General features: G+C 45.9%; 11 protein-coding genes, 5 long non-coding RNA genes and 2 pseudogenes across 43 annotated transcripts; 6 read left to right on the forward strand and 12 right to left on the reverse strand.

Annotated features, from left to right (window-relative positions):
* Positions 1-20098: 20098 nt before the first annotated feature.
* LOC128842732 (uncharacterized) lies at positions 20099-22511 on the reverse strand. The gene is made up of 2 exons (XR_008446100.1): positions 21622-22511; positions 20099-21451 (listed from the first exon to the last, which is right to left on the reverse strand). It is a non-coding gene; the product is annotated as an uncharacterized LOC128842732 (long non-coding RNA).
* Positions 22512-61499: 38988 nt separating this feature from the next.
* LOC128842733 (uncharacterized) lies at positions 61500-75825 on the reverse strand. The gene is made up of 2 exons (XR_008446101.1): positions 75520-75825; positions 61500-62404 (listed from the first exon to the last, which is right to left on the reverse strand). It is a non-coding gene; the product is annotated as an uncharacterized LOC128842733 (long non-coding RNA).
* A 29583-nt stretch (positions 75826-105408) lies between these two features.
* On the reverse strand, positions 105409-209501 carry XXYLT1 (xyloside xylosyltransferase 1). Its single transcript, XM_054040333.1, has 4 exons — positions 209096-209501; positions 174839-174986; positions 139599-139731; positions 105409-106871 (listed from the first exon to the last, which is right to left on the reverse strand). Exons 1-4 carry the CDS (start codon positions 209486-209488, stop codon positions 106475-106477), a joined length of 1071 nt encoding a protein of 356 aa, XP_053896308.1. The 5' UTR covers positions 209489-209501; the 3' UTR covers positions 105409-106474.
* A 4954-nt stretch (positions 209502-214455) lies between these two features.
* On the reverse strand, positions 214456-323209 carry ACAP2 (ArfGAP with coiled-coil, ankyrin repeat and PH domains 2). Of its 3 annotated transcripts, XM_054038934.1 has the most exons (25): positions 323098-323177; positions 318748-319337; positions 303593-303650; positions 300874-300993; positions 298949-299002; positions 291855-291913; positions 290222-290405; positions 287641-287685; positions 286003-286098; positions 279530-279604; positions 265042-265154; positions 256438-256458; positions 249990-250041; positions 247905-248005; positions 246528-246633; positions 237693-237901; positions 237401-237470; positions 236014-236108; positions 232920-233104; positions 232007-232099; positions 226369-226556; positions 225949-226058; positions 221341-221451; positions 221017-221078; positions 214456-215307 (listed from the first exon to the last, which is right to left on the reverse strand). In XM_054038934.1, the coding sequence occupies exons 4-25, from the start codon at positions 300970-300972 to the stop codon at positions 215204-215206; spliced, it is 2232 nt and encodes a 743-aa protein (XP_053894909.1). In that variant the 5' UTR covers positions 300973-300993; positions 303593-303650; positions 318748-319337; positions 323098-323177; the 3' UTR covers positions 214456-215203. The 3 variants fall into 3 exon arrangements, with proteins under 3 accessions (XP_053894909.1, XP_053894907.1, XP_053894908.1); XM_054038932.1 differs by lacking the exon at positions 318748-319337 and having other exon boundaries at positions 323098-323209; XM_054038933.1 differs by lacking the exons at positions 256438-256458; positions 318748-319337 and having other exon boundaries at positions 323098-323209.
* Positions 323210-342641: 19432 nt separating this feature from the next.
* Positions 342642-372746, reverse strand: PPP1R2 (protein phosphatase 1 regulatory inhibitor subunit 2). 2 transcript variants are annotated; one of them, XM_054038962.1, is made up of 6 exons: positions 372725-372746; positions 359296-359403; positions 358352-358432; positions 357917-358023; positions 355883-356068; positions 342642-344148 (listed from the first exon to the last, which is right to left on the reverse strand). In XM_054038962.1, exons 2-6 carry the CDS (start codon positions 359376-359378, stop codon positions 344081-344083), a joined length of 525 nt encoding a protein of 174 aa, XP_053894937.1. In that variant the 5' UTR covers positions 359379-359403; positions 372725-372746; the 3' UTR covers positions 342642-344080. The 2 variants fall into 2 exon arrangements, with proteins under 2 accessions (XP_053894937.1, XP_053894936.1); XM_054038961.1 differs by lacking the exon at positions 372725-372746 and adding an exon at positions 372485-372663.
* Positions 372747-373204: 458 nt separating this feature from the next.
* LOC128843581 (uncharacterized) lies at positions 373205-377208 on the forward strand. The gene is made up of 3 exons (XR_008446304.1): positions 373205-373524; positions 374452-374602; positions 375486-377208. It is a non-coding gene; the product is annotated as an uncharacterized LOC128843581 (long non-coding RNA).
* A 437-nt stretch (positions 377209-377645) lies between these two features.
* APOD (apolipoprotein D) lies at positions 377646-386492 on the reverse strand. Its single transcript, XM_054038869.1, has 5 exons — positions 386320-386492; positions 384120-384273; positions 383363-383484; positions 379826-379911; positions 377646-378108 (listed from the first exon to the last, which is right to left on the reverse strand). The coding sequence occupies exons 2-5, from the start codon at positions 384240-384242 to the stop codon at positions 377873-377875; spliced, it is 567 nt and encodes a 188-aa protein (XP_053894844.1). The 5' UTR covers positions 384243-384273; positions 386320-386492; the 3' UTR covers positions 377646-377872.
* Positions 386493-391986: 5494 nt separating this feature from the next.
* On the reverse strand, positions 391987-442544 carry LOC128843749 (very long-chain specific acyl-CoA dehydrogenase, mitochondrial-like). 4 transcript variants are annotated; one of them, XM_054040842.1, is made up of 22 exons: positions 442096-442544; positions 441633-441725; positions 440801-440962; positions 431131-431245; positions 427498-427561; positions 426547-426619; positions 425814-425878; positions 424983-425117; positions 423345-423489; positions 422597-422726; positions 418322-418444; positions 411933-412131; positions 410885-410989; positions 409027-409113; positions 402939-403001; positions 402687-402788; positions 399851-399948; positions 396852-396924; positions 395120-395192; positions 394092-394164; positions 393436-393511; positions 391987-392203 (listed from the first exon to the last, which is right to left on the reverse strand). In XM_054040842.1, exons 4-22 carry the CDS (start codon positions 431211-431213, stop codon positions 392066-392068), a joined length of 1905 nt encoding a protein of 634 aa, XP_053896817.1. In that variant the 5' UTR covers positions 431214-431245; positions 440801-440962; positions 441633-441725; positions 442096-442544; the 3' UTR covers positions 391987-392065. The 4 variants fall into 4 exon arrangements, with proteins under 4 accessions (XP_053896817.1, XP_053896819.1, XP_053896820.1 ...); XM_054040844.1 differs by lacking the exons at positions 440801-440962; positions 442096-442544 and having other exon boundaries at positions 441633-442064; XM_054040845.1 differs by lacking the exons at positions 440801-440962; positions 441633-441725; positions 442096-442544 and adding an exon at positions 437113-437416.
* LOC128843091 (death-inducer obliterator 1-like) lies at positions 429374-430607 on the forward strand (annotated as a pseudogene).
* Positions 442545-446954: 4410 nt separating the features above from the next.
* On the reverse strand, positions 446955-484959 carry LOC128842918 (D-beta-hydroxybutyrate dehydrogenase, mitochondrial-like). Of its 2 annotated transcripts, none has more exons than XM_054039248.1 (5): positions 484766-484959; positions 471857-471967; positions 456802-456943; positions 451567-451719; positions 446955-449886 (listed from the first exon to the last, which is right to left on the reverse strand). In XM_054039248.1, the coding sequence occupies exons 1-5, from the start codon at positions 484931-484933 to the stop codon at positions 449417-449419; spliced, it is 1044 nt and encodes a 347-aa protein (XP_053895223.1). In that variant the 5' UTR covers positions 484934-484959; the 3' UTR covers positions 446955-449416. The 2 variants fall into 2 exon arrangements, with proteins under 2 accessions (XP_053895223.1, XP_053895224.1); XM_054039249.1 differs by lacking the exon at positions 484766-484959 and adding an exon at positions 482766-482789.
* Positions 454539-456195, reverse strand: LOC128842919 (60S ribosomal protein L35a-like; annotated as a pseudogene).
* Positions 460775-462032, reverse strand: LOC128842921 (uncharacterized). The gene is made up of 2 exons (XR_008446145.1): positions 461620-462032; positions 460775-460916 (listed from the first exon to the last, which is right to left on the reverse strand). It is a non-coding gene; the product is annotated as an uncharacterized LOC128842921 (long non-coding RNA).
* On the forward strand, positions 474627-973204 carry DLG1 (discs large MAGUK scaffold protein 1). 16 transcript variants are annotated; one of them, XM_054039246.1, is made up of 33 exons: positions 474771-474976; positions 495868-495999; positions 502058-502130; positions 504568-504678; positions 508199-508350; positions 510038-510069; positions 536523-536533; positions 555841-555860; positions 577736-577749; positions 611136-611267; positions 632928-633094; positions 707295-707447; positions 768652-768750; positions 781331-781384; positions 796389-796439; positions 799167-799291; positions 809112-809281; positions 810071-810210; positions 819079-819223; positions 839570-839696; positions 861132-861288; positions 864876-864978; positions 886257-886371; positions 903692-903868; positions 911460-911529; positions 920275-920374; positions 935351-935392; positions 945562-945612; positions 952200-952301; positions 952583-952755; positions 955100-955209; positions 965777-965868; positions 971605-973204. In XM_054039246.1, the coding sequence occupies exons 2-33, from the start codon at positions 495914-495916 to the stop codon at positions 971709-971711; spliced, it is 3261 nt and encodes a 1086-aa protein (XP_053895221.1). In that variant the 5' UTR covers positions 474771-474976; positions 495868-495913; the 3' UTR covers positions 971712-973204. The 16 variants fall into 16 exon arrangements, with proteins under 16 accessions (XP_053895218.1, XP_053895221.1, XP_053895219.1 ...); XM_054039230.1 differs by lacking the exons at positions 474771-474976; positions 495868-495999; positions 502058-502130; ... (4 more) ...; positions 555841-555860; positions 577736-577749 and adding an exon at positions 609916-610467; XM_054039232.1 differs by lacking the exons at positions 474771-474976; positions 495868-495999; positions 502058-502130; ... (4 more) ...; positions 555841-555860; positions 577736-577749 and adding an exon at positions 609916-610467 and having other exon boundaries at positions 920278-920374.
* Positions 525799-529886, reverse strand: LOC128842920 (uncharacterized). Its single transcript, XR_008446144.1, has 3 exons — positions 529802-529886; positions 527896-528038; positions 525799-525980 (listed from the first exon to the last, which is right to left on the reverse strand). It is a non-coding gene; the product is annotated as an uncharacterized LOC128842920 (long non-coding RNA).
* A 38817-nt stretch (positions 973205-1012021) lies between the features above and the next one.
* MELTF (melanotransferrin) lies at positions 1012022-1086176 on the forward strand. Of its 3 annotated transcripts, XR_008446342.1 has the most exons (17): positions 1012022-1012265; positions 1022783-1022937; positions 1028191-1028290; positions 1041907-1042089; positions 1042443-1042599; positions 1044053-1044120; positions 1045165-1045352; positions 1046302-1046461; positions 1052604-1052755; positions 1056559-1056655; positions 1064571-1064765; positions 1066658-1066814; positions 1079715-1079782; positions 1079884-1080071; positions 1081944-1082142; positions 1083012-1083134; positions 1085690-1086176. XR_008446342.1 is itself a non-coding variant. In XM_054040928.1 (16 exons), the coding sequence occupies exons 1-16, from the start codon at positions 1012220-1012222 to the stop codon at positions 1083077-1083079; spliced, it is 2181 nt and encodes a 726-aa protein (XP_053896903.1). In that variant the 5' UTR covers positions 1012022-1012219; the 3' UTR covers positions 1083080-1084957. The 3 variants fall into 3 exon arrangements, 2 of the variants coding, with proteins under 2 accessions (XP_053896903.1, XP_053896904.1); XM_054040928.1 differs by lacking the exon at positions 1085690-1086176 and having other exon boundaries at positions 1083012-1084957; XM_054040929.1 differs by lacking the exons at positions 1012022-1012265; positions 1022783-1022937; positions 1085690-1086176 and adding an exon at positions 1025808-1025863 and having other exon boundaries at positions 1083012-1084957.
* Positions 1086177-1105787: 19611 nt separating this feature from the next.
* Positions 1105788-1129443, forward strand: PIGZ (phosphatidylinositol glycan anchor biosynthesis class Z). Of its 2 annotated transcripts, none has more exons than XM_054038798.1 (3): positions 1105788-1107039; positions 1118848-1119066; positions 1124316-1129443. In XM_054038798.1, exons 2-3 carry the CDS (start codon positions 1118877-1118879, stop codon positions 1125914-1125916), a joined length of 1791 nt encoding a protein of 596 aa, XP_053894773.1. In that variant the 5' UTR covers positions 1105788-1107039; positions 1118848-1118876; the 3' UTR covers positions 1125917-1129443. The 2 variants fall into 2 exon arrangements, with proteins under 2 accessions (XP_053894773.1, XP_053894772.1); XM_054038797.1 differs by having other exon boundaries at positions 1105788-1106998.
* A 10778-nt stretch (positions 1129444-1140221) lies between these two features.
* NCBP2AS2 (NCBP2 antisense 2 (head to head)) lies at positions 1140222-1140895 on the reverse strand. Its single transcript, XM_054040232.1, has one exon. It carries the CDS (start codon positions 1140809-1140811, stop codon positions 1140524-1140526), a length of 288 nt encoding a protein of 95 aa, XP_053896207.1. The 5' UTR covers positions 1140812-1140895; the 3' UTR covers positions 1140222-1140523.
* NCBP2 (nuclear cap binding protein subunit 2) lies at positions 1140872-1148032 on the forward strand. Of its 3 annotated transcripts, none has more exons than XM_054040231.1 (4): positions 1140872-1140950; positions 1142799-1142980; positions 1144984-1145122; positions 1145841-1148032. In XM_054040231.1, exons 2-4 carry the CDS (start codon positions 1142931-1142933, stop codon positions 1145910-1145912), a joined length of 261 nt encoding a protein of 86 aa, XP_053896206.1. In that variant the 5' UTR covers positions 1140872-1140950; positions 1142799-1142930; the 3' UTR covers positions 1145913-1148032. The 3 variants fall into 3 exon arrangements, with proteins under 3 accessions (XP_053896206.1, XP_053896204.1, XP_053896205.1); XM_054040229.1 differs by lacking the exon at positions 1140872-1140950 and adding an exon at positions 1140996-1141290; XM_054040230.1 differs by lacking the exon at positions 1140872-1140950 and adding an exon at positions 1140999-1141264.
* The last annotated feature ends 702 nt before the right edge of the window (positions 1148033-1148734 follow it).

The raw sequence follows: 1148734 nt of genomic DNA on the forward strand, positions 1-1148734 counted from the left end.
TGTATGTCTGTAGGGTCTCTAAGGGTTTCTCGGGGTAACAGTATAGATCCCTGTTCAGCTCCCTGAAGAGTGAAATCAATCTGCGTTAGTATGTAATGAAACACTGGTGCAGCTGTACTGTGCAAGCACTGTCAATACATTGGATAGTATAAACCAACGTGGGAGTCACAAACAGGTGTCAGGGAGTCGCGACCACCTCTGCCCCTTTTATATTCTGCTAACTGGCTGGATTGTGACTTGATGATGGGGCAGGATCCCAGTAGGAGACACGCTATGGACCACAGGGGAACACTTGGAAGCCAGCAGTTGCTAGAAGAGTTTTTCTTGTACCATCTGTGATGCTGTAGCACTGTCTTCCCGCATATTTCAGAAGAGACACACCTTGACACTGTGGCCAGATAGGTTTGACTAAGCTAAATTTGGGAGCTAAAAGTTTCCCAAATTCCAGACAACAAGGTAACAGACCCATCTGAGCTGTTCTCCAGGTGGCCACGGCATCTGGGCTAGCTGGCCCATGAGCTACAGCGTGTGTTGTGCAGGAGGCATATAACGGGAACAGATAATTAGCAGTGAATAATGTATTCTGGGAATGGAACCGAGCATAAGTTGTCCGTGAACAGACTGTGAAATTCTCATATGTACTTGTTGTTCTGAATTATTTATGAAGTCCTTCAGCAATTCATTCTTGGGCTACGGATTCTGTGCTTGACACAGTCGGAGATATGCAGTCAGCACCAGGGGCGGCTCTATGTTTTTTGCTGCCCCAAGCACGGCAGTCAGGTGGCTTTCGGCGGCATGCCTGTGGGAGGTCCACCGGACCCGTGCCTTCAGCGTACCCGCTGCCGAATTGCTGCTGAAGCCACGGGACTGGCGGACCTCCTGCAGGCGCGCCGCCGAAAGCCACCCACCTGCCACCTTCACGGCGACAGGCAGGCTGCCCCCCGCGGCTTGCCGCCCCAGGCACGCCCTTGGTGCGCTGGTGCCTGGAGTCGCCCCTGGTCAGCATGGTAACACCGCTAGCCCACACAGCAGGAGTTTCTAACGGTATTGGAACCAATCCCCTCTTGTCCAGAGAGGCCTGAGCCTGAGGCAGGGTGAGCAGTGATGCCCAGAAACTGGATAGTGCCCAGGGTGGTGACAACTGCACTGTGGAGGTGAACGCCATAGATCCCACAACTCGCAGTCACATGGGCGTCTCAGAAAGGTGCAACGCTCCTACTGACTGCTGATACCAGGGGCACGTGGTCAGCAGACTGGCTCTGCAAAGCAGTTTCTAGACTTATGTTGGGAGGAGCTGTCCAGGTGCCAAGAACTCTGAGCAGGGCTGGCTCCAGGCACCAGCTTAACAAGCAGGTGCTTGGGGCGGCCAAGGGAGAGGGGCGGCACCTGCGGCAATTGGGGGCGGCAGGTCCCTCATTCCCTCTAGGAGCGAAGGACCTGCCGCCGAACTGCTGCTGCTGATCGCGGGTTTTTTTTTTGCTTGGGGCGGCAGAAATGCTGGAGCCGGCCCTGCCTGCCACTGATCTTCTCTGGGCAGAGTTAACCCAATATTCCTATTTCCGGACACGGGGATTTCCTGTTAGTGGAAGGTTAACTACATGGTTGGTAACATTAGTAACTACCAAACTCGGGGAGTGTGGGGAAGGAATGGCTAATTGGGAGTCAGGGTTTGTGTAGTGAGAAATCAAATGACAAACATTCGATTGTGACCTTTAGGAGATAAAAGCTAGTGGTGATGTGTCTCTATTCACAACAAAGGGTTCATGAAATTCCAGAGAGCCAGAGGTGGTGGCTGGAAGATAAATGCACTCAGGGATTGTCTGGAATTGTACCCAGCACCACAGAGAACGGTTTGTATTCCACAGGCCAGCAGGACGGGGCCCCTGGGGCTGAAGGCTGCTCCGTCCCAGGTAGGCACCAGGTGCTGCAGTATTTTTAACCTTTCCTCATAGGTCAGGTTTTCTAAACCTTTGATCATTTTTGTTGCTCTCCTCTGGACTCTCTCCAATGTGTTCACATCTTCCATGAAGTTTGGCAGCTAGAACTGGACACAGCACAGCCGAGTCACCAGTGCCGAGTCGACATATGACACTCCCATTAATACACCCCAGAATGAGATTAGCCTTTTTTGCATCTGCGTCACGTTGTTGGCTCGTGTTCAATTTGTGATCCACTAGACCCCCCAGATCCTTTTCTGCGGTACTGCGGCCTCGCCAGCTGGTCTCCATTTTGCAGTTGTGCATTTGATTTTTCCTCCCTAAGTGATGTACTTTACACTTCTCTTTATGGAATTTCAGCTTGTTGATTTCAGACCAATTCTCCTATTTGACACGGTTGTTTTGAATTGTAATCCTGCCCCCCAAAGTGCCTGCCCTCCTAGCTTGGTGTCATCCACAGATTTTATAAGCATACTCTCCACTCCACTATCTGAGTCATTAGGAAAATATTGAATAGTACCAGACCCAGGACAGACCCCTGCAGGACCCCACTTAATACGTCCTCCCAGTTTGACAGCAAACCATCCAGCCATCATTGTAATCATACAAGGCAGCAGAAGGAAATGGTTTTTGGAGGTGAGGCTGTAACTCAGGACCCTTGGTCTAAGGACCCCAAATATGGATCACTAACACTACCCTACCCCCCCCCACACGTGGCACACCACGTTTCAAAACTATCCGAGTAACTAAGTGAGATTTTGGCTTACTTACAAGAGTTGAGTTTTAAAGCATATGCCGTGGTGGGAATGGGAACTTTCTAGCCATTTTTCTGTATTGGCACATGCGTGCTGTAAAAAAATAATGTTTTCTTAAATCCTCTTCTCAGTTTGGGTTGCCCAAAGATTTATTGGGTGTCAGGCACTAGCCTGGGTAAAACGTGACCAATTGAGACCATTTTGACCTGCATCACATCAAATAGTTTGATCTCTATGTGCAAGAAACATCTCACCGAGAAAGGTTTTTAAATGGACATTGTGGGGGGCTTATCTCTCTTCAGCTCCTCCCTCAAATGATTCCAAACTTGGGTCACTAGCCCTCCCCTGCACCCGCCTGAGGCACACCACATTTCAAAGGGATCTGACAAAGTGTGCCAGTAAGCCTGTCAAAGAAGGAAGATAGGTAGGTCTGACATGATTTGTTCTTGACAAATCCATGTTGGCTATTGCTAAACACAGTTATCCTCTAGGTGCTGACGAATCGGCTGTTTAATAATTTGTTCCAGTATCTTTCCAGGTATCGAAGTCAGGCTAACTGGTCTATAATTCCCTGGTCCTCTTAAATCGAGGTGCTATGTTTGCCCTTCTCTAGTCCCTGGGCCCTCAATGAGCTCTCAAGATAATTGCTAACAGCTGTGAGCTTTAGTTCCTTAAGTACTCTAGGGTGAATTTCATCAGTGTTCCCTGTAAACTGGGCACATGCACAGGTCACATGGCTGGGGGCACGGCCGGCACCTGGGTCCCAGTCTGCATGCTGGGCTATCAACCTGCCAGAACCTGTCGTGACTCCTGGCACCAGGACCAAGACGTGGCAGGGACCTGAGCCAACAGGGAGGAGTAAGGAGCAGAGTAGGGTGCTGGGGCTTCATGGGGGGGCTCCCTCGAGGGTTGAGGCTCCTGGGAGGGGTAGGTGTAGGAGTTCCTGGGGGAAAAGGCAGGGGCTGATGGGTGTCGAGAAGGGAGGGCTATGGCCCCAGCTGTGGGGAAAGGGGCCCTGGGCTGGATGGCAGCTGTAGCAGGGGCCCGGACTTCACAACCTGCCTCACCCTCTTGCTGCTTAAGAGGCTGTGCCCCCCCACAACCACATTGCGCCCCCACCATGTGGTCTGTGGGTTTCCCCTACCCAGCCTGGCGAGAGACTATTAATAATCTGATTATCACTGGTCCTCGCAATTCTCTCCCATTCGTCTTGCTATTTATTGAGTCCCATTTCCCCAGATCTCGAACTGTTCACAGTGACGTCAGAGGCTTTCGCTGGCTCCCATCCAGCACTGCCATTTAATCAAATACTTGCCTCGTTCTGTAAACGCTTAAGCCTGCGCTGGAAGAGTGTCATGGGTTTCTTTTGTAAGGATTGATGCTTGTCCCTCCCTTCATGGCATGGCTGTGTGCACACCCAGAATCCTTTGCTTGCTACTGAAACAACTGGTTGGAAGCAGGGTGGCTGCTGACAATAGTGCTTGTGTGTGTTTTGGCCAGAGGCAGACAGAAAGGAAAGCCAGGCTGCAAGCAACAGAGCCACAAGAAGGTGTAACAGAGAGGGCACTTTTCAGTCTCCCTCCGGCCTGGCTTCTTGGAACAGTGCAGGGAGCATGCATCGTAATTTAATTTCCCAGGAGGAGAAACTGGAGAGCAAGAAGCAGCTTCAGCAGGTCCTAGTAGGGCAGGGAGAAAAAAAGGTTGCAGCAAACTAGTACATAATAAAAATGTTCCATTCTGTGGCATTTGGGGAAAATGACAGCTGCCGTGGCTGCAGAATCACAGTGTCCACAGGGCTTTGATTGAGGTGAATGGGGCGGCTCACCCTCTCCGAGCCATTGTTTCAGGCTGTCTGCAGATTCAGGCAGGGAGCACTGCTTCAGTTTATGCTAGATTCACTTTTTTGAGGTTATCTCCACAACCATAAGGGCTGGACACCTTTTTTTAAATGAAAGGGAGACAGTTGGAGGGGAATGCAGGACTCCAACAGTCAGTGCATGACCCCCAGGGGCTACGGCCACCCAGTGAGATTCCCACTTTAAACTGTTCAGATGTCTAGTTCTGAGCTTGTGGGGTATCACCTGCAAATAGAGCCCCGGTAACTAAGTTGTTTGCAAGGGATATCAGGGAGCTGCCATCACACTCCAGCCATACGGTTAAAAGATTTTAAAAAACTGGGCATGTTTATTCTTGAGAAAAGCCGACTGAGGGGAGATCTGAGAACAGTCTCAAATACGTTAAGGGCTGTTCTAAAGAGGCTAGTGATTAATTGTTCAGTTGTTCTCCATGTCCACTGGAGGTAGGACAAGTAGTAACGGGCTTAATCTGCAGCAAGGGAGATTGAGGTTAGATATTAGGAAATACTTTCTAACTCTCAGGGTGGGTACGCTCTGGGACAGGCTTCCGAGGGAGGTCGTGGAATCCCCGTCACTGGAGGTGTTTAAGAACCGGCTGGACAAACCCCTGTCAGGGATGGTCCAGGTTTACTTGGTCCTGCCACAGCGCAAGGGGCTGGGCTCGATGACCTCTTGAGGTCCCTTCCAGCCCCACATTTCTGCGATTCTATGATTCCTGTATTTCTCTAGGGTGACTGGTGAGTTAATAGCCCAGCTTTCAGAAGGGAGTTTGACTTAGAGCACACAGAGCAAACTCTCTTAATATCAGAAGGGCAGCCGTGTTATTCTGGATCTGTAAAAAGCAACAAAGAGTCATGCATCCAACAAAGTGTGTATTCACCCACGAAAGCTTATGCTCCAATACGTCTGTTAGTCTATACGGTGCCACAGGACTCTTTGTTGCTTTCTCCTAATATCATAAGTAAAGGTTCTAGTAGCTAAATCCCAATGAACCCATGTGTAGTGCTCTGAATCCCAGCCCAGCATCTGTATCATCTCATCAGGAAAACCCAGCCAATCCCTCATGGTATCTGTGGTCAGATAGTAGCGTCATTCAAGTTCTGCCTAATGAAAAGCTTGAGTGAAATTACACAGAGTGCATTTGGTGCCCCAAGAGTGTTTTTCTAAATAAATCGGAAGGTTTACGACTGCACTTTAATACACTCTAAATGTAAGTCTGTTATGAGTGTAGCCTCAAGCGAAGCAAAGGCATAAAATACCTTGTTCAGAATACAGGCGCAAGCCAAAGGAATTCTCCTCACGTGGTTCCTGGGGCTCGGGAATGGCCTGTCCCTTCTGGACGCGAGGAATTCCAGTTCCAGCAGCCGGGCTTCATACATGATTCAGTTGTTTGCAAGCGGCAGAAGCAGCCCTGGGTTTGCTAGTGTGAGGGCCGTGCAACCAAGCCAGAGCTGAGAAGTGGCAGTGCAGCTGGGTACGAACTGTGGCCTTTTTATCCATCTCGAGCCCAGTTGTGTTTTTATTGTAGGCGCATTCTCAGAAGTGAGAACTAAGAAATGTGAATTTACCAGTTCATGCCCAAGCTCTCTCCCAGAGCCACGTTCCTCGTCTCATTAAGGGCCTGATCCTAATCAGGGGACATGAAAGAACGGAACTAGGGGTCCAAAGCTGGACAACAACATATTAGAGGCACAGGAGGGTTCCCGTCAGAGAGAGCAAACCCTTTGGAATACAGTACTGAGATCCCAGCACGACGCCAGCATGAAAAGCAGCCGCAGACACGGACGTTGCAAACCTGTAAGCTGCTCGTGCAAAGCGTGCACATGGATGCTTATTTGCACACATGCTACAGGATGAGTGCTTGCAATTCCCAGACGGTACACGCCTGGCGAGGTGGGCTCAGTGCAGTCCTAGTACTGAACAGGCAGCACGACCGTGCTCAGAAATGCACATCTACTGCCCCCTTGAGAACCAGTCCCTGTCGATAGAAACGTGGCCGTAGGCCTGATCATGAAAAGTCCGGAGCACCCACAACTCCCTCTGCTCAGGATCAGGTCCCATACCCAGCCTCCCATCTGGGAGTTGTGTGTTCCTCTGTGCAACATGGACCTAGTCCTACTGACCCATCGGTTACGTGTACACCACGAGTAGGGGGGTGACTCCCTGGCTCCTGTACACACACTTGCACCAGCCCTCGCTGAGCTAGCGAGAGTGTAGATAGCTGTGTAGCCCGGCTGAGCCGGGCCGAGTCTATGGGTGGGTATGTCCTGGGCACAGCTCAGCCCTGCCTCCCCTGCACCTACCCGAGCTACTACAGGTACACAGCTATTTATGCTCCCACTCGCTCTGCGAGGGCTGGCGCGAGTGTGTGAACACCTGCCAGGGAGTCACCCCCTAGCTCGTGGCGTACACCTAGCCATAGTCACACCCGCTGTCCTAATGAGCCTGTGGGACTCCCAGCGGGACCGGTGTGCGGGATGGATGGCTAGGGCTGCTGTACACCGGACGTATACAAGGGTCCAGCATGGGCGACTCGGTTCCTTTAGGCTGCAAAAACGATATTCAGGAAATTGTTCAGCAAAACCAAACTCTTTATGGTGATTTTCTGAACCTAAAAGAGCAGCTGATTCCAAGCTGTGTAAATACTAACGTGCAGTTACCCCATGAGAGCCATGCAAACAACACGAGTGTTAATAAAGCCAGGATTAGTCAGCTTTCCTTGCACCACAAGTGTTCACTCAGGCATTCTTGCAATGAGATTTTGAAATTAAGATTGATGATCGCTTGATGTAATAAACTCCATGCTTTCCATAATGGGCCCTTCATTGCATTAACTCCAGCCTCTCTAACAGGATGATGCATTCATTCCATTCACTCAGTATTTGTTGATTGGCCCTTTTTCTTGCAACATATATTTTCCACAGATCCATTCTATGCGATGCAGACCGGTCTGGTGGCAAGAGCATTTACCAGAGGTCTGTCCTGTGGAATGGAGGTTTAATGACAGAAAGGCTGATTGGTTTTGCTGTCAGGAAAGTTTTGTTGCCTGAGATCAAAACACATGGGATACATCTTTATGTTTCGCAAATCTGTGTTTTGCCAATTCTTTTTCATGTTGGAGTATTGATTGAGTCACCAGGGAAGCCGTGTGTCTGCACTGCCGGCCCATTGCTCACTATTGACCTGGTTTCATTTCATTCATCTCATGTCATTTACGCTACACTGTTATATTTACTTAGCATTTCCTACCATCTCTGTCACTGGAATAGACTTTGTTTAAAGGATCATTGTATTTAATTAGCAAGAGTTACTAGTTATGAAGCTAAGCAGTGACCTCGTGCTGCTCTCACACCTGCACCAACCTGGATGCATTTACCCGGGTGTGACAGAGCAGTGTCAGGCCTCTATATTGCAAACTACTGCGGGGCCTGAACCCAAATCCTGGAAGTGAACACCTGACTCGGGATGCTTCCGAGTCTGGGTCAGAACTCTGGGTCTGGGCCCCATAGTGGGCTGAACCAAACCCCCAGATCCAAACAACACTGACCTGGGCCTGGGCTGTGGGCCCCATCTCTAAGAACGCTAGTCTTTGTGTCCCTTCTTGTTCCCTTGGGGGGGGGGGGGGTCACCATCCATAGGCCTTTTCTCTCCAAGGTCCTGGAAAAACTTCCCGGAGCCCTGGCAAACCAACTTTGGACATCATCTGATTGAGAGAAGCCAAGGCGCTAACGCAGGGGGGATGGCTGGTAGTGCAGTCCGGAGACCATTTGTAGGGGCTCTAGGCACCTCCCGCTAGGCGACATTATCAACACTGTCAGCACACAGCCACTCTGCACTGGTGGCAGGAGAGAACCCTGCACAACAATGCAACATTAGGGGATGAGGAAACCCAGCCAGCTATTGCTAAATGAAAAGTTGGCCGTGGCTGGCTCTAACAAATAACTCTCCCCATCTTGCCTGTCGTTAATCATTTCCCTTAAGCACGTCTAGTGCTTCAGGCAGGATCACTCCTGGCCAGAGCACCCGGCTCAGTTCTGAAGGTGCCTCCCTTGCTGAAGAATGGTCCTGACATTTGGGGCTGGGAGATGCGCAGGGAGCCAGGCACTGAAATGTAAAACTTTAGATTCTACAAGTCCACTCAGTCCTACTTCAGGAGATAATGCTGCCCGCTTCTTGTTTACAACGTCACCTGAAAGTGAGAACAGGCATTCTCGTGGCACTGTTGGAGCCAGCGTCACAAGATATTTACATGCCAGAGGTGCTAAAGATTCATATGTCCCTTCAGGCTTCAACCACCATTACAGGGAGCATGCGTCCATGCTGATGACAGGTTCTGCTCGATAACGATCCAAAGCAGTGCAGACTGACGCATGTTCATTTCCATCATCTGAGTCAGATGCCACCAGCAGAAGGTTGATTTTCCTTTGTGGTGGTTCAGGTTCTGTAGTTTGCGCATCTGAGTGTTCTCTTTTAAGACTTCTGACAGCATGCTCCACACTGTGTCCCTCTCAGATTTTGGAAGGCACTTCAGATTCTTAAACCTGGGGTCGAGTGCTGTAGCTATCTTTAGAAATCTCACATTGGTACCTTCTTTGCGTTTTGTCAAATCTGCATCAAAAGTGTTCTTAAAATGAACAACATGTGCTGGGTCATCATCCGAGACGGCTATATCAGGAAATATATGGCAGAATGCGGGTAAAACAGAGCAGGAGACATACAGTTCTCCCCCAAGGAGTTCAGTCACAAATTTAATTAACGCATTTTTTTTTTTTTTTTTTAACAAGCGTCATCAGCATGGAAGCACGTCCTCTGGAATGGTGGCTGAAGCATGAAGGGGCATATGAATGTTTAGCATATCTGGCATGTAAATACCGCTACAACAGTGCCATGCTAACACCTGTTCTCACTTTCAGGTGACATTGTAAATAAGAAACAGGCAGCATTATCTCCTGTAAATGTAAACAAACTTGTTTGTCTGAGCAATTGGCTGAAGAAGAAGTTGGACTGAGTGGACTTGTAGGCTCTAAAGCAGTGGTGGGCAACCTGCGGTCCGCGGGCCACATGCAGCCCAGCAGGGTAATCCGCTGGCAGGCTGTGAGACAGTTTGTTTACATTTACTATCCGCAGGCATGGCCGCCCGCAGCTCCCAGTGTCCGGGACAGTGAACCGCGGCCACTGGGAGCTGCTGGTGGCCGTGCCTGCTCTAAAGTTTTGCATTGTTTTGTTTTTGAGCACAGTTATGTAACAAAAACACCCTACATTTGTAAGTTGCATTTTCATGATAAAGAGCTTGCATTCCAGTATTTGCTGGAGGTGAATTGAAAAATACTATTTATTTTGTTTATCATTTTTACAGTGCAAATATTGGTAATCAAAAATAATAATATAAAGTGAGCACTGTGCACTTTGTATTGTGTGTTGTTACTGAAATCAATATACAGTTACTCCTCACTTAAAGTCATCCCGCTTAACATTGCAATGCTCCACTCTTATGTTGTTTGGCTGCCTGCTTTCTCCACAGCAGACCCCATGGATCAGCGCCTTCCCCCACCTCCTGCTCACGGCAATCAGCTGGCTTGCAGCGTTTAGGAGGCAGGAGGGAGGGGGGAGGAGGGAGGACTCGGTGCGCCTCCCCCCTTCCTCCCCAGCCTCCGGAACCCGGCAATCAGCTGACTTGCAGCATTTAAAAGGGAGGGGAGGGAGGAGCCAGGACGCAGCATACGAAGTAAAGGGTGGGGGGAGGAGAGGCGCGTCAGGGGGGGCTTGAGGGAAGGGGTGGAGTGGGCGGGCTGAAGGTTGAACCCCCCCGTCCCTGCAGAGTAGGGGAAGCTGCCCTGGAACCTAACCCCCCCCCATTTACATTAATTCTTATGGGGAAATTGGATTCGCTTAACATCGTTTCACTTAAAGTCACATTTTTCAGGAACATAACTACAACATTAAGTGAGGAGTTACTGCATTTGAAAATGTAGAAAAACATCCAAAAATATTTAATACATTTCAATTGGGATTCTATTGTTTAAAAGTGCGATTAAAACTGATTAATCACGATTAATTTTTTTAATCTCAATTAATTTTTTGGGGTTAATCATGTGAGTTAACTGCAATTAATCAAATTAATTAATTTGCCCTAATTACAAACGCAGGTTTTAGGCACAAATGTGCAATTGCAGTGGGATGATGTTAGCACAGCACCATTGCCCAATGACAAATTTCATCTATTTTTACAGAAGGGCTCAGAGGTGCCCCCCCTGCACTTTCTCACACACACACACACACACACACACACACACACACACACACACACACACCTCATCCCATGCAAAGGAAGTTTGAAGACAGAGCCCTGCTTGTGCCCTCGAGGGCCACACGGAAAGGAGCAGGAACAATTCAACCAGGTCGTCTCATCTGCTGTTCAGGATCTTCCACTATGCGACACCCATGAAATCGGTGGTGCAGATCTGTATAGAAAACATACAAGAAAAGGTGGATCCATTGTGCACGGGCTTTTGGGAACTGCTATGGGGTGGCATGAGGCCTAGGCCCTCCTGGAGTCCCACCTTAGCCCCCACAAATACAGTCTGGGCCCTGTGCATGGGGGTGGTTTTACCCCTGATGATTGGGAACTTGCCGAGGGAACTGCAAACACCTCGAGTCTCCGAGACTGAGCAAAAACTGGAGTAATGTTTTTGAATTCTTTGGAGTTATTCCAAATTTACACCAGTGTAACTGAGATCAGAATCATTCTCACATGGTGTAGTATGTACTAACAACAAGAAAAAATAATTGGGAAGAGCATATCCACTGAGCTTTAAAACCTACATTTGGGGCCAAGTTTAAGCTCACAGGGTCCTTAGAACTCAGTACTATCATGTATCATTGATAATCCTTGACAATTTTATTCCTCCAGCCTTAACTAAACCATCTTGAAAACCCCATGTTGTGAGCTATGGCATACAGCAAAGCTTCACAAAACACTGGGGCATTCTTTGCAGCCCACAGGCCAAAGTAAATCCAAGCCGCTCGTGAGGAGGCTGGCTGCCAGCCACAGGAAATGCCCACCCAAAGTGCTTTGTGTGCTCGTGGTAATGTTTGTGGCACGGAGGCACAAGAGCCAAGGTTTCGGATGCTGAGAGATGCACAGAATGACAGGTTTCAGAGTAGCAGCCGTGTTAGTCTGTATCTGCAAAAAGAACAGGAGTACTTGTGGCACCTTAGAGACTAACAAATTTGTTAGTCTCTAAGGTGCCACAAGTACTGCTGTTCTTTTTACAGATTGACAGTGCAGCATCTCCATGGAGTGGAGTTGTTTTGCCTGGAGGAGAACCTCTCTCCTGATTTCATGCAATCTAAGCATTTGGTTTCAAAATAAAAGCTCTTGTGCCTCTGACTACTCTCTCGCTCTGTCCTTTGACTAGAGAGAGAGGCCAGACTTCCATCCTCTCAGGCGGAGCAGCAGAATTGTGTCTGTGCCTTTCCTGCTGCGTTGGGTGGAAGAAATGACCTTCTAAATGTTATTTTCCAAGCAACCAACTCTTTGTGCTGGATTGGTCATGTCCTGACTTCCCTGTTTTGCCCGGGGGATTTTGATAGTCCTCGGAGGAGCCAGAAAGCAGCATGGCAGCGAGGTTGAAAAACAAGCCATGTCTCTCCCAGACCCCAAACCAGAGCTCTCAGGCCCTTGTCTTGCAAACATTTGTGCACGTGAGTAACGTTACTTAGGAGTAGACTCGTGCTAACATGAGTAGAGTTACTCACATCCATCTTTGCAGGTTGGGGACTGTAGGTGTGTGGGACTCACCCCTGCGGCGCCTCCTGCTGGTCGTCCTTGGGAATTAGCTCGTCCCAGCTCCGGAGCACCCTCTGCAGGCCGGTGAGCCACTTTACCGCACTCTGGCCCCCGTGTCCCTCCCAGGACTCGGTGCCCCTTTCACTGGGTTTCTGCCCCCCCTTGCAGAACCCCCTCAGTCTCAGGGTCTCCCCCCTCAGGGGAACCCCCACCCACTTTCCCCACTTCGCCTCAGTCTTGGCTACTGCCCCGTCTCCATCTAGCCCCCGTTCATTGGGGCAGACTGCAGTATCAGCCACTCATCACAGGCAACGGGGTTTGCGCCTGCTGCCTCTGCCTACCCGTGGGCTGCCCCCTGCAACCCCAGTACCCAATCGGCCTTACCCTAGGCCTGCAGCCTGGGGGGTTTCCAGGCCAGAGCTCCCCAGCTCCTCTTGCCTTCCCCCAGCCCTGCTCCACCTTAGGTACCCAGGTACGCTCCTTAGCAGCCAGGCCCCTCTCCCTCTAACGGCAGAGAGAGTGTATCTGCTTCAGCTCCAGGCTCAAGCCTTTATAGGGCCAGCGGGGCCCTGATTGGGGCATGGCCCCAGCTGAGTCTGCTTCCCACCCCAGCCTGGGCTGTTCCCCCTGCCACAGCCCCCTCCCAGGGCTGGTTTAAGCCCTTCCGGGCAGGAGCGGGTGATCACCCCGCTACAGGGACTCATTCTCCATAGCTGCAACTCTCCCAGTCAGACCAGTCTCCATGTCCTCTACCACCATCAAATGGGCCCCGGGTCAGAGACGTAAGCCAGAGCCGGAGCTCCCGAGTGTAAAATACAAGGAGAGAAAAGCTTTCGGAATGAACTCCGGACTCTGCAGGGTAAAGGAGCAGCAGTGGGCACACGCAAACCTTGCTCTGTATGCCCACTGCTGCCGAGCGGCCTGTCACACTGCGCCACCACTTACGCTTCTTTCGTGATGGGTCTGACTCTGCACTCACCCACGGGGCTGTAAACCAGGGGTAACAGGGAAATGATGACATGAGATACACCCCGACGATCCTGGCAAGTGTCCCGCACCCACACGCTGCTGGGGCAGGCAAAACCCTCCCCCCCCCAAGGTCACTGCCAGTCTGACCAGGGGAAATCCCTTCCCGACCCCCCATGAAGTGATCAGTGAGACCCCGAGCAGGTTGGACAGATCCTCCTGCACTGGCAGCAGCCAAGGGCTCTTTCTGGACAATTACATCTGTCCTTTGGCTGAGGGTTGCACGTCAGTTATCTGGGCCAGAGCCTCAGCGGATGTAAATCAGTGGAGACACCTGATCTGCCCTAGCTGAGGATCTGGCCGTTCCATGTCTTCGTCACCTGGCAACTAAATTTGTGCTCTGCACTCTCGGGGGCGGGGAGGAACGGAGCCCGTTACACTGTGCCCTGTGATCTGTGTGGACATCCAGCATATTTCCAGGTTGATACAAGCAGCTGGTTCTAACCTATAACTAAGGCCCTGTCAAATTCACTGTCCATTTTGTTCAACTTCAAGGTCATAGGACTTTAAAAATAGTAAATTCCATGACCTCAGCTATTTTTCATGGCCGTGAATTTGGTAGGGCCCTGCCTATAATGCCTAGATGGCTTGGACCCTAACAATCTAAGAAACTGTCTTCTGCCCATATGATACCCTGGCAGCTGCGACCAGCTGAAGCCTTCGGTTGGAACATATCATTAAATTGTTTGCATTGTGATTGATTCCGGCCCGTTATCTCTAATCTCAGTCAGCAGAGCACGTCCAAGCAGTTTTCATTCTGCAGGGCTGCAGCCATTCATAGCAAACTTCTTTTGCACTAAAATGTTTTTCTGTGCCAGAGACAACATTGTGATTATTGTGTTAGCGATCACGCTCTCTCCCTCCCCCAACTGCTTTTAAGTTTGGGGGGGGGCAGGGGAGGAGAGAGTGTAGAGCTGAAATACTGGCTTCTCTAAAATCTATGTGGAGGTTCTGAATCGCGCAAACTAGTCGATTTAGTTTATGCTCCGTGTTCCATTTGCCCATTGCTGATGATCTAAAAAAAGCTCCCGATGTTAATGTTCTGCTGTCATTTTGAGAAAGATGGAACATGACTGTTCAACGTACTGTTAACACATTACAAAGAAAAGTGTATCAAATAAAATAGCACGACTGGAGGATCAACCTGGATTCCATTATCTGTCGTTTGACTCTTTCGAAATGATTTACCCCTGGCAGGTTAACGGGATTGTCAGTGCAGCAGAGACGCAAGCCCGGGGCTGTTCGTTTCTTGCTATGCAGTGAGATTGCTCGGCAGATTCCAGCGAAATGTTTGCAAAGGAAGGAACAGACGAGCGGATGCAGGGTAGGTGAGAGGACCGACCACACCATGCGATAAACCAGGGGCAGATATCAGCTGCCCCAGCTGCCCCACTAGCACTCACTGGTGGACATGGGGCTGAGGAGGGAACCGAGGGGGCGACGGGCAGTGGCTGTGTTGTGTAGGGCCCTGTTTCAGCACAGTGCTTCAGCGAACAGGCAGGTCCCATTGGCTCGGCTGAGACTCCAGCACACGCGGATGTGCTTTGCTGAGTGGGGCGGAGTGCGGGAGGCGTTCCAAGGAGGGGACGTGGCGCATGCTCTCGTGCCGTAGAACCAGAGCACAGCAGGGCGTTACCCAGCTGAGGCGGCTCCACCAAGGGTAACTGTGCTGCTGGCCCTTCACCCACACTCCTGCCAGCTGCCTCGCCCCTACGGATCATGCTGTGCCCCGAGAGATCCAACCCATCTTGCTCCTGATCTGAGGAGGGCTCTGAACCCACTATGGGGAGACCGGGCCACATGCAGAGTCCCGCGTGAGGTGCTTCCATTGACCCGCTTGCTTAGGAGACCGGTTGTGGCACATTGTGCCAGTGGCAGTTTTCCAGTCAGGCCCAGGCAGGACGTGCTGCAATAGTCCAGCACTGTGGCTAGCTCGGAGCCTGCAGGACAGGGGCTCTGGTTCCTGGCTAGCCGTCCACAGAAGGTGTTGGTGACTGCGGGCCCAGGAGTAGCCATGAGCTCTGCATGGCCCGGAGACCCGGCACCAGCTTTCAGCCTGGGGGCAGATGCCCTCTGTAGATGATGCGGCCACAGATTCTGCCAGTTCCTCTGAGTTCTTCCCCTCCACGTCCCCTCCACATCCCAGGGGCTGGAGCTAGCGTCCGCTGCTCTTCCTCCAGGAACTCACTTTGCCCCGTAGCATACGAGGGGCAGGATTGCATAGGGTGGGGTACAAGTGAGGGGCATATCAGGAGAAACTCCCTAAGAATCCCAGGTTGTGGGGGGGGGGAACTGGCTGACCAGGGTGGTGGCACGAATGGGATCTGAGCCCTTTCCCCTCAAGGGAAGGCTGTGGGGACTGGCTGGGTACCTGTTGAACTGTGGAGATATCGGTCCCAAAGGGAAGTGATGGGAGCCCCCGCTGGCATTTTCAGGTGTGCCTCAGGGAGGAAGAGCCCAAATGCTGCTGAATTTCAGCCCCTTGGCTCCTTTGAAAATCCCAGCAGTCACCGGCTGTACCAGAGAACACAGGGCCCCAGGCGGGCTGGAGGAACTAATGGGCCTTGCCCAGCTCTGATTTCTACAATTTCATGACACCATGAAAAAATGCAAAATCTGAAAGCCCCGGGGTTATGGGAGACAGCACAAGGTTTGCAAACACATGGGAAGAATCTCTCTTCCGAGCCTCCTTGTGCACTTCAGGTCGGCGTGGTGTTGGCTTTTGTATTTGTTGTCCTAAAACTGATTTTATGGCCTCTTATGAAAGTGTTGCTTAAACCGATATTACACAGATCTTTATGTGAATCACTCAAAGCACAACCACTCTCCTTGGCAGCACCAGGCATAACTGCCGAGATGCTTGCAAGCACAGGGCTGCATGTTAATATTAATCATCCTTGACCTAATGTTCCTGACTAACAGTTCGATGCTAGATGCAAAAATTACCTATTTGATTCACTGTGTTTTTTCCACCATAGCTGAATGTAAAGCTCTGTCCTCCGACACTGCCACTAATTCTCTGGGGATGTTTGACTCAGAGGATGAAAACAGGCAAACCAGAGAGATTGCAGTTCATTCAGCCAGCGGGATTACAGTTCATTCAGCGGTGAACCTGGGGGTGTTGTTCATCAGAGAAGCATTTCAGCTCTTGGCAGTTTGCTGCCCTATTTCTGCTTTATACATGTGTGACTGTCACATGATGTTACATAACTGATCATGTTACATCACGATCCGTCAGCCCCACATGCAGGAAGAGACAAAGTGTCCTGGAGAACTAATGCTGGGGAGGTGATTTCTCTGCTCAAGGGTTGCTGGCCACCAAGCGAGCCAGAACCCCAAACTCCAGCCACTCGCTGCCCTGCTCTCCCCCCGCCATCGGAGACCCAGCGCCCTGTGTAAACAAACCTGGACATTTCCAAGTGATTTGCCTCCATTTTACAGCCAGGTCACAGAGAGACCAAGTGCCTTGTGCAGGGTCATCCCCAGGGAGGCAGAGCCAGAAGTGGAACCTGGCTTTCCGACCTCTGCTCCTCTTACATAACGGCTTCCCCACCCAGCGCTCCATTTCACACAGGGCTTGGGGAAGGGAGCCTGGGTACAAGACGCTCTGAAAGGGAACCAAGATGCAGCAGGACAGGAGGGCGGGTTCCTCACTCTCTCAGTGCCGTGACTGAACCTCGACTTAAAGGGGAGACAGCACCAGGAGCCTCACGCTCTGTAACCCCCTCACGGCTGGGCCGGACTCCTAACCGCAAAGTGTTTCTGTTCATTGAAGGCACTTACACACACACACCCCTCACCATAGTGCCTGAGCACTGCACAGTCTTTACTGTATTTACACACACACACACACACACACACACACACACACACACACACACACACACACACACACACCATGAGAGAGGGCAGCGTTGTTTTCCCCACAGTACGGATCAGGACTGGGGCACAGAGACACTAAGAGACTTGCTCGAGGTCCCACAGGAAGACTGTGGCAGAGAAGGAAATGAAACCCAGGTCCCAGGTGTGCACCCTAACCACGGGGCTAGCTGGCCTCCCTTCCTTAATGCCTCACCACCATTCAGCAACTGAGCCTGCGATGTCATTATGCTCGCTTACAGCGGGGTAACGGACCGTGGGCACAGGTGTGGCGCCCCCGCTTACCCCACCACTGAAGTAGGCCCCGAGTTTCAGGCTTTGCCCCAGGTCAGTGGCAAAGATGAGAATAGAGCCCGGGAGCCCTGCCTCCCTGTCCCTGCCCTAACAGCGAGATCTCTGCCGCCTCTCCAAACTCCCTGACCATAAGCCACCAGGGCCCGACTGTGGAGATGAGGAAGGGGGTGACCAGCTCTGAACAGTCCCGTATTCCCTGCACTGGTCTGCCCGGTACAGTATCAGCGTGCGGATGGACGGGCTGAGGCTAGTTAGCTGGGGATGGGTTATTCGAGGTAGAAACACACAACTACACAATGAACAGACACTCCGGCCAGACGGCATCCCCCAGAAGAGCAGCAAGTACTGAGTGAGGAGCCGCTAAGACAGGCCAAGGGCTGGAGCTGCAGAACAGCGCCAGCCCCACAGCATTTACAGCAACAAAAAGCTTCATGGGGGGGGGGGTCTCCTCTTGCAAAGGCTCCCCCACCCCGGAGCTGGAGGTCTCCCCAGGGAGCATCCCCGGCCGGGCCAGACGCGCATGGCCCATCCCCCCATGGCACAGTGCTGCAGACTGCCTGTCCCACTCGGTGCCTCGCTCCGCAGGGCTGTAATTTCTAAATCCTGGGCACCTGCTTTTCCTGGCCATGCATGCCGGAGTCAGTCCGAGCGCTGGGAGTCTGTGAGCAATGGGCCGTGGGCTTTCCCTCCCTCCGTGGGTCTGTCCGGGTGCCCTGCCCTCCCTTCAAGCCCAGCCCTCCCAGGGACCCTCCCTACCATCTCCTGTGGGACCCCCACCCAGCCCTTCTTGAGCTGCTCTCCCGGTCTGTCCTGGGCCCTAGGCCAGCTGCTGGAGACACTCTGCAGGGCTATGGGACGGGACGGAGGGGCCGATGCGTAACTGGGGACAGTGTCAATGACATCAGAGAACAAAGAGGCACTCGGTGCGAGTCGCTGGGCTCTGCTGCACCCCTGCAAAGCGCCCCAGCAAGCCCTCCCCCTCCCCAGGGCCACAGGGTGCTGTGGTTCCCAGCAGCCCATCTGATCCTGCTCTGTCCTGGGTGACTGGAGAGGAGCGTCCCACTGCACCCCCAGCCCTGCCTCCCTGTCCTCAGCGCACAATGTAACTTGGCCGGCCCAGCTGCTCCGGCTCCAGTGACCTCTCACCCTCCACGCCAGCCTCGCTGTGCAGCCCAGCCCAGCCCGGCCCGGGTGCCTGCGATAGCCCTGAGCAGGAACACAGCTCAGTCGATGGGTGCTGCATGAGAAAAGGCTGGGGTCTAGCCAGGGTGTGACGGAACATCCCAAGCCCCCTGGACCAAGTTCCCTGGGTCAGACAGGGTGGTAGCCCAGGGCGAGCCCAAAGGCCAGGCATTCCCCTGCACGGCTGACCGGCCAGGCCAACAATGCGCAGCCAGGCTCAAGATTTACTCTACCTATTTCAGACCAGGCCTCTCCGTTCCATTTCCACAAAGTGGATTCATCCCTGGATTGGGCGGAGGGCTCTGCACACACCGGCAAAGAGACGGTTAACACCCTGCCCCAGCAGAGAATCTCTGCAGGTTCCTGTTCTTGCTGAAAGAGGGCCAGGCCTGGGAGGCTGGGCTGGGCACAGCTGGTGTGAGTGAGGCTATCAGGAGGCTATAAAAGCAGTGAGCTAGGAGGGCAGGTGTGGGAGTGGCTCTCTTGGTTATTCTCCCATGACCTCACAGGCTCTGGGGTTTCCCTGATATGCTGTGGGAGGATTGTAGTTTTATTTAGCAGGCAGTGGAAAGAAACCCTTGGGGTGCTGTTCAAGGAGGAGATGGGCAGGTGGTCTCCCCACAGGTGTGTTAGCCCTTGCACCCACCACACTGCATGGTGCATTGTAAAATCTAAACTCTTGGGTTGGGGGGTAGCAATGACTGAAAACAGCATCTCAGGGCCTTGGCTGCCAGTGACCCACAGATCCCAGGGGATTCTCAGACCCTCCCCCCAAGTTCCTTCCATAGAAAGGGGCATCACTACATACACCTGCTCTGCCATGGGAATGCAAGCAAGTGAAAGTGCCACACGCTGGCACTAGCTGATTCAGCCCCGGGGACGCTGGCAGGGAGCTCAGCTAGTTTGTGATAACGCTTGTATCCATGAACTAGAGTTCTAGGCACCCCTGGAAATGTGCAATGCCTGGTGTGGGCTTGCCAGCACCAAGGGCAGATGTGATTCACTCCCTGCTGTGAGCAAATTGCACCAGCCTTTCCCTCTGGGAGGGCGCGCTGCTGAGTGAGCCTGCGGGAATAGTCACAGCTGTTGGAGAAGCCTGGCTGGGAATTCACGGTGATGGCGCCGACGCTGCCTCCTCCTCACCTCAGCACAGTTGTGCTGGTAAAAATGTTTGCAGAGAGGTATTGCCTCTGGCAGTGCCTGTGCAAATAGGGATTGGTGCTGGCAGAGCTTGTGTGGCTGCTTGGAAGCTGGTTTGGGAGTTCCCCAGGCAGGGAGCAGAGACACCGGGTGACTTAGCATGTCCAAGTACACCAGAGAAAGCTCTGAGTGGCAGGCGTGTTAGTCTGTGTCAGCAAAAACAACACGGAGTCCTTGGGGCACCTTGGAGACTAACACATTTATTTGGGCACAAGCTTTTGTGGGCTATAACCCACTTCATCAGATGCATGGAGTGGAAAAAACAGTAGCAGGTATAAATACACAGTACATGAAAAGATGGGCGTTGCCTTACCAAGTGGGGGGTCAGTGCTAACGAGCCAATTCAATTAAGGTGAAAGTGGGCTAGTCTCAACAGTTGACAGGAAGGGGTGGAAATCACTTGTGTAGTGCTAATGAGGCCAATGTAATCAAGGTGGCTCATTTCAAACACTTGACAAGATGGTGTGAGTATCAGCAGGGGGGAATTAGTTTTTGTAGTGACCCATCTTGAACAGCAAATTCTCAAGAGTTGCAATTGTCAGGTAGCTCACGAGTGAGCCCTAGGCAGGACTATGTTTGTAGGGACCATTTCTCCAGATCATTTATGAATAAGTTGAATAGGATTGGTCCTAGGACTGACCCTTGGGGAACACCACTAGTTACCCCTCTCCATTCTGAACATTTACCATTTATTCCTACCCTTTGTTCCCTGTCTTTTAACCAGTTCTCAATCCATGAAAGGTTCTTCCCTCTTATCCCATGACAACTTAATTTATGTAAGAGCCTTTGGCGAGGGACCTTGTCAAAGGCTTTCTGGAAATCTAAGTACACCATGTCCACTGGATCCCCCTTGTCCACATGTTTGTTGATCCCTTCAAAGAACTCTAATAGACTAGTAAGACACGATTTCCCTTTACAGACTTTTGCCCAACAATTTATGTTCTTCTATGTGTCTGACATTTTTATTCTTTACTATTGTTTCAACTAATTTGCCCGGTACTGACGTGAGACTTACCGGTCTGTAATTGCCAGGATCACCTCTGGAGCCCTTTTTAAACATTAGTGTTACATTAGCTATCTTCCAGTCATTGGGTACAGAAGCTGATTTAAAGGACAGGTTACAAACCATAGTTAATAGTTCCACAATTTTACAGTTGGGTTCTTTCAGAACTCTTGGGTGAATGCCATCTGGTCCTGGTGCCTTGCTACTGTTAAATTTATCAATTAATTCCAAAACCTCCTCTAATGACACTTCAATCTGTGACAGTTCCTCAGATTTGTCACCTACAAAAGCCAGGTCCCACTCGCGCCAGAGCTGATCACCCTGCACCGACCCAGTCTGCAGGTCAGAGAAGAGCTCACCTGCCGAGGTACAGCCCACCCGGGCCCAGTCACAGCAGTGTCTCAGAGGAGCTCTCGGTGAACCCCCGGCTGCCACGGTTCCAGAGCCATCTGTGCTCCTAGGCTGCGAGCCGGCTCCAGGCAGAGCACTTGGCCTCTGTTTAGTCTCACAGGTCTCCAGAGCAGAGGATCCTTAATTAACAAAAGAGCAAGGGTTTTAATTTAATTGTCATAACTAAGTTAGAATTTTGCTGTGCATAAAACATGTGCAGTGCAGGTTAGAGGGACAAAAGACAGTATTTTATTCTGTGTGTGGCACAACTAGAGTGTCTAGGTGCTCGCGAGCCAGGCGAGGAACGTACCGTTGCTGCACTGTCAGTCCAGTGTGTGCAGTGAGGAGGGGGCTGAGAAGTCGTCCGTAAACACGTACCAAGAAACCTCGGCAAACTTGGCCCATTCAGACCCCTCAGTCTGCTCCGTGTTTCCTTGAGTTCTAGACTCGATGGGAAAGTTACTCCAATGGGCTTGGAGGAACGTCCCGCACCAAGAGAGGTGGCAGAAAGCACACGGCAGATTTTCATGACAGGCTTTGTTCTGTCTGCCTTCAATGTCTCTATGGCATCGGTCGTCTGAGTGTCTGTCTAGCTTCTGACTGCCTGAAGCTGGGAGTGAACACCAGGGATGGCTCACTCAATAATTGTTCTGTTCTGTTCACTCCCTCCGGGGCGCCTGGCATTGGCCACTGTCGGAAGGCAGGATACTGGGCTAGATGGACCTCTGGTCTGACCCCGTATGGCCATTCTTATGTTCTTCAATATCTCCCCAGCATCCATCACCTGGGTATCTATGTGCCAGTACACGGTAGTGTGAGGAGCAGTGAGATGAAAGCCCTGCCCCAACACGGCTGTGTTTCAGTGCCAGTAAGAGAGTGAGAGGGTTTCAGTGAGTAGCGCATACTGGGCGCTGTAATTCTCGATTCTGGTCCCGGCTCTGCCACGGACTCTGAGCTCTTGGTCGCTTTTATAAACCCAACTGAATCCCTGGGTTTCTTGGTGGTTTTCTCTGTTCACCAAGAGCAAAAGGTAACTTTCAGCATAAAGCAATAACCAAACAGGACAGACACCCCCAGGAGAGAGAGGGCGTGGTGACTCCAGCTGTGACATTCTGCATCTGAAGTGAAATGCACAATAGCGGCTACCTCCCAGCTCCCCTGCTCCAGCAGGGAGATGGCGCCATGTGGAAACGGCAGTCCTGTTACCTTTTCTGAGCCAGGCATCCACCAGCATTCAGGATATTGCAAGTTGTGTCTGCGAGGAGGAGAAAATGATGCTGGAGTCAGGTATTGCAGGTGTTTCTTTGATGCAGTCTTCAAGGAACCAACGTCCTGTTACCTGCAAATAGCAGGAATCGAACAGGAGGCAGTTTCTTTGCTCATGGTTTCATGCCTCTGCCCAGCCCAGCAAGCACTCTGCCAAAGGGTCTCTTAGCTTTCGCTCAGGGCCACGTTATCAGTGTTTCTCCAGCTGTCTGACTTGGCTGTTCCTGCCCACAGACACGCTGCTTCACCAAACAATACCTGAGTCCCCGGCATTTGCAGCCCATCCCCGGCGAATGCCCACTGCCCGATGGCTCAGCCGCTCACTGGGCTTGCATGTAGCCTGTGTGTTGGGCGGTGGCTCCTGTTGACTCAGCTCTCTTGCTCCAAAAAGGAGCTGAACTGCTACTCACGTTTACCCTGGGTGAAGGATGACGGTCAGACCCCCAGCTTCAGTGAGCTTTTCCCCAACCTCCAACATAACAGCACCAGCCTCTGCTCTCCGTTACCCAGCTGCAGGCATCACCACTTCCACCCAGAGCCAGAACTCGGTGGCATAAAGTCCCAGGAGATCCCTAGAGACCACAGTAATCAGTACCTTGGTGTTACACCTCGTCTGAAAGGCAGCACGTCCAGCAGCACTGCGTTGCTAGCTCAGTGCAAATGCACAGGGAAGTGTGTCTCCTGGAGAATCACCAGCAAGTTGGGCAGCACCCGAGTTTTCCCATCTAGTGACTAGGCCCTGCCCTGTACGCATTAGCCAAGAACTGCCCCCTGCTCAGATGTCGCTCCACTCCTCATGCCTGGTTCGGAGAACCTGCAGTATTTGGGCTCCTCCCCAGCCATTTCTGTGGTGATAAAGGCCGATAGGAATTTGCTTTTTCTCTCCTATTTGGGGCAGGTCATGAGCCAGCCACCTGAGTGAGTGACACCCCTCCCCCTGCATGCACTGCACTGGCAATCGAAGGCTGAGGGAGAAGGGGGCCTGGTCTGGTTTCAGATGGGCCTGAACCAGACCTCCAAAGCTGACATCCTTGAACACTTGGGAGATTCTTGATCTGGGTCTGCACCGAGATTGTGCACGTAACCCCTGCCTCAGGAATGGGCTGATCCAAAACGCTCACTCCAAAGGGAGCTTCTGAGATGTTCAGAATCCAGACCCAAGCCGGGCGGCTCAGGAGCGAGCGGAGTGACAACTGGCATTTCGCTTCTGGGCCCGTGAGTCCTTAATGACGGGAACATGAACTTTCACATTCACGGTTATGTAACGTGATCAGCCAGAGGACAAGTTTCTCCCACAAGCAGGTTTATCTGCTGGGAGACATCCTCTGCATCTGTCATCCAGACAGCCTAAGAAAGGCACAGTGCACAGGTTATTTCAGTAGCAAGATCTGACAAGGAATGAACTGTGAATCCCATCCAGCTGTGGTGTTAGGCGTGAGACACAGACACGGATGGACACAGTCATGGACAGTCAGTGTGACTCATGAGCTCACTACGCCGGGGTCGCGCCATGACCCTGAGGGCATTACTGCTGATTGACACCAGCACAGGTGGGAGCAGATTCAGGCTAAGTCTGAATTTATGCAGTTCAGTTTTTTACCCCAGGTTTTTGCAATGCAGTGCTGAAATATGGTTATAAAACTGTGCTGAAAGAGGCATATTTAACTTGCTAAGGGCTGAGGTCTGTAAAGTTGGAATCCATGACTGGAATTCATATCCCTGTATATCCTGGGGTTTATGAAGCTCTAACTATGAGCTGTGCTACAGGCATGGCTAAGAATTCTGATGAGGCCATCAGATTACTCCATTTCTCATATTTAAGACTTTAGAATTGTGGTTTTCAAAAGACCGTAAAACAGGCAGTGTGTCTTGCAGTGTCTCACTCCGCAGATCGTGTGGGAAGGGCCAGACTGGTGGGTATTGTTCCCCTCCTTTTCCCCAGCCCCCATGCTGCAATTCCCATTGCTTGGCTCTCCAAGCACTTCATTCTCAGGACCTTCTGCAGGAGCACTCTGCAGCCCACAGCCTGGGCCCACGCCTGAGAGCCACAGCTGTGGTGTCTGGAGTAGAGAGAAAGCAAGACTCCTGAGACCTACTTCCAGCTCTCCTCCTGACTCACTGTGTGACCTAGACCGAGTCAGTGGTCCTCTAGCCATCCAACCGTCCCTCTGTCCCGTAAAATGGGTACAATAATCATGTTCTATTTTTACAAAGGGGCGCTGTGCGGTTTCATTGTTTCATTCAATTGTTCAATGCCCTGATATTCTTGGATGAAAGGTGCTGTATATTATGGTATTAATAATAGCAAAGTTATATTTATATAGACAGAATTGTAAGAGAAATATGAAGCCAAACCAACTGCAGCTAACAGAATCCTCTCTCAAGCTTTTCTGCTAACCTGTCTGACTGGGTGTGGCACTCTGCACCTCAAAGCAGCACCCTGGCACCCACATATTCACCACTATCATATAATTATGATATGTTTTGTACAAAGTATGCCTTATGAGATGACCTTTCAAAAGTCCTGATCTGTTTAACATTAATATCCTGTTGGATTGTATGTGCTGTCATTGCATGGGAAATTGTGAAGTTTTGTTATGTGTGTGTTACTGAAATATGTTGTAAGGTTGGGAACACCCACAACCAGCCTTTCAGGTATGACAAAGGAGGAGCCAGACAGCGTTAATGGCTCATCAACACCCATCAAGGAAAGAATCCACTATCAGAGGAACTGTACACAATGGAGACTGCTTGACCCACGTCATAGCAAAAGATCTTTCCAGCAAGCTGGGAGAAACTATAAAGAAGGGGAAGTGACATCATTGCCTGGCCTCACACCCCCCACAACTCAAAACCTGGAAACACGTCTGGAGGACAAAGACTTTGAGCTGGGAGGGTGGGCCCAGGCTGGAAGAGTCCCAGCCTGTGTATTGAAGATCTGTGACCTGTTTGTACCATCTATCAGGGTGAGACATTGACTCAAACCCTGTTTAGTTTATAGAACTCAGACTGTGAATTTAGTTTTGTTACTTAGGTAGCCAACTTTGATCTCTGCACTTGCTAATTATAATCACTTAAAATCTTTCTCTGTAGTTAATAACGCTGGTTTATATTTTACCTAAAACAGTGCGTTTTGGTTGAACTGCTTGGGAAATCTCAGCTCAGTTTACAAAGGCTGATGCACGTCCTCTCCACATCGAGGGAGGGGTGGACTGGGTAATGAACTTGCACTGGCCAGGCTTCTGGTGCGGGCAGGACAGTACAGCTCTGGGGTGCAAGGCTGGAGAGCTGCGGGGGGGGGGGGAGGAATTGGCTGGAGCCTCTCTATTGTTGTTGCACAGATGATTCATGTAACTCCGTTGGGTGTGTCCCACCTGCGGATGTCTGTGTAAGTGCCGTGCCTGGAGAGGTTTGGGGCTTAGCACAGCATCACAGTGTGGGGGGACACCCCAGGTTGGTGGGCAATGGGGACTCAGCAGTCCCACAGTCCAGGTTGCGCCCTGGGGACCCATCACACTGGGTTTCCAGGGTTCCAAGACATGTTGCTCTCCTGGGTTTGGTTCTTTCCTGTGTATCCTCCATTTGGGAGGCTCAGTACAAATCGAAATTCAGGAGGATCCAGTCCGTGCTAAATGCTGGGGCTTGTGGATATATGGGCATATTCATAAGATCACCAAAGCTGGGCCTTCTATCCCATAATCCTACATCTGGGCTATTACCATGCAGTCTTTGAACCCAATAGACATCCACCTGTGTCCTCTCCCCTCCCAAAGCAACGTGGCTGGGAGTGAGCGTAGCAGCGTTAGAAGCCACTAACTGGCTGATCTGTCGGTGTCACTATAGCTGGGAATCTGGGGTCCACTCACTTCAGCTGGTGCCCAGATAATTCTGTGCTGACTACACAGCCCTTAGCTTTGCTGTGCTGGGCTCGGCAGAGGTGCCGGGTGGTGTGTGTAGGTTTTCGTTCCCTTTGCTATGAAAGGATGGCGTTAATTCTAAACATGTTGGTCTCTTGCTGCAGCATGGCTCAGGGCCATCTGGAGTCTCGCTTTTCTTAGAAGTACAAAATGTTAATGGATGCAGAGAAAAGCATGTAGCAGAAATACATCTCCCTGCACACCCCTTGTGGGGAAAACGTTGGTGTCGCCTATAAATATTAACATAAACACACAACTGCAGGGAAGAAGAGCCTTTGAGGAACCTTGTTTTACAACTGGACTTCCCCCCAATAGCCAATACATGTGCCTTGCCATTTACATGGGAAAAAACCATGCTCCGGAGGGATCTGGTTTTCAGCATGATCTGACAGGGGCCTGCCTGTACACCTGAGCTGTTCCTCTGAAGAGCGCTTGCCCTCTGACAAGAAGAAACAAAAGGATGCCTGGTTGATTGATTCGTCTTCTCAGGCAGATGTATTAGAAATAGAATGTGTCATTAACAGGCCCAATATTAATGCTTAATTAAAGAACCATGAAGGAAAACCAGAGCTGTGCGAAGAACTGAAAGGCACTGAAAGCAAAAATTGAACCAGGGATTAAAGACAATTATCCTGATTGAGTTCTGTGCAGAGGCTAATGGCATATGCACAGTCCAGCATGTCACTTTGAAATAGTTATTCAGAATCTTTGATCAAACAAATCCCAAACACGATGCCTGGAGTATCGGCTCAGCTCATTTCCCTCTCCTTGTACATAGGAACTCCTCGTAAATCTCCTCTGACGTGTCTGGGGGTGAAGGTTAAAGCGACCAAAACGTTCCTAGCGTGAGCACATGCAGTGTAGCTTCTGGGCCACGGCAGACCGCGATCTGTGATAGAAACTAACCAGGGCCAGGCCTGGGCAGCGTCTGCAGGAGAAACACCTGTTGCACATCTGGAACGTGGGCAGCACCGTCTCTCTGGGTCCACCATACTTCTCCCGAGTGTGGTATTGTGAGCCCAGGGTCCTGCTGTCATTCCCGTGAGGATGAGCCCTCCCCTTAACTAAATCGCAGCTGCAGTTTGGCTGCATGTGACATTCCGCTTTGCTTCCTGCCCTAAGCCAGTGTTGTGGTGCATCGTTCAGCGTCTGCACATTTCACCCAGAGGCGGCTCCATTTGAGTCGTGGATGGGCTGAGCTCTGCAGGCTGAGGGCCTGTACCTAGTGGAGTCAAGGTGAGTTTTCCCATTGACTTCAATGGGAGCAGGGTTGGATCCACCATCTGCCAAAATCTGGGGGGTTCATTCCAGGTACGAAGCCCTGCATAAATGGTACTGGCACACCAGACCAGCTTGCTTTATTCAAACTTCTCCCGTCTCTCCTAATGGGACAAAGGAAGAAAGGAAAATGCCATATTCCAGCCACTGCACGATATTAACCTTGCCCCTGTAAAGTGAGCAACTTACCCATTCCCTGCTGCTCCCCCTGTCCCGCCCGTGCTGCAGGCGTGTGATCCATTAACACTCCACCAGAATCAGTGGGATGTCTTTAGGCCATGCCTGGTTTCTTCAGCAGCCTTTGCTGCCCACCACACTCAGCAGCAAGCAATCAGCTTGATGGAGCTGAAAGCTGGAAAAGGAAAAGTGAAGCCAAACCAGCCCCACAACTGGCCCCATATTGACAGTCTCAGCGGAGAGTGAATGAGACTGGAGACTGAACTACACTCCCATCCATTAGCGGGCATCCCTCTCCCTCCGGCTGAGCCACGTCTGCCGGGCACGCGGTGGCTGCCTGTGCTGCGGAGGAATAATGGGTTTTGGTCTCCAGGGACGTCTCACCTGCACCGTGCTGACTAAATTCATTGGTATGTTTCCGTTCAGAGCTCCTCCCATTCTCAGTCCAGCCCCGCCCACTCCCCCTGCCCGGTGATTAGCAGGCAGGTTCAATGGGGGTCCATCAGGCTGTCGGGGTGTCTGTGTTCTGGGAGCTCCCTGCAATGCACCGGGGTGGACGGCCTTTGCACTAGCCGTGGCTGTGGCAATGATGCTCCTGGCCATCTGGCTGATTGCTGCTGGCGCTCCCGTAGCAGGAGTGGATGTCAAGCCCCTGCTTTGGGTCATGGGGCTTTTCCTTCCCTCCTCTCCTCTCCCGACAGCCGTACTTTTAATGCTAAAACTGGGAGTGACAGAGAGTTAGTAACAACATGGGACGGGGCTAGTGCTGGCTGGAGACAAGATGGAGGCAGGTGCTGTGCAGATTCCAGCTCGCCACGCTGCTCTGCCAGTCACTGCAGTGCCCGGCCTGGGCCATACGAGCTGTGCCAGAGACCCTCGCTCCTGACCAGCCGCAGCACCGGCTATTCCAGCCCAGAGACCCCTCCACAGTTCTACTGAGGAGCCTACCACACCCTGGCAGTGCAGAGTCCATCTCCCATGTCTCCATTCCTGCTTCTTTCCTGCCAGCACAGACATTAGTGCCCTCTCTCCCCGTGGCACACGGATGGTGCCCCTGTGTGCATGTGCCAACGTGTGTCCTAGGGTCACCAGAGCTCGCTCTTTTCTTGTAAAACGTTTTGGCGGGACCTCCTTTCTCGCAGTGGGAGCTGTCCCAAGCCACAGATGCACATGCTGCTTTTCCACCAGGCTTGGACAGAGATGTGACCTTTCCAGTGTAACTATGGGCGTCTCCTGAGTATCAGTGGTGGTTTATCTTCTCCAGAGTTCCCATCGAGCGGCACTGCTGCCCTCACCCAGGAAGTTAGGTTTCAGTGCGGCAGGAGTTGGTGACCCGTGCGTCGTCGTTTCTCGAGGGTAGATGTGCCAGAGTCCTGCTAATGGCAGTGGTTGAACCACACCCAGAGAGTACCAGTGGTTAAGAGCAGAGGGCTGGGTTTCATTCCTGTCTCTGCCACCTACACAGTGTGTGACTGTGCAGGGCACGTAATTCCCTGTTTGCAACGGAGAGATCATTCCTGCTGTGCTGGCGCTCTGGGATCCCCGATGAAAGGCACTGCGCGGTGAAAAGAATTCCAGGCCTGAGCCCGATGCTTTCACCTTCCCCAGTCCCAGCCGTAAAGCTTCCACCCGTCACTAACGGCAGAGCGGCACTGTGTTAACTCCAATGCAGTAAGTGGGCCCAGAGAGTCAAACCAGGGCTAGACCAGCGAGGTCCCGGTTATTCCAGCAGCCGCCCTAGGGGTTAAGGTTCACGGGAACTCGCTGTTGACAGATGCACGGCAGAGTGAATTCTAAACCCCTGCCTTTGTAATGTCTTTGCTTTATGTCTCCTCTCTTCTCACCAAACCTCCCTCCCTTCGCTGCTGGATGATCAAACAAAATCTCCACCCACCTCACTAAAATGAAAAGCTTGCAACAACCACTGTCTTGTTTTCCTTTTAGGATCTTAAGAGCCTTTAATTCCCTCTGATGGCTTGACAGACACCGAGTAAGAGAACACACAGCTCTGAGCGGTGAAATGCTTAAATGGCAAGCCCCGAAAACCAACAACAGCCTGTGGCAATCAGGGCAACCCGGGCTCCCACACTCACCAGAGCATCTGGAGATGCTTCCCCCTTCTTGGCTTGTAGACACAGCGCTCCCTGCTCGGCCACGCTCACTCACGTTCCCCTGGGTCCTTCCCCTGGACATCTGGGGCAAGCCTGGCTCTCTCAACCTGCCCCAACCCAAGCCAGGGACCCTGCGGCGCCAGCCCAGTGCAATTTTTATTCCTTTACTTGGTAATTAGTTCTCTATTGAGTGGGCATAAAAATGCACAAAGAAAATGTCAGCCAGTTCAACACCTTCTGTCTGAGATCCAGCCCAGGCAGCAACTGAAGTGTCTCAGGAACCTCTTGGAATCCAGGGACAGTCCCTAACTGTATAGAAAACTGCACCGAAGAAATGAGTGCACAGCTCTGCTGCAGAGTACATTGGCCATTCAAGAACATGAGACATCCCGAAGGAGAGGAGGCAGAACAAAGAGAACAAGACAGAAACCTGCCCCACAGGACAAATGAGAAAAATAGCAGAGGCAGCCCTGACTATTTGGGGGAGAATTTCTTACCCCGGCGATCAAACTGAGAAGTCAAACAAGCAGTTTTTCCTGCAAATGTCGTGCTTGTGAAATTGCTGAGCTGGCAGTCCTGTGGACAGGCCGATGAACACAAGCAGGGCATGAGCTGTTGTCCCGAGCCTCTGTTTGCCAGAAGCTGGACTGGGCGACAGGGGATGGATCGCTTGATGATTCGCTGTTCTGTTCATTCCCTCTGGGGCACCTGGCATTGGCCACTGTCGGAAGACAGGACACTGGGCTAGATGGGCCTTTGGTCTGACCCATTAGGGCCATTCTTATGTTCCTACGGAGACTGAAGCTCTTTCGTGTTGACACGGTTGTAGTCATTGTTATGTTCTGATGGTTTATGGGCTGCATTCTGGTCTCCGTTATGCCAGTTTACATTGTGTAGCTCCATTGACTTCAGTGGTCGAGAGGAGAATCTGGATCTACAGCTTTTGAGACTGGTTCTTCTGCACGCAAGGCAGTAGCTATGGCCCTCATAGGAGTCTGTAATGACCATTGAGGTCTCCTCCCTGGTGAGGTTCACCCCGGGCAGAGGGCCTGCCCAAGGCCCATGCCCCCTCCCCCCAGTCCTGTTTAAGCTTTGTCCAGGAGTGAGTTTCTCCCAGGATTCCTCTGGCTTATGGCTGTGGTTATTGGCCTGGAAAGCTAATTCTGAGACTGAATATTCACCAGGGCCTACATGCTACCGTGAAGAGAGTTCGCTCCTGTATTTTATTTTCTTAAAGGGATTCACAGCATCACAAGCTGTACTGTGAGAGCAAGTGTGACTCCCTCCCCTCAGCATGCCACTCGCAGCAAAGAGAGTGGATGTAAGTAATTGTCTGGCAATCATTTAATTCAGCCCCCCATGAAGGCATTGCTGGTGCAGGGCGGCGGGTAATCCGCGATCTATACTCATAGCCAGTGTGCTTTCTGCTGGGGCAAATAGTGCTGTTCACTTGGGGTAACGGTGGTGGTGGGTGGGCCCTGGACTGACATCAACAGGCACCACACAGGGCAAATATGGACTGTAGATGGGAACAAGTTCACACACCCATCTCATGGGCCTGGTGCTCTACTATCTCATTAATATAGTTCTGTGAAACCCAGGAAGCAACAAAGGAAAACAGTCCTTGCATAGGCTCAGTTTTCATCACTTCTATTCTCCTAGTGGGTGGAAGACAAAGAATAAAGTCATCAGGCACCAGGCAGAAGTATGTGACTGTAATTGACTTCTGGGCTGGTTCATATTAGCATCAACTCCAAAAACAGGGGGCAGATCTCCACTCCGTGGGATTTCAAATCCCTCTTTCAGGACATACGATTAACCACTTCCTGAGCTAGCTGCTGAGATAATCCTTCCTTTACTTGAGTGGAAATCACTAGAGCGGTGTCAGCGCTTTCATCACTGCAGTTAGAACATGGCTATAAAGAAAGAAGCATCCACTCTAGGCTGGAGTAGGGTTACCATATTTAGTGCCTCCAAAAGCAGGACACTCCACGGGGCCCCGGCCCCGCCCCCAGCCCCGCCCACGTCCACGCCCCAACTCCGCCCCCTCCCAAAGTCTCCGCCCCCTCCCCTGCTTCCCGCGAACATTTGATTCGCGGGAAGCCTGAAGCAGGTAAGGCGGGGGTGTGGGGGGAGGAGGCGCGGCCCAGGCTGGCCCCCCCGGCATTTCCAGCCTGGGTCGGCTCGGGCCCTGGGGTGCCGGCCCCGGTCCCGGCCGAGCACCCCTGGCCCGCCCAGCCCTGCCGGTCCCCGGCCCGGCCCCCGGGCCCCCGGCCGAGCATCCAAGGCCCCTGGCACCTCACCGCCGGTCCCCAGCCCGGCCCTCGGCACCGCACCGCTGTCCCGGCCCCCGGCACCGCCGGCCCGTCCCCCGAGCCCCCGGCCAGGCCCGGTACCGCCGGCCCGTCCCCCAGCCCCCGACCCGGCCCGGCACCGCTCCGCCGGCCCGGCCCCCGGGCCCCCGAGCCCCCGAGCCCCCAGTCCAGCACCGCTCCACCGGCCCGGCCCCCGAGCCCCCGGCCCCCGAGCCCCCGACCCAGCCCGGCACTGCACCGCCGGCCCGGCCCCCGAGCACCCGCACGGCCGGTCCCGCATGTCCCGATTTTCCCGGACATGTCCGGCTTTTTGGGATTTCCCCCCGGACGGGGATTTGGAGCCCAAAAAGCTGGACATGTCCAGGAAAATCCGGACGTATGGTAACCCTAGCTGGAGCCTAGCACATAAGGGAGGTTCTGTGGTCCCTGCAATGTAAGTTGCACTAAAGGGCTGCAGCTAATGGACAAATGCAAGAAACTTGCACATTGTTGTGCTGTGTGAAGTGCTAACAGCTGTGGTAGCTGCACCCTGAGCAGGACTGCATCCCTGCACGGTGCGCTGACCTGGAACCTCCCAGAAATAAAGAGACCTGCAGCTCCGCTCTTCATGGGCTGCAAAGGGCAGCCCGGGGCAACGGAGAACTATTCATCCAGGCAGAACTGGAATAACAACAAGAAGCAGCTTTGTCTCAGCCCGGCCCATTCTCTTGTCATAGGGAACAGTTACAGCGAGAGCTGGAGGGCTTTCTGCAATGTTTAGATGTTCTTATCCTTTGCCCTCTGGCAGATCTGGTCTCACTGCCCAGCTCTCTGCTCCGAGGCCATTAGTTAGTGTGGAGTCTACACATAGCGGCGTCTCAGCTGCGTGTTTGCAGACAGGTCTCCTGTGGTCAGGATTTATGGTCCCACTAGGCTGGGAAGAGTTGAGACATCCCAGAACTGCGAGTGTTCAGACTCTCACCAGTCTGAATTCCCCACAGATCTGGGGTCAATAACCAGGGAGTCCTTAAAGCACCCACTGGGCTGCAGGCACCGGACAAGCATCAGCGCATAAGAACGGCCGTACTGGGTCAGACCAAAGGTCCATCTAGCCCAGTGTCCTGTCTGCCGACAGTGGCCAATGCCAGGTGCCCCAGAGGGATTGAACATACCAGGGAATCATCAAGTGATCCATCCCATCGCCCACTCCCAGCTTCTGGCAAACAGAGGCTAGGGACACCATCCCTGCCCACCCTGGCTAGTAGCCATTGATGGACCTATCCTCCATGAATTTATCTAGCTCTTTTTGAACGCTGTTATGGTCTTGGCCTTCACAACATCCTCTGGCAGGGAGTTCCACAGGTTGACTGTGCGTTGTGTGAAGAAATACTTCCTTTTGTTTGTTTTAAACCTGCTGCCTATTAATTTCATTTGGTGACCCCTAGTTCTTGTGTTATGAGAAGTGGTAAATAACACTTCCTTATCTACTTTCTCTACACCAGTCATGATTTTTAGACCTCTATCATATCTCCCCTTAGTCGTTTCTTTTCCAAGCTGAAAAGTCCCAGTCTTATTCATCTCTCCTCATACAGAAGCTGTTCCAAACCCCTCATCATTTTTGTTGCCCTTTTCTGAGTCTTTTCCAATTCCAATATATGTTTTTTGAGATGGGGCGACCACATCTGCACGCTGTATTCAAGATGTGGGCGTACCATGGATTTATATAGAGGCAACATGATATTTTCTGTCCTATTTTCTATCCCTTTCTTAATGATTCCCAGCATGTTTACCAATGTACCATACACTGCAGCCTGAAAATGGGAGAGCGGCCGGCTGCCAAGCCAGCGTTCGCTGCAGACCAGGGGTTCTTTTTAGTGACTGCTGCTCCCATCAGGAACTGGGCAAGATGTGTGCTGAGTGCAGAGCAGCCTGCAGAATTTCTTGTGGGAGGAAGGCAAGAGCAGGAAAATGGCTGGAAATCAGGTCCTCCGCCTGCGTGTCCGTGCCAGCCCTCTGTCTTCCCCTCCTGGAGCCAAAGGTCGTACTTTGGAAATCAAACAGCAGTGATGGGGGGGTGTGGGAGGGGTGACTTAAGCACATCTTATAGCAGCCTGGGGTAACTCAGCAAGATGGCAGCTGGCAGCACTGTGGCCACCTGTGCTGAGGAAATCTCCTTGCTGGGCTCTGGCTTGGCAGCCAGGGTTCCTGGCAATACAGCGAGGGTTGGGGGGAGGACGCAGGGGCTCTGTCCCACCAGCAGCGTGCATGGTGCAGGCTCAGCCCACGGTGCGGCTGCGGCTACAGCTCCCGGCAGGTGCCTTGATGCGCGGAATGGCACTTCCTCTCCCTGGCCCCCATTCCCAGCGGAGTGCTCCTCAGACCATCTCCGCCTGGGCTTGGCGTGGGACTGGCTGGAGCAGCGGAGCAGCAGCGACATTGGCTAGCACCTGCCAGGAGCCGCTGGGAGCTAGGGCTTGGGGGCTTGGGGGCTTGGGACATCTGTGTGACCCATGCTGCCAAGATGGGGCATTCGCTCCCCTGAGGGCTGGGACTGGCTTCGGCAGTGGCAAGGGAGCATTGGGCCTGCCTGGCTCATGTGGGCTGGGGAGAGGTGGAACCCCTGGTGTAGCTGCCAGTGGATGGGGGAGGCCACAGTGATCGCTGGCGACGTGGGGACCTGCAGTCGGACGGGGTGGGTAGGAGGAGGATGCCTCCCCAGCCCTGGGGCTTCATGGCCTCACTGTGAGGTTCAGGCTGCAGCCCCACCCGGCTGCGCTGTGCCAGGCCGTCTGCACCCCTTCCCCTTGCACCCCCCAGGGGTGGTACCGGGCCTTTCTGAGACTGAGCAGACTCCAGGTGCGGGGCTGATGGCTGCTCTCAGGTCAGACTGACAGATAGACCAGCGTTAAGATGATCTGTGTGTATGTTAACCACGTAGCTAATAAAGACTGTTGTTAAGTCACAAGCAATGAATTGTTATTAAGACGAGTGGAATATCTGAATAGAAAACAACACAGAGTACCAGGCCTAGGGGAAGTGATAAAAAAACCTGGAAGAAGTTAGAAACCCTGAGGTAAAAGTTACTCAGGAGTGAAAAACAAGTTTAGATGAAGTAAGATGGATCAATTAAGAGTTCGCACATTTATAAAAGTGTCAAGAAATGCTGCAGAAAATTGGAAAAGATTTAAGCAAGAATTTGATTTATTTTTGAGGGCGTTGGGAGATGAAGTAAAGATGGCAGTCTTTTTGAATATTGCAGGTACTGAGCAATCTCATTATACAATTCATTTGAGCTTAATGCTAGGGAATGAGCTGCCTGTGAGTTTGTCTTAAAAAATTGAGGAATACTGTTTATCAAAAAGAAATTAAACATTAAGGGACCGATAATAAGACAAAGTTTCCTAATGCCACTATATAAATCTATGGGACTTCCATACCTTGAACACTGTGTGCAGTTCTGGTCACCCCATCTCCAAAAAGAGAGATTAGAATTGGAAAAGCTACAGAGAATCACAGAAGCGTAGGACTGGAGGGGACCCCAGTTATCTAGTTGAGTCCCCTGCACTCAAGGCAGGACTATGTAATAACTAGATGGTAGTAACTAGAAAGGCAATAACAATAATTGAGGGTCTGGAACAGTTTCTGTATGAGGAGAAATTTAAAAGACTGGGACTTTGCAGATTGAAAAGAGACGACTAAGGGGGGATATGATAGAGGTCTATAAAATCATGACTGGTGTGGAGAAAGTAAATAAGGAAGTGTTATTTAGCCCTTCACATAACACACGAACTAGGAGTCACCCAATGAAATTAGCAGGCAGCAGGTTTAAAACAAACATAATGAAATATTTCACACAAGGCATAGTCAACCTGTGCAACTCATTGCCAGGGGATGTGGTGAAGGCCAAAAGTATAACTGGGTTCAATAAAGAACTAGATACGTTCATGGAGGACAGGTCTTTCAATGGCTATTAGTCAAGATTGAAAGGGATGCCCCATGCTTGGGGTGTCCCTAGCCTCTGACTGTCAGAAGCTGAGAGTGGACGACAGGGGATGCATCACTTAAGAACACAAGAACTAGGGGTCACCAAACGAAATTAATAGGCAGCAGGTTTAAAACAAACAAAAGGAAGTATTTCTTCACACAACGCAGAGTCAGCCTGTGGAACTTCTTACCAGAGGATGTTGTGAAGGTCAAGACTATAACAGGGTTCAAGAAAGAACCAGATAAATCCATGGAGGATAGGTCCATCAATGGCTATTAGCCAGGATGGGCAGGGATGGTGTCCCTTGCCTCTGTTTGCCAGAAGCTGGGAATGGGCGACAGGGGATGGATCACTTGATGATTCGCTGTTCTGTTCATTCCCTCTGGGGCACCTGGCACTGGCCACTGTCGGAAGACAGGATACTGGGCTAGACGGACCATTGGTCTGACCCTATATGGCTGCTCTTATGTGAAAGATTTCAGTTTCACTCAAGAAATCGAGAGACTTCTGAATCATTTGAACAGATCTAAAGATAAGAGGTCAGACATGTCATTTCCAGAATCTATCTGAGTCAGTGATAAGAGATCAGATTGTGATGAGTATAAACGATATCAGTGTAAGAAAAAGACCAGGAAGAGACAGATCCAAATCTAGAAAAAGCTGGGAGAATTTGCCAGCCTGCTGAACTGAATCAAATCAACAATGATTGCACATTTTAGAAAGGAAACAAACTGCTGTGACTATAGACGTAATAAGGAAAAGTGACTACTCATCTATCTAGGAGAACAGAGTGAAAGTATTGAAGTTAAATTTCATATGAGCTCATGAAAGACTGTTCTAGATGTGGAAGGAGGCAGCAGGCTAGGCTATGTCCAGCATTTGTCCCGTCTGCAAGAAACAGAATCATTTCACAAGCGTTTGTAAACAGAGGCGTCTGGAAAACCTTAGACGTACATTACACTGAGTTCAAAATTCAAGTGTCTCAGAGAAGATCCCGAATAAGGAACAGAGAGCTGACATTACATAGTACGAGAACAAATACATACTAATTTACAACTGTATAGTGCTGGAAAAAATCCTGTTATGGGTATTTGTGAGTGACAGGTCATAGCTGAAGGTAATTCGGAAAGCATAAGATTTGTGGTAGTTAAGGGACGAGATATTTCTATTTTAGGTTTAGACACATGTTTAGCATTAAATCTAATTGATAGAATTCAGACTATTCAGGATTCTGAAACACTGGAAATAATACATCAATTGACAGAGTTATTCGTTGGCATTGATAAATTGGGTACAGTGGATAAAGTAGAGTTAAATGAAACAAAGAAACCAGTTATACGTGCAACTAGAAAATACCCTTAGCTTTAAGAAATAGGGTACAAAAGAAATTGGAAAGGGTAGTTAATTTAGATATAAGTAAGAGTGGAAGGGCCAACTGAGTCAGGAATTCATTAGTAATAATAGAAAAGAAAGATGGATCCTTATGTTCATGTTTAGATCCAAAAGACTTAAATGAGTATATTAAAAGGGAACATTTAAAAATACCTGCTAGGGAAGAAATATTTGGACAGATGTCAGGAGCAAAATACTTTCTTGCTCTGGTGGTATTTGCCAAAATTTGCCATCCCGCAGTGTGAGAGAGGTGTACAGGAATGTGTGTGCGTCACCCCTTCCTGTGTGAATCCTAAAGCCTTAAAGATAAGAAGATAAATAAAAAAAGACTCAGTCAACTTGATGTTAATTTGACCATTCGCACGGCATAGTTCTGATTGATTGCTATTGAACTCGCTTGAATACCAGTAATTTTACCAGGTTTCCCGTATTCAGCCTAGGGAAATATGGTCACCCCACTTTTGTAGGAAAATATTTACCTAACATAGAAGAAAAAATAACAAATTTAAGGGCTTTACATTGTAAAAATAATAAATGGAAATAGGAATATCAACATCAACAAGAATTTAAGCATTTTAAGCAACTAATAAAAACAGCTCAAATATTAAAACTATTTGATAGTAACAGACTTACAAAATTGTCTTCAGATGCATCCAAACAGGGTCTGGTAGTAGTTCTAGTACAAAAGTTTGGTGGCCCAAGGAAACCAGTTGTTTAGGCATAGAGCCATGTCAAAAATGGAATGTCAGTATGCTCAGATAGAAAGAGGCTTTGACACTGGTTTTTGCATGCAGAAAATGTACCATATTTCTGTATTGTAGATCTGCACTGGCAGAAACAGCTCATAAACCATTAGTGAATATTTCAAAAAGGAACATGACAGACATCTGGCCTCAGGTACAAAGATGATTTTTTTTCAGTTGTATTTATATGGTTTACATTTAGAATATCAGCCAGGCAAATCGTTAATTGTTGTGGATTCTCTTTCTAGAGCTTATGATGTGACCAATGTAATTGAAGATGAGGAGGAGGAGGAGGTACATGTAAATGTAATTAAAAATTGTTTCCTGTCTAAGAAAGAGTATGGGAAGAAATTGTACAAGCATCTAGACAGGATGAGAATCCACAAAGGGGTTATTACAGTTATTGAAAAAGGATATAGTAAAAAAAAAAAACCCAAAGCCATGTAATCAATTTATTCAAGACTTATCAGTAATTGAAGAAGTTCAGTTTAAAAGTAGCAGAGTAGAAATTCTTTCAGGGTTAACAGCAGAGATGTTGAAACACATACATGAGCCACATGTAGGCCTAGAAAAATGTATATGTAGAGCAAGAGAGGTTCTATATTGGTCGCAAATGGGCCAAACCAGAGGCCTATGTAAAAGAATGTGGCATATGTCAAAACTATAGAAATGCTGAGTCTAAACAACCCCAGACATTTCTTCAAGAAAATGTAAGACCTTGGAGTAAAGTCTGTTTCGATTCCTTTGAAATACAGGACATGGATGTGTTATAGTTCTTGATTATTTTTTGCTTTTTCCTGAAATATCTATGCTAAAAAACAATGTGCAAAAGAAGTCATGAATAAATTAAATCAATGTTTGCAAGGCATGACATTCCCAATACGGTAATGACCGATAATGGGGCTCAATTTCCCAGTCAAAAGTTTAAAAGTTTTGCCATAGCCTACAATTTCAAACATATTACATCTAGTCTAGGTTACCCGCAATCTAATGGGCTATTTGAAAATGGCGTTAAAATAGTAAAGATTACTAACAAAAGCTGAAGAAACAAATACAGATTTATATTTGGCATTAGTAAATTATAGAACATCCCTATTACAGGGAGGTTTATCGCCCACCTAGTTGTTTAACAGAAAGCTTAGAAACAGATTATCTATGTTTCTTCAAGACGGATATAAGGAAAGGAACAAGTATAAATATCAGTCGAGTGTGTATCAAAAAAATTATTATGATAGAATCTCACAAACTACCTTATTTGAAACTGAATGATAGAGTTCGTATCTGGAATGGTAGGAACTGGGCTCAGAAAGCCACTGTAACGAAAGAGGTAGCACCTCAATCTTATGAGATCATGAGTATTAATGGGCAAGTGTTTAGACCAAAATGGAGACATTTGAAATTGTTTCCTGCAAGACTAGACTCAGTGGAAAGAAGAAATGACATAACACAGCACCCAGAACAGCAAGAAAATGAAAATGGCGTCACTCCTCGAAGTCATCGGAACAACTTCAATCATGCAGCAAATAGAGACGTTAGAGGGTCATTGTGGCAATGGAGACCTGTTAAAAGATGTATAAAAAACTGTGAATATAATTCTGGCATGTGCGCGTCTGTGTGTGTGCGCGTCTGTGTCTATGTGTGTGTGTGTGTGTGTGTGCCTGTCTGTGTGTGCACGTGCACATGCATGAATACATTTGTGTTTAAACAACAAAACTGAAAAGAAGATGATGGTGTTCCTGTGGCTTTAAGAGACCAAAGAGAATCGTCGGGGTGTGGGAGCCGCTGGCTGTTGGTTTTAGGTTAGACGGATCCAGCGTCTGAGTTCAGATGCTCTAGGTGAGTGGTAACTGTGTATCTAATACAGACTGTTAAGTTACTAGCAATGAATTATTCAGACTAGCGGATTACTGGACTATAAAACCGCACACAGCACTGTGGCATTGGGATGCCCCCGTCCCACTTCCCGCTCCCAAGGGTGCCTGGCGAGCTGTGTGCTGCCCTGTGCCCTGCTCACTGGCACAGCCCTTTGGTGCATTGCCATCAGTTGTGCGCTTTTCCCAGGCACAGCAGGAACCAGAGCGTGAGGAGTGGGAGCTGGTATAACATACCCCTCAACACCCACCCAAGTGCCCTCCCGTATTCTGACTGACTCAGATTCACACCCACTCACCAACATGCCTCACGCCCCCCTCACACTTCACCTCTGACCCTGGCACCGTCTGGGCTGCCGTCATGGAGCAAGAGGGGGTAGCAGACGAAGCAGGGAGCAGAGGGCGCAGAAGGTGTAAGTGATAGTAGGTCACCATCAGCCAGCCTCCATGCTCCCCGGAGCCTGCTTCTGCTCACACACAAAGCGGCTCTGCTGGTTTTCACGGGTGTAACCAAGGGCAGAATTGGGCCCCGTGGCACAGAACCAACTTTAAACAGCTTTCCAGGCTCCCTTCGGCCGAGCCGCTCTCCAGGATGCGGACTGGGGTGTAGCTCTCACCCCTGGGAACCTGGCCTACAGAAGGAGCAGCACCAGCCACATTTGCCTTTCATTAGCTGCTCCTGGGAGTGGTGGGGAGGGATGGAGGCATGAGATGAGCATTGTTTGTTCCCGGGCCCGGACAATTCAGGAGCTCCCCGAGGAGCAGGGTGGGAGCTCTCTCCCACCGATCGGCTTGTTTTCTCTCACACCCAGGAATCTGCTGATCTTAACTCTCCTCATTTTATAAACACATTCAGCTGCCTAATTTGGGCAGGCAAGAAAGTCAGTCCAGCTTAACCGACACTGAATTCTGCTGAGTCAACTCCTGCTAGCGGCTCACATGTGGCTCCCCGACTGGTCAGGAATGTAATAATAATCCAAAAAAGCTCTGGATTGCGTCGATTTGGTTTTGATGATTTGAAAACATTTCACTTTGATTCGGACCCTTAAATCTTTAAACCTTTTTTAGTATAAAATTTCTAAATGAAAAGTTGTTTCAAGTCAAAAAAAAAAAAGCCAGATAGGATGTTTCAATAATCTTGAAACTTTTTGCAAATTGTTTTTACTCTGGCGATTCGGGGAAATGACCCTTTCCCAGCAACGGTTTCGCTTTCCATTAACTAAAAAGGGGAGCTGGAAAATTCCCGATCACCTCTGTCTCCGCTCGCCCCAGCAGGCTCTGGCGCGACCGGCCATTCTAACGCTCTCTGTGGGGCTGCAGGGCAGCAGAGAGAGTCTCATCCCTGGGGCTATCACAGCCTGGCCTGTGCGGGGCCAGACAGTGGGTGTCCCGGGGTCCCCACCGTCTGCTCTCACTTGGGTGAAGGGGGCTGCCTGGCTGGCTCTGAGACGAACAGAATCGAGACAAAGTCTTCAGGGCTGGCTTGGGTCCAGCAGTAACCATCACTGGGGCGGTGTGTGGCATCACTCCTGGGGGGGCCAGGTGGCAAATCGGGAGATGCAATGGAGGGAGGGGGAATTTGACGGCTGGAAGCAAAGCTAATGCCTGGGGAAGGGAGGCCCCATCCCCCATCATGCAAAGGGCACGTGAAAGTTCATGGCTCGTAGTCCTGCCCCCGCCCATTTCAAAGGGGGCAGCAGAGGAGTTTTTTAGCTTGTGCCCTTATTTTTGCTGGAGAGGGAGCAAGCTTGACAAGGCTGGTTGTTTTCCAATAGTTTGAAGGACAGGAGCCAGTCTTGGTTGGGCGGGGAGGAAAGCTTCCCTTCTAGGCAGGTTACAATGTAGCAGCCGTGTTAGTCTGGATCCGCAAAAAGAACAGGAGTATTTCTGGCACCTTAGAGACTAACAAATTCATTTGAGCATAAGCTTTCGTGGGCTACAGCCCACTTCTTCGGATGCATAGAATGGAACACACAGAAAGAAGATATTTATCCATACAGAGAACATGAAAAGGTGGGAGTAGCCATGCCAACTGTAAGAGGCCAATCAATTGAGATGAGCTATCATCAGTAGGAGAAAAAAAATTTTGAAGTGGTAATCAAGGTGACCCATCGAAGGTGTGAGGATAACTTAACATGGGGAAATAGATTCAATTAGTGTAATGACCCAACCATTCCCAGTCTCTGTTTAGACCTAAGTTAATTGTATCTAATTTGCATATTAATTCAAGTTCCGCAGTCTCTCTTTGGAGTCTGTTTTTGAAGTTTTTTTGTTGCAAAATTGCCACCTTCAAGTCTGTCACTGAGTGGTTAGAGAGATTGAAGTGTTCTCCCACTGGTTTTTGAATGTTGATTCCTGATGTCAGATTTGTGTCCATTTATTCTTTTGCATAGAGACTGTCCGGTTTGGCCAATGTACATGGCAGAGGGGCATTGCTGGCACATGATGGCATATATCACATTGGTAGATGTGCAAGTGAACGAGCCCCTGATGGCGTGGTCCCTTCTCACCTTAAATCTATGAATCTCTGTGCCCAGAGATGTACTTTCTCTCTGTTTAAATGCCCAAAACTTTACTTTTGGCCAAATCCTGTTGATTTGGTCCGTTAGATGAATGACACAGCTTTGAACAGATTGAAGCATCTGTCTAAGGCGCAATTATATCAGCAGAGCTGTAATTCCACATCCAGTACGTGACAGCCACACTCAGAAGAGGAAATGTGCTGATGTGGATGTTGTATTCTCCGCCCTCGTTTGCTGGAGGAGTTGGGGGGGGGGAGAGGGTTAAGGGGGAGGGGTAAATAATTCAGGCTGAGGCTCACAGGAGGCTTTTCAAGCACTGTGACATTGACTGGAAGATTCATAGGAAAAATAACTCAGGGGAGACGGAGAAGATTTGAGATTTTCAGTTTTGAGAGGAGGTGAGTAAAGCGGACATGGTAAAGCTATACAGAGTAACGAACAGCACAGAGCAGGTAAATCAGAGACTCCTACCTTCCCTCTCCTTGCCCAACAATAAGGGGCAACCAATGAAATTAAAAGGCAATACATTAAACTGATACAAGAAAATACTTTTTTTACACAATGAAGAGTTAGCCTGTGGAACTCATTGCCACAAGAGATCACTAAGGTTAAGAGTTTAGCAGGATTCAAAGAAACACAGACATACTGCTTGGAAAAAGACCTGATTCTGACCTCTGTTGCACTGAAGTAACTCCAGTAAAACCAACAGATTTACATCAGTTCTGTGCTGGTGTGAGATGATAATCAGACCCTTTATTGATTCATCTTAGAAAAGCGTGGGAAAGAGAAAGCCATGTCTACCATTCTCAAAGAGTCGCTCCCTTATTTTTTTAATTTTTATTTTGGCAGCATGAAGATATGCCGTATAAAGCACGCTTACCTGTAAGGACAGAACACGCCTAACAGCTGACAGAGCAGTGAAAGCCTCTGCAGGAACCACACTGTCATGCAAAAACCTAACAGCCAAGATTTGCTTGTGGGGGCCTCAGTTCATGGGCACCCCCATTCAAGACAGCATAATTGCTGCTCTACTCAACCTGATCTGTTAGAAAGAAACAGCCAGGTTTGATTTAAAGACTCCATCCAAACGACGAAGAACCCTTGCTCGGTTGCTGCAGCTGGGTGACATTTCAGTGAAGGGCACATTAGAGGATTCAGGAGTTATTGAAAAATGCTGTTGTTTTAAAATTAAAAATGCACCAAAGTATTTGACCCCCGCATTCACCGACCAGGCATGAAATGAAACAAAACTGTTATCAGGTGGGATACACCTTCAACACCATTTTGAAGGAGGAAGAATAATAGCCCGTACCTCTGGAATTAGATGCCCTTTAATTGGACGATATTTGTCATTGTTAATACAGCTCTATCTGCAATTTTTCTCTCCTCACTGAATCTCTGTGAATGGAAAGCCGGCTTCAACTATCTGAATGCGTTTCCCCTCATTGGTTACATATTGCTCAAGGTCCTACTCTGCATACAAATTTTGCTTGGGCAGAGAATTTTAATTGCTAGATCAATAAAAGAAAGACACTGTGCATTTAGTAGCATCTTTAAGACAGAATGTGCTGTTACTAGATGTTCAAACTGAAATTAATAGAATAATAAGAATAAGCAATGTTGGAATAGGTAATGAATGATGAATAACATTCCTGCTTTTCTGCACACAAAAGGAAATGTATCATGTAAGAATTACCGCATGACTCAGAAAACTTCCAGCACATATTACTCTAGAGAGCAAAGTCTAGTTCGTTCTTGGCCATATTCAGCACTGGTGAGACCACACCTGGAGTATTGCATCCAGTTTTGGGGCCCCCACTACAGAAAGGACGTGGACGAATTGGAGAGAGTCCAGCAGAGGGCAACGGAAATTATTAGGGGACTGGGGCACATGACTTATGAGGAGAGGCTGAGGGAACTGGGGTTATTTAGTCTGCAGAAGAGAAGAATGAGGGGGGGATTTGATAGCTGCTTTCAACTACCTGAAGGGGGGGTCCAAAGAAGATGGATCTAGACTGTTCTCAGTGGTAGCAGATGACAGAACAAGGAGCATTGGTCTCATGTTGCAGTGGGGGAGGTCTAGGTTGGATATTAGGAAAAACTTTTTCACTAGGAGGGTGGTGAAACACTGGAATGGGTTCCCTAGGGAGGTGGTGGAATCTCCTTCCTTAGAGGTTTTTAAGGCCTGGCTTGACAAAGCCCTGGCTGGGATGATTTAGTTGGTGTTGGTCCTGCTTTGAACAGGGGGTTGGGACTAGATGACCTCCTGAGGTCCCTTCCAACCCTGAGATTCTATGATTCTATATTGATGTGATCTGAGTATGATTTTATCCCCAGCCCCTGTATAGGGGTGATACAGTGTATGTTTGTAAGTGTCTGTGCAGCTTATGAATGCTGGTTGATGTTATGAAGTTATTATGAATTTGCTGTATCCTGGAAAGTCCCTGTGTCGATTTTATTACTTTTGTATAGATCTGTGTATCCACCATCAGTGCCACGACCTGCCACAGGTGTGCACCAGACTGAGGGCAACAGATGTGTTAAGGGGGTTTTCTTGAGCTAGGAGAAGATACTTCCTTTTCCTCGTGGGGGTGGGAATAGGAGACTAGAACCACAGTCCCAAGCATGGACAAAGAAACCAGGTGACCGAGCGGGAGGAAAGATGCAGAAAAATTGATTCATAGATTCACAGGCCAGAGAACTGCCCCACAAAAATTCATAGAGCAGTTTTTTTTAGAAAAACATCCAATTTTGATTTTAAAATTGTCAGTGATGGAGAATCTACAACAACCCCTTGGTACTTTGTTCCAGTGGCTAATTACTCTCACTTAAACTTTTGTTGCCTTATTTCCAATCTGAATTTGTCTAGCTTCAACTTCCAGCCATTGGTTCTGGTTAGACCTTTCTCTGCTAGACTGAAGAGCCCATTCGCAAATATTTATTCCCCGTGTAGGTACTGACAGATGTAATCAAGTCACCCCTTAGCCTTCCTTTTCCTAGACTCAAGGAGCTCAATCTATTTAGCTTGTCACTCTCAGGCAGAAAGAACAGGAGTACTTGTGGCACCTTAGAGACTAACACATTTATTAGAGCATAAGCTTTCATGGACTACAGCCCACTTCTTCGGATGCATATAGAGTGGAATAAATATTGAGGAGATATATATACACACTGCTCTAATAAATGTGTTAGTCTCTAAGGTGCCACAAGTACTCCTGTTCTTTTTGCAGATACAGACTAACACGGCTGCTGCTCTGAAACTCTCAGGCAGGTTTTCTAATCTTTTTAATCATTCTCATGGCTCTCCTCTGACCCCCTCGCCAATTTATCAACATCCTTCTTGAATTGTGGGCACCAGAACTGGACACAAGATTCCAGCAGTCGTCACCCCAGTGCCAAATACAGAGGTAAAATAACCTCCCTGCTCCTACTCGAGATTCCCATTTATGCATCCCAGGATCACATTCACCTCTTTCACCACAGTGCCGCACTGAGAGCTCGTGTTCAGCTGATTATCCACCACAACCCCCAAAATCTCTTTCAGAATCACTGCTTCCCAGGACAGAATCCCCCAGCCTGTAAGTGAGGCCGACATTCTTTGTTCCCAGATGTACACAGTTACATTTAGCCATATTAAAATGCATATTGTTTGCATCCGCGTGCCGGCTCCCAGCATGGCCGGCCCCTGGCTGGGCACAGTGTCTGCGCACCGGCTCCCGGCATGGCCAGCCCCTGGCTGGGCGCAGCGTCCGCGCACCGGCTCCCGGCATGGCTGGCCCCTGGCTGGGCGCAGCATCCGTGCGCTGGTTCCCGGCATGCCCGGCCCCTGGCTGGGCACAGCGCCAACACGCTGGCTCCTGGCATGGCCGGCCCCTGGCTGGGCGCAGCGTCCGCGCACCAGCTCCCAGCATGGCCGGTCCCTGGCTGGGCGCAGCGTCCACGCGCCGGCTCCCGGCCCGCGCGAGAAGGGATGCCTGTTGCTGAATTTCAAACAGAATGCTGCACCCTTTTGGTTTTTAAGGCTGTGCCCAACCCAAGCTCCAGCGACAGGCTCATCCTGCTACCCAGGAGACCTCTGCACAGAGCCGAGCACTGAGGCTGAGACGCGCCGTTTAAGGGTCAGGGTTGTTACTGGTGATCTCATACAGCAAGTCCTGCCCCAGGAACTTGTGGGGGGCCCTGCTGCAGGGCAGCAGTGAGATGAACCCATAGGGCGTGACGGTGCCATGCTGGTGTCACTTGTGACACAGTCAGTCCCTCCCAACAGGGCGAGCGCCTGGCCCTGCTTTATATGGTACGAATCATGATGACGTAGGACGCGAGTCCTGGGCTAATCCCGGGCAGTGACAGGCTCACGGAGATGGTCTGCTCCTCTCTCCTCTCACTGGCTGCTCTCCTGCCAGCCAGCCCCACCTGGGTCCCACTCCACTCAGGCTGATGCCTTCCGTCCAATGGAGCCCACCTTGAGCGCTCTGCTTGGACTCCTCCCCGCTGCTCGCCCACTCACTCCAAGCCCCCTGCTCCCAGCATCCTGAGATGGGTGCTTGCTTTGGCCCATTACAAAGACAGGCGCAGTCACAACCTGAGCTTCCCAGAATTTGGGAGTGTCTAGATCAGAGCTCTTGCCTCAGGCCCGTCCCTGGCAAAGTCTCCAGTCTCCTCCGACTTCAGCTGAGCCCCTGCACTCAGTCTGGGGCCCTGCAGTTGCAGAGACAAAGGAGGGAGAGCTCAGAAGGGGACAGGGCCTTGATTTACGAGGAAAAGTCAGAACAGGGCACGCTGATGCAGGAGGGAAGAGGCTGAACGGAGACATAACTGTCTGCAGATACGTAGACGGATGTTAGAGGGCAGAGATCAATTAATCTCATTGGCCAGCAAGGACAGAACGAGAAGCCGTGGGACTAAGCGGCAGTGCGGAGAGTCAGTGCAGCTACAAGACTAGACAGTGCCGTCGGACAAACTGCCAAGGGAGAGGGAATGGAGTCCCAAGCACTGCAGATCTTCCAGCCGCCGGGCCTGAGATCCACCCCTCCGGAAGTTAAATCAGTCTGAGCTTGGCCCCGACAGCCGGGGGGCACGGCAGGAGTTCCAAAGGAATGGGAAGCCGCCTGGGCGCGGGGGATATTAGGCAAGGCAATATGCCTTTCGTGTCCCCAAACACTTCAGAAACGGGAAGTGCTCCAACTACTAACCAAGTGCATCAAACTCCGTTAACAGAGCACAATAATGTGACCCTGCAGCTTAGGCCAGGAAGGGGAAAAGATCCCTGCAGCCACTTGAAACATGAGGCTGGGCAGGAACTCAAGTGATCATCTCATTAAAAACCCAGCTCCTCCGCTAACCAACAACTGGGGCACTGGCTCAGGGCTGAGTCCGGGCCCCCCCTGCTGAAACTCCAATTCCACTTCCTATGGCCCCTGAGTTTGCCTTGCAGGTCTGTTCAAGCAGCAGCCACGCCCAGCCTCGCTGAGCTGCTGTGATCTCGCAATGGCATGTGGCCCAGGAGGGATGTGTACAGAAGGGACTGGCCTCAGATGCACTGAATACTGGCAGAGGAGGGAGGCCTCACTGAGGTCAAGCCTTGACTCGCTAGCTTCCAGGCTAACTAAACGCAGCAATCTCAGAGGGTCTTCCAGAACCTTAGCCCTGGAATGGGATGCTGACCTCCCCACCAACTACTTCTGCCTGCACGTGATGCTGAGAGATTTCGCAAACCTTGTCTCTCTGGTTGAACAAGGACATAGCAGAAAGACAGGGGGGTCTGAGAGGGGTGCTGAGAACGAGGAGGCCCAGGAGATGGGAAGAGAGATTGAGAAGGCTGGAGCTTTTTCACATAACACACAATTAACCAGTGGAACTCACTGGCACAGGATAACTTTGTGGCCAAGAATGTAGCAGGATTTAATAAGGGTTCAACATTTCTAGGGAGGACGAGAGCATCCAGCGTTACATCCGTAAATATTTTTTAAACTAAACAAGAGCTTTTCAGGGCTAATAATCATCTTGCTCCAGGGCTTGGGGGTCAGGAGGAAACTTCTCCATGAACAGGTTATCCCAACGTTACCGACGCTGTGGGGTTCTTGTATCTTCCTCGGAGGCAGCAGATGCTGGTCACTGGCAGAGACAGGCCCCTGGGCTAGCTGGACCCCAGGTCTGATCCAGTCTGGCAAGGCCTGTGTTCCTACGTGTTGACAGTAGCATTTGAGTAGGACAAAGGTAGGGGTTAGATTGACAGAGGCACCCCAGGAAATGAGGCTCAGACAGGTGAAGGTAATGCAGAAACAGAGTTGCCCCAAAGTCAGAGTTAGATGTTTGCACTGGGCTTTTGGGAGACTGAACCTTCCTTCAGAGTCTCACTGCACCCTGCAGACAAGCTGGCTGTGAGAGCTCGTCAGACTGCACTGCAACGAAACGGCAAAGCCCTGGGCCAGGCCACGCAGGCAGAAACCACCAGGCGTGCCACCTCGCCGGCCACATCCAGCCATCTCTGAACACAGCACCGCCTCATCAGAGGGGTGGCCCCATGCCCCAGGTGCTGGCCCTGGCCTCCAGAGACCTGGGATTGATTCCTGGCTCTGCCACAGACCTGCTGTGCGACCTGGGGCAAGTCACGGGATCTCCCTGTGCCTCAGCTCCCATCTGTGCAAGAAGGAAATGTCTCTGTGCTGGGGCAGACAGACCCCTGGCACGCCGTGATAGAATTCACCCCAGGGGCCAGGCTCACATGCTAATCGCGAGAGAAGGTGAACTGACCCCAGGAAAGCTATGGGGGTTTTGCCATTGACCTTGTTGGGCCCAGATTTTGCCTATGAAGCGAAGCAATCAGTGCCCCCCAAGGAGGCTGTGGGGTGCCCCTGAGATGCTGCAGAGCAGACAGGAGTGTCTGTAGGTGTCTGTGTTCCTGGTGGAATGACTGTTGCCTGCAGCTGAGACTGCGCTGTGTTGTGTGACTGACGGAGGTGTGAGGGGCCTGCAGCCTTGGACAGGCATCTGTGTTACCATTGTACATCTAAACCGATCACTGCAGGGCGAGGGGAGGGTCCCTGCCCCCGGAGCCACCCTTTCATGTGCCCCCTCCCCCACCCCACGTCCCCAGGCTCCGAAGAGCCTTCCCTGGAGTGCGCAGAGGTAGGAGAGGCCCCCTCCCTTCCAGCCACCCTGGGGACCCCCAGAGAGCCACTGCAGTCTGAGCTGCTGCAGCCTTGGGGGTCCCCCCCCCGGTCTCAGCACTGTGCAGGCTCCAGGCCTGGTGGAGCGGCACCCCAGGAACTGCACTGTTTGGGGCCTGCAGGGAATCCCAGACTGGGCAGGACACCACATAGACAGAGGCCGCTTCCCGGAGACCCGCTGGTTCTGGGACAGGGCCCAGAGGGCAAACCAAGGCCCTGAGCCTGGCAGAGTGACTGGCTATGGTTGGAGCAGAGCCCAGACTAGAGCCCCAGCCCTGTTATCTCCCAAGTTCCCAGGCTGCTCAGCTTGGTTTGCACTGCAGTCCTGGCGGTAGCCACAGCGGCTGTTCGCTCAGCAGAGCAGGGGGCTGCTCTTGGGAGCCCAGTAGCCCTCACACTTTGAGGCCAAGCAGAAAACCCCCAAATGCCTTTGTCTTGGAAAGGAAATGTTGTCAAGATTTAACCTGGGGGCCTGATCCTGAGCGTTCAGCAGGCTCAGGATCCCTCAGGATCTGGCCACCAGTGGCCAAGTGTCCCAGAGGTAGAAGTCTCTCTGCGGCTGTGCACAGCTCCGGGGACAATTTGATTTCATCGGCTGGATGCACATCTGGGAGAGCTTCGTCATCACTCCTCAGCTCGGCTCATCTGCTCCTGTCCCAGCTGGGTCCAATGAACACGCCCGTGACCCCGGCTCCTAGGTGTCACTGGATTAATTGAAAGGTGGATAAGGAACTGGTTGAAGGTCAGACTGAAAGGTGAACTCTCAGGCTGGCGGGAGGTTACTAGTGGAGTTCCTCAAGGATCGATCTTGGGACCAACCTTATTTAACATTTTTATTAATGACCTTGGCACAAAACGTGGGAGTGTGCTAATAAAATCTGAAGATGACACCAAGTTGGGAGGTATTGCCAATACGGAGAGGACTGGAATTTATCAGACAAGAAGATCTGGATGACTCTGTAAACTGGAGTAAGAGAAATGGGCTGATATGCAAGGTCCTGCATTTAGGGACTAACAACAAGAGTTTTTGCTATAAGCTGGGGACTTACCAGTTGGAAGTGACGGGGGAGGAGAAAGACCTGGGTGTGTTGATTCATCACAGCATAAATATGAACTGCCAATGCGATGCGACCGTGACAAAGGCTAATGCGATCCTGGGGTGCTTCGGGCGAGGTATTTCCAATAGAGACAGGGAAGTGTTAGTACCATTATACGAGGCACTGGTGAGACCTCGTCTGGAGTATTGTGTGCAATTCTGGTCGCCAATGTTTAAGAAAGATGAATTCAAACTGGAACAGGTGCAGAGAAGGGCTACTAGGATGATCCGAGGAATGGAAAACCTCCCTTATGAGAGGAGACTCAAAGAGCTTGGCTTGTTTAGCTTAATCAAAAGAAGGTTGAGGGGAGATCGGATCGCTCTCTATAAATACATCAGAGGGATAAATACCAGGGAGAGAGAGGAGTTATTTAAGTTAAGCACCAGTGTGGACCCCAGAACAAATGGATATGTACTCCCCGTCAACAAGTTTAGGCTTGAAATTAGACGAAGGTTCTAACAATCAGAGGAGTGAAGTTCTGGAGCAGCCTCCCAAGGGGAGCAGTGGGGGCAAAAAACCTGACAGGCTTCAAGACTGAGCGTGATAAGTTTATGGAGAGGATGGTAGGACAGGACTGCCTACAATGGTGTGTGGCCCAACGGCGACTGCCTGGAGCAAAACTCCCCAATGGCTGGAGACGGGACACTAGATAGGGAGGGTGTGACGAACTGGGACTGTTCTTCCTGTGGTCTTTGAATGCTGACAGGGGAGTGTGGCTAGGATGGTCTGCATTGGGGGATGGGAGACTGCCTGACAGAGAATACCTGAGCATGTAACATGAGAACCCAGGAAGGGGTTAGAGGCCAAGTGACACCTTGGCCCAGGAAACTGAACAAAGGCTGGAGGGAGAGTTCAGAGCTGGCTGGTGGAATGGCTGGGAAGCAGACGGAGCTCTGACCTCCCAAGGGGGCTGTGGGGCCCTGGGACCCCAAGATGGACCTAACTGAGGGGGTCCTGTTGTCTGTGCCTGCAAGACCTGTCTTGGACTGTGTCCCTGTCGTCTAAATAAACCTTCTGCTTTACTGGCTGGCTGAGAGTCATAGTGAATCGCAGGAAGCCGGGGGTGCAGGGCCTTGTGTCCCCCCACACTCCGTGTCAGAGGGCTCTGAGTTACTACAGAAAATTCTTTCCTGGGTGTCTGGCTGGTAGATCTTGCCCACATGCTCAGGGTCTAACTGATCACCAGATTTGGGGTCAGGAAGGAATTTCCCCCAGTCAGATTGGCAGGGACCCTGTGGGGATTTCACCTTCTTTTGCAGCATGGGGCACGGGTCACTTGCAGGTTTACACTAGTGTAAATGGTGAATTCTCTGTGATATGAAGGCTCTAAACCATGATTTGAGGGCTTCAGTGACTCAGCCTGAGGTCGGAGCCTGTTACAGGAATAGGTGGGTGCGGTTCTGTGGCCTGCGAGTTGCAGGAGCTCAGACTAGATGATCACGATTGTCCCGTCTGACTTTAATAAGAGTATCTGAGTAAGAATAGACATTACAACTTTAAACCTAACCGGTGTCCCACAACTGACTTGCCACAAGATATCAGAACATGTTAGTATTAGAGCTGAGTGGGTCTCATATTTATTTAATTTTCTTTCTTGATATAGGAATTAGATACAACGCTCCTGTCAGAGATTTCTAAGTTATCTGCCCCCCAAACCCTCTAGAGTTTTCAGATGCCCAAGTAGCCCCTGGAATCATGGTTAAAGTTGCCCCCTCCCCCCCAAAAATCTGAAATGGCCCCGGCTGTGCCCCACACGCAGCTCTGTTGGCCTGACGGGAGCTCCCCCCCCCCCCCCCAATATAGAAGTCGAACTCTGCCTATGCTGTCACTGGAGGATCTAGTTCTGTGTATCATTCATACAGCATCACACAGCTGAGGGAGACCACAGGGAAATTAACGTTCGATTTTTGCTCCACAGAACGAAGGCCAGAATGGCCTGGTGGGGTCCAGAATTACTCTCATGGGCTACCAGGTATTTTCTTCCTCTTCCAGCTCTGCACCTTCGGCCAAGTCATCTGTTGGCCTAGCGGTAAGGCCCTGACTTAAGGTGGGAGAGGGCCTGGGTTCAAACCCTTGGGGGCAGAGGGAGATGACGGTTAGCCCTGGTAGGAAGTGTCGGCTGGTGGGTAGGGCACAGGCCGCCTGGACCCAGTTCCTGCTGACTCTATTGCACGATCCTGGAGCAGAGAAGGGCTATTAGTGGCACCCGAGGCCAGTAACTATTTGCCCCATCACAATACTTAAGAGTAGGTTAGATAAATGTCTATCAGGGATGGTCTAGACAGTATTTGGTCCTGCCATGCGGGCAGGGGACTGGACTCGATTACCTCTCGAGGTCCCTTCCAGTCCTAGAATCTGTGAATTTATGAATACCCTGTAATGCCCTGATCCTCACCCCCCGGGGCAAGGCTCTGATCCCCGCTGGGCAGCTGATGCAGAGGGACACTAAGCGACTGGTGGCACCGTACTTCCAGCCAGAGGGGCTGTGAGCAGAGATGTTCTGCTCTTCCAGGCCCAAAGAAAGGTCGTGTTCTCCCAGTCGTTGGCCCCGGCTGCTCTGGGGTAACTCTCCTGACAGGGCCAGGAAACAAAACTGTAAATGATGGAAACCACTTCCTGCCAGGGACTGCTACACCCCCAGCGTCCCTAGTTCCAGAGCCTCTGCTCTTCGGCAGACTTTGCTTTGTTCTCTTGCGTGTTTCCTGGCCCTGTCAGTAGAGTTACCCCAGAGCAGCCGGGGCCAACGACTGGGAGAACACGGCCTCTCTTTGGGCCTGGAAGAGCAGAACGTCTCTGCTCTCAGCCCCTCTGGCTGGATGTACGGTGCCACCAGCTCACCGTGTTCACTAACCTACCGCCAAGGCAGGCCAGCCGTTCGCTTCCAGCGAATTGCTGACCTCCGCGGGATCGGCCAGGTGACTCCCCGCACTGTGCCTGCACCAGGCTGTGTTCTCCCAGCTCCTCCCCACTGGGGTCAGGACAGAGCAGACGTCAGGTCTGTACAGCTTGTTCGAAATCAGGCTGGGCCTAGGGAGAACAGTACATCGCAGGCAGTGCCTGATGGGAGAGCGGCTCGGCACCACACCCGGGCAGGCAGGTGTGGAGGGCCTGGTGATTTGTGCTGCTCTCATTTGAGTTACGTTTAGGTGTTTGCCCTGCCAGGGGTGGGGGGAACCAGCCATCCAGCCAACTGGTTCATTCCCAGCAAAACCAGTGACCGTGGAGGGGCCGTCCTGTCCCAGCATCCAGCCGGGGAGGCCAGACTGGTGTGCGGAGGCACCCAGAACTGGGGAATGACAACACAGCCGCTCCAGGACACTGTGTGTCTTCGGCGTTGGCGGCATTCCCTTATCCGGAGGGTGGGTGGATGTGTGCTCCTGGCACCTCTCTCTGGAGGGTGGTGTGTGTGTGTGACCACTGAATCCATGTAACCACACGCCGCCTGGCCCTGCCCACGCCCGCTGCTCTGGGGCAGTGTAGAAGGGAGCGGAACATGCTCCTGCCCACATGCCCACCCTGTGCCACACCAGTCACTCTGGTATCTAGCCGTGGTACTATCCCCCACTCCTGCCAGGCTGGGGGAAAAGGTAAGGTTGCTGCTGGGCTCTCTGGCTTTACGAGAATCACTCGGGTGATCTTTTCACTGGTGATGGGGACAAACCAAACCCTGGATCCAGATACCCAGGGAGTGAGGGGTGCTGGAGAGCCAGGCTTGATACCTACCCAGATGGGTTACGCCCGGCTACCGTTTCTCATGCACACGTCCAGGTGACGTCTGTAGCAATCTGCAGACATCCCAAACAGCCTCTTATTGCTACTCACTTGCTGGAAACTAGTCTGTAATCTGTCCAATAAATCAGTCAATGCATAGTGCAGTCGGCATTCAATGCATGATGCAGCTGGCATTCCCCTAGAATCACTTTCTGATCATCCTTTGACCAAGAAAAAGAAAGGCATGTTGGCGGCAGTCCAGCACACAACAAAATGATTCCTAGAAAGACCCACCAAAACTATCCCAGACATAATGGAGCCGTACGTTACCCAGACACAGGGCGAGCGCGACGGCTAAAGTAGACAGGCATTCATTCCTTCATTCTTTTAGCAATCGAGGGAGCCAGCAAGCCAAGGAGCAGCTGGTTGAGCACCATAACCAAGTCACTCCCTTGGCTTCGGCAAGCGTGAGCTGAAGAGTTGGTGCAGGCTGGGCAGAGCACGGGAGCCAGGAGCCATCGGCTGGTGCCGAACTAACACGTTGGTGGCTCTGTCCACAGCAATGGCCCAAGGGTCTAGGGGCAGGCAGGTGCCCATGGCTGCCTGGAGCTTACAAGGTGTTCTGGAGACAGCAGCCGGCCCCTTGGACCCAGCTAGTATTTAGTTACAGTCCCTGAACTTCAGCCCTTCCCTATGGCTATGTGGGACAGACCAACCAGAGGCTCTCCAAGGCCAAATCCCACAGAGCTAGTGAGTGAGGTCCGACTACGCCCCCTGGTGCACCCTGCGCCATCCTAGGCCATTACACGGGGGGACACTCAATCCACTGGACGGGAAGCAGCATTCCTGCCCCTGCTAGAGGGGCTACTCTCATTTCCTGGAGGCCCCACAGCATGGGCGGTGCGTGAGCCCCCTCCCCTTTGGGGAGGCTAGCCCCTGGCCCCGCCCCTTCTGCCTGAGGCCCCGCCCCTTCTGCCCCCCTCGCCTGCCGGAGCCGTGAGTCCCTGACTGCAGCTAGAGGAGCCCTGAGCACCAGCCCGCCTGCCCCAGCCACCCCGAGCCCCGGGCTGCCCTAGCCCCCGCTGGCTGTGGGGGAGAGGCGGAGTGGGTGTGGGAAGGGGAGCAGTGTGGGTTGGGCTACGGGGGAAGAGTGGCACGCGGGAGCAGGGCCCCAGCCTGGCTCTTTGGGGAAGCTTAGCTTCCCCTGGCCTATTATACCCCCCGCCCATGCTGCACAGGAAGTTCCCTGGGGGTAGTGGATCTGTCAGCACTCCCTACTTTCCATAAATGGAGACGTGGTGGCTGTGCTGTCACGCCCTAGCCCGCCGTGGGCCTACGCCGCTGCTCACGCTGGGGCGAGAGGGGTTCTGGTCCCAAGTCACCGAGCCGTGGTCTGTGACCAGCTCAGGGCTCCTGGATAGCACAGGGCTGAGTAATTGCCTGGCCCAGCAGCGATGTAGCTAACGCCACCACAGGGTGACCCAGGCCAGCGGAGCTCTGCCAGGCGGAGACGGCAGCAGGGGAATGTGGCAGCGATGGGTTGGGAGCATCCCAAAGGGCGGCGTCAGCATTTCATGCCTCCAGCTCCTCGCCTTGGCCACGGTCAGTCCCAGTGTCACAGCGAGACCACCTGGCCGCTGAGACGCCGGCAGGATTTCTCACTCCAGTTCCACTCATTGTTGACAATAAGCGAGGCAGGCTCGGGAGAAAGGCGGCAGGGTGCGAGCTGGTAACTGCCATTTTACAACACGCCCCATTCACTGGTGGGATCCCTCCTGTCAGAGCTCCTCACAGCCACACCCTCAGACCTCGATGGACAGTTACTGGCTTCTGCCTGTCTGTTGCCCCTGGGCAGAGGCCAGAGCACAAATGCAGGGACCCCCCCATAGTCAAGCACCCGCTCGCCCTCTTGGTGCACGAAAGAGCCGGATCAGCCCTTCTGTCCACCTGAGCACTGATGCCGTTTCACACACCGTGTAGGGTTGCCACCTTTCTAACTGCTGGTAACCAGACCCCCGAGACCCCGCCCCTTCCATGCCACCTCCCTCGAGGCCCCAGCCCTGCTCCGCCTCTGGGGAAGGGATAGCTCAGTGGTTTGAGCATTGGCCTGCTAAACCCAGGGTTGTGAGTTCAATCCTTGAGGGGGGCCATTTAGGGATCTGGGGCAAAAATCTGTCTGGGGATTGGTCCTGCTTTGAGCAGGGGGTGGGACTAGATGATCTCCTGAGGTCCCTTCCAACCCTGATATTCTATGATTCCCTCGAGGCCACGCCTCTTCCCTCGAGATCCCGCCCCTGTTCCACCTCTTCCCTTGAGGCCCCCCCGTCACTTGCTCTTCTCACCCCCTTCCCCCCCGTCGCTCACTGGATTGTCTCCATCTCCCCCACCGCCTGGGCTGGGACGGGAGCTGCTGCAACAAGGAGCCGTCCTGCAGGTAGGAGGTGGCCCCGCCTGGGCAGGGGCTGGCAGGGGTTAATGACCCCACAGTATCTGGATTTTAGTGCCCGGTCAGTAGATCTGACCGGACACTGCCAGGTCCCCTTTTCACCTGGACTTTCTGGGCACCTGGCCACCCTGAATGGCACCCAGACGCAGAAGTCAAAACCCTAAAAAAGCAGCTTCCATCCCCCTGCAGGTGGATGGCACTAGACTATGTCACGACTGCCCAGGCTGGGGTCGCACTGCACAGGGAAATAGGATGCTGTGTACACATGCTGGCATCTCAGTCCCAGCGTCGCTGTGCATCTCGTGTGCTGCTCGGGCTGACTGCCGTCGCTGGGGGGAGCAGAGAATGGCCCAGACGTGCCATCAGTGGCAGAGGAGGTGGCTTTGCACAGCCCTGCTTCCCTGCAGGATGAAGCCCCAGGGACAGGTTGGAGAACATGGCTGAGTTGCAAGGAGGAGACGTATCCCCCATGGAGAGCTTTCACCTGCCATCTCTTCCCTTTGTCCCCTGCAAGGAGAGTTACAGCGACTCAAAGCAAAGATCCCCGAGGCAGAATCCTGAGCCGGCGTATTCCCCTCCCCCCTGTGCAAAGCCCAGCAGGGAGGAAGTGCTCGGGAGGAACCCTGGCAGCTCTGCGGCACACGCCCATGAGCTGTGTCCGGCAGTAGCCACCCTGTCATTTGGCCTGATTGCTTACGAAGAGATCCCAGCCCTGGACTCCAGGCGTCCTAAGCTGGTGCAAGTTCTTGTCTTTCCTGAATGGCTACTGAAGTGGCAGGGGGAAGCTGCCCTCTGGCCGTGGGGATAATTAACCAGGCGATGTTCAGCCAGGCAGCCTTGGCAAGACTTGCTCTAGCAGCTGCTATTGCCAGTTGATTACAATGATTCACTGGCTCCGTGCTCTGCTCAGATAAATGAACCTTTTCCCCTGTCTCCTTCGGCTCTTATCTTGAACCTCCCGGAACGGGAGCCAGCGGAAAGCTGCACAGTAGCACATGCTACCTTGCAGAGGCAATGCACTGCGGCAGAGGCATTGCTAGCAATGCCTCGCTCGGACAGCACACTTTCCAGCCAGGCCAGGGGTCGCAAAGAGCTTTACTAACATAGGAACATGGGATCTGCCATTGGATCAGACCCGAGGTCTATGTAGACTGATAGCCAGGCTCCGACAGCGGCCAGCACCAGCGGCTGCAGAGGAAGGTGCAAAAGACTTCAGAGTAGCAGATGCAGGATGATTTGGGTGGCATTACGTCCCATAGTCTCCATAGTAATATGATTATGACAGGGGTAGGCAATCTATGGCACTCATGCCGAAGGCAGCACGCAAGCTGATTTTCAGTGGCACTCACACTGCCCAGGTCCTGGCCACCGGTCCGGGGGGCTCTGCATTTTAATTTAATTTTAAATGAAGCTTCTTAAACATTTTAAAAACCTTATTTACTTTACATACAACAATAGTTTAGTTATATATTATAGACTTCTAGAAAGAGACCTTCTAAAAACACTAAAATGTATTACTGGTGCACGAAACCTTAAATTAGAGTAAGTAAATGAAGACTCGGCACACCACTTCTGAAAGGTTGCCAACCCCTGGATTATGATATGAGTATGGCATAATTATGATGTATTTTGTGCAGGATAAGGCATGTGAGATGTCATTGGAAAGGTTATGATTTACTGAATATGATTATCCTATGTGTAAACATGTATAATTTTGGTATTTGAAGTTAGAAATATTGTCTGTGTATCTATTACAAGTGTGTTTACACCTGGGGAATGCCCACAAGACAGAAGGCAATCAGTCTAGACGGCTGGCTGGGAAGGGCCATTAGGGGAAAGATGCCAATCTCCCACTGGGGAGCCTTCCTGAGGACGTTACAAACAGCCTCTGTCTCATGGCTGCTGTGGCCCTACAGAGACATGAGACCAAGTCACCTGGTCCTGGACTCCATCATAATGCTAGTGTTTTTTCACTGACCAGGCGTGGGAATCAAACTGTTCCCACCATATGCTAAAGTTATTTAAGGCAGGGGAATGACATCATCGTGGTGGTTCTCCAATGACTCTCCGCCCAAGATGACTGCTTGAAAACACCTGGAAACAAGGACTGAACTGGGGGAAGGGCTGAACCCAGGCTAGAGAAATTTCTGGCCTCTGAAAGGAATTCCTGGAGTTTTAAGCTGTAGGCAAGTGCAGTCGGCCTTCAAGAATCTCTGCAATCTGCCTAAAACAGCATTTAGGGTGAGAATTTGCTATTCAGTTTCTTTAGTATATAAAGCTTAGTTTGAATTTTTGTTTTATTTGCTAGGTAATCTCCTTTGATCTGTTTGCTATCCCTTATAATCACTTAAAATCTATCTTTTGTAGTTAATAAACTTGTTTAGTTTTGTCTAAAACCAGTGTGTGGAAATCATAACTTGGGGCAAAAAGCTGTTGTATATCCCTCTCCACATTGAGGGAGGGGGTGAATTTCATGAGCTTACGCTATACAGATTTCTGTGCGGTGCAAGATGGTATAATTTTGGGTTTATACTCCGGGGGGAGGGGTGCACTTGAGTAACTGGGCAGTTCTTTAGCTGAGCCTGTAGTAGTAGGAACTTATGTTTGTATTTTGGATAATTTAGAATGAAGGATATAATAATGTAGCTTGTATTAGATGTATTGATGTATGATTTGACCATATCCTGCTGGCCACCCTTTTTGAATAGCAGAAAGGAATGGCCTAAGGGGCCATTGGTAGAAACGCATCAGACAGGCTGCCTGTGTCTGAACTGATGTTAAGGCAGGAACGGACCAGAACAGTCCTTATGGCTGATTATGGTCACCTTTTGTTTTAGGATAAGTTTTCATTACAGTATTTGCTATAAGGTCTTGTTTCTTATCTGCATTGCAAACAAAGTTGTGTAAGGTTCCTTTGTAATCCCTTTAGTAACCATATAACCCTTTCTAAAATGGAATCCTCTCTGAAATTCTCTGTACAATTGTTTGGTGTGAGTAAAGGACGTGTGCGTGGTTAAGGATGAGTGTGAAAGCCTCACAAATGTCCAGATGGTCAAGAAGAAGTGAGAGACTCAGAGAGACAGCAGGAAACAATCAGAAAACATCCTTTCTATCTGATGCTAAATGAGTTAGCAATATTGACAACCTCAGAGGTGAGGCAACACCTCTGAAGGCAAGACAACAAGTAAGTGATAACAGCGGAAAACCCCAAGATTAACCCCACATAAGGACTAACGATTACAGAATAACATTGCAAAATCCATAGACTAAAGTGGGAATTTACAAGTATAAAGCTGGGGTGTTTTGCCATGGCACTCTGGGTTCAGTCCTGCAAAGCCTCGGAGCATCGGATCGCGACCGACAGAACCTAGATCCTCACTCGTGCTCAATCTAACTGGCCATTAGATTGACTCGAGCTACGACAGACTGGTAGCTATAAGACCATCTGCAGGACGTGTGTGTGTGTGTGTGTGTGTGTGTGTGTGCGCGCGTGTGTGTGATTGAATGCATATGCTAACTGTTGTATTTTCAATAAACGCGGCATATTGCCATTTCCCCTGAAAAGATCCCGTGTGCTTTTTATAAGCATAACAAGCCTTCCCGTGCAGAGCTGGTCTCAGCATCTGTGTGTAGCTGCAGCTGGGTGTGTCCCTACCTGTGTGTCGTGTGCTGGTAAAGTGCCGTCTGGAGCCTGGGAAAGGGTTTGGCAGGCTTGCCTCAGCAGTACAATACACAGGGAGCCCAGGCTGGTGAGTCAGGCGGGCTCAGTGGTACCCCAGTTCCAAGTGGCCCCCGGGGGGAACCTGGCACAATCTGCTCCACAGGAAGGTCCAAGTCCCACTAGCTCAGTGTGAGCCATGAGCAGGAGGTTTTCTCTCCTGCCCAGGACCTTTGTCAGACATTGTGGTAAATGTCCAACCCTTCTCTGAACCCTGCTAAGGGCGCATCGATGTTTTGCAGATAGGAAAACTGAAACATAGAGAAGTTACGTAACTTGTCTAAGGTAACAGAGTGGGTCAGTAGCAGAGTCATAAACAGACTCCCAGTTCATCATCCCATCCCCTGGACTACGCTGTGCCTTCAAAACGCTCAGGTCTTGTGGCTGAAGTAAAGTCCAGAGAGTCCAGAGATGTGGAATCCACTCCTGGCTCTGCCACTTTGTCCTTTTTCTGTGCCTCGATTTCCCCTCGCAAATCAGAACAGTAATGCTCCCCTGCAAAGTTTACTTGACTAGAAGGAGCTATAGAATTCCACATGACCAATAAACATTAGCTGTACAACAATTATTTGAGTTTACACCAAGGAGTAATTTTCAGCACCTGCATGCGGCAGCAGAAGAGGTCCTGAATGTTGCAGAAACCCACTCCGCCTTGCTGACATTTCCGTCCAAATTTAGCTAACACATTGTTTTATGAATAAATCTGCCACTGGGTTTTTCTGACAAGCGTGTGATTTGGCACTCCCAGCTCAACCCTCTATTATGTATATTTCACCCTATTATTATTTGATAATACATCCTATTACAAGTTATTCCTGGTGGGTGAGCACAGATGTTGTGTGCATTTTAAATCGTTCTTGTTCTTCCCTGAAAAGCTGCATTGGAGCAGTAGAAGGAGGGACGAATTCAGTGACAGCTGCTCAGAGATTTTTGAGATTTAGGTGTAAAGGATTCATGTTGGTATTGTTATTAGTTTCAGTGTTTTGGGTCTAACTTTTTGTCCTTCCCTATTTTGTGGGATGGCTGCTGTCCAGAAGATGTGAAACGCTGATTCCCGTGCTTATGAGTGCTTTTTGGCATATTTATATCAATATCTATGTGCTGATTTTCCTGACTTTCTATTTTATGCTTGTTCTGCTGTTCATCCATGTGATGTTTTTATAAAACATTTAGGAGCACAAGAATCTCCAGGCTGGATCAGCCCCAAGGTCCGTCTAGCCCAGTCTCCTGTCACAGGCAATTACCCTGGTCATCCTGCTGGCCCTTTTTGAATACTGGTGCATTAGCACTCTTCTGTCCCCAGTATTCCAAGATTTATTTCAAAATAACATCAGCAGGCCAGAGATCTCCTCCTCCAACTCTTCTAGGACTCTTGGGTGCAAGTTATCTGGGCCTGCTGATTTAAAAAAAAAATTAAATGTTGTTTAAAATCCTCCTTAGTTACTCATAGATGGGAAAGTACTTCATCATCTTCACATGATACAAGCACATCATCCCGTTTCTTTCCAAATACAGAACACAAATATTTATTGAATGCTTCTGCTTTTTCTGCATCATTAACAATTCTACCATCGCCTTCTAGTAATGGGCCTAGATCTGTGAAAGGATTTTTTTGTTCCTAATATACTTTAAAATCTCCCCCTTATTGCCCTCAGCCAGATTTCCAATCTCTCCAAGGCCTGATTCAGGAAACCATCCCTGTTAGGGGATGGTGCTTAAATCCCAATGGCAGTCAACCTAACTCTGCAATACTTCGCTGCGTACCTGCTCCCTGAGGCTGAGATACGACTCAGTAGCATTTTGCCCTCTGAGTTTGTGCTGCACGTGCTGTTGGCCCAAGGAGAACTCCAGAGTTCCCAGTGAGAGTGCACGATTTTCACAGCAGTCGTTGGACGAATAACTAGCCGTTTGTTTTGCTCGGCACTCCGCTGGGGAGCCCGGAATGCTGGAGCGGGAATGGGACAGGAAAGCTGGCTGGCATGGATGGGGTGAGGGAGTAGCTGGCAGATTCAAAAATCTGCTTTGGCAGGTCTGTGCTTTGGGAGGCGCCCTAAATGGGCTGCTAGTTGTTGGAATATGTGTTCTGTGCCCGTGGGCCCTAACTCGCTTCAACCTGCAGGGAGAAAAACATGCTTCTCGTCTGTCTCGCTGGCTGATTAGGAGAGAGGCAGGGCCCAGCTCTCTGAACTATGTGGTGCAGCGCGCAGTGCCACCCTCTGCACAAAAACACTCTCAGTTAATACACAGCAGTAGATCAAACGGAAAAGGCCCCTTTGGTCGTAACCACAACCCACCCCAGGGATGCAAAATCAAATACTGGCACCGTCAAGGAGGAGCTAGCTTCTCCCTCTAGCTCAGGGCGTCATGCTGGAGTCAGGCCTTCCAAAAGGAGGTGCCCAGCTTTGCAGAGCCAAATGCCGAACACAGCTCAGGTAAATGTGGTTTGGTTCAGCTAACAGAGAGAGAAACATTCTGATCTTAGTTACGGGGGTGTAAATCCAGAATAACTCCATTAACGTCAGTGGGGCTGATGTAACTGAGAACAGCACTTGGCCTATGATTTATGACATGCTTTTGGGGTCCTTTAGGATAAAACACTGGAGCAGATCCAGAAATCCTTGCTCAGTTTTCAGTCTGTCCCCACTCGGGTTGTATTCTCACTGACAAGCGAGCGACTAGCTTGCGTACAGACGGAGGCAGGAGGACTGTCTGCATGGAAGGTATTTATTGAGCATCGCTCTCTTTAATAACTATTTGCATGGCAATACCCGGAACTCTCTCCCACCTCTGGGGCTGCACTCATCTGTTCTGCACCTGGATGCTAGACGTGAACTGTGCACACTCATTCCTGTTACCATGGTGACATGGTGTGTGGCATCTCACACCCTGGGGTGCTGTTCAGTGTGGGGGCCGTTCATTTGTGGTGGGACAGTGAAGTGCTGGGTGCGGTTTTTGCGATTTAGCAGCCACACCTTTAGTACTTTCTGCCCCCAACACCTGCTAACCCCGAGCTGAGTGTCCCACGCTGCAGCTCCCTGGCACATCCCAGCCGGGTTAACCCCCTGTCCAGCCACAGCCGTGAACCAGCCTAAGCTCTACTAGAGAAAAAACGAAAGCAAAGGAAATGTGGTTACTTGCGGGGCCTTTTCCGTGTTCTGCAGATGGGCAGTGGCCAGCCAGCAGGGCTGACATTCCGGCAGCAAACTCAACGGGTGTGTACAGCGGGCTAAGCAGATTGAGTCTTTGCTCGACGGTGAACTGTTGTGCAGCGGCCAGTCACCGTGCCGTGTGGAGCTCACTCGATGCGTTAGCGCCTGACCCTGCAGGTTCTGAGCTCCCTGAAGCTTGCAGGATTGGCCCCTTAAAATGAGTCCAGCTAAGCATTCTTTGCACCAGTGACCCCTTTGAAACTGCCTCCTGGCTGCCCAATGGCTGGTTCCAGCAGGTATCTGAGCAGACACAAGTGAGCCGTGTCTGTGGTCAGCGCTCTGAGCCCAGGCCATAGCCGGAAAAGCTGGGCGGAGCGTTAAATTCACAGACTAAAACCTGCTGAGTCAAAACAGATCAGGGTTCTCTTTGGGGTTCACGCCTCTCAAAGACCCATCACCAGCAGGGTCAAATCAATGGTGCCCCAGTGTTTTGGCTTCATCCAAGTTAGAGGCGGGCTCACAAGAGGGTGTGAACAGGTGCAAGAAATGGGTAAACAGCCTCCTCCTGGCTACTCTGGAAAGGCCCATGGAGCAGGCGGCATTAAATCGGACAAGAGCAAACCAGGAGGGAAATGCTCCTTGCCACGAAGACGTTTTAATTCAGCTCCTCACAAGAGGAGCGAGGGGCGAGAACCGCCGTGCCCGAGTGCGGAGCCGGAGGGACAGCAGCACTTTTAAATTCTTCCATTGAGTGGCCAATTCTCAGTTTTGTGGTTCCCTTGGGCCTGATAGCAGCCCAATCTAGTGGACAGGGTATTGTGCAGAGAGTCAGGAGACCAGGTGCCGTGTCACCCAGTGTAAGTCCCTGTTCCCCGTGTCGCGAATGGGCGTGACAATACCAGGGCTGACGGGGGAAGGGGGGGGCCGGTACAAATTACCGGGGCCGGGCAGTCCAGAAGGGGGGCTGGGTTCATCGGCCCTGTTTAGCCAGTCCGCCCTTGCTGGGGGGCCCGAAACATTTTTTTAACCGGGTCCCGAACCCGCTCTCGGCGGCCCTGGCCAGTACTGACGCCTCTTTGAAATGCAGGCTGGGCTCTCTGGGTGAAAGCTCTAGAGATGTGCTCAGGATTAGGGGATGGTGGTTCTGCTGTGCAGCCGGGCGCTGCTAGCTCCCGGACTAAAGCCCAGTGGGCTGCGCTCCCTGCGTAACACGGGCCAAAGAATTTCACCGAGTGCGTCACGAATTAATCCCGTCTCCGGGCAGAGCTAGAGCATGTCATTCAGAAAGAACCCCCCAGCGTCGAGTGAAAGACTCCAAGTGATGGATAATCGCTGGGGAAGCTGGTCCTGGGGTAACTCCCCTCCCTGGAAAAAGAATTGCACTTTATCTCTACTCTGAATTTGTCGAGTTTCAGTGTCCTGCCATTGGATCGTGTTCTGCCGTTGTCTGTTCCATTAACAAGCCGTCTCCTACCGAGATCTTTTCTCCATGTAGGTAGGTACGTACAGCCCATGATCAAACCAAAGAGAAGGTTAGGAGGTGACAAGCTACGTAGACTGATCTTCTTTAGTCTCTTGTTGTCAGGCAGGTCTTCCAGACCTTGAATCATTCTTTTAGCTTCAAACTGTATTCCAGCTTTAGTCTAGCATGATCAACTGCCTGAATTAATGCTGAAATTTAGATACAATATAACTAATGTCACTTGCTCCAAATGCCTCTCGCCCTCCTTAGTAGCTAGTTAACTGGATAGTCGTGTGAGAGTCAGCCATGGCTTTCTCAAATGTGGGAGTGAGATCATAGAAAGGGATAGCCACAGGAGCAGGCACCCGTTTTGTCAGTAATTAAGCCACTTAGTCAGATAAGAGTTGAAGCTATTAAAAGCCAATTGAAATATTTGAAAGTCAAGTGCTTCGGAACACGTCTCAGCTCTGCTCCATTCCACAGCTCTGCAAAGCCTTTGGGAAAAGTTCACAAAGTGAAACACAAGCTGAAATCACTCTCCGAAAAGCCAAGCTGGAATGCACCAGTCCTAGTGCCAGTCTCACCGACTGGGGGCAACGCTGTCATTTCTCAGCCCTCCCCACGGGAGGGATCTCCCGGAAAGGATGCAACCTGTCTCTCTCCCTTCCCCGCCAAATAATCCATGAGACTTCCTCCCACCCTGGAATTCCACAAGTAATTTCACTAGTCGAGGAAGCTCCTCTTCCCTTACTCTCTTCACGGCCTGTACGTGTACGTCCTGCTGCAGTCTTCTTCTTCTCATCAGAATTTCTGATGAATCTATGAAACCAAAATGCCGCCACCCTCCCCTAAAAACTCCTGTGGAGAGCAGCTCCTGGGGGACATGGATAATCGGAGGGTTAGAGACCCTTCCACGGTCTTTGGCTCCAGTTATAAGGAGAATCACACGAGAGACAGGTGATGAAAAGTACACACCGTTAGCGCCGTCAGTGGCATAGAACAATCTCCAGGGGATGTAAGACAGCCCAGCCCAGGCCCAAGTTGCTAAAGCAAGCAGAGCTATTAGAGAAGACTGGGGAAGCGGAGAGGACACATTAAGATGATGTACTTGCTCCCCGTTATCAGGGATGCTAGAAACAGAAATAGATTGTGCGCCATAAAGTCAGGAACACGCAGCAAATCTGCCGTCAGCTGACAGATGCTGTTACAAAGAGACTGGAGACCCTGCAAGGTGTGAGGTCTCTGGGTGCGGGAGACATTTACCCCCATTACATATCTCAGCTGACAGCTGACACACCTGCTGGGGGCTCTGCCTTTTGGAGTGAAAGGCCTTTGGAGCTGGGTGCCTCTCTCAGTGCAAACTGTCGATGACTAACTAGCTACCTCACGGTAGTGTCTCGGTGGAGGAAGAGTCCAGGTGCCAGAGCACAAACTTCCCCTGCCCTAGCCAGCCGGGCTCCCGGGACTGGTCACTCGGTTCATTTCTGGAGCTGAGTCCTCCAGGGTCAGCAGCAAGGATGGGCTTGACCCAAGGCCCCGCCCAATGGCCGCCCACATCCCTGTATTAACTGGCGTAGGAAAGCCGGGTGCTTAGGCCGGGCTCTGTCTAGCAATGCACAGACACCTGGGCTTGGGCACTGTAGCAGGCACAGACCCGTGTCCACGCTGACATCATAGGATCTCTGCGTGCTCTGCACCCTGGAATATGTGGCCTGATTTACAAGTGCCTAACTTCAGGTCCCTCTACTGAAATCTGTGCCTGAGCCCGTCCCTTTGGCAATCTCTCAGGGCACAAGATTGCTCGCAGGTCTCCGATTTGCAGAGCTCCCTTTTCAGCACGCCAAGCTGTGACACGCACCGTGTTCACGGGGAACAGTCACTCCCAGCTCTCTGCCAAGTGGCCATGCAGAGCAAGGCTTTGTTCTGCTGTGCGACGATGCGGCTCAGGACGTCACTAGATGAATGTGTGAACAGAATGCAGGTAAAGAACATCAACAATTAGTTTATAGGGCTCATGCTGAATGAACCATGTGCCCCTTCTAAGTGTAAAACCCCAAACCTGCTGGGCAATGGGACCCTTCCCTGGGCCAGGCCTGCAGGTTTGCTAGGCAAACGGTGTACAATCCTTACCCTGGTATCATGTAGTGCAACAAACGGTGTGGTTGGTTCACCAGTTTTTCTATTGCTGCTTTTCTGAGCAGGTCAAACCACTCAGCTCACTTTCCTGAAGTGGTGGGGACATGAGGCCTGACCTGGGCACCCGGCTTTCTATGGAGGAACGCGGGATTCCTCCCTGTGAATAACGTAATTCTGTTTGTTGCAAGCCAGGGACTCCACATCAGTGCTGCTGTTGTGTTGCTGTTCGTTACTCCGGGCACTGACAGGAGCAAGCGGAGTATAAATAGCGGAGGGTTGGAAAGTAAATACTGTGTCCTCTGGGGGTAGTAAACAGAGCTTCCGCCTGACTTCGCATAGCTCCCAAATGGGGGTGGCTGTTATGTCCCCACAGTGGCTCTTCCCTGATGCCTGTCTGGGATCATTTGCTGTAATTACTCCCTCGGTGGGGTTACACTGACAGCTCATCAGCGTAACGTGGAAAGAACTGCAAAATGGTTAAGAGGGTGAATATTTACAGCACAGGCTGGTGTGAAATGTAGCAAGGGAAATCAGAACCTCACAGAGGCTGAAAGTGTGGATTTGAAAACAAACCTGATTAGCGGCTCGGGGAGGCCACGCATTATGTGTGCGTGCTGGGGTTTGACGCAGTTTAACCGCGAGAGGTATCAAAGTGCTCTTGTGAATTTCAGGCTGCCAAGCTGTTTGTTATGTTCTGATCTTTCTAAAGGTAATGAATAGACCAGGTCTGAAATCCATCCAGAGCCAGGAAAACCAGCCGTGCTCATGTAGACACAAGCTGCGCTTTCCATGCAGGGACTCGCAGGGTGGGACAGGGCTGGATCGGCACCGAGAGCCCCACTGTTACCAATGCAGACGCTATAGCAGGGAAGAGTCCAGCGACTCATCCCAGATACTCACTGAGCTTCGAAAGCTGCTTCTTCTCCTAGCTGCCATCACAGAGGAGCTGCCCCCCAACAGTCCTGAGCGCCAAATGTCTGGGCCCTAAGGGCAGGGCATTCTCAATGGGCACCTCCTGCAGCTCTGGCGTTCGTGCCCTGTGGGAGCCTGAGACCCTGGAGTCTGGATGCGCTGCCAGGCCGGCGTAGCCCTCTCATGTTTCCCCGGGAGGTGACTCTGTGGCACATGCCAATGTGCCAGTGTCGTTTGGTCGGCCTGGATCCTTTCAGATGGTGAGAACGATGTGCTGCAGGACATTTGCGTACGAACTCTTTTACCGACTGAAACATTAACTCTCATGGCCCCCTGGCTAGCAGTGCACACACACACCCGTGGTAACTGCCCGGCTAGCCAAGCTAAGTTAGTGCCACCCCGCACTGTGGCCAACTGCAGGGCTGTCAGCCTGGTGCCCTCTCACCCTGCAGTCACGTCTTTCAGTTCCCGGCCGGGGTTGCCCCGCTGCCCGGAGAGCTGGCGCTGAGGGGTGGCCCAGGGGCTGTGCTCGACCTGTTACCGGCCTGAGATACAACATCTCCCAGAGCTCTGCTAGGACAATGTCCACATCCACCCCAAGCGTGCCGTGCAACAAATGATCCTCGATCTGGGTCAAGCTGGGGCCTTCCTGGCTCATGCGTCAGCCCCAATTTAAACGTGTTTCCAACTCCTGACATATGGAATGTGTGAGCAGGACTGGAACCTGGCTTGCTCTCCCATGGCTGGTGGAAGCTGGCTTCGGCTGGCGGGCTGGTGGTATAACACTGAGCTCTTCCATAGCCTAGTTACCTACTGGAACCGGCTGAGATTGTTCCAACAGAGCTTCCGTTGGGGGCAGCATGTCCGGGTCAAAGCACTGAGCAAACCGTGGCCAAGAAGAGACCCCCGGTGCTCCAAGCGCACGCTGGGGGAAGATGTGCTCAGTAAGAAGGGGCACATCTGTGCAGAATCCAGCCCACAGGAAGGATAGCACAGCTCTTAAATGGCCGAGCCCAGTGCAAAATGGCCAGTTCCAGGTCACAGGCCCAGACTTGGCACGGGACCCGGCAGTTCTGTGCTTCCAAAAACCCAGGTCATTCCGCTGCAGACACAACCCAGGAGTCCGGTCCATCCTCGACGGAAATGGAAGCCTGGCCTACAAAGTGCAGAGGGGTGAAGCAGCTGTGACTTGGTGCCCTGCCCTCGTCTGCCTTGAGAACGAATCTTCACCCCTGAGACCAAATAACCGTGAGAGGCCCACGAGGCCTGCGTCAGTGTCACCGTCCCCCAGAGATACAGCCCTGCTTGGGACGGGTCACTACGGTCTCGCCAGCTCCTCTCGCTAATCAAGTGGCTCGTTGTAATTACCAAAACTGGTCTTTGTCCATCAAAAAAGACTTAGCTCAAGGCTGACTCCGATATAAAAACCGCTTCTGAGCCCAGGCCAGGCAGTGCAGGTGCTGGCACCAGGCCGACTGCCCCAGGCCTGGGAGGAGGTCAGGTTCGGGGAGAGCTGGGATAGAGGGCGAATCAGCTCCTGTCACCCACTCCTGCACCAGCCCATCCTGCTCTGGCAACACTCGCTCACGCCACAGGGACTTTGGCTTGCCTAGGGCAGTCACTATGATTTTTAATCAGTGAAAGGCTTCCCCAGTGTGAGCACAGCTAGGCCTTGCTCCGTAAGGCAACGTGCACCGGGGCAGCTGCACAGATTGAGTGACCCCAGTGCAAGCCCCACTCCTCATCTGCTTCCTGCTCCGCCTCCTCTTCCTCCCTCAGATGGAATCAACCCCCCTGGAAAGAACAGTGCACGAATCTGTGACCAGCCAGGGAGCTGCTTCCTTGTAGTAATGGCTGCTTTTCACCTAAGCCAATGGAGCGCTAAACATCTAATCCAGCCAGCGATAGAGCACCTTGCTTCATGGCAAATCAAAGTAGCCTTCCCAGGCAAATAAAATGGCCTGGCTTCGGTAATCCTGCAAAACCTGTCTCAGTCCTGCTCTTCCCATGTCTGCTGGGCCTGTCACTGCAGTGCTCAGCCGCTCTGAAAGCCTCACCGTAACACTCGTGACTTCTATCCATTAGCACCAGACTCGCACTGGCGTGTGACGAATTCTCCTGCTCCCGCTGCGGGTCTGCACTCCAGCACACCTGGCTCCCGGGAGCCAGGAGACACATGCAGCCTTTGCCCAGCTGTGGATGCACTGGCACCAGGAAGGCGGCAGCCTGGAAATGATGAGCGATTCCTTTTTTCATTCCCTTTAATTGAACATACCTGCCTCATCAATTAGCTCATTGCCTGCCCTTTAAAGAAAAGAACTCTCTCCCCCTGTTTTGCAGGGTTCTGAGCTGCTCTCCTTCTCAGGGAGTGAGCACCTTGACTCCTGCAGTAAGCTGAAATCATCTGACTTTTTTCACCCATCCTGCAACGGGGACAGGGACAAAATTACCAGCGTCTTTGAAACAAATGTTTGCTCTGGAGCCAAGACTTAACTCCCATCCCCCAACTCCACTCCCCAAACCTGGCGCTAGGAGGGAAACGGTTGTGGCAGAGTCCCAGAATGGCGTGAAGAGCACAGCTGTGAAACACCCCAGACGGACTCCAGCATTCATCATGTTATCGCTTTGCGTTAGCCAGAGCCCCTTGCTTAACTTGGAATCTCCGTCTCTGGAGATATTTAAGAGTAGGTTAGATAAATGTCTATCAGGGATGGTCTAGACAGTATTTGGTCCTGCCATGCGGGCAGGGGACTGGACTCGATGACCTCTCGAGGTCCCTTCCAGTCCTATAATCTATGAATCTTCATAAAATATTTAGATTAGCAGGAGTAAGCAAGTTGTAAGCAAGACATGAGAAGTAATTCTTCCACTCCATGCTGATAAGGCATCAGCTGGAGTATTGTGTCCAGTTCTGGGTGCCAAATTTCAGGAAAGATATCAACAAATTGGAGAAAGTCCAGAGGAGAGCGACAAAAATGATGAAAGGTCTAGAAATCTATGCGAAAAGACTGAAAAAGTTGTGATCGTTTTGTCTGGAGAAGAGAAGACTGATGGGCGGGGGCGGGGGACGGGACATTGTAACAGTTTTCAAGTACATACAAGGTTATTACAAGGAGGAGGGAGAAAAATTGTTCTTATTAATCTCTGAAGATATGACAAGAAGCAATGGGCTTAAATTGCAGCAAAACTTCCTAACTGTCAGGGTATCTAAGCATTGGGATAAATTGCCTAGGGAGGTTGTTGAATTTCCATCACTGGAGGTTTTTAAGAACAGGTTAGACAAACACCTGTCAGGAATGGTCTAGATAATACTTAGTCCTGCCTTGAGTGCAGGGGACTGGACTAGATGACTTCTCGAGGTCCCTTCCAGTCCTGTGATTCTATGATTCTATGAACTTGTTCTCCCCGATGGCTGCGCCTGTCCCTGGCCTACAAGGCACCTCTCCGGCCTGGTTACGCTACAGAGTCAGGTCGACGCAAGGCAGCTTACGTCCCCCTAACTCTGTAAAGTGTCTGCACTGCAACGAGGCTCCCGCCGACGTAACTCGCCCACTACACCGACCTAATACCTCCACCCCGCGAGAGGCGGAGCGCCTAGGTCGCTGTCGCTAGGGCGACGCAGCGTCCGTGTAGACATGCGTTCCTTACATCACCTGTTGGCTGTCAGCCCCACCCAGGGCTCCCTGCTGGAGTCCCCCTGCCCTCAGCCCCATGGTGGGGGATCCGGTTATCAGTGCCCCAAAGTTAAGTGGGTGGACGTGCTCCTGGTGAGGACGCGCACCTCCGACAGAAGGCACTAGTGGGGATGTGAACCACCCCTTCCATTACTGCGGGAACTGTGACCTGATTCTATAGTGTAGACATGCTCCTGATCTGTGCAATGGAAGTGGCCTCTGAGGAAGGAACCACCTGGCCTCTCTCTCCACGTGTCCTTCTGGAGGCCTCTGGGCAAGCAGAGATGCTCCTTGGGCAATCGCCTGCTGCCCCCTCTGCACGTGCTCCCCACAGGCCACAGCCAGAAACCCAGGGGCACAGCCTGCTTCCGGCTGCCGTGCCCAACAAGCACGTGTGATAGGGAGGAGCCACTTCCCGTCCTTTCAAAGGGCCACAGAGCTGCCATTGCAGGGTGCTCTGCCCAGAGCTCTACCCTGCGTCAGCCGGTCCCACCACCCTGAGACTCTGCTCCCCCCAGCAGCAAATCCCCGCCCCGGCCCCAGCTCACTCCTGTTCTGCAGCGTGTCCCAGTGGATTGCTCGTTTGGGGAGACGAGAGACTCGGATTAGCCATTCACCGATCACTGAGAAACTGCTCAGAGCTGACACCTCAGCCGCCAGAGTCACGCTCGGTTTGCCGCGGAGAGGGGGTTTTCCTGGCGGGCTGGCAGAGGAAATCGTAGTCACAGGTTATCCGGGCCTTTGGAGGCGACCTGGTGGGAATCGCAGCGCCTGTGTTTGGCATGGATCATGTAGCCGAGTTCTCACAGGACACTTCCCCAGCATGCCATTAACAAAGGATAAAAACCAGAGAACACTTCAAATGCATCTAATGCACCGTGTCAACTCCGGGAACTTTAGGGTTGCAAAACGAATCGGGGCTCGATGGCTTGAAACAGGAGGCCGGGTCCCCAGGGACCTCATCTCTCACCTGACATTGGTCTCTGGAGGCTAGAAACCACAGCTTAATGCTGGGAAATCACAGTGATTCTGGATGGGTGGAAAGACATCCGGGAAGGCCCTGAACGCTACTTGGAAATAAGTCATATGCAGAGTCACCAGGTATTTTGCTGCTGGCTGAGGAAATGCGGTCTCTGTACAGTCATTGTTATTTTATTTGTTAAGTGCCCCGTGTACTGGTTTTGGCTGACGAAGGAAACGTACCATCTATGGGTGAGACCTTCAGAAGCACAGCGGTGACGTAGGAGCACAAGGCCCAGCGACTTTCACTCACATCACACAACGACTTCTAAAAATGGCTTCCCACATGCTTTCACCAACATCCCCGCTGAGGGCAAGGATCTTGCTGTCAGATAGACTCACAGACTTTAAGGTCAGAAGGGACCATTATGATCATCTAGTCTGACCCCCTGCACAATGCAGGCCACAGAATCTCACCCACCCACTCCTGTAACAAACCCCTGACCTATATCTGAGTTACTGAAGTCCTCAAATCGTGGTTTAAAGGCTTCAAGGTGCAGAGAACCTTCCAGCAAGTACCCCGTGCCCCATGCTGCAGAGGAAGACGAAAAAACCCCAGGGCCTCTTCCAATCTGCCCTGGAGGAAAATTCCATCCCAACCCCGAATACGGGGATCAGCTAAACCCTGAGCATGTGGGCAAGACTCACCAGCCAGACACCCAGGAAAGAATTCTCTGTAGTAACTCAGATCCCACCCCATCTAACATCCCATCACAAGTCATTGGGCATATTTACCACTAATACTCAAAGACGAATTAATTGCCAAAATTAGGCTATCCATCATACCATCCCCTCCATAAACTTATCAAGCTTAGTCTTGAAGCCAGATATGTCTTTTGCCCCCACTGCTCCCCTTGGAAGGCTGTTCCAGAACTTCACTCCTCTGATGGTTAGAAACCTTCGTCTAATTTCAAGTCTAAACTTCCTGATGTGAGGCTGTGGTTCACGTTAAACTCAGTGGTTGGAAACCCCCCAGGCCCAACCCGAGAGGCGATGTGTTAGTTGCACATAAACCAGTGGCAGGAAGGGGAATCTAAATTAGTGTAACTTTCACAGGCCAGCTGCCCAGTTCCAGTCAGCGACACCGGTTACAAACGAGAATCGCTCTATAGAAGCCAAGGGAATTTCCTGTACGTTAGGAAACAACGGCCAAGATAAATGAGTGCTAGTAGCCGATGTGGCTAGTCTCACGTGGCTGAACCTGGGAACGGCGCGTGCCCCACGTGGCCAAAGACTGTGTATGTTAAAGTAAGGGGGCTGTGAGCTGCTGTTCATGCCACACCCCTGAGTGTGTCTGTTACACCCATTTACAGCTGGCCAGGCCAGAAGCCCCCTGTGAACTCCTGCCTCACACAGGCCAGAGGACCTCACCCAGCGGCTCCTGCAGCTACTCCAGTAACGTCTGGCGGAGCTGGAGGGAGCATGGCTTTTAGTAAGACAGACGCCGTGGAAAGACTCCAAATGGAGAATCCACCATGTCCCTTGGTAAGCTCTTACAATCGCTATCCGCACTGTAAAAAAACCCGCATCTTATTTCCAGTGTGAACATGAATTAAACTTCCTTGTGGCCACCTTGCTTTCTAATTTATCTAGCTAGGGATTTCACCCACCTGGCGATGAGCATCCTACAGCAACGTACAGATAGGTGATGCTGCACCTCCTGGCGCAGAGCCTGCAGCCCTGTCCTGCCCCCACACGGGCACACCCCCATCCTTCCCCTTGCGCACTGGGCCCAGGCCAGCCCAGAGCAGTTCGGTGCTGGGGGCAGGTGCTAGCAATGGCTGGGAAGGGGGACTTCTCCATTTACATGTGAGCCAGGCATTTCCGATTGGCTGCACTCCCCAGAGACGGCTCAGCAGAGAACCTGGCCAGGTGTATCCCACGGCATGCTGGTGGCACTGGGAGCCCACCTCCAATCCAGGTCCTGCCCTTTGGGAGGAAGAGGATGTGTAGTCCCATGGAGTCTCTGTAGCTCTGCCGGGCTCTACCCCGCCACCTGCACCCCCATCCAATTCCGGGACTACACCTGGATCCATTTCTATCAGTCTTTCTGGGCTTCCCACTACACCCCACACTACAGGGCTCAGCAGCTGGGGGACATGGAGAGCAGACGGCTCAGGGCTTTGGGAATGGCCATGGAGCCTTTCACATCAGTTACCTGCTGGGATCCAGGCCTGCCTGGTTGGAATCTCTGGACCACTGCTGCCGGCTGCAAGAGGAGTTGCTGGTTTCAGCCCAATTGCTCATGGGCAGGCGGGTGTATCACACAGCCCCCACCCTGGACCCCAGCACATCACTGGTAGAGTGTCTGAGGACAGGCTGAGGTCTGAAAGAGGTAGAGAGACCAAAGTCCCGTTGTCCCCTGATGGGGTCCCTGCTAGCCAGGCTGGAGGCACCAGGTGAGGCAGCGCAGGGATCAGCCAGGCTGTACTTGGAGCAAAGAAACTGGGCGTAAAAGGGCCAACTCCAGATACATCAATTCCTGCCCAAGAATTCACAGTAAGGCATAAAGGAGCTACCCAGGAGCTCTCAGAGACACTGTGCTAATCCAGTCCCAGTGCACAGGGCTTGAGCTCTGCCCCCAATGACGTGAACAGCAAAGTACTTCAATTTACATAAAATGGCAGTAATTGGATTTTACGAGTCACTTAAATGTGCTTCCAAGTGAATTTGAAAGCTACTTAGAGGAAGAGTAAATCATCCAGAGAGAGCCTGCTTAGCCCTGCCAGCAAGTCCCCAATGCACCAGGGACTCTCCATGCCATGCAGCCACCCCGCAGCGCATGCAGGAGTGTCCTCTCCTGGAGTTAACCAGACCCTGCAGCCTGTCAGAGCTGACAGGTGTAAATGAACAAAATTTAGCTGGTGTTTGCAGGGGGAAAAAACACAAAAGAGCTGCCTCTTATCAAGTGATATTGTACAATAATTGCACCGCCTCCATATTGCAGCAATTTGTGTTTACACAGAAGGAAGCTCGATGTCTGCACAGGTTCTGCACCCAGGGTTTGGAGCGAACGGCACACGCTGAGAGCTGGAGTCTAATAGTCACACGTGGCGTTTCACTGGAGTGGTACTAGCTGTAGAGACAGGCCACAGAGCACAGGATAACCTGTGCCAGGATACATGTGTGACTCTCTCACGCCCCAACTCCATCTCAGGGGCGAGGGCTGTGCAGAAGCGCATGTGGAAAGTTCCCCATTAGAGGAGAGTCAAATGCACGGGGTCAGATTCGCTCCCCTGGCTTCGGCAGATGACTTTGGCCCAGTGTTTCTGCCAGGGATTGGGAGCGTCTCAGGACTCTCATTTTCCTTGATGCCGTATTTACTGCAGTTATTGTACCACCCAGAGGTCCACTGGGCCCCACCCCCTTGGCCACACGCCCTTTCACACTTTCGCTCTCTCAGAAAGATACAACTGCAGCTTTGTTTGGGGGCCCAATTCTAGAAGGCGCTGAGCTCCCTCATCCTCCACCAAAGCCAATGGCACCTGAGCCCCTGATTCAGCAAAACCTTTACTCACATATTTAAGGTCAAGCGTGTGCTTACGTGTTTTGCTGACTAGGGCTGGAGTGTGGAAGAGGCGCTCAGCTTCCCCAGCAGGTGGGTCGCCCTTCGAGACACATCCCTTTTTCTGCGTGGCGACTTCCCCCCACACCACGTCCCTCAGTATGTGGCAGAGGCAGCTGTTGCAACAACAAAATGAAACTATGCAAACTTATTCCTTTTCCGAGGCAAATCCTAGCCAGTGAGGACCATGGCTTGCCTCCGGGCACCGTTCCCTGCCCACAGACGGGACTGAATCTGCGAGGGCGTCCCCGGGCAGGAGGCTGTCTCCGGAGGGAGTGCAGCATGAGCAGGTGTGGCAGCAATATTTGACACATGCACAATGTCTCCTGGCTGATTGTTGCCTGTTGTTGCAGGGCTGGGCAGGCATCTCACAGCACTGTCGTGCTCACCACCATTTAGGGAAGACCAGGCTAATGCTCAGGGGAAATCCAGGGGACATGTCAGGCCACATGCAAACCCCTAACGAACAAAGAAGAAGTGTCATGAATCCAATCCTGCCTGACCCTGGATTCTGCCTCCCCAGAGGGCACTGAGCATTTTGGACACCTGGAATGTCGTTGGTGCCAGTCAGGGAGTGGGATCAGGGCTGTGCAATCACGCTAGCCATGTTAATCTCCTTAGCCGAGTACTTCAGCCAGCCTGGGGCAGCGACTGAATAACACCCTAAGAACAGCCCTGGTGGTTAAGTTGTTAATTTGGGGGGTTGGATGGCGAAGGGTGACGGGGACGTGGGCACTCGCTAGAAGCTTTTGGTGCATTGAACCTGGCTACAGAGCTGGGCCAAGCCCTGTGAAACGGGACCAATTCCTATTGGAAACGTGGCACACATCCACTGGCGAAAAGTGCACGTGGGTGGGGCTGGCCCTGCATGTCACTTCTGTCATACACAGGCTTTCCAAGCTACCAAGGGGATCACTGCTTTGGGCATCGCAGGGGGGCTGGCTGGATGGAGAAGGCATGTTCCGAGCAGCGGGCAGGATAGATCCCATCACAAACAGCCCAGCAGTCCTGGTTAAACACATACACACAGCGCACCGTAGAGGAGATAGAATAGCTAGCCATGAATGAGACCTACTGAACAGAATCAGAACTGCTTCATGGTGTGTCATGTGCCCTATACTGCTAAGGGCTCACTGGGACTCCCCTTTCCTCTTCAGCTCTCAAGGCAGGGGCTTGTGCTACTGGAGCAGGAGGATCTGAGTTCTGCCCATGTTGCTGCTATATGTGATCAAAGGATCAAAGCCCAGCAGCCATCTTAGCCGCAGCGTGGCAGCCGTGACGGGCCTCGTGAGAAAGGTGGAAGAACTCGACGAAGAATTTGGTGATAGATATTGAACTTTTGATAGGAAATCCGGTGTGAATAACCTCACGAGACCATGCTGAGCCATACCGTACGCAAACACCTCTAGAGAGAGCCCCGGGAAGAGACTAGCTTCAGATTTATGCAAATTCAGAGAACATCATTCCCTCATCACATTGCAGGTTCCTAGAACTAATGTACTTGGAAAACACAACATGTGGCAGCGTTATCGAGAAACTGACGTGCACTTTGCTCATTTCGGTGTTCCAGAACAGCGAGTGATGGCCACCAGAGCTCAGTTCCCCTGGCAACGGGATTCAAGTCCTTCCCAATGAAATACGATTGTGATTCTATTACTAGCAGCTCACATTCCCCACAAGCGCGTGGAGAGGCTCCCCGTGCACAGACAGCGGCAGACTGGGATGCACAGGAAGGGGATAGAGGGAAGTCAGTGCACCCCAGGACATACGGGAGGCCTCTCCCCAGGCAGGGTCATTCCCAAGCCCAGACCTATGGAAAGCTGCCCTCCAACCCCCTATCCTGGGCCGCACAAGGCGCCCCGACGTGGAAAGCTCCCAGTCCCACTAGCAGAAATAACCTGCCCTCCTTGTGGGGTGTCTGGGGCAGAGGCTCAGAGCCAGGACATGGCCAGACCTGCTGGGACAAAGGAAGGTGGGGATGGTTCATGGCTGAACAGAACCCATTTGTCCCACGGAACGGAAGCCCTGCGAGGGGTAACGGTGTGAGGTGCTTTGGCTCTCGGCTGGCTAAGTGCTGCCGGAGCCGGGGTGCACATTGTGCCTCGCAGGAGGAGACTGCGCACAGTGCATGGACTGCTCAGCGGAGCATCTCGCACGCTGTGCCTGCCCCCAGCTGCACCCCCAGAGCCCACAATGGCGCCCAGGGACAGACAGACACAGGGCTTTACGCCTCCTTTGGCTCCCGTGATCCTGGTCCCTCTGTGCACTGGGCTGGCCCCTGGCACGACGGAAACGCCATTACGGCAGCCTGGCACTGTGGGGGTGCAGGGGAGCCCCGACCGCCCAGGCCATATGGAGGGAGCCACACACCAGCTCTGTGCACTGGAGGACGTCGTGCAGATCATCCTGTGGCTGGCCATGGCGATGCTCGCACCCACTGGGCTGGCGGCCTGATGCAAAGCTGCCCTGGAGCTGCCCAGGGTCAGGCCAGAGTCACTGCCCTGGTAGAATTGCTCAGTCCTTCGTTAATGGAGCCCTCGTCCTGCTATTGCTAATTACAGCCTGCAGCTGATCAATGACTTCCTACAGCTCCAGGTTTCTAGATTGAAAGGCAGATCTGCAGGAAGCAGAGCGTGATGGCAGCTCTCAGTGTGACACTGGATTATACCGGCTGTACGGAGCCCAGAACGTGCACCCCTGGATTTCCTGAGCCACCGCCATCCCTGCAGTCGATGGTCCTTGGGATGACTGGCCCCTTGTCCCTCCCTTGCGCTTCCATTAACACAACCCTTGTGAAAGAATCCTGCTAACGGGCCATGCTCTGGGTCTGACGTCTCTGCTCACGGCCCCGCCTGTGCAATGACAACATACCTGCTGTTCTAGGGCTGCCTTCAGATGGTGGGTAGCAAACACAGTGGTTGCCCCAGGAGTGCTGTAAAACAGCATCACATCGATACAGGCCACATGCATTGGTGCTGGTACCTGGATCGGAGCATCTGCTTCAAGAGGCGGGTTGGATTGTACACTGGGTCGGCTTCTTCATCCTTATGCATGTTCCTCCCCACACGACTGAGCAGGGTCTGCACGCGTGGCAGAAGAGAGGGGGTGGCTGCAGCGTGAAATGAATTCCCAGGCAGCCACCCTGACTCGGATTGTAATAGAAACAAAGAACTCCCCTAACCACGGGGCGCTCCCCAGCCTATGTGCCCAGCTGCCTCTGCGAGCAGTGTGACCTGTCTGGAGACAGGGGCCAATACAAACCTATCACGCCTGTCTACAAGGAGTTCAAGCTGTGGCTAATTTGGGATTTGGTCACGCTCATAACTTTTATTCTCCTGGGAAGAGATGAGAATTAGATGCTTGGGAAGTAGTAGGAGCCATGTCAGCATTGTTTAGTTCAGAAATGTTAATTGGGAATTGTGGCAACTTGTGTAAAAATTAGGAAATATGTTAATTATGTGTTAAAATAATAAGCCAAGAAAGCAGCTAATCCACTTTGTAACATATGGAGAACTGCCCCCCCATGACCCCGCCCCAAAAAGATTTACAGTTTTTGCCATGCATGAAATTGCTGCATTGTTTAATGAAATCCAAATTAAAATGAGTAAATTGTTTTTTGTAATGATCAAGCCAGAAATTATTGTGTGGAGAAAATAATTTGTCTTGTTTATGAAAAATATGTTTTGGACACAATAATCCAAATATTAGTATGTTTAGAATTAGGAAAAGTGCCTGATTTGATTATGAACAAATAACTACTAAATCAGTATTGCCTTCATTGTATACACACTGATCCAGGAAGAAAGACTGAATGTCTTCAAATGTGTGAGAAATTGTCCTTTGGGGCAGTGAGGTATTTGGGATCAGCGACACCTCATCCTAACCAGACTTCCTGTTATTCACCTAAGACCTGCACTGTGTATCACTAGTTGTGGTTTTTTACAGCCTCACCACTCGTATTTAACTTGCCCTCATTCAATCTACAGACCATCTCCAAGAAAACATCTACCAAGAAAGGCTGAGGGTACATCCCTATGAGACACAGAAACAGAACGCCCCACAGACCGCCTGTAGCTCTGTGGAGGGGCTTCAGTACGTGTCTCGCTGTGAGTTGAAGTGCTCACGCCTGTCTGTGGCCACGCGGCGTGGGATCAAAAGCACAACCAGTCAGAGGAACATGCCCAGTGCGAGTGACACAATGAAAGACAGCAGTGGAGAGAGTGGTCTGTGAGCATGATGGATGCTGTTATAGCAGTGGTCCTCAAACTTTTGTACTGGTGACCCCTTTCACATAGCAAGTCACTGAGTGCGACTCCCCGCTTATAAAATATATTAAAAAGTGTTTTTAATTAACACTATAATAAACCTATTGCTGGAGGTGAAGTGGGCTTTGGGGTGAAGGCTGACAGCTCATGACCCTCCATGTGATAATCTCGCGACCCCCTCAGGGGTCCCGACCCCCAGTTTGAGAAGGCCTGTATTATGGTGATTAATAGAAAAAAAATATTATATTGGAATGAAGTGCTCTGTTAAATACTCCAGTTTGGTGTTAGTTTAACAATATACATCGTGACTGGCCATACAGCAATTTTTCCAGTATTCAAGATTGTTTATGATACTAGAATTGATTTTACCCTTGATAACCAGAATTTAGTGGAATAATTTATTCCAGAGCTTAGAGTACCTCTTTTAAAATTAAGGCTTCATTTACAAATTTTCTTAAAAGAAAAGAAATCTGTTTAATTGAAATTGGTAATAATGTTTAAAACATAAAAAGAAGTTCAAGTAATTGGTTAATAAATGATGACGTGTTCGTATTTTTGTGAATAAAAATTAAATTTAAAAGATATTGTGTCGGGCATTGCCAGTGTCATAATGAGTTGGGCATGAGGCTGCTTGTGTAATAGAGTTACAATGATCAATAGCTTTATTGAGAAGTGAAGCGGTACTAAAGGCCAGGCCCTAGTGCGTCATCAGAGGGGAGCTGGAGCCTAGAGAAGCGGGGCTGGGTTGTGTTAAGTAGAAGGATGTTGCAGTGTAAGCACAAATGAGGCTTTGGCCTAAGTTAGGCTAAGTGCTGAGGAGACTAGGAAAAGGCGCTCGTTAGTGTGAGTGGAGGCTGGAGACAGAGATGGGAACCCTGAAGTTAGCAAGGACATGACCCCGGGTCATGCTGGGGCTGTGTTTTGATTAGAACAGGGATTTAATGAGTGTTTTTGAGGCGTTTGAATGTTTTATTAAAATGCTGTCTATATGGCTAGCACGGAAAGGACACCGGTGCAGATGTTAATTTACATAATGAGTATTGTAAAGAGCCAGTAAAGAGGTGGCAGAAATGTGCCTATGGTGATGGTAGGTTTAATGGTAATTAGTATTATAGGTTATAAAATCTCCTTGCTCGATTGCAGGAGAGCTCCTATTAATATCCACAGGGGCCCGGTAGCCTCCAGGGCTACGAGTCTGTTCTCCACTCTGTTGTCGGTGGACTGATCACCCATTGACACGTCATCCCGTCTCTGAGTGTGAGTATAACTGAAGTACCTGGGTAAGTGGTAACCACACGCCCATCTGCTTAACCAGCCATCTTTCTTTTAAATGAAGTTTGGTTCTATCATTCAAAGGGTCATCCAGTGCCCTGTGCTAAATTAAATTGTCTGTAATCGACCTAGAGGCTGCAACCCGAAAGCTAAGCCTGGTTTATTGCATTCTTAGCTTGAACAATTGCATATTAATTAAAGATGGGTGCAGTTTTCAGCCTCGATGATGTTTTACTGACAAAAGATTTTCAGAGATTTCTCCTGCTCTCATCTCCACTGAGATTTGTCCAACCAGCATCTGAAAGGCGGCTCAGGAAGCTAGCTGGTCTCTAGGCGCCGGTTCGTGCCTTTTCAAACCTTTAGGAAGTGGAGCAGGCTCACTATGCAATGACGGGCTGGTGCTGACCCCCGGGGAAATAGGCAATAAAAAACACTGGAAAAGCACCTGTCAATTAACTGCTAGGTCCTGAGCCAAGCACCGCTCTCCTTATGCCTGTGCAATCCCTGGGGTTCACTGGCTGGGCACAGAATCGGACCCAGTTTGTGGCACAACCTTTAACCCCCCAGCGTCGGGTTGACAGAGCCCCATGTTCATGAGGGACTCTGGAATTGCAGTGGGAATGTGGCGCAGGAGTGGCCGGCTCTCCCCACTCTCCATTGCAGTCACGCCCAGTCAGCCCGGGATGGTTTGGAACCCTGATCACAGCAGTAGCACCCAACACTGGCGTGCGAGAGCCAGGCAGAGACACGGATCAGTCCCACATCACACGCCTCCTAACGGTGCAACAGGCACAAAGCAAAGCAGCAGCAGAGTCTGCAAAGAGGCTGCACGTTCACTGTTGCTTCAGTGACTAACCCCCGTGCTAGCGTGCGAGAGAGAGAGATATGCAGTAGAGGCTCATGCACTAAGCTCCAGAGGTCCCAGGTTCGATCTCGTCCACCGACACCCGTGATCTGTCGGTGTTACACTAGTAGCACCAGGACAGGTGGGAGAGACCGCACGGCTCTCAGGGCCTGGTTTCCCGCTCACGCGCACCTGGGTCCGGCAGTGTCAAGCCATTCACAGGAGTTGTGACCGTGTCTAACTGGGGCCTGAGATCAGACACAGGCCCCGGGAGAGAAAACAACGTCTCTGGCTTTTGCAACGGGCAGGGCTGAGGCTGCCCGAGAAACCCCCACTGTGGCTCCATTTCAATGTCCGGACCCCATTGGAGTCAGTCATGGCCGTGGGGCTGCAGTTCGGCGCGGGCTGTGTACGTGTCACAGCCTTGCCAGCCCATGGACGTGGGCTCAGCGTGAATGCCTGGGGATTGGGGAGCCCTCTGCCTGCTGAGTAACACAGCCCCCTCCGCTGGCTGGACCCATCCCACCAGCTCAGCAGGGAGCAGAAGGGTTGTTCTAGCAGTGGCTGAAAGCCATCGCCCTCAGGGTGCAGCTCCAAACCAAAGCCAACTGGGAAGGCTGCGGGGTCTCTGTCCTGGCCCTGCTCCTGCTCCGTGCAGCTGCAACCCAGACTCCAGTGCACAGTGCCCTACAGAACGGTCATGGGCTGGAAGGACACTCAAGTGCTGTATCCTTGCTCCAGCTCTCTGGTGCGTCTCCAGCTATGGAGAGAGGCTGTGGGGCAGGTTGGATCCCCCTGTGACGGGAGCAGCCGACGGGCCCACAGTTCCTGAGCACTCCAGCCTCTGTTACATTCCCACTGGTTGTGTTTGCTCCCTCCAAAGCCCATGACCAAGCTGGAAGGCGTAGTCGGGGCTGGCTCTGTGTCCGAAGGGGCCTGAGCTGATTAATGCTTCTCATTAGTTTCAGCATCACACAGCAGGATTCATTTTCCCTTTACTTAAGCAACCAAAAGATATTTATCAAACCAGGCAGGTCTCATAAAACAGCCTTACTGCTGGAGCCGAAAATACCAAGCGCCTGCAGGGTAAAAGTAGCCAGCTCTCATCCGTAATGACCAGGTGGCTCGTAGCCCTGCACTTAGCATGGTCTCACCGTGCGGCGCGAGGCAGCCAGTTACGCTAGGCGGTGGCCTCGGCAGGCAGAGCGGGAGCTTGGCCCGCACGCACGAGCATCAGTTCCTGCCTGGCCTACGGCTCTGCCTGCCATGGGGCTGCAAGAGCCTTGGTGAAAACATCCCGGGGCGGGCTCCTCTGTCCCGGTAACCTCCATGGGGCAGCCCCACGGAGTCCCCACAGGACAGGGAAAAACACACAGTCCTGGCTGAATGGGCGGCAGCTGGCCAGCACTGGCCCATGCCCATCACAGCTTCCCAGCCCTGCTGGCCCAGGGCCATGACGCTCGCCTAGGGCTGCCCCTGAGCTCCAGGGCGCTGTGAGGGCAAATGTGGAGCGACGCCACAGGCAGCCGTGTAACTCCTGGGTCAGAGGAGGGCCCAGGCTGTGGCTGGAGTCTCCACGAGTGCCTGGGAGGGCAGGAAAAGGGCCTGAAGAGCATCCCCCCCCCCCCCCCCCGCGCCTAGGAGAGCACAAGGGCAGCTCCCCGCAGAGCTACCATCCCCCCACCGAGGGTGGGGCGGGTCAGGCCCATCTCCCCCCTCAGCCCAGAGGGAGCGCACACGGCGCCTGGCAGCAGCTCTGCTCCCCAGGGACTCCAGGAAGCAGTGCCGTGGGCACTCTCGGGTTGGCGGCTCCGCGCTGGCGCTGAGCAGGCCCGGTTCAGCCTGACTGACAAGGGCCGGTAAGGCCAGTGTCACCACCCCACTGGACAGGCTGGGCCGCTGATACGGAGCTCCAGCATTTCCACAGTGACCAGAGGTTTTGGCTCCGCTTCAGGCCCTGGGGCCCAGCTCCAGCTGCCCAGCACCGCTAAAGGGAGGGCCTCGGCGTGTCAGACTGCACCCTCCCCCCCGCCCCTGAAAAAACCCTGGGCAGTCCAGCTCAGGGGACACGTCTGAGAAGCTGGCACCCCAGACAGGAACTCAGGAGCCCTGAGCAGAGCTGGGTGGTGAGCTCACACTGGGTATGTCTACACTGCAATTAGCCACCCATGGCTGGCCTGGGCTCGGGCTAGGGGCTGTTTAACTGCAGGGTAGATGTTCAGGCTCAGGCTCCCGCCCGAGCTCTGGGACCTTCCCACTCGCAGGTCCTAGACCCTGGGCGCCAGTCAGAGCCCGGAGGTCTGCACTTAGCAGTTAAACAGCCCCTTAGCCCAAGCCCTGCGCGCCTGAGTCACCTGGCACAGGCCAGCCACGGGTGGCTAATCGCAGTACAGACGTCCCCTGTGTGGCGTTGCTTCCCAGCCAAGCTGGAGTAACTGGCAGGAATAAAGGAACTATGTACCTAGGGTGACTCACAGGCCAGTCCTCTGAGCAGCCGCTGCACGGCTTGGAAAGGCTGGCTTCACCGCAGTACAAGTCCTCATTTCCTGTGCATTCACTTGCATGAAAGCCCTTAGTTATTTGTTCTTAGCTGCAGGTGCGCTTCAGGATAATTATTGATGTTAAAGCTCCCGCACGGGGCTGAGAGGGATCCAGCCATTTAAGTATTTTAGCAAGTTCATTAATCGTAGGCTAGTCTGTCATGCAACGATGCCTGAATTGTCAAGCATGGCTGTGACAAGCCAATTATGTCAACTGCTTTTTAATGGCAAATGCTACCCTGGGAGCCAAGCACCTCATTGCTTTTAGGGCAGACCCGGAGAGAAGCCACATAGTCAAGCCAAGAGTTTAAAAATGCATGTAACTGTCCTGGGGAGAGCCCACCGTGCTATAGCTAAGGCAGAGAGGTTTGTGCACACACAGCTGTGCCCTTGTGGTTGCATGTCTTGGTGTGACATGAAGTGATCAGCGAATATCATTTGATTTCATTAATTACAGAGCGAAAGAAAAGGGATGTGGGAATTTACAACGTGGCCTGTGTCCACTTCCTAGCATGCATTCAAACCAGGAGTCCTTGCAGCCCCACCGCACCCAGGGCTCTGTGCTGGCTGGGGCGTCTGAGACCAGTCAGCGTGTGTGCACGCGCAGGTTCAGTCCCAGATCACACTGCAGTGTGACTCTACTGCTCTGGTTTCGCACAGTGTCCTAGGGTCAGTCAGCGCAGCCGGAGAGCCGCATGCCCAGCGGAGCACCGTGCAGAAAAAGCTCTTTCATCCTGGCTGGTCCACTGGAGCGGCCTGCTCTGCTCCCTGCCTAACGACCGCAGGGCTTGCTGGAGAACAGTCAGCTCTGCACCAGGATGCTCCCGGGGCGCAGCGTTAACCCAGCTCAGCTGCGTGTGTGTTACAGCCAAGGCAGGGACTTGTCACTTTCCCACTTTGGAGCTATATATAAAAGTCTGAAAGAAGCTGGGCTGCTGGGTGAGTTACCAGGGTAACGGCAGGAGCCGCAGGAGCGGCCTAGCTCAGCCAGTTTGGTTATTTTTGCTTCCTGCCAGCCCAGGAAAGGAGCATAGAGCTGTGCCAGCAATGTGATGGGCAGCAGTTTGGGCAGCGCGTCTGCCAGTCCCCCTAAGCCCTACATTGCGGGCAGCCTGGCACTGGTCCCCCAGGGCCACACCACGGCCCACTGATGCTCATTCACCTTTTGATTCCTTTTCAAAGAGCATTTGGCCCCCAGGGCCCTGCTCATGCCAGCCTGGTCCCTGCAAGTAGCCCTGCCTCACGTGAGTAAGGGCTTCAAAACTCCCATAGCATGCAGGGATGGAGGCCGTGTTGCCAGCTCTCATGATTTGATCACAGGGCCAATATTGGGAGTTTTGCTTAAAGCCCCAGCGCCAGGAGTCCTGTGACTATGGGAGAATCGGTTTTCCTTTTGTGAAAAGTGAGTTTCCAGCCCTCGTTTCTGCAGAGAAAAGCCTGAAAACTTGACCCGAGCGTGACCTGAAGGCTCATACTCCAAAGGCAAAGAACAGACAGGAGTCTGGTGGGTTTAAAAACCTCAGAATTTTAAAGCAAATCTGGTGAATGTGGGGCCTGCGCCCAGGGCCGGCTCCAGCTTTTCTGCCGCCCCAAGCGGCAAAAAAATTTAAAAAAGACGAACGGCGGCACTTCGGCGGCAGCTCAACCGCGCCGCTTCTTCGGCGGCAGTTCGGTGGCGGGTCTTTTGCTCCCTCTCTTCCTCTTCAGCGGCAATTCGGTGGCAGCTCAAAGAGGAAGAGAGGGAATGAGGGCCCCACCGCCGAATTTCCGCCAAAGACCCGGACGTGCCGCCCTGATACCGGACGTGCCGCCCCTTTGAATTGGCCGCCCCAGGCACTGCTTGCTATGCTGGTGCCTGGAGCCGGCCCTGCCTGCGCCTGGGGTTTGAATGTGTGGGGCTGGGGATCCTGCATGTGGCACTCAGCACCAGCGTGCTCCAGGGCCCCATGCCCTGCTCCCAGCCCCTCTCCATGCAGGGCACTGAGGGATTCCTGGGCCCCTCTCTCACACGCCTGCTGTTCCAAATCTGCCTAGATAGCACGGGGCTTTCCGGAGCCCCACGTCGGGGAGCCAGCCAGGGCTCGCTGGCCAGTCAGAGAACTATCTCTGCCCTGGACTTTCTCTGCCCTGTGCTGAGCCGCTGTTTGCGGCTCCCTGCCGGTCAGCTCCCTTCACCTCAGACTCACCCCACACCTGCCCCCGGCCCTGTCTCCCTCCCCTGCTTCCCTTCACTTGAGCTTGTCTCCCCCTGGGCACCCCCGCAAGGGTAACTAACCCATGGGCTGCCATCCCACTGGTCACGCTCCTGGTGTGTCCTCCCCATCCCTGCCCTGCCAGGTATCTGCCTGGGCTAGTCAGACTTCCAGGCAGGGCCCATCTCCTGCTGCGTCTGGCCCGGGTCTTGGCTGGCCCTTAGGCACTACCGTAATGAAGCGGGTTAAGGAGAGGAATGGGGGACATGCTGCGCCATCCTGCTAAGCAGCTAATGCCAGCGCACACCTGGGCACCACCCTGTGCAGTGACGGCCGTGAGCCTGTCTGTAACACTCAGCCCCTCCAGCTGCTCCGCGCTGCCTACCTGAGAACACTGGCTGGGAATCCTGGGGAACTGGCCCAGGGCAGGTGGGCCCTACGGTGCGGTGGGATACTGCTGGCATAGCAGGGAAATGGAGCTGTGGTCAGGATGTTCAGCCCCTTGTGGCCATTACAGTCTGGGGTAATTCGGAGCAGCCGAGGCTACTTTAACACCATGCAGGAAGCAGTGCCCAGAGCAGCACCAGGAGTGAGGGGATGCAAGGCACGGCTTTAAGCCAGCTCTGCACGCCACCTCCTGCCATGCACACTGTGCACTGTGGCTGCGCCCACAGAGCCGGGTAGACGAGCCTTTCTGTGCTGACACGTGCAGAGGTGGGGGCCAACCTGGTGGCATGCAGGAAATACAGGCCGGCTGGTATGTGCTGTCGTTGGTCAGCACCTCCCCTGGGGCGCTGCTGGGGAACTAAATAAAACTCTTCTGAGCCAGTACTGTGCTAGCCGCCGGGTGTGACTGGAGGTGGATGTGGGCTCTGGGGCCATGCAGGGGCCCTGTGGCACTTACTGCAGTGGTGCATTGGAGGTTAGCCCCAGAGTCCTGGCCACCTGCACTCTGCCTACCTAAAAAGCCTTCCTCACTTCCTGTCATAAACCATGTTGCTGTGTACCATCGCTAGGGTGACCAGATGTCCCGATTTTATAGGGACAGTCTCAATTTTTAAGTCTTTTTCTTATATAGGCTCCTATTACCCCCGCATCCCCCGTCCCAGTTTTTCACATTTGCTGTCTGGTCACCCTAACCATCACATTGCTGGTCTGCTCAACCCAGAGGCAGCCGCATTTCAGGGCTGGCTTACTGGGTAGATAGATTGGTTGATGTGGGGTCCTTTGGTGAAAGGGGCTATTTGAATGGTGTGATATTGTTACAGAAGTGAAATGTCATAGCAAACGCCATCATCATTATTACAGAAGAGACCAGGCCATCCCAGGCCCTGCACAGACCCCCAGGAAGACATAGTCCCTGTCCCAAGCAGCTCCCGATCTAATCAGAGTCTCCAGGAGATGGGATCCAGCTCTCAGCAGAGGTGTCAGGGTGGGGCTGGCACAGGTCTGGCTGGTTCCCCTCCCATTCTATCTCAGCCCATCTCCGCAGCTGCCTCTCCGCCCGGCTCTGGCAGCGGGCTGCTCCTTTGCGGGGTGGAGGGGAGCGGCCCGGCAGGGTGTTCGACAGGCTGGGCGCAGGGAGGAAGGAATCACAGAGGCAGTTGCGAGCGGCCAGGCTGCTGTGGGTGGGGAGATGCGATCCTGGCAGATACGTAAGTGGGGCAGAGCCATGCACTCTTTGCAAGGCCAAGGAGCTTGCAGCTGATGTGGCAAAGGAGCCGGAGAGGGGGCGATGAGAAGGGGAGATGGGTTCAAAGGCTGCTATCTGCGTGGACAGCAGTGGGGGCTGGGGGGCCAGGGAGGGGCTGCAGCCTTTGAGGTGGGCGATGATGAGGGGCCAGGCAGCAGGGAAGGCGGCCAGGGGATTTCCAAGCACTGGAGCCGCAGTGGGGAAGGCGGGGGGCAGGGGAGCGTCCCTCCAGCACCAAACCTTGGTCTGAAGCTATGACCCCTTGAGCACTGAGCTCACCCCATACCAGGCAGGAAAGCTCCCCCTCGACCCGCTCGCAGCGCTGCTACCTCGGCTTCGGCAAAGGGCCTTGCTAGCAGGCTGGGGCCCTCCCAGCCCAAGGGCTGTTTTCTGCTATGCGAGCACAGCCAGGTTCGTTTGTGCCGCGCGAAGAGCGGAGAATGGATCTACCAGCCAGTGCTATTTATAGCTCGCAGCAGCTTATAACAAGATGTTCCCAATTACTCAGCATGTAGCCTTTGGTGAGGTGGTCAGGGGATGTTGAACATGACAGATGTTATTGCTGAACACAAAGGGGGTGTTTTCTGTTCCCGCAGCAGAGTGCTTTAATCAAGGCGCTCAGCGGCTGTGGGCCTGGCCTTGGAGCCCAGCCATGCCCTGGAGTCACAGAATTGCTCTCGCAGGGCAACGAGTGCTGGAAGCCAGAAATTCAGAGAACAAGCCCGAGTCGTTCCCCCTCTCAGGAGCAGTTAGAAGCCCTCTGGGGGCTTTCCCTGGGCTTTGAGCACTGGCGGAGGAAGGCGGCTGATTTGGTGACTGGGGGAGAAGTTTGCTCACAAAGCAAGAAGCTGAACCCAGCCTGAGAGAACAAGGCAGAGATGGACACAGGCCTGTTCCCGTCCTGGCCACCGTGGGCTGCTCCACACCAGGGCTGCCCAGAGGATTCAGGGGGCCTGGGGCAAAGCAATTTTGGAGGCCCCTTCCATAAAAAAAAGTTGCAATACTATAGAATACTATATTCTCGCGGGGACCCCTGTGGGGCCCGGAACCTGGGGCAAATTGCCCCCCCTTGGCGGCCCTGCTCCACGCAGCGTGTCCTACGGCTCTGGCTGGCTCACTGTTAATGGCCAGGGCTCTTCCCAAGGGAGGCTAAGCAGGCTGCCCCCCAACCAATGCTCATGTTATTTAGCACGAGTCTCATGAGTTTGGGTGTTTTCCTTAAAGCTCCAGCTCCTGGAGTCCTGGGGCTAAGTGAGGATCTCGGCTTCCTTAAACAAGCCCATTCCCAGCCCTTGTCCTTGAGGAGAAAAGCTGGGAAACGTGACCCCAAAAGGCCCCAAATGTGACCCTGGAAGGGCCAGACCAGATGGCAAATCCATAGAACCCAACATTGATTGTTTTTAAAGATCTCATGATTTTGGGGCCTGACTCATGAGTCCTGAGGGCTCAGGGGCTGTGACACAGGGACCCATTCCTTCCCCTTCGCTGTGCCCTTTGATGCCCCCAGGGCCGCCTGCTCGCAGTGACCCCAGTGTGAATCAGGAGCAGCTCAGTGTAAAACTGGTGGCAGGGTTGTGCAAAGCCTAGTGCCCCCCGTGAGCCTGCCTGTGGGAAGTGGAGAGACATCTATAAACTGGCCCAGTGCCGATATGCTGAATGCTGACAGGGAAAGGTAACCAGATTCCAACTCAGCCCGTTGTATGAAACTGTTATAAACATCGGTACAAGTGAAGGCGGAAAGGCTGGCCTAGCCAAACAACAAGGCTCCGGCCGTATGTTAGTGACCGTGCTGAGATCATGCCTGGGAAACCAGAAGAGTGAGAGACCCAGAACTGGTATGCTGGAAATTAGGCCTAATTAGTGGGCAAAATAGTGAGAGGACGGGCTGTTCCACCCATCCCCCCCTTTCCTTCCCCTCTGTCGTCAGTGGAGTGTAGGGTTACCATATCTAATAAATAAAAAAAGAAGACCCTCCACGGGCCCTGGCCCCGCCCATTTCCCCACCCCAGCCCCGCCCCAGCCCCACCCCTTCCCTCCCTAACTCCGCTCCCTCCTCCCTCCCACTCCAGCCACGGGGAAAGGGCTGCCCGAGTGCTACCGGCTTCACGGTTTGCCGGGCAGCCCCCAGACCCTGCGCCCCCGGTTGGCGCTTCCCCAGCACAGCTGGAGCCCAGGAGGGGAAGCGCCCAGCCGGGGGCACAGGGTCTGGAGGCTGCCTGGCAAACTGTGAAGCCGGTAGCGTTTGGGCTTCGGGCAGCCCCCAGACCTCCGGACCCTGCGCCCCCAGCCGGGCACTTCCCCTCCCGGGCTCTGGCGGCGCAGGGTCCGGAGGCATGGGGGCTGCCCGAAGAGTCAGAGAGGAGCAGAGCCGCCATTTTCCCGGACATGTTCGGCTTTTTGGCAATTCCCCCCGGATGGGGGTTTGAGTGCCAAAAAGCCGGACATGTCCGGGAAAAGGAGGACATATGGTAACCCTAGTGGAGTGACACTGAGTGAGCACAGCTGGGGGCTGGCTTGTAGGCTCTGCCCTCGGCTCTGCCCTCGGTCCAGCCGCTAACGGGTGACGGGGCCGCTCTTGCTGCTGTGACGTCACCTCCCGAGGTGGCTGCGTGGCCCAGGCAGGCTCAGCCAGACCTTGCACTGGGATGGCTAGCGAGTAAAGTGTTTGAGACCCTCAGATGAAAGGTGCTAGCGAGGAGCAAAGGGCTTTCATGTATACGATACAATAATAATGGTGGGAGTCAGAGATCCTTACCTTGTCCGTTCTTTGGGAAAGGGCCTTTTTGTTCTGTCTGAACAGCACCTGGTACCAGGGGACCTGGGTCCTGCGATAATATGCATATAATAATAATCATAATATTATGCTCACAGTTGTTGCCACTGCTGGCCCAGTCCTGTCACCCTCGTCACCTGCCGACGCCAGCTGCAGGCCGCCAGTGCGACCCAGGCGCGCACAGAGAGTGCTCTTCACAGTAATACGAGCTGGAGCAGATGACACACAAGTAGCTCTCTCATGTCTATGATCTATAATGCAGCACTAACAAATGCTGCTCAGGTCTTTTTAAAAAATAACGTTGCTCCCCCAGACTGTAAAACCTCTGACTGCTGGAAGCTGAGACTGGATCACTCCAGAACTTGCCCTGTTCCGTTCATTCCCTCTGAAGCATCTGGCACCATCCACTGTCGGCAGACAGGATACTGGGCTAGGTGGACCCTTGCGCTGACCCAGCAGGGCCATTCTTATGTTTTGTTCTTATTCATCTAGTTTATCCACACACCCGTCACTTCTACGGTACTGATCACCGTCTGTCTGAGCCCTGTACAGAAGAGACTCCAAAGCGGGAGAGAACAGGGAAAACATCCACCCAGGATGCCCCTGGAAGCAGAACCAGGTATCTGATTTGTGTTTGTCATTCAGAAATATTTTCTTTCATTTTAGTTCCTGTGTTTCTTAGCGTTAGTTTATGCAAAACTAATGAACTAGCAGGTTGTGGGGAAAAGCCCTTCTGGAAAAAAACCTGAGTCATAGAAATTACCCGTTATTAGACAGAGAAAATGCAATGTCACTAACTCTTCTTCACCTAGAAATATAGGTGAGTCCAATTTTTCTCAGAATTACATGATAGTTTCCCTTTTGGTCTGTCTGTCTCCTTTTCACGGCCCCTTTGTCAGGGCTCCTTCCCCGGGGCTGGGGGGATTAGGAATCTTCCTTAGGAATAAATGCTGCTGAAAGAACTGGCTCTACACACTGGTGTAAGCTGGGCTGTTTTTCACCATTCCTGGAGTGCAGTTAGATAAGGGCCTCGCTGCATCCCAGCTCCCATTATTAGCTCCTCTGGAACTGCAGCCTCAGAAAACGCCGGGCCCAGGCTCACTCCCCTGGCAGCACCGGGGTGTGACTCCGCAGGGCCTGGGCCAGCCTGACTCAGGTACAGCGATGCTGTGTCTGTCATGAGCTCAGCTGAACAAACAGAGCGCAGTCACCTCGCCGCAGCCGCTATGCCACTCCAGGCTCAGCGTCAGCCCTGCCTCCCTGCCTGCACAAGCTGCTAGTTTCTGCTCCTCTCACAGCCCTGGCTTCTTGGCAGCGCCACGTTTCTATTTAGTCCCAGCCGACCTCAGCGCCGTGGGAGGATTCGGAGCCACCGGCATTTGGAGAACGTGGCTCACTCTGTCCCAGACCACAAGCCCAGCGCCGTTCCCTGCGCCGCGCTCCGATACACGGCTCTACACGGGCCCCTGCAGGGGCCGGAGGGGCCGGGGAGCTGTTACTGAGGGCCCATCAGGGACTGAGGTAATCACTGCTCCGCTAGCTCCTGTGCTCTCTGCCCCTGCTCATGGCCAGCCCATTCCCTGGCTCTGCAGAGGGTAGCGCAGGGTGCGCAGGGGCTGGGCTCTGTGGGTTTTCTGGTGTCCTGCTTCTGCACAATGGTGTGACTGCAGATCCCTGCCTTTGGGGATGTCTGCACCCAGGGACATGGAGGCAACCGCTCACCAGGGCCCCCAGGGCCGTAAGCAGGCTCCCCTGACCCACAGGGAGCCCCCAGCTGGCAAAGGCCAAGGGGTTAGCTCACTGCCCCATGGCCAGCCTGTCGGGGCAGCAGCCCCAGCCAGGAGAGGAGCTGGCACGGTGCCTTTTCGCCTGCACTGCTGGGCCGCAGGCCGCGGGGGCTGGAGGCTGAGTGCGGGTGCCCAGACACTGGCATCAGAGCAGGAGGCCCCCGGCTCCTGCCGAGCTCAAGGGCTTTCCCTGTTAATTCACCATGGCCCAAGCTGAGCATTCGGGGGCCGCCTGGCTGCGGGTTCTGGACACCCCAAAGACAGGGTGTGCTGGGAGCAGGAGGCTCTGGGTTCTGACACGTCCCTCCCCAGTGGCCCCGAGGCCGGCCCTGCAGATGGAGATCAAAGGAACCGAAATCTCACTTACTATTTTTCAAAAATCTCCTGCTTTGGGGGCTCTGATTCCTGAGTGTGAACACGGGAGGCTGGTGAGGCTATGCTGGGAGATCTGGGCTTCTCCAGTCTCATTAGCACCTTTGAATCATTTGTTGCCTAGGGAGTGAAAGAGACGGATCATGGCTTATCCAGCGTAATCACATCAGGAGCAGTAACTAGCCGGGGCAGAGCAACTTAGCCCAACGGCTCAGGGTCTTGGGGCCTGACGCTGTGACTGAACTGATGGTGTCTCTGGGCTACAGGTCCCAGCCTAGGAGCCTTGGTAGAGTCTATTTCACCCAGGCAGGGACTAGCAGGGTGCGGCTGGAGGAATTACTTAATGCCGGAGGAACACCACTGATTCCGATCCCTGGAGGACTCACACTCCGGCTTCACACCCATGTGAATGAGCTCAGGGTCTGGCCCCGGAGCCCCCTCCCTTGTTACACTGCAGTGGTTGCAAGGCAGTCAGAGAGGACAAAGCAGGGTGGCTGTGGAAGGAGCCGGAGCAGGAGCAGAGCCGGGGAGCTGGCTGCAGACAAGAAGCTGGCAGGTGAACAGCTGGGTGGGTGCAAAGGGGTCCTGAAGAGACACTGGTCCCCCGGAACTGCTAGTTTGTCATTTATTGACACAAGAAGTGCCCGTGCCTGGGCTGTTTGCACAGTGGGGTGGGGCTGGGGAGCTGGCAGCCTGGTGAAGCCTCTGCAGCCACTTCCTCAGCGTGAGTGAGAGTCTATGGGAACCCAGCCTGCAGCAACAGCGCTGGGAGTGCCGACAGCCCTGGCCTCTGGGCGTGTGGCACAGAGCAGCTGGCAGCCATTACAGGGGACTGGTGCGACAGCCCCACCCTGCAGCGGGTCAGGCACAAACCGGCACTAGCCCGAGAGAGAGAAGGACCCTTGTACTCAGCACAAGATTGAGAGGCAGCCCAGGTGTGCAGGGAGCAGGTGTGGGAGCCAGGTGCCCCGGGATCACTCTGTGGGTGGCAGCGAGACGGGGTGACAAGGGGTGGCCCTCATGGGGGGGCACAGGCTGGCAATGGAGCAGACTCAGGCAGCCCATCAGCGTAGCTGTCAGGAAAAGTGAGTTTACGGTAGCCATGCCGATAACATTTCCTTATCACGTTTCAATGAAAAAAGAGTGAAGTTTTCTGGTGTCACAACGTTGTTCTGCAGCCCCCTGAACATGTAGTAATAGAGCCAACGGCTCATGAACAGGCATTTTTCAAAAGGCCATTTCTGGGGTCCAGCACAGCCCCACTACAATGTGTAGCACACACTCCAGCACCAGCGCCTGCTCCTCCAAACCCTGCTGTGCTGTCGTGTTTGGGGCACTGGGCCCAGAAGCTGGCTCCTGAATACAGCCCCTGTAAAGAGGGGGCCTGCAGTTGCCTGAGCAGGGATCGGCTGACACAGCTCCCTTGCTGGGCATTCCTCCTTTGAGACCCATGTTCTGGGAGTGACGTCACAGGGTGACTCTCCAGGTAACCCCTCCCCTCCAGCAGCAGGTGTCTGAGCCTTTGGTCCTGCTTTAAGCAGGGGGTTGGACTAGATGCCTCCTGAGGTCTCGTCCAGCCCTGATAGTCTATGAGTCTAGGATTTTATTCTGGCAGGGTCATTCAGCCTGTGCACCAGCCCTGGCAGCCGCGATGTCGCCCAAGCAGCCTCCAGCCTAGAGCACCAACGTCCATGCTCCATGGCTTGAGCCAGACAGCTGTGCATCCTGGCCTTGCTGACGAGACTCTGCCTTCCTTCCTTTCAGGGCTCCGACCTGCTGAGCAGCATGGGAAAGCCCTGGTGGCCTCTGGGCACCGGAACAAGCCCTGGGGCCAGCTCCCGGCAGTGCTTACCCAGGGCTAGGCGTCCAGGTGAGTCCAACCTGGCTGTGAGCATCCACACTGAGGTCAGACCCCACGGTCCCAGTGGCGCTGCTCGACCCGGGCTGGGCACTAGGATTTCTGGGGGCATGTGCCCTGGTGCTCAGACTGTGCAGCCCTGGGAAACGTTTGCAGTGTGTTGTGGGTCAGACTGGCTGTGGACCAATGGGAACACTTGCTGGACCTGCAATGCGGGTTAGGTGTGGACATGCATCGCTGTGTCCCGACTCCCCCACCTGCCTCTCCCTGCTGTCTGCACTAGCTCTTGTCACAGCTTAGCTGCCGGCCTAAGCCTACGAACACTGCAGGGTGCCTATGCGCTTGCAGGGCTGGGCCCTCAGCCTGCAGGTTCCAGCTCTGCCTAGTCAGCCAGGAGGGCACCAAGTGCAGCTCTGGAGGCTTTAAAACCCTCCCCACATGGCCACACAGCTGCTGAGCGCTGGGGTCTCTCTGGCTGTCCTTTGTCCTAATGAGCAAGCCCCAGTCTGGGAGCTGACACCAAAGCCCCACCTCCGCCTGGCGGAGCAGAGGGAGTTATACTTAGAAAATAAAAACCAGCAGGATCTCATTCAGGGGATTAAGGCAATACACCGCGTTTATTGTGAATACAGAAAAAATCAGAGTAAGCAATCAGTTATAGCTATAACATTCCATTCACTCCCACATTCATTCACACACACACATGTTCTGCAAGGTTGTTATTATAATTACCAGCCGAGGAGTTGCTCGTGCCAAGTCACTGGCCAGGTGGCCTGGACACGAGGATGGAGCCGGGCCTTGTCAGATGCGCATCTGATGCTCCTGGAAGTTGGTTGCAGAACCAGACCCAAAGTCCTCAGTCTTTAGGATCTGTCTTTGTAGGGATCCATCCTCATACAAGTCTATGGGGTTTGCCTCATCACGCTGTTTTCACGTTTGAAGTGATAATCAATCACGCAGATGGCACAGCAATGACAGTTTGTTATCTTGCTCTTCGGTTCTTCGGTCCCCCTGTCCTTGGGGCGGTTGGGGGTGGATTCCGGTATGCCCTCAGGGTTATCGGGTTATCTTGCCCGGCGCAGTCTTCTGCCAAACGGTCCTGTCGGAAGGTAGTTTTTTTCTTCCTCCAGAGGTGTCGTTTATTATGATTTTAAGGCTGGCGCCTCAATCTTTTATTACCCAACCAAACATACAACCGCAATCACACTCTATTTCACTTAACATTTTTTTCCTATCACGGCTACATTTTATTACCTATTAATTCTTTAACTTAACTGTTCTAAAATCATTTGGGCATGACAGACTCCAAGAAGCCTATTCATACCACTTACTACATATGAAAAGAAAACAAGCAAAATAAAAATGCAAGCGTGGGGGTTAACAGATCTTATCCCTGAGTTCAGAAAAACAGTCGTACCAGCAGCTGTCCTTAATGGAAATCTTATCACTTTAGAACAGACGTTTTGTCTCGGGACGTGCGTCTACAATTAACACAGACTTGTACACTGACCGGCAGATTTCAATTCGCACAGACTCAGCCGGCTCAGCGGCGTATTTCTTTCTAATGGTCAGGCCAAAGCCGGAGTCTGTTCTGGCCATTCTTTCTCACACTTTCCCGTAACATCGATGTATTAACTATCACGTTACTCCAACCAGGGACGCCACTGCGTGACTGCTGCTCAGCTTGGCTACCATCTTTGACTTTGGTGGCAAAGTTGACTCAGTTTACTCTGAGGTGGATTTTCCCTCCGTGGCAGCATGGCTCCTGGGAAAGAAACGAGACAAACTTCAGCAAACGACGTTCCACAGGGCCACCGTTCCCTGGCTGCCACAACACAGCTGTGGTCAGAGAGACAGCCCGCAGCTGTGGTACCAGTCGCTTTGAGACCCTCTGCTGCAGAGCCCGGCTGTTCAAAAGCCCACACCGGGGCTAAGAGCAGAGTTCCAAAGCACGGCAGGTAACACCTGACCAAACCTTGCTATTTACAAAGTACCCAGCTTTGTTTCCAGCTCCCTCTGGGCACGGCTACACACAGTGCAAGCCCAGGTTTTGAACGCGGGCTCAAGCCGAACCCCCCTTCGATCTACACACAAACTGAGTTAACCAGGGCTTGGACCCAGGATCCCAAGGGGTGGAAGGTCCAAGCCTGAGTCAAGCTGGGACCCAGGGTTCAAGCCCTATTGCTTTGCAGTGTAGACGCAGCCCCTCTGGACTTGTGCTCTGGAGTCCACCAAAAGTATCCCACAATCCCATGGGCCGGCTTTCAATGTGCTCTTTGAACAGTCACAGTTCCCCACAGTGCACCACACACAAAGGGCTACAGCAGACACATTTTGGGAGGCGCTAGGAAGTCTGGGATCTGGGTGGCCGGACTCGGGCCCTCATACTACAGTGTAGACCCTGGCGCCCCAGGTTAGGAACCAGGCTTCAACAATTCCTAACCTGGAGGTACAAATGAGTGTAGATTCTCAAGCCCTAGGTTCACAAACCCAGGGTCTGACACCATGAGTTCTGCTGCAGTATAGATGAACCCTAAGAGGTTTTCTACATGTGTATTTGCTCATGACCCCAATTCCGTACACTGAACTCCCCTCCCGCTCCAGCGCCCCAGAATAATCCATCATGCAAGCTGCTCTCCGAGCAGTCTTCCTGTCATGTCAGCACTGCGCCAGGCAGTGCACAGGAAGACGATGAACTGGTGTAGTCCTGTCACACTGTACTAGAGCCGTGGGTAGTTACTGACGATGGAGCAGCTCTTTGTTCCTCACAGCGCTGTGCAGACTATGGGGTTGATCCTGCACAGTCTTTCACATTGCACCCAGCAGGATTGGTCCATTCACAAATACAGTCCACTACAGTGCACCCACCTCTGGGGTGGAGGGCAGTAACTGTCAAACAACATATTGCCCAGCAGCGCGGGGAAAGGACAGCAGGGAAAGCCCCTGCGTCCAGCGCATCGCATGGGGTTGTTAATGGCCATGCAGCGCCGCCAGGCAGAGAGGAGCTCTGTGCTGTGAACAGCACACTCCGTGCACTGGGACTGTGATCCCGCTGGGGGATGAAGGGCTGAGCCAAGCCTGCTGGGTCCCTGCACCCTGCCTTGCTCAGACATGACGCTGGGGAAAGTCCCTCGCCCAGAGCCAAATAGTCCCAACAGAAGGCCTTGATGGGATCGGAACCTGACTGCCATACAGAGACGAGGTGGCAGCCGGCCAAGTCCCTGCCCATTTCGATCAATAAAGCTAGCTTTTGTGGACTCCTCCCCTAGCCCCGCCTCCTCTGACACCCTGACCCCGCCCCAACCCAGCCTCCTCTGCCAGCCTGACCCCCCCCGCTGACTCTGACACCTGCCCCTGCCCCTAACCCCGCCTCCTCTGACACCATGACCCCTCCGCGCACCCTAATCCTGCCTTCTCTACCATCCTGACCCCACCCCTAACCCCGCCTCCTCTACCACCCTGACCCCCTCACCTAACCCCACCTTCTCTACCATCCTGACCCCACCCCTAACCCCGCCTCCTCTACCACCCTGACCCCCTCACCTAACCCCACCTCCTCTGCCACCCTGACCAGTCCCCTCCCCCTAATCCCGCCTCCTGTGTCACCCCCCCCCGAAGAGTGTGCTATCTAATCCATTGGGCACACACCCTAAACCTCTTCCTGTTCAAGCACCATAAAGCCTTGCACTCACTCTCACCACACACCCTGGTGCACCCTAAGGGGGCCCCTCATGCTCATCCCAAGGTGACCCCAGCACGGTCTAGCTAGACCACCCCCTTGCTCAGCCCCTAGTGCCCACCTCTCTGACCCCAGGTACCCTGTGCCCTAACGCTCTAGGGGGTAGTGCGTGGCTAGACGTGCCACAGGGAACGCGCTCACTCCCACGATCTAGTGGTGAACAGGGGCCAGGCCAGCTCCAGGGTGTTCGTCTGCCCACTCAGCACTGCTCCGTGCGACACGCTGGGCGCGGGACACACCCTGAGCCGGAGGGGGGGGGGGAGGCAGGTATGGGCTGACGAGGGATGGGGCCAGGTGCCCTTGGCATGGCCACAGCTCCAGGATTCACGCCTGGTCCCCGACCTCCACCCGGCCGCACTGACACAGTGGCACCATGCAGCGAGCAATGGGGCAGTGCTGGCTGGCTACTCACACTCCAGCGAGTCCCAGTGGGGCTGAGTACGCACCGAGACATGCCCCACACTCCAGCCCCAGTCACTAGTGATGGGCTGGGTTGGCTGGTGCCGCCTCAGGCCCAGACTGGGCGGCTGGGCACAGGCCTGCCCCTGGGCTCTGGGACCCTGCTCCCTGCTGACACACACGGGCCACAGCGCCCGGAAACGCAGCTGGGGAGGGGGTTCAGTTCCCCAGGTTTCTGGGGGACGGCTGAGCCCCCCCCCATGTGCCTTCTAAGCGCAACTCCTAACACCATTCTGCGTGCTCACCATCACCCCACGCATGCACTCACCCTAAACACACCCCGCCCACTTCCCCATAGACGATCCATATCTGCTGCACCGGGGGGCAGGGGAGGGCAACAACCCCAGAACCGCTCACGTCATATCCCCCTCCAGAGATCCCCCCATCCCCAGAAAGCAGCAGCCCCTTCCTTTGCGGCTCCCAGCTGGTCCTCGCCCTGCCTGGCACAACTTGCCAGCTCAGCTGCTCCGCTGGGTGTTGCCCCCCCCCCCCCCCCCCAGCCACATCATGTGATGAATAATCGGGGGGGGGGCATGTGACAGTCCCCCTCCCCACACACATGCCCCCTCCACACATCACCTCTGCTCCCCCTCATGTGCTCTAGTATCTTTGGCAGAATTGAGCAACCTGACCACTGTCCTGCAGCAGCTGAATAACACAATCTCCCCCCCCCCCGCCCCGGCCCTGCCCGCCCCATGCCAGGGTCCTGCCCGTTTTGCCTTGGGTCAGCTCACAGGCTGCAACACGGGCAAGCCTGGGGCTACTCCCCTCCTCACATCAATGTGCCCTGCCTGGGGCCCGCCAGCCGCAACCCCAGCAGCGCCATGGTGTGGCGCCTATGGGGTGACCTCTCCACCCCCCCCACCACAAACACACACATATTAGTCGCCCAGGCAGGAATGCGGGTGCCAGCAGACGCACCCATCTGAGTAGTAGGGTCTGGCTTGCCACGCCCGTATGACAACTGGGGCAGGTTCCTGTCTCCAGGCTAGTGGGTCAGGCTCTCTGCAGACTCAGGCAGCTATGGCTCCATCAGTTATACCTGGGTCACAGTTCCATGCTTTTTTTCACCCCCATAAGGCCTAGAAACGCACAAGCTGAGTGGCTGACGTTATCATGCGCCTAGGCCCTAGTCATGATGCACCTTCATCTGGCCCATGGCCTGGCACCATTACGCTGTGTGATGTGACGCTCTGGCCCTGGCTGTGTAAGGGATCCAAGCGCTTCTATCAGAAACATGGTGCAAAGCCACCCGTTTACCAGCCAAATGTAATCTCTGTGGTATCTGCTCGTCACCATGGCGATTAGCCTTGGTTGAAGTTTTGTGCCCATTATAGCCTGGGTCTAAGTGGCCGGGTCAGTGGTGGTGAAGGCCTGAGGACACTAGCAAGGGCCGGGCCGGGCTCGGTAAGCCCCAGCCCATGCTCAGCTGCGGTGCCCGCTTCCCCACGGCCATGTCGGGGCCCAGCATCGGGGTATGCGCCTCCTACCCTGCCCGGCCACAGCCCTCGCCGATGATGTGCACAGTAAGGCGGCCGCTGATTAGCAAACAGGGCCGTGCTGTGAACACCCGTGTGCACGGCCCTGCCCGGAGCCTCACGGCCCAGACCCAGTTACCGGCGCTCAGTGTGTGGTGACTTGGGCCCAGCGCCACACTGGTGTTCAGGGCCAGCGTCAAAGCTCACAGCCAGGACGAACCTGCCCAGCCAGCTCCCGGCTTCGAACCCAGCTCCTGCCACCCGGGTTGGTAACGTGATTAAAAGAGCGACGCCAGCCTTCACCCTGGCAGGGGCCCGCTACGAGGTGTCGGCCCGGGCGCACCGTACTGGCTGTTGGTGAGGGGAGGGGGCACCACACTCTGTGCACTAGGAGTTGATGTGAGTTTTCGTGCTGGTGGCAGCCCTGGAAGCGTCCCGGTACCAGGTTGGTGTAACAGCGTCATGGGAACGTTACCTGTGCCTGGGCCAGCACTGGAAATGGCCGGTGCCGCTGGGGTGTGCATGGCAGAGCAGCGAGCGGCATTGCCAGCCACCGACTGGAGGAGGGGCCGGACGTGTCCAGCCTCCTGGGGGCTGTTTAGCTCTGCCACTGATTTGCTGCATGACCGTGAGCACATCACTTTACCTCGCTGTGCCTTGGGGCCCCAGCTGTAGCATGGGGCCAATGCTGGGTGTGTGAGGTTGTGTCACAGGGCTGTTCTACATAGTAGTGGGCCCAAGCCGAGCCTGGGACCCCCCCCCCCAGGAGGTCGATTCAGGCCCATTGTGGCCGCCTTGCTCCAAGAGCTCAGGCTTCTGGGCAAAGCCAGTTTGCACTGAAGGGCGCAGCTCCGAAAGGTCACCTCTGACTTGGGCTTTCCTGGGGACACTAAATCACCAGCTCTGCTTTAGCCAGGGCACTGGTGTGCTGCATCCTCCAGGGCTGGCAGGCCGGGCACGGCTGGGCCGCAGCTGACTCCGCTCTCACAGGGTCACAATGATTGTTAATCTCCTCCCCTTCGTTATAATGGCAGCGTAATGCAAAGTGGACATTGCTTCTCACTTGTTCTCCGTCACCCTTTAGTAATTCCTGCCCTGAGGACCTGGAGGAACTTTGGAGCCGCGCGCGTGTGCTGTGATTTGGAAACAGATCAGTTCAGCGACTCAAACAAGGGGCAGGTTTAGTGCTAAGGCCATCAAACAGCGTGAAGAGCTGCTGCTTGGCGGGTTCAAAATGAGGCCAAGGTGAGCGATGTGCAGACCCTGCACTGCCAGGCTGGTTATGTCTGTTGCCAGGTGTTTTTTTTTTTGCCTTTAAAAAAATTAAAAGCTATTCCTTTATTAACAGGCAGCAGTGGAGCTAAAAGTGCAACTGCATTGCCCCCCCTGCATCCCATCCCCACTTAGCAGAGTGGACGTGTGACCCCCACCCTCCTGGGTGTGGTGCTCTGACCCCTCTAGTGGCACCACGACCGCTTAGAGAGAGAGATTAATGAGTCTGCTACAGCCTGCGCTAAGGGCCAGGTGGTGTTTAGCTCATGCAGTAAAGGCTCATGCACTAAGCTCCAGCGCCCCCAGGTTTGATCCTGACGACCGGCGGTCTGAGGCATTACAGATGGATGAAGAATAGCGTGTATAGAAGCAAAAGCACCGAGGCTGCTGTGTTAATCGCAGGGGTGCCATGCTCTTTACCGTGTGGTCATTGGTGCTAAGTTGTGGGGTAACTGACGATTCACTAAGCCCCAGTGTACACACACAAGTGGTGTTGATTTTACCAAACCAGATTAGAAACTCATAGTAAAATGGATACAGCATCCACCACAAATTCATCGCAGGGTTAGTGATCTTCCTACTTGAGCAAGCAAACACAGGTGCAGAGACAGGCTTTGCAAGGCCTGTGACTGGCCCCATGCTCTGAAGAGGAGCAGGCCGGGGGAGGCACTTTACATCCTTGGCCCCATATGACCTATAGCATTGTACTCTATAGGGGGCCCCCTCCCAGAGGTAGCGTGTGCTGGAGAAGGGCTCGTTCAGGGCAGAGCCGAGGTAAGCGAGAACACGACCAGATCTGAAGCATATTCAGACACAGGCAGGGTTAGTAAGGCAGATAAGCCACGGCTGCTCTCACATCATGCGCTTTTAACCGCGCTGCCTGTAACTCTCATTCAGCCTGATCAGGCTGGCTAGAAGACTGTGTGCTTGGGTGGGTAAATTCCTATGGTGACTTTGCCCAGCTGTCAGGTGCGTTTTCACTGTCCAGGAGTTTCTCAGCGTTCAGACTTCCCAGGAGGAAGGCTGTGAATAGCTGGGCCCAGGGCTGCTATTTACATGTGTACTGTCAGCATATGATGCAGTGATTCCTTGTGTAACATGGAATTTACGCTGTGCGGCTCATTGAACCACAGACATGTTACGCTAGAAAGTACAGACTGGCCTTCGTGCCGCTGAAGGCCCTCGGTCAAGTGCACCTGTCGCAATTCTGCCAGACATGGCGCTTAGGCTGTCGAGCGCCCCTGGGAAATCTGCAGCCTTCCTGCAGGCTCTGGTCCACAAGGCCTGTCTCTGCGACAGCCTGTGGGGCCAATGGGGATTTGCTGGCAAGGCAGGAGGTGGGTTTGGGCAGTGGCTAAAGGCGCCCCCGGATTAAAGCCCCTGTACTAATACCCCCACCCAGCCTCTCTCACGCGCACGGCACCACAGCAGCTCTCCTAGAGACTGAGACAACCAAGTCTCTGCAGCGCTTTGTGCCCCCCTCTGGAATTGCTGGGTCAGGACCGACAACACGGCCTCAGCTAAAGAGCTGGAGCACACCATTCACACCCCAGCTAGGGCCTGCAAGACCCTCACTTCCTGCCCTCCCCATTAACCCTTCATGCCGCACCGCACAAGCCCATCACTGAACGCCTGGCGGTAGGAAGAGGCGTCCCCAGGGTGCAGGGTATCCCACCTTCGTCTGCTGCTGCTGAAGCCAGGACACTGGGCTACATCCACCCCCGGTGATTCCTCCGAGACGGAGGAATCTGGGAGAGACCGGACAGGACCTGGAGTGCTTGGGGGTGCTGTGCACGGCAGTCAGAGAGCGCTCTGACAGCATGGGTTGAACACTACAGGCTTTACATTGGCAAAAGCAGCTCACCGCTGCCAAGAAAGAACAATGGTCTAATGAGGCTTCTTATCTCTGCCATTTATACTCAGCCGTACACACGGGGCAATAATAACTGCCATGAACACATTTTATTATAGACCCGACTCAGGACTCTCGTGCAGTTAAACAGAGTGGCGATGGTACGTACGTAGGACGCCGTTTTTTCATGTACCCAACAGCCATATGTCAGCTACTTTTTAATCACCGTAAGAAGGAATCAGACTCTTATCAAACCTTTTCACCCAGGGCATCAGTTGTGCTGTGGAAAACTGACACAGCGTGTTTTACATCTGCACCTTTATTCTAGCATAAAAGGTTAACGGAAGAGCTAGTAAAAAAGAACACACTCGTCCCCACTCTGCATGGTTCTAAGATGAGAACAGCAGTAAAGCTTTTAGCACTAGGAAGAACCAAGGGAAGGCTTTAAAGCTCATTTAGATTCAATTTTGGTCCAGGAGTAACCCAGTGTTAATGCAGTTTTGTAATTTCATCAGCACAAATCAGTCTTTCCAAAGTCTCGTTTGGCTTTTATTCTAAATGAGGCCAGGCTGGAGACGGCGTCTTCTCGCCCTGCATTAGACATAGAAATAGGTCACTGAGTGATGGTCCCTTATGTAGGCTACCGTAAAGAACAATGCAATGCTCATGAACACTGTGCAACCATTGACGCTGTCAGTGTCAAATGAGGTGCTATCCCTATCCCACAGGGCGGCGTACCCAGGACATGAGGGCAGGCGGTGTTGCGGGCCGTTGCACGGACCCGGCATACTTTGCATGTATGTAGGGGCTTTCACCGCTCTGACTAATTGAGCCTCACAGCACAGTGGGAGGAGGGTAAATAATATTAGCCCCATTTTACAAGTAGGGAAACTGTGGCATGGAGGAGCGACATGCCTTGCCCAACCTCACGTAGCCATGTCAGCGTCTGAGTTGGGAGCAGAACCCAGGTGCCTTGGTTTAACCACTAGACTGCACTTCCTCCAAGGTGAGAGCCGTTGGAATGTTCCTGGAACAGCTGGAGTGAGGCGCGGGAGCCCAGCGCACAATGGGGTGGGGACACCTTTGCATGGGGCACTGGTGCACACACTTCACAAGCTGCTGCTCCCATCACCCAGCGGAGCGACGGGCGGCCTAGTCCTCGGGGATCGGCGTGTTGCAGTTCCCGTGGTAGATTTTGACTTGGCCCTCGCACCGGAAGTACTGATCGAACACGTCGCTGTACCCGTGCTCCCTCCACCAGGAGCAGAGCTGCCGGTTCCAGGTGCAGTCCAGCACGTGGAACAGCTCGGGGTGCTCCATGCCAATCATCGTGAAGAAGTCCTGGTCCCCCAGGTGGCCCTTGAAGTGGTACTTCTCCGTGAGCTGCCGCACCATGTCTGGCTCCAGCAACTGGTTGTAGAGCTGGGACTGGCGCATGGCTTCCAGGTTGAGCAGCATGACCCCGCTGTTAAAGCCAGGCAGGCCGTCAGGAGGGGGTTCGCCCACCTTGGTCTGGGGGTTCTCACGGCGGAACTGCCAGAACGTGTGCCTGGAGAAGGGAGAAGAGCACAACATGGGGGGTTACAGACCACAGGGCAGATGGCTCCAGCAGCAATCAGGTGTGAGCCCAAACCTAGCAAGAAGCGTTAACTCCACCAGCTACAAAAATGCACTCTGTGCCCCAGGGAAACGTGCTCCCCCTCAGCATTGCTCCGGACTCCAGGTGTTCTGGGTGCACAAGGAATGCAAGCCTGAGCTCACACCTGCCTCGGAGATTCCTAGATTCAAGCCCAGAAGGGATTATGGGACTGGAAGGGACCTCAAGAAGTCATCGAGCCCAGCCCCCTGCGCTGTGGCAGGGCCAAGTAAACCTAGACCAGCCCTGACAGGGGTTTGTCCAGCTGGTTCTTAAACACCTCTAGTGACAGGCAGGGCCGACTCTAGGGACCAGCAAAATAAGCTGGTGCTTGGGGCGGCACATTTTTAGGGGCGGCATGGCCGGCGCCACAATGTCGCTCCTGCCGTCCCTAAAAATGTGCCCCGGCCGCCCTAGCTCTCCTCCGCTGCTGCTGCTGCTCGCTTGCCCTCCCTCCCAGGCTCTCAAACCTGGGAGGGAGGGGGAGATCCAGAGTGGCCGTGGCGCGCGAAACAGCTGATTCGCACGCTGCTGCTCCCCCTCCCTCCCAGGCTCTCAAATCTGGAAGGGAGGGGGAGATCCCGAGCGGCCGCGGCGCGCTTAACAGCTGATTCGCGCGCCGCTTCTCTCCCTCCCTCCTAAGCTTGAGAGCCTTGGGGGAGGAGGCAGGGCTGGGGATTTCGGGAAGGAGTAGAGTTGAGGTGGGGCCAGGGGGTAGGGTAAGAAAAAAATGGGAGGGGGGTTGTGTGTGTGGGGGGAAATGAATTTGCTTGGGGCGGCAAAAATCCTAGAGCCGGCCCTGGTGACGGGGATTCCACAACCTCCCTTGGGAACCTGTTCCAGAGCGTACCCACCCTGAGAGTTAGAAAGATTTTTCTAATATCTAACCTAAATCAGCCCGGCTGCAGTTTAATCCCATTACTGCTTGACCTACCTTCAGTGGACATGGACAGCAACTGATCCCTGACCTATTTATAACAGCCCTTAACAGATTTAAAAACTGGTACCATTATGGTTATTTAGTCTGACCTCCTGCATAACACAAGCAAGAAAACCTCACCCAGTAATTTCTGTGTCAAGCCCGTAATGTTTGGCTAAGCTAGAGCAGGGCTTTTGGGAAGACATGCTGTCTTCATTTAAATACGGCAAGTGCTGGAGAATCCACCCCAACCCTTGGTAAATGATGCCAACCATTAATTACCCTCACACTGTTTAAAAACGTGCCTCTTATTTGTAGTTTGAATTTATCTAGCCTCAAATTCCAACCATGGAATCACATTAAGCCTTTTTCTGATCAATTACAGAGCCCTTTGCTATCAGAAACCTCCTACCCAGGTAGAGCTCACCCTTCTGTGGGATAAACTAGTCTTTAGTCCCTTAACATGGCCTGCACCGATTTCTGTATTGTGCTGTTTTTAATAGGAAGTTATGCAGGACTAAATCAAATGCCCCAGTCAACGCAGTCACCTCTATTAGCTATCCTTGTGATCTCCTCACAAACAGAACGATGTGGGGGGGTGACAAGACCTGCTTCCCACACTGCCCCCCATGCTGACGGGCATTCGTTCTGTTACCGGCTTTTCATGCTGTATTGCCAGCATCCCGCATCAGCCTTCCCAGGGGTTTGCGGGGATCAGCGTCAGTCTCCCCAGTTTCCTGGGTCACCCCACTTGGTCCCCTGGGAAGGATTTGCTGGTGCAGAAAAAGGCTTGGAAGATTAAATGAATGGCTGCATTGCCAGCCCCCCAATGTCGCTGTGCAATGGGTACTGCAGATGGGGCACTCGGGGACACAGGGTTCAGCTCCCCTTCAAAGGCAAATTCTAGATGATAAATGGAATAAAAACAGTGAAACAAAGTGGGCCAGACTCTGCTCGTAGGCCCTCTGGCGTCAGTCTGAAGTGACTCCATTCCCACCTGTGTCACTGGGGTTACAAGCTCTCCCACTACAGGAAGGGGCCGGGAATTAAACCCAACCCTCTGGTGCCTCCCAAGAGAGGACTGAAAAGAGGCCAGACGAGCTCCCTGCAGAACAACACTCAAACCCTTCTCGGCCCTGCCACCATTTCTCAAGGCCCCGTGAACACGAACACAGAGCCCTTCGAAGCCCCGTGCCAGGGACACAGCTTCCCCGTGGCTGGGCTGACGGCAGGAAGAGTCACAACGGGGCTTCGTGCAGGGCCGCTGGGTTACCAGACACAAAGCTCCTGTGAAAGACACACACAGGAGTCTGAATGGCTACGGAAAGGAGCCCCACGCAGCTCCTTCCCCAGCAGTGACACTGTCGGGCCCTCTGCCCTGCGAACCCCCCACTCCTTCGGTACAGCAGAGCGCTCGCTGGAGTGGTGGCTCCTGGCGCTCACTTCCTAGTGCAGAGACCTGCCCGGGACCCCCCACAACCCCGAGTAGCTGCGAACAACAGCCGTGGTTCAGCTGTGAGCGCAGTGGGAGCAGGCTCCTGACTTGCAGAGGAACCGCAGATCGAGTTGCTGTTGTGTCCGCTCTGCAGGGACTAGGCGAGCCAGCAGTCCGGCTCCTTCCTCTCACTTTGTACAGGCATGTGACAAACACAAGGGTAGGACAGTGCGGTCCATATACGGCACTGGTCACTTAGGACCCATCCTGCATTCTTTGGGCACCAAACCCCCCCTGGAGTCATCCTGTACTTGCACAGTGGGTCGAGTTTGCTGCAGTCAGTGGGGCTGCCCCAGTTCAGGCTTCATTCCGGCGCATCCTGATGCAATTTGTAAACTTTTCATCATTGACCTGCAGCCACCACTGGGGTGGAATGCCGTAGCTCCTTAAGAGCACTCACCCCTTTCAAAGAATTACACCATGTGCAATGGCAGCTGCCCGGGGATTTCAGGAAAGCTGCTGGAATCTGACCACGACACCATGGCTAAAGCCACTGCGCTCACCGGGGTTTTTGAATGCTCACCATCCTGGGCTTTACATCTGAGCGGAAAGCCAGCGCCTCCAGGAGCACGGGGCTCCCTGGCATGTCACTGAGTGAAACCCCACGCCCACGGCCTGCAGTACCGTCCTGATCTCTGGGGGCCTTTCACGCAGGCAGGAAATCAGAGCTTGTCTGCAGATAAAAGCTGTAGCATTGTACACCCCCATGGGCGGGCGTAAGCCCTGCATCCACACCAGGCAGAACTAGTGCAGCGAACATCACAGCCCTGATCCAGATGGTGTTAGTGGTTAAACCCAGGCTCTGCTCTGCCCGGCTTAGCTCACAGGACTGGTGAGCATCACAGCACGAAGCAGCCCTTCTGCTCCCTCCAGCCAGTCTCTCTCCTCTCTCTGGATGCCCACAGACACTGGTTTCATGGGGCAGGGTCCCAGCATCATGTCCTTGGGAGGATCCCCCTCCCCGCCCCGGCATGGACTGGGGTCCACCCACAGCCCTGCACAAGCCAGGAACGGCAGCCGTGCATCACCATCTTGCTGAGGCTTAGTGGGGGTGGCTCTGATCTAACCGCACTGCCTCCTGACTGACACTCGGATCGCTGAGCCCAGACTCAGACCCCTGTGGACTCAGTCTGCTGGTGCCTGGCCACCACCTCGTTGCTCTTTCAGCCCTTGGTTCTGCTAGTCCAGGGGTGGGCAAACTACGGCCAGCGAGCTGGAGCCACACCACACGGCTCGGCCCCGCTCCGGCCAGGGCTCTGGGTCGGGGGCCAGACCACGCTTGAGGTAAGTGCCGCTTGGAGCCTGCACCCCTGAGCCTCTCCCTACAGCCCAACCCGCTGCCCCAGCCCTGATCCCCCCTCCTGCTCTCCAAACCCCTCGATCCCAGCCTGGAGCGCCCTCCTGCACCCCAAACCTCTCATCCCCAGCCCCACCCCAGAGCCCGCACCCCAGCCGGAGCCTGTACCCGTGCCCCAGCCCTGATCCCTCCTCCTGCTCTCCAAACCCCTCGATCCCAGCCCGGAGCGCTCTCCTGCCCCCCAAACCTCTCATCCCCAGCCCCACCCCAGAGCCCGCACCCCAGCCGGAGCTGTACCCGTGCCCCAGCCCTGATCTCTCCTCCTGCTCTCCAAACCCCTCGATCCCAGCCCGGAGTGCTCTCCTGCCCCCCAAACCTCTCATCCCCAGCCCCACCCCAGAGCCCGCACCCCAGCCGGAGCTGTACCCGTGCCCCAGCCCTGATCCTCCTCCTGCTCTCCAAACCCCTCGATCCCAGCCCGGAGCGCCCTCCTGCACCCCAAACCTCTCATCCCCAGCTCCACCCCAGAGCTCGCACCCCACCCGGAGCCTGTACCCGTGCCCCAGCCCTGATCCCCCCTCCTGCTCTCCAAACCCCTCGATCCCAGCCCGGAGCGCCCTCCTGCCCCCCAAACCTCTCATCCCCAGCCCCACCCCAGAGCCCGCACCCCCTCCCACACCCCAACACCAGTTTTGTGAGCATTCATGGCCCGCCATACAATTTCTATTCCCTGATGTGGCCCTTGGGCCAAAAAGTTGCCCGCCCCCTGTGCTAGTCCCTCTGAACGAGAGAGATGGTCACTGCCGTTCGGGGCAGGTTTAGCAGCTCCCCCGCAGAGCAGCCGCAATGGGAACAGGCCCAGCTCCCCCTCTTCAAAACATGCACAACACCCCAGAGCCACATTAACCAAGAGTTTTGGCAGGCGTGGCAGCCCGCCCCACCCGGCTAGATCTGCTCCTTTCCCCCACCGGAAGCCGGCTCCAGGCAGCTGTGGCAAACACAGGAACTCAGCCAGACACAGCTGGGCACACACAACCCAAACTTGCTGATGAAGGCAGTTTGCAAGATTGGGCAGGCGGGTCAGAGCCAAGAGAGGCCTCCGGCTCAGAGCGTGGCAGGATGTGTTCATATGTGTACACCAGCAGCGGTGTGATGGTGTGTTTAAATGCTCCAAGTTCCTGTGCACTGCTCTGATACTACGCGTCCGTGCCCGGACCGCTCCAATAATCCTCCATGGCCCTTGTGCAGCCATTGACCCAGTGCGAACGGCAGCGTTTACAGCCCATTGTGCACAGATGTCATGACTGTGCAAGCAGCAAGGCAGTGGAGAATCAGGCCCATTGTTAGTAATGTAGAGAGAGGGGGTGGTCAGAGCCCAGGACTGGGAGCCAGGACACAGGGGGTTCCCAGCTCTGAACCTGGCCCTGGGTGACCCCAGGACGCTCACATGCAGCCAGACCTTTCCCAACACTGGGTCTCACAATGTCTGGGTGCACAACTTGATGAGGCAACTGAATTCAGTAGCTGTAAATGTAATGTCCATCTCCCAGGGCTGCTATGGCACATGCTGATTAGAAGGCGTCTTGTGGCTGTTGCTAGATAGTAGAGACGCTCTCCGATCCGATTTGGGCACAACATTTAGGGTTTGTAAAAACAGGTTTTTTAAAACAACCGACAAAACTCCTAAGAGCAGTAGAAATGTTCTGTGAAGCTCAGAACAATTCCCACAGAAACACTTTATTAAACCAAACACCTGCAGCGTTTGCAGCCCAAGCCCGGTGGACAGAGCGAAAGTGACAGCAGTGGCCCCGACAAGTTCATTTTCCAGCCACCAAGATGAGCAAAAAGGTTCAAGCGAAGGGTGACAGAGACAAATCCACATGGCACCGCAGGGCACTGCTGCCAGCCCTGCGCTTGGTGGCTGGTTCCCCCGGCACCTGGCATTGCAGCAGGAGGCAGTGCTGACAGCCGGAGCACGCAACCATGGTGCGTGGGGACAGGCCTTGCTTCGACCCAGAGGAAAGGTTGGGGGGAAGCTGCTTTAGGATTCATTGCTCCATGCACGGCACATTCACGTCTCAGGGTTTTAGGGGGCTCAGAACACCCCCCGAAGGCGAGTTTGCTGGGTGGCTGGAAGCTGTCCCTCAGCAGTCGGGGGAACCGTCACCAGGCAAACCAGAGCAGCAGGGAAGCCACAAGACGCACACAAACCACCCTGTGGTTCTGCAAAGCTATCCCATGCCCTGAGCACTGGCTCCATTTGCTCAGCGGGGCAGGAAGGCGCCCGGCCCCAAATGCCACCCTAGCCAGAGGGGATGGCAGAGGAGGTGGAGCCCTGGAGAAGTCCAGCTGATTTGCTGCCAAGTCCCAGCAGTGAGGTACTTTGCACAGGACACATTAACAGCCCTGCAGCGCCTCTGGCTGTGCCCTTGGTAGGAAAGCCACGGGAACCTGTGCCCTGCCCACGAGAGACGGGCCCGGAACTGCAGAAACCCCAGTGAATGGTTATTGCAGCTCCAGTGGAGACATTGCAATGGCCGCAGGAGTCTGACGGGAAGGTGGCCATCAGGGGATGCTCCGGTGTCCATGTCAGTGCAGTACAATTGTAGCTCCTGCGTGAAGAGACCTGTCACTCTCCGAACACGCTGGTGCTCATGACAGTGTGGCTGACTCAATGCTGCATCTCATAAGAATATACACAAGAACGGCCACTCTGGGTCAGACCAAAGGTCCATCAAGCCCAGTGTCCTGTCTGCCGACAGTGGCCAATGCCAGGTGCCCCAGAGGGAATGAACAGACCAGGGAATCATCAAGTGATCCATCCCCTGTTGCCCATTCCCAGCTTCTGGAAAACAGGCTAGGGACTCCCAGAGCATGAGGCATCCCTGACCATCTTGTTAATAGCCACTGATGGACCTATCCTCCATGAACTTATCTAATCCTCTTATGAACTCAATTATATTTTTGGCCTTCACAACATCCTCTCCCAAAGAGTTCCACGGATTCACTGTGTGTTGTGTGAACAAATACTTCCTTACGCTTGTTTAAACCTGCTGCCTGTTAATTTCATTGGGTGAAATGAGAAGGAGTAAATAACACTTCCTGATTTACTTTCTCTACACCTGTCATGATTTTATAGACCTCAATCATATCCCCCCTTAGTCGTCTCTTTTCCAAGCTGAAATCTCCCTCCCTCTCCCCCTACCTGGGTGTGGCCAGTACCTGGGCCAGGGCTTTACATTGCCTCCACCTTCCGACCTGCAGACAAACACGAGTGCCCGCTGGAACACTCTGCACCGCAGCTCACAGCGCTGCCTCCCTCATGCCTGGCAAAGCCCTAACCGGCCCAGCTCTCATCCGAGTCCCTAGCTCAGCCAGGCATTGGGAAAGCAAAAGCCTCGCGTCTCCTGGGACTGAAGAAATGAGACGGCCGTGTACCACCTGCTCACTGGCAGGAGGGGTGTCAGTGCAGAACCACAGGGAGCTCTGCACAGGAGAGTGGCAGCGGCGCACGAAGCCACTGCCCAAAGCCAGAGCGACCAGGCATTCTTGGTAGGAAACGTTCTCCCGGCAGAACACATGGCTTTGTCAAAACCGTCAATTGGGACAATACTTTTCAGCTTTCCAATCAGCCAAATCAATGTCGGTTCCAAACACTGAGCCGTTTCTTTGCAAGTGAAAAGGCAAAATTTTCCATCTAGGCATTTCCAATGTGAAACTTGGGGATTTTTGTTTTGTGAATATTTCTGATACTTTGGTCTTTCCTTCCGATGTGGAAGTGAAAACGATTTTGAAATATGGCCATTTCCCATGGAAGGGAAACTCCATTTTCCGAACAGTTCCCTCGTCTGGGATTTCGGAGCCAGAAGAATGGAAGCAATGACTGGAGGGGGGGCTGCTCAGCGAAGGCTCATGGAGCATTTGGTAGGTCTGATGATCAGTGCAATCCAAAGTGCTGGAAAGAGAGAAAAGAATCAGACCCTTCTCCATCAGGCTCTGTGGCTAGCACAGAAATCTCTCAGACAGCACCACGCAGGCCACAGTGATGCCAGTCTGTTTGTGAGTGCTAATGAACCAAGCAAATACCAGGTGTGAGACCGCATCGTATACACTGCACTTACAGGAGAAAGAATATAACAAGACTACACGGAGTTAGAGATAGGCCCAAGATGCAAAGATTGGATCCAGAACCAAGCTTCCCCAACGTGCCGGGTTTGATTCAGCCCCTGGTAGATACAGACCTGCACCCCAAAGCTTGGCTCCAGAGCGACACTTCCTCAATGTTCAGGGCTCCAGCCCATCTCCATGTATTACATGATCCAGCTTCTCTTCTGAGCGCTCAAGCATTATAATGAAAATAATCAGCTTCCATCACACGGAAACAAGAGACTATAATGGCAGAGCAGAGGAAGGGATAGAGCCAGACATAAAGAGGGGAAAGGGACGGCGGCACCTCGGAAGCGATGGGACTGATCATTTGTTTCACATTTTTATTTTAAAGGAACGTGCTGAGCCCTCGACAGCTGAAGTATAGCCCAGAGCTGGATTATAACCCTTGAAAACAGCTCGCTGTGACAGGAACATTGACACAGCCGCAACCCAGTGCACCGCTCATCCCTCGACTGCGCCGCCCGCCAGCGCAGGGCTAGGCCCAGCCCCACCAGGCAGAAAAGCAGATTTATTATAAATGACTAGATCAGTTTTAGAGCAGCATTGTTCCCCAGTGGATTAGCGTGCAGCCGCTAATCCAGGTAAATGCAGACGCAGTAATGGGAAGAGAACAAGACCCTGCTTTTTGGTGGACAAACAAACAGCAATTGTTTAGTTCCAAGCCGAAGCCTGGCCGAGGAAGCGTTACTTTCCTTGTCCTGCTATGTACTAGGCAGAGTCACAGCGTGTGCGGCTGCACTGTTCACAAGGGACTAAATCCCAGCGCAGCTCCTCAGAGTCGCGAGGACCTGGGGTATGCAGTAACAGACCCGATGGCTCAGCTGCCAAAGGCACAGAGTACATGAGGGTGAGAACAGTTCAGCAGCAAGGGAGCTGGTGACAGCATGGACAGCTTTAAACCTTTCAGGTGCAGGTTCAAATCCAACCAACAGCTGCTTTGGAGTGGTCTGTCGTCCCCCTGGCGTGGTCTCTCGTGCAGATCTCACAGTCACTGAGCGTTCTGCCAAACCGCTCCTTTAATTGTGGCATTTGGTTCTCTCTAGCTAGGAGTCTGGGAAGAGGGAGCCCAGCTGAAGGGCGCACCCCATGGAGAAAGGGGGGAGGGGATAAGATCAAGGGGGATGGAAGAGTTCGATTTTCTTTAAAGGAACCCAGAGTGGGTGAAACCAACAAGGAGTCCTTGTGGCCAAATCAATGTGATCTAAGTGGTGGTGTACTGGCAAAAAATGTAAGTGGTTAATCTAACAAAAACTCAACTCCATACTCCCCAGACGAGAAGTGGGTAAAGTCAGCTACCCGAGTTTACACTCGGACTCCTCTGTGTGGACAAACATTACCCAGTGTTTGAGCGTTGGAGAGAATCTGCAGGAGAAATTCCCCTCCCTCCCACACCCAAATTTCTGCAGAGTCTGGGAGGAAAATTCTACAGGATTTGGTAAAATTCCCCCGATTCCCGGGGGTCCAAGAGGCGGCCTCGCCAGGCCACTGTCCGGAAAGTAAAGCGCACACCACAGGCAGTTCCATGGTGCATTTGGCGTCTGATCCAGATCCCTGTTTGGGGTGGTTCACTGCAGCCAGTTTCTTGTGGGGGGTAAGTCTTTGCAGGGTCAGGCCCAAGCTCACAGAGCCCCGGAGAGGCACTGACATACCCAAATACACACACAGGCCCTGCAGGGCAGGCGGTGCAGTTCCCCCATGGCATGGATCTAGCATGGAAGTGCAGGTACTGGTGCTCTGGGAGCATGTTTGCTATGCGCCTGGCATAGCTACTGGCAGGCTGGAATTAAACGGTTAATTCACCCTGGTGATTCCCGGAGCACAGAGGCAGACTGGAGTCCATGTGGCTGTTGTGTGGTTACCAACTAAAAGAGCCTGGGAGTGCTCCAGGAGGACACGCTGTCACAACTAGTGTTCTCCGTTCTCCTTGGCCCCCGAGGGCTGCTGAGTTCTCCGATCCGCAGGAGCTACTAAACACAGCTGCCTGGCAGATGCTCAAGCTGTGGCTTTTCATCCCTAAACTCCTTGGAACCTTTTCCTGCTCTTCCTGCAAACAGAAACTTCAGCATTTGGGAAGGAAATCTAGGTGGGTGCTTCATATTCCTCAATACAATGACAGCAAAGTAAAACACAACACAAACAGCGCTTCACCCAAACCGACCATTGCAGTGAAATCCACATGGGCAATGACTGTGAACACCAGAGAATACACGACAGCGAAAGCCCAGCTGTCCACCAGGACTGCAGGTTGTGCAGAGTTCTCTTTCTCTGGGCTGCAACTTTCCGTATCTGATAACCAGGCACATCAGCTTTCCATGGGAAGCCCGGACCTAGGCCCCAGCTCCTCCCCTCCCCAGACTCCAGCCAGGCTGCGCACGGCTTGGTCTTTTTCTCCACCAACCACAGGGCCAGCTGTAACTTTTCCAGCATGCTCATTCCAACGTGCTTTGTTTTTGCTTTAAAAGCGAGGCTGCTGCAGGTGCTTTTTGATGGGGGGGAGGGGGAACAAATGGAAACATTTGGAAGTGACAGAATTAGCAGAAACACCAAACCAATGGGACACGCCAGGGCTACAGAATAAACAGCTCCCCAGATCACAGGCAAATCAGGAAGAAATGAAATGTGGTCAGGCTAATGCGACCAGGTGCCTGAGCCAGGCGCCTCGGGGGGAAGAAGAACGACATGGGGAGGAACAAAGAAAACAGCCGTGAGAATCCACCGTGTGGCCCGTCTGGGTTCCGTGCAGCTGTGTGGCTGCTCACATCGCACCCCCTGCGTGCAGCCCCGGGCAAGCCAACGTCTCGTCAGCCTGCTCTGCGCCCCGCTGCACAGGGCTTTAGCTCAAGGCCCAGCAGTGCTCTCAGGATCCTCTCAGGATCGCCGGCAGGCACGCGGGGTAGGCCTGAGATGGTTTCCTCCTGCTCCGTGGGACTGAGGTAGAGGAGGTTTGGCATGTGCCATTATGTTCCTTGGGACACCTGTGAAAACACCATCAGCGTGAACACAGCCTTGACAAACTATTCACGGCCCCTGTGCTCCGCGGCAAACTGGGCCCCCAGTTCCCAGCATGGGACACTGGATTCTGCATTGCTCTGGAATTAAATCCGAGGAGAAGCAGAGGATCTGAGCTGTAGCTCCTAGGACAGAGTCTCATGTTGAAGTCAGTTTAGTTCACGTTCTCCTCCCATTTTCAGCTCTCAGCGTTGTGCGGAGCTTTACACTGCCCGCAAACGGCACTGGGGGACGCTGGAGGCTGGGCCTAGGCCTTGCCCGAGGGAGGCTGCGAGCCTGCATATATCGGGGGCAGATCTGACTGCCAGACGCCCCGCTCCTCTGCATGGGACAGGCAGAGATGAGCACAGCATCAGGCCCTAAAGCCGAGAGCCCACACAGATGAGACGCGCCAGGGCCTGAGAGCCCTACACCGTTGTGGGAGGCGGCATTCTTGGTGGTGCAGGTTAGGGTTTGTGCAGCTGCTAGTAGAACAGACTCATAGAATATCAGGGTTGAAAGAGACCTCAGGAGGTATCTAGTCCAACCCCCTGCTCAAAGCAGGACCAATCCCAACTAAATCATCCCAGCCAGGGCTTTGTCAAGCCGGGCCTTAAAAACCATAAAGGATGGAGATTCCACCACCTCCCTAGGGAATCCATTCCAGTGCTTCACCACCCTTCTAGTGAAAAAGTTTTTCCTAATATCCAACCAACCCCCCCTCCCCAGAGTCCTCCCACCTGGTTACAGCTAGAGCAGACAGGACCTGTGTCCCAGCCAGGCAGAAGTTGCCTTTCATGTGCATTTGGGAATGCAGGAAAAGCCCCAGTCCCTGGCGCGCTGTAATCCAGTAAGTGTGTTATCTGCAGCTCACAGCTTTGTGACATCGGCTGTGCCAGGAGCCAGGGAAGGGGCCAGAGGAGAATCTCGCGTGGGGCTCAGGGGTACAGCCTGCATGGGGATGCTTTGATAGTGGGGGCATCTGTTCACACACCCCTGTGGACGGAGGATGGAGCCACATGTCTGCAGCCAGATGCTGTCACATGCCCACGTCTCAGTCACACAGGGGGTTCGTCCACTTTAAAGTCACACCCCACCTTAAACTGAATGAACTTCCTGGTGCAGCCAGGCCCTCTCTGCCCACTGGCCTTGAGCCAACAGCACTGAAATCAAAGGGAGACACAAACACCCCCCAGCTCCCTGGAGCTGGGCCAGGCCTCAGTGTCTCCACCCCTCAGGTGTTCGTAGGGGCTTCAGTGCTGCAGCACCAGCACATCCCATTGTTACTGGGAGGGTATAGGGTGGGCGGTACAGGGACCTGCCACAGCTGGAAATTGTTGCTCCAAACTCCCCCTGAGGGCAAGTACCCCCGTCCCCCCCGGGACGGATTCTGGCCATGGTACATCGGCAGTGAGGGGAGAGCGAAAGCTGAGTTACTACCGACCCTTCTCCCAGGCTGTGTAAAACTCTGCCGGCTGGGCCTCCGGCTGCGTCCGTTGGCCTCCACAGCGCTAGGCTGCGTTACGTCAGCCCAGGATCTGGCCTGTGGAGTTAACAAAGTGACACACCTTCCCTACGGCAGAGCAACGCCCTGTGACTGCTCCAGCTCTCGGCCACCAGGGAGCCCCCGGCAAAGGCAGGACGACAGACCTCAGTAGCCCTGCGCTCCCCCCAGGCTGACAGGCAGCGGGAAGTTGCTCTGTGGAAAGGAGAAACTTTCAGTCCTTCACTAAACTTCAGGCCTGATCATGGCGCAGCTCCATTAGCCTCCACGATCCCTTTCAAAAGAGGAAAAAGGCTCCAGACAAAGCCAGGCCAAGAGGGCAGCCCAGGGACCTTGACACCAAAACAAAACATGGTCAAGTTTTTCACTTGTGTTGTTAACGGCTCTGCAGCCCTGTGTTCCTTTGGCTGAGGGCTACCCCTTGCAGAGGGGCTCTGCTGTGAGCAACTGTTTATAAACAAAGCCTCCATGTGCTAGGAAACATCTGGAGAATAGCACTTCCCAGCATTCAAAGCACACAGCCCAGGAAGGCTAGATAAAAAATTCCATAAGGACTTCCGCTGCTGGCTGAGCACACAGTCGCTGGCCTGGCTTCCTCCCATGTTTCCTTTAACGCTCTGTGCAGCTGCCCGGCCAACTCAGATGACTGTCCTACCTCAGAGCTGTCTGCCTCAGAAATAAACAACCTACCACTGCTTGGCAGCCCAACGATCCTGGCATACAGCATGGCTTCAAGGCAGAGCTGTAATAATATGTTCAAAAATAGCTTCTTGTTAAATCACCAAGAATATCCTCAAAGGTGAAAACGGGTATTTCCATATATTATATATGTTTGTCTGTCTTTCTGTCTCTCTCATCCCCCAGATCTCCATCGCCTGTGCACCCAGAATCCCCCCAGCTTTCACGGGTTTTCCAGGAAGAGATGACAAGGGTCACGGTACAGTAATTGCTTAGGACCTGCTCCCATTCAAGTCAACAAGAGATTTGCTACGTGCTACAAATGAGGAAGTGCTGTGCTTTTAATACAGCCCAAGGCCAGAAGGGACCATTGTGATCCTCTAGTCCAGCGGTTCTCAAACTTCATTGCACCATGACCCCCTTCTGACAACAAAAATTACTGCATGACCCCAGGAGTGGGGACTAAAGCCTGAAACCATCTGAGCCTCATTGCCCCGGGCAGTGGGGCCAAAGCCAAAGCCTGAGCCCTACTGTCCCGGGCGGAGGAGAAGGGGGGAGGGAAGATGAAGCCCAAGGGCTTGGGCTCCAGGCGTGGGTCCCGGCCAGTGGGGCTTGGGCCCCAGGCCCCAGCAAGTCTAACACCAGCCCTGGCCCCAACCCACTTTGGGGTCCCAACCCACAGTTTGAGAACCGCTGATCTAGTCTGACCTCCTGTATAGCACAGGCAGAGAACTGCCCCCAAATAATTCCCAGAGCAGAGCTTTCCGAAAAACACCCAATTGCCAATGACGGAGAATCCACCACAACCCTTAGTCAGTTGTTCCCATGGTCAATTACTCTCTCGATCAAAAATTTACACCTTATTTCCATTCTAAACTTGGCTAGCTTCAGTTTCCAGCCACTAGATCTTGCTAGGCCTGTCTCTGCTAGCCTGAAGAGCCCATTATCAAACAGCTGTTCCCCATGTAGGTACGGACAGACTGTGACCCAGTCACCCCTTAACCTGCTCTTTGTTAAGCTAAATAGGCTGAGCTGTTTGACTCCATCGCTCTGAAGCAGGTTTTCTAATCCTGTAATCATTCTCGTAGCTCTTCTCCGACCCCTCTCCAATCGATCAACGCCATTCGTGAATTGTGGACACTGGAGTCCAGCAGTCGTCACATCAATGCTAAATACAGAGGTAAAATAACCTCTCTAATCCCACTGATGCATCCCAGGACCATCTTAGCTTTTTTGGCCACAGTGTCACACAGGGAGTCATGTTCAGCTGATTATCCACTCCCCCTCCCCCGTCTTTTTCAGAGTCCCTGCTTCCCAGGAGAGAATGCCCCAGCCTGCAAGGATGGCCTGCCTTCTTTGTTCCCAGACATATACATTTACAATTAGCCATAGTAAAACACATAGTATTAACTTTCACCCAGTTAACCAAGCAACCCAGATTGTTCTGTATCAGAATTGTCCTCTGTATTATCTACCATTCACCCAATTTTTGTATCACCTGCAAACTTTATCAGGGATGATTTTGTTTTCTTCCAAGTCATTGATAAAGATGTTCTATAATATAGGGCCAAGCACCGATCCCGGCAGGGCCCTACTGGAAACACCCCCAATCGATGACAATTCCCTGTTTACTGTTACATTTGGAGACCAATCAGTTAGCCAGTTTTCAATCCATTTAATGTCCGCTGGGTTAATTTTATATCATTCTAGTTTTTTTAATCGCAATTTTATACAGTACCAAGTCAAATGCCTCACAGACACCTGAATATATTACATCCGTACTATTACCTTTATCTACCACATTTATAATCTCAACAAAAACTATATGTTGATTGACATTAATTCTATTACTCTCCTTTAATCCTTTATTAATGGAGTCCTGTGTTAGCCACTCGACTATCTTCTCTGGGATCCATTCAGGCAAGGTGATGGACACACGGGGCAAAAGGAGCAGCCCCCCACAGTGGGGATCTGGGCTGTGAGGGCAAGCATGGCCTGGCAGTGCTGCCCGATCGCTCAGGGTGACAGCATTTTACAAGAACTGTCTGGTGCCTGGCGAGCAGGACACATGTGACAACTTTTACAGGAACAGACAGCAGAGTTCCTGGCCTAATGCTCCTGCAGCCAGCGCATGGGCCTTTCCTCTGACAGAGCAGGAGAATGATCCGGCCTTCCACTCCACCAGCGCCAGACCAAACGTTGGTGTCATGCTACACATCTGGCCCTGCGGTGCACTGAGGAGTTTGGGCGCCATGCTGGGCGAGCCAGCCAGATGTGCTTTCCTTCTCCTCTTGTTAGCACGTCTGCCACTCCATGGCGTAGGCATGGTTTCAAACTTGGATCAAAGCGCGTCTCTCCTTGGGTCCAGGCACGTGAATGTGCCTACACATGTCACTGGCTCAGGGACCCATCACTTCTCTCCTCCCTTCCCACACCCCGGAGGCACCAGGGCCTCAGTCTCCCTGCCCCCAGGGGACCCCTGAGGGCTGGATTGTGGGATGTGAACACTTGCCAGGTAGAAACTGGCTTGAGACTGTCCCAGACATCCACAGACACCCCTGCAAAGGCACCAGGAAGGGAACAATTTTGGTCACTGCTGGCCTTGGCCAGATTCGAGCTGACATCGGACAGTCAGTGAATCTGCTGCTGACAGGATCTGCCATGACTCCACCTTCTCCAGGACTAATGACACGAGCAAAGAGGTTTGGACTCACGGGCAAAGGGCTGAGAAAGAATACCAGGAGCTGTTGATGGGGAGTGAACAGCAGCTGGGGGAAGTGGGGCTTTGCTGAATGATGACCATGGCCCTACCAGATGAGGAAAGGGTTGGGAAGCTGATAAGACTCCCTGGAGCTGAAGAGAAATTCTGGGCAGCTGTGAAAAACACATGGGCCTAGAGAAAGACGGGTTCTTAGGAGTTTGTTGCCTGAGATTCAGCTACAGCATAAAAATCTCACAACAAAACCTAGACGGCTGTTTGGGTGTACTGTAAAGTTCTCTTCAAGCCATCAAGAAATTATTTTACTGCACAAAACATTCAGGGAATCTGAGTGCTATAAACATGCATTCCTGGCGCAGTCTGGCCCAGACACCACCCAGACCTGGGTACCTGCCTGCTGTAAGCCGTGTGCCTGCACTATGGGAGTGAAAGGCACACGCAGCTCTCTCCTGGAGAACCCCCTGGGCCATGTGTCTGGGTCCGTGCACCCCCAGTGCAGGGCTGGGTCCGTGCGCGGATGAAAGCTCCGGCAGCTGGTGACTCAGTGAGGGGCACTCGGCGTGCTGGGCTGCTGGACAGGACAGCTTTGGGATGCAATGTCACATTGAGGGGCTGGCCGCTGGGGTCATTAGCAGTAAGAGGGCCCCAGTGCCCCATGTCTACGGGCTGAGACAAGACCCAGATCTGATGCACAAGGACTATTTACGGGTTCAATAACGTAGCCTGGGGTGTGTGGTTAGAGTAACAGGCACAATGGAGGCCCTGGACTTCTGCTTTATTCCTCACAAAGCACGCAAGGCATCTGGGCTGAAACAACAGCTGGGTCTTCAGACCTCTGCTGCCGGCAGGAGCTGGAAGGAAGGGTTTCCCTGCACCTGAGCCACAACCCTTCTCTGCTCCCTGCACTCCAGACTTTAAAAGAAAAGAACCAGAGGCCAGGAGAGGTTGGAGACAAACACCAACTGCCCGTCCCTTGGGCTGGGGCTCCAGCCAGCTTGCCTCTCCACTATCAACTCTCGGCAAAGCAAGGAAACTTTTCGACATGCCTCCTCCTGGGGGGAGCACTAGCACCAGCCCACCCCATCCCACCCCACCAGCTGGGATTCGTTTCCCTGTTTACGTTCCAAGCTTGTTCAAATACAAACTCTGTCAATTGATAATTGGAGATTAGGGTCGTTTGGCATTTCAGCTGGGAGCCAGTCACCAGCCGTCAAAGCTCTCCAGAGTCCCTGGCTGACAGCTCCAGGCGGCGAGCCAAGGGAACGCAGCAGCAACCAATGGTTTAGGCTGCAGGAAGCCGTAGCGTGGGTCTGTCCCCTGCACTCTGATCATTGAGGTGGTTAAGGCAGTCTCCTCTCTTCCCTTACGCTTGTTGTAAGGAATGTGAGACCCACCTACTGCGCACACCCTGACAACCCCGTGCAGTAGCACCCACAGCCTCCCCACTTCAGCTAAGGCTTCCCTAGGGCTGCATCCTTTTCCTGGACTGCTCTTCTTCAGTCCCAGGGCCCCGGAGCCCTGTCCTCCACGCCCTCCCTGCTGCAGCACTACGCCGCAAGCGCTGTACATGGATCCATCCTGTCAAGAATCCTCCTTCCATGGCCCACCACTGCCCACTGCCAAGCTGCGAGGGCTGGCATGATGCCGTTCCTGAGACAGGTGCCTCGCTGTCGTTAGCAGCGTCTGCGACGGCAGGTGCACACGGGCTGTGACGCAGGCCAGCACGCACTTTGTGATGACGCTGTGCACATGTCGGGCACCTTAGAGGAGAACACCCCAGAGAGGATGAAAATCTCTCTCCTGCTCCCTGAAAGCGACGTCACCTCGTCTGAGCTGCCAGCCAGAGCCCCGGAGAGGCAAGGGCAGAGGGGCAGGAACCCCAGGCGGTGGCTGGTAGTGAACACTGCCTATTACTGGTTTATGATACTGCTACTGCTATCAGTGGGTCCTGACCATGGGCCAAATGCATCCCTGGGGCGACTCTCCTGAAGTCCATGGTGACTCACCGGGCATGGCTTTGGCCCAGCGCCATGCTAGAAGTACTGTGCCACAGCTCTGCTCGGCAGTGCAGTCTGCAGGATCCCAGGGGCTGATCCTGAGCATTGAGCACGACTCTGGGGACGGTATGACAGCATTGCTCAGTGCCACATGGAGCACAGCCCACTGTCTAGGCCCCGCAGTTATTTCATACCTAGCTGCATGCGACTGCGTAACTGACACACCCGGACCCTTTTCCCATTTGCATTAATTCAGAACCAAACAGAACTGCGTTGCAGAATGTCAGGCCCCAGGGCTAAGAAGGTTCTTTCAGGTTCCCTGGTGCCACGAGGGAGACACACCTCCAGCAGCCTGAGAAGTGCACAAGGTGCTGAGCCGAGCTCTCTCACGCTGCTCCGGCACCTTCCTCTGGAGAGTTTGGAGCGTTTGCCAGCCGTAAGTAACCCCGACACCCCCAAATACCTTCTTCCCTTGGTCACAGACGTGATGTTGTCATTGTTGGATATTTACTACTAACTGGGCAGGCCCCACCAGCTCTAAGCATGGGATGAGTCACGCCTGGCTTGCAAACACTCCCAACTGGTTCAAACAAAATAACATCCTCCACCCAGACACACTAGCCAGGGTGCCAATACTCACAGCACACGCACCCCCCCCCCAAAAGCAGAGACACGCACAGACCCCCCAGGCAGAACACACAAAGCTCTGAGCCCTGCAGAGCACATCTGCTTCACTCCCAGTGCAGATGGCGAGCTGAGAAGCGCTGCATACCCTAGCCATGCGCTGCATCCCAGCAGTCCCATGGGACTCCCCCCACGCACACCCAGCACTGGTACCGGGCACAGAGCCGCCACCACCGGCTCATTTCAATCAAAAGCATCACATCCTGACGACAGATATAAACCACTCCCCATCTGCATATAAACGGTGCCATGCCCGCTGCATACCAACAGCCCGCCCACGGTCCTCCAGCAGCGCTCCCACCTGTCCTGCCACGTCTGGCACTCAACAGGTGCTGTCTGCACGGCCAGGAGTGCAGACACTTTCGCCCCGATCTCTGCCACAGCCTCCCCATTGCCAACATGGGGACAGCACTTCCCACAGCTGTGCACAAAGCGTCCAGCATCGCCGCCCACAGACCCGCTGACCCCTGGCGTTCACACACGGCACAGTCCCAGAGCCAGCTGCGCTCTGTCCACTGCTGGCTGCAAAGTAGCACATCCCAGCACCGGCTCCACATGGCAATCAGCACGTGCTGACACAGGAAGTCACGCTCTGGGCTTTGGCTGTTCCTTCCCGCAGGGACAGTTCCAACCCCGAGGGCTGCCTCCTCTCGTGGCAGGTGGGTGTTCCCCACGGAGAAGCAGGGCTGGTACTTGCCAAAGGAAGCACTCCGAAGGGAAGTGCAAAGCACAACCCGGGACAGCAATGGTCTGGCACAATGGGTGAGACCAGCAGCCCTGGGCTCTTCCTCAGGGGTGGGGTCACAGCAGTCAGGACTGGACATTTCCCACCCTGAGCATCTTTCAGCTCCCCCGTGACGACGAGACTCTGCCCTGTGCACTGACGGGAAGGGCCCCACACACGGCGGCGACAGCAATGTGATCCCACTGCCCAGGGACAGGCTGTGCAGAGACTGCCGGATGGAGGACTCCACCCAGCTCTCCATCCGAACAGCTCCATGTCCACAACCCTGTGTGGAGGGGGCAGGACTGCGCTGTAGCCTGGAGACCCTGCAGCATGGCCTGGAGGGGGGATCTGCCCCCTAGCTCAGTTTAACACCCTATTCAGGAAGCCCAGCTGGGTGCAGGGGGTCAGGGTCTAGTGTGAGCCAAGCAGCATCTCCTGTCAGACCCTCATCCTGTCACTCCTGGCTCGGCGCCTGCAGACTTTGCCTGCACATCCAAGAGGGCTGTTGATGCAGCCATGTGGCCAGAGGGGGGAGGGTTGACCGCTGGCGTCTGGAGACGCTGCCTCTCCGGCTGACCAATGTCCCATTGCTTCCTAGTGCTCCCGATGGGCTGTCTCTTGTGTCAGACTTGGATTGTAGCTTCTGGGGGCAGGGATCTTTCTAGCCCGTGTTTGTACAGCGCTGGCACCACAGGGCCCGGTCCATGGCCGGAGCTCCCGGGCACCACGGCAATGCTAACAATAAATGATAATCACTCTGCGTGAACTCAGGAGCTGGCAAGATGAAGAGCATCGTCACCAGCCCTCTGCCGGCCGCGCGCGTTACCAAGCAGCACACCTGATTAGCTGGAACGCTACACAGGTGCAAGAAGCTTTGTAACTAAGATTATGACTTTGCATAAGTGCTTCCTTGGGCAGAACCCATCTGCCAATATAAACCTGGGGCTGATTTGAAGCCACCCCACAATCCCCTGTGCTAACGCAGCTGCACCAGCCCAGTCGCTAGTCCCCTTACGTGCAGAGAACATGTGACTAGGTGCCTGGCTGTCCTTAAGGGGCCCCACCTGCAAACCTCACACACACACACATCCTGTTGGGGCACTAGGGCCTGGCAGCATCAGAACCAGTGCTGCCATTACGAACCTACCGGCACGTTCCAGCTTAAGGCACAGTCCTGCGCAGGTGCTGAGTGCTCTCAACTCCCACTGGAGCCAAGGGCAGCTGGGCGTGCTCAGCACCTGGCTGTGCTCAGCACCTGGCTGTGGCCGGTCTTGCAGAGATCTTGGCAATCCCCTGTACCGTGTGTCTGATGCAAGCAGAACAGGAAGTACAGCATGTCTGAGCCATGGAAAGAACATGGGCCGATACGCAGCAGCTGGCAGAAAAGGGTGAGCCCAGCTCAGGAACGGGGACGGGACACACCCAGCTTTACATTTCAATATTTAATAGCGTGCCAGAGGAGGGACCCGTGCAGGCTCCCCACACCCTCTCTCACCCACGGTGCATCCATGCCACAGAGACCGGCATCTGCACCCCCCTGAGTAAGTCAATATTGCGCTATCCACTCCATCACCAAAGCAAACCTGCCAGGGCACAGCTGGGCCACAATGCTGGGATCCCAGGGGAGAGCTAAACACGCAGAGCATCACCTGTGAGTAACACACCACAGCACGACATGAGCCAGCACTGCTCAGGACAGGCGCCATCCCCAGCCAACTCAACAGAAACCTCAGCAACTTGCTGTCAGAGAGACTGAGAGACTGTCATGCTCTGGAAATGCATTTGTCCAACACAAACATGACCCAGGCATTGTTTCAGCATGAGTCAGTGACTGGCAACACTCCAACACCATCCTGTTTTGCTGTTTGGAGGTTTTTCCCCTAACTCTGCAGGATATGAGTGCAGGCTCTGGGCCGTTTCCTATCTGCTTCTCTCTTACTATTACATTTCCCGCAAGCATTTGTACTGATACTGCCCAGCAGCTCAGTGCTCCGTATCCTGGCTTCTGCACTGAAAGCATTTTATGGTTACAAAGCCTAAAAAAAAGAAAACAAAAATGCAAATGGATGGAGTGAGCAGGAGCATGTGTCCTAGACCATGGGAGGCATGCAGGGGAACAGCAGCATTTCACTTCAGTGTTGAAAAAATGATTCTGATTAAACACCCCACATCTACTATGACAGGGGCTGTGTGTGTAGATTCATAGGTCCTAAGGCCAGAGGGAACTTTGTGCTCAGCTAGACCGACCTCCTGGATAACACCGGCCAGAGAACTGCCCCAACATAGAGAAGATCTGTTAGAAAAAATATCCAGTCTTGATTTAAAAAATGTCAGCGATGGTGGCTCCACCACAACCCTTGGTAAGTTGTTCCAGTGGTTAGTTACGGTCCCTGTTAAAAATTTACACCTTATTTCCAGTCTGAATTCACCTGGCTTTAAATTCCAGTAGAGGATCGTGTTAGACCTGTCTCTGCTGGACTGAAGAGCCCAGTATTAAAGCTTTGTTCCCCATGTAGATACTTATAGCCTGGCATCAAGTCGCCCCTTAATCTTCTCTTTGTTAAGCTAAATAGACTTAGCTCTTCGAGTCTCTCACTATAAGGCACTATCTCTAATTCTTTTCTCTTTGACCCCTCTCCAATTTATCAACATCCTTCTTGAACAGTGAACCCCAGAACTGGACACAGTATTCCAGCAGCAATCACACCAGTGCCAAATATAAAGGTAAAATAACCTCTCTACTCCTACTCGAGATTCCCGTTTGTGGGTCCTAGCCCATGTTGTCGTTGTTGATCACATTAGCTCTTTTGGCCCCAGCATCACACTGGGAGCTCGTGTTCACCTGATTATCCACCAGGACCATCAAACCTTTTTCAGAGTCACTGCTTCCCAGGAGAGAGCCCCCCATCCTGTACGTCTGGCTGACAGTCCTTGTTCTTAGAGGTATACATTTGCATTTAGCCGTACTGAAACCCATATTATTTGCTTGTGGCCAGTTTACCAAGCAATCCAAATCGCTCTGTATCAGTGACCTGTCCTCTTCATTATTTATCACTCCTCCAATTTTTGTGGCATCTCCAACTTTATTTTAATTCCAGATCATTGAAAAAAATCTTAAACGGCACAGGGCCAAGAATCAATCCGTGTGGGACCCCACTGGAAACACACCCGCTCAGTGATGATTCCCCATTTACAGTCACAATTTGAGATTTATCAGTTGGCCAGTTTTTAATCCATTGAATGTGCGCCATGTTAATTCCTTGTTGTTTAATCAAAATGTTGTGTGGTACCCAGTCAAACACCTTACAGAAGTCTAAGTATATTACATCAACACTATAATCTAAATCTATCAAACTTTCTATAAATCCATGTTGATTTGCATTAGTTACATTACCCTGCTTTAATTCTGTATTAACTGAGTCCCACATTAGCCATTCCATGATCTTGTCCACGATCCATGTCAGGCTGACAGACCTAGAATTATCCAGGTCAGGCCGTTTACAGTTTTTAAATATTCCAGTCTTCTGGAGTTTGCCTTGTGCACCAAGACTTATTGAAAATCAACATTAACGGTCTAGCAAGCTCCTAAGTTAGGAGCTTGGATGCAAGTTATCTGCTGATTGTAAAATGTCTAACTTTAGTAGCTTCTGTTTAACATCCTCCAGAGATATTGGTGGAATGGAAAGAGTGTTATCACCATATGATGAGACTGCATGATCTCTTGTTTCCCTTAATATAGCATAGAAATATTTATTGAACACTTCTGCCTTTTCTGCATTGCTATTGAAAATTCTACCATTTCCATCTATTAATGGACAAATATTATTATCAGGATTCTTTTTGTTTCTAATATATTTTAAAAACTCCTTCTTACTGTGATTAATTCTGCTTGCCATAGACTTCTCCTTGTGTCCCTTTGCTTCCCTTATCAATTTTCTACAATTCCTAACTTCTGATTTATCTTCATTACTATCAACTTCCCCGTTTTTCCATTTGTCATATATTATTATTTTTATAGCTGCCTTCACTTCCAAACCAAGTCAGTTTTTTAACCAGCATGGCCTTCTTCCTCAATTGTGGGATTGTGCCTTTTTGGGCATCTAGTTTGGTGGCTCATAAGACAGTATGAGCATGTGATCACAGGCAACAGGGCAGAGGTGATTTGACTCCGGATGGACAGGGAGAATGGGGTCAAAGGAAATCTGACAAATATATGGGTAAGGGAAACCCCAGACCCACTGATGGTACGAACTCAGGCATCTTTAGGTCTCGTCTATACTACGGGATTCTCTGTGTGTTTTTCTGTACAGCTGTGAGCAGTCAGGTGTTTTTACTGCTGTATTATTTAGCCTTACCCAGTGCAGGTTTTCATGACCTGCTGCTAAAGATGCCCAAGCCCTGTCTGCACTTGCGCTGACACTGCTGCTAGCACAAGTGCAGCTGCCCAAGAGGCACTGCATTTCCTAGCACAGGCAGAGCCACAGCACACAGTCCTGCGCATGGACTACAGCTTGCAAAAACACTCTCTGACCCAATGCGAATGTGCGCCTTGTTGCTGGACATGGATTGCAGAACCCTGGGCAACCAACTGGGGGCCAATCCCTGAAACGCAAGTCTATCAGCTTCACTCTGGGGCTGCAGCAGCATCACAACCACAGGGGCAAATCATTCATAGACTTGGCTTGGGAACCACAGCCTTGCCTTTACACGATCACTTGCCGAGAGGGGTTAGCAGGCTGCACCCTCCAGAGCTACCCAGAAAGGCTGCCCCAGCCTCAGCCACGCCACACAGGGCTGTTCTCCCGCTGAGGCATTACCAGAAAACAAAGTCACATTTTGTTCCATGCACACGGACTCCTGGAGTCTACACTGCTAACACTGTACAATGATCTCAGTCTGACGCTAACCTTGAAATCTGACTCCGCAACACCGTCACACTCTCCGTAGCTAGTCCCTGTGGTGTATTAACGTGGTGCGACGGGGAGCTGGAGTTACTGCTCTGGGCACTGAAACCCTCCACACGTGCCCAGAACAGGTACAGTAGCACGGCAAACTCCCCACCCCCCTGACCTGGAGGGGTTCCCCGAGGGGGGCAGTGTCTAGGTCTGTGTCTGCAGAGACTCCAGGCTCAGGGGAGATGAGTGCCATGCTCATAGACTCATACCCAGAAGGGACCACGGGGTCATCCACTCTGGCCTCCTGCATCACACGGGCCAGAGCCCCCTGCCCAGTGACTCCTGTATCCAGCCCAATAGTTAGGGCCCTACCCAATTCACGGTCTATTTTGGTCCATTTCACGATCATAGGATTTTTAAAATAGTAAATTTCATGACTGCAGCTATTTAAATCTGAAATTCCACGCTGTTGTAATTGTAGGGGGTCCTGACCCAAAAAGGAGTTGTGTGTGAGGAGTGTCGCAGGGTTGTTGTAGGGCGGGTTGTGGTACTGCCACCCTCACTTCTGTGCTGCTGCTGCTGGTGGCTCTGCCTTCAGAGCTGGGTGGCCAGAGAGCGGTGGCTGCTGGCCAGGAGCCCAGCTCTGAAGGCAGCGTTGCCGCCAGCAGCAGCGCAGAAGTAAGGGTAGAATGGTATGGTATTGCCACCCTGGCCAACAGCCGCCGCCCAGCTCTGAAGTCAGCGCAAACATAAGGGTGGCAATAATGCGACCCCCCTACAATAACCTGGGAACCCCCCTACAACTGCCTTTTGGGTCAGGACCCTCAATTTGAGAAACGCTGGTCTCCCCCCGTGAAATCTGTATAGCATAGAGTTAAAGCACACAAAAAAACAGATTTCACGGGTGGAGACCAGATTTCACACGTTTTTCATGGTCGTGAATTTGGTAGGTGTCACGGAGTCCCCGGGCAATGCTCTGGAACTGCTCCCTACGAAGCCAGTCAGGACTCTGGTGAAGTCTCCTCTCTGAGTGCAGATTGTCTTCAGGGCAAGAAGCTCACACGGCTTCACCTTCCTGGGTCTGACCTTGGAGCATTCAGCATCTGCCCCTCCGTGCACTTCCCACAGTGAGTCCGCCCAGGCGGGGTCCTGGGGAAGCCAGAGGGTCCTGCACCCCAACTTTGCAGTCAGACGTGACTCTCAGCCAGCCAGTAAAACAGAGGTTTATTAGATGACAGGAACTAAAACAGAGCTTGTAGGTCGAGAGAACAGGACCCTTCGGCCGGGTCCATTTTGGGGGGCAGTGAGCCAGACACCTACGTCTGCCCTCACTTCCCATCCCCATCCAGCTCCAAACTGAAACTCCCTCCAGCCCCTCCTCCTCTGGGCTTTGTCTCTTTCCCGGGCCAGGAGGTCACCTGATCTCTTTGTTCTCCCACACCTTCAGTTGGCATCTTTGCAGAGGAGGATCCCAGATCATTAGTTGCCAGGAGACAGACTGTCGGCCATTCTCTGTGCAGACAGTATCACAGGAGCCTTCTTGGGCTCTGCAACAATTATACACCCTGATCCTCCCACCTAGATACCTAAGAAATACATAGGGGAAACCGAGGCACCCACACAGTATTCAGAGAAAACATTAAGAACATTCCCACTTGGTCACAGTAGGGCCCTACCAATAGCACACGCAGAACTGGCTTGGAGCACCTGCTCACTTGGCCCAGGCTGCTAGGGAGCGGCCAGATAGCGAGGGCTTTGGACGAGTGACCTAGAGGTGACAACGGAGCGCCATATCCCATTGCCATTCCTCTCCCTGAGCTATGCACCAGCATCACAGGGCGCAGCAAACAGCCCTCTTCATGTCAGCGCCACTCACAAACCTCTTAAAAAAGCAAAGAGTGTTACATGGAAAGGGATCCCCCACACGGTCCCACTGGCTTCACCAACCACGGAGAGCGAGGAGGGCTGTGTGCAAAGATGGGCCCCGGTCCCACAGTCATGACTCTCTGGATGGGCGCATGGATTCGACTGCAGGGTCGGAGCCAAAGTCAGAAAACAAATGATACTGTGGCTCCATATACAGTCTCTCTCAATCAGTGCAAATTTGCTCTAATTACAGATAAGATATTTTCTCACTGCCAGCCCAGCAAACTCCGCCGGGGTCCTGACAGTCAAGACTGGTTATTCCTGGCCTGTGCGTTCTCCCTGGGAACACAGATCTACAGCAGGAGCTCAGGGGACAGCCGGGGGCGATTTGTCAGGCAGGTTGCATGCAGCTCACTCTCCCACGGCTCTCGTCTCACATCAATAAGGGTGCAAGCGGGACACTGGCGTCGCATAGGCCTCTGCACAGTAAAAATACCCCCCGGTGCCAGGCACTGTTAGGCCTATCCAGCAACGCTAGTGCACCCAGCTCCCATGCCACCCCTGGCTTAGGGTGAAGGAGGGGGTGTGGCCAGAGACTGCTGCACTCCACCTAGCCCCCGATGGCATCTGGTCCTGTGGGGACGGTTGCCAGGTGGCACAGGTGACAGCAGCCCTGGGGCTGGGGGTGACAGGGCTATGTCCTGAGAACCAGGTAGCCCCCAGCCTCCCGCCTGCTGCACAGAGACTCGGAGCAGGAGAGAATCTGGGTCTTTAATTTCCAATATTAAGAAAAATCCATTTACACTTATAAACAGGGTGGATAAAAATCAATTTTTTTTTTATTTAAAATCGGATTTTTTTGATAAAATGCTTTTTTAGGATAAAAACTATCTAAAGATAGTTTACTTAAGATACATTATAGTTCAAAGATATCGCAGCATGGAACAGGGATTATAAATTCTAATTATATACTATGAGACAATATATTCATGTAATGTTTAAGAAAAGTTTTGTAAATGAGTTCCAATAGTTCATGGATTAGGGACCCAATCTTGTGGGGTTCCAGGGGCTTCTGTATAGATTATTTAGGTTAATCTTTCTATCTACCCAATGGGACTCAGTGCTCAGTAGCAGATACCATCAGAGATGCTTAGTTTTGCAGTTCTCAAATTGTGGATTTGTGTCTCCAGCAGTAACATGCTTGTTAACAGCTAAAATGTTTTAAAATAGATAAATAATATATAGAGGTGAGAAATACAGACCTCAACCCTATTGTCCCTCTGCAAATTTGTGTACACAGTCAATCCCTTACCTCTCTAAAAGTGCAAAGTTTCAAAAAGTTCCATGAATAAAAGATTGTTGGGGGTGGAATAGATCTGGACAAGGAGAAGAAGTCTGGAGATAAATGTGAGAAGCGAGGGACATATGCTTGTTTTGTTAAAATATTATGTTTGCTTTTGGAAGAAAAAATAATCCAGAATACTTAATGTTGTTGTTTTAGTTAAATAAAACAATGTAAATGTTTGTCTGGTGATGTTCTCCTCCTAATACAGCATGGCAAGAAAATCCTTCAAATACTAATGATTAACCTGTTGATTTGGAGCTAGTTCACCTCCCAATTACTTCAAAAATATCTGCTTCAATTACCTTTGGTAAATGAAATAACCAAACAAGAAAATGAATCTGAAAAGTTTTCAAAATAAATCACTGTTTAAAAATGTATAGTGTGTACCTTCTAAAAATGAAACCTACATCTATCTGAGTTGTGAAGAATACGTTAAGGTTATAACAACCAGCAAGAATGCACTTTTATGTAGAAAACCATGATTAAATCGAGTCTTCCTGACTCGTGATTTAAATCATGATTTAAATCAATTTGATTTAAATAACAAATCTTAAACATCAGCATGTTTCCTTTGGGCACAAGCCTGCCGTTCGTTGCCTGTCTGTTATGCAGACTGGGCATGGGAGCAGAATCCACGCCATGTTTGTGCACCCAGCGCTGAGTTTATCACGGCTCCGGCCAGCCAGCAGCGCACATAGTCCGGCTGGGCTCTCCTCAGAAGAAGATTTAATTATTAATGCCCGTTACTAACATTTCAAATGGGAAAAGAAGAGACATGAAGAGCTGTTAATTTCTGATTGTTCCCTGAGCGCACACTCATTACAACCAGCAATTCTAGTCTGGGGAGCTGAGCGGCTCTGCCTGAGAACCCTAGTGCAAGCCAATCTGGTACAAACAACTCATCAAGGCATCTCACGGGGAGGATCCGGCTCAGCCTGGATTACAACGAAATTTGAGATTCATCTTTTGAACAGACAAGGCCAAATTAAATCAATTTCCTTAAGTACTAATCAGAACATTCCAGATCCTTAAAAACGACAAATTCGGAGCAGCCCTGCTTCAATGTGAATGTCAGTTTAGAGAGGACGTCCTCAAATGGGATCTGGAAATTACACCACAGCCACCTGTTTTACTCATTTAGCCTGAGTGCATTTTGCAGAAAGCCGGCCACATGCGTCACAGGCACAAAGGGAGTAATGATACTGACCCACTTTGCTATTCACTAATGAAAAATGCTGTATCAGAGCTAGAATTATCATTGTTCCAGGCAGGAAGTTATGGCTGAATTTGACGGTAGACGTGCGCACTCCTGCTGCATTCAGGACCATTATCCATAGGGTAGCAGTGCCCCCTCGCCCGCGGCACACCGAGGAGTCAGATACAACAGACCAAAGCCTGACGTCCTTTCTTAGGCCGTGATTCAGCAAAGCCCTTGCTCAGGTCTCATTGAAGTCACTGGGAGCTGTAGGTGTTCAGCACTTTTGTAGATCAGGCCACCTCCAGACAGGTGCTAAGCAGAGAGCTGGAATTCTGTCTAGGGGCCACCCAAGGAGCTTTGCCCCAGCGACCTGCCCAAGTCTCCCCTAGATCCGTGCTGGGATGAGAATTTGGGGTCAAGCTGTCCTGCAGCGGCTCCAGAGCATGGCTACCAAGCTCCAGGCAGACTGTTAGGAACCAGGGCACAAACCCCAGACTGGTTGCGAGTTCTACACTTAGATTTCACCAACCAATTAGCAAGTGTGAACTCCCCAGCCACTATAACAGTCTTCACATGGAGTCACAGACAGTCTCCTTGGGTACTCCGATCTGTCTTGCCACCCAGGTGTGATAGCTGCGCCCTTACACCCAGGATCACAGCAATATTCAGGTTACTCCTGGTCCCAAAGGAACAGTCACTTTCCCGAGGTCAATTGCACCTTAGATCTCACCCCAAAGGACAATGCTTGTAGCCAATCCTATAATAAACCAACTAAAGATGTATTCAATAGGAAAAGGAAACAAGAGCGTCAAGAACAAGGTTAAAGCAGGAAATATACATACATAAATGAGCTACAATCTTAAGCTTCAAAAGGTACTAGAAGCTTCTATAAAAGGCAGGCTCTATATGTCCTTTAGGGCTAACCAAAGCTAAGCACTGGGGTTCTCTTGCTTGTGCCTAGAAACCTTGCCCCCCAGAGTCCAGTCCTCCTTCTTAGGGGTTTTTATTCCCATCTCCCCATGTTCCCTGAGCTGTGAACTCAGCTGATGGGAGGAAGCCACTTGCAAGACTCATCTTCATTGGGGTCGGGGAAGAGCAGAGCAACAAAGTCTTTTGTCCTCTTTAACGTCCCATACTAGCCCGTCTAGTGTCAATGGGATTTCCCCGTTGGCCAGGATGTAACGCCTTCTGTTGGAGACCAGCACTTTACACTAGTTAATTGTCTCTCCCCTGTCTGGTGATTACGCAGTCACAGGCGCTTACTGTACCAATGCTTGAATAGAATATCTGCATCCCACATTACATGGTAATATGTGAGACTAATGCAGGCAGCAACTCACAAGCATTCAATACAGTCTAACACTAAACCCATAGCCCCCAGATGAGCCAGTCCGGTTCAGTGCTCAGTTGGGACCTGGGGACCTTGGCATGAGCTGGCACCTGGTCTGCCAGCCTCGCACCAGCTCCCTGCTCTGCGCTCAGATCACTCCCCTGCACTTCTCTTCAATAACAACTTTCTCTCTGCACACGAAGGAGCCTGGCATTGTCCTCACATCACTGTCTCTGTCGTTCGTGGTTTAGGCTCATCTGTCCCCAAAGCTGCGGTGAAGTTGTGGGGATTCGTCAAACTCAAAGCCACTGTTTGAAGCGTTTCTTCCCTGCCACCGTTACAGGCCTCATGTACGGTCACTAGAGGTGAGCGAGGCAGAGACACATTCCTTGGGCTGGCAGTTCGGTTACTCTGTGCCCAGGACAGCCCCTTGTGTGCTGCGGTGCCGTTGTGTCCCCGAGGAGCCAGCCTGCCAGGCTCCCGGTCCGTGTGGTTCTTTCGCACAGCAGCATGGGCGGGGGTTGGTTTTAAAGTCCATTAATGGCTATTAGCCAGGATGGGTAAGGAATGGTGTCCCTAGCCTCTGTTTGCCAGAGGGTGGAGATGGACAGCAGGAGAGAGATCACTTGATCATTGCCTGTTAGGTTCACTCCCTCTGGGGCACCTGGCATTGGCCACAGGGGCGGCTCCAGGCACCAGCACAGCAAGCGTGTGCCTGGGGCGGCAAGCCACGGGGGGCGGCCTGCCGGTTGCCGTGAGGGCAGCAGTCAGGCCGCCTTTGGTGACACGCCTGCGGGAAGTCCGCCGGTCCCACGGTTTTGGCAGCAATTCGGCGGCGGGGATGCTGAAGGCGCAGCACCGGCAGACCTCCCCCAGGCATGCCGCCGAAAGCCGCCTGACTGTCGTGCTTGGGGCAGCAAAAACCATAGAGCTGCCCCTGATTGGCCACTGTTGGTAGAGAGGATACTGGGCTGGATGGACCTTTGGTCTGACCCAGTACGGCCAAACATATGTTCTTATGGCAGGAGGGGGAGTGGCGGATGGGCGTGGCTGCAGGGACAGGAAAAGATCCTGACATACCTTCAACTCCTTTAAAACAATGGAACAGGTTCCCGTTGCACTGGATAGTCTTGCATCACCGCTGACGCTGTGCAGCTTGGAGCTCGCTTGAGGCTCTGGGTCCACGTCACCCTGATCACGTGAGACCAAGCTGTCAGAATGGCTCAGCTCCCAACCGCTGGGCTCTTCTGAACACGTGGCTACTTACTGAGGTGCCACGGGGAGCTCCATGAAGCTCTGGCCCTAGTGGGTGCACACTCAGCTCTGGCTGGGACGCGGGATGCCAGAACTCTGTTACCTTCACTTCCCAGCCGCTGGGATTTGCAGTGGTGAAGGGCGATAGCCCTGGAAACTCTGGCCCCTCGTTATCCACCAGCCTCACTCAGTCAAGGAAGCGAAAACATCCATTTCCTACACCTCACTGATGGCCTGAAACCTGACCCACATTTCTGTCTCTGAAAAGGAAATGGGACCTCACTCTGGGTTTCCTTCTGAGCACAAGCTACTAAACGGTGCCAAGAGACACCCACGTCAGACAATTACTTTGTGAGGAGCTCATTAGCGTGTGAATCCAGATCCATGATCCCACTGAGCTCATGTTGCAAGAGGACTCAACGTGAAGCCAAGACACAGCTTGGAGATGGTCCCTAATCGCACAGAAAAACATTTCAAGAGGATTACGGTGTTTTAGCAACCAGGCCAAGTCCCAGGCCAGTGACTCTCACTGGAAGCAGTCACGTTTCCTTAAAGAAATCCCAGCGCTCTCGGAAGCTGTTACACATATGTAAAAAGATCATACTGTGGTCTGAAGCCATGTGAACGTCTAGAGCAAAGGACATTTTTCAGTACAAAAATCGTCGACTGCAACTGAAATCAGCACCAGCAAGAGCAGTAGCTTCCAGCGCATGTGGGAAATCCACATCTACACAACACGCAAGTCGATATATACCCAGCCCGTACACTCAGCACTCCAGCAGGACCCTTCAAGCAATTCAAAGCCTCATTTTCCTCCCTCTGGTTCTTTCACTTCACTGCAGGCACAAAACATTCAAGTGCAAGGAGCCAAGAGTGGCTCCTAAGATGGAGGTGCTCAGTGTCTGGGGTGGGTGGGGTCACTTGTTAGCACCGGACGTGGTCTGAATTCAGTGTAGGCAGTGGAGGGTGCGACCCATTTACACCACGATGCCATGCCCCCAGCCCCCAGCGGTGAGCAGAGAGGCCAGGAGGATGGTCGCGCTGCGCAGAACCTGTAATTAGAACTTGGTTCGGCTCAAGGATCAGACATGCAGCTGTCACACCTGCACCCACCTTGGCCTGCGGAAACGTTGCTGCTCTGACAGAACTGAATCTTTGTGGCCAAGGTTTTGGACGTAGAGGCCCAGAGTTAGGCTCCTAAATCCAGCCGTGGGCACCTGAAGAGAAGCGGCCTTAGCACCCAGAAGTCACAGCGACTCCTCTGGGAGCATGGCCGGGAGCCAGGCCACGTCCAGGGAGCCTATGTACGGACTTCAGGAACTCAGCTTTGCAAGTTTTGGCCTCTCTGTCCCAAGTGACACATGGAGCGAAGGTCTTAGGCAAAGAACAGCGTCCTGCATGTTTCTCTTCACACAGACGCCAGCCTCTGACTATCCCCAACACACAACCCCAGTAAGCAGGATTCACGGGAGCGCTGCACTTTGCTCTGCAGAGTGAGTCTCCATGTGAGCACAGCACAGGGATGTCAGCTGCTGTCTCCCCACCTCTGCTGAGAGCCACGCCCACTGGCATACCTGTACACAGGCTGCATCTCTCTTGCTATCCCAATGACAGCTCCTTGCAGGAAATGGTCAAACTCCTCGAACAGCTCTCGGATGTTGGTCTTGTACTTCAGGTCCAGGTCCAGCTGGATTATCCGTTCTATCTCTAGAAGGGACAGAGAAGAAAAATCAGCAACACAAGGTGACAAACTCAAGCAGCTGTAAATCAACGGGGACGTCAATGGGACTATTGTGATTTACTCCACCTCGGTAGCTGGGGGACCAATCTCCTCGGGGACCGGCTAGCCACAGGAGGCAGGAGGGGGATAAACTAACAGCATCAGGGGAGGGTAAAAAGAGGAAAACACGAGCCTTCAGTCAACACAAAATTGAGATGTTGAAGACAAAATTAATGAAGGAACCAAAGGCCGTGAAGAGAAGAAATTCTTAAATTGCCTACACACCAGTGCAAGGAGCCTTGGTAACCGCCAAGAGGAATCGGAATTGCTCATCATTACGGCTACGATTTTGACATGGAGGTAGCAGAAGTCACAGAATCTGTGACTTCCAAAGACCTCCGTGACTTCAGCTCCAATTCCAATATATCTTTTTTGAGCTGGAGCGACCACATCTGCACACAGTTTTCAAGATGTGGATGTACCATGGATTTGTATAGAGGCAATATATTTTCTATCCCTTTCTTAATGATTCTCAACATATTGTTTGCTTTTTTGACTGCCACTGCACATTGAGTGGATATTTTCAGAGAACTATCCACAATGACTCCAAGATCTCTTTCTTGAGTGGTAACAGCTAATGTAGACCCCATCATTTTATATGTATAGTTGAGATTATGTTTTCCAATGTGCATTACTTTGCATTTATCAACCTTGAATTTCATCTGCCATTTTGTTGCCCAGTCACCCAGTTTTGTGAGATCCTTTTGTAGCGCTTCGCAGTCTTCCTGGGACTAAACTATCTTAAGTAGTTTTGTATCATCTGCAATTTTGCCACCTCACTGTTTACCCCTTTTTATGAATATGTTAAACAAGACTGGGCCCAGTACTATTTACCTCTCTCCATTCTGAAAACTGACCATTTATTCCTACCCTTTGTTTCCTATCTTTTAACCAGTTACCAGTCCATAAGAGAACCTTCCCTCTTATCCCGTGACAGCTTAAGAGCCTTTGGTGAGGGACCTTGTCAAAGGCTTTCTGAAAATCTAAGTACACTCTATCCACTGGATCCCCCTTGTCCACATGCCTGTTGACCCCCTCAAAGAATTCTAGTAGATTGGTGAGGCATGATTTCCATTTACAAAAACCATGTTGCCTCTTCCCCCAACACATTATGTTCATCTATGTGTCTGACATTTTTGTTCTTCACTATAGTTTCAACCAGTTTGCCCGATACTGAAGTCAGGCTTAGCAGCCTGTAATTGCCGGGATCACCTCTGCAGCCCTTTTTAAAAATTGGAGTCACATTGGCTATCCTCCAGTCATTTGGTACAGAAGCTGATTTAAATGATAGGTTACAGACTACCATTAGTAGTCCTGCAATTTCACATTTGAGTCCTTCAGAACTCTTGGGTGAATATCATCTGGTCCTGGTGACCTATTACTGATTATTTATCAATTTGCTTCAAAACCTCTTCTAATGACACCTCATCTGGGACAGTTCCTCAGATTTGTCATCTAAAAATGATATACTTAATATACATACATAATATACTTAGACTTCTGTAAGGCACTGGACTGGCACCACACAATTCTTTGATTAAAAAGCTAGAAAAATATATAAAATCAACACTGTACAGATTAAATGGTTTAAAAACTGGCTAATTGATAGGTCTCAAAATATAACTGTAAATGAGGAATTGTCATTGAATGGGTCTTTCACTCTGAGATTGGTTTTTAGTCCTACGCTATTTAACATTTTATTAGTGACTTGGAAGAAAATCTAAAATGATGACTGATAACATTTGCAGACGACACAACAACTGGGGGAGTGATAAATAACAAAGAGGACATGTCACTGATTGAGAGCAATCTGGATCCTTTGGTAAACTGGGCGCAAGCAAAGAGTGTGTATTGTAATATAGCTAATATAGTATGTATTGTAAATATATCCATCTAAGAACAAAGAAAGCAGGTCACACTTGCAGGACGGAGGGGTCTCTACCTGGGAAGCAGGACTCTGAAAAAGACTGGGGAGTCATGAAGTACAATCAGCTGAACATGAGCTCTCAGCACAACACTGCTAATGTGATCAACAAGAAGAACATGCTCTGGGGTGGATAAACAGGGGCCTCTCGAGTAGGAGCACTGGTGTCGCTGGTACTTGAATCCTGTGTCCAGTTCTGGGTTCCACAATTCAAGAGGGATGTTGATAAATTGGAGAGAAGAGCCACAAGAATGATTAAAAGATTAGAAACCTGCCTTATAGTGACAGACGCAAGGAGCTCAATCTATTTAGCTTAACAAAGAGAAGGTTAAGGGGCGACTTGATCACAGTCTGTCAGTACCTACATAGGGTTCAAATATTTAATACTGGACTCTTCAGTCTAGCAGAGACAGGTCTACCAGGATCCACTGGCTGGAAGGTGAAGCTAGACAAATTCAGACTGGAAATAAGGTGAATTATTTTAACAATTAGATTAATTAACCACTTGAACAATTTACGAAGGGTTGTGGTGGATTCTCCATCACTGGCAATTTTTAAATCAAGTTGGGATGTTTTTCTAAAAGCTCTGCTCTGGGAATTATCGCGGGGCAGTTCTCTCTTTATCCTGTGCTGTACAGGAGGTCAGACTAGATGATCACGACAGTCCCGTCTGGCCTTGGAATCTAGGATCTGGGCCAAAACAGCTCAGTGGGCCAGATTCTGATCTCACGTAAGTGTAAAGTGGTGTAAAGTGAGAACAGCTCCATCAAATTCAGGAAACTTAAATACTAATAACTTAGGCCCGATTCCTCAAAGGTATCTGGGCAATGGAAGTTAGGAGCTTAAATACCTTCCAGGTCTGGGCCTTAATGCTTTGAACAGGCATTCTGAATGTGCCGATGGACCCCTCTGATAAACCACTAACAGAGCTACTATTTAGGCTAGTTACAATTCTAGATTCTCTGGGCCAGATTCTAATTTATCTTCCACTTGTGTAGATTGATTTCTGGTCATCATTTAGCTCTTGCTTCTGTCTACACCTCTCCCTGCTCTAGTTTGGTCTGTTGTTAGCCACCCGGAGAACTAACGGTGATACCAAGCTGTAGCTTTATTGAGTCTCCATGGATACTTTTAAGCAAGGTTCTGTCTCGGGAAGTGAGTCTGTAGAAAGAGCCTAACCTGTGCATTCACTGTGTCTCCGGCTCTGGCTACACTACAGAGCTTACAGCCATGCCGCTGCCCCAATGCAGCTGTGCTGATGCTCTAAGCCAACGGGACAGAGTTCTCCGTCGATGTAATTCATCCACCCCCAACGAGCGGCGGTAGCTCTGTCGACAGGAGAAGCTCTTGGGCCTGTCCACACCAGTGCTCAGGTCACTCAGGGGGTGGGGTATTCACACCACTGAGTGACACAACTTATGCCGACCGAAGTGGTAGTGGGTACACAGCCTCACTGATTCCTAGAGCACATCAGCTCATCCCCCAAGCTCAGAGAGCGCTCCAGCTGCCAGCCCTGCCGGCTTTCCACCTCAGGCAGCATCATTACCCAAGTCAGGTTCTATGGGTCAAATTATGGCCTCAGCATCACCGGTGCAACCCACTCGCTTCCAGTGAGCGTGGGTAGCTAGCTCCCAGGTCACAGCACAGACTGGGCTGCATGGGAGAGCTGATTTCGCAGCGCTGGCAGCTGAGCTCAGGACGAGCCAACGTGCTCTAGAAATCAGAGACGCAGTGAGAAATGAGTGAGGGTCCCTTGCAGGGCAGACCTGCGCTGAGTGCCCGGCTCAAGGCCAGTGTACGATTTGCTTCTCCAGAAGAAACACTCCAATACCCTTCTAAGCAGCATGCGCCGAGCCGCTCAAACCGGACGACTCACCGAGGCCGATATGCGCCGTGACTTTACAGTGCCGGAGGCCTCCACTTAACCACAGAGAAGGTGCAGGGACAAGGATCTTCACCTCGCTCAGCCACACGCCCGCCCCTGCCCCGGCGCGCCGGAGACAGCTCAGTCTCCATGCTCTGCCCAGGACATTGAGTGACCGTCGCTTGGAACTGCTCTGAGATCCACCACGTCAGCCCCCCACTCCCCCAACGCACCAAGCAGCCAGGGGATCACGCCGAGCTCATTCCAGCTGCCAAGAGGGAGGTGAAAGGCTCCCTGGCCCATTCCCGATCCCCCCAGCTCCTTCACACACCGCCTGGCGGAAGGGCACAGCCCAGCCAGGTAAGGCAGACTCTGGCAAGAGGGGATGGGAGGGCTGGCACCATTCGGCGCAGCTGGGGAGAAACCCTTTTCCAGAGCGCTTGTTCCATGTGGATTTCATTCACTGCATTTACATGTCAGCAGGCGAAAAACAGCATTTCCCCTGCCCATGGCCAAACAGTGCCCACCTTTAATACGAGCAGAGTCCTGACGGCGCCACATCCCCCAACAAACGCTTTTCAGTGGCTGCTTTGTTCTGTAACATCACAGCTATTTATACATTTCACAATCAAAGCCAACAACACATTGGCTGCGATGCTGAGTGTTCCCCACTAAGTGGATTAAAAGGACTTTGTCAACTTGTTTCAGTACCTACATGTTATGTACCAGTGCCGTTAAACAGCGACCATGTGGCCTCTCAGAATCCACCTGTTTATGCTCTCTGTATGTGTGTATATATATCTCCTCATTATATGTTCCATTCTATATGCATCCGAAGAAGTGGGCTGTAGTCCACGAAAGCTTATGCTCTAATAAATTTGTTAGTCTCTAAGGTGCCACAAGTACTCCTGTTCTTCTTTTTGCGGATACAGACTAACACGGCTGTTACTCTGAAACTTGTCAGAATCCAAGTATCTTTTTCCTCAACTGCCTGCTCTACCACCACGGAGCTAATGAAGCCTGGGAGACTCCATCACAGAGTCTATGGTGATGAGCACAACACAGGTGCTTTGTACAAGCAATAGTTAATAATCACCACATTCCCCCTGGGACGCAGGTGGGTGTGAACATCTGTGGGCACTAGTCTCCCCCTCTCCAGAGTGGGAAATGGATCCACACGGGGTGAGTGACAAGGTCACACAGCCAGACAGGTGCACCAGGTGTGGGCAGGCGGGCTCAGCCCAGCTGGATCCAAATGTGGAGGGGCTTAGTGTGGGGGGATCCAGGTGTGGGATGACAGCACTCTGTGTGGGGCAATCTGGATGCAGGTGGCTCAGTGGGGGATCCGGGTGCAGGGGGGATCTGGACGGACAGGGATTTGTTGGGGGTTTCTGGGTGCAATGGTTGGGACTCTGCAGGGGGGTCCAGATGAAGGTGGTAGTAGCTCAGTGGAGGGGGGGGCTGGGTGTGGGTCCACTGGTAACCCCAGCATCTGTGGATAAAGCTTGGGGCTTGCCTTATTGGCTGCCTGACAAGCACTGCCCTGCCTTCCTCCCTCGGCCTGATACCATGTCCAGCACGGGGCAGGAGTGCCTGCTGGGCAGGCAGGGTGAAGGTCAGGGTACCAGGAGGGGGCCTGAGCTCCAGCACTGACCCACTTCATAGCCTGGAGGACGGGGCCGAGGGTGCTATGAGGGTTAATTACGGCCACTGACGTGCTTGGGGATCCTCAGATGAACTGGCACAATTCGAGTGCAAACAACACTAACAATAACGTGAACTGTCTGGACTCAGCAGTTCTTCACATTCCATTATCATCCTTCTTACAGCACCACACACTCGCTGGCCTCGCTGCACATGGGTCCCACCATCCGCAGTTACCATTGTGCTGAGGATGGGTGGAAAGCCGTCGGTTTTCAGATCTAAAAGGACACTGCAGGGAATAAGAGACGACGCAGACTGGAGTGGCTAGGAACATATGGCTCAAGTATGTGGCTTTTCCATTTCAAATGCATCCAGCACTTTCTATTTATATGTCTCCAGAACACATGGCTTTACAGCAGCACTGAATTCTCTGCAAACCCTGCACTAATCCAGGTCCTATCCCACATACTATCCTCACTGGAAAAGAAAAAGAAAGGTTAAAGAAAAAAACATGACATCAGACGAGAGACTTGCAGTCTAGTCGCTGAAGTATCGAAGCTAAACTGTAAATCCAGGTGAAATACTGTCTGAGCGCCAACCTGAACAGTGTTTCATTTTGTTAGCTGGAGCTGTGTTCGTCCAACACTATCTAAAGGGGAGAGATGTACTCACTTCAGACTGCAGCAAAGCAATCCGCGGCCTGACTAGCATTTGCCACCATCATAAACCTCTGTTTGCAAAGATTTCAAACCGGGGTGCAGCATTCACACATGCTAAAGCAGATCCCCTAAGCCAGTGGTTCTCAAACGCTTGCACTGGTGCCCCTGTCACACAGCAAGTCTCTGAGTGCGACCCCCCTTATAAATTAAAAACACGTTTCTACATATTTAACACCTTTATAAATGCTGGAGGCAAAGCGGGGTTTGGGGGGAGGTTGACAGCTCACGACCCCCCATGTAATAACCTCGTGCCCCCCTGAGGGGTCCCAACCCCCAGTTTGAGAACCCTGCCCTAAGCTCTCCGGCTAGCTTTAGGAAGCGTTAGCACGATGCAAGCAGAGTGACATAGGAGCAGGCTCTCTGCACTGGGAACGTGAGACACAGGCCTGAACACCCCATGTCTTTCAAGGACTCGAAACCTGAGGCTAGACCAGGATTTCACAACTGCTCAGTATCACTACAGCAGGCCAAACCAAACCCCTGCACCCACACGTCCCAGGAACCCAGATGTGGATATAGATCAAACGGGGCAGGCTGGTCCCATCGCTCACAGGGACCCGAAGAGGGATCCTGGAAAGTCACTTGTGCAGAACAGCACCGTACGCTCACTGACCCCTACCAGAACAGCCCCTGGGCTAGTCACAGGAATAAGGGAGGCAAGGATTAGAGAGGTGTGCCGCATTGGGGATTTAGAGCAAGCCTGATAAATGTGATAATCCAACCCCAGGCGAAGGGAACCGTTTGACGGGAAAGGACGTGCTGTGAAATCAATAGCGTTCCCAGCCAGCAGGCTCGCGGGGTGCAAACTCGCCTGCACCGTTGCTTTTCGTGGCAGTGCATGCTCCGTGGACCGTGGCTGGGACAAGGGGCTGTTTCTGGAAGCTCTCGTGCTGTGCAGGGAGGTGCCTCTGGCTGTCAGTCACATGCAGAATCTTTCTTTCATTTACCAGGAAGCTTTTTAAGAATCCGACTTCATCTCAGCTGCAGCCAGGCCCTGTGCAGGAACCCAGCAGCCAGGCAACTGGAAGGAGCGCCCATCACAGGCCCAGGCCGGAGCAGGAGAACTTGCACTGCACCTGCATGCAAGAGTGGCTGCTTCCTGCTGGGCACTTAGTCCCTCATTTTCAGGAGCCCCAAGTGCGCCTATAGAAAGGGCTGGGGATTTAAGCAATGCACTCACAAAGCTACCAGACAATGAACGCCTGTCAAGCAGCCTGGCCTGCTTCTACTACCTGCCCACGAAATAATCAGTGATATCGATATTTGCAACAAATCCATGCGAGCCCCTGCACAGAGATTCCACGTTTGTCACTGCACGTCATGTGGCTGCAGAGGTGGCACCTGGACCTTCCTGATCTGAAAGAACAGGCCTCAATAACTTGCGCTAAAAGGGAATCTCCACTTTGCTGTATAGGCACTATGTATATTTGTTTGCTGTACAGACACTATGACACATAGATGAGTGGGTAATTCCACGCAGCTGGGGACAGTGACAGATGTACGTTGCCATGCTCTAATGCGGCTACTTCTTCCTCCTATGGCAACATCCATCTGAGTGCTCAGAGAACTTTAACCGGTAATGAACTACGCCTCACAAGCGCCAGGGGACGGAGGTGTCATTAGCCCCAGGTTACAGATGGGGATACAAAATGCTTTCCCCAGGGAGTCCGGCAGAGCTGGGAACTGAACCCAGAGCTCCTGGGCCCCAGTTCCCTGCTTTAACTACAAGACATTTAACCAAAATCACCAAACTGTCTCCAGGGGGAACTGGGACCCTGGGCTCCAGCAGCACTGGAGCGAAGATGGGAAATTTCTACCTATGTTTCTGTGGCAAGTGCACAATTTTCACCAGACCCAACTTTGGCCCCAGCAAACCCACAGCCAAGGAGGCAGACCAGTCTCCCAGGGAGCAGGGTGGAGGCGGCTGTAACTGCTGTCGGGGGGAAGCACCGCAAGGAGCAGCATGGCTTCAGAGTGGGGGAGCTGGGAGGAGGGGACTGAAACTTCCATCTGCCATGTGCTTCCAAGGAGCAGGAACGGGGGGAAGGGTTCTGATACCTCCAGAAGGGATGGCTCTGGGAAGAGCTCCCAGCCGCAGCCGGTAAGGTTTCCAAAGCTATCTACTCTAGTGCAAAGCAGCCCTGAGACAGCTCATCGGGTTTCAATTAAACCAGCCATCAGGCATGTCATCTGCCAGCGCTCATCGGTAATTCTAGAGAACAAACTGCAATTAATCGTGCCCCAGAAGGAAACTGAGCTCAGAGAGGAACTCCAATTTCCTCTCGCCTCTCTGCACTGGTCCGCAGGCTGTGCTGGCAGACACACCTCCGGAGAACAGCCACCCTCAAGTGAGACATGGAGAGAGGAAAAACACTACAAAAGCATTTAGCACTTAGGCAGAAAATGAGCACGGGCAAAAATAAACACTGCTTTGCCAGCTGCCGTCTGCCCAGCTCGATTAACGGCTCCGAGCGCGGCTGGTGCGCTCCCTGGTAATGGCAGCGTGCCGGGCTGTAATAGTTATGATTTACTGGGGCACTTGGTCCCTTTACAGATAGTTTCCCCTTTCTCCTAAGAGCGGGTGGAGGAACCAGGTGGTTCCCGCTCCGAGGCCCAATCTCACCCAGGGAGCCTCCCCCCGCAGGGAATCGGCTGGCAGGGTCACGTGTGGAATCATTAGGATGTTTTCTCGGAAAATGAGGCTTTTTTAACTTTGCTACTGAACATGTAACTATATTTTGCCATCCGTTCCCTTCGATCCCAGGTCTTTCAGCCGTTGTGCAAACAAGGGCTTTAAACCACTCCCAGCAGAGCCGATCTCCATTCGCAGTGACAGTTTTACAGCCTGTCAGTACCGTGATCCCTGCAGCAGCCAGCCCGGCGCAGGTGCTCCAGATAGTGCACAGGAACGGCGCTGGGGGCCAGGGCCCCTCCTCAGTGCGCCCAAGGGGTACCATGGGCTTGACAATGGCATTTCCCCTCTCGCACCAGCTTTGTTACACTGCGCTCCACAGACGCTCCTCGCCCAGAGCTCTCACCCTGCCGTGGCCAGGCGGGAACCTGGCTGTACGTGTGCGAGGGACGCAAACGGCAGAGGAGGAAGTGGCAAAGGCACATGATTCGTTTCTTTGCCAGAACTGAGTTTCCATGAAAGCGCAAATTAATCTGTGATCTAAACTCAGGGCAGGGGCCAGGCGGACGGAGCTCTAGTCCCCGGTCCGACACGGGCTCTGCCTGGCAACAGGCACGTCACACAGGCCCCGGGCCAGCAAAGGGATCCACGCCTGCGGCTGGATCAGGGCGTTCCTTTTCCTGCACCGGATTCCCCCTCCTCACGGGGGTGCTGTGAGGCTTAAGCAGCAAGCGTGGGCCAGGCCCACTGCCAGCGCTCTCAGGGTACGTCCACACTGCAATTACACACCGACTCAGGCTGCGGGGCTACCAAACCACAGCGTCCAGGCTCCAGCCCAAGTCAGCTGACACAGGCCAGCCGTGGGTGTTTAACGCAGTGTAGACGTACACGAAGGCTCTGTGTGGTGCTGGGCCGGGGGTCCCAAGGAAAGGAGCGTCTACGGCACCTCCTCCCACCTCCATTGGTTACATGAGGGAGGCTGCGCAGACGGTGCATTACTGGGCCACCCTTGCGACAGCACGGCCTTTGCGGCTCCGAGGCAGGGTCCCGCAGCGCAGCGGGTGCCATCAGCACGTCTGGAACGAGCAATGGCGCTGGAGAGCAGGAGTCTGTCCTCGCCGAACTCCCCAAGTCCAGCAGCCCCCATTGTGAGCAGGGCTGGTGTCAGCATGGTGCCTTTGGCCTGAGATGGAGCGTTGAAAGACTCCGAGATCCCCCAGCTCCACTTCAGAGCGATCAGCCCCAAACCTCCCCAAAGACAGCACGCGGGACACATGGGACTCGCTGCAGGGGAACGGAGAGCGGGGCCTGCGGCGCAGAGACCAGAAACGGAGCCCCAGCCCTGTCCAGCAGCCATGCGACTCAGCAGGCCAGTGGGGGCAGGGCTGGGACCCGGCAGTCAAGGCACAATGCCCACTGGCCCTAAAGCAAACCCGAGTGCAGAACTCTGCCCCACACGTCACAAGGCGCCTGCCCGCTTGTCTCAGCTGAGCCGTCCCTGTGCAGCAGGTGCGGTGGGAAAAGCGATCCCTGCAATACTCACAGTGCGGGAGGGTGCAAAGCCCATGCTCCCACGGCCCACGCCCTCGCACTTACCTTTAGCTTCCAATCCCATCAGCAAATGTAACTGTTCCCTGCACCAGCCCCACCAGGCAACTCGCAGACGTACTGGGGCAGACATGCCCGCCCCTGCAGACGGAGCAGCTTGTGCTCGGCTGGCTACTTACCGATGTTAACTTCATGGGCCAAATGGATCCCTGGCGTAATGGGGAACTTGCTGCCAATGGCCTCCAGCAACCCACCCATTGGGCCGCCAGCTGGGCAAGGGCCGGCGTGAAGAGTAAACGCAGCGCGGCCTCCAGCCCACGCGGCCGACGTGACGGCACGTGACGGCGCAGAGCCAGCTGCACAGGCTCTGGGGATAGGCCCGTCACCCGCAGCCAGCAGGGTTTTGCCTTGCCACGGGCCCGCTCCATGCTGAGCTGCGGCCGTCCTGCAGCCCAGTGAACGAGAGCCTCCGCTGCGTTAGCGTCCTGGCAGTGACGGCCAACGTTAGTGCGTCCCCCGCCTGCGCCAGGGAAATCACAGGGGCAGCCCTGCCAGGCACGTACCCCTCGCTCACACGCTCTTTTCCAGGGCCCGGGAAGTGCTAGCCATGGAAACCAGACGTCTCCATGGGAGCCAGGTGTCAGCAGTTCTTTAGCAGGACGGCAGCCTCACGCCAAGTGTGCACAACCATGCGAATCTCTGGCAGCCGCAGCGCACGGCTCTGCTCCTTCCCCACAGCACGAGAGCCCTCCGCCCTGGTCCCTAGCCCCCTACCCCTGGTCTACAGGCAGGAGTAGGGGGCTACCAGTCAGGGCTCCAGGCTGCTATCTGGCTTTGCTTCCCAGCTCAACCCGGAGTGGCTGTGAGACCCTGAGTTCGTCCTTTGGCCTCTGTGTCTGTTCCCCTCCATACAGTGGGGACAAGCTCCCCACAAGCTCAGCTCCTCCCAGGACGGGTCTTTAGTGCAGGGTATGGAGGCGTCTGCCTGACCCATAGGCACCTGCTCTCTGCTGTGCCGGGGCCTTTGGGCTCAGGCTGGAAAACTCAGAGGAGAATTTAAGACAAGGAGAAAAATGCCTGAAGTCCCAGATTTCATTTCCTTCCCTTTCCTCCCTACAGCGCTAGCACCGAGCGGTTTCCTGCCTCTGGAGAGCATGGAAAGCGCTGGGTCCCGGGGCAAGCAGCCAAAGCCACGTATTGACCAGGCGGGCATTATAACCCACACGGAGCAATGTCCCGCTTCGGAGAGGAACGTCCTGCGTTCCTGGGGACTGCGGGGGAGAGGCAGCAACCTCCCATGGGACTGACCGCGGGTTGTCTTGTCTGAGCCGACTGCCTGGCACTTGTTCGGACAGGGTGGGGGGAGCTGCCACGTCACACACGGGAGGTGAGAGAGCGCCACCTACGGGCTGCATGCAGGCTGTGAGCAAGCCTCCCTTGCAGAGAGGGTGTGTGTGTGTGTGTGTGTGTGTGTGTGTGTGTGTGTGTGTGTGACTGGCGTTGAACAACCCGATGAAACAAAGCCCTTTAACTCAGGCTGGGAGCTGTCCCTGTGCCAGCGTGCAACCAGCCAAACACGCGATGAAATGACATGGCCCCGGAGCCCCGGTGGCACCAGTGTGCGGGCCGGCCTGGAGGCCAGGCAGCCAGCAGGTGTGGCACAGACACGCACTGGGCTGCGCGCTCACTGCTCCATTGTGTCACCTTTGACTCCTGACTCCTTTGATGATTTTTGCTACCTGGAAATGACTCTCATGACGAAGAGCGGCAGGCTCCCTCGTGCCGAGCGTGCATTTCCAGCCCAGAGCCAGCGCTGCTCACAAGCGACGGGCCCCAGGCAGCTCCACATGCCCCAGCCCATCCTCTCCGCCTTGAACAATCTCCCACCCGGCTTTGAACTTGGCGGATGCACCCCAGAACTGAACGGGCACATGCTTTGGCTAAGCCCCACCCCAGCTGTGGCCTGTCTCTGTGGCTAACTCCACTGTCAGAAGGGCATGGGCTGTCCTAGAGCCCCCCTCTGCGCTGCCTGGGAAATCTGGCTGGCACCTGGCTGTGCCCCTGCAACTTTCACTCCTTCCAGGTCAGGGCGTGATCTCAAGAGGTGCTGAGCGCTCTCATCCCCCAGGGAAGTTAGCTCAGCACCACTCTCTCCAATCACCCTGTACTCCACAGTACACTACGCACTCCAGCAAGGATGGTCTGGGACTTTAATGTGTATTGAACTCACGCCGGCGTGCACACACCCCACGTGCACACTTGTGCATACGCACACGCATAGACATGCACAAAGTGTATTTGCACTGGGTCAGCCAGCAGGGTGTGAAGCCCGGCTCCAGCAACCTCCACGGATACCCAGGAAAAAGCATCACCTAAGTGACCAAATTAGCACTCCGATGCCCAGAGGGAGATGTTGGAAGGGGCCTGGGCAGGCCGTGTATGCAGGAGAGAAGCCATCTGTACCGGGTCAGGTGACTCTTACAGAGTCCAGCACAGTTTGCCAGGTACGGGGGATCCCAACAGCCGTGGGCAGCAGGGCACAGGCAGGTGACACAAGCCAGCACAGAAGCTCCTCAGATGCCCAGACCTACGGCAAACCTCACATGGATACGCAGGTTATTTATACAAACACGCTCCGCTCCTTTGTCTGCCCTTTGTTCATGGCTTCCTTTGTTTTTCTAACCCCCGTGTTCTCGGCTGTTCCCGGCCGTTTTCCCCTGGGCTTCTCTGAGGGCCGTGAGCAGTTTCCTGTTTTGTCGTGTGTTCTCCTGTTAGGGTCCTGTTTTCTTGACAGATTAAGTCTCTCCCTCTGCCCACAGGACAAAGCCTGCCTCCCGCGGAGCAGGGCCCTGACCATGTCAGAGCCACGCCGAGAGGAAGCTGGGAGGCTGCCGTCAGAGGCTGCAGCATGAGCATGTGCAAAAGCAAACGTGATACAGTTCACAAGCTCTGCAGCCAGCGTGCACGGCACACCACGGGACAGCTGGCCTGCGAGCTCAGCACACAGCACGACGCTCAGGGAGCCGCGCACGCCCGGCATCCCCCACAACATGCGTGCCTTTGGAAAATGCTCCTTTCGCGAGGCAGCTGGGTGTGAAATAGTCTGCAAGCCCCGAACATGCATGGAAATGCCGTGGTCCAGCCCCACTGGCTGTGTCCCGTGGCCGCCTGAGCCCTGCTAAAGCCCCCGTCCGCCTGTTCTGCAGACAGTCCAGAGCAGTCAGTTAACACCAGCCCCCCCGTCCGCCTGTTCTGCAGACAGTCCAGAGCAGTCAGTTAACACCAGCTCCCCCGTCCGCCTGTTCTGCAGACAGTCCAGAGCAGTCAGTTAACACCAGCCCCCCCGTCCGCCTGTTCTGCAGACAGTCCAGAGCAGTCAGTTAACACCAGCTCCCCCATCCGCCTGTTCTGCAGACAGTCCAGAGCAGTCAGTTAACACCAGCTCCCCCGTCCGCCTGTTCTGCAGACAGTCCAGAGCAGTCAGTTAACACCAGCCCCCCCGTCCGCCTGTTCTGCAGACAGTCCAGAGCAGTCAGTTAACACCAGCTGCCCAATGAGCAGAAGCCCCAGCGTGCTCTTGACCCAGCCAGAGGCATCTGTCGGACTGGCAGGGAAATACCTGCAGCAGAAGAGATGGCCAGAGGAGAGGAAGGAGGCAGAACTAGCTCTCCTGGTTAATGATGTCAGTAAGCAGATTCCACAAGCCCATCATGCCCCTGACACAGCAGAACAGCGATTCCAGCCCATCAGCTAATTAGCCCATTAGGACGTGTGCCAGCCACTGGTGACAAACCATCAGCAACCCCTGCACCTGGCTGCTTCTGCACTCGCAGGGCAGCTTCCACATGTGGTGTTATTTCCCAGTGACAAGGAGTGAGCAGCTCAGAGCAGGCCCCAGGATGTCACAGGGCGAGGCCGGGAGCGACAGCCCATAGGAGCAGTGGCCCGCTGTGACAGGCTTAGCAAGGCACGCAATTACGTACAGTCCAAAGTGCCAGCCTCCATGCGGTGTGACCTCGCGTGTACAGTGCACGAGGTCACGCTGAGTGGGTCTGCCCCCAAACTGACATCCAGATCCAACTTGTGGGGCACCAGCTGGCCAAGGCTCCGCCAGTCGGGCATGCAGGCACGCCTGGCACAGACAGATGGCACGATGGAGCTGATGAGTGACTTGAGAGCCTCACTTGAGACCCTTTGTAGGGGCCTGACTGCTCAGCACTGCCTGAAAACCCGACCCTCTTGTGGAAGGCCACAGCATGACCGGGGCGCCTGCTTCAGTTTCCCCCTCAGAAAACCCAAGGACTCTCCACCAAGCGCTTTTGACATAATCGTGCGTCTCCTTTCAAAACCACTGAGCAAACTGTCCAAAACATAAGTCCCAACACGTAGCCCATTGATCACCCCACTGCAAGTAGTCATTGAAATCCCATCCCTCAGCCCCACGTACCACACAGATGTCTTCTGCCTCACCTAGGCTCCTTGGCGGTTCTCTTCTGTCCCTCTGTGAGGCAGACACCCTGCCCACCCAGTGGGAGCACAACCAGGCTCTTCCCAGTGGGAACTGCCGCACCCTGTCTGCCAGGAGACCGCCCTTGCCACTCCCCTGGGCCCTAGTTCCCCCGGCCCCCTCACGGTTCCTCTTGGGTGGAAACTCCAGCAGGCAAACTCCTCCGCTGCCACCTTCCCTTCAGCCTCTCCACTTATGACGAACACTTGAACTACGTCTGTATTGGCCTTGGTGTTCGCTCCACCTGAACGCTGCTCTGCGGGCTGGGCGCGTAGCAACACCCTCGGCTTGTTGGCATGGAGCAGAATCTGGTCACTTGTATTGCTAGTGGCTGCTGGAATTGTACGCCCATTTCCAGGCCGTGCGTGCCAGCACACACTGCTCTGCCAAGCCTTCGATGAGACACTGTTACTGGCAAGCTGGGACAGATGACACCAATTTCAGCTCTGCCCGACTGATGCCCTGTTTTCAGACAGGAAACAAAACAGTGCAAACTTGGAGTTTTGCTGGTACTCAGGGCAGGAATCCCTCTGCTGGCAGCCCCCGAGCCCCAGGGGAGCTGTACTTCTGACCCTCTACCATGCACGGCGTCCAGGGAGCAGACAGTGGTGCCTCACCTAGTGGAAGCGTTGGTGGGAAAGCGCCTCTAACACACTAAGGAGTCCATGGCTGCATCTGCCTCCGTGCCCACCTGACTGTAGATCCTGGGCCAGACTCAACAGGCTGCTCCGACTCATCCGGAGCTGCCACAGCTATGCGCTGCCTGGGCCTGGTTTCCTCCCCAGGCTGTGCCTGTGGGGCAGCGCTGCAGGCAGTAGCTCATGGTGGACGTGTCCGAAGATCTGGAGGGCAGTTTACAAGCCCAGCCCCCCTCGATACAGAGGCCAACCACTGGTTACAGCACCTGGGCACTGATCTCTGATGCCTGCACGAGAAACGGAGCCCTTGGGTTTGGGCTCTGGCTTAAACAGAGAGCAGCTCTGCTGCTCCTCCCATCCTCAGCCCCCCAGCCCTGTCTCTCTGGCTTGGAGAAGTCACCCAGAACTCCCCCTTGCTCCCCACCTGCCTCCTGGTGCTGGCAGCTCTCCCCTGTGCTCTGCGGGCGTCACTGGAACCCGAGCAGCAGCTGCTTCCAGCTCTCCTGCAGCCAGGGGCGATGCCACAGGCACCAGCTGGCCAATCTGCCCTACCCAGCGCTCGCCAACTCGGCCCTCCTCAGCCCCCAGCTACGTTCCCTCTAAGCTGCGCGGCCGCACAGCTGTCTATTAAGCCCCGCGCAGGGGCTCAGGGCTGCAGCGGTGAGAGGAGCCCCTCCCTTGGCCCAGCTCAACCCCGCCGGAGCTGCCACCGGGGAGAGGTGCCTCTCCCCCAGCCCCGAGCTGCTGTGGTGAGAGGGCTGGGGGGCGGGGAGAGAGTCCTCTGTCTCCGTCGCAGTCCCGGGACAACTTGCACCCCAAACCCCTCATTCCTGGACCCACCCTAGACCCTTCACTCCAGCCCAGAGCCCTCACCCCCTACCCCAGCCCTGAGCCCCCCCCCGCATGCCGAACCCCTCGGCTCCACCCTCATCACATGAATTGGGTTAGGTGCACCAATAGGAAGGTGATGTGTCACACAACAAAATTCATTCCGCACATGGACATAAAACATTAGAGGGAACACAGGCCTCCAGCAATCACTGACCGATTAACCCTTTCTGGCTCCTCGGACACGTCTAAGAACGCAGCTTCCAGCAATCACTGACTGATTAACCCTTTCTGGCTCCTCGGACACGGCTAAGCAGCCCCCGGGCGGGAAGTAAAGCACGTGCCCCCAGCCCTGGGTGCTGCTTAGCCCAGGCAGAACCCTGGGGCAGGGAATGCTGGGACAGCCCCCCCCGCATGGCTAGGGAGTGTGGGGCTGCAGTGACTCAGGCTGGGTCACAGCCCAGTGGGAGGACACTAAGGTCAACCTGGTGACTGTTCATAGCACTCCCCGGGAGGGCTCCTCCAGCCCGTCGCCTGGCCCCTCTGGAGTGCCGTGATTCGGGAGCTGTCTGTTATTCGGCCACCACGGTGCTCCTCCATTGCACGTCTGAGCACAGGCACGAGGCGGTGTTCCTGCTGCTCTCCCGCATGGCTGAGCGGCACGATTCCTCGTCTGCTCGCAATCAACCTGAGTGAAGCAGAGAATTAACTTTTCCTGTCTGCTGCTTGTCTGCTTACAGATCCCGCTCTTCCACCCCCAGGGGCTGATCCTGAGCAGTGCCGAGGACCTGCAGCCCAAGCTGGATTCCAGCGGCGAGCGCGAGGCCTCTTTCAGGATGAGGCTTCCCATGTATTGAAATCCACAGTAAGGAGCGAGTCATTAAAGGCGTAGGGGCGTGAGTCCAAGGGACTCTGTTGCAGCTGGAATCAGAGCAGCAGCATGCCTCACAATATAATTAAATCTGTCTTAATTCCAGGTTGTCATGAATTGCCGAGCTGCATAGATGGGAAGCTGTGAACAGAGCAGGGGGAGATGGCACCATACACACAGAAATTCATTTGTTTAGGTTTGAACATCGGTGTCATGACAGCAAAATGTTCAGAAGCCTTCATGATCCATCGCTAACTTGGAGCGGTCAGCAGCTGTCTTGCCAGTGATCGGAAGCAAACCATCCATCCACTTACTGTGACGAACCTTCACCATTCCCTCCATAACAACTTTATCAAAGTTATTTCCATCTCTACACCTCATGTGATCAAAGTACTTCAGTCTGCGTCTGCTGGTTTCCGACATCAGGGTCTGCTTCTCTCCAATGGAAATCCCAATTCTGCTAAAGAGGTTTGGGACTAAATATCCCATGTTTCACACCACCCTGCCCAGTGGAAAACCACTCACTGTCGCCGACTGCTGTTCCCACCGTGCTCTGTTGCTGGGGGCAGAGACTTGTGATGAGTTCGATGAGATGCTGTGGAATCCCCACATCTGCCAGCATCCTCCAAAGAAGGTCGCATTGGATGGTATCCAACATTCTTGAATAGTCAATGAAGCACATGATCAATAGACGACTGTGCACTCTGCGTTCCTCGATGATGTGACAGAGACTCGGGGTTTGGTCACGCATGCCTCAGCCTTTTCCGAAACAAGCTTCCTGTGGCGTTAGTTCTGCTTCGCTCCTTCATTTCCTGCAATCCTGGATTACGTAGCGCAGAACTTTGCTTGTGAACAATATCAGGGAGATGGTTCAATAGTTACTTCCCTGCTATGTTTCCCTTCTTTGATAAGGGCTGAAAAATTCCCTTCGTCCAATCCTCCGGCCTAGTCATCCATACATCATTACAAATTTTCAACAAGACCAGTACCGCATTGGCCAATCCCTTTTAACAATCTTGCAAGCACATTGTCTACTCCCGATGCTGTCCCAGGTTTCATTTGCACAACAGCATGCATCACTTCCTCTCACAGGACTGGTGGTTCCTGCTCCACCTACATTTACTGTCATCACCCTCAGGGAGGACTCTGCCAGCACGATCTTTGATTATGTCTGGTCGCAGGGAAACCTCTCGATAAGACGTCTGACCCCTGTGACCATACTGTTTGTATTATTACTTGTTTTATAATTCTCACATTCCATACATTTTGCCCTTATATATATTCACTCTTTTCTCAACTAATCTACCTTTGAATCTGTCTACTCAGTTCCTTATATTCTCTCCTACATTTGTCCATCTCCACGCCTGGCTCTTTCACTCGGTCTCCTTTTTCTGCAGCTCAACCACCTTCCCAGTTAACCATGGTGGGCTTGACACTGACTTTTTGGAATGAGTGCTTTGGCGGTTTTAAGCATAATTGTTTTCATTTGATTCCAAAGTTCATTGGGGTTTGTCTCCTCTTTCATACATCTACCAAAGGTAAACGAGCTCATGCCTTAACTAGCTATCGAGGGCAATTAGGGAGGAACAATGGTACCGCAGACAAATACCATCCTTGTTTCATCTTCTTCTAAACTTGCAAATTCTTAGAAGATTGCCGGCGAGACCCCACAGTGCAGCTAGCCCTGCACAGCCATCCACGTGGCACCTCGCTGTCAATCTGGTGTGTAAATACCAGAGCATGCACCCTACAATGCACTCCCAAGTTGCCTTTATGCTGCTATCCTCCTTTAAACAAAGAAAGAGTTGCTGAAGGCACAGAGAGAATCAGAGCCGCCCCAAAGCCATTGGCTGGCACCAGTTGCTGTTTAACTTCTCTCCAACCCTCCCACTTTCCATGATCACAATCAATACTCACTGCTACAAACACTAGAAGAAAGCCTCCCTCAGGATGTGTATCTGCGTAACAGCACTGGCAGGGCAGATGCCAAGATCCTGTCGTTCTGCAGCAGGCGAAATAACAGCACATGCCTGGCTTGCTTTGACAGATCTAGGACACCGAAAATAATCAGTGTCAGCGCTACAGCAAGGGGCAGCTCACGGAAATAACACAAACTGACACTACCCCCAGGGGTAGTGGGTCACGACTGACTGAAACGATGGTTCTACGGGGAAAACAGGCATTTTAGGATAAGCACCGTCCATAGGACCGTCCTGAACACGCCTCTCCCATTAAACTCAAACATCAACAATATCATCCCTGTCACAGCGGCCCTGCCGGACGTGTGCAGCACACACAGAGTCTGCTCCTTCACCAGCGTGTGAGCGACAGGGTGAGAGTGCTCATGAGAGGTGCCAGATGGACAGCCCCGGGCACCGAAGGCCTCTGCTCACTCCCAGAGCGGCAGGTTCAACACGGACCAGGGCAGCAGCTTTCCCCACTTCTGGTCTCCACAGCTCTTGGCTTGCCTGTGTTACACCCAGGTGCATGTGTGTGCACAGATATGCACACTCTCACGCTCGCTCGGCAGGGTCTCCCTGGTGGTTTTGGTCATTAGCCTACCATTTTATTTGCTAAAGAAGGGCAAAACTTCAGCACAGTCAAAGTACAGACCGGTTGGTAGGAAAACGTGGGGTTTGCCCCATGGAAACCAAAATCTCTTGGCCAAAAAGTGAACTATTTTGATTCTGAAATGCTGCTTCAGTGCCTCATGGCAGCCATCGCTCAGGTGCCCCATGGCCCATTCTCCTCTAAGCATACGTGCTGGAGCTAGGGGGGCTGCCGCACCCCCGTCTTCACATGGGTTTACAGTTTGGTTCAATGGCTCCTAGCACCCCCACTATAGAGTCAGGGCCCTGCTCAAAGACACCTCCCATGATGTGCCACAGCCCAGCCCGTCTTGGGCGAGGGGAGGACGTGCACCACAGAAGTCACATGGCTGCAGTGCATCATGGGAGATGTAGTCCAGCTGGGGAGCCCAGTCCATAGAGGAGACGTGGGCATGAGATTCCCAAACTACGACTTCCATGAGGCACCAGGGACAGCATTTTAGGTTTTCAGCCTAACACATTTTGGGTGTTCGGGACATTTCTGTGGAAAGCACACACTGTGCATGAAAAGTTGTTTTGTCAAAAAAACAATTTTCTGTCGAAAAACAGTGTTGATGCAGATTTTTCAATCAGCGCTGGACGTTATGGCCAGACGGCGGCTGTCGTGTGGGTGGGCCTGAGCGCCGGCTGATTCGGATTCGGAGTCCGGCTCTTGCTTCGAGCCCAGCTCTAGTCAACAGCAGGATTTCCTGCAGCTCGCTCTTGAGCCAGGATGAGGTTTGCACTTGCTCAGTGGGGCCGCCAAGCACTGGACAAAATGGAAGGTCGCTCTGGGGAGGAGATGGTATTTTACACATTCCTGCTTAGTTTTAAGGTTACTGCTCCAGTTGGTGTTGGTTCAGTCTGGGTTCCTCTGAAAGTGCCATATTACAGCCCAGTGCAAGGCACCTGGAGGATTCCCTCAGGCACGCATGTAAGCTGGCAGATGTGTGGGCGAAGCAAACCCTGCAGTCCATGGCCTGTCATACACTCACCGTGTGTGCACCATCCACCCCAGAAATTCATGGCAGCGAGCAAGCCTGACAATCCACAGCCCTGATACGAATGACTGGATCTCCCTACCCAGAGTGTCACGTAGAAACTCCAGCCTTCCTTCCAGATGCCAGCGTCACTGTTTCGGGGGAGGGATGGTTCCTGGGAAGAAGCAATCTGTGTCCCACTGGGCTGCTGGCACTGGAAGGGAACTGTCTTCACTTTCCTTGTCCTAGATTCTTGTTAAAGGGCTGGTGTGAGTCTAGGCGAAGATTATTCCCTGCTCGAGCAGTTTTGTTAACAGCTCCAGCTTGTTTAGAAATCTTAAAGCACCTCGGTTTGTTGCCCTTGAAATGCATGATCACAAAGTCATGCTGCTGTGATTAGAGCCAGACAGAAAACCGGGGGGGGGGGGAAAGGGGGGAAGGGGGGTGTTTCTCCTGTGGAAAATGTTGATTTTGGACTGAAAACACAACAACAAAATACTGCAGTTCTAACATGCTGTTGCACTGCCTCATGGGAGTTCGCTTCGGGTTCGTCCTGCTGCCCTTCTCCTCCACAGATGCTGCAATGACAATTCTTAGTCTGTCACCCCCAACCCCCGTTATTGTTTTGTAGAACAACCCATGGTTACCTTGCCATTGCAAATGGCACTCCTTCCCCCACAATGCATGTGTCACGGCAGCGGCGTTCAGACCATCTGGCCCGATCGGCCTGTGCGGTAACTGTTGGAACAAAGTACGAAGTCTGGATGCCTGGGTATTACCCCCAGCTCTCCCGCTGGCCTCGTTCTCTCTCCGGGGACGTCCACACTGCAATTACACACCTGTGGCTGGCCCGGGCCAGCTGACTAACACTCGCGGGGCTCGGGCTAAGGGGCTGTGAAACGGTGTGTAGACAGACACTGGGGTTTGGGCTGCAGCGTGAGCTCTGGGACCCTCCCACATCACAGGGTCCTGGGGCTCGGGTTCCAGCTTGCACCCCAATGACTACACCGCCATTAAACAGCCCCTTGGCCCAAGCCCCGTGAGCCCGAGTCAGCCGGCCTGGGCCAGCCACAGGTGTCTAACTGCAGTGTGGACGTACCCTCGATGCGGACAATGGTTGTGAGGGGTACTCATTTGCAAAGGGCCGAGAGACACGCTATAAATACCTTTTATTAATTGTAACAGAGCACTGAATCGTCTCTGATTTTACAAGCACACAAGGAATTACTCTGCACATTGATAAAAGGAAAAGAAGATCGATTTTTGAGCCAGTTCATGATGCACGTTTCCCTTTAACCAACTTCCGATGTTTGTGTCTTTATTTGTACAGCGTGTGACACAGGAATGAGGCACCCACAACCCAGCCCAAACAGTCTGCACGGGCGACCAGGCTTCAGTCAGCAGTGAAAGCCCAGGGGGAAGTTACAAGGAACAAAAAACAGTGGGCATTTGGAAATAAATGGCCTGTTATTTAAAGGTGCTGAGACCCTGGGAGTTAGGGGAGCTCAGCGCTGCGGACAAGCTGTTCCACTTCAGGCTCCCAGGGTTGTAAATTTTGGCCCAAGACTCTATAGAGATGAAAATGTAACTGATGCGCTGATCACTGGTATTGCCAGTGCCTGGCGTCAACAGTGGCCTTGTATTGATGCAGGCAGAGATTTCTGGACTGAGTTGGGCCAAGCTTCTGTCACAGAAGTGAACGCTCCACACAGCCCGAACAGCTGTCTCCTACCTGTCTGTGCACACACCTGAGTCCCACCTGAACAAGCTAAACACTTGCAATAGGGGACAGGCCTGTGTTCACAGAAATATCCCAGCAGAGGACGGCCTGCTTTGAATGCATGCTGTGCCTAGTAACAGGCTGTTTTCTTGCCAACTCATCTTAAAATATGCCGCCTGGATCCCACTAAATTTTCCTGTCTTCTGAGCTAAGCTGAACGTTTGCTTGAAGCCTGGAACTCGGTGACACATTCCCATGGTCTGCAATCTACAGGGAGCTCTCCACATCATGCCTACGAGGCTGAAGGAGCACATTACCCAGGGGGCTGAATGGGTTCCCTGGGACGCCACACACTGCCTCACCACTGCCCCATACAGCTGCTACGGTCTGCCGGCAGCAAGCCATTTGCGCGGGGGGGAGAGAGGAAGAATGGGATGTGCGCAAGACATGGACTAGCTCACGGCTCTGTGAGAGAAGTGTATGTCATCACTGACGGAGACTGGCCAGCGAAGGCTGGGACTCACAGACACACTTGTGAGGCAGCCACAGGGCTGGACAGCAACTTTCTGAGGAGTCAGCTACTAACACAAGCTGCAGCCAACCCCAAGCATGATTCATGCCCAAGCGGTCTGTGGGTCTGGGACTAGCAGCCAGGTCAAACACCGCCACGTGAGGAGCCATGCTTAAAGCCCGGTACGATCAGAAAACATGCCAGAGCCATCAGAGTCGGAGAACTTAATCCCAGAGGGGACCATTGCATCCCCTAGTACGACCTGTTTAGCACCAGGCATGGAATGTCCCCCAGCCACCCCTGTTCTGAGCCCAGCATCTTCCAGAAAGGCTCCAGTCTGGGTCTGAACCCACCAAGAGATGGAGAATCCACCACTTCCCTGGGGCGTTTGTTCCAATGGTTAGTCGCTCTCAGTGTTGTTATCTCCACACATCACAGACGGGTGTTTAAGGAGAAGAACCTCACCTTTGTCTCGGGTTTGGCTTGGTGCTGGGTAACACGGTGTTTCCCAAACACTTGGTGGGAATGATGTAGGTGAGTCGAGGGCCTGTTGCAGAGGGGGGGCCCCCAGGGACAGGGGGTGGGGGGAGCGAGCCCTCCCTGCCCACATCCCACAGAGGCGGATCCTGTCCCACAGGGCTGGGCCAGCTCCCTGCTCTTGGTGCTGTGACCTAGCGCAGGGCCGGCATTAGGGGGTCACAAGCAGGGCAATTACCCAGGGCTCCACACAACAGGGGGCTCCATGAAGCTAAGTTACATGATCAGGCTTCAGCTTCAGCCCCGGGTGTCGAGGCTTGGGCTTCGACTCATTAGTTTCTGCCCTGGGCCCCAGCAAGTCTAACATCAGCCCTGACCTAGCGCACAGGTTCGCAGTGCCACTCGGACAGAGGGGCGGCTGGCCCAACCCCATGGCACTGGGACCGTGTGTGCCAGGCTGTAATGTCTGGCCAGCCTTGTGGCACAGGGGCCGCTGCAGGGTGAGCGTAGAGCGCTCGGTCTCCAGCTCCCCTCCCCTGGGGCCTCCCTGCTGCATCAGGCCGGGATTAGGATTGTGGTGCTGGGAAAAAGACACAATGCGGTGAGTGAATCCCCTTAGTAAAAAGATGCAAAGCCCTGTGCCAGAGCCAACCTCCCTCTCGTCTCGGGAACCTTAAGGACTGAGGGCACTTTGTAGTCTGGGATGGTTTCTTCCTCTAGTGCCAGGGAGTCTTTCTTCCTGTCAGTTTGTTTAGCAGGTACAGAACGTCTGCAAAGTCTGCCTCTCACACTGCTAGCCCGGGGCCTGTACTGGAAAAATGGCACTCAGGGCACGCTGCACTGCAGAGTACAAGCCGCCCATCCAAGTAGCCCAAGCTGTCACCTGTGCTGCCGTTGCCACACTGCTGTTCTTAGCACGTGAGCTCGCTCTGGGCTAGCGCGTCTGTCTGGCTGCGCTAGGACGCACGCTCCCAGCTGCAGTGCAAATGCACCCTAAGCCTGCCAGCTGTTCTTACTGGCCAAGAAAGAACCTGCTGCCTCCAGTTTACTGAATGCCACCTTCACTCAAATTCTACGAAATCTCTCTAACTCCATACGGCACATCTGCCTCCCCGTGACCTTTCCGAGATTCCCTCAAAGCTAAGAGATGCCACTCCTCCAGTGTAGTCAGAGGCTATAAGCTAGAGAGCTGTTGGATAGAGAACACAACCGCCAGATACACATTTATAACCTTCAGATCACATGTATTCCGTCCATTATATTCCCGAGGAGCGCCCCCTTGATCCCTTTTCCCATCATCCCATCCAACTCTCCCGACTCAGCATACTCTGAATGGAACAGATAAATAATAATCAAATGAACAGGGTGAAGTTTCAAAGCTGGGCCTGCCCCACTAGAGAATAGTGCCTTCTTCTGGGTGACAAACCAGCTGCTCATGACACCCGCCGACTTCAGCTCACCACACGCTGGTGAAAATCTTCAATTGGCAATAATCACGCCTCAGCTGAACCTCACAGACTCTGATTCTTATTCAGACTCGTTAAAAGTGACGCTCTGGCTCCTTAGGCCCTTGAATTCTACTCGCGCCACCAGCCCTGCACAGAAACATCCCTTCTCTCTCCTGGGTAACGGATCAGAGCTGACAGTAGGCTTTGGTGCCTCCTTGGTCACAAATCCTTGGTCACCAACGCAAAGAGACTCCGGGGGGTGACCACGTGGCCCAGGGGATGAGAAATGGCTTTACATCAGCCATTTTGAATCTGAAACAGTTCAAATGTGACCAAAAGGTGTTACCTTGGGAAGAACTGAGTTTGGTGCTCCTGGACAAGCATCCGCGACATCAAACCAGCACCACAATCAGCACTAATTGTCACCTGCTAGCAGAGTCAGTCAGACAGCAAAGGAGTGACTGGGATGGTATCCTCTACTGCGCCCTCCTGCAGGGAACCCACCCCTTCTCACTCCGGGTGGGATAAGGACATAGAATCATAGATTAGGGTTGGAAGAGACCTCAGGAGGTCATCTAGTCCAACCCCCTGCACAAAGCGCCCTTTGCAAGCAGAAAGCTTTGCACACCTCTGGAGAGGCGTCATTTCACCTCGACACCACCCTTAACTTGGCAATATCCTCAAAGCTCTGAACTTCCCACGTTCTCTCGTCAGGCAAGTCTCCCCAGCACAAAATCAACCATTGTATTGAAAAAAGGTGTATGTGCCCAAACCAGAGTCTACGAGTTATGCAAGTTACACTACTGCATACAATGGCCCAGATCCTCCACCCATTTCAATCAAATTGACTCCACTGAAGTGAGAAATGTAAGGGCTTGTCTACACTTAAAACTAGTGTCGTCAAGCGATTTAAAAAATTAATTGCGATTAATCACACTGTTACACAATAACAGAATACCATTTATTTAAATATTTTTGGATGTTTTCTACATTTTCAAATATATTGATTTCAATTACAACACAGAATACAAAGTGTACAGTGCTCACTTCATATTTATTATTTATTACAAATATTTGCACAGTAAAAAAACAAAAGAAATAGTATTTTTCAATTCACCTAATACAAGTGTGTAGTGCAAGCTCTTTATCATGAAAGTTGAACTTACAAATGTAGAATTATGTACAAAAAATAACTGCATTCAAAAATAAAACAATGTAAAACTTTAGAGCCTGCAAGTCTACTCAGTCGTACTTCTTGTTCAGCCAATTGCTCAGACAAACAAGTTTGTTTACATTTACAGGAGATAATTCTGTCCACTTCTTGTTTACAACGTCACCTGAAAGTGAGAACAGGCATTCGCATGGCACTGTTGTAGCCGGTGTCGCAAGATATTTACGTGCCAGATGCGCTAAAGATTCACATGTCCCTTCATTCTTCAACTGCCACTCCAGGGGACATGCGTCCATGCTGATGATGGGTTCTGTTCAATAACAATCCAAAGCAGCTTTCTTTTTTGGTGGTTTGGGTTCTGTAGTTTCCGTATCAGAATGTTGCTCTTTTAAGACTTCTGAGAGCAAGCTCCACACCTTGTCCCTCTCAGATTTTGGACGGCACTTCAGATTCTTAAACCTTGGGTTGAGTGCTGTAGTGATCCTTAGAAATCTCACATTAGTACCTTCTTAGTGTTTTGTCAAATTTGTCAAAGTGTTCTTAAAATGAACAACGTGCTGAGTCATCATCTGAGACTGCTTTAACATGAAATATATGGCAAAATGCTGGTAAAACAGAGCAGGGGACATACACAATTCTCCACCAAGAAGTTCAATCACAAATTTAATGAACACATTTTTTTAACAAGCGTCATCAGCATGGAAGCACGTCCTCTGGAATAGTGGCCGAAGCATGAAGGGGCATACGAATGTTTAGCATATCTGGCATGTAAATACCTTGCAATGCCAGCTACAAAAGTGCCATGCAAATGCCTGTTCTCCTTTTCTGGTGACATTGTAAGTAAAAAGCGGGCAGCATTATCTCCTGTAAATGTAAACAAACTTGTTTGTCTTAGCGATTGGCTGAACAAGAAGTAGGACTGAGTGGACTTGTTGGCTCTGAAGTTTTACATTGTTTTGTTTTTGAGTGCAATTATGTAGCAAAAAAATTCCACATTTGTAAATTGCACTTTCACCACAAAGAGATTGCACTACAGTACTTGTATGAGGTAAATTTAAAAATACTATTTCTTTTGTTTATCATTTGTACAGTGCAAATATTTATAATCAAAAATAATATACACTTTGATTTCAATTACAACACAGAATACAATATATATGAAAATGTAGAAAAATATCCTCTTTGATCAGTTTTAACTAGAAACAAGCTAGAACCTAGTCTGCAGCTGTTTCTACCGCTGGCTCTCTGCCCACTTGCTGTAGAGAGTTGTATATTCATTTCGCCATATTTTCAAAATTGTTTCCCTAATAGCGAGAGTTTCTGCTATAAGCTGGGGGCTCATCAGATGGAAAAACCAGAGGAGGAGAAAGCCCAGGGTGCATCAGTCGATCGCCGGATGACTGTGGGCCATCGTGATGCGGCAGGAAGAAGGCGAGTGCAGTGTTAGGGTGTGCAGATGAGTTATTTCCAGGAGAGACAGGGACGTATTAAAGCACTTCCCAAGGTGCGGGTGAGACCACATCTGGAATGCTGCGTAGAGTTTGGGAAGTCAGACTGGAACAGGTGCAGAGTGTGATGCTGGCAGAGCAGGTGCCAGCTGATGGCGAGGTCCCCATGTCTCAGCTGAACAGTGACAAATCCGCAGCTGGGATCAGTCTGGCTCCCCACGTCAGCATTGTTAAAACAGGTATTAGGATGTTAAGTTTGTGTTTAGCATTTACTGAGTGCTTGTGAGCTGCTGCTGGCATGAATCTCACTTACAATACCAGTAGCTCCGACTGCACGGTAATATTTAAGCCTGTGTATTGTGAGCCTCTGTCAGTATGTAAATCACCAGACAGGAGAGAGCCCCTAACTAGTGTGCCCGGCAATCGGCAGCCGAAGGCGTTACCGCCTGCCCAACAGGAAGATCCATGGATACCAGACAATTATAGAACATTAAAAAAGACAAAAGACTTTGTTGCTTTGCTCCACCCCTGCCCCCCCCCACACACACACACACCATGAAGATGAGTCATACAAATAGGAAAAACTTTTTCACTAGGAGGGTGGTGAACTCTCCATCCTTAGAGGTTTTTAAGGCCCGGCTTGACAAAGCCCTGGCTGGGATGATTTAGTTGGGGATTGGTCCTGCTTTGAGCAGGGGGTTGGACTAGATGACCTCCTGAGGTCCCTTCCACCCCGGAGATTCTCTGATTCTGTGGGTGCGAAGGGAGCTCTGGAGCAAACTCCGTCACTGCTGTTGGATGTGCTGGGGCAGCTCTCGGTTGCTGCAGAGCAGGGAGTGAGTCTAGAGGCCTGGCCCAGCCCTGTAAATCACCACAGGCGCTGCACACATAATGCAGACACCTGGGGCAGTAAATCTGACCATGCTGCGAACGAAGCATCCATCAGCTTCACTAGCAGCTTCTGAAACAAAGTTAAACTCATTAAACTGTCAAATGTCTTTTTAAAAATACTGGGCATCGAGCCAGCCCCTGTAAAACACTGTTAGCCTGACAGACAGACAGACAGACAGGTCTCTATGAGAACCTGGAGCCCGGACTGCAACCCCCAAGTCACGCTTGTCAGCCGAAAACGAGCATTTCACAGTAAGTAGCTTTGGACTCCTCTGCGACAGGGCGATACGGAGATCCTGAGCATTTCAAGCCATAGACTAAAGAAACCAGGACAGTGTCTAAGTGATGCAGACCATAATAATACTGCTATTCGCATTCAGCGTAGGTCCTACACCTCTAAAACCTTAACAAGAGCTTAATGGAAAAGTGGTTCCGGCAAACGTCTTTCCTGGCCTGCTGCTTACAAGTGACTCAGCCCAGACCCCACCCGAGTCACCCCCGCCAGGTGTGAAAAGAGAGCTCCCTTCCACCAGCAGTGCAATGACCGTGCACACGCACACTCACCCCACGGTTACATCAGCAATCGCATGGGGTGAGACGCACGTGGCCTGGGCCAGGCTGATTAGGGCTGAACACCTGAAAGAAGCGATGCCCCCGAACACTGGGCTCTCGCGGAGGTGTAAACCTGAGGCTGCGGGCATGGCCACGACAACGGTACCAGCGCTGCCCAGTGCTGAGAGGACCAGGCAGCTCAGCCTGTATCGGGGGGCGGGGGGGAGGTGGGGGCTACAGGCCCATGGTCTTTCCCCCTCAGAGAGTCGCATTCTCAGGCCTCTCCGGTGCCCCGCACTGCAAGGGCCATCACCACTTTAGTCCCAGCGTTCCCTAGCACGCTAGGTGTCTCCCCCAACCCTTCGCCAGAGGGCAGACTAAGGGGTGACTCGATCCCAGCGTCTGAGTGTCCACGGGGAGGGGATTCCTGCTGGCAGAGGGCTGCTCCTGACCGCTCGGCTGGAGCTCAGCCACGGGAATCCCCGGCTGGATCAGACTGGCCCCTCCTCCCGGCCCCCGCTTGCTACGCTAGATGCGAGGAGTGGAGAGCAGGAGGACCAAACGGCGGAGCTGCCGTGGTGGGGCAGAGTTATTCACACAGCGCAAACGAACCCTCAGCAAGTCACGTGTCCGCTGCTCATCCTGGGTCCGCATCCCACACTTGGGCCTTGGTGGGCAGACAGACGTGCGCCCTCGGGCCCAGGGACATCCCATCCCCAGCTCCGGCACCAGAGGGAGGAGAGGGCCTCGCACCCCCCATCAGCGCTACAGAAGAGCACTGGGCGTTACGCCGGGGCCGGCCTGGCTGGGTGCCCCAGGACCCACAACCTGCACTGCTTGTCCAGCAAGTGCCCTTCAAGGGTTTATGATTCACAACCCAGGGCCCTGGGCCTGAGTGACTGGCCCATGCTGCCTACTTCAGGCCCACGTGGGGAATCTGCAGAGCTGGAGCTGCAACCCTACTGCTTTGGGGCCCACCGCCCGGGATCCTGACCACCCAGCGGGGGTAGCTTTCAGGCCACGACAACTCGGCTCCTGCTTGGGCTGAACGGTCATGGACTGGAAGCTTGTTCCTGCCCCAGGGCTAGCGGCACTATTTAGAAGTGTCACCCCCAGAGGCCCCCCAGTAGTTTTCAGGGACAAAGCGACCTACTGGGGCTCCCAGGAGAAGTCCATCTACTCGTCATGGAAACAGGTTACCCACCTGCTGCATGGGGACCCGGGGCCGGCGGAACAAGCCACGTTCTGCATTAGCTCCCGACACCCAGGAGCTGGACATGCACAGGCAAAGAGACTGCACTGGCAACTGGCCCTTCGGAGGCACCTTGGTCCCCAGCGCCCTACTGACCCCTCTACTCTCAAAGCCATCATGATGGTGAGCCTCCCAGCCAGGAGCCAACTGTGCTTTAATGGTCACAAAGCCCTCGCGTGTCCCTCTGGACCGGACACAAGGCACGTGACTCCCGGCACAGAAAGGCTGCCCGGTGCTGGTCTGCAGAGAGAGGCCAACACCAGCTGTGCTCCTTTGCCCGAGAGGGTCAGTGGGGCATAGCCTCGTTTATACCAGCCTGGCCCCTCTCTGGCGAGAGCCTGCCCCAGCCCCTGGTCTCTGCTCATCTCTGTGCTCAGACCCAGCCGAGCCGAGGAGCTGCATACGGAAGGCCAATCCCTTCATTAAAGCAGAGAGGCGTTTCCTGTTTCTGAAGATCAGCTCAGGCCGAGGCACCGTTCTCCAGCTGGAGTAAGCAACGAGAGCAGTGTCATAAACACACTGCCACCTGGAGCTTCCACGCTTCTCCTCATGGCAGCAGCAACAGCAGACCCCAGATCCTCCTGCGGCCAAAGCACCCCGACATTTGAACTAAAGCAGACTCTCCTTTGGCACTCTGCAACATAGGGCCTGTGACACACAACTGGCAGTTCTGATTCTGCCCAGGCCAGGGTAGTGGTGCATGCTTGATAGCCAGTTCACTACAACAGTGTCAACATGAAGGAGCTTCAGTCTCCGCAGGAACATAAGAACGGCCGTACTGGGTCAGACCAACGGCCCATCTAGCCCAGTCTCCTGTCTGCCAACAGTGGCCAATGCCAGGTGCCCCAGAGGGAATGAACAGAAAAGGGAATTAAGTAGTGATCCATCCATGTCACTTATCCCCAGCTTTTGGCAAACAGGGGCTAGGGGCACCCAGAGCATGGGGCTGCATCCCTGCCCATCCTGGCTAATAGCCATTGATGGACCTATCCTCCATGAATTTATCTAGTTCTTTTTTGAACCCTGTTATAGTTTTGGCCTTCACAACATCCCCTGGCAACAAGTTCCTCAGGTTGACTGTGCGTTGTGTGAAGAAATACTTCCTTTTGTTTGTTTCAAACCTGCTGCCTGTTAATTTCCTTGGGTGACCCCTAGTTCTTGTGTTATGAGAAGGAGTAAATAACACTTCCTTATTCACTTTCTCCACACCCGTCATGATTTTATAGACTTCTGTCATATCCCCCCTTAGTCGTCTCTTTTCCAAGCTGAAAAGTCTCAGTCCTATTAATCTCTCCTTAAACGGAAACTGTTCCATGTCCCTAATCATTTTGTTGCCCTTCTCTGTACCTTTTCCAATTCCAATATATCTTTTCTGAGATGTGGCGACCACATCTGCACACAGTGTGCAAGATGTGGGGGTGCCATGGATTTATATACATGCATTATGATAATTTCTGATTTATTGTCTATCGCTTTCCTAGCGATTCCTAACGTTCGAGTAACTTCTCTGACTGACGCTATACAGCTCAGCAAATGTTTTCAGAGAACTATCCACAATGACTCCAAGATCTCTTTCTTTAGTGGTAACAGCTAGTTTAGACCCCATCATTTTATATGTATAGTTGGGATTATGTTTTCCAGTGTGCATTACTTTGCATTTATCAACATTGAATTTCATCTGCCATTTTGTTGCCCAGTCACCCAGGTTTGTGAGACCCTTTGTAGCTCTTCTCAATCCGCTTTGGACTTAACTATCTTGAGTAATTTTGTATCATCTGCAAATTTTGCCATCTCACTGTTTACCCCTTTTTTCCAGATCATTTATGAATATTTTGAACAGCACTGGTCCCAGGACAGATTCTTGGGAGACACCACTATTTACCTCTCTCCATTCAGAAAACCAACCATTTATACCTACCCTACCTGTCTGGCATGTTGGTCCATTGTGCACATGACATGCGGTCTGTTCCTCACCTTTCCTTGTTCCCTGCATGCCTCTGCCCACCCCAGCATCACCCGACCACTCCCTCCTTCTGGGGATCACTCAGAACAATAGAGACATTGCGTTGTGAAACTCTGTGCTGGAGCCAGCAGCTCAAACCACGACAGACGTGTTAGGCTCAGAGCGCCGACAGAACCTGCGTGTTTCAGAGCCTTTCCAACAAGGTTTCCAAGGATGCGACTTTCTCCGGTCTGCGCTTTTCCTTCTCTTTTGTTAATGGCAAGTGACAAATCATTGCTAGCTGACCAAGATGCCCACAGGAAGGAGACTCAGGCTTCAGGAAGGTGACAAGTGACTGACATGTCTGGCCACCAAGACATTGCCTTTGCATTTCACTCCCACCTCTGCAGAGGGAGGCGGTGCTCGCAGTTTGCCAAGCTGCACGAAGCACGCAGGTGGGATTTAGGCTGGGTGGAAGCCAGCAGGCTCAAGTGGCTCTGCCTCATCCTTGGAGGGTAAGTGCCAGCTCCACAGGAAGCCGGTGATGCAAACCAAAGTAAGAAGCCAGTTTCAGAGTGACAAGAATTAACAAATGGGAACCATTACCCCTGAGCCCATTCCAAAGGGCCTACAATCCCATGCAGCCAATGGTCCATAATGAGAGCACCTTACCCTTCCTACAGGAACCATGCCAGGAGAGCCAAGTACACTGAATGGCACTCAGTCACGGCGGCAGGGAAACCTTTCAATCAGAATCCTGGCACAGCTCCAGTGCCTGGGGGGGGGGGAAGGGGGGTTGCAGTCAGTTCACCTGCGGTAGGGTACAAAATCAGCCACCATGAGACGGACTGCCCCACTGCTGTCCTGATCCATGAATTTCAACAAACACTCAAAAGCTGCTGTGAAAACCATCGCCGGGGTTTGGGATTGCAGCATTCCAAGCCCAACTGAGGCTTCCCGGAGGGCAGGTGGGATGTACCTGCTTCTCAGATGGAAGAGGACAAAGCAGGGTGGGAAGAAACACGAGAGAGCAGCCTACAGGTCTTTGCTGTTTTGGAAATTAACGAGTATCAAGGACAGATCCCTGAACTCAGCCCCACCCACTGTCCTGTTCTGCCCCACACTGGGTGCCTGGCCAGGCCAATTCAGATTCTGTAACCACACTGGGCATTAGATGGATTCACTTTATCTGGGTGACTGTTCAGCGAATAGACAGCCCACCACAAAATAACCCAAGACAGCCTCTTTCTTCCGGAGATCCCCCCCACCAAACCATTCTGCACGCCTCATGGTGCCAGTGGGTCGAGACCTGCACCAGGAAGGTCTTGGGTCACCCTCCTGCCTGACGCTATGACCCTCCTCCAGAAGGCTGCGTTTGAAAGGACGGCCCAAAAACAAAGGAAGGATGCCAGCGTCTGCTCCATTTCCTCCTTGTCTGGAAAATAACAACTGCTCGTATAACTGCCGGCGCTGCACGATACACTAGGGGCTCAGGCAAGCCCCCCCCTCGTGTTAACTCAGCTATAATGGTCTTTATGGCCAAACAGAAACTTCCCTGAGCGTATTTCAGAGCCCCTGGCTTACAGCCGATCATTCACGACAGGTACGTGGAACTGCAATCAGAGGCGTGACTGCAGCACAAGCAGACGTCCCCGAGCCAGCTTTGGTCTAGGCAGCGAAGCCGCCGCAGCAGCTGGTGTACACCCTGACCCAGGACATGCGCACCAGCAGCTGCTACCAGGTGATTTGGATCACAGGGGAATTGGGTGTCTAAATCCCTTAGACAGCTTTGGACACCTCAGCCCTGCCCTAGTAGAATGAAGCTTCGCCATGAGATGCCCTGGGAGCTCTGTTCCTGGGAGCACTGGCTGGACAGGACCACCCCGCTCTGGCAGGCAGTTGGGCGAGACAAACTAACAGGCCTTTCCCGTCACCAATGCGAATGTTGATTCCCAGCCCCCTGTTCTAACCACTGCAGCGCATTCCCTGCCATAGCCAAACACAGCCCAGTGGCCCAGCTCAGCAGGACACGGACGCATCTGCTGAACTGCGAGGGGAGAGCAGCCCCTCTGAAGCCAGCGAGCTCTTCACACACAGGTACCTGGCTGAATCAGGGGTGCAAAACACCCACATGGTCTGTGATCATCAAATTATGACCCAAACATTCATTCATGCGTCAACAACTCAGCCACTCTCCGGCCCCTGCTGCGAGAAACAGGAGTCTTAGCAGGAAGGGAGGACAGAGCAGGGACACAGCGAGTTACAAGCTGAGCCTACAGAGAAGATGGGTCCCAGGAGAACTACCCACAGGCTGCAGAGGAAGGAAAAGGCCGCAGTTAACTGAGCCAAGCCCCTTTTCCAGGGCTGCTTTGTTTTCCTGTAGATTTATTGCTGTCCCCGGTTCCACAACAAGGCAGAGAGTGAGGCATGATAAGGACAGATACAGACAAAATCAATGACCATCAATCAACAGAGCTTTCCGATGGGAAAGGAATGCACTAATCAATACCTGGCTCTGCTCCCAGTGTCTGCTCCCACGGAGCCAGCCAGCCAGGGGCCATCAGCTACCACAAATGTGCTGTGTCCCCATCTGCTCGCCAGCCAAGGGTGGGGGATGGAAAAGCAGGAAGTTAATGCAGCTGGAGAGTTTCAGATATTGTCGGATGCACAGACGGGGCCAGGGCAGCCGCCTGCTCCGTACTTTGCAGCTCAGGGCTGTTTGGCTGCTTTGCTTCAGTTCCTTTCAGTGGGCTCCAGGCACACTAAGGAGACTCAGACATAACGCAGCAGCGTCCTGACACGCTGACTCAACCTGCAAAATCTCCAGCGCTCTGAACACACACACACACACATCCCAGCCACTGCCCCGGAACGCTCACCTGGGGGCATGATGCGGTGCATGGCCACCGACAGGAAGAAGATGGAGTCGCTGTAGTAGGACCCGGAGCCAGCACTGAAGTGTTTCTGCATGGACTCCACTACTGGAAACAGCTGTTCTGTGAGCACGTCCACGTCATGGAATGTTACCTGGGGGAGAGACAAACCACCACTGGACTCATTGTGCGCCGCAGACGATACCCCCCCATGTGCTGGGCACATTCGCTGGCGCGTAATACTGAACCATGTAGATGATTTAGTTGGACTCCAGATGTGCCCAGAGCCCTTTCTGGGCTGGGCACTGCACACACACAATAAGGGACCCTGACCCAAGGAGTTTATAATTTGAATAGATGAGACAGGGCAAGAGACAGTTAATCTCCACTGTTCAGATGGGGAAACCGAGGCACACAGCAATTAAGTGATTTGCCAAAGGCCACAGAGGTACTCTGGGGCAGGGCAGGGGCTGAACCCAGATCCCCGGAGCGCCAGCCCAATGCTTTTATCACCAGCCCAGCGTCCCTCTCTAACGTTTCGGCACAAGACTAGGTGCAGGGAAGGATGGGCCACCGCAGGCTAACCAGGGTCCAAGGACTGCACTGGAGGCGGTCAGAGCCTGTGACACAGGCGGCTTCCCCGGGTTTCTGACACCGCTGCTCACGCAGCGAGAATGTGCTCTGGGCCAATGGCCTGGACTTGCTCTCATTTAAGCCAGTGGCAAAACTCCCATCGATGTCAGTGGTTAGGAACCAGAAACTGTCACCCCGAGAGATCGCACTGTTGCCACAGGTGGCCAATAGGGGCCTGATCCCACAAGGTGTTATTTGCGCACCTTCCCCTGCAAGTTCTTTGCAGCAGGGACTCTGCCTCCGTCTATGTTTGCACTGTATTTAGCACATGGAGGGCACATGCCACAAATGCTAATAAAACCACCACCACCACATCCACGAGAACAATTCCCACCCAGATCAAAGGGAACATCTTACTGTTCCCACGCTGATCTCTCAGTGCACTTTATATCTCCATGACTCTGTGCTGAACAAGGGGGTATGACGGACTCTCCTGCTGCGCTAGTTTGCTGCCGGGGCTTGGGCACTCACGAGGCCAAGGAGTGCAGCTGTTGCATGGTGCATTGAAAGCAACAAAAATAACTGGTCTCTGCTAGTGCTTCAGAGGGTCCCAGGACAGCAGTGCCACAAACCCGCCTTATGTATCTGTTTGCTGCTATGGTGCAGATCAGAGGCTGGTTTAATACTGGACTGAACACATCACGTCACAAACAGAGCACTCTCCCCTTCCCTTCCCTTCCCTTCCCTTCCCGGGGCTGGTTTCTGTGGCTGGACATGCAGGGAGATTGTGAGCCCTGCACAGACATCACTGTGCCCTGCCACTTGTAAATACCATGGAGAGCATTACGGCCGGAACATTTGGACTCCCACAATGCTCTGTGGCATCCTGCTGCGTAGAGACCTCTTTCAAATGCATGCTGTTTATACCCCTTCTTGCTGGTGACACCAACATCATTAAACATATGCAAAAATAAAAATCTGGTTATTTTCATGAGCTACAGGAAAACAAAACAGCAATGCACCCACATGCTGTACTGCCCTCGGAGAGACTGGAGGCTAAACAAACGAGGGCTAACGAAGGGACTGTGCCAAGAGGAGCATGTGTTCCCAGATGTACTTCATCAGCCATTAGCTACTGACATTTTACAAGCCCCTAATTTATTTTGAGATGCGACCTAAGTTGACACACAGTAACTTCTATGCAGTCCAATGTTCATTATCCAAATGCAATACTATGGGTTCCTGAGTCGTGCCAGATAACCAATGGAATGTTCAGGGTAATTAGTAGACATCAGGACCATGACCCTGTTGCTGATAAGAGAGTTTGGGATCTCTGAGGCCTGGAGAATCAAGGTCACGCTGTATTCCGCGTGTAAAGTAGGGTTACCATTCGTCCGGATTTACCCGGACATGTCCTCCTTTTTGTGCTAAAAATAGCGTTCGGGGGGAATTTGTAAAGCACTCACAATGTCCGGGATTTCCCCCCTCCCCCGGAGCGGCTGGGAGGGCTGCAGGAAAGTCCCGGGCTGGACTCCGGAGCAGCTGGAGAGGAGCTCCGCCCTGCATTCTGAGCAAGTGTCTCAGCACAAAGTGCAGCCCTCCCCTTTTGCAACTGGGAGCAGTTTCTGCCATGCAGGGTAGCAAAACGGGAGCGAGAGCACTTTGTGCTGATACAAGGGCAGCTCTCCCCTGCAACCCGGTCTGGACCTGGGACCGGGTTTTGTTGTGCAGGGCCAGGGACCGGGTTTTGTTGTGCTGGGGAGCTCAGCCACGTGTCCGGCTCCACAGAGCCCAACACCCTGTTCTGAGCAGCAGGGTAAGGGGGGGCAGGAGAAGGGGCAGGGAGGTTCTGGAGGGGGCAGTCAAGAAACGGGGGGGGGGCTTTTTGGGGGGAGTGGAGAAAGTTTTGGGCAGTCAGGGTACAGGTAGGGGGTAGGGTCCTGGTGGGCAGTTGGGGGGGGTCTTAGGAGGGGGCAGTTAGGGGACAAGGAACAGGGAGTCTTAGGTAGGGGGTGGGGTTCTGGAGGGAAGTTAGGAGCAGGGGTCCCAGGAGGGGGCAGTCAGGGGACAAGGAGCGGGGGGGGTAGGGGGCTGGGAGTTCTGGGGGGGAGCTGTCAGGGGGCAGGGGTGGGGAGAGGGATCGGAGCAGTCAGGGGACAGGGAGCAGAGGGGTTTAGATGGGTTGGGAGTTCTGGGGGGGGCTGTCAGGGGGCAGGAGTGCGGAGAGGGATCGGAGCAGTCAGGGGACAGGGAGCAGAGGGGTTTAGATGGGTTGGGAGTTCTGGGGGGGGCTGTCAGGGGGTGGGGAGTGGTTGGATGGGGCGTGGGAGTCCCAGGGGTCTGTCTGGGGGTGGGGGTGTGGATAAAGGTTGGGGCAATCAGGGGACAAGAGGCAGGGAGGCTTAGATAGTCCTGGGGGGCAGTTAGGGGCAGGGGTCCCAGGAGGGGGTAGTCAGGGGACAAGGAACGGGGGGAGGGTTGGGAGGTCAGGGGGGGCGGGAAGTGGGAGGGGCAGGGGCGGGGCTAGGGCGGGGCTCCTCCCGTCCTCTTTTTTGCTCGCTGAAATATGGTAACCCTATGTAAAGGAAAACTGGAAAAGTTCTACCCGGACACCGGCTCTTCAGTAATGTTAAACGCAGCCGAATCCGGAGAGCACAAAGGGTCTGTACTCCGCGGTTCTTCTCGCCCAGGCAGTACTGTCGCACTAAAACATCATCACTAGAAGAGCTGCAAATTCTAAACTAGACTCAGAAACCAAGCCTCAAACAGACTGTGATGGGTTTTATTTCAATCCACCAAACCAAAAGGTAATTCATCCATAAAAGGGAAAAGTCTCTGATACCCAGGAAACGCAATAACTGACACCACCATCTTCTATGCTTCTGCAAGACCCATTATATAACAGTGATGTCAGGGAGGAGCAGCAAGGTTTAGCTCTGCATACGGACCTTCCCTCCCTGTCGTCTGGTTTTATCTCGAAGTTGAAGTTTTACCTTGACTGTGGATGTTACCAATGAACAGCGAATAGAGAACTCAAATCACAGGCTGGCAGCATTGCTGCCTAAAGACAGAAGAAGAAGGTCTGTTAATAGGGTACCGATTTCTCCTTGAGTCCCCTCCAGGGCAGGGATCTTAGCAGCATTTAGGGTGACCAGACAGCTCCCTTCACACCCACAGAATCAGAGAATCTCAGGGGTGGAAGGGACCTCAGGAGGTCATCTAGTCCAACCCCCTGCTCAAAACAGGACCAATCCCCAATTAAATAACCCCAGCCAGGGCTTTGTCAAGCCTGACCTTAAAAACCTCTAAGGAAGGAGATTCTACCACCTCCCTAGGTAACCCATTCCAGTGTTTCACCACCCTCCTAGTGAAATAGTGTTTCTTAATATCCAACCTAGACCTCCCCCACTGCAACTTGAGACCATTACTCTTTGTTCTGTCATCTGGTACCACTGAGAACAGTCTAGATCCATCCTTTTTGGAACCCCTTTTAGGTAGTTGAAAGCAGCTAACAAATCCCCCCTCAGTCTTCTCTTCTGCAGACTAAACAATCCCAGTTCCCGCAGCCTCTCCTCATAAATCATGTGCTCCAGCCCCCAATCATTTTTGTTGCCCTCCGCTGGACTCTTTACAATTTTTCCACATCCTCCTTCTAATGTGGGGCCCAAAACTGGACACAGTACTCCAGATGATGCTTCACCAATGTCCAATAGAGGGGAACAATCACGTCCCTCTATCTGCTGGCAATGCCCCTACTTATACAGCCCAAAATGCCGTTAGCCTTCTTGGCAACAAGGGCACACTGTTGAATCATACCCATCTTCTCGTCCACTGTAATCCCTAGGTCCTTTTCTGCAGAACTGCTGCCTAGCCATTCGGTCCCTAGTCTGTAGCAGTGCATGGGATTCTTCCGTCCTAAGTGCAGGACTCTGGCTAACAGAGTGGTGAGCCTATTTAGGGAGGGCCTTAGAGCCACAAGAAGGGGCCACCTGCTTTACAGCAGCCTCCATCGTTTCTGAGAGGTCTGAAGGCCGAAAACACCTCGGCTCTTTATGACAAGCCGAAGTTGTTGCTGGCTACCCGAGTGATCTCACCCCGACTCTAGCAGGAAACATTTGTTATGAACTAGAGGAAAACCAGGGGAGAGTGGAGGGACAGGAAGGGACAAGTGTGAAGCTGCCCCTGAATCTCAAACCATGCTGCCATTCCCCTGGGTGCAGCACTCCCCACACCAAGCCAAGATCCGCAGGGCCCTCCTGACCGAATTAGCACCTGGATATGCCCCAGCCTTGCTCAGTTACTCCAGTCCTGCCTGGACACCCACTCTGCTCCGAGGGGTCTCTGGCTCTCACAGGGTTACAGCGGCAGGGTGGCTGCAGACAGCCCCGATGTCACAGCTTCACGTGGCCCAGCCCTGTGACCTGGGCAATGGAAGGACACGACACCCAGCCCGTGAGATGAGGCAGCATGTCAGGGCAATGCGCTGTCACAAGCAGCTCTCTGCCCACTCGTGCACAGAACAGACTGGAGCGTGGGCCTGCCACAGCAGATCAAAGCGATGGCCCATCCATGAGACCTGCTGTGTCTGCACCAGCCTACTCCTGGTGCTTCTGAGCAGGGCTGCTGCCGCCCCCACAGGCACTACGGCGCGGGTGGCCATGGGAGAACTAATCCCGTCCTGAGCCCTGCAGCTGATACGCGTCCGCGCCCGGGAAGGGAGAGCGCGGGGGGCAGGAATAAGAGGAGGCGCCGGGGATGCTCCCCACGCCATGCCGGCCTGCAATGCTCATGGCATGGAGGAACACAGCCGCCAGGGAGTCACCAGCAGCACCCACTGGTCCAGCCAGCAGGGGAGCAAGCGAACCCGTCCTTTACTGCACTTCCACGGGGCCAATCAAATCGAAAGGCTAGTGGTGGCGGCCGGGCAGCAGGGCTAGAGTTCAGCAGTAGCAGAGACCCCCTGTCCTCCAGGGGATCCTGGGGCTGGGGTCAGGCCCATAGCCTGTTCCACACTCCATCCCCGTACACTGACAGGGGAGAAATCTCTGCTAGGTCTCCTCCCCACCAGCCCTGTCCCATGCAGCACCACCATCGGACCTCAGTGACGCAGACCTCGCCAGGCATACATGCCACTGGCAGAGCACGCGCCCGCCGGGCGTGCGTCCCGCTGGCAGAGAGCCCCCGCCGGGCGTGCGTCCCGCTGGCAGAGAGAGAGCCCCCGCCGGGCGTAGGTGCCGCAGGCAGAGAGAGAGCCCCCGCCGGGCGTGCGTCCCGCTGGCAGAGAGCCCCCGCCGGGCGTGCGTCCCGCTGGCAGAGAGCCCCCGCCGGGCGTAGGTGCCGCTGGCAGAGAGCCCCCGCCAGGCGTGCGTCCCGCTGGCAGAGAGCCCCCGCTGGGCGTGCGTCCCGCTGGCAGAGAGCCCCCGCCGGGCGTAGATGCTGCTGGCAGAGAGCCCCCGTCGGGCGTAGGTGCCGCTGGCAGAGAGCCCCCGCCGGGCGTGCGTCCCTCTGGCAGAGAGCCCCCGTCGGGCATAGGTGCCGCTGGCAGAGAGCCCCCGCCGGGCGTAGGTGCCGCTGGCAGAGAGCCCCCGCCGGGCGTAGGTGCCGCTGGCAGAGAGCCCCCGCCGGGCGTAGGTGCCGCTGGCAGAGAGCGCCCCCCACTGGCAGAGAGCGCCCTCCGCCGGGCGTGCGTCCCGCTGGCAGAGCGCCCCCCGCCGGGCATAGGTGCCGCTGGCAGAGAGCCCCTGCCGGGCGTAGGTGCCGCTGGCAGAGAGCCCCCGCCGGGCGTGCGTCCCCCTGGCAGAGAGCCCCCGCCGGGCGTGCGTCCCGCTGGCAGAGAGAGCACCCCCGCCGGGCGTGCGTCCCGCTGGCAGAGAGAGCACCCCCGCCGGGCGTGCGTCCCGCTGGCAGAGAGAGCACCCCCGCCGGGCGTGCGTCCCGCTGGCAGAGAGAGCACCCCCGCCGGGCGTGCGTCCCGCTGGCAGAGAGAGCACCCCCGCCGGGCGTGCGTCCCGCTGGCAGAGAGAGCACCCCCGCCGGGCGTGCGTCCCGCTGGCAGAGAGAGCACCCCCGCCGGGCGTGCGTCCCGCTGGCAGAGAGAGCACCCCCGCCGGGCGTGCGTCCCGCTGGCAGAGAGAGCACCCCCGCCGGGCGTGCGTCCCGCTGGCAGAGAGAGCACCCCCGCCGGGCGTGCGTCCCGCTGGCAGAGAGAGCGCCCCCGCCGGGCGTGCGTCCCGCTGGCAGAGAGCCCCCGCTGGGCCGCCACCCCCTGGCTGCCCACCGGAACAAGATGCATTCACAGCAGCATCCTGGTCTCAGTGCAGTCAGCACGAACCCCCCATTGACTCTTGGGGCCGGTGCTTGTCCCTCATACCTGAGCACTAGCGACCCAGGAGTGAGAAGCAGCTACTACACCAGTCTCAGCAGAGCGCCAGCACGGCCGCTCTTCTCCCTAGTCTGTGACGTGCTGTATCTTTTAGAGACCCCAGCAGACTGGGACCCCATTGTGCCAGGCCCTAGAGACAGTCCCTGCTCCAGTGTTCACAGTCTACACAGGCCGGGCGGCCAAGAGACAGCGAATCATCCCCTTGTGGGCTCTCTGCTTCCCTCCATCGAAGGCGAGAGCTGCTAAACCAGCACAGTCTCCCAATGCATGTGGCGGAATAACAGGAGATATTTAACTGGGCTGGACATAGCACCGGAGAGCACCCGATGGGGAATGATCCTGGGGCTTGGAGGGCATGGACATGAGCTGGTGGAGCTCTCAATCGGTCTCGTGATAGGTTTGTCAGTCCCTACTTACTGTGAACAGAAACTGTCCTACAGAAAGCTCACCAGCCACATGACAATGATTGCACCAGAAGTCAAAGGCAGATGGAAGTGGCATGTTCCCTTGCTCCCTCTGTTAACAAGATTATTAGCAATGACAAGCATTGAAGTGAATTAAACACTTTAACTAATCAGGGCACGCTCTGAAAAGCATGAAGTCATCGCATCCATGAACCGCAGGCGCCGGGAGCTGATGCGAGATAATTCTGCAGTGTGGGGCAGTAAATCCGTCTTGTCCGTGGCTTCAGACCAGCAGCAGGGAGCTTCTACAGATCCATGACCCACCCTGGAGTGTCACTGCTTCATGCCTTGCGCAGGGCTCTCTCCCAGCGTGGGAAGCCCCTGGATCCTACACATTAGCCTTGAAAAACAAGGCTGCCATTATTATCGAGAAATAAACAACAACAAAAGCCATTTGTATAGGACCTATAAAAACAATGGGCAAATTCAGGCCTTATGCACGGGCGAAACTCCGCGATGTTTAGAAGGGGGTGAATTTCACTCCCATTAAACACACTCCTCTGAGGCAGCACTACCCAGTGGTTAGGGCAGAGGACTGTGAACCAGAGGATCTGGGTTCTATTTCAGGCCCGACCAGAGACTCACTGTATTACCTACCCCACGCTGTGCCTATCTGTAAAACAGAGATCAGAGTTTATCAACTGCCGTGAAGTGCTTTGAGATCGACAGGTGAAAATGCAACAGAAGGGCAGGCGATGGCTCAGCACATCCCATTCGCTACAGGGAAACAAATCCCTTTGCCTAATGCAGAGGTGGGCAAATGATGGCCTGCGGGACCGTCCTGCCTGGCCCCTGAGCTCCTGGCCCGGGAGGCTGCCCCCGGCCCCTCCCCTGCTGTTCCCCCCTTGCCCACAGCCTCAGCTCACCCCGCCACTGGTGCAATGCTCTGGGCAGCGCGGCTGTGAGCTCCTGGGGCAGCGCAGCTGCAGAGCCCGGCCTGACCCGGTCTCTGTGCTGCGTGGTGGTGGCGTGGCCCAGCTCCAGCCGGATGGTGCGGCTTTAGCGCCGACAGCCACCCGTGATCCAGGCAGCGCAGTAAGGGGGCAGGGAGCAGGGGAATTGGATAGAAGGCAGGGGAGTTTGGGGTGGTGGTCAGGGGGTGGGGATGGTGATCGGGGGGAGACAGGGGATTGAATGGGGGCAGGAGTCCCGGGGGGCAGTCAGGAAGGAGGCGAGGTTGGATGGGGTGGTGGGGGGCAGTCAGGGGCAGGGATTCCGGGTGCAGTCAGGGGCCAGGGATAAGGGGTGGTTGGATGGGGCAGGGGTCCCGGGGGGGCATCAGGAATGAGAGGAGGGGTTGGATGGGGCAGCGGGGATCCAGGGGTGGTCAGGCGACAGGGAGCAGGGGTATGTGGATGGGGCAGGGGTCCCAGGGGGACCGTCAGGGAACAGGGGGCAGACAGGAGGTGGGGGGCCACGACCCCCTTTCCAATCAGTCCTCCATACAATTTACGAAACCCGATGCGGCCCTTGGGCCAAAAAGTTTGCCCGCCCCGGCCTAATGGAAAACGCAGGGTTATTTCCAGCTCTGAAGAGGCATTAATTAAATAGCTCTGCACTTCCTTTATTCTAACACTGCACTTCTCTATCACTTGCCAGTGAAGTTTTCCAACCATTTTACACAGGCCAATGTGTTCAGCCTCGCCAGGCCCTGCACTATCCGCTCCGTTTCGCCGGGGGGGCTCACGCCCAGAGCGCTAACGTGGCTTGCGGCGCTCACACAGGGAGCCTGGCAGAGCTCGGAGGAGAACCCAGATCTCTGGCACTAAGCCCTGCACCTGAACAACAAGGCAGAGCTTCAAACTCTCCTGCAGAGCAAGATGCAGCCCGGGCCTGAGGCTGATTTCTGACAAGTCAATGTCACTCGGGCCGGGGGAGAACGTAGGAAAGGCAGATCGCTGAATCTCTACGTTGTTAGGGACCCACGGCAAAACAGGCCACTGCAGGGAGGGAAGTATGGCTGGGGTGGTGGAATGGCTTGTGTCCTAGCCCCTCGGAGACGCTGTTATCCGTGAGGCTGGAGGAGCGCTCGGCGTGTGCAAGTTCTCATCTCGGGTCCCACCTAGCTTGCAAGGACACAGTACCCTGCAAAGACTGCACGGGAGGCAAGAGGCTTGTGCCACCTGGAGCCCTTGAGAGCGTCAGAACAAAGCAAACACTTCACAGCTCCGATTTGCCTTGGAACGTCCCACGCTGCCTGGACACCAGTGAAACTGGAGCAGCGCCCGCATGCATCGCCCGCACCTACGTTCCCTCTCAGCTGCGTGGCCGCGCAGCAGCCTATCAAGGGCCATGCAGGCGCTCACGGCTGCCCCTCCCCCCCAACCCAGATGCTGCTGTGGAGAGAAAGAGCTGGGGGGTGCCCTGAACCCCTCATCCCTGGCTCCACCCAAGAGCCTGCACCCCCAGCAGAGCCCGCCCCGCCCCCCGCACTCCAACCCTCTGCCCCAGCCCTGAGCCCCCTCCCACACTCCAAACCTCTTGGCCCCACCCCCGCCACACATCACCTCCATATTGGTGCACATAACAAAATTCATTGCGCACATGCATGGGAAAAATTAGAGGGAACATTACCAGCCACCCTGCCCCCTCTCATCCATTCAAAGCATGGCTACTAGGATCGTCTTCCTGACTCATGGCTCTGTCCACATCCCCCCCCCTCGACATCCTGCCAGGGGCACCCCCCTCCACAGCAGACAGACAGAATCCCGTGAGCACTCTCCTTGGCCACCAAAGGCATGTCCAAGATCAAGTACTGTATTTAGTGAGCCCTGATAAAGTGCCCATCATCCTGGTATCAGGGCAACCTGTCTGTGCCAGCGCAGAGGAGGGTGCACCTAGAAGTCAGTGATTTCCCTCTCGGATCCAATGGTGAGCAAAGCAGGAGAGATGCACAAAGGGAAGCGTAGCAGTAAAATGTGTCTGGGAGGAGAGTCTATTATTAGCCACAGGTTTTGTGTTTTGGGTGACATGACCAGCATAAAAGCCCTTCGGAGGCACTGCTGCAGAGAGCACTTAACACCAGTTACATCTTTTGAGCAATAATCATGCTGTCAGGAGACCGACCGTCTCCCTGAGTGGATAATGGCAAGGCCAGCGTGAAGTGGAGCTCGCTCTCGACCCCGGTAATATCGAGATCCACAGAGACTCTCGCATTTCAACCATGTTCATCTCAAAGCAGCCAACACACCTGCTCTGCAGGGCTCGGTTTCCCACACGGGCTGGAGCAGGGCGGAGGCCGGGGCGCTGTGCTGCAGCGAGGCTAATGCTGTCTTGCTATTGGGCAGGAACATCCTTGGCAAGGAGCTCGTCCCCTCTGCCCTGGGAGTGCCGGCACCCCGGCAGCATGCCGTAGCTGGGAGGGGGCTGACCTGTGCTTCAGAGAGCCCCGGGAAGGAACTCCCGCACATGCCAGCAGGCGCGCTCTGGGGAGGTGCAGCGTGGCACCCCACAACCTCGTGGCTATGCCTCCAGATGGTCAGAGCAACCCAGGCACCAGACTGGACTGAGCAGGGCCGTGCTATTAGGAACACGAGGGCCGTGGAGTTCCATCAGTGAACGTGTGAGGAGGCATGCTGCTGGGCTGCGCACACGTATGGGCAATAAGCCTGGGTCGTGAGCAGGCTGGACGTTTCCACGCACTGGGAAAACAGAGCAACTGGCTTTTCTTTCTGCTCTTCTCTCTCGGGGCACGGGTGCCATTAAACCGGGAGTCTGCCAGGGCGCCAACAGACCGGGAGCCTCCTGGGCTGTTTTCAGACCCTAATCCCTTCAGTCTCCTTCCCTGACAGAAGCCAACGTTCTCCCAGGGTATTGTCGTCCCTGGCACCAGCTCTGCTGCCTGGGGCCAGCGTGAGCACAGCGTGTGAGTGCACGACATTTCGGGTGCACAAACTCGGTGCAAATGCTGGTTCCTGTGCAGTGTTCTGGGACCTGGGAGGGGAAGCCCCAGTGCGTTGCTGGATTTCCCCCCTAAGCCATACCGTTTCTGCCCCTTTCTCTCCGGCACAATCATCTGTGTAATATGATTAAACTGCTCCTTTTGCTTACATTTGGGACAGCAAAATGCCAGCGGAGGGCAGCTGATTGTGCCGTTGTCTCCCGGGAGCTGGAACGCAGCCACTCGCCTCTCACATGGGCTCTGCAAGGGCCACGGGAATGGGGGACAGCCCTGCTCCAGGCCACCAGGTCCCATACAGAGCTGTTATGAGCTGTTCGCTTCAGGACGTCACGTTCCCAGAGGGGGAGCGGGTGGGATCCTAAGGGGGGGGGGGGGGAAGGAATAATTGGTTCAACTAATGCCATTGGCGAAGACACTAACCATTGGGTTTAAAAGCTGCTGCTGCAATGAATGAAGCAGACACACAGGAGGGGCTGGGAAATCAAACGCGAGTGGTTGAGCTGGCCCGGACCCGGGGAGGGCAGCAAAGAGCTAGAGGAACGAAGTGGTGCTGCGCAGAGGAGAGAGGAAGGAAAGGCTCCAGCCAGATGGCTGGGGGGAGCCGGTGTCACACCGTAGCGCCCAGCACAGCAGAGGCCTGAGATGCAGCCGTGGGCTGGGCGTCAGAGCACAGATCCCCACCAGCACGAGGCTGGAGAAGGTCTCCAATAGAACCATGCCCAGTAAACTTCCCAGGCTGTGCTATGGAGGGTGGGCTGGGGCAAGGAGAGCTCTCCTGGTCTGTGCACCAGCTTGGAGCACCTACGGTAATCCCAGTCTGGCTCTGAGCCTGCAGTTACAGCCCAGGCCAGGGAGGGGCAATATCAAGCGAACAGTCACAGGTTGCAAGAGCCTTCGTCTTAAACGTTCATGATGCAGCAGCGGGTCTATGTGCCGAGCGGGTCGGGCTGGGGGAGGGGGAGACGTGATAACTGGGCGTGCCCATGGGGCTGTGATGGTGGAGCGATCACAACTCGGCCCTGCCTGAGGCAGTCCCACCAACCCATCTCCCCCAGAGATTGCCATCAGCCCCGGGCTGCCCCCGCCTGCCTGGGAGCCGCTGCCTGGCCCTGACGCTGCCTCACTGTGCCCAAGGTGCAGGGCTCCCCGCCCTGCCACAGAAGGGGAAGCTGCTGCTGTCTGAGTCAGAGTGCCCTACGGTACCTCCGTCCCTTTATGGCCACTTCCTCGTCATTAATAAAGCCATCAGCAGCGCTTCCACCGCGCCGCCATGCTAACAAATCACTCTCTGGGCAGTCCCTGATAACCGGCTCTGCGTGCCGGGCCAGGCATCAGGTGCACAGGGCCTGGGTGGAAAAGGGAATTCTGCTCCCCTCGGGGCTCACGCTCTGTCAAAACAAGCCAGAGCCAAGACCACCCAGCGCCACGTGCCGGGGTGGAGGCTGCTACATCCAGAGATGTGGAAACAAGAAGCAGAGCTTGGCCAGAAACAGAGCAAGTGGAATAAAACTGGGTTCAACTGGCCCGGGGCACAGGGCCAATGCGAGGACAGATGGGTCCACTTCATCTGCGACTCCCCTCACACTCAGACGGGCTGTGTCAAAGAACCCTTCACCCATGGGAGGATCCCTCCACGGAGCTTCTCCCGCCCATGGAGACGTCCAGGTTCGGGTGATGAGTGCCACAGAAACACAAACACACCACAACAGATCCAGCCATGGCTGGTGCCCTGGAGAACCGCAGCAACTAGGCCTCTCTGAGCAGGCTTTGAGGGCGTGGTGCTCGACACTGCACGGCCAGCTGCCAGGGCTCCCAAAGCGGGGAGCTAAGCCATGTCACGGAGTGTGGGGGGACACAAGGCCCTGCACCCCCGGCTTCCTGCGATTCACTATGACTCTCAGCCAGCCAGTAAAGCAGAAGGTTTAGGGGTCTGGAGCACATGACTTATGAGGAGAGGCTGAGGGAACTGGGATTGTTTAGTCTCCAGAAGAGAAGAATGAGGGGGGATTTGATAGCAGCCTTCAACTACCTGAAGGGGGGTTCCAAAGAGGATGGAGCTCGGCTGTTCTCAGTGGTGGCAGATGACAGAACAAGGAGCAATGGTCTCAAGTTGCAGTGGGGGAGGTCCAGGTTGGATATTATAGATTCATAGATTCTAGGACTGGAAGGGACCTCGAGAGGTCATCGAGTCCAATCCCCTGCCCGCATGGCAGGACCAAATACTGTCTAGACCATCCCTGATAGACATTTATCTAACCTACTCTTAAATATCTCCAGAGATGGAGATTCCACAACCTTCCTAGGCAATTTATTCCAGTGTTTAACCACCCTGACAGTTAGGAACTTTTTCCTAATGTCCAACCTAGACCTCCCTTGCTGCAGTTTAAACCCATTGCTTCTGGTTCTATCCTTAGAGGCTAAGGTGAACAAGTTTTCTCCCTCCTCCTTATGACACCCTTTTAGATACCTGAAAACTGCTATCATGTCCCCTCTCAGTCTTCTCTTTTCCAAACTAAACAAACCCAATTCTTTCAGCCTTCCTTCATAGGTCATGTTCTCCAGACCTTTAATCATTCTTGTTGCTCTTCTCTGGACCCTTTCCAATTTCTCCATATCTTTTTTAAAATGCGGTGCCCAGAACTGGACACAATACTCCAGCTGAGGCCTAACCAGAGCAGAGTAGAGTGGAAGTATGACTTCTCGTGCCTTGCTCACAACACACCTGTTAATACATCCCAGGATCATGTTTGCTTTTTTTGCAACAGCATCACACTGTTGACTCATATTTAGCTTGTGGTCCACTATAACCCCTAGATCCCTTTCTGCCGTACTCCTTCCTAGACAGTCTCTTCCCATTCTGTATGATTTTTCCTTCCTAAGTGGAGCACTTTGCATTTGTCTTTGTTAAACTTCATCCTGTTTAACTCAGACCATTTCTCCAATTTGTCCAGATCATTTTGAATTATGACCCTGTCCTCCAAAGCAGTTGCAATCCTTCCCAGTTTGGTATCATCCGCAAACTTAATAAGCGTACTTTCTATGCCAATATCTAAGTCGTTGATGAAGATATTGAACAGAGCCGGTCCCAAAACAGACCCCTGCGGTACCCCACTCGTTACGCCTTTAGGAAACACTATTTCACTAGGAGGGTGGTGAGGCACTGGAATGGGTTATCTAGGGAGGTGGTGGAGTCTCCTTCCTTGGAGGTTTTTAAGGCCCGGCTTGACAAAGCCCTGGCTGGGATGATTTAGTTGGGAATTGGTCCTGCTTTGAGCAGGGGGTTGGACTAGATGACCTCTTGGGGTCCTGATTCTATGATAAGGTTTATTTAGACGACAGGAACACAGTCCAAGACAGGTCTTGTAGGCACAGACAACAGGATCCCCCCCAGTTAGGTCCATCTTGGGGTCCCAGGGCCCTACAGCCCCCTTGGGGGGTCAGAGCCCCGTCTGCCTCCCAGCCATTCCACCAGCCAGCTCCTGAAACTCTCCCTTCAGCGACCCCTCCCACAGCCTTTGTTCAGTTTCCCGGGCAAAGGTGTCACCTGGCCTCTAACCCCTTCCTGGGTTCTCATGTTACATGCTCAGGTATCTTCCCTCAAGGCCAGTCTCCCATCCCCCATGCAGACCGTCCCAGCCAACACCCCCCCCTCAGCATTCACAGACCACATTAAGAACAGTCCCAGTTCGTCACAAGCCAACATTAGCAAAGCAGGGACATCAGCTGAAGGGCTCCCCAGTGCAGAGAGGGGCTTCCATGGATGGGGAGCGACGGGGAAGGTAAGGTCCGGTACGCACTCCAAGGGAGGCCACATCAGCTCCACGACCCTCTGCCGCCATCTCACCGGACTCCTCTGCACATCGCTAACTCAGAGATCCTGCACAAACAACGGAGAAATCCTTCATCCACGTTCCCCTTCCTCAGAGCATTTACTGCCCCAGGCGGACTCTCACGGCCAAGAGAGCCCGGTTTTGTGGCCGCCCGATCTCTGCGCATGGGGCTGTCCGGGCCGTGGCCACGGGGGTTCTAGGATAGCCAGGGAAGATGCAGCCCATCAGCGTCTCGCTCCAGACAACTCGCTCTCATTCTAGAGCTAACGGCACCAGCACCAGGAGCCTCAGGACATCCGGCGACACCCCACACTCCCCTTTTTGGGGAGCCTGAGTGAGGTCAGAGCACCATCATCCTAGGAACCAAACTCCACAACCCTGACCCAGAGAGGCGCTCGTGAGTCAGTCAGACACACAGCACCGGGGCTGTGGGAGCAGAAGGGTCCTGGAGAGGTTGGCGGCCCCGGGCCAGCCGCAGACACTGCCACAGACGTGGTTAGAGTCCCAGTGAGGGACACGTTGTTTCACAATGAGCCCAATTAACCAGGGGTGTGGTGGATTCTCCATCACTTGGAGTCGTTACCCACGCCCAGCCATGAGGCCAGGCCTGGGGGGTTCTCCGGCCCGCGGGAAGCAGGGATCAGACTGACTGTAAGAGTCCCTCCCTTTCTGGCCTCTATTCACCCTGCCCCATTGCCGACAGTGGGACCAGGCCTGAGCCCTAGCATGAAATGGCAAAGCCCGGCTGCACAGAAATCAGCAGAGGAGGGAGGCAGGAAAACTCCCCACAAGCGTTTGAGGGCCTGAGTCAGGAGTAACACCACACCCTCAGCAGCCTCCCTCGGCAGGAGAGGGGACTCGGGCCCCAGGCTGCAGAGGAACTGGGCAAGACAAAGGGCGTGATGAGGAGTCACTGGGCAAGTCATGCCTGACCAACCTGATTGCCTTCTATGAGGAGATAACTGGCTCTGTGGCTATGGGAAAAGCGGTAGACGTGATACACCTTAACTTTAGGAAAGCTTTTGATACGGTGTCCCACAGTATTCTTGCCAGCAAGTTAAAGAAATATGGATTGGATGAATGGATTATAAGGTGGATAGAAAACTGGATAAATCATTGGGCTCAACGGGTAGTGATCAACCACTCGATGTCTAGTTGGCAGCCGGTATCAAGCGCAGTGCCCCAGGGGTTGGTCCTGGGGCTGGTTTTGTTCAATATCTTCATTAATGATCTGGACGATGGGACAGATTGCACCCTCAGCAAGTTCAAGGATGAAACTAAACTGGGGGGAGAGGTAGATACACTGGAGGGTAGGGATAGGATCCATAGGGACCTAGACAAATTAGAGGATTGGCCAAAAGAAATCTGATGAGGGTCAACAAGGACAAGTGCAGAGTCCTGCACAGAGGATGGAAGAATCCCATGCACCGCTACAGACTGGGGACCAACTGGCTAAGTGGCGGTTCTGCAGAAAAGAACCTGGGGATTACAATGGATGAGAAGCTGGATATGGGTCAGCAGTGTGCCCTCGTTGCCAAGAAGTCTAATGGCATATTGGGCTGCATTAGTAGGAGCATTGCCAGCAGATTAAGGGAAGTGATTATTCCGCTCTATTCGGCACTGGTGAGGCCACATCTGGAGTATTGCGTCCAGTTTTGGTGTCCCCCCCCCACTACAGAAGGGATATGGACAAATTGGAGAGAGTCCAGCGGAGGGCAACGAAAATGATTAGGGGGCTGGGGCACATGACTTATGAGGAGAGGCTGAGGGAACTGGGATTATTTAATTTGCAGAAGAGAAGAGTGAGGGGGGATTTGAAAGCAGCCTTCAACTACCTGAAGGGGGGTTCCAAAGAGGATGGATCTAGACTGTTCTCAGTGGTGGCAGATGACAGAACAAGGAGCAATGGTCTCAAGTTGCAGTGGGGGAGGTCCAGGTTGGATATTAGGAAACACTATTTCACTAGGAGGGTGGTGAAGCACTGGAATGGGTTACCTAGGGAGGTGGTGGAATCTCCTTCCTTAGAGGTTTTTAAGGCCCGGCTTGACAAAGCTCTGGCTGGGATGATTTAGCTGGGAATTGGTCCTGCTTTGAGCAGGGGGTTGGACTAGAACCTCCTGAGGTCTCTTCTGACCCTGATCTTCTATGATTCTGCAGCAAGGAATGTTCAGGCCAGCAGCAGCCCTCACTGGAGGGGCCAGCTAGCCCGGGTGAAAAGCACCTGGGGTGAGAGCTTTGGGTGTGGATGGGAGCTGGTTAGGGACAGGCCCCAGGGGTTAGCTGTACTGTGAAGTCAAGCCCTGCATCACGCTCCCTTCCCCCTCCTTACCCTATGCGGTGAGCTCCTCAGGCAGGGGCGTCTCTCACTCCGCGTGTACAGCCCCGTGCGCACGATGCCATTGCTCAGGCCAGGTGTGCTCACAGCGCTCAGGTGTAACACGCCAGCCCAGCCTCACAGCATCTCAGCTCTGCCCTGCCCAGCTGTGCCTAAAGCAGCGTTCTGCGGGGTCTAGGCAGAGGGGAGCCGCCAGGCGGGTCTCGAAGGGCAGACATGCTCCCCCACCAGCACACCGGCCTTTCTGCCTCCAGCCTGGTTACATCTGCCACAGACCATAGCTCAGGCCTGGGGTCTGTCTCCTCTGACCGTGCAAATGGCACCATCAGCGGCACCATGCGTCTCAGCCTCACGCCAGGGCGTCAGTTCCATGCTGACTCCGAGGGAAGAGCGCCACCTCCTGGAGCCCTACAGCACCGCGGGGGGGTCTCCCTTCCCCGGCTCTTCAGCACTGAGCTGGGACAGACTGCAGCAGAGGGAAACGCACACAAAGCCAACCAGCAATGGGCAACGCTACTGGAAACAGACTCTGAAGCTCCAGCCGTCAGAAGGAGCATTGCTGAAAACAGATGGGAAAATAACTGCATTCAGCATGTGCTTTTAATTACCACAGGCACTTCTGCACCGCAGACCGCAGCTGGGGGCGCTTTCTCCTCCAGAGGAGCTTTGCTTTGATATGTCAAGGGCCCTTTTCCTCTCCCCAGCACAGATTTGGGCGCGGCGAGTTCATCTGCTGTAGTTTTGTATTTCATTATTTATCTGCGTTGCAGCGTTCAGTAAATCCCTGGCGCAAAATCCGGCTGAGTTCATTTAGGACTCGAGGAAAGTGTGGCTGTGGGTTTCCTGCGCAAACAGCTTTTAATAAACATAGCACCCACACGGAGAAGAGACCCTTTCTATGCACTCTCACTAAAACCAGCTTCCAGTTCTTCCCCTGCCCCCTCTGCCGATTAGCTTCGCAGCGATGGCATAAGCACAGCATTACAGACAGATCAGCGTAGCTTCACTGCAGGATCAATCCACAGGAGGAGGCAGGGAATGCTCCGCTCTGGTACAGTGCCGATCTCTGCAGTAAGGGAGTTATTTTACCCGCGTTACAGATGGGAAAAGCAAAGCACAGAGAGGGGAAGTTATCTGCCCAAGGCTGTGAAGCCAGCAAGCAGCACAGCTGGTAACAAACGTCGGACCACAATGATGCTTCTCTGTGACAGGCTTGGAGAACAAGCTCTGTTTTAAAGCGACAATAGCTCTGCAATTAGAAAATGGGTAACTCTGATTACAAGACGTGGGAATGGTTCAGAGGGTTATTGTGAAGTCCAACACAGGCGCATGTCTGCCCCCTGCACAGCACTGCCGGGAGGAGACAAAGACAAGCACTGCTCTGCAGCTTTCACATCAGCTTTTTCTTTTCAAATACATCTCTGCTAACCCTTCAGCAGGCGGCACTCCCTGGAGGCGGCCAGCCGGCCTCATGATCAGAAACATCCCGTGAGAACTCGGCCCACGGCACAGGGTGTCTGCTATCACAATCCCAGCTGGGGAAGGGACCTGCCGAACTGAACTGACCAGGCGAACTGACAGCTGGCGAAGACAACTCACTGCAATGCAGAGGTGAATGAAACAAACCTTGGGTGGGAGCCGACGGGCCCCCCCCACCCCCGACACACTAGTAAGGGATGCAGGGCTGGAGTCACAGAGCACACGGGCATTGCATTTTAATTCCACACACAGACACTCTGGACGAGGCAGATCTTCCCAGTTTGGGTCTGGCCTCTGAGATCACCGGGGAGCATGATTTGCCAGCAGGTGGAGGAATAACAGGGGTTGTTACCACGGTTAAAGGATCAGTGTCAAGTAGCCCATATGTAAACTCGTGGGCAGTGGCGTGCGCAGAGCTATCGTGCTCACGCACACACGTGCTGTTCACGTAACACACGGCTGCCTCAGAGCACCCTACGGCTGGCAGCACGCTGGCCACGAGACTCGGGTTTCACTAGAGCCGCTGGATCCCGGGCAGGCCACGCTCTCAAACGCGCGGGGAAAGGGGGCTGCTCCCAGGCCAGAAGGGATGTAGTTTAAACCAAGCAGCAAGTGCGGTCGGTGGATGGCCGTGTGGTAGGAAGCCGGCCGGGTTCTGGGATGGCGAGACCAGACAGGAATCCCTGGTACCAGTGGAGCTGCTAACAGCCTTGGGGGTGCTCAGAGGATGGAGCTGGCAGCATCTTTGCCAGCCCCCGCTTCCTGAGTGAACAGCGCCCTCCTCTGGACGCTGCAGAGCACTGCTCTGCTACGCGGGTTTGCAACCTGTGCCCAGGGTCAGATCCTGACTCACCGAGTCACGGGAAACGCGCTTTGGTCGAGTCAGTAGCAAGGACCAATCACAACTGCGGGGAATGCAGAAACCCCTTGCGATTGGCTGCAGCGCACAATAAGCACATCCAATGGGAACACAGCCGGTCTCAGCCATGGCTGCTCGAGGGCGCCGGCGCGATGGGATGCAGGGCGACACGGTCATTTCAACAGAAGGCTGTCGCTCCCAGGCTCCACGTACCTTCCTTCGAGGACAGGGCCTGGGGCAGGGAGAGCTCCAATGCTCTGGCATCCCTTTTCCACCCGCCCTGGCTAGGACTGGCCATTTGTGCCACTGCCACTGTCCCCTCACCACGGCGGTTTGGAAGTGAGCTCCCCAGCCAGGGCAGGTCTGTGTCCGCAGCCCACGCACACCCTGCCCTCCGCTGGAGGGACGCACTGACACTGCACGCCGTGGTGCAGCCCACAGCGGGCAAACTGTCAGGAAGGGAGGGATAAAGGTGGAGGGTGAAATGGAGCAGCCGAGGAGAGGTGGAACTGGGTTAGAGAGCAGAAGGGGAACAGAAAAGGGAGGAAGGCAGCGCCGCTCCCACCAGCGTGGGCATATCCAGGGGTCCCAGCTCATAACATGTCCAGGTATAGTCCTAGCTCTCACCAAACAGCTGCCCAGCCTCCCACCCACCCTGGCACAGAGCCAGCCAGGGAGAGCCCAAGCGAGAGCCCCCATTGTCTGTGGTGCCCTGCGTTTGCACCGAGAGTCGGCACCACAACCCGGGCGTTAGCGAACGAGGGTGTGGACAGGCTCTGTCTGATTCCTGAGAGGCAGACACAGGCGTGCAGCAGAGACGCCCAGCCGGACTGCGGCCGAGGGAGCTGCATGCTCACAGGGACGGGACACAAGCCCTGCAGCTCCAGATGGGAGTGCGGCGCTGTGGAGAAAGCAGCACCGTTGGCGGTATCCTGGCGGCAGGGCAGAGCTGGCAGCAAGGGGCCGGCAGGAAACGCTCGCCCTCCAGGACTTTCAACAGAAACAAACAATCAAAATCCAGCAAAACCTCCAAAAATTGAGTAGAGCCAGGGCACTGGAGGAAGCAGCTGGGGGGGGGGGGGGGCGGCACTCGCGGGGTTCTTCTACCCAGCCACCGAGACATTTCGCAACCAACTCCTCTGGTTCCTTTTGGCTGCCCTGCAGCTCTGCTGGGCAGCCTCGCGGTGCACCAGTGCCATCTGCTGCTGGGCACCTTCCCTGGGCTCTATCCTGACTCTGACAAAGACTTGGGGGGGGGGGGGGGGGGAGTTTTAAAACAGCTGAACATGAATTCCCAGTGTGACCAAAAGAGCTAATGTGATCCTTGGATACGTAAACAAGGGAATCTGGAGTAGGAGCAGAGAAGTTATTTTCCCTCTTATCTGGTACTGGTGTGAACCCTGCTGGAATATTATGTCCAGTTCTAGTGTCCACAAGTCAGGAAGGATGTTCATAAACTAAAGAGGGTTAAGAACATAAGAACGGCCCTACGGGGTCAGACCAAAGGTCCATCTAGCCCAGTGTCCTGTCCTCTGACAGTGGCCAGTGCCAGGTGCCCCAGAGGGAATGAACAGAACAGGAAATCATCGAGCGATCCATCCCTGTCACTCATCCCCAGCTTCTGGCAAACGGAGGCTCAGGACACCATCCCTGCCCATCCTGGCTAATAGCCATTGATGGACTTATCCTCCATGAATTTATCTAGTTCTTGTTTGAACCCTGTTATAGTCTTGGCCTTCACAACATCCTCTGGCAAAGAGTTCCAGAGGCTGACTGTGCGTTGTGTGAAAAAATACTTCCTTTTGTTTGTTTTAAACCTGCTGCCTATTAATTTCATTTGGTGACCCCTAGTTCGTGTGTTATGAGAAGGAGTAAATAACACTTCCGTATTCACTTTCTCCACACCAGTCACGATTTTATAGACCTCTATCATATCCCCCTTAGTCATCTTTTTTTCAAGCTGAAAAGCCCCAGTCTTATTAATCTCTCCTTATGCAGAAGACGTTCCATACCCCTAATCATTTTTGTTGCCCTTTTCAGAACCTTTTCCAAACCTTTTCCAATTCCAATATATCATTTTTGAGATGGGGCAACCACATCTGCACACAGTATTCAAGGTGTGGGCGTACCATGGATTTATACAGAGGCAATATGATATTTTCTGTCTTCTTATCTATCCCTTTCTTAATGATTCCCAACGTTCTGTTCGCTTTTTTGACTGCCGCTGCACATTGAGTGGATGTGTTCAGAGAAGTATCCACAATGACTCCAAGATCTCTTTGTTGAGTGCTAACAGCAAATTTAGACCCCATCATTTTATATGTATAGTTGGAATTATGTTTTCCAATGTGCATTACTTTGCATTGATCAACCTTGAATTTCATCTGCCATTTTGTTGCCCAGTCATCACGTTTTGAGAGATCCTTTTGTAGCTCTTCGCAGTCTGCCTGGGACTTAACTATTTTGAGTAGTTTTGTATCATCTGCAAATTTTGCCACCTCACTGTTTACCCCTTCTTCAAGATCATTTATGAATATGTTAAATAGAATTGGGCCCAGTACAGACCCCTGGGGGACACCACTATTTACCTCTCTCCATTCTGAAAACTGACTGTTTATTCCTACCCTTTGTTTCCTATCTTTTAACTAGTTACCAATCCATGAGAGAACCTTCCCTCTTATCCCATGACAGCTTACTTTGCTTAAGAGCCTTTGGTGAGGGACCTTGTCAAAGGCTTTCTGAAAATCTAAGTACACTCTATCCACTGGATCCCCCTTGTCCACATGCCTGTTGACCCCCTCAAAGAATTCTAGTAGATTGGTGAGACATGATTTCCCTTTACAAAAACCATTGTGACTCTTCCCCAACAAATTATGTTCGTCTATGTGTCTGACAATTCTCTTCTTTACTATAGTTTCAACCAGTTTGCCTGGTACTGAAGTCAGGCTTACTGGCCTGTAATTGCCAGGGTCACCTCTGGACCCTTTTTAAAAATTGGTGTCACATTAGCTATCCTCCAGTCATTTGGAACAGAAGCGGATTTAAAATGATAGGTTACAGACTACCATTAGTAGTCCTGCAATTTCACATTTGAGTTCCTTCAGAACTCTTGGGTGAATATCATCTGGTCCTGGTGACTTATTACTGTTTAGTTTATCAATTTGTTCCAAAACCTCCTCTAATGACACCTCAATCTGGGACAGTTCCTCAGATTTGTCACCTAAAAAGAATGGCTCAGGTTTGGGAATCTCCCTCACATCCTCAGCCGTGAAGACCGATGCAAAGAAATCATTTAGTTTCTTCGCAATGGCCTAATCGTCCTTGAGTGCTCCTTTAGCATTTCGATCGTCCAGTGGCCCCACTAGTTGTTTAGCAGGCTTCCTGCTTCTGATGTACTTAAAATTTTTTTTGCTATTACTTTTGGAGTCTTTGGCTAGCTGTTCTTCAAATTCTTTTTTGGCCTTCCGAATTATATTTTTACACTTCATTTGCCAGAGTTGATGCTCAGAGAAGAGCCAGAACAGTGATCAGAGGATTAGAACACATACTGCCAGTGACAGACTCAAGGAGCTCAATCTATTTAGCTTAACAAAGAGATGGTTAAGGGGTGACTTGATCACAGTCTATGAGGTATCTACATGGGGAACTAATATTTGATAACAGGCTCTCCAATCTAGCAGAGAAAGGTCAAACATGATTCAATGGCTGGAAGTTGAAGCTAGACAAATTCAGACTGGAAATAAAGCATAAATTTCTAAAAGTGAGAGTAATTAGCCATTGGAACAATTTACCAAGGGGTCATGGTGGATCGTCCATCACTGACAATGTTTAAATGTTTACTCAAGGAGGTGGGAACGACAATAACAAAAAATGTGGAAATGGCAGAAGTGCTAAATGCTTTCTTTGTTTTGGTTTTCACCAAGAAGGTTGGCGGTGATTGGACGCCTAAACATAGCAAACAGCAGTGAAAATGAGGTAGATTCAGGGGCTAAAATAGGGAAAGAATGAGTTAAAAATTACTTGGAGAAGTTAGATGTCTTCAAGTCACCAGGGCCTGAGGAAATGCATCCTAGAATACTCCAGGAGCTGACTGAGGAGATAGCTGAGCCAGTAGTGATTATCTTTGAAAGCCATGGAAGACGGGAGAGATTTCAGGAGACTGGAAAAGGGCAAATCTTGCACCCATCTATAAAAAAGGAAATAAAGACAACCTGGGGAATTACAGACCAGTCATCTTAACTTTACTGCTTGGAAAGATAATGGAGGACATAATTAAGCAATCAATCTACAAACACCTAGACGATAATAAGGTGGTAAGTAACAGTCAGCACGGATTTGTCAAGAACAAATCGTGTCAAACCAACCTGATAGCTTTGTTTGACAGGGTAACAAGCCTTGTGGATAGGGGGGAAGCGGTAGATGTGGTGTATCTTGACTTTAGTAAAGTTTCTGATACTGTCTCGCATGACCTTCTCACAACCAAACTAGGGAAATGTAACCTAGATGGAGCTACTATATGGTGGGTGCGTAACTGGTTGGAAAACGGTTCTCAGAAAATAGTTATCAGTGGTTCACAGTCAAGCTGGAAGGTCATAACGAGTGGGGTCCCGCAGGGATCGGTTCTGGGTCCGGTTCTGTTCAATATCTTCAACAATGATTTAGATAATGACATAGAAAGAACACTTATAAAGTTTGCGGACGGTACCAAGCTGGGAGGGGTTGCAAGTGCTTTGGAGGATAGGATTAAAATTAAAAATGATCTGGACAAACTGGAGAAATAGGATGAAATTCAATAAGGAGAGATGCAAAGTACTCCACTTAGGAAGAAACAATCAGTTGCACACATACAAAATGGGAAATAACTGTCTAGGAAGGAGAACTGTGGAAAGGGATCTGGGAGTCATAGTGGACCACAAGCTAAAGATGAGTCAACAGTGTAACACTGCTGCAAAAGAAAGCAATCATTCTGAGAGCTGGAGTGTTGTTCGCAAAACACGAGAAGTAATTCTTCCAATCTACTCCGCACTGATAAGGCCTCAGCTGGAGTATTGTGTCCAGTTCTGGGAGCCACATTTCAGGAAAGATGTAGACAAACTGGAGAAAGTCCAGAGAAGAGCAACAAAAATGATTAAAGGTCTAGAAAACATGACCTATGAGGGAAGATTGAAAAAACTGGATTTGTTTAGTCTGGAAAAGAGAAGACCGAGGGGGATATGAGAACAGTTTTCAAGTGCATAAAAGGTTGTTACAAAGAGGAGGGTGAAAAATTGTTCTTGTTAAACTGTGAGGATAGGTCAAGAAGCAATGGGCTTAAACTGCAGCAAGGGAGGTTTAGGTTGAACATTAGGAAAAACTTCCTAACTGTCAGGGTGCTTAAGCATTGGAATAAAATGCCAAGGGAGGTTGTGGAATCTCCGTCATTGGAGATTTTTAAGAGCAGGTTAGATAAACACCTGTCAAGTATGGTCTAGAACAGGGGTGGGCAAACTTTTTGGCCCGAGGGCCACGTTGGGGTTGCAAAATTGTATGGAGGGCCGGATAGGGAATATTTAGTTCTGCCTCGAGTGCAGGTTTCCTTAGAGGTTTTTAAGGTCAGGCTTGACAAAGCCCTGGCTGGGATGATTTAGTTGGGGATTGGTCCTGCTTTGAGCAGGGGGTTGGACTAGATACCTCCTGAGGTCCCTTCCAACCCTGAGATTCTATGCTTCTATGACTGGACTGGATGACCTCTCGCGGTCCCTTCCAATCCTACAATTCTATGATTTCTACGAAACGAAGCCTGCATTTTTTCTGAATGCTCCGATCTAGGCATTACTGTGGGGCAGTTCTCTGGCCTGTGCTGTGCAGAAGCTCAGATGATGACAATGGTCCTTTGCTGGCCCTGCAACCTGTGACTCAACAAGGATCTCAGCACCCCGGCCCGGGAGGAGGGGAACTCACCCCATTGTCCAAGGAGCAGGGGCTGCCGCACTGCACAGGCGACTTGCCCACAGCCACAGGGGGAGTCAGCTGCTTTTGGCGCTTTGAGGAGCAAGTGGGTTTGCAGGATTCCCAGGTATCAGGTACAAAAGCGCTGGGATTCAGTCTCAGCATGACCATCCTCCGACCCACCCTTTAGCGAAGGCCCTGCCCCGGCTAAGATGTCAGTCAAGTAGCCGGAACGTGCGCTGGACGCACTCAAGGAGCAAGTCACACTCCCCGGCAGTCTCTCTCTTTCGCACTATGTTTTCCATACCCATGAACCCAGCCAGGCCAGCAGAGTCCAGACAGCAGGATGGCTCTGTATGCAGCATCCCCCTCTATCCTCTGCACAGTGTTTTCAACAGCCAGAGAAGGTTGAAAACTATCTATAGTTCCCAGGGCCACCAGCCAACAAGACAGAAAATGGTTTAACAAACTGTACTCGTTTCCTACCAGCGTTCTTTGATCACAGGTTATTCAACGATGAATTATTCAGCCGAAAGCGTCGGCAAAGAAGAGGATCTTGCTTTCAGAATATCAGAGGAATGAATGACGTCTCACCAGCTCTGTTCTAATTTCATTAGAAAGAGGCGCATTCCCCACTGTTCAAATACATTTTACACCTTCCAATTAAAGTGACGGACAGAGAGAAACAGCAGCTTCCTGGAATCTCTGCGCATTTACGTTTGTCCTTCTCCCCTGTGCCCATTTCACAGCGAGCCACGTTCTGACTCTCAGAGCGTACGGCCAGAACAGATCTTAGTCTGACCTCCTGTGCAGCACAGGCCATCGCATGCCCCAGCCACCCCTGCTCTGAGCCCAGTAACTTGCGTGCGGCTAAAGCATCTTCCAGAAAGGCTCCAGCCTGGGTCTGAAGACACAGAGAGATGGAGAATCCACCACTTCCCTGGGGAGTTTGTTCCAATGGCTAATCACCGTCACTGTGCCTGATTACTCATTTGCATTTGGCTGGCTTCAGCTTCCAGCCCTTGGTTCTAGTTCTGCCTTTCTCCCCCAGATCCAAGAGCCCTTCAGGAGCGGGTGTTTTCTCCCCGGAAGAGCCTTACACGCTGTGATCGAGTCCCAGAGTCAGCAGCACATTCACCCTCCAGTGAGCAAAACAAGAAACTCAGGCCCGTTCTCATTTACATTTGCCCCTCCCCCCTCGAATTCACCCATCAGCCGGAGGGGCCTGATCCCCAGGCAGCACTGAGCACCGCCCTCCGACACTCAGCAGTGCTTGTCAACATTCTGGAAGAGCCCAACGGGCCCTGGGGCCCCCTTAGCTCACACCTCTGAAACCCAGAGTTACAGACCATGCCAGTGCACTGCCTCTGCCCCGGGAGCTGGCAGCGCCACTGGGAATCAGCTGCATGCCCTGGGCTGGGGTAGCTGTACGGACCGGTGGTGGAATGAGCTGGACCAGCTTGTCAGAGCGGTGACTGCGTTATGAGGAGCACTTGGAACCGGGACAGAGCATAAGTCTCTTGAGGCCACTGCAGAAAAGCTAATGAATTCTTTGCATCTGTATTCGCTGCAGAGGATGTGAGGGAGATTCCCACACCTTAGGCCTGGTCTACACTACGAGTTTTGGTCGACTTTAGCAACGTTACATCGAATTAAGCCTGGACACGTTCACACGACGAAGCCTTAGTAGGTCTTAGTAGGTCGGAATTGGGGTAGTGTGGACGGAATTCGATGTTATTGGCCTCCGGGAGCTATCCCACAGTGCTTCATTGTGACCGCTCTGGACAGCACTCTCAACTCAGATGCACTGACCAAGTAGACAGAAAAAGCCCCGCGAACGTTTGAATTTCATTTTCTGTTTGTCCAGCGTGGAGAGCACAGGTGACCACGCAGAGCTCATCAGCACAGGTAACAGTGATGGAGTCCCAGGATCGCAAAAGAGCTCCATCATGGACCGAACAGGAGGTACGGGATCTGCTCGCCATATGGGGAGATGAATCAGTACTAGCTGAACTCCGTAGCAGTAAACGAAATGGCAAAATATTAGAAAAGGTCTCCAAGGCCATGAAGGACAGAGGCCATAACAGGGACGCACAGCAGTGCTGCGTGAAAATTAAGGAGCTAAGGCAAGCCTACCACAAACAGAAGGTCCGGGGCAGAGCCGCAAACATGCCACTTCTATGCGGAGCTGCATGCCATGCTAGGGGGTGCAGCCACCACTACCCCAACCGTGTGCTATGACTCCGTCACTGGAGAAACACACAGGGAAGCTGGTTCGGGGTACAAGGAAGATGAGGATGAAGATAATGTAGATAGCTCACAGCAGCAAGGAAGCAGAGAAACCGGTTTGATTTGCCCAGAGTGACCTGGAGCCAGTAACCCCCGAACTCACCCAAGGCGTGCTCCCAGACCCCGAGGGCATACCGGGGACCTCTGGTGAGTGTACCTTTGTAAATATTACACATGGTTTAAAAGCAAGCCTGTTTAATGATTAATTTGCCCTGGCAATCGCGGCCAGTACAGCTACTGGAAAAGTCTGTTAACGTGTATGGGGATGGAGCGGAAATCCTCCAGGGACATCTCCAGAAAGCTCTCCTTCATGTACTCCCAAAGCCTTTGCAAAAGGTTTCTGGGGAGGGCTGCCTTATCCCGTCCGCCATGGTAGGACACTTTACCACGCCAGGCCAGTAGCACGTAGTCTGGAATCATTGCATAACAAAGCATGGCAGCGTATGGTCCCAGTGTTTGCTGGCATGCAGACAACATCCATTCCTTATCGCTCTTTGTTATCCTCAGGAGAGTGATATCATTCACGGTCCCCTGGTTGAAATGGGGCGATTTTATTAAGGGGACATTCAGAGGTGCCCGTTCCTGCTCTGCTGAACAGAAATGTTCCCCGCTGTTAGCCACACAGTGGGGGGGAGGGGTGAAGTGATCATCCCCGATAATTGGGTGTGGGGGAGGGAGGGGAGTTAGTTGGATTTGTGCTACATGTTAACCCGGAAACTGCAGCCCCTCCTTTTACATTGCAAACCCATTTTAAATGGCCAACCCAATGGGTGCTTGGTATGGGAAATGAGGGCGCTACTGTTTGAAACCATTCCCACATGTTAAGAAGGTTAAAAAAGCCAAAAGACTGTGGCTTACCATGGCTGCCTGCAAGCCAAAATCTGTTGCCTGGCACTGCGTGAGTAATCTCTCACACCAAACCGGCAGGCCCTCAATATAAGAGGAAAAATGCGACCTTGTAACGAAAGCACGTGCTGTGTAATGTGAACAGCAAAATTTAACGTGAAAGAGTGTACCCATTTGTCTCTAAAATGTGTCTTTTTTAACCACCTCTCCCTTCTCCTCCACCAGCTGCAAATGTTTCTCCTTCACAGAGGCTAGCAAAGATTAGAAGGAGAAAACGGCGGACTCGGGATGATATGTTCACGGAGCTCCAGATGTCCTCCCACGCTGAAAGAGCACAGCAGAATGCGTGGAGGAAGTCAATGTCAGACTACAGAAAAGCACAATATGAACGAGAAGAGAGGTGGCGGGCTGAATGGCGGGATGAACAGAGCAAGTTGCGGGCTGAAGATGATAGGTGGCGTCAGCTTGCAGACAGAAGGCAAGAGTCGATGCTCCGGCTGCTGGAGCATCAAACTGATATGCTCCAGCGTATGGTTGAGCTGCAGAAAAGGCAGCAGGAGCAGAGATCGCCGCTACAGCCCCTGTGTAACCAACAGCCGTCCTCCCCAAGTTCCATAGCTCCTCACCCAGACGCCCAAGAACGTGGTGGGGGCGCCTCCGGCCACCCAGTCACTCCACCCCAGATGATTGCCCGAGCATCAGAAGGCTGGCCTTCAATAAGAGTTAAAGTTTTAAACTGCAGTGTGTCCTTTTCCTTCCCTCCTCCCCCACCCATCCCGGGCTACCTTGGCAATTATCCCCCTGGTTGTGTGATGAATTAATAAAGAATGCATGAATGTGAAGTAACAATGACTTTATTGCTTCTTCAAGCGGTGCTCGAAGAGGGGAGGGGAGGGTGGGGTGGTTGGTTTACAGGGAAGTAGAGTGAACTGGGTGGGGGAGTGGGGCGGAGGGTTCATCAAGGAGAAACAAACAGAAGTTTCACACCGTAGCCTGGCCAGTCACAAAACTCGTTTTCAAAGATTCTCTGATGCGCACTGCGCCCTGCTGTGCTCTTCTAACCGCCCTGGTGTCTGGCTGCGCGTAATCAGCGGCCAGGCGATGTGCCTCAACCTCCCACCCCACCATAAATGTCTCCCCCTTACTCTCACAGATATTGTGGAGCGCACAGCAAGCAATAACAATGGGGATATTCTTTTCGCTGAGGTCTGAGCGAGTCAGTAAGCTGCGCCAGCGCGCTTTTAAACGTCCAAATGCACATTCCACCACCATTCGGCACTTGCTCAGCCTGTAGTAGAACAGATCCTGACTACTGTCCAGGCTGCCTGTGTATGGCTTCATGAGCCATGGCATTAAGGAGTAGGCTGGGTCCCCAAGGATCACGATAGGCATTTCAACATCCCCAACGGTTATTTTCTGGTCTGGGAAGAAAGTCCCTTCCTCCAGCTTTCGAAACAGACCATAGTGCCTGAAGACGCGAGCATCATGTACCTTTCCCGGCCATCCCACGTTGATGTTGGTGAAACGTTCCTTGTGATCCACCAGGGCTTGCCGCAGCATTGAAAAGTACCCCTTGCGGTTTATGTACTCGGTGGCTTGGTGCTCCGGTGCCAAGATAGGGATATGGGTTCCGTCTATCACCCCACCACAGTTTGGGAATCCCATTGCAGCAAAGCCATCCACTATGGCCTGCACGTTTCCCAGAGTCACTACCCTTGATATCACCAGGTCTTTCATTGCCCTGGCAACTTGGATCACAGTAGCCCCCCACAATAGATTTGCCCACTCCAAATTGATTCCCGACTGACCGGTAGCTGTCTGGCGTTGCAAGCTTCCACAGGGCTATCGCCACTCGCTTCTCAACTGTGAGGGCTGCTCTCATCCTGGTATTCTGGCAATTCAGGGCAGGGGAAAGCAAGTCACAAAGTTCCATGAAAGTGCCCTTACGCATGCGAAAGTTTCGCAGCCACTGGGAATCGTCCCACACCTGCAGCACAATGCGGTCCCACGAGTCTGTGCTTGTTTCCCAGGCCCAGAATTGGCGTTCCACGGCATGAACCTGCCCCAGTAACACCATGATTTGCACATTGCTGGGGCCTGTGCCTTGTGAGAGGTCTATGTCCATATCAATTTCCTCATCACTCTCATCGCCGTGCTGCAATCGCCTCCTCGGCTGGTCCTGGTTTTGCTTTGGCATGTCCAGGCTCTGCATATACTCCAGGACAATGCGCGTGGTGTTCATAGTGCTCATAATTGCCGCGGTGATCTGAGCGGGCTCCATGATCCCAGTGCTATGGCGCCTGGTCTGAAAAAAGGCGCGAAACTAGTATCGGACGGACGGAGGGAGGGGCGAGTGACGACATTGCGTACAGGTACAGGGAATTAAAATCAACAAAGGTGGCTGTGCATCAGGGAGAAACACAAACAACTGTCACACAGAATGGCCCCCCCACAAAGATTGAACTCAAAACCCTGGGTTTAGCAGGCCGTTGATTTCACGGAGGGAGGGGGAAGCAAATGAATACAGAACAAATCTATTTTTTACATCTTAAGCTGGCAGACGACGGTGCAGCATGACTGATAGCCCTCGGCATCTTCTGGGTGCTTGGCAGAAAATACTGGGCGCTTGGCAGAAAATAGCATACTGCGACTGATAGCCATCATCGTCGAGACTGTTCGATAGGACTGAGCATGTCTGCCCAGGTGCCCATGATTGACAGCCACTGCAGTACGATGACGACGGATACTAGTCGTAATATACCATCTTCTACCAAAAGGCAAGGGGCTGCTGCTGTGTGCAATGCAGCCCCACGTCTGCCAGCCCCACGTCTGCCAGCACCCAGATCGCCGATGAAGGCTACCAGTCATACTGCACCGTCTACTGCCAAAAGCCAATTAGCTGCTGCTGTGTAGCAATGCAGTACCACGTCTGCCGGCACCCAGAGGACATATGACGGTGAGCTGAGTGGACTCCATGCTTGGCGTGGTATGTTGTCTGCACAGGTAACCCAGGTAAAAAGGCGCGAATCGACTGTCTGCCGTTGCTCTGACGGAGGGGGAGGTGCCTGACGACATGTACCCAGAACCCCCCGCGACACTGTTTTGCATCATTCAGGCATTGGGATCTCAACCCAGAATTCCAATGGGCAGCGGAGACTGCGGGAACTGTGGGATAGCTACCCACAGTGCAACGCTCCGGAAGTCAACACTAGCCTCGGTACTGTGGACGCGGTCCGCCGACTTAATGCGCTTAGAGCATTTTATGTGGGGACACACACAATCGGCTGTATACAACTGATTTCTATAAAACCGGCTTCTATAAATTCGACCTAATTTTGTAGTATAGACATACCCTAAGCCTTTCATTTTAGGAGACAAGTCTGAGGAACTGTCCCAGATTGAAGTGTCAATAGAGGAGGTTTTGGAACAAACTGATAAATTGAACAGTAACAAGTAGGGACAGATGGCATTCACCCAAGAGTTCTAAAGGAACTCAAACATAAAACTGCAGAACTACTAACTGTGGTATAAAAACAACAAGGCTTATGCCCAAATAAATCTGTTAGTCTTGAAGGTGCCACCAGACTCCTTGTTGTTTTTGTAGATACAGACTAACACGGCTACCCCTGATACTTAACTGTGGTATGTAACCTATCACTTAAATCAGCCTCTGTGCAGGATGACTGGAGGGTAACTAACGTGACACTGATTTTTAAAAAGACTCCAATTACAGGCCAGTAAGACTAACTTCAGTACCAGGCAAACTGGTTGAAACTATAGTAAAGAACAGAGCCCCCACTGTGCAGCGTCTCCACAGTAGCCATGTTGCCAGGGGCTCCAGTGCGAACAACTCTCCTGCATCCACACGGCCTCTGGGCACTTCCCCCAGTTACCGGCAGGGTGGCTTCTGGAAGACCAGGGAACTCTGCCTCAGGACTGGGTGAATGCCAGGATTCCCCCAGTGCCAGCCCCGCTCCTGGCCCTTCTCCCCGCAGAGAGACCAGCTGAACAGTCAGCTCTCTGCTCGCAGGAGAGGTTCAGGACACAGCACTGGACAAGCCACAGTCAGGCACTGCCCCCACTCGGAAGCGGCTGTAGCAAGGTGCGAGCAGGCGGGACAGGACAGGATGCTCCGGCAGCCTCTGTAGGAGCCCGAGAGCCACGGCTCCGAGCTTGTGACACAAAGATGGCCGTGCCCCCCTCGCAGTGATTTTCAATGCTGTGGGTCAGGCTACCACTGGAGGCTGGAGGGACCGACTGCCCGAGACCTGGGCTAGGAGCAGCAGTGACGGAACATGAGGGTGAGACCCGAGTCCCCATTCACATGTGTGCATTCCTATGTCGAGTCCTCCCAGCTTCCCTCTTCCACATCCTCCCATCTGCATGGTCCCCCCCCTTAGGCAGGCCAGAGCCAGCCCCAGAGCTGCCGGTCAAAGCTACAATGAACCCAAGCAATGGGAGAACAGGCAGCAACCCCACCGGCGGAGGAATCAGACGGGTCTCAGAAGAGATGATGTGTGCAGCGCTGCTGGCGCAGGCAGGGGCTTCCGGCCAGCATGAGACCTGTGCGGCCAGGCACGGGAAGCAGTGCCCAGGTGTGGGAGCTGGCAGGAAGAGGAACGTTTGCACGGCTGGGGATGTGTCACCCGCAGCCAGGCCCCACTGGCACTGGATCAGGCAGAGAGGAGCCTACCTGGTGGCTGGGCCTGCTCAGAGCGAGTCTGGTCCACATCCTGGGGCGATCCCATGCGCTGCGGGGAGCACGTCTGAGCGTGGACACAAGGTGCGTCACAGGCTCGCTGCGGGCTGCGCCACCAGTTCGCCAGCACAGACAGGGCCCAGCAACCACAGTGCGAGAAAGCCTCAGGCTAGACTGCCAGGCCCTCCTAACAGCCCCAGGAGTCCTTCCGATCGCTGCGGGGAGGGCCAGGCATTAGATGCAATCCAGGAGGGGCCTGAAGCTGGCGGAGAGGTTCCCCTGTTGCTAGTATTTCAATAAGGGGGACAGCACCTACAGGCCGTCCAAGGAAACTAAAAGGCAACATATTTAAAACTCAAATCAAATGCTTTCAATGGCACAGAATTAACTTGTGGAACTCACTGCCACATGAGACCAGAGCGCTACAGGATTTAAAAGGGAGATTCAACGTTTATAAGGATAACATGAAATTCCAGAGTTACATGAATAAAATGCCAAGGGACAGGCGCCCTCCTGCTCTGCCTGACCCACCCACTCCCCGGCTGGGACTCGGGAGACGACTCGTCGTCTATGGGCAAGGTCTCGTTAGTGGGCGTGCGGCACCGGCAAAGAACCGGGACTAAGTGCTCCTGGGGTACAGGTGCCATGGACCGGCCCAGGCCTCACCCCCGCCCCTACCTGGCACTGGAAGGGGAGTCCCGGCAGCAGCGGGCGCAGCAGCCCCCGGGCGATCTCGCGGCTGGGCGGCTCGCTCACGAAGTGCAGGTGCAGAACCTGGCCGGGCTCGAAGCTCGCGTGGCGCAGCAGGGAGCGCAGCGCAGCCTGGCCCCGGGCCTGCAGCGCCGGGCTGCGCGCCGCCTTGGTGAACATCAGCAGCAGGTGGAAGCGGCGCGGGGCCGGGCGCGGGGCTGGGCGCGCGGGGCCCGGGGCGCGCGTGGCGCGCAGGCGGCGCGTGGCGCTGGAGAAGGTCTCGCGCCCCGCGCCCAGGTAGTAGAAGGCGCAGACGCCCAGCGCGGCGGCCAGCAGCAGCAGCGCGCAGGGCGGGGGGCGCAGGGCGCCCAGCCGGGCCATGGCGGCGCGCAGGGGCCGGGCTGCGCGGGGAGCGGCCCCGCCTCCGAGCCACGTGGGGCCGGGCGGAGCCGCAGCCCGCAGCGCTCGGCCCCCGCGCGGGGAAAGCTCGCCAGAGCTCGCCTCGTGCGCCGGACAAAGGCAGAGGCGGGGTAAGAAAAACGCCGCTGCCGAGCCCGGTCCGGTCCGGGTCTGGCCCGGGCTTGACACGGTAAAGGGGGCGGGTCGGTCCCTCCCACTGCCCCTGGCCTCCGCCTGCACGAGGGATTATTAATTCTGATTCTAGACTACGAGACAGTAGATTACGTCCTGGTTAAGAAAAGTTTTGTAAAGGAGTGCCAAGAGTTCAGGGACCCCAGCTTATGGGGCTCCAGGGGCTTCTGTCTAGAGTATTGAGGTTAATCGTTTTGTCTACGCCACGGGCCTCCATGCTCAGTCCAGAAGATACCAGCAGAGATGCTTAGCTTTGCACTTCTCAATCTGTGGATTTGTCTCCCCCCCCTTGGCTGCATTAGACCTGGACCCATGGACTTGTGCGTGTGCAGTTTTTCTAAAGTCCTTGACCTGTTCTTTCACCACTGCGGGCTACTCACCTCCTCCCCATACTATGCTGCCCCGTGCACAGTAAGACCCCTTCAAGAACTGTATGTATGTTAATGTTTTAAAGAAAGTCACACCAGTGAACTGGAGGAAGTCACTTACGGACTTAGGCTACATCTACACTGGGGGGGGGGTGTCGATTTAAGATACGCAAATAGCGTAGCTGAATTCGACATATCGCAGCCGACTTACCCCGCTGTAGGGACGGCGGCAAAATTGATCTCTGCGGCTTCCTGGCATGGAAAATTTTAGCCCAAACCGTTACATTTTGGTAAAATTTTAAACAGAAAAGAGGGTCTTATAATGGGAAGAGTTAGGCAACCTGAATAATAGGCAGCACTACCAACCCCATCTATAGTATGTCTGGGAGGATTCTTCCCAGTTTTGTTTGAGATTGACTGCAAGACTTGTTCCACCTCTGCATTAGTCTGGACAACTTCTTTCAAAATCCATCAGAAATAATCTGCTCTTTAAATTAAAACTTCATTTAGAAAAACTGCAAACTGGGATGATTTGAGCAGCTAAGAATTTGAATTTTCCTTCTGCAAAATTCCTAAGCTCTGCAGGAGAGGCTCCTTCCCGACGCAGTGATTGGAAGCGTTACTCTGCCACAGCACCGGCCATTGCTGAACTTTTACTCACAAATGCAATATGCCAAGGGTAGGTGTAGCTCACGACCAAACTAGCAATTGAAGGCTACTTGCTTTAAGATGTATTAACGTTTAATTCCAAGAGTGTGGCAAAGCCTTGACAGATGTACACATTTCACCAGGATTCTGCAGCATACAAAGTCTTTATTCAAGTATAGTATTTACAGTTCTTACATAATGTACATAGAGTAACTATAAAGATAATGTATTTTTCTTCATTTACAATGAAACTACAATAAAACTACATTCAAGTTTTTGATACAAAGTCTATAGACTTATTAAATGCAAAGTAGGGCTGGTTATACATTCTTTCCAATTATGCATTTAGGAAACAAACAAAAAATCACAAGTGAATAAAAGCATTTACTACTGGAATGGTTCAAAAACACCGTCTAGTACAGATGTACTCAGGGATAGATACAGAAAGTCATTTACCACTCCAAACAGAATAACCATCCAGTTTGAGGAAACATGGTTTGATTCCTCAGAAATTACTATCATAACATGGGGAAAATTCTGATCTTAAGATAAAAATCAAGTGGGAATTTTCCTCCCTTACCATCTCCTTCCACGGGAAAAGAGAAGAAATAGTCTAAAGAAAGAATGGGGAAGGGGGGGAAATGCAAATAAAAAGTACATTCATCTCCTCCCCACATCATATCTGTACATAGTTGGTTGACTGTTTTAAGTGTCCATTTGTACAAACCAGATATTGATTCTGAGACGTGTGTGGGTCAGGCAGAACTCTCTGCAAAGGAGTATCAACCATGGCATTGTATTGAACTGGGGAAAATATTCTTTTACCTATCTGTAAGTGGATGTTTTCAGAATTGGCTTTTAAAATGCTTTCAGTATCTTAATCAGTTCTAATCCTTTTGATGTACAAATATTCATGCCTTGGACTCAAGGCACTAGTACATTATTTGGAATTCTGTGAAATGGTCCTTATGTCCTCTGTGCCATTCAGAGATTTTATTAAAATGCATACTTCACATGCACGTTTGTTTAAAAACAGGATTTCCATGCTTCCCAGCAGCTGTCTATACACACAAAACATCTTAGCAAATGTTACACTTCTTCTAGTTCTCATGTATCCCTTGCACCAATGCTTACAAATAATTGATATACATCAAACACGCTGTGGGTACAAGTCATGATTCAGAACAAAGACGACTCTCCATTTTATATGGAGAATTTCCTGATAAACCAATAGCACATGGAGGTGGTTTGTTTATGTCAGCCCTGTCTACATGTAAAGCAAGTGAAAATGAATCCCTACAAGTGGAAGACACAGACAGTATCTTCCAACATACCATGACCATTATAAATCATTAAGAGCATAAGGGGAGTCCAGTGAAGTCAATGGGAAGACTCCCGCTGATTTCAATGAAGTTGAGATTAGATCCCAATTGTACAGGCAAGGAAACTGAATTCTACCATGTATTAATGAACTGAAGTGCATGTTCCAACTGCAACACAAGTGAAAGCAAAGCAAGACTTCTACCATCTACTGGATTCACTCAAACTTAAGGAAAAGGATAATGATTTCAATATGTCAAATAGCATAAAATTCAGCGGAGTACAGAGATACCTGAATAGATAATCATTGTACCGACAGTAACAGAAAACAGGAAGCCTTAAAAACAAGTATAGATTGTAATGAAACATTACAGCCACCATTTTAACCAGCAGATAACCTACGTAAGTCATGTCAAAACAAAAAGTGTACTAAAATGTATTATGTGCTTTTCCATATTTACTCATTCCAAAAGTCTTTCTGCACATCTGGCCCTGGCTAGGATAAAGATAAAAAAAGCCTTCAGTGTGGTAGCCAATACTAGGAATTCACATTTTATAATGATAAATTTATTTTAAACTGTGTTAAGAAAATACTGCTGCCTTCTCCACAAATTAAGGCCAGTTGTATTCTACACATATATGAAAGTATGAACTGGAACTAAACTTTCCCATTACTTGGCACCTGGTTCAGCAGATCCTAAAGCATGATGAAGTCTTACTGCATGCACACTACTCAAGTTATATTCAGATTCACCTCGTAGCATGCGTGGGGATTTCCTAATACTACTAAGCAAAACAGCAGCACAGGAGTTATAGACTTGCCCATCAAGGACCATCTCTAAAGCCAGAGGGTCAATTGTACTTCGTCCTGCTAACTGAAGACTTGATCTTCCTAGACACCAGATAGCTTCACAGCATGTCTATTTTTGTCAGTGTCATTGATCACAAAAATGCTCTTCTGGTGAATGCACATTACACTGCACGTCTCAGCATACATACCTGGCCAAGGAACTACACTGCATAGCCTGGGCTGCCAAAACCACTTCCCAAGTTTTTACAAACTCCAGGGCATCTGTCAGAGCACTCTGATACGATCTACAGATCATACACATTAATGAACAATCCAAGCAGATTCTACAATTTAGCATAAACCCAGTATCAAAAGCTACTGACTGAGGAGAGCTGGGAACACAGCAGGGGCTCCACACAGCTACAGAGGAAGACAGCTGCAAGCTTCAGCAGCAGCCCTGAGTGATTGGGAAGGAAATGCTGCCAGTGGTCACAAAGGTGGAGATATGGCATGGGGCATCTCAGAGGAGAGACCTCCAACATCTTTCAGTACTATGGAATAAAGACCGCGATCGTGCCCTGAAGCATCAAATGTATTACTATCCAAAATAAATGCAGTTAAAATGGGCACAATTTACTTTGCTTAAAGTAATTAGGCTACAAATAAAGCAATGATGAGACTGTAAAATTTACCCATTTACCACAATCTATTGGACACTTTCTGTAGCATGAAGATCTTATTCTGGTATCAAAGATCTTTCACATATTTTATTTCTGATTAGATATTTAATGCACAAGGATAAATATTTAAAATAGTTTTCTGAAATGTAACATGCCTGGAAAAGCTTAATTTTATCACACATTTACATACATTTAGAAAGCCCCTTCTGTATTTGCATTGTAACAAGCAAATGTTTTAAAATCTCTCTTATTTCCAAAGTAAATTTTAGCAGCAGTATAGCACATTGTTCTAATAGTTGAGGCAGATTACAGGAAATCTGCAGTAGTTTGGAAGACCAACCTAGAAATCCTGTTCAAAGTGCCAGCAAATGGAGGACCAATAACTAAAAGTCTGAGATGCTTTTGGGGCTCAGGTGTGGATTATCTATCTATATGCTATATACTATAAATACATAGACAAATCTGTATTTCGATGCATCACGTACATGTGCACATTGACAGAATGCAGGGTGGAGCCCACTGAAAAACTCTTGTTGCTGCCAACAGAATACCATTTCAGATTAGATTTTTTTTTTTTTTAAGAGCAGCGGTACAGTAAGACTTCCAGGTTTTCTACTACATGCCCTATTTTAGAAAGTAAGTACACAGACTATATTATGGCAGGCTTTGGCAAAAAGCATTGATTGCCCCCAGTGTAGGATGGCTACATTACTTGCGAGTGTTTTAATATTTCTTTATTGGGAACAATCCTGACAACAGCTTGGTGGGAGAGGCAACCTTCATTAGTATGACTGTCCTACGTTAATGCTTTGCTTGGCTCACTATTTATTTTCTACTCCCTAGTTCCAGCTTTTGAGATTCATTTTGATGTCAGTCAGTTGAATGCATTAAAACCAAAACTTGATGGCATTAGGGGATCAAATTTACTCCTAAGGGAAAGTTCCACAGAGAATCAATCAAATAAGCAACTTTATTCACAGCACGTCTGAATGTGAAAAAGGAAAGTAGCTGCTCCTCTGACACTTGGTCCTCCAGAACATGTACCTAGAGTGACAGGACAGAGTCACTGGCCTAGTGGCCTGCATTGCTGGAAGGGGTCAGCTGTGAAAGAGCCTGCAACAACAACATCATTTCCTGTGTTAGTAGCACACCAGGGCAGAGGGGATGGAGGATCGTGTGGGTCATGGGCAGATGTACAGAAGGGAAGTTCAGGCAGGTGATCACCAGCTTTCCCATCCAAACAGACCGGAGAGGGAAAGGGCCTTAAGAGATAGGAGCTGTAGGGTTATAGCCGCCAGGCAGAATGGGGGAGACAGGGAAATTGTGCTGCTAGGACTGCTCATAAGCAATGATGATCTGGTCATCCCACACACTTACAGGTTATGAGATCTGCAACGGTCCCAGCCTCCACCAGCCTCGAGTGTGACTCAACTTAATCCTGCTTCCACATGGCAAAACAGAACACTCTCCAACCAGAGCAGCATCCCTTGCTAAAACAGCTCCATCTCCAGCTGCTGCAGTACTCACCCTGAATCACATGCAGCAAATTACACCTCCCACCCAGCCGAAGGGTACACTAGAGTGCTCACTCAATCCAGACTACCAAATAGCTAACAAAAAGCATAATGAAAGCAGTTTAAAAAAATAAAGGCCACTGCTCTATAAGCATTAGAAAAGAACCAGGTTCCTTCTTAGACATTCAAGACTTCTGTGAATCCGATTGCTGAAAACGGTTTAGCTTCTCTGGATTATTGGATGCCATTTGGGAAAAATCACGAAAAATGTCCTGGTAAGTTTCATCTCCTGGGTAGAAGAAAAAAAAATTAGGAAAATATTTCTAAAATATTTATCATGATGGCTAACACCACGCATCATCTCACAAATGTCCTAGCCATTACTGCATAACATTTATGTTTGTATAACAGATTGTTCATATATGGCATCAAATTGATTGGTGACATCAAAGCTGACAGAGACTGGTTAACAACATGCACATTCTATAAAAGCAAATTAAACAAAGCCAAATTATACCTGAAAATAGCGCCTCAAAGGCAGCCACACAGAGGAAAGTTCAGAATTAGAAAGGAGACGCAAGCATTTTAAAACAATGGAAAAGAAAAACATGTTTAACATATACACAAAATTATTTTAAAAACAAAATAGTCAGAGGCTCCCTTGAAAGTAGATCTATGGCAGAAATAAGGGATGAAGAAAAAATTTCATAACCAGCTAGTACATAATATAACAATTATTAGCAAGCAACAGTATAAGAGCAGAGCACATTCCTACATTACTGAGGAAATTAAAGTTTGCAAGTGCTGGTGCTTTAGTATTTTAATAGGTAAAATGGCATTTTGTTTTATTTTTAAATGCAATATTTAACATGTTTTTGTCTTATACTTGGGAGTCTCTCTACATAAAGACAATGACCCATTGCTGACCATGTTTTTTTCAGCAGTATCACCCAGCCCCCTTCAATGGGTACTGAAAATGATTTCGCTGATAGCAGGTGGCAGAGCATGGAAAGGAGATTTGTTCCAAGTTTCTCTTCCTGTCCACACTAGCAGCTAAGCAATTGTCAGCCATTGTTTTCCATGGAATTTATTGAAATGAAATGAATGGAGATATCCCATCTCCTAGAACTGGAAGGGACCTTGAAAGGTCATCGAGTCCAGCCCCCTGCCTTGAACTCACAACCCTGGGTTTAGCAGGCCAATGCTCAAACCACTGAGCTATCCCTCCCCCCCCTTCATGTGCTGGAACGCTTTGCAGAAGCAGGGAATATGCTGCCATCCAAAACCTGCCCCTTCCCAGTCAGGGAAGGAGCATGCAGGGCCCAAACGCTGCTGTTCCCTGTCTGACAACTCCATTATATGTTGCACAACGTAAGAGAAGAGGGGAACCAAAAGTTTACCTCTCTCACCAAATACAGTGGTGTGCAACAAATACCTCCCTTCCCTCTGGCTAGCTGGCGAAAGGAAGCAGATATTCCCCCTTCATCCACTTCCACATGGCATGGTTTTAAATGACTTTACAGAGCCTTTAAGGGACAGGGAGTAGAAGGTTACATTGTCATTATGTCTTTCCGCCATTTTATATGTACATTTCTCCAGTGCCAAACTGGTGTCATTCCTGTGAATTTGTGGTTAGCATTGTGTTCATTTGAAAACAGAGATTCTCAGAAATGACATTGCCAGCAGATGGAGGGAAGTGATTATTCCCCTCTATTCGACACTGATGACGCCACATCTGGAGTATTGAGTCCAGTTTTGGTCCCTCCCACTACAGAAGGGATGTGGACAAATTGGAGAGAGTCCAGCAGAGGGCAACGAAAATGCTCAGGGGGCTGGAGCACATGACTTATGAGGAGAGACTGAGGCAACTGGGCTTGTTTAGTCTCCAGAAGAGAAGAGTGAGGGGTGATTTGATAGCAGCCTTCAACTACCTGAAGGGGGGTTCCAAAGAGGATGGAGCTCGGGTGCTCTTAGTGATGGCAGATGACGGAACAAGGAGCAATGGTCTCAAGTTGCAGTGGGGGAGGTTTAGGTTGGATATTAGGAAACACTATTTCACTAGGAGGGTGGTGAAGCACTGGAATGGGTTCCCTAGGGAGTTGGTGGAATCTCCATCCTTAGAGGTTTTTAAGGCCTGGCTTGACAAAGCCCTGGCTGGGATGATTTAGTTGGGGATTGGTCCTGCTTTGAGCAGGGGGTGGGACTAGATGACCTCCTGAGGTCCCTTCCAACCCTGATATTCTATGATTCTATGACCCTTGGCCAGAACAAAATTAGAATAGTGGCGGGGTTTACATAAAATGTAACCATACAGAAATCTTCCCCAACTCTTCACTAGCACATTTTAAAAAGGAACTTCCTTTCTCTTGAAATTCCTTTCCGTTTTCAGGTTTATCTCCAAGCACTTTTTGAGACCTGAACAGACACACCATGTGTTTGATTGTAACAGCTACTGCTAAATACTTCTACGGCGAGGCAAGCATACAACAAAACTGGAGTCGTGATCATTCATCTAGAGAATATACACTAAGGAACACAAGTCAGAGTTGACCATGTCTAATGCATGTTATTAAAATAACACAGTAGAAATTGATTCCATGGATGAACTAGTGCTGCAGTTCAGTTAACACATTTGGTTCTTTGATGTTCCCTCTCAAGAAAAACTGGTTTGTGCAGGATACATTTTTGGCTCTATTTTTGGCTATTTTGGATGATAACAAAAAAGTATCGCATACAAAAATAGACGAGTAAAATAAAGTGTTCCTTAAGTTTGTACACTGCATGAAAATACTTAATACTGTAAACCTTGTAAAGATGATTTTAAAACATTGTTTAAAAATGAATTCTGGAAAGCCCCTTTCCAAGCAAAATGTAGCTAAAGTGCAGATTTTTAATACAAAAATACTGTGTCACTGCTCAACCATTCAATAGCAAAATAACTTGAGAGACACACATTGAACATAAGACAAGACAGGAAAGAGGGGAGCAGACACCCCATAACAGGCTTTCTGTAGCACCGAGAGGTAAGCGTTCTCAAGCATTATACAAGGAACAGTACCCATGGAGTATACGGCTTCTACCACCAGCAATGCATATTTTGTAGAATGAGCTGTTTAAATCCGCTGATACCCATTACATAAAGTACATTTTGGAAGACTCATTGTACCATGCAAAGTCATGCGTATGTTCCATCAACAGTCAAACCAATCATGTTTTTACATCAGAAATGTTGATGCTACTTAGCTAAACTAATCGTTGGTTTCACTTCATATCATGGGTAAGTGGATACTGCAATCGGAGCTGTGACCGCAGCTCAGGTGGGCATACCGGCAGTAACTTTAATCTAGCTAATGCGGCTAAAAATAGCAGTGAAAACTTGGCAACACAGATCTTCGCTGCAGTCCAGCAACACAAACACGTACCGCCAGGTTCCAGGCAAGTTTGTACAGTCCGTGCTAATGCCAGTGCCACCACGCCTTCACTAGTATTTTTAGCCACACAGTCTCGTTAAAGCTTGCGCAGGTATGCCTACCTGAGCCGTAATCACACCTCTGACTGCAGTGTAGACATACCTTAAAGTACAGGAGTATCCACTTCACATCGCTCCAGGCTTACATCAGGACTCTCTTACACCACACTTACCCTCACCTAACTCCAAATCCCAGGAAAATTATCAAAGAATCTAGTATTATACCATCACCTTTTTCAGAACCATCTCTGTAGAGCACTATTAGAGTAAGGGTGGCAAGGACATTTTAAGATACATCTCTCTTGCCTTCATCATCACAGTAAAGGCAAGGTGAACATATTTTGTGCTCAGGCTGGTAAATTCACATGACAATTTGCCAGGCTTAACACATATTAACATTGAAAACATTCCAATCATTAATTATAATTTGTAAATATTTTGAGTTAATCAAATACTGCTGGTCACAAAATTCCCAGGGACGCAGCATGATCCGGTGACTGAGGTGCTGGACCACAAGAAAGAAGACCCAAGTTCTACCACTGGCTCTGCCAATGGCCTCCTACATAACTTGAGGCAAGTCACTTCCCCTCTCTGCACTTCTATTTTCCCTTTATCAGTCTTGCTGATTTAGATTGGGCAGGGACTGATTCTCACTGTAGGTACCATGCCCAGCACAATGGGGTCTCCAATCTCAGCTGGGGCTTGGAGATGCTGCCATAACACAAATAGATAATCCTCAGATTGTCTTTGATGAAAAAAATTCTGTTTTCTGAGTTTTCCAGCTGGTTGAAAACATTGTCTAAAAATCCTTTGAACACAAATCTGGGGAAGACATTTCCCAATTCAGTCACCTCAAGTTAAAGGTTAGACATTCAATGCATTTTATGTAAATAAAATTTGCCTGTATTTGTTATGAACAAAAGCCAGCGCAAGCCCTGGAACGTTCAGTAGCAAAAAACCTCTTTTTTCTACATACTATACAAATACAAATTTTGATTTATATCGCACCTGTGGCATGCCAGTTAATTTACCCAAAATTTATATTAAAAGATTTTACTTTAGAACTACCAAATTCAAGCATTTTGCCTCAAAGCAAATGCATTCCACCCTTGAAATTAGATGGTCATTTCTTTCTTTTTTCTTTAACTTTAGTTCTCAATTTCATTTTCATTTTAAATAGTTAGGAGGTTCCCTGTTACCTGTAGCCTGTCAATCAAACAGCACACAATTTGTTAGTTGTTAATGTCACTGGCTGAATGTTGGACAGTCAAAAAGGGGATGGACTTTCCTTTACTCAGCAGAAGAGCCTGCATCATTTTTGACTGGTGGTTTCTTCCAAGTTTAATGTCAAAAACCTTTAATATTAACTTAAACCACAACTCCAAGAAAATTCAGAGTTATGGTTGAAAATCCATCCTTAAGGAGGTCTGTTATGAAATACTGGTACATAATCCTAGGTTTCTGAATACTGGATTAAGCTGCAGGATTTATGTGCGTATTTATGGGATATTGGTGTATGGTTTGATCTGCTGGCAAAGCACTTATGCACAAGCAGTCGCTTTGAAGTGAATGGCACAAGCTTAAGTTCTTTGTTGGATCAACACCACAGTGATTAGCACTTTGCAGGAACGAGCCCTTGAAGCAGGATGGTTTTGCTTTAACTAAATTCCCTGGCTGGTGCCCATTTAAGTCAGATTTAACAATAACTAGTACCATAATTGTCAACCAACTTCATTTCTATTATTGCTTTCCTTTAGCATTAGTTTAAATAAGTCCCCAATAATAAAAGTGGTTTGTATAAATACAAGTTTAGACATTTTGGTGTAAATGTTGTTTGCCCGTGAGCTGTTTGTACATATATGCCAAGTGGGATTTTTTGCTTTTTAATACCAATTGGACCAAATGCCTGCCAGTTTTTTCTAATGTACTGGTTTAGTTGTATAGTACAAAAATGTGTCTTTAAAAATGAATGTTTGGTCTAATGTCTGTACAACTTAAAAAACATTTAAAAAAATTATTAGTGCAAAAGAAGCCCTTCTTTTGATGTTTGTGCCCATAGTGATTTTGTATGACTTTTGTGTAGGCCTCAGAAAATGGGGTTCTAATGGAGAAGACAGACATCCCATAATAAGATTAACTCGACTGCTGCTGAACCATCCCGCTAGAGGGCAGCAGCTGAACACTGCCTGGGTTTCAGCAGAACGTTACTAGAAAGCTGCACAGCAGATGGTGTGGAGGGCCACCAGCAAAAAAAGAGTTGCATACAGCGGTGCTAACATGTACCACGACAACTGTGAATTTCAAATACCCTCCCTCCTCAACCTGTGAGCACTTGACTCTTTAGAGTATACAACTGTCCACTTCAATCAAATGTCATCCATGTATATGTTGCTTATGAAAACACTGTGGTATGAAGCTACTTTAATTTTCTTTTGCTCAAAAACTATGAATCATCTAGCTGTAAACTAATAAATTCCTGAATGCATTTCTTATACTGCATCTCAGTATGGTTATTAGTAGAGTATTGACCTGGCTGTCCATAAAGTCCTTCTGATTCCCGCATTTCTTCATTCATTCTCGCCAAACGTAACCTATGGTTTGGAAAAGACAAGAATGTCATTTTGACTATGTTGAAAATAACATAATACAAACTATAATGCATTTCTGAGTTTCATCAATGAAAGATACTTATTTCAGGGCTTATTTCAGTTCATCCAGTGAACTGAAGTTTGTTTGCCTTGAGTTTGTCCATTCTGATATAAATTCATCCAAGTATTTCTTATATGCTTACAAGACTCAGAGTATAGCAATACAGGAAAAAATCTGAAATTCAACCTAATCAAACACACTTACAGAGTTACGATATCCGCATTTGCAGCTTCTACAGCTATACTCAAAGGGTCTTTTCCTTCTTCATCAGTGGCATGCTGATTTGCTCCTCGTTTTAGGAATAAACACACTTGCCTATTAAAGAAATGGCATTATTCCATAATTTCCACCAGAAAAAAAAAATCAAACATTTTTACAGACAAACAAGCTGGATCCAATACAGTTTAGTTTAAACCAGCTAAAATAATCTGAACATCTCAAATCCCTTCCAAGTGCATTTTACACAAACCCTAGCAACACAGCTTCAATCCATCAGCTCAATTAATCTGAAATGATGCCAAGGTTTCAATAGTGCAGAAAGTCATTTCTTAATTTAATCAAAACTAAACTGGAGCTGTGGAATAATTTTTGATAAATATCAGAGGTGCACCTTGCAGATCAGGTTAAGGGAATGGAGACTGTTACAAAGGGTCTCTCCTCCCTTTGGCGATCACACTCAGTAGGACCAAAGGCTTTAAGACCTCACAAGAACCTAAGAATGACCATATGGGCGATACTAGGCCAATGGTCCATCTAGCCAAGTATCCTGTCTTCTGACAGTGGCTGCTGCCAGATGCTTCAGAGGGAATGACCAGAACAGGCAATTATCAAGTGATCCATCCCGTCACCCACTCCCAGTTTCTGGCAGTCAAAGGCTTAGGGACACCCAGAGCATGGGGCTACATCCCTGCCCATCCTGGCTAATAGCCACTGATGGACCTATCCTCCATGAAGTTATCTAGTAGTTTTTTTTTAACCCTGTTATAGTTTTGGACTTCACAACATCCCCTGGCAATGAGTTCCACAGGTTGACTGTGCATTGTGTGAAGTAGTACTTCCTTATGTGTGCTTTACATCTGCAGCCTGTTAATTTAATTGGGTGACCCCTGGTTCTTCTGTTATGAGAAAGGGTAAATAACACTTCTTTATTCACTCTTCATACCACTCATGATTTTATAGACCTCTATCAAATATGCCACGCCCTCTTTTCTAAACTGAACAGTTGCAGTCTTTTTAATCTTTCCTCATATGGAAGCTGTTCCATATCCCTAATAATTTTTGTTGCCCTTCTCTGTACTTTTTCCAATTCTAATATATTTCTTTGAGGTGGGGTGACCAGAACTGCACACACTATGCAAGGTATAGGAGTACCATGGATTTATATAGTGGCATTAAGATATTTTCTATTATCTATCCCTTTGCCAAAGGTTCCTAACATTTTGGTAGCTTTTTTGACTGCTGCTGCACATTGAGGAAATGTTTTCAGGGAAATATTCACAACGACTCCAAGATCTCTTTCTTCAGTGGTAACAACTAATCTAGACCCCATCATTTTGTATGCATAGCTGGGATTATGTTTTCCAATGTGCATTACTATGCATTTATCAGCATTGAATTTCATCTGCCATTTTGTTGCCCAGTCACTCAGTTTAATGAGATCCTCTTGTAACTCTCTGCAGTCAACTTAACAAGTTAACTATCTTGAGTAATTTAGTATCAAATACAAACTTTGCCACTTCACTATTCACCCCCTTTTCCTGATCATTTATGAATCTGTTGAAACGCACTGGTCCCAGTACAGATCATTAGGGGACCCCCATTATTTACCTGTCCCCACTGTGAAAACTGGCCATTTGTTCCCTATCTTTTAATCAGTTACTAATCCATCAGAGGACCTTCCGCTTTATCCTATGACTTTGCTTAAGAGCATTTGGTGAGGAACCTTGTCAAAGGCTTTCTGGAAGTCCACGTACTCTATAGCCACTTTGTCCAAAGTTTGCTGACCCCCCGCAGAGAATTTTAAGAGATCGGTGAGAAATAATTTCCCTTTACTAAAGCTGCATTGACTCTTCCACCATATCATCTTCATCTATGTCTGTATTTTATTTACTATACTTTCAAGCAATTTGCTTGGTACTAAAGTTAAACTCACTGACCTGAAATTACCAGGATCAACTCTGGAGCCTTTTTAAAAAACTGAGGTTACATTAGCTATCTGCCAATCATCTGATACAGAGGTTGATTTAAGTGATAGGTTACACACCAAAGTTAGTAGTTCTGTAATTTCAGGTTTGAGTTCCTTCAGAACTCTTGTGTGAATACCATCTGTTTGACTTACACTACTGTTTAATTTATCAATTTATTCCAAAATGTCCTCTACTGACACCTCAATCTGGGACAGCTCCCCAGATTTGTCACCTAAAAAAGGTCTCAGGTGTGAGAATCTCCCTCACATTCTCTACAGTGAAGACCAATGCGAAGAATTTTTTTTTAGCTTCTTCGCAATTGCCTTATCTTCCTTGAGTGCTCTTTTAGCATCTCGATCATCCGGAAGTCCCACTGATTGTTTGACAGGCTTCCTACTTCTAATCTTCTTAAAACAAACTTTTGCCATTAAATTTGTGTCTTTTGCTAGTTGCTCTTCAAGTTCTTTTTTGGTCTCCCTAATTATACTTTTACACTTGAATCATTAGAGTTTATGTTCCTTTATTTTCCTCAGTAGGATTTTACTTCCAATTTTAAAGGATACCTCTTTGCCTCTAACTGCCTCTTTTACTCTGTTTAGCCATGGTGGCTTTTGGGGGAGGGGAGGGGAGGGGGGAGGTTCCTCTCGTTTTTTTCCCCAGATATACATACAGTTTGCACCTCTACTCTGATGTTTAAAAAAAAAAATCCATGCAGCTTGTGACCCCTTAATTGCTGTTTAACGAGCCGCCTCATTTTTGTGTTGTTCCCTTTTTTGAAGTTAAATGCTACTGTGGTGGGTTTCTTTGGCATTTTCTCCTCTACAACGACGTTAAGTTTAATTACATTATGGTTGCTGTTACCAAGCGGTTCAGCTGTATTCACCTCTTGGACCAGATCCTGTGCACCACTTAGGACTAGATCAAGAATTGCCTCTCCTCTTGTGAGTTCCAGGACTAGCTGCTCCAAGAAGCAGTCATTAATGGTGTTTAGACATTTTATCTCTGCATGCTGTCCTGAGGTGACAGGCTCCTCAACAATATTGGGATACTTGAAATCCCCCATTATTATTGGGGTGTTTGGGGTTTTTTGTAGCCTCTCTAACCTCCCTGAGCATTTCACAATCACTGGTCAGGTGGTCCATGGTATATTCCTACTGCTATACTCTTATTGTTCAAGCTATGGATAGAAATTCCAGGAGATTCTATGGTACAGTTTGATTCATTTAAGATTTTTATTATATTTGACTCAGCTTTCTTTCACACATAGTGCCATTCCCCATCAGTGCAACCTACTCCATCATTCCTATACAGCAGAACCTCAGAGTTACGAAACCCAGAGTTACAAACTGACCAGTCAACCACACACCTTATTTGGAACCAGAAGTACACAATCAGGCAGCAGCAGAGACACCGCCCACCCCAAAAAAAGAAGCATCAGCAAATACAGTACAGTGTTGTGTTAAACGTAAACTACTAAAAAATAAAATTTAATACCAGGCACTCAAGTTCACCCATCTTAGTGTTTAGACTTCTTGCTTTTGTATACAAGCACTTGCAAATCTGGTCAATATTTAGTTGTCTGCCTTCACCTGATATAATTGAATGGGCCTCTTTTTGTCTTACTGTTTCTTTTCATTTCCTGCCTGTATTTTATCAACTTCTATCCTCTCCTCTTTACTAGGATATAGAATATCCTCTAATAAATCCTCCCTTAAGGGATGTCTCTGTCAGAACCAGATGCTCCTCCACCCCTGTCAGCTTCCCTCAGCCCTTAGTTTACAATCTTTTTAATTTTACATGCCAGAAATCTGGCCACCCACCTACAGCATGTTGCGAAGGAACAACCACTGAGCAGCACAAAACAAGATATAATGTATATGCTGAAGAGTCTTTACAGTCGGGTGCCTGCTTGTAGCAGTGGAGAGTTGCTTTTTAAAATCCTGTTCAGCTGCCTAGCACTGGGGGCCCTTCTCCTATACTAGGGAAGGCACTAGGCTTTTCTTCCCTTCATCAAAACTCTCCCGGGATGAGGTGACATTCTGGCAAGCCTGGCAGTCTCTCAGCAACAGCAGTTCAAGCATGTGTAGAGCAGGGACACTGCAGGTCAGACCATTATTTTCTACTTATTTTTATTGCAGTAGCATGTAGGGGCCTCAGTCATAGATCTGTGCCCCACTGTGCTAGGCAATGTTCGAACACACGTGAGGTGCACTGGCAGAGCAGTGTGTGTTGACAGGAAGGAATTGGACTGTTCTGGCCCCCTCTCCACCAGTTCTATCTGTTTGTCACTTTCATAAGAACTGCAGTGCCCCTCAGGAGTTAGCAGCAACTGGTAATAGAAGAACATGAGATGTATTTCAAAATATCATTCAATACATATTATTACATAAAGGACACTGGGCTTTTCAGTCTAGTCCTTTACAGTCCAATACGTGGCTTGTTAATGAACAAAAATACTAGTCTGAAAAGAGGCTGTGCATACCAAGTCAGACTGTCCTTAAGAACTACTCAGCTATTCAACATGTATTAAAATGCCAGGAAATGCTGAAAACGCAAGTAGTATATTTGCAAATCAACTAATATAGGGAAGAATGGGTGTTCAACAAGTACTGCAGCAGTGTGTTACCCAGTGTGCCCCAAGACTGTGGCATGGTGTAGTGGTCCTCTTCCTTTCACATCCCTATGGTTTACATTGGCACCATTCTGCAGTAAGAACTCACAAGTAACCAATGAGCCCTAAGGAACAAAGACAAAAGACCAATTCAATGCTTAACCCTTTAGAACAAGGCCAAATCCTGCCTTTGGAGGATTTGGCCTCAAATATCACATTTAAGTACTGGCTGTGTATATGGTCTCAACCAGGTCAGTAACAAAGAAATGTTCAGAGATAACTTTATGAGAAAGGAAGGTAATTTTATAGTCAACTTGGGTGCCACTAATCAAATGCCATCATTAGATAGCAAGGCAAATACTTAGCTGTTATCACCTATCCAGAGATATTTCTACTGTTTCCCCCCCATGAATCAAGATGCAGTAATTCACATACCCCTAAGACTGCCTGAATCAGTGGTGTCGCTTTGTTTTCTTCTGTATTGACCCAGTTTACATCAGCTCCATGGGCCAATGCCTCTGCCATATCAGGAAGGTTCTTCTCATAGGCAGCTTGATAAAGCTGCAGTCCTGGATGAAGCTGTTTTGAATCATGAAACACAGAAGAATCTCGCTTTTCTCCTTCTGAAAGGAAGAAGATTAATTACCTGTAATTCTTGCTCTCAGAGGGTTCTGAATACACTTAGAATACAGAAATAGATCACTCCACACAGCAAATCCGGGCCTCTGGCACATGGCTGCTCAGACTTTGCAGAACAGTGTTCTGAGCCACTGAACCATCTTGCCATCAGGGGACATAGATGGCCACAGTTAAGTTCCATCAGCCAATGAAAGTCACTTTGTGGTTCCATTCAAAACTACTACTAACCACCAAGTTATTAGTACTTGTGGAACATCGCTCATTAATCTAGCTATTGTATCTGATTTCAGAGAACAAGAATCACAGCCAAGAAAATTTCTTTTCTCCCAAGGTACAACTTGTAAAGGAAACTGAAGAGCTCCAGGGATGCATCCATACAAAAGTCTTAACTAGTAATATACAGAAACTTGCTATTAAGCTAACCCAGTAGAAATAGGTGTCAAAGGAACCACCTAGTGTCAATACAATGCATAAACAAACAGTAATGCAAAGTTTTGACTAGAGAGGTAAGATTGCTCTGAATATGCCAAAAACCCACCACACACACAGTACCTGGAAGCAGAGTTTGTGTACTCAACCCAGAAAATGGTTGTTGAGCAGATGGCACAAGCCAGGACTTGTGGCATGATAGAGTCCATGCAATGATGCTTTGTACAGACATGAGGAGAACTGCATGGGGCTGCCTTGAAACTCCACTGCACAGAAGCTAGTCTAGCACAGTTGCAGACTTGCCCTCTGACCAAACATACAGAACAGATCTTTCAAGCTCTAAGCCTAGTTGGGAACAACAGTGAAAAACGATGTCAGACAGCTCTTCAGCATGGGGCGAATAAGGATATTTGTGACAAATTAAAGAAAAGGAAAAAGAAAGCAGACTGGATGCAAGAGATTCCAGACACCTTGGTGCAACCACACTAGTGACCTGGCTATGCTGCTACGGATCCACCAGCCTGACCCAAGGGAACTGCACCAAGATGCACAGATTCCAAGGCCAGAAGGGAGCACTGCGATCATCTAGTCTGACCTCCTGCCTAGCACAGGCCAGAGAACCTCCTGCACAATTCCCCGAGCAGACTAGAGTGAATAAAAGGCCTGTCTGGGAAGTCCAGTTGTATTGCCAGCAAGGACAAGAGAGGTGCATGACAGGAAGAAGCAGCCTTGATGTACACCTTGAGGAAGTTTTAAGGGGGTGAAACATCAAGACTCAGAGATGATACTTGGACACAGCCCTTCAGCGCTGACCTATGGAACAAAGAATAGCTACGAAGATGTTGAACGGTGCTTCTGGGCCTATCAGGCCAGCTCTGCTCTGAAGCACCACGTTCCAACCCTGAGAACTCAACATGGCTCAAGGCTCCTTCCCTGAGGCTCTGTGCACCATGCTGGTGTTAACTTATGGGATGCATTGGGGAGGCTTGCCACAAAACGGCATTCACTCTAGGATCTGACTGCAAGAGGCGATCCTACATGCCAATCCAATACAGACACTGGAGGCTATGACCTGTACCTGGGTGACACCGCTCAACTGCTGGGGTCATTCTCCAAGTTTAACAAACCAATGATCAGAACTGAAACAATCTAAAAAAGCCCCAACAAATCAGCAAAAGAGATGCATCACAGACACAGCACGTCAAAGTCTCATCACACTGGCTGAGCCTGGCCTCCCTCTAGCAGTCAGGCTTGTAAATAAGAGAAAACTAAGTACTCCTCGTTCTTTTTGCGGATACAGACTAACACAGCTACTGCTCTGAAACCTGTCACCATGCAAGGCACTGCATTTAGCTGTATGAAATGGAAATCCATCAACTTCATGATTTCAACAATTTCCATCCCACCATAAATTTGTTAGTCTCTAAGGTGCCACAAGTACTCTCATTCTTTTTAAGGTAGGTCTACACTTGCAGGGTTTTTGCGCTGTAAGCTTCACGCGTGATAGGGAACCGGTGGAAGTGAAGCACTGGTCTGTGTACTCACTTAATTCCTCAGGCGTCAGAGTGTTCACATGTGCAGCACTTCCATCCGATGACAGCAGCTGTCCCACAGTGCAGCTCTCTCCATTTTGACAATAGGTCTTGTGGGTGATCACGGGACACCCCGGTCCCCGCACAGCCCCCTCTCCCCAAACACTGATCAGCTCGCGGAGCTCAGCATTGCTCCGAGCAGGGGAGTGTTTGCTCCATGGAGCAGCCACTGTTACCTGGCCAGATAAGTGAGCACTTGCCAAGAAAACTGGAAGGGGAGTTTCAAAGTTCCCAGGGCTTTACAGGGGAGGGGTGGATGTCTGTTTACCTGGCATCAGGGCAGAAGAGCTGCTGGCCAGAGTGGTCACCTAGGCACTGTGGGATATCCTGCGGAGGCTAAAAGCTCCGTAAACAGGAAGAACGTGTCTTCACTTGCACATCACCACAAAAGCATCACCGGTAAGAGCTGTACGCCTCTCGTGGAGGTGGTTTTCTTTTTGCGGTGAAACTTCAGAGTTTCACCTCAAAAAGTCATTGGCAAGTGTAGACACTCCCGCGGTTTTTGTGCAAAAAAGGGACTTTTTCCGCTTTAAATGGCAAGTGTAGACATGCCCTAAGTCAGCAATTAACTGGAAAGAATTACAGAGAAACAGCAAACAAGTCATCTGAGATCAGCAAGCAAAGGGCAAGTCAGCATCAAGTGCTGAAGGGAGCTTCCAATTCCATCCAGGGGCTGGGGAGGGGATGGCATGGCGAAGGAGTGGCTGGCTGCTGTATTATTCCCCGTCACAGCAAGGGGCAGCCCATCTTCAGACACATAGACATTCAGAAATCTGAGCTGTCTGAATGTCAGACACACGGATCCATTAGGCGGGAAGCTGGTATCTTTGGTGATCAAGTGAACAAAAGAAAGAATAGCATGCACGTTGCCAAAATGATGCCTGATATGTTTCAGCAATGCTGGCAGCACGAGAAGATTTCTAAGGCTATATATACACTGTGCACCTTACAGCAGCACAGCTGTGCCGCTAAAGCCTTGCACTGTAAGACATGCAGTGTAGCCACTCTTTGTCGGCAGGAGAGAGCTCTCCTGCCAACAAAATAAAACCACTCCCAACGAGGGGGGATGGTTTGTCAGTGGGAGACACGTTCCTGCCGACAAAGCGTTGTCCACACCGGCACTTTTTAAATCAGTAAAACTTTTGTTGGTCAGGGATGTGTTTTTCCTCACACCTCTGACAGACAAGTTTTACGGATGAAAGTGCAGTGTAGACACAGCCTGAGTCTGCTCCCTTCTGGTGCAAAGGGTTTACTGACACAGCCCTAGATCCCAGCCAGAAATGCTGCAAAATGCTATAGGACGGTGCTAAAAAAGATGGCCTGGAACCCGAGATTGCCCCCACCACCCATTTCAGCAGGGGAACGTTTGATCAACCCAGACTGGCAAGAACAAGCATCCTCTGGGCTCCAGGTGAACAGCAGCAGGAAGAGGTAACTTGGATGTTCTGTAATACCCCCCCCACACACAGCCCAGAGCAGATATGGAAACTGTGTGGGGGAGCTGAAGGGGCAGAAGAAGAGGAAAAGCCTTCTCTGCCTCCAAGTGTCTTCTATTCAGCACACTGTTGGGGGCTTGGGGAGGAGGAGGAGGCAGAGAGCTGAGTGGCTCATGTCCCTCCTCTCCAACCATACAGCAGCTGCCCTGCTCTCTCTGCCCTACAGGTATATTGTGAATTGTGTTTCCAAACTGAAGCACATCTGACCAGATCACCACTTACTGGGATTAGGAAGGCCTTCTTCCCTCAGGGCAACACTCCCATTTAGCCAATTAAGAGGATGGGGCAGCACCTGGAGCTATAAGGGCTAGTTTACACTGGCGACACTAAAGGGCTGCCGCAGCAACGCTTTAGGGTGCCTTGTGTAGTCGCAGCGCAGCGTTGGGAGAAAAAACACTAAAAAAATCACTCTAAAAAACCCATCTCAACGAGGGTTGGGGCTCCCAGCGCTGGGGCACTGTTTACACTGGCGCTTTACAGCGCTGCAACTTGCTGCGCTCGGGGGGGGGGGGGGGGGGGTTTCACCCCCCTGAGTGAGAAAGTTGCAGCCCTGTTAATTGCGGACCAGCCCTAACAGACCAGCTCTAACAGATTAGGGAGATGCACACAGAGAGAGAGAGAGAGAGAGCGCGCGCTGATGAATCAGAGCTGCCTGAGTTGGAGTCAGGGACAGGTGAGAGCTGCCAAGGATCAGGGCTGTCGGATGGACCCAGAAGGAAGCAGAAGGTGGTTCCTGGGGGAAGGCTGAAGGCAAAGAGAGCAGCAAGAGAGGTTTGCTAGTCTGTCCCCGAAGCCAGAGAGCCAGGGCTTGAGAGCAGGGGAGAGGCTTATTGGCTAATGGCTCCATGCTGGAGAGCTGGACCCAGGGGAACTGTGAGAGGGCTACGGAGAGTGACGGATGCTGCCAGGTACCTGCTGAGAAAAGCGGGGTTGCACTCCATATGGAAGTGTGGACTGGGGCCCGGTGAAGGGCACCAGGGTCGCACCGGAGGGCTGAGACCTGGTGAGGGGCACTGGAGCTGTGTGTTGTATGAACCGTTTGGACGATGCTGGGGAAATTCTGGAGTATGGAACGTTTTGTTATGATTTATGTGCATGGGACTTCTGCAATAAATGAACCCCACAAGGGCTGTTTGTCCTCAGAAAGACTCTCTAGACTATTTCTACGGAGTCTGCAGGGGGAAAATCAGGCAGGTGTGCACATCATGCTGCAGCAGAGCGCTTCAGGCACAGACCGCCCGATGACAAGACCGAAAACCCTTCCGCTTTTACCAGCTGGGCTAATGGCGGTATCTTGGGGAAATAAGAGCAACTTTTAAAGGAACTCCCAACTCTGATTGTTTCATTGCTCTGCTTTCAGACCCCTACAAAAACTGTACATTCATTAAGTTCCCATTGTTTCTGAGTAAGTCAGAATTCCATCTACAAGGATGCAATATATATTCAGCTATTTATATATGTTCCTCTGGACACTTATTTGCAATTTTTATGAATGGTGGTTAACTAGAGATGCAAGTCTTTAATGCCAGAAGCCTTCCTTCAAAGGACAGTCAAAACAGCACTGCTCTAAATGCTGTAAAAAGAAATTCCAGTTTGGTATTATCTGAGACAGAAAAACATCTTCCAGTTGGATTTAGAAGAATTCAGCTACCTTCCTGCTACCACACTTGAGAGGGAGAATGGATAACAGACAGGGAAAATGGGTGAACGACGATACTGCTGCTCACTCACAGGAATTATTAGCTATATTAAAATGGCACTTGGAACAGGAAGGGGAAAAGGGGAAAATCTTAGTAATACATCAGTATTTACTGGGACCAGCAAGTCTCAGTCTTAGTCTTCTTTTTGCTAGCATGTTTTTAAGCAGAAAAAGAAATCACTTAAGTCCCGTCTTTTAAAGTGCAAGATCAAACGGACCTGGCTCAAACAAACTGTTTGTGGAGACGATGGAGGCGAGGTGTTCTCTACTGTCATCGGCACTGTGCTGGGTCCCACTGTCATTGCTTCTTACTGTTTTTAGGGGAAAAAATGTATTAGAGTTCACGCTACCAAGGTACCCACCTCTCACAGACAACATGAAAATAAAGCAAGCTCTTACACTTAGTCCTGAATTCATGACCAGTTATTTTTAAGGGAACAGTGGTAACTAGTCAATATTTCTAACGTATTCAAAGAAATCTGAAACTGCACTTTTGATCCAGACACTTACAGTGGTTCAAGCTGCAACCATTTTACAAAAAGGAAAGAGGTCAGGATAAGTCAAAAGCTTAAATTATTTCATGGAAACATGAAGCAATGCAATAGCTTGGAGACAATGGACTACAGGTAGGAAGATGGCTACACCACACAATGGACCACGAGTGCAGATGCTGAACCCACCATGAGAGTAGTACTTACTACTACGCAGTTTTGAAGAGGTATCAAAGTAGGAGAAGAGTGAATCTAGCTCATCAGGACAGAACAGAGACTCCCGCCTCACCTCGTCGCTACTTACAGCAACCGCTGGGGACATGCAAGTTAGCAAAGCACAAAGCAGGCGGCAAGGAGGGGAAAGGGCAGGAAGAAGTTATTGGGAAAGTTTAGGAGGATAAAAATAGGGAGGAAAGACTGTGGTTAGTACATTTCTGAATTTAAGATGCTCCTCCCCCTTAAAATCAAACACTCCAGGGCAAGTATTATTTTTCCCAGAGCCTCTGAAAAAAACTTTGAACAACTGAGACCCAGTTCTGGCTTTTATTTACTGAATTGCTATCTTAGTAAAGAGAATAATACCAGTAACACATTTTAAAAGAACATGCTAATAGATACAAGGATAGAGGGGTGTAAATACCTGTGGGAGAAGCTGTAACTTGTTCACCTGGCAAAGGGGATTTTTCAGGGATGTTGTGCATATTTTCCTCCTGCCTTTGAGGCAGAACTTTTGTTCCATGCTCAGGAGGAGATACTGATGCAGGCTGTCTCTCCACAAATTTTCTTTCCACGTATTTTGCTCTGATATAATCCTCTTTCTCCTGCCTGGCATAGACAAACGTCAGCGAAGTTATATTAACGTTACTGAACACAGTAAGTGGTGCACACATTCAGATGAAAGCCATTTTCCAAGTATTGCAATTCAGCCTCTGAGTTATTTGCATGTAAAATAATCTTTTATTAAGAAATCTGAAGCAATATTTTCCAGCTCTCTGAAATGCAAAATTCTTGAACAGATTTAAAGGTCACTTTGGAAGTAAGCCTGCATCCGTTTCAGCCCAAGAGAAGAGTTTTTGAGAATGCTGAGTGAATGAACAAAAAGTTATAAGAAAACCAAATTCAATATTTACAATAGCTTACACTCCCATGATAGAGTGTTATACTTTAGAAACATCTGCGTACTGTATCTTTATAAATGTAACAGCAACCTAATAAAATACCGTCCATTTAGATTTTTATGTAAATATTGAGGTTATGCCTGGGAAAGTTACGAGATCACAAGGACTGGACGCGTGAATGATGAATGATGCCAGGTGAAAAGCAGGCAGCTGCAGCATAACCTACACTGAAATGCTCTTCCCTGACCTCAGGGTGCCATCAACCTGCATGTGTGGCAGAGACAAACCGGTCATTTTATTTTTCAGTCAGCTTTCAGGCATGAGCTAAGAAAGAGCAATCAAGTACAGCAATAAACTAACGGAAGGGTTGATAAAACCCCTATCACTGGAGTTAGTGAAGAACAGCGAAGACGCTAGTGGGAATGATGTCAAGCATCCTGCAGCAGAGACTTTCTAGCATCCATGCACCACGAGTGACCTGCAAACCGTGGCGGTCCAGAGCATGAAACTGTGTAAGAACACGCAGCAGGTAACTAATCTGGGTATGGAAGTGTTCTGTAAAGAGATCTCTTATAAAGTGGCCCACAGAATGAAAGATTGGAGACCTATTGTTATATATGATTGGGGACAGCTTTTCCAATGCTTCATGGTCAGGAATGAGAGGAGAGAGTGGCAGGATCAGAAATACCTACTTGAAGGTTGTTGAGAAGAACCTAGAGTGAATGTGTGGTGGAGAATAAAAAAAGAGGACAGAAGGGAAGTATTGTATGGGGCAAGGAACAAAGCAGCACTGAAAAAAAGAGGATGAAATTTCCCATGAGACTTCCACTAGTGGTACTTTGCAGAATGAGAGCGGGAGCAAGAAGATAGTGAGAGCGAGGAAAGATCCAGGACTGGTGTTGGTTTTGGCAGCCAGAATGGTGGACGCCAGAAATCAAGAAGCCATGTCTAGGTAAGGTGGAGCTGAAGGCCACAGCCATGGAGTCAGGAGAGGAGGGAGCTCTGAGAAGGAAAGAGAAGACAAGAGCAGCAGAGAGTCACTGTGCCTGAAGGAGGAGAGTGGGGGAAGGGGACCAGCACTGAATGCAATAAAGTGGCAATGAGAGAGGGAACCCTGACGCGGAGGGCTCAGAAAAGAGCAGTGTTTTGTGAGGAGGTGGTCAGTCATGGAGTGGCAGAGATAGTTGGTAGAGGTGTATTTCATAGCTGCAGGCAAGGAAGTGAGTAGCCCTGGAGTCAGACTATCGTCAGCATAAAATTTGAAGTCACTCAGGTTAAGGGCTGGGACGGAGAAAAGGGGGAAACTAGGGAATCAACATCAGCGCAGGAGAAGGATGGCCGATGATGGCCTCCTGAAGGAGTAAGGCGAGGATTTGGACAGGGGAGGAGGTGGAGAAGAGACAGGGCAGGGGCAAGGACTTGGGGGAAGGGGGTGGAATGGGGGCGGAGCGAGGGCGGATGCTTGGGTGGGAAGAGGCAGGGGGTGGACGGGCACCCACCTGGCAGAGGAGAAGTCAGTGCCGTTGGGGGTGAACGGTGGAGCGGTGAAGAGGCAAGCGGGGAGGGTGAAGAGGCGAGCGAGCGGCGGGCGGTGGATGGGGGAGTGAGGAGGGACGCAGCAAGCCTGCAGGGGGCCGGGGGATGAGGAAGGCCGTGGGGGGGGGCCCTGGGGCGAAGCCTGGGAGGAGTGGGGATGGACTGTGGGCAGGGCTGATGGCACCCCAATGTGTCCTGATATTTTAGTGTTGTGATCTGATCACCCTCGAGATAACAGCTATGCCAGAAGAGCTAGGATCATAACAAATGCTGTCAGCAGCGAAGAGATGGTGGCAGAGAAGGAGCTGAGGGAGAAATTAATGAACATGAGAACTGGTGGGGACGAAGGTAAGGTGGAGGAGGCTAAAGTAAGGCTTTGTCTACACTAGTACTTTTGTTGGCAAAAGTTATGTTGGTCAGGGGTGTGTTTTTTTTCAGACCCCTCACCAACAAGAGCACCGGTGTGGAGTGAGTGAGTGAGTGTTAATTATGCCAGTGGGAGAGCTCTCGCGCACCAGCATAGCGCAGCTACATGAGAGAGCTCACAGCGGCGCAGCTGCAGTGGTCCAGCTGTGGCGCTGTAAGGTCCGTAGTGTAGACATAGCCTAAGGCTGCAGGAGAAAGAATGACAGGATTGGGGGGGAGGGGCAAAAGAAGGGGGAAGAGACTGGAGAAAGGGTGAAGGGAGATAAGTAGAAGCCAAAAGGGAGGATTTGGTGGAGTGCTGATGAGAACACAAAAGCTTTAGCCTCCACCATAAGCAGCTTCTATGAATCAAGTTAGTTTTGAGAATTTCCTGGCAAAAACACGTCAGTGAAAAGCAGATTTCATTTCCTCGCCCCAGTAAATGCTGGACTGCTGAATGGCTGTTCCACAGGGGATTGCAGCAATCAGGATGGAAGAGAACCTGAAGCCATTAGGCATTTGACCCTAATAAGCAATGGTGCAAAATGGGCACAAATCAGCAAGACAAAGACAAAATTCAGTTATTTGTGCTAAGTGACAATGCAGAGAGTTTAAATGGAGAACATTTATAGCACTAGTTACAGGAAGATCAGTAAAACCAAACTAAATCACTACCTTTGGCTTCCAGGTTGTGGCTTCTTAACTCCCATTCTTTCAACTTTTGCTTCATAGATTCTATTGATGACATCATTCCCCAATTCACACATCAGCTACAAGACAAGAAAATATCAGCACAACTATAAAAGGCGTTAACTCTGTGAGTGATATTCATACCTCGCCCATCACTGCAGTGTTTGGGCCTCTTGAGATCTTTCATTTACAATAGTTTGTTAACAAACCTTGTAAGGGTAGGGCTAATGATTTTTACTCCAATGTATTTTTAGGAAATAAGTTACAAAGTATTTTAAAAATGGTGAATAAGAGAACAGACTTCCAAATGAGGTGATGAAAAAATTGTTTGGGCTGGTAAATGGCAAGTACCAAAAAAGCACTACAAAGGACTAGCAGCAGGTTAAAGTGTGATTGTAGTCTGAAAAGTGATTATGTAAAAATCATCCTCCTTTTATTCACTCAGCCATACCTGCACACTTGATTCACAAAAATACCTTTTATTGAATATACTCCTCTTAGTCCTGCAGAGCCCACGCACGTAAGAGGCAATGCACTGAGTTCTAGTCCATCTCATATCAACAGAATCACTTACACCTGTACAAACCCTGGATGGTACAGAGGCTGCACTGCAAATAGAATTTCCCTTGCCGAACTGTTACTGGCAGTGGTGTGCCAGAAGGAAAGAACACAGCTTGACTCTCAGACCTAGACAGAGATTGCTAACCTGGCTTTTAAAGGGGCGGGAAGTGTTTAATTGTAAAATGAACACATTTGAGGTGGAAATCCACGACACAAACATGATGAAATCCGCACCCTCATCCCTGCTGCCATTTTTACAGGGTATTTTTTAGGAGTAGAAAAGCAGTAAGGCCCAATAACTTGTGAACCATCCTAGCTAGAAACAAATGCTTTGGACCAGCTACGTAACTGCACAAATGTATAAAACATTTTTTCTATTCATCACGTGACACTGGATCTTAATCACACCATTCTGATAAATATGTACATACACATAACCCTCCCCTTCGCCCTCCATCCCCACGAGCACACACGAAATCTGAAGCAATTGTAGTAATGTCTTGAACATCAATATTCTATACCAAGCGAAGTCTTGGAATCCCTTTTTTCAAATGGTGTTGGGCTTGGGTTTGGGTTTGTAACTCACATTTCATTAGCTATTGTGCTTAAATCAGGTTGAAAATGCTGTGAATATAAATATGATAATCCTCTTTCATTTTCCAAGGCTACCTGGCTCACTACTCATTGTTCTGTGCCAAAAGTCATTTCCAACCACTAGCTCTAGACCAACAATTAGACAAAAAATTCAATTCCTGCTACAAACTATTACTATCATTTTTAGAAATTCTTTTCTCATAAAGGATTACCATACCTTTAGAAGTTCAGGCTCCCATGTATCTAGTGTTAAGGATCTAACTTTTGAAAAGTGGACTCCTAGACTCCTAAACAGAAAAAAAAGCCTCCTGTTAATACATAGCTATTGTATGCCAACATACTGTCTTACGTTAGGCAGGCTTATTAGTCCCTCTTGCAGATCAAGCTGTTATCTTAATTCTATCTGCATGCAGGGGTCTCTAATCTTGCCTCCCAGGTTACAAGATGGAAAAACCCCTCATGATGAAGTAATGCTTCGGCCATGCTGCATGTCTGAAGGGTTTACCTACCTGTGTATCCCAGAACACTCAATACACAGTGTGATTCCTAGGTTGATACTGGCCCAACGAGGATCTGCCAGGCCACAGTCACAACAGGCGATGTTACCACCAATACACTGAACTCGCTGTAGAGCACTTTCTCCTTTTAACAACTTCTCTTTTGACTCACTGCCAGATTCTAGGCTTCCTGTAGAAGGGGATGATTTCTTCTCTAGTTTCTAGAAAGAGGCAAAAAAAAGGAAGAACTAGAGGCACAGCAGTTAACTTTGCGATGGCCCTGGAGGAAGCTTCCACATTTATCAATAACCATTTTATTGCTAAACAACTGAAAGGAAAGATGTGTAACTGCAAAACATCCTTAACTTCTCGGTAGAAACCTGGGGCTTAAACATAGCAGTAGCCAGTTGTGCTGGACATTTCAATCACTGCTATAAAAATGGACGTTACTTACCTGTCACTGTAGGTTCTTCGAGACGTGTGGTCCCTGGCTGTATTCCACATGCACGCGCACCAGGCACCTGAGATCAGAAAATCTTGCAAGCAGCGTCTGCTGGTCTGCCCTGGAGCTCCTTGTGCTCAGCACCAAGGGTTATAATGGGAGCTGTGGACCACTTGCCTCCCCAGTTCCTTCACTACCGTGAATCCAATCCAAAGCAGAGAGGACAGTGGGCAGGTGGTGGAATACAGATAGGGATCATGTATCTCAAAGAACCACCAGTTACAAATACCCACCTCCATTTCTTCTTTGAGTGCTTATCCTTGTGTATTCCACACATGGGTGGCTGGTAAGCAAGAGTCAAATAGCAGGGGAGCACAAGGGTGCAGGTGGTACAGATGTCCATAACAAATGTTCCAAAAGCTGCATCTGCAGAAGAGGCTTGGACTAAAGTGTAATGCTTCACGGAAGTGTGGCTGGAACGCCAGGTTGCCACCTTACAAATGTCATCCATAAGTGCTTATCAAAGAGTGGATTCTGAGGTTGCTTGTGCTCTAGTGGAATGGGCCTTTACGCCGTCCTGGGGAGGGAGATGAACTGACAGTAAAGTAGGACAGAAATCCACAGAGACAGTCTCTGAACAGGTATTACTTGTCCATGTGTTCACTCTGCTATAGCAACAAATAGTCAAGGCATTTTTCTCATTGGTTTCATTCTTTGTAGGCAGAATGCCAAAGCTCATTTGACACGGTGAGAGTGAAGCCTCTTCTCCTCACTGAAGTTATGAGCCTTTGGAAAGAATACTGGTAAGTTAATTGACCTGATTTATGTGGAACCCAGAAATTACCTTAGGGATGAATTTTGGGTCGAGGCAAAGGGATACCTTTTCTTTACAACAAGTTCCATATGGTAGATTGGCCATGATGTCCCTAGCTCACTCACCATCCTGGCTGATGTGAGGCAACCTTTGCGAATAGGTGGGACATCGAGCACATGGCCAGCGGTTGAAAGGGCGGCTTAGTAAGTATTGAGAGTACAAGACAGAGGTCCCAGTTAGCTGTTGGCTTCACTTCTGGTGGGAAGGCGCTAGTGAGACCCTTCAGGAATCTGATTGTTATGGGGTGAGTCAAAATAGACTAGACCTCAACCCGAGGATGCAAGGCATTGATTGCTGTTAGGTGGACCTGCAGCACGCTAATAGGAAGGCCCAACTTCTCAAGAGTGAGGAGGTATTCTAGAACAACAGGAATACCTAGTGTCTCTGGAGATAAATGATTTTGTTGTGCCTCCATTTAGCAAGATAGCATTTTCTGGTGGAGTATTGTCTGCTGTGATTAAGAATAGTTTGATGAACAGCCTCCGAACATGAACACTCTAGGTCTGATCCCCTTACAGATACCAGGCCGTGAGGTGGAAACAGTATGGGCTGGGATGTATGGTCCTGCCATTCTCTAGTGATAGATCCAGGAAGGGTCGAACGGTGGATGGGTAGACATTCACAGGAGGTCTGTAAATCAGAATAACCTGGGCCAGTTGAATGCAATAAAAATGACTTGCCCTTTGTCATGATGAATCTCCCATAGAACCTACAGCAGCAGCAAAATAGGGGAAAAAACTCAAGTGGTCTATCCAGGATCGTAGAAGGGCATCGCCCTTGGAGTCCTGACCCAGTGCTGCTCTAGAGCAGTATATGTTGAACTCCTCGTACATCAGAGGCAAACGGGTCCCAAGATGGAGTTCTCCACTGAATGAAGATTTTGTTTAGCACTGAATTGTGTATTTCCCACTCAGGATTAGGGAGTAGCTCTTTTGCCTTGAAGTTGATTCCTTTTCTGATGTGGATACGTCCCTCAGAAGGACTGGACCCAAAAACCCAGGTGATTGTGGGTATGGGAGGGTGAAGATATCCTTCAGGGAGTATAAGCCTCAGTCCATAAAACTTCAGCTTGACCTTACAGTAGTACAGTGAGCAATCAGACGGAGAGGCACCTCCTAGCCAGTCATTGACACCAAACCAACTTCAAGTACAGATTCATTGTCCAGCCCAGGAAAGGACAATGGTGGACCACTGAAGGTAATGGAAAGACATTGAGATATCCTGGCTCTCAAATCAAGAGGGGGTCTTCACATTCTGCATGACCATGAGTCACCATGTACTAAGAGAAAAAAAGAAAAGCCTTGTAAAAGCAGGCATGGATCTGAGGGTTGGCCTCCAGAAACTGAGGAGCAGTCTAAGCTGGAAGCTGTCCGTGAACACTTGATCCCCAAACTAGGAGGATATATGGGAAACCATCCAAAGGCAATAGGTAACTGGTATTAAAAAAGGGATTTTATCTAATACAGAACAAAGCCTGATGTTGCGTTCATGTTTATTTTGTGTGTAACTTGACTGTTTGCTTTCCCTCACTATTTCAGCTTTGAATCTATTTTTCAGTTAAGTAAACCTTTTGTTTACTTTTCCCCCCAAGCAGCAAACTGTGTGGCATGTGGATGCCAAAGTGAGTGGATGGCCGAGGGGCTGACAGAGGGGAACAGTCTGAGCATAAGGTACCTAAGAACTCGGAAAGGACAAACCTGGGCAGACTCGGAACTGGAAGGGCTGTTGGAGTTACCCTACAAGAAGTACCTGGGCTTGTAGGAAGGTGTTGCCACTGAGCTGTGGACAGTCAAGCCTAGTGATTGAAATGAAAGATTAGAACTAGGTCCAGGGTGGACAGAGTTCAGGAACAGGCCAAGGGTCCGTACCGGAGGGACAGAAGCTGAATGCCAGAGCCGGAGGATCAACCAGAGTCATAGGGAAGAAGTGGAGCAGAGGACTGAAGCCAGAAGGGAACGGGGCTGGAGAAGAGCAGGGGCAAGAACTGGAAGCAGGCTGGAGCAGAGCTGGAACAAGGGCAAGCACAGCTGCAGGACTGGTACGCACTGAGCATCCGCTCATCTGCTATAGGGGCCAGGCTTATAAGCATGGCTGGTAAATCAGGGGCTGTGGCTACTCTGTCAGTTCCAAGGCACTGCAGCTGGGCTCACTGGTTGCTTAGTAGCGAAGCTAGTCAGGGAGGAGGCCAGCAGCTGGTCCAGCGTCAGGGATGTGAGCCACAGCAGAACAGCATGAAGGGACCTGAGGTTACAGGGCAGATGGTGATAGAATCCCTTACTGCTCTTGGTGATCTCCAAAATGTCACACTTGCTCCTGTGCACCTTAGCCCCACTTAAACTTCCGAGGGTAAGTCTTTAGGACATGAGCGCAAGGACTTACCCGATTTGGAAGGAGTTGAGGAGGGATTCTCTCTCGAGAACAGACGTGGAAGGGCATTTTTTCTTGTTTCTGTGCAGTGTCCCCAACTTTCATGAGAAGCCTGACGCAACGAGTCTTTAGCTTTATCAGATCTGGCCTCTGCTCCAGAGCTTATGCTTGGAAGGGTGCTACTCGAGTGCCGAGGCCAACGAACCAGGAACTCACCCCAGCCTGGATCCAACTGAGGTCTCATCGCTTTTTCCATTAGGTATTTCCTCAGTCAAAGCTCTCATTCCTCTCCCCTCTCAGATCCAGGGAGGAAAGGGCAGAGAAACGTGCCTCCCTGAGGCTGTAAAGATAGCGCTGATAGTCGTTGCTGACCAAGAAGCAGCAAGGACAAGAGAGTTCTTGAACCCTGGGCATAGTTCTCCTCCCAAGAGCGGAAATAGAGAGGGTCCCTCGCGCAGGGAAAAACTGATCTACACTAACTAAAGAAACTACCAAATACACTAGACTAAGAACTAGATGCAATTATATTTATAGGTAAGAAAGAGTGCAAAGTTATCTTCAGACAGAGGAGATTCCGACTCAGGCCATGTGATGGTAAGAAGGAACTGCAGAGGCAGGTGGTTCGTACTTCCCCTTATACCCTGGACGCAGGCATGGACCAGGGCTCGGGCATGGACCAACAGACACTACTTGAAAGGTTTCTGAGCCACAAGCACTTGATGCACATGCATGTCACATGTGGAATACACACAGGGATGAACACAGTTAATCCCCCTACAGTAAGGTAGATTAAAATAAATCAGTATTTGAAATTTTATTTTTAAAAACAGGATTTTATTTAAATATAGGTTTATTTAAAAAAAATGAAATCATTTAAATTTGAAACTTTGACAGCCTGTGTTAAGGACTAACCTTAGTATAATCTATTAAAATCAGATACACTAAACAACAGTAAGCAGTACATGTTTGCTGCCAAGTTTCAAAGAAAGTCAAACCACTGAACTGGTGGAAGTCACTGGCTAAGCACCTGCACCCAGAATTCGCTGAAGTGCTAAATCAGCTTATGATAGCAGTAACCTTTTTTTACAGGTACACAGAGAATATTTTCTTAATTTCAGTTTATTAAACTAGTTCAGTTTAGTTATTCATAGTTAAGAAACAGCAGGAAAGCTTGTTATCCTCTCCCAATCTATAAAAGAACAATTGGGTGTTAGAGGATGAAAGCTACTAGTTCTAAAATCTTGAAGGACATGGTGACCAAAAAAATTAGTTCAATTCACTAATTGATAATACTTTTGTTTAATAAATCAGTTAGTTTTAAATGCAAGACATGTTTTTATAACCATTTTTCCCTTATGCATACTGCTCATTTTATTTAACTAATAAACAATTTGAAATGTTTGTGCATTTTAATTGTTTGAATTTCCATCCAAATACAACTTAACACAAAGAACAAGTTAAAAAATTTTACTAAATAAGAAATGCATCATTCACCACTTTCTAACATAAAAATGTAAAAATTAATACTCTGAATAAATGTAAGTTAAGCTATATAACTGCTTAAATAAATGTGTGCAGATAATAGTGTATCCTCCTAGTCAGAATAATTGGGTAAAGACTATTTAGTTCAAATCAACATGTTTTAATAGTTATCAATCAATGAGACTCAATCTTTCTGTAGAAAAAACTAAAAAATACAAATGCAAAACAAGATTAAAATTGATGACAGTCTCCTGCTTGCTGATTTAAATAATTATTAAAAATCAGTTATTTAAAAAGTGACTTAAAATCAATCCACCTTGCTTCATTTACATTGGTAAGTTTGTCTTGTGGACAGTTTCCTGCTCTGAAGCAAGATGTCAAGGACTGCCAGCAAACAACTCCTCCTGGTGGACATCAGCCAGCCAGTATCCAGGCTGTGAGGTTCAGTTACTCCGGGTTCAGGTGCAGAACTTGACTGTTATTCTGAGAGAGCAGGCGAGGCAGACTCAGTGAGGTGACCGGCCTCTGAACTGACAGTCTCATCGCTAGGAGTACCAGAAGTGTCTGGCCCAAGCAGAGGCTATCAGGAGACTGTCCCTGAATCCTGCCTGAAGTTTCACAGGACCCTGGAGAAAAGCATATATATGAGGTCTGGAGACCAAAGATGAGGAAAGCACCTGTGAGGGATTCCAGACTCCGCCTCCTCTGGAGCAAAGCCTCTGGCATTTGACATTGTGGCACATCACAAACAAGGGTATTGTTGGGTAGCCTCATCGGCAAAAGACTGTCTGGAGAGCCAAGGGCCTGAGGGGCCACTCGTGGCTCCTGGAGAGTTTCTGCTGAGCTGGCCCACCAAGGTGTTCCTCAGGCCTGGGAGATGGAGAGCTACTGGGTGACTGGTGCCAAATACTCCATAACCACAGACTCATGGCTTCGTGGCACAAGGGGGAGGATAGGGCCTTCCTTGCCTGTTGATGTAGTGCATCATCATGATATTGTATGTAAGCACTTGCATAGGGAGACCCTAAAGGAGAGGTAAGAATACTCTGCATGCCAACTGAATTATTCGGAGTTCCAACACACTGATACGAAGGAATGACATGAAAGCCAAGCACTTCCCCTGAATCTGGAGTTGGTCTAAGGGTGCTCCCCACCTACAGGGGAAGGCATTCGTGATCAGATTCATTTAAGGGAAGGATGCAGACAATGGAGCTCCTGTGCACTCCTGGTCTGGGTGTACCCACTAGTCTCATGAAGAAAGACCCTCTGTGGAGAGGAATCCACATGTCCATACAGTCTCTCTTGGGTCAATACACAGATCTTAACCACGCGTTGAGGTTTAGCAAGCTGCACGGCATACATACATGACATGTGCCCCAGAAGCTTCAGGCAGATTTTCACTTGCATTACCAGGTGCACATAAAATTGTCGTACATCTGTCTCTGTTTGATGTCTGTGCTGTGGCAGGTATGCTTTTGCCAACTAGGAATCTATCACTGCTCCTATGAATTCTGTATATTACATCAGAGAGTCACTGTGTATGTTGTGGCACTACGCCCCATATTCTTCATAGAGATATGCTTATGATATGAATATGGCATAATTAAGATATGTTTTACGCACGATGCGTCATGTAAGGTATCATTGGAAAGGTTATGATTTACTGAATGTGATTATTCAATTTGTATGCATGTATCATTTCTGTATCTGAAGTTAGGAATACAGACTATGTATCGATTACAAAAGTGTTTGCACGGGGAATGCCCACGAGACTGGCTGGTTAGTCAATGAGCCATTAGGGAGGACAATAGGACTTTGAAGATGCTAATCTCCCACCTTCCTGAGATGCTGCTTTGACATTGCAGGGTCATGTGGTTATGTCACCTGGTACTGGACCCCATCTTGGCCTGCGAGTATTTTTCCACAGAAAGGGTGGAGACCAAACTGGGAAACAAAGAATTCCCACCATATGTAAGTTTGGTAGGAAGCAGGGTCCTCGTTTTACCCCTGGGAAGAAGGAGGGTGGATGGGAGGGTAGGTGCTCACCTCCCTAAGTAATTCCTCTAGTCCTCATCCCAAATCTCCTGTAAAAACCAGAAGAGCCCAGAAGGTGCTATCATTGTAATTCCACTGAGCACCTGAGGAATAAATGCCCTGTGCTGAGTGGGAACAAGCAGCAAGCAACCCATGGAAATGCTGCTACCCAGAGCACAGAGGCACCTCAGGCAATTGACACTTATCACACAGGGTTTGTAAAAATAGCAACTGCACAGCCTGGCAAGAACCACATAAAGGCTGTCAGAGTAAATGGAAAAGAACTCCCTGGGTGGAAGGATTCTGGCGCAGAAATTTCTGTGGTCAGGAGAGACCTTGTCCAGGAGGAAGACATACCGCCAGGACAGATGGCAGAACTTTTGTTAGTAGGGGGTCACAAAATTCTTTGGCTAAAGTGCACATGGAAATTGAGAATTTGCAAGATGAATTAACAGTTGCTGCTGTTCCCCATAACCCAACCCACATATTATTGGGGAAGGATTTTTTTAACGTGGCTCAGGCTGTCCAGACCAAAGGGTAGGGTCCTGTACTGAGAGCAGAATGTTCGTACCATGAACCGCAGGAATTGTTTATGTTCCAGGACTATTTAGATGTGGAAATAAGCATCCTGTAGGTCAAGAGCTGCAAACCAGTCCATGGGATCCAATGAGGGTTGATGGAGGCTAAGGTGACCATCCAGAACTTGAAACATCAATGGAGGCATTCAGACATCACAGACCTAGGATGGGTCTCCATCCACCATTCCTCTTTGGGATCAAGTAGTAGTGGGAGTAGAAGCATTTTCCTCTGAATTCTTGAGGAACTTCCTCTACAGCTCCCAGTTGTAGTAGGGAGCTGACTTCTAGTTGTAGAAGTGCCTCATTAGAAGAGTTCCTGAAGATGGACGGGAGGTGGAGGATGGGTGTGGGCAAGGTGAACAGTTTGAAACTGGGTGAGAACCTTTCTTCACAACCTCTGGGGCCCACCAGTCCAAGGTCATGCTAACTCAGATTTATTTGAAACAATAAAGGCGGATGCCAAACAGAAACTAAGGGGGGTAGATCCACAGATGATTTAGCTGAGTTCTCAAGTGTCCCATCCAAACTGCTTCCTTGGTGTTTGTCCCTGCTGCAGGGCTATCGCGTATGAGACTGGTGAGCACTGCTGGTGGCACCACTGACATTTCCTCAATAGTTCTGAGGGACATTGTTGGATTTGTTGCTAGGACTGGTATCTGAATGAGGACCAAGATCTCGGTAGTTGTTGGTATTGTTTACCCCTGGGCTCTGGGACACATGCTGGTGCTCTGCAAGGTGGCTGAAGCCACCTCGCCCCTTATTCTCTCATCTACAGTGGGAGCGGAACCACACCTGTGCCCTGGGAGCCCTTAACAGACACAGTCATTCAAAATAACCCAATCTGTGCACATGCATTCCAACATTGAAATCTGTATAGATAATCACTGAAAGAAGTTATTGATTCAAAACATAATGGTCAAAATAACCTTAATTAGATGAAAAGTTAATTCAGTAGACACAGATCAGAGACCTCACAAAAATAATTAAATTTCTTCTGCAATTCTCATGAAGAAAAAAGGATCAGAAATAGTTTACTGTATTATTGGATCTTGAAAGGTACATATACTTGCCTCGGATTCATCCCCCTTCTCTCTATATGCTGTAGCAATACTAGTCTGAACAGACTTAATCCATGCCTGCCGCAGCTTTTCAGAATCAGCCTGGAGCATGCAGCTTCTGTGAGAAATAAGACACAGACTTTAAGATTCAAGCAAACTGACCAATTGGCTCAAAGAAGAGACTCACTCATTAGAAGCCAGACTCTTAAGCAAGTTTTATGTTAGGAACTTCAGCACATCCTTGTATCCATACTACACCACACAGTTACTATTCTTGTTAACAGCTGATATGTGCTTGACCCTTCACAAACACAGAATGAAGATGTTCCCTGCCTCAAAATACTCAAATCTAACACCCTAAGAAACCCAAAGGATGGTTTAATTTGCTGTTTAATTTCCATATAGTTATCTGAAGTTTCTGCTTTGCATCCTCACCTCCCATTTACCTGCATGACTGACTAAATAGGACACGGAAATCAGTCCTAGAAAAGGCAGAGAGTTCTGACGTCTAACATACGAGACTGAATTCAAAGGTAGGAAACTTCAGGGATTTAAAGAGGAGGAAAAACTGCTGCCCACGCTAGCATTCAGAGAAAACAAAGTCATCAAATGTCAAACTGAAGGGTTGAGAAAGTGTAGGTAGGCAGAAGCCAAATAAAGGTAGAATTTGGCCACAGGATAGGGGGAGAAAGAGCAGAAAACAGACAAATTTTAAGATGGAGAAGAGAAAAAAAACAGAGCCCCGCAAGAGCAGCTGGCCTTGTACCACAGGACACTAAACTGACACGAATGTCCAGTTCTTGCACATGCAGAGCTGCCTTTCCTCTCTAAACACACTAGGCAGTATTTTATACTGCATGGTGCTGCTTGGGCTAGTACTGACTTTTTAAAAATTCAGTATTTTCCTTTTATTCAGTGGGAACTGAAGTGTAATTGACTATTGCAGAAGCAGCTATTACATCTATGCTGTGCTTTATTCCTGAATTTAGAAATTATCTGAAGTAACTGGAAGCCATTTTCTGTACTATTAAGAAGCAGCCTGACAGCACTGCCTGCAACTGATCCGTTTAGCAGCAATCTGTCTACCAACTGTACTACTGTGTAAAGCGCACCAGGATGTATATTTATTACAAGTGCAAAAAGCAGACTGAATAGTCGCTACTGCTGCCCAGAAATATCACATGCTCCAGGTCCAAGAATTTAGAGAACAAAGCGATTGAGATTCTTTTCCCATTGTGACTACTCCCAAAACATAGAATCATAGGATTAGAAGAGACTTCAAGAGGTCCTCTAGTCCAGAACCCTACATGGCCTTCTTGAGTTCCAAGTCTGAAACTGAAACGTAAAACTTGTGTTATACATGAACTTTAAAAAAAAATTACCCCTTACTTTGTTGGAGAGACTACCTCGAAGCAGAAACGTCTTTCTATGTCTTCGCAATGCTTAACTGTGCAAAGCCGCAAGTCTTCAACGACTACTGTGGGATTATCCTAGAAAGAGGTAAAATGAACAAAACAACTCAAGTTTATGGTGACGGGAGAAACTTACTGAAGCCACGGCTAGTCTCGACTGCTTTCCAATTTTTCCCTTTCATCAAAACAGATTGCATGTGATATCCATAGTAGGAGTTAAACATTATGTGTATGAAAATTTAATACAGACTCGGGAGAACACCCCTTTTCCTATAAAAGTAGACTGATTGACAGCTGACATTTAAACAGCAGAGTGGCTCAACTGAGTACCACTGTTTTTTCTGAGAAGACCATAATTAGCTTGCAAACCAGACGGAGAAGGGTCACAATTAAATGTGCCCACATTTCACTGCAAGTGCAAAATCAGATGCTAGGTTGAAGCTGCTTTAAAAATTTGGTCCATAAAAAAAATAACAAAACCCTTAAAATAGCATCAAAGTATAATATTTGTTAAGGGTTCTAAGTGTGATTGTGGTACAACAATAATAATAATAATACTGCTCACAAAACATTATCATGAAGCAGTTAGGATTGCCACACACTCCCATACCTAACAAACCCCCAAAGGGAAAAAAGAAAAGCCACCTAATCAGTACATTCATTCTTCCTGTTCACCCACAAGCATATATCCAACCATTACCAGAGCCACCTTACACAACAGACCACGCACCATGCCCAGCTACTGGCCACAAGACACTGGACTAGATGGACCTCTGTTCTGATCCACTATGACAATTTCTAACATTAACTCTGCCCCCTCCTCCCCACCACTTCTGCCCTTCTGCACACAATCCTTTATTAGACTCTTCTCCCCGAACACTAGTAATTGTGAGTGTTTGGTTTAGAAGTTAGTTGTGTGGGGAACGGAGAATTTCGTACAGGCATATTTGCTGAAGGGAATGAAGAAGGTTAGCCTCCCTGGGCTGCAGGTGGTGCAGGGTTAAGGATGCTCTGCATGATCTGTGGTATTTCGTAGCTGTGAAAATAGTAAGGTGTGTGCTTGTGGGTGGAAGAAAAGAGGGTGTGTGTGTGTTTTTATTATATAACGTAGCTTAACTTTTCATAGCCTTGCTTTTGTGGGTTTGTGTCAGGCATCTTGTGTGTAGCAACCCCAAGTGCTTCACAACAAAGCTTTTCATGTATTCCTTTCCTAGAATTTTTTTTAATTAGGGGTGGGAGGTGGATAAGTAGGCAGGGAGCAGACCAGTAGGGGTAGAAACATAGCTGTTGATGGCGCATCATAGAATACTTTGTCCAGCAGCAGCTGCACATAGCTTCTCTTGTAGGATAAAATCTGACCAAAGTGTAGCTTTTGACAGGGAAATTTGTATGTGGACCTGCCCACCTGCACCTCCCAATCAAACAAACTGCATGTTCCTGACCCCAACCAGGTTTGTGTGCACACAAACGTTTTCAATTATAAGAAGAAGATTACTTAAAAAACAAAACTACCTATTGCACCAGATTTGCCCAGGTGCCACATCTCTCCCAAGTTCTATGAATACAGACGATGTTTTTAAAAGTGGTATCAGCCAACAATGAAAAGCAAAACTGCCACTGACAAATTTAAACTAAAGCCCAATTTAAAGTCTTCCTATTACAAATTTCTGAATGAAAGTGAAACAAAAACTGCATAGAAAATTCAAAGGGCATAAAAACTAACCCTATATGAAATTTAACAGTGACCAGCAGCCTACTTTAGAGAAAAACAGGCGTTTGTGCTCATTTTAGAATACGGCCCTACCCGTGGAATCACTATCATGAGCCTCAATGATGATAATGCTTACTTATGAATCACCTATCACTCAGGGATCTCAGAGATTTACGAAGCTGATATTGCCACATTTTATAGGCGGGGAAACGAAGACAGAGAAATTAAGTAGGTTGCTCAAGGTCATGTTGCGAGGGGCAGCATCTCTCAACTTTCATTCCTCTGCTCTAATCAACAGACCCCCTAATTCCCATTAATCACATTCTTGGGTATTGGAAGTACAGTACCTACCTTAAATTTTTTCTGGTAAACAAGCTGATTATTCTGTATCGAAAACCAGCGTCTATATAAATAAAAAGACATCCAAACATTTAACTGATTTCACAGTGCTTACTGGTTGTAACAGATGAACATAGTATCTATGGAATCACACTGAATAAAAGAGTTCACAAAAGTTATGTCTCAGTAAGTCTTGACAAGTTTGCACAACGATGGTCTCATCAAAACAATGACAAAAGTGAAAAAAAGACAAAAGAAAAGAAATTAAGCAAGGTTCACGCAAGTTAAATCTTACACAAGTGCATGCACATTATCACTATGTTAGTTAAGCTATTCATTCCAAAACGTTTACATTCCAATGTATGGTCACGTCTATATTTTATGACAAGCGAAATTGATAAATAATTTAAAACATCTATTTTAGTTTGTTTACCAACACCACAAACTATGAAGTATCAGAGGGGTAGCCGTGTTAGTCTGAATCTGTAAAAAGCAACAGAGGGTCCTGTGGCACCTTTGAGACTAACAGAAGTACTGGGAGCATAAGCTTTCGTGGGTAAGAACCTCACTTCTTCAGATGCAAGTAATGGAAATCTCCAGAGGCAGGTATATATCAGTGTGGAGATAACGAGGTTAGTTCAATCAGGGAGGGTGAGCTGCTCTGCTAGCAGTTGAGGTGTGAACACCAAGGGAGGAGAAACTGTTTCTGTAGTTGGATAGCCATTCACAGTCTTTGTTTAATCCTGATCTGATGGTGTCAAATTTGCAAATGAACTGGAGCTCAGCAGTTTCTCTTTGGAGTCTGGTCCTGAAGTTTTTTTGCTGTAAGATGGCAACCTTTACATCTGCTATTGTGTGGCCAGGGAGGTTGAAGTGTTCTCCTACAGGTTTTTGTATATTGCCATTCCTGATATCTGACTTGTGTCCATTTATCCTCTTGCGTAGTGACTGTCCAGTTTGGCCAATGTACATAGCAGAGGGGCATTGCTGGCATATGATGGCATATATAACATTGGTGGACGTGCAGGTGAATGAGCCGGTGATGTTGTAGCTGATCTGGTTAGGTCCAGTGATGGTGTTGCTGGTGTAGATATGTGGGCAGAGTTGGCACTGAACAGCGCACTGATACACAGATACCCTCCCACCAACAACACAGGAAGAAGAACTCCACATGGACTCCTCCTGAGGGTCGAAATGACAGTCTGGACCTATACATAGAATGCTTCCGCCGACGTGCACAGGCAGAAATTGTGGAAAAACAACATCGCTTGCCTCATAACCTAAGTCGTGCAGAACGCAATGCCATCCACAGCCTCAGAAACCACCCTGACATTATCATCAAAGAGGCTGATAAAGGAGGTGCTGTTGTCATCATGAACAGGTCTGACTACCAGAAGGAGGCTGCCAGACAACTCTCCAATACCCAATTCTACAGGCCGCTTTCCTCAGATCCCACTGAGGAATACACTAAGAAACTACACCATCTACTCAGGACACTCCCTACACTAACACAGGAACAAATCAACATACCCTTAGAGCCCCGGCCGGGGTTATTCTATCTACTACCTAAGATCCACAAACCTGGAAATCCTGGACGCCCCATCATCTCGGGCATTGGCACTCTCACTGAAGGACTGTCTGGATATGTGGACTCCCTACTCAGACCTACGCCACCAGCACTCCCAGCTATCTCCGTGACACCACAGATTTCCTGAGGAAACTACAATGCATTGGTGACCTCCCAGAAAACACCATCCTAGCCACCATGGATGTAGAGGCTCTCTACACAAACATCCCACATACAGATGGAATAAAAGCTGTCAGGAACAGTATCCCTGATGATGACACAGCACAACTTATTGCTGAGCTCTGTGACTTTATCCTCACGCACAATTATTTCAAATTTGGTGAAAATATATACCTCCAGACCAGTGGCACCTCTATGGGCACACGCATGGCCCCACAACATGCCAACATTTTTATGGCTGACCTGGAACAACGCTTCCTCAGCTCCCGTCCACTCATGCCCCTTCTCTACCTATGCTATATTGATGACATCTTCATCATCTGGACCCATGGGAAGGAGGCCCTGGAAGAATTCCACCATGCTTTCAACAGCTTCCACCCCACCATCAACCTCAGCCTGGACCAATCTACACAGGAGGTCCACTTCCTGGACACCACCGTACAAATAAGCGATGGCCACATTAACACCACCCTATACCGAAAACCCACCGACCGCTACGCCTACCTTCATGCCTCCAGCTTCCACCCCGGTCACACCACACGATCCATCGTCTACAGCCAAGCACTGAGGTACAATCGCATCTGCTCCAACCCCTCAGACAGAGACCAACACCTACAAGATCTTCACCGAGCATTCTCAAAACTACGATACCCACACAAGGAAATAAAGAAACAAATCAACAGAGCCAGACGTGTACCCAGAAGCTTCCTGCTACATGACAGGCCCAGAAGAGAAACCAACAGAACTCCACTGGCCATCACCTACAGTCCTCAGCTTAAACCTCTCCAACGCATCATCAGTGATCTACAACCCATCCTGGACAATGATCCCTCACTTTCACAGACCTTGGGAGGCAGGCCAGTCCTCGCCCACAGACAACCTGCCAACCTTAAGCATATTCTCACCAGCAACCACGCACCGCACCATAACAACTCTAACTCAGGAACCAACCCATGCAACAAACCTCGATGCAGACTCTGCCCACATATCTACACCAGCAACACCATCACTGGACCTAACCAGATCAGCTACAACATCACCGGCTCATTCACCTGCACGTCCACCAATGTTATATATGCCATCATATGCCAGCAATGCCCCTCTGCTATGTACATTGGCCAAACTGGACAGTCACTACGCAAGAGGATAAATGGACACAAGTCAGATATCAGGAATGGCAATATACAAAAACCTGTAGGAGAACACTTCAACCTCCCTGGCCACACAATAGCAGATGTAAAGGTTGCCATCTTACAGCAAAAAAACTTCAGGACCAGACTCCAAAGAGAAACTGCTGAGCTCCAGTTCATTTGCAAATTTGACACCATCAGATCAGGATTAAACAAAGACTGTGAATGGCTATCCAACTACAGAAACAGTTTCTCCTCCCTTGGTGTTCACACCTCAACTGCTAGCAGAGCAGCTCACCCTCCCTGATTGAACTAACCTCGTTATCTCCACACTGATATATACCTGCCTCTGGAGATTTCCATTACTTGCATCTGAAGAAGTGAGGTTCTTACCCACGAAAGCTTATGCTCCCAGTACTTCTGTTAGTCTCAAAGGTGCCACAGGACCCTCTGTTGCTTTTTACAAACTATGAAGTGGCTGGAAGCTGAGAGGTTAGACATTCAGACTGAAATCAAGGCATGAATTTTTAACAGAGGTAATTAAGCACTGGAACAATATACCAAGGGTTCTGATGGACTTTCCATTATTGGCAAAATTTAAAATCAAGATTCGACATGTCTCTAAAAGAACTGCTTTAGTTCAAACAGGGAATTATTTCAGGGAAGTTTCAGAAACTGTATTATGCAGGAGGTTGGACTAGGTGATCACTGCAGTCACTTCCAGCCTTAGAATCTATGAATTCCTCACTCAAATATTTGAGAAAGAAGTTTTAGAAAGTAACTTATGAAGTTGCTAATACTATTGCATTGGTGCCACCTCTTGCGATATATTGCAAGTTTTCTAGTATTTGGTGTTTCTTAAAGCCCGAGATACTAGAATCAAGAGACTGCATGAGAATCAACTTTTTTTTTTTAAAGCAAGTTTCTAGACCCCGTTTTTGGAGAGAGAAGCTTGAAAACATGAAGCAAATGCACCCTGCCGGCTCAAATACCAGAAGGCAAATCAAAAGACTCCCAAAATTGCCAATCTTGTTTTTGGGGCCCTGACTCAGGGGTTTTGAATGCTTGGGGTTGGAAATCCTGCTACTACTCTGGAAAAGACTCTGCATAAGGACCCTGGTCCAAAACGTCTGATTCATCATCCGATCAGGCTACCATACAGGAAACATGACAAATGTAACTGACTAACTGCCGCTCTGTTTCCTTGGGACGCAACCACTGAGTAACTGGCTAAAGATTACAGAAAAAAATAAAAACAAAACTAATTCAGTACTATAGTCAAAATTGGGCATACTTCTTTGATCAAGGTTTATTTTAATACAAGCCTGTGTTTTATATCTTATCATATTAAAGTGGTGATCACAAACATACTCATACAGTATGTCACTTATTTTGTGCTGCCTGTTAAGATGAGGAACAAAGTTATGTAAAGTGACATCAAAACATTGTCACATTATCCATGAAATTCTTTATTACTGATCTGACAATCTGACATTACTTATCTACTTCACTACAAATAGTAACAAAACGCCCCTATTTATTCAACCACCACAAGCACAAAAAATACTTAAGGAAGAACAAAAGAGGAAATAAGGTATAAAAAGAATTAGACTCGTGCCAGGAAATTTTTATTGTAAAACAGTTAGTACTTAGCCTGTAGAAAGTTGAGATTCTACCTTTTAACAATTATATTTCCAAATGTTGTAGGAATATATTTAGTTTCAAAATGCAAGACCTCCATTTATAAAATAAAGGTTAATTCTAAATGTGATTGAAATACTTATATCAAATATGGAAAGGATTTTTTCAAGTTACTAACTACAGTATATTTCAGTCACTGCAATTTAAAAGGTATCACCTTTACCATCTAAAAGGAATGTATTAATCAAGCATGTAACCCAATCATTATGTAGATTATTTCTAAGTAAAGAAATGGATAATTCAGCTACAAAGCAGGCTGAAAAAGGAAGATAAGCAAAGAATAAGTCTGAGTTTTTGTACATACAACCAGTTAGATACATGAAAAGCAACCCCTACAAAGCAAAGGAAAGTGCAGCCCTGCCACAAGAGATAACATGCAATGGAGCAAATCTCTAAGAATCACTGTTAAATAAGTGTGGTGAGTTTTATGAATCCAACACACTCCACTTTACAGTTAACATTTAGTGAATCTCCACAGTGAACAAACTCCAATCTGGCAACCATGGTATATCTGACAGAATAAATGTACAGTATGTTATGACACTTGAGGTCTTTTCTTGGAGGTTTTCACACTGCTCTACCTACCTTTTACAAAAAGGAGTCAAATTAAAGAAGCCCACTCATTTAAATTTTTAGAGATGGGGAAAAAATTTCACCAAAAATGTAACCCTTTATTTGGTATAGTATATGCTATAACGAATACTCATTAACTTCTGGCTTTACTTTAGCCACAGATCTACGCCAAATGTGCGAGTGAATGCATTAGTATCATAGCATTTTTTGAAATGTGACAGCTACAAAATACAGTGCATTAAGGTCACTCAGCACCACAGTGATTTCACTATTAAGGACTATCGAGATTTTTTTAGACCAAAATTTGGGCCTATCTTAAAATGGTTAAATCCCATTAGGGAAGTTCTCTGGTTTCTAATCCACACAGAGAAGGGCGTGGTCCAAAGACAAAACAGACTCGCACTTCATGCCACTGTTCCTACATTATTTGGATGCAAGGTCCCTACTGTGTCCCTGGTTTGGAGACTAGCTGTATTGTAATTTGTAATGGTGTTTTAAACACACCATTCTATTACCAGAAAATAGGGGGGGAAGGGACATTTTTTGAGGGGCATAAAAAAATTAGTTTTGTTCCTGCTGGCTCGCTAGTAGCGCATAACTAAAATGATGCTGCTCCACAAGGCAGATATTTTGACATTAAATGCTTCTATATCATTCAAAGTATCTGTTAAACAAAACGGCTAATTTCACTTCAACTTCATCCAAAAGAAGGAAAAATAAAATCAACATTTGCCAGTTAAAAAAGAACAAAAATCAGCAAAGAGCATTTTCAAATTTCTAAGAACGAGAGAAATAGAGTAATGAGAAGAAAATTTTTAAAATGACGTTAGTGTCTTTACTAGAAACTTAAATCAGCTTTAACAACTTTCAAGAGGGAGTAATTTTGTTTATTGTTTGACAGGCATGCAGCTGACAATCATCTAGGCCCAGAGAATTAAATAGAATGATTAAAAGAGAAACACTTGAAGTCCCAATCCTGCTCCCAGGGAAGTCAGTAGCAAAATGCCCATTGACTTAAATGGGAGCAAGATAGCACTTTTAACATATATTCTGGTAAAGTCTGACAGTGGAGACTAAGTTTTTTTGGGGGGGAGGGGTGTTTTAAGCTTTTCTGACTATAAATGCATCAAACCTTCTTATCAATTTAAAAGGTGTTGAGCAGCATGTGTGCTCTCAATTCATGCAAAATCCCTGTTTCCTTAAACAGACACTTTATATCCATTGCAAGTAATCAAAATGAAATGCAGGGTTAATGATGAGCTTTTACGTGCCAAAGAACATTGGGAAGGTATAAAAAGCTGATTGGTACCTGATGTGATCTGGCTTTTTCCTGTCATGTGAAAAAATGGGGTAGGATTAAAACATAAGGGAAAGGAGGGAAAGGAATGAAAATGCAAAATGAGCAAAATAAGTGAAGAACTAGCATGATATGAAAACCCAGCAGAATTCAAAGATAAGGCTTACAGTGCCCAATCTGACAAACCGCACAGAATATATCGAGAGTACTAGGGTTACCATTCGTCCAGATTCTCCCGGACAGGTCCGGCTTTTCTGAGTTAAAAATAGCATCCGGGGGGAATTTGTAGATGTCCGGATTTCCCCCCCATGCAGAGCATGCGCGGCTGACAGGGAAGCCAGCGGGATCGAGCCACTCGCACGGGGCTCCGGCAGCCAGAGCCCCTCTTCCGCTTCCCCCCTCCTCTCCCCTGCAGCTTGAGATCACTCCCCTCCTCTCTCCCCGCCTCCCCCACCCCGCATTCACAGATCGCCGGACATTCGCATCGGGCCTCCAGCAGTCTGGAGCTCCTGCCCCTGCTGCCCCTCCGCTGCCCAGTGCGCTGCTCCACAGCGCTCTGCGAGGGCGGGAAGCGGGCTATGTGCTCGGCGTGGAGCCAGACACGCTGTTCTGAGCGGCACGGTAAGGGGCCAGGGGGGTTCTGGAGGGGGCAGTCAAGAGACAGGGAGAGGGTTGGATGGGTCAGGAGTTCGGTGGGGGGGCGGTCAGGGGGCAGGGATGGGGAGAGGGATCGGAGCAGTCAGGGGTCAGGGAGCAGGGGGGTTTAGATGTGTGGGGAGCGGGTCTGTCAGGTGTGGGGAGTGGTTGGATGGGGGTGTTGGAGTCCCGGGGGGTCTGTCAGGGGGTGGGGGTGTGGATAAGGTTTTGGGCAGTCAGGGAACAGGTAGGGGGTAGAGTCCTAGGGGGGCAGTTAGGGAGGGGGGGTCTTAGGAAGGGGCAGTCAGGGGACAAGGAGCAGGGAGGCTTAGGTAGGGGGTGGAGTCCTGGGGGGCAGTTAGGGGCAGGGGTCCCAGGAGGGGGCAGTCAGGGGACAAGGAGCTGGGGGGGGTGTTGGGGGCTCTGAAGGGGGCAGTCAGTGGGCGGGAAGTGGGGGGGCAGGGCTCCCACCATCTTCTTTTCTGATTGTTGAAATATGGTAACCCTAGAGAGTACTATTCCCTAAGGTGTTTCTTTCCACCTACCACATTCACTCACCTATACACCACTGATAAAGAGTGAAGGAATTTTTGTAAAATATTTAATTTCCAGGAACCCAAGGAATTTTCCATAGAGTGCATCACTCTAAGAACCAAGTGTGGTTTCACTTTCTGAACCACTGAGGAAATACGTGAGAGTATCTTTCAGTACATATACCGATAACTCTTACTCCAGCAGTAATCTGCATACCCCTCTTTGCACACTTTCCATTATAAAAATATTACATTTTCGCTCCCATAGCCACTGAAGTCCATCACCATGTATATGAATACTCACAGAAGTACTATACAAGATTTCAAAATTTTTAGCTCTTAATACTTCAAAAAGAAGGAGCACTGGATACAACCCCCACTTCCCTCAAACACACACACACACACACACACTTACTTACAGAACATACAATTACACAAAATAAAAATAAAGGGAGGAACACTCAATATAACAAATAACATTCAGAGAATGTCACCTAGTTGTTTTGTCTTGCTCGATAAAATAAAGTTACAAGGCAACAATGTCACATTGAGTACAGATTCCATGATTTGCCTGGCAACCCGTCCACAAGTTTATTTATGAATCTTATATACCAAGACATGCACCATCTTCAGTATTTGTCAGCTAGCACTGCACTGATCTGCTCCACACCCAATGAAAACTTACAATAGTATTTGATTGCCTTTAATCATCACTGGTCTTGAAAATGTAAATCATTATTTTATTGGGAAAAGGGGACTTGCCTGTAAGCAGATAATTTCCCTAAAGAATCCCCAAAGCTGTCAACTTACTACTACTTACATTTCCATATGGTATTTTCATCCAAGGTAATATAAACTTATTTAATTAGGGCAGCATCCATTTGATAGTTAAGGAAAAACAATGACAGTTTTTAAAAAGATAGTAACGTAAAACATCTTGGAAAGTTTAGAGCAAAATGTTTTTGTAAAAAGTGCCATGATTTTTACTCCAATGTATTTTTAGGAAATAAAAGTTACAAAGAAGTATTTTAAAAATACTGGAAAGATGTCAAAGTGCTAATTGACAGGAACTGGGTGGAACTGGCAATTACCCTTTTTAAATAATTCCAACTGGAAGAGCAGCCTGCACTTAAGAAAAGATCAGCACTGCAGAAGGAGACTCAGAAAAGTACATTTCAACAGCACTTTCTATGCAAATTCTATATTTTTCCCTAAGGTGTTTTTTTTTGTTTGTTTGTTTGTTTTATTTCACATGTGCATGCGCAAATAACTTATCTTAAAAAACAAAAAACACTATGGAAATTTCCTGCACTTCCCCGAGTCTCGGGTTGCAGCTCTGAACTTCTTCAGATGTATAAAGGCATCAAAATTTCTAAATGCTTTCTGCTTCATTTTACATTTTTACATACAAGACATTTAAAGAAATAAACAGCACTATAGTCATGTGTTATATGCAGCCAAATGACTGGAGACATTCTAATGCAGTTTTCCTTTAATACACTCTAAACTTTTAATCTTAACTATGAGCCTCACCCATCAGAATCTACAGAAGTTTCTAATATCTTCACCACTTACTGGCATTATTGTCATAACGCCAGACAGACCTTTTTAATTAAATTAACACTAAAGTCTCTGCATCTGTGGTTTTAAAAAAAAAAAGGAAAAAAAAAAATGAATTGCACTGCAGCATCAGTACTAATCCTAAAAAATGCCACATTGAAAAACAGTCTTAGCTTCTGGCAGTAATGTTAATTGTAGAGCCAATAAAAGTGCTCTGGAATATAACATTTGATTCCTGGCTAGCTCTGGAATCTCAGTAATATGAACACAAACCAAAAGCAAATCTTTTGCCCAGGAGATTGCACAATACATGGAGACAAACTGGCCAGTTTGGGAATTAAAGTAACCACACACCAGAAAATAGGAGAGCAAGGGAAAATGTCCCCCCTTTTTTTTTTCTTGACAGAATGTACATCATTGTGATAAAGTGTGATGTCACTGTAATAAAAGTGTAAAACTGGTTCTTATGTCACCTTTACCTTTCATATTTCTAATTACATTTCAGTTAGATGTCCAGTTTCTATATGTAAACAATGCATTTTATCACCTCTCATTTTAGACTTCAGAAACAGAAAGTTACTGCATTTATGCCTAAAAATGCAGCAAACAAAGTTAGAAAAAGTACTTGTAAATGAAAATAAAGTAAGAAAAATATATTTACAACAAATGGAAGAAAGGGGAACTTGATAATAATGAATACAAATCAGAAGTTAGGAATTATAGAAAACTGATAAGGGAAGCAGAGAGACACAAGGAGAAATCCATAGTCAGTATAGCTAAGGCAGTAAAGGAGATGTTAAAGTATATATTAGGAACAAAAAGAATCCTAATAAGCGTATTGGTCCATTACTAGGTGCCAATGGTACAATTATCAATAACAATGCACAAAATGCAGAAGTGCTCTATAAATATTTCTGTTCTGTATTCGGGGAAAAACATTTGATGTAATCATATCATATAACTACACACTTTCCATTCCACTAGTAGTTCAGGAACATGTTAAACAGCAGCTAAAGTTAGACATTTTTAAAATCAAGACGACCAGATAACTTGCATCCAAGAATTTTAAAGGAGCTGGCTGAGGTGCTTGCTGGAGCATTAACGTTGATTTTCAATAAGTCCTGGAGCACTGGGAAAGTTCCAGAAGAAAGCTAATGTTGGGTCATTCTGTTAACTCTTTTTAAATATTGGCACAAGTCATTATAAGCCTGTCTGTCTGACAATTGATAGCAGGCAAAATGATGGCATAGCTGATATAGGACTTGATTAATAAAGAATTAAAGTAGGTTAATATAATTAATGCCAGTCAACATGGCTTTTTGGAAAATAGATCCTGTCACACTAACCTGATTTTTTTTTTTTTTTTAGGATGACATTAAAGTTTGGTTGTTAAAGGGAATAGTGTTGATGTAACACACTTAGACTTCTGGGAGGCATTTGACTTGGTACTCTGCAATATTTTGATTAAAAACTAGAAGATAGAAAATTAACATGGCACACAGCCAATTTTAAATCCATTTAATAACTGACAAGTCTCAAAATGTAGTTATAAAAACAGAATCATCATCGAACAGGTGTGTTTCTAGTGGGATCCTGCAGAGATTTGTTATTGGTTGAATGCTATTTAACATTTTTATTAATGATCTGGAAGAATACAAAATCAGCACTGATAAAGTTTGCAGATAAGACAAAAATTAAGGGAGTGGTAAATAATGCAGCAGACAGGTCACTGATACAATGCTATCTGGATTACTTGGTAAGCTGGGAGCAAGCAAACAACATGCATTTTAATATGACTAATTGTAAATATATCCATCTAGGAACAAAGAATGTAGGCCATACTTACAGGATGGGGGATTCTATCTTGTGAAATAGTGACTCTGATAATCAACTGAACATTTGTTCTCAGTGCAACGCTGTGGCCAAAAAGGCTAATGCAATCCTTGGATGTATAAACAGGAGAATCTCAAGTACAAGTAGAGAGATCATCACTAGTGAGACCCCTGCTGAATACTGTGTCCAGTTCTGGAGTCCACAATTCAAGAAAGATGCTGATAAATTGGAAAGGGTTCAGAGAGTAGTCACAGGAATGATTAAGAATCAGAAAACATGCTTTATAGTGATAAACTCAATCGACTGAGCTCCTTAAGGCTAACAAAGAGAAGGTAAAGGGGTGACCCAATTACGGTCTATAAAGTGCTAACATGTAGAACAAAGGGGCTCATCAACGTAGACCTTTCTCTGCTAACATGATCCAATGGCTGGAAGCTGAAGCTAGCTAAATTCAGACTGGAAATAAGATGTACATTTTTAACAGTTAGATTAATTAACCACTTGAACAACTTACCAAGGGTCGTGGTGGATTCTCCATCACTGACAATTTTTATAGCAAAATTGGAAGTTTATTTTGGAGCAGTTCTCTGGAGGTCAGACTAGATCACAATGGTTCCTTCTGGTCTTAGAATCTGTGACAAACAACAGCCACCTTTTCCAAAGATTCATAGATCCCAGAAGGGCCCATTGTGATCATTTAGTCTGACCTGCTTATTTCCTTTTTAAGAAAGGAGAAAATGGAGCTAGTTGTAGACACTGATCAAAGTAGACAAATGACTGTATAGTCCATAAAGAATTTTTAATATAATTTACTACTGAAAATATGACACTAAGATAAACTATTAGCTATATTATATAAGAGAAAGAAATCTGAATGAATATAGCACAAAACCTACAAATGTCCTATCCTGACTCAAATACTAAATGCTGTGATGCCTTATACAGTCCATCACATCTGATCTTCCTCATTGCCAGAGGGACTGTGGGACATTCAACTAGGCTTTCACACATGGGGAGATAACGTATCAGTATATAAGATGAAGAACTGCTGTGTTAGGCTTACTGTATACTTACAGGAGGACTAAATATGAAAATATAAACAAATCCAAGATTTAATTTTCCAGTGAAACCAAGAATGTTCAGGCTTGCTGCAGAGCTGTTTATTTCAGCTCTCTCTAACGGGGGTATTTTCCACAGTTGCCATTGGTTAGGTTTCTTTCAACAGCATAAGGTCAGCTCAGCAGATTTGTGCTGACAGGATTTCATTGCCTATCCTCCTGAAATTATTAATGTGGCCTCCATATGTTTATTTTATATTGGCATCTTAAAATATTCAACCAATTGAAATTATATCATCATTCAGGTACAGCACCTACGTAACTTCTATCAATAGCTATGAAACCATGAGGCAAAGAGCATATTTGTCAGCTATTTCCCCCATCATACAATTGCTGTCCAGCTTCCTTCCTTCCCATACAGTTGGATCTTTATTAGCACCGCACTCAAGGATCTAGGCAAAAGAGAAGCTAAAGTTTTGGCCATGCAGACTCTCAATGAATGTGTATTTCCCTCTCCTTGTCCCCATAAGCATCTCTCAACAAGGACTTCTAGTGTGATACCTGCAAGCACTAGAAGGGCCTGATTTAAAACCCAGCAAAGTTAATGGGAGTTGTTCCATTGATTTCACTGGAATTTGGATCAGGGCCCAAGCACCCAAGTGCACTGCCTTAAGTCCCCCTCTCTCAAGCCTATGATGCAGTAACCATGACAATGACCCTGTCTGTCACAAACCAGACCCTTTCTCGAGCACGGACTCTCTCCTAAAACGCTAAGGTTCAACTTAAACAGCCATGAAGCACTGAGTCCCAACCCTTCCTCTCCAGTCTTCTGGGCTAAACATGGAAAGGCTACGAGGGGGATTTGAACTCCAGTTTGCTGCCTGACATTGCAACACACAGCTCTCAGCACTGGTCTGGGCCAGACCCAGCTCAATGCATGCACAATGATTAATCCCAAGCAGTCAAGACAGAAAAAGCCACTGTCTTAGCTACAGTGAAGGTACTGCAGTGGCACTAATCTAATAAATGTAGGACCAATCACAATATATACATAAAGATCTAATGTATTTATTGCTTTAGATTTAAACAGTATTAAAGAGCCACCTATAGAAAGAGCAGACAATTAAGTCTTACATCAATGTAAATGATCAACAGCAATTTGTGTGTATATATATATATAATCATATGAGGAACAAACTCATTCACCAGCAAACAATTAAGCCAAGTTGAAAAGTAGTATGTTACTTTTCATGAAAAAGCCTTTCAATCAGTTCAAAATTTCAGATTTCCCCCCTCCACACACAATTTTTTTTTTTTTTTATAAAGAGAAAATGGATCAAAATAACAGTTTCATTTAAATCTGAATAAAAGATTTTGATTCAGTTTTGGCATTTCATCCTCCTTTCTGTTTTTGAAGGACAGGATTGGTGAGGAAGTGAAAACAAAACTGTTCTATCTGAAACTAAATGGAAGTTTGTTTTTATTTTTCTGTTGAAAAATAGAAAAGTTTTGAAGGAAAAACGTGTTGATGAAAATTATCATTTTCTTTGAAAAAACATTTTTCACTGAAAAAATTGACAAAAATTCTGACTACTTTTATAAACAAACAGTAACCAATTAACTCTGCCATCCAGGAAATCAAAGCGTGAAACAGCCCTCTAACACCTCTGGTAGCCTACCCTTAGTCTCCCCCAAAACAGTCATAATCTGGAGATATTTTAACCATGGGGGAGAGCAAGTCCTAGAGTATTGGGACCCTTGCAGAGAAAACCCTACCAGCAATCCCCTCTTTTATAATGAAAAAGATCCAGCCGATGTCATTTAATGTTTTAAAACTGATTGATGTTAATAAAAAAGATCTATTCTATCACTGAACAGCACAACACAAAGTATACGCAATTCCCACAACATACTCCAGTATGCACAGTCACTCTGAAGCACAATAGCATACAAATGGCTTAATATATGCACTGGGGCAATGCTAGGGGCGCATGACAACGAACAGGAGCACTGAATGGTCAGGGAAAGGATTTAAAACTGCAGAGTTGTACTCTATAGTTTAGTGTACATGCTGGAGGCTCTCTCATTTCCCTCTAGAACTGCACTCCCTTGACATCACAATTGAGGTGCACCAACAACTGAGAAGAGCATGTAAATAAATTGTAAAATATTAAGAATAAGATTTAATTTACGAACTTACCCCAAGGAAGATTAAGTTACAGCAAACTAAGACTACTTTACTTTTCAACGAGAGCATGTGGGAGGCAGGATAACACGCTAACTTGTGTGCATTGACTTCACACCTTTCATTGAGTCGCCTTAGCTTTCCCCATGTAGACAACGTGGATATTAGAGTCCCTCAGTATTACACACACACACACACACACACACACACACACAATATTGTCATTTAAACCACAGGTCTTTACACATTTTTATTTCCCCAGGGTTTATATTTATAGATAATGACATTTTGTACACAATGACGAGTTATAATGCTCCACCCTGCCGATCAACTCCTCCCCCTGCCTCGCAGCGCCTCCTGCACACCACAGAACAGCTGTTCCGCCGCCTGCAGGAGGCATTGGTAGGGAGGGGGAGGAGCAGGGATGGGGCAGAGGGGGAGAGGTGGAGTGGGGTTGGGACCGGGGGTGGATTGAGGGCAGGGGTGTGGATTGGATCTGGGGTGGAGCAGGGGTTGAGCACCCCCAGGGAAAAATCAGAAGCTGGCACCTGTGGCTTGAATGGATTTCAATAGAAGCTCTGAGACGAGGACGTGCAAAGATCAGGCCCTGTGCTTGCAAACAAGCAAGAAAACAAAACAAGAAATTTCCTTGAATTCTGTACAGTCACTGCAGTAAATATAACAGGCCAAATGGTGCACCAATTTATGCTTCAGGCAACTCTGTGGAATTAATGGGTTTTCCAGGGTTCTAAATCAGCCTAATAATCAGTATGGTTACAAACCATAACAAGGAGAGTTTTTGAAGTCTTACCTGTTCCAAGTCTTGAAAGCATTGCTGGCTCGCTTAAAGAGATACCCTTCCATAACAATGCCATTGGCTGCATCTACATTGTATTCTAGCTTAGTATCATCACTGGAGAAATCCTGGTATTTAAAAAAAAAAAATTAAATTTCAAATGCCGCTCAAAACATTAATTTCAAACTGTGCAAATATTTGGCAATGACATCACGCTTGCAATACCTATTGATTATTCTGCAACTATTAGGCCCACACACAACATTAAGAATGTGAACTTCAAGGCACTAGAGTCAATTTTATGTCACAAAATCTATACATGTCATAACAGCATTATATAATAAGACACGGGGAGTTTTACCAGCCATATTTACAGATACTTGTGAAAAAGAGCATCATTCTATAGCATAATAAACTGCACATCAGTGGGCAAGTGTCAGAAAAGCCAAGAAACTGAAAATCAAACTGAAAGAAAATATGAAAGCTTCTGTAATTTGATTAAAAGCAGAGCATCCAACTGTCTAGATACAAATGAGTGACTGAGTAACAATACCTGAACTAAGAGTATATTTTCAGAAAGTTGCAATCAATCAGAAATTGTGATAACCACCGTGCCTTTACTGGAACGTTATATTTCACAGCAACAACACGCTCAACATTGTATATTTGTGTTTTGTACAGAGTTCCCCCATCCCACAACCCTATTTCTTTTATTATCTCTCTGCTTTGATTACATCTGAATTTTAGTGTCTGTTCTGAATTTCACATCTGATATTTTATTAATAGGGTGAGATTTTCAAAGATGTCTTAGGGATATGAACACTATTCCCAATAAAATTAATAGTAAATAAGCATCCAAATACACTAGATGGCTGTGAAATTCATATCCCGAATTGCCCTTTGGAATCAAGACTGAAATCTCAATTATGTATCAGATTATTCAAAAAATGTATGAGAGGGAAAACACAATGAGCAAAGGAGGACAATATCTGGCTAACAAGTCTGATAGGACTTCTCCTCAACCTTGCCGAAAACACAAAGCTAATGGAAGTTGAACATCCAGAAGACAAAATAAATACTTCACAGGGTCCACCGAACAAAAACATGGGCACGGCTGTCAAAGATACAGCCAATGGATTTTGGAATAATAAGCACATATCCCAAAACAATTTCTGCAGCGACACAAGATGCATCTTCATTTGAAAGGGAACACAATGACCCAACCACTCCAAAGTTTTTGCCCCTCTTCTGCCCATCAACCCTTCAGTCTTGCTTGCTTTGATATGAGGTAGCTGCTCTTATTCCAGGAGTTAGTCACCTGTAGACCTGCAGCATCCTTGTGTGCAGATGTTGGTTGACTTTTTGGAAAAGGAAAGAGATAGCTGAGTATCATCAACCTTTTATTGGCCTCACCACTCTCCAAATGGTCTTGCATGGATACTGAAGAGGGAGACTAGGATAGGTCCTTAGGTGAGGGTTAGGGGGTGAGAGAAAGGAAGAGCAGTTGTCCATTCTCTCTGCACCCGGTTAGGGAGAAATGATTGAAGCCATTGTATTGCTACACAGGATTGGGCCAAAAGAAACCTGAGGAGGTTCAACAAGGACAAGTGCAGAGTCCTGCACTTAGGAAAGAAGAATCCCATGCACTGTTACAGACTAGGGACCGAACAGCTCGGAAGCAGTTCTGCAGAAAAGGACCTGGGGTTATAGTGGACGAGAAGCTGGATATGAGTCAACAGTGTGCCCTTGTTGCCAAGAAGGCTAACAGCATTTTGGGCTGTATAAGTAGGGGCATTGCAAGCAGATCGAGGGACGTGATCATTCCCCTCTATTCGACATTGGTGAGGCCTCATCTGGAGTACTGTGTCCAGTTTTGGGCCCCACACTATAAGGAGGATGTGGAAAAACTGGAAAGAGCCCAGCGGAGGACAACAAAAATGATTAGGGGGCTAGAGCACATGACTTATGAGGAGAGGCTGAGTGAACTGTGATTGTTTAGTCTGCAGAAGAGAAGAATGAGGGGGCATTTGATAGCTGCTTTCAACTACCTGAAGGGGGGTTCCAAAGAGGATGGATCTAGACTGTTCTCAGTGGTACCTGATGACAGAACAAGGAGTAATGGTCTCAAGTTGTAGTTGGGGAGGTTTAGGTTGGATATTAGGAAAAACTTTTTCACTAGGAGGGTGGTGAAGCACTGGAATGGGTTACCTAGGGATGTGGTAGAATCTCCTTCCTTAGAAAGAACAGGAGTACTTGTGGCACCTTAGAGACTAATAAATTTGTTAGAGCGTAAGCTTTCGTGGACTACAGCCCACTTCTTCAGATGCATATAGAGTGGAATAAATAAATTTGTTAGTCTCTAAGGTGCCACAAGTACTCCTGTTCTTTTTGCGGATACAGACTAACACGGCTGCTACTCTGAATCCTTCCTTAGAGGTTTTTAAGGTCAGGCTTGACAAAGCCCTGGCTGGGATTTAGTTGGGAATTGGTCCTGCTTTGAGCAGGGGGTTGAACTAGATGACCTCCTGAGGTCCCTTCCAACCCTGATATTATATGATTCTATGATACACCACCTTCTCTTGACATATCATCTAAACAGGGCAGCTGTGTCAGAAGTCAGAGGAGAGGTTAAGCGTAGAAACACTGAGATGTAGCCTCCATCCCTTGCCATAAGAAGGCTGTCTTAATGCCTTTAGTGCTGGCTGTATGCCTAGTGTGGCCAAACCGCAGCTCACAAGCCATATGCAGCACTTTTACAGTTAAAGAGTGACTTGCAAAGCCCCCTACACTTCCCCCCATTCTCCGCCTACCAGACTGGGGGAGGGAGCTTGGGGCTTTCGCCCTGTGCAGGGTAGTGGAGCTAGGGGCTTCTGCCCTGCAAGGAGCGGGGATGCCGTGGCTCGGGTGGAAGTCTGAAGCCACAACAGGCGCTGCCCCACAGGGATGAGGTCCCAAGCCCCAATAGGCACCGCCCCGCGGGGCAGGTTGCGTGTGTCTTGAGACTCTCAAACTTCTGAAGATTATAATATGTGGCTCAGAGGATAAGTAAGTTTGGCCACCCCTGCGGTATGCTGTGTCCTTGTCTGGGGCCGGATTGCAAAGCATCCAGCATGGCTGCAGAGATCATACAACGCTGGAGCTTGGCTCTCACTATTTTCTCAATGATTTTACTGAAGAATGGGATGCTAGAGACAGGACAATAGAAAGATTGTCTCCATCTGATGTTGGCTTTTTTGTGGACTGGGTCAGCTATTACATTCTTCAGGGAGGCTGACAGATTCACTTCAATCAAGGAGGTGCTGATCTATAAGTAGTATGCTGGTTTTCATATTCCTGGAGGTGCACAGACCTGTTCCTTGGGTGGATAGTTCAACTCTTAAGAAATTCTAGATCTTCATTGCACGTAACGGGCTGAAGTCTGCCAGAGATTTACATGCACACAGAGTGACATCATATACCCATATACACTGTGAAACCTTAAGCCATTGCCCAAAGAACAAGAAATACATGTAGTGCTTGGCTACACGGGCAAACTCAGGAAACAAACTGAATTCACTTTCAAAGTAGTTTATACTGCATTAAACCACTGTGTGGTCATGCTTATTCAGAATTAAAGTGACCTGAATTCAGCATTATCTTAATTCATGTTATAAACAAATTGAAATAAACGGAGGGCTTTTCTACTAGAACATTTAGTTCACGGCAAGTTGGGATTTGAATCTACCCTACACAGCAGGGCTGTGTAGACAAGCCCTAAGTTTAACCAGTCCTTCATCACATTGAGAGGCAGTTCATTGCTGAGAGTGAGAATGACAAACTTGCACAAAGCAACAGAGTCCTGTGGCACCTTTAAGACTAACAGATGTATTGGAGCATAAGCTTTCGTGGGTGACTGCCCACTTCATCGAATGCACAGGACTCTGTTGCTTTTTTACAGATCCAGACTAACACGGCTACCCCTCTGAAACTTGCACAGAGACTTCACAGAGAGCAGGGTGCTCAGATCATACTAATTTTTAGCAGTAGCTAAATTAATGAGGGACCTCCATTGAACTCTCTGATTTGAGCTTTGTTCCATAGGGACTCATCTACCAACACTTTCTGTATTGCTTTTAACTGTATCAGATGAGAGTGTAGTTACAGCAGTACAACCTCCTAGCATGGAGACATTTATACCTGTATAAAGATGCTTGTTGAAGCATAGTTTATTCATGGAAATGTGGAAGAATAAGCTATACTTCTATAAGGCATCTTTATACTGGTACACCTGTGTCCACACAAGGGGTTGTACTGATTTAGCTATTTGGGGGGGGGGGGGGAATCTTGTCCTTAACTGAAATAGTTGAATGGACACAAACTGTCGCGACCAGGCCTAGGGTAGAAGGAAAAGAGGAGGCAGCAAAGACAGCATAATTTGATCCGACTGATGAGCCTCCTACCGTACTAACAGTATTCTAAAAGGACCCCAAAGGGAACATTGTTCTGCTCCTGTGATTGGAAGAAAGGGTGATGACCTAGCAGAAGATTAGCCAAGCAGGGCAATGGGATGGTTACAACTGTTAATATAGGCCTTTTATGAATGGATGCAGGCAATAAAGACAACAGGTGCCTGTGCCCAGGACAGTATATTATTCAATAAAATGGCCAAAGAGCTTACACACAGAATATTTTCAGCTATTCCCAATTTATTTTAATAGGTAACTATATCATGATCAGAACACTGGCTAATAATTCAGAATCTGATAATAGGCACTCACTCTAAAAGTAAAAACTACTGTTTAAATTTTAGCACTAACCAGCTATTGTATGGGCTTATATTTTAAAAACACAAAACCAAAGCAGTTTATAACCCACTGATCATAAAACCCAGAATTCAGACACGCATACTTTTCTTTATTCCTCAACCTTAATTCTTTGATACCTGGTCTCAAATTCAGAAGATGCTAAATATTACACAAATTTCATATAAAAATGCATACTCAGTATAAATATTACAGTACCATTTTAGTATAAAGTAAGAATGCGTACATTACAAACATTTTAAAATATAAGTGTTTTACAAAGTATTTTCAGGGTTTCTTTTTCCATACTGTGCCGTTTTCAAAAGAGCTAAAATTTGCTGAGTTAATTACATTTTGTAAGAAAAATGTTAAGTTAATTAATGTTTTAATTTCTCTCTCAAACTTACCAACTCCCAAACATAATGAAACCTGCTAAAGATTTGCATCTTACTGTCCTTAATGATTTCTGTGATTTCTTGTCTGAGGAAAAAAGATATTTCCTGGATTCTTTCTACCCAACCAAGAGTGCCATGCAGTCATCACATTCTCCTATAGATTCACAAAGTTGTTTCTGACAATTGCAATTGTCTTGTAAAAAGAAACACGATCCATTAGTTTCTTTCTTTGTAGCCTTGCATGAATGTAAACGATCCAAGTGTTCTCTCATTATGCAGCTCCTGCTTCAATTCAAGTTGACTGAAACCATGACTTTCTCTTGGCATGGGCAATACTGCTGCTCTTAGCTCAACTGACTTGCAACCTTACATGGTACATAAAGACTTGAGAGTAGGTGCAGACAGTAGTTTCATATTTCCCTAACTACATGCAGCACACAACTGACTCAGTATTTTTAATGTTTGTACTTCACAGCAGGTCATTTACATATGAGTCAAAGGTCAAACTGCAAGAGAAAGACAAAAGCAATTAAAGGCCTCCAACTGCTCTATCCATAGTATTTCAGTGGTGGAGTTTTGGGGTGTGTGTGGTGGTGGGGGAGATGAATTTTCTATAACAGCAACAGAATAGTTGTTGAAAAAAACTGGCAAACAGAGTATCGTCTTAGCGTTTATATTATGAAAGACAAAAGGGGCAAAGCAGTCATATTATAGTAATGTATTTTTACCCTGGCATATGGAAAAAAGTTTCATGAATCACAAAAATAATCAGAGGGGAAAAAATACTTCCAGCTCTTTCCAGAGAACTCTATAGGAAACATACCTAGTCATTTCACATGATTTAGAATTTTATATTCCTTAAGCATAAACATATTTGCTAAAGATTGATAACTTATTTGCAAAAAAATTTCATTTAAACAAAGTATGTTTCAGCTAGCCAGCATAAACATTAGATTTCATTGGATTTAGATTTCTAATTCAAACTATAGAAATCTAATGAAAAATAGGGTGGAAAATGGGGCAGGTTGAAATGAACATCAAATACAAAGAGTGACAAAAGCAGAGATGAGGGGAGAGAAAATCTTAATGAAAAATAAATACAGTACACCCAATATTTAGGATATCCATTGTGCAAACCCAGCTTTTGAGAGGGGAATCTTCTATTCCCCTCACACAGTGCCAGCATCACAGTAAGATATCTTTGGTTTTGAAACCGAATCACCATTAGAAAAAAAACCAAACCAACAAACTTGAGATATTTTAGCAAAACCCAAAATAGTTTGAGAAGTTAGCAGAAGCTGGGACAACACAAGGTTGTCTCATCCCTATTTTAGTGCCAGGAAGTAACTCTTATTTTTCCAACAGTAGTTCTGTTTTAGGTGGTTGAGAGGGATCATTCTCCCTTCAGGAGCAGAGGACCAAAATGTACATGTGCTTCAGCAACAGTAGTGAAGGAATCCACTCCTGATTCATAGACATGGCAGCATCTGGCTCCTCATCTTGGCTGGAGGAGACTGCTGCTATGCTTTTCTCATCCATCTCCCCTCCCTCCAGCTCCCTCCTGAGCATTACTCTAGGAGTTTACTATTTACATGAAAGAATAGTGTTTGAATACAGTAAAAAACATATTTTACCATATTATTGCTGTGTTCACAGCATCATACAAACTATGCTACAAAACAAAGTTATTATGGCCTTGAGAGAAAGGGATTAACTTAGTGAGTCCAAAGTTATTAAATAACTCAACAAGTTGTTGCTGCAACACACGGCTGCATCAGACTTCTAAGAAAACAAGAGCTCTGTCAGTCTCACATTAGACTGACAATACTATTCGCTGAAGGCTGCCTATTCCCTTTTGGCAGCTAAAATACTTGTTTTTCCATCTGTAAATTTATAGCAAAAAGGGTCCTAGAATATACCTGATGTTGCCATCTTATTCCACCAACCACCATGTACCCAAGCATATGAGAGAAAAGTTCATTTACTGTATTTTTATACGTATGGATTGCTTCTAGCATCCTTGTCAGGTCCATGCACATACTGCAGACATAAATTAAACCATAACAAATGGAGATCTTACCTAAAGCAAAATCAGACTACCCAGCATATCTAACCCAGCCCCACCACTTTTACACCAACCTCTCAGGAAAAGCCAAAATTAAAAAAAAATACATCTTTCAACAAGATCAACAAACCAAGCCTGTGTCGAACCAGCTGAGAAATTAATTAATTATGATTACTATATACACAAACAGTCCTGTCCCTGAAGAGCTTGCCATCTACACAAAAACGGTTATTGACCTTCTGTAACTGTTGTTCTTTGAGATATGGTGCTCTTGTCCATTCCAAGTTAGGTGTGTGCGCGCCGTGTGCACCACTGTCGGAGATTTTTCCCTCAGTGACAGAGACGTAAGAGGGTGGGTTGGGGAATGGACATGAGCAATACATATCTAAGAACAGTTACAAAAGGTCAGTAACCATTTTTTCTTTGAGTGCTTGCTCATGTCCATTCCACATTAGGGGACTCACAAGCAGTACCCAAGAAAGTGGGCTCTGAGTTCATGGACATGTGTACTTCAACACTGCTCTCTCGAACCTGGCATCATCTCGAGCCTGCTGGGTGATGGCGTAGCGGGATGAGAAAGTATGCACTGATGACCAGATTGCAGCACTGCAGAAGTCTTGGATCGGAATATGGGCCAGAAAGGCTGCTGAAGAGGCCTGAGCTCTTGTGGAACGAGTGGTCAAGATGGCAGGCGGTGGAACATTCGCCTGCTCATAGCATGCCCAAATGCAGGAGATTATCCAGGATGAGAATCTCTTGGTGAAACTGGTGGTCCTTTCATCCTCTCTGCAATTGCCACAAAGAGTTGTGTGGATCTGCGAAATGGTTTAGCCCTCTCAATGTAGAAGGCAAGGGCACAACTAACATCCCATGAGTGAAGTCGCCGCTCTTCTGAATTCTTGTGCAGCTTTGGGAAGAAGACTGGCAGGAAAACTGCTTGGTTGCTATGGAACTGCGAGACCACCTTTGGCAGGAAGACCATATGGGGGGGCACAGTTGAACCTTAGCCTTCAAGAACACCATGTACGGTGGTTCTGACATAAGGGCCCCGATTTCAGAAATCCTTCTGGCTGAGGTCATAACTATCAGGAAGGGAACCTTCCAGGAGAAAACCAGCGGAGGACACAATACTAGCCGTTCAAAGGACCACGTTCAAATCCCAGATGGGAATCAGTTCACAAACCTGAGGGTAAAGTCTCTCTAACCCTTTAAGAAAGTGGATTGTCATCTCGTGAAAGAAAAATGACCTACCCCCCACTGACGGGTTGAAGGCTGAAACTGCTACTAGGTGCACCTTGACAGATGTGAATGTCAGACCTTGTTTTAGGTTGAACAAGTAGTCTAAAATGGACCGAAGGGAAGACTGAGTCAGAGAAAGGCTTCGTTGGGACAACCATATCAAGAAAATGCTTCCACTTAGTGAGGTAGGTTGCTCTAGTGGACAGCTTCCTACTACCCAGCAAGACCTGTCAAACTTGTTTCAAACAGGTTTGCTCCTCCAGGTTCAGTCATGGAGCTTCCATGCGGTCAGGTAAAGGGACACGAGGTTCAGGTGGAGTAAACAGCCATCATCTTGCAAGGTCAGGTCTAGGCGGAGTGGGAGCGGTAGCGCTATTGATAAGTCTAACAGCATGCCGAACCAGTGTTGGCATGGCTACATTGGGGCTATCAGAATAACTCTTGACTTGTCCTACTTGATTTTTAGAAGGACCTTGTGTACCAGAGAAACTGAGGAAATGCATAGAATAGAAGCTTTGCCCCTGAAAACAGGAAGCGTCTGAAAGGGAGCCAGCGTGCTCCTCCCTTCTTGTTGTAGAATATGGCTGAGGGTTTGTCTATCAGCACTTGTACTACATTGCCTGATTTGGGGAAGAAACACTTGGCAAGCTAAGCAGACCGCTCTGAGCTCCTTGACATTTATATGCTGGGAGAGTTCTTCCGGGGACCACAGGCCCTATGTCCTGAGGTGATTGAGTGTGCTCTCCAACCTAAGTCTGAAGCATCAGACACTATGGACAGTGACGGCTGGGGGGCAAAGGGGACACCCACCATCGCCGAACAGGGGCTCTTCCACCAGTCGAGAGAGGCGAGGACCAGGGCTGGAACAGTGAGCACCGAGTCCAAGTGGTGTCTGTTTGGTGAGTACACTGAAGCTAACCACACTTGCAGGCCCTGAGGCATAGCCTTGCATGCCGTACCACAAGTGCACGCGGTCATGTGTCCCAGGAGCATGAGGCAAATGCGGGCTGTTGTGATTGGATGGCCATGACCTTGGATATCAGGTCCAACATTGTCTGGAATTGAGCCTCTAGAAGAAAGGCTCTATCCTGGTCAAGTCGAACACTGCCCCAATAAACTCTATTCTCTGTACTGGAATGAGAGTCGACTTTTGTTCCTTTATCAACAGGCTCAGCACTCAGAAGGTGGCTTGGCCCAGGCTGATGCTGTTCTTTACTTGGCCTTTGATCAGCCAGTCGTCCAAGTATGGGGAGACTAGAATGCCTGGCCTTCTGAAGAAGGCCACTACAACTGCCATGCATTTCGTAAAAACCCAGGGGCCATGGACAGGCCAAAAGGGAGAGCAGTGAATTGATAACGAGTCTGGTTTACTATAATCCTGAGGAATCTTCTGTGGCCACAGAAGATGGAAATGTAAAAGTAAGCATCCTTCAAGTCGAGGGCAGTGTACCAGTCCCCTGGATCCAAGGATGGAATGATGGAGGCTAGGGAGACAATGTGGAACATCAGTTTCTTAGACAATTGACTTGAGGTGACGCAGGTCCAGGATGGGACCAAGGACCCCGTTGGCCTTTGGGATTAAGAAATTTTGGAAGTAAAACCCTTTCCCTCAATTTTTGAGGTACCTCTTCCACAGTCCTCACCTGTAAGGCTAAGAGTTGTTTGTGAGAAGGGTCCCTGAAAAGGAAGGGTGATGGGCGGTGGAAGGGAGAGGTGGATGAAAACTGAAGGATATAACCGCCCACCACTGTATTTAGCACCCAGCGGTCTGATGTGATGTGGGACCACACCAGGCTGAAGTGGGGAAGTTGGTCCAAAAACAAAGGGGGGCAGGATCCAAAGCAGGAACTGGCATAGTGCCCTCCGGGGCACCTTCAAAAAGGGCTGCTTGGGCCTGCCCAGAGTACCTATGCCACCCCAGCACTGAGGCTGAGGTAGATGGAAGCAGTTGATGGTGCTTGTAACCTCTGCTTCTTTTGAGCAGGTCCTGTCTTGGTGGCAGAGCCCAAAAAACAGGCTGGCTACTGAGGCCTGAAGTGTTTCCTCAAAGGGGCTGGAGCCTAGAAGCCCAGCGACCTGAGGGTAGCCCTTGAGTCCTTCAGGCCTTGGAGCTGTGTGTCTGTTTGCTCCAAAAACAACAATGAGCCTTCAAAAGGGAGGTCCTGAATCAACTGCTGGATCTCCTGAGGTAGCCCTAAAAACTCCAGCAAAGAACACTGCCTCATAGCCACTGCAAAGGCCATTGGTCTGGCCTCCATGTCAGCTGCGTCCAGGGCTGCCTGGAGAGAGGCTCTGGCAACCTTCTTTCCCTCCTCTAAGAGGACAGAGGATTCCTGCCTTGAGTCCTGAGGCACGGAGTCTTTACATTTGGACGGAGTCCCACAAGTTGTTATTTTGCATCTCACGAGCAGGGCTTCTTGGTTTGAGATGCATAGCTGTAGTCCACCTGGCAAATAAATGTTTCTCCCAAACAGACTGAGTTTCTTTGTATCCTTCTGCTTGGGGGTAGCACTTGCTTAGCCCTGTCCAGCCCTTCGGCTGGAACGCAGTATTTCTTCTCTGCGCTCTTTGAAGTGGGAGGGAGAGAAGACGGGGTCTGCCACAGGGCTCTGACCGGACCCATTACAGCCTCATTAATGGGTAGGGCCCCCTTATATGGTGCTGCTGCTGCCACAATGTCAATGAAGCTGTGGGATGATTCCTTAAACTCCTCGAGGTAACTGCTATGCTCTTTAGAAGCTCCTGATAGGATATAAAATCGTCTTGCGGCAGTGAGCCACTCGGCCCAGAGATGCGAGGAGGAGGAAGAGGCCTGTACCGGGGGTGGGGGGACTACTTCCTCTTCTTTAGCCTCAACTACCTCAAGGGGGCCCATGTCCTGTGTCAGTACTGGGTTCAGTGCCGAATGGAGTGGTGCAGAAACCCTCCTCTCAGAAGCAACTGAGTAGAACTGGTGAGGAGACGGACGCAGTACCAGGGAAAACCCTCATGGGTTCCAGAATGGCCATTGCATAGGCCCTGTCCACCTGGCCAGGTACCAGCGATGAGAACCTCACCAGGGTCCGGTGGCACATAAGACGGATACCGATGGCAGTTCTTAGGATGGGTGTAGGGCTCCACCTTGGACTCCAGTGAGGAGGAATCCTGAGATGACCACAAGGAGCAGTAACCCTCACTTCCACCAATCAGTGTTAAAGGTCTGGCAACCAGTGCTGGACTGGGGATGACCTCATAGAAGAAAGTAGGGTCAGTTTGCCCCTGGAACGTATCAAAGGTCCCGGTACCGGGAAGGAGCTCTGAGCACCACTCTCTCTCCTGCTCATGCATATCGGAGCTGGTGGTTGTACCACTGCTGTCAGTGGTACCAGGATAATAAGTCCTTAGTTGCTGCAAAGGCCTCCAGGGTTGAAGGCACCATGATTCCACTGGTGCTATAATGACTTCTTGGCATCGGCAAGGGGCCCCACAGCAGATTCAACATTCTGGGCGGAGTCAACGGTGCCACCACAGGACCGGGGAGAGGGGGGGACGCAGAAGGAAGGGGGTGGAGTGGTCCGACATGGGTTGCACTCTGCCACCTTCCCTTTGCTTGCCTTTCTTTGGCACCAGTGAGCGCCCTCTCTCTGATCATTGCTTTTTATGTTTCTTCCTCAGCACCAGAGATGGAGAATGGTACCAGGATATGTGCGGTGGTGCAAAGCGCTCCTCCAGCAAGGCCCAAGTGCTCTGTGCCAAATGCAAGCAGCTTCTATTAGGATAGACCTCGATCTACCCTCTCTGTCTTTCTTCGTACAAGGCTTAAATTCCCAACAAATTTGACAGTGCTCTTGTACGTGAGCCGCTCCCAGACACTTCAGACAACTGGAATGTGGGTCTCTCACAGCCATTGGCATGCCACAGGAGGGGTTCTAACTATCTACACTAGTGTTATTTACAATATTTATGCTACAACTAGACTAAGATTAATAAAGTAGGATACAGAGAAGAAAACACTGAAAGACGCCTTGCCAAAGCAAGAGAAGTTGTTCCAGTAACCATCACAGATGGTAAGAAGGAACTGAGAGGGAGTGGGTCCGTGGGGCCCCTTATACCAGTGCATAAGCGCGCAGCACCAGAGGATGCTAGAGACGGCCCAACCGATACCACGGGGGAAAAAATCTCCGGCAAAGGTGCAAATGGCATGCATGCAACGTGGAATGGACATGAGCAAGTACTCAAAGTAGAATATACAGACACACTGGAAGACCTAGATAAGGTGTCAAGTTAAAACTTTGAATTATATACACACACACACTTTTTATTGAAGGTTAGTGTTTGTGGGAATAAGCGAACCTTTAGGAGGGATGTGAAGATTGGTGGGAGGAGGGAAGTGCTTGGCTTGCCAACACTGAGGGTTCATGCTTATGGGGCAGCATGGAAGAAGGTAGGGTGATGGGAATGGGAGAAGGAAAGAAATGGGACAGCAAGGGGCTGGCATTCTAGACCAAGTGACAGGGAAATAAGATGACATAAGAAAAGATCTAGGCTTTAGGCCAGCTGAGAGCTGTGAAGGCCCTGCGAGGCAAGAAGCTTAAACCTGGTGCATAGGAAAGTGGAAGGATCTGAAGAGGGAAGAGAGACAAGGAAAGCAATTTTAGAAGCTGTTGTTCAAGGTAAGGGCTTTCCACCAAAAACCATCTTCCTTCAAGCCCCAGAATTAGAAATTTAGGCACTATCATCGTAGCACATGAGGTGATCTTGACTTGTGAGCTGAGGAGCATCTGTCCTAAACCCTAGAGCTTTTTAGAGCAAAACCAACAGCACGAATGGCATCTGTAAATGCACTGGGAGTCCGTGTAAATGTTGTAACATTAATAAGAAAATAATTACAGATGACTTGATGAATTAAATTATTTTCATATAGTTTGCTAACCTAACTCAAGTGCAATAGTTGAACAGCAACAAGAAGTAAGATCCACTAAGTGTTTTTGAAGTTCTAACTGATCAGGTTTCCATAAGTACTGCATTTCTTTATAAAAGCTCTATAGTAATCACTCAGCTTATTAGAAATCGTTTACCTGCAATGCAGCATTTAAGGAAAAACACAAAACAAGTAAGGACAATGGGCCTACAGCAATTATAGCAGCTCATGGTAACAAGTCACGTAACTTACTCCTTCAGTGGTCAGTTGATAGTATGTACCAAGAGAGGTCTTAATCCTGTGCCAGGTGCTGCTGTTCGACAGCCTATTACTTTCCAGCTATAGCTTTTCCCCAAAACAGAACTTCCATCCTATTCCCAACTTCATTTTGCTGCTGAATTTTCTTATTAAATTCTAGTATCACAATAGCAAAATGAATATTGACCCAGATCTTTATAACTATCCATGCCACTGAAGATGTTTTGTTCCACTTGAAACGGCTGCAATTTTCCCAACATGCAATAGCACCAGTTAGTACATATCCAAATTTGCCAATAACTAACTTTCAGGTAATGTTTAGCTTTCACATTCATATACATTTTAATAAGAAATACAAGCCAAGCTTCCCCATAGGTTTTCTTTAACTGTTTGTCTACAAGAGTGGCAAATACTCTCAACTTCAAAACACTATCATATTTGGCCACAATTCAGGAAGAAAGTAAATAGAACATACATCTACAAGGCCATATGGAGGATGCCCTTTCTGTAGCTATATATAGAACAATTACATCAAGCAAAAAGTTAACTTTATGGCAATGAAGACTCCATACCATAGATACCATATTCAGAGTCAGATTTCTCAGCATTCGAATATACTCAATTCAGTAGAACAGTGAAATTGATATTTAGCTAGCGCACAGAAATATTGTGACCTTGTTTGGTAACACAATCCGAATGTCTGCAAACCATCTCTCCATTTAATTACCTGTAATTCTATTTCACTGCACTGCAAGGACACTTTCTGGCAGTTCTAATGCAGTGATGCTCTGTTGCTGAGACATACCAAGCAGATGTATAAAATGTGCGCACAGTCTCTCTCTCTATTTTACATTCCTTCAAGTACCTTTTGTTGAATAGTGGAGTGCTTTTGCTCCATCTCTCTCTTCTCCTTTGCAGCATCTACAGCCAACAGATTCAGCTGTAAAGAGAAAAAGAAATTTGGCTCTTTAGACTTTGTAATGCATATCAGAAAAAATACATTATGTCTAGACATTGCATGACTTTTGTCTTATACACAGGAAAGTCACTTCCTTGATCAGAGAGCTTTACCTTTACTATCAACTAAAGTCCTGTTTAAAGCATTTTACTACCATTCTGAATTAACAGGACAAATTTTCCTGACACAAAACCTCTTTGATAGGTGTACATTTCCTTTAGGATCTAAGGAAAACGTTTCCAAGAATAGTATGGTGCCAGGGATATGCGACTGGTACACTGCATTGATGACATGTTCAGCCTCTGAAGAAAGGAATGACTCATGCTTTAGCTGCTCTTGCTGGCTGGCTGGTCCGTTCAGCAGCAGCAGCATTAGCAGAGAACGCCAGACAGAAGGAGAGGTTGGCGACTTTCCCCTCCAAAAAGGTGGTGGTGACGGCCCCACCTGAGCTTTTTTAAAATCGAGAGCTACCATGTGCTCCCTGAAACTGCATTAAATGGGGCAAGGTTCTATTGCTATTCAGATTGTTTGCGGCTTCCAAGATGTTGTAAAAATAGTGATTATTGTAGAAAACATGGCACACAGAAGATATGTCTAAAAAAGTAAACATTCAAATGTCTTGAAATAAAAAAAATATCACTATGTAAAACCTGTCTTGTAATAAAATATCAGTAAAACTATGAGAATAGTGTGACTGATGTCAGTGCTTTTGCCCAGAATTACTTGTGAGAGATCTACGAATATATGATTGGTTAAAAGGTATTCTGAAGAGGTGGCGGTGGAAGCTCGTTGACAAATCCTTTGGTACGACACCGCGTGTAGTATAATATTTTGTATACTGTTTTAGACTTTCAACATCCTATAAAAATTAAGTACAGAAATTTGGTCCTTTTACCCCAAAATAATAATATACTTCCCTCAGCCCCAATCATTGTTACAAGATCACTGAACATTAATGCAAATAAAGATGTTACGGTTTGAGGACTAACAGAGTTGGCACTAAACAGAGTGATGACCAGCAATTTTGCACATGTGACACAGCCTTTGCCCTACCTCAGCACTGGGGTAGCAAAGTTGTATGTATCAGAGCGCAACTGCATTTCTCCACCACAAATCAGTCGTGGAGAAGGGCACAGTACCTGACCAACAGAATCCCTAGTAGAGAAAGTCATTGCGTAAACTAACAACTCTGGGTGAGGAATTCTGCCCTGCCCTGCTCCTTTCTACCATTACGGCAATGCAAAAGGAATGGAGACTGGCCGCATCTCTCTGTTTGCCATTCCCCCAGAAGGAAGAGAGGCTCTGCAGTTGGCTTCTATGCCAACAGCAGGTGTCCAGAGCATGCTTTACTCCAGCAGTCCTTGGGGTTCCATTACTACCTGGCCATGTTTAGAACAGGCCTTCAGCTGCTCTACACTTCATAGGGCCAGGGCTGGCACAAAACTGGCCTCAGAATCTGGAAGCTGTACCTGGTTTCTTGCCAGCACTCCCCCCACCCCTCCCTTGCACACGGTGGAAGATGCTGCAGTACTAAATCCAGTTATCATCCTAAAAGTCTTGCTCTGCTAGACATGAATTGGATTGTATGTGCTATCGTCATATGTGAAATTATGAAGTTTGGCTATGTATGTGTTACTGAAACATGTTCTGAGGTTGAACACACCCACAAGCAGCCTTTCAGGTCCAACAGTTAAAAGGCCAAACAATGTTAATGGCTTATAGAGGAAATGCGCACAAGGATTACCCCAGGAACTGTGTACAATAGAAACCGCTCAGCGATAGCACTACACAATGGGAACTGTCTGACCCAGGGCACAGCAAAAGAGCTTTCCAGCGAGTGGGAAGAAGATATAAAACGGGGGGAAATGACATCATGATGGTACCTCACTTTCCCTACAACACCTGAGGAATAAAGACAGAACAGGGGCCAAGTGATGGTCCCAGGCTAAGGGATTGCTAGCCTGTGTATGAAAACCTGGGAAACCCAAGTGGCAAAGCCAAGGCAGCTTGTGCCTTAAGAATTTACCAACCTGTTTATCACTCAGGGTGAGAATTTGCTAATTCATATCCTACCTATCTAGTACATTAAGCTCAGTTTGCAGTTTTGTTTATTTACCAGGCAATCTGCTTTGATCTGTTTGCTATCACTTAAAATCTTTTGTAGTTAATAAACTTATTTTACGTTTTAATCCAACTCACTGTGTTTGACTAAGGTGTCTGGGGGAAATCTCAGCTTGGAGAGGAGAGGGAGAGGCGGACCAGGTGTTAAACCCATATACTGACCAGATCTGACCAGGGCAGGATGTACTGCTCTGAGGTCGGAGGCTGGTGGTTAGAGAGCCTGCATGTAACTGCAGCTGGGTGTGTACCTGCGTGTGTGAATGCTAGTCAAAGTGCAGGCTTGGAGGGCTTTGCAGCTTGTCACAGCAGCACAGTGCAAAGGGAGCCCAGGCTGGTGGGTCAGAGGGCTCAGTGGTACCCCAGCTCCAGATAGCACCCCAGGGGGAACCAATCACAGGTGACTAAGGGGCACCTGCCATTGGCAACTGTCAGAGGACAGGATACTGGGCTTGATGGACCTTTGGTCTGACCCAGTATGGCCGTTATTTGTTCAAAAAAGGCACAAAATCATTTTCTAAATTGATTTTTTGCAGCTGAATCCTTTCACATCACTGCCTGAGCTTGCAAAGACCTTATGCTCAACTGGACAGCATTTCTGTTTGGCTATAACATGACATCTGAATACCATATCTGATCAATTTCAAAATTTCAGGGATTGTTCAGGCCTCAAAGGGTAGAGCCCTACGGAATTCAGAAAACCAAAAGGGGGGACACAAAGAGCCCCTGCCACCTGATTAGCAAAGCCAGAGCTCGAAGCACCTCTTAAATCGTCTATAGATCCAACTAGTAAATGATACCCATTCACATCTTCCAGAACAACACTATCCCTGCTCATCCTCCCAATAGAATTGAACATGTTGACACCCTGAATGACTTACATCCCGAGAGAGAGAAGAAACAGCTGCTCTCCCTGCTGGGAGCAATGGGACAGATGTCAGTCGGAAGAGGCAGCCAGAGGGATAGGAAAGAGAAGGAGGCTTCATTCTTTCCTTCTTCCTAGCCACCTGCCTGCTGCCCTGGGGAGGTGGGGGGGGCTGTACTTTGGGGAAAGAAAAGAAGATAGACACAGAGCCCCTGACATGATAATGGGGAAACCTGCTGTGAGATGCAGAGGAAATGGGAAGCAGACAGTGTCCCCGGCATGCAAGGGAAAGGAGTAAGGGGGTGCGCATACAGCCCCTGCCATGGTGGGACACTCTGGAATGGGAGAAGGGGAATAGGGGATTCCCCCTCACCAGGAGTTCTGGGTATTAGGGGATCATGGTACGAGGGAGGGGGGAAGGGGCGCACACAGAGCCAGTAGCATGGGGGAAGAATGGGGAACCCAGATATGGGAGCTAGAGGCAAATGCAGTGCACACAGATTCCCTGGCAGAGGGAAATTGGGGGACCCTGGCATGTGGCAGTAGAGAGAATGGAGAGCACACACTGAGCGCCAGGCAGCACACACTGGTTAAGGTCTCCCACTCAAACTCTGAACTAGTCTCTTCTGGACTGACATTTCCCATCCCTGCTTTCAACTGAAGAGTGATGCTATTGCTGAAAGCTTGAGAAAAATCATGTCACACATTTGCGTTATGAAAGGAATATGGTTTTCTCACTGAAAACATCAATGCCATGCTTCTTCTGTAGAGATAGCTAAAATCTGCTGAACTTCAAAAGTCAACCTGTAAATAGTAGCCATTTCGAAATACATCTACAGCCAAATTGGTTACAAGCAACTGAAAATTCACTTATGAGCATGATCAGCAGATATCTGCTAAAGTTTTCTGTAGAGTCTAATGAATCCCTGCCCATTCTGGAATGCCACAATATACCTTCTTTCTAACCTGTCAAATATAGGGGCTGCTACCAATACAAATCATATAACAACTGTAACTCTCTCATGGAAACGAAACAAGCACATTCTTCGCAGCAAAAAATAGACATGATCTTAACATAATAGACAGAAGAAAGTACAGATGGGGGAAAATAGCAAATGGCCCAATTTTAGGATCTTGCCATAATCTTTGTTGCATTTCTAATCTATTGTAGGCATTCCAAGATTCATATTTTACAAAACAAGTTTTCTCCCTCCCCTCCCCCCCGTTTCCCCTTACCCCCACTAAGGTAAGTGATTTGGAAACATCAAAGCCTCACTGGGAAAATCTAAAGTTACTATGAAGAAAAAAGTTTCAGAGTAGCAGCTGTGTTAGTCTGTATCCGCAAAAAGAACAGGAGTACTTGTGGCACCTTAGAGACTAACGAAAGCTTATGCTCTAATAAATTTGTTAGTCTCTAAGGTGCCACAAGTACTCCTGTTCTTTTTATGAAGAAAAGACATTTCTTCTTTCTTTTAAAGATCAAGAAAATTACATGCAAAAACCTACATTATAACACTGAAGCTGCAGAATCAAAAATAAAAAAGTAAGAAAATGGAGGTTAAAAGGCACACAAGACACCTAAAAAAGGTCACACGCTTATCTGAACCTTTAACCTACTAAAGACAACCCTAATGAAAAGAGATCAAGGAAAATATCTGTATTTTAACAAAGCACGTCTTATACTTTTTTCCCATATCACCACAGCTGCACATCTGCAAACCCCGAGTGTAGATGTTTGAAAACATATGAAGCCACACTGCTGCAAGTCACTTTTTATACCAGTGCAATGCATCTACAGTAGTGATTTGCAAACACAAACATGCATGTATGCATGCACACACTCCAAACTACAAACCACCTATTGTAGCTAAGTTTAAAGTGTGTGTGCCCTATGCACTTGGCAGCGCTTTACGTATAGTCAATTTAAGTGTTTCCGACGTGTAATTAGTAGGGCTGTCAAGCAATTAAAAAAATTGCAATTAATCGCACTGTTAAATAATAATAGAATACCATTTATTTAAATATTTTTGGATGTTTTCTACATTTTCAAATATATTGATTTCAATTACAACAGAATACAAAGTGTACAGTGCTCAATTTATTTTTTATTGCCCTGTTAAAAACAAAAGAAATAGTATTTTTCAATTCATCTTGTTTATCTTAGCGATTGGTTGAACAAGAAGTAGGACTAAGTGGACTTGTAGGCTCTAAAGTTTTACATTGTTTTGTTTTTGAGTGCAGTTATGTAACAAAAAAAATCTACATTTGTAAGTTACACTTCCACAATAAAGAGATAGCACTACAGTACTTGTAAGAGGCTGAATTGAAAAATACTATTTCTTTTGTTTATAATTTTTACAGTGCAAATATTTGTAATAAAAATATAAACTGAGCACTGTACATTTTGTATTCCGTGTTGTAATAGAAATCAATACATTAGAAAAACATCCAAAAATATTTAATACATTTCAATTGGTATTCTATTGTTTAACAGTGTGATTAATCGCGATTAATTGTTTTGAGTTAATCATGTGAGTTAACTGTGATTAATTGACAGCCCTAGTAATTGGTTGTAGTCAACTCCCATGCTTGGGTGAGTCTCATACAAGTGAAGAGAGAAATACTTAAAAATAGGAAAATGTAATTGTAAAAACAAACAAAAAATCTTCAGGAAGAGCCTGTACCTGAAATCAGTTTTACCTCAATTATTAAAACAAGAGAGACAAGAGGCGTGAGGCAGTATCTTTTCTTGGACCAACTTCTGTTGGTGAAAGACAAGCTTCCGAGCTTATCCACAGCTTTTTTCAGGCCAGGGAAAGGTATTCAGAGTGTCATAGCTAAATACAAGGTAGAACCGATTGTTTAGCATAAAATGTTACACTAAATCTGTTCCAGCTTATATTTAGCTGTGAGACACTGACCAACACAGCGGCAACACTGAAAACATTATTAAAATTAAACCGTTTTCAAGCTGACAGTATCCCTTTTAAGTTTCCAGCAGCAATACTAACTGACACATTGCATAACTTGTACATTTTACAGTATATACTGAACAGCATGAACATATAGTAAAATCTGTCCCGGTTTTAAGTATTTGTGGAACATGGACAAATTAATTTTGCTGTGGGAAATCTGAAAAATGCAAGGAAATATAAAAATTATTTTTATGTGCAGCCTTAATGTTATATTAACTTTTTTTGCATTTAATTAGTAACACATTTTAAAATGTATGCTTTTTATGCTGACAATATGCCTTCATCGTGGCTATCCCCCAAAGTTTCCACTTTTATTGAATAAATGTACAGTGGCTCTGGTACATACATAGTTCTCCCCAATAGTTTTCCCAAACACAAATTAGTATGTGCATTTTAATTCAGGAGTTGTATTGTAACATTACCTGTGCTCCGAGATCATGCATGTATGGCTTAAGCTCACTAAACAGATCATAGCCTTGATGAAAGAAGGTCAGATGAGCATACATAAAGGATAACATCTAGAATGAAGAAAGAATAAAAGTATACATTAGAAAGGAGTTTTAAATAGAGCGTTATCCGATCTTACATACATAACTCACACTGAATGAACTCTCGCAAACAAGTTTGAAGTGCAGGGCTTAATTCACCACTGCCCTGCACTTCGTGGAGATACACATGAGTACAAAGCGAGTGCAAGGTGGGTGCAATATACCACCATTCTGACTTGGTAGTGTTCTATACCCACTCTGTGGTCACTTTGCACAGGTCTAAATGACTATACGAGGGTCAAGTAGGAAATGAATCACCCCACCAAGTTAAATCTTTCATAAATGGGCTAACCTAATTGACAGGTGAGATCATGTTTTAGTCAGATTGTTTAAAACTTCTGTTAAAAACTATGCAGCTCAAACACCTAAGAAACCAACTGGAAGGTACAAAATCTGTTGGTTAAGGAGTCATAACTTCTACAACTACAGCTAAAATAGCTCACAATCTGCTTCCCTGGGACTTCAAAGTCGACTCACCAAAAACAAGAGAAGAAACCATCAAGCGGTCTTCATACATTGTAAGAAAAGAGAAGGGAAGATATCCAGGATTCCAAAGGCACAGAGAAAAAGATTGGTTTGTAATAATGACCAGACCTCTCACAGTTTAAGTGAAATGTACAATCTCATGAAAAAAAGGATGTGAAGAAAGGGGAATGTGAAAGGGACAAAGTCAAAGACACTGTCTCCAGTTATGTATCTTCGGACACTCAAGAGACAGGCGAGATTTGAAGAAAAAATGTACATTAGCTTCAAATGGTCCCAATCTATTTTCTTCAGGTAAAAAGGTGCCACTTTAAGGAAATGAGAGACTCAATCTTGAACACAGATTGGGAGAAGTATTAATTATTTTTAAGTGAATGCAGCTTTCCCAAAGGGTGCCTTATCAAAAGCATTGGAAACCAAACTACTCAAGTTTCGCTACAAAACATGTACAGCATACACAATAGCAGTAAAAACCTTAGTGATATTCCTCCACCCTGACATGAAGGGATCACCATTAAGTGTATATCTACACCGCAGTCAGAGTTGTAAGTGCAGTTCAGGTGGGCATACCTGGACAAACTTTAACCTAGCTAGCACAGCTAGAAATAGCAGAGACTATGTGGTGGCGTGGATCTTGGCGCAGCTAGCACAAGTACATATCCAGGTTTCTGGGCAGATTTGTCCAGTCTGTGCTGAAGCCCAAGCCATCATGTCTTCACTGTTATTTTTAGCTGCACTAGCTAAATTCAAGTTAGCATGGGTGTGCCTACATGAGCTGCAATCCCACCTCCAATTACAGTGCAGGCATACTGATCGAGTGTAGTTCATATGCCCACTCAGTCTTAGCCTCTCTTGCTACCAACAGCCAGCGTGCCAGTTGTGATGGTGGTTGTGCAACATGGAAGCAAACAGACAAATTCATGTTATATAGGTCGCTGATCAGAGGGCGGCAACTTGCATTCTCCAATGTTTATTTTTTATATTTCAGATTTAATCAGACATTTTACACATAAAATGTAAAGATCTTACCGATTTTAAGATCTCTGATCTCCTCTTAGATTGAAGAACATTAATCTAGGAAAAAACAAACATCTTGCTTCATTCACCAATCCCCACGCAAACTGCAATAATCCAGGTTACGTTCAACTGTTAATAAATAAAGTAACCTTAAAATATGGGGAGAAACAGAATTCAAAAATCTGACTCTTCATAGCAATTTTTTTTTTAATATTAGTGAGAAGACAACTAATTGTATTTGCCATCACCGTTCACAGTTAGAGAAAAAACTTGCAATGCTAGAATTCCCCAAAGATGCTCACAAAGTTTTAATACTAGTTGAAAAAGTATTTTAAAAACCTCATGGTTCTCATAAGAACCTTATGTTCTTAAAATCTATACATGTAGTGCCAAAACATGTTCAGACACTTTAAAGTCAAGTAAGAAGACTGGGTCCCCACCTCTGAGAGGTGAGTCTAAGTGTTCGCAAGAATTCTATTAAGCTAATTACATTTTATCTTCACCACCTCAGTCATGCTATTAAGTTAGCTGAAATCACTAACCACTTGTGTTCATTGGTAACCCAAGAAAGTATCATTCATGCCCCTTGTCTTATTTTATATGCAATATCTGATTTTTCACATGTATCTAGTCCTCTCTTTTTGCTTTCTGGTCAGTCTCTTTAATTACCTGCCACAATGTAAGATTTTCTCAAAAAACCCTCACTTAACTGAGACATACATTACTGTGGAATTCACTTCCTTGGCATGTCTGTTTAATGCTAACAAGTAAAATAATTTTACAGAAGCTGTAAACAAAACAGATGGTATTTTAAAGCTACACATTCAATGCTTTGGAAAGCCTTCTGCAACACACACACACGCACACTTTGAAAAGACTTTTCTGGATTAAAAAAGTAAAAGGGAACTCAGAGAAATATTGAAATACAAATTAAACCCAAGTAAATATAACCACAAAGACACTCCAGTAGAGTCCTTTCATAGTGAAGTCATTTTTTCCCCCAGAAGAAAAGCTTCATTGAAAGTAGAAAGGTCCATCTATAACCTGAATTGTTTGCATGGTGGATTACATGGAAAATTTGGGAGTTTACTTCACCATAAATGCAGTTTTATTAAGTGGACATTAGTGTACACGAGAATAGACAAAATCCAAAAGGCACATGAATTCCAATATAGAATGTGCAAAATTGGCTGAATGCATGTGATCATTTCTCCTAAGCCTGTACCAAAATAATAAGAGCCTGCTACTGACAGCTAAGTTACAGCAGAACCTCAGAGTTACGAACACCTCAGGAATAGACAGTGTTCATAACTCTGAAATGTTCGTAATTCTGAACAAAACATTATGGTGGTTCTTTCAAAGTTTACAACTGGACATTGACTTAATACAGCTTTGAAACTTTACTATGAAGAAGAAAAATGCTGTTTTTTAACCATCTTAATTTAAAGGAAACAAGCAGAGTTTCCTTGCCTTGCTTTTTTTTTTTGCGGGGGGGGGGAGGTGGAGGGGAGGGGAGGGCGGAGGTCTTTGCTGCCTGACTGCATACTTCTGGTTCCAAATGAGATATGTGGTTGACTGGTCAGTTCATAACTCTGGTGTTTGTAACTCTACTGTACTCCTTTATCTCACATGGTAGGAACTAAATTCACCCCTATATTGACCACTATGAACCACTTATGTTCACTTAAGCGTCGTCTGAAAACTCTCCTCTGACAGAACGCCAACAAAACACCCTGGATACTGATTAGGCAGCTGGAATGCTGTGACTACTGCTTGTACTAGTCTTTGTTATGTTACACTTCTCATTTATTGAATCAACCTGTTATTTCTATATGGAGATCTATCTCCTAGAGCTGGAAGGGACCTTGAAAGGTCAGCAAGTCAAGTCCAGTCCCCTGCCTTCACTAGCAGGACCAAGTACTGTCCCTGACAAGTTTTTTTTTTTTTTTTTTTTTTTTTTTTTTTTTTTTTTAAATAAACTCCAGATCCGTAAGTGGCCCCTCAAGGATTGAGCTCACAACCCTGGGTTTAGCAGGCCAATGCTCAAACCACTGAGCTATCCCTCCCCCCTTCTTCTCTTATACTAAGTTCTTCGGGACAGGGAAAAATTTTATTACATCTGTACAGTGTATAGCCCATAGGTGCAGCCTCAGTACTCATCATAAAGTGGTTCACAGATCATAGATGTTGTGCAGGAACAACAATTCCTCTGGACAGGAATTAATTTAATCCTTGGTGCTGAGGGTTTCAGATTCAATCCCTGCTGATGACCACAGGATCTGTATCCATCCATGGATCAATACAGACCTGTCATGGCATTACAGAGAAACAGGAACTGGGTTGTCATAGGGGTTTCTTTAATTCCCTATTCCTGGGGGGGAAATTTGTGCGTGTTTGTATTGTTACACACATACTTGCTGACAGGTATTTTGACATAAATTACCAAAATAATTTAAACTGGTGTGATTATGCGATGTTATTTTGACAAATAAAACTTGTAGAATTTTAAAACATTGTGTGCAGAATTTTTTGGTGCAGAATGCCCCAAGGAGTAACATTGTTCTTAGAAAACTACACTGATTGTTACACTTACCTGAAGAACATAATCCAGAGCTATGTGCCGAAAGCATTTTCGTGTTGCGGTGAGAATGTTGGTGGCCTCCTCTACTTCATGTTGTTTATTTCTTTGAACTTGAGCATTTTTTGCTAGTGCATTTTCTTTTTCTTCACTGACTTTTTCAAACTGCTTCTTTGATTCTTTAAATTTTCTAATATCTCTAAGCAAAAGGGGAGATGAATTGCAATATCCTTGGAAGGCTCATTTTGTTGATCATGAAATATTTAAAAATATACCAAATTTTAAACCTTTTCTAACATGGTTCTATTTACAGCTATCATATTTGATCTTTTTATTATTTCCCTTTTCCACCTTAAATATCTCGATCATTAGCACAAGTATGATGGAAGTGTGACTTTCCTGGCTGCTCTGTTCTTCTGAACAAGCGAGGGAGTGAAATGTAAAAGAATACATCTTGTAGACACTGGTGTATTCATCTAGTCCAACCCAGGGCAGATAAAAATCATGATTAAAAAAAGTTTGACTTAAAACAAAAAAGATGGGTTGCTTTGTATTTTCTTTAAATAGTTTCCTAACGGTCAGTAGAATTTCAGATTTTACATAGTTTTTTTCTGCTGAGATTCACATTACATGTTCATCTATCCTGAAAAAGACAATCCAGGATCTCATTCAACATCTCTAGTGTGATACACCACAAACTCAAACACAAAATTGGTAAGGAAACAGTCCATGCTATGTTTGAAACCAGCACTACCTTCTGATGTATTAAACTTCAAAATGTCAAGAAAGCTAAAATGCTTCAACCAGGTCATACTCTACCATTACAGTTTGCAGTCTGAAGTTAATGGGACTTGTGCTCCTAAGTGACTTAGGTGCTTTTGACATCCCAACCTTAGATGCCTAAATATGAATCTTTGTTGTTAGTTCTGAAGTATTGTTTTAAAAAGTGAAAGATTTTATGACACTAAGCCCCAATCTTTCAAAAATGTATGCACATACTTAACTTTATGCACTGTGAGCACAGTCCCACTGAAGTCACTGAGACTACTCCCCAGTGCAGAGTTAAGGAGCTGCTTAAGGGCCTACAAGAGAAATTTTTAACACAAAAGCTCCTGATATGGCAAACATTTATGCTCGTGCTTAACTTTAAACATACTGAAGTTCCACTGAAGTCAATGGGACTACTCAGGTGAGTAAAGTTACATATCTGTTTATATATCTGCATGATCAGGGCCTTTATTTTCAATCTCTTGGTTTTTGCCCATTGTAGTTTCGAAAATTCAAATAAGATACCATCCCAGTAGTGACATTTAAAAAATCAGCTATAATTGAAATTATAAATGGTATTTTAAAGTTGCAATAGTACAAATTTTCAGATTAGCTTGACAAACACTCAATGCATGATTTAAAGCAAGGATTTAAAAAAAAAATCCAATGACTGAAAATGTCTCCACCCCGTCCAACCCCTATTGGGCTGTTGGGTTATTTCTGGCAAGTTTAAGAGGTACTAGGCAAGCTGTGGCTTGACGATTTCCAAATATCTTCAACCTCTCTCAGAAGCTGATTTCACTTCCTAGTTGGCCTTCGTGGAGATTTTTTTCCTTGCGGTTTATTAAGGTGAATTTATTTGAAATGAAAATTAACTTACTCTTTAACGAATGTCTGAACCTGTGCTTTAATTGATCTTTGGGTTTGGTCAAATAGGGTCTGAAAGAGAAAAAAAACAACAACAACAACAAACTTAGTTCAATAAAGGATTTGGAAGTATTGGAGTCCTTTTATTTTAGGCCCAAAAAACATCTAAACCCTTTAATTCTGCCTAAGCCCTGGCTCTCCTATGCCATCTCTCTGAAGTCTCCAGGTCTAACAGTAGATTTTGCATTTAAACTGCATTTCTCATTATTCTAATTGTTTTTAAAAAACTAGAAGCATTTCAAAATTAAAAACATCTTTCACCGGAAAGTCTTAGCAGCATACCACTCTGCAACAAGAGAAAGGAAAAGCTAAAGCTACTGCAATAACGAACACTGGCTGCTGCTCTTGTATTTGTTCCCAATGATGTGCATATGAGAAAGTTTAAAGCATAAAGCTGAGGAATTCTTTACCCACCTTGTGCAGTTACTGTAGTTCTTTGAGATGTGTCCCCCTATGGGTGCTCCATTTCAGGTGCGCATATGCCCCATCTGCCTTTCAGCGGAGATTTTCACTATCAGTCTCTGTTCGGCCCATGCATGCGCCCTATACATCCTTATGCCCTGCACCCAGGCTAACTAGGACTTAACAGGCGAACCATCCTCAGTTCCTTCTCTACCACAAAGTCCACCAAGGAAACTTCGAAGCAGATAGTGGAGCACCCACAGGGACACACATTCAATGAAGTATTCTACCTAACATTCATGTGCCTGCAGGGTTACACCTCATTCCAAGAGGTTAACTAAAAATAGTGAATTAGACAAATGGTTACTTAGCATAACTGTGATTCTTCAACATATCTTGTCCCTATGTATTTCATTCTTGGTGGACATGCACCCCATGCACTCAAGACTGAATCTGTTTGGCCAGCACAGTGCTGTTGGGGCACCTCACCCGAAAGCATAAAAGATGGGGTGACCACAAACGTCTCAGTTCCTTTGCCAGTACACAATTCAGGTAGTAATCACTGCAACAGTGGGGAAAGAGGGCAGGTCGCAGAATATGTATGGACAACACATCTCGAAGAACCACAGTTTCCCTAAGGTAACCATTTCTTCTTTGAGTGCTTGTCCAAGTGTACTCCTCTCTTGGTGACTCAGAAGTAGTAAACTGTATGATAGGGGGTGGGTGCTTTCTGAACAATCGTTGAAGGACAGCTGTGCCAAAATTGGCATCAGCTCTTAATGCCTCTACCAGGGAGTAGTAGTGTAAATATATGTACTATACCCCACGTTATCAATTTACTGCAGATCTAAGATTGGTACATTTCTCAAACAAGCTGCAGTAGCTGCTGGGTCCCCAGTGGAATGGATGTAATCATTATCAGTAGGTCTAAACCAGCCAATTCATAAAGTTCGATTCAACTGGAAATCCAATTAGATAATCTCATGGTCAATATTGCCTGACCCTTTACCTGGCTCAAAAGGTGGGCCATCAATCCCTCCAGCCCTACATTACAGTCCCAAGGTATGGGAGGCTCCCTAATGGGGAAAAACACATGTATAAGGCCTTCAAGCAATCTAGCTACCGTTCGGGGGTAGGAATACTGTGTGACCCTGAATGGGCAGAAGGTTAGCTGATATTGCTGCCAGGTAGACACTTAAGGAGCTCATAGACAGTCCTGAGCTTCCCTAGTGCTCTCCTGCCAACAAGGCTACCGCCGCTCGTTGAGGGTGGAAGTTTTTTGTCAGCAGGAGGGCTCTCTCTTGCCGACAACCAGCAGCTAAACAGCATGCCTTTCAGTGGCACAGCTGTGTTGCTAAAAGGTGCAGAGTGTAGACATAGCCTTAGAGAACAACCTGTAAATGGCACATTTCTCAGGAATGTGCCGGAATCAGAGGTCCAGAAAGCACAACTTCAGCCCATTAAGCAGCATCAGCCTATCAACAAGACAGATAGAGAGAGAGGGAGAGAGAGACTACTGACTCACTCTCTCTCTCCCCTCTTTTTAAAACAAAAGAAAAAACCACAACTTCTCAGGGTTTTTTTTTTTGGGGGGGGGGGGGGAGGGGAAGGGGAGGGGGGGGAGAAAGACTTCCCCAACCCCAGTAGAGCAGAAGTCTTCTGAGTTTAAAAACTAACCATCGCCTACCTAACACTAATACCAATCTAAAAACTAGTTAAAAGAAAACACATAGTCACACACTGAGCAAGAGGCCTGTGCACAAGCTCTCAGGGTTCTAACTTACGTACACTTACAGCGCTGCAGCTATGCCACTGCAACACTTAGTGAATACGCTACCTACGCCAATGGGAGAGCGTCTCTCGTCAGCCTAGATACTCCACCTACTTGGGAGGGGGTAGCTGTGTCTATGGGAGAAGCCCTCCCATCAACCAGGAATTTGGTTGGTATAACTACATTGCTCAGGGACGTGAATTTTCCATACTCCTGAGCAACACAGTTATACCGACGCAAGTTTGTAGTGTAGACCAGGGCTGAGAGATGGTTGGGGTCATTACACGCTTTATGCCTTCAGCCAGAGAGCACAGCTATACCCAGGGTGCAGGGGCAGCCCCAACAGACATTGCTGGCCAGAAGAATCCAAATTTGAGCCTATGGGGCACATGCACACCGAGAATGGAATCCATATGGACAAACACTCAATGTGGCAGTTACACTACTAGCACATAGGGCTGGTCTACACTGGGGGGGAAATGGATCCAAGATACGCAACTTCAGCTACGTGAATAGCGTAGCTGAAGTCGAAGTATCTTGGATCGAATTACCTGGGGTCCAGATGGCGCAGGATCGATGGCCACAGCTCCCCCATTGACTGCGCTACCACCGCTCGCTCTGGTGGAGTTCCGGAGTTGACGGTGAGCGCATTCGGGGATCGATATATCGCGTCTTAACGCATCGCGATATATCGATCCCGGATAAATCAATTGCTACCCGCCGATACGGCGGGTAGTGAAGACATACCCATAGAGATTAAAACAATTTCAAGTCAGCAAAAAACACTCTACAATCCCAAAAGCATTTTACATAAAAGACCTAGGGGGTAGAAAGATCAAGAATGTGTTTTCATCATGAAATTCTTGGGGTTCTTAACATATTCTGTTAAGTATTAGAAAACCATATATATGTTACTTCATTCCCCTAGAGTAATGAGACATGCTAACTTGAACTAAAATAAGAAAAAATCATTTAAGATGTCATCTGTAATGAAATGTGGGTGTTATATTATTTATAAAAAACAATATTCAGGAACATTTTTCTAAAATATACACACAGCTCTCCAGCAGTGTATGTTGCTTTCATAAGAATTCTGCTCCTTATTCCTCCTACTGTGTAACTTATCTGCTAATTTCAGAACTTCTATATTTAATTCATGTACCTTGTTGACTTGAATGGAACCCACCAATATTGACCCATAAAGATTTACTGCTGACCTCATTGTCTTTAAGCCTACTGACAGCTTTGTGAAGGAAAGGATAAGAGGTTTCCAGATTACCCCTACTACTCAGCCAAGTGCCAATAAGATAAAAGAGGAAAATTAGTGGCAATTAACAACCTGAAGACCCTTATCAATTGGAATCCAACTTAGAGAAACTCCTGTACATCACCACTAAATAGTCCTATAAGCCACCAAATGTAATTCTAAACATAGATAATGATACTTGAGAAACAGATGCATACAATTCTATCCTTGGAGATCTGGTTTCATTTCAAGGATCCTTGCCAACTACAGGGTCATTTACCAACGCCGAAAACTTGGCACAGGAGTCCAAGGGGAGCAGCTCCATGAATTTGGCCATTGCCGAGGAGATGTTGTAGGAGTACCTGCTGACGATGGCCTGCTGATTGGATATGTGGAGCTGCAAACCCCCAGTGGAGTAGACAGTTATTCCATAAAGGGCAAGCCTTTTCGCCTCCCGATTCTTTGGGGATGGTCCTTGGAAGCCCTGACGGTCACATTGGTTGGCAGCATCAGCCACAAGAGTCAGGTGTGGGATGAGTGTATAAATGCTCGTAACCCTTGGACGGCACCAAGTAGTGTCTTTTGTTGTGCTTTGCCATAGGGGGCAACGAGGCTGGGGTCTGCCACAGAGTTTTTGTGGTGTCAGAGATGGTCTTTATCAGGGGCGGGGCAATACGAGCAGGTCCGGAGGGGGCAAGGATGTCCACCATTGGATCTGCATCCTCCACTACCACCTCTGCCTGAATGCCCAGACCCTGGGCAACCCACCACAGCAATTGCTGCAGAACCCTGTTGTCCTCCAAGGACAGGGTTGTCGCTGTGCCTGCCAACGCCTCATCTGGCGAGGACGAAGAGACCACCCCCTGAGGGGTGGCTGCTCCCTTCCTTCTGCCCCAAGGGGTCCCACAGCACCTGCGTTTCTTGGGCTAGTGCTGACCCAGATGGTGTCACGACCCTCAGTGTAAGGGCTGCATACACCGACACAGGCACCACTGGTGCTGAAAATTCCATCGGTGCCAATGTCATTCTCAATGTCGAAATTGCTGCCGGGACCTCTGGGCCCGGTGCTGGCTGCACTGGACGTGCCGAAATGGTAGCACAGGGTGGTAATGGACCTATACCTGACCCTTCTGGTGCCAGCGGTGCTGGCGGGGGAACAAATGAGGCCGAGGCCACCGACGTTGCCCTGAAATGAGATCCTTGGCTGCGACCTTGGCTTTGATGAAAAGCCCAGGGAGTCCAAAAGGGCCACTGCACCAGGGGCTCCCATTGGGCTGGCCACTATGCTGGGTAAGCGTGCCAGGCCCAAGTTGACATGGACCATCTGCTCCTACTCCTCCGGGAGCGATAGGTGCCCGAGCCCAACTTGGAGATGTCTGAAAATGATGACCACGGAGAGTGGTATTTCTAGGCACTGTGCTTTGGTGCAGAGGGCTCGGGGATTGGCATGGCTGGGTGTGCTCCGGTGCTGGCGAGTGGTGCGGTGGAGTCGGAGATCAGCAGGCCATCATAGCAGGCTTTCGCCTTGAAGGAGCCCGGGGAGCAACCGGTGCCGGCGACTTATCCTGTCTGGGCGGAGAGAACGGTGTCGTGAGGTGAAGCAGTTCTTGGGACGTCTCCAGTGTTGAAGGGAGGTGCAGCTCACGGCTTAACCTCGGCGAGCGAGCAGAGTCCAGATTCAGTTGCCCCTTTACACAGGGAGGAGTCAACACGACCATCACCAGTGGACGGGGACAGGAATGTAGTAACCAAAAGAAACATGAATCCTAGTCATCGGATGTTGCAAGGAAGGTACCATACTGGAAAGATTAGCAGGCAGGCAGCCCAGAAACAGCAAGGAGAATGGGGAGAGATATACTTAGCCAGCAAGCATGACAGCCTGCTGAGTCCCTAGACAGTGCAACTTCACAGATTTTTAGATTCCAAGGCCAGAATGGATGACTGATCATCTAGTCCTGGGGTTCTCACGACAAATAATTTGGTGGCCACAGAGTGCAGCCACCAACTCTTGCTCTGACACTTTTTCCTAAAATATTTAATTAGCTTTAGGAAAAAGCAAATAAATATGCACATATACACGTCCAAATCGTAATGTATTTATTACTAGCTAGTACGTCTGTTGTGAAAAGTGATATTAACAAACATACAGGTATCACTTTTCACAGCAAAGTTACTCAGCCCTGACAATTTTGGGGACAAATTAAGTCCTGGAAGGGGGAAAAATTGGGAGAGGCAGCTGGGGCCAGGGATATAGCAGGGGGCTGGGCCCAAAGCCTTCTAGCCAGAGGACAGAGCCCAAAGCCATGCAGCCAGAGCCTGGGGCCTGCCTCCACGCAGCAGGATCCCAGGGCTGGAGCCTGAAACCCTGCGGCCAGATCAGAGCCTGCTGCCCCACCACCCCAGGGTGGAACCCCAAAGCCCAAGTCCCATGGCCCCTGGAAAGGTGGGGAACCCATGGCTGCCTGCTCCTCCACCGTTGTGCCCCAAGTGTCTCCAGAGGGGGGCAGGGCTCAACCCCTGCTGGTGGCCCCAACAACCACCAAGGCAGTGTATCCAGGAGCACCAGGGAGGAGCCACTGCTCCCCCCCCCCCCCCCCAATCACAGCCCAGGAGGCTGTGGCCACATTTGAGAAATGCTGTAATCTAGTATGACCTCCTGTCAAACACAAGCGCTAGAACTTCCCCAAAATAATTCTTAGAGTAGATCTTTTAGAAAAAAGATCCAATCTTGATTTTGAAATTGTTAGTGATGGAGAATCCTCCAAAACCCTTGGCAAGTTGTTCCAATGGTTAATTACCCTCAGTTAAAATTTACACCTTATTTCCAGTCTGAATTTGGCTAGCTTCAACTTCCAGCAACTAGATCCTAGTATACCTGTCTCTGCTAGACTGACGTGCCCATTATTAAATATTTGTTCCCCATGTAGGCACTTATAGACTTCAGGTCACCCCTTAACTTTGTCCTTGTTCAACTAAACAAATTGAGCTCCTTGAATATATCACTATAAAGCATATTCCCTAATCCTTCAATTATTCTTGTGACTCTTCCCTGAACCCTCTCCAATTTATTAACATCCTTCATGAATTGTGAACACAAGAACTGGACACAATATTCCAGCAGCAGTTGTAACCATGCCAAATATAGAAAAAAAATAACCTCTCTACTCGTACTTGAGCTTCCAGATGGACTCCACAATGGTACAAATGACTGCTGTGTTCAAACTTGGCATTTTCTCTGTTTTCTGTTCTTGACTGACCTGTCACAGTTCCAAAGAAGGAAGCTGCACAAAGAACAGAGACACTGCATCTGCTATATCATCTCTGTTGTGCCAGAAAAACTGAGCAAACAATGGAGAGGGGAAGCAAGACTCAGACTGGCAAAGAACTCTGGCTGCAAATTGGTTCTGCTGCCCATAAGCCTGCTAAGAAAGGAGGAGTAACCCACAGTTTCCAGATCTGCATCAAAGGGTGCAGAGTTGAGTTCCATCAATATCTGCAGAATCAAGGCATACAAGTTTCAAATGCATTCAGAATTAAGGGCCATAAATATTATAATATACCATTAGCTAGCATAATCTGTTTGTTTACGTGACATGGTCACAATCATCCTCCAATTACCCACACTTACTGTGTGATAATTGATCATTTCCTGTAGGCTGTCAGAAAACTTTGTCAAGCTGGTCTGTAAGGAAAGAAAACAAGTAGGTAAAGCTAAATCCCATCAGATATGGAACACAAAAAAGTAAACCTTCCAAAGGCTATAGATTTTCTGTTATACTAAGAACATAAGAGTGTATAGCCGGGGTTCTCAAAGTGGGGGTTGAGATCTCTCAGGGAGTCGTGAGGTTATTACATGGAGTGTCGCGAGCTGTCAACCTCCACCCCAAACCCCGCTTTGCCTCCAGCATTTATAATGGTGTTAAATATATAAAAAGTGGTTTTAATTTATAAGGGGGGTGTCGCACTCAGAGGCTTGCTATGTGAAAGGGGGCACCAGTAAAAACATTTGAGAACCACTGGTGTACAGAAACATCTTCCTATAGACTTATTTTAAATTACTTTAGTTTAATGATGAAGAAAATACGTATATTATCCCCGAGTACATTTCTTCTTATAATAATCTACTACTAAAACTACAAACAAAAAAGGTTATTGTTGTCATAAGCAAAAAAGAATGATTCCCCAGCTGCTGCAAATCAGCATAGCTCAACAGAGCAACATCTCAGGTGAATTTCTGTATCCTTTACAATGTCTCCATGAAAAGTGTTATAAACCAGTGGCCCTTGGCCTTTTCAGGTAACTGTAGCCAGAAGTTAGCAAACAACAGAAAGCTACCTGGAATTCAGACACTCTCAGATTTCATTATTAATTACAAATGGTCCAGATTTTCCATGGGAAACTTTGCTATTGTATGTGCATTTTTCAGTAAAATCATTTTCAAACAAAAAATGAGAATTTTTCAGTTAGATGTAAACTTTATATTGAAACACACACACACACACACACACACACACACACACACAAAGACATCTTCACAAGTTTTCAATGAAAAAAATACATAGCCCATGTCTACACTACAAACTTACATCAGCATAACTGTGTTGCTCGGGGCTATGAAAAAATCCACACTCCTGAGCGAGTTTTACCGTCCTAACCCCCAGTATAGACAGCGCTATGTCAAAGGGAGAGCTTCTCCCATCAACATAACTACTGCCTCTCGTGGAGGTGGATTAACTATGCCAACTGGAGAAGCTCTCCCGTCGGTGTAGTAGCATCTTCACTACAGTGCTACAGCAGCACAGCTGCAATGGTGCCACTGCAGCATTGTATGTGTAGACAAACACTTAGTTGAAATAGCAAGTCAAAAATTAAGGGGGAGGAGGAAGAAAAACAAAAATCACACACAAAAAAGGAAAGTTTTTATGCAAAATTCCATAGAACAAAATTTGTACATTTTCTACGACAAGTTATGCCAGTTTACCAGACTAAAGAACTTAGCTGTACCAGACAACATTTGAATTTGAGGTTATGCCTCTGCTGAAATGGGCCCAATGCAGTGAAAAAGTAGGCCAAGAGAGTGTTTTATTTACAAAAAGTGCTTTACTTCAGATCCATGATCTAAACTGATGCTACCTATTTTGTGGTTTATTGTAGTCAAACCTAGACCAATGGTTCTCTGGCTTTTCCATACCAGTACCCAACCCCCTACATAGGACGGGGCACAGTGATTGTGACCGTCACGCCTGTTCAGAACCCCACAAGTTGAGAACCCTGTCCCAGAATATTTTTGGTAGGGGTCTGGCACAACCCAACCTCCAGTGCAGGTCAGAACCCAAAACTGAATGGGAGATTGTGCCATGGCCTGGAATGAAGCCTCTTCATCAAGACAGGTGTGACAGTTAAGTAAATTTGTATAGAAGTAGCAAGCATGAGTAACACTGTAAATTAAAGATTTCTCCAACACTTGCTCCCACTTAAATTATTACGATATATATGTTTCCACTTTTTCTAGTTATACTATTCCTTTTAAATATTTAACCCTCAAACACTTACCTCAACTATTACGTCCTTATTGGAATACTGTGCAAGGTCTCGAATTCCATTCACGAACTGCTTGTTGGCAACACAAAAAGCTTTACCAGTATCAATCATTGCAATGCAAAGCTTTACTAGCTAAAGGGGAAAAAATGATCATGGTAAATAAAAAAATTTTAAGTTACTTTGTTCTACAGAATTTCAAAGTTCATTTCCTGTGAAAGACAACTCTTAGATAACCTTTATAGGTACATAGCAAACAATCACACACAGGTGCAGTAATGGTTATTTTGACCCATTAGATAAGCCAAGTTGTTGTAGCAGATTTAGTCCAGGCATAGGAGGGAGCCTGAACTAAAACTAATACTTTAGAAACCAATTATTTGACTTAAGTATTTCAGAAATTGCTGCTTAATTTTGCCCTAAGCTGTACGAAAACACTTAACCGCAAGTTGTTATAGACTGATCTCACCAGCATGCCAAGAGACTGTTTAGAGTGCTTGTGACATTAAGAGGTTTATTCTTCTCACCATGGGTGAGCACAAATTCCCTTACAGTTAACCAAGATCTCACACACATGCTTCAAAAAGAGAAGGCAACTCCAAGTCATCACCATCAGTATGCTTCAGTGGTAGCACTTTCACTTCCTCACCAGAGGAGATGGATTTAGTCATATTCTATTTTATTGCTGGGTTATTACCAATATTGTCCTATCAATGAAGTACTGTACTGCCATGCTGTTTCTGCTTCTTTAGTTTAAAAAAAAGAGTGGGCTTAACTTCTAAGAGACAGTGATAACTCCAGTGTCTTAATTCATGTACCCTCTCTAAAGGAAACATTCTGATTTTCAAGGTGGAACGTAAGCTAGTGCTTTGTGAAAAATGGCTGCTCCGTTTGCTTACAGAGTCAGTAAATTATCAGTATCTTACTCATTACTGTGTACTGCACCTGGACTGTTTCTTAACTGCAGAAAAGGACCGAGGAATTACAGTGGATGAGAAGCTGGATATGAGTCGACAGTGTGCCCTTCTTGCCAACAAGGCTAATGGCATTTTGAGCTGTATAAGTAGGGACATTGCCAGCAGATCGAGGGACATGATCATTCCCCTCTATTCGACATTGGTGAGGCCTCATCTGGAGTAGTGTGTCCAGTTTTGGGCCCCACACTACAAGGAGGATGTGGAAAAATTGGAAAGAGTCCAGCGGAGGGCAGCAAAAATTATTAGGGGGCTGGAGCACATGATTTATGAGGAGAGGCTGAGGGAACTGGGATTGTTTAGTCTGCAGAAGAGAAGAATGAGGGGGGATTTGATAGCTGCTTTCAACTATCTGAAAGGGGCTTCCAAAGAGGATGGCTCTAGACTGTTCTCAGTGGTACCAGATGACAGAACAAGGAGTTCAGAACAAGTCTCAAGTTGCAGTGGGGGAGGTTTAGGTTGGATAATAGGAAAAACTTTTTCACTAGGAGGGTGGTGAAGCACTGGAATGGGTTACCTAGGGAGGTGGTGGAATCTCCTTCCTTAGAGGTTTTTAAGGTCAGGCTTGACAAAGTCCTGGCTGGGATGATTTAGTTGGGGATTGGTCCAGCTTTGAGCAGGGGGCTGGACTAGATGACCTCCTGAGGTCCCTTCCAACCCTAATCTTCTATGATTAACTATGAAAAGGACTCAGTGCAACCAAAACTCTACTGTATTTTTCTCTTGCCCCATTAACTCAAAAGTTCTACGACTCATACCTAGCTGTTGCTTTCACAACATCCTGATTTTTGCTCTTTTTGACTTGACTGCAGCTGAAACTACTACAGTTCCAATAAAGATTAAAAAAGAGAAAGTATACTTTCGCAGTATCTTTATTACAGCCAGTTGTTTTTAATCTACAGCTATGTGCGACTCTCAGACTTGTAACAAACCAGAATGAAGCAATATGAAACTGATTTAAGGAGGAGCATATTACCCAGCATGCATGCAAGAGGAAAGAATTTCTCCTATTATACTTTTATAAACACTATGCTAATACTGTCTGAAAGAACTGGAAGATCAAGGAAGCAGTGAATGGAGACAACTTGGGAAGGTGGAAAGGGGAGGTACTGGGAGCTTTTTTAAAAAGTTACAGATTAAAATAATACAAAGAAAAATGTCATTGTTTGCAAGATTCACATTAAAATAGCACGAAAACTCAGTAAAAGTAGAATCAGTTAAAGGCGATGTGATGGCCAAGAGGAGTCAATTTATTTTTAAAATATATGTAATTGCAAAATGCTTAGTGAAGACAAGCGCTGGAATTCAAATGGGTAACTTGCACTTCAAAACAACAGCAGAGATACAATAGTGCTAAGTGACCTTGTGGAAAGTTCCTCTTGTTTTCAACAACAACCCACCTTTTGTCTACTAAATAAATGAAGCAATCTCCCTGATACTTTTAACCTTAGTTCTGTTGCTTCTGCAGCCATTTATTATATGTAAAATTTACAATTTTGCTTATCTATAGCTGAGACTACTATCCCAAATCTGGTTTAATACTTAACCCCTTGACTGCTGCCTAACACAAAAAGCAGGTCATAGAAAATGAACAACAATGTATCAGGTGCATCCTAACATATCATTAATTGCCACAGAACATCAGCACTGCAACAGTTGCCACAGATAATCAGAATCAGAATAATAGGTTTATTTGATCCTGTTCATATGAATTTTCTTTTAAGTTTTCAAAGTGTACACAAACAACTTAAGCATCTTACCTTTTCAAGTTTCAATTCTAATTCTGCCACATCTCCTTCCACTTCCTCTAAAGCAGCCCTGCAAAATTAAAAACAATATATTGGAAAGTAAGACTTGACACAGAAAATACACTTCATCTTTTATTTTAAAAATTCTCTTGATTTAGCCCAAGGTCTCAGTTGCTCATATTAAGAACTTTCACGAGTCCACAGTTTCATGGAGACTTTAATGCTTAACACCACATTTTAGACTAGCACAGGTTATAATGGAGCACCAAGGAGGTGACATGCTTAATCCCTTGCCAGTTGAATACGCACCACATTACCAGAAAAATAGGGACAAGTTGGCTGGTTTGAGGAAGAAGGGCTGGAGGAATTGATTTATGAGAAATATTACATATGTGTAAACTTGGCTAAGCAATGACTGAGGGAACACATGACAACTACCTACAAACATTTGAAGGTGATAGCACCAAAAGATGAGAGGAATCACGTGACACATTGAAGCTTAAATTCTTTGTGAGGCAGGGACTGTCTATATTGTGCATCTCAGGCAGTGCCAATCACCCTGTATCATCGTTCAATAAACGATTCATGGATGAGCTTTTAAAAGGTGAAATTTAGATTAAAAAAATCATGTACAACAACATATCTGTCTTTGTAGTAAAATACCAGATGATATACTTTTAGGTCTTTTGTGTCAAATCTAGTCAGATTCTGTTTTTCTTCCATATTTATGTGAGGTAGTACAAGCTGCTTGGAGAAGGCATTTCTAAAACCTAATTTATGACTAGAGTGGCTTGTGTGGTGGTCCCACCTCCCCTTTGAGAGGTTTAAAATGTAGTTTAGAAAAAGCTCACTGGTACTTGAAACATACAGCACTGAGAACTGCTTTACAGATGAAGGGAGGTTTGCAAAAAGTTTATGACCATATTAGAATTGCTCAGCCTAATGCTTGGGACTTTGAATCCTTCTACTTCTAGCAATAAATGCTGCATCATGAAAATCTGCTCATTTACTTTCTCCGGTATAAACCCAGCATCTTCCTTCTCTCAACCTTGCTCTTCTCCGAATGATAACCCTACACTGCACCATTTTCTGCTGTGATCCTCAGCAAGATAAAGTCAGATGCTTTTGTTCAGTTATTCATCTAAGACAAAGTCAAGTACCAGTGCTTGTCTTATGGCAATATGGCTCTCAAGCTACACACCAATCTACCATCCTGGTCTCACCCCCCCCCCTTCACCTTCATTTACACAGTGTTCTAGGATTTCACTTAACACCTAAAGTTCTCCAGCTTCTGTATTGGTGACCCCTTTCAAATAGCAGGCCTCAGTGCGACCGCCCCTTATAAATTAAAAACACGTTTTAATATATTTAACACCATTATAAATGCTGGATGCAAAGCAGTGTATGAGGTAGGTGGAGGCTGACAGCTCGCGACCTCCTGAGGGGTCCCGACCCCCAGTTTGAGAACCCCTGCTGTAAGGTGTTGCTGATTGCCCTCCGTTCTCAGTGGCTTCAATAGGAGGCTCTCAACACATCACAGGATGTGGTACATATATAGCAGTACTCTCTCTAAATCTAAATGTGTTCTCCAGCATCAGAATGTGCAGGATTTCAGGTCTGACAGAGTCATCGATCCCTCCCTTCCACCTCCGGCTCATAAGGGATTCATTATCATCTTGTCTCTACAGTAGGTACCTGTTTTTCAAAGGAGAACTGGGATTAGGGTCAAATAAAAAGGAAGAACTGAACAGGTATTTGGATATTTAGATAGCAACTTAAAAAAAAGAATTAATTCTTCAATACATTGGCCAGGTGAGGGTGCCATCCTGAAAACACACTCTTAACATTATTTATCAGAGTAAAATTACATTCATGCATATGTGTTTTGCAAGATTATGCCCATAACACGTTAATATTAGGAAAGAATGGAACAGGCTGTCCTTCCTGCACAAGGAGTGTAGCAGTAGTAGCACACCAATGAATTTCCAAGCTACTTGAAAAGAATGAATTATTGCCATATCAGAGAACACACTAAGAATAGCTCATCTCAGACTGTTATACTAACCAAAAATTTGTTTTCTCTTGTTTTAGTTGTACAGAGGGAGGCGATGCAGACACATTTTCTCCACAATAAGGCATCTGGGGCAGGAATCATTTAAACCTCATAAAAATTGTAATTCAGACCTAATCCCCATACTTAACCAAAACTCTACCAAGGGAAGTAGTCATAAAACAAGACCAATAGCTGGATGCCAAATACAACAAGTACCAGGAATGCATGTCCATTAGTGAGTGAATTTCCAGAAAGAAGTAGGCTGTGGGGTTAGGGCTTTGAGCCACTGTAGTGTCTAGCAGATTGGTTTGCCACTAGGACTAAGAGAACAACTCTACTGACTTGATTCTCACTCATGCAACATTTGTGACCTCCTGAGCTATTCAAACCCAACCAGAGCAGCAGTTGAAGGGAGCATGATGTCTTGTGCAAATGAGTGACCTCTTCTCTTGCACTCCGTAATGCAGACTCAAGAACCTCTCTCTCTCTCCTCTGCTGTCACCCACCGAGTGTGGTGCAGTGTGCTAGAGTCAATCTCCCTGAATGGCCTCAGACAGAGGGCAGGAGCCGTAGAGGAGACGACGGGGAAAAAACTCAAGGTTTGGCTTAATTGTCTTTTTTTTTTTAAAAAAAAAACAAAATGAAAGTGACCATAGTTACCTCACCCACTAGTTGATGCAGGAAGGCTGGCCTCCCTCTAAAATGCATCTTCAACTTGTGTGGATCTTGGTTCCTCTCCCTGGCTGACAAAGGAAGGACCTGCCTATATATTAGGGTACCAGGGGAGTCAATGAGTACCAAGAACCCTGCCTGGAAGATGACAACAGAATTCCTATTCCAGAAAGGGAATAAATCACTCGAAGGCCATAGAGAACAGGACATCTGTGCTGGGAATTAAATTTAGTCTGGATAAAGCCATTTTAGGCTGCCCATAATTCTACACACACTGTGTGTGGGTCAGAGACTAAGCAGACATTTGCTGTTTTACTTCTACAACAATAAGGAGAGCAATGGTCACTACTTCTAAGCCAACAATGCTCCAGGAGATGTCCAACTGGCCACTCCAACACAAAAGGGGGCATTTCCAGTGCTTAATTTGTGCCGGGGCTTGCCAGGGCTGAGTCCCAGCACCTCTAGGCTGGGAAGTTCGGAGCCCTGGCACCTTTGGGCTTGCTGCCTCAGTTATGAAAGTAAAAAAATTGCTTGAGCCTCGGCACCTAATTGTTTGAGCCCTGGCACGCACCTCTTTCATTACAAATTAAGCACTGGACATTTCCCCACCTCAGGTCTGATCCAGCCTTGTTTCTTCAAATCACAGAAAAAAACCACTCTGGTCACTATTCTTTAATTTAAGCCTATTAAACTAAAAAAAGTTAGACATGAAGTTAAGTGTAGTGCTATATAGCCCTTCTTTCTAAGGGCTGGTCTACACTGGGGGCGGAAATCAATCCAAGATACGCAACTTCAGCTACGCAAATACTGTAGCTGAAGTCCAAGTATCTTGGATCGAATTATCTGGGGTCCAGACGGCGCAGGACCGTCGACTGCGCTCTGGTGGAGTTCCGGAGTCGACGGTGAGCGTGTTCGGGGATCAATAGATCGCATCTTAACAAGACGCGATATATCGATCCCGGATAAATCGATTGGTACCTGCCGATACGGCAGGTAGTGAAGACGTACCCTAAGTCAGCGCAAGTCAGACATAGTAAATAGAAGAGTCTCACTTGAATACAAACATTTAACAGACTGGGATTCCAACAAAGGTATGAAAGCAAGTAGGAAATTGAAAGTATGAACACATACATTCCTTCCCATTTTCTGTGTGAGAACTTGATTTTTTTATGCAGGTGACAAATTGTGATTACTACTATAGACTTGCTGTCAATTGGCTATGCACCAAGTCTGTGATAAAACAGTATCATTTTTGTTACTCCAATCTCCTTGTCTCATTCAGATGTTATGTCTTGTTTTAGACTATAAGGTTTGGGGGGTGGGAGCTGTCAGTCACTGCATGTTTGTACAGCCCCTAACACAATGGGTGCCACCTGGCTGAGGCCTCAATGTGATACTCAACATATTTGTTGAGTAATAATTTTACAGGAACAATGCACCTCAAATTTCAGAGAGAATAATTTCCTTAGAAAGAAGAGACAGAACCACAGTACCACAAGGAAAGAGGAGCTAGCCAAATACTACCATAATTTCTTCAGATTTATTTTAATTAAGTGAAAGGCTCAGAAGAGACTACTTTCACTGGCAGCTGGCCAGTGTACAAGAGTACAAAATTAAGTGCAATCTGCAGAGATACCCTTAGGCACCAGCCTGCACATTTTCTATTTCTGAGATGGGGACAATAGGTTTTCATTGTTTGAAGTTTTATCAATGCCAAGTTGTACTGTAAAAAACACCTTAGTAAAGTGACATCTTCAAAATCTGGGAAGAGTCAAGTCTCCTGCATGTACCCCCGATGCATGACTTGGACTAGCAGCTGCGTCTCCTTCAGATTGATATCCACACCAGTTCCATAGCATAAAAGGGATATGCAAAATTAGCTATAGATTATCTGGTGAATTCCAGTTTTCTTCAAATAACTAATTTTACAGTGAAGTTACTGCAATCACTTTCTTCATTTACTACAGTGTAGCTGCATTCAACTTCAAAGGCTGGCTCTAGAGTACCAAAGTAAATAAAGCACCACTGCCATAACTCTACCATCAAAAAGAACAATTCAGCCATTTAATGAGGGACAGCCAACAAGTAAATGGTATTGTGGTGAACTCCCTTTTGTCCTTTCTCCCACTGCTCTTTCCTCTTCACTTTAACATTTAAGGGGATTAGGAAATCGGAGCAATACAAGCTAACACAGCTCTCTCACTACCAGGGCATGCCCAAGTAGATTTGGGTTTTAGGTGGCCTAAGTCAGAGTGATTGACCATTTTAGTTAGTAGCTTCAAATCCAGAGCCAGTGTAGGTGCTACTGTGGACAAAATGCCCATCGTTTAAGGTCACTTGACAAAATCCTGTCCTCCAGTATGTGTCTAAACCAACAAGTCCAGAGCTAAATTTACACTGCAGAACAGCATGACCCCAAATGCTTCCCCATCCTACTTCCCATTCCTCTGCGCTAAATACTATGTGTCACACCAATCTGAAAATATACCTCAAGACAAGAAAGGACACAGAGTCAAAGATTCTCTACACGCATTCTTAAATTGCAAATACAAACTTGAAATGCAGGCGATTCCTCAAAATCTGTAACATTTCTGTACAAATTGAGTATTCATACTAACTTTGTTTAGTAGTGATGCCTTTAAAAAAGTAATGGCAAACCTATCAACTGAAAATATCTTCGTCTCCAAACCATACTTATCTAGTCTAAACTTATTTAGGCAATTTAAATGTGTATTTAACCTATAGTAGTCAACCACGATAGGAGACCATCTCTGCCCTAGGTATTCCAGCTGTAACTTAGCCCTGGTTCCTCACATTCCTATTTGGTAGATCCAAGCAAGAAATCCAAATTTCTTGAGGGATGGCTCCAAAAATTTGGGACTACTGAAGGTAGTAATTTTTGAGCATTTGCTTACATTTATCATGTTTCAAATTTGAGACAACTGTCAGCATCTTTGAAAATTAGGGCAAGAGTGAGCTAATACTGCTAACAACTCAAAGATGGTGTACGTTTGCAGTATCTTGCTAAATATTTGGGATTTTGTTTTCTGAGGGATTGTGTTAGTTTTCTGTAAGACTTCAGAAATAATTTGCCAAATTGCACTGATGTACTTGATAACTTAGCTTGCCTCTTGTACTTCTTCCTTGCAAAATCACCTGAACAGTTAGTCCTTACTATATTCAGAATACTCAGCTTAAAACGATTAAAAAAGTACATTAAAAGAATATATTAAACTACTCCACAACTCTTCTTTGCATATTAATGTATCGCACTCATTGGCTGTGTGTATAAATTTAAGTGTTTATATGGATCCTTTTAGCAAAGTTTATATATCACAAACATTAATTTGTCCTCAAAACAACCCTGTGAGGTAGGGAAATATTACTATCTGAATTTTATAAAAGGCAAACTGAGGCACAGAGACTAAGTGACTTGCTCATGGAGACACCAAACAAAAAAACAAAAACAAAATCTATGGTTGAGCCAGGTTCTGAAACAGATCGCCTGAGTAATGACCAAGTCTCATGATTTTTGGCAGTGTAGGAGATACAATAGGACAAGTGGACTAGAATCGGGCTGAAACTGGAGAGAAAACAACAGTTTTGGTCCATATTCTCATCAGTGACAAACAACTGTAGACAGAAGGTCATGAAACCTAAGTGTTAGAAATTAACAAGTAAACTAGAGAACAACACTCCCTAAATCATCATTTTCTTGGACATATCTATGCCCAGGTATATGAGGAACCAAGTGCACTAAGAATATAGCTGCAAAAAAAAGTCTATGTTTTCAAGTTTGTGCGTCTTTTCCATTTGTTTTATGTAATGTCCCTCTCCTCTCACCATATAGCTTGACGGTATCTTTCGTAAGTAAGGTCCTTGGAGCAAGAACTTGTGTTCATTTGAAGCACTACGCACACCAATGGCAATATTTCTCTTCTCTGAGAAGCTGGGGTTCAGGCAACAGCAAGTCTGTTTTGGACAGGAGTCCTTGTGGCACCTTAGAGACTAACACATTTATTAGAGCATAAGCTTTCGTGGGCTACAGCCCACTTCTTCGGATGCATAAGAAGAAGTGCATCTGAAGAAGTGGGCTGTAGTCCACGAAAGCTTATGCTCTAATAAATTTGTTAGTCTCTAAGGTGCCACAAGTACTCCTGTTGTTCTTTTTGCGGATACAGACTAACATGGCTGCTACTCTGAAATCTGTTTTGGATAGGAACCCCCAGCTGTTTATTTGCCAATATGTAAATTTCTCACTTACATTCTTCTTCCTGCCAAAGAATGGCCACTTAAGCAGATGATAGTCTATTTGATTATGCTGACACCTGGCTGAGGTGCTGACTAGCCTTTTGTCTCTGAGGAACTGGTTTGGGCTGCTTCCCAAAATTGGAATATACCTTAACAACATCATACAAGTCCACAAACAAAATGTAGCTTTAAAAAGTAATTACACCTGTATAAAACTCTGATTCATATTTTACCCAAACTGATTTTGGTCCTAGCTTTTTCAGAGATTTCCTACCCCCCACCCTCTTGTAATACTCTAGCAATTGGGACCACTTGAGGGGCTGATTTAACAGCCCCGTTTTAAACACGCTGGGACTAGCAGCAAGGTCTCAATGAAGGGGTCCCTGGGTCTGTAAAACCAGCGCCTAATCAAATACCAACTATGTCAATGGAAAGACATCTACTGGTGTCAAGGAGAGTTAGATCTTGTCCTTGACCTGCCAGAACCCATACCTGGTTACCTCCACAACATGCTGTAAGGATGTTGTAATTATCCCAAAACAAAACAAAAAATTTTCAACAGGAAATTCAGACTTGGAGGTAAACTCCAAAAACTCAAATATGTTAAAGTATAGAAATGCATAGTTGGGGCATCCAAACATTTATCTGTAATCTAATTGCATTATATTAAAGGGCAAACTAATTATTACAGATGCACTAGATGCCACACACACCCTAACTTCATGGGGTCATTATCAAAGAGAAACTTTCAGTTATGAAGAACAAGAGCAAAATGACCATTAATCTTTTGAAAAGGCTTCAAATTTAACCAATGCACAAGATTTTAGTGAGTTTAAACTGGGAATTTTGATGTGTCTTTATTAATCTGTTAAGATAGCTCAGGACAAAAAAATATTGTCTAACACCCAGTCCAAAATTTCTTAAAAAAAAAAATAATAATCATTAAAATGTGGACTTTTTTACTAAATGACAGGTTTCAGAGTAGCAGCCGTGTTAGTCTGTATCCGCAAAAAGAACAGGAGTACTTGTGGCACCTTAGAGACTAACAAATTTATTAGAGCATAAGCTTTCGTGGACTACAGCCCACTTCTTCGGATGCATATAGAATGGAACATATATTGAGGAGATCTATATACACACATACAGAGAGCATAAACAGGTGGGAGTTGTCTTACCAACTCTGAGAGGCCAATTAATTAAGAGAAAAAAAAACTTTTGAAGTGATAATCAAGATAGCCCAGTACAGACAGTTTGATAAGAAGTGTGAGAATACTTACAAGGGGAGATAGATTCAATGTTTGTAATGGCTCAGCCATTCCCAGTCCTTATTCAATCCGGAGTTGATTGTGTCTAGTTTGCATATCAATTCCAGCTCAGCAGTCTCTCGTTGGAGTCTGTTTTTGAAGTTTTTCTGTTGTAATATAGCCACCCGCAGGTCTGTCACTGAATGACCAGACAGGTTAAAGTGTTCTCCCACTGGTTTTTGAGTATTTTGATTCCTGATGTCAGATTTGTGTCCATTAATTCTTTTGCGTAGAGACTGTCCGGTTTGGCCAATGTACATGGCACAGGGGCATTGCTGGCACATGATGGCATATATCACATTGGTAGATGTGCAGGTGAACGAGCCCCTGATGGTATGGCTGATGTGATTAGGTCCTATGATGATGTCACGAATAGATATGTGGACAGAGTTGGCATCGGGGTTTGTTACAAGGATAGGTTCCTGGGTTAGTGGTTTTGTTCAGTGATGTGTGGTTGCTGGTGAGTATTTGCTTTAGGTTGGGGGGTTGTCTGTAAGCGAGGACAGGTCTGTCTCCCAAGATCTGTGAGAGTAAAGGATCATCTTTCAGGATAGGTTGTAGATCTCTGATGATGCGCTGAAGATACCGACCAGGGGTATTCTATTTGCTACCCAAGATCCATAAACCTGGATATTCTGGATGCCCCATCATCTCAGGCATTGGCACCCTAACATCAGGCTTGTCTGGTTATGTAGACTCTCTCCTCAGACCCTACGCTACCAGCACTCCCAGCTATCTTCGAGACACCACTGACTTCCTGAGGAAACTACAATCCATCGGTGATCTTCCAGAAAACACCATCCTGGCCACTATGGACGTAGAAGCCCTCTACACCAATATTCCACACAAAGATGGACTACAAGCTATCAGGAACAGTATCCCTGATAATGTCACAGCTAACCTGGTGGCTGAACTTTGTGATTTTGTCCTCACCCACAACTATTTCACATTTGGGGACAATATATACCTTCAAGTCAGCGGCACTGCTATGGGTACCCGCATGGCCCCACAATATGCCAACATTTTTATGGCTGACTTAGAACAACGCTTCCTTAGCTCTCGTCCCCTAACGCCCCTACTCTACTTGCGCTACATTGATGACATCTTCATCATCTGGACCCATGGAAAAGAAGCCCTTGAGGAATTTCACCATGATTTCAATAATTTCCATCCCACCATCAACCTCAGCCTAGATCAATCCACACAAGCGGTCCATTTCCTGGACACTACTGTGCTAATAAGCGATGGTCACATAAATACCACCCTATACCGGAAACCTACTGACCGCTACACTTACCTACATGCCTCCAGCTTCCATCCAGGACACACCACACGATCCATTGTCTACAGCCAAGCTCTAAGATATAACCGCATTTGCTCCAATCCCTCGGATAGAGACAAGCACCTACAAGATCTCTATCAAGCATTCTTAAAACTACAATCCACTAACCCAGGAACCTATCCTTGTAACAAACCCCGATGCCAACTCTGTCCACATATCTATTCAAGTGACATCATCATAGGACCTAATCACATCAGCCATACCATCAGGGGCTCATTCACCTGCACATCTACCAATGTGATATATGCCATCATGTGCCAGCAATGCCCCTCTGCCATGTACATTGGCCAAACCGGACAGTCTCTACGCAAAAGAATTAATGACACAAATCTGACATCAGGAATCAAAATACTCAAAAACCAGTGGGAGAACACTTTAACCTGTCTGGTCATTCAGTGACAGACCTGAGGGTGGCTATATTACAACAGAAAAACTTTAAAAACAGACTCCAACGAGAGACTGCTGAGCTGGAATTGATATGCAAACTAGATACAATCAACTCCGGATTGAATAAGGACTGGGAATGGCTGAGCCATTACAAACATTGAATCTATCTCCCCTTGTAAGTATTCTCACACTTCTTATCAAACTGTCTGTACTGGGCTATCTTGATTATCACTTCAAAAGTTTTTTTTCCTCTTACTTAATTGGCCTCTCAGAGTTGGTAAGACAACTCCCACCTGTTTATGCTCTCTGTATGTGTGTATATATATCTCCTCAATATATGTTCCATTCTATATGCATCCGAAGAAGTGGGCTGTAGTCCACGAAAGCTTATGCTCTAATAAATTTGTTAGTCTCTAAGGTGCCACAAAGTACTCCTGTTTTTTTACTATACTAATTAGGGCTTGTCTAATAGTGCAGCTGCACCACTGTAGCACTTAGTGGAGATTGTACCTATGCAGATAGGAGAGCTTTTTCTCGTGGGCGTAGGTACTCCACCTCCCAAAGAGGCGGCAACTGTGTTGATGGGAGAAGCCCTCCCAATTAACATAGCGCTGACTAGATTGGGGGTTAGATCAGTATAAACTGTTTTGCTCAGGGGTGTGGATTTTCCACACCTGTGAGTGACATAGTAATACAGATATACGTTTGTAGCGTAAACCAGGGTTCCATGGATTTACTTTTAAAATGCTAGAAAATTCAATCTGTACTCAAAGAATAAGTGTTGTAATTTTGGGAGGATACACGTTATTCTTTGTATATTAAAATGGTTGAATCCCTGTTTTAGGTGGAAAAAGCAACTCAATATCCTGCCAAAAATAAGTAATATAAATCCAACTTTAAATCAGGAAATATTCTTTTGAGTTACTGAAATCACAATGTAGTCAAAGAATTATACAATTGTATTCACTCATTGTAAAAACAAGAACATGGCCAAGTCTAGTAAAGATTTTGACTTACACTTATTGTATCTGATAGTTATTCAACATGTAATTTAAAGCAGTAAACTTTTCTTAGCCAGAACATACACAAAATCAGAATTTCAAATACTGAACACACAAGAAGGACTATACCGGGTCAGACCAATGGTCCATCGAGTTCAGTATCCGGTCTTGACAGTGGCCAATGCCAGGTGCTTCAGAGGGAATGAACAGAACAGGTAATCAAGTGAGTCATCCTCTGTCGCCCATTCCCAGCTTCTGGCAAACAGAGGTTAAGGACACCATCCCTGCCCATCCTGGCTAGTAGCCATTGATGGAGCTATGCTCCATGAACTTATCTAGTTCTTTTTTGAACCCTGGAATAGTCTTGGCCTTCACAACATCCTCTGGCAAAGAGTTCCACAGGTTGACTGTGCACTGTGTGAAGAAATACTTCTGGATGAAAAAAAGACAATACAACTGAAGTCAGTAATCTCTGCTTTAGAAGTTACTAAATTTGGCTTCCTTACATTAAAGAATTGATAACATTTGGGATTTGAGATCATCCACGTTCGATCTTAAGCACTGTTCACCACACGGATGGTACACCTTTGACAGTTTACTTCCCAAGATTACAGTTTCAGTAAGTGAGATCCTTTCCCCATAAACGCCATAGACTCAATTCCCTCAATTAAAGCCATATAACTTTTTGCAGAAAAAAAAAATTATTGAAATCTTCACATTCTACCAGTACTACACAAAATGCAAAATATCCTGGGCAGATAATCCCTAATTAATATATACAGAGGAAGTCTATGTAAAAGTTATATAATTCTCTATGCTAGAATAGATATGGTGAGTACATATGTATGTACACAATATTTTTAATAAAAAGGCATTATGAAAAAAGAATTGAAGTAGATAAAAATAGTTCAGCTTATGCTGTATGTTTCCAATATAACCAAAGAGATTAAGGTTTTACAAATATGTAAAAAACTGGATACACAATTCTTCAATAATCATCGTTTATATGTGCTAAGCCTTGAACTTTCGAGGTACCGAGTAGTCACACATTGTCCTATCTTAATTCACATACTCAGGGCTGGTCTTCATTACGGGGAGATCGACACTGCTGTAACTGATGCAGCAGGGATCAATTTAGCGGGTCTAGTGAAGATTCACATAGCACAGAGGTTCTCAAACTTTTGTATTGGTGACTCCTTTCACACAGCAAGCTGCTGAGTGTGACACCTCCCCCCCCCCATAAATTAAAAACACTTTTCTATATTTAACACTATTATAAATGCTGGAGGCGAAGCAGGGTTTGGGAGGAGGCTGACAGCTTGCAACCCCCCCATGTAATAGCCTTGTGACCCCCTTAGGGGTCATGACCCTCAGTTTGAGAACCCCTGACATGGCTGGAGTAGCGTAATTTAGGTCGACTTACCCCCGTACTGAAGACAAGCCCTTAGACTTTACATGTACAGTCTTAGACCATGATCCTGAAAACACTAATGCAGATGCTTACTATTATGCACATGCAAAGCCCCTTTAAATTCAACAGGACTACATGTGTAAAATTAAGTACACTGTCTCTGCAGGACCAGAGTGCCTTAATGTAGTATTTATATACCGTAAAATCTAACACACCACATCATAGCAACATACTGAAAGGAAGTTGCACACAATCGGGTGTGTCATCCTTCAGAAAGAAATAGAGTTAAAATATATGTGATTATATGCCTGTTTTATTATTTCCAGAAATAGAAAGTTTTACTCTGAACTAGTAATCAAAAATACCCCACCCCACATATTACATGAGAGAACAACAACAGAAAAGTAAGTTCAGCTCATAGAATTTTTCCTATTCACTCCCAGGTATGCTGTTAAGATACAATTCTCTAAGTTTTATACTGTCCATGTGAACTGTTTATATTTGTCAGTGGTAGATTAAGACCAATATTTAAGTATTCACTTATGCAAACCAGTTACTTGAGTAAGCTGAGCACAAGGATGCATAACACATCAGTTTCCTCTTGTATTACCACCACAGTAATCCATATCCAAACATCTGCTTCTCACACAACTGATAAAATCAGCTTGCATTTTTATAAGAAATACTTGTTCATTTTTTACTTTAATGTTAACAGCATTATATTCTAATCTGAGGATTCTTCTGACATTCTCATTCTCTTCACAAACACACTTTTTGAATCAAGAATACATAAGATGTTTATATTACACACTTAGAACATATGCAAGGGATTTAACTGTACATTTTTATGGCACCTATACAACTCATGTAATCAATCAAGGCAACATAAAAAACCCCAGTTCAGCACATAATCTTGGTACATGATATATTCAAAATAAAAAGTTAAACAGCTTGCTTTCTTACAATTACCTGGATTTCAAATTGACAGTTATTTTGGTCAGAGGAACTTATCAACTAAACTTTGGTTTCAGAGCACTGAGAAAAAAATGTTGAAGTCCCCAGAATATTTGCCAAAAAAAGATCTGGAATCACAGGCAAGACTATCCCTTTTATGCAAGGTGTTTTCAAGCAAGCCTGTTAAAAAAGAAGTGCAATAATCTAGTACTGCAATGGCAAAGGGTAAATGACCATTTCATGCTCTAATTAAGACAAAAATAAATGCAAACTAAATTTAGGGGACAGAAAAAGATATCATGTGTTCATATTTCTCAAGCAATAATGTTACAATTAACAGAACCACTAGTTTTTAATATGGTGGCAGGAATAATCAAGTCACCATCAACAAAATATTACGCTGCAACAAAAAAAGCTGTAAGTATTATTTCCATCTTTTCAGGAGAGGATTTGAGAAAATTCATAGTTCCTCATGGAGCACAGCACAAGAACTTAGTATCCTTACATTGTACCATGTCTTATATCAAGCCCATAAAATAGGGCTAATTATTCCCTGTGTCTACACTGGAATAGAGAACACTACTTAATTTTATCACATCACAGAAGACTACAGTAAACAGTGATGACGATAATTACATTAATCTTCCAGTGCATGCAAGAAAAGTGAGTCAATCTCCCTAAAAGCAAGTAAACCACATCAAACTCGTACACTTTTATCAAAAGTGTCACTGACACTTGTCAATATAACTTTGCCACAAAAAGTCCTATGCCTCTCATTGAGGTGCTTTTATTTTGTCCACAAAGCAACAGGAGTTTTGTCAGCAGAAGGAGCATTACAGCATGTACACCTCCACTGTTCTGTTGATGAAAGTTGACTTTTGTCAACAAAACTGGGCAGTGAAGACAAGGCCTAAGTCTCTCAGGACCATGAGGACAGACAGATGCCTCTCTCCCTTCCATGTTTCTATGTACTAAAACACAGGGTCTATAATCCAGCCCTTTAGCACCACAAATAGTAAAGGACAGATTTAAAGGTAAAGGTAGCTTTTGAAACAAATTTAAAATACTGAAAACAGAGATAAAGGAAGTGAGAACATTATTATTAAAATGTATCATCATTTGTACGGTGGTAGCATCAAAGGCCTCAATCAGAATCAAGGCCCCATTGTGCTGGCCACTGTAGTGACACACACAAAGATGCAGTTCCTTTCCCATAGAGCTTGAAACCTGAAAGCCAATAAGTCATTTGCACTGTTTAAGAGCAAAGTTCAAACAGCGTTCTGCAACTGATTAAATTAGATGTTGCCTATGCACCAAGCAAAATGAAAATTGCGTGAGCACCAAAACCATTATGACGCAGTAACTTACTGCAAATGCTACTGAAGGAAGCCTCTGGCCTACGGTTATGCTTTAAATAGGGTATTGTTTTTCAGATCCTCTCAGAAAAAGAGTAAAGGGACATCTTTGCCCCAAAGAGCTTACAGTTTATACTTAACATAACATCAAGCAAGTGTCATTAAGAGACAAAAAGAGAAGGTATGAGAAAAGGGAACACTCAACAAAGCATGCACAAACCTTAATGGTTCCAATAAAATGGAGGAGCAGTGTTCTTTCTTCTTGTTCCATGATAGCGAGGGATAATTGGAGTTACTGGGGTTTATTTAATTGCTCAGGGAAAGCAAGGATGGTATAAAATGAGTCTGAAGACAGATATGTAAACATCCTGAAATGTTCAAGGGAGTTCTACAATTATAGGATCAATCACTAAACGCACGCTGTCCCAAGCTCTCACCAGTCTTATTCTTGGTGTAGACAGCTATGCTGTCCCTGAGAAATGCAGTTGTCATGGAAGGTTGGTTACAGACAGTTGGGTGGTGCCTCAGACAGCTTGATCCCAGCCCATGGATCGGTTTGAAGATTAGAATCAGGATCTTGAACTTGGGCCAGTATTCAATGGAGAACCACAAATAGCACATGAGACCAGTTTTCCAAGACTGCACTGGCTCCCTCCTTGCTGCTTGTGGCCATTCAGGCAGTTTATTTTGATTTATAAAGCTCAGTGTGGTTTGTTCTTCACTACTGGAAACACTGCCTCACAACTATGTGATATCATGACAGATGAAGTTAGGGTGTGTCACTTTAGGTCACAGTCCCTGAATCTGAACACTAGGGAACTGGAAGCCAGGCATCATCAATGGAAAGCCCTCAACTCTGGAATTTCCTCACTCCATTATGCTGGTAGATAAAGTCCGTGGACTTGCAAGGTCTAGTGCAGTTAGCACAGCTGGGAATGAGACAGTCTGGGTTCTGTTCTTAACTGCCAGTGATCATCATGTGATTCTGGTCAAGTTATATTTTCTCTCTGCACCCCAGTCATCTCACCTGTAAAATGGGAATGATAATATTTACTCATCTTTTCTAAGTGCTTTGGAAACCTCACACTTTTCATGCTTTGAACTGCAAATCACCATCATCATTTAGTCAGGTGTTTTCAGGAAATAGGGATCTATTTTGGGGTTGGCAGCTGTTTACTTTGACAGTAGTTTAAAAAATTAACAATTTATTAAGAGCACCCTGTGTGATAGGCATATTTTATAAATCCAGATATAAAATAAATTTGATAAAACTCAATATGGGAGAGAAAAACTAATATACAACTGGGCTTGAATGGTATAGATTTTTGTTATAATAGCAGTATGTAAGCACTCTGCTGGAACAGTGATACAAAGTATAAGAATAATCATAAGGACTCAGATTTGGTTTTTATTTTCTTTTAAAGTTACCTGTAAAGGAATATTGGTTTCTCTTTTACATTATAATAATATTTTACAAATATTTAGTGTTACCTCTATAAATGCTCAAGGAAAAATTTAGGAAAACTGGTTTACTAGACAGCAACAATAAGCCAAAACAAGTTGGTGGGTAGGGGGGGAGGGAGGGAGAGAACACGAACTAGATGGAAAATAAATGCAATGGATTTTAGCAGAACTGATTTTGTTACCGTTAGATATTTTTAAAAGATTTCCTAACTCTAAAGGTAAATTAGTCAATTGCACATTCTAACTTGCTCCTACTTAGAGCAGATGCTCTGCATATGACAATTACCAATTCATATATCTGCTCACCTCTGTGTTTAAAGAGAAGAGTTAAAATAACCTGTTACACCACTTCAGACAATTACAAGCAGTAGTAAGGTCCATGAGCACTGCCCTCCTAAGACACTCAAGTACCCACCCACAAACAGCTGGGATTCTTACCAGCCTGCTGTCCTCAGACCCTGACAAGTTGCTCCACCTTTTTAATCAGACTCTGGCTAGCAGGTATCTGATCAATTTAAAACCTACTACCTTCTCAGGCTTTAAGAGAAGAGAAAGCTTTCATTGTTTGCACCACTTCCCAGTCTCTGTGGTCTGCTTTGAGGGGGCTGGAAGAAGTTTCTGCTAATCTAACCCACTGCTCTATTTTAGGTTCTCCTCTGCTGTTAACACCGCCTTCTTCTGCAGCAATTTATCAATTTCTTAAGCAGCACCCTGAAACTTCATAGTTTGTCAGTTTCATGACTGCTCATAGTACACCTCTCCCCCATATAACGTGACCTGATATAATACGAATTCAGCTATAACGCGGTAAAGCAGTGCTCTGGGAGGGAGTGGGGCTGCGCACTCCAGTGGATCAAAGCAAGTTCGATATAACGCGGGAAGATTTTTTGGCTCCCGAGGACAGCGTTATATCGAGGTAGAGGTGTATTTGTAGATTTTCCAGTCCCACTTTCCGTTCTAGAGTCTGAATTTGTAAAATTTGTAATACATGACACATTTACAAAAGTTCTTGAACAATACTTGTGATAGTCTAGGTGAATTCAATCTATAAAAATACTAACTTTTTTTGTGAGCTCACATTACAGTGCATTCATTATTCCAGTGACTATAGAGGGTTTTCTTTTTAGAAAGTGATAAATTAAAATGGACAATCCTTCATGCAAGCCACTTTCTCCACCAGCCAACTAGGGTTGGGTGGTGTTTTTGTATTACATGTCTTACCTAATATGTTATAAATATGCAAATCATTTGGATGTCTCCGAACTATACTCATTCATCACAGGCCAGACTGAAACAATGTATAAATGAACCCATGAAAAGCAAGTAAGGGCACATCTTCACTACCCGCCGGATAGCGATCGATCTATCAGGGATCGATTTATCACATCTAGTGTAGACGCGATAAAATTGATCCCCGCTCGCTTTGCCGTCAACTCAGGAACTCCACCGCAGCGAGAGGCAGAAGCGTAGTCGACGGGCGAGTGGCAGCGGTTGACTCGCCGCCGTCCTCACAGCCAGGTAAGTCAACCTAAAATACACAACTTCAGCTACACTATTCGCGTAGCTGAAGTTGCGTATCTTAGGTCGACACCCCCCCCATAGTGTAGACCTAGCCTAACAGGTCCTTTTATATACTGCAGACTTGCTAGTCCAATAGGATACTTTAGCTAATGTCACATGGATGAACAATTCTCAGATTAGTCACTTCAGGAAAGGAATATGTTATAACACTACAGACTCTACTCAGGGATTAAAAGTTATTTTATCTTTAGCTAAGAATGTTAACCAGCAAACATTTTAATTGTACAATTTTTTTTGCTTCTCCCTAACATCTGTACTGTAGTTCAGAAACTAGACAGTACCCATGGTATTCTATTCAAAACTGCCAGAAACTAGAATTCACAACAGCAGTGATAGAACTGGACACTTCTTGCCATTGCTTTTTAAAATGAACTCATTGCAATGTCTAATCAAATTTTCTGAAAGGCTGCGACAGTTACATAAAACTGGAACAGCAGACTACATTTTTCATTTGACTATTTACTAAGATCTGCAACTATCACCCCCAGCAGATACATTTCCACATATTTAAAATTTGCTGCTGCTTTTTAAAATTCAAACTAAGAGACTTTGGTTCTGTTGCCCTGTATTTATTTCACATATTAGAAAGGAAGTTATCCCACAGTTATAAACAAAGAAAATGAGTCACAGCAACATAATCTGTTCAAGTTTCAGAGTAACAGCCGTGTTAGTCTGTATCCGCAAAAAGAAGAACAGGAGTACTTGTGGCACCTTAGAGACTAACAAATTTATTAGAGCATAAGCTTTCGTGGACTACGGCCCACTTCTTCGGATGCATATAGAAGAAGTGGGCTGTAGTCCACGAAAGCTTATGCTCTAATAAATTTGTTAGTCTCTAAGGTGCCACAAGTACTCATAATCTGTTCAGCCAACCTCTGATTTAAGTTGTCACTGTTTAAATATGGTTTGTGTTTTTAATTTTTGCAGAGTACACAAGCAGGATCTTAATAAGACTTGCACTTAACAAATAAACGAGACTTTTCTCCAAGTAGTCTTTGCTACCTCCGATAAAGCTCCTTGTCCCAATTCAGTTCTCACAAGACAAACCCTGCTCCAGGGCCCCTCCCCAGGGCAACTTCTTCATTTGGCGTAAGTTATTCACGCCTATAGAGAGAGCTGTGTGTCCATTTCCTGGTTTAGCTTCAGATTTGTGTTTTAATCGGGGGTGCAGAAAGAAACGGTCTCAGGAAACCCCTGTCCCCTAACAGGGAATGATTTCTGCAGAAACAACTGTAGAGCGAGTAAAACGAGTTTACAGAGGAAATCTCTTTCCACCTACTGTTACTTTCCAACGCTACAGCACCGCCCCCGCTTAGCCGCTCAAAGCACTCGGCAGTGCCGTGATCCCGCTCCAGCCCCGCCGTGCTGACAGACCCGCACCCCCCGAGCGAGGCTCCGAGAAGCCAGGGAGAGCGGGGCTGGCCTGCCCGCTGGCCGGGGGGAGAGCGGAGCGGGGCGGAGCGGGGCGGCGGACGGGTCTGGCCCCACACCCCTGGGGAAATGGAGGCGAGGCCCCCGAGCCCCGAGCCGGGCTCGCTCCGGATCGCTGAGGCACGTGCCGGGCTGCCCGGCCCGCCGGGACACGGAGCTCGGGGCAGGGCCCCTCCCTCGCACTCACTGCCCGGGGCAGCCCCGCAGCGCGGCCGGACAGTGCCCCGCGCCCAGGCCCGGTCAGCCCCGGGGCCCCCCCCAGGCTCCCCCAGGCTCGCCCCCCCCCGGGCGCGCCGCGGCCCCGCCCTCACCTGAACCGGGGCGAGTCCTTCAGACACTCCTCGAAGTCCACCGCCACCTTCATCGTGGGGGCGACGGGCAGCGACCCCGGGCGGGGAGGGGCGGGGCGGGACGAGGCGCGCGGGGCGGGGCTCCTGGCGGGCTGGGGGCGGCCGCAGCCGTTGCTACTACGCCTACGCGAGACTGAGAGACGGCCCGCTGAAGGGACTGACAACCCAGCCAGCCAATCGGAAAGCGAACTGCACAGGGTTGGCCAATTCTGGGGGGACGTAGGCGGTGCTTCCCGCTGCGCCGCCTACTAGCTGAGTGACAACTAGATTATCCAATCATATCAGGAGCTTAGCCGGCCTGGGCAATCACCGAACGCAGCAGGAGGCGATACTGCTACGCCCTCCCTACAGCAGTGACACGCAGGAAGAGATAGCCAATCACAGAACGCGACAGGGAGCTACTTCCGTATGCCTCCCTTTCCTCCTGAATGACAGCCACGCAAGCCAATGGAGATAGACAAAGTAAAAACGTGACAGCTGCTCCCAATTCGTGCCGTCTTCTGCAGCTCACTGACAGTTAGATCGACCAATCACAGAGGGGAAAAGCAGTAGGCGGGGCTTTGCAGCCACGGAGGACGGACGAGAGGCTGGAGCGGGGCTACTCGTCATGGGGCGGTGACTCTGCGCCCGTTGAGCCGACGTGGACGGGCGGAGATGAAGCACCCGCCCTGCCCATGGCTCCCCGCGGGCGGGGCGGGGCGGGGCCTGGCCTGGCTCCGGCGCTCTGCTCGGGCAGTAGCGCGCCTGCGCCAGCCGCCGGGCCTGCGGAACTCCCTGCCGCAAGATGGCGAGAGGTTAAGAAGCCCGGGGCAGGATCTGCCCCGTGGCCTCCGTGTCTCAGGGGCTGCAGGCCACGTTCGGAGCTAGCTGTGCTCCGAGCCCTGCCGGCTCAGCTCAGCGCGTGGCCAAGACCTGAGGGGCAGCGAGCGCCCGGTGCTGGACGGCGCAGGACAGCCGGGTCTGAGCTGACCGCTGGCCTGGCCTGGCCTAGCCCTACCCCTGCAGCGTCAGATAAAAGCCCTTGTCATGCAGGAAACCCCTCGGTGGACATCATGGGTGTCTCCTATAGCCACTTCTTGGGGTACGCTCCCTTCCACAGGCTTAAGGAGACCTGGGCCAGCAAGTAGCGGTCTAATACCAGTTCGTTTTAAAACCAGTCCTTTAAGAGAAAGCCATGCCAGCTAACTAGCGAGTTGGGTCCCTGCCATTCACTGCAGTTAGCCCCTCACATGAGGTTGCTGTGGTGTAGGGTTGCCAATCCTCCCCGATTGTCCTGGAGTCTCCAGGCATTAAAGATTAATTTTTAATTAAAGATGTTCATGGGATGAAGTCCCCAAGAATTCATCCAACCAAAGTTAACAGCGGTGCTGTGGGGGAGCACTAACCTTACACAGTAACCAGCCCCATACACGTGTGTTACCCTACTACCCGCAAACAGCAGCAGTGGTGCAGCACTCACATTACACAGTAACCGGCCCCATACACGTGTGTTACCCTACTACCCGCAAACAGCAGCAGTGGTGCTAGACAAACACCACAAGACAGACCCCAGTTACAGTCCTGACCTTTGCACATAGTTCTGACTCATACTTAGATCCTTTGAAGTCAGAGGATTCTTACCCCTGAACTACTTCTGTAAGAGTTAAAGGAGTGGATGCCGCTGTGGTAGTATGTGAATAGTAACTGCTGTATTTTAAAAGCAATGAGTAAATATTTAACTGCTGACAACCCATTAAGACAATGCTCCTGTGGTGATTTGACTCACTCTAGGGAAGGGTTCACTCAAGCCTCTAGTCATAAAGAGAAACAGATGCAATTTTACTAGATTGCAAGGAAAATTGTAAAGCTTGATGCTCAAGTCATCACAGAAACCACCTGAGTCCCCTCAAATTTACTCTTTGTTTTTATACTTTTAAAGCAGCCAAGACTTTATCTCCATTTAGTATTTTTATATGTTACACATCCATGGAAGAAAAAAACATCCTTGGTTCAATTAACAACTGTTACACACTTCAGAATATGATTTTGGGCAAATTGCTTAGTCTCTGACTCAGTTTATCCCTCTGTGTAACGAATATAGTAATCACTCCTCATGTAGATATTGGAAAGCTTCCTTCATTGAGAACATAAGAAGGGGCATACTGGTAGAATCTAGCCCCATATCCTGTCTTCCGACAGTGGCTGCTGCCAGACGCTTCACATGGAATGAACAAAACAGGGTAGTTTTCAAGTGATCCAGCCCATCATCCAGTCTCAGCTTCTAGCAGTCAGAGTCTTAGGACATCCAGAGCAAGGGGTTGCATCCCTGCCCATCTTGGCTAATAGCCACTGATGGTGGACCTATCCTCCATGAACTTACCTACTTTGGAAATAATGTTTTTATACTGGTAGAGATCAGGGCATCCTTGTGCTATGCAGTATACAGACAAGTAACTCGAAGTCAGTCCCTGCTTGGGAGCCACTACGCTCTAGGATTCAATGGCTCTAGGATTCTGACAAGATGAACAGCTTAACAACAGACAAAGAGAGTTGGGTAACACTACAGAAATATATTCTTGCATAATTAATAGTCACTGTAAACAATGATAGTGCTAAGAACATTGAGATTCACATGGAAGCTGCTACAGCTGTGGAAAGTATTGCTACAAACAGGCAGAATTTTCATGTCATTTTCTGCAAGGAAGCAAAGAAATTCTGCAGGGATGGGGGCGTTTTCTGTGGAGTACCACAGAATTCCCCCAGGAGTAATTCTAGTAATAGATCAATACCATACTCGTGTTAGGATTCCTTTTGTTCCTAATACACTTTGAAAAGTTTTCATTGTCCTTAACTTTGCTAGCCCTTCTTGTGTCATTTTGCACAATTTTAGCTTTTGATATTTATAGCTATCAATTTCTCCTTTTTTTAATAGTTGCTTTTATTTTCCCTATAGGGTTGGTTTTTTTTTTAAATACCAGTTGAGCCTTCTCTCTCTGTTGTAGCATTTTGGGCAATTAGTAATGTATTCTTAAACAATTCCCTATCATCATTCACATTTTTTTTCTTTACATTTGCTCTCCCAGCTTCCATGGGAGGATAGATTAAAGAGACTGTTCAGCTGGGAAAAGAGACAACTGAGAGGGAGGAATAGGAATGGTGTGGATAAAGCCAATAGGGAAGTGTTATTTACCCTTTCACATAACAAAAGAACAAGATCACCCAATGAAATTAATAGGCAGAAGGTTTAGAACAAACACAAGGAAGTATATTTTCACACAATGCACAGTCAACCTGTGGAACTCGTTGCCACGGGATGTTGTTAAGGCCAAAACTATAACAGAGTTCAAAAAAGAACTAGATAAATTAATGGAGGCTAGATCTATCAATGACTATTAACCAAGATGGTCAAGGATGCAATCTCATGCTTTGGGTGTCCCTGGCCTTTGACAGCCAGAAACTGGGTTTGGAAGAGAGGGGATGGATCACTCGATGTTTTCCTCGTCATTTTCATTTCCTCTTCATGTTCATTTCCTCTGAAGCACCTGGCACCAGCCACTGTCAGAAGACAGCATCCTGGGCTAGATGGGAACTTTGGTCTTATCATTCTGACAGAATTCCCAACAAAGACTGTCGGTCTTCCTTGGACAGTTGGAAATCTCTTTGTGGGCGCACTTGATTGTCTTCTGGGTTGGGCTTAGTAGCCATCCAGGTCCCATGCAATTCTCCATTCCATTAGATCAACCAGATCGTCAGATATTTTCTTCAGTTTCCATGCTAAGAGCTTGATAATGATTGCACACTTCTACTTATGTGTAATTCCTCCTGGTCCTGTTCTGTCTGGTGGTTGCGGCCTGCTCATCCTCATTTGGCGCTAGCAGTGTAGAATGCTACCTGGTCCTCTTGCCTCTGGTGGTAAACTGCCCACCACCCTCTCTGGTTTCTTAGTGGTCAGTTCCTTTCTTTCTTGAACCTGGGGTTGTGATGCTTTCTGAATCAGGTTGTCCAAGTTCTCCTTAACCTCTCTGATGCTCTGTCATGTCTGTACTTTGTCCTTCCAGGCCACAAATCTTTCTTCCAGCACCGCCACCAGCTTGCACTTGGAGGAAATCCATTCTGGGAGGAAAAACATGACATCTGTTGCAGGTCACAGCTACTGTTCCATCTTGCACTCCCTCCTGTAAACACCCTTCAAAACTCCTATCAGCCAGTCCTATTCGCCTGCTCAGAAGTCTGCCTGGCAACTGACCTTTAAACAAAGTCTTGCTTCTTAGCTCCACCCCTTCACTGACGGAGGGGTTAATCATTCAGACTTCAAACATGGTCTGATCAGACACCCCCAGGTTCAAGCGACTGCTCCTTGCGGAAACATGAACAGACCTCTCATTTGGCCTGCTTAGGGGCCCAATGCCCCAGCCACATGGCCCTCATGGAGTCAAAAACAACAAACAGGACACACAATTCACCAAGTCCTTGTACCTCCAAGCACAGGAACTATAGCTACTCCCTCCAAAATGCCCATTTGCTCTTCCTTTCCTCCCATATGTACCATAAGGCAGAATTTAACAATCCTTGTGATATTACATAACCTAGATCACTGCTTCATATATCTCCCATCTCAGATTTGCTGAGTGACTATACTGAGATCAGAACATTTCTTTTTTTTACTGTTGCATTAATTTCAGGAGAATATGTGGGCCCAAAAAGTTAACAGTAATAGTTTTAAACAAGGTTCAAGGTTCTGAGTACAAAGCCCTCAGGCCCTTTAGTACCATGGCAAACACACCATTAAAAACATGTAACTTTTTATTAAAGATACAGAAAAAGTAAAAACAGCTAGGCCATTTGAAATATAAAGTATTAAGCAACTTAGGGCTAGTCTACACTGGCAACATTAAAACGCTGCTGAGCCTCATCAGAATTTGGGGAGAGGAAGCTGTCCAATCCCAATTGCACTCCAGCCGTAGGAATTATGATACCTATGGCCAGATTTCATGATGCATGACAGAAAGGGGCCATGACCAGAACACACTGCAGTGCAGGGTCAAAGTAAAGGAGCTGTGGAACGCCTACCACAAGGTGCAGGAGGCAAACCGCCGCTCCAGTGCTGCGCCAACGAGCTGCCGGTTCTACAAAGAGCTGGACGCGATACTCGGAGGCGACCCCACCACCACTATGAAGGCCACTGTGGATACTTTGGTGGCTCGCATGCCAGTCAAGAGTGGACTGAGCCAGGAGGAAATGATGTGGAGGGGCCGGGGGACCCAGAGGCAGAGGACAACTCAGAGGTCAGAGATGCAAGCAGCCAGGAGCTCTTTTCTACCCCAGAGGAGGCTAGCCAGTCACAGCTGTCGGATCTTGGCAAAGCGCAAACAGGAGAGGAGGCCCCTGGTAAGTGGATTTGATTTTGGGAATCGCTGAAGCGAGTTGTTGGGGGCAGGAGGGTTGCAGAAAGCAGGCTTGTGTCCATGCGATGCACGTACCACCACATGCCTAGTCCGAGCGGCGGAACAGGATGTTGATTGACTCCCTCACTTCACGGGATCTCTGCCTCAGAGATCCCCAGGAAACTCTCTTGGAGATACTGGGCAATCTGCTGCCATAAGTTCTTTGGGAGAGCTGCTTTGTTTCTTGCCCCATTAACGGTAACTTTCCCACGCCACTGTGCCATCACGGGGGGGAGGGGAGGAAGAGACCACTGCTGCACACAGGCGAGCTGCATTGGGGTCAGGGTGGAAACCACGGTCTTGGAGAAGACCCTCCCTTGATTCTCTCCTCACCCTCAGCAGCGAGATATCTTCCATAATAATCACATCCTGTGGAAAGTGTGGGGACAGGAATGATTATCAGGCCCCCCTACAGTGCTGGCTCTCCCCAACAGCCATGTATCCAGTGTACAGTAGGGTCTGGGAACACTGATTTCACCTGCCCCTACAGCTACTCAGCATTTTGGGGGTCTTGTGGCTCATGTGTGCTTGCCTGGGATCAGCCAGTTAGTGACAGGTGTATGAGTACTGGCTGTGTTTTAAATCACTGAATCAGTGTTTTGTATTGCAAACAATACTGTTTCTGTAAAATGTTGCATTTTGGCTTCACAGAGATGACCTTAGGAGCCCAACCTCCCTCTTTGTTATCGCCGACTGAACGGCTGCGCAGAATTAGAAAGTGGCCAAGAAGAACTAAGGAGGACTTTCTGCGTGACGTTATCATGCACTCCACGGCCGAGAAACAGGAATTGAAGGAGTGGCAGGACAGCGAGATGATGCCAGAATGAAGCCACGGAGCGGCTCTTAAATGTTATGGAGCACCAAGCGGGGACACTCGAGGCAATATTAGTTCTGCAAACCAAGCAGCTCCGTGCCCGCCCTCCCCTGCAGCCATTGTCGCAAAACTCTTTCCCATGCTCTCCCCAGACACCGCCAACACACTCTTATCAATCTTCTGGCTCAAGTCTATACCCATGGCGTTCCACTCCTGCCCCATCACACTCCAGCCCTGCAGACTCCCAGTACCCCCTGCACTCAACACCCGTCCCTCTGCAGTTTGGCCCTGCTGAAGTACAGTACCCGCTGCACTGTACTCCAAAGGAGAAGGTTGGATATGATCCCTGAGCATACACAGATCTTTAGCAGTCCTGGGACCTTCCCTTCCCCCATCCCCCTCAGTGCTCATGTGTTTTTTTGTTTGTCTCTCTCCTCCAGCTGTTTTTTAATAAAATAATTTTGTTGGTTTGGAAGCAATCTTTATTCTATTAATTGAAAGCAAACACAGCCCTGCAAAGCAACAGACAATTATCTTAAACCTTCATATTGCATCGTCTGCATCAATCACAATCACCTCCTAGCATTACAAGCACTGCACTCCTGAGCATAGCAACAAATATTAGTGGCTTTCAGCTTCAAATTGCTGCCTTAAGGCATTCCTGGTCCTTATGGCCCCGCGCTGTGGCCCTCTAATAGCCCTGGTCTCTGGCTAGTCAACCTCAGCTGCCAGGCACTGAGCCTCTGTGGTCCAGCCCTGAGTGAAGCTTTCACTCTTTCCTCCACAAATATTATGGAGAGTACAGCACATGGCTATAAGCATAAGGATATTGTCATTGGCGAGGTCCAGCTTCCCAGATAGGCATCGCCAGTGGGCCTTTAAATGGCCAAAAGCACACAACAGTCATTCTGCACTTGCTCAGCCTATTGTTGAACCGCTCCTTGCTGCTATCAAGTTGCCCTGTGTATGGCTTCATAAGCCACGGAATTAAGAGGTAGGCAAGGTCTCCCAGAATCACAATGGGCATTTCAACTTCCCCTACGGTGATCTTTTGGTCCAGGAAGAAAGTCCCTGCTTGCAGCTTCCTGAACAGGCCAGTGTTCTGAAAGATGCGTGCATCATACACTTTTCCGGACCAGCCTGCGTTAATGTCTGTGAAATGCCTACAGTGATCCACAAGCACCTGAAAAACCATTGAGAAATACCCCTTATGATTAATGAACTCAGTGGCTAGGTGGTCTGGTGCGAGAAATGGAATGTGTGCGCCATCTATTGCCCCTCCACAGTTAGGGAAGCCCATTTGTGCAAATCCATCCACAATGTCACGCACGTTGCCCAGAGTCACGGTCTTTAGGAGCAGGATGCGATTAATGGCCCTGCACACTTCCGTCAACACAAGTTCAATGGTAGACTTTACCACTCTGAACTGGTTAGCGACTGATCGGTAGCAGTCTGGAGTAGTCAGCTTCCACAGTGCAATTGCCACGTGCTTCTCCAACAGCAGGGCAGCTCTCATGCTCGTGTCCTTGCGCCACAGGGCTGGGGCGAGATCATCACACAGTCCCAAAAATGTGGCTTTCCTCATCCAAAAGTTCTACAGCCACTGCTCATCATCCCAGACGTGCATCACGATGTGATCCCACCGCTCAGTGCTTGTTTCCTGAGCCAAAAAGTGGCATTCCACTGTGGTCAGCAACTCCATGAATGCCACAAGCAATCTCATGTTGTAGCTAGTATGAGTGGCGAGATCAATGTCGCACTCCTCTTGCCTTTGTAGTTTAAGGAATAACTCCACTGCCACTCATGACGTTGAAAGATGGCGCCAAATGTGGATGGAAGCACAGGGATTGCTGGGATGCGAAGCAATGCATCATGGGACATTGGGACAGGACTTAGGATGCTCCGCGACCCCCTCAACCTCCCACAACTCTTAGCGGCAGAAGAGGAAGAAATGTTCTGTGGGATAGCTCCCCAGAGTGCAACATACCAAATACCGCTGTAAGAGCGAACATGCTATTGCACAGGCAGCTGACAGTGTGAACACACAACAGCGGTTTCCCTTCAGTGCTCTCTGAGCAGCGCTGTAACTCTGCCAGTGTAGACATGCCCTAAGTCTTCTGTTAAGCTAAATAGATTGAGCTCCTTGAGGCAGCGATTTTCCAATAGCCCGGTTCTCCTTCCAACTTTTTTTTTTCTTTCAAAGGCCCCCAAAAGAGAATAATGAACGAAATAGCCCATCTCCTCATTATTTTGTCCATCAAGTAGGTCTAATTTCTGAGACACCAATTTTGGTCCATTATTTCTCTCCCCTACTTCTCTTGTTTACCAGGCATGATCTTAACAGTCTTTGAGTTGTAAGGCCTTTGCATTTGGATTAGTTCAGTCTACGTCCCTTTTGCATCTTTTCCCCAGCAGTATTTATTGTTTTAGGTTATTGTGTCTTTTATGAACTTTCACTCACTCTTCATAATTAAGCTCACAATTCGGGTACATTTGTAGGTCCCATTATTACCACCTCACCCAGCATTCATCTTGCCGCCAAGGCTAGCTCATCTAGCTCTCCCATCTGGGGGCAAGGAGGGGACAGAGTTGGGGTGGGGATTTCGGGGAAGGGGTTGGAATGGGGGCAGGGAAGGGGTGGGAAGAGGTGGGGCAGGGGCGGGACCTCATGGAAAGGGGTGGCAGGGGTGTGTGTGTCAGTAATGCAGCCCTCGGGCCAATGTACTAGTCCTCATGTGGCCCTCATGGTCATTTGAGTTTGGGACCCCTGGATTAAGGGTATGTCTACACTACGAAATTAGGTCGATTTAATAGAAGTCAATTTTTTAGAAATTGATTTCATATAGTCGATTGTGTGTGTCCCCACTAAGCGCATTAAGTCAGCAGCGTGCGTCCACAGTACCGAGGCTAGCGTCGACTTTCAGAGCGTTGCACTGTGGGTAGCTATCCCACAGTTCCTGCACTCTCCACCGCCCATTGGAATTCTGGGTTGAGCTCCCAATGCCTGATGGGGCAAAAACATTGTCATGGATGGTTCTGGGTACATGTCGTCAGGCCCCCCTCCCTCAGTGAAAGCAACGGCAAAAAATCGTTTCTCCCCTTTTTTCCTGGGTTACCCATGCAGACGACATACCACGGCAAGCATGGAGCCCGCTCAGCTCACTGTCACTGTATGTCTTCTGGGTGCTGCTGGCAGACGCGGTACTGCATTGCTACACAGCAGCATCCCCTTGCCTTGCAGACGCCAGACGGTACAATACGACTGCTAGCCGTCATCGTCATACCGTGGGTGCTCCTGGCCAACCTCGGTTAGGTTGGTCGGGGGCGCCTGGGCAGACATGGGTGCTCCTAGCTGGCCTCGGTGAGGTCGGTTGGGGGCTCCTGGAGAAAAATGGGAATGACTCCAGGTCATTCTCTTCTTTAAGTTTCGTCTAATGGAGATTCAGTCCGGCCTGGAATATCATGCAGCACCGCACGGTCACACCTACCCCAGCCTACCCCTTGCTCCCATGGCTCATGAAGCCTGGACAGTAGTAAGGAGCAGTTCAACTATAGGCTAAGCAAGCGCAGAATGGTGGTAGAATGTGCCTTTGGACGTTTAAAAGCTCGCTGGCGCAGTTTACTGACTTGGATAGACCTCAGTGAAAGCAATATTCCCATCGTTATTACTGCTTGCTGTGTGCTCCACAGTATCTGAGAGAGTAAGGGGGAGACGTTTATGGCGGGGTGGGAGGTTGAGGCAAATCGCCTGGCAGCTGATTATGTGCAGCCAGACACCAAGGCGGTTAGAAGAGCATAGCAGGGTGCGCTGTGCATCAGAGAACCTTTGAAAACCAGTTTCATGACTGGCCAGGCTATGGTGTGAAAGTTCTGTTTGTTTCTCCTTGATGGAAACCCACCCCCTTGGTTCACTCTACTTCCCTGTAAGCCAGCCACCCTCCCCCTCCCCCCTTTGATCTCTGCTTGCAGAGGCAATAAAGTCATTGTTGTTTCAAATTCATGCATTCTTTATTAATTTGTCACACAAATGGGGGGATAACTGCCAAGGTAGCCCGGGAGGGGTGGGGGAGAAGGGAAGCACAGGGGTGGGGTAGTTGTAGGGGCACCCCCTACAATGGCATGCAGCTCATCATAGAAGTGGCATGTCTGGGGCTCTGACCCGGAGCGGCCGTTTGCCTCTCTGGTTCTTTGGTAAGCTTCTCACAGCACTGCTGCGGGTCCCTGTTATAACCTCTGTCCTTCATGCCCTTGGAGATTTTTTCAAATATTCCAGCATTTCGTCTTTTGGAACGGAGTTCGGATAGCACGGATTCGTCTCCCCATACAACAATCAGATGCAGTACCTCCCGTTTGGTCCATGCTGGAGCTCTTGCAATTCTGGGACTCCATGGTCACCTGTGCTGATCAGCTCACTACGCTGGCCAAACAGGAAATGAAATTCAAAAGTTCGCGGGGCTTTTCCTGTCTACCTGGCCAGTGCATCACAGTTGAGAGCGCTGTCCAGAGCGGTCACAATGGAGCACTCTGGGATAGCTCCCGGAGGCCAATACTGTTGAATTGCATCCACACTACCCCAAATTCGACCCAGCAGGGTCAATTTCAGCGCTAATCCCCTCTTCGGGGAGCAATACAGAAATAGATTTTAAGAGCCCTTTAAGTCGACAAAAATGGCTTTGTTGTGTGGATGGGAGTAGGGTTAAATCAATCTAACGCTGCTAAATTCGACCTAAACTCGTAGTGTAGACCAGGGCTAAGAGGAATTACAGGGCCAAAACCAGACTGATATGCTAAAGCAACCAAATGCAGGCTCTGGCTAGCCTGTGGGTGGGTGGCACCCCCAGCCATGACAGACATTGGACAAAGGGTTCAGGGAAGGGATTTGGCTGCAGGACACTGACTTCCATCGTCAAAGAGCACCCCCCTGCGGCCCTGCCTGAAGCCAGCCAGCCCCCCCCTCCCCGCCCGCACCAGCCCTGCACCTCCTGCCCTGCCTGCAGCCAGCCCCGCACCCCCTGCCCAGACTCCAGCCAACCCTGCCGCACCCCCCTGCCTGAAGCCAGCCAGTCCCGCACCCCCCTGTCTCCAGCCAGCCCCACACCCCTTGCCCTGCCTCCAGCCAGCCCCATGTCCACTGGTGCCCTGCAGTTCCCAGGGCAATAACCCTGCACACCTGCTTCAATGAGGGGGGCAGGGAGCAGCTGGGACCCACACATGTGCACACCAGCTAGGGTGACCAGACAGCAAGTGTGAAAAATCGGGACAGGGGTCGGGGGATAATAGGATCCTATATAAGAAAAAGACCCAAAAATCGGGACTGTCCCTATAAAATCGGGACATCTGGTCACCCTAGCACACCCCCAGGGTAATATATAATTTTATTATTTATATAGTTATGGAAACTAAATAATACATGGAAGAAATGAAAGGCTTTTTTTTTTTTTTTTTTTTGTTAGTCATCCATACCGGGGCCCCGCAAAAAATGTTCGAATTGGGCCCCGCACTTTCTAAAGCCGGCCCTGCCTGCAGGCGGAAGTCCTGGTCAGCAGAGGCTCACCAGCGTCCAAGGGAAGTGTTGGCACCATATCACACACAAGCAGCAGCCAGGCCTGCAGCATCTATTTTACTGTATGAACTTGCCTTCAGCAGCTCACGGACAAAGTTCCAACACAAAGGACAGTGTGCAAAGACGAATGACAGCTGCAGAAACTCTGTGGTTGCACCCTGTCATTATGGTTACTAGAGGGGATATCTGAGGGAGACTGATTATTGTTGTGGGGTTTATGTATTCATCTGTCCTCTGGTTCCCCTAGTTTTCCCTTTACCCCATTCCTATCCTTACCCTTTTTTGTAACTTAACCCTCTTCTTTCCTCCAATACATTTTTTTGTACTGTGGCAAAGTTCCTCCTCTACCTTGGTGGGTCCTGCACTTATTGGCGGATTTGCTCACCTCAGTGATCTTCCCCTTTGGTGGAACCCACAGTCTGGGTCAACTCCTCCTGTGTCTGATCAGGAGTTGGGAGGTTTGGGGGGAACCCGGGCCCACCCTCTACTCCAGGTTCCAGCCCAGGGCCCTATGGATTGCAGTTGTCTATAGTGCCTCCTATAACAGCTGCATGACAGCTACTTCCCCATGGCCTCCTCCAAACACCTTCTTTATCCTCACCACAGGACCTTCCTCCTGGTATCTGATAATGCTTGTATTCCTCAGTCCTCCAGCAGCACACCCTCTCAGCTCCTTGCGCCTCTTGCTCCCAGCTCCTCACACACGTGCCTCACTGACTAACTGGGAGGCTTTTAACTAGTTCCAGCCAGCCCTTGATTGGCTTCAGGTGTCCCAATCAATGTAGCTATCGCCACTGCCTTCTAGAAGGATCTTAATTGATCCCAGGTGTCTTGATTAACCTGGAGCAACTGCCATTTGGTTACCATGGTACCAAGGATTTGTTTAACCTGGGGCTAACATACCTGTTCCTCACTACTTTACTGTAGCCATCTGGCCTTGCCCATCACAGTACATAAGAACGGCCGTACTGGGTCAGACCAAAGGTCCATCCAGCCCACTATCCTGTTTGCCGACAGTGGCCAAAGCCAGGTGCCCCAGAGGAAGTGAACCTAACAGGTAATGATCAAGTGATCTCTCTCCTACCATCCATCTCCACCCTCTGACAAACAGAGGCTGGGGGCACCATTCCTTACCCATCCTGGCGTTAAGTCCATTAATGGACTTAACCTCCATGAATTTATCCAGCTCTATTTCAAACCCTGTTATAGTCCTAGCCTTCACAACCTCCTCAGGAAAGAAGTTCCACAAGTTGAATGTGTGCTGTGTGAAGAACTTCCTTTTATTTGTTTTAAACCTGCTGCGCATTAATTTCATTTTGTGGCCCCTAGTTCTTGTATTATGGGAATAAGTAGATAACTTTTCCTTATCTACTTTCTCCACATCACTCATGATTTTATATACCTTCTTAAACATTATCTATTCTTTTTCACTCTTGATGCCTAGAGGTCAGAGGCTAATTTATTCCCCTCCCCCCAAGGTGCAGAACAGCCACAGAGAATCCAGTTTCACTCTACCCACCACCAAACAGAGGGAACACAAGGGTCCTAGGGCTCATTGATATTCAAGATGGGTCATGGAGTCACAAGAGAGTGAGGATCAAGCGCCCTCTCCCCCATAGGGAGCATGGGTGCTCTGTGCATAAGCCCCGTCCCGTATGGGGGCTGCCAAAGGCGGCAGCCAGCGAGAAGTTGAGGTCCCACCCTAAGGAGGGAAAGGGACACATTCAGCCAGCTCTCTGAACACTGAATAGGTCACTATGTTAAGCTGAAATAGAACAACGTTTTGCCCTTCACTGCTTTCCTTCGTGTTGTCCAGACAGCTTTTCACCTCAGGTACATCAAATCCTGAACTTTCTCCCTGCCCCCCCTGGACACTTCCAAAATTTTGGAAGGCCTTAATGGTGATCCCACAACTGCAGTGAGCTTTAGTGCAGAATTCCCAGCCCCGACCTGAAAACAGGTGGATCCCCAGGGTACAACGTGACTGACAGTATTGTACAACATTCTGATTCAAAATTTACCACTACACAATGTACAGAAGGACACAGAAGAATTAAGAACTGGCTGACGGATTTCAGAAAGGAGTTTGCCCCGGGGAAACATCTAATGGGGGTAGTCCTAGGGGAGTTTTACAGGGATTAGGAAGAGGCCTGACATTATTCAATGTTTTCATCAATGATCTGTAAATAAATATAAAATCAGTGCCGATAAAATTTGCAGATGACGACTGTCAGAGTGGTAAATATCAGAGATTGAGAGGTGATGACCTACATGGGGAAAAAATATTAAGAATTCTTTAATCTAGCAGAGAAGGTCATAACAAGAACCAAGGGCTGGAAGTTGAAGCCAGACAAATTCAAAGTAGAAATATGACACAGTGAGAGTGACTAACCATTTGAACAAACGACCGTGGGAAGCGGTGGATTCTCCATCTCTAGCTGTCTTCAAATCAGGACTAGATGCCTTTCTGGAAGATGCTTTAGCTAAACAAGTTATTGGGTTCAACATAGCAGTATCTGGGAGAAATTTGATGGCCTGGGCTGTACAGAGGGGGACATGAGATTTTCTAAAGCAGTTCTCAACCCGGGTCCACAGCCCCTGAGGGGCCACCCCTGCTGGAGCCTGGAGTTTTTATAGCATACGGGGGGCCTCAGAAAGAAGACTGAGAACCCCTGGTCTAAATTTCCCTTTGGTCTATAAATTCTATGCCTATATCATGGGGCACTACCCTCCAGTGTCCCCCCCTGTGGCACCTCAGGTGCACTGCACTGCACCCAAACAGGTTTTTTCAGTCAATTACCCAGACTAAATTGGTTCACAACACTTAGAGGCTCTGATTTATTAAGTCTTTCCACAAAGTGTAACTCACTTTATTAGCTGTTCACCCGATTCTCAGTCCATACTAGCGTCCTGGCCAGCTCACACTGTGCTTGGGAGACTAATCGAGCCCTCTACCTGGAGCTGGCGTTGTACTGGGTCACCTCTCACACAGGAGCCCCCAAGCTCTCCTCCTCTGAGCTGGGTTGTAATTTAGCCCATTGTAGGGCCTAAGTTTCTCCTTCACTCTTCAGGCCCAGAGGATTCAGCAGGCCACCTTCGCCTGGTGTCTGCACTGCTGTGAGGGAAGAGGTAGTTCACCCCAACTGACCTGGCGAGAGGGGAGCCTTGCCCCACCCACTCTGCAAGGCCCATGGCCCCAATCCCATAGGGACACAGTAACGAGACTTATTCCCAGGATGGCTTCCTCTCAATATCGCCTAGGCACGTGTGCGTTGCGTGTGTCTACAAGTATCAGAACTTTCAAAATCTTAACGAGCCATGCCTTGTGACAGAGTGGGCTGACAGCCATGGGGCAGACTACCATACACACTGTTTACTCCACAAACACCAAGGATGACCTAAGGAAACAAAAGCCTAAGGAAACAAAATCCAGTATGGTAGAAGGAGGCCACAATCCTCCACGCTGGCAGCAACAGCTGTAATGCTACAGGATAACCAGGCAGATTCCTCACCTGCATCAATATAGAATCATAGAATATCAGGGTTGGAAGGGACCTCAGGAAGTCATCTAGTCCAACCCCCGCCCCCCCCCTCCTCCCCGCTCAAAGCAGGACCAATCCCCAATTAAATCATCCCAGCCAGGGCTTTGTCAAGCCTGACCTTAAAAACATCTAAGGAAAGAGATTCCACCACCTCCCTCGGTAACCCATTCCAGTGCTTCACCACCCTCCTAGTGAAATAGTGTTTCCTAATATCCAACCTAGACCTCCCCCACTGCAACTTGAGACCATTGCTCCTTGTTCTGTCATCTGCTACCACTGAGAACAGTCTAGATCCATTCTCTTTGGAACCCCCTTTCAGGTAGTTGAAAGGAGCTATCAAATCCCCCCTCATTCTTCTCTGCTGCAGACTAAATAATCCCAGTTCCCTCAGCCTCTCCTCATAAGTCATGTGCTCCAGACCCCTAATCATTTTTGTTGCCCTCCGCTGGACTCTTTCCAATTTTTCCACATCCTTCTTGTAGTGTGGGGCCCAAAACTGGACACAGTATTCCAGATGAGGCCTCACCAATCTCAAATAGAGGGGAATGATCATGTCCCTCCATCTGCTGGCAATGCCCCTACTTATACAGCCCAAAACGCCATTAGTTTTCTTGGCAACAAGGACACACTGTTGACTCATATCCAGCTTCTCGTCCACTGTAACCCCTAGGTCCTTTTCTGCAGAACTGCTGTCTAGCCACTTGGTCCCCAGCCTATAGCAGTGCATGGGATTCTTCCGTCCTAAATGCAGGACTCTGCACTTGTCCTTGTTGAGCTAGGCAGCATGGTAGGTGCAGAAGTATGTACATAGGCTACCATATTGTTGGGATGGCAGAGAAGCTGCCATACAGACCATAACTCCACCAGGTTTGGTGTAACTCAGTGAGATACCATGTCATTAGAGGTAGGGTTACCATATTTTGAGCCTCCAAAAGGAGGACACTCCACCGGGGCCCGGCTCCGCCCCAACTCCGCCCCCAGCCCCGCCCCAACTCCGCCCCTTCTCCAAAGTCCCCGCCCCAACTCCGCCCCCTCCCCTGCTTCCCACGAACATTTGATTTGCGGGAAGCCTGAAGCAGGTAAGGGGGTTGTGGGGGGAGGAGGCGCGGCCCAGTCTGGCCCTCCCCGGCCTCTCCAGCTTGGGTCGGCTCGGACCCTGGGGTGCCGGCCCCGGGCCCGAGCATCCCCGGCCCGCCCAGCACTGCTGGTCCCCGGCCGAGCACCCCCGGCCCGCTTGGCGCCCCCCGAGCCCCTGGCCGGGCACCACTGGCGCTCGGCTCCCCCGGCCCCCGGCGCTCGGCACCCCCGGCACCACCGGCGCTCGGCACCGCCGGCCCAGCTCCCGGCCCAGCACCGCTGGCCGCCGGCCCCCGGCCCAGCCCCGCCGGTCCCGATTTTCCCGGACATGTCCGGCTTTTTGGGATTTCCCCCCGGACGGGGATTTGGAGCCTAAAAAGCCGGACATGTCCGGGAAAATCCGGACCTATGGTAACCCTATTAGAGAGGTTTTTTTTTAATGACACAACACCACAATTATAAAGTAGGACTAAATATCCCCCTCTCATCTGTGGAACTCCAACATTAATTTCAGTAGCCAGCTGTGATACCCAAATCTGACAAAACCTGCCAATTTTCTCTTTTAAAAAACCCTAGAAGTCAGAATCTGATTTTCCTAATATTAGAAGGGAGCAGTGGCAGGTATAATTTACTTTGCATCTCACATTTAAGACTGGTTGTGAAGTGGGAAAAGTCACTAAATTTGAGAAATTACTATGAAACAGCAACTATAAAAACAGGTTAAAATATCTTGAGGAAGAGGACCTATACAAATCAAATAGTTTAACACAAGGTACTAGGTTATGAAAAGAAATTCAGTTTTCAATAAATAATCCCATCAGTGGGTTAAAGCCAAAAGAATGTTCTTAATGAACAATTTAAATGATGCTATTTGCACAAGAGTCTAGTATAAAGTTTATTTACAGAAACTTATTTCTCCAGCAACTGACATCTTGTATTCATTTTACAAACAAAAGGTTTAAAAAATAAATGTAGAAAATACTTATCATGCAAAGTGTTGCAGAACAGTTTCTTAGGACCGCTATTCTCCAGTTTCTAAGTAAATAGTCGTAACATTCTGTCTCTGCTTTTACACACCACATTGCAGTACTCAGCACCCAACAACCACCATGATATTACAAGTCCATAAGCAATCTTACTATCTGCTTCCTATTAGATAAGCCAAGGAGACTTCTTTCCTTTTCCCCACCTCTCAAAAGGTGGGCTATTTTTCAATATGGCAGATTTACAACAAATGGCAGGTACCTTGTACAGTTTTTTTAAACTATATATACTGCATTGTAATAATCACAAGTTTTTAAACAAATTTACTTAATTTTAGCCTTTAAAATGTCTTGAGATAGTGGTGTGGATAAAGCCAAGTAATCCCAGTTCCAGATTGAAACTACTTTTAAGAAACATCAAGTTGTGCCTAAAGCAAATGAAATGAACCAACCACCAGCAATAAAACAGAAAATATACACACATATTTATATAGTGATGGCAAGTTTTAAAGATGACCCTCTATATTATATTTTCTTTACAAATAAAAACCCACTTAAGAAAAAGATAGATTTGTATTTCAGTTGTACTTAATTTATCTCTAATTGAGATATCAGGGAGATCATGCATAGCTTGTTTTTGAAGAGCCCTTAGTCATCGAAGGGCCTATGAACCCAAAACAACAAGTTGCTCGAAGTTAACGAAAGCTAGGGGTGCATCAGCAATTCAAGATAACCCATCCACCAAGCTGGCACAGCCCACCCATACCTGGTGTTTTATGGCTTGTCATGGAAAACAGATTCTTTTTAGGATCTACCTTTGTTTACTGAAAAGAAAACAATGTGTGTATATAAATAAAATCCTTCCCAGGTAGGACTGAGGATGCTAACAGCAGCACCTCCTTGGGGCATTAACTGTAAATGCAATTCTGTACAAGCAAGAATGGAAAGGGGACGGGGGGGGGGGGGGGGGAAGAGACGACAAAAGAGAACAAGTGGCTTAAACTGCTCACTTTTTGGCCCAAACTAGTCTATAGAAACTGCCATGTTTGACACTGAATGATAGACAGCACATGCAACATTGAAACTGTAGCTTCACTGCTATGGAGTGAGTCAACACCATTCAGCAGCTGTTTAAGCTCCTTTCTTGTAACTGGACAATGTGTTCGTAAGTAATGTCAACCCATCCACAGAGCAGCCCTGTAAATCTAGCAAACCAACAATATAAACTGCCACATTTAGGAAGACAAACACAGCAAAGAACAGACGCATCCTGGCTCTTGTTTTGGCAGTGGGAGGAGAGGAGAGGGGAAGGAAGGGAACGCCATCCTTCATGGACACAGGTGTCTAACAGTTAGTGCTTTCTTATATAAACGGATGCTAAAAATTCTCATCTGTCAAGAGAACTGGAGCAGTTCTAATCCTTGAGTGCTATGTACCCTTCAACTCCTGAAGTTAATCAAGCTAATGGATGTCAGCTCCCACTAATTACCTCACCTCTCATGGGAGCCCCAGCATCTCTCAGGATTGAGCCAAAAGTGACCAGAATCAAGATTCAATCAATATTCTTGCAATTATAACATGATCTTTTAAAAAAAAGAAAAAAGACTGACTGGAAAAACAGTAGCAAATAAAGCAACTATTTTTCATATAATCAAGCAAAAACAGATGCATCACTCAATCTCTCCTTACTTCCAATTAATGGAAAAGACAATTTTAGCCAGAAATCAAACCAGATTATGAGGTTTTTGTTTGCCTTTTCATGATTGAGCCTTTAGGATTCACGTTTTCAAATTTTTACTCCGCAACCATAAGGGCTAGAATTTTTTTTTATTAATCAATAATGAAACTTGAAATTCTCACTAATCACACAAATCCAGGAGCTGGGGCTAAGAAATACTAAATATTACAAGAGCTGGTAACATAGCTATCTACAAAACGGAACATTAACCAGAGACTTAGGAATCCACACACTAATTTGGTATAGCTCACCTGCACACTTTTGGCAGAAGATTCAGTCTACTGAAACATTCCAGGTGATTATATTTTTCCAGAGATAAATATGGCATTCTAGTGTTTCAGAAAAGCTCACACGTGAGTTCAAAATAATTGTAAAGTCACTTTTTCATTCTTTTATTCAGACTTCACAAATACAGTGGACAGGAAGTCATTTTAAAATAGGTCCGTATAATTATGGACTTTTGGAACGTATCAAATTTAGTTCAAATTTAAGAGAAATACAGACATAATTGAATACAAAATATTCCATGACCAACCCACAGCTTTAAGTGTACTTCATTTGCGAATAAAACCAAGTGCTACTCTGAATACTAGTACATCCACACCATAGTCAAGATCTTTTGAGGGGGATGTTCTTGTTTACAGTAAACTGCAGGTTCAGAACTCTCTCTCCATCCGGGCTATAGAACCACACTGTTAACAGCACGTAAATTAGACATTATATGACAACCTCCCTTCTGTTCTTCCAAACAGCCTTCATCTTACAAGAGCAGCTGCTGCAAGTTACACTGGATCGGGAAATTTCTAGACCAGTGGTTTTCAATATACAGATCACAAGTCCCAAGAAGGAATGAGGTCATCAGCAGTTACCTAGGTGGAGTGGAAGGCTGGCACGATACAAAGCTACGCCATTCCATCTCCATAGTACTGAAGTAGATTTGCTCACACAACTACTTATCCTCAGATGCTAGCAGCATAAGTTCATGTCACAGCAAGTCAGAAGGTGCAAAGAATTCTAAGGCAGATCTTAAGGGAATCAGTAGAGAGTGACGTTTGGGGGGCCTGAAGTGGAAAATATTGGAGAGAAGTTTTGAGATCGGAACAGATAAATAAGGAAAGTTCCAAAACCCATCTATCCCCAAGGGAAGAGATCATCACAATTAGATGCAAAATCAATGTCTGCACATCTCTAGTGTACAAATATCCCACCAGTTGTTAGTGTTGTCTTAATCAGGAACTAGTAACCTATTCCAAACAGATTTCTTTTTAAACCACAAAAATAATTCAGCTCTTCTCTTATAAAGATTGAGAAAATAGGAGTCATGACATACTGACATCTAGATTAACAGGTCAGAAAAATTCTACAAAAAGTTACACTACTAAAATAATCCCTTTTTAACTGCTAAATTCACCTGATAATACATATCAACCTGTAATTTACTGTACTGTTTGGCTCTTGAATTCCAAAACCCTTCTACTACAAGAGATACCACATCTAGAACAGTGTCAAATAAATAATCAACAAAACTAAAGATACTGATTTTTTGTATGTTTTAAAGCATGTGGAGTGACAATATGCTATGCAAGTTAATTTGTCTCAAATTTCTGGTTTGATGGATTATGAAGCAGTACTCTCCATGAAATACTAGGCACAAGAATAACCAGTCAGGCAGCTTTTCTGCCTAATATAAGAGTCTGTAAAGTTAACATTCTTGGCAATACAACACTATAACTGATATGCCTCTCAATACTTAAGATTCGCAAAACCATGAAGCACTGTATAAGTTTGTAGCTTTGACAAGCAGTTACAGTTCTGGACAGATTTCTTCTATGATGTGCGCTCTATTCTCCAACTGGTCACTAGTAGCATGTGCTGTATAACAGAAAAAAGGAGAGAGATTACAAAACAGATTTAAATATTCATGGTTTGAACCACATGCACTCACAAGGCCTTCCTCTGTTGCCACAAAGCAGAGGTAACATTTGGCAACCCTGAAACATATTTGACTCAGGATATGTCTACACTGCAATGTAAGTCTAGGGTTTGAACTCAGACTCAAGCCTACCCCGCCCCCTTCCATCTACATACAAATTGTGCTAATCCAGGGTTCCAGGACCCCATCAGCGAGGAGGGTCCGACCCAGGTCAAGCCAGGACCCAGGTTCAAGCCATTTTACTTTGCAGTGTAAAAGCAGCAAATGAGTGTAGATTATCAAGACCTAGGTTAACGAGCCCAGGGTCTGTTAACTCAAGTTCTACTAACCCTGGGCTTACGTTGCAGCGTAGACATACCCTCCGCAACCTGCATTTTTTTATAACACAAAAATAACATGTGGAGATATACCTATCTCACAGAGCTGGAAGGGACCCCGAAAGGTCATCGAGTCCAGCCCCCTGCCTTCACTAGCAGGATTTTTGCCTGATTTTTGTTGAGCTCACAACCTTGGGTTTAGCAGGCCAATGCTCAAGCCACTGAGCTATCCCTCCTCCCTTTTCTGGGACCTCAGCCACTACCAAAACCCTCCCAAATAGTTCACTTTATTTTCATCCTAAAATGCTGAAAAAAAACGCACCTCTTAGCACATACACAGCACGTGAGAACACACGATCTTTGCTGCACTATGTGGGACCCTGATATATCCTATAAAATTTCTTAGAAGCTACTCATTTGCAGAGCCCAAGATACACGATTCCTGAAACATAGGCATACTCATCACTTTTTAGCTCAATCCTGGGTGGACCTACTATATAGAGTTTTGCAATGAAGCAGCACAGTACTACAGTGAAAGGCTGCATAAGTATAGTTACAATTAACATGTGCCCTCAATTGCTATTTCAGCCTCACCATGCTATATGAATTAAAGAAACTAGCACATCACCCATGACTTCTAAAATTTTCCTTAAAGGATTTCTGAATCAGACACACCCAAATTTCAGCTCCACACAATATTATGGAAGAAACTTTTGCATTAAACACACACAATACATCAAAAGAATTATCTTAATCCAACCCCATAAGTAACTGTAACACCATCTTGCAAATCCCAGAGGGCTTAAGAAAATACCAAGAAACAGTGCTTCCCACTTACCACCTTAGCAGAATGCAGTCCTAAATAAGCATTAATTGGTTCAAAGAAACTGTCTAGTGGCTAGAACAAACAAGGAAACTTAGAACCAAGAATAAGGACATTTGTCTTTGATAAATGATTTGAAGAGCCCAACTTAAAAGGTATGGGGGGGGGAGGGGAGTGTTAACAGCCTCCAAATGGAGTCTAAGATACAAGGATAAAGTCTTTTGAACAATCAAATGGGGGAGTGATATGATCCTTTGTGGAGTTGATGTGAAGTTTAAAAAAAAGACAGGCTCCCCGCCCTGACCCCCTTGCTACAGGAAAAGGATTAGGCCTTGGCTACACTCGGGACTTCACAGTGCTGCCACGACAGCGCTGCCACGACAGCGCTGTGAAGCGCGAGTGTAGTCGCGCCGCCAGCGCTGCGAGAGCTCTCTCCACCTCTCCGAGGGGAGCAGCGTGCAGCGCTGCAGGCTCTGATTACACTGGCTGTACAGCGCTGTACTCGTTGCACTCGGAGGGGGGGGGCGGTGTTTTCACACCCCTGAGCGCAGCAAGTTGCAGCGCTGTACAGCGCCAGCGTAGCCAAGGCCATAGTCAAGCTGCCAACGCAGCCACATCTAACCTAAAAAACCTTGCTACAGGGCAAAGCTTTGACTACGGTCACTAAACAAAATTTTCCACAGCCGCATGAATTCCATACAATAGAAGTTTGTGACTCAGTCCTGAGCAGATTTTAGATCTATAAAATAAAGTTGCCCGTGCTTAATAGGTTACTCAAAACAATACAGTGGTCTACTGTAGACCGAGCAGAGTAAAACAAACCAGACAGTCCTTCACAGAAAAGTGACAATGCCTCCTCTGAGGAGGGCCAGTTTAGGCACCTAAAGCTTGCCAGCCAAATATGCCAGGCTAATTAGACCACAGCAATCCAGGCCAAGATGATCTCCCCTTTCAAAGACAGGAACAATCGGACTGGTATCCCACCTAAGCCTTGTGGAAATAAGCCTAGGTTGTGTAGCAGATGTAAACAGACCAGTGAGAACTGGAGCCCAAACTCAGAGCCCAGGCTATAAACCTCAGCAAGGACAAAAGCGTAACTAGGGGCCCTATTGTTTCTAGAGGGAAAAAAAATCAATGAACAATTGCATTGGGAGCTTCCTATATGGCACCCAGTTCTATCCAAGACTCTGATCTGCAGAGGGGAGATTTCAGAGGGCACACAGCACAACTGCGGTTTTCCCATTTTATCTCTGGTATGAGTATTTTGGACCCTGAGTCAGTCAAGCCTATAATTGACAAGGGCCACTCTTCAATTAGCAGGACCTGGGATGGAGCTTGAGTAAGACCAATATCCCTTTAAGACCTCAGTTCTGGTGACACACTTGCCTCACCTTTTGACAATGCAGAAAAAGGACACTGGACAGGTAGGGTTAAAACTCATTAGTCTCAGGATAAAACAGAAGGAAGAGAGCATAGGGTGGGAGTGGTATAAAAAAGGGAGGATGGGATAGTCATGAACATAATGTCACATGTTTGCCAATGGACTCTGCCACTCCCTGGAGTCCTAACCAAGAGGAAATGCTGAAGACACTGTTTTACTCAGCTTTTTCACAAAAGCACAGATGAAAAGTCCAGATCTTCACACCCAAATATAACTGAATCAGCTTCCTAAGATAGAGACTTTAGACAGCCAAATCATTCCCCCAAGAGAGTAAGAGATACCCCAGGCTTACACACCATGGGAGAAGAGAAAAAATTAGAAGACTCTGCTAGATCTATATGCCATCTCAGAGATATGACAGATGAATGAGAAACCTCATCAACAGACTCTCACTGGTATAATGTGAATTAAGAAAAGCCACAGGCTTAACAGAAATTTGACTAAAAGCCAACACAGGAAAAAGTACAGGATGTATCAGTTTCCTTACTAGCCAAAACAGAAGATGCCTTATCAGAAACTTTGGGTGGAGACTTTATTATACGGACTCAGATTTTAAGCCCATAAGTAATTACTATGAAACGTAGTCTTACCTCCCATATAACAGGCCACAGAATTTCACCCAGTAAATCCAGCAATGGAAGACGTTAGCCTTCCTTGCTATGTAAGCCTAATATTTGTACGCTATGGAGCCTAACAACTTGCAGCTGAACTAGAGCAGATTTTTTAGAAAGACATCAATGTGGGCACTCTTCTGCAGCTATTTGGATCCTGATCCAAAAGAGTTGTGAAACACTCTTATGAGTCCAAAGATGCAGCCTTGGGAATAAGATCAATAGCACTTTGATTGAGTTCCAGAAAGATCTAATCTAATAAATAATGACCAGTTACCCAACTGAACAGCCTGTCTAAAGCCAGGAGACTAACAAAGCTGGTGAAATGCAAGGATGAAGTCTGTAGAACTGTACTACCACCACCACACACTTATGAACATCCTTCAGGCCAATGATAACCCTAAGGGAAGCACTGTGTACTGGGAGTGGCAAAGATACTTCTTGTGGCAAGGATGTATTGCCACACAAAAATAGAAGTCTCCTACAAATCACGGGCAGCATACCATTTTCCAACCACTCAGGAAGGGATAATGGAAGCAAGGGTGATCATCCTGAACTTATTTATCTTAATGAACCAGTTGAATTTTTGTAGAACTATAATGGGTTGAAGACCAGGAAATCAGGAAGTACCAGGAACAGACACCTTTCCCTCTGTGTTAGTAGGGAACTCCTATTATTCCCAATTCTAAAAGAGACTGCACTTCCTGAAGCAATACAGTCTTGTGAGATAGGCCCATGGTAAGGGACAGGAGGGATTCATAGATTCTAGGACTGGAAGGGACCTCGAGAGGTCATCGAGTCCAGTCCCCTGCCCGCATGGCAGGACCAAATACTGTCTAGACCATCCCTGATAGACATTTATCTAACCTACTCTTAAATATCTCCAGAGATGGAGATGCCACAACCTCCCTAGGCAATTTATTCCAGTGTTTAACCACCCTGACAGTTAGGAACTTTTTCCTAATGTCCAACCTAGACCTCCCTTGCTGCAGTTTAAGCCCATTGCTTCTTGTTCTATCCTTAGAGGCTAAGGTGAACAAGTTTTCTCCCTCCTCCTTATGACACCCTTTTAAATACCTGAAAACTGCTATCATGTCCCCTCTCAGTCTTCTCTTTTCCAAACTAAACAAACCCAATTTTCAGCCTTCCTTCATAGATCATGTTCTCAAGACCTTTAATCATTCTTGTTGCTCTTCTCTGGACCCTTTCCAATTTCTCCACATCTTTTTTAAAATGTGGCGCCCAGAACTGGACACAATACTCCAGCTGAGGCCTAACCAGAGCAGAGTAGAGCGGAAGAATGACTTCTCGTGTCTTGCTCACAACACACCTGTTAATACATCCCAGAATCATGTTTGCTTTTTTTGCAACAGCATCACACTGTTGACTCATATTTAGCTTGTGGTCCACTATAACCCCTAGATCCCTTTCTGCCGTACTCCTTCCTAGATAGTCTCTTCCCATTCTGTATGTGTGAAACTGACTTTTTCTTCCTAAGTGGAGCACTTTGCATTTGTCTTTGTTAAACTTCATCCTGTTTACCTCAGACCATTTCTCCAATTTGTCCAGATCATTTTGAATTATGATCCTGTCCTCCAAAGCAGTTGCAATCCCTCCCAGTTTGGTATCATCTGCAAACTTAAGCGTACTTGCTATGCCAATATCTAAGTCGTTGATGAAGATATTGAACAGAGCCAGTCCCAAAACAGACCCCTGCGGTACCCCACTCGTTACGCCTTTCCAGCAGGATTGGGAACCATTAATAACAACTCTCTGAGTATGGTTATCCAGCCAGTTATGCACCCACCTTATAGTAGCCCCATCTAAATTGTATTTGCCTAGTTTATCGATAAGAATATCATGCGAGACCGTATCAAATGCCTTACTAAAGTCTAGGTATACCACATCCACAGCTTCACCCTTATCCACAAGGCTCATTAACCTATCAAAGAAAGCTATCAGATTGGTTTGACATGATTTGTTCTTCACAAATCCATGCTGGCTGTTCCCTATCACCTTACCACCTTCCAAGTGTTTGCAGATGATTTCCTTAATTACTTGCTCCATTATCTTCCCTGGCACAGAAGTTAAACTAACTGGTCTGTAGTTTCCTGGGTTGTTTTTATTTCCCTTTTTATAGATGGGCACTATATTTGCCCTTTTCCAGTCTTCTGGAATCTCTCCCGTCTCCCATGATTTTCCAAAGATAATAGCTAGAGGCTCAGATACCTCCTCTATTAGCTCCTTGAGTATTCTAGGATGCATTTCATCAGGCCCTGGTGACTTGCAGGCATCTAACTTTTCTAAGTGATTTTTAACTTGTTCTTTTTTTATTTTATCTGCTAAACCTACCCCCTTCCTATTAGCATTCACTATGTTAGGCATTCCTTCAGACTTCTCGGTGAAGACCAAAACAAAGAAGTCATTAAGCATCTCTGCCATTTCCAAGTTTCCTGTTACTGTTTCTCCCTCTTCACTAAGCAGTGGGCCTACCCTGTCTTTGGTCTTCCTCTTGCTTCTAATGTATTGATAAAAAGTCTTCTTGTTTCCCTTTATTCCTGTAGCTAGTTTAAGCTCATTTTGTGCCTTTGCCTTTCTAATCTTGCCCCTGCATTCCTGTGTTGTTTGCCTATATTCATCCTTTGTAATCTGTCCTAGTTTCCATTTTTGGAGCTGAACTGGATGACATGTCCCTCCTTTACATAGGGAGGGAGGTGAGATATGGTCAGTGTGTTATCCTTGATCGAGCAGTCAAAACAGCTGCTTGAAAGCGGAAGTCGTCTGATGAGAAGGGCCCACTGTGGCTGATGCTGACTAGCAACATCTAGGAGGCTTAGGCCTTCTTTTGAAGATGTCTGAGACCTCTGCGGATACAAGGCTCTGTAGTACAACTGAGGTTTAAACTGTTTCCTCTTTGTTACTGTGGTGTAAACTCCCACTAAAAGAAGGGTGGCACAGAAATCTTTTAAGGGGCGCATGGAGTCACCAGTTGTCTGGGAAAACAGTTTGAAGGATAAGTCTTCTATTGTATTTTGCAGCTTCCTCAGGACACAAGAGGCTGCAGACAAGAGCCTTCAATTAAGATAGCTGCAGCCATGGAGCATGAGGCAGTGTCAGCAATGTTGATGGCCACTTGAAGTGATGAACAGGTAGCGAAGTTTCCTTCAGAAACTATGGCCAAGAGCTGTCCTCAGTACTCCTCAGGCAATCTGTCTGCAAATTTGGAGACCGCTGACCAATTAGCAAAGGTGTATTTAAAACAACAGTGCCTGGTAATTTGACACTCTTCTGAAGATTGGCTGTGGTGCAAGCCTTCCTGTCAATTAAGTCCAGCCTTTTAAAATCCCTAACTTTAGAGTGGCTCTGGGCCATACTCATTAGCAGCCATGACCATGAGAGAGTCTAATCAGGTGGGCAAAGAAATAACTGAAGTTTTGCTAAGGAACGTGATAGCCTCTGTCCGCTTATTTGGCAGTGGGTGGGACAGCGGCTGACATTTGCTGGAGGGTTTTGGCCAGTTCCAGCAAGGCTGGAAAGGGTGACCCTTCCCGGGGCACGGCTCTGTAAGATATCTAGCTACCAGGGTCAGTTATTTTTTGCAAGCTCTGTCCACACTCCCAGAGATGTGGCCACCCTTCTCATAAGGTCCTGGAACACTTTAAAATCCTCCAGAAGAAAAACAGATGTTGACTTCTGGGTGACAGCCTCTTCTGGAGAAGATGAAATATTTGGTGGGGGAGCAGGGAGAGAACATCTAGAGGTTCCTCTAGTATTGCCCTGTCTTTTGTAGGTTCCAACAAGGGAGGAGGCCAAGGAATGGTAGAAGGGGCTTCCCTAGAGGTCCCTGGTATGGGTGAAGGTGACCTCCTTTTAAACTCTGGTGGAGGTCTAGACCCTACTGGAGTAGACCAAGATGCCCAGTACGGCTATTCTCTTGGGGATATTCTACACTTCATACTGCCCAATGTGGTGGATGCTACACCAGGGACTCCTTGTAAGACAGCCAATCATAACTTTTAGATTTGGTATCCCAGGAGAGAGGTCTGCAATGTGACTTAGGAGACCTCAGAGGAGACACTGGTTTCTTGTGGCCCAAGTCCAAAGAGAAGATGTAACTCTCCTCAGTAAACACAAGAGGTGGTCATGGAGCTCTTGGTGCTGCTCTAATGGCACTGACACAAAGGAAGTGCCGAGGGAGCTCAAAGTGGTCAAGGCAGCTGAAATGCAGACAGACAGGTTGGTGCCAATGGTGCTGGGAAAGAATGAAGAAGCCAGTGAAAGAGATGAAGCCATGCTGGTAAACACGGACTGTGCAGACACAGAGACCACTGGTGACGGATGCTGTAACAAGGGTGAGTCTGATACCTGCAAACATAAGAGGTCCATCACTGCAAAGAAGGCCAGCGAAGTTGACTGCACCAAAGAGGTAATTTTTCAGCCACCTGAGCCGACAGTGCCAGAGCCAATGGCAATAGTGAAGACACCAGTCTCGATGGTCCTGGTGAGCAATGGTGCCTGCAACCAGACCTCAAGTCACCAGAGCATTTACTGGAGGCTTGTCTGAGAGATGAAGAGTGGGACTTTGTCTGTGAGACTCAGCTGATGGAAGCTAACAGCACTTCGAGGAAGCCACTTGGGATGATGAAGAGTGGCGTTTCTCTCTGAATTTTGGTCTCAAAGCTGTGCACGTTTTGTAAATGGAGAGTCTGTCCTCTTGTGGTCAGGGTCCAGCTCCGAAGAAGACTTCTCTTTCTTTGTTGTGGTATGGAAGGAGGTACGAAGTGAAGATCTCCCCCACCTTGACAAATTAAGCAGATTTTGTACCTACCTGTGACAGGGATCATGGTCCTGCAAGTGGCACATTGCTTAAACCCTGGATATTTTTTCATGTTAAATTAATCAGTTCCTGAAACAACATACTATCTAACTACCTTAAACTATACTAGACTAAATTTAACTAGAACTATATAAAGGGAGAAGAACTCTTTGGAGAGGCTAGTGAACCAAAGCTAAATAGCTACGGGGAGCTGCTACTCTCCCCATAGGCAGTAAGACGGAACAGAGAGAAGTGGAGACAATGCCCCTTTTATGTCCTCAGCTCAACACAGGAGGAGAGTTTGGGCATGTGCGCCACTCTGTGGTACTGCTGGCAAAATCGCCAACTCAAGTGCATTGAGTACATGCCTACAGTTGAATGTATATGTCCACAATCACTTAAAGAATAACCAAGAGTTGTTGCCTGGCTGTGGACCTATTAAATCTGAAAGCCTAGTTGAGAGCTGTCAGTTCTCTTAACATTAGCCTTATTGCAGACAATTTTCAGAAGGCTGGTAGGAATTTAAGACAGGGACAAGACATTTACTAACACAGGTTGGCTTAAAGTTCATTCCCCTTTTATCATTCCTGCTCCCCCAAAAACTATACATATAATCAGTTACTCAAGGGAGAACTTTCAATCCACCAGCAAAGATAAAAATGAAGAGTTATTGGATTTTCAAGAGAAAAATAATTAGGCAAACGGAGCAAAAGTGAATCAGATATTCAGCCTATTACGTAGAGATTAAAAGGTGATGAAGTATTTCACTGATTAGGCAAAGTGATATAAATGAAAGAATAAACTAAACTGCAGAAAGTTAAGCAACAAGTTCACAAAAAGGAAAACAAGCTGAAATAGTTAAGAGTTACTGGACTGGTAAGCTGGTAAATAAAGTGTTAGAAACGTATACAGTTAATTGGGCACAAGCAGTCAGTCAAGAATTGATAATTACCAGATGCAGCTCAGAAATCAGATTATGAAGCAGGATGGAGTGATGTCAAACAGCAGAGATGGAAAAATGCTGCAAAGGCGTGCCCTTCTTTCCCCTGGAGAGCGCAGCTGGGGAGCGGAGCTGCCTCCCTGCTTTATAGCAGGGAGCAGAAAGAAGATGGCAGCTTCAAGCCACGGAGAAAGGCCATAAAGATGCCTATTCGTGTCCTCCTTTCCCCTGGAGAGTGAAGCTCTAGTAAATAGCCATTATATGGCTTAGGATTATGCATTACTAGGGCCCTACCAAATTTACAGCCATGAAAAACGCGTCACGGATCGTGCAATCTGGTCTCCCCCGTGAAATCTGGTCTTTTGTGTGCTTTTACCCAGTACTATACAGATTTCACGGGGGAGACCAGTGTTTCTCAAATTGGAGGTCCTGACCCAAAAGGGAGTTGCAGGGGGGTCACAAGGCTATTTTAGGGGGGCTGAGGTAGTGTCACCCTTACTTCTGCGCTGACTTCAGACCTGGACGGCTGGAGGCCAGGAGCCCAGCTCTGAAGGCACAGCCATGGCCAGCAGCAGCACAGAAGTAAGGCTGGCATGGTATGGTATTGCCACCCTTACTTCTGCGTTGGTGCCTTCAGAGCTGGGTGGCCAGACAGTGGCAGCTGCTGACTGAGGGCCCAGCTCTGTGGGCAGCAGCACAGAAGTAAGAGTGGCAATACCATACCACACCATCCTTACTTCAGACTGCTGCTGGTGGCGGCTCTGCATTCAGAGCTGGACTCCCAGCCTGCAGCTGCCGCTCTCCAGCTGCCCAGCTCTGATGGCAGCACCGCCGCCAGCAGCAATGCAGAAGGAAGGGTAGCAGTACCGCAAACCCCCTATAATAACTTCGTGCCCCCCCCAGCCCCCGTGTCCCCCCACAACTTCTTTTTGGATCAGGACCCCCTACAACTACAACACCATGAAATTTCAGATTTAAATGGCTGAAATCATGACAGTTATGAATTTTTGAATCCTATGACCGTGAAATTGACGAAAATGAACCGTGAATTTGGTAGGGCCCTATGCAGTACCATAGAAAGCTAAACAATCAGTGGGTCTGAGAATGATATAAGATGACTTCCCAGGAGCAGTTATTGTGAGCTTTAGTCCCCCAGTAATACATATTTGTACCAAAATTTGTGATTTATAGCCAAGAATTGAAAATAGCAGTGCCAGTCACCTTTCCTGGGGAGGGTGGGAGCCTAGACCATTTCTGTAGAATTTCTCATTTTACAAAAGACTGTAGTTTATACTGTTGGGAAGAAAACCTTCCAAATATCAACTAGATGTAAACTAATGCAGCACCTTCCAGAGCCTGCCGACAGCTCTAGTGCCTCTGCTACTCACAGCTTTGCCAAGCAACAGCTCAGCAAGGTTAAGACTTCAGATTCATGGCTACGACAGTCTTGCGAGCACCAGTGAAATGGCGGGGAGGAGCACACCTCAATTTCATGATGCCCACGGAAGCTGTTTCAAAGAGCTGTGCTGCAGCAAAAGTAGGCACTATAATTCTTAATGGGGAGGACACCCCAAAAACAGTCTGGGGGGAAGGAGCAGAGGGGTATAGTAGTGCAGACAAGAAGTTTAGCGATAGAAAGAGAAAGCGTGCTCGCTCACTCTCTCCCTCCCCCTTACCCCCAACAGCTAGAAGTGGGATGAAACTTCCTATTTATAAAAAATTGCTAATCAGAAGTTGATACAAGGAATGGAGCCCTGAAACAGATTCCATAAACAGCACCCAGCTAGAAATCACAGAACTCTTCCAGCAGGTGAGATGGCAGGGAGGCTGGTCCTCTCAGTGCAAATACAGAAATGTAAAGTCATTTTATAAAACAGGAAACCACATACCAATGTCCTAACTGCTTAGTTGCAGTAATGTTAAGTGGAAGATTTTAGCTAGAAGGTAGAGACCTGCTCTGCTCTACTCTAACACTATATTAGTACGTATGAGGTGTGGTGCCAGCCCACAAGGTAGTATGGCAGCAGAGTGGCAAGCAAGTGCAAAGAGACACTCCTACATGCCCAATAATACATATTGGTATTACAAGGGGGGGGATAGCTCAGTGGTTTGAGTATTGGCCTGCTAAACCCAGGGTTGTAAGTTCAATCCTCGAGGGGGCCACTTAAGGATCTGGGGCAAAAATCAGTACTTGGTCCTGCTAGTGAAGGCAGGGGGCTGGACTCGATGACCTTTCAAGGTCCCTTCCAGTTCTAGGAGATGGGATATCTCCATTAATTTACAATTTTATTTATTTAATTTTATTTACAGTGTTTATTTTAGTCATCAGTACAAGTCCTGCTCCCACCTAAGTAAAAGTACTGGCAGCTGCTGCAACAAGGGTCAGCTTGCTCAGTGGAAGTAGGACTGGCTGTAGAGAACTTCTGAAGTGTTTGAAACACATGGGCTTACTTGTCCATTGTGTCACCATGAAGAACCCCTGGGTTTGGGACATCAACAATACCAATTTGGTGTATTTCTAAAGCTAAGAACCTAAATGACAAGATGGTGCCTAGATACTACAATGATGGATGCTATATAAATATAGCATAGGGAAGGGGATATTCTCAGCCTTTGTGGCTACAAACGGAGTGGAAAAGAAGGGTAAACCCCTTTGCTTTTCTGCACTTCTGGCAGTTCAAAGGACCACCATGCTTAAACAGTCCTTTGACGATTAGTTGCTCACCAGGTTCAGGGGTTTCTGTGTTCATGTTTTCTACATCTACAGCATCGTGCATCTCTTGATCTTCGTCATCATCCTCATCTTCCTCCTCACCATGTAGTTCTTTTGCAATTAGCTGCCTAGCCAATTTGATATTTCGTCCTTCGTTGTAGTGCATTTTTCTCTTCATTTCAAACTGTTTCTTTTTTTCTGTGGAAAGAGCAGGAAAATATTCTTAGATATATTCTTACACTAGTTCTTTGGAAACATTCCAACATATCACTGTTTGCCAGGTAGGAGTTACCTCTCCCAGAGTGTATGTAATCTTTATGTCATTTACGTTATTGTATGTTTTGAATTTAAAATGTTTTCTTTAAGTAAGTCGTTTAAAATACTCTATGGAAGGATTCTGTGTTAGCAAACTATAGCTTAGTGCTCTTAATTACTAGTCAAACTAACAATTAACAAGGTGGCCATAAAAATTTTGCCAAGTGAAAATAAGTCATCTCAGTGGAGTGGGGCACAACTTACTCCTCACATGTCCTTACTAGGGGATCGTCTCTGTTTTGGGAAGATTTAGAGATACAGCCCCAGGAAATATGGGAAGAAGAACAATTTAAGAATTAGATTTGTTGCCACTTAATTGCCTGTAAACACTTATGGAGGTGATACTAAGAAAAAAATCCTGATGTATTTTAGTCAGTTTCTTCCCAAAAGAAGGAAATCTGAATGGATTTGAGGGTGTCTTAAAAGACTGACTGCTACTCACCAAATGTAAGTGACTAAATCTGGACCAAACAAAAACACATGGGAACTCAAAGGAATAAGTGATGCAAGACTAACTTCTCTTTAGTCCTATAGACAACTTGACCAAATCACTGCAGAGGCCAGCAGATCAAGCCTTAGAGCTGGCTTAACTTGCTTGCCGGCTAATTGCCAAGAAGCAGCTACCAGGGGCATATTTTCCAAACATAGAAGAAAACCTCTTTCCACCCTTCCCCAAGATCCCAGCCTCTGAACATGTGCCATAGTTTTCCCCTATGAAATAGGTGCCTGCTTAGGGTATGACAATTCACCACAACCATATTAAACTTTGCTTCTTGGCAGCCCCAAGAACCCCTCTAGAAGTGGAGAAGTGGGACCAGAAAAAACGAGAAACAGCAATACCTCTCTGCAGTCATCATCAAACACCTGGGTTTGAAACCCAAGATGTTTTACTTCTTAACCATTCTGTTAAAATGCTATAGTCTGAGTTAATTCAGAGTAGTGTCTGCTTTGAAGCTATCCTGAGACAACCTATTGAGGAATCGCTATGGATACCCTGCTAGCTCCCTCTCCCAGCTGATTCATGGAATTACATTAGCTGGAAAGTATAGCTGCTTTTCATGCACATTAAGAGGTAAAAGTGCTATATAGATAGCAATAGACAGGTATTAGTAATAAAGTCTAGGATTGTCAATCTTAGTTAACTCAAGCAATTAAATTAAATTGATTAAAAAATTAGTTGTGATTAATCACAGTTTTAATTGCAAATATTGGTAATAAACAATATAAAGTGAGCACTATACACTTTGTATTGTGTTGTAACTGAAAATGTAGAAAACATCCACAAATATTTAAATAAATAGTATTCTATTATTGTTTAACAGTGCTATTAAAACGGTGATTAATTTTTTAATCATTTGACAGCCCTAATTAAGTCCAACTGAAAGGTGTGAAGATTAAGGGGTAACCTTCCAAAATAAAACCATCTCTGGGTCAATACACTAGCATTTGTGGAAACTACTCCCATACCCTCATCTTACAAGAGCTCCTCCAAGACAAGTGAGCCTGATCTTTATGAACTTTCTCCCAGACTAGTTTAGTAGCTGCAATTTAATCTAACCAAACTTGGAAGTATCCAAGTCAATAAGGAATCTAAGTCACCTCTAGAGAGCTGTTTCTCCATTTTCAGATCACCACATCTTTCTGATGGATGATACATCTCCTCCTCTTCAGACATTTCTTACTCAAAGAAACAAACTATTCAACAACAAAACAGAAAAAAATAAAACCTACCTCGTTCTTCAGGCGTTAACTCTTCATCCTCTTCCTCTTCCTCCTCCTCCCTGCACTCTTCTTCTTGAGCTAGAATCTTGGGTCCTTTACCTTCAGCTGCCACTAACCTAACAAAAATGTACACAAAGAAGTGCTGAAGCAGAGTATCAACATCGCATGACAGTTAAGTACTTAGCTTGTAGGTATACATAAAAAAACCTTCTGGTATATATAAAGTTACTTTTGTCCATCATTTAGAACTAGAGTCTCATGTTAAGTTCGAACTTATTCTGCAAGAAGTTTTGTTTTCAATGGTGTCACTTGCATAAGAAGCTACTACTCAGCATGAGTAGTCATGGCAAAATCCAGCTCTTACTAAAAACAGTAACCAAGAAATTATTCCGAAGACAGACAATTTTAAAACTTTGTCAATATTCTATTGCCAGCACCACTTACTTTTTAGCTAACACATCTGCTGTTACGGGTTCATTCGATTCTGAATCACTCACTGCATCTTCATCATCCTCTCCGACCATACTAGAAAGACAAATATGCAAGAGAATTAACTCTAAACTATCTCTGATAAACATTTTGATCAGTAGTGCAGACATTAGACATCTTTATTTATTTCAGTTCAACTATTCCTTCAAAACTCAATTCCAGGTTTTTTGTTTTCTGGTTTAAATATTTTGATGCAAACAGTTTTGTTTCCTGTTACACAGATACTAAGGGCTGGTCCACACTTAGTCCGGATTTTCGGACTAAGGTACGCAAATTCAGCTACGTTAATAACATAGCTGAATTCGAAGTACCTTACTCCGGACTTACCGCGGTCCAGACGCGGCCGGAAGTCTCCCCCCCGTCGACGCCGCGTACTCCTCTCGGCGAGCTGGAGTACCGGCGCCGACTGTAAGCACTTCCGGGATCGATCCGGGATCGATTTATCGCGTCTTAACCAGACGCGATAAATCGATCCCAGAACATCGATGGCGTGCCGCCGGACCAGCCGGTAAGTGAAGACTAGGCCTAAGCCTATTCATTGCAAGACCCTGCGGTGTAATCTACAGATAGAACTCCAAAAATGTGTAAACCTTAAAACATTTAAAGCTCCTCAAAATCAGTTTATCCCCATTCAAAATGCTACAAAATATTCAGCATAAGCCTTTGTTTAAAATATGTAAGATACTTCAAATGTACACTAAGTTACTGTTGTCTCATCCAATATATCACTAACTCATCACTTAAAATTCAGATGGACTACCTGAAGCCTGTCATGCAATCAGCTATAGTTCAAGTAGATAGAGTATCATTCACAAGGTTAAGTATGCTGCTAAACTACTTAGGTGTAGTCAAGTATTCCATCATACTCAAGTTATTAAAGAATGTTTAAGTGAGTTTACCTATGGTAGGGAGTGCTTGGTTCATCTATTTTCATTAAACCATAGTCCTTGCCTGCTGGATGGTATGTAGCTAGGATGTTCATTTCATCCCACTTTTGGGACTTTTTACTGAAATGAGAAAACAAAGGAAGTTAGCTTCCCCCATATGCTAAAAGACATTTTATTCTCTTTTGACAAGGAAGCAGAACATGCAGGTCCTCCGTTGGTTTCCATCCCCTGACATGTACAAATAGGGAAAGGTCAAGACAGATGTGTGCTCCCACCCAAACTCACACTGTTTAGACCTATTTAAACTCCAACCATACTCATGTTAAAAAAAAACTCTGTAAACACAGTAATGGAGTCCAATACCGTAAATCATCAGCATGCCTTTCTACTCATGCCCCAAACACAATCAGTTTGGTTAAGTGAGTTACCACAGTAATTCTCAGTCTCTTTAGATTGAGAAGCCTATCATTCCTCTATTCAAGCATTGCCTCATTAATTATCCATCCACATGATAGAGTTAATGGCAGGCTTTTCTTCCATCCCCTCCTCATTCTCCAGAATAACACCGCTCACAACATAGTTACAAAGACAACTGTTTTTCACTCATCTCCTCACCTGCCCAGCCAGCTGCCATCAGACTCTGTTGCAGGTCAATTGTTAGTAATCGCAATCATCCAGGAAGAAACCATCATACAGTAATATGAACAGCATCCCACCACCCAGTGGTTAACCTAAGGAGTAGGAATCCCAGCTAGGGTTGCCCAAGGATTCATATCATTAGTCCAGCAAAGATTAACATGTAGTGAAAATCAAGCCTTCAAACTATAAAAAGAAGAACAGGAGTACTTGTGGCACCTTAGAGACTAACAAATTTATTAGAGCATAAGCTTTCGTGGACTACAGCCCACTTCTTCGGATGCAGTGGGCTGTAGTCCACGAAAGCTTATGCTCTAATAAATTTGTTAGTCTCTAAGGTGCCACAAGTACTCCTTGTAGTAAGTGAAGGCAACATAGTAAAGGCCTAATGAAGGCCCAGTATGAGGCCTGAACCAAACTAAAGTAATGGTCAAGACTTTGCTAGCATAAAAAGCAAAGTTAAGCTGTGAGCAAGAGGCAGGCCCTGCTCACAGAAGCTGGCAAGGAAAGGGCTGATGTTGCAGAAATACATATTCATTTAGCATAGTTACAGTATAAACATGGTACCAAGACATACCATACGGGAACATTCCACAGATAACATGGAACAGGCCGACCCATCCCAATGACAGAGGCAAAAGGGTAAAATGATGGATAGAGTTGTTTTGATCGAACCAACAGGTACAAGGTGCGAGGCGGCACCTTACTACGTAAAGGGGTTGTACCTTGTTGCGTAGAGGGGCTGCACCTCAATACATCAGGAGTGATGTGTAACTTGTTTGTACCTGTGTATAAGAATGTATCCCTGGGGTGGTGTCTTTGTCCGGCTGAGGGGGCAGTGGAAAGTCCCGCCACTGAGCCGGGTCCTTGCCAAGAGGCACTTTCTCGTCGTATGTCCTGAATGAGGCTCAGAAACCTACAGGGAACTGCAATTGTGTCCGAGATCGCAATAAACCTGGCCGAGGTGCCTTTGTATCTTAGTAGACTCTGTGGTTATTGGGGGTTCTCGTCGGGTCTGCTGTGTCAGCTATCTGCGCAGAGCTGGGGCAGCACACAGAGGGAACACAAGCACGCAGCCGAGTGATATCAACAGGAGAAAGGAGAAGCACCACACCGGTAGCCTCTCACAACACTCCTGTTCTTTTTGCGGATACAGACTAACACGGCTGCTACTCTGAAACCTTCAAACTATGTTCTTTAAAATTCTCACAGTTTGTACAAGAACATCATACTTTCCTGTACATGTTTAACTACACAAGCCCCCAGAAAGGCAGGAGAGGGGAAGTGAGATCAGGTGGTGGACTTTTAATAATAAAAAAAAAGTGAATCTTTTAGGACTTGTCTATTCATAGAAGTTTTCAGACAGAACTATACTAGTATAACTCCACATGTGGACACTCATTCCAGGATAAGAGTGTTCACTCGGAGTTGTGCCAGTTTAACTACGATGGTATAATTATACTGGTTCTGCCAATAAATTTGCACATGTAGACAAACCCAAAGAGAGCAACCAGTACCCAAGGCTCATGTGGAAAGGAGAGCGTTACAGTCACAGTCAGCATAAAAAGAGAGGACGAACACAGGCTCCATGCAAGGATGCACGCTGTTTTAGTTTAGACTGGCCCAAGGATTTAGCTGACATTTGAATGAGTGTTTAAATAATTTGACCAGTTGGTTTAACTGGCATGAGAAATTAGTTTCATTCTACAGAAGCACATTTTCATGGAGAGTGAGAGGGGTTAGTGAGGACTGTCTGCCCTTCTCTCAGCAAGACACACTAGAGGCCCTGGAGAACTCTTGTCGGTAAGCTGACGTAGACTCACAGTACGGCCAATGACATGGTTCATATGGCATGGGTGAAGGCATTCCAGGGTGTCTATACCAGCGGGATGGAGAACGACGATGTCTCTCACTGGGATCACAGAACCATAGGGTTAGAAGGGATCGCAAGGGTGATATACTCTAACCCCCTGTCAAGATGCAGGATTTGTTGTGTCTAAACCATTCAAGACAGATGGCTATCCAGTCTGTTTTTGAAAACCTCCAGTGAAGGAGATTACACGACTTCCTTAGGCAGTTTGTTCCACTGTCCTGCTGTTCTTACAGTTGGAAAGTTTTTCCTGAGATTTAATCTAAATCTGCTGTGCTGTATTTTGAACCCACTGCCTCTTGTCCTGCTCTCTGTGGCAAGAGAGAACAACTTTTCTCCATTTTTTATGGCAGCCTTTCAAGTATTTGAACACCACTGCCATGTCTCCCTTTAAACTCCTCTTTTCCAAACTAAACATACCCAGTTCCTGCAGCCTTTGCTCACATGGCTTGTATTCCATCCCTTTGATCATCTTTTTGCTCGCCTCTGAATCCTTTCCAGTTTCTCTACATCCTTTCTATGTCAGTGACCAAACTGGACACAGTACTCCCGCTGAGGCATAACCAGCACCAAATACAGCAGTACTATCACCTCCTGTGACTTGCATGCTATGCCTCTGTTAATGCAATCCAAAATTGCATTTGCTTTTTTTGCAACATCGCACTGTTGACTCATGTTGAAGTTGTGATCCACCACAACTCCCAAATCCTTCGCAGCAGTGCTGCTGCCAAGCCAGTTATCCCCTATTTTGTATTTGCGCATTTGGTTTTTCTTCCCTAAGTGTAGCACTTTACATTTGTCTTTGTTGGATTTCATTTTGTTGTTGATAGCCCAGTTCCACAATTTGTCAAGTTCCCTTTGAATTTTAGATCTATCCTCCAAAGTGTGTGTAACCCGCACAGCTTTTTGTCATCTGCAAATTTGATCAGTATGCTAAGTATTCCTATATACAGGTAATTAATAAAAATGTTAAAAAACACTGGATCCAGAACGAATCCCTATGGAACTCCACTTGAGACCTCCTTCCAATCTGACATCCTTTGATTAATAGTTACTCTTTGTTTGTGGTTTTTTAACCAACTATGTCTCCGCTTAATGGTAGTTCCACTGAGCCTGCATTTCTCCAGCTTACTTATGAGAATGTCATAGAATCATAGAAGATTAGGGTTGGAAGAGACCTCAGGAGGTCATCTAGTCCAACCCCCTGCTCAAAGCAGGACCAACACCAACTAAATCATCCCAGCCAGGGCTTTGTCAAGCCAGGCCTTAAAAACCTCAAAGGATGGAGATTCCACCACCTCCCTAGGGAACCCATTCCAGTGCTTCACCACCCTCCTAGTGAAATAGTTTTTCCTAATATCCAACCTAGACCTCCCACACTGCAACTTGAGACCATTGCTCCTTGTTCTGTCATCTGCCACCACTGAGAACAGCCGAGCTCTGTCCTCTCTGGAACCCCCCTTCAGATAGTCGAAGACTGCTATCAAATCCCCCCTCACTCTTCTCTTCTGCAAATTAAATAAAACCAGTTCCCTGGGCCTCTCCTCATAAGTCATGTGCCCCAGCCCCCTAATCATTTTCATTGCCCTCCGCTGGACTCTTTCCAATTTTTCCACATCCTTTCTGTAGTGGAGGGCCCAAATCTGGACGCAATACTCCGGATGTAGCTTCACCAGTGCCGAATAGAGGGGAATAATCACTTCCCTCAATCTGCTGGCAATTCTCCTACTAATGCAGCCCAATATGCCATTAGACTTCTTGGCAACAAGGGCACACTGCTGACCCATATCCAGCTTCTCATCCATTGTAATCCCCAGGTTCTTTTCTGCAGAACTTCTGCTTAGCCAGTCGGTTCCCAGCCTGTAGCAGTGCATGGGATTCTTCCATCCAAAGTGCAGGACTCTGCACTTGTCCTTGTTGAACCTCATCAGATTTTTTTTGGACCAATCCTCCAATTTGTCTAGATCACTCTGGACCCTATCCCTACCCTCCAGCATATCTACCTCTCCCCGCATCTTAGTGTCATCCACAAACTTGCTGAGGGTGAAATCCATCCCATCATCCAGATCATTAATGAAGATGTTGAACAAAACCGGCCCCAGGACAGACCCCTGGGGCACTGCGCTTGATACTGGCTGCCAACTAGACATTGAGCCCGACAATCTAGCCAGCTTTCTATCCACCTTACAGTCCATTCATCCAATCCATATTTCTTTAACTTGCTGGCAAGAATACTGTGGGAGACCGTATCAAAAGCTTTGCGAAAGTTAAGGAATAACACGTCCACTGCTTTCCCCTCATCTACAGGGCCAGTTATCTCATCACAGAAGGTAATTAGGTTAATCAACCATGACTTGCCCTTGGTGAATCCATGCTGACTGTTCCTGATCACTTTCCTCTCCTCTAAGTGCTTCAAAATTGATTCCTTGAGGACCTGCTCCATGATTTTTCCAGGGACTGTAGTGAGGCTGACTGGCCTGTAGTTCCCCAGATCATCCTCCTTCCCTTTTTTAAAGATTGGCACTACATTAGCCTTTTTCCAGTCATCCGGGACTTCACCCAATCGCCATGAGTTTTCAAAGATAATGGCCAATGGCTCTGCAATCACATCCACCAACTCCTTAAGCCCCTCAGATGCAGTGCATCTGGCCTCATGGACTTGTGCTCGTCCAGCTTTTCTAAATAGTCCTGAATCACTTCTTTCTTCACAGAGGGCTGGTCACCTCCTCCCCATACTATGCTGCCCAGTGCAGTAGTCTGGGAGCTGACCTTGTTCGTGAAGACAGAGGCGAAAAAAGCATTTATCACTCCACCGATCATCTGTAAACTTTGCCAGCAATCATTTTATATTTTTTCCAGATCAATAGATATTGAATAGCACTGTACGAAGAACAGATCCCTCTGGGACCCCATTAAAAATGCCGTCACTCAGTAATGATAAGCCTAAGAGGTCCAAAACCCCGCAGCAATAGATTTTCAATTCAATCTTTTGTACATACATAAAATCTAGTGAAATTGCTGCAGCAACTAAAGTTGTGATGGCACTAGGGAAAAGATTATCTTTGAATGACATAATTCTCCTTTACCACAGCATCCATTAGTATTCCTCGCGTCAAGCATTAGACTCATAAGAGTGTTTTCATGATTCATCGTGTATGTGACAACACTAATAACCTTTCATAAATAAGACATTGGCTAAACAGTATAAGAACCCTACAAAACAGCTCTATGGATTGTGTATTTTTATTAATCCTTTGTTGTCTGGAATTAAAAGATACTCACCATCAACACATTACATGGCTTCTTAAGCACCAATGCAACACCAAAAAACCTGAGCCCAAAATGTGCTGGAAAGTTCCCTAGCCAGCATATGAATCACAGAATCTGACAGGGCTGGAGTCTTCCAGGAAGACATAAGCCCAATGGTTTTAAAACTTTTCAGGTCATTATTATTCCACCAGACTCAAAAACCTTGATTGTACCAACCACTCCCATTCATATGTGAGCACTCTGATCTGCAGCAGGCCTTGAGCTGCTCCTAACTTCAGTCTCTGTTGTGGGAAAACTAAAAGGAAGGCATCCGCAGATTGCACAGTCGGGCACAGCACAGAGGCACAACCTGAGAGTAAGAGAGAGCCTGAAGAACCAGTAGTTAGAAACCGTTAATTAAAATCCAATCTGATGCATAAGTCGTCAAGGACTCAAAAACCTTCACTGCTGTGTACTTATGTAACCTTGTCTTGAATGTCTCATAGCCATGCAGTTATTACTGCAATTCACCAGGTATGATGTTTGTAGGATATAAAGGGTTACATTAATTTAAAAAGGAAAAAAAAGCATGTTCAATGTAGGTCATGTAAAGTGCAGGTCTGCTAGCAGTCGTGGGAAGGCTTTGAAAGTCAACAGCTTAGTTGGAAAAACTGGACCTGAACGGTAACTGATAAGCTAGAAAGAAGAGGTGGCCACAATTACCAGGCACAGTTAATAATAAGGAAGCATTGAGCATGTTGAACCAGCAACGACCCCAAACCAGCCAAAACTTGGTTTTTACCTAAAGTTAGCAATTGGCAATGACATCACTCTAATATAAAATGGTATATTAAAGGGGAAACTCTGGAGGGGTTAATTGTTAATACCTGCCTGACCAAACTGGAGCCAATCAACATGGGTCTAAGCACCCTTTGGTTTAGCCCTTCTGTAAGTATCTTGATAAATACGTCTGTTTTGTTACTGTATGACTATATTAGTTAGGCTTATAGGAATGTTTAGAGCAATTGTATAAATACTGTTCAGACTTTGGATTTAACACAGGAATTTATGGTTAAATTAGCGTTCGGTGGTAGCCTACATGAATATTAATAATTCCAACATTATTGGTGACTGCAGCAGGACTCCCACCAACATTAATTTCAGTTGTTCTAAACCCTCAGACAGAAAGGGACCAGTATAGGAGAAATTCAGTAACATAAGGGGAATAGAGGGAAGTACTTTGGATGCCTATGTAGAAGAACTCCTGGCAAGCACAGCAAAGGTAACACCTTGGGGAATTCTGTGCTACTGGGTGCGCACATATTTAATGTGCCCTGCAGATTTCTAATTTTTCATGCAGAAAAAAACTTGTCAAAATGTTGCTGCAGTTCCGCCTTATGCCCACCAAAGGGCGCTGTGGCGATAGAACAAAGTTGCAGCTCCCTGCAGGGAGGGGGAGAGCTACTTTCTCAGTGCTTGTCAGGCCAGGTCAGGAGACACGGGCTGTGGGGGGGAGGGTCAGACAGGGGCTCATAAAGGCTAGTGGGGAAGGACATACTAGGGCAGGGGCTGAATGGGAGCAGAGGCCATGGGAGGAGAGAGGTGCAGAGGGATGGGGGGGGCAGAGCTACATAGGGACAAGGGAGTGGCTGGGTGAAGGCACAAACACACATGGGGACAGGGGCAGATGTGCCTGACTGAATGGGAGAAGCTAGGGGTTGGCCAGGGTCTGCATGGGGAAAGCTCCCCAACAATCCCTCCCTGCCCCCCACCCCCTACAAAAAACTGTTCTATACTTTTCCCACCCATACCGAACAGCCCTCCAAGTTCACGCCCAGACTCCTTCCCAGCAAATTTATTTCCCTCAGCTCTTCCGTTACCCCTGACTCCCCCAAGCCTTTGCTCTGCTTCTGAGGGGGGTGGGAAATACGGTTCTGTATTGTCGTTTAAATGAATTATTACTGAGAGTTCTGTATTAATATGCCCAGTAAGGAATCTATTTGTCAAAAAACATTTCCTGAATCTTTTGTTGTCATCTGTATTGCTATAGACATACTTGCTGACAGGTATTTTGAAATAAATGACCAAAAATAACTGAAACTGGTGTGATTATATGGTGTTATTTTGACAAATGAAACATGCAGAATTTTACAGAATTTTAAAATATTGTGTGCAGAATTTTTAATTTTTTGGCACAGAATTCCACCAGGAGTAAAAGGTTCATTGAATGGCACTGAAATTTTAAAGAACAAGACCAATGGACAACTATGGAGAGAACAATAACTGTAGCTAAAGAATGAGTGCAGAAAAGCACAAAGATAAGCTCAGAGCCAAAGAGAGAAATTGGCTGAGAAATGTGTCACATAGGGAGGTAGGAGATTTAAGGAAAGAGAATGAGGAGTTAAAGGAAGCATTTACAGAGTGCTAAAAGGATTAAACAGATGGGTGTAATACAGATACTAAAAGCAACATTAGGTAAAAAGGGAAAAAGAACAATGAAACCCAGTTATGGCAGGAAAACTCAGGGCAGTCATGCCAAGCAAAACCCTTAGGCCTGGGCTACACTAGCGGGAGGGTTCGAACTAAGATACGCAACTTCAGCTACGCTAATCAAAGTATCTTAGTTCGACTTACCTGGCCGTCCTCGAGGCAGCGAGTCGACAGCCACAGCTTCCCCATCGACTCCGCTTACTCCTCCTGCCGAGGTGGAGTACAGGCGTCGATTCCGGGATCGATTTATCACATCTAGATAAATCTAGATCTGTCTAGATGAGACACGATAAATTGATCCCCGATACATCGAACACTACCCGCCAATCCAGTGGGTAGTATAGTACCCTTAGTAATCAAACAAATCACACAAAAGGGAGATCAGGTGGTGATGACTACTACCGCTAGACTGTTGTCCGAAGAACCCCACAGAAAACTAGCTCTTTCCCAAAAGAATAATCTGTAAATAATCAATTGTAAATGACTGCTGCAGGCAGAGAGACAATCTGATTTGAATCATTTGACTATGGACAATGTAGTCAAAATCACTAATAGGAAATAGGAGTTTGAGCTTGACTTCCTCTGAATGTACTAGTAGGAAATATAACCTGTGCACAGGAGAAGGAGATAAATAAAAACAACAGCTGAAACTGCATGTCAGAAAGAAAAACTTAGGTATAAAAGTGAGCTCACTAAAATGTCAGCTAGCTGAGACGCAGAAGAAAAATAAGGGAATTAAAGCAGCAGTAAAACAAAACATTGCTAAGATACAGCAATTAACAGAATCCAGGCCAAAATGTTCTCTCTCTCCTGTGAAAAATATATTCAAAGTTATAAAGCAACAAATAAAATCGCAGTTTGAAAAAAAACAAAAACATGAATCAGCAATAGACTCTCAAACTCAAATGTTTAGAGGGAAAAAAGAGTGCAACTTCCTGGGTCAAGAAGCAACAGTAATCTATAGGGTAATTGTTGGTAGTTGCAGTAAAGAAAAACCTAAATAAAACGGTGTCTTCCAGAAAACACCATCCTATTCACTATGGTTGTAGAAGCCCTCTACACCAATATTCCACACAAAGCTGAACTACAAGCTGTCAGGAACAGAATCCCCGATAATATCACGGCAAACCTGGTGGCTGAACTTTGAACTCACCCACAACTATTTCACATTTGGGGACAATGTATACCTTCAAGTCAGTAGCACTGCTACGGATACCCACATGGCCCCACAGTATACCAACATCTTTATGGCTGACTTAGAACAACGCTTCCTCAGCTCCCATCCCCTAACGCCCTTACGCTACATTGATGACATCTTCATCATCTGGACCCATGGGAAAGAGGCCCTTGAGGAATTCCACCAGGATTTTAACAATTTCCATCCCACCATCAACCTTAGCCTGGACCAGTCCACACAAGAAATCCATTTCCTGGACACTACAGTGCAAATAAGCAATGGTCACAAACACCACCCTATACTGGAAACCTACTGACCGCTATACTTACCTACATGCCTCCAGCTTTCATCCAGACCACATCACACACACGATCCATTATCTACAGCCAAGCTCCAAGATACAAATGCATTTGCTCCAATCCCTCAGACAGAGACAAACACCTACAGGATCTCTATCAAGCGTTCTTAAAACTACAATACCCACCCGGTGAAGTGAAGAAACAGATTGACAGAGCCAGAAGGGTACCCAGAAATCACCTACTACAGGACAGGACCAACAAAGAAAGTAACAGAACGCCACTAGCCGGCACCTTCAGCCCCCAACTACAATCTCTCCAATGCATCATCAAGGATCTACAACCTATCCTGAAGGACGATCCCTCACTCTCTCAGACCTTGGGAGACAGGCCAGTCCTCACTTACAGACAGCCCCCAACCTGAAGCAATTACTCACCAGCAATCACACAACAAAAATACGAACCCAGGAACCTATCCCTGCAACAAACCCTGTTGCCAAATCTGTCCACATAAGAGGCAGAGCGCGCACTACACAAACCACTGAAAGATGGCACCAAATGTAGACAGAAGCACTGGGATGCGAAACAATGCATCACAGGGCATTGGGACAGGACCCAGGATGCCCAGTGACCGCCTCCGCCTTCCCACAACTCTTAAAGGTAGAAGAGGAAGACATGCTCTGTGGGATAGCTTCCCAGAGTGCACCGCTCCGAATACTGCTACAAGTGCCGCAAGTGTGAAGATGCTTATTGTGCAGGCAGCTGACAGTGTGAACACACAACAGCGGTTTCCCTTCAGCGCTCTGAGCAGCGCTGTAGCTGCTGGTCCTGTAACTCTGCCAGTGTAGACATACGCTCAGGGTTAAATCTATTAAGGAAATACAGTAAAAGAATATTCAATTTATTTATATGCCAGTGTTATTGACTTTTACCAGTCTGCAGCCAGCTAAAGAATTGTGCCAACTTGAATTTGGTCAATGCCTTACAGACAGAGCTACCAACATGTGGGTTCACTCTGTGGAACAGTCTCACTTGAGAGAAATGACAGGAGTCCAGGGTAATGTGCTAAAATCCTTCCTAGAGGGATGCACCCAACAAGCAGTGATAGTAAAACTGCACCTCCACCACTAGACCCCCTCATTCACGGGGTTCCACAAGGATCAAGTTTCTCTCCAGTCCTCTTCCGCATCTATATGCGACCACTAGATGAGCTTAGACAACATGGACTCACGTGCCAGCAATATGCAGCCGACACACAGCTCTACCTATCGTTCGCTATATACGAGCATACAACTACTGCCACCAAGAGGCACAATGCTTGATGAGATCAGCTGGCTGAAGCAGAACTGGAGAAAAAACAGAAGTGATGCCAGTGGGCAGAAGAAAGAATTTTGAAAAGTTTGCAGCTATGGTGCACTCTTTGACGGAAAGTCTACACCCCCACTTGGTCAATTCAGTCCATAGTAAATAACTTTTCCTTATTCACTTTCTCCACACCACTCATGATTTTATAGACCTCTATCATATCCGCCCTTAGACTCCTCTTTCCAAGCTGAAAAGTCCTAGCCTCTTTAATCTCTCCTCATATGGAACCCGTTCCAAACCCCTAATCATTTTAGTTGCCCTTCTCTGAACCTTTTCTAATGCCAGTATATCTTTTTCAAGATGAGGAGACTACATCTATACGCAGTATTCAAGAAGTGGGTGTACCATTGATTTATACAAGAGCAATAAGATATTCTCCGTCTTCTTCTCTATCCCTTTTTTAATGATTCCTAACATCCTGTTTGCTTTTTTGACTGCCAATGCACACTGTGTGGACGTCTTCAGAGAACTATCCACGATGAAGCCAAGATCTCTTTCCTGATTAGTTGTAGCTAAATTAGCCCCCAAATTGTATGTATACTTGGGGTTATTTTTCCCAATGTGCATTACTTTACATTCATCCACATTACATTTCATTTGCCATTTTGTTGCCCAATCACTTAGTTTTATGAGATTTTTCTGAAGTTCTTCAGTCTGCTTTGGTCTTAACTATCTTGAGCAGTTTAGTATCATCACCATGCGGGCAGGGGACTGGACTCGATGACCTCTCGAGGTCCCTTCCAGTCCTAGAATCTATGAATCTGCAAACTTTGCCACCTCACTGTTTGCCCCTTTCTCCAGATCATTTATGAATAAGTTGAACAGGATTGGTCGTAGGACTGACCCTTGGGGAACATCACTAGTTACCCCTCTCTATTCTGAAAATTTATCATTTATTCCTACCCTTTGTTCCGTTCTTTAACCAGTTCTCAATCCATGAAAGGATCTTCCCCCTTATCCCATGACAACTTAATTTACGTAAGAACCTTTGGTGAGGGACCTTGTCAAAGGCTTTCTGGAAATCTAAGTACACTATGTCCACCGGATCTCCCTTGTCCACACGTTTGACCCCTTCAAAGAACTCTAATAGACTAGTAAGACATGATTTCCCTTTATAGAAACCATGTTGACTTTTGCCCAAGAATTTATGTTCTTCTCTGTGTCTGACAATTTTATTCTTTACTACCGGTCTGTAATTGTCGGGATCACCTCCAGAGCCCTTTTTAAACATTGGCATTACATTAGCTATCTTCCAGTCATTGGGTACAGAAGCTGATTTAAAGGACAGGTTACAAACCATAGTTAATAGTTCCACAATTTTACAGTTACTAACACCACCTGAAGCAAGACTCCTGAAATTTAGCTATTTATGTGGTTTGATTTTACACGTTCATCAACAAGGGCATAAAACCCAACCCATCAATGTCACCGGGCTGGGCGAGGAACTTGGGCTGACTGGAGGAGCTCACAGGCTCCCCCGCCCCATACAGGCTGTTCCGGGGGGGGGGGGGGGGGGGGCGAGGCTCCCTGAGGGGGGGGCTCCCGCCCAGCACAGGCTGTTCCCGGGGGGGGGGGCTCCCTGAGGGGAGGGGCTCCAGCGCCCAGCCCAGGCTGTTCCCGGGGGGGGCTCCCTGAGGGGGGGGGCTCCAGCGCCCAGCACAGGCTGCTCGGGGGGGGCTCCCTGAGGGGGGGGCTCCCGCCCAGCCCAGGCTGTTCCCGCGGGGGGGGGCTCCCTGAGGGGGGGGCTCCAGCGCCCAGCACAGGCTGTTCCCGGGGGGGGTGTCCCTGAGGGGGGGGCTCCAGCGCCCAGCACAGGCTGTTCCCGGGGGGGGTGTCCCTGAGGGGGGGCTCCAGCGCCCAGCACAGGCTGTTCCCGGGGGGGGTGTCCCTGAGGGGGGGGCTCCAGCGCCCAGCACAGGCTGTTCCCGGGGGGGGTGTCCCTGAGGGGGGGCTCCAGCGCCCAGCACAGGCTGTTCCCGCAGGGGGGGCTCCCTGAGGGGGGGGCTCCCGCCCAGCCCAGGCTGCCCGCGGGGAGAGGGGCGGCCCCTCCGGCTCTCGGACCCCTGCCCGGGGCTACCCTACGGCTCTGACGGGAACCTGCCCCCGCCCGCGGCTCACCCCTGCTCGTCCTCGAAGGGCCCGGGCGCGGGGCGGCGCGGGGGCGGCGCCGGAGGCTGCGCACTGCTCGGGAGGCCGCTGCCGCCTGAGCCCCGCTTCTTCAGGATGCCTTTGATGGGCCCGCGCCCCGCCGCGCCCGACGTGGAGGGGGCCGGGGCCGCCATGGCCGGGCCTCTCACGCGGGGACGGGGACGGGGACGGGGGCGGCGCCGGGGGCTCCGCGCCGCTTGTCTCACTCACGGCCTACGCCGGGCGCCACACAACAGCCGCCAGTGCTGTGCGGCCAGCGCGCATGCGCCAGGGCCCCAGGCTGCGCAACGAGGACGCGCGCGCCGCAGCCCAGCTCCGTCACAATCGGCGAGGGGCGGGGCGGGGCGGGGCCGGGCGCGTGGGGCGGAGCTATGTGCGCGCCGACTGCCCCGATCCCGACTGAGGCGGCGCGCCCCCTGGGAACGCGCCGCCCCGCCCCCACGAGCTGCCCCTGGGAACGCGCGCCCCCTGGGAACGCGCCGCCCCGCCCCCCACGAGCTGCCCCTGGGAACGCGCGCCCCCGCAGCAACGCGCCGCCCCGCCCCCACGAGCTGCCCCTGGGAACGCGCGCCCCCGGGAAAGAACTGCCCCGCCCCCACGAGCTGCCCCCTGGGAACGCGCGCCCCCGGGAAAGAGCCTCCCCTGAGAGCGAGGCCCCCGGGCCCAGCACCCCTCCCCAGCAGGAAGCGCAGCCTGTGATGGGGCAGGATAAGGCCGGCCCCCCTCGGGGCAGCACGTGTGGCACTGAACCTGCTCCTCATGCTGTGGGGCCACCCATGTGCCGCTGAACTGACCCTGCCCTGCCCTTTGCACCCAGTGGGGCCTAGGACACGTACTCCTGGGGAGATTCTGCACCACGACACACATGCAGAATTTATGTCCCCCGCAGAGTTCTTTGCTTCCCCACAGAAAAAAAGACTTTGTGACAGGGAAGCAAAGAGGAGCCACAAGAGCGGTCACATGACCCTCCCCAGCAGTATGTCTCGGTCCCCAGGGCAGCCAGCAGAGAGGTAAATCACTGGCGGGGCAGGTGGCAGGGCTGGGAAAGACCCAGCTGGTGCCTCCTACCCTGCCGAGCGCTACCCCCAGACCCCTATGCTGAGCCCCAACCACCTTCACCTGTACCCCCTTGCAGAGTCCCATTAACAGTGCACCCAGAATCCCCTAATAAGCCCCTGTGCATCCAGATCTCCCCAGCACCTGGATTCCCCCATTGAGTTGCCCACACCCAGATTGCCCCACACAGAATCCTCTAAACCTACACCTGGATCCCCCCACATTAAGCCCCTCCATACTTGGCTCCTGCCTTGCTGAGCCTGCCTGCCCACACCTGGTCATTTGGCACAGAGGGGCAGGGCCCTGGGGTGTTTCTGGGGCAGGCCAGGTCCTTGCGCTGTGTCAGGGTTGGGTGCAGCCTCACTGCTGAATCCGTGTTCTAGGGGAGAGCTGCAGAGTGATCTCCCACCTCTGTGCAGCCAGTGGCCTGTGCTTCCCAATGCCATGCTGGAGCCTCCACTTTTATTTGACAAATAACATTTGCAGAATTTTGAAGAATTTTAAAATACTGTGCACAGAACTTTTAATTTTTTGATGCAGAATGCCCTCAGGTATAGACATGATGTGCTGGCGGCAGTAGTGTCCTACGTGGTCAGTGCCCTGGGCTCCAGCTGCAGCCCTCCCCTGCATACCCCTCTGGGCACAGGCTCGCCTAGGGTTGCCAACTTTCCAATTGCAGAAAACAGAACAACCCTGCCCCTTCCTGAGGCCCCACCCCCACTCACTCCATCCCGCCTCCCTCTGTCGCAGGATTTGGGGTGCAGGAGTGGGTTCGGGGTGTGGGCTGCATTGGCTCAAGCACACAATTACCTTGAAATCTTGTTGGTTGCATTTAGTTTTGCTTTTGACAATAATGTTTTCTTGGCCTTTTCCTGTGTCAGGTTTCTGAAGCTGCTGCCTTCTCAGGTACTCTCTCAATGGTGCCTGCATGCTATATGGAATCCTCACCCACTGCCTGGCTGCAGTCCACCCTCGGAGTTTGCTACAGACCTAGTGATGCAGAGTGCTGAATGCCCTGGGTTCCCACTGACTGTGAGTGGATGATACAGAGTGCCTCCAAGCTTGAGCACGCTCATTTGTTTCTTGACCTAGGAACCAATATGTCCTGTAAATATCCCATAAGCAGCTGTGCACTAGCCCCTGTGTACAGTAGTGAATAGATGGCAAACATCGGCTGCCGCTGTACATCTTTAACAAGGATGAAGGCTCTCACAATGCTTTTTCCAGTGCACTAGCTGGTGCTAACATTTAATAGACAAGATTGCTGGAGACTAATTTGACCTGTATTGAATTTTCATTGACACTTCAGCTTCCCCAGAATTCAGATAATTGGCTGGGACATTAGTGTTTTTTGGCTCTTGTCATAGTGGTAGCTCTGTAAACGTACACATGCTGAGCTGTAAGTGTGCATGCAATACCTGTGACACATTCTGTCTGCTGTAAACAGCATCCCTGCTCCCTTTCACAGTAGCAGTTCCCCCTCCAGGGGCCAGGCTGCAGCAGCAGTTTGTATCACATACAGTTTGCAGAAAGTCGTCTCCTTCCTGAAGTCAGCACCCTGGGACAACTAGCAAAGGTTATTGCCATTTTGGGGGCAAATGGGATGGGGATTGATCAACCTAATTTTAACCCAGGATCCAGAATGTGACCCTGGCTCCCCCTGCTCCCAGCACAGGATGGCATACAAGGGGTAGCTGTTGTCTAGCAGTGTGAGCACAAGACTGTCAGCAAAGAAATGTGGGGTCTATGCCTGGTATCACCACTGAGTCACAGTGCAACCTTGGTCAAGTCACTTAGCCTCAGTGACCTCATCTGTATAAAATATCATCAAAGGGGAGAATTAGGCTTATCCCACTTGTGTAAAGTGCATCTATAGAGGAAACACTATAAATATAATTGCAATTTTTATTGACAGAAGCAGATGCTGGGGAAGCAACACTTGGAGAATGAGCCTGAGCCAAACAGGCTGGAAGAATCCAAGCCTTTTCCAAATACCACTCCACTACATCATCAGATAGGAGATACCTGCTTCTAGCAAAAGGCCTTCTAGTGTATGTCACTGTGGACTTGGCTTTGTATCTTTTTACGGCCAAACAGAAAGGAAACTCCACCTTGGTAAATCTTTCAGCTCTCTTGGAAAACACCTTTTGGATCCAAAGGAGACAAAGACGTAGAGCTAATGATGGCAGAGTCACATAGGAAGGTCCAGAATGGACGGATACTGGTCAGCGCTGTGACATTATGGGGAAGGCAGAGTCTGCATGCTGGGGAGGGACTATGCACCCCCAATTCCCCATGTCTGAAGGAAAAGAAAAGTCTGTGCAGCTGTAACACAGGTACTCTAGTTTCATTTGTAATGAGCTGTATTGTTACTATGTATGCAGAGTCATAACTATGACTCCTGAACATCTATCAGGGAAAAGGTGATGTCCCGGCTACATCCCAATGAATACAAAAGGAGCAAGCAGGATGTGAACGAAAGCCTTCCATTGACAGGGCGTTTAGATGAAATCCTTGAAGTACAATATACTTACCAGGCAAGGTTAGAGCTCCATTTGCCTGTCACTTGCTCAGCCTCTAGCAGAGGGAAGATGTTTTCTCTCTCCCTGCTTGTTTACAGCTCTCAGAAACCGAGAGCAGTTTAGATTAGGACATAGGATAGACGCTGCTCCCTTCTCCCCTTACGAAACTGCTTTCCACGTAGCTACAGCTAGGAGAGGGCACATTCTCAGAGAGGGGGTTGGGCTACTGGTGCAGACGCTCTGGGATGTATGTAGCAATCTGAGATTTGGACATACGAGGCCTGAGCCAAAGCCCAGTGAAATCACTGACGAGTTCTGTGGCCTTCGCAGCAGCTTATGCCCACACAGGCAATGCCGTTACATCCCTCGAGTAAAACTATATTATAGATCAACATCTTTCACCATAGAGCTGCCAATGTAAACAATGGACAAAAAGTTCTCTCAGTAGAGAATCTTGGCTCCCAAATTCTGGCCTCCCTACAGAATCCCTCTTATGTCAATAGGATATTGTTGGAGAGATGATAGTAAAGATGTAGCTGATTGAGCAGTGTGTTGATAACAGGCATACCAGACATCAAGACAAATATGAAGAAACAAGCCTGCCAGATGCCATGAGAACAGTTTTCCCCAAGGGATATTTGTACGCTATAGTCTACATCAGGGGTGGGCAAAGCCCGCGGGCCGCATCCGGCCCACCAGCCATTTTAATCCGGCCCTCACGCTCCTGCTGGGGAGCAGGGTCTGGGACTTGCCCCGCTCTGGCGCTCCAGCTGGGGAGCAGGGTTGGGGGCTGCTCCGTGTGGCTCCCGCGAGCAGCGGCGTGTCCCTCCTCCGGCTCCTATGCGTAGGGGCAGCCAGGGGGCTCCACTCTGCATGCTGCCTCCGCCCCAAGCGCCGCCCTTGCAGCTCTGGGAACCAGGGCCAATGGGAGCTGTAGGGGCGGTACCTGCGGATGGGCAGAGCGCAGCAGAGTCGCCTGGCTGCGCCTCCACGTAGGAGCAACATGCTGCTGCTTCCGGGAGCCACTTGAGGTAAGCGGTGCCTGGAGCCTGCACCCCTGAGCCACCCCTCCCCACGCCCCAACCCTCTGCCCCAGCCCTGATCCCCCTCCGAACTCAATCCAGAGCACCCTAACACCCCAAACCCCTCATCCCCAGCCCCACCCCAGAGCCCGCACCCCCAGCGGGAGCCCTCACACACCCCCTCCCCGCACTTCACCCTCCCGCCCTAGCCCAGAGCCCTCTCCTGCACCCTGATCTCCCCATTTCTGGCCCCAACCTGGAGCCGCACCCCCAGCCAGAGCCCTCACCCCCTTCCACACTCCAATCCCAATTCTGTGAGAATTCATGGACCTCCATACAATTTCCATACCTGGATGTGGCCCTCGGGACAAAAGGTTTGCCCACCCCTGGCCTACATCCTCCTGCATCCATTCCTGAGAACTTGTATTGGCTGCAGAACTTCAGAATCGGCACTCAAAAATTTCTCCTTTTCATCCAGTTGTTCACTTTCAGCCAAACCCTATTTTACTCTGAAAGAACAGTAAGGATGGAAAGAGTTTTGGTATAATTTACTCAGGCTTCTCAAAGTACATGAGAGAGATTACACGGACAGAGCACCAATACTACTTAGCTGCTATCACACGTAGACATTACAGTCAGCGTTTACAAGCTACCATTAGCAAAATACTTTGTTATTCTAAATTAAGAGGTTTTAATCAACACTAATAAAGCAACAGAGTTCATAACTAGCCTGGACTTCTTCTCCTAAACAGTGGGATCTACATCTCAGGAGGACAATTCATTTGATCAGTTGGCCTAATTTTCTCAGTGTCAATCTTGTAGGAGCGGAGAAGGTTCTTCAGACGTTCCACAGTTTCTGACTGCAGCTGTGGAGTTCTTGACAGAATCCAGGCATATTCAATGTGGAAGAGCCAGATAAAAGTAGTGCAGGAATACACCATGGAGTAGTTTTCATAGTCAGTGGCGAGTACCCAGTAAGGGCTAGAGGGCATGGCTAGAAAAACAGCAGGGGCATCATTAGAAAATATGATTAACCAACATTTGACTGTCCTTGGTGTATGTTAAGCAGTTAGAGCAGGGACGGGAAGTCAGAACTCCTGGGTTCTTTCCCAGTTTTGCTACTGACTTGCTGTGTGACCTATGAAAGGGCAGGACGTTATTATGTAGGGCTTTCATGTTACATCTGACAGATGCAAGAAATCCAATAGAATTTTGAACTAAAGACTCAGTAGTAGTTATGCTGGATTTGTACTACAGCCTAGTATCAACAGCTAATCCACAGTTAAAAAACAAACCCCACACACATGTTGGGATGAAGGGGAGTTTGGTACACATGGGAGATGTGTGTGTCTGTGCCTGAGAACAGACATCGGGGTACTGGTCACATTGGTAGGCCCTGACATGACCTCACCACACCTCACACCTGGTGCCTGACACCCTTAGAGTCACTGGGTCAGACCCGCAGCTGGTGTAAAGCCATGTCGTGTAATTCCCTTTTCCTGTTCTTATTTCATGATGTTCAGTCAAAGACACTTATTGCTGTAATTACAGCTGCTGTTTCCAGAGGCAACGCGGGGTGTGTGGGGGAAATGCAGGGTCAGATTGGCCTGTCAGGAGGAAGGGAGGGAGAGGGGCTCTGTCCTCCCACTGTGCCCATCCCCCAGCACGCTCTGCCCTTGTCCCTGGCAGTCGGGGAGCGGACAGGGCGGGACCAGACACTTCTCACGCCGCCAGCCATTCTGGGTCGCTGCTCCATGCAGCGCAGCAGCTGCCTGAGGAAGCCTGGCTGAGGAGGCAGTGGCAGGCTGCCCCCCGCCAGCCCTGGCTGCTGGGGACAGTGACCAAGCCAGCCAGAGCCCCCTCTACGTAGGTTATAGTAACACCATTTATTCATGGAGGATCTGGCTGACACGCCTAATTCTGCTCTCCGTTAGACTCGTCTAAATTTAGCTGGTTGACTTACATGGAGTTTGAGTTAGGTCAGGTTGACATGAGTCTGATGGAGTGGAGCTTGGTCCAGCGGGACGTACTTGTGAGAATACAGGTTACAGGTTCATCCCTTGCTCTAGCCCTGATTCTCCACTGCCTTGTGCCAAGGAGAATGGTAGCATGGCTCATGCACACAGTGGGCGAGTGACACCGTGCACGGCAGCGCAGGACTAGGCCTTCCCCGGATTACTTTTTGTGAATAAGAATAGTCTCCCTCCCCCCTCCATGCACACAGGAGACATCAGAGCAGCCATCAAACCTCTAACAAGGCAGCGGGAAGGAGTGAGGAAGGAGAGTAAAGGTGGACAAAGGGAATACTCCCTGAAACAGTATTGTGCACAAGGAGAAATGGGCATGTAACGGCGATGATAGGGGCCTTGATGGCATGATAACAAGTGAAAGAAAAGAAAAAAAGCCACGTAATTACATTAAAATAAAATAATTGTCCAACTTCCTAGTGACCACAGAAACATTTATCCCTGAACCGTTTTTCATCTGGGGGCCTTACCATGAGGCCTGGCTCTCCTCTCACTTAAACTAGTTTTACACCTAGGGGGCTCCATTGATCTATACCAGTGTGCAAGCAGAATTAGGACTCAGTTCTGGGCAGAATTCATGGTGCTACTGAAGTCAATAGCAAGACCTTACGAGCAGGATTTGGCCCAGTGCAGGGAATGTCTTTAAACTTCTTCCAGGATGAGCCTTTAAACAAACACACTTACCCCAGTAAAAGCTGACAGTCAGCTTGGCCGGCTCACCGTCTCTCTGGACAGCCTCCCCCTCGATTTGATTAATTGTGCCATCAGAGCTAAGGGGAGAACAAGAGGTTTGGAAATTAATGACACAGGTTTGCAATCATATTTAAACAGTTATTTCCAGTAACTCACTCTCCTGAGGTGGTAATCTCCATATAGTTGGCTAAAATCCGTAGTAAAACCCCACATAATATGCGTTCCAGTGAACAGCAGCTTCCCAATAGGCACAGAATCAACTTTTAGATGACATGTTTCGACTTTCAGGAACGGCACACTCTGCTCTGCATGGCATAGCATCTAATCTAGATGGCAATATAGGAACATCGGAATTGCCATATTGGATCAGAGCAGGGGGCCACTTAGCCCAGTACAACCAACTGCCTCTTGGGTGTATTTTCCTGCTTTGTATGTTGCTGGATGAACAGCTTGTGTCAGCAGAATGTCAGTGTGTGTTTTGCAAATACACACCCATGGTATGGTGTGCATACAACATATTAATATAAAGAAAATAAATAAAAAATACCCAAACTGTCATGTAGGAGACAAAGAGAGAAAAACCCAAGCATGTGACAGATGTTTGTCATGTAGCTTACTACACTGCTGGAAAGCTCTCAGATACTACAGTGATGAGGACAAGATTGTGCGAACTCCCCGGGTCAGAGACTGCCCTTTTTTCTGCGTTTGTACAGTGGCTAACACAACAGACCCTGATCTATCACAATGCAAATAGTAATAATACTAGGCAGGAGATGTCCTTTGGGGAAGGAAATGTGTTATTTGTTTGGCACCCCATCCTAGTGCACAGCCCTGCATCTGCTCACATGGTGCAGGGAATGTTTGAGACATCATTTCCTATTCACTTCTCCTTTCTCTCTGGAATTGAGATCCCAACGCCTGAGCAGGCCCCGTTCTGCTTAAAATTCAGAAATTGTCATTGTTCTTTCCACGATGCTTCAGCTTTCCCTGTCCTGGTTTCCTTACAAAGCTAACTCATAATAAAATAGCCTCCAGGGGCCTGATTCTCCACTATCTGTGGACCAATTCTCTATTTTCCTGTGCTTTGGGTAGAGGCTTATACCAGTGCAAAAAGGGTGTAAAAAGCTAAGTGTCTGGAGCATTCAGATTTACAGCACTTCATGCTCACTGTGCATGGGTGAAAGAGGCACAGCACCAGGGCACCAGCTCTCCTCGCACTCACACTGGTGTGAATATGGAGTAACACCACTGAATGGAGAGGCAGGGCATTAGATCAGTGTAAGTGAAAGGAGAATCAGGGCAAGTCGACATGACAAAATTAAGCCATAGTAATTAAATCGGTAATTAAGCCATAGTAATTAAATCGGTTTCACGTGTCCACACTAGCTCCTTCTGTCGGCGGCACACATCCTCACCAGGAGTGCTTGCACCGATTTAACTGTCAGCCCCGGGCAGCAGGGGCTGACAGCCAGAACAGACTGATGGAAGCACTGACACTGCATTGACCTAACTACATCAACCGAAGCGCTACGCTTCTTGAGGCGGTGGAATTATTAGGTTGATATAGTGGGCGACTTACATCAGCGGGAGCAATATTGTACTGAGTAGACACTGACAGAGCTAGGTTGATGTAACCACCACACACACACAATGTCAGGCAGTGGGAATCAGGCCTCTGCTGTTTAAGGGTAGGAGATCCTGACATCCCTCCTCCAACACCCACAGAACTTGCCCAGCTTCCAGAAATCGTATAACGTGTTCACGCCTGTCTAATTCCCTGTGTCCTTCTTAGATTAAAGCATATTATTCCCCTTGCTAATTACATGTCCCAGTTTGATAAAGTAAGATTTGTTTAATTACAGACTCTGAACTATTGTCCCAACACCTCCACTCAACAGCAAAAACCCCTATAACAAGAACTGCCCGCTTTTGAGGGTTGGGAAGGGAGAGGTCATGTGGTCTGAAGAAATGAGCCTGGGATTAGGAGACAAGAGATCCTGAGCTCTATTCCCTGTTCTGCCACTGACTCACTGTGGCCTTGGGCAAGTCATTGTACCTCAGTTTCCCCCATCTGTAAAAAGGAGAAAGTTATAATACTTGTCCACCTGCTTCCATTGTGAGGATTAGTTTGTCAGTGTCAGTACAGTGCTTTGAACATACAAAATGGTAGAAAATGGCAAGTATTATCTGTTATGGTTGCTGCCTTGCCCCAGCAAGAGCAGAGGATTGGAAGGGGCTGAAGTGTGGGTGAGTGCTGAGAACGTATGGGTCTGTGCAAACAGCAAAAAACTTCCCTGGCTCCTTCTCATGGCAGCCTCCTCCATCTGCCATTGCATTCAGGAGGGCTGGTGTTCTTTACCTTGAACAGCTCGAGTTATTCTGGAGCTCTCAGGATCCTAAACAGAGTGAAGTCATTACACAGACCGTCAGTCACATCACAACCTCCCCGTCTCTTGCAGTTTAATATGGACTCAATGAATTACCCTGGTGTTTGTCAGGCCCTTCTTTGGCAAAGGAGGAGAGGAGACAGTGCTAAGCAGATACAGAGGAAAATGGGCACTGCTCATCTGCTAAGCACAAAGAATGGACTGCAATTTTGTTATCGTGCAATGGAACAAAGCCACCATGTCATGCCAGGGAATGCAAAGAACCTTTCATTCATTCACTCACAACAGCGTCCTGTGAAAGCTGAGACTATTTGACAGCACTATAGAAAAAACAGCCAGACCAGTCTCTGCAAAAATTCAGAAGAGCTCTGTGGGCTTGCAAATCACAAGTAAAATACAGCAAACAATCAATCTATTTACAATGCTCATTGATTGACGTGGGTAGCTATTTCTGGTAGATATTAAAAGCAATTACTACCAGAGCTAAGTGAATACTGCAAAAACAGACTTACAAATACTTGCTTCACTAAAAATGGCCAATACGTTTGGATTGCGTTTGTGGCCCCTTAACTGATATTTCGGTGACATTCACCCGTGAGCAAGGGGCCAGCAGAAGGCCCAAGAGCCTGTTAAGCACCAAATGGTACAAGGGTCTTGTGCTGCCTCTGCACAGGGATGAATGTCACCCTGTGACTAGAAAGGTCACATCAGGTTTAAGTCAAGGAGGACTGCAGGACAGGCAGTGAGGAATACTCAAGTCACTGTATGCATTGATGTATTTCTTATCATTTGATCAGTGCGACAAGACAGGATAGTGCTCAGAGGATACAGCACAGAAACCAGAGACCCAAGCTAAAGCACAAGGAGAAGGATAAAGCACGGCTGGGCGATGCATTAACTCTGACAACAGATCTCTAACTTGTCCTGCCAGCTGAGTTACTGAAACCCTGAGGGGAGTGTCCCCTCTGCCTTGCAGGGTGCCCTCTGGACGTGAGAGGAGGCTGCGGTGGCAGATATGGAGAAAGACAATATCAGCCAGTTAGTGTAATTTAAGAGATTCTCTCTGCTCAGCTGCAAGAAAACTCCAGGCTCACTGGGATCCTGCCGCAGCAAGGACACAAGCCTGGGAAAAGGTACTTACCGGAGCTCTTGATTTATCACTTTAATCTTCCCATTTTCCTTCAGTGAGTAATTGGCCTGGATGCAGATTCCCTTCTCAAAGCTCGCAGGCAGCTTTTCAATTTCATACCATTTCCCAACATACTGAAACAAAGAAAACCCAGAACAAGCCTTGTTAGTGTCCTCAGATTCACAGGGATTCAATGGATGTGATCAACAGGCTACAGGGCAGTCTAGTTCATTCATTAACATTGTCCTTATTCTGCTCAGTTCAAAGAAACATTTCTACATTTGTGTGTGAAGAAATGCACTAGTCCACAGAAGGGACTGAACTGGCAACCTTTAGAATTAAATGCATGTGTCCCTACAATTTGAGCTAGAAAGCCAGGCTCTATAGGTAGGAGAGGCTGTACCAGTGTGTGGCCTAATGGACAGATCACTAGACTGGGGGTCAGGACACATGGGTTCTCTACCACTAGCCTGCTGTGGGACCATGGGCAAGTCAATGCACCTTTGTGCTCAGTGGGGATATGGTACTTACCTCCTTTGTAAAGCGCTTTGAGATCTAGAGATGAAAAGCACTGTAACAGAGTGAGGGATATCACTATTAGACTCATCCTCTGGGGAGTGGGCACAGGGGGAGGCATAACACACGGAGCAGTGAGTTGCAGCCCCACAAAATCTGCTCCGCTGCTCAGCCGCCCTGGCAGGCTGGCTGATCTTTACACACTTTCTGCCTTACTTGCTTTGAGCCAGTGTGATTTTAGATTTCTTCACACCTTGGTAACATCAAAGTTCTCCTGGACGGGTGGATCTGGACATCGCCCCCAGTTGAACGTTTGCCCCTCGGTGATGTAGAGGAGACTGAACAGAACTGAAACCAGCGCCAAAGTCCCTGGCATGGTCACGTGTGGATGCAAATGGGAACCGGACCTAAAAAGAAATAAAACATAGAACGTCTGGTCCCCTGGAGGAGCAAATCTGTGCAGGAGGTGACACGACTACAAACAGCACGTTAGCGCTAGGGTGCGGTTAGAACCACAGTCAGAAGAAAAGGAGTGGAGGATGGAAACCACCAGCACTCACTGTGAAGGCTGTCTTAAAACGGCCAATAGACCACTGCCTACCTGTAGCATGGCCGACTCCGACCCCATACCCAGTGCTTCCCGGTGAAGCAAACTGCCACGCCTGTGTTTGCACATGGTGAGGAGAGCAACAGCAACCTGGAACCAGTTTGTAGGCACTGCACAGCCCTGAGGGGCAGTGAGATTCAGGGGCGCTGAGGGCATTCAGCAGCTGCCAGCCTGGGCTTTAAGGCTAGTGCTGGGGTTCTTAGGACAAATAATTTGGTGGCCACAGAGTGCGGCCACCAACTCTTGCTGGTGGCTGCTCTCACTCTTTTTCCTAAAATACTTCATTAGCTTTAGGAAAAACAAATAAATATGCACATATACACGTCCAAATCATCGTAATATATTTATTGCTAGCTAGTACGTCTGTTGTGAAAAGTGATATTAACAAACATACAGGTATCACTTTTCACAGCAGACTTACTCAGCCCTGGCAAGTTTGGGGACAAATTAAGCCCTGGATGGGGAATCGGGGGAGGCAGCTGGGGCCGGGCCCAAAGCCCTGCGGCCACAGGACAGAGCCCAAAGCCCTGCACCCGGAGCCTGGGGCCTGCCTCCACGCAGCCAGATCCCAGGGCTGGAGCCTGAAACCCTGCGGCCAGATCCAGAGCCTGCAGCCCCACCACCCCAGGGCTGAACCCCAAAGCCCGAGTCCCACGGCCCCTGGGAAGGTGGGGAAGCCCCAACAACCAACACCAAGGCAGTGTATCCAGGAGCACCAGGGAAGGGGCTGCTACTTTGCCACCTCAGTCACAGCCCGGGAAGCTGTGGCGACAAGAAAAGCCCCGATCCGAGAGGAAGCTCACCAACATTTTGTGTAAAATACTGACTGGCGGCTAGAGAAGAAACCCCACCGCAACCTGCTCACAGAGAGGATCAGTGAATGACCTGGAGAGGCTGTAATGAACGGCCCCATCCTGAGAGTGGGGGCTTTGGCTTTGCTGTCTGGGGCTGGGGCTCTTTGGGACAGAGGCAAGCAGACAGGAGAGCAAGTGAAAGAGACAGAGCAGTGGGCTCCATGGGCGAACGCAGCCCACTCTTTAGTGCCACGTTTCCTGGTGTTTCCCCTCCTGCTAGCTCTAGTTCTTCCCTTGCTGGGCATGCATCCAAAGAAGCTCTGGTGTATTTCTCTTTTCTCCCTTTAACACCTGAGCACCTCCACCAGGCATTAGAGGGTGTGCATCTCACTGGCAACAATACGAGGAAAATCTTCAACTCTAGACCCTCGACCCCCGATAGGCAGACAGCTCTTCACCTTTCCTGGCTGTCCCATCACACTTCCGAAACACGCATTAAAAATAAATCCAACCAAAGCATTTTTGGACTGCAGACCCCACATTCAAGCGTTTCCCCTACGTTTGTAAGGAAAGCCTGATTTCTCCTCCGCCAGCAAGAGTCGCCAACAGCCCCTTATTACGAGGGACGTCCCTTCTTTTTTCCATCTCTTCCAGGGGTGCTGGAACAATGTGTATAGTGAGGGTGCTGACAGACACTGACCCAAACTGTAAACTCTGTCTGTGATGGAAACCACTTCAAGGCAGGGGGGCGGCAGCACCCCCAGCACTCCCAGTTCCAGCAGCTATGATCTCTTCTGGACAAGATCGGGAGTTGCTGAGTGCTGCAAAAAGCAGCAAGAAATATCCCTGGTGAATGAAGGTGAGTCCTGCTAAGGATTAATAATAAAAATATCGGGAGGGGGTGGGGCAGGGGTGCTAAGAAAACAGGCCCTTATTTTTGAAATACAGTATCAGCACCCCTACCTACAAGGAACACGAGAACCCCAGGGCACAAGAAAGCAGCTCCCATTTTATACTGACAAGCACCTTCAATCAATGAGTTGGCGACGTACCTTTGCTGAGAAAGAGAAGCAAAGCGCTCAGCCGTGTTGATAGAGGCCCGGGTTATGTGGAACAGCTACCTAGCGAGTTGCCCGCTCGTATTTTATAAGCATGCTGGGGTCATCATTACTTAACGCTAGTACAAGCCACACCCTGATCCCTGACACGCTTGTTTTTTGGAATGCAGCTCAGATGGCTTAAATCTGCACCCGATGAGGAACTGCAGAGACTTTCTGTCTTTCAGCTGCTCCCTGAAGGGAAACAAGGGACCGTGTGTTTCTACGCGGAGCACTTGCAGCTGCAGCTCGATACTTTGCAGCTCAACCCGACTGCATGGCAAGGGGCTGTCAGCGCTATTGAATCAGCCAGTTTTAAAAGGGTCGGTTTAAATGTCGCTCTCGCTGGTGGCGCTGCTCCCAGCCCAACTGGGGACTGGAGATCAGGGGCCAGCTTGTGATCTCAGTGACACCAGAGACGGCCAGTGCAATTGGTCTGGATTTATGCTGGAGTAACTGGCTGCTGATGTGCTAAGACCATGGCCCATCATGCTGACCGATAATTGTATCACCATTTCCTTGTGCACCTTGTCTGTCTCCATCTATTGTCTCATGTCCTAGACCAGGGGTGGGCAAACTACGGCCTGCAGGCCAGATCCGGCCCCTCAGGGCTTTGTATCCAGCCCACGAGATTGCCACCCCTGTGGCACCACGGGCCTCCCGCCGCTCCCAGAAGCGGCCGGCACCACATCTGTGCGGCTCCTGGGGGTGGGGGACAGAGGGCTCCGAGCGCTGCCCTCACCTGCAGGCACCACCCCCTGCAGCTCCCATTGGGCGGGAACAGGGAACCATGGCCAATGAGAGCTTCGGGGGAGATACCCACAGGCAAGGGCAGTGCATGGAGCCCTCTGCCCCCTCCCCCGCCCAGGGGCTGCAGGGACAGGGTGTCGGCCGCTGGCAGACGGCCACCCAAGCACAGCCTAGGAAAAACCCTGTCATGCCCTGGTCTGCCTGCACTGTGCCTGCACACACATGCACAGGAGGGGGGAGGGATAGCTCAGTGGTTTGAGCATTGGCCTGCTAAACCCAGGGTTGTGAGTTCAATCCTTGAGGGGGCTACTTAGGGATCTGGGGCAAAATCAGTACTTGGTCCTGCTAGTGAAGGCAGGGGGCTGGACTTGATGACCTTCAAGGTCCCTTCCAGTTCTAGGGGATAGGATAGGATAGGATAAGCAGCCCCCGCAAACCATGCATTGTGCCACAACTCTCTGAGGCACACACTGAGTCGCAGCCTGGCCAACACCAGCAAGAGCTGAACTCACGGCAAGCTCTCAGTCCTCCCACCAGCAAAGGATGGCCACGGACACCATTTAAAACAGGCCTGCACTCAGCCATGCCTAGTGCTCCACCCCCTCATGCTGACCCTGTCCAGTTCTGCCTTAGGTTGCCCTTCCCACACAAAGGGACCAAACCCCAAGTTCTGCCACTGCAGTTGCCTGCACGTCACAGCGCTGTGCAGCAGAAAACAGCTCGCAGGGCCACAGCCCACCTCACAGCATGGCACCTGTGCTCTGCAGAGAAACCAGGCAGGGGAGGTCACACCTCCCCGTGGCAGGGCCTGGCTATGGGCAGCCGTTTAGTACTCCAGCGTGCTGCATGCTGCTTCCGCCCTGTGATACCACGTGGGTTGTGCAGCCAGGGCTGTGCACCTTCCCCCATGCGATGGCTCTCAGCCTGCTGGCCACACACCCAGGCCAACATGGCAATCGTGTTCCCCACATCTAGATCCGGGCACCACAATGAAGCCAGCCTGAGCTCCAGAGATGCAGGGTCCCTGCAGCACCCACTGGTCCACAGGACTTTTGGGTGCTCAGCCTCTGGCAGTCAGCGTGATGCTGGACTGTGGCATCTCACTTAGCAGCATTGGCCTCGTGTGCTCCCAGCCATGGTAACCGCACCCCCGTGCCAGGGAGCCTGCTTTGCCCTGGGCCCCTGGGATTAGGAGCCTTGTCTAAACCCACACGTGCCTGCCAGAGTTTAGCACCGGCAGAGCCAGCAGCCTTCTCCGTGACCAGGCATGACTAGAGCAGGAGTCAAGTCAGAGGCCAGAACCCAAGGTCGGAGCTGAAGGCAGAAATCAGGGAAGTGCCAGGACTGGGTTACCTGGTCTGAGGCAGGGCTGGGGACAGGCAAGCACAGAACCTCTTCCAGCTGCAGCAAACACTGTGAGCAGCTCCTGGCCTGCTCCTGCTTAAGAGCCGGTCTGCTGACTTCTCCAACCAACCGGCTGAAGCCAATCAGGCAGCCGGCTACAGCCCGCTGCACTCGTAGTGCTGCCCTGCACTGCTCTATCTGCCATTTGCCTGCACGCTGGGACGTGCTGCGCCGGTTTGTGACCATGACACGAACATGAACATACCTGGGAGCAGTGGCCGAGGGCCAGGCATGCCTGGGATCAGTCCGTCGTGTGCAATGGCGCTCCTGCCTTTGGATGCCCTCTGCTTGCAGCTCATGAATGCTGTGCTGTGCACTCAGTGCGGGGCATCTCTGTTCTCACCTGTGCTGTTCAACACTCTGCTCCGTGTGCTTGTTGCTCTCTGTGCCAGCCACGGCCTGCACCAAGGAGATGCTGTCCCGGAGACCAGCACCGGCTCAGTCTGACCACGACCCTGCCATGCTGGAGCCTGCCCCAGCACTGCCGTACGCTGGTGCCGTTTCCTCCACATCCTGTGTCCAGACAGCAGGTGCTGCCCCGTCGGGATTCACTTGTGATGGCTCCTGGGGGCTGCCACCCTCCCTTTATTCCCTTCCTGCCTCTATTCAGTCACATACCCCCAGGGTCGCCACTGACCGCTCCGGGAGGCAGCACTTCGCAGCCCTGGGGCCAGAGTGACAGTGAAGTTGCTGCTCCAGATTGCTGCAGTTCACTCGTGCTACGGGGCCTCCTCTAGGCCAGTATTGATATTTCAGCCTGACCTCTCAGTGGCTGAGCACCCCCCCGGCCAGTGTCCACCTTGCACCTACAAACCCCGAGAGCAGCTTCCCACAACTTCTTTCCTGGGCTGCTCCCCAGCCCCCAGGTGTGTATGCGTTGGGGAGAGACCGACTGCTAGGCTCACTCCTTCTGAGCTGGCCACACCCGGTCTGCCCCGTGTGGCTCTCACCCTGAGCTGCCCGTCCCGCTCAACGCATGAGCTGGGGCTGATCGTTCAGAGGTGCTGAGTCTGTTCCACAGACATTGCTCTCAGTTGCTGTCCTGGGGGCTCTGCCCTTCTAAAATCTGGCCCGAGGGCAGGATCATGGGACTGATTTGTTCCCCCCATGTAGCCTGTGCTGCTTCCCATGGTATGGGGCACGGCTTCTGGTATGCCTTTCCATGGGCACGCAACCCCCAGCAGGTTGATCCACTTCCCCCCCCGTGTGGCAAAGAAATCTACAGGCGACACAATGGGGAGTAGGGGAGACACCCTGATTGTGGGAGTGCATTGCCCTCGCTGCAGGACCAGCTGCTCTTTTGTTAAAGCGGAGTTCTGCTCCACTCTGCTGGAACCGCAGCTGCTTTCCAAGTCGTAGCTGGGCCATGCTTGCTCCCAGGGCCGGCTTCAGCTTTTCTGCCGCCCCCAAGCACCTGCTTCCTTAGCTGGTGCCTGGAGCCAGCCCCGCATGCTCCAGCCTCTGGGGTGCTGCCTGCACAAAGACAAGGATTTTGCTCCAGGATGAATAATTTGTGGCATTCCACAAAAACCCTTTTTGTTTAGCAGCCCCGCCGCAAAATGTGTCATTAGCAGCAGCACCTGGGCCTGCCTCATTTCCAGCAAGCACTTTATGTAGGACTTCGCCTGTGGAATCTATAACTCACGCTGCACCAGCCTCTGAATCACACAGCATTCAAACAGCTCAGCTGCACAGGAAACAAAGGGATGTGCTGCATGCCAGGGATCCGGATTTGATGGGCTCCTTTAGGGAGCAGGGGCGACTGCAGCCCTGGCTGAGCACGCATGTAAATCTGCTGAATCCTACGCGTTCGTTTGCTTAATGTGGAGGAGACAAAGGCGGATGAGTGTCCAAATGGGAAACATCCCACGGAGCTCAGAGCTCGAAGCGTGGGACACTGGGACCTGATTAGGAAACAGGTTTGTGTTCTTGGTTCACTGGATCTGGAGTGTCAGTTTGCTTAGCTGCCTCCAGGGGCTGCCTGCTTTCAGCACCTCCCTTTCCAGCTTCACACCGTCAGGGTGATAGCACTGGTGGTGTAACCAGGTCACTCCCAGGATATGCGGGAGGTAATATCTTTTATTGGACCAACGTCTGTTGGAGAGAGAGGCAAGCTTTCGAGCCATACCGAGCTAATGAAGATAAAAGACACACCTCACCCACCCTGTCTCTCTAATGGTCGTATTCATGATGTATTTTAATTAGTATCTGACCTAAATCAGCTCTGCTGAATTCGGTCACAGGGGCCCCAGCTGCTCCTGGCACCTGGGGCTGGGCGCACAGCTCACGTCAGCCAAAGAGGACCAAGCCCTCAACACGCATCAGAAGCAGAGCTTGTCCCAGCCATCACGGAAATGCAGCAGCCTCCTAGCAGGGCTCAACAACGTTACCACAGCTGATACCACGCAGCCCTCTGTGAGCAAACCCCAGTGCACGTGCCCCAAGTGATGTGTGCCTCACAGAGTCACTGGGCTGCGCCCCCAGGGCCTGCAGGCTGACGGCTGCAGAGATGTGCCACCAGACACTGGAGAACGTGGGCTCCCAGAATACCAGCCCCTTTGTTTCCAGCTCCCCTGGCAGCCCCGGGGCCCACATCCACCACAAGTGACCTAAGCTAGCCCTGCCAAGACAGTCCCTGAGTTCACAGGGACGAGGGCTGCTTGCCTGGACTCTCCCCTTGACGTCAGCCCATAAGCAGGCAGAATCTAATCTCTGCATGAGCTGCAGGCAGCATCTCCCCAAGAGAAGCCACAGAGACTGGCCCCCAAAGCGCGCATGCCCCTGCAATCCTACGCTGCATGCAGCCCTGGCTGGAAAAGGCACCTGCCTGGACTCAGAGATGTGGGGCTGAGTCAGCCCCTTAGCCAGATCCCAGCCCACCAAACCACAGCTCACCTCACGTGGCGTGTAAAGACAGCGAGAAGCTCACAGGCCCCTGCGCCAGGGTCAGTAAAACCCTCGGCCAAAGATCACGACAGCCCCAGGCTCACCCTACAGCAGGACTCGGTGAGGGACGAGGCAGGAGAGTGGGAGATGGCCAGGAGTCTGTGTGCACGGACGTAGCCAGGATCCCCTCCTCTTCCCCCAGAGAACCATGGACACAATGGGGGGAGCTAGCAGCCATGGCTCAGTGCACCTTGGGGTGACTGTCTCTCTCCCCCAGCAAAGGCCCCAATGGGACCCCCAGAGCAGGCTAGAAGGGGGCAGGCAAGAGGCAGTTAAAACCTGCTCTCAGCTGGAACCCATGTGGCCCAAATTAATCTCCTTGACCAGGACGGAGGAGCAGGGGGAGCTGCTATGTATGCAGACTGCCCCAACAACCTGCAGTGGGGGGGCCTTTATGTCCATGTGCTCAGGGTTCTCAGAGAGCGGGACAGACGCATGGCCCCTTGCTGCAGCCTGCATGCATTAGCAGGGCCTCTGTGACACAGTATTGGCTTTTCTCACAGCCAGGGCTAGACAGACGCAAACGGTGTGTAATGTAATATTTTTCTGTATAATAGGATTTGTAGCTGTTGCTCATTGTCAACCAAAGCAGCATTTCTGTTCAGAAGCCCAGAGGGTGCGTGGCTAGGATCCCTTGGTTCTGTACAACAGCATTAGATATTAGCTTCATGTTAGCAAAGGATTGATTCCATGTAGAAGATTTCACTGCTCGGAGATTCTCTCTCACTCGCTCAAATGCCTGCGTTGGACAAAGAAACACACAGTCACTTTCTTGTCATTAAACCACTTCCTGTAACGCTTGTGCAATCAGACCTAGGAAGTGATTTTACATGCAGTGGGCCGAGCTTTCAGTACTGGCTCCATGTGCATACAACAAGCAGACACTATCATTGTGCAGCCGCACGTGTATTCGGTCAGAAATCCCCTTGATGCTCCGGTACCAGAGATCAGTCACCTCCTCCAGCCAGTGCAATGCTTGTGACAGGAGCTAGGGTCCCTGAGCTGGAGAGGCAGAGATCCAGAATTCACACCTTGAGCTGTTACACTGACAATAATGACAGAGAAACCGAAGCCAGTGTCACAGATCAGTGCAACCACAGCTGTATTCCCCCTCCATAGTACGTACGGTATTAGGGTGACCAGGTGTTTGTTTTTTACTGGAACATCCGGTCGAAACGGGACCTGGCGGCTCTAGTCAGCACTGCCGACCGGGCTGTTAAAAGTCTAGTCGACAGTGCTGCCTAGCTGAGGCAGGCTAGTTCCTACCTGTTCTGACACTGCGCTGCGCCCCAGAAGTGGCCAGCAGGTCTGGCTCCTAGGCCGGGGGGGCCACAGGGCTCCACGCGTTACCCACACCGTGACCACTGGCTCAGCAATCCCATTGGCCAGGAACTGGCCGATGGGAACTGAGGGGAGGTGCCTGCGAGCGAGAGCCATGCAGAGCTGCCTGCGTGCCTCTGCCTAAGAGCCGGACCTGCTGCTGGCCGCTTCAGCTGCTGGTGTGGCAGATCAACACCCCTCACATAGCCATGGCCCTGCGCAGACCGCGCGGCAGATCAATACCCCTTATGTAGCCAGCACTGAGCCCGGGGGCAGAGGCAGCATATTGTACATGGGTGCTGGGTGCATGGAGGGCATGCAGGGCTCTCGTGCAGGGCACCCAAGGCATATGGGGGGGGCCTTAGGGCACACGGAGAACAGGTGGAGAGGCGCCCAGGGGGCCACCCGGGGCTCTCATACAGGGTGTGCATGGGGGAGCTGAGGGCACGTGGGGGGACATGTGGGGCTCTCATGCAGGGGGCCCAGGGCGTGCCCAGGGCGTGTGTGGGGCCCAGAGCATGCACACTGGCCATGCAGGGTTCTCTTGCAGGGACTGGCAGCAAGCTCACAGCAGGGCTTGCGTGTTGACAAGCCCATACGCCTGCCAAAGCGAGTGAACCAAACCTGGCCCTTCAGCCACCCGTAGCCTACCTCGTGGCTCCACGTTTGACACAAGAGCTTCTCGTGCTCAGCGGTGGGTTGTCCCAGAGACAGAGAGCGGCTGGCCCTGCGGAGACAAGACAGTGGCCACGAGGGAAGGGCCACAGGGACAGGACTTTGTGAGCACAGAAAATGCACTTGTCAGAACGGGTTTGAGCAGTAACATGGAACAAGCCCAGCCATAGAGCATCGTCCCAAAGCGACCGGGTTCCAGAAGACAGGATGGACTCCCCTGCTTCCCTGGGCCCCTCTGTGGAAAATGAGCCCTGCGTGCAGGCGTGGCATGTCCCACTCACTCCGCCATGCTCACCCCAGCACCAGCGGCTGGGATCCGACCCTGTATTAGAGACGCCCGACTGGGAGAGCAAAGGCACATTCCTGGCCTTCGAGGGACACGGGGTCTCACTCAGTTTTATTTGGCTTCCCAGGTGCTACAGGGATGAGTACATTCGATGGGTCAGGCAGCTCTCCTGCCGCCACGCTCTCTGCACTGGCTCCTGGGGCAGACAATCTATTGGGGCAGGGACAAGCAAGTGCCCACAAGCTCCTCCTGCAGCCGGGGAGGGTCATCCTAAGCCAAGCAGTGGGCAGCCCAGGCCAGGAACGGCATTCCCAAGCACTCGCTCTCCTCTGCTAGCCACACGTACCTGGAGATCACCACAGCCATGGCATAGATGTCAATGGCAGCGTCGGCCACGCGTTTCAGATGAAACTGTTCGTCTGGGAGAAGAGACTTTGGTGAGAGGGGGCGTGTGCGCACACGCATGTTACGCTAGTGAAAACTAACAGCAGCTCAGCAGAACTTGCACGGAAACCAGCGAACCGGCTCTCACCACACAGATACACTGGCAGGCCAGAAACTGCTACAAGGACCCACCCACCGACTGGACACCCGGGGAGGGGGCGTGATGCCGCCGGAGCCTGGCATGGGGAGCTCACTTGGCAGATTGGCTCTAACACGCAGACTGGAGCGTTCTCCTGAACCAAATGCTCAACAGCACACTGCTGTGCGGCCCCAGCCTCCAAAGAATGAAACAAACGGACAGACCCACCGGCCAATCACTTCTGGTGCCCCTGTGGGATCCCGGCTCCCCCGGGTGCTAATGAAATGTCATGTGCATGCTGAGGGAAGGGTATGAATAGTGTACAGCTGTTCAGGAGCCCCGGGAGGCCACCAGCATCAGGGCTGCGTGATGCTGGTGCTACACACAGAGCAGGACACGGACCCTGGCCTGCAGAGCTTTGTGGTGGCTTTTGGATGCAGAGCAGGCACACAGGGCTACTCGGACACCCCAGCTGCACCGCAGTCCTGCAGCCAGCGACGCTCCAGGCTGGCATGGGGGGAGCTTTCACCCCGGCATGCCGCAGTGAGGAGACCCATCTCAATTCCCAAGGGATAGATGCGCACCACCTAGGTCTGTATTCAGAGAGAGGTGCAGTGGGCAGAGCAAGGAGTGTGTCACGGGAAGGAATTCAGAGGGGAAATGGGGAGAGGATGAAGGGGAGAGAAGAGAGCGTTACAGAAGGTGACTGAAGCACTGCTCCCGGAGCACACCCTGCCCTGGCTCAGCACCCAGGTGACAGGTTTTACAACGGGCCAAATGGTGGGAATGTCCTTTAACATCATCTGATGGCTGGTTAGAAGTGGACGGACAGCAGCCGCAGAGGCACCCACCTATCACCTTCTCGCCGTACTTCAGCAGGAGGCTCTCAACAGCTTCACCAAACAGGTCAATGGCCTTCGTCACCTTTACATGGACACAGAAGAGCAGTTCATTTCCTTTCCAAGACAGCTGTAACCTTTCAGCAACCACAGAGCCTGCTGAGCCCTACCTGGGGGTCAGGGAGCAGTGCTGGGAAAAGCGCGTCCAGCACAGGGCACAGGGCTGGATCCTGGGGGCCAGTTGCACGGTGCTTGGACCTGGAGGTGAATTGGCACTAAGCCACTTTCCAGCCCCAAGCCTGGAGCTGGTTCAGCCCTCAGCACGACTTTGAGCAGCCTCAAAGCTGCCGCAACTTCCACTGGCAGGACTGGCCTCCGGGGGCCGCTCTACCAGCTGGGGATTGCTGAGCACAAGGCACGTACCATGGGGGCTGGGAGCACGCGGTATGACGGCAGCTACGGCTGCTGTACAACACCCAAGGATTCTTTTGGCCAGGGGATCCCCCAGCTGCCCCCTGGAGCAGGCCATGTGCTTTCTGCTGCCTGAGCAACACAAAACACCCAGGCGGGCGCTGGGGACTGGCTCTCTGGGTGTCACTGAAGCTCAGAAATCAGGCTGCGGCTGGGGAGCTGGCGCTCAGGAACCCAGTGACACGGGACGCCAAGGTCCCAGCCGAGCTGCTGAGGGTTTGGGGTCCTCTGAAGACCAGAAACCACCATCACAACTGGGCGCTTGGGGAGATGCTCAGCAGCGAGGCCTGTAAAGGAATGAGCCATGGAGACAGAATGGTCATCTCGCCCCTCAAGGGCATGACTCAGTCACTTTGGCAGGGCAGTATGCATAGGTGCTGGAACTAGGGGTGCTGCCGCACCCCCTGGCTTGAAGTGGATTCGATTATATAGAGCGTTTGCAGTTTGGCTCAATGGCTCTCAGCTCCCCCATTGTACACATTGTTCCAGCACCCCCGGCAGTACATGGGGACGCTTGCCTCCTATACTGACAGCTTTGTCTTGTGGGTCTCCATGTACGCTTTGTCTACAATTTCTTTTATCTTAGATGAAGGGAAAACAACAAGAATGAGGTAAAGCAAAATCCCCAGGAGAAAGTACAGCCCCTACAAGAAAACAGAGAGAGAGAGAGTGTGTGTGTGTGTATCCATGTCCACATTTATGTGTGTCCATTTGTGTGTGCATCTCCAGCCATGTGTGTGCCTCTGTAGCACTGTGAGTGATGTCATGTGCTTAGAGATCCGCTGATGCCAAATACTACTAAAAAGGCAAATCATCATTATTGTGCCAGAGACAACAAATCTGACAAATCAGACTGACAAATCCGAAGGAGTGAAATGACAGGTGGGCAATGGTATTTTAAAAGTGAAAATGATGTTTCAGTCTGTATCGGAAAGTTCACATTTAGCAAAGACTTCATTCAAAACACAGGCTTTCAGGTTCATTCCTAACTGTAGACTAGAGAAACATTCCTTGCATGAACTTCGTCTAAAGCAGATGCTAGATGAATGCGGTGAATCACAAAATCATCATCACTGGTGAGCAGACTGTCAGGAAAATTATTTGCTTTAAGGCTAAAAATGCAAGAAACATACAAGAGAATTCAGTCTGTTTTATGAGCTCTATGTAAGAGTCAGGCCCTGCAGCACTGGAGATGACAGCAGTTTTACCAACAACTCCACCAGCTGCAGGGTCGGGCTCTGAGAAATAAATCTTTCAGAAAGAATTCCCTTACCAGGTGTGCACTGTTGTCCAGGCCTGGGTGAACGATTCCCTCCAGAGACAAGCCAGTGGGAATCCCAACTTTACTGCAAAGGGAGAAAAGAGATGAGCAAAAAAATGAAAAGACTAAGGGTTTAAAACACAACTCAGCAGCTCATCCCGGAGCACCTGCACGGCAGTCACTGGGGACTACTCTGCACTATGAAGTTAGGTTCGCTTAACTCCGTCGCTATGGGCAGTGAAAAATTCACACCCTATGTGGTGTAGCTAAGCCGACCTACGCCTGGTGCAGACAGCGATAGGTAAAAGGAAGAATTCTTCCATCGACCTGGTTACCGCCTCTCGGGGAGGTGGATTTATTACAGTGAGGAAAGAGCCCCTTCTGTCACTGTAGTAAGTGTCTTTATCGATGCTGCCATGTTCCTAGCGTAGACATTCCCTGGAGCTGGAGGTAAAGCAGGGGTGAATTTCGCCCAGTATCATTTCAACAACTCATCTCTAAGGTTCACTCCTACCATAAGAGTTTGAGTTCAAACAACTGCAGCTAAACCCAGCAGTGTATGATCTCCAGGAAGTGCCCATACCAAGGTCAGCTTTTCTACATGAACAGTTTCCCCCACCTTTATGACATGACGCATGCGATGCGCCATGCATGCCATTCTGGACACAGGACATTAGGTCTGACCCTTGCAAAGTCCCACTGAGGTAGCAAAGTGCGAACACTTAAATGGACACTTGGCCAAACCACCTGGTCTAACACCCCAACCAGGGGCGCCGGAACTGGTGGGGCCAGGCTGGCAGCTGGAGCCCGGGCAGCTGTGGGGGAGCCACAGAACCTCCACCTGCCCTGGGGGTGAGGACACGGGCTAGGAACAGCTCTCGGGCCCTCCCACCCTGGGCAGGTGAAGGGTCCACAACTCCCTGGCAGAGCTCTGGTTTCCCGCTTGGCCAGGGGCGGGGCCATAGAGGGGCAGGGGGCAGGGCTTTTGGGAAGGCTATGCTGTCCCTGACCTCAACTCTTGCAAAAAGGGCTATAGGCAGGTGTAACACCCTAACACCCCAATATTCACCACTGTCATGTAATTAGGATATGTTTTGTACAAAGTATGTCTTGTGAGGTATCATTCTAAAAGTCTTGATCTGCTAGACATTAATCTCTCATTGGATTGTATGTGCTATCGTCGTATTTGAAGTTATGAAATTTGACTATGTATGTGTTACTGAAACATGTTGTGAGGTTGAAAACACCCACAAGCAGCCTTTCAGGTACAACAATAAAAAGGCCAAACAATATTAATGGCTTATAGAGGAAATGCACACAAGCACAAGGATTACCCCAGAAAATGTGTACAATAGAAACCGCTCAGTGATAGCACTACACAATGGGAACTGTCTGATCCAAGTCACAGCAAAAGAGCTTTCCAGCAAGTGGGAAGAAGATATAAAAGGATGACAATGACATCATGAGGGTACCTCACTCTCCCTGCAACAACACACCTGGAAACACCTAAGGGGCAAGGACTGAACTGTGGGAAGTGATGGTCCCAAGCTAGAAGGATTTTTAGTCTGTGTATGAAAACCTGGCAAAGCCAAGGCAACTTGTGCCTTAAGAATTCCAGCCTGTTTATCACTCAGGGTGAGAATTTGCTAATTTATATCTTCCCCATCTAGTGTGTTGAGCTCAGTTTGCAGTTTTGTTTATTTACTAGGTAATCTGCTTTGATCTGTTTGCTATCACTTATAATCACTTAAAATCTATCTTTTGTAGTTAATAACTTGTTTTTGTTGTCTCTAAAACCAGTCTGTGGGATTCATAACTGGGGGGCAAAACATTGTGCATATCTTCCTCCCCATTGAGGGAGGGGGCAAATTTCAATGAGCTTATGCTGTATAGTTCTCTGTGCAGCGGAAGACAATACAATTTGGGGTTTACACCCCAGAGGGAGTGTGCACTTGTGTGCTGAGCAGTTCCTTAGCTGAGCTCTCCCATAAAGAGCTGATCTCAGCATGTGTGTGAATATAGCTGCAGCAGGGTGTGTCTCTACCTGTGTGTGTGCTGGAAGGGGGCTTGAGAGCCTGTCACAGCAGCACAGAGTAAAGGGGAACCCAGGCTGGGACAGGCGGGTTCAGTGGTATCCAGTTCCAAGTGGCACCCCAGGGGGAACCAATCACAGGCGGGTTGCCAACTTGGTAATATTTAAAAAACTGACACTTCAGCAGCAGTGCTGGAACCTCCCCTGCCCCGCCCCATCCTCCCAGAGGCCCCACCCCTTCCCTGCCCATTCCCCCAAAGCCCCACCCTTGCTCCACCTCTTCCCCTGAGGCCCCGCCTCTGTCCACTCCTCTTACTCCTCCCACCCATTGCTTGCTTTCTCCCTCCCACCCACCCCCACCACCCGGGTCAGGAGGGACTTGCCTGCAGAGCCGGGGCTGGGAGATGCAGCTGCCTGATGAAGGTAGTCCCGGCTGAGTAGGGGCTGGAGCGGATGATGAACCAATGCCCCCTCGCCTCCCCCACTCGCAGTAACTGGACTTTGGGTGTCCAGTCAGTAGATCTGACCAGACACTGTCAGGCCCCCTTTTCCACCGGACTTTCCAGTCGAAAACCAGGCACCTGGGCACCCTAGCTATAGGATCCTTATGACCACAAATGCTCAGGAATTTGGTTTTACATCTGGTCTGAAAGGAGGCCCCTGGTGCTGTGCTGGAGGACTGGCTTACTATCAAGCCTCTGCTCTCGCATCGCAAGCATCACTTCTGGTTTCACTGCATGCTCGCAGGACAGAGGCGCTGGAACTAAGGATGCTGGGGGTGCTACTGCAGCCCCGGCTTGAAGTGGTGTTCATCATAGACAAGGTCTACAGTTTGCAGGGTTTACAGTTTGGTTCAATGGCTCTCTGCACTCCCGCCATACACATACATTATTCCAGCGCCCCGCCAGCAGAAGCAGCGTGTTATTTTACACCACTGGAACTGAAAGGCAAATGGTGACAGGTTCTCTATGCTGCTTACCGCTTTGCTCTCATCCCGATATCTTTTAGGATGGTCTCAGTTTTCCCTGATGGATTCATGATAGTTGTTCGCAGATTCTTTAACTGGACCCCAGCATACTGAAAATGTTTTTAAAATGATTAAAGGAATTTAATTACTCACAATCTTAAGGGTACACCTACAAAAGGACATGTTCAGGATGAGACACAAGGGATTGCTACAGCAGGTTCAGAGTTGTACCGGGCATCTCTGGGTTAACTATACAGTAGCGCAGGGGTTCTCAAACTGCAGGTCGGGACCCCTCAGTGGGGCGTGAGGTTATTACGGGGAGTGGGGGGGAGAAGCTGTCAGCCTCCACCCCAAACCCCACTTTGCCTCCAGCATTTATAATGGTGTTAAATATATAAAAAAGCATTTGTAATTTACAAGGGAGGTCGCACTCAGAGGCTTGCTATGTGAAAGTACAAAAGTTTGAGAATCACTGCAATAGCAAAATATGAAAATCTACAACTTTATTTTCTGCAACTAAACTATATTTCAGGGCCTCAGCTCAGTGAAACAGCTTGCTTGAATTCCTGAAGAAACATTTCTGAATTACAACATTACACAGTACACAGATTTCTGTCCATCCACCTAAGTATTTGTATATACTGCACTCACAACAAGGGCTCCATTAACTGAAGAAGAGAACAAAGTCTATAGCATTAAAAATTGAGACGGGGACGTGTCTAAGATAGGTGACAAATCTGAGGAACTGTCCCCTATTGAGGTGTCAACCGAGGAGATTTTGAAACAAACTGATAAATTAAATAGTAATAAGTCACCAGGAGCAAGTGGTATTCACCCAAGAGTTCTACAGAAAGTCAAATACAAAACTGCAGAACTACTAACTGCGGTATGTAACCTGTAATTTAAATCAGACTTTGCACCAGATGACTGGAAGATAGCTAATATAACACAGTTTATTTTAAAAAGGCTCCAGAGGCAATCGTGGCAATTACAGGCTGGTAAGCCTAACTTCAGTACCAGTCAAATTGGTTGAAACTATAGTAAAGAACAGAATGATCAGACACATAGATAAACACAATATTTTGGCAAAGAGGCAACACAGCTTTTGGAAAGGGAAATCATGCCTCACCAACTTCTTAGAATTCTTTGAGGGTGTCGACAAGTATGTGGACAAAGATGATCCAGTAGATAGAGTACACTTGGGCTTTCAGAAAGCCTTTGACAAGATCTCACACTAAGAGCTCTTAAGCAAAGTGAGCAGTCATGGAATAAGAGGGAAAGTCCTCTCATGGATCAGTAACGGGTTAAAAGATAGGAAACACAGGGTAGGAATAAAGGGTCAGTTTTCACAGGGGAGAGAGGTAAATAGCGGGGTTCCCCCAGGGATTTGTACTGGGCCTAGAGCTGTTAGACATATTCATAAATGATCTGGAAAAGGGAGTGAACGGTGAGGTGGCAAAGTTTTCATTTGATACTAAATTACTCAAGATAGGTAAGTCCAAAGCAGATAGTGAAGAGTTACAGAGGGATCTCACAAAACTGTGTGACTGGGCAACAAAATGGCAGATGAAATTAAATGCTTATAAGTGCAAAGTAATACACACTGGAAAACATAATCCCAAGTACGCATACAAAATGATGGGGTCTAAATGAGCTGTTACCACTCAATAAATATGTTGGAGTCATTGTGGATTGAGCAAATGTTTTCATAGAACTATGTGCAGCGGCAGTCAAAAATGCTACCAGAAAATTTCAGGAACTATTAGGAAAGGGATAGATAAGAAGACAGAAAATTCCATAATGCCACTATAAAAATCCATGGTATGCCCACACCTTGAATAGTGCATGCAGTTCTGGTTGCTCCATCTCAAAAAAGATAAATTAGAATTGGGGAAAGTACAGAGAAGGGCAACAAAAATGATTATGGTTATAGAACAGCTATGAGGAGAGATTGAAAAGACTGGGACTGTCCATCTTGGAAAAGAGACAAGGGGGGATATGTAGAGATCTATAAAATCACAAATGGTGTGGAGAAAGTGAATAAGGAAGTATTATTTACCCCTTCACATGGAAGCAGCACAAGAGCTGGGTACATTTGTTATTATTTAAGCCAACGGGGCTGAATAAAGAGGGCAGAATTTGGCCCATACCATCAGCAATGGACCTTTGCCACAAAATTCAGATCAGGCTCCAAATTCCAAAACATCCCCCCACCTGCCCCACCCCTCCTGTCACAGCTCCGGGTGTTCAGACGCAGGGTTTGGTTCAGCCAATTTCATATGGCTCCTTCTAGCCATGAAATGTGGATCTGGGTTTAGATTCAACCCCCAGTGCTGGGACTGTTCGGATCTGAGCACATTTGATTCAGGCCCATCTCTACAGCCTATACTTTATCCTCCCATGCGATTTCGGAGAGGGCTTTCAGCAGCAGTGGCTAACGCTCTGCGCTGCGGGTGGGTGCGAGGAGGCTGCGCTGCAGCGGCAAGGTTCATAGCTGACTCCACTAGAATCCCTTCCCCCTGGGGCTCCCAGGGAACATTCTCTGCAGAGGCAGCTCCACCAGCCTTTGTGCTCCCCCCTGCATCCAGCCAGCCCAGCTGGCCAGTGTGGGGCAGAGGCACAGCCCTGCCCTCTTCCCACCCTGGCTTCCTCCCCACACCTTGGAGAGGCTGTTGCTGGTGGAGGCACTAGCACAGTTCAGGGACTCTGCATCTAGTCCCAGGGCAGATTCCTGGCCCCCTCTCCCAGCTGCGCAGTGCCAGCTGCAACATGGCCCTGCATGCTCGCTCTGTGCTGGAAAATGCCAAGGCCTTTAAGGGGAGGTATTTGCCCTCAGAAAGCCCCTTACCTCAATGCCCGTCAGTGCCACAAACAAGCGAAGGATATCATTGGTGCCCTCGAAAATGCGGAAAATCCTCAGGTCCCTCAAGACTCTTTCGACACCAGTTTCCTGTGCAAACAAAGACCGTAATAGACTCAAGCGATCCCAGCAAGGGGAGTGCACGCAGCTGCCTTGGCAGAGCACTCCAAGCTTCTGAATACAGCCTTGAAAATGATGCATGTGGTTCTGTTCTTGGTGGATGGAACCAAGCTCGTTTACCTGCATGTATCCCATTCCTCCAAGGACCTGGATGCACTCGTCTGTGACGTACCAGGCTGCTTCCTAAAGATAAAAACATCACAGTGCAATAGAAGGGAATGTTTCTAGTCTCGATGTGATAACTCAGGTGTGTCACCATAATAGCAGTTAGCACAGCGGCTTTGGGCAGTCCTAGGTGGGCCTGCGTTTGTTAGAATACTGTGATGTCCACGGTGGTTATGTGTTAGTTACCTGTGCTGTATCTCAGATGGGTGCACACCCAGGGCACCAAAACCAGAGACCTTTTTCCCCTTGCAGAACCCCTTGGGGCAGCCCTGGCACACGCCCCAGGCTCGTGTTACCAGGTGACGGCATAAAGGGAGACCCATCCTGAGCCTCCCTCCTTTCTCTCTTACTGGAAATCAGTGAGTTTGACTCCAATGTAGAGGGGAAGGAGGTGGATTGTGGGATGGACATGTGCAACACATCTCAAATGACAACAGTCACAGAACAGGTAAGTAGCCATTTTTTCTTCTTCAAGTGATCGCACATCCCCATTCCACATCAGGTGACTCAAGCACTTTGGCAAGGACGAGGGTTTTGGAGTCTGTCTGAGCAAGGACTGCAACACCACTCATCCAAACCCAGCACCATCTCTCAGTGCCTGGGAAACAGCTTTGTGTCTAGTGAAAGGAGGCACCAATGACCAGGCTGCAGCTCTGCGAATATCACTCATGTGCACCTGACCCAGGAACGCAGCTCACGCTGCTTGAGCTCTTGTAGAACGCACTGAAACTCCCCCAGGCAGAGGGAACTCAGCAATGGCAGAGCACAATAGGGTGCAGGACGAGATCCAGAAAGATAGTCTCTACCCAGACAGGGCGACCCTTCAGTCTGGCAGACAGAGAAATCAACAGCTGAGGAAACAGCCTAAACTGTTTCGTCTTGTCCAAGTAACAAGCCAACGCCCTTTGGACATCCCAAGCATAGAGCCCTTCTCATCTTCACGAGGCTTCAGAAAAAAGCTCAGTAAGTAGGTAGGCTGATTAAAGTGAAAGTGCAAGACTACTTTAGTCAGAAATGTAGGGTGAGGATGCAAATCAACCTCATCTGTATCGAAAACTACATCTGGAGGGTCAGCACCTAACGCACACTGCTCTGCTACCCTGCTGGCAGAAGCACCAGGAATGATGCTTTCATGGAAAGATGGAGCAAGGAATGTGGAGCCATAGGTTCAAAAGGTGGAACCATTAGAGCCTGCAACAGCTGTAGGATAAATATGACATTAAAGAGCTGGCGTTACCTTAAGTTTGGTTAAGGAAATATCTGTGCTATGAAGAAAGGCCCCGACTAGCATGTAGAGGGAAGGCAAAGAATGAGTGACAAGGCCAGAAGGAATGAAGGAGGGAGGTTCCAAGAATAACTGATGAGATACGGGGAAGGCAGGGGTGGCTGCGGATGAGGATTATAAAGGTGTGCTCCTGCCCGAGTTTGCATAACACTCTTGGAATCAGAGGGACGGGATTAAAGGCATATAGTAGCTTGTCCTTCCATGACAGCAGGAAATCATCTGATATAGATCCTGGGCTGTGACCTGCTCTGGAACAAAACAGGTGACACTTCCTGTTCAGATGAGTAACCAAGGCATCTATTTCTGGTACCCCCATGACTGAGTTCTTGATCTGACCAAAGACCCTGAGTCTGACGGTCTCCTAGGTAGGATCCCCACCCCAGGGATGAAGCATTTGTGACCAATGTCGTGGAGGACAGAGTCGAGGAGAAAGGAAATCCTTTGCATACATTGGCAGGGTCCACCCACCAATCTAGGGATGACAAGACGCTTGCAGGTATGTGAGTCAGCATGTCCAATGGATGACGAGATGGTCAGTAGACTGACTTCACCCACCGTGCACACCTCTGTGATGCAAAGGCTGCCATGCTGAGTCACGTATGTGCAAGCTGCCCTGTGCCCCAGAAGTCTCAGGCAATTCCTTCCTGTTGTGCAAGGATGGGCTTTGAGGTCTGCACAGAGGTCCTGTATTGCTTGGACTCTGGCCAGGCACAAGGGTGCTCTTGCTGAAGTCGAGTCTAGATCTGCCCCAATAAGCCTGATTTTCTGCACAGGGCTGAGTACTCACTTATCCTTGTCAGAACGAAAGCGACCCTGGATCTCGTTGATGTCCCTGAATCAACCAGTCATCCAGGTATAGGAATTCCTGGACATCTGGCTTTCTGAGATGTGCTGTCGCCAGGGCCATGCACTTTGAAAAGACTCACAGGGCTGAAGATGGACTGAAAGGCAGGACAGTGAACGGATAATGAATGTTGGCCATGATGAACCTTCCTCCTATGGCTCTGGTGGATGGCCGTGTGGAAATCAGTCAAGTCGAGAGCGGCAAACCAGTCATTGGGATCTAGAGATGGATAACAGAGGCTACACTTACATGGGGAAATTTTATCTCTAAGTATTTGTTTAGGTTTTGCAGGAGCAAAATAGGTTTGAGTCTTCTCTCAGAGGTAATGGGAATAGAATCCCTTCCCCCAGTGTTGAGGAGGGACCTCTCTGGCTCCCAACTGTAAACCAGATGGTATTTCTTGGATAAGAAAAGTCTTGTGAGATTGGCGCCTGAAAAGGGACTGGGGCTGGGTACCTAGGTACCCTGGCTAGGTAGGGGGAATAGAGACAAACTGCAGGGAATATCCTAGTTCCACCGTGCTCGGTATCCAGCGACTGACTGAAATATGGGTCCAATCAGCTAGGAAATGGGATAACCTGCTGCCAAAGGGAGTGATAGGAGAGATGAGATCCAGACGCAGTGGTACTCTGGCCTCGACTAAGAAGTCCAACAGGCTGCTGAGAGGTCGAACACTGTCTTGATGAAGTTGAAGCAGATGGAGGAGGAGGTGGCCTTGTCCTGTGGAATTTATGTCATCTCTGCTTCCTCAGGCTGCCTCTGAGGGTAAAATGGTACCACTGGGTTGTCTGAGGAGGAAAGTGCCTGAAGGTTCCTTCCCAGCGATCTAAGGGCTGCCCTAGAATCTTTTAGGGAATGCAGCGCTTCATTGGCTTTCCCTGTAAACAAATTAGGGCCCTTAAACAGGAGATCCTCAGTTGTCGGTTGGATCTCCGCTGGAATCCCAGATGCTTGCAGCCACAAAGAGCGTCACATCATGGGCACAGATGCCATCACTCTAGCCTCAGCCTATTCAAGATGGCTTGATGGGAAGTTCTGGCTACCAGAAAACCCTTGTTAATCATGGCTCAATATTCCTGTCTAACCTCTTCTGGCAGTTTGTCAATAAAGTTAGCCCTGTTACCAGAGACTGGGAAACTGTATCTGGCCAGGAGAGCCTGGTAATTTATTCTCCTGACCTGTAACCCTGACATTGCATAAAGGTTTCTTCCAAAAAGATTTTGCAGTGAAAGAGTTTTTTGGCGTCATTATTTTGAGGTGGATTTGGCATGACCTTGGCGTGATTTCTCATTGACTGCAGCCACCACCGAGCCCAGGGTAGGGTGCGAATAGAAATATTCATGACCTTGGAATGGCACTTGGTATCTGTTCTCTGGGCAGTGGGAGGAAGCGATCCTGGTGTTTGCCATATAATTTCTGTAGGCTCCAGGATGGCTTAATTAATCAGTAGAGCTACTCTACCAGGTCCTGAAGTATGTAAGACATTTCTCCAGACATTTCTCCTTGTCTCAGAGGTGACTTAGACAAGTGAGGTCCCGGAGAAGTACGGAAAGTGGATGGCGTGCTCCACGGGTTCCAGAGGGCCCACAGATAAGTCCTGGTGCCCCAGTGAAAATATTGGAACGGCCTTCCGAGGGAAACGGTGGGGGCGAGGGACCTGTCTGGTTTTAAGATTAAGTTAGATAAGTTTATGGAGGGAATGGTTTAATGGTAAAATATATTAGCCAAGAAAAACCAAGCAATGGCAGGTAAATAGTATAATGGCCAACAGGGGTCAGGCTGGAGACTCTTGCCTACATGCTCGGGGTCTTGCTGATCGCCATATTTGGGGTCGGGAAGGAATTTTCCTCCAGGGTAGATTGGCTGAGGCCCTGGAGGTTTTTCGCCTTCCTCCGCAGCATGGGGCAGGGATCGCTAGCAGGAGGATTCTCTGCCAATTGAAGTCACTAAAACACAGGATTTGGGGACTTCAACAGCAGAGTCAAGGGAAGGGGTAGGGACGGTTTTGTGGCCTGCAGCATGCAGGGGGTCAGACCAGATGATCATAATGGTCCCTTCTGACCTTAAAGTCTATGAGTCTATGAGCCCATGGACTCTTGTCTCTAGACCTGCCCTGAGAGAGCCCCAGTACCAAGATCTGGATCACTGCAAGGAGGATAGAGAATTATGAGATCTCCTATAATAGGACTGGGATGCATAAGATTCCTTGGAGACACAGTACTCCGTGGGGCAGGTGAATGGGACTTGTGGCTGGATGTGGCAGTAGTGGGACAGCAGGGTGGCTGACCCTGGGAGAGTACCAAGTGTTTGAGTTGCAGCTGCTCATCGTAGGTACCGACGTTTGCCGCACTGAAGCCAGAATCGAATGGTACGTCACTGATGATGTAGACAGTTCCGGAGCTTGTGAAGAAGTAGCTGCTACCAATGACCAAAGCAAGTCTCTATCTACTGCATACAGGCTGTTGTGGGTGTCGAGGATGGCATGTGTAGCCGTGTGCTGGCGTGCAGATGATACAGACAGCCCAGGCCAAGGAGTTGGTCCCAATAGTACAGAGGATGGTACCAGAGTCAAAGAGCTCCCTGATGAGGAAGATCTGTTAGGCTTAGAGGCATGTGGGTCACAGGATTCAGCTTCTTGTCGGGTCCTGGGGAGGGAGAACAATGCCTCCCTTCTGAACCTCTCTGAGGAGGGATAACGGAGACGTCTGGCGGTCACCCCATGATGGAGTAGAGCCCAGGGACTGTGTGCCAAGCAGCAGGGCTTGGAGGGAGGACACAAGTCAGCTTGCATCAGAACACAACAAAGTCTCACCTCCTGAAATGGTTTGGTCCTAATTTTGAACCCCTACAAATCAGGCACCTGCCCTGAACGTGGCCCTCCCCCAAACCCTTCAGCCACCGGTCGTGAGGGTCACGGACAGACAGAGACTTATTACAGCCAGAATGTTGTTTAACACCCGGGGAACTCAACATGCCCCAGCACCACGTGTGGACAGGCCTAACTACAAGTCTGAAAACCCAACAGAAAATGGACTGAAATGAGCCATTATCTAACCAACAGCCGAACTATTTACATCACTTTACAGACTTCTCTCAGAGGAAAAGGGAAGATTGTGCAAGCAGGCACACACGCGCCCCTACCGACCATGGGTGGTGAGGAAGAACTGAAGGGGGGGTCGGGGTGGCTCTGCCCCTTTATACCATCAGCTGGTAGCATAAGCGTGCAGCAGTCGCATATGCCGCCCTGACAGGTACCACTCAGGGAAAAAGTTCTCCAGCTTCAGCACACTGGGTGTGCAGACACCTGATGTGGCCTGGCCACATGCAATCACTCAGCGAAGAACTGCAGGCACTGAATTGCTGGGTTCTGCCGCTGACTCCACAAGGGCTGCTACAGCACGGCACTGCGGCAGCAGCCGGGCAGTCAATGCAGCCAATGCTGCGGGAAACAGCCTGGTCTGGATAGAGACTTGTAGGGAAGCCAGCTCCAGTGGACACTGCTTAGTCACACCTGCCTGAGCAGATTCCCTTTGCATTGTCCATGCCCAGCAGTGAGAACCGGGTGGTTTGGGGCGGAGGGATCTTCCAGGAGAAGGGTGGGACAGGAACAGGCCACCTGCTGGAAGCAGGAGAGGCCGATCGCAGTCCGGGAGGGAGCTGCTCTCTGGCTCCAGGGTTGATGCCTCAGCTGGGGTCCCTGAGGGTGCAATCCCTGGGGTGCAGTGCCACCTGCGAGGAGAGAATACCTTGCCTCTGCAGCACGCCTTTCCCTTCCAGTGGGACACCGACGTGGCAAAGCCCTGATACCTGCTACTGCTCAGCAACGGGGCAGCATGAGCGCAACACTGACAGGCCACGCTTGCTCTGACCCCTCCTCGCAGAGACATCTCGCGCTGGGAATCAAACACACTTACCGAGGCAAAAATCTTGCTGATTGAAGCTTCGAGCTTGTAATCGGGCACCTTCATGTCCATGTTGGCGCTCACCACGTAGGCCATCGACTGAAGGGAAACCAGCCATTTGCCTTTGGTTACACAGTGTATGTGCCCAAGACACCATCCCACGCCCCGGGGTATGCTGTATGGAGGGCCTGGCTTGGCTTGGCTCCATCCTCTCCTTCTCTTCTGCAGCGGGCACCGCCCATCAGAGGTCCTATCTCCAATTCTACCCTTTCCATGCTGTCCCCTGCAGGCATAAGGCCCATTCTGACCTGATTCATAAGGGCACTACCCTCCCCTCCTTCCATCCCCCCGTCAGCCCAATTCCCTGCCCTGCACACGAGAAGCCAGGCAGCCAGCGAAGGGCAGGCTGAGGGGCAGGAAGATGTGGTGGCATGTGCGGGAAGCGGGATATTACACTTATTTGTTCTACCTTATTTCCAATTCGACTGTAAACGCTGGGGCAGGCCTTCCCAAGTGCTCAGACAGCACCATGCTCACGGGGACCAGATCCTGCCTGGGCAGCTGGGCACTGCTGCAATACCACCTGGGCTGCTCCTCAGCAGGTGAAAACCAGCAGAGCGCCACTGGCTTTCATTTGCTCACAGTCGTCAGTGGAGCTCTGCTGGCTTCTTAAACCAGCTCACAACAGAGACTGCTGCTAGTAATCCTGCAGCCTGCTGCACCCAAGGCTAGCACACAACTGCCCAAGGGGGCACACAGCTACTGCCAGCTCAGCAAAAGGCCACAACAATTAGGGGAAAATGCAATATGCATGTTCCAGGTGATACTGGAGAGAGAGAGAGAGAGATACTTTCCTTGCCCATTGAAGTTCCTCCTCTCCTGCAGGGTGAATCCCCTGGAATTGTGAGTTCCTGGATTGGTTGGCTGGCTTTTGGTCAGGGTGGGAGAGGAAAGGGGTGTTTTGTTTGTGTGTTTTTGGGAGGATTGGGGCTGCTTGTTTTTTGTAAACCCAAGGCTGCTTTCAACCTGCAGGACAGGAGGAATTTTAAAGGGCCAGAGCTGCAGGCAGCGTGGAATTACTCAAGCTGGAATTTGGCGAGGGTGCTGGGGTTACACAGCCCCAGTCCTATGAACCGGTCTATGGGAACATTGCCAAAACTCAGCACAGTGCTCCCAATACCACTCTGGGACACTGGCTCAGAGTCAGAGGGCCTGATTCTTCCCAAATGCACATGGGTTTCACGCCAGCTTTATGCCAGAGTCTTTATGGCATGACTCCCACTTTACAGCAGTGTAGGCAAGCACAGAATCAAGCCCAGAGAAATAAGGGCTGCCCAGTTATTTGCCAACACCTGGAAGTCTCATCCAAACACTGAACCAACCCCGCCTGCCAGCTCAGCCTATGAGACAGGACACCAGCACAAACTGGGATGGCAGCAGGTAAAATCTGTTCTATTTGATATAGATTTTTATACCATCTGCATCACCGTAGTAGCTGAGTGCCAACCACTCATGCATTAAACAACATCTAATATCAAGTGTGGGTCACTATCTCTCATCCAGTCCCCAGGGGGAGACCTGGGTGTGCAGTGGACTGTTTTGTTTTTTCGTTGTGTTTATTTATGACAACACTGCTCTGTGTTTATATCAGAGAAGGCAGGTCAGATAATGTGCCTGGGGCTTGAGAAGGAAGGGGGGAGGTTTGGGATGGTTCTTAGGCCATGGTGGAGTTCATTCCAGAGTCTGGGACCAGCCCCCCAGAACGCCCTGTCTCCTGAACAGACAAGCTTTACCCTGAAAGTCCTGCTGTGCCTGTGCAATGGAATTGTTGACCATGGTCTTGAGCCTGCAATCGAGAAGAATTTCTCACCTCTGTAACATAGTGCAGCATGGCCATCCGTGCAATCTTCTCCTGAATAGCCCCATAGTTGCTGATCTTGTTTCCAAACTGCTTACGATTAGCGGCATGATCAACCTGGTGTTACACAAGAGCCCGTGATCACAGCAAGAAGCTAATGTAACGCAGACAAGTGGAATTTTGTCTGTGTCCGAGCTGCAGGATTTGGCCATATATTTCAATTTTAAACAAAATCGAGTTAACTGATGTTTATAGGAATATCTATACTAAGAGGTCGCGCCCTATGTAGCTTGTGTCGGCCGAGCTTGCTGCACACCCCGGCATCTCTCCCATCCCCACAAGATCCCTGTGTGCCACCCTCCTACCCCCTCTAGTTCAGGGACTCACTGCAAACCTCCCATTCACTCCCCCATGCCAGGGACTCTCTGTATATTCCATTTCCCCCTTTCGGGTTTTCCAGTTTCCACCAAAATCAATAGGGTTCTGCCCAGGATGCCTAGAAAAATTTCTGACATTTTGCAATCAATTAGATACAGCCTTCCAAAGGTATCACATTACATCCAATCAGAAATGCCACCAAGTTAATTCAAAGGATCTTGTAAGCTCAGCCATCAACTTAACTCCAGTCCTAGAGCCCGAGCCCTTAGCCCAATCTCATCCCATTACACAGAGAGAACAAGAAGAATTTCTGTCTAAAAGACTAACCAACATATGCAGCTAAGTAAGCTAAGGCCCCAAATCTGGACAAGTCTTACAAGCATGTGGAGAATCCCACTGAAGCCATCAGGACCACACACATGCTTAAAATTAAACACAGACTAAATGCAGATCTTCGACCTGTTAGCTCTTCCAGCATCAGCTCCTGTCTCTCTCTCTGGATGTACATGTAATATGAGTTTCCCAGAGCCGATCCACCACAGGGATGTCTCACAGAATAACTGATCACTGCGTCTCACTGACTACACTCTGCTAACATGTGGGACAGCTGGACAGCCCATTTTCAATTGCCCTGCACAAACCTTCCGCACTATCTACTCCTGTGTAAAGAACAAGAACGTACAGCTTTGACGATCACTCCACGCATGGTGCCTGACAGGGCGGAGGCCATCCCAAAGCGCCCGTTGTTCAGTATGTTCACGGCAACCAGGAAGCCTTTTCCGAGCTCCCCAAGCAGATTTTCTGCTGGCACCTTCACGTTGTCAAAGTGCACTTCAGCTGTATTGGAACACTTGATCCCCATCTTCTTCTCCGGGGGGCCACTGACAAAACAGAAAAAAATCAGAGATGGCCTCAACCTGACTGAGACCTTTGGACATGCACACCTAGCTGCATGTGCAGTTTCTGTATCTGTGCATGCAAATAAGCATTCTCACATGCATGCTGGTAACTGCATACCCTGGCCCTGATCCTGCAAAGGGCCAAGTGCCCTCTAACTCACAGTGAAGTCAATGGAAGTTGAGGGGACTCAGCTCCTGGTAGGATCCAAGTTACTTGCTCTACACGTAATAAAACCTGGCAGTGTGCAAAGGTCAGTGCACGTTTACGTGTGTTAATTCTGTGTGCAAATAAAATGTTAACACAATGTCTTATATAGAAACAGAGAGCAGTTTAAACATAAAATACATTAAATAACCACTGCGTCTTTCTAAAGGCTCTAGAACGGTTACCTTGTACCCTATGCCGGACCATGTAGCTGCATAACCTCAAGCACTGTAATGCCAACACTTCTCTCCTAGTTTGTCATACTCATTGTAGCAAATCGCTCAGCAGAGGGGAGTTTAAAGGAACATGGATTATATTTTGTTATAAATAGAAAGTGAAAGTGGTGCGTGAGCATAACGGTTTAGCACCCTCTTGTGGCTGGAGACCTGGAAAGCACATCCAAGGACTTCAGCACCTGATAGACGGCTGGATAATCATTATAGCATCCCTGGTTAAAGTCCCACCTGATGGTGCTTGACCCTACAAGGTGCTGAGTCCCTCCAGGATCAGGCATGGCATTTGGCATGGCAGGATGGTGTGGTCAGATGTTCAGCTGCATGTGTGTGTTATCCCAGTGTGCTGTCCCAGCTCTGCACAGACAGCTGGCACAGCAGACCTCAAGTGAACCGTTAAGATACGAAGGCACCCTGCCATGTTTATTGTCGACAGCACGGTACTAGGATCCCGCAGACTCTACCGGACCATTAATATATGTATGCCCATAACAATGGACCAGCTCAGTGAACAGCGGGACTTTCCGCTCCCCTCTAGACTAGACAGAGACACTCTCTTTGAGGCTCCATTTTATACATCAATACAAAAAGTTACGTACTGCCCCCTGACGTCGTTAGTTGACACCCTCTGATGTAGCCGGTTACACCCCATCACCTTGTACATCTTTATCCATCACAGTGTCATCCTGACCTTATCTTTAGGATGGGGTCAGCGTGCTCCTGTTATCTTTAGGAAGTGTGTTGGTATCAAGGTGTTCTGGTACCACTCTTCTGGTGTTTGTGCGAGTGCTTTGTGCCCAGCACCTCTTAGGAATGTGTGTTTTTGCAATATCAGTCCTGTTCTTGCCAGATTCTGTAAGCAGGGCCTGCCTCTAGCTCACAGCCTGATTTTGCTTTATATCAGCAAAGTTTTGACTGCTACTTTAGCCCAGGTCTCATACCAGGCCTCTGATACAAGGGTTCATGTCTCAGGCTCTCTTCCTGCTACATTCCCCCACTTTTTGTCTTTTTATGGGGAGGATGTTTACCCATCATCCCGGAAAAGCATAATGCATGGGCTGAAGATGACCCAAAGGGCTAAACACTGTTATGTGGTTATTTTATTTTGCCATTTATGCATTTATGCCCCATCTATCCCTTAGTTTGCACATTCCCTCGTATGATTGACGGACAGATTTTATTTTTTAATTGTGTTTAGTTTTTTATGGTGGGCCTGGGAACGTTAGGCCCATGACCAGGACTGAGGAATGTAGTTTTATGATTGAGCTTTGGGGACACTTCTAGATAATTAATATGTATGGATAAAATGGATATGGTGTATATATTTGTATGTTATATATGGGTATATATATATAGCATGTATGTGTACATATGACAGCACTTTATATTTAAGCATAACAATTTTTTTCTAGTCTGGGTGGTATAGTTTGGCCCTTGTGGTACTGGAGATAGCAAAATTTTTTTAATTAGGGCAATTAGTTACCACCTGTATTACTGTGTTTTTAAATATTGAGATAGGCATTATTACAGTCTGTTTCACAGGGCCGTGTATATGAGAAGTAAACCAGAAATGTGGAGTAGTGACATTACAAACGAGGCCTTTTTATATAAAGGTTTTGTAATTAGTTACTGTGCTGTGCTGTTCAGTCATGTTCTAGGTTACTCTTACTGCTGATTACCTTTGGGTAAACGTTATTGGGCAGGAAACAGGAACGGCTTTTTTGTTTTCTTGGTTGCACGGCTTTGTGATAACCCAGTAGCTGAGATAGATTTAGTTGTTTTTTTATGGATGCTGCTTTTTAGATAACCTACTGAATGGACAGTAACTACTTTATTAAATATCACTGGGTTAGGATTTAGTGTTGGTACCCAGACACTAAACAAGATTGTTTTGAATAACGTGCTTTATTTAGGATGCAGTGTCATTGATCCCAAAGTGTGACTGCGACTACCAGGGAATTTGTTTACCTAATTTGTAGTTACTATGTAACTAAATTTGTTTTATTAGGGTTTTTTTTTTTGGGGGGGTGGGGGGAGGCTTGCATGTTGTTTGCTGCCATTTGTTTGTTGATTTTTGCCTGTGGGTTGGTTGAACAGTTTAGTAAAGTTATGCACATTGTAAATGTAGTACAGCAATAATACAGTACAGCAATAAAACTGTTGCTTTTACACAGTAGCTAAATTTAAATTAAATGATAGTTTATTTTGGTCCAGGTAGTAGTTTGTAGCTGATTGCCAATTTAATTGTCCATATACGGTAGACTGAAGTGCAGTTGACCAGTTTTTTACTTATAAAGCACTTCATTCTTTTTTTGATGCTTGGGGTTTTTTTTGTTTGTTTGTTTGTTTTTTAACTGTATTCGGATATCTGGTGTTTTTGTGGTGTAATGTTTTTGGTTTCTAGGATGCAACCTTAAACAACTAAAGTTTTTGTTTGTTTGTCTGACATTTTTGTAAACATGTGCAGTACCAGTTTCAGACAAGCTGCAATTCAAGGTCACTGGGACAGCACCAGCTGAATGATGACTTAGTTTTAATGCTATCAGTCTGTAATCTAAAATCCAACCCAGCAGCATTAATATCTGCCGTTATCTCTTGGCACCTCACTACAGGGCTGTGAAAGTTCAGTGGCATCAGTAACCTTTACAAGCCAGTTCAAGAAACCTGCTCAGAGGAGAGCTGTGACTAACTGCAATATTTTTAATTGCACCACAAAAGTGAAATCAGCCTATAAAAACACTCGGTCAGGAGAGGAAGGCTACTCTATTGTCAGCTAGTAATGAGGAAAACAAAACAACACATATTCATTACACTTTTCATTGTTAAAAGTGCACAAACTAGCCAATGACAACCCCACTTTTGGGTGGCAGGGAAGTATTGCTATCGCCTTTGAACTGACCAGGAAATCAAGGCATACGGTGGTTAAGAGACTTGCCGAAGAGCATACAACAAGTCAGTGCTGGAAAGACAGATCCTGGATCTTACTCCTAGGTTGAGTCATGTAAACAGAAGGACATAGGAGCACAAGAATGGCCATAGTACAAGCGTTCTCAAACTCCATTGCACTGCCACCCCCTTCTCACAACTAAAATTACTACACAACCCAGGAGGCGGGACCAAAGTCTGAGCCCACCCAAGCCCCACTGCCCGGGGGGGGGGGGGGGGGAGGGGGCAAAGCCCAAGGGCTTCAGTCCCAGGTAGGGGGCCTGTACTCTGAGCCCCAATGTCTAGGGCTGAAGCCCTCAGACTTCGGCTTCAGCCCCAGCCCCAGGCAGTGGGGCTCGGGCTTCAGCCCCGGCCCCCAGCGAGTCTAAGCCAGCCCTAGTAACCCCATTAAAATTGGCTCATGACACACTTCGGGGTCCTGACCCACAGTTTGAGATCTACTGCCATAGTGGGTCAGACCAATGGTCCATCTAGCCCAGAATGCTGTCTTCCGACAGCGACCAATGCCAGGTGCCCCAGAGGAAAAGAACAGAACCAGGCAATTATCGTGTGATCCATCCCATCATCCAATTCCAGCTTCTGGCAGTTACAAGTTTAGGGACACCCAGAGCGTGGGGTTCCATCCCTGACCATATTGGCTAGTAGCCATTGATGGACCTATTCTCCATGAACTTATCTAGTTCTTTTTTGAACCCTGTTATACTTTTGGCCTTCACAACATCCCCTGGCAATGAGTTCCACAGGTTGACTGTACATTGTGTGAAGAAATACTTCCTTATGTTTGTTTTAAACCTGCTGCCTATTAATTTCATGGGTGTGTAGCCCTAAGGATTAATCTGATTGCTTGCATAGATATATCTTTTCTTATAAATTGGAGTATTTGATGTAATAGGTTTATAGATTTTGTGACAAAGTTCCTCCTCTATCTTGGTGGGTCCTGCACTTATTGGCGGATTTTCTTGCCTCAGAGATTCACCATGTGGGTTGGGGAACAGCCCAGAGACCTTCCCCTCTGGAAGAACCCACAGTCTAGGCCAATTGGGAGGTTTGGAGGGGGAACCCGGGCCCACCCTCTACTCTGAGTTCCAGCCCAGGGCCCTGTGGACTGCAGCTGTCTATAGTGCCTCCTGTAACAGCTGCATGACAGCTACAACTCCCTGGGCTACTTCCCCATGGCCTCCTCCAAACACCTTCCTTATTCTCACCACAGGACCTTCCTCCTGGTGTCTGATAACGCTTGTGCTCCTCAGTCATCCAGCAGCACACCCTTTCCCTTTCCCTCTCCCTCTCCCTCTCAGCACCTTGCGCCTCTTGCTCCCAGCTCCTCACACTCACACCACAAACTGAAGTGAGCTCCTTTTAAAACCAAGGTGCCCTGATTAGCCTACCTTAATTGATTCTAGCAGCTTCTTCTTAATTGACTCCAGGTGTCCTAATTAGCCTGCCTGCCTTAACTGGTTCTAGCAGGTTCCTGATTACTCTAGTGCAGCCCCTGCGCTGGTCACTCAGGGAACAGAAAACTACTCATCCAGTGACCAGTATATTTGCCTTCTACCAGACTCCTGTACCCCACTGGTCTGGGTCTGTCACAATTTATATTAAAAATAAGAGACCTACAGGCCAAAACCCTGTATGTTAAGCTAAGGCAAAGTTAGCATATTTTGGGACCCTTTACCCAGAAAAGTAAAGATGACCCAAATAGATAAAACACCCACGCAGATGTCTAGAGACCTTTTACCTAAACCAATAGACAATGAAGGATGGCAAAGGGGATTTTTCAAAGTGGTACCCACAGACTTAACAAGTACACCACAAATGCGTACATACCAGTCATCATTACGCACATGCATACTAGCCTATGGGGTAAGTGTACCCTAACATTTCTGTGGGGGAAGGATGAAATTTGGGCATAGGAGGAAGGATTTCCAACCAATGTCCTATAAAAAGGTGATCCATCTCGCCATTTTGGAGGCAATCTACTCTTCATTGTCTCCATCTTCAACAACGTATCGATGCTCCCCATCTATGACGGCTATTAACATGCTGTACTTTGTTTCTTTTCAAACTTTAAGTTTTAAGGAGACTAGGCTAAGCTTGGTTTCCCTACGCTTTATTTCAGTTTAAGGTTTATTAAGTTAAGTTAGAGAGTAAACAGCTTTAACAGCTCTCCATCAGTTTCTTCTGCTAGAGGTGTGAAGCCAGAACCGCCAGAGGTTTAATAACACCAGGTTATTAAAACAAAGTGTGAGTATTAACCAAAGTCTGCAGCAGATAATATTGTATTACCATATGTATCACTTGAATAACAGGAATACAATTGCAACTCCAATTCTAACTGTTTTACCATTTGCTTACTATTTCATTGATTTTAATAAAAGGTCTTTCTGACTACATCTGTCTCAGAGTGAGCTTCCTGTCATACCCCCAAAGGTCCTTTTATAAACTCTGTGAAGCCTGATTCAGGATGAATTTTATCTTCTGATCAAACAAATTGGCGAGTCTAAACCCATACTAATTAATATCCATAATAATCATTATTAAAATTAATTAAATGAAATTAAATGGATAAATGAAATCAACATTAACAACACGCCCCAAATCAGGCTACAGGTGACTCCTGGGTTTTGTGTGATGTGAAGGGGTAACACTTTCCTATTCACTATCTCCACACCAGTCATGATTTTATAGACCTTTATCATATCCCCCTGAGTCTCTTTTCTAAACTGAACAGTCCCAGTCCTTGTAATATCTCCTCAAACCGTGCCTGTTAAGTTATAAACTTTCTTACCTGGTCACTCCCCCAAATGCTCTCTCCACAATGAAGGCTGAGATTTTGTCCTTCACTTCCCCTGTTGGCTCCTTTACCGGGGTCTTGGCAAACACTGTGAAGATCTCAGCTGTCCCTCCATTACTGGAACCCAAAGCAATTAGGGAAAGAGTGAGCCCCAGATCCCAACCGCCTATATATAATCAGGCTCTTCTCTTTCCCTCTCAGTGGTTTCCCTTTTTCCATTACATCCTTTTACACACACTTTTTACTGCAGTTAATAATAACAGCAGCTAGCCTGTGTGTAATCAGCCCTAGCACAACATTTCACGCGGTCAGAGACAAACAATAATTCATCTTCCTCACCTCCTGGGAGGGAGTAATTAGACTGCCTTAGCCAGAGACAATTCAGAGGTGAGGCAGATGGTGGTTAAATTACACACCTGGGTTGAATGAGTGCATCCCAGCACTAAGGCTTGCATGTATACACAAGCTGTAGTGCTTTACCCACACTGGCCTAGTTAAAGTGAAACAGCCCCTAGTATGGGCACCACAGGAGGAGGAATAAGCTATAGCATCATACAGTCTCTTTATACCGATATATCTGAGTGCGTACCAAAGGTTGTGCCAGTGTGAGCAATTCGGTAAAAAGTAACACCCCTACCTGACAAAGTTATACTAGTGCCAAAGCTGTGTATGGAGCAGGCCTACAGGGAAGAAGAGGAAGGCTGTAGCAGGAAAAGGAGCCAGGGATGGGTAAAGTAAAGACGAGTCCCTTTCTTTTAGCTAAGACCTTGTTATACCTTCCTGCTGGTTGTCTTCCCTAATATAAACCTGCTCTTCCATCCCCTCACCATAAACTTCCCTGACACCTGATTACTGACATACAGCTGGCACTGCCCATTACACTCCTTAGAAAGTAGCCTAGAGAGACAAGGGACTTGCCCAAGTCATACAGGCACTCAGTGGCAGAATGGGACCTAGAACTTGGGAGTGCCTCACTCCCAGAGTGGTGCTCAGTACACTCTACCTTGCTGCCTCTCCTTGGCCCACAGGAAAACATCCTGATTCAGTCACTGGGACCAAAGCACATGCTGAAATGTTGTCTTGGCTCAGGACCCTAGTTAGCACTGGTCACAGATGCTCGCTAACATCTTACACCCTAACCAGCAGGGGCAGGGGAGCTGGTTCAACCGACATTAGGAACCACTCTTCTGAATCGTCACTCCAGCTCTGCACCATAAGGTTTGGAGAAGTCCCACATCTCCTCCTCCTTCCAGGCCCACAGCTGCCTTGCTGTACCAGGGTCTGGATGATCCCAAATGACCCAAGGAAGGCTGCTCCCAGGAGATGTCCATCCTGGTGTGTAGGACAAGAGACCTGGACTGTTTGGATCAGGTACTGACAAGCCCCAAACCCTCCAAAAGCTGCCAAGGGTCAGAGGTACCCTCCACCCCCAATCAGCCAAACCATCTGGGCTTTTGCAGAGTGCCCTGTGGCCTGGGACCCGGCTGCCTGCTCTCTCCTGGGGTGAAGGAGGAGCAGCTGTGCTGGAGTCCGTGTAAAGTTGACATGAGAGCAGATTCACTTCCCAGCGGGGGTGCAGACCTGCACAGTGTAGGCAGGGCAGTGGCTGGAGGGAAACATGTGTAAAAGGGGTTTCAAAGAGTAGCCCACAATATTTAACACCTTTGCCCTGTGCTGTAGCAGGGCCGAGTGGCACCAGAATGTCGGGTTACCATATTTCCACAAGCAAAAAAGAGGACACGGGGGGAGGGGCCCCACTCTAGCCCCACCCTTGCCCTTCCCCGCCCCCATCCACTCCCTCCCACTTCCCACCCTGACTGCCCCCCTCAGAACCTCCAACCCCTCCCACTCCTTGTCCCCTGACTGCCCCCTCCTGGGACCCCTGCCACTAACTGCCCCCTAGGACCCCACCCCCTATCTAAGCTGCCCTGCTTCTTGTCCCTTGACTGCCCCCTCCTGAGAACCCCCCACCCTAACTGCCCCCCTAGGACTCTACCTGTCCCCTGACTGCCCCAACCCTTATCCACACCCCCACCCCATATTCACACCCTCGCCCCCAGACAGACCCCCGGGACTCCCATGCTCTAGCCAACTGCTCCCTGCCCCCTGACAGGACCCCCAGAACTCCCGACCCATCCAACCCCCTCTGCTCCCTGCCTGCCTCGACCCCTCTCCACACCCCTGCCCCCCTGACGGACCCCCCAGAACCCCAGACCCATCTAACCCCCCGCTCCCTGTCCCTGATTGTCCCAACCCCTCTCCACACCCCTGCCCCCGACAGACCCCCCCAGAACCCCAGACCCATCTAACCCCCCCGTCCCCGACTGTCCCAACCCCTCTCCACAGCCCTGACCCCCCGACAGCCCCCCCAGAACCCCTGACCTGTCTAACCTCCCCTGCTCCCTGTCCCTGACTGTCCTAACCCCTCTCCACACCCCTGTCCCCCTGACAGCCCCCCCCCGAACTCCCGACCCATCCAACCCCCACCCCCCGGTCCCCTGACCAGGGCTGGCTTTAAACAGCCCAGGAATCAGGCTGTGCTCTGGCCAGAGCTCCGGCCGGGGTTGCGGGGCTTGGGGCTGGGCTGGAGGTGCTCGGCCGGGGCAGGACCGGCGCGCTCGGCCGGAACCGGGGCTGCTGCCCTAGGGCCCAAGCCGGGCCGGGCCGGAGCTGCTGGGACTGGGGGTGCTCGGCCGGCGCCGCTCAGCCAGGGCCGGGCTGGCGCGCTCGGCCGGAACCGGGGCCACCACCTTGGGGCCCGAGCCGGGCTGGAGCTGCTGGGGTCGAGGGTGCTCAGCCGGCCGGCGCCGCTCAGCTGGAACCGGTGCCGGTGCCCTGGGGCCTGAGCCCAGCCAGGCCGGAGCCGCTGGGGCCAGGCCCGGAGCTGCTGGGGCCAGGGCCGCGCCTCCCCAGAGTTCTCCTCCTCGCGTCCTCCCAGTCCCAGCTTACCTGCTGCTGCCTCCCGCCTGCCCCTGCTTTTTTTCAGATTTCCCGAGAAGCTCTGATTCGCGGGAAGCAGGGGAGGGGGAGGAGCAGGGAGCGGAGCGTTCAGGGGAGGGGAGGAGGGGGAAGACAGCTGTGGGGCCGGACGGTGTGGTAAGGCTGCAGGGGCTGCAGGGGATGGGGGGAGCCGGGAAGGGGCTTTGGGCTGCTGCCGAGCGGCGCTTGGCCGCCGCTTTTCTGTCCATAAATAGCCAACCGGGGGGAAATCCTGGACATTTTTAGATTTTTAAAAATCCCCCCCGGCCGGCTATTTATAGACCGAAAAGCCGGACATGTCCGGGGAAATCCGGACATATGGTAGCCCTACCGGAATGGCATAGCAGCACTTTTGCCGCACACGGCATGAGCTTGCACGCATGGTGTGTGTGTCAGGCTACGTGGGGGGGGTCTTCTGGTAGTACTGACTTATGCACATTCAGGACTACAACTCGGCCTTTGGCATGAGCCCAGCCCTCTTGTTTGGCTTCTGGGGGGGCTGCTGCACATGCTGCCCGGCTCCGGACTCCATTTCAGAGCAGGTCACATGTTCCCCGTTGAGCTCCCTGCTTGTTCCCTCCCACAGGATGCAGCACCCATCTCAAGGAACAGGCTTCCCTTGGGAGTGACTGGGGCTAGGGGAGAGAAACTGAGAATGGAGGGGCAGGGCCAAGGGGCTGTGACTGGTGTCCTGGGGGCCCTAAGGGGCCATGACTGACACTGAACAGGGGGAAGGGGCAGCAAGAGGCCATGACTGGTGCTGGGTAGGAAGGTGGGGGGCACAGGTTGGCGCTGGGTCAGGCGGGGAGCTGTGACCACACCATGGGAGACGGAGGAGCCTGACTGACACCTCAGGGGCGAGCACCAGAGCAGCCAGGAGAGCGAATTGCCGCCTTGTGAACAAGGCTGTCCCACACTCAGCGTCCTCACCCAGCGAGCCGAGGAGGAGGGACAAGGAACAGAGCACACTGCTCAAACAAGAGCCGCTGACCTGACAACGGACTTCACTTCCCCACTGAACACTTCCAACAGGGAAGGGCAGGAAGGAAATGCTGACCCCAAGCAGGGCTGGGCCCAGGCTGCAGGATTCGTCCCCCTCCCTGACCCCGGCAGTGGACCCTGCGCCGGACCTTGCAGGCTTTGGGAGCTCCATTCGAAGCGCATTTCTTGCTGTTACACTGAGCACGAGCTCCGATGGCTTTGGGCACTTCCTGTGTCAGTGGGGCCTGCGGGAGCTCCTGGCTCTCACGGGACCTCGAGGAACCCTTTCGGCCTCCCGGCTTCTCTCACCTGATCCATATTTTCCCGCCGTTCAGCGTGTAGAATTTCCCACACTCGCTGAGCTCGGCGACGGTTTTAATAGATGCCGCGTCTGAGCCACTAGATGGCTCCGTCAGGCAGAAGGCGGCCATGGTCTCTCCTGCAGAAGGGAGCAAAACGGTCACCGATGGCCCAGTCTTTAACAGCACAGAGAGCACAAAACAACCCACATGCAGCCATGCTCAGCAGGGGGCCCAGGACCCCCACTGCCCTGAGGGCTCCCCCCTGTGCAGCAAGGAGTGAGTCCGTGGCAGGCGGGCACATAGGAAGGGATCAGGATGGGGTACATCCATGTGCACCCCAGTGCGACCAGCTGGCCGTATGTAAACGGACAGCTACAGAAAGCTGCACTTTTCTGCAACTCAACTGGTGCTAGCAGGTGGCTGCCTTGCCTTGGGCATCCCGCAGATCCCCTGCTGGCACAGCGACATGCCAGCCTGCAGTGTGAGCTCGAAGGCTGTGCTCTGGGGGGGCTTGAGGGCTCCTGCCCTGAACTGGCAGAGCAGTGCAGAGAAGCTTGCACAGAGCTTGCCTGTGCTACACCTAGCTCTCCCCACTGCGGTCAGCTGCCCGCTGTCACCACCCCTCCCCACAGCCTGCAAGCAGAGTGCTGAAAGCCCGGCTCAGAGACCTGCAGAAGCCCGGAGGGTGGGTAAAGATCTACATTATACCTTGCATAGGGCACAACGGCAAGAAGAAAACAGGCCCTGTTCCCTACCAGATGCTAGCTTGGGCAGGTATTTCTCCTTCTGACTCTGGGTCCCAAAGAGCAGGATTCCCTTAAAGCCGATTGACTGGTGAGCACCAAGGCTTATGCCCACACCAAGGTCATGCACTCCAACCACCTCCACAACCCGAGCATACTGAAGGGAAAGCAAAAGAGAAGTGGTGGGGATGGGGATTAGGTTGGAACCGCTGCCCAGTTTGACCTTCAGATGCAACAGTTTCTGGGGACTAGCAAACACTCCACATCAACACCAATATTAGCACTGCTCCCCATCTGCTCCTCCTAATCACCCTGCCATGGCCCAGTGCAGGACACTGAGGGCACAGACCAGTCATCAGGAGCCTTCAGACACTCTCAGGCCCCATTCAGCTGTCTGATCCCTGCACCGCACTGTCTGGCTCACAACAGCAGAGGGGAGGAGGTGGGGGAAGGTTTGGGTAGAACTTTTAAAAAGAGGGAAAAGAAAACCCACACCTAGCGAGATATGCACATTGGAGATGTTACTGATACATTATCTGTCTACCACTGTGTCTGTCTTGTCTATTTAGGGACGGCCTCTGACTGTTTGGCCGAGCAGCACCCAGCCACCAGAATCGATGGTAATGAATATTTATTGATGGAATTACTAGAAAGCAAGACTCAGGGAAGTGACTAGACTACTGTCATATAGCAAGAGGATACCAGGCCTGGGAACAGAACCTGGTTTTCCTCATTCCCACGCTGGTCCCCTATCCCACACTGCCTCACCTCTGAACTATCCAGGTGATACTTTCACACTCCCTAGCTACTATAATGGGCACAGGATAAAAACCTAGCTGGAGGGATGGGTGGAGCTCAGCATGGCAGCGGGAGGCTTTCCAGTGACTGTTGGTCTACTGCCTGTAGGAACAGCCCTAGTCTGGGTGGGGCTGACAGGTGACACGGCTTCAGAGTTCAGATCTTCCAGAGGGTTAGGCCGGGTGGGTACAAACTGTCCAACTATATTTTCTGTGCTGTTACAATTTAACTCTGGCAGCAGTAAAGCTTGGACGCTGCATAGGGAGGTGAAGCTTGTCCGCACACACTGACACATAACTGTATGTGGCTCATTGGTGACTGACAGCACGCAGCAAGCTGGATTCATAAGCCTGATGCACAGGAGCCCAGGAATAGTACATCACTCACTGCAGCATATGGGCACTTCTCAGACTGAGCACCGCCACGCTCCCTAGGCAGGGCTTAATTTGGAATGAAACAGGTGCCGGAGCTCCAGCAATTGTTTTACTTTCAGAACTGATGAAGCAAGCCCACAGGTGCCAGGGCCCTGAACCGCCAGGCCTGGCGCACATGAAGCACTGTCCCTTCGCCTCTGTATCACAGCCACGCTCTTCTCTGCTCCCAACCTCTTCCAGGAAGTGACTACCATGTTACAATGGGGTAGGAGCCGCGGGCCAGCGAGGAGAGAACGGGCCCAGCTGACCTGGCATGTCAGGACAGCTCTCATGCTCCAAGTCAAACCCAGGGGATGCTGGATCTGAATTCCATGCCTAGCCCCACCCATCACAGGCCTAAGCCAGACACCCGGCTCCAAACCCTCGACCTGGCCCCTACTGTCCCCTCAGGCCTGCGCCCCCCAAGGCTCTGTCTTACCTGGGTGTTCGTCAGCCCAATTCCCCCCAGCTCCTCGGGCACCTGCAGCCCAAAGGCTCCCATCTCCTTCAGCCCTGCCAGGGTGGCCGTCTCAATGCTCTCCAGCTTCTCGTTCTCCACAGGATCATTAACCTCCTTCAAATAATGAAAGGGAGCGAGTGAAAGGCAGGTGCAGCGCCCAGGCGAACGCGGCGGGCTGCGTGGGGCAGGGTCCGAAGGGCTGGGAAAGGCTACGTTTATGCATTGCCTACCTCCCTGGCACCAAGGAGCTGCTGGATCCTAGAGCAGGCCAGCTGGGTGCTGGTGTGTTAGTGTCCTGCTGTTGCTGTGCGAGTGAGCCCGATGGTCAGTGTATGTGTGTGGGGGGGGCGCCTCGGAGTGGGCGATCTATGCCCTGATTTCCCTTCCCCTCTGCCCCCACCCCACACTCCCTTCCTCCCCCCAAGCCTGTCCTCTGTCTCTGGGGAGAGCCAGGCCACGCAGAGCCACCCTGTCCTTCAAATATCCCTGGAGAAAGACCTCCCACATGAGCTTCTTCACTGCCAACACCTGACCGGCTAACCCACGCCTCGGTCTGACAGACGTGGTGCTTTGTATGAGACATGGGCATTAGAGGCACTCGGGAAATCACAATCAGGAGAAGAACGTGGATGTGCACATGCACATCTGCATCCTCCAGGTTTCAGAAAGAGGGTGGATTCCCCAGGAGAAGTAGTTTTTTACATGGGCCATCCCATGTCACTGTCTGAGGAAGACAAAGTCCTTTTCTTTTGTTTACAACGCACACTTCAGGCTAATCCGTAATCAAACAGGCAGCAGACTGCCACTGACCTCAAAGAAGCGGGTGCAGGGATCTACCAGGGCTTGCAGGGACTGCGTCTGCTCCATTGAGAGCACTAAAGAGGGACAAAGATGCAGCTGGATTAGCAGGATGTGTCTAACCCTCATCACTTTATTACATGGTTTGACACCAACGCCCTCAGGTGAGGAGGCGCCTTCTAAGACTGGATGTTTGTCTAAGAGATCTGCTGTAGGGAATTCTTTCAGGGAAGTTCTGTGGCTGTGTTATGCAGGAACATAGAGCCGTGTTGTTCAGCCTTTTTGACACCAGGGACCAGCTTGCTTACAGGGAGATCTCAGGGACTGGCGCTGGTCCACGGACCGGTAGTTGAGAAACACTGGACTAGAGGATCGTAGTGGCTTTAGAATCTACCTGTAGGGGAAGAACTGGCTCAGCGGAATGGCAACAGGCGCTGGCTAGTGCTTCTCTCCGCTAGGCTGCTGGTTCAAATCCTGTCCCAGCGCACAGGCCTTTGAATCAGCTCAGTCTACTTCCAGTTGGACCAGTATCCACACCACAGACGTCACCAGCGTATTTGGCCCCCTAGTCGGCAGACTGAGCCGAGAGCTCCATGGAAACTGAACGAGCCTCTTGTCGGGGGCGGGAGGAGCACACGACCTGCGTTCTGTGACTTTGGTGGTTTTACTCTACAACGCCATTAAGCCAGCATATGTCACCATCAGCAATAAATCCGTAAGGAAAATTTAAATAAAAACATCCTACCTGAGGGGAAAGGAAAAACATTGTCAGGTACAAACTGCCCATTGAACAGGTTCATGACAAAGGATGTGGATTCCTGGAGGAGACAGACGATAACAAGAACATTTACACAAATGAGCCCTGCAGAGCGGAGTGGTACTAGGAGATGGAAGTTCATGGTCTGCTTTCTACACAGCTCAGAGGAGGGGAGTCCAGGAGGAGAACCGCTCCTGGGCTGACTGCAGAACCATGGCACCCTGCAGGACATGCTGAGAAGCACTGTGAAAATGTACGTAAGTGAAGAGGGTATTTTTGCCTTTGCGGAGATCTCTGGACTGTGGTGCACCCAACTCCCAGAGAGAGGTTCCATCTCTTCTCAAAGGCTCATAGCTCTCAAGATCACTGACAGCTGTTCTGATGATGTCATGCTTCCACCTCGTGTTTCATTGGCTGAGCATATTGTCACTCTGCAGTATAGCCTGTTGGGAGAACTGCCTGCGCGGGCTGCCAAGACCCCCCTTTATTGTCATTGTGCAGCAAACTTGGATGCTGGTAAGAATTGAGCTGCTTTTCAGATTTTCCTCCCAGTTTTCTCCCAGTTCTTATTCGCACACTTGCCTCAAACACAACACGAGTCTCAGAGGTAAGGCCTCCAAGCTTGTGTTTTTGGCACCATTACAGTACCATACCCATTATGTTACCTAGAGCCATAGCCTCAGGCATTCCTTTATTTTCTTCTTTGGTGCTTTTTTTTTTTAAATATGCTAATGCTATTCACTGCCTCTGAGGTGGAGCAGATCTGATTGCCACACCCAGAATCAGGCCCACAGTATCTATCAGAGTACGGCGGAGTCCCCCCTGGGGACAGCAACGGTCCCAACATCAGACATATTTAACACAGTCTGGGACAAAGCACAGACCTGCAGCCACTTCCCAAGGCTTTCAAAGCAAAATTATACAAGCACCGTGACTTACCTTGTTCGCTTGACTTGAGTATCTCCCTTTTTGATGTGTTATATAGTACGGAGGTGATGTCAGCCTGGGGAAAGAACAAAGCTGCTGTGACATCATGCAAGTGCAATTTTCACTATCAGTCACAAGCATTTACTTTGGGGTGACTGGCAGCAGTGGAAGGCACGTGTCTGCGGTTTGGTGGTCACTGCACAGCAGCTTTAAAGGGAGCCTGAGAGACCACCTGGAAAACTGCTTCCAGGACATCTCCAATCTCTATCTTTACTACCGGGGATTTTGCACAAACGCAGGATCTTCGGTTCTTTCGCCAGCTGGTACTTTATTGGGGAAAACAGGCAGATGGGAGTTTATTTATTAAGAGTAATTAATTACTCGGGCTCCCCAAACAGATATGGATCTTGTGAACGAGCACTGGAGTTGGCTTTTTAGGGTATGTCTTCACTGCCAAAAAAAAAAAAAGGGGGGGGGGGAAGCTGTTCATAACTCAGGTTAGGTAACCCAGGGTAAAACAGCCATGAAGGCACAGCAATTTGGCTTTTACCTTGGGTTAGCCACTCGAGTTAAAGCCGATAGGGGAGCCTGTGGTTGACTTGACCAGAGTTGCCATGTCTTCACTGCTACGTTAACTCAGGTTAGCTTGCTGGATTAAGCACACGCTGGTTTTGGAGGGGTGGGGGGGGGGGCGCAATGAAAACATACCTCTAGAATCTAACTCCCTCTCTCTTGCTGCATAGGTATTATGGTGCTGGGCACACTAATACTACTTAGGTATTTGAAGTGTCAGTCTCTCCACAGCTAATGCTAGAAACAGTTTCCATAAAGCCCTCCTTTAACTTTGTCTTACAAGATAAGTTTGACCTGAGATCTGCCAGATACAGTCCGAAGCCAAAGGAGAATCTTTCTACACACCTTGAAGAAAGCTTGTCAACCTGTTTCTGAGTTACAGGCCTTCAAAGTGCCCTGAGGTGAAGCTCTGACGTCTCTAATGTTTTTTGTTCTTAAATCAAACACAGCTGGTTTGGCCCCTGGGAACTTGCTGTAGAGTTACAGCTCCTTGGAGTGCGGCACTCGCCAGCTTTGAAGAACATTTAGCAAACTTAATGATGATTATTTTTGTGCATAGTTTTAAGTCCAATCCTGCTCCCACTGATTTCAACGGAAGTTATGGGCACGTGTGTTTCTTTGTCCTTTATAAGAATAACAAATCAGTTTGTTCTATGTTGTGAACGATGGATCAGTCTGCTGCTCCCTCTGCTTCTGTAAACAATGGGTCAGCCTGCTGTCCCCTTCTCCCCGCAAACAATGGGTCAGCCTGCCTTCTCCCTCTCCCCCCCCCCCCCCGCAAACAATGGGTCAGCCTGCCTTCTCCCCCCCCCCCACAAACAATGGGTCAGCCTGCTTTCTCCCCCCCCCGCAAACAATGGGTCAGCCTGCCTTCTCCCCCCCCCCGCAAACAATGGGTCAGCCTGCTTTCTCCCCCCCCCGCAAACAATGGGTCAGCCTGCTCTCTCCCCCCCCCCCCGCAAACAATGGGTCAGCCTGCTCTCTCCCCCTGCCCCCCCAAACAATGGGTCAGCCTGCTCCCTCTGCCTCTCCTCTCCATCCCTGCCCAGCAGTGCTGGAAAGGGCAAGGGGGTGAAGAATCCCTGGAGCTGCCCCAGGGCCAGGCCTGACAAAGGGAGTTGCTGCGTTTTAGCGATGGCACAAGGACAGAGCTGGTACCTCAGAGACTCTCAGACGTTACGGCCTGAAGGAACCATCATGATCAAGTCTGATCTGCACATTGCAGGCCACAGAACCGCGCCCACCCGCTGCTTAATGGACCCCTCACCTCTGGCTGAGTTACTGAACTCCCCAAGTCATGGCTTAATGACAAAATCGTCTAAGAAACAAACGCATTGAACAAAAACCTGCAGAATTGACATTGAAAGAGATACAGAACCGCCTCAGGAAAAAACACCTAGAACAAAATCCTACAGAAACAGTTGATGTCCAGGCAGGAAATCAAGTTAAGACTGAGCTGCCTGTCAAACAAGAACCTGAGTCTACTGATTGCACTGAGACTGGAAATCAAGTAATTGTGTCTGAGGAACATACTGAAGATCTTCAGGTTAAGAAGGAAATAAAACCTGCCCTGGCAACAAAAGAGATCACAGACGAAGAATCTGAAGAGTTCACAAAAAGCAAATCTGAGTCTGAGATTTATGACCCAAATACACTGTACTGTATCTGTCACCAGCCTCATAATAACAGGTTTATGATTTGTTGTGATAGGTGTGAGGAATGGTTTCATGGTGACTGTGTGGGGATTTCTGAGGCTCGTGGGCGACTATTGGAAAGGAATGGGGAGGACTATATCTGCCCAAATTGCACCATTCTGCAGGGGCAGGATGAGACAGTTTCAGAAACAGATCATCAAGAAACTAAATCAAGGCATGTAAACGTGGATGGCACAGAGCTCACAAGTGTAGGAACAGTCGAACAAAAGTCCAGTGAGGATCAAGGAATCAAGGGTAGGATTGAAAAAGCTGCAAATCCAAGTGGGAAGAAAAAACTCAAGATATTTCAACCTGTAATGGAAGCTCCTGGTGCATCAAAATGCATTGGTCCTGGCTGTTCTAATGTGGCTCAGCCTGATTCTGTGCACTGCAGTAACGACTGCATTCTCAAACATGCTGCAGCCACCATGACATTTCTCAGTGCAGGAAAAGAACCAAAGCCAAAAGAGAAGATCAAATCAAAATCTGAGAGATCCACAATTCTAAAATCTCCACTGCAGGCAGGTACTAAGCCTTTGTCCTCCCAGAAGAAACCAACTCCTGAGAAAAAAGAGATTAACATGAAGAAAAGTATGGTGACAGCCCCTAAAACTGAAGCAAACACCCAACCAGTTGCTAAAGAGCCAGCATCAGAAAACAGCACGCCATCCCGGGCAAGCGATCATAATTACAATGCAGTAAAGCCAGAAAAGACTGCCGCCATTTCATCTTCACTGTTATTCAAATGTATGTATCGCATAGGGATATTCCTGAGTAATCATTTACATTTTATTTGAATACCCATCCATTCTTGGCTCTGTAAGATTAGGAAATTTGGTATCTTTCTTAATATGACACACAAATTTTCTCTCCTTCAAAGATTCACACACACTTATATCAGGGAAATTTTATAAGATTCATTTATAATTTTGATATCAAAGTGTACGCAACTGGTTTCTGAATGTAAACTTGCTGAGTAAGTTACCAAATGTTTTCCAAAGGCAATAACCATTTCTGTTCTCAGAGGAGGTGAGTATTGATATACACGTCTTAAATTCAAAATATTGTAAGTTACACGAGGTGCCCCTGTTATCAACAATTCACTGTACTAACTTAAATTTTATTATCATACATCTAGACTTGGCACTTGCTTCTCAAGTTTTGCATTTGCATTGCTAGTGCCAAGATGGGATTTTTCAACAGGGTTTGTTACAGACCTTTTATATTTTTGCAGACAGCTTTTAACTGTCAAGTATATCCAAGTTCTCCTTCTTAGTCCTGCCATGAATGCAGGGGACTGGACTAGATGACTTCTCGAGGTCCCTTCCAGTTCTATGAGTCTATGATTCTATGATTTCAAATCCACCAGTTACTCTACCTGAAGTGGGGCGTAGCCAGAGCTTGTGCCCAAAGTTGCCTCCACCAGCTGGCACTCAGTCTAGTCCTGATCAAACGAAGCATTCTCTCTGCCGGCGCTGCTCAGCTCCCTTCCTCTGTGGGAAAAGGAGGAGGGTGAACACAAGACAAGGTGGACGCAGCAATTTATCCCCAAATATGAACCATTTCATCCCTCCAGTCGAGGCCAACATCACCAGGGGACCTAACTCCCTTCTAAACAGCCTTCCCCCAACCCCTCCTTTTTGGGCTTGATCCCAAATAGCCCCTACCAGGACTTTCCCGCCTCCATTCTATGGCATGTGTAGCCTATATGGGATCTTCACTATTTCCCATCCCAAAATTCAGCCCAAATCCCGTAGTGGGCTTGTGACTTACTCCTAGAAAGCCACTGGGAGGAGCATCTTGCTGAGAAGACTGGCACAGAGCTTCTCTGCTGTGGAATCTTGATAAAGAAGTGGTTGCTTCTGCACTGTGACATCATTGCTTAAGGGATGATGCCACTCAGTATTATGATATCATCACTTGTATTATCTATATTCTATTATCATCCAGGGGAACCAATCAAGGATTAAGGCCTTATTACGCTAGGCGCTGCATAGGCAGACAATAAAAGGTCAGCCACAATGAGCTACCAGTCTTGGTAATCAGACACAACAGGTAGAGAAGATAAACAAATAGGGAGGAAGGACGAGGGGAAGATGAGGTAACAGTGAAACGAGCAAGAAGTTATCCACAATAAGCAGCAGTCTCATCGCACCACCTGCCTACTCACTGGTAGCTGGTCATAAGCTGACAGCAGGGGAGAGTTTTAAGGAGGAGGAAATAGATCTGGGTTCACCTTAGGCCCATCTCTCTTCACTAATAACTCATCCAAGCATGGTTTGATGCTACCTACTGACACATGAACATCCTGAACTTTTCCAGATCATTGTGAGTGAAGAACACCCCAACAAAATGGAAATGCCCGATAATTAGCATAATAAACTGTGCTCCTAGCTGTACCAGTCCAGAACAGGATGTGAGAAATAAGCAAATGCTGCATTTGCTGCATTTCCTGGTTTGCTCCTGTGGTTACAGCTGCAGAAGGATTACTACCTCTTGTGATGCTATTCACATTTGCTCTGCAGGCCTGAGTTTGATCTGTAGAAAATGGAGTAGGAAGCCAGTTCTGGATGGCACAAGGTAGTCACAGGAGTGTTGAAGACCATCACAGTCATCATTACAGGGTTAAACTCAAACCTTATTTGCCAGAGGTGTGGCTGTGGAAACCTCACATAGTCAGGCAGGATTTTATTGTTATTTACACGCTGACATAGGGCACATGATGCCTTCCACACAAAAAAGGAGACCAAAGGGCAAATCTGGATTTCATTTACACCTGTGTAAATCTGCAGTCACTGCATTAAAGGTAGTGTTCACCAGGGTAGCACGTAGTAGCACGAGGGCCCAATCATGCTCTTACTGAAGTCAGTGGGAACTTTCCTATTGACTGAAATGGGAGTAGAATTGGGTGCAAAGGGGCCACTTCTGCAACCCCCTTATTCACATAAGTAATCCCACGAGCACAGGTTTGCAGGATTGGGACGCACGGCCATGGCTGGCCCAGATTAGCTGACTCAGGCTCAAAGGGTTATGGGCGTAAAAATGTCTGTGGGCTGGAGCCCACGCTCTGGGACCCTCCTCCCTTGCAGGGTCCCAGAGCTCGGACTCAGGCGGCCTACACAGAAATCTTACAGCCCCGCAGCCCGAGTCAGCTGAGTAAACGTACCCTTTGGGCGCTAGGGCTGGCAGCGCTGCACCCCCTGGCTGACTCCAGCCATAAAGCTGGCTTGCTTCTCCTAGGAGGATCAGCTCCATGTACGGATGCTCTGCAGTAGCATGGGGCCAACCGAAGGGCTCTGACACCAGACACCCTTCCTGCTGCCAGGGGGTGTGGACAGTGGGTGCGGCTGGGGCGTCCCTGCACTATGCAGAGCCTCAGCTGTGTTCTCAGCCGCTTGTGGCTATTGCGGTGTGGCCTAATTTACAGCAACCCCCAGACTGCTCTGAATACAGCATAGGGCCTGGCTCTGCCCAGTCACTGCAGGACCTCGTGCATGCGCTAGGCACAGGTTTGGGGATCCGGCCCCTAGTCTAGCGTTTGGCGTCTACTGCTCATGAAGACTCCATCTATACTGAATTGTAGTGGAGCCGCCATAGAGGGTGTTACACTTCAGCAGATCAGAGGACAAGGGCTGAAGCTAGCATGATCTGGGAGAATCACAACTCCTTCAGTCTGTCCATTCTGCTCTCCTTGACACCAGTGCAACCCTGGAGTAACTGCACTGACTTACACAAGCGTCTCTTGAGATGTACACGGCAGAACTGAATCTGAGCCCAGTAGCACCATCTCGCTTGGGTCCAGGGCATATAATTAAAGTCACATCAAGTGATTTACTTTGTTTTGATCTTATCGACTCTTTTCAGAAGAACCATTTGTATAAAAAGTTTTAAAGTTTGACTTCGATGGGGCTATTTATGGGCTTACAATTAACCAGGCACTTAAGGGCATCCAAAGTGCTCAGCTTGTTGCAAGACCAAGCCCGGAGTCCATTCATTGCCAGTGGAATCCTGAACACTTTGTCCAGGTGAGTTTTAACTGTCCCAAGCAGTCCAGTGAGGTTTCCAACAGGTCCCTTGGGAGACCACTGCACAGCCAGATATCACACATCTTACTGAGTTTTCCCTCAGAGTCATTGAAAGTGGGATTTTTGTTATTTGACTTGGGTTTAATTCCATCCTTCTCCTACCGCCTTGGTCCCCCCAGTCTCCTTCCGCTCCCTTCACCTACAGAGAGATGTTTATTACAACTCTCCCATCTCCGTCATTTGGACCTTTTGTTCTTTTAACCTTTCCTTACAAGTCAATCTCTCTCTCTAATTGTGGCTCTTCTCTGATTTCCCTCCAATTTGGCAGCATCAGCCAATGACGAAGTCTGATGTATAATGGTAGGCACTTTTCTCTAGTTTAAATAAACAGCAGTTCTATTTAATGGACAAAATGTATCATTAATTATCTGTGTTATCATAGAATCTCAGAGCTCTCAGTCCTGGACCGGGACTCCATTGTGCTAGGCATGGTGCAAACACAAAACAAAGACGATCCTTGCTGCAAAAAACGTGCAATCTAATTGTAAGACAAGAGACAGCAGACGGATACAGACAGATGGGGGAGTCCAAGGACCCAAGGAAATACATATCGGTATGATGGGCTGTGGTCACCGCTGTCAAGTTTTTTGTGGCCATCACAGCAAAGGAGAGTTTTGAGAAGGGATTTGGAAGAGGGTGAGATATCTTTGTGGCTGTTTATGAAGAGCTCCTCCCAGGCATGAGGAACAGCATGGAAAAAAGCATGAAGGTGCCTGTTCGAAAATTAAACAGGTGGTCAACAGCGGCTGACTTCATGGGCTGAGGGGAGTTAGGAGCTGATACATGGCTAGTGAGTGAGAGATGATCGGTAGGGTGGGGACAGGCCGTGACGGCGAAGACGAGCAGCCTGTGTCTGATGTGAGAGAGCAGGGAAAGCCAGCAGATGGATGCAGTAGGTGATGTATGTGCTTCTGGAGGTGAGAGAGACGATGTGGAAGCTGCTCTAGCGGATGAGAGCACAGACTATATGGTCTTTGAAATTACACTGCTGTGGCCTTCTAGAGTCAAGAGAGTCAGGCTCCCTCCATGATGGCCAGCAGTAAATGACAGAGTGGTACATATTCCAGCTGTGGACATGCATGGAGGGAAGAGCAGACCCTTGAGACGGGATGGGGGAGAAGGGACCTGAGGGAGGATGTGGCTGAAAGAAAAGGGAGACAGGAAGAAAATTCTTCTGGGCTCAAAGCATCCACACCGGGAATTAATCAGCAATAACTAACCTGCTTTCAATTCCCACCTACCTCAACCGAGTTAATGGCCCTGTGTAGATAAATCCGAAAATATGTTCAGGGACCGCATTGGCTAATGTGCGTGTGAGGCCACTGCCCTCCATGGGGCAGAAGGAAGCACCTCCAGGGACTGGCCCACAGCAGGTGTAAGCTCTAATGCTCCCTGAGCTACACGAGATCTCCAAGCAGTAGGGGCCTCTGCTTTAAATCACTGGTGTAAGGGAAGGGGCAGCATGAACCAGGGGTCTGTGCAGCCCAGGTGAGCAGAACATGTGATCACAGGCACAGGCTGGCTCAGCCATGGGCAGGGCCCTTCCCCGCACCTGAGACACCTGGTGCTGCCTGCATACCCAATGGGGCCAGGTTTTTACTGCTGTCATGCAGGATGTTCAGACAGTGAGTCCAGCTCCCTGGCAGCTCAGCTATTCCTCCCCTCCTCTCCTGGACTGCACTGCAGCAGGTGGCTGTGAGCAGAGAGGCCCGAGCGTTTAATTTCAACCCCGTTTAACTTCCACAGAAGGGACGGTGCCAATATCCACAGCCTCAGATTGATGTTCATTTTGGCACCTTGGTTGAGTTTCTGGCGCATGCTATAGCTGCCACATGAAATATTTATGCAGAGGAATACACAGCGAGCTCTGTACGTTAAACTGCTGAGAAAACAAGCACAGCAGGGTCAGAGAGCTGTGGCTGGGGGACCCTGCAGTGAGCAGGCTTTGACAATGGACATAAACGCACAATGCTAATGTCCATGCGGGGAGTGGGTCTGCACCCCGCTGCTGGAGGAGGGAGTACGCCGGGGGTGTCACGGGTTAGATGGTCTTTGAGCATCCTGCTTTGGTGCCCCATAGTGCTTCTGCTAAGAGCATGCGCCTCCTGAGCGTCTCTCCCACACGTGCTAGCGAGCCAAGGCCCATGAGGTTATAACTCGAAACACGTTCATCATGCTGTGTCCCGAGAATCTCAGAAATTCCATGGGGTATGTTACCATGTCTGTCCAAGATGTATGAGTCAGTAGGTGGTACTAGGCACTCAGATGGGTAACATCATTTAGCTAGACCAATAAGAGATTCAGCCACTGTATGACTGTAGCGCACAAATGCTGCCATTTATTGAGACCTCAGTTTCAACCTTAGCTGAGCCCTCTAGCTCTAGACAGAGGAACACAGCAGCACTTGCTACTATTGTGCCACCACTGTGTTTTGTTTGCTTGCACAGGTATAACCCATGAACAATTCAGAGAGACAGACACAAAACAGGGAACTACTTTGATTGGTTATATTCTGAGCTTCTAACAGGAAGTTCATCACAGCTGACAATAAGCATTTCTCCATGTTCTAAGGCCTACATGTTAAAATGTGTGTAAAATATAGCACTGTCTGGAACATCACCATCCGGTGACTCCCAGTAACCCTACATCATTTACATTCAGTATTGTACAATCACCACTGTCCTAATTCTCACTGAAAAAATGAAACTACACTACGAGACTATGGAGAAGGGGCAACCACAGCCACTGTCTGCTGCCTCTCTCAGTACTTTGATGCTAGTTCCTAGAAATAGAAACCATGTCATCAGCCTGCCACAAGCCACTTCCTTTGCAGTTCCAGACACCTAGAAGAGCCTCCTGCGCTCATGATCTTTGTTCACATCTCTTCTGAACACATCTTTTCTCCCCTGTGCATTTTGAGTCCTCCCATCCTTTGGGGTGACTTGTTATTTCACTCTGGGAAGTGCTGGAGTTATGGCTGGAATCACAGCTGCTGTGGGGTTCGGAATTTTGTTTTGTGGTTGAGTCAGACAAAACCTGAGGCTATTAACAGTGCACCAGGCCGTCCAGACTGAGGCACCCTGCTCCCTGTTAAAGATTCTGGGAGGCCTTTCCTGCACTGAGCAGAACTAGAGCGATCCCTAGGGGGAAATCTAAACACAACGAGTCCCATCACATTCCCCAAGATCTGGGCACAAATCCCCCTTCTTCTGAGCAGAAAGGGGAGCTCTCCACAGGGCAGCATTAGTGAGGGACTGTAAGGGTGCGAGACTCACCCCTGCGGCGCCTCCTGCTGGTCGTCTCCAGGAATTAGCTCATTTTCCAGCCAGGAGCACCCTCTGCAGGCTGGTGATCCACTACCGCTTGGCCCCCCATGTCCCTCCCGGACCTGGTGCCCCATTATCTGGGGTGCTGCCCCCTGGCAGTAACCCTCAGTCTTAGGGTCTCCCCTCCGCAGGGAACCCTCACCCACTAGCCCCATCTCGCCTCAGTGTACGGCTACTGCCAGTCATTGTCTAGCCCCACGCCCTGGGGCAGACTGCAGTATCAGCCTACTCATCACTGGCAAGGTTGGGTTTGGACCTGTTGCCTTGGCTACCTCTGGGCTGCCCTCTGCAACCCCCAGCTCCCCAGCTCCTCAGCCTGTCCCCAGCCCTGCTCCACTCAGGTACTCTGTCTCTAGCTCCCTGCGGCCAGGGCCAGGGCCAGGGCCAGGGCCCTCTACAGCTAGAAAGAGACTGCTGAGCTCCTCGCTCCCAGCCTCCTATATAGGGCCAGCTGAGGCCTGATGGGGCATGGCCCAGGTGCAGCTGCCTCCCCAATCAGCCAATTAGAATCATAGAATCATAGAATCATAGAATATCAGAGTTGGAAGGGACCTCAAGAGGTCATCTAGTCCAACCCCCTGCTCAAAGCAGGACCAATTCCCAGCTAAATCATCCCAGCCAGGGCTTTGTCAAGCCGGGCCTTAAAAACCTCCAAGGAAGGAGACTCCACCACCTCCCTAGGTAACGCATTCCAGTGTTTCACCACCCTCCTAGTGAAATAGTTTTTCCTGATATCCAACCTGGACCTCCCCCACTGCAACTTGAGACCATTGCTCCTTGTTCTGTCATCTGCCACCACTGAGAACAGCCGAGCTCCATCCTCTTTGGAACCCCCCTTCAGGTAGTTGAAGGCTGCTATCAAATCCCCCCTCATTCTTCTCTTCTGGAGACTAAACAATCCCAGTTCTCTCAGCCTCTCCTCATAAGTCATGTGCTCCAGACCCCTAATCATTTTTGTTGCCCTCCGCTGGACTCTTTCCAATTTTTCCACATCCTTCTTGTAGTGTGGGGACCAAAACTGGACACAGTATTCCAGATGAGGCCTCACCAATGTCGAATAAAGGGGAACGATCACGTTCCTCGATCTGCTGGCAATGCCCCTACTTATACAGCCCAAAATGCCGTTAGCCTTCTTGGCAACAAGAGCACACTGTTGACTCATATCCAGCTTCATATCCACTGTGACCCCTAGGTCCTTTTCAGCAGAACTGCTACCTAGCCATTCGGTCCCTAGTCTGTAGCAGTGCATGGGATTCTTCCGTCCTAAGTGCAGGACTCTGCACTTGTCCTTGTTGAACCTCATCAGGTTTTTTTCTGCCCAATCCTCTAATTTGTCTAGGTCCCTCTGTATCCGATCCCTACCCTCTAGTGTATCTACCACGCCTCCTAGTTTAGTGTCATCTGCAAACTTGCTGAGAGTGCAGTCCACACCATCCTCCAGATCATTAATAAAGATATTAAACAAAACCGGCCCCAGGACCGACCCTTGGGGCACTCCACTTGAAACCGGCTGCCAAATAGACATGGAGCCATTGATCACTACCCGTTGAGCCCGATGATCTAGCCAGCTTTCTATCCACCTTACAGTCCATTCATCCAGCCCATACTTCTTTAACTTTAAATTAGCTGTTTTCCCTGCCCCAGCCCTCTCCCAGGGCTGTTTTAAGCCCTTCAGGGCAGGAGCGGGGTAACCACCCTGCTACAGGGGGGCAGGGGATGTGCATTAGTCCTCCCTAGAACTCTACATGCACTACCTGGAAAAGTTAATCTGGTTCTCTGGGCCCCTGGGCACTGGGCAGCTAAGACGGACCATGGGGAATCTCTGGCAGCCCAGCTCCTTCAGGGCTGCGCTACCTGGGCCTAGTGGGACCCCACAGCCAGAAGGGAGGCAAGGGGCCTCTGCATAGCTAGCCCTGTGCTTTCCTGCAGCCTAGGAGATCTGTAAGGTTTGAGGTCAAAACCCCCCAGCAGCAGGGTTTGGCAGGAACTCTGCAAGGAAACCTCAAGGAATTTTCCTTCACCTGGTCCCCTCTGTGTTACTGCTAGATAGAAAAACCAGGGCCCACCCCTGCAGCCCTTGCTCCAATGAGGAGTCAGGCCCTAAAGCAGCACAGATGCTCTGCGGGGAGGGTAAGAGACAATGTTTCCTCCCAAGGGCCCCATCCTGCTCCCAGCGGTAGGTTCGTTCACTGCTGGAGGACACAATTGGCCTCCACGTGTGCTGCTGTGGCTGCTGCAGAAAGTGCCTTTGATGTGTGCTTAGGGTGACCAGATCACAACACTAAAATATCGGGACACATTGGGGTGCCATGAGCCCCGCCCACAGTCCACCCCTGCTCCTCCAGGCTCTGTCCCAGGTCCCCCCCCTCCCCGCTCGCCGCTCCCCACCATGCCCTTCCTCATCCCCCATCCCCCTGATGGCTTCCTGCGTCCCTCCTCAGTCCCCCACCCACTGCTCGCCTCCTCACGCCTACCCGCCGGCCGCTCGCTCACTCACCTCTTCACCATCCCCACCCGCCACTCGCTTCTTCACCCCCCGCCTGTCACTCACCCCTACGGCGCCAACTTCCCCTCTGCTGAGTGAGTGCTCGCCCACCCCCCGCCTCTTCCCACCCAAGCATCTGCCCTCACTCTGCTCTCATTCCACCTCCTTCCCCCAAGTCCCCGCCCCTGCCTCTTGTCCACCTCCTCCCCTGAGCGCGCCACATCCCTGCTCCTCCCCCTCCCTCCCAGAAAGTGCTAAGCGCCGCCAAACAACTGTTAGGCAGCAGGAAGCGCTGGAGGGGGGCAGGAGCGGGGACGCGGTGCGCTGGGGGGGAGAAGGAGGAGAGAAGGGGGGAGCTTGGCTGCCATTTTTCCCCGTGAGTGCTCCAACACTGAAGCACCCACGGAATCGGCGCCTCCCTCCCGCTCGCCTTCTTACCTGAATATCAGGACAAATGGCATCCCGATCGTACATTGATCGGGACACGGAACAAAGGGTTAAATATCGGGACAGTCCCGATTTTATCGGGACATCTGGTCACCCTATGTGTGCTAGACCAGGAGCGTTACACAGCACAGACGCATGATCAGGCTCAGACTGACGCGGGACGCCTTAAATAGTTAGAGTGTGTGCATGGGGCAAAGCTCGGCGCCACCGCAGCTGCCCACCATGACCCGTTTCAATGTGCCATTGACCCGGTCCATTAGCCAAATTAACCCATTTTGAAATTATGATGAGTTACATCATTTAAAAAAATACTCGTCCTGACAAACTAAGGAAAGACAAGTGCTGCCAGACCGACAGCAGGAGTGGGTTGGTCACTGTGCCTTGGGGCTACAGCAACCCCTGGGAGAAAAATGTGCCCTGCTAACAGAGCTTGCTCAGAGACTGCCATGATGTGACTCGTGTGTGTGTGTGGGGAAATCGGGATGCACAAGCTAATGAGTATCAGCAAATGCTCCACCACAAAGAGGAACCACTTCTTGAAGTGAAACAGCATTTTTCCTGTACAACAGTTGAGGGAGTGCATTTAGGAAATGATAATACCACAACAGCTCAGAAGTATCCAGCATCCAGCTGAAAATAGCAGGGGAGTGCAGATAGCCAGCAACTACACAACTGGAATTTGGCCAAGACACTTGGCCAACTCACCTCTGCTTGCAAGATGTTTCATGGGCTCTAATAACCACAGGTCACCATGACCTCAGTTTTCTGCCTCATCCAAAAAAAACTTAGTTTCTCCGACTCATTTCAGGGATTTTTGCCCTCTGTCTGCAAGAGATTTCTGCGGAAGTCACTTTCTTCTCACCCACTCTGATTAAAAATTGGGAAAGAACATAGATAAATTGCAGCTGTGTAAATAGCTCTCAAATTTCCTTAACAAACCAAGGTGGATTAAAAAATTCGGATTGCAGCCTAACAGGGAAGTCACTGATTTATTTGCAGAACAGGGCAAGACTAACTAAACTGCTCTGGCTTAGGAGCTGACGAAAGGCCAGTCAGCTCTACCCACCTGCTTTAAACTCTCATTTCTCTGCAGTTGGTTAAGTATTTTCTGATCTGGTATGAAAAGTTTCACGGTGCAAATAGTCACAAGAGCCTGTATCTTTACAGCTGCAGTGATTCAAGCTGGTTAGGAACAAATTCTCTTTTATACTATGTTTGCATTTAGTAACCAGAGACTAAAACAAATGGCCAGCTGCTGTAATTCCTTCATTTTCCATTAACCTTCAACAGATTGTCTATATCCGGTGAGCTTCCATGTTTGCAACTGCAGGGGTCTCTTTAGTGCAGGGGTTCTCAACCTTTCCAGAGCCTGATTTGTCTTGTGTACCCACAAGTTTCAACTCACTTAAAAACTTACAAAATCAGACATAAAAATACAAAAGTGTTACCGCATGCTATTACTGAAAAATTGCTGACTTTCTCATTTTTACCATATCATTATAAAATAAATGAATTGGAATATAAATATTGTACTTACATTTTAGTGTATAGTGAATAGAGCAGCATAAACACGCCATTGTCTGTATGAAGTTTTAGTTTGTACTGACTTCACTAGTGCTTTTTATGTGGCCTGTTGTAAAACAAGGTAAATATTGAGATGAGTTGATGTACCCCTTGGAAGAGCTCGGATCGGTTGAGAACCACTGCTTTAGTGTCTTTATGTTACCTACAGTTGATCATATAACAGCCACTACTGTTCTCATGCTATTGCTATCATAACCCACTGTTTTCCCATTATTTTTCTGTCCTGCTTTCCTCTGTCCAGTTCTCCAGATCTGACCCTTCTATTCGTATTTCACTTTTTCATTACAAAGTGTGTGAAAATTGCAAAACTCCTTTTAATTCCAAGAAGTAGCATTAGGGATTCAGATCAGAAACATACCAGCCCCTGTGCTACTCAGATACCTAGAAGAAGTATAAAGAGCAGATTCAATACTAACTACAAGGAGTTTTTGGCTTCCACAGCTTGGTGCCTGGTTCCAGTTGGTGACAAAGGAGAACAAGTCACCTTCTGGTGAACTCTAAAAAGTAAAGATATGGAGCCAGATTTTCAAAGTGCAGCACATCCAACAGCAAGCACACCTTTGCACATGCCTAGTCATGCATGGAAGTGCCCAGTAAGCCCACCCAGATCTGGTGTTTGCATGTGCACAGGACCAGTTATGTGTCCAAGTGCTCATGTGTGCACTAAAAGAGCAAACTGGGTGCACACAATGGGATATTTGTACGTGTAAGTTAAGTGAACACAATGGCATGTGGCTAACTCTGGAATTGGCTCAGTGTAGGACCTCTCCCCTCATCTTAATCCATTTTTAATTTAAATAAAAGGAGGGGAGGGGTAGCTTGGTGGTTTGAGCATTGGCCTGCTAAACCCAGCGTTGTGAGTTCAATCCTCAACAGGGCCACTTAGGGATCTGGGGCAAAATCAATACTTGGTCCTGCTAGTGAAGGCAGGGGACTGGACTCAATGACCTTTCAAGGTCCCTTTCAGTTCTAGGAGATAGGATATCTGGATTATTTTTTTTAAATTTAAGTCACTTCCATTTAATTGTAGCTTTTAACTTCCTTATCACACCCATGCCTGTCTGCATTCATAACTATTACATACTCCCATGTTCAGAAAGAACCATCAGTCACTGCCACCGGACATGAGGAGGTTCAGCAATGAGCCCCCATAACAAGAACAAAAGTTTAACTTCATGGCATACTGTGACTACCAACAGTAGGGTTCCCATTCGTCCGGATTCTCCCAGACAGGTCTGGCTTTTCTGAGTTAAAAATAGCGTCCGGGGGGAATTTGTAAATGTCCGGATTTCCCCACCATGCAGAGCATGCGAAGGGAAGCCAGCCGCATCGAGCCACTCGCACGGGGCTCCGGCAGCCAGAGCCCCTCTTCCGCTTCCCCCTCCTCTCCCTTGCAGCTTCAGATCACTCCCCTCCTCTCTCCCCGCCTCCCACTCCCCGCATTCGCAGATCGCCGGACGTTCGCATCGGGCCTCCAGCAGTCTGGAGCTCCTGCCCCTGCTCCCCCTCCGCTGCCCAGTGCGCTGCTCCGCAGCGCTCTGCGAGGGCGGGAACTGGGCTATGTGCTCGGCGTGGAGCCCGACACGCTGTTCTGAGCGGCACGGTAAGGAGGCAGGGGGTCGGAGAAGGAGCAGGGGGGTTCTGGAGGGGGCAGTCAAGAGACAGGGAGCAGGGGGAGGGTTGGATGGGTCAGGAGTTCGGGGGGGGCTGTCTGGGGGTGGGGGTGTGGATAAGGTTTTGGGCAGTCAGGGTACAGGTAGGGTCTCAGGAGGGGGCAGTTAGGGTGGGGGGGGTCTCAGGAGGGGGCAGTCAGGGGACAAGGAACAGGGAGGCTTAGGTAGGGGGTGGGGTTCTGGAGGGCAGTTAGCAGCAGGGGTCCCAGGAGGGGGCAGTCAGGGGACAAGGAGCGGGGGGGGGTTGGGAGTTCTGGGGGGGGCTGTCAGGGAGCAGGAGTGGGGAGAGGGATCGGAGCAGTCAGGGGACATGGAGCAGAGGTGTTTAGATGTGTTGGGAGTTCTGGGGAGGGGGTCTGTCAAGTGTGGGGGGTGGTTGGATGGGGCGTGGGAGTCCCAAGGGTCTGTCTGGGGGTGGGGGTGTGGATAAGGGTTGGAGCAGTCAGGGGACAGGTAGGGGGTAGGATCCTAGGGGGCCAGTTAGGATGGGGGGAGGGTCTCAGGAGGGGGCAGTCAGGGAACAAGAGGCAGGGAGGCTTAGGTAGGGGGTGGAGTCCTGGGGGGCAGTTAGGGGCAGGGGTCCCAGGAGGGGGCAGTCAGGGGACAAGGAGCATGGGGAGGATTGGGGATTCTGAGGGGGGAGGGAGTGGAAGGGGCAGAGGCGGGGCCAGGGCAGGGTGGGGGCGGGGCTAGGGCAGGGCTCCTCCCGTCCTCTTTTTTGATTGTTGAAATATGGTAACCCTAACCAACAGAATCCTGAACCCAGCGCTGGAAAGGAGCACTTGGGCCAGCTTGGCCGTCCCCTGCCTGCTCACAGTTCACGTAACTCCCGCCTTTGTTAATAAAGAAGTATTGATCTGATACTTGCTATTCCAGAACCGCAGGTTTGCACCTTTCAGTGGTGGGAGTTTGTCTGCACAGAGCTTTCACCCCAACAGGAAGTGATACTGGTGATTGACAGCTCATCTGAGAGTTCTTAAAGGGGCAGAGAAGAGGCATGCAGCAGCAGTCCAAGGACAGGCTGGGGACCCAGAAGTTCCTGAGTTCTAATCCCGGCAGTGACACCAGCACCCGCTGCCACCTTGGGCAAGTCACGTACACTTTGAGTTTCAATTCTCCATCTGTGAAAAGGGGATAATTCTATCTGGTCTGGCAGCTCTGTGTGCGTGTCATTGTCTGCAGAACGCTAAGCCAATGAGCAGTGCTGTAAACGCACCATTGGTCAGCCTGAACGGCATGGCTCTGGCTCTGAGAAAATTGCACCATGGAAATAGGGTTACCAGGCATCCGGTTTTCAACCAGAACGCCCGGTCGAAAAGCTACCCTGGCAGCTCCGGTCCGGCAGTGAGTCTTGGGTGCTCCTGGTCGTCTTCGGTGCCAGTAAATGTTCTCCCTACCTGCCCTTGCTCTGTGCTGCTCCCGGAAAGCAACCGCCAGGTTCCTGTGGCCCCTAGGTGCTGGGATGGCCAGGGACTGGGAGGCTCTGAGCACTGCCCCTGCCCCCAGTGCCGGCTCCGCAACTCCCATTGGCTGGGAACCGCAACCAATGGGAGTTGCGGGCGGTGGTGCCTGCGGACACGAAGGCAGAGCACATCGCGCAGAGCCACCTGGTCACCTATGCGCCTAGAGGCCGCAGGGACCTGGTGGCCACTTCCTCAGAGCTATGGTAAGCGCCGCTGGGCCCCCACATCCCAACCTCCTGCCCCTCATCCCCGGGCCCACCCCAGAGCCCATACCCCCAGCCAGAGCCCTCACCCCCTCACCGCCCCGCACTCCAAATCCCTCATCCCCAGCCCCATCCAAGCCTGCACCCCCAGCCCAGAGCCCATACCCGCTCTTGCACCCCAATCCCCTGCCCCAGCCAGTGAAAATGAGTGAGTGTGGGGAAGAGCGAGTGACGGTGGGGGGTGGAGCAAGTGGGGGCGGGGCCTCGGAGAAGGGGAGGGGCAGGGGGCAGGGCAGGGGTGTTCGGTTTTGTGTGATTAGAAAGTTGGCAACCCTCCATGGAAAATATAACATAAAGCTGCTGTTTGAGTCGCTGAGCTTCCTTGCACACTGATGGAGCTGCCGCTTAGTGATCAGCCACATCCCCACCATCAGAGCCCGAGCAGAGACAGGGAGGCCGGGCAGAACGTGCGCTTGCTATCACAAAAATTAAACACGTTCCACCAACAAGAAATGATTCCCAAGCCCAGCCTGGATGTGGATAAAAGACTCAGAAAGCCACCCCTTTTGCCTCTATCCATAACATGGAGATAATAATCCTTATTTTGTCTGTCTTGCCTCTGCAGATCCTAAGCTCTGTGGGGCTGGGGACCTTACATCTGCACAGCATAGCACCCACCGCAATAGGGCCCAGATCTTGAATGTGGCCATCAGGGGCAACCGTAACACCACTAAACCAAACAATAATGAGCTGAATTGGCTGGGGAGCCTGTGAACCGCGGCCCTCGACTGATGGACGCTGACCTGCTCTGGTGTTCGCAGCCATGCGTTAGGGGGTCTGTCAAGAGCCTCGATGGTGCTAGCGTACAGCAGCATTTGTACAGTGCATGGGGGGGTGGTACCCCGGTACGAGTGTAGGCTACATACCTCTTCATCCTTCCCTCCCTATTGGCACCATAGAGGGCAGGTCCGTTTCAATGACAGAACATGAACTCCTACGATTTTAAAAGCCACATAGAGCTCAGTCCTGGAGCCCTTACTTATCTGAGTCCCTTTACTCCAATGGGGCTACTCAGGGAAGTAAGTGCTGCAGGATCAAGCCTGTGATAGACCAGGCAATATCATGGACAAACCTTATAGAGTTAAATGTGTGTGTCATTGTGGGCCAGGGGCTGTCTGTAATTCCACAGGGGAGGGAGTCTGCAGGTCTCCAGGAACTAAGAACAGTGGAGGGCAAATTCACTCACGTTGTAACAACTCCTGCCAGGCAACACTGCCTGAAAAGGCTCACGGAACTGGTTCCAACTGGATTCTCTAGATTATCCAAAGGTCCTTTATTTGTTGGTTAATAGCCTGCATCTAAAGTGACTCAAGGCCTGCTTTCTGATCCAGCACCTGGACAGGCCGGTCTAGCCAAGGGAGGGGCCCCACTCCTTTCTGAGCAGGGGTGAAGGGACTCATGGAGGTGCTTGTTCTGAACCTGTCCCCACAGGAAGACCCCGGTGTGGGATTCAAAGGACTGGTTCCTACCAGAGCCGGTGCTGGGGTGATCACGAGTAAGCTCTTCAGCATGCGTGTAGTTCTTTTATTGTTTTCAGTGTTTTCTTTGTCCTGCTTTCACCTCAAGTACGCCCTTGCTTAGAAAGGGCTGCGCAGTACCTTACCCCTATGGATAATTACGCTGTTGAGAGCCTCTGAGGGGAAGGCAAAGCAGGGGGCTCAGGCAGTCTGACGGCTGGGGAAGTCACAGTGGAGGCAGGGAGCTGTGCCGCTCAGTAGGGAGAGAGACACAGGTCTCCACCTAAGAGAGGTGACGGCTGAGGAGCTGGGAGCTTGAGAGCAACTGCTGTGCTGGACCAGAGACGCCCTGATCTATGACAGAGCCCACAGAGAAAAAAAGAGAAAATGCAAAAAATACGAGTATTGGGAAAACCATGTTCTCTATAAATCTCCTTTATTTTCCCTTCTGTGTAATCAAGTGGTACTTAGTGTTCCCAGAATTTCACAGTGCAGGTGACACAAAGGATACGGAGGACAGCAGCTGTGCAGTGCCGTAGCTTAACACCAGGGTATCTTATCTTTTCCAGTAACAGGCATCCTGCATCCCTGACATTCTCTGTACACTTGTGATCTGCAATGGAAAATACCCCTACAGCCCAGCGTTTCCAATCCTTATTTATAACACATGCCCTCTCCACACAAGCTCCACGTGAAGCCTCCCTTACTCTCAAGAGGTTTTGCGACATCAAATAGCATTTACAGCTGGAGTCAGACTCCAGCCACAGGTACAGTCTGTGACCTATAAAATGCTGTAACTCACATAGGAGGGCAGGGTCGGGATGAGCGACAAACTGGTATGTTTTTCTCTCATATCAGTTTGAAACAGAACAAACAGCAGCAGCAGGGGGCGTGTGTTGTATCCCTGTGCTGAAGTTGGATGATCGATCCCCAACCTGCCAGCAGTGCTGGGAGTCAGATCGTGGTCTTACAAACAGTCACTCCTTAGAGAAGGGGTGAGGTGCTGAGCAACTCCAGCACTAGCAAAGACAAAGCACCCCAATACTACGAACAACAGGGCCCATCCCCGAGCCACCAGACACATCTATTCTCATTAGCTGCAGAGATACTAGGAAGGTTTCTGAGGAGACACTTATTGTCATATTGCCATTTCATTGTGAAATATTAATAAAAGGAAAAAAATGATGCCCCTGGCAGCATCCACTCAGGGCTTTGTACTCAGACTATCCAGGCATTTCAGTCTCCTGTGGGGATGGTTCTTATTCAGTGTGAGTGTCTGGGGGTTGTTGAGAAGGCAGGGTAGGCAGGGTCAAAGATGCTATTTGTGCTGGGGACACCCACCCACTAGGAGCTGGACAGAACCTCCCCTGCCCCAACTCACTCTCCCCAGGGCATTGAGCACCCAGTGATCGTGGCATCTCCTCCCTCTCAACCCAGAGGGGGTCCAGGACAACAGCAGGGCTGGAGGCTGCATGACCAGGAAGTGCTCACAGGACGCTCTGGATTAAGCAACAACAATAATCCCTCTCTGCTGTTTCCTACAGGGGTTCTTGTTTAATCAACAGACCTGAATGGCACAGTCCCTGGCTACAGCCCTTCACAGAGTTAACGACCCCAACACCAAACAGCCAGCCAAGCTCCCAGGAAGCACCACCCAGCTCCAGAGAGCCCTGTCCTGACTTCTGATCAGCAAACGGTTGCTTCTCCCTCTGAGGGTCCTCGCCCAGCCCTCTAGTGAGCACTAAGGAGGCCCAGCTGCACTGAGAGCTTTGCTCAGCCAGGCACACAGCTGAGATGCTCAAGCCCCTGACAGGGGTTATTAACCCATACATCTCCATGCTGCTGGCTGGCTCAGCCTGGCTTTCTCCATGGGCTCCAGTGAGCCAAGGTATGGCAGGCTCCATGAACTCTGGACGGGATATGACAATCTGCCTGGCCCTTCCCCAGGGCAGTGGATCTGGGCAGGAGATTCTCAGTAGGAACAACTGGTGTCTCTGGGGGTGGAGCGACAGGAGCAGCTGCTGGGGCAGCCCCAATGTGGTTTTATTCCAAAACTGGACCAGAAGCCAAGTGCCTGTTTGTCTTCCAGAGGTGAAAGTCTGCCCACGAAGGGTCATTTCTAGGGCTGGCTAAGCCCAGGTCTTAGGGCCTGTCGCTCCAGCAGCCAATGAGAGAGCCAGAGACGGTTCCAACCCCCTTTAGACGTGCTCCCTCCCAGCCCATGTCTGGGCCCTGGCTCTAGCAGCGGCTCCATCTGCTCCCTGGTTACGGTGCCTGGAGAGGACGGCCTCTCTCTACTGAGAGTTTGCACGTGTGGAGCCATCTAGTTTTTTCCTAGCCTGAGCCTGCATAATTAAGCCATTTAGAGGTCATGCTGCTGTTTTCCTTAGAGACGGCTGTGGAGCCGTGTGACTCAGCAATATCACGAGGACGGGGAGCAGAGAAGCTGTGACTGACCTATTTCTGATCTAATGGAAAACGCTGCTTTTGTTTCCCATTTTAGCTCTTTTATTTGAGACATCTACTAGCATCACCACCACCGGTGCCCTTGGCAAGATCCATCCCGGGGGAGCTCACTAGCCTCATTACACCAGGAACAGATTTGTCCCATTGTAACAACCCTTCCCCTGCCTCCTCCACAGCCCAGTGGAACATGCCCTTGGAACAGCAGGGAGTGAGGACTAGAAAGGGGCCAGACCCAGTCTTTCCTCAGTGTTCCACAACACAGACATGGACCGAAGCCCCAATCCTGCCCAAACTGCCTCGTGCAGAGAGACGTGGTGTTCCAGAGCCCGCCCGTCTCTAGCTACCGCTGATGAGTTTTAAGATCCGAATACATACAGTGAGTGGGTGCTGTCAGGCCAGTTATTTAAGGTGTGGCTCAGTAAATATACAGCCAGTCCGCAACTGCAGTGGGCAGGTGAGTGACGATGTGCAGCCTCAGCCACCAGTGGGCCTCCATGGGATTGTACCGGGTGTAAGGGTACTTGGAAGTGAGCGCAAGCGTGATGTCGTTCAGGACGAGGGACATGTCCTTCAGGCCGCTGTTAATGAAGGACTTCATCAGGGTTATCTGGCGTGTGAAATAGGGTTTCCCATAGTCTTCCTGGACAGTTTTGTTGGCTCCTCTCCACAGCTCCTTTGCTTGGGCTTCGATGATCTCAGGCGTCAGAATGCCAGTAGCAGCTACAAAGTTGCTGGGCTCAATGAGGATAACGCGGATTCCCCAGCGGTACATTTCCTGCCGGAGGCAGTCGGAGAAGGCTGCCACGCCAAACTTGGAAATGCAATAGGAGGAGCGGGAAGGGCTGGCCATCCGCCCTAACATGCTGGTGATGTTCACCACACGACCTGGAATGGACAGAGACAGGAAAAGGAAATTGGTAGCCTCTGTTCTGGGCTGGGCAGGATGGACGCCCGAATAGACTGGTGACAGGATAACCTGTTCAGGGAATAATCTCCAGGCAACATAAACTCTGTGCTGGAGGACAAGGGGCTCTTCAGTCAGGACATGGCAGCAAGCACCCTCCTTTCATCCTCATGCTACTGACACATCCTCTCCCTCAGCCCTGGATGCTGACTGACGTCCAGAAATCACGCTGTCGTCAGGGGTCCCCAACACAAATATGGTTAATCTCATTACCGGTCATCTTCTCAATCTACGTCCCCTCCTCCCTGTGCCTGGAAGACCTTGCCCCTTTCCACCGCCACACCAGGAATAATTCCACTGGTACTCACGTTGTATTTGCTAGCTGGGGATTAGCCAAGGAGGAGCAGGGGCAGAAGCTGAGGCAGCCATGTTTGTTGTGGGCACATGGATGGGGATTTCCAATGGCCACGGCCACTCCATCCGTTCCATAAACTCACCAAAGAGCTGCAGATTATCCTCATTTCTGGGTAGTATAGACAGGCCTGGCTCAGGAGCATTTGGGGCCCAAAGCTGGGAGCCCCAGGACCCTCTGGGTGGCCTTCTCCCCCTGCCCCCCGCCCCTATGCCAGTGCAGGGGAGGTTTCTCTGCAGGCCATTCACATAGCGGTCTGTGTCCGGAACTGGCGGGTGAGCGTGTAGGGAGTGATGGGAGAGGGATGGAGCTTTCCTGTTAAACAGGAGGGGAGGGAGCTGTGATTGTGACCCTGCTGCAGCTGTGAGAAAGGGGAGATGTTCTGATCCCCCAGGGACAGCTCATGCTGTCCTCACCACAGTGCTCTGCCAGCGTAAAGTGGTTTGTACTCCAGCAGGGCTGGGAGCAGGAACAGTAACCCTCCTCTAGCATGTCATCCTAGGGCAGGGGGCAGTGCACTGGGGAGCCTGCAGCCGCAGGTTCTGCTACGGTCGCTGAACTGACCCTGAAAATCCTCTCAGCTATTGCAGTCATAAGGAGTTTTATGGGGCCAAGCTTTGGGGCTTGAAATGTTAGAGCCACATGGAGCAGAGTGGCACACTTGGTTCCTACCCTATTGTTCACACCCTGCCTGTATGCACCCTCGTCATGACAACGGAACAGGAATAACAACATATAATCTTGGCTGGGCAGTTACTTATTATAGTGCAGCTGGGATATATTTAGCAGCACACAATATAAATGATATCTGGAAAAAACATCTCAGTGTCCCCTCTTGTGTGTCTGTCTCTCCCTTCCCAGAGCAGGAGGCTGGGCTTGCATCGGCCTATTGCTGCCTGCCTTCAGATTTCCTCATCTCTATTACCTCACTGGCGTGTTTAGCTGGGCTGGCTGTTCGGGAAGCGTCTAAAATGGCTCTGAGCATAGATATTGTTATAACCTCATTTACCGTCCTCGCTATAGCTTGGGTCCCCTCAGCGACAGGAGTTACACAAGGTGACTTGCTACAGAGCTGCAAAGTGCTCATATTACAGGCCAAATCCTGCCCTCCCTCATGCCTGTACAGCCTCAGGGGCTTCGCTGTGCTTGCATAGGTGTCATTGAAGGTGGAACGTGAGATGTTTTTAGTGGCTTTTCCCTGTTGCTTTGCAAAGCTTCTGACTGCAGCCATGCCAGAGGCCATCTGTACCTTTAGCTCTGCGAACAAGGGGCAGGAAAGCCTTGGTCACTCTGACAGTTCCCCACAAGTTGACATCTGCCACCTCCTTGTACTTGTCCATGCTTGTGAATTCCACCTCTCCGAAGGCTGATACTCCAGCGTTATTCACCAAGCCCCAGAGCCCTGCCAATAAACAAGAGAGTTAAAGGGTTTAAGTGGGGGGGTCCCTCAGGGAGAAACGGCTCTTCTGGGATTTTATCTTCTCTCAGGGTAAAACAATCCACTGGCAAAAACAGGACATTTTCATCTAGGACAGTGAAATACACCAACAAAGAGAGGAACCCCAGTGGCCTAAGGTAACATGGGAGTAACAGAAGTAGGAATGTAAATATTGTTTTAAAAGTTAATCGTTTAAATGATTAAAAATATTTTGTTTAAATGGTTAACTAATTAAAGGGCCGGCCAGCCGGCATGGCTGAGGCTGCTCCAGACTGCGCGGGGGTTAACAGTTACAGCGGATTAACTAGTAAGACTAATGCTTATCAGTTAACTGGTTAACATTTTACATTCTCAAACAGGTGAGACAGAAGAGCATCAAGGCATTGGCTCAAAGCACCAGAGAAGTTAGTGAGGGGCCAGCACCTGAACCTCGAACAGGAGGACTGTTGCTTGCTGTCAGGTCGTTGGTTCTCCTGAGGCTGGGACAGACAGACATGCAGGATGGGGCTGTATCTGTCCCACTAACCATGGTCCACTCTGGCTGGTGTTTGGCTGAAGAGCACAAACAAGAGAAGAAAGCTCCCCTGGAGTAGCTGCCTCTCCAGCAGTGGTACAGTGTCCTCCTCAAGCCAAAGAAGATGAAGGATAACACTTGATTTGGGGAGCCTAACCTGGGGTCTGATTTCCAGAGGGGCTCAGCACCCATGGGTCCCACTGACTTCTGGGGGAATGAGGGTGCTAAACGGGCTCAAGATGGGCACCCGAAACATCAGAGGCCACTTTTGAAAGTCCTGATTTCACCATGGCACCTCTGCAGGATTCTACCATCCAAGTTCTTTCTCTTGTGTTTGCAGAGGGCAGCAACTCATAACCAGCCCACAATTTGGCTACTTTCAATCCTTACGACAGCAGAACCTCGTTAGTTTGCACTAAAGACAGGCGCCTCCAGCAGTGTCTGCAGGACTGAGCCCTTAGATTTTACGTTCTTTGGAGTAAGGACTCTGTCTTTCTTTGAAAGTCCTGTTTATATCCATATGGCGCTAGGCAATCAATAACCAATGATAATGACAGAGCAAACAGTAGGAAAACAAGGATCAGACATTGCAAAAATCTGACCAGTTATTTAATCATCTATTTATTATTTCTGTTGTGGTATGGCCCACTCATAATCAGGGTTCCCATTATACTTATCTGCTCACCTGTCCTACCACATCATGAACAGGCCCCTCTGCCCAGCCAACCGTAGCAGACTCCAATGCCCCTTGCCTCTTTGAGCACCTTCTCCCATGCTGCTCCTTATACCTGGAATGCTCTCTCCAATTCAGTTCATTCCCCCTCTTTCAAATCACTTCTCAAGTCCCATTTCTACGGTGATGGCCTCAGCTAGCTAGATACGGGTAACAGGTAGGCAGGTGGCCTGTTGGAAGAGCCACTGAAACCTTGTGTTCATTTATTCTGGTGTCTGTGTACATATGATTATTTTAAATTGAAGACTGTAAATTATACATATAGCTAAATACAGGCAACGCTGTGTCCCTATTTCTGCTACACACGCTGCTCCCACCCCCCAGACACACTCTCCCTGTGTTACACACTCACCTGTCAAACGCTGTCCTTATTGTAGACTGTAAATTCCTTGGGGCAGAGACTATCTTTATAATTATATGTTTGACCAGCACCCAGCAAACTGAGGCACTGATCCTGATGATGGTCTGTGTGGCGACGCCATGCACAGATAATAAATAATGATAAGAGTACTACGGTACTAGGACACAGAGTCCCTGATTAATCCCTGGTGTAATTTCACTGAAGTCAGAGAGTTCGGCAGAGACTTGTATTGAATGCGTTTGGCAGTGACCTCCCCAAGGCCAGAGAGGGAACGGGGCTTACAGCAGAGCTTTGGCACCTGGCTCCCTGCCATGGCTTGGAACAGGTCTCTCTGTAACCAGAGCTTGTATAATACATTTAGTACATTTAGGACCACTTATTAAAAAGCTAATTAAAGCAGTTAATCCTTTATGAGATTCCATCATTAGTCAATCATATCACAGTAGTCTGTAACGGAACTCTGATAGTCATCTGGCACATATAACGCATGCAGCACAACCACATGTTTAAAGAGCATTATCATTATTATTTGTTTAGCGTCAACACTGGTGGGTGCGGCCCAAGACCAAAGAGAAAGAGAGACACTTCCCACCCCAAAGAGTTTAGCATCTCAGAGCCCAGACACTCCGTCTGGAATGCTGTGCTTTTTGTGTGTTTTGCAACAAATTCTACCCCCGAGGCCATTCTGCACCAAAAAAATTAAAATTCTGCACACATTTTAAAATTCTGCAGATTTTATTTGTCAAATAAATATGGAGGCTCCAGCATGGCACTGGAGAGCACAGGCCAGTGGCTGCACAGAGGTGGGAGTTCACTGTGCAGCTCCCCACCTAGGACACGGACCCAGCGGTGAGGCTGCACCCATCCCTGACAAAGCGCAAGGACCCAGCCTGCCCCAGAAACACTCCAAGGCCCTGCCCCTCACCATGGGCAGGCAGGCTCAGCAAGGCAGGATCCAAGTGTGGAGGGGCTTAATGTGGGGGGATCCAGGTGTGGGTTGAGAGGGTTCTGTGTGGGGCAATCTGGGTGCAGGCAGCTCAGGGGGAATCCGGGTGCAGGGGGGGATCTGGATGCACAGGGGCTTGTTGAGGGGGTTCTGGGTGTAATGGTAATGGGCCTCTGCATGGGGGTCCAGGTGAAGGTGGTTGGGGCTCAGTGGCGGGGGAGGCTGGGTGTGGGAGGGATAGAGCTCGGCAGGGCGGTCTGGGTGGGAGGCTCAGTAGGGGGTTCAGATGCTGGGGAAGTGGGGCTCAGTGGGGTGGGGATCTAGGTGCACGTGGCTCATTGGGGTGGTCCAGGTGCAAGGGGAGTGGGGCTTATCAGGAGGGTGAGGCTCGGCGGGAGGGTCTGGGTATGAGGGGGTCTGGATGCACAGGCGGTGGGTGGATGGGGGAGCAGCTCCCTCTACAGGAATCCCCCCCACCTGCAGCTGAGGAGCAATGGGTGCAGGAAGCGGGGTGGGGGGCAGTTTGCAGAGCTTCCTGCAGCCAGGAAAGAAATCTGGGGGTGGGTCTGACCCAGCCCCAGATGCCGTACGGGGGAAGAGGAAGTCCTGTCCTCCCCCAGAGCAGCTGGGACTAGCAGTTGAGCCCAGCGCAAAGTCGGAGCCACCAGCCGGGTCTTCCCCAGTCCCGCCTCCTGCCCCACAGTGATTTACTTCTCTGCCAGCTGCCCTGGGCACCTAAAACATACTGCTGGGCAGGGTCGCACAACCGCTCTTGTGGCTTCCGTTTGCTTCCCCTTCAGAAAGCCATTTTTCTGCGGGGAAGCAAAGAAATCTGCAGAGGACATAAATTCTGTGCATGTGCAGTGGTACAGAATTCCCCCAGAAGTAAAATTCTGAACTGTATTTTCAGTAAAAATTTAGATTCTAGATGGACACAGCAACACACTGATTCTGTGCCCCCTGGTCTTGACAAGAAGGTTGGGTTGGAACTTAGCATGAAGCAAGCCACTGTTTCTATGGGCACGCGTTACTTTCGCCCAGCTGTCTCGCGTTGTGTTGGGCTTGCCACCAGGAGTCACAGTGTGGTGTTTAGCATTGTATACATAGGCCCATCTCTTTCCCAAGCAGAATTCAGTCTTGTCCCAGGCATAACTCCGTTAATTTTCAGAAGGGCAGTGTGCTCCCTCTGGTTTCGGAGGCCATGCTTATAGCCAGCAAAAATGGCCTCGGACCACAATCTCCCAGACATAGTGGTGTCCTGAAGTCTTGATCCCAGCAGGCCCCCATGGCTCTGCCACAAGAAGGCAGTGAAAGGGAGCTGCCATGAGCATGCCTATGGCAGTGAGTGACTACATAAATCTCCACGAAGGAGGGACTGCCCACCTATCAGACGGAGAAGTACACAAGGGATCCTGTGCCCATCCCTGCTAGGAACCAGACTTATCGCATTGCCACTGTTTGAGAACAACAGTGCTGTTTGCTTGCAAGCTGTCATTCTGTACAGCACAGCTCTGTGCCGCTGCTGCTGCTAATGTTCTCTGCGTGAAAAGCTTGGGGCGGTGTGAAAAGGTGTGGAGAGGAATCTGATGAGACAGGGCAGGTGTGGAATGGTTGTGCACCAAGGACAGAATTGTGCACAGAGAGAGCATACTCGGAGGAGGAGGTGGGAATTGACTTCTGGTTATTTCTTCCTTATATTTAATAGCATCATTCATGTAGGGATTAAGGACCTTGTTGGGTACTTTGAATGAAGGTTGGGACTATCTTTCTGCCACACTTTTAATCTGCCCAGCACCTTAACACCTGCCATGAGCAAGGAAAAAACTACTCCTGGCCCTACTCCACCTCTTGGATGGAGCAAAACCACAAGTGCTCCTGTGAGGATGTCTCTGGACAGAGAGCTGTGGGGGAGATGCTCAATACCCTGACATGTGAGGTGTTTATCATCAGTCCTAGTCTGAGGCTGATGGCTGGTTTACTCCCGTGTGGGCAGCCAGGCAGGCTCTATGAATACAGTCGAGCAGGCACAGTGGGACCCACCGTGGCCAAGAACCCTCACAAACTCCCCGAAGCAGGCTCAGATACAGAGGGGAGAGATGGAGAGGTACAGCGAGGTCCTATTTCAAGCTCCATTCCCTATGGCCAGCCTGGTTACCTGCAGTGCTGCTGTGCAGGAACTTTCTTCAAATCCAGCAGAAGCCAGGCCGTTCGTAGTAAGAAGTGGCTGCTGCTCGCCAGCACTTATCTGTGCTGCTGCCATGCAACAGTCCAGCTCCCCTCTGCACCTTCCAGAATATGATGACAAAAAACCAAAGCCAGGAAATGCCTCCCACACAACACTCAGATCCATTACTATGCCACTCAGATAACCTTAACTCTGCCCCGAGGGGGGGTAACTCCTCCTTAGCAAGGGTTCACGTAAGTGAATGAAAAAGGCAACTGGCCTGAGAGCACAGGCTCCCCCAGCCTGTAACGTTATACGCACTCCCTACCTTTCTCCGGCTCCTTCAGATTGTTCTTCACAAACTCCACAGCCTGAGCCACTTCCTCGTCACTGCACACATTTAGCTGCAGCACTTTCATGCGATCCGATTTAATGCTTTCCAGCTCCTTGGCACCATCTCCATTCTCACCCTGCCCAAGAGAGAAAGAAGAGCGATGCCCTGCTCAGACAGGACGGCAGTAATCAAGCCCCGCGCCAAGGACACAGACTTGGGCTGTTGGAAATGTGCATGCAGAGATGGCCCCCAGACAGCCCATGCAATCACACAATGCGAGTCCAACCTTTGGGAATTTACCTCTCATTTCTGTCTCAATTTCCCCACCCAGCAAATAGTGCGACTGACTCTGTTTCTCCCTGCCTCACAGATGGATGCATTGATTATTGTTTGCCCCGCAGTCGGAGGGTGTAGAGAGCTATGTAAGTGCTGACCGGTGTCAGTGCTCTGTGGGTAATAGAGCCAACATTTTCAAAAGGATCACACAAGTCCAGATTTTCTGGGCTTGAGAGTAAATGGCTTTTCAGGCAGCGCCTCTGAATAGCTCACTCTACAAATTCCTACCCATTCTACTTAAATGTATTCTTTCATTCTCTTTCAGAAGCAAATGAAGACTACAATGCCAAAGGCAATTCCTTGCTGGCTGAGTCTGAGAGCAAACAGTCTAGTGCTATAAAAAAGGAAAGGTATAAAACATTGATAAGTGAACCTTCTGTATAACAATTTGCATTTATTACAAAAGAGATCAGGAGGTGTAGTAATGGAAGTGTCAGGGAGATGCAGCCATCTCTGGGGGGAAAGTGGCAGCCAGTCAGACACCTGGTTCACAGCAAGATGGGAAGAGGAAACGCTGGGTAAGGACATCAGAACAAATGCTTACTCCAGCCTGAATAATGAGAAAAGACAGGTCAACTCCACTTTTCTTTATGACCAGTGTCTTGTGAATTTTACTTTCAGGGTCTCATGCAATAGCACAAAGTTGCAATATTTAGTTTGCAAACACTGACGTGAAATTTGAAGGAAAATATTTTCCCAGGAATTTTAAATAGAATAATGGAAACAATTCTACATGTGCTTAGTTTTGTTGGGGTTATTTTTGGTTTTGTTGCTGTGTGTATTTTTTTTAACAAAACTTATATTTGAGACCAAATTCCAAATTGTACCTGGTCATTGCCAGGCAAAGCAGGCAGGATTTGGGACTTGGCTTTAAGGTCTTGTTGGGGGTGGGGGAGGAATGAAAAACAAAACAAAAAACAAACATCTCTACAAGGGGGGATTCAATTTACCTGAGCTCAGCCACGGGGTTCCAGAGAATCCAGGCGTCTTAGAGCGGATATCTAGGTCACCATTTCCTTCCCTCCTTATCATCAACTTTATCAGGGAGGAGACATTTGCATTTTCATTAACTGCTATTAGTCAGCACTTCTGATTTCTCCTGTATTTGCATACAGCTTCCAATTATTGCAGGCAAACAAGACAAGGCAAGTATAGTCCCACATCGTGTTACAGTAGGTGGGGAGCTTGCTGTTTTACCCCACAGGTACCTGCTCGACTGCCTTTGCAGGAAAGCTGAAGTAAATATTGCATCTTTACTTAGTTGCTTTTACTGGTGTTGCAGACTACCTGTCTCCTGCGAGGTGTACAGTACAAAAGTGCCTTCCTCCGACAACCTCTTCAGCAAAGCAAAAGGGTCATTTGATTAGTCAGAATGTCAATCATGCTGATATAGATGGGGTAACTCCATTAACTTCAATGTGGAGTTACTCCAGCGTTACACCAGTGTAACTGAATTCAGGATCTGGCCCCAAAACATTTCCTTTTAAAACTTAAATGTTTCCAGGCATCACAGAAACACAGGACGAAGTAGTGGAACTTCCCGGGTGACTGGACACAAGACACGATAGCACTTCTCAGACCTTTCTATGTACATGAAAGGAAACCTCCCAAAGTGTGATGTTGGCATTTTGGTCGGCATCGTGTCAGCATCACAATGTTCTGCTCCCTTTAAAGCAAACCTCTTTGCTGCTGCTCACTGTATCTTGGGAAAACGTTGTTAAAACTTAGCTTTGCATCATACAAAGAGCCTTTCAGCTGCTTCACAGTGAACGAAATGAAGCCAATCCCGCTCACGAACAGAGACTTACTGTATCTGTGCTCAAGCACTTCTTGTCATCTCAGAGTGCTAAGAACCAGGGCTCCCTAAGTAAGTTTGCTCCCCCCCTCAGCCCTTCCTAAAATAAAAAAGAAACACATTTCTAATACTTCTGCCAAACAGCCATTGGTCAATGACTTGGAAAAACAGTGTCGCTCATTAGTATTTCTCACCTAAAATGAGAATTTTCTTCTTCGGCCAACGAGGACCATCTGTAGTTACTGCCCTAAACTCCTGCCCCTCCCTGGTCCACCTCTTCCTTCCCCCTCTGGGGTGATGAAAACTCTGGGAGGGCTGTGAGAGTGCTCAGGCCAGTGAAGCTTCGCAGGACTGTTGGGGTGTCTCACTGTATCCCCCCCAAGGGTTCTGCTCTGTGCCTCCTGCTCCCAGTGTCTCCTGCAGGGTCTGCCTGAGTTGTTTCCTGGATGGTTTTGGGGGGCTGTGTCACAGACCCTTGCTGTTCTTGGGTCTCTGGGAGGGGGGAGAGGTCATCCAAGAGAATGCACATTGGGTACAAAACAGGGAGAGACCTGGTGTTCCCAGTGCGCCATCTGCCTCCTTTTCTCCCCGGTGCCCAGGAGGAACCAACTTCCGTGGATGGAAGGCACTAGCTTTCGAGGATCCCAGAGCTCTTCTTCGGGTCTGGGGAAATGTTTAGTCACTATGTGGTGCTATATGAAGCACACTGCACCCCATCTTTACTGAGTGACAGAGGCAGGCTACACTTTTTTTTTTACAATAAGACTGTTGTGACTAGCATGTATTTTGCCTCTGTCTGTGTGACTAACACAACATGGTGTCAGAAGATAAACAACAGAAACTGCAGAATTTTGTCAAAATGCGAAAGGTCCATGCACCAGAGAGCTTCAGCTTCAACAGACCATCCGACTGGCCCAACTGGATGGAGCACTTTACACGTTTTTGCATTGCAACTAAACTCCACAATGAGACGGGGGAGGGGAAAGCTAGTTCTCTCATCTGTACCATGGGCAGAGAAGCTGAATGTATCTTTCAATCCTTGGCCTTTGGAGAGGAGAGCCACAAGAACAATTACTCTGGGGGGCTGGCTAAGTTTGACGAGCATTTTATACCTCAGCCTAATGTGGTTTATGAGCGAGTGTTTTTCTACCATCATGTCCAAACACTGGGGAGGCTGTGGAATTTTTTATAGGAGGCTTGTATGACATGGCAGAAGACTATGATTTTGAGGATAAAAAGGAAGAGCAGACTAGAGACAGTAGTGCCAGGCATTTTAGCAACAGACTATCAGAGAAACTGCAAATGAAGAGAGATTTCTAGATAATACTAGTCTAGATAATACTTTGTCCTGCCATGAGTGCAGGGGACTGGAAGACCTCTCGAGGTCCCTTCCAGTCCTATGATTCTATGTAACCCTTCACACAGCAACAGAAATGACAAGACAATCGGAGAGGATTAAAAATCAAAATAGAGACCAGAGGCTGCCAGAAAGAGACTAGAGGAAAGGATTTACAGAGTGACAACAGGAGATTAGCACAGCTGTAAAAAGCAATTGTAATAAATCCTCAAAGGCAATGTCTGAGGCTTACCCCACATAGCTTTTGAGGATTTATTACAATTGCTGCATATGATGTGAGAAAAGTTACAATCCAAGAGGTGATTGTCCAGCCAAAGGAGCCAAATCCCGTAAGTGCACAAAAACTGGACATTTTGCCACGGTCTGCCCATGAAGGGGTTGACTCACAACTAGCACCTTCTTGTGGCTGGACGTGGCATAGCAACTCTCTCCACATCATGTACTTTCTGCTGATGAAAGAAGAACAGGAGTACTTGTGGCACCTTAGAGACTAACAAATTTATTAGAGCATAAGCTTTCGTGGACTACAGCCCACTTCATTCCGGTGTTGTGATCATCTGCCTCTTCCTGCGAGTTGGACCTTTGGCCAGGTCACTTTAAAGTCTCTCCTCTTCTGGGTAGCTAACGAACAAAAACGAGGGGAATTAACACAGCTGTTCATCCCCAAAGCTGGGTCAAGGCTCTCTTCCTTCAGAGAACACTCATCGGTCTAAGGCCCTAACCTGCATTTGCAGGTAATAGAAGGCAGTGGTTCCCTCTCATGGTGAGTCAGCATCTGGCCCTCCCTCCCTCCCCTCAGGAAGGGGCTGTCGGCTGGGGAGCTCTGCCTCCCATCTGCCCTCTCTCCAGCAACTGAGGACTGAAGGTCTGCTCTCCTCCCTGGTCTGCCATCAACTGAGCTGGGGTTCTCCCTCTTCCAACCTGCCATTTCCACACCTGCTCTGGGGCAGCACCACCTGAGCCCACACTAGCTCATTAACCCCCTGTTGTCCAGTGTGGGGTCTGCATACCCCATCACCCAGCTGCACACAGGCAGTACAGGAAGTGAGCACTGAGACTCAAGAGACCCTTTTTCTGGGCTCAGTCACAGGTAATGACACAAAGCCAGCTTGGAGGTGAAACTGAATATCTGAGACAAGACTTAATTTTAAAATAGATTCAGGTGTGGATGCAACAGTCATACCAGAAGGGCCTTCTAATCACCTTCAACCTCTCCTAAAGCTGAAACCAGCAGATACTGTCCTAAATAAGCCCCCAGGTACTTTGGCAGAACTGGACAGTTTTCCACAGAAACAACCCACAAAGACAAAAGCTTTAATGTTACCGTGGATGTGATCAGAGGCTGACAGTCTCCTGTCTCAGTGTGGTTGCCATGATGGGAGGAGTGAGAAAGATGGAAGAAGGAGATAGACTATTTGGTGTACTGGATTTTTAAAAGGGGTTGCAGTAGAAAGGCTGCTGAACCACACAGCGTACATATGCCCCACAGAATTCCTGTGTTAAAGGGAATGGAAAAGAGTGACATAATTGAGAAAAGATCTGAGCCAACTGCATGATCTGCACTGATGGTACCTGTTATAGGGAAAAATACGAACCTGTATGGATCTTAAAAGACTTATTGAATCAGTAGCAAGAGAAAACTATATCCTTCCAGCACTCGGAGACTTCCTTCTTGACATGGCAGGAGCTACTGTATTCTCCAAACTTGATGCCTCAAGTGGTTTCTAAGAGAGTGCTACACTGACTACATTCATTACGCAACTTGGGAGATTGTGCTTTCAAAGATTACGTTTCGGGATTACCAGAATTCCTGACATTTTCCAAAGAAAGATGGGAGAGCGGCTAAAGAACATAAATGGGGCTGTCATTTTTATGGACAAAATTTTAGTATATGGGTCATCAGTGGAAAACAAGACAAAACCCTCAATAAAGGTCTGAGCTTAATCAGTGAACCTGGACTCAAGCTAACTAAAGAAAAGTGTGTTTTCCATCTACACCAAAATGAATTTTGGGGGCAGATAATAAACAAAGATGGAATTAGTCTTGGCTCTGAGAAAGTAAAAGCAATTAGAGAAATTGAATGCATTTGTTCCAAAACTGAGATGCTTAATGGGGATGGTAAATTGTTTTGGCTAATACCTGCAAGACCTTTCTACAGTGATAAAATCCTTGAATGAACTATTAAGGTGCAATACATCCCATTTATGGGGGCCAAATCAGGAAATTGCCTGCAAAAGGGTAAAATAAATTATCTCAACTGTTCCAGTTTCAATGTTCTACAATGCAAACAAACACACAGTGGTCACAGCCAATGCCAGTAGCTATGTCCTTGGTGGTGTACTGTTGCAGGTAATATGGATCTGAGTTGAAGCCAGCTGGATTCTGCTCTTGTACACTTACAGAAGCAGAAAAACGATATGCACTGATTGAAAAGGAGTGCCTTGGCACATGTATGAGCATGTGAGAACTCCTACAGATATCTGCGTGGCTTACGTCCCTTTAAACTGATAACTGCCCATAAACCTCTTGTAACCCTTATCAACGGAAAAGACCTGTATCAAGCATCAATGAGATGCCAATGTCTTTTGAACAGGCTCATGCAATTTAACCCTATCGCTGAATATACTCCTGGTAAAAATCTGGTAACAGCAGACACATTGTCACGGAGCCCCGCGTTGCACTCCAACACCTGTGGGCCAGAAGAAGATGTAACGGCTTTTGTAGGTGCTGTGGGAACTTACAGACAAGTGTCAGGCAGGAAACTATACCCGCTACAAAGAGCAAAGTATAGTGGCTGTATAGTTAAAGAACCAGTAGGATTCGGGGATGAGTAATACACAGACACGTACTGAAATTCAAAAAGTTAGTTTGGGATAAAAAACAGTTTTAGAGTTTTAAAGTAGTTAAAATACAGAAAAGACCAAAGAGGGGAGATGTGATGGGAAGCTTAAACTGCCTTACAACGTGTAGTCACTCGGCGGCACTGTGTGAAGCGTCCAGCCGCACATCTTGGCCATGTTGGAGGCAGGCTACACTTTGTGTACAGTAAAGTTTAGTGTTGTGGCTGTGCCCGTTGTGCTGCTATTCCTGTGTGACTAGCCTGGTACAGCCATGTTCCCCGCCCGTGGGAAGCTGACCCTCCCTCCTTGCTGCAGCTGCTCACCACAGGCTCCTTTCACTGGAGTTGACTTTGCTCCGCCCTGCCTACTTGTGTCAACACAGCACTTCACAGCACCCTGGCCATCTCCTCTGCTCGGGGCTGCTCCGGTGTTGGGAGCCAGCAGCAAAGAAAACGTTCCCCTCCAGCAGTCAAGTCTCTTGCTTCTTTCCTTCAGTTCTCTCCTCTCTCCGGGGATGGGAAAGTGCCCTTTCAGTCCTGACATGGATCATGATGTGGGTCAGGCCAGTCACAGCAAGGCCCGTGTGGCATGGGGTCATGTCATGGGGCAGGCAGGTCTCAGCGATGGCCTTGTGGAGTCATGTCATGGGATGGGCAGGGCACGAGGAGGCCTGTGGAGTGTTGCGGGGTGGGGATGCTCGGGGGGGAGGGAGGGTTCAGCATCGTGAGGTGGGAAGGACACAGGGAGGTCCTTGTAGCATGGTGTCATGATATGGGGCAGAGGGAGGCCTGTGAAGCACAGTGTCACTGGGAAGTGTGGGCGGATCGTGGGGACACGAGACCCATGGAGCATCACCAGGCAGGGCGGGTGGGTCACCAGGGGGCTCATGGAGTGCGGTGTCACAGGGGGTGGGGGTGTCACCAGGGGGCCCGTGGAGTGTGGTGTCACAGGGCAGGATGGGGGGCGGGGGTGTCACCAGGGGGCCCGTGGAGTGCGGTGTCACAGGGGGTGGGGGTGTCACCCGGGGGCCCGTGGAGTGCGGTGTCACAGGGGGTGGGGGTGTCACCACGGGGCCCATGGAGTGCGGTGTCACAGGGGGCGGGGGTGTCACCCGGGGGCCCGTGGAGTGCGGTGTCACAGGGGGTGGGGGTGTCACCCGGGGGCCCGTGGAGTGCGGTGTCACAGGGGGTGGGGGTGTCACCACGGGGCCCATGGAGTGCGGTGTCACAGGGGGCGGGGGTGTCACCAGGGGGCCCGTGGAGTGCGGTGTCACAGGGGGTGGGGGTGTCACCCGGGGGCCCGTGGAGTGCGGTGTCACAGGGGGTGGGGGTGTCACCAGGGGGCCCGTGGAGTGTGGTGTCACAGGGCGGGACGGGGGGCGGGGGTGTCACCCGGGGGCCCGTAGAGTGCGGTGTCGCAGGGTGAGACGGGGGGAGGGAGTCACCACGAGGCCTGTGGAGCACAGCATCATGGGACGGGGTGGGGTGTGGGGAGGTCCAGGTGGTTGTGAAGAGTTTTACTGGGAGTAACTCAGGAATCAGCACTGCTTCCAGGATGCCATGGGAGACCTGGAGGATTGACTCTTCACACGGCTCCAGCACCAGCTCTGACGGAGGAGGTTTCCATTCCTATTGGAATCAGATTACTAGTGGCAGTTTAGCCCAAATTAGCTCCTTAGCACAAAGCCCCGTTACCAGGGAGTTTTCACAAATGCTGCCCATTCGCTCTGCAGCATCAATGCAGATTCGGAAGAAACGCTGAAGACCAGCCAGGGCCAGCTCCAGGCACCAGCCCAGCAAGCAGGTGCTTGGGGCGGCCAAGGGAAAGGGGCGGCACGTCGGGCTGTTCGGCGGCAATTCGGCGGCGGGTCCCTCTCAGAGGGAAGCACCTGCCGCCCAATTCCCGCCGAAGAAGAAAGCGGCGCGGTGGAGCTGCCGCAGGAGTGCTGCCAATCGCAATTGCGATCGCGGCTTTTTTTTTTTTTTTTCCGCCACTTGGGGCGGCAAAAACCCTGGAGCCGGTCCTGAGACCAGCATCTTACTACGGAAGGGCCTGACCTCGGGGGATGCCAAGTGCTCCCAACTTCCACCAATGTCGAACAGGACCCACAGCCTTGGTCACCTGCTTTCTGCCCGGGCTGCTAGTCTCTGAGGGGCTCCATTCCCCATTCCTGTACCATCCCCTCCCTGCCGCCTCACATTGAAGTCAAGAGGCTGCTCTGCCATATCCCTGTTGTTTGAGGAACCCGTAGAGGAAGAGCTGCAATTTAAAAGAGCTGTGCCCGTTTGTCGCAGCAGGACAATCTGGAGCTACAGCCTGTAAAACAGAACTGGAGAGGAAGTGTTTAATGACTTGGGCCCCGCTAACTACCATGGGCGCCAAAATGCACCTCGGGAGCTGTGAGAAGTAGCCGACATGGGGTCTGGCTCCTTTGGAATGTGACCCCACCGCCTTCCATCGCTGAAGGGGCAGCGGAGACCTTTCAGTGACTGTCAGGTTTCTGAAAAGTGACAGCATCAGGGAAACAAGAATAAAAATCCTGTGCTCTGATAAAGCAACCAACAGCAAGCCACAGACCAGACAGGTGATAGTGATGCTTCCATATGACCTGTCCTCCAAGGCTCTCAAAGTGCTTTACAATTATTACATTCTTTGTACATATGGGAAACTGAGTCACGGAGTGGTAGTGTAACTTGCTCAAGGTCATATGGCAAGCCTATGTTACCACTGGGCATCGACCCCATGTTTCCTAATTCCATGTCCCCAGCTCTAACTACTAGATAATCAATGGACCACAACCCCAAGGGGTCACGAAAGGCAAACAAGGGACATGGGCTGGGGATGTTGCAAGGTGTTGAAAAATGTATAACAATCTAAAGCAAAAAAAACTTGCTACCCTACTCCCTGCACATCTTTTCCCTTCAAGGTCAAGTATTCACTCTCAACATCTAGAAACACATCCATCTATAAGTTCCGTAGGCTTAGCATTATTATCAGTGAGACATTGTTTATTTTTACCTTTATAGTAAGTGTAAGGAATGGTGGGGGTGATGAAAATAATTTTTGACTTTAAATGAGGCATCACCAACCTAAAAGACTGAGAAACCCTGCACTAGACCACTCTTCCTCCTAGGCCAATACCAGTTGGGGTCAGGTTTTAACTTGTGACCAGGGCCGGCTCTGGCTTTTTTGCCGCCCTGCGGGGCGGTGGGGGGGGGAGGGCGGCCGGAGCCCCGGGGGGAGGGCGGTGAGCCCCAGCGGGGGCTCCGCTCTCCCCCCCGGCGGCCGGGGGGAGAGTGCCGGGGGGGGAGGGCGGCGAGCCCGGCCGTGGCCCGCTCTCCCTGGGGGCCGGAGCGCCGCGCCGCCCCCCTCCAGGTGCCGCCCCAAGCACAAGCTTGGTGGGCTGGTGCCTGGAGCTGGCCCTGCTTGTGACCAAGAGGTGAAATTTCCTTGCTTCTGAAAATGACCAGACTAGTCATACAGAACTCCAGATAGTCAGGCTGACTGTGGGGTCAACGTAGTTCATTTATTTGCCCTCAAATGCCCTCTCTGCACTCCACCAGTGTGCCAATCTCCTGAAATAGCCCTCCCTGTAAACATTCGATTCCACATTCGCTCCATCCTTCCACCTGCTGCTCCCATCTCAAGCCCGAGCAAGCTGCAGTGAAAAGTGACGCAGCAGCGAAGGGCCAGCTCAAAGCACCGCATGACACTAGTAATAGAGGATTTACAGAGCCTTTGTATGGAAATTTTCACACAATGGCAGTTGTCCAACAGGACTTTCTTCTGCCAGGTTATGAAATATGTCAGCTGAGGTGTCTGGCCTGGCCAACTTTCCTTTCTGGTGCAATGACAGAACGTAACCTTCCTTCACTGACACTAGGCAGCCAGGTGGGTCATGTTCGAGCTGTACTGCAGGGGTTTCTGGGAGTACAGCTGTGGTCTGTGACGTTGTGCAGTCTATATGGTTTTATAAAAACTTGATAATAAGTCAATATAATGTAACTGAGATAGTTTTAGAGAAAATACGGTAATAAGTGAATGTAAGTAACTGGGATATGCCTCATGCAAAAGGTCTCTTGTAAGGTATCATTACAAAGCTTATAATCTACTGAGTGTGATCATCTGATTTGTATAAATGTACCACTCTTGTATCTAAAACTAGAAATATAAAATGTAACTCTGAGGGCCTATTGTAATTGGGTAAAGTGTGGACCATTAATGATGGTTTGGAATCTTGATGACTCCCATTGTCTGCAGATGGCTGTATTTACCTGTGAGTCTTCCTGTATATGTGTGTGCTGGCAAGTGAGTAATGAAGTCTTGCAGTGACATGTGATCATGTCACCTGAACTGGAATCCATCTTTAACCTGGTGCTTTTCCAGTGAGGGGGGGTGGAAACCCAGAGAGACAAAGAGTTCCCGCCTTATGCAAAAGATATATAAAGGGGGGAAGAGAAGAGAGAGGGAGAGGAGCCATCATGAAGAATCCCCTAGCTATCACCTGAGCTGCAACAAGAGCTGCACCAGGGGAAAGAATTGTGCCCAGGCCTGGAAGGTGTCCAGTCTGAGAAAAACTTACTGAAGCATCTCTGAGGGTGAGATTATCTGTATTCAGTTTGATTAGGCATAGATTTGCGCATTTTATTTTATTTTGCTTGTGACTTACTTTGTTCTGTCTGTTACTACTTTGAACCACTTAAATCCTACTGTCTGTATTTAATAAAATCACTTTCTATTTAGTAATTCACTCAGAGTATGTATTAATACCTGGGGGAGCAAACAACTGTGCATATCTCTCTATCAGTGTTATAGAGGGCGAACAATTTATGAGTTTGCCCTGCATAAACTTTATGCAGGGCAAAACGGATTTATCTGGGTTTAGACCCCATTGGGAGTTGGGCATCTGAGTGCTAAAGACAAGCACGCTACTGCGAGCTGTTTTCAGGTAAACTTGCAGCTTTGGGACAAGTGATTCAGACCCTGGGTCTGTGTCTGGAGCCAGACGGGAGTGTCTGGCTCAGCAAGACAGGGTGCTGGAGTCCTGAGCTGGCAGGGAAAACAGAAGCAGGGGTAGTCTTTGCACATTGGGTGGCAGCTCCCAAGGGGGTTTCTGTGATCCAACCTGTCACATGGTCTCCAGCCATCCAAACACCTGGATACAATGGCCACCTTCAAACATTTCCTAGTCAGCTTTAAATTATTTTAAAGGAACACAGAAAAGTAAAAAAAATATTTAAAAAAATATTAAAAATCCTGCATTTCATCTCTTAATAGTAAAATCTTCAATTGTTATGTCAAAACCTGAATTGACTTAGCCCTCCCAGTTGCTCTTTTTAAAATTTTCCTCTTGGCTTGGCCAATGGAAATAAACAGGCCATGCCACTTCCCAGGCCTCCTGCACTGGGGCTACCCCAGGGGGCTGTTTGGAAGATGAAGTCAGAGCAGAAAGGAGCTGCCCGCCTTTCTGGGACCCTGTTGCTCTGGTGCTCCATACTCTGTACTCACTGCCAGTGACCCTACAGCGTTTGGGAGCCAGCTTCCTGAGAGACCCATATGTGCCCAGGGGATACCACCATAAGTGCAGACTCCGTGGGTGCTCCAGGGCTGGAGCACCCATGGAAAAAAAATAGTGGGTGTTCAGTACCCACCAGCCACCCACCGATCAGCTGTTTGGCAGCAGGCGGTGCCAAAGGGGGCAGAGCGGGGGCAGGAAGAGGCAGAGTGAGGGTGGGGCCTTGGGGAAGGGGCAGAGTAGGGGCGGGGCCTCAGGGCGGAGCAGGGGTGGAGCACCCACCTAGAAAGAAGAAAGTCAGTGCCTGTGGATACCACTACAGCTACAATTGTTGGAGACACTTAAACTAATCATAGCCCTGGTTTAAAGACGGGGGGTGGGGGCTGCTGGCAGCACATTTGCCCTGAGTTGTCTGAAGCTCTGGAAGTCTCTCCCTGCCTTATTTTTCAAACATCCCAAATATGCTAGATGGCCTCGCCCCCCAACCAGAGTTCACAAGAGCTTTGGCCGCTGCCCAAGAACTTACAGTCTACTCTGATATGGCAGAACAAGTGAGGGGCACACACAGGCAGAGGAGGGTGAGTAGGACAATGATAGTATCGCCAGCTGCCTCACTACCTTCAAATCCCCTCAGCACCCCACTTTGCTGGGGGGCCTACAAAAAACATGACACTAGTTAGACTGCTGGTGTGCAGAGCTCACTGCCTGTCATGCCAAGCAATATTCTTTCATTGTATACTTGTCCTCCTCCATCTGTCTGTATCCAACTGTTGTCGTTTGTCTTGTACTGAGGCTGTAAGCTTCTTGGGGCAGGGGCTGTCACTTTGTTTTGTTTTTGTACAACGCCAAGTGCAATGGGGTTCTGGTCCATGACTAGGTCTCCTAGGCACTACAGTAACACAAATAAATATCTGTCTCAACAGACAACGGTGTAAGCACTGAAGCAGTTCAGTTATTGTGTGTCATGTTACAATATCATGAGTGGTTAATAAGTCCAATTCCTGAGCAACCGCACACACAAAAATTATCTTATCAGCATGCATTTGACTTTGCCTTTTGCTCTTAAGATGTGCGATGTTGAAGATGTTCCCATCTGATTGTGTATGGGGATGTACTGCCTTGGTACTAGATGAGAACGTATGATCAAGCAGGAGAGAGGAGACTATACCAAAGATTGTTGGTGCCTAAACACATCCCCGTTTGACACCACTGCAGATTTCAAAGCTGTCAGATTGATCAACATTACACTGGATTGTAGCATTCATGCCATCATGGAAAGATAAAAATCAGACTGACGATTGGGGGCCAGCCAATCCTCTCTGGCAGTCGGAAAAGTCTCTTCCTGCTAATCAGTTCAAAGCCCTTGTAAGATTTATGAAGTCCATGTAGAGATTTTCTTTGTTCTTGACACTTTTCTTGCAGTTGCCTCAGTCTCAAGACCTTGTTGATAGCTGATCTGTCAGCACAGAAGCCTCACTGACTCTTTGGATATACATGTTCCGCAAGAACTTGCAGTCTTTGGAGAATGACCCACACAAATGCCTTGCCAACACCACTAGAGAGAGAGATTCCTTTGCAGCTGCTGCAATCACTCCAATCTCCTTTGGTTTTGTCCAACATTATGATGTTGGTGTCCTTCATGTCTTGCGGTCCCCCTCCTGCCCTCAGGCAGGAAAGCAAGACATTGTGCTTAAACCTATGCACCATCTGATGTGACCAGTTACCTCTGGCCTGAGCCTTCCTAAACCAGATACCTCTGAGCCGGCCTAAGCCTGATGAGTCATCAGAAGCAATTACCTGCAGATCTCATGAGAGGCCCCATGCATCCAACCAGGGTTCAGCCAATCCACAGGTGAGGACCCACCCAGCTGATCCCAAGACAGGTATCCAGGCTCCTAAGGGAAGCAGTCTCTCCAGTCTGCTCAACATCACTACCAGGCCGGGAACACACCCATTGCCTGGGAATTCTGACAGACTGCTTCTATTCCATCCAGCTCCTGCCTTTGCCTGCTTCACGCTAGCCAGCCCATTCCAGCTCCTGCCTCACCTGGCAGCCCAGCGAGTCTGACACCTGTCCTCCCTTCTTCTGTACTTCCCATGGAATTCCATCTTTTCATGCTGCCATTCCTGGTGCTAGGAGGCGACTGACTTTACAGACTCATTCATGGACGGTTCTATATCGAGATCTTTGGTAATCTGGAGATCTCATTTAGAGCTGCTTCAGAAACAGTGGTTTCACCTGGCATTGCATCTATTTGCTTCTGTCAGTGATGTCTCCAATAAGAGATTTGGGTGGGGCAGTTTTCTTGGCTGAAGGTAGGGTTACCATATTTAAACATTAAAAAAAGAGGACAATCCACAGGGCCCTGGCCCCGCCCCTTCCCCAGCCCCACCCCAACTCCACCCCTTCCCCGCCCCAACTCCGCCCCTTCCCCACCCCAACTCCACCCCTTCCCCCAAAGTCCCACCCCAACTCCGCCCCCTCCCCGAGCACCCCGCATTCCCTCTCCTCCCACCCAGCCACGCGAAACAGCTGCCCGAGCACTACCGTCTTCATGGTTTGCCGGGCAGCCCCCAGACCTCCAGACCCTGCGCCCCCGGCCGAGCACTTCCCCAGCGCAACCAGAGCCCAGGAGGGGAAGCGCCTGGCTGGGAGCACAGGGTCTGGAGGTCTGGGGGCTGCCCGGCAAACGTGAAGCCGGTAGCGCTCGGGCAGCTCCGCTCTTCAGCTACACAAAGCTGAGGTGTCTGGGGGGAGCAGCAGCAGCTGCCGCCACAGGGGAATCCACCTGCAGCTCGCAGCCTGCCGGAGCCGCTTTAAGGTAAGCAGGGGACTGGGGCAGGGATGCCGGCAAAACAAGGCTGGGAGAATTTTCCCGGACATGTTTGGCTTTTTGGCAATTCCTCCCGGATGGGGATTTGAGGACCAAAAAGCCGGACATGTCCGGGAAAATCCGGATGTATGGTAACCCTACTGAAGGACCTATTGATTTGATAGTCTGTTAGGGCTTTTCCATGGCTAGCTGATTGACTCCACAATGCTGAGCAAGAAATGTTGAAGTCTAAGCAAAAAGAATGTTTAATTTGCATTTTTTTTAAATGCAGAGACATTTTCATTGATCACAGACTTTAAATCAGCATGTTACTATTCCTTTAAAATGTGCCCTTCACAACCTCGAACAGAGTTAACCGAACGTAGTACTCACCATCAGCAAACAGCCAGCAAAGACCGTGAATCCCTGTGCATGCAGCTGCTTTGCCAAAGCACGTCCAAACCCTTTGTCACAGCCTGTTATTAGCACTGCCTTCCCGTCAACCTGTGCAGGGGAAGCCAACAGTTTAGAGGGAGTGGATATACTCTGTGATAGCAAGAGCTATTACAATGCTGCAGAACCTATTAAAATTACAATACACAGCAACGGTGCAGCCCCACGAGCAGGCTAGCACACATCAATAGTATTTTAGTAGGGACACTGGCTACACCATATGTCAACAAGCCCTAAATTGTTTTGAAGTTGTCCGGATTCTACCCCGCCCCTTGCACTGCCCCATTTACACTCATGCACAGTGAGAGTGAGACATTACCAGACTCAAAACCCTCTACACGTTTAGATCATTGGCAGCATTTCACACCCACTGTGCACAGCCGTAAATGACACAATGGGCCTGACTCTGCTGTCACACTGATTTTACACCAGACTAACTCCATTGACTTTCTCCTGGTTTACACCCGTGAAAATGAGATCAGAATGTGGGCACTTTTGTCCAGAAATGCCATGAGCTCTCTCTTGAAAATCAGGGCTGGCGCAACCCATTAGGCGACCTAGGCAGTTGCCTAGGGCGCTACAATTTGGGGGGTGGCGACCGCGGCGGTATTTCGGAGGCGGGACCTTCCGCCGCCTCTGTGGGGGGCGGCATTTTGGGGTGGGACCTTCTGCCGCCTAGGGCGGCAGAAAAGCTGGCGGCGCTCCTGTTGAAAATGCACTGTACAACCCATCTCATAATACATCCTTCCATTCTAACAAGAAAACCAGATTATTTATGCTACAATGACACTGACAACAGTTCCCTTTTTAAAAAGTAAATCAACGTAGAGACAGAAAAAGGCAGCAAAATTTCAGACACCAGCAAAAAGAGATGACTCCAAAATTCCACAAAACATATTCAAACTCATCTAGTAGGCTGGATACAGCAGTTGGGAGGAGCACTGGACTGGGACTTGGGAACCTGGGGTCTAGTCACAGCCCTGCCTCTGCCCTGCTGGGTGACCTTGGACAAGTTACATTGCTCTGTGCCTCAGTTTCCTCACCTGAAAAAATGGGTATAATGCTACTTATGTTGCTTGAGCTCGATGGATGAAAAAATGCTATATAAGAGCTCGGTGGTATTGTTATTGCTCCCCATCAGGATGGACCCAAAAGTTGCTCATGTCTCGCGGCCCGCCAGCAGATTACCCTGATGGGCCGCATGCAGAAGGATGCCGACCCCTTAGTTGTCTCTTTTCCAAGCTGAAAAGTCCCAGTCTTATTAATCTCTCTTCATATGGCAGCCGTTCCATACCCCTAATAATTTTTATTGCCCTTTTCCAATTCCAGTATGTCACACTGTAACCCAAAAGTCCTTAAACACACAATCTTGTGCTCTAACCCCTAGGACATACTCCCTCCCCTCTGACTGAACTCCCCGTCCCCTATTCTGTTCATCATGGTACCTTCAGTTATGTGAAACAATTAAACGTTAAAGTTTAAGTGAGCCAGCAACACTAAACTGTGTGTCCTGTATTTATGGCTGTAATGTTCTGTAGCTCTCCAAACTGAAGCTAGGGCTGTATAATATGGAGTTTGTATAGGCTTCCTTGAGGCACTAGCTTTCAGGTGATGATGTTATACAATAAAAAAGGGTAAGAGGAAGCAATAAGGAACTTAGGTCTCAAATGTCTCTGGGGAGTGGCTTGCAACCCAGTAGTCCCTGTGTTACGCTACAAGAGACAGCTTCTGGAATAAGTGCCTCGCACTCTGGCAACTTGTCCAGCTGTCCCTTCCAGACAACATGGGGGCGATGGCTCATGCTCCTATTTTGTTGTTTTTGCTGCTGTATGTAGCAATAATAAGGAAAGAAGTTTAATGTGGAAGAATCAGATCATAGACAGAAGGCAGCGCAGAAACCGATAAGGGAATGAATTATATCCCATCCTTTACCCACTGGAGGTGTTGTTGCTTTTACAAGCTCATTTAAAGACAGCAATGATCTTAAATTTAAGCTGTGCTTGAAGCAAGTTGCAGGCACAAACCATGATATGAATCACTCTGTGAAAGCTTATCACGGCTGTCTATACTCACCTCCAACACTGCCCTCCTGCCCCCTCCCTCCCTGGGGTCAGTATGGCTCATCCCTCTCCCCAATAGTATGTCAGCTCTGTTCCAGAAACTTCAGGAACTGAACGGAGGATGGCCAGTTCTTGTCACTTCCAGGGCTATTTTGGAGCCAGGCAAGAGGGAACCAAACGAGCCACAGCTAATTGTAATCAGTCCCCTATCAGCAAATCTTACCAGGGCACAGATCAGCTGAGGGAAACAACCAAAGATCCATAGAGAGGGGAGTGGACTGTGTCAGTTTGAGATTCATTAGCTCACCAGTTTTTAGAGCTGGGCAGCTGTTTTGCTTCCTCCAGTAACAAAATAAGCAAGAAATGAAACAAAGCAAATGAAAGCACTTTAATGAACCCCTCTTAACTACGTCTGCCTCTGGGGAAAATCGACGGAATATACTTAACATATAAAACTTGCCAAAAGCGTTTACTATTATCCTACTTGCCAATAATGAAACGATTGGCAGCAGGGGAGCTGCTTGTATGCAGCAGCTGCAGAACCGGGTCCCAGGATAGTATCGCTTTAGCAGGTGCCCTGTTACTCAGGGAGGAGCCAGTGATCTCATCGCTAGCTAGTCGTTATCCTCTGGCATGTAGCTGGTGGGTACTTTATTCAAGGGCAAGAGGGCTGCCTGGCTTGCAAGGACCGTGGGCAGTCCCCATCCCTGAAGAACTCCACTATACTGAAGGGGGATAAGCTGCCCTGCTCTGTGAGGGGCAGGCTAGATTAGACCTAACAGGTCTTTTCCATCTCCAGTTCCTACAGTTCTGTGAGGCAGTGGCTCTCAACCAGGGATACGTGTATCCCTGGGGGTACGCAGAGCTCTTCCAGGGGGTACATCACCTCATCTAGGTATTTGCCTAGTTTTACAACAGGCCACATAAAAAGCACCAGCGAAGTCCGTCCAAACTACAATTTCATACAATGGCATGTTTATACTGCTCTATGCACTGAAATGTAAGTACAATATTTCTATTCCAATTGATTTATTTGATGATATGGTAACAATGAGTAAGTAAGGAATATTTCAGTAATAATGGGCTGTGACACTTTCCTATTTTTATGTCTGATTTTGTAAGCGAGGAGTTTTTAAGTGAGGTGAAATGTGGGGTACGCAAGACAAATCCGACTCCTCAAAGGGGTACAGTCGTCTGGAAAGATTGAGAGCCACTGCTGTAAGGGACACTCCTCAGCCTATGTGGTAACAAACTAGACTGCTGCCTAGTTAATGAGACACAGAGAGAGAGACCATGTTACTTCACATGGCAGGTTCTATTCTCCTCTCATCTTCGTTCTACTTTGGGATCTCCGCTTTGAGATGAACGGATCTGGGCCTGGCTCAGTGACACTGGTAGGGCATGTGCCCACATCCAGCTGGGAGAACAGATCCGTGAAGGTGGACTGCTAGTATCACCAACAAGCCCATTGAGAGGGGGTGTTTGTGGTAAAGCACTAGGCTGGGATTCAGGACGTTCAATGTGTGGCTCTGCCACAGATTCCCTGTGTGACCTGCGGCTAATCACTTAGTGGCTCTGTGCCTCAGTTTCCTCCATCTAAAATGGAGACAGTAGCACTGCCTGGCCTCACAGGATGCCGTGAGCATAATAAATACATTAATGACTGTAAGGTATTTGGATACTACTGTGATATATAAGTACTTAGACGTGCTGCACACACACCTCCCAGTTGTGTACAAGTAATTGGTTTGTGTGAGCAAACACCATGAGCACACACAGTGTTGCACACCCATTCAGGGCTGTGGCTGTGCAAATGTACATCTGTCTCCTAGATAGACTGCTTAGAAGATATTCAAATGACCATCACCCAAGCAGCGCCCCTCAACATTTTAAATCAGGTTAACTGAGGCCTTGACTACACTACAGGGGAAATTTGACCTAAGCTTTGCAATTTGAGATACGTGAATAGTGTAACTCAAATTGACGTCGCTTAGATCTATTTACCACGAGGGCCACACTATGCGACGGCTCCTGTCGACTCCCCCTACTCTTCTCGATCCGGTGGAGTACAGGAGTCGACAGGAGAGCGATTGGCTGTTGATTTAGTGGGTCTTCACTAGACCCACTAAATTGACCGCCAATGCATCCATCGCCTCTCGTTGATCCCCCAGTAAGTGTAGACAAGCCCTGAATGCTTGCAAACGTGAAGGTCCCACAGCCCTGAGTAGAGCAGGCAGATGCAGCATGGTTGTCAGGCAGCTCAGGAATAGTAATCAGGCTGCAGCCCTGACACCGAGTTGCTGGAATGACCTCAGGCAAATCACTTAGCCTCTCCATGCCTCAGTTTGTCCCTCCGTGAAATGGAGATACAACTAGTTAGCTGCCGCTCAAAGGATGGTAAGGCTCCTTTCACCAATATTTGTACAGTGATTGGAGACAGCAGGTGTTCTAGACTAACCAGCGTGTAGGTAACTCACCCCACATAGTTCTGCCAGCGCACCTAGGCGCTACTGACATGCTGGAACACAGAACTCTTGGCTTTGTGATGGCTCTGGTGGGACGACTCAGTGACATCACGTGTGCTAGCTCACTAGTCTATATGCACGGCACTGCTATATCTAGTTTGATATTTTCCACAAAAGCAAGTTGTGTGTCTAAGTACACTACAATAAATAGTCACTTAAACCTGCACCCACATCAACACATTTACAGTTTACTTATTTTTCTCAAAAAAGGGTCTGATTTTCTTTAAAATAAGTTGTACAATTTCCACACACGCTCAAAATTAGACCCACTGATTGCAACAGAGGCAAAGTTAAGCAAAGTAGCTGGATAACCTCAGCCTTTCCAGATAATTTGAGAACCTGCACACACTTGTCTAGACTTTTTCCTATTCCCCCTCTCGCTGTCATTTGTTTTTCAAGGTCCCATCCCCTGTGAACCCGTCCTTGACACCCTCCTTATTATCTGGTGCAGCATGGTTTCATTTTAAGTTCAAAACAAGCAGTTACAATACTGAACTTTGTCTGTTCCAACAACAAACCCTTAATTTCACACTGCTTTACCAGGCACTTAAGGGCTTCCATCCTGGTAATGGAACCGTTTCAAATGTACCATAATGCTGAGGCAACTTCACAAAATATGAACCAATCTGGATTATAACTACTGAGAGAAGATCCAGAGTCCGGTAACATTCCTCCGCTGAATGCTGAGCCCCCCTCCGAGTTGCTGATTTTTCTACTGTTCTTGATAATATGAATTAGCAAATAACAGGGCGGTGCTGCTTTGAGAAGTTTCTGTGTAAAAAGAGTCCTGTGGCACCTTATAGACTAACAGACGTATTGGAGCATGAGCTTTCGTGGGTGAATACCCACTTCGTCAGATGCATATAGTAGAAATCTCCAGAGGCAGGTATAAATCAGTGTGGAGATAACGAGGTTAGTTCAATCAGGGAGGGTGAGGTGCTCTGCTAGTAGGTGAGGTGTGAACACCAAGGGAGGAGAAACTGCTTCTGTAGTTGGATAGCCATTCACAGTCTTTGTTTAATCCTGAGCTGATGGTGTCAAATTTGCAGATGAACTGAAGCTCAGCAAAAAGCAACAGAGGATCCTGTGGCACCTTTAAGACTAACAGAAGTATTGGCCAATACTGTGCCACAGGACTCTTTGCTGCTTTTACAGATCCAGACTAACACAGCCACCCCTCTGATACTTGTGTAGAAAGAATCTCTTTTTGCTTAGGGGGTCTGCTCCCTTTGTAGGGGTCCTGGAACAATGTTTATAGTGGGGGTGCGGAGAGCCATTGAACCAAACTGTAAACCACTTCAAGCCAAGGGTGCGGCAGCACCCCCAGATCGCCTAGTTCCAGCACCCATGTCCCTCTGTGTATTCAGCCAGATCCACTGATCTCAGTGACACAAATCACATTTACTCCTCTTGGCCGTGGCTATAGAGCATAGGCTGGGTTCTCCTCCTGGTGACTTTGCACACACTGCATGAAAATGCAGTAGGATTGGGGTCCTGTCAGCAAAGGCAGAGGGGACTATTTTATACATTTTCTGACAAGTTCAATATGTAAAAGTGGCGGGTCTTTAGTTTCCTAAAAACATAGGCGTATTTCTCTTCATTGAGGAACACAGGAATCGCCAACCTCGATCAGACCTGAGTCCCATCTAACCCAATATCGTACCTCTGACAGGGGCCTGCACCAGATGTTGCAGAGGAAGGTGTGAGAACCCCACAGCAGCAGATGTGGGATAATCTGCCCCCAACATTATGGCTCATCCTGATCTCTAATAATTAGAGACAGTCTTAAACTCTGAGGTGTGAGGTTTGATATCCCTTCTGTAGGATTTTTATCATTAATTATAAGTCTGCATAGTTCTTGATATCCATATAAATGCCCAGTCCATTTTTGAATCTTAAATTCTTGGCCTCAGTGACTTCTTAGGACAATGAGTTCCACATTTAATCATGTTGTGTGAAAAAAGTGTTTCATTTTATCAGTTTTGATTTTCTCACCATTCCATTTTATTGAATGTCCCCTTGTACTTGTGCTATGAGACGGAAAACAGAAGTTCCTGATCTCCCTTCTCTAGACAACTCATCATTCTACATACTTTTTATCATGTCCCTTCTTACTCATCTCCTTTCTAGTACAGCAGTCACAGTCTTTCCAATCTCTCTTTGTACCAGAGTTTTTTCCAGGCCCTTGACCGTTCTTGTTGCCCTTCTCTGAATCCCTTCTGAAATGGGGTGGCCAGTTCGACGTGCAGTCTTCCACCATTGATTTAAATAAAGGCATTAAAATAGTCTCCATATTATTCAGCATCCCATTCTTCATGCATCCAAACATCTTGTTTGATTTTTGGCAATAGCTGCATATTGAGAAGTCTTTATTGAGCTATCCATAATGATGCCCAAGTTCCTTTCTCTGCAGTGCCCTGCCTCAGTTTCTCCTTCTGCTCAAGTCCCCTTAAGCACTCCACATCATAGTCCCATGGTAATTAAAACTCTTCCCCTCTGGGGTCCATTTTATTTAGTCCTTACACACATTGGCCTTTCAGGCCCCAATCCCAGGTCAATGTTTTCTGAGGCTTCTGTCATGCGTAGCACTCCTAACCCCACCTAGCTGGAGTCAAGCTCCTTTCTGCAGTGAGCAACAGAGGGTCCTGTGGCACCTTTGAGACTAACAGAAGTACTGGGAGCATAAGCTTTCGTGGGTAAGAACCTCACTTCTTCAGAAGAAGTGAGGTTCTTACCCACGAAAGCTTATGCTCCCAGTACTTCTGTTAGTCTCAAAGGTGCCACAGGACCCTCTGTTGCTTTTTACAGATTCAGACTAACACGGCTACCCCTCTGATACTTTCTGCAGTGACTATCCCAGGACACCTGTCCTTTCCTCCATCATCTCCCCAGACCTGGCCTGAGTTAATCACATGATCTCAGCCATCTGAGGAAGTGAGCTGATCTCGTCACAGGTTAGACTGAGGCCCCATTTTCCCTTAAAGGGGCCAGCCACCCTCTGGCAAGTTCAGACAGTTTATTTAGAGCCATGTGAGTGGCGGGAGTAATTTTTTCCCTCCAATTTCCATTACTTTGCCTTTGTCAACATTAAAATTCATTTGCCATTGTGTTGCCTACTCACCTAGCTTGTTTAGGTCTCTGAAGTTCCTCAGAGACGTCTCTTATCCTAAGTAACTTTGAGACATCTGCAAATTTTGCAACCTCCCTGCTCACCCCTTTCCCAGATCTTTAATATATTAAACAACGCTGGAGTAAGTGACCTACCCCACAAGGGCACACAGGAAGTCTGAGGCAAAGCGGGACTTGAACCCACAGTTCCCAAGTCATAGGCTAGTGTTCTGGACCACCCACCTCCCCTTACTTTCAATTGATCGAAGCCACAACTGCCTCCAGTTAAGACAGCTTTTCCCTGCAGCCTCTGGAGATAGCAGTGAGGTAGAGATGACTACCGTCTCCCAGGCTGTCTTTGGGGAAGACAGCCACTTCCACTGGGCTCTACAGTTCAGAAATGGAATAAAATGGGTGGGGTCAGGGGAACATGGGAGTAGCAGGGAGACTGGGAAGGTAGCAGAGAACAAGAACTAGAGGGGTAGGAGATTATTAGACAGCAGAGAGAGACAATGTGAGGGAGCAATTTCAATGGCAGCAAGACCACTCATAGAGTTTGAGTCACTGTATAAGCAAAACACTTTCAAATACTCCCCACAGACTACAGTGGTGCTGTCTGGGAGAGCAGAATTTAGCACATTTTTCAAAACCTACAAACAAACCAAAGACATTTCATTTCAAAAAGTATAAAGTGGGACATCAGGTCTGCAATTCAGTGCCAGTTGCTAGGTTTACTTTTCTCTTCTACCAATTTCTAATGTTACAGTACTGCAAAAAAATAAATTAACAAAATCAATTTTTCCATTATTTTCACCACGAGTCTGTTAAGTAAAATCAAGGTCTTAGTTGTGAGTGAGAGCGCTCAGTTTTGCAGCATCCCAGTCATCATGCAATCTTTTCCCACTTATTACAAGAGATGACAGACTTCAAAAAAAATTCTTCCAAATACTGATGCCTCAGGTACATCAGTTCTTCCATAACTACATAAGAACACAAGAATGGCCATACTGGGTCAAACCAATAGTCCTCTAGTCCAGTATCCTGTCTTCTGACAGTGGCCGGTGCCAGACGCTTCCGAAGGAATGAACAGAACAGGGCAATTTATTGAGAGATCCACCCCGTAGTCCAGGCCTAGCTTCTAGCAGTCAGTGATTTGGCGCAGTCAGAGGTTTAGGGACACCTAGAGCATGGGATTGCATCCCTGACCATCTTGGCAAATAGCCACTGATGGACCTATCCTCCATGAACATAGCTAATTCTTTTTTGAACCCAGGTATACTTTCAGCCTTCACAACTTCCCTCGGCAATGAGTTCCACAGGTTGACTGTGTGTTGTGTGAAGAAGTACTTCCTTATGTTTGCTTTAAACCTGCACCCTGTTAATTTAATTGGGTGACCCCTGGTTCGTGTGTTATGTGAAGGGGTGAATAACACTTCCTTATTCACTTTCTCTACAGCATTCATGATTCTATAGACCTCAGTCATATCCCCCGAGTCGTCTCTTTTCCAAGCTGAACAGTCCCAGTCTTTTTATTCTCTTCTCATCTGGAAGCTGTTCCATACCCCTCATCACTTTTGTTTTTCTTATCTGAACTTTTTCCAATCCTAATATAGCTTTTGGAGACAGGGTGACCACAACTGCACCAGTATTCGAGGTGTGGATTTACATAATAGCATTATTATATTGTCTGTCTTTTATTATCTATCCCTTTCCCAATGGTTCCTAACATCGTTAGCTTTTTTGACATTGTACGGATGTTTTCAGAGAACTATCGACAATGACTCCAAGGTCTCTTTGTTGAGTGGTAGCAGCTAATTTAGATCCCATTATTTTGTATGTATAGTTGGGATTATTTTCTCCAATGTATATTACTTTGCACTTATGACCATTGAATTTCATCTGCCATTTTGTTGCCCAATCATCCAGTTTAGTGAGATCCTTTTGTAATTCCTCTCAGTCAGCTTCGGACTTAACTATTTTAGTAGTCTGCAAACTTTGCCACTTCACTATTTAACTTAAGTTAAATCCCATATCTGTAATGTCCACAATAGTATTTCTACAATAGTATTGACCCAATAATATTTATATATTAAATAATATTTATTTTAGCCCGTGTGATTGTCTGTTCTGTGTAATTCCAGTAGCGGTGGGGACCAGCACAGACCAGTCTGACAGCAAGGCCAGGACTCTGCAGAGCTGCAAAGAGCGAATGCTCCGTTTGGCAGTCGTGTGTTTCTGGCAGGAATCCCGGAGACAGCTGAGTTACTGCCGCTTGTCAGGCGTGCTAGACAGAACTCAGAGGCCGGGTCCTACTGCCATTGAAGTCAATGGCAAGGCTCCCGTCGGTTTCAGTGGCTAGGGGATCCGGCAGTATGTGGCAGAAGCCAGGAACAGCAGCGTAAATAGAGCAGTGCCCACTAGGAGCTGAGGAAAATCTTAGAAATTTGGTGGCAATTTGCTTGGTGTCAACTGCAAACAGCCAGATTTTACTGCACGGTCTGATCCTGGGGAATGATTCCAACTGTCCTTTAATACCACAACTGACACTTAGGAGGTGGTTAGTAGATGTATCTCAAAGGCCTCTGAAATGCAAGTGTTCCTTGCGAGGGCAGCACAGTTATTTCAAATGGTGGCTGCACGTCCCCGTCCCCCTTTCCTGTCCCCCCACGAAGGTACAGCCCAGGGCTAAACAGAGCCTCTGAAATCTGCTCTAGGAATTGTTGTGGGGAAGTTCTATGGCTTGTGCTGTACAGGAGCTGTGACTAGATGATCACAATGGTCCCTTCTGGCCTTGGAATCTGTGAATCTATAATTCCACTGCTGTTAGTGGAGTTACTCCTGATTTACGCTGGTGTGAGAGAAGAGTCGGGTTAAAGTAGCTTTTCAGTGTCAGTTAAACAAAACCTAAAGAGTCTAAAGATTGAAAGACGAAAATAAAAGATTAATGGAAGTGAACCTTGAGAGGAAAGAAAAAGAGAATAGGGAACGGGAGGAAGAAAGACGGTGGAGTTACTGTGAGGGATTCCTTGGTCTTGCCCTTCAGTTTTCACCCTTCCCTGCAGTTTTTCTCCTAAAGTTCTTTTTTAAAAAGATAGGCCTGTTTCACACGTGTGGGTCCCCGCTGCTCCCTGGGGGTGTGCATGTGTGGGTCCCTACCCCCCTCATTGAAGCAGGTGTGCAGGGTTACTGTCCTGGGAACTGCAGGGCACCAGTGGACATGGGGCCAGCTGCAGACGGGGGGCACAGGCCAGCTGGAGGCAGGGGGTGCGGCAGGGGCCGGCTGCAGGCAGGGCAAGGGGTGCGGCAGGGGCTACCTGCAGTCGGGGGCTGGAGACAGGGGCTGCGGGCAGGGCAGGGGGTGCGGCAGGGGCTACCTGTGGTCGGGGTCTGGAGACGGGGGCTGGCGGTGCGGGGCTGGCTACAGGTGGGGGCTGATTGCGGGCAGGGGCTGGAGACGGGGTGTGGGCAGGGCTGGCTGCAGGCGGGTGGTGCGGGGCTGGCTCAGGGCACGGGGTGCGGGGCTGGCTGCGGGCAGGGGGTGCGGCAGGGGCTGGCTCAGAGCAGGGCGCGGGGTGCGGTGCGGGGCTGGAGATGGGGGCTGGCTGCAGGCAGGCAGTGTGGGGCTGGCTCAGGGCAGGGCGCCGGGTGCAGTGCGGGGCTGGAGATGGGAGATGGGGCTGGCTGCAGGCGGGCGGTGTGGGGCTGGCTCAGGGCAGGGCGCCGGGTGCAGTGCGGGGCTGGAGATGGGAGATGGGGCTGGCTGCAGGCGGGGGCTGGTTCAGGGCAGGGCGTGCGGGGCTGGCTGCAGGCGGGTGGTGCGGCAGGGGCTGGCGCAGGGCAGGGCGGGGGGTGCGGTGCGGGGCTGGAGATGGGGGCTGGCTGCAGACAGGCGGTGTGGGGCTGGCTGTGGGCAGGGTAGGGGCTGGAGACAGCAGGGGCGGGCAGGGCTGGCTGCAAGCGGGCGGTGCGGGGCTGGCTCAGGGCAGGGTGGTGGGTGCGGCGCGGGGCTGGAGATGGGGGCTGGCTGAAGGCGGGCGGTGCGGGGCTGGCTCAGAGCAGGGCGGGGGGTGCGGTGCGGGGCTGGAGATGGGAAATGGGGGCTGGCTGCAGGCGGGGGCTGTCTCAGGGCAGGGCGCGGGGTGCAGTGCGGGGCTGGAGACAGTGGCTGGCTGCAGGCGGGGGCCGGCTCAGGGCGGGGGGTGCGGTGCGGTGCGGGGCTGGCTACAGGCAGGGTGGCGGGTGCGGTGCGGGGCTGGCTATAGGCAGGGTGGCGGGTGCGGTGCGGGGCTGGAGATGGGAGATGGGGCTGGCTGCAGGCAGGGGCTGGCTCAGGGCGGGGGGTGCGGTGCAGGGCTGGCTGTGGGCAGGGTAGGGGCTGGAGACAGCGGGTGCGGGCAGGGCTGGCTGCAGGCGGGGGCTGGCTCAGGGCAGGGTGGCAGGTGCGGGGCTGGAGATGGGGGCTGGCTCAGGGCAGGGTGGTGGGTGCGGTGCGGGGCTGGAGACAGGGGCTGCAGGCAGGGTGGCGGGTGCGGGGCTGGCTGCAGGCGGGGTGGCGGGTGTGGTGCGGGACTGGCTGCAGGCGGGGGGTGGCGGGTGCGGTGCGGCGCGGGGCTGCAGGCGGGGGGTGCGGTGCGGGACTACAGGCGGGGTGGCGGGTGCGGGGCTGGCTGCAGGCGGGGTGGCGGGTGCGGTGCTACAGGCGGGGTGGCGGGTACTCACAGGGAGCGCGGCTCGGGACTGGCTCAGGGCGGGTGGTGCGGGGCTGGAGATGGGGGGCTGGCTGCAGGCGGGCGGTGCAGGGCTGGCTCAGGGCAGGGCGGGGGGTGCGGTGCGGGGCTGGCTACAGGCGGGGGGTGGCGGGTGCGGGGCTGCAGGCGGGGTGGCGGGTGCGGTGCGGGGCTGGCTACAGGCGGGGTGGCGGGTGCGGTGCGGGGCTACAGGCGGGGTGGCGGGTACTCACAGGGAGCGCGGCTCGGGACTGGCTCAGGGCGGGTGGTGCGGGGCTGGAGATGGGGGGCTGGCTGCAGGCGGGCGGTGCAGGGCTGGCTCAGGGCGGGGGGTGCGGTGCGGGGCTGGCTACAGGCGGGGGGTGGCGGGTGCGGGGCTGCAGGCGGGGGGTGCGGTGCGGGGCTACAGGCGGGGTGGCGGGTACTCACAGGGAGCGCGGCTCGGGGCAGCAGCGCACGGAGCAGCCCCAGCAGCAGGACGCAGCCCAGGCCCAGCAGAGCAGCCGGGGACCCGCCGGGCAGCAGCAGCGGGAGCCCCAGGGCCAGCGGCAGCAGCAGCGGCAGCAGGGCCTGTGCCCGGGGCCAGGCGGCCCGCATGACTCCCGCGCAGCGCAGCGCCGCGCCGCGCCGCGCCGCGCCCCCGGCCGGGCGGTGCTGGGTAGGTGGGGCCGGAGGAGGAATGAGATCACTTCCCGGCCGGCCGCAGCCCAGCCCCGCGGCGGGAAGCGGGTTACCCATTAGCCGGCGCCGGGCGAGCATCCCAGACACGCGGCTCCTGCAGGTAACTCCGCGTCGGGCGCGGGGCGGGAGCCCATCGGACCGCGGCCGCCCGGCTCCGCCAGGTGCTGCCCGGGCAGGAACCGGGGGATCGGCCGGCGCCGCTGCGAGCCCAGAGCCGGGCTGAGCCGCGCGTGGGGGCCGGGTCCAGTGCGACTGCACCGGGGGGAGCCAGACACAGAGACACCCGCACAGAGACCGGCACACGCACAGATGCACCGAGACACGCGCGCGCGCACACACACACACACAGAGACCTGCACACACACAGAGATGCACCGAGACGCGCGCGCGCGCGCACACACACAGAGACCTGCACACACACACACAGATGCACCGAGACGCACACAGACGCGCACAGAAGCACAGAGACGCGCGCACAAAGGTGCACACACGCGCACAGACACAAAGACACGCACAGACACACAAAGGCACACACGCACAGAGACGCGCGCACAAAGGTGCACACACGCGCACAGACACAAAGACACGCACAGACACACAAAGGCACACACGCACAGAGACGCGCGCACAAAGGTGCACACACGCGCACAGACACACACAAAGGCACACACACGCAAAGACACACACACAGGGACAGGCGCACAGAAGCACAGAGACGCGCACACAAAGGTACACACCCACCGAGAGAGACGCGCACACACGCGCCCAGACACACGCGCGGACCCAGGCGATGGGGATTCCCAGGTCTGGCCTGGTGGAGAAATGAAGGTCAGGCGGGGCCGTGTCTCCCCTGCCCGCTCTGGCCGGGACCGGGACCGGCACGGGAGAGACGCGCGGGGGAAGGTGGCTGGCGCCGCTGGCATCACTCGTGCGGCCCCTGGCAGCGAGAGCTGGAGACGCACCGAGCCGGGGCAGCTGCCCCGGGGCGCAGGCTGTCGCCATGCCCACGCCCCTGCTCCGATTGGCCGGTGGTGCGGTTCTGAGCCGGGCACGTCACCTCGTCAGATGCCGAGGGCTGGCTCGGCTGGCCGCTTGCCAGCCCAGAGGGTGCGCTCCGGATGCTGCTTGTGCTGAAATGTGGCTGGGCGGGTTTAAAGGAGTCCGCTTTGCCTGAGCCCGGTGCTGGGTGCTTGGGTGTGTGGCCAGCCCGGGCTAGATCCCTGCAGCGCGTCCCTGGAACTAGAGAGTCCCATGTCAAGGGACCGATGCGGATCCAAACAAAACCCACAGATGTCTCCCATTGACTTCAGCGGGGTTGACTAGGCCCTAGCTGGTGGATTGCTATCTCTGTGTTTTGGAGGTGCCTGGCCCTGGCACACACACAACTGCCTTGTACCCGGAATTCCCCCCTCGCTCACCCCAGCGGCCATGGTTCATACCCACACGAGACAAGACTTTCTTTTTTTTTTTCAATGAGAAATAGTGGCAAGAATCAAGGGCAGAGCCTGGCTCCAAATGGCCAAGATTTAATTTATACAATACTTTGATACAATACTTTTAAATAGATCTTCCAATGTATTTATCATAATGAATCAACCTAAGCTATGTCGGCTCCAGCTACGTTATTCACATAGCTGGAGTTGCGTAACTCATGTCGATTTACCTCCACAGTGTAGACAAGGCCCGGAACACAAATTATGTGAAAGTAGCAGTGATTGTTAGACTTCCAGAAACAAAGTCATTGAAGTCTATGGCGCTTCACCTGAAGAAGCACTGAAAACCTGGGCCCTCTTTTTTTCAATTGTAAACTTGGTTCATACAGGAAACCCAGTGCTGTCTAGGGGCTAGTTAAGGAGACAGACCTGAGTTCCGTTCCCAGCTTCATCAATGACTTGCTGTCTGACCTTGAGCAAATCAATACACATTTCTGTGCTTTAGTTTATCCATCCATAAAATGGGGTCAATAAATTTCCCTATTTCACAGATACTTATTGGGAGGCTTAATTAGTAAATATTAATAAAGATCCTGGTAGGAGAAATGGTATGTATCATTAATTGTATTGTGATTAATAAGAGTGAAAAATGGGCAAAAATATTTACATACTCATAAACTAATAATGTGTAACAGGTTCAGATGGTGTAGATTTTTTTTAATTTAACAAAATGAGCCGCGCTTCCAGCGCTGTAAACTAATCCCCGCGGGGAGGAGGAGTACCTGCACTGCGACCACACTCGCACTTCAAAGTGCTGCCTCGGGAGCGCTTTGGAGTTTCGAGTGTACCCATGCCCTAAAACTAGGATAATTGCACTGGTGTAAGCCCTGTCCAACCAGTGCAGTCAACTATTTTCACTGACCTGCTAGAACATATGAAATCACTGCTAATAAAATTTGCAGATGACACAAATTGGTGGAGTGGCAAATACATACAGCCTGATCTGGAGTGCTTGGTAAGGTGGCTCATTTGAACAGCATGTATTTTAATATAGCCAAATCCACGTAGGAACAAAGAATGTAGGTCAGAGCGAGTATCCTGGAATGCAGTGACATCAACAAGGACATAGAGGTCACAACAGATAGCCAATGAGCATGAGTCCTGTACATAAGAGGGTTAATGCAACCCTGGGTATATAAGCAGGAGTAGGGACATGCTATTACCTCTGTAACAGCACTGGTGAGATCATTACTGGAACAGTGTGTCCAGTTTTGGTGTCCACACTTCAAAAAACATGTTGAAAAATAGTAAAAGAGCTACAAAAATGATTCAAGTTCTAGAAAACCTACCTTATATGAGAGACATAAGAAACTCACTCTATTTAGTTTATCCAAGCATAGGTTAAGAGGGGACTTGATCACAGTCTACACCTACCTACCTGGGGAAGAGATTTTTGATGGTGGAGGGCTCTTTCGTCTAGAAGAAAAAGGCCTAACAAGATCCAATGGTTGGAAACTGCAGCTAGAACTTTATTTTAGACTGGCAATAAAGTGCACATTTTTTATACTGAGGTAATGGACTGTTGGAACAACTTACGTAGGGCTGTGGTGGATTCTCCTTCATGTGAAGTCTTTAAATCAAGACTGGGTCTATTTCTATTAGACATGCTCAGCCAGAAGTTATGGGCTTGCTGCAGAAGTTACAGAGTGCGGTCTGCTGGCCTGTGTAATGCAGGAAGTCAGACAAGGTGATCATAATAGTCCCATCTGGCCAGAACATCTCTGAATCTACACTGGGGCTTTGCACCGTGCTGCACAGCTGCATTAGGGCTTTGCACCACTGCTGCACATTTGCACTGGGGCTTTGCACCACTGCTGCACATCTACACTAAGGTACAGCCAGTGCAAACATTCTTAGTACTGGACTCTGGTTTGCTAAGTCCGTTTTGTGCTACTTGAACAGAACAAAGTTGACATAAACTGGCTCATGGAGAACCCCCCCACAGGGGGAGCTCTCAGCTGGCCTAGCTCTGCTGGTGCGGGAAGTGACTGTCAACACAATCTCCCCGTGCCTGGTTAGGGGAAAGGTGTGTCGGGTTGTGCTGGGGCAGGCAGGGAGTAGCAGGATGGAGCTCCATGGGTTCAGCCCTTCACTGGCATCCCACCACTCAGGGACCTGTGGCATAAATTACAGGTGCTTCTCAGCAGCTCTGATTTACACCGGGGCTGGGTAGTATGCATTCGGAAAGCTGCCACCAGGCTCCTGATGCAGAAACTTGGACTAAGCTGAAAATCTAACCCTTTACATAAACAAACAGTAAGATGTTAATTAGTTAGAAAATGCATCTTCCATCCACATTTTCATGGTTGCAAAGGCTTCTTCAGAGTAACCCTGGATCTTTCTATGTAGTTAGGGACTTTAAAAAAAAAACCAAACTGGTAAATATGTACCTATGTCTAGATAGAGCAGAATCTCATCTACATGGATGTATGTTTTTGTAACTAAATACACAGTGATCCTAATAGAGCAGAGGAACCCTTCCATTGATATGGATTTATCTGGTGTGATTAATCCCCTCCCTGTCTTTAAGTTTTTAGGGCAGGGACTAAAATATGCTACATCAATAAGCCTTCCTTAAATTTGAATGAGTTAAAGGGTGCTGCGTTTTTACTTATATTCAGAATCAGGGGGAAACATCTTTAACTTTTGAGGTCTACTCAAGCCTTTTCAATATGTCACAATGTCTTCACTGCATTAAGTTCCTATATTATTTTCAGTCTTTTCAGGGGTGTGAGTACTGGTATTTACATTTTTCCACATATAAGTACTTTCAGTTTCTCTTGTGCAGAAATGCATTTGCCTGAATTACTTTTGATTTTAATTTAGCTAGCAGGTGCAGAAGCAATAGTTTCTTCATTTAGACTAATTCATTGAAAGTTGAGAAACGGGTGGGGAATTGAAAAAACAGGAAATCTTGTTTTCCTCATCTCATCTTTGAATAAAGACGGGTGGGAGAGGACTAGATCTACTAGCTCTGAAAACCTTGAAGCATGTGGGGCCAAATTATCATAGGGATTTAGGCACCTAAGGATACAGACAAGCACCTAATGGAATTTCAGAAGCACTTGTGGTTAGGTGCCTAACTCCCATTGATTTCCACTCCCATGGATTCCAGTGGGAGTTAGGCACCTAACCTGCTTATGTGCTTTTGAAAATCCCAGTAGGCATCTGTGTGCATCTTTAGGCATCTAAATACCATTGATAATGTGGCCCGTGGTGTCAAGAAACAGTCAGTTCTCTAGCTACGGTGACTATTTCCTTTGTTTAATAAATCAGTTAGTTTTAAATGCAAAACATTTTTGATACTTTTTTTCTCACATATTGAAGACATTTAAGGTAATTTTTTAACTAATAAAAATGCTGTTTTTCTACATTTTTAATTGAATTCCAATTTCCAGGGCAGCTTGACGCAAATCCCAAGTAAACAATTACCATCTAGGAAATCAGAAATGTCATTCATCAATTTCTAACATAATAATAAAAAAGTAAAAATTAAGAATCTGAAAAAAGTATATAAAGATACATAATTGCTTAACTCTCTGTGTATAGATGTAATTCATCCTCTTGGCTAGCAAAAGGAAGTTCAAAATGTTGTGTAAAGGCTCTATTTGTTTGGAAATCCACACATTTTAATGATTTCCAACCAATGAGAATGAGCCTTTCTTTAAGAATAGAACTAAAACATACAAATGCAAAACAAGATTAAAATCGAGTATCAGAGGGATAGCCGTGTTAGTCTAGATCTGTAAAAAGCAACAGAGAGTCCTGTGGCACCTTTAAGACTAACAGATGTATTGGAAGATAATCTTTCGTGGGTGAATACCCACTTCGTCAGACGCATGCGTCCACGAAAGATTAAAATCAGTTACTTCAATGAAGGATTTCCTGCTTCTTGATTTAAATCATTATTGAAATCAGTGATTTAAAATCACTTTGATTTAAACCCGTCCACCCTGGTGAGAGGCACCGAGCAAGTGGAGCTGCTGGGATCCCTGCTTCTGACTCCCAGAAGCCTTGGAAGAGGGAAAGCAGAAAGAGAAAGCAGTCATCTTTCCCCCATCGCCCTTCCGCCTCCGTGTGACAGCAAGCAGAGGAGGGAGACAGAATAATTGCAGCCTGATGGCCTGTCATTGCTTTAACATAGGCCTGATTCAAGAACAACTGAGCCTCGCTGGAAAGCTCCTTGTTAGCAAGACCCTAAATTCAGCATGCTGGTGTAATGACCCTCCCCCCACCCGCCACCCCAGGGCCATCGGCTGGGATTGGACAGTGCAGGCCTCTGAGACAAAGGAGTAACTCCGTTATGGGGAGCAGTAATTTCAGGACAAGGGTGTGTGTTTGCGGAGAGAGATCAGATTATAGCTGGGGGAGAGGGTGTGAGGTGCCCCCTGCAGACCCATGGTTCCCCAGGGGCTCACACTCACCACAGAGCTCTGTCAGCAACGCAGCTCTCACTCCATGCCTGGGGCTCCCAAATGTGGGCTCAACCCATCCGCCCTTTCCTGTGGGGCTCCTGATTGCATGTGTGCAGCTCTCCAAGCCCCAGTGACAGGGGAGATCTGGGTTCCTGGGAGTGCAGGTCATCCAGCGTGCAGGGAGAGATACAAGTGGAGACCAGAGGGCACCCTGTGAGACCCTAGGGGGAACATAATGGGGTAGGGGGCCCAGGAAGGGAGGTATAATGGGGGACATGGCTCCGGGGAATGTAACTTGGGAAGAGGGGCTCCAGAGGGTATGGGGGCAGGGTGTACAGTCCCTCAAGGAGGAAAGTAACGAGGGGAGAGGGACTGTAGAGGGGGGGAGTGAAGAGGAGTGGGGAGGGAGATGCTAATCACCCTGTTTCTCCTTAGCCCACCCACCCCCCTCCCTGAGGCACCCAGGTGTCACCTCTCCCCACTGAGGGCCTCAGGCTGGGGGAGGAGACATTCTGCCCACCGAGTGGGCACCCCAGAGGCGGGAGGGGTCGCTGCGGGGGAGCTGTGACTAGGACAGGTGGGGGGAGGGTCAGTCAGGGAGCCCTGTGTGGCAGCCAGCGGCTGTGCAGTGTTTGTAAAAGTGTAAATAACAAGGTAAGCAAAGAACATTGGGAGCCTGCCCCCGACCTGCCCCCTGCACAGTACCTGGCTTTGGAGCAGATACAGCCGCATCGAAGCCTGCTTTGGGGAGGGGAGGGGGCCTCGGGGCTTTGCAGCTGTGACTTTGGCAGCCCTGTCTGAACCAGCCCGGTGTGTTTGGGTCACGATGCTGATGTGGCCAAGCCCTGATAGTGCAATGCATGGTGCAAAGTCACCCTTGCCGGGTCAGGGCATCACCCTGCAGTTTCTCTGGGCTCACTGCAGCTCCCATTCAATGAGAATCCCTTTGCTGCCCCTGCACACAGCTCTACAGCTATTCTCCCATCAGTACAACAGGGTGTACAACTAGCTGCAATTAACTGCAGGGGGGCTTAGACACAAAGATCTGAAACCCGCTCATGGGATTTGCAATATCACATGGGACCAATGGGCCATCTGCTCTAGTATCTACTGCCCAGATAATATCTCTGGAGCGCTCTCACCTCACAGGATTGAGCCCTCATTTCCTGGCCAGGCTCTGGCCTGCTGCTCAGACCCACAGACTGTTGTGTCTCCTGCAGGCTGTGTTCCACAGCAGGTTTTACTGGACTGGTCACTCTCCATTTACAATATGAGTGGTAGCAAACTAGTACTGTACATTTCACAGGGCAGTCCCTAGTGCAGGGAAAGGCAACAGAGGGTGAAGAGAGGGGAACAGCAGATTCAACCGAAGGAGCAGAGCAGTGGCAGGAAGGCCGATAGAACAGAGGATGTGTGTGGGTGGGGTGGGGGGTGGAGCAAACAGCAGGTACAAAGGGGAGTTGGGTGTGTCTGCGGAGCAGAGCCGATACAATAGGGGTGAGGATGGGGGGAAGAGCAGGTGTAACAGGGAGGGGCAGAGCAGGCACAACAGAGCGGGAGGAGAAGCAAATGACGAGGAAATCGACTGGGAGACTCCAGCCCCCTTTCCCAGTACTGGGAATGTACCAAAACCTTCTTCCCTCCTTTGTTCCTTCCATCAGGAACAGGGCTGGCTCTCCCTGAGACACATGAGGAGAGAGGGGAGCTAGATCATAGAATCATAGAATATCAGAGTTGGAAGGGACCTCAAGAGGTCATCTAGTCCAACCCCCTGCTCAAAGCAGGACCAATTCCAAGCTAAATTATCCCAGCCAGGGCTTTGTCAAGCCGGGCCTTAAAAACCTCCAAGGAAGGAGACTCCACCACCTCCCTAGGTAACGCATTCCAGTGTTTCACCACCCTCCTAGTGAAATAGTTTTTCCTGATATCCAACCTGGACCTCCCCCACTGCAACTTGAGACAATTGCTCCTTGTTCTGTCATCTGCCACCACTGAAAACAGCCGAGCTCCATCCTCTTTGGAACCTCCCTTCAGGTAGTTGAAGACTGCTATCAAATCCCCCCTGATTCTTCTCTTCTGGAGACTAAACAATCCTAGTTCCCTCAGCCTCTCCTCATAAGTCATGTGCTCCAGACCCCTAATCATTTTTGTTGCCCTCCGCTGGACTCTTTCCAATTTTTCCACATCCTCCTTGTAGTGTGGGGCCCAAAACTGGACACAGTATTCCAGATGAGGCCTCACCAATGTCGAATAAAGGGGAACGATCACGTTCCTCGATCTGCTGGCAATGCCCCTACTTATACAGCCCAAAATGCCGTTAGCCTTCTTGGCAACAAGAGCACACTGTTGACTCATATCCAGCTTCTCGTCCACTGTGACCCCTAGGTCCTTTTCTGCAGAACTGCTACCTAGCCATTCGGTCCCTAGTCTGTAGCAGTGCATGGGATTCTTCCATCCTAAGTGCAGGACTCTGCACTTGTCCTTGTTGAACCTCATCAGGTTTTTTTCGGCCCAATCCTCTAATTTGTCTAGGTCCCTCTGTATCCGATCCCTACCCTCTAGTGTATCTACCACGACTCCTAGTTTAGTGTCATCTGCAAACTTGCTGTGAGTGCAGTCCACACCATCCTCCAGATCATTAATAAAGATATTAAACAAAACCGGCCCCAGGACTGACCCTTGGGGCACTCCGCTTGAAACCGGCTGCCAACTAGACATGGAGCCATTGATCGCTACCCGTTGAGCCCGACGATCTAGCCAGCTTTCTATCCACCTTACAGTCCATTCATCCAGCCCATACTTCTTTAACTTGGCGGCAAGAATACTGTGGGAGACTGTATCAAAAGCTTTGCTAAAGTCAAGGAATAACACATCCACTGCTTTCCCCTCATCCACAGAGCCAGTTATCTCATCATAGAAGGCAATTAGGTTAGTCAGGCACGACATCCCCTTCGTGAATCCATGCTGACTGTTCCTGATCACTTTCCTCTCCTCTAAATGTTTCATAATTGATTCCTTGAGGACCTGCTCCATGATTTTTCCAGGGACTGAGGTGAGGCTGACTGGCCTGTAGTTCCCCGGATCCTCCTTCTTCCCTTTTTTAAAGATGGGCACTACATTAGCCTTTTTCCAGTCATCTGGGACCTCCCCTGATCGCCATGAGTTTTCAAAAATAATGGCTAATGGCTCTGCAATCTCACCCGCCAACTCCTTTAGCACCCTCGGATGCAGCGCATCCGGCCCCATGGACTTGTGCACGTCCAGTTTTTCTAAATAGTCCCGAACCACTTCTTTCTCCACAGAGGGTTGGTCACCTTCTCCCCATGCTGTACTGCCCAGTGCAGCAATCTGGGAGCTGACCTTGTGCGTGAAGACAGAGGCAAAAAAAATCATTTTTTTTTTAGATGTCATTCCGGAGAGCGCTCTGTTTAATGTAACAACTACTCCTGGCTCTGGCTGTGTGGGGCAGACAGATCACACCAAGGGGGGAGTGCAGAGCACAGGCAGAAAGCAGCTCCCCCACCCATGGACAGGGGTGGGATGGGCAGCACTGGAAGTACAAATCAGGAGAGAAAACCCCAATCATCTTCCCTTCCTGTGCAACCTTCCCATGACACACAGCCAGTCTCCCCCTGGCCTGGGCTGAAATCCATCTGCTCTGCACTTTGGCAGTTGTGCAATGATGTACATAGAGTTAAAATTCTTCTATACAAAATGCTCAGACCCTGAAGCCTGAGAATTTATTACCCTCGTTATCATTATCTCTGCTTCCCTAGATGCAGATTTTATGAATGGTCATAAAATGTTCTTGGATTAAAAAAAAAAAGGACAGCATTAGTAGTGCTGCTGACCCCCGTGCCACTGTATTTCCACTGTCTGACCACAAAAGGCATTCCTCTCCTTTCTTCTAAATGTGTTGCCCGTCAGTTTCATGCAGTAATCTCACCTGAGCATCGGTGGTAGAACAGACCTGAGCAATGAAGGAACCTTTGATCTGTCCGAGAACCCCAAAGTTCAGATGCTTATTGGAACCAGGCAAACCTGAGCTTGTAAAGCTGGCTAGCACAAACTTTCATGAGAACAGTCTTTCTTTCAAGATTTCCAGTATTTCCTCCTTCTGACCAAACTGTAAAGGCCCTAACAACAGCACTTTTCATGGAATGTTCTCATTTCTGGCCAACCTCTGTTTCCAGACAGACCCCAGAAGTGCAATAACAGCATAGAATAAAATATCTATCTGTCTATCCACACACACACATTAAACATTAACCAGTATTTTCCAGCTTAAAAGAAAAAAAGTTTTGATTCAGGTTTTAGGAGAAAATTTAGATCAGATTTTGTTTTATACAAAATTGCTTCACTCTTGGAAAGGCCCCTTGTTCTTGTCTTCTGCTTTTGTGCAGTTTTCCTTTTTAGAATACCCTTTTCAGTGACTTCCTGGGCTTAGATCTGTCTTGCCAGCCATTTGGGGCATTACATTTCAAAGAGCTACACACATTTTTTAGCCACATGGCTACCACTGGCATTAAAGCCCAGGGAATGTTTTGAAAATCTAGGATTTAACTTTGCTCAGAGCACTGGATTTACATTTAAACGGTAAAGTATTTCAGACAGCTGACTTAAAACTAAGTTACTTGAGGAATTAATTTAAATTTTTTCTAAATGTTTAAGAAAATGCAGAGATTCAGAAGCAATACATCAATGAAAATGGAGATTTTTGTAAAATGACCCATTGCTTTTCTGTTTGCTTAAACCCCTTCACTTTTTTAAAAAAAGTAGTTTAAATGGTAGATGTTGCTTGAGCTGTTTATCTCACTGTGTGGGGTGGAGGGGGGAAAAGATGAGCCTACTTTGGACTTTATTTTATTGTTAAAATACTAGGAGTCAGCATGACTATAAAAGTGCAGAGCAAATAAAGGAGAGGTGCTTTCTTGTGTTTCAGAGCTAAAGGGGAAAGAGCTTGCTGTTGGTACAGTTTGTGGATTGCAATGATGCTGGCTACCAGGATATCCCGGCCTCTGTCGCTTTTCTCTGTGAAAACTCTGAATTCCAGGGACATTGGAAATGGTCTCAGGTAAGGAACCTGTGGGACATGGGAGAGTGTGAGGGCTAGCGTGACACCCACGTCAAGGCTCCAAACTTTGCTCCTTCGTTTCAATGGGATTAGTTATCTGCGTGAGTAGGGACCACTTGCATCTGTAAGAGTTTGCAGCTGAGGAACTGGGACTATGTATTTCTGTGGCTCCATTAAACAGGTATTGAACCAAATAAAACAACAGAGAAATTTGGAAGGGAGGGAGAGGGTTGTTTATGATGATGACCTGGGCAAAATAATGAAGTTGCTTCTCTCTAAACGCAAGCAGAAGATTAACCATTTAGGTCTATAATCCTGGCTCAGACCAGGGCCACCCAGAGGGGGGGGGCAAGTGGGGCAATTTGCCACGGGCCCCACAGGGGCCCCCACAAGAGTTTTTCGGGGCCCCTGGAGCAGTGTCCTTCACTTGCTCCGGGGCCTCCGGAAAACTCTCGCGGGGCCCGGGCACCCGGAGCTTCTTCCGCTCCGGGTCTTTGGTGGCAATTCGGCGGTGGGGGGATCCTTCTGCTCTGGGACCTGCCGCTGAAGTGCTCTGAAGACCTGCGGCGGGGGGTCCTTCCGCCCCGGGACCCGCCGCCGAAGTGCCGGGTCTTCGGCAGCAATTCGGCGGCGGGGGACCCCAGGCCCCCTGAATCCTCTGGGCAGCCCTGGCTCAGACAAAACACCCTCTTCATTCAGACCCAGAGTTTGATTTGAGTTTGACTGGTCTAAATTCAGAGTAACTCCCCTCACTTTACAGGACTTGTTCTGGAATAAATGAGTCCAGAACCGGACTCGCAGTGAGAGCTGTGCTTGAGCTAAGACTGCAGGATTTGGTCTGAAATGCAAGAATTTGAATGGAGGAATCAAATTGTAAAATTAGGTTGGAGTCTAAACTCCTGTCTCCCAGAAATGCTGTCTAAAAATGTTACTGATTTATAAATAAAGACAGGTGTTGGATAAGGAAGTCAGATGTTTCTAGCCTGGCAGAATTTCATTTTAAAGTATAGTGTAAAAAATGGCTGCATTTGTTCACTTTCAGGGCCAATTCTTGTTAACATTTCTGACCAGGCATAGCTCTCACTGCCGTGAGTAGTCCTTTAAGGTCAATGGGACAATGTTTAGTAGCAAGTGTTTGCAGGATCAGGCCCTGTCCTGCAAAAGGACTTAAGTGTTATGAAGAATCTTCTTTCCCACTCAAGTTAAAATAACAAGAACTGTTGTAAGAACTCACATATTTTCTTTTATGTAATTATTTCGATGTACACTGATGTCTCCATCCTTTCCTCTTGGCACTTTTACAACAATTAAAACGCACTTTATAACAATAGAATCAGGGCATGAGGACTGACACACAACCAAGTCCTCATCCAAATTCATAATGCACGATATTGACCTGTCACAGTAATATTAACCCTAGCTGACTATAGCCTGCTGTCACTCAATCCACCTCCCCCACCAGGGCCAGATCTAAAGCCAGCTGAAGTCAATGAGAGTCTTGCCACTGACTTCAATGGGCTTGGATCAGGCCCCAAACGTCCAAGAAAAATGAGAGACCCCCCAGTTGGGGGAGGGAATATCTTTTATTGGACCAGCTTCTGTTGGTGAGAGAGATGAGATTCCAAGCTCTTCTTCATGAAAAAAGAAGCACTTCACAGCATACCTGGAAAGTTAATTAATCCTGGCTATACATATAAAATGATGGGGTCTAAATTGGCTGTTACCACTCAAGAAAGAGATCTTGGAGTCATTGTGGATAGTTCTCTGAAAACATCCACTCAGTGTGCAGTGGCAGTCAAAAAACCAAACAGAATTGGGAATCATTAAGAAAGGGATGATAATAACACAGAAAATATCATATTGCCTCTATACAAATCCATCGTACACCCACATCTTGAATACTGCGTGCAGATGTGATTGCCCCATCCCAGAAAAGATATACTGGAATTGGAAAAGGTTCAAAAAAGGGCAACAAAAATGATTAGGGGTATGGAACGGCTGCCATTTGAGGAGAGATTAATAAGACTGTGATTTTTCAGCTTGGAAAAGAGACAATTAAGGGGGGATATGATAGAGGTCTATAAAATCATGAGTGGTGTGGAGAAAGTAAATAAGGAAGTGTCATTTACTCCTTCTCAGAACACAAGAACTAGGGGTCACCAAATGAAATTAATAGGCAGAAGATTTAAAACAAACAAAAGGAAGTATTTTTTCACACAACACACAATAAACCTGTGGAACTCCTTGCCAGAGGATGTTGTGAGGGCCAAGACTATAACAGGGTTCAAAAAAGAACTAGATAAGTTCACGGAGGATAGGTCCATCAATGGCTATTAAGCAGGATGGGCAGGGATGGTGTCCCTAGCCTCTGTTTGCCAGAAGTTGGGAATGGGCGACAGGGGATGGATCACTTGTTAATTACCTGTTCTGTTCATTCCCTCTGGGGCACCTGGCATTGGCCACTGTCAGAAGATGGACCAGTATGGCTGTTTTTATGTTCTTATGTTCTGGCTCTGATGGCCCCATGTGAGTTCCAGAGATGGGGGAGGGGGCTTCACAGAGAACACCATGCCAGCAGCCCCTCCCAGTCCAAACCAGGAGGGCCCCAGCCTGACTCTATGGTGGTGGTACATGGGGAGAGAGGCAGCCAGACTCTCAGAGAGCCACCTACCAAGCATTCAGGTTTGTAGGAAACACCAGGAAATAGTTCAGTTCCATTTGCCTTATGTGTCTGGAAGATGTGGAGGCCACATCAAACCCATGGCAGCTTGCAGGCTTTGTGCTTGTGGCCCTTCAATACTAGTCAATAATGGCCCAGCCCTGGACTCTTCACTCAGGCAAAACTCCCACTGACTTTGTTTATCCGGCCACCTCACTTTGAGCCCAGCCCTGAAAGGCGCCGAGTCATCCCCTACTGACATCAGAGGGTCTTGGACTTTGGGGGCGGGGGGTTGCTTGAGTGAAGAGTGTGGGATTGGACCCTAAAAAACATTGGAAGCTTTGGCATTGGTTACTGATGACTTCACAGATGGCTCATGGAGATGAGAGTTTTAAACACTGAAGACTGAAAAACTGTGTAGAGATTTCTTGTACAAACAGCATGAAACTTTGGTTCAGATACTGCAGTCAGCTCCACCCAGGCAGACACCTGCATCCAAGAGGACCCCAGCGGTGCTACAGTCCCCTTTGCTCACACATTTCTGTTTCCTAAATGCACACCTTGTTTCTCTACTCTGCACGTTCTAAAGCACGCACTGGCTGCTAGCCAGAGCTGCAATGGAAGTCTCACCATCGGCATGAATGGCAGTGCCGTTGTATTGTCAATGCTTTAATACAGTGTTTCCCCAATTTGGGACACCGCTTGTGTAGGGAAAGCCCCAGGTGGGCCGGGCCAGTTTGTTTACCTGTCCCATCCGCAGGTCCGGCCGATCGCGGCTCCCACTGGCCGCGGTTCGCCGCTCCAGGCCAATGGGGGCCGCTGGAAGCGGCGCGGGCCGAGGGACGTACTGGCCGCCGCTTCTAGCAGCCCCGATTGGCCTGGAGCAGCGAACCGCGGCCAGTGGGAGCCGCGATCGGCCGGACCTGCCGATGCGGCAGGTAAACAAACTGGCCCAGCCCGCCAGGGGCTTTCCCTACACAAGTGGCGTCCCAAGTTTGGGAAACACTGCTTTAATGCAATGGGATAACATTTTGCATGCTTGAATGATGACAAATTCTTCCTGATATTTGCATATAGTTAAATTAATCAAAGCTAACAGATTTAAGAGGACAAATTAAATTCCATAACCATCAGCTCATTGTAGAGTCAAAGGTCTCTGATGTGCTCTCTAGAATTCAGTTGTTGTATAAGGGTGATTAAAACTGGTTCTAGGGTGACCTGACGTCCCAATAAAATCGGGACTATCCCAATTTTTAGGCGTTTGTCCCGCGTCCTGACCGATGTTTGTTCGGGATGCAATTTGTCCCGATATTTTGCACTCCTGTTTTTGTTTTATTTTGTTCCGCCAGCAGGATTCTGCTTTTTTTTTTTTCCCCTTGCTCTGCCGGCGGGACCCCCTCTCCCCCACTCCCCCATGTGTCCCGATATTTTCTTCATCCCATTTGGTCACTCTAACTGGTTCACACCATAAAAGCACATTAAGATTCCTAGCGTCATGCACATTTGCTGGGACTGTCCTTTGCTGGCATCAGTACCGATCAGCAACTCACCTACATTTCACTCGCCTACCCCAAAAAGCAAGATAGAGAAAATTCACAGTAATCTGCACAAGATTGATCTGCTCTGCAACAGCACAAGGACAACAGTCAATCAATGTGTTTTAAGTAAATAGCAAAAGAAAGATGACTTTGAAAAATGAAAATGTTTCATGCAACTAAGATGAATGTTATGAAAATGTTGTGGGATGCTAGAATACATAAAGATGTTTAGCTAGAGAAATGAAAGCCCCAGGCCAGTATCTCAGTTCAGTAATCTTAGACACAGCCAGTTTGTGACCTGCCTCTGACCTCCGCAGCAATTAAACCTCTTCACGCTTGGCTTCTGCTATTTCAAGAGAAGGCAGGGCTCGTGACACTACAGCTGAGGTAGAGAAGGAGCTGGCCTGTGGCATGGCAGGTGAACGGTGGTAACCCGATCGGTTAAACATGCCAATATCAGTTCCGTCCAACTACGAGATGTTTCCACCTTACCCGACTGAGTCATAGCCCATTTCCTGTCACAGCTCCATCCAGCCCTAGATGCAGCTGAAGAAGCTGAGTATGTGTAGATCTTTGTACAAAGTGCTACAGCGTGGCACACATTGTTTAGGGGGTACCTCTGGCATCCAATGAGGATCTGCTTGCAAGTAGCTGAACCAATTTACTTGAGAGAGAGCGAGAGAGCACTGCTCCCTGGGAAAAAGTGTTTGCGAGACCCAGCCAGGGGATAGCTAATGAAGCGCAGAGGGAAGCTGAAATACTTTCAGGGAGCCAAAGGGAGAGAGCCAAGAGACTGTAGCAAGCTGCAGCTGAGAGGCAGCAATAACAGTGAGTGAAGGAAACAGAAAGAAACTGACACAGCCCCAGAGGAGAGGTGATTGCCTGGGGAAGGAATTTGGATTGCTCTCATGGATGGTCTGATAGCCCTGGCTTTAAACGATCTTTGCAAGCTGAGGGAAGAGCTAAGCAAGTGAGTTGCTGCCAGTCACACAGCTTTCCTAAGAGCTGCTCGTTCCGTGGGAAGCACCATCTCTTCCATGCCACCCTGCATTTGGGAATGCAACATGTCTGGAGATAAACTGTACAGAGGGGATTGTAACCTGTATGGCAGGCATGGCTCAAAGCCACACAAGCTCTTAGTTAAACAATTATTAAGAGGGATGTGAGAACTGCATAAGAGCGTCTGATTGGAGCAGACTCCAGGGCAAGAAAGGTGTTATTTAGGGGATGGGAGAGGCTGTAATTAAGGGTAATGAGGTAGAACTGAGTAAAGGAAAATTTAAGCTGAATATCAGAGACTGTCTCCTAATAGTGACAAGTATCAGAGGGGTAGCCGTGTTAGTCTGAATCTGTAAAGAGGGCTTGCATCTGAAGAAGTGGGGTTCTGACCCACGAAAGCTTATGCTCCCAGTACTTCTGTTAGTCTCAAAGGTGCCACAGGACCCTCTGTTGCTCCTAATAGTGAGTTTTATTGGATTGTGGAATGATTGCCACCAAACCTGCTTTCTGGGTATTGAACACTAAGTAGTGCTGCTGTCAGAACCTCAAAATGTTGGACTGTCCATTTCATGTTTGGGTGTATCCATGTGCGTTAGATTAGTGACTGTTTTATAAGGCTTACTAGTATCCTGGCAGCTTCAGCTACTGGGAATAGATCAAGATTTTTGAGGAAAAAATGCTTGATACAATGGAGAAAAATACATATAGGGAGATTTGCAGACCAAGCCCTCTGTTCTCAGATTACATCCTATGCCATAGACAGGAGCAAAACTAAATTACCTCTTTGTGGCTCTTGCCTAGGTTTCAAGGTCGGTGGCTGGGAGAGAGATTCTGTGCCTGACTGTTCTCTTTTCTCCTGCAGGCCTGTGCAAGGATTTTGCTTTCCTTTCTTGACACCAAGTGGCAGACGTTTTTATGCAAGTGAAATAGATCAGGTGAGTGTGACAGCACTTTAAAACAGCTGTCTCTGACGAGCTAGGATTTTTAACACAAAGATAGAAACCTTGTGACAAAATTCTCCTCGCTGAACTGCACTACAGAGCCAGTGTTGGACCTCTCTAGCATATTCCACATTCTTTCCTAGTGTGTAGCGTCCATTAACGGAGAAGAGCACGTGCTGTTAATGGTGGAACTGAACACCCAGACCAGTGTTTTTTCTACTATATTAGGAACTCACTTACCGGTTGGAAAGCTCCTCTCTAAGGAAGTTTATACAGTTGCATTGCGATACCTTGTATACAATAGTCCTGCCCCCTGTGAGTGGATGTTAGGGGTAGAATTCTTTGCTGGAGGAAATTGGTGTAGCTCCACAATATGTTCCGTGGCACTTTGAGGAAGAACAGGGGTTTACAGCTGTGTGCATCAGAGGACACATTTCCCAGTGGTTAGGGTGCTAGCCTGGGACTCAGAAGACCTGGGTTCAGTTCTCTGCTCTGCTCCATGCTTCCTAGGTGACCTTGGGCAAGTCTCTTAGTCTCTCACATCCCTATATGTGAAATTCATTCCTTGATTTTAAGGCCAGACAGCACCATTAGATCAGTTAGTCTGACCTCCTGTCTAACACAGACCCAGTTACTCCAGTACTGAGCCCACTGATTTTGGGGAATAATAGCACTTGTGCTGAGGATACAGCACTTCAAGGATTGTGCGTCACTCACACGCTCTGGTCATGGGACCTTGGTTACAGTTCCACCTTCCTAGGGTGCTGGGTGCCCCGGTGTGTGGATTTCAGGGACTGGGAGCGTTGTGGTATGTGAAGCACTTTGGATGAAAGCGCCATGCAAAATGCCAAGTAGCATTTTTCCATGTGCACAATGCGCCTCCCAAACGCTCACCACGAGCCCGTGTTTAAAACATGCTTTCTGACAGAAGATCTCCATGGCCATAGTACCAGGCGCAATTATTTGTATCGCTGTAAATTACCGTTAATTAAGGGTCAGATTCTGCCCTGTGCCCTGGGTGGGGGGCAGCCATGCCCCAGCTGGAGTCCTCATGACCACAGATAGATCAGCCTGCCCAAATGCCTCCTGAGAATCACTGGGGTGCGCTGGCTGAGCAGTACCCCCCTCCCCCGCACACACTTCAGTGAAGGCACCGTGTGCTCCCCCCCCTCGGTACACAAATAGACTGTTAGCTGATCAGGGACATGGCCCCATCCCTCCTCATCTCCTTCCTGACAGCTAGTGCCTGCGTGCTGGAGCACCAGACGGGCCGTGCTCCCCAGTACGCTTGTGGCCAGGCATAGGGAAGGGAAAGCTGCTTGGACCCTCCTGCCCTTGCACGTGGCACAGGCCTGACATTACAATAATCCCTGACCGCATTAATCACAGATGCTGCTCCAACCCCGAGTGACTAACGGACCCTTGGGGAGAGTTTGGTCGGACTAGCTAATGTCATCGTCACTCAGCCCCAGTGTGCCCTGGGGGAAGCCAAGTGTCTAGTTTTGGACAGAGGCCACGGTAAATGGTTCTTCACAAATGGTACCAATAGCAGCATCCTCTCTATGTGTCATGCCTGACGCAAATTGGGCCAGCACGTCAAACCTGGACATAGTGGCCTGGGCCGGTATCTAATGAAAATGGCGGAGTCAATTGCTTTGCTCCTAAAGGATGTCAGAGCACTTCACACACCACTTATAGGGATTTGAACATCCTCCACCACTGACCTCCAGCCATTCAATGTTCTTAGGAGGAGAAGTGAATATTAACCTCCCCTTTTTGACCTTCATAGTGAAAAATAGCTAGGCAAAAAATACTATCTTACATTAACCAACTGGTTTCCCATCCAAATATTAAACCAGTCAGATTCTGCTTAGCTTATGAGATCTGATGAGATTGTAACCAGAGGGTTTGTGTGTTATAGGGTGGCCACAGGAAACAAGCAGTGAGTAGGATTAAACTGCAATCTTTCTTTAATCACATTGACATATTTCTCCCCCGTAAGTTCTTGTTTGCATATTGCATTTATTCATTCCTGCCCGATTCAGCTAACCCTGAATACAGCAGGGCAGTTCCAGGTTTGGAGAACATCTGAGCTTTGTTGGTAGCTATTTATTGTATTTTCAGGCGTTATTTCTAGGTGTATGTGAACTGCTGTAGGGCTTGCCTGGTCTCTGTTCTGCTAGAGCCCATCACCATTGGATGCTGAGCCATTCTCCTGGTCATCATTAATCCCTGCCTCTCACAGATACTTGTGAAGAGCTAATGTTTGGTGCCTTTGGGATGTGCCAGATTCCACCAACTGGCCTGCAGTTGAGAGGACGTCCCTGGGAGAGGATGCCTCTAAGCTCATATACGGGTTTTGTTCCTGCTCTGCAATTCACTTGTTTCAAACACTCTCTTTCAATATGTTTTATTTTGTCTCGTTTTACAGATTGGCAGCAAAGCTGTGCTCATTACTGGCTGTGACTCAGGATTCGGGTTCTCTTTAGCCAAACACCTGCACTCCAAAGGCTTCATTGTCTATGCTGGCTGCCTGTTTAAGGTAGGGAAATAAGAGAGCTTGGTCCTTCATCTAACGCACGTGCACTGTAACACACTGCACAATTTCCTATCAGTGGGTGTCACACCAGGAAATGACACAAGCATTTGTTTCACTTCCATGAGAATTGGAGATGGGCCTAGACCAGAACCCCAGATCTACCCATCCTGAGATTTGGGGGAATTACACATCTGAATTCAGATCCAAATGTCGTGGCTCTGACCCAATTTAAAAATGGGCCAGAACCTAAAATCTGGACACAGTGACTTGGGACCATCTGGAATCAGAATGTTGGAGTCAATTCCGGGTTGGGTCTTTGGACCTAATCTTCCGATAAAGCCTATTTATTTAAAGCGTATTTTGACTAATATATTAGTGCACCCACCCCCCGACCCGCTGGTGACTAGATGGCACATGCACCGTTTTCCAGAGTCAGAAGTACAGATAATCGCCAGTGTAAATCAGGAGCGACTCCAGGGAAAGCAGTAGCACTGATGCAAGTGAAGGCAGTTCCTAGGTATCCTAGCCAAATTCTGTCCTGATTTCCCTGCTTATTACAGTGAGGGTTTCAATGGGGTGTAAGACAGGCTAGAATTCAGACCACTGTGTCAGCGTGAGGCCCTGGAATGGTTCCCTTGGGTGGATGGCAGCTAAGCCAGCCAGTTTCTGTGGGAACACACTTTGTTCTCAGTAGGATGCCAAAGAGTGGTTTGCCTATTTTAAAGCCTGTGTCAAGTGTAACAATGCCCATGTCCTAATTATTTGCTTCAAAGAGACACTGCCAGGTACTTTTAAAATGTTTTTAATATAATTCCCTCATTTTTGCCTTTCCATTCATTTTTTAAATTGTATAATTTTTTTTCTTCTGCATTGTTTCAAATGAAGGCAATTTGTTTTTCAGCATCTCTGTCAATTGTGGTAGTGCAGCTCTGGCAAAGGGGTTTATTTATTAACTCAGGCTCCCTCTGCTGGCTCTGCAGCAAAAGAACACACAGTACTGTAGGTCCGTGGAAACTGTTGCTTGTTTTAAAACTACCTGAGGGACAGAACAGTGGCCATTCTTTTTCTGAGTATTTCTACTGAGCTTTTGCAATAAAAGATTAATGTTATGGTCTGTCAGTGTAGTCTGTGGCAGAGCTAAAGATTAAAACAACGAGGAGACCGGTGGCACCTTAAAGACTAACAGATTTATTTGGGCATAAGCTTTCGTGGGTAAAAAACTTCTTCAGTGGAGGTTTTTTACCCATGAAAGCTTATACATCAGAGTGTCATTTAGCAGGATTTTCTTCTCTGGAAGTTGATTTCCCAGCTTTTCCAAGATTTGCCATGGGGGCAGGGAGGGCTATTTTTTGTTCTTGTCCTCTCTTACTTCCTCTGGCCCTGTCTTCTGATTCTGAGGAGTTTGCATGCTTGAATTTGTGACTTCTTCCTGGCATCTCTAGATGTGCCATTCGTGCGTTGTTTGACCTTTTTGGCTACACACGGACCTCAGCACCACCCTGTGTTTGAGCAAGCAACCAATGTCTGCACTAAGCTGTCTTTTCAATCACAATCAAAACAAGCAACCCAAAAAGCCACGCACGGGTCTGAAAGTGCTACATTTTCATACGCATCTCTGCTAAATGTTTCTGTGTGACTCGAGCACATGATGCCTTCTTGTAAGGGCAAATACTAATCCCTACTAACACAGCCCACACTAGAACAAGAGAGGCAATCCAAGGAAAGATGGAGAAGAGAATAGACAAGACATCGGAGATGTGAGTTAATGAACTCCAGAGAAATCCTACCAGGAACCAGAGCAGATGAGGCCTGAGAAAGGAGGAGCCTTCAGGAGAATCCTTGGACGAAGCTGAAGTGCAGGGACTTAGAGATCAGTGGCCATCATTCTGCCATGACCGTGAGATGTTGGGATTGGACAGATGGGAGGATCTGCCTTCTGGTTGTGTGGGCTCTGAGCTAAGGGAAAGGTAGACTGAGGGTATGTTCGTACTATGAAGACTATCAGCATTGCTATGTCGGCATAGCCCCGTAGCGTAGACACAGCCTACACCGATGGAAGGAGTTTCTCGCAATGAGGAGAGGACACATGAGGCTTTTTCAAGCCAGACTTTCACCATCGTCACCAAGGGATCTGTACAATGGCCAGGGCTGTCCAGTAGCTAGTGCTCTCTTGCCAGTCAAGGGCCCGGTCCTGAGAAGTGATGAGCCTATGAAACTCACGGCCACCTCTCAGCATCAGGTCCAAACCATGCTGCTGACGCCATGTGGAGAGGGAGGAGCTGTCGCGTGTGCTGGGGGCCAGGAGGCAAGAGCAGAGAGAGCTTAGAATATGGTGTAAAACGTGACCGAATGAGAGTCCAGGTGGATCCGTGAACACAGCCCACATTTCCACACAGCTGGGGGGAACTGCTCGGAGCAGACATATCAATGAGAGCGTGCTGGCCGGGAAAGAGGTGTGTAATAAAAGGATGGAGTGAGAGTAAATGCAGCCAAGGGGATGTGTCCATGGGTGATCTCTGGAGCAGTGTAATCAGTTTGGAGTGTCCTGCTGCCGGATGGCCTGGATCAGCTGGAGAGAAGGGCAGTAAAGATGGTGAAGGGGTTAGGGTGTAAATCCTGAAAGGACCCACTGAGGGGATTGGGCATGTTCAGCTGAGAAGAAAGGTGCCAAGGAGGGGAGATAGGAACAGAGAGAGGGAGTGATCAGGAGCCGGCCATGGGGAGAGTGACAGCAGGATGGTGGAAGAGGCTCTGTTCTGGGGAAATTGCCAATAGAGAGGGGACAGCCAGGTTCTTTGGCCTCGAGGCACCATCCTGAGCAGTAGCAGGGCCACAAGCACCTCTGATCCTCATGTTCACCTCTGCAGGAGTAGGAGCTGCGAGTGGGAACCAAGGACAGCCAGTGCCTTGTAGGAAAGAAGGGTGCAGAGACGCCCACACATTATGAGGGGCTGGACTAGATGCCCCAGTGTCCTTCCAGCCCTGATTCTGCGATTAAGGACTGGGGTTTGTGCTAAGCATACAGCCACTCTCGCTGCTGTGTGATTCTCTGCACACGATATGTTATCGTATCCCAGCCGAACGTGAGTCCTAAAGAGCAAGTCTCAAACCCAGCTGAGTTACTTGCCCAAAGAAGGGGGAACCCAGCCCCCCTTCGCTCTCAGTGTGGGGCATTACCCAAGCCCCATAAGCCTGAGTCATGTGGAAGTAACGTTTCACATTCTCTCCCTCAGAAAGGAGCAGTTCTTCAAAGCAGATTCAGTGGGGAACTCAGCAGCCAGGGCTAAAAGGTCAGGGGAGGGTCTCCCGGAGGGATATTCGTCCAGGGGGAGCAACCCCCTCCTTATGGAAAGAGCTTTCCCCTCCAGGCCAGAGCTGCGGGGGCAAGCCAGCCATCCGGTATCCACCCACTGAACTCTCATGGTTTTCTTTGAGCGGCTGCCTTGTATTTGGCCCTTTTCTTCTTGCACAAACCTCACCCGAGTCCCGAAGAGACGTAAACCGATTTCTTTCCTCTACCTAGGACCAAGGAGCAGCAGGTTCTCAAGAGCTGGACAATATGAAGAGTGAGCGAATGCGAACTATCCAGCTGAATGTCTGCGACAGCCAAGAGATTGAGCGTGCGGTGGAGCATATGGGCGCCAGTTTGAAGGACCCCCAGAAAGGTGGGCAATTGTTCATTGGGTTTTGTGCACAGACTTACACGGAAGGAGCTCGCTTGGCTTGAGCCTCATGTGATTTTCAGGGCAGGCTGCAGAAGCCGTGTGTGTGAAGGGTATAAAGCTTCGGCAGCCGCAGTGCTGAGCGGGCTGTGCCATCCAGACACCCCAGATCACTACGAGACTGTCTGTCACTCCAGGCTTGTCTACACGGGCAATTGACAGTGCTGCAACTTTCTGGCTCAGGGGTAGTTACGCCCCTTGTGGAGGTGGGTTTTTTTAGAGCGCTGGGAGAGCTCTCTCCCAGCCCTGCACCATGCCCACACAAGGCACGCTTGCCACGGCAGCGCTTTAGTGTTGCCAGTGTAGACTAGCCCTAAGACTGAAACTAGCCTCACCTATCCGAATGTGTGACTTGCCAGGAGCGTGCTGAGTGCCCCACGTGGCTCAGGCCCCATGGGAATCTCGCTGTCCACCTCCAGCTCTGCTCTGATGCCTCAGCACAAGCTGCTGCAGATTGCAGCCAGAGCCTTTCTAAGCCTCTTTCATGCGGCAGCAGGGCCCCGCAGTGACTGCCAGGCACAGCAAGGCATCTTCTGGAGCGTCCCAGTGGGGCAGGAGCCACCTGAAGCAATGTAGACAGCCATGTGTGGTTTGAACGGGAATTACATTTTGAAATATGTGTTAAGAATCAGCTGGGTGCCAGCTGCTCTCAGTTACTCACCCCCTCTCCCGCACTCTCCCAGCTAAACAGTGACTCCCACTGGCTCTCTACCCTCTCCTAGTACAGCGCTTCGGCCCTGGGCTACACCAGCCCAGTCCTGCAGGATGGGAGAGCAAAGCACCTGAAACCTCCCACTTTCCCTTCAGGGGCTGGGAACAGTTGGCCGGCACCGCCCCAGAAGTGAGTGATCCAGAATGGCCAGGAGATGTGTGTATTGTGTGTATCTCGCAGCCTCCCCGGGAGGTCTGCATGGAGCCCCAGCATAAGAGAGAACATCTCCCATTTGGTGAAACCTCCAGTGGGAGGATGCTGGTGCAAATTGCCCACGGGGGTAAACTTAGGGCTATATCACAACGTGATTTAGGCACCTCATAAGAACGACCATACTGGGTCAGACCAATAGTCCGTCCAGCCCAGTATCCTGTCTTCCAACAGCGGCTGGTGCCAGGTGCTTCAGAGGGAATGAACAGAACAGGGCAGTTATCAAGTGATCCATCCCCTGTCTCCCATTCCCAGCTTCTGGCAGTCAGAGGTTTATTGACACCCAGAGAATGGGGGTGGGGGTGTCCCTGACCATCTTGGCTAATAGCCATTGATGGACCTATCCTCCATAAAAAAAAAAAAAAAAAATTAGATATGTTCAACCTAATTATACTTTTGTCCTTCACAACATCTCCTGGCAATGAGTTCCACAGCTTGATTGTGCATTGTGTGAAGAAGTACTTCCTTCTGTTTGTTTTAAACCTGCTGCCTTTTAATTTCATTGGGTAACTACTGATTCTTATGCAAAGGGGTGAATAACACTTCCTTATTTACTTTCTTCACACCACTCATGATTTTATAAACCTCTATCATATCCCCCCTTAGTCGTCTTTTCCAAGCTGAAAAGTCCCAGTCTTATTAATCTCTTCTCATATGGCAGCTCTTCCATACTCCTAATCATTTTTGTTGCCCTTTTCTGAACCTTTTCCAATTCCAGTATATCTTTTTTGAGATGGGGCGACCACATCTGCACGCAGTATTCAAGATTCCCACGGGCCCGATCCAATATGCATCCTCAGGCTGTCTAAGAGCACATAGAGAACTGGTCTCCACACAAAAAGCAGCCAAGGAGCGGGTGGGTCCCTTGTACTCAGTAGAGCTGTGATTAGAGCACTCACCTGGGATGTGTGAGGCTGAAGTTCAAATCCTCACTCTGTCTGGTTCAGAGCTGAGCTCCCACTTCCCAGCTGAGTGCACGAACCACTGGGCTGCCAGATGGGGGGCAGCAGCAGCGCCACCTTGCTGGTCTGTAGCGAGAATGGGCTGACGGGCCTCATTCCAGGAGAGGGGCCGTGGCTGACTCCCAGCAGGGAGGGGTGCCTTACTACCTTTGAGGGGAGGGGCATAGGCCACACCCCTGCCCGGGACATTTCCTGCTCCACACTCACAATTGCTTTCCTAGGCAGCCCGTGCATTGCACAGGGAGTCGGAGCGCCTGCCTCAGGGCTGGAGGTTCCATGGGGGAGCAGGGCACCTAACGTTAGCCATTGCAACGCTGAGCCTAAATGCCCCGTGTGGAACTAGCCCCGAGCCTGTGAATTTGCACTGGAGGGAAAGCTGTCGCTATCATTTCACAGCATATGAGGCTCTCCTGGCTGAATTACACCCTTTACCAGGCAGAGCTATTACCTAATCATGCTGCTTTGTCTGTATTTCTATTGAGAAACTTGTTAAACTACAGACAGAGATTCCTTTTGGACATCACATCCTCTCTGCTCCCCAGAGGAACCAGCAGCCAGTTACAAAGGCCCTCTGCCATTCTGCGTCTCCTGCTTGGGCCGTAGGGATGAGGGTCGGTGAGCCAGCCCATGTCCTGTCTGGATATTCTTCCCCCGTTTGCTGTTAAGGAAGGTGCCAGCTAAACTCCCTGGGCTTCTCTCTCCTGTAGTTACTAAAGTCCCTGGAAGGGCGTTAGCAGTTGTTGGGGTGGGCCCGGCTCCGGCAGCGGCAGCACGCCGGTTCACGCCAGCGGGGCCCGGCTCCGGCAGCGGCAACACGCCGGTTCACACCAGCGGGGCCCGGCTCCGGCAGCGGCAACACGCCGGTTCACGCCAGCGGGGCCCGGCTCCGGCAGCGGCAACACGCCGGTTCATGCCAGCGGGGCCCGGCTCCGGCAGCGACAGTGCACCAGCTGGGTGCTGGCCTTGAGTTCTGATGAGCCAAACCTTTCTTCATCCTGAATGGAAAACCTGCTTGTGTCATCAGCAGGACTGGTGCCATGCATGCTTTGTGCACCAGATGGTGCCATGCCAGAGCTCAGCCTCTCACTCAGTGAACTAGGGGAGAGGTTGGCATGGAACCAGCTGTGATAATCTGCCTCTATTGTAAGCCCCACTCTGAGGTGGGGAAGTTTCCTTATGTTCTGTCCCAATGCACTTCATCAGCCAGGCCTCCTGGAAGCCGAGGGGGCTTTGTCTGCGGGTTCTAATGACCGCACTTTGTGCTGCTGTTTCTCTGTTCTCCCAATGCCTCACAAACCTCCCCACATCCTAGGGGGCGAGCGTCATTAGCCCCGTTTTACAGGTAGGGAGATTTTGGCTCAGAGAGGTTAAATGACCTGCCTCAGGCCACATAGCGAATCTGGGGAGGAGAACCTACATCTTCCACACCTGGGCCTTAACCCCTTGGTGTACAGAGCCTTTCACCTGCAGGCTGCCCATTGAAAGCTAGCCCAGGTTGGCTGTGTATAGCTGAAAGCTGCTACCACCTCACGTTTGTTTAGTGGGGCTCAGTCCAGATTCAAACAGAGAGGTGACCACATCGCAAAGTAATCCCGTCAGCATTGGTACCTTCCTTGGCCGTGCCAGTGGAGATGTAGAGGGAGAACTCACTCCCAAAGTTGGTCGTCCCGGAAGGTCAATGCTGAAGCACCCAGGACAGTGTAGGGAAGCTTGTACCAGTGATGCCTGCTGCATTCCCAAAAGAAACAGCAGCCAGTGGGGCTCCACTCACATGCTTAAAGTTAAGCACTAGCTTAAGTGCTTTGCTAGATTGCTAGCAGGAGCGAACCCTCAGTCTCTGGAGCTGTCCATCCTGAGACTGCCAGCAGTTTTGTTCTGCACTGTTCATTTGTTAAATCAGACCATTGTGTCGTGGTGGTGTTCACTTGACAGGGAGGGTGAGTGGAGGGGGAACATGGCCACGCCCTAGTGGGAGAGGGAGGAATTTCTGACACCTACAGCAAGTCATCCGCTGAGGCTGTCTCTCATTTGCCCAATGCAGACATTGAGGCTTGCCTTCTGCACAAGGGCACTGTGAAGATTAACTAGTTCGTGGAGCCAGTCCTGCAGGCCTTGTGCACTCAGAACTCCCACTGAGGCCATTAAAGTCCACAAGAGTTCTGGATGCTCAAGGCATGCAGGACTGGCACCAGTGTCAGTGAAAAGAGTTGACGATGGGTGCTAATTATGTTTCATTTATTAATTAATATGTTGCAGCTTGTAAAGTAACATGCATAATTAGCCCCGTTCAGAGGCAGCAGAGGCGGATCATTAATTGATTCCCATATTCATGTGCTGAGCTGGGGCAGGACTGAATGCAATACCGCTCTCTTGTAAACCCAGAAAGGCAATCGTGAGGCTACTTCTGGACGACTGGAGATTAGAGACAAGTGGGAGTCACGCCTGGTCTTCTAAAAACCAATCATCTAAGCAAATAATTCATAGAAATGGAGAGCCCCTCTGGGAAGTTTCCTGCAAAGCCGCTAGGACTGTTAACGCTTTCTCAGATTGTATAGGCTCCAGCGAGGAGGCCGGAATTGACTTGTTGTCTTCAGCCTGAGAGAGGGAGACGTGTACTCACCGGAAACACCTCCCTGTGAGGAGAGGACAGCACTTGAGCTTCAGCTCTGTGAAAGCCCCAGGTGCACATAGGCGTCTGATGGAATGTTAGGAACACTTTGATAACCAGCAATTTCCTTCCCCTAAGGAATGTCCTTAATTCTGCCCTGGGAGCAGAGGACTGCCATGGGGATGAGTAAGGCTCTAATCGAGGTAATACAGAGGAAGCCAGAGATTAATTGTTCCGTAATTCATATAAAATAAACAAATTACTCCGATTAAGTACATGTCTAAATCTTCCAGCCCAAAATTCTCAGCTGCAGATGTGGAGTTTGCCCTCCGTGGCTTAGTTCTCAGAACGTGGGCTCTGTCAAACACACGCAATCAGCAGGTAGCATTTGGCTTTTACTAGACAACAAAGTGAAGCCATCTCATGGGACTCAGCAATAGCGTTTTATGGCAGGCAGCTTCCTGTATCAAATTGGTTCAAATTATGTCACATTCCTCCTCTAATCGTTCATTAATCACTGAAGCCTGACGAGAACAGCAGTGATCACTTTTCTTTTTCCCTAGAAGAACAAAAGGAAGAGGCGGGCGAGATGTGCACACATCACACCCTCCCCTCCCCCGGCATTGCAAACCTTCTGGCTTTTATGTCAGCACTGGAGCTCAAATTAGCAGATTGACAGTTATTTTGCGGCAGTTAATCCATTTGTAAAAGCTAGTCTGGACACTTCCTACATGTTTGTTCCAGACTACAAAGTTTGTCATTTACCTTAGGGCTTGGGGGAGTGTTCATACTAGCCTTTACAAATTGGTTAAAACCTTGCAGTGCAAAGCTCTACTGCAGACAAGCCCTTTATGGAGAGGCTGTCTGGCTTTTGCTTTTGGATGTAGGTTCTTTTTAGTCCAGTTCACAAAGAATGTTTCTCAGTTTATGAAATAAAGTAGCACAGATCTGCACTGTGCCCTGTAATGTGGTTACTTGGGTTTTATTTCACCATGTAGATAACATGGAGATCTGAGGAAGGGACAATCTGAATCTGCATCCAGATCTCAAACTTTGATCTTTCTCCTTTCAGTCCTTTTCAGGATCTCTGCATCTCCTGAGTGAAAGCACCAAAGTACTGTTAGGGTCTTACAGTATTGCAGGCCTGGTCCTGACACAGGAAATATGGGAAGTTATGTGTTGTATGAGAACTAATGCTCTTGTGATGATCTCATGACATTTCAGCCCAATCTAGCTATGATAAATTTGGATTTGCAGAGCCGGTTTCAGTTTGTAATTTTCTTTTTCCAGTCTCTCTTTCCTTGTATGCCTGCACTGCAGCACGTAACTAGCTCTGGACAACACTCCATTGTCTCTACTAGATCTCGCCAGTTCTTGTTATTTGCATTTGGAGACAGGATTTTTTTCTCCTGTGTTTTAATGTGATAAAGGAGGAGGAAAGTTTAGATGTGGCTGAGATTCTGTATTTATTTCATTTAGAATATCATTAACATGATTTGTAGTTCTCTCTGAGTTAGGCATTGCTGAACAGATAGGTGAGCACAGATTTGGGTTCTTTCCAGTCTGGAATGCATCTTTATGGGTTATGAAGGGAAGGCAATGAGGCCTAGTGGATAGTCTGGAACTCAGGAGACCTGGGTTATATTCTTGGCTCTGCCACTGGCTTGCTGGGTGATCTTGGGCAAATCACATCATGTCTCTGTGCCTCAGTTTCCCGATCTATAAAATGGGGGAAATGATGCTGACCTCCTCTGTACAGCGCTGTGAAACCCACAGATGAAAAGTGCTGTCAGACCTTGGTATTATTGTAATTAAAAGCTGCACGATGTGATTCAATAATCCATTAGAAAGCCCTTTCCTAGGATTCTGCCATTAATCACAAAGTGATTTTTTGTGCTTGATTTAATCTGCAGGGCTTTGGGGGCTGGTTAACAATGCCGGGATCTCCACATTCGGAGAAGTAGAGTTCACCAGCATGGAGACCTACAAGGAGGTAGCTGAAGTGAATCTGTGGGGGACGATCCGAACTACCAAGGCTTTCCTCCCTCTAATCCGGAGGGCCAAAGGTGAGTGATTTCCCACATGTTAGCATCCCCCGAGCATGTTTGTAACCCTGCTCTCCTGCTTCTCAGGTGTGTTAGCAAACGAAGGGCCGACTCCCATTGCCCTGCACCTGGTGTTGCCAGGATGAGGGGTATGTGAAATGCTACCAGCTGAGAAGGGCAGTGTTCACACCTGGACACAGTGGGTGTGAAAGAACGCCACTCAGTGAAGGGCAACAGAGAAACCACCCAAACAGTCTGCTAGTGACTTTCCCCCGCAGGGCAGGGTTCTATATTACTGTCCATCACGTCGCATCTGAGTGCAGGGTTTAGTCCATCACCAGATGGGTTTCATAACTCCTTTTAACTCCTTTGGAGTTGCTGGACATGGTAGATATGCGGCCAAAAGCACCTCCCGAGTTGCCCTTCTGTAAATAAACCGGCTCTGCTCTTGCTGGCCTGGAGAAGCTACAGTGGCATCAGGGAGATTGTTTCCTGCTGCATCTCAGGTGGCTCTGGGTTTGTTAATGTAGGGTGGCTCGTCATAGCGAGTGCGGAGCTGCTGGGATGGGGATTGTTAGTGTCGGGTGGCTCGTCATAGCGAGTGCGGAGCTGCCGGCACGGGGATTGTTAGTGTCGGGTGGCTCGTCGTAGTGAGTCCAGAGCTGCCGGCACGGGGATTGTTAGTGTCGGGTGGCTCGTCATAGCGAGTGCAGAGCTGCCGGGATGGGGATTGTTAGTGTCGGGTGGCTCGTCGTAGTGAGTGCGGAGCTGCCGGCACGGGGATTGTTCGTGTCGGGTGGCTCGTCGTAGCGAGTGCGGAGCTGCCGGGATGGGGATTGTTAGTGTCGGGTGGCTCGTCGTAGCGAGTGCGGAGCTGCCGGCACGGGGATTGTTCGTGTCGGGTGGCTCGTCATAGCGAGTGCGGAGCTGCCGGTACGGGGATTGTTAGTGTCTGGTGGCTCGTCGTAGCGAGTGCGGAGCTGCCGGCACGGGGATTGTTAGTGTCGGGTGGCTCGTCGTAGCGAGTGCGGAGCTGCCGGGATGGGGATTGTTAGTGTCTGGTGGCTCGTCGTAGCGAGTGCGGAGCTGCCGGCAATGGGGTTTCTAGACTAAAGAGCACAAACCTGGGGTTCACATGGATTTTGCAAAGAGACGTAAGGGGAAGAAAGTCCCATATTAAGCCAGCTAAGCTATTACATTACAACTCTTCTTAACCTCAAAGCACACTATGGGTATGACAGCTGTGTCTGGGGAGTTACATTAACAGCAGTGAAGGACAGGAAGTGCAGGAAATTACAACATCCAATTAAATTGCACTAGCTGAGGTTTCCAAATGGTCTCTAGGCACAACCCCAGGCAGGGGGCATCTGAGCGATGCCATCGAGGAAAAAGAGTCCTCCATGGCTGCACCCCACTGGAATGGTCCCAGCCTGCTAGCCAAGCACAGAGATGTGCTCATAGCACTTGCTGCTGCCAAACCAGCCAAGACCCTTAGGCTGCTCTGCTCGCTGCCTGGAGGCAGGTAAACCCTTCGCTGAGGAGGCAGACACCAATCCCACCTTGTCCTCGGGATGTCTCCTCCTGGCAGCTGCGTCGCCCTGGACCTTTTACCCTCACTACTGTACAAGCTCGGGCTGGTGTCGGGGCTTTGAATTCAGCCATTCATGTGGTCTGCTGCTGAGCACCCTAGTTCCCACCACACAGGATTGGCCCAGCTCCTCATCCCAACCTCTGCTCAGCACCTCGCAGTCACACTGTGAAGGGCTGGTTCTGACGTGACTACAGTCAGATTCTAAGGGCATGTCCTGCAGCTGTCTCCTCCTCTGCAGTCTTTGCATTTGTCAGACATGCTGGGTGAGGCCACAGAGTTCTGCTCCCGGTTCTCGGCCCTGGGCAGGCGCAGGAATGCTGGGTCGTGGGTGGCTGCACTGCCCTGTGCGGCTCTGGGAGCAGCTATGCCTAGAGCGTCGCTGTGCAGGAATCAGCACACGCCCACGAGTGCCTTGCAGCCGGCAGGTTTGTTTGCTTCCCCCCCAGTCAGTGACCAGCGTGACGCAGAAGGGTAGCAGAGGCAGCAGGAGGAACTGAATTTGGAGACTGTAACTTTGTGTCAGTTCTAACTTGCTATTTAAATCTGCCTCCCGGAGAACAATGTAAACTCCCTGGTGGGCGGGTGGCCGGCGAGAGCACTGCGCTGCTGCCCCTGGGCACGTGCCCGTCACGTACTGCAACAACCCACAGCTAGAGCCACCAACAGGATTAAATCTTCCTTCAGGCTGCACTTGTAATAAGGGGTCAGCAGCCCACGAGGCCTCTCGGTGCAGCCTGGTGACAGGTTTCCTAGATGCCCAGAGGATGACTTGGCTCCTAACTGTTCCTGTTCACATTTTCATACATTATGAAGGGAACAAACTGGGCTCTCAAAACTCAGAGCCGCTCCACTGAAGTTGGTGGGTTGCCTCTGGTTTCTAAGGTTGTTGCTGGGAGCAGGCTGTTGTCCTGTGTTTGTATTGCTAACTCAGCACGCCCAGGCTGGTGCGCAGAAAGACCCTAGAGTCCTGCCTAGCTCTGGCGATTAGCAGACGTCGCTCTGCCCTGCCAGTCCGTGTGGCTGAAGCACCATTTCTGGAAGGGTTGTGACTGATGGCCTAGCTATCATGGAAACAGAGGAATGGTCTCCAAGGTATTTCAGGCAGAGGGGCAGATTGCAAAACACCTTCCTCCCTTCCAGTGGTTTGGCAGCTGTTTTCTACTCAGACAGATCTAGCTCTTCACTGATGAACCTCCAACCTCTCTATATGCTGCAGCCCATATGCAACTGTCTTGTAACGACCGGTGCACTTTTCTGTACACTCACACCGCTGCCGTGCCTTTGGCAACAATAATGAATTTGGATACAAATGGTGCTAAGCATCCTTCAAACACATTGTGCGACTGGACTGTGCAGCCACATACCTGTACGGCTGATAACACAGCTGTACTGCCACACCCCTCCCAGGGAAAGTCCAGACAGACCCTCTGGTTCAGCAAAACTGAACAAAAACATGAGACAGAAATTCGGTTTATCCCAGCACGGGGATAATCTCTGACCATTCTCCTCCCTTGGGAGTGAGATTAGCTGCTGGGCAAAAGGGCAGATGCTGGGGACTTCGAACTGGGAGGACCCAAGGAACTATGAGGAAACTTGTCTCAGCCCTGTATTTCTCAGGAAATCTGCACTGAGTGCCTTTGCTTCCATCAACTGTCCTGGGTCCCTCTCTGCACTGGCATTTCAGCTTCACTGGCTGAGTAGCCTTTGGTCCCTGGTTTGCCGATTACCACAATTAGCAATTGGCATGCACTGTTATCCCATTTGCACACACAGTCACGATAATTACACACAGTACTCAGGAGCATCTGACTTCAGAGCCTGTTCTATCTAATGTGTTGAGTATGTAGTGCTCATTCCTTCTGCTGACATCCCTGTGATTTACCTGGCACCTTCCTAGGTCGTGTGGTGAACATCAGCAGCATGATGGGTCGGATGGGCAGCCCTGCTCGATCGTCGTACTGCATCACTAAGTTTGGGGTGGAAGCCTTCTCCGATTGCCTGCGGTATGAGATGCAGCCCCAAGGAGTGAAGATCTGTGTGGTGGAACCTGGGAACTTCATAGGGGCCACCAATCTGTACACCCCTGAGCGAATTAAAGCCATAGCAGAGAAGATGTGGAAGGAGCTTCCGGAGACGGTGCGCAAAGACTACGGCAGGAAGTACTTGGATGAGCAAATCACCAAGATGGAGAGTTACTGCAACAGTGGCTCACCAGACACCTCGCCAGTCATCAACAGCATCACCCATGCACTGACGTCGTCCGCCCCCTACACCCGCTACCACCCCATGGATTACTACTGGTGGCTCCGCGTGCAGATCATGACGCACTTGCCTGCTGCTGTTGCGGATCGGATCTACATTTACTGAGGCGTCTCGTCACTAGGCTGCCAAGGTGGGAGGTTAATTTCAAAGGGCATGTTGTACAAATTTCCCATTAGTCACTTTTGTAATTTTTTTAGCTGATTTCAAGGTACCATAATTTAGATCTAAAAGGTTAATTTAAACATTTGAATGTAATTTAAAAGGCAGTAATTGTTGCATGGGACCTTTCGTAGGCAGGAATGTGTTATGTATATTGTAGGGACCCAGCTCTGTACTATTTATTTCAAATATTCCTTTTTCTTTTCCAAAATCAGATGCCAAGTTACACTCCTCATTGAATTTACAATTGCTCTGAAGGGATTTTCAGTCTAGCTGCTGCTGACCAAGTTACACCAGCTTTGACAACTCCTGCCTAGGAGGCAGCCTTCACACCATAGACCGCAGGCCCTCCTGCTGCAATGGCATATTGCTGCAGACTGATGGGTAAGGGCTGCAAAGGTTGTTACAGGGACTGACCATAATAGCACAAGATACTGTTGGTTTCTTTAATTCAGGGATCCTGTCCTATAGCATTCTAAGCACTGAAATGAGCAGCTGATCCTGTCCTGTAATCATTACAGTTATGAAGATGGAAACTGGGTCGTAGGGAGCTGTTCAGTCTCTCTCTCCCACACACTTCCTTTCCAAGGAGTTTGATAGATCATGTGCCCAACCCTGAAGCCCTTGCTCCCAGCTGTTCTTTCCTCACATGAGTATTCCACTGAAGCCAACGAGCGTGAGAAGCATTGCACAGGCGAGTAAGGCTGCAGGATCAGCCCATGTTAGTATTTCTCATTTCTTCAGCAGTAGCTGAACACTGTGACTTCAAAGTCAAAAGCTTTGAAGTATGTTTAATTGCACTAGTGTTGACATAATGTAGTACAGCAGCAGCACTGACCATTTCCATATGAGAACCAGTTCCTGTATTTTTCCAGGATCATTCAGAACCAACAGTTAAATTCACCTGGACCATGAATGTCATTTTTTCACTTGCGACCTCCGCGTTCATCACCTTCTTAGCACGGATTGAACAGTGCCTTGCACAATGGGGCTCTGGTCTGATTGGGACTTCTAGGCCTAATGCAACACACAGTACATAATAAGAGTAATAATTTACACTGAAGGAGTCATGGCGCTGAAACATTTGTCTAGCTAATGTAGTTTGGATATGATCTTTAGTAGAAAATCAATAAAAAAAGGAATAAACTTTAAGGGCAGTTTAATATCCATGATGGTTATGATGTTTACATTTCTTAGAAATAAGGCTACGATTTTGTCATAGAGGTCACAGTGGTCACAGAAATCGTGAATTTGAATAAAGTCCATGAAATCTTGGAAATGGCTGTAAAAACACATTTGACTAGGCCTCCAGACTGAGTGGCGTTGCAACCTAATCCACGGTGTGACACTCAGGTTTGGTCCATTGATCCCTCTGTCTCCATCTACAGAAGTGCAGAAGGGCCAAACCTGAGTGGCACTGAGACTCCATGTGCTGGGTCACAATGCCTGGAGTAGGGAGCCAAGCCTTGCCCCGCAGGACAGGAGCCACTGCTGTGGGGTGAGTGTGGGGTGGGCTCGAACTCCCACCCCTCCTCTTCTGTGACTTATAGATTTTTCCCCACACCTCTGTCATGAAATGTACTAAAAAAATTGCCAACATCGCAGCCTTACTTAGAAACTTTATTTTGTATTGTTAAAAAAACCACAAAAACACATCCATAAAAATCAACACCAGCAACAAAAAAGCCTTTCACAGAGGAGTGTTGAGTATTACATTTTTGAAGCGTGGGAGGTGAGCAAAAATGTAACTACGAGTTAATTTTGTTAGAGAAAATGGAGAGAAAGGATTTGTTGCGCTGTTGTAAGTACTGTAGCAAGTGGAAAGAGGAAGTGATCAAAATATCCTTTGACTTGATTAACATTAAAACTAATGGTGATAAAGTCCACAGGCTCCAGCTTTTTGTTTTTTGATATTTAAGGTGAGAGGCTTACATCTGGACTTGGCCCGACATGAACACCTGAGTTCTGCAGGTTTGGTACAAGAGGAGGACATGTGCGCACACACACTTTACACAGCTGTTGAATTGTAATAGGTTTCTGTGGTCTTATAAATTCCAAGTTGGGCACTTTAAGACTGACTATAAGTAATTAATTCAGTCTACTCTATCTCATGACAAATACCGGACTCACACATAGTGACTGCTTAGACCCAGACATCTAGGGTTTATTCTGTGTAAACCACCCATTGACTTCAATGAGAGCTGTACACATTAAAAAGCTATAGGATTGAGCCCTGTTGAGCTTAATCAGGGACACCAAAAATGTTGCATTAATTTGATGGAATAAGTGGGCCCAGAGTGTCAAAGATGTTAACAGGACCCTGAAACTGTCCAACATTATCAGGTTTCAACAAAGTTCGGTGTTTGGCATTCAGCGACCTCAGCCTCACTAGTACCATGGCAAACATTCCATTCAACAGCTTTTTAACCTTTTATTAAAGCTATAGAAAAAGAAGGAAAACCAGTTAAAGCATTTGAAATGTAAAGTATTAAATAAGGCTTTTATTTTAACCAGATTTCCTTTCCCTTTAGCTGCAGAGAGTTTTATAAGGAAAGACACCCTTCCTGACGCTCTTTCAGGTAGAATGACAGTCGATGTAGTCATCGTTCTTTGCGGGGGAGGAAGAAGTTAGTTGGCATGGGGTGGAGCTGTTGTTGCTGAAGTCCCATCCCATTTCCTAAAAGACAAAACAATGCACAGGCACAAAGGGGAGAGAAAGGACAACAAAGATAGGAAAGGCAGCTTCTGTCTCTGGTGTCGACTCTCATTTGCATCCTCACTGCTGGAGAAACAGCCACAGCACATATTCTAAGAGCCACTCTGAGATCTGGTAAACTTGTATCAGGATCTGACAGTTTAGGGCATTTCTTTTAACTCCCTCTCTGGTCACAGGCTTATTGCAGCATTACAAAATATAGTCTTGTCTGGCAAAGCCAGACTCTTATTCAACAGAAGGCCCAAGAAGAGAGAGAGAAAAGAAAAGAATTAAGGGGGGGATTTGAAGGAAATGACACATGCCAGGTGCTGGCTGGGATTTAGCTGAAGCTGCTGGAGATTGTGATGTCATCTGGGTCCCTCTCTCTGTCCCGGTCTGGTCAGGACATCTCCCAGAATCAGGCCCCTCCGTGGGTGCTGTATGTGTGAGGGCATGCCAGCGGGGGCAGGGTCACGCTGGCAGGGGCAGGCCTACGCCATTCTTGGAAGTACCGGACTGTCTAGTATTCTGGGGATGCAGCGGTGGCCACCCTATGTGCATTGCGGGGGACGAGTAGGACCCCCATGATACACTCACAAGTGTAGAGTTTGGGCAGAAGCCCCCTGGAAAAGCATCCATGAGAATGCCAGACTAATTCAGTAGTTAACTATGTTAGAATCAATTAAGCATGTTAAATTGAGATCTCTGGCTCACATTTCCCCTAACAAGGATTGTTGATCCTAAACAAGCATTGGCAGTGCTTAAGGGGGTCAGCAAGTCAGTATTTAAATGGTCAAGAGGAGCCACTTTTAAAAATAAGTTCAAAGAAGGTGTTCAAAACTCTGGATGTTGAATTATCCCACGTTCGGCTAGGAAAAGATGACAATACGTTGTGAACAAAGTGCTCAGTCTCATTTGTAATGTGTTTATTTTGATAAGGAAAGGAAGGAGCCTTTCCTAAAGCCACAGAGCTATCTACAAAGGTTGGACAGAGATGTTCTCAAGGCTCTGATTACAGGGGCTCAGAGCCAGCAAATGCGCTCTCAGACGTGAATGGAACAAAGCAGGGAAGGTGGCTCATAATAGACAGGTTCAGCAATGCAAAGGGCATCTACCCCTTAGGCTCAATAGCCGTGATTAAGTCCATGCTTTAGTGCTGGGGTTCCCCACCATGTCTGCATGGAGATCTATAAACGACCCAGACCGTGCTCTGTTTGAAACAGTAGCAAGGGATGCACGTGCACTCCTTTATATTCATTGCTGATGAATTCAAACAAGCGATTTCTATGCCTCTGCAAGGAGAATGCACGCCGACATAGTCGTGCATTTTTAGTTACTATTTTACAGTATGAACATTTATATGCATATTTGCCTCAGACCCTGGGCTCCTGGCAATCCGCCAATGCAGAACTTGATGTTGCCAAGCTTAGGACCCCTTGGTTTAGTGGGATGCCCAGCCACTGTGGCCCAATTCAGCACATTCAGGAGCATATTACCGATGTGATGGGCTTGAGCTGGCTATAGACACACAGATTCCAAGGCCAGAAGGGACCATTGTGATCATCTAGTCTGACCTCCTGTACAGCACAGGCCATAGAACTGCCCCAAATCATTCCTAGAGCAGAGCTTTTAGAAAAACATGCCGTCTTGATTTTAAAATGGTCAACGATGGAGAGTCCATCCCTACGCCATGGTAATTTGCAGCATGACTTCACAGCCCAAGCCTTGCTCTGCTTCAGGAAGTGATTGGAGCACAAAATCTCACACTCATCTCACTTGGGGAATGGACTTGGTTGATCCAGCAGGGCCCAGAGGCAGGGCTGTGATGACCGAGCAGAGCTTAGTGGAGGTCTGTGTTTTGGGGTGGGGTTCTCCTGGACCAGCCAGGGACTCCTGCTCAGTCTCTGTATCTGATGCTTGCCAGAATGCGTTAATCACCACAGCCGGGGCTCCGCCAGTCAAACAGTGTGGGTGGGTTCTTGTAAAGGGCTGAGCAATTTCCTGGCTGCCAAGAGCACTGAGCGCTACAGGCGGAGTTAAAATGGGTAATTGAATCTCATGCTTCAGGGTGCATGCTGTTTGCCGTGGGGAAGGGAGGGACAAGAGCCATGTTGGGGGGGGGGGAAGCCCACCCCACCCCACCCCCAAAGTACTGTGCATACGTGTAGTTTGCCAGATGTTTGTTGGAGGCCTGAGGCAGGCTACCTTCTTCTAGAGCATCAGGTATTAACAATGCTAGAGGCATGATTTCTGGACCCAACGGACTGGTCTAAATGGCAAATGCGATACCCGCCACTGCAAGGCGTCTGTGGTGCAGCTAGCGCCCCTGCTGCTCTCAATGCTGGCCAGAACACATCGGCCTCACCAGTTCCCAGGCCAGCTGTATGCTGTACGCACTCTAGAGGGGGGGGGTGGTATCTGTGCTGAGGAAACAGAAGTGGGGAAAGGCTGAACCTCCCAATTTTGCAGCCGACCCAAAGATTGGGGGAGGCCTGCAGAGGGCCGGTCACTAACACAGAGCAATATGGCTCGCTTGGTAACCTGGGTGCAAGCCAACAATATTCCTTTTAATGCGGCTAAATGTACAGATAGCCCCCTCTATTAGCGGGGGCCTCGGAACTCAGTTGGGAGTGTTCCGGCTGGGATGCTGCACTCCACCCTCAGCGATGACAGCTCCCATGATGCCTTGGGGAAGATGCCTTCTGCATCCTGGGCGAAGGGAGCCTCGTTCTGGATACAGAGGTCCCTGGCGTGTGGGGAGCGGAGAGCCTGGCCAGGGGACTAGGACAGCTTGTGGCGCTCTGTCCGAGCTGCTGAGCGTCTGCCGGGGCACTTGGCACGCGGGGAGCTGCGGAAGCTGTTGGTGGGTGTCAGCAGAGACTGTTGCTGAGCCCAGCGCTGACTGAGGCCGGCCTGCAGCGCAGGCAGTGGGAGTAACCACCTCCTGTGTTGGTTGGGAAAGTGCTTACAGGGGAAGCGGGACAGCGACAGGACTGTAAGGGGGTGCCTGAGTCTGAGAAGAGACAAAGCGGCCTTGTCGTCTAGCCAGGAGCCAGGTTCCTGGCCTCTGGGAAGAACAACTCCCATCTCCAGAGGGGCTGAGCGGAGAATCACCCTGCCCCGGGCTGCCTCGGCTAGGCCAACGGAGTGCTGGCCCCAGCTTCGAGATCTTCACATGCACCCACAACTCTGATGGTCAGAGGAGTGCACGCTCAGGAGTGGGGTAAGTGGTGCTAGTGTGATTGGGAGTTGGGTAAGCTCTGTTTACTACTGTAAACGGCATTTATTAAATGATTTATTGACATGCCCCCAGCTGATTTAAAGTGGTTGTGACATTTTAATTGTCAGTCTTTTATATCATGTTTTTCTAGATGGATAAGTAAAGGGGTGTTTGCACATTGTTTGTATATTTTTTATAATTGGTACTTTTGGGTTAGACCATTGCATAGCTTAGCTCAGGTGTATTCCTGGAGGCTCCCAAGGCAGGCCCGTGAGTGTGTGCAGGACCCAGCTAGCTGGAGACACGGCCAAGCTTCGTTTCCTTTGTTAGTAAAAGGGCCGCAGCAGAGGGTTGGCCAGCAAATCCCCACCTACCCACCATCACCACCGGGAGACTCAGAATCGCTTTTACTGTCAACATCAGGTGCCCCAGCACCACACAGGGGCATGTTGCCTGCCCCAGAGTAACCCAGGAAGGCAAGGCGGGGGTGTGTGGCAACATATCCATCTAGGAACAAAGAATGTAGGCCATCTGTGATCGGGATCCCAAGGGAGCTGCATTGAGGTCACTCAGTTAGGGTGAACTGCAAAGAATGGGGCAGATAATCCCCAAAGCTGATGGATATTCCAGCATTCAGATTTACCAAACCAGCACAAAACAGCTTCTGTAATACCTCACTGATTACCCAGAAGCCAATAACACCGTTCCCTTAAAGTAACCCAGCCTTAGGCCTCCACCCAGACACCCAAGTCAAATATGATGAGGATCACTGAAAAACTTATTCATCATATAAAAATCTTCTACCAACCCCAAAGGATCAGACACATTACCTCCCAAGTTAATGAATAATTCAGATCTTACCCAAATATGCGTTCACAGCCAATTCTTATTAATAAAACTAAAATGTATTAAAAAACAAAAGCGAGAGAGTATTGGTTAAAAGATCAGTCTACATACAGACATGAGTACAGTTCTGAGATCAGATCAACAGCAGAGATGGTGAGCTTTGTAGTTGCAAAGAGTTCTTTCAGAATTAGTCCATAGGTTATAGTCCAATGTTCATATTCAGGGTGATCCAGATTAGGACTGGCGATCTCGGTTTTGTGACTAAAGCTTTCCCTGCGTGAAGAATCAAACAGATCTGAGATGACAGGATCAGGACCCCAGACATCTTTATACAGTTCCATGTCCTTAGGCGAACAATACAGACTTTGAAGTGGACCTATTTTCTAAGTATCATGGTAATTAGCTACACGGATTAACATAAGGCAATTGCCTGTTTTCCACCATTCATAGGTGATTTGCTATGCATTTCAAAGATGAATATAGGATATCACTATGTTTACAGTTAATTTAGATGTTAATATTTCCTTTTGATCTCTGAATTAACAGAATACAGCAAAGATAGGGACTGCTCGATTACAGTGTTAACCTCTAACAATATATATGTAAACACACAAAAACACAAACATTATCTACCAATATGTCCCTAAAGGTCGAATCTGGGTCAATTAGCCTGCAAGCTGCTTAACTCTTTCTGGGCATGGGTCACACCATCTTTATAGGATGGGGGACTCTAACCTGGGAAGCAGTGTTGGGGGGAGGGGGTAATCAGCTGAACATGAGCTCCAGTGCGACGCTGTAGCCAAGAGGGCTAATGTGATTCTGGGCTCCATAAAGAAGGAAATCATATGTCGGAGTAGAGCAGTTATTTTCCCTCTGTATTTGGCACTGGTGTGTGCTCGCTGCTGGAATGGTGTGTCCAGTTCTGGTGCCCAGAATTCAAGAAGGATGTCGATAAATTGGAGAGGGTTCAGAGAATAGATACGAGAATGATTACAGGATTAGAAAACCTGCCTCAGAGTGATAGAGTCAAAGAGCTCAGTCTATTTAGCTTAACAAAGAGCAGGTTAAGGGGTGACTTGGTGACAGTCTGTAAGTAACTACATAGGGTTCAAATATTTAATTCTGGGCTCTTCAATCTATCAGAGAAAGGTCTAATGCTATCCAGTGGCTGGAAGTTGAAGCTAGACAAATTCAGATTGGAAATAATGCGTACATTTTAAAAAGTGAGGGCAATTAGCCATTGGAACAATTTACCAAGGGGTGTGCTGGATTCTCTATCACTGAAATTTTTTAAATCAAGGTTGGATGTTTTTCGGAAAGCTCTGCTCTAGGGATTATTGTGGGGCAGTTCTCTGGCCTGGGCTGGACAGGTCACACTAGATGATCACACTGGTCCCTCCTGGCCTTGGAATCTATTCATCTGTTATTGACGATTTTTAGGAACGTGCCTAGCAGCCCCATTGTGCTGGCTACTGCGCACACGCACACGCACACACACACACATACACACACCCCGACCGACCGATAGTTCTTGCCCCAAAGAGCTTACAGTCGCAATAGAAAAGACAGAAAAAGAGAGGAAACTGAGACACAGAGCGGGGCAGTGACCTAACCAAAGTCACACAGCAGTTCATTGGCAGATACTTTTAAGTCCAGTTCTCTTAATCTAAGTATTTGACCTCCAAATATTTATAGACCCCAGAACAGGTAATTCTGTTCAGCAGGCCAGACTCCAAGCTGCACCAGCCACACATGACATCTGTTTTAATACAGACTTATTAAAGTTAGACATGGCACAGATCAGTTAGGTTGCTGAGCCCGTCTCTCTGCAAGGGCAGCATACAGATCCCGAAGAGATGATGCATTAGACATGAAGTGGTGCCACTCTTGTTCTTAGTCAGACAGGAAACCCAAATAATGATGCTGCACTTGACATCTACAAAGCATCCCTTTGTCACAAAGAATTCTAAAGTACTTTGCAGGCTACACACACAGAGATCACTATAGCAATGCCACCCACCACTGAAATGCAGACACTTTCTTCTGCAGAAGAAAAGTGACAATGTGCACAGCAGTGTAGTGCAAAGAAGAGTCCAGGAGGCAGAATCTAATTAGCTGAGTTGGAATTTGGCCAGTACACTGGGGTTAACACCCTTGCTCTTGTGAAAAGCTCTATGCAGTCTTTTACCTTGAGGTCAATATCTAGTTTCTGGGTAGGTGACTCTTGGAAACTGGAAGTGGTCACCAGCTAGGAGATGGGTCTTGTGGCTACTAAGGTTACCATCCGTCCGTATTTCCCTGGACATGTCAGGCTTTTGCGTCTCTAAATAGCTGTCCGGGAGGAATTGATAACAAGGTTAAAATGTCCAGGGTTTTTTTCTCCCTCACCTCCCTCCCATGCAGAGTGCGGCTGCTGATTGGGTGGCTGGGCTGATTGACCCGCTCCCATTGGCCTCCAGCAGCCAGAGCCCTCCCCTGCTCCCCCCTCCCTCTGTCTGCAGCCCTGTGTAACACACAAACCGACCCAGCGGGCAGTGTGTTTTGCAAACACGTGGAGCCAGAATGGTAAGGGGAGTCCGGGGGGGCAGTCAGGGAGCAGGGGAGTGTTGGATGGGTCCCCGGCCTCCACCTGCCACCCCCCCTCCGTGCATCCCCCCCCGTGAACCCCCCCTCCCTGCCTGCCTCTCCCTTGCCTGCTTGTACTGCCAAAGCCAGCAGCAACTGCTGTCTGCTGCCCCCGGGTCCTAGTGCCCGCATCCACTAATGGGAAGACAGGATGCCCTTACCCTGCCCTTCCACCCTAGCCCTGAGCCTCTCCAACGCCCCAAACCCCTCAGCCCCACCCCTCATCCCCCCGCATCCTAATCCTCTGCCCCAGCCCTGAGCACCCTCCTGCATCATGAACCCCTCATCCTCAGACCCACTGCCCTCACCCCTGCATCCTCTCCTATCCCCAAACTCCCTCCCAAACCCCCTCCCCCTTCCCACACACCCCCTCCTGCCCTCAAACTCCCTCCCAAAGCCTGCACCCCCTCCCTTTGCACCGCCTCCCACCCCCAAACTACATCCCAGAGCCTGCACCCCTCACCCTCTCCTGCACACCCACCCCCTGCCCCAGCCTGGAGCCTGCACCCAGCACCCAAACTCTATCCCAGAACCTGCACCCTGCACCCCTCCTGCACCCTAATCTGCAGCCCAGGACCTGCACCCCAGACCTCCTCCCCCCACCCAACCCCCCTCCCAGAGCCTTAGGCAGGTGGGGGAGGGTTCTGGGCACCACCAAAATTTCTACAACCCTGCCACCCATGCGAGTGGATAAGGGTTGGGGCAGTCAGGGGACAGGTAGGGTCCTAGGGTGGGCAGTTAGAGTGGGGGGTTCTCAGCAGGGGCCAGTCAGGAGACAAGAAGCAGGGGGGGTTGGGGTTCTGAGGGGGGCAGTCAGGGGGTGGGAAGTGGGAGGGAGTGGATGGGGGCGGGGCTTGGGCGGGGCTTCCCCCCCCCGTGTCCTCTTTTTTGATTGTGGAAATATGGTAACCTAGGCTACACGGGCAGTGGGAGGGTTCTGACAGCTGCAAAGCAAATCTGTGGACTAGTTAGGTAGCTGCAAGGCAGCTGGAGTTCTGAGGAGTCAGTTTGCAGATGAATATGTTCAACCACTATGTTCTGTCGCTTAATGACCATCTGGCCAGATGGGCCCCTGCATAGGTCCTGTCTGGAAAATGTTAGCACATCACATCTCCCCCTAGTACCAAGTTAAGGTGTTTGGCACTGATGTAACAAATCAACCATTGCTATATCCTGCAACATCTGGGCTTTCCACTTATTAGCTATAGCTCCTTTTGCACTTTGAAGTTGATTTTATCAGCCAGTTTCTGGAAGAAATAGCTTCAGTAAATGGAGAAGGGAAATTCTCCAGCCTCTACCTGAAGGGCAGTTGGCACAAAAATACTTCAGAGTGAGCTGGGGCCGAGGTGCTTCTGACTGCAGTGTGTGGCTTTGCAGGGAAATTAGGTCCTTTTGATTATTGTTTGACAGAAATGTAGGCAGCTGCCCTCACTTGTCTTATCAAATTAAAAGGGAAAATAATTACTCACTGCTTAAATTATGGAACACAGGCTGTGCGAGCGCTGAAGGCTGTCATGGAGCTCTCTGTTCTAGGTGCAGTGCTGCATGGCTCAGTGTGCTTCAGCTCCCTGGGAAAAGAGACGATTGTCACCAACGCTTTCTATGTAAAGACCATGTCGGTCTATAAATAACTTTTCCTGATGTAGTGGAAGACAGCAAAGATGGGGTATTTTTAACCACAGCTGTTACATTTTGTTTCAGGTCTTAATTAGGGAAAACATGAGGTTTCACTGTCTTTCAAGACCTGTTGTCTGTCTTTGTCTTTTAGGGTGATGAATGTAATGTTTTGAAACAAGGTTCTGTCTTCTTATTAACGTGTCATCTGGATCTAGTGGTGGTTTCTGCGCTGTCTGGAGAGAGTTATTCTGTAGCCATTAAATTAGATCGCACGGAACTGGGCCTTAGCCAGCACCTCCACACCGGACAATTCTGCCTCCAAACCCAGAATGAAACTCCTAATTCTAGTCAAGCTGGCCCAGCCCAGCCAGCTCACCCAGCCTGTTGGGGTGAGCGTCTAAGAAAATAAGTTGAGCGCTGGTGCGCTTACCCTGAGGGAGGTGCCTGAGGTGTGAGGAGGGGACCACAGGGTGGCATGGAGCAGCTGTGGGCAGGGGCGGCGAGTTGTATGGGCCCGTGGGGCCCGGGCTCCAGCAAATTCAGGGCCCGGGGGGCCTGACTCCACCAATGTTTGAGGCCAGGTCTCTCCCCCGGCCCTGCCTGGTGCCCCCATGCATCCCCTCCCGCAACTGTCCCTGCCTCCACTGCCGGCTACAAGGGAGCAGCGCCAGGGGCAGGCTTAGGTGGCTCCTGCACCTGCAGAGGGAGCAGAGGAGGTGCATGGCAGCCCCCCCGGCAGGCGACTCCGGGGTTGGAGCTTATCCTGGCTGGACCTCCTGAGCAGCAGCCTGGGGGGGCTTGGGTGAGTGTTGTGCTGCCGGCAGGGAGAGGGATGGGGGGAGTCCTCCTAGGGTGATCAGACAGCAAATGTGAAAAATCAGGACAGAGGGTGGGAGGTAATAGGAGTCTATATAAGAAAAAGACCCAAAAATCGGGACTGTCCCTATAAAATCAGGACATCTGGTCACCCTAAGTCCTCCTCTCTGTCCCCCAGCCCCAGAGCAGCCTGCCTGCTGCACCCCAAAGTCCTCATCCCCGGCCCAGCCCCATGCCCCACATCTCCTCCCGCGCCCCAACCCTCTGTCCCAACCCAGAGCCTGCACCCAACTCCTAACCCCCTCCCAGAGCCCACGCCCAGCACCCAATCCCCCTCCCGCACCCAGCACCCCAAATCTCCTCCCACAACCCCTCCTGCACCCCAACCCCCTGTCCCAGTCCAGAGCCCACACCCAGCACCCAAACTCTCTCCCAGAGCTTGCACCCCAAACCTCCTGCACCCCAACTCCCTCTCTGAGCCTGCATCCTGCACCCCCTCCTGCACCCCAACTCCCTGCCCCAGCCCAGAGCCTGCACCCAGCACCCAAACTCCGTCCTGGAGCCCACTCCCTTCCTGCACCCAAACTCCCTCCCAGAGCCTTAGGCAGGTGTGGGGGGGGTCTGGACTTGGACCCATTCTGGGCACCAACAAAAATTATACAAACCTGCCCCTCTGTTGGTAATGTGAATATCACACAAACTCCCACAGTCTGAGCAGCTATGCTGTTGTCCGCAGCCCTGACCCTCTCTGTACGTGGGCAGGGCACACTCCATGCCCCACTTGGCTGCTCTCCCATGGGCCTGATACCCATCTGCATGTGCAGTCAGGTAAGACAGAGGGAGAAAAGTTCTTCGCTAAAAGGGCAGGAACAGGTTATTGTCCTGGAGACGGGCGCTTACATGACCCTCACCCCACAGCACCTGCAAGAAGGCTCAGGCATGGAAGGTAGACCTGCCAGCCTGCTCCCACTCCACCCTTCCAGCCACAGCTAATCAATGAAGGAAGGAAGCAGGGGCTGCCTTAAGCAGGGGCACACACATCCAGGTGAGAGAAGGGACATTCCTGGGGAAAGGAAGGCTCAGGGATTGTCTACACTTACGGCGCTGCACCAGTGCCCCTGTGCCACTGTAGCGCTTAGTGAAGATGCTACCTATGCTGACGGGAGAGCTTCTCCTGTCAGCATCATTAATCCATCTCCCCAAGAAGCAGTAGCTATGTCAACAAGAGAAGCCCTCCTATCAACATAGTGCTGTCTGCACCGGGGGTTAGAGGTAAAGCTGTGTCGCTCAGGGGTGTGGATTTCCATACCCCTGCACGATGCAGTTATACCGGCAGAAGTTGGTAGTGTCAACCATGCTTCAGGCTGTGTGAGTGAGAGAGATGGACCAGTGAAGGTCCCTTCAGTACAGGAACCAAATGTAACCCAGGCAGTAATGCCTGCTAGAGTCTGTAAACAGCTTGAAACAACAGCCCCAAGAGGTCTGAGCTGCCTAGTGACACTGAATCTCAATGATGGGAAGTAACCCAGGTCGTTAGCTACTTCACAGATGAATATCTTAACTGAAACACCAAGCTAATGTGCTTGTTCCGCAATTCCAAAATGCTTTCCATACTTCCCCCGTGCAAAGTCCCAACTACCCCTACCAACTGCCCCTCATCTGCCATCTGTTATGCTGCCATGGGCTGACAATACAAACATGTGCGGTACACTTACAATTAAAAAGTTAGGATAACTGATGTAAGCAGGGTCTGAATGAATTCTTCCCTGACAGCTAGGTGGGAGGGGAATTGACTATGGGTGTGTTTATGTAAATACAATTTGCTCCTGCTCTGTTTACGTATTCATTAGATACAGCTGTGTCAAAGGATCAACTTTGGCTGGTGTTGGGTACAAATGACTGTAGTACTGACTGCAGGGGTAGTGAAATATGGTTACCAATGTTGTAATAATTGTAGGAATACAGGAAAGCAGGACTGTGCTTAACCTGTCCCAAATGAGGGGGGCCACCCTCAGTTGAAAGAACCTTGTTAAGCAGCGGTTCGAATGTCAGAGGGCTGTGAAAGTAAAAAGGGGAGGGACAAGTTTTTTTAGCCAGGAGGCTGTACAGCTTCAAGGGTCTTTCCTAGACTGGTTTAACCTCTTCCTCCCCACTGTTCAAAGAATAATACTAACTAGGCTTCAGCAAACTAGGTGTCTCTTTATTATGTGAAATGCCTAATCCGAGCTGAAATTAGTTGTGGTATGACTGTGGCCCTGCCCTGCCTGCTAAGAGCTAAAAATCACAGAGAGCTGAAATCACTTGAGATGGGGTACTGTTTTTGCCCAGCCTGCAAAGAGCTGAAATGTACTAAGAGACTGATGTGCAGAGGTCACAGCAGAGACAGGTGGCAGCAGAAGGTAGGGTTACCATACGTCCGGCTTTTTGGGCCTCAAATCCCCGTCCGGGGGGAAATCCCAAAAAGCCAGACATGTCCGGGAAAATAGGGAGGGCCTGGTGGTGCTCGGCCGGGGGCCGGGGCCAGGAGTGAGGAGCCGGGGGTGCTCGGCCGGGGCCGGCGGTGCGGAGCCGGGATGGGGACGGGGGTGCTCGGCCGGGGCCGGCGGCCGGGGGCTGGCCCGGGGCCGCTCGGCCGGGAGTTGGGGGCTGGACCGGGGCCGGTGGTGCTCAGCCGGAGGTGTTGGGCCGGCACTGGCCTGGGGCCGGCGGTGCTCGGCCGGGGGTGTTGGGCCGGCGCTGGCCCGGGGCCGGCGGTGCTTGGCCGGGGGTGTTGGGCCGGCGCTGGCCCGGGGCCGGTGGTGCTCGGCCGGGGGTTGGCACTGGCCCGGGGCCGGGGGTGCTTGGCCGGGAGCCGGGGCCGGCGGTGCTCGGCCAGGGGTGTTGGGCCAGGGGCCAGCGCTGGCCCGGGGCCAGGGGTGCTCAGCCGGGAGCCGGGGCCGGCGGTGCTCGGCCGGGGGTGTTGGGACGGCGCTGGCCCGGGGCCGGTGGTGCTTGGCCGGGGGTGTTGGGCCGGGGACCAGCGCTGGCCCGGGGCTGGCAGTGCTCGGCCAGGGGTCAGCGCTGGCCCGGGGCCGGGGGTGCTTAGCCGGGAGACGGGGCCGGCGGTGCTCAGCCGGGGGTGTTGGCTGGCGCTGGCCCGGGGCTGGGGGTGCTTAGCCGGGAGCCGGGAGCCGGGGCCGGCGATGCTCAGCCGGGGACGGGGCCGGCGGTGCTCGGCGCTGGCCCGGGGCCGGGGGTGCTTGGCCGGGAACTGGGGCCGGTGGTGCTCGGCCGGGGGTGTTGGGCCAGGGGCCAGCGCTGGCCCGGGGCCGGGGGTGCTCAGCCGGGAGCCGGGGCCGGCGGTGCTCAGCCGGGGGTGTTGGGCCGGCGCTGGCCCGGGGCCGGCGGTGCTTGGCCGGGGGTGTTGGGCCGGGGACCGGTGCTGGCCCGGGGCCGGGGGTGCTCGGCCGGGGGTGTTGGCCGGCGCTGGCCCGGGGCCGGCAGTGCTCGGCCGGGGGTCGGCGCTGGCCCGGGGCCGGGGGTGCTTGGCCGGGAGCCGGGACCGGCGATGCTCAGCCTGGGGCGGGGCCGGCAGTGCTCGGCCGGGGGTGTTGGGCCAGGGGCCGGCGCCCCAGGGCCCAAGCCGAGCTGGGCGGGAGACGCCGGGGCCAGAGCCTCTTGGCCTGGGCCGCTCAGCGGCGCCCCGCCCCAGCCCCAGCTTACCTGCTGCCTCCCTGTTGCCTCCCTGTTTCAGGCTTCCCGCGAACATTTGATTTGCGGGAAGCAGGGGAGGGGGAGGAGCAGGTGGCGGAGCATTCAGGGGTGGCAGAGTTGGGGCGGGGACTTTGGGGAAGGGGCGGAGTTGGGGCGGGGCCGGGGCGGAGTTGGGGTGGGGCCGGGGCCCAGTGGAGTGTCCTCCTTTTTTAAAATGAAAATATGGTAACCCTAGCAGAAGGTGACTGACAGTCAGCTGGTGGAGAGAGTGGCGAGCGAGTACATGAGCAGCAGAGCGAGTAAGGTACCTCTTTACCCCTCCCAGGAGGGGAGGTGAACTCTGCAGATGTACCTCTGAACTCTGGGTCTGCACTGACCAAGGACAGCAACTGTGAGTAGGGTGCAGAGAAGGGTTGGCCATGTGAAAGGGGCTTTTGAGTTGCTGGACTTAAGAACCTGAGGGAAAAGGACACTGCCCAACCTACTGGGGGTGGGTCTTTTACTCATAGTTTATGTTTATGAACCCTGTTAGTGGTGTTTTCCCAAATTAATGCCAAGTTTACTTCCCTCCTTTTATTAAAAGTTTCTTTTCTACACTCAGACTCTGTGCTTGAGAGTGGGGAAGTATTGCCTCTCAGAGGCACCCAGGGGTGGTGTGTAAATTTCCCAGGTTACTGGGTGAGGGCTTGAGCCAGTTCTGTGTTGTATCAATGGAAGGGAACCCCTAAATATTGAACCTGGCCCTGGTTGCTGCTGGCTCCACCTGGCAGAAGGGTTACACCAGAATATAAACAATTGGTGCCAAAATATACAAACACAGCGATCATGGGTGGATTGGATTGACTATTAGAATGAATTAGTCTCCATTTACAGTCACATTCCTGCCTGCTGCACTGGAGTTCTACCAAAGCCAGGGGAGGGCTTGCTGCAAATTGTATATTCAGCTGTATGCAAACCATGGGTTGTGACCTCTAAACAGGATGCCGGGAGGGGTGGTTTCTGGCTAGCTTTCCAAGCGGGAAAAGGTTGTGACCCACAGGTATAGTGTACAGAGGGCCTTGGTTGCACACTCCCCACAATTCAGCTCACTCCCAGGAAAACTCCATGTTTCTCTCTCGTTTTTTCTCTACAACAAGCCGCCGCTCCCCCCCCCCCATGTTGCAGGGGCTTAGTGGATTGCCAGGCACCCCTGGGAAGCTGCAAACATTTGCATTTAAAGCAAAAGCTGTCCTGATAGTTGAACCTTTGGCTTTGTGTTAGCAAAGCATTTAATGGAATTTAGTACTTGTGCTGACTACTGAGCATTGAATTAAAAATCAGCTATTTCAGCCTCAGTAAATCGCTGCTAGGTTGTGGGTGGAGTCTTTCCCCCCTCACATTAAGGGATACAGGCAAAGAGAATGATGGATTGCAAGGCAGGGGTATTTTCATTCTCTGCACAAACCTTTGTTGGTGCCCCTGCCCCCAACTCCAACTATGTGGCCATTGTCTGATCCTCTCTGGGTGCAGCAAATGGATGAAGTGAGCCATAGGGCAGCAGCTGAGACAAGCGAAGTGTATGGCTAACAATGATATCATAAAAAATAGAGAGGAAAAATGTGTTTGGTCATCGTGTCTACGTGAGCTTCTCTGCTTATGCATGGCTCTTTCCTATCATCTTCCTAGCTCAAACGTGCCTGTCCTGAAACACGTAGGGTCAGTGGTCACTGGCACTTCCTGGGTGACAGATCCCTCGGGCTACCTACATCTGGACTTACCGACCCTTTGGGCTATAGACCTTAATGTGTGGGGTGTGGAGCAGGCGAAGGCCTGAAACGAGCGACAGGGCACCCAGCAGAATAGAAGGTAGCAGCAGCATTGCAGTAGGGCCCAGCACTGAGGCGTCTTCATCAGATCGTGAGGAGGAGTGTGGAGCACCAGTCACAAAGCATGACATGGAGCAATGGTTCCCAGCTGGCACCAGCACAGCCACCCATTTACAAATCAAACATTGGTCAGTGACAAGGCCCCATCCTGGTTGGAGGCACTATACAGGTTTTGAAGTGAGAGCAAATAACATCACAGATAAGGAGCATGTTAACTACTGATCCCCAGATACCACAGCCACTGCCACTACAGCAATACCTCAGACTAAGGCCTGTCTGCACAGGCATGTTACAGCAGACTAGCTTTACAGTGGCTTGCATCCCCACAAAACAGCTTTTAAAAACTAATTATTTGGGGCCCTAGGTTGCAGTAACCCTCCTTGGAACAGGAGGATCTCCACTTTGCAGTGAGTTTAGGTTTTCAGGTACATGTGGACACATTCCTAACTACTCTGCATCCAGCAGTCCTCCAACTACTGTCTCATGTTGCACAACTTCACACCAGGATCAGCCTGTTTGTGTAGCTTTTTGCCCTTCTCTGAACCTTTTCCAATTCTAATATATCTTTTGCGAGATGGAGCGACAAGAACTGCAAGCAGAATTCAAGGTGTGGGTGTACCATGGATTTATGTAGTGGCGTTATGATATTTTCTATTTTATTATATAGACTATAGATAAAAAATTACACTACATGAATTAAAAAAAGAACGAAGACCATAGTGCAAATGTAAGACCAAAGGAACTGCAGCATGGCCAATGTAAAGAGTGTTGACAATCTTCTGTAAATGATGTACTCAGAAAGGTTCTCATTGTCCATCTCTAGGGGAGTTGACTGCTCTGGGAAGGGCCTGTAATTAGGTTTACTGAAATGGTGGTCCCAGCAGGGTACACAGATCTCTGCACTTGTCCTTGTTGAACCTCATCAGATTTCTTTTGGCCCAATCCTCTATGTCATGGCAAGCATGCTTCGGGAAAGATGTGGACAAATTGGAGAAAGTCCAGAGAAGAGCAACAAAAAAGATTAAAGGTCTAAAAAACACGACCTACGAGGAAAGATTGAAAAAACTGGGTTTATTTAGTCTGGAGAAGAGAAGACTGAGAGGGGACGTGATAATATCTTCAAGTACATAAAAAGGTGTTATAAAGAGCAGGGTGATAAATTGTTCTCCTTAACCTCTGAGGACAGGACAAGAAGTAATGGACTTAAATTTTAGCAAGAGAGATTTAGATTAGACACTAGGAAAAACTTCCTGTAAGGGTAGTTAAGCAATGGAAGTAATTACCTACAGAGGTCATGGAATCTCCATCATTGGAGGTTTTTAAGAGCAGGTTGGACAAACACCTGTCAGGGATGGTCTAGATAATACTTAATCCTGCCTATGTGCAGGAGACTGCACTAGATGACCTCTCGAGGTCCCTTCCAGTCCTACGCTTCTATGAGTCTATGGCAGCCAGCCTATTGATCTCCTAGATAACCAGGATACAAGCTGTTGAGGAGAGAATACTTTGACAACCCCTTTCCCCCAAAGTTGATTGGCAACCAGTGCAGACTGTGGCGTACAAGGGTAATATGTTCTGGCTGGCCAACAAATAAAGCCAAACAAACAAAAAATACCCCCAGCAGAATTTTACTCCAAAAAGGAAGACCTGCCAGAGACTTCATGAAGTCCAAGGACTTCACTCGTGGAATTGATTATATGTGGAAGACACTCAGATACTATGGTGACAGGTAACAATATAAATCCTTCAACAGATAGATTAGCTAGGTACCCTGGATCTCCGTCCTTTGGGCTAACTATTGTACCAAACTCCCTCCACAATAGAGCTATTAAAGTGAGTTTAGGCACTCAGCTGTCAGAAAACATTTGTAATCAAATCTATAGCTGAGATTTATTTTAAAGAGACAAATATTCTCTTAATATTTCCTTCCTCTAAAGGCAGCTTCTAGTGTGACCGAGCTCTTGTTTTGTGAAGTGCATTATGGATTTAGAGTATTCTACAGCTGCTGTTTAAAAAAGCTGCCTGAGGTCAGACCAGCTTCCTGAGTTAAAATTGAATGTCAGCCTTAGAAGAAATTAAATTGTTGATTATTGTGCTGCCTAAGCTATTTATGTGATATTTGCATAGTCCCCAGGGAGTACTACAAACACTCAGAACCCCTGTAAGAACTCAGACATTGACAAATCACAGAAATGCCATTTCCTCTTTTCAAACAGTGATTTAAAAATATAAAATCAGCCACCAAGCTGGATTTAGTTGATAATGACTATGAAAATAATTTAATTTCCCAGGGTTCAATTAAAACTACAAGGGAAATTTAAACACAAGCTTTTTAATTGCAGAGGAAACTGATTTTGTTGTTGGAGGTGGTTCTTGCATAATCCATGTCGCTATGAATTTTTTAATGGAGTGTAAAAGCAGCTTGTCTTCCTGAAGCCATAAAGAGAATTCCTGCCTGGTTTGGGTTCCCCTAGCGCAGCAGCCTGTAATATTGCTGTACTAAGGGAAGCTGAGCAGTTCCGACACTGACTGGCAGGAAAATACAAGTCTTTTGTTGTTGTTTTAATCTTTATTCTTATAAAAGAGTATTCAGTGCTGCTGAAAGGTGCTGGCTGGAGAGCAAAGTCCTCTGTTCCTCCACCAGACAGAGTCAGTCTGCAAACCCTGCCCCGACAATGCACCTCCTGGGATGTGCGTGCCTGTGGGATACTGTGCTGAGTCAGCACTGGATGAAATTTGTTGGAGTTCCAGGAACACCACAGCAGCTGCTGAAATAAAGGGATCAGACTTAACTTTTAGTTCTCCCTTCAAACATAGACTCTTCCTTTGACACTGAAATCTCATTTCCTAGTATCTTCAGTCGAACAAGCCAAGCAAAGAGAGACCCTGAGGCCCTGCGGCTCACCCTGCTACTCTGAAGGAAGACAATCGGCTCTACTCGGATAAGTAATGGAGCGGATCCATGAGAAGAATGTATGGTAGTCAAATCTATACACCAGCCTAACTCCATACTACAGTCCAGTCCAATGGGCCTGATTCTGCTCTTCCTTGTCCTGACATGTATATGGAATAACTGTAAGGAGCTACTCCCCATGTGCTCTGATTAGTGTAACAGCACACAGAGATCCTCTTATTTCTCAGTTCACATTCCTCTAAGTGCCGCTGGATGCTACCCTGTTCCACTTCCCAGCTGCTTCTCCCCCAGCCAAATCCTTACTTATTTAGCACAGTCAGTCTGCACAGCTTTGTACAGAGCAGAGACAAAGGCACTGTCCTTTCCCCAAGGAGCTTGGAAATCAGATTTTTCTTATTGTTAAGGTTGGGAACCAGTTCTGCTGATAGAAATCACATTTAAAAGTGTTCTGCTGAACTGTGCTTGTTTCTTAAAGGGAAAAACTCAGTTCATTTAGCTCAGCCCTGCTGAGGAAACTCAAATTCTGAGCAGTGCTTCTGACTGCAAACGTTCCTGGAAATAAAGCTTCTAATAAGTAGATGGGCTGAATGAAACCTCCGTATCTAAACATCCTATGAACTCTGTGGGGAGTTTGAAACCTCAGTCCAGATGCATAGCTGTATTTTCCTATTTTTGTTATGGGATAGAAATCCCAGACTCTGTGTTTCATGATCTAGATTTGAATTTAGCAGCTGAAGCCCATCTCTGATAATAAATGGCATTCCTAAGCTACCAGCTATTGGTGCAGTCAAGCTAGAAAATGGCCTCCTGGGACAGGAATAAATCCTGTACAGAATTCAATAAATTTACAATGATGGAAGAAATGACACAGCACGAGACCTGTAAAAGTGAGCCCCTTTCTGGCCATTTTATTGTTGTAATGATAGAGGGGATCCAACTTCATAACTACAAGATCCTGGGCTTGGAGTACTTCAAGAGTACCATGCAGCTTGGAGGATGCATGGAGCAGTTGCCGATGGCTCCTTTGAATGAGGAAGGCTCTGACACCAGATCAGAGGTTCCCCCTCCCATCCAGCAGGAAAAGAATTTACAGTAAACTTATTTTCAGATTTGGGTCATGATTTATTCTTGCTGGTGATTCTGACTTCGTGAGTTTTCACCCCGACAGACTGGGCAAGGTGAGCTTCTTCCTCTTCAGGCACCAACCAACCAATATTTGATGTTTATCTTAAAGCCCCAGCTCCCAGAGGCAAGTGATTAGGTGAGAATCTCAGCTTTCTTTCTTTCTTTTTTTTTTTTTTTTTTTTTTTTTTAAAAGGCCCTTTCTACCCTCATGGTTGCACAGAAAATCTTGAAACCATGATCTTAGTGGCTCTCAAAACAAAGGCAAATAATTCCCCTGATTTTTTTTAAATCTCATGATTTTGAAACTAAACTCATGATTTTGGGTAACTTGATCATGATTTCTGAACACTTGGAATTACTGGTAATGAATTACATATGGGCAGAAATCCCAAAAACTTTAGGATTTTTTCTCCCTTCCCAAAAGTTTCTGCCTGTGAGTTTGCTTCTTTGCCTGGGTTTTTCTCTGTTTCAGCACTTTGCCTGCACTTTATATAGTGGATTATGATTTGCACTGCCAACTTATGCATAGGGTTGAGTTGGGTTTATGCCTTATCTTAAGATGGCTCATTATGTTTTTATGTCACTTGCATATAATGCAAACCAATAAGAGCTATGGTCAGGGGGAGGATCCAGACTAACAGAGCATTTTCTGTGGCAGCTGGTTGGAAGTGTTTGGGATAGGTACGTAGCAACAATCTTCTTCCCAGGTTGGACTTTAACTGATAGTGTTTGTATCTAGAGCCAATTCTTGGGTGAATACCACCTGGTCATGGTGACTTGTTACTGTTTCATTTATCAGTTTGCTCCAAAACCACTTCTATGAACCTCAATCTGGGACAATTCCTCAGATTTGTTAACTAGCTAATTTCTTAATTAACTTCCTTTGGACTTCTCAAAGACACCTTCCCCTGCTGAGTACTAAGGCAAAGGCCAGCCCCTGTAGTTTAAAAAGTATGTTAGCAGTCCAAAGCAAAAGAACGTCTTAATTTTTCAAAAACAACAAGGAGTCCGGTGGCACCTTTTTTCTGTTAGTCTTTAAGGTGCCACCGGATTCCTTGTTGTTTTTGTGGATACAGACTAACACGGCTACCCCCGATACTTAATTTTTCAGATTCTTTGAACTGCTTTGGTTTTGTGTGCATGTTGAGGTGCTGATTTTCATCAAGAAAGCCCTATGCTGTATGTGTCCTGGCTACCTTTGAGACTTGCCTGTCTCCTTACGGACCATCTCAAAGACTGGGTGGGGGATAAGAGAGCTGCGGGGGGGAGGGGATGGGGACTCTCTAGAAGTCCGAGGTTTAATTTCTTGTGTGTTAGTTGCTGGGTCTTGCTCTCTCCATGTTCCCACCTTCACTTTTCTGAGTTTCTGTCTTCCTGGTTCTTTGGAAATTATTGAATTGTGGCTTTTAAGTGTGTATATCAGACTTTCAGTTCTTGAGTCTGGGTCGTTCTGTGAGGAACATGTTAGGACCTGCCTTAGGTTTTACTTTTTTCTGTTGTTCTCTTTCTTGGGGCATGAGGGAGGTTTTCCAGATTCAGATGTCACTAGTTCCCACTGTTCTGCATATGTTCCCTTGGTGATAAGGCTAGTGCAGAGTCAGAGGGGGAGCCTACCTGGGAATTGTTTCTTTTCAACACCCAAAGGACAGGCACTCTGAGTCAGAATAACCTTTATTTTAGTTTGAGAACAACACAGAACATGAACGAAGTCTTCATAAGAAAGCACTTGCCTGCATCTGTCTCCTCTATGAGTGCCTTCAGCAAAATGACACCGCAGAGAGCAGACCCCTCAGAAGAGCACTGCACAGAACAAAGCTATTTGCAGAGGTGAACACCACACCTCTGGAACCATCTGAAATCTGTGTTCTAAAAGCTCCTATCCACAGAGGAACCCCATGTAATTACTGTTTCTCTCCTGCTATAGTCTATAGAGGACACATTATAAGTTAGTTACATTTTGTGCAATAGGGAGGCTACTCTTGCTGAGGAATGACCTTCCCTAGATCCAGACGTTGCTAGGACAGTCACACAGACTATGCTGCAATATTTGTACTCAAGTACAATAAATATTGTCAATGAACGTATCAGCCTTTTTTCCTAACAAACTTTACAGATTAATTGTAGGGCTCAGCTGAGAGCACATTGATCATGCTGATTAATGAACTTCAGGAGACACGAGGGATCTCTCAGCAACACAAAAACAGAAGAAGGGTAAAGAAACATGGGAAGGATGAAATGAGAGAGGAGGAGGAAGGTGACATTCTTGGGAGAAAACTGTATTCTTCCTCACCCAGCCTGTATCCCTGCAGGTAAGGGAGACTCTGTCCTTTTACAGTTCTCCACACATTGAATTTCCTCCCACATTTCCCTTTTAACTATTCTTCCTCTGATGAGCCTATCTCTAATGACCCTCCTTCCTGCCCCATTCCAAAGGCAACCCCCAGGGCAGGAATAAACTTAGAATAGCCACACGGCCTGCTATCACCACAGGATATTCTGAACGTGACCAGGTACAAGAGCAATGTCATTGGAGGGAGACATCGAGCCGCCTAAGAAGAAGCTGCCTAAGACTCTATGCATTGTGTCTGATACATTTACATTGAGGAGCAGGGCTCTGGGAATCTGGATGCATGAGGCTTGAGCTTTAGACCTTAAATAGATTCTCTTCCCAGCACCTCCTCTGCATGGCCTGTGTCACCACTAACCCCTTGATGCTTCCATGGGACAGTAACTGCTGTCTCTGGGGTGCTGGGAAGCCAGGCTTTCCTGCTCATGAAGTGCTCACCCCACTACTGCAGTGCAGAGCGTTATTACTACTGTTGCAATGTGGATGAGTCCCCTGAAAGATACTATGTGCAATTTTTGAGGGATGTGCGTCTTAGGCCCTCTAGTTTTGACAGGGTCTCTTTCAGTGCTGGGAGGGCAGAGAACAACAGGAGACATATCCACGAGAGAGAGTTCAGCCACTCGTACAATGGACAGACGACAAAGCTGACCCATCCTCGTGTTGCTGAGCCGTTGTGCACAGACTGGTACCACACTATGACTGGGAGAGTTGCAAGTCCCCTGCCCATGAGGCTCAGTGAATTGTCTCTTTGTTTGTAATGCTATTGTGGCTGAGTTTGGCATTACTCATTCTCAGCTCCTGACTCCCCATTCATGGGCAGGCTGATGCAGCTTGCTAATGTGCTCAGTGAACAGGGTCGCCTATTGCTTGGGGAACGGTAACTGAACTTCCTTGCCTTTCTGTCAGATGGGACGTTGTTTTAACTCCTATTGTTTTGGATACTTAGGGAGGCAGATTCATACCCATTGTTGTGAGAGGTGCAGCGTCTACATCAACCTGAATTTAGGTCCAAATCCTGTGACCCAGACATGGGAGGTATCATGGGATGCAGTAGTGACCACGGCTCAGCTCCACTGGTGCGCTGTGAGCTACTGGACGGGTTCTGCTCCACTCCTAGGCCATTTGGAAAACTCCCTGTGCAGGTTCAGGCTTTGGTCCATGAAACAAATTATTTTGCACCGGATCCATTTGGCTTAACAAGTGTGCATAGCCTGTACACAACATGGGGCTGGCTTACATGAGGAACCTCTGGCTCTCCTGAGATGTGCTCTGAAAGGGTTTTGGGGCAAGGGCATAGCATAGCTTACCATGCTAATGGCTGGTGTAGTAATCCTCTCTGCTTAGTGCTTTCTCTGCCCACCCCTGACATCATGTTTGCTTCTTGCCCACATGCTCAGGGTCTAGCAGACCAGCATATTTAGGGTTGGGAAGGAATTTTCCCACGGTCAGATTAGCAGAGACCCTGGGAGTTTTTCACCTTCCTCTGCTGCATGGATCATGGGTCGCTCGCAGGTTTAAACTAGTGTAAATGGTGGTTTCTCTGTAACTTGAAGGCTTTAAATCATGATTTGGGGACTTCACTAGCTCAGCCAGACGTTAGGGGTCCACTACAGGAGTGGGTGGGTGAGGTTCTCTGGCCTGCATTGTGCAGGAGGTCAGACTACATGATCACGATGGTCCCTTCTGGCCTTAAGGTCCATGAAACAGCAAAGTGAAGCAGACATGCAACTGCACATGCTTATGGCAACACTTTTCAACCCTGGAGTCACAGCTCCAAGGAGGATTGTGAGCAGGTGGCAGGGCGGGCCCAGGAGGGAATCTGATCTAAAATACTGGGACAAATTAAACTCTGGTGTAACTCCATTGAATTCAGGGGAATTGAATCTAAACAATAATTATTTTATTTCAGTGGAGCTTTAGTGAACAACAAGAAGTCATGTAACTTCATTGAGGCACTGAGAGTGAGGAACACTGCATGCAGTTCTGCACACAATGGTCACCTTGCCATCTGCAAATACTGCAGCCAGCATACATGACTCAGTTTCCTCTGCCATGCTGAGTCATCTCAGTCTGGAAGCTGCATGGGCTAGCTGCAAGAACGCACTTTTCCCTTGCTTTAAGTCCCTGCTCTGCCTCACTGCTACTGTTACTGTGGTGGAGCAGAGAGTGAATGGGGGTTTGAGGTAGGGTAGGGCATTATACAGTTATGGCGGTAACATTTTTATATCCTTTAAATGTGAAATTCTCAGTCTAATCTGCCTGAATGCAGGGCCGGTGCAAGGAAGTTTCGTGCCCTAGGCGAAACTTCCACCTTGCGCCCCCAGCCCTGCGGCAGCTCCCCCCCCTACCCTGAGGGACCCTCCCCCCGCAGCAGCTCCCCCCCGGGGAGTCGTGCGGCAGCTCCCCCCCACCTCTGCTCCGCCTCCTCCCGGAGCACGCCGCCCCCGCTCTAATTCTCCCCTCCCAGGCTTGCGGCACCAAACAGCTGATTGGTGCCGCAAGCCTGGGAGGCGGGAGCAGTAGAGCGGTGACCGCGTGCTCGGGGAGGGGGTGTAGCAGAGATGAGTTGGGGTGGGGAGCTGCCGCATGGCTCTCCAGGCCAGGGGGGTGGGGAGCTGCCGCGGGAGGAGGGGGTACCTCAGGGCGGGCGGGGAGCTGCCGCAGGGCTCCTCACCCCAGCTCACCTCTGCTATGCCCCCTCCCCGAGCACGCCGCCCCCACTGGCAATGACAATAATTGCATGGAGCAGCCGCTGTGCTGGGAGAGGGAGTCTGAGCCGCACGTGTCAGCCCATCACTGGCAGCCCAGCCCAGGAATGGTGTAAAAAAAAAAATTGGGGGCACCACTTTTTGGCGCCCCCAAATCTTGGCGCCCTAGGCAACCACCTAGTTTGCCTTAATGGTAGCACCGGCCCTGCCTGAATGAATGTAGCACCCGGCCTACAGCATGCAATTCTGAATACAGGACTGTGCCCTGTACATATGGTCCTATGCTGCTGATCGGTTTCTCTCCCCACTGGGGAAGCCTGCTGTGCTGTCACAGTTGACAATTACTCGTGCTCTGTTAGCATGAAATACTAGGGGCCTTTACACTAGTTTAAATTGGGAATGACTCCATTGATTACACAGGTGTGAGTGAGAGAAGAATCAGGCCCTGGAAGTATAAATAGGGCTAGTGTCTCTTGGAGTCCTTTTAGCATCTAATGAGAACTGCAGTTCTTTGTTTCCCTGTTCCAATAAATAAAGTGCCCCAGGGGGTTTCACTTTTCCAACTATTTATCTGGTTATTTTCTCTTTTCCCATATTCACTGCGGAACAACCCCGTCAGGCAAACTCATTTTCTGCTGGGGTGAAATATCTGTGTGCAAACTTCCATTCCACCTGACAGACCATTCCCCAAGAAGCCAGGAGTCCTGATACAACCTGTGCATCCTTTCTCCTCTAGAAGCTGTTCACTATGCCTAACCTCACCCAAAAATGAACATTCCAGAAAACCACATCTCCAAAACAGTACAATCCTACCCGTAAGATGAAGGGATTACTTTAGATTTTGTAGTGTACTTTTCAATATGATGACTGGTTTGATAGAGCAACAAGAAAAGGAATTCACAAGATAATTCCTGGGGGCCTGCAGGGGTGTTTGTTTCACCATTGAAAGAAGGAGGGTCTTGAGCTTTAGAATTTTTGTAAATGAACAAGGTAAACATTTAAGGCTGATTTTTAATCAGTTACTGTAACTGCATGCAAAACTGAATAATGATGGACATCTATTGCATGGACACTACAATCGGTGCCCTTTAAGAGGGAGCAGGGCCTGTGCACCTGTGAATCATCAGCTCACTCCAAGTGGAATTTAAGAGCTGAGGGCTAGGATCCTCTGAAGGGGCTAGCTGGTTGAGCTTTCTGAGGCAGTGCTGGGAGGCTAAAAAGGGCTAAGAGCTAGTCTGCTGTCCTGAGCCAGAGAGCCATGGCCGGAGAAAGTGGAGGAAGAGAACTGAAGGCTGAGAGAAGCAGAGGGAGTTGCCTGATGGCTCTCAGGGCTAGAGAGGGTGAGAAGGAAGGTGAGGGATACTGGTAAATGGTGTGGAGTCTCTGTCTCTACTTGATGTATTGTCGGGACTATGGTTATTGTCTGTGTGCATGGGGGTTTTCCTTTATAATAAATGAACCCTACAAGGGCTGTATTTATACTTGGGAAGATGCTCTGGACTATTTCTGGATTCTGAAGGAGAAAAACTGAGGCAGGTGTGCCTGTCATGCTGTGGCCTGCCAGAGGAAGGTGCTCCAGTTGTGGGGGCTGTATGAGAGCCAGTGTGTGGGTTATGTGCTTTCATGTATAGTGTGCATGTATGCAGCCTTCTGATGTGCATTCATGGTAACTGCATGCAACTTAAATACAGGTGTATACACTTGTATCCCACACAATGGGGAGCCTGACTTGAAAAAAAAATTCCAGCTTTAATCTTAGTTTTGGAGATGGCTCCTGCAGCTGTTGAAATCAATAGCCAAACTCCTAGTAGCTTTGAGGAACCGTGTCAGGCCTTTAATTGCTGAGGGTGAAATTCAGTTTGCTAGCTCAGTTCAGAGACGCTTCCCAACATTCTGTGGCTCATCCCACTACTGGTGGGTTCTTGGGTCTGGCAATAGTGGGCTGTGACTCTCTGTGACACTAATAGGAGCTGCACAGACAAACCTTCCCATTGAATCAGAATATATCTGAGGTGGGGCTCAGCTGAAAAATTCGAATATGCTGTAAGATTTAGATTCCTCAAAGTTTGGGCGTGTTCAAATCAGGGTGAGTTTAGCCCTGTGACAGGACCTGCTTCCTGGTGAACAAGGGGTTAATGTCAGCTCAGCTGCCCCCTCCTGCCCCAGTGAAGGGTGGGGGAAGCTCAGCATCAAGGTTATATTGGCTGCTTGGGAGACAGAGGTCAGTACCACACACAAGGTCAGGGTCATAGGGCAGGTGTGCCCTCCATGTCCCAAGGAATTTCCTATTCCTGCCCTTACCTGCCTCTGGCAGGTATTATGAGGGTTAATCTGAGCCATTACACACATTGAATCTATTTCCCCATGTTAAATATCCTCCCACCTTCTTGTCAAACTGTCTGTAATGGGCCATCTTGATTATCACTACAGAAGTTTTTTCTTTTTTTTCTCCTGATAATTGCTCATCTTAATTATTTAGCCTCTTAGAGTTGGTAGGGCAACTCCCACCTTTTCATGTTATATATACACTTACAGAGATCTCCTTACTATATGTTCCATTCTATGCATCCGAAGAAGTGGGCAGTAGCCCACGAAAGCTTATGCTCAAATAAATTTGTTAGTCTCTAAGGTGCCACAAGTACTCCTGTTCTTTTAATCTGTATAATGTTTGTGAAGCACTTTGAACAGGAAAAGCATTATTTGAGTGCTAAATAAAATGTACTTTATTTAATTTGCTCTCTGTTTTTCCCCGCAATGGAGCGTGCTGCTGAGATTGGCCCAAACAGGAACCATTTACCCAAACTCACACTTCTTGTATGCAGGAACTTGAACACTAAAGCTGATACTGTCAGAAGCATCCACTAATTTTGAGTGCTCAGCCTGCATCTTGGGCATCTCAAAGTGGGCACCCAAAAACTAGTGAATGCTTCTGACAATTGAAGCCTTTGCTCCCCCTTAGCAACAACACAATACAAGAGAAGTGCACGGTACCACCAGGTCTCTCACCAGACTACTGTGGAGTATGAAAAAAGACACAGGCTAGGTGTCAGAAGAGCTTAAGAGCCGGGGACTTGGGAATGAGGAGACCAAGTCTCTGTTCCCAACTCTCCCATTATGCAAACCATTTCTCCTCTCTGTGCCTTCACTTCCCCACCTATATCATGAGGATGATATTTGTCAACCTTATAACAGTTGAGATCCTGTGATGAAAAACACTAAACAAATGCAAATAATTGGTTTCCTCATAGATCCAGCAATCTAGACACCTTGACCTTCAGCTAACTTGCTTTTTGTAGTTTGTGCAGGATGTCACTTACTGTCTTTTGGGGTGACCAGATGTCCTGATTTTATAGGGACAGTCCTGATTTTTGGGTCTTTCTTATATAGGCTCCTATTACCCCACCCCACCCCCACCCCGTCCCGATTTTTCACACTTGCTGTTTGGTCACCCTACTTTTGATAGAGTTTAAGACCAGAAGGGACCACCGGATTATCTAGCTTGATCTCCTATATGTTGCAGGCCCCTAAACACCAACCCACAACAAGCCCAACAAAGAGAACTAGACCAAATATTACAGCTCTCTTGCCACTTACTTTGTTACGTAGGCTGGCCGTTCCCCAGAGGTATCTCTTTCTGCTCTCACTATTGTTTTTGGGTTTTGGACAATCAATTTACGGAGGTGGTATCTCAGGAAGCCAACATTTCCCTCTGTGAATGAGAGGGAATATTGCCTTGTGGTTGGAGCAAAGGGCTGGGAGATGTTTTCCTGAGTTATCTTCCCTGCTCCACTACCTCACTCATTGTGTGACCTTCAGCAAGATGTATACCTTCTGTGCGCTTCAGGTTACCCTCTCTGAAAGGGGAATAATGCTGCTTCCCACACAGGGACTTGCTGAGGTTTATGAACACTTATACAATGTGTTGGGGGTCTCCTGAGTAAAGTGCTATTATTTTATTTTGTTACTAAGATAAGTCAAAGAATGTTGTCATGGTACAATTAAGGAAATGCATTAGGAAGTAATATGTAATATGACTTTTGAAATTAAAACCATTTAACACCTGCTTGAGATTCTAATGATTTCTAGTATCAGGGGGTAGCCGTGTTAGTCTGTATCTACAAAAACAACAAGGAGTCTGGTGGCACCTTAAAGACTAACAGATTTATTTGGGCATAAGCTTTCGTGGGTAAAAAAAACCTCACTTTTTCAGATGCAGAAGTGAGGTTTTTACCCACGAAAGCTTATGCCCAAATAAATCTGTTAGCCTTTAAGGTGCCACCAGACTCCATGTTGTTTTAATGATTTCTAAACAACCCCTCCAGCTGTAGCCTCATGGTTTGAAATGTCACTAGGATCCCTTGATGTAATAGCAACCTTGTCATTTGTGATTGGTGGTTATTCTATTAATAATATTACTAACCAAACATTATTTAATGGGATAAAATTGCCCATCTAGAAAAGGTTTATTTAAATCAAAACAGGGTCAGAAGGAACATTAATACCCATTTTCCACTTCTGACTGTAAAATTCCAAAATTAGAAGGTTACCACTGCAATTAGTAGGCGCTCCAGCACAGGGGGCGGGTATAATTATAGTGAGAGAACCATTCCCCCTGGGGTTAATGATTCACCAAGCATATGTAAGTACGTTTAAATACCAAGGGGGAGGAGGAGCATTTTCTCACAAGCATCACATTCCTTGTTTAAGTGCTATATTATTACTTGGCACATTATGGAAAAGTTATTTTAATAAGTTAGTACTTTCTCTGTTTACTTCAGGGGAGACTTTTAGAAAAGGCAGAATCAATTTGCAGTTAATCAGATAGATAAAGCTTGCAACTGGGATGTTAAAACAAAGAGGAGTCCTTGAGGCACTTTAGAGACTAACAAATTTATTTGGGCATAAGCTTTTGTGGGCTAAAACCCACTTCATCAGATGCATGGAGTGAAAAATACAGTAAGCAGAATATATATTATAGCACATGAAAAGATGGGAGTTGCCTTATCAAGTGGCAGGTCAGTGCTAACGAGGCCAATTCAATTAAGGTGGAAGTGGCCTATTCTCATATGTACTGCTTAATGTATTTTTCACTCCATGCATCTGATGAAGTGGGTTCTAGCCCACGAAAGCTTATGCCCAAATAAATGTTGTTAGTCTCTAAGGTGCCACAAGGATTCCTAGTTGTTTTTGCTGATACAGACTAACACGGCTGCCCCTCTGAAACCTGGGATGTTGACATTTCTCAGGCTTACCTCTTTAAGAGCTGCTCATTATGGTAATTCTTTATTTACCTTTTTGAACACTTTACTGCTTGATCCTTGCTGGAGTCTTTACAGTAGTAACCAGGCCATGCAGTGTCGGCTGAGAAGTTTAAAGACATGAATCCATCCCTTTGGACTATTTGTCACCCAGTAAGAGTTCTCTCAAAGCAATAACAACCTCATCTAACATTATGACATGGGAATCATAACTTTATTCTTTTTACAGTAATAAACCAATAAGAGATTTCACAGGGAAATACGGCCAGTACACACACTTTTGATATTATTAATATTATGTCTACCCAACCATAGCAAACTATAATGCACATAGATCATCAATACACAGAATCGGTACTTTCTCTTTCTGTAGAGTGTCAACAGGTGCCACCAGTCTTTCTCTTAGGGTATGTCTACACTGCAAAACATGAGCATGGGCTATCATGCTCAAGCCAAGCCAGTCTGAATTCCGCTACTGCAGGTAACAATAGCAATGAAAACAGTTCAGTATGGGCTTCAGCATGGGTAGTTCAAGCCCTGCATGGGCCCTTGGTATGTACTCTGCTCACTAGCCTGCTCTGAAGCTTGGGCCATGCTGACTTCATGGCAGTTGTTACCTACACTAACTGGATTCAAGCTATGTTGGGTAGACTAGCATGTGCACAGCTGTTGCTGTGTAGGCATACCCCCTTCCCGTCTGTGCACTATAGCATTTCATGTTCACCTTATCACATCTCCCTCTCCTAGTATCTCCTGTATAATTAAATGAACCTTTCTGCCTGGAATGAGACATCTCTCCAGAAAGAAAATGCTGTATGAAATTGAATGCTTTTCAGCTTTGGGGGAGAGCAGGTGCAATAAACAGGGAGGGCTTCATTTTGCTCACTATTGATTTCTCATGGACCTGCGCTATGGTGATGGCTTGCAAGAAGGTAGCATTCTGCTCTCTTCTACAAGAGGAAGTACAATACAGCACCTTTTAAATGGAGTATAGTAGTATTACTGAATGGGGGGCAAGAGGGTGTGGTCATTAGGTACTGAACTGGGAGCCAGGAGACCTGGGTTCTGTTCCTACCTCTTCCATTGATCTAGCATGTGACCTCAGGCAAGTCAGTTATTCCCTGTAAAAATAGGACACTGAGATTTCCTTCCTGTAAAATGGGAATGTGAGACGATATTTCCACTTCTTTGTAAAGCAGAGCTATGGACAAAAAGTGTCAAATATAAACAGCTGAGAACAGAAATGGAAGAGCCCCAGAGCTTTTGCAGGGAAAATTACAGGTTGGCAGATTGTAATTATCCAACTGGAATCTGGTCAGGACACCTGGACTTAATACTCTACCTCCAATGAAAAGTGCCAGGAAATTTTTAATCACAAATTATTGGAACCTCAGCTATATGTCCTATCTGTAACACCACACTTTTTGCAGTATAATGCAAACAACCATATATCAGACTAATACATTCCTGCCTGTGGTGGGAACTGGGAATTTCCTAGCTGGTGTGCTTTGCAATCAAAGTAAACCAGTGTTAAACCCCTTTCCCACCCCATTCCTATCTAGCTAAAATATTTGTCTCTATATGCTGATGAAGAATTACAAGCAAATGCAATATTGCCAGTGGCTAAGGATAATAGGATAGAAACACTAGGCCAAACTCTCTTCTGACAGAAGTCAGTCAATTGCAAAATTCCCTTTAACATCAATGGGAAGAGGGTCATACCCATAGTCACCTGTTTCAGAGTATGAGCATTTAATAAATCTATTTATGTAGTGTAGTTGTAGCCATGTTGGTCCCAGGATATGAAAGAGACAAAATGGGTGAGGTAATATCTTTTAATAGACCAGTTTCTGTTGGTGAGAGAAACAAGCTTTCAAGCTTACACAGAGCTCTCTCATGAACAGAAGTTGGTCTAATAAAAGATATTACCTCTCACTTTGTCTCTCTAACATCTGTGAATTTCAGCCATTTTGCTACAGAACTTGAATGGCACAGTGCTCTCCAAATAGTGATTGATAGGGGAGAGCTGATATTTGCAGGGCAAGTTGAAGTAGGAGGTGGTATGCATCCCAGATATTGTTTGCTATTGGTTTCCTTTGTAGCAAGACACTTTTGCAATGTTACGCTATAGTGACCTAGCTCAATACAAGGCATACGGTTTGCTAGTGTTTAGGGCTTATTGAAAACAAGCTCCTGGGTATATTTAAACATATTGAGACTGTATCACCCTGGGTCTTTCCTTCTGCCCTATGGACACTAAAGATAAACATAAGAGAAGACACTGATTAGCTTGACATTAAAGGCTGTATAGTGATGATATTTTCTTCTAAGCAATAGCTCATAGAATATGATTTACAAACTACCATTAGGCAGAACTTTGAAAAAATTAAAAGACTTGTTTTTTCTAAGCTTAATGTGTCTGGAAAACCTCTCCTATGATTTGGTTTATTTATTGTTATGAAATATTTGTCTGACAGTTATGATCATTGCTAGTGCCTCCAGTGTGTCTTAGAGCTTAATTGGCTGTTGACAACTGAGATAATGTGATGATCTTTCCCTGCACCAACAATTTATAATACACAAGCTTCCAGGGTCCAAAGGTCCTTTCCTTCTTCTCTTAACAATGCAATTTAATTTGATAGAGCATTGTTCACCCAGTGTCTCTCAAGGCACAGTGCAATAGGTGATGTGGGGTAGATGGGTAGAAAGAGAGAGGAAGTTGTTATAGCAAGGGTGAGGGGAGCTGGGGAAAACATATCAGTATCACTGCCAACTTTTTGGTAATGAGGGAATTTTGGCTGGGGCTGGAGTCTGTTGCCAGTCTGGCAATGTTTCCTAAAGTGCCAGCCTTCTTGTGAATTTGAGCCCTCTGGTTGGTTGCCTGCCCCACTTGCCCGCCTCCTGGGAAAGAATAACCAATCAGATCTGCTGCAGGCAGAGCTCTCTCTTCCCTCCCCATAGCAACCCGAAGCCGTTGAAGCGAAAGCCCAGCAGCTCAAGGTGGTGCTGCCACCTCCTTACTTGTGAGCAATGGGGACAGGATGGTGTCTCTGCTCCTCGGCCTCCCTGCAGCACCCACATGGGAAGGGGCAGAGGTGGGTGAAGAGCCTCTGGAGCCACTGGCCCGGCCTGAAAGAGGGGAGACTCTGATGCATCCTGCCCCAAGTGGGGGGGGAGGGGGGTAAAGAGCCACAGGAGAAGGTGAGGTGGGGCGGGGACAGAATTTATTGCTGGACAGGGGATGGACAGATGTGGGGGTGAGAGTTCCTGCAACAGGGACCAAAATCATTTCCCCCAATAAACTGGGGAGAGTAGGCAACACTAATTCTCTCTCTCTCTCTCTCACACACACACACACAATGGGCATGGGGGGGGGTCAAAAATCAAGACCAAAAATAACAGGATAGTCTTTTAAAAAAACATGATATTTTTGGCCAATCTCATGATTTTGGGGGGTTTGACTCATGATCTTTGATCTCTTGAGGTTGGCAGTACTGTAAGGATAAGTGGCCTAAGGAAGTTGTAAGGGTAAGAGGAGACAGAATGTCAGGGGGTGGGAGAGGCAGGTACAAAGGGATAGAGCAATAGAGGAGTTTACGCAGGAGGAATCCACATGGAAGACTGGAGACTTGCCTGAGGATCCCCTTTCAGAGTTTCCTGGCAGAGTTCCCTGGGGTGGGGAGAGAAGAGCCTACAGAACAAGCCGATGATGCAGCTTCTGCCTGACTTTTGTGCCTTAATATTCGCTCCCTGAAGCTCTCTCCAATAGAGCCAAGTTCCCAGGGATGCTGTCACCAGACTGTACCTGCAGAGCTCTCCTTGGGAAGGCTCCGAAGCAGAGTGAGGCAGAGCTCACGTTAATGCTGAAGAAATTCAGTTCTCAGTTTTCTTTTGTAACTACAAACCACACAACAAAGAGCTCCTGTGGTAATGATGTGCTCTACATGGAGCGTATCATTTCTCCAGAAATTAGCTAGCCTTGGGCTAGTCCTAGCTTTCTTGTAAGATCTCATTTTACATCTCATTTTGGTAGCATTCGTATCTGTTTCTGTCACTGATCTGACATTAAATTTTACTTGCTGGTAAGTGATGAGAGAAAAATGCTGACTCTGACAGTAGAAAATCAGTAGTGCCTTAGTAGGCACGTCTGGTATAATTTTTCTGGGAACATATTTTTCACTCTCATGCTGTTTCAGTGATGTTTCACTGGAATTACCAGCTCTAACTTAACCAGCATATTGCTGGTTGTAACTCCAACTATCTATTTAACTGTCTAGTTGCCATGAGACTAAGTGCAAACACCTTTATGAAGATGCATAGTGTAAAATAAGTCATGTGATGAACCATGAGCTAGTCTCCACTGTCTCCAACTAGTTTGTCTCCAGCTCTTCAGTACTGTGGTGCCTAAAAGTGAATCAATGTGACTCTGATTGTTAGTCTACATAGGTATCTCCACAGTGCCTATGGCCTTATTATCTAAGCACTGTATGCGCAATATTCTAGGTGAAGTCTCTCCAGGGGCACGTATCGAGGGGCTCTGTGATGTGGGACCTCAGTACACCCGTGGGAGTTTTTGGCACTATAGTGTAGCATGAGCTAACGTGCACCCCTACATGGGATATTCCGGACTGCCTCCTGAGCCGTGGCTGAGTCTGGGGAGTCCATTACTGAACTGGGTGCAGGAGATGCCTGTGTTCGATTTAGGAGTGCGAGCTGGATTTCTGTTGCTGTTGATAGCTGTAACCCCAGTACCGTCTGAGACTATCAGAGCGTGCTGGCCCTTTAAGGGCTCAGCCCAGCTTGGCCCTGCACACCTCTTATGGGGTCTTGGACATAGGTCCAATGATTCTGGGTGGGATTCAGGCCCCCAGAGGAGCACATGACTGAGGGGTCATGTGACTGCATACTGATAGAGAGGCAGCATAGCTTCTGTGGGGAGGAACATAAAAGAAATCACCATTGTGTGAGTGGAGGAAGACCAGGGCTTGCTGCCCATGGAGAGCACTGTGGGCCAGGGTCAGGGCCAGCATGGCTCCCTGCTGAGAGGGAACAAGCAACAGGCTGGGAGTGGCTGGGGAAGGCCTCATGGGAGACCTGTGGAACACCAGCAGCCGGGAGCCTGGAGTGAGACCTGCAGTGGTTCTCTATGGAGGGGGAACTAGTAGTGGGACTGGGATTGGCAGAAGTCTTCAGGGAGCAGGCAAGAAGTGGCCCAGGGAACTCTGAGGCAAGGCAGATTGGAATGCAAGGCAAACAGCGGCTTTGTGTCCCAGGCTGGAGCCTTGAATTGAGGGAGGGTCCTAATTCCGCTATGGAGGGGGAGCCCCTGTGACCACAGGGAAGGACTTTATCTGGGACGGGCCAAGGGAACTATTTGATCCCAGGGTAGCTGAAAGAGCGTGTGTTATTGTTTGGACTTTTATTGCCTCTGAAGGGAGAGGTGGGGGACTGTGGCTAAAGTCTCAAATCCACACACCAGCCTAGGAAGACTCACTCCATGGAAAGTGAGGCACAGCCGTACATCTGCTGAGGGATTAGGTAAGCCAGTCTTCCAGCAGTACCATAATGGTTACAGAAGAGAATCTGAGAGAAAGACATACCAGACCAAATTCATCCCTGATGTAACAGCATTGATGTCAAAAAGGCTACTTCATAGATTTTGCAGACAAGAACTTCCAGTGGGTTGGAGCCCCTTGGGTACAGCTCCCTTGTTTCTCATAGATTTGTGTGTGTGTGTGTACATCTTTAAATTGAAAGTGCTTGGGGCAGCAACCCTCCCTTCATGCTGTCTGAAAAGTGCTTAGCAAACTCTTGGCCCTGTATAAAAAATGAATAATTTCATGCCTTCCCTCCCTGAAGACAAAGGAGATGTTATGGCCTGGAATGTAAATAGCTGGATGAGGAAAGTCTGGTTTCTTTTACTGAGTCACATTGGCACTGTTTGCTAAAAAGAAAGCAAGTGTTTGTGACAGCTTTCCAGGAAAAAAAAATGCTGTGCAAAGTGATTTCCTAATAGGTGCTTGTCTAGTTGCACTGCCCCCTCTAACCTAGAGTCCTCCCAGGGCTGACCCTTGCTGTTGTGTTGTCTTCATGCATTGGAACCCAACCACACTGAAGGCCAAAGGAGGCAGGGGAAGGAAAGGATCATAGACTATCAGGGTTGGAAGGGACCTCAGGAGGTCATCTAGTCCAACCCCCTGCTCAAAGCAGGACCAATTCCCAACTAAATCATCCCAGCCAGGGCTTTGTCAAGCCTGACCTTAAAAACCTCTAAGGAAGGAGATTCCACCACCTCCCTAGGTAACCCATTCCAGTGCTTCACCACCCTCCTAGTGAAATAGTGTTTCCTAATATCCAACCTAAACCTCCCCCACTGCAACTTGAGACCATTGCTCCTTATTCTGTCATCTGCTACCACTGAGAACAGTCCAGATCCATCCTCTTTGGAACCCCCTTCAGGTAGTTGAAAGCAGCTATCAAATCCCCCCCTTTTATAAAAAAAAAAAAAAAAGCCCAGTTGCCCTTATCTAACCATCACTTATTTGAAAATCTGGCCCTTGGTGCACCAATCCCAAGTATAAACCTGAGGGTTGGAAGGGACCTCAGGAGGTCATCTAGTTTAATGTGCTGCTCAAAGCAGGACCAATCCCCAGTCAGATTTTTGCCCCAGATCCCTAAATGGCCCCCTCAAAGATTGAACTCGCAACCTTGGGTTTAGCAGGCCAATGCTCAAACCACTGAGTTATCCCTCCCCCTGTTGGATGAGTCACCTGGACCAATCATGGTCTCTGCTCAGAGGGTCTGTTCATCAACCCCCCATTAGTGATATTGATCATTGATGAATGTTTGACTTAAAAATCCTCACCTGCAGTGAAATATTAACATGTGCTTCTCAGCCCAGTCCCTGCTTCAGAGTAAGTCACCCTGCATGAGGGCATTTGAATGGGAGGCAATGGAATAACTGACCTTGTGGTAGTGGTGACTCAGCCAGTCGCTCACTGAGGGAGTGGTGACACAATGAGCAGAGGGATTGGTTCTCTTCACCGTTTGATGGCAAAAGGGTTCCTGCCTCTTGTGTCAATGTTTCATTGTTCACATTTCTTTTCTTGCTTAAAAAAACCCCACACAATGTGATGTGTAATAGGCAGATTGGTGATATCTGAGACATTTCTCTCCTCACTTTGTTCACCTAAACAGAACCGAGGGAATCTTTTCCACATGATGTCTCTCTAGGTCTATGCTACATAGTCGACATAAGGCAGCTTACGTCACCCTAACTCTGTAAGCATCTACACTAAACTATAGCTCCCGCTGCTGTAACTTGCCTGCTACACTGACTTAATAACTTCACCTCTGCAGGAGGCATGGCGCTTAAGTCGATGTAGTTAGGTTGATGCAGTGTCAGCGTAGAGGGTGCTTTGCCTATATTGACTGTTGCTGCCTTTCAGAAACTCTCCTGATGCAGTTAAAATGGTGCAAGTGCTCCTGGTAAGGATGAGCACTGCTGACACCAGGAGAGCAGCATGGATGTGTAAAACCAATTCAATTACTGTGGTGGCTGTATGTGGACATTACTTAGGTCAACTTAATTTTTTAGTGTAGACTTGCCATAAATCTTCAATGATTATTTTATAAACCACATTATGCTTTTCACCCTGACTGAGAGGTGCAGTTAGTTTCTCTCATTCGTTCTCTTTCTGTCGTATGTGGTAAATGTTTAGCTTAGGTGCTGACTGTCCCATAAGGGAAGGGAAGTGGTATAGAACACACTCATTTAAGTGCAAGCTCTATTATGGTCCTTAGTGGTTCCAAGCACTTTGCTTGTTCAGTGATACTAAAGAGGTCATGGGCACACCCAAAAAGAACATGACCAGACCGAAATCCCCTGTGTCCTATGGTTTCACCCACTCCCATCCAAGTGCATGTATAAGCAACAAATAAAGTAGCATCTTGTTCCCTGTAAAAGGCATTTCAGGACTTGTCTCCACTTACAGCACTGCAGCAGTGTGTGTAGCTGCACCACTGTAGTGCTTAGTGAAGATACTACGTACACCAACAGGAGAGCTTCTCCGTCAGAGTAGGTATTCCACCTCTCCGAGAGGCAGTAGCTATTGTAGGCGCCAACTCCGTGGGAACACCCACAGAAAAATATTAGCAGGTGCTTAGCACCCACCGGCAGCCAAGCTCCCCTCCCTCCCCCTACTCCTGCCCACCAGCGGTCCCAGCCAATCAACTCCTCCTGGCACCTCCTGCATGCTGTGGAACAGCTGTTCAGCGGCATGCAGAAGGCGCTGGGAGGGAGGGGGAGGAGCAGGGATGGGTATGCCTGGGGGAAGGGGCAGAACAAGGTGGGGAAGAGGTGGGGTGGGGCCTTGGGGAAGGGATGGGGTGGGGGCGGAAAGAGGTGGGGTGGGGATGGGGGTTTGGGAGAAGGGATAGAGTTGGGGTGGGGTCTGGGGCATAGACGCCGACTCCGTGGGTACTCCAGGGCTGGAGCACCCCTGTGGAAAAATGAGTGGGTGCTCTGCACCCACTGGCAGCCAAGCTCCCCTCCTCTCCTCCTCTTTCCCCTCCCCCCACGAGCATGCCGTGTCCCCGCTCCTCTGCCTACCTCCCAGCATTTACCACCCGGCCACTGCCAAACAGCTGTTTGGGAGCATTAGCATGCTCCAAGAGAGAGGAGCGGGAATGTGGCGTGCTCAGGGGAGGAGGTGGGGCTGGGGTGGGGATTTGGGGAAGGGGTTGGAATGGGGGCAGGGAAGAGGCGGGGCAGGAGCAGGGCCTCATGGACAGGGTGGAGTGGGGGCAGGGCCGGGCGCGGGGGGGGTGTCGAGCACCCACAAGAAAGAGGGGGAAATCGGTGCCTATGATCTGGGGCTGAGCAGAGCTTGAGCACCCTCAGGGAAAATTAGAAGCCAGTGCCTGTGGATGTCAACAGGAGAAGACCTCCCATTGACAAAGTGCTGTCTACACTGGGAGTTAGGTTGGCATAACTGTGTCACTCAGGGGTGTGGATTTTCCACACTCAGAGCAATGTAGTTGTGGGTGCGCTTATTCCAGTTTGAGTGCTTTCAGTGTAAGTGCATTCCTTACCAACGTAAGCTATGTTGATGTAAGGCACTCTTACACCACAATAAGAGAGGGTCCTGTTGTATTAATGTAGATGGAATAAATGGACCAAAAGAGCTAACATAACCTGTCACTGTCCAACATTAAACTATGTTAGACAAAGTTTGGGGTTTGGCAGACAGAGACCTCCGCCTGCTTAATACCGTGGTACAAACACTTCATTAAAAATCTTTGAACCTTTTATTAAAGATACAGCAAAGAAGGAAAAACAGTTAAAGCATTTGAAATGTCAAGTATTAAGTAAGGGTTTCATTTTAACAATATACCTTGTTCCCTTTCCCTTTAGCTGGAGAGAGTTTTTAGAAGGAAAAGCCTTTGTTTGATAATCTTAGATGATATCAAAGATGGTAAGAACTGTCCTTTTGGGGAAAAGAGGTTAACTGCTGTGGGATGGAGCTGCTGTTGTTAAAGGCCAATCCTGTTTTTTGTCCCAGGTGGTGTTTGGGATTCAGCCAGAGCTAGTAGGGGTGACGATGTTGTGTGGGTCCCTCTCTCTCTGGCCCAGTTTGGTCAGGACATCTCTGAGGATTAGAAAGAAGGTACAGGATCTCAGGAGATGGAGTGGCAGACATGATGGCAAAGCTGACCAGACCAAAAGAGAGATGATAAAACAGAAAATATTAGACTGCCACTATCTAAATCACTGGTACGCTCACACCTTGAATACTGTGTAGTACACGCTCCATCCTGTCCCCTCCTGCACGCCCTGCCCGGCCCTAACCCGCCCCGCCCGCTCCATCCCATCCCCTCCTGCCCGGCTCTAACCCTCCCTGTGCGCTCCATCCAGTCCCCTCCTGCGCGCCCTGCCCGGCTCTAGCACTGCCTGCCTGCTCCATCTTCCCAGCTCTACCCCTCCCTTTGTGCTCCACCCTTCCCCATTTCCGTTGTTGCCTAGTTGTGGGAAGATGTATTGGCTGTGGCAGGAACTCATCTGCCTGCTTTGTGGTGGTGGATACTCACTGGCGGGCTCATGGTGTTTTTTGCTAGTAAACAGGCTAATTGCCTCCATTGAAATTTGAGCTGCTTGTAGGGTTTCCAATCTTCCCATTTTTGCCTGGAGTCTCCCGGAATCGGGCTCTATCTCCTGAGGCTACTGAAACTAAACCAGGAGATTTTAGGCACTAAAAGGCCAGCGGTGCAGCAGGGCTAAGGCAGGCTCCCTACTTGCTCTGGCCCCACGGGGCTCCCGGAAGCGTCCAGCACATCCCCGCGGCAGAAGTCCCTGGGGTGTGGCAGGGGGTTGCCATGCGCTGCCCCCACCCCAGGCACCAACTCTGCAGCTTCCATTGGCTGGGAACTGAGGCCAATGGGAGCTGTGGGTGTGGTTCCTGCAGGTAGGGGGAGCGTGCGGAGCTCCCTGTCTCCCCCACAGGGGCCGCATGGCTAGGGTAACCAGACGTCCCATTTTTAAAGGACAGTCCTGTATTTAAGCCCTTCTGCAGGTGTCCTGACTTTTTCTTAACAATGGGCAAATTGTCCTGTATTTTCTGCCTCCCTCCCCATCAGTATTGGAAGATCCGGCTGCTGGCCAGATCCCTGCTTGCCTGCCAGCCGCCCGCCCACCAGCGATGAGTATGGGGGGCTGTCCAGTGGCTGACGATGGGGGTGGGTGTGCAAGGTTGGTGGCAGGGCAAAGATGCAACGTGCAGGGCTGGCCGCTCCCACTGCTGGTCCATCAGCACAGCCCCTGCTGCGTGCCGGTTCTCGGCCAGCAGGGTCTTGCCCCCCGTCCCGTTTCCAGGGCCCACTGCCTGTGAGCTACAGAGGCTGGTGAGTGCAGGCAGGCGCCAGGCAGCGGCCAGTTATGCGTCGCCTCTGCTGCCCACCCATCGGCCCGTTACATGCTGCCCCTCTCACTGTCCTCTCCCTGCTTTGCCCCTTCACCCCATCCTCCAGCCCCTATGCTCCTCCATATCTCCCCTGGCAGGGCGTGTCCCACTCCCAGTGCTGTATGGAGAACCAGCCCCTGGGCAGGGCGCTCAGCTCACACATAGCCTGGTCAGCAGGCTCCTTCCTTCCCCCATTACCTCTGCCTGGGCTGGCACCCCGGAAAGCCCAAGACCCTCCGGCCCGGGCTGCTGGCCAGGAAGAACCAAGCCCTGCGTGTGCCAAAGCCCTGCACAGCACTGGCTCGGGGAAGCCTCTCCACCCCTCCGCTAAGCTCTGGAGTAACGGGGTCGGGGGAAGTGATTTCCAGCCTGTTCACACCCCGGACTTGCAGCTCAACAGCAGTCCCATGGGCTGGGGCTTAGCACCCTCTTCACCCGCACTTCTCCCCCCTGCCCTCCCCAGCCCTGGGTCTGCCCCCAGGGAGTGCAGGGCTGCTCCGTCCCCTAGGCACCCTCCTCTGCTGAGTCACCTCTCTGGCCGGGTCGCTGAAGCCCCTGCAGTCAGGTTCCCTGGGCCCTGGCGCACAATGCGTCCTTAGGGCTTAACCCCTTCCTGCCTGCGCTGTAGCCAGGGGACAGGAGGCGGCTAGATTATGAGCAGCAGCAGCCTGGAGGCTGGTCAGAGGCCAGGACATCCCTTCCCACCCCCAGCTCCTCCCCTGCAGCTGGAAGCAGCTCCCATCCTTTCCCTCTGGCACAGTGCCAAATGGCTGCTGCTAGCCACATTCTGGTGTGAACCCTGGCAGAAACCAGGGGAGGGGCGCATGTGACCCTGCATGTCCCTCCACCCCATGTGCTGCCTCAGGAAGACACTGTACCAGGAGAGGTGGTTCTGTCCTGGGGGTCCAGCCAGGCATGGAGGATGGAGAGTGCTGGGTAGGGAGGGTCAGATTGGTTGGTCACACAAACACACACATGTACGTACGTACGTACGAGAGGTGTATGGGACTGTGTGTCACCCCTCTCAGTGTGGGTATGTGCGGGTAGGGATGTGTGTGTCACCCCCTCCCTGTGTGAACCCTAAAGCCTTAAAGATAAGAAGGTAAATAAAAAGAAATACCGTGTAGTTGGATTCTATTTAACAGGGGCTCAGTCAACTTAATGTTAATTTGAATGTTTGTATGATTGATTGCCGTTGAACTCGCTTGAATACGGGTAATTTTACCTGGTGTCCTGTATTCAGCCTAGGGAAATATGGTCACCCTACGCATGGCTGGCCACTTCCTGGAGCGGCACGCGGAGGGGGCAGCGCGCGTGGCTCCAGTCAGGAGCGCAGCGGGGCTAAGGCAGGCTCCGCCCCCGCAGCTCCCATTGGCTGCAGAGTCAGCGCTCAGGGAGCACCGAGAACAACCACCAAGAGGGGTTCCATAGCCAGCTGGCTGGCTGGGTGTCTATGAAAGGGAGCTCCCCCCCCACACCCCAATTTATCACACCAGTTTTGTGCATCACTTGTTTTAAAACTGAGGTTTTATGCTTAACCTTCATTTTGACAGGGAATTTAGATTGGGAAAGAGGGTTAAATCAGATGTAATCCTAAAACTACAGTCCAATGTAATATAGAGGAATAATACAATCTTACAGGGCTAAATTCATCCCAGGTGTACTCCATCAATGTAACTGAGGAATCTGTTCGCATTCATAACTACAATAGAACACGAATGGTGAGCTTTGAGGTCAGGAATGCCTGATGCACACACATCGTCAACATTGGAAAAGGAAGCCCAGGCCTGGAAAGCACATGCAGTGCAGAGAATTTTAACCCTTTAGCCCACGAGAAGAAGATGGCAGTATAATCTCAGAATTGGGATCCATAAAGATTTTTCCCCTTGAGGGGGAAATTTTGGGAGCCTTCACAGACCTTTCAGGCAGCAATATGTTAGATTTTTGGGGACCCTACTGATGTCCATTGTGACTGACTTTTTGTTCTTGCCCCCTATGTCTCCCCCCCCCAAATTCTTCTATGTCACTCATATTCTAGGCCTCAGGCCTGCAGGCAGGGGAGGCTCTCACTAACTTCAGCAGGAGTATTGTCTGAGTAAGAGCTTCAGTGGTCCATAGCACCTGAGATCCCCATGAGTTCTTTGAGAGCAGATGACACTGGGATTGCCTGCTGAGCAGCTGTTAGCTCTACTCACACGTCCTTGGGTCATTACTTCACTGTGTTGATCACTCTTCAGTCCACTTTGCTCTTTCCCCTGCCCACCACCCTTCACCTTGTGATCGTGACCATCTCCTCCTTCTCGCTCTATCTCGCTCACCCTGCTCATCAAGTTGATTTAATTCCAGTTTGAGCTAGAGAAGAGCATTGCTTTAACAATAGTCAGGATGCAGGGGGAAAATATTTTTTTCCCCTTTTAAACTTTTTGCAATTCTGTTTTGTATCAGGGAGGATATGTATTGTATTAAGCAGGAGGTTTTGCTCACTCCCAAAGGCATTTATTTATTTGCGCCAGTCTTTTATATTTGATATTGTGGTCTGCTGCCAGAGACTTCAAAGCACTGGAGAACACTGAAAGTCATATCTTTGTTTTGTCCTTTATGCTGCACAATAATTTTCATGACAGAAAACTGAAATAAAGAATCACAGGCTGGTTACGCCCCAGAGATTTTTGTGGGAATGTTCTTCACATAAGAAGGAAAAAAAAGTTCTTTTTATTAACTCTTCAGGCCATCAACTGATTGCTGCAGGGACCTAGGTCACTATGCAGCTGTGCCATACAATTCCTCATGCCTGTAACCTCACCACTTCCATGTATCTCTGTTCCTATCCTCTTCCGTGTCTGCAGAAGAGTCGATGGGGGAGACCCAAAGGTGTCAGCTAAAAAAAGGAGAAATGCTACAAAATAAAGCTGCGTTCAAAGTTCTTACCGAGCAACATGAAAAATCCTCAGAAACCAGAAAATTTAAAGCCTCCAGCATCAACTGACAGCAAAGAATAATATTAATAGAAAGTTGCAAAATATTTTTTCCACAGGAAAAGCTTTTGCAATGTGACGCAAAACTTTCCACAGTTTTCAGACAGCTCTGGTAATTTCTAACAGGACTTTTCTGTTTCATGCAATTGTGGTCTGGAATGTTATGTGGCAGGGAGGATTTTCAAGTTGTGGTTTGCAGACACTGGGACATTAAAAGAATCCTGTGCAAACAGCATAACAGCTGCTTGTGTCTTTCTGAGGCAGAACTGTTTCTTTCTTAAACCAGTAAATTTCTATTCTCTTTGAATGATTCTGTCAAAAGGGACATTAATCCCTCTCTTTTTGTGACACTTACAAGTATGCATTCAGCCTTTTCAACTTCTGGTCTAGTTGGCAACTGCAGTTGTATACCCCTTTCCCCACTGGACTTTATTTCCCCCACCTTTAAAGGCATGTCCCAGCTCTGCCACTGACTTGTGTCCTGTGCAGGTCCCTTAATCTTGCTCTGTGTCTCCATTTAACCAAGTAACTTCAGAGGGGTTGCTTTGAGGCTAATTTAATCTTTGCAGAGTGCTTTGAGCTCCTCAGATGATGGTATTATATAAGGGCAAATTATTATTTGTTTTCTTTCTCCTTGTGCCTCTTTGGGGGGGTGAATACAGCAATAACTGCAATATGTGTTAGCAATAGATTAATCTGTGCACAGCAAAGTAAATAGGCATAAGGCAGTTCAAATCCTGATTAAATAAGATACTCCCTATGTATAAGAACGGTCATACCGGGTCAGACCAAAGGTCCATCCAGCCCAGTATCCTGTCTGCCGACAGTGGCCAATGCCAGGTGCCCCAGAGGGAGTGAACCTAACAGGTAATGATCAAGTGATCTCTCTCCTGCCTTCCATCTCCACCCTCTAGCAAACAGAGGCTAGGGACACCATTCCTTACCCATCCTGGCTCCCGGCCCCGGCGGCCCAGCGCACCCCCCCGGCTCCCGGCCCCGGCGGCCCAGCGCACCCCCCCGGCTCCCGGCCCCGGCGGCCCAGCGCACCCCCCGGCTCCCGGCCCCGGCGGCCCAGCGCACCCCCCGGCTCCCGGCCCCGCGGCCCAACGCACCCCCGCCCCCGGCGGCCCGGCTCCCGGCCCGACCCCCCGGCTCCCGGCCCCGCAGCCCAACGCACCCCCCCGGCGGCCCGGCTCCCGGCCCGACTCCCCGGCTCCCGGCCCCGCGGCCCAACGCACCCCCCCGGCGGCCCGGCTCCCGGCCCGACCTCCCGGCCCCGCTGCCCAGCGCACCCCCCCGGCGGCCCGGCTCCCGGCCCCGCGCACCCCCCCGGCAGCCCGGCTCCCGGCCCGACCCCCCGGCTCCCGGCCCCGCGGCCCAGCGCACCCCCCCGGCGGCCCGGCTCCCGGCCCGACCCCCCGGCCCCGCGCACCCCCTCGGCGGCCCGACCCCGCGGCCCCGGCCCGGCTCCCGGCCCGGCACCGCGCGCCCGGCCCCGCGACCCCGGCCCAGCCCTCCCTCCCGATTTTCCCGGACATGCCCGGCTTTTGGGGGATTTCCCCCCGGACGGGGATTTGAGCCCCCAAAAGCCGGACATGTCCGGGAAAATCCGGACGTATGGTAACCCTACTTTCTCCACACCACTCATGATTTTATAGACCTCTATCATATCCTCCCTTAGTCTCCTCTTTTCCAAGCTGAAAAGTCCTAGACTCTTTAATCTCTCCTCATATGGGACCCATTCCAAACATCTAATCATTTTAGTTGCCCTTTTCTGAACTTTTTCTAATGCCAGTATATCTCAGTATGCAGTGCATATTCTTGTATCTCCAATATAGAATATATGGCATGTAACTGCTATCTTTATGCACACTCTGTTAGTTATGTCTGATTCCTTCGTGCTCCTCTGCACCTGTCGGCTTTCCCCCAGCCCTTAGTTTAAATGCCCTTAGTTCCATTGAAGTTAACAGGAATTTTGCCATTGATTGCAATGGGAACAGAAAGAGAACTTTCAGTACAAAAGATTTATCAAAATATAATATAATTCCCATTACCTTCATCTCTTCCCCTTTTCCAACCTTTGTCCATTAACTCCCAATGCTGAAATTGCATCTTAGGACATCACTTTACCATAAGCGGCTTTAAGCATCAGCATATTTCAAAGAATTTCTGAGGAGGTGTTACATCAGGAAATGAGATATGTGATACAGTGGTCACAGCTGGATAAAGGTCATAGCAAAACCATCCAACAATCAGCCTATCAGTAGGTGAACCTCCCTTTCCACATTTGGTTTGGTGGATATGAAGTTTTGCACTGGTACCTGTGTCCTTCTCATAATTTCATTTGGTGACCCCTAGTTCATGTGTTAACAGGCAGCAGATTTAAAACAAACAAAAGGAAGTATTTTTTTCACACAATGCACAGTGAACCTGTGGAACTCTTTGCCAGAGGATGTTGTGAAGGCCAAGACTATAACAGAGTTCAAAAAAGAACTAGATAAGTTCATGGAGGATAGGTCCATCCATGGCTATTAGCCAGGATGGGCAGGGATGGTGTCCCTAGCCTCTGTTTGCCAGAAGCTGGGAATGGGCGACAGGGGATGGATCGCTTGATGATTTCCTGTTCTGTTCGTTCTCTCTGGGGCACCTAACATTGACCACTGTCGGAAGACAGGACACTGGGCTGGATGGAGCTTTGGTCTGACCCAGTGTGGCTGTTCTTATGGAGCCAATATTTGTCCCCATAAGTATTATAAAGTGGTATCATGGGCCAGAGGCTTATATTCTTCTTCCTTTCACAATAGTGTGTGGGAGATTGCCTGCACTGTGCTTTATGATGCAATACTAGTGGTATCATCCACAGGATAGGGCAATACCAGCATTTTTCATACACTTCTTCTCTTTTCGATCTGGATATGAATTCCTCCTAATGTAAGGAAGTAACTGGCAGTGCTTGCTTGGCTTCTTGCGTGAATAGACTGTTTTCTTGTTTCAGAGCCACCCAGAGATCACCTAGGGTTGAACTAGCAGGAAGCTTGTGGACATGGTCCTTGCTCACCCTGGGCAAATGCTGCAGCTCCCTGAGAGAGCTAATTCTGCACTTTGTCCCAGAGGGAACTGACCACTGTAGATTTACTTGGGTTTCAAGTACAAAACTAAAAGTCCTATGGGGAACTCTCTGTGACACTATGCCCATATTCTTCACAGAGATAGTGTTATAATATGAATATGGCATAACTAAGAAGTTTTATGTAAGATGGATCATGTGAGATCATCGGAAAGGTTATGATTTAATAAATGATTATCTTATGTGTATGCATGTATCATTTCTGTATCTGAAGTTAAGCATATTGACTATGTATCAATTGCAAAAGTGTTTGCACCTGGGGCACACCCACCAGATAAAATGCAATCAGTCTGGCTGGTTAGTCAATAAACATTGGGGAGAATTGGTCTTTGAAGATGCTAATCTCCCACCTTCACGAGAAGCTCCCTGGGATGCTGCTTTGACGCTGCAGGGTCTTGTGATCATGTCACCTGGCATTAGACACCATCTTGGACTGTTGGTATTTTTCCACTAGTAGGGGGTGGGGATCAAAGTTGGAAACAAAGGATTCCCGCCATATGTAAATCCTATTTAAGGCTGGGGAGTGAGTTAATCCAGGTTGGTTCTTCACCAGATCCCTGTCCAAGATGGCTACTAAAACACCTAAGACGGAACTGGGGAAGAATTGGACCCAGGCTAGAAGGTGTCTGGCCTGTGAAAGTAATACCTGGAATTCTAAACTGCAAGTAAAATAAGTTTTGTCTTCAAGAATCTCTGCAACCTGCTTAATACAACACTTAGGGTGAGAAATTACTACTTGTAGCCAGTTTCTTTAGTGTCTTAAGCTTAGTTTGCTTTTTTTGCTCAGTAATCTACTTTGATCTGTTTGCTATCCCTTATAATCACTTAAAATCTATTCTTTGTAGTTAATAAATCTGTTTTCTAAAACCCAGTTTGTGCAATTCATAACTGGGGGGGGCCAAAAAGCTGTGCAGATCTTCCTCCAGTTTCAAGCCCAGGGCCCTGTGGACTGCAGCTGTCTAGAGTGCCTCCTGGTACAGCTGTGCGACAGCTACAACTCCCTGGGCTACTTCCCCATGGCCTCCTCCCAACATCTTCTGTATCCTCACCACAGGACCTTTCTCCTGGTGTTTGATAATGCTTGTACTCCTCAGTCTTCCAGCAATACATCTTCTCACTCTCAGCTCTTCACATGCACACCACAAAGTGAACTGAGGTCCTTTTTAAACTCGCAGTTTCTTAATTGGCTCCAGGTATCTTAATTATCCTGCCTGTCTTAATTGGTTCTAGCAGCTTCCTGATTACTCTAGTGCAGCCCCTGCTCTGGTCACTCAGGGAACAGAAAACTACTCATCGAGTGACCAGTATATTTGCCCTCTACCAGACTCCTGTACCTCACTAGTATGGGTCTGTCACAGTGGATAATAACTGCCTTCATCAGGTGCTTTGGCATATTTGGATGAAAGGTCCTGTGCATGGTTAGTGCAAATACTGATATTACATCCCAGCCCCAATCCACGTCGGCACATAAATGAACGTACCCTGACTTCTAGAGGTTCTGAACCCTTGCCTACTGACTTCAACAACTATAATCTTTTCAGGGCTAGGACTGAGTGCCCAGCACATGGTAGGTCCTCCTATATGCGACTTTCTCCTTTTCTCCACCTGTGTCTGTGCAGGTTGGTGTGGTGTGTGGTTTTTTGTTTTTTTTTTTTTTTTTTTTTTACAGTGCTTCAGGGTCTCTTGGTATGAAAAAAACTGTAAGAATGCAAGAGATTCTCATTGTTAATTTTTGCTGCTCTAGCAAAGGGTAAATTGGAAAGATTTTGCTGGCTCCAATATACACCTTTCAGCTTCTCTCTCAAAAAAACAAAAACAAACCCCAAAACCACTTACATTTACCCACTCTGCACCCTCAATGGGTCACTTGGTAAAACTACTGGTAAATCACTCATTTGAATCAGCTCCGATTCTCTAATAGATCTAATAATTCAACATTTGTACAAATATTTTGACATTAATGCAGCTAACATTGCAGTAGGTCATGGTGAAATAAATGCACAGGAAGGGAAATAAAAAAAAGATGCTGTGATAAAGAATATAAAATGTAAAATTGAGGAAAACTATTTATAAAGTGAGGTCTCTCAAGAAATGTAATAGATAAAATACTTATCAGTTATTGAAGCCTAGATCTTTGCAGATGGGCTCTATTTAACTAGTATGACTCATGCTGTTTCTGGGAAGTGAGGCTGAATAGTAAGTTAGAGTGGGCAGCAGAACAGAAAGATTCCTTCTTGGAAGGTTCTTTTTTCCAGTTGAAGAATTTGCTTGTCCCTAAAGAGCCCTTGAATTGATCTGATCTGCACCATGGAAATCTGCATATTGGCTTTAAACAAAGAAAGGAGCAATCCTCTTTTTTGTTTATAATATGGAGATATACCCATCTCATAGAACTAGAAGGGACCTTGAAAGGTCATTGAGTCCACTCTCCTGCCTTCACTAGCAGGACCAAGTACTGTCCCTGACAGATTCCCCCCGCTGCAATCCTTAAATGGGCCCCTCAAGGATTGAACTCACAACCCTGGGTTTAGTTGACCAATGCTCAAACCACTGAGCTATCCTTAAAACTTCTTTATTATAAGCACTGGAAAATTTGTCATTAGTTTAGAGAGGAAGACCTGACGCCCTTCCCAGCTCTTGATTGCCACTGCTAAATATTCCAGACAAGTTTAGAATGACAGGCCACTTGACTTGTTTTTAGAGTCTGGTATTTCTGTAGTGAGAGTTAATCTCTCCACAACTGGGGTTACACCTGTAAAAGAGGAGCCCTGGAAGCAAAGCTCTGGCTTGATGTCTGTATAGTTTTTTTTCACTTTTGTGGAAAGAATTTGACCTAGTCGGAGGGGTGGAGAGGAAAGCTACCAGCACATGATTAGACTATAAGGAGGACTCTGGGAGAAGTAAGCACACTGACTGACTGAGAAGCTGGTTTAATTTGGAGAAGCCAGTGAAGCATCTAATCCCATCTCAGTTTCTCGTTGTGTTCTCTCTCTCTCTCTCTCTCTCTCTCAGAATGTACTGAACTCTTTCAGGCTGCAAACCCTGTTAGAACAACTCAGAGCTCAGACCTACCAGACTGGACCGATAATCCAACCAGCCCAATAGCCTGCCTCAGCTACTGTGGTTCCTACCTAATGCTGCAGAGGAAAGCAAAGCCCCCACCCTCAGAGTGAACCTTGCCAATTGGGCTTTGTATGGAAGGCAAAAGGAATTCCTCCCTGTCTGACACAGATCCTCCATGGACAGCTGATGCCCTCAGGCATGAGATTCTATTTCCCTGCCCTGGCTTTTACAGCTACTACTGCTATTTGTATAACATGGCGTTAAATTCCCCTGCCTCTTTTAGATGCAGAGGAAGGGTTAGAGTCTCTGATCTCCTGTGTGTGTGAATTACTCAGACTGACCATGACATTTTCTGGAACTGCTTGACTAAAATCCAGAACCTAGCCAAAGTTAGGATCATCTCTGGCCTGCAAGTGTCCACGGACTGAAGCGGATGCATCTCATGGAGCTCATTCAGCAATCGAGCTTGGGCAGGAGACTGGGATGGGAATTCACGCACCCCAACCGGCAAGCAGCCAAACAGATCTGCATAAATGGTGTCAGAGCTTTCCGTCTACAGCTCCCCACAGCTGCCTGTGCAGTTCTTACCATGGCCAGGCTGCAGCTCTGAAGGCCCCCTACCCCAGCCAGAGCCAGGTCGGGGACAGCGCCATGGGGGCAGCTGTGGGGGGCCGGCACAGTCATGGACCCTCCACTGGGCTGGGAGCCCAGGGACACAGGCTGCTCTCGGACGTGGGCCCCCCACACTGCAGGCAGGCGGAGGGTCTGCACGGCTCCCACAATTGCCCGGGCTCCTGTGATGTTGTGCAGTCTATATAGCTTTATAAAAACATGATAAGTGAATATAATGTAACTGGGATATGCTTCATGCAAAAGGTCTCTTGTAAGGTATCATTACAAAGCTTATAATCTATGGAGTGTGATTATCCGATTTGTATAAATAAATAAATTAATTAATTAATGGAGATATCCCATCTCCTAGAACTGGAAGGGACCTTGAAAGGTCATTGAGTCCAGCCCCCTGCCTTCACTAGCAGGACCAAGTACTGATTTTGCCCCAGATCCCCAAGTGGCCCCCTCAAGGATTGAACTCACAACCCTGGGTTTAGCAGGCCAATGCTCAAACCACTGAGCTATCCCTCCCCCCTCTTGTATGTACCACTCTTGTATCTAAAACTAGAAATATAAAATATAACTCTGAGGGCCTATTGTCATTATGTAAAGTGTGGGCCATTAATGATGGTTTGGAATCTTGATGACTCCCATTGTCTGCAGATGGCTGTGTTTACCTGTGAGTCTTCCTGTATATGTGTGTGCTGGCAAGTGAGTAGTGAAGTCTTGCAGTGACATGTGATCATGTCACCTGAACTGGAATCCATCTTTAACCTGGTGCTTTTCCAGTGAGGGGGAGTGGAAACCCAGAGGGACAAAGGGTTCCTGCCTTATGCAAAAGATATATAAAGGGGTGGAAGAAAACAAAGGGGAGAGAGGAGCCATCATGAAGAATCCCCTAGCTATCACCTGAGCTGCAACAAGAGCTGTACCAGGGGAAAGAATTGTGCCCAGGCCTGGAAGGTGTCCAGTCTGAGAAAAACTTACTGAAACATCTCTGAGGGTGAGATTATCTGTATTTAGTTTGATTAGAAATAGATTTGCGCATTTTATTTTATTTTGCTTGGTGACTTACTTTGTTCTGTCTGTTACTACTTGGAACCACTTAAATCCTACTGTCTGTATTTAATAAAATCACTTTTTATTTAGTAATAATACCTGGGGGAGCAAACAGCTGTGCATATCTCTCTGTGTTATAGAGGGCGAACAATTTATGAGTTTGCCCTGCATAAGCTTTATGCACGGTAAAACGGATTTATTTGGGTTTAGAGCCCATTGGGAGTTGGGCATCTGAGTGCTAAAGACAAGCACACTTCTGGGAGCTGTTTTCAGGTAAACTTGCAGCTTTGGGACAAGTGAGTCAGACCCTGGGTCTGTGTTGCAGCACATGGGAGTGTCTGGCTCAGCAAGACAGGGTGCTGGAGTCCTGAGCTGGCAGGGAAAACAGGAGCAGGGATAGTCTTTGCACATCAGGTGGCAGCTCCCAAGGGGGTTTCTGTGATCCAACCCATCACAGGCCCCCCACACCGCAGGCAGGCGGAGGATCTGCACGGCTCCCACAATTGCCCGGGCTCCACACTGGCCTGGCCGGGGTGTGCGGCATCGGGGCGATGGAAAGGGGGTGGGGTCCCCCATGGAGAAAAGTGGACAGGCTAGGCCTGTCCATTTTCAAAAAGTGGGAGGGTCCTGGCCCTCTGCCCCCCCCCCCCCCCGTTCTAGCACCACCGATCCCATCCCTCTCTTGATCAGTCTCCTCTGCAAAGCACACAGGGTGTAGAGGGTATCCTTATGCCTCACTCTAGGTAGCATCTTTACCCAAACTTCCACTCTCATACAGCTCCACTACTGCGTTTAAGTCCCAGAGCCACTAAAAGATTTGAGCACCTAAACACCAGATTAAGACACCTAAATCTCAGTTTTCGGTTCTAGTGCAATCCACAAAACCCCCATGCAGCTGCCATCTAGCTCTGTAGGTGCCTAAATTCACTCAGCACTTAGGTGGCCCAGCCAGCCTGGGCCAGGGCAGAGCACAGCACCGGGAACTGCAGGACCAGGTGAGGGGCTGGGAGCGGAGCGTGGGTGGGGTCACGCCAGGCTGTTTGGGAAGGCCCAGCCTCCCGCAGCATATGATCCCCCGATGCCTTGCTTAGGACACACCCCTCTGGTCAGCATCTTCCATTGGCTAGCTTAGACAGCTCCCTGCCTAGCATGCTGGCTTTTGTGGATCTCATTCTTGCGTATCTGTCTTTCCCCTTTCACTGTATAGGGAGTTTAGGCACCTAACTCACCTTGGTGGATCACAATGTTGTTCCTGTGTTTTTTTTTTTTTTTTTTTTTCCCCCTCTCTAAGCACCTAAAAATTAGGTGCTGTGATACTCAGCATTGCAACACCTAAGTCCCTTTGTGGATCCCACCCTAGGTGATTATATACACAGATGAGGTAGGGATGTGACAGAGGCCTCATTGCTTAAAACTAGATGGCACAAGCTATTAGGAAATATGTTTAAAATCTTGCATCAGCCCCAGGAGGGAGAGACTGGCTGGCCTGTTGAGTCTTTGGTTACTATGATAGGTTATATTATCAAGCACTGAAACACGTCAGTCACAGCACAGGACGCTTGATCTCGCTCAAAGAGATGCAGAGACCTCCTGCATCATAAGCCACCTATTTCACCCAGTCATTGCTGCCTCTAATTTAATAGCTTGTGGCTCAACTACAAGCTATTTTTTTAGGCAGATATCCAATTTTGATTTAAAGACTTAAAGTAATGGAGACTTTATCCTGTCTCTTAGGAAGCTGGTACACTGGTTAATGACCCTCACTTAAACATGCGCTTCTTACTTCATTTGAACTTTGACTTCCTCTTCCAGTGGAGTTTTGTCTTGACTTCAGAGGGAGCAGCAGCAGGTCCACAGTGTCAACCAGGAATTGATGGTAGACCAGGGGTTGGCAACCTTTCAGAAGCGGTGTGCCGAGTCTTCATTTATTCACTCTAATTTAAGGTTTCGTGTGCCAGTAATACATTAACGTTTTTAGGAGGTCTCTTTCTATAAGTCTATAATATATAATTAAACTATTGTATGTAAAATAAATAAGGTCTTTAAAATGTTTGAGCCTTCATTTAAAATTAAATTAAAGAGCCCCCCCGGACCAGTGGCCAGGACCCAGGCAGTGTGAGTGCCACTGAAAATCAGCTTGTGTGCCATAGGTTGCCTACCCCTGTGCTAGACAAAGGAGAGTAATAGATGGCCAGTGCTCATACCAAACATAACCATTACCATATGATGGGGTGTACCTGGCCTTTCCAGTTCCCTACAGTAGACCACACAGTCCTTCTACACACTGCCCCAGGAAGCAGCAATCTGAATGGGACGGAGCAGTGAAGGTGGATCCTGCAGGCCTGCCTAGAGAGGGCCCTCTGGAGCAGCCATTTTGGAATCTACAGAAGCCTGGTCCTTCTACGTCTAGTGGGACTAACAACAGCCAATTAGGAGCCTGCTGTCCCAGATAAAAGGAGCTACCTGACTTTTAGCATTTTAGTTGCTGGCTGGGATCAGTGGAGTGAAGAAGGGTGCTCCTGTCTGGCTGAAGGAGCCCAATAATTAGACAGTTATGGCTGGCTGACCTTACCTAGCCAGGAGTGCAGAGAGCCAAGAATCTGAGGATGTTGGTCCTGAGATAGGGCTGGAGATAAAAGGGCCTAGTAAGAAGAGGCCCAGGGAAATAGCAGCAATGGATTGAAGTTGAGCACTATGTGGCTGCTGTGTATAGCGTCCCTGAGTTGGAACCTGGACTAGTGGGCAGGCCCAGGTTCCTGTAACCACCCCAGGTAAAGTGGCATAAACCCCAAAAGGCGACAGGGCTTATTTGGGAGCCTGAACAAAGGGCTGAATTTCAAGGGCCAGAGCTGGGCTGAAGACCCTAGCAAGGACCAAGAGACTCTAACATCCTGGAAGGGGTTCATTTGGACTTTGTGACTTGGCCAGAGGAGGTCCAAGCCACTGAAGACCTGTCAAGGTTGGCCAGCAGCCTTCAGAGAGCACCAGGCATGATGAAAGGATTGCAATACCTCACCCAGCCAGTCAGTGGCCCTTGAGGTAAATGTCCCTTTATACATGTATGTTTCCTAACAAAACCTGATGACCCAAGCCCACACCAGAGTTGTAGAATTTTGCTTGTTAAATGGTCACCACGGCCTTCCTTCCAAGTAACAGTCTGATACAGCTCTCTGCCAGGAAGCTTTCCCTGATATCCAGGCTACGTTGTCTTTCTCTATTATCTCATTGCTCCTTTTGACCTCCCTAAAATAATTCCTTTCATTCCTAGGGTCCTAATACACTTCATGGGAGGGAGGGAAATAATGAGACAAACTGAGGATTTAATGGTGGAAAAGGCAGAATGATGGTGCAGTGAGCCTATAGTATGCCTTTTACTGCTGCTCATAGCACCGGATGAGAAAATTGGAGGGCGGGGGGTACCAGCAATTAAGATTCATATACATTTTAATTCAATTAACAGTGCCTGGCTGACATCCAGTCACCTCAGTTCTCACAGGGCAGCTTTACTGAAGATTAGCAAAAGAAAGATGTATTAAGGAATCTACAGAGACTGAACGATAGAAGTAGCCCAGAAGTGAGGAAAGAGCCTGTGCCAAGAGATTACATCTCTATGAATGAGTTGGATACTGAAAGGCTCCTGATTTTACAAAATGCAGGAAACTTGAGGCAGTATTGTATGAGCCAAAAGATACAAGATATATGAAGCTATACTAGTTTCTTTAACTCAGATTCCAGATCATATACCAATCAGAACAAAATGCAATGATTAATGGCATAAATATTGCTCCTTACATACTGTAAAAAGACCGGATGGGATTCACTCACGAGTTCTGAAGGAATTCAAATGTGAAATTGCAGGACTACTAACGGTCATCTGTAACCTATCATTTAAATCAACTTCTGTACCAAATGACTGGAGGATAGCTAATATGATGCCAATTTTTAAAAAGGGCTCCAGAGGTGACCCTGGCAATTACAGGCCAGTAAGCCTCACTTCAGTACCGGGCAAATTGATTTAAACTATTGTAAAGAACAAAATTGTCAGACATATAGATGAACATCATTTGTTGAGAAATAGTCAACATGGTTTTTGTAAAGGGAAATCATGCCTCACCAATCTACCAGAATTCTCTGAGGGGGTCAACAAGCAGGCGGACAAAGGAGATCCAGTGGATTTAGTGTACTTAGATTTTCAAAAAGCCTTTGACAAGGTCCCTCACCAAAGACTCTTAAGCAAAATAAGCTGTCATGGGATAAGAGGGAAGGTTCTCTCATGGATTGGTGACTGGTTAAAAGATAGGAAACAAATGGTAGGAATAAATGGTCAGTTTTCAGAATGGAGAGAGGTAAATAGTGGTGTCCCCCAGGGGTCTGTACTGGACCCAGTCCTATTTAACATATTCATAAACGATCTGGAAAAAGGGACAAACAGTGAGGTGGCAAAATATGCAGATGATACAAAACTAATCAAGATAGTTAAGTACCAGGTAGTCTGTGAAGAGCTACAAAAGGATCTCACAAAACTGGGTGACTGGGCAACAAAATGGCAGATGAAATTTAACGTTGATCAATGCAAAGTAATGCACATTGGAAAACATAATCCTAACTAGACATATACAATGATGGGGTCTAAATTAGCTGTTACCACTCAAGAAAGAGATTTTGGAGTCATTGTGGATAGTTCTCTGAAATCATCCATTCAATGTGCAGTGGTAATCAAAAAAGCGAACAGAATGTTGGGAATTATCAAGAAAGGGATAGATAATAAGACAGACAATATCATATTGCCTCTATATAAATCCATGGTACGCCCACACCTTGAATACTGCGTGCAGATATGGTCACCCCATCTCAAAAAAGATATATTGGAATTGGAAAAGGTTCAGAAAAGGGCAACAGAAATGATTAGGGGTATAGAACAGTTTCCATATGAGGAGAGATTAATAAGACTGGGACTTTTCAGTTTGGAAAAGAGGCAACTAAGGGGGGGCGATGATAGAGGTCTATAAAATCATGAGTGGTATAGAGAAAGTAAATAAGGAAGTGTTATTTACTCCTTCTCATAATAGAAGAACAAGGGACCACCAAATGAAATTAATAGGTAGCAGGTTTTAAACAAACACAAGAAAGTATTTTTTCACGCAACGTACTGTCAACATCTGGAACTCCTTGCCAGAGGGTGTTGTGAAGGCCAATACTATAACAGGGTTCAAAAGGGAGCTAGATAGATTCATGGAAGATAGGGCTATCAATGGCTATAAGCCAGGATGGGCAGGAATGGTGTCCCTAGCCTCTGTTTGCCAGAAGCTGGGATTGGGTGACAGGGCGTGGATCTCTTGATGATAACCTGTCTGTTCATTCCCTTTGGGGCACCTGCCATTGGCCACTGTCAGAGGACAGGATACTGGGCTTGATGGACCTTTGGTCTGACCCAGTATGGCTGTTCTTACGTTTTTATGTTCCCTCTGACCATTGCCTACATTTGCTGATATTTTTACTTGAGTAGCAAAACTGAGTCATCCCACTACTGCAACTCAACTCGACTCTCCAGATTCCCCCTCCCCACAAGTTCTTTTTTTCCTCTCAACTGATAATGTGACAAATGAAGCTGGCATGAGAAGGGGAATGGCTGGAGGACAGGGACTCATAGGCCAACTTCCCCCTCTGAGCGTGAGTCACTCAGGTAGACAGGTTTGCATTTCTTTGGTTGAAGAGGAGTAGCAAGTGTCATTCTGGCTGTAGTTGGAGCAGGACCCTTGCCCTCATTCTGGAAACAAGGGAATGTGCACGTGCAGGTGGAGAGAGACAGGCTAGATAATAAGGGAGAAGGGCTGTGCCTTACTGGAAGCCTGGGGTAATTTAAATTGGAGAAGGCCAATTCATGAAGAACAGGTGATATGAGATTCCTTTATCTGAGATATATCGACTCAAATTATATGGCTGAAATGAAAGCTATTACTGCATTACAGGAAATAGAGCAGAAATAGAGATGGATGTTATATTTGACTTGCAGGCAGTGATCCTCTGTTCCTTTAAAAGAAATCAGAACGCTATCACCAATGCAATTCATAAGGAAGTTTGGAGGATCAGAGACTGAGGCAATATATTGACTTCAACAGATTCTATCACATGCTGTATTCCAGAATGAGGTAGCTGATCTGGCCAAAACTGGAAGATTGGAAACCGAGGTAGGAATGACAGTTGAGGATATTGATTTCCTATCAAGGAAAATATCAGCTTAAATAAATGGTCAAAAGATAAAAGATCCTCAGATCGATATCAAAGCAGCTCCAAACTAACATCCACTCTCATGAGACTGTGGTCAGAGCACTCTGTAGGAATTAAAGTCATTAGAGATTGGACCAAGCTACATCCACTCTGCAAGTTGTGTTGGGAGCAGGCTTTCCAACACCTGCGCACAGTTATGAATTAAATATTGTAAGGAAAGTGGTGCTGTTCAGATTTGACACCTTGGATCAAGCTCTTACAAAACACCTGTAAGAGTTGCTAAATTAATTCTCAAACTTCATGGCCTGCAATGATTATCGGGGAGACAAGACAACATCTGGCCTAGTGAACAATGTGCTTTTTTGGACCACTAAGTTGCTTCAGGGTACGGAACAGCCATCGCTCTCCTCTCCTGTGCAATTCATTGTCTCTGTGCATAATCTCTGCAGGTAGCCCTTGAACGCACATAGGCTCTGTGGGCATCTCACACGCTGTCAGTGAGACTTTCCTGACTGAGACAGCAAAGAGACTCTCAGTTGCTGTTGCCCTCCAACCTATTAGCTTTAGCCTAAATTTAATAAGCCACAAGCCTCTGAATATCTGCTACCTCTGAGTATAACTCCTACCCTAAGTCCTGCACAGATAAATCATTATTCTGTTGCAGTTTTCCATTACCTGCATTCTCTTGTCTATTATATAAACAAGATGTTCTCCAGTGATTTAAAAGGTTTCTGACTGGGTTGGTGGCCAAATGGGATATATCACACTCTGGAATCATCTGGGACCAGGAATGCCACATAAGCATTGCAATCACCCATGCTATGACATAGCCTTTGATTGACATGGGAATGCCATTGTTGGTCTGCAGAGGGAACTATGCCCAGACCTCCCCAGAAGTACAGGAGAACAAGACCTGAACAGACCTGAGGAGCAGCTGTATGTAGCTGGAAATCTTGTCTCTTTCACCAATGGAAGCTGGTCCAATAAAAGATATTACCTCACTCACCTTGTTTCTCAGAGAACAGCATACAGACCAATCTCTTTTGTTGGGGACACTAGCCCACATCTTTATTAGGAAGGATAATTTTTCCTCCTAAACCACTCGTATCCCATATGTAATTAGGGGGAGTTTTTCAAAGGCAATTAGGCTCCAACTCTTAAGCTGCAAAGATCTGATCCAGTTACAAACTTCTGCAAAGTTGGGAAAGTTCATATCTAGGAATTTGCGTTGTGGTCATCTCCATATACTGTAATTAACAGACTAGTATGTATGTGCACCACTGCATAAGTGTGTTTCATAGACCCTATCCTGCTGGTAGCCTTTGTCCTTTAGGTCAATTGGTAGGGGCCTGTGCTTTTGGAGCAGGAACGCTGAAGTTTTATCTCCACTGTGCTCATAATGTATTGAGTGGCCATGATATGATACACAAAGCCTGCCATAAAGTCGTAGGTGGATTTATTACACTATAATATGATAATGCAGATGGCAGAGAAGAAGTTAAAATGCTTCCAAAATCATCTTTGCTCAAAGGTTATATAATATGGCATCACAATTACTCTGACTCTTAAAACTGACTGCTGCAGAATGTCTTACGCTATGACAATCTGATATACTATGTGCAGAATCCTTGGAGGCTCTGAATTTGGTACCCATACTCCAGATACTAACTTGGCTTTCTGCTTTCTTTCTAGTTCGTTACAATTTTCAATCTCTCCCAAAGGTGACAGAATGTTTTATATACACCAAGCATTTGGGCATAGCGTATGGCCTATAAACTAAGTATAAACTCTATCTACCATTTCTTTGGTGTTAACCTATGTCATGTGCTTGTGAGTCACATGAGTGATTTTTAAAATACAGTAGATTAATGGTTGCACATGTTGTTTTGGATTTAGTAGTGAAGGGGCAGAATTTAACCTTTCAGCAATTTGCACGTGACTTGTTTTTTGCAGAGACTATGTTGCACTTACTGCGTCTGCAAAATGAAAATTGGACTTGGGGTCCAATTTATAATTAATTATAATTCAGCAATTAAATCTACACCATGGTTTTTATATATTTATAAGGACAGGTCCTAAAATATTTGTGTATTATAGTCCTACATTCATGCTCTCGGGTAAGATATTGGCAAATTAATAGGGCTACGAAATACATGTGATATATTTGGATCAGTGATTCTTCATTCATCAATGTCCTTTTTACTTTAATGGCCTTTGGGATAAGAGACATAATTTAGGATGTGTTATCAATACATTCTTCTTTCCTTTTTGTTTGCATTTTCACCTGTTCATGCAAAATATGGGACTAACCATGGGTGCTTGAAAGGTTGTTTTTAAAAAAGGAAAACAAAAAAAACCTCACCACATTTTTGGCTTTTTAACTGAGGATTTACAATTGCCACCTCCAGCCTTGGACTGTGGGCACAAGGGCTGTTCTGTCTTGGTTCCAGGTTAGGTTTCACTTTACCAAATGCTTATGCATGTGCGCACACACTCTGTATCCCCCCAATTACTCTGCAGGTGAAGTGAATTTCACCAGCTTTCATTAATAATGCACTGAGAATTGTTCTTTTGAAAAGGCAGAATCATAGAAATGTAGGGCTTGTCCTTACTTCAGTGGACATGGAGAACAATAGATCACAATCCTCTTTACAACAACCCTTTTCAGTTTTGAAAACTCTTATCAAGTCTCCCCTAAATTGTCCTTTCCCTAGACTAAATGTGCCCAGTTTTTGAAGGCTGGAGACCAGAACTGGACACAATATTCCAGTAGCGATTGCACCAGTGCCAAAAGCAGAGGTAATATAATCACACTATTCCTCTTTATACACCCAAGGATTGCAGTAGCCCTTTTGGCCACATAGTCACATTGGGAGCTTATGTTCAGCTGATTATCAACTGACTCCCAAGTCTTTTTCAGAGTCAATGATTCCCAGCATAGAATCCCCCAGGGACGCTCAGAGCATGGTGTTCAATACCTGACCATCCTGGCTAATAGCCACTGATGGACATATGCTCCATGAACTTATCTAGTTCTTTTTTGAACCCTGTAATAGTTTTGTTCTTCACAACATCCCCTGGCAATGAGTTCTGCAGATTGACTCTAAGTTGTGTGAAGTAGCATTTCCTTTTGTTTGTTTTAAACTTGCTGCCTATTAATTTCATTAGGTGACCCCTGGTTTGTGTGTTATGTGAAAGAGTAAATAATGTTTCCTTATTCACTTTCTCGGTAAACAGTGTGGGTGGCAGCCATGATGCGGAAGTTCGCTCCAGTAGCCTCTGTTCTTTTTGTTCTTTCATACTGCCCCCCCCCTCCAAATTTCTTTCATTCAAGTATCCAGAAAGGGAGTGGTCGGTGGAATAGCCCATCCCCTCATTATTTTGTCCACCAAGTAGGCCTAATATCAGACATACCAATTCTGACTCATTAACTTCCTGCTCCACATCTCCTGTTTTTACATGAGATTATTTCAACACAGTTCTTGAATCATATCAGCTTAGCCTTCAGGTTTAGACTAATTCAGTTATTTTGACTCTTTCATGCCTTTTCTCATCACAACATTTGTTTTGATAAGTTATTGTACCATCTTATGAAATTTAACATACTTTTTACAGTTGTGCTCACAATCTGGGTACCGTTGAGCTTACAAATTTACAACAGGCATCCTGTGGACTCTATATCCTCTTAATCATCCAGACTGTCATTTGCCAGTCTGTGTAATTCTTCTATTCAGACAATCGAACGGGCAGTAGGAGTAGCTCTAGTTCTCCAGGATCCATCCCACAGTCTGAAGGGTCATGCCCCAGCCTTCCAACACTATCAGCCAGGTTCACACTGAGACCCAGATAAGGGAGTGTCAGGTTTAAGGCCATAGTCTGATTTCCTGCATGTCCCTGGCTACAGAATTTCACCCAGTTACCCCTGAATTGAGCCCAATAACTTGTGTTTAGCTAAAGCATCTCTTCCAGAAAAGCATTCTATGTTGATATAAACACATCAAGAGTTGGAGAATCCACCACTTCCTGTAGCAGTTTGTTCCAGTTGCTAATCGCCCTCACTGTATAAAAATGTGTACCTTATTTCTAATGTGAATTTGTCTTCAGCTTCTTGTTGTGCCTTTCAGTGCTGGATTAAGGAATTTTTTCGTATGCAGTATTTTCTCCCCATGAAGATACTTATACATTGAGAGGTACCTTGATTAATCTTCTTTTTGATAAGATAAACTGTGTTTAAATCTCTCACAGTAAGGCATTTTCTCTAGCCATTGAATATTTTTTGTGACTCTCTTCTGTACCATTTCACTGTCTCCCCTTGATTTTCACCTACAGGAAATCTCTTATTTCTGGCTCCAGACCACAGTTGTATAACAAATTATGTTGATAGCCACATTTGTTGCCACTTTTAGGCTACCTTGGATTGGCAGAAAGTTTGCCCTAGTCACACTACCCATGTAAAAGTTGCACCATCTTTGCCGCAATACACTATTCTTTAGTTTTTTGTTTCTTTTGAGGGGAGAATCCGTTCACTGATCCTAAAAGCTCCCCAAAAGGCAATGCTAAATACCCCTTTTGCTGCTATAGTATTTCATACTTTCCTTTACACTCTTGGTCTTGGGTCAAAGCATACAGAAAGACTACACATCTGGCTAATTGGCTTTCCCTTATCAGGAGCTGGGTTTTTAGTTGGTCCAGGCCTCCATCATTCCTGTTACTAGGATAGTCCAGAGTAATATCAGATTTAAATATCAAACCTGATATAAGCAAGTGTAACTCCACTGACTTCAGTGGGTATAACAGCTGCTTTTACAACATCTGAGCTTGGCCCTTTTGTGTTTAAACACTGATGTTATGAGAGCTCAAGTGACAGTGATTCCAGCTTCTCTTGCAAAACCAAAATATTTCCAGAGTCCTCGGTGATGTCACTTTTCTACCACAATGTGGCCTTCAAGAGGGAGCTCTGCAAAGGCCAATTTTAACAAAAACAAACCATTTTGAAATATAATTACCTCCCACCCCCTTTGTGCTTCAGAGTTACTGTAAATCTCTGTCACTTTTTCAAAGGAACTATATTATTTTGCATGGCTAACTGAATTCAACCCTCACAAGACTGTTCCTTTATTAATTCTTGAACCCATAATGTTCAAGTACATATTTTTATGTAGTGAAATACATTCCCACACATTATGCCGATATTCAGATTCAGCTGGAAATTGTATGGCTTCCAGATGTCAGCCCACGAACCTGTATATGCCTGCATAATCCATGAATCACATACTGTACAGGGTTCCTCTTGAGTCACTGCTGAAAATCTGTGCAAATTATCATAATGTTTATTTTTAATGCAATCTCAAAGGCATTACAAGTCTTATGAAACATTGGACAATTTAAAAAAATGTTGCGTATGTTAAAGAATTTTCCCATTCTTCATTTAGGGTCCAAGTGTCAGACTCATTGGGCAGGAGCAGATGTGGACTGGGGCAGGGGTGGCTAGCATCGAAACAGGCCTGGGCTAGAGCAGAAATGAAGGCAATCTGTCAGAACTACTTGGCAATGGGAGTGTTCCTGCCCAGGTAGTGATGTTGAGCAAACTAGAGAAACTACTTCCCTTAGCAGCCTGTATACCTGTCTTGGGATCACATGGGTAGGTCCTCCCCTGTGGAATGGCTGAACCCTGGTTGAACGGCATTGGGCCTATCACAAGACCTGTAGGTCATTGCCTCTGATGACATGTCACATTCCCAGTTTCAGGAATGACTCGGCAGGCTCAGGGGCCACTCAGGGATGACCCATCACACCAATCCAGCTCTAACTGAAGTGAATTGAAAGTCTTCCACTGCCTTCCCTGGGAACTGGATTAAGCCCTTGCAGAGCACTAGACTTCAGCTGTCAGTAGGGTGACCAGATGTCCTGATTTTATAGGGACAGTCCCGATTTTTGGGTCATTTTCTTATAAAGGCTCCTATTACCCCCCCACCCCCGTCCCGATTTTTCACACTTGCTGTCTGGTCACCCTAGCTATCAGACACCTGACGCAAAACAACAAAGCACAAGATCCTCTAAAGTGAGGGGTCTTCAAGAGCAAAAGTCCATCAGCACCAGCACCTGTTACCTGATTTTAGGAGGTTAATATTAATTTGGATAGTATGGGTTATAGGCTCGCCAATTAATCTGATCAGAAGATAATAAGGTTCTTGTCCCAGAATCAGGCTACACAAAGTTTGCAAAAGACCCTCAGGGGTATGACAGGACACTCACACTGAGACAAATATAGCCTTAAAGACTTTTACTGAGATAAATGGAATAATAATCAACTAGTAATCAAATGGTAAAATCAGTTATAAATACAGTCCTATTATTCTAAAGATACATATGTATTATTTACTTATATATATGTCTGAACCATGTGCTTCTCCCCACCTGTCAGCTTTCCCCCAGCCATTGGTTTAAAAACTCCTCTACAACCTTTTTAATTTTATACACCAGCAATCTGGTTCTGTGTTGGTTTAAGTGGAGCCCATGCTTCCTGTATAGGCTCATCCTTTCCCAAAAGGTTCCTCAGTTACTAATAAACCTAAAACTCTCCTCCCTATGCCATTGTCTCATCCACGAATTGAGACCCTGCAGTTCTGCCTGCCTACCTGGCCCTTTGCATGGAACTGGAAGTTAAACTCTGGAATAGGCTTCCAAGAGAGATTGTGGGGTCCCCATCATTGGAAGTATTTAAAAAAAGTTGGATAAACACCGGTCAGGGATGGTCTAGATTTATTTGGTCTTGCTACAGCGCAGGCAGCTGGACTTTGACTTCTGGAAGTACCTTCCAGCCGAGATATCTATGATTCATACTAAGATGCATCCCACACAGGAAACCTGACCATATGTGCAGCTCTCAATCCTTTTCCTATAGTACCACCTCCCTACCCACTCTCCTTGTAGGCAGTACACAGGGGGAGCAGGGCAAACTGTGATCCTTAGTTGTCATTACAATACCTTGGGGTTACTGGCAGAAGGAGCAAGTCAGAGCAGCTTTCAGGCCATTCAGTGTGGGCCCATGTGGCTTTTTTTTTTTTTTTTTTATTCACTGCTGCTGCCTTTGAGGTTGGGGTCAAATGAGTATGAATTTTGTTTAGCTATTACTCTGTAATAATAAAAGCAAGAAGCACCTAGTTTATTTTCTCCTCTAAACAGAGGCTTGCAAATAAGTTGTAATAGGTCTAATGGGAGTATCAGAAATACCGAGTAAACCTTTAGGTAAAGTACTAGTTGATTGTCTGTATTAAAGACACATACACCCTCCCACCAGTATGCCCAAAATCAATGACAGTGTTGGCCTAATGCAACCAGAAAGAATGTAGAGGCTACTTCCTTGTTGCTTTTGCCTGCCTCTGAGAGTTTTAAAGCATTGAAAGAACCACTGAGAGGTTGTAGAGAACTTTATATTGAAATTCAGCCTAGTAAAATGTCATGAATATTCAGTAGAGCAAGCACAAAATTTATTCACTTGCCCTTACTCTGAGGATAGTGAGAAAACAAATGACGTTTTACTCACTGTCCATAAACATTACTCACTGGTGGCAAGTGGAAGCACAGAATTTGACAACATTGTTTAATGCTTTAGAATTTCTTTTCTCACAAAAGAGAAGGGCCTGAGCTGAAACACCAGAAATGAACAGAATAGAACATTGCTGAAATGTTAATCCAGATCTGGAGCCCTGCTCTGAGACTTGCCCTCATTCAGTACGTTTCAAGCTGCTATTTCCATGGGAATAAAAATTCAAATGTACTATTTCTAAAGAAAAACTATTAGGAAACACGAGAAACGTACTATTCAATATTTAATCATTTATGGTAGAACCTCAGAGTTATGAACACCAGAGTTACAAACTGACTGGTCAACCACACACCTCATTTGGAACCGGAAGTACGCAATAGGTGGCAGCAGAGACAAAAATAAATTAAAAAAAAGCAAATACAGTACTATTAAATGTAAACTATTAAAAACAAAGGGAAAGTTTAAAAAAAAGATTTGACAAGGTAAGGAAACTGTTTCTGTGGTGTATGGGCTGTGCAGGTTGCCCTGATTCACTCCCCCTTGCAACCTTTATGGTAGGGGCATGCTAGCAGCAGTCCTGAGTGCTCCGTGCTCCAGCTATTCTGGTCTGCAAGACAGTATACAGGTGACAGTGGAACCAGAGGCTGCTTGATTTATGCTAGGGACCATGCAATTCTCAAGCAAGGCTCAGAATTTGGGAGGCATGAAGTTGGCTTAAAGCCACCTTTGCTTCCCACAGGCTGTGCCTCCTGAACTATTATCTCCTGAGAGACAGTTCAGAATCTGGCTCCTTTTGGAGTGACACTAGTGTGTAGTATATGCTATAGCTCAACCAGAAGTTACTGGGCTAGATGCAGGAATTACAAATGAAATTCTATGCCCTGTGATATAGAATATCAGGGTTGGAAGGGACCTCAGGAGGTCATCTAGTCCAACCCCCTGCTCAAAGCAGGACCAATCCCCAGACAGATTTTTGCAGCGATCCCTAAATGGTCCCCTCAAGGATTGAGCTCACAACCCTGGGTTTAGCAGGCCAATGCTCAAACCACTGAGCTATCCCTCCCATGCAGGATGTTAAACTGTATGGTAAGGGTCCCTTCTAGTCTTAAAATCTCTGACTCTATAACCTCTTGAAGCTCAATGGAATTACTCCAGATTTAAACTGATGTAACCAAGACCATACATTGACACTATATGTTTAATAAGAAGCACCATAAAATACTTGCAGTAGCAGCAAGGAAAGCTGGAACAAGGCCAGGCCCAGCTCCAGCATTTCTGCTGCCCCAAGGAAAAAAAAAATTAAAAAAAAGCCACGATTGCAATCGGCGGGGCAGTTGGGGGGGGGAAGCTGTGATTGGTGGCGGCAGTTCAGCAGCAGGTCCTTCGCTCCTACAGGGAGTGAGGGACCTGCCACCCCCGAATTGCCGCAGGTGCCGCCCCTCTCCCTTGGCCGCCCCAAGCACCTGCTTGTTAAGCTGGTGCCTGGAGCCGGCCCTGAACAAGGCTAAAGAATCCTTTCCCCCCAGTGGAATAAATTGGCTATGTGCTGCTGTTTTTGCTTATTGGATGCTGAAATTTAAGACAATATTTTAGTAATGCAACATGCTCTAATGCAGTGGCCCCCAACCTTTTTTGTCTGGTGGGCGCCAGACGACGAGCCATGGAGGACCGTGGCGGCGGACGAGCATCCGTCGAAATGCCGCTGACAAGCGGCAATGTCAATAGGCGTTGGCGGAGATGCTTCTGGATGACGCTGCTTCTCGGCGGCATTTCGGTGGATGCTCATCCGCTGGCCAGTACGTGGGCACACTTAGACGCCCCGGCGGGCACCACGGCAGGGACCCCTGATCTAATGTAATCTTTCATACTCAAGCATACCATTTCCAGTCAGAATTTAGTGCAGGTGTCATGCTGACAGAGCAAAATGTATTCCATAGCATCTCCCTGCAGAAAACCTAACCCGCAATGTATGTTTCTACCCGGGGCGATGTGGCCAGTTCTGGTTGGGGAGCATGTTATACAGTAACAATTTTTTTTTTTTTTTAGGTTTAATATTTTTCTCAGATACTGCTGAGAAACGGATCCTACCTGTAACTAGTAACACCACCATGTAACCTGCAGCAGGTGACAAGCATAAGGTCTTTTTACGAATGCCTCACGAGTAAGTTGCTGCCAACATTTGAACTAGGGGCTCCCATAAATATGTTCTTCCTTAGCCTATAGTAAAACCTATGTACCAAAAAGGCATGAGTTTGAGGGGAGGAGGGGGAAGTCTATTAATTTTCCCATTTGAACAAAAATACTTTGTTATAGGAGGTGCTTAATATTGGGAGTCTGGGAGCTGAGGGAGTCCAGACAGCTGAGTGTCCTATCTAGAAACTTCCTTAAAATACTTGATGCTTGGTGTAAATGTTTACTTTCTGGAAGTATTGTGCTGAGCTACTAGGAAAAATGGAGCCTCTGGTAAGTATGATTTAGTCATTCTGGAAGGGGATGACCAGAGAGATTGAAGTGTTCTCCTACTGGTTTTTGAATGTTATGATTCCTGATGTCAGATTTGTGTCCATTTATTCTTTTGCGTCGAGACTGTTCAGTTTGGCCAATGTACATGGCCGAGGGGCATTCACTCTCTGGTCACTCAATAACAGACCTCAAACTGGCAATTCTTCAACAAAAAAACTTCAAAAACAGACTCCAACGTGAGGCTGCAGAACTGGAATTAATTTGCAAACTGGATACCATCAGATTAGGCCTGAATAAAGACTGGGAGTGGTTGGGTCATTACAAAAGTGAAACTTTATTTCCCCAATACTAATTTCTCCCTACTGTTACTCACACCTTCTTGTCAACTGTCTGTAATGGGCCACTCTCTTACCCCTTCAAAAGTTATTTTTCCTCCCTTGGTATCCTGCTGTTAATTGATTTATCTCATTAACGTGACCTAACACTTGGTAAAGCAACCCTCATCCTTTCATGTATTTATACCTGCTCCTGTATTTTTTACTTCATACATCTGATGAAGTGGGTTCTAGCCCATGAAAGCTTATGCCCAAATAAATTTGTTAGTCTCTAAGGCCTTGTCTACACTACGAGAGTAGTTCGATTTTACTTAAATCGAATTTTTGGAATCGATATTGCAAAGTCGAACGTGTGTGTCCACACTAAGGACAGTAATTCGACTTTGTGAGTCCACACTAACGGGGAAAGCGTCGACATTGGAAGTGGTGCACTGTGGTCAGCTATCCCACAGTTCCCGGAGTCCCCGCTGCCCATTGGAATTCTGGGTGGAGCCGCAAATGCCTTCTGGGTAAAAAAAATGTGTCCAGGGTGCTTTTGGGTAACTGTCGTCATCCGTCCATCACTCCCGCCCTCCCTCCCTGAAAGCGCCGGCGGGAAATCAGTTCGCACACTTTTCTAGTCAGTGACAGCGCGGACACCACAGCACTGCGAGCATGGAGCCTGCTGCAACCATCACTGCAGTTGTGGCCGCTCTCAACGCCTCGCAACTTATCATACACCTTTCCCTGAGGCAGATGCAGAAAAGTCAGGCGAGGAGGCTACGTCAACGCGGTGATGGCCTGAAGTCTGAGAGTAGCACAGACCTCTCAGAAAGCAGGGGACCCAGCGCCGAGAACATCACGGTGGCAATGGGTCATGTTGATGCCGTGGAAAGGAGATTCTGGGCACGGGAAACAAGCACTGAGTGGTGGGACCGCATAGTGCTGCAGGTCTGGGATGAATCCCAGTGGCTGCGAAACTTTCGCATGCGGAAGGGAACTTTCCTGGAACTTTGTGAGTTGCTGTCCCCTGCCCTGAAGCGCAATGACACCCGGATGCGAGCAGCCCTGACTGTCCAGAAGCGAGTGGCCATAGCCCTGTGGAAGCTTGCAACGCCAGACAGCTACCGGTCAGTCGCGAACCAGTTTGGGGTGGGCAAATCTACCGTGGGGGTTGTTGTGATGCAAGTAGCCAAGGCAATCGTTGATGTACTGCTGCCAAAGGTAGTGACCCTGGGAAACGTGGAGGCCATCATAGATGGCTTCGCAGTGATGGGATTCCCAAACTGCGGTGGGGCCATAGATGGAACTCACATCCCTATCCTGGCACCGGAACACCAGGCCAGCCAGTACATTAACAGAAAGGGATACTTTTCCATGGTGCTGCAAGCACTGGTGGACCACAGGGGACGTTTTACCAACATCTACGTGGGATGGCCGGGCAAGGTTCATGACGCTCGTGTTTTCAGGAACTCTGGTCTGTTTAGACGGCTGCAGCAAGGTATTTACTTCCCGGACCACAAAATAACTCTTGGGGATGTGGAGATGCCTATAGTCATCCTCGGGGACCCAGCCTACCCGCTAATGCCCTGGCTCATGAAGCCCTATATTGGCGCCCTGGACACTGAAAAAGAACTCTTCAACTACCGGCTGAGCAAGTGCAGAATGGTGGTGGAGTGTGCTTTTGGACATCTCAAGGGGAGATGGAGAAGCTTACTGACTCGCTGTGATCTCAGCGAAACCAATATCCCCATTGTTATTGCAGCTTGCTGTGTGCTCCACAATCTCTGTGAGAGCAAGGGGGAGACCTTTATGGCGGGGTGGGAGGTTGAGGAAAATAGCCTGGCTGCTGATTACTCACAGCCAGACAGCCGGGCGATTAGAAGAGACCAGCGGGAAGCGCTGTGCATCCGGAAGGCTTTGAAAGCAAAGTTCCTGAGTGAGCAGGGTAACCTGTGACTTTAAAGTTTGTGTATTGAGAAGCTAAACCTGCCCCCGTTTCTTTACCCAGTTAATGTTGACTATCCTATCCAGTTACATACCCCCTTCACCCCACTTCCAACACACGTTTCAAAATAAAAATAGTTCTACTTTGTTAAAGCACACCGTTTTCTTTAATACTGTATTCGCGGGAATTTTTTAAAACTGGGACGCAGACTGTGGTGCGGAGCGGGTGTACTGTAGTGGCGCGAATGCAGCTTCTAAACTCAAGGATTGACAGGCTCCGCTGCGGTGGGATGGTTGTTTCAACGGAGCCTGTCACCCCTCCTGATAGGGACTGTGTGTATGGGGGGGTCTATGTGACTTTGTGGCAGGGGGAGGACGGTTACAGATCCCCTGCTGTGTGGCTCTGTGATCCTGCCTAAGGACCGCCGCTTAAGATCTGTAACTGCCCTCCCCTGCCACAAAGTCACAGAGCAACCCACCCCCCACCACATAACATGAAAACAACCTCCCAGACTAACCAGGGTAACTAGTCACTGCATCACTGCACTATGTATGTGCCCTGCTGCTGTGCCTGCCCCCGACTATATACCCTGCCAAAGGTGACTGTCCTGTCGAATTACCAACCCCCTATCCCCCCCTCCTCCAAAAGAACATGATGGAAACAGTAGTTAACAGAAACGTATTTTTTATTATCAACCAAACATGGAACTGGGAAAGTGAAACTTGGACGGGGGCTTGTGTCAGGCGGGAAGGAAAGAACTTGTCAAATTTTGGGGAATGAGAGCCTTCTGCTGCTCGAGCTCTCTGCAGGGGTGGAGTGAGAGTTAGCAGGGACTCTGCCGCCTCTCCTTCTGTGCACTTTGGGTGAGGGGAGTATGGGACTTGGTGGCGGGGGAGGGCGGTTAGAGATGGACTGCAGCGGGGCTCTGTCCTCCTGCCTCCGTTCCTGCAGAACATCCACAAGGCGCCGGAGCGTGTCCGTTTGCTCCCTCATTAGTCCAAGCAGGGTTTGAGTCGCCTGCTGGTCTTCCTGACGCCACCTCTCCTCCCGATCCATGTTGGCTTGGTGCATTCGGGTCAAGTTCTCCCGCCACTGGGTCTGCTGTGCTGCCTGGGCTCTGGAGCAGGCTATAAGCTCCGAGAACATGTCCTCCCGTGTCCTCTTCTTCTTATGCCTAATCCGCGCTAGCCTCTGGGAGTGTGATGACAGGCTAGGTTGTGAGACAGTCGCAGATGGGGCTGTGGGAATGGGAAAAAGGGAGTGAATTCCTCAGAAAGATAAATGTAGTTGTGAACAAAGAACATAGTCTTTCTCTGTGAACAAGACCATGCACAGCACCTATCACATGCGCACTCAGCACAAGGTCGAATTCTCGGCCTTCGCATTCAGTGCCTGGGGTCTTCTACAGCACATTTGAGAAGCCTCTCAGGAGAACGGAATTTCTGTTGCAGGCAGACATGGTAAGCCGTAGACTTGTGGCAGCTTAAAACTTTAATATTAGCAATGGCCTCATTTCACATTGAAATCAATGTCGGTCCCTGCTGCCAGCAATTCGGCAAGCAGGAAGTCTGCTCCTGTCCCACACCCTCGCGGCTGTCCCCGGGAACGATCCCTTTCGGCTGCCCCTCTCCCGCCTCCACCGCGTGGCTGCAAACCAGCGGTTACAGTTCTGTAAAGGAACGGCAAAGCAGTCCCAACACTAACATTCCCCTACCTCATTCAAAGCAGGTCATCATGAGCGACATCACCCTCATGAGGATCTCTGACAGCGAGAAAGAGCGAATGCTCCGGGAAAGCCTCCAAAGACCAGGGCCGTATGCCGCCATGCTGTGCAGAGCAATGATTCCAGAGTACTTGCTTGTCTCGTGGCGTGGCAACGTGTCCTACTACGGAGGACCCAATAAGGCCGCTCTCCCCAAGAACCTAATGCAGCGGATTTCCAATTACCTCCAGGAGAGCTTCCTCGAGATGTCACAGGAGGATTTCTGCTCCATCCCCGGACATATAGACCGCATTTTACTGTAGCTGCTGTAGCAGTGACTAACCAGTAGAGCGGCTTGGGCAGGACAATCATGCAAAACCGGACATTGCTAGATTTTTTTTCAATAGTTGCACTGCCCATGACTGAACCGTTAAGCTAATCAAACTAATCATGAGAAACCCATTTTTTAAATTGTTAATATTCCTGTTCTGTTACAAATAAATGTTTAGATTTTTACAACACTTACTGGCTGATCCTTCCCCAGATTCTGTGTCCGGGGTAACGGCTGGGGAGGGTTGGTAGGGGATCTCTGTAAGGGTGATGAAGAGATCCTGGCTGTCGGGGAAATCAGCGTTGTGAGCGCTGTCGACTGCCTCGTCCTCCTCATCTCCTTCCTCATCTTCCCCGTCCGCTAACATGTCCGAGGATCCAGCCGTGGACACTATCCCATCCTCAGAGTCCACGGTCACTGGTGGGGTAGTGGTGGCGGCCGCACCGAGGATGGAATGCAGTGCCTCGTAGAAACGGGATGTCTGGGGATGGGATCCGGAGCGTCCGTTTGCCTCTTTGGTCTTCTGGTAGCCTTGTCTCAGCTCCTTGATTTTCACGCGGCACTGCGTTACATCCCGGCTGTATCCTCTCTCTGCCATGTCTTTAGAGATCTTCTCATAGATCTTTGCATTCCGTCTTTTGGATCGCAGCTCGGAAAGCACGGACTCATCGCCCCACACAGCGATGAGATCCAAGACTTCCCGATCAGTCCATGCTGGGGCCCTCTTTCTATTCTGAGATTGCACGGCCATCACTGCTGGAGAGCTCTGCATCGTTGCCAGTGCTGCTGAGCTCGCCACGATGTCCAGACAGGAAATGAGATTCAAACTGGCCAGACAGGAAAAGGAATTCAAATTCAAATTTTCCCGGGGCTTTTCCTGTGTGGCAGTTCAGAGCATCCGAGCTCGTACTGCTGTCCAGAGCGTCAACAGAGTGGTGCACTGTGGGATAGCTCCCGGAGCTATTAGCGTCGATTTCCATCCACACCTAGCCTAATTCGACATGGCCATGTCGAATTTAGCGCTACTCCCCTCGTCGGGGAGGAGTACAGAAGTCGAATTAAAGAGACCTCTATGTCGAACTAAATACCTTCGCGGTGTGGACGGGTGCAGGGTTAATTCGATGTAACGGCGCTAACTTCGACATAAACGCCTAGTGTAGACCAGGCCTTAGATGCCACAAGGACTCCTCGCGTTTCTTTTTTTCTCTGATACAGACTTACATGGCTACCACTGAAACCTGTTACTCTTAAAGGGATGTCACAGACTGCACTGCCTCCTGTGAACCAAGAAGCTCCAGGAGACCTTCTGCTTCTCCATGTCTGAATGCCTCTAGGGCTCCGTATGGGGAGGTGCACTTCAGAACTACAGACTGGTTACATGCCTCTAGCATTTGTTTACAGCTTCCTATTGGGTTATATATTCTGGTTTGTTTTTTAACGGGTTTATATTGTGTGAGGTTTTACGTTTATTTTTAATAGATATCACTTGAAGTGGAGTTCGCTTGGTTGTATAAGTGAGTTTCAGTAATTCATTTCCCAAAGACAGCTGCAACTATTAGACAGATGCACATATCAGGCAAGTACCAAAGTGACTGCTGTACTTCTCATAGGACAAAACCATCACTGCTAAATTAATTCACTCTGGCTCCTACATGTTGCCTCCTAGGTTAATTTTTCACACAGACAGACTGTATGGAATGCCAACATACCTGCTTAATTTGACTTGGAAAGTTAAAATAGGCAGGTTATATAATTATGTGTATCTTTATATCAGGAAGTCAAGTAAGAAGTTGTTCAGCTGCTATTATATAATGTGGTCCTGATAATAGAAAATGTGGAGGAAGATGCAGTTTGATGCATATCATCTTGATGGTAATTGATGGCATTTAGATGAATGGATATATCTTGCTTCATAGACTTTTGTTTCTGATATTTGACAGCCGTGCAGAAAGCAATTGGGTGGTACCAGACAGCAACTGAATTCCACATGTTAATAGAAATCCCTCTATATTGTAATACACAACATTATCAAATCAAATAAACACATTGAAAATTAATTACAAGCCAAATATGTATTGCAAATTCACTGTGGTTTTTAATTGTTTGAGATTACTGGGAAATAAAACCTACAGTATAGTGGGATTGTCAACTGTCCCTAAATAAAGATTAAGTGTCCCGGACTTGGCAATGATCCTATGGTACCCAAGGCAAATGAATGACAGATGACCTTAAACACATGCTAGTATAGTCTTAATTCAACAATTCCTCAAGTAACCGTAAAATACATAAAGTACCCAATTGTAGAAATGTATATACAAATACTAATTCTGTCTCTTCCTCCATGAAAACAAGGACATATATTCTTCTATGGTCATACTCAGTGAGACTCGGCTAGTTGCAAAAATACAAGGATCGCTGGACATGTGCCGATGAGGCACTGCTCAGATCCAGCTCCAGTTAGGTGAGGCTAAGGGTTCAAGTTTGAGGCCAAAACAGAGATAGGGTTCAATACATTCTGAAATAAATATTTTGAACTCCTATGACTTACTAGATGTGAAAATGTGTAAACAGAAAGGTGTGGGCATGCAGGGGCACTGGCTTCTCTGTGCAAGTAAGGTTACAAGAAAATAATGAGAAATGATTAAGATGGTCCTTTAAGAGTTCAATTGTGATGGTAATAAAACTGTGATTTTGCTAAGAGGAATTCACTCAAGTTATTTATAGGAGCTGAGAGCATATTATACTGATTCTTACAATTCATTAAGCTTTCTTCTTCATGTTATAAGTGGCCACTTCTAATTTATACAAAACAACAGTATATAACACAGATGGGAAAATTATCGGTCAAAAAACACCAGTAAGGTTTCATATGTGACATGCATATGCATGACTTTTTATGTGGTTTTATGTGGCACAATAATCTTATATTTTTATGAAGAGAATAGTTTTCATTTTACAAGTCTCATGAGAATTAGATATGCCTGTTTGTTTCAGTATTACAAAGAGAGGATAGAAATATTTTGCCATATCATGCTTCCATTTAAGCAGAACTCCCCAGTAAGAAATAGGTTATGATTCCTTTGAGTAGTACCTTACTCCATAAGTTGTCCCATTGAGTTCACTAGTCATGGACTAGTCATGGTGTAAGGTACTCAGAATAAAAAAGGCAATTGCAATCTGGTCCTCATTTAATTTAATATTATTATTTCATAATAATGCCCAACAGTTGCTTCACAGGAGATACGGAAAAAGACTGTCCCTCCCCCAAACAGACAATATGAAGGCTCAAGTTCTGCAATTGGATCTGTGCAGGCAGACCTCTGTACTACATACAGCCTCATAGGTTTAATTTCAGGACTGGGGCACATGTTCAATGGAAAATTCTGTTTCTAAATGGATGACACTAAATGATTTATGGTTACCCTGGAAATGCCATTTTAGATCAAGGAATATTCTGATGCATAAGGTTACAATATTTATAGTTAAATGTACTTTTTGCTGTATAGTGAAAACGCCATATATCCGGGATATTAGTGCTACAGAAATCCAATAGATTTCCCTGCAAAGGGCTAAATTCTAGCCTCAGTTACACAGTTGCCACTTCCAGCAAGTTCAACCGGTGTTGCAATCTTGTAACTGAGAGCAGAATTCAGCCCTGAGTAGTCTTCTTTGTATTCAGGTGTTGCAATTAAAAGTTTCTGTGAATGAAAAAAACACAGAAATCTGTGTGATGGAGAACCAGGAAGGGGTTTGCAAGAGAAAAGAATAGCATTAGCAGATAGGTGTGATGTTTCACTTCCTCTCTGTCACCATTTGTTTGTTCCCTTAGAACACTGGTCCCCAATCTTTTCATGGTTGCACCCCCTTTACCCTGTCTGCACCCCCCTGGTCCAGGAACGGGGACATGGGGGGGTTATGGACAGGGATAAGGGGGCTGGGGCTACCGCTGGGGGTGGGGCTGGGGCCGCAGCTGTGTGCAGGGCTGGGTTGTGCTCCCTCTCTGCCCCGTGGGGACTGGGCCAGACCTGCTGGACCCCCGAATGTTCCTCTGTGCTCCTCAGGGAGTTGTGCCCACAGTTTGGGTATCACTGCCTTAGAAGAATAGTACAGGTATGAGGACAGCCATATTTCCTGCAGTAGAGCCCCATTTCTAGACGTTCACTATGATCCAGTAGTATTTGCCATATTCCCCTAGGGAGCAGAAATCTATCAGGAAGATAATCTATCTGGATATGGGTCAACAGTGTGCTCTTGTTACCAAGAAGGCTAACGGCATTTTGGGCTGTATAAGTAGCGGCATTGCCAGTAGAGCGAGGAACATGATCGTTCCTCTTTATTCGACATTGGTGAAGCCTCATCTGGAGTACTGTGTCCAGTTTTGGGCCCCACACTACAAGAAAGATGTGGAAAAATTGGAAAGAGTCCAGCAGAGGGCAACAAAAATGATTAGGGGTCTGGAGCACATGACTTATGAGGATAGGCTGAGGGAACTGGGATTGTTTAGTCTCCAGAACAGAAGAATGAGGGGGGATTTGATAGCAGCCTTCAACTACCGGAAGGGGGGTTCCAAAGAGGATGGAGCTCGGCTGTTCTCAGTGGTGGCAGATGACAGAACAAGGAGCAATGGTCTCAAGTTGCAGTGGGGGAGGTCTAGGTTGGATATTAGGAAACACTATTTCACTAGGAGGGTGGTGAAGCACTGGAATGGGTTACCGAGGGAGGTGGTGGAGTCTCCTTCCTTGGAGGTTTTTATGGACCGGCTTGACAAATTCCTGGCTGGGATAATTTAGTTGGGAATTAGTCCTGCTTTGAGCAGGGGGTTGGACTAGATGACCTCCTGAGGTCCCTTCCAACCCTGATATTCTATGATTCTATAACATTCAATAGTCCAGCACTAACTGGGCAGTTGTGAGGATGTTAAACAAACAACTCAAGAGAAGTGTGCTAAGGGGAAATTTTGTACTAACTCAAATCCAGGGTATCATGAACAGAAGGGCTAAGAAGGTGAAGGGATGAAATTTGTAATTTGTTTGTGATGGCCTACGACAGACTGTACCCTTGTGTTCACCACTTTTACAAGACTATGATAAATTTTGTATGCCTTGTGAGATATCATTAGAAAACTCATAATTTGCTGATCTTTACTGTCCTGGTAAAATATATGTGGGAACATTGTACGTAAAGTTATAAGATTTTACTAAGGCATAGTTCAAATCTGGGGAAGCAGCCCAAACCAGTTCTTCAGAGACAAAAGGCAAACTGATGCCTCAGCCAGGTGTCGGCAAAATCAAATGGACTATCACCTGATTAAGCGGCCATTCTTTGGCAGGAAGAGGGGTGTGAGCGAGAAATTTACATCTTGGCAAACAGACTTGCTGTCGCCTCAACCCCATCTGGAGATGATCCTATAAGAAGGGAGAACAGAGGACCCAAATCACCTCTCTCCCCTCAGCTCTACTCATAAAAACATAAGAACGGCCACACTGGGTCAGACCAAAGGTCCATCTAGTTCAGTATCCTGTCTTCCGACAGTGGCCAATGCCAGGTGCCCCAGAGGGAATGAACAGATCCATCCTATCGGCCATTCCCAGCTTCTGGCAAACAGAGGCTAGGGACACTATCCCTGTCCATCCTGGCTAATAGCCATTGATGGACCTATCCTCTATGAACTTATTTAGTTCTATTTTGAATCCTGTTGTGAAGGCAAAGATTATAACATCCTCTGCCAAGGAGTTCCACAGGTTGACTGTGTGTTGTGTGAAAAAATACTTCCTTTTGTTTGTTTTAAATCTGCTGCCTATTAATTTCATTTGGTGACCCCTAGTTCTTGTGATATGAGAAGGAGTAAATAACACTTCCTTATTTACTTTCTCCATACCAGTCATTATTTTATAGACCTCTATCATATCCCCCCTTAGTCGTCTCTTTTCCAAGCTGAAAAGTTCCAGTATTATTAATCTCTCCTCATACGGAAGCCATTCCATACCCTAATCATTTTTGTTGCCCTTTTCTGAATGTTTTCCAATTCCAATATATCTTTTTTGAGATGGGGCGACCACATCTGCACACAGTATTCAAGATGTGGGTGTACCATGAGGTAATATGATATTTTCCGTCTTCTTATCTATCCCTTTCTTAATGATTCCCAACATTCTGTTCACTTTTTGACTGCCACTGCACATTGATTGATTGGATGTTTTCAGAGAATTATCCACAATGACTCCAAGATCTCTTTCTTGAGTGGTAACAGCTAATTTAGACCCCATCATTTTATATGTATAGTTGGGATTATGTTTTCCAGCGTGCATTACTTTGCATTTATCAACATTGAATTTCATCTGCCATTTTGTTGCCCAGTCACCCAGTTTTGTGAGATCCTTTTGTAGCTCTTCGCAGTCTGCCTGGTACTTAACTATCTTGAGTAGTTTTGTATCATCTGCAAATTTTGCCACCTCACTGTTTACTACCCCTTTTTCCAGATCATTTATGAATATGTTGAATAGGACTGGGCCCAGGACAGACCCTTGGGGGATACCACTATTTACCTCTCTCCATTATGAAAACTACTCATTTATTCCTACCCTTTGTTTTCTATCTTTTAACCAGTTACCAATCCATAAGAGGACCTTCTCTATTATCCAATAACAGCTTACTTTGCTTAAGAGCCTTTGGCGAGGGACCTTGTCAAAGGCTTTCTGAAAATCTAAGTACACTATAGCCACTGGATCCCCCTTCTCCACATGCTTGTTGACCCCCTCAAAGAATTCTAGTAGATTGTTGAGGCATGATTTCCATTTACAAAAACCATGTTGACTCTTCCCCAACAAATTATGTTCATCTATGTGTCTGACAATTATGTTCTTTACTATAGTTTCAACCAGTTTGCCTTGTACTGAAGTCAGGCTTACTGGCCTGTAATTGTCGGGATCACCTCTGGAGCCCTTTTAAAAGATTGGCATCACAGTAGCTATCATCCAGTCATTTGGTACAGAAGCTGATTTAAATGATAGGTTACAAACTACTGTTAGTAGTCCTGCAATTTCACATTTGAGTTCCTTCAGAACTTTTGGGTGAATACCATCTGGTCCTGGTGACTTCTTAATGTTTAGTTTGTCAGTTTGTTCCAAAACTGCCTCTTATCACACCTCAATCTGGGACAGTTCCTCAGATTTGTCATCTACAAAGAATGGCTAAGATTTGGGAATCTCCCTCACATCTTCAGTCATGGAGACTGATGCAAAGAATTCGTTTAGTTTCTCTGCAATGTCCTTATTGTCCTTGAGTGCTCCTTTAGCATCTCAATCATCCAGTGGCCCCAGGCTTCCTGCTTCTGATGTAGTTAAAACATTTTTTGCTATTACTTTTAGAGTCTTTGGCTAACTGTTCTTCAAATTCTTTTTTGGCCTTCCTAATTATATTTTTACACTTCATTTGCCACAGTTTATGCTCCTTTCTATTTTCCTCAATAGGATTTAACTTCCACTTTTTAAAGGATGCCTTTTTGCCTCTCCCTGCTTCTTTTACTTTATTGTTTAGCCATGGTGGCACTTTTTTTGTTCTATTACTATGTTTTTTAATTTGGAGTATACATTTAAGTTGAGCCTCTATCATGGTGTCTTTTAAAAAGTTTCCATGAACCTTGCAGGGATTTCACTTTTTGCGCTGTACATTTTAATTTCTATTTAACTAACCTCTTCATTTTTGTGTAGTCCCCCTTTCTGAAATTAAATGCTACAGTGTTGGGCTGCTGTGGTCACTGTTACCAAGTGGTCCAGCTATAGTCACCTCTTGGACCTGATCCTGTGCTCCACTTAGGACTAAATCAAGAATTGCCTCTCCTCTTGTGGGTTCCAGGATTAGCTGCTCCAAAAAGAGGTCATTTAAGATGTCAAGAAACTTTATCTCTTCATCCCGTTCTGAGGTAACATGTACCCAGTCAATATGGGGATAGCTGAAATCCCCCATTATTATTGAATCAATTAGAAGTTATGAGGTGTAGAGGGAAGCTATAGACATTAGGGAAAACTCCATAGAAGGCATGGACAAAGAAAACAAGATGGATTTTAAGTATATCCAGAATAAAAGAATTCCTAACAGTGTAATGGGCCCATTACTAGACAGAGATGGTAAATTTGTTGTTAATGCAGATGAGGCTGAAGTGCTCAAAAATATTTTTGTACTGTACTTAGAGAAGCAGGATGATGTACTCGTATACATGAGGATGATTTACTTCCCAGTCCATTAGTAATTACGTAGGATGTTAAACAGCATCTACTAAGGATAAGCATTTTTAAATTAACAGACCCAGACCACTTGCACCCAAGAGTCCTCAAAGAGCTGGTTGAAGTGATGTCTGGTCCATGGGTGTTAGTTTTTACTAAATCTTGGAATACCATGGAAATTCCAGAAGACTGTAAGAGTGCTAATGTTCTGCCCATATTCAAAAAGTACATGCAGGATAACCCAGTAACAATCCCAGGCAAAATAATGGACAAGCTGATATGAGATTCAATTAATAAAGAATTAACAGATAGGAATATAATAATAGAAAATACATCTTTTCAAACAAATCTGATATAATTTTTCATGAGATTACAATTTTCATGATAAAGGTAACTGCAGAGATGTAATGTACTTAGAGTTTTGTAAGGCACTTGACTTAGTACCGCATGACATTCTGATTAAAAAGCCAGCTCTATACAATATCAATAAAGCAAACAGTAAATGGATTAAGATCAAGCTGACTGACAGGCCTTAAAAAGTACTTGTCCATAGAAAATCATAATCGAATGGGGGATGTTTCTAGGCTCAACATTATTCACTATTTTTGTCAGTGATCATCAAGTAAATATAAAATCACTGCTGATAAAATTTGCAGATGACACAAAGATTGGTGGAGTGGTAGTTAATGATGAGGAAGGGCAGTCATACAGAGCGATCTGGATTGTTTGGGAACCTGGTCCCATTGAAACAAAATGTGTTTTAATACAGTCAAATGTAAGGTCATATGTCTGGATGCAAAGAATGTAGACCAGTCTTATAGAATGGGGGACTGTATTTTGGAAAGCAGCAACTGTATCTTGTTAACTTGCTCAGGAGCCATGGAGGATAGCTATAAGGCAGGGGTGGGCAAACTACGGCCCGCAGGCTGGATCCAGCCTGCCAGCCGTTTTAAGCCAGCCCTCGAGCTCCCACTGGGGAGCGGGGTCTGGGGCTCAGCACTCCAGCGGGGAAGCAGGTTCGGGGGCTGCTCCACGTGGCTCCAATGGCCCCGCTCCAATGGCCCCTTCCACGTAGGAACCGGAGAAGGGACAAGCCACTGCTTCTGGGAGCCGCTTGAGGTAAACATCGCCCAGAACCTGCACCCCTGAGCCTCTCCCCACACCCCAATTCTCTGCCCCAGCCCTGATCCCCCCCCCGAACCCCTCAATCCCAGCCCTGAGCACCCTCCTGCATCCCAAACTCCTCATCCCCATCCCCACCCCAGAGCCTGTACCCCCAGCTGGAGCCATCACCCCCTCCGCACCCCATGACCCAGCCCAGAGCCCCCTCCTGCACTCTGAATGCCTCATTTCTGACCCCATCCCGGAGCGCGCACCCCCAACTAGAGTCCACACCCCCTCCTGCATCCCAACCCCAATTTTGTGAGCATTCATGGCCCACCATACAATAACTTTATCCTAACAGTTTATTCCTATAGCTGAAATAGAAATGCTGGGAACTTAACAGTATTCTCTCAGGTGCAATAAGGTTTGAATAATTGCTTCCTGGCTTGTTGATCCCTCATGTTGGCTCTATCATTGATTTTTTTTTCCATAGCACTACTTAGCAGCATCTGCTCTTCTCCTTCCTGTATGCATGTTCCTCCCATATCATAGATTCATAGAAAGGACCAATGTGATCATCTAGTCTGACTTCCTGTACAATACAGGTGACAGAACATTCCCAAAATATTTCCTAGAGCAGATCTTTCAGAAAAATATCCAATTTTGATTTAAAAATGGCCAGTGATGGAAAATCCAACATGATCTTTGGTAAATTGTTCCAGTGGTTAATTACCCTGTTAAAAATTTACACCTTATTTCCAGTCTGAATTTATCTAGCTTCTAGCCATTGGATCATGTTATACCTTTGTCTGCTAGACTGAAGAGCCCTGTATTATAAAATTTCTGTTCCCCATGTATAGTAGAACCTTAGAGTTATGAGCACCTTGGGAATGGCGGTTGTTCGTAACTGAAATATTCATGACTGAACAAAACATTATGGTTCTTTCAAAAGTTTAAAACTGAACATTGACTTAATACAGCTTTGAAAGTTTAGTATGCGGAAGAAAAATGCTGCTTTTAACCATCTTAATTTAAATGAAACAAGCACAGAAACAGTTTCCTTACCTTGTCAAATCTTTTTTCTTAAACTTTCCCTTTTTTTTTAGTAGTTTACGTTTAACATAGTATGGTACTGTATTTGCTTTTGGGGGGGGGGGGCTCTGCTGCTGCCTGATTGTGTACTTTTGGTTCCAAATGAGGTGTGTGGTTGACCGGTCAGTTCATAACTCTGGTGTTCATATGCAGCCCATGTGAACTCTTCAGGTCCATACAGGTAATATACATATTGTGTGGATGCGGCCCACATAACACAGAGAGAGCTGCATATGCGTCCCACAATTGATACTAGTCAGCTCTGTGTTCTTGGGGAACCAGGGCGCAATATCCAGCCTGTCTGACTCATGAAAGACACTCCCCCCCCGCCTCTGCTTGAACCAAAACTGATCAGAGAAAAGACTTGCAGAGAGCAGTGAAGGGTGGTGGGAGATACACCTTGACCCTTCCTGACAAGGGTGACAAGAATAAAGGCAACTCCCCTAGCCTCATCTGCATCAAAGATGGGAAAGCTTATGCTCTAATAAATTTGTTAGTCTCTAAGGTGCCACAAGTACTCCTGTTCTTCTTTTTAAAGATGGGACAGGGAGGCATCTCCATTAGCCTACAGAATGGAGAACAGAGATTCCAAGGCAAGAACCGCACTGAACTCTGGGACCAGAAAAGCAGGGAAGCACTGCATGATGGGGGATCTCTGCTCCAGATGTTAATGAACCTGCCTGCACCCACCCAGCTCAGCAGTTATCAGACCAATTCTAGTAATGAATCCTTGATTGATATCCAAAATACTGAAGCAGCCTAATTGCATTGTGAGCTCCTTGGAAGGAACACTGCCCATAGCCAGGAGTGATCAGCTCTTATTGTCTAGCCTAAAGAAAACCCTTGAGTCATCAGTTTACCCATAAACAAATCTAGTGTTCTCCCTTGAACCATTGTATTTTCCCTACAAAAATCCCTACTCATGCTCCAGTAAGTATTCTGATGCTTGGATCCAAACTATGCATCAGTTCCACTGGGACTCCATCTTCTCCTGACTGATCATGCTGGGGGCTCTGCCTGTCTCCAGCACTCAGGACCCTGAGCTACCACCATCAACTGGGAACCCCGACCAGTTCAAGCTTCATGGAAGTGGTGAGATCCCTCTCTTTCTCTCTCTCTGTTTTCTTTTCTACCTCAGGTATTAACCTTTAGTAATGTAACTGTTATGTTGGTTTAGCCCTCCTTGTGTCGTTATCACTATTATTCAATAAATAACTTTTATGGTTAAGCTGGTTGCTTCTCTCTCTCTCTCTCTCTCTCTGAACTTTACTCTTTCATGTTTTTAGCTTCCCCATTTACTCTGCAGCAACGCTTCTTTTACCTAAGCTAAAGATCCCTGTAGCGCCCAAAAATACTGTGGGGTTTGCTCATCAAGTGGGTTACTACCTGAACAGTTGTGACGTGAAAGTGAGGATAGGGACATGCTGAACCTAGGACATACGAAGGTGGCAGCTTGAAAGTGCTGCTCAACCCAGACTACTGAGACCAGCAGCATATAAGAGTGGCAGCCTGGAAGTGCTGCTTGACCCAGTCTGCTCATTGACCGGGTCCGCTCAGAGGGGTGTGTGTGGGTGTGGGTGTGTGCGCGCGCATCTGGTTCTGGGGCTGGAGGAACCCAGCCCTGGGGAACCTAGTTCCTGAAGGATAGCTCCATTGGGAGTGGACTTGCAGAAGGGAGGAGTAGAGCTCCATATGAAAACACAAGTGACACAAGCAGTACAGAATGGGCAAAACTGGTAACAAATGGTAAATAGGTTAAGAACCACTGACTTAAACAGTTGAAGATTCTTGAGTCTTTTGACTATAAAGCATATTTCCCAATTCTTTAATCATTCTCATGACCTTTCTCTGAACCCTCTCAAATATATCAACATCCTTCCTGAATTCCCCCATAATTTTTCCAACCCAAGAATTACATGATTGTGCTCATGCATGAGAGCCAGAAAGTGAAAGTGACTAAAAATAAAAGTGAAACTGACCAGTGCTTTTTGCTTACATAAGCTGAATGAACTGTAAAAATTAACAAAAGCCAAACATAATGAAGGTGAATTAGGTTTAAAAAGTTCTTTTAGTTTCAATAATCGAACAGTGATCACCATTAAGAAGTCAACATTTGCACAGTTACCAGACACTAGTATCTGAGAAGCCATAGTTATTTCTTATGCTTAGAAGGGGACAATGATTCTTAAGCTTCTTTAGCACAGAACACATTATAAAATGGATATTGTCTCATGAATATTTCCCAGCATTCATTGTCTCTCAGGCCACCTGCCTTCCCATTCACAATTGTGCAGGTTATCTCTGTCACAGTTCAGGGCAACTGCATCTGTATTCCTCCCACCTGGTCCACCAACAGCACCCACTGCAGTTTCCCTGCTCCTCAGCCATCATCTCTTGGGCAGAGACCTGGATCTCTTTCCCTCCTGACCAGGGTTTTCCCCAGCTGCACTGTTTCCTGCCTACTCTGTGTTATCCATAGTAAACCAGTCTGCCTAAAAGGCCAGCATTGCACTTTGCTTTCTCTCCAGAGGCTATTAACAGTGTAATGTCCTGCAGTTATAAATGACCATACGGCTCTTTTTAAGCAAGTACATTTATTCCTAATATGAAAGTATTACAGAGCAACATATTAAAAACCATAAAAGACATATGCTATACACATGTTAAAAAGCTTACCAGAGTCACCCCCAACTCCAACATTGTGCTCTGGTAGGTGTCAGTCCTTCCAATCCTTCTGCAAGATTGGGCTCCCTGCCTTGGGCAGAACGAAAGCCCTAAGTCAGATTAAACTCAGGCTATTTATCTGAAAGTCCTTTCTTTGTCTGTTGGTCTCTGGAGAATCCAGTTTGAGTTAATACATACAAGCATGTCCAGAAGGTGATACCTCTGTGTGGGGTGATGGGAAAGCGGTTACAACCTGCCTGATTTACCTTAGTCACCACCTGCTGTTTTTAATTCCTAGAGGAGCTGTGGTAGCCTTCCCCCATGGTGTAGAACACAATTATATATAAACCATTCATTTAAAACAATGGACCCCATTGCAGTATCTGTCAAATCTCCCCCCTAGAAAGGTTACATACAATCTCAACCCACAATAATACACACACTTAATACAATACAGTCTTTCAAGAATATTGCAGGAAATTTCCATATCTGTCACAACCTCTTCCCATGTCTGATTATGTAATATCACTTTGGCAAATACTGAAAAATGCTTATATGATAAAGTTACATTAAGAAATGATTTAATGTATTTTTAGCATCTTTTAATGCTATTTATAAGCCAGAGATAATGAGCAGCCAGCACCATTTGACCAACCAGCTCTCCACAGACCACCAACAAATGCTCCCTAGGCCATAATTTGAGAACCTCTGGAATAGGTGCAGTATCTTAGGTACTGCTGGGTAGTAACCCATGGGCAAACGTTAAATGATTGCAGTGCAGTCAGTAATCCATTCCATAATTGAGTAATCTGGGCCAAGATTTAGGGAGATGCTGTGTGGTGCAACTGTAGTGCCGGTTATGTTGGTCAGCCTGAGAGCTAGATACTCAGGGGGCTAAGAATCGGTGTGTGTCGCCTTTCTGAATAAAAAGTGCCATTTTCATTCACTGTAATTGACTCCTGTCATACTTCTACCGTGAGGGACATTATGGTAGTGACCACTGACAATAGCATTATTCACAAGAAAATTTATATGTTTAAACATATTGTTTTTAATCTGATGTGCCCTTATGAGTTCATGTATGCTGGCTGAGCTCAATTCTTTGCAAAGTGCCCTCATGCCTTTTGTCTCTGCTAAGAACAGGAATGTTATGTGGGTGGCTGCACAGAGAGGTTGTTGCTTAGTCAGGGTGGCAGCAAATGCATAGACACATAGATATAAGGTCACTGATGCTAGGCCAGACCTTGTTATGCCTCTGCAAACCATAGAAATGTAGACCTGGAAGGGACTTTGATATGTTATCTAGTCCATTCTTTTGCACTGAGGCAGTACTAAGTATTATCTAGACCAGTGGTTATAAACCTGCGGCCTGCGGGACACTTGCAGCCCAATCAGCACACAGCTGTGGCCCATGTGACATCCACAGTGTCATATAGGTAGTATATATATTGTGTGGATGAGGCCCACAAAACATATAGAGAGCTGCATATGCAGGCCACAAAGGTAAACAGGTTGATCTAAACCATCCTTGGAAGATATTTGTCTAATCTCGTCTTAAAACCTCCGATGACAGAGATTCCACAACCTTCCTAGGTAATTTGTTTCAGTGCTTAACTGCCCTTTCAGTTAGGAAGTTTTTCCTAATGTCTAACCTAAATTTCCTTTGCTACAATTTAAGCCTATTGCTTCTTGTCCTGTGCTCAGTGGTTAAGGAGCACAATTTATCACACTCCTCTTTATAACTACCTTTTTATATACTTGAAGACTGTTATCATGTCCTCCTTTAGTCTTCTCTTCTCCAGACTAAACACATCCAATTTGTTTTCAATCTTTCTTAGTAGGTCATGTATTCTAGACCTTTAATCATTTTTGTTGCTCTCCTCTAGACTTTCTCCAGTTTGTCCACATCTTTCCCAAAGTGTGGTGCCCAGAACTGGACACAATATTCCAGTTGAGAACTTATCAGTGCTGAGTAGAGTGGAAGAATTACTTCATGTCTTGCTTACAACACTCCCGCTAATACATCCCAGAATTATGTTTGTCTTTTTTTGAAACAGTATTACATTTAGTTGGTGATCCACTGTCTCCTAGATCCTTTTCTGTACTACTCATTCCTAGACAGTTGTTTCCTAGTTTGTATTTATGTAATTGATTATTAATGTGAAGACCTACAGAGTAGTTGTTAACTTTTCACAGGAGGTTGGAAGTCAGCTTCATTTTGTATTCTGTCTGATGGTCATGGTTTTTCTATCATGTGATATTTCATCTCTGTATATCATTGGCGAGACCATTCTAGAATACAGTGTCCATTTCTGATGTCCAGACTGTGAAAGGACATTGAAAAACTAGAAAGGATTTTAAAAAAAAAAGCTACAAGAATGATTTGAAGTCTGGAAAGTTTGACTTACAGAAAAGGACTAAAGAAGTTCAAAGCAACAGAGGGTCCTCTGGCACCTTTGAGACTAACATAAGTATTGGGAGCATAAGCTTTCATAGGTAAGAACCTCATTTCTTCAGATGCAAGTAATGAAAATCTCCAGAGTTGAGAATTCTCTAGTTTGCCTTATAGAGGAGATTAGACTAGAAGATCATAATGGTCCCTTCTGGCCTTAAAAATCTGGTGCTTTAGGGCCACATGCTATTTTCACCCACTAGTTCCTGCTTCTCCTCTGTAGGTTGCATCAGATGAGACACTGCATGCTCTGGGATGGGAGTTGCTGAAATTTTTCATACCACAGCACAAATATAAGGTTATGGTCCTTAATTTCTGCACTCCTGAGTGTCTCTAAGAAATTCCTTATAATAGGCTTTTAATTGTGTGTTGGGTGTTGACAGGAGGCCAGCAGCCTTCAGCACTTTGTGCACCAGGGCCGGCTTTAGGAACTGTGGGGACCGATTTGAATACCCTGTGGCGTTCCGGTACTTCGGCAGGGGAGGGGGGGTCTTTCACTTGCTTCGGGTCTTCCGCGGCACTGAAGGATCCCCCGCCACCGAAGACCCAGAGCGAGTGAAGGACCGCCCGCCGCCGAAGACCGGGTCCGCCGCTGGGTGAGTAAAAAAACATTAAAAAGGTGCCTTAGGCGCAGGGCATTGGGGGAATCAGCCTAAAGCCGGCCCTGTTGTGCACCCCTATTGAACTGGTGTTCAATTCTAGGGGAATACAAAGGGCGTGTGTGAATATGTGTAACTATCTTATAGCCCCCAGCACTGTATGACTCTCCTGGCACCACAAGAATGTAATTAAAGAAATAACTTTTGCAATAGCCCAGGACAAGGGCCATTTTTCTTGCAGCCCACAGCCCTTTTTACAACTGCTGACCAACCAATAACGGTAAGAATGGGAGCCTGCCCTGTTCTGCGGTCCCCACCTCGGTACTTCTGGGTGTGTGACCCACCCCAGCCTGCGAGCAACTCGCGCGGCTATAGCGACGGCCCGGGCTTCCGACCTACACCTGCACACCGGCCCCTGGTGGTTTTTGCAGCCCCTGCCCGGACCGCCCTGAACAAACGCTGCAGGGGTGTGGGTGTGTGTGTGTGTGTGTGTGCGGGGGGGGGTAGCCATTCCCGCACCTGTTGCGTTTCTCATTCAAGGGCCACCTGTGGCTGGAGGCTCGCGCTCAGCCCGCGAGCCCCATTGCCGGGAGGGCTTCGCGCCCTGCCCCGGGCGCACACGCGGCAGCCGGCGGGGCGCATTCCTGCAAAGACTGGACGTCATACGTGCGCGCGGGGCCGCACGCGGCTGCAGCCCCTGCCCGGCTCTCCGGAGGGGCGGGCGCGGCCCCTTTAAGCTGGCGGGGAGCACTCACCTTGCCGCCCCCTTTAGGTACCAGCCCTGAGCCGCGCTGACTCCTGATTGGGCGGCCGCCGGCCCGGTCACGTGGGGGCGGCTAGTCTCTCCACAGCCTCCAGGCCGCCATTTTGGCTGGAAAGTTTGGAATTTCCAGCGGAGCGAGGCGGCGGTGGGAGGGAGCGCGCGAGAGCAGCCCCCGCCGCGCGGCCGTGAGGGAATCTCGAGCGCCCGGGCCCCCTTCTCCCCCGGGGGGCTCCGAGAGGGTAGCCGCCGCCGCCTGAGTTCCGAGGCGGCTGCCCCGTCCCGGCTCCGCTCCGGACCGCCGGGGTCTGGTCTCGACCTGCCCGCGGGTGTGGGGGCAGGCTCCTCCGAGCCCGGCGGGACCGGGCAGAGCGCGGGCCGCCCCCGCCGCAGCCCTAGCCCGCGCTGTCGGGTCTCGCTGCCGGTCTTTGTCCCGCGCAAAGTTTGGGAGGGCGGCGGCCGGGCGCTCCCTGCCCGAGCCGAGCGGCCGGAGTCCGGCTGTGCCTTACTCCCCGGGGTCGCTTCGGCGCGGGCTGCTGCTGCGGAGCACCATGCCTGTCCGGAAGCAAGGTGAGACCCCGCGGCCCCCCGCGCGGCGGGAGCTCCGCCGGCCGCGTGCAGCCGCTGCGTCCCGCGAACTTTCTCCTGGCGCTGGGTGGGTGCCGCGCGGAGTGACCCGAGCAGTTGTTTAAACTGGCGTTGGTTGACAGCTGCCCCTGCATGCGGATATGCTGCGCGCATTTCCCCTGCTAATGCAAATGTTTGTTTCGTATGCGAGTGGTTTCACTTTAGTCTTTTTCTTTCACGTAATACGGAGTCTGACCTGTGTTTGTACTGGGGAAATCTGTGTCAGCCAAGCAGAAATCTGCACCTCCCCCTTTGTGACTCTCAAGTTTGAAGCTGTGCAGATTGTTACTGAAATCCTTTGATCAGATGAGTCAGTTACGGAGTAGGCAGCTCTATAGTGTTATCAGATGTGCACGTGGGCAACGTAATTCTTTCATTAAAAAAAAACTGCTTTAGAAAAATCTTCTGCCTTTTTGAAAAAAACACGTCTACTTGTGCAATTTATAAACTGGTAATAACTTCTGAGGAACTTGGTAGTTATTTAAGTTGGGTTAATGAGGGTGTGATGTAAAGAATTGCTGTATTGACTGAAGTTGGTGCAGTTCTGATAGTTTTCCCCTTATGTTATGGTGGTGTTTAGTATTAATTTTTTGTTTTATTTTTGCTTGCAGATACCCAGCGAGCTCTGCGCCTCCTGGAGGAATACCGCTCCAAATTGAGCCAAAGTGAGGACAGACAGCTGAGAAACTCCATAGAGCGTGTCATTACCATCTTCCAGAGCAACCTTTTCCAGGCTTTGATAGGTAGTTGTCAAAACTTTTTCTTATACTCTATTCCAGTTTTTGCTTGCAGCCTTAGATATGCATACTGGTATGATGGACAGCTTATAACAGGTACTTTTAGTGTGACTCTTGATGTAACCGATTTAAATGGAAAAGATTTAAATTACCAAAGTTCTGTTGTAGAAATGTAGGGGCAATCAGAGTATGCAGAACTGTGTTTTCCACATTTTCTTTAAAAGCACGCATGTACTTGTTGTTTTTTCCCTGCTTCTTTTCCTCTGAAACTCTAGTCTTGCTTTGAGTTTGTCACATTAAAGAAAAGCTTGTGACAATGACCTCATCTTCATTGCCAACTTCCATTTCAGAAGTCCTCTACTAACACAAGTTTAAATTTCTGAATTGGAACAGTTCAGACCTTTTTCTTGTACTTCTCTTTGCTAGTCAGTTGGGGGCAGTCTATCTTGTGGTGAAAGGCTAAGCCAAGCTTTGAGGGACACATGTACCAATGTTCCTTAGTGGGTCAGACCTCTGAAGCTTTACAGGTAGAGGCATTTGGGGTTATGCAATAAGTAAACCCTTTTGAACTTCTCTTTAGTATTTTAATTGGAAGACTTAGTATTGGCTAGCAGACTTATAATTCTTTTTCCCATTGGAAGTCCCTAAAATAAAATTCTACCTTTTGATCCCTCTCTCCAGCAAACAAAAAATTGCTTTTTCTAACTGCTCCCACTCAGAGACCTAATGACTTTCCTTCAAACCAAAGCAGCTGAATGTGGCTCAAAACCATTCAGTGCCACTCCTTGCAACTGATCAGAGGTTCACAGCAATATAGGACAAGACTGCTGTCTGATTTGGTTCTTAGGGCCTAAACTCTGGTCTCTTGCATGGCAGTTGTTGGCCTTCGATATTGTAGCTTGTGAACCATGGTGCTTTTTTTCATTTCTGCTCTCACACTATCCACATCTTAAGTGAGAAAGCAGTCTTATCAGCTTTGTAGTAACTGGGTGAAACTTTAATCTGGATCTGATGTCACATTATATAAAAGAGAAGTAAAATGCACTGTCTTCTGTTTGCAAGAGGAGGAAGCAAAGATATGTTGCTGCAAGTGGCACTAACCAGATGGCGTGTAGCATTTATAGTAAGGGTCTGTCAATGTTGCTTTTATGAATCATTTTGCAGGGCTTTATAGCTAGTCCTGTTCAGATCAAATATGGTGAAACTGCTTGGTGCACAAGTTAGAGAGACAAAGTGGGTGAGGTAATATCTTTTATTGGACCAACTTTGTTGGTTGGTGAGAGAGACAGCCTGGGTCTGACACGGCTATAACTACACTGCATACAACACGGCGCACAAATTGTCAGCTCAAATGCATCAGTGATTTAGATAATGGTATAGAGAGTACACTTATAAAGTTTGCAGACGATACCAAGCTGGGAGGGGTTGCAAGTGCTTTGGACGATAGAATTAAAATTCAAAATGATCTGGAGAAATGGTCTGGAGTAAATAGGATGAGATTCAGTAAGAACAAATACAGAGTACTCCATTTAGGAAGGAACAATCAGTTGCACACATACAAAATGGGAAATGACTGCCTAGGAAGGAGTACTGCGGAAAGGGATCTGGGGGTCATAGTAGACCATAAGCTAAATATAAGTCAACATTGTAACACTGTTGCAAAAAAAAACCTAAAAGCGAACATCATTCTGGGATGTATTAGCAGGAGTGTTGTAAGCAAGACATGAGAAGTAATTCTTCCACTCTACTCTGTGCTGATTAGGCCTCAACTGGAGTATTGTATCCAGTTCTGAGCACCACATTTCAGGAAGGATGTGGACAAATTGGAGAAAGTCCAGTGAAGAGCAACAAAAATGATTAAAGGTTTAGAAAACATGACATATGAGGGAAGATTGAAAAAATTGGGTTTTAGTCTGGAAAAGAGAAGACTGAGAGGGGACGTAACAGTTTTCAAGTACATAAAAGGTTGTTACAAGGAGGAGGGAGAAAAATTGTTCTTAACTTCTGAGGATAGGACAAGAAGCAATGGGCTTAAATTGCACCTAACTGTCAGGGTGATTAAGCACTGGAATAAATTGGCTGGGAATGGTGAACCGCAGCCACTGGGAGCTGCGGATGGTCTTGCCTGCGGGCAATCAATGTAAACAGTGTCTCGCGGCCCACCAGCGGATTACCCTGATGAGCCGCAGGTTGCCCACTGCTGGTCTAGATAATACTTAGTCCTGCCATGAGTGCAGGGGACTGGACTAGATGACCTCTCAAGGTCCCTTCCAGTCCTATGATTCTATAATCTCTGGAATTTTTTTAATGAATGAGAAAAACAATGTAGTGTCTTTTGGATGATGATTCTGTATAGTTCTAGCATTCCTCCTTTCTCCACTACTGTAAAAGTAATTGAGTTAATAGGATCACCTCACATCCCTTTGTGTGAAGTCATTGTAGCACATACAGCTGTTCAGGAACTGCCTGCTCCACAACAGGTAAGAGAGAAATAGTGTGTCATTCTTCACTTGGAATTTCATTGTTTTTATGAGATGCAATCTAGATCCAAAGATGAGGAAATTCATGCCTTTAAGAATGTTCTATGAATTTTAATGGAGTCTCATTTTTAAATGATTTTTTTAATTTAGCAAACAAACTTTAGCCATTTTGATTGTAAAGATAAAGATTGCTGTCTGTGGAGGTGGAATGAACCTTCAGTTTTTCCCTTCTGGAGAGTTTTTATTGTAAATTTTCTCATGCAGATTGATCCTGCAGTACCTTAATACCTCTAAGGCTATGTCTACAATACCACATATGATGGTATAACTTACGTCACTCAGGCTGTGAATAAGCCATCCCCCTGAATTGGGAGATGTCTTTAGCCATTGTGAAGATTCCAAATGGCGGACTACATATGGAATCAGGTGAAAACTGTATTTCCAGGAGTAAGTGTTTTACTGAAGAATTCCAAATTAAAACAGCAAGGTAGTTAAGCAAATATTTATCTCTAGTTTAGAGAGTTCTGTGAAATGCTTTTATTTAGACTTTCTTTAATTGCCATTTCCCAGAAACCAATCCAGTTAGGCCTACCTTTCCATAGTGGATTCTGATAACATTAAATTAATATAAATATAATGACCTTAATGTCAGTTTGAAAATGAATGGTGTAGTTTAAATTGACATTCATGATGGATTAGCTTTTCTCAATATAAGTAACTTCTCTTATTTAGTTTCAGATTTGTTAGTCTCTAAGGTGCCACAAGTACTCCTCATTGTTTTTTCTCTTAGTTTGTGTTTTCTTAGTTGTATTTAGAATAGCTTTTTGTAGCTACTCTGAGGAGTTTATTATGGTTCAGTTTATTAAGTGGTAGAGGGAGAAGGGATAGGATTTGTTAACCTTAGTTTGATTAAAAATTTGATGTCCATCTGAGCTTAATTAGATGGAAGGCTAGAGGGAAGAATTTGTGTATATTTACATAACTGGTCTAATGCTACCAGGAAAGAGAGAGAATGATTTCTGCTTATAAACTGAGAGAAAATCATTTTTTGTAATAACCCGAACATGTTTATTTTGTTTAATGGCATTTCTGCTTTAGCAAGACTACTTAATGGAAATGGTCTTCTGGAAATGCTACTCTTTTATAACTGTAGGAGACAGTTTTCTATTTGCTGAATTGTTCATTCTCCTGTGAGTGGATTCCAGAAGTGCTCCTTTGCTTTACATCTGTGCTGAAGAAAAAGGAAAGTGGAACTTTAGAGTGCTCTTTCTATACCAGGACAGTAGAGAGCTGGCTCTGTTGCCTCTCTTTTTCCATCAGTTTTGTTCTCCAACTCCAATCAAAATAACACAGCAATTTTAAGTCATTTTTTAGCTAAGAACATGTAGACTGAGTTAACAACATAAGAAAGGCCATACCGGGTCAGACAAAAGGTCCATCTAGCCCAGTATCCTGTCTACCGACAGTGGCCATTGCCAGGTGCCCCAGAGGGAGTGAACCTAACAGGCAATGATCAAGTGATTTCTCTCCTGCCATCCATCTCCACCCTCTGACAGACAGAGGCTAGGGACACCATTCCTTACCCGTCCTGGCTAATAGCCATTAATGGACTTAACCACCATGAATTTATCCAGTTCTCTTTTAAACTCTGTTATAGTCCTAGCCTTCACAACCTCCTCAGGTAAGGAGTTCCACAGGTTGACTGTGTGCTGTGTGAAGAAGAACTTCTTTGTATTTGTTTTAAACCTGCTGCCTATTAATTTAATTTGATGACCCCTACTTCTTGTATTATGGGAATAAGTAAATAACTTTTCCTTATCCACTTTCTCCACATCACTAATATATAATATATTTTAAATATATTTTCTTTTTAATTCTTCACCTTCAAAGAAAACATTTTTAGTTGTTGAAAGTTCAGCTACTACATCTGGAATCCACATAGGTGGGCCCTTATGCCCAGGCAGAAGCCCACCAACTTCACTTGGACTTGGCATTGGGCATAAGGCAGTGTTTTTCAAACCGTGGGTCACGACCCACTACTGGGTTGTGGCATGTAAGGAGCTGGGTCGCCTTGCTCTGTTCAGCACCGCTGACCAGGATGTTAAAAGTCCCATCGGTGGTGCTGCCCAGCTAAGGCAGCTAGTGCCTATCTTTACCGACGCTGCGCTGTGCCCCAGAAGCGGCCAGCAGCGGGTCCAGCTTCTAGGCAGGGGGGCCACGGGGCTCTGCGTGCTGCCTAGGCCCCGAGCACTGGCTCCGCACTCCCATTGGCCGGCAATCGGCCAATGGGAACTGGGGAGGGGATGGGGGTGTGTGCCTGTGGGTGAGAGTTGCGCGGAGCTGCTTGTGTTCCTCCGCCTTGGAGCCAGACTGGCTGCTTCCAGGGAGCAGCGCGATCTGCGGTGCACCCTGGCTGCACCGCTGACCGGGAGCCGCCGGAGGTAAGTCCGCGCCCCAACCCTACATCTCAATCCCCTGCCCCAGCCCTGAACCACCCCTTCCCGTGCCCCAACCCCCTCATCCCTGGCCCCACCCAGAGCCTGCACCCCCAGCCCAGAGCCCTGACCCCCTCCCCCACCCCAACCCTCTGCCTCAGCCCTGAGCCCTCCCCACAACCCAGAACCCTTCTTGCACTCCAAACCCCCCTCATTCCTAGCCCAGAGCCCTGACCCTCTCCCCCACCCTGCCCCAGCCTTGAGGCCCCCCCAAACCCGGAGCCCCTCCTGCACCCTCAGCCCCAGCCCAGAGCTCTGTCCCCCCAGCCCTGGGCCTCCCCCAAACCCGGAACCCCTTCCCACACCCTGAACTCATTCCCAGCCCCACCCCACAGCCCTCACCCCTGCACCCCTACCCTCTGCCTCAGCCCTGAGCCCCTCCCACACCCCAAACTCCTCATCCCCAGTTCTGTTGGATCATGGGCATCAACAATTTTCTTCAACTGGTCCCCAGAAAAAAAGTTTGAAAACCACTGGCATAAGGTATGCCTTGTGGATGCTGCCTTTGCAGGATCAGGACCTAATTGATTTTACACTGTGTTATCAAATGTACACTGAAAAAGTTTTTTCCCCCCTTAGATAGTTAAAGTAATCTTAGCTGAAGCAAGGAAAAATAAGTTACTGTCCCTTTGACTTGTAAATGAAATTACTAACAAAAAAATAAAACAAATCCAGGTTTTATAATAAAAATATTATTTTTGGATATTCTGTTCAATTCATAAAGGAGTACATCCAATGTTTTGGGTTATGTGAGAAACATAATCTGAGAAACAAAACTATTGTAAAATGCTGGCTTCACTCATATAAATTAGCTGACCACAGGCAGTGTTCATCTGAAACTTGGTAAGAAACACGAAACTTCCGTAATGGGATTGTAAGTCTTTACAGAATGAAGATGTACAGGTACAACTGTTGGGTGAGAAGCTTGGCCCAAATATTCTCCCCAGCTGCTGGAATTTGTACAAGAGTTCTGGCCTTGTGCCCCATTTGAGAGCTCAATCTTCTGTATCAGCCTCTGTCTAGTGCAGGGGTTCTCAACCTTTTTCTTTCTGAGGTCCCCCCAACGTGCTATAAAAACTACACGGCCTACCTGTGCCACAACAAGAAGTTTTCTGCATATAAAATTCAGGGCCAGCATTAGGGGGTAGCAAGCAGGGCAGTTGCTTGGGGCCCCGCTACATTGCTCAGGCTTGGGCTTCAGCTCTAGGCGGCAGGGCTCAGGGCCCTGGGCTTCAGCCCCACACAGTGTAGCTTCAGCTTTGTATCCTGGGCCCCAGCTAGTCTGATGCTGGCCCTGCTTGGTGACCCCCCAGCCCCCTGAAACCTGCCCTGAACCCCTGGTTGAGAACCACTGGTCTAGTGGATATTGTAAATCTTAAACTCCTTCAATCTTTAGCTGCTGGACACCCTCACCAGAACCTTACGTAATGAGGGACGGTCTGATCTATGCTATTCCCTTCCTCCAAGCTGCTATGCCATGTCTACTCTAGGATAAAAAGATGCATTAACGAAACATGTTAGGAAAAAATATGTTAATTTTAACATATTTCATTAACGCATCTTTTCACCTTAGTGTAGACATAGCTCTAGTTGCTACAACTGAAAGGAGGGGGAAGAAGCCTCAGTAGTTTACTATTCTCCTCTTCTATGAATGATTCCAGTGCCTGCATTTGCTATTCATAGCTTTACCAAGAAGTATAATTAAACTACAGACAATTTGAAGTGAAATGGATTCAGACTGGAAGTAATTCATAAATTTTTCACAGTGAGGATCATTAACTATTGGAGCAGGATTTACCAAAGGATGTGGTGAATTCTCCATCACTTGAGGTCTTTAACTCAAGACTTGATGTCTTTCTAAATAAAAGATTGCTGTAGTTCTACCAGAAATTACTGGGCTTGATGCAGGAATCAGTGGGTGAAATTCTGTTGCATCAGCAGGTGACTAGATAATTATACATAGGGTTGTGAAATACCAGCAATTAGAATAACCAGTCCCGTTAATTTTGTTTAGCTGCTGTTTGCTAAAGCTGTGAACCACAAAGCACTGGATCTGGCTGTCTGCAGACAGAGGAAGAGACACTGCATTGTTTCATGTTGAAAGTGTCTTTGCATCTGTAAGAGCTGGAAACTTAAGCTTTTATTTAAAACAAAAAATGATCTATAGAAATTTGTGTAGAGGGTTTCACACTCCAGTGTGAGCTTCTCATTCATGGAAGAGTGGATTTTTAAATTCTGTTTTTTTGTCTTAAAACTGTAATTAAGATAGTTTCTTGATGTTGTTAGGATTGGAAGATTGAGAAACTTTCTGATATTTCTTTCTCTTACTCACACGTTCAAGTATGTTAGGTCAAAAGATAAATCATTATTTAAAAACTCAGTAAATATTTTAAGGATTGAGTATGGGATCCTCTTTGCTACAATATCATTCAACAGTAAAAATTATCAAGCTGTTCTTGAGGTTCTGTTTGCCAGCTGACCATAGCCGTGGCTTCTTCATTTTTTAGCTTGTAGGCAATACAGTATTTGCATTGTCATAACTTATGCTACTACTGTATTTGTGTTTGACATGCTGCTTCTTTTGTTCTAACAGCTTGTACTTGCAGATTATGTGGAACTACTGGGGGATGTCTATATTAGAGACTTTTGCACAGGGGTAGGTACACTTGTGCAAACCCATAGGCCTTGTCTAGGATAGGGAAAAATATTTTTTAAATTAGGTATCCTAACATGATTTGAAATAAGAACAGGAGTACTTGTGGCACCTTAGAGACTAACAAATTTATTAGAGCATAAGCTTTCGTGGGCTACTGCCCACTTCTTCGGATGCATATATGCAGTAGCCCATGAAAGCTTATGCTCTAATAAATTTGTTAGTCTCTAAGGTGCCAGAAGTACTCCCGTTCTTTTTGCGGATACAGACTAACACGGTTGCTGCTTTGAAACCTGTCATGATTTGAAATCTACTTAGCAGCTAGTGTAACCAAGGTAAAATCTTTAAAATCATAGTAGTTGGTTTTGATGTATCAGGGATTTTTGCACTGGTGTAGCTAGTTACTAAGGACAAGTCCCGGGTTACAAAGGGAAGACAGTTGCATTGGATAGAACTGGTATTGATCCATTCTTTCTGTGGACTTTTAGTCAGTGGCCTGTTATAATCAAGATAGTTAGATTACTGAAAACACCTTTTTAAGTAATTCTCTGATTAGAATGATAAGCAATGAGCCCTTGAGTTTTGTGTTAGGATGTGTGGGAGAGGAAGGATTTGCAGGTGTTCAGCATCTCTCAGAATCAGCCCATTGATCTGAGAAGTGTGTGTTTAAAAAAACAACAACCCTATTTGCAATTTCTTTCTAGGTGCATTAACTCTTGTTTTCATGTTTTTTTTTTTTACCTATTATTAAAAAGCATCAGTAAAGCTAAAGAAATTACCACTAGAATCTAAGGCTTTGTCTACGCCGGAAACTGAACGACAAAACTTCTGTTGTTCAAGGGTGTGAACAGCGCTTTGTCGGCTGCCGACAAAGCTACCGCCGCTTTGTTGGGGGTAGAAGGTTTTTTTCGGTGGGAGAGCTCTCTCCTGCCAACAAACAGCGGCTACACTGCGCGCCTTTTAGCGGCACGGCTGTTGCAGCATAGCCGTGTTGCTAAATGGTGCAATAGTGTAAACAAAGCCTTTGGCCTTGTCTCTATTCAGTGTTGCATGGGTTGAACTAAAGGTGTGATTTTAAAAAAAAAAAAAAAGTTAAACTGGTGCAAAATCCTGCCTTGATTCTCTATTGATTTAAGGTATATTAAGTGTCCACAAGGGTTTTACTTCAGTTTAACTAAATTGCTTTTTAAGCCAATTTAATGTGAAATCAGTATGAATATCTGAATATAGATAGAATCATAGAATATCAGAGTTGGAAGGGACCTCAGGAGGTCATCTAGTCCTGTCTCCTGCTCAAAGCAGGACCAATCCCCAACTAAATCATACCAGCCAGGTCTTTGTCAAGCCTGACCTTAAAAACCTCTAAGGAAGGAGATTCCACCACCTCCCTAGGTAACCCATTCCAGTGCTTCACCACCCCAAAAGTGTTTCCTAATAGCCAACCTACTCTTAATTTAAAAGCAACATGGATCTGTTTCCTTCTTTTCCTCTGTAGGAATTAATGTTTATCTGAAAAGTTCAACTTTAAAAAAGTATCTTTAGTATTCTGACTAGATGACTGGAAAAAATAACTCCAGGACATGCCTGCTATTCTGAGTCAGTTATAAGTCTCAAATCTATAGCTGAAGTAACATTAAGGTTGGTGTAACCCTGGGTGGATTGATTTTAAAATCAAGCTAATGTAAATCACCAGTTTTAATCAGCAAGCAGGAAACCTTGGTTTAAATGATGTTAAACTTGATCTGCATTTGTACTTTTTAGTGAAGAAAGAGTCATTCTGTGGGTTGGTATAATCGTTAAAACATGTTGATTTACAACCAGATATACCTTAACTCTAATGTTAGCACATCTTTTTTGCTAAGCAGGAGGATACACTACACTTATATGCATATATTTAAATAATTTTATAGTTGAACATCCATTTATTCAGATTTGTATTTTTTATTTTTGTAAATCATTCACTGGGTATTATGTCATTCACTAACATTCATACATTGTTTGCAAAGAGTACATGTTTATAATACAGTAGGAAAGGGATAGTTATATACCATAAGTGCACATTAATAAAGCCATAGAATCATAGAATCATAGAATATCAGAGTTGGAAGGGACCTCAAGAGGTCATCTAGTCCAACCCCCTGCTCAAAGCAGGACCAATTCCCAGCTAAATCATCCCAGCCAGGGCTTTGTCAAGCCGGGCCTTAAAAACCTCCAAGGAAGGAGACTCCACCACCTCCCTAGGTAACGCATTCCAGTGTTTCACCACCCTCCTAGTGAAATAGTTTTTCCTGATATCCAACCTGGACCTCCCCCACCGCAACTTGAGACCATTGCTCCTTGTTCTGTCATCTGCCACCACTGAGAACAGCCGAGCTCCATCCTCTTTGGAACCCCCCTTCAGGTAGTTGAAGGCTGCTATCAAATCCCCCCTCATTCTTCTCTTCTGGAGACTAAACAATCCCAGTTCTCTCAGCCTCTCCTCATAAGTCATGTGCTCCAGACCCCTAATCATTTTTGTTGCCCTCCGCTGGACTCTTTCCAATTTTTCCACATCCTTCTTGTAGTGTGGGGCCCAAAACTGGACATAGTATTCCAGATGAGGCCTCACCAATGTCGAATAAAGGGGAACGATCACGTTCCTCAATCTGCTGGCAATGCCCCTACTTATACAGCCCAAAATGCCGTTAGCCTTCTTGGCAACAAGAGCACACTGTTGACTCATATCCAGCTTCTCGTCCACTGTGACCCCTAGGTCCTTTTCTGCAGAACTGCTACCTAGCCATTCGGTCCCTAGTCTGTAGCAGTGCATGGGATTCTTCCGTCCTAAGTGCAGGACTCTGCACTTGTCCTTGTTGAACCTCATCAGGTTTTTTTCGGCCCAATCCTCTAATTTGTCTAGGTCCCTCTGTATCCGATCCCTACCCTCTAGTGTATCTACCACGCCTCCTAGTTTAGTGTCATCTGCAAACTTGCTGAGAGTGCAGTCCACACCATCCTCCAGATCATTAATAAAGATATTAAACAAAACCGGCCCCAGGACTGACCCTTGGGGCACTCCACTTGAAACCGGCTGCCAACTAGACATGGAGCCATTGATCACTACCCGCTGAGCCCGACGATCTAGCCAGCTTTCTGTCCACCTTACAGTCCATTCATCCAGCCCATACTTCTTTAACTTGGTGGCAAGAATACTGTGGGAGACAGTATCAAAAGCTTTGCTAAAGTCAAGAAATAACACATCCACTGCTTTCCCCTCATCCACAGAGCCAGTTATCTCATCATAGAAGGCAATTAGGTTAGTCAGGCACGACTTCCCCTTCGTGAATCCATGCTGACTTTTCCTGATCACTTTCCTTTCCTCTAAATGTTTCATAATTGATTCCTTGAGGACCTGCTCCATAATTTTTCCAGGGACTGAGGTGAGGCTGACTGGCCTGTAGTTCCCCGGATCCTCCTTCTTCCCTTTTTTAAAGATGGGCACTACATTAGCCTTTTTCCAGTCATCTGGGACCTCCCCTGATCGCCATGAGTTTTCAAAAATAATGGCTAATGGCTCTGCAATCTCACCCGCCAACTCCTTTAGCACCCTCGGATGCAGCGCATCCGGCCCCATGGACTTGTGCACGTCCAGTTTTTCTAAATAGTCCCGAACCACTTCTTTCTCCACAGAGGGCTGGTCACCTTCTCCCCATGCTGTACTGCCCAGTGCAGCAATCTGGGAGCTGACCTTGTGCGTGAAGACAGAGGCAAAAAAATCATTGAGTACATTAGCTTTTTCCACATCCTCGGTCACTAGGTTGCCTCCCTCATTCAGTAAGGGGCCCACACTTTCCTTGATTTTCTTCTTGTTGCTAACATACCTGAAGAAACCCTTCTTGTTACTCTTAACATCTCTTGCTAACTGCAACTCCAAGTGTGATTTGGCCTTCCTGATTTCACTCCTGCACGCCTGAGCAATATTTTGATATTTTATGCACTCATATACAAATCATTATGTATATATAATACTAAAAGCATATCCGAAGCATCTAAAACTTGGGAGACTATTAATGTTTCCACTGAAATTTCATGTCCAAAGAAACCTATAATGACAATAGCACTTTTCAGTGCTTACACAGAAAAGAGGACAGACATTAGGTTACCAAACTTACATTAAAAAAACACAAGGAAATGCAGAATTTAGGGTTAAATTTGAATCTGAACTCACTCTATTTTATCTAGGTATTGCATGTGTTTCAGAAACAGGCTGCATAATATTCTGTTCAGTAGCTATGCCCATCAGTGCGGTACCTAAGAACAGAACGTAAGAACGGCCATACTGGATCAGACCAATGGTCCATCTAATCCAGTATCCTGCTTTCTGACAGTGGCTGGTACCAGATGCTTCAGAGAGAATGAACATAGCAGGACAATTATCAAGTCCATCCACTGTCATCTAGTTCCAGCTTCTGGCAGTCAGAGGTTTAGGGACATGTAGAGCCTGGGGCTGCATATCTGATATAAGCAACAGAGTGCCCTGTGGCACCTTTGAGACTAACAGAAGTATTGGGAGCATAAGTCTCAAAGGTGCCACAGGACCCTCTGTTGCTTTTTACAGATTCAGACTAACACGGCTACCCCTCTGATATCTGATATAATAGATGATATGTCCAGAAAACCAACTTCTCTCTGAACTTCCCTGATTTATTGTGTTCACATAAGGGTGGATAAAACTGATATTTTTTAAAATCAGATTTTTATTCTAATTTAAATAAAAATCCAATTTAAATTATTTTTATTTTAAAAATAAACCTGTTCAATTAAATTTGAAGTTTTGAAAACCCACGTTAATGGCTAAACTTAGTATAATTTATTAAAATCATTTAAATAAATAAAAATCTATGGCGCATCAATGAGCCCTCAAATTTTAATGAGTTAAAGGATGCTGCTTTTTTATTATACACAACTAGGAGGGAACATTTTTCACTTCTGAGGTCAACTCAAGCATTATTAATGTCTCAATATTATGAACTGCAAAGTATCAATATTCTTTTCAGTCTTTACAATGGCAGATATTTACATTTTTCCAAATGTAAATATTATCAATTTCTGTTGCACAGAAATGCTTTTGCCTTAATTACTTTTGGTTTTAGTTTAACTAGCAGAGAGAATATTTTCTTTATTTGGACTAGTACATTCAAAGTTGAGAAACCAACTGGGAGTTGAAAAAGCAGGAAATCTTGTTTTCCTCTTCCAATCGAGGAATAAAACACAGGTGGGAGAGAAGATCTACTATTTCTAAAATCTTGAAGGACATGGGGCCAGATTTTCAACGATATTTATTTTGGTGCCTAAAGATGCATGCAGGTGGCTACTGGGATTTTCAAAAGCACCTAAGCAGGTTAGGTGCCTAAGTACCATTGAAATCAATATGCATTAAGTTCCTAACCTGTTTAGGCACTTTTGAAAATCCCAGTAGGCACTTACTAGCATCTTTGGACACCTAAATACCTTTCAAGTATCAGAGGGGTAGCTGTGTTAGTCTGGATCTGTAAAAGCAGCAAAGAGTCCTGTGGCACCTTATAGACTAATAGACATATTGGAGCATGAGCTTTCGTGGGTGAATGCCCACTTTGTCGGATGCATCTTTGCTGCTAAATACCTTTGAAAAACTGGCCCAGTGTGTCCAGAAACAGTCAGTTCACTAGCTACAGTTAATACTTCATTTAATAAATCAGTTTTAAAAGTAAAATGTGTTTTGATATTGTTTTTTCTTCTTACCAGCACATTTAAGATACTTTTATTTAATTAACAAAAACAATTGGCAAGTGCTGTTTTTGAACATTAACTGATTTCCAGTTTTCATCCAAATTCAGCTAGACAAATCCAGATTAAAAATCTTCATCTCCCACCAACAAAGCCCTTCGTTGGAGGTGGTTTTATTTTGTTGGGGTAGGCGGATCTCTGCAGCTCTGAGCCCCCACAGGTGGTGGGGGCACCAGAGATCCCAGCCACCCCGCAGCTACCCAGCCCCTTCCCATTTTATCATGGATATTTTTAGTAAAAGTCAGGGACAGGTCAAGGGCTTCCGTGAATTTTTCTTTATTGCCCATGACCTGCCCGTAACCTTATATATTGTCAGTTAAAAACATATATGCATAAGTGTGCACAGCAGTAGTAGTCAGTTTGGAAAAATAAAATTTATAAAAAGAGGTATGAGATTCTGTAACTAAAGAGGTTACATGAAGCAACAGCAATTCCATTTTGCAATGCTAACATTGACACTTTTTACACAAAAGACGGTGGGGGAGGGATGGGGATATATAGCTTTGTTGGGGAATTAGCTTTGAAAAGAATATTCCAGAGAGTTTAATTTCATACACCTGCCTTCCCTTTTTATCCACTGGTCATGCTGACAACATGCCCTGAGTCACCTGCATTAAATAGATATTTTAAACTGGATGTAGGAGGTGGGGTAAGCACAAAGGATAGAATAGTGTAGGAGCAGTAGAGAGAGCTGAAATTTCTTCAGAACTTTTGACTGAATACCTTTGCAGGTTTTGGGAGTTTGTCTACTATTCTGACAGCCAATATGATTCTGCTTATACTGTGTCTACTAGTTCTTCATTATACTGAGCAGCTGAGAGCTTGGCAAATGCCACACATGTCTTGAATTGCCTGCCCTGAAATAACACACTGACCCTTTAGTCTTTTTGAAGCAGTGATCAATCTCAAGAAAAGTCATGGGTGCACATTATCTGCTCTCTGCTTTTTTCAGTGCAATGAAAAGACACACACAGAAAGCAAGACATTTAACTTGGAATGAATATTCTTTTTTTAAACGTATCATAGATATGAGGAATGCAAGAAAATTATGAAAGAATTAATTCACTGACATAGGAAAAGTACTTGGCCCCCTTATGTGAACAGTTTTGAAAATATGCAGGAGTTTTAGGAAGTTCCCACACCAGGAATCTATTTTTAAAACCATTTACATTTTGGTACAGTAATTGGTGTAAATGTTAGGAGGGTGGCTTGCTAACTTTAATCACCATGTGTGTAATAGAAGCACAAGATGGGGTACTAGAGTTGGTGTCTGGTGTGTACCACCAAATCACGCTAGGGAACAGGATGACTGGTTACTTCTGGTTCCTTAAGCACCTACCTATAATGTGTAGGAAAAATACCCTGCATTATAATGGAGGACTTCAGTCTGAATGACACATGCTGGTAATCTCATGCTATCAGTACTAAAACATCCTTGAAATGTCTATATCAGGAATCGACAACCTTTGGCACGCAGCCCATCAGGGAAATCTGTTGACGGGCCAGGACAATTTGTTTACCTGCAGCGTCTGCAGGTTCGGCCGATCGCAGCTCCCACTGGACGCGGTTCGCCGTTCCAGGCCAATGGGGGCCGCAGGAAGCGGCGCGGGCTGACGGATGTGCTGTCTGCTGCTTCCCGCAGCCCTCATTGGCCTGGAACGGTGAACTGTGGCCAGTGGGAGCTGCGAGCAGCTGAACCTGCAGATGCTGCAGGTAAACAAACTATCCCGTCCCACCAGTGGATTTCCCTGATGGGCCGCGTGCCAAAGGTTGCCAATTCCTGGTCTATATTATAGATGACTATTTTCTAACTCGGAAAGTGTTGCATCCAACATGGGGGAGATTTCGTCTTGACAGATAAAAGAGGAATTGATCACAGAACTAAAAATTGACAATAGTGTATCTACAAGTGATCATGACTTGATCACATTTGCTACGTGCAAACAGAAAGTCCAAACCTTATATATGTATAGACACACGCACTTTGTTCTCTAAAAGGGCTAATTTCACAAAGCTGAAAACAATTATGAGCCAAATCAGCTGAAAGAAAGAATTTAATCAGAAAAATGTGAATGATTATTGGTAACTGCTTAATAACTCTTTACTTGATGCCCAAAAATCCACAATCAAGAAATCAACCTGGCTTAGGGAGGAAGTAATGCCGGCTATAAATATGTATTAAAAAATGGAACAAAGGGGAAGTTGATAGTAACTAATATAAATCAGAAGTTGGGAATTGTATACAATTGATAAGGGGGGAAAAAAGCACACAAGTAGAAATCTGTGGCCAGCAGAGTAAAGGACAAAAAGGATTTTTTAAAAAGCATATTAGGAACAAAAAAGTATAACAATGATATTTGCCCATTCCTAGATGGAAATGGTAGAATTATCAATAATGCAGAAAAAGCAGAAATGTTCAGAAGTATTTCTGTTCTGTATTTGAGGGGAAAAAGGTGTCACATGATGAAAGACTTTCCATTCCAGTTGTAAATAAGGAAGATTTTAAACAGCAGCTGATAAAGTTAAACACTTTTTAATCAGCAGGTCTCAATAACCTGCATTAAAGAGTTTTAAATGACCTGAGCCATTGACATTGATTTTTTGGTAACATTGGGGAAGTTTTGAAAGACGGGAAGAAAGCTGTTGATGTACCAATATTTAAAAAGAGTAAATGGGATGACCCAGGTAATTATACACCGGTCAGCCTGACATTGATGCTGGACAGAAAAATGAAAGGAATGGTAGGCACTTGATTAATAAACAGTTATAGGAGGGTAATATAATTAATGCCAGTCAACATGTGTTTATGGAAAATAGATCCTGTCCGTTTTGATACCTTTTTAAATGAGATGAAAAGTTTTGCTGATAAAGGTAATAACATTGATGTAATGGACTTCTATAAGGTATTTGACTTTGTGATACATGACATTTTGATTAAAAAAACCCAGAATAAAACAAAATCAAAATGACTTCCATTAAATGGATTTAAAACTAGCTAATTAACAGGTCTCAAAAGAATTTGGTCCAGTAAAATATATGACCTCACCTACCTTGTCTCAAGTCTCAATGTAATTGTAAACAGGGGATCATCATTGAATAGGTGTGTTTCTAGATGGGGTCCCACAGGGACTTGTTCTTGGTCCTATGCTATTTTATTAATGACTAGGAAGAGAACATAAAATCATCACTGATAACATTTGCACACAACTCAAAGATTTGGGGAGTGATTAACGAAGAGGACAGGTCACAGATAAAGGGTGATCTGGATTGCTTGGTAAACTGTTCTCAAGCAAACATTATGCCTCGTAATATGGCTAAAATGTACGTGTATACATCTAGGAACAAAGAATGTAGGCAATACTTACAGGATGGGGGACTCTCTCCTTGGAAGCAGTAGACCCCTCTATCTGGGGCTCATCGTGGATCACAAGCTAAATATGAGTAAACAGTGTAATGCTGTTGCAAAAAAAGCAAACATCATTCTGGGATGTATTATCAAGAGTATTGTAAGCAAGACACGAGAAGTAATTCTTCCACTTTACTCCGCGCTGATTAGGCCTCAACTGGAGTATTGTGTCCAGTTCTGAGTGCCACATTTCAGGAAAGATGTGGACAAATTGGAGAAAGTCCAGAGAAGAGCAACAAAAAAATATTAAAGATCTAGAAAACATGACCTATGAGGGAAGATTGAAAAAAATGGGTTTGTTTAGTATGGAGAAGAGAAGACTGAGAGGGGACTTGATAAGTTTTCAAGTGCATTAAAGGTTTGTACAAGGTGGAGGGAGAAAAATTGTTCTTAACTTCTGAGGGTAGGACAAGAAGCAATGGGCTTTAAATTGCAGCAAAGGAGGTTAGGGTGGACATTAGGAAAAACTTCCTGTCAGGGTGGTTAAGCACTAGAATAAATTACCTAAGGAGGTTGTGGAATCTCCATCATTGGGGATTTTTAAGAGCAGGTTGGACAAACACCTGTCAGGGGTGGTCGAGATAATACTTAGTCCTGCTTTGAGTGCAGGGGACTAGACTAGATGACCTCTCGAGGTCCCTTCCAGTTCTGTGATTCTATGACTCTGAAAAAGCCTTGGGGGTTGTGGTGGATGATCAGCCGAACATGAGCTCCTAGTGTGATTCCGTGGCCAAAAGGACTTAATGTGATCCTTGGATATATCATCAAAAGAATCTCAACTAGGAGCAGGGAAGTTATAATCCCTCTGTATTTGGCAGTGATGTGACCACTAATGGAATACTGTTAGTGTCAACAATTAAAGTAGTATGTTGATAAATTGGAGAAGGGTTGGAGAAGAGCAGAGTGAATGATTAAAGGATTGGAACATGTGCCTTATAGTGAAAGACTTGAGGCTCAATCTGCGTAGCTTAATAAAGAGAAGGCTAAAGGGTGACTTGATTAGTCTATGAGTATCTACGTGGGGAACAAATATTTGAAAACGGGCTCCTCAGTGTAGCAAACAAAGATCCAGTGGTTGGAAGTTGAAGCTAGACAAATTCAATCTGAAAATAAGATGTAAATTTTTAACACGGAGTATAACCATTGGAACATCTCACCAAGAGTTGTGGAGCATTTTCAATCTCTGGCAATATTAAAATCAAGTTGAGATTTTTTTCTAAAAGATAGGTTCTAGTTCAAACAGAAACTAATTTAGGGAAGGTCTATAGCCTGTGTTAGACAGGAGGTCAGATTAGATGATTGCAGTGGTCTCTTCTGGCCTTGGAATCTATGAACCCCTATTTTACAAGCTAATTGGGGATTGTGGAATTCATAAAATGAAGAAGTTCATAAAATTTAATGCCTAGTAGATACAGCATGTAAGTAGAATGGTGCACTGCATTGCTTTAAAGCGATTTCCATTGCACTGAAGGTACTGGAATTTGAAGGGATATTAATTCTTCATTGACATCGCTTATGTGATTCCTCCCCCCCCGCCCCCTCATCAGGGAAAAATGGTTTGAATAATTCATAAGATTGTTGTTGTTTGTAAAATCGAGGTTCTGCTGTAGTTCGTTCCGTTGTGTCCATTTTTCATTATTGTCCATAGTTAGGTGGTGGTTTACTACATAATTGGACACTCTTTGCTACTATTTTCCTTTGTCATCTGATTATGCAGTTTTTCTTCATGTATATTTTAATAAAAATGCATGTTTTGATAATTGGGGAAATACTTTTTTCAATGTCCCTTGTGTGCCATCTCAAACTAACCTGCGGCAGTGCGTTATTCAGTCACTTATAGATTAATTACTGGAGGCATTCTGTGCCAAAAAATTAAAAATTGTGTGCCAAAAAAATTAAAAATTGTGCTCACAATATTTTAAAATTCTGCAAATTTTATTTGTTAAAATAACGCTACATAATCTTGCCTGTTTCAATTATTTTGGTAATTTATTTCAAAATAGCTGTCAGTAAGTATGTCTGTAACAATAAAGACAGAGACACACAAATTCCCCCAGGAGTAGAGTTAAATCCCAATGACAATCCAGTTCCTATTTCTCTGGCCCTTCCCCTCCTGCCCCCCAGAGTCCAGCTGGGGGCAAGACACTCACAACACCTCCCCCACCAGCCCACTTGCGGGGGACCCCCCAACCATCACACCCAAACCCCCTCCTCCCCAGAGCCCAACCGTGGGGAACCCCCAGCCCAGATACCCACACCCCCTCTTCCTCTGCAGAACCCAGCTGCAGGGTCCCCCCTTACCCAGACACCTGTCCCCCAGAGCCCAGGGATCCAGAGGGAGAAACAGCCTGATGTTCGGTCCCAGGTTTGCACGGAATTTCCTGTGTGCTGCCCTCTCCTTCCCTCAGTGCATGCTGGGAACTGCAGATGCCAGGAACCCTCTAGCTCGCTCTCCATCCCCCCCTCAGCATTGTCTTCTATGTGCAAGCTGGGCTCTGCCAAGTTGAATGGCCCCTAGTGGCGGCTAGTAGCATTGCATCACATTTCTTGTGTGGGGGAGGAAATTCTGTGCACACAACCTTAATAGCTTCAAAATTCTTCATTGTGCAGTGGCGCAGAATTCCCCCAGGAGTGAGTAATTAATTTATAAAGTATAAGGCTACAAGGTGGGAACCTAGGGCACGTGTGCCAAAGGCGGCACACGAGCTGATTTTCAGTGGCACTCACACTGCCTGGGTCCTGGCCACCAGTCCGGAGGGCTCTGCATTTTAATTTAATTTTAAATGAAGCTGCTTAAACATTTTAAAAACCTTATTTACTTTACATACAACAATAGCTTAGTTATAGATTATAGACTTATAGAAAGAGACCTTCTAAAAACGTTAAAATTACTGGCACGTGAAACCTTAAATCAGAGTGAATAAATGAAGACTCAGCATCCCACTTCTGAAAGGTTGCTGACCCCTGATCTAGTCTGACCTCCTGTATTTCACGGTGATTTAAATTTCATCCAGTTACCCTTGTATTGAGCCCAGTAACTTGTGTTAAGCTAAAGGCAGGGCTGGCTCCAGGCACCAGCTTAGCAAGCAGGTGCATGGGGCGGCCAGTGAAGGGGGTGGGGGTGGGGCGGCACGTCTGGCTGTTCGGCAGCAATTCGGCGGTGGGGCCGCCACTCCCTCTCGGAGCGAAGGACCTGCCGCCGTAGAATGAAGCGGCTGTAGAGCTGCCGCCGCTTGCGATCATGGCCTCTTTCCCCCCCCCCCCCCCTTTCTCTCCTTGGGGCGGCAAAAACACTAGCGCTGGCCCTGGCTAAAGGATATCTTCCAGAAAGGTATCCTGTGTTTCAATTACCTCCCCTGGTAGTTTCTTCCACTGGTTAATCACACTCACTGTTAAAAATGTGTGCCTTACTTCTATTTGTTTATAAACCCTAATTTCAATTTGTCTGGATTCAGCACACCATCTTGTTGTCCTTCTGTCCTTTGCTGAATTCTGTCCGCTCTTTTTAATATGGAGTCACCAATGACTACTGCTTGCCACCTTTGGATGGTTGAAAACTCTTTTTTGTAGTTTCTTGCTTCATATCACAAGGATGAGTATGTCCCCTGTAACTTTGTTTTTGTTCCTTCAGCGATGGGCTCATCACTGATGAATAGCTGAATATTTGATAACAGTTCAATACTTCTAGCTGGGTTGAATGGCTTCTGTTTCTCTTTCCCCTCTTGATCAAATTGCCTGTCTGCTTCTTCCATTTCTGTGCAGTGTAGTTGTAGACGTGTCAGTCCCAAGTTATTAGAGAGACCAATGGTCCACTAAAAGATATTACCTCATCAACCTTATCTCTTCAGTTTCTACTATCTCCAGTTCCTTTATCACCGATCTTCTCCTTGTGATGTCTATAGCACTGATTTTCTGAATCTGTTCTAGTATTGCCACCACCTTACACATCTTGCACCAGTAATCTCTTGACTTCCGACAGAAAGAAAGATAGCAAATCCAAGGCATGTCACAGAAATTCTTTTTTTGTTCATATCCACTACCAGTGGAAGAGCCATACTTGAATAGAAGGAATCACAGTTCCTCCTGTAAATATCCTCTGAAAGTCCCCTGTTTATTGCCCCATTCTGCTCAAGGGTTTGCTTGGCTACTGATTTGTATACCAAGTGTTGCTACTTTTGCTCCATTTCCTTGCTCTCAGGGAGGGATTAATCACTCAGATGTCAAACGCTGGGTCTGATCAGAGATCCAGCGGTGCCAGCCATGTAATCTTCACAGACCCAAACAGACCTGTCTCGCCTGGCTTGACTTTTATGGAGACAAATAACAAACAGACCAAACATATAACTCACCAACTATCTGTACCTGCAGTCAGAGGATCTGCAGCTACTCCCTCGGAAATGCTCCTGTTTGCCTATATCCTGCCACAAAACATATTTGAGATACTTGGATTTTTTTCCTAAACCCCTGTTTATTTGGCACAAGAGTCATCATCTTTTAGCATGTCCCTTTCTTGAAACTGGCTTGTCTAGCCTTAATTTTTCCTTTACCAAGAAAAATAAGAAGATAATTGAAGCTTAAAATTAGAAATGCTGTAACTGGTAAGTAACTATGTTTTTTGTTATCTTTGTACTGTATTAATTAGTCAATCAGTGATATGTGCTGCTTTTACCCAGGCAGTGCTGCTTTCCATCTCAAGTTTTATTCTGGTTATGATTCTAAAATGTTGTATAGTCTTGTGTAATTTTTTTAAAGCTTACTAAAAGAAACTACTAATATAATTGTACTGTAATATAAAATCTCATTTTTGAACCATTTTTACATTTCTAGATATTCAAGAATTTTATGAAGTGACCTTACTGGACAATCCAAAATGTATTGATCACTCTAAGCTATCTGAACCAGTACAACATGTGAATACCTGGGATTTCTCCAGCCTTCCAAGCACAACAGTGACATCAGAAACACTGCCAAGCAGCCTTAGCCCAAATATAGAGGTATGGTGTGGATGATGATCCTATTTATCTCAGTTCTTGATCAAACATTTCCTGTATTATGAGATGTAACCGCTGCTGGTTTGAGGATATCAACTCATGTATAGTTTTGTTCTTATTCCTCACTCCCTCTTCTTGTCAGAAGTATTTATATTCCTGGGAAAAATTCCTGTATTACTTTTTTCCATCAACAATCTTAGTCACAGGAGGACTATTGTAGAAATAACTTCTTTAAATACTGGATATGAGCGAGCATTTACTAAACAAAAAGAGGTGTATGCACTCCAGATTCTTGACTGTATCCTTAAACAAGGCTCTTGTTCTCAAATCAGAGGTTTGCAATAACTAATGAGTTTAGAATTGCCACACCTAGCCATACAAACTTGAGATCAGATCTAGCCATAAGTAGAACATGTTACCACCACTGGATCCTATCTATCAGCATTTCACTCCATTGAAATGTTTTGCTTGAAAATCCCAGCGATTTGTATTGGTGGCCCTCTTCTATTACTCTTAAGAATATGCTGCTACCCTTATCAAGGAATGGAGAAAGGTCCAGTTGGCTGAGTCAAGCTGAGCAGTTCATTCCCTCCTAGTACAGGAGCTGAGTGTGCAGCCTCTACATTAATTCCAGCCCTTTTCTCTGCGGTATCTTCAAAGCCATACAGGAGCTTTGGATATCTAATTCACATTAATTTTAAAGGAGATTCGAGGACCAAATTTCTTAGGTGGCTTTGAAAATCTCAGTCTTGAAATAACTTTTTCCCATGTGACAGTGTAAATTGCTAGCACTAGGATATTATGACTCATGGGGGAGTTAGAATTCTTCCCTCGTTAAAATTTTTAAGTTTATCACTTTTAAAGAGTGTGGTTTGTGCTGAAAATCCTCATTCTGGGGTTCCGTGTTTTATCCAAAGTAGCAAATGTTGTACATATCTTTAAAAATACACTAGATATGATTCTAGGAATTGGAGCAATGAACCTTTCATTTTTAACAAAAGTGATTGAAATGGCAAAACTAGAATTGTAAGACATCTAGATGATCTCCTACACATCACATGTCATTTAACTTACGCAATTTTAACTATATGCACTCAGCAAAACAAAAAACAAAAAAAGAGAAAAATAATTTAAATACTGTACCTATAGTGCGGGCGATTCCGCCCGCCATTCCACTCAATGAGCGTTTGACTATACACGATTTTCGCCTTACACGCTGACTTCAGAACCTAAGATGCGACTCCCCTGTACTAGAAATTGAGCATGTGAACAAAATAAAGGAGATTGTGCTGGCACTTGGGCTTTGACAAATCTCTTATAAAAGGTTGTTGTGGAAGCTGTCATACAATCAGAGAGAGGTAGAAACTGGCAAAGAGAGAAAAAGGTAATAAAAGGTAAATTTTCATCATGGCAAAAGAGTAAAGACTGCTCTAAGAGTTTTTGGTAGAATCTATGTTTAATATGAAAAATAGGATGGCAAAATTTGCAGAATATATATTGAGTTTCTTCATGAAGAGAGACAGCTGAAGAACATCTGAGGGGACCTTACAAAGTAAGTGAATGTGCATTGGGAGATGAAATTTTATGTTGACAAATGTAAAGTAATGCACATTTAAATGAATAATTTGAACTTTTCTTGTATGCTTTAGATTACCTGTAACCATTCAGGAAAAATACCTGAGTGTCACTGCAGTCAGCTTAATGAAAACATGCTCAATGTGCAATAATGATGATGATTTTTTTTTTTTAATGATGCATAAGGAATAGGATGCTATTTTTAGTGGGTCAGCTTGAGCCCCACTAGCGTGAGGCTGTCTACTTGGACTGGGAGGCTTGCTCACAGTTGCAGTGTAGGCATACTCTAAGCTGTGTGGACTATATCAGCAAAGCTATAGGGCTATAGTTATGCTGGTATAATCCCATAGTGGAGATGCAGCCTATGCTGACAGAAGGGGTTTTTCCATTGGTTTAGGTACATCACCTCCCTGAGGGATGGTAACTAGATTGATGGAAGCATTCTTCTTTCAGTCCAGCTTTATCTGCACTGGTGGTTAGGTCGGCATAGCAACATCAGTCAGGGATGTGGGTTTTTCTCACCCTTAACCAACATAGCTGTGTCAACTTAAACTTTAAGTGTAGACGAGCCTAAGTGAGTTACCCAGTCTGGTTTTACAGGCTAACATCAACACCTTGTTTGTTCTTCGAGTGTATATCCTTATGGGTACTCCACCATAGCATGTGTTTGTGCGTGTGCACTCTTGACCAGAGATTGTAAATAGCAGTGTCTGGAGATCTATGCCAGCAGTGCCTTGTGCTCCCACGTGAAGGGGTATGAGGAGGCGTGGACCTGCCACCACTTCAATTTCTTTTTGACTGCCTGTGGTTTGAGACGGAGCAATTGTTTTTTGCTGCTTTCAACCTGCTTCCTGCCTTGATTGTTTACTTCCGTTGTTTGTTTTGTTTATTTTAGTTTTTATTTTCTAGTTAATTTTTTTTCTTAGTTGTAACATATTTTTTGGTAGGGGGTTTGCCCCCAATTTCTTGCCTCTTGTGGTCTCTGGCCGTTCCCTGGATTATGCCTAAGACTTTGGAGTTCCAGCTTTATCAGAACTGCCACAGGGCTTTTCCTCATAGTGATGGGCACTCAAGTTGTCTCTGGTATCTCGGAGAAACTCACGTACCATCAAAGCGTAAAGTCTGCTTGGGATTCACAGGTAGGTCCCACAAAGATAGAGAGGCTAAACTGAAGCTTCTCTTAATAGAATGCTCCCTATTCCTCCCGCCCCACCTGGTATGTTGGCCTCAACCTCTTGGGCCACTCCAGTGACTTCTGGATCTACAGGGGCAGTTCCAGAGATGAAACACTCAAAAACAAGATAGCATCTTTCTAGAGGTTCTAGAAAGAGGGACAAGTCACCTCATAGAGCTGATTCTTGTCCCACAGTGGGTACAGCCGATTCTCCAGCTGACGCTGGTACCGAAGCCCTGGTACCTCCTAAGAAGCTGTGATCAGAGAGACCGTGCAAAGCAATGCGTCACAAGGGGTGGGGGTGAGGGTGGGTAGAACCAGTTCCTGTCCGGTGGCTGTTCCTTGATGGGAGGGGAATGTTTTGCCTGATGGTAGGGAGACTGTCCAGGTTGCTGGCTGCAAGGAATAAATCCTGCTCTAGGATGCATAGGGAAATGTGTCCTGGAGGAAGCCTTAGAAGGGGAAGATGGGATTTGAGAAACTGCTGCGGGGGGGTTGAGGGAGGGGGCAAATTTCATAAAACCTTTGGGTTTGTACCCCTTAAAAGGAGTGAGCACCAGAGTGTTGAAGCAAGTCCCTTAACCTGTCCCAAACCTGTCACAAAACCATCTGGGCAGTAATCTGGTTAGAGTTGATAAGATACGCAGTCGAGTCTTAAAGGAAAATCTAGGTAGCGGTAGTGAAGACTCCAGTCGATGCTAGTATTCAGTATGAGTAAATGCTCACGCATGTCCCATCAACAATGTCCCAGCATGGTGTTAGGAGACACTGTGCTGCTGGAGGTGGCATCTTTCAGATAATAAATAAAACTGAATTTCTAACTATTTACAGTGATTAATATATCACAACAATTTTTGCAAAAGTTAGGGGCTTTAGACCATGTGTCCTAGCTATTTTAAAACTGGACTGTTGTATTCTGTTCTCTTCACTTTCTGCCCTGACCTGGGTAACAGTTGCAACCTTAGAGGTGGCTGCATTTCAGTGGTGGGTGAAGTAACAGCATTAAAAAGTTTGAATACTGTTATACCTAAATTCCCAAAGGGCATATTCTGGTTTATCTTGGTTTATTATCCTTTTACCAAATCTCTGGTCACAGATAACATAACTTGAGAAATTATTGAACAAACTAGTCTCTGGGAGGGTGGGGGGAGTGGATGGGGAGAGAAGAGTGCAGAGGTTGGTCTGATGATTGTATGTGAGATCCAGTAATCATCCATTACATTTAAAAAAATTTCCCTTAAGAATTAGGTTGAGATGTTACTCTGTAATACAACATACCAGCTTTTGTCTGGTAGTCCACTTAAGCTTTCATTTAATTTAATTTCTGCACAATTTAACTTCAAGTTTCTAGTCGTAATGGTTTCAAGATGATGATCTGAATATTAATGGATGTAGTGTTGTGTTCCTGAGTCTGCAGACAGCTTTGAGAGTTAATAAGGCTCACTTTATCTTCTTTCCTGTTTCTGAGGGGGAAGTACTGGTGTGTCAGGTTTTTTTTTTGAACCTGGGAGTTATCAAAATGAAATTGTAAATTTATCAGTCAGTTTTTAATCCATTTAATGTGTGCTATGTTGTCATTCTAGTTTTTTATCAAATTGTCATATGGTACCAAGTCAGATGCTTTACAGAAGTCTTATTACTTACCTTTATCAACCAAATTTATAATCTAATTTAAAAAAAGTTAGTTTGATAGGATCTGTTTTCCAATAATTTCTGTTATACCCAAAGAGGACATGGAGAACAATTGAGCAATGTCCCCTTTATAACAAACTTGCATATTTGAAGACTCTTTTTGTTCCCCCTTCAGCCTTCTTTTCTATAGACTAAACGTGCCCAGTGCTTTCAGCCTTTCTCCACAGGTTGGTTTTTTTTCCAAACCTCTCCTTGTTGCTCTCCTCTGAATCAGGCAGAGCAGGGATTTGAATCTGGGTTTCCTGCATTCCAGGTAAGTGCCCTAACTACTGGGCTATTTTGCGCAGGGTGTCTCTCTCTATCTCTGGTTTTGAGAAACCTCTGAGAAACTTTCTGTACGAAAATTTTAGAGACACTGTTTGTTTCTGTGAAAAGTTTTGGTTTAGTTTAATTGACTTTTTCTGATTGGAAGAGACATTACATTAAAATATTCCCAACAGCTGTATTGTTGACCACATTGTAGACAATGAGGAAGTGATAAGGAATGCATGATGCTTTTTCCTTAACTTCTGACATCCACGCTTTTAAGGTTTATATTAAAGTTTTCAGCCAAAATGGTTTAACCTTTTCTGACAATGAGTGTGTTGGTCTGTGTGATGAGTTGAGCCCTTAGTCATTACTACTTGTAGATAAACATAGAATGGGTATCAGGAAAAGCTTCCTAAAAGAGAGCTACTAATCTTTGGAACAGCTTTCCATGGTAATTAGTAGAGTCCCTCAGGTGATCTAAAAACTACAAAGTGCTAGAAAATGTATTGTAGAGACTAGTCCTTCACTGATGAGGGACTAAAGTTTAGAGAGGGAAGAAACCTATTAGAATTATGTAATTTATATATGTGATACAAACCAATTCAGACTTGGTTTCTAGAACTTATCTTTAGTATATAAATTTAGGGGAGAGATGGGAGGTTCTGGATACAATCACAGTTGTAATGTCTGTTATTTAGTGGAATGAGTATTGAGAATCAATTCAATATGTTTATAAATTTAATTCTAAACCTGAACGATGTGAAACAGATTTCCTTAAGTAGATTATAATTCCTAATTGCTTAGTAATTTGTATATGTTTCAACATGGTCATTTTTGTTAATATAACTGGCAGAGTCTAGTCAGAGGAAGAAGCTGTCTGAACCACAACAGAGTGAGCTGAAAGTGTGTATTAGAAGAAGATACCATTTTTATAGGTATCTATTTTTTATCTTAAATAGGACTCCAAAACAAGGTGGTGATTTCCTTTTTAATTGTCACTAATGTGTGCTATTTCTAAGTTAGTGTTTCACTGCGTTATTACATGTCCAAAAGATGATGCAGTTTGGTTTACCTGGAGGCTAAAAGTCTGAAATTTCTAAACATGAATATATCTATTTTTTTTTTCTAAAATTACACTTCTCTAGTAAAGACTGTCTTTTCCCTTTGCAAGTTGCTTGAGTTTGTTTCCTTGCTCCCCTCTTCTAAAATTTTACATGGACTATTCCATTCATTACTGCCTAAGAAAGTCAATTGTTTTGCAGCCTGCAGACGCTGAAATGATTTGATGGTGAAAATCTTTGCTTGCACTTACAATTTTTTCTTTTTTGCGGGGAAGATATTTAAAAAAAAAAAGAATTTGTGACCAGCTAGGGAAAACCAGTTTCAGACCTTGTACAGTAGAAAACCATTTTGCATTGCATTTCATCAAATGACTCCCTGTGAACCTCATGTGTTAAGCAATCCTGGGAGAGGAGGGATTAATAAAACAGCATATGAGGAAACAGTTAACTGGTATGGAATAAACTCTAACATCTTCTGTGGCTTTAGTTCAGGGATAAATTCAAGCTCTTCAGATACAGATAATCAAAGTAAATGAGTTTGACTGCTTTAGGACACTTAAAATGTTTTTATTGTAGCTGGTGTTTCTACCTCTGAGTGGATCCAGGAGAGAACCGGCCATAAGTTCTTCTGCTTTGACCTCAAGTGAGCCACCTTATCTCAGTCCTGAGTTCTTTGTTAGTCAGTGGTTAGTTACAATAGATTTGTAATAAACTACTTTCATGTCTAGAAAAATAGCTGTTATGCTGAAACGATGGATTGCTTATGTATTGTAACAACCAAGGTAAGATGCTAAAGTCTTTGAACTAGTTGTTAACAAGATTTTTTTGGGGTCCTTCTAATAATATTGTAAATATTTTTTTTTTGTCTAATCATAATAGAAATACCTTGTCACAGCTTTCTGTAGTCTGATTTTTAATTTGAATTCTTTTGCTGGATTAAATCCCATAGTTAAGATGAGCATCTAGTACTGTTTGTAAATATCATGTTTCTAAGAGCTAATTATGGCAGTACTTTGCTGCACTGATTTTTTTTAACTGATGCATTTCTTATCATTCAGCAGCAAGATTTTCTATCTAAAAAAAGATTTAAAATTCTGTATGCATTAACATAACAGCAGTTTTTTCTTTTATGAAGAAATCAAAATGTTATATTTATATAACCTTTCCCAGAACACGTTTAATATTTTTTCCTATTTAAATGGTTGTCTAAGTCTGAGAAAGTACTATTAGGGATTATTGATTTTAAAAAATGTCCTGTAATCTTGGCATCCTAGCTTCTGTGAGATAGATCTCCAGATAGTTTGTTGTTATCCATGAGGTACTAGAGTAATGCTCTATGCTTGGCAATAATTTCTAATACAGCCAGTTGTAATTGCTAAACCTAAATATTCTGATAGTGACATTGCATTCAATTTAGACAATGTGCATGTAAGTGGAGAAAGTGGAACTAGTTTTTGAAACATTTTTATGGGCCTGGCAAGCTATTGCTCTGCTCTTTGCCTGTAAATAAATATATATTTTAATAATGACTTCTTGTTGTTGAAGTGTTTTTTTTTATTTTTAAAAACAACTATCTACAGCAACATCTGATTATTTGGACCAACCTAAATAATTAATACATAAGTAATAGTATAAGTGGTACAAAAAGTCTCTCTCTGAGAAACTGGAATAATATTTTATATCTTTTTAAGGAAAATATTCTGGTTTACTGGTGACAGCCTTTTTTAAAGACAATAGGGATGCCTATGAGTCTTTTTGATAGACAGTAAGAAGTGCAACTTCTAACGATTTAGGCTAATTCTCTTTATATAGTTGTGTTCAAAGGATTCAACCTTGATAGTTAGAGTGCGTGAAGTCGCATCATCTTTCACCATATGCCTTTCCTTTTGATGTCTAACTGAGCTCAGTATTGTCAAAAATAAAACACATACTGGTGTAAAGTCCCAAGTTTGATTAATTAAATTCACAGTTGGTGCATTTCTGCCATTGTTCTTTCATTTAGACTGTTTATTAAAGTAGAATGATAGGAAACATAAGCTTTTCATTCCTTTACTTGGATATTAGTTTCCATATGTTTGTTTTATTTTACTATACTTAATAAAGAATTTGGTAAGAATATTTTTTGCATAGTAACTAACAATATATTTGGACACATATGCTAGCTCTTTTAACACAGAGATCATTTGTTTTTAACTTTAGTTCTCTCAGGCAAGGATTTACTATCCTTTCTCTAGTCACTCAGAAGAGTGAGACAGCAGTTTTTCAAATGAGAAGTTGAGGACTGATTTACCCACTCAGTCATCCTGGGCCAGATTTTCATCTTGAATACATTATTATAAATCCCAAGTAACTCCCCTGACTTCTGTAGAATTACTTGTGTCTGTATATCACTGTAGTGAAGAGCCAACCAGGGCCCACTCTTGAAACAGTTTTTCTGCTTGTCTGTTCGGTACTTGGCTGGGCTTATGAGAGTCTTCAATGGTTGCAGTTGGCTTCTAAGGCCTGGTCTACATGTGGGGGGGAGGGGGCGGGGTCGATCTGAATAACGTAGCTGGAGTCGACGTACTTAGATCTGCTTACCGCAGTGTCTTCACTGCGGTAGGTCGACTACTGACGCTCCCCTGTCGACTCCGCTTCCGCTTCTCGCTCAGGTGGAGTACCGGAGTCAACGGGAGAGAGCTCGGCGGTCAATTTATCGCGTCTTCAGTAAACGCAATAAATTGATCCCCGCTGGATCGATCGCTCCAGAGGTAAGTCTGGACATGCCCTAAGAGTTTAGGAGTTTATTTTTCCTGGCACATTTGGAGAAAGTAATTTTTTATCAAATTTTCACCCTTGTCTGGTAAATGTGAAGTTCTAGATGTGTTGTGGTGTTTGTGATATTTATATATATATATACTGTGCTAGGCATTGTACAAAAACATTACAAAGAGACGGTCCTACCTGCCCCAGAGAGCTACAGTCTAAATAATAGTCACAGGAATGTCCTGGCCTTTTGCCGGTATTATGTATTGTACACTTGCCAATACAAGAGACAGTTTGTATCTGTTACACTTTTAATTGAGCAGAGTTCATTCAAATAAATAATTCCCCAATTTGCCCTCTTTCCTCTCAAGGAAGATTACTTAACTTAAGGATAACTTAAGGGACTAGTTGCTTCCATACAAATGTGTGCATGTATAAGTTTTAGGGGTGTGCACGTACAGATGTAGTATGTTCTTTAATGTTATATACATATCTGGTTTTCTTACCTAGAAGTAAAACTAAATGAACATAATCAAAGTGGTTGGAGCAGCTTTGAAAATGGTTTAAAACAACATTTTTGGAAAGAAGAATAAGTACTTTTCTGGTCTCTCTGCCTCTAGGAAATCTTGTTTGAAATAATTACACTTTTTTGATGTTTAGTAGAAACAGAAAAAAAATTCCATTACTGAGCTCACTCTTTTCTGAAGAACTGAATATTAGTTTTCCTCTGCTGTGGAAATTTGAATGATGGTCTTTGATCATTCAGATTAACTTTCCTGTTAGTTCAGAATGAAGAGCTATCCCTTTGGCTGGCAAATTGTTCTTTACAATACTACTTTTTTGTATGTTTGAGGATTACCAACTTGCTTTGCTTTAGCTTTGGAAGTTGGTACTAAAAGATTAATCAGAGTGAATTTGTTTCTCCTTATGTGGGCACACTGCGCGTTAGGTAGGCATGTTTGCATCACTGCAACCATGGATACTCTTTAAGAGCAGGCATGTGGGTTGAGCTAAAGCAATGATATTTAAATAGCTTTCAATTTTGTATGATTACACGGTATGCTTTAAAATATAGAATCTTTAACCAATTTTTTTCAAATTCTGTTGCATAAGAAACTTGCTCTTGAGCAGTCAACTTTATCTTCCTTATCCAGTAACATTGTTTGTTTCCAATGAAACTGCTGTGAGTTTGAAGTGTTGTTGTATTAGTAATGTAACACTGCTATGCAGGATAATAGCTATCTTGCATAAATTCTAAAAAGTAACTCAAATACATGTGTTCTGGCATTTAATACAGACTTTGATTCTAAAAGTAGTGGTAGGTGTATCTTCATATGATTCTTAACTATAAACTGAACAGATGTACAGTGCTATTTGCCATATCGCTTAAAGATAACATATACATTTGTTTGTAATTTGTTGCAGCAACATCAGTGTTTTTTTTCCTCCAGGCACATGCTTCAGAAATGGAACTATTTTATTGTCAAAGCACCAATCTATTTTAAAGAAATTTTCTTGTACTTCCTGAATGATTGCAGGCTTGTGAGTCCTTCTGCTGATGAAATCCCTCCCAGAACTGTCAGTATCAAGGTTATGAAAAAACACAGGTTTTCTAGGGTCAGCTATTATTGGATGTTGGAGAAGAGGCGTGATGACGTTTGAGTTGTTAAGGCTAAAATAGGTAGAGTCTAGAAGCATCTGGAAGGTGATCAATGTATCTGATACCTAGGGCCCTACTAAATTCCCGGCCGTGAAAAATGCATCATGGACTGTGAAATCTGGTTTCCCCTCGTGAAATGTGGTCTTTTGTGTGCTTTTACCTTATACTATACAGATTTCACAGGGGAGACCAGTGTTTCTCAACTTGGGGGTCCTGACCCTAAAAGGAGTTGGAGGGGGGACACAGGTTATTTTAGGGAGGTTGCAGTATTGCCACTCTTACTTCTGCACTGCCACTTGAGATTTGGGCAGCCGGAGAGAGGCGGCTGCTGACTGTGGGCACATCTCTGCGGGCAGCAGCGCAGAAGTAAGGGTGGCAATAGCATACCAGGCCATCCTTACTTCTGCAGTGGTGCTGGTGGTGACTCTGCCTTCAGAGCTGGGCTCCTGATCAGCAGCCGCCGTTCCCCAGTTGCTCAGGTCTGAAGGCAGCAGCAGTGCAGAAGTAAGGATAGCAGTACTGCAACCCCTCCCTACAAAACCTTGTGACCTCCTACAGCTCCTTTTTGGGTGAGGACCCCTACATTTATGACACTTTGAAATTTCAGATTTAAATAGCTGAAATTATGAAATGTACGATTTTTAAAATCCTATGACCGTGAATTTGGTAGGGCCCTACTGGTAGCATAGTTTTATAAAATGCTGGCAAGCTACTTTTATTTTAAAGAATTTGCACATGAGTTCACTAGATGGGTTTCTCTTGCTAATTCTAGTAAATGTGAAAGCTGCTGATCAAAACTACAAGTGGGTGATTAGTTATCAAATATCAAGATGTAAATATATCTGACTCAACATGTGTAAAGTTGAAGGAAGTGTTAGGAAACACTGTAGTGACAAACAGATGCTGCTTCTAAAATACCAACATTTTCAATAGTTAAATAGCAAAATAGGATTCGCGTTCATCTTAAATGTAGTAAATCAGTTTTTGAGTTTTCAAGATCAGGTGTGGCACTGAATATAATTGTTTGCAGAAGAAAAGGAGTAGACTGTCCTATTTGTATGATCAAAATTCAAAGACATTTTTCAAAACATTGTCATTCAAATATAGCTGAAATGAGTGATGGCACATATCCATTCCATTTCAGGTATATGTGCACCCAGTGCACCAAAGCTGGAGATTTTTTTCCTCATAATGGTACGCATTGGAGTTGTGCTTGTGCTCTCCTTACACTCATGCTGCCAGCCCACGATACAGAGAGTGAGAGCTGTATGACCCGACTTCAGTTCCTTCTCACTGGCCGAAAGGCGGTGGGAGTAGGTGTGCTCTAGGAATTATTCTGAGGAAGTTCTATGGCCTGTATTGTACAGGAGGCGAGACTAGATGAGCACAATGATCCGTTTTGGCCATGGCATCTACGAATCTGGGTCTCGTCACTCAACTCCCCACTCTCTCCCCTCCCCCCCAGTTGAAAATATTTTCCTAAGTTCTTTTGTAAATAGTTTAGTATAGTTATCGTGTTAGTGGTATTATTACATTTTTTTTCTTCTATTTTGGACATGTGCTTAGCAACTTTGATGCTTTGTACTGGGATATGCCTACAACCCTTCAATTTAAGCGTTGTAATAAGACTATGCAAGTCAGTGACCCTCATTCATGGTGCCTAAAGTGCCTGAGAGGAGGTTATGTTAAGGATAGGTGCCCAATCTGCAGGAGTTTTAAAAGCAGAACTAAGAAAATCCAGGGAGATAAGACTCCAACACCACCTTTTAGAAGTGGCACTATCCCTCCCTTCGGAACCCAGATGCGCAGTGTGCGGTGGTTCAAACTTGGCTCTCTGGGAGTGCACCCCTGGACATTGCTGTCTCTCCTTCTCAGAGGGAAATGGAGAGAAGGTGTCATTCTCTATCTCCACTACCTTGCAAATGACACAGGTCGGATAAGTCTCATTTTTTTAGGCCTAAAAATCCCTCTTCATCCATGAGGTCTTGGTCTCTGATGGAGTCACACAGGAGAAGTCAGATACCACGGCTAGAGCACTAGTTCCCGTTAGAAGCTCCCTGGTTCCACATAGTACTTCAGCTTCCATGTTAGAGCACTGAATCTGGCCCTCTATCTGCCCAAGTTGCTCCTGGGTTGCACTGGACTTCTCCAGTGGTCTGACACAGTTGGAGGTGACCTGGGCTATGGGTGGGTCTGGAGCCAGTTCCACTGTCTCCTCTGTAGTATGAGGGGGCGGTCTGGAGAGTGTCGCTTCCATAACCCCTGGGGCAGGTCTATCCATTGGTGGCCGGGAAGGGTAACGTTCTGAGGCCACTGACCTAGAAGCCGTCGAAGGGGTACCCTGGGCTTGATGGTAAGCCAAGGGGGTCCAGAAAAGCCATTGCGCGGCGGGCGGCCACTGCAGCTGCCAGGCCATTTGTATGTCTCTGGTGCTTATCGGACCTATGTCTACTGCGCCACGAGTAATAAGATTCGACTCTAAGTCTGAGGATCCTGAGGGCGATGACCATAGCGGTGTCGATGACTCGGCGGTCGGTGCCATGAAGAGGAGGCCGGGGATCGGTGCTGCAACGATCGCATTGAGGATCGGCAGAAACAAGGTGGAGGTAATTATGCTGGCCCCTGCGTAGCCACGCCATCATTGGTACAGCACGCTTCTGGAGCTGTCATTGGACACCCTGATCGCGCTGCTGCTCCACCCCGATTTGATCACACAGGACCACAGTCGCCTCCTTCACCCAGACCTCCAGTCCCTCCATCTCATGGCTTGGAAGCTTCCTGGTTAAACCCAATGGAGCTCCAATGTCGGAATTAGTGAGGGTGGTGCTGCTTGGTAGTAGGAAACCTTCCACCGGGCCTCTTACCTAGCTAAGTGGAAAAGGTTCTCATGATGGTGTGAGCAGAGTTGCGTACCTCCACTTCAGGCATCTATACCGTTCATCCTGGAGTATCTACTGCATCTGAAGCAACACGGTTGGCTGGATCATCCATTAGAATACACCTCGTGGCCATCTCGGCGTTCCATCCGGGAGAGTTGGGGCACTTGGTATTCGCCAGCCCTATAGTGGGCCGTTTCCTGAAAGGCTATATCCACAGTCCCGACTGTCGGTACCTGCTTGGAATCTCAATCTGGTCCTTGCTAGGCTAATTGGCTACATGCTCCTTCTGTACCTCTCGTGGAAGGTGGCATTCCTGGTTGCCATCACATCAGCCAGGAGGGTGTCAAAGTTAAAAGTGTTAACCTCTGACCCCTCACCCCCTAGACAGTTTTCCATAAGGACAAAGTGCAGCTCAGGTCGCACCTGGCCTTCCTGGCCAAGGTGGTATCCTGGCCAAGTCATTTTTCTACCAGTCTTCTATCCCAAGCCACATGCTAATGCACAGGAGCAGAGGCTTCACTCACTAGATGTGCGGAGAGTGCCAGCATTCTACATTGAGCGCACAAAGCTTTTCAGGAATTCGAACCAATGGTTTGTAGCGGTGGCAGACTGGATGAAGGGGCTTCTGGCAGAGCCGCCCATAGGATTCAGGGGGCCTTGGGCAAAGCAATTTCGGGGACTCCTTCCATAAAAAAAAGTTGCAAAACATTTCTTCCTGGATCACGGACTGCATCCATACTTGCTACAACCTTGCCAAGGTCCCAGCCCCGCCTATTATGGTCCACTCAACACGAGCTCAAGCCTTGTCCGCTGCTTTCTTGGCCTAGGTGCCCATCTAGGAGATCTGCAGAGCGGCAACCTGGTCCTCGGTGCACATGTTTACTGCCCACTATGCCATCACCCAGCATGCTAGAGAGGACGCAGCTTTCGGCAGGGTGGTTCTCCAATCAGTGATTCCTTAACTCCGACCCCACTCCTGTGGGAGAGCTTAGGAGTCACCTGATTGAAATCAATGTGAACAAGCACTCAAAGAAGAAAAGATGGTTACTCACCTACTTGTAACTGTTGTTCTTCGAGATGTGTTGTTCACGTCCATTCCAATATCCACCCTCCTTCCCCTCTGTCGAAGTAGCCAGGAAGAAGGAACTGAAGGGGGGTCGGGTCAGCAGGGTCATATATTGAGTGCCATGAGGGCGCCACTCCAGGGTGCTCCCTGGCCGACCCGACGAGAGCTGCTGAGGGAAAAAGTTTCCGACGACTGGGCATGTAGCGCGCACACACCTGATTGGAATGGACGTGAACAACACATCTCGAAGAACAACAGTTACAAGAAGGTGGGTAACCGTCTCTCCTAAAAAGGACTTCAAGTTCATTGAAGAAAACTGCTACCTAAGCAGTCTATATACATAGGTGATACTACATCCCTCCTACTCCTAGATAATTAACCTGTTTATGTATTCAAGGACTGCATTAGCTCTTAGACATAGAATTGCTCTGGGATATCATGTTGGATGACCAGCTAATATAGAATTCCTTAGTCCTTTTCAGTATTACTAATTTTCAGGATACAGCCCCACCCTCCCCAGCTTGTATGACCTACTTTCTTTGTTCCTAGAGGTCTGACGTCACATTTGTGTATGTTAAAATGTGTGTTTGAATGAGTCCAGTTAACCCCAGTGATCCAAGTTTCTCTGTAACTAACATGTCCTTGTTATTATTGACCACTCCACCAATCTTTGTCATGTGCAGATTTTACCAGTAATGCTTTGTATTTTCTTTCAAATTATTGATACATATAATAGTGTTGGGACAAGAACAGATCCCTGCCTGACCAATTAGAAAACATTCCTATTTAGTGATTCCCCATCACTTACTTTTTTGAGATTTGTCAGCTAGCTTTTAATCCATTTCATATGCTACACTGATTTTGTATAGTGGTTTGTTTTCAGTTCAGTTTTTCTGATCTGTGCAGTTCGTGGCTTTTCTCTTTAGTTTGCCAATTAGTGTTAAGCATGGTAGTGAGTTTATGTAGATGCTGCAGTTGAACCCCATCAACCCATCTTATAAGAACCTCTAACTATGCAGCAGATGGGAATAACTTTGAATCCAGCCCAGCTTTGTAGATATTAAAATGCATGACCCTGAGATGGCCATTACCCTAGTAAGTCCTAATTTTGCACATTCAGAAATTAGTCTTGGTTTCTTGGAAAGTTAAATAAATTAAGCTATGGCTTTTTGGAGCTTCCACATGCAAAATTTCCCATATGTAGCTGTCTTATAGCCTACAATCATGCGCCCTCCGCTTTCCCCAATCTTAAAAAAACAGCTCCCACTCACCAAAATTCAAAAATTAGAAATACTACAATAAAACATTCCAATTACTTTTTATTCCAAAATTAGATAAAATTGAATTTCTAAAATTATAGTTATTCCAGGGTCATTTATTTTAAGTTTACTCAACTTGTGGGAAATAAATCTTTTAAACTCGATCCTGAACCATATGATCCAAATCTTCTTAGGTGATTGCACTTACATATTGTGATGGGATACCTGGATACAACCTGGAACTGTGGGACTGCTGTGCCCCCTTAACTCTCCGGCCTGGGCTGTCTCTGACAATGCTATGTCAGTGACAAACAGCAAGTTCTTTTTCGAGTGCTTGTTCATGTCAATTCCAATCAGGTGTGTGCATGCGCGCGTACGGCAGTCGGAAGATTTTTTCCCCTAGCAGCATCCGTTGGGTCAGTCTGGGTGTCCCCTGGAGTTAGAGAATCATAGAATATCAGGGTTGGAAGGGACCTCAGGAGGTCATTTAGTCCAACCCCCTGCTCAAAGCAGGACCCATCCCCAACTAAATCATCCCAGCCAGGGCTTTTTGTCAAGCCTGACCGTAAAAACCTCTAAGGAAGGAGATTCCACCACCTCCCTAGGTAACCCATTCCAGTGCTTCACCACCCTCCTAGTGAAAAACCACTGAGAACAGTCTCGATCCATCCTCTTTGGAATCCCCTTTCAGGTAGTTGAAAGCAGCTATCAAATCCCCCCTCATTCTTCTCTTCTGGAGACTAAACAATCCCAGTTCCCTCAGCCTCTCCTCATAAGTCATGTATTCCAGCCCCCTAATACTTTTTGTTGCCCTCCGCTGGACTCTCTCCAATTTTTCCACATCCTTCTTGTAGTGTGGGGCCCAAAACTGGACACAGTACTCCAGATGAGGCCTCACCAATGTCAAATAGAGGTGAACAATTATGTCCCTCGATTTGCTGGCAATGCCCCTACTTATACAACCCAAAATGCCGTTAGCCTTCTTGGCAACAAGGGCACACTGTTGACTCGTATCCAGCTTCTCCTCCACTGTAACCCCTAGGTCCTTTTCTGCAGAAAGGACCCCTCCAATTCTCTGCCCCTCCCGCCCCCTGTTCCCCATCCCTATTCAGGGACCCTTCTCATGAGCAACTTCTCATACAGGAGGTGCACTCGTTCCTGTCGCTGGGAACAGTGGAAGAGGTCCCTCAGGAGCTGAAGGGCAAGGGCTTCTATTCCTGGTATTTCCTAATAACGAAAGCCAAAGGCAGGCTCAGGCCTATCCTTGACCTGTGGGAGCGCTACAAGTTAATGAAGAAACTCAAGTTCCGCATGGTCTCTTTGGCCTCCATGATCCCTTCCTTGGATCCAGGGAACCTGTATGCAGCCTTTGACTTGAAGGATGCATATTTTGATGTAGCGATTACACCGCCCCACAGATGGTACCTCAGGTTTGTTGTGAGCAACAACCACTACCAGTTCACGGTCCTCCCATTCGGCCTGTCAGTGGTGTCTCGTGTATTTATCAAGTGCATGGCAGTCGTGGCCGCATTCCTACGCAGACAGCAGGTACAGGTACTAGGTTCCTGTACCTTGACGACTGGCTGATCAAGGGCCTCTCCAGGGCTCAAGTGGAGGCGCAGGTCAACTTCATAAGAATGTCTTTCAACGAGCTGGGTCTTCCCCTGAACGTAGGGAAATCAACTCTTTCCCCTGTTTAGCGGATAGAGTTCATAGGGGCGGTACTGGACTCGACTCAGGCCAGGGCATACCTTCCGAAAGTGAGGTTTCGAGCCCTGGGTGACATCATTCGAGGTCTCAGGCAGTTTCCCACCACCAAATCAAGGAATTGCCTGAAACTTCTAGGTCATATGGCCGCTTGTACCTATGTGGTGCAACATGTCAGGCTCAGACTTTGGCCTCTCCAATCGTGGCTAGCCTCGGTGCATCAGCTGGCTGGGGACAGTTTGGACAAGGTCGTGACTCTGCCTCGCCTGGTCCTCGATTCCGTCCAGTGGTGGCTCGACCTGCAGGTAGTGTGTGCAGGGACCCCTTTGCTGGTCCTCAGCCATCCCTCTCGCTAGTGACGGATGCATCAGCCTTGGGCTGGGGAGCACATGTGGGAGACCTCAGGACACAAGTCCTCTGGTCTCAGGCGGAACTTGCTCCCCACATCAGTGTCAGAGAGCGGTGCGCCTGGCATGCCAGGCTTTCCAAAACTACTTGACAGGTAGGTGTGTATCAGTTATGACAGACAACACCACGGCGATGTTCTGTATCGCGCTTCTCTCCCCTGTGCCTGGAAGCCCCCATGCTGTGGGACTTTTGTGTAGCTCATTCGATACACCTGCAAGCATCGTACCTCCTGGGAGTACAGAACGAATTGGTGGACCATCTCAGCAGGTCATTTCACGGCCACGGGTGGTCCCTATGCTGGGAAGTCGCAAATTCCATCCTCCAACGGTGGGCCTTTCCCCAAATGGACCTGTTTGCCATGCGACACAACAGGAAGTGCCAGCAGTTTTGCTCCTTCCTGAATCACAGTCTGGGTTCCATCACAGAGGTGATCCTCCTCCCATGGGGAGGCCATCTCCTCTATGCGTTCTCACCCATCCCTGTCGTTCACAAGGTGCTCCTCAAGATACGGAGGGAAGAGGCTTCAGTGATATTGATAGCTCCAGTCTGGCCCCGCCAATACTGGTACACATCCCTTCTGGGAATGTCCATGGAAGCCCCAGTCATCTTGCCGCTCCTCCTGGACTTAATAACTCAGGATGACGGCCATCTCCAGCACTCGGACCTTGAGTCATTGCCCCTCACAGCATAGAAGCTCCATGGCTGAACCCCATGGAGCTCTTCTGCTCAGACCCACTTAGACAAGTCCTTCTCGGCAGTAGAAAACTCTCCATCAGGGCTACCTACCTTGCCACGTGGAAGAGATTTTCAATCTGGTTGGCGCAGCATCATTAGTTCCTGACGCCTCTATACCACTTATATTGGACTACCTTCTCTATCTCAAGCAGCAGGTACTGTCCATGTAGTCTATAAGGGTTCACTTAGCAGCCATTTCTGCCTTCCCTCCAGGCGCAGAGGGCTGGTCTTTGCCAATCCTATGGTCAGCCGTTTCCTGAAAGGTCTCAACAGGCTATATCCGCACGTCTGACAATTGGTCCCGAACTGGGACCTCAATCTGATGCTTTCCAGATTGATAGGTCCACCCTTCAAACTGCTGGCGACTTGTTCCTTGCTCTACCTGTGATACAAGGTGGTGTTTCTGGTACCGGTAACCTCAGCCAGGAGAGTGTCTGAGCTCGAGGCCTTAACGTCAGAGCCCCCTTACACCGTGTTCTATAAGGACAAGGTTCAGCTCAGTTATTTACTTATTCCCATAATACAAGAACTAGAGGTCATCAAATGAAATTAATAGGCAGCAGGTTTAAAACAAATAAAAGGAAGTTCTTCTTCATGCAGCGCACAGTCAACCTGTGGAACTCCTTACCTGAGGAGGTTGTGAAGGCTAGGACTATAACAGAGTTTAAAAGCGAACTGGATAAATTCATGGAGGTTAAGTCCATTAATGGCTATTAGCCAGGACGGGTAAGGAATGGTGTCCCTAGCCTCTGTCTGTCAGAGGGTGGAAATGGATGGCAGGAGAGAGCACTTGATCATTGCCTGTTAGGTTCACTCCCTCTGGGGCACCTGGTATTGGCCGCTGTCGGTAGACAGGATACTGGGCTAGATGGACTTTTGGTCTGATCCGGTACAGCCTTTCTTATGTTCTCAGGCCATATCCAGCTTTTCTCCCAAAGGTTGTCTCCCAGTTTCACATCAACCAGGACATCTTCCTCACAGTGTTTTATCCTAAGCCACACTCGAGCGGCAGGGAGCTGAGGCTGCACTCACTGGATGTCTACAGAGTGCTAGCCTTTTACACTGAAAGAATGAAACTGTTTAGGAAGTCCATTTCAACTGTTCGTGGCCGTGGCAGACAGGATGAAGGGTCTTCCAGTCTCCTCCCGATGAATTTCATCATGGATCATGTCCTGCATCTGTGAATGCTATAGCCTGGCAGAGGTGCCTGCTCCTCCACTCAGAGCGCACTCCACTAGGGTGCAGGCGTCTTCAGCAGCGTTCTAGGCGCAAGTTCTGACCCAGGAAATATGTAGAGCGGCGACATGGTCCTCCATATATACTTTCACCACACATTATGTGATCACCCAGCGGACCAGAGACAATGCGATGTTTGGTAGAGCAGTGCTCCAGTCAGTGGATACCTGAAGTCCAACCCCGCCTCCGAAGGAGGCTTGGGAGTCACCTGACTGGAATTGACATGAACAAGCACTCGAAGAAAAATGGTTACTCACCTTCTCGTAACTGTTGTTCTCCGAGATGTGGTGTCCATGTCCATTCCAATACCCACCACCAACTCCTCTGTCAGAGTAGCTGGCAAGAAGGAACTGAGGGGGTGGCAGGTTGTTAGTCCTCTATATTGAGCGCCACGAAGGCGCCATTCCAGTGGTGCCCAGTTTGACCAGATGGGTGTTGCTAGGGGAAGAATCTTTTGGTTGCCGTGCATGCGCATGTGCACACACCTGATTGGAATGGAGATAAACAACACATCTTGAAGAACAACAGTTATCAGAAAGTGAGTAACTGTTTTCTTCCTCCAAGCACTGTGGTCACTCAGCCTGAAAATCATCATGTGGAGACTCACACCCAGGGAAATTGCATGAATGCTCTTAAACTACTCGTGAATCATACAGAGAGAGGCACCAGCTAATCACCTCAGCCCCCAGCCTTGGACCCCAAAAAAAGCTTATTAATTAGTTCGTCACTTCAGCAAAGGAAAGTGGATGTGCACCAGCCTTTGTAATCTGAGCTGAGATTCCCCCAGCACTTCAACCAAAAACACCCTGTTTTAGGGAAAATATAGAGCAGATTTATTAACTAGAGAAAGATAGATTCTAAGTGATTATAAGTAGCAGGAATAGAGATTAAAATGGATTATGTAAGAAAAATAAATTCGCAGTCTAAATTCTACAAACCAGTCAAGCAGTTCCTTACCCCACTAGATGTTAAAGGCAGCTCACTGTTTTAAATATGCAGGTTGGATACCCTTCCCAATCTCCCCAGGTCAAAGTCTTTGTCTTCTACGTATTGAGATGGGGGAGGAGAGAGGCGAAGTGATAATGTCACTGTTCCTTTTTTACTTTCTTCCAGCTGCTAGAAAGATCCTAGCTATGGTGTGGGGCTTAGGCCGCTCCCATTGTGTACATGCTCTCTGTGAGGTTTTTCTGGGAGAGTGGATTCTTCTTGATGGGCTGTCATTGCCTGTGTGGCCAGTGATAGTTTTTCCTTTGTTGCCGCTGAAAGGCTAGCTGTGGGCATTCCCCGACCCACCACATATTTCAGTACCAAACATATGGCAGTACTTCATAAGTTTACGTACAATGCTATTTTGTTTGATTGTATATACTATCAATGTATAAAACATATCATAATCATATCACAATAGGGGTCCTGGGTGCTAATTTAAGGTTGTGTCCCACATGTACACTAATTTATAACATGCTATGCTTAGAATATACACACACAAAAAAACTGTTAAAAAAGGTTGTAGAGTCAAAAACTTAATAAATGCCAGAATTATGGTTACCTTTTCCACTGTTGGAAGACAAGATACTGGGCCAGATGGACCATTGGTCTGACTCCCGTATGTCCATTCTTATGTTCTTATGTCAGCTCAGGTAGAGCCATTACTGGAAAGCCATGCAAGTGAGTTGGATGCAATCCTTGATTTATGAACGTTTTGATAGGAAGGTGTTCCTTTTTGACAGCTGTAAAACAATCTTTATCATTAATGTCACAATTTGCTATTTCCCAAATCTGTACAGTTTGTACTCCTATGTTCACCCCTTTTACTGGACTACATTTTGTACAAAGTATGCCTTGAGGTATCATTTGAAAACTCATAATTTGTTGACCACTATTGTCCCTGTAGTATGTTCAGCAAGATTTATGTAAAGTTATGATAGTCTCCTGAATTACTAAAACATGGTCTGGGGGAGCAGTCACAAACCAGTTCCCCAGATACAAAAAGACTACTTGACACCCCTGCCAGGTGCTAACAAGATCACCTGGTTAAGTGGCCATTCTTTGGCAGGAAAGAGAGTGTGGGTGAAAAATCTACATCTTGACAAAGAAACAGCTTGGGTTTTCCATCTATAGAGACTTTCTGTCCCCTGAATCTCAGCTAGAGATGTTTCTCAAAGAAGAGAAAGAACTATAAGAAGGGAGAATAGATGCCCCAAATTATTTGCTCCTTTTCTCTCTACCCACGATACTTGAAGAACAAAGGAAGCAGCATTGGACTGGCGGAGGGATCCTGACTGAAAGAAATTCACACAGTAAGATTACTGAAATGTGATGAAAGAGACCTTTGCTTTGAGTTCACATAAGGCATGTCTACACTAACGGCTGGATTGGCAGGCAGTGATTGTGCCAGAGGGGGTCGATTTATCGTGTCTAGTATAGACGCGATAAATCAACCGCTGATTGCTCTAGCATCGACTCCGGTACTCCACCGCAAGGAGAAGTGCAAGGGGAATCGACGGGAGAGCGTCTCCCCTTGACACACCGCAGTGAAGACACCGTGGTAAGTAGATCTAAGTATGTCAACTTCAGCTAGTAGCTGAAGTTGCATAACTTAGATCGATCTCACCCCCGTAGTGTAGACCATCCCTTAGCTTGTTAATCTAGGCATTAGTTATGTTTTATTTTTATTTTCTTGTAATTAATTCAGACGTGTATACCTTATTACATGTAGTCACTTAAAATCTATCCTTCTGTAGTTAATAAACTTTTTATTCTTTTATCAAAACCATTGTATTTGGATTGAAGTGTTTGGAAAACTCCATTTGGAATAACAGGATTTGTGCATATCTGTTTCTATTAATAAAAGGATGGACTTTATATAAGCTTGTATTCTCCAGGAGAGAGCTGGACAGTACAAGACATACATTTCTGTGGAAAGTCTGGGACTGGGAATTTGCTGGTGTTGGTCTGCAGTGTAATTCAAAAGTGGCTGGCTATTGCACTCCTACAACATAACTGGGAGTAACTTACATGCTTGAGGCTGTGTGAGAGCAGACCAGAAATGGTAGCTCTCACAGCAAAGTAGTGTAAATGGCACCCCAGGTTGGAGTACTAAGGTGACACAGCTGTTTATTAGTCCTGATTGTATGCTGGGTAATGTCACACAAATACTTGGACTGCAAATATAGAATAATGAGAAGAGAGAATTATTTTTATATCACTAAAGTTAATTTTTAACAAAGCTTGGAAAACTTGGAAAATTCCAAAGGATTGAAGGATTGCCAGTGTAAGTCTGATACTCCAAAAGGATAAAAGGGATGACCATGGGACTGTAAACAGGTTAGCCTAATGTTGATCCCAGGCAAAATAACGGAATGGTTAATTTGGACTCTGTTAAAAAGAATTAGAGGCTACTTGGAGTACCCAGGTACTTGCAGTAATGCTCTTACTTTTGTTAAAACTGTGTCCTCAATCTGGTTACAAAATTAGAAGCCAAATTTGGTAGGGCAGTGTTAGGACTCATTCCTACCTTTCAAATGGGGGCACTGCGTATCAGTCACCCTGAGTGGGTTCCATACAGAAAACATACTCAAAGAAAAAATGGTTACTTTGAGATGATGTTGTACATGTGGATTGGATGCCTCGCCTGTTATCCTTTCTTTTTCAAATCCTTTTACCCTGGGATTCTGAACCAGTCAGAACCCCGAGGGATGGTTGCAGCCATCTGCCCTGTTATGCCCTTGAGTAGATGTGTGAGGGCATGATAACATGCCACAGCACAGATGTGGTCCCAGGGGTGAGCTCTGCTATTCAAAGATTCCAGTCCCATGCACATAAAGTGCATTTGTACCAAGAGTGGGATCTAATTGTTGTAAAGATAAACTTGAAAACATTAAGCACGTAGAATCATAGGACTGGAAGGGACCTCGAGAGGTCATCTAGTCCAGTCCCCTGCACTCATGGCAGGACTAAATATTTTCTGGACCATTCCTGACAGGTGTTTGTCTAACCTGCTCTTAAAAATCTCCAATGATGGAGATTGCACAACCTCCCTGGGCAATTTATTCCAGTGCTTAACCACCCTGACAGGAAGTTTTTCCTAATGTCCAACCTAAACCTCCCTTGCTGCAATTTAAGCCCACTGCTTCCTCAGAGATAAAGAAGAACAATTCTTCTCCCGCCTCCTTGTAATAACCTTTTATGAACCTGAAAACTGTTATCATGTCCCCTCTATCTTCTCTTTTCCAGACTAAACAAACACAATTTTTTTTCAATCTTCCCTCATAGGTCATGTTTTCTAGACCTTTAATCATTTTTGTTGCTCTTCTCTGGATTTTCTCCAATTTGTCCACATCTTTCCTGAAATGTGGCGCCCAGAACTGGACACAATACTTCAGTTGAGGCCTAATCAGCGCAGAGTAGAGCAGAAGAATTACTTGTTGTGTCTTGCTTACAACACTCATGCTAATACACTCCAGAACAATGGTTACTTTTTTTGCAACAGTGTTACACTTTTGACTCATAGTTAGCTAGCTTATGGTTCATATGACTCCCAGATCCCTTTTCGCAGTACTCCTTCCTAGGCAGTCATTTCCCATTTTGTATGTGTGCAACTGTGTGCAACTGATTGTTCCTTCCTAAATGGAGTACTTTGCATTTGTCCTTATTGACTTTCATCCTATTTACTTCAGACCATTTCTCCAGTTTGTCCAGATCATTTTGAATTTTAATCCTAGCTTCTAAAGCACTTGCAACCCTTCCCAGCTTGGTATCGTCTGCAAATTTTATAAGTGCACTCTCCCTATGGTGTTATCTAAATCATTGATGACGATATTGAACAAAACCGGACCCAGAACTGATCCCTGCGGGACTCCACTTGTTATGCCCTTCCAGCATGACTGTGAACCATTGATTACTCTTTGGGAATGGTTTTCCAACCAATGTTGTCCTCACCTTATAGTAGCCATCTAGGTTGCATTTCCCTAGTTTGTTTATGAGAAGGTAATGCGAGACAGTATCAAAAGCTTTACTAAAGTCAATATATACCATGTCTACCATTTCCCCCTGTGATACAGGAGGGCCAGGGAGCAGTGGGAAGTGGTAGAAGGGAAGTATATAAACCCTAGGTTAATTAAGGCGTGGTTCCCTGTAGACTAGGGAGGATTGCTACAGGTTAATTGGAGCACCTGTAATCAATTAAGGCCCTGTTAGAAACCTAATAAAACCCCCTGCTTCAGGCAGTCAGGGGGAAGGAGGAAGGAGAGAGGACTGGAGCTTGGAGGTGTGCTGTTAGACTTGGAGGAGCAGAAAACTGGAGTAAGGGAGACCCTGCCCCAGCAGGGGAGGGACATTCCCTCCTCCAGCGTTTAAGGACTGAAGGTACCCCACCCAAGGGAGAAGAGGGTAAGAACTTGCAGGGGTTGAGAGGGGCTGGGACTCAGAGTGAGGAGCAAACCCAGACCCCTCGCACGCTTCCCTCCTTTACCACCTTCCTGGGCCACTAGTGGGGCCCTCGGTGCCCCAAGAGCAGGGGTAAGGGGTGGTATTTTAGGCCCCCCCCCACCAAGAAAAGCACAGGACCCACCATACCATCTTGTGTCACCCCCTATCTGTAAGGCTTGTTACCCCGACAAAGAAAGCTCTCAGGTTGGTTTGACACGATTTGTTCTTGACAAATCCATGCTGACTGTTATTACCTTATTATCTTCTAGACGTTTGCAAATTGCTGAATTATTTGCTCCATTATCTTTCCGGGTACAGAAGTTAAGCTGACTGGTCTGTAATTCCTTGGGTAGTGCCTATTTCCCTTTTTTTATAGATTGGCACTATATTTGCCCTTTTCCAGTCTTCTGGAATCTCTCCCATCTTGGGTTCTAGCCCACGAAAGCTTATGCCCAAATGAATGTGTTAGTCTCTAAGGTGCCACAAGGACTTCTGGTTGTTTTTGCTGATACAGACTAACATGGCTACCACTCTGAAACTTTTCAAAGATCTTCGCTAATGGCTCAGATATCTCCAGTCAGCTCCTTGAGTATTCTGGGATGCATTTCATCAGGCCCTGATGACTTGAAGACATCTTGAAGACATGGTCATCTTTGCACATTTGATGTTATCAAAACCATGCCAGAGTTACTGTTAATGAGCAAAATACTCTTTTTGTGGATCCGCAAAAAGAAGAACAGGAGTACTTGTGGCACCTTAGAGACTAACAAATTTATTAGAGCATAAGCTTTCGTGGACTACAGCCCACTTCTTCGGATGCATATAGAATGGAACATATAATGAGGAGATATATATACACACATACAGAGAGCATAAACAGGTGGGAGTTGTCTTACTAACTCTGAGAGGCCAATTAATTAAGAGAAAAAAAAAAAAAAACTTTTGAAGTGATAATCAAGCTAGCCGAGTACAGACAGTGTGATAAGAAGTGTGAGAGTACTTACAAGGGGAGATAGTCAACGTTTGTAATGGCTCAGCCATTCCCAGTCCTTATTCAAACCGGAGTTGATTGTGTCTAGTTTGCATATCAATTCTAGCTCTGCAGTCTCTCTTTGGAGTCTGTTTTTGAAGTTTTTCTGTTGTAATATAGCCACCCGCAGGTCTGTCACTGAATGACCAGACAGGTTAAAGTGTTCTCCCACTGGTTTTTGAGTATCGTAAGCTGAAATAATGGTGAAGAAATGCTGCCCTCTGCTGCTTACTAAGCATATGTCACCTTAAGTAAACAAAATGAGGAAAACACAAATCTACATATTCACAGGATTCCTACAGTAATGCATGATTTCTACTATATGTTCCAGCTTTTGAAACCTTTGATGACCTAAGTTGAGGACGGGGGAGAGGAAGAGACAATTTCATCATTCAATTAAACTGCAGTACATTGAACTAGGAGAGTCTTTTTGGGATGGACAAAGTGGCTAAACTACTGAGCTTTTTGCTAGTTGTAGGGCACTTGGATAATCAATCTCTTTTTAAATCTTGTAAAATGTATTCAGCCTTTTTTAAAAAGAACAAAATATATGCAGCCTTCTTTGTACTCAAACTGCTTTTTAAATAGTATCCTTCTTTAATTTCTGTATCCTTATACATACACTGCAAAAGTGTACTTGTGGCTATTTTTTGTTGGATTCTTTTGCTTTCCCATTGTCCCAGCCATCACTAGCCACATATATCCTTTCATCATACCTTCTGTTTCCCCTCACCTCTCACCAGTTTACACATGCCTTTCTTGCCTTCCAGGGGTGAATTATTTCTTCATCATAGCCCCACAAGTAAGTAGCAGTGGATAATTAATGTACACAATGGTTACACACACCTGTGTTGCTGCACATTAGCACATTTCTGGCATCAACAATGTGAAACTGACTAGAGACAATTTTAGTTCTCTATTCCATGCTGGTGGCACCATTCGGGAAAGACCTGTGCAGTAATGTTAAAGAATCATTCTCTAGCATATTGCTGGGAAAAAATCCTGTAAGTTCTGTTCCCACATAACCTTTATTTAAAGAGTTGAATGTGTTTTATTCATAATTTACAATACCTTGAGAGCATAGTAAATAACTAAATGATCTTAAGAGCTAAAAAAAACCCGCTTTTCACTATAGGTTGATTTGGGGATTGATTCTGCTGATGGTATTACAGCTGTTTACATAGAACATACTATAATGATAAATGGAGGTGGTTAGTGTTGTGAGAACAGTAATAAGGCTACCTTATGTTTATGTAACACCTTTCTTCCTGAAGAATCCTGAAGTGCTTTGTAACTGTCTGCATTTGTGCAATGCACTTCTGTGGTTACTAAGTGACTAACAAAAAAAGCTGCATTATAGTTTTAGGAATGATGTAAAGAAAAACATGTTTGTACTTAGGTAGCATCTAAAAGCACCAGCTAGGATTGGTGCTTTTAGATACTACCTAAGTTCAAACATATTTTTCTTTACATCATTCCTAAAACTATAATGCAGCTTTTTTGTTAGTCACTTTGTGTAGAGAGAGTCGCTGCCCTGAGGAGCTTATAGACCAGAGGTTCTCAAAATTCATTGCACTGCAACCTCTTCTGACAACAAAAATTACTTCACAACCCCACGAGGGGGGGACCGAAGCCTGAGCCCACCCAAGCCCCACCACTCTGGGCAGGGGGGGGCCAAAGCTGAAGCTCAAAAGCTTCAGCCCCAGGTAGGGGGCCTGCAACCTGAGCCCTCGGGCTTTGGCTTCGGCCCTGGACAGTGGGGGTCAGGCTTCAGCCCTAGCCCGAGCAAGTCTAAGCCAGCCCTGGCGATCCCATTCAAACCCGGTCGTGACCCACAGGTTGAGAACCGCTGTTAGACTAAAAGACAAACAAGTATAGACATACAACAACAACAACAAAAAACTTTCTAAAATACAGTGCTTGAAGGTTACAGTGCAATTTCTTTTTCTGGTTGAAAATTTTTGACTGGTGCAACAGAAAAGGGATGTGTGCGCAACTTTCAGATGTAGCTATACTGGAGTTTGACTAGCTTTCCTTATGGAAAGTACCATGAGATTTTTAATGTCACAAATGGTCAGAGTCTCGCTTGGGTATTTAAAAAAACACAGTAGCTCTAGTGGCACCATTCCTTGACACAGAGAAGTGCTACCTACTAAATCATTGTTACGATTTTCTTTAGCATATTTTTTCTAAGAGATCACCCATTCAAATGCTGACCATGCTTGATCCTGATAAGCTTGTGAAATCTCCTGAATCACATCCCGAAGCGGTATGATAGGACAGCATTCTAAACCTCTCAGAAGCAAATGAGATCAAATTAGATAAACTGTTTTTAATTTGCTCCTAACAAATTCTTCTCAGTTGTGGCTGACATTTTTTCAATACTTCTTTCCATCCTTAGCGTGATGATTAAAAAAAAATACAGTAAATTCTCTAATCATTAGCATTGTCAATCCCAAGAATTCAAAAAATTGAGTCAGGCCCCCAATGTCATGAGACTTTAAATTTTTTTTTTATTTTTTTTATTTTTTTTAAGCCATGTAATAAATTTTGGGTTCCTTTATATTTCTGTTCTGTTTTTTGAGACTTTAGAATCGGGGTAGGCAACCTATGGCACGTGTGCCGAAGGCGGCACGCGAGCTAATTTTCAGTAGCACTCAAACTGCCCGGGTCCTGTCCACCGGTCTGGGGGGGCTCTGCATTTTAATTTAATTTTAAATGAAGCTTCTCAAACATTTAAAAAAACCTTATTTACTTTACATACAATAGTTTAGTTATATATTATAGACTTATAGAAAGAGACTTTCTAAAAACGTTAAAATGTATTACTGGCACGCAAAACCTTAAATTAGAGTGAATAAATGAGGACTCGGAACACCACTTTCGCCGACCCCTCTTTAGATCACACTTTGGTCACATTGAAGCTTTTCACTGCAACCATGAGTGCTAGAAATCTACTTTTTAAATGAAGCTGAGATTCTCAAAACGTCACTTGCCTCCAGCAATTGGGGTTTTAAGAAAAACATCAAATAGTATGAGACCCACACTAAAATAATGAATGACAAGTTTTTAAAATACTAAGCTATCTAATCTACCAGTTTGATTTAAGAGGGTGTCTGTAGACTGCCTTTCATGTGCTTCGGTTTAATTTAACTTTTTTGAGGGGGGAGAAGGATATGCCACAGCATGTCTCCTCAGCAAGATAAGCTACTCTGAGCATATCAGACCTATCTTCCACTCTCTACACTGGTCCGTATCTTCAAGATACTCAATGTCCTGTGTTCAGGATACTTAAAAAGATTCCCTAAAGCTCCAGGGTGAATGCTGTTGTTGACAACACTGCTCCGTGGGTGCAGTGGAACTTTCTATCATAAGAGTAAAGCAAAGTGAGGGAAGGGTTGACTGGGAGATAGCACAGTCTTATTGACTGGGCAGTATGAATATCTACAATACAGTAGCCTCTTGGCAATACTGTTCTCTATTTTCTCCCTCCTTTTAATTCTCTATTTTTTACTCATACCAGTTTCACCTTTTTTGTTTTCCTATAGTTGTTAAGGTAAGGTAACCACTATGCACTACAGCAGGGACACTTATTTTCCTATAGGCAGGACTTCCATCTAATTCATTCTGAGAAGAGGCAGGACTCCTGATTGTACTGAAGGAGAAATTTTAATAAATGCCAGTATAAAAATGACTTTTGACCAGTTTTCCCTCCATGTGATTTTTATTTTAAGACAAGTCATCCGACCTATTGTTCCACGGAAGAGCAGGGCTCTTGAGATACTAACATTAGCAAGTTAACTGAAAATAGTAATCTCTTTTATTCTCTTCATACCACCTTTTGTTGATGTAGACCAAGTTGTGTGCACCTGATGGTGTCATTAGACAATTTCCCCCTGCTTTAGAGCTGGAATTAAATACTGAACATCTAGACACCTGCCAAGTATACCTGGTAACATCCAGTAGGCAAAAATTATTTGATCATAAATTTTGCTTGAATTTGTCTAAATACCTATATCACATGGGAAGAGGGAAGAGAAATGAGGGAGTACAGGGTGCAAGGAGATACCCCAGCATAACCTTTTCCCCTTCCCCATAAACATTTCAAACATTATTCCATCTCCAACTATTTAATTACTCTCTTCCCGCTCTTCATCTTTTTAGAAGTTGGGTAAGGACCAGGATAGAACAGTTGCTCCTCAAAATGCTGTAGCGCTAAGCAATTTCAGATCATGAGGAGGGTCACTGGGCAGGAACATTATATAATCGCTCTGCTGAGGAACCAAGGGTGTGTGTTCTTCAGCACATGGAACAAATCTGATTTGCTGCCTTTCTTGGAGAGAATTGGGTAGGGAAGAATGGAAGCTAATCATAGGGTATTTCCCCATAGGCTCATAGAAGGTCTGAAATCTGTAGCCTTTGGGGGAAAACTGTATAGTTGCCTTGTCTCTGAAAGAATGAGGGAATGAAGAGTAATACAGACAGGTAAAAACATATTGTATACAATTAATAAATTATAAGGCCAGATATTGTGATCATCTCATCAGACATCCTGTATAACAATAGGAAGTTCCTGAATTAATTCCTGTTTGAACTAGAACATATTTTTTAGAAAAATATCTAGTCTTGATTTAAAAATTGCCAGTGATGGAGAATCCACCACAACCATTGGTAAATTATTTTAATTGTTAGGATATATTATCTGTTATGCCTGTTTATCCTAAACATGTGCCTTATTGCTAGTCTAGCTTCAGCTTCCAGTCATTAACTCTTACTATAGCTTTGTCTCCTAGTCTGAAGAGCTCTCTATTATCAAATATTTGTTCCCCATGTAAATAGTTATAAATTGTGAGCAAATCACCCCTTAATCTCCTTTTTGTTAAGATAAATAGATTATGACTTTAGAGTCTTTCACTATAAAACATGTTTTCCAATTGTTTAATCATTCCTGTGGTTCTTCTCTGAACCCTCTCCAATTTATCAACATCCTTCTTGAACTGTGGATGCCAGAACTGGACACGGTATTCCAATAGGTGTCACACCAGTACCAACTACAGAGGTAAAATAACTTCCTTACTGATACTTAAGATTTCCTTGTTTATGCATCCAAGGATTGCATTAGCCCTTTTGGCCACAGCATTTCACGGGAAGCTCATGTTCAGCTGATTATTCACCATGATCCTCAAGTCTTGGTCAGATTCACTGCTTCCCAAGCTAGAGTCTCCCATCCTGTAAATATGGCCTACATTCTTTGTTCCTAGATGTGTATATTTACATTTGGATGTATTAAAACGCATATGAGAACTGACCCCATATAGATAGGCCTAAGTCTAGAAGAAGAAGAGTTGTATTGAAACGCATGTTGTTTGCCTGCACCCAGCTTAAAGCAGTCCAGATAGCTCTGTATCAGTGATCTGTCCTCTTCATTATTTACTACTTCCCCAATTTTAGTGTCATCTGCAAACTTTCAGTGGTGGTTTTGTTTTGTTCCAAGTCATTGATGAAAATGTTAAGTGTAGAACCAAGAACTTATCCTTTCAGGACCCTACTAGAAGCACGCACATTCAATGATGATTCCCCATTTACAATTACATTTTGAGACCTGTCAGCCTGTTTTTATCCATTTAGTTGGGGGGGAGGGATAGCTCAGTGGTTTGAGCATTGGCCTGCTAAACCCAGGGTTGAGAGTTCAATCCTTGAGGGGGCCACTTAGGGATCTGGGGCAAAATCAGTACTTGGTCCTGCTAGTGAAGGCAGGGGAGGGGGCTGGGCTCGATGACCTTTCAAGGTCCCTTCCAGTTCTAGGAGATAGGATATCTCCATTTATTTATTTATTTATTTAATTTATTTAATACATGCCATGTTGATTTTGTGTCGTCCTTGTTTTTTAATCAAAATATTGCAAGGACCAATTCAAATGTCTTAAGTCTATTATGTCAACTCTGTTACGTTATAAACCAAACTTGTAAACCCATCAAAAAGAGATATCAAGTTAGTTCGACGGGATCTATTTTCCCTATGTGCATGTGATTGGTATGAATTATATTATTCTTTTATTCTTTATTAATTGAGTCCCATATCAGCCATTCTATTATTTTGACTGGGACTAATGTCAGGGTGAGAGGCCTATGTTTACCCTTTTAATATATTGGCATAACTTTAGCTTTCTTCTTGTCCTCTAGGACTTCCCCTGTGTTCTAAGACTTATTGAAAATCAACGTTAGTGGTTCAGAGAATTGCTTGGCTAGCTCTTTTAAAATTCTCAGACGCAAGTTTCCCTTATCTGCTGATTTAAAATGCCTGACCTCAGTAGCTGCTGTTTAACAGCCATTGTTACTGTTGGAATGGAAAGAACTTCATCATAGTCATATAATATGACTTCATTATCATCATAGAACTATATCCAGCTTTTTCCTAGTGTTAAATAGGTGGTCAGACTGTTGTAGCTGGTCTTGCAAGGTATTTACGTGGCATATATTCTAAACGTTCTTATGGCCCTTCCTGCTTCGACTTGTAGGCTCTAAACTTTTACATTGTTTTGTTTTTGAGTGCAGTTATGTAAAAAAAAATTCTAAAAAATTTTTAAGAAGCACTTTCACAATAAAGAGATTGCACTACAGTACTTGTGTATGAGGTGAATTGAAAAATACTGTTTATCTTTTTTACAATGCAAATATTTGTAATAAAAAACAATATAAAGTGAGAACTGTACACTTCATATTCTGTGTTCTAGTTGTAATCAGTATATTTGAAAATGTAGAAAAACATCCAAAAATATTTATACATTTAAATTGGTATTCTTATTGTTTAACAGCGCGATTAAAACGGTCTTTAATAGCGACTGTTTTTTAAAATCTAGTTAATTTGTTTTGTGTTAATTGCATGCATTAACTGCAATTAATTGTCAACCCGACTTTATATTGAAAATTGGTAAAAATTATGCCTGAGCTAAATCAGGGTGTTTGAGTTTGTTGGCTTAACTGAATATACTGCTGCCCTATGACAAGTAGATACCTGAGGCAGAACCTCCTTGTATTGCATCTGCTATAATATAATATAGCTTTACATTTTGTGGACATTACTGTTGAGAAAACTATTTTGCACGGATACCAAATACTTAAGTATTATTCTAAAAATCAGTTGACCAGTTTCTCTTGCTACAATTGTCAAGTATCTTTGTATTTTTTTTCAGCCAAGGTAAAATTATGTAGGTGACATGTCACGTACTGATATTCACGGAAAGGCAGAATGAAAGATGATAGATTATCTCAGAAGGTTGTAGATGGTCCATTTGAGATAAATCTGAATATGGTAGAAAGATGACAGAAAAATATTATTATATAGTTTGAAGTCTATTACGTAATTCGTTGCAGTTCTCCAGTAAAGGTGATTGCTATGTAGCCTCAGGTTCGCTCTGTTTCTGAATAATAGCGTGTCATATTTTGACATACAGGAGAATGCTAGAGGCTACCTTACTGCTTGTTTATAAAATTGTTTCCTGAGGGATTCACAGAGCTAGAACCAACCAAAATAAGCCTCTGTTGAAGCTGTGAATATTACAAGCACTATTTAATTGTTCATGGAATCCTAAAAATTTAGGGCTGGAAGGGACCAGAGGAGATCATTTAGTCCATACCCTTTGTTATGAGGCAGGATTTAGACCATCCCTGACAGGTGTGTGTCTTGCCTCTTCTCAAAAACCTCCAGTGATAGGGATTCCACAACTTTGCTTGGTAACTTGTTCCAGTGATTAACTGTCCTTACAGTTAGAAAGTTATTACTAATATCCACCCTAAATCTCACTTGCTGCAAACTAAGCCAATTACTTGTTGTCCTACCCTCAGTGGACATGCAGAGCAATTGATCATTGTCCTCCTTATAACAACTTTTTACATATTTGAAGAGTGCTATTATGTCCTCCCTTGGTTTTCTCTTGTCTAGACTAAACATAGAGATATCCCATCTCCTAGAACTGGAAGGGACCTTGAAAGGTCATCGAGTCCAGCCCCCTGCCTTCACTAGCAGGACCAAGTACTGATTTTGCCCCAGATTCCCAAGTGGCCCCCTCAAGGATTGAACTCACAACCCTGGGTTTAGCAGGCCAATGCTCAAACCACTGAGCTATCCCTCCCCCCTAAACATGCTCAGTTCTTTCAACCTTTTCTCATAGGTATTGTTTTCTAAACCTATCATGTTTGTTGCTGTCCTCTGGATTCTATATAATTCAATCTTTCTAAAAATGTGCCCCAAATGGGTACAGTATTCTAGCGCAGTGGTTCTCAAACTAGGGCTGCCGCTTGTTCAGGGAAAGCCCCTGGCGGGCCGGGCCGGTTTGTTTACCTGCTGCATCTGCAGATTAGGCCAATCGTGACTCCCACTGGCGCGGTTTGCTGCTCCAGGCCAATGGGGGCCGCAGGAAGGGTGGCCAGCACATCCCTTGGCCCGCACTGCTTCCTGCAGGCCCCATTGTTGTACAGCTAACACCTTTGTTAAGCTTTACAAAGAGGACTTACTTATTTTTTGCAGAGGTCTCCTTTGACTGGAAGGTGCTGAAGGCGGTAGCCCAGAAAGAATATAGACCTTTGAGCAAGCTCATTAAAATGTGGGGTACTTCTAATCTACTGAACTCCTGTTTTCATACATCTGATGACTTCCCAAACCTACAGAACTGTGGGAGATGCTGGGTTTCAGAACAAAGTTTCTTACCAATAATTTCCTTTCTGCTAGCGGCATCTCCCACACCTACACACGCTAGATGGCTCATGAGCCAAGGGTCAGACGTGAAATGGAGACATTACCATAGGATCATTTGTCTGTGGTCTAATGTACATAATTATTCTGTCTGTCTGTTAATGTTGTTATGCAAGTTTTATAGCTTGGGAATAACTCATCGAGTGGTAAGTAGGAGCAGAGGGGGCGTGGTCAGAATATGTGGAGCCAAAACAATGATTTGTCTCTGTGAAGCTGCAGAGAGGGGGGATCAGCCCAGAAGTCTAGACTTGTGGGAGGTGCCTTTACCAGAAAGGAAATTCTTGGTAAGAAATTTTCCGTTAGAGAGAGAGAGAGACTCAAGGAGCTCAATCTTATTGTCTTAATAAAGAGAAGGTTAAGGGGTGACTTGTTCACAGTCTGTAAGTACTTACATGGAGAACAGATAGTTAATAATGGGCTCTTTAATCTACCAGACAAAGGTATAACAAGATTCAGTGGTTGGAAGTTGAAGCTAGACAAATTCAGAATGGAAATAAGGCATGCATTTTTCTGAGGGATAATTCATGAGGGATAATTAGCCATTGGAATAATTTACCAATGGTCATGATGGATTCCTCATCACTGGCAAATGTAAAATCATGATTGGATTTCTAAAAAAAAAAAAAAAAAAAAAGCTCTAGTTCAAATTGATTTAGTTTGTGGAAGTTCTGTGTCCTGTGTTTTACAGGTGGTCAGACTAGTTGATCACAACGGTCCCTTCCAGTAGGCTTAAAATCTATGAATTATAGAACATCATATGCTTTTCATAATGCTGATAAATGCTATTTAGATTGCAGCCAAAGAACTAATACTTGAATGTGGCATGCCTTAAATTGCATAAGGTCCATTATGGTAGTCCAAGTAACGTTGTGCTAGAAAAGGATCTAAAACAAGATGTTTGTTTCCTTTTTAAAGTATATGAAATGCTATACAAATACAAAAAATAATCTCAAAGAATCAGAGTGATTGGTGGTATGGAAGAACAGTATTGCATCCTTTAGAACAATCTAATCTTAAATATAAATATATAATACTTTCCTACAGTGTGGGCACATCTAGGTCTGGTCATTTCAAACATCCATACTGTAGAATCTAGTTAAAGTAATTGAAATTAGGATAAAAAAGAAATAGTTTTCTTTATGAAGAAACGTTTATATATTATTTATATGTAACTAAAAATAACGTTTATTTTCTGGTTTCCACTGACAGTTTTTCACCCTCTTTCTTCTTTAAGTGTAAATCTACATGACTTCCTAATTTAAATATACAAACATTAGTTTGCCGAGAAGGCTAAAGACAACCATTTCTTTTGAAGCTAATAACCCTCAATGACTACTTCACTTCCCAAAATGATGAAGAAAACTTGTTAATGATGGAGTTTTGGGGTGCCTGAAAGAGAGAACTAAGTAAGATGAAGCCATTTACTTCTGCCTGTCTTAAGAATGTTTGTAATAAATAAATCCTGCTCACTAATTAAACACCTAGATGTTTGTGTTTTTATTAGGCACATGGGAGTCATTTTTGTTGCCTATTAAGGTAGAATGCAAATTACTGTTAAGTAAACATATGGAATAAAAGCAGTTTATTTTATCTATGCAGTCATAAGCAGAACACTTGTCAGTTATGGTATCTTTTTGATTAAACATAGGCAGGTGTTTTTTTGAAAGCTTTAAAATCTGTTTCTTTTGACCTCTTTTGCTGCTTTTTCCTGAAAACTAACTTTGTATTTTGACTTTGTATGTTAAAATGAAACATGGAAAAGACCTCTGCAGGGAGATAGGTAGTTCTATTAGACTATCTCTATGGTCATCTGGTACGTTTACTGTGAATGCCAGGTTGTTCTTGTGGCTTATGGTAGTACAAAACACTCAAGATTTCAATTTATTACTACATGTCCCATGGCTATTTTAAGAATCTTAAGAATTCTGTTGACACTATGCTCCTTAAAATGCTGTAAGATCTTTCAATACTGACCCACCAGATATCTACTCTATATTAAAAATGAATAAGACACTTAACATTTGGACCTTGAAATAATGCCTCTTGTCTAGCTGAAACTGATGTAGATTGAGTTGCTTGTAGAGTGCCCTGTGCCTTCCTCTCCACAGCGCTAGTATATTAGTATGCAAATTATAAATATAACTATAAAACATTGTCTGAATGTTCCATATATTATCAGGAAGTATAACATTCTGAACAAATCCTAATCCTTTCATTCTGAAGGGAGCTAGGGCTGTCCTAAAATGTAGTTGAAACTTTGCAAACTAGACATTTCTCAAATGGTTTAACTGATACTGAAGAAGTTTTAAAGCTTGAGGAATTAATGTCTTAATGGTATTTAAATGTTTTTCTCAATCTAATCTTTTTAGGATTTTACTGCATTAAAAATAATAAAAATCTATTTTAAGATATGCGATAGTTTAGTTTTAATTAAAACAAGGATATTCAGCTTTAGTGCTCCAATGCAGGCTCCTTGTGTTTTGTCTAGGTTTTACAGTGCATATAAGATCTCACATCTCTCCACACAACTAGGTGATTGATGACAGCACTGCCTTTACAGTGTCTGAAATGAGTGCAGATAACATTCATTGCATGGTGTGTACAAAAGCTCAACCAATGCAACACATTTTTGGTTGAAAAAAGTAGCAGCTGCACCATCAACTTTAATCCCATGATTTGGCCATGTGAAGTTTCACACTGCTACATTAAAAGGTATGGGGTTATAGTAGTGGTGTAAGATCAATTATATTGAATTTTCATGTGTGCACTGAAAGATACTTTCTTAAAAGTTCTGAACTGTCTCTATTTTTGTTATATAAGGATTAGTAAAATTATACAGAAATATAAGGTTCTGTTTACAGCTGCAGATGTATGGCTAAGTCATTTGGAGTTTGTATATAGCCTTCATCAACAATGAAGATGTAATTGCCTGAAGTTACTGAAGCTTTCTGTTCATTATATCTTACTGATAGAATCCTTTGTAGTTGTGTACACCCTATCTTCCTTTTTATTGATTCTGCTGTGCCCATAGCACAGTAGAGCTTATGCTCTCTGCATCTTGGAGAGCTATTTCTGCAACATTCGGAACCACTTTTGGCTTTGTTTTCACCCTATGGTCATTTATATATAATATGACTTTTTTCCTTTTTACCAAGAGTTACTTCATTAGGGGTATAGAAGTAAGATTGCTTGTTGCTTTGTGTCCTTGATTGGAAAAGGGTTTATTTATGGGATAGACACTTCCTTGCACTGTTGGTGTACAGTCAGTGATCCATGACTAACGGATTGTCTTCCATGATATTGTTTTGGAGTGATGTGCATTGAATTCGCTCTGCCAGCCCTGCTATCCCCTGACTACAAATGGCATACTGTGATTCTGACCTGCTGAAGGAGGAGCAGAGGTTTTTAAATGATTAAAATTGCCTGGGATCTTTAGTACATTTCTGGATTGTCCTCGGGCTTGGATGTACATGTAGACAAATTCCATGAAATAATGAGAATGTAGCTAAACAGGGAAGAGAGTGATCATTTACTAGATTTGCAAGGTTTTTTTGTGGATTATTGTGAATATCTTTCTCCATAATGTTCCAATATAGTTACTAATATGATTTGTTTTCCTTCTTCCTGCCCCTACCCCCTATCTGAAATTCATGTACTGCTTCCCTGAAGACTTGAAGGGAAGTTGGAGATATTGATTAGGTTCCGGGGCAAGTTTAAAATAAAACCCAAGCTTCCAAGTACAAGGATGCTGATGTTTATAATCTTTGTTTTACTGGAAAAGGGATTGTCTTCAGAAGCAGAGGCTTCATTTGTGTGTTATTACTGATGATATATCTATTGGTTGGTTGGTGGTGGTATTTATTCTCCAGAATATATGGCCTTTTTTCTTAGTTTCATCAGTTTGTGTATTTTATTTTTTATTTCAAAGAGGGTTTGCATTGTAACTTCATGATCTTATGAAATTTTATTATTCACTTTTAGTTTAATAAATGTGCTTGCTATTGTACAGTACATAGACAAAATCCCTTCCTCAAGGAGTTTATCAAGTAAACTGAATGAATTAAAAGGGAGATTGTGAAAGGTCAGAGCAGGCAGTGAAGTTAGTAGTCTGAGTTTAGATGAAGAGGTATGTTTTGCGGGGATATGAGATCACGGGAAGAAGCTTTAAAAGACATTGAAATGCGCAAGTCTCCATTTTTTTTTTTTTTTTTTTTTAAAGTTTGGGTGTTCTATTTTAGATGCCATTTTGTGTGATTGTGGGCCTAGCCTGATGTGAGTAATTGGACACAGGTGAGGCCTCATTTTTTGGGAGGCAGGCTCAGGGCTGGAAACGGAATGTCAGTATTAGCAAAGAGAAGGGGGAATCATTTACAATGAACAAGATAACAATAGGATAAGATAAGCTTGGAACGTAAGATGAGGTAAAGAATAAGTTGGGCATGGACAGTGTGGGCTATACAGGGATTGGTTCTTATAAAGTGACCAAGCCAGTCCCAAAATGTTAGTGTGTAGTAAATGCAATCTAATGTATAACTATATATAAAGGAAGAGGTTTTCTGTGTAACTTTGGATGTATGGTACACCCTGTACCAGTGCTGGGCAACCTGTGGCCCGCGGGCTGCGCGCAGGGTGATCTGATGGTGGGCTGCAAGACATTTTGCTGCAGGCACAGTCCCCCGCAGCTTCCAGTGGCTGCGGTTTACCGTTCCCAGCCAATGGGACCTGTGGGAAGCGCCAGGTCGCATTCCCCTTATGGGCCGCCTGCGGGCCGCAGGTTGCCCACCACTGCTCTGTACACATCCACTATTCTTGAGTCTGATCAACTCAGTGTAGCTTTGCGGTATGCCAAATAGAGGAACCGGAGTGACGAGATTAGAGTTGAACTGAATTCTTGGGGAGCCAAGTGGAAGAGGTCTTGGGGGAGCCCAAACAGTGATCTGTCAGTATAAAAATAGATGCATTGTGGCTGGAATACTAGTAATTAAGGGAAAGTCTTTAAAAAAGCTTAATTAGCTTATGCTGTGAGAAAACAGGAAAAATCATGCAATACTAATCCCTTGGAGACGCATTCTCCTCTGTATCTAATATAAATCATTTATTTGTAATGAATTAATGAATTTCATTAGAAATTCTGACAGCCTCTGCACTGGTTGTGTTTATAAAAAAAAAAAAAAAAAAGATAAATTGAAATGTAAACTGTAAATTGAAATATAAACTGCTATACTTCTAGTCCTAGTATGGATCCTGACAGATCAACAAGGATTAATTTTTTAAAATGTGCAACAGCTAAGTATTGACAAAATGCAAAGCAAAAGATCTTTAGTTTTAGGGAAAAATGCTTTAGAGTTCTTTGAATTAAAAAAAATACTTAAAATTTGTTTTGATGTGTTCTCGCTTGAATAAGTAGACTATCTGTGTGAAACCTAGCATTAATCGAATAGTTTGCATAGTCTAGGTTATGCATGATTTCTTAGGTCTAGAAAAATAAAAAATCTATAGAGTATCTGGTTCAGTGTGTTTTATTGGAAAATACACTTATTTTCTTAGTATCAGGGGGTAGCCGTGTTAGTCTGTATCTACAAAAACAACAAAGAGTCTGGTGGCACCTTAAAGACTAACAGATTTATTTGGGCATAAGCTTTCGTGAGTATAAACCTCACTTCTTCGGATGCATCCGAAGAAGTGAGGTTTATACTCACGAAAGCTTATGCCCAAATAAATCTGTTAGTCTTTAAGGTGCCACCAGACTCTTTGTTATTTTCTTAGCTGTGTATTTTTACTTTAACAATTCTACTAAATTTGGGAGGACATTTTCAGTTGACTAAAACTTTCTTAAACAATCTTTAATAGTTTGTTTTAACATAGTGACAGATATCTGATAAATATTAATTTTGCAACTGATTTTATTTGATGGAATTGTTCAGGATTAAAATCTTGAAAATTATGTATGAAGCTAGATTTTTTTTCTTTGTTGCTTGTACCTTTTCCCTGAAAAAGGTGATATAAATTACATATCACATCATCAAACATACAGATTCTGTTTTTTTATAGTTATGCATATGTGTGTTTAAATCAGATTTTTGTTATGGTCACTGGTACAGTACGAAAGCACCTTCCAGGAAGAGTGTTGGATTCATCTCTATCGGTCCATGTAATGAGTCCCTTGCTGCAACATCTTGTGCCCCTCCCCCTAAGCAACCAGCATAGTGGCTTTGCTAGAGTTGCCTGTGTTCTTATGGAGGAGATAGCAGACCTTGCACTGCAGCAGGTGGAGCTGCCCTGGTGGATTAGAGTCTTGGTTTTGGATGAGAGGATCCCAGCAAGACTTTGGGCCTTGGTACAGTTGTCCCTTCGTGTTGATATTATCACCATAATTAAATAGAAAGCAGGGGTCTAATGTTTTGAAAATGGACACAAGGATTTTTCAATTGCAGTCCTAAAATGCTGAACTGATTTCTAATAAGGGAGAAAAATTTCCTGAAGAATGCAATCTATTTTTATATAAAAGCTTATCTTTCAGCATTATGGACTTAGATTAAATGTCAAAAACAGGCAGCAAGCAACATTTACAGAAGCATTTTTCTGGAATCTCGATAACGGATCGATTGAAGTGCCCAGGGTCTGAAAAAATGTCTCCTAGCATCAAAAACTTGGATTGCTTTTCTCCGATGCTATGCCACTGTAAAGTGGCATGCACCAACAACACAATATCCTTAATGTTTGGATGTAAGGTGGGTCTAAATAGGCTTTCCTGAAAATCTGAGTTTAATTTTTAATAGAATTTTAGTGATTAAGTCATTATGTTGTTAAAGTAATATGATTATACATTAAGACTCAGATTAAATGGTGTGTATTTTATTCCATTTATTACAGTCAATTACCAGTCCTCTGTGAATCTGACAAAAGTAATGAATTATATACATATGCTGTTAAGATGCTATGCAAAAGGCTCTTTTGAATTTGCTGAATGCTACATGTAAAATGTCGTCATTCTCCATTAATCATCATGTAATCAGTTTATTGCACTTGGCTTTCATTTTCTTCAGCTGTAAAGAATTAAATACACAGGAGACTTCCATTGATATGCATGGCTGGAAATGCCTCCTGACATCATACTGATAGAAGCAAATGTTAGTGGCAGGTTTGGGTTTAACAGTGCCCTCAGGCTGTTAGTCATTTTAGGTCTAAATCAACTGTTTAGGTTATAGAGTAATAAAATATATACACTTTAATAATTTTCTTAATAATGAAATGAAATATCTTTAATTTAGTGTTTTCCAAAATATTTATTTAATTGTCCTAAGTTTAATGTATGTATTACATTAGATTAATAGAACTCGAGAAATTGAAAGCCTTCTGTTGAAAAGATTGAATGTGTGCGTAAAAGTTACTTTTGAAACCAAAGTTCATAATTTAACAGAACACGTAACAGCTAGTTTGAAAACACAGCTATTTGAGACTTCATGTATTTTAATTTTACATTTAACTTTATGTAATACAATCTTCAGGTAAATTCATTATGATTTAGGGTTGTTTTGTGCCTATGTATAATCAGGCTGATGTAGTCTGTTAATGATTTGAAGGATATATGAAAATGTAATGGGTTTGTTACTTATTAGAGAAAAAATACATAACCAGAATGGTGCACAGAGAATTTTCTCATAGTGTAAATCTAAATTTATAAGAATGGTTTGAATTTGCTTATCTAAACATAATCTTTAAATCTGAATCCTTCATTTCCATTAGACAATCATTTAGCTAGGTGTGTGTGTGTGGTTTTTTTTGGTAACCAGATCCTCTGCAGCGTGCTTTTGGAGAGTCTGAAAATTAATTAATTAATTATATATATTATAAAAATAAATAAAAACTGGAATAGACGCTACTTTAATGAGATCCCCATTGTCCCTTTAAATAAACGAAACAACAAACAAAAGCCATTTCTGATTGTAGCAGTTTCTGTAATATGTAGTAACTCAAGAATGATGCTATCCAAGGAGAGAGTTAAAATGTTGTTTTAAAATATTTAATGCTCTTAAAGTCTGCCATATAAAAATTGTGGATACAAACCCTTTTCTTTTAAGAGCAAAATAAAATATCTAGGAGATACCCTCTTTTTTTTTTTTTTTTTGGAAAGTCATTATTTTCTGTCAGATGAGAGTGGTGACGGTTTTCACAGTACATGCTGTCCTTTGTGCATCTGTATTTTTACATCTGTCCAAATATATTATTATTAATAATCACTGAGAGTGGCACAAATTTCTACAGCACTTTACAAACTTATAAAACTTGTCTCCGCTCTAAAGGGCTTGCTGTGAGTGACTGAATATATAGTAAAATTCCTTGCTTTTTTTTTAAACGTGTGCCCTAATGCAAGTGAAAACGAGGCTGCCTGAAAACAACATGGTGAAGATCTGTAGAAGCCGAGCTGAAAAACCTGGGGCACAGCTGGGGAACCATTGAAAGACTTGCCAGAAACAGACAGGACTGGAGGAGCTTCGTCGCTGCCCTAAATGCCAGAGGCGTAATGGGAACATGATGATGAATAGACCAATTATATTAGCCTTAACTTTAATAAGTTATGTCTGGTATGGGGTGTGTGTGTGTGTGTGTGTGTGTGTGTGTGTGTAGAAGAGGTATAATATATGTATCATGGTCTCTGGATTGATTCTTGGCCTTACTATTATGTTGTGGAAATGGAAGCTATGACCATTTTCAGTTTCAAGCTCTCTAAATACCAGTTGAGGGTCATGGTTGCCCCCTGGTGGAACAATAGGAAAAAGTATTTTTAAGCAATTTTATAGAGAACATTGTAGGACCTTGCTGTGGGGAGCCTGTGGTGATGTTGCTGCCAGTACTAATCCTTTGAACCTATGCAAAAATAGGAACAGCTGGGAGGCTTTTTTAAAAAGGTCTGATTTAGAATGTAATCGTAGAACTTTAATGATTTTCATGAAGCTATTTGAATATCTAATATTAATTTAAACTGAAATGCATCTGACAGAAAAATAAGAATATTTTCTTTGTGTAATAAAACTCCCAGCAGTTCTACATTTATTATAATTCTCAAATTGTCTTAAACATCAGTCTTTTATTCCTTTTTAAAGGCACAGATTATTACTACTACTAATGCAGCACCTATGACCTTTGTGTTATCTTTTGATGAGATAACTGGCTCTGTGGATATGGGGGAAGCAGTGAATGTGATATATCTTGACTTTAGCAAAGCTTTTGATACGCTCTCCCACAGTATTCTTGCCTGCAAGTTTAAAAAGTATGGATTGGATGAATGGACTATAAGGTGGATAGAAAGCTGGCTTGATTGTTGGGCTCAGTGGGTAGTGATCAACGTTTTGCTGTCTAGTTGGCAGTCGGTATCAAGCAGAGTGCCCCAGGGATCGGTCCTGGGGCCAGTTTTGTTGAACATCTTTGTTAATGATCTGGATGATGAGATTAATTGCACCCTCAGCAAGTTCGCAGATGACATTAAACTGGGGGAAGAGGTAGATATGCTGGAGGGTAGGGATAGGGGTCCAGAGTGACCTAGACAAATTGGAGGATTGGGCCAAAAGAAATCTGATGAGGTTCAACAAGGACAAGTGCAGAGTCCTACACTTAGGAAGGAAGAATCCCATGCACCGCTACTGGCTGGGGACCGACTGGCTAAGCAGCAGTTCTGCAGAAAAGGACCTGAGGACTACAGTGGATAAGAAGCTGGATATGAGTCAGCAGTGTGCCCTCGTTGCCAAGAACGCCAACGGCATATTGGGCTGTATTAGTAGGAGCATTGCCAGCAGATCGAGGGAAGTGATTATTCCCCTCTATTTGGCACTGGTGAGGCCAAACCTAGAGTATTGTGTCCAGTTTTGGTCCCCCCACCACAGAAGGGATGTGGACAAATAGGAGAGAGTCCAGCAGAAGGCAACGAAAATATTAGGGGGCTGGGGCACATGACTTACAAGGAGAATGCTGAGGGAACTGGGGTTATTTAGTCTTCAGAAGAGAAGAGTGAGGGGGGATTTGATAGCTGCTTTCAACTACCTGAAGGGGGGTTCCAAAGAGGATGGAGCTAGGCTGTTCTCAGTGGTGGTATATGACAGAACAAGAAGCAATGGTCTCAAGTTGCAGTGGTGGTGGTGGGGGTGTCTAGGTTGGATATTAGGAAACATCATTTCACTAGGAGGGTGGTGAAGCACTGGAATGGGTTACCTAGGGAGGAATCTTCATCCTTAGAGGTTTTTAAGGCCCGGCTTGACAAAGCCTTGGGTGGGATGATTTAGTTGGTGTTGGTCCTGCTTTGAGTACGGGATTGACTAGATGACCTCCTGAGGTCTCTTCCAACCCTAATATTCTATGATTCTGTTCTATTGCAGCCATGCAAATCTCAAATCTTAAATTCACTGGCTGTTTATTGAAATGACTGATGCACAGATAATGCAGAAGTAATGTAATTTGGAAATCTTAATTTGTGAATTTTGTGAAATGTTAAAAAGGTAAAACTTTAATAAATGATGTGATTTATTTTATAATTGTAAAAAATATTACCTTCAAATATGAACCACTTTGAATACTGTAGGTTATCAAAAAGCTGAAGAATTAATGTTTAAATGACAGTAAATTGAACAGCAGCATCTATGGTGCAGTAACGTATAATAAGCTTTTCATTTCCACACACGTAGAGCAAACTGAGCTCATGCCGAGAGTTGAATTAAATGAAAAGTTTGCCCTTTTGCAGTATCTTTTCCCACCACACACACACATGGATTATAAGAAAATTAATGATTCCTTGATTAGTCCATATACAATTTGATAGTTATTTGCTCCTGATAAAATTCTGGAACAAATAGAAGTCATCACATACAAGTTTTTGTTGATGCCTTTGCAGTTGTATGTATTTACATTTTTGTCTCTTTTGAAATGGCATAAAATCTCTGCATTTCAATGAAATTATGCATGCTTTTCATGCTTACTTTGAAGTTTTACATAAGAAAAAACTATTCTGCAACCACAAGAGGCTGCTTCCCTTATCTGAACTGGACAGATGCCTAATGCTACTGCCTTAGAGGCATTTCCCTTGTCATCTTAGTTGTTAAAGGAAACACCAGCACCATTACTTGATGGTAAAAGCCTATTCACAAAATACAAAATTTTACCATGTTAAAGTGTTGTTGAATATTAATTATAAACTTTTTGGATGAAATATTTATATATTGAATCTTTATACCCGGATCAGTCTAGAAATGTATGAAAAGACAAAAGCTACAGAAACAATTTCTTTTATTATTGTTTGTATTACAGAGGCACGTTGCAGTTAAGGTGAGTTGTAGATTCAACTGTTAGTTCCATATATTTATGGTTTTATAATTTGGCCGCAGAAAAATCATCCCAGGCTAACATTTATCAACCTAAGGTATCATTCTAGAATATCTTTAAAACCCTTTACCTTAAAGTGGATGGGCTGTTTTGAGTTCCAGAAAATTCTAGGTTCTTCTTTGAGTTCTGGCCCCTACGGGCATTCCACATGTGGGTACACATATTTGCCATAAGAACAGCTATACTGGGTCAGACCAAAGGTCCATCCAGCCCAGTATCCTGTCTACCTAGAGTGGCTAATGCCAGGTGCCCCAGAGGGAGTGAACCTAACAGGTAATGATCAAGTGATCTCTCTCCTGCCATCCATCTCCACTCTCTGACAAACAGAGGCTAGGGACACCATTCCTTACCCATCCTGGCTAATAGCCATTAATGGACTTAACCTCCATGAATTTATCCAGTTCTCTTTTAAATGCTGTTATAGTCCTAGCCTTCACAACCTCCTCAGGCAAGGAGTTCCACAGGTTGACTGTGCGCTGTGTGAAGAAGAACTTCTTTTTATTTGTTTTAAACCTGCTGCTCATTAATTTCATTTGGTGGCCCCTAGTTCTTACATTATGGGAACGAGTAAATAACTTCCTTATTCACTTTGTCCACACCACTCATGATTTTATATACCTCTATCATATCCCCCCTTAGTCTCCTCTTTTCCAAGCTGAAAAGCCCTAGCCTCTTTAATCTCTCCTCATATGGGACCCGTTCCAAACCCCTAATCATTTTAGTTGCCCTTTTCTGAACTTTTTCTAATGCCAGTATATCTTTTTTGAGATGAGGAGACTACATCTGTACGCAGTATTCAAGATGTTGGCGTACCATGGATTTATATAAGGGCAATACGATATTCTCAGTCTTATTCTCTATCCCTTTTTTAATGATTCCTAACATCCTGTTTGCTTTTTTCACTGCTGCTGCACACTGTGTGGACGTCTTCAGAGAACTATCCACGATGACTCCAAGATCTCTTTCTTGATCAGTTGTAGCTAAATTAGCCCCCATCATATTGTATGTATAGTTGGGGTTATTTTTTCCAATGTGCATTACTTTACATTTATCCACATTAAATTTCATTTGCCATTTTGTTGCTCAGTCACTTAGTTTTGTGAGATCTTTTTGAAGTTCTTCACAGTCTGCTTTGGTCTTAACTATCTTGAGCAGTTTAGCATCATCTGCAAACTTTGCCACCTCACTGTTTACCCCTTTCTCCAGATCATTTATGAATAAGTTGAATAGGATTGGTCCTAGGACTGACCCTTGGGGAACATCACTAGTTACCCCTCTCCATTCTGAAAATTTACCATTTATTCCTACCCTTTGTTCCCGGTCTTTTAACCAGTTCTCAATCCATGAAAGGATCTTCCCTCTTATCCCCTGGCAACTTAATTTACGTAAGAGCCTTTGGTGAGGAACCTTGTCAAAGGCTTTCTGGAAATCTAAGTACACTATGTCCACTGGATCCCCCTTGTCCACATGTTTGTTGATCCCTTCAAAGAACTCTAATAGATTAGTAAGAGCCCTTTTTAAATATTGGTGTTACATTAGCTATCTTCCAGTCATTGGGTACAGAAGCTGATTTAAAGGACAGGTTACAACCATAGTTAATAGTTCCGCAATTTCACATTTGCGTTCTTTCAGAACTCTTGGGTGAATGCCATCTGGTCCTGGTGACTTGTTACTGTTAAGTTTATCAATTAATTCCAAAACCTCCTCCAGAGCCACTTCAGTCTGTGACAATTCCTCAGATTTGTCACCTACAAAGGACGGCTCAGGTTTGGGAATCTCCCTAACATCCTCAGCCGTGAAGACTGAAGCAAAGAATTCGTTTAGTTTCTCCGCAATGACTTTATCGTGTTTAAGTGCTCCTTTTGTATCTCAATGTTCCAGGGGCCCCACTGGTTGTTTAGCAGGCTTCCTGCTTCTGATGTACTTAAACATTTTGTTATTACCTTTTGAGTTTTTGGCTAGCTGTTCTTCAAACTCCTTTTTGGCATTTCTTATTACATTTTTACACTTAGTTTGGCAGTGTTTATGCTTCTTTCTATTTACCTCACTAGGATTTGACTTCCACTTTTTAAAAGATGCCTTTTTATCTCTCACTGCTTTTTTTACATGGTTGTTAAGCCACGGTGGCTCTTTTTTAGTTATTTTACTGTGTTTTTTAATTTGGGGTATACATTTAAATTGGGCCTCTATTATGGTGTCTTTGAAAAGCGTCCATGTAGCTTGCAGGGATTTCACTCTACTCACTGTACCTTTTAATTTCTGTTTAACTAACCTCCTTATTTTTGTATAATTCCCCTTTCTGAAATTAAATGCTACAGTGTTGGGCTGTTGAGGTGTTCTTCCCACCACAGGACTGTTAAATGTTGTTATATTATGGTCACTATTTCCAAGCGGTCCTGTTATAGTTACTTCTTGGACCAGATCTTGCACTCCACTCAGGACTAAATTGAGAGTTGCCTCTCCCCTTGTGGGCGCCAGTACCAGCTGCTCCAGGAAGCAGTCATTTAAAGTATAAAGAAATTTTGTCTCTGCATTTCGTCCTGAGGTGACGTTCCCAGTTAATATGGGGATAATTGAAATCCCCCACTATTATCGAGTTCTTTATTTTGATAGCCTCTCTAATCTCTCTTAGCATTTCATCATCACTATCACTGTCCTGGTGAGGTGGTCGATAATAGATCCCTACTGTTATATTCTTATTAGAGCATGGAATTACTATCCATAGAGATTCTATGGAACACGTGGATTCATTTAAGATTTTTACTTCATTTGAGTCTACATTTTCTTTCACATATAGTGCTCCCCCACACCCCCGCACAACCTGTTCTGTCCTTCCGATATATTTTGTACCCCGGAATGATTGTGTCCCATTGATTGTCCCCTCTCCACCAGGTTTCTGTGATGCCTATTATATCAGTATTCTCCTTTAACACGAGGCACTCTAGTTCACCCATCTTATTATTTAGACTTCTAGCATTTGTGTACAAGCACTTTAAAAACTTGTCACTGTTTATTTGTCTGCCCTTTTTCTGATGTGTCAGATTCTTTTTTATGTGAATGTTTCTCATCTGATCTGGCCCATACTTTAGCCTCTTCCATCCTCTGCTCCTGACTATAATCTGGAGATTCTCTATCATTAGACTCTCCCCTAAGAGAAGTCTCTGTCCGATCCACGTGCTCCTCTGCAGCAATTGGCTTTCCCCCATCTCTTAGTTTAAAAAGGTTGCAGAGCAGTTTTTAATGTTAAGTGCCAGGCTCCCCCATCCCAAAAGTTTCCCCGGTTCCTAATATATCTAAACCCCTCCTCTCTACACCATCGTCTCATCCACGCATTGAGACTCATCCACGCATTGAGACTCTGAATCTCTGCCTGCCTACCTGGCCTGCGCGTGGAACTGGAAGGATTTCTGAGAATGCTACCATAGAGGTCCTGGATTTTAGTCTCTGAGCAGCCTAAATTTGGCATCCAGGACATCTATCCTACCGTCCCCATGTCATTGGTACCTACGTGTACCACAAGCACTGGCTCCACCCCAGCACTACACATAAGTCTATCTAGATGCCTCGGGAGATCCACAACCTTCGCACCAGGCAGGCAAGTCACTATACGGTTCTCCCAGCCATCTATGTTTCTAATGATCGACTCTCTCATTATTAACAGCTGCTTTTTCCTAATGACTGGAGTTCCCTCCCCTGGAGAGGTAACCTCAGTGCGAGAAGATACCCTAACATCATCTGGAAGGAGGGTTCCAACTATGGGAAGGTTTCCTTCTGCTCCCATTGACTGCTCTACTTCCCTGGGCCTTTCATCCTCCTTAACAGTTCAGGGGCTGTCTGACTGGAGGTGGGAGAAATCTACAGTGTCCCGGAAAGCCTCATCAACATACCTCTCTGCCTCCCTTAGCTTCTCCAGTTCTGCCACCCTGGCCTCCAAAGCCCTGGGCCAGGAGCTCCTTGCACCGAATGCACACATACTCCACCCGTCCACAGGGCAGGTAATCATAAATGCTGCACTCGATGCAATAAACTGGATAGCCCCCGATCTGCTGCTGGGCTTCTGCCTGCATTCTCTCCTACAGCTTCCTAGGTTAATGATAGGGTTTTTGTTTAAATGAAGAAGATTTGATTATAATTTAGGTTAAAGGTTTTAAAGAATGGCAGGTGTACCTCGCCCCCTTCCCACTCCCTCTCAAAACTCCCTGTCAGCGGCCCCTGGTCGCTTGCTCACTGCTTTATAAAGCCCTGGCCTTCCTGATAGCCCCGCCCTCTGACTAAAGCTTAGCCAATGAACAGAGGCTTCTAGATTTCAAACCTTGGTTAGAAGCTCACAGCCTCCAAGTGCTGGCCGCAGCACATGGTCCTTCAAACAAACAAACAGACAGACAAATGCAAGCTCAGCAAACAGCAAGTAACTCACAAACACACACTACAGAGAGCCACTTACCCCAAGAGATTTCTAACAAGTGATGTTCATTGGTCTGCACCTGTGCAGTTGCTCTTGTGCTCAGAACTGAGGGTATAAGGAGTGTTGTGAACCATTGCCTCTCCAGTTCCTTCTTCCCACCACGTAGCCTGAGTTGTAATCCTGTGTCCACAGCTACCTCCAACTTTTCATCTTAGTCTGTAAAAATATATATATATATATATATACTACTTAGTATTTATTAGATAATAATAATAATAATATATGGAGATATACCTATCTCATAGAACTGGAAGGGACCTTGAAAGATCATTGAGTCCAGTCCCTTGCCTTCACTAGCAAGACCAAGTACTGTCCCTGACAGATTTTTTTTTTTTTTCCCCCCAGATACCTAAATGGCCCCCTCAAGGATTGAACACTCAACCCAGGGTTTAGCAGGCTAATGCTAAAACCACTGAGCTATCCCTCCCCCCTCCTCCCACAAAGTGGGAAGTATAGCTTAGACTTCCCACTTTGGGAGCTCTCTTTCTCCCACAGATAAGGACTGTGCCCAGAGTCCAGGGGTTTAAGAATTGTATCTCCTGCCCCCACTCCTTCTCAGTTAGTGACAAACACTGCTTTGGCGAGGCTCCCATCTCTGTGGCAAGCAACTTTTGCCCCTTCCCTCCCTGAACCTGTGAGGGTTGAGAGCTCTAACTAACCAAACATTTTCTAGTTGGATCAGGACCAGGGACATCCTGTGTACACCGGTCTGAGTTAATGGGCAGTGCCCGCCAAGCACAAGTTCAGGAGCTGAGGTAACTTCTAAGCCCAAGCAATCCCTTCCCAAGGCTTCTCACAAGAGCAAGGGGGCACTCTCACACGCACAATCCCTTCCCAAGGCTTCTCACAAGAGCAAGGGGCACTCTCACACGCACAAAGACCGATGCTCTTCAAAATCTGCTCCTAGAAGAAGAGATCCATCCCTGACTCCATCTTAGTTGAGTGAGTCCTCGCACGTGGGTCTTGAGGAGGAGGTTTAAGTGGGCCTAAGTCAACACATGAGCATGGCATGAAATAATAAGAATCTGTCAATACTGACTTCAGTTTTGACACGTAAATGAAAGGATCGCACCAACCATCACAGTTGGAGAGCTCCTGATTAGACTCTGCCAGTACTGACCTGTCTTTGGATGGCCTGACATCCACCAGAATCAGGGGAGTGCTGGATTCATCGGTCCTGGCCACTGCAACACCCCCTACTCCGGGACAGTACAAGACCTGCATCTCCCTGGAGAAAATCCTCCTCCTCTGTCTTCAATCTCCTGTCCTTTTGGGCCCAACCTTATTCAGGGACATAGACACACTGGTGGAAGAAACTATATTGAAGACTCAGGGTCAATCAGCTATTATCTCCATCAACCAGAACACTTTTCTGTTGGTACTTACGAGTTGGCTGGTTGAACAGGAGCCTGCCTTCTTGTCAGAAGAGTGGGTGGCTCTAGACGGACCATCACCTCCACATAGGGAAACTAGTGTAAACAGAAGCTCTAGAAGATCTGGGTTTCTCCCTCCACCCAGATATGACTATCCAGGGGACCGATGATACCCAGTCCCACTGACTGGTTGAGCCTTTATACTGGCATTGTTGGAGGCCTTAGGATCCTTATGCTGAACACCCTGGATCTGTGCAAGAATCCTACTGACTCTTTCCTAGCCGACACCAATCAGCTTTGTCAGAGCATGAGGGAGAAGAGCTTGAGCTGGATTCAATGGTGGTCTCACCCTCCCCTTCAGGTGAGGCAGTTGTTCCATCTTCACCATCCCACATGATGATCACAAGAAATACCATGAGTTGGCATCACAGAAAGTGGGGTCTGAGCTTCAGATTCAACGCGAGGAAGTCCAGGAGACATAGGACAGACTAGTGGATATCTTGCAACCTTTGGTCCCAGTCTAGTAGCTCTCCCAGTTAATGAGGCCATTATGAGGCTGGTCTGGCATACTCTGCTTCTTGCACTCCCATCCCCAAAAGGGCTGGAAAACGTTTGTTTTTTCCCCCTGCCAAAGAGCCTGTTTTCACACCCAGCACCCAATTCCTTTGCGGTACAAGTAGCCACTGAGAAGTTTAGGCTATGACATCCCAGTGCATCTCACCTGCAGACAACGGCACTAAATGCATGGCCTCCTAGGAAGGAAAGCTTTTTCTTCTGCAAGTCTGCAGTTTAGAATTACTAACTACAAGGCCCTGTTTGCAAAATATGATTTCTCAAACTACTCTAAATTTTTAGACTTCAAGTACAAACTCCTTCAGGAGAACAGGACCCAATTCCAAGCACTCATTGGTGAGGGCAGTCTGGTAGCTAAACATTTCTTCAGGCTTCAGTGGATGCTGCTGATACTGCTTCCAGAGGGATAGCTTTGCCAGTCGTCATGAGGCATGAATCTTGGCTACATTCCTTGGAGTTCCTCAGTAATATAAAATATCACTGAAGAGCTGACATTTAAAGTCTCTACGGCAGCACTTTAATGTTGCTAGTGAAAATATGCCCTGAATCTCTTCACTTGTTCAGCCTCTAGAACAGCCCTCTGCTTTCTGGGCATTTATACCCTGGCTCCAGAAAGGCGATGCCACAAACAAGCATACAGAGCAAGACACCCGACCCTCGGCCATTGTGTCATCACCACTGTTATGAACCACAGCACAAATGCCAGATGGTACAAAGAACTTGGCACTTGGCTTTCTCCATATCTTCTAGCCTCACCTTCTAGCTCAGGGGTGGCCAATCTGTGTCTCCGGAGCTGCATGTGGCTCTTCAGAGGTTCATATTCAGCTCCTTGCATAGGCGCTGACTCCGGGGCTGGAGCTACAGATGCCTACTTTCCAGTGTGCCTGGAGGTGCTCACTGCTCAACCCCCTGCTCTGCCCCAGGCCCTGCCCCCACACCACCCCTTTCCACCCAAGGCCCCTGCCCCTTCCCCCAAGCCTGCCATGCCCTCCCTCCTCCTCCTCCTCCTCCCCCACAGAGTCTCCTGCGCATGCGAAACAGCTGAATGCAGCAGGCAGGAGGCGCTGACTGGCGGGGCTGCGGGCGGGTGGGAGGCACTGGAGGGCGGGAGCTGCTGACGTATTCCTGTGGCTCTTTGGCAATGTACATTGGTAAATTCTGGCTCCTTCTCAGGCTGGCCACCCCTACTCTAGCTATACATTTCTTTCTGACAAGATGTTTGAGAACTGTGTTCCTCTGTTAATGCCATTTTATACTGCCCCCCAAATCTTTGGTGGCTGCTTCACTCACTTCGCTCAAGTGACATTTGGAGGTCACTAATGACAGACAAGTGGTGTTAGAGATTATTGATTCTGCCTATGTAATTGAGTTTGTGACCTTCCAATCATACAACCCCCCCTTCCCAGCCCCTTTTCAGGTAGCACTCTCACAAGAAGATCCTCTGTTAGGAGGTGGACTCTCTTCTTCAATGAGAAGCTATAAGGCATGTGACACCTCATCATCAAGGGAAAGAGGTCTACTCTCCACATTTTTAGTTCCCAAGAAAAAAAAACATTGGATGGAGACCAGTTCTCGATCTACTCCAGCTGAATGTCTTTATTAGAAAATCAAAATTCTGCATGATCACTTTGGCATCAGTAATACCCTCTGTGGAGAAGAGCACATGGTTCGCAGATTTCAACATGAAGGATGCTTGCTTTCATGTGGACACTCACCTGTTCCACAGAAGGTTCCTCAGGTTCCTTGGTTTGAGTACACCAAACCATGAGACTCAATCTGGTGGGATAATTCTCTGCTCCTATACAATTTTGTAACTGTTAGTAAATTCAGTAAGATGTTAAACACTGATCTTTTATTCAGTAGCAGTTTGCTTTTATTGCAGCTGTTACTATGTTCAACCTTGTGGGCAAAATGAAAATCTACATGAACACTTGTAGGCATATGAGGAGTCTCTTTTCTTGATATATATGCTTCAAAGGAAGAGATACTCTGGATACCAGAGAACAGGATCTTGTGGCTCATCTTAGACCCAGATGCTCGGATATATTCATTTCTTTTTTAGCTAAGTGGCAATTTATATATAGGATCCTGGAGTGCACCAACCATGCCCCCTTGTTGTCCTTGCTATATTGGCAGGGTTGAGCCTTTTAATTAGACAGAGGCACTGTGTATTGCCCTGTATTTGTTATTTGTTTTATAATTTGGAATAAGAATATATTCAGTAATCTGTTATGGAGTAAGTTAATGATTTTGTTACTTAAAAATTTCAAGGAATATAAATATTCTATGGTAAAACCAAAGCATGTTAGGAAGATGCTCACATTCATAAATTAACTTAATATGTCCATTATTTGTAAAGCCTTATTCATCAGAGAGTTGACAGGACCTCACTGTAGGCTATAAGGAGTACATTAGTATATTGGTGTGTGCTTTGGATGCATTAGGAGGTGCACCAACAGTTCAGTATTGTACTTGCTGTTTTGTTGGTGTGGACCTTCAATTTCAAATTGTTTTTAAACAAAAATATTTAAACACCACTTTTTCTTGGATGTATGTATCGTATCCTTCCACTATGAAAGCTACCTGGCAGTAAAACAGTCGGAGGAAATACTGAGTAATAGGTTATATAAAACACCTTTGGTGCAATTTTCAAAATATTACATTCTTTCTTATTCCTCTTAAGTTCCCAGGCCTCATTTGGCCATTGTTTTACTTGCTGTCTGTCTCCTGGGAGCCTTGTTGGCCTTTCATTAGCATTTCAAGTTGACTCTCAACTCGGTAGTTTTTGTAAAAACTGAAAAGCCCTGCTTTCCCCACATTAAAATGAGCCCAAGAACTTTGAAACAGTACTGTTGAAAGGGCAACCAAAATAAGATGGGCAGGTAGTGGAGAGGTGCAAGTGGCTCTTCCTCATCTCCATTGTCCTCCTGTAAGCCCATAGCCTGTTTGTCCTGTGAATCTTTAAACTTTAAAAATAATTAGGGGTGTGGATGGAATGGGGAAGATAGGAGGGAGCACTATGGTCCTTGGCTGCCTTTTTAGCTAAAGATTGTAAAAAGAAAAACTTCTAGGCTTATTGTGTTAAACTGGTTTCATTAAAAAGGGAAATTGGTGGTGAGGGTATGGTAACAATCTTCCCTTCAATTTTGTTTTTGTAAAAGCAGTTTAACAGAGCGGTTGTAGGAATTACTGCTTCATGGTGAAGATGTCCAACCTGTGCAATTTTAAGAGTTGGTGCATGGCTTTGACATGCTCAGAAAAACATAAATGGCTAATTAGTACATGGATACTGATCTGATTTACAATTTTAAATTAAGCATTTATTTTAAGTTTGATTTGTCAATGGAAGTAATTATTTAATTGTTACTACTATACTCATTTTATATTAAGACAATAAATTGGTCACATTTGCATGTAGAATGTTAAAAGGCAGATACATAATATATTGTATTTTGATTATGCCTGGTTATTTGAGTACTTACTTGCAGAGGATGTGCGAAACTGAAAATATAAGTGTCAGGTATAACTGTGAAGGAGAGTAGAGGAAAGGGATCTTAATAGCTTGTCAGAAGGCTCTTGATTCATTAGTGACAGAAAAGGTATGTTTAGCTGAGGATCTTCATGTATAGTGTCCTGTGTTAGTTGAAATGGCATTTGCCCCAAGCAATGAAACTTTCCCTCTTCCTTAAGTGGCAAACATGAAAGAGAATATTTAAAAAATTAACTTTACTCAGATTTTCTGCTTTTCCTCTTATACTTGGTTTGAATAAGATGCATATAGTTCAACTGTAAAAATGTATCTTGATAGTAACCAACAAATTATTGTGAAAAGTAAATGGATGTTTATTTGGAGGAGGTGTATTCCATGACTGCTAACACAATCAAAAATATGGAGATTAGTCTGTTCCACAGCTGAGATCACCACCTGCTTTGCACATTGGGTGGGATTTCATGTTCTCCACTACTCCATAGTTTCTCTGAGACATTTGTTCCAGTGTCCTGTGTTATGATGAGATGTTGGCTAATGACAGTGTAGTTCTTTTTTGCATGTGCTTATCCCATGTCTTTCTATTTTTGCAGTTCCACTTTTTCTTTCTGGTACTTATGCATAGGATTTTAGGGAGTATATCACATACATCTTTAATATTGAACTTTCTTTTTGTAGCAGAGATTACTTCCTGTTTAAAAAAAACAAAAACAAAACCTGAGGATACTAGATGAGTTTTCTTTCTTGTTCCTCCCCAAAACAAGATTTGTTGCTCCTGACAACAGAAAACCTTGCCCTTTATGCAGGGATGTTAGCCTAAATTACAAGCTCTGTCACAATCTGGCCCATTAAATGCAATGACTAAATGTGGAATAAGTGATCTCATCTCATAAACGCAACTTCCTGCATTCCTCTGCATCTAGGGCAGGGGCAGTCAATAGGCGGACCATAGGCCAAATCTGGAGTATTATGATTCCTGATGTCAGATTTGTGTCCATTAATTCTTTTGCGTAGAGACTGACAGTTTGGCCAGTGTACAATGTACAAATCTGACATCAAGAATCATTATACTCAAAAACCAGTGGGAGAACACTTTAACTTGTCTGGCCATTCAATGACAGACCTGCGGGTGGCTATCTTACAACAGAAAAACTTCAAAAACAGACTCCAACGAGAGACTGCTGAGTTGGAATTGATATGCAAACTAGATACAATCAACTCAGGATTGAATAAGGACTGGGAATGGCTGAGCCATTACAAACATTGAATCTTATCTCCCCTTGTAAGTATTCTCACACTTCTTATCAAACTGTCTGTATTGGGCTAGCTTGATTATCACTTCAAAAAATTTTTTTTCTCTTACTTAATTGGCCTCTCAGAGTTGGTAAGACAACTCCCACCTGTTTATGCTCTCTGTATGTGTGTATATATATCTCCTCAATATATGTTCCACTCTATATGCATCCGAAGAAGTGGGCAGTAGCCCACGAAAGCTTATGCTCTAATAAATTTGTTAGTCTCTAAGGTGCCACAAGTACTCCTGTTCTTTTTAAGTTTGAACTGTGAATCATCCATTTTCCCATTATGTGGAGTTAGTCCCTGAGGCTCAAAGTTTCCGCTTTTCCAAATGGAGGATTAGATCTATTGAAAAATGCCACTGCTAGTCATTTTCATCTCATTCTTTAACTACATGAGGCTTCCCTGATTTCTTGCTCTTTTCGCCTCTTACCTATTACATTCAGTTACTTCTCTCTTTCCTATACTCATATTTACTCCATACACTTCTTCATATCCTTTCCCCACCCTTCTCTTTTTGGCCAAATTCAACCTTTGTGTAAGTACATGCAACTTCACATATATTTGTGCTGCTTTTCATGCTGTTTCCAATACTTGGGTCAGGCTTGCCCTTCCTGTGCTACAGTTTTCTCTCTACTTCTCCAAACCTATTGAGGTGAAACCTTATGTTGAGCTCCATATCAGTTATATGTGCTTGCCTTTGAACTGTTGTATATGTTTCTTTTGTGTGGTATTGTAAGCTCTTCAAGGGGAAGTACCTTCTCTTGTTTCATAAAGTGTCGTAAATAATTGATGATCTTACCACCAAGGATTTTGTTAATTTCACTACAGTGAAATCTACCCTAAGTATGCATGGCTTTGTTGGTCTGCAGGTCAGTAAAATAGTCCGTTGTAGATGCCAGCTTAAAGGTTTGGGATTTATTCCTTGCAGGTGTAGGGAGAGGCCAGTATTAGTAGCCGGGAACTCAAAATAGGCTATACACTTAGTACTCCAAAGTTGGGAACAGTTTCTGGTTCCGAGGATGGTGACAGTACATAGAAAGTAGGTGTTGTATCAACTCTTCAGAAAGGTAGAGCCCAGATCTGAGAGTGCGAACTCTTGCCCTATTCCTCAAAATATTTGGACTGGTTTGAGTTGTAGAGAAATAATTTCCAGGAAATAGTAATTGAATACTTTTTATGTCCAGTTTTATCCTCACATAGACAAAAAACCCTGACAAAAATTACAGACATTGGAAGAACTCTGCGTGAAAGTAAACTTGGGTTTTAAAATTAAGCCGTTTTCTGACCCATGTCCTTAAATTCTTGGATGAACAGGCTATATAGATGCAGTGTTACCTGGAGAGGTGTGCTTTCAAAACTTTGTGTGCTCTGTTGTCAGGCAGACTATCCTGTTTTACCTCAGACATAAATCTGTTTTGTAGATGAAAGAATGTATTTGTTTGGGTTTCCAAGCATTGCTTTGCTGTTCCTTTGCTGGTTTAAAGGATATTTCAATCTGACTTAGAAACTGCAAGTCTCCTGACTCTTTTCAAGTTTAAGACATGTTTCTTCCATCTTCTGGGTTTTGGTAGCTGCTGCGTTTGCTGTGGACATTTGTAAGACTGCATGTTTGGGCCTTCCCACTGTCTTCATGACCCACTACCAAATGGTTCTATTAATATTAACTGAGACAGATTTTGCACATAAAACTCTCTTAAGGAAAGATATTCTGAAAATTGAGTAATTTATACTTTAAACAGTTTAATGTATGGTGTCAGTGGTTACTTTGGTTAAATATTTCATCTGTAGCCAAAAAATGAGAGATTTATATTAATGGAATTTATATTGTTAGTGTAAGCAACATATTCAGTCATAGATTGTTTAATTCTGTTTGTACTGGGAATATACTCTTATGTTTTGACTGTTTCCCTTGATTTTCTAGAAGGTAACTGAATTAACTTAGACTGCTAATTGATACTATAGTAAGAACTAGAGGAAATTATGTAAAGAATAGTAGAAGGATGAGAAACGGTTGAAACCTAATTACAATAGTCTTCAGGACACATTTTGAAATCACTGCAGTAAGGTTACAAATATAGATGGGAGAATTAAAAACTGTGTGGGAGGGTTCACTCTTCAAATCTGCTTGCTCTGGTTATAGTAAAGAGTATAATTTACTATATTGCTTTTCCTAAAACTACTATATATCAGTTCATTGTAGCTTCACCAAGATGTATCTCTAAAAACCTAGGTTTAAACTAATTTGTTTAATTTCAGGGTTTGTTTTTTTTAGTTAGTATATCTGTTTATAAGTTTGAAGTTTATATGTTTGAAGTTCTGATTTGTGTCCCCATTTAAAAAAAATTAAAGCTCAACAGCCAAGGGGGACACAAATCAGAACTTCAAAAATAATTTTTATGAAACATCTCTGCACAGTGTGCTAGGGAATTACAGTCAACTGACATAGAAAACCTGTTTCTTCTAAAGCAGAATACTCTCTTCCTCTCATTTCTCAGATTTTTCTTCTTTTTTCTTTTGTTGAAGTATTTTGTTTGTGGGGGTGGGATGTCAGAGAGAGAGAGAATCTCTTGTAGGTTTGTGAGTTCGGGGTAGTTACTGTTTGAATGACTTTCTATTTAGTGAGTTTTTCCTTCGTCCAGAATAAGTACTGCATTAAGTATATGTTACAATTTTTCAGTGTCAAGCTTAGTCTGATTTGCTGGAAAACTGTAAAATAGCGTGATCCTATGACCTAATAGAGAAAACTTCAGCAAAGGATAACCAAGCATTTATTTGAAATAGTTAAACTTATTCCACACACAGGAACAAATCCTGCGTCCCTCCTCAATAGATGCAGAGGGCCCTATCTCTTGGAACCACAGTGGCATCCACTGTGTGGATTAGGGGAAAAAAATCAGAGTTTTGTGACATTATACATTAGAGTAGTTCACACACATGGGATTTTGGCATGCTCTTTATTTGGAGAAGGGTAGGACTGGCCATTCCTTTCTCTCCATGAATGGTTTTGAGACTGACAGTCCTGTTATTCTTTGGGCTGGTAGGGAAGATTTGTTCTTCCACTGTTCCACAGCCCCAGATGAACTCACAATTGTATAGCCCAACTGCTTAGGCTTACAAACGGTCATACAGGATCAGACCAAAGCTCCGTCTAGCCCAGTATCCTATCTTCCGACAGTGGCCAGTGCCAGCGGTCCCAGAGGAAATGAACAGAACAGGGAACCATCAGGTGATCCATCCCCTGTTGCCCATTCCCAGCTTCTGGTAAACAGAGGCTAGTTACACAATTCTGTTACTATCCTGGCTAATAGCCATGGATGGACCTATCCTCCATGAATTGATCTATTTCTTTGCAGGGCTTTGGAGCAGAGCCCGGAGCTGGAGTGCGGAGCAGCTCCGGAGCAGTGGAGGTACAGGTTTTTGCCCGGAGCTGGAGCGGAGCCGGAGCACAGCTCCAAAGCCCTGCTTTTTTTAACCCTGTTATAGTCTAGGCCTTCATAACATCCTCTGGCAAAGAGTTCCACAGGTTGACTGCATTATGTGAAGAAATACTTCCTTTTCTTTGTTTTAAATCTGCTGCCTATTAATTTCATTTGGTGACCCATAGTTCTTGTGTTAGGAGGAGGAGGAGTAAATAACACTTCCTTATTTACTTTCTCCACACGAGTCATGATTTTATAGACCTCTATCATATCCCCCTTTAATCATCTCTTTTCCAAGATGAAAATTCCGAATCCTATTAATCTCTCCTCATATGGAAGCTGTTCCATACCCCTAATCATTTTTGTCCCCCTTTTCTGAACCTTTTCCAGTTCCAATATATCTTTTTTGAGATGGGGCGACCACATCTGCACACAGTATTCAAGATGTGGGTGTACCATGGATTTATAATTCAGGGCTTTGGAGCGGAGCCTGTAGCTGGAGCGGAGCCGGAGCACAGCTCAAAAGCCCTGACTGAGGCAATACAATATTTTCTGTCTTAATATCTATCACTTTCTTAATGATTCCCAACATTCTGTTTGCTTTCTTGGCTGCCGCTGCACATTGAGTGGATGTTTTCAGAGAACTATGCACAATGACTCCAAAATCTTTCTTGAGTGGAAACAGCTAATTTAGAGCTCATCATTTGATATGTATAGTTGGGTTTATGTTTTCCAATGTGCATTACTTTGCATTTATCAACATTGAATTTCATCTGCCATTTTGTTGCCCAGTCTTTCTACTGAGAGACAGCGTTTAAGAATTGGTGCTTCTTTTGGGACATGTTTTTGTCACTTTTTTGCTGCTTTTTGGGATCTGTACTAGAGGAAATATAAACAGGGCATAACCAGTAAGGCACTAACTAATCTGTGATAAACCTCACGTTCAGTCACTTTGTGTCTGTTACCGTCATACCCAAAGCACAAGTCATTTTCTGAAGTATAAAAGTAGAGTATGTAACCTTCACTACTTGCCAATTAATCTGATCTTTGTGAAAATAGTCCAGTAAAATCATGCCTTCGACCCTCTCTGTACTGTATTTTTATTTTTACACAATGTAAAGTAAGGGTAGAGGTACTTTTAGGAATTTTAGTTCAGCTCTTTGCCCCTCTACTCATTTGGTTTGTGCGTCTCTGTGGTGCAAAGTAGCTGAAATGACAGTGAAACAGGCTGTTTGGGAATTTTCCTGGTGTGAGTGAAATTCTCCGGTGTTGTAGAGCTTGTCATATATGGTTTTATGGTGCATCCCCTCTCAGGTCCCTCTGTGGGGTGGGGTGTTGAAAGCATGGAAAAAGGGCTCATTGTGTTCTGGCAATCCCCAATTGCTAGAATGGCACATTGGACCAGGGATGAACCAGCCCAAAGATTTGGGATTTAGGGGGCATATACAAGTGGCAAAAAGCCAGACTGTACCATTCCTTCCTTCCCTCCCCCACTGTACCACATGTTGCCAATGATCCGTACCTCTGCAAATAATCAATGAGCATACAGCTTGATTATTATCTTCATCTTACTCTTTCTGACTTTCTTGCCAAAACGCGACTTTGATTGTGTATAGGGAAAAGGAGAACCTCCTCTGCTTAGTATTTTGTCTAAAAATTTACAGTGTGCATGTTCCTCTTTGCCTGATTTATTTTTTTGTTTACCATTTTTTCTTTTGAAATATTTGATAACATGGAAATCATAATGTTGAGTGCAAGAGTGAAAACATTAGCTGCAAATGTGTTAAATGGAAAAAACCTAAGGCCATATTTTTAAAACTCTGGTCCTAATTTTTAGAGACTTTGTTGTCTTGATATTTATATTTGTACAGAAGATGCACTGCTATTCGTGAACTAATACTGAGATGCCACAACACTTATGTAGTGAAAATTTATTAGTGTGTTGGTGGGTACTGTATACTTTTAATATAGATTACATCATATGTAACATTCTTTCCATTCTTGAGAGCATTTTAATTATCACAGTTTTTTTGTGTTGTCAGTGGACCAACTGGTAGCTGGAGACATGTTATTTCAATTAATTCACTTTCTGCTTGATGAACCATCTGGAGTGTTGTCTCCGTAGGTCTATCAAGAAGCTGAATTCTTTGTTGAATTGGTTATGTTGAGTTGCAATTTAAGGATATTTGTTTTAGCCAAAAACAACTGAAGTGGTTATCTGTACAGATTGTTGCTGTCCTTTGTTTTAATGAGGTTCCCCATTAAAACAGTGGTTCTCAAACGTTTGTACTGGTGACCCCTTTCATATAGCAAGCCTCTGAGTGTGATCCCCTCTTATAAATTAAAAACACGTTTTTATATATTTAACACCATTGTAAATACTGGAGGCAAAGCAGGGTTGGAGTGGAGGCTGACAGCTCACGACCCCACATGTAATAGCCTTGTGACCCCCTCAGGGGTCCCGAACCCTAGTTTGAGAACCCCTGCATTAAAAGAACGGTCATTTAAAAAAAAAATCTTCATCCCTGGGGGGAAGGGCTTAGTGATGTATGTATCAGGTTTTAAATACTCTCTGTAAGGTGTGAATTCTGATGGGTTTGACCCAGATCTTTGCTGTTGGAGAAACTGAATAGATAAGTTGAGTGCCATTAAATTTATTGTGCATGTATCCTGTACAGGAACTTTAAAATATTAGTTATACTTTGAGCAGGTATTGTAGAAACCCCATAATACCTTTTTTGTGTTTGCCTTACTGATTTACTATCGAATGTATTCAGTTTATAAACTTATCAAAAATCTAACTGCCTGCCCTGTGAACTCGATTTGGGAGTCAAGCTGAGTTCTTTTCTTCTCATACACTACAAACAATAAAGGTTCTGTGGGCCTAATGATGGCTTCAGTGACATCTGTGATTGAGGTTGAGCAAAATTCTCTGCTAGTTTAAATTGATACAAGTCCATTGAAGTCAAATGAGCTGCACCAATTTACACGAGCAAAGAATTTGGCCTTTAGTGTTCAGTAGATTGACACAGGTGTCACTGAAGGCCTAATCCAGTTTGCATAACCTTTTATTATATGATACATCAGAAGGAAAGGAATTAACTTGACTATGAAATACCTGTCAACCTTCAAACCTGTCAGCATATGGACACAGACAAGCACAAAGTGTATGGTAGATGCCCAAAATATGGAACACCTGGGTCTCTTGCACATCATGCCATAATTGAGAATTATGATGATTAACTATAAACCCTGAATGTTTTCTGAGTTTGTGTGCCCCTCACTAGGTCACTGTCTCTTTTGGCTACCTACCTTTTGTTCCCTTCCCACAATCACTATTTCCATTTTATTTGTTCTGTCCTGTCCCCACCCTGACTGAGTCTTATAAACAGTAAGAATTCAGAAGCATATACCTGGACAGCTGAGCTTTCAGACCAGGCAGAAGCAGCTTGGTGTGAATGGAGGAGGCAGTAGCTTCTTTGGGCTGCTGCTGAACTCATCTTGGACAGATGGATGTGATGGGTGGCTCCGTGTGACTGAGAGCTGTCTTGAACCCAGGAGAGCTGTAAGAGGGTTGGATTGGGGCAGCAGCCTCACCCTTCTTCTGCTCTGATTTATGGGGCTTTTGCCTCCAATATATTTTTTTGGGAGGGAAGGTGAATGGAGACAGATGATGTTAGTTTTGTCTGCTAAGGTCTCCGTTCCAGCTGCAGAGGGTCTCAACTCCTGCCTGCATACCTGCTGGGCCAGTATCTATGGGCATGGCCTGTGTATGTCAACGTATACACATGGTGTGAGCCATTCCTCATAGATTCCAAGACCTGATGGAACCATTGCGATAATCTGGTCTGACCTCTTATATAACACAGGCCACAGAACTTCCCCAAAATAACTTCTTTGTGTGTCTCTCTGTCAGTTGCTCCCTAAACTTGACAATAATGATTCCTTTAGAATTGCTTTTCAGAATAAAAACACACTTGACCCATGTACTTTGGGTAGATATTAACCATCTCATAGCTGTGCTTGTGAGAATAAAGTGAGCCTGGTGTAATTGGCCAAAATTCCCCCTTTATTGTTGGGAGGTGTTGTGTACTAAATACATCTGTGTATTCATGTCTGAATATCATTGACATCATAGTAGAATTTTCAGAAGCCTTCACAATCCTTCGCCAATTTCAAGCACTCAGAAGGTGACCTTCCAGTGGTCTACTACAAGCCATACAACCATCTCCTCGCTGGTCATCTGGTCATCCCTTACTTTGATGATCCTCCACCATTCCTTCCATAACTTTTTCAAGATTATTTCCATCTCTACACCTAATGTGCCTGAAGTACATCAGTTTGTGTCTGTTGATCTCTGACTTCAGGGTCTGCTTCTTTCCAATATTATTTCCAGGGTGGATAAAAATCAATGACGTAAAAAAAATTGGATTTTTTAAATTTAAATTGGATTTTTTTGATAAAATACTTTCCAAGGAAAAAACCTATTTAAAGATAATTTTAATTAAGATACCTTATAGGTCAAAGATAGCTCATCATGGAATAGGGATTATAAATTCTAATTCTATAGTATGAAACAATATATTCATGTATATTCAGCTGCTCTGAAAAAAGTGGGAGGAACCAAGCTAACTCTCCCACAAGACTTGCGATGGAACTCAGTAGTGGACTGTTTTGAGCACTATATCAAGAACTGGTCTAATTGATGACAGTTTGTGAACAAAATCGTGAAGAAATCGATGGCACTGTCACAGCCAAAGTTCTCAACATTGGGCTCAAGAGAAATGTTGAACACATGCTGAGTACCCTGAAGCCTGTTTCTGTAGCCTTGAACAAAATGCAGGGAAATAGCTGTTTTATTGCTGATGCTGTTGAAATTTGGAAGGAAGTGAGTGAGGTCTTCAAAAGAGAAATATGCAATGACAGAGTTAAATTACAAGTATTAAAAAAAAGAATGGGACAAGCACTGTCTCCAGTCATTTTCTTGCAAATATTCTCAATACTCGGTACCAGGGTCAAACCTTAACTGCTGAAGAAGAGGAGTTGGCTATGTCATGGACATCCAATTATCATCCCTCCATAATGCCTACTATACTAAACTTCAGAGCTAAGGGGTGAACCATTCAAGAAATATGTTTGCTGATGATGTTTTAAAGAAAGTCACACCAGTGAACTGGTGGAAGTCACTTAATCGTTTGGATTCAGAGACTGTTGAAGTGATAATCTAATTTTAACAGCAGTAGCTTCTTCTGCTGGTGTAGAAAGAATATTTTCTTCCTTTGGACTAATTCATTCCAAATTGAGAAATCGTTTGGGACCTGAAAAAGCAGGAAAGCTTGTTTTTCTTTTCCAGATTATGAACAAACAGGAAAATGAAGGTGAAGATGACTGAATTAGCTGCAGAAGCCAATATTTTAAGTTTCTCATGTTGACCTGGCTGACATAGTCGATTTTTAATTTTGTTTTAAAAAAGAATATTTCATTTAACTATTTTAGTTAGAAGTAATTTGAACAAAAACAAACCTGATTTTAAAAAAAAGTGAATGTTTAAATTAAAAAATGCATGTGCTTGTTTTGTTAAAATATTCTCTGTTTGCTGTTGAAGAAAAAAATTCAGAATACATAATGCTGTTGTTTAAGTTAAATAAAACAATGTAAATGTCTGTCTGGTGGTGATCTCCTCCTAATACAGCATGGCAAGAAAATACTCCAAATATTAATGATTAACCTGTTGAATTGAAGATAGTTCACCTCCCAATAACTTCATAAATATCTGCTTCAGTTACCTTTGGTAAATGAAATAACCAAACAATCATTCATTTTGTGATATAGCTGTAAAACTAATCTGAAAAGTTTTAAAATAAATCATTTAAAAATGTATAGTGTGTACCTTCTAAAAATGAAACCTACATCTATCTGAGTTGTGAAGAGTATGTATTAAGGTTATAACAACCAACAAGAATGCACTTTTATGTAGAAATCCATGGTTAAATTGAGTCTTCCTGACTAGTGATGATTTAAATCATCATTTAAATCAATTTGATTTAAATCAAATCTACCCTGATTATTTCTAACATAAACATTAGTCTTTTTTCCGTTCAGGGGATGCACATGAGTCTTCACCAGCACCATATTTTAAAAGCTTCACTTTTCTTCTTGTCAACAGCCTTAACTTCCCAGGATTCACATACAGAAATTGCTGTGGAAACAGGTTTTTCCCAGTCGCTCCTTGTACGTTTTGAGATTCCACAGTTTTTCCACAGTTTCTTAAGGGAGGCGATAGCTGAATGACCCATCCCTAGGTGTTTTCTGATTTCTTTGGAACAACCTCCTTGTTTGGCTATATATGATCCCAAATATTTAAATTAGTCTATTTCTTGTAGAGCTTATCCATTAATCATGATATCCACTTGCATTTTTTTTAGTCATGTCAATGTACATGCATTTTGTTCTCATCACATTCAGGAATAATTCATATTCCTCACTAACTCTTTTTACATACTCCAAAATTTGTTACATTGCATCAGTGATTGTGGTAAAAGAGCATTGTGTCATCAGCATATCTGAGGTCTGTTAAGTTTTTGCTAGTGGAGATTGCAGCTCCTTTCACTTTGTCAAAAATCTTCCAAGGGTTGTTTCATGTTAAAATATGTGTATATGCTAGATGCTTATAAAATACACCCTTATTTTACACCACCCTGCCTAATGGAAACTACTTACTGTCACACACTGCTGTTCACATCATGGTCTGTTGGCAGTGGTAGAGACTTGCGATGAGTTCAATGATATGCTTTGGAATCCCCTTGTCTGCCAGTATCCTCCAAAGATGATCATGTTGTGTGATATCATACATTTTGAGTAGCCAGTGAAGCATATGATTAATGGGCAATTTGTACTCTCTGCATTTTTAAATTTATGTGGTGGATGTTGGTGATTGGTTACGTGTATCTTGGCTTTTTCTGAAACCAGCTTTTTGTAATGGTAGTTATGCTTCCATCCTTTGTTTTTTGCAATCCTGGATTATGTAGAGCAGAACTTTGCTTGTGTGCAATGTGAGGGAGATGGTACAATAGTTACTACTCTATTAGGTCTCCCTTCTTTGATAAGGGCAGAAAAATTCCCTTTGTCCAGGCTTTTGGCCAAATTCTAGTCACCCATATATCATTACAAATTTTCTGCATAAGATCAGTACCACATTCACCAATTGCTTTTAACAGTTCTGCAGATACTTTATCTATTCCAGGTGGCTTCATTTATATAATAGCATGTCTCATATACTCTTGCAGGATTGATGGCTCCTATTCCGTGTCCACTCTTTCCTGTTGTCCTGAATTATGAGTGACCCTGGTATACAGAGGCATATAGGTAGCCACAGTAATCTCTCCACATGCTTTTAATATCATCCCCCTCAGTGAGGACTCTGTCATCATGATCTTTTATTATGTTTGATGCAGGCAAACCTATTTGTAAGAATTGTGAAGTTTTGTATTATTACTATGTTTATAACTGGTTCTTCATACCTTTTATTTCTCTCTCTCTCTCTCGATATATCTATATCTATCTATCTATAAAAAAAATCAGTCAACAGCCTTAATCTATATATATAATTGCAGTTAACTCATATGATTAACTCAAAAAAATTAATTGCAATTAATCGCACTGTTATACAATAGAATACCAATTGAAATTAAGTATTTTTTGATGTTTTCTACATTTTCAAGTATATTGATTTCTATTACAGCACAGAATACAAATTACAATGCTCACTTTATATTATTTTTGATTAAAAATATTTGCACTGTAAAAATTATTTAAAAAAAATAGTATATTTCCAGTCACGTCATAAAAAGGTTGCACTACAGTATTTTTATCAGGAAAATGTAACTTACAAATGTAGATAATTTTTGTTACATAACTGCATTCAAAACAAAACAATGTAAAACTTTAGAGCCTACAAGTCCACTCAGTCCTACTTTTTGTTCAGCTAATCGCTAAGATAAACAAGTTTGTTTTCATTTAGAGGAGATACTGCTGCCTGCTTCTTAATTATAGTGTCACCTGAAAGTGAGAACAGGCATTCGCATGGCACTTTTGTAGCCGATGTTGCAAGGTGTTTATGTCCCAGATATGGTAAACATTTGTATGCCCCTTCATGCTTCGGTCACCATTCCAGAGGACATGCTTCCATGCCGATGATGCTCGTTAAAAAAATGTGTAAATGAAATTTGTGACTGAGCTCCTTGGGGAAGAATTCTTTGTGTTCTGTTCTTTTTTACCCGCATTCTGCCATATATTTCATGTTATAGCAGTCTCGGATGATGACCCAGCACATGTTTGTTTTAAGAACACTTTCACAGCAAATTTGACAAAACGCAAAGACGGTCCCAATGCGAGATTTCTAAAAATAGCTACAGTGCTCCACCCAAGGTTTAAGAATCTTAAGTGTCGTCCAAAATCTGAGAGGGATGAGATGTGGAGCATGTTTTCAGAAGTCTTATAAGAGCAACACTCAGATGAGGAAACTACAGAACCCGAACCACCAAAAAAGAAAATCAACCTTCTGCTGGTGGCATCTGACTCAGACGATGAAAATGAACATGCGTCAGTCCGTTCTGCTTTGGATCGTTATCGAGCAGAACCCGTCATCAGCATGGACGCATGTCCTCTGGAATGGTGGTTGAAGGGACATATGAATCTTTAGCATATCCGGCATGTAAATGTCTTGCGATACCAGCTGCAACAGTGCCATCCCAATGCTTGTTCTCATTTTCAGGTGACGTAAACAAGAAGCGAGCAGCATTGTCTCCTGCAAATTGTAACCAAACTTGTTTGTCTGAGCGATTGACTGAAGTGTAGGACTCAGTGGACTTGCAGGCTCTAAAGTTAGACATTGTTTGATTTTTGAATGCATTTTTTTGTACATAAATCTAAATTTGTAAGTTTAACTTTCATGATAAAGAGATAGCACTACAGTACTTGTATTAGGAGAATTAATATCATTTCTTTTGTTTTTTATAGTGCAAATATTTGTAATAAAAAATAAATATGAAGTGAGCACTGTACACTTTGTATTCTGTGTTGTAATTGAAATCAAGATATTTGAAAATGTAGAAAACATCCAAAAATATTTAAATAAATGTTATTCTATTATTAACAGCACGATTAATCGTGATTAATTTTTTTAATTGCTTGACAGCCCTAATATATAAAAACCATTGTGTGGTCCGACGGTGACATTTCAGAATATGCGGTTTTGAGCATAATCGTTTTCCTTTGGTTCCAAAGTTCACTGGAGTTGGCTGTCCTATTGCACCTGTACTAATACTTGAAATCCATTCTCATCAGAAGTTACATAATTGTTGTTGATTCTGGTCAAGTCCACACACAGTAGTTGTCTGTTTAACTTCTGCCCTCCCACTCCAGAGGTGGCTTTATGGCAGTGGAGAACAAGTGATTAGTTTATATGTGTGCACAAAAGGAGGACTGATTTGGGATCTTTCAGGATGAAAAGTGCTATAAATGTAACATTATTAAGTTACCTTCTCAATTGTGATTTGCAATATTTTTAAAATGGGGCTTATTTGTATCCCTAAGAGTACTTTTACAAAAATAATGAATACTGAAAGTGAGTAGGAGTTTCAAAACGTATTAGTATTGAATTAGGAACTACATTTTACATCTCTAATGCACTGAGATAGGGAGCTGGTTTTCATGTCGGATATACCTGTACCTATAATCTTGGACTATCGAGCTGCCAAAGGAGCACTCAAGGACAATAAGGCCATTGTGGAGAAACTAAATTAATTCTTTGATTTGGTCTTCACGGCTGAGTATATGAGGAAGATTTCAACACCTGAGCCATTTGTTTTAAGTGACAAATCTGAGGAACTATCTCAGATTGAGGTGTCATTAGGGGAGGTTTTGGAACATATTGATAAATTAAACAGCAGTAAGTCAACAGGATCAGATGGTATTCACCCAAGAGTTCTGAAGGAACTCAAATGTGAAATTGCACAACTACTGACTGAAGTCTGTAACCCATCATTTAAATCAGCTTCTGTACCAAATAACTGGAGGACAGCTAATGCGATGCCAATTTTTTTTTTTTTTTAAAAGGGCTCCAGAGGTGGTCCTGGCAATTACAGGCTAGTAAGCCTGACTTCAGTACCAGGCAAATTGGTTGAAACTATAGTAAAGAACAGAATTGTCAGAGACACAGATGAGCATAATTTGTTGGGAAATTGTCAACATGGTTTTTGTAAAGGGAAATCATGCTTCACCAATTTGCTAAAATTCTTTGAGGGGGTCAACAAGCCTGTGGACAAGGGGGATCCAGTGGATATAGTGTACTTAGATTTTCGGAAAGCCTTTGACAAGGTCCCTCACCAAAGGGCTCTTAGGCAATGTAAACTGTCAGGGAAGGAGGGAAGGTCCTCTCATGGATTGTTAACTGGTTAAAAGATAGGAAACCAAGGGTAGGAATAAATGGTCAGTTTTCATAATGGAGAGAGATAAATAGTGATGTCTCCCAGAGGTCTGCACTGGACCAGTCCTATTCAATATATTCATAAATGATCTGGAAAAAGGGGTAAACAGTGAGGTGGTGAAATTTGGGGTATAGAATGGCTTCCGTATGAGGAGAGATTAATAAGAATTGGACTTTTCAGCTTGGAAAAGAGACGATTAAGGGGGGGATACGATGGAGGTCTATAAAATCATGAGTGGTATAGAGAAAGTAAATAAGGAAGTGTTATTTACTCCTTCTCATAATAGAAGAACAAGGGGCCACCAAATGAAATTAATAGGCAGCAGGTTTAAAACAAACACAAGAAACTATTTTTTCACACAACGCACTGTCAACTTCTGGAACTCCTTGCCAGAGGTTGTTGTGAAGGCCAATACTGTAACAGGGTTCAAAAGGGAGCTAGATAGATTCCTGGAAGATAGGGCTATCAATGGCTATTAGCCAGGATGGGCAGGAATGGTGTCCCTAGCCTCTGTTTGCCAGAAGCTGGGATTGGGTGACAGGGCATGGGTCACTTGATGATAACCTGTCTGTTCATTCCCTCTGGGGCACCTGCCATTGGCCACTGTCAGAGGACAGGATACTGGGCTTGATGGACCTTTGGTCTGACCCAGTATGGCCATTCTTATTTTCTTATGGTGTGAGGTTTTTATTTCCTCTCTCTGTGGTAGTCTGAAACAATGTTTTCATATAACTATTAATTGTCTGACTGCATATTATTTTCAGGTACTCTCAAGTTTTTAGCTTCAATTGGATTACCATGTGTAATGGCTTTTCAAAAATATAATCCTAATACGAGTATTGTAGATTTTTAAGAAACTAGAATATCTATTATTTGGACACTTACAATTTATTTGAAAAGCGTTTAGTCACGTTTTAATTGGAAATGGACTTTGTTTATAGTAGATTTTTAATCTTAACAATTTAATTTTAACAATTTTTAATGTTTATTTTGCTTATAAGGAAATTAGTTTAATTTTTCACATTAGTTTTACATGGTGGACAGAAGAAACATTAGTTCTTACTAAGCTTTCATTGTAATCGGGTAAAACAGATACACACATACACTGTTGAAAGAGTGTTAAGTTTGGCAAACTCAAAATGATGATTTGTTTGAATTGCTTCTTATGGACACACAACTAAGTCATATTAGACAAATGTACTTAGTTGCTGCTTCAAGATATGGTATCATCTGGCAAATGAAGTGGATGGGCTGGTTAAAGAGCATAGGCAATTGGCTAAATGATAAACAGATGATGGTGGGGAAGTGCTTAGATTATTCCCCCCTCCCCCCCCCCCCCCAAGAGCCATATCTGCTGTGGGGATTCTAGTCATTGGTGATCAGTCACTGGGTTAATCACACTAGTGCAAATCCCTAATATAGAAGATACAACGAGGAGTCCTTGTGGCACCTTAGAAACTAACATGTATATAGAAGAGTTATCTTACAGTAGGGGTTTGTATAGTTGCAACTGCACCAGTGGTTGGCCACTGGTGGCTGAAATCAGGGAAAATCCCTAGTGGTTTATCTGAGAGATATCTCTGCTGGATTTGGAAATGGACTGGAAGCAAGTAAAAATTTGAGTTTGGGAGTAATGTTTAATGTTTCTGGAAAGAGGCCAGAGAAGCCGCCACATTTTAGAGTTTTGGATGAAAAGAATAAATGCATAGAATAGCATTATTACCTTTTGTAATAAAGTCAAAAAAGGCAATACTATTTTTTTATGCAGAAATCGCATTAACAAGACTAGAAAATTAGGAAATTGACAATTTTCTATGACAAACTCAAAAGCACAGTGAAAAGTAGGCTTTTCGGGGACTTGCAGATCAGGAAACTGGAAATAACTTTTTTATATTTAAGCCACTGGTTAGCATCTTAGCCAGGTAAGTAGTGAGAAAGTTGTTACCATTTAGCGGCTTTGTGGGAAATGAATTGGTGGGTTATCCATTTTCTAATGGGTTAATAGTCATCCTTATTAGGGATAATAGTCATCCTTATTAGGAGCTTTGGCAGAGAAGTCAAGGCTAAAGTGGGCAACTGAGTTGTTGTTATTCCATGGCAGTGCTGAGATATTTCAGTAGGACTAAAGAAGGTTGCACTAGTGCTGTACCAGTCTGTGACTATATAGGATTTATTTGTTCAGCTTTCCTTAGTGCTTCATTTGCCTGAAAGATTTGAAAACAAAAGTATATCTATTTGTTGCTGACTTAGAAAAAGTCTGGGAGATACAATTTACCAATATTATTTAGTATCATAAATGTCTATGATGGGTAATTGAAAGACAGATTTCATGACCTAAAAAGTTTATCATCTAAAATAAATGATTAAAACCTGGCAGGAAGGGAGGACAAGGATTATGGCAACAAGATACTGTGTTTGCTTTGGTTTGTAAGTATTATTGAGGGCCTAGAATATTTTTTGCAGTGTATGTATGAATTTGTTTCTCTGCTGGGAAGGCTAAAGTTTGTAATCTTCATAGAAAAATGTATTTCAAGAAGATGAAGGCTAGAATAGTTATCCTTCCAGTATGCTTTAATCTAAAAATGTTTAACATTAAATGGACACCATGAATTTGAAATCTACTGACTTCTAAAACCAGAATTAAAAGTAGTTTGTTACTGTCCCAATTTCTGAATCCCCTGCTGATTTTTGTGTTATGATAATTTTCCTACATTAAAAATATTTTTCAATCCTTTTTTGCTGTGTGAAAGATTTCACAAATAAAGGGGAAACTGACTATGCCTGGGAGATAGTGAAACTTACTTATATGCATATTGCTGTCAAATACACAAAGAAAACAAACTGATCTTTGGTTATAGGAATTTTAGAGGTTGCTTGTAACAGTAGTAGATAAAACATTTAGACATAATGTTTAAGTTGATGGTATTCCTTTAAATTTAATGTATTTTGATCTCTGAATAGTGGAATTGGCACCAGAGCACGCCTACTAAGAATTTTCCTAAGAATTCTTTACTATGTGTAATCATCTATATGGGATGAATATTTAAAATGGAAATTTTTGTATATTCTACAGAAATATCGGTGTCAGGATGAAGATACACCTCCACAAGAGCATAGCACCAATGAGGTGACTGGTCCAGAGTTGGTTCATGTATCAGAGAAGAACCTATCACAGATTGAAAATATACATGGATTTGTTTCCCACTCTCACATTTCACCAGTGAAGGTAGGGATTTTTTTTAATGTAAACTATTTTTAATAGGTGTTTGAGACAATGAATTATTGCTTTAACAAACTTATGATATTTTGGAAAATAGGTCTTGATTTTTTTTTAAAAGAGCTTACAGATTTAGTTGATAAAGGTAACTACGTTGAAATAATATACTTAGACTTTTGTAAAGTGTTCGACTTAGTAACATAACATGCTGAGTGGAAAAATTATTTAACAAAACAATGTCAGTAAACACATGTTAATAGGATCAAGAACTGGCTAACTGACAGATCTCAAAAAGCAGTTGTCATTGGAAAATCATCACTGAATGGGAGTGTTTCTAGTGAGTTTCCCTAGGAATCAGTTCTAGGCCTGATGCTGTTCAATGTTTTTATCAATGTTGTGCAAATAAATATAAAATCATTGGTCATAAAATTTGTGGATTGTGCAAGTATTGGTAGCCTGGTTAATAATGCTGAGGAGAGGATAGAAGCACAGAATGATCTGGATCACTTGGTAAGCAGGGCCCTTTCAAACAAAATGGCATTTTATAACAGCCAAATGCAAAGTTGTATACACCTCTACCTTGAGATAACGCTGTCTCCGAGTGCCAAAAAATCTTACCGCATTATAGGTGAAATTGCGTTATATTGAACTTGCTTTGATCCACCGGAGTGCACAGGCCGCCCCCCCCCCCCCCCCCCCCCGAGCACTGCTTTACCGCGTTATAGCCGAATTCGTGTTATATCGGGTCGCGTTATATCGAGGTAGAGGTGTATGTAGGAACAGTGAATGCAGGCTGTACCTACAGAATGGGGGACTAGCATGGAAACTAATGACTTGAAAAGGATTTAGAGGTCATAATGGACAGAAAACTGAAAATGAGCTGCCATCGTGGTGCTGTGGTAAAAAGGACTATTATGCAATCCTTTGGTATGAACAGGGAGTAGTCAGTATAAGTAAGGAGGTGATTTTACCTTTTTATATGGCATTGGTGAGACCAGTATTGGAATACTATGTGTGGTTCAGGTGTCCACATTTTTAAAAGGATGTTGCAAAACTGGTGCAGGGAAGGGGCATAAAAATGATTCAAGGGCTGGAAAAAATACTTTGAGAGTTTTAAGTTGCTCAGTTTGTTTAGATTATCAAAAAGGAGATTAAGTGACTTCATTACAGTGAATAATTTATCTTAGGGGGAGAAAATACCATGTGCTAAACAGCTATTTAACTTAACAGAGAGAGATGTTAAAAGAACCAATGGCTGGAAATTAAAACTAGACAAATTCAAGTTAGAAATAGTGCACAAATTTTTCAGTGAGTTTGATAAACTATTGAAACAAACTACTGCAGGAAGTGGTGGATTCTCCATCTTGAAGTCTTCAAAGCAAGATTCTGTCTTTCTAGAAGATATACTGCTGTCAAACACAAGTTATTGGACTCAATACTGGGTTACTGTGATATTCTCTGGCCTGTGATCAACCTGATATCAGCATCCGTCATAGAATCATAGAATGTCAGGGTTGGAAGGGACCTCAGGAGGTCATCTAGTCCAACCCCCTGCTCAAAGCAGGACCAATCCCCAGACAGATTTTTGCTTCAGATCCTTAAATGGCCCCCTCAAGGATTGAACTTACAACCCTGGGTTTAGCAGGCCAATGCTCAAATCACTGAGCTATCCCTCCCCACCTGCATGTTAAGTTTTCAAACAAGCACCTTCATGCTTTCTCCCATGCTGCCCCTCTCACTTGAGAGGAGCTGCCTGTAAATATCTGCAGAACAAACTTAGTATCCTCCTTGAAAACCCTCTGTAAAACTCTGCTTTGTCCCGAAGACTACAAAATATTTGACAGTGGCTAGGCAGTTGGTGTTCTTAGACCACTGCCTATCATGCTGGTCAATGTTGTCTCATTTTCTTGTATTCCCCAGTTAGTCGGTCTGTAGCCATCTGTTGTCTCATGTTATGTAATCTGTTTGAGGCAGGGTCTGTATTTGTACAACATCTAGCAGAATGGGGTCCTAGTCCATGGCTGTGGCTCCTAGGGGTTATGATGATAATAATAATAATTAGTTGCAAAAAGCCTGTGCTGTCCCACAGTTGTGGCGGATGGGCCAAGTAATGCACCATCTGTAAAGTCTCCCTCATAAAACCAGTGAAATTCTCACAACCAAACTGGAAGTAGAGTGTAAGAGTGAAGACTGGTTGAGTTACCTCTGATATCAAAACAGTCTAGTGCTGTTGGCATGGGATAGATATACCTTGGTGACAGCAAGGTATGTCATTTGTAAAGTAAAAAATAGTTGAGAATTTAAAAATTGGATGGTAACAGACCATGAATCCCAGTGATAATTAAACCTGGTGATATTGTAGTTTCCGTTGCTTCATGTTGCTCAGCAAACATTATAGCCAATAGGCAGACCATGGGCCAAATCCGGACTGCCACACGCTTTTGAATGGACTACAAAATCTTTTTATTTACTTATTATTGTTATTACAGTGTGAAATACATTTCTCTGGAGTCTGGACCTTGAGTATACTTTGACCAAGAAATTTGGACCCTGACAAAAAAATAATTGACTACCTCTGAATTATAGGCTTCAAAGAAACAATCTTTAGATAACAGGACGTTCAAGTAGATGATCTAATGATCCTATCTGGAATCAGTCTCTAAATCTATTACTTTTCTGAGCCTAGAATTTTTGATAGAGGTGGTAGTATTGAAACTTAATCTCTTGATTGTCATGACCCCAAACTATTGTGTAAGTCAAACCTTTCTGTGCATTTCCTGAAACAGGAGGCATACAACTTAATCCTTAAGGCTATATTATTGTCCTTTTTGAAGGAAACTAGAGTGCATTCCCAGGGCGTACAGGAACGTTAGCCTCCCTTTCATTCTTCAGAGCTAATGGCATTTCACTCATGTTTATAGATTCAGACACATAGGACTATGCTTGCAATGCAATGTGCAGGGAATTGGACATGTAATTCTCAAACAGTAAAGTATTATGTATCCAGTTTTGTGTGTACCACATAAAAAAAAAAAAAAAAAAAGTCTAGAAGCCAGCAAACAAGATGGTAGCTTAAGCACAACTCCTACACAGAGGGAAAATATATTTTAATTAAAGAGTTCTTGAAAGATAAATTTCTCACCCTACCCCAGTGATTCCTAACTAAGGGTACGTGTACCCCTCGGGGTATACAGCTATCTTCCAGGGGGTACATCAACTCATCTAGATATTTGCCTAGTTTTACAACAGACTTCAAAAAAAGTACTAGCAAAGTCAGTACAAACTAAAATTTCATACAGACAATGACTTTACATTAATTCTGCATTTGTAAGTTTAACTTTCATTATAAAGAGAGAGCACTACAGTACTTGTATTAGGAGAATTGAAAAATATTATTTCTTTTGTTTTTTATAGTGCAAATATTTGTAATAAAAAATAAATATAAAGTGAGCACTGTACACTTTGTATTATGTGTTGTAATACAAATCAATATATTTGAAAATGTAGAAAAAACCCAAATTATTTAATAAATTTCAATTGGTATTCTATTGTTTAAACAGTGCGATAAATTGTGATTAATTTTTTGGAGTTAATCACGTGAGTTAACTGCCATTAATCGAGAGCCCTACCTATAAATAGATATTGGAGTAGTTTGAAACTGTGTCAATTCTGAGGATGATGTGGCAGCTCTTGATAGGCAATTTGCTGCAGAGAAAGGTGAAATTGTAATTAAGAATTTAAAATCCAATAAATCTTCAGTTCCCAATGGACTTTCTGGAGAATATTATAGAGCTCTAACGCAAGTGTTGGTCCCTATTTTCACTGAATTGCTTAATGGCATATTGCAGGGGAATGAGATTCCAGATTCATGGAAAGAAGTAAAATTGGTGGTAATTCCTAAAGAAGGATAAGCCCTTACCAACTGTGCATTATACAGAACTATAAGGTGCTAGCAAACACCCGAGTTTCAACTTGCCCAGATGTGTTCACCTGTCTGGGTTCCTGGCTGGCAGGGCAGGCAGGCATCTGTCTGATAATATCAGAAGAACTTCGATTTTGCTCTGTAGTGTTAATTCCAGCTGCTTTCTTTGGATGCTGAGAGAGCCTTCCACTGGGATTAGGAGTTCGATGGTTTCAGACAGTTTTTGATAAAGTTTGGTTTTGGAAGTCAGTTTTCTATGTGCATATTGACTCTGTGTATTCATCGTCAAGCATCTGCTTTGATTAATAGTGATCAATCCCCTCCTTTTAAATTGTCTACTGGTTCAAGACAGGGTTGGCCCTTATTCCCTCTGTTGTTTACTTTGACAATGGAGCCATCTGCAATAAATGTGACAAACAACCCCTTGGTAAAGGGCATCAAATTACCTTCTAGATTAGAACACAAAATAGCTATTTATGCTGGCAATGCCTTGTTATATTTGCAGAATCCAGAAGACTTGTTAAAAAATATAGAATAAACGGATTAAAAAGAAATGTAGGTCACCAACAATAAAAAGTCACCCATTCACCCATACCACCTTAGTAGCTTTGGACAGACGTTTTAAATTGTTGTCGCTGAAGCCCTCTCCCCTAACTACTTTCATTAATCAGGAATTTATCCCTAGGAAATATCAAAGTGACTTAGTTGTGGGTAAGAGCTGAGTTTACTCGGTTTGGACAGCTCCTCCTATGTCCTGAGCTGAACTCATACCAAGAGATATGTAATAATGTAAGTAGTACAAAAATCACGCATTTTCAGTATTTACAAGTCAAACGTTTATTGTGGCCTCTGGATACAAGATGGCTCTATCTAGACCTTCAACCACATTTGAGGAGTTGACTCAGGTGTAAGTTGGAACAAAGATTTAATTTCTAAGAGAAATACAATTTTGTTTGAAAAAGGTGTTAAGAGATTAATCCAGATGAAAAGATTGGGGAGGGAATTTCACAAAGAAATTGATCTGGATAAATGGGTCTGTATATGGGAAAGGCGATACACATCTTCAGTTTGTGTAGCTGATAATTTTTTATAAATTACTGTATATCCCCTTTCCCATATAGAGACCCATTTATCCAGATCAAATTCTTTGTTCTGTTGGACGGGTTGTGGGGAAAGGGCAACATTCTTGCACATATAGTGGTTGAATCCATGAATTAGACTGTTTTGGAAGGAAATTATTAGAGATTCATTTTATGACAAAATGCCAGTTTCCTTGAGATCCCCTGACCTGCATACTTAATGCTCCAATAAAGGATCTATATTTTAAACAGAATGACAAAATAATTTTTTTGTTAGAAGCGAGACTTTATATTGTATATTATTGGAAAAATTTGACTTCTCTTCCTATGGAATTGTTGTTTAGTAAAATATGAACTGTCTTTGTAATGGAAAAGGTTTCACATCAAATATATACACAAGAGAAGTGCCAAAAAGAGGATAGGTATTTAAAAATTTGGTTACTCTTTACTTAGAGTAGGAGAACAGCTCCCCAGCCAACAGCCAGAATCTTTAGCCAGGTTCTCTGAATATTAATCTGATCCTGAATAAGTAAAGTACAATATTGTATGTTAACGCTTTATTGTAACTTTGCCTTCATAAAAAGTTTTAAAAGTCTATACAAATCTTTGCTCCTCTGTATTTTGGGAACATCATTGACTCATTAGCCTTCGAGTAAAACTTGGATATTTTAAAATCTGCAGTTCCCCAATTGCATATTTCATATAGAGCCCTACATTTGATAAAAACAATCTAAGCAACAAAATAACTATAAATAACAGTAGAAAGCATCCACTACAAAAGCTACTAAATCTAGTGTCCCATAACATTTTAGGAAATATTTTGTCATAATTTGCACATACTTCTAATATTAATATTAATTCCTGTGTTTATCTGTTACATTGTTTGGTGGATAGCCACAATTCATCCTTTAAAAAGACAGATAAATATGCTGAGAACGAGCTCCGGTTGTAATAACTAAAGAACTTTTCAGAGAACCTCTGTGTATTACCACTTGACCTGGTAGTTCAAAAGTTACGGAGTTCGAAAGACCTGTGCCACAGTGATCGGAACCTTCTGGAAAACTGTTCCCATTGAGGCTTACATGAGTGTCATTTCATGGAACCAAGCATTTAGAACCAGAAGTTGTATGAGAGAGATGAGCCCTGGAAACCTGTTGCTTTCTGATTGCCATCAGCTGCAATTCTAAGGAACCTTGAAGCTGTGCCTGTGTCTGATTGTCAGATGTACTTGTTATATCTGTCAGTTGCAAATAGTTAAATATAGGTGTTTGGTATAATTAGTTGTTAATATTTATACACTATTTCTAAGGTAACTCTGCCTAATTTTCTATTTCACCTTTCTTTATCATTTCCCTGCGTGGGATTGATGCAGGCTGTAGCAGACCCTAAATAGGGTTTCAAGAGTTTCCTTCTCTGCTCCAGGTATTTCATTATTTGGATTCATTTACTTGTCTGTTCATGGCACCAGACAACATGGCCTTTGCCAGCCCCAAAACCCACTATCTCTGGGGTCCACAAACCAACCTCAAAGCTGCATGATAAGGAGACTAATATGGAACCCAAAGCAGTTGTATAGATAGGTGTTGCTATAGATAGGTGAGTAATTTTGTCATCCTTTGTTTTCCACTAAAATGCATTCAATCTCTAAACAGGAGCATAGTGCTACTTTAAGTGGCTTTTTAACAGCTAGGCTGTTCTTTAATACCCAACAGTGCTAGACACCTGTTGAGCGGAAGCAGTTAACAATTTACCCAGTTGATATTACAGGGGGAGTTTAGTCAATCAGAATGTACTATAGTTACATGCACAGTAACCTCTACCTTTTAAATGTTGGGTTTATTTAGATCAATGAGGAAAAAAATAGTCTTTTTTCTGGTGAGCAGAAATCTGCTAAGGTTAGCATTTTTCCACCAGAAGCAATACTTACTGTGAGCGTGTGTTGCCCCCTGCTGGCTAGTAGAAGAATAATCTCAATGATTTTGCCTAAGAGCATTAACTAGTGCCATGTGATGGAATTTTTCATTTTTAGTAGACTAAAGGCATTAGTTCCATTTGGCATGGTATATGTTGAGGGTGTACATGTTTTTCGAGTGCTTGCTCATGTCCGTTCCATGTTAGGTTTGTGCGCACTGCATGAACTATTGCTGAAGATTTTTCTCGCATTGGTATGTGTTGGGTTGGCTCTAGCGCCCTCTGTAGCCATGCGCTTATGCGCCGGTATAAGGGGCGCCGCCGGCCACGCACCTCTCAGTTCCTTCTGACCGCCTGTGGTGGTTGCTGGCATGACCCCTCTTGCTTCAGCAAGGCCTTTTCCTTGTGGTTTTTGGACTCTAATTCTTTGTTGTTTTAAACATAATTTTTAGTTTATATAAATATTGTACTTAGTGTGAGTGTAAATAGTGTAGGTAGATCGTCCCTATCGTTGAGGCACTCTCTTCGCCGTAGGCTTCAAACATTGTGTCTCCTGTGGGAAACCTATATTGTGAGCAACCTGCATTCCAGTTGCTTGAAGTGCTTGGGGAAACTTACATGAGGAACAAGTACCTATTTTGTTGGGACTTTAGACCCCATACTAAAAAGGACAGAGAAATAAGGCTCAAGGTTATCCTAATGGAAACTGCTTTCAGACCAGCCTCAGAGCCAAATCAGCACAATAAGCTGTCCACCGACAGAGGGCACTTGCCTGTGCAGAAAAATGACAAGCAGGTAGAAAGCAGTAGAGTGCGACCCATGCTGGGCCACTCCTACTGTCGACTCCGCCCAGATCATTGAGTCCATTACAGGACCTCCACCAGTACCCGGAAGCCACCACAGTACCAGCAGCCTGACTGTTCCTTCAAACTCAGGGGCTTTCGCAGTGGCCGGGGATTTACTATCACCAAGGTTGCGTGTATGTCACGGTTTCCATGACTTTTCATGACTTCTGCAGCGGCCGGTGCTGGCCGAGCTGGGCAGCCCCTGGGCTAGCAGCAGCAGTCTGGGTGTGTGGGAGGGGGCTCAGGGCTGGGGCAGGAGCAGGGGGGCATGGCAGCGCTTACCTGGGGGGGGTTCTCCAGCTCCCATCAGCATGTCCCTGCAGCTCCTAGGAGAAACGGCCAGGGGGGCTCCGCGCACTGCCCATGCCCCTGCAGCTCCCATTGGCTGCTGTTCCTTGTCAATGGGAGCTGCAGAGCCGGCGCTTGTGGTGGGAGTAGTGCGCGGAGCCCCCCATCCACCCCTCTCCCAGGAGCTACAGGGATATGTCGGTTGGAGCCAGGTAGGGAGCCTGCCAGTTCCCGGCCCCTCTGTCCCCGCCAGCACCAGTAGCCACTGCCCGGCTCCTCTCCGAGCATCAGCGGGGGTCCCGAGCTGCACGCTGCCACCCGCCTCCCCCCAGCACGAGCGGTGGTCCCAGGCCACCCGTGGCACCCCTGGCCCGGCCCGCTTAAGCACCGCAATTCCTTGGCCCAAGTTTTAGTTAGGGGTATATAGTAAAAGTCATGGACACGGCTGTGAATTTTTACGACTTTTACTAAAAATACCCGAGACTAAAATGTAGCCTTAACTATCACTCCTGGTCTCCCTAACTCCAACAGGACAGCTGTCGGCTCAGATGACCAGGAGCAGGAAAGAGTAGGGAGCATCAAGCACCTTCTTGGCACTGGGCCAAATGGCACTTTCTAGGGGCAAGCTGACCCTGATCCTGTTGTTGTGACCATCTCTGATCTGCCGCCGGTCCCTGGACTTTAGCACTGTATGGAGGCAGAGAGGGCTATTGTTCCACTGTGCTCACCAAAGGAGGACTCTTGGTCTGAGTCCGAAGGGGAACCTTACATGCAACCTGTATGCCACCGGACCTCGATGCAGGTCCCCCCCCACCGGCACCTGGCCAATGGTTTAGTGCCCTATCCAGTGGCTATACTGGAATCCTTGGGGTTTTCCCCTGGTACTGGGTCCTTCCTCCCATCAATCCTACTTGGTGATTTCGGAGAAGCAGGATACGGCCCTTTCCCGCTCCGCATGGGACCCTGACTCCAGTATTGACATTCAAGATGTGGCTCCCATGGACGTCTCTGGGGCTGAGGAATTGAAAGGAGCCACTCCTCTGGTGCAGGCTGCCTGCTCTTCCTCCCCAGATGAGGCCATCTTGGGGCCCAGTAGCTCATTTCAATAGGATGACTTCAGGGCCCATCAGAACCTTTTGAAGTGGATAGCAGCTAACCTTGGGCTGGAAATTGAGGAGCTTAAGGAAACATCCCACAGCCTTATTGACGTTCTGGCTGCAGCAGCTTCCTCCAAAGCGGCTTTACTATGAATGAATCTGTAATGGGTCCGGACAAGGCCCTCTGGCAAACTCCTTCTCAGCTCCCCACCTCAAGAATGGCAGAAAAGAAATAATATGTGCCAGCAAGAGGAGTCGAGTATTTGTACTTGTCTCCCTTTCCCCCAGGGTCCATCATTGTGTTGGCAGCCAATGAGAGGGACAGTCCGGGCCAGACGAGCACTACCCCCCAAACAGAAAGATGCAAAAACCCTGGACCTGTTTGGGTGAGAGGTTTATTCAATGAGTAGCCTTTAATTGCGTATCTCTAACCAGCAATCCTTATTGGAGAGATACGATTACAATCTGTCGGACTCTTTGGCCACGTTCAGAGGCTGCCTCAAGATTTGAGGCAGGAATTAGCTGCCCTCTTGGAGGAGAGTAAAAATGTGGCTTGGACCTCTCTCCAGGCGGCTCTGGATGCAGCTGATGTGGCAGCAAGGACAATTGCCTCAGCTGTCCCATGAGGCTCCAGTCCTTGGGAATTCCTCACAAGGTCCAACAATGACTCCAGGACTTCGCCTTTGAAGATCCATGAGCCGATCCCTCCATGGGACTTAAATCTGGTCCTGTCAAGGCTCACAGGCTCTCAGTTCGAGCCACTAGCATCATGCCCTCTACTACTTCTCTCTTGGAAGGTTGCTTTTCGGATGGCAATCACCTCAGCCAGTAGGGTCTTTGAAATCAGGGCTTTTACATCAGAACCACCATATACAGTATTCTTCAAGGAAAAGGGCCCCCACCCAGCCTTCCTGCCAAAGGTGGATTCCCAATTCCATAGCAACCAGGCTATTTTCTTCCCAGTCTTCTTCCTGAAGCCTCCCAGGAACTCTGAAGAACAGCAACTTTGTTTGCTGGATGTTAGGCATGCCTTCGCCTTCTATATTGAGAGGGCTAAACCCTTTCGCAAATCTATGCAATTCTTTGTAGCAGTAGCAGAAAGGATGAAAGGGCTTCCAGTGTCAGCCCAGAGGATCTCATCCTGGATAACAGCCTGTATTTGAGCTTGCTACAAGCAAGCAAATGTCCTATCACCGGCCATTCTCACTCCACGAGAGCTCAGGTCTCTTCAGCAGCGTTCCTTGCGCAAATGCCAATACAAGACACCTGCATGGCCGCAACTTGGTTGTCGGTGCAAACCGTTACATCCCACTACACCATCGCCCAAAAGGCTTGAGCTGATGCCAGTTTCGGAAGAGCAGTGTTGCTGTCAGCATGTCCATGAACTCCAAGTCAATGAACTGCTTGTGAGTCACCTAACGTGGAATGGCCATGAACAAGCACTTGAACCTTCCATGACTGTTGGTCTCCGAGGTGTGTTGCTCATGTCCATTCCACAACCCGCCATCCTACCCTGTAGCAGTTGTCCACCAAGAAGGAACTGAGAATGTGTGTGGCTGGCAGCGGCCCTTATACTGACGCATGAGCATGTGGCTCCAGAGGACAGTCGAGCCAGCCCGATGGATAACACTGAGGGTAAAATATCTGGCAACGGTGCACGCACGCACCTAATGTGGAATGGGCATGAGAAATACATCTTGAAGAACAACAGTAATGGAAGGTCAATAACCATTTTTTCATGGTCTGGCATTTGTCAAGTATGTCTCTTGTAGCAGCAGACCTCACTTGTGGTAGTTCAGCATAATTTCTTATCTGGCTTATTTGATCACGACCTGGTGACCCGATCACCCAAGTAGTACATGAGATACTACATTTGTTTTGTTTTTTAATAAATTTTAAAAAAATGGTACCCTGATTCCACCTTTTAAGATTTCAGCAAGAATACAAATTGTCTGAGAGGTGAACCTATTGGGGTTGGCCACTCAACAGGAAATATGATCTCAAAGGAAAAGAAATTCCACATAAATACCTTTGGAGATGGTTATGCTCTAGAGGTTAATCAAAAGAAACCATGGCTTCATAAATCTAAGGGTATGGAGGTAGTCATGCACCTGATATGGAAGGGCAATATGGTAAACTCAGATTCTGCTAAATTTGTTTGTACATTTTTGTTTTGGATGGAGGTAATCCTCTTCTAGCCCCAGACCCTATTAATTCTGGATCACCTTTATTGTACAGAAAACTGTCTAAACCAGTACAAAATTGTTCCAGAAGAAGGATCCTTAATGACAAACTGCCTTCAGTAGGTCTCAAGAAATTGGGGAATCTCAATTGTAGACCTGCTCGCTATGAAATTGAGTGCTAGCTGCTCTCATTGTTGGCAGTAGGTAGCAGGACCCATTGAATCTTGCACACTATGATATAACACATTCCTGTTATATCTCACACTTAATGCGTAAAATTATTATTGAAACATTTTCCTCATACGAGAGTTGCATACTTATAGGAACCCAACTCTAAGTTGGATGGAAAAATAATTTTGACTAAAAAGAAAAAATATGTTGCATGTTATCACACTGATTTTAATAACAAGACAGGGTAGTGGATTTTGGGGCTGACAAAGGCCATGTTGTCTGGTGCCATGAACAGACAAGTAAATGAATCCAAATAATGAAATACCTGGAGCAGAGAAGGAAACTCTTGAAACCCTATTTAGGGTCGGCTACAGCCTGGTATATTGCTTTTGAAGAAACTTAACTGGGTTACAGAAGAAGCACTGGAGGAAATAAGAGTATCTGCAAAGCAATGGTAGGAAGGAGAGAAAAATTATCTAGAAAACATTTCAAAAAATTTTCTTAGCAAAATCTTTTTCTTTGTGCTGGCAGATATTCAGACTATTGTAATTAATATGTGTAAAAATACTGGAATTATCCCTACTTTCCAAGAAAGAAAAACAACTTGAGTATGGGTTTTCAAAGCAGGAGCTGGGGAGTCGCAAGCACCCTTTCTTCTTTATGGCTTGATGGGAGGAGAATCCTGAAACAGTTCTCTTGTAGAAATATTGAAAATACTGAAAACTCCTATGATACAAAATTTGATTAGAGTAATTTTGACTTCAGTGTAATTGATGTCAATGCATTTTCTGAGAGATCAGCCACTAGGTGGTGGTGCTACAGCAGAGGATGTCAGCATCCCTTACTATAACAAATGCATGAATTAAGATTGGCTCTTTTCAGTAAATTGAAAAGTGAATGTATTTGTTTTCATGTAAAAAAAGAAGTATAAGTAGCAACAATTAGCTATTGCCAGAAGAGATCTGTGGTAGATATCTTAAGAATAATAAGGAAAATAATTTTATAAACCTTAAAATGAGAACAGTTGCAAAGATTCAAATGAAAAGAATTGAGTAAGAAACAACTGCAAAATATTTTGAAATGGTCAAATTAATAACTGGTGTAACACCATTCTATTTGACTACTTGGACTCAGACACTGTCCTTTGATCTGCAGAGGAATATCCAGGATATTAGAAGTAAGGTCTAAAGCAACCAGAACCTCACGGTGAAAATATCTTCCATTAGATTTATGTCTAGATACCATGCCATGTCTTTTTTTATTACCATGTTACTTTGTAATTATTTTTTGTCTTGTTTGAATGCTATTAAACTAGTACAGTTTTCACCTTTTTAATTTTTATATTACAAGGACAATCTGTTGTAATTATATTATCAGAGGGGTAGCCGTGTTAGTCTGAATCTGTAAAAAGCAACAGAGGGTCCTGTGGCACCTTTAAGACTAACAGAAGTATTGGGAGCATAAGCTTTCATGGGTAAGAACCTCACTTCTTCAGATGTAAGTAATGGAAATCACCAGAGGCAGGTATAAATCGGTATGGAGATAACGAGGTTAGTTCAATCAGGGAGGGTGAGGTGCTCTGCTAGCAGTTGAGGTGTGAACACCAAGGGAGGAGAAACTGCTTCTTGTAGTTGGATAGCCATTCACAGTCTTTGTTTAATCCTGATCTGATGGTGTCAAATTTGCAAATGAACTAGAGCACAGCAGTTTCTCTTTGGAGTCTGGTCCTGAAGTTTTTTTGCTGTAAGATGCCTACCTTTACATCTGCTATTGTGTGACCAGGGAGGTTGAAATGTTCTCCTACAGGTTTTTGTATATTGCCATTCCTGATATCTGACTTGTGTCCATTTATCCTCTTGCGTAGTGACTGTTCAGTTTGGCCAATGTACATAGCAGAGTGGCATTGCTGGCAGATGATGTCATATATAACATTGGTGGACGTGCAAGTGATGTTGTAGCTGATCTGGTTAGGTCCTGTGATGGTGTTGCTGGTGTAGATATGTGGGCAGAGTTGGCATCGAGGTTTGTTGCATGGGTTGGTTCCTGAGTTACAGTTGTTATGGTGAGCTCTAGTTAATTTGCAAATTTGACATTCAATAATTATATTGAATTTTTGAAAAGTACATTTGACATAAGAATACACCATGCATTTGGGTAAAGTGATGAGTGCTAATGTTACACTCTTAGACCAGAGTCTCTGAGAATGGTTAAGGTGGTATCTCCTGGTTAAGGTATCCTGCTGTCACTCCTGACTCACAAAAGAAGATTAAAGACCTCCCTTTTGAAGGCACTCATCTTAATGACAGGAATTAGAAAATTTTAGAGAAGATTAAAGCCTCTTACATTACTGGCCAATCTTCAGAGATTATTCAGTCTTCATTCTCTGCAAGGAGACCTTATCTAACATTCAATTTCCGAAAGTAAATTTCCTTTCTGCAAGAAAGGATGCAGCCCCAATGGTGGTCTGAGTGGTCTTCCTTTTCTAAATCTGCTTCCAATAAAAGATGTCAGCAGTTTAAAAGGGCAGGATCCCTCATGACTTGTCAGCACAGCCCTCAGCATTGGTTTCCAACCAGTAATTTTGATGGGATAGTTTAGTCATTTGGAGTTCTTGCCTCCATTCCTTTGGACCTCATCTCTTCTATGTGGATGGTATCTGTTGCAGGATTACTTCTGATCATTGGGTGATGGTCACCATCCACGACAATTATATGATAGAATTCATTAGAGCATCTTGTTTCCCTCAGCCTCTTCCTCCCTCTGCAGGGAGCCATCTCATGAGAGAATCGTATTAGAGGAAGTGGATTCCCTCCTACAAAGGTGAGCCATAGAGGAGATTCCACACGAAAACTAGGAAAAGAGGTTCCGCTCCTGTTATTTCCTAATCCCTGAGAACATCCTTGACATTAGAAACCTCAACACATTCATAAACATTCAAGTTCAGGATGCTCGTACTAGGGGACATCATTCCTTTCTTGTCCCAGGTATTGACAAGAATTGGTATGCGGCTCTCGACTTAAAGAAAATCTTTTTCCATGTGGCAATCAGATGCACCTGTATTAAGTACCTCAGGTTCTGTGTAGGGGCAAGCCTCTACTAGTTCCGAGTCTTTCAATTTGTCTTGTTTACAGCACCAAGTCTTTACAAAGTGCCTTTTGGTGGTAGCTGCACACCTGAGATGCCAGGGCATATTTGTTTACCTAAAACTGGATGATTGGTTCCTAAGGTCCAGCTCTCAGTGGAATTTCTTTCTTATGATTCCTTACATATGCAACCTTCTGCAATCTCTGGGACTGTTAAACAACAGGGAGAAATCCTATCTCCAGTCTGCACAGAGGATTACCTTCACTGGAGCAGTCCTGGACTCCACTCAAAACTTTGTCTTAAAGGACAGATACCTGGTAATCCACAGGAAAAAGCACAGTATAAACCACACATTTTTTTGTATATTCCTTGTTTTACTACCCTCATCTGCCTAAGTTGCACCTTTTGTATCTGTTTAATTAGATCTCCTTAGCCCCTTCCTCTTTATGGTGCACAAATGCCTTTGGAGAAGAAAGAGGGGTTACTTACTAGTTAGCTGTTGTTGTTCAAGAGTTATCTGTGCATTCACACTACCTGCCCACCTTCCCCTCTATTCCGTGTTCTATTCAACATCAGGATTCTGCAGTCTAGGAAGAAAGAAACTGAGGTAGTCTGGGAGTGCACTCCCTTATATAAAGCAAAGTCACCCTTGCAGAAGACTGCTTGTAACAACCTACAGACACAGCTTTTCAAGACAAATCCTTGGGTGCCATATCCCACTAGAGTGAATGAACAGAGGTCACTCAAGCAATAAATAACTAGTAAGTAACCTCTCTTTTTTCTCTAGTGTTAAATGGATGTCTTGGGGAAGTTACAGAAGCTATTTACATTTTATTTGTTGCATAAGCCTGTAGAACAGAAATCTAGAACTCTGGGGCAAAGCAAATGGTCAAATATTTTCTTAAAAGGCCACATTGTCTTTCTGATTGCTGTGCTGTGCAGAAACACAAAATGTGTTCATATGTCTCTTGTATTTTGAATAAGCAGCATGTACAGCTTTTACTTAGTGTTTAGTAAGTCTCATTTGTTCAGCCATTAACAGGTGATACAAAGCCTCATTTCAGCTCACCACAGCTTTGAACAGACAATTTGCACCATTCTACTACCTGCTGACATCTAAACTGTTCATAACAGAACAATAGATCAAATTATTTCTTCTTATATCACATTTGCTCCATAAGGAGTGCTTATTTTTTCTGCTATACATACATTACAAATTCAAGGCAATCATTAAGGTTTTCTTTATTTTTTTAAGAAGCAGCCTGTGATTAAAATGCATACTTAATATTTTCTTGTAATCAAGATGCAACTGACTTTGTTTGCCCTATGATAGAACATTTGGTTTAGCGTGGCTGTTCAAATCTGTCATTCCTTAGTATGCGCATAATCAACAGAATCTGAAGAGACAAAAATGGAAAAACTGTAACAGATGGAACTTAGATTAATTAAGACACTACAACAGCGGTAGGATACATCAGTCAGCATCTGGTCATCTTTATAATTGCTTATCTTCATTCTAGGTTTTCAGTGACTTGGGTGATTTTGGTACATCAAGAAAACTCAAAAATTGCATTAAGCTCAGAATGTTTATTTCGATGTGGCATGCTAAAAAGATGGGCAGAAAATTTATTAAGAATGTATGGAAATCCAGACAGTTTAATCTACACATTTTGGTACGTCAGTTGAGATGATGTTAATATTTTATTATAAATTTATTACCCTGCAAATACTCCTGCACTGGAATAGATTTGCTAGCATAATTGTACTTGCATATTTCTTATAACTTTTTTTCTTGTTGAACTGTGCTCTTTACAAATATGTCTAATGCATGTATTGCTGGGCTTTGGTGATAATTTCTTAGCATTCAAGTACTGAAATGGTTTATAACGTAATATAACAAGACCAAGATCAGTATGCATAAAACATGGGTATGAAGCTAGCAGTTCTAACTATATTAAAATTTTAATATGCAAGCAGTGTTAAAGATGTTAATTTTAATTATTTTATATCTTTTTCTAGTTGTACAGATTTGTTACATTTCAGATATACCGGCTTATATTTAGGAGTATACAAATTTACATTGTAGTAATATTGTACTTCCTTGGAATTTTGTTTTAAAGAGTCTCTAAAGGCACTAAAAATAAGGGATCTTTTATGCTATATTGATTTGATTGTAAATATCCAACTTTGTTTAGTTATTCTCTAGAAAAAGTTGCACTCCCTGTATAGAGTAAATCGGGTAGCCCATTAGGTTTGCTCTGCTTATTTTAGTTTACCAGATACAATTAATTATATTAATTGATGGTAAGAGATGATGTAAATTATTAGTCAGTTTACACACAAGATTTTCAAGCAGTTGGCTGTCTTTAGTCAAAATAAGTAATTTTTTTGATGTAAGTGTCATTTGCAGTTGCCATTGTTATAGAATATGCTAAGATTTCAATTAAATGTACAAGAATAAATCTATTTTAGTTTCATGCTTTGATATATGTTCTTCAGGAATGTGATATAAAACACTATGTTATGCCACACTATAGGTTTTTCTGGCATGTTAATACAAATTTATATTGAAGCTGTACATAATCTAAACAACTTTGTTCTAAGTGTTGATGTATAACCTTTATTTGGAACATGTGTGCTTTAGTACAATGTATAATAAACAGTTCTTTAGAGTCCCTGTTAAATATAGAAAGTACAAGTGATGCAGTAGTATGTACACTGCAAGATGTGAACAACCTCTCAGCTCATTTAACTGAGGTTGAAAATTTAGGATTAAAAGAAACAAGTAGTTGATCGTTAGTAATGTGTGTATCTTAGGGGTATCTATTTCCTTTTTATTTTAACTGGGTAGGTTAAATGTATGAGAATTACAGTTATGTTTAGGACCCTACCAAATTCACAGTCTGTTTTGGTTAATTTCACGGTCATAGGATTTTAAAAATAATAAATTTAATGATTTCAGCTATTTAAATCTGAAATTTCCTGGTGTTGTAACTGTAGGGTCCTGACCCAAAAGGAGGTTGGGGGGGAGAGGGTTGCAAGGTTATTGTAGGGGGGGTTGCAGTATTGCTATCCTTACTGCTGCTGATGGCAGTGCTGCCTCCAGAGCTGGGTGGCTGAAGAGCAGCGGCTGCTGACTAGGAGCCCAGCTCTGAAGGCAGCAGCACAGAAGTAAGGGTGGCATGATATGGTATTGCCAACCTTACTTCTGCGCTTCTATTGGTGAGGAACTGTTTTCAGAGCTGGGCACCCGGCCAGCAGCCACCGCTCTCTGGTCACCCAGTTCTGAAGGCAGTGCAGAAGTAAGGGTGAGAATACTGTGACACCCCTACAATAACCTTGGGACTCCCCCAGACCCTTTTTGAGTAATGCTGGTCTCCCCCATTAAAACTGTATAGTATAGGATAAAAGCTCACAAAAGATCAGATTTCATGGTCCATGACGCGTTTTTTACGGACGTGAATTTGGTAGGGCCCTAGTTATGTTACTTAGTTGTAGACATGTCCGGTTTATTGTTGCAAAAATCAATAGCTAGGTTGGCCTTTTTTTAGCATTAGTTACAAAATATATTGTGACATTTTATTCAGCATTTCATTTAGAGTAACCTCTTCATCCCCACTCCAACTTTGTGTGGGAGTTCCAGCAGACTCCATCCTTGATAGTCTTCACTTTTCTCTCTGCATCTTAATGCTGGGAAGTCTCATTCACAAACACAAGTTCAGCTACCACCTCTGTTCTGATGAGTCTCAGATCTTTTCCACTATAGATGTGTCTCTTCCTGTCCAAGCTGAAATAGCAGCCTGTTTTTCTGACATCTCCTTATGGATGTCAAGCCCAGGGTTTAAGCTCAATGTGTCCAAAACAAAGGTCTTGATCTTTCCCTTCCATCCCTCCTTCCTTAATCACTGTGGTCAACACCATTCTTCCTATTCGTCGGTCCTGTAACCTAAATGTCGTCTTTATCTCAGCCATTTCTCCATATCTTCAGATTCTTCCTTCCTGTTCATGCATCACATCTAAGATCCACAAAAAGAAGAACAGGAGTACTTGTGGCACCTTAGAGACTAACAAATTTATTAGAGCATAAGCTTTCGTGGACTACAGCCCACTTCTTCGGATGCATATAGAATGGAACATATAATGAGGAGATATATATACACACATACAGAGAGCAGATCCAGATTTCCTCTCTGTCCACACAGATGAAACTCATTGGTTTAAGCCCTATCTTGCTTCTTGACTACTGCTCTATGGCCTTGACACATCATTTTACCCTGCCTATATCCATTCAAAGTGCAGCTGCAAAGATAATTTTCCTGGCACCATCATTTCAAACACATTACCTCTCTCTTTGCATCCCTCCACTGGCTCCCCTTTCTCAGTGGTATCAGAAACAAACTGTTTGTCTTTGCTTTCAAGGCCCTTCACGGGTTATGTTTGCCCTTTCTATTATCTCTTATATGCTATTGAGATACTGACTCCCAACTCCTTTCTGCCAATGATACCAGCAATCATAACCCATATGTTACATTTTATAACAAGCATTTTTGTGCTTTCCCTTGTGCCACCTGCCATGTATGGGTGAGTTCTCCTTAAGCATCCACAAAGATACCTCATTGTCCTCCTCCAAACTCTTTTCCGACACAGTGCCTTCAGAAATCTTAAAATTAGCTAGGCATCTGGCTTACTGTGGCCACTGCCTTTCCAGATGATGTGTATTATCTCATTATTTTCTTGTCTGTTTGTCAAAATCCCCCTTGTCTGCTTGTGGCATCCATCTGTTGTCTTGTCTTCTCTAGACTGTAAACTCTTTGGGGCTGGGACCATCTCTATGTTATGTGTTTGTACTGTGCCTAGCCAAATTAAGCCCTTATCTCTGATTAATTAGCAAAGATTAAGATAATTCAGAATAAGACACTCTTATTCCAGAATAAGTGTGTCCACACATGAAGTTAACCTGGAGGAGCTATTCTGGAATAACTTCCCATGTAGACAAGATCTTAGTTACAGCAGTATAGATATCCTTCTTATGATTCCTGAAGGGTTTTGACATTTGGAGGTTGTGTTAAAAGTTTAAATAGGTCTTTGTTATGGTGGTTAATCCAGCTCTGAAAGTTTTCACATGAGAATAGTTGAGGGGTTGGCTCTACAGGAACTCTTAATCCCCCTTTCTTTTGTCCTTTTAGTACAGGCTTTTCAGAGGAGAATATTATTTTATAGAACTTCCATATTAAAGTGAATACATTTTCGCTTTGCATCCCTAGTCATATTTTAATATAAAAATGTTTATATGCTTTCCAGTTTATTCATCTTAGGTTTACAGTCAGAAATGGTGTACTAGACAATATTTAGTCCTTAAACAGGGATTGCAGAATCTCGCAAGTAATAAGTTTAAGGTAGGCAGCATTCAGACTATATACATTTCCTTTAAAGCTAGAAAAAATCATGTTTCTTGAATTTGTTTTGGAAGCTGCAAAAATGTACTACAAGAAAAGAGAGAGCTAGGTAATCCTTAATGTACTGTTCCTGAAGGTCTGAATGGCACTGAAATCTTAAGAAGTTACTGATGTGCATTTTATGCCACACTATCATTCTCCTCTCTTTCCTTCTATGCTCACACATTGCCTCCCTTCAATCCACATAAAATGCAGGCACTAAAGTAATTTTTCTTGCCCATTGATATGATCATGTCATTTCCTCTTCAAATCCCTCTGCTGGCTCCCATACTCAACCATACCTTATTTAAGTTTACTGTCTCCATCTTCGTAGCGCTACATAACTTTGACCCTCTCTGTTCATCCTCCCTTGTTGGTCACTTCCTATTCCTTCTAATTCCAGTGTTGTACTATATTTGCCTTTTTTTTGTTTCTGTGGCTGCCTGATTTTGTACTTCCAGTTCGAAATGAGGAGTGTGGATGATCAGTCAGTTCATAATTCTTGCGTTCATAACTCTGAGGTTCTGCTGTATTATACTTAAATTGAATGTTGAAAAGAGCTACATGAGATGCTTATTATTTATTACTGCAGTAAAGAATTAATTTGAAGTGCATATTGAAAGTAAGATTACCTCCAAAACAGTATGTGAACTGTTTTTATTTAATTATGTCCTTTGTGGGTGAGGGTAAGAAGGTTCTTGGTACAATTTGTTTTCCAATAGCTTTGAGTTACACTGATGCTTACAATCATATTTTAACTCTGTGCAGTTGGACATTGAAATGCTGGTTGCCATTGATTAGCCTTAATAAGGTTTGGAGGAGGAAATAGTTCACGTGTAGAGACTCAGTACTATTAGGGGGGAAAAATAGAAGCACATCCCAGGGAAGCAGGTAACGGTTTATAGGTTCAATATGATTATGCACTTGATAATTTAAAAATTGAATATGGTAATCAGCTTGATCATAACAAAATTCATAACCATTGTGCAATGGCTCTCACGTTATGATTCATGAACAACAATTCTATAGAGCCTATAGAGTTAACGATGGAAGATGGCCTGCATTGTTTGTTCTGATAGATTATCAGTCATGATCTGGAAAAGTGCAAAAAGATCCAGGAAAAATTAATTGCATCACTTTTATAAATAATTATTGCCTGTATAAATCTGTCCAATCATAATAGTTTTTCTTGAAGGAAATAAACACACTAACTCCTTCTTAATGTACCACTTAGTATAGAAAGCTTGAAAATGGGAACCTGCTGTACACTAATGTTGCATTGTCTTCCTTGGTATGTAGATAGCCTGAAACAATAGCTCTGAGAGGTTGGGATGGCCCCATTCCTTTTGATAAATTATGAATCCTGAAATCTAATGACAATATTCAACACAGAAATCGAAAATCATACTATCATAGAATCTTAGAACTGGAAGGGACCTCTAGAGGTCTTCTAGTCCAGTCCCCTGCACTCATGGCAGGACTAAATATTATCTAGACTATACCTGACAGGATAACCTGCTCTTAAACATCTCCAATATTGGAGATTTCACAGCCTCCGTAGGCAACTTATTTCAGTGCTTAAGCTCCCAGACAGGAAGTTTTTCCTAATGCCCAACCTAAACTGGTCTTGCTGCAATTTAAGCCCATTGCTTCTTGTTCTATCTTCAGAGGTTAAAGAGAACAATTTTTCTCCCTCCTCCTTGTAACAATCGTTTATGTACTTGAAAATTGTTATGCCCCCATTTAGTCTTCTCCAGACTAAACAAACCATTTTTTTTTTTCAATCTTCACTGGTAGGTCATGTTTTCTAGACTCTTAATTATTTTTGGTGTCTTCTCTGGAATTTCTCCAGTTTGTCCACATCTTTCCTGCTTAATTATTTCCTCCGTTATCTTTCCGGGTACTGAAGTTAAGCTGACTGGTCTGTAATTCCCTGGATAGTCCTTATTCCCCCTTTTGTAGACTGATACTTTATTTGCCCCTTTTCCAGTCCTCTGGAATCTCACCCATCTTCCATGTCTTTTTGAAGGTAATCGCTAATGCTTCAGATACCTCCTCAGTCAGCTCCTTGAGTAGTTTAGGATGTATTTATTTAATCAGGCCCTTATGACTTGAAAACATCTAACTTCTCTAAGTAGTTTTTAACTTGATCTTTCTCTGTTTTAGCCTCTGATCCTACCTCATTTTTACAGGCATTCATTATGTTAGATGTCCAATTGCTATTAAACATTTTGGTGAAAACTGAAACAAAATCATTTAGCACTTCTGCCCTTTCCACATTTTCTGTTATTGTTCCTCCCACTCCTCCCCCCTTAAGTAATGGGCCTACCCTGTGCTTGGTCTTCCTCTTGCATCTAATGTATTTGCAGAATGTTTTCTTGTTACCCTTTATATCCCTAGTTAGTTTAATCTCGTTTTGTTCCGTGGTCTTTCTAATTTTGTCCTGACATACTTGTATTATTTATTTATATTTATCCTCTGTAATTTTACCTAGTTTCCACTTTTTGTAGGATTCTTTTTTGGGTTTCAGATAATTCAGATCTTCTGATTAAGCTAGGGTGTTCTCTTGCCATACTTCCTGTCTTAATAAGGTCTCTGTCAACACTCTTGAACTGAGTTTCATTGTACGAACAGTGTACGATAAACGGAATTTAAAATAAAAATAAATAACACTTGAAGTTCTGTGTTGATCATATTAATGTTAATATTTAATTAAATACAATTTTAAAATAAATTCAGCTACTGAAGAATTCTGTGACACTAGTGGGAATCTGGGGAACTTGTGCAGAATTGTGGGAACAGGTTATTAAAGATGTGGTGGATTTTTGTCACTTGAAGTCCTTTTAAATCAAGGCTGCAAATCTTGTGTCTTTTAGTGTAAATACAAGTTGTTTACCTAGATGGAAGGGGAAATAATATATTCTGTGTTGTGCTTAAGCTCAAGCAGAATGATCATAATGGTCTGTCCGGCATTAAAATCTTTTAAATCTAAGATAATTTAGGTCTATTTTACCATAGAGTACACAAAGCCTTGGTGCTAATTTAAAAAAAGGAAATAAAACACTATAGTAAATTTTTTGAATGTAAGATGTATATGGACTATTGTATAAATTAGGGAACCCACTCTGTTAGAACTCAGTTGCCTCTATATGGTTTTATTGTTTTTTCCTTGTAGTTCTAAAGTGTTGCATCCACGGAATGAGATAGGGACATTGTGGCTAATTTAGAGTGGTAGCCGTGTTAGTCTGTGTCAACAAAAACAACAAGGAATACTTGTGGCATCTTAGAGATTAACAAATTTATTTTGGCATAAGCCTTCGAATGCTGAAATCAACTTCATCAGATGCATGGAGTGGAAAATACAGTAGGCAGGTATGAATACACAGTACATGAAAAGATGGGAGTTGCCTTACCGAGTGGGGGGGTCAGTGTTAACGAGACAATTCAATTAAGGTGGAAGTGGGCTATTCTCAACAGTAAACTACCAAGGGAGGGGAAATAAATCACATTTGTAGTGCTAATGAGGCCTTAAGATAAATTGTATCCTTCATCATGTCAAGGTTACTATATTTAACTTGTTGAATTTGTTATTTTTATTAAAGTTGCTGGTTTCCCCTTCTCCTACCAGTATAATCAGATTAATTCATTTTTTAGCACTGGAAAAGTAATATTTGATCAAAATATTCCACATGAAAAAAGCCGAAAGTTATACAGGTGCAATATCATCTTAAAAGAAGCAATGTTGTGGGAAGTATGGTCATTTAAATGTCATCTTGGTATCTTGTTTCTCAGTGCTACCTCTGCATTTTGGAACATGTGCTGGTTTATGAACATTCATAGTGTTGGGGGCAGGCAAGTTAGCTCTAATTTTTTGTTTAACCATTTAAATCAATAAGCTTTTTGTATGTTTATCAATATTACCTTTGGTGGAAATATTTCTAGCGTGGCTTTTCCTACCTTAGTTTCTAGTTCTTTTTCCAGTTTGACTTTTTTTATATGTGAAATAGTTTGAATGGGATATTATATTGAGCAATATTAGTGCTGCAGGTGGTAATATAGTTATGAACAAGATGACCATTGGACTAGAAATAAATTCTACGTTGAATGATTTGTTACCACTTTTTTTTGAATAAACATATGGCCTGTTTCTTGATAATAATGTGATTGTAAACTTTGAGATCTTGATCTTACATTAGGATAGATTATGCAAAAGTGCATATCTTGAAAAAATGGTTGATAGGGGAATTTGATTTGTCAAAATATACATTAACATACTCTGTGCATTGGAGGGGCAGCTATACTCCAAAGATAGTATAAGTGTAGTTGAGCTTCTTAATGTGTAGTAGCCTTGTAAGTATGTGTTGTGGTGATTCATCCACTGTTTGTCAGGAGGTTGTGGTTTCACATCTTTTATTTTATTTTATTTTATTAAATAGTTTTTTATACTGGACTGTATATCATTATAAATAACCTTTTATAGAAACGTACTGTAGACTTTTCTGCAGTCCTCCCCAAATAAATAAATAAATGAATAAGACAGGCTTAAGTTAAGACCTTTCATATTTTTGTTCCATTCCCTTATTATCCATTTCAATCTCACTATTAGAGCAGGTGTACTATATCTTTTATAAATGTCTGGCTATAAAAATCTGAAGTGTAAATTTTCAAAGTTAATTTTTATTCTAAATAACCTTTTAGAGGTTTATTATGTGAGGCTTTTCTTTCTGTCCATGAAGATAAGTAGAGCAAGTAAAGCATAAATCCTAGTAGCAATAGTGCAGCTGAGTCTCATTTCATTAAGAAGCAGCTAAGCCTTCCAATGAATTTCAGAGAAGAGTTAAGAACATCTGTTTTGAAGAAAAGGTCTAGGAGAGGAAACACATTAAAATTAAAATAGATTTTAAATGTATAAGTTTGTTAGATATTAAGTTGTTAAAATAATATGGAATTAGTACTCATTGAAACAAATTTGAAAATAACCATAACCATACAAGACGTTGTTGATATGGATTAGAACCTTAGTGTATTATCAGTTGTAAGACGCAATGCAGTGTTAGTTTTGCTAATTAATGGTTTCCTGCTTTTAATCTTGATTCCCAAAAGCACTATAAATACGTTAAATATAAATATGTAGAGTGAAGTGATTGTGCTGCATTAAAGATGGATATCCTCCTCTCCCGATCCTCTTTATGTCCTTGTTTTTAAAGCAAAATATTTGCTTAACTAGAAAAGAAAATCAATGAAAATGTAAGCATTTTTCTGGAATGTTGTCTTGCGTAAGTATGCTATAAGCTTATTTTAGTTCAGTTAAAAACATTTTACTAATGTAGTTCATGAAAAAGTGCAATTACATGCATGTTCTCTGTTTTTGTTCAGTTCTTGTTTATAATTTAAGCAGTGACAAGATACAATTGGATTTTACTACTGCCAGTGATTGAAACTTGGTAAATTTGTGATCCAGGCTTTCCCCACCCAGTGCATTTTTTCAGGCAGCCACAGAGGGTCTTCATAGTCCAGTGCTTATAGCATCCTACTGTACCTGCTAATCGACTCACTTCCTGGATTTCGGTCTGTCTAGTTATTGGCTAATAAAAGAACAAGAGCTTTTGATCCTTGCAGACCTTGGAAGGGATAATAGCGCAAAAGAAAATCAAGTTTGATTGATGTTTGATTGCAACAGTGAGTACATTCTCAGATGAGTGACAGATATAGAAGATATACATGCTAATAGATACAACTTGGAGAAAAAAATGAGCCTCAGTTATAGAGATTGTTGTTTCCATGATTTACAAATGATGCTGCTGTAATTCTAGCTGCAGTTTTTACTGATCATTCATCGCTGTGCAGTCGGTAGGGAAGTAAGACTGCCTGGCAACCACCTGCAGAGCTGCAGAGATGAATTACATTTTCGGAAACAACACGCTCCTGTACTCTCGTGCCAATCGAGGCAGCAACACTGTCTCCAGCCATAGCTTTGTAGGCCCAAAGCAGAAGCAGTGGGCAAAAAAGGGCTCGATAGACGAGCTACGAGCTGAGCCTGAGCCTTCTCGTTGGCAGCAGATACGGGCATTTTTCACTGGGGGACACAGTTTCATTGACTGCATTTCAGTAGCTGTCAGCTCCACCCAGGTAATGTAGCACTTGTTGAAATTATTTTGTATGTGCGTTCTGTGGTTACTAATAATTCAGAAATAGCAGGATGTAATATATAGATGTTCTATGTAATCTTTAAGTAATGTTTGTGTATCAGTTCTTCATTTCTAAATCTTTTAAGTAAAGCTTTACATAGTATGTTTTAGGATTAATGCATGAAAATGGAATTTTCATTATATAAAAAATGCCCTATCATTTTTTAAATAGTCTCACTTGAAACGGAAACCATTAAAATATAAAATTAAATTAGTGACATTGAAAAATCTAGCTAGTATGCTAGGGTTTAATTCAATGTCCAGTTTAAAAAAAAAATTAAGTGTTGTTGTCAAATATTAACATAATTGCAAGATGACAATTCAAATGAACAGGATGGATATTGTCAGTTAAACATATGCATTGCAGGGATTTAAACAGATGAAAAATATTCATTATATAGCAGAACTACTGTGTTATACTTGTATGCTTAATCTGCATAAGCAATCTACAAATGAGATTAAAGTGTGTATAGTAGAACAGTTCTTTGATGTGTGGAATATACATTAATATTATCATTATTAGGTTTTACATATAAAAGCATACACTTTGTTACAGAGTAAAATTTCTATGTAACTGTTTTTAAAATGTTCCCAGTGCCAGGTTTATGTAGGAGAGTGATTCCACATTGAAACACAGCTAAAGAGGATGTAGGATGACAGATTTGGGTTGTGTGGGCTTTTTGGAGAGGTCAGAAGGAAAGGGACTTTAACGGAAAAGTTTATGAAACTTGTTCTTATTTTTGGAAAAGGAGTATATTTAATGCAACATTGAGCACCATGGAAATATGGAGATTTCAAAAGTTCTGTATTAAAATTGAGTTTAGCTTCTTTTTGTTTATTGATGAGCTGGATTAAACTTTTACATTAACTCATTTTTTACTATCTAAAAGACCAATTTCCTTAGCTTGTCATTTTACATGGGATACTATGAAAACATGTAGAAATATAAATATTGAAATATATTTACAAATGGGTGCTCTTGGAATCTTTACCTCTATAGCAAATCCATAGCGGTTTCAAAGGTGTAAACAATATTCTAGCTGTTGTTAGCTGCTATTTTTATTTTGACTTAGTTAGAATAAATAGTGTCTTTCATGAACAGATCAGATTTCGCTTTCAATTTTATATAATTATAAATTAATGAGAGATAATAGAAGAGAAACTTTATAGAGGTCCCATTATAGGCTATTTCAGAACAGTTAAGTACTGCTTTAAGTAGGCATAAAAGCTTTCCAAGTCCTCTAAGACATTGCTTCTCAAAGCCGGTCCGCTGCTTGTTCAGGGAAAGCCCCTGGCGGTCCGGTCTGGTTTGTTTACCTGCCGGGTCCGCAGGTTCGGCCAATTGCGGCTCCCACTGGCCATGGTTCGCTGCTCCAGGCCAATGGGGGCTGTGAGAAGCGGTGCGGGCCGAGGGATGTGCTGGCCGCCGCTTCCTGCAGCCCCCATTGGCCTGGAGCGGTGAACCATGGCCAGTGGGAGCCGCGATCGGCCGAACCTGCGGATGCGGCAGGTAAACAAACCGGCCTGGACCGCCAGGGGCTTTCCCTGAACAAGCGGCGGACCCGCTTTGAGAACCACTGCTCTAAGATACTTTAATACAGTTTACTTTCTTTTAATTAGTGCTGAAAATAAATGCAGTGATAAAAGTTATCCATCAAAAAATACTGCTCAGTCTGGTAATACTGGAAATATATTTTATTTTTACTCAATTTTGTATCTCTCCATTTGGTGACAGGAAAGAACAAGAATAACTCAGATCAGCTTACTGTGACATTTCCATATGCTGGCAAACACTATAACTGGATTGCAGTACATATAGTTAACCTCCCTTCCACCCCTCACATGGACACTCCTTCTTTTAATCCTTTCATTTGTTTCCATGCTTGGATTTTGCTAAAAATTATAGAAATCTACAAAAACTTTCCACGTTTTCTCTGGGTCAAACATTTCAAACTTGTCATGTAAATAGATCTCATTTTTGGAGTATGTCCGTGGCAGATTTGAGGGTGAAAAATTGATTGTATAAAATTATAAGTAGTTGGAAAGACCTACTGACCATGTTCAGAAGTGATCTATTGAACACCCTAATGAAGCTCGGCAAACCTCCCCACTTCTTAAGAATATTACATGGCACCTTCCTTTTTTCTAGTCTGACAAACAAATGGGCTGCTGCTGGAAGGTTTAATATGTGAGAGATTCACTTACTGTCATTTTCCACCTCTCCTCCCCTCATCCCAATCCCAAAAATCCACTGTTCAGACATCAGGGTGACAGATGTTTAAAAGTTGCAGTTCTCCCATCTTAGGGTCTCTTTTCAGTTTTTGCTGTTTTGTGTATTTTCAAGTATCTATCTCTTAATTTCCAAGATTACAGCCTCACCAATGTAGATGTGCTTCTGTCCTGTTGTCCCAGCCTTACAGGGTTCAGAACCCCCAAAATAACTAGCAATATGAAAGGTGTAAATTCACTGCTCCTCTCATCCATGTGTATACCACATGCAGGACAGGCTGTGTAAAAACTAATGGTGCAAACAGGTGCATATAGGAATTAGGTTCTATAGACATTTTGCCCCTGGCCCAGGAAGGTCTAGAGAACTGTGCCTGGAACAGTGATAGGTGCAATGATTCATAGGCTGTGCTGTACTAGCAAGAGGGATTCTGTGTGTGGGTGTAGTGCATTATGCTGCACTCAAATCAGGATTCAGTGTGTGGTTGCACTGCACTTTTGCAACTTTTAGCTGGTTCACTCACCCCAGTTCAAGATGCAACGGTGAAATTCTCTAATGAAAACAAGGCTCTTGTTCCTATACTGATGATAGCTATCTTCCTTGTGCACTTTTTTGAAGGTGATTTACCACTTCCATGCATTTGATCAGGTGCTTAGATGTTATTTCTGCTTCCACTTCCCCTAAGGTCAGAAGTTAGTTCCCTTCTTTCTAATGCAACATATATCTACATAAAAAAATGTCCCCAAATTGTCAAATACAATTCCTACCTTCTCAAAAGTCTTCTCTATGCTATGGAAAGTATCTGTTGCCGACCGTGGGTGCAAGCTGTACTGGGGCTGACTGCAGCTTATCTTTAGCTGGACACCTGTTCCTTACTGATTCAGAAATCACAGTTTATCTTGGCCTCACTTGCCACTAAATCATGTTCAGCATCAGTTCGGCTGCACCCACTGTGCACAATAAGTAATTTTCAGAGTGTGGAAAAAGTGCAATGAATGATCTGTAAAGGCTTTTAGTCCATGTGTTAAGTTTTCATCAGGATGGTGTATAGACTGGAAAAGGGCAAATATAGTGCCAATCTATAAAAAGGGAAATAAGGACACTCCAGGGAATTACAGATCAGTCCTCTTAGCTTCTGTACCTGGAAAGATAATGGAGCAAATAATTAAGCAATCAATTTGCAAACATCTAGAAGAAAATAAGGTGATAAGTAACAGTCAGCATGGATTGGTCAAGAACAAATCGTGTCAAACCAACCTGATAGCTTTTTTGAGAGGGTAACAAGCCTTGTGGATAGGGGGGAAGCAGTAGACATAGTATATCTTGACTTTAGTAAAAGCTTTTGATACTGTCTCACATGACCTTCTCATAAACAAACTAGGGAAATGCAACCTAGATGGAGCTACTATAAGGTGGGTGCAAAACTGGTTGGAAAACCATTCCCAGAGGGAGTTATCAGTAGTTCACAGTCCTGCTGGAAAGGCATAATGAGTGGGGTCCCACAGGGATCAGTTCTGGGTCCAGTTCTGTTCAATGTCTTCATCAGTGATTTAGATAATGGCATAGAGAGTACACTTGAAGTTTGCGGACGATGCCAAGATGGGAGGGGTTGCGAGTGCTTTGAAGGATAGGATTAAAATTCAAAATGATCTGGATAAACTGGAGAAATGGTCTGAAGTAAATAGGATGAAATTCAATAAGGAGAGATGCAAAGTACTCCATTTAGGAAGGAACAATCAGTTGCACACATACAAAATGGGGGAAATGACTGCCTAGGAAGGAGTACTGCGGAAAGGGATCTGGTGGTCATAGTGGACCACAAGCTAAATGTGAGTCAACAGTACAACGCTGTTGCAAGAAAAGCAACCATCATTCTGGGTGTATTAGCAGGAGTGTTGTAAGCAAGACATGAGAAGTAATTCTTCTGCTCTACTCTGCGCTGATTAGGTCTCAACTGGAGTATTGTGTCCAGTTCTGGGCACCACATTTCAGGAAGGATGTGGACAAATTGGAGAAAGTCCAGAGAAGAGTGACAAAAATGATTAAAGATCTAGAAAGCATGATCTTTGGGGAAAGATTGAAAAAATTGGGTTTGTTTAGTCTGGAAAAAAGACTGAGCGGGTACATAACAGTTTTCAAGTACGTAAAGGATTATTAGAAGGAGGAGGGAGAAAAATTGTTTTTCTCTGTGGATAGGACAAGAAGCAATGGCCTTAAATTGCAGCAATGGGAGGTTTAGGTTGGACATTAGGAAAAACTTTCTAACTCTCAAGGTGGTTAAGCACTGGAATACATTGCCTAGGGAGGTTTTGGAATCTCCATCATTGGAGATTTTTACGGGCACGGTAGACAAACACCGGTCAGGAATGGTCTAGATAATACTTAGTCCTGCCATGAGAGCAGGGAACTGGACTAGATGACCTCTCAAGGTCTCTTCCAGTCCTATGATTCTGTATTACCTCATCTTTTAGGACAAACATTGATTCAATAAGTGTTTTCATTTAAATATTTTGTTAGCTTCAGTATTTCTATTAAGTATTTAGTTCTCCAGATACACAATCCTTTTTCCTGCTTTTAATCTTTATGGATCCACATAAGTGCATTTCAAAGATTTCACCCATTTCAAAAGAACCTTTTTACCTTGTGTAAAAAAATGAATCCTTTAAGTGAAATACACAAATCCTGTGTGTATAAACTAATTAGGTAGCTCAGAAGATTAAATTAAAACACTTTAGAGCTTAGAGGGTTTCCTGCCACATTTTGGGTGTCAGCACATGCATCCTTGTTGGAGCTTTTCCTTTTCGGAAGTTAATGAAAGCTTCAGCTTATGGGGGCTCTTTCTTTACTAACTGAATATAGTTTGAAAAATACAAGTTCACAGAAAGGTATACAGTTCCACTGTACTGGATTTGCAGATACTGTTCATTATTAGAGAGCAAAACACAGGTTTTTATATCAGGGGGTAGCCGTGTTAGTCTGTATCTACAAAAACAACAAAGAATCTGGTGGCACCTTAAAGACTAACAGATTTATTTGGGCATAAGCTTTCGTGAGTAAAAACCTCACTTCTTCGGATGCATAGAGTGAAAGTTACAGGTTTTTATAGGCACTATTTAAATGTTAATGTTATTAGAACAGACAACTATTTTTTAAAATAGTCAAGAATTGCAAAAGTTAAAATTCCTACAGCAGTGTGTTCCATCTTGTTTATTCTTAAGGCATTCTTAAGAATATAGATTTAGATATACATATTACAGAACGTAGAGAATTCAGAGAAGGACAACAAGATATTTAAGGGAATGAAAAACTCTCATGTAGAGAGAATAAAAAGATTGGGATTGTTTACATTAGAAAGGTGACAAATAGGAAGGGACATGATAAAATTATATTAAATAATGAATAGCATTGAGAACATAGACTGAGAACTTCTATTCTACCTATCTTATGTAAGAACAAGGGGGCATTCAATGCAATTAAAAGGTTGGCAGTTCAAAACCAATAAAAAGAGAGGTACTTTTATACAAAATGCGTTATTAGATTGTGGAACTTGCTACAGGAGGTCAAGGCCAAGAATTTAGCAGGATTGAAAAAGGGATTGGACATATATATGGATAGCCAGCATACCCAGAGTCGTTAAAGTTAATTAAAACAAAAATTTTGGAAGGCGTATTAAAACCTCATGCTTCAAGGTGAAAGTAAATCTCTAACATTAGGGACCAGGATGAGACCTAATCGGGAAAGTAGATTATAGCACACATCTCCCTGTTGGACACTGTCAGAGACAGGATATTGGACTAGATGGATCTTGGGTCTGATCCAGTATGGCAGTTCCTGTGTTCTTATACATTTAATAACCAAAACAGATACATTAAAGCTGGAAATTTTGTCAGTTTCCATTACTTTAAAAATGAGTTCAAAGGAGTTTCAGGTACTACACCTGCCAACTTCGTGATTTTAAGTTTTTAAATTATTTATTAGTTTTTAAAATATTTTCATTTTTCTCTATTGGCATATGAAAGACCTAAATAGATTTGTCTAGCTGACCACACAGGAGAAACAGTGAAAATAACAATATCAAAGTGCTGTAAAATGGACAGAACAAATAGGAAGAACATTTTCTCAAATCTCAGTTCTGGTAGTCTTAGGTGTTACTTGTAACAATAGTAGATACAATATTTCCAGACAGATACAATATTTAAGCTGTCTCTTTACAGCTACATGCACATGAAGAAAAACAGGAATAGGAGGGACTATTTCGGAGCTATGTACAGGCGTAATATAAGCATAGGAATGTGCCTGAGTTGATTGTGTGCTTTGGCAGTTCCTAAAGGTTCCCAGCTGAGAGCAGGGCCCCTTTGTGCTAGGCTTTGTACAAATGCAAGATAACACAGTCCTACTCACTGCCCTGAAGACCTTTCAGTCTAGATGTACCAATTGGGTTTCAATAGACAGCAGTAGGGAGAAGGGGAAATAGGTGGACAAAGGTAGCACTGATTATAGAATCGCTAGTGTATTTGTCAGTTTTTTTTAAATAAAGACTGCTGCCTATTTCTAAATTAAAATTTTAAATATATATATTCTAACACCTATTTTTGTAATGAATAGATAAAAAGGAAATAACATTAACATTTGCCTAATGAGCCTTTTTCCCCCTTACCAAGCCCTCTCTGAAGTTCAAAATTAATTAGGTCTTTAATGTAGGTTGTTCCCAGTTGTGAGAATCTTAATTTTTTGGTATTCTTACTCTTGCGGATTTTAGCTGTGGAGTGTTGCAGTAATGTAAGCTTTTGCATTTAAATGGCGTTAATTTCCTGGCAGTGTGATATTATTTCCCACAAACTGTAAAAATGGGGGTAAAATTTACTGCATGGTGGGAAGGAGTACATTAGGTGAAGTCTGAGCACAGCACTGGGAGCTAAAATTTTGGGCTCTGACTCTGAAGCATTGGATTCATCATTTATCCAATCTGTTTCTGTTCCCATTATATAAAATGGGGATATATACCTACTTCACATGGGTGGTATTAGGTTTGCGTCATGTTTATAAAATGCTTTCAAGTGCTATTTAAGTGCTAAGTATTATAAAAAAAAATTGACACCCATTTAGTGTCTGCAGTTTATGTAGGTTGCCCTCTTAGCAATGTTTTGGGATTGCTGGTTCACCAGTCTGAATCATAATGTTAATTGTCTTTACTTCTGGAAAATTTTTGACTAATTTTCCACTCTGTTCTTCCAAAAAGCTCTTAATTCAATATATTTTAATGAGGTTAAAACGGTTTCAATTTTTTCAAATATCTGCATATAGTTTTAATGTTGGCATGTATGCTGTATCAATATGATCAGTCACTTGCGACACAGGAGAGGCAGATGGAATCACTGAATCCAAAGGATTCTGTGTCCCACTTTCTTGGTCCTGTTTTCTCAGTTTTTGCTGTGCCTTGCTCGGAATTGCAAAATTACCCCACATACCTGTTCCATCATAGCTGAAGTAAATTACTTTCTCCAAAATGAGTCAGAATGAGGATAAATCAAGGAAAAGAGGGGCAGAAAATGTTTCACATGCGGATTACTACTTCTCTGGGGGTTATTTGTCTCCATTGTGCCCAAGACCCTGAACCGTAAAGTAAGGTGGGCTCAGACTCACCTGTTAACTCAATATCTTCAACCTCAAGAAATAACTCAGGTGAATTGACAGTATCTTGCAATGTGAAGCCCAATGCCTGGAAACCCCTGAAAGAGGTAGGAATTTCCATGTCTTCTATTTCTAATTTCTCTGTAGAGTATACTGCAACAGTTGTCCTTATCAGATGTGGCTTGGCTAATTGCTAAGATTTTATGAAAGCTAGGTTCAGGTTGGGCCTGTTTTCTAGTAAAAGCCATCCTGTATATTTCAGTTAATAGGAACAGTGATGACTGTTAAGCAGAATCCTAGAAGACAGTAACCATTGAGTTTAAGGTTAATGTCCTCTTCCTCTATTTTCCACTACACTAACAAGTTTCAGAGTAGCAGCCGTGTTAGTCTGTATCCGCAAAAAGAAGAACAGGAGTACTTGTGGCCCAAGAAGAAGTGGGCTGTAGTCCACGAAAGCTTATGCTCTAATAAATTTGTTAGTCTCTAAGGTGCCACAAGTACTCCTGTTCTTCTTTTTACACTAACAAGAATTTCCTCAAAGGTGACTAAGGACGTGTGGGATAAAAATTCCAAGCCCAAAGACAAATTAAAGTAACTGAACGCTGCTAGACATTTGTTATTAGAAAATGTACCCTTCTGATTTTACCTCTCTCAGAATTTTTTCACAGCACAGCTCAGAACTCACATAATCTCTTCATCCATATCCCGGAGCAAAGAGAACTTTTAGTTTGTACTTCTGAGTCAATATCATTATGTTAACTTTGAGTTCACAGCCCTTCCAGAATTTAAAAGGTGTTACCAGAAAGGAGTGTGTTACGCTAGCATGTCAAGAGAAGCTGAAATCTTCCAACTCCTCTCAACCTTACAGTCTGTCCTTAAGTATTATCCCTTTTCCTATTACAGTAGAATTTCAGAGTTATGAATACCAGAATTACGAACTGACTGGTCAACCACACTCCTCATTTGGAACTGGAAGTACGCAATCAGGCAGCTGCAGAGATGGGAGGGGGAAAAAAAAAAGGCAAATACAGACCAGTACTGTGTTAAACATAAACTACTTAAAAAATACTTTAAAAACTTTGTGACTTTGTCCTCACCCACAACTATTTCAGATTTGGAGACAATTTATACCTTCAAGTCAGCGAGACTGCTATAGTTACCCGCATGGCCCCACAGTATGCCAACAGTATGCCAACATTTTTATGGCTGACTTAGAACAACGCTTCTTCAGCTCTTGTCCCCTTACGCCCCTATTCTACTTGCGCTACATTGATGACATCATCATCTGGACCCATGGGAAGGAGGTCCTTGAGGAATTCCACCAAGATTTCAACAGTTTCCACCCCTCAATCAACCTCAGCCTGGACCAGTCCACACAAGAGGTCCACTTCCTAGACACTACAGTGCTAATAAGCGACGGTCACATAAACATGACCCTATACCGGAAACCTACTGACCGCTATACTTACCTACATGCCTCCAGCTTTCATCCAGACCACATCACATGATCCATTGTCTACAGCAAGCTCTAAGATACAACCGCATTTGCTCTGATTCCTGAGACAGAGACAAACACCTACAGGATCTCTATCAAGCATTCTTAAAACTACAGTACCCAACTGTACCCAGTACAGTACAGTATCCAGAACTCACCTACTACAAGACAGGCCCAACAAAGAAAGTAATAGAACGCCACTAGCCGTCACCTACAGCCCCCAGCTAAAACCTCTCCAGCATCTCATGAAGGATCTACAACCTATCCTGAAGGACGATCCCTCACTCTCACAGACCCTGGGGGACAGGCCAGTCCTCGCTTACAGACAGCCCCCCAAGCTGAAGCAAATACTCACCAGCAACTAAAACACAACAAAAACACCAATCCAGGAACCAAACCCTGCAACAAACTCCGGTGCCAACTCTGTCCACATATCTTATTCAAGGGACACCATCATAGGACCTAACCGCATCAGCCACACCATCAGGGGCTCTTTCACCTGCACATCTACTAATGTGATATATGCCATCATGTACCAAAAATGCCCCTCTGTCATGTACATTGGCCAAACCGGACAGTCTCTACGCAAAAGAATAAAAGGACACAAATCTAACATCAGGAATCATAACATTCAAAAACCAGTCGGAGAACACTTCAATCTCCCTGGTCACTCAATAACAGACCTAAAAGTGGCAATTCTTCTACAAAAAAACTTCAAAAACAGACTCCAATGTGAAACTGCAGAACTGGAATTAATTTGCAAACTGGACACCATCAGATAAGACCAGAATAAAGACTGTGAGTGGTGGGGTCATTACAAAACCTAAGCCTAATTTCCCCAATACTAATTTCCCCCTACTGTTACTCACACCTTCTTGTCAACTGTCTGAAATGGGCCACTCTCATTATCACTTCAAAAGTAATTTTTCCTCCCTTGGTATCCTGCTGTCAATTGAATTGGCGGGTTGTCTGTGGGCGAAGACTGGCCTGCCTCCCAGGGTCTGTGAAAGTGAGGGATCACTGTCCAGGATGGGTTGTAGATCAGTGATGATCATCAGACAATCCACCAACCTTAAGCATATACTCACCAGCAACATGCCACGCAGCATAACAACTCTTAACTCAGGAACCAACCCATGTAACAAACCTCAATGCCAACTCTGCCCACATATCTACACCAGCAACACCATCACAGGACCTAACCAGATCAGCTACAACATCACCGGCTCATTCACTTGCATGTCCACCAATGTTATCTATGCCATCATGTGCCAGCAATGTCCCTCTGCTATGTACATTGGCCAAACTGGCCAGTCACTACGCAAGAGGATAAATGGACACAAGTCAGATATTAGGAATAGCAATATATACAAAAAGCTGTAGGAGAACATTTCAACCTCCCTGGCCACACAATAGCAGATGTAAGGGTAGCCATCTTACAGCAAAAAAACTTCAGGACCAGACTCCAAAGAGAAACTGCTGAGCTCCAGTTCATTTGCAAATTTGACACCATCAGATCAGGATTAAACAAAGACTGTGAATGGCTATCCAACTACAGAAGCAGTTTCTCCTCCCTTGGTGTTCACACCTCAACTGCTAGCAGAGCACCTCACCCTCCCTGATTGAACTAACCTCGTTATCTCCATACTGATTTATACCTGCCTCTGGAGATTTCCATTACTTGCATCTGAAGAAGTGAGGTTTTTACCCACGAAAACTTATGCTCCAATACTTCTGTTAGTCTTAAAGGTGCCACAGGACCCTCTGTTGCTTTTTAATGGAACTGTTGTATTCCTCTGCCATCCAAGATAGAGGAGACAATTATGTGGCCCTACTGGCAAAATATACACACAGTCTGTTTGCGAAACTGTCAGAATTTATTGAAACAAGAAGGAACAATATAAGATAAATATCTCTGAGGGGGGTCTCATCGCCAGGACGGTCTTCCAGGCCTCTCTTGACTCTGCAGACACGGCAGCACGGTCCATCACTATATCTGTGGTCATGCGTTGTGCATCCTGGGTCCACCTCTCTGGATTCTCAAGGGAGGGCCAAGCAACTGTTGAGGACTTACCCTTTGGAGGCCAAAGGCCGTTTACTGACAAAACTGATGTGTCCTTACACATCTTAAAGGACTCCCGGGCATCTAAGTACCTGGAGACAAAAAGAAGCAAGGCAGGTTATACAACTAGAGATTCTGGACTACCCCATACTCTCAGCCCCAAAGACAGTATGGTCCCACTCCTTGTCTTACTCGAAGGCTAGATCACTGACTAGGTCTGTGGCAGTGACCATCTATCCGCTGCAGGCCCAGGCCACCAGTGAGTCTTCCCTTCAGAGATCCTCTAAAGTTGTCTTGTCCAGGCCCATCAGCCCTGGAACTGAATCCAGCTCTGGCACAGTTAACGGCTTCATTTCCCCCCACAGATGATTCTGCAGTGCCTGGCTCTTCCACCCCTTCAGTACCTTAGGATTTCAAGGCATGCCAGAACCTTTTGCAGTGCATGGCCGCTTCCCTAGGTATCCAAGCAGAGTTGCCCTTCCTATTAATGATGTGTCCTTTTATATGGCCAAACGCTATTTTTGTACAAGACTCTGTAATCCTTCAAGGACTCTAGGGCTACCCTACAATCCTTGGGTGTGTAGACACCGGCGGTGCATAGACATCACCATGTTGATCAACAGCAGTATTATCCACAGCACATGTTTGGGCATTGGCTGCTATGTGGTTGTCCATACATATGTTTATGAAGCACTATGCCATCACAGCATCTTCCAGGGTGGATGCAAGTTTCAATATGGCGGTCCTGAAGCCTTGTTTAGATAGACTTGGAGCCCTGCCTCCAGGGGGTACTGCTTGTGAGTCATGTAGGTGGAATACATGGCTACATCTACTCAAAGAAGAAGAAACAGTTACTTACTGTAACTCTGGTTCTTCAAGATGTGAAGCAGATGTGTATTCCATACCCAGCCTCCATCTTCTCTGGGTGTTTCGTGAAAAGGAACTGAGGGGGTTTGGGGTAGTGCCACTTCTAATAGCCAGGGGAGGGGCTGTGGCCATGAGGCATGAGTGCTATCCCTTTACCCATACTGCTAGATAGTGCTGCTGGTGACTGTTGTTTTAAAAAAGCCACATTCAGCGCTTCTTCAGGGTTAGCAGGTCTATAGTAGACACCTACCATGACATCATCCTTGTTTTGTACTCTTTTGTCCTCATCCATAGACTTTCAACAGGTCTGCTTCCCACTTCTATCTCAACATCAGTGCAAGTGTATACATCTTTGATATACAAGGCAACACCACCTCCCATTTTTCCCTGCCTGTTCTTCCTGAACAAGCAGTACCCTTCTATACCAATTATCCAGTCGTGAATTATCCCACGAAGATCTGTGATGCCAGTTGTCATAATTGTGATTATTCAGTAGCGTTTCTAGTTCTTCCTAATTATTCCCTGTTTGCATTAGTATACAGACAACTAAGATGTTAATTAGATTTCCCCTCTATATTCCCTTTTGTCTCTCCTGTGTCCCTGCTGTGATTACCCAGGTTCCCCCCAGATTCCTACCCATCACCCAGGTCTGCAAGTTTTGAATATACTATGGGTTTTTGTTTCCTACTCCCATCAAACCTAGTTTAAAGCCCGCCACAGTAGGCTGACCAGTCTGTATCTGAGGATACTCTTCCACTTCCTTGATAGGTGGACCCCATTTCTGTTCATTAGTTCTTGGCACATCATCTCATGGTAAAGGAAGAATTTATGTAGTGTGTTTCCATAAATGTAGATAGTAGTATGTGATCAAAACATCTGTAAAATAATTATTAAAATGTTTTTAATTTTCTTGTCAATGTCAGCGTAAATCAATGGAGATCTTGTTGTTAATGAATAGGTTGTGCCAAATATAAGTGTTCTTTGTGTGCTTAATATCTCATATATTTAAAATGTGTTATAGAATAATTCCATAGCCACAAGTGTATCAGAATTAAGACTTACTGCCTCTTTTTACATGATTCTGATAATTGCGTTTAAAAAGGAACAGACAGGTAAATTTAGCTTTTGTAAAAAGAAGCTTTAAAAAAAAAAAACAAAGCGAAGACATTTTCAGTATTTGGGTAATTTTTCATTTCCAATTTCTTTCAACAGCCTTTACAGTGTTGTTAACCCCAGCAGTATAGCTCTGTGCCAGTGCAAGAAAACTGAAGGAGAGACTGACTGTGTGTCAGCTTAGAGAGTAAAAGTAAATAGCATAGGTATTGATAAGAAAGTAAGGTTTTATGAATTTATTTGTTTTAATAATCAAAGATTTTCTTTTTGTTATGTGCAAAGACATTTATGAAAATAGTATTTTTGAACATCGTGTCTCTGTTTAACAAAAAGCATTAAAAGTTCTGATTTTAAATTGGGGAGAACTCCATATTTTTCTAGACATTACTCCATTATTCGCTAACTCAATCAAGGGCATGCTACTAAGCTGTATATTATGTGCATTACAACTATACCTCTGTTCTTCAAGGAAGTGTTTTCCCAATGGGGCAGCATAACTTTTTTAAGCCCAGCAGGACTACATCTTCCTAGATTGTTTGATACTGCTGATGCTATATGGTGCAGGAGCAAAGTTGAAGTCATACTTTTGTTAACATTCTTTTGCTGCTGGGTCTGGTCTAGATAGAGATGTTAAAAACATGGTAGAGAGGTGCTCATGAAAAACTAGGAACAGGGAAAAATAGACAAGATGAATAAGTATCTTTGAAGAAACTGGTTCCTTAAGTAATTCATGTCATGTTTAAAACTTGGAAGCCACTTTCCTTTTCTCTATACCTCATTCACAGAAAATGGGAAAGACCATCACCAAAGAAATGAAGTTTGGACTTGTTATGACATATTCAGTTATTTATGCTATGTGGAAAGTCCAGAAAGTCTCCCCACCCTATTCCTGATGTGCTGTTTCTCAGGATGATAGACAAAAATATATAGCAAATGTGTATAGATAACTCCTCCCCTAAACTTTCTGTCTAGTCTGAGTAAATCTAGTAGTCTAAAATAGATACAAAAGAGGGGTGTACAGGGGCACCAACCAGATGAGAAGTTGGTCCATCCCCAGGCCTCCCAGTTTGCTGGGAAAGAAAATAGTTCTGGGATTCCTACAGAGGTGCTGTCTCTTGAGGGTGCTGGAGGCACCCATCTTTTGTATCAGCCTCCAACTAATAGATTTCTGAAAAACTTGAAGCCCCTTCCTTCAACTCCATCTTGCTGTTGTAAGAGTGAAGGAAGCATTTATTCTATTCCCTCCCCTTCCCCCGCTTCAGACCTTAAATTCCACATTCCCCAGTCTCCTAGATGTGATGGGACCGTATCCGTTACTTTGCTTCTCCCATAGCCTCTTTGGGTTTTTTTCATCCTACTATCCAGTTTCTGCCTCTCCTGCTAGTTGGGAGGGGTATGAGAAGCAGGAAAGAGGCATTGAACTTCAGAAAAATTGAGCAACAACCCCCTGAGCTGTTTGTCTGCCGGCTGAAGAGCTCTGCTTTGGTTTACTTTAGAAAATATATGTGCTAGACACTTAATTATGTGACAAATGAATACTTAGATTCTGCAGAATTTGTTGGCCTTATGGGATTTTCAAGCCCTATTTTATCTTGCTATTTTGGTTGTGTATGACCAGTTTTACTGGTTGGCATATGTTGATCGTTCACAGAGTAGTAAGAAAAAAACAGCAATGATAAGTCTGAGATGATGCCACCTCATCACCTATGCTAAAAATGGTCCAAGGGTAGGAGAAACTGGGTGTCAGCAGAGAATGCCATACCCATGTTCTTCAAAAGCAAGTAATAAGTCAATTAACTGAATGAGAGTGTAGTTGAGACTAAGCAGAATCTGGTGTAAAAATGTTAACATTTGTGAGAAAGATATGTTTTATTGTAACAGTTTTTCATAGATTCCAAGGCCTTGAAGGGACCATTGTGATCATCTAAAGTGATCTCCTGTACAACACAGGCCATAGAACTCCAGAGTAATTCCTAGAATAGATCTTTCATACAAACATCCATTCTTTATTTTAAAATTGTCAGTGGTGGTGAATCCACAATGACCCTTGTAAACTGTTCCAATGGCTAATTACTGTCACTGTTATGCTTTGTTTCCAATCTGAATTAGTCTAGCTTCAACTTCCAGCCTTGGAGCATGTTATACCTTTCTTTGCTAGAATGAAGAGCCCTTTGTTAAATATTTGTTCCCCTTGTAGTAGGGGACTGTATAGACCATAATCATGACACCCTTTAACATTCTCTTTGTTAAGATAAATAGATTGAGTTCCTTGAGTCTGTCACTATAAGGTATGTTGTCTAATCCTTTAATCATTCTCGTGGTTCTTCTCTGAACTCTCTCCAATTTATCAACATCCTTCTTGAATTGTGGTCACCAGAACTGGACACAGTATTCCAGCACTGGTTGCATCAATGCAAAATACAGAGGTAAAATAACCTCTCTACTCCTACTCAAGATTCCCTGTTTTATGCATCCAAGGATCTCATTATCCCTTTTGGCCACAGTGTGGCACTGGGAGCTCATGCATGTTCAGTTGATTATCCACCACAACCCTCAAATCTTTTTCAGTCATTGTTTCATAGAATATAGTCCCCCTCCTGTAAGGATGGCCTACATTCTTTGTTCCATTGACATTTAGCCATATTAAAATGAATATTTGTTGCTTGTGCTCAGCTTGCCAAGTGAGCCAGATCACTCTGAATCAGTGACCAGTCCTTTTCGTTATTTATCGCTCCCCTAATTTTTGTCATCTGCTAATTTTATCAGTGATGATTTTATGCTTTCTTCCAGGTCATTGATTAAAAATGTTAAATAGCGTAGGGCCAAGAATCAGTCCCTGTGGCATCCCATTAGAAACACACACCTGCTTTATAATAGTATCAGAGGGGTAGCTGTGTTAGTCTGAATCTGTAAAAAGCAACAGAGGGTCCTGTGGCACCTTTAAGTCTAACAGAAGTATTGGGAGCATAAGCTTTTGTGGGTAAGAACCTCACTTCTTCAGATGCAAGATGCACTTGCATCTGAAGAAGTGAGGTTCTTACCCACAAAAGCTTATGCTCCCAATACTTCTGTTAGTCTTAAAGGTGCCACAGGACCCTCTGCTGCTTGATAATGATCTCCCATTTATAATTACATTTTGAGACCTATCATTTAGCTAGTTTTTAATCCATTTAACATATGCTATGTTAATTTTATATCATTCTAATTTTTGAATCAGTCATGTGGATTGAGGTATTTTGTTTTTCTTTTAAAGAAAGAAAAAACAATTTGGTGATAGGACTTAATTTGTGGTTTTTAAAATTATACAGTATTTTTCAAATTTCCTTCATTTTTTTCCCCTTTCCAGGCTAAATAATGGTAGTTTTTGTCATTCAGTATTAGAGGTGTTGCCATCTATTGTTAAGGTTGCCCAGGATTTCCCTTTATGTTACCCAATACTCAGTTATTTTATAACTTTGCCAAACTTTAATTGTTTGCATTCAATTTTGCCATATTGGATATCAATTTTGGAAAATTTCAGCCAAAACAATTCAGATGCTTCTAAGAACAGGAAACACATTATTTTACCATTGTTAAAAAAAAAAAATCTTAGACCTTTCTTTGAAAGCCTTTCACTGTAATTGCTGTCAGCTGTTGTGGGCAAGGGTGGGTCCAGACACATCCTTTACACATCATAATAAGGTAGCAAAGAAGTCTGAGAGGTTTTGTTAAAATATTGCTGTGTTTTTACTATTAGAAAGATCAGGAATGTTGAGTTTGGTCTTCCCTCACTTTGCTAGAGACCGTCACAATGTTTGAACTGTGAACATTATCAGCCTTTAAGGTGTTTCAGACTTTCATAAGAACACAAGAATGGCCAAAGGTCCATCTAGCCCAGTATCCTGTCTTCTAAAAGTGGCCAATGCCAGGTGCTTTAGATGGAATGATCAAATGATTCATTCCCTGTCACTTATTCCCAGTTGTGGCAAAGAGGCTAGGAACATCATCCCTGCCCATCCTGGCTATTAGTCATTGATGGACCTGTCCTCAATGAATTTATCTAGTTGTTTTTTGAACACTGTTATAGTCTTGGCCTTTACAACATCCTCTGGCAAAGAGTTCCAAAGGTTGACATTGCGTTGTGTGAAGAAATACTACTTTTTGCTTGTTTTAAATGTGCTGCCTATTAATTTCATTTGGTGATACCATCTTATGGTATGTAAAGGAGTAAATATTATTTACTTTCTCCACACCAGTCATGACCTCAATCATATCCCCCCTTAGTCATCTCTTTTCCAAGCTGAAAAGTCCCAGTCCTATTTATCTCTCCTCATATGGGGGGATGGGATAGCTCAGTGGTTTGAGCATTGGCCTGTTAAACCCAGGGTTCAATACCTGAGGGGACCAATAAGGGATCTGGGGTGCAAAAAACCAAAACAAAAACTGTCAGGGACAGTACTTGGTCCTGCTAGTGAAGGCAGGGGACTGGACTCAATGACCTTTCAAGGTCCCCTCCTGTTCTATGAGATAGGTATATCTCCATGTATTATATTATGGAAGCTGTTCCATACCCCTAATAATTTTTGTTGCCCTTTTCTGAATCTTTTCCAATTCCATTACATCTTTTTTGAGATGGGGCGACCACATCTGCACACAGTATTCAAGATGTGGATGTACCATGGATTTCTATAGATGCAACAAGATATTTTCTGTCTTCTTATCTATCCCTTTCTTAATCATTTCCAACATTCTGTTCATTTTTTTGACTGCCACTGCCCATTGAGTGGATGTTTTCAGAGAATTATCGACAATGACTCCAAGATCTCTTTTTTTTGAGTGGTAACAGCTAATTTAGAATCCATTAATTTATATGTATAGTTGGGATTATGTTTTCCAAAGTGCATTACTTTGCATTTATCAATGTTGAATTTCATCTGCCATTTTGTTGGCCAGTTTTGAGAGATTCTTTTGTAGCTCTTTGCAATCTGTCTTTACAAAAAGCACGTTGACTCTTCCCCAACAAATTATGTTCATCTATCTGTCTGACAATTTTGTTCTTTACTATAGTTTCAACCAGTTTTTCCTGTACTGAAGTTAGGTTTACTGGCCTGTAATTGCTGGGATCAGCTCTGGAGCCCTTCTTAAAAATTGGCGTTACATTAGCTATACTCCTGTCATTTGGTACAGAAGCTGATTTAAATGATGGGTTTCAGATTTCAGTTAATAGTTCTGCAATTTCACATTTGAATTCCTTCAGTACTCTTGGGTGAATATCATCTGGTCCTGGTGACTTATTAGTTTATCAATTTGTTCCAAAACCCCCTCTAATGACACCTCAGTCTGAGACAGTTCATCAGATTTGTCACCTAAAAAGAATGGCTCAGGTGTTGAAATCTCCCTCACACGTGAAGATGAATGCAAAGAATTAATTTAGTTTCTCCGCAATGGCCTTATTGTCTTTGAGTCCTCCTTTAGCATCTCGATAGTCCAGTGGCCCCACTGGTTGTTTAGCAGGTTTTCTGCTTCTGATGTACTTAAAAAAAAAAAATGTTTGCTGTTACTTTTTGAGTCTTTGGCTAGCTGTTCTTCAAATTCTTTTTTGGCCTTCCTAATTATATTTTTACACTTCATTTGCCAGAGTTTATGCTCCATTCTATTTTCCTCCCTAGGATTTAACTTCCACTTTTTAAAGGATGCATTCTTGTCTCTGCTGCTTTTACTTTGTTGTTTAGCCACGGTGACACTTTTTTGGTTCTCTTACTATGTTTTTTAATTTGGGGAATACATTTAAGCTGAGCCTCTTTTATAGTGTCTTTAAAAAGTTTCCATGCAGCTTGCAGGAATTTCACTTTTGGCGCTGTACCTTTTAATGTCTGTTTAACTAACCTCATCATTTTTGTGTAGTTCCCCTTTCTGAAATTAAATGCTACTGTGTTGGGCCGCTGTGGTGTTTTCCTCGCCCCAGGGATGTTACATTTAATTATATTATAATCACTATTACCAAGGGTTCCAGCTCTTGGACCAGAAAGCATCTTTTCTATTGAATGTGTGTTAGTTGGAATTAAATGGGAATTAATCAAAACAAAAAAGCCCCACAAATTTTCAGAGTCCGAATAAAAATTTTAAAACAATTAGAACCTTCATCGTTTTTGGCGGTGGGAAAGGAGATTTAGAAATTGGGGTGTTCTTTCAGACTTCTATACATCATAACATTTTTTGGTTTTTGTGTGTCGGTGTGTGTATGAAAAAACATAAACTATTTTTTTTCATTTGCAAGTCATCTTTAAACAGCTTCCTGTTCCCTTCTTATTTATCTTGTTGCATATTTTGTGAATTGAGTGCTACCTTTTTTGACTTTTTTTTTTTTTTAATTTCGTATACGGCACATTTTAATTACCCTAACTGTATTGAAACACAGGGTTTGAAAAAACACACAAAAATGATTATCTAAATTAGTCTATAGTCAAGATTAATTGAATAAATGATCCAAAATCCATCAGAGAGAGGAGAGATTAAAAAATTTCTCAGATGAGAAAAAGCCTAAATTAAAGGGATGGACCTTGAATTACTTTCAGAATCATAGAATATCAGGGTTGGAAGGGACCTCAGGAGGTCATCTAGTCCAACACCCTGCTCAAAGCAGGACCAATCCCCAACTAAATTCCCAAATTGCCCTCTCAAGGATTGAACTCACAACCCTGGGTTTAGCAGGCTAATGCTCAAACCACTGAGCTATCCCTCCTCTGGGATAAACTGTATAAGCATGTGAAATATTTAACAGTTTCCCTTTTTTTCAGTAAAATAATTCAATAGGTTTGTAGTTTAGGATCTTATAATTGAAAAGCTAGTTTATTTACACTCAGTGTTATAGAATTAAATGGTGCCTGGGCTTACCTTTATCCATTGTCATTAAATTATTTAAATATCTTCCATAGCACAGACAAAAAGCTAAAAATTAGGGCTGTCAAGCGATTAAAAACGTAATCACAATTAATAGCACGATTAAAAAAATCATGATTAATCACGCTGTTACACAGTAATAGAATACCATTTATTTAAATATTTTTGGATGTTTCTCTACCTTTTCAAATATTGATTTCAATTACAACACAGAATACAAAGTGTACAGCACTCACTTTATATTTATTTTTGATTACAAATATTTGCACTGTAAAAAACAAAATAAATAGTATTTTTCAATTCATGTAATACAAGTACTGTAATGCAATCTCTTTATCATGAAAGTTGAACTTACAGATGTAGAATTATGTACTAAAAACCTGCATTCAAAAATAAAACAATGTAATCAGTCTCTTCCGGTAGAATGATTTATAAAGGAATAAGCAGATGTACTGTCTAAGGGTACATCTACACTACAGGGGGGAGTCGATTTAAGATACGCAAATTCAGCTACGTGAATAGCGTAGCTGAATTCGACGTATCGCAGCCGACTTACCCCGCTGTGAGGACGGCGGCAAAATCGACTTCTGCGGCTTTCTGTCGACGGCGCTTACTCCCACCTCCGCTGGTGGAGTAAGAGCGTCGATTCGGGGATCGATTGTCGTGTCCCAACGGGACGCGATAAATCGATCCCCGAGAGGTCGATTTCTACCCGCCGATTCAGGCGGGTAGTGTAGACCTAGCCTAAGAGGATTTAAATATTCTCAAGTAAAGGAGGGAAGGGAATGTGAGTATGTGAAGCATGTGTGATATTCCCTGAACTAGGTGTCACCAAAGAAATTAATAGGCAGCAGGTTTAAAAAAATGAAAAGGAAGTATTTTTTCACACAATGCACAGTCAACCTATGGAACTCTTTGCCAGAGGATGTTGTGAAGTCCAAGACTATAACAGGTTTAAAAAAGAACTAGATAAATTCATTGAAGATAGGTCCATCAAGGACTATTAGCCAGGATGGGCAGGGATGGTGTCCCTAGCCTCTGTTTGCCAGAAGCTGGGAATGAGCGACAGGGAATGGATCACTTGATGATTACCTGTTCATTCCCTCTGGGGCACCTGGTATTGTCCACTGTCAGTAGACAGGATACTGGGCTAGATGGACCTTTCCCTGGAATAGCCAATCCTTGTGGCTATCACTTCAGCGAGGAGGGTCTCCGAGATTAAGGTTCTTATGTCAGAGCCCCCGTACATGGTGTTCTACAAGGATAAGGTTCAGATGCGTCCCCATCCTACTTTCCTGCCAAAGTTGGTGTTGCCTTTTCTTGTTAACTAGGACATTTTCATCCTGGTCTTCTGCCTGAAGCCTCATGCGTCCAATGAGAAGAAAGCGTTTGCACACCCTGGACATCAGGTGGTCCTTGGCTTTCTACTAGAGTGTACTAAGCCCTTCCATAGATCAACTCAAATCTTCTTCACTGTGGCTGACAGGATGAAAGGCCTTCCACTGTCTTCTCAAAGGCTTTCGTCTTGGATCACCACCTGCATCCGTACTTGCTACAAGTTGGCGCAGATTGTACCTCCACCGATAGCGATGGCCCATTTGACCAGAGCTCAGACATCGTCGGCAGCCTTCCTGGCGCAAGTCAGGACAACTGCAGGGCTGCAACGTGGTCATTGGTGCACACCTTCAGGACCCATGGTGATGCAATCTACAGGTCCATAAACTCCTACCCGCCTCTGGAGATACTGCTTGGGAGTCACCTAACATGGAATGGACATGAGCAAGCACTCGAAGAAGAAAAGAGGGTTACTACACTTTCATAACTTGTTCTTCGAGATGTGTTGTTCATGTCCATTCCATGATCTGCCCTCCTTCTCCTCTGTCAGAGTTCTGGTAAGAAGGAACTGAGGGATGGGGGAGCCAGTGGCACCTCTTATACTGGCACATACACGCACCACTCCAGAGGGCGCCAGAGCTGGTACTCTACGGATACCACTGAGGGAAAAAAATCCGGCATCCGTATATGTGGCGAGCACACACACCTAACATGGAATGGACATGAGCAACACATCTCAAAGAACAACAATTATGAAAGGCTAGTAACCGTTTTTTCATTTCTCCTCATGCTCCCACTCAACTGTGTTATAGATTTCATCCATTGCCTGGTCCTGTCACAGAGCAATATGGAGGTTTTTACCCTAACAGATTTCAAAATATGGAAGCACTGACACCACCTCTTCCAGCTGTCTGCCAAACTTCCTTCCAGGCTGAAGGATCCATTTGGTTTTTAAGTTATTAAATTTTTGTCAAATATATATTTACATCTGATACCACAATAAATATGTGACTTGCTGGAGTTCTGGTAAGAGGCTGTTCTTTTATTTCCTGGGCCCTGCTGGTAACATGGCTTAATGTTACAAAAAGATATATATTGTAGTTACCACATAGCTCGGTTTACTATTACAGACTTCAGTGGCTAGTGTTACAGTTGCAAATGCTGATCTTCCTGGAGAGAATGAGTGGCAGATATAACTACCACCCGCTCCAGACCGTCGAACAGATAAAGGTCCCAAATGTTTATCTGAATTGTGTCATGTTTAGTCTTCACTGGGAAATATGTGCAAAGTCCTCAAAACTAGGCCAAATCACTGAAATATGAAGTGTGTCATGTTTAGTCTTCACTGGGAAATATGTGCAAAATCCTCAAAACTAGGCCAGATCACTGAAATAGCTAAGGGGTTCTCAAACTGGGGGTCGGGACCCCTCAGGGGGTCGCGAGGTTATACATGAGGGGTTGCAAGTTGTCAGCCTCCAACCCAAATCCCTCTTTGCTTCCAGCATTTATAATGGTGTTAAATATATAAAAAATTGTTTTTAATTTATAAAGTGGAGGCGGGGGGGGGGGGGGGGGGTCGCACTCAGAGGCTTGCTATTTGAAAGATGTCACCAGTACAAAAGTTTGAGAATCACTGAGCTAACATCTTATGGCACTCTAGCAGATAGTTCAAAGAAAAGACATGGTAGTGCAAGGTCAGTGCTTAGATTAATAAAGCATACAATTAATATGAACAATAAAACATCAGCTACCTCTAACCCTTTTTACATTAGGAAAAGACTACTATGATTCATAACGGCTATCATTTTAAGTTTTTTCCATTTAACAAATATTTTATTTAAAATTGAGTAGGAAAAAAACATAGTTTTTGGTTTGGTTCAAATTAATTGATAGTACCAATATTTGGGCTTAATCTTTGACATCTACTACAAAGCCAACAAGGGGGAACCAAGAATGTGACTCTTTTTGTGGAGTCTCATTACAATATTAGCTTTCATTTTTAAAAAATAGAAGTTAATTACAAAAAAAGGCAACCTAAAGTTTTTTTTAATACCGGATACTTTTTAAAATGAATTGTCTAATTAAATACTAAATTGTTGGTAACTTAAAAGACCAAAATTCTGTAAAGATCTTCAGTGGATAGTGGCTCCATTTTATGCTAGTGCTTTGTTGCTATATTGACCTGTCAATTCATATACAATGTTAGCATGGTCGGGCCTACTCCTGGTTCCACAGTAATTTTACCCATGTGATATGTCACACTGAAGTCAATGAAACTAGTCACATTTGTGTAGGTTGGGCCCCTACACAGTTTTAAAAAAAAGGGCATGAGCTTGTCTATGTGGAATTTTAGATCGAAGATGACTGGAAAAAGGCTCATGTAGTGCCCATCTTTAAAAAAAGGGAAGTACAGGCCAGTCAGCTTCACCTCAGTCCTTGGAAAAATCATGGAGCAGGTCCTCAAGGAATCAATTCTGAAGCACTTAGAGGAGAGGAAAGTGATCAGGAACAGTCAGCATGGCTTCACCAAGGGCAAGTCATGCCTGACTAACCTAATTGCTTTCTATGACAAGATAACTGACTCTGTGGATGAGGGGAAAGCAGTGGATGTGTTATTCCTTGACTTTAGCAAAGCTTTTGATAGGTCTCCCACAGTATTCTTGCCACCAAGTTAAAGTAGTATGGTCTGGATGAATGGACTATAAGGTGGATAGAAAGCTGGCTAGATCATCGGGCTCAACGGGTATGATCAATGGCTCCATGTCTAGTTGGCAGCCGGTTTCAAGTGGAGTGCCCCAGGGGTCGGTCTTGTTCAATATCTTCATTAATGATCTGGAGGATGGCGTGGACTGCACTCTCAGCAAGTTTGCAGATGACACTAAACTGGGAGGAGTGGTAGATATGCTGGAGGGTAGGGATCGGATACAGAAGGACCTAGACAAATTAGAGGATTGGGCCAAAAGAAACCTGATGAGGTTCAACAGGGACAAGTGTAGAGTCCTGCACTTAGGACGGAAGAATCCCATGCACTGTTACAGACTAGGGACCAAATGGCAAGGAAGCAGTTCTGCAGAAAAGGACCTAGTGGTTACAGTGGACGAGACGCTGGATATGAGTCAACAGTGTGCCCTTGTTGCCAAGAAGGCTAACGGCATTTTGGGCTGTATAAGGAAGGGCATTGCCAGCAGATCGAGGGATGTGATCATTCCCCTCTATTCGACATTGTTGAGGCCCCATCTGGAGTACAGTGTCCAGTTTTGGGTCCCACACTACAAGAAGGATGTGGAAAAATTGGAAAGAGTCCAGGGGAGGACAACAAAAATTATTAGAGGGCTGGAGCACATGACTTATGAGGAGAGGCTGAGGGAACTGGGATTATTTAGTCTGCAGAAGAGAAGAATGAGTGGGGGATTTGATAGCTGCTTTCAACTACCTGAAAGGGGGTTCCAAAGAGGATAGATCTAGACTGTTCTCAGTGGTAGCAGATGACAGAACAAGGAGTAATGGTCTCAAGTTGCAGTTGGGGAGGTTTAGGTTGGATATTAGGAAAAACTTTTTCACTCGGAGGGTGATGAAGCACTGGAATGGGTTACCTAGGGAGGTGGTGGAATCTCCTTCCTTAGAGGTTTTTAAGGTCAGGCTTGACATAGCCCTGGCTGGGATGATTTAGTTGGAAATTGGTCATGCTTTGAGCTGGGGGTTGGACTAGATGACCTCCTGAGGTCCCTTCCAACCCTGATATTCTATGATTCTGTGATTCTATGAAGTATCCCTTTTTTGACTCTGTGATTCAGCATTGCATCATTGATACGTTGTGCAGCTCTTGATTACTTACACTTTCAGTAGACAATTAGACATGGCAGCTCTATGATAATTAGAGGAGTAGCTGTCAGTTCCTTTTTGGATCTTAATATCCAAACTATCAGATAACTGTGGAGACTATTTCACACCGAATCTCAAGCAGTTTATGCACAGTTCATAAAATTCTTCTGTGGTTAAAAGTGCCTAAATATTCACAATCCTTTTAGTTAAATGCCTAATAACATGAAATACAACCACACCTTTTTAATGAAAAAAGAAGAACAGGAGTACTTGTGGCACCTTAGAGACTAACAAATTTATTAGAGCATAAGCTTTCGTGGACTACAGCCCACTTCTTCGGATGCATATAGAGTGGATGCATATAGGTTCCACTCTATATGCATCCGAAGAAGTGGGCTGTAGTCCACGAAAGCTTATGCTCTAATAAATTTGTTAGTCTCTAAGGTGCCACAAGTACTCCTGTTCTTCTTTTTGCGGATACAGACTAACATGGCTGCTACTCTGAAACCTTTTTAATGTTTTGACTTGATAAACTGCAATGTCTCTCCATATTATCACAATACAGAAAAAATAATCCTAAGTATATGAGCATATACTTTGCTTGTGTTCCATAAACAGGTGTTTTTATAGGCTGATGGTTTAAAGGGACACTGCCAACTTTAAAATCACATTTGTCTGAAAATATATATTTTTTTTTTCAAATAACTCCTAGGATTACTAAAATTGAGATGAGAGAAAATGAAACATTATTTTTGTTTTATTTCAGCTCATGTTCATTTGCCAGCACTTTACAGAGTTAATTTGACTGTTTCCCTTGTACAGTACAGTCCTCCTATTATTTGCGTGGAATTTTCATGCCGCAATAGCAGGGGGCCAAACACTTAAAAATGTGATTGTAAAATTATTAAAATTGGGGTGGTGAATTCAGGGCAGATACTACCTTTAACTCAGTTTTTTTTTTTAAACAGACCAGAGTTCAAACATTTAACAAAGTAAATTAAAGGGAAGCAAATTTTGGAGAGATTTTTGGGATACAATGTAAAGAAGTTTAGGGGAGGAATAAATTTGTCTCAGAATGATAACTTTCTGCTTCATATAGACCTGTGGAAATGTCAGAAGACCTTTGCCATCTACTCAATAATCCATGTACATCATTGATTATTTATGCTTTCCAAAGGGACCGTTATGTTTAGAGCTTAACGATGCTCTTTAAATAGAGCAAGCGAGTGTGCACACATGCGTAGTACTTGTTAAAATAGCATTTTGCTCTTTGTTTTCCTATCGGATAACTCACAAAATGAAAATAATATTTTGAAACCTTTCTAGAATAAGCATACATCACTTTTTTTTAAAATACAACATTAATTTTCTGAAAAGGCTTGCGTGGATTACCTTTCTGATGACCACTTACTCTCATGGCCACAAATGTGATGCTCCAGATGGCTGTGAAATGGGAACCATCAGGCTTGCTGATTTTTCAAGGAACCCCAGGATGGAAATGCCTCAGAGTGTCCACCTTACACGGCCACAGCATCCTTTCCAGCATCAGCAGCAGGCACTGGGTGTTCATAAGTCTTTTAGTTCAGCAACATTGCCTGTGTCCTCAAAACACAGAGGCAAGTTCACAAACCTACGTGATAGTGTAAAAAAGAGTCCTACAAAAAGCACAGCCAAAGTGAAAGCTAGTAGTGGCTGGTGGTCTGATGGATCGTGGCCTAACAGTTCCTTAGAAAAGGTATGTATTTTAAAGTAGCAGATGTTTTTAGATACAAGGAGTGGTGTTTTTTCCTTAGCAAATTATTTTATGCCTTCAGAGAAGAAATGAAGCTACACAGTGTATAATGGGCATTTTGTACGAACTGTAGAAAAAGTTAATATACTTGTTTTCTCTAGTCTTATCCTTAATATTGCCTTCAAATTTCCATTTACTGCATGTTTCATTTGAATTCCATTTTGAGACACTGAAGAAGGCATATTTCCAAGTTTTAGGTATCATGCTGTTATGGAATTTTGCTGATCATTATTTGTCCCACAAGGGACAAATTTGCACTTTGTTTTCCACAAAGCATTTTGTTTGAAGGTGGAGGGAAGCTGAATTCCTTTTGCAGTGGAGTTCATCCCACACTTGTACTGTAACAGTGCTGTAATATGCCCTGTTTTAATTCAGTTTTTTGGGATGCGCACACAGTAGTTTTTGTAGTTTTCAGTTCAACTGCTACTTTGTTCTTTTTTCTTGGGGATGGGGAAAGGAGGGTGTTAATGTATTGATTTCTGTTTTAAATAACCTATTTATAAAGCAAATCACATGTAATACTTTATTTTAAATGGTTCGATTTTGGTTACAAAAATTAGATAGGCCTATTCCAATGCAAAATCCCTGTGCATTTACCTGAAAATAATTAGGTTGTTTATCTTAATGTTTCAACATGCATAACTTCATTATCGAACAAAACTCCCTTTAATGCAAATTTCTAAGATAGCATAAAAAATTTACATTAGATGAAGTACACTAGTAGTATAAAATGTGGTAATACATATTTCTGTATAAAACAATGTATATTATATAGAAATTGTACCAAATTATAATATATAATATGCAAATGTAATTCAAAATATTATATAAACCCCCTACTGATGGTGTAGGTAAGGTTGTGTTGCATCCATTTAAAGCAGGGTTTAAATGCCTTAATTAAAAGAGAAAATTCATTTAAACTATTTTTAAATGAAGAATTTTTTAAGGGGAGACACATAAGTTTTCAAAATCCATGTAGTATTTTCAAAATTCTTACACATTTCAAAATGCTATTCTTATATTCTAAAAATGCAATTTTTTTCTTTTTAAATTTACCAGGGATTCCATAAAATTTTAGGCCTCTATACCATCATAATGCCACCAGTTAAAAATATTTATATTTCATACAGTGGTATATCAAAAGCCACAATAGGAGAATTTGTGGGGAAACAATGCAAGTTTATACAAATTTTTTTAGGCCTATTATGTCTTGCGTGCCTGTTCCACCAACTCATTTAAACTTTTGTTGTCTTTTAAAAATATAAATTCCCACACAATCTTTGTGAATGTAGTTCAAGTTATTTATCATTTCAGTTTCAATATTGATTATTATGCACTGACAACTATGAAAACTATGTCCTTCATGTGAAACTAATGAAGTTTAGTGATTTCTTTACAAAAAGACACGAATTGATATGTGCTCTTCTACAAGGCCTGATATCTCTATCTATCTAATAGGATTTGTTGATCGGTAATGTATGTATCTCAGAGACCTTTCTACCACATTGTGGCCTCACATCAGTTGATCCTGGAAACATTCTGTAACAGTAGTGGGTGTTGGTGAGGATGGTTTCAGCACACTGTTACAACCACTGTTACGAAGTCTCAACACTTTTATACTGCTTTAGCTGTACATAGTAGACTGAGTTGCAGTTTTGTTTTTTAAATAAATAAGACTGAGTCTTATTAGACAGCAGTTTGCATAGTTGCTAAGGTTTGCTTAGCTTTATCACACTTTATGCAAATCAGTGGGATAATTTGCATATTTGAAGATAATTTGAAAATAACCATAAACTTCTGTTTTTAGAAATTTGTGTGGGTTCAGTACTGGTGAAAGGAATTGGGTCGCCACTAATGACAAGTCACTGTTTTTTTTTTTCCCTCGATGGATTTCCCCTTGAGTAGCGGGAGGAGTTATGGCAAGGCAGAATCTCATTCCTTGCATACTTAAGATTGTGTGCGCAGTGCAGTATTTTGTTTAGGGTCTTTTTTACACTACACCACACCCACACACGCCCACATTCCTGTATGTGTGTTAGAGAAGACAAGGTCACAAAAATTCACTTGCACTTAGAGTGGCAGGTGGTGAAGTTTGTGGTGGGCCTTCATTCCTGGGTGATCTTAGTTCCTGGGGGGAGCTCCTTTCAGAGCCCCTTAGAAAGCTGTGTCCCCTACCTAGATGAGCTTTAACCTAACTATAGAAAGTTCATTGTACCAGAGGAGGGAAGTGGTCAACACCAATCTTCATTCTGGTGCTTTTGTTCCTAGGCCAAAGCCATTGAGCACCTTGAAGATAAGGACTGGGACCTCAAACTTGATTCAGTGTTCCATGGGAAGCCAGTGTAGGGAGTGCAGGACAGATTTGATGTGTCTGTGGTAGCCAGTGGTGCTGAGGAGATGTGGTGTAGCATTCAGTACCAGTTGGAGTTTCCTAGCTGAACGCTTCATGCTCCAGCTAAGAGATTATCCCAGGTATTTGCCTCAGGCTCAACGTTTTGGAGCACTTCAGCAAAAATGGTTCAACCATTTCCAAGTACAAGATTAGGGAAAAATATATTATTTTGCCCATATTAACAAATTGGTCGTAAACTGGTCCTCCATGATTTGGAGCAGGGACTTGAAATTTGGCAGGAGGAAAGGTCATCCTGGTGCGAGGGAAGTGCTCTTTGCTGTCCCTGTGAAAATTTGACCAATTTATAAGCCTTTGAAAAATCTCAGTTCACATGTGCTCACTAGAATTAAAGCCTTTGAAGATTCTGTCTGCACTGAGCATACTCCAGTTCAGGGCTCTAAGGACTGAGCAGGACTTTCCCTGGAATTTGCTGTTCCTAACTGCTGTGGGCCACTATTGGCTCAGGCACAGAAACTAAAAGCAGGGAGGCTGTCTCCTATACTCTCAGTGCCCTCCTAGTACCCAGGCATCTTATTCCTATATTCTGGGGAATAAGTTGGACCAAAGGGCCTGAGGGCTGGGGGAGAAGACGACTGGGACTGAGAGCTGGTAGATTGTAGGGGTAGAGAGAACCTGAGAGTAGGAGGATGGTAGATTGGGGCAGACTGGGTCAGGGAGCCAGGAAAGAAATGGAGGGGGGGAACACATGAGGTGGATGGGAGGTGGAGACGGGGACAAAGATCCTGGTGATGCAGGAGAGGATGATTAGGAGCCAGTGATGGGGGTTTGTCTTACACAGGACAAGGGGCCAGAGGGAGAACTGGGACTTGTTGGTCAAGGAGACCAGGATGAGGAGCTCAAGTAGGGGTGGGCTGGCACTTTATGTGGGAGGAGCAACAGCTGGAAGCTGGCTGGAGTAAGCATGTAACTCCAGTGGGAAGACCGATTGGATGAGGAGCCGGGGGTGGGGGGGTAAAGAGAATACTGTGAGACTAGCTGTAAAAGGTGGACAGGAGGGAAGAGAGAGAAACTGAAAGAGAGACAAGGCCTGGAAAGGAAACTGGGCTAAGGAACCAGGGGGATGGTGTGCTGGAGCTGAGCGGGTGGGTGGGAGTGGGGTATTGGGAAGACAGGATGAGAAACTGGGAATGGCTGGGCAACAAGTCTGAAGGTGGAGAGGAGAGTAGGAGTCTGGGGAAGGACACCTGGGGCCAGTGTCAGAGAGTGGGGGAGACGTTGGAGAAGAGAAGGGAAGCCTAGGAGCCGATGGGAGAAAGGACAACAAATCAACTGATCCTCATGGGAATGACAGTCTACTGCTGCTATTGTTTGGTCCAGTGGTTCTCAACCAGGGATACGCATACGCAGATGTCTTCCAGGGGGTATTCAACTAATCGAGATCAGAGTTTCTGAATCTGGAGGTTGCAACCCTCGGGGGGGGGGGGGGGGGGGGGATGTCACAGGATGGGTTTAGGATGGTCACAAGTGCAGGGTCGGCATTAGGGAGAGTGGCAAGCATGGCAGTTGCCCAGGGCCCCACAAAGGTAAGTTACATGCTTCAGCCCCAGGCGCTGGGACTCAGGTTTCAGACAAGGTCCACGAGTGAAAAACAGGCCTAAGTAGCACATTATAATGTAAATAGAATACACCTCTACTCTGGGAGCCAAAAAAATCTTACCGCGTTATAGGTGCAATTGTGCTATATCCAACTTGCTTTGATCCACCGGAGCGCGTTGTCCCCGTCCCCCCCCCCCCCCCCCCCCCCCGGAGCGTTGCTTTACCGCGTTATATCTGAATTCGTGTTATATCGGGGTAGAGGTGTATTTGTATTCCAGTAGATTTATTTCATACTTATATGTTAAAAATGAGAAAGTAAGCGATTTTTCAGTAATAGTGTGCTGTGAAACTTTTGTATTTTTATGTCTGATTTTGTAAGCAAGTAGTTTTTAAGTGAGGTGAAACATGAGGTATGCAAGACAAATCAGACTCCTGAAAGGGATGCAGTAGTCTGGAATGGTTGAGAACCACTGGTTTACTCCTTTAGCTCAAGTGGCAGAGATCTAAAGGCTCTAACCCTGCTGATGAACCATTTGGATATCAATACAATGCCACAGGATCGAATTTTAATTTTCAGTTTGCATTTTTAAAAACCTAGGAAATCACAAACAAAAAACTATTAAAAATGAACGAGACAGTTTTAATTATGTAATTTCCTAACTTTTGAGGATTTATTTTGCAACCTTAATGTTCTTTTAGTGTAGCTCTTACTGTATAATACAAATAGCTCAAATTGGGGTTAAAAAGGGTTGTCGTCTTTGCATTCCAAAATGAATCAAATGACATGCAAGTGAGGTTAGTTGAAGAGTTGACCAGAGATTTGTATACATGAGGCTACAGTATATGTAACTTCTCAAGCCAGTTAACTAGATCATCATTATCTAAGGTAACATATGTCTCTCTAAGACCTGCTGATAACTGGAGTTCTGTTATATTGTACATGTATTTGTCTTTTGTTATTTGATACATCTGTGTACCATCAACTTTCTAGAGGCATCTCCTTTCTACACTTAAAAATGCAATATTTAGAAAATTGTGAGGCTGTATATTTAAAGTTGTAAGGATATTCTGATACCTTTGAGAGAGAAATTTATTAGTAATCCCTTAAAATGTTAAACCGTTGTTTTCTAATATTAAAGGAGTTTAATATTTGAAGTGTTACTGAAATGCCTTTTCTTACAGTATAAATGTGCAGAAATTTATTTAAAATATATCGTGCATAATTTTGAAATCTTGTTCTATTTGATCATTCTTTTAAATGGTTTAAAATTTTTGCTGTTTGTTGTATTGTTGTGCTTAAATTTAGTTGGAATATCAAGTTTTGATATACACTAAGTCTTAATTTTTTTCTGCTATTATGCAGATCAGTATTTTAATGGATGTTGGCTGTAGTTCATATTATTTACTGGTTGGTGGTGGAACAGTATTTTAAATTATGTGCCTTTAAAAATTATTTAACTCCATTAAATTTTAGCACAGAATGGGGTTCCTAAATTGTCTTAGCACTTATCTACAAATGTTGTTCCTTTGATTTAATTAAATCAGTTCCTAAACTGGTATAATTAAATCTGAGTAACCCATCAAGAGATCTGTCAACATAAAGGTGTTTATACATGTATATTTTCTTTTATTACAGACACCTTTATACTAGGCCTGTTCTATTAATCACAGTTAACTCACGTGATTAACTCAAAAAATTAATCACAGTCGCACTGTTAAGCAGTAGAATACCAACTGAAATGTATTAGATATTTTTGGATATTTTTCTGCATTTTTAAATATATTGATTTCTATTACAGCACAGAATAGAAAGTGTACAGTGTTCACTTTATATTATTTTTATTACAAATATTTGCATTATAAAAATGATAAAAGAAATAGTATTTTTAAATTCACATCATACAAGTACTGTAGTACAATCTCTTTATCGTGAAAGTCTGTAGATGTTGATTTTTTTTGTTACATGACTGCACTCAAAAACAAACAATTTAAAACTTTAGAGCCTACAAGTCCACTCAGTCCTACTTCTTGTTCAGCCAATCGCTAAGACAAACAAGTTTGTTTACATTTACAGGAGATACTACTGCTTATTTACAATGTCATCTGAAAGTGAGAACAGGTGGTCACATGGCACTTTTATAGTCAGCGTTGCAAGGTATTTACATGCCAGATATGCTAAACATTTGTATGTCCCTTCATGCTTCGGCTGCCATTTCAGAAGACATGCTTCCATGCTGATGATGCTCGTTAAAATAAAATGAGTTAATTAAATTTGTGTCTGAATTCCTTGGGGGGTGGAGGGGAGAAGGAATTGTATGTTTCCTGTTCTGTTTAACTGCATTCTGCCATATAGTTCATATTATAGCAGTCTCGGATGATGACCCAGCACATGTTCATTTTAAGAACACTTTCACAGCAGATTTGATAAAGCACAAAGAAGGTAGCAATGTGAGATTTCTAAAAACACTTGACGCAAGGTTTAAGAATTTGAAGTGCCATCCAAAATCTGAGAGGGACATGGTGTGGAGTATGCTTGCAGAAGTCTTATAAGAGCAACACTCCAATACGGAAACTACAGAACCCGAACCATCAAAAAAGAGAATCAACCTTCTGGCATCTGACTCAGATGATGAAAATGTACATGCGTCGGTCTGCTCTGCTTTGGATCGTTATCGAGCAGAACTCATAATCAGCATGTCCTCTGGAATGGTGGTTGAAGCATGAAGGGACATATGAATTTTTAGTGCATCTGGCACGTAAATATCTTGCGACGCTGGCTACAACAGTGTCATGTGAATGCCCCTTCTCACTTTCTGGTGACATTGTAAACAAGACATGGGCAGCATTAACTCCTGCAAATTGTAATCAAACTTGTTTGTCTGAGCGATTGGCTGAAGTAGGACTGAGTGGACTTGTAGGCTTTAAAGTTTTACATTGTTTTATTTTTGAATGCAGTTATTTTCTTGTATATAATTCTACATTTGTACGTTCGACTTTCATGTTAGAGATTGCACTACAGTACTTGTATTAGGTGAATTGAAACATACTATTTCTTTTGTTTTTTACAGTGTAAATAATTGTAATAAAAATAAATATAAAGTGAGCACTGTACAGTTTGTATTCTGTGTTATAATTTAAATCAATATATTTGAAAAATGTAGAAAACATCTAAAATGTTAAATAAATGGTATTCTATTATTGTTTAATAGCACTATTAATCAAGATAATATTTTAATCACATGATTAATCATGATTAATTTTTTTAATCACTTGACAGCCTTACTTTATAGTAGTAGAACTGAATCCACACGAGGGAGTTGCACCAATTTAACTAAGTCAATTTTTCTTCCAGTTTCATTAAATCAGTGCAGAACATGTATTCCAGACCTTACTATTTTTCTTTTGGAAGTACCCAGAAACTACATTAGTTGTTCAATTTGCCAGTTGTTTCCCTTCAGTTACCCTTTATGCTGTAGATAACATATGATGTGTTGTGGTGTGGATCTAATGCCAACTGAAGTCAGTTGAAGTCTTTCCATTCACTCCAGTGGGCTTTGGAGCAGGCCCTTCCTGATCCTGGGAAGTTAGTGACAATAGATGTTGTGAGCACTCAGTTTGGAGCCCTGTGTTCGTAGGTACTGTATAGTGGAATGCACTATGTATTGTTAAGATAACATCTTTATGTACTTAAGAGTCTATTGTTTAAAGATATCACCTTTTATTGTTAAATGAGTTTAACATTTAAACCATTTAAATATGACTGTTTCCTCAATTTGTCTTGTTTGTGGTTTTTCTACTTTGTATCACTTTCTTGACCTTTTTTATTGATGATTTTTAGCCAACAGAAGCTGTTCCTCCCTCTTCTCCCATTCTCCCTGTGATCCCTGTCCTGCCAGTCCCTGCTGAGACCACTGTCATCCCATCCTCTACATCGCAGGTTTTTATTGTCTTTTTTTCACATTTTTTATTTATTTTTATAGCTGTTCTTTTAAATAACATTTTCCCATTGTTGAAGTCAGGTTTGTTCCATGAATTATAAAATGAATAAATTATTAAGCCATATACAGTGTAAAGGAAGTACAGCAGTTTGTGCTTAAAGTTGTAAATGTAGGAACACCTTTCTTTTTAAAATCTGTTATTCTGTAACTCTATGAGAGTGCCCTTTCTGAGGTATCCTTTAGATGATTCAAGATTAAGGTTAAGGATGTGCATAAATGTTTGTCGGATCAGAACATTAGTGTTTCCAGAAATCCCTGTTCCAAAGTGTCAGCTTGTCTGGGGTTACCATTGTAACTTAATTTGTGTTCTCTGGCTTACAGGTTAGTTAGGCTTTATATCCTAAAGCAGCAAAGGAGGCTGAAATATTTCAAAGATACTATTGATGATGTTTATCATGGAAGTAAATTCATTGGAAATAAAATTTAGTATCACAAAATGATCATTGTGTTTAAAATCATATGCAGCACTATAGAAGTGTGTAAGAATTGTTTGAAGATTGTTGGATGTGGGAGTGACCCTACAGAGTTTGCATAATCAATTGTTTCAGTGCAAGTTACATGTAGAATTAAATACTCTGACAATAACTTCTAAAAAGTTCTCAATATATTAAGTGATACTGCAGTCTAATGGAAAATTTACAGCATTGAAGATAAGTGGGAACTTCTAATTCTGACAAAAATAGAAAAAGGGTAAAATACCTATAATTGAATAATATTTCTGGGCTTTGAAAAACATGTGGCTTTCAATCAACTTAACTATAAATCAGTTAAGTTACTATGAAATACTAAGGACTAGATAGGTGACATTATTCTAAGAAAAAGATGAGATGAGATCCTAGAATAATAGAATATCAGGGATGGAAGGGACCTTAGGAGGTCATCTAGTCCAACCCCCCGCTCAAAGCAGATGAGATGGCAGGCAAAACAGGAGACTAAGCTGAGCTACTTTCTGAATTTCTTACTGTCTGCAACTTTGTCTTCTACTCAGTCTCTGGTCCCAATAGAAATAATAATTAAATATTAAATTATTCATATACTACTAGGATTAGAGCTGATCAGTTAATCAGAGTAAACTTTTTTCTACTCAGTGGAGAAATCAAATATATAAATACTGTAATGTTTTGAATAAGTAGATAACTATCCAGTCCTTGCAGTATTCTAATGATGTAATGGTTTTTCTGACAGGAGCAGAGGTTCAGTAGAGGAAATAATTGTATGTGCAATAAGGAATCTGGAAAGTAGAATGGCCTGGCTTGCCATTCTACTTATGTGGTCTTTAATTTGTGTTTTTTTTAAGGGTGAAAGGAGCGTGTTCTACAGACTCTAATTTCCTTTATTTTAATACACTTCCTTTTAAGAATCCCAGCAGGAATGCGACTATCTTTCCACAGAAATATGAATTCGGAGCTTGAGTTCAGACTACCACTGAAAGGAGACCTTGCAAGCTACTGGTGGAAAGTTCTGGTGCTGAGGCTGTTGGGCTTTTTTCTAGATACCTGTGATCGCTATTGGCTTATTTCCCTCACTGGCTAGCTAAGTTCTCATATTCCACCAAGACTAAATATAAGCCACACACCTGGCTAAGGCTGAAATGGAAGCATCTTAAATGGAGTGCGGGTTCTCATGCTTCTTATTTGCCATGCATACTACATCCTGAATTAGGCGAATGGAGTTGTTGCTGCAGAGAGACATGGATGTGGGCCAACACTGCTCCCCCATTTTTCCTGGGTAAGATGTGTTGGCAGCTAACCACTTCTCCCATCAAGCCTGTTTCCTATCCTTGCTGCATCTTCACCACTACCCAATATTATAGTTAATTGTTACCAGTAGTGCCCTTGCTGAGCTGTATAGCTTCAGATGACCCATGCAGAGACCGAGCCCATGCCAGTGTTCCAGCCTCAGTCTGTCACTGTTGTCAGTGCTATTCTTTAGTACATGGTCAGTCTTTCCTGAATTAGGAAGCAAAAGAGTAAAATTGAGAACTAAGCCATTGTTTCTGTCAGTACAGTGTGATGGCGTGGCTCACTCCTCTTTACATTTTATTTTATTAAGCTAGTATTTTGTCTCTAAGGTATTGCTTATATTTTCATAGTGTGTTTTGTGTGTATTTGAAGTGTGAAAGAGTCAGAAGAATAAGTATTAGAGGAACTAACAAGTATGGAAGGGCTAGAAAAACTAGGATTCTCTCTCACATATCCCCACACTCCCTCTTTCCTATGCCCGTCAAAAAAGCCACTGTTGATTTTAGATCTAGTATTACAGCTCTAGTACAGTTTTTCTCCAGTCCCACCACATTATTTTCAGGCTATAAAACCAACACTCTTTCTGGATCTTCATCAGCCAGATTGTATAATTTCAACAGAAGGAAGTAAGCTGTGGTAGGTGGCCAAGTGAATGTGAAGCGGCAAACCTGAAATAAGGGTTTGAATTTCTATCTTGAATGTGTGAACAGTGTCATTTGGTCACAGCCAGCAATGGGGTAATTAGGGCGAAAGAGGGTCTGTATTTCTGTATGTCAAACATGCAAATTTTCCACCATCTGGTGCCCTTTCTTTTTACTGTGACATCCTGACTTTCAATACATCTATCTTTTTCCAATCATGAATGTAATATTTTCAGAACACGTTTAAATCATTATTTGTGGATGATGACTTCATAATCATGTCATATTTGACTTTAAAGGAACAGTGTTAGATGTTAAACTGTTAAGAATATGGTGGGAATAGTTTCTGTAGTGTAAAAAGCCATGTAAAACAAACTAAGAAAAAGAGGGTTAGATGGTTCAAGTTATTTGTAACAGGTGTGAAGATTTTATATCTAGGTTATCAGTTTAAATCTGGCCCAGGTTAATAGTGATTGAAAGTTGTTATCATCTGCTGTGTTGTGGTTTATCTAATTTCTAGTGGACAGGTGTTCACATAAAAATTGGCACCCTTCCCTGCAGTCTCAGCAGAAAGACTAAGTATTAGAAAAACTTGAAAGTTGAACTACTTCTGAACCTTAAAGGTGGTGTTCCTTCCATAAGGCTTGAGGCACCCTGGTGGAATAGTATGAGAAAACTTCCACTGCTACCACCATGTTTTATGGATAAATAAGATGCAGTCTCAAGGACTATCTCTCTGGCAATGTTCATCAAAGTGATTTTTCTTCTTTTGCTGTGTTGTTAAAAACTAAAGAAAAAAGTTATATGACATAATGTGATTTCTTCTGCTATTGCAAGCCCAGCAGAAGGATCACAAGTAACCAGCAAACTGGTTACTGTTTGTATCATTGATGGTACTGGTAATAAATAAGTCCGCGGGTTTGTCATGGAGGTTATGGAAGTCACGGATTCTGTGACTTTCTGGGACCTCCATGACTTCAGCAGCGGCCAGTGCACCTGGCTCAGGGGCAGCTCAGGCAGCCCCTGTGCCAGGCACAATGGCTGCTGCTGGGGGAATCTTGGGTCCCCGCTCCCCCTCTCCCCCCCCCCCCCCCGCAGCAGCAGAGTTTGCTTGTGGGAGGGCGCAGGGAGTTGGGGCACCGGATGGGGTGAGGCGGGTTTTGGGCAGCACTTACCTGGGGGCGCTCCCTGGAAACAGCGACATCCCCCTTGCTCAGCTGCTAGGCAGAGGTGTGGCCGGGCAGCTCTGCACACTGCCTCCACCTGCAGGCACTGCCCCCAGACCTCCCATTTTGGCAAAGGGCAAATATAGTGCCAGTCTCTAAAAAGGGAAATAAAGACAACCCGGGGAATTACAGACCAGTCAGCTTAACTTCTGTACCTAGAAAGATAATGGAGCAAATAATTAAGCAATCAATTTGCAAACCTCTAGAAGATAATAAGGTGGTAAGTAAGGCTATGTTTGTCACTGAGGTCATGGAAGTAACTAAATCCATGATTTCCAGAGACCTCCATGACATTCTCTGCTTCAGCCCCAGGGGCTGACAGCCAGTGGGGCCCTGGCAGGTTTCCGGTGACAGCAGCGACAAGTGACAGGGTGCCCCCTGCAAAGTACCAGGGACAGGTGACAGACTCCTGAGGGGACCCTCCTCAGGGTTCCAGCAACAGGCGACAGCCTCGCAAGGAGAGAGGGGGACACTTCGGGTGAGTTGCTTGGGTGTCCCATTTTCTCTTTGGGAAATATGGTCACCCTGCAGCTCCCAGCCGCCATAGGTGGAGGGGAGGGGGCGCTGCATCTTCCAGCTGCCCTGGGCAGAGGGGGAACCCCACAGTTCCCAGCCTAAATGTTGGTGGGGAAAACCATGGAGCTGCAGCAGCAAAAGTCACAGACAGGTCACGGCTTCTGTGAATTTTTGTTTATTGCCCGTGACCTGTCCATGACTTTTACTAAAAATAACCATGACAAAATTTTAGCCTTCTTCGAGGAGTGTCCCTGTGGGTGCTCCACTTCAGGAGTCTTGGCGCCCTGCGCTTGTAATTGGAGATTTGTAGTAATAGTGCCCCGGTTGGCTGTGCATGTGCGGCAGCCATCTCACGCTGCTCTGAGCGGCTACTTAGCATGCGCAGCCAACTGTCCCTCAGTTCCTTCTCTACCGCCTTTGCCTTGAGTTGGAGCAACAACAGCGCCCCCGTCTATTTAGTAAATTGCTTATATTCCCATCTTTATTTATCCTTTGTCGTTTTTTCCGTTTTCCAATCCTTATTCCCACTTAAAAAACTCCCAAAACTTTATTTTGTTTGCTTCCTCCCACCACCAGCGGGTCTCCGCCAACGGTGACTGAACTACGACTGTTCTCTATATACCTGAACCTCCTCAGGCATGTCTGGTTCCCCCAGCTTTAAACGTTGCCTGACTATTCCCCCAGCTTTAAACGTTGCCTGACTAGCAAGCTATCAATTCCGGTAATGGATGATCATGCTCTGTGCATCCACTGTCTTGGGTAAACCCATATACCACAGAAGTTACCTGCCGGGACACTGAAAGCCCGGGACCTCCAACTAAAATTATTAATGATGGAGAAATCTCTCAGGCCGGCCTCCGACCCAGAGTCCAGGACTCCTCCTGGCCAACGGTTCCCAGCAGCTGCAGACAGGGGCTCAACACAAACCATGTCTAAGGACCCTGCACCTAAGAAGATGACCAAACATCGGTCGCAGTCATTGCCACAGAGAGATCTCCCTAAAAAGAAGTGGTCTCTTGGCAAGAAATCTGCCCTGGTACCGATGGCACTGAGAACCTTGGACTGAGAGACACTGGGAACATCCAGTACCGAGACGTCCCGAGGAGCCAAGACACCGATGTGGCTAGGCTCTTACTCAGGTGCACGAGCCAAAGCTAAGCTCCCTAGCTCAGCACCAACAGTGCCAAAGAATGGCTAATGTAATGGCGCCACCTGCTACATATACACAGCCTAACAAGACCTCAGCACCATCAGAGCATACTACGCTGCCATCCACAACACTGAGCTTCTCGGTACCGCTACCCTTTACCAGACAGGTGGACCTAGCAAACTCCTCCACGCCGTGAACCCCTCTCTTCGGTACCGACGGTACCCCAGTCAGACCAGGACCGAGCCGAATAGGCACTTTTAGTGGCTATGCACCTCCATTATCTAGTGATTATGAAGAGGATGATTCAGCTCTTTATATCCCTTGTCATTCCTCCCCGAAACCAGGATCCTCTCACCAACAACCATGTATGCAAGGGTAAAGCTGGCAGGCACAACCATGGATGCCACCGCCTTTTGTTATGCCACCCAATTGGCCATACTGGGACCCATGGGCAATCTACAGAGCCCAGAATCTTAAACCCCCCAACCCACTAGCATCAAGGGCCACCCTGTCCTCTTCACCCACGAACCCACCGCCATCAGAGGCCCAGGAGGAAGAGGGAGCGGAGCCGGAAGAGGCTCATGAAGGCGACACAATGCCAACCACCCATATTTCGTCCTCGTCCCCAGACAAAACAATTATGCCACCACCTCCCACCATAGTCGATAACTTCAAGTCCTTCCAGGACTTATTTAAAAGAATTGCAGAATCCATGGACATCTCTTTAGCAGAGCTGTCAGAGATCCAGCACAAATTTCCTGACATCTAGCAGGCATTCCCATCAGCAAAGATAGCTCCTCCCATCAACACTCTATAATGGATCCTGCAAAGATAATATGGGAGACACCTGTCACTGTCCCACCCTCTTGTAAATGCGAGGACAGAAAATATTATGTACCAGCGAAAAGGGCTGAGTTCTTATTTGTTCAGCCGGCTCCCAATTCACTGATTGTAGAGGCAGTAAACCAAACGGGAAAACAGCACCATTCAAAAATCACTCCTTATGACGAAGACTGGAAAAGGCTTGACCTCTTTGGACACAAAGCCTATTCCTCGGCCTCACTGCAATTTTGCATAGCAAGTTACTCTGCTCTGCTGGCAAAATATACTTACAACTTGTTTAATAAAATGGCATATTTTATTGAACAAATGCTGCAGGAGTCAAAGAGGCAATACAAAGCTAACATTGCAGAGGGCTCCTTAATTGCCAAAACAGCCCTGCAGGCCTCCCTTGATTCCGCTGACACGGCAGCTCCGTCTGTCGCCACATCCATGCTCATGCATCGAGCATCATGGCTCCAGCTCTCTGGATTTCCTAGGGAAATACAAGCCACAGTTGAGGACCTGCCCTTTGAGGGACAAAAACTATTTGTGGAAAGCACAGATGCATGTCTGCATACCTCAAAGGACTCGAGAACCACCTTGAAAACCATAGGTATTTACGTCTCCCCAAACAAGAAAAAACAGGGCAGATTTTACACCCAAAGATTCCGTCCCACCCCGTACTCCCAACCCCAGAGACAACATGATGAACGCTGCAAGCAGGTGCAAGCAGAACCAGGATCAACCTGCCACATCTCAATCTTCAACATCCCTTCAATCGTTTTGAAGTGTTGGTCGAGGGCTCGAGACCTTTATCTTCTCCCATGTCAGGTTATCGGATGACCTCTAGTCTCTTTGGAGACTGCCTGCTACCACACTACCCTGTCTGGAACAACATCACTAGAGACAAATGGGTGCTGGAAATTGTCCAGAAAGGTTACTTTATCCCATTTATCTCTACCCCCTACCCACCCACCTTCCCTGTCCCTCTTCAGGAACCCCCTCACGACACCTTGTTGCAGCAGGAAATAAACCATCCCCTGTAACTAGGAGCTGTGGAAATAGTATCACTCCAACACAGGGGAAGAGGGTTTTATTCCCAGTATTTTCTCACACAGAAAAAGAACAGTGGCTGGAGACCCATTCTGGACTTACGGAACCTCAACAAATTTGTAAGGATGCAGGGCTTCAAAATGGTTACTCTGGCAACCATAATTCTGGCATTATAGAAAGGAGATTGGCTCTCATCTCTCGACCTACAGGACGCCTATTTTCACATCACTATTCATCCAGCACACAGGCTATTTCTGCACTTCACAGTAGGCCATCAACATTACCAATACAAAGTACCACCCTTCGGCTTGTCGACTGCCACAAGGGTATTCTCCAAAGTCTGAGCCGTCGCCACAGCTCACCTCCGCAGGCTAGGGGCAATGATCTTCCCATATTTGGACGACTGCCTCATAAGAGCATCAACTCAGCAGACAGCAGTAAAAGCTACACAAACCAATAAAACCCTCTTCACCAGCTAGGGTTTCAAATAAACATCCAAAAGTCCACTTGGTCCCTATTCAGCAACTAGAGTTTATAAGGGCCTATCTCGACTGCCTCTCAGCACAAGCGAGATTACCCCAACAGCGATTCCTCAACCTAACCAGGCTGGTAACAGTGATCACAGACAGCCCGCAAACATCCGCCAGGGCCTGCCGACAACTCCTTGGCCATATGGCTGTTACAACTTATGTAGTCAAACATGCCAGACTGCACATGAGATGCCTACAGGCCTGGCTCTGCACCTGCTATATACCACACAAGCATTCCCTCCACAAATGGCTCTCTATGCCCTGCAGAGTGAAGGACTCCCCCAAATGGTGGATGCAACCGCAAAACATCTGCTTGGGGGTCCCATTTCAACAAAAAGCTCCCACTAGAACAGTTATCACAGATACTTCCCTCGGGAGATGGGGAGCCCATCTGGACAACACCACCATCCAGGGACGCTGGTCCCCAGCAGAAACAAACCTACACATAAACATTCTAGAGCTCTGAGCAGTCTGAAAAGCATGTGAACACTGCCTTCCCCTGCTCCAGCTCGGATTCGTACACACTCCACCAGAGTGCTATCCACATCACTAGCATTTCTGAATAATGTACCCATCGTAGATATTTGCAGGGCAGCTACCTGGGCCTCAGTCCCCACATTTACCAAACACTATGCCCTGGAACAACATTCCTCTGCCAACACTCAGTTCGGATTCTCCGTGCTATCCGCCATCAACAAAGATACTCCGAAGCCTCTCTTCCATCAAGGGATACTGCTCTATAGTCACCTAAAGTGGAGCACCCACAGGGACACTCCTTGGGGAAAAAAAGAGAAGGTTATTCACCTTGTACAGTAACTGAAGTTCTTTGAGATGGTTGTCCCTGTGGGTGCTCCACTACCCTCCCTCCTCCTCTGTACTTTGGAGTTTCACGCTGACTCTCTGGGTAGAGAAGGAACCGAGGGACGGTTGGCTGCACATGCTAAGTAGCTGCTCAGAGTGGCCAACCGGGGCACGGCTACTACAAATCTCGGATTACAAGTGCAGGGTGCATGACACCTAAAGTGGAGCACCCAGAGGGACAACCATCTCGAAGAACTTCAGTTACTGCACAACCTTCTCTTAGTGATAGGTAACAGCGTAGATTTGTCAAGAACAAATTGTGTCAAACCAACCTGATAGCTTTCTTTGACAGAGTAACAAGCCTTGTGGATGGCGGGGGGAAGTGGTAGGCTTGGTATATCTTGCCTTCAGTAAAGCTTTTGATACTGTCTCACATGACCTTCTCATAAATAAACTTGGGAAATGCAACCTAGATGGCGCTACTATAAGATGGGTGCAAAACTGGTTGGAAAACCATTCCCAGAGATTAGTTATCAGTGGTTCATGGTCATTGTGGAAGGACATAACGAATGGGGTCCCACAGGGATCAGTTCTGGGTCCAGTTCTGTTCAATATCTTCATCAGTGATTTAGATAATGGCATAGAGAGTACACTTATAAAGTTTGCGGACGATACGAAGCTGGGAGGGGTTGCGAGTGCTTTGGAGGATAGGATTAACATTCAGAATGAACCGGAGACGTGGTCTGAAGTAAATAAGATGAAATTCAAGAAGGACAAATGCAAAGTACACCACTTAGGAGGGAACAATCAGTTGCACACATACAAATGGGAAATGACTGCCTAGGAAGGAGCACTGTGGAAAGGGATCTGGGGGTCATAGTAAACCACAAGCTAAATAGGAGTCAACAGTGTAACGCTGTTGCAAAAAAAGTGAACATCATTCTGGGATGTATTAGGACGAGTGTTGTAAGCAAGACATGAGAAGTAATTCTCATCGAGTGATTGTTCATGTTGATTCCAATTATGTGTGCGTATGCCATGTGCACAGTCAGAAAGTTTTCCCTAGCAGCACCCATCGGATCAGCTGTGGAGCCTCCTGGAGTGGCACCTCCATGGCGCTCAATATATGACCCTGCCGACCTGGCACCTCGTCAGTTCCTTCTTACCGCCAGTGACGGTCATTGGAACTGAGGCATCATGCTTTGCAAGGTCTCCACGTTTCCCTAGTTTTGAATCGGACTGTTTGTATTCTATAGTTAGTTCTCAGTGATTGTCGTTCTAGTTAGTTAGGTGTTGGGCTCGGGAGTTTACCCTCCACCCTGACTGCATTCTCCTTTGGGGACTTACATGCCTAAGTCTCAGGGATACAAGTCCTGTAACAAGTCCATGCCAACAGGCGACCCTCATGACGCTTGTTTAAAGTGTCTGGGGCAAGTACATCAGTTAGAGAAGTGCAGGATTTCTAAGGGCTTTTGTCCCCGAACCAAGAAGGAGCGGGACTTTAGATTGGAGCAGCTCCTTATGGAGGCGGCACTTAGACCACAACCTGCATCAGCGTGGCAGGACCCACCGCCGAGTTCATCAGTGTGCAGTGCCCCCGCGGCAGTGGCCGAAGTGGCACTGCGGAAGGAGTCTAGTTGAGACCTGCAGCACCGTCGCTCCCTGGCACAGAAGATGGCGGGACCGGCTTGGCACTGATCCCACTCACCAGCACAGAAGTGGCACTGGAAGCAAGGAAGGAGTGGTTCCCCGACTTCAGGACCCACCCCTTCAGAGCCAGTCAGTGGGGTGCGTCCCATGGAGGAGCCCCCAGCGCCGAAATTCTCAGAGCCTGCACCATTGACTTTGGCCCTGCAAGGTGGACCATTGAGACTGGTCCAGTTGGACTCCACGGGTCAGGTCGTGGAGGAGGCAGAACTGCCTCCCTGATCCCTTCTGGAGGATAAGGTCAGGATGCTTTGATCAAACCAACATGATGATGGGTGATAACTAGGGTGATAACTTGTGATGTCAGGGGATAGTAACTAACTATGTCAAAGGGACAATACTAACTTGTTTGTATTGGGGTATAAGGATGTATCTCAGAGGGAGTATCTTTGTCTGGTCTTAGCGAGGAATGAAATGTCCCGCCATTCACTGAGCTGGTCCATTGTTAAGGGCATACATGTATTAGTGGTTGGTAGAGTCTGCGAGATACTAATACCATGATTTGTCAACAATAAACATGGCTGGGTGCCTTTGTCCCTTAATGGATCTTCTGGTCATTGGGTGGTTCGCTCGAGGTCTGCCGTGCCAGCTGTCTGCGCAGGACTGGGGCGGCACAAAGAGGGAACACACACACACACACGCAGCCAAATATCTATCAACATGTAACCTCAGTTGTCTGAAAACATCCACTCAATGTGCAGCGGCAGTCAAAAAAGTGAACAGAATGTTGGGAATCATTAAAGGGATCGATAATAAGGTAGAAAATATCTTATTGCCTGTATATAAATTCGTGGGATGCCCTCCATCTCTAATACTGAGTGCAGATGTGGTTGCCTCGTCTCAAAAAAAGATATATTGGAATTGGAAAAGGTTCAGAAAAGGGCAACAAAAATGATTAGGGGTAGGGAATGGCTACCATATGAGGAGAGATTAATAAGACTGGGACTTTTCAGCTTGGAAAAGAGACGACTAATGGGGGATATGATAGAGATCTATATAATCATGACTGGTGTGGAGAAAGTAAAGAAGGAAGTGTTATTTACTCCCTCTCTTAACACATTAGCTAGGGGTCACCATATGAAATTAATAGGCAGCAGGTTTAAAACAAACAAAAGGAAGTATTTTTTTCACACTGTCTGTGGAACTCCTTTCCAGAGGATGTTGTGAAGGCCAAGACTATAACAGGATTCTAAAAAGAACTAGATAAGTTCATGGAGGATAGGTCCATCAATGGCTATTAGCCAGGATGGGCAGGGATGGTGTCCCTAGCCTCTGTTTGCCAGAAAGCTGGGAATGGGCGACAGGGGATGGATCGCTTGATGATTACCTGTTCTGTTAATTCCCTCTGGGGCACCTGGCATTGACCACTGTCGGAAGACAGGATAATAGGCTAGATGGACCTTTTTTCTGACCCAGTATGGGGCCATTCTTATGTTCTTATGATCTCTATAGAAGGATAATATATAGCTCTAACTCTCTTAGTATAGTATATAACTATAACACAGCCCCTTCCTTCTCTAATTAGAAACAAATTTAACATCCCTATTCTAAAGGGAACTTAAGAAGGAAATCTTAACCATGAGTCTGTTATATAAGAAAAATTGCATTAAAATTGGCAGCAACAATTTCAGCTTTTATAAAAACCCTCTACACCTTTTGCTGCAATTTAATTGGCGTTTCTTCACTTTCTTAATGATGGAAAAGGTTTAATCATCTCCGTACTAGTTTATAGTGCTATAGAAATCTCATCTACTGGGAAAAGTTCTAATTATTTTAACTGATATTACAGAATATCTAGTCTTAATAATAAAAAAGTTGAAGGTACTGTGGAAAATGTAAGAACACTTGGTTAAACTTTAAGGCTAATTTGTTCTTTCTTTCCAACGTAAATTAAAACTCATCTGACAACTCTAGTTTATTAATGTAAAGTAACTTTATGCATGCTATTCTCGTGTAGATTAAGTGAAGAATAGATTTTTAAATGTTCAAATTTTAACCTGTCCTTTTTCATTACTTTACATTAATAAACTAGAGTTGTCAGAAGAGCAGACTGTGTTGCTCATTAATTGGTCCTAGTTTATTTTATTACCTACTGGTGTGCACTAAAGGTTCCCTAGTGCACTTTAACACAGTACTGTTTCAGACAGCACAACGTTAAAGCATACCAGCAGGGTTTACTTGGAACAATTAATTGTGTAACACATTAGTGTACTTTAGACATCACACCCCTATAGAGTGCATTCCCCTGCTGTGTTCATCTCTACTAAAATCTTTTAGTAATGTTTCCTCTGATTCACATTTTAACATTTTTTAAAAATTTTTCCTTTAAAGGCAAATCCTCCTCCTGTACTGGTGAATACAGATGCTTTGGAGACTCCAGCATACGTAAGCTTATATTTGCTTTCAACTATTTTATGTATTTAGAACAAAATATTAATACACAAGTGTTTAGTTTTTCTTCTATCACTAAAAAGAGAAAGCATGTATCATGACCTACTCTATGGTAGTGTTTGCCTTGTAGCCTGCAGAATCCCATATGTTACAGAGTACAGCTAATGTTCCTCAAATTTATGCTGGTTGTTCAAAGATAATAAAATACTGGCCATATGTCTCAAATAACATTTACAGCCTGAGAATATCTGTTTGTGTCATACTCTTCCATAAGGGGAAATAAATAGACCTCTTCACCACTATACCACTGCTATGTCACATGATTCCCTGAGACCAGCAGTTCTCAAATTATGGGGTGGGCCTCCCAAGGGCACAGGAATGTGTCAAGGGAGGCATGAGCTGTGTGGGGCTGGGGTTCATGCAGAAGGGCTGTGCATATCAGGGAGGTAGGGATAAAAGGGACAGCTGGAACCCCACTGCCCTGGGGTTGACAGCCAGAGTCCCACCACCTGGGCTTGGGACTCCCACCCCACAAACCCCCCACACACCTGGAGGCAGCGGGGCTTTGGCTGTCAACCCTGTGGTGGTAGCAGCAGCACAGAAGTAAAGGTGGCAGTGGGGCGCTAAATCTGCTGTGGAAAGAGATATGGGCAAACATCACTTTTCACATTGCCTCCCTTCTGTGCTGCTGCTGACATGGCACTGCCTTCAGAGCTGTGGGTCTGGCCAGCAGCCACTGCTCTCCACTCTGCCTTCAAAGGTGGGTGGTGGTATACGTACTTGGGGAGAGGGGCGTAAACAACTATAGACACAAAGAAGGGGGGCCCAATATAATAAGTTTGAGAACCACTGCCTTAGACCTTTATGGTGATAGCTGTTTTTGTAGTCTTTTTCATCCGACTTTTAATTTTCTAAAAGCATGCATTAATATTGTATTCGTTCTACCTGAATCATTAAATTAATAACTGTAGATATGTGGGGATGAAAATTAGTCTTAATTTCAGTGCATCTTTACCTGCTGTGGGAGCACTGCTCCCAGTTCCATAGTTAAAGATGAGTTGAGTTTTGCACTTAAAGGAGGGAATTAACCATTTTGTTATACAGTATATGAAGAATACAGTGTAGTCTCAAATTACAGTACTTACTCTTTTTGAGTACAGAATGAGTTTTCTGAAAATTTATAAGTAAATCCGTTAAATAGTTTGAGTTGTAATCACTTAAAAATCAGTCATTCGAGAAATTTAGCACCTGGTGCTGGATCTTTTTTCTCCTAAATGTTCTTAATACCAAATGAGTCTTCATACTTCCCATGTGGTTAACTCATTGAAATCTTGTGCACAGGCTACTTTAGAAAATTATTTTGTAAGATTAGTGGTAATTTTGTGCCATTATCTTTCATAGCTGAAATCTTATCTCTCAGTATAGGCTGATGAATACTGTTCTACAGAGCATTCCACACAGAACTGACCTCTTTCAAAATGGATATCAGCCCCCTTTGTTCTCAGTAGGACTACAGCCATGGTGGCCCTTAGCAAAAGTGCCCTTTTTCAAAATGGCTACTGCCTCTTGTTGCTCCTAATAAGAGTGAGGGCAAGGTGTGCTCTCAGTAAGATGGTATCTTGCCACTGCTCGAGGCTGGGCCAAAGTAGCCAGACTGTACTGGTGAATCTGGCCCTAAAATTAAAATAATAAAAAAAAAGTAAGGTTCTTGCTACATATCTTAACATCATTAGAAATATCACATTAACATTTTGGGGAGGCTTCTTTTTTAGTCTTCACTTATGAAATTTTCATTTTAAAATCAAGGAAATTCCCAATTTAGAATTAGATTAAAGTGAAATAAAATTGAGAATACATACCAGTGCTTCAGACCCATTGCTGCCTTTTTTCTCTTGGGTGGTGTCCTATTGATCCTCTTTATTGTCCATATACCCTGTTGCTTCTGACTTGCCTACATCAGGCCAGCTGATGGTCAAGGTGAGTTCAAATCCTCCTGGTCTTGTCCTTGGCCTGATCTGTGGCAGCTGTTTGCCACTACCCTACAGTGGGCATTGGTTTCATCTCCACTGTTGTCCTGAGTCTATAGCTACAACATAAGACCTGTGTCCCAATGCAGCTTGGACTGTTGCCTTTGCTTTGTGTAGCAGTTTGATGGTTGAATACAGACTTGTTCCCTTTTGTGTAATGTTCTCAGGTCCTTGGCTCCTTTGTTATAGTGTGGCTGGCTGCCTAACTTGGCATTCTCTTAAATATTTCTCTGTACTGTCAGCATTCCTTTATGGGGCTGCAGCAGAATCCTCATGGGAAGTCATTCTTGGTTCTCTGTCCCATCAGTGCCTGTGCTTGGGCTCCTCTCTAATTCCTGGGAGGAAGTATTGCAATGGTCCAACACTGCCAGGTAGGGAAATCTTCCTGTCTTTGCTATCAGTCTCTTGGCTGTCTTTACTGTTGACTCTGTCTGTCTTTTGCTTTATGGTTATTCAGTGGAAGACTTATTATGCTCAAATTTTTATTTAAAACTGAATTCTTTGAATAATGGAAGAGGAGATGCTGGACAAATTGATTATTTAAAAAGTAATAGGTCATCAGGCCCAGATAGTATGCTCTTAAGGGTTCCGAAGGAGTTTAAGAATGAAGTGACTGAGCTGCTAGCAATAATATGCAGACTCATAAAATACCGCTACTCTTCTGAAGGATTGGAGGGTGACAAATGTTGTAAATGTTTTGTTTAAAAGGCTCTAGGGATGATCTAGGGAATTACACACCAGTAAGGTTTACATCTGTAATTGGCCAGTTGATTGAAATTATCATTTTAAAAAGAATAATAAAACACCTGGAAGGTCATAGTATGGTAGGGTCTATCGAGCACAGTTTCTGCAAGGGAAATTTGTCTTTCACTGTTCTCTTAGAATTCGTTGAATATGTCAGTATGGTAGTGGAAAAAGGAGAACTGGTAGACATAATTTATGTAGGCTGTCAAAAGGCCTTTGGAAAGCTACCTTATAAGAGGCTACTAAAGAAACTAAGAAGTTATGGGGTGAGAGGAAAAGTAATGTCCTGGATCAAAAATTGGCTGAGAGAGAAAACAGAGTGTACAATCCAAGGGTCAATTTGCTTCATGACAAATGGTTGACAATGGGGGTGCCACAAGGTTCTGTGTCAAGTCTCAGTATTCTTTAATATATTCATTGATGATGTGGAAAGGACTTTTAGTAGTGATGTAGCAAAATTTGCTAATGACACAACATTGTTCGTTAGTCAAGACTAGAGAACACTGCGAAGAACTTCAGATACCTTACCAAGCTTGCTGAATGGACAATACAATGGCAAATAAAACTCAGTGTAAATAAATGCCAAGTAATGCACATTGGGGAGAAAATTTTGAACTACTCCCTACAACTTATAAGGTTCCAAATGAGTTGTATCCCCTCAAGAAATGAACCAGGGTATCATTTTAGACTTCTCAATGAAGATCTCTGTTCACCATGCAGTAGCAGTCCAGAAAGCTAACAAGATCTTAGGATGGACAGGGAACGGGATGGTGAATAACATGGAGAATATTTTAATGACTTTACATAAATCAGTAATGTGGCCTCGTCTGTAATACTGCATGCAGAACTGGGCACTCCATTTTAAAGGGATATTGCAGAGCTAGAGAGGGTTCAGAGAAGGGAAACAACAGTGTTAACTGACCTGGTAAAAAAAACTCATAAAAGAGAGAGTGAAAGACTGGGATTGTTTACCTTTGAAAGGAGATGAATAAGAGAGGATGAGATAAAAGTATACAAAATAATGAATGGTCTACAGAAGGCAGATCTGGAACTTATGTTCTTCCTATATCATAACGCAAGAACATGGAGATAATCAATGGTAGCAAATTTAAAACTGATTACTGCACAGGAAATATGTTTTCACACAGTGCATAGATTGTGGAACACATTGCCACAAATTATTGAGGCCAAGAACTTGATGAGATTCAAAATGGAATTGGACATATGGATACAACAATTTTCTGAATTGTTATAGCAGAGCATTCGCTCTGCTACAGTTAAGGTTGGGCATTTTTTTCTGTTTAAAGATCAGTTATTTTAAGTGCTCCAAACTCCATGTGATTACTTGCATCATCTGGACATTTGCCATGGTTTATGGCTGTGCAAGGTACTGTTGGTAGTGCAGTGGAGTCATTTAGCAAGGGCTTTCTGTGGTACCACCTCCCAAAAAACATATTACAAAAATCAACTGGTTCTTAAAATGTTTTTTTTGCGCACACTTGGGGCTTAAACCATGGCTCAAATCATCCCCCAACTTATCTCATTCTCTCAGCATTTATCTTAGCTAGAGTATGTCTAAGTTAAATTATTAGTTATTAAATTAAGTTATTAAACTGAGAGTTTGAATCTGCAAGTCACTTTTCCCAAACAGATTAAAATGCAGATGTGCAGCAAGACTAGGGCTCTTTTAATAGTCTAAGTTTTCAGGCAGTCTGTCAATAAGTGAATGACTCAAGGGTATGGATTCTGCATCACCACCCTCCTGCCGCTTCCTGCTGGTACATGCACTCCTCAGAGCCCCTCCATCTTCCTATCTCCACAAGTTTACCAGGGGCATGAAATGGCAAGGAAGAGGATGGAACTGGGGATGGATGATCTTGGAGCAATGAGCATGGTGGAGAGAATGTTGAAGGAGTTGGAGCAGTAGTAGGGGAGTCTGAGTAATTGGAGAGAGATGGAGGTCAAAGCAGTGAGGAGAAATTGTGTGTGTGTGTGTGTGTGTGTGTGTGTGTGTGTGTGTGTGTGTGTGTGAGAGAGAGAGAGAGAGAGTAATTGGAAGAGTGCAGGGAAGAGCAGGGTTGAAAGGAGAGGTCAATGCTGTACAGTGAGTGGGAGTGGGGGGCTTCAGTTCTGTCCTCTCAAACCCCCACATCCCTCAGTCAGTTAAAGGTATCTATCTGGCCCCCATCACTGTAGCTTCTGAGCACCTTGCAGTTTTAATGGATTTGTCCTCTCAGTACCCCCTTGTAGGATGGAGGTAGGAATGTGCTGTTATCTCCATTTTATAGATGGAAAACTGAGACACAGTGACTAAAGAACTTGCCCAAGGTCATACAAAAAGAAGTCTGGAGCAAGGACTGGACCCTGGTTTCCCAAGTCCCTGATCCTGACCTCTGCATCATACTTCTTTTCACGCCCTCCCTTCAAACTAGTCATCTCATCCTCTCCCTATCTTCTCAGCTTCTGGGCCCCATGCTTATGACTACCTATCCAGGGAAGAGGGCCGAGAAGGGAGAGCCTGACTGTGCTGGGCAAGCAGAGAGAAGACAAGGTGATGCAGAGGCAGTGAAGGAACCAACACGCAGCCATTGCATTTTGTGGCTGAGATAAACGTTGCCAAGCAATCAGGAGCAGTGGAGGAGGAGGGCTGTACTGTGAAATATGGGGAAGCTGAGTAATTATTTAAAAAAAAACAAAACAAGAAAATTGAGTGCCCAAAACTTCATTAATGCAGAGTTATGGTTGGCCAAGTAGTGCCTCATGTCCTTCCAGAACATGGTGAGTTGGATAACTTAATTCTGTATGTCCTGGTTTTCAGAACTTTAAAGTACCCACCTCTTCTACAGTGCTGCCTCCTAGAGCTGGCAATAGCTTTTAGGAATAGTTCAGTAAAGGTGGTGCAAAGATGAACAGACTACTAAGGGAAGTGGTGGATTCTCAGTCTGTTGAAGTTTTCAAGTCAAATTTCGATGTCTTTCTGAAAGATGCTTTAGCCTAATAAAAGGTATTAGGTCAAGACACCAGTTACTAGATGCCCCAAAAGCTGCAATGAAGAAAGGAGACTGGTTAAAAACAACAACATGACTTAGAGGGAATGTGAAGGCAGTTATAAATTTAAATATCTCTATATAGATAGAGATAAAGCAAATAGCAGCAATGTTCAATAAATATTTCTGTTCAGTATTTTGGGGAAAAAAGATGATATTGTCATGTCTGATGATGATGATGAAACACTTTACCTTCCAGTAGTAACTCAGGAGGATGTTAAAAAGCAGCTTCTAAAGTTAGACATTTTTAAATCAGAGCGTCCGGATAACTTGTACCCAAAAGTCTTTCTTTAGGTGATGGTCCCTATATGGATTCCAGGCATGGAGTGCCCATGTGTGCCACGCGCTGCAGCCAGAACAATTCTGTAGCAGTTGTGTATTGTCCTCGTGTCTGCACCGAGGTTATATGAAGCTGTGCAGGTTGATGCACCTCCAGTTCCCTATTACTGTCGCATGGCCAGAGTTGGAACGTCTGTTCCTCCACGTTCTTAGCCTAGCTAAGAGAGTTGGTTGTCTGTTCTTCCTTCTTGTATATAGTTGTAGATAGTCATTTTTATTGTTCTTGTAGTGTTTTAGTTAGTTAGGTTTGCTTTCAGACTTCTTCCACCGTTAGGGAGACCACCTCTCCTGGGGATTATGCCCCAGCAAATCGTCTTCAAAAACTGTGCTTCATGCCTGCTCTCCTTCTAATATATGGAGATTATACCTATCTCATAGAACTGGAAGGGACCTTGAAGGTCATTGAGTCCAGTCCCCTGCCTTCATTAGCAGGACCAAGTACTGTCCCTGACAGGTGTTCCCCCCGAAATGGCCCTAAATGGCCCTCTCAAGTATTGAACTCACAACCCTGGGTTTAGCAGGCCAATACTCAAACCACTGAGCTATCCCTCCCGCCTCTATGAGCAGTGAGTACCAACAGTGCCTATACCGCCTCAGCGAAGCCCACATCATTGCCTGCTGACAAAGGAGCCTTCTAGACTGTAAAATGTTGATTTTCAATAACTCTTGGAACACTGATGACTGGACGAAAGCTAGTGTTGTGGCAATATTTTAAAGGAGTGAACAGAACGACCCAGGCAATCATAGGCCTTTCAGTCTGACTTGGATCTTGGACAGAATAATGGAACAACTAATATAGGAATCAATTAATACAGAATCACAAGGGTACGATAACTAATACCAATCAGTTTTATGGTTTTATGAAAAATAAATTCTGTCAAACTAACTGAATATTTTTGATGAGATTACAAGTTGATAAAGGTAATAGTGCTGACGTAATATAATTCTGTGACACATTTGACTTGGTACTGTGATGTCTTTTTTGGGGTACCCTGAATTGTAAGCCCCTGTGTTCCTTCTCTGCCTCAGCAGGTGAGTGTTTTGCTGCTACTAAGCCATGTGTCGGCTCTCTCACACACCAGCCTGTCTGGCTTGCCAGCCAACTCTTCGGACTCTGTCAGTCCAAACCCTGTCTTGCAGGTAACAGTCAGTGAACCCCCATTCCTGCACCAGGGACGTCTCTCTGGAGTATTCAGTCCCTCTCACTGGACGTTCACAGAAATTAAGTTGTCTTCCTCCAGTTTGGCTAGCAGAGGACTCAGCCTCCATTTTAATGCACAGCCCTGAGATGGTTTTGTAATACAGAAAGAATACGTTTATTAACAAAGAATAGAGGTTTAGGTGATACTGAGCAAGAATAAGAGGGACTGGTATAGTTACAAGGAAAACAAAACATGCTTTCCAGTGACTAAAAGTTAATTTCAGGAAGTTACAATCTTGTATAAGCATGTTTCTCACTTCCATTAAGTCTGCGCATCCCAGTGTGCAGAAAGAATAGCAAATATGGCAGGTGACCAGCTTGGCTTAACAGTGAAATCTTCGGTGAGCTTAAACACAAAAAGGAAGCTTACAAGAAGTGGAAACTTGGTCAGATGACTAGGGAGGAGAATGCACTTTTATATAGAAATCTATGATTAAATCGAGTCTTCCTGACTAGTGATTTAAATCAAATCCACCCTGGTTGTTAGTAATGGGTAAGTGAGCTTTTCCATGCTCCGGGTGATGCAGTTTCTCAGTTTTTGTATTTCCTTTTTACCTAAAGGTTTTTGTACGTCTACTAGGCTGCTGATGATCTCTGTGCTAGTTTCAGTGGGGAAAATGATGCTTTTTGTTTGCAGGTTTGCCAGTTTTCTTGAATGGCTCCACAAGGGGTAATGCAATTTTGTGTTTTGATATTTTCATGGGTTGCGCATAGGAATGCCACTTCCAACTTCAGCTTGTCCTTTAAATATATATCTCCTTGGAATATGACGTTTTATGTGATTAGAATCTGTCCTGTTCTCTGTCATGTTGAGAATATTTTCGTGCTGTCCTACAAGCAAATCTATGGCTTGCACTGCCCTGCCTTGGACTACATTGCAGGTTGCTTCACAGTTGAGCTGGAGCCAAATTGGTCACTGATTTAATAGAATATTTGCAAATATGGTGGTTGAGTGACTGACAGCTGCCTTCTCCAGTGCATGTACATTGAGAGACTTCGGATTTACCATGGTCCACTGAAGATAGTTTCTGTTTCTTGTGTCACAGCATGAGCTGCTGGGTTTTTGTTCTTCCTGGGGTAGCTGTGGCATTGGGACATGAAGTAGATTGGTTTCCCACCCTCCTATGGTTTCCCACCCTCCATAGTCTGGACATTTTTCTCTCTGGCTTTTGTGCCACTTTCCAGTACACCTTCTAGACTATGATACCTGCATTCTCTATTGGTCTGTCTCTGTCCTGCCTTTTAAGTTCTTTTGGCTTCAGTATGTGTACTTTTTCTGTATTGGTGGCTGTTACTGTTTTGATCCTTTCCTTGGTTAGTTTATCAGCCCTTCTTATTTGGACCCATTTCTCCAAGGTTTGATCTCTCTTTATCAGCAATTGCTCCTTTATGTTGGAATCATGTCCCACAAACAGCCCTGTCTCTGGAGACATCAGAGTCTCTGATTACAGTTACATGTGGAAGCCCGGGTTCTCAGCTCAGTAACATAAGTAACTGATTCCTCTTCTGCTTATTGATTTCAGGTTTAAAAAATAAACAAAACAAAACTGTTCTTTCTCTACAGTCTCATTCAGCTGGGAACACAGTACATCTCTACCTCGATAGAACGCTGTCCTCGGGAGCCAAAAAATCTTACTGCGTTATAGGTGAAACCGCGTTATATCGTACTTGCTTTGATCCACCGGAGTGCGCAGCCCCGCTCCCTCGGAGCACTGCTTTACCGCATTATATCCGAATTCGTGTTATATCTGGCCGTGTTATATCGGGGTAGAGGTGTATTCATCCAACACCCTGCTCAGCTGTGCCAGTGTTTCAAGCGCTATCCCTGGCAACAGTCAAAATGTGTTAAAGTATGGTAATGCAAAATTAAGACCAGCAGTAACACAGTACAATAAACATCTAATTATAATTAGTTCATAATATTGTTTCTATATCTAGAGTGAAAGAAACTGGATTTTAAACTCATTTTTTCCCCTTGTGTTGTCACTACAGGGTGGAATTTGGGTTATTTGGCACGTTTACTGTGGACTTACATATCTTAATATGTTTGGATTTAATGGAACCTTAACTCTGAATGTCATGAGTTTGTAGTGCTTGGATAATTATAACATCCCTATCATGTTTTTACCCTAAATTCCTAATAAACTCCGGTGGTGGGAAAAGACTCCAGTGGCTTTTTCCCCACCACAGGGAAAGGCTCCAGCAGTAGGAACTGTCAGAACCTTTCCCTGCCACAGGGAAAAACTCCAGTAATGGGGAGCTGCTGGACCCTTTACCTGCTGCAGTGAAAGACTCTGGCAAAGGGAGGCAGTGGGGAAAGGTTCCAGCAACTTCCCCTCTGCTAAGCCTTTTCTTGCTGCCTCTCCCTGCCAGAGCCTTTCACTGACCTGATTAGCTACACACTGCAGTGTGGACACAGCCTACTTTTCACTGTGGTGTGTAGCTACACTTATATTACACACTGCCACAAGAGTAGGTATAGCCAATAAATAAAGCTAGAATCCAGGCTGTAGGACTTCCCTGAAATAATTTCTGTTTGAACTAGAGCATATGTTCAATATGCTTTGATCCAGATTCTGTTAGAAAGTCTATGGCCTGTGTGAGCGGTGAGTTGGGCACACAGTTTAGACTCCTGACGACCAAAATGCTTTTGTCTAAACTTGGGCTTAGTACAGCGGTATTTGGATGAAATGTAATGGTCTGTGCTATACAGGAGATCAGACTAGATGATCTAATGGTCTCTTCTGGCCTTAAACCTTTGAAATTATATCAGGAGACTCCTGTGAAAATCCTAGCCTTTAAGTTTATTAACATTTAATGCAAAATGTAAGAGGTAAAAACAAAAGCATTTTCAGATGGAACAGAAACAATTTCAATATAATGTATAGATTTTTCTACTAAGAACAAATAATTATCAGTACTGCTGTCTGTCACATTTTAAATGAAGAATTTATACATGCAGTACTGTGGTCACCATTTTATTTTAAATTGCCAAGTTACCACAGTTACTTTGCCTTTTAAGTATAGGGAAAACTGGTACTGTGCTGAGGCAGTATGGGTTTTTTATATGATAGTTTTGCATAGGTGTTATGGAAGGGTTTAGTTTTAGCTAACATTTTTCAAGCTGTGATTTTTAGGATGTCAAGAATATAGGAAATGCACTGAAGATAGTAATTACTATTTTGTATTAATGTATCCTGAAAGCCAATCTAATGTGCCATGAGTCTTTATAATATTAGAGAAGAAAGCAGTCTTTCAGTAGCAATGGAAATTGACTTTGCATTCAAGTCATCCACTTAATGTTAAAACAACAATTAAATCTAGATTCATAGATGATTGGGCCCGAAGGGACCATTATGATCACTTAGTCTGACTTCCTTTATTACACAGGCCATAGAATGTCCCCAAAATAAGTCCTAGAACATATCGTTTAGAAAAGCATCCAATCTTGATTTAAAAATTGTCTCGATGGAGAATCCACCATGACACTTGATAAATTATTCCAATGATTAATTATTCTCACCATTTAAAATGTAGACCTTATTTCCAGTCTGAATTTGTGTAGCTTCAACTTCCAACCATTGGCTCATGTTATACCTTTCTCTACTAAACTGAAGAGCCTGTTGTTATTAAATATTATTTCCTCATGTAGGTACTTATAGACTATCATCATGTCATCTCTTAACATTCTCTTTGTTAAGCGAAATAGATGGATCTCCTTGTGCTTATCACTATAAGGCATGTTTTCTAATAATTTAAGGGTTCTTGTGGCTCTTCTCTGAACCCACTCCAATTTATCAACATCTTTCTTGAATTGTGAAAACCACAATTGTGATCCAGCGACAACCTCAGCCAGCTCTTTTAAACTTGTTAAGATTTGGGTGCAAGTTATCTGGACCAGCTAATTTACAAATGTCTGTCTTTAGTAGCTTCTGTTTTTCATCTTTCAGAGATACTAATGGAATGGAAAAAGTGTTATCACCACATGATGAGACTGCATCATCTGATTTTTTTCCCAAATGAAGAACAGAAATATTTAATGACTATCTCTACCTTTTCTGCATTATTATTGATAATTCTACCATTTCCATCAAGTAATGGATGAATACCATTGTCAGGATTATTTTTGTTCCTAATATATTTAAAAAAAACCTCCTTATTGTCCTTAACTTTGCTAGGCATAGCTTTCTCCTGGTGTCCCTTGGCTTCTCTTATTAATTTTATATAATTCCTAACTTTTGATTTATAGTCATTACTATCAGCTAAAATCTAAACAATCTAAAATATTTAAAAACAATTGTCTCTTGGAAGAGCTTTCCAAGGAAGAAAAGGAAATCCATGATACCCAGAAAATGGAAGCAAAGAAGGAAGCTAATGATAAATTATTAATAGAATGCAATGATCGTGATACACATGAAGTAGATTGTGCAGATAAAATGGTATGTGGAATTTAATAATCCACTGATAAATATTAAACTTAATTGAACACATCAGTAATTAGCAAAGACATGAAAGTAATGGCTAACCATGAGAATATCCATATCTGAGCAATTGGGTTAGTTGTGTGAAGAACACTGATGGAGAAGGAAGCCTAGTGAGATGGACATTACAGTAGTATTATATTCTAATAAAAGTACTTAATGGATTTTAGCCAAGGAGTGAAATGTCAAATGTTTATAATATTCAACGAGTAAAACTGACAAGTTACCAACTGAGTTAATGTGAGCACTCAATTTTGAAATTAAAATTAAAAAGAAGCTCTTGCTAGGTTCTGGAGATATACTTTAAATAGTTGATCTATAGACATGGCCAATAAGATAAACCAATAGGAATCTCTAAGAACATAACCAAAATATTAGTCATACGTGTTTAATTAAAAAATTATACTTATCTGTAGTGTTATACAGACATAGTCTTGATATTTGCAGACATCAGAAAAGTAGGAAAAAGAAAATTTAAACCTCATTATTGTCTATGTCAGAATGGAATTTATCTGTGTAGCTGAATTATGAGCAATACCAGAACAGAGTTCTGCAGCATTCACCAGAGACATGAGTATAGGGAAAAGTCCCTTTACAAATGTCATGAAAACAATGGCTACAAAAGAAAGATATCTAACACTGTACAGCAAGACTCTGAAACCACCAAACTAGAAAACAAGTAATACAGTAGATGAGAATACTGTTTTAAATACCATAAAATCTAGCAAAGTTAAGGCTAAAGATAGGCTTTGTGATCTTGAGGTGATCAAATCCTTCAAAACTTTGTGATATGCTTTCTGTAGAATGGGTGTCTTTGAACCCAGATTTGAGAAACAGAGCAAGACTAAAGAAGTTGCAAAATCTGTGTAATGAATCAGCTTTGAAGCAATTGAAAGTAAAGTAGTAAAATTACAGTTAGAACTTAATATAGTTTCTTTGAAAATGGCATTAACTGTGACTAGCCTATTTAAAAATATTGTAGAGGAAAACATTTTGTATTGCAGCAAGGAATTGGCATTAACAAGTAGTTGCTCATTAAACTGACCATTATAGAAGCAGACTCAAACAACATGGTTCATGGAACAAGTAATAAGATCTCAGTCCTACACTACTTAGCTGTCAATGTCATACAAATCTTTCAACGTCTTTTAATGAATCCTGATTCTCCTGGAAAGTTGTGACTTTGTCTCAACTTCAACCAGCTAAATGTTAAACAGTGCTTCGTTTGGGCAAAAGGATCATCTTCAAACACAACTCCTCCTCTTTGGCTTATTTCTTCATCTCAAACCTTCCACGTCCTCACCCATGCCTTCATATAATTGAATTTACTCAAGGATTGGCATTAGCAAGAAAAAAGAGTACAACAGCCTACAGGATTAATTCTTGAATTTATCAGAATCAGTGCTTCAGTGACTTTAAGCCCTTGTAGTCAGATGAAGTGGGAATGAACTGTTTGATCACATTTTAATTTTTCTCTGTGTTTAGAGAATTGGACTGCAAATGAGGCCAGAAGTTGTGGACAGTATTGCTTTGAGATCAGAAGATCCAAGCAGTTCTTAGTAAAGGGAGTGACCCCTGTGTCCAACTTATAAAATTAAATGAATCAAATAAGGCGTGAAAAAGAATTACAAAACGCTCATAGAAGTGAGATAAAATCATCTATTTCCAGTAAGGGAAACACAAGATAAATATGACAAAGACCACTATTCAGATTTCAGTAGGTGACTGACAGAGGCACCTAGAGGGCAGTAGATAAGGTAGAGCTAACTGTGCCAAATGGTACTCAAAAGTAGTTAGTAGTAGTAAACAACTGGCAATGAGTATGGAGGTGTCAGCAGAGTATATGTACAAGGTATCAGGCTAATCATAGAGATAAATACCAATTTGGGGATAGCTGAAACTATATGGGGAGGTCAGGTAAGGTTCCTGACTGCCATAAACATTCAGTTGAAGGCACCACCAGTTAGTAGCTAAAAACCACAGCGGCCAAAGCAGAAGCACACTGGGTAAGGGTTCTTGATGATGATTAGAAGGTACAGCAACCCATAAAACCCCATGATGGTGATGAGAAGAAAAAATAGAGGAAATACCCTAGTACCAGAAATAAAACTGTGGTGTTATGCACAAGGAGCTATTCCTAGACCTATGACTCCAGGAGGCTTTTACTTTGGGTTGGAAAATTAAGACAGTAAAATTAATGTGTATAGAAAGTTGGGCCACTATGGGTATTCTTGTGGAAATCCAAGCCTAACTTGAATGAGCCATTATTGCTGACAGCGGGTTAAAGCTATGCTATTTTGCCAGACACTGGTTTAGCAACACAGCTGCTTTGAAGACATTGCTTGGAGCATCCCTCCCACCACAACAGGAGCAAAAAGCTACTGCCAAATTCCACTGAACTGTTAATGGGTCTTCACATTCCAAGAAAGGCACAGGATTTCAACTCCAACACAGTCAGTAGCAGGCATCTCACCTTGGGGGTGAGGAAGCTTTCCTCTTAACTGCAACTCATTTCTAAAGACAGAAACATGCCACACCAAATCCTGGAACAAAACTTTGAAAGAATATTTGAGTTTTAAGTTTAACTTACAAAACATTCTGTTTTATTTTCCTCTTTTTATTGAAGGTTTGTTTACAAGCTATAATAAATGACAAATATTACTGTGAATGTTGAGTAAAAGTTTAAGTATTTTTATTAGTTTCCAGTGATAATATGCAGAATTGCCATTTCCCTGCTGCCACTTAGCAGGAATAGGTACAGTGGCAAGAATGATGGTCTCAGCATCTCTTTAGATTAAACATAAAATAAATAATTTAATCTCTAGCATCTCTAGAGATTTTTTCATTTTGTTCAAAGTCATTAAAGAAGATTATTGCTCCAAAGTATGTAGAACTCATATCTTTAACATGCATACAGCTACACGAGGGGGTTTAAAAACTTAAATCTAAATCAGCCTGGCTGAAACTCAGATTTCAAGTGAGTGTATGGTACGCAATGTAGTGGTTGGAGCAGGGGGTATGCTGGGAAGCATACAAGCTTACAGGGGATTTTGAATCAATCTGCAGAGATGGGAGTAAGCCATTAGAGTACTCAGCAAATGTTCTGTGCTATGTGGAGTGTAAAATTCTACAGAACTTTTTTCTTTTTCCTTCATTTAGGTTAATGGCACGGATGCAGATTATGAATATGAAGAAATTACACTTGAAAGGGTAATACTCTAAATGCTATTCCATACATTGTATTTGGAAGGAAATTCATACTATTTGTATATTGAAAGATTGGCCTCTTGATTTCCTGCGGTTAAACAGTAATACTGTTTATTTTTAGATCTATTAATTTAACCTAAATATGAAATATATTGAATAGTGAGTATGAAAGGCACAAACATTTTATTGCTTTTGCACACACTTTATATTGTTAATTTAATACTTGTTAAATACTGTTTTGATAATTGCGCTGGAACTTCTATAGCCATTCCAAAATTGCTGTCTTGTGAGTTTTGATAATTATATAAGTACACTATAGACAAGTGCTTAAGTCGTGTCAGGGCTTGCAAGGACTGAGCTCCAGCAACTCTAAGCTTGAAGTTCATCGCCTCGGTAACCCTGGGCTTGCTTCATCAGTTATGAAAGTAGAAAGATTGCTTGAGCCCTGGTACCTGTTTAATTACAAATTAAGCCCTGGTATAGATGGTAGAAATGCTGAAGTCTGTCTACCAACTGCTCTTGTATTTTAGCTTGGGTGAGATAAAAATTCTTAGATGTTGCAGTTAAACCAAACGTTTTGATATCTGTATATATTAGGTTCTTTGTTGTCATGACTTGATTTCCTTATCTACCTATCTAATAAACATTTTAACAGAATAACAGAGAATTCATTAACAGTATAGTATATTGTACTTTACATTGTAGACTGAAAATCTAAATATTAAATGATATTTGACGCTGTATTGTTGCAGTGCTCTGGCAATATATTTAATTTAAATAAATTAGTTTTATTTTGTTTTTGAGATTTTCTGCCATTTGAGTACTGTGAAAAATGCAAGTAGTTAAAAAAAAAAATCTCAAAATCTTAAGCATGAAAATGGCACTGCAGTTATCATACACATTGCTCTAATGGCCCCTTATGTTGCAGTTAAAAAAAGCATTTTGACATCTGTATGCATTCCAGGTTCTATTAGACTCGAGCAGTGTATATGGCAACTGTAGAGATATTTTTGTGCTCAAGATTTCTGGCGATTTTTGTTAAGTTTGAGCATTCCACATTTAACAATAAAACTCATTTGTCATTGTTGTAATTTCCATTGTCCTTCCATGAGCTTGCATTCCACTTAGAGCCATAGCATTGTCAAACAAGCCCTGCAGCTTATTTGTAAATGACAAATAAAATAAGCAGACGCTAAATCTAGCAGAGTAGTAGTACTCAGTAAATAGCACAGAGTGGGAGACCCACATTTTGTTAAGGCACCTAGCCTCTTTTATAATCAGTCAGCAGAAATGGAGGGGTTCAACAGAGATCCTTCTCATTCAAGAAGTAATGTTGACAAACTCTAGAATATGAATTTCAGATCAGATCTTAATGAGGAAATGAGAATTTTTATTTCTGTTATGATGTCTTGATGTGGCGAGTGGTGATTTAAAGCAAGGGAAATAGAGGAAATTCACAGCTTCTTCTGTGGTGCAAACTGTTTACTCCCCTTTTGTCCCCTGGGAGGATTTGTGGGGGTAGGGAGCAAGAAACATCTTTGGGTAAAATAGCGTATAAAAGAATCCAAAATTAATAGAAAGATTTTGTACTTTCTCCTTTACCTTAAAAATAAATCTGAAATGAACTGAAAATATTAATACATTAGTGACTGGAAATACCAACATGTTATAGAGACACAAATGATGTAGCCACAGTAACTAATTATTTTGAGAGGTCATGGTGGTGGTTAATGTGCAGTGCAAATGGGAAGCGATCAGCTCACTGCTCTAGGATGAGCTGCACTCTCTCCATTTGAGAATTTTTAAAATCTCTTTGAGCTGCATAATTGCAATATTTGTTCTAATTTGACTGAGTTCACAAGTGAAACAGAAGTGGTCTTGGTCTAGTCCACTCGTTTATCCACTTTATAAAACTATCAGCCATATGGCCATGATTACTCTACTTGGCAGAAGACAGATACTGAAACAGCTTCTGTGTTAGTGCAAGACTGAGATACTTTGATAGAGCAAGGTGGGGAAGCATCTGTAGAAAGTCTCTAACAGCGTAGCTTTATAGCACAGTAATTTTGTAGTGTGAACCACAGAAGGTTTAGGACAGTAATATAGGCAAGTCAGCAGTGAGCTGCTATTTTAAATCAAATAGAGTATATTTAAATCAGGGTTTAAAACATATACTTTAACATTCATAATGTTTTATGTTTTTCACATTCTTTCCCCCCTCCCACCCCCGCCTTTGAAACAATAAAAGGAAGAGAGAAGGATATTTGCTGAAAACAATCAGCACAGTAGCATTTCAACAAAATATCAGATGTTTCACAGAATCAGACATTCCAGTTCCTGCAGTGTGTGTATGTTTGGAGCAGTTTTTCAACAGATGGATTCTTTTGTCTCAAAAGAGGAAACCACAGTAGCTATTATTGATTAGTTGTTATTGTTAACATGAACATTGACACAATCTCATTGGTTCCTGTAGTGATAAACAAATTTGAGTTTACACCATAGTAGAAACTGTTTCTCTGTTATTTTTGAAAGACATGTCAGCCTTTCACCATTTTTTCCAAAATAATAAAAATAAATGTTATCTTGTAGTACATAATATATTCTCAGCATTCCACTAGGAGTGGAATTACATCTGTTTGATAAAACATAAGATGTTTTCTCTCCTGATTTGCTTTTACCCTACTTATTTTTAAAAGAAAATTATGCAAATAAGTGATATTTATTTTTCAGGGAAATTCAGGGCTTGGCTTTAGCATTGCAGGTGGTACGGACAACCCACACATTGGGGATGACTCAAGTATTTTCATTACAAAAATCATAGCAGGGGGTGCAGCTGCTCAGGATGGAAGATTACGGTATGTCAACTGTGTTATTGAATGCAGTGCCTTTTATTAGAAGGGAAAGGACAAAACATTTTCATGTGGTTTTCTTTTTTTTCTTTTACTGGTATAATTTAAAAGAAGCAATACTCTATAATTTATGCAGAGTTTATTTTGTAAGTAACGTAAATAATTTTTTACTTTAATGAAAGGGTTTATTTGTTTTGTATTTAATCCAACATCTCTAATTTAGTGAATTCAGTTTTCTGTTATATGGTGTAAATATATTGTACCAATTTCTTGGTCTTCCTTAATTCATTAGGACTGTTGACAACAGGTAAGTATTTAGTTTAAGAGCATAATAATTACTACTACTACTAATAATAATTATATAATAATATAATAATTTGGGGGATAATATAATAATTTGGGGGGAGGGATAGCTCAGTGGTTTGAGCATTGGCCTGCTAAACCCAGGGTTGTGAGTTCAATCCTTGAGGGGGCCACTTCGGGACCTGGGGCAAAATCAGTACTTGGTCCTGCTAGTGAAGGCAGGGGGCTGGACTTGGTGACCTTTAAGGTCCCTTCCAGTTCTAGGAGCTAGGATATCTCCATTAATTATTATTATTATTAGCACCTCTCCCTGCTCTCCAAGTGAGCCAGTATCTAGGGAAGCCCTGCACCTCTGGATGGAGAGCTGAGAACCTGCAGGGTGGGAGAATATACAGAGAACTCACTGCTGAGACTAGGATGAGGAGGTGAGAATGGGTATGCTTGATGCATATCACAATCTCTCCAGCACTGGGGAGAGGGGACGGGAACACCCAGTGACATAAAAGGAGCATTTAACATATCTCAGAGCTGTTGTTTCTGGTTGTATTCATCTGCAGGAGGTGTTCCCATTCAGTTGAGACCATCTCATTGAGAATAATGGGTCTCTCCATGTCTCTCTGAGTCTCCTATGCAGCAGCTGGATGTGGAGTGCTAGAGTTAAGGTTGGGAAGCCCTTTGCAGATCTCAGATCATAATTAAACTTCTACAAGCTGCTCCACCATTCGGCACAGCTACACCTAATACAGTGAATGCACCTTGAGTGCATTCAGATCATTTCCAGTAACTATTGCCAGCTCTAGGTGGTCAGAGTTAAGGCGGCATTGGCATGTACCTTAATTCTGTATTTCCTGATTTGCAGAGGTTTGAATTTTGCTAAACTTGATCTTCTGGAACGGCATGAGATAACTCTGGGCAACCTTAATTGCATTAATGAAGATTTTTGTCAGTGAATAATACTTACACAGTGTAGTTCTGCAGATAAAACTAATTTAGTTCCATTTTTGATTTCACCATTTGGACTTCTTTACTTCATTTTCTAGTGATATGTTTCTTGTAGAAGTTAACTGAAATCATAATGTTTATCATTATAAACTAATTACAAATTATCATTACGCATTACTCAATACCCACATGCGTCTGACAAAGTGGGTATTCATCCACAAAACCTTATGCTCCAATACGTCTGTTAGTCTACAAGGTGCCACAGGACTCTTTGTCGCTTTTTACAGATCCAGACTAAACATGGCTACCCCTCTGATCAATATCATTAGTTATCAGTGGTTTGCTATCAGATTGTCAGATCATATCTAGTGAGGTCTCATAGGTGTCTGTCCTGGGTCCAGTACTATTCCATTAATGACTTGGATGATGGAGCATAGAGTATGCTTATAAAATTTGGGAAAGATACCAAGCTGGGAGGGGTTGCAAGCTTTTGAAGGACAGAATTAGAATTCAAAGTGACCTTGATAAATTTGATGATTGATCTGAAATGGAGAAGATGAAATTCCATACAGAACTGTACAAAGTACTCCACTTAGGAAGGAAAAATGGAGATGAATGAATGCAAATGGAGAACCAGGTGTTAGTGCTGCAGACAAGGATCTGGGGGTTATAGAATCATAGAAATGTAGGGCTGGACGGGACTTCAAAAAGTCAAGTGCAGCACCTTGCCTATGGCAGGACCAAGTAAATTAGACTATCTGACATGTTTGTCCAACTTGTTCTTCAAAACCTCCAGTGACAGGAATTCCATAACCCCCATAGTAACATATTCCAGTGCTTAACCATCTTTACAGTTAGAAAGTTTTTCCTGATATCTGACCTAACCCTTCCTTGTTGCAGGTTAACCCTGTTACTACTTGTCCTACCTTCCGTGGACATGGGAAAAAATTGATCACTGACATCTTTATACCCGCCCTTTACAGATTTGAAGACAGTTGACAAATCCCCCATCAGTCTTCTTTATTGAGGGGATGCCAGAGTCACATCATGACCAATTTAAGGCCATTATATAGAAGGAAGAGGTAGTGGCAAGGACACTGCTGCAATCTGCCCTTGATGCAGCAGACAAAGCAGCTAGGTCCGTCTCCACAGTAATGCAACAAGCGTCATGGCTCTCTGTTGGGTTTTCCAAAAGAGGTGCAGTCAACTGTTGAGGACCTCCCCTTTGAGGGCACAAAGCTCTTCGCAGAGAAGACTGATGCCTCCCTTCACACCCTGAAGGATTCCATGGCTACTCTCTGGTCACTGGGTATCTACAATATCAGCCCAAAGGCTGTCTAAGTGGGTCTCAAATTGCATTAAACGGTGTTACCAAGCTCACAACATGAGGGGTAATTGTTCCACTCTGTTCAGCACTGGTGAGGCTTCAGGCTCAGGTACTCTGTCCAGTTTTGGGTGCCATACTTTAAGAAAGAGGTGGACAAATTGGAGAAAGCCCAGAGGACAGCAACAAAAATGATAAGATTTAGAAAACATGAGTTCTGAGGAAAGGTTAGAAAAAAGTTGGCATGTTTAGTCTTGAGAAAGGAAGACTGAGGGGGCACTTGATAACTGTCTTCAAATATGTTAAAGACTATCATAATGAGGATGGTGATCAATTGTTTTCCATATCCACTGAAGGTAGGATAAGAAGTAATGGGCTTAATCTGCAGCGTGGGAGGTTTAGGTTAGATATTAGAAAAACTTTCTAACTGTAAAGATAATTAAGCACTGGAATATGAAGAACAGGATGGACAAACACCTATTAGGTATAGTCTAGGTTTACTTGGTCCTACCTCAGTATGGATGCGGGATTGGACTAAGTGATTCTATAATTATTCCAGTAGCTCAGCCTTCTTTTCTAGAATTCAGTTTTAACTATTCTGTGTTTCCTTGCAAACTAGTCTTAACATCTTCTTGCCCCAGATACTCATCTGATCGTGCAATAAAGGCTTAGATTTAAGATGCTTCATTATATCTAGTCAAAATGTTGGCACATTGTTAGGTAGTATTCACTGATTTATGCAGAATTGTGCTGAGAGCATTTTGAAATGAATGGTTTTTCTAAAAGTCTTTATGGAATTGTTAATTCTGAACAGTTTCAAGAATTTGCCAGCATTACTGTGTAAAACAAAAATCTGTCTTAAGATAAACTGGTGTTCCTTCTAATATATATTTACAGAGCTAGTTCTGAAATTGATTATGCATATTATTATTTATTTGTATTATCGTGACACGTAGTTGCCCAGGTCAAGGACCAGAACCCCATTGTCAGAAGAAAATCTAATTATTAGACAAGAGACCACAGATGTATACAGCCAAACTAATGGGAGTGTACAAGTAAACAGTGAGCCGGTACTAGTCAGCATGGTAGGCTGTGGTCTGAGCACACTAGCATCCTAACTATTGTCACACTTTTTGTAGGCTTTATGACAAAGTAGAGTTTTAAGGAGAAATTTGAAGGAGGATGTTGAGTTAGTTTTGTGGAAGTTTACAGGGAACTCCTTCAAAGTCTGAGGGGTCGCATGGGGAAAAAGTATGAAGGTGCTTGTTTGAAAATTTAACAAATGGTTGATGTAGGCTGTCATCATGGGCTCAGTGGAGGCAGGAATCAATCTTATGGTACTGAATGTGAGATGATAGGTACAATGGTGATAGGTCATGAAGGGCCTTGAATCTGAAGACTAGTAGCTTATATTTGATATGATAGAGGAAAGCAAGCAAAGATGCAACGAGAGGGGTTTCATGTTCAAAATGATGATCTAGGAAAAGGATCTTCACAGCTGCATCAGAACATAAGAACGGCCGTACCGGGTCAGACCAAAGGTCCATCTAGCCCAGTATCCTGTCTACCGACAGTGGCCAATGCCAGGTGCTCCAGAGGGAGTGGACCAACAGGCAATGATCAAGTGATCTCTCTCCTGCCATCCATCTCCATGCTCTGACAAACAGAGGCTAGGGGCACCATTCCTTTCCCGTCCTGTCTAATAGCCGTTAATGGACTTAACCACCGTGAATTTATCCAGTTCTCTTTTAAATGCTGTTATAGTCCTAGCCTTCACAACCTCCTCAGGTAAGGAGTTCCACAAGTTGACTGTGCGCTGCGTGAAGAAGAACTTCCTTGTATTTGTTTTAAACCTGCTGTCTATTAATTTCATTTGGTGACCCCATGTTCTTGTATTATGGGAATAAGTAAATAACTTTTGCTTATTCGCTTTCTCCACATCACTCATGATTTTATATACCTCTATCATATCCGTTCTAAATGGATATTAGAGTGGCAAGATTGCATTTGCCAATGCCAAAGAAAAGGATGAGGCAGTAATTCAGATGCAAGAGGATAAGAACCTGGATTAAAGTTTTATCTGTGTGAATGGATAGGAAATGCTGTATCTTAAGAGATCTTATGCAAAAAGACTCTGAAAGATTTAGGCATATCCTGGATGTGAGAACCTACAGGGATAACTCAGCTGAAGATGACACCCAGGTTATGGGCCTGAATGACAGGCAGGATGGTGGTGATGTCCACAATGAATGAGACAATAGGTGTCAAATTAAAGAGGGAGCTTAAGAAGGGAAGGAGAGGGATGGCCATGAGGTTAAGAGTGGTGGCTCCGAAGGGGCCGAGGCGGTGGTGGGATTGGTGAGAGAGAGAAGGCCATGGTTGGGGTAGATGTCGTCAGAGGTGAGGAATAGGCAGAGGAGGGTGTGGATGTGGGTTCTGGATTTGTGCTGTTGGGAGGAAGGTGGAGATTGGGATGTGGAGGGGAAGAAGTATGGTGGGAGCTATAAAGGGGTAAGGATGGGGAAATGGAGCCGGTGGAGAGAAGGAAAGATGAAGAGCATGGATTCTGTGATGCAGAAAGAGGGATGTGGTTAGAGTTATGGGTGAGTGGCATGTGAACACAGGCATGTAGGTGTACATATACGTGCATATAGAAAGATGTTTGAACAATGCTGTGAAGGTAGGCTTGCAGAAATCTCCCCTGAAGTAGTTGGAGTGTATTGCCTCTATGCAGCTGAGGGGCAAGGCAGATGCAGCTGGTCTGTGCCACTAAAGGGATCTGGGATGGGGGCAGGGGGCACCCCAGGACAGCAGCAGGTTGTTGCTTTAGAATCTTAATACACGTCATTCAGGGCCCCATGTTAGCCTGTTGACTGCTTTCTGATGCACAGCTTACATCTCCCAGAACTTGCTGGCAGTCAGACCAGGGATATCAGGTATGTCTAGACATTGTTTATTTTAGTAGAATGTCAGTACAGCAGCAGCAGCACATTAAATGGACAGCAAAGCCACCAGTGACATAATTAACCTGCCAAAGCAGGAAGGCAACGTTTCACAGCAGAACAGAGGAAGTTCTTTGTTAACGTGTGGGTTAAAACTCTAGCTTGTTTTCCTCCTCTGGTTCCTAGTTTGCTGAACAGTGCAGTAGTTAGCTACTCTTTCCTTTAAGTGCTGACCACATTTTTTTGCATGTAAAAAATAGTTTGTGCAACATTCTGATTAAAATATATAGAAACTGAAGCTGCTTCTTCCGGAGATGGTGCGTATGTGTATTCCCCACATGGATGTGCGTGTGCACCATGCATCTGAGTCTGGAAGTGTTTCTTAGCAGATTCCACTGACCCCCCACATGCATGTGTATCTCCTCATGTTCCCAGCTGAGAGTATAATAGGTAGCGAGGGTTGATGCATCTTCAGTTCCCTCTTACTGCCACGTGGCAGTTGGGTACTGGAGATTATCCATCAAAGATACTCAGTAGAATTCCTCTCATTTCCACCTCATTTCCCCCACCCCGGACTTCCGCTGGGGACCCTTCCCACGAATGCATCCTCCAACAAGAAGTGGGCACTCTGCTCCTCAAGGGGACCATAGAGCCTGTCCCATGTCACTACAATAGATGGGGTTTTTACTCATTGTACTTCCTCATTCTGAAGAAGGGCAGATGGCAGTGTCGCATTCTAGACCTTTGGGTGGTAACACTGGCATCAATTATCCTATCCCACCCCTGGGAGCCTGGGTCGCAGCTCTCTACACGAAGGAGTCTTACTTCCATGTAGATATCCACCCATCCCACGACAAGTTTCTCCATTTTTGAGTGGGACACCACCATTACCAGGTTTGGATCTTCCTGTTTGGTATAGCAATGGCTCCATGAGTGTTCACAAAGGTGTTTGCTGTGGCCGCGGCCCAAATGCAGATACTCTGTATACGCCTATCTGACGACTGGCTCCTCATGGGGTTTTCGCACCAGGAAGTAACCTTCACAGTCCTTTGCATGCTGTTGGCATCTTAGTATCTGCATCAAGGAGGACAAATTGGTGTTTACACCTATGCAGACAATATCATTTATTGGGGCATGGCTTGACTCCATCACAGCAAGAACTTTCCTCCCAACGGACCACTTCGCAACATTGATGTCTGTCATTACAGATCTGCCTTGCAGGCCCGGTACCACGGTCCACTGCTGCCTCTCTCTCCTCAGCCATATGTCATACTACATGCATGTCTCCACATGCATTGCCTCCAAGCATGGCTCTTTTCCACCTACAAACCCAGCATGGACCATATGCAGACCAGAGACCTCATTACCAAGAGCCTCCCTCACATGGTGGACCGATCCTTCCAAAGTCTTCTACCCACACCCCAGGTCACCATCACAACTGACACCTCCTCACGGGTTGGGACGCCCACCTAGACCACCTCACAGCCCAGTGTGTGTGGATGCCATGGGAGGCCAGGATGCTCATAAATATGCTAGAGCTCCAGGTGATCCCTTGACCGTGCTGGCCCTTTCTTCCACTTATTTGATCTTTCTATGTTCAACTCCTCTTCAACAACATCGCAGAAGTAGTGTCCATCTACAAGCGCGTGGCACCAAGCCTCCCTCCCTCTGTTCCAAGTTCATCTGCTCCTGGAACTGGTGCACCAAAAACATGTAACACTTCAAGCCATGTACATCCCACGCATCAAGAACTCCCTTGTCAACGCGCTCAGCCAACTCTACATCTATCACGAGTGGGAGCTGCACAATGCCATAATACAGTGCCTCTTCGAGAACTAAGGCACCTCTTTGCCACTCATGAGAACAGGAAGTTGCCCCTCTCTTGTTCCAGAGCAGTAGGGGAGGACATGCAGGGTGACGCTCTCCTCCTGTCCTGGACAGGAGACCTCCACTATGTTTTCCCCCCCCATTCCGCACCTCCTGCAAGTAATCCGCAAAGTTCGCTGGGACAGAGCCACCATGATCTTCATAGCCCCATTCTGGCCCTGTAAGTTCTGGTTCATGGACCTTCTCCAACTCTCCACTCATACACCGATCTACCTTCACACACTCCCAGATCTACTCTCACAAGATTGGGGGAGACTCTTGCATCCCAAGCCGAGCCACTTCACTTCATAGCCTGGTATTTGTCTGGGGATTGACGGTGAACCATGCATGCTCCGTCCTGCTACTGTGAATCCATACTCAGAGCAGGAGAGAATCCACCAGAACATGCTATCAGGCAAAATAGAGATGCTTTATGCTATGGGCCCACCATCACTCATTGAATGCTGTATCTATACCAGTTGTCCTGGACTACCTTCTCGCCCTCAAAATGTCTAGCCATCACCTATATATAGGTGCAACTGGCAGCAGTCAGCACCTTTCTTCCTTCTGTGGACAGCATCTCAGTGTTTATGCTTCTCACAGCCGCTCGCTTCATAAAGGATTTACTCAACACCTTTCCACCAGCACTAAAGCGCACACCTGTGTGGGACCTTAATCCCTTCCTCTCCGTCCTCATGAAACCACCCTTTGAACCATTGGCAACTTGCTCCCTCTCCCACCTCTTAATGAAAATGGCATTTCTGGTAGCCATAACTTCAGCCAGATGGGTCAGTGAGTTGATAGCCACGATGGCAGGATTCCACCCCCCCCCTCCATATTTCACAAGAAGAAAGATGTCCCTTCAGCTCCATCCTAAATTCCTCCCAAAGGTCATGTTGGGAATTTTTTCTACCTACCTGTTTTCTGCTCCAAACTGCACATCTCCCCCGCTGACAGGGTCCTGCACTCCCTGGATGTCCGTCATGCACTGGCTTTCTACCTTCACAGTACTCAACCCTTTTGTACATCGCTGAAGCTCTTCGTGGCCATTGCCAAACGGTCCACATGTCAAGCCCTCTCCTCTCAACCAATCTCCAAATGGGTCTCGGGGTGCATCCAGGAATGCTACAACTAATTTGATGTACCCACACCTGATAGAATCATGGCTCACTCTATGCGAGCACAAGCTGCCACATCAGCATCGCTAGTGGATGTGCCCTGGCAAGACATTTCTCATGCAGCCACCTGGTGCTCCATCCACATCTTCACAACCAGTATGCCGTCACACAAGTAAGTGGCAGCTACAGACACAGCAGTCGGCTAAGCTGTACTGAGGACCGCACTTCCATTAGCATCCTTGCAGCCAACTCCACACTGATCACTGCTCATGAATCACTTGTGGAATACACATAGGGACCATCACTCAAAGGAGAGGAAGAAGTTACTTACCTGTAACTGGAGATTCTTTGAGATGTGTGGTCCCTATCTATATTCCACTATCTGCCTAACATCCCCTTTGTTTCGGACTACACTCTGAGGTAGCAAGAGGGAGACTGGAGAGGTGTCGACTCACACTACCTATTATACTTTTGGCTGGGAGCATGAGGGGATGCACAGGCATGTGCGGGTCAATGGACACTGGTAGGAAACACTTCCAGACTCAGGCGCATGGCATGCATGCGCACCTGTATGTGGAATACAGATCAAGACCATACCTCTCGAAGAACCTCCAGTTACAGGTAAGTAACCTTCTCTTATCAGAAAACGTTTTGATCTTTAGTTGTAAACAAAATATTCTTTTAAAATCATTTATTTCCTTCTTAATTGGACTTAGGTTGCATTTTCAGTAATGTTTTTATTTTAAAGAATAATATTTAATCAATATATTTAAAAAAATGTATCATGTATTGTATTGATTGACAGTGTCATCTGGTTAAAATGCTATTGGACACCTAATATGTTCAGTACACTATAATTAAAGTTAAGATTTTGTCATGGTTATTTTTATTAAAAGTCACAGACAGGTCACGGGCAATAAAAATTAACGGAAGTCGTGACCTGTCAGTGACTTTTGCTGCTGTGGCTCCATGATTTCCCCCCCCACCATGGTCGCTGGGAGCTGTGGGATTCCCCCTCCGCCCGCAGCAGCTGGAAGCTGCAGGTTGACCATATTTCCCAAAGAGAAAACAGTATATCTCCAGCCACTCACCCAAGGCGTCCCCTCCGCCCCACACACACACACAAGGCTGTCGCCCGTTGCTGTAACCTTGCAGGGGGCTCCCTCTCGCAGCTGTCGCTGGAACTCTGCCAGGGCCTTGCTAGCTGCTAGAGTCCCTCAGCCCTTGGTGATGAAGCAGAGAATGTCACAGAGGTCTCTCTGTGACTTCCGTGACATTAATGTAGCCTTAACTATAATACTTCAACTAAATGAAAGCATTGGTGTCCTCAGGGTTAATGATTGCATATTACGAGTAAATGAAGTGGATGTTCGTGATGTGACACACAGCAAAGCAGTTGAAGCATTAAAGGAGGCAGGATCCATTGTGCGGTTGTATGTCAAAAGAAGAAAACCAGTCACAGAAAAAATAATGGAGATAAAACTTGTGAAAGGGCCGAAAGGTATGTGGCAAGTATAAAGTTTCTGTTGTACAAAAAAGGATAAAGTTGCCAGTAGGTTGCTGGCCATTATTTCTCAGTGAGTGCACAAAAATTATATTAGTCCACATTACTAATGGAGCATTTGAGGATTGGCAGCAATAATTCTGAATAATGCAAATGAAGACAGATACATTTTAAGTGAAGTAGTAAAGCTCTTAATAGTTCTGGCAAACACCTGCCTTCATCCATATAGCATGCATAATATTTTTCTTTTAAATGCAAACAATTTGTGCCCAGTTAAATCACTTCCTTGATAATATAGTCATTTTGAAGTGGAATATATCTGTCTTAGCACTGGAATAAACTTTTCATGTGAAATCTCTGGATATTTCTTCAAAGGTGAAAAAACTACTTAGAGAAACCATTCTGCTTGTTTCCATACTTACAGATGATGCAACATTACAAAACTATTCTTTGAAGTGGTAGAATTGGGTAATCATTACAGTTACTGTAGTTGAGCTGTGTGGTTTCAATTGAGTGATTCACCTACCTTTCTCTATAAATGTTGCTTCTCCATCAAAAATTAAATCTCTTTTTTGGGAGGAATTCAGATCATTTTACTGTGTTTAAAAAACATTAGTTACTGCTCTAACAGCTGTACTATATATACCTGCTCAATAACCCGTGTCATGTTAAATTATAATTATTTTTATAGCACCATAGTTGCATGGAGTACAATTATATTGTGATTGACATCAAATTGATATTAAAAATTTAAAAGGTCTCTAGAAAAATGACTTTATTTTCAAGCAGGACTTGGGTTCAGCATAGCTGGTGGTGTTGGAAATCAGCATATTCCTGGTGACAACAGTATCTATGTAACCAAAATTATTGAAGGAGGTGCAGCACATAAAGATGGCAAACTTCAGATTGGAGACAAACTTCTAGCTGTAAGTAAAGGTGTACTTTCCCTTCTGCGCATACTACTTATTGGTATATACAAAATGATGCCGTAATTCAGCTAAGTATTAAGGGAGCTGTCCATAGGCCTGGCAAGTCAGATGCATCATACATACTGTTTCTAGTACAAATTGAGTCTTACCAAGAAATGTAAATAATAAAATAAATTCTCCATTTTCAATCTCTCTTATTTCAGAAAATCTCTGAGATCTCAAACTGGGTTAAATGTTCTATTGAAAAATCAGAACTGTGTCCTATAGCAATCAACATGCTTCATTTCCAGAGCTTTCCATTAAGTCTCTAGAAGCACGGGGCAATTCTAACATTTAAAATAGCCTTTGGTAACACTACCATCTACTGCCCTAAAAATCCCTGAAGGGCAAGGAACCCACTTACTTATTTTCTGCATACCAGTAAGTAGGGATGGCTGGTTTGGAATTAGATGCATCATCTTATATTAGTTTACTAAATCCACTGTCATTCATTAGTGGTTTATTTAGGGTTGGGGTTTTTTTTCCTTTTCTCAAAGCAAACACTTCAAAGCTGACTTCAATGTGTAAGAAAGAAAATAATTTTCAACTGCCCCAGATGTCACCAGTAATCCTACTGTGTTCAGAGCATGCTCTAGTGATCTCAGCATAAGACTAGGAGACAGGTTCTAATTCCAGCTCTCATGGCCAGACCTACTCCCACTGAATAGCATCTTACTCTGCAAAAGCAATAAGACTATTAATAGAATAAAGTAGGTCTGTCAATTAATCGCCATTAACTCAAGCAATTAACTCAAAACAAATTAATTCAGTTTTAAAAGTTAATGGTGATTAATTTTAGTTTTAATCACACCGTTAAATAATAATAGAATATCAATTTAAATGTATTATAAATATTTTTGGAGGTTTTTCTACATTTTCCAAATATATTGATTTCAGTTACAACACAATACAAAGTGTACAATACTCATTGAATATTATTTGTTAGGGTTGTCAAGCGATTAAAAAAAATTAATCATGATGGCACGATTAAAAACAATTGTGATTAATTGCGTGATTAATCGCGCTGTTAAACAGTAATAGAATACCATTTATTTAAATATTTTTGGATGTTTTCTACATTTTCAAAAATACTGATTTCCATTACAACACAGAATACAAAGTGTACAGTGTTCACTTTATATTTATTTTTTATTACAAATATTTGCACTGTAAAAAAGCAAAAGAAATAGTATTTTTCAGTACACCTAATACAAGTATACCTCTACCCCGATATAACGCGACCCGATATAACACGAATTTGAATATAATGCGGTAAAGCAGTGCTTCGGGGGGGGGGGGTGTCGCTGTGCGCTCCGGCAGATCAAAGCAAGTTCGATATCACGTGGTTTCACCTATAACGTGGTAAGATTTTTTTGGCTCCTGAGGACAGCGTTATATCGGGGTAGAGGTGTACTGTAGGGCAATTTCTTTATCATGAAAGTTGAACATACAAATGTAGAATTATGTACAAAAAATAACTGCACTCAAAAATAAAACAATGTAAAACTTTAAAGCCCACAAGTCCACTGAGTCTAACTTCTTGTTCAGCCAATCGCTCAGACAAACAAGTTTGTTTACATTTGCAGAAGATAATGCTGCCCGCTTCTTATTTACAATGCACCTGAAAGTGAGAACAGGCGTTCGCATGGCACTCTTGTAGCTGGCATTGCAAGGTATTTACATGCCAGATATGCTAAACATTCGTATGTCCTTTCATGTTTCGACCACCATTCCAGAGGACATAACCATGCTGATGACAGGTTCTGATTGATAATGATTGGGTTTGTTTAGTTTGGAAAAGAGAAGACTGAGAGGGGACATGATAGCAGTTTTCAGGTATCTAAAAGGGTGTCATAACGAGGAGGGAGAAAACTTGTTCACCTTAGTCTTTAAGGATAGAACAAGAAGCAATGGGCTTAAACTTCAGCAAGGGAGGTCTAGGTTGGACATTAGGAAAAAGTTCCTAACTGTCAGGGTGGTTAAACACTGGAATAAATTGCTTAGGTAGGTTGTGGCATCTCCATCTCTGGAGATATTTAAGAGTAGGTTAGATAAATGTCTATCAGGGATGGTCTAGACAGTATTTGGTCCTGCCATGCGGGCAGGGGACTGGACTCGATGACCTCTCGAGGTCCCTTCCAGTCCCAGAATCTATGAATCTGTGATCCAAAGCAGTGCAGACAGACGCATGTTCGTTTTCATCGTCTGAGTCAAATGCCACCGGCAGAAGGTTGATTTTCTTTTTTTGGTGGTTTGGGTTCTGTAGTTTCTGCATTGGAGTGTTGCTCTTTTAAGACTTCTGAAAGCAAGCTCTACACCTTGTCCCTCTCAGATTTTGGAACTCACTTCAGATTCTTAAACTTTGGGTTGAGTGCTGCAATTTCTAAAGATAGCTTACACATTGCTACCTTCTTTGTGTTTTGTAAAATCTGTAGTGAAAGCACTACAGTACTTGTATGAAGACTTTTTTCATTGTATATAAAATAAGAGTATTGAGATTATTTGGGTGCTTCGCCTTACCCTCTCTCATAATACAGGAACAAAGGGATACCCTATTAAATTAAGAGCAATGGAAATATCTTTTCCCACAATTTGTGGAATTCACTGCTGCAAGATATTGCGGCAAAGACTTTGTAGTAGTAGTCAGACAAGTATTAGATATTTATATGACTATCAACTGCAACTAACAATAGTTGGGTTCATGATCATGTCACAAACCAGAACTCGGTGTTTGGGATTAGGCAGAATCTTCCCCCATCAGCATGCTATTATAATATTATCCTCCATGGAAGTTTCAAACCTTCTTCTGGAGCATCTGGTGTTGGACCACGTCAAAGAGAAGATACAGTTTGAAATGGATTCTTGGTTTGATCCTTTTGTTCTTCAAGTGTAGCTGAGGACAGAATTTGAAGACAATGGGCTTGTATGAATATGTCTGGAGACATACTATGACGTGCAAAATTTTTATTTCCTCTTTGAGTGCTTGCTCATGTTAATTCCATACTCTGGTGTGTGCGTGCTGTGTGCACAGTTACCGGAGAGTTTTTTCCCTTAGTGGGGAAAAGATGGCCCTAGTGCCCTCTGGAGCCCCACACATATGCAGCAGTATAAGAGGCGCCACTAGCCCTGCACCCTCTCAGTTCCTTCTTACCGCCCATGATGGTTGCTGGAATGGCTTCTTGCTCTTGCAAGGCTTCCTTTCTCTAGTGGTTTGGACTTCACAGTTTTTGTATATATTTATAGTTGGTTAGTTCAGTTAGAGTATAGATTGCTATCTCTATTTTGAGGGATGTTGCCCCAGGGACTGTGCATGCCTTACTCCACCTGCGGCAAACCTATGCTAGTGAGCGACACGCATTCATTTTATTTGAAGTGCTTCGGGGAAGCTCACATCAAGGACAAGTGCAAAATTTGCAGGCACAAAAAGATACATTCGCCTGAAGGCTTTGCTGATGGAGGTGGCCATAAGACCAGTTTCAGAGCCCTCCCACTCTGATTCAGCGATGAGTACTTCGGCCTTGGTACAAAGTGCACTGCCAGCACCGTGCTCTTCCTGGCACTACTCGCCATCCCTGGCACCCAGGAAGAGGCACAAGAAGTAGCGTGCGGAGAGAGGGCACTCTCCGGCACTGAAGAGGAACACAAGGGGAGGTGGGATGAGACCCATGCTGGCCCACTCATCCTCCACAGAGCCGCGGTTGGCTCTGGTGACCCTCCAAGCCCAATTAGGGACCCATAACTCCTGGAGGTGGTGGTGTTCCCTCGCGCCTCTGGGCCCCCCTTGACTCCAGAGGCTTTCCAGGTCGCTAAGGACTTACTGTCCCTCTTGGTACTGCCAACTCCCCAAATGCCTGTTCCTGCTGAGGTAGGGGACAAAGCAGCATGTAGAGCAGTGAGCTCCTTGGCGACACTGGTGGTAATGGTGCCCTCTAGGGGCAAGCCCTGCATGACCCCACCGCATCAGTCTCCAGCCTCGCACCAGTCACTGACTCCCCAACACCAACTGGAGGCAGAAACCGGTATGGCCCTACCATGGTCTCTGGACAGAGTCCTCGTTGGAGTCCAAAGTGGAATACATCATGCCACAAAAGAAGTACTTACCACCGGTGTATATACACTGGATTTCAGCGCTGCAGCTTGTCCACCAGGGTACTTGCCCATGCAATGGCAATATTGGAACACGTGGGGGTTCCCCTGGTACCGGGGACCCTGTCCCAACAATCGTACTCAGTGGCGCCTGATAGGTGAACTGTGGCACTGTCCCATCTGGCACCAAGTCCAGACTATTGCACTGACTCTGGCATGGAGATGGCTTGAGTTGGTCCAGAGAGAGGTGGGACACACTCAGAAGGAGGTACCAGTTCCTCTTGAACTGCTGGCCTCCTCCTCATCATCCCCATATGGGGCTGTGGCGGGTTCTTCCAACCCTCTCCCACCAGATGATTTTAGGGTGCATCAGGAGCTCTTGAAGGAGGTCGCAATGAACTTGGAGCGGGAAGTGGAGGAACTGAAAGAGTCCACACACAGCCTAGTTGACATCCTGGTCACTGCAGCCCCCTCTAAAGTGGCCCTGCCAATCAACGAGGCTGTGCTGGGGCCAGTCAAAATCCTTTGGCAAAACCCCTGTTCCCAGCCTCTTACTTCTAAAAAGGAAGGAGAAGAATTATGTGCCCACAACAGGATTTGAGTACCTATTTTCCCACTCCTTTTCCAGGTCCCTTGTGGTGTCTGCAGCTAATGAAACAGACAGGCAAAGACAGCCCAGTGCCACATCCAAAAATAGGCCAAACATCTGGATCTTTTTGGGAGGAAAGTTTATTCAACTTGCAACATCCAACTTCACACATTGAACCAGCAGGCCCTACTAGGGAGATAAAACTTTAATTTGTGGGACTCAATGTCCAATTTCAGCAACTCCCTACCACAGGAGTTTAAGCAGGAGTTCACTGCCATCCTGGAGAAGGGCAAGACTGTTGCCAGAGCCTCTCTCCAGACAGCCCTAGGCGCGGCTGATTTGGCGGCGAGAACAATGGCAACGGCAGTCATTATGATGCGGTGTTCATGGCTACAGTTGTCAGGCCTTTCCGACGAGGTGCAGCAGTTGGTCCAGAACCTCCTTTTCAAGGTCAATTCATTGTTCTCTGAACAGATGGATGACAAGCTGCACGGCCTGAAAGATTCAAGGGCAACACTGTGTTCCCCAGGCTTATACACACACCCAGCCTCCAGGAGGAATTTCCGTCCACAACCACCTCCCAGGTTCTTGGGGCATCCCAGACATGAGCCCTATAGCAGTGGTTCTCAAACGTTTGTACTGGTGAACCCTTTCAAATAGCAAGCCTCTGAGTGCGACCCTCCCCCATATAAATTAAAAACACTTTTAAATATATTTAACATCATTATAAATGCTGGAGTCGAAGCAGGGTTTGGGGTGGAGGCTGACAGATCGCGACTCCCCCCCATGCAATAACCTCGCGACCCGCTTAGGGGTCCCGACCCCCAGTTTGAGAACCCCCGCCCTATAGGAAGAAGGGCCATGGCTATAAATGCCGACAACTCCAGCTGTACACCTCAGCCTCACAGTCGGGCGCGGGTAGATCCCCCAGTGGGTCTAGACAGGCCTTTTGTAGGTACACCTGAGAATGGCATTACAGACTCGACCCAGGATCCATCCCCCCCTTTAGTTTTGGGCCATTTGTTTCCCTTCTGTACAGCATGAAGTAGGGTGTCAGCTGGGTAGACCCTCCAGTTTTTGTCCCTCCCTCTACATCCCTCTTCAGGGATTCTTCTCATGAGCAATTTCTCATCTAGGGGGTGGGAGTTCTCCTATGGGTGGGAGCTGTAGAGGAAGTTCCTCAATACTTGACAGGGAAGGGGTTTTACTCCTGATATTTCCTAATCCTGAAGGCCAAAGGGGGCCTCAGGCCCATTGTAGACCTGCGTCGCCTCAACAGATACCTCAAGAAGTTGAAGTTCCACATGGTCTCCCTGGCCTCCATCATTCCCTGCCTGGATCCATGAGAATGGTATGTCACCCTCGATTTAAAAGATGCATATTTCCATCTTCCGTGGACACAGGAGATTCCTCCGTTTCATCATGGGCCAACACCTTTACCAGTTCACCGCTCTTCCCTTCAGACTGTCAGCAACCCCAAAGGTTTTCACAAAGTGTATGGCGGTGGTTGCAGGTTACCTGAGGCATCGAGGTATCCACATCTACCCATACCTTGATGATGGCCTTAATCAAAGGCCACTTGCAGGCTCAGGTTCAGAGCAGCATTGACCTGTTGCGGACCACATGTCAAGAGCTGGGCCTGCTAATAAACAAACAAATATTGACACTAGTACTGGTTCAGGGAATAGAATTTATAGGAGCGGTGTTAGACTCTATGCAGGCCAGAGCATACCTGCCGGAAGCCCAGTTCAGAATGATGTCAGAATTAATAGCCTGGGTCACGACCCACCCACTCATGACCGCCTGGAATCTGCAGGGCCGCGACATGATCATCCATTCATTCTTTCGCATCCCACTATGCCAGAAGTTCTCAATCTTTTTCTTTCTGAGGTCTCCCCAACATGCTATAAAAACTACACGGGCCTCCTGTGCCACAATAACTGGTTTTCTGCATATAAAAGCCAGGCTCAGTGTTTTGCAGTAGCAAGCAGGGCAGTTGCCTGGAGCCCCATGCCACAGGGGCCCCCGCGAAGCTCAGGTTTCAGCTTCAGCCCCAGGTGGTGGGGCTCAGGGCCCTGGGCTTCAGCTCCATGTGATGGGGCTTTGGCTTTCTACCCTGAGCCCCGGCAAGGGGGGGAGGGATAGCTCAGTGGTTTGAGCATTGGCCTGTTAAACCCAGGGTTGTGAGTTCAATCCTTGAGGGGGCCATTTAGGGACCTGGAGCAAAAATCTGTCTGGGGATTGGTCCTGCTTTGAGCAGGGGGTTGGACTAGATGACCTCCTGAGGTCCCTTCCAACCCTGATATTCTATGATTCTAAGTCTAATGCTGGCCCTACTTGGTGGCCCCCCGAAACCTGTTTGCGTCCCCTCCCCCACCAGAGGGCCCTGGACCCCTGGGAGTCACCTAGCATGGAATCAACATGTGCAAGCACTTGAAGAAGAAAAAACAGTTACTTATCTTTCGTAACTGTTGTTCTTCGAGATGTGTTTCTCATGTCCATTCCATGACACACACCCTCCTACTCCTCTGTCGGAGGTACCGGAAAGAAGGACCTGAGAGGGTGTGGGGCCAGCAGCACCCCTTATACCAGTGCAAATGCGTGGGGCTCCACGGGGCACTAGGGCTGGCCCTACAGATACCACTAAGGGGAAAAAAATCTCAAGCAACTGTGCCCATGTCGTATCATTCCCTAGCATGGAATGGACACGAGAAACACATTTCAAAGAATAACGATTATGAAAGATAGGTAATTGCTTTTTCTAGTGATAATGCATAAGACTGAAAGAACTCAGTGTGATCTTCAGATGCCAGAGTGCAAAATTGTGGCACTTAGAAAATGTCTTTTGTTTTTGAATTGAGAGAATTTGATCTGGTAGTCGCTGAAACTAAAACTTGGATCTTCAAGGTACCATTTTACAGAATCTCTTTTCAGATTGAAGTTGTGCTTTAAAGATCCTCAGCTTTTGTCGGTGTTCTTAAAACATACATCTAAATATACTTAAATATTTTGGCTTTGGTTCATGCAGAAGCTTTCAAGCCAGATGCAGTTCACTATTTGCTGTGTACTAATTCACAATTTACTAATGACATAAAACATACCTTTAGACAAACAGGCATATCTGTTCAAGTATTTTATGTGCTGGTAACTGATGGGACAAGCAAGAGCCTAGATTGGACTCTTTCTATTTAAAATACAGTGAAATCAGATTACTGTGTTGATTGCTGAAAAACTGGAATAAATGAATACTTTGTATACAAGGTTAGAAACAGCTGGCTCTTTGATTTTAGTTTTAGACTCTTCAACAGTACAGCCAGTTTTGGATATGAATAGTCTTTCTTCAGTTGACTTTCCAGTGCTGACTGCCACTTTAATCCTTAATTCCTTCAGGAATTTGGTGACTCAAATAACTATAATAGATTAACTCATAGAAAACGTTAAATTACTATATATAAAAATTCTATATTCATAAGGAACAAATTAGACACAATCATAATAAAAGCAAATCTGATATATTATCACTATTTATTATTATTACCACCATAGTGTATAAGAGCTGTAGTCCTAGAACAGGACCCCATTGTACTTGGTGCTGTGCAAATACAGAACAAAGACAGTCTCTGCTCCAAAGAGCTTACAATCTAACTAGAAGACAAGATGGATACAATCAGATGGGGGAATACAAGGAAACAGTGAGACAATATTGGTTAGCATGACAGGCAGTGGTATCAACGCAACAGTGGCCTAAGCTTTCTCAGGGTTTTTTTGTAGTCTTCACGGCAAAGGAGAGTTTTTAAGGAGGGATTTGAAGGAGGCTAATTAAGTAGATTCATGGATGTTTATGGGAAGCTCTTCATAGTAACACTCATCCATCCAGTATCCAAAAACCATGCATGCCATCCTTTGCTATGCTATGTCCAACATAGATTATATTACTCTTTGGGCAGGCACTTGCCATCTCTATTTGTAAACAAAGCATCATATATCAACTATGGTGCTGTAGGACCTAATAGATCTGTGGCATAAAGGACCAAAAGTAAGGATTACTGATCCTGGAATGCTCCAAGAAGTTTAAGAGAAATTTTCTGTGAAACTTTATGAAAGCTTACAGTTTTATGTTGAGGATGAGTTCATTTATTCTTTATCTTTAGGTGAACAGTGTTTGCTTAGAAGAAGTTACACATGAAGAAGCAGTGACTGCCTTAAAAAACACATCTGATTTTGTTTATCTGAAAGTTGCAAAACCCACCAGCATGTTCATGAATGATAGTTATGCCCCTCCAGACATCACAAACTGTAAGTTTAGCTTGTCTTTACTACTTAGCTCTTAATAGACATACCTGTCTTTAACGTTTTGGTTAATACAAAATATTTAACATATTTTAAACATTTTTTTATTCTATTAGTTTTAAAATTAGGAATTTTATTGATGGGGAAAATCTGAGATTGGTATGAAAATGTTATCAGAAGAATTATAACAATTAAGCGGAAAGGCATCATGGGCTAGCATGTTGAGCATGGGTCTACAGTCAGGAACTCCTGAGTAATAATTCTTGCTCTGCCATTGGTTTGTTATGCCTAGGGCAGGTGACTTAATATTTCTGCCTCAGTATCAGATTTATATAATGGGAATACTGCTTCCCTCTGATGGATACTGTATTGTAAGGGTTATTTGATGTTCATAAAGCAGTGTGTGCGTGGTGTGGTGTTTGAAATGAGTAAGGGGATAGAATATTGTTTTGGGTAGAATTTAGTGACATTTTAACTTTTCATTTTGCTTGTTTTTCTTGCATCCAAATTTCACCTGCTCAGATTTCATAGAGGTCTGAACTTTGCATATATTTCCACTGTGTCTCTTTAGTGGGCAAACTAATGTACAAAGATGTAAATAAGCAAAGTTTTTTTTTTTTCAAATTCATTATTGAATATCTGAAATTGAAATTCTCCAATTTTTTCAGAAGTTCATCTCAGCTCTAACATGATTATTATAATTCCCAGACTAAAAACAAAGCAAAACACGTTAAGCTGGAGTTGAGGTAGAGGGGGAATGTCCCAATAGCTGAAGAGTAAAATATCTTACAAATTGTTGTGACTATCACAAAAAAAAATATTCCAAACCCAGAAACTATATTTTTCTTTCAAGTTTATCTTAACTCTGAACATGTGACCATTCTCTCTCCTGCTTTTCCCCAATGGGGTCACAACATCACTTCACACACAATTCTCCTTTGGGAAGAGTGTGAGCTAGAGAATAAACCTTACGTTACAGATGACTGGTCATATCGCTTAATGCTCCATTGGAGAGATCTCAAAATTTACAGCAGTGAGCATGATATAGGAATCTATGCAGAGTAGAAGTATGGAAATGTACAGTTAAGGTGCTTGTGACACTATAAGAACATAAGAATGGCCCTACTGGGTCAGACCAAAGGTCCATCTAGTCCAGTATCCTGTCTTCCGACAGTGGCCAGTTCCAGGTGCCCCAGAGGGAATGAATAGAACAGGTAATCATCAAGTGATCCATCCCTGTCACTCATCCCCAGCTTCTGGCAAACAGGGGCTAGGTACACCATTCCTGGCCATCCTGGCTAATAGCCATTGATGGACCTATCCTCCATGAATTTATCTAGGTCTTTTTTTGAACCCTGTTATGGTCTTGGCCTTCACAACATCCTCTGGCAAGGAGTTCAACAGGTTGACTGTGTGTTGAGTGAAGAAATACTTCCTTATTTGTTTTAAACCTGCCACCTATTAATTTCATTTGGTGACCCCTAGTTCTTGTGTTATGTGAGATAGTAAACAACACTTTCTTATCTATTTTCTGTACACCAGTCATGATTTTATAGACCTCAATCATAGCTCCCCTTAGCCGTCTCTTTTCCAAGCTAAAAAGTCCAAGTCTTATTAATCTCTCCTCATACAGAAGCCGTTCCATACCCCTAATAATTTTTGTTGCCCTTTTCTGAACCTTTTCCAATTCCAATATGTATGTGGGCATACCATGGATTTATATACAGGCAACATGATATTTTCTGTCCTATTATCTATCCCTTTCTTAATGATTCCAAACATTCTGTTCACCTTTTTGACTGCCGCTGCACATTGAGTGGATGTTTTCAGAGAACTATCCACAATGACTCCAAGATCTCTTTCTTGAGTGGGAACAACTAATTTAGACCCCATCATTTTATATGTATAATTGGGATTATAGAAGAACAGGAGTACTTGTGGCACCTTAGAGACTAACAAATTTATTAGAGCATAAGCTTTCGTGGACTACAGCCCACTTCTTCGGATGCATAGAATGGAACATATATTGAGGAGATATCTCCTCAATATATGTTCCATTCTATGCATCCGAAGAAGTGGGCTGTAGTCCACGAAAGCTTATGCTCTAATAAATTTGTTAGTCTCTAAGGTGCCACAAGTACTCCTGTTCTTCTTTTTGCGGATACAGACTAACACGGCTGTTACTCTGAAAATTGGGATTATGCTTTCCAATGTGCATTACTTTGCATTTATCAACATTAAATTTCATCTGCCATTTTGTTGCCCAGTCACCCAGTTTTGAGAGATCCTTTTGTAGTTCTTCATAGTCTACCTGGGTCTTAACTATCTTTAGTAATTTTATATCATCTGCAAATTTTGCCACCTCACTGTTTACCCCCTTTTCCATATTATTTATGAATATTTTGAATAGGACTGGTCCCAGAACAGACCCCTGGGGGACACCACTATTTACCTCTCTCCATTCTGAAAACTGACCATTTATAACTACCCTTTGTTTCCTATCTTTTAACAAGTTACCAATCCATGAGAGCACCTTCCCTCTTATCCCGTGGCAGCTTACTTTGCATTAGAGCCTTTGGTGAGGGACCTTGTCAAAGGCTTTCTGAAAATCTAAGTACACTATATCCACTGGTCCTTGTCCACATGCTTGTTGACTTCCTCAAAGAATTCTAGTAGATTGGTGAGGCATGATTTCCCTTTACTAAAACCATGTTGACTCTTCCTGAACAAATTCTGTTCATCTATATGTCTGACAATATTGTTCTTTATTATAGTTTCAACCAGTTTACCCGGTACTGAAGTCAGGCTTACAGGCCTGTAATTGCCAGGATCATCTCTGGAGCCCTTTTTAAAAATTAATGTCACATTAGCTATCCTACAGTCATCTGATACAGAAGCTGATTTAAATGATAGGTTACAGTCTACAGTTAGTAGTTCTGCAATGTCAGATTTGAGTTCCTTCAGAACTCTTGGGTGAATACTGTCTGGTTCTGGTAACTTTTTACTGTTTAGTTTATCAATTGTTCCAAAACCTCCTCTAATGATGCCTCAATCTGGGACAGTTCCTCAGATCTGTCACCTAAAAAGAATGGCTCAGGTTTGGGAATCTCCCTCACATCCTCAGCCGTGAAGACCAATACAAAGAATTCATTTAGTTCCTCTACAATTGCCTTATCGTCCTTGAGTGCTCCTTTAGCACCTCAGTCTTCCAGTGGCTCCACTGGTTGTTTAGCAGGCTTCCTGCTTCTGATGTACTTAAAAAAAAATTGCTATTACTTTTTGAGTCTTTGGCTAACGTCATCAAATTCTTTTTTGGCCCTTCTAATTGTATTTTTACACTTTATTTGCCAGTGTTGATGCTCCTTTCTATTTTCCTCACTAGGATTTAACTTCCACTTTTTAAAGGATGCCTTTTTGCCTCTCACTGTTGTGACGGGTTGAGTCAAGAAACCCCCTTGGGACTACCACCTGATGTGCTGAGACTACCTCTGAGCCCGTTTTCCCTGCCAGCTTGGGACTTCGGTACCCTGTCTTGTTGAGCCAGACACGCTAGCCTGCTGCAAACACAGACCCAGGTCTGAACCACATCCCCCAAAAGCTGCAGACCCCAAATAAATCAGTTTTACTCTGTATAAAGCTTATACAGGGTAAACTCATAAATTGTCACCCTCTATAACACTGATAGAGAGATATGCACAGCTGTTTGCTCCCCCCAGGTATTAATTACTTGCTCCGGGTTAATTAATAAGCAAAAAGTGATTTTATTAAATATAAAAAGTAAGATTAAAGTGGTTCCAAATAATAACAGACAGAACAAAGTAAATTACCAAGTAGAATAAAACAAAAACACGCAAGTCTAAGTCTAATACAGAAAGAAACTGATTACAGATGAAACCTCACCCTCAGAGATGTTCCAATAAGCTTCTTTCACAGACTAGACTCCTTTCTATTCTGAGCCCAGTCCTTTCCCCGGTATAGTCCTTTTTCCAGCTCGGGTGGTAGGTAGGGGATTTCTCATGACTGCAGGCTCCTTTGTTCTGTTCCTTTTATAGTTTGGCACAAGGCGGGAATTTTTTGTCTCTCTGGGTCCCCACCCCTTCTTCTAAATGGAAAAGCACAAGGTTTAAGATTGTTTCCAGTACCTGGTGACATGGACTATAAGGATGAATAGAAAGCTGGCTAGATCGTCGGGCTCAATGGGTAGTGATCAATGGAATATATATTTTTAAGAATAATAAATTACCAAGCATGTGTTTTATTAATGTATATGTGGGGTGGGTTTCATAAGAAATATTGTCATATCAATATATATTCCATGTGAATATATTTCTGTACCAGTCTGCAAAATTAGGTATTTTACTTGTGTTAGGGTTGGACAGAAAGGCAACTGGCCTTTTTTGTTGTTGTTCTGTGTCTTATAAAATATAGTATATTTGAGTGCCAGACAAGTCTAGAATCATTTTTCATTCTTTACTGTAAAATGTTCTAATTTGTGCATACAACATGTATTTATACATATATAGAGAGTGATTTTTTCATTTTCTGTCCCTGACTCATAAGCAGCTTTTAGCTGTTCCCTCATTTGTTGTGATCAACAAATGAGTTTTATTGATCTGTAGCAGTAGTCAATGCTGCTGTTAGGCAAAACAGACTGCAACAGAGTATATTGATTATGCAAGCCTGTCACCCACTTTCAGCAGCTACCATTAATACCAATATAATGATATGATGAGAGACGTGCTAAGAGACTAGGGAATAGAATATCTATAAGACTGATGAGATCTTTAAAGGGATAGTATATGCAGTGAAAGGGGAGAATGATTTTTGGGAAGGAATTGTAGTAGGAAATAATGGATACTTTCATCTAGAACAGAAAGTCACTTAAACTTTTGGTGAAATACATTACTATTTACAGATTTAATTTACATTATAAATAATTTACAAATATTCTACTTTGTGAGCCAGAAATGGTCTAGTGGATTGAGCAAAGGACTGGGTGCCAGGAACTTTCAATTCTACTGCTAGCCTGTAGCTACGTATCGCCAATCAGCAAGCACTGCTAGGGTGATACGATTACAACACTTGGCACTCAGTGGCAAAGTTCAAAGACTCTCTGCCCAGAAGGCAAGACAAGTGTTCTCAGGCATCTTGGAAGAGGGCAAGGTAGTGGCCAGGGCACCTCTCTAAGTGGCACTGGACGAGGCTGATTCAGCAGCATGGTCGATAGCATCAGCTGTCACCATGTGGTGCAGTTTGTGGCTGCTGTTCTCAGGGCTTTCAAACGAGGCTCAGTTCTCCATCCAGAACTTCCCCTTCAAGGGCAACACCCTGTTTGCACAGCAGACAGACACCAGGCTGCATGGGCTGAAGGACTCCAGGGCCCCCTGCACTCCCTTGGGCTCTACATGCCTCAGGCCTCAAGGACACATTTCTAGCCGCTGCCCAGATACTTGGGTCTGCCTCGGCAGAGGTCCTACAGGAGGAAAGACGAGGATTTTAAACACTACCACTCTGCCGTATCTTCCTTGGCCCCACAGTCGGGTCCCGCTTGCCACTAAGGTGGCCAGCATTTTGAGGGTGCACATGAAGACGGCACACCAGACTCACCTCAGGTTCCAGCCCCTTTATTTTTGAACCATTTGCCCCGTTCCTTACTGAATGGGTCTGAATTATCTCAAACTGTTGGGTGCTCCACACCATAAAATCTGGTTACACCCTACAGTTCTCCTTCACCTCTCTCTCTCCTTCCCCGTCGCTCTTCAAGGACCCTTCTCATGAGCAGTTACCCGCCCAGGAGGTGGAAGCTCTCCTGCAGGTTGGGGCTGTGGAGGAAGTTCCTCAAGACATCAGGTGAAAGGGGTTCTATTCCCAACACTTCCTAATCCCGAAGGCCAAGGGGGGGTCTCGGGCCCATCTTAGATCTGCGTCACATCAACAAGTATCTCAAGTAGTTGCGGTTCCACATGGTCTCCCTGGCCTCCATTATTCCCTCTCTGGATCTGGGAGACTGGTACGCTGTCCTCGACCTAAAGGATGCCTACTTCCATATTTCTATTTTCCATGGACACAGGAGATTCCTTCTATTTGTAGTGGCCCACTGTCATTACCAGTTCATGGTGCGGGCCTTCGGCCTTTCGTCTGCTCCAAGGGTCTTCACGAAGTGTGTAGCGCTAGTGTCTGCTTACCTAAGGCATCGAGGCATGCAGATTTACTCGTACCTCGAAGACTGGCTTATCAAAACAGGTCACAAGCCCAGGTTCAGCACAGCCTCAATCTGGTGCGGACCACCTGTCATGATCTGGGCCTACTTATAAATAAGCAGAAATTAACTCTGACCCCTGTTCAGCGGATAGAGTTTGTAGAGGCAGTGCTCGATTCCACTGAGACCAGGACCTTTCTGCCAGATTTCTGGTTCCAGGCCATGTTGGACCTCATCACCCATGTGAGAGCCTACCCGCTCACAACCATCCAGCGTCTGGGCCACATGGACTTACGTGACTGACATCAGTCTACACTCCTGGCAGACACAATCTGGATCTAGTGGTCACAGTTCTGTCTTACATCCTGTCATTCCTGGTGTGGAGGAACACACAAGGTCTCTGGTCACAGGAAGATCATTCCTTTTATATAAATATCAAGGAACTCAAGGCAATATGCTTGGCCTGCCAGGTGTTTCTTTCCTACCCAAGGGGCAGAGTGGTCCAAATCCTGATGGCTAATACCACCGCAATGTTCTACATCAACAAGCAAGGCGGAACCCGCTCGTCAGCCCTGTGCCAATAGGCTCTCTGGTTATGGGACTTCCGTATACAGCATGCCATTCATCTCATGGCTCTGCACCTCCTGGAGGGTCAAGAATGTGTTAGCAGATCTCCTCAGCAGGTCCTCAACACTGAATCCACACCATCTCATAAACTCCTCCATATTTGTATTTTCATTATAAAAAACAGTGTACTAAAACCAGTGTCCCTGGGGCTTAATGACATGACCATATTTAAACTTTTGTTCAATTCAAGTGTTTATTGTGAAGGTTTACAATTCATTTCAAGAACCTTTGTTTCCTTTTGCCATGCATCCTCTAAACCTTGCGGGTAGCGTAGAAAATCTTGGGGGTTTGTACACATTTTTTCAGGGACCAATGGAGAGAGACCAAATTATTGCAGAAACTTTTATGATAGAATTTTACCTGTTTTTACCTGTACATGAGCATCTTTCTAAATACAATGTTTCAGAGCTGTGGTCAGCAATAACCAGCTCCCCCAGCTGGTTTCTGTGGGATTACAGGATGCAATTTCAAATGTCTAGGTTGACCGGCAAGACACTGAGCTTCTAAGCTTCTCCTTCAAACACCTGTGTGCCTTCTTTATGCTTGGAATGTCGTCTCAATCTAGTCTGTTAAAGCTATTGGGCTCTCCTTTAATTCTCTCCTCAAAACCCGTTTCTCCCATCGTGCCTACAGGAAATTGCCAGTTGACAAAGGCTAGATGTGTACCAGTGAGGCTTGTTGATATAGTCATTTTATGTAGTCCCCTATTCTCATCATTATTAACTTGTTCTGTTGCCCTGCCTGCAGTGATGTCTGCTTGGTGGATCATACTTAGAGATGGTGAGGCCAGTGTAAATTAGGTTCAGGCCAGGACAGTCGGCAGGGGTCTGGCTCCTGATTTGGCCTTCGTGAGCGACCACAGTACATCTCAGTGGGGAAAAAATCTTGGTTTTCCATTTCAATTTAATTTCTTGCTATTTCAGAAGAAACCTGTATTGTCAAAGTTCCCTCTCGGCCCCCAGCTCCTTCAAAACAATGCACTGTAGTGTGTACATCCGTATCTCAGCTCTAGTGTTTAGATGTTTAAAAAGGGGCAGCTATCCATACCCTCTTGGATCCCTTCCCATAACTTGAAAATACATCACAAATAATACCCCGATGAAACTAAAATGCAACAGTGCAATTCAGCATAACCCACTACCAATCAGTCAGACAATTAAATGCTCAAATTGCCTTCCCTGTCCAACAGTTCCTCACTCTTACAGTTCCCCTTTGATTTCAAATGCCTGAGGGAAATAGTTTGAACTTGCAGTGACTCCTGACTCAAATGCATAGGGAGATAGCAAGGGCATTTCTATGATGCCTACACAAAAACTGACAGTGGTAGGCTGCTGCTGTGCTGAGGCCATTGCCTGTCATGCTGATCAATATTGTCGTATTTTCCTTCTATTTCCTCATCTGTTATCTTTTATATTGTAAACTGTTACTCTTAATCTTACTCTTTGATTGTAAGCTGTCTAGGACAGGGACAATATTTTTGTTCTGTTTATACAGCATCTAGTGCAGTGGTTCTCAACCAGGGGTATGCACAGGTCTTCCAGGGGGTACATCAGTTCATCTAGATATTTTCCTAGTTTTACAACAGGCTACATAAAAAGCACCAACAAAGTCAGTACAAACTAAAATTTCATACAGACAATGACTTGTTTATACAGCTCTGTATACTATACACTGAAATGTAAGTATAATTTTTATATTCAAATTGATTTAATTTACAATTGTATGGTAAAAATGAGAAAGTAAGCAATATTTCAGTAATAGTGTGCTGTGACAATTTTGTACTTTTATTTCTGATTTTGTAAGTAAGTTTTTAAGTTAAGTGAAACTTGGGGCATACACAAGACCAATCAGACTCCTGAATGGGGTACAGTAATCTGGAAAGGTTGAGAGCCACTGACCTAGTGCAATGGGGTTCTGGGCTATGACTGGGGCTCTTACGTGCTATGATAATACTACTGCTAAAAGTAGGGCGTTGGAGCTTACCATGACTTTTCTGATGCTTGCACTCCCTCTCCATCTGCTTTAGTGTTGAACCACAGTACATGGTGGTGTGACTTGCAAGCGAGAACAAGCTACTTTTTAACTGGACAGAGGAACACATTTTATGAATTCCTTGTTCCTCTTCTTTGCACCAGGTTTTTTATCATTATTATTTAATATTTAATTTTTTTATTGCAGTATCACCTTGCAGTCCCAGTCATGGCCCCATTGTTCTAGGCATTGTACAAACACATAACAAAAAGACAGTCCCTGCCCCAAAGAATGTACGATCTAAAGGATTTGGCCAGCACTGATGTGGAATAATGAGACCTGAGGTAAATAATGATTATAGTGTTTGACAGCCAGGTTCAGTTGTTTAAATCTTCATGATACATTTGTAAACATAAATATCTGTTTATTAACATTAACCCACAAAATTTGCTTGTGAAAATCAGATTTAAAAAAGTATATCTGAACAAACTTTTTAAAGAAAAACGCCAGTTTGGCAAAGGCCATTTTAATTTTTGTATAGAAAGCCCAAACAGACTTACTAAAAGATGTGCATTATAATAGCTCTGTTTAAAAAAACAAATGTAAATTCATTTGGGTGAAATGGAAAGATTTGTAGTATGTGAACAGTATATACAGAACTATTGCACAGAGAGTCACTTGTTAAAACACATTTGCCATTAATTGCAAACTAGCTGATGAAAATCCACATTTCCCTTGTTTTATGCTTTTCTAACCATCAGATTCTGAACTATGTAATTTTCCAATGAAAGTGAGTAAAGCAAAATAGAAACTTAATTTTCAAATGCTATGGTTGATTTTAAAAAGCACTACTTGTTTTATCAAGAAAATTAGCAGACACACAGAAATCAAAACATGTAGACAACTACTAACATTGGGTAATACAAGATAACTTTTTTTAATGCAGGAATAGCAAAATGTTCAATAAATTGCTTGTTGTTTGAAAACTAGATATGATTCTCTGTAAAGGAAACAAAGAAAAACTATCATCAATGACTTCAAAATTAGTCACAGATACTTTTCAGTAACTCCTGTGTTTCTTACTAAAAATGTTCCCTATGTCTAGCAAGAACATGGACAAGTCTATTTTCCAGATTGATTAATGGAGGAGTAAAAAACATAGGGTGCTTATTTCTAAAGCACTTAGACCCAGCACTTATTCACTGGAGCCTACCTGGCACATATAAACATTTGTCAAATATCTGTATTTAGTTAGACCAGGGATCTCAAACTCAAATGACCAGGAGGGCCGAATGAGGACTAGTTCATTGGCCCGAGGGCCGCATCACTGACACACACACACCCCTCACTGCCCCCGGCCCTGCCCCCGCTCCACCCCTTCCATGAGGCCCCGCCCCTGCCCTGCCTCTTCCCACCCCTTCCCTGAAGTTCCCACCCCAACTCCGCCCCCTCCCTGCCCCCAGAGGGTGCAGGAGGGGTGTGGTTGGGGCTCAGGGCAGGGAGTTGGGGTGCGGGGTGCAGGAGGGAGTGCGGGGTGTAGCAGAGGGTTAGGGTTCAGGCAGGGGGCTCAGGGCAGAGGGTTGGGATGCAGAAGAGGTGTGGGATGCAGCGGGGGCTCAAGGCAGGTGGTTGGGGTTCAGGCAGGGGGCTCAGGGCAGGGAGTTGGGGGGTGGGGTGCAGGAGGGCTTCGGGCTCTGGCCCGGAGCTGCTTACCTGGAGGTAGGCCGGGGGGGGGGGGTGCGCGGGCCGCAGCAAATAGCCCCGCGGGCCGCATGTTTGAGACCAATTGAGATAGTTCATTATCTGCTGCTTTGAGATCCACACATGTAAATGCAGTAGGTAAGTGCAAAGTATTATTATTAGTCAGGTTTTTAGACAAGCCTAAAGCTCAGGGGTTCAGTAACTTGACTAGGAGTAATCCTGGCATAGTGGCTCTAGAAATAAGCAGTGTGGGTTCTGGTCTTGAGTCTCACATTTCATAGATTCCAAAGCCAGAAGAGACTATGGTGATCCTGTAGTTTTACCTCCTGTATAACATAGGCCATAGAACCTCCCCAGAACAACTCCTTTTAAACTAGAGCATATCTTTAAAATAATAATACTACAATCTTGATTTAAAAATGACCAGTGATGGAGAATCCATTGCGACCCTTGGTAAATTGTTCCAATGGTTAATTACCCTCACTGTTAAAAATGTATGCCTTATTTGTAGAGCTGTTGATTAATCGCAGTTAATTCACGCAATTAACTCAAAAATTAATTGTGATTAATCTCAGCTTTAATCACACTGTTAAACAATAGAATACCAATTTAGGAAAGCTTTTGCTACGGTCTCCCACAGTATTCTTGCCAGCAAGTTAAAGAAGTATGGGCTATAAGGTGGATAGGTTTCAGAGTAGCAGCCGTGTTAGTCTGTAGCCGCAAAAAGAACAGGAGTACTTCTGGCACCTTAGAGACTAACAAATTCATTTGAGCATAAGCTTTCGTGGGCTACAGTCCACTTCATCGGATGCATAGAATGGAACACACAGAAAGAAGATATTTATACATACAGAGAACATGAAAAGGTGGGAGTAGCCATACCAACTGTAAGAGGCCAATCAATTGAGATGAGCTATCATCAGCAGGAGAAAAAAAGACTTTTGAAGTGGTAATCAAGGTGACCCATCGAAGGTGTGAGGATAACTTAACATGGGGAAATAGATTCAATTAGTGTAATAACCCAACCATTCCCAGGCTCTGTTTAAACCGAAGTTAATTGTATCTAATTTGCATATTAATTCAAGTTCTCTCTTTGGAGTCTGTTTTTGAAGTTTTTTTGTTGCAGAATTGCCCCCTTCAAGTCTGTCACTGAGTGGTTAGAGAGGTTGAAGTGTTCTCCCACTGGTTTTTGAATGTCATGATTCCTGATGTCAGATTTGGTGTCCATTTATTCTTTTGTGTAGAGATTGTCTTGTTTGGCCAATGTATATGGCAGAGGTGCATTGCTGGCACATGATGGCATATATCACATTGGTAGATGTGCAGGTGAATGAGCCCCTGATGGTGTGGCTGATGTGATTAGGTCCTATGATGGTGTCACTTGAATAGATATGTGGACAGAGTTGGCATCGGGCTTTGTTGCAAGGATAGGTTCATGGATTAGTGTTTATGTTGTATGGTGTGCGGTTGCTGGTGAGTATTTGCTTCAGGTTGGGAGGCTGTCTGTAAGCGAGGACTGGCCTGTCTCCCAAGATCTGTGAGAGTGAGGGTTCATCGTTCACGATAGGTTGTAGATCTTTGATGATGCACTGGAGAGGTTTTAGTTGGGGGCTGAAGGTGATGGCTAATGGCATTCTGTTATTTTCTTTGTTGGGCCTGTCCTGTAGTAGGTGACTTCTGGGTACTCTTCTGGCTCTGTCAATCTGTTTTTTCACTTCAGCAGGTGGGTATTGTAGTTTTAAGAATGCTTGATAGAGATCTTGTAGGTGTTTATCTCTGTCTCAGGGACTGGAGCAAATGTGGTTGTATCTTAGAGCTTGGCTGTAGACAATGGATCGTGTGGTGTGTCCTGGATGGAAGCTGGAGGTATGTAAGTAAGTATAGCGGTCGGTAGGTTTCCGGTATAGGGTGGTGTTAACAATTTCCATCCCACCATCAACTTCAGCCTAGACCAATCCACACAAGCGGTCCATTTCCTAGACACTACTGTGCTAATAAGCGATGGTCACATAAATACCACCAATTTCATTGGTGACCCTTAGTTCTTGTGTATGAAAAGGAGTAAATAACACTTCCTTAGGCTAGGTCTATACTACCCGCCTGAATCGGCGGGTAGAAATCGACCTCTCGGGGATCGATTTATCGCGTCCCGTTGGGACACGACAATCGATCCCCGAATCGACGCTCTTACTCCACCAGCGGAGGTGGTAGTAAGCGCCGCCGACAAAAAGCCGCAGAAGTCGATTTTGCCGCCGTCCTCACAACAGGGTAAGTCGGCTGCAATACATCGAATTCAGCTACGCTATTCACGTAGCTGAATTTGCGTATCTTAAATCGACTCCCCCCGGTAGTGTAGATGTACCCTTATTTATTTTCTCCACACCAGTCATGATTTTATAGACCTCAGTCATATCCCCCCTTAGTTGTCTCTTTTCCAAGCTGAAAAGTCCCAGTCTTATTAATCTGTCCTCATATGGAAGCTGTTCCATACCCCTAATATTTGTTGCCCATTTTCTGTCTTATCTATCCCTTTCTAAACGATTCCCAACATTCTGTTCGCTTTTATGTCTGCCGCTGCACATTGAGTGGTTGTTTTCAGAGAACTATCCACAATGACTCCAAGATCTCTTTTTTGAGTGGTAACAGCTAATTTAGACTCCATCATTTTATATGTATAGTTGGATTATGTCTTCCAATGTACTTTGCATTTATCAACATTGAATTTAATTTGCCATTTTGTTTCCCAGTCACCCAGTTTTTGTGAGATCCCTTTGTAGCTCTTCACGGCTTTGGACGTAACTATCTTGAGTAGTTTTGTTTCAGCGGCAAATTTTACAACCTCGCTGTTTGCCCCTTTGTCCAGATCATTTATGAATATGTTGAATAGGACTGGTCCCAATACAGACCCCTGGGGGGGACTATCCTTCTCCATTCTGAAAACTGACCATTTATTCCTACCCTTTGTTTCCTATCCAACAAATTCTTGGACTGCATTGGAGACAACTTTTTATTTCAGAAGGTTGAAAAACCTACTAGGGGGGAAGCTGTTCTAGACTTGATTTTAACAAATAGGGAGGAACTCGTTGAGAATGTGAAAGTAGAAGGCAGCCTGGGTGAAAGTGATCATGAAATCATAGAGTTTGCAATTCTAAGGAAGGGTAGAAGGGAGAACAGCAAAATAGAGACAATGGATTTCAGGAAGGCAGATTTTGGGAAGCTCAGAGAGCTGATAGGTAAGGTCCCATGGGAATCAAGACTGAGGGGAAAAACAACTGAGGAGAGTTGGCAGTTTTTCAAAGGGACACTATTAAGGGCCCAAAAGCAAGCTATTCCGCTGGTTAGGAAAGATAGAAAATGTGGCAAAAGACCACCTTGGCTTAACCACGAGATCTTGCACGATCTAAAAAATAAAAAGGAGTCATATAAAAAATGGAAACTAGGACAGATTACAAAGGATGAATATAGGCAAACAACACAGGAATGCAGGGGCAAGATTAGAAAGGCAAAGGCACAAAATGAGCTCAAACTAGCTACGGGAATAAAAGGAAACAAGAAGACTTTTTATCAATACATTAGAAGCAAGAGGAAGACCAAAGACAGGGTAGGCCCACTGCTTAGTGAAGAGGGAGAAACAGTAACAGGAAACTTGGAAATGGCAGAGATGCTTAATGACTTCTTTGTTTCGGTCTTCACCGAGAAGTCTGAAGGAATGCCTAACATAGTGAATACTAATGGGAAGGGGGTAGGTTTAGCGGATAAAATAAAAAAAGAACAAGTTAAAAATCACTTAGAAAAGTTAGATGCCTGCAAGTCACCCGGGCCTGATGAAATGCATCCTAGAATACTCAAGGAGCTAATAGAGGAGGTATCTGAGCCTCTAGCTATTATCTTTGGAAAGTCATGGGAGACTGGAGAGATTCCAGAAGACTGGAAAAGGGCAAATATAGTGCCCATCTATAAAAAGGGAAATAAAAACAACCCAGGGAACTACAGACCAGTTAGTTTAACTTCTGTGCCAGGGAAGATAATGGAGCAAGTAATTAAGGAAATCATCTGCAAACACTTGGAAGGTGGTAAGGTGATAGGGAACAGCCAGCATGGATTTGTGAAGAACAAATCATGTCAAACCAATCTGATAGCTTTCTTTGATAGGATAACGAGCCTTGTGGATAAGGGTGAAGCGGTGGATGTGGTATACCTAGACTTTAGTAAGGCATTTGATACGGTCTCGCATGATATTCTTATCGATAAACTAGGCAAATACAATTTAGATGGGGCTACTATAAGGTGGGTGCATAACTGGCTGGATAACCGTACTCAGAGAGTTGTTATTAATGGTTCCCAATCCTGCTGGAAAGGCGTAACCAGTGGGGTACCGCAGGGGTCTGTTTTGGGACCGGCTCTGTTCAATATCTTCATCAACGACTTAGATATTGGCATAGAAAGTACGCTTATTAAGTTTGCGGATGATACCAAACTGGGAGGGATTGCAACTACTTTGGAGGACAGGGTCATAATTCAAAATGATCTGGACAAATTGGAGAAATGGTCTGAGTTAAACAGGATGAAGTTTAACAAAGACAAATGCAAAGTGCTCCACTTAGGAAGGAAAAATCAGTTTCACACATACAGAATGGGAAAAGACTGTCTAGGAAGGAGTACGGCAGAAAGGGATCTAGGGGTTATAGTGGACCACAAGCTAAATATGAGTCAACAGTGTGATGCTGTTGCAAAAAAAGCAAACATGATTCTGGGATGTATTAACAGGTGTGTTGTGAGCAAGACACGAGAAGTCATTCTTCCGCTCTACTCTGCTCTGGTTAGGCCTCAGCTGGAGTATTGTGTCCAGTTCTGGGCGCCACATTTTAAAAAAGATGTGGAGAAATTGGAAAGGGTCCAAAGAAGAGCAACGAGAATGATTAAAGGTCTTGAGAACATGACCTATGAAGGAAGACTGAAAGAATTGGGTTTGTTTAGTTTGGAAAAGAGAAGACTGAGAGGGGACATGATAGCAGTTTTCAGGTATCTAAAAGGGTGTCATAAGGAGGAGGGAGAAAACTTGTTCACCTTAGCCTCTAAGGATAGAACCAGAAACAATGGGTTTAAACTGCAGCAAGGGAGGTCTAGGTTGGACATTAGGAAAAAGTTCCTAACTGTCAGGGTGGTTAAACACTGGAACAAATTGCCTAGGGAGGTTGTGGAATCTCCGTCTCTGGAGATATTTAAGAGTAGGTTAGATAAATGTCTATCAGGGATGGTCTAGACAGTATTTGGTCCTGCCATGCGGGCAGGGGACTGGACTCGATGACCTCTCGAGGTCCCTTCCAGTCCTATAATCTATGAATCTATCTTTTACCAGTTGCTGATCCATGAGAGGATCTTCCTTCTTATCCCATGACAGCTTACTTTACTTAAGAGCCTTTGATGAGGAACCTTGTCAAAAGCTCTAAGTACACTATATCCACTGGATCACCATTGTCAACATGCTTCTTAACCCCCTCAAAGAATTCTAGTAGATTGATGAGGCACCTTTACGAAAACCATATTCTTTGTCCCAGATCCCTAAGTGGCCCCTTTAAGGATTGAACTCACAACCCTGGGTTTAGCAGGCCAATGCTCAAACCACTGAGCTCATTTGTGTGTCTGACAATTCTGTTCTTTACTATAGTTTCAACCAGTTTGCCCAGTACTGAAGTCAGGCTTAGTGGCCTGTAATTGCCGGGATCACTTCTGGAGCCCTTTTTAAAAAATTGTCGTCACATTAGGTATACTGCAGTCATCTGGTATAGAAGCTGAGTTAAATGAAAGTTACATATGACAGTTTGCAATTCTGCAATTTCAGATTTGAGTTCCTTCAGAACTCTTGGGTGAATACCATCTGGTCCTGGTGACTTCTTATTAGTTTATCAATTTGTTCCAAAACCCCCTCTAATGACACCTCAGTCTGAGACAGTTCATCAGATTTGTCACCTAAAAAGAATGGCTCAGGTGTTGAAATCTCCCTCGCAATGCAAAGAATTCATTTAGTTTCTCTGCAATGGCCTTATTTTCCTTGAGTGCTCCTTTAGCATCTCGATCGTCCATCAGGCCCCACTGGTTGTTTAGCAGGTTTCCTGCTTCTGATGTACTTAAAAAAATGTTTGCTGTTACTTTTTGAGTCTTTGGCTAGCTGTTTTTCAAATTCTTTTTTGGCCTTCCTAATTATATTGTTACATTTCATTTGCCAGAGTTCATGCTCCTTTCTGTTTTCCTCAATAGGATTTAACTTACTCTTTTTAAAGGATGCTTTTTGTCTCTCACTTATTCCTTTACTTTGCTGTTTAGCTATAGTGGAACTTTTTTGGTTCTCTATGTTTTTTATTTGGGGTATACATTTAAGTTGAGTCTCTATTATGATGTCTTTAAAATGTTTCCATGCAGCTTGCAGGGATTTCACTTTTGGCACTGTGTCTTTTAATTTCTGTTTAACTTCCTCATTTTTGTGTAGTCCCCCTTTCTGAAATTAAATGCTACCATGGTGGGCTGCTGTGCTGTTTTCCCCACCACAGGGACGTTAAATTTAATTATATTGTTGTCACTATTACCAAGCAGTTCAGCTATAGTTATCTCTTTTACCGGATCCTGTGTTCCACTTAGGACTAAATCAAGAATTGCCCCTCTCATGCATTCCAGGACTAGCTGCTCCAAGAAGCAACCATTTAAGCAGTCATTTAAGGTATCTCTGCATCCCATCCTGAGGTGACATATACCCAGTCAATATGGGGATAATTGAAATCCCCCATTTTTATTGAGTTTTTTATTTTTATAGACTCTAATCTCCCTGAGCATTTTACAGTTTCTAGCACCATTCTGGTCAGGTGGTCGATAGTATATCCATACTGCTATATTCTTATTATTTAAGCATGGAATTACTATCCATAAAGTTTCTATGGTACAGTTTGCTTCATTTAAGATTCTTACTTCATTTGATTATAAGCTTTCTTTCACATATAGTGCCACTCCCCCACCAGCACAATCTGTTCTGTTCTTCTGATATATTTTGTACCCTGATATTAGTGTCCCATTGATTATCTTCATTCCACCAGGTTTCTGTGATGCTTATTATATTAATATCCTCATTTAATATGAGGCACTTTAGTTCATCCATCTTATTATTTAGACTTCTAGCATTTGTATATAAGCACTTTCAAAAATTGACACTTTTTAGCCATCTGCCATTACATGATATAATTGAATAGGAGTTTTTTTCATTTGACTGTTTCTCATCAGAGCTTACTGGTGTTTTATGTTCCATCCCCATCAGATCCTCCCCTAAGGGATATCTCTATCTGAACCACATGTTCCTCCACACCTGTCGGCGTTCCTCCAGCCCATAGTTTAAAAACTGCTCTACTACCTTTTTAATTTTAAGTGCCAGCAATCTAGTTCCATTTTGGTTTAGTTGAAGCCCATCCTTCCTGTATAGGCTCCCCTTTTCCCAAAAGTTTCCCAAGTTCCTAATAAATCGAAACCACTCCTCCCTACTATAAGGTGGCTAGAAAGCTGGCTAGATAGTTGGGCTCAACGGGTAGTGATCAATGGCTCCATGTCTAGTTGGCAGCCAGTATCAAGCTGAGTGCCCCAGGGGTCGGTCCTGGGGCCGGTTTTGTTCAACATCTTCATTAATGATCTGGAGGATGGCGTGGACTGCACTCTCAGCAAGTTTGCAGATGACGCTAAACTGGGAGGAGTGGTAGATACGCTGGAGGGTGGGGATAGGATACAGAGGGGTCTAGACAAATTAGAGGATTGGGCCAAAAGAAACCTGATGAGATTCAACAAGGACAAGTGCAGAGTCCTGCACTTAGGATGGAAGAATCCCATGCACTGCTACAGACTAGGGACCGAATGGCTAGGCAGTAGTTCTGCAGAAAAGGACCTAGGGGTTACAGTGGACGAGAAGCTGGATATGAGTTGACAGTGTGCCCTTGTTGCCAAGGCTAACGGCATTTTGGGCTGTATAAGTAGGGGCATTGCCAGCAGATCGAGGGACGTGATCGTTCCCCTCTATTCGACATTGGTGAGGCCTCATCTGGAGTACTGTGTCCAGTTTTGGGCCCCACACTACAAGAAGGATGTGGAAAAATTGGAAAGAGTCCAGCGGAGGGCATCAAAAATGATTAGGGGGCTGGAGCACATGACTTATGAGGAGAGGCTGCGGGAACTGGGATTGTTTAGTCTGCAGAAGAGAAGACTGAGGGGGGATTTGTTAGCTGCTTTCAACTACCTAAAAGGGGTTCCAAAAAGGATGGATCTAGACTGTTCTCAGTGGTACCAGATGACAGTACAAGGAGTAATGGTCTCAAATTGCAGCGGGGGAGGTCTAGATTGGATATTAGGAAACACTATTTCACTAGGACAGTGGTGAAACACTGGAATGGGTTACCTAGAGAGGTGGTGGAATCTCCTTCCTTAGAGGTTTTTACGGTCAGGCTTGAGAAAGCCCTGGCTGGGATGATTTAGTTGGGAATTGGTCCTGCTTTGAGCAGGGGGTTGGACTAGATGACCTCCTGAGGTCCCTTCCAACTCTGATATTCTATGATTCTGCACCATCATCTCATCTATGCATTGAGACCCTGCAGTTCTGCCTGTCTAACTGGCCCTGCGTGTGGAACTGGAAGCATTTCAGAGAATGCTACCATGGAGGTCTTGGACTTCAATCTCTTACCTAGCAGAATAAGAATTTTTTTTTTTTAACAGCTTTGCTATAGCTCAGTCAGAGTGAATGTGTTTGATGCAGAAATTACTGCATGAGTGTCTCTGGCCTGCACTAGGCAGGAAGTCAGACTAGATGATCATAATAGTCCTTTCACACCTTAAAAATCTATGAATCTGTAAATACACCTCTACCCCGATATAACGCTGTCCTTGGAAGCCAAAAAATCTTAGTGTTATAGGTGAAACTGCGTTATATTGAACTTGCTTTGATCCACTGGAATGCGCAGCCCTGCCCCCCTGGAGCACTGCTTTACCGCATTATATCCGCATTCGTGTTATATCGGGTCGCGTTATATCGAGGTAGAGGTATATGTGGCTGCCGTTGCTGGCAGCATGGGTGAGATTTTCACACAGTGGATATAAAATAAATATGGGGGTGATTGGTGCTCCCAATCCCACAGATGTCAGGAGCTGGATTAATTCCCTCTCCTTTTCTTGTGAATATGGCATCAGCTTCACCAAAGGAGGAGGCTGGATTTGCAGAGACCTACAGGCACTTGCATAAGGCCCGGGAATTGTCTCATGCAGTGGCTGTGCAGGATACCATGGTTTTGTTTAGGTCTGGAAATCCGGTTAGCCAGGTGGGCCTAGGAAATGTTAGGATGCCCTGGATCTATGTACTGAAAGGGTGGGAAACTGGTGACAGCCTACAGCAGCAGTGGTCTTAAATCCTCACCTCTTTTCACTGCTACCAGGACAGGTTGCTTTTAGATCTTAGGTTCAATAAAGTTATAGAAACTTGGCCAAAAAAGATAATTCCTGTCCTCACTGGTGCCTATTATTTGCAATGCTTGTTATTTAAAAAATAAATGCATAAATAAAAAAGACTGTTTGCAGTAATAGTCAAGCAAATTGACAATTATTTGACTTACTGATTTACATATTTGAGGAAGCGGTATGGGAAATTTGCATTAATCTGCTTAGCTTCTATGATGGCACAATATCCTAAACCTGAGACATTTTAAATAAACTATTAGACTGAAGAGAAACATGTGTTTGTTTTTAAAACAATGCCCTAAAATACTATGTTTTACATTTGTACAGGTACTTTTACATTTTTTTTAAATCACCTAAACACTTTTATCTTTTATTTTAAGCTTATTCTCAGCCAGTGGATAACCATATCAGTCCAGCTACCTACTTGGCACAATCTTTGCCACCATCATCACCAGGAAGATATTCCCCAACTCCCAAGGGAATGATTGGAGATGATGAGATAACCAGGTAAGGCAGGTTAATCCAAGTTTAATTGATGAGTTCAGGTTAGTTAATCAGGAAAGTTAACATTTTATGTGTAAATGATCAAAATGTCAGTGTGTGATATTTCAAGAAATAAATGTAAATCTAAAAATATTTTTATACTAGTGAATATTTTCATAAGACCTACAAATTGTTTTGCTGATTTATTCTAGTTGTGCTCAGTAATACTGCTTTGGTTGTGTCCATACTGATTGCATTCAGCCTAAAATATACAAGGCCCCCCTCTCCAAAACTGGATCATATACTGTGCTCACTTAGTATGTGGTTTCCACTATGGAATTAAGATGGCACTGCTTTTAGTGTACCATTCACCCTCCTGCATTGCCAAGTCATGTAGTGAGCTGACTGAATTTCTCACTATATTGGCATTGGAAACGCAGAGATTGGTTATGTTAAATTTGCATGTAGATGTTGAATTTTCTGAAGCAGCTCAAGATTTCATGGCCATCATGATGACAGTGGGCTTATCCCAGATAGGTACTGGCTCAACTCAGACAGCTGACCACACTTAAGATTTGGGTTTTGGGTTGGAACTGGAGGCTCAGTGATTGATTGGTTGATTGTATTACCATAGCACCTGGGCACTGGATAAACACAGAACAAAAAGACAGTCCCTGTCCCTAGAAAGCTTACATTTGTCATAAAGTGATCGTCCCTCCTGTGTTTGAGGTTGGGGTTCATCTGTCCTGTCAGGGTGAGGGAGCTGTTCTAATGGTCTACTCTCAAAGATTAATGGACCGAAAAAGGTTCCAGAGGGCTCTGAGGGTGAATCTTGTTCCACCAACAGCGTTTTTCAAATGCAGCCACTGTGGCCGGAAGCAGCTGCCAGGGGCTTTTCTTGCAGCCACAGCCTCCTAGGGAGGGGAAGCTGTGCCCCCCCCGGGGTCCCTGGAGGGGTTGGGCCCTGCTCCCCTCTGGAACCACAGACACCAGAGGAGCAGACAGCCAGGATGAGTTCCCACCTTCCCGGGGCTTGTGGGGCTCAGGCTTCTGGCTTCAGCCCTGCGGGTGGGTGAGCGGCAAGCTCCAGGGTTTCAAGTGCAGCAGCAGACTCTGGGCTCACCTCACCCTGATCACCCCCCATCCCTGCTGCCTCCCTACCAGCCTCCCCTTCCGAGGCTTAATTTGTCACCCAGCTTGACAGGGCTTAGTAAGTCTACTGTGAAAAGTGATATTTGTATGTTTGTTAATATCTATTTTCACTGCCTCACAGCTAGCTAGCAAGTCTGCTGCAGTGAAAAGTGATATTAACAAACATACAAATATCACTTTTTCACAGCAGCAGAGTTGTTAACTAGCAAGGATAAAAAAAAACCGCAACCAAAAAAGCAAAAGAAACAACAACAAAAGACAATAACATGCAAAGCTTGTTTGTGTTTCTATTCTGTTTAGGTCCAGTAAAGAATGGAAACAACTGTACATTATTTTTATTATTGAGTCTGGGGGAAAAACTCCTGAGTAAAGCAATCAGTATGATTTGAGCATGTATATGTGCATATTTATTTGTTTTTCCTAAAGTTAGTTAAGTATGTTAGGAAAAATTGTCATAGCAGCCACCATCAAGAGTTGGTGGCCGCACTCTGAGGCCACCAAAAGATTTGTTGTGAGACCCCCTAACAGACCAATCCCTCAGTAGTTTGGTAGAACATTATTGTACTTTTCTATCCTGCAGTTTTGAAGAAGTGGCCTGTAGATGCCCTCTTTGCCAACATCATTTTCACAGGTCACTCTGGTGTACAGATGATATGCAACAAATGAGGCAAGAAGGAAGAGGGCTAGTACACTGGTGGTGGAAATGTCGTGCAGAGGCTGATCAGCTGCACCATAAATATTTTTAACTTTTATGTTGTGGCTGTGCAGAATGCAAAGAAAAAGTTATTTTTCTCCAACATAGAAGCCGCAAAAGCTCAAGCGGCAGATTTGTTTCAGGTGTCAGGACTGGTAAATCCTGACTGTCTCAGCTCAGTTGCGTCCTTCCCACTTGTAATTCTGCAAACAAAATGGATCAGATTAAGAGCAGGAGGTCTGCTTCTGTGGTGGAAGAGCAAGGGCTTGACAGAACAAGATCCTCATATTCAGTAAAAGAGTTTGTCACTGTTATTTGGTGATGTACTGTTGGTGTTGAGAGACCTTAGTCCCACAACCTGTGCTTTGAATCCAACCTTCTTGGCTGATGAAGGTTAGTGGGGATGTACTGGGTCCCTTGCTTGTGGAGACTGGCAACTCTTGCTTTAAAAGAGGTAGGCTTCTTATTGCTTTGAAGGATGCATTAGTGTGGTATTTGCTTGAGAAGTCATTGCTTGATGGTAACAATCAAGCTAATTATCAACCTGTATCCCATCTTCCCTTGGGTAAGATTGTGGAGAAGATTGTAGCAAGACAACTCTCACAGTATCCATGTGCCTTGGATCTTGTTGACCCTTGTCAATGGAGATATACACCTGACTGTGGCCCAGAGACTGTGCTGGTTGAAGATCAGATGTCCGTGCTGGTGGTATAAAATGTATCAGCTGCCTTCAATACAGCTGAGCCCAAAGTTTTGCTGTCTCACTTGTGGACTCTGGCAGAAGTGGATGGGGCTGCTCTTTGATTGCTTGGTTCTTTTATTTCTGAGAGATCTCAGTGAGTAGTTATGGGCAATTGCTCCTCCTCCAAAAGTCCCCAGTTGTGGTGTTCCGGTGGTTGCCATTATACCTCCTGTTCAATGTATAAGTGAGACCATTAGGAGGGTTAGTAAGAAGGCATGGAGTGCGATGTTTTCAGTATGCTGATTAGAGCCAACTATGTGTCTATCTTGTCCAACTTGGATGATGTGGTTCAGCACGTTAAGCAGTGTCTAGCTGAAATTGGTGTGTGGGTGAGTGTGAAGTGGTTGAGGCTCAACCCAGACAAGACTGAAGTGATGGTGAGTTGGGGGAAGTAACTAGAAGAGTTGGTAGAGGTGTAATAATAGTCCCTTTGACTGAAGGAGTATGTCTGCTGTTAATTACTAAGGTTTTCAATTTAGGGGTTATATTAGACCCCCATCTGCTGTTTTTACAGGCATGTAACCAGTCAACTTTTTACTATCTGGCAAGAAGATTAAGACCCTTCCTTTTGGGTGCAGACCTTGCCACTGTTGTTCATGCTTTTGTTACTACATGTTGGAGTTGTTGCAATGTGCTGTACATGGAGCTACACATTGAAACTAGTTGGAGACCTAAGCTGGTGGAGAACGCAGCAACTTGCTTACTGACTGCAGATTGCTCCGTTGACTTCTGGATGGAGTTTAAGGGGTTGGTTATGATCTGTAAAGGCCTAAATGGTCTGGAACTGGACTACCTGGTGCACTGCCCCACTCTAACTCGATCCTCCTGGTTATAAATCTACTAGAATTCTTTGAGGGGGTCAACAAGCATGTGGGCAAGGGGGATCAAGTGGATATACTGTACTTAGATTTTCAGAAAGCCTCTCACAAGGTCTCTCACCAAAGCCTTTTAAGCAAAGTAAGCTGTCATGGGTTAATAGGAAAGGTGTTCTCGTGGATTGGTAACTGGTTAAAAGCTAGGAAACAAAGGGTAGGAATAAATGGTCAGTTTTCAGAACGGAGAGAGGTAAATAGTGATGTTACCCAGAAGTCTGTACCAGGCCCAGTCCTTTTCAACGTATTCATAAATGATCTGGAAAAAGGGGTAAACAGTGAGGTGGCAAAATGTACAGATAATACAAAACTACTGGAGATAGTTAAGTCCCTGGCAGACTGAAGGATCTCTCAAAACTGGGTGACTGAGCAACAAAATGGCAGATAAGGAGTATTTGTAGCACCTTAGAGACTAACAAATTTATTAGAGCATAAGCTTTCGTGGACTACAGCCCACTTCTTCGGATGCATATAAAGTGGATGCATATAGGTTCCACTCTATATGCATCTGAAGAAGTGGGCTGTAGTCCACGAAAGCTTATGCTCTAATAAATTTGTTAGTCTCTAAGGTGCCACAAGTACTCCTGTTCTTTTTGCGGATACAGGCTGCTACTCTGAAACCTGTCAAAAATGGCAGATGAAATTCATTGTTGATAAATGCAAAGTAATGCACATTGGAAAACATATTCTTCTTCGAGTGCTTGCTCATATCCATTCCATTAGGTGTGCGCGCGCCGCGTGCACGATCGTCGGAAGATTTTCTACCCTAGCAACACCGGCGGGTCGGCTGTGGAGCCCCCTAGAGTGGCGCCTTCATGGCGCTGAATATATACCCCAGCCGACCCGGCGCCCCCTCAGTTCCTTCTTACCGCCCCTGACGGTCGTTGGAACTGTGGAGCACGGCGTAGCTGTTCTCCACTCTCCCTAGCTTATCCAGTTATTCACAGTTATAGTTGTAGTTCTAGTTGTTTATAGTTATATAGTTGGTTATTCACTTGTTTATAGTTGTTATATAGTTAAAAAAAAAGGGGAATTAAGGGGGTTGTCTCCCCCCTTTTTCCCCGGCCGCGTGGTCGGGCTCATGCCCAAGGCTCCCGGCTTCAAGCAGTGCGCCTCCTGCGCTAAGCCTATGCCAACGAGCGACCCGCACGACTCGTGTCTGAAGTGCCTGGGAGAGTCCCATCAAACAGATAAGTGCAAGATCTGTAAGGCCTTCAAACCGAGGACCAAGAAGGAGCGGGACTTTCGACTCCGGCAACTCCTTATGGAGGCAGCACTTAGCCCGGACGCTCCATCGGCGCGCCAGACCCCGGCACCTAGCACCTCGGTGCGCAGTGCCCCAGCGGCACCGACCATGCCGACCACGGCAGACAAGCCTCCACGGCACCGGACCTCATCGGCACCGCACTCACAACAAGTGCCTCGGCGCCGTTCATCATCCCCGGGACATAAAAAATCCCATAAGGCGGGGACCTCAGTGCCGAAGACGCCGGCTCCCCCGGTGCCGGGGGTAGAGCCGCGTCCACCTGTGGAGCACCGAAAACAGGTGCCTCCAGCACCGTCGACTCCGGCTCCAAGGCCGTTGAGTCCGGTGCAGACAGAGTCACCACCGAGACCGGCGGTGATACAGTGCCTCCCTTCGACACCGGAGACTTTCGCGACGGCGAGAGACTTGATCGCTCTCACGGAGCCGGCACCGCCACAACCACCGGCACCGTCGGCACCGTTGACTCGCCCGGTCCAATCTAGGGGAAAACCTGCCTTGATGCGCCCTCCATCGCAAGGGCTGGAACCACGGCACCGATCTAGGTCCCGAAGCAGGTCCCCTCGCCGCTCGCAGTCCCGGCGCCGGATATCACCCCGGCACCGGTCGTACTCGCGGCCAAGATCATCGCGGCACCGCTCTACATCTCGGCACCGTTATGATCGTCGGCACCGATCAACGTCGAGACGTAGCTCTCGGCACCGGTACGATCGACGTTCGAGAGGCCGCTCCCGGCACCGGGCCTACTCTAGGTCATCGTCTCGATCCAGGTCCAACTCCCGGCACCGGCGAGGCCATCGGCACCGATCGCGATCTCGGCACCGATCGCCGGCACCGCGTAGAGATGGAACATCTCTAGATCGGCACCAGACGGCACCGTATCCCACGGGATTCGTCTCGGCTCAGTCGGCACCGCCATGGCCATCGAGATCGGTGTCTCGCTCCTCTGAGGACCTGCCAAGATCGGCATACCCCCCTCAGGGGCAAGCCGGGGAGCAAGATTTAGGCCATTGGCAAGAGGGAGCAGAGGACCCTGACCAGGGCCCACCTCACTGGTCGTTCTGGACCCCGTGGGCATACCACCAGGCGCAAGGGGCTCCAACAACCTCTCGCTCGGGTCACTCTGATACAAGGGCACCAGAGTCCACCATCTCTCGCCCTCCTCCAGGGGGCATGGAGGCCTCTGTATCTGCACCACCCGACGTCCCGGACCCAAGGACAGGTGATGCTCCGACCCAGGAACAGGGAGACCAGGATCCTCCCCTGGATCCCTTACCACCAGAGGCATCCTCCTCTTCCTCTCCGGATGAGGCAGTGGCGGGCACGTCGTGCACAGGTCCACCCCCGATAGATCTTCGGGCTCATCAGGACCTGTTACGTAGGATGGCCCGTAACATGGACCTACAGACGGAGGAGATAGTGGAGGTGCAGGACCCCATTGTAAATATCCTCGCGGCGGATGTCCCATCAAGAGTGGCGTTGCCCCTGATCCGTACGATCCAGGCGAACGCAACTACGATATGGCAAACCCCTGCCTCTATCCCACCTACAGCGAGAGGGGTGGAAAGAAAGTACTTTGTCCCTTCCGAAGACTACGAGTACTTGTATACCCATCCCCAGCCGTGTTCACTGGTGGTGTCATCAGTGAATGCAAGGGAGCGCCACGGTCAACAAGCTGCAGCGCCCAAATCAAAGGAGGCTAAGCGACTCGATTTGTTTGGCCGTAAAGTTTATTCAGCTGGAGGGCTGCAACTTAGAGCGGCTAACCAGCAGGCGCTCCTGAGCCGCTACAACTTTAATTCCTGGAACTCTATGGGGAAGTTCAAGGAATTGGTTCCCCAAGAGTCCAGGGAGGAGTTTGGGGCCTTGGTTGAGGAGGGTAAGAAGGTGGCTCGGACCTCCTTACAGGCCTCCCTGGACATAGCGGACTCGGCCGCGAGAACCCTGGCCGCAGGTATCGCTATGCGCAGGACCTCCTGGCTCCAAGTTTCGGGTTTACCCCCTGAATTACAGCAGACCCTACAGGATCTGCCCTTTGAAGGACAGGGGTTGTTCTCGGAGAAGACGGACTCTCGATTGCAGAGCCTCAAGGACTCCAGGACAATCATGCGCTCCCTGGGGATGCATGTTGCGGGTCCCCAGCGCAGACCATTTAGGCCCCAGCCTCAACGTTTTTACCCCCCTCCACCTCGTCAGAGACAGGACCCTGCCAGAAGGCGAGGGCGAGGTGGTAGGAGAAGATGGGTTGGCCCTCAACCCGGTCAGAACCAGGGGCCACCAAGACCACCTTCAGGTCCTAGACAGAACTTTTGAAGGTGCGGTCGAGGACGGCGCCCCAGTCATCCCCCAGGATCCAGCTCCCTCCTTTCGGGATCGCCTCTCCCACTTCCACCGTGCTTGGTCCCTTATAACTTCGGACCGTTGGGTCCTCCGCACGGTGGAGAGGGGATACGCTATCCAGTTTTCTTCTATCCCCCCCTCCCACCCCCCTTCCCCGTCCCTCTTCAGGGACCCTTCTCACGAGCAACTTCTTACACAGGAGGTTTCTACGCTCCTTGCCATGGGGGCCATCGAGGAGGTTCCGATAGAGTTAAGGGGCAGGGGATTTTATTCCCGTTACTTCCTGATCCCCAAGTCCAAGGGAGGTCTGCGGCCCATCTTGGACTTGCGCGGACTCAACAAATTCGTAGTAAAGTCGAAGTTCCGCATGGTCTCTTTGGGGGCCATTATCCCTTCCCTCGATCCTGGAGACTGGTTCGCCGCCCTCGACATGAAAGACGCATACTTTCGTATTGCAATTTACCCACCTCACAGACGCTTCCTGCGATTCGTGGTAAACACGGTGCACTACCAATTTACAGTCCTTCCCTTCGGCCTATCCTCGGCCCCAAGAGTGTTCACGAAATGTATGGCTGTCGTGGCAGCGTACCTTCGTCGGCAAGGAATACAGGTGTTCCCATACCTAGACGACTGGCTGGTGCGCGGTCGCACCAAGGAGCAAGTTCAAGCTCACGTCCACAGAATAGTGCACATATTCAACGAGTTGGGCATCCTACTCAACAAGGACAAATCCACTCTAGAACCTACCCAGAGAATAGAATTCATCGGCGCAGTTCTAGACTCCGGGCGTGCGCAAGCCATCCTGCCAGACAACCGCTTTGGCACCATCACGAACCTCATTCAAGGGCTCAAGGCCTTCCCAACTACCACGGTGAGGTCGTGCCTTACCCTGCTGGGTCACATGGCTTCCTGCACGTATGTAACCAGGCATGCCAGACTTCGGCTTCGCCCACTTCAAACCTGGGTGTCATCAATATACCGTCCACATCGAGACAGCCTGAACATGGTGGTCACGGTCCCGAACTCGGTCCTGGCCTCCCTCACCTGGTGGCTAGATCGCAATGTGGTCTGCGAGGGGATGCCATTTCACGCCCCACAACCCTCTCTGCACCTGGTCACAGACGCGTCATCTCTGGGTTGGGGCGCCCATCTCAACGAACACCATACCCAGGGCCTGTGGACTGCACCCCAGTTAGCCTTGCACATCAATGTTCGGGAGCTGATGGCGGTGCGCCTGGCGTGCCAGGCATTCCTCAATCTCCTACGTGGCCGCTGTGTGTTAGTTCTCATCGACAACACCACGGCCATGTTTTACATCAACAAGCAAGGAGGAGCACATTCGTCAATTCTATGCCAAGAGGCCATTCGCCTGTGGGACTTCTGCATCGCCCACTCAATCCATCTCACGGCATCGTTCCTCCCTGGAGTCCAGAACACTCTAGCGGACCGACTCAGCAGGTCCTTCCAGACGCACGAGTGGTCTATCCGTCCGGACATCATACATTCCATCTTCCAAAAGTGGGGGTTTCCCCAGATAGACCTGTTTGCATCTCGAGACAACAGGAAGTGCCACGTGTTCTGCTCCCTACAAGGTCGAGCTCCGGGCTCCCTCTCGGATGCGTTTCTCCTTCCCTTGAAAGACCACCTGTTTTATGCCTTCCCTCCGTTTCCTCTGGTCCACAAGGTACTGCTCAAATTGCGCAGAGACCAGGCACAGGTAATTCTGGTCGCTCCAGCGTGGCCGAGACAACATTGGTACACCACACTGTTGGAACTCTCGGTTCAGACACCGATCCCGCTTCCGTTGTGTCCGGATCTCATCTCTCAGGACCACGGCCGGCTGCATCACCCCGACCTGCAATCACTCCACCTCACAGCGTGGCTGCTCCATGGTTCACCCAGGCAGAGCAGCAATGCTCGCACTCTGTCCAACAGATTCTGCTGAGCAGTAGGAAGCCCTCAACACGCACCACGTACCTGGCCAAGTGGAAGCGGTTCTCCTGTTGGTGCGAACAACGAGCCATGTCCCCGTTGCAGGCACCCATTCCTCTCATTTTGGAATATCTCCTCTCCCTAAAACAGCAGGGGTTGGCGATATCTTCAATTAGAGTTCACCTGGCCGCTATATCGGCCTTTCACCCAGGGGAACTCGCGTCCTCGGTATTCTCTAACCCGATGGTCGTTAGAGTCCTCAAGGGCTTAGACCGGATGTACCCACAACAACGTCAGCCCGTTCAGACGTGGGACCTCAACCTGGTTCTCTCCAAGCTCACAGGTCCTCCATTCGAGCCACTGGCCACCTGTTCACTTCTGTACCTATCCTGGAAGACAGCCTTCCTCGTAGCCATCACCTCAGCAAGGCGTGTTTCTGAACTCAGGGCGCTTACATCCGAGCCCCCTTATACAGTTTTCCATAAGGATAAAGTGCAGCTTCGTCCACATCCTGCCTTTCTCCCTAAGGTGGTTTCTCCTTTTCATATCAACCAGGACATCTTTCTCCCGGTCTTTCATCCCAAACCACATGCCACTCGCCAGGATCAACGTTTGCATTCCCTGGACGTACGAAGGGCCCTGGCCTTCTATATTGACCGCACAAAGCACTTTAGAAAGACGACGCAACTCTTCGTTGCAGTGGCCGACCGAATGAAAGGCTCACCGGTCTCCTCACAACGCCTATCCTCCTGGATTACGTCTTGCATCCGGACTTGCTATGACCTGGCAGGTGTCTCTGCACCGCACCTCACCGCTCACTCCACGAGGGCCCAAGCTTCCTCGACTGCTTTCCTGGCACATGTTCCGATCCAGGACATTTGTAGAGCGGCGGTTTGGTCATCAGTCCACACGTTTACAGCTCACTATGCACTAGTGCAGCAGTCCAGGGACGATGCTGCATTCGGATCAGCGGTTTTGCACACAGCAATGTCTCACTCCGACCCCACCACCTAAGTTGGGCTTGGGAGTCACCTAATGGAATGGATATGAGCAAGCACTCGAAGAAGAAAAGACGGTTACTCACCGTTGTAACTGTTGTTCTTCGAGATGTGTTGCTCATATCCATTCCAAACCCGCCCCCCGTCCCCACTGTCGGAGTAGCCGGCAAGAAGGAACTGAGGGGGCGCCGGGTCGGCTGGGGTATATATTCAGCGCCATGAAGGCGCCACTCTAGGGGGCTCCACAGCCGACCCGCCGGTGTTGCTAGGGTAGAAAATCTTCCGACGATCGTGCACGCGGCGCGCGCACACCTAATGGAATGGATATGAGCAACACATCTCGAAGAACAACAGTTACAACGGTGAGTAACCGTCTTATCCCAACTATACATATAAAATGATGAGGTCTAAATTAGCTGTTACCACTCAAGAAAGAGATCTTGGAGTCATTGTGGATAGTTCTCTGAAAATATCCACTCAATGTGCAGCGGCAGTCATAAAAGCAAACAGAATGTTGGAAATCATTAAGAAAAAGATAGATAATAAGACAGAAAATATCATATTGCCCCTATATAAATCCCTGTTACACCCACACCTTGAATACTGTGTGCAGCTGTGGTTGCCCCATCTCAAAAAAGAGAATTGGAAAAGATTCAGAAAAGGGCAACGAAAATGATTAGGGGTATGGAACAGTTTCCGTATGAGGAGAGATTAATAAGACTGGGACTTTTCATCTGGGAAAAGAGATGACTAAGGAGGAATATGATTGGGGTCTATAAAATCATGACTGGTGTGGAGAAAGTAAATAAGGATGTGTTATTTACTCCTTCTCATAACACAAAAACTAGGGGTCATCCCCAATGAAATAAATAAGCAGCAGGTTTAAAACAAACAAAAGGAAGTATTTTTTCACACAACGCACAGTCTGTCTGAGGAACTCTTTGCCAAAGGATGTTGTGAAGGCCAAGGCTATAATGGTGTCGAAACAAGAACTAGGTAAGTTCATGGAGGGATGGGTCCATCAATGGCTATTAGGATGAGCAGGGATGGTGTCCCTAGCCTCTGTTTGCCAGAAGCTGGGAATGGCCTACAGGGGATGGATCACTTGATGATTTCCTGTTCTGTTCATTCCCTCTGAAGCACCTGGCATTGGCCTCTGTTGGAAGACAGGATACTGGGCTAGATGGACCTTTGGTCTGACCCAGTATGGCCACTCTTATGGTCTTAAAAAGAAGGGATCTTGCTTCCTCCTTGTTTTCAAATAGCCTGAATTTGGTGACCTTCCAGGCACACTGCAAAAAACATCTGTGTAGTAGTGTTTGGAGAAGACTTGGGGTGTGCTTCCTCGATAATGAAGGCGTTGGAAGGAGCTTTTATAGGTGGCTGGCTGAGCTTCTACTGAATTAAACCTTTAATACTGCTGATACTTAAATTGTATTAATGTGTGTAAGGGCACTTAAAGCCTTAGGTCTATTTGCAGTTTTAAAAATATAAATAAATATATACAGTAATTAAAGATCATTCATTGCTGACTGTACAAGTCCTTGAGCTCAGGAATTAGTAATTTGCTCATACAAAAATTATTCTGAAGTGAGACTCAGTATACATGGTTTTAGGCTAGGTGCAATTTTTACACATTGATTTACAAAATGATTTATTTCTTTATTGAAATTTTAAAAAAATAAATGAGGGACACTTGTTAAAAAAAATTAAGTTTATCCACTTCCAAGTTGCAGAATTCAGAAATATTTTTTGTCTTACTTCTTTATGGCAGATTTCCATTAGACACCTTGTAACTGGATTTTGACTCCTTTTTGTTAAAGGAAAAAAGTTCCCTTTCTGTTGCAACAGATTATAATTATAGACATTTACCCATAGATTTGTTCTATTAGTTTAAACCAGGGTGAGATACAGACATTTCCCTGCGTGCATATGAATTCCATATATCTACTTGTAATTGATTTAATAATAAAAACACTCATAATTTTTATACTGTTTCTGGACAGTTTAACCACCTTTAGTTACTGTAGTTCCAAACTTTTTAAAGAAACCGGCACAATCCACTTGACATCTAGCAGTTTCCAGAAATGAGTTAAAAGTCGCTTCAGATACCTCAGTTACAATGTTTACAATCACATTTTCTGCTGACTACACACAAAGTGCTAGACTAGTACTATACAGCATAAGTATAGCAAATGTTAAACAGATTAAGTACTGACTGGCAGATCTCAAAAATTAGTTGTCAGTGGGGAATCATCAGATGAAGGGGTTTCTATTGAGGTTTGTTGTAATAATTTGGAAATTAATAGAACAGGTTTTTCAGGGCTTGGTTCATTCAGGGTGATCCGGATACCTTGGTGAGATGGGTCCATTCAAACAAAATGCATTTTGATACAGCCAAATGCAAGGTCATAGATATAGGAACAAAGAATGTAGACCATACTACAGATTGAGGGACTGTATCCTGGAAAATAGTGACTCTGAAAAGGATGTAGGAGTCTTATGAGTTCCCAGTGTGATATGGTGGCAGAACGGATTAATGTGATTTATGGATGTACAAACAGAGGAGTTAGGGCAGGGGCGGGCAAACTTTTTGGCCTGAGGGCCGCATCGGGTTTCAGAAATTGTATGAAGGGCCGGTTAGGGGAGGCTGTGTCTCCCCAAACAGCCAGGTGTGGCCCGGCCTCTGCCTCTATCCCTCCCCCTCTTCTCCCTATCCCACCTGCTTCTTGTCCCCTGACAGCCCCCCTTCCCAGGACCTCTGCCCCATCCAACCCCCCCGTTCCCTGATGGCCCCCCACCACTCCATCCAACCCCCCCTCCTTCCTGACTGCCCCCGGGACACCTGCACCCATTCAACCCCACCCTCTGACCGCCCCAAGCCCTATCCACACCCCCGTCCCCTGACCACCACCCCAAACTCCCCTGCCCTCTATCCAACCCCCCCGCTCCCTGTCCCCTGACCGCCCCTGGAACCCCTGCCCCTGACTTCCCCCTGCCACCCCATCCAACCCCCCTCCTTCCTGACTGCCCCCCAGGACCCCTACCCCCATTCAACCGCCCTGTTTCCTGCCCTCTGACCGCCCTTACCCCTCTCCACACCCCGAACTTACCTGCCCTCTATCCAGCCCTCCCTGCTCCCTTCCCACGCTGCCTGGAACACCAGTGGCTGGCAGTGCTACAGTTGCGCCGCCCGGCTGGAGCCAGCCACACCACCATGCAGAACAGAGACCGGGCTGCCCCAGGAGCTCACTGCCCCGCCACCCAGAGCATTGCACCCTTGGCGGGGCGAGCTGAGGCTGCGGGGGAGGGGGAACAGCAGGGGAGGGGCTGGGGGCAAGCCTCCCAGGCCAGGAGCTCAGGGGCCGGGCAGGAGGAGCCCGCAGGCTGTAGTTTGCCCACCTCTGAGTTAAGGGGAGGTGATTTTAACTTTGGATATTGTGTTGATAAGGATGATCCTGGAATTCCATGTCCACATTTTAAAGGATGTTTAAAAATTGGAGAGTGCTGAGAAGAGCCACAAAAATGATTTGTGGGCTGGAGAAAATGATGCACAGTGAGAAACTTCAGGAGCTCAATCCATTAAATTTATTAAAAACAAGATTGAGAAGTGATTTGATTAGTTTATAAGTATCTTCACAAGGAAAAATGCTGAATTCTGATAATCATAATGGGAAATCCCAAAGGGGTGTGGCCTCCTTGCAAATTGAGCACCACCCAGATCCATCTTTGGCAAGCTGCCTTGGGTGGTCTGGTTGTATATTCAGTTTGTCTGTAACCGGCAATCTTGTCGTGATTCCCAGCTGTGTAGACGTGTTCCTTCATACACAAGGTTTGGAATTCATTAAACTTGGATTCTAATAATATGTCCATAAACAAACCAGGACTGGTGGAGGTTGTTGCTGAATTCAACTTCAAAAATCCTCATTTCCCATCTAACTCACTCACTCTTTACTCTGGTGCGAAAAGGTATAACAAGAACCAATGGTAGGAAGCTGAAGCCAAACAAATTCAAATTAGAAACTAGGCACAGTTTTTTTTAACAGTGAGGGTGATTAACCATTGGAACAAACTACCCAAGGAAGCAGTGGATTTTCCATCACTTGAAGTATTCAGATCAAAGACTTGGATGCCTTTCTAGAAGATATGTTTTAGTCAAACGCAAATTATTAGATTCAAGACAGGGAAAACTGGGTGAAATTCTAAGGCCTGTGTTATACAGGTGGTCATACTAGATGGTCTAATGGTCCCTTCTGGCTTTAAAATGATATGCTGTCAAATGCACAAAGTAAACTGAAAAAACAGAGGCAAATATTTTCCTATTAATCTTTCAGTGGTAGTATTGTTAGGTCCTATAAATATTACATTAAAAAACTTGGCACAGTAGCATGACTTTTTCATGCAGGTACCCACACAATTGCATATGTAATATTCATGTAAACAATTTAACTTTGTGCATGCACTGATGTACACTTATGCACTTTGTGCACACATTCCAGTTTACACTCATACACACACACACACACCACCTTTGTCCCTGTGATTGTGTGCACATTTGAAAATTGGTTTCTATATGTCCAGGTTACTATAAGCTACCACTTTTCTTGGACATGTTTGTATATAAATAAGCAGTGAAACTTCAAATTTTCTTTTTCTAAAAGGGCCATTTAAAAGTGAATGCTGAGCTCTCATTGTTATACTTACTGAAAAATTATCAACTTACAAAGCTGAATAAGAATTTTACTATAACTTCCACCATTTCAGTTGCCTAAAATATATGAAAAACTGCATGAAAACTAATTGTACAGATACACAAAAGATTTGTTCAACCCTTGAAAAATGCTTGGAACATATCAATGTGCAGCTCTTAAATTTGGCCTCTATGAGAGTGAGCACAAGCACAGTAATAGGTATTACTAGTTGTGCTCAGTGTATAACCTTTTTATGTCATGAAATTGCCTAAAAATTAGATTTGACTATATTATATGGTTACCACTATATTTTGATGAGTCTGCAGCTTGTAAATAGCATAAATTTTTATCTTCTTATAGATCCATCATTACTTCCAAACAAATATATTCAAATATTTGCAAAGGGGAAAAATTGAAGTATACATCTGCAATAGCCATTGTTTAAATTAAAATTGTTTTAAATTGTTCATGTATCTTGTAAGAGATTTAGTAAATGGTGCCATGCTGAAATAGAATACATTGGGTGAAATACTGATCCAGTTGAAGTCAAAGGTAAAACTCTCCTTGACTTCAGTGGGGCCAGAATTTCACCCTCTGTTTTTTTGATATATGAAATAAATATCCCTTAAGATTTTTTTCTGGGGAAATTATTTCATTTTTTTCATGTAAAATTGTTGTTACATCAGATCATACTTTGAAAATGAAAACACATATTTCTTTAAAAAGTAGGAGTGTCATTGGCAACCATCGATCCAAACTGGACCATGGTATACATGTAAGAGGTCTAATCAGGTGCCTGATGAATCTGCTTGTGGCTGACAAGCCCAATTCGAGAGCGACACAGCTTGTTAAAAATTTCACAGATCTATATGTTGTCTGCGTTAGAGTCCAAGCTTACAGCACGCTGCTTTCTTCTTTCTCGCTTCGCTTCCATCCTCTGGAATAAAGCTGCTTCGTGTTGAGCTGCACCCAGTGCCAGATATTCCCTCCAAATTGGACAGGATTCTGCGCACTCCTCTCAGCTTTCTATATTGACATTGAATTACTTCATATCGTTTTTGCACATTTTGCACATTTTGTGGTGGTACAATAAAGGGCAACCCCACTTTCTAGAACTGTCTCGAATTTCGCTGTACAAAATATTCTTGAGGATACGGTCTCCTCCCATTCTGCTGACATGACTGAGCCATCACAACCTGCTCTTCTTGATAGTGGTTTCTAATTATGTGAGTCCTGTGCACTCCCGCACCTCTGTTTTTGGTATTTTGTCTTCCAACTTTGTTTTCAGAATCTTACTCAGGCATCTCATGTGGAATCTGTTCAGTCTCCTGATGTGCCTAGCATATGTAGTCCGTGTTTCTGAACCATAAAGGAGGGATGACAGCACAAAAGTCTCGTAGATTCACATCTTCACCTTAGTCAATTCCATGCACATCTCTGTAATTCTTAGCTGCTTTTCCGATTCTCTTAGTCGGTTCAGTCTGAAGGTCAAGATTCCTGCTAATCATAGAACCCAAGTAACAAAAGCTGTCGATGACCCCAAGAGATTTACCCTCCAGAGTGATGTCAGGCACTGATTCTTCCGCCCCTGGATACATGATCACAGTCTTCTTGAAACTCATTGTCAACCCAAAGCTCTTGCATGGTGCAGAAAATCTGCCCAGGAGATTTTGCATGGAAGATTAGCTATGGGCAACTAAGGCCACATCACCCAGAAACAGGAAATCACTCAGAACCAGCTCTTTCACATTGATTTTCGCTCTAAACCTTGTAATGTTGAACAAGCCTCCATCCTAGTCGGGTTCGAAGATAAATGCCATCGTTGCTGTCCTTAAATGCATGAAGAAGCAGGAATGAAAAGTAGAAATAATGTGTAGGTAAAGGCGTATAGTAGTGTTCAGTGATGTCAGTATGGAACAGTTAGCTGATTAACTTTTGACAATTATACAATCTTGTTAACCGGTTGGCAGATCTGAATCAGTCCTGTATTGTGACGTACAGTAACTCCTCGCTTAAAGTCGTCCCGGTTAACATTGTTTCGTTGTTACGTTGCTGATCAATTAGAGAACATGCTTGTTTAAAGTTCTGCAATGCTCCCTTATAAGGTTGTTTGGCAGCCGCCTGCTTTGTCCACTCCTTGCAGAAAGAGCAGCCCGTTGGAGCTAGCTGGTGGGGCTTGGAACCATGGTGGACTGGCAGCCCCTCTATCAGCTCCCCGCTCCCCTAAGTTCCCTGTGCGGCAGCCGCCCAGCAGGCTATCAGTTGCTGGCAGTTCAGCTGTCCCTCCCCCCACTGCCCTGAGCTGCTCCTGCTCTCTGCCTTGGAGCTGCTCCTGGGAGCAAGCCTCCTGCTTGTTGTGCGGGGGAGAGGGAAGAAAGAGGGGCTAATATCAGGGTGTCTCTCTCCCCCCTGCTCCTGCCCCCTGCTTACCTCATCTCCATAGAGCGGGGCGGAGACGACATGAAGGGCTCAGGACAAGGAGAGCTTGCTAGCAGCAGTTGCTGTCTCAACTTGCTGATCTGTTTAAAAAGGCAATGTACTTAGAGTGGGGTCAGCGTATTTAAAGGGGCAATGCGCATCTCTCTCTCACACACACAGGGTGTGTGTGTCTGTCTCTGTCTGCCATGCTGTCTCCCCTACCTCTATTTGTGCTGCCTTTTAGTAGAGTGTGAGGCTACATTAACAACAATGTGTTAACCCTTGAGGGCTCAGCCGAGAGCTTGATCATCATTTAGCAGTAAGGCATTCCCTGGGAAATATCCCACCCTCTTCCACCCTCTTACTTCACCACCTCAACCCCAAGCTTCACAGTCATCATTGCTGTGTACAGTATTATAAGTTTTAAACAAACAATTTACTGTATATGTATATGTGTATATTTTTATATATTTATATATATATAAAATCGTCTGGTGAAAAAAATTTCCCTGGAACCCAACCCCCCCCTATTTACATCAATTCTTATGGGGAAATTAGATTCACTTAACTTCGTTTTGCTTAAAGTCGCATTTTTCAGGAACATAACTACAACGTTAAGTGAGGAGTTACTGTATGTTGCTGTAGGGAGTAGTTTGTAGCTTGTGATATTGGATTCTACATACATGTGCTGTGGATAATAAACATTTATATGGCCTATAGCCATTCCTTCCATTTCTCTCTACAGTACCTACACTTAGGTTCAGAACTTCTCATACAGAGAGCAAAATTGACAATAGTAAACTTTTGTGGATTTCTGATTTATTAAACAGTCCCGAATTATAGGTTGCAGACTTAACACTACCACCCCTCTTTTGATACCATACCTAACCTGCAGATCGTGTTTGATATTTTCCCATGTTTCTCTATACATTTGTCCTCCTATTGAACCAGCACTTAGAGTCCAAAGTAACAGTTGCCTTTATAAATCCCTAAAATAGAATCACGCTGAAAACCTACTTTCTTCTCTTCACCACTAAAAGGTAGAAAAAAATAAAGTTCTCTTTCTTACTCGGGTTTGCTTAATGAGAAGACATACTTTTTTAAGAATCTTACTCCAGCATTTTGCCTAGGCCAAAAATCCAAGGATCCACAAAGTCATATGGAGTTCCTACAGAGAAGGATTTAGATAAGGAAACACAAGTAGGTGTTGCATACAGAGCCACATTCAACTTTGTGGTACCTATTCAATATGCCTTTGTAATCCCAACAAGAGAGTTCTCTACAAAGGCAGAAATTTGATTGTAGGTGGGTGGTGGAGTGGAGTCTTGTGGCTCAACAATGAGTCAGTAAAGGAGTCTAGGCATGGAGAAAGTATGTATTTTACAGATCAAGAATCCTGGAAAGATATTGAAAAACTGGAGACAAGAACCTCTACATAAAAAAATTCAGCTTGTTTTTGGCTCATCATTTCAATGGAAGTCTTCAGCCACAGAAATGTTCAGAGACTAGTTATTTAGTGCACTCTAGTGATCATTTGAATGTAGTGCAGAATTTTTCTACTTAAATATTAAAAAATTCATACTATCATAGAACTTCAGGGCTAGAAGGGACTTCCAGAGGTCATCTAATCCGGCCCTATGCGCTGAGCTGGACCAAGTATACATAGACCATCCCTGACAGGTGTTTCTCACCTATTCTTAAATTCCTTGTCTTCTACTGAAATTCTTCCTTACCTTGCTACTGTATCCACTGGCAGCAGTAAGACTAAGACCGTGACTACATTGGAAAGTTTTGCTGGTAGTATTTGTGCTGGCATTCAGCTGCTGATGTTGCAGTATTGTTACAGTGTGTGCACACTTGGCTGCCTTTCCCAGTGCAGTGCATTCTCACAGCAAAAGACGCGCTGCATTATATAGGCATCTCAGTGTACCCTGCACCATTGTCCGGCACATTGCCTTCTGGGACATATTTTGCAGTGTGTTGGGGGATACTAGCATTTCTCTCAGGAAATTGTGGGAGAATTGGGGTCAAATTCCCACAGTTCCCTCACATCCATCCCATCATATTTTTGCGCTATTTTTTTAAAATTCCCACAGTCCTTCATGCTGCTCAACTGAATCTTCAGTAAAAAGAAAGAAATGGATATTGGTTAACATTTAGCAAAACAGGAGAGGTATATAATTAGTACTTACTACTTATAACATAGTGTCTTCTATTTCAGGACCTCTAAGTATCTTACAAATAACAAATTTAGCTCCACAATAATCTATAGATAGGCATTATCCATATTTTGCAGATGAAGAAAAACTGCCTTAGGTCATGTAGGGAGATTGTGGCAGAGCCAGGAAGAAGCTTCCAGTACTGTGCTTCTTCTTGATGACGTGTCAAAGTAAATAGATAACAAACAAAGGACTAGGCACGAGAGATTGTGGGCAGAGTCATCCATGATGAAAGGCTAAGCAGAAGGTGGATTTATGGAGAGGGAGGACATTTGTTGCATTGGAAAAGGGGAAACGCTATTCCAAGGACAGAAATAGTTTAGTAAAAAAAGGAACAGAGAGGAGATGGGGATGTAAAATAAAGAATGGGGAAGAGTGCTGTTCTGTTGTGTTAATTTTGTTGGAATAAATGGGCAGAGAGTCAAAAGTGTTAACATGATCTGTCACTGTATAGCACTAAACAATTAAACTCAGTTAAAGGTTTTGTTTCAAGTACAGAGACTTTGGCCTGCTTAATCCTATGAAAATCACACCATTACATGTTTTTTAACCTTTTATTAAAGATACAGAAAAAGAAGGAAAAACAGTTAAGGCATCTGAAATATAAAGTATTAACTAAGACTTTCATTTAATAACACTCCTTTTTCCCTTTCCCTTTACCTGTACCTGAGAGTTTTTATAGGACACGCACGCACATACACACACACACATTTGGCAGTCTTTTAGATGGCATTAAAATGGTAATAACTGAAAAAGAGAGGTTGGTTGGAGCTGCTGCTGCTAGAGTCCAGTCTTGCTTTCTTGAAGACAGCAAAAATAGAAAATCCAGCTTCTGTCTTTGGTGCTGACATTTACTTGCACCCTTGCAATTGGAGAAACACAGGCACAGCACATGCTCTTATCAGTCACTCCAAGATATAGCAAATTTGTACCAGAATCAGGCTGTTTAGGGCATTGCTTTAGCTATTTCACAGGTCAGGGTTCACAGCAGTGTTACAAAATGTGTAATTTTGGCCAGCTAAGCCAGACTCTTACTACACAAAGAGAAGAGAGCAATAGGAAAGAGAAAAAAATAACATGGGGGATGGAAAATGATGTATGACAGAGGAGGTGACAGCAGAAACCTAAATCTCACATTCCAGGAGATGGTTGCAGTTGAGCCAGAACCTCCACTGGTTCTGGTTCAATCACAACCATCTCCTGGAATATGAGATTTAGGTTTCTGCTGTCACCTCCTCTGTCATACATCATTTTCCATCATTAGGGACCCTCTTTCTGGCTTGTCTAGTCAAGACATCTCTGAGGATCAGGAAGGTGAAGATGTGACAGTGACAGGTGCATCCTGGGGTCCCAGGAGATGGTAAAGCTTGCTCCTTCCAGTTCACCTTCCAGCCAACTGCTTAACTTGTTTGATCCTTCCCCTGAAGTCTCTTTTTTTAAGGACCCTAAAACGGAATTGGTGGAATAGCCCATCTCCTCATAGTCCACCAGTATGCCTAATGTCTGACACCAATTTTGGTACATTGATCTCAGGTCCCACACGCCTCTTATTTACCAGACATGATGTTAACAAAGTCCCTGAGTTATACCAATAGCCTAGCCCAGTCTTTTATGCCTTTCCCATTAACATTTGTTATAGATGATTGGAACACTTAATAATTATTTTATCCAGTTTCCCACAGTTAAGCTTATAATTGGGATAGGACTGTTAGTCTGCAATTATTACATCAGTGCCTTCTGTTTATCAAGATGACGAGTATGCTTCCCTCTTTGTTTGTTGTATCTACATGCTGGCTTTTGTCTTATACTTAGATTGTAAGCTCCTTGAGGCAGAGAGTTGTGTTTGTATAGTGCCTAGCACAATGAGGCCCTGATCCATGACTCAGTGTAGTGCCAAGTACAAATGTAGCATTATGTGAAATTTAGAATGCATATTGTATGTTAATAGACTGTCAACAGTTTTATACATTGCACTGTAAAAAAGTATACACATGTAACAGAAGATAGGTATTTTTACCTAAGCATTCAAGCAAAAAAAAAGGGCATGGCTCCTTAAAATGAGAAGTGTGCTATCTGACAACCTTACACTGATTCATGAATAATGACCAGGATCTCATCATTACCTTTTGTCTTTTAGAGAACCTAGAAAAGTTGTCCTACATCGGGGATCAACGGGGCTCGGTTTCAACATTGTGGGAGGGGAAGATGGAGAAGGAATTTTCATCTCTTTCATTCTCGCAGGAGGGCCTGCTGATCTGAGTGGCGAGCTCAGGAAAGGAGACCGTATAATTTCGGTAGGATTCATTAATTTAAAAAAATGTATTTCCTCCTCTTAGTCTGTTTTACTTTGATGGCTTATATGATTCATTACAAGGGAATCTAGTGAATTAGTTGGGCTAATTCTGAGCATGTGGGACAAGGAGTAAGCATTCTGCTTCATGTTATCTGATTTAGAGACCTGATTTAAAAGCCAAACATTCTGGGGGGAGGTGGTGTAATGCACCCCACAATTGACAAACCCTGATACCACCTGTTTTTTTTTTAATTTATTATGTTTAAAAATAGGGGTAAATCAATTTTTTGGATTCATAAAAATAAACTGGGTAAATGTATAGGCCATACAAGTGTGCTCTGCCTGTGGGTGTGCAGAGAGGAAGGATGGAGCAGTGGTTAGGGCACTAGACTGGGACTTTGGAGGCATGGGTATTGTTTCCTGCTCTGCCACAGACTTCCTGTGTGATCTTTAGCAGTTACTTTAGGATATGTCTACATGGGGATAGAAAACCTGTAGCTGGCCCAGTCAGCTCACTTGTGCTTGCGGGGCTCAAGCTCCAAGGCAGAAAAATGGCTGTGTACACATTCGGTAGCCTGAGCTCTGGAACCCTGTGATGGGGGAGGGCCTCCAAGCCCCAGGGCCAGTCACGGTTGTGCTATGGGGGTTTTATACCTGTGTAGACGTACATGGGTCAGTAAGCATTCATCATCTGGATCCTAGAACCCTGCTAGGTGGGATGGGTCAGAGTCCAAATCCTACTATGACTCAGGTCCAAGCCCTGTCATTTTGTAGTGTGGATGCAGGTCAAGCAGAAGGCCTGAATAGTGCAGTATGGACACATTAGCACAGCTGTGAGGATCCAACAATCGTAAACCCAGGTTTATGATACAATGTGGATGCTCAAACACGGGCTTAGAAACACCAAGTCCACAAGCCTGGGTCCTACAGACCCAGGCTTAGGCTACGTCCTCACTACGGGGGGGCGGGTCGATTTAAGATACACAAATTCAGCTACGCGAATAGCGTAGCTGAATTCGACGTATCTGAGCCGATTTACCCCGCTGTGAGGACGGTGGCAAATCGACCTCCGCGGCTCCCCCGTCGACGGTGCTTACTCCTACCTGCGCTGGTGGAGTACAAGCGTCGATTCGGGGATCGATTGTCGCATCCCAACGAGACGCGATAATTCTATCCCCGAGAGATCGATTTCTACCCGCCGATTCAGGCGGGTAGTGAAGACGTAGTCTTAGTGTAAGAGACATACCTTTTGTGCCTTAGGTCTGGTCTATACTACCCGCCTGAATCGGCAGGTAGAAATCGACCTCTCGGGGATCGATTTATCGCGTCCCGTCGGGACGCGACAATCGATCCCCGAATCGGCGCTCTAACTCCACCAGCAGAGGTGGTAGTAAGCGCCGCCGACAAAAAGCGGCAGAAGTTGATTTTGCTGCCGTCCTCACAACGGGGTAAGTCGGCTGCAATATGTCGAATTCAGCTACGTTATTCACGTAGCTGAATTTGCGTATCTTAAATCGACTCCCCGCTGTAGTGTAGATGTACCCTCAGTTCCCTATCTGTAACATGGGAATAATGGCTCTCCCCTACCTTATGGGGAGGTTATGAGGATACATTAAAGATTGTAAGGCTCCAGTAATGGGAGTAATATAAGTATGAAAGAAGAGAAAGACAGAGCCTTATGACAAACTGCAGGACAGATCTTTACAACCCAGCAATGCCGTCTTGCTTAAGAACAAGCTGTTTCTGGAGGTGGAGAGGCCTAGAAGTAGTGCTCCAAACATGGCCGTGTAATGAACATTATATCTAGCAGAAGCCCCAGAAAGCATGACAAAAGTAGTCTGGAACCAGTCTTTGAGGAGATCATAGGCAGCATCTCCCCAAAATGGATCCTGCAACTGTTGGTAAAACACCCTGCCCCTCATCCCTCAAATGTCATTCATCATGTTCCCTCTGCCAGAAGAAAGCTGGATACAGCTACCTCCAAGACAGTCAAAACACTCCATATACCCAACAAAGTGGCTCACTAGAAAGCAGTACACTTCCTCCACTCTTCTCTCAGGATCCCCCTGCATTGTGTAGCAGTACCGTATGACAATACCAAGTAATTTAGCAAACCTTCTTTTTTTTTAGGGCTGTCAAGTGATTAAAAAAATTAATCATGTGATTAATTGCACTGTTAAACAATAATAGAATACCATTTATTTACATATTTTTGGCTGTTTTCTACAACTTATTGATTTTAATTAGAACACAGAATACAAAGTGTACAGTGATCATTTTATATTTATTTTTGATTACAACCTAATACAAGTACTGTAGTGCAATCTCTTAATAATGAAAGTTGAACTTACAAATGTAGAATTATGTACAAAAAATAACTGCATTCAAAAATAAAACAATGTAAAACTTTAGAACCTACAAGTCCACTCAGTCCTACTTCAGCCAATCACTCATACAAACAAGTTTGGTTACAATTTGCAGGAGATAATGCTGCCCACGTCTTGTTTACAGTGTCACCTGAAAGTGAGAACAGGCTTTCACATAGCACCATTGTAGCTGGCATTGCAAGATATTTACGTGCCAGATGCACTAAAGATTCCTATGTCCCTTCATGCTTCAACCACCATTCCAGATGACGGGTTCTATTCGATAACGATCCAAAGCAGTGCGGACTGATGCATGTTCATTTTCATCATCTGCGTCAGATGCCACCAGCAGAAGGTTGATTTTCTTTTTTGGTGGTTCAGGTTCTGTAGTTTCCGCATCAGTGTGTTGCTCTTTTAAGACATCTGAAAACATTCTCCACACCTTGTCCCTCTCAGATTTTGGACGGCACTTCAGATTCTTAAAGCTTGGATTGAGTGCTGTATCTATCCTTAGAAATCTCACATTGGTACCTTCTTTGTGTTCTGTCAAATCTGCTGTGAAAGTGTTCTCAAAACGAACGTGTGCTGGGTCATCATCCAACACTGCTATAACAGGAAATATATGGCAGAATCCAGAGTTGGGGACATACAATTCTCCCCCAGGAGTTCAGTCTCAAATTTAACTAATACACTATTTTTTTTAACAAACATGAAAATGTAGAAAAACATCCAAAATATTAGTAAATTTCAATAGCTATTCTATTATTTAACAGTGCAATTAAAAGTGCGATGCTGGCTACAACAATTCCACGAGAACACCTATTCTCACTTTCAGGTGACATTGTAAACAAGACGTGGGCAGCATTATGGCCTGCAAATGTAAACAAACTTGTTTGTCTGAACGATTGGTTGAACAAGAAGTACAACTGAGTGGACTTGCAGGCTCTAAAATTTTACATTGTTTTATTTTTGAATGCATAATAATTCTACATTTTTTTTATACATAAGTCTACATTTGTAAGTTCAACTTTCATTACGGTACTTGTATTAGGTGAATTGAAAAATACTATTTCTTTTGTTTTTTTACAGTGCAAATACTTGACAGCCCTAGTTACTTCATATGAATTTTCACCCACTTGTATATTAAAACTATGTTCTGTGATAAATTTCAATTAACATTATTGTTTACTCTGATAAAGAGATGTTTACATTTTATTTGTAGGTAAATGGTGTAGACCTTAAAGCTGCAACCCATGAACAAGCAGCAGCAGCCTTGAAGAATGCAGGCCAAGCAGTAACCATTGTTGCACAATACCGTCCAGAAGGCAAGAGAATTCTTCCTATTCATATACACCTGTATAACATAAAGGTTTTAAAAATTAATTTTCTATGGATGTCAAAGTTTTTATAAGAAAACTTAGACATGTTTGAGGGAAGAAGAGAAATTAACATAATTGTCATTGACCTATTACTCCTGAGGGAATTCTGTGCCAAAAAAATTAAGAATTCAGTGCACAATATTTTAAAATTCTGCATATTTTATTTATCAAAATAACAATATAATCATGCCAGTTTAAATTATTTTGGTAATTTATTTCAAAATACCAGTCAACAAGTATGACTGTAACAATACAGACAACAACAAAAATTCAAAAAATATTTTTTGATAAATAGATTCCTTACTCTTCATATTAATACAGAACTTTGAATAATAATTCATTTAAATTACAATACAGAAACGTATTTCCTGCACCCCTCAGAAGCAGTGCAAAGGCTTGAGGGAGTGGGGTGATGGAAGAGCTGAGGGAGAGGGAAGAAATTGCTGGGAAGGAGCCTGGGAGTGAAGGGTTGTTGGGTGTGGAGAAGTATGGAACAGGTTTTTGGAGGGGTGTGCGAGAGATTGTTAGGCAGTTGGAGATCCTCCTCCATGCAGACCTGGTTGACTAGCCTCTCCCAATCAGTCAGGCTCATTCATCCCCGTCCCCATGAGTCCCTGCATCCCCATTCAGCCACCCTGTCGTCATGTGTCCCTGCACCCCCACTCAGCCATTCCCCTGTACCTATGTGTCCCTGCTAGGGTTGCCAACTTTCTAATCCCTGAAAACCGATCACCCCTGCCCCACCCCTTACCCAGAGGCCATGCCCCCTTCCTCTGACGTCCTGCCCCCTTCCCCATCTGGTTCACCCTACCCCCCTATTGCTCGCTCCCCACCCCTGCCTCTGTCACTCACTCGCCCGTCCTCCGGGACTCACCCACAACTGCAGAGCCAGGCTGGTAGGGGCTGATGTGGAGCCTGCCCAAATGGGGCCCAGCGGGGCCCAGCAGGGGTTAGTCTCCAGAGCAAGGGGCTAGGGTGGGGAAATCGGGGCACAGCGCAGTGGGGGGCATGAGAGATTAAAGAGGCTAGGACTCTTCAGCTTGGAAAAGAGGATACTAAGGAGGGATATGATAGAGGTATATAAAATCAGGAGTGATGTGGAGAAAGTGGATAAGGAAAAGTTATCTACTTATTCCCATAATACAAGAACTAGGGGTCACCAAATGAAATTAATAGGCAGTAGGTTTAAAACAAATATAAGGAAGGTCTTCTTCATGCAGCGCACAGTTAACTTGTGGAACTCTTTACCTGAGGAGGTTGTGAAGGCTAGGACTATAACAGCGTTTAAAAGAGAACTGGATAAATTCATGGTGGTTAAGTCCATTAATGGCTGTTAGCCAGCATGGGTAAGGAATGGTGTCCCTAGCCTCTGTTTGTCAGAGGATGGAGATGGATGGCAGGAGAGAGATCACTTGATCATTGCCTGTTGGTCCACTCCCTCTGGAGCACCTGGCATTGGCCACTGTCGGTAGACAGGATACTGGGCTAGGTGGGATCTTATGGTCCCTGGAGCAAGGGGCTGGGCGGGGAAATGGGGACACAACGGGGCAAGGGGGTCTCCAGAGCAAGGGACTCTCTCTCTCTCTCTCTCACACGCACACGCACACGCACACGCACACGCACACACACACACACACACACACACACACACACACACCCTCTACTTGGGAGCCCGGCCCAGGAGCCAGCCAATTCTCTCCCTCACGCTGAGGGAAGGGAAAAGCAGCAGTTGCTAGGCACAGCTGCTCCTCCAGGCTCCAGCAGCAGCTGCTGCACTCCCTGACCCTGGTGATGGAGGCTGATTACTGCAGGTAACAGACTTTTAGTATCAGAGGGGTAGCCGTGTTAGTCTGGATCTGTAAAAAGCGACAGAGTCCTGTGGCACCTTATAGACTAACAGACGTATTGGAGCATAAGCTTTCGTGGGTGAATACCCACATGCGTCCGACGAAGTGGGTATTCACCCACGAAAGCTTATGCTCCAATATGTCTGTTAGTCTATAAGGTGCCATAGGACACTTTGTCACTTTTTACAGACTTTTAGTGTCTGGTCAGCTGACCAGACACTGCCAGTTTCCCTTTTCAACCGGATGTTCTGGTCGAAAACAAGACACCTGGCAACCGTAGTCCCTGCATCCCACTCCCATTCAACCCCCACTCCAGTCTATACCCCCCAACTAACCCTTCTGAACCCCAGTCTATGTGACTCCCACACACACAGCCCTGTGTGCCATGCTGTGTCTGCCTCCCCATCCCTGTGCCTCCTCACCAGGCCCCGCTGGCAGGATGCTGTGAGGAATGCAGATGCTGCTGTCTCCCTATCGGCTGCTGACTGCTATAGCTGGTAAGCGGTGAGCCAGCTTCCTCTGTTCTGGCACCACAGCAGCCCCTGGAGCTTCTGCAGCAGAATGTATTTTCTGTGGAGGAAAAAAAAAAAAATCTGCAGGACACATGAATTCTGCGTATACACTGCGTAGAATTCCCCTGGGAGTAACATATAGTCTGGTTTTAGTTTCATACTTTGATCCCCATTGAGTCAACTGGCTCAGTTTAAAGTTGAATATTTCAACTTTGTGGCAAAGGAGTGGGGAGTCTAAATGTCACCCTTATCTGAGGCACTGACTGAGTGCGTTCAATTAGCCTAAGGAGATTGTAAGGTTTCCATTCACTGCTTTCATTCTGGGCTGCCATTTTAATCTGTCCAGCAATTCCCCCTGTTCCAGTTAATCAGCATCAGCCCCATTCTAGTGCAGTCTCTGTAGGTGAATAGGCTTACCACACTTCTGTAGGTACCACTAATGTTTTGAGGGAGGAATACATTTTCTCCTCTGTTATTCCCTCTTTCTCTCCTCCCCCCCCCCCCCCGACATCCCTGTGAGACTCTCAGCTTTTACCAGGATTATATGCATATCCTGGATATGAATGGTTTGTTAACATATGTCTGATTTCCCTACTTGAGCCATGCTTCTCAATAATGTTTGTATCAGAGTAATTTTACTGAATAAGATAGCACATCAGTAGCATTCAGATGTAAAATTAATACTTCAGGTGACCCTCAGTAGTCTTTTAGTGACGTGTGTTGACTTCCTATATACAAGGATGTATCCAAACCAGAAAAGTGATACTGACAAACAGGATTAAAACAGAAAATGAGCAAAAAGTACCTTAGAAAGAGGCACTTGTGTGAGGTTTTTAGTGAGCTTTTGCAAATGTAGCTTAGCGCAAGTCTGCTTTTCCTTTAGCTAAAACCACTCTTTTTCATTAGCACTTCTGCTTGCTTTTACCCCACTCGTCAGTAAAAGAAAGGTAGAGCAACAATCAAGTTATAAACTTATATCTGACACTACTGATAGCCCATTTATGGTGTGGTATTTAGTGCTAAAAGAATAGGCAGCAGTAAACGAAAGAGAATATTTACTTAATAGTGTTCATTTAATTTAGCATGAAAGGAACGTATTTTAAATCTGGCTTTTCAAATAAGATTGGGGAGAACTATTTTTCTAGTGATAGTATTGGACAAAAGTGGCTGAGTTTTTTTTTAATCTTCAAATGTAATGTAATTTCCTCTGTTGAACTATAGCTGTCAAAAGACTCTTTTTTGGTTTGCAGGTGACCTTTTTGTTTTCACTTACTGCTCCAAACATCAATTAACAACAAATGGGGGGACTTCTTAAAATAGCTCATAAAATTATATTTTTGTCTGTTTTTCAAAGAACTTTCCACAATTCAAAACAAGGACAAGGGTGCACTTGCCTGTGATATTTAAGGAATGATTTGACCTCCACTTCTTACTACATGAATAAGCATGAATGTGCATTATATGTACTTATGGCTCCAGCTGGTTTTTAGTAACAGATGCTGAATAGCCAGGACAGAGCAAGAGGATTCCAGGCATTCATAACTGCTCATTGAAACAGAATAAACAAATTCAGTATGTCATGAGAGTTTGGAGGAAGCTTGAGACCTACTCAGAGATTTCCCTTTCGTTGTATATTACAAATTGTATGGTGAAGGAATGTTGATGCTTGTGGTAAAACCCCACCATATTAGCCCTGTGAGGAATTCCTAATGAGTCCTCATGCTGATTTTGGGAAAAGATGCCCTTCCTAGAGTTGTCTTGGTTAGAAAAGCTTCAATAGGCTGAAAGCTAACAGATGAACCTTTGGAACAAACTGACAAGGGAAATGTTGGATTCTCCATTTCTGGCAGTCTTCAAGTCTGGATTGGAGTTCTTTCAGGAAGATAGGCAAATGCAAGTTATTGGGCTTAATGCAGGAATAACTCAGTGAAATTCTATGGTCTGTGTTATACACAAGGCCAAACTAGATGATCTAATGGTCCCTTCTTGGCCTTAAAAATCTGGGAATCTATTAAAGTCCCTTGGTATAAACTCTGCAGTAATGGTCCCAGTTCTAAGTTTGCTTTAAAAGCTGGAGAACAGACAAATCAACCCCTTTTCAAATCCTCACAGATTTTCCTTCTTGACATAACTTTAGTTCTAACAAGCATGCCTTAATTTGTCTCTGTAGGGCCAGTGTGCAATTTCCCTGATATTCAAAATTAATTCTTAACCAACATTACAATTGTTCAGTGCGGTATTGAGAGTGGCTGAAAGTCATCAAGGAAAGTAAGAGAGCCCAAGATGCTTTCCTAGTTGCAAAACCACCTTTATTACGCTACAGTGCCACTTCTACTATAAAGGTTGAGTGTCGTTTTCTGTTTAAAAGGAGACGGTTCTAAGTGCTCTAAAACAGTGGTCCTCAACAAGGGGTCTGCAAACCCTTTCGCGGGGGACATGGTGCCTCACAGCTAAAACCCCGAGCCCTAACACCTCCTGTGGGGCTAAAGCCGAGAGCAGCAGGGCTGAATTCTGGAGCCCCGAGCTCTGGTGCTCCCCAGGGGGCAGAAGCCCCGAGCCCATGGGTAGAGTTGGGGGGCCACGGAGGTGTTGCCCCCCCCCCCCCAAAAAGCTATTGTGCAAGAGCCAGGCAGTCCTGGGACAGCTCCGCACATCCCCCCCATCTCTTTCTTTCCCCACCCCCTGGCCAAGTCGGAGGCAGGAATCCAGAGCCGGGCAGTGCAGGGCAGCTGCTGCTCTGGCTGGTGCCATGGAGCAGGCAGCTGCGGTGTTCCCTCGTCTCCAGCTGGTGCAGGGGCCAAAGCAGCCCCTTTTGCTCACACGGCCAGTAAGAGCTGCCTGGGCGGGGGGACCTGGCTCTGTGGCTGGCAGAGCCCTCGGATAACAGGGACCGCAGGAGAGCCCTCCCAGCACACAGCCCCTAGCTACACCCCTCCCTGCCCCAGCTACCCCTCTCCCTGCACCGTGAGCAACTCCCGTGCCTGCACACAGCCCCTAACTATCCTTCTCCATGCAACCTGAGCTACCCCCGTGCCTACACACAGCCCCTAGCTACCCCTCTCCCTGCACCATGAGCTGTTTTCAAACTTTTTTAGCTGAGCCCCCACCTTTGAGTTATAATTTTTTGGTTGTGCCCCCAACCCAGACAGGCGGGTGGCCTGCTAAGGTGAGTCGGGGGTGGAGGTGGCGTTCCCTCCCCGGACCACTCTGTGCGGAGCTGGCTTGAGCCCTGCTGGCCCCTGCCCACCCAAAATAGCAGTCAAACTACACCCATGCCTGAGCCCCACCCCACCCCACCCCACCCTCTGGTCCAGAGCCCTGAGTTCCCCCTCCCCCCTTTCCCCACTGAGGCCTGGACCTCCAGCATGTCACTTAAATTGAAGTGTGAGGGTGGGTCACTTGCCAGGATAATCTGGGTATAACTCATGTAATCCTTTCCCTGCCAGTGCAGGTGCCTCAAGTACTGATACACCTCAGTCCCTCCTAGTCTCTGCCTGTGGTACATGACAATATAGTCTCCTGTGGGTCTCATTTACTTTTGCCTCATTTCCATTGTTGTTGGGTTTAGTGTGCGGTGTTGGTGGCCTGTGATATACAGGTCAAACTAGATCTAGTCGTCGCTAGGCATTAATCTCTATGAAGTCCCCCCATGATCTCACAGCTATTTTTCCTACACATCATAGGTAGGTACATAAAAAGATGGTCATCCTCGTCCCCAGGGTGATTTGGTGGTCTGTAGCAGACACCAGCTAAAACCCCTTCTTGTGCCTTATCCATTAGGATACCTATCCAAAAGCATTCAAGAAGATTTTCTTCTATCAATGATGCAGAAACTCTTAATGCTATTTTTGATAGAGTGCCACTCCCCCCCTCCTTTTGCCCACTCAATCCTTCCTAAATATAGGTTATAACCACTGATTTTAACATTCCAATCATGCATCATCCCACCAGGTTCCAGTAAGACCAACTAGATCAAATTTATACTCATAAATGCAATTCCAGATCCTCTTGTTTCCTAGGCTCCTAGCACCAGTGTATAAGCAACTCAAGAATTCTTCTCTTCATGTCCTTTGGTTCCTTGGTGAATTTTATTCATGATTCTGTACTAAGTGAGTGTTCATATCTTCCCTGTTTTTACCCTCCTGTTTTATTATTAGTTTCACACTCTCCTGACTCTTCTAGCTGCCTCTCCTGAGGAGATCAGTTCCCTTTCTGCTGAGGTGGAGCACTGTGGAGGCCATCCAAACCATACAGACCCCTTACCCCATAAAAGGTGGAGGAACGTTCCACAAAGCCAAAACCCTATATTCTATACCACTTACTTAGCCAGCGGTTCACTTCTGGAATCTTCTGCTTTTTGTCTTCCTTCACTTGTGGAACAGGAAGGCTCTCAAAGAAGATTGGTTGGACATTTTCCTTCTTCAGCACGCTTCCAAGTCCCTGAAGTCATCTATTATCTGTGAGATATCCCGTGATGCAGTGTCATTAGTGCTGATATGAATCATCAGTAAGTCTACGTTTTAGTCACGGGTATTTTTTATTAAAAGTCACGGGCAGTAAACAAAAATTCACAGCCCATGACCTGTCCATGACTTCTACTATATACCCCTGACTAAATTAGGGGGGTGGGGGCAGTCCAGGGGCACCGCAGGTACTCAGGGGGAGGGGCGCCGCATGGGTTCAGGAAGGCAGTGGCGTAAGGCCCGGGACCCCTGCTGGTGCGGAGGAGGGTTGGCGGGGCCGGCAGGCTCCCTACCTGGCTCCGCATCTGTCTGGAAGTGCCGACATCTCCCTCACTCAGCTCCTAGGCAGAGGCGTGGCCAGGCAGCTCTGCACGCTGCCTCCACCCAGAGCGCTGGCTTCACAGCTCCCATTGCCCGGGAACCACGGCCAATGGGAGCTGTGGGGGCGGTGCCTGCAGGCGGGAGGTAGTGCGCAGAGCTGCCTGGCCATGCCTCCACGCTTCCGGGGAGCCCTCCAGGTAAGTGCTGCCCAGAGCCTGCTTCACCCTGTCCCATGCCCCAACCCCCTGTCGCTTCCCACACCCAAACTCTGCTGCTGTTGGGGGGCGGGATAGGAGTAGGCGGTGGCCCGAGACTGCCCCAGCAGCAGCTGGTGTGACAGGGGCTGCCTGAGCTGGCCCCGGGCCAGGCGCACCAGCCACTGCAGAAATCAGAGGTCACAAAAGTCATGGAATTCGTGACTTCTGTGACAAACTCACAGTCTTAATCATCACCAATGGATCCTTCCCCATCCACTTCACAAGCTGTTTAGTCTTAGAGTGACATCTTGGGTCCGGGAAGGCCACACACAATTTTATTATTGTCTGCCTATCCCTGTTGATACTAAAACCTGCAAAAAAGTAGGATATGGTCCCGTCTTGCAAAACACATGTGATTTAGTCACACCCGCATGCAAAAGTAAGATGATTCTGTTAAAGCAATACCAGTTTTCACATGAATGCTCAAAAGCACCTTCTCACTGAGGCTTCTTACCCCACTTTCTGTACCCAGCTGCTTCAGTACTGCTGTTCCTGAAAATGCTACAAGAATTATTTAAATGGGCAAAATTGGCTTCTTCATTCTACTAGACCATTTTGGCTGAAATGTTCCAAAAACTCACCTTCATGCAAGGACTAAGCCCTGAAAATTAAGCCAGATAGATTAAAGTTCTGAGTAACTAAAAACAGGATGAAGATGGAAATGCAGAGACCACATATTAACTAGAGTTGTTGCTACTGTTCCTATTAAATACATGTGCATAATATAGCTATTACTATTAGTGAGTTATTGCATGTGCTTTTTGGATAAGTCCCCAAGGCCCCAAGTCTAAACAGAGCTACTGGCCAAAGTAAGAATGTAGTAATACTCCAATAGTGAAAGAACTGTCATCGGGTACCTATTACATAGTAGTTAAGAGTGTTCATATAAAAGTGTTTTTCTGTTTGCAGTTCTGCTGAACAAGTCGACCTCATTTCTAAAAGAGAAATAAGATTGTTAAGTGATCTGATTAGTTGAGCATTCTTAGGTGCTTGATGGATCAGTGTGTGATTAAGAGAAGATGGATCAAAGTGCTAGAAAGGAGATTGTTAGGTGGTGTATTGTAAAACTGCATTTAAAATTGCATTATTCACATAGCTGGACAACATTTATCTCTTGGATTTTTTATCTCTGTATTAGGTGCAAAATGTATTCAGAGTCCAGTTTAAATGTTTAGTCCAAATCACTGACGGATTCAATTCACAATGTTGCTAGTGAAGACAGATATTCTGGGTTTTTTTCTGCAGTATTAGATAAAAATATCACATACTAGCCAGAAGGATATCTGTACTCTATTCTAAAGTCTGCATTGTGGTGAGCAATGTTTGAGAGAAGATGTACATCTGCTAAATCTGTGCTATATTTTATGATCATTTTAAAATAATTAACTTTATATGTTTCATGCCTACATTACCTTGCCAAATGCTTCATGAAGTGGAAGGGTTATTATTATTGGGTATTATATTTTATAGGGCATTAGCTCGATTCTGTCAGATTTTACCGAGTTTGTGTGTACTCGTGTGCTCATTTAAAAAAAAATACTGCGTTTGAAATTTGGTCCAGGCATTGTCTTAAGTATGTAGTTAAATGAAACAACTGAATCCTATTCTCTGGAAATTAGTATTTAATTCATATGTGAATTTCCTACAATGGTTTCATGTGCAGGTGCTCTGAAAAACCTTGCATACACTCCTTAAGACTCTAATCAAAGCAGCACAAAGCCAATAGCACTTTAGCGAAATTAAGGAGATCCAAGTATTTGTTGTACATAAAATGATTTAACTTCACTCACTTTAGGTTATGAAATTGTTAATTCTTAACTATTAAAACTAGATGGAAAGACTGACATGTTCACTAACTGAAACACACTATCTAAAATGTTGCAGTTTACACTGCTCTTAGGTATGCAATTTGCCGTTTCCTGTTGTTTTCCTGTTTGTTATACCTGCTTCTGTTAATTTTTGAGTAATCCAGATTAGTCAATTAGTGAGACAGATTCGAAAGGTACTTCAAGAATAGAGAGAGGGTTCTGTTAAAAATAGTCCTGCCAGACAAAGGTATAAGGCGGCTTATTATGTTTTAACCTTTTTGAATGTCACTTTCTAATTTGTTAGTCTCCTTATTTTTAAATACATTTTGGCCTTTAACAAAGTGTAAATGCAGTTATGGAAAAGTGTAGTAAACATAAAGGTGTCACAGATGGTATTGTTCATTTTAGCAGTGAGCAGGTATCTCTTCTCAGTTTGAAATTGAAGGGTGGTATGGAAATACTTCCTGAGAAAATGCAAATGTCATCCTCAATCTGTTCCGAACCTAGTGGCCCAGCCTTTCTAATCACTCATTGTAACCTCAGTAGGTGCAGTGTGCAGCTTTCATGCATGCTAACAAGTCTCCTGTGTATGTGGAATCTATAGTTATCTCTTATGTTAATTTGATGTGTTAATATAGAAGCACTAAGTATCCATGCAAATAAATTAACTGCTCCTAGAAAATCACAGTAAAATTTTGTATGCTTTTGAACTAATCCACAAATATTTTAAAAAGTTACATCTGTCTGGGTAGTTATTCTGTTGTGGTATCTAGATACTGTGTAGATTAAAGGCTGTATTCATACATACTAGTTCTTAATTAGCAAATATTATTAAGAATATTAAAGTAGGAGTGTAGTAGGTTTGTGCCGGGGCTCGACCCTCCTGGATGGAGGGGAGCCACACCGACTCACTATAAGCACAGACAGTCAACGCCCAGGCCCTTTGGTGCAGGGCTGAGCGGCCCACAGTTCTGGGAGCTCAGGCCCTCAGGCAGGGCTGAGCAAATAATCAGCTAGTTCAGGGCTCAGGCCCTCAGGCAGGGGCTGAGCAACAGTCAGTTCAGGGACTCAGGCCCTCTGGTGCAGGGGCTGAGCAACACCACAACAGTTTGTTTGGTAGGCCCAGGCCCTGGATCAGGGCAGGGCACAAACAATCACCGCTCAGGTCCTCTGGTGCAGGGGCTGAGCAACAGTCAGTTAAGTAGGCCCAGGTCCCTACCTGAGCGTTGGGTGAGGGGGAAACCTGCCACCCGTGAGCAGGGGTGGCAGGGGGGACGCAGGCCCACCCACTCCACTGCGTCCCAGCCCAGGGCCCTAGCAGCGGCTCGTGTCGCTGCTGGTTAGTGGCGTGTCCAGACCGAAACACACTGACATAGGCTTACATGTGTCTATAGCCTGACCGGGGTCGGCTACCCCCGGGCTACTTCCGTGTTCCCCCTCAGAGCCTTCCTCATTGGTGACACCGGGTTCGGGCCAGTCCAGCAGCATCGGTTCCTCTGGTCTGGGGCTTGGGGGGAGGTCCGGCAGCTCCTCGGAGAAATCCGGCCACTGGGGCTCGGGCGGCGCCTCCGGATAACAGCAGGGGCGGAGGGGCTCTGGGGGCTCCTCACCTTCGTAGTTGGTGCGAGGCAGGCCCGACGGCTCCTCCCAATACCAGGTGCGGGGGGCTCCTGCGGCTCCTCCTCGTAGTGGGCTCGGGGCAGGTCCGGCCAGTTAGGGCAACGGTCTCGGGTCTCAGAGGTCTCCCGGCCGCGAGCTCCCGGCGGCACGTCTGCTCCCTGCGGTAGCTGGGCTCTGACTGGGCTCCGGCGGCCGGCTTTTATACTTCCTGTCCCGCCCCTTGACTTCCGGGGGGCGGGAACAGGCGGCAGTGGCTCCGCCCACTCGGATGCCTGCAAGAGTGCTCCCTCTGCTGGGCAGGAGGGGAGCCACACCGACTCACTACAAGGAGTTACTTATTTTTATGAAAATACACCTCCCTAAGCAACCCTAAGTTTTTCATAGATTCATAGATTCATAGATTATAGGACTGGAAGGGACCTCGAGAGGTCATCGAGTCCAGTCCCCTGCCCGCATGGCAGGACCAAATACTGTCTAGACCATCTCTGATAGACATTTATCTAACCTACTCTTAAATATCTCCAGAGACGGAGATTCCACAACCTCCCTAGGCAATTTGTTCCAGTGTTTAACCACCCTGACAGTTAGGAACTTTTTCCTAATGTCCAACCTAGACCTCCCTTGCTGCAGTTTAAACCCATTGTTTCTGGTTCTATCCTTAGAGGCTAAGGTGAACAAGTTCTCTCCCTCCTCCTTATGACACCCTTTTAGATACCTGAAAGTTGCCTATATAAACAGTTTACAAAAATATATTTGTATCCTACGTAGGACCAAAACCCACATTAAAAACCTTCCTGACACTAAATTAAAATTTGCAAACAAACAAAAAAAGTTGTAAAAAATAATAGTGAAAGTAGGTTTCAGTGAAGTACAGTAAAAGCTCCAAACCAATATGACTTACTTTACAAAATTATACACTTTTGAACAAAAAGCAAACTTTAGAATATGTGGAAAAGAACACTGAAGTGATCCATCTTACCATATAATCCTTTACCACTCGCTCTCACCTAACCCAATTTACACTTCCATGCAAACCTAACAGTGCCCCCTAAAATTAAAATATGCACAACAATGAAAATGGATAACTTGTAAGAGATTATTGGAAATGGATCTCTTGGGGATAGGATTTTATAATTACCTAATAATTTATTTTGACTTTTGCATAAACGTTTATATTTTGATTGGTGAGGTGGGATGCTCAACTTTTTAAAAACATTTTTAATGATGAATTATCCTCTCCCTCCCTGCCCCATCAACCCAAATAAACATCAGAAATTTAAATCTGTTTGGCATATAAGATTCACAGCAAGGGATCCCTGTTCTGACAGATCTAATGATGTCCATTATAGTGGGGTTCTCCCCTATAAGGGGAGAAGGAAAAAGAGGCGGGGAGGCTCTTATCTATATCAGAAAATTTTCAGCTCTCAGGGCTTAGTATGAATAAGAATCTCTACTTCTTCATGTCCCCCTGCTCCCAGTTCCCCGCATACCCTTCCATGCTTCCGCCATCACCTACACTACCCTCCATGCTCCCAATCCCTTGCAGGTCCTTCATCCCTCATTATCTCCCAGACTGATGCACCTGCCTGTCAGAATCCCCTTTCCAGGATGAATTAATTGGCAACTTATCTCTTCTCCCCAGTCAATGTTTCTCACAGTCCACTGCCCCTTCACCATGTACCTCTACATTTCCCCATCTGTTCCTCCTTGCACACTCCACATCCACCTCTGAAATCAGTAGTAGGTCATGGTATAAACATTTTAAACCTTGCTCAGTATATGCTTGGAATGAGACCTGTTCACATGTAACAGAGGCCATAACTCCATGTAACAGAAAAAACAAGAGAAAAAAGAAACATACTGCATCTAGCCACTTGAAAGTTTGCACTCCGCCAGACATAGGATTTCTCCACCTCAGTCCTGGGGCTTTGTTTTCAATGCAATAGTAGCTGACATTTAAAGTTCTTATTTCAGTGGTTACAGACCTATATTCCACTCAGGTGTGCATGCATCCAGTGCACCAAAGCCAGAGAACTTTGCCTAGTAGTGGACGATCTGGTCCTGATGGCAGACAACCCCGAGAGTCTCCAGCAAATGCTTGACATCACCATCCAGGCTGCCAACTGGATGGGAGTCTGTTTCAGTGCCAAGAAGCATACATACTTGCATATCGATGGCAGTAGAAGGGATTCGGTCCAGGCAACACCATTTCAGATCCAGGATGAACCTTCCTTGAGGATGGGCAAGCTTACCAACATCTTGGCACGTCAACGGGTTTACAGGTCCAGCAGACACCTGAGAATACCATCGTGGAGATCCTACAAAATGTGGCCAGTATTGACTCCTTCCTACTGGCACCATGGCAGAAGATCAACGCTTTGAACACCTTCCTGATCCCCCGTATCTCATTCATCCTGAGGGGGTCTGCCGTGGCGAAAGTACCTCTGAACAAGGCAGACAACACCATCCGGCAGATGGTGAAGAAACAGATGTTTCTTCCCCAGAGGGCCAGCAATGAACTGGTGTACATCTCGCACAGGCGAATGGGTGATCTGTGCGACATTGCTGTGATCACTCACACCTTCTGCCTTCTGACGTGCCCGGGCGCCACGGTGAGGAACATCACAGAGAGTGCTCTGCAGGATGCAGTAAAGAAGCAAATCGACTACCTCCAACCAAGATGTCGCCACCTACCTGAGTGGCTTGCTGGAAGGTGAATTTGGAAGAGACGGGGAGACTTCACTTCGCTCTACTCGTGCCCACAATGCTACGCGATGACTGGAGAAGCGTATCATAGAAGATTAGGGTTGTAAGAGACCTCAGGAGGTCATCTAGTCCAACCCCCTGCTCAAAGCAGGACCAACACCAACTAAATCATCCCAGCCAGGGCTTTGTCAAGCCGGGCCTTAAAAACCTCTATGGAAGGAGATTTCACCACGTTCTTACGTAACCCATTCCAGTGCTTCACCACCCTCCTAGTGAAATACTGTTTCCTAATATCCAACCTAGACCTCCCCCACTGCAACTTGAGACCATTGCTCCTTGTTCTGTCATCCGTCACCACTGAGAACAACCGAGCGCCATCCTCTTTGGAACCCTCCTTCAGGTATTTGAAGGCTGCTATCAAATCCCCCCTCACTCTTCTCTTCTGCAGACTAAACAAGCCCAGTTCCCTCAGCCTCTCCTCAGAAGTCATGTGCTCTAGCCCCCTAATCATTTTTGTTGCCCTCCACTGGACTCTTTCCAATTTATCCACATCCCTTCTGTAGTGGGGGGAACAAAACTGGACAGTACTCCAGGTGTGGCCTCACCAGTGCCAAATAGAGGGGAATAATCACTTCCCTCCATCTGTTGGCAATGCTCCTACTAATACAGCCCAGTATGCCGTTGGCCTTCTTGGCAGCAAGGGCACACTGCTGACTCATGTCCAGCTTCTTGTCCACTGTAACCCCTAGGTCCTTTTCTGCAGAACTGCTGCCTAGCCATTCGGTCCCTAGTCTGTAGCAGTGCATGGGATTCTTCTGTCCTAAGTACAGGACTCTGCACTTGTCCTTGTTGAACTTCATCAGATTTCTTTTGGCCCAATCCTCTAATTTGTCTCGGTCCCTCGGTATCCTATTCCTACCCTCCAGCGTATCTACCACTCCTCCAAGTTTAGTGTCATCTGCAAGCTTGCTAAGGGTGCAGTCCACGCCATCCTCCAGTTCATTAATGAAGATACTGAACAAAACCAGCCCTAGGACCGACCCTTGGGGCACTCCGCTTGATACAGCTGCCAACTAGACATGGAGCCATTGATCACTACCCATTGAGCCCGACGATCTAGCCAGCTTTCTATCCACCTTATAGTCCATTCATCCAGCCCATACTACTTTAACTTGCTGGCAGAAATACTGTGGTAGACCATATCAAAAGCTTTGCTAAAGTCAAGGAATGACACATCCGTGCAATCCCCTCATCCACAGAGCCAGTTATCCCCTCATAGAAGGCAATTAGGTTAGTCAGGCATGACTTGCCCTTGGTAAATCCATGCTGACTGTTCCTGATCACTTTCCTCTCCTCGAAGTGCTTCAGAATTGATTCCTTGAGGACCTGCTCCATGATTTTTCAAGGGACTGAGGTGAGGCTGACTGGCCTTTAGTTCCCTGGATCCTCCTCCTTCCTTTTTTAAAGATGGGCACTACCTTAGCCTTTTTCCAGTCGTCCGGGATCTCCCCCGATCGCCATGAGTTTTCAAAGATAATGGCCAATGGCTCTGCAATCACATCCGCCAACTCCTTTAGCACCCTCAGAGTCAGCGCATCCAGCCCCATGGATTTGTGCTCATCCAGCTTTTCTAAATAGTCCTGAACCACTTCTTTCTCCACAGAGGGCTGGTCACCTCCTCCCCATACTGTGCTGCCCAGTGCAGTAGCTGACCTTGTTCATGAAGACAGAGGCAAAAAAAGCATTGAGTACATTAGCTTTTTCCACATTCTCTGTCACTAGGTTGCCTCCCTCATTCAGTAAGGGGCCCACACTTTCCTTGACCTTCTTCTTGTTGCTAACATACCTGAAGGAACCCTTCTTGTTACTCTTAACATCCCTTGCTAGCTGCAACTCCAAGTGTGATTTGGCCTTCCTGATTTCACTCCTGCATGCCTAAGCAATATTTTTATACTCTTCCTTGGTCATTTGTCCAATCTTCCACTTCCTATAAGCTTCTTTTTTGTGTTTAAGATCAGCAGAGATTTCACTGTTAAGCCAAGCTGATTGCCTGCCATATTTACTATTCTTTCTACACATCGGGATGGTTTGTTCCTGCAACCTCAATAAGGATTCTTTAAAATACAGCCAACTCTCCTGGACTCCTTTCCCTCTCATGTTATTCTCCTAGGGGATCCCGCCCATCAGTTCCCTGAGGGAGTCAAAGTCTGCTTTTCTGAAGTCCAGGGTCTGTATTCTGATGCTCTCCTTTATTCCTTGTGTCAGGATCCTGAACTCGACTATCTCATGGTCACTGTCTCCCAGGTTCCCATCCACTTTTGATTTCCCCTACTAATTCTTCCCTGTTTGTGAGCAGCAAGTCAAGAAGAGCTCTGCCCCTAGTTGGTTCCTCCAGCACTTGCACCAGGAAATTGTCCCCTTCACTTCCCAAAAACTTCCTGGATTGTTTGTGTACTGCTGTATTGCTCTCCCAGCAGATATCGGGGTGATTGAAGTGCCCCATGAGAACCAGGGCCTGTGATCTAGTAACTTCTGTTAGTTGCCGGAAGAAAGCCTTGTCCACATCATCCCCCTGGTCTGGGGGTCTATAGCAGACTCCCACCATGATATCACCCTTGTTGCTCACACTTCTAAACTTAATCCAGAGACTCTCAGATTTTTCTCCAGTTTCATATTGGAGCTCTAAGCAGTTATACTGCTCTCTTAGATACAGTGCAACTCCCCACCTTTTCTGCCCTGCCTATCCTTCCTGAACAGTTTATATCCATCCATGACAGTACTCCAGTCATGTGAGTTATCCCACCAAGTCTCTGTTATTCCAGTCACATCATAATTCCTTGACTGTGCCAGGACTTCCAGTTCTCCCTGCTTGTTTCCCAGGCTTCTTGCATTTGTGTATAGGCACTTAAGATAACTCACTAATCGTCCTGCTTTCTCAGTCTGAGACAGGAGTCCTCCTCTCATGCACTCTCCTGCTCGTGCTTCCTCCCGGTATCCCACTTCCCCACTTACTTCAGAGCTTTGGTCTCCTTCCCCCAGTGAACCTAGTTTAAAGCCTTCCTCCCTAGGTTAGCCAGCCTGCTTGCGAAGATGCTCTTCCCTCTCTTTGTTAGGTGGAGCCCGTCTCTGCCTAGCACTCCTTCTTGGAACACCATCCCATGGTCAAAGAATCCAAAGCCTTCTCTCTGACACCACCTGCGTAACCATTCATTGACTTCCACGATTCGACGGTCTCTACCCAGGCCTTTTCCTTCCACAGGGAGGATGGACAAGAAAACCACTTGCGCCTCAAACGCCTTTATCCTTCTTCCAGAGCCACGTAGTCTGCAGTGATCTGCTCAAAGTAATTCTTGGCAGTATTATTGGTACACACGTGGAGAAGCAGGAAGGGGTAGCGATCCAAGGGGTTGATGAGTCTCAGTAGTCTCTCCATCACATCGTGAATCCTAGCTCCTGGCAAGCAGCACACTTCTCAGTTTTCCCGGTCGGGACGGCAGATAGATGACTCAGTCCCCCTGAGGAGGGAGTCCCCGACCACCACCACCCACCTCCTTCTCTTGGGAGCAGTGCTCGTGGAGCCCCCATCCCTAGGACAGTGCATATCATGCCTTCCAGTCGGTGGAGTCTCCTTCTGCTCCCTTCCCTCAGATGTATCATCTGGTCCACTCTCCGCATTAGTACCTGTGGAGAGAACATGAAAACAGTTGCTCACCTGTATCTGCTTTGCTGGTACATGAACACTCCTCTTTCTTCTTCTGGAGGTCATATGCTGCCAATTTTCTTCACCATCCTTCTGTCCCCGCTGCGCAGCCTGCTCTGATTCTTCAGAATGTTGTGCCCGTAGAAGCATCTCCTGACGTCTATCCAGGAAATCTTCGTTTTCTCTTATGCAACGCAGGGTTGATACTTGTTACTCCAGACCTTGAACCTTCTCTTCCAATATGGAGACCAGCTTGCCCTTCGTACAGACAAATTCACTTCTGTCCTGTGAGAGAGAGAAATATGGCACATTCTTTGCTTTGTTCCAGGTGGGCCTTGAGTGGGCCTGACTGTTATAAAAAGGCAGTCAGCTGTGAACTAGCTGAGTGGCGAACAGCAGAGAAGCCAACAGAGGGAGTTTGACTGGGAGTTCGCCTGGGGAGAGCCCACTGAGGCTTTCATCTTGCAGGCGTCTCTGAGTAGTTCCTGCAACAGCTGAGGAAGCTCTTAGAAGGAAGGTGATATGGATGGTGAGCAATCAGCTGTTGTGACCTGCACGGATGTGCCATGTTTGTCTTTCTCCCACACTTCCTCTCTTCTCTCCTCTTCCCTCCCTCTGGTGCTGGCTTGGGTGGTACTGCACCTGACCATACACTGTCAGGGCCCCCCGCAGCTGATGCCTCCCTACCCACCCAAAGGTATGCGATTAACAGACATTCATTGTGATTAATTGACAGCCCTACTTATCATACAACAGTAAATGTGTATCAGATGTCATGTATGTTTCTATTGCTGTTTGTGCTGCGTCAGTGTATTTTTGGAAGTCATTTAGCTAAATCAAGTGTCAGAGGGGTAGCCGTGTTAGTCTGGATCTGTAAATGCAGCAGAGAGTCCTGTGGCACCTTATAGACTAACAGACGTATTGGAGCATGAGCTTCCGTGGGTGAATACATGCATGCATCTGACGAAGTGGGTATTCACCCACGAAAGCTCATGCTCCAATACGTCTGTTAGTCTATAAGGTGCCACAGGACTCTTTGCTGCTTTAGCTAAATCAAATTATTTTCATTCCTCCTCCATGCATTATTGATGTGGCAGGGGATTCATTATCTGACTTAATAGTAGAGTACACTTCTCTTATGGATTTTTGTGGATTCATAGTCATAAGAGCATTATAAAAGCCTATGTAGAATAGAATTATTCCCATTTCCCTGGAACAAAGCACAGATGGGGGACTGAGGCACAGGATGACTACATGACTTGCCCAAGGTCATATAGGAAGTCTGTGGAAGGACAGGAAGTTAAACCCATGTCTCACTAGTCCTAGACTAATGTCCTAATCCCAGGACTATACTTGCTCTCAAAAACTCACTGATTTCTCTTTGGCAGTTCTTTCTCTTATAAACTACAAAACAAATCCAATTTAGCAAAGACAAACTCAAGTGAAAAAATTGTTTATAAGTTAAGAGACTATATGCTGCAAAATCAATAGGGAGAATTTATTATAAGCAGTGTTGATATTGATAGAAACAAACTATCCAAGACATTTAAACCCATTATTTGTAAAGATATTTTGTGTCTGACTACTCATGTTTAAGATGGTGATTTAACACCAAATGATTTTTAGTTTATGTATCTTTCTCCTCTTATAAAAGGAGACTATAATTTTATTGAATTATTATTAATATTTTTTATTAATTTTGCCTAAAGGCTCTAATTTAGATTGAGACCTTATTGTGCATTTAAGAGAGAGTCCCAAAAGAGCTTTCATTCTAAATAGACAGGACTCAAAGTGTGAGGGGGGAGAGGTACATGGAAGGAAGAGATTTGCACAGGATCGCACAGTACATCAGTAGCTAGCTGGGAATAGAACCCAGCTGTCCTGAATTGCAGTCCAGTGTCCTTTCCACTACACAATGCTGCTTTCGTAATGTTTAATTCCCCCTCCCCAATATTTTGAACTTTATTACTTTGAACATGGACAGCATTACAGGAATAACTGCTGTTTATAGGAATTTGTTCATCTTATTGCAGAACTACTTCTGCATCTGAATTAGGGTTGGTGAGCTATTCAAATCTGTACCTGATCCATACCATTTAAAAAAAACTACTGACCACTTCTGAGGATCATCAGAATAATTTAGGAAACCATTGTTTGATATCATTATTGTTGTATGCAGTGTTGTAGCCATGTTGATCCCAGGATATTAGAGAGACAAGGTGGGTGAGGTGTAACAGAAGTTGGTTCAATAAGATATTACCTCACCCACCTTGTGTTTCTGATATCATTATGGTTAGCATGTTAGTTGATTAGACTGATAGAAAGCTATTTTCTACTTTGGCTAACAAGGTCAATGTGCTACAGAAATTCATTGAATTTTCTCTTGTAAAATATTCCATGTTGCCTGTTTATAGATTTTGAAGTGATTTTTCCCTGTCTATAGTTACACTTGGTTATTCATGACTGTATTTTTGTAAAGATGAATGGTACGAAAAAATTCTGTAGAATTTTAATGAGATCACTAACATAGTGTTTAATGTGATTGTTGAAGAAACATTATGTTGTAGAGGGGGAAAAGAAAAGCTTATGATTTCTACATTGGGGAAGAGCTATTTATTATTATTATATTTCCCAGGGCAAATTTGATTTCCATTCTGATGAGGGAGGAGAGAGGAGGAGAGAAGTAAAAAAAAAAAAAAAATTCAGCTTAGTGACTGTGCCAGTAACATACCATAGCTCTCCCACTGTAGATTGCCTTAATCTTAAGTCACGTGGTGTTTTAGGCAAGGTGGACAGTGTTGCTGTGGAACGTTTCTTTTTATCAGAAAGGTTTTAGAAGTGATCTGCAGATACTGAAGTCCAAACTAGTCAACTGAAAGAAAAATTGCCTTGTTTTGACTGGACATTTTATGCTAATAATATGTAAGTACAGCACTTCAGAAGATGTTGATAGTGAAAAGGATCCTATTATTTTACTGTCTCTATTTGTAGGTAAAATCAAGTGCATTTAGCACAGTTATATTAACACACAGTCCTGCTTAAGAACACAATCCGTTTATAGTAGGATTAGCATTGTGCATAATTATGTAAATAGAGTTGTTTCTAATACAGATTACAAGTGGATCAAGAATTTGTAGCAAAATTCCTAGATAGTTTTTTTTCTTGTCTTTTACATTATTCTTTTCCCTGTTAAACATTACTTTAGGAAATTTGTTCTGTATATTGCTCACTTCTACTGCTGAATGCTTTATTTGATTTGGAACACAATAGCTCCATATAATACCTATCCAGTGCTATTTTCGTTTAAGAACTACCATTTATTTAAGTAGTGACTTCATGTTACTAAGACAGACCTTTTATAGGTTTAAAAGATCATCTTTTGTTCAATAGTTTTTTAAACACAATAATAATATAATGTGAGGTTTTCTTTTAGTTATGGGGTAAAGTTTATCTGGATTAATTAAACTTCTTTTTTTGTTAATGCAAAAAGTGATTTTTGTATTTAATATAGTTAATTGATTTGTTTTGTTTTAAATAAAAACACTTATCTTTACAGCAAAATTCCACAGGCATTACAGTGAATTACTATGCATTGAAACCATCCATGTAATCTTTATGTAAACTGAATATTTAGATGTATTTGTTTTTTTTCTGAATTCTAGAATCCAAATTCTGGTAAACTGATGAAATCACAATTCATTAGAAAAGCATAAATATTTTTCTTATTGAAAAGAATTTTTCATTATTTCTTTTTATGTTTCAAAGAACGCCTATTAGTGCAAACATGTGTAACATATAATTTTAATAGCACAAATCTACTAGTAGTTAAAATAGCATTTTAGTTATTTTATTTAAAGAGGTTTATTTATATTTTAAAATTTGATAAAAATAAATCTTTGTTTTATCAAGCTCTCAAGATCTTACCAAATAACTTAATTGCTGATATTTTGGGAAAATAAATGGTTCTTTGATTTTTTTCTCGTGTTACAGAATACAGTCGTTTTGAAGCTAAAATACATGACTTACGGGAGCAGATGATGAACAGTAGCATTAGCTCAGGATCAGGATCTCTGCGGACCAGCCAGAAGAGGTCCCTATATGTCAGGTAAGAATTTTCCTCCCCAAATTTCACACACATGCCTTTAAGCTTAAATACTTTTGCTTCTGAATTCAAGTGTGCATTCAAGTGTTCCATTTATTCATTAAATTGTACAAAATGCAGATGTACAAAGGCTTCAGTGAGATTTGATTTACAGAAAATGAAATATACCTGCAAAAAAAAAAAAAGTGACCATATATATCAAGCAAATTTGTTGTACTTTGCAAAACTATGGTAGTCTTCACCTTCTCAGCTACCTATTAGGAGGGGAAAAAAGGTATAATTTCACTATTTACCTTACATATTGGGAATGTTTTCCTTATGATATGTGAATACAAACTCATTCAGAATCAGTTTTCGTATAACATAGTTCCTTCAGCCTGATTCAGTTATATTGAGAAATCTTAATTCTCCATTAGTGGTTTCACAGTTTGTTGTATCATAATAATTTCTATAGCAATCAGGAGAAGAAGCCAATGCACTGAAGGTAGTAAGCTATTTTACAAGCACTAATATCTTCAGTAAATTTGTACACATGGAACAGGAAACACAAAAAATGCAAAAAAAAAAAAAAAAAATGGAACCATGAAAAGTGTTTCAAATTATTAGGAAATACGTGGGTTTTCTGCTGAAATGCAGATTCTTAATATGCAATTGAACTGTCATAGCAGCTTATCATACACTGTGACATGCAAATTATAGAATTTGGTTACAAAAGCATGCACTAAAAAGAAATCAGACTTTATTTGACCTGTTCATTTTGTAAGGGGTGATATATCAATATTAGACTAGTACAGCAAATTTCTGCTTGCCCAAGGCAATTTTACTTTAAACAGGTGAATAAAATATAACCAGTTTTTCATTATTATCAATAATGATTATAAAGTGTAGGCAAGTACATTTTGTGTTTGTACTGGTAAAATTTCATGTTTCTTTTGGAAGGCAGAACTATTACAACATTAGATAATTAAGAGTAACTGACAAAACCTTAGTGTTATTCTAACTGCTGCATTTCTATTTTCTGGTATTGTATCCACCAATGGCCCAGTCCTTCCTTCTTTCTAGTTCATCCTTTCCAATTCTTCCCTAAATGGTTCTCTCTTTATCCAGTCAGACTTTTTTGAGAAAATAGTTCTTTTAGAACAGTGGTTCTTAACCAGGCGTACATGTATTCCTGGGGGTATGCAGAGGTCTTCCACGGGGTATATCAACTCATCTAGATAGTTGCCTAGTTTTACAAGAGGCTACATAAAAAGCACTAGCGAAGTCAGTACAAACTAAAATTTCATACAATGATTTGTTATGCTACTCCGTATAATATACACTGAAATGTAAATACAATAATTATATTCCAATTCATTTATTTTATAGTTGTATGGTAAAAATGAGAAAGTAAGCAATTTTTCTGTAATGGTGTGCTATGACACTTTTGTATTTTATGTCTGATTTTGTAAGCAAGTACTTTTTAAGTAGGGTAAAACTTGGGGGGTAGACAAGACAAATCAGATTCCTGAAGGGGTACAGTAATCTGGAAAGGTTGAGAGCCACTGTTTTAGAGGATATGTTAAATTTGTTTATAAAATTCAGGCTTTAAATGTAGAACTGGATGGAGCTAGATAAAATACTAAGACTACTGAGCAGACCTGAGTTAACGGACAAGGTAGGGTTTGGGATGAAGAATGAGGTTTTCTAAATCTTTGGTTCCAAAACAGCTGTGTCCCTAAATTGTCTCAGAAAAGGTGCCTTAATTAAAGAAAATCTTACACAAGTCCAAATTCACTACCACTAATTGTTTTGACAATTAACTTGGGTTTATAAATTCAGAATAATAAAGAAATATGTAACTGAAAATTCCAAGATGTATTTTACTTCCACCATGTTTGAGAAAATAAATACTCTTTCTCAGGTTTTGGAGCGGCATGAGAGCCCGTTCACAGCAATAGCGCCATGCATGCTCTGTTATTCTTCGATGGGCGAAAAATCTCTGATGACTCCATGCAGTCTTGGGTCTATCAACCCTTCCTGATTTCACATCTCTGCTTCAGCAGTGCTGCAGATGAAGCCTTTGTAGAGTACATCTCCATGGTACCCAGGAAATCCTTCTGCAAGGACTCCTACCACCCATCTTTCCTTTCCCACCGTCTTGCAGCAGAACCACACCGTTTGTTTCCCATGTGTTCAAAACCCCTCTATATTTATAGGTTGCTAGATATTAAGGCCATATAGGACTTTCCTAAATTAATTACTGTTTGAACTAAAGGATGTATTTAGAAAAACATCCAGTCTTGACTTACCAGTTATGAGCAGTTCACTATTGCCCTTTGTAAATTGTTCGAATGGTTAATTTATCCTCTCTCAAAAATCTGCAAGTTATTTCTACTCTGAATTTGTCTAGATTCAACTTTCAGACATTGGATCCTATTATACCTTTGTCAGATAGACTGAAGAACCCCTCATTCTAAAATTTCTTTTCCCCATGTGTAGATACTTATAGATCTGTTCAAGTCTGATCAAATCACCCCTCAACCTTCTCTTCATTAAACTAAACAGATTGAGCTCCTCTCGTCTTTCACAGCATGGCATGTTTTCCAATACTTTAATCATTCTCATGGCTCTCCAATTGATCAACATCAATTTTGAATTGTGGACACTGGAACTGGATACAGTATTCCAGTAGCAGTCACACAAGTGCCAAATACAGAGGTAATATAACCTCTCCCTACTTCTACTTCAGATTCCCCTATTTATACTTCCAAGGATCACCTTTATACCGGTATAACTGCATCCACACTAAGATCTGTACTAATACAACTATGAAATAGTTACGCTAGTAGAAACACTGTGTAGATCTTGCCTTAGTTCAGTAGAATGTGACAATATTTACAAAAAAAAAATAATTAGTGGAAATTGATGGATAGCAAAACGTAAGGAATAGGTATTCAAGAATCTCATACTTTTAATTACTGTGACACTTTTAAATTTGTGTTATTGAGACTGTGGGTACTGTAAAATTATGATTATGATAAACATATGGTGAGAAAAGGATTAAGGGAAGAAAAAACAGATAACTATAAGCAACAACTGAGGAGAGGAGAAAAACAACTGAGGAGAGTTGGCAGTTTTTCAAAGGGACACTATTAAGGGCCCAAAAGCAAGCTATTCCGCTGGTTAGGAAAGATAGAAAATGTGGCAAAAGACCACCTTGGCTTAACCACGAGATCTTGCACGATCTAAAAAATAAAAAGGAGTCATATAAAAAATGGAAACTAGGACAGATTACAAAGGATGAATATAGGCAAACAACACAGGAATGCAGGGGCAAGATTAGAAAGGCAAAGGCACAAAATGAGCTCAAACTAGCTACGGGAATAAAAGGAAACAAGAAGACTTTTTATCAATACATTAGAAGCAAGAGGAAGACCAAAGACAGGGTAGGCCCACTGCTTAGTGAAGAGGGAGAAACAGTAACAGGAAACTTGGAAATGGCGGAGATGCTTAATGACTTCTTTGTTTCGGTCTTCACCAAGAAGTCTGAAGGAATGCCTAACATAGTGAATGCTAATCGGAAGGGGGTAGGTTTAGCGGATAAAATAAAAAAAGAACAAGTTAAAAATCACTTAGAAAAGTTAGATGCCTGCAAGTCACCCGGGCCTGATGAAATGCATCCTAGAATACTCAAGGAGCTAATAGAGGAGGTATCTGAGCCTCTAGCTATTATCTTTGGAAAGTCATGGGAGACGGGAGAGATTCCAGAAGACTGGAAAAGGGCAAATATAGTGCCCATCTATAAAAAGGGAAATAAAAACAACCCAGGTAACTACAGACCAGTTAGTTTAACTTCTGTGCCAGGGAAGATAATGGAGCAAGTAATTAAGGAAATCATCTGCAAACACTTGGAAGGTGGTAAGGTGATAGGGAACAGCCAGCATGGATTTGTGAAGAACAAATCATGTCAAACCAATCTGATAGCTTTCTTTGATAGGATAACGAGCCTTGTGGATAAGGGTGAAGCGGTGGATGTGGTATACCTAGACTTTAGTAAGGCATTTGATACGGTCTCGCATGATATTCTTATCGATAAACTAGGCAAATACAAATTAGATGGGGCTACTATAAGGTGGGTGCATAACTGGCTGGATAACCGTACTCAGAGAGTTGTTATTAATGGTTCCCAATCCTGCTGGAAAGGCGTAACGAGTGGGGTACCGCAGGGGTCTGTTTTGGGACCGGCTCTGTTCAATATCTTCATCAACGACTTAGATATTGGCATAGAAAGTACGCTTATTAAGTTTGCGGATGATACCAAACTGGGAGGGATTGCAACTACTTTGGAGGACAGGGTCATAATTCAAAATGATCTGGACAAATTGGAGAAATGGGCTGAGGTAAACAGGATGAAGTTTAACAAAGACAAATGCAAAGTGCTCCACTTAGGAAGGAAAAATCAATTTCACACATACAGAATGGGAAAAGACTGTCTAGGAAGGAGTACGGCAGAAAGGGATCTAGGGGTTATAGTGGACCACAAGCTAAATATGAGTCAACAGTGTGATGCTGTTGCAAAAAAAGCAAACATGATTATGGGATGCATTAACAGGTGTGTTGTGAGCAAGACACGAGAAGTCATTCTTCCGCTCTACTCTGCTCTGGTTAGGCCTCAGCTGGAGTATTGTGTCCAGTTCTGGGCACCGCATTTTAAAAAAGATGTGGAGAAATTGGAAAGGGTCCAAAGAAGAGCAACGAGAATGATTAAAGGTCTTGAGAACATGACCTATGAAGGAAGGCTGAAAGAACTGGGTTTGTTTAGTTTGGAAAAGAGAAGACTGAGAGGGGACATGATAGCAGTTTTCAGGTATCTAAAAGGGTGTCATAAGGAGGAGGGAGAGAACTTGTTCACCTTAGCCTCTAAGGATAGAACCAGAAACAATGGGTTTAAACTGCAGCAAGGGAGATCTAGGTTGGACATTAGGAAAAAGTTCCTAACTGTCAGGGTGGTTAAACACTGGAACAAATTGCCTAGGGAGGTTGTGGAATCTCCGTCTCTGGAGATATTTAAGAGTAGGTTAGATAAATGTCTATCAGGGATGGTCTAGACAGTATTTGGTCCTGCCATGCGGGCAGGGGACTGGACTCGATGACCTCTCGAGGTCCCTTCCAGTTCTATAATCTATGAATCTATGAATCTATAAGCAAAAATAATTATGAGGATGAAATATATTTATACATGAGCAAGATGGAATATAGATTAAATAGACTTATAGTGGGAACAGTAATAGTAGAATATTTTTCACCAGTGAGAATTGCTACTTTTAATTATATATTTAATTACACATTTCCAAGAAACAAGACCAGATATGGAATTTAGGTCTTTTTCCCTCATATATTTATAATTGTATGTTTTCTAGATTTGCTATATCTCTTTGGCCTTATATACCAATCTATTATTTTAATATATATAGTTGACATCTGCTTCTGTAGGATTAACTTTTTTGCAATTAGACTAGCCCTAAATTCAAAATGAATCTTATTCTTTGTTCATATTAGTACAGAATTTAAACTTTCATGGATTAAGATCCTAAATTCTAAGAACAAGTCTGTACTGAATAACATGGTTATCCTTCTAATATATTTTCCCCTTGAATGAATATACATATAGGTATTTCCATAAGCTATGTGTCTCATTGGATTTATTATTCAACCTTCATCATACAGCTAAGCCCAGTAAATTCTAAATAGTTTTCTTTTGCTGGGTTAGCTGTAGCCTGATTTAGAATAAAACCTACTTATGTTCATATACATACATTCTTCTGGGTTTTGTTATTTATGCTGTGCCTCAAATCTCTGTCATACGCTTATTTATTTATATAATTTACATGTAACTGATGCAGGTAATTATTTGTAAATGATTGAAGCTGAGCTTTTAGTTTTGGCTCTTAGTTCTAGAAGAGACATTTGTCTATGATATTGACTAGAGCTGGATGGAGAACAGTAATTCCATTTCACAGAGAATTTCAAGTTCTCCAAATTTAGTTTAGTTCCAAGTCAGAATAAAAACAAACATTTTGAAATTCTCCTTAAACAGAATTATCGTTCTCCTCCCAGCTCTGCTGCACGCCCTAGGGTGTAGTCTGCCTGGTTGGGCTACCCCAGCCATTAAAAGTCCAGTTGGCGCTGGGCTGACAGGCTCCCTACCCTGCTCCACACCACTCCCCTCAAGCAGCGACATGCCCCTGTGGCCCCTACTCAAAGGTGTGACCAGGGGGGCGCTGCCCCGAGCACCGGCTCCACAGCTCCCTTTGACCGCGGGCAACGGGAGCTGGGGGGGGGGGGTGGCTTGCAAGCAGAGGCAGCACGCAGAGCCACCTGGCCACGCTTCTGCCTAGGAGCCGGAGGGACATGTTGCCATTTGAGGGGAGCCCTCTGAGGTAAGTGCTGCCTGGAGCCTGCACCCCAATCCCCAGCCCTGAGCCCCCTCGCACACCCAAACTCCCTCCTGGAGCCTGCACCCCCTCCTGTGCCCCAGCCCTCTGCCACAGCGCTGAGCCCCCTCCCGTACCCAAACTCCCTCCTGGAGCCGCATCCCTCCCACACTCCAACCTCTTGCCCCAGCTTAGAACCTCCTCCCACACCCCAAACCCCTCAGTCCAGAGCCCCTCCTGCACCCCAAACCCCTCATCCCCAGATGGAGCCCCACCTCCCCCCATGCACCCAACCCTTTGCCCAGCCCAGCACCCTGTACCCCTCATTTCTGGCCCCATCCCGGAGCCCGCACCCAGAGCCCATACCCCCCCCACACAACAATCCCCTGCCTCAGCCCGGAGCCCCCTCCCACACTTCGAACCCCTCAGCCCCAGCCCAGAGCCCCCTCCTGCACCCCAAACACCTCATCCGTGGCCCCACCCTGGAACCAGCACCCCCAGCTGGAGCCCTCACCCCCTCACACAACTCAACCCCCTGCCCCAGCCTGGTGAAAATGAGCAAACGACAGAGGGAGGGGAGATGGAGTGAGTGGGGGCAGGCCGCCTCAGAGTTGGGGAGCCTGGGAGCCAGGCAGGCTGAGGAGTTACGAGCCTGGAAGTGTGAGCTCCGCTGCAGCCTGAGGAGCTGGGCAAGTCAACTAGAAAGCAGCCAGGTCGGTTTCCAATGGAACTCTGCCTGGCTTCCAGTAAAATTCAGCCAAAATTGACATGATCTCAAGGAACATTTGAATTTCAACAAATAGCAAAAAATGTTGGAAAAAATGTGATGAAACAAGTTCTCATGTTGACCCATTCCAGGTTTGCCATTGGCCTATGTGTATGTCTTAACTAGTAGCAATTGCAACAGAGTTTTTTAATCTAATTCAAACTTTTCACTTTAGAAAAAGGCCAGAAGTAATTTGTTTTTGAAACTGATTTACCTAAATAACTCCCGTTTTACTGATTTTATTCAAAATAATTTCTTTCCATCAATTGTTCCACATTTCTGTGCCCTTACTAAAATGTGGGTTGATGGCATGTTTCTTGGATTATGACCAGCAGAGCAATATCATTAACAAGTTAAGTATGTGTTGATATTGACTGCAGAATTATTATTTTTAATAGTCTACGTTTAATTCAGTTTAAATTCAGATGCATCTGCCCAACTGCTGATTAGCAAGAGAGATTGTTGGAGGATTGAGACAGATAAGGCAGCTGCTGCTCTCATTGTTATATATTGTCAACAAAGTCTTCTATGTTGTGCTTTTAAATTATACAGGGCTACTGTGAGCTCTGGATGCATGTTCTCTAGTGTGGAGTTTTAAATGTAAATAAATACGTATGTGCCTTTGTTGATCCCTCTCACCCTGCCTAAAGCCAGATACAGAACCTAATATGGTACAGTGACTAAGACTGAGTGATTAGTAATGTAGGAAGTATTAACTGATGGATTATTTTCATCAGACTATTGGAACATTTGTAATAACCGCAGTTTCTGAATGTAGTATTTCTGATATAAATTATTTAATTTACAATATAGTACTAACAACGAGGAAAAACCCAAGTTTGAGAGTAATGGATTTACATGTGGATCTTAAATATCAGGACATCTAAGAAGTACTGTGTGTTAGCATGAATGGGCGTTACACTGAGGCAGGAATAGACTCTCTAGCTTTTAAGGGCAAGTCCAGTTTGACTTATCAGTAAAACACCATTACTTGCTGCTTAAAATCTTGAGATGGTGCCTAAATATTACAGATTGCTGGGTGAGGAACTTTTCTATCCCCACATTGTATCAGACTGAAAAGGAGTACGCTAAACTTTGAAAGAAATTGTAATTCCTGTTTCAGATATGAAATAAAGGATTGAAATTACTTAATGGAAAACTCGACTAAATTTAAAATTGTTTATAAAATTGTAAAAATGTATAAAGCTATTAAACTCTAAAAGTGTCATGACCAGGACATGGGCAGTCTGATCTAGTGGTCAGAACAGGAGTTAGGCTGGGTCAGATACTAGGAGGTCCGAATCCAAGGCAAGCCAGAAGGCAAAACCAAGAGTCAGGTGTCAGGAGGCAGGCAAGGTCAGGTTACCAGGAAATCAGTAACATGGTGCAGGAACAGGAGCAGGTGTTTCAGGAGAAGCAGTCAGATCCCAGTTGCATGGATTTATATAGAAGCTGTGAAGCAATCAGGACCCCAGCATTCTGCCAATCGGATTCCAAGACAGGAGTTTTCTGCTGGAGTTCAGCTTCTGTTTTGGCAACAGTTAGCAGATTGGAACTTACTAGCTTCCAAGAGCCCTGTGGACTTGGCTTCAAGACCCACAGTCCCTGACGAAAAGATAATTAAGAGTTTACAAAAAGGCTAATAATTTGTAATAATTCCCGATGATGATTAATTCGATTTTTAAATAGTTAAGACAAATAGCAAGCTAACAAAAAACCCATATCTACTCCTTGAATCACTGAAAGATTGTACCTTTGCTAAATAGGCTGTCAGTAAAGTAAAATATTTGTAAGAGACAAATAATTTTAGGTTGGGAAATAGACTGCATTTGGGTGAAAATGTAACAGGACTTGTTTACATGGTGCTTTATGCTACACTAAAGGGGGATGTATTCTAGCGCAAACTAGTGTGTTGCGCGCTGACTGGCCCATGTGAACCCTGTAGTTGGACACTTAAAGCTCCCTAGTTCACATTGATGTAGTTCCATGTTAAACAGTACTTCATAAATGTATGCTGGGGAACTTTTAATCCAGGCGTGCAAGGCCCAAATAGGCTAGTTAGAGTTCAGCAAGCTAGTGCACATTAGAATTTACCCTTCTCCAGTGTGGACCAATGCACCATGTAGCCCTTAATTGCACAGCTCCCAGAATATGATCAGTAGCAATATTGACAAACAGTTGTTAGAAGGACAATACACACATTAATTTGCACTTCTAACATTCCGGCTGTTCACATGACACATTCAGATTCACTCAGTTACTATCTTCAGTGTTATATCTATGTGTTTTGAGAGGGGGAGAGATCCTATATTCTTCTCAAAAACTGTTTTCATTAGCTCCATGCTTGCATCTGAGCTCCATCTTTTCACCCTCTTGCTCCACCCAGGAAGTGTATAAAGTATGGAGTGAAAAAATTGGGACTGAATTACAGTCTTTTCATCAAGTCACTGATAACTTTCAAGAAAATTAAGTTGTCAGCGATAATGCTGCAAATGTCATCTGTTCATGTTGTGTCACTACTTTCACTCCAGCCCTCAAAATCATCAGACCTATGCAATCTGTGGTATTTAAATGGGGGATTTTTGCACACTACAATGAAAGCCCAGAGTTAGCAGAACTCACGTTAGCAGACCCTGTGTTTGCTAACCAAGAGCTTGACTGTCTACACTCATTTGTAAGATTAAGATGTTGTCATGGTTATTTTTAGTGAAAGTCTCGCCTCACTCTGAAAGTGCTTGAAATGGCTGAGACAGTCACTGATGAGGTCATAACTGCACTGGAAGTGTTCATGTGCTGAGTTTACCATTTGAAGACCAACATTATAACACTTTCAGAGCTATGATGGTGGATGTTTTCCAAGAAGCGATCAGAGAAAAATTGTCACTGACAAGGGGTGCATTTATACCTGCTATCAAGACAGCAAATTGTCAAGCAATGGAATGGCTCTGAAATGATTGAGCACAGCCTTATTCGTCAAGGATGGGTCTTGGATGGACTGGTCACACCATGTGTGAAATACCATGCATTCCCAAATCAGTCCTTCAGCTAATCAAAACTCATATGGAAAGACCAGATGTTCACCACCCTCCAAATGTTTAGACAGCGGCCCTCATTGTCCGGAGATGTGCTAGTGCAGCGCGGACAAGAGTCACTGTCACAATGTGTCTAGCAGTGGTGCCCTAGATGGAGACAACACTGATTGATTATGACTTTGATGAATAAATGTTTTCAGTCCTACATGTCAAAGTTAACTTTCCTAAAATTACCAAAGATCAATATATTTTTATGTAAGCAATTCATCCTTATGTTAAATTATAATTTTAAAAAGTTGATATTTAAACATTTTCTTAAATATCTATCTACATAATCTAGGTTTTTCATGTTTGGTACCATTGTGTTTGTGGGAGAAAGGGCTTTCAAAGATACCCAACTCAACCCATTTTCGATGACATTGTATTAACAAAATTTCCACCATCCGGAGGACCTGGAACTGGGAGCCCAGAGTAGGGACCGGTGAGTCCCCCCAGCCATGCTGCAGAGGGTGGCACCATTGAAATTATGATTCTGTAGATTTTTGCAAATCAAATGACACTTCCCTTACCTTTCTAGCACTATCTTGCCAACAGAATGAGATTTTACTACATTATGCTCACCGCTATCCAGATATTTTTAAATAAGTCAGTTGTAAATAAAGATTCCCCCCTCCCCTCTTGCTTGTATTGAAGTCAGAGGGGTTTTTTTGGTCAACAGAGAATTAATTTTTCAAGTTATTTTTCTGATATTTTTCCCTTCAGGTGGTGCAGGATCAGGACTTTGTTTGGCTTTGAGAAATTAATATAGGATTAGTTTTATGAATTTTTGGGTGTAGTGTTGGTTATTGGTTGGCTTTTCTAACATTTAAAGACAATAAATAAGTGAGCAGAACAATGACTAGCTACCTTGGAATAAGAGCAGTTGGTTATTAGCTTTTGGTCAAGATCTTGCTTTGCATTAATTGACTTCAACTGCTTTTAGGAGATTAGTATTTATAGGTAATGCAGTTCAAGATCTTTTTTTCAAATCCATACTGAAAATAAGCTTGATTTGAGGATATGCTGAAAATGCTTACATTGACTGAAGGCATATTGATTTTCATTCAAATGGCAGATCCGGTAGACGGCTTCATAGTTCCGATTGACTGACTGAATGTGTACACCTTGGTTCCCACACTAATACACAATTTTTCACCACAGTCACATTAGCTTGCATTATATTACCTATCCATCAGCCTTGGGAAAAGGAAAGCCTGGTCATCATTAAAAAATGCAGGTTTGTTTACAGCAGTGGTTTTCAACCTGTGGTTCATAGACCCCTGGGTCCGCAGACTGTGTGTATGATTTCCAAAGGGGTCTGCACCTCCATTCAAAATTTTTTAGGGGTTCGCAAATGGAAAAAGGTTGAAAACCACTGGTCGGCAGCATACTTGAATGAGACTAGACAATGGTTACATCTCAGAGTGGTAGGAAAGGTTGCAACTTTGAAATAGTAATGAGAAATACTAGCTAAATCCAGTGGGGAAGGTATCCTGGCACTAACGGATAGGGAGGTATGTGTGGAAGGACCCTACAATTCCTTCCTCGGTATAGTTGCATGCCCCCTCATAGCTGGGTCTACCCATGTAGTCCCAAAGGATAAGTTGGGCTCTTATTTAATGAGAGAAGGCATATAGTCACTTTCTCCTGGCTAATGCAGGACTCAGAAAATAGGCTCCCACTGATTGTTCCTCAGTAAAAATAGCCTAAAAGAAGCAATCCTTAAGGTAACCTGCAATACTGAAAAGGAATGGAACCAGATAGATGAAATGGGTATTTAAGAAAATCGACACCGTCCACTTGCAGCTTTCCAATATACACTTTACAATTGAAAATTTTATTAAAAACTTGGATAAATTATGTTGTTCAAAGCATGGCAATCTAAAGTTTCTATGAACTTAGAGTTGGAAGAACATCAGTTGCCATTTCTGCTGCTGTCTTATGTTCTTTAATAATGTAAGCTAAAATAGAAGGATGTATTGCTCTTGTAAAGAGACTCTTAGTCCTAAGTCTGAAATAGCCCAAACTTTCTGCAAAAGCCTGTTCTTTCATAGGGATTTTGGGGAAATATACCTATCTCACAGAAATGGAAGGGACCCTGAAAGGTCATAGAGTCCAGCCCCCTACCTTCACTAGCAGGACCAAGTACTGATTTTTGCCCAAGGTCCCTAAGTGTCCCCCTCAAGGATTGAACTTGCAACCCCAGGTTTAGCAGGCCAATGCTCAAACCACTGAGCTATCCCTCCCCGAAGTTGATGGTACGTTCTCAGATGCCAAGAATGGGTAGAAAGAAGCTTTCTCTTTGTTCTTATTTACTGGTTGGCTGACTTTATATGTTACTGTTTGATTGTTTACTGTCTCTTGACATTTTACTCCTCTTTAATCCTGTTATCTTCTTGGGAAGTGACCATATGGAGTAATGCCCAGCTCAGGGCTGCTAGAGAGCATAATTGTTTAATAAAGCTAAAGCTTAGAAGTTAAAAGAAATGCTGGTAGAAATTATGGCTCACACTAACAGGAACTCTTACACGCTAAGTAGTTTTTCATCATGCATTAAAATAATCACATCAAAATACATGTAAAATAAATCGTTCATTTTAGGAAGTATATAATGGAATGGGGCAATTTAATTTTAAGACAGTGAAACAGTAAAAGATCAACATGTGTGCAATGTTCTTCTCTAACAACAAAGTTATGCAAAGTAGAGTTCAAGGAATGAATGTGTAGGTTTATAATTACATAACTTATAATTTTCAAAAGTTATTTGTGAATCACTGAGCTATTTCAGAATTAAGAATCTGGCTTGTTGCAAATATTTATAGCGTCTTTTGGCAAAAGAATTTGCTTTAACTTGAGATATCTTGAGTTATATATCCAAAGCTACACTGAGGAATTAAAGTGAAAGATCTTGTTTTAAAGCTGCCTGCATTTCAACAAACAGTAAGGCTGAAGACTCCATTTAAAGCTTAAAGCCTCAGTTTAATATTAAATATTTAGAAACATGGACATGAAATATATCAGCACAGTAAATATTTACAAATATATAAACCATAACAATATGTGCACATTTTTCTTTATAGCTGATAGTACCGAGTTATATATCTTTCCCAATAAAGAATTGTGTATAGTCAACATGGTTATTCTGTTGGATACAGATAAATTGATCTCTAAATGAATAATTGATGGTTCCTAAGTGCAAGTGATCACAATCTAATTTCATTTTCTGTGAGCAAACAGAATATAGTCCTACATTTGGTGCTTAAGGCCAAATTTCCACAGGTGAAATCAATTATGAGCAAAATTCAATGAGAGGAAATATTTAAACATAAAAATGTGAATGATAATTGGAAATTAAAAATGATTAAATATCCAAAAACCTCATAGTTCTTAAGTCTTTGGTTAAAAAATAAATCCTGATTAAGTTGGAATGTCAGGGCAGCGACAATTAATTTTAAAAAATTATATATAGAACAAATGGGAAAATAAGGATGCTGATAGCAGTGAGTACAAATCAGCAGTTAGAAATGCTTCCAGTTAATAAGGGAAGCTAAAGATATCAGTGAAAAATCAGTGGCCAGTACGTTTAACAACAACAATAAGGAATTATTTAAATAGATTGGGAACAAACAAAATCCTGGTAGTGGTATAGATCTGATACTAGACTCAATCCTGATGCAAAAAATGCAGAATTATTCAACAAATATTTCTGTTCTGAGCTCAGAAGGAGGAGGATGTGTTCATATATTATAATGATGAGGAAATTCTTTCTATTCTGTCAGTCATTAAGGACGATATTAAACTTAGATTGTAAGCTCTTTGGGGCGGGGGACTGTCTTTTTTATTCTATATTTGTACCGCTCCTGGTCCATGACTGGGCTCTTATGCACTATGGTAATACAAACAATAAATAATAATAAAGTAACTGTTAAACATTTTTAAATCCACAAGACTGGATAACTTACACTGATGATTATTAAGAAAATTGGCTGAGGAGCTCTCTGAACAATTAAAGTTGATTTTTTTTTTTAAACAAATCTTGGAACAATCGTGAAGTTCTGGAGGACTGGATAAAAGCCAGTGTTGTGCCAATTTAAAAGGGAAATTGGGATGATCCAAGAAATTTTTAGTCTGGTTAGCCTTCCTTCGGTCCTAGGAAACATCATGGAAAGGCTGGTATGGAATGCTGTCAGTACAGAATTAAAAGATAGTAATATTAATGCCTTATTGATGAATGCCAATACCAAATCAACATGGGTTTATGGAAACCACACTCTTTGTGGACATAATATACTAGGCATTTCGCTTTGTCCTCCATAACATTCTTTTATTTTTTTTATATATATATATATATATATATATATATATATATATATATATATATTTAAAATATATAAAATGATTAGCATAATACAAAATCAGTATAGTGCATATTAAATAGATTTTAAATTTGTTAACTAATTGATCTCAAAAAGTAATTATAAATGGAGAGTCGTCATCCAGTGGTGATGTTTGTGGTGGGGTCCTAGAGGTATCTGTTCTTGGCCCATGGTATTTGATATTTTTATCAATGATCTGGAATAAAATATAAAATCAGTGCTGGTAAAATCTGTAGATGATACAAACATGGATAGAGTGGTAAATATTGATGGGGCCAAGTCATTATACTGACCAACCTGGATCAGTTAGTAAAGTGGGCTTATTTGAACAACTTGCATTTTAACAAAGCCAAATGGAAGTCCAGGAACAAAGAATGTAGGTCACACTTATGGGAATGTACCCTTATAAAGAGTGACTGAAAAGGATTTGGGTCACAACAGATAACCAATTGAACATGCAATGTGGTAACTGACCCTTGGATGTAGCAGAAAAAGGCATTATGTGATCCAGTGGTTGGAAGCTGAAGCTGAAAAATTCAGACTAGAAATATGGTATAATGAACCTTCTCATCAACTTACAGGGGTGCTTCCCAAGGGGTACCCAGGGTTGTGAAGCACCTTACTAGCATCTACCCTTAGTGTGAGGAAGCCTTCTTTGTGCCTGCTAGAGTTCTGCTCCCCATCTCCACAAAACACTGGCAAAATGAGCAGTCCCCTCTAGGCTACACAGGCCCAGCTGTCTCTCTACAAGTTAGCAGCAGGCACACTCCAACCCCCAAGCTGTCTGAGCATCACACTGGAGTGTCCAGTCCCTGATCCACTGGACACTCACAGATTCGCTGCTTCCAAAGAAACAGTATACCCCGGCTTACCTGTTCCACCTCAGATAACCGCTCCGCTTAACACAGAGCACTTTGGTTTGCTTAATACAGGTTTATTTAACAAAGCATAGAGATTCAAGTAATAGCAGGTAGAAGTATTAGAAACAAATGGTTATCTATTAAATAAAATCATAACATGCATTCTAGAACCTAGACTTAATTAACAAAATACTCTCATGTCTAGTAACATCTTTCTCACCAGCGCTTCACAGACAGGCTGTCAGTAGCCCTTTTCTCATGGGACAGCCACACCTTTAGCTTGCCTCCTGGGTGAAGGATAAAATCTTGTCCCCTGTCCACTTTTTTAATGCAGTTACAGGCTATTGTCTCTTAACCCTCTTCCAAGACTTATCTTGGGGTTCCTTTGTCGTTGTAAACAGTCCAGTTAGTAAACATAGCCTGTCTCCATGGATGTCCATTTTTCTGTATGTTGATTGAGTTAGCCATGAGGCTTGCCTTGACTCAGGTGACAAGCTTTACCTCAACAGGGTTGGAACCTAATATTTTACATTTTACATCTCTCTTAAAGTATTTCCCTTAGAAACATCTTGCAATAATTATGACAACCAGTGGGCTACTGGCCCTTGGTAGAGATCTCATATGCCACCCTTTTGTGAACTGCTATGAAGATATCAGACCCTAGTGATCTATGCAAAACCCTATGGACCCCAGAGCCTCTGCCTGTTGTCACCTGGAAGTCCCTGGGTCACACTTACGTAGGGATGTTATGGATTCTCCATCACTTAAAGTCTTTAAATCAGGATTGGATCTCTTCTTAAAAGATATGCTATAGCTCAACCTAAGGGCTGGTCCACACTAACGCCTCAGTTTGAACTAATATACGCAACTTCAGCTACGTGAATAACGTAGCTGAAATTGAAGTATCTTAGTTCGAACTACAAGGTACTCACCGCGGGTCCACACGCGGGCAGGCAGGCTCCCCCGTCGACTCCGCGTTCTCCTCTCGCGGAGCAGGGGTACTGGTGTCGACGGCGAGCACTTCCGGGATCGATTTATCGCATCTAGACAAGACACGATAAATCAATCCCAGAAGATCGATTGCTTACCACCGAACCTGGAGGTAAGTATAGACGTACCCTAAAGTTATGAACTTACTTTAAAAATCACTGAGTGAGGTTTTTTGCCCAGTATAATGAAGGAACTCAGACTAATTGATCATAATCCCTTCTAGCCTTAAAATGCATGAATTTATGGAAGTGTCACCAGAGAAGTGATAAGACTCCCCCAACTAGACCATGCATTAGAATTGCCAATCCCATGCATTCAAAAATCATGAGTCCAGCTTCAGAAAATTGAGAGATTAGCTTTAAAAATAATGAGATTTAAGACAAATATTTGTGGTTCTTCTAATTTGATTTTTGGTGTTTGAGCCTTTAGGTTGTACTCAAGTCATATTTTCAACCTTTTCCTCCACAGTCACAAGTTCTAGGAACTTACTTTTCTTTTTAACGAAAGCTAAGGTTTTCACTTACTCACTTGGCTCCAGGGTTGTGGCTTTAAATAAAACACCAAGCATCATGAGACTTGTGATTAAGCTGTTCTATCCATATCTATCTTAATTGACTTCTTTGAGAGCAACTACTATGACCTAGTACAGGGCCAACCAAAAATTCTGCATTCAGTAAAAAATGACAATAATTCAGTAGTCATGTTTTATAAAGATATTCAAAACCAAAAAAGTAATTTAAAATGGACTCTTCTGAGTGACTTGTTTATTGGAAAATATGAGGTTTCTTCAGAGTCGTCTGTTTTGTGTCTGCTAGTCCTCTAAATGATTTTTTTCTGAATTTAGAGCTCTCTTTGACTACGACAAGACTAAAGACAGTGGCCTTCCCAGTCAGGGACTGAACTTCAAATTTGGCGACATCCTCCATGTCATTAATGCTTCTGATGATGAGTGGTGGCAGGCACGGCAGGTGACGCCAGATGGAGAAAGTGATGAAACTGGAGTGATTCCGAGCAAACGGAGGTATATTTCATGGTATTTGTTCAGTCTGAGATATTTGCCATTGAAATAGTGGTTGTATTCATGCACAAATGAAGTAGTGTGTCATCTCAATGTAATGGTCCCTCATCCGCTCCTCCAAAGTGTTTTTATGAGAAACTGGAAGAGTATGCCAGTCAGCACTACACTAGATTATTACATATTAGTAAGAGACATTTGCAGCCTCTGGGTTAGAGCACATGGCTGAAGATAAGAGATCTGAGTTCTATTCCCAATCTCACTTTGTGAATGTCACTTAACCTCTTTGTGCTGCCGTTAAAAGTGGGTTTAATCGTGCTTCATTTCCCTTAACTGCTTTGACATCTACAGATTAAGAAGTAGAAAGTAATACTGTTTCTTTTGGAGTTGTTGGTCATGACTCCAGAGTTAGTCAAGTCAGAAGTTTTAAATTTAACAAGAGTGTAACAGTGTTGGGACTCTCTCCCTGAGCAGCCTTTTTATATGGCTGAGCATGACCCCTGATTGGCTGTCTCCAATAAGCCCTTTTCCTACTGGCTGTTCGTTTGCGCGGGCCCACTGGCCTGCTGCAGCCCCCTCTAAGATGGAGGTGGGGCAGATGCCCCACCACAAAGAGCTTTAAACCTTTATTTTGTGAAAATCTCAATAAAATGACCACAAAATGAAACATAGTAAACTTTGTGTACTATTTTAATTTTTCATGGTGGTTTGATGAAAATTGAGATGATACAGAAAAAAATAGTAATTCTAAATTGACCCTTTTTCAAAGTTTTTCTTACAATTTGTTTTTTGGGGGGTTGGGGAGGAGGGGAAGATATCCTTTGTAACAAATCTATCGCTCTGATATCTATGCAGTGCTCAAAATGTTGCTCCTTGTGTGCTGAATAATACAATATAATTTATATTGAAGGTATTTATCTGTGACATGAGTTTTAACTCTTTCTCAATAACTGAAAAGAAATCAAGCGGCACCTGCTATATTTAGCAGTGATGATGTAACGTATCCACTTTGAGAGGGAAAGAGATGTCTGGAGGAAAGTTAATTGAGCTGGGAAACAGGCGTCCATGAGTTCAAAGTCTCGGACAGTTTTTTTTCCCCATGCACCTCATCAATCTTACTATTTCCAAGACCCTTAACCACAACCCTAGAAAGCAGTTGTGTCACCCCATTGAGAGAGGTTACATAGAGTTGCTGTAGGCACAGTCAAGATTAGAACCCAATGGTGAAAATCCTGTCCATATTGAAATCAGTGGCAAAATTCCCATTGGCACCATATGGCCTGGATTCCACGAGAGGCATCTAATATGGTAGACTCAAATCTTCTCTCTTAGGCCAAACTCCTTTTCAGATTATCCGATTTCTGACCACCAACCCACTATCTTCTCCCAGAGCCAAGGCTAGAAACCAGGATTCATGCTCTATAGTATGCTATGCTGTCTCCCAAGCAGTTGTGGCACCCAGTTGGAAGCTGTGTATCACACCCTCCCTCCCTCCCTCTGATGGCTGAACTAAATACAGACTAGCAATTACTCCTGTAGCTCAGGTGCTAGAGACCTGAACTGGGAATGTCAAGGTCCACAGACTAGAGCTTGCTGATGACTCAAGTGCAGGTGACTTTGTTTTTCAAGTTTTCTGTTTTAAAACAACTGGTTTATTTAATTCACACTATAAGAAAACATTCTGTAGCACACATTTGTAATTAAAGAATTATTATCTGTAAATAATGGCCTGCCACACCAAAATACAGGTGAAAAATACATTTGACATTTGTATGACTAAAAAGAATATCCAAAGTTGTTGTTATCAATGCTAATGTAGATTTTGGAAGAGGTGTTAAATCTCAGCCTTCAGGGTTTAAGACAATATTTAACTAACGGGATTAGAAGATCTAATACAGACTGTAGATTATCTCACATTTGCCTAAAGTGAGGTTTCTTGCACCCCTCTGGTGCTGGGTACTATTAGAGGCAGGATAGTGGACAGATGAACCATGGTTCTGATCCAATATGGCAAAATCTATATTGCTGTATAGGTGTTTCACAATCCAGCCATTTGTCATTTTTGATGTTGGTATCTGCCTATTAAAATATATAACTTTTATGTATGAACTGGCATTTTTACTGTATTAGAAATTTAGGCCCTAGTCCTGCTGTTGAATTCATGTTGGTCCCATTGTAAGATTGGGGCTTTATTCTGTTTCACAGCTTCTTAGTAGGTCGGAGTCTTATAACAAATGTATGAGTTGGTTATGGAAGTGTGATCTTACATGGTCTTACTGAAAGAAATTAAAAAGAGACCAGTCCAAATTGTGGGGCAGGAAGGCTAAGCCACATCCCATTTGAAATCACTGTACCTGTCAGCCACTGGCTACTTTTCCTTGTTGGAAGACAAGTAATGGCAAAGAGTGGGATTGGCCAGCAGGCAGCATAGGAGGCCCGTAAAAGGCAGTATGGGGCAGAAGCAGGCCTCTTCTTGCTCCATCCCACCCTCGCTATCCCTTTGGCTAATCATTTCAACAGCTACAGGCAGGGTGGAAGTGATTTAAATCAAATTGATTTAAATCATGCTTTAAATCACTAGTTAGGAAGATTCGATTTAATCATGGATTTCTACATAAAAGCGCATTCTTGTTGGTTAAAAAAACAACAAGGAATCCAGTGGCACCTTAAAGACTAACTGATTTATTTGGGCATAAGCTTTTGTCGGTAAAAAACCCACTTCTTCAGCTGTATGGAGTGAAAATTACAAATGCAGACATTATTATACTGACACATGAAGAGAAGGGAGTTACCTTACAAGTGGAGAACCAGTGTTGTTTGGGCCAATTCAATCAGGGTGGATGTAGTCTACTCCCAATAATTGATGAGGAGGTGTCAATACCAGGAGAGAGAGAGTTGCTTTTGTAGTGAGCCAGCCACTCCCAATCACTATTCAAGCCCAAATTAATGGTGTTACATTTGCAAATGAATTTTAGTTCTGCAGTTTCTCTTTGAAGTCTGTTTTTGAAGGGTTTTTTTTGTTAAAGTATGACTACTTTTAAATCTGTTATAGAATGTCCAGGGAGATTGAAGTGTTCTCCTACTGGCTTTTGTGTGTTACCATTCCTAATGTCCGATTTGCGTCCATTTATTCTTTTACATAGAGACTGTATGGTTTGGCCAATGTACATGGCAGAGGGGGGAGGGATAGCTCATTGGTTTGAGCATTGGCCTGCTAAACCCAGGGTTGTGAGTTCAGTTCTTGAGGGGGCTATTTAGGGATCTGGGGCAAAATCAGTACTTGGTCCTGCTAGTGAAGGCAGGGGGCTGGACTCAATGACCTTCAAGGTCCCTTCCAGTTCTAGGAGATAGGATATCTCCATTAATTAATTATTGCTGGCACATGATTCTTGTTGGTTGTTATAACCTTAATACATATTCTTCACAATTCAGAGATAGATGTAGGTTTCATTTTTAGAAGGTACACACTGTACATTTTTAAAGTGATTTATTCTGAAAACTTTTCAGATTAGTTTTACAACTGTATCACAAAATGAATGATTGTTTGGTTATTTCATTTACCAAAGGTAATTGAAGCAGATATTTATGAAGTCATTGGGAGGTGAACTATCTCCAATTCAACAGGTTAATCATTAATATTTGGAGGATTTTCTTGCCATGCTGTATTAAGAGGAGAACATCACCAGACAGACATTTAAATTGTTTTATTTAACTTAAACAACAGCGTTATGTATTCTGGATTTTTTTCTTCAGCAGCAAACAGAGAATATTTTAACAAAACAAGCACATGCATTTTTTAATTTAGTTAAACATTCACGTTCTTTTTTTTAAAACAGTTTTTTTTGTTCAAATTACTTCTAACTAAAATATTTAAATGAAATATTTTTTTAAAAAACAAAAATTAAATCGACTATGTCAGCCAGGTCAACATGAGAAACTTAAAATTGGCTTCTGCAGCTAATTCAGTCATCTTCACCTTCATTTTCCTGTTTGTTCATAATCTGGAAAAGAAAAACAAGCTTTCCTGCTTTTTCAGGTCCCAAATGATTTCTCAATTTGGAATGAATTAGTCCAAAGGAAGAAAATATTCTTTCTACACCGGCAGAAGAAGCTATTGCTGTTAAAATTAGATTATCACTTCAACTGTCTCTGAATCCAAATGCTTAAGTGACTTCCACCAGTTCACCAGTGTGACTTTCTTTAAAACCTCATCAGCAAACATATATTTCTTGAATGGTTCACCCCTTAGCTCTGAAGTTTAGTATAGTAGGCATTATGGAGGGATGATAATTGGATGTCCATGTCATAGCCAACTCCTCTTCTTCAGCAGTTAAGGTTTGATCCTGGTGTACCGAGTATTGAGAATATTTGCAAGAAAATGACTGGAGACAGTGCTTGTCCCATTCTTTTTTTTAATGCTTGTAATTTAACTCTGTCATTGCATATTTCTCTTTTGAAGACCTCACTCACTTCCTTCCAAATTTCAACAGCATCAGCAATAAAACAGCTATTTCCCTGCATTTTGTTCAAGGCTACAGAAACAGGCTTCAGGGTACTCAGCATGTGTTCAACATTTCTCTTGAGCCCAATGTTGAGAACTTTGGCTGTGACAGTGCCATCGATTTCTTCACGATTTTGTTCACAAACTGTCATCAATTAGACCAGTTCTTGATATAGTGCTCAAAACAGTCCACTACTGAGTTCCATTGCAAGTCTTGTGAGAGAGTGAGAGAGTTAGCTTGGTTCCTCCCACTTTTTTGAGAGCAGCTACTGCAAAGTGGTTGTTACAGAAGTATTTTGCAATTTCAACAACATTCACCTCTATTTCTGGAACACTGAAGTCTTTGGCTAGGAGGTGCATCAAATGAGCACTGCAAGCGTATGTTATTAGCTTGGGACTCTCTTCTAAATAATTTCTTCTCCTCTTGGAGACATTTACAGCATTGTCTGTGACCAAGCTGCATACTCGACATTTGAATTTTTTTTCACAGTTTGTTATAGCTTTTACTGCTACTTCTTGTAAGTATTCCGCTGTGTGTGCATTTCCTGATGGATCAATTGTTTCTGTAAGGAAGACATTCCCATCTTCTGTTGTCACACAAGCACATACAACAGGAGCATTGTAGACATTGCTCCACCCTTCGAGACTCAGGTTAACAATTTCACCCTCTAGACTTTTTGCACACTGCTCAATTTCTTTCATACATTTTATCCAGCAATTTGCCTGTGACATCTGTACTGTATCCTGGGTGGACTGTATTCTGGTCTTAATGACTGAAATCATGTTAAAGAAGTGTGGGTTCTCAATCATACGGAAAGGAGAGTTTGTTGAATAAACAAACCGGGCAATTTTTTTATCAATTATCTCTTTTTGTAATCTGCTTGTTCTTATCACAAACTTATCTATGGTTGTTTGTGGACGATGGAGATTTTTTTTTCTTTTTGATCCAGGTGATATACTGTGGCTATGTGACATACATGGTGTGACTGAAACACTATCATTGGCAGATAACTCTGAAACTATAGAAAATTATGGTGATCTTGAAGGTGGATAGTCTTCAAAATCCTATATGTTGAGGATGGATTCTCCTAAACAAAATAAGTCAATGCAGTTATTTAATTATTATTACCATACTGCTCATTTAGTATTACTCATTGCATTCATTGACACTCAGTACTACTTTAAAGGTGAAATTGTAAAAGGAAGATCTGCCTTTTTCAGCTATTTATTTTTTTATCACGACTATATTTTTTGCTCAAACATGAGAATTCAAGAATAGTCCAGAAGGAGGACAGGCAGTCCTTAAGAAAGAAGTATGAAATAAAAAAGTTTACCAACCTGAAGATCCTGCATGTTCAGACATGTTCCTTTTGTCATCTTCAACGCAACTTCCTCCTGAGAAGGAACACTTCTCAAGATGTTGTTTCATTCAGGCAACCAAGCCTTGCATTTCTTTGTTGCACCATTTGCATTTTGCACGCATGCCTGTCTTACCCACAGGTAGAGGAACTTCATTAAAATAGTCCCACACTGGGTCTCTCTTATGGCCTGCTGCTATTATAGATTTTCCCTTCTAGTGAGAGAATGGTATGGTAGATCTCATATCAATGAAGGCTACACTCAGAAAGACCTCAAGAATTCTGGAATATGCTGCTCAAACAGTTTCACTTTTGTTTCTACTGCCTGTCCCTCCAGTCTCACATTTATCTCCAGACTTCTTCTCCTTGTCCAGATCTATTCCATCCCAACAATCTTCTAATCATTGAACTTTTTTGAAACTTTGCACTTTTAGAAAGAGGTAAGGGATTGACTCTGTGTACACAAATTTGCAGAGGGACAATAGGGTTGAGGTCTGTATTTCTCACCTCTATATATTATTTATCTATTTAAAAACATTTTTGCTGTTAACAAGCATGTTATCTCTGGAGACCCAGATCCACAGTTTGAGAACTTCAAAGCTAAGCATCTCTGATGGTATCTTCTAGACTGAGCACTGAGTCCCATTGGGTAGATAGAAAGATTAACCTAAATAATCTATACAGAAGCTCCTGGAACCCCATAAGTATTGTTCCCTAATCCATGAACTATTGTAACTCATTTACAAAACTTTTCTTAAACAATACATGAATATATTGTCTCATACTATAGAATTAGAATTTATAATCCCTATTCCATGATGAGATATCTTTGAGCTATAATGTATCTTAATTAAAACTGTCTTTAAATAGGTTTTTTCCTCAAAAAGTATTTTATCAAAAAAAAATCTGTTTTTTTTTTTAAATCATTGATTTTTATCCACCCTGGCTATAGGCCTGAGTTAGTCCTGGGAAATAACAGGATGCTCTGGATTTGGGTATCAAAAGTGAAGGAAGGAAAGTGACAGCTCAGCATAGCTGTTGCTTTCCTTCATTTAGCTCTGCTGCCTGGACAGAGTGCCTTAAGGAGTTTCCTTGGTTTACACTAAAGAATAATAAGAAAGTTGTGGCCTTATAGCCAAAAGATTCTAATTTGTCTCTGTCCTTATTGGATCCCTGCCATTCAGAATCTACAGCTGGAGTAGGCAACCTATGGCACGTGTGCCGAAGGCGGCATGTGAGCTGATTTTCAGTGGCACTCATACTGCCCGGGTCCTGGCCACCAGTCCAGGGGGCTCTGCATTTTAATTTAATTTTAAATGAAGCTTCTAAACATTTTGAAACCTTATTTACTTTACATACAACAACGGTTTAGTTATATATTATAAACTTCTTGAAAGAGACCTTCTAAAAAGGTTAAAATGTGTTACTGGCACGCGAAACCTTAAATTAGAGTGACTAAATGAAGACTCGGCACACCACTTCTGAAAGGTTGCAGACTCCTGATCTACAGTATATTGTTTGAGAATTAAAATTAATTTTTCTCTTATTGCCCTGTGCAGACTGAATATGTGTATGTGTGCACATCTCATCCCATCATGCTGCAAGCACATCTTCAACAGATGATTAGAATATGAAAGCTGTAGTAATTGGTAGTTGTAGTATTTTATAGCATTAGGATTGGCAGTATAAGGATCACGTTGAGAGAGTAACATTTTTCCCTTTTGCATTTTTCTTACAGGGTTGAGAAGAAAGAAAGAGCCCGCTTAAAGACAGTGAAATTTAATTCCAAAATGAGAGGAGATAAAGGGGTGAGTTTATGAAATGTTTTTTCATTAATATGGGTGGTAACATGCTTGAATGGCTTATGTATGTGGATTTAACTTTCTTTATTTAATTATAACAGTTAAAAATTAAAACGTTTGTCAGACAAAACTAGTTCATTCTAAAAATTATTATTTAACAAATGGTAATTTTTAGGGCTGTCAAGCGATTAAAAATTGCATGATTAATTGCAGTGTTAGTAATAGAATACCATTTATTTAAATATTTTTGGATGTTTTCTACATTTTAAAATATATTGCTTTCAATTATAACACAGAATACAAAGTGTACAGTGCTCACTTTATATTTATTTTTGATTACAAGTATTTGCACAGTAAAAAAAACAAAAGAAATAGTATTTTTCAATTCACCTAATACAAGTACTGTAATGCAATCTCTTTATCATGAAAGTATAACTTACAAATGTAGAATTGTGTACAAAAAAACCTGCATTCAAAAATAAAACAATGTAAAATTTTAGCGCCTGCAAGTCCACTCAGTCCTACTTCTTGTTCAGCCAATCGTTCAGACAAACAAGTTTGTTTACATTTGCAGGAAATAATGCTGCCTGCTTCTTGTTTACAATGTCACCTGAAAATGAGAACAGGCGTTCTCGTGGCACAGTTGTAGCTGGTGTCGCAAGACATTCATAGGTTCTAGGACTGGAAGGGACCTCGAGAGGTCACCGAGTCCAGTCCCCTGCCCTCATGGCAGGACCAAATTCTGTCTAGACCATCCCTGATAGACATTTATCCAACCTACTCTTAAATATCTCCAGAGATGGAGATTCCACAACCTCCCTAGGCAATTTATTCCAGTGTTTAACCACCCTGACAGGAACTTTTTCCTAATGTCTAACCTAAACCTCCCTTGCTGCAGTTTAAGCCCATTGCTTCTTGCTCTATCCTTAGAGGCTAAGGTGAACAAGTTTTCTCCCTCCTCCTTATGACACCCTTTTAGATACCTGAAAACTGCTATCATGTCCCCTCTCAGTCTTCTCTTTTCCAAACTAAACAAACCCAATTCTTTCAGCCTTCCTTCATAGGTCATGTTCTCAAGACCTTTAATTATTCTTGTTGCTCTTCTCTGGACCCTCTCTAATTTCTCCACATCTTTCTTGAAATGCGGTGCCCAGAACTGGACACAATACTTCAGTTGAGGCCTAACCAGCGCAGAGTAGAGCGGAAGAATGACTTCTCATGTCTTGCTCACAACACACCTATTAATACATCCCAGAATCATGTTTGCTTTTTTTGCAACAGCATCACACTGTTGACTCATATTTAGCTTGTGGTCCACTATAACCCCTAGATCCCTTTCTGCCGTACTCCTTCCTAGACAGTCTCTTCCCATTCTGTGTGTGTGAAACTGATTGTTCCTTCCTAAGTGAAGCACTTTGCATTTGTCTTTGTTAAACTTCATCCTGTTTACCTCAGACCATTTCTCCATTTTGAATTATGACCCTGCCCTCCAAAGCAGTTGCAATCCCTCCCAGTTTGGTATCATCTGCAAACTTAATAAGCGTGCCAGATGCACTGAAGATTCACATCTCTTTCATGTTTCAACCACCATTGCAGAAGACATGCATCCATGCTGATGACGGCTTCTGCTCGATAACAATCCAAAGCAGTACGGACCGATGCATATTCATTTTCGTTATCTGAGTCAGATGCCACCAGCAGAAGGTTGACTTTCTTTTTCGGTGGTTCGGATTCTGTAGTTTCCGCATCCGAGTGTTGCTCTTTTAAGACTTCTAAAAGCATTCTCCACACCTCATCCCTCTCAGATTTTGGATGGCACTTCAGATTCTTAAACCTTGGGTCGAGTGCATTGGTACCTTCTTTGTGTTTTGTCAAATCTGGAGTGAAAGTGTTCTTAAAATGAACAATATGTGCTGGGTCATTATCCGAGACTGTATAACAGGAAATATATGGCAGAATGTGGGTAAAACAGAGCAGGGGATATATAATTCCTCCCCAAGGAGTTCAGTCAGAAATTTAATTAACACTTATTTTTTAATGGGCGTCATCAGCGAGGAAGCATGTCCTCTGGAATGGTGGCTGTAGCATGAAGGGGCATACAAATGGTTAGCATATCTGGCATGTAAATACCTTGCAATTCCGGCTACAAAAGTGTGATGCCAAATGCCTGTTCTCACTTTTTGTGTGTCGTAAATAAGAATAGGGGCAGCATTATCGCCTGTAAATGTAAACAGACTTGTTTATCTTACTGATTGGCTGAACAAGAAGTAGGACTGAGTGGACTTGTAGGCTCTGAAGTTTTACGTTGTTTTGTTTTTGAGTGCACTCATGTAACAAAAAAAAAATCTACATTTGTAAGTTGTACTTTCACGACAAAAAGATTGCGCTACAGTACTTGTATGAAGTGATTTGAAAAATACGATTTATTTTGTTTATAATTTTTACAGTGCAAATATTTGTAAGCAAAAATAATATACACTTTTATTTCAATTATAACACAGAATACAATATATATGAAAACGTAGAAAAACATCCACAATATTTAATAAGTTTCAATTGGTATTTTATTATTTAATAGTGCAATTAAAACTGCAGTTAATAGCGATTAATCGCGTGAGTTAACTATGATTAATCGACAGCTCTAGTAATTTTATAAACAAGTCTGATTCAGTTTTGCCAGTGTTCCCAAATGTGTCTGAAAAACTAGGTTAAGAGTGAATGTTGTTGTTAATACAATATTCAGAGAGAGCCATAAATAGAAATGGTCCTATATAGTGATAGATTAATGCCAAAAAAAAAAAAAAAATCATGTAGTATTTGAAAGCTATGGGTCTTTAATGGGACCAGAGCCTTAATGGTCTCTTTTGGAGGAGAGAGTGACTTTGCTCCTTCATTTTAAACAGTGGCTACCCTATACAGTATTTCTTTAATAATGAAAAAAGAAGAACAGGAGTACTTGTGGCACCTTAGAGACTAACAAATTTATTAGAGCATAAGCTTTCGTGGACTTCATCCACGAAAGCTTATGCTCTAATAAATTTGTTAGTCTCTAAGGTGCCACAAGTACTCCTGTTCTTCTTTTTGCGGATACAGACTAACACGGCTGCTACTCTAAAACCTTTAATAATGAAGAAGTCTAAAGAGTTTTTGTCAGTAGGTCTGTCTGAGGATAATAAACCTACATTTTGAGTCACTTAAGGACTATGTGAGAGATTCTCATTGTCAGTTAACAAAAACTCTAGGTTAACATTTATTGATTCATTTGTTATTGGTTCATCAGAAACTGAAGGGCAGTTTATGCATGTCAAAAACTGTTTCAGAGGAAAAAATGGTAAACATTCACCCTGAGGTAATATTTAGGAAACTAATGTTTCACCAAATTATTACAAATGCTCATAAAACAGAATTGTAATGCATGACCATCCAAAATAGTCTCAGGAAAAATCTGTTACTACTATTTTTAAGATAGCCTCACCATTTTTCAAATTTTAGAATATAATTATATTCTGCAATGATTTAGCTCATTTTGAGCCCTGAGTGAATCATAGAATCGTAAAACTGGAAGGAACTACAAGAGGTTATATAGTCCAGTCCTCTGCACTCATGGCAGGACTAAGTATTATCTAGATCATCCCTGACAGGTGTTTGTCTAACCTGCTTTTAAAAACATCCCATGATGGAGATTCTACAACCTCCCTGGTAATTTATTCCAATGCTTAACTACCCTGACAGAAAGTTTTTCCTAAAGTCCAACCTAAACCGCCCTTGCTGCAATTTAAGCCCATTGCTTCTTGTCCTATTCTTAGTGGTTAAGGAGAACAATTTTTCTCCCTCCTCCTTGTAACAACCTTTTATGTACTTGAAAACTGCTGTTATGTCCCCTCCCAGTCTCCTCTTCTTGAGACTAAACAAACCCTACTTTTTCAGTCTTCCCTCATAGATCATGTTTTTTAGACCTTTAATCATTTTTGTTGCTCTTCTCTGAACTTTCTCCAATTTGTCCATATCTTTCCTAAATACTCCAGTTTTAGTCAAATCAAACCCCTTAAAATAGGGATTGTAACAGATGTTTCCAGATCTTCTACAACTATTGATATGCTAACAAGCATAGCTAAAATACATGTTCAGTGTAAGGACTTACCTAAATTACTAATGTGTTGACATTTTAGCCAAAATATGCTTTATAATTCTTTGGAAATAAATACACTAGTTATTTATTATAATCATTTTAAAAGTGGAGAGAGCTAATGCAGTAATATCCAGAGTAGGCTACTGCTATAGATCCCAAAGATTTCTTTTTAATTGTAAAAAGAACAGGAGTACTTGTGGCACCTTAGAGACTAACAAATTTGGAATATGACCAAGAAGCTGCTAGACAGCTCTCTAACACCACATTCTACAGGCCGTTACCCCACTGAGGATTACCTAAAGAAACTACACCATCTGCTAAAAATAAATTTGTTAGTCTCTAAGGTGCCACAAGTACTCCTGTTCTTTTTGCGGATACAGACTAACACGGCTGCTACTCTGAAACCTTTTTAATTGTGTTTACTTAGTAAGTTAGATATTATCATTTGCTTTATATGATTTGTATAAATTCACAGAATCAAATTGAAGGGACAAGGTAATAAGAATATGAATATACAGTCCTGATAAAATAGGACTTATCTTTATTGGACCAACTTCTGCTTTCTTTTACTACATGGTTCCTGTCAGCAGATGCAATGTGCCTTTCATTGGTATTTGTAAGATAATTTGGTGTACTGTTAGGCATATCTTCAACTGAGCAACCTCAAAAGAATTTTGTTTAATCAGTGCTTTCAACAGAGCAGTTTAAACCGTGCCTGTTTGGGTACCTGCTTACTAGATAATGCATGCTATGCCCATGTTACATATTGAAAGTTTTAATTAGTTGTATTAATAGTAAAATGCACTTAAATGTGTATCTGCATTTTTGCACATAGTCTGTTTTAAATGGAAACAAATACCCTTAGTGTCTTTCTGACGGCCAAATTTAATATTGCCTTGAGACTTACTCTGAACATTATTTATATTTTTTCAGTTTGTACATGCAAAATTACGTATTGGAATATTATACCATGCCAACTGAGGGTGCCGAAATTTTTATATATTTTGAATTTACTCTTTAATTTTATAGCATTGAACATTTTACCATTGAGGAGATTACTTTTTTTTACAGTGATAAAGTTATACGTTAATTTTCAAGTTTTTCACGTTACTTGTAACTGACATCCTCAACCTGTGATAGTTGCAAAAGGAACATTTTTAGACATTTAAATATTTGTAGTGATTGTTTTTAATTAAATTAGAATAATTTTGCAAAACATTACCATACAGCATATTCCTTGAGAAGATAATCGCATGTTTTTGTAACTTGTCTACCATAAAATTGTAAACAGTTAACTGAATTAACTATGTATTTAAATCATAGTCTTGTATGTTGACTGTAACAAAGTTTGTACACATTCACTGTGTACTAACACAGCACCAAAAATATGCATGAAATACTGAGTGGAAAAACAAACTACGCTTGCCATTGATAGAGACTGCATTTCTTTCTCTATAATAACATTTCCTGTTCCAAGCACTCATTAATCTTAAACTGTTCATAGTCTTTTGCTTCAGCTGAAAATTTTAATATTTCAGTTTCTCTTTAAAATACCCTTAGTACCTCACTGTAATTGTCATTGGGTATTTTCCCCCAATGTAACTGTATGAAAGATATCTACCTGCAGTATTTCACATATGTATTATATTATACTACTTTGACATGTATCAAGAATTCTTATTTAAAGGATTCTATGTAATGATAAAGTAAATATTGCAGCTCTAAATATAATATTAATGAGAGAAAACATTAAAATGCCAATTCCATTTAGTCTAAGGAAAACTGAGAAACTGGAGCTTGCATGAATATCATGTTTCTTGTCTATTCTTTTAATATACACATTTATCTCATTTTGCTTGTGCTTCTTCTGTGTTTAACAAATTCTTTCTTGTGTAATCTATCCATAATTTGCAATGGGTTTATGAAATATTTATAAAATTAATGTGCCTACGACTAATGAGCAATTCTCTCTAGCCTTTATAATCATATCTTTTTTTTTAAATCATCTTTTGGCTAATGTTTTATTTAAAATCAGTACATTATTACTATTTATTTTGCAATGAAACTGACTCTGACCATTATACATGCAGTATATGAAATTATTGTTAAATGGTTTTAAGTCAATAAAATTTACTGTAGAGGAAGTCAAATCAAATATTAGTTTTATCAAATATTTTTAAAAGGTAGCTAAACAAAAATGAGTATTCTGCCAGAAGTGCATTAAAAGCACCACTGCATTGTTCTTATTGTCAAAAATAGCTAAATCTTTCTGTCTTATTTGACTTGCACCAAAATTTTGTCAGAGCTTTCCATAATGTTCTTCTTTTGAAGTTGAGACATTTTGTCTGAGTTATGCTCCATGGTGGCCTTTCCCTCATGCTGCAGTTGTATGTGAGACCTCTGTTTGTGGAAATCCATGTTACATGCTTGGTGTACGTGAGAGCTAGGGTTAATTTCAATTTTAAGAATGATTGATGGACCTCTGTGCTGAAGTAGCAATGACTTGCTGCCATCAGCTTAGATACTGAAGCTCAAGAGGATCATAGCCGAGAATCCTGCCCATACCACCTGTAGTTCATGCAAACATATGATTGGTTAGGTGCCAGTTCTCGTGCCCATATGTCAGGATGATACTTCTCACAGCTGAATACTAGTTTTCCTAGTCACTGATGCCAGCCAATTAAGGGGTTTTATGAACTTCCTACTTAATATTTTTAGTACTGTTTTTTCCAGAACTCTTCCCTTCTCTGACAGGCCTTATTGTGCTCCACTGGTACCATATGCCTTTTTTGCACTTGGTAATATTTAAATAACAAAATACATTATTTTAACAACGGCAGTGGTGACATCAGTTCATCCTCCAGCATCTGACATTGCTAAATAAGTCTGTGTTAAAACAGATGGCCGGAAAGGCTGTGAACATTGTAGTAGAGTGCAAACTACATGATACACTGCAGGCATTCACTGAATAAATGCCAAGCTTATCATTGTGCTGGTTGTGCACTAGCCCTGAAAAAAGAGCACAGCAAGTCAAAGAAGCAAAGCACTGCCTGACCCCCTAATTGCTGCTATATCTCCTTCCACATGGTGTAATGGTAGGGAAGAAAAAAGCACTTTGTACATGTTTCTTCCAATAAGGCTTACCTTCACCTGGATCATATTGTGATTAAGGGAGGGTATGATCAAACTGGATAAAATATAATGGACAAAACATATTGCAGTTATGCTGTAGATTCTAGAAATAACTATTAATAGAATCCTTATAGCATGAACTGAAAACCAGTACTTTCTTTTGAAGAATTTACTTTGAAAAATGGCTCTGTAGAAATGGCATTGTGTTGCCCCATGCTTCTGGCACAGTTTCTGTATCACGTTTTTAATTTAGAAATAAACTCTGCAAACTCAGCCACTCCTTTCACATCATCATCAGTAACAGAAGTTCTGCAGGCCAGATGAAGCACATTGACTGACTGCTTATTAAACAAGTCACTTAATGATACAGGGAGCAGTTGTGCACAGTAAGGTTCCATTTTAATATAGTCACTTTCCAGAATAGAACTACACTGTAAGGATGGGAGGCTTCCATCATATTTTCAGCAGTAGACATCACCAATTTTAGTTAAATCTGTGTTGCCACCTTCCACATACAATGTACATAAAGATGTATATTCATCTTATTTGTAAAGTAGCCTAGGATTGTAATAATAGCTTGAGCTCAAATGGAAAAAAAATTGTGAGTAAAAAAAAATCCTCACTAAATCAGGATAAAGCATTTGAGCTGTACAAATCCTTCAGCAACATCAATACCAGAATTCCTAATTCTTGCTGAATACCATCCTGAGCTTTGCAGTGTCTGATTTCTAAAATGTCAGTTCCACCTCTGTGTCCCATCCCCACAATGCTGAAGAAAAATTAACAATCTGAACAAATGAAACAAGTATGTGTTAAGAATGGATCTTGGCACTGGGATGTGGACTTTCCCACTGCAATGTTCATTTCTTGCCATGAATTTGTGAGGAATTGCTGATGCAGAAGATTTAAGGAAAACGCAGAGATTTTTTTTTTAAATGATGATGAATGTTTTAAGCGGACAAAACTATTGTTTTTGTAAAATTGTTATTTTCAACACTCTTTTTCCTGGAAGTAGTATCAGCATTTAATTATTTTGCTTTCATATACATTGGCTGTCATTCAAATATATAGTTGTGCCTTTACAAGCAGATAATGCTGTGAATACCTGGTTATCCCTGTACTAGCTAATATCTGTGACTTCCTCCGTTCTATTTATCGAATGGGTTTTACTTTTGATGGCTTTAGCAGCCTACTGGCTCTCACTTTTTTCTCTTCACAAAGGATCTGAATTATGAAGCATAAGGCTACAGATGATAAACCATAGTTACCAGCTTTCCAATTCTTTCAGTAGTTAACATGCAAAATATTGAGGGTTTGAGCATAACCAAAAGCCCACTCTATTTCTGATGAGGTGGGGTGATGATGATAAATTAAAATATAAACTGCATCATGTGGTTATAGGAGTCAGCTTCCACAAAGCTGCTGGGGCTGGGCCTTTGTACACACAGACATTAGACATCCTTTGTTTTGCCCCTCCTTCTCTTCTTCAGCAGTCATTCAATGACAAGCGTAAAAAGAACCTCTTTTCCCGAAAATTTCCCTTCTACAAGAACAAGGACCAGAGTGAGCAAGAAACCAGTGATATTGACCGTAAGTACGTGGAATCCAATGGAGAGAAAAACACACACACACACCAAAGGGCCTGCTAGCTTCCAGTAGGGTGTTACCTTGGAGACAGTTTCAAGAGCTGCAACAGGTTAATGGAACTCAAACAATGCGAATGACAAAACAGCCTTTTAAATCAATAAATTTTATTCATGTGCTATTACAGTACATCCTAACTGTTCTTGGAATCCAAGAGCAACCTTGTTCATCGTGAACTGGATGGGACTGTGGGATGATGATTATGTGCGTAACTGGAGGTGATAACTAAGTTCTGTTACTCTGTTAATTGTACCTTATCAATAACTTCATAGAGAGTGCACTGCTGTAAAACTGTTACTCGGATTATAAATGAACTATAACCAGTCACTTTAGACTGGTTCTTTGAAATTTGTTCTATTTTAATCTTTAATTGTAATACTGTCCTAATTTTAAGGATGTTTCTTTTTAATTCTTTATTGCCTTCATTGGAAAAAAGTATTTTTGAAACAGAAATCTTATTTTTACAATAAAAATAAAGTTGATGTTCAGATCTTCGCCTATTATAAACTCCCTCTGCCTTTTTCATCACTGATAACACTTCAGCTGCTAGCCATTTTAAATCCTAGGAGCTGACTGTGAAAAAAATTTCTGTAGATCTGTCTCCCTGTAATGTTCTTGAAACTGTCTCTTATCGTAGCGCCAGTTTTATACATTACTGACAGTTATTTTTTTTTTGTGATTATCTTTTTATTGCTTGCCCTCTGGGGACTACTCTACAGGAGATCCCTGACGACATGGGATCAAAAGGCCTGAGTAAGTGATCAAAATACTCCCAAGTTATATTTAACCTCCATCTGTAAACTTAATTTTTATAGATCCATTTTGAAACTGGTGGTATTGCTCTGCTGACATAAGGAGGTTAATTATTGCAAAGTGTTTTATAGAATTTTCTTAATTTGTAACATTCTTTGGTTTTATCTTTTAAGATCTTGCTACTTCATTTAATTTAGGTAACAACCACATTTTATTTTTGGTTTAGAAGTTTACCCAAATATACTCTATGTCACAGATAATGACTACTCTCTCTGAACTAGTTAATGTATCTTTTCTAGTACGTCATTTTTATATTGGCTTTACCATCAATTTTTTTTTTAAATACAGTATTCTACAGTTATGATCCACACCACTGCAATAATGCTTATTCCCTTCAGTTCTTTTAATCATTATTGTAGAATATTGTATTTTAATGGCTGCTACTACTAAAATGCCTTTACATATTTTAAAATTAGCAGCAGTTAAAATAGCTTCATTTTCTCTTATGTGATGGAAAATGCATTCTGACAAAGATAAGATGGGGAGGAGGTTCTATCTGATCTATTTTGGCTTTTATGTGGTACTCACATAAGAATACTGATCATACAGTAAGGGGGTTACATGTCTTGAATAAGTATCACTTTCAGTTCCTACAAAGCCATGTCCGTTTTATTACATGAAGAATAATAGTATTGGGGATGCTAGATAAGTAATGCTGGATTAGTAATGGCCACGTTTTGAATAATTTAGTTTTGTAATTTAAATCATAGCAAGTTTTTAAAAACTACCAAATACTTTAGTAGACCTATCTATGTATAATTGTCTGGGTGTTCAGGCAGCACTAGCATGATAATCCAACAAAGGATGAAATTTGCGGGTAAAGTTAAAATTTACTAGCTTAGTTTTAAAATATTGGTGATCAAGACACACAAATTATCTCATACTTCTGAACGGGTAAAGCTCTGAGGCCACAGACAAAACATTCCGGTGAGTACTAACTTTCTGTTCTACCAACCTATTAAAATTCTTTGAGGGGATCAGCAAACGTGGACAAGGGTGATACAGTGGATATAGTGTACTTGGACTTTCAGAAAGCTTTTAACAAGGTCCCTCACCATGGCTCTTAAGCAAAGTAAGCAGTCATGGGATAAGAGGGAAGGTCCTCTCTTGGATCATTAACTGGTTAAAAGATAGGAATAAATGGTCAGTTTTCACAGTGGAGAGAGGTAAATAGCAAAGTCCCCCAAGGATTTGTACTTGCACCAGTGTTCAACATATTCATGAATAAGGCTGTGATTCTTTCATGGAGGTCACAGAAGTCATGGATTCCATGACTTTCTGCGACCTCCATGACTTCCGCAGTGGCTAGTGCAGCTCACTTCAGGGCTACTCGAGCAACGGAGGGTATGGCTGGTCCCAGGGATGGCCCAAGCAGCAGCCCCGGGGAGCATCTTAGCAGCGGTCCCCGGAGCAGCCACACCGGCTGCTGCTCGGGTGGCCCCAGGCAGCTAGCTCCAGGGACTGCCAGAACAGCAGCTGGTGTGGCTGGCTCCGGGGAACTCTCAAGCAGCAGTTCTGGGGGTGCCCTGGGGACAGCCCAAGTAGAAGCGGTCCCAGGGTGGCTGGAGCAGCAGCATGGGGTGGCCGAATGGAGAGTGGTCCCCAGGAGCAGCAGCCGGTGGTCAGTCAACTCCCTGCTCTGGAACAGGGGGCCCCCAGAGCAGCAGGACCCCAGAAGTAGAGATTTAGTCAGGTATTTTTGGTTAGAGTCATGGACAGGTCATGGGCCGTGAATTTTTATTTATTGCCCGTGACCTGTCCATGACTTTTACCAAAAATACCCGTGACTAATTCTTAGGCTTATTCATAAATGATCTGAAAAAGGAGATAAACAGTAACGTGGTAAAGTTTGCAGATGATACTGTTACTGAAGATAGTTAAGTCCAAAGCTGACTGTGGGTGACTGGTCAACAGAATGGCAGATGAAATTCAATGTTGATAAATGCAAAGTAATGCACATTGGAAAACATAATCCCAATTATACATACAAAATGATAGGGTTTAAAATAACAGTTATCTCTCAGAAAAGAGATGATCTAGTCATTGTGGATAGTTCTGTGTGCAGCAGCAGTCAAAAAAGCTACCAGAATGTTAGGAACCATTAGGAAAGGGATAGATAAAAAGAATAAGAAAATATAATAATGCCACTATATAGATCCGTGGTACGCCCATTCTTTGAATAGTGTTTGCAGTTCTCGTTGCCCCATCTCCAAAAAGATATATTAGAATTGGAAAAAATACAGAGAACAGTAACAAAAATGTTTAGGAGTATGAAATTGCTTCCATCTCAGGAGAGATTACAAAAACTGGAACTGTTCAGTTTCGGACATGACTAAGGTGGAGGGGGGTATGATAGAGGTCTATAAAATCATGAATGGTGTGGAAAAGTGTATAACGAAGTGTTACTTACCTCTTCACATAACACAAGGGTCTTGTGTGTGCTTGCTGTGGAACTGCTTCCTGAAATGAAGACCTTCTGGCAGCACAAGCACTACCTTCCAGGCCTCCATAGTCCTCATTCTCTCTGTACAGGTAGCAAGATGCACACACCAACCCCTGAATACTTGGAACATTCCCTGTGTCCAGACCAGGGGTTCTCAAACTGGGGTTCATGACTGCTCAGGGGGTTGTGAGGTTATTACCTGGGGGGTTGCGAGTTGTCAGCCTCCACCCCAAACCCCGCTTCAGCTCCAGCATTTATAATAGTGTTAAATATTTTTACAAGTGTTTTTAATTTATAAGGGGGGAGGGGTTGCACTCAGAAGCTTGCTCTGTGAAAGGGGTCACCAGTACAAAAGTTTGAGAACCACTGGTCCAGACCTTTATCCACTGAACACTCATGCACTGGGCCTGATATTCTCAAAGGAACAGTACACACCAGGTTGTAAGATTCAGCTCAAGACCAGCACTTTGCTTCACACACAGCACTTAGTATCAGGGGGTAGCCGTGTTAGTCTGTATCTACAAAAACAACAAGGAGTCTGGTGGCACCTTAAAGACTAACAGATTTATTTGGGCATAAGTTTTCGTGGGTAAAAACCTCACTTCTTCAGATACATAGAGTGAAAGTTACAGATGCAGGCATTATATACTGATACATGGAGAGCAGGGAGTTACTTCACAAGTGGAGAACCAGTGTTGACAGGGCCAATTCAATCAGGGTGGATGTAGTCCACTCCCAATAATAGATGAGGAGGTGTCAATTCCAGGAGAGGAAAAGCTGCTTCTGTAATGAGCCAGCCACTCCCAGTCCCTCCGCAAAAGAATAAATGGACACAAATCGGACATCAGGAATGGTAACATACATAAGCCAGTAAGTGAACACTTCAATCTCCCTGGTCATTCTATTACAGATTTAAAAGTCACTATCATTGAACAAAAAAACTTCAGAAACAGACTTCAAAGAAAAACAGCAGAACTAAAATTCATTTGCAAATTTAACACAGCAGTTAGATACACTTACAGTGAAAACAAGAATAAGTTTATTATCAAAGACCAGTGATGCACATGAGAGTGAAGAAGGATATTGAAAACAAATGGTTACATATAAAACAAAATCATAACATCACTATCTAGAGACAAAACTTAACTAACTGGTTAACCTCCTATCTAAAGAAATTTCTCTCACCCAAAGTCCTGTTCATTGTTTTCAACCAAAATTGGCTGAGCCCCTCCTTCTATGAAAACAAACACACTGTCTTTTTAGTTTGTAGGTGCAGGATGCCACAGTGCCCTCTTTGCCTTCTAGAAATACCTCCAACGTTCATTGTCTTTACTCATTAAGAAGCTAAAACCCTGTTGAATTCATATCTCTTCATAAATGTTTGACTTCATTTGTAAATGGACATCCATTGTGTTAACTTAAAATGCTTAATTTATATCCCAACAGAGAGATACGTGTTTCTTATCTCCTGTCTGGAGGAATCTATCTAATTGTCATCTTTTGGTGAACTGCTTTTAACTTACATGCTTAAGAACATAATTTTCTAATACACATACATAACTTCTTGCATAGTAAATGTATATACTTTTCACAATGATATTGATGATTTTCCTGCAGTCTTTGCTAGTTGGATCGCCTCCTCTTCTCATGGCTGATATTAAGCCCTGCAGTCCTGCACCTTTACAACTCATGCCCTAACCCTAATCCTGGAGGCCAAATTTAGGCTGCTAGGGAAGAGACTGAAATCCAGGACTTCTATGGTGGCATTCTCAGAAATGCTCCCAGTACCATGCGCAGGACCAGGTAGGCAGTCAGAACTTCAGAGTCTCAATGCGTGGCTGAGACGACGGTGTAGAGAGGAGGGGTTTACATTCATTAGGAACTGGGGAAACTTTTGGGATGGGGGGAGCCTATACAGGAGAGATGGGCTCCACCTAAACCAAAGTGGAACCAGACTGCTGGCACTAAACATTAAAAAGGTTGTAAAGCAGTTTTTAAACTAGGAGATGGGGGAAAGCCGACTGCTGCAGAGGAGCATGTGGATCGGACAGAGACTTCTCTTAGGGGAGAGTCTAATGGTAGAGAATCTCCAGGTTATAGTCAGGAGCAGAGGAAGGAAGAGGATAATATAAGGGCCAGATCAGATGATAAACATTCACATAAAAAAGAATCTGATACATCAGAAAAGGGCAGACAAATAAACAGTGACAAGTTTTTAAAGTGCTTGTACTCAAATGCTAGAAGTCTAAATAATAAGATGGGTGAACTAGAGTGCCTTGTGATAAATGAGGATATTGATATAATAGGCATCACAGAAACCTGGTGGACTGAGAGCAATCAATGGGACACAATCATTCCGAGGTACAAAATATATCGGAAGGACAGAACAGGTCGTGCGGGGGGGGGGGGAGGGGAGTGGCACTATATGTGAATGAAAATGTAGAATCAAATGAAGTACAAATCTTAAGTGAATCCACATGTTCCATAGAATCTCTATGGATAGACATTTCATGCTCTAATAATATAACATTAGGGATCTATTATAGACCACCTGACCACTGACCAGGACAGTGATAGTGATGATGAAATGCTAAGGGAAATTAGAGAGGCTATCAAAATTAAGAACTCAATAATAGTGGAGGATTTCAATTATCCCCATAGTGACTGGGAACATTTCACTTCAGGACAAAATGCAGAGATAAAATTTCTCAATACTTTAAATGACTGCTTCATGGAGCAGCTGGTACGGGAACCCACAAGGGGAGAGGCAACTCTAGATTTAGTCCTGAGTGGAGCGCAGGAGCTGGTCCAAGAGGTAACTATAACAGGACCGCTTGGAAATAGTAACCATAATACAATAGCATTCAACATTCCTGTGGTAGGAAGAACATCTCAACAGCCCAACACTGTGGCATTTAATTTCAAAAGGGGGAACTATGCAAAAATGAGGGGGTTAGTTAAACAGAAGTTAAAAAGTACAGTGACTAAAGTGAAATCCCTGCAAGCTGCATGGGCACTTTTTAATGACACCATAATAGAGGCCCAACTTCATGTATACCCCAAATTAAGAAACACAGTAAAAGAACTAAAAAAGAGCCACCTTGGCTTAACAACCATGTAAAAGAAGCGGTGAGATATAAAAAGACTTTCTTTAAAAAGTGGAAGTCACATCCTAGTGAGACAAATAGAAAGGAGCATAAACACTGCCAAATTAAGTGCAAGAATGTAATAAGAAAAGCCAAAGAGGAGTTTGAAGAACCGTTAGCCAAAAACTCAAAAGGTAATAACAAAATGTTTTTTAAGTACATCAGAAGCTGGAAGCCTGCTAAACAACCAGTGGGGCCCCTTGATGATCAAGATACAAAAGGAGCGCTTAAAGACAATAAAGTCATTGCGGAGAAACTAAATGGATTCTTTGCTTCAGTCTTCACGGCTGAGGATGTTAGGGAGATTCCCAAACCTGAGCCGGCTTTTGTAGGTGACAAATCTGAGGAACTGTCACAGATTGAAGTGTCACTAGAGGAGGTTTTGGAATTAATTGATAAACTTAACATTAACAAGTCACCAGGACCAGATGGCATTCACCCAAGAGTTCTGAAAGAACTCAAATGTGAAGTTGCGGAACTATTAACTAAGGTTTGTAACCTGTCCTTTAAATCGGCTTCTGTACCCAATGGCTGGAAGTTAGCTAATGTAACGCCAATATTTAAAAAGGGCTCTAGAGATGATCCCGGCAATTACAGACTGGTAAGTCTAACGTCGGTACCGGGCAAATTAGTCGAAACAGTAGTTAAGAATAAAATTGTCAGATACACAGAAAAACATAAACTGTTGAGCAATAGTCAACATGGTTTCTGTAAAGGGAAATCGTGTCTTACTAATCTATTAGAGTTCTTTGAAGGGGCCAACAAACATGTGGACAAGGGGGATCCAGTGGACATAGCATACTTAGATTTCCAGAAAGCCTTTGACAAGGTCCCTCACCAAAGGCTCTTACGTAAATTAAGCTGTCATGGGATAAAAGGGAAGGTCCTTTCATGGATTGAGAACTGGTTAAAAGACAGGGAACAAAGGGTAGGAATTAATGGTAAATTCTCAGAATGGAGAGGGGTAACTAGTGGTGTTCCCCAAGGGTCAGTCCTCGGACCAATCCTGTTCAACTTATTCATAAATGATCTGGAGAAAGGGGTAAACAGTGAGGTGGCAAAGTTTGCAGATGATGCTAAACTGCTCAAGATAGTTAAGACCAAAGCAGACTGTGACGAACTTCAAAAAGATCTCACAAAACTAAGTGATTGGGCAACAAAATGGCAATTTAATGTGGATAAATGTAAAGTAATGCACATTGGAAAAAATAACCCCAACTATACATACAATATGATGGGGGCTATTTAGCTACAAGAAGTCAGGAAAAAGATCTTGGAGTCATCATGGATAGTTCTCTAAAGACGTCCACGCAGTGTGCAGAGGCGGTCAAAAAAGCAAACAGGATGTTAGGAATCATTAACAAGGGGATAGAGAATAAGACTGAGAATATATTATTGCCCTTATATAAATCGATGGTACGCTCACATCTCGAATACTGCATACAGATGCGGTCTCCTCATCTCAAAAAAGATATACCGGCACTAAAAAAGGTTCAGAAAAGGGCAACTAATATGATTAGGGGTTTGGAACAGGTCCCATATGAGGAGAGATTAAAGAGGCTAGGACTCTTCAGCTTTGAAAACAGGAGACTAAGGGAGGATATGATAGAGATATATAAAATCATGAGTGATGTGGAGAAAGTGGATAAGGAAAAGTTATTTACTTATTCCCATAATACAAGAACTAGGGGTCACCAAATGAAATTAATAGGCAGCAGGTTTAAAACAAATACAAGGAAGTTCTTCACACAGCGCACCGTCAACTTGTGGATCTCCTTACCTGAGGAGATTGTGAAGGCTAGGACTATAACAGCGTTTAAAAGAGAACTGGATAAATTCATGGTGGTTAAGTCCATTAATGGCTGTTAGCCAGGATGGGTAAGGAATGGTGTCCCTAGCCTCTGTTTGTCAGAGGATGGAGATGGATGAAAGGAGAGAGATCACTTTATCATTGCCTGTTAGGTCCACTCCCTCTGAGGCACCTGGCATTGGCCACTGTCGGCAGACAGGATACTGGGCTAGATGGACCTTTGGTCTGACCCGGTATGGCCATTCTTATGTTCTTATGCCCATTACTATAGTGTCACACTACTGGTGGTTATAGAGACAAGGTGGGTGAGGTAATATCTTTTATTGGACTAACTTGTGTTGGTGAGAGAGACAAGCTTTCGAGCTTACACAGAGCTCTTCTTCACCACTGAGCTCTCTGTAAGCTCAAAAGCTTGTTTCTCTCACCAATAAAAGCTGGTCCAATAAAAGATATTACCTCACCCACCTTGTCTCTCTAATATCCTGGGACCAACACAGCTATAACAACACCACATGCACAACTGGTTAGTCTAGTAAATTGATGAAATGGTGTCTCCAACAATACTGCTTGTTGTGTCCTCTGCAGGATGCAATTCTTTCACGCTCTATAGGTAGACTTTCATCTCTCTTTATTCTTCTTCAAGTAGTGTCCCTGTGGGTGCTCCACTTTAAGTGTTGGTGCGTTCCTGTGCTGCAGATTAGAGATTTTCAGTAGTAAAGCTCGGTCGGGGTGCACATGTGCAGTAGTCCTCTTGTGGTACCATTAGCACCTCATGTAGTGCACGCACAACCCGACCCATTCAGTTCCTTCTCAACTGTCCTGGGCTGCAGACGGAGCTCACTGGCCATGCTGCCTCTTCATTTTTTCCTCTCTGTAGAAAAAGTTAGATTAGCTGTAGCTTAATAAGTCTAGTTTGGTTAGTTAGTTATTGTTCTTTTAAAGAAATATTATTATAGATATTTTCTTTTGTTATTTTTCCCACCCTTTCCCCGTTGGGAAACTTTAACGGTCATGATGCCTGGCTTGCCCGGGTTTAAACGATGTGACTCTTCTTGTGAGGTGATACCCATCTCAGATGGACACTCATCGTGTGTACGTTGTTTGGGGGAGACCCATATCCCTCAAAAATATGCCCATTGCAGCAACTTTAAAGCCAGGGCAAGGCATGATCAAGTTCTCCACCTCAAGATGATTTTGATGGAAAAGTCCCTTCAGCCTCCTCTTCAGGTACAAAAATCAACATCAGCAGATGGTTCCCTGAACAAAAGCTCTGCTAATTGGAGTGCTTAGTCTTCCAAATAATCCAGGAAGTGAGCTGCGATCTCCCCTTATAGGGTCAGTCAGAGAAAGAAAGGTCCCCGGCGAGACCGCTATCCTTGGTGCTGAGCTCGAGTAGAGAGAGCATCTTTGAGGCTCCGGGCACCTCTGGCACTGTCCATTTGTGGACCTCTGCCGAGCCCCTCCACTCTGTAACGGAGTCAAGACTCTCCTCCTGCATGGCACTGACCACCCTGGTGTGGGAGTCAGTACTGAGAGCGGTACCACAGGCAATGCCATCCACGTTGGCACCTATGGACAGCCCGAAAACGGCTCTGACCGCATCAGCACCAATGGCACCACCACAGAAGCACATAGCTCCGCAACGGTTTCTACACCAGAAAGACACAGCAGTTTCTTCGGTACCCCGGTTGCCAGTGCTCAGCACTGAGGGATCGCCACGCCAACTAATGGAGCAGCTAACCACTTCACCTGCTCCCCAGCCTCTCTCCAGCGATGATGAAGAGGACATGTGGGAGCCGGTTCTCTTCCCAGCACTCTTCACCCATGGAGAGGAGACCTACATGTGAGGCCATTAAGACCAAGTCCCGCCAACCTCGAGAGATGCAACAATGGTACGGGCAGCCCTGGATTCGCCCACTGATGCCTTTCCCTCTGCAGTAGCCCCCCTGGGATCCCTGGGAGGCATATAGGGCCCACTATCCTAGACCCTTGACTCTAGCCTGAGGGGAAATTCGCCCTCCTCCACCTTCCCAGAGTAGGGACACGTCGGAAGCACCCAAAGGCGTGGAATATGAAGAGGAAGAAGGCTCAGACCAGGAAGGCATTTTGCCAGCTCATAATTCATCTTCCTCCCCTGATGAAGCCATCAGACCACCGCCTCCAACTACAGTAGACGACCTGAAACAATTTCAGGAACTCTTTAAAAGAGTAGCCACCAGCCAAGACATCCCACTTAACGGGGTGCAAGAAATCCAGCACAAGCTGCTACATATCCTACAGACATTCACTTCATCCAAAATTGCAATCCCCATCAATGATGCCATAATGGAGCCAGCAGAAAAATATTAGGCAGACCCCCACAACCATACCACCTACAAGTAAAAGAGCTGACAGGAAGTACTTTGTACCAGCTGCAGGGATGGACTTTCTCTTCTCCCACCTACAACCTAACTCCCTGGTGGTGGAAGTTGCCAACCATCGCACCAATTTCTCAGCCCCTCTTGCAAAGTACAACTTTGACAACTACAGTAAACTACAAGAATTCCTTGAGGTTCTATTAGAAGAAAAATGCCCCAAGTTCACTGCCATCTTGAACGAGGGACAACTAATTGCCCGTATGGCTTTACAGGCCTCGATGGGTATAGCAGACACTGCTGCAAGAACGACGGCCACAGCTGTCATAATGCGCAGGGTCTTATGGTTACAATCGTCCAGTATTCCAAAAGAGCTCCAACTCAAGTGGAGGATCTCCCTTTCGATCAGGAGAAGCTCTTCTCTGCAAAAATGGATGACGTCCTTCACACTATGAAGGATTCTCAGGCCACCCTACGCACTTTAGGCCTAATAAGCAACGCTGGTACACACCATATCAAAAGGGCAGAGACACCTCTTTCCATCTCCCACAACAACAGCAGTTTGACCAGAATAGAAATAAACAATGCTCACAAAGACGTAGGCCTCCTCAAACTCAGTCCTCGTCCTCACAACCATCTACTACCAAGCCACAGTTTTAAAATCTTGGTCGAGGGTCTGAACATTCTCCCCCACAATACTGTGCTGTCAGATACTCCTATCCAACCTTTTGGCCACCGCCTGCACCCGTTTTACCATGCTTGGGCAGTACTAACAATGGACCAATGGGTACTGGAGTTATAAAATCGGGTTATGCCATCCCCTTCCTCTCCTTATCCCCTACCCTACAGCCTTCTCTGTACCTCTTGGGGGACCCTTCTCACAAGCACCTTTTACAACAGGAAATGAACCATGTCCTACAACTGGATGCCGTGGAGCAAGTTCCAACTCAATACAAAGAGAAGGGTTTTTACTCCCATAATTTTCTCATCAAAAAGAAAAATGGCAGATGGAGGCTCTCTTAGGGTATGTCTACACCCAGCCGCTAATTCGGCGGCTGGCAATCGAAGTTCTGGGTTCGACTTATCGCGTCTTGTCTGGACGCGATAAGTCGAACCAGGAAGTGCTCGCCGTCGACTGCGGTACTCCAGCTAGACGAGAGGAGTACCATGAAGTCGACGGGGGAGCCTGCCTGCCGCGTGTGGACCGAGGTAAGTTCGAACTAAGGTACTTCGAACTTCAGCTACGTTATTCACGTAGCTGAAGTTGCGTACCTTAGTTCGATTTGGGGGTTTAGCGTAGACCAAGCCTTAGATCTTGGGAAACTCAACAAATTTGTGTAGAATCACAGATTAAAAATGGTCAAACTGGCCACAGTTATTCCAGCGCTAGACAAGGGGGACTGGTTTTCAGCCCTCGACCTCCAAAATGCTTATTTTCATATTATCATACACCCAGCTCACAGACGATTTTTAAGATTCACGGTAGGGCTCAACCATTACTAATACAGAGTACTATCTTTTGGCCTTTCCATTGCACTTGCAGTTTTTTCAAAAACTCACAGTAGTGGTGGCCCACTTATGAAGGAGAGGAGTGATGATATTCCTGAACCTGGACTATTGTCTACTAAAAGGTACAATTCAGGAAGAAGCGACACACATGGTGCAGACAACCATTGAACTGTTCCAGACACTACAGTTGCAGATAAATATACAGAAATCTACACTAACCCCAGTGCAACAACTGGAATTCATCAGTGCCTACCTCAATTCCACACAGGGGAGGGCACTGTTGCAACAGTCACCAGCAGCCCTCAAACATCTGCCAGAGCCTGCCTACAACTATTAGGTCATATGACAGCTACGACATTCATTGTGAGACACACGATATTACATATGCCTTGCCTGCAGAGCTGTCTGAGCACTGTGTACACTCCCAGCAAACACAATCTAAACAAAAGAGTGACAGTACCCTCAAAGGTCATTGTGTCACTAAAGTGGTGGACAAAACCAGAAAACATCTGCACAAGAATCCCTTTTCAACAGGATCCTCTATCACTAATAATCACGACTGACGTGTCGCTGATAGGCTGTGCCACTCTCTTAGACCAGTACTCCATACAAGGCAAGTGGTCAGCGATGGAACTCAGCTCCACGTCAATCTCTTGGAGCTCTGAGCGGTATGCAATGTGTACAGGCACTGCCTCCCAATCATACAGAATGAATCGATCTGCATACTGACTGACAACATAGCATGCATGTTCTATAACAATGGCCAAGGTGGACCTCACTCCCATTCACTCTGCACCAAGGCCCTGAAATTGTGGAACTGGTGCATTCACTACAACATAATCATCTTAGCTCCTGGGGTGTCAGAATATGACAGCAGACACACTAATCCAAGGGACACGAATGGGAAATACATGACAGTGTCCTCCAATCGATATTCCAGTAATGGGGCTTTACATCTGTAGACCTGTTTGCATCAGCAACAAACCACAAATGTCCACTTTTCTGCTCCAGGGCAGGACTAGCACCCAAGTCACTAGGGAATGCCTTCCTCATCTCATGGGACACATCACTCATGTATGCATTCCCACCGATACCTCTAATCTCACAAGTCATTCAGCTAGATAGGTCAGTGAAATCGATGCAGTGATGGCAGAGCCCCCTTACTCCATGTTTACTAAAGATAAGGTCACGTTGCGACCACATCCGAAATTCCATTTAAGCCAACCCATACAGCTTCTCATATTTTACCCAAAACCACATGGGACCTCACAAGAGATCATCCTACATAGACTTGATGTCAGACGAGCCATAGCGTTTTACTTAGAAAGAACCAACCCCTTCTGGAAATCTCCAAGACTATTTATTTCCACAACAGAATGCTCCAAGGGATGTGCAGTATCAACCCAGAGACTATCTAAATGGACCTCTACTTGTATCCAACTCTACTATCAACTGCATAACAAGGAACCACCACCAGGGATCTGATCCCACTCTACTCATGCCATTGCTACATCTATAGCCTTCCTGAACAATGTCCCTGTGATAGACATATTCACATGGGCCTCAGAGCATACGTTTGCAAAACACTATGTTATCACTCAGTCCTCTAGGTCAGACACTATATTGAAAACATTAATCAGGTTATCTATCATGCTGTGCATAACTTACTTTTGTAATATTTGCTAAATCACTAAAAGCTTATTTATATTTCAACCATGGATTCCCTCCTTCATAATCCACTTTCTTCATGATCTTGGAGTGAAAGAGCCATGCTGAATTTGTGAGATCACAAATACTCTCCATGACAACAAGCTTGTGGTATCAGAAGTACAGGTTTAGTAATTCACTGTAGGATCAAGTAGGATGAGAAGCTGAGCTGGGAAGGGAATGAGAAAACATGTATATTGTTCTTTAAGTCATAACAAAGGGAACACAGAAAAAACCTACCCATGTAAACTTCCATCTGCTGTTTTGATCTGTATCAAATGCTGATTTATATACCCTTTATGCATTCTCTAAACTGTCAGTTTAATACATCAATAAATCCTTCACCTGCGTTAATAAACTGTTGCTGTACATAAGTCTCTAAAAATGGAAAGCAAAGTATATTTCACTTTTAAACAACATATAGCATAGAAACTTTCAAATCTGGTAAAACAGTAATTTTTAATTAAGATAAACCACACAACACATTTTTATTAAGATAAACAAACCATAAAATGGGTTGGTTATTATGTGAAAAGCATGAGTTCCACATTGATACTCGGCACAAGACTGTTAAGTTCTTAAAAGCAAAACAGAAAACAAAGTAGATCTTAATTCTGCAGTGCACCTCAGATAAATTATAAAGGGTTAATTAACATACTATAAAAGGTAAAGTATCTACTACTGAACTAATTACTATACTCAGTGTATACTCCATTATTTTCTGCTGCTAGACTCTCTGTGAAGATTAGTGACATGTCTCTCGAGTGCATCCTGCATTAGTAACAAGCTTGGACAATAACATACCTTAAAGATGCAGTCCTACAGCTTTTGCACAGCAAAAATGCCTCATGAGGTAAATGCACAAGGATTGCAGGACTGGGTGTGAAACGTGGATTCATATTTTTTTCATAGTCTTACTTCTATGTGAAAAATGCTGTATTACTACAGTTCTTTTTGTGTAATATTGAGCTAAATGATGAGAGCTATCAGAAATATCTTTTATATGCATTATCTATGGGTCTCATATCCTTGATCAGTGTTAGTATTGTCTTTCATCTTGATTATGTTTGTCAGTTTTTCTTTTGAACCCCATGTCATTTAGTGTGTTTTCCTTATTTTTCCATTCTGTTGTAATTTCAGAACATGTAACCTCTAATGCCAGCGATAGTGAAAGTAGTTACCGTAAGTGTTATAAGTTCCTTCTTTATTTTGAATCGTTGTTAATACCTTTAAGTTTGGGTTTGTCTGGGTATTTTTTTTCAGATAGTCACACGATACATAAAATAAGATCACCTGATCAGCTCCAACTGAAATCCATATTTATCTGCTCAGATGAGTTGCTGAGAAATTTTCTGTTTATATCACTGAGAGTACTTAGGCCTTGTCAAAACAAAGTTGCGTCATTTTTACTTAAATAGATTTTTACTAATAGATTTAATTGAACTGGTGCGAACCCCTTGTGAACATTCTTATTTTGGTGTAAGAGTGACTAATTGACTTAAACTGAATCAAAATCAACTTGGTTTAAACTGAAGTGAGAGGGTCCACTTGATCTTTTGTACTAGTTTAACTAAATCGGTTTAAAATTTCACCTTTGGTTAAACCGGTGCAACTTTCTTCTGTAGACAAGCACTTAGTAAGTTTTGTATTAACAATGTAAGCTGATAAATTCAAGGCATAATTGCATGCTTAATTATGAAATACTTGTTTTTTTAAAAGTGTGATATGTAAATATCTTTAATGAAGGTGAGGGTGAGTTGGTGTTAATTTCTCCTTCTCTTCAGGCTTTTACTTAGTAGTTTTGTCAAATAGGGCTGCTTATTTTGAGTTGTCTTCAAAGGCTATACAATGCATGGCTAGTATTTAGCACCAGAATTAATGTTGTTAAATGAAACCCCTGGACTCTGTCATTCTAATTGCATGATACATTTTAAAGACTAGACTGAGTTTAAATGTTGTTGTTTTTATTACAGTAGCACCTTAAGGCCCAGACAGGGATTTGGGGCCCCATTGTGCTAGGCACTGTACAAAGTTGTGTTAAAAAGATAGTCCCTTTCCCAAAGTGATTACTATTCAGGGCTTCGATCCTGCAATTTATTTCATGTAGACAGACCCCCCTCTCCCCACAACAAAATTACTAAGGCTCCAAGCAGGCACAGGAGTGTCCCAAACACAGTGATTTGTGGGATCAAGACATACTGTACAATATAACAGATAGATGAAACATACAGGAAATTGGTAGAGCTGAAGAACCTGGTAACAGACAGGCATACCTTAGCACTGTGAGTTTTAGCCAGGGCTCACCACCTGTTGTCTGTTTGCCAAGTATAAATTCCTGAAAGGTATTTTAGGAACTGTTGTTATAAAGTTTGGATAGAAGGTGGGGAATGGGTCAAGAAGAGGTAAATGAGTTTGGGAGCTTTGCATCCTTTTAAACGGACACTGCCAAGTCAATTTTGGCACAAAACTAAATTTTATTAGTAGGAATATCCTTAATAGAAAATATTTTAAGCAAACAAGTATTCTCTGTGTTTGCAACCCTGATATTGCTGCATTCTTGAGCAAATGAAAGTGAAATTGATAAGAAACTATTAACAAAAGTGAAACTGACTAGTCTTTGTATTGTAGAAACAGAGAAATACAAAACAGAAACAGCAAGGATGAAGAAAAGTTAACTAATTGGTAATGTTAGCCACATAGGTAAATTTACGCTTAAAAAACTGGGTTTTATTAACCTGACAGTGTCTCTTGAAAGCTGCTGTTTTCTTAAGTTTTCCAGTCACTCATCAGTGCTTCTATTTTGTCTTAGATAGGTGATTCATTATAGGTGATGATATGTGGGCTTTATTCTTCATTGGCAAAAACTCTATGCACATTATAAATGTTCTGTTGAATTTCTTGACAGAATGTGTAATTCTAAGCAATAATTATTTTTATTAAAGTTACCTCTTTAATTTCTTCTTACTGCTGTCTAATATGAAAGTTATCTTGATTACAGATGAGTATGGTTGTTCAAAAGGTCCATTCTATTAATATCTGTTTTTCTAAAGTGTTCAACAGTATTGACAATATATACTTTTTGCCCTCAACCAATGGGTTGTTTATATTTGCTATTGCTGTTTCTGTTTAATGTTTTGCTTAACTGATTTTTGACTTTATAGGAAAGTGATTTTTTTCAAAAAGTATTTGATTACATATTAGCTGGAGTCCCTCATAGCTGAGTTGATAGTTGAGCGACTTTGTTTCTCTCTCTAGCCTAAAAGAGGTTCTGAAAGTATATACTGTCTTTCTCTAAATCCATTTGCATGAGTTACTTTTTGAGGTGTTCAGTTATCCGAGTTGCATGTTTTTTATCTTAACTACTAAGAAAAAATTTCAAACTGATGTGCATTCATCTATTGCTATAATAGACTCAGACCACAAAGTAAATAATCTAAATAAATGACAGTTCTTCAAGTGATGGTCCCTTTGTGTATTCCACACGTGGGTATCTATGCGCCTGAGTCCAGAAATTTGAGCAAGCAGAATCCACACATGCGCAGTAGATCTCCTTGTGCTCCAAATTGAGAACATAAAGGGGCAGTGCGAATCAACGTCTCTCCAATTCCTCATTACTGCCACATGACCTGAGTTGGAATTCCATATCCATTTTAATCTTCCTTTTTTGTGAAACTATAATACAATTTGTAAATAGTTTAGTAGTTAGTATTTTAATATTTTATAGTTTACAGTTACTCCCCACTTCGGGATGCTTCTCCCTCCGAAGGGGGATTATGCCAAAAGTTCCAGGGTTCAAGAACTGTTTCTCTTGTTCCCATTCCTTCTCCATCAGAGATGACCACTGGTGCTGCTTTTATTGCCTTGGGATATTGCCACAAAGTGCAGTATCTGCCATTCTTTCCCTCCCAGAACTTGGGAGGGAGGAGAGCTCCATCTATAGAAGCACCTCATGGAGCAGGCTATGAAACCCTATTCAGATTCAGGCTAGGGAGAGACCCCATCTCCACCCCATACAACAGCCTCAAATAATGAGCAGTGCCCCTCTAGCACAAGCTCCAGAATATCTGTATTCACCTTTCCCACAGAAGGTTTCTTAGATTCCTCATTGGGCAGGACAACTTCCAATTCAGGGTCCTTCCATTCACACTAGCTGCATCACCCAGAGTCTTCACAAATGTCCTTTCAGTAGTAGCAGCTTGGATGAAATGAAATAGTTTTACTGTCTTTCTGTATCTCAATAACTGGCTTCTGACAGGCAGGTCCATCAGAGGAGGCTAGTCAGCAACAGCATTCCTACTCCATCTTCCCTGGGAATTTCCATCAACTACAAAAAGTCTACTCTGACCTCCCTGAGGACCTTAGATTTCATAGGAGCAACCTTGGATTTGACTACAGCAAGAGTCTATCTTCCCACTGAGAGATTCCACATCATGAGCAATCTAATAAAACACATCACCTTGACATTCTGCACTCCAAAGCACCCCATATTTCTCATGGCGATGAGTCACTCCTGGAGTGCAACCTGGAATTGGGGTACCACTGAACTCTCTGACTCACCAGCCTGGGTTCCCTCTCGCACTGTGCTGCTGTGACAAGCTGCAGACCACTCCCGGTCCTATACTCCCACCAGCAGTCGCACAGGCAGGGACATCCAGAGCTGCAGTTACATGCAGGCTCTGGCCAGCCACTGCATGAATCAACAATAGAGAGGCTAGTACCCTTTCTAATCCCCCCAGCTCCCCAGCCTAGGACCCCAGAGCTGTACTGTCCTGCCCTGGTCAAAAACCTGACCAGCATGAATTTATTACCCAGTTCAGTCCTCCCTCGACATGGAGAGGAATATGCACAACGCCTTTGTTAACTGAGCTGAGATTTCCCCAAACTCTTCCCTCAAAAACACACTGGTTAAGATAAAACAAAACAAGTTAAAATCTATCTTTCTGTAGTTAATAAAGTGATAAGTGATAGCAAACAGATCAAAGTAGATTACCTAGCAAATAAACAAAACTGCAGTCTAAGCCTAATGTACTAGATAGGATTTGAATCAGCAATATCTCACCCTGACTGATGATACAAGCAGTCCACCAAGCTTCCATACACAGGCTAGAAATCATGGTAGCCTGGGACCAGCACTTCCCCCAGTTCAGTCTTTGATCCTCAGGTGTTTCCAGGTGTTCTCTTGTGTGGGGATTGAGCTTCCGAAATGATGTCACTCCCCATCTTTTATAGTCTCTCCATATGGCAAGACTCTCCCCTTTGTTCTAAGCCAAGTTCCCAGGCAAAGAGAGACCTTTGCTTTATGAAAAGCTAAATGGAGTTCAGTGTCATGTGGTCTGGCCACATGCCCTTGCATGCCTTGCTGAGTCATAGCAGCCATTATCCGTAGGCTGTCTGAGGATACGCTCTTCCATGGTCCACTGTCTTTGCTGATGGGCCATTAGCACTGTCTAGTTGTGGGTGTTTCCAACTTCACAACATCTTTCAGTAACGAATGCATAGCAAAACTTTACAGCTTCGCATACAATGACAGCACATACAATCCAACGAGATATTAATGTTTAGCAGATCAAGACTTTGAGAATGATACCTCACAAGGCATATTTTGTACAAAACATATCATAATTACACCACCAAGTATGGGGTGCTTTTGAGTGGAGAACGTCACATCACCCTCAAACCTCATACCACTGTCAGGACTTGCCTTTCCATCCTTGGCCACATGGATTCATGAATCCACATTACACCAATTGCCAGGCTCCAACTCTGCTGTTTACAGACCTGGCTTCAATCTGTCTACTCACCAGAAAAAGACAATGTCAATGCCAAAGTAACAGTTCCAGCCAAGGTTTTCGTCTCTCTCACCTGGTGAACAAAGCTGGAGAAAGTTGGGATGGGATTTCCTTTCCTGACCCCTGTATCAGAGGCAACTATAGTCATATGCCTCCATATTGGGTTGGGGAACTCTTATGAACAATCATACCACACCAGGATTTGGACCCATCAAGAGGCTGGGATGTACATCAGCTTACTGGAACTAAGGGCAGTCTGTTGGACCTGCAATGCATTCCTTCTGCTCAGCCGATCCTGTCACATGCAAGTAATATCAGATAATATGTCAACTGTCTTCCGTGTAAACAAGCAGGGGAGAACATCCTCTGAAAACATCCACTCAGTGTGCAGCGGCAGTCAAAAAAGCGAACAGAATGCTCGGAATAATTAAGAAGGGGATAGAAAATAGGACAGAAAATACCATGTTGCCGCTATATAAATCTTGAATACTGTGTGCAGATGTGGTCTCCCCATCTCAAAGAAGATATACTGGAATTGGAAAAGGTTCAGAAAAGGGAAACAGAAATTATTAGGGGTATGGAACGGCTTCCGTCTGAGGAGAGATTAGTAAGACTGGGACTTTTCAGCTTGGAAAAGAGACGGCTAAGGGGAGCTATGATTGAGGTCTATAAAATCATGACTGATGTAGAGAAAGTAGATAAGGAAATGTTGTTTACCACTTCTCATAACACAAGAACTAGGGGTCACCAAATGAAATTAATAGGCAGCAGGTTTAAAACAAATAAAAGGAAGTATTTCTTCATACAATGCAAAGTCAACCTGTGGAACTCCTTGCCAGAGGATGTTGTGAAGGCCAAGACCATAACTGGGTTCAAAAAAGAACTAGATAAATTCATGGAGGATAGGTCCATCAATGGCTATTAGCCAGGATGGGAAGGAATGGTGTCCCTAGCCTCTGTTTGCCAGAAGCTGGGAATGAGCGACAGGGGATGGATCATTTGATGATTCCCTGTTCTGTTCATTCCCTCTGGGGCACCTGGCACTGGCCACTGTCGGAAGACAGGATACTGGGCTAGATGGACCTTTGGTCTGACCCATTAGGACCATTCTTATTTTCTTAAACAAGATCCCTCCCTCTTTGTGTGGAGATACACCAACTCCAGGCGTTGACTATCAGACATCACATCACTCTCTTAGATCTACCAGGCATGTAGAACTCCCTAGCAGACACTCAGCAGATATTTTTCAACAGACCATGAATGGGAGATTCACAATTTTGTTCTCAACAACATCTTCAGCCAGTGGGGAAAACACTGTCATGGGATCTGTTGCCTCAAAAGAGAACATAAAACTTCTCTTTTACTGCTCCAGAATGCTCTGGGCTGAGGCTCAAAGGGCAGCTCCCTTCTGTTACCCTGGAGGGACCTCCTATCCTGTCCCTCTGATACCACAAGTCCTGCAAAAGATCTGTCATGACAGAGCTCAGGTCATCCTTATTGAGCTCAGTTGGACAAGTCACGGCTGATTCTCAGACCTCCTGAGAATTTTGACATGTCCGCCCATCAACATCTGACCATTTCTGGATCTATTGATTTAACACAATGGCACAATAAGGCATCTCAAATCGGTGCCAGTGCACCTCAAGGCCTGGTACTGTATTTGGATGGACATAAGATGTAGAGCTTTATAAAGAAATACAATAAATTCATGGAGATATCCCATCTCCTAGAACTGGAAGGGACCTTGAAAGGTCATTGAGTCCAGCCCCCTGCCTTCTCTAGCAGGACTAAGTACTGATTTTGCCCCAGATCCCTACGTGGCCCCCTCAAGGATTGAACTCACAAACCTGGGTTTAGCAGGCCAATGCTCAAACCACTGAGCTGTCCCTCCCCCCAATGCTCAATAATGGTTCAGTCCATCCTCAACCAGAGTAGAAAGGATTTGACTATAAAATGGTATTAAGCCAAATGGAAACATTTCTCCTCTTGGTTATGACAACACCAGTTATCTCCAGAGTCCGCTGGGATCCTAGCTATCCTAGATTACCTACTTACCTTTAAGATGTCAGGTCTCTTCCTCAGTTAGCTATGGGTCCATCGGGCAGCAATCAGTGCTGCTCCTCCTCCTATTGAGGATCACACTGTTTTCACTCATCCTATGACAACTAGATTCCTTTAAGGACTTATTAGAACTTTTCCACAATTGGTAAGGCCAGTGTTTCAGTGGGCCCTCAACCTCGTTCTGTCAGCTCTCACCAAACCTCCTTTTGAATTATTAGCCACCCATTCTATGTCCCATCACAGAATTAAAGTTGCCTTCCTAGGTAGGGTGACCAGATGTCCTGATTTTATAGGGACAGTCCCGATTTTTGGGTCTCTTTCTTATATAGGCTCCTATTACCCCCACCCTCCACCCTGATTTTTCACATTTGCTGTCTGGTCACCCTATTCCTAGGCCCCATCACATGAACAAGAAGGGTGAGTGAGCTGGGAGCACTCATGGCAGATCCACCATTTACTACTTTTCATAAAGCAAAGGTCTCTCTTTGCCTTCACCCAAAAATTCACCCCAGAGTTTCTTATCAGTCAAACTAACCACTTACCAATATTTTTTCCAAAGTTGCAGGCCTCCAGTGAGGAGTGCATCAGACAGGCACTGGCATTTTATCTGCAAAGAACAAAAACAATTAGAAAAACACCAAGGCTTTTTATTACCATAACAGAGAGGTAGAGAGTGAAGCTGTATCTGCCCTGAGGCTCTCTAAATGGATTTCAGCCTGCATTACCCTTTGCTATCAATGATCTCATATTCTGCCCCTCCCTCCCATAGAGGGAGTGAGAGCCAGGGGTGCCACTGGGGGAAGAGGGGGGCAGGCGAGGGAGCGAAGCCCTCCCCCCCACACGCTCTCCTGACACATTCAGTAGAATAGTGTCCCCAGGCTGGTAGTTCTGCTGCTGCTGTGGCCTCAGAGGCAGGGCGGTGCTTTCCCCTCCTAGAGAGAACAGCAGCGGCAGAGGAGCTCGGGCTGCTACTACTGATGGTCAGCAGGGGTGGTGCTGCCTTTCTAGGTTTCCCTGCATGCTGTCCGTAGAGAAGGGGTAATGCGAGGACTTGGAGCTGGCTCTGGAGGTGCTGGTTCTGGGAAAGGGGTACTATGGTGTTCACCTGGGGAATAGTGTTGCCACTGCCAGGCCTTGTTTACTGCACAGTCTGTGCAGGTGCCACCCAGGACTCTGCTGCCATCTCCTAGTAGTGCATGAGGCAGGGCTGGGCTAGCTTAGTCCCAGGCGTTTGGCTGGAGTGACAGGCCAGCCTGGCCACCAGAAGATGCTACTGTGGAGTGGGGGGATGGCACAGAAATCCACCAATCCTTCCCAGTAAATTGGGGTTCCAAATTACATCTGTTAAGGCCCATCCCCTACCCATCTTGGCTCACCCAACTCCAGCTTCTGTACCCACACCCCACCCAACCTCTGGGTGTCTACCCCAACATCATCCCTCTGCTGGGATTTCCCTCCCCCCTGCCAAGTCTCTTGATCCTATTCCACTCCCCCAGCCCCTAAACTCCACCTTCTGCCCCCATGGCCTCCATACAAAGTGTGGATTTTAGTCACACCCCTACCCCACAAAACAAGACACTCCCATTTGCTGCAGAATTGCTGTTTTAGTTAGCATGCAAAGCTGATGCTATATGGTAAAATTTCAGAAAACGTGGGTTAAATTTTTTATACTTCACTGCCACCTGCTTGAGATCCCAAGTGATGCCCTAGTGACAGCCAGAGTACAAGCAACCTCTACAGCATCTTTGTGAGACATACCTTTACAAGAAAAATATAGGGCAGCTACCTGGAGCTCCTTACAAACTTTTACAAGACACTGCTTTGGTCCACTCTTCTACTACAGATACAGCTGTGGGGACAGCAATCTTGCAGAAAGCCATAACATCTGCATCCCACCATTTCCTCCTTGAATACTGCCTACTAATCTCCCACGTGTGGGAATACATGTAGAGGAAGAAGAAATGGAGATTGGTTACTTATAACTGGAATGGTGGTTCTTCAAGATGTGTGGTCCTCTACCCACCATCTGTCCCCTCTGCTGTGGATCACGTCTAGATTTGCGATAAGGAAAGGAACTGGGCAGGTGTCAGTCTGTGCTGCCCTTTATGCCCTTAGTTCAGAGCACAAGAAAATCTACGGCACGCATGTGGACCAACAGACTCTGTTTGCTAGAATTTCCAGACTCAGGAGTCTGGTGCCCATACGTACCCATGTGTGGAATACAGATGGGACCACACATCTTGAAGAACCTCCAGTGAGTGGTAAGTAATGTCCATTTCCTCTGAGATTAAAAACGTTGTTTTTTTTTTTTTAAAAGCATGCTCTTTGCTTTGAAATAAAAGAGGGTGGGGGATATTTATAGCAATATATGAATTTAGAAAGACCTTCAGATGTCATCCATTGCTATACTATTGTAGCAGCATTAGGGTCACTTATTACACATGAATGTGTATGATGAACTTCAATGAATTCTCCAAAAATTAGCCAAGCAAGTTATTAGTTGTATTAGTTGAATATTCAAAAGGACATCTTGTTTAAAGAATAATTAATGTGTAATCTGAATTGCTAGCTTTTGAATTTTTAATTGTATAGTCTGTTAATTAGTTGACTTGATTAATAGATTTTAATAAAATCTTACTGTGAAAGATTTTCATCATGATGAACACTCCATTTTTTAATAGTGCAGTGATGGCAGCTGAAGTATATTTCAAATGCTTGCAGCTATTGAAGGTCAATATTAAGTTATGTTTTTATCTCATTCACTGCTGATGTGCTTTCTGGAGCTGAGAACAGTCTCAGTATTTACATCTTTCCAAGTTCAAATTTAAAATTCCTTTGTCATAAATAAAATGTGTTGATAAACATTATTTTGCATATACAGTATAAAAATGCCTTTTCTTAATTAAGAACTGTACTATATAAGGATATTTTGGCTAAATATCCATTTATGAAAAAGCTTATGCAACAGCTTAAGACAGTCGTATACAAGTTTTGGGCTTTTTTTGTTTAAATATAAAACAAGAAAATCTACAGTCTAAATATTGACTATCTAGTGTAGAAAGGATCTCAATGCAAGTGCTTCTGCGTCTAGCAGTGAATGACAGCATGCATGCATTGTGTTCAGTAAAACATTTGTAAGAGCATTTAATAGTGCCTAAAACTTCTCTTATCTCATGCTTGATGTAAATGAAACATGCTAACATTTCCCATAAAAATCTTCATGCTGTAAATAAGGTTATGTACACTTTATTTATTTAATAAAACAGGTATGTCCATTTTATTATGAAATTTTTGTTTGGCTCATATTTGTGATTTTCTGATGTATCACTCTATAGAGAACTTCCTTCATCGGTATTATCATGACATATTTTGTTGAGGATTGTCTGATCTAATTTTCTTTCATTAAAGGATTAAAGTTTTCTACATGTATGCCAAATTTTTTAAAACAAAAGCTACTTATCAGTTCAGCAAATTTCCTTACATATGTGTTTAAATTTTTAGGTGGCCAAGAAGAATACGTCTTGTCTTATGAACCAGTCAGCCAACAAGAAGGTTTGTAGAACCTATTAAATTTAAAAAAAAAATACATTTATTGAGATATCAAAATGTTCCAAGTATCAGGGTGTAGCCGTGTTAGTCTGTATCCACAAAAACAACAAGGAGACCGGTGGCACCTTAAAGACTAACAGATTTATTTGGGCATAAGCTTTCGTGGGTAAAAAACCCACTTCTTCAGACACACGAAAGCTTATGCCCAAATAAATCTGTTAGTTTTTAAGGTGCCACCAGACAAAATGTTCCAAGTGTCTCTAGACACTGACATTACACTTAACACCTCAAAAACCTATTATACAGTAGATGAATTACAATATTATTCCAGTACATACATTATAATGCCATTAATACTAATTAGTGCTAGTCCCTAGTAATATCTATACACCACTGACTTTACACAGGGATAATTTATTTTTAAGAGTTTTATCTGAATTTTAATCCTGACAGATCCTAGAGCTTGATTACTTGTTTTTAAATACTCTAATATCTTCCTATCTGCTCTAATTCCATTTCCCCATTCCAGAACAGCAAAAAAAAGTAGTATGTCTCTAAATTATTGACCTGTTTAAAGTTCTAACAATAGCTGGTAAAAATATTTTTTTCACTGTATTTGACCATTTTTCGAAAATTGAATTTTTCACAGAAACATTTAAATATTTTAAATGTTTTGGTTTTTGAAAATTTCCAGCTGAAAACTTTTAGTGAAAAAGGAGCCTATTTGTTCCTACTCTAAATATCCCTTTCCACCCCAGCATTTTTGGAGGACCACTTTCATTAGCTTAGTCACATAGTGGGATTTTTTTCAAAATTTTTGGAAATGAAACTTTTTTGCTTCAAAACTGTGTCTGAAAATGGGCGGGGGGGGGGTGTCAAAATGTTGTAAAACTTAATAGGATAACATTTAATTTTGAATTGGCCACAATTCCTTCATAGCTTTTTAACATTTTTAAGTTATTTTTAGGTCCAACCACCATTTCAGAGTTAGAAAGGGGTCAGAACAAGGGCAATAGCTATAGATTTTTGGACTGATTTTCTGAGGTACTGAGTGTTGAGTTGTTAGGATCTATTCCAGATATTTGGAATTTGAAATTAAAAAGGCTGTCTGTTCTGATTACTCTGCATGTGCAGTATATAATTACAATAGCATTTATGAAGTACATCAGAAATAAAGTGTCCACTTTAAAGTTATAGCAAGATAAAGCTTTTGTACTTTTGTACAAGGACAAGTACAGAGTCCTGCACTTAGGACGGAAGAATCCCATGCACTGCTACAGACTAGGGACCAAATGGCTAGGCAGCAGTTCTGCAGAAAAGGACCTAGGGGTTACAGTGGACAAGAAGCTGGATATGAGTCAACAGTGTGCCATTGTTGCCAAGAAGGCTAACAGCATTTTGGGCTGTATAAGTAGGGGCATTGCCAGCAGATCGAGGGACGTGATCGTTCCCCTCTATTTGACTTTGGCGAGGCCTCATAGATTCATAGATTATAGGACTGGAAGGGACCTCGAGAGGTCATCGAGTCCAGTCCCCTGCCCGCATGGCAGGACCAAATACTGTCTAGACCATCCCTGATAGACATTTATCTAACCTACTCTTAAATATCTCCAGAGACGGAGATTCCACAACCTCCCTAGGCAATTTGTTCCAGTGTTTAACCACCCTGACAGGAACTTTTTCCTAATGTCCAACCTAGACCTCCCTTGCTGCAGTTTAAACCCATTGTTTCTGGTTCTATCCTTAGAGGCTAAGGTGAACAAGTTCTCTCCCTCCTCCTTATGACACCCTTTTAGATACCTGAAAACTGCTATCATGTCCCCTCTCAGTCTTCTCTTTTCCAAACTAAACAAACCCAGTTCTTTCAGCCTTCCTTCATAGGTCATGTTCTCAAGACCTTTAATCATTCTTGTTGCTCTTCTTTGGACCCTCTCCAATTTCTCCACATCTTTTTTAAAATGCGGCGCCCAGAACTGGACACAATACTCCAGCTGAGGCCTAACCAGAGCAGAGTAGAGCGGAAGAATGACTTCTCGTGTCTTGCTCACAACACACCTGTTAATGCATCCCAGAATCATGTTTGCTTTTTTTGCAACAGCATCACACTGTTGACTCATATTTAGCTTGTGGTCCACTATAACCCCTAGATCCCTTTCTGCCGTACTCCTTCCTAGACAGTCTTTTCCCATTCTGTATGTGTGAAATTGATTTTTCCTTCCTAAGTGGAGCACTTTGTATTTGTCTTTGTTAAACTTCATCCTGTTTAACTCAGACCATTTTTCCAATTTGTCCAGATCATTCTGAATTATGACCCTGTCCTCCAAAGTAGTTGCAATCCCTCCCAGTTTGGTATCATCCGCAAACTTAATAAGCGTACTTTCTATGCCAATATCTAAGTCATCTGAAGTACTGTGTCCAGTTTTGGGCCCCACACCAATGTGGAAAAATTAGAAATAGTCCAGCGGAGAGCAACAAAAATGATTAGGGGGCTGGAGCACATGACTTATGAGAAGAGGCTGAGGGAACTGGGATTATTTAGTCTGCAGAAGAGAAGAATGAGGGGGGATTTGATAGCTGCTTTCAACTACCTGAAAGGGTCTTCCAAAGAGGATGGATCTAGACTGTTCTCAGTGGTACCAGATGACAGAACAAGGAGTAATGGTTTCAAGTTGCAGTGGGGGAGGGTTAGGTTGGATATTAGGAAAAAGCTTTTTCACTCGGAGGGTGGTGAAGCACTGGAATGATTCTATGATACTTTTAAGAATTATCCTGATCCTCAGAGACCTTCAGGGGGAGTCTTCAGAGTACCTAAGATTTCTCAGGATCAGCGTCATGCTCAGTGTCACAGTTTCAAGATAATTGCACCTGAATTCCCTCTCCATGGTCCCTCAATGGTACCCACTTAAAGTTTCTGACTCATAGAATATTAGTATTGGAAGAGACCTCAGGAGGCCATCTCGTCCAATCTCCTGCTCAAAGCAGGACCAGCACCAACGAAATCATCCCAGCCAAGGCTTTGTCAAGCCGGGCCTTAAAAGCCTCTAAGGATGGAGATTCCACCACCTCCCTAGGTAACACATTCCAGTGCTTTACCACCCTCCTAGTGAAATAGTGTTTCCTAATATCCAACCTAGACCTCCCACACTGCAACTTGAGACCATTGCTTCTTATCCTGTCATCTGCCACCACTGAGAACAGCCTAGCTCCATCCTCTTTGGAACCCCCCTTCAGGTAGTTGAAGGCTGCTATCAAATACCCCCTCACTCTTCTCTTCTTCAGACTAAATAACCCCAGTTCCCTCAGCCTCTCCTCGTAAGTCATGTGCCCAGCCCCCTAATCATTTTTGTTGCCCTTCGCTGGACTCTCTCCATTTTTTCTACATCTCTTCTTTAGTGGGAGGACCAAAACTGGACACAATACTCCAGTTGTGGCCTCACCAGTGCCAAACAGAGGGGAATAATCACTTCCCTCGATCTGCTGGCAATGCTCCTACTAATACAGCCCAATATGCCGTTGGCCTTCTTGGCAACAAGGGCACACTGCTGACTAATATCCAGCTTCTCGTCCACTGTAATCCCGAGGTCCTTTTCTGCAGAACTGCTGCTTAGCCAGTCGGTCCCCAGCCTGTAGCGGTGCATGGGATTCTTCGTTCCTAAGTGCAGGACTCTGCACTTGTCCTTGTTGATCCTCATCGGATTTCTTTTGGCCCAATCCTCTAATTTGTCTAGGTCACTCTGGACCTTATCCCTAGCCTCCAGCATATCTACCTCTCCACCCAGCTTAGTGTCCTCTGCAAACTTGCTGAGGCTGCAGTGAATCCCATCATCCAGATCTTTAATAAAGATTAGAGGGGTGGCCGTGTTATTCTGGATCTGTAAAAAGCAACAAAGAGTCCTGTGGCACCTTATAGACTAACAGACGTATTGAAACATAAGCTTTCATTGGTGAATACCCACTTCATTGGATGCATGTGCATGCATCCGACGAAGTGGGTATTCACCCACGAAAGCTTATGCTCCAATAAGTCTGTTAGTCTATAAGGTGCCACAGGACTCTTAGTCGCTTTTTAGTAAAGATGTTGAACAAAACCGGCCACAGGACCAACTCCTGGGGCACGTGACTTGATACTGGCTGCCAACTAGACATCGAGCCGTTGATCACCACCCGTTGAGCCCGACAATCTAGCCAGCTTTCTATCCACCTTACTGTGCACTCATCCAATTCATACTTTTTTAACTTGCTTCAAGAATACTGTGGGAGACCATATCAAAAGCTTTGCTAAAGTCAAGATATATCACATCCACCGCTTTCCCCATATCCACAGAGCCTGTTATCTCATCATAGAAGACAATCAGGTTGGTCAGGCATTACTCCCAGCCATTACCCCTCTTGTGTGGAGACCCATGCCTTATACGGAAATATCCCTAGCAAGCCAGTTTGCCTATGTACCTATGCTTTGCTTTCTCTCTCCGAGGGCTCTGAGGGCATTGCCAGCAGTTACAGGTTACTACACAGCTCTTTCTAAGCAAGAACCTTTATTCTTAGGGTAAAATCATTAGGGAGAAATTTTTTTTAAAAAAAAGGAAGTTCTGATACACATGCTAAAAGCTTATAAGAGGTTACCCATCTCTCTTATAGGGCCCTAATAGGCCGAAGTCTTTCCAAGCCTTCCGCAGGAGTTGGGGGCCCTTAGACAAGAGGGGTCCTGTCCATTTGCTGTATCAGAAAAAAGGCACTGAGTCAGTTTAAATCTGGCTTTAAATCAAAAGCCCTTTCTTTATCTGATGGTATCTGCAAAATCCAGTTTGAACCGGTGTATGCAAGCCTCCTCTGGGAATGGTACCTCTCCGGAGGTATTTAAGACCTAAGTGATTCACCTTAATCGCCTCACACTGGTCATAGTTCCTGGTAGAGCTGTGGCAACTCTCCCTGCCATCCCAGAATTGCGTACATAAACCGTTCATACACGTAATACAATTTGGTCCCCAATGATATTGCATGCAGATGCAAAATCTATCAGACTCAGCATCCTGCAGATCCCATTGTTCTCATAATAGCAAGTCTGAAAATATAGCAACTATATTTAGATTCAGAAATATAGCTGTTGGATGATGAGCTCTTTTGAAAATCTTGCCCTTTAGCACGTAAATAAGTGATCAATTTTTCCAAGATGTGGAGCACTCAGCAGCTCACGTTGACTTCAATATAGATTTACTCCTGAGGGCATTCTGTGCCAAAAAAATTAAAAATTCTACACATAATATTTTAAAATTCTGCTAGTTTTATTTGTTAATAAAAATAACCCTGCAGCTCCCCCATTCCCAGAACATGGATTCAGCAGTGAGGCTTCACCCGACCCTGACACAGCACAAGGCCTGGGCTTGCCCCAGGCGCACCAGGTATGGAGCACGCAGGCTCAACCAGGCAGGACCAAGTGTGGAGGGGCTCAGTGTGGGGGGATCCAGGTGTGGGGTGAGAGGATTCTGTGTGGGACAATCTGGGTGCAGGCAGCTGAGTGCGGGGTCTAGGTGTGGGCAGATCTGGATGCACAGAGGCTCATTAGGGGGGGTTCCAGGTGCAGGGGCAATGGGACTCTGCAGTGGCTTCCAGGTGAAGGTGGTTGAGGAGCAGCATGGGGTCTGGGTGCTGGGGAAGTGGAGCTTGGTGGGGTGGGGGTCTGGGTGCAGCTATTTGGGTTCAGTGGTTTGGGGTTCCGCATGTGGGGGCTGCAGGGTGGGGCTCATCAGGGTGGGGGATTCGGTGCAGGGAGATCAGTGGGGGGTGGTCTGGGCGCTGGGGTGAGGATTGGGTGGCAGGAGATCTGGGTGCAGTGGGGCTCTTGATGTAGGAGTTGAGGTTCAGTGGGGTGGCATTTGGGTATGGAGGGCTAGGGGGGTTCTGGATGTGCCAGGTGAAGCTTGGCAAGGGTGTCTGGGTAGTGGAAGTCCAGATGCATGGGGGTTGGGTGGATGGGGGAGCAGCTCCCTGTATAGAGACTCCTCCCCCCACAGCTGAGAAGTGATGGGGGCAGGAAGCAAGGGAGGATGCTGAGCTTCCTGCAGCTGGGAGAGGTTTCTGTGGGTGGGTCTGACACAGCCCAAGCAATTCCTTGCAGGGGAAGAGGAAGTCCTCTCCTGCCTCCAGCCCAGCTGGGACTAGTAGCTGATCCCAGCTCCGGGTAGGAGCCACTGGCTGGGGTGTCCCCAACCCAGCGGAGATTTATCTCTCTGCCGGCTGCCTGAAACGATGTACCTGCGCTGCCAGGGAGTGGTGCATGACTGTTCTTGCAGCTTCCCTTTGCTACCGTGTCAGAAAGTCATTTTTCTGTGCGGAAGCAAAGAAATCTGCGGAGGACATGAATTCTGTGCACACACAGTGACACAGAATTCCCCCAGGAGTATAGATTGGCCTACAACCTTCAATAATTGCTCCCACCAGGAATAAATGTTGTCTGTTTTAACTGTATCTTAATGGTATAATATAACTGTAATCTATAATCACAATTATAATAAAGCTTATTTTGGTGAAATTTGAAGGTGTTTTAATGATCGGACTATAATGAAGAAATATTATCAATTTATCTTTGACAGTCAATTACACTCGGCCAGTGATTGTTTTGGGACCCATGAAAGACAGAATAAATGATGATTTAATCTCAGAATTTCCAGACAAATTTGGATCATGTGTTCCACGTAAGTCCCAGCAAATACCATAATGAATTTAATCAAATAAGTGCTGTCAAAGTCCTTCTGTGATCTCTCTGTGTTGAGCTCAATAATTTTTATATTGTGACATGTCTTTACCTCCTAAAATTATAAGTGTTAAATTTGTATCCATTTCTCATTTAACAATTTTACACTATAAATGGAAGACATTCTCTGGAAATATTTGCTTCCAGATATTGCAAAAAACATTTAATTTGTTGTAAAAGTTGTAGTTTTCTGCTTAAAAAGCTCTTTACTTATCTTTAAAGATACTACCAGACCAAAACGAGATTATGAGGTGGATGGCCGGGATTACCACTTTGTCACCTCTCGAGAGCAAATGGAGAAGGATATTCAGGATCACAAATTCATTGAGGCTGGCCAGTACAACAATCACCTTTATGGAACAAGTGTCCAGTCAGTGCGGGAAGTAGCAGAAAAGGTAAATCTAGTGCCAGTGGGTGACTTCCATTTTTTTGAATTGATATTTTTAAGTTTCACAGCTATATGGGTAGGTCCTCATTTATATACCATGCTCCTCTGAACATGCATAATAAATAGCATAAATACTTAGAATTATAAACAGAGAATAGGAATACTATAATTTATATATATACAACCAATTCTATCCACTATTTTAATACTATCATGTACAGAAAAACCTTGTTCCTTCACACACACAAATCTATTTTCTCTAGCAAGGATTTAACAGAGTGATATAGTGACATCTCATATTATTAAGACCTTGTCTATTCACAAACAAAAAGTGCATTTAGTTACAGTTAAAGTTACATCAGGACACACATCATCCACCCAAAACCTTAAAAGAATGGAAATAAGAAGTTAAAGGGAAAGACCCCTGCATTCCTTTCAATGTTCATATTGCCTACAATGCTATAAGTAACACACTCCCAACACTTCGTAATCCATCTCTAATAAATACCAAAAAGCAACACGTATTCCATCTTCTGCAAACTTGCATTCTGCAAGTTTGGTTGATAAAGGTAACTGCAGAGATGTAATATACTTAGAGTTTTGAAAGGCACTTGACTTAGTACCGCATGACATTCTGATTAAAAACTTAAGCACTATACAATTTCAATAAAGTCCACAGTAACTGGATTAAGAACTAGATGACAGATTTCAAAAAATAGTAGTCAGAGGGCAGCTGTCATCGAATGAAGGTGTTCCTAGTGGAGTTCCACAGAGATTGGTGATAGGCCTGACATTATTCAATATTTTTCACTGCAAATAAATATAAAATCAATGCAGATAAAATTTGCAGATGATACAGAGATTGATAGAATGGTAAATAATGATGAAGGCATGGCAGTAATATTCAGCATGGGGGGAGGAGGGATAGCTCAGTGCTTTGAGCATTGGCCTGCTAAACCCAGGGTTATGAGTTCAATCTTTGAGGGGGGCATTTAGGGATCTGGGGTAAAAAACTGTCTGGGGATTAGTCCTGCTTTGAGCAGGGGGTTGGACTAGATGACCTCCAGATATTCTATGATTCTAAGTACTTGGTAACCTGCATCCATGCAAACAAAATGCATTTTAATACAGCCAAATGCATGAAAAGGATTTAGGGATCATAGTAAACAAACAACTCAGCATAAGCTTCCAATACAATGCTGTAGCAAATCAAGCTAATCCGATCTTTGGCTATATAAATACGGGAGTATTGAGAGCAAGAGTAGGGAAGTGATTTCACCTCTGTATACAGAATAGGAGAGATCAATACTGCAGTACTGCATATGGTTCTGGTGTCCACATTCTAAAAAGGATGCTGAAAAATTTGAGTGTGTACAGAAAGAAAACACAAAAATTATTCAGGAGCTGCAAAAAAGCCTTACTGTGTGAGATTTAAAGGGCTACATTTGTTTAGCTAATGCAAAAGAAAATTGAGAGGTGACTTGATTAGTGTATTAATACCTCCATGGGGAGAAAATAGCAGGTACTAAAGGGCTATTTAATCTAGTGGAGAAAGGCATAACAAGAATTACTGACTGGAAATTGAAGACAAATTCAGATTAGAAATAAGGCACAAATTTTAACAGTGAAGGTGATTACATTTTTCAGAGTAGCAACCGTGTTAGTCTTTATCTGCAAAAAGAACAGGAGTACTTGTGGCATCTTAGAGACTAACAAATTTATTTGAGCATAAGCTTTCATTGGATTACATTGGAACAAACTTCCCTGAAATAGAGGGAGAAAGGTGGGTGACACCTGTGGAGTTTGTGGGAAGAATGCAAGAAGCACCTGGTATGTGCCATTCACTAGGTCTAGTATGCTTAGAAGGAACAAAATGTGCAACCCTCTAGTACATTTAAAACTGAGAAAAGAAAATCCCCAACCAATATTAAAAGGCAGGGTAATTTCTTGAAATACTGACACTGCATTACATATGTGACAGATATGTGAAAAATAGGGCACTGAACAGGCCAGTGTCACTTCCAGTTATAAAACAAAGTATTATCAATCCATATTAATTAGGACTAGTTAAGGCCAACACAACTCTAAAGGCTGGAGTTTTGATTGGAATAATACCTTATCCTTAGATATAATTTTTTTAATCAGTGGATACTACTGAAATAAATTTGGCTGCAACTGGAAACTCTTAGGGTGATGAAATCCTGATTCCATTGATGTCAATGGGAAAAACTCCCACTGATTTAATTGGGGCCAGGCTTTCACTTCTAAATTGCATGTAATATGCATGTGTTTAACTTGACGACTTTACTCTTTTCCCTCTTCTCTCTCCCCCCATCCCCCTTCTGCTTTAGGGGAAACACTGCATTCTTGATGTCTCTGGCAATGCGATCAAGAGGTTGCAGATAGCCCAGCTGTACCCAATCTCCATTTTTATTAAACCCAAATCAGTGGAAAACATCATGTGAGTAAAAACAATGTACCTGAAGCTCAATTGTTTCAAAGACGGTGAAGGTTTTAAAAAAAAAAAATAGCTATGAATATTTGAAATATAATATAAAACCCACTTTTAAAAAATGTAATTGTTTTGTGTATGTAACTTTCTACATTGAATTCCCAAGGGGACTTTTAAGGCTGGGTGGTTCTTCGATTCCTTGTTCCTATATGTATTCCACAGATGGGTACTCATGCTTGCCATCCACCAGAGACTGGAAATTCTAACAAGCCGCATCCGTTGGCCCAAACACGCACAGTAGTTCTCCTCATGCTCCAGACTGAGGGCATAGGAGCCAGTGCAAGCCAAATCCTCCCCAGTTCCTCCTTACAGCTGCATGACCTGAGTCAGAATCCCTTTGTCCACAGATTTCTCCAGTTTTCTCTTTATAGCCTATAAATAGATATAGTAAATAGTTTTACTTAATATAGTATAGTTAGTATAATTCTTTCCCCATACTGGGGAGTCCCTCCCCAAGGTCTGGGACTACACCCAGTGTCCTAGGTTTCAGGAAGTCTCTCTCTTGACCTTGCTCCTTCACCGTGAGCAGCGAACACCAAAGCTGCCTCTACCATTTGGGTATCTACAAAGTGCAGCATCAGTCGGTCATTTCCTCCGTGAACATGCAAATCTCGTGAGCTTCAACTGAGGAAACACTTTATGGAAAAGGCTGAGACCACACTCTGATGCGGTGCAGAATGCTTATACTCTACATTGGCTCCAAGAGACAAACAGCGCCCCTCCAAGCACAAACTCGCGAGCAGAGACTACTGCTGCTAAGCCGAAGGACTCCTCATGCAATGCTTCCAGTGAAAGTAGGCTGCATTCTCACAGTCACAAGGACAGATCTCCATCCAGATCTTTTCATAAAAGATGAGATCCCTCCCTGAGCTGGTCAGGTGAGCCTTCACATGTAGACCCTAAGGGCTCAGGAACACTGAAAACCCCCAGTCAGGAGGGTAAAGTGCAAAAGAAAAAGGATCCATTGGTGGCTCCGACTCCTAAGCACAAGGACTGACATCTGCTGGCTCCATTGAAGAGTGCAGGACCTGACTCTTTGGCGGTACTGGCCCATCCCTTAATGGACCACCCAACTGCAATCTTTTGGGACACATCAGAACTGTCTGTCCCGTTCGTCAGAACACCCCAAACACCAGAATGTATGGACACTTACACTTCCCTGGAGGATATCTTTCTCCCTTTCCCCCAGTCACCCTCTCTTCTCTAGCCCCATCCTTCCAGGGACATTGCCACACTGGAGGATGAGACTACTTCAGTGAGATAGGAACCATCTTTTCTTCTTTGAGTAGTGTATCTAGGGGTGCTCCACTTTAGTCCCTTCATGTGCGCATGCACTTCTCAAGCCCTTGATTAGAGATTTTCTATTAGCAGAATCAATTTGGCCCATAAATGTGTCCTATACCTCCTTGTGCCGCACGCCACCTAAGAACCCAGACTCACAGACTTTATAGGCCTGCACAGGTGAACTGCCCTCAGTGCCTTCTCAACCCCTCAGCCTGAGATGGAACCCTAGTGTGTCTGCCTTGAGCATGCCTTGGCTAATTTCTTGTTTATAGTTTAGTACTAGTGAGTATGAGATAGTTGTTAGCTAGCTAGTTAGTAGATAAGTACTGAGAGGATTAACTTTGTTCCTCTCCACACCCCACTCAATGGGCTCTATCCTCATGAGGAAGCTTGTCTTTAAAGTTTGCGAGTCTGGAGTAATTGTTAAAATCATATTTTGCTAACAAGGCCTGATAGTGACACAGAATTGCAGGGCTACAGAGGAGAAAAAAATCCTTTTTTTCCCAAAAGTTCCAACCTCGTTGAACCCTTGTCAGGTGTAGTGGTCTTCTGATGTTGTGACCTTTTTCTCTCCATCGCTGCTTGTACCACCAGGGAGTTGAGTGCTGGAGAGAGAAGAGAAATTTGGCTCCCATGGTGGGGATGAAATGTTGTGTCTCAACCCTTTGTGTATGGTGGTGCAAGAGGCTGGGGTATACCAGACCACTCTAGCTGGCTCCAAGATGGACTCATTAACTGAGGGTGCCACCTTGCTAGGACCTATAGGCTGCAGAATATCCAAGAGTCAGTGTTGTGGGTCCTGGACCTTTGCTAATGAGATCTCAAGGTCATTGGCTGTCTTCTGCAGCAGCTCCTGGTACTGTCTCTGGTCGCCTGGTGGAGATGATGAGGATAGAGTGACTGCTTCATCTGGAGACGAGGATGAGATTCCTGTTCGTACCATCAGTGCCTGAGGATGCAGATCAACATCCTCCTCCTTGTATTTTGATGGATCCAATGGATGCTGAGTAGGCAAGGTGTGGTGTGACTCAAAAATGGACTTGTGGCATCTGCAATAGGAGTCCCATAAGCCGCTGTGGGGAATCCATGGCATTGGGTCCAAGTGGTCCCCTGGAGGTAGCGAAGAGGTCCCACCTCTGGAAGTCACCAGTTTTGGAATATACCATGGAGAAACTGAGACTCCAGTTGCCATTCACTGTCCTGGGAGAAATGCCTGCTGGTACTATAGGCTGTGGTGTGGTGTTCTGAACACTATTGAGATATATGGTTGAAATTTGAATCTTTTGGGCTATACTTGATTGCTCCTGTGCACAGGGAGCTCTGTGCTCCTCCTTTTTTGTTGATCTAGAAAATGGAGGCCACGTTGTCTATCATAGTCCTGATTGATTTTCCCCTGATGAGGGGTAGAAAATGAAGACAAGCATTCCAGACTTCCCTGAGTTCCAACAGGTTCATGTGGAGAGTGGTTTCCTGAGGTGACCATCTACCCTGACCTGTGAGGGTATCGAGGTAAGCTCCCCAACCCAATGGGGTGCATCTGTTGTCACAGTCATTGTTAGAGTTGGGTGAGCAAAAGGAATACCTGCACCAATGTTGAGTTGATTTTTCCATCAGTGGGTGTATGGCTACATGGATATAAGCCATATGTGGATATAATCTTGTAGGTGGACGGCCAAAAACCAATCTCCTACCTCTACTGAAAGGATTATGGCTGCCAGAGTCTCCATCCTGAACTTTTGAGACTTTACAAATTTGTTTAGTAGCCTTAGATCCTCCATCCTTCTTTGGCACAAGGAAATACCTCAAATAGAACCCCTTTCCTTTGTGAGTAGCTGGGACTGGCTCTATCACTCCTAATCAAAGGAACGAGTCTATTTCTTGTCTCAGTAAAAGCTAATGAAAGGGCTCCCTGGAGAGGGTCAGGAAAGGAGAGAGAGACCTAAAGTGAATGGTGTAGCCTGATGTTAAGACCTCTGTGATCCACTTGTATGTAGTGATCTGCCTCCAAGCATCTTGGAAATGGGAAAGGCCATCTCAAAAAGGGTGGAATCCGATTTCAATCATTCATCAAGAAAGGCAAGATAGTGTCAGAAACATCCTTACAAGCTGTTGTTGATGCAGCAGCAGACACAACATGTTAAAAGCTTAGCCACTGGCATAGCTATGAGTTGTGAATCTTGGCTTCACCCTTTGGGGTTCCCCAGGGAGGTCAAGATCATCATACAGGACCTACCTTTTGACAAGTCAAATTTGTTTATCAAGAAAACAAATGAGGCCTGTAACACGAGCGGACTCACCCCTGCGGCGCCTCCTGCTGGTCTCTCAGGGAATTAGCTCGACCCAGCCTCCAGCGCGCCCTCTGCAGGCCGGTGATCTGCCTTGCTCTCTACTTCTGGGCCCCGTGTCCCTCCCAGGACCCTGGTGCCCCTTGCTCTGGGTGCTGCCCCCTGGCAGTACCCACACACTAGGTCTCCCCTCCCAGGGGAACCCCCACCCACTAACCCCACCTCGCCTCAGTGTGCGGCTACTGCCAATCACCATCTAGCCCCACTCCCTGGGGCAGACTGCAGTATCAGCCTACTCATCACAGGCAAGGTTGGGTTTGGGCCTGCTGCCTTGGCCTATCTCTGGGCTGCCCTCTGCAACCCCCAGTACCTCCTGGCTTAACACTAGGCCACAGCCCTGGGGCTTTCCAGGCTGGAGCTCCTCAGCCTTTCCCCAGCCCTGCTCCACCCAGGTACTCTGCTCTAGTTCCCTGTAGCCAGGCCCGTCTCTCTCTGCACTCAGAGAGAGACTGTTGAGCTTCTGGCTGCCCTGGCCTTTATAGGGCCAGCTGGGCTCTGATTGGGGTGTGGCCCAGCTGCAGCTACTTCCCCCAATCAGCCCAGGGTGTTCTCTCTCTCCCTCCCTCCCCCCCGTCCTTTCCAAGGGCTGTTTTTAAACCCCTCAGAGCAGGAGCGGGTGACCACCCCGCTACAGGCCCTACACTCATTGAAAGAGTCTAGCTAGGGCCTCCACTCCCTGGGAATTTATACTCCAGCCCCGAAGAGAAAACACGAACTACAGGTGTACAGACCAAGGCTGCCGCCGCCTCAAACATTTTACCACCAGCGTCCAGTTGAGCCTCCAAGTAAAAGACAAAAGGTTCAGAGGCCAAGGGCTGCTTCTGATGAGAAGTACTCACAGTTATTGAAGCCACCCACTTCTACCCTCCTTGTCTTTGGGGGCTGTCTCTCACTTTTTGCCCATAATTGGGACTCTATCACAACATGTGATTGGGTTTTAGAAATTGTTCATCCAGGTTACACCATCAAATTTCTCTCCTTCCCTTCCCACAAACCCCATTCCTGACTCCACTTGAGGGACCACTTTCATGAATTGATTCTTCAGCAGGAGGTAGACTCTCTCCTCTGAAGAGGGACAAAAGAGCAAGTGTCACCTCAATATCAAGGGAGAGGCTTCTATTCCTCTTATATGTTAGCCCCAAAAAAGATAGATGGAAGATACCAATTTTGGCCCTTGAAATCTCAACATCTTTATTCAGGGAGTTTTAACTCACCTGGTTCAGATTGGGGGAGGGGGAGGTGGAAATGCCACTTGTAATAAGACCAGAGAAAGAAGAGTTTGTCAACCGACGAGGTGGAAGTACAGAAGACCAAGGTGTAGTTCAGTGCCAAAGGAGACCTAACCAAGCATCAAATGGAATCTAAAGGCAATAATCCAGGATCAAACTCCCTACCACCTTTTCCCAAAGGCAAAGTGGTATGGTTCATGCTTGGTGTTGAATCAGCTTGGTCCCTCTGTATGCTTGGTAGACCTGGGAAGTAAAGGGCAGGGTTGGGTTCAAAAAAGCCAACTCAAAGCTCACTTTAAGTAAGTAAGGAAAGAAGCGAGAAATGCTTTCTTCCCTTTTTGTCTTACAAATTTGCAGCCATGAAGTGATGGTGGCTTACAACATTGTGTGCCCTAATGTGAAGGGATTGGAGTTGGTCCCAAAGCTTAGAAACAATCCAGTTGGTAATTCATCAATCCTAAGACCACCACAGAAGTACAACAGGCTCCAGTTGCACCATAAAAATAAACAAAAAAAAAAGTCTACAAACCACCATCTGGAATTAAACAAAACCAATCTACCTTTCTGAAAAATGTGTTGTCTTTGGACACTGGGGTAGTATCTGAGGCTGTTGAAGAACTACAAGGGGTGCGTTTAAATGGACATCTGGGGAAGGGACTGTATGGTTTGAGAGTTTATGGGTCTAATATGTTCCAAAAAGACACTTTTAAAAGGTGCTGAATGTTGTTGCATATAAACAAGTCTGGGTTTTTTTCTAAGGCAAAACAATTGTACTTTAGTAGGCTCAGAATAATTAATAAACATGTATGTAAATAAAATCCAGCTGTTCTAATGGCAAGTAACAAATCATAGAATCATAGGATTGGAAGGGACCTCGAGAGGTCATCTAGTCCAGTCCCCTGCACTCATGGCAGGACTAAGTATTATCTAGACCATCCCTGACAGGTGTTTGTCTAACCTGCTCTTAAAAATCTCCAATGATGGAGCTTCCACAACTTCCCTAGGCAATTTATTCCTGTGCTTAACCACCCTGACAGTCAGGAAGTTTTTCCTGATGTCCAATCTAAACCTCCCTTGTTGCAATTTAAGCCCATTTAATCTTGTCCTATCCTCAGCGGTTAAGAACAACAATTTTTCACACCCTGCCCCAGCCCAAAGTAAGCACCTCCAAACTCATAATTTTAAGGTCAGACGGGACCATCATGATCATGTAGTCTGACCTCCTGCACATTGCAGGCCACAGAACCTCACCCACCCACACCTGTAATAGACCAATAATCTCTGGCTGAGTTACTGAAGTGCTCAAATCATGATTTAAAGACTTCAAGTTACAGAGAATCCACCATTTACACTAGTTTAAACCTGCAAGTGACCTGTCCCCATGCTGCAGAGGAAGGTGAAAAACCCCCAGAGTCTCTGCCAGTCTGACCCAGGGGAAAATTCCTGCCTGATACCAAATATGGTGATCTACCACAAAATGTTTTCTAAAAAGGGCTCCACAAAAAGTATAAAGCCAGAAAGGACACTGTGGCAACCTCCCATGGGAGGCACTGGAGTTTGGGTCTCTGTTGTGAGGCCAGTACCTCCTGCCCCGTCACATGGAACGGGGGGTGAGGTTGTGGTAGTCCCGTGGTTAAGTCAATATGGCTGGACTCAGCTTCAGGGCTGCGTGGTCCAATGGCTGGCATCAGTAGGGCTCCCCTCATCTGCAGGGGAGTGTGGTCTAATGGCTGGAGTCAGTAGGGTGCCCTGGGGGAGCCAGGGGAGTGCGGCTTACTGGCCAGAGTCAGTAGGGCTCCCCTGAACTGCAGGGAATCGTGACCTAATGGCCAGAATCAATAGGGCTGCCCTTGATGGCAGAGAAGCAAAGCCTAATGGCCAAAGTTGATAGGACGCCCCTTGGTGGCAGGGAAGCATGGCCCAATGGCCAGAGTCCATAGCAGCGGGGTTTGATGGGACACCCCCCAAAAGGAAGGGGCTGCCACATTGGGGGACCCAGGCCCTCCCTGCTGTACTGGGTCCCAGCCCAGGGCCCTGGTAGTGTCGATGCGGTTCACCACTAACTCAGCAGGGAATCCACCCGCAACACACTGACTGTTACCGGGACACTGGCTAGTCCCTCCTGGGCTAATTCCTACTGTGACTCCTGTAGCTGAAGTCAGGGGTCTTGGGGTGCCTCAGGTGCCAGCTGCAATCTCCCTAGAGCATCCACGGGTGCTTGGGCCTCAGCATCTCCTGCTCCCTCAGTCTGGGTACCTGGCTGCTCCTCAGCTGGAGCTAGCGAGGTGCGTCCTTCCTCCTCCGCAGTCAGCCCAGACTGAGCTAGGCTGCTCCCTTTTATACTGCAGCAGCAGTTGGAGCATGCCTAGCAAGGTCGAGGGGGCATGGGTCTGATGCTTGTTATGCATTTAATGCAAGAAATAGAAAAGATAAAGCAAGCGGAGTAATCAGGGTTGTTAAACAGCAAACTTATCTGGACCACACTAGTAGAAAAAGAAATTCATAATATTGGGAAAGAAAATTTGCAAGGCTAAAAGGTCATTGACCTTGGGCACCACATAAAATTAGTAATTCAAGTGTGCCAATTATAATTGCTGTTCCTAGATGGACAGGGAATCCTAAAGAATTAGTGTATGTTAACAGTGTACAATAGATAATGGGACCTATAAACAGCACTATTGCAGTATACAAATGGCAACATAAGGAGATGAAATAAACACAGCCTGCTGTAAATGAATCAGGCATAGATGGTTCTTTGAGTGATCAGCCTAAATAAGCCTGACTACAAGCGAGGGAGGTTGCACCTGACTAGTCATTAAAAAGAGAGTGAAGGAGGTGGTACGGCTCTGGTACACAGTATGTTCTCTGGGATACTGCAGCTTTTCAGTGGGGACAGCACCATGCGTGGGGAGGCTGGATGGGTTTTGTCTAAACCTCACTTCTCTGGCTCAGATGGGGATCCATGCCCTATGGCCTACTGTGCAGATGAAGGAGAACGTGACTGGGAGTCACTGGTGACCAATCTCTTTTCACGTGTACTTCCCTTGTTCATTAGCACCACTGTTGTCAGATGTTTGGATATGTGTATGTTCCCTCCGTATGCCGTCCCAGCTCTGCGCAGACAGTTGGCAGAGCAGACATCAAGCAAACCGCCCAATGACCAGAAGATCCATTAAGGCTCGAAGGCAGCTAGCCAGGTTTATTGACAACGAAGCATGGTCCTATCTCCGTGGATCAATGTCTACAGTTATACTAGCACATGTATGCCTGTGACAATGGATGCAGCTCACTGAATGGCGGGACTTTCCATTTCCCGCTCAGCTGGCCAAAGACACTCCCTCTGAGATACATCTTTATACACCAATACAAACAAGTTACGTATTGCCTCTGGCGTATTAGGGTGCCACCCTCTGAAGTATCAGGGCACTGCCCTCTGACATATTAGGGGGCCACCCATTGCCTTGTACTTGTTGATTCAATCAAATCGTCTCTATTCATCATGCTGTCATCCTGACCTTATCTTTAAGATGGGTCAGCATGTTCCTATTATCTTTGGGGAATGTGTTTGGTATCGAGGGGTTCTGGTACCACCTTTCTGGAATATGTTTGCGTATATATTCTTGTGCCTAGCACTACTTAGGAATGTGTGTTTCTGCAATATCAGTCCTTTTCTTGCCAGATTCTGTGAGCAGGGCCTGCCTCTTGCTCACAACTTAACTTTGCTTTATATCAGCAACATTTTGACTACTTTAGCCCAGACCTCAGGCCTCTGATACATAAGTTTATGTTTCAGGCCCTCTTCCTACTACAACCACTAATTTGGTGCAAAGGAAACTTGAGCAATTGGTGCTTATTGCCCAACTAGATTCATAGATTCATGGATTATAGGACTGGAAGGGACCTCGAGAGGTCATCGAGTCCAGTCCCCTGCCCGCATGGCAGGACCAAATACTGTCTAGACCATCCCTGATAGACATTTATCTAACCTACTCTTAAATATCTCCAGAGATGGAGATTCCACAACCTCCCTAGGCAATTTGTTCCAGTGTTTAACCAACTAATAGCCAAGCAACAAGCACTTGGAAATAATATTGTTCAGGCAGTGAAAACACTGTGGTGGGCTGTACGAGAGGAGGGGAGTTTGCACCTCCTGCTTTGTACTTTAAGCTTAATATGAATGGTGGTTCAAATAATAGCTGCCACAGTGGTCCTTGGAAATGTGCTGCTGGGTAATAAGCTTTAAAATATATATATATATATATATATAATGCAAATAAAACAAATGCGAATATAAAAAGAAAGAAGCAGGGGAATGTAGCTGAGGCTTGGCCCAATGTGAGTAATTAACACATAGAGAGTGGCCTCATTTTTTTGAAGATAGAATGAGGGATGTAAATGAATCATCAAGCTGAAAACAAAATGTTTGCGCTAAATAAGATAGGTCACTAGATTAAGAAGACAAAATGTCTGAGCCAACTAAGATAAGAGGGAGAACACCCAAGGAACTATTTACTATGAACTTGATAACAAGGGACAAAATACATTAGGAATGTAAAGATGAGGTAAAAAGGAAGTTGAAGTATGGACAGTGCATGGACTGTGCATGCTGCACAGGAATTGGTTCCTGCAAAGTAACCAATCCAATCCAAAAATGGGTAATGCAGTGTATAGTAAATCCAATGAGAAATATAATGTATATAAAAGGAGAGGGTTTCTGTGTAACTTTAGAGCTGTGATGTACCCGGCATCCATCCCCCCCTGAGTCTGATCAACTCAGCATAGCATTGCTGTATGCCAAATAAAAATAGCTGAGTGACGAAGCCTGGAGTCAAACTGAGTTCATAGGAAGCCAAGTTAAAAAAGGGCTTGAACTAGGAGCTGCTACCAAACTAAATGGAAACATTTTTCTACTTGGACTCAACATAATCAGTCTTCCTCAAACTGCTGATATCCAGTCATTTTAGATTATCTCCTGTTATTAAAAAAACTCTGGTCTCTTCATTAGCTCACTACAGGTCCATCTTGAAATAGTCAGTGCCTTTCTTCCTCCAGTAGACAGATGCTCCATTTTCACTCATTCACCCTACAACAGTTAGATTAATGAAGGGCCTAATCAGGACCTTTCCACCAATTCTCAAGCCTGTACCTCAATGGGTCTTCTATCTTGTCCTGTCAATGTTCACCAGACCTGCATTTGAACCTTTGGCATCATGCTTTATGCCTCTGTCTGGAGCATGAAGCAAGCTACTGCGCATATATGCAAAATGGACATTGCTTGTTAGAATTTCCAGACTGAAGATGCATGGTGTGAATGCATTACTCACGTGTGGAATACAGACAAGGGCCATGCATCTCGAAGAACTTTCAGTTACAGGCAGGTAACCTCTAATTTTATATTGAGGTTGCTTAGTGGGTTTCAGTGTTAACCTAGGTGTCTTTTCCAGATTCCAAGAAATGGAAAGCCAGTCTACAGCACTCCCATTGTCTTCCTTTATATTAAGTCTCCCTTCAAGAGTTTAATAAATCGCAGATTCAGGAACAGGATGGAGCTAGTTTTTTTCTAGGATTTGTATTCAGAGGGCAGTTTAATAACCTTATTTCAAAAGAATCAGCAGTATTTGGTAACTGCTTATTATTTTATAATGTATTTCATCTCAGGGAAATGAACAAACGTTTAACAGAGGAGCAAGCCAGGAAGACCTTTGAGAGAGCCATGAAACTGGAGCAAGAATTTACTGAACATTTCACAGGTTTGTATCCCTCATTACAGTTCCCTTCAAAGAGTGGAACTGTGTTGTCTGGAGCATAAGAATTGTCGCACCTGACCTAGCCCATATACTTCAGTTATATATCTTGTCTCCAATACTGGCCTATGATGAATGTTTTAGAACATGTTAAACCACCATAATGCACTGCAACTATTTATTAAATATTTGTATCAATTCATTGTTTAACGTTGAGACAAAATTTCTTCTTTACTTCAGCTGGCGCCAGTTTATGCTTTAGAGCATGAGAACTTTTTGCTTTTTGCTAGCTGTTTAAACTAGAAACGTTAGTCTTATTTATATATTAAAAGCCTGGAAACTTTTAACATAAAGGTCACCAACTGATGTCTCATGCCTTTCCAGAATGTGAAGGGTGGCTAAACCTCTGAAAACCAGGAAATTAAGAGTTACAGTAATTCAAATTTAAACTTCTGAGAAAAAGGAAATACAGAGTTAAGTTACACACTAAGACAGCCCTAACCATTTATCCTCTTGCGTAGTGACTGTCCAATTTGGCCAATGTACATAGCAGAGGGGCATTGCTGGCATATGATGGCATATATAACATTGGTGGACGTGCAGGTGAATGAGCCGGTGATGTTGTAGCTGATCTGGTTAGGTCCTGTGATGGTGTTGCTCGTGTAGATATGTGGGCAGAGTTGGCATCGAGGTTTGTTGCATGGGTTGGTTCCTGAGTTAGAGTTGTTATGGTGCGGTGCGTGGTTGCTGGTGAGAATATGCTTAAGGTTGACAGGTTGTCTGTGGGCGAGGACTGGCCTGCCTCCCAAGGTCTGTGAAAGTGAGGGATCATTGTCCAGGATGGGTTGTAGATCACTGGACACAAGTCAGATATCAGGAATGGCAATATACAAAAACCTGTAGGAGAACACTTCAACCTCCCTGGCCACACAATAGCAGATGTAAGGGTAGCCATCTTACAGCAAAAAAACTTCAGGACCAGACTCCAAAGAGAAACTGCTGAGCTCCAGTTCATTTGCAAATTTGACACCATCAGATCAGGATTAAACAAAGACTGTGAATGGCTATCCAACTACAGAAGCAGTTTCTCCTCCCTTGGTGTTCACACCTCAACTGCTAGCAGAGCACCTCACCCTCCCTGATTGAACTAACCTCGTTATCTCCATACTGATTTATACCTGCCTCTGGAGATTTCCATTACTTGCATCTGAAGAAGTGAGGTTCTTACCCACGAAAGCTTATGCTCCCAATACTTCTGTTAGTCTTAAAGGTGCCACAGGACCCTCTGTTGCTTTTTAGAATGCTAGCATGTGTGTTATAGCTGAGCTGGGGCATCACTCAAAGAGGTTAAGTTGGCATATATCTTAACTCTGTATTCCTAGTTTTCAGAAGTTTTAAGTTTGTATTACCTTAACTCTCCTAGTTTGCAGAGGTATATGTTTAGCCACTCTCCACATTCTAAAAGGGCACAAGGCAGCACTGGACAACTTTAAAGTTTTGGGACGTTTAATTCCCTTGGTTTAAAAAAAATAATTTCTCAGCACTCCCATCTGCAATAGCCCAGCTCTTCTCCTTCAACCCCTGGGGCTCTTTGGCAATGATTGCCCTGGCCACAAAACACACTGGCTGCATGTTGGGCTCTTCACTGCCTCTGCCTTGTCTCCTGTCTACCTGTCCAGCACAGCCTGATTGCCTCTTCTCAACAATCCTCCCTATAGAGAGGCAAGCTTCAGCAAAGGACCAACATGTTGAGGAGCTGGGGAGAAGATGCAGGAACAGTACAGGGACTAGCATGGAGACAGTGGGGACATATTTTGAAGGGAGGGATGTGGCCATGAGAGGAAGGATGGTCCAGTGGTTAGGATCTGGGGCTTGGGAGACAGTTCAAGTCCTCGCTCTACCACAGAATTCTTATGTGATCTTGGGCAAGTCATTTAGGTCCAGATCCATAAAGATACTTAGGTGCCTAAGTCCCAGTTTTGGCTCCATTGTAATCCACAAAACTCCTTTGCTGAACTCAGTAGGCTCCTAAATTCACTCAGCACCTACATTTTCAGGGTAAAAATTCCCCTAGGTGCTTATTTTTCTGTCTCTGCTGCCTCCCTCTACGCAGACACCTTTCTCCCGCCTAAGCCCCAGAATGATTCAGAAACCAGGGAAAGATAGGCATTCAGCCACCTGGATCACATGCAGGGCCTAATCCAGTAGGCGTGCTCAGGGGCCACCTAGTGGACTGGATCCCATTTAAAATGGAGAAGGAGATGGAAGTGGTGGTGGTGCTGCTGCCACCACAACCCAACTGATAAAGTTTAGCCTAGTGGTTAGCACACTTGCCTGGGATGTGGGAGACCATAGTTCAGTTCCCACCCTTCCACCAATCCTGGCTCACATTTAGAGGGGTAGGGCACCCCACCCAGAGCCTGCCTCACACATAGGGGGACAAGACCCCCCAATTCCAGCTCACACCTAGGGGCTGCAGAACATTAGAGCTTTTTTCCAATCCTTTGTATCTTCCCATTGTTCCAAGATTTGTTAAAAATCAACATTAATCATTCAGAGAATTCCTCTGTCAATTCTTTTAATATTCACGGGAGCAAGTTATCCAATCTTGCAGATTTTAAAATGTTTAAATTCAATAACTCCTGGTCAGTAGATGGGATGCTGGAGGTTTATGAGGGAGGCCCAGTCTGACTGTTTCCCACCTTCCCCCTGGGATTTAGGTGAACTCTTGCTGCCGCCCTGCCCCCATGTGCTGCCCTCAGAGGTGAAGGATGAAACACTGGTGCCATGTGCCAGGATGCAGGAGTGTAGGAGCTGCTGCTTTGGCAGTGGTGCGGGCCTGGCTTTTTAGAATGTATGTGTTCAGTTATTAGTTTGCCATGTTGGTCAAACACTCAGCTAACCCTGAATGGAATTTCATGGAGCAAAGAAAAGGTACTTCTCTAGCCTGAGGGCTTTCCCCTTGCCAGATATCAAAGACCTGCTGCAAATGGTGGAGATTTTAGAATTTCTCAAAAAAAAATCCAAGAATCTTTTATAATAGAAAGTGGTGTTAAACAACCTAAAAATAGAATCCAGAATCCAACCTCCCATATTGGCTGAGGGAGGAATTCATAATCTAGTGAGTCTTTTCTATAACTTTGTACTATGTCTGAACCCCTAGATTGAGAACTCACATAACAGACATAATCAGAAAGAATGTGTAATACCACTCTTTGGGGTGGGACCATGTATTCCTATGCATTTGTTCATTGCCTAGCATAATAGATTCTGATTGGTACTTTTGGGCACTATTGCAGTATTGATAATTATACCGGTAGCTAGTAGAGGCTCCTGTAATTCACCTTTATCTAATTTATACTACTTAGTGTGTACAATGTATAGTGTACATGATCATCCAAGTATCAGAATTTTAAACTACTGTGGTTCCTATAACATCATATCGACAGGGGATGCTCTGAATAATGACTATTGATTAAAAAAAAAAATTGCCAAGTAACAGAAATAAGGATTGATATATTTTTGTGTTTGGTAGTGGTATGATGTAGCATGCGTATATGTGTGCTTACAAAGAAGGCATACATTTCTAATTGTAAAATGAATAAGAATCTTCTAAGAGGTTTGACAGGTAAATTGAATTAGAGCAACCATTAAGGAAGCTTCGTTACCATTGAATGTAAAGTAAAATGCTGTCAAAGATTTAAAATGTTTTAGGAGTTAGGAAGCGGAATAAGAGGCAATTATTAACATGTAATGAGGGTTCAGTAATAGTACTAGTGTTATGTATATTAACACAAACAAAGGAATACAGTGTCCTGGCCCAAACAGCAGCATTATACATTTTTTCCTGTTGAACTCTATTAAGTTGGTTCTCAGCCTGGAGGTGAAGACCCCAGTTAAGATGAAGCTGCAATCAAGATTTCTGTCATTTGGATCCAAAGCGTTGCAAGAACCCTAGTCCTGAATCAAATCAGACCATACTTTAATCTGATTTGGGTCAGAACACACCCACCTCCGTTCATTTATAGTGCTTCTCTAGCCTCATTGATAATATATACAATCTGTATGGTCTGAGTGTAGACTGGAACTTTATTAAAAAGAAGAACAGGAGTACTTGTGGCACCTTAGAGACTAACAAATTTATTAGAGCATAAGCTTTCGTGGACTACAGCCCACTTCTTCGGATGCATATAGAATGGAACATATATTGAGGAGATATATATACACACATACGGAGAGCATAAACAGGTGGGAGTTGTCTTACCAACTCTGAGAGGCCAATTAATTAAGAGAAAAAAAACTTCTGAAGTGATAATCAAGCTAGCCCAGTACAGACAGTTTGATAATAAGTGTGAGAATACTTACAAGGGGAGATAGAGTCAATGTTTGTAATGGCTCAGCCATTCCCAGTCCTTATTCAAACTGGAGTTGATTGTGTCTAGTTTGCATATCAATTCTAGCTCAGCAGTCTCTCTTTGGAGTCTGTTTTTGAAGTTTTTCTGTTGTAATATAGCCACCCGCAGGTCTGTCACTGAATGACCAGACAGGTTAAAGTGTTCTCCCACTGGTTTACTCTCACAGATCTTGGGAGACCTGTCCTCGCTTACAGACAACCCCCCAACCTAAAGCAAATACTCACCAGCAACCACACATCACTGAACAAAACTACTAACCCAGGAACCTATTCTTGTAACAAACCCCGATGCCAACTCTGTCCACATATCTATTCAAGTGACATCATCATAGGACCTAATCACATCAGCCATACCATCAGGGGCTCGTTCACCTGCACATCTACCAATGTGATATATGCCATCATGTGCCAGCAATGCCCCTCTGCCATGTTCATTGGCCAAACCGGACAGTCTCTACGCAAAAGAATTAATGGACACAAATCTGACATCAGGAATCAAAATACTCAAAAACCAGTGGGAGAACACTTTAACCTGTCTGGTCATTCAGTGACAGACCTGCGGGTGGCTATAAATTTGTTAGTCTCTAAGGTGCCACAAGTACTCCTGTTCTTCTTTTTGCGGATACAGACTAACACGGCTGTTACTCTGAAACCTGAAACTTTATTAACTGTTTTTAAAGCACGCATCAGATGTAGAGGATTAGAGAAATGCATATGTTAGCCCCTTCCTTCCATCCCAAATCATGGACACTGCTAGCAACCAGAATCCACCAGATGACCTATTTTTCATGTCCTGGTTCGTGATCCAGATGACCAGTTCCTCAATCTACATTACATGGAAGCCCACACCACCATTTCACTTGCTACAAGTCTCAATGATTTATTTGTCTGGATTAGGATTATTAACTAGCCCTACTGTTTTACCCTCCTGTCCTGGATACCTGCACACAAAGGTTGAGTCTAGAAGAAAACAAAAAAAAAGAAAACCAGAAAAATAACAAATCACCCCTAACCAACCCTTGGAGGTATCTGAGGATGGCAACAACAACAACAAAAAACAGCTGCACATGCCAGTCTACTGTGTGGGAAAATTCCTTCCTGACCCCAGGACTCTATACTCTGTACACTGGCCAGTTCAAAGGCCTTGGGGAAGCCCTACACCCCCAGACAGTCATGCACCTTTAGCTCACAATACACCACGATCCCAATGTTGTCTGTTCCTTCTGCAATCTGGTTAAATCCCCACCTTGGGAAGGGGGCTGAGAATTTCTGCACAAAAGGTGAAAGTTAGTAAAAACGCTTGCTGACTGTAATACTATGTTTTGCAGCTATTGTCCAAGGAGACACACTGGAAGAGATATACAACCAGGTGAAGCAGATCATAGAAGAACAGTCTGGGCCTTACATCTGGGTACCAGCAAAGGAAAAATTATGAAAATTGAAAGATTTTTGGTTTTCATTTTCTAACTGACATTACCTACTCATTGACAACTTGTAACCCTTTTCAGTGGAGCCTGCCTCTAGCTCTTTCCAATGTGGGTCACACACTAAACATCACATTCTGCAGTTCCCAAAAATTTTTTACATTTGGTGTCTCTCTTAGTTTGAATAATTTGTATTATTGTGTGGTAGCGTTCATTTGACATTTTTCAAACATGAAGGTCGAATGGCCTGACCAGCTATTAAGGTAGGGTTGGGGAATTGTATGGTAAAATTCCTTAATGTTTAAGGGAAAGTAAGTTTCAGAGATTTTCAGAAAAGATTTATATACATTCTTTTAAAATTTCATAGCATATGAAAGAAAAGTCATCTTACCCAATGATGTAAATCGTGAGCAACTTTGCACACTTAATTATAATAGCATGGGTTGGCCAAGCATTTAATTTCAAGTTTTTAGTTTGTGGGTTGACTTTCTGTTTTCACAGCAAATATTTTTCTTTATAGGCAGTTAATGTAACTTTTTTTAATTTCCAAATTAATGTATTCATTAACTTCCATTAATTCACAAGGGATATTCATTTTCAAAATTTCATAATGATAGTCTTATAGTCTATTTTTATTAATTTTTGCATATACAGTTGCTAGGGATAAAGATATTTAATGTTTTTAATCTTACCCATGCAACACTATTTACAGTGTCTTACAAAAGTTGTTTATGGATCATGGTCATCACTCTTTTCTGAATCGAAAACATGTTTAGGTGCTAGGGAAGCTTGTATTTTACAAATGAATAGCAAATTTTCATTGGCAGCAAAACAGAAAACACTTGCAGTGATGGATGATCATTAAGGCGATAAGAAGAGAGTCAGATTTGTAGTTTAAAACTGTGCGTCTCCTTAGAGGTGTCAGATTTTAATGAATATTTTACCCACAATAATTGCCTATTTTGTTATAAAACTTTCTTTAACTATAAACTCTGTAACTATGGGAATTATTTTCTTTACATAGTTGCGCACACATATATATAAAATATATATTTTTTTCTGTTCCCACCTACTCCTAACTTTTCTTTTTTTGTTTTTGTTTTGAGAATAAATATAAATTAGAATTTATCTTCCTTAATCATGTGAAATGAAATGGGGTATGGTGGCTGGGTAAAACATCTGGGGGATATTAGCTACAAGAAAAAAATATGGGCAAGTTCTCCTCTTTTCTACAAACAATTTCAGATGTTTGGTTTTGGGTTTTTTTCTTTTCCATGTGATGTGCATGTTTTAACCAATGGGAGATTTCAGAGTCAACAGTTAGTTTTTATGTACATCTCAGACTATATCTGTGTCATATCTTCCATGGTGGCTCTGCACTGGAGAGACACAGGCCTCTGATCTGAGCAATTATAAATACATTTCTGCAAAATATAGAACTAACATTATTCATTCCATTTGTCAGAAAGAGGAGAACAGCTAATAAAGTTTATTGTACAACATATTTTTGTGTGTCTTTAATTAGATAATCTAAAATACAGGTGATGTAGGAGTAAGAAATTAAGTTTGCAAACAATAAATTGGCAGGAACAGTAAATAATGAGCAATGATGTGATAGAGGAACATTGAAAAACTAGTATGTGGGCCAAAAAAGTTCAGTGTAGTTAAAGTAAATGCAGGTTAGATCTTGGGGCAAGGAGTTAAAAGTAATAAGCATGTGTGAGAGAACAAAGTACTGCAGAATATTGGTAGATTTGGGAATCCTGTCAATGTACAGCCTACTGTGCAGTGATTGTGAAAAAATCCATCTTGGCTGTATTTTTATGGGTTTCTCTGCCTATAGCTGGAATTATAAAGTGTTCTGAGATTGTCATCAGATACTAACTAGCATGAATCAAAAGTAAAGACTTCTATCTAAAGCTCTGAATGCACCAGTGGCCTAAATTTTAAGAAATGACAAGTGATTTTGGGTACACAACTTGAAACGCGTTAAAAGGATGTGAATTTAGATGCTCAGTAATTTCTGAAAATCAAGCTACTTTAAGATATCTCAGTTTGGGTACCTAAAAACTGAGCCCCCTCCTCCCCCCAAAAAAAATTACTAGTCACTTTTGGAGGTGTCACTTTAGTGAGGCTTTTAGATTGTTTGTTTTTCTTACAAAAGAAAAAAGCTTTTGTCTCTTATTGCCTTTTCCTTATTGTTTTTTTAATGTTTTTTCTGCTTCTTTTTTACCCAACAGGAGTGGCATGTGCTCTCTTCATAGAATCATAGAATATCAGGGTTGGAAGGGACCTCAGGAGGTCATCTAGTCCAACCCCCTGCTCAAAGCAGGACCAATTCCCAACTAAATCATCCCAGCCAGGGCTTTGTCCAGCCTGACCTTAAAAACTTCTAAGGAAGGAGATTCCACCACCTCCCTAGGTAACCCATTCCAGTGCTTCACCACGCTCCTAGTGAAACAATTACTCCTTGTTCTGTCATCAGGTACCACTGAGACCAGTCTAGATCCATCCTCTTTGGAACCCCCTTTCAGGTAGTTGAAAGCAGCTATCAAATCCCCCCTCATTCTTCTCTTCTGCAGACTAAATAATCCCAGTTCCCTCAGCCTCTCCTCATAAGTCATGTGCTCCAGCCCCCTAATCATTTTTGTTGCCCTCCGCTGGACTCTTTCCAATTTTTCCACATCCTTCTTGTAGTGTGGGGCCCAAAACTGGACACAGTACTCCAGATGAGGCCTCACCAATGTCAAATAGAGGGGAACGATCACGTTCCTCGATCTGCTGGAAATGTCCCTACTTATACAGCCCAGAATGCCGTTAGGCTTCTTGGCAACAAGGGCACACTGTTGACTCATATTCAGCTTCTCGTCCACTGTAACCCGTAGGTCCTTTTCTGCAGAACTGCTTCCTAGCCATTCGGTCCCTAGTCTGTAACAATGCATGGGATTCTTCCGTCCTAAGTGCAGGACTCTGCACTTGTCCTTGTTGAACCTCATCAGGTTTCTTTTGGCCCAATCCTCTAATTTGTCTAGGTCCTTCTGTATCCTGTCCCTAGCCTCTAGCGTATCTACCACTCCTCCCAGTTTAGTGTCATCTGCACACTTGCTGAGAGTGCAGTTCACACCATCCTCCAGATCATTAATGAAGATATTGAACAAAACCAGCCCCAGGACCGACCCTTGGGATACTCCACTTGATACCAGCTGCCAACTAGACATGGAGCCATTGGTCACTACCCGTTGAGCCCGACGATCTAGCCAGCTTTCTATCCACCTTACAGTCCATTCATCCATCCCATACTTCTTTAACTTGCTGGCAAGAATACAGTGGGAGACTGTATCAAAAGCTTTGCTAAAGTCAAGGAATAACACATCCACTGCTTTCCCCTCATCCACAGACCCAGTTATCTCCTCATAGAAGGCAATTAGGTTAGTCAGGCATGACTTGCCCTTGGTGAATCCATGCTGACTGTTCCTGATCACTTTCCTCTCCTCTAAGTGTTTCAGAATTGATTCCTTGAGGACCTTCTCCATGATTTTTCCAGGGACTGAGGTGAGGCTGACTGGCCTGTAGTTCCCCGGATCCTCCTCCTTCCCTTTTTTAAAGATGGGCACTACATTAGCCTTTTTCCAGTCATCTGGGACCTCCCCGATCACCATGAGTTTTCAAAGATAATGGCCAATGGCTCTGCAATCATATCTGCCAACTCCTTTAGCACCCTCGGATGCAGCGCATCCGGCCCCATGGACTTGTGCTCGTCCAGTTTTTCTAAATAGTCCCGACTATTTCTAAATAGTGGAGGAGTTTTGGCAAGATGGAAGAACTAGAAATGGAGGTCTCTTCACTTTCATTTGAAAGGATAGGGGTGTTTAATTCAATTTAATGGAGCTTTTCTCCCATTTGTTTGTCAGGTGTTGATTTTTTTAAACAGCTAGGATCTAATCCCTTTCCCTCTGTTGTTCAGGCCTCTTCTTTGAGTGCTTGCTCATGTCCATTCCACGTTAGATGCGCATGCGCTGCATGCACAGTCACCAGCGAATTTTTCCCTCAGTGGTATCCAGTGGGTGAGCTCTAGCGCCCTTTGGTGCCATGTGCTTATAAGGGGCCCAGCTGGCTTCGCACTATCTCAGTTCCTTCTTACCACCCTTGACAGTTGTTGGAACAGCTCCTCTTGCTTTGGCTAACTCTTAGGCTATGTCTACACTGCACATCTTACAACAGTGCGGCTGTGCTGCTGCAACCTCCCCGTTGTATGATGTACTGTATGGCCGCTATCGCTGGGAGGGAGCTCTCCCAGCAACAAAATAAAACTACTTCTGTAGGGTTACCATATTTCCACAATCAAAAAAGAGGATGGGGGGGGAGCCCTGCTCTAGCCCTGTCCCGCCCCATCCACTCCCTCCCACTTCCCACCCCCTGACTGCCCCCCTCAGAACCCCCAACCCCTCCCGCTCCTTGTCCCCTGACTGCCCCCTCCTGGGACCCCTGCCACTAACTGCCCCCTAGGATCCCACCCCCTATCTAAGCCTCCCTGCTTCTTGTCCCCTGACTGCCCCCTCCTGAGAACCCCCCACCCTAACTGCCCCCCTAGGATCCTACCTGTCCCCTGCCTGCACCGACCCTTATCCATACCCCCACCCCATATTCACACCCCTGCCCCCAGACAGACCCCCAGGACTCCCATGCCCTATCCAACTGCTCCCCGCCCCCTGACAGGAGCCCCAGAACTCCTGACCCATCCAACCTCCTCTGCTCCCTGCCTGCCTCAATCCCTCTCCACACCCCTGCCCCCCTGACAGCCCCCCCCACTCCCTGTCCCCTGACTGCCCCCCTTCTCCAACTCCCCAGCCCTCTTACCGTGCCGCTCGGCTTAGAGCAGGTGTCTGCCCCCCCCCCCGAGCGCTGTCGGGCGGCGTGCAAAGGCTGTGGAGGAGGGGGGGAGGGGCTCTGGCCGCCGCTGCCAGGTCCGCCGCCGCGTTCCCTCACAGGCGCACAGCCCCGCCGCCCAGCGCTGCCGGGCGGCTTGCTAAGGCTGCAGGGGATGGGGGGAGCCGGGAAGGGGCTTTGGCAGCCGAGGCCCAATGCAAGCGGCGCTCGGCCGCCCTGTCAGCCCCTTTCGCTCTTTAAATAGCCGACTGGGGGGAAATCTCGGACATTTTTAGATTTTTAGAAATCCCCCCCGGACAGCTATTTAAAGAGCGAAAAGCTGGACATGTCCGGGGAAATCCGGACGAATGGTAGCCCTAACTTCTGAGGGGCCGTAGCTTCGTCACCAGGAGCGCGGCTCCCACCAACGAAATGCTTCTACACCGGCACTTTTTGCCACTAAAACTTTTGTTGTGCATACCCCTGAGTGATAAAAGTTTTAGCGATGAAAGTGCCAGTGTAGACAAAGCCTTACTAAGTGGTCTTAGTTTAGTCTTTTCCCTTGTTTCCCTATCACAGTTCTTTAATTTCTCAGTTTGGACTGTCGTAGATTAGTTGGCGCTTCTCGCACTGTTAGCAGAGTTTTGTCCACTCCCAGTGCTGGGGCATGCCTTGGTCCCTGGCTCTCAAGCCCTGTGCCTCCTGCAGCAAGCCCATGCCTGAGAGTGTCTTGCACTCCTGTTGTCTTAAGTGCCTCATATCAGGGACTGCTGCCAGATCTGTCAGGATTTCAAGCCCTGTACAAAGGAGGATAGGGAGGACTGGACATGGTGGTCTTCCCACCATGAGAGACTCTCGGCACAATTCTCCTTCACTGGTGCCAAAGAAAAATCATAAGAAGCAGCTGACCGAGAAGGGATGTTCCCCAACTCTGAAGAGAGTCTAGCACAGGCAGCCCAGGGGAGTGTGATCAGAGTCTGGCCACTCCTCTGCATCCGCTCTGAGTGTTAAACCATCACCTCAGCCTCATAAGCAGGTTCCTTTGAGTCTGGTCCCTTGGCACCAGAGGGGCAATGCGACACCAATGGGATTATAGTACCGTCTACTCCAAAGGCATTCGTTATGGGCAGGGTCCTGCTGGTGCTTTTGATGCAGCCAGCAGTATAAGAGTCAGCAGTATTGGTGCCAGGGAGCATGTGGCCCCGGGCTCCCGTTCGGTACCGGCTAAAGGGAAACCCTCCCTGCATGCCCCGACGCCGGTCTTTGCATCTCAGCACCATTCTCTGGCACTGACGGGTACCACCCCTTCATGGTTCCCGGAAGAAGGCTTGTCGTCGGACTCGAAAGTGGAGTCATATTCCCACTTGAGGAACCGCTGCCAGTTCCCCACTGGGCAGCCTACCAATTGATGGACCCGGTCACAGAGCTACTGCCGTGTACTTGGCACAGTGGGCAATGGTTTATACAGATGCAATGGCTTTTTTGGAACCCATGGGGGTTTCCCCCTATGCAAGGGCCCCGTTCCAGATACTCATATTCCATAATCTTAGAAAGAAGAGCACCCTGTCCCTTTGACTGTCACCCGACCTGGACTCCAGTACTGAGCCTGGTACTAAGCCTCAAGACCTAGATTTACAGGATCCAGTCAGTGCAGAAGGAGAGGAAGAGGATCCCCTGCCAGTGCAGGCCTCTTCTTCCTCCCTGGATGAGGCAGTTTCTAGGGCGCATGTATCCTCCCCACCCCCTCATGATGAATTCGCAACTCACCAGGAGCTGTTAAGAGTGACCTCGAACCTTGGGCTGGAAGTGGAGGTAGTCAAAGAGTGGCCCTCTCTCCCCATGAGGCCATTATGGGACCGGTTAAAGCCTTGTGGCAAACCTCATCCTCCTTGCCTCCCACCGCAAAAAGGGCTAAAAGTTCCTGTCTCAGGCTTTGAGTACTTGTACTCCCACCTCCCTCTGGGGTCTCTGATGGTCGCGGTGGCCAGTGAGAGGGACAGCAAGGGGCAACCCTCAAAGCAAAGGATGCAAAGACAGTAGACCTTTTTGGTAAAAAGATTTATTCTATAAGGGCACCAGTTCTCTGTTGTGGTGAAGGAATGGAAGTCTGTGGCCAAGGGCCTCTCTGCAGGCCACCCTGGGTGCAGCAGGTTCGGCAGCTAGATCCATGGCTTCTGCAGTGGTCATGCACAGATGCTTGTGGCTCCAGTCTTTAGTCTACCAACAGGTCCAACAATCCATCCGGGACCTTCTGTTTGAAGACACTTCACTCTTCTCTGAGGAGTTTCATTGTATTGTAAGAGAGGGGTATGATTGCTTAGAGCGCCAGTTTGAACCTGGAGAAAAGCCTGTTGAGAGTCTTTGGGTTAAGTTTAGAGGCGAGAGCAACAAGGGTGATGTTGTGATGGGCATGTGCTATAGGCCACTGGATCAGAAGAATGAGGTAGATGAGGCTTTCTTCGGACAACTAACTGAAGTTTCCAGATCACAGGTTCTAATGTGGGATTTCAGTCACCCTGACATCTGTTGGGAGAGCAATACAGCAATGCACAGACAATCCAAGAACTTTTTGGAGAGTGTTGGGGACAACTTCCTGGTACAAGTGCTGGAGGAACGGACTAAGGGCCATGTTCCTCTTGACCTGCTACTTAGAAACAGGGAAGAATTGGTAGGGGAAGTAGAAGTGGGTGGCAACCTAGGCAGCAGTGACCATGAGATGGTTGAGTTCAGGATCCTCACAAAAGGAAGAAAGGAGAGTAGCAAAATACGGACCCTGGACTTCAGAAAAGCAGACTTAGACTCCCTTAGGGAACTGATGGGCAGGATCCCTTGGGAGGCTAATATGAGGGGGCAAGGAGTCCAGGAGAGCTGGCTGTATTTTAAAGAAGCCTTATTGAGGGCGCAGGAACAAACCATCCTGATGTGCAGAAAGAATAGCAAATATGGCAGGCGACCAGTTTGGCTTGACAGTGAATTTTTCGGTGAGCTTAAACTCATAAAGAAAGCTTACAAGAAGTGAAAAGAACAGGAGTACTTGTGGCACCTTAGGGTATGTCTACACTACGAAATTAGATCGAATTTATAGAAGCCGGTTTTATAGAAATCGGTTGTATACAGCCGATTGTGTGTGTCCCCACATAAAATGCTCTAAGTGCATGAAGTCGGTGGACCGTGTCCACAGTACCGAGGCTAGCGTTGACTTCCGGAGCGTTGCACTATGGGTAGCTATCCCACAGTTCCCGCAGTCTCCGCCGCCCATTGGAATTCTGGGTTGAGATCCCAATGCCTGAATGATGCAAAACAGTGTCGCAGGGGGTTCTGGGTACATGTCGTCAGGCACCTCCCCCTCCGTCAGAGCAACGGCAGACAATCGATTCGCGCCTTTTTACCTGGGTTACCTGTGCAGACAACATACCACGCCAAGCATGGAGTCCACTCAGCTCAGCTCACCATCACCATATGTCCTCTGGATGCCGGCAGACGTGGTACTGCATTGCTACACAGCAGCAGCTAATTGCCTTTTGGCAGTAGACGGTGCAGTATGACTGGTAGCCTTCATCGGCGATCTGGGTGCTGGCAGACGTGGGGCTGCATTGCACACAGCAGCAGCCCCTTGCCTTTTGGTAGAAGATGGTATATTACAACTGGTATCCGTCGTCGTCGTACTGCAGTGGCTGTCAATCATGGGCACCTGGGCAGTCTCGACAATGATGGCTATCAGTTGCAGTATGCTATTTTCTGCCAAGCGCCCAGTATTTTCTGCCAAGCACCCAGAAGATGCTGAGGACTATCAGTCATGCTGCACCGTCGTCTGCCAGCTTAAGATGTAAAAAATAGATTTGTTCTGTATTCATTTGCTTCCCCCTCCCCTTGTGAAATCAACGGCCTGCTAAACCCAGGGTTTTGAGTTCAATCTTTGTGAGGGGCCATTCTGTGTGACAGTTGTTTGTGTTTCTCCCTGATGCACAGCCACCTTTGTTGATTTTAATTCCCTGTACCTGTACGCAATGTCGTCACTCGCCCCTCCCTCCTTCCCTCCCTCCCTCCCTCCGTCAGATACTAGTTTCGCGCCTTTTTTCAGACCAGACGCCATAGCACTGGGATCATGGAGCCCGCTCAGATCACCGCGGCAATTATGAGTACTATGAACACCACGCACATTGTCCTGGAGGATATGCAGAGCCAGGACATGCCAAAGCAAAACCAGGACCAGCCGAGGAGGCGATTGCAGCGCGGCGACCAGAGTGATGAGGAAATTGACATGGACATAGACCTCTCACAAAGTACAGGCCCCAGCAATGTGCAAATCATGGTGTTACTGGGGCAGGTTCCTGCCATGGAACGCCGATTCTGGGCCCGGGAAACAAGCACAGACTGGTGGGACCGCATCGTGCTGCAGGTGTGGGACGATTCCCAATGGCTGCGAAACTTTCGCATGCGTAAGGGCACTTTCATGGAACTTTGTGACTTGCTTTCCCCTGCCTTGAAGCGCCAGAATACCAGTATGAGAGCAGCCCTCACAGTTGAGAAGCGAGTGGCGATAGCCCTGTGGAAGCTTGCAATGCCAGACAGCTACCGGTCAGTCGGGAATCAATTTGGAGTGGGCAAATCTATTGTGGGGGCTACTGTGATCCAAGTTGCCAGGGCAATGAAAGACCTGGTGATATCAAGTGTAGTGACTCTGGGAAACGTGCAGGCCATAGTGGATGGCTTTGCTGCAATGGGATTCCCAAATTGTGGTGGAGCGACAGACGGAACCCATATCCCTATCTTGGCACCGGAGCACCAAGCCATCGAGTATATAAACCGCAATGCTGCTGCAAGCCCTGGTGGATCACAAGGGACGTTTCACCAACATCAACATGGGATGGCCGGGAAAGGTACATGATGCTCGCGTCTTCAGGCACTCTGGTCTGTTTCAAAAGCTGCAGCTAGGGACTTTCTTCCCGGACCAGAAAATAACCGTTGGGGTTGTTGAAATGCCTATAGTTATCCTTGGGGACCCAGCCTACCCCTTAATGCCATGGCTCATGAAGCCGTACACAGGCAGCCTGGACAGTAGTCAGGACCTGTTCAACTACAGGCTGAGCAAGTGCCGAATGATGGTGGAATGTGCATTTGGACGTTTAAAAGCACGCTGGCGCAGCTTACTGACTCGCTCAGACCTCAGCAAAAAGAATATCCCCATTGTTATTGCTGCTTGCTGTGCGCTCCACAATATCTGTGAGAGTAAGGGGGAGACATTTATGGCGGGGTGGGAGGTTGAGGCACATCGCCTGGCCGCTGATTACGCGCAGCCAGACACCAGGGCGGTTAGAAGAGTACAGCAGGGCGCGGTGCGCATCAGAGAAGCTTTGAAAACGAGTTTTGTGACTGGCCAGGCTACGGTGTGAAACTTCTGTTTGTTTCTCCTTGATGAACCCTCCGCCCCACCCCCCCACCCAGTTCACTGTACTTCCCTGTACTTCCCTGTAAACCAACCACCCCACTCTCCCCTCCCCCTTCGAGCACTGCTTGCAGAGGCAATAAAGTCATTGTTACTTCACATTCATGCATTCTTTATTAATTCATCACACAACTAGGGGGATAATTGCCAAGGTAGCCCGGGATGGGTGGGGGAGGAGGGAAGGAAAAGAATACACTGCAGTTTAAAACTTTAACTCTTATTGAAGGCCAGCTTTCTGATGCTTGGGCGATCATCTGGGGTGGAGTGACTGGGTCGCCGGAGGCCCCCCCACCGTGTTCTTGGGCGTCTGGGTGAGGAGGCTATGGAACTTGGGGAGGAGGGCTGTTGGTTACACAGGGGCTGTAGTGGCGGTCTCTGCTCCTGCTGCCTTTCCTGCAGCTCAACCATACGCTGGAGCATATCAGTTTGATGCTCCAGCAGCCGGAGCATCGACTCTTGCCTTCTGTCTGCAAGCTGATGCCACCTATCATCTTCAGCCCGCCACTTGCTCTGTTCATCCCGCGATTCAGCCCGCCACCTCTCTTCTCACTCATACTGTGCTTTTCTGTAGTCTGACATTGACTGCCTCCATGCATTCTGCTGTGCTCTTTCAGCGAGGGAGGTCATCTGGAGCTCCGTGAACATGTCATCCCGAGTCCGCCGTTTTCTCCTTCTAATCTTCACTAGCCTCTGTGAAGGAGAAACATTTGCAGCTGGTGGAGGAGAAGGGAGAGGTGGTTAAAAAAGACACATTTCAGAGAACAATGGGTACATTCTTTCACGTTAAATTTTGCTGTTCACATTACGCAGCACATGTGCTTTCGTTACAAGGTCACATTTTTCCTCTTATATTGAGGGCCTGCCGGTTTGGTGTGAAAGATCACTCACGCAGTGCCAGGCAACAGATTTCAGCTTGCAGGCAGCCATGGTAAGCCACAGTCTTTTGGCTTTTTTAACCTTCTTAACATGTGGGAATGGTTTCAAACAGTAGCGCCCTCATTTCCCATACCAAGCACCCATTGGGTTGGCCATTTAAAATGGGTTTGCAATGTAAAAGGAGGGGCTGCAGTTCCCGGGTTAACATGCAGCATAAACCCAACTAACCCCCCTTCCCCCCCCCCAATTATCGGGGATGATCACTTCACCCCTCCCCCCACCGCATGGCTAACAGCGGGGAACATCTCTGTTCAGCCGAGCAGGAACGGGCACCTCTGAATGTCCCCTTAATAAAATCACCCCATTTCAACCAGGTGACCGTGAATGATATCACTCTCCTGAGGATAACAAAGAGCGATAAGGAATGGATGTTGTCTGCATGCCAGCAAACACCGGGACCATACGCTGCCATGCTTTGTTATGCAATGATTCCAGACTACGTGCTACTGGCCTGGCGTGGTAAAGTGTCCTACCATGGCGGACGGGATAAGGCAGCCCTCCCCAGAAATCTTTTGCAAAGGCTTTGGGAGTACATGAAGGAGAGCTTTCTGGAGATGTCCCTGGAGGATTTCTGCTCCATCCCCATACACGTTAACAGACTTTTCCAGTAGCTGTACTGGCCGCGATTGCCAGGGCAAATTAATCATTAAACAGGCTTGCTTTTAAACCATGTGTAATATTTACAAAGGTACACTCACCAGAGGTCCCCGGTATGCCCTCGGGGTCTGGGAGCACGCCTTGGGTGAGTTCGGGGGTTACTGGCTCCAGGCCAGGGTGATAAACATATCCTGGCTGTTGGGGAAACCGGTTTCTCCGCTTCCTTGCTGCTGTGAGCTATCTACATTATCTTCATCCTCCTCTTCCTCGTACCCCCAACCCTCTTCCCTGTGTGTTTCTCCAGTGACGGAGTCATAGCACACGGTTGGGGTAGTGGTGGCTGCACCCCCTAGCATGGCATGCAGCTCTGCGTAGAAGCGGCATGTTTGCGGCTGTGCCCCGGACCTTCCATTTGCCTCTTTGGCTTTGTGGTAGGCTTGCCTTAGCTCCTTAATTTTCACGAGGCACTGCTGTGCGTCCCTGTTATGGCCTCTGTCCTTCATGGCCTTGGAGACCTTTTCTAATATTTTGCCATTTCGTTTACTGCTACAGAGTTCAGCTAGCACTGATTCATCTCCCCATATGGCGAGCAGATCCCGTACCTCCTGTTCGGTCCATGTTGGAGCTCTTTTGCGATCCTGGGACTCCATCACGGTTACCTATGCTGATGAGCTCTGCGTGGTCACCTGTGCTCTCCACGCTGGGCAAACAGGAAATGAAATTCAAACGTTCGCGGGGCTTTTCCTGTCTACCTGGTCAGTGCATCTGATTTGAGAGTGCTGTCCAGAGCAGTCACAATGAAGCACTGTGGGATAGCTCCCAGAGGCCAATAACGTCGAATTCCGTCCTCACTACCCCAATTCTGACCCGCTAAGGCCGATTTTATCGCTAATCCCCTCATCGGAGGTGGAGTAAAGAAACCGGTTTAAAGGGCCCCTTAAGTCGAAAGAAGGGGCTTCGTCGTGTGAACGTGTCCAGGCTTAATTCGATTTAACACTGCTAAAGTCGACTTAAACTCGTAGTGTAGACCAGGCCTTAGAGACTAACAAATGTGCCACAAGTACTCCTGTTCTTTTTGCGGATACAGACTAACACGGATGCTACTCTGAAACCTGTTACAAGAAGTGGAAATTTGGACAGATGACTAGGGAGGAGTATAAAAATATTGCTAGAGCATCAGGGCCGGCTCCAGGTTTTTTGCTGCCCCGAGTAAAAAAAAAAAAAAAAGAAAAGAAAAAAAAGGGGGGGGGGAAATGGCGCCCCCGAAGCAAAAAAAAAACAGAGTGCCACCATCGAAGGCAAAAAAGGAAAAAAAGCAGTGCCGCGCCTTGAAAAGTGCTGTCCCCAAAGGGCCGGAGTGCCGCCTCTTGAAAAGTGCCGCCCCAAGCACATGCTTGGAACGGCTGGTGCCGTCCCTGTAGGGCATGCAGGGGTGTAATCAGGAAGGCCAAGGCACAATTGGAGTTGCAGCTAGCAAGGGATGTGAAGAGTAACAAGAAGGGTTTCTACAGGTATGTTAGCAACAAGAAGGTGGTCAGGGAGAGTGTGGGACCCTTACTGAATGGGGGAGGCAATGTAGTGACAGATGATATGGAAAAAGCTGAAGTACTCAATGCCTTTTTTGCCTCGGTCTTCACAGACAAGGTCAGCTCCCAGACTGCTGCCCTGGGCAACACAGTATGGGGAGCAGGTGAGCAGCAACTCAGTGGTGAAAGAACAGGTTAAGGACTATTTAGAAAAGCTGGACATGCACAAGTCCATGGGTCCAGATCTAATGCATCCAAGCATGCTGAGGGAGTTGGCTGATGTGATTGCAGAGCCACTGGCCATTATCTTTGAAAATTCGTGGCAATTGGGGGAGGTCCCAGATGATTGGAAAAAAGCAAATATAGTGCCCGTATTTTAAAAAGGGGGAAAAGACAACCTGGGGAACTACAGACCGGTCAGCCTCACTTCAATCCCTGGAAAAATCATGGAGCAGGTCCTCAAGGAATCCATTTTGAAGCACTTGGTGGAGAGGAAGGTGATCAGGAACAGTCAACCTGGATTCACCAAGGGCAAGTCATGCCTGACCAACCTGATTGCCTTCTATGATGAGATAACTGGCTCTGTGGAGATGGGGAAGTGGTGGATGTGATATATCCTGACTTTAGCAAAGCTTTTGATTCCGTCTCCCACAATATTCTTGCCAGCAAGCTAAAGAAGTATGGATTGGATGAATGGACTATAAGATGGATAGAAAGCTGGCTAGATTGTTGTGCTCAACAGGTAGTGATCAACGGCTCGATGTCTAGTTGGCAGCCAGTATCAGTGGAGTGCCCCGGGGTCGGACCTGGGGCTGGTTTTTTTGAACATCTTTATTAATGATCTGGATGATGGGATGAATTGCACCCTCAGCAAGTTCTCAGATGACACTAAGCTAGGGGAAGAGGCAGATACGCTGGAGGGCAGGGATAGGGACCTAGACAAATTGGAGGATTGGGCCAAAGGAAATCCAATGAGGTTCAACAAGGACAAGTGGAGAGTCCTGCACTTAGGAAGGAAGAATCCCATGCACCGCTACAGGCTGGGGACAGACTGGCTAAGCAGCAGTTCTGCAGAAAAGGACCTGGGGATTACAGGGGACGACAAGCTAGATATGAGTCAGCAGTGTGCCCTCGTTGCCAAGAAGGCCGATGGCATATTGGGCTGTATTAGTAGGAGCATTGCCAGCAGATCGAGGGAAGTGATTATTCCCCTCTATTTGGCACTGATGAGGCCACACCTGGACTATTGCATCCAGTTTTGTTCCCCGCACTACAGAAGGGATGTGGACAAATTGGAGAGAGTCCAGCAGAGGGCAACAAAAATGATTAGGGGGCTGGGGCACATGATTTATGAGGAGAGGCTGAGGGAACTGGGGTTATTTAGTCTGATGAAGAGAAGAGTGAGGGAGATTTGATAGCAGCCTTCAACTACTTGAAGGGGGGTTCCAAAGAGGATGGAGATAGGCTGTTCTCAGTGGTGGCAGATGACAAGATAAGAAGCAATGGTCTCAAGTTGCAGTGGGGGAGGTCTAGGTTGGATATTAGGAAACGCTATTTCACTAGGAGGGTGGTGAAGCACTGGAATGGGTTACCTTGGGAGGTGGTGGAACCTCCATCCTTAAAGGTTTTTATGGCCAGGCTTGACAAAGTCCTGGCTGGGATGATTTAGTTGGCGTTGGTGCTGCTTTGAACAGTGGATTGGACTAGATGACCTTCTGAGGTCTCTTCAAACCCTAATATTCTATATTTCTATGATTCTATGAAACAGATGAGAAGCGTCATGGCCTGAAGGATTTCAGAGCCACTCTCAAGTCACCGAGTATATTTGCCCCAGAGGAAACACTTCATGCCTCAACAACTGGTCCTCTTCCTGGCTCCGGCGCAACACCAGGACCTGTTTAAGAAGTGAAACGGGTTATAAATGCAAACATCCACCCCCACCTGCTTCAGACTCGCTACCAAGCCCTCACAGATATTCGGGAGGCTCCAAGCAGAACTTTTGATGGGGCTTTTGATGAACTTTTCCTGTTCTGGATCCTGCCCTGCTTTGGTTTTCAAATAGTCTGTCACACTTCAGCTCATGTGGTCACTCCTCACCTCAAACCGCTAGGTCCTGAGAATGGTGGCAGAAGATTACACTCTCCAGTTTATTTCTATCCCTCCCTCCCACCCTTCTTCCCCATCCGTCTTCAGGGACCCTTCTCACGAGCAACTTTTTTGGCCCAGGAGGTGCAAGCCCTCCTCCGGGTATGGGCTATTCATAGATTCTAGGACTGGAAGGGACCTCGAGAGGTCATTAAGTCCAGTCCCCTGCCCTCATGGCAGGACCAAATACTGTCTAGACCATCCCTGATAGACATTTATCTAACCTACTCTTAAATATCTCCAGAGATGGAGATTCCACAACCTCCCTAGGCAATTTATTCCAATGTTTAACCACCCTGACAGGAACTTTTTCCTAATGTCAAACCTAAACCTCCCTTGCTGCAGTTTAAGCCCATTGCTTCTTGCTCTATCCTTAGAGACTAAGGTGAACAAGTTTTCTCCCTCCTCCTTATGACACTCTTTTAGATACCTGAAAACTGCTATCATGTCCCCTCTCAGTCTTCTCTTTTCCAAACTAAACAAACCCAATTCTTTCAGCCTTCCTTCATAGGTCATGTTCTCAAGACCTTTAATCATTCTTGTTGCTCTTCTCTGGACTCTCTCCAATTTCTCCACATCTTTCTTGAAATGCGGTGCCCAAAACTGGACACAATATTCCAGTTGAGGCCTAACCAGCGCAGAGTAGAGTGGAAGAATGACTTCTCATGTCTTGCTCACAACACACCTGTTAATGCATCCCAGAATCACGTTTGCTTTTTTGCAACAGCATCACACTGTTGACTCATATTTAGCTTGTGGTCCACTATAACCCCTAGATTCCTTTCTGCCGTACTCCTTCCTAGACAGTCTCTTCCCATTCTGTATGTGTGAAACTGATTGTTCCTTCCTAAGTGAAGCACTTTGCATTTGTCTTTGTTAAACTTCATCCTGTTTACCTCAGACCATTTCTCCAATTTGTCCAGATCATTTTGAATTATGACACTATCCTCCAAAGCAGTTGCAATCCTTCCCAGTTTGGTATCATCTGCAAACTTAATAATAAAACTATGGAGGAAGTACCTCAGAGCTTGAGGAGGAAAGGTTTTTACTCCCATTATTTCCTAATCCTTGAAGGCCAAAGGGGGTCTCAGACCCATCCTAGACATGCATTTCCTCAACAGTTATCTCAAGAAACTGAAGTGCCACATGGTCTCCCTGGCCTCCTTTATCGCTTCCCTGGATCCAGTAGACTGGTACGCCACCCTCAACTTAAGACTCCTATTTTCACATTTTCATTTTTTGGGGCCACAGACGGTTTCTCGGGTTCATTGTGAACCAGACCCACTACCAATTCACCGTCCTCCCTTTCAACCTGTCATCAGCCCCTCTGGTATTCATGAAATGCATGTCAGTAGTGGCGACCTTCCTCAGAAGGCGAGGGGTACAAGTCTACTCTTATCTCGACAACTGACCTGATCGAGGGCCGATCCAAGGCCCGGGTGAGAGCCAGCATCCACCTGGTCCAAGCTACCTTCTGAGCACGGGGCTTGCTAATAAATGAGCAGAAGCCAATGCTTATCCCAGTTCAGAGGATAGAGTTTATTGATGCCGTGCTCGATTCCTCATGGGCCAGAGCCTTCCTTCCAGTGGCTTGCTTCCAGGCAATGTCATCCCTGATATCAAAGGTCGAGGCCCACTCAGTCATGACAGCCTATTTCTCCCTCAGACTATTGGGTCATATGGCCACATGCACATACAGGTGCCGAACATGAGACTGTGCCTCAGACCCCTTCAGCCATGGCTGGCTTCGGCATACTCACCAAGCCATCGTCATTTGGACTTGGTGCTTACCGATCTTGCCTCTCTAGATTGGTGGAGGGACCCCTGGTCAGTAGGCTTAGGCATTCCCTTAGTCAGTCCTCAACCTTCAGTATCCCTAATCTCGGATGCATCTGATGGAGGCTGGGGGGCTCACCTGAGCAACTAAGGACTCAAGGTGGACCCAGGAGGCGCTTTCCTTGCATACAAATGTCAGAGAGCTCAGAGCAGTCCACCTAGCATGCCAGGTGTTTTCACCCCAGATTGAAGGCAAGGTTGTGCAAGTCCTTATGGACAACACAGCAGCCATATTTTACGTCAACAGACAGGGAGTGACATGCTCTTCCCCCCGTGTCAGGAAGCCATTTAGAACATAAGAACATAAAAACAGCCATACTGGGTCAGACCAAAGGTCGATCTAGCCCAGTATCCTGTCGTCCGACAGTGGCCAATGCCAGGTGCCCCAGAGGGAATTAACAGAACAGGATCCATCCCCGTCGCCCATTCCCACCTTCTGGCAAACAGAGGCTAGGGACACATGCCTGTCCATCCTGGCTAATAGCCATTGATGGACCAATCCTCCATGAATATATCTAGTTCTTTTTTGAACCCTGTTATAGTCTTGGCCTTCACAACATCCTCTGGCAAGGAGTTCCATGGGTTAACTGTGTGTTGTGTGAAAAAATACTTCCTTTTGTTTGTTTTAAATCTGCTGCCTATTAATTTCATTTGGTGATCCTTCATTCTTGTGTTATGAGAAGGAGTAAATAACACTTCCTTATTTACTTTCTCCACACCAGTCATGATTTTATAAACCTTTATCATATCCTTCCCCAATCATCTCTTTTCCAAGCTGAAAAGTTCCAGTCTTATTAATCTCTCCTCATTTATGAATATGTAAAATAGGACTGGGCACAGTACAGACTTCTGGGGGACACCACTGTTTACCTCTAACCATTTATTCCTACCCTTTGTTTCTTATCTTTTAACCAGTTACCAATCCATGAGAGAACCTTCCCTCTTATCCCATGGCTGCTTACTTTGCTTAAGAGCCTTTGATGACGAACCTTGTCAAAGGCTTTCTGAAAATGTAAATACACTATATCCACTGGATCTCCCTTGCCCACATGCTTGTTGACCCCCTCAAAGAATTCTAGTAGATTGGTACGGCATGATTTCCCTTTACAAAAACCATGTTGACTCTTCCCCAACAAATTATGTTCATCTATATGTCTGACAATTTTACTCTTTACTATCGTTTCAACCAGTTTACCCAGTACTGAAGTCAGGTTTACCGGCCTGTAATTTCCAGGATCACCTTTGGAGCCCTTTTTAAAAATTGGCGTCACATTAGCTATCCTCCAGTCATTTGGTACAAAAGCTGATTTAAATGATAGGTTACAGACTACATTTAGTAGTCCTGTAATTTCACATTTGAGTTCCCTCAGAACTCTTGGGTGAATACCATCTGGTCCTGGTGACTCGTTACTGTTTAGTTTATCAATTTGTTCCAAAACCTCCTCTAATGACACCTCAATCTGGAACAGTTCCTCAGATTTGTCACCTAAAAAGAATGGCTCAGGTTTGGGAATCTCCCTCACATCCTCAACCATGAAGACCGATGCAAAGAATTAATTTAGTTTCTCCGCAATGGCCTTATCGTCCTTGAGTGCTCTTGTAACATCTTGATCGTCCAGTGGCCCCACTGGTTGTTTAGCATGATTCCTGCTTCTGGTGTACTTAAAAAACATTTTTTGCTAATACTTTTTGAGACTTTGGCTAGCTCTTCTTCAAATTCTTTTTTGGCCTTCCTAATTATATTTTTACACTTCATTTGCCAGAGTTTATGCTCCTTTCTATTTTCCTCACTAGGATTTAACTTCCACTTTTTAAAGGATGCCTTTTTGCCTCTCACTGCTTCTTTTACTTTGTTGTTTAGCCATGGAGGCACTTTTTTGGTTTTCTTACTACGTTTTTTAATTTGGGGTATACATTGAAGTTGAGCCTCTATTATTGTTATTATTGTCTATTATTATTAAAAAGTTTCCACACAGCTTGCAGGGATTTAACTTTTGGTGCTGTACCTTTTAATATTTGTTTAAGGTAACCACCTCATTTTTGTGTAGTTCCCCTTTCTGAAATTAAATGCTACCATGCTGGGCAGCTGTGATGTTTTCCTCGCCACAGGGATGTTAAATTTTATTCTATTATGGTCACTATTACCAAGAGTACAGCTATGTTCACTTCTTGGACCTGATCCTGTGCTCCACTTAGGACTAAAACAAGAATTGCCTCTCCTCTTGTGGGTTCCAGGACTAGCTGCTCCAAAAAGCAGTCATTTAAGGTATCAAGAAACTTTATCTCTGCATCCCATCCTGAGGTGATATGTAGCCAGTCAATATGGGGATAGTTGACATCCCCCATTATTATTGAGTTTTTTATTTTAATAATCTCTAATCTCCCTGAGCATTTCACTGTCACTATCACCATCCTGGTCAGGTGGTTGGTAATATATACTTACTGCTATATTCTTATTATTAGAGCATGGAATTACTATCCATAGAGATTCTATGGTACAGTTTGGTTCATTTAAGATTTTTACTTCATTTGATTCTACGCTTTCTTTCACATATAGTGCCACTCCCCCACCAGCACGATCTGTTCTGTCCTTCCAATATATTTTGTACCCTGGAATGATTGTGTCCCATTGATTATCCTCATTCCACCAAGTTTCTGAGAAGCCTATTATATCAATATCCTCATTTAATACAAGGCACTCTAGTTCACCCATCTTATTATTTAGACTTCCAGCATTGGTATATAATCACTTTAAAAACTTGTCACTTTTTAGCTGTCTCCCATTACATGATGTAATTGAATGAGACATTTTTTTTTCATTTGACTGTTTCTCATCAGATCCTACCTGTATTTTATCTTCCACCCTCTTCTCCCTACTAGAACATAAAAAATCACCATTAATAGATCCTTCCCTAAGGGATGTCTGTCCAAACCACGTGCTCCTCCACACCTGTGGGAATTCTGCATGAAGCACTCAATCCACCTCAAACTTCTCATTTTCCGGGAGCCCAGAACAGATCACCTCAGCAGATCTTTCGCCTCTAACCACAAGTGGTCCCCTCACACCAGTATAGCCAGTACCATCTTCCAGTGATGAGGGACTCCCCATCACAACCAAGCAAACCAGGAAATGTTAGCAGTTTTGCTTTCTATGCGGGCACAGCCCTGGCTCACTCACAGATGCTTACTGCACCTATTCTATGCGTTCCCTCCCATTCCTCTCATGCATAAAGTCTTACTCAAGATCAAGCAGGACAGAGCAAATGTTATTCTTATAGCAAGGTACAACTTCACCCCAGTCCTGTGTTCCTCCTGAAGGTGGTTCATAATAATCAGGATATCTTCCTGCCAGTATGCTTCCCCAAACCGCACAAGAATAGGGAGGCTCATCATCTCCACATGCTGGACATTAGACAAGCCCTGACCTTTTATATAGAAAGGACCAAACGGTTCCGAAAGGCCTACCAATTTCAGCCCAAAGAATTTCATCCTGAATCACTTCCTGCATTCCCACATGCTGTAAACAGGTAGGTGCCCCACTTCCTGCCATCTTGACCACCCTCTTGACAAAAGCTCAAGCTTCCTCAATGCCATGGCGTTTCTGGTTCCAGGTTCCAATCCAGGATATTTGTAGAGTTCGACTTGGTTATTCATGCATAATTTTTCATCCCGCCATGCCATCACCCAGCAGGCTAGAGATGATGCTGGCTTTGGTAGAGCAGTGTTGCAATCCGTGTGTCTGCTAGCTTTGAGTCCACCTCCTAAGGTACCACTTGGGAGTCACCTAGCGTAGAAAGGACATGAGCAAGCATTCAAAGAAGAAAAAATGGTTACTAAACTTTCTGTAACTGTTGTTCTTTGAGATGTGTTGCTCATGTCCATTCGATTACCCGCCCTTCTACCCCTCAGTTGGAGTTACCAGCAAGAAGAAAGTGAGAGGGTGCGGAGTTGGCTGGACCCCTTATACTCGCACATATGCTTGCGGCACCAGAGGGTGCTAGAGCCGGCTCAACAGATAACACTGAGGAAAAAATTCTCTGGCAACTGCACGTGGCACACACAAACCTAACATGGAATGAAAAGTTAGTAACTCTTTTTTCTTTTATGCTATCATGATATCAGAGGGGCCTCCAGCCAGCACTTAATAGTTCTAATGTAAAAAAACAAACAGAATAAAACACTTCCAAAATAAATTGCCACCTTTCAGGCCACCTTTAATACAGGACTATAAAAGAAAAAAGCCCAAACAACATTTTTCTTGCACTTTGGAATATGTGTAATATCTGTGAAATGCCTTAACCAAGTGATTTACCCACAAAAGCAAGAGAAAGCTGAGCTGTGTGCTGCAATGCTGCATATTAAAAATTGCCCTTGAGTTTATTTTTGCTGACCCCGCCCCGCCAGTTCGGGTATTTTATTATGTGATTTTAGGAATTCCATTAACTGCTTGCTCTGTGACTTTCTTCACCTGGTTTCTCCCATGCCATTTGCTGGTCCTTCTCCTTGATGATCCTTCTTACTTTTAACATATTGTACAGTAATATTTAAAAAAATATATTTCTCTAGCTCAATGCTTCGGATTTCTTAATTTCCAGAACAACATGAAAATCTATACGGCTACGTACTGCTGGATTATTATTTTATTCCTTCTGGTCCTATGAAGATGCCCATGGTTTTCTTGCCTTTGTATTAGACTGCTTAACCATAGCTAGTTGTATCTGACATACTTAAAACTTTACACTTTTCTCTCTGCCCCGCCTTGTATCTTTCAGTGCAGACATTTGTCTTATCAGGCTATACTGAAAATCCAATTGAGAAATTAAATCTCAAACCTTCATCATCAAAGACCCATTGCTACAATGGGGAAATGAAGGAAGCTAATATAGACCACAGGTAGACTGGACCTTGATTTTAAAAGGTGGTTTACTTTATGAAAGAAAGTACCAGCAATTAAAAAAGCACTGGCCTGGGAGAACTGGATTCTATTCCCAGATCTCAAACTGACCTGCTGGGTGAATTTGGGCAAGTAATTTAATCTTTCTTCTCCGTTTCAATAGCCGTGTTAGTCTGTATCAGCAAAAACAATGAGGAGTCCTTGTGGCACCTTAGACACTAACACATTTATATGGGCATAAGCTTTCTTGGGCTATAACCGACTTCATCAGATGCATGGAGTGAAAAATACAGTAGGTAGGTATAAATATACAGCACATGAAAAGATGGAAGTTGCCTTACCAAGTAGGGGGTCAGTGCTAACGAGGCCAATTCAGTCAGGGTGGATGTGGCCCATTCCCAACAGTTGACAAGAAGGGGTGAGTATTAACAGAGGGAACATTACTTTTTGTAGTGACCCGACCACTCCCAGTCTTTATTCAGGCCTAATTTGATGGTGTCAAGTTTGCAAATTAATTCCAGTTCTGCAGTTTTTCATTGAAGTCTGTCTTTGAAGTTTTTTTTGTTGAAGAATGGCCACTTTTAAGTCTGTTATTGAGTGTCAAGGGAGATTGAAGTGCTCACCTACAGGTTTTTGAATGTTACAATTCTTGATGTCTGATTTGTGTCCATTTATTCTTTTGCGTAGAGACTGTCCAGTTTGGCCAATGTATATGACAGAGGGGCATTGCTGGCATATATCACATTGGTAGATGTGCAGGTGAACAAGCCCGTGATGGTGTGATTGATGTGGTTAGGTCTTATGGTGTTGCTATGTATTTTTCCCTCTTAGTTATTCTCTTACCTTCCAATGTACCACTCAGGAAGGTTGTTGTTTTTTTTTTTTTCTTTTCTTCACTTACCATACAAACTTGTTCCATTTAGGTTTGTTTTTAATTAAAACATTTTCAGTTAAATTCACAAAGACATACACTCGAAGAGCTGATGTGCAACAAGCACAAATACAGATTATTACTAGTGGTGGTGACATTTTAGAGCTCTTGGTGCTATGGTAGACACAAAATACAGAGCTCTGGTACCCAAGAGATTATAGTCCAATATAAATTAATCCCATGAACAGTATCATTCAGTGTTCATGCAAACTGTGCTCCATTCTCAAAGCGATCTCTCTCTCTCACACACACACACACACACACACACACACACACACACACACACACACACACACACACCAGGGTTCAGAAAAAGTCCCATTCAACAATGAAAAGCAAATGAGACAAACAAACCTCCCAGCAGGGCCACACAGAGCCCACCCTATGAACTTTGCCCTGTAGTAAAATTTACTTTAAATACTGAAGACTTGAGACATGCACATTATTCTAAAAATTCAGGTAAAAATGTCAAGGAACAAAATATTAATGGGCTAAGGGATTAAGCATCTGCATAGTTCATACCTCAATTTATTCAATTCCCTTTAAAAAGTAAGAGACTGATTTTTTTTTTTTTTTCAGGTGAATTGAAAATTATACTCCGTACTGGGTTTTATTCTATTAGTAGTAGTACTAGCAAACTTCTATCCTAGCTTCTTTTCCACTACCTCAAAATATTAATTGGTTTGTAGGTAGAGCTCTGTGAATCGGGTTTTTTGGTACATTGACAGTTCTGAAAAATGGATGAAAAACAATTGGGTCAAGACAAAAACTTTTAATTTTTGGCAAACCAAAACATTTAAAAAAATTAACTCAAAATGGAATGTTTTGTTAGTTTTAAGCATATTGTAATTTTTTTTAAATGAAAAGTAAAGAACTTTAAAAATAGATGTATTTTTGTTTTTTACTGAAACAATTCAGCAAAATCAACAGATTCGTGAAATATTTGGGGGTTGTCGAATCTTATCTTTTCACTGAAAAATGTTTCAGTCAAAAATGTCACACAGTTTTATCAAACTGACCCCCATTTTTTAATGTGTTTTCATGCCCTTGCTGTTTATTGACCCTGTGGCTAACAAACAGCCGCCCAGGTGCTGAGTTCAGGATGGGCTCCGCCTGGCCCTGCTGTTTATCTGAACCTGGGTGGCTGTTAGCCACAGGGTCCAAGGTCAAAGGGTTGCCTCCGCGTGGCCTTTCTGTTTATTGGGCCCTGTGGCTACCAGGTGCAGAGGTCACAGGGTGTGCTTCGCATGGCCCTTCTGTTTATTGGGCCCCATGACTAACAGCTGCCCACTTGCTGAGCTCAGGGTGGGCTCTGCATGGCCCTTCTGTTTATTGGGCACTGTGGCTAACAGCTGCCCAGGTGCGGAGTCACAGGGTGGGCTCCAGGTGGCCTTGCTGTTTATCTGCTCTGTGGCTAACAAATAGCCAACCAGGTTCTGAGTTCAGGATGGGCTCTGCATGGCCCTGCTGTTTATCTGCACCTGGGTGGCTGTTAGCCACAGGACCCAAGGTTACAGGGTGGACTCCATGTGGCCCTGCTGTCTAGCGAGCCATGTGGTTTATAGCTACCCAGGTGCAGACTTCAAGATGGGAACCATGTGGCTGGATGTTGCCAACTCTTGCGATATTCTTGTGGAGGTGGGGATTTGGAGGCTGGAGCCAGTCACCATGAGATGAGATGCTTCACTCTCTAGCTGATTTGAATCTTCTGGTTGGCTGCCACCCTCACCTCCCTACCCCATAGTGACCTGAAACCATTCTCACAGAAGGGGAGGGGGAAGGAGGGAGCTAAAGAAGCCAGGTGCTCAGGTCAGCTCCACAGCACACCCCTCATGAACAATGGGGGCTCCTCTGCTCCTCCCCCTGCCTAGGAAGGAGGTGGGGAGAGAGAAGAGCCCCAGGAGGAGCAGAAGTGAGTACTGAGGGGTTGGGGGCTGGGTGGGGGAAAGAATTAATTGCAGGGCAGTGGATGGCTGGATATGAGGGTGAGAGCTCCTGCAGCAGGGGCCAAAAATCACCTCACTGAGTACATTTGGGGGTGTTGACAATGCTAATTGTTGCCCACGCCTATGCTTGCTCTGTCTCTGGGGATGGGCAAGGGGAGTTCAAAAGTCCAAGGACAGATTAAAAAGAACATACTATAGGCTTTGGCCCCAAAAAGTCATGAGTTTTTTTAATCTCTTGATTTTGAGTGGGGTCTGACTGATGATTACTGATCTCTTGAGGTTGGCAGTACTAAGAGTATCTGAACTTGAGTGGGCTGTCCTGTTCCCAATCATTCTGATCAGGAGTGGCCAGCCTCTGTGACAGGAGGCCTGGTTGTATCATCCACTGGCATAAGAATGAAAGGTTTGAGAGGCTAGGGGAAGAAAAGTTTGATTTCCATTATCGTTTCCCCCCCCCCAATTGGGTTCCCTGTCCATCAACATCTGTAGGGGGCGGTGGGGTGGGAGTTGAGATTGCTTTGGACACCCCTCTTGTTGGGTGGGAGACATGTGAGTAGAGAGAGTGCCTCATTTTAGTGGATTTTAAGATTATTGAGGAGCAGGTGAGGTCAAGATTTCTGGAACGGTTCTGATGCTGCTGAGTATGTACGTGTCTCATCTTATCCCCTGTCTAGGCACAGCCCTGGTTTCATTAGCAAATGACCTCCTTCTGCTGATGGATGCAGATGAGGTATCCATGTTGCTATTGCCAGCTCTATCAGCTGCTGTGTATACTGCTAATGTTAAGATGTTTTTGATTTACCAGCACACCTGAGTCCAGGTAAGATTGGGGCTGCTCTGAGATGGCTCTGTTCCTGTCTTGCTCAGCATTCTCAAAGGTTGTTCGTTGTCCCCAGGGGTGTCATTCTCTTATCTCCCTTCTTGTATATGTTTAGGGGACTGATGATGACACTCCTTTCTGTTATTAGATGATCAGTTAGATCAGGATAAGCCAGGAGAATATGCAGATTTCAGATGCAGACATCAGCTTAATGATACCCAGAAACTGAAGGTAGCACAGAATTTGGTAGCGCACACATTAATCTGCTGTATCTACACTAGTACCCTGTGATCTGCACTGGCTACCTGTGATGGCCTGGTCCATTGTGGCATATTTGTGATCTGTGGAAGTGCTAGCGCTGGCATCCTCTCATTAAATAATGAAGAGCACAGCTCAACACAGATTCAGAGAGATGTGGATCGTATGGTAAACTGGGCATAAGCAAACAATATGTGTTTGGTTATGGCTAAATGTCAGTGTTTACAACTAAGAACAAAGAGTGCAGGCCATTCTTACAGGATGTGGGACTTTAGCCAGGGAAGCAATGACTGAAAAATATTTGGGGGTTGTGGTGGATATCAGCAGACCATGAGCTCCCAGTGTGATGGCATGGCCAAAAGAGCTAATGTGATCCTGGAATGTATAAACGGGAATCTCAAGCAGGAGTAGAGAAGTTATTTTACCTCTGTATTTGGCACTGGTGCAGCTGCTGCTGGAATACTGTGTCCAGTTCTGATGCCCACACTTCAAGAAGAATGTTGATAAATTGGAGAAAGTTCAGAAAAGAGGCATGAGAAGGTTTAAAGGATTAGAAACTTGAAGAGCTCAAGCTCTTTATCTTAACAAAGAGAAGGTTACAGGGTGACTTAATTACAGATTGTACATGGGGAACAAATTTAATAATAGGCTCTTCAATCTAGCAAAGAAAAAATATGTTTCAAACTGCTGAGAAGGATCTGGGAGTTGTGGTGAATCACAACCTCAACATGAGTCAACAATGCGATGCTGTTGCAAAAAAAGCAATTTTAGGTTGCAATAACAGAGGCATACCATGCCTACTCAGCACTGGTTAGGCCTCAGCTGGAGTACTGTCCAGTTTTGGTCACCAATATATAAGAAGGATAGAAAGAGAAACTGGAAAGGATCCAAAGGTGAGTGACAAATATGATCGAAGGGATGGAACACAAACCATATGAACAAAGGCTCAAGGAACTGGGTATGTTTAGTTTGGAAAAGAGGAGAATAAGGAGGGTTATGGTAGCAGTCTTCAAATACTTGAAAGGCTGCCATAAAAAATATGGAGAAAAGGTGTTCTCTCTTGCCACAGAGAGCAAGACAAGAGGCAATGAGTTTAAACTACAGCATAGCGGATTTAGATTAAATCTCAGGAAAAACTTCCTAACTGTAAACAGAGTAGTACGGTGGACCAGACTGTCTCAGGAGGTTGTGGAAGCTCCTTCACTAGAGGTTTTCAAAAGAAGGCTGGGTAGCCGTCTGTCTTGGATGGATTAGACCAGTGGTTCCCAAACTGTGGTTCGTGAACCCTTGGGGGTTTGCAAACTGTTACAGGGGGTTCTCGGAAGAAATTCCATAATGGTGGAAGAAAAAGTGCACGCCAAACCAGAACCATATTGTGGCCAGTGTAGCAGTGGTAACACCCCTCAGTGCACAGAGAGATGAAGTGACTTGCTCAAGGTCACCCAGCAAATCAGTGGCAGAGGGGGATGACTAGATTCTGTGAAGCAATGACATGGAAAAAGCCTCAGGAGAGCATGGAAGAAAATCAGCAGAACCTGATCTCCCAATGCAAAGCTGTGGCTAAAAGGGCTAATGCAATTCTTGGGTTTATGAATAAGAGAATATAAATTAGGAGTATTACCTCTGTATTCGGCATTGGTGCAACTCCTACTGGAATACTGTATCCATATCTGGTATCCGCACTTCATGAAGGACGTTGAAAAACTGGAGAGTCTACGAAGAAGAGCCAGGAGAATGACTAAAGGACTGGGAAACATACCTTATTGTAAAAGAGACTCAAGGAGCTCAGTCTGTTTAGCTTATCAAAGAGAAGGTAAAGAGGTCTCTGACGGGATCCCCGGGGTGCAGCCTGGGACCATAGGACCGCTGTGCCCCCTTAACTCTCTCCAGCCTGGGCAGACTCTCAAAATGCCTTGCTAGTGACCAGTAGCAAGCCCTCCATGTGCTGTTATCACTCAGCACAACCACAGTTGGAGCCCCACAGCCAGCTAGGGTACATGAATGCTCCCAGAGACACTCATTAATCACACAGGGAAAGGCACCAACCAAACCCCCTCAGCTCCCAGCACTGTACCTCAGGAATATACTGTCTTTCACTGCTCAAGATGGGCTGTGCAAATTTATTAATTGATTCACCATTTCATCAATGAAAAGCGGAAAAACACCAGCCTTTACAAACCTGAGCAGTTTTGCCATGCACTTCATACAAACTCACTGGTAAAGATAAACATTTAAACAAATTTATTGACTACAAAAGTTAGACTTTAAGTGATTATAAGTGATAGGCAAAAAGTTAGAGTTAGTTACCAAAATAAAATATAAGAATGCAGTATAAACTCTCAACCCTATTAGACTGGGCAACATCTAGATTAAGCAGTTTTTCTCACCTCACTAAATAGTACAGTCCTTAATATACAGGTTTGTCCCTTAAACCAGGGCCAGCCTCCTCTGTCTGAGTCTTCAGCCTTCTGTGTGTCTTGGTTGCTTGCCGCATAGGTGGGGGCATGAGAAAGGTGAAGCATCTGTTTTATACACTCAGTCCCATGTGCTTGGGGAATACAAGTCCAAGCATGTCTGGGGGGGCATTGCTGAGTCTCCAGGCAAGGTTGAGCAATTCCCCTGGTGTGGTCTCATGCCAGTGAGTCATTGAATTGTAGCTCCCTTGCTGGACAATGGTTGTTGATGAGTTGTTTGACACCACGCCTGGGCGTTGGTTACTTTCCTTGCTGTTGCCTCTGGGGAGCTAATATCTGGCTGATTCCCCAACTTACAGCATGTTTTACTGACAACCACACAACACTATTCTCATAACTCCATATGCATTAAGGGTGTACATCTATGGATAGAGAAACGACTTTTCTCCTGATACTTTACAAGGCATGCTTTATATGTAATATCACAATTATATACAGATGAGGAATATGAGGGTTACAAGACACTCCCCCAAGGTATAGTATGTCACAGGGTAATTTGATCACACTCTCTAAGTATCTACATGTAGAACATAAATGTGATAGTACAGGGTTCTTCAGTCTAGCAAACAAAGGTATAACAAGATCCAATGGCTGAAAGTTGAGGCTAGATAAATTCAGACTAGACACAAGCCAAAGATTATTAACAGTGAGGGTAATTACGCACTGGAACAACTCAGCAAGGTTATGGTGGATTCTCCATCACTGGAAATCTTTAAATAAAGATGCATATGTTTTAATTCAGCCACAGCTATTGACTTGTAAGAATTAATTCAGGGAATTCCTACAGCATATGTTTTGCAGGAGGTTAGATTAGATGTTCACAAATGCACCTTCTGGCCATAATATCTATGAATCCGTAATGCTTCAGCATGTTGAGCTGTACTGTGCTACTATAGGGTGTTGTCTGTCACATGAGACATAAAACACAGGCCCTGCCTACTACTGATCAAAACTCCCATTGCACTGTTCACAAGAGAGCGGGTATTAATCCCAGTATTCTTCAAATTCCAACACAAGTAAACTACATTCTGCTCAACTAAATTCCACTCTGTAATTCAGATGAAGACATTGTTTCTGTCCTCTCCTAAAACAGTTACATACTGTTGCTGGCATGAAACTGCTGTGCCATCAGGCCCAAGGATGGCTGCATTTCAGTGTCTGGCAATCCTAATGAAAATGTACGATATAATGTAACATATGCCATGTGTAGGGCCCTACCAACTTCATGGCCATAAAAAACAAGTGAAATCTAGACTTGTGTGCTTTTACCCTATACTATACAGATTTCACAGGGAAGACCGGCATTTCTCAAATTGGGGGGGCCTGATCCAAAAGGCGGTTGCAGGGGGGTCACAAGGTTTACTCTTCTGCGCTGCCTTCAGAGCTGGGTGGCCAGAGAGTGGCAGCTCTGGCCTTACTTCTGCACTGGTGTTGGCAGTGGCTCTGCCTTCAGAACTGGGCTTCTGGCCAGCAGCCACCACTCTCTAGCTGTCCAGCTCTGAAGGCAGAGCTGCTGCCAGCAGCAGTGCAGAAGTAAGGGTAACAGTACTGCAAAAAAAAACCCATAATAGCCTTGTAACACACACACACACACCCCAACTCCTTTTTGGGCCAGGACCCCACAACACTGAAATTTCAGATTTAAATAGCTGAAATCATGAAATGTATTATTTTTAAAATCCTATGACCATGAAATTGACAAAAATGGACCATGAATTTGGTAGGGCCCTAGCCATATGGCCTGAAGTCCTGTAGGGTAGGCAGTTCACTATTGACAGCTGTTGGTGAATAGAGAGAAGAGTGATCAAGAGCTGCTTGAGAAGTCCATGTGAGAGTGAGCTCTCTGCCAGCATCTCTTGATGAGCAAGAGAATATGACTGAATGAGGCTTTATTTGCATTGTGAAAGTTTGGGGCCTTTTGCTTATAATACAGTTGTGTTTTGGGGGGAGCAATAAAATGCTGTTGTGTCTATTGTGAAATGAAAGGACACGAGATCTACATCAAATGTACCTGGGGTGAGGGGGGTCAACCTGACTAAAGTCTGCAATCAGGTTTGGGACCATGGGCAGGACAGGTGCCACCAGTGCTGACCTGTGTTCCCTGTAAGCTGCGCACTTGGGCAGCCACGCAGGAGAGATTTAAGTGCCACCCAGCTGATAGCAGAGCACGCACAGCTGGCAGCATGTGTTCAGGTGCCTGTCCCCCCACATTGCTCTGTCCTGCAGCTGCTCCCGGGACCCTCCTACTGTCTGTGCAGAGCTGAGGAGGGTTGAGGGAGGGAGCCGAGGGCAGGGTATCTCCCTCCCCCCACCCCTGTGCCCCATCTCCGCAGGGCAGAGAGGACAGCCTGGCTCAGGAGGACTCAGAGCTGCTGCGGTCTGAATGGTGAGTGTCTGAGTGCCTTTTTTAAAGAGGCAGTGCACTGTTTCTGAGATTTCTCCAGCAGCCAGCTCACACTGTCTCTCTCTCTCTCTCTCTCTCTCACACACACACACACTCTCTCTCCCCCTCCCCATGTACCCCATCTCTGCAGAGTGGGGGAGGGGAGACAACAGGGCTCAGGACAGAGCAGGAGAGCTTTCAGTGAGTGTCTTAAAGAGATAGCATACGGTTTTCCCCAGCAGCCAGCACACACACAGTCTCTCTATCACACACACAATGTCTTTTTCACACTCATACATACTTGTATTATTGTTGCTACGTCTTGGTACTTCCACACTGCACATATATTATCTGTAATTTTATTCTTTCAAAATGTTATTTTAGTGTTTTGACTGGTCTATGAATTTCATAATTTTTATTTTTCTTACACTTAAATTTAATTCTTTGAGTAATGAGTTCTAAAATGCCTAACCTGTCCTGGCTAGAGTAATTATCCCTATGGCAACTTTTTAAAAATATATACTATATCTAGGTTTTTTGTTTCTACTCGTGGCACACATAGGCACATACCTCGGTGCACATAATAAAATTTATTCCACACATGGATGGAAAAAATTAGAGGGAACATTGGTGCTAATTGTGATCTATCCACCTACATATCATTGTTAGGAGTGCTGTTGTATCCTAATTATGAGTTCAACTGTAAAACAAAAATTGAAAGTAGATAAGATGTCACAATAACATCTGATAACAAATGATGGGGGAATGTAACAGGGTGCTGGCCAAAAGGCACTGACTCAGCCCCTGTTAGCTCAGAGCCTGCTAGCTCAGCTCCCAGTTAGGGGGAATGATTGGAGCTGGCAGGCTGTAGCTGATTAAAGCCCTAAAAGAGAAACACCTGGGAGTTTGATGGGGGAAGGCCTATAAAGCTAGCGGGAAGGAAGTAGGAGGGGAGGAACAGGAAAGTGAGGGCCTGTTGCTCCCAGCTAGCTGTAAGAGCAAGCTGTTCCCCAAGGGGCTACCTGCCTGATAGTTAACTGTATAAAGCTGTATATACGTGGTGGTGGTGGGAAAATACAAGGAAATAAAAGGGCACTGGTGTTTGAAAGAGTGGTCTCCCGCGAATTTGTGGAACGAGCAACGAAGGGCACGTCTACAGGGAAGTATGAAGGGACACAGACTGAATTAGTCCACACAAAAAGTCCTCCTGATATAACTCAAGGTTTGTGTTAAGATGATGTCTGATAAACAAGAAAAGTGTGGAATCAGAAATAAGTTGTACCAAAATTGATGTATCAGAAACGAGGGCTAATTGATGAAAAAAATAACAAGGTGATGGGCTATTCCGCTCACCACTCTCTTTGTGGGTCCTTAAAAAAAGAGACCTTAGGGCGAAAAATTGGTTACTGGAGTGAACTTCACCATCATGGCTACCTCCACAACCAGCTCCTGGGACCATGGGCCTTTGTCTCCTGATCCTGAGAGATGTCCTGACCAGGTCAGAGAGAGGGACCCAGATGACATCATTACCTCTACTGGCTCCAGCTGAATTCCAAACACCACCTAAGATGAAATGGGGACAGTCTTTAACAACAGCAACATCATCAACTCCAGCCCATCTCAAATAACTCTTTTCTCCAAAAAACACTTATTGCCATGTTTGATGCCATCTAAGAAACTGTCAAACAAGGGTGTTTTTTTTCCTTCTAAAAACTCTCTAGCTAAAGACAAGGGAATGGGCGGGGGGGGGGGGGAAGAGAATGTAAGCCTAATTCATTATTTTAACATCTCAAATGTTTTAACTGTTTTTATTTATTTATTTTTAATAAATGTTTAATGGTGCGTTTGCCATGGTGCTTAGCAGGCTGAAGTTTTTGTATACCAAACCCAGAAACTTCTTTGATACACTTTAATGTTGGACAATGACAGGTCATGTAAACACCTTTGTGCTGTATTTTAAAGAAGCCTTATTGAGGGTGCAGGAACAAACCATTCCGATGTGCAGAAAGAATAGCAAATATGGCAGGTGACCAGCTTGGCTTAACAGTGAAATCTTCGGTGAGCTTAAACTCAAAAAGAAAGCTTACAAGAAGTGGAAATTTGGACAGATGACTAGGGAGGAGTATAAAAATGTTGCTAAAGCATGCAGGGGTGTAATCTGGAAGGCCAAGGCACAATTTGAGTTGCAGCTAGCAAGGGATGTGAAGGGTAACAAGAAGAAGGTCAGGGAAAGTGTGGGACCCTTACTGAATGGGGGAGGCAACATAGTGACAGATGATGTGGAAAAAGCTGAAGTACTCAATGCTTTTTTGCCTCGATCTTCACAGACAAGGTCAGCTCCCAGACTGCTGCACTGGGCTACACAGCATGGGAGCAGGTGAGCAGCAACTCAGCGGTGAAAGAATAGGTTAAGGACTATTTAGAAAAACTGGACATGCACAAGTCCATGGGGTCCAGATCTAATGCATCCAAGGGTGCTGAGGGAGTTGGCTGATGTGATTGCAGAGCCATTGGCCATTATCTTTGAAAATTCATGGCAATCGGGGGAGACCCCGGACAATTGGCAAAAGGCAAATATAGTGCCCATATTTTTAAAAGGGAAGAAAGAGTCTGGGGGACGACAGACTGGTCAACCTCACTTCAGTATCCGGCAAAATCATGGAGCAGGTCCTCAAGGAATCCATTTTGAAGCACTTGGTGGAGAGGAAGGTGATCAGGAACACTCAACCTGGATTCACCAAGGACAAGTCATGCCTGACCAACCTGATTGCCTTCTATGATGAGATAACTGGCTCTGTGGATATGGGGAAAGTGATGGATGTGATCTATCTTGACTTTAGCAAAGCTTTTGATGCGGTCTCCCACAATATTCTTGCCAGAAAATTAGAGAAGTATGGATTGGATGAATGGACTATAAGATTGTCAGACTCAATGGGTAGTGATCAATGGCTCAATGTCTAGTTGGCAGCCAGTATTAAGTGGAGTGCCCCAGGGTCAGTCCTGGCGCTGGTTTTGTTGAACATCTTTATTAATTATCTGGATGATGGGATGAATTGCACCCTCAGCAAGTTTGCAGATGACACTAAACTGGGGGGAGAGGTAGATATGCTGGAGGGTAGGGATAGGGTCCAGAGTGACCTAGACAAATTGGAGGATTGGGCCAAAAGAAATTTGATGAGGTTCAACAAGGACAAGTGCAGAGTCCTGCACTTAGGAAAGAAGAATCCCATGCACCGCTACAGGCTGGGGACAGACTGGCTAAGCAGCAGTTCTTCAGAAAAGGACCTGGGGATTACAGTGGATGAGAAGCTGGATATGAGTCAGCAGTGTGCCCTTGTTGCCAAGAAGGCCAACGGCATATTGGGCTGTATTAGTAGTGAATGAGATACTTTCTATAATCATCCTGCAGAAGGGATATAATTCTCTACTAATTTTCTTACTCAAAATATTATAATTTGCTATTAAATTTCATGGGACACTTCCTCAGCACACCGTATGCCACGTATAGAGTGAACATAAGAATGGCTATACTGGGTCAGACCAAAGGTTCATCTAGCCCAGTATCCTGTCTACCGACAGTGGCCAATGCCAGGTGCCCCAGAGGGAGTGAACCTAACAGGTAATGATCAAGTGATCTCTCTCCTGCCATCCATCTCCACCCTCTGACAAACAGAGGCTAGGGACACCATTCCTTACCCATCGTGGCTAATAGCCATTAATGGACTTAACCTCCATGAATTTATCCAGTTCTCTTTTAAATGCTGTTATAGTCCTAGCCTTCACAACCTCCTTAGACAAGGAGTTCCACAAGTTGACTGTGCGCTGTGTGAAGAAGAACTTCCTTTTATTCGTTTTAAACCTGCTGCCCATTAATTTCATTTGGTGGCCCCCAGTTCTTGTATTATGTGAACACATAAATAACTTTTCCTTATTTACTTTCTCCACATCACTCATGATTTTATATTCCTCTATCATATCCCCCCTTAGTCTCCTCTTTTCCAAGCTGAAAAGTCCTAGCCTCTTTAATCTCTCCTCATATGGGACCCATTCCAAACCCCTAGTCATGTTAGTTGCCCTTCTGTGAACCTTTTCTAATGCCAATATATCTTTTTTGAGATGAGACCACATCTGTACGCAGTATTCAAGATGTGGGCGTACCATCGATTTATATAAGGGCAATAAGATATTCTCAGTCTTATTCTCTATCCCTTTTTAATGATTCCGAACATCCTGTTTGCTTTTTTCAGTGCCGCTGCACACTGCGTGGATGTCTTCAGAGAACTATCCATGATGACTCCAAGATCTTTTTCTTGATTCGTTGTAGCTAAATTAGCCCCCATCATATTGTATGTATAGTTGGGGTTATTTTTTCCAATGTGCATTACTTTACATTTATCCGCATTAAATTTCATTTGCCATTTTGTTGCCCAATCACTTAGTTTTGTGAGATCTTTTTGAAGTTCTTCACAGTCTGCTTTGGTCTTAACTATCTTGAGCAGTTTAGTATCATCTGCAAACTTTGCAACTTACTTTTTACCCTTTTCTCCAAATCATTTATGAATAAGTTGAATAGGATTGGTCCTAGGACTGACCCTTGGGGAACACAACTAGTTACCCCTCTCCATTCTGAGAATTTACCATTTATTCCTACCCTTTGTTCCCTGTCTTTTAACCAGTTCTCAATCCATGAAAGGACTTTCCCTTTTATCCCATGACAACTTAATTTACGTAAGAGCCTTTGGTGAGGGACCTTGTCAAAGGCTTTCTGGAAATCTAAGTACACTATGTCCACTGGATCCCCCTTGTCCACATGTTTGTTGACCCCTTCAAAGAACTCTAATAGATTAGTAAGAAACGATTTCCCTTTACAGAAACCATGTTGACTTTTGCCCAACAATTTATGTTCTTCTATGTGTCTGACAATTTTATTCTTTACTATTGTTTCAATTAATTTGCCCGCTACTGATGTTAGACGTACTGGTCTGTAATTGCCCGGATCACCTCTAGATCCCTTTTTAAATATTGGCGTTATATTAGCTATCTTCCAGTAATTGGGTACAGAAGCCGATTTAAAGGACAGATTACAAACCTTAGTTAATAGTTCTGCAACTTCACATTTGAGTTCTTTCAGAACTCTTGGGTGAATGCCATCTGGTCCCGGTGACTTGTTACTGTTAAGTTTATCAATTAATTCCAAAATCTCCTCTAGTGACACTTCAATCTGTGACAATTCTTCAGATTTGTCACCTACAAAAGCCAGCTCAGGTTTGGGAATCTCCCTAACATCCTCAGCCGTGAAGACTGAAGCAAAGAATCCATTTAGTTTCTCCACAATGACTTTATTGTCTTTAAGCACTCCTTTTGTATCTCGATCGTCCAGGGGCCCCACTGGTTGTTTAGCAGGCTTCCTGCTTCTAATGTACTTAAAAACATTTTGTTATTACCTTTTGAGTTTTTGGCTAGCCGTTCTTCAAACTCCTCTTTGGCTTTTCTTATTACATTTTTACAATTAGTTTGGCAGTGTTTATGCTCCTTTCTATTTACCTCACTAGGATTTGACTTCCACTTTTTAAAAGATGCCGTTTTATCTCTCACTGCTTCTTTTACATGGTTGTTAAGCCACGGTGGCTCTTTTTTTATTTCTTTTACTGTGTTTTTTAATTTGGGGTATACATTTAAGTTGGGCCTCTATTATGGTGTATTTGAAAAGCATCCATGCAGCTTGCAGGGATTTCACTTTAGTCACTGTACCTTTTAATTTCTGTTTAACTAACCCCCTCATTTTTGCGTAGTTCCCCTTTTTGAAATTAAATGCCACAGTGCTGGGCTGTTGAGATGTTCTTCCCACCACAGGAATGTTAAATGTTGTTATATTATGGTCATTATTTCCAAGTGGTCCTCTTACAGTTACCTCTTGGACCAGCTCCTGCGCTCCAGTCAGGACTAAATTGAGAGTTGCCTCTTCCCTTGTGGGTTCCTGTACCAGCTGCTCCAAGAAGCAGTCATTTAAAGTATTGAGAAATTTTGTCTCTGCATTTCGTCCTGAGGTGACATGTTCCCAGTCAATATGGGGATAATTGAAATCCCCCACTATTATTGAGTTCTTAATTTTGATAGCCTCTCTAATTTCCCTTAGCATTTCATCGTGACTATCACTGTCCTGGTCAGGTGGCTGATAATAGATCCCTAATGTTATATTCTTATTAAAGCATGAAATTACTATCCACAGAGATTCTATGGAATATGTGGATTCACTTAAGATTTTTACTTCATTTGATTCTACATTTTCTTTCACATATAAGTGCCACTCCCCGCCCCCACACGACCTGTTCTGTCCTTCAGATATATTTTGTACCCCGGAATGATTGTGTCCCATTGATTGTCCTCAGTCCACCAGGTTTCTGTGATGCCTATTATATCAATATCCTCCTTTATCACAAGGCACTCTAGTTCACCCATCTTATTATTTAGACTTCTAGCATTTATGTACAAGCACTTTAAAAACTTGTCACTGTTTATTTGTCTGCCCTTACCAATCACTTATCATCATGGTAAAGTTTGCTTATTAGTTGTGTTTATTCTTAATAGGATTGTGTGAATTGTAACAACACTGGACTAGATTCACAAAGGGGTAGGCATCTAGAAAATCACTGGGATACACAAAGCTTGAGTTAGGCACTCTATACAATGAAGGGGGAGAGTTATTGCCTGAGAGTTGGAGTCACAAAAGCCAGTATGCTAGGTGGCGCTCTACCTAACTCAGCCAATGGGAGCTGCTAAGGTGAGGATTGTGGCCTAAGGCCCATTCCCTCTCAGGCAGTTTGGCACCTAAGGTGGGGTTGCTCCATTTGCTTGTTAACCCCTTTCTTAGAGTTAGACACGTAGGCTGTTTTTGCAAGAAGCCTGGCAGAGGAGTAAGTTTTAGCCCAGTGGTTATGGTACTCACCTGGATGTGGGAGACCCTCAGTTCAAATCCCCTTCTGCCTGAGGTGTTGTTGGATGTCACCGGTCTGGTGCACTGTTCTGTCCAATGTTGATAACAGTCGGCTGCGAGCATGTGTTCCCTCTGTGTATCCCTCAGTATTATGTATATGAGAAGTAAAACAGAAATTTGAAGTAGTGACCCTACAAATGAGGCCTTTATATATAAATGTCTTGTAATTAGTTACTATACAGTACTGCCCATTTATGTTATAGGTTACCCTTTCTGCTGGTTGTCACCCTCTGGTAAACTTTGCGGGCAGGAAACAGGAACTGCTAGTTTCTCTGTTCCATGGATTGCATTGCTCTGTGATACGCCAGTAGTTGACATAGATCCAGCTGTTGTTTATGGATGCCATCTTTCAGCTAACCTACTGAATGGACAGTAACCAATTTATCAAGTATTGCTGTATCAGGATTTAGTATTGGTATCCAGATTGTTTTGAATAACATGTGACTCAGTTAGGTTGCAGTATCACTGACCCAAATTATGACTGGTACTAACAGGCAATTTGTTTACCCAATTTGTAGTTACTGTGCAACTTTTTTTTTACCACTTTGTTTTTGCCTTGCCTTCATGTTGTTTGCTGCCATTCATTTGTTAATTTATACCTGTGTGTTGGTTAAACAGTTTAGCAATGTTATGCACATTGTAAATGATATACAGCAATAATACAGTACTACAGCAATAATAGTTGCTTTTACACAATAGCCAAATTCTAATTAACTGACAATGATTTCTAGCTGATTGCCAACTTAATTGTTCATATATGGTAAATTGAAGTGTATTAGACCAGTCTCTTATTTATAAAGCACTTCATTTTTCTTGATGCTTGGGGGGTTTCTTCACTGTATACTGACAGGTTTCAGAGCAGCAGCCGTGTTAGTCTGTATCCGCAAAAAGAACAGGAGTCCTTGTGGCACCTTAGAGACGAACACATTTATTAGAGCATAAGCTTTCGTGGGCTACAGCCCACTTCTTCGGATGCATAGAATGGAACATACATTGAGGAGATATATATACACACATACAGAGAGCATGAACAGGTGGGAGTTGTCTTACCAACTCTGAGAGGCCAATTAAGTAAGAGGAAAAAAAACTTTGAAGTGATAATCAAGATAGCCCAGTACAGACAGTTTGATAAGAAGTGTGAGAATACTTACAAGGGGAGATAGATTCAATGTTTGTAATGGCTCAGCCATTCCCAGTCCTTATTCAATCCGGAGTTGATTGTGTCTAGTTTGCATATCAATTCCAGCTCAGCAGTCTCTTGTTGGAGTCTGTTTTTGAAGTTTTTCTGTTGTAATATAGCCACCCGCAGGTCTGTCACTGAATGACCAGACAGGTTAAAGTGTTCTCCCACTGGTTTTTGAGTATTATGATTCCTGATGTCGGATTTGTGTCCATTAATTCTTTTGCGTAGAGACTGTCCGGTTTGGCCAATGTACATGGCAGAGGGGCATTGCTGGCACATGATGGCATAGATCACATTGGTAGATGTGCAGGTGAACGAGCCCCTGATGGTATGGCTGATGTGATTAGGTCCTATGATGATGTCACTTGAATAGATATGTGGACAGAGTTGGCATCCGGCTTTGTTACAAGGATAGGTTCCTGGGTCAGTGGTTTTGTTCAGTGATGTGTGGTTGCTGGTGAGTATTTGTATTTGCAACCGGGCAAACTTACAATTAAAAACAAATGGTGCCAGAATTCTATTTATAACTATACAAAATAAGGCAAACAAAAATAAAAAATAAAGGGCAATCTTCTGGTTTGGGCATCACAGTGGGGCTTAGACATCTGGATGCCTGGATGGAAGCAGCAGGGCACATGCACAGAAGCAAAAACTTAGGCACCCAGGGAGCTTGAGTAGCTAGAGCTTTTGGCGGCAGCTTAGTGGGGGTTTTGTGAATCCCAGTGGGACCTGCTTCTGGCATTTAGGCACCTAAAGTGGCAGGTAGAAGTTCTTTTGTGACTCAAGCCCACTTGCCTGTGATAAGTGACAGGTATATTGAGTGAAGGGCATAACTGCATCAATGTGCACCTCCTGATCTCCATGTGGAAAAAGCTTCATAGGAATATTAGCACCTGATCAAAACAAAACAAAAGTTCCTGAACACTTTATTTCACAATCTCACTCTACACCCATGATCAACATGTTATTACACATTTGACCCAGTAGGTGGTGCTTAAGCAATGACAGGTCATAATTTGCTCCAGTGTCCCAGGAATTTTGCATTTGTAGTTTGTTTCCTTTTCAAGACTGAAGTTAATATAAACGGATGCAGTTTTTTCCCTCTCCCTTTAGAATGGGATGTGTGCTGGAGTAACAAAGAGTAATTGTTATGCAGCGTGAGGGTCTTGATTTCCAACAAGGAGTGGTCTGAAGAGGAGCAGACTGACCAGAATATACTATAAAAGCATTGATCACTGGAATTCTGAAGGCTGGAGACGGAGCAGAGAACACGCAGACTTCATCATGAACTTCCAGGGCATATTTTATCATCTCTGCTTCTTTCACACTGGTAAGTGCCTGCTAATCTCAAGGGAAGAGTTCACTGGGCCACTTGGTACCTCTAGGGTTGACTAGTCTGTGAGATGATACAGCACAAAGGGAATTAAAATAATTTCAGAATCACTTTATTTCTGAAGGAGGGAGGGATATGGTGGGAAAACATGCAGCTGAGTTAGGAAGAAAAAATCATTTGGGTCCATCTCTCATTGGTATCAAATATTATACTTTGTCCACATTGAGTCTACTTCTTCCGTTGATCCCATGCTGTTTATTTTGGCTGGCTGTTTCGGATGGGACGTTGGACCCATCTGCTCTGCGTGGACATCACAGCTCCCCATGATGCATTTTTTGTAGGTGATTGCACTGTGGGAATTTGCTGTAATGTATTTTATGATTCCATTATGTGCCTTGGATTCCCTCTCTACTTTTCATTGCTACTCAGTGATTGCAGAAGCATTAAAAAGCTGCTCGTGGGGCAGAGCAGGAAACATGAGGTGTTGTGTCATGTAAGTGTGTGGAGTGGAATGAATGGGTTGTTAAAAAACTGGCTAAAATAGACCCAGATCAGTGGAGGGACCGCAAAGACAATGGGAAACCCAAGGACTGAACAATTGATACGTATCCATGGAAATCTCTGCCAGATGGAATATGTGAACTCAGCATGGGTCTGCAGGTGTTGGACAATGGACTGAAATGTGTCAGGTGGCTGGGATTAGAGTTGGCTTTTGGGAGAGAGACAGCAGTTCTCAGGTGGGACTGACAAAGAGGGAGAGGGCCAAAAATGGATTCCATGGTAGCTTGGCCGGATGGAAATACTGGCTTGTCCAGAATTGACTATGTCTTAACCTTTATTACGCTATGCTAATAAATGCCAGTTGACTAATAATGCCAGTTGACTACTCTGTTTTAAAAAGGCTACCTGGTGTCACTGCCAATACTTGCTGAGATGTGTTGTTCCCTGAAGAGTGTAAAGACTCCTGGTCAGAGACTATCTCAGTTGGACTTGGTGGGCGGAGTTCATGGGTGTGAAGCAGGATTGCTGGCACTGAGAGGCTCAGTTTCAGAGGTGTTGCAACCCCATGACCTACCCTTAAGAACAAGTGTAATCTGGCACACTTTTCCTCCAAAGGTCTGTTTAAAAGCAGGGGCATAGCATAGATTTTGTGGATCCATGACTTCCTAATATCCCCAACCTTTTCTGTTATGCACCATGTTTTGTGTTGCCTTTCCCTCACCCCTGAGGTGACTGCATTTTTTATTATTATTTTTGTCACTGTAGTGCCTAGGAGCCCTAGTTGTGGACCAGGGCCATGTTGTGCTAGGTGCTGTACAAACACAGAACAAAAAGATAGTCCCTGCTCCAGAGAGCTTACAATCTAATTATAAAACAAGAAACAGCAACAGATGGCTACAGACAGAAGGTAGAGTACAAAGAGACTAAATAAACAAGACAGATACAGGGTGCTGGAAGGGGTAGAACACAAAGTGAACATAGGGTAGTGGCAAATGCCACGTTCATTCCACAAGTTTATTTTCTATTTTGAAGGAGTGGGTGGGTTTACTTAGGAGGGGATCAGCTGAAAGGGAGGGCGACAGGGGAGGGGGCAGGTGTGGAGTGAATTTGTGCTAAAGAGACTGGAGGGGAGGAGAGGGGAGATGGAGAGGTAGGGTTGGAGCAAACAGCCAATTAGCACAGGGCAGAGAGAGAGAGAAATGTCAACAGTTTTGCCTGGAACATCCAGGGGTCCAAAGGTACATTGACTGTTCTTATGCCTCCTGGCTGGCTATCTCTAAAGCACTTTGAAATCCTTCAGAAAGAAAGATGCTCTGTTTATGTGTAAAATGATCTTGTTTTAGTCCTCTTTGAGTTGGCTCCTGTTGAAAGTCCCACAGAATATCAACAGCCCCAAACATTCTCCTGACACATGTGTAAGTTGCAGTATATTACACCACTACTGCACAACACTAGTATTGTTTTGTTGCTAAAGGAGGTAATTGGCTGTTTACCTGTCTGATGATGAGACTATACTATCATAGGGCCTAGGAATGTATTTCAAATGGAAGTTACTAGCCCGCCCCCCCCCCCATCTCATAGTTAGTGTACCTCTGCGGAAGACCAGAAAACTGAGTAAACTTGGGTTCAGAGACTAGCTTGCTGTTTTATTGCATGCTTGGCCAGCTGTAGCAGAGGACTCAAACCACAAATTATCTCCATGTTCCTAGCCCAACCTCAAATGGGTTAACTCCCACTGGCAGACTAAAAGGCATCCTCTGTTACAAGTAGGCACCTGGCCAGATGCTGGGAGAAAAGCTGCAGTTTGGCAAGAGAGAAACTTCAGTTAAGCCCCCGTAAGCAGAGTGAGGAAGAAAGAGGTAGATTCATGCTATTTCATTACACATGCTAGAACAGGGGTGGCCAACCCGTGGCTCTGGAGCCACATGCGACTCTTCAGAGGTTAATATGCGGCTCCTTACATAGCCACTGATTCTGGGGTTGGAGCTATAGATGCTAACTTTCCAATGTGCTAGGGAGTGCTCACTGCTCTGCCCCAAGCCCTGCCCCCACTCCACCCCTTCCCCCAAGGCCCCTGCCCCTGAGCCTGCCATGCCCTCACTCCTCCCCACTCCCCCCATAGCCTCCTGCGCATATGAAACAACTGATTGCGGTGGGAGGGGGGAGTAGGTGCTGATTGTTGGGGGATGCCGGCAGGGGAGAGGTGCTGGGGGCCAGGGAGCGGATGTGGAGCTGCTGACATATTACTGTGTCTCTTTGGCAATGTACGTTGGTAAATTCTGGCTCCTTCTCTGGCTCAGGTTGGCCACCCCCGTGCTAGAAGAATGTGGAGCTAGGCAGGGGCCATTTATCTTCATCTCACAAATTAATGTGAGTAAGAGGTGATCATACGCCTTGCCCAATGCAGCCTTATCTTCACAGACCTTTGTATCAGACACAGGAACATAGAGATTGGAGAATAGCACTTAGCCACACATTCTGAGGCACTTATGAAAAATTTAAAATGGAATAGTTTTGCACATAAGAGAAAAAGTGGAGCCTTTGACCTAAGTTCCCCCTAAGCTCTGTGGCCGTGTGGCAGGCTATCAAGGGCTATGCAGGCAGGGAGAAGTGCCCGTCCCCTGGCCCAGCCCCACTGGAGCTGCCACGGCCAGGGAGAGGTGCCCCTTCCCCAGCCCAGCCAGAGCTGCCATGTCTGGAGAGACGTGTCCCTCTCCCCAGCCCAGTCCTGCCGGAGCTGCCACAGCCAAGGAGAGGCACCATTCCCCCGGCCCGGCCCAGCCCCACTGTGCTCTTCTAAGCGCCTCTCCCCTGGCCCCGAGCTGCTGCGGCAAGAGAGGGCTGGGGAGAGTCCTCTCTCCCTGCCACAGGCCTGGGGCAGCCTGCACTCCAAGCCCCTCATCCCCGGCCCCACCAAGAGTCCTCACCCCCCTCGCACTCCAACCCCTCTGTCCCAGCCCTGATTTCTCTCCCACACCCTGAACCTCTTGGCCCCACCCCTGCCACACATCACCTCCATATTAGTGCACATAACAAAATTCATTCTGCACATGGACGTAAAAAATTAGAGGGAACACTGCCTTTGACTATGGGATTCTACAAGCTTCCAAAAGGAAGGAAAAAATTGTTAACTTGTAAATGGATTAATAAAGAATACAATGTGTATCCCTGTTCTCCGAAGGTCACCTGAGCTTCCATGAGCTGCCTGATCACCTAACACAAACCAAACTGTCCCGCCTTATGTTTTCTACTAAGGGTATGTCTACACTACGAAATTAGGTTGATTTTATAGAAGTCGATTTTTTAGAAATCGATTTTATACAGTCGATTGTGTGTGTCCCCACTAAGTGCATTAAGTAGGCAGAGTGCATCCAAAGTACCGAGGCTAGCGTCGAGTTTCGAGTGTTGCACTGTGGGTAGCTATCCCACAGTTCCCACAGTCTCCGCCGCCCACTGGAATTCTGGGTTGAGCTCCCAATGCCTGATGGGAAAAAACATTGTCACGGGTGGTTTTGGGTACATGTCATCAGGCCCCCCTTCTTCCTTTCCTCCGTGAAAGCAACAGCAAACAATTGTTTCTCGCCTTTTTTCCTGGGTTACCCGTGCAGACGACATACCACGACAAGCATGGACCCCGCTCAGCTCACCATCACCATACGTCTCCTGGGTGCTGCTGGCAGACGCGGTACTGCATTGCTACACAGCAGCAGCTCCTGGCCTTCGCGGCAGCAGTCGGTGCAGTACAACTGCTAGCCATCATCGTCGTCTCATGGGTGCTCCTGGCTGACCTCGGTGAGGTTGGTCAGGGGCACCTGGGCAGACATGGGTGGTCCTGGCAGACCTCGGTGGGGTCGGTCGGGTGCGCCTGGACATAAATGGGAGTGACTCCAGGTCATTTTCTTCTTTAAGTTTCGTCTCATGGAGATTCAGTCCTGCCTGGAATATCATATGAGATGAAGGCTTCTGCCTCAGGCTGCTCTCCTAGTCGGCAGCACTGTGTGGTCGCGCCTACCCCTTGCTCCCAAGGCTCATGAAGCCGGGATAGTAGTAAGGAGCAGTTCAACTATAGGCTGAACAAGTGCAGAATAGTGGTAGAATGTGCCTTTGGACGTTTAAAAGCTCGCTGGTGCTGTTTGCTGACTAGGCTGTTTGCGATTAGAAGAGCACAGCAAGGCACGCTGTGCATCACAAAGACTTTGAAAACCAGTTTCATGACTGGCCAGGCTTCAGTGTGACAGTTGTGTGTGTTTATCCTTGATGCAAACCCGCCCCCTTTGTTGATTTTAATTCCCTGTAAGCCATGTCGTCAGTCGCCCCTCCTTCTGTGAGAGCAACAGCAGACAATCGTTTTACGCCTTTTTTCCGCACAGATGCCATACCACGGCAAGCATGGAGCCTGCTCAGATCACCACTGCAGTTATGAGCACTGTAAACACCACGCGCATTATCCTGCAGTATATGAAGCACCAGAAACTTCAAAAGCAGGTGAGGAGGCGACGGTAGCGCAGTGATGAGAGTGATGAGGACATGGACACAGACTTCTCTCAAAGCATGGGCCCTGGCAATTTGGACATCATGGTGGTAATGGGGCAGGTTCGTGCCATGAAACGCCGATTCTGGGCCCAGGAAACAAGCACAGACTGGTGGAACTGCATAGTGTTGCAGGTCTCAGATGATTCCCAGTGGCTGCGAAACTTTCGCATGTGTAAGGGCACTTTCATGGAACTTTGTGACTTGCTTTCCCTTGCCCTGAAGCGCAAGAATACTAAGATGAGAGCAGCCCTCACAGTTCACAAGTGAGTGGCGATAGCCCTCTGGAAGCTTGCAACGCCAGACAGCTACCGGTCAGTAGGGAATCATTTTGGAGTGGGCAAATCTACTGTGGGGGCTGCTGTGATCCAAGTAGCCAACACAATCACTGACCTGCTGCTCTCAAGGCTAGTGACTCTGGGAAATGTGCTGGTTATAGTGGATGGCTTTGCTGCAATGGGATTCCCTAACTGTGGTGGGGCGATAGACGGAACGCATATCCCTATCTTGGGACTGGAACACCAAAGCAGCCAGTACATAAACCGCCAGGGGTACTTTTCAATGATGCTGCAAGCACTGGTGGATCACAAGGGATGTTTCACCAACATCAACGTGGGATGGCTGGGAAAGGTACATGACGCTCGCATCTTTAGGAATTCTGGTCTGTGTGAACAGCTACAGCAAGGGACTTACTTTCCAGACCAGAAAATAACCGTTGGGGATGTTGAAATGCCTATAGTTATCCTTTAATGCCATGGCTCATGAAGCCATACGCAGGCAGTCTGGACAGTAGTCAGGAGCTGTTCAACTATAGGCTAAGCAAGTGCAGAATGGTGGTAGAATGTGCATTTGGACGTTTAAAAGTGCGCTGTTGCAGTTTACAGACTCATTATTACTGCTTGCTGTGTGCTCCACAATATCTGAGAGAGTAAGGGGGAGATGTTTATGGCGGGGTGGGAGGTTGAGGCAAATCACCTGGCTGCTGATTACGTGCAGCCAGACACCAGGGCGGTTAGAAGAGCACAACAGGGCGCGCTGCGCATCAGAGAAGCTTTGAAAACCAGGTCCATGACTGGCCAGGCTACAGTGTGAAAGTTGTTTGTTTCTCCTTGATGAAAACCCGCCCCTTTGGGTCACTCTACTTCCCTGTAAGCCAACCGCCTTCCGCTCCCCCGTTTGATCACCGCTTGCAGAGGCAATAAAGTCATTGTTGTTTCAAATTCATGCATTCTTTATTAAATCATCACACAAATGGGGTGATAACTGCCAAGGTAGCCCAGGAGGGGTGTGGGAGGAGGGAAGAACTGGCTGGGGTGGTGGAGGAGGGAAGGACAAGGCCACACTGCACTTCAAAACTTATTAAATGCCAGCTTTATGTTGCTTGGGCAGTCCTCTGGGGTGGAGTGCTTGGAGGCCCCCCCACTGCGTTCTTGGGCGTCTGGGTGAGGAGGCTATGGAACTTGGGGAGGAGGGCGGTTGGTTACACAGGGGCTGCAGCGGTGGTCTGTGCCCCTGCTACCTTTCCTGCCCCTCAGCCATACGCTGGAGCATATCCGTTTGATCCTCCAGTAGCCTCAGCATTGCTTCCTGCCTCCTCTCATCACGCTGACGCCACCTATCATCTTGCTCCCGCCACCTGTCCTCTTGCGCGTCCTTCCTGTCCTCGCGTTCATTTTGTGCTTTCCTGCACTCTGACATTGTCTGCCTCCACGCATTCTGCTTGGCTCTTTCAGTGTGGGAGGACTGCATGAGCTCAGAGAACATTTAATCACGAGTGCGTTTTTTCACCTTCTAATCTTCGCTAGCCTCTGGGACGGAGATAATGGGGGAGCATTAAAACATTTGCAGCTGCGGGAGGAAAAAACGGGAGAGTAGTATTTAAAAAGACACGTTTTAGAGAACAATGGATAGACTCATTCATGATGAACCAAGCTGTTAACATTACATAGCACATGTGCTTTCTTTACAAGGTCTCATTTTGCCTCTTATATTGAGGGCCTGCTGGTTTGGTGTGAGAGATCACGCACGCAGGGCCGGCGGGCAACAGAATTTGACTTGCAGGCAGACATGGTAAACCACAGTCTTTTGGCTTCTTTAACCTTCATAACGTGGGAATGGTTTCATACAGCAGTGCCCTCATTTCCCATACCAAGCACCCGTTGGGTTGGCCATTTAAAAGGAGGGGGCTGCGGTTTTCGGGTTAACATGCAGCACAAACCCAACTAATCTCCCCCCCCACGCCCCCCCCCCACACGATTCTCTGGGATGATCGCTTCACCCCTCCCCCCACCACGTGGCTAACAGCGGGGATGATTTCTGTTCAGCCACAGGCAAACAGCCCAGCAGGAACGGCCACCTCTGAATGTCCCCTTAATAAAATTCCCCTATTTCAAACAGGTGACCATGAATTATATCACTCTCCTGAGGATAACACAGAGAGATAAAGAATGGATGTTGCTTGAATGCCAGCAAACACCATGACCATATGCTGCCATGCTCTGTTATGCAATTATTCCAGACTACGTGCTACTGGCCTGGGGTGCTAAGGTGTCCTACCATGGAGGATGGAATAAGGCTGCCATCCCCAGAAACCTTTTGGAAAGGCTTTGGGAGTACATCCATGAGATGTCCCTGGAGGATTTCCGCTCCATCCCCATACACGTTAACAGACTTTTCCAGTAGCTGTACTGGCCGTGAATGCATCCCAAGTCTTCAGGGCAAATTAATTATTAAACACACTTGCTTTTAAACCATGTATTATATTTACAAAGGTACACTCACCAGAGGTCCCTTCTCCGCCTTCAAGGTCCGGGAGCCCGCCTTGGGTGGTTTGGGAGGATACTGGCTCTGTGATAAACAGTTCCTGGCTATTGGGGAAAATGGTTTCTCCGCTTGCTTGCTGTGCGCTATCTTCAACCTCCTCCTCCTCCTCATCATCTTCCTCGTCCCCAAAATCCGCATCCCTGTTGCATGAGAATCTATTGATGGAGTCCACGCACAGGGGTGGGGTACTTGTAGGGGCACTCCTTAGAATGGCATGCAGCTCATCATAGAAGCGGCATGTCTGGGGTGCTGACCCGTAGCGGCCGTTTGCCTCTCTGGTTCTTTGGTAGGTTTGCCTGAGCTCCTTAAGTTTCATGCGGCACTGCTCTTGGTCCCTGTTATAGCCTCTGTTCTTCATGCCCTTGGAGATTTTTTCAAATATTTGGGCATTTCGTCTTTTGGAACTTCTGATAGCATGGATTCCTCTCCCCATACAGTGATCAGATCTAGTACTTTCCGTTCGGTCCATGCTGGAGCTCTTTTGTGATTCTGGGACTCCATGGTCATCTCTGCTAATGAGATCTGCATGGTCACCTCTGAGCTTGCCACACTGGCCAAACAGGAAATGAAATTCAAAAGTACGTGGGGCTTTTCCTGTCTACCTGGCTAGTGCATCTGAGTTGAGAGTGCTGTCCAGAGCAGTCACAATGGAGCACTCTGGGATAGCGCCCGTAGGCCAATACCGTCGAATTGCATCCACACTACCCCAAATTCGACCCAGCAGGGTCGATTTCAGCGCTAATCCCCTCATTGGGGAGGAGTACAGAAATCGATTTAAGAGCCCTTTAAGTCAACAAAAATGGCTTCGTCGTGTGGACGGGTGCAGGGTTAAATCGATCTAACGCTGCTAAATTCGACCTAAACTCGTAGTGTAGACGAGGGCTAAGACTTCTGTTCATTCCCTCTGAAGCATCTGGCATTGGCCATTGTCAGAAGACAGGCTACTGGGCTAGATGGACCATTGGTCTGACCCAGTATAGTCATTCTTATGTTCTTAGGGTCTCAGACCTCCTATAGCTTAATGGCCTCATGAGAAGCTTGCTTCTCTCTTCAGTAATGCATGTTGGTCTAAAAATTGGTTGAGAAATGTCAGGTTTCTGGGTCTTTTTTTCTAGTGACTTAAGTAAAATTACTGTCATCATTGGTTTTAGACTACTGACATCAGTAGAGTTATTCCTGAGTTACAGTGGTGTAGGTAAAATCAGGCTCTCTGTTTTAGTGACCGGTGTGGTGCAAAGCTTATGGCAATAGTGAGGTTGTTTGATTTACAGCACCCAGAGTTTTTCAAACTGGAAAATGTGTCATAGTCCCTGCCTGTTGAGTGCTGGTGGGATAGCCTCAACAAAGGCAGCAAAGTCTGATACAGGCTATCAACAGTACCGCCACTGTGGATGAGTACAAGCTAAATTAGGTTTGGGGAGAGGCTAAAAGGGAGGCGGCCTCAAGTAGCAAGCGGATGAGAGCAAACCCTGACCCGGGTCCATAAAAAGTCAAAATTGTAAAAGTGTATATTGAATTTTTGTTTGTGAATAAGGCACATAAGCCAGCTACATGTACAAAACCTGGTAGTAGCTATTGATTAGTTGATATGCTCGTTTGTATGTACAGTTACCCAATTTACATTTGCGAATATCTATTTACCCAAACAACAGTGTTGCAGTTTTTGCAGGTACAGTTTAGATTGCCAGATCAGTTTCCTTCGTTGGTAACTGAAATCTACCATGTCTGACTTGTTCCCATGTATTTATTTGTATATCTCATTGAGTGACTGGGGTGAAGGCCTCTTATGGTGCAGTATCATGGGAGCAACTTTTCTCTTCTGCTCTCTTCCAATTCTTATGCCATGGTCTCTGAGCATCAGGGATTGTTTGTTTGTTTAAGCAGCTAAAGGGACTGGGCTTGACCCAAGCCAGTACATAGTGTTATGCTAGACTGGGACTTCTCTGTGGGAGCCATTTGCTGCCCAGTGTAATTTTAAACAATTATTCCAGCTCTTAAGGTTGAGGATAAAACCTTCTGAATTTGCCCCAGATTCATAGTGATTCTACAGACAGATGGATGCAACAGCTCTCAGGCCAAATGCTTCGCTCTAAATATTACCACTCTTGCTCTGTATGTAGTTTAAATGGATATTTTTGTACTTTCTTTTCTTCATGATAATAAAAAGTTACATAAACCCAAGACACCATGTCTTAAGTGACTGAATTTTACTGCTGATAATTTTCAATATCTCTAGCAGTTTCAGGTTAACAAATCGTAGAAGGTCCTCAGAGTAGGACTGTGCTAGCGACATCAAAGCTCAACTTCTTGCCACACAACTAAGGGAACTGTGGAGATGGAATAAATAAAATACACAGGAAACAAGGTTGTATCATTCTCATAGGTGTTGTGGATTCTTTGTATGTACTTATCTGCTTTGTTGTGCATGCAGCGCCTATATCAGCATGTGGCAATATGAGAGATGGACCCAATCCTGCTCCCATTTAAGTCAATGGCAAAACTCTCATTGATTTGAATGAAAACAGGAGTGGGCCCTAAGGCCATAGCTTTGAACAGGCCATGGATTTCTGTGGTCTGGCCATTCTGTAATCAGTATGCAGGGAGCGCAGTTATAAAGGCACTGTTTGATAATAGAGATTTTCTGTGGTGCTTTGTTTCAGCTCTGAGCCTGCAGCATGTGAGGTGGTGCACTATTTCTGAGCAAGAACAGGACAAGTGTAATGACATGAGCGCAGCCTTCACTGATGCCAACATCCTTCCCAATGTATTGTGTGTTAGAGGCGGCTCAGCCATTAACTGCACCCATATGATCAAGGTGAGTTTGAAGTCATTACATTAGTGTCAATATAGCTTCTTGCTATGCCTTATTGGGCCACTTCACCTTGCATGGTCCCTTAGAATATGTACTAAGTACTTATGCTACATGAGCTGTTCGACCTTGTATTTAGCTGTGACAGGGTACCTTTCCCAGACCTGAAGAAGAGCTCTGTGTAGCTCAAAAGCTTGTCTCTCTCATCAACAGAAGTTGGTCCACTAAAAGCTATTATCTCACCCACCTGGTCTTTCTTTACTGGAAGATAAGCAACAGAGGGAAAACAGTTGTTCCAGTCACTAAAGTAGACTGTTCTGCATTGAGTTTCTGATAAAATCAGGCAGATGAGTATTCTTGTACAGGTGTTTATACTTTTAAAGATCCCCTGCCTTGGGAGTTTATTTATAAATTTATTTATTTTTGCATTCAGTAGATAAGACTGTTTGAGGTTTAAAACAAAAGATGGTCTTGTCTTTTCTGTTCAGCCAGATACTTTGTGATCCAGTCACTGGGGTTATGAACAAGAGCCTTAAATCTTCCCTTTAAAAGAAAGATCCTCTAATTCAGGCAATTGTATAACACCCTCCTTGGAAGGTAGTTGTGGAGGGGTAGTGGAGAGTCATGGGCAAGTGCTTAGAACCACAGGATTGGAAATTAGGAAATGTTTAATTCTGGCATAGACTCCCTCTGTGGCCATACACATGTCACTTAACCTCTCTGCCTCAGCATCCTTATTTGTAAAACCAGGGCTGCCCAGAGATTCAGGGGGCCTGGGGCAAAGCAATTTTGGGGGGCCCTTCCATAAAAAAAGTTGCAATACTACAGAATACTATATTCTCGTGGGGGCCCCAGGGCCTGGGACAAATTGCCCCACTTGCGGCCCCCCCCCCCCCCCCCGGGCGGCCCTGTGTAAAACAGGGATAATTCTAACTACTTACCGCATAGGGTTGCTGTGAGATTTAACTAGAGGGTTGTAATCTTTGTTACTTCTGTCAGCAGAGCTCATTGTGCACAACATGGACTCCTTGCATCCTTCCATTCTCCCCCCAAGCTCTGTGTGTGCTACCTTCCCACCCCCCTCCATTTCAGGGACAATGCCATCAAGTTGAGTCTAGTGTCTTGCTTCACTTGGTCAATTAATAAATATGTGTAAAGCACTTGGAACAGAGAAAGTGCTGGAGAAGAGCTAAGTGTTTATTAATACCCTACAGTACATGTATGACACAAACAGCAAAAAGGCTTGGTAGGCAGCATTAATGGGGGTTAGTCCAAAGGGCTTGGTCATATTGCTCAGCCTCAGTGAAACAGATAATACTTCATTCACATACATTATTTGTGACCTTGGGAGGGAACAGGTCGTTTCTGTGCCCCATCTGCAGAAGGGGGATAATTCTACTTCCTTACCACATAGTGAGGCTTAATTAATACATGCTTATAAAATTTTTTGATATCCTCAGATGCAAGCTGCTAAATAAATGCAAAATATTAATACTCAACTAAATCTTGAAGCCTACTCAAATTTTACTAAAGCCATACTCAAATTCCTGGGGCTGACTAAAATTGAAACAAGAACCTTGGGATTTGATCTTATAAAAATAGAAGACACTTTACCCAGCAATAAAATGCAGCTGCTTCTGTGATGCAAGGGGAAAAGAATGCAAGATCTAACTCGTGCTGAATGTAATAATCCAAGTGGATCCCGATCAGCACATGCCCAGGTAAAAGATTCTGTCATGGAATTTCTAGGAGATTTTGTTGCAGATGGATAAACACAAACCACACTGGTCCAGCAATTCCTTTACACTTCCAACACAAAGGCTACAACAACCACAATCCTTCTCAGCTCAGACTGAGAGTATCAGGTTCTGTGTTGCTATGCAGAAAACCTCTTCATGGCATTCGTTATCTCCACTTATCTGGAGCAACAATAAACCACAGTAATGGCAGAGCTGTGACACTGTAGTATCTGATAGAGAAGGGATTTAGGAAGCAGACTACCCCAGGTTTATACACTGAGATGTAAAGTTTCCAAAAAATTAAGCTCAGCAGATCTAATTCTCTTGGGGTGGGAGTCACAAGGGGGATTTAGGCATCTGACTGCCATGTGACAGGGTCAGCCACCTCCCAAGCACCTCCTTGGGGTCAGCGGTGGCTCTGCAGCACTATGCCTCAATTTCTCTGGACTCCTTAATAAACTCCAGTTTATGGGAAAGTGCTCGAGATGTGAGTTGGCCCTTCAGCCAAGTCACAAACCAACTAAAAAGTCCCAACAAACGAGAAGGCCTTCCATGTTTCATGGGCTTTTCTTCAGTCTGCCTCTGGGCCCTGTTCTATTCATCTGTCTGGGCTGCCTTTTAAGTCTTTCCCCCTCTCCAGTATAGAGCACTCAGCCCCCAAGCTCATTCCCCTTGAGTACCATTCTCCTGCAGACCCTGTAGGTGACTAAATTAGCTAGGTACCTGAGCTGCCTAAATCCTGCACTGCCAGGCAGTTTAGCACCTAATCCATGTCTAAACCCTGGCAGGATTCACAATCTAGTGGACATGCTCAGAGCACAACTAAACCAACACAGAACAGCTAGGAGGCCAAGATTCCCCCCTGCTTACTTGGTCAACTTAGAATCCTGCGGCGAGTTGACACAAATAGCTTTTTGATACAAGGAAACTTAGCAGAGTTATGCCTCAGGCACAACTCTCTCCTTGAGACTTCCCCCCTCCCACCATGTGCTAATGATCTACTAAACATTTGCTCATTGCTGTGCTACAAATAGGACTGCATGTGATCTCTGAGCCTGCAGGTATACTGAACTTTGCTCTCTGAGGAGGGAAGGGGAGGGCTAGTGTTGTGGGTAAGGGTTGGGGATAGAGGTCTGCTGTTTTATAGTGCCACGTTACCTGGACTTAGTTCCACCAACATGCTTCATGCTAAGGTAAAGTACAACATAATTTCCATCAATAGCCTAAGCCGTTTTAAAAGCATTTGCTAAATGCTCCATCCTTTGTTCCTAACTAAAACAGAATCACCAGTGAGAGTGGGCAGCTAGATACTGTGATGGGAACTTTACAAATACCATGGGACAGACAGACAGGGTCTCTCTGAAAACAGTGAAAAGTAGTGCCTTGCTAATACATTTATCAAAACGCCAATGTGAAATACTTCCATGGGTGTTTTTCCCTAGATGTCTCCGACAACAGTATCCCTGACATCAACAATACATAAGGCATTACTGAAACCAGCATTTATTATCTGGATGTAATCTAGGTCAGAACAGAAATTAGGGCTGATAAAAAGTTTCAGAATACAGCAAATAAAAATATCCTTGGATGAGCTTCCTGGGGGTACAGCATATACATAAACATCTCAGCTGATAATGGCCAAACTGTAGAGTGAATAAAAATGTAGCAACAAGTGCAAGTTGTGGGTTCAGTCCCAGAAATCAGGGCTCTTGAAACAACTGCATATAGGGCACTGATAGAATTTAAAGTATCTCTACTCTAGGGTCAGGCCAAACATAATCTACCATAACAGAACCTCTTGCTCCTCCTACTTCCTCTTTTACTTCATCTTAGGTCACAAGTACCATAGGCATTAACCAAACTTGCTTGAGATATAAAATAGACTAATCACTTAGGGACTTTGGCCCTGTAACTGTTATCAGACAGAGTATGTATATTCTTAGCTGATTAGTAACATAATTTCCTTGACATACACAGTGATTAGTCTATCCATCTAGTGTTGCCCGGTGTCCAGTTTTCAACTGAATACCCAGTCAAAAAGAGAGCCTCCCCAGCCCGGTGAAAATGAGCGAGTGAGGGCTGGTCTACACGGGGGGGGAGGGGATCGATCCAAGATACGCAACTTCAGCTACGCTATCTGAAGTCAAAGTATCTTGGATCGAATTACCTGGGGTCCAGACGGCGCGGGATCGATGGCCGTGGCTCCCCCGTCGACTGCGCTACCGCCGCTCGCTCTGGTGGAGTTCCGGAGTCGACAGTGAGCGCGTTCGGGGATCTTAACGAGACGCGATATCTCGATCCCGGATAAATCGATTGCTACCCGCTGATACGGTGGGTAGTGAAGACGTATCCTGAGTGAGAATGGGGGAGAGCAACTGACGGAGGGAGGGAGCGGGGTGGGGTCTTGAAGAAGGGGCGGGGAAAGGGTGTTTGATTTTGTTCTGTCATTAAATTGGCAACCCTACCCCAAACCCATAGCAGAAAACCTCCCTCTCTAAAGGAAGCATATGTCCTGGTATTTTTCTGGATAGTGCCAGTTTGTCATATGCAGTCCGAATGGTCCAAGATGTTCTTTGGGGCAGCTATAATGTCTCCTTTTTTCATTTCATTAATCAAAATCCAAAGTGTTTGTTCAAGAGTATTGCTATACTAAGTAAAATTTGTTGTTTTAGGAACAAACAGTCTAATGGAATGAATGTTCAGTATGATAAACGTTTGGAGTGAAGAAAAAAATCAAACGAGTGCAGACACTCTCAGAGCTGTTGTTTTGTTTGAGATGAATATGAGTGGCACTTGTTCCAAGTTTCATGATGAACTCATTCCGATACAACGTTAATAGGGGGAAAAAAACCTCCTCTCCAAGAACTATACCCAGGTCTCTGCTGACTTTTTTTTTTTTTTTTTTTTTTTTTTTTTTACATTTTATACCAGCATACTTTTTTTTTTTTTTTTTTTTAAAAAGAGCACACTTGTCTTTGGTATAAGTATTTTCGATCCCTAAAAAATATTGCCACAAAAGAGTCTCAGCTCGTGAACTTAAAAATATGGTCCCTTATCTTTATCCCTACCTTCCAGTTTGAGAGGATTACCTAGAGGTGAATGGAAAGCTAAAAGTGGGCCCAACTGATCAAAAATGGTGGGGCCACAAATTCACTCACAGATACTTAGGAGTGGGAGGCACACCAGCAAAATGCAGGGACCTTTCTGAAAATGAGGAGTACATAAACCACTGGGGTCACCACAGTCCTGTGCTATTCAGAAGCAGTAGGAACAACCTCACCACTGTTTTTAAATTAAAGACCCAAATCTGACTATACAAATTTTTGGTGACACATATTCTCTGTCAGTTTATCAATAATCTGATTGCCATAGAAGACTATGAGAGAGAACCCTGGCAGCCAGAGATTAATATCTACTATGTATGTAAAGGGTTTATTGAATTTATGAAGTCTCTGCCCTCAGCTGGTGAAGGGATGTTAATAACTGTGATGAAATATAAATTCTGACTGTTTTTACACAGAACAATTTGGCAGATGCGGTGACATTGGATGGTGGCACCATTTATCAAGCTGGAAAGGAACATAATCTGAAACCTGTGGTTGGAGAAGTATATGATCAAGGTATATATACACAAAAGAATTAATAATGTTTACTGTGTAATCTCTGGGGTGAGGACTGTGTCTTCCTACCTGTTTATGCAGTGCCCAGAATATTTTGGGTGCTGCAGCAATGTAAATAATGATAATAAATTAAGGAAGGTCACAATGTGATCATATCTAAGGGAAAGGAAACCCTGTCCTTTCATCAAAGCAGAAACTATATTTTTTTCCTAAAACAACCCATCGCCTCATTCTGAAGCCAGAGAGGAAAGGGAAATGCCCAGATATAGGATCCAGAGATGATAGAGCCTTTTCTCCTTTCAAGAGACCATTCTGACCAGTTACACAGAAAATCTCAGTTTATTCCTGAGAATTGGGTGAAATGTGTGGGGAGGAGGGCTGGTTTTTTTTTTAGTCATTTTAGTTAATACATTATTTATTTGTCACTGTAGCGAGGTGGTGGGACACCCCACAGCCCCGCTGAGGGCCAAACCTCCCCTAATCCCAACATGGGCGGAGCCACCGGGTCCGGCGCCTGCCCCTCCGAGGTCACTGCCCCAACCCGGAAGTATAAAAGCTCGCCTGCAGAGCTCAGTGGAGCCCAGGCCGGCGGAGAGTGCAGACGTCCGTGGCCGAGCTCCCGCTTGGGAAACAGTCGCAGGCCGCGACCGGCCTGCTGAGTCACCGGGCCGGTCAAGCCTACCTCTTGCCAGGTACCCCGAGGAGGACTGGCCAAGCCTGCCCCGTGCCAGGTACCCCGAGGAGGACTGGCCGAGCCTGCCCCGTGCCAGCTGCCCCGAGGAGGACTGGCCGAGCCTGCCCCGTGCCAGCTGCCCCGAGGAGGACTGGCCGAGCCTGCCCCGTGCCAGCTGCCCCGAGGAGGACTGGCCGAGCCTGCCCCGTGCCAGCTACCCCGAGGAGGACTGGCCGAGCCTGCCCCGTGCCAGCTGCCCCGAGGAGGACTGGCCGAGCCTGCCCCGTGCCAGCTGCCCCGAGGAGGACTGGCCGAGCCTGCCCCGTGCCAGCTGCCCCGAGGAGGACTGGCCGAGCCTGCCCCGTGCCAGCTGCCCCGAGGAGGACTGGCCGAGCCTGCCCCGTGCCAGTTACCCCGAGGAGGAGCCGAGCCTGCCCTTCGCCACCTACCCCGAGGAGCCCATGCTGGTGAAGAGCACCGACGACACTAAGATGGCCCAGGTACCATACGAGGGGGAGTGTGGAAGTAGCCCGGGGCAGCCGACCCCAGTCTGGCTGCAGCACTGCCAGAGCCGATGTCAGTGTGTTGCGGCCAGGATCCCCACTGACAGCAGCGAGTTTCCGTCGCTGCTAGGGCCCCGGGCTGGGACGCAGTGGAGTGGGAGGGCCTGCGTCCCCCTTGCCACCCACTCCTTGGGTGGCAGACTCCCTGCCCTGACCGAGGGCCTGGGCTGCTACAAACCCCAACCCAGCCCCTGCTTAAGGGCCTGGGCCTCTGATTGACTATTTGCTTGCTGCCCCACCCTGACTTAGGGCCTGGGCCGCTATAGACTTTGCCTCAGCCCTTGCTTAAGGGCCTGGGTTTCGGACCTCTGGACTCAGCCCCTACTTATGGGCCTGAGCCCCTAACTGTGTGCCTGTTGCCCCGGACTACCGCCGGACCAGAGCGAGGCGGTGGGACACCCCACAGCCCCGCTGAGGGCTGAACCTCGGCCCAAACCTACTACAGTCATATAACTAAATACAGTGTACTCACGTTTATCCAAAACCCTATTATCCTTCCTAGTGAGTGAGTGAGTGGGGCCAGGACAGCAAAGGACTCCATGAGCTGCTGCAGGACTGGGGACATCCAATTCCTGCAGGTGCAAGATGCAGGGAAGGCTGCAGTCCTGGTAGGGCAGAACAGAGTCCTGGTTGGGGGGGCAGGTGTCTCTGACCTGCCCTGCCAGGACTGCAGTCTGCCCCCTCTCTCCCCCGCCACACCCTATGCCTGCAGGGATCCGGTGTCACCTCTCAATTATCCGAACTCCCAGTTATCCGAATAAAATCTGTCTCCCCCATGCTATTTGGATAGTTGGGAGTATGCTGTATCTAGGGACAAATTCTACAGTTACACCTCTGTAAAGCTGGGGTAGACCACTGAATGTTTGGGGAAGCTGGAGAAGCTGCACTGAATGTTGATGAAGTCAATGGCATTAGTTCAGATTTATGCTACTGTAACTGAGAGGCGGATTCTCCCAGCAACAACAGGCCAGTTAAGAATGGGTATTCCAGCCCACACAATGGTCAAATTGTGTCTGGCTCTAGTTTGGATGGACAATAAGGGGGAGATGAATACTTTTCATAAACACTAGTCACAATTTCAGTCCTGGCTTTCGTGGAACACAGGAACTGTGCTCTCTAGTACCTGTAGGAGCACACATCACTCAGAGGGAGTAGGCAGGGAGGAAAGATGCAGGCTGAGGGGCTGGCCAGGTGCACATCATCGAGAACATGCTGCAATGTACACACTCCCCATGAAGTACAATGAGTCCCAGAGCTGCTGCTCCTCCTCTATATTGCCTTGTGGCAGCCCTGAACCATTGCTTAATTACACAGACTGCCCCAAAACATGTGTATGGATATTTTAGGACAGAATATCTAAGGTAAAAATAGTTCAGGAAAACTGGGAGTTCCTAAAAGAGACAACAGTAAAGGCACAACAGAACATAAGAACAGCCATACTGGGTCAGACCAATGGTTCAAATAGTCCAGTATCCTGTCTTCAGACAATGGCTGGTGCCAGATGCTTTAGAGGGAATGAACAGAACAGAACAAGTATCAAGTGATTTATCCCGTCATCCACTCACAGCTTCTGGCAGTCAGAGGATTAGGAACACCCAAAGCATGGGGTTGAATCCCTGACCATCTTGGCTAAAAGCCATTGATGAACCTGTCGTCCATGAACTTATCTAGTTCCTTTTTGGCCTTTACAACATCCCCCGGCAAAGAGTTCCACAGGTTGACTGTGTGTTGTACGAAGTTCCTTTTGTTTGTTTTAAACCTCCTGCCTATTAATTTCATTGAGTGACCTCTGGTTCTTCTGTTATGTGAAGGAATAAATAACACTCCCTTATTCACTTTTCTCACACCAGTCACAATTGTATAGAGCTCTATCATATCCCCTCCTAGCTGTCTCCTTTCCAAGATGAAAAGTCCCAGTCTTTTTAATCTATCCTCATACAGAATATGTTCCAAACCCTTAGTCATTTTTGTTGCCCTTCTCTGTACCTTTTCCATTTCTAATATATCTTTTTTGAGATGGAGTGACCAGTATGCAGTATTCAAGCAAACTATCCTAATGTGGAGGAAAGATTAAAAAAAAATAGTAAGAGACCAATATGGCTGAATCAGGAGCTCTATAAGAACCTGAAAATCCAAAAGGAATTGTACAAAACATAGAAGGAAGGACAAATTGCCAGGATGAATATAAAATAACAACACAAACATGTAGGGACAAAATCAGAAAGGCTAAGGCACAAAATGAATTACACCCAGCAAGGGACATAAAAGGCAATAAGAAGGGATTCTATAAATACATTGAAAGTAAAAGAAGGATGAAGGAAATTGCAAGTTCATTACTTAACAGATAAGCAGAGCAAATAATCGATGATAGAGAAAAGGCTGAAGTGTTTAATGCCTATTTTGCATCAGTCTTCACTAAGGGCTTGTCCACACAGAATTAGAGCATGGCAAGCCAGGTTATAAAAGTCCAGCGCACTAGCTTGCCATGCATTGTTGCCATGTGGACCCTGCTACCACACACTAAAAGTTCCATGATGTGCTTTGACTAGTGGCAGCTGTATTTGCACAGTGTCAGCACAGCGAGTCAGTGCATGACAGGGCAGTGCACTGTGGATTTACACCTCTGCTTGCTGCACCCTATGTTTTTGTATAGATGAATCCTAAAAAGGTTAATTGTGACCAGATGCTTAATACTATTAGCAATAAGGTGGGGAGGGGGCAAGGATCACAGGCTAGTAGTATATCAGTGTCAGAACTGATAATAGAACTTAGGTCTCCTGACTCTGAGGCCAGTTCTCAAGCCAACTGATCATGCTGCCCCCCTGATAGTAACTAAACAAATTTTTTTAAAATCACATTTAAAAATACAGTCATTCTTGAAAAATGACTCAGGGCTAGAAAATAAGTCTTACTATGTGAGGCTTAAGGAGCTCAACTTACTCAACTTATTGAAGAGAGGGTTGAGAGGTCACTTGATCATTGTGTATAAGTACTGACACATGAGAAAAAGCCCTGAGAGTGGGGAGCCTTTCATCCTCGCTGAGAATGGCGTAACAAGAACCAATGGTTGGAAGTTGATATTAGGTAAATTCAGCCTTGAAATGAGATGCAATTTCCTAGCTGTGAGGATAAAATATTGGAACAGCTTACCAAGGGAAGTGGTGGACTCATCATCACATGGAGTCTTTAAAAGAAGATTGGATCTCTTTTTAAAATATAGGCTTTCTTCCAGCTTCTGGAGAAATTTTGTGGTTTGTGTGTGTGGGAGGGCAGGGGTAAGACTGCATGGTTGTGGTGGTCCTTTCTGGCCTTGGATTTATTGTGAATCTGAGTCCCCGTGTTCATTTCTTTACTTCATGAGTCATGGAGAGAACAGAATTGTCTGTTTGCATTGCCCTCAGTGTGTTTCTAGCACTTGCAGCTCTGCACTGAATTAATGATTATAATCAAAACTCATGTTTCAGGGCTTCTGCCGGTTGCCTGCAGGAATCAGAAAGGAATTCCCCTCCACCCATGCACAATCAGTGAATTGTATTCTGGGTGGTTGTCCCCCCCCCCCCTTTCTCTGCACCTTCCTTTGAAGCATCAGAGATTGGCTACACCTGGAGTTGGGACACCAGACACCGTGGGCTGGTGTTCTGAGGTCATAGAATCATAGAATCATAGAATATCAGAGTTGGAAGGGACCTCAAGAGGTCATCTAGTCCAACCCCCTGCTCAAAGCAGGACCAATTCCCAGCTAAATCATCCCAGCCAGGGCTTTGTCAAGCCGGGCCTTAAAAACCTCCAAGGAAGGAGACTCCACCACCTCCCTAGGTAACGCATTCCAGTGTTTCACCACCCTCCTAGTGAAATAGTTTTTCCTGATATCCAACCTGGACCTCCCCCACTGCAACTTGAGACCATTGCTCCTTGTTCTGTCATCTGCCACCACTGAGAACAGCCGAGCTCCATCCTCTTTGGAACCCCCCTTCAGGTAGTTGAAGGCTGCTATCAAATCCCCCCTCATTCTTCTCTTCTGGAGACTAAACAATCCCAGTTCTCTCAGCCTCTCCTCATAAGTCATGTGCTCCAGACCTCTAATCATTTTTGTTGCCCTCCGCTGGACTCTTTCCAATTTTTCCACATCCTTCTTGTAGTGTGGGGACCAAAACTGGACACAGTATTCCAGATGAGGCCTCACCAATGTCGAATAAAGGGGAACGATCACGTTCCTCGATCTGCTGGCAATGCCCCTACTTATACAGCCCAAAATGCCGTTAGCCTTCTTGGCAACAAGAGCACACTGTTGACTCATATCCAGCTTCTCGTCCACTGTGACCCCTAGGTCCTTTTCAGCAGAACTGCTACCTAGCCATTCGGTCCCTAGTCTGTAGCAGTGCATGGGATTCTTCCGTCCTAAGTGCAGGACTCTGCACTTGTCCTTGTTGAACCTCATCAGGTTTTTTTCTGCCCAATCCTCTAATTTGTCTAGGTCCCTCTGTATCCGATCCCTACCCTCTAGTGTATCTACCACGCCTCCTAGTTTAGTGTCATCTGCAAACTTGCTGAGAGTGCAGTCCACACCATCCTCCAGATCATTAATAAAGATATTAAACAAAACCGGCCCCAGGACCGACCCTTGGGGCACTCCACTTGAAACCGGCTGCCAACTAGACATGGAGCCATTGATCACTACCCGTTGAGCCCGACGATCTAGCCAGCTTTCTATCCACCTTACAGTCCATTCATCCAGCCCATACTTCTTTAACTTGGTGGCAAGAATACTGTGGGAGACCGTATCAAAAGCTTTGCTAAAGTCAAGAAATAACACATCCACTGCTTTCCCCTCATCCACAGAGCCAGTTATCTCATCATAGAAGGCAATTAGGTTAGTCAGGCACGACTTCCCCTTCGTGAATCCATGCTGACTGTTCCTGATCACTTTCCTCTCCTCTAAATGTTTCATAATTGATTCCTTGAGGACCTGCTCCATGATTTTTCCAGGGACTGAGGTGAGGCTGACTGGCCTGTAGTTCCCCGGATCCTCCTTCTTCCCTTTTTTAAAGATGGGCACTACATTAGCCTTTTTCCAGTCATCTGGGACCTCCCCCGATCGCCATGAGTTTTCAAAAATAATGGCTAATGGCTCTGCAATCTCACCCGCCAACTCCTTTAGCACCCTCGGATGCAGCGCATCCGGCCCCATGGACTTGTGCACGTCCAGTTTTTCTAAATAGTCCCGCACCACTTCTTTCTCCACAGAGGGTTGGCCACCTTCTCCCCATGCTGTACTGCCCAGTGCAGCAATCTGGGAGCTGACCTTGTGCGTGAAGACAGAGGCAAAAAAATCATTGAGTACATTAGCTTTTTCCACATCCTCGGTCACTAGGTTGCCTCCCTCATTCAGTAAGGGGCCCACACTTTCCTTGATTTTCTTCTTGTTGCTAACATACCTGAAGAAACCCTTCTTGTTACTCTTAACATCTCTTGCTAACTGCAACTCCAAGTGTGATTTGGCCTTCCTGATTTCACTCCTGCACGCCTGAGCAATATTTTTATACTCCTCCCTGGTCATTTGTCCAATCTTCCACTCCTTGGTATAGAGAGGTGGTATAGAGAATCCTTTTTCTTGATGCCTGGCAGCCGTGTCTTGCTCATGTGCTCAGGATCATGCTGATTGCCAGAGTTGGGATTGGGGAGGAATTTTCCGCCAGGTCAGATTGCCTGGGAACTTGGATTTTTTTCACCTTCCTATGTAAGGTGGGGCATGGTTCACCTGTTGGGATCATTTGGGTATATCTCACCTAATCAATTTCCTGCCATTTCAGGAGCCTTGGGCATTGGTGACACTTTGGTCTGTCCCATTCTGTCCATGTGGCATATAGTTTACCTCTCCTGAGGACTGAAATGCTTTAGTTTAACTAATGTCTCTGGGCTTAATATAGTGATAGCTGGGTGAAAAATCATGGCCTTTGATATACATGAGATCAGAATAGATGATCTAATGGTCCTTTCTGGCCTTAAACACTATGAAATTATAAGAGGCTGAAAAAGAGTCAGACACTTGTTCATCCTGGGAAGCAGTGACTCTGAAAAAGACTTGGGGGTCACACCGAATAATAAGCTGAACATGAACTCCCAGTGTGATGCTGGGGCCAAAAAGGCTATGTGATGTCTGAACAGGGCAATATGGAGGAGGAGTAGGGAAGTTAATTACCTCTCTATTTGGCACTGATGCCTCCAACTACTAAAATACTGTGTCCAGGTCTGGCGCAAACCCTTCAAAAAGGATATTGAAAAATTTTCATGTGTTTATGGTTGCTTTACATGATATTTCACCTGTCCTGTTTACGTAACACTTTAAAAATCAGCAAAAGGGTTATATAAATAAAATTTATTATGAAACAAAAGGCAAAAAACTATTATGTACATAGTTTAGTCCTATTCAGTGTCTACGCGGCGCTTCTTGGCTTGTCTCTTGTATTCATTAAATGGAGCATCTCTTGTCACTGTCCAGCAATAGTCTGCAAGCATTGATGGGCTCCATTTGCCCTGATAGCATTTCTCCATTGTTGCAATGTCCTGGTGAAATCACTCGCCGTGCTCGTCGCTCATTGCTTCGCAGTTCGGTGGAAAAAAATCTAGATGAGAGTGTAAAAAATGTATCTTTGCTGACATGTTGCAACCGAGGCTTTTGTATGCCTTGAGGAGGTTTTCCACCAACAACCTGTAATTGTCTGCCTTGTTGTTTCCAAGAAAATTTATTGTCACTAACTGGAAGGCTTTCCATGCCGTCTTTTCCTTGCCACGCAGTGCATGGTCAAATGCATCATCTCGAAGAAGTTCACTAATCTGAGGACCAACAAAGACACCTTCCTTTTGTGACGTTGTGCAGTCTATATGGTTTTATAAAAATATAAGTGAATATAATGTAACTGGGATATGCTTCATGCAAAAGGCCTCTTGTAAGGTATTATTACAAAGCTCATAATCTACTGAGTGTGATCATCCTATTTGTAGAAATGTACCACTCTTGTATCTAAAACTAGAAATATAAAACACAACTCTGAGGGCCTATTGTAATTATGTAAAGTGTGGGCCATTAAGGATGGTTTGGAATCTTGATGACTCCCATTGTCTGCAGATGGCTGTATTTACCTGTGAGTCTTCCTGTATATGTGTGTGCTGGCAAGTGAGTAATGAAGTCTTGCAGTGACATGTGATCATGTCACCTGAACTGGAATCCATCTTTAATCTGGTGCTTTTCCAGTGAGCGGGGTGGAAACTCAGAGGGACAAAGGGTTCCCGCCTTATGCAAAAGATATATAAAGGGGTGGAAGAGAACAAGGGGGAGAGGAGCCATCATGAAGAATCCCCTAGCTATCACCTGAGCTGCAACAAGAGCTGTACCAGGGGAAAGAATTGTGCCCAGGCCTGGAAGGTGTCCAGTCTGAGAAAAACTTACTGAAGCATCTCTGAGGGTGAGATTATCTGTATTTAGCTTGATTAGACATAGATTAGTGCATTTTATTTTATTTTGCTTGGTGACTTACTTTGTTCTGTCTGTTACTACTTTGAACCATTTAAATCCTACTGTCTGTATTTACTAAATAAAAAGTGATTTTATTAATTTACTCAGAGTATGTATTAATACCTGAGGGAGCAAACAACTGTGCATATCTCTCTATCAGTGTTATAGAGGGCGAACAATTTATGAGTTTGCCCTGCATAAGCTTTATGCAGGGTAAAACGGATTTATCTGGGTTTAGACCCCATTGGGAGTTGGGCATCTGAGTGCTAAAGACAAGCACACTACTGTGAGCTGTTTTCAGGTAAACTTGCAGCTTTGGGACAAGTGATTCAGACCCTGGGTCTGTGTTGCAGCAGACGGGAGTGTCTGGCTCAGCAAAACAGGGTGCTGGAGTCCTGAGCTGGCAGGGAAAACAGGAACAGGGGTAGTCTTTGCACATCAGGTGGCAGCTCCCAAGGGGGTTTCTGTGATCCAACCCGTCACACCTTTATCTTAGCTTCACTTAACGTTGGAAATTTTCCACGGAGGTACTTGAAAGCTGCTTGTGTTTTGTCAATGGCCTTGACAAAGTTCTTCATCAGACCCAGCTTGATGTGTAAGGGTGGTAACAAAATCTTCCTTGATTCAACAAGTGGTGGATGCTGAACACTTTTCCTCCCAGGCTCCAATGACTGTCGGAGTGGCCAATCTTTCTTGATGTAGTGGGAATCTATTGCACGACTATCCCAAAGAAAACAGCAGTACTTTGTGTGTCCAGTCTGCAGACCAAGCAAGAGAGCAACAACCTTCAAATCCCCACAAAGCTGCCACTGATGTTGGTCATAGTTTATACACCTCAAAAGTTGTTTCATGTTGTCATAGGTTTCCTTCATATGGACTGCATGACCAACTGGAATTGATGGCAAAACATTGCCATTATGCAGTAAAACAGCTTTAAAACTCATCTTCGATGAATCAGTGGACAGTCTCCACTCATCTGGATCGTGAACGATGTTGAGGGCTGCCATCACACCATCGATGTTGTTGCAGGCTACAAGATTACCTTCCATGAAGAAGAATGGGACAAGATCCTTTTGACGGTCACGGAACATGGAAACCCTAACATCACCTGCCAGGAGATTCCACTGCTGTAGTCTGGAGCCCAACAGCTCTGCCTTACTCTTGGGTAGTTCCAAATCCCTGACAAGGTCATTCAGTTCACCTTCTGTTATGAGGTGTGGTTCAGAGGAGGAGGATGGGAGAAAATGTGGGTCCTGTGACATTGATGGTTCAGGACCAGAAGTTTCATCCTCTTCCTCTTCCTCGTCTGACTCAAGTGAGAATGATCCTGGTGCATCAGGAATCGGCAGTCCTTCTCCGTGGGGTACTGGGCGTATAGCTGATGGAATGTTTGGATAATGCACAGTCCACTTTTTCTTCTTTGACACACCTTTCCCAACTGGAAGCACCATGCAGAAGTAACAATTGCTGGTATGATCTGTTGGCTCTCTCCAAGTCATTGGCACAGCAAAAGACATAGATTTCCTTTTCCTGTTCAACCACTGGCGAAGATTTGTTGCACAAGTGTTGCAGCATATGTGTGGGGCCCACCTCTTGTCCTGATCTCCAATTTTGCAGCCAAAATAAAGGTAATAGGCTTTCTTAACCATAGTGGTTATACTGCGCTTTTGTGATGCAAAAGTCACTTCACCACAAACATAGCAGAAGTTATCTGCACTGTTCACACAAGTACGAGGCATCTCTGCTCACTTTGGCTAAACAGAAATGTGTCCCTTTGATTTTGCAAACACTGACAAATAAGAGAGCATGACACTGTATGATTTCTAGAGCTGATATAGGGCAATTTGTTCAGCAGAGTGATGTAAGCTTTGTTATGATTGCATCATCCATGACTTCTAGGAATAACATGATGCAATTCATATCATGTATGACGCAATATCAGCTTCAGATTGCATCATTCATTGTTTTGCCTAAAAAGCAAGTACTGTCCAAACCCAGTCATAGATTTATTCATAGATGTATTTTAGTCATTTCTGGTTTAAATTGAGATCCCTTCCCTTTATAACTCACTTATCCTCCGCCATTCCCAAGTGAAGGGTCGTATATACTGACCCAATAGCATATCTTGAAAACTAGAGCCAATCAACAATTTTAAGCATCATTTTCATTCTCAGTGACCCAGAATTAGTAAAGTTTGACTACATTTGTTTCAGAAGCATTTTGGCTGTAGAGCAGTGTTATTAGATTGGAACATATCTTATAGTTAGAAACTCCAGGAGCTTAATTTATTTATCTTATCAAAGAGAAAGTTGAGGGGTGATTTGATCACAGTCTACAAGCACCTATGTGCAAACAGAAATGTATCAATCTAGCAGACAAAGGTATAACAAGTTCCAGTGTCTAGAAATTGAAGCTAGACAAATTCAGACAAGAAATAAGATACAAATTTTTAACAGGCAGAGCAATTAACCATCTGAACAATTCACTAAAGGTTGTGTTGGATTGTCCATCACTGGCCATTTTAAAATCAAGATTGGATGCTTTTCTAAAAGATATGCTGTAGTTTAACCACAGCTATTGGACATGAAGCAGGAATTAATTCAGAGAAGTCCTATGGCCTGTATTATCCAGGCAGTTATAGGAAATGATCACAAAGGACCCTTCTAGTCTTAAAATCAAGTAATCTATTTGCCCCCTCTTCTCCCCACTCTTCCAAGGTACCTGGGTGTTGTCAAAGGGCTTTTTACAAATTCCATTAAAAATGTAAAAAGCAACAGAGAGTCCTGTGGCACCTTTAAGTCCTGTGGCACACAGCTACCCTTCTGATACATTAAAAATGTGTCTTTCCTCAAGTCTAGTCTCTTCTATGTCTGGCTCCCCATCCCCACAACATGATTTGTTATATGCAGAGTTGGATTAAGATTTTTTCGGGCCCTGGGTACAAAGAACATTTGGGGCCCCTCATCCCAGGGGCACTAGAACTGGAGGGGGCAGAGGGACCCGCCCCCCCCACCACCACTTTTTAACATGAATGTAGGTGTGAAGTGGTGGCAGGAGGGGCTGCACTTTGTGGCGAGGTGATCAGCTCTCCTGCAGTGAAGCGCAGGTCCTGCTAGTGGCACCAGTCTCTTCCCAGTGGTGGTGAGAGGCTGAGGTGGGGTACAGCACCCCACCACCACAGGACACCACCCCCTGCTCTTCCTCTTCCCCCTGAGAAGCTGGAGCCAGGCCATGGTAAGAGCCACCCAGGGAGCCCGGGCCACTGTGGGGAGCCCCAGACTCTCCACCTGCCCTGGCTGGCACGCCCCGAGGGGCAGAGACGTGAGCAAGGGGCTGTTCTGGGGCACTCTTCCCCCAACCACCCAGGGCAGGTAGAGGGTCTGGAGCTCCCCATAGTGGCACAGGCTCTCTGGGTGGCTATTACCATGGCCTGCCTCTGGCTTCCGGCCAGGCCAGGGGGTGGGGCCTCAGGGGAAAGAGGAGGACCATGGGGCAGGGTCACAGTTCCAGCACCGGTGGGGCCCCCCCCACTTCTACACAGGTTCTGGTGCTCCTGTGGGGGCCCCCAAATTGGTTGGAGCGCCAGGCACGGGCCCAGCATTAATCCGAAGGTTATATGAATTATACTTAGCCATATATAGTGCTTTCTATATTCCAAACACTACACAAAAATAAACAAATAAGTTAATATATGTTAATGAAAGAATGCTTGGGCCCAGACCTAGATGTCTCACTCATGCCTTGTAGGACTGTTAGCCTAATCCTGCTCCAATTGAAGTCAACATGAGGTTTGCCATTTATTTCAATGGAAGCAGGATCATTTTCCTGGCATTTAGTGGGACTAAGATAAGTACAGACTGTAAAATCTGACCTTCTGTCCCTATTTCACTGAGAGGGAACTCAGACATAGGCTTTGTCTACATTAGCACTTTCCTTCAATTCTCCCATCGTCATGGATGCAGCCATCCAAGTGATAACATGATTGGAGTACTACTCTTACCCAGCTAAAAGCAGCTCTTTAATTATGCTGGTTAAATGGTAGCTAGTTGGTCTACACTAGTGCTCCCACCATTGCCATTAATACCACTGGTGGAACTGCTAGTGCAGCTGGGTGTTGGGAGAGAAATGTGAAGAAAACTGTAAATGTAGACAAGCCATAGGTGACATCCTGAAGTCCTCAGAGAGTAAGTTAATGGCACTTGTGCAGTTAGCATTCAGGAGTTTTCCAGATTAAGACTCACAAGCAGGTAAATTTCAAATTAGAAATTAGGCACAAAGTTTTAACAATGAGGGTGATTAACCAAACTACAAAGGGAAGTGGTGGATTCTCCTTGATGTCTTCAGATCAAGACTGGATGCTTTTCCTTAACCTTCAGTCAAATGCAAGTTCTCTTTAGTCAAACCCAAATTATGTGGCTCAATATAAAGGTAACTGGATGAAATTTAATGGCCAGTGATACACAGGAGTCGAATTAGAATTGTGGTGGTAAGCTTTATGAATTTGTGAATCACATCAACCATAAACTGGTGAAAATAATGTTTGCCCCTTGATACTCTTGGTGCTAATGGGCCCTGATGCTATAAAATAAAAATTAATAAATTAGAAGGTAATTATGGGGCTTTTCTTTTACAAATTAAAGTCTAAATATTTCAGCTAAATATGGCTTTATTTACAAAAACATTTACACAAGGAAGAAACAACAGGTCGAATTTATTACTGAGGTCAGTGGCGTCATACCAGGGATGTGATCTTTGTGCCCTTTGAATATGGATGAGGAAGATTATGAAAAGGTGTCAGGTCAATGTCTCTTATCGTAATACTACTTCTATATTAGTTTCATTTTGATCCCTTTTTGTTCCTATGCAGAAATTGGCACTTCATACTATGCAGTGGCTGTTGTCAGAAAAAATTCCTTCATTAGCATCAACAGTTTGAAGGGTGTAAAGTCATGCCACACAGGCATCAACAGAACAGTTGGCTGGAATGTTCCTGTTGGCTACCTCATTGATAGTGGTCGCATGTCAGTGATGGGATGCAGTGTTCCAAAAGGTAAGGGCTGCTGGGATGTAACCTGCTTTCCAGAGAGGCCCTGTCACTGAACATTGGCATGAATATGGGCTCCCTGGATAGTGGAAGCACTCACAGAGACAAGAACTTTGGCTTCTAGCTGATTTTTTCACCTTGTTTTGTTGCTCATTCTAACTGAGAATTGACCTGAAGCAGCTCAGATCAGAATTCAGCCCAGTGTATTTATGTATAAACTGTTTTTAAAAGCCAACAGAAGCTATTATCACTTTTTTAATGTATAGAGATGTATAATTAAGGTTTGTTAAAATGTGTTTTTGCCATTTTTGGTTTTGGTTTTAGTTGCTAAAATATTGTTACCTTAATTTTACTTGTAGCGGTTAGTGAATATTTCAGTGCAAGCTGTGTTCCTGGAGCCAATAATGTAAATTACCCCAAATCCCTCTGTCAGCTCTGTAAAGGGGACGCATCTGGGCAGGACAAATGTGAAAGAAATTCAAAAGAGCAGTATTATGACTACAGCGGGGCTTTCAGGTAAAGCTTGGTGTTTAATGTTTAACATTTGTCTGTATATGCTGTGCCCATTGGCAAGATATCTGAGCCCCAATTGACTTTCAGCAGAATTCCAGAGAGCCAGTGAATAATGCTAGTAGAAAATCTGTTAAAACATAAAACTAAGTGAATTTATAATTTGAGGTAATCTTAAAATAATTTCACTATAATTTCACTTCAGTGGTTCCCAAACTTTTTGGCATCACACCCCCTTTTTAATTTTTGAGAAACTCTCATGCCCCCACCTCTCCTTTACCATCATCCAACCCCCCCCTCACTCCTTGTCCCCTGACCACCCCCTCCCGGGTCCCCCCCCCATCCAACCCCCCTCCCGCTCCCTTTCTCCTGACCACCCCCCCACCCCAAACCTCTGCCCCATCCAACTGCTCCCTGTCCCCTGACTGTCCTCCTGCCCCTTACCCAACCCCTTCTCCCCTCACTCCCTGCCCCCTTACCAGGCTACTCAGAGCGGCAGGGCTGGCTTATTGGAAAGCCTGGGAGGTGGGCGTGCAGCGGCGTTGTTGCAGGGGAGGGAGGACGGAAGGGGAGGGGCCAGAGGCTAGACTCCCCGGCCAGGAGCTCAAGGGCTGGGCAGCCTCATGCGCCCCCCTTAGAATTTCTTCACGCCCCCCCAGTTTGGGAACCAGTGCACTAGTACTCAGGCCAAAGGCATATCTGTTCTTTGATAAAAACTCTAGGTGTCATTACTTGTTTTGTGCATGGAAATCCCATTTAAGTTGTTTTTGTCTTCATCAGTATTCACCTCCTGGGAAAACAAATCTTGATATTCACCTGATCACAGATCCGTAAGTGCTGAACATGCTTGGATTTGATGCAATCTTAACAAGAGCTGATGAGCCCTGACAGTTTTCATACCTGAACATTAGGCTTAGCCAGCTATTTGGTAAATCTGAAGCTTCCCTTTTCAAGTACAATTAGTTCCCTTATCTCTTATTGTGCTCCCCTCCTCCTCCACTTCGCCAATGCCAGCCTCAATACCTCTTCTCTCTACGTCTCCCATTCCTCTGTACCTTATTCTCTTCCCTGCATGCATGTGTGTCAAACCCTCCCAATCCCCATGGCCTGGACCAGGCCCCCACAGATGTCACAAATTAAAAAATCTGTATAATTTTATTTTTACTCCTCATTCCAGATTTTCCAGTGGGTCTTGTGTCTGTCTGAGACTTTAGATTTTTCAGGGCAGGGAATCATTTGATATTTGTGTCTTGTATCACACCAAGCATTGTCAGCACCTGCCCTACTAGCCATTAGCCTCTGCCTTGATCCTTACACACAGCATAAAGATAGCAAATAGTTCAGCATCTTTCTACTGGTGGTCTTTGGGTACATTGCACTGCACAGGCCTCCTGTTGTCACTGAGCAGTATTCCATACTTATGATTAATAGTGTATAAATATAGTCTGATTTATGGTAGGTGTTTGGCTGAAGGAGCTGGAGATGTCGCCTTTGTGAAGCACAGCACAGTGTCTGAAAACACAGATGGTGAGTAATGTAAGGGTTCATCTCTCACTTGAAAGTCCAGCTGTATTCTCTAAAGCATTGTAAATCTGGTGACCCCAACAATAAGAGCAATGTCATATGCTCAGAATTTATTCTGATGCAAGGAATAAGCAAAGATGCAATAAAGCCAGAACACCATGTGAACACAAGGGAAAGAGAAATGTCCCCAGGTCAGACATTTTCAAATCGACTGGCAATTTCAGCAAAAAGTAAAGTGGGATCTTTAATTGCACTCTGGAAGCAGAGATTAACCTGAACCAAAATCCTGGATCCAAACAGCCTTGGACTTTGGGATAGTTTAAAAGTTGAATACAAATAATTGTGGCTTAGGCGCCTCTCTACTCAGAAATCTCAGCAAAAACAGGTAGAAGGGAGCTTAGTTTGTAGTACCACTAATCAATGCAACCACCCCTATACCCATGGCATTTATTGAGTATACCTGTGAGTATATACCACTTAGATATCAAGGTCCCACTTTTTAAATCCAGTGGAGCTCCATTTAGTGCAGGACACCTGGGTTGGTGGGTGTAAAAGTTTGTTCTGGGTCACCCTTGTGGCCCCTGGATTTTAGGACCGTCTCAGCACTGCTGTGGTCCCCAGCGTAATTCAGAGCTGCCTGCACACTGTTTTAATTTCTGTTCAACTGCTTACAGTCTCATAGGGTTATATCTGAAGCCAAAGGAATAGCTTCAACCATATTATATTCCCCCAACCATACATTGGGGAATACGAGGTGATAGGGTGGCCTACAGCCACTCTGTTGGTTCTTCACCTCTTAGAGAGTACCCTTAGACAGGGGAAATTCTCGAGTAGCTTGTTAAGTCAGCTTTCCTCCTGCTTTATGCAGCTGTAGGGAAAATCAGGCAGAATGTAGTGGAGAACTGCTGCTCATGTGATTAGGTACCTTAGAAATAGTGTGGCTGGATGGGTAGAGCAGAGTCAGAGGGAGACAGATGCATCAGCAGCTCTGTGTCCATCAGCGTGATTCTGGAAGCTGTTTCATAACTGTGTTCTATTTGATTTCAGGCCAGACTCCTTCCTCATGGGCCCAAGAGCTTCACTCCAGGGACTTCCAGCTTCTCTGCCGCGATGGCAGCACAGCTGAGGTTACAGACTGGAGGAAATGCCACCTGGCCCGAGTTCCAGCTCACGCTGTTGTCGTCAGACCTGACACCGATGGGTCACTCATCTTCCAGATGCTTAAGCAGGGGCAGGTGGATTACGTTTTTTGGTGTCTGTTGTACTGATTTTTTTAGTTGCCCCTCCATCCACCTGGCTTGATCCTGTGGGATGCTGAGCACCTTCAGCTCAGTGAGAATTAAATGGGAGTGGAGGGCACTCAGCAGCGGAGAAGATCAGGCCTAGAGATGGATTTCAGCCACAAAATGTGGCTGTGGTCTCACACCACTTTCTTTGCCCCCAAATACCAAGAGACACTGAACAAGGCTTGAACTTCTTGAGGGGCAATTGTTTATGCCTTGTGAAGGTACAAGTGAGATAGTGCCCTCAATGCCAAGGTTTCCAACTAGACTTTACTTTCACTCCAGACTTAAACATTACTTAAGCTATGGCCTGGTGTACACCTACAACTTAGTTTGACCTAGCAACTCATTCAGGGCTGTGAAAAATGTTGCACCCTGAGCACTGTAGTTAGGTCGACCTAACCCCTGGCGTAGATGCGGCTTGATTGATGGAAAGAGTCTTCCATCAACCGGGCTACTGCTTCTCAGAGAGCGGATTACCTACATTAGTGGAAAAACTTCTTCCATTGATGTAGGAACCACCTACACTGTGGCAATACTGTAGCTGTGCTGCAATAGTGTAGACACAGATTATACCAGCATAGCCATGTTCGTGTACCTATGCAGGCATAACCCCATAATGTAGCTGCAGCCTATGCCAACAAAAGAGATTTTTCCATCAGTGTGAAGATGCCACCTCCCTGAACAACAGCAGCTGTATCAACGGAAGCATTGCCAATCAACATAGCTGCATCTCCACTGGGGTTTCGGTCAGTAGAGCTATGTCAGTCAGGGGTGTGGGTTTTTTTTTTAAACACACTCACTGAGGGAGCCATGTCAACCTAACTTCTTAAGTGTAGACCAAGCATTAGATAAAGGTGTGTTTGCCTTATAGACACTTTCTCTTTCCTTAATGTTACAGCAAAGATTTCAGATGTTTGACTCTGCAGCTTACAATGCAAAGAATCTTCTCTTCAAAGACACCACCACAGAATTGGTTCCAATCACAAATCAGAACTACCAGGCTTGGCTGGGTGATGAATATATGCATGCCATGCAAGGCTTGAGCTGCGATCCCACCAGTAAGTTGGGCCTTTGGATTTGCCTCTGTAATCACAAGTAGAGGTGCTCTTACAAGAGAGACCACCTTGATTTTGTTTGAATTCATGTTTGCATCCTGACCTTTTAGAGAATCCTTGGAGCACAAAGACCCAAACATCACACTGGAGTGGGAAAGGAGACCACTCTGAATTTGAGACCATGAAACATTGCTTCAAGGATTCACCTACCATGGTATAGGAGCAGCAGGGGTATCTATGCTGAGCGAACTGATCAAGATGTGGCTCGTCTTCCACAGGGTGGGCATAGAAAGCAGAGTGCTGATCATTGACCTCAGTACAAAGACCCAGAGGGAGACCAAAGAGACAGGATCCTTCAATTTTAGACTGATGCTCTGTTTAATTGTAATCTATCTCTGGCCCTGAGACAGAATGCACACAATACTTGCAACTGGGGCACCACAAATGTGCAGATTTGTGTCGTGTTAACTACATCAGTAGTTCCCAGTCCTGAAATGTACACTGACTGGTGATGAGATCTCATGGTTTCTTTCCTATTCTATCTTGATTCTTGCAGCATGCCCCTCTCGGTGGTACCTGAGCACCTGGTACTACAGTCTTCTTTCCCCACATTAATGATCGTAGTCTCTGTGTTGAACCACAAACTCCTATTAAAAATCCCCAAACTGCAATTTGGAGCCAGCAGAGCTTCATTGCAAACTGCATGGAAAGTAGACCCACCTTGCCCATATGAGTGGGAGGGGTTTTAGTCTGGTAAATTCGTACTGTTGCCTGAAAAGACTCCCTTATTTACAGCTTTTACTCCTTTTCTTTTTCCTGGACCACTTAGGGTTTGTTTTGATATGCTGAGTGCCCACATTTCAGTCAGTTAAGTATCATACTGCAGCCAGAAACATGTGAAACATACAGCTCCAAATCCTGCTGTCCTTTAGGCAAACTAATGGAATGGGTTTCTCATTGTTTTGGTGAGCCATTTGCTTGAAAAAGGATTAAGTAAGAATGGCAGGATTTGTCCTAGTGTTTGGTTCCAGAGTAGCAGCCGTGTTAGTCTGTATCCGCAAAAAGAAGAACAGGAGTACTTGTGGCACCTTAGAGACAAACAAATTTATTAGAGCATAAGCTTTCGTGGACTACAGCCCACTTCTTCGGATGCATATCCGAAGAAGTGGGCTGTAGTCCACGAAAGCTTATGCTCTAATAAATTTGTTCGTCTCTAAGGTGCCACAAGTACTCCTGTTCTTTTTGTTTGGTTCCACTACATTATGTTCTGTTAGCAGGTTTATTCCTTTGGTGCATGAAAATTTATTCTAGAGCTGTCGATTAATCACAGTTAACTCACGCGATTAACTCAAAAAAAGTAATCACAATTTAAAAAATGAATCGCAATTAATCGGAGTTTTAATCGCACTGTTAAACACTAGAATACCAATTGAGATTTATTAAATATTTTGGATGTTTTTCAACATTCATATATATTGTATTCTGTGTTGTAACTGAAATCAAAGTGTATATTATTTTTTATTACAAATATTTGCGATATTTATCCTGTAAAAAGGATAAACAAAAGAAATAGTATTTTTCAATTCACCTCATACAGGTACTGTAGTGCAATCTCTGTCATGAAAGTGCAATTTACCGTGTAGATTTTTGTGTGTGTTACATAACTGCATTCAAAAATAAACCAATATAAAATTTTAGAGCCTGCAAGTCCACTCAGTCCTACTCCTTGTTCAAGCAATTGCAAAGACAAACAAGTTTGTTTACATTTACAGGAGATAATACTACCCTCTTCTTAGTCACAATGTCACCAGAAAGTAAAGAACAGGCATTCACATGGCATATTGTAGCTGGCATTGCAATATATTTAGGTGCCAGATATACTAAACATTTGTATGCCCCTTCATGCTTCGCCCATCATTCCAGAGAACATGCTTCCATGCTGATGATGCTCGTTAAAAAAATAATGAGTTAATTAAATTTGTGACTGAACTCCTTGGGGAAGAAGTGTATGTCTCCTGCTCTGTTTTACCTGCATTCTGCCATATATTTCATGTTCTAGCAGTCTCGGATGATGACCTGGCATGTTCTTTTTAAGATCACTTTCACTGCAGATTTGATAAAATGCAAAGAAGGTACCAATGTGAGATTTCTGAAGATAGCTACAGCACTTGACCCAAGGTTTAAGAATCTGAATCTTTCAAAATCTGAGAGGGATGAGGTGTAGAGCATGCTTTCAGAAGTCTTAAAAGAGCAACACTCCAGTGTGAAAACTACAAAACCCAAACCACCAAAAAAGAAAATCAACCTTCTGCTGGTGGCATCTGACTCAGATAATGAAAGTTTGAATTGTTATTGAAAAGAACCTGTCATCTGCATGGATGCATGTCCGCTGGAATGGTGGCTGAAGCATGAAGGGACATATGAATCTTTAGCGCATCTGGCACGACAATATCTTGCGATGCCAGCTACAACAGTGCCATGAGAACACCTGTTCTCACTTTCAGGTGACATTGTAAACAAGAAGCGGGCAGCATTATCTCCTGCAAATGTAAACAAACTTGTTGTCTGAGCGATTGGCTGAACAAGAAGTAGGACTGAGTGGACTTGAAGGCTCTAAAATTTTACATTGTTTTATTTTTGAATGCAGTTTTTTTGTACATAATTCTACATTTGTAAGTTCAACTTTCATAATAAAGAGATTGCACTACAGTACTTGTATTAGGTGAATTGAAAAATACTATTTCTTTTGAGGTTTTTTTACAGTGCAAATACTTGTAATCAAAAATAAAGTGAGCACTGTACACTTTGTATTCTGTGTTGTAATTAAAATCAATATATTTGAAAATGTAGAAAACATACAAAACTATGTACATAAATGGTATTCTATTGTTGTTTAACAGTGTGATTAATCATGTGATTAATCACAATTAATTTTTTTAATCACTTGACAGCCCTAATTTATTCCTTTCTAGAAGACTTCACTCCAGCTGCAGAAACAAAGAAGCTCCTTTTCCCAACACATGGGATGTTTTAATGCATTTTCAGGGCTCAGCTGTTTGCAGCAGGGCTCTCTGCCCTTTGTGTGTGTGTCTCACCTTTCCATTCTTTCCCTTCTGTTCAGTGGCTGGTGAGGGAAGTGGTTCAGCTCCTAGGCTAATTTGGAATAGCCAGGGCAAATTAAGGCAATCTGGAGCCCTGGGCACACTCAGCATGGAGTCGCTAGGGCCCTGCCCCACCACCATGGCTCAGTTACTCTTGGAGTGGCAGCAGGTTCCAGAGTAAGAGGAAAGAGGTAGCTCACACCTGTTGAAGCCATTGTTCTAGCACAGAATGCTGAAACCTTAATCCAGACTGAATGAGCAGCCTCAGGACTGCTCTAAATTGTGCTGGTTTGTAACAACCACACACATCCCTTAAATCAGCCAGAGATCTCAAGACTGAAGTGTACTTTGACCATGCGCTGCCCCATCCACAGTTTATCGCCTACAATGAAGAGGCAGAGAATGGGTGGTATAGAGCTGCCTTATATATAAAAAGAGGAAGGAGGTGGTTACAACACCAGCGTAGGGCTTGGCTTCAAGTCCTACACTAGTACACCATTGAACTCCTGTGTGACCATGGACAAGAGACTTAGCCTCTCTCTGCTTCTGTTCCCCATCTGTTAAATGGCACTTTCCTACCATGCAGCAGTGTTGTGAGGAAAATACATTAACGATAGTGGGACCAAGGCTCTGGGCCTCAGACCAAGAGCTCTGGAACAGGGGTGGCCAGGGGGCCATGGCCCCATCATTTTTTACTGGCCATAAGTGCGAGCGATGGGGGGGCGGGGGAGAGGTGGAAAGGAGCAAGCAGGGGGCAGGGTTTTGGGGGAAGGGGCATGGTGGAGAAGAGGCCTCAGGGGAAGGGACAGCACAGGAGTAGGGCCTCAGGGGAAGGAGTGGGTATTGGGGCCATGTTTCCGACGCTGGTGGCCCTCTCACTTTTAGGAGCCTTCTGCCACTCCCGCCTCAGACTATAGATTATAATTAAGACTATGTTTTAGTCATAGGTATTTTTAGTAAAAAGTCATGGACAGGTCACAAGCAGTAAACAAAAATTCATGACCCGTGACCGGTCCATGACTTTTAATATATACTCCTGCCTAAAACTTGGATGGGAGGCTGCAAGTGCTTTGGGGCCTGGTGATCTGGGGGCACTGCAGGTGCTGGAGGAGGTGGCCCAGGACCCCTGCTGGTGCTGGGGGCGTGGGTATTGGCATGTAGCCCAGGACCCCCGCTGGTGCTGGGGGCATCGGCATGCGGCCCGGGACCCCTGCTGGTGCTGGGGGGAGTAGGGGGGAGTCGGTTGGCAGGGCTCACAGGGGCTGCCTACCTGGCTCCACATGTCCCTGCAGCTCCTAGGCGGCAGAGGGGCCAGGAGGCTCGGCACGCTACTCCCACCACAAGCACTGGCTGCGCAGCTCCCATTGGCTGGGAACTGCAGCCAGTGGGAACTGCGGGGGCAGGCAGCATGTGGAGCCCCCTGACCCCTCCACCTAGGAGCTGCAGGGCCATGCCAGTGGGAGCTGGGAAGCCCCCCACCCTGAGGTAAGCCCTCCCTGCATCCCCTAGCCCTGAGCCCCCTCCCATACACCCAAACTGCTGCTGCTGGCCCAGGGGCTACCTGGCTTGGGCAGCCCCTGAGCCAGCACCGGCTGGTGCAGAAGTCATGGAAAGTCACGGAATCCATGACGTCCATGACAGAGTCACAGCCTTAATTATAATACAGAACACAGGCACCAACTTTCCAATTTGCCGGCGGGTGCTCGACCTCTGGCTCTGCCCCAGGTCCCGCTCTCCCTCCACCCATTCCCCCAAGGCCTTGCCCCCACCTGCCCCTGTCCTGCCCTCACCCTGCCTCTTCCCACCCCTGCTCCACCCCCCAACCCACTTCTTCCTGCCCCAGTCAGTCCCCTGCCCCGAGTGCGCCGCATCCTCGCTCCTCCTCCCGCCCCACAGAGCCTCCTGAACACTGCAAAACAGCTGATTGTGGTGGGCAGGAGGCACGGGGAGGGAGGAGGAGGCGCTGATCAGCAGGGCCTGCTGGCAGGCTGGAGGCCCTGCAGGGAGGTGGAGGTTCTGATAGGGGGGCTGCTGGTGGGTGATCAGCACCCACAATTTTTTCCCCTATGGGTGCTCCAGCCCTGGAGCACCCACGGAGTCGGCGCCTATGATACAGAATATTCTTAAAATCTCTATACTAGAAAATGAACTTTCATGGCAGCTTGGACCATGTTTGCTTTCCCTTCTCAGAACCCAGAACAGCTTCAATAATGGAGCCTTTGCCTACAGAACTTGTCTGTTTTGCTGGTTTTCCAGAATCAGTTGGCCTTGAGAACCCACCAGATGCATCTGTTCAGGCTGGCCTATGGTTTAACTTTTGAGATAGTGTAACTAGGACGACCAGACAGCAAATGTGAAAAATTGGGACTGGGGTGGGGGGAGTAATAAGCGCCTATATAAGAAAAAGTCCCTATGAAATCAGACATCTGGTCAACCTTAAGTGTAACCCACACACCTCCTGCGTGTGGTGTTCTGTCCTATCTAGTGTTACTGAGACCACTTAGAAATAAAATGCGTCTGCTCTACAGCCTTAGCTAACAGCCAGTTGGCTTTTAGCTCATGCAGTAGAGGCTCATACACTAAGCTCCAGAGGTCCCAGTTCAATCCCACCTGCTGACAACCGAGGTCTGTCAGCATTACGATAGCACACTGGATAGGGCAACAGCAGCAGGAGTCATTTATCCACCCTTTGTGAATGGATTTGTAGTGTAATCAGCAATTCCTTCCATGGCTGCTAAGTCTAGCCCAGTAGTTAGGGAGACCCTGTGTGGTACCATTAAGCAGCACAGGCAGTGTTTTCTTAGTTTAGGAGCTAGAGAGAACCATGGGGTCTGTTTGTGTCATAAGTATCAGCAAAGAATTGTCTTTATATTCATTACACCCCAGCCTCTTTATTCTGTACTGTGAGGTTTGCTACCATTGTGTTAATTTTTAAGTGTGCATTTTTAATAAGGTGAGGGGCCCAGGTATATGGTAATGAGCAGAATATATACATGTTTACAACTATTACATTTAATCCCTATCTTATTTCAAATTTAATGCAGGGTTACCAGAAAGCCTGCGATGGTGCGTTGTGCTCACTGAGGAGATCTGGAAATGTAGTGAAATGGCTGTTGCCTTTAAAAAAAAGAACTTGAAACCAGAGATCCAGTGTGTTTCAGCCAAGACAACAGAACAGTGTATGGAAATGATCCAGGTGGGCTTGTTACTATGCTTTGTATGAACCATACTGGTTCTTGACCATGAATATATTGTAATGTATTAGTTAATGAGTATGCTTACAACTGTCCTCTGCTGGATAGAATCACCAGTCTGTTGTAAGTGGCCCTAATGGCTGGATCCCATGTGCTTCAAAGCCAAGTGGATCTGGGAAGAGTCAAGTAACTGTTTCTAGCTCTGGCAGTCTAGTGCATACTCCTGGGCTCAGACCGCTTGTCTGAGGCCTTTCTTTTAACATGGGGTACTGCTGCCCAACTGCCCTATAATCCAGAATCAGTTTGAGGCCTCCTGAGCCCCCCAGTTGCTTACATGTGCCCCCCCCCTCCCAGTTCTACTTAGGCTATGGGCATATTTGTTTAACCCCTTTGGGATCAACATGGCAGGACAGCAAAGAACAAAGGCTTAGAAAAAGAATTTCTTAACCACAGTGCAGGAGTGCTGGAACAATTTTTATAGTGGGGGTGCTGAGAGCCATTGAACAAAACTGTAAACCCTGTGTATAATGGAAACCACTTCCAGCCAGGGGGTGCGCTGCACCCCTGGTTCCAACACCTATGCCACAGTGACTTTACTCTTAAAGCACTTGAGACTTTGATTATTTGAAAAAAAAAAAAAAAAACCTGTAACGCTCAAGGCACTCTCTCTCTAGTCTGGGCTTACCTTGTCTGTACAGTCCATGGTTTGAGTGTATTTCTGGCTGTGCAGAGCCCTCTTGCACTCCTCTCCTGAAGTCCTGCTTACATGTGGCAATGCTTGGCCCTCCTATACAGAGCAGAACCCTTCTCTTAACTCGGACCTCCATTTTTGTGCCAGCTGAAGTTCCAAATACACCGGTGTGCTTGCCTCTCCCGCTTTCACTCTGTAGGCCTCTGTATAAAAATTCCATTGCTCCAGGCGAGTAGTTGAGAGTCAAAGTCAATAGATTTTTAACCTTGATGGCTCTGTGCTGGTCCTTCAACAAGGTGTCAAATGCCTTTTGTGGGCAAGGTGGCTGTCAGGAATATTACATAACAGGCTGCCCCATGGTAGAACCAAACTAACACAGCCGCAATGCCAGTATTTTAATACAGGTACAAAATAGTCTTCACAATTTGATAGTCATATCCCACTCTATCATGCCAATAAGCAGTAAATGCAGTTGTGAGTTGTATAAGCGATGCCATTAGTCTAAGATCATGCTCTACTGCCAAAGGATTAGAAAATTTGCTTTAAGAGAAAAAAAATTAGAAATTTATTTAGCTTAAGAGCTATGGGAAAGACTTGAATATCTGAGTTTTATTCCTATTACCACTGTGAAGTTCTGAATAATTCTGAGGTGCAGAATAGTGATAGTTGTGAAGCCCTAGGTGGCTATAGATTTGTTACAATATCATGCATCCATAGATCTTTTATCAGCTGAAATCCATTGGTGCCACTTACAAACAAGATTATTGTGGCAGAGCTCTGACTTTGGCCCCGTGGGTCTTGCGCTTCTAGGCAGTATATGCTAGCCTCAGTGGCTCTCTGCCACCTTCCCCGTAGCCCTTCTCTCTCTAGGGCCAGGGTTACAGTCTACTGAGCCCTTTTCATCATAAGCCAGCAAGGAGGTTGGTGAGAGAATTCCCACAGTCTCTGTGTCCCTAGGGCGTGTTTTAGAACAGTTTAGCTACCTGTCCTGACAAGGGCCTGACTTCCCCTCCCAGGAGGTGTTCCTGTAGTGGTGGGTTGGGGGGAAACCCAGGCCCGCCCTCTACTCCGGGTTCCAACCCAGGGACCCTAATGGTAACAGCTGTTGGCAGCCAACCTCTCACTGCCCGAGTTGCTACATTTCCCTGGGCCACCTCCCCACAGCTCTCCTGCTTCTCCCTTCTTCACCCTTACCTTAGGGTTCCCTTATCAATAACTTGAGGGTATCTTCATTAACCAGTCCTTCAGCCACACTTCCTCTCCTCTGGCTCCCCTCTGCCTGACTGACTGGAGTGAGCTCTTTTTATAGTATCAGCGGGGCCTTAGTCAGGTGGTCACATTAGCTTAATGGCCTCACCTGACTCTTTGCAGGTTAATTGGAGTCAGGTGTTCTCATTAGGCTGGAGCAGCCCCTGCTCTGGTCAGTCAGGGAACAGAAAACTGTTAATCCAGTGGCCAGTATATCTGCCTTTTGCTGTACCCAACTGGCCTGGGTCTATCACATTATGTACTCACTTTATTTAAAAAGATGAGTCTGCCTCTTTTATCCAGTATTAAATTGCAGCTACCCTGACTATGGCCACTGGGCTGCTTTGATGGGAGAAGAATGCCATTAGATTACACATAGAAATTCAATCAAACTAGCCCTGGGGCAGAATTTATTTTACACTTAAATAAGTAATAATGGCCTCTGTATAAATTCTTCAGCAATCTGAAGTTGAATTTGAGTTCAGTCTTATTGTGTTTGTCCATTTTAGAGGAAACTTGCTAAAACATCACTAATAAAACTGAGGTCCACCATGTCCTGTTCCTGTTGAGATTGAGACATGTTCCATGACCCAATAATAGAGCTAAGGGTGTGTCTTTATAGCACAGTTACCGTGAGTTATAACTCAAGTGTTACCCCTAACTCGACTCCTGTCCACACGCAAAAATCCATAGCTCAAAGTTAAATGGTGCTCTAAAAGTGAACTAGTTGGCAAGTGGGGAAGGGTTGAAGCTCTCAAGCAATGCTGATGTTGGAGCTAGTAATGCAGAAGGGATGCAACAGCTACTCAGAAGCAGCTAATCCAATCACTATGTGTAACTCCAGTGCTGTTTTGAATTGTGGTCACTCTCACTTGAGCTAGGTTAGCTCAAGTACAGTGACTTGAGTGTGCTAACTGAAGCTAACTGTTGCAGTGAAGAAAAGCTCTATGTCTTCCCAGTTAATTCCCACCTCCATGTCAGAACACAGGGCTGCTTTGGACTCCCTGTGATCCATCATCCATGGGCTGGATCCTAGCATGAGAATGTGGCCAGGACTAGCTGTGGGAAAATGGAAGAGGAATGCCATGGAGGAGAGGAGTTTCTGTCAAAAGGATATGGGGCTTGTTGAAACTCACTTTAGCAAAAATCATAATCTGACTGGGCCTTCCAAGGTATGTCTATATGACCAAAAAAACCCTGCGGTAGTGAATCTCAGAACCCAGGTCTACAGGATAGCACTATAGCGCTAAAAATAGTCTTGTAGACTTTCAAGCTTGAGCTCTGATGTACGGATAGGGGCATGAGATTTAGAACCCAAGCAGCCCAAATATCTACACAGCTATTTTTAGCACCGTGATGTGAGCCCCGCAAACCAAAGTATATAGACCTGGGCTCTGAGACTGACTACCACGGGGGATTTTTGCCGTGTAAACATACCTTCAGTGGCCAAAACCTTCCCACCACAGTGTCACTAATGACTGTAGTGATCTAACCTTCTTAACTCCTTAACACTGGCCAGTATCCTAAGGGTTAAATCTGTTGCTGCGGAGATTGCATGTCTGCATTTTTGCATCTGAGGCTTGTCTGGTTATTAGGTTTTATTCTGAAATTTATGGTTATGATTTGAGAGAAAAATCACTTCGGCTTATCCACAACCAGCTGAAGAATATGCTTAAAGTTGATTGGTCTGTGGCGCAAGACCTGGGAGTATTATTTTTACTGGGCCAGGACTCATTTCAGGGGTGACAGAGGATGAGGCAGCTGATATTGTGCCTCCTGGATCCTTGTTCTGAGAGATGCTTGAACTAGATGCTAGCAAAGATTTATTTTCACACAACTCATGAATTTTATTTCATTTCCTTTCAGAAAAAAGAAAGTGATGCTGTAAGTGTGGATGGAGTTGATATTTACACAGCTGGAAACATGTATGGCCTAGTGCCAGCCGCTGGGGAAAGTTACTCTGGTAAGAAGAGCAGAGAACATAAGGTTTCTGTTTTTCAGGCTGTTTGAAAACACTGTAAAACATAGTTTGAGGTCAGTGGATCTGTCTGGAAAATCATTTTTCAGACAGAAGCTAAACAATACATTTGATCCAAAAAAACCCACACCTTAAACTTACGTAACTCAGTGTTGATAAAACTGGGCTGCCCTGGTAGTCTGTTAACTGAGATCATCAGGTGCGAATGAGGTTTACATCATGTACTGAGCATGAACTTCAAAAATATCCATCTCCTTTCTGATCAGTTAGGACATCTTACAATATACTGTCACAGTAAAACATGCAGTCCTGCACAATTAGGTGCATTATAGAAAGTTTATGTCTCTCTCTCTCTGACCCTCTGGAATTAATCACTGGTGAAGGAAGGGTACAGAACTGTGTAGACAACTGATCTGCACTATGGTGCAGCTTCCCACTCTGTAACATGAATATTTGCTATATTTTATTGAAATTATAATAGAGTTTTAGCATTTTATAATACACTATGAACTCTTTATGAAATAAGGATATAACTTGGGAGCATGGGCGGTGGGTATCATAGGCTGGGGGAGGCTAAGCCTCCCCTAACAGCCAGGCGTGGCCCTGCCAAGGCTCCGCCCCCAGGCCTGCCTCTGCGCCCCCCCCCCCCCCGTGTGGCGGCCCCAGCCGAGTGCTCCTGGGCTGGGGCCGCATGGGCTAGCTGCCAAGGTGGGGGTGGAGGATTCTGGTGGGGGAAGGAGCAAGGCCTCAGGTGGAAGGCGGGGGCTGGGGCTAGACTTCTCCAGCCAGCAGTTCACATGCCACCCATCCTTGGGAGCCTCACAATTCAGCTGTAACCCTACTTGACCATGAAAGAGCCTGTGCTTTAAAGAGTGATCTTGTTGAAGTCACAGGGTCATAGGAATTGCCATACTGAATCAGACCAAGTGATCTATCTAGTCCAGTATCATTCCAGCGCTGGTGCACTATCTACACTTGCGCTTTACAGTACTGAAACTTGCTGCGCTCGGGGGGGGGGGGGTGTTTTTTCACACCCCTGAACGAGAAAGTTGCAGCGCTGTAAATTGCCAGTGTAGACAAGCTCTTAGATGCTTCTCACCACAGGCTGGCTGCTCGCTCTTCAGCCAGAGTGATTTAGATGACTTGGTAAATGCACAAACAATATGCATTTTGATTTGACCAAATGTAAAGTTAAACATATAGAAACAAAGAATGTAGGGCCTAGTTACGTGATGAGGGGACTCTATCCTGAGAAACAGTGACTCTGAAAATAATGTTGGAGGTCATTGTGCATGATCACCTGAACATGAGCTCTCAGAGTGATGCTGTGGCCAAAAGGGCTAATGTGATCCTTGAAAAAAGGTCTACAAAAAGTGGAATCTAGGTCAAATTTCAAAGGATGAATATAAACAAACATCACAAGTATGTAGGGACAAAATTAGAAAGGCCAAGGCACAAAATGAGATTAAACTAGTTAGAAACAAAGGGTAACAATAAAATATTCTACAAATACATTAGAAGCAAGAGGAAGTCCAAGAACAAGGTAGGCCCATTACTCAGTGAGGACGAAAAAATAATAAAGTGTGGAAATGGCAGAAGTGCTAAATGACTCGTTTCTTTTCACTGAAAAGGTTAGTAGTAAGAATCATAGAATATCAGGGTTGGAAGGGACATCAGGTGGTCATCTATTCCAACCCCCTGCTCAAAGCAGGACCAATCCCCAGACAGATTTTTGCCCCAGATCCCTAAATAGCCCCCTCAAGGATTGAACTCTCAACCCTGGGTTTAGCAGGCCAATGTGATTAGACATCTAACAATGAATGACAGTGAAAATGAGGTAGGATCAGAAACTAAAATATGGAAAGAACAAATTAAAAATTACTTAGAAAAATTAGATGTCTTCAAGTCACCAGGGCCTGATAAAATACATCCTAGAATATTCAAGGAGCTGACTGAGGAGCTATCTGAGCCATTAGTGATTATCTTCAAAAAAAAAAAAAAAACACCAAGCAACAGAGGGTCCTGGGGCACCTTTAAGACAAACAGAAGTATTGGGAGCATAAGCTTTCGTGGGTAAGAACCTCACTTCTTCAGATGCAAGTGCATCTTGCATCTGAAGAAGTGAGGTTCTTACCCACGAAAGCTTATGCTCCCAATACTTCTGTTTGTCTTAAAGGTGCCCCAGGACCCTCTGTTGCTTTTTACAGATTCAGACTAACACGGCTACCCCCCTGATACTTGACTATCTTCAAAAAGTCATGGAAGACAGGAGAGATTCCAGAGGACTGGAAAAAAGCAAATATAGTGCCAATATATAAAAAGGGGATAAAGACAATCTGGGGAATTACAGACCAATCAGCTTAATTTCAATACCTGGAAAGAAAATGGAGGACATTATTAAGCAATCAATTTGCAAATGCCTAGAAGAAAAAAAGGTGATAAGTAACAGTCAGCGTGGATCTGTGAAGAACAAATCACGTCAAAGCAACTGGAGAACTTTCATTGACAGGGTAACAAGCCTGGTGAATAGGGGGAAAGCGGTAGATGTGGTGTATCTTGACTTTAGTAAGGCTTTTGGTACTGTCTCGCGTGACCTTCTCATAAACTAACTAGGGAAATACAACCTAGATGGAACTATAAGACGATGGATGCATAACTGGTTGGAAAACCATTCCCAGAGAGTAGTTCTCAGTGGTTCACAGTCAGTCTGGAAGGGCATAATGAGTGGGGTCTTTCAGGGATCAGTTCTGGGTCCAGTTCTGTTCAATATCTTCATCAATTATTTAGATAATGGCATAGAGAATACACTTACAAAGTTTGTGGATGACACCAAGCTGGGAGGGGTTGCAAGTGATTTGCAGGATAGGATTAAAATTCAAAATGATTTGGAACAACTGGAGAAATGGTCTGAAGCAAATAGGATGAAATTCAATAAGGAAAAATACAAAGTGCTCCATTTAGGAAGGAACACTCAGTTGCACACGTAAAAAATAGGAATTGACTGCTCAGCAAGGGTCATAGCGGATCACAAGCTAAATATGAGTCAGTGTAACACTTGCACACACAAAAAAAGCAAACATCATTCTGGGATGTATTAGCAGGAGTGTTATAAGCAAGATAAGAGAAGTAATTCTTCTGTTCTACTCCACACTGATTAGGCCTCAACTGGAGTATTTTGCCCAGTTCTGGGTGTCACATTTCAGGAAATATGTGGACAAATTGGAGAAAGTTCAGAATAGAGTAACAAATATGATTGGAGGTCTAGAAAACATGACCAATAAAGGGAAGATTGAAAAAAAAATGGGTTTGTTTAGTGTGAAGAAGAGAAGACAGAGGGGGCCATGATAATTTTCAAGAACATAAAAGGTTGTTACAAGGAGGAGGGAGAAAAAAAAATTCTGCTAACTTCTAAGGATAGGACAAGAAGCAATGGGCTTAAATTGCAGCAAGGGTGGTTTATGTTGGACATTAGGAAAAACTTCCTAACTGTCAGCATAGTTAAGCACTAGAATAAGTTGCCTAGGGAGGTTGGGGGAACTCCATCACTGGAGCTTAAGAGCAGGTTTAAAAAAAAAAAATTAAATTAATGGAGATATCCTATCTCCTAGAACTGGAAGGGACCTTGAAAGGTCATCGAGTCCAGCCCCCTGCCTTCACTAGAAGGACCAAGTACTGATTTTGCCCCAGATCCTTAAGTGGCCCCCTCAAGGTCTGAACTCACAACCCTGGGTTTAGGCAAACACCTGTCAGGGATGGTCTAGATAATACTTAATCCTGCCATGAGTACAGGGGACTGGACTAGATAAGCTCTCCAGGTCCCTTCCAGTCCTAGGATTCTGTATTTCAGGTAGATGGGAGGGATAGCTCAGTGGTTTGAGCATTGGCCTGCTAAACACAGGGTTGAGAGTTCAATCCTTGAGGGGGCCACTTAAGGATCTGGGTCAAAAATCAGTACTTGGTCCTGCTAGTGAAGGCAGCGGGCTGGACTCAATGACCTTTTGAGGTCCCTTCCAGCTCTAGGAGATAGGTATATCTCCATATATTTAAGCTTACAAGAAGTGGAAGATTGGACAAATGACAAGGAAGGAGTATAAAAATATTGCTCAGGCATGCAGGAGTGAAATCAGGAAGGCCAAATCACACCTGGAGTTGCAGCTAGCAAGGGATGTTAAGAGTAACAAGAAGGGTTTCTTCAGGTATATTAGCAACAAGAAGAAAGTCAAGGAAAGTGTGGGCCCCTTACTGAATGAGGGAGGCAACCTAGTGACAGAGGATGTGGAAAAAGCTAATGTATTCAATGCTTTTTTTTGCCTCTGTCTTCATGAACAAGGTCAGCTCCTAGACTGCTGCACTGGGCAGCACAGTATGGGGAGGAGGTGACCAGCCCTCTGTGGAGAAAGAAGTGGTTCGGGACTATTTAGAAAAACTAGACGAGCACAAGTCCATGGGGCCGGATGCGCTGCATCCGAAGGTGCTAAAGGAGTTGGCAGATGTGATTGCAGAGCCATTGGCCATTATCTTTGAAAACTCATGGCGATCGGGGGAGATCCCGGATGACTAGAAAAAAGGTTAATGTAGTGCCCATCTTTAAAAAAGGAAGGAGAAGGATCCAGGGAACTACAGGCCAGTCAGACTCACCTCAGTCCCTGGAAAAATCATGGAGCAGGTCCTCAAGGAATCAATTCTGAAGCACTTAGAGGAGAAGAAAGTGACCAAGAACAGTCAGCATGGATTCGCCAAGGGCAAGTCATGCCTGACTAACCTAATTGCCTTCTATGAGGAAATAACTGGGTCTGTGAATGAGCGGAAAGCAGTGGATGTGTTATTCCTTGACTTTAGCAAAGCTTTTGATACAGTCTCCCACAGTATTCTTGCCAGCAAGTTAAAGAAGTATGGTCTGAATGAATGGACTATAAGGTGGATAGAAAGCTGGCTAGATTGTCAGGCTCAATGGGTAGTGATCAATGGCTCCATGTCTAGTTGGCAGCCGGTTTCAAGCAGAGTGCCCCAAGGGTCGGTCCTGGGGCCGGTTTTGTTCAATATCTTCATTAATGATCTGGAGGATGGCGTGGACTGCACTCTCCGCAAGTTTGCAGATGACACTAACCTGGGAGGAGTGGTAGATACGCTGGAGGATAGGGATAGGATACAGAGGGACCTAGACAAATTAGAGGATTGGGCCAAAAGAAATCTGATGAGGTTCAACAGGGACAAGTGGAGAGTCCTGCACTTAGGACGGAAGAATCCCATTCACTGTTACAGACTAGGGACCGAATGACTAGTAAGCAGTTCTGCAGAAAAGGACGTAGGGGTTACAGTGGACGAGAAGCTGGATGAGTCAACAGTGTGCCCTTGTTGCCAAGAAGCCTAATGGCATTTTGGGTTGTATAAGTAGGGGCATTGCCAGCAGATCGAGGGATGTGATCGTTCCCCTCTATTCGACATTGGTGAGGCCTCATCTGGAGTACTGTGTCCAGTTTTGGGCCCCACACTACAAGGAGGATGTGGAAAAATTGTAAAGAGTCCAGCGGAGGGCAACAAAAATGATTAGGGGGCTGGAGCACATGACTTATAGGTGAGGCTGAGGGAACTGGGATTGTTTAGTCTGCAGAAGAGAAGAATGAGGGGGGATTTGATAGCTGCTTTCAACTACCTGAAAGGGGGTTCCAAAGAGGATGGATCTAGACTGTTCTCAGTGGTACCTGATGACAGAACAAGGAGTAATGGTTTCAAGTTGCAGTCGGGGAGGTTTAGGTTGGGTATTAGGAAAAACTTTTTCATTAGGAGGGTGGTAAAGCACTGGAATGGGTTACCTAGGGAGGTGGTGGAATCTCCTTCCTTAGGAGTTTTTAAGGTCAGGCTGGACAAAGCCCTGGCTGGGATGATTTATTTGAGAATTGGTCCTGCTTTGAATGGGGGGTTGTACTAGATGACCTCTTGAGGTCCTTTCCAACCCTGATATTCTATGATTCTATGTAAGGAAGTTACATAGGCGCTGACTCCGTGGGTGCTTCATGGCTCCACAGGAAAAAAATGGTGCGTGCTCAACCCCCACCAGGAGCCCCACTATCAATGCCTCTCCAGTCAATATACAATGACTGGAAGATGAAGCTAGACAAATTCAGACTGGAAATAAGTTATAACTTTTTAACAGAAAGGATAATTAACCATTTGAACAACTTACCAAGGGTCATGGTGGAGTCTTCATCGCTGGCAATTTTTAAATCAAGATTGGATGTTTTTCTAAGTGATATGCTCTAGTTCAACCAGGAATTAATTCAGGAAATCTTATTCAGCCTATGACATACAGGTCGTCAGACTAGATGATCACAACTGTCCTTTTCTGGCCTTATAATCTATTAAACAATTCCTGCCTTTTCAGTCTCTTTTCATATGAAAGTCTCTCCAGGCCCCAAACATTCTTGTCACCCATTTTTGACACACCCCACTCCCATATATTTCTGCAATAGCCATTTTGAGCTGGGGTGGCCATTACTGTGCACAGTATTCTAGTGGAGGCAGTCCATTGATTTATATAATGGCATTATAATATTTTCCATATTATTCTCTATTCCATTCCTAATTTGTTAGTTTTTTTAACCACAGCTGTACATTGACCAGAGGTCTTCAGTGAGCTGTCTACAATGATTCCCATGTTCTTTTCCTTAGCTGACACCCCCAGTATGGTGTCTGAATAGTTCCAATTAGTCTGTCCCACATTTAGAACTTTGCATTTGTCAATGGCATATTTTACACAGCTACATTCACCGCTGCTTAAGTGTGTGCACATCTCCTTAGAAGTCAATGGACTTTGCCTGCTTATTATTTGGGCTGCACGATAATCATACTTAGTATTTATGTAGCATGTTTCATCAATACGTATCAGAGCACTTTAAAAAGGAGGGTAAATATCATTATCCTCATTTTACAAATAGGGAAAGTGAGGCACAGATAGGGGAGGCCTCAGAACAAGTGGCAAACCCTGGCTGCTCTGTGTTTATTCTTTGATGATCTGACCTCATGCATGGCTTACTGCCCTTTCTGTTCACCCACACACAACAAATATTTTGTGCTCTAGCAATGAGTTGTGAATAAAGGGCTGAGTACCACTGTTTATCCAAAATGTTACTGGTGATTTTTTGTCTTTTCACCAGTTCTGTAAAGATGTGAAGGTTTCTGGAATTTTGTGGTGTTAGTTCATAGTTTTTGTTGTCTGTGTCAAAAATCATTTTTCACCCAGGGGATAAATGAAAGAACGTTCACAGAAGAAAATAATAGGGAAGTTTACATTTTAAGTTCTAGCTGAGATCAAATTCTTCCCCTCACTGATATTTTTCAAAAGTAGAGTGATGAAAGGCTGACTAGTGGTGTTATTTGTCATTACGGTGAGCCTACAGAAAGCTGCAAAATGTTTAGAGCTTTTCCTCCAAATCTGTAAAAGTTAACATATAAGCAATGTGCTTTTTAAAGCAGCTTCGTCACATAGCTTAGGACCCAAATGGAGGATTTTGCAAAATTAAAGTGGGGGAAAAGGTGGGGGGTAATTCCTAAAAACTAAAATTTACAGAAATATTTTCATGGCGTTTGAAAAAGCAATTCAGATCCATCTCTACATTAAGGCAGCAGTAAAGGCATCTATATAAAGGAAAGGTTTGGCTCCACATGAATGTCAGATTGTTAGTGTAAAACAGCTAATTAAGAATTACATTTATAATGAAAGGGAGAAAAATGACATTCCATGTTTCATAACCTGGAATTGTTGGTGCAGTCTCCTTCATGTAGGATGAGTTAGGAATTTAGCAGCAAATGAGATATAATTGATCTGCCATATGAATCAGGTTTTCATGAAACAATAAGAACACTCAGGAAAAGGCATAATTCTTTTTTTCTTCCTAACAAGCTGACGACAACAGCAACATGTACTATGCTGTGGCATTAGTGAAACGGAACAATTCCAATGCTTTCACCATCAATGATCTGAAAGGGAAAAAGTCCTGCCACACAGGATATGGGAGAATGGCTGGATGGAACATCCCTATTGGTGTTCTAATTAAAAGGGGCTTTATTAGGCCCATGGACTGCAATATTCCTCAAGGTAAGGGTTCCACACATCAGAAGATGCAGACACAGTTTGGTTGTGCCTTTTTTATTCAGGGAAGAAAAGTCCCAAGAGAAGTTTCGTGGCTCTGTGTTATACTAGTGTGTTTCATATTGGTATTAAATGCTTATCTTGATGCCTGAGGATTAGATCTGTTATTCCTGGGAAGGCTCATGGGAGTGATGCATGTAAACCTCTGTGCATCACATTGAGAAATTCCTCTTGTAGAATAGAAAACCCCCTTTTTTTCCCCATTTCATCTTATGGTTAACTCACCGCAAAACAATATGGGCCCAGTCCTTCCTCTCCTGCAAGCAGTCCTTACAGAAGCAGTTGTAACACTGACAGACCTCAGTCATCAGCAGGTGGGATTGAACCTGGGGTCTCTGGACCTTAGTGCATGAGGCTCTACTGCATGAGCTAAACACCATAGAGCTGTTAGCTAAGGCTGTAGAACAGCCTCATTAATCTCCCTCTCTAAGTGGTCTTGGTACCACTAAATGGGTTTTCATGAAACAATAAGGACACCCAGGAAAAGGCATAATTCTTCTTTTCTTCCCAACAAGCTGACGACAACAGCAACATGTACTATGCTGTGGCATTAGTGAAATAGAACACTTCCGATGCTTTCACTATCAATGATCTGAAAGGGTGTGGGTTACGCAGTGTCAGGAGGTCTGTGGGTTACACAGTGTCATAAACGCTTTATACCTAAGGCCTTGGCTACACTTGAGAGTTACAGCGCAATAAAGCCACCCATAGCACTGTAACTCACTCCCCGTCCACACTGGCAAGGCACGTACAGCGCTGTATCTCCACGGCTACAGCGCTGCTTGTACTCCACCTCAGTGTGCACCTGTGGTGATAATTGCTATCAATGGGGCTGCTTGTGTAAGTAAGGCTTGCAGCATTAGGCTCTTTGTTACACTTTTTATGGAAGTCCCGAATGAAGAAGAAACATGGAGCCAAATTCTGTGCAACCCCACTGAAGACAATATGATCAGACAGAATTTACTGGAAGTCGGTGGAGAATTTGACCTACAGTTCTTGTGTATTTTCCAACCTATGTGCACTGATCTGCAAGAACAGACTTCTGGGCTAAATATTTGAAAAGCTATGGCTTAATTGGGTGTACAGATTGTGCATGGACCAAATCCTGAAAACTTTCTATTTCATCAAGACCTTATTGGAGTAAAGATTAAACAAGATCTGCAGGCTTTCGGCCCAGAATGAGTAGTTCTCGAAGTAGAGTTTTATCCCTGCAGTTGCATTTTAAATCAATAATGTGTGTGCAAATGAATGAACAAAGAAGTGGGCAGGCCTGGTATTGTAGGTACCTTCTTTAAATGTGCAAGTGTATTTTCTACACAGAAAGCACATCTTTGCGCTGAATTAATTGATTTGCATGTTTTAACAAACTGGACATGCAAAATCTTAAACCAACTTTCAGAAATGCAGCTGAAGTGCCTATTGTAATCAAAGCAGTTTGTTCCCCTGTTAACCAACTATAAGCTCAACATGTGCTCTTGGAGAATCTGACCCAATCTGTCCTTTGGCCTATCTTGCCAACTAACAATCTAGACTGCATTTTGAAGATGTTTTGAAAGATATAATTAGTCATTTCCAGTAAACCTAATATAATGTGCATGTTGCTGGCTTTTTAGTGAAACCTGCATTGTCATGTAATTAAATGATATTGTAACCTAGGTGTTTGGTGAATGGCTGACACTCACCTCTTCATGCTTTTTAAAGTCAGGTATGACAAAGCCTTGGCTGGGATGATTTAGTTGGAGATTGGTCCTGCTTTGAGCAGGGGGTTGGACTAGATGATCTCCTAAAATCCCTTCCAACCCTGATATTCTATAATTCTATGATCTTTCTCTTTCCAGCTGTGAGTGACTTTTTCTCTGCTAGCTGTGTGCCTGCAGCCAAGATGGACAATTACCCATCAAAACTCTGTGAGCTTTGCATTGGCGATAATAGTGGAAACAATAAATGCGATGCAAGTACCCAGGAACGTTATTATAGCTACAGTGGAGCCTTCAGGTAATGAACAAAATCATTGTGCAACGTGGATGCTTATTTTGCAAAAGATGAGGAGGCATTATTGTACTCAATGTAATTGTAGCCCTGTTGGTTCCAGGATATTAGAGAGACAAGGTGGGTGAGGTCAAGTAAAAGCTATTACCTCACTCACCTTGTTCTCTAATAAGTTTAACATGGCACTTATCCCGCAAATCTCTCCCAGAAGTCCAGCAATAAAAATGTACCAAAAAGCTTCCACTTCATGTCATCCATCTCTCTGTTGACACACCACCTCTTTGGTACATTAAGCATCTCTCTTTGTGTGCATCCATCACAGCCCTGGGTAGCACATGTTGCTGCAAGAAATTGCTTCTGTCCATGCCTGGATTGAGATGGTGGGGATTGGACTCCTGGAAAACTGTTAGATCCTAGACCACGAGTCTAGGAATACCATCTCCCCACCCAAATCCTCTCTCAGGAGTTAATCCCAGGACCAACACTGCTCTCAACAATAAAACAACTCTTATCTAAGCAGGGCAATGGTGGTGGAATGTGGGACTCACCCTTGCGGCACCTCCTGCTGGTCTCTTCCGGGCATTAGCTCTGCAAGCCTTGGAGCGCCCTCTGCAGGCCGGTCTCCCGCTGCCGCTTGGCCCCCATGTCCCCCCCCGGACCCTAGTTGACCCTTTCACTGGGTGCTGCCCCCTGGCCGTACACCCCCTCAATCTCAGGGTCTCCCCTCCACCCCATCCCCACCTCACCTCAGTTGTAGGCTACTGCCAGTCACCAACTAGCCCCCATTCCCTGGGGCAGACTGCAGTATAAGCCACTCCTCACTGGCAAGCAGGGTTTGGGCCTGCTGCCTTCCTCTGCCCTTGGGCTGCCCCCTGCAACACCAATACCTATTCGGTCTCATACTAGGCCTGCAGCCAGGGGGGTTTCCAGGCCAGAGTTCCCCAGCTCTGCCTCACTCTAGGCACCCTGAGCTTCCCAGCAGCCAGCCCCCCCCTCTCTGAAGGCAGAGAGAGACTGTTTGGGCTTCTGGCTCACAGCCTCTTATAAGGACCGGCTGGGCCTGATTGGGGCGTGGCCCCAGCTGCTACTGCCTTCCCCAATCAGCCCAGGATTTCCTTCACAGCCTCAGCCTTCTCCCAGAGCTGGCTTTAACCCTTCCAGGGCTGGAGCGGGTGACCACCCCACTACAAGTGGTATATAGCCAATCTGGGACTGCTAGTAGCAAATATCCCCAGTAGCCAGTGGTGGGATACTAAATGGAAAGGGCTCTGAGTTACTACAGAGAATTCTTTCCTGGTGTCAGAGTAGCAGCCGTGTTAGTCTGTATCCACAAAAAGAACAGGAGTACTTGTGGCACCTGAGAGACTTACAAATTTATTTGAGCATAAGCTTTCATGGGCTACATATTGAATCTATTTCCCCATGTTAAGTATCCCCACACTTTCTTGTCAACTGTCTGAAATGGGCCATCTTGATTATCACTACAAAAGTTTTTTTTTCTCCTGCTGATAATAGCTCATCTTAATTAATTAGCTTCTTACAGTTGGTATGGCTACTTCCACCTTTTCATGTTCTCTGTATGTGTATATATATCTCCTTACTATATGTTCCATTCTGTAGCCCACAAGAGCTTATGCTCAAATAAATTTGTTAGTCTCTAAGGTGCCACAAGCACACCTGTTCTTTCCTGGTGTGTGGCTTTTGGGTGCTGCTCAAATGCTCAGGGTCCAACTGATCACCATATCTGGGGTTGGGAAGGAATTTATTTACCAGGTCAGATTGGCAGAGACACTGAGGTTTTTCGCCTTACTCTGCAGCATGGAGCACAGGTCACTTGCAGGTTTAAACTAGTGTAAATGGTGGATTCTCTGTAACTTGAAGTCTTTAAATCATTATTTGAGCACTTCAATAACTCAGCCAGATATTATTGGTCTATTACAGGAGAGGGTGGGTGAGGTTCTCTGGCCTTTGTTGTGCAGGTCAGACTAGATGATCATGATGGTCCCTTCTGGCCTTAAAGTCTGAGTCTATGAGTAGCTGCCTTAAAACAGGATTTATTACAAATAAAGAGAATTAAAATAAATGGTTTGCATAACATACCTCATTTGGATACTCAGCCTGAGCCCAGAGAGGTTTTTTCCCCTAGCTTAGCTAGAGAAGAAAGAATGCTCTTGCATGTCTAAAGAGCAACTCCCTTCTCTGACCTCTGCTGTTCAATGTATCAGTGTCATGCTCCTGTGGCCAAGCGATAGCTGGTTCCCATTTCTTCACCCTAAATCCTTTATAAACCTCTGCCACCCAACCCCGGATCTAACCCTATTTTCCCCAAACACTTTTCTGAAGATAAATACACATACAGTAGGGTTGGCAAGCACTTGCTTTCCCACCTTCCAGGAGATAATAGCTGCCTTTCAAATGCCTAACTATTGAACTCAAGCACAGCCTTTTACAAATCATTTTGTCCGGCTGTATCCAGCTTATCCAGACTTCTTTTCTTTTTAACCACCTAAGCAATTTTCCCTTGCCATGGAATGTAGCTTAGTGGCAGACCCCAGACCTTCTGTCACACTTCATAGCTTCAGGTAATCATTTAGCAATCAACAAACTGATAAGCAACAAATGTCATTGTGGCTGAGCTGTGTCATTTGTTCTAAGATAATGTACCACCATGAAGGTGTCTCAAGTCTAGAGATGGATTAAGGTCTCCTGGGACCCTGGGCCAGAGCAAGGGTGGGGGCGCTGGCACTAGAACTGTGGCCCCATCCCAGCCCTTCCACCTGTGGCCCTACCCATGGTCCCACCCCATTCCTTCCCTTTTTCTGTGGCCCCATCCCCATTCCACCCTTGGCCCCGCTCCGTCCACTTGTGGCCCCACCCCATTCCACTCCCTCTGCCTGAGGCCCTGCCCATGGCCCCAACCCATTCCGCTCCTGCCCCACCACTCTCTCCTTTCCAGTGCACACCATCCCCCACTGAGGCCCCAAACCTGGGAAGCTCTGTCCCCCTGAGAGCTCCTCCAGCTCTGGGGCTGAGATGAAGGGAGATTTTTGCCAGGAGCCCCAAATTAGCTGGGGCCCTTGGGCATGGCCCCTTTGGCTTGTGAAGTAATCCGCCAATCCTCAAGTCTTATGTGGGAATCACAACATTTTTTTTATGAGGAGGAATTTCAAGAAGTGAAGATGTTTAGCCTAAGAGTTATGGGAAAGACTTGAATACAGGGTATAGGTATTTAAAAGGTTCATGCTACAACATTTAGGAGAAATTCAAGGTCATGATCTGATAGTAAAGGCTGTACCTGGGATTTATATTATGGGGAACGTTTTCTCTAAGAGAATCATGAGAATTTGGGCTAGACAGACTTCAGGAAGAGTGACTGGAAAAAGTGGGGAAATTGAACAGAATAGCTATTGTGGAATAAGCTTATTCCGCAATAGCCATTCAAGATCTATTTCCCCATGTAAGCAAACCCAAATAGAAATAGTTGGACACATCAAGTATACCTGCTGAATATGAGGTCTTTACAGAAATGGATAAGGAAATAGGAAAAGAATGGTCATTACTAGTCACTTTAAGTCACTTAGAAGCAGTGACTCTGAAAAAGATTTGGGGGTCCAGTTAGATAAGCAATTGAACATGTGCTCTCAGTGCAATGCTGTGGCCAAAAGCGAGAATGCAGTCCTTGGATGCATAAACAGGGGAATCATGAGTAAGTGTATGTCTACACTACAGGATTAATCCGAATTTATATAATTCGAATTTTGTAAACAGATTGTATAAAGTCGAATGTATGCGGCCACACTAAGCACATTAATTCGGCGGTGTGCATCCATGTACCGGGGCTAGTGTCGATTTCCGGAGTGTTGCACTGTGGGTAGTTATCCCATAGCTATCCCATAGTTCCCGCAGTCTCCCCCGCCCATTGGAATTCAGGGTTGAGATCCCAGTGCCTGATGGGGCAAAAAACATTGCCGCAGGTGGTTCTGGGTACAGCCTCACCCCCTCCCTCCATGAAAGCAACGGCAGACAACCATTTTGCGCCTTTTTTCCTGGGTGAACACTGCAGACTCCATACTACGGCAAGCATGGAGCCCGCTCAGCTCAAGACAGCAGTCATGAACATTGTAAACAACTTGCGTGTTCTCGTGCAGTTTATGCTGAGGCAGGACCAGAAAAACAAGGCAAGGAGGAGGCGGTGACGGCAGCACAGCGACAAGTGTGATGAGGATATGGACATGGACACAGAATTCTCTCAAACGGCGGGCCCCGGTGCTTTGGAGATCATGTTGTTAATGGGGCAGGTTCTAGCCGTGGAACGCCGATTCTGGGCCCGGGAAACAAGCACAGACTGGTGGGACCGCATAGTGTTGCAGATGTGGGATGATTCCCAGTGGCTGCGAAACTTTCGCATGCGTAAGGGCACTTTTATGGAACTTTGTGACTTGCTGTCCCCTGCCCTGAAGTGCCAGAATACCAAGATGAGAGCAGCCCTCACAGTTGAGAAGCAAGTGGCGATAGCCCTGTGGAAGCAACCCCAGACAACTACCGGTCAGTCGGGAATCAATTTGGAGTGGGCAAATCTACTGTGGGGGCTGCTGTGATGCAAGTAACCAAAGCAATCACTGAGGTGCTGCTACGAAAGGTAGTGACTCTGGGAAATGTGCAGGTCATAGTGGATGGCTTTGCTGCAATGCGATTCCCTAACTGTGGTGGGGCGATAGATGGAACCCATATCCCTATCTTGGCACCGGAGCACCAGGGTACCCAGTACATAAACCGCAAGGGGTACTTTTCAATGGTGCTGCAAGCACTTGTGGATCACAAGGGACGTTTCACCAACATCAACGTGGGCTGGCCGGGAAGGGTTCATGACGCTCGCGTCTTCAGGAACACTAATCTGTTTAAACAGCTGCAGCAAGGGACTTACTTCCTGGACCAGAAAATAACTGTTGGGGATGTTGAAATGCCAATAGTTATTCTTGGGGACCCAGCCTACCCCTTAATGCCATGGCTCATGAAGCCATACACAGGCAGCCTGGACAGGAGTCAGGAGCTGTTCAACTACAGGCTGAGCAAGTGCAGAATGGTGGTAGAATGTGCACTTGGCCGTTTAAAAGGTCGCTGGCGATCGTTACTGACTCGTTCAGACCTCAGCCAAACCAATATGGGGGAGGGATAGCTCAGTGGTTTGAGCATTGGCCTGCTAAACCCAGGGTTGTGAGTTCAATCCTTGAGGGGGCCACTTGGGGATCTGGGGCAAAATCAGTACTTGGTCCTGCTAGTGAAGGCAGGGGGCTGGACTCGATGACCTTTCAAGGTCCCTTCCAGTTCTAGGAGATGGGATATCTCCATTAATTTATTTAATTTAATATCCCCATTGTTATTTCTGCTTGCTGTGTGCTCCACAATCTCTGTGAGAGTAAGGGGGAGACCTTTATGGCGGGGTGGGAGGCTGAGGCAAATCGCCTGGCAGCTGATTACGCACAGTCAGACACCAGGGCAATTAGAAGAGCACACCGGGAAGCGCTGTGCATCAGAGAAGCTTTGAAAACCAGTTTCATGACTGGCCAAGCTACAGTTTGAAATTTCTGTTTGTTTCTCCTTCATGAAAACCCGCCCCCTTTATTGACTCATTCTCTGTAAGGAACCCACCCTCCCCCTTCCCCCAGCTTGCTTTCAAAGGAAATAAAGTCACTATCATTTAAAAATCATTTATGCTTTATTAATTGATTATAAAAAGAGGGAGAGAACCCAGGTGGGGTTTGGGAGGAGGATCAGCGGGAAGGAAAAGGGCACTAAAAAAAGGTTAAAAAAATGACAGCCTTTTGCTTGGGCTGTCCACTGGGGTGGAATGGGAGGGTGTACTGAGCCTCCCCCCCCTCCCCCCCCCGCGTTCTTACACGTCTGGGTGAGGAGGCTATGGAACATGGTGAAGGGGGAGGAGGGTTATACAGGGGCTGTAGCAGCACTCTGTTATCCTGCTGTTGTTCCTGAAGCTCCACCAGACGCCGGAGCATGTCTGTTTGCTCACGCAGCAGCCCCAGAGTTGCATCCTGCCTCCTCTGATCTTCCTGCCGCCACCTCTCATCTCGAGCGTCTCTCCTCTCCTCACGTTGGTCCCTCATGTCCTCACGTTGGTCCCTCCTGTCCTCACGTTCACTGGCTTCTTTCCTATACTTTGAAACCGTGTCCTTCCACTCATTCAGATGAGCTCTTTCACTGTGGGTGGATTCCATGATTTCTGCGAACATCTTGTCTCGCATCTTCTTTTTCCGACGCCTTATCTGAGATAGCCTTCGGGACGGAGGAGGGAGGTTTGAAAAATTTGCAGCTGCTGGAGGGAGGGAAAAAAGGAGAGAATTTTTTAAAAAGATACATTTTGCAGAACAATGCTTATACTCTTTCACGGTGACCAACACTATTCACATTACATAGTACATGTGATTTCTGTGCAAGGTCGTATTTTGCCTCTTAATATTGAGTGCCTGTGGCTTTGCTGCTAGAGATCGCAGACGCAGGTCCAGGCAACAGAATTTGGCTTGCATGCAGCCATGGTAAGCCATTGTCTTTCAGCTTCTGCGTCCTCCTTTCCCACATACCAAGCAAAGCCCGTTGAGTGCTGCGGTTTTCCTGTTAACCTTCAGCAGCAGAAAACAAACTAACCGCCCCCCATCCAATTCTCTGGATGATCACTTTATCCCTCCCCCCACCGTGTGGCTGGTATCAGGGAAGATCCCTGCAGGAACCAAACTAACACACCCCACCCCGCCATGAATTCTCTGGGATGATCGCTTTACCCCTTCCCCCACCGCATGGCTGGTATCAGGGAAGATCCCTGCTAGCCAAACGCGAAAAGCTCTGGGCCAATTCCCCCCCACCCCCAGCGCTTGGCTAACGGCAGGGAAAGATTTCTTTTCAGCCACATGCAAACAGCCCAGTAGGAACGGCCACCTCTGTCCCCTTAATTAAATTCCCATATTTCAACCAGGTTACCATAAGTGATATCACTCTCCTGAGGATTACACAGCGAGATAAAGAACGGATGTTGCTTGAATGCCAGCAAACACCAGGACCATACGCTGCCAGGCTTTGTCATGCAGTAATACCAGATTACTTCCTGCAAGCATGGCGCGGTCAAGTGTCCTACCATGGAGGACGGAATAAGGCTGCACTGCCCAGAAACCTTGTGGCAAGGCTTTTGGAGTACCTCCAGGAGAGCTTCATGGAGATGTCCCTGGAGGATTTCCGCTCCATCCCCAGACACGTTAACAGACTTTTCCAGTAGCTATACTGGCCGCGAATGCATCTCATGTCCTCAGGGCAAAGTAATCATTAACAAACGCTTGCTTTTAAAACAAGTTTTATATTTTAAAAGGTAAACTCACCTGAGGTCCCTTCCATGGGGTCATGGTCTTGGATACTGGCTTGGGAGGGTTGGGAGGGTACTTCAGTCAGGCTGAGAAAAATATCCTGGCTGTTGGGGAGAATGGAGTGCTGGGTGCTCTCGTCGTCCTCCTCCTCCTCCTCCTCTTCCCAGTCCGCAGAATCCTCAGGTGTAGCTAATGAGATTATCCCCGCCTCGGAATCCACGGTCAGAGGTGGGGTAGTGGTGGCGGTCCCCCCTAGAACTGCATGCAGCTCGGCGTAGAAGCGGCATGTCCGTGGCTCTGACCCGGAGCGACCGTTTGCCTCCTTTGTTTTTTGATAGGCTTGTTGAGCTCCTTGACTTTCACGCGGCACTGATCTGAGTCCCTATTGTGGCCTCTCTCCATCATGCCCTTGGAGATTTTTTCAAAAGTTTTGGCATTTCGTCTTTTCGAACGAAGTTCTGCTAGCACTGAATCCTCTCCCCATATAGCAATCAGATCCAGTACCTCCTGTACGGTCCATGCTGGTGCTTTTTTTCGATTATCGGCCTGCATGGTTACCTGTGCTGATGAGCTCTCTGTGGTCACCTGTGCTCTCCACGCTGGGCAAACAGGAAACAAAATTCAAATGTTCGCGGGGCTTTTCCTGTCTACCTGGCCAGTGCATCCGAGTTCAGATTGCTGTCCAGAGCGGTCACAATGGTGCACTGTGGGATAGCTCCCGGAGGCCAATACCATAGAATTGCGGCCACACTAACCCTAATTTGAAATGACAATATCGATTTTGGCACTACTCTGCTCGTCGGGGTGGAGTACAGAAATCGATTTTAAGAGCCCTTTATTTCGAAATAAATGGCTTCGTTGTGTGGACGGGTGCAGGGTTAAGTCGATTTAACGCTGCTAAATCCGAATTAAAGTCATAGTGTAGACCAGGCCTAGGAGTAGAGAGATTACTTTACCTCTCTGTCTGGCACTGGTGCAAGCACTCCTGTAATACCATGTCCAGTTCTGGTGTCCACAGTTCAAGAAGGATGTTGATAAATTGGAGAGGTTTCACAGAACATGGGTTTACCAAAGATGCATCATGCCAGGCTAACCTGATTTTCTTCATTGAGAAAATAATTCATTTTTTTAGATAAGGGAAATACAGTAGATCTAATATACTTGGACTTCAGTGAATTATTAGAAACTTTACTGTGCGGAAAATTATTAGTTAAATTAAAGAAGATGGGGATTAGTAGAAGAATTGTAAGGTGGATAAAGAACTAGCTAAAGGGGAAAAGTGGAAGAATTCATATCCCAAGAGGATGCATATCGAGCCAAAGACTCTAGGTGTAATAAATGCACAAAGTATGGACATTTTGTGTCTGTTTGTCTCACCAAAGCAGTTAGGGAGTTGACTCATATTACAGGCAATCAAGAGACACTGTTTCTGGGATCTATCAGGTGTGATGAGACAGAACCTGCTTGGAGAGTGAAACTTGCCTATTCATGGAAAGACTATTGACTTTAAAAGTGATTCAGGAGTAGACCTCACAGTCGACTGAGACAGGATTTATAATAACCTTCAACCCCTTCCAGAGCTGAAGTCACCTGACACAACTCTGCCTAGCCCTGGAAGTAGGGTGACCAGAGAGCAAGTGTGAAAAATCAGGACAGGGGGTGCGGAGTAATTGGCACCTATATAAGAAAAAGCCCCAAATATCAGGACTGTCCCTATAAAATCGGGACATATGGTCACCCTACCTGGAAGTATTCTGAGCTGCATGGGTCAGTTCACTATGGAAATAATTTACAAAGACAAAAGCTATGCGTTCCGATACATATTATCAAAGATCAACAATTTGCTTAGATGCAGCATGGTAGCCATGATGGGCCTAATGAGAAATGTGGAAGAATTCGATGGAGTATTTGAGGATATTGGACTTTGGAAAGGAGATCCAGTACAAATCAACTTGAGAAAATACTGAACGATACAATGTACAATTACCTGAAAGGGGGTTCCAAAGAGGATGGATCGAGACTGTTCTCAGTGGTACCAGATGACAGAACAAGGAGTAATGGTCTCAGGTTGCAGTGGGGGAGGTTTAGGTTGGATATTAGGAAAAACTTTTTCACTCAGAGGGTGGTGAAGCACTGGGATGGGTTACCTAGGGAGGTGGTGGAATCTCCTTCCTTAGAGATTTTTAAGGTCAGGCTTGACAAAGCCCTGGCTGGGATGATTTAGTTGGGGATTGGTCCTGCTTTGAGCAGGGGGTTAGACTAGATGACCTTCTGAGGTCCCGTCCAACCCTAATATTCTATGATTCTATGATACAAATACCTCTAACAAACAGACCTTGGAAGATACTAGCTGAAGATTTATGCAGATTCAAAGGACATCATTACCTGATCGTTGTGGACTATTTTTTCAAGTATATAGAAATAATGTACTTGAAAGACATAACATGTTACAATGTTATAGAGAAACTGAAGTGCATTTTTGCTTACTTAGGTATTCCATATTAACTAGTGATAGACAACAGACCACAATTCACTGCAATGGAATTTAAATCTTTCTGAACCAAATATGATTTTGATCATATTACTAGCAGCCTACATTACCTACATGTGTGTGGAGAGGCTGAGAGAGCTGTACAGACGGCCAAGAAAATCCTATAGCAGGAAGAGCCATTCCTTGCTCTTGTGAGTTATAGATCAATACCAATAACAGCTACTGGATCTGGTTATTGATAAAATGTATAGTCAAATGCTTGACCACACTTTGTTTCATCATGAAATAGTCTCAGGAGACCAAAATAACCAATATCAGACAAATGTATTGGTATGAGCTTATAATAATATAGTACAGGAAAAAAGCTCTATACAATACCAGTCTCCAGGAAACCATCTCATGTAGTGTTGTTACATTCACCTTAAGCAAAAGGTGTGCTCCGAAAGTTACACATTTCAGCTGATTGTATTTGTATGATAATTTTACAAATTACATATTTCTTTACATGTCATGAAAATTCAACTAATCAATTTGTTCTAGTTCCTTAACATGTCCTGTTCCTGTCCTTATCTTTGTTTTGGATATTAGCACTCCAGGTACTGGTCCATGAAGGTATTTTCTAGGTTTGTACCAGGGTAGAACAACCATTATGTCTTGTCCTCTTCCTTTGGGATATTCCAGTACTGGCCTGAGAGACTAACTCCCTACCTTTTGCTATGGTAAAATACCTCATATGTCCTGATCTTGACAGCTTTCCTATCTACTTACGCCAAAGCTTATTTCAGCTAATGCAAGGTGCTATGGGCTATTTAGCATGAGTGAATAGGGTTATAGTAAAGGTATAGGCCAATTTAGTATAGAACTGCTATCATGTTTGTGCTTAAAGCTGTTTGTGCTTAATACATACAAGCAGTGGTGTAGCCAGGTGGAAGAAACAGGGGGAGCGGAAAAAAAAAAAGGCGCCACCCGCAGCAGCGCTTTTACTGACGGGGCAATGCTCTGGGTCTTCAGCGGGACCTTCACTCGCTCCACAGGTCTTCGGCAGCATTTCGGTGATGAAGCTTCAGTGCCGCCGAAGACACTCGGAGCTAGTGAAGTGCCCATTGCCGAAGACTCGGAGCGCCGCCCTGTCAGTAAAAGCGCCGCAGCGGGTGGTGCCTTTTTTTTCCCCCGCTCCCGGGTGAGTAAAATTAAAAAGGCGCCATTTGTGCTCAGTGTGGGAGTGGCTGCTGCCCCACTCCCCCCTAGCTACCCTACAGCATACATGGTCTGGATAATACATATTAATATGAGCTAGATAGATATAAATATTGATTGTTATATAGAGAGATAGATATATGCTAACCGGCATATATTGGTCAACATAGACTAGCACAGCTCCTGAAGGTAAGACAGTTCAGAAGTACAAAAGAATTATTTGCAAAAGAATCTATCACCAAAGTGGACAGATATGAAGAAAGTAGCCATATTGGATGAAAAGGCAAAAAGAGCTTACGAATGCTTTTACAACAGCTGACACTCGGTTAGAAAATTGCAGTGTCTAGAACCTGGTGACTCCATTTGTATCAAATTGGATGAAGAAAAAGTTTGGCCACTTCCAGCTGCATGGGCAGCATGAATAAGAGGCTGGAAGGTTTAACCTCCCCAAAAAAGGCTGGCCATGTAAGGAGCAAGAAATCCCAGATGTAGCACAGGTCACCTCCCTTTGGAGGGATGCCATCCCGCTGCCTTTGGAGCACTGCCACCGGAAGCACCCTAGAAGTAGGAGGGGCACCAGTTCCTGGACTGTGTCCCCACCTGTGCTCCACCCCTGCTCCTCCCCGAGGCCCTGCTGTTGCTCAGTCTCTTCCCGTGAAGCCTCGCCCCCCCCACACCGCCTCTTCCCCCTAAAGCCCCCTTCTTCGTTCTGCCTCTTCCCCCGAGTCTCTCCCACCTGCCACTTGTTCCTCTCCACCCTCTTTCCCCGTTGCTTGTCCTTAAGGCAGGAAAAAGGTGGGAGGGCATAGCCTTCCCACTTTTAAAAGTGATGGGCTATGCCCTCCCACTTTTTTCCTGCCTTAAGGGCGAACGATGGGGGGACGGGGAAGGGATGCAGAGGAGTGAGCGGTGGGCGGGGGACCTTGGGGGAAGAGGTGGAGCGAGGACAGGGCCTCAGGGGAACAGGCAGGGTGGTAAGAGGTGGCATGGGGGAAGGCCTTGGGGGAACAGGCCGAGCAGGGGCAGGGTCTGGGGGCAGAGGGAGCTGCCATCGCTCACATAAGCCTCCCCAAATGAAAGAGTCACACACCACCTATGTCCAGCTGTCATAAAGAAAAAGAATTCAGCACCTAGGCCATATGTGATGGAGACCAACATTGGAAAGTTCAATAGAAACCATCAACATCTACAGTTTGCTCTTCAGAAAATACAGTCAACAAAGCAAACTCTACTGATGAGATGCAGAGCAAGAAGATGATGACTCAAGACTTCCAAACCACCAACAACTAGATGACAAAGTTGTTATGTGTTTGGGTTGTGTAGTTAGAAAACCAGTATGATTCAGAGACATGTTACAGACTGAACTTCAAAGACAGCGTGATAGTGTAAATTTTGTAAATGATAAGAGAAGTTAAAGGAGGTGATGAAATGGACTGCTAAACTGTATTCTACTATTCCACCAATAGGTGGTGCTATGTGTAACATTTTATTTAAGTGACCCTTAGTCATACTTGGCAAAACATTAAGGGATCTTATAGTGAACACATCTGGTGTGTATCCCTCTGAGGAGGAAGCTCTTTTCTCAGTCCATAACTGATACAGCAGCCTGACCTGCTAATAGAAGCCCTGCAACCTACCATGTACAAGAAACACATAAGTAGTGAAGTCAGTAAGGTCACTTTTATGAGTAATATATGCTAGATCAGATCCTAATCTTTTGAAGTATTTTGGTAGACAGTTTTTATGAAAGCTACTATACAAACTAAAGATGCATTCATTACATTGCACTGTATTGAGTTTGTATGTCATTGCATTGTATTGCATTGAATTTTGTCTCTTATTTATTTTAAGGTGTCTGATGGAGGATTCTGGTGATGTGGCCTTTGTCAAGCATTCAACAGTTTTTGAGAACACCGATGGTATGTAGTTTTAAATACGTTTTTATTACAACTCATTATTTTTGTAGTCCTCTTTATTCTGAAGCATTCAGTGAGTCACAATGGCGAGTTTCCTTTTTCAGGTAACAATGCTGATTCCTGGGCTCTTCACCTGCAGTCCAGCGACTTCCAGTTACTGTGTCCAAATGGAGCCCGTGCTGAAATCACTCAGTTTGCTCAGTGTCACTTGGCTCAGGTGCCTGCCCAGGTTGTCATGGTCCACCCAGACACCAACATTTTTGCTGTATATGGACTACTGGACAAAGCTCAGGTATAATTTACAATTAGTTCACCTGATGAGGTGGCCATTCTCAGATTATTATGAGCAGGGGTATCCAAACTTGGTCCAATCACAGGCTGCAATGGCAAATTTCCAAAAGCCTAAGGAATGCTCCTAATTTCATCATTTAAAAATATAAAATAAAATGTACACCACCATAATACTTGTTTATCCTGAAGTCTTCCTAAATTCATAATAGAAATGCAACAGCTACATGAGAAAAGAGCATGTATGATAAATTATTGTAATTATATAGAAGACTTTTGAAAGCATTATGCCTTCCAGGACTTAGTAGCAGACGCTCCAAAAAAAACCCCTCAAACTATTCAGTTTATTATAGGTGGTGCAGGTACTGACACCTAAACTTAAGGTTGCCCGACACTTTCCATTATAAGACTCTGTTTTCAGTTGCTTATAACTTTACTAAACTTAAACAACTGGGACTAAAATTTTCCATGCTGGGTGTCTGCTTCAAGATGAATGTTTTGAGAAAGTTTCAGCTAAAATGGTTCAACTGTTTCTGAGCACGAGATTAGAGGAAAATACGTTGTTTTGCTCATGTTAATAAAACACCATGTTGTTGACCGCTAATGACTCCATGCTTTGGAGCAGGGACTTGAAATTTGGCAGGGGGTCACCCTATTGTCAAGGATGTGCCTTTTGCAAGCCCCTTGGAAATCTGTCCAACTATAGCTGAGTTAGACGCTTATGAAAATTTCAGTGTGCACGTACTCTGTAATGATCTGTTTGGCAGCTAAATTCTCTGAAGATTCTGTCTCCACTGAGCATGTGCCATCCCAGGGATGCAGTAGCTGAGCAGGGCTTTCCCTGATACTGGCTACCGAGGGCTGCTGTGATGCCCCACACAGGAACTAAGAATATAGAGACTGTCTTTCCTGGACTCTCCATGCTCCCCCTGTTAGCACCCTGGAAGCACAGAGGAGGAAGAAGGTTGATTTGAATTCATCATTTTTAACAATGTTGCCTTCTCCAATACTAAGATACTAGTAATGGTCCTATAATATTGTTAGGATTTCTTTTGTTCTAATATTCTTTAAAAACTCCTTGTTTTCATTGTCACTGCCCGCTATGGGTTTTTTCTGATGTTTTTAGCTTTCTTTAACAAATTTATACACTTCATAACTTCACATTTTCTATTTATATACCTTTTTCCCCATTTGTTTTTTATTTTATTTTATTTTATTTTATTTTATTTTTAATTGCTGCCTTCACTTTGACACTGAACCAGGGAGCAGAATTTGGCCCTTATCTATTACATTTTAAATACATGGATGGATGTGACAGCCAACTACAGTGGGAGTTCCAGACAGAAAAAAGGTTCAAGTTATGCCATAACGATCACAGAAAATATCTTGCTAATTGGCTTCAATATTGGGAGTCTTAGGAGACTGGCCAAGGACTGAATGGGCTTGACACTGAAGAAGCTTTTCACCCTTAACTGGAATATTCTATTGGGCTCCTTTAACTAACACAAAAGGTTACTCCAAATTGATTTTTAAAACTTATGATAATATAAAAGGCAAATAATTTGAAGTTAAAATTGTTTGTGAGCCTCTGAGCAATGGGGAGGGTTAGTTTCCACTGTGTTATGTATGCTGCTAAAGATGAATATAGCACTGGCTATGTAATACAAACTCTGATACTAATAAAAGAAGAACAGGAGTACTTGTGGCACCTTAGAGACTAACAAATTTATTAGAGCATAAGCTTTCGTGCTTATGCTCTAATAAATTTGTTAGTCTCTAAGGTGCCACAAGTACTCCTGTTCTTCTTTTTGCGGATACAGACTAACACGGCTGCTACTCTGAAATCTGATACTAATGGAAACTTCATTGCTTTCAGGATTTCTTTGGAAATGACAGCAATGGAAATGGATTCAAAATGTTTGATTCCTCAGATTTCCTAGGAACAGATTTAATCTTTAAAGATTCCACCGTTAAGATTGTACCAGTAGGAGAGAAAACAACCTATGCAGAATGGCTGGGAAGTGAATATATAGATTCTCTTAAAGGGATGCAATCACCACAGTGCTCTGGGGCAGGTGAGCCAGCATTTTTTGATGTATGTGAGATTGATTTTTTCTCTCTCTTCCTCTTTCGTATTAATTGTAAGATGCTGTCTGATCCTTATGGACTGGACAATTCCCAGGTTCCATGACATGGCCACTGGGTTTCTGTGCTGTGGAGGAGGGACAGTTTTTGGACCTTGGGAGACAGAGCAGTGTTGGGACTCCTGGATAATGAATCCAATCTGTCCATCTTGATGGAATGCTCCTACTTCCATTGCCTCTGTTCGGCTTCTCCCCTTCCTCACCTCATGTGGTTCCCAACTTCTGTCTGAAGTCAGCAAACAGCAGCGGATGAGTGTATGCTGGGAGCGCAGGCTGGGGACAGAGAATAAACTGTGGAATCCAGAGTAGCTTCTTGCATCATGCAGATGCTGGTGGCTGGGAAAGGTATCCAGCGAGGCTCTTCACCAACTGGAAGGAAGCAAGGGATCCCAGCATTCACTGGGGGCTGAGGAAAACTAGGGAGATTGCAGGGGTTATGTTTTGCAGCTGGGAAGGAGAGTTCAGGAGCAGATGAGTTAAGTACATGTGTTCACTGAATTTGTTTATATTTGAATAATCAGCATATATTTGCACCTCAATGTCACCGATCTCTGCTTAGGAAAAGATGTCATTTTGCTCTGTGATATTTAAATTGGTGCGGGAATGATTTGGGTGATCATTTGGGAATGATCTGGATCTAGAACCTTTCTGCATGGTGTGGTCAATGCCTCTGAGGAGCTAAAAACTGTATTTGGAGCCGATTAAATTGATTAGCTTGCTCCTGTATAACTATTTCACAATCAGCTAGCAGTCAGATCAGCTTCTAACCCTTAGTGCTCAATTTGTATTTTTATTTGTAGCTGCAATATCCATGAACATCATTGTGCTGCCGGTGGCTAGTGTCCTTCTGATTAGATTCTACTCGTGATCATCAGGCCGTTCCTTGGATTAACAGATATTCAGCATAATAAACTGAAATACTGGTAAATAATAATATTAATAAACGGAAATAAAACTTAGAAAATGAATGAGAGACGCATGTGGAGAGCAGCAGAATTATCCAGGCTATTCCCTGATGCTCTATATATCCATAAAGGTAATGGGAGATCTGGGAGGGTGGGAAACGGATGTAGTTTACAGCCTCGTCCTTGCCGCCTTCCCTTTGCTTCCCTGCCTCTCTTACGGATGCTGTTCCTAGCCATGGCACTTCAATGCCAAAGGAAATAGGCTCCAAATACAGTCCTGCTGTTGCATGTCCCAAAAATAAACTCTGAGGTGTCTGATACTCACAACTATGGATAATTTTTGGTCACGTTTTTTTTTTTAAAAAGGTGCCCTCAGAACTTAATCCAAACTTTTTCAAGTTGTACAGTCAACATTTCCTGATGGAAGAGATTAAAGGCCTATCCCAGTGGCCTGGTAGCACTCTCCCATTTGTCCTTCTCATTGTCACAGGGGAGTCCCTGAAGTGGGCATAATTTCTGTCTATGACATTGAATCACACACACCATTTTTGTATTGTTCTCTGAAGAACTAAATTTCAGTTGAAATACTTACCGAATAGGAGCTTTATGGATAAGCATCTTCTTTGTAAGGTTTCCTCTTCTCTTCTCACCATCCCATTACTTACTTACTTACTTGTAATGTGGTTCAGGATAAATTCAGCTTACCTACTTCTCATTTGGGGAATGTGAAGTTTCAGTTAGATTAGTGTAATCCTTCTGTCCCTCTGAGTTGGCAGCAACAAGGGCCGCGTTCAGTATGTAGGGGTTCCGTTTCAATAACGCAATGCAAAACCGGCTCGAGCCCCCACTCAGTGACCTGGGACAATTACATACCACCCCCCCGGGCACCTCTAGGAGGCAATACTTCCCCTCTCGCAAGCACGGAGTCTGAGTGTAGCAAAAGCCTTTTAATAAAGGAGGGAAACAATGTGGCATTATGTTGGGGAAACACCACAAACAGGATTCATAACACAAACCATGAGCAAAAGACCCACCTCCAAGTAAGTTTGGCAGTGTCCTTTTCCCCTCGGGGTCTTAAGTCCAATCACCCCAAAGTCCAACAACCCAAAAGTCTCTGTCCCTGGTCAGTACCGCCCCAGAGAATGGGGGGGGGCACACAGGGTGTTAAGGGGCACCCTTATGTGGTCCGAGGCCGACTGCCCCACCTCTCCGTGGAGTTCTGCTGCAGCCTTCACCACAAACAGCTCCACTGTACCCTCCGCTCTGCTCCTCCAGCCGTCCCATGAGCCACTCCAGCCGTTCCCGCAAACTGCTCTGCTCCACTCACTGTTCCGTGGGCCACTCCAACTGCCCCAAAAACTGCTCCGCTCTGCCAGCCACTCCACTCCACCAGCCGTCCTATGAACCGCTCCAGCTGTCCCCATAAATCACTCTGCTCACTGTTCTGTGGGCCGCTCCAACCATCCCACAAACTGCTCCACTCTCCCAGCCGCTTAGCAATAGATCTTCAGGCTCCCCCACTAGTTAACACAGCACTCAGTGATCTCAGCTCAGTAATTTTAACTCTTTTAGTGATTTCAGCTTGTAGTAGGGGAGCCCCAGTGCTGGTGCACCATTGGCTCAAAGTGAATTCAGCTCAGCAGCCTCTAGCTAGACTCCTAATAAAATCAAAATTAGCTCTGCTATCCAACAGTGGAGAGAGGAGGCAGTGCAATTGGTGTTCCAGACCCACAAAAGGCACCCATATCATCAGATACACATCCTAATCTCTCTCAATTCACTGGGTTTTGGAACCCATGTCCCTTGTCTAGCGAGTGCTACTTAGGTGATGGTGAGACCCTCTGTCATAAAACAATTTAATTCACATAACCAGGGTAACAACACTTTATTCACATAACCAGGGTAACAACACTTTATTCCTCCTGCCCCAATAACAGAAAAACTGGGGATCCCACAGCTGCCAAAGTGACCATTTTGGGCTGCCGTGGGCTCACGCTAGGCAGGGTGGGTGTGCCTATGCAAACAAGATCAGCCCCTGAAGTTCTTTTCCACACTCGCCATAATTCACCACCAGATGTCAGGGTAGAGCTCATCCTGACTCTGCTTACATTGCTTTCCTCCCACTTTCAAATGACCTGAATCATGATTTTTGTTCCTTAAGCCATGAAGAGTTCCTTGCAACTCTTCCATAGCCAAAGTGTCCCTCCAGGCCACAAAATGCTGAGTTGGTACCCTATAGTGCTCCCAAGTCCTGATTGAAGAGATTAGGAGTCAGACTCTGAGTCCCAGCATAGTACTGTCACTCATGCACTGGGCTCACTCAAAACTAAAACTTTTGAGTGTTTTTTTTACACACACTTTTTTTCTGAATACAACTTTTTTAGTGACATGGAGCTTGACACACAAACACCTATATAAAATCCCCTTAAAAGAGTATATCTGGAACATTAATGGGCAGCTCATTGTCAAGCTGAGTCACCGTGGGACACATACAGCTGGTAAGATTATAATAAGAATGACCATACTGGGTAAGACCAATGGTCCATCTAACAAAGTGTCCTGTCCTCTAACAGTGACCAATGCCAGATGCTTCAGAGGGAATGACCAGAACAGGGGAAGTATCAAGTGATCCATCCCCTGTTGTCCACGCCCAGCATCTGTAAGTCCGAGGTGTAGGAACACAGGGTTGCATCCCTAACCATCATGGCAAATAGCCATTGATGGACCTATCCTCTATAAACTTATCTAATTCTTTTTTGAAGCCTGTTATTGTCTTGGTCTTCACAACATCCCCTGACAACAAGTTACACAGATTGACTGTGTGTTGTGTGAAGAAGTGCTTCCTTTTGTTTGTTTTAAACCTGCTGCATATTAATTTCATTGGGAGAGCTCCTGCTTCTTGTGGTCTGCATGTCTTTCTGTACAAGAAATCTGTATTATAAACAGACAACTGCAATATGTATGTGCATTTGTGTAATTAATATTTAGTTGCCAGGTCAGTGTGCCTGCTTCTTAAGGGATCCCCTATTTTAACACTAATAAAGAATGTTTTTAAACACACATCAGCAGGGAGAATTCTCTAACAATGCCTCCATCATTTTGCATTGATGGTGTTTGTAAGGGACATGAATATTGGCTTTAAATGTTTTGCTGTTTCCCCTTTGAGTGTGTATAATCCTTTTAAGATCTCACGGTACTTCTGAAGGTTCTGACTCCCTTTTCTAAGGCCATTCTCCCCCGGCTTCCCCAAGTCACACCTAATACTATTGGTTTTGCTGCCTATGTCCTTCCCGATGTAAGCCTCATGTCTGAAGCCCTAGAGAGTGGGGACAGTTGGTGAATAAGGAGAAAAGTGGCCCAGAGATGCTTGAGAACACAAAATGAATAGGCCAGCCTCATTCGCATTTCAGTTATGTGACAAGTTGGGGCATTTTAGTTAAAATACAGTTAAGTTTTGTGTGTTGGGAAATAAAATACTATTATTCATGTTGGAAAATGGAAGGACTGCACCAAATATGCCTGGGGCAAGGGGTCACCCTGACTAGACCATAGTCAGGCACCCATAGGGAAGGGAGCCTGGATAGACCTAATAGAAAAGATAGATTTCTTTTTCCATAGGGAGTTTCTCTCTGATGATGAGGACTCTGTTAAGGGTTCTATATACTACTGATCCTTTTTGAAGGCTCAGCACAGAGGTAGTCTCAAGAGAGCAGATGGCTTCAAGACAACAACCAGAGCTGAAGCAGATGGTGGTGCTGAGGTACCTTGGACTGAAGCTGTAAAGAGCAGAGACTCTGGTGCAGGTCTTCATACCCAACAATGAAAACTGAAATAACTTCAGCTGGGTTGGGTGGTAGAGACTCCTGAAGAACACTAGCCAGCTCTTCCCTTTGGGGCTAGAGAATGACCTGCCAGAATTCTTGGACTCCAGCAACCTTGGCCAACAAACTGTGAATTGGGAAGTTGGGGATGAGGGAAGTGACTAAAATGCTTTAGCTACTCACAACTGCAAGAGGTGGACTGAGGTTGGGACTATTATTAAAACACACAAAGGGGAGGGGAATCTTACTTAATAGATATTGTTAATTTATTAATTCCTGGCTTTCCCAAATTAATTCTGTTGTCTCCACTACCCCTAATAAAGTTCTCAGTGTTTTAAATAATTAGACTTAGTGCTTATTAGTGGGAAGTATTGACCATTAAGGTCACCCAGGGTGATATATATATAGTTTCCCATGTTTTTGGGGTGGTGAGGGCTTATGCAAGTGTAAGTATTCAGAAAGAACTCCTAGAAAATTGAACCTGGTCCTTCTTACTGCAGACAGCATGTGGGCAGTAAGGTTACCCTTTTTTACTGTATGAAGGAACAGTGCTATTAATAATTTCATGTTAATACTTTACTTCAAAAGTAAATTGTCTTTGTAAATTTAGTGCTCCGGATACACAGGCCAAGACAGTGAAGTCATCCTTATACTCACAGATCAGGTACAATACAGGAAGAGGCAATGAAAGCTACCCTACAATGTGCCTCACCCAAGTTCTCATGGGATCACCTCTAAGTGTGGGAGATTAGTTTGGTCTCAACGACCAACTTAATCGTTGGCCTCTCTGTTTTAACTTTATATTGTTATTTCTTTTCTTTTCTTTTTCACTTTGGGAGGCACTCAGATACTATGGGGATGGAGGTCAAATAATCAGGTAGGTAGCTAGAATTGTTATATACCAATTATGTGGCGGTTGGGGGATGAGGACATTAGGCCACTAAAAACTGGACTCTTCACATAGGCCACCAAATAGCTATCCACTTGTAACACCTTTTAGTTACTTATGGCCCCGGGCTTGATTTGAATTATCTAATGGTGAAATGCCATCACCAATCTCTTGAGCCTCAGCTCATTATATCAGCTGTGCATTGAACACTCAGACAGGTAGGAGTTGAAGATCATGTATGTGTAACTGGAAATGTAACTTCGCCTACACTTTCCATAAAGTCTCTCATTGATCTATGGCCTTAGAGTTATAGGGTATTAATGATCTCCAAATAGGTATTATATAGGCAGATGCCATTTGGTAGTGTTAGCATTGTATTAATTAACTAGAATAAATTCAAATTAATAAAATTAATTCATTTTTAAACTGTAACCTACTCACAATGAACACACTACATTCTTGCATGAGTAGCTCCACTCCAATACAAGGAATGAATGTGTTGCATTTGGTTATCAGCATAAATTACAGTCCAGGGACATTCTCAACCTCAGGAACAAAAAAAGTCAAATTTTCATCAGTTCATGTTCATTTTTGCCTTGAATTTTTCATGAAAACAAGATGCAGTTTTTGCAAGCAGGACCCTTACATTTTGCTGAGGAAAACTGAGGCCGTTTTGGGTTGTTTTTAATTTTGTCAGAATTTTGGTGTGATGGTGAAATTATACCAGACACACTGTTGTTATGCCTTTACCCTTCTATCACACCTACTACCCCAGGATCTCAAAGGATTTAGAATCATGGAGCCAGATTCTGGCCTCCACACCAGCTCCCATATGCCAGTCTAGCACCTTATAGAAGATGTAAAGGGGTTGCAATGGGCTTGGGGAGAAGTTCCTCATTGTAGGATCAGCATAGAGTCTATGAGACTGACCTTGTACCTTCCCCTCTACCCCGAGACCCTACCATAGGTGCTGTACTGAGGTGAAGGCAGCAGTTAAAAATAAAATAATATAAAATAAAGTAAAACAAATTGGGTGGGTGATGGCATGGTCTCAGCACTCGGCCTCTATCGTATGCTGGAAGAAATTTCATTCTCCATAGCAGCCCAGAATCTGGATGGCAGAAAGGTGACATAAAATCTCAGGAGATGCAGCACAGAATCTGGTCCTGATTTTTACAGGTGCTTAATCTGAAACGCACAAGGGTAGTTGACCCATCTCAAGAGCATTCTTTCAGACACTGCAGACTTTAGGCAGCCATCACTGCATTGGTTACTGATGTGTATCATATTTTTAGTTATCTTCATAACCATAAGGACTAGAGATTTTTTTAAATGAAAATGTAGATTCTGGAGCACCCTAACCCTAAGTTTAGAAGAGCTGTAGTTATACTGAACTCCCCACCAACAATTCAAGCCCCGTATATATGAATTCTATACCATACTAAATTGTAGATGAAGAGTAATCACTTATCTAAGCAGAGCCTTTATTTTTAAAAGCTAATTGTCTAGAACAGTGGCTCTCAACCTTTCCAGACTACTGTACCCTCTTTCAGGAGTCTGATTTGTTTTGCATACCACCAAGTTTCACCTCACTTAAAAACAACTTGCTTACAAAATAAGTCATAAAAATACAAAAGTATTACAGCCACTCTATTACTGAAAAAAATGCTTACTTTCCTCATTTTTACCATATAGTTATAAAATAAATCAATTGGAATAGCAGTATAAACAAGTCATTGCAGGGCCGCCCAGAGGGGCAAGTGGGGCAATTTGCCCTGGGCCCCGCAGGGGCCCCCATGAGAATGTCTGAAGCTCCCCCCCTGGCCCCACCTCCGCCTTCCCCCATTCCCTGGGGCATCAGCGTGCCGCGTCCAGAAGCGGCCCTGGACAGCGCTGCAGCAGCATGGCTCCGGCGGGACCTGAGCTCCTCCCACTCAGAGCCACATGGTAAGGGGGCGGGGCTGTGAGCGCAGACGGGCCAAGCGGCAGGAGCTGAGGTCCCACTGGAGCCATGCCGCTGCAGCGCTGTCCAGGGCCACTCCTGGATGCAGCTTGCTGAGGCTCCAGGAGCGGGGGGAGGCAGGGGTAAGTGGCAGGGGCCGGGGGGGTTGGATGGGGCAGAGGTTCTGGGGGGGCAGTCAGAGGACAGGGAGCAGTATGGGTCGGGGATTCTGAGGGGGGCAGAAAGTGGGGGGGGGTCAGACAGAGGGCAGGGCCAGGCTGTTTGGGGAGGCACAGACTTCCCTACCTGGCCCTTCATACAATTCTGGAACCTTGATGTGGCCCTCGGGCCAAAAAGTTTGCCCACGCCTGCTCTAAAGTCTCAAAAAAAAAAGTGGCTTTGCATTTTAATTTAATCGCATAGAATCATAGAATATCAGGGTTGGAAGGGACTTCAGGAGGTCATCTAGTCCAACCCCCTGCTCAAAGCAGTACTAAATCATCCCAGCCAGGGCTTTGTCATGATATGCTCTATATAAAAAGCCCACCTTTGCTTGCAGCATGCATCCCCACTACTGCGGCACCGCATTACCATTGGTCCTCCCCTCCTCTCCAACTACTATTCTAGAAAATTCTTTGACCTATATAAGCGGACGCGTCAGGCGTGCCCAGCGCAGTGTCTGCAGTGTTTGTAATCTTTGTCACGTGTACTCTACTGAAATAGCATAACAAGCCCATGGCTTTATGTTTTAATTCAATCGTATGATACCCCCTTTTAATTTTAAAATATGGATCAGTTCATTGTTAAGATAAGAAAAGGAGCAGACAAGCTGTTCATGTGAGAAAGCCTTTTCGAAACTAGCGCATGTAAAAAACAAACTAAGAAGTACAATGTCCCAACAGCACCTCGACTCACTCATGATTTTGTACATTGAAGAAGAATTGGCTTCATCAGTTAATTACAGTGATGTGATATGAAATGGCCAAAGACATAAATTTTGATGACATTATTATTGAGTTCGCCAAAATGAAAGTGAGGAAAAAAATTGCAGCTGTATAATTAATGTTCAAAACAATTTGTAAAAAAACTATTTCATAAGAAGCATTATGTAATTGCAAATGTATACATCCCATTAAAGCATTTAATGTTTTTAAATAATGTATTTCGTGTATTTTCAAATTATTAAAAATTAATTTTGAATGTATTTCATTGGTTATCTTTTACATTTCCAAATGCATGTTACTATAGTATTGCAACTTTTTTTATGGAAGGGGCCCCCGAAATTGCTTTGCCCCAGATCCCCTGAATCCTCTGGGCGGCCCTGAATCATTGTATGAAATTTTAGTTTGTACTGACTTCGTTAATGCTTTTTATGTAGCCCATTATAAAACTAGGCAACTATCTAGATGAGCTGATGTACCACCGTGTACCCCCAGGGGTATGCGTACCACTGGTCTAGAATGTACATTGCACCCTTGCAGCATGTATGTGTCCTTGTCAGAAATGATGAATAGGCATTTCAAAGCTTAATTCACAGGATTTTCTTTCCCACTAATGTGTACAAATCCAGAACTGCTTACTTCTCAGAGGTGCTATAAATAGTAGGACATACATACTTACTTCTCCAAAGACACAAGGTGACATATGAGATTTCATGAAGCAGTCTCTTCACAGATCATCTGTAAATGGATAACATCCTGTATTGAGACTGCATATGAGATAGCTTTGGCTACACCCCCTCCATGGGTGTGAGCTCGTTCAACAAGAGCACAAGCAATGTCAATAGCATTCCTCAGTGACATTTCCATATTGGACATTTGCAGGGCTACTGCATGGTCATCCATCTATACATTTATGAAGCATTATGCCATTACTACATTTACCAGAGCAGATGCAAATCTTGAAAGGGCAGTCCTGCAATCCTTATTTAGGTAAACTCTGAGCCCCGCCTCCTGGGAGTCACCTAAGTAGAATACACAACTACATCTACTTGGCAAAGAAACGGTTGGTTGTTCGAGATGTGATGTAGACATATATTCCATACCCACCCTCTGTCCCCTCTGCATCAGAGTCTGATCTCATGGGCATTTGGTGTGCAGGAATTGAGGGGGCCCAGGGCAGTGCCACCTCATATAGCCAGGGGAGGGGCTATGGCCACAAGGTTCAAGCGCTGCCCCCTACAGGTACTACTAAGCAAAATTCTCCAGCGCCAGTGCACTAGGTGTGCACACATCTAAGTGGAATACATGTCTGCATCACATCTTGGACAAACACAGGCACATTTAAGTAACCATTTGTTGTTTATCAGTAATAGCATATTAGATACTCTCAGCAGCAAATAAAATCGGAATGATCCAGAACTCCCTTTTGTCAATTCAATACCACTGCATTAGTTAATAAAATAAGCAATACTGTGGTCATGTCAGCCATATCTGCTCTAGTACATAAGAACGGCCATACTGGGTCAGACCAATGGCCATCTAGCCCAGTATCCTGTCTTCTGACAGTGGCCAATGCCAGATGCTTCAGAAAGAATGAACAGAAAAGGGCAATTATTGAGTGATCGATTCCCCCATTGTCCAGTCCCAGCATCTGGCAATCAGTGGCTTAGGGACACCCAGAGCATGCAGTTGCATCCATGACCATCTTGGCTAATAGCCAGTGATGGACCTATCCTCCATGAATTTATCTAATTCTTTTTGAATGCTTGTTAGCTTTCACAACATCCCCTGGCAGAGTTTCACAGACTGACAATGTCTATTCATTTCATTGGATGACTGGTTCTTGTATTATTAGAAGGGGTAAATAACATTTCCTCATTCACTTTTTCCACACCACTCATGATTTTATAGACCTCTATCATATTCCCCCCCCCTTAGTCATCTCTTTTCCAAGCTAAACAATCCCAGTGTTTTTAATCTCGCCTCATGTAGAAGGTGTTCCATACCCTTAATCATTTGTGTTATCCTTCTCTGTACCTTTTCCAATTCTAATATATCTTTTTTCAGATGGGGCAATGAGAACTGCATGTAGTATTCAAGGTGTGGGCATACGATGAATTTATATATTATCATTATGATATTTACTGTCTTGTTATCCATCCCTTTCCTAATGGTTCCTAACATTCTCTTAGTTTTTATGACTGTCACTGCACATTGAGCAGATGTTTTCAAATAACTATACACAATGTCTCCAAGATCACTTTCTGGAGTGGTAACAGCTAATTTACGCCCCATTATTTTGTATGTATAGATTGGATTCTGTTTTCCAATGTGTATTACTTTGCATTTATCAATATTCAATTTCATCTGCTGGAGTGTTCCTGACAGATGCAGTTCCCAGCATGTCCTGAAGGAAGGAGATGGCAGCGCACAGGAAACTCCATGCAATCCCAGGAAGGACCCAGCAACAGGCTGTTTCTCCCTCTGGATCCTTGGGCTCTTGGGGGTATGGGGTGTGAGTGTCTGGGCCACGGGGGGCAGCAGCTGGGCTCTGGAGAAGAGGGGATGTGAGTGTCTGGGTTGGGGGGGCAGCGGCTGGGCTCTGGGGGGCAGGGGTGTGAGTGTCTGGGCTGATGGGGAGGGGCATAGAAACAGGAACTGGGTTGTCATAGGGGTTTCTTTAACCCTCTACTCCTGGGGGAATTTTTGTGTGTGTCTGTATTGTTACAGACACACTTGATGACAAGTATTTTGAAATAAATTACCAAAATAATTGAAACTAGCATGATTATATGGTGTTATTTTAACAAATAGAATGTTCAGAATTTTGCATAATTTTAAAATATTGTGTGCAGAATTTTTAATTTTTTGGCACAGAATTCCCCCAAGAGTAAGATCCTTGGAGGACACTGCTATTTAACCTCTCTCCATTCTGAAAACTGATCATTTATTCCTACCCTTTATTTCCAGTCCTTTAACCAGTCACTGATCCATGAGAGAACCTTCCCTCTTATACCATGACTGCTTACTTTACCTACAACCGTTTGGTGAGGGATCTTCTCCAAAACTTTCTGAAAGTCTACATACACTCTATCCACTGGATCGGGCTTGTCCACATGTTTGCTGACACACACTAAGAATTTTAATAGTTTGCTGAGCCATGACTTCCCTTTACAAAAGCCATATTGACTCTTCCCTAACAAAACCTGTTCATCTATGTGTCTGATAATTCTGTCAGATTGATAATTCTGTCCTTTACTATACTTTCAAACAATTTGCCAGGACTGAAATTAGACGTACTGCCCTATAATTGTCAGGCTTATCTCTGAATTTTTTAAAAATTGGCATAACAGTAGCTATCCTCCAGTCATCTGGTACAGAAGCTGATTTCAGCAATAGGTTACATACCACAGTTAGTAGTTCTGCAATTTCATATTTGAGTTCCTTTAGAACTCTTAGGTGAATATCATCTGGTCTTGGTGACTTATTACTGTTTAATTTATCAATTTGTTCCAAACCTCCTCTATCAACACCTCAATCTGGGACACCTCAGATTTGTCACCTAAAAATAACGGCTCAGGTGTGGAATCTCTCTCACATCCTCTGCAGTGAAGACAGATGCAGAAAAGTCATTTAGCTTCTCTACAATGGCCTTGTCTTCCTTGAGTTGTCCAGTAGTCCAGTGGCCCCACCATAGGCGCCAACTTTTCCTGGCGCTGATGAGTGCTTGTACCCCCTCCACCCTGACTCCACCCACCCCCATTCCAACCCCTTCCTCAAATCCCCACCCCGGCCCCACCTCTTCCCCGTGTTTTCCCTCCCAGCACTTGCCACCGTGAAATAGCTGTTTCGCGGTGGCAAGTGCTGGAGCTAGGGGGAGAAGCGGCGCGCTCAGGGGAGGAGCAGAGGTGGAGGTGAGCAGCCGGTGGATGCAAAGCACTCACCCATTTTTCCTCGTGGGTGCTCCAGCTCCAGAGCACCCACGGAGTTGGCACCTATGGGCCCCACTGATTGTTTGGTAGGCTTCCTGCTTTGGGCATACTTAAAAAATGTTGGTATTTTTTGAGTCTTTTGCTAGTTACTCTTCTAATTATTTTTTGGATTGCCTAATTATACTTTTGACTTGCCAGAGTTTATGCTCCTTTCTAGTTTCCTCCATAGGATCTGACTTCCAGTTTTCAAAGGCTGACGTTTTGCCTCTAACCGCTTCTTTTCACTGACTTGCTTAGCCATGGTGGTATCTTTTTTTTTGCTTTTCTTACTTTTTTTTTTTAATTTGGGGTATACATTTAATTTGAGCCTCTCTTACGGTGTTTTTAAAAAGTTTCCATGCAACTTGCAGTGATTGTTTCTTTTAATTTCCATTCGACTAGCTTCCTCAATTTTTGTGTAGTTCCCCTTTCTGAAGTTAAATGCTACTGTGGTGAGCTTCTTTTGTATTTACACCCACCCTCCAGGATGTTAAATTTAATTATATTATGGGTGCTGTTACTGGGCAGTTCAGCTATATTCATCTCTTGTACCAGATTCTGTGCTCCACTTAGTACTAAATCAAGAATTCCCTCTCCCCTTGTGGGTTCCAGGACGAGCTGATCTGAGAAGCAGTTATTAATGGTGTCTAGAAACTTTATCTCTGCATCCCATACTGAGGTGACATGTACCCAGTCAATATGGGGATAACTGAAATTCCCCATTTTATTGTGTTTTCTATTTTTGTAGTCTCTAATCTCCCAGAATATTTCACAATCGCTAGTCTGATCAGGTGGTTGGTAGTATACTCCTACTGCTATACTCTTTATTATTCAAGTAAGGGATTTCTATCCATAGAGTTTCTATGGTACAGTTTGATTCACTTACGTGTTTTTCTGTATTTAACTCTATGCTTTCTTTCACATATAGTGCCACTCTCAAGCTCTGAACTGGAAATTTGATATTTAAATTATGAGAAATGTAGAAAAGTGATTCTAAATTAAAAGGAAAAAAATCATAATCCACATTTAAAGAGAGATACTTTTGTGATAAAATAAATCACATGCTTATCCCCCTATTCTATGATTATCATTCAGTATTCATCTAATGTGTCACATATTACAGTGATAGGCTGCTCCTTTTATTTATTTTATTTTAGCTATACAATCTGTTGGCTCTTGCTTCAGATCATTGACATTGTAGGTTAGCATTTAATGGAAAAAAAGGAGAGCAGCATCAAACAGATCCATATTATAAACATTGAGTTAGTGGAAGTTTTTAAAAAGTCGGCTGGATACAAAGCTCATGGTGTCAGATTGCCTATTATCTGTATAAAACTTTCTGGTCATGTCTGATATATGCATTTTATTTTACTTTCAATAGAGTAGGCCACATTCAACGTGGTGTAAATCCATTGATTCTCGAAAGGATAAAACTGGCTCTCTGTGTGCATGCACTTTGTTGACAGGGTTAGATTAGCCTCTTTCATTAAGTTATTAATTCATTATTATAGTAGAAAAAGAGCCTGAAACATGAGGCCTTGTATCAGAGTCCTGATATGAGACCTGAACTAAAGCAGTGGTCAAGCCTAATATAAAGCAAAGTTAGCAAGAGACAGTCTGTGAGCAGAAGCCAGGCCCTGTTATAAAACATGCCTGTGTGCAGTTCACAGACCCTAGCAAGAACAGGGCTGGTATTGCAAAAACACCCACATTTCTAAGACGTACTAGGCACAGGACACTCATGCAAGCACATTCCAGATGGGTGGTACCAGAATACCCCGATTCCAAGTATGGTACAAACTCACTCCCTAACCCCCTCGTAAAGATATGGTATGATGGATAGAGATGTTTTGATCGGACCAACATGTACAAGGTAAAGGGTGCTAACTAACCACATCAGAGGGGCAATACGTAACTTGTTTGTATCCGTGCATAAAAAGGAGCCTCACAGGGAGTGTCTTTGGCCAGCCTAAGGGGGAATGGAAAGTCCCACCACTCACTGAGCTGCATCCATTGTCACGGGCATACATGTGTTAGTGTACCTATAACCATTGAGCCAGGGCATTAGGACCGTGCTTTGTTGACAATAAACCTGGCCAAATGCCTTCACTACTAAACCAAGTCTTGTGGTTCTATTGGGCAGTTTGCAGCACAAGCAGTCAACATCTGGCTACAATTATAATTGCCAGGAGCAGCCCCAGATCACAATGCAGAGATTACCTTAGGGTCCCTAACTGATTGATGTTTCTGAGTTTCATTATATGCTACTATACAAATGAAGTACAGAGAATACAACTGGCATAAATTAAATTAACTCAAGGTCAAAAAAGTGTTGGTAAATAAAAAATAATGAAAAAAAAGTCACCAAAGGCTGAGAACCTAGGAAGTAATCTGAATGGCTTTATCTTCTTATGCTGATATCTGTATCCACAGATTACATGGGTTCAAGATTGTGGTTTGTTTGTTTTTTCTCCTTTATATCATTGAACTTTGGATCCTATAAATTGCTACCAATACAGTAAAAAACCACAAGATGCTGCAATTTGGAGGTTAAAATGTTTCAACAACAGGTAAAAGTCCCAATGGCCAATTTTTACTTCTCTCTCAGGCAGACTTAAAAGATCTACTGTATATGACATAGGACTTGATATATCCTTGCTAGTTCAAGAGTACCTGCACCTCAGGAATCACCCTTCTCCCATGGGACGAGCAGCTGGAATTCCCATCACTGTTCCCTAAGGAGTTTTGCTAGCGAAGAAGGTACCTTTGATTTACAACTGTGTTCCACAGGATCTTCGCTGGTGGAGGCTGTCCAAGGGAATGCCCTGTCGTCTCTTCCTGGCCAGCACCATCCAATTTTGAAGCTGAGCTTCCCTCATCTGTCTGTACTGGTGGTGCAGCCATTGTTGGCATCTTTCACTGCTGTACTTAATGTGAAAGCCAGCACAGTCTCTTAATTGAATCTACCCTCCAGTAGTTTGATACTCTATAATACCAAAAATAGTAGGGTGAAATTGAGATGGAATACCAGGAAATTCACCTTGATAGTGTGGTTTCAGGGTAAATGAAATTAATGATTTTGTAAAGGAACTCCCATCCTTTTATGTATTTATACCTGCTCCTGTATTTTTCACTCCATGCATCTGATGAAGTGGGTTCTAGCCCACGAAAGCTTATGCCCAAATAAATTTGTTAGTCTCTAAGGTGACACAAGGATTCCTTGTTGTTTTTGCTAATACAGACTAACACGGCTACCACTCTAAAAGTATCAGATGGTAACTGTAGACCCAAAAATAGAAAGGCCCTTACTTTGAGAGATTGCTGTTTCAAAGATTTAGATGGGAAATGGAAGTAGTAATAATTTAGAGAGGTTTCTAAATTATTTGATTTACTTGCAAGTTGTGAGCAGTGTAGAATAAATGAGTCCTTAGGACTACAATGAGGAAAGGGTGGTAACTAGGCAAATAGGGATGGGGAGGGCATTCCATGTGTAGAAAAAAAAATTTAAGTGAATAATACACTTGTAGGGTGTGGAGACTGACGTTGGTGCAGTATTGATCTAAGATAGAGGGTTTGAGATGTGAGCCAGGCAGGGCCAGCTCTAGGCACCAGCAAAACAAGCTGGTGGTTGGGGCGGCACATTTTTAGGGGCGGCATTCTGGCACGGGCCATGCCGCCCCTAAAAATGTGCCCTGGCCGCCCTAACTCACCTCCGCTGCTGCCGCTCGCGCGCCGCTGCTCACCCTCCCTCCCAGGCTCTCAAACCCGGGAGGGAGGGGGAGATCCCGAGCGGCCACGGTGCGCGAAACAGCTGATTTGCGCGCCGCTGCTCCCCCTCCCTCCCAGGTTCGGGAGCCTGGGAGGGAGGGGGAGACCCCGAGTGGCCATGGCGCACGCGCAGCTTCTCCCTCTCCCTCCCTCCTAGGCTTGAGAGCCTGGGGGGAGGAGGCAGGGCTGGGGATTTGGGGAAGGGGGAGAGTTGAGGCAGGGCCAGGGGGTAGGGTAAGAAAAAAACGGGGGGGAGGGGGGCGGCCAAAATTGTTTTTGCTTGGGGCAGCAAAAATCCTAGAGCCAGCCCTGGAGCCAGGGTTGAGTGTTGCAGGGCCTTGAAGGTGAAAATAATTTGAAGCTTGATGCAGTGGGCAAGGGGAAACCAGTGGATGGATTCAAAGTGGTGAGTAACTTGTTAGACTGAAGGACAAGGAATTATCAGGCATATTTTGGATGTATCAGCACAAACTGCTCTCGCTCCCGTTTTGCTACTTTGGGTGTACTGAGCATGCTCACTCGAACTGAGCATGCCCAGTAACCTTCGTTGTAGCCACTGCCCTCACTTCTACTTACGATTTGCTGCCTCCTCTTTGGGGGGGTTTAAAAGGATTAAGGGGGGCAAATCGCAGCGGCGGGCTGTCAGGGTTTGAGCAGGGGGCAGAATTTTACTGGCCTAGGGGGTTCAAGCTACTGTAGCTAGCGGCAGAAGAGGGGCTGAAGGGCAAAAATCGGTGGTGGGGGGTGAGAGCCGGGGTTAAGCCGGGGGGCGGGGGGGAGACACTGCCAGACCCCGTGCGGGTACAAAACCCCCGTTTAGGGAGGGGGAGGGGGGAACAGTGACCCTATGGGATGAGCCACCCACTGTGCTCACTAATCTAGGGGTGTGGGGGGGGCAGAGGCTGTTTTTGTTGTTCTCACAGGGACGCTGCATGTCAACCTCGGAACGGGGCGGGTTCCTGGGACTGGGGTCTTAAAGGCACAGGCCTCCAATTCCTAGACTGTCAAAGCTTAATCACCGCAGTTCCTCTCTATCCTATACAAATGTTGCAGGGCCAGGGCCGCCCAGACGGGGGGCAATTTCCGCAGGGGCCCCCACGAATATGTCGGAGGCTGCCCCCGCCTCCGTCTTCCCCCGGTGTCTCAGCGTGCCGCACTGCAGCGCGGTGGCTCCAACGCTGTCCGGGGCTGATCCTGGTCGCAGCACGCTGAGGCTCCAGGAGAGGGGATAAGCGCCATGGTAAGGGGTGGGGCACCCCCCCCGACCCCATCCTAACCATCACCATCACCCAGCAACAGCCCATTATGTAATTGCAAATGTATACATACCATTAAAGCATTTAATGTTTTTAAATGATGTATTTAGTGTATTTTCAAATTATTACAAATTAATTTTTGAATATATGTCACTGGTTATTTTTTACATTTCCAAATACATGTTACTATAGTATTGCAATTTTTTTTATGGAAGGGGCCCCCAAAATTGCTTTGCCCCAGGCTCCCTGAATCCTCTGGGCGGCCCTGTACACGGCTACGTTACTGATCCAGCCAGGAGACTGAATGCGGTGAAATATTGTACAGACACTCCCTCCCTCCAACTCTGCCTCTCACATTTTGAATATGTAAAAGTGTCTTCTATCAGTTTCTATGCCTATATGAAATCACTGCAGCTCATTTCTCTTATATAACGTGCTGAGTTGCTAACTCCCTCCCAGAGCCCACATGTCTGCACCCCCTCCTGTACCCCAATCCCATGCCCCAGGTCAGAGCCTGCACCCCTCACTCAAACTACCCATAGCCTGCACCCCAACTCCATCCCAGAGCCTGCACCCCAAAAAGGGCTGGATTAACTTTTTGTGGGCCTGGTGCTAAACATATTTGTGGTCCCCAAGGCGGGAAATGGGGACATGGGGCATGGGGGGCAGAGTCCTCAGAGCGACGGGCTGGCCGGGGGCAATGGAAGATGGGTCATGGCACGGCAGGGACAACCCTGCTCCACCCAGCCCAGTACAATGGCACTGTTTACAAACCGGGAGCTGCCAGACGCACACTGGCCAGCCCAGCCCTGTGCTCCCATCATGCTTCTTCCCCTTCGGGGCGGGACCATGACCCCAAGGTGATACCAGAGTGGCCCCTTTGGTTGATCTGCTTCCTCCTGGCTAATGTGACAAATTGATCTATTGTACGACTGAGGCGCGCTGTTTCACGTATTTGTGTGTGAGTCCGGTACGGAGCATGCCCCTGAGCCCAAGGTGAGACCAGAGTGGCCCCTTTCATCGATCTGCTTCCTCCTGGCTAGCATGCCCCTGAGCCCAAGGTCATACCAGAGTGGCCCCTTTCATTTTTTCCACTGGCTTCCGCCTTCCTTATTTCCAATGACTTGTCTGCTCATGCACCTGGGGTTGCGAATCAGGAGGGATGGGGTTTGTGGTCAAAAACACTCACGGTCTGCTTCCTCCTGGCTAATGTGCCAAATTGATCTATTGGACAATTGAGGCATGCTGTTTCACGTTTTTGTGTGTGAATACGTGAAAAGACCCCCACAAACCCCCATGCCCAGTGCCCTCCCACAGACCACTCCGAACCCCCCCCAGATCCTCTCACTGCCCAGTGCCCCCTAGCTGTAGACCCCCCACAGCCCTCCCACAACTGCACAGTGCCCTGCCCCTCCCCGCCCAGAGCCCCCCCACAGATTCCCTCACTGCCCAGTGCCTCCCACCGCCCCACTGCCACAACTGCACAGTGCCCCACCCAGACCCCTGCACACTTCCCAGTGCCCGAACACACACAGATCTCCCCACCCCCCACTGCACAGCACCCCCCCAGACCCACTAGAGACCTACTCTCCCACACCCTAACCCCCAGCCACAATACCCGGCCCTGATGGGCGGTGACTGTGTCTGCCAGGCTGAGCCAGCAGCGCAGCCAGAGCTTGTCCTGGGGCAGGATAACTCCGGCCCCTTGGGGGGTGCAATCAGCCAGGCTGGAGCAGGAGCAGGGCCTACCCGGGCCAGGCTCCCTCAGGACCCACATGCCTGGCAGGACCCAGCTGAGCCTCCCACACTCTCCCCCTCCTCCAGCCGTCCTCTGGGACTGGCTGAGACTGGCCCAGCCTCTGCACCAATCCCAGGTGGCTCTTTCCCTGGGGAGGCAGGTAGGGCCCCACAGGTCCCAGGCAGTGGCGACAGCTCAGAGCTGGAGCAGTGCTGGGGAGTGGGGCATATCCCTGGGACATGACTCCTGAGATCCCACCCACACCCATTGGCCCCGTGGCCAGCAGCCCTGCCGAGCCCACATGGTGGCCCCCAGCTGCTGGGTGATGAGCCCCCTACAGTAGCGGCTTAGCCAGGTTCTAACATCAGGGATTTCTTGTATTATGTATAGTGAGTGTATTATATAAAAATCAGGTAGTAGGGTTTACAATGTTCTAACAAGAGATTATGCTATTATCATTATCCAGTCAACTTACAAACCACTATTTTGAATTAGTGATAATTCACAGAGAGAGAAAGAAGAAAGCTGAATTTAGAAAATAATTATTAACCAGCTTCTTGGTTATTCACCAGCCACTTTGCTCCAGTCCATAGCACACAGCACCATAAACCCAGTAGAATCTGGCCAAGAGAATATTCACCTCAAATTGTCATCTGCTACACTCCCCCCCCCCCCCCCCCGCCCATTCCCAGTCACCACTATTCAGCAGGTCCGCCCGGGGGGGGGGGGGAGGGGGGGCAAGTGGGGCAATTTGCCCCAGGCCCGAAGTATGTCGGAGACTCCCCACACGTCCGTCTTCCCCCATCCCATCCCCCCGCGTCCTGGATGTGGCACGCTGAGGCTCCGGTAGAGGGGGTAAGCGGCATGGTAAGGGAGGGGCCGGACAACCCCCTGACCCCATCCCCCCACAGCCATGACCCCCAGCTCCGAGCTGGACACCTCCAGACCCCATCCATCCCCTCCACAGCCCAAACCACCAGCTCGGAGCCCAGCCCCTCTGGGCCGGCCAACCCCCTGACCCCATCCCCCCACAGCCATGACCCCCCAACTCCAAGCCCAGCCCCTCTGAGCCGGACACCCCCTGACCCCATCTCCCCACATCCCTGAGCCCAGCCCCTGTGAGCCGGGCGCCCCCCAACCCAGAGCCCAGCTCCCCCCGGAGCCCTGGGCAACAGCAGCACCACCCCGAGGCAACGACAGCCCATTTGCACCAACCATCACCATCATCCAGCGACAGCCCATTATGTAACTGCAAATGTCTACATTCCATTAAAGCATTTAATGTTTTCAAATGCTAGATTTAGTGTATTTTCAAATTATTATAAATTAATTTTTGAATGTATTTCACTGGTTATTTTTTACATTTCCAAATACATGTTACTATAGTATTACAACTTTTTTTTATGGAAGGGGCCCCAAAAATTGCTTTGCTTTGTAATAATTTGAAAATACACTAAATACATTATTTAAAAACATTAAATGCCTTAATGGTATGTATACCAGCTGCTTAGCTGCAACGCGCCAGGGCGGCTCCCGGACACAGCGCACTGAGATGCCGGGGGATGGGGGAAGACGGATGTAGGGGGAGACTCCAACATATTCATGGCGGCCCCTGCGGGGCCCCTGGGGCCTGGGGCAAATTGCACCACTTCCCCCCCCTCCCTCCCCTCCCCCGGGCGGCCCTGAGACATTCTCTCGCCTAGACCTAGACCAGTTTCAACAGATTTAAAATTTTTATTAAAATGATTTAAAAAAAAAGTGAACAGAGTTTGAGCATAAAAGTTTATGGTTATCAGGGAATAGTGTACAGAATTATCGATGGTGCAAAGTTTGGTTTAAAATCAGGTGGCATAAGGAATACATAATCTGCAATATCCCTGATTGGGGGTAAAAGGTTGATGGGTCAAAGTACAGGCATTGAGAGATGAGGGTATGAAGTTCATATAGTGGCTATGTACGGGTGTGGAGTATAATGAGTAGATATAATGATGAGGATGGATTGACCCTCATTTGGTGAGATTTAATGTTCAGGGAGTTTATGGTTCCAGTTTCAGAGTAGCAGCCGTGTTAGTCTGTATCCGCAAAAAGAAAAACAGGAGTACTTGTGGCACCTTAGAGACTAACAAATTTATTAGAGCATAAGCTTTCGTGGACTACAGCCCACTTCTTCGGATGCATATAGAATGGAACATATATTGAGGAGATATATATACACACATACAGAGAGCATAAACAGGTGGGAGTTGTCTTACCAACTCTGAGAGGCCAATTAATTAAGAGAAAAAAAACTTTTAAAGTGATAATCAAGCTAGCCCAGTACAGACAGTTAAGAAGTGTGAGAATACTTACAAGGGGAGATAGAATCAATGTTTGTAATGGCTCAGCCATTCCCAGTCCTTATTCAAACCGGAGTTGATTGTGTCTAGTTTGCATATCAATTCTAGCTCAGCAGTCTCTCGTTGGAGGCGGTTTTTGAAGTTTTTCTGTTGTAATATAGCAACCCGCAGGTCTGTCACTGAATGACCAGACAGGTTAAAGTGTTCTCCCACTGGTTTTTGAGTATTTTGATTCCTGATGTCAGATTTGTGTCCATTAATTCTTTTGCGTAGAGACTGTCCGGTTTGGCCAATGTACATGGCAGAGGGGCATTGCTGGCACATGATGGCATATATCACATTGGTAGATGTGCAGGTGAACGAGCCCCTGATGGTATGGCTGATGTGATTAGGTCCAATGATGATATCACTTGAATAGATATGTGGACAGAGTTGGCATCGGAATTTGTTACAAGGATAGGTTCCTGGGTTAGTGGTTTTGTTCAGTGATGTGTGGTTGCTGGTGAGTATTTGCTTTAGGTTGGGGGGTTGTTTGTAAGCGAGGACAGGTCTGTCTCCCAAGATCTGTGAGAGTAAAGGATCATCCACATATCTATTCAAGTGACATCATCATCATTGGACCTAATCACATCAGCCATACCATCAGGGGCTCGTTCACCTGCACATCTACCAATGTGATCTATGCCATCATGTGCCAGCAATGCCCCTCTGCCATGTACATTGGCCAAACCGGACAGTCTCTACGCAAAAGAATTAATGGACACAAATCTGACATCAGGAATCAAAATACTCAAAAACCAGTGGGAGAACACTTTAACCTGTCTGGTCATTCAGTGACAGACCTGCGGGTTGCTATATTACAACAGAAAAACTTCAAAAACCGCCTCCAACGAGAGACTGCTGAGCTAGAATTGATATGCAAACTAGACACAATCAACTCCGGTTTGAATAAGGACTGGGAATGGCTGAGCCATTACAAACATTGATTCTATCTCCCCTTGTAAGTATTCTCACACTTCTTAACTGTCTGTACTGGGCTAGCTTGATTATCACTTTAAAAGTTTTTTTTCTCTTAATTAATTGGCCTCTCAGAGTTGGTAAGACAACTCCCACCTGTTTATGCTCTCTGTATGTGTGTATATATATATCCTCAATATATGTTCCATTCTATATGCATCCGAAGAAGTGGGCTGTAGTCCACGAAAGCTTATGCTCTAATAAATTTGTTAGTCTCTAAGGTGCCACAAGTACTCCTGTTCTTCTTTTTATGGTTCCAGTAATTCTCTACAGATTTGTCACCAAGATCAAGGACTGCAGTGAAAAGACAGCAAGGCCTGTGTGCTGGACTTGTGTGTAGAAGCTGATTCACAAATATTCAGTGTAGTGTATTATATGATGTCATCTTACATCCTTCCCAAGGGCAAAACATCTTCTGAAACAATGAAGGCTTGGGCTCATAACCAGTGGCTGCAGAACTTTTGGATGCACAAGTCCACATTTCTGCATGTGTGTGCAAAACTCACCAAAATAAAAGCTGCACTGACAATGGAAAAGAAAAAAAAATTGCACTATGGGGATCTGCAACAACCGATTCTTATTGGTCAATCAGTGGTCTTTCTCCTAAACCAAGGTGGACTGGATTTCTTTAATGTAAGTAGTCACAACATATTGTTAAAGCTCATTTTATGCTCAGTGCTGTGTTAAGATCTCTGCAGTCACAGATAATAACGGTCTTCTTGGGGAATCAGGGCACAGTATCCAGTCTGCAAGACACACACACACATACACCCCCCGCTTGAACAAAACCCCATCCCTCCCGTTTTGCAACCTTCCCCCAGAGGAAGCAGACCGTGAGTGTTTTCCACCACAACCCCATCCCTCCCGTTTTGCAACCATCCCTGGACCAGTGACAGGTGCATGAGCAGCTCAGTCATTGGAACTAAGCAAGGAAAAGCCAGTGGAAAAAATGAAAAGGGGCCACTGTGGTCTCAACTTGGGCTCAGGGGCACGCTCCATACCCACAAACCCTCCCCTCCCCTTTCACGAATGCAATGAAAGCGGCCACTCCGGTCAGGAAGCAGATCGGGATAGTTTTTGACCACATACCCCATCCCCTCCTGATTCGCAACCCCATGGACAGGCGGTAGCAAGTTAACAAACAGTTTACCAAACTGCTACGCTGCGTGGCAGAAACCGCTCCCAGCTGCAAAAGGGGAGGGTTGCGTTTTGCTGATCAAGTGTTTTGAGCCATGGGGCAGTAGTTCAACACATCAGTACTACTGAATGGAAGCTACTCCTTGTACTCCACAATCTCAGCTACCACTGTAAAAGAAATTGTCTCCAGCGCTCCTGGTTGCAAGAAACCCACAGCCACCATCAAACGTGAGCTGAGGATATGTGAAGCAGTAATTTGCGCCTCAGTCGGCGGCTCGGAGCGACCCGGTTCCTCGCCCTAGGGCTGTTGACTCTGCAACTGAATGGCACAATGTAAACGCCAGCGCTGTTAGCCGGTCAGTGCAGATCGGAGCGCAGCACAGGGCCCTGGGGAGCTACTGTGAAGACAAGCGTCGTGAACGACTCACTCGTGGGAAGAGTGAGACCTTGTCCCCGCTTCCCTCTGCCCCAGACTCCGCTCCAGCGCGCGGTCCCTACCCGGGCGGAGTCCCTCTACGGCTGCAGGCTGGGCCGACGCTGCCGGCTCCGCTTAGCTGCGGCACGTCCCAAGCACCTGCACAAAGACGCAGTCGGGGACATAAACGCTCCGCGCGCCCCAAAGCCGGGGAAAGCCCGGCCCGGGGGCTGGGCGGAGGCTCCAGCCGAGGCGGCACAGAGCGCTCAAGGGCAGGGGAGCCAAAGGCGGCGCGGCGGGCTGGGGGTGCGAAAGAGGGGATTCGGAGACATTTGCCAAGCACGTGGGCGGGCTGTCGGGGATCTCCCTGATGTCGGAGGCCCCCCTCTCTATGGCTACTCCCAGTGGCTTGTCTGGCCCGCGGTTCCGGTTGCCTCACTAGCCTGGGAGGACCAAATACTCGCGCAGGCCCTGTAGCGGGAGACGAAGCGAGCTGATCGCCTCAGAGTCGAGAAGCGGCGACCGCATACGAGAGCACAGCCCCGCCTGGAACAGCCTCACCTGCGGTGCCGCCGGCGACTTCATTCCACCCCGGAGCTCATTTACATGGACACAGGCGGAGTGCCCCCTCAGCACCTAATTGGTTCCCAGGTGTGTAGGCACTACGCCCCCCTGTGGACACGCCCCCACAGGTTAGACCCATCTCTCAAAGCCGCGGCCGCGCCCCTTCCATAGGGCAGCCAGTTACTGCCACAGGTGATGCGATTTACACCTGGGGACTCCGAAAGGCACCTGTCCTGGGCTGTGTGGGTCTAGCATGGTGGTTGCATAGCCCCGTGTGCAGACAGGGTCCTTGAGCTGTGTGTTTGGATGCAGTGGCATCATATATTGCTGTTGCTCAAGTCTGCTTTCCGTTAGCAATTGCCTCGTCTCTCAACCACTTCATGACTTTGAACAGTCCAAACCAATTTATATATGGTGCTTCAGATGGGCTAACTGCCCAAAGCTGAGGAAAATTGTGAGTGAAATTGGGGAGGGGGGAATCATATAGCAAATTTGATGAAAATTGGGAGTAGGTTAAGTAGAGTTTATTGGGATGCTGGAACAATTTTTATAGTGGGGGGTGCTGGTGGAAACTATGTATTTGGTGTTTATTATTACTACTTCAAGCCAGGGGGTGTGGCCGCACCCTTAGTTCCAGCACCACTGAGATGGTCAAAAAGCCACAATTCCAAATCAGGCCAACTTTGGTTAAAAGCCCATAGTGGTTAAAAAGCAACACAAAGGTGTAACCCCCACACCTCCTGGGTGTGGTGTTCTGTCCCATCTAGTGGTACCGAGACCACGTAGAGAGAGAGAAATGCTCCAGAGACCCCAGGTTTGATCCTGCCCCCCCCCCCCGATGATTGGGGTCTGTCAGCGTTACAATTGGGGGCTTGTCCGGGATTTCAACTGGGCAGGCTCTGAAGTTTGGGACGCGCTTCCTCAGCTAGGGGAAGTATGAGACCCACACGCCTCCTGGGTGTGGTGGTAGACTATCCCATCTAGTGGCACCAAGACCACTTAAAGAGAAAGATTAATGAGTTTGCTCTCTACAACCTTAGCTAAAAGCCATATGGCTGTTAGCTAACCCATATAGCTCCAGAGGTCCCAGGTTTGATCCCGCCCACCGATGACTGGGGTCTGTCGGTGTTACAAAGGCAGCAGTTAGAAAGGAGAAACATTATATAACGTATGGAAAAAGGGGAAGTAGCTCGCAATCAGTATAAACTAGAAATTATGAAGGGTAGAAGATTGATAATGAAGGCTAAAGATATCAGGGAAAAATCCATGGCTGGCAGGGCTAAGGGTAATAACTAGAAGTTTCTAACCACACCAGGCACAGAAGAAATCCTAAGTAAGGCAGGGGTTCCCAAACTTGGTTCGCGGCTTGTTCAGGGTAAGCCCCTGGTGGGCCATGAGACACTTTGTTTACCTGAGCATCCACAGGTACGGCTGCTCGCAGCACCCAGTGGCCATGGTTCACCGTTCCTGGCCAATGGGAGCTGCAGGAAGCGGTGACCTGGCCCGCGCCGCTTCCCAGAGCTCCCATTGGCCGGGAACAGTGATCCGCGGCCACTGGGAGCTGTGAGCGGCCGTACCCGCGGACGCTCAGGTAAACAAAGCCCGCCAGAGGCTTACCCTGAACAAGCCGCGAACCAAGTTTGGGAACCCCTGTAATAAGGTATAGACCCATTGCTAAATTAAGATAGTAAAATTATTAATAAGGATACAGAAAAGGCAGAAGTGTTCAATAAATATGTGTCTACTTATTTAGAAAGAAGCAGGGTGGTTTACTCACATCACTTGGGCACGAGGAAGTACTTCTCAGTCCGTTAGTAACTCTGGAAGATGTTAAGCAGTATCTACTAGGGCTTAACATTTTAAAATTAGCAGGTTTGAATAACATGCACACAAGAGTTCTAAAAGAGCTGTCTGAGGAGATTGCTGTCCTGTTGATGTTAATTTTTACTAAATCTTGGAATACTGGGAAAATTCCATAAGACTTGAAGAATGCTAATGTTATGCCAGTATTCCAAAAAGGCAATCAGGATGATCTGGGTAATTTAGTCAACTACTCTGATTAAAATCCCAGCCCAAATAATGGAAAAGATGGTATGGGATTCAATCAATAAAAAATTAAAGGATGAGAATATAATTAGTCCCAGTTAATATGGTAATTGTTAACAATGGCAACAGTATGAGGATATTGATATAACAGGCACCACAGAAACTTGCTGAACTGATGATAATCAATGGGACATGGTAATACCAGGATACAAAATATATAGGAATGACAGATTAGGTTGCTCTGGTGGGGGAGTTGTGCTATATGTGAAAGAAAACATAGAGTCAAATATAGTAAACATCTTAAATGAAGCAGACTTTACCATAGCATCTCTGTGGATAGAAATTGCATGCTTGTAGCAGTAAGAATATACTATTGATCACCTGATCAGGATAGTGATAGTGATAGTGAAATGCTCAGGAGATTAGAAAGGCTACAAAAACAGAGAACCCAATAATAATGGGGGCGTTAAACTATCCCCATATTGACTGGGTACATGTCGTCTCAAGATGGGATGCATGCAGAAATAAAATTTCTGGACATCATTAATTACTTCTTCTTGGAGCAGGTATTGCTGGAATCCACACTGGGCGAGGCAATTCTGAATATCCTAAATGGATCACAGGATCTCGTCCAAGAGGTGGCTATAGCTGCACCACTCAATAATAGTGACCACAGTGTAATTAAATTTAACATTTTTGCGGGAGGGGGAGGGAAATATCAAAGAAACCCCACCAAAGTAGAGTTAAACTCAAAAAGGGGAATGGCACAAAAATGAGAGAGATAGTTAAATGAAAAGGAACAGTCACAGGAGTGAAATGCCTGCAAGCTGCATGGAAACTATTTAAAAATCATAACAGAGGCTCAAAATAAATGTTATACCCCAAATAATAAAAATAATATTAATAATAATAAAAATAGTAGAAGGACAAAAAACTCACAGAGTGAACAGCAGAGTGAAAGAGGTGATGAGAGACAAAAAGGCATCCTTTAAAAAATGGAAGTCAAAATAGTACTGAGGAAAATAGAAATGACCATAAACTCTGGCAAGTCAAATGTAAAAATATGATTAGGTAGTCCAACATCAAATTTGAAGATCAACTAGCAAAAAACACAAACACTTTTTAAGTACATCAGAAAGGAGGAAGCCTGCTATTCAGTCAGTGGGTTCACTGGACACTCAAGGTGCTAAAGACGCACTCAGAGAAGACTAGACCATTGCAGGGAAGCTAAATTAATTCTTTGCATCAGTCTCTCCACTTCAGAATTCTTGGGTGAATACCATCTGGTCCTAGTTTTATAGATTCATAGATTCTAGGACTGGAAGGGACCTCGAGAGGTCATCGAGTCCAGTCCCCTGCCCTCATGGCAGGACCAAATACTGTCTAGACCATCCCTGATAGACATTTATCTAACCTACTCTTAAATATCTCCAGAGATGGAGATTCCACAACCTCCCTAGGCAATTTATTCCGGTGTTTAACCACCCTGACAGAAACTTTTTCCTAATATCCAACCTAAACCTCCCTTGCTGCCGTTTAAGCCCATTGCTTCTTGTTCTATCCTTAGAGACTAAGGTGAACAAGTTTTCTCCCTCCTCCTTATGACACCCTTTTAGATACCTGAAAACTGCTATCATGTCCCCTCTCAGTCTTCTCTTTTCCAAACTAAACAAACCCAATTCTTTCAGCCTTCCTTCATAGGTCATGTTCTCAAGACCTTTAATCATTCTTGTTGCTCTTCTCTGGACCCTCTCCAATTTCTCCACATCTTTCTTGAAATGCGGTGCCCAAAACTGGACACAATACTCCAGTTGAGGCCTAACCAGCACAGAGTAGAGCGGAAGAATGACTTCTCATGTCTTGCTCACAACACACCTGTTAATGCATCCCAGAATCACGTTTGCTTTTTTTGCAACAGCATCACACTGTTGACTCATATTTAGCTTGTGGTCCACTATAACCCCTAGATCCCTTTCTGCCGTACTCCTTCCTAGACAGTCTCTTCCCATTCTGTATGTGTGAAACTGATTGTTCCTTCCTAAGTGGAGCACTTTGCATTTGTCTTTGTTAAACTTCATCCTGTTTATCTCAGATCATTTCTCCAATTTGTCCAGATCATTTTGAATTATGACCCTGTCCTCCAAAGCAGTTGCAATCCCTCCCAGTTTGGTATCATCTGCAAACTTAATAAGCATACTTTCAATGCCAATATCTAAGTCGTTAATGAAGATATTGAACAGAGCTGGTCCCAAAACAGATCCCTGCGGAACCCCACTTGTTATGCCTTTCCAGCAGGATTGGGAACCATTAATAAAAACTCTCTGAGTGTGGTTATCCAGCCAGTTATGCACCCACCTTATAGTAGCCCCATCTAAATTGTATTTGCCTAGTTTATCAATAAGAATATCATGCAAGACCGTATCAAATGCCTTACTCAAGTCTAGGTATACCACATCCACAGCTTCTCCCTTATCCACAAGACTCGTTATCCTATCAAAGAAAGCTATCAGATTGGTTTGACATGATTTGTTCTTTACAAATCCATGCTGGCTATTCCCTATCACCTTACCACTTTCCAAGTGTTTGCAGATGATTTCCTTAATTACTTGCTCCATTATCTTCCCTGGCACAGAAGTTAAACTAACTGGTCTGTAGTTTCCTGGGTTGTTTTTATTTCCCTTTTTATAGATGGGCACTATATTTGCCCTTTTCTAGTCTTCTGGAATCTCTCCCGTCTCCCATGATTTTCCAAAGATAATAGCTAGAGGCTCAGATACCTCCTCTATTAGCTCCTTGAGTATTCTAGGATGCATTTCATCAGGCCCTGGTGACTTGCAGGCATCTAACTTTTCTAAGTGATTTTTAACTTTTCTTTTTTTATTTTATATGCTAAACCTACCCCCTTCCCATTAGCATTCACTATGTTAGGCATTCCTTCAGACTTCTCTGTGAAGACCGAAACAAAGTAGTCATTAAGCATCTCTGCCATTTCCAAGTTTCCTGTTACTGTTTCTCCCTCTTCACTGAGCAGTGAGCCTACCCTGTCTTTGGTTTTCCTCTTGGTTCTAATGTGTTGATAAAAAGTCTTCTTGTTTCCCTTTATTCCCATAGCTAGTTTGAGCTCATTTTGTGTCTTTGCCTTTCTAATCTTGCCCCTGCATTCCTGTGTTGTTTGCCTATATTCATCCTTTGTAATCTGTCCTAGTTTCCATTTTTTATATGAGTCCTTTTTATTTTTTAGATCATGCAAGATCTCATGGTTAAGCCAAGGTGGTCTTTTGCCACATTTTCTATCTTTCCTAACCAACGGAATAGCTTGCTTTTGGGCCCTTAATAGTGTCCCTTTGAAAAACTGCCAACTCTCCTCAGTTGTTTTTCCCCTCAGTCTTGATTCCCATGGGACCTTACCTATCAGCTCTCTGAGCTTACCAAAATCCGCCTTCCTGAAATCCATTGTCTCTATTTTGCTGTACTCCCTTCTACCCTTCCTTAGAATTGCAAACTGTATGATTTCATGATCACTTTCACCCAAGCTGCCTTCTACTTTCAAATTCTCAATGAGTTCCTCCCTATTTGTTAAAATCAAGTCTAGAACAGCTTCCCCCCAGTAGCTTTTTCAACCTTCTGAAATAAAAAGTTGTCTGCAATGCAGTCCAAGAACTTATTGGATAGTCTGTGCTCTGCTGTGTTATTTTCCCAACATATATCTGGATAGTTGAAGTCCCCCATCACCACCAAATCTTGGGCTTTGGATGATTTTGTTAGTTGTTTAAAAAAAGCCTCATCCACCTCTTCCACCTAGTTAGGTGGCCTGTAGTAGACTCCTAGCATGACATCACCCTTGTTTTTTACCCCTTTTACCCTAACCTAGAGACTCTCAACACTTCCGTCTCCTATGTCCAAGTGTGTACATTTTTAATATATAAGGCAACACCTCCTCCCTTTTTCCCCTGTCTGAGTTGCTTATTACTGTTTAGTTTATCAATTTGTTCCAAAACCTCCGCTAATGACACCTCAATCTGGGACAGTTCCTCAGATTTGTCACCTAAAAAGAATGAGTCAGGTTTGGGAATCTCCCTCACATCCTCAACCATGAAGACGGATTCAAAGAATTCATTTAGTTTCTCCGCAATGGCCTTATTGTCCTTGAGTTCTCCTTTAGCATCTCAATCTTCCAGTGGCCCCACTGTTTGTTTAGCAGGCTTCCTGCTTCTGATGTACTTAAATTTTTTTTTGCTATTACTTTTTGAGTCTTTGGCTAGCTGTTCTTTAAATTCTGTTTTGGCCTTCCTAATTATATTTATACACGTCATTTGCCAGAGTTTATGCTCCTTTCTATTTTCCTCACTAAGATTTAGCTTCCATTTCTTAAAGGATGCCTTTTTGCCTCTCACTGCTTCTTTTACTTCGTTGTTTAGCCACTGTAGCTCTTTTTTGGTTTTCTTACTATGTTTTTTAATTTGGGGTATTCGTTTAAGTTGAGCCTCTATTATGGTGTCTTTAAAAAGTTTCCACACAGCTTGCAGGGATTTAACTTTTGGTGCTGTACCTTTTAATTTCTGTTTAACTAACCTCCTCATTTTTGTGTAGTTTCCCTTTCTGAAATTAAATGCTACAGTGTTGGGCCACTGTGGTGTTTTCCCTGCCACAGGGATGTTAAATTTAATTATACACCTCTACCTCAATATAATGCTGTCCTCGGGAGCCAAAAAATCTTACCACGTTATATTGAACTTGTTTTGATCCACCAGAGTGCTCAGCCCCGCCCCCCCCGGAGCACTGCTTTACCACGTTATATCCAAATTTGTATTATATCAGGTCGCGTTATATCGAGGTAGAGGTGTATTATGGTCACTATTACCAAGCGGTCCAGCTATATTCACCTCTTTGACCTGATCCTCTGCTCCACTTAGGACTAAATCAAGAATTGCCTCTCCTCTTGTGGGTTCCAGGACTAGCTGCTCCAAGAAGTAGTCATTTAAGGAATCAAGAAACTTTATCTCTGCATCCCATCCTAAGGTGATATGTATCCAGTCAATATGGGGATAGTTGACATCCCCCATTATTATTGATTTTTTTATTGTAATAATGTCACTAATCTCCCTGAGCATTTCACAGTCACTATCACCATCCCGGTCAGGTGGTCGGTAATATATCCCTATGGCTATATTCTTATTATTAGAGCATGGAATTACTATCCATAGAGATTCTATGGTACAGTTTGGTTCACTTAAGATTTTTACTTCATTTGATTCTACACTTTCTTTCACATACAGTGCCATTCCCCCACCAGCATGACTCGTTCTGACCTTCCAATATATTTTGTACCCTGGTGTTGTTGTCAGTAGTTACCGGTGTGGTGCTCTGCTCTTGTTCAATGACGATAACAGTCGGCTGCGTACGTGTTCCCTCTGTGTGCTGCCCCAGCTCTGCGCAGATAGCTGACACCGCAGACCCCGAGAGAACCCCCAAAGACCACAGACTCTAGTAATGTACGAAGGCACCCGGGTAGGTTTATTGCCAAACAAAGCACAGTAATAGTTTCCTATAGATGCTACAGGATATACTACGAATATGTGTCCCCTGGCAATGGACACAGCTCAGTCAGTGGCGGGACACTCCACTGCCCCCTAGACTGGACGATGTGCACTTCCAGACCTATTCTTATACAGATGCAGAACAAATTACTCATCCCTCCTGATGTATTGAGGTGCAGCCCCTTTACTCATTAGGATGCTTCTTCTCCCGTTACATGTTGGTTCAAACAAATCTATCCATCATGTTGTCCTTTTGACCCTATCTTTAAGATGCACCTGCCTGCTCCTTGTTATTTCTGTGGAGTGTTCTGATGCCATCTTGGCACAAGTTCCTCTTATTAGCACTTATGTGTGGATGCACCTGCTTCTAACAACCCTCTTCTCGCCAACTTCTGTGAGTGGGGCCTGCCTCTGGCTCACAGCCCAGCTTTTGCTTAGCAAAGCCTGGAAGTACTTTGGTTCAGGCTTCTGACACAAGAGTTTATGTTTCAGGGCCTCATCTTACTATAGGTGTGACGTTCCCCTTTGGTGTTATCTGGACCGGTGATCTGCTAGGTCACTCCCATCCTTGACTCGGGGAGCCAGCCTTACCCTGCACTGCTGTGAGAACCCCCACTCCTGGGCTGTTCACGCACAGCCTTTGACATGTAAGCTGCTCCCAGCTACTTTCAACCAAATGACACTAGCCAATATCGCTGGTCCCCGACACAACCCAAGGAACCTCCGTCTTGCAATGTCCAGTTATACCTGCTTGTACATGTACCAGGCTTGTTATCCCAAGGGCAGGGCTGGCTCCAGGCACCAGCCCAGCAAGCAGGTGTTTGGGGCGGCCAACGGAGAGGGGCGGCATGTCCGGCTCTTCGGCGGCAATTCGGCAGCGGGTCCCTCACTTCCTCTCAGAGCGAAGGACCTGCCGCCGAAGAGTGAAGCGGCGGCGGTAGAGCTGATCGCGATCGCAGCTTTTTTTTTTTTTTTTCCTGCTTGGGGCAGCAAAATCCCTGGAGCCAGCCCTGCCCAAGGGGATACGTATCAGGCTTGTTATCCCAAGGGGAGTCTCTGACACACTTCAAACCAAACACTCTGCTTCAGGTAGAATAAACAAACAGATTTATTAACTATAAAGATAGATTTTAAGTGCTTATAAGTCAAAACAGAACAAGTCAGATTTGGTCAAATGAAATAAAAGCAAAATGCATTCTAAGCTGATCTTAATACTTTCAATGTCCTTACAAACTTAGATGCTTCTCACCACAGGAAAAACATCAAGGAGTACTTGTGGCACCTTAGAGACTAATAAATTTATTTGGCCATAAGCTAAAACCCACTTCATCAGATGCATGGGATGGAAAATACAATAGGCAGGTATAAATACACAGTACATGAAAAGGTGGGAGTTGCCTTACCAAGTGTGTGGGGGGGGTCAGTGCTAACGAGACAATTCAGTTAAGGTGGAAGTGGGCTAGTCTCAACAGTTGACAAGAAGGGGTGAATATCAAGGGAGGAAAGATCACTTTTGTAGTGCTAATGAGGCCAATGTAATCAAGGCCCATTTCAAACAGTTGACAAGAAGGTGTGAGTATCAGCAGGGGGAAATTAGTTTTTGTAGTGACCCATCCACTCCCAGTCTTTATTCATGCTTAATTCGATGGTGTCCAGTTTGCAAATTAGTTCCAGTTCTGCAGTTTCTCGTTGGAGTCTGTTTTTGAAGCTTTTTTCTTGAAGAATTGCCACTTTTAAGACTGTTATTGAGTGTCCAGGGAGATTGAAGTGTTCTCCTACTGGTTTTTTAATGTTATAATTCTAGATGTCTGATTTGTGTCCATTTATTTTTTTGCGTAGAGACTGTCCGGTTTGGCCAATGTACATGGCAGAGGGGCATTGCTGGCACATGATGGCATAGATCACATTGGTAGATGTGCAGGTGAACAAGCCCCTGAAGGTGTGCCAGATGTAGTTATGTCCTATGATGGTGTCCCTTGACTAGATATGTGGACAGAGTTGGCAACGGGGTTTGTTGCAGGGATTGGTTCCTGGGTTAGTGTTTTTGTTGTGTGGTGTGCAGTTGCTGGTGAGTATTTGCTTCAGGTTGGGAGGCTGTGTGTAAGCGAGGACAGGCTTACCAGCACAAGCTGACTGCTCTTCAACCAGGCTCTCCCCTTTGATCAGCGCTTCAGTTGCTTAGCGGTGGTGGTGGTGTCTGTAGATGCAGGTGGAAGAGAGAGAGCCAGCATGGCAAATGTCTCTCCCTTTTATCATGTCCTTTCTTCCCTCTTGGCTTTGCTCCCCCTTCAGAGTCAGGTGAGCATTACTGAGTCTCTCCAAGCAAGGTTGAGCAATTCCCGTGGTGTGATCTCATGCAGATGAGTTACTGCATTGTAGCTCCCTTGCTGGACAATGGCTGTTGATGGGTTGATTGACACCCCACCCAGGTGCCAGTTACTTTCTTTGGTGTTGCTTCTGGGGAGCTAATAGCTGGCTGATTCCCCAACTTACAGCATGTTTTAATGATAATCATACTACACAATTCTCAAAACATCATATACATTAATGATATACATATATGGATAGAGAAATTACTTTCAGCAGATCATAACCTTTCTCCTGATACCTTACAAGGCATGCTTTATACGTCAGATAATGATTAGATGAAAACGAGGAATACAGGGGTTACAGCATGCTCCCCCAAGGTATAGAACAGTGGTTCCCAAACTTTTTGGTATCACATCCCCTTTTTAATTTTTGAGAAACCGTCACGCCCCCCCACCTCTCCTTTACCATCATCCAACCCCCACTGATCCTTGTCCCCTGACCACCCCCTCCCGGGACCTCTCCATTCAACCCCCCCGTGCCTTGTCCCCTGACTGCCCCCTCCCGAGACCCCACCCACTATCCAACACCCCCCCCGCTCCCTGTCTCCTGACTGCCCCCCCAGAACCTCCGCCCCATCCAACCACTCCCTGTCCTCTGACTGCCCCCCGGGACATCCTGCCCCTTCTCCAACCCTCCCTCTCGCCAACCCCTTACCAGGCCACTCAGAGTGGAAGGACTGGCTTATTGCAAAGCCTGGGAGGTGGGTGGGCACAAGCACCATCGTCTCATCCACACATTGAGACCCTGCAGTTCTGCCTGTCTAACTGGCCCTGCATTTGGAACTGGAAGCATTTCAGAGAATGCTACCATGAAGGTCCTGGACTTCAGTCTCTTACCTAGCAGCCTAAATTTTACCTCCAGGACTTAGAAGACGCTAGAGCTAAAAGCTACAGAAATCCTATAAAAGCTAACATAGAAATCACTTAAAACTAACAATTAAGAACTAACAATGATGAACTAACAATGCACAAGCTGTACTTGTATTGCTCCCCCCCTTAATCTACTCAACTTTCACCAGCATTATTTTCGCACATAATTTAGGTGAAACATTGGACTTTAACTCAGTCAGTATAAAGTCTTTTCATTCTAAAATCTCAATTTGGGAGCGGGGGAGTGTCACTTTTTATATAGGGGCCTTTCTGCTCTTGGAGTAATGACTTCTGATCACAATGAGATGTCTTTAATTTGTGTCTAATCCAAACATGCATGTATACTGTTTGAGCACTTTCGTCTGTGGACTCAAGGTATTTTACACGTATATTAGGAGGCCCAAATGGGTCTTAGAACTATACTTTGCTGTTGTGTAGGCAAGGTCTAAGAGTATCAAAGTGTCACTGTACCTTAAGAAATATAAACTGTCATTGGAAACATACAAGCTGTAAGTCATTTACATTTTTGTACTTTTCATTGTCTGTTTCTTTATGAAAATCGATAAACGTTTAATCTAATCTATGTATATTGAAAGAAAGAAATGCTGTCCATTATTCCTGTTGGGCTGTCCCTATACTCATATTGTACATGCTCTCATAGTTTTAAGTGGGTTGTATTAATTTTATTAGGAAATAATCTATTTTCACAGCTGAGCATAGTAAGTAAGTCTGTAAAAATGCGGATACACTCTTTGAGCATGCAAATTGAGTAAAATGAGCTTGCAAATGGATACTGGGGGCCTACAGTTACTTCATGTTTTTAAGGAAAAGGTGTGATAGGTATATCCATATTTTTGTGTGTACATCCTGTGTGCCCAGCTGTGAGAATGTCTCCATAAAGGCCAAATTCCACACTTGGCTGTGCAAGGTTGTCACCTATTCAAGGCCAATATTAGCCATAAACCTGTACATCAGAGGGGAGACTTTATCCCTAATTAGTTTTCATTCATACTTCCGTCTACCTTTGCTTTATAGTTTTAGGAATGATTGACAATGTTTTGCTCTCTTTGATGGGCAAGATTTGTTCTTGTAATAAACTTTTTGTCCATTTCAGGGTCAAAGTTACTGATCCCATGGCAACTGATGTTTCTAATAGTCCAAGTCTGTGACTTTGCCCAGACGTCATTCAGTTCTGGCAAGTGGAATGAACTTAGGATGTCAGCCAAGACTTTTTGGGGGATTCTTGCTCTGCTCCGAATTTTCTGGTGTCTTCTTCCTCAGACAGGTTACCTTCATCCTGATGAATTCTTCCAATCACCTGAGGTCATGGCAGGTAAATTTTCCTGCATTTGTGCATGGTTATTTTTAGAAACCCAGTTTATATTAATTCTCTACATTCTAGTGGTTTAAGCAGGAAACATTACATTATTCACATTATCAGATGTAAAAAGGCAGCATTGTTGAGCAGTTGGCTGTCCCATTGACAGGCAGTGTGACTCTGACCAGGTAACTGAACCTCTCTGCTTCAGTTTTCCCATCTGTAACATTAGAATAATATAGTACTTGCTACCTCACCAGGACAATATTCTCTGAGGCGAAAATTATTAATGTTTATAAAGTATGTAATTGTACAGCTGGATTCTGATTGGATTATTGTGCTATTCTGATTATGTGGGAATATACACAAACACAACAGTCCACAGATGGCCCCCCCGTACTGGTCTTCAATCTATAAACAGCAAATCTGCCTATTGCTCCTAAAACCTCCAAAGCAGAGCACAGGATCTGATCCAAGAGGTGAATATAGCTGAACTGCTTGATAATAGTGACCATAATGTAATTTAATTTAAAATCCTTGTGGGGGGCAAAATACCAAAGAAGCCCACCACTGTAGCATTTAACTTAAAAAATGGAAACTACATAAAAATGAGGAAGCTAGTTAAACAGAAATCAAAAGGAATAGTCACAAGAATGAAATTCCAGGAAGCTGCATGGAAACTCTTTAAAAACACCATAAAAGGGGTCAAAATTAAATGTATACTCCAGATTTAAAAAAAAAAAGGACTAAAAGAAAATGCTGTCATGGCCAAACAACAGAATAAAAGAGGCAGTTAGAGGCAAAAGGGTATCCCTTAAAAATTGAAAGTCAAATCCTACTGAGGAAAATAGAAAGGACCACAAACTCTGGCAAGTCAAGTGTAAAAGTATAATTACGTAGGGCAAAAATGAATTTGAAGAGCAATTAGCAAAAGACACATAAACTAACAGACAAAAAAAATAAAAATTAAATACATCACAAGCAGGAAACCTGCCAAACAATCAGTGGGGCCATTGGACAATCCAGGTATTAAAGGTGCACTCAAGGAAGATATGGCCATTGCAGAGAAGCTAAATGAATTATTTGCATCTGTCTCTCCACTGCAGAGGGTGTGGGAGAGATTCCCACACCTGAGCCATTCTTTTTAGGTGAAAGATCTGAGGAACTGTCCCAGATTGAGTTGTTGATAGAGGAGGTTTTGGAACAAATAGATAAACATTAATAAGTCACCAGGACCAGATGGTATTCATCCAAGAGTTCTGAACGAACTCACATATGTAACTGCAGAGCTACTAACTGTGGAATGTAAACCAATTGCCTAAAACAGCTTCTGTACCAGATGACTGGAGGATAGCCAATGTGATGCCAATTTTTAAAAGAGGCCCCAAAGGCGATCCTGACTATTACAGACTGGTTAACCTAACTTCAGTATCTGGCAAATTGATTGAAACTATAGTGAAGAACAGAATTATCAGATGCATAGACGAACACGGTTTGTTGGGAAAGAGTCGGTATGGCTTATGTAAGGGAAATCATGCCTCACCAATCTATTAGAATTCTTAGAGGGGTTCAACAAACATATGGAAAGGGGTGATGCAGTAGTATAGTGGGATGGCTGCCCCACTCCTGGGTAAAAGGGATTAAAAGCAGTGAGAGCAGCTGAGTGAGTAGCTGACCACAGGTGTGGCCAGCTCAATCAGGGCCCAGCTGGCCCTGATAAGAGGGCTGTGGGCCAGGAGCTGTAGGAGTCTTACTCTAGCCCTGGAGTGGGAAAGGTAGCTGCCTGGGAGCAAGGTACTTGAAGCAGAGCAAAGGCAAAGGGAGCTTGTGGAAGGCCTATGAAGGTACTGGGGTTACAGAGGTGCAGCCTGGGAATAGGCAGAGGCAGCAGGTCCTAACCCCTTGCCAATGATGAGTGGCCATTACAGACTGCAGTCTGCCCCAGTGAGCGGGGGCTAGATGATGACTGGCAGTAGCCTCTGAGGCAAGGTGGGTTTAGAGGGTTGGGGGTTCCTGTGGGAGGGGAGACCCAGAGTGTGGGGGGTACTGTGGTGGGCAAAACCCTGAGGAAAAGGGCACTGGGGTCCAGGAGGGACATGGGGGCCAGTGGCAGGTGAGACACCGGCAAGTAGGAGGCGCTCTGTATGCTGGAGAGCTAATTCACAGATGACCAGCAGGAGGCGCCATGCTGGTGAGTCTTCACTTCGCTACAAGTAGATACAGTGTACTTGGACATTCAGAAAGCCTTTGACAAGATCCTTCACCAAATGCTGTTAAGCAAAATAAGCAGTCATGGGAAAGAGGGAAAGTCATCTCATGGATCAGAAACTGGTTAAAAGACAGGAAACAAAGCATAGGAATAAATGGTCAGTTTTCAGAATGGAGAGCGGTGAATAGCAGTGTCCTCCAGTGATCTGTACTGTTCAACATATTTATAAATGATCTGGAAAAAGGAGTAAATAGTGAGGTGGCAAAGATTGCAGATGATACAGTATAGTTAAGTCTAAAGCAGACTGCAAAGAGTAACAGTGGGGATCTCACAAAACTGGGTGTATGAGTAACAAAATGACAGATGAAATTCAAGGTTGATAAATGCAAACTAAGGCACATTGGAAAATATAATCCCAACTCTAAATACAAAATGATGTGATCTAAATTAGCAGTTACCACTCAAGAGAGAGATCTTGAAGTCATTGTGGATAGTTCTCTGAAAACATCTGCTTAATGTGCAGCGAAAGTCTAAAAAGCTAACAGAATGTTAGACACCATTAGGAAAGGGATGGATAATAAGATAGAAAAGATCATAGTGCCACTATATAAATCCATTTTATGCACACACCTTTAATACAGTGTGCTGTTCTGGTTCCCCCCACCCCCATCTCAAAAAAGATATACTGGAAATGGATAAGGTGCAGAGAAGGGTAACAAAAATGATTAGGCATATGGAACAGCTTGCCAGAGAGATTAAAAAGACTGTGACTATTCAGCTGGGAAAAGAGAAGACTAAGAGGGGAAAGGGGGTATGGTAGAAGTCCATAGAATTGTGAATGGTCTACAGCAGGGGTCGGCAACGTACGGCACGTGTGCCAAACACAGCATGCGAGCCGATTCTGAATGGCACGCTGCTTGCCGATGAGAGGAGGAGGGGCCGGAAAGCGCCACGCTGGGGGAAGAAGCAGGGGAGGAGGGAAGCTTGGCTGCGGCAGGACCAAGCTTCTGCCTCCTGCCCTGGCAGGGGAGAGCGGTGGGGGGGGGGTCCCGGCCCCCTGCCCCACTCAGCCCCCCCTCCCATCACTCTCCCCTGCGGGGGCAGGAGGCAGAAGCTTGGTCCTGCGGCACCCAAGTTTCCCTCCTCCCCCGCTTTTTCCCACAGCTTGGTGCATTCCGGCCCCTCTGCCCCTCCTCCTCCCTCTCCCTGCTGGGATGGCCCTTGCGAGGGGGAGGGGGAAGAGCGGCAGGCTGCACACAGCTCCGTAGAGCAGGCAGAGAGAGGTAGGGATGGGCCTGGGGGAAGGGGGTGGAACAGGGCATATCCCTCCCAGCCCCCTGCCATGAGCCGCTCAGGGCAGGGGGCTGGGAGCACCCCCACGAGCCGAGCACCCCAGCCCTCTGCCCTGCACCCCACCCCCCAGCCTTCTGCCCTGACCTCCCCACACACACTCAACCTTTTGCCCTGCACCCCCCACATCTCCAGCCCTCTGCCCTGACCTTGAGTCGCCCCCAACACCCAGCCTTCTGCCCTGCACCTCCACATCGCCCTCTCTGCCCTGAACTCCCCCACACCCAGCCTTTTGCCCTGCACCTCCACACACCCCCAGCCCTCTGCCCTGACCTTGAGTTGCCCCCCACACACCCAGCCTTCTGCCCTGAACCCCCAGCCCTCTGCCCTGACCTCCCCCCAACACCCAGCCTTCTGCCCTGCACCTCCACACACACCCAGCCATCTGCCCTGAAGCCCCCCACACCCAGCCTTTTGCCCTGCACCTCCACACACACCCCAGCCCTCTGCCCTGACTTCGAGTCGCCCTGCTCAGCCCACTGCAGGCCTAGGTGAACAGAACCCCAGGCTGGCAGTGGGCTGAGCAGGCTGGCGGCGTAAGATCAGCATTTTAATTTAATTTTAAATGAAGCTTCTTAAACATTTTGAAAACCTTGTTTACTTTACATACAATAATAGTTTAGTTATATAATATAGACTTCGAGAGAGAGACTTTCTAAAAAACGTTAACATGTATTTCCGGCATGCGAAACCTTAAATTAAGAGAATAAATGAAGACTCGGCACACCGCTTCTGAAAGGTTGCCTACCCCTGGTCTAGAGAAAGTGAATAAGGAAGTGTTATTTACCCCTTCACATGACACAAGAACCTAATAAAATTAATAGGCAGGAGGTGTAAAACAAACAAAAGGAAGTAATACTTCACACAACGCACAGCTATTGAGCTTGATGCAGCAAATATTGAGTGAAATTCTATATATTTTGTTAAGCAAGTGGTCAGATTAGGTGATCACAGTGGTCCCTTCTGGCCTTAAAAATCTGTGAATTCTTCATGCTCTCTATATGCAGAACACTTATTGAAGCTAATGGATATTCTGCATGTTGGGTGACTGTAGCATTGGACCCTAATTCTATTATCTAGGAATTATAATTGATTAATAACAAAGCTATGTCTAGTATATTTATATAAAATGGGCAGGTTGTTTGAAAATATTTTGAGAACTGAACTTTCCATTTGAACATTTTTAAATTAATAATACTTAGCCTTCATATAATAATTTTCATCTACAAAAAGCACTATACAACCCCCGTGTAAGGTGGGTTCTGTATGTACACCTCTACCCCGATATAACGCTGTCCTTGGGAGCCAAAAAATCTTACCGCATTATAGGTGAAACAGTGTTATATCAAACTTGCTTTGATCCACTGGACTGCGCAGCCCCGCCCCCCCCGGAGTGCTGCTTTACCGCATTGTATCCGAATTCGTGTTATATCGGGTCACGTTATATCGGGGTAGAGGTGTATTATAATTAAGGATATGATTTTTCCATGGTGGTCATGGATTGCTCTTTCTGTTCTCACCATGAAGTTCTAAATAGCCATGGTGGACAACATAATAACTACTCTGAAGTCCTAGATGGTTATAGTTTTGTTACAGTATTATTGTCCACTAAACAGGCTGCTTCTCATAGCAAACTGTATTTTTAATGCATGTATACTGGTCAATTTGCCAAAATGTGTCATCTGCTTTTCTTCTCCCTCCACAGGAGATATTTTAGACCTACAAGTCTATTATCCCTGGGAATTCCTTTCCAGTTCTCCTTGTAGAACAGTTGTGTTCCCATTAATTACATCTGGCATTACCTACTGGATGATCAAGTCTTTGCAACGGCTGGGCATGTGGTCAAATGGCATCAACAGCTACACCCTTCTTGTGTCACCTCGCCTTCTCCTCACCACCTTTTCTTTCATACTTGACTATAGCGTGTATCGGCTAGCTCCTTTCTGGGGTGCAGATCGGTGGAACGCCCTGGTTCTGCTTGCTGGGTCCTATGTCACACTAGTATTTTACACGAGAACATTTACTAACACACTTGAAGGACTTCTGTTTGCCCTGCTGATGGTACTAGTATCTCCAAAAGCAGTTGGTTATGGAACAGACATCAGCCAGGCGAAACCTACCAGTAGCAGTCTCATAGGGATTATAACAGTTGCTGGGTTTTTCAACAGGCCAACTTTTCTGGCATTTGCTTTAATGCCACTGCTTTACTGGGCAGTTTTAAATGCCACTTCTCAGCACAGCATTAAAACTATTGCAAACCACCTCTTGAAGCTTGTTTCAAGCACAGCTTTCACTGCCATCATCTTCACAGCAGCTGACACATTATATTTTACCTCCATTGGATCAGAGATTAGCCTATACAGCATTAAAAAGAATGGCCTGTTAAGCACCATAGCTCAAATAAATCAGAATGTAATAGTGACCCCTTTTAATTTTCTCCGCTATAATCTTAATCCCCATAATCTTGCACAGCATGGGATTCACCCAAGATTAACTCATTTTGCAGTCAATGGGATAATGCTCTTTGGGATCCTGCACATTCTGGCTATCAGTGTTGGTTTGAAAATGCTGAAAATAAACATCCATCAATTATCATGGATCAGACTACATAATCATAGGCCACCTACAATGTTGGTGCTTGCCAAGGGCAATCCAACATTATTATTATTCTATTTTGTTCCTTTGGCATTCCTTTCCCTGTTCAACCACCAAGAACCTCGATTCCTCATTCCTCTTATTTTACCACTAGTCCTATTGATCACACCGCAGAATAGAACCCTGAAGTGGAAACCCATCATTATTATTTTCAATGTTCTTGGTGCCCTTTTGTTTGGGTGCTTACACCAGGGAGGGCTGATCCCATGCCTGTCTCATTTAGAACAGCTCATACATTCTACAGAGTCCCTGAACCATCCAGCACACTATACTCTACTCTTTGCTCACACCTATATGCCTCCCAGGTTTCTGCTCAGTATCAATAAGAGAGACCCACTAGTAGAAATAATTGATATGGCTGGAACTGAACAAAACACCCTCTGCCAAACTCTGGGACAATTAGCAAACAACATTGCCTGTGGGACTAGAGAGACTGATAAAGAAAGAACTTGTCATTTTTTTGTTATAACCCCCGGTACAGTCAGAACAACAATACAAAAATGTGGGGTTCTGTTCAAGAATGAGACATTAATATTTCCACACTTGACAATGGAAGATCCACCACAAATATCCTTTCTATTCAGTGAAAAATGGAGAAGTCAGTTAGGACTATACATCCTTCAGATAGACAGAAATGAACAGAGCATTTAGTTATTAGAGGATTTATGTTTCACTTTTTAATTTTATTTAGTTCTGGTGAAAGTTGCTCGATCAACAGTCCTGGAGATTGATGTTCTCTCCCTTTATTCACAGACACAAGTACAGCACAAGCAGTGGGAGTGCAAACTTCCCCATATTGTCCCCCCACTATTACCCTCAGCAGTGTTCCTCAGCCCTATTCTGGATGGATGCTATCTAAGTGTGAGGTCGTTCGATCTCCAGCATTGTTTTTACACCAGGATAATTTTCCTGCTGGGAGAGGACAAAATCAGAGAAAAAAGGCTGAAGTTCTTTCTCTCCACAAAACTTTCCAGATGGTTTTGGGTCAGCTCTTCTTGTGTCAAGTATATTGTTTTTTTTTTTTTTTTTCTTTTATTATATCTCTTTAGATTATACTTCTTATTTATATGCATTAATGCTGCAGTAAAGCATTCAGGGCCTCCTCCCAGTAGTTACAGTAGGCTCCAGTCATGATATAGAATTCATTTTTATGAGCACCTCTGTTACAGGATGGTGCATGATCAGATATATCCTCTCAAGGGATTGTATCATGTCCTTGAAAAGGGAGTGGGATTAGTTTCATTGTCTAGTAACGTCTAATGTTTTATCACTAGCAAGTCAGATCCTAGGAATGGAAGCCCCAGGTTCAATCCCCAAACCAGCCACTGCTTAGTCTTACTGTTCATTTATCTTTTCCTGCTACAAGGCCATTTATTTGTGGAAACAGTATATTTTAAATTGCCTTTCTATTAGGAGTGGATCTGAACCTGAACCCATAGATCCCTGAACTACAGCGAGGGGAATTGCAGAAGTTGAACCAAGATCTGGACATAAATTTCACAGGTGACCTCCTTTGGATATAGGAGTTTGGTTCTGGCCATTATGGACAAACACTTCCAGACTTTGGGGAAATATTAATCCTGATCCAAACCTTATAGGTCAAGCCTGTCTCTTTCAGATGAACCTGCCAATGATAAATGGGACTTGTTCAAATGCCAGTCATACTACACGAAGGGCTTGGTACATACAGTTTCAGATTTTAAATGCCAATTTTACAAGCAGACCAAATAATGGACTATGAAGATAGTTTATGGGGCCAAGTTATAAAAGGAAATCAAGACCAAGTCCCAATATGAAGAATTTATCATTGTTTGCCAAATTTCACAGAAATTCACAGAAGATGATGTCCATGCTTGGCATTCTGATCAATGTAAATAGTTTTTGGTCTCTGCAAAGCACTTTATACTGGGGGGGAAGCTGTTTTTCCTAATTGTGGAAATGCATGTAGGTTATGTGTATTTGTTTGCTTTGCTGTTTTATGTAACATTAGAAGAAGTTATGAAAACACCTTGATACTGTACCAAATGTATTTTTCAGGTTAATTCTATTGTTTTCTATGCTGCTACACATTTCTGGAAAAAATCCTGTTCCATGTGTTTTGTGTTATAGTTGGTGGGGTGTTGTATTGACTTTTCAGAACCATGTTTAATATTTCAGACCTTCCTTGGTGTTCATAGCAGAATTCAGTGAAGGCTCTTAGTAAAGAACTGTACTTCTTTTCTGTATCTTGGAATGTATATAACCTCCATCACCATAGTATCTGAAAGTCTTATAGCTCTCATTTGATGTAGTGAACTATTATTCTCCATGGTACACTGAGATCGTGTGGCTTTTCTATGGTCACAGAGGCAGCCTATGGTGGATCCAAGAACAGAACCTGGCTCTCCTGAGTGCCAATCCATCTCCTTAATCTCAAACCCATCTTTCCTCTCTTACCAGGTAGATCTTTGCTGTTTATACGTGGGCCCGTATACCTTGCATATCTAAAATGCTTACTGACATCAAGTGGACTTTTTAGGTGTGCAAAGGATGCAGGACGTGCCTCTATGTGTGTCAGATTTAATCTTATTTCAATAGCGCTCTTCATCCTCAAGCATACAAAATGTTATACAAATTAAGTATACACACATGAAATTCAGCTACTACTGTAATGGACCATGATTACTCTTCAGCACATAGCAACATTACACAAGTTAAAAGTAGGCAGTGAGAAATACCATCTCCAACTGAAACTGCATGGGGGGAAATGAGGTTAATAGACCTCTGTATTATGATGTATTGCCCATTAAGATAGTAACATACCGTTTTAGATAATTCTTTCAAATAGCACATTCTGAGGGCTATTTTAATACTGAAGTTTCTTTCTGCCCCCACCACAGCCAGGGACTTGCTCTGGGCAAGTTATTTAATCTTTCTGTGACTCATTTTACCTATCAGTAAAGTGGGGTTAATACTTACCCCACCCAACAGTGTAAAGTTCTTTGAGATCTTCAGATGAAAGGGGCACTATAAATGTAAAGTATTACTACTCTATATAAGATGCCTGCTGTGACAGATATGGCAATTTACTGCAATATCTTTAGAAGATCTTACTGTATTAAGTATATGTAACATTGTGGGCCAGACACTGTATGTAATTCCATGGGGGTGGGCGAACACAGCTTCTCCAGGAACTAAGAACAGTGTGGGTGATTTGGAAAATTTACTCAGGTTGTAACATCTCCAGCGTTACCACCACTTGGAGAGGCTCACATATATTGATTCAAACTGGATTCTCTAGAGACCAACAGACAAAGTGTAGACTTTTAGATAAATAGCCTGAATTTAAACTGACTTGGGGCCTTCTTTCTGATCCAGCAAACTGATTGTGGGGAAAGAACAATTGCATTCTGCCAATAAATTGCATATCTTATTTTACTCTTTCATGCATATTGTGGGGATAATAAAAGAATTAAAGTTAGCTTAAGTCTGGTTAAGAAAATAATATACACCTCTACCCCGATATAACGTGACCCGATATAACACAAATTCAGATATAACGCAGTAAAGCAGTGCTCCGAGGGGTGGGGCTGGGTGCTCCAGCAGATCAAAGCAAGTTCGATATAATGCGGTTTCACCTATAACGCAATAAGATTTTATGGCTCCCGAGGACAGTGTTATATCGGGGTAGAGGCCATGAGAATAAGTAGTATTACTTATTGCTTGTAGTGTGGGAAGGATGTTTGGTTCCAAAAGTAACCAATACAATAAAGAGCTACAGTAACAAACAAAAACTGTCTTAAAAGAAACAAGCATGAACCTTCCAACCGTTCTGCTGCTAAGCAAGGAGTGGGGAGGAGATAAGAAGGGAAGGTCTTGGAGGAAGGAAAATAGCAAGGATAAACTGCTTCGAATGGGATTTTTGCTCAAGATAGCAAATTAGCTGAAGGATATAAAGAGAGCCATGAATCTGAAGGTTGTTTGGGAGACCCTGCCTGATCATGCTGGAGTACATGGATTAGATGTTTTTTACTTAGGTCTGGTGTGTCTCTAAGTATACTGATCAACTGCTTACAACTACTTTGTTACTGTACTGGGTGTAGTGACTGCTTATTTTTAGGTTGTTAGGCATGTTTAGAGCAATTGTATAAAATGCCATTTGGCCTTTGGACTTAATAAAGGAATTATAGTTAAATTAATGTCTGGTGGTCTCCCATATTATTAATTTCAAATATTATTGATAATTCCAACACATATTCTGGAAGATTGTGCAATGGGCACATTTTACAACTTTCAAAATACACTGTTACTTATGTTATTGGGGCAGGACTGTCTTTTACTAGATGTCTATCTGGACTCTAGCACAATGTTACCCCAACCATGTTTTGCATATTTGAGAGGGAGGAAAAAAGGTATTGTGACGGGTTCAGTCACAGAGACCCCCTTGGGACTGTCACTTGATTTGCTGAAACTACCTCTGAGCTTCCCTACCACCTTGGGACTCCAGAACCCTGCCTTGTTGAGCCAGACATGCTAGCCGGCTTCAACACAGACCCAGGTCTGGTCCACACCCCCAAAGCTGCAGACTAACCAAAAACTGCTCAGCAGGTCACCTCTCCAGTACCCAGACACCCAATGGAATCCAAACCCCAAATCTGTTTAAAGCTTATACATGGTAAACTCATGAATTGTCCGTCCTATATATATAATCTATATATATAACACTGATAGAGAGATATGGCCAGCTGTTTGCTCCCCCAGGTATTAATCACTTATTCTGGGTTTGTTAATAAACAAAAGTGATTTTATTAAGTATAAAAAGTAGGATTTAAGTGGTTTCAAGTAATAACAGACAGAACAAAGTACGTTACCAGGAAAAATAAAACAAAACACGCAAGTCCAAGCCTAATATATTAAGAAACTGAATACAGGTAATTATCACCCTCAGAGATGTTTCAATAAGCTTCTTTCACAGACTAGACTCCTTCCTAGTCTGGGCCCAGTCTTTTCCTCTGGTACAGTCCTTGTTCCAGCTCAGGTGGTAACTAGGGGATTTCTCATGACTGGATGCCTTTGTTCTGTTCCACCCCCTTTTATCTCTTTGGCATAAGGTGGGAATCTTTTGTCTCTCGGGGTCCTCACCCCTCCTAAATGGAAAAGCACCAGGTTTAAGAGGATTCCAATACAAGGTGACATGATCAGATGTCATTGTAAGACCTCATTCTTCATTACCCACAGGCTGGCCCCTACCTCCATAAGAAGGCTTACAGGTAAATAATCCATCTACAGCCAATTGTCCTAGTCAATGGTTGCCATCAAGATTCTAAACCACCATTAACAGCCCACACTTGGCATAATTACAATAGGACCTCAGAGTTAACTTCATATTTGTAGTTTTAGATACAAGAATGATACATACATACAAATAGGATGAACACACTCAGTAGATTATAAGCTTTGTAATGATACCTTACAAGAGACCTTTTGCATAAATCATATTCCAGTTACATTATATTTACACTCATAAGCATATTTCCATAAACATATGGAATGCAACATCACCAATAAGCTTTTTCACTTGTATTTCTCTATGTTACTAAAAACCCATTCACATCTAAGAATGTGTCAAAACTAATCTGTTTGTCTAAGGAACAAATTCTGACATAACTACTCAGAACTCAACCAGACTGAACTGGAAGCTTGGACTTGGTTAAGCCTGCAGGATTGGTCTTATATGGACATTAGTATGAAATAGTTAATTATGCTGCTACTAAAATTAAACTGGACTTGAACAGCAGCCCAAGGTGCTCCAAGACTATGGTGATGAGGGTGGTAGGAAAACTAGAATGCATCTTCTTGAGATGGAAGCTTAAAAGATCTCTTAAAAGACAAGAAAAGTGCAGTGAGTGATAATAATAAAATTATATAAAAATGACACAATTCAAAGAGGAAACTAATGCCTACTAGTCACTGTGTTTTAAAGCTTGAGGCTGACACTTACAGAGCCTTCCCAGACTAGGATGAACACTATGAAAGCTATTACCATGTTTAAACACATTTATTACTAGCAGATTTCTAGTGCAGTTTTCCTTGGGGTCAGTTTTTTTATTTTAATTTTTCCAGGGAATCACTTTATAAAGCAGTCCTCTAACACTCTACCGGGATGTCAGTAAGCAATGTGACCAGGATGCATTAAACCAGAGACGTGTCACAATTTTTCAAGCACAAGGCAGGTGACATGTCAAGTGACTGTAGTTAACCTGAAGTCTAGCTGAAAGGTGTGACGCTTCAATAAAAATGAATGTTATAGTGATTTCTGTATGCATATCAAGATCTTTGCGTTATTGTTTATCTGTATTACCATAATGCCTTAGAATGCCAAAGAGGAATCAGATCTCCATTTTGTTAGACAGCATATAGAAAAATAACAAACAATATAGGTCCTACCCTAGAAAGCTTGTAGTTTAGGTGTCAAACAGAATGTGACATATGGACTAACAGGGTGTGGGTAGTTGGGAAGTTATTTGCCTAACCAATACTAGATGGGAATGATTTGTAAGCAAAGTTATGTTTTAAGGAGGGATTTAAAGGATAAGGTGAGAGCTTTGTCAAGTTTGAAAGATTTTTTTCCCCATTCATTGATGGTGGTGTAATAATTGGGGCCGAGCCCTAGCAGACCTACTTTAATTGTTAGCCTAGCTGGCGAAAAGTGGGTAAAGGTTCATGAATTGTCACAATGAGCTGTTATATAAAATTGTTTAAGAAAAGATGTAAGAAGGTGACAGACTGAATTAATTTAAACATAAAAGGTTTACTGATACCACTCAAGGACCATGTTAGGATTATGACTAGTAAACAAGAAGCGGTAAGGACAAGACATTAGGCCTAGTTGGCTGGCAATGTAAGTGGATGGACCATTCCCACATTGCCTTTTTGCAGCCTTTAAAAAGAGACTTTGGGAGAGAAAAAGGAAACTTTTTTTTACCATGGCTGTCCTATCTCTTTCTCTCTTGGCTTTTCACCTGAGCCTGACAACTGCATGGCACCAGCCTGGCAAGATGAGACAGGCTATCCAGCTGAGCTGAGCCTGAGAAGGACCAGTGAAGAAGAAGGACCTGACCAGACCAACCAGCTGATGTCTCTGGAGAGGTGAGTTGGGATCCAAATCAACAGAAGTTGTGGCCAACCTGTCAGCCCAAAGCAGGATAGGTCCATCAATGGCTATTCGCCAGGATGGGCAGAGATGGTGTCCCTAGCCTCTGTTTGCCAAAAGCTGGGAATGGGTAACAGGGGATGGATCACTTGATAATTACCTGTTCTGTTAATTCCCTCTGGGGCACGTGGCATTGGCCACCTGTAGGTTTCTTGTGATACAGCTGAATATAATCAAAGCAGCTAAATATACTGAAGATAAACCAGTGAATGCCCTATCGGCTACAAGATGCAGGAGGGACTGGACTTCCTGCTCACGAAAGGAGCCCCAAAATGATTTATCTGAGATTATGAGCTTCCAGGCAGGTAGGAAGTGGAACAGGTGGTGTCCAAAAGTTGGGGCGGGGGGAGAGAAGAGATAACAGAATGGTCCAGCAGAGGAGCTGGAGGGAGAGGTTGTTTGATGCCTTCAACCAGGTTGTCAAAATAGTGGTCTTAGAGGATGGTGATCCCCTTTTCTTGGCTCTGGATCTTCTTCAAGAGTGCTCTATAGATCTGGCGTGCATCTGTTGCAGGTGATACTGGAATGGTCAGGAGAACTGTGTTGTTTGAAACTTGCTGAAATGTCTCTGTTGCAGGTATGTATATCCCCAGTGACTGCAATATTGCCCTCAAATCTTTGAGGGAGTGGAGCGAGGAGTCTGTATCACTGCTAAAGAGCATTGGCCCTTCAAAGGGGAAGTCTTCCTCAATATTTTGCACGCCCCTCAGAAGGCCAGAATATTAGAGTCAAGCTGCTCGCCGCATAACTACTGTGGTGGGTAAGGATTGCGAAGCCATGTCAGCAGCATTGAGAGTGGCTTGCACAGAGGCTTTGGTGATCAATGGACCCTCCGAAATGAGGACTTGAAATTGTTCCCTTTGCTCTTGCAATAGTTGTTCAATAAAATAAGTAAACTGTTAATAGCTGTTAAAATAATATTTTGCCATCAAGAACTGGTAGTTCTCAACCTGATATTGTAGAGCTGCTAACAAATACCATTTCCTATCCAGGAGATCTAGGTCATGAGAGGAAGGAGAGGTTCTTGGAAGGGGAGGCTCTGGAGAGTACTTGATGATTTCTTTTGCTGAACACATCTGTGACGAACTGGGCCTGTTCTCACTGTGGTCTGTGAATGCTGACAGGGGAGTGTGGCTGGAATAGTCTGCATTGGAGGATGGGAGACAGCCCGAGGGCGCATACCTGAGTGTGTAACACGAGAACCCAGGAAGGGGTTGAAGGCCAGGTGACTCCTTAGCCCGGGAAACTGAACAAAGGCTGTGGGAGGGGTCGCTGAAGCCAGAGTGTGGGAAGCAGGCGGGAGAGATGGCTGGGAGGCAGAGATGGCTCTGACCTCCCAAGGGGGGCTGGGCTGGGATGCCTTGGGACCCCAAGATGGACCTAACTGAGGGGGTCCCTGTTGTCTGTGCCTGCAAGACCTGTCTTGGACTGTATTCCTGTCATCCAAATAAACCTTCTGCTCTACTGGCTGGCTGAGAGTCGCAGTGAATCGCAGGAAGCCGGGGGTGCAGGGCCCTGAGTTCCCCAATACTCTGTGACAACATCTATCACCAGGGAGTTGGGGGTGGGATGGAAGGAGTAGTACTCTATTCCTTTGGCTGGAATGTAATAGTTTTTATCTGACCATTTCCAAGTGGGTGGAATAGTGGCAGGTGTTTGCCAGTATGTGCAGGTGTCAACAGTCTCTCATTGATGGGTAGGGGGATCTTAGCCTGGTGAGTAATATGTAAAATGTCCATCAAGGAATGTTAAGACTCCTGGACTTCCTCTAAAGGAATCTGGAGGGATTCTGCCCAATGTTTCATTAAGTCCTGGAAGGCCCTAAAGTCATTTGCATAGGAGGGCAGTGATGTCATTATTGCCTCATCTGTGGAGGAGGATTTAGCCAAAGAGAGCAAACCTTCTTCATTTGGGGAGTCTTGCGCCTCTTGGGTTGCCTCAGGTACTGAGGGAACACATGGTACTGGCAGGCAATCTTGTGATGCCTGTGACTATTGTGGTATCAGCAGGTGTACTTGTTGGCATTTCTTCTGAGATTCTATCCTATAAAATTGTTTGCCATAATGTTTCCAGGGAACCCAGTAAGCCCACTGTGGAGGTGGATAGAAGGCTCCCTAACCGTATTAGTGCCCGAGAGACCTAGGGCATCTTCTGAGCTCTGGAAAGTCCTCCTCAAGGTATGTTCCAAGAGAAGTGTGGTGGAATGGTGTCAGCGGTTAGGGCAGCTAGGACCAGCTGCACTGCCCTGGAACTTCCTGATTAATCACAGTGCCTGAGTGGCTGCAGCCTATGTTATAAAACCAGCAACAACAGTAGAAGCACTGGCTGCTCAACGTGCTCCATACCTCCAGCTGCGGTTGATCATCTCCCTGCCTCTATCCCTGTCCAAGTTCTATCCTGGCTTCAGATGCCCAGCTCTGACTCTTGGCTATACCTCCTGACTGTGACTCCGGCTTACCTTTTGGCTTATGCTTTGGCTTCTGACTCCCAGCTCCAACTCTTCTACACTTTCGGACTTTGACTCCAGTTTACCCTTCAGCTTAGTCTTTGGCTTCTGTGAGAAATGAAGGGGGGGGGAGCTCCCTTTTATGGACACCCAGACAGCCAGTAGCTATAAAATCCCTCTTACTAGCTGTTCTCTAATTGCCCTACCTGTAAAGGGTTAAAAAGTCTCACTGCTATGCATAGGTAAAAGGAAGTGAGTGAACACCTGGCTGAAAGAGCCAATGGGAAGGCTAAAATGTTTTAAAATTGAAAAACGACTCCCCTTTTGTCTGTCTGTGGTTGTTCTTCAGGGAGAGGCAGACAGGGCTGCAGTTATGCTGTAAGAAGCTTAGGGCCAGGTATGAAAAATCCTCAGTATCATACGAATCCCACATATGTAAGTAGATCAGGAAATGTCTAGGAAGACGCAATTAAGTTTATCTCTTTTTATTTCTTTATGGCTTGTGGACTCCTCTGTGCTAACCCCCAAGTGCTTTTGTTTTGCTTGTAATCTTTAAGCTGGACCTCAAGAAAGCTATTCTTGATGCTTAATCCTTGTATTTTTTTTTTAAATCTAGCAAAAGCCTAAATTTCCAGATGTATTTTCTTTCTTTTTTTAAATTAATGACATTTATCTTTTTTAAGAACAGAATTGGATCTTTGTGTCTTAAGAAATTTGTGCATGGTGTTTAATTAGCTTGTGGCAACAGCTGATTTTTTTTCCTCCTCTTTCTCAGCTCTTCCCTAGAGGGGGGGTGAAAGGGCTTGAGGGTACCCCACAGGAAGGAATTCCCAAGTGTGCCTTCCTGGGTTCTCAAAGGGGGTTCTGCACTTGGGTGGTGGCAGCATCTACCAATCCAAAGTCAGAGAAAAGCTGTAACTTGGAAGTTTAATACAAGCCTGGAGTGGCAAGTTTTAGAGTCCTTGCTGGCCCCCACCTTCTGCATTCGAAGTGCCAGAGTAGGGAATCAGCCTTGACAACTTCTGACTCCTGCCTCTGCCCCTTGGCTCCACTTCAGAACCCACTCCTGCTGAGTTCAGCACTAATTAGTACGCCATACTCTTGCTCCAACCATTATGAGAAACTGCCCATGACTTGGTAGTTGACAAACAATCCCAAAACAGAGCCCTTTACAGAGACCTCAGAGGCTGAGGATGTGCCATTCCCCCAAGCTGAAAGGAGGCTTTGAGTATCAGTGTCAGTGCAGGTACTGGAGGCAGTGGATCAGATCCTGTTCTCATAAGAAAGAGTTTTCTCACCAGCTTTCAAAGCAGTACTGGGGAAGGGGCTCTCACTGATTCGGGGTCCTCTAAGATGCAATCCTCAGAAGAAAAGGATCTGGAGAACTATGGTAACAGATGGTAGGAGCCTGGTTACAGGGCTGTGGATGCTGCATTAGGTACCAAAGAGGCCAATGAGACTATGTCGATGCTTGGAGTGCTGATGTTCCAAAGAGGACAGTACTGGGGGCGGGGGGCGGGGAGGGAGGTGCTGGTCTGGGTGGTCTCTCTAACGCTTGAGATAGTCTTAGAGGCCCTGGTTTTAGATGTATCTTGGTGCCTGGAGGTGTCAGATAGTTCTAAGGTAGGGGCTTCTGGGTGTTGTTTGGCTGAAGGCTCTCCATTTGGGGCTTCTCAGGCAGTACCAGGGCTTCAGGGAGCATCAGCTGGAGCCACTATACCCATTGTGGGATGCAAGATCTCCTGAGAGTCAGCTCTATGAGGTAACATTCCTCTTTCTAGAATCTTAAGTAAGAGCGAGGTGCTTTCTTCTTTTTGAGGGCTTCATCTCTGGAACTGCCCTCGGAGCTCCAGAAGTCACTGGAGCATCCTAAGAGGTTGACACAGATGTATGGGGTACGGGTTGGGGAAACGGACTCCATTGGAGTTTGGACACATTCCATTAGGAGGAGCTTCAGCTTATCCTCTCTATCTTTGTGGGCCCTACCTTTGAATCCTGTGCAAACTTTACACTTCAACGGTACATGAGTTTCTCCAAGACACTGGAGACAACTAGGGTGCCCATCACTAGGTGGAAAAGACCTGTGACAGGGCTGGCAAGGCTTGAACCCCAGGGTCTTAGGTGTAACCCAGGGAAGTGCCAGAGAACAAAAGGGACAAGAAGTTTTGGGGGGGACTCCTCCAAGCTCTAATTGTACTACAACTAAGAAAAATTTGTACTAGGAAATAAAAACTAATTAAATAAAACAAAGTAAACAAGAAAGGCGGGAAGTAACTGAAAGCAGTGGACACCACAGCTGCTCCTACTTGAGCTGCAGACAGCTGAGAAGGTAGTGGAATGGCAGCAGGTTGGTGTCTTCTTACATGCCCTTGCATGGGAGCAGAAGGCACTGCTCTGTGGATAGGAGGCCCCCCCAGCTACAGCTATTTAAAATCTCTGGTCAAGAATGCACAGGCATGCACATGTCCTATGTGGCGCACCCATAGGGACAGATATTTGAAGAACTAACCCTTTCTTCCCCATCAAGGACTGTTTGACTGAAACTGTAACCAATATTCACTGTCTCCAAAAAAGGGCCTTTGATAGGGTTTGACTGTTTGTTTTGCATAATTAATCAATTTCAGTTTCAATGCTCTTTGTCTCATTTTGATTCTTTTCTGTTTGTGTGGTTCAATCAATAAATTCACAGTCTTTGGCATGAATTTCCTAATGTGTCTGCCATGGTACCGGAAGACTGAGGTCACTGTATACCAAACCCTGTATACCAACGTTGTTTAACAGTGACTAGGTCATTAATGCCTTTGACACTTTGAGCCCATATATTCTACCTAAATTAATACAACAGGAATCAGTGGGGGACAAAGCATAGGGCCACTTGTAGAAGTAGACAATCAATCAAAGCTGCACTCATTGGTAGAGCGAAGACTGGTATCAACAGGTCAAAGTAGAAGACTTAAAGGACAGAGTGGGGTTAACTGGTGATGGGCTTTGGAGATATGGAGGAGTCTCAAAAAGAGGTTTGAGTCCAGCATGACCTTGAAACTTTCTTCACTAGAATGTAGGGTCCAACAGGGCAGTCCCTGAACTATAGTAAAATACTACAATGCTGTTATGTTTGTAATCTACCAGTTTAACATATGACATTGCTCTCAGAGGAATGCATGGCAATATTAAGGTCAAACAGCGATCTCATTACAAAAGCAAAGAGAAGTATTCGGGTCCTATAATGTTTTCCACATACCAAGTTAAAAATATGACATTAACCCCATAGGATCATTTCTCAACACAATGCAATAAGTGCTCTTTTCGCAGCCCAATCAGCACACAATTGGGGCCAATGTGACATCCTCAGGGCTGTAACTAGGGTGGCGCAGGAGGGGCACCTGTCCCACGCACAAAGCTGGCAGGCATGTGTACGCAAAAATGAGACAGTGCAGGATCAGGCCCAGCATCACCCCCCCCCCCCCCCCGCAGGACTGGGCCCAGCAGCATCATCAGGAGGTCAGAGTGCTCAGCACCCCCGCACGCTTGCAGGTCTAGTGACCCTGACTGGAGCAGGATCCCAGGCACTAGGACTGCAGTAGCAGGCCGGCAGAATGGCTGAGCTACTTGCAGCTGAGGTAAGAGACCAGCGAGGAGGGCGGTGCAGAGGACTAAAGCCACAGGGAGGGGATGCCGGGGGCTAGGGCTGCGGGGAGTGCAGTTGGTGCATGCGGGTGATTCTAGATGGGGGAACTGGTGGCTGGGGTGAGTCCCTGGAGGGGGGGCAGGGGGGACTAGATACTAGGGCACAGTTCCTGAATGGGGGGGTTAAGTGCTTGGGGGCACTCTTGGGGGTGGGGTGTCTGGATGCAGTTGCTGAGGGCAGTCCCTGGGTGGGGGACTGGATGTTGGAGGTGGCAATCGGGGGGTGGGGGGAGAGAGGGGGGAAGTGCATTCTGCCCTGAACAGGGCACCCTGTTACCCAGTGTTTGGGGGGGGGGGGTGGGCTGGATGCTCTGGGGACAGTGTTGGGGGAGGGGGGATTCCCTGGCTGAGAGGGTAGTGGGGGGCAACCCACCACTAGGCTGGGCTCCCTATCTTTGCAGGCAGGCTCTGCAGCCATACTCTCTGCGCTGCCAGCAGCAGCGCAGAAGTGAAGGTGGCAATACATCATGCCATGCCACCCTTACAGTGAATTAATTTTAACAGTTAAGGTTCTGACTTATTTCATTAATTAAAAATGATCTTGGTAGACATTTGCCAGTGTTGAAATGAAAGATACAACATTAATATGAATTGTATTGCTGTCATAACAAATACTAACCTTTCTTCTTTTTTTGGATGTACAGGAAGCATATATATTGTGTGGATGCAGGCTACATAACACACAGAAAGCTGCATATGCGGCCCACAATGGTAAATAGGTTGACAATCACTGCTATGGAATGACTGGCAAGAAGCTAGAGGGCACCATTGTTGTTTCCCACTTTGTGAACCTGTGCAACTAATACCTGGCCTGCAAGGACATCAGCAGGAAGGTCCATTTTTCTCTGCTGACCCAGTGGCCCAATTAGATCCCCATTTAAAATGGCAGATGCTATTCCTGCAGGGAAGACAGCTGGTACTACTGCAGTAAATATACCAGCATCTCCGTTACTTCTTTTACCTAATTCTGGGAAGATGGTTAGGTGCCATCTATACTATTATAACTAGGCCTCCTAACAGTCTTGTCTTTCCTTCCTAATCTACCCTGCATGCAGCAGGATCATTTTATTTGGAATACTACAACTGGTCTATCAGCATGTCCAAGTCAGATCATATTTATAAAATTTTAACTGAAGAGGCTTAAAATTACAAACTCCTCTATGGATTAAAAATAGATCAACTCCTAGAGCTCAACTCCCATTCACCAACTGATTTTAATCCACTTCATGATTTTATACTGCTAGATCATTAATCCTAGTTGTCATGTATATTACTACTAAACTGAAGAGCTCTGTGTAGCTCAAAACTTAAGTTGATTGAATAAAAGATGCTACCTCACCGACTTGTCCAACTAAATGGACCAAAAGATTTTATACCTTTTTCCTCTCACTCAGATGCCACATTCCAAACCTTGGGATCCATGGTATTTTATTTGCACCACTCCACTTTATAAAAAACAAATACCAAACGAATCACCACCATATTTTTTTAAATTAAGAGGTTACCAGTAGCAAATACCATTGACCTCTTTCCATCTGATTCGGTGTTAATTTGTTGGTCAAGCAGCAAAGGACTGCATAGGGCATATGATGCCTGCACTGCATTTTGTGGGGAAATGAAGGAAATAGAACTATGCAGACGTGTTTATTTTAAACACAGCACGCTGAGCAGAACTGCTTGTGCAGACAGCGCGCAGCGAAGACGCAGACCCTGGTTACTGCGTCACCCAGCGCACGGAGTCGAGTGGGCTCAAAGCTGCCGGCTACCCCTGCGCAGGCGAGAGCAGCTACGGTCCGGGTGGGGCGAACGGGCCCTGGCTCGGCGATGCCTCCTCATAGCCCTCCTGGCCGCAGATCCTTGGGGCTGGGGAAGAACAAATCCCCCGCCCATGGCTGGAAGGTCCGGGGGCTTGAATCGCTCTCTCCCCGCCCTCTCACTGGCTTCCGCGTCCGCGTCCGCTCCCGTCCCGCCTGTTCCCAGGAGGTCGGGGCCAGTCCTGGGCCCGAGCCCCATCCTTTAGCTCACGCAGGAAGGTCTCCCGCAGGCGGGCCAGGCCCCCCTCCCGCAGCAGGCGCCGCGCCGCCTCCCGACCCCCGAGCTGGGCCCGGGTCAGGGCCGAGGCAGTGACCTGGGCCGCCACGCGGATCGGCCGCGACTCCGACAGCTTCTCGATGAGCCGCGGGTTGTTGAGCAGCGTGAAGAGCAGGCGCCGCAGCACCATCTCTCGGCCCCGGATCCTGCGGCACGACGGCTGCACCCGAACGACTACGGCCGCAAGCAGGGAGGAAGAACCGCCTCACGTGTGGAATCCAGCGCTGTGATTGGCTGAATAGCCCTAGGCTAAAGGAGGCCAATAGAAGGTAGACGCACGTGACACAATCCCCTCAGGGATTGGCTGCTACCATCGGGGCGGGAGAGAGTAAGCGGCCTTGCCTTTACCGTGATCCTCACTGGGATTGGCTGCTCAGAGGCTGATGGACACGGAGGGATTTAGGGAGCTAGGTCACATGCTCGCACAGTAGCCACCGTGTCCGTGAGCACTGCATCGGTGTTGGCGGGTGGTTGGCTGCCCCGTGCCGGAGCCGGCCTCTGCGAGGCGCTGTCCGGGTCCGGTCCGCCATGTGCTCGGTAGCGATGCTAAGCGTCCTGCGCAGCGACTCCTATGTGGAGCTGAGTCAGTACCGGGACCAGCACTTTCGGGTGAGGGGCGGGCGAGAGATGGGGAGGTGTGTGGGGGAAGTAGGCACGTGGGAGATTGGGGTGGGAGGCGGGGAAGGGGGTTGGGCGTGGCGGGATCGGTTCTGGCGTGCAGGGTGTGAAGATGGAGATGTGAGGAAGAGAGGGATAGAAGTATTGGGCCCTGCACGTAAGGGTTACCAGCAACCTAACAGCTACAGCAGGGGCGGGCAAACTTTTTGGCCTGAGGGCCACATCAGGTTTCTGAAATTGTATGGCGGGCTGGTTAGTGGAGGCAGTGCCTCCCCAAACAGCCAGGCGTGGCCCGCCCCCATCCAACCCGTCCCCTGACTACCCCCCGCTGCCCCATCCAACCCCTCCTCTCCTTCCTGACTGCCCCCCCCCCCCATGGACCCCTGCCCCATCCAACCACCCCTTCTCCCTGACTGCCCCTGGAACCCCTGCCCCTGACTGCCCCCGGCCTCCTCATCCAACCCCTCCTCTCATTCCTGACTCCCCCCCCCCCCCCGTTCAATCCCCCTGTTCCCTGCCCTCTGACCACCCCAACCCCTGTCTACACCACCCTCCTGAACTCCTCTGCCCCCTATCCAATCCCCCCTGCCCCCTTACTGTGCTGCCCATAGCACTGGGTCAGGCTGGCTCTGCAGTTGCGCTGTCCAGCAAGAGCTCACAGTCTGAATGCCCAGAACATTGTGCCGGAACAGCAGGGGAGGGGCCGGGGCTAGCCTCCCAGGACAGGAGCTCAGGGGCCGGCAGGAGGGTCCCGCGGGCCGGATGTGGCCCATAGTTTGCCCACCTCTCAGCTACAGGATTAAACTGTTCCTCACAAACTGATTAAAAAGCTGAATCTCTGCTGTCCAGATGCAGTGACCAGGGGAAAGCTGATCTCGGCTGCTGGACAAGGGCCATTCTCTATTTTCCCTCTTGTTTCCGAGCTTCTTGCCTTGTGAGGGCGGCTGAAATGTCTCTACTGCTTTAGCTTTCTCACAGCCTCTTGATTGCTGTGATGTGGGTGCAATTTCCCTAGTCTATTCCTTATCCCAGAGTTCATTTTTGAATTATTTCTCAAACAATAATTCCACTGGCTCTTCTGCTGCTCCTAAGCAGCAGAGTGAAATTGGCCCATTCTGCTGCTGCTTGGCAGTTGGGACTAAAAGCAGTGAAAACAGGATTCCATGTCAGTTCACTCTGGAACTGCTTTGCAAGGCTCCGAGCAGCAGAAGTACTGGTGCTTTCTGCAAACTTGGAAAAGTGCCTTGTAGTCTATTCTGTTCATTTTTGGAAGATTATCTTTATAACCATAAGGGCTAGAGGGTTTTTCTTTGTTTTGTTTTTTGTTTTTTTAAATGGGCATATGTGGGCTAGTGTGTTTGTTCAGCCTCTTATCTGAAATATTTCCCAGTATTGTTAAGGTATTGCAGATCAACTCATCCCACATGTTGCCACTTTACTGTTGAAGTTATTGAATGGAGTGGAGTCTAAATGTTGGTTTTTACTATTTGAAATTTCAGGGTAACAGATATGACCAGGAGCGACTGCTGAAAAAGAGCTGCACCCTGTATGTGGGGAATCTCTCCTTCTATACAACAGAAGAGCAGATCTATGAACTGTTTGGTAAAAGTGGGGATATAAAGAAAATCATTATGGGCCTGGACAAAGTGAAGAAAACTGCTTGTGGTTTCTGTTTTGTTGAGTATCCTTGTCTGCAAAGTAAAACATCTATACAGTGGGTATGGAAGCCAAAATCTAGACCAGGGGTAGGCAACCTATGGCACGCGTGCTGAAGGCGGCACACGAGCTGATTTTCAGTGGCACTCACAATGCCCGGGTCCTAGCCACCAGTCCGGTGGGCTCTGCATTATAATTTAATTTTAAATGAAGCTTCTTAAACATTTTGAAACCTTATGTATTTTACATCCAACAATAGTTTAGTTATATATTATAGACTTATAGAAAGAGGCCTTATAAAAAGGTTAAAATGTATTACTGGCACGCAAAACCTTAAATTAGCGTGAATAAATGAAGACTCGGCACACCACTTCTGAAAGGTTGCCGACCCCTGATTTAGACAACCCTAACCAGAGTAAAAGAGTTGTAAAGGCTTGGCTTTGTTCCTATTGTAGGTACAATTACTATGTAATAACCAACCGGGTTAAAACACAGTTTAGCCTTGCAGTGCAGATAAGACTGAACTGTGCTGTTGAAGTGTTCCATCAGTGATAAAGTCTCAGACAGGGGAGCTCTTTGTGAATATGGTAAACACTGCAGTCCTGTCTATACTGCAAGATTTAACCTAATTTTTAAAGTCTGGGTGACTAAATTGTAACACAAGATATTACTGTATAGATGGGACCTAAAATCGTAATGATTCTATTGTGTGGGACTGAGTATTTTTGTGCTAATCCCTCTCTCCAGGGCACTGGGTCACTGTTCTGGGCAGTATAGTATAAGAAAGAAGCTGACATATTTAGAGCACATAAGGGTGCCATGTATGATTAGAGAGCTTGAGAAGCCAAACTTTGTTTCCTCATATCAATTTGAATAAAATGGCTAACTTCAGGCCCCCAAAATTGTTGGAAGGGTTATTGTCAGGTTAAAGATCATAGATGTAAAAGACTTGTTGCTGTTTTTTGGGATTACAAAAATAGAATTAAAAATCTTTAACTATAATTTACTCTTAACTATACTGTTTGACATTTGTCTCAACTAGGCTATACTTCAGGTACTCATAACAGCCAGTTCTTGTCTAGCACTTTTCACTAGTAGAAATCAGTTTGGATTGCAAATACTGTAATAATACAGTGGGTATTTGTTTACAAATTCATTTGTATTTGAATAAAAAAAACACATGGAAATATTTCTAAAGGTCTTGTATTTTATAAAAACATATTTTTACAAATATAACATTAGATCTGAGATCTCAAATTTTGTCCTGCTTTTTAGTTTCTGTAGAGTATAACAAGGAGTAATGATATACACCTGGATGAAGAAAAGGGAAACTTTTCCCTGATATGCATTCTAACAGTGAGATCTAGTAGACTGTAAAATAGTCTCAAAAAGGATGTTGGGGGAGTCCCATTATTTTAATTATTTGGGATCTGACAATATATTTGTGTGGTATGGAGAATCTGATTTTCTGTCAGGTAGTGTGGAAAGTGGCTTAATAGCTAACTTGTCTCATCTGTGACTAAATCAAACACCTTCTAGATGCTAAACTACCACAGTGAGAAATATATCATAAATGCCTAGGTAGACAGATCCTGGGTATTCTTTTTTTGTGACTGTCTTGAATTTCCATTAAATACAAGGCACACATTCCTGTAAAATCATTTTTAGTAATCCTGCAAACCTGTCCTTTTTAACTAGGTTAAATTCTGGACTCTTTGAAGCTAGTTGATTTTCCTGTTGACTTTACAATAGGTGGGTGCTTGTTTCTTCTTGAGTTAATAGTTTAATTTTTATTTTGCAAATCATAGAGTTAAATTAATCTGATATTTCATACCATTCCTAACAATCCTGGATTACTGCCATTTAACACACGCGATTTGATTTGTGAAAAAGGAATTAATTTTTAAAATCTAACCTAGGAATGAGTCAAACTCAATCAAATATTTGTTGAGATCATTGCATTTGAATATTTTTGTTCTATAGAAGTTTGAAAGACTGTTGAACCTCGTTCTTTAACATAATCCTAAGATACTACTCAAGAGGAGATGCTGAAAATGCAATGAGATACATCAATGGGACACGGCTTGATGATAGGATCATCAGGACAGATTGGGATGCAGGTTTTAAAGAGGGCAGACAGTATGGTCGTGGAAGGTCAGGGGGTCAGGTAAGTTGTTCCACAATCCGTTTTTCACTATTTGCTGGTGAAATTATTGATGTTTCTTGAATCTTCACTTTTGAGTGACCATTTAGAGTTAACTTTAATTTTGCTAACTTCCATGGCCAGAGTAAAATTTCATCACATCTAAGAGTCCATTATATAATGCATTTAAGTATTTACCTACGAAGAATATAACCTTATGTCATTCCTTTTTTTGGTATTCAAGTTACATTGGAGCCTGTGTTCAGCTGCTGTGGGAAGAGAAATGGTACTTGCAGAACAAGCATAAAAGCTGCCCAGCTAAGAGCTGTGTTGTAGCCTGCCAAGAACCACGGAACATCACCTAAGTTGCCTAAATTGGAGTACATAGAAGTTGCTCTTATCTTTAGTGTGTAGGGTAGATTACAGACCCCAGGATGGAATGGTCCATCTTGATATGAGGAGGGTCCTTGTGGGTGTTGTTAAAGAAGACGACAGCTGTATGCTAATATACCAAATTCCGCAGGCTGCACTTCAGCTATTCTTGCTGAATGAAGTAGAGAAGGAAACTGTCACTAATTTTCCTAAATATTATACAGCTTGTACTGGTGTATTACCTGGACTGTTGTTACCTGGGACAGGTGTTAACTACCTTGTTGGTATTGTATATTAACTCTTGTGCAATAGTTTACTTGCTGGAATGCTCTAATATTTCACTCCTTTTCCCCCACCCACCCCAATCCAGGTCCGAGATGAATATCGGCAGGACTATGATGCTGGGAGAGGAGGTTATGGCAAAGTTGTTCAACCCCAGTGAATATTGAATGACCCATCAGCATCACAGGAGAACTGTAGCTGCATCGTGGTAGATCTTATGATGAGCAGCGAAGGACATCTGTTGCACATGAATGTTGTTTAGGTAACTGAGACTTAGAAGATTTTTTTTTCAGTGTTGCTGAGATCTTTAAATATATTAAATGTCTCTTCCATTTTTCAAGACCAGTTACAAAATCAGGATCAAAGCTATACTTTAAGTGTTGTAGGGTAGATAATAGAATATAGTGAAGATCTGGGAGTAAAACTTATAGCACTGATTCACATGAGAGACCTGTGATTGCTAACTGCTGCTTTTTTTAATGTTTGAACTGTTATACTAGACTGAGCCAGAGTTTTTTAACAGTATGTTGATTTCTTCCATTTGTCCAAAGCCTGATACACAGGCATCAGGTTTTTTTTGTTTACATTAGTAGTGAAGGGGGTGGGTAAGAATGGGTTGTGTACCAAACATAAAAATTAAGAGGATAGAAATAGTTTATTTTTTTGGTAAAATACAGAGAAGGTCCAGATTTCTCTGACGTGTATTTGACTAGCAAGAAATAAGATGTCTTTTTTTGGTAACAGCTAGCAAACATATGAAGGGCACACCTGAACAAACTCTTTATCGTGGGGTTATCTCTCTGTTCATCAAAGTGATAGGAGCATAGCAGCTAACTGAAGACCTGACCCATACGTATTTCCACTAAGAGTCGAGTATGTATGAGGTCTGATACCCAGTAGTATCTGTAGTGTGTGTATATTAGAGCCTGTCACTTTGATACTGTAAAACAGGTGGTGTGAAGTTTCTTTATCCAGTGGGTGGGAAGGGGGACTGCCGTAAGCAAAGGGAATGTAGAGAATTGAGAGTTTAAAAATTGGTGCTAGATGGTATTTGCTACCTCTGTAAACTTGGCAACACTCTTACTTTTTTATTTTTTTAAGGGTTGCTCCTGTATCAGTTTTGTCCAGTAAAAGGGGTTTGTTAGTAATTTTATTATGTGGATGAATATTTTTTCCCTATTCCTCCACAGATGGGAGAATTTGCATGGTTACCTCCAAAAGGTGGATGTCTAAGGAGACAGGGTATTGGAAAAGAAAAGCAGTTCTGAAAGGGTGTGAGTTTTGTCTTCTATTTCAGGCTAGAGTCATTCCTGCTTTAACAAGCAAACTGGCAAAAGCCAAGGTTCAAACTCCAGCCCTGCCTCGGAGTCCATTATGCATCTGATGGGAAATCATATAGTGACTCTAGGACTTTATGTATGACTTTTGCGGATTGTGTCAAAACTAATTTAAGTGATTGTATAATAGCATGGACTCTTTTTAAAATATAAACTGATGCTCAAAATGTTCAAAACCTGGACATTTCAACAATGTCAAGTTCGGGCTTCCCTGGCTTTGCTTGAGGACTTGGGAATCTTGAGAGATGTATATTGAGTCTAAACACCTTAATCCAGCAGTGTTGAAGACTCATCTGCCTAAAAACTTCTTCCTCTCTCAAATTGCTCAGCCCTCTGGACACTTACTTAATTCTGCTTTTCCAATCATAATATTAGGGATTGACAGCATCTGCATTTATGTAAAGAGAAAGCATAACTTATTCCTTTTCTTAACATATAAAACCTTTCAGGCCTTTACGTGAGCGGTATAAGCCTACTATTTTTCTTTTTACATCACCTGTAAAGAAGGGTAAAATGGACTGAGTGATGAGCTTTAATCAGACTTTCTAAGTATCTTGCAGGTACCTCTATGCATCATGTTTCAGACCCATTACTTTAATTAAGTTATAGGTACAATGAAGTAAAATGCACACCCACCATCTTATCGTCACATCTAAGAGAATTTAAAATGGTGAATTTCTAACCTTTTCCTGTCATGGAAGGTACTGTAAATGTTTAGTACTGGGATCTTTGATTAGGGGAAAGTCCTATAAACAGAATGTTAACTTAGTTTTTTTTCTTACCTAATGATGCATGTGTCTGAGCAGATCTATCTACCACTTGCTCTGTAACAAGTCCAATAGCAATTTTCAGAAGGATAATCTGTGATTGCACAAGTTTTATGAAAAGATTTATTGTCAAAACCACAAACTACTTTCAAATAAAGCTGCACTACTCAAATTGATTTGTTTTTAGATTGTCATTTGTCCCTTAACAGAAGCAGTGATGGGAATAAAGTAACTACATTTTGCACATTCTTAGCCAAAGGCCTTGTTTGGGCTGTCTCTGTGTGTAATTCACTAAATTATGGAAGAATAACACACTGGACAGTGAATACACTCTCTCCTATCGCTTAATTAAGACACTGTCTCACAACTATACCCACTTGTTAACAGATCCTGAATGACAATATAACAATGTAATTTGTTCTGTCACAGTTACCAGGGGTTGCAGCCTGAACGTAACATTATAGTGGACTGCCAGGCCTACTGTAGTTAAGGTTTGGACCAACTTTCTGTTTAAAGCTTGACCTATAAGTGCTCTAAAATTTGCATGCTTACTCTGATTGGTTGATTGCCTTAAAATTTTGGTGTGCCTCATGAGGGTGCTGGCTTGGGCTAGTGCTCCAATTTTGGGGGTCATTTGACCAAGGAATTCCTGAGATACAACACCCCCTCTCCTTCCGCCCCCCCCCCCCCCCCCCCCCCTGGATTTTCTTAAGGTTGACATTATATCTTTGCATGACCTGGAGGTGAAACCATTGTTCAGATCCTTGCCCAAAGGTCTCACTTGCTTGAGGGTTCTCTCTAAAGAGTGCCTAGCATCCCCTTGTCCTTTGGGGGAAGCAAAAGTCAGAACAGTAATAGACAGAGAGTTAGGTACATGC

This window comes from Malaclemys terrapin, chromosome 9, assembly GCF_027887155.1.
Source record: "Malaclemys terrapin pileata isolate rMalTer1 chromosome 9, rMalTer1.hap1, whole genome shotgun sequence".
Lineage (NCBI taxonomy): Eukaryota > Metazoa > Chordata > Testudines > Emydidae > Malaclemys > Malaclemys terrapin.

Coding starts and splice junctions, on each gene's coding strand:
- LOC128843749 (XM_054040842.1), bottom strand. CDS start 431,213: ATGCTTCGTTTGATCAGGACTAGACTGAGTGCCAGCTGGTGGAGGCAA. Junction 425,118..425,813: donor CCTGCACCCGCTTCTTTGAG/GTCAGTGGCAGT, acceptor CATTATTTGAAG/GAGGTTAATGATCCTGTGGA. Junction 394,165..395,119: donor GTACGGCGAGAAGGTGATAG/GTGGGTGCCTCT, acceptor CTCTTCTCCCAG/ACGAACAGTTTCATCTGAAA.
- DLG1 (XM_054039246.1), top strand. CDS start 495,914: ATGATGCTGGCTACCAGGATATCCCGGCCTCTGTCGCTTTTCTCTGTG. Junction 768,751..781,330: donor TCCCATCCTCTACATCGCAG/GTTTTTATTGTC, acceptor TTTCCTTTAAAG/GCAAATCCTCCTCCTGTACT. Junction 952,756..955,099: donor TGCGGGAAGTAGCAGAAAAG/GTAAATCTAGTG, acceptor CTTCTGCTTTAG/GGGAAACACTGCATTCTTGA.
- NCBP2AS2 (XM_054040232.1), bottom strand. CDS start 1,140,811: ATGGTGCTGCGGCGCCTGCTCTTCACGCTGCTCAACAACCCGCGGCTC.
- NCBP2 (XM_054040229.1), top strand. CDS start 1,141,210: ATGTGCTCGGTAGCGATGCTAAGCGTCCTGCGCAGCGACTCCTATGTG. Junction 1,142,981..1,144,983: donor TGTGGTTTCTGTTTTGTTGA/GTATCCTTGTCT, acceptor CATAATCCTAAG/ATACTACTCAAGAGGAGATG. Junction 1,145,123..1,145,840: donor GTGGAAGGTCAGGGGGTCAG/GTAAGTTGTTCC, acceptor ACCCCAATCCAG/GTCCGAGATGAATATCGGCA.
- PPP1R2 (XM_054038961.1), bottom strand. CDS start 372,648: ATGGCGGCCCCGGCCCCCTCCACGTCGGGCGCGGCGGGGCGCGGGCCC. Junction 359,404..372,484: donor CCCTTCGAGGACGAGCAGGG/GTGAGCCGCGGG, acceptor TTCTCATTTCAG/TAAAAAGTCCCAAAAGTGGG. Junction 358,024..358,351: donor GCAGATGTGTTAGCTAAAAA/GTAAGTGGTGCT, acceptor CATTTTTGTTAG/GTTAGTGGCAGCTGAAGGTA.
- XXYLT1 (XM_054040333.1), bottom strand. CDS start 209,488: ATGGCCCGGCTGGGCGCCCTGCGCCCCCCGCCCTGCGCGCTGCTGCTG. Junction 174,987..209,095: donor GACTCCCCTTCCAGTGCCAG/GTAGGGGCGGGG, acceptor TCTCTCCCCCAG/GTAACATTCCATGACGTGGA. Junction 139,732..174,838: donor GCACCGCATCATGCCCCCAG/GTGAGCGTTCCG, acceptor TGTCCCTTCTAG/AGATAGAACGGATAATCCAG.
- ACAP2 (XM_054038932.1), bottom strand. CDS start 323,150: ATGAAGGTGGCGGTGGACTTCGAGGAGTGTCTGAAGGACTCGCCCCGG. Junction 287,686..290,221: donor CTCTGGATTATGTTCTTCAG/GTAAGTGTAACA, acceptor GTTTTTTCCTAG/ATTAATGTTCTTCAATCTAA. Junction 286,099..287,640: donor GATCAGAGATCTTAAAATCG/GTAAGATCTTTA, acceptor TCTTCATTCTAG/ATGTTATCCTTTATGTATGC.
- LOC128842918 (XM_054039248.1), bottom strand. CDS start 484,933: ATGCGGGCCGCCTGGCCCCGGGCACAGGCCCTGCTGCCGCTGCTGCTG. Junction 456,944..471,856: donor TTGCTGGCTGTTTGCTGATG/GTGAGTACTACG, acceptor TCTCTTGGGCAG/GGTGAGAATGGAGATGGTGC. Junction 451,720..456,801: donor TCTGAAGGAGCCGGAGAAAG/GTAGGGAGTGCG, acceptor GTTTATTGGCAG/GGCTCTGGGGCTTGGTGAAT.
- MELTF (XM_054040928.1), top strand. CDS start 1,012,220: ATGAACTTCCAGGGCATATTTTATCATCTCTGCTTCTTTCACACTG. Junction 1,042,090..1,042,442: donor GGGATGCAGTGTTCCAAAAG/GTAAGGGCTGCT, acceptor TTTTACTTGTAG/CGGTTAGTGAATATTTCAGT. Junction 1,044,121..1,045,164: donor AGTGTCTGAAAACACAGATG/GTGAGTAATGTA, acceptor ATTTGATTTCAG/GCCAGACTCCTTCCTCATGG.
- PIGZ (XM_054038798.1), top strand. CDS start 1,118,877: ATGTTTCTAATAGTCCAAGTCTGTGACTTTGCCCAGACGTCATTCAGT. Junction 1,119,067..1,124,315: donor ATCACCTGAGGTCATGGCAG/GTAAATTTTCCT, acceptor CTCCCTCCACAG/GAGATATTTTAGACCTACAA.
- APOD (XM_054038869.1), bottom strand. CDS start 384,242: ATGCCAGGGACTTTGGCGCTGGTTTCAGTTCTGTTCAGTCTCCTCTAC. Junction 379,912..383,362: donor GTGATAAATCAAGAGCTCCG/GTAAGTACCTTT, acceptor TTCTCCCCTTAG/CTCTGATGGCACAATTAATC. Junction 378,109..379,825: donor GACTGTCAGCTTTTACTGGG/GTAAGTGTGTTT, acceptor CTGTTTTTCTAG/CCATGCCCTCTAGCCCTTAC.